Here is a 911,873-nt window from a genome sequence, read left to right as displayed (position 1 = left end):
TTCTTCCTCTGGGCCTCGCCGCTTCAGTTCTGCTGCTTTTAGTGAAATCATTTACATAGACAGTGGAGTCTTTTAAAGTCCTCCTGGGCCATTTGGAAATATGCGCTACCACTGACAAATACTCTGACACTGTGAGTGATGAGGAAATTCTAGCAAGAGCAGGAGAGTTATTACTAATGTGGGTTTAATGCATACGGAAGTCCAGGGACATTTTCCATCCGTTTTAGAGGATAGCTCGCTGGCAGTTGCTGGGAGATTCAGGGTACGGGACGAGAAACGCTCTGCGGAACGAGGAACGCTGGCTCCGGCTACACAAGCATCGTGGCCTCGTGGAAAAGGCATAAGAACAATAATAACGTTGGTATTTGTTAAGCGCTTACTATGTGCAGAGCGCTGTTCTAAGCGCTGGGGTGGACACGGGGTAATCAGGTTGTCCCACGTGAGGCTCACAGTCTTCATCCCCGTTTTCCAGATGAGGTAACTGAGGCCCAGAGAAGTGAAATGACTTGCCCACAGTCACACGGCTGACAAGTGGATTCGAACCCATGACCTCTGACTCCCAAGCCCGGGCTCTTTCCACTGAGCCACGCTGCATGGCCCTGGGAGCCTGAGGACCTGGGTTCTAATCCTGGATCTGCCAGCTGCCCGCTGGGAGCCGCTCGAGATGGTGAGCCGACCGTGAGCAGGGAATATCTCCGTTTATTGTTACGTTGTACCCTCCCAAGTGCTTAGTACGGTGCTTTGCACACGGTAAGGACTAAAGAAGTACGGATGAATGAATGCGCGAATGCTGGGTGAACTTGAGCAAATCCCTTAACTTCCCTGCAACGCAATCGGGGATTCAATCCCAGCTTTCCCTCCTACTTAGAGAAGCGGCGTGGTTCGAATCCCAGCTCCGCCGCTTGCCAGCCGTGTGACTGTGGGCAAGTCACTTCACTTCTCTGGGCCTCGGTTCCCTCATCTGGAAAATGGGGATCAAAACCGTGAGCCCCACGGGGGACAACCTGATCACCTTGTATCCCCCAGCACTTAGAACGGTGCTTTGCACATCAAACACCACCATTCATTTTATTTTTTAGACTGTGAGCCCCATGTACGACTAGATCATCCCGTATCTACTCCAGCACTTAGAGGAGTGTCTGACACATAGTAAGCGCTGAACAAAAACCACTAAAAAACACCGATGCCCTTTCTCCACTTTGGAATTGTACTGCCACGGGACCAGTGGCTGAAAGCCGTAGCTATCGGGACCAGGAACTGGAAATTATGGAACATCATCAGAGATACCGTACTGTCCCCAGTGCTTAGGACAGTGCTCTATATACAGTAAGTGCTCAATAAATACCACCGATCGATCGATATTCCTCCTGCCTCGTAACCTACTACTTCCTCTGTCACGATCTCCTCGTTCTTCGCTCTCATCTCTGCCTAAACCACCCAATCCCTGGAAAAAATATCCATTCTCTCACTCCCACCCCACCTTTTCCCACTCTTAAATAAAAATAAACTGTGGTATTTGTTAAGCGCTTACTACGTGCAAAGCACCGTTCTAAGTGCTGGGGGATACAAGGTGATCAGGTTGTCCCACGTGGGGCTCACGGTTTTAATCCCCATTTTACAGATGAGGTAACCGAGGCAGAGAGAAGTTAAGTGATTTGCCCAGAGTCACACAGTCGGCAAGTGGTGGAGCCGGGATTAGAACCCGTGACCTCTGACTCCCAAGCCCGCGCTCTCTTAGTGACATCTACTCTCGGGTTCCCTCAGGGAAGAAGACGACTGGCAGGCGGGGAGGAGCGACGACACCCAAGGTGCGGCGTGACCTAGTGGGGAGAGCACGGGCCTCTCCCAGTGCTCAGCACAGCGCCTGGTCCACAGTAAGCGCTCCACAAATGCCGTTAAAAAATGAAACCGCAGGCCAGACGGAGAACCCGAAGTGGGAGTCTGTCGGGGTGGCGGAGAAAGAGAGCCCTGGGGTGAGACCGAGATTGAGGTAGCAGGTAGAAGTTAGGGATCGCCTGGTTAATGGCATTTATCGAGCGCTCGGTGAGCGCGGAGCACTTGGGACACCATAATACGACCGAGTGTGTGGACACATTCCCGGCCGAGGTTATCCACCAAGTGAAGGGAAGAAATGGGATTTCGGTACAAGAGGAACGGACCCGACGGGAAGCATGCTCAAGACACTCAGAGATCGAGGGGCCGGGTACGATCAGCTGGACGGTGACATATTGGATGGAGCCAAGGCTGGAGCCGAGGGCCATCTTGGCCAGAGAATGGGTTCAGGAGAGACACACTTGGTTAGACGGACCGACACCTACACGGGCTGCAGCTAAGGGGTAGAAAGGGCAGCAGACGGAACCTGAAGCGGAAGAGTCAGCGGCGACAAGTCAGCACTGGCAATGGGCAAACAAGAACCAAAGAAGGGCTGACTCTGGGAACGACCTCAGTCAAACAAACGGGGACCAAACGAAAGGCAGGATCAGAGGAGGATCGTTTAGCGGCTTGAGTGGGGACCACAAGCCCTTTCTCGGGCTCCAGTGGAGATCTCTTCATTTTGCTTGACACGAATCACCCTGTGAAACAGTTTATATAAGTACAGTGGCATGAAAATGCCTGAAAATATCACCATCACCTTTTGTCCTTCTTGCTGAAGATTTCTCTGACATTTCACCATCACCTTTCTCCTAAGTCCATACCCGCAAAACAAATTGGATTTTCCGCTTATCCTCGAAACATCGAACTCCAGAGCAAACCTCAACAGCAGCCCGTATTTTTTTGGTCCGGAAAAACCTCACCCAATCTAACCTTCCATATTCAGACCCCATTTTTGGCTGTCCAACCCCCAGGGGCCTTTTCTCCTTTGCGATCTGATGTCAGTTCCAGTATTTCTATTGGCTCAGAGCCTTTCCTTGGACAAGCCCCCAGTTGAGACATAACTAAATCCTTTGTTGTTCCACATTTAAACAACTCCACCGTGTCTTTCCACCTCTCCCACCAGATCTTTAAAAGTGTCCCTGCTTTCCTCTATAGCACACCATACCCATTAACCTGACGAAAAAGTTCCTTTCTTTGAGTTCCTTATCAGGTCGCCCCATTTCCCACTGAATTTTCCTTTAGGCAACTTCTCTGTCATAATCCCTATCTTCCTTTGTGGAAGAGAAGGAAGCCATTCTATCATTTTTCCATCTTTTTCTTAAATGTTATTGGTTAGGCGCTTATTATTTGCCAGGCACTAAGCGCCGGACCAGATACAAGATAATCAGGTTGGACAGAGACCATGTCACATGGGGTTCACAGTTTTAATCCCACTTTAAAGAAGAGGTCATTGAAGCACAGAGGAGGTAAGTGACTTGCCCGAGGACCCATGGCAGACAAGTGGCGAAGCTGGGATTAGAACCCAGGTCCTCTGACTCCCAGGTCCGTGCCGCTTCCAACCCTGATCCCATTCTGCGGCCACTGCTGTTTTCCCCAAATTAAAACGCATGAAAACGCATAAAAATCAAATCAGCAAAGACATCTGGACCCATCGCTTCTAACTTCCCCATCCTTCACCTCCAAATATGGTCTCTCTCACTTCATTATGGCAATCCTGCGTCTCCTCCTGGCAATAAAGGCCTCAACCAGCCACACTTAAACCGGCTCAGGTCCCGTTCAACCAGAGCTGAAGGATTCGATCTTTGGATCGCAGACTGCTTCGTCAGCTGCAGGCTGCGGCCAAGCGGTGATTTCCACGATTCCCCCGGGGTTGATTTTTTGGCAGGTCTCTTCCAGTCTTACTCTGCCCTTTCCTTTTACCCCAGCACTTCCCCCCAAAGAGACTCCTAAAATTCCCACAGGTCCTTTTCTCACTCTCGGCCCCGGGCCCCCTCTCCGGGTCAGCCACGTCTGCCAGCTCAGTGTCCTGCACACAGTAAGCGCTCGATAAATAAGATTGAATGAGTGAACAGTGCTCATAGGCAAGGGGGTGGGTGAGATGGGTAGTTGAAGACCTTTCCCGGGGTGACGGGTTGACGGAGTCAAAAAAAAAAAATGGAATTACCAAGCAATGAGTTGAGAGAACAGAGGTCAGGGTGGAAAGATCCATTTCGTAGTCTCCCTCAGGTTGAGGTGGAACTGGCGATGAACTGACCGTGTCCTCCCCAGCATCTGGGGCATCACGGTTGTGTCCCATTTATGCTACACTGAACAGGGTCGGGAGGCCCCTGGATCTCCCTTAATGAGGCCGGGACGGCGGGAGACACGCTCTGTGCAATCCCGGAGGGTTATCCCGGCAGACGGCCGACAACGGCGGCAGCTGGAAGAACCATCAGCCTGCAGGTGACAGGAACGACGCTTGCCCAGGTGAGGCGATGCGACTGGGAAAAGGTGACCGGCTGACCCTCGGCTGCCTGCCGACGTGCACCTGGTCGGCGCTGAAATCCTAGGTCTTTAGGGACATCCCTTCCTCCGCCTGACGACCGTTAGCCTAGCGCTACGATCCCACAGTCAGAGGTCCCGGAGGAAGCCAAAGTGTCTTTGGTCTGAGGAGACTTTCCTCAGCCCTGCTCCGCCCCTCCTTCTCATCCTGATCCTGTCCTTGTCCCGATTCCAGCTCCTACCTCTCTCCCTGAAGTCCTGTTTCCGGTAGGACTCCCCGGACGCCATCTTAAGTAAAGAGACGTCCGCTCTGGAAGGGGCAGCCGTCACCCTCGTGCCTTGACACCCTGTTTATGAAGTGCTTACTGTGTGTAGATTAAGTGCTGGGAGAGGTATTATAATAACAGCACTATTTATTAAGAATTTACTAGATGCCAAGCTCTGGGGTCCATACAAGGGAACGAGATTGGACACAGTCCCTGTCCCAGATGGGGCGCGCAGCCTCAGACAAATGGAAAAACAGTATTTTATACCCGTTTTACAGATGAGGAAGTGAAGTGACTTACCCGAGGTCACACGCCCGGCAAGTGGCAGAGCCGGTATTCGAACGGAGGCCTCCTGGTTTCCAGTCCCATCTTCCCATCTTCTTTTCACTTGACCTCACGCTTCCTCCCCAGGTAGGAAACTGGCAGTGGACTGAGAGAGATGACATGGGATCCAAAGAACCACACAGAAGAGCTGGAGATGGAGCCAAAAAGTCAGAGAAAATGGATCGAAACCAAGGCGGTTTAGCCATTTCATGTTTGGCAGGGAATCCGGAGCGACTAGAAATCCACTAGCGTCCGGAAATCCTCAGGGATCCAGAAACCCAAAGGGATCTAGAATCCCACAGGAATCCAGAAACGCAGAATGGGACAGAGAAGCAGCGTGGCATAGTGGAAAGAGCACAGGCTTGGGAGTCGGAGGTTGTGGGTTCTACTCCTGGCTCTGCCACCGATCAGCTGTGAGATTTTTGGGCAAGTCACTTGACTTCTCTGTGCCTCAGTTATCTCCCCTGTAACATGGGGATGAAGACTGTGAGCCCCACGTGGGACAACCTGATGACCTCGTATGTAACCCAGCGCTTAGAATAGTGCTTGGCACTTAGTGTTTAACAAATGCCATTATTATTATTATTATTCTTATTAGACCTTGGGTGCAAGATGAAGTCAGGCTGGGCCGACATCCCGAGAGATGCAGCGAGGATCCACATGAAGAGTTCCCGGGGACTCCACGGGGAGAAATTTCGGACCAAAAGATTTCTAACATTTAGGCGTATTCTCAACAACTCTACCCTTAATAATTTGTCTAATTCTTCTCCTGAGCTATTGCCATCAACAGCCATAACATTCGTTAAGAGCCTCATGCCCGCAACTGTGGTATTTGTTGAGCGCTTACTATGTGCAGAGCACTGTTCTAAGTGCTGGGGTAAATCTGCTGAGACTGTGAGCTCCTCGAGGGCAGAATCCTTGTCTACGATGGCGTGGTCTCGATCATGGGCCCGGAAGTCAGGAGACCTGGGTTTTAATCCCATCTCCACCACCTGTCTCCTGTGGGTCTTTGGGCAAATCACTAAACTTCTCTGGGCTATGAGCCCCTTGTGGGTCAGGGCATGCTTCCGACCCAATTATTTAGTATCTACCCCAGCGCTCAGCACATAATAAGCACTTAAATACCGCAGTTATCACCCTTATTTTACTCTGTGATACTCTCCCAAAAACTTAGGTCCGTGCCCTGTACACAGTAAGCGCTTTAATATCCTTTATTGATCGAGAAGGAGTCGATGGTTGGACGGTCCATCCTAACCTGTGAGTATCGCTGTCCGAGAGCGTCCCAGCGTCTCCAGTGGATTGAGAGTCCCGGGACGGATACGGTCCGTGGCCTGACCCGCTGATGGTCCTGACCTTGGTCTTGACCGAGGTCTTAGATTCCTAGTGCCTTTGGCCCCGACGTGTCAAACGCCGGCAGAGCGACCCCTCCTCTTTAACGACAAACGGGCCCGACTTCGTCCTGAACCCCGGTAGATTCTGGGGACTTTTCCAAACTTGCAGCCCCGTAAAACACAAACAGGGAAGAGAGTGGCCCGCGCTCGGCAGCGGGGAAGACCCGACTCCCCCAGATCAACGGGAACGTCTGCGTTTACGAGTCTTCCCCACGCAGTCTCCTTCCCAGCCTCAGAACCGGGAGCCGAAGGCCAAGGGACCCGTTTCTCCGCGTTTTTGCAGACGGGACGCAATTTATTAACACGCGACTCCGCAGGGTGCGGGTCGTAAATCGCCCGTTGAAATTTACCAACTGAGATGGCACTGGAGGAAAGAAAGGTGAATCGCTGCCATTCTTTCAGCCCGACGAGCGAACCGCAGCAGAGGGAGAGGCATAAATCAGCCCACTGGCCCGTGGTAAGAAAGCAAACAGCCGCGTTGGTCCGCGGACCGTTGTGAACCACTGATCGGCTCACGTCTGCAGGAGTCGCCGCTGCGCCCCGTTGTCTGACCGGCGGCTTTCGGGCCCAGGACTCCCCCCCGATCCGACGTCAGGGCCGCAACCTCCTGGAAAAGGAGCAGGGCGCTCCACGGGAGCTTCAGTAGAAAACAAAGGCATATTCTTATGGGCCTGGGAAAAGGTAGGTTTGGCGGCTTGGGTTGCCTGTGGCCTTCCCAGATCCACGGGTCACCGCCGAGGAGCCCTCGCCAGGGTTTCCCGTGACACTCTGGGGCCTCCATCCTGGGGAAGCGGGGCAGATGGAAACTCAGAGCCACCGACCCAGCTGGACGGGGTCAACGCGTGAACTTCCCGAACCTCGGGACCTCCAAAAGTCACCGTGTCCATTCCCCTGCCTCTCGGCTCTCCGTCCTCGGTCCTCCTGCGCTTTCAGAGCCTCCGCGGGCTCCCTGGGGTGCCGTCCACAATTGCCTGCCCATCCCCTGGACCTGGTGCCAGAATGCGGTCGTGTCAGCCAAGAGAAGACAGGGTATCGCTCTACCTGGCCTGCCCTTATGAAACTGAAACGGCCGTTCTCTACGTCTTTCCCAACCCAGGGGTGGCTGCAATCAATCGATGGATCATTTCTTGAGTATTTACAGAGCACCATTTTGAGCACTTGGGAGAAGGCAGTACAATAGACTCGGTAGAAATGGAGACTGCGAGCGTCTCTCTCCCCGCTCAGGGTGGCACCCGGAGATTTCCAGTACTCTACCAGTCTCCACTACGGGAGGGAGAGTCAAGCAGAGGTCCACCCATTCCAATCCTGGCTCGGGCGGTGGCTAGCGAGGAGGGGAAGGCAAACAGCTACGAGTCAAAAGTCCCCTGCGCTGGTCAGCAGCGGAAAGGGAGGGAGTGTCGAGAGCGGAGACTCAGATTACCGCACGGAAGGAGGCAGTGGGAAACCAAGAAGAGTCTATTCATTCAATAGTATTTATTGAGCGCTTACTATGTGCAGAGCACTGTACTAGGCGCTTGGAGTGGACAGTTGGGCGACAGATAGGGACGGTCCCTGCCCAGTGACGGGCTTAGAGTCTAATCGGGGGAGGCAGACGGGCAAAAACAAGACAGCTTAATCACGGTAAATAGAATCGAGGACTCCCGGAGCGACTGCAGAAGGAGGTGGGGCATTCTGGGAGAGATGTGTCCACGGCATCGCTACGGGTCAGAGACGACTGGACGGCATAAGACGAGACAAAGCGAGCATCTCGCTCGACTGTAAACTCCACTCTAGAAACTCTAGTGCCTTGTGGGCAAGGAACATCTCTCCCAATTCGGTTCTATGGAACTCTCTCAGGTGCGTAGAACAGGGCTCCGCACACAGGAAGTGCTCATCAGATACCACCGATTGATCGATCGCAAACTCTGCTCAGCTCTAATTGAGGCCTCCATCCACTGTTTTAATAGAGAAGCAGCGTGGCTCAGTGGAAAGAGCCCGGGCTTGGGAGTCAGAGGTCACTGGTTCGAGTCCCGGCTCTGCCACTCGTCAGCTGACTGTGGGCAAGTCACTTCACTTCTCTGTGCCTCAGTTACCTCATCTGTAAAGTGGGGATTAACTGTGAGCCTCACGTGGGACAACCTCATCCGTCTCTATCTACCCCGGCGCTTAGAACGGTGCTCTGCACATAGTAAGCGCTTAACAGATACCAACATTATTATTATTCTTCGAACTGTTGCTCTTGGCCTGGGATTCAGGAGACCTGGATTCTAATCCCCGCTCTGTTAGTTGTCTGCCGTCTGATCTCACGCAAGTCATTTAACATCTCTGAACTCAGTTTCCTCTTCTGAAAGATGGGGATTCTAAACCTGCTCTCCTTATCTCTCAGAACATGAGCCCCGCGTGGGATAGGGACTGTGTTCGACTGGATTATCTTCTAACAGCCCCAGCTCTTATAAAACCCAACCTGCACCTTTCATTCCTCTAGTGCTACCTGTTCACTGCAATTCGATCTTGCCTAACGCGCCGCTGACCTCTCACCCGCGTCCTCCCTCTGGGCCGGAACACCCTCCCTCTCCATATCCGACAGACGCGTACTCTCCCCCCTTCGGAGCCTTACTGAAGGCCCATCTCCTCCAAGAGGCCTTCCCTGACTAAACCTTCCTTTCATCATCTCCCACATTCCCTTCTACGTCGCCCTGACTTGCCCCCTTTATTCATCCCCCGTCCCAGCCCCACGGCGCTTACGTACATCTCTGGATCCTGTGAGCTCACTGTGGGAAAGAAATGTGTCTGTTATATTATGTGATACTCTCCCAGGTGTTTAGCACAGTGCTCTGCGCTCGCTCAATAAATACGACCGACTGACTCACTGACGACGCGCGCTTAACGGATCCCGCCGATTATTTCACAGCTCTAACTCCGACCTCCGACGTTAACTATGGCCCCCTTCTGCGGCATTAAGCGGGTCCTCCGGAGCGGCTCGCTGCGACTACCGGCCAGGTGCCGAATGCGGCCGTCCGGTCCAGCGGCTTTCCTCCCGCAGCCTTCCCGCCCTGTGGAAGAACGGGAGCCGGAAGGCGGAACGTCCTGTTCTCCAACAGGGCTCTCTAAGGGCCTGGAGGCCGCTAACCATCTGAGCAGGGGAACGGCAGCTTCCCCTCAACCACGATGGTCCGGCGGGGGTGGGGGAGGCCTGGCCCAAGAATCCGCCGTCGACCCCCAACGTCTAGCCTCCGCCGCAGCCGACGCCAGCTAGGTGTTTGCGGTTTCCCAGCCATCTGCTTCTGGTGCTCATCGTTCATCGTTCGGTCCATCGAATTTCTTGAGCGCTTACTGTGAGCAGAGCACTGTGAGCGGCACTCCCCACTGAATCTGGAGGAGCAGGGAAGAGGCCAGCTCCCCTAGACCCCCTCATTTTGGCCAGTTCTGCCCGGCAGCAGCGACCCGGGAATTTTAGGTGGCACCTAAGGGGCGTAAGCCTTAGGCGGAAGTGGTGGCAAGATGATACTCTCCAGCTCTTCCTCCGAACCCGGAGAAATGGCAGGGCCTAGTGGGAAAACCGCGAGACTGGGAGTCAGGATGCCTGGATTCTCCTCCCACGTCCGCTGTGTATCCACGGGTAAGTCACTTAACAGCTCTGGGCCTCCGATTCTTCGTCGACCAAAAAAGGGATCCGATATCTGTCTCCCTCCCCTTTAGACCGTGAGCCCCGTGTGGGACAGAACTGGGTTCGGCTGGATTTTCTTAAACCTACCCCCGGACTTAGTATGGTACGTGGCACGTAGGAAGCATTTAATAGCTACAATAATTCTAAGAATACTAATAACAACAGGATATTATTAATAATCACAATAAAATCTGCGTGCTCAGGATGGGCTAACCACTTGAGCTAGCTGCAGGAACCACCAGAGGACAGACAGGCAGAACTGGGAGCTGGTCCTAATCCCAACTCTGCCACTTGCCCCTTCTATGACACTGGGCGACTTAATTTCTCTGAGCCTCAGTTTCTTCATCTGTCAAAAGGCCAAGAGAGAGGTGGAAGGGGACGGGGTGCAAATGGAGCTCGATGTCTCTTCCACCCATCGTCTCTCTCCCTCCTCTTCCAATCCCACATTCGGAGCTCTGCCAGCCGGGGACACGTCGCGGGTCTGACCGGGCTGCGGGGGAAGCAGGACTCTGCATTTGCTCTTTCAACTCAGGGTTTAAAAGTTGTCCCAGAGGACCGAGCCGGGGGACTCGTAACGATAGTTGTAATAGTGTGTACCGAGCCGGGAGAGAACGCACGCGTGGGAATTACACACGGTCCCTCTCCCGCGGGGAGCTCGCAAGTTAAGAGAATGTGCGGACCCTCAGCGGCGGAAGGGAAGGAGGCAGTCACCACGGATGTTTCACTCGACTGTGGAGAAGAGGTCTGGGTGGGCGCCGCTTTTATCCGCAGCCCGGAGCGGCAGAGTTGATCCCTGCCCACAAGCAGCTTACAGTCGAGCGACGAGAGAGACCGACATTAAAATAAATTACAGCAACCGATCGGAAGGCTTTGTTCCGAAGTGCTTTTGAGGAAATTGAGGCCCAGAGAAGTTAAGTGAGGTACCCAAGGTCACGCAGCAGGCAAGAGGCAGAGCCGGGGTTGGAAGCCAGGTCTTCTGATTTCCAGTCTGATGTTCTTTCTACTAGACTGTTTTGTTTCCCAGTGGAAATAACCCAAAATGAATGGATGAAATGAATAAACAGATGAATGAAAACAGATGTACACAGAGGGTACGGAAGTGAACGTGAATGGAGAGGTGTAGAAGGATCGGGGGATTCTTTTACACTCCAGTGTCGAGGGTAGGGAAGGATGTGGTTGAGAAGCAGGGCAGAGCTCGGGCCTCGGCATCAGAGGCCCCGGATTCTAATCCCCATCTGCCCCGTATCTGCTGTGCGACCTCGGGTAAGTCATTTAGCTTCTCTGTGCCTCATTTCCCTCATCTGTGAAATGGGGCTCCGATACCTGTTCTCCCTCCAACTGAGACCGTGAGCCTCATGTGGGACCCGATTATCTTGCACCTACCCCAGCTTTAAGTACAGTGCTTGGCATAGGGTAAGCACTTAACAATGTTGGTATTTGTTAAGCGTTTACCACGTGCAGAGCACCGTTCTAAGCGCTGGAGTAGATACGGGGTAATCAGGTCGTCCCCCGTGAGGCTCACGGTTAATCCCCATTTTACGGATGAGGTCACTGAGGCACAGAGAAGTGAAGTGACTTGCCCACAGTCACATAGCTGACAAGTGGTAGAGTCGGGAATCGAACCCATGACCTCTGACTCCCAAGCCCGGGCTCTTTCCGCTGAGCCACGCCGCTTCCAACTTGACAGATACTATTATTATCATCGGCATCATGACGTGGCCTGGTGGATTTGAGGTGCCGGGGAGAGTAGATTTCTTGGGATCTGCCCTTGTCCACCCTGATTCCTGGATGCAGTTCTGGGAATTTCCAGGAACCCTCTGTCATCCATTCGCCTCCATCACTGTGGCATTGAAGGCTGCCCAACTTTTTCCCGGTCACCAACCCACTGCGCCCTGGAGTTCCGACTGCAGCCGGCAAGACTGATCCAGGGCATCGCCGAAAGTGAGAGGCCGAGAAGCCGGGGTGAGAGGCAGTGTGGTCTAGCGGATAGAGAGGGCGAGTAGGAGCGTGGAGAGCCGAGTTCTAATCCCGGCTCCACCTCTCCCTCACCTTCTCTCTGCCTCACTTTCCTCCTCTGTAAAATGGGGATTCAAAACCCTCCCACTTATGGAAGGGACATCTCCTCCATCCCCGAGCCCCCCTTTCCTCTTCTCCCACACCCTTCTGCGTTGGTTGCCGACTTGCTCCTTTTAGTCATCCCCCGCTCCCAGCCCCACAGAACTTATTTTCGGATCTGAAATGTATTTATTTAGGTCGATGCCCGTCTCCCCGTCTAAACTCTAAGCTCCTTTTGGTCAGGGAAATGTGTCTTTTTATCGGTATATTGTACTCACCCAAGTGGTCTGCCCCGATTAGACCGTAAGCCCGTCAAACGGCAGGGACCGTCTCTATCTGTGGCCGACTTGTTCATTCCAAGCGCTTAGTACGGTGCTCTGCACATAGTAAGCGCTCAATAAATACTACTGAATGAATGAAAGGGCTCAGCACACGCTAAGAGCTCGATAAATACAACTGACTGCTCCAACCCCCTCCCCACCCCACAGCGCTTTGTAACTATGTACCTATTTATAATTAAATAAATTAATAATGGGAAGCAGCTTGGCTCCGTGGAGAAGAGCCTGGGCTTCGGAGTCAGAGGTCATGGGTTCGACTGCCGACTCTACCACTCGTCAGCCGTGTGACTGTGGGCGAGTCATTTCACTTCTCTGGGCCTCAGTGACCTCATCTGTAAAATGGGGATTAACTGGGAGCCTCACGTGGGGGCCACCTGATGACCCGGTATCTCCCCCAGCGCTTAGAACGGTGCTCTGCACATAGTAAGCGCTTAACAGAGGCCAACATTATCACAATTACAATCCGATTTATTTTTATTAATGGTGTGTACATATCTGTCGTTCTTTTTATTTCTAATAAGGCTACTGAGGCCCGTTTGCTTGTTTTGATGTCCGTCTCCCCCCTTCTCGTCTGTGAGCCCGCCGTGGGCAGGGATCGTCTCTCTCTGTTGCTGAATTGTACTTCCCAAGTGCTAAATACGGTTAGCGCTCAATAAATACGACAACGTACGGATGAATGACCGACTCCCGCTTAGGGCGTGAGCCCCACGTCGGAGGGGAAACACGTCCAATCTGATAATCCTCTATCTACCCCGGTGCTTTGCCCGCAGAGAGCGCCTGGCCAACGCCGCTATTATTTTCACGACGACGATGCTGTGAAGGTCTCCCTCGGAGGAACTGAAGCGTCGGCAGCCCATCTAGGAGGGAAGACATTCTCAGACAACGGAGTCATGCCCATCTCCCCAAGCCAAGGCTATAAATATTCAGAAGACAAAGCACGTCTGTGTCGGCAGTCTCGGGCCAAAAACCACTTTGCAACTCACCAGCTATTAAAGGAAGGAGGAAGAAAACTCAAGCCCCAAATTAAAAATTAACCTTCGGCCTCCAGCTGTTTCCGAAAGAAACCGAGGGAAGAGACGAAGGGACGGATTTGAAAAAGCTCCGAATGAGGTGCAGTGCCTGTCCGGCGGAGCCAGCCGTTACGATAATACTGACGACAATGATAATTGCGGCATTTGATAAGCGCTTGGGTACCGGCAAATTGGGTCGGATACGGTCCCTGTCCCATATGGGGCTCACAGTCTCAATCCCCATTTTCCAGATGAGGGAACCGAGGCACAGAGAAGTGAAGCGGCTTCCCCGAGGTCACACAGCAGACAAGTGGCGGAGCTGGGATTTGAACCCATGACCTTCTGACGCCCAGGCCGGGGCTCTGACCACTGCGCTCTGCTGCTTCCCCATCGGAGCGACAGGAGGAGCCCGTGCCGTTTCTCATTCGTTTACAGAGACGGTGGTGTGGTGGGCGGGGATACGGTAGGTGCGAGCCCCGCGGGCAAAGGACCGTGTCGTTCCTACCTCTCTTCAACTTCCAACCTGAATTCTAACCTCGCTCTGCCATTCGCCTGTTGTGTGACCTTGGACAAGCCACGTGACTTCTCCGTGCCTCAGTTGCCTCATCTGTAAAACGGGAATTAAATACCTGTCCTCCCTTCTCCTTAGACTGCGAGCCACATGCGAGATAGGGACTGTGTCCAACCTGTTTGACGGGTAGCTGGCCCAGGGCTCGAAACGGCGCTCGATGCAAAGGATACAAATATTATTAAAAAGAAAAATAAACCAAAAACCTAAACCCTGCCTTGAGGAGGTGGCCAGAGCACTCTCCAGAGGCAGCATACCGCCTGGAAGCCCGAGGGCCTGGGTTTAAAGTCTGAGCTTGGACAAATCATTTGGCTTCTCTGTGCCTCAGTTACCTCATATGTAAAATGGGGATTGAGAGTAGACAGAAATCTACCCCGGGGCTTAGAACAGCGCTTGATATGTAATAAGCGCTTAACAAGTACATTTATTATTATTATATAACCTCTCTGCCCCTCAATTTCCTCATTTGCCGAATGGGGATAATATCCGCTTTTACCTACTTTACAGGGTAAAGTTTTTTTTTTTAATGGTAGCTGTTAAGTGCTTATTCATTCAATAGTATTTATTGAGCCCTTACTAGGGGCAGAGCACCGTACTAAGCGCTTGGAATGAACAAGTCGGCAACAGATAGAGACGGTCCCTGCCCTTTGACGGGCTCACGGTCCGATCGGGGGAGACGGGGAGACGAGAACGGTGGCAGTAAATAGAGTCGAGACAGAGTTGTTAAAGGTTAAATTAGTAATGAGGGTCCTTTGGGAATAAAATCATTGCACAAATACAATAGTATCTTGCCCGCCTTTGGTGGGATCGCTCTGCAGAGGCAAAACTGGGAGAAAAGACAATTGCTGTCTGCTAGCTGGCCTTGTGGAGAGCCAGAATTTCTCATCATGGCCAGGAGAAGCCGCAGGGCCTGGGGAAAGAGATCGGGCCCGGGAGTCAGGTTCTGATTTCGACTCTGCCACCTGCCTGCTGCATTACCTTGGGCAACTCGTTCTCTGTGCCTCCGCTTCCTCATCTGTAGAATGGGGCCCCGCTCTGCCGCTGGTCAGCTGTGTGCCTGTGGGCAAGTCACTTCACTTCTCTGGGCCTCAGTTACCTCCTCTGTAAAATGGGGACGAAGACTGTGAGCCTCCCGTGGGACAACCCCAGCGCTTAAAACAGTGCTCTGCACGTAGTAAGCGCTTAAGAGATACCGACATTATTACCTGTTCTCCCCCTCCTTCTTAGACCATAAGCCCCCTGTCCAGGCAGACACTCTACCTGAGCCGATTATCTTATCTCTAGTCCAGTGCTTGGCGAACACTAGAGGCATAATAAATACCACAGTTATTTTTCATTATTGGCCTGCAAGCTGTCCCTACTACAGCTTCCCCAAGGACCTTTACCATGGCACTACATAATAATAATAATAATAGTAATAATAATTATGATTTTTGTTAAGCGATTACTCTGTGCCAGGCACTGTTTTAAGTGCTGGAGCAGATACGAGCCAAGTCTCTGTCCCACACTGGGCTCCCAGTCTCAATCCCATTCATTCATTCATTCAATAGTATTTATTGAGCGCTTACTATGTGCAGAGCACTGTACTAAGCGCTCGGGATGAACAAGTCGGCAACAGATAGAGACGGTCCCTGCCGTCTGACGGGCTCACGGTCTGATCGGGGGAGACGGACGGACGAGAACGATGGCGATAAATAGAGTCGAGGGGAAGAACATCTCGAAAAACAATGGCAACTAAATAGAATCGAGGCGATGTACAATTCATTAACAAAATAAATAGGGTAACGAAAATATATACAGTCGAGCGGACGAGTACAGTGCCGTGGGGATGGGAAGGGAGAGGTGGAGGAGCAGAGGGAAAAGGGGAAAAAGAGGGTTAAGCTGCGGAGAGGTGAAGGGGGGATGGCAGAGGGAGTAGAGGGGGAAGAGGAGCTCAGTCTGGGAAGGCCTCTTGGAGGAGGTGAGTTTTAAGTAGGGTTTTGAAGAGGGAAAGAGAATCGGTTTGGCGGAGGTGAGGAGGGAGGGCGTTCCGGGACCGCGGGAGGACGCGACCCGGGGGTCGACGGCGGGACGGGCGAGACCGGGGGACGGCGAGGAGGTGGGCGGCGGAGGAGCGGAGCGTGCGGGGTGGGCGGTGGAAAGAGAGGAGGGAGGAGAGGTAGGAAGAGGCAAGGTGACGGAGAGCCTCGAAGCCTAGAGTGAGGAGTTTTTGTTTGGAGCGGAGGTCGATGGGCAACCACTGGAGTTGTTTAAGAAGGGGAGTGACACGCCCAGATCGTTTCTGCGGGAAGATGAGCCGGGCGGCGGAGTGAAGAATAGACCGGAGCGGGGCGAGAGAGGAGGAAGGGAGGTCGGAGAGAAGGCCGACGCGGTAGTCTAGCCGGGATATAACGAGAGCCCGTAACGGTAAGGTAGCCGTCCGGGTGGAGAGGAAAGGGCGGATCTCGGCGATATCGTAGAGGTGAAACCGGCAGGTCTCGGTAACGGATAGGATGCGTGGGGTGAACGAGAGAGACGAGTCGAGGACGACACCGAGATCGCGGGCCCGAGAGACGGGAAGGACGGTCGTGCCATCCACGGTGATGGAGAAGTCTGGGAGCGGACCGGGTTTGGGAGGGAAGATGAGGAGCTCAGTCTCGCTCATGTTGAGTTTTAGGTGGCGGGCCGACATCCAGGTGGAGACGTCCCGGAGGCGGGAGGAGACGCGAGCCCGAAGGGAGGGGGAGAGGACAGGGGCGGAGATGTAGATCTGCGTGTCATCTGCGTAGAGATGGTAGTCAAAGCCGTGAGAGCGGACGAGTTCACCGAGGGAGTGAGTGTAAATGGAGAACAGAAGAGGGCCGAGAACTGACCCTTGAGGAACTCCGACGGTTAAAGGATGGGAGGGGGAGGAGGCTCCAGCGAAGGAGACCGAGAATGACCGGCCAGAGAGGTGAGAGGAGAACCGGGAGAGGACGGAGTCCGAGAAGCCAAGGTGAGATAAGGTATGGAGGAGGAGGGGATGGTCGACAGTGTCAAAGGCAGCAGAGAGGTCAAGGAGGATCAGAATGGAGTAGGAGCCATTGGATTTGGCAAGAAGGAGGTCATGGGTGACCTCAGAAATCCCCATTTTACAGACGAGGTAACTGAGGCCAAGAAGTGAAGTGACTTTCCCAAGGTCACACAACCGACAGGCGGCAGATCCGGGATTAGAACTCAAGAGCTTCTGACTCCCCACCTGATGGTCTATCCACTACACCGTGCTGCCCAAATCTTTCCCTGGGGGGGACCCTGAACGCTAGAATATTTCTGTCCTTTAAATCTACACTTGTACAGGGCAGAATTCAGACTTCAAAAGACAGAATTTTCTTTCCCAATCCGGAATTTAAATCCAGACCGACCACAGGCGGGCAGTTCCCCGATCTGCGGAATCGATCCACGGGCCCGGGGCACTGGAACCGGGAGAAAAGTTGTTTCGTAGGGCAATCGGCCGTTTTGGGGGCCAGATCCTCGGACACGGCCCAATCAAGAATTCCACTTTTCCCGTCCAAGCCCCCGTAACCTGTCCCGGCTCAGGCCTTCCCTCACCCAACGTCCCCAATATCTGCGCGCGTTCTTCCTAGATTCCAGGTTGGAATCACGCTGACTGGCTGGGGAGAGAGACCATTAGTCGTACAACTGGCTCTTCCTACCGCCTGACCGGGGCCTTATTTTGGCCTGACAATGAACAGGACTGTCCAGCGAGCCGGCAGCCTCCCAACTCGGCCACGCCACCCGTGCCTCAAAACTCAACTGGGCAACTCCTGCCAAAAAACGCACCCGCGCAGTGCGGTCTCACAACTCGGCCACACTACTGACGCTGCCCAATCCCCCGCACCTTTGCTCCGCTAAAACTACGCGTGAGAATCTTGCGCTGTGCTGAATTGCTTAAATGTGGGTGATAAATTGAAGGGGCCCTCTCTCGTTCCACCCCCCCCCCCTTCTCCCAACTTACACCACTCGACGAACGCCGTCACCCGGAGACGCCCGGCCGAGGGATCGGAATTGGGCTGACAGAGCGGCAGCGAGGAAGAGCAGCATGAGAGGCAGTGCGGCCTAGTGGAGAGAGGACGGGCCTAGGAGTCAGATGACCCGGGTTCTAATCTCGGCTCCACCACACACCCGCCGCGTGACCTTGGGCGACTTCCCGAACTTCTCTGGGCCTCAGTTCCCTCATCCGCAAAACGGAGATTCGATATCGGTCCTCCTTCTTACCTAGACCGTGAGCCCCATGTGGGGCCTGATCATCTTGTTCCGACCCCAGCACTCAGTACAGTGCTTGGCATAGAGTAGGCGCTTAACCAATACCGCGATAAAGGGGAGCTCTGTTCATCGTTTCCTGCCGCTTGCGCTGCCAGAGAGCACCTGTAGTCAGCGTTCCCGGCTTCCGGAGGCATCTTCCCTCGCCTCGTGGCTGTCACGTCTGCCCTCTCGTCACTGGGATTCATCCCACCGGCGGCAAAGACTTTCGGCAAGCACCGAAACGCACACAGTCCCTCTCACTTAATGAACTTCAGACACGGGAAGTCCCCTGACCCCGGGAACATGCTCTGCAGTCCGCTCGAAGCCCCGTAGATAATGTGTGATTTAAGGCCTTCTTTCACTCCAACCCGGGCAGACCCACCTTAACTGCTTCATCCCTGGCCGATGGCTGAGGAGCAGGGCCAAGATGGGGGTGGGGTTGGGGGGGAGCTGACCCTCCAGAAGGAAGCAGCGTTCGATGAGTTAACTCCTTTTCTCCTAAAATGAAGAGTTTTGCTGACCCGGTGTGAGACCGGGTGGAGCAAAATTTGATCCTGCTGCAGTCGCCAGGAAAGTAGGAAGGAAAATAGGATTTAACAAACAAAGCGGGAAAATGTCCCCAGCAGGAAATCATTATTTGGGCGATTGTTCACTTTGCGAAAGGGCTGGATGGTATTAATATCCACCGGGACCCACGGTGGGTTGCTGGTTTCTCTACGGGGCCTTGTCTGGTCTAATTAGTTACAAAGTGGTCCTCCGGGCCGGAGAGCTGCGTGATGGTGGTGTTTTGGGGGGAATGGGCGCACGTGTCACTGCCGCGCAGTCTGGCCCCAGCTTATTCCGGTCTCACCTGAATCTGCAGGCAGCATCGAATTTATATTAGCGAGAGGCAGCGGGGGCGATTTCCCAAACACCCCTCTGACGGTCCCAGCCGCGTCGGATTAGGTGTGGAGCCAGACCCCCGAAGACGGCCGGCGGCGGGAGAGGGAGGAGGCCTCCTCCCTCCTCTGAACCACGTGGTTGCTTTCTTCCCGTTCTTTCTGCATTGGATCCCTTCTTTCCGGAAGGGCGAGCTCCTTGTGGGCAGGAATGCGTCGGTCGTTGTTAAATTGTACTCTCCCAAGCGCTTAGTACAGTGCTTTGCCCACAGTAGGCTCTCAATAGATACGACCGAATGAACGAATGAAAAGCTTCAGCGCCTAATTCGGGTGGGCTTCGGTGGCCAGGGCCCTTGGGGAGTTGAAGGGGGATGTTATAATAATAATGTTGGTATTTGTTAGGCGCTTACTACGTGCAGAGCACCGTTCTAAGCGCTGGGGTAGATACAGGGTCATCAGGTCGTCCCACGTGAGGCTCACAGTCTTAATCCCCATTTTACGGATGAGGTCACTGAGGCACAGGGAAGTTAAGTGACTTGCCCAAGGTCACCCAGCTGACAAGTGGTGGAGCCGGGATTCGAACCCACGACCTCCGACTCCCAAGCCCGGGCTCCTTCCACTGAGACACGCTTCACCCCCTACACCCGCAAAGGCTTGTGGGGTTACCCCGTCCCCTTCTTTGGAAGCAGACGAGGGCTGTAGATGAAGTCTCCAGCAGCGTGGCTCAGCGGAAAGAGCCCGGGCTTGGGAGTCAGAGGTCATGGGTTCGACTCCCGGCTCTGCCGCCTGTCAGCCGTGGGACTGCGGGCAAGTCACTTCACTTCTCTGGGCCTCAAAATGGGGATTAACCGTGAGCCTCGCGTGGGACGACCCGATGGCCCCGTGTCTCCCCCAGCGCTTAGAACAGTGCTCCGCACGTAGTAGGCGCTTAACAAATACCAACATCACTATTATTATGAAGTCAACATGGCAGCCCTTCGGACAAGACCCGGCCTCCAGCCCGGGGGACTGTGGGAGCGAACGAGATCCTTTGCTACTCCGATGGGGGCCAGCGGGCCGGCCCTACGGCCCCTCTGCCGGCATCAGGCGGTGACGCCCCCGCAAGCCGCCCGGCTTCGCCGTGCTGGGGGTGAGCGGTGGACCTGGAGGGGAAACAGGTCCAGCCCGGACTGAATGAACTGAACATCGGGGGCCGGGGAGAAAGAGGCTGCTGCTGCTCTCCTGGGTCTTCCTGGGGCCGGGGCTGGGCAGTAATAATAATGTTGGTATTTCTTAAGCGCTCACCATGTGCCGAGCACCGTTCTAAGCGCTGGGGTAGACGCAGAAGTCGTCCCACGTGAGGCTCACGGTTAATCCCCTTTTACAGATGAGGTCACTGAGGCCCAGAGAAGTGAAGCGACCCGCCCACGGTCACACAGCTGACGAGTGGCGGAGCCGGGAGTCCAACTCATGACCTCTGACTCCGAAGCCCAGGCTCTTTTCCACTGAGCCACGCTGCTTCTCATAGGACAGTACCCCCCGTCCTCCCGCCGGGGTCCAGCAAGAAGGGGAAGTGGCGTGGCCTGGTGGAAAAACCCCAGGCCCGGGAATCAGGAGACTTGGGTTCTAACCTTGGCTCTTGCCTTTCGCAGGCTGTGGGATCTTGGATGTCTTATTTCAGTTTCCACATCTGTACAGTGGGTATTAAATAGTGGTTGTCCCACCTCCTTAGACTGTGGGTCTTGGGAACAGAGACCGTGCCTGACCTGATTATGCTGTATCTACCCCAGGTCTTGGCACAGTCTTGATAAATACCTCGATTATCACTGTTGTTATTATCACATGCCGCCAAGTCATTTCCGATTCATAGCGACTCTTTGGATAGCTCTCTCCTTCGCCCCACACATCCGATCCGTCATCAACGCCTGCCGGTCTCGCCTTTACAATATCGCCAAGATCCGCCCTTTCCTCCCCACCCAGACGACTATCTTACCGGTACAGGCTCTCATAATATCCCGGCTGGATTACCGCGTCAGCCTTCTCTCTGATCTCCCTTCCTCCCGTCTCTCCCCGCTCCAGTCTATTTTTCATTCCGCTGCCCGGCTCATCTTCCTGCAGAGACGTTCTGGGCCTGTCACCCCCCTCCTTAAAAACTGCCAGTGGTTGCCTATCGACCTCCGCACGAAACAAAAACTCCTCACTCTGGGCTTCGAGGCTCTCCGTCACCTCGCCCCCTCCTACCTCTCCTCCCTTCTCTCTTTCCACCGCCCACCCCGCACGCTCCGCTCCTCCGCCGCCCGCCTCCTCGCCGTCCCCCGTTCTCGCCCGTCCCGCCGTCGACCCCTGGGCCGCGTCCCCCCGCTGTCCCGGAACGCCCTCCCTCCTCACCTCCGCCAAACTGACTCTCTTCCTCTCTTCCAAGCCCTCCTGAGAGCTCACCTCCTCCAGGAGGCCTTCCCAGACTTAGCTTCCCCTTTTCCCTCTGCTCCCTCTGCTCCCCCTTCCCCTCCCCTCAGCTCTGTGCTCATTTGTATATATTTTTATTTCCCTATTTATTTTGTCAAGGAGGCGTGCATCCCCTCGATTCTATTTAGCGTGATTAAGTTGTCTTGTTTTTGTCCATCTGTCTCCCCCGATTAGACTGTGAGCCCGTCAGTGGGCAGGGATCGCCTCTATCTGTTGCCGAATTGTGCATTCCAACCGCTTAGTACAGTGCTCTGCACATAGTAAGCGCTCAATAAATACTATCGAATGAATGAATACGCTTCCTCCAGAGCGTCCTATCTCCTGCCATCATCCAGAACCTTGCTAACCGTTCTTCTCTCATCGTCGTTTTGGTTTCTATCCATCTAGCTGCCGGTCTGCCCCTTCCTCGTTTTCCCTGTACTTTTCCTAGAGTTAGTGTCTTCTCCAGAGAATTAGTCCTCCTGATGACGCGTCCAAAATACGCTCATCTAAGTCGAGTCATTTGACCTTAAAAGACCACTTTGGCTTAATTTGCTCCAAAACCCATTTGTTCGTCTCGTCATTGGCATGGTATAATTATGATATTATTAAGGACCAGCTGCTCGCCTTTTACCCCAGGCAAAGAGCCACGGTGCCAAGGATGCAGCCGCGCTCCACACGACGGCATCTCGTCGATGACATCCTAGGACCTCAAAGCCGGCCAGAGCCCACAGCCACACACGGAGAAGGAGGTTGGACATTTTCCAACCCTACCCTGGCCCGAGAACCGCCGCATCGCAAAATGCCCTTCGCGCTTTCAAAATAACTAAATGTCAAGTTCCCGGAGAAGGAACTCAAGGATTTCTGGAGCCACATTACAGCGACCCCGCTGAGACAAGCCACCCCGACCGTAATCTCCAACTGAAACAACGCACCGTCGTTTCTCCGGGATGTCGAATTCCAGGCAGCCGTCAGGACACTGGGAGCAACCGCGAGAAATCACCAAGATTGGTGCTGATGACTCTTGGGTAAAAGACCCGCTGCCTTAAAACAGTCGTTGCGTCCAAGAAAGGTGTGAGGCTTTCGGAAACTTGTTTGGCAACCCGTAAATCGAATTAAGAAACATCAGTGACAGGTGGAGGGATGCCAAAACAGAAGCCACCCAAGGACTAAAGGAGCCTGTGACAGAGGCCCCAACGCCTGCACTTGGTTAAAAACGCCTCACGAATCCATTCGTGACGGTACAGTGCTTCCGAAGAGGTAAGGAAACTCCGGCCTCATCGCAGACGAAGACAGAATTCTCAAATGATGGCAGTTAATCAGTCCCTCTGTGATATTCACCGAGCCCTTACTAGGGGCAAAGCACTGTACGCAGGACTTGGAAAAGTTAAATAGAGTTGGGAGACACTCTCCCTGCTCACAAGAATCCTTCCGTGTGCCGTCCGACACTCTTTCTACTGGCTAAGATGGGGCTGGAAAAACATACGCAACTTTCTCCGCGTGGCTCGGTGGAAAGAGCCCGGGCTTGGGAGTCGGAGTCGTGGGTTCGAATCCCCGCTCCGCCACTTGTCAGCTGGGGGTGACTGTGGGCAAGTCACTTCACTTCTCTGGGCCTCCGTGACCTCATCTGTAAAATGGGGATTAACCGGGAGCCTCACGGGGGACAACCCGATTAGCCTGGGGCGTTTAGAACGGGGCTCTGCACATAGTGAGTGCTTAAATACCGACATTATTATTATTATTACCGTGCAACCACATGGGACTCGTGCCCATCCACCTCTGCAACAAACAGAAACTGGATTTAAAGCACTCAATAAGCTCAGCTCTTCCTACTTCATTTCACCGATCTCCTACTACGGCCCAAGCCCTCAGTCTTGGCTCCTCTAGCGTCACTGTGCCTCAATCTTGTCCATCTGGCCGCCGACCCCTTTCCCGCATCCTCTCCCTAGCCTAGAACTCCCTCCCCATCCACGTATGCCTCACCCCGACTCTCTCCACCTTCGCAACATTACTGAGGTCAAGAGGTCTTCCCTGATTAAGCCCTCTCTCCCCAACTCACTCTTCTGCATCATCTGTGCACTTGGATTAGCGCTTAGTAATAATAATGATATGGTATTTAAGCGCTTACTATGCGCCAGACACTGTTCTAAGTGCTGGGGTAGACACAAGGTAATCAGGTCGTCCCACGTGGGGCTCACGGTCTCACTCCCCGTTTTACAGATGAGGTAACTGAGGCCCAGAGAAGTCAACTGACTTGCCCCAAGTCACGCGGCTGATAAGTGGCGGAGCCGGGATTAGAACCCACAACCTCTGACTCCCAAGCCCGTGCCCTTTCCACTAAGCCACGCTGATTCTCTGTAGTACAGTGCTCTGCACACAGTAAGTGCTTAATAAATACGTTGGAATGAACCTGTGACCTTTGTACAATTGATATATGCCCCTCTCCAGCGCTTTTTAAAATATATATTATTATTTACTCATATTAATGTCATCTCCCCCTCTAGACCGTAAGCTCACAGTGCTCTGCACACGGTAAACGTTCAATACATACGATTGAATGAATTAAGGTACCTGCTCGTTCTATGGCATCGTCCTCTCCCGAACAATTAGTAGTGTTCTGCACATAGTAAGTTCTCAATAAACACCATCGACTGATTGTACCCGCTACTGGAGCGATCGCCCCAAGTCGTGAAAATGACTTTTCCTGATTTTGAAACCCCCTTCTTAACACTTTCACAAACTCTTCCGCCATATAGGAACCGCTGAGGAAACGCCAGGGGATGTCAAATACGCCATCGTCGCCATCTTCGAGAAGGAACCCGCAGGGTGAGAGCAAGGCCGTGTCACGATTCTCCATTTCCAGCAAGATCCTGGTCCCAATACTCCGGGTTGGGCTGTCGATCAATTAATTAATTTTAGTTACGGTATTGGTTAAGGGCTTACTATATGCCAAGCACTCTACTGAGCACTGGGGTAGATACAAGATCCTCTAGACTCGAGATTCATTATGGGCAGGGAACTCGTCCGCTTATTCCCAAGGGTTCAGTACAGTGTTCTGCACGTGGTAAGCACTCAGGAAATACCACTGGTTGATTGATAATCGCGTTGGACACAGTCCCTGTCCCACATGGGGCTCACAGTCTTAATCCTCATTTTCCAGACGAGGTAACTGAGGCACAGGGAAGTGAAATGGCTCTCCTCATGTCAGATAAGTGGCGGGGCCGGGATTAGAACCCGGACCCTCCGACTCCCAAACCCGTGTTCCTTCCACTAGGCCTCTCGGCTTTTCAGTGATATTTATTGAGCGCTCGCTGAGTGCCGAGCACTAATGAAGGGTCTGATTTGGTATTGGACCCCAGTTCGGCACAGGGGACACGGTCTCAACTATACGTCAGGTCCTGGAAAAGGCCGACAACAGCTTGGCCAAGGAAACCGCGGCCTTTTCGTAATTCTTTTGAAAGCTCATTAGAAGATCGCGGTGGTGAACGCTACCGAGCAATGTTAGGTGATGTTAGGGCTGGCCCGATCCGAGCCGTGGGTGCCCCGTCCTATCCGCTCCCCGCTGTCCGTGGAGTAAAGCGGGAATGGCGTAGCGGACGGAGCGCGGGCCTGGCAGTCAGAAGGTCACGGGTTCGAATCCCGCCTCCCCCACCCGTCTGTTGGGCGACCCTCGGCAAGTCACTTCACTGTGCCTCAGTCACCTCGTCTGTAAAACGGGGATTGACACCGTGAGCCCCAGGAGGGACAGGGACCCCGTCCGACCTCATTCGCTTGTATCTGGCCCGGCACTCAGTACAGTGCCTGGCACGTAGTAAGCGCTTAACAAATACCTTGTTCGATTTGTTTGATGCTACCCTGCTGGAAGGGAAAACCAGAGGCCAGGAGGCAGGGCTTCACAAACGCTTGCCCGTCGCCGGGAATCCCATCGGTTCAACGCAGCTATCACACCGGTGCTGAATTCCGTTACTTGGGCAACACGCTGACCAACACTGTGAAGACAGACAAGGAATTAGAAGACAGTCAAGTAGGCCAGGACGTTTGGAGAATCAGTGGAAAGGGCACAGGCCTGAGAGTAAAAAGACCTGAGTTCTAATCCCACCTCCATCGCTTGCCTGCTTTGAGACCTGGGGCAAGTCAGTGAACCGCTCCGTGCCTCCGTTTCCTCGTCTGTAAAACGGGGATTCAATACCCGTTCCTCCTCCCACTTGGACTGTGAGCCCCCCGTGGGATGGGACTGTGCCCGTCCTGTCTCGGATCTACCCCGACGCTCGAGTGCCGTGCCTGGCGCGCAGTGAGCCCCGAACAAATATCACAGTTCTTATCATTACCTTTCGGGAGACTGTCGGGGTGGCAGCAGGGTAGGAGGCTACAGACAAACCCAGAGGTCTAAAGAACTCTGGCTGTCAGATCCGAGCCCCAGATAGACGCCCATCCGGCTCCTTGAGCGAGTTGAATCGGCATCATTATTGAGCCGTGCTCCGCATCGAATGGAAAGATCGCAAATCATCTTAGTCTCGTTAATCGCCTCTCTAGTTGCCCTGAGAACTCTCGCAATGAGCTATTTCGGGGCAACCCCGGTTAAAATCAAAGATGGCCCCCATTATTCACAGCGCCGGCCCCTCAAATCGGTCAGACCACAGTTGTTCCCCATCTTCCCCGAACCTTCTTGGAAGCCCGTACTGCGCTCAGCACACGCAGATTTATTTGGCTTGGAGATTTCATCTCAACAGCCTCTTACCACCGAGGCAAGCTCCGCTCACCTTCCCGCAGCTAAGCTGGGTGGGACGCGATGGACCGGCGGATTCCCGGACAACTGCTGAACCACCGTGACCCGAAATTGGGAAATTAGAAGCAAAGAGGTCAGAGGCTCAGTAGCACAAAACCTCAAGCAACGCTACCTCCCAGCTGAAAACCGAGAGTTGGTTGCGGAGGAGCAGACCAGGATGACGCTCTGCCCCCCCCGGAGAAAAGTAGCTCAGTGAGAGGACGGGTGGAAAAAGTGAAAGCGCTATCAGGTGCCGCAAACTTCAGATCTGACAAAACAGAAAGGAGGAGCCTTTGCGTGTACAGAGTGTGGCTAAGGCTGCGAGTTCTTCGGTCATTTTTGCATTACACACCCACTCCTGGGTGAATTTCACCAAAAGGGACAGACCCGTGTGTGTGCGCGTGTTCAACGAGCCGGTCTGACTTAACGTAGTTAAACACGGGGATACACCTAAAGACACGAAACCACACGTTCTTATCACGTTTTTGCCTTTCAAGGCCATGACTAAGTCTGGAAGCACACATCCTGTATTCTATTATCCGCACCCCCCCCCCCCGACCCGGACCTTCTGTAATTTGCTTCTTTTTTATATATGCAGAATGTGAACATTGGAACCACGGGATTTGGGAAGGAAGCGAACTGTCGCGTAGAAAAAACATCAGACACCCTGAACACGGAGAACGAGAAAGAAAATGCCTCTAGGGGAGAAATCTCCAGCCTCTGAGAGCATTTTACAGCTTATACGTAGACAGATCAGCTAGATATCGAAAAACGTTTGGTTGGAATGCGGTGCAACAGCAGGCAACTAAGTGTCCGGGCCGATAAGGATGATGTGGCGGTCCCTGGTTGGGTTGGAACGGGTCAACGGATGAATTAGGCTGTCAAAACTGCTCCGGTCAAATCGACAGCCGGTTGGTCTCCGCTCACCATCGATTTATAGCCGACTTCTCATTCGTTACCCTTCTAATTGCTCTGAGAACTCGCGCGTCGAGCTATTTTGGCCAACCCCAGTTAAAATAAAAGACGTCACCCACTATTAGTAGCGCTAGTCCCTCAAATCTGTCGGTTCACGGGTGTTCCCCGTCTTTAAAGCCCTCCCCAAATCTCCTTGGAAGCCTTATTCAGTGTCTTGTACTTGAATCCTATCCTCAGCGCGTGCATGTTTATTTAATGCTCTTCATCTGAACGTTTAATTGTGCGCTCAGTTGTTTTGCTCTGAAACGTTCGTACAGCATCCTGCTTCATCCTTGTAATTTCCCCGTTTTTCACTCCCCGCGAATGACTTCTGGCGGCCTAGACTGTGAGCTCCTTCTGCGTTCTCGAATAATAATAATATTGGTATTGGTTAAGCCCTTGCTACGCGTCAATCATTGTTCTAAGCACTGGGGTAGATACAAGGTCATCAGGTTGTCCCACGTGGGGCTCACAGTCTTAATCCCCATTTTACAGATGAGGGAACTGAGGCACAGAGAGGTTAGAGAAGCAGCGTGGCTCAGTGGAAAGAGCCCGGGCGTGGGAGTCAGAGGCTATGGGTTCGAATCCCGGCTCCGCCACCCGTCAGCTGTGTGACTGTGGGCAAGTCACTTCACTTCTCTGTGCCTCAGTTACCTCATCTATAAAATGGGGATTAACTATGAGCCTCAGGTGGGACAACCCGATGACCCTGTATCTCCCCCGGCGCTTCGAACGGTTCTCTGGACATAGTAAGCACTTAAATACCAACATTATTATCGTTACGGGTTCTAATCCCGGCTCCGCCACTTATCAGCTGTGTGACCTCGGGCAAGTCACTTCACTTCTCTGGGTCTCAGTGACCTCATCTGTAAAATGGGGAGAAAGACTGTGAGCCCCACGTGGGATAACCTGATTACCTTGTACCCACCCCCCCCCCCACTGCTTAGAACAGTGCTTGGCACAGAGTAAGCACTTAACAAATGCCGTAATTATTATTATTATTAAGCGTCTTGCCCAGGGTGACACAGCAGACAAGCGGTGGAGCCAGGATTAGAATCCACATCCTCTGCCTCCCATGCCCGCGCTCTTTCCACTACGCCACGCTGCTTCTCCGGGGCCTAACATCCCGCGACCGGTTGATCGATTGAGGCAGGACGTTGACCCACGGCTACAGTCAGGACTCCGTACTGCCGGACCAAACGCAAGTCAAAGTTCAGGTCCCCGGGACTACCGTCCGAAGCTCACGACTTCACGGGCTCCTGCTGCTCCCCGCGAGCGATGCCTGTTCTCCCTTCTGATTAATAGTAATAACGGCGGTATTTCTAAAGCGCCTACTATGCGCCGGGCGCTGTGCGAAGCGCAGGGGCGGGTACGAGCGAAATGGGTCGGATACGGACCCTGTCCCGCGTGGGGCTCAGAGTCTCAATCGCCATTTTACAGATGAGGGAACCGAGGGACGGAGAAGTGAGACTGCGAAGCCCGTGTGGGGCAGGAACTGTGTCCCCGCTTAATCCTCTTGTACCTGCCCCAGCGCCTAACACAGTGCTTGGCACATACCACAGTGCCCGGATGGGAGTCTGTTTCCTCCGGGGTCTTCCCGGCTTGCAGTCGTGTCGCCTCCTCGCTTTTTTTTAATGGGATTTGTGAAGGGCTTCTCTGTGTGCACCAGACACTGTACTAAGCGCCGGGGCGGATACACGATAAACACGTTGGACACGGTCCCTGCCCCTCGTGGGGTCATGATCCCCACTTTAGAGATGAGGAAAGAGAGGCACAGAGAGGTCACGCAGCCGAGAAGTGGCACTTAGAGGATTAATAATAATCATGTCGGTATCTGTTAAGCGCTTACTATGTGCCGAGCACTGTTCTAAGCGCTGGGGTAGATCCAGGGTAATCAGGTCGTCCCACGTGAGGCTCACAGTTAATCCCCATTTTACAGATGAGGGAATCAAGGCCCAGAGAAGTTGAGTGACTTGCCCACAGTCACACGGCTGACAAGTGGCGGAGCCGGGAGTCGAACCCATGACCTCTGACTCCCAAGCCCGGGCTCTGTCCGCTGAGCCGCGCTGCTCCTCCGGATTAGAACCCAGGTCCTCCGATACCCAGGCCTGTGCTTTTCCCACAAGGTCACACTGCTTCCTCTGGACAGTGAGCTGGTCTGGGACAGGGATTGTCTCTCTTGATTCCTGTGTTGTAATAATAATAATAATGTTGGTATTTGTTAAGCGCTCACTATGGGCAGAGCACTGTTCTAAGCGCTGGGGTAGATACAGGGTAATCAGGTTGTCCCACGTGGGGCTCACAGTCTTAATCCCCATTTTCCAGATGAGGTCACTGGGGCCCAGAGAAGTGAAGTGACTCGCCCACAGTCACACAGCTGCCAAGTGGCGGAGCGGGGATTCGAACCCATGACCTCTGACTCCAAAGCCCATGCTCTGTACTTTCCCAAGCGCTGAGTGCTCTGCACGCGGCAAGCGCCCAATAAATACCACTGAATGAAGTGATAATCTTTCCACTTGAGAGCGTCCCTATCCTTTAACTGGACCGTGTCTACCGGCTAAATTGTTCTCTTTAAAAAGCGCGAATGCGGAGTTCCGCGCACGGCAAGCTCTCAGTCAATCCCCGAGACTGATGGAGCGACCGACTGGATGGTAGCTCGTCTGGGGCCCGAAGGTGCATTGGCCATCTGGGGCCCCGGCCAGATGGATTTGCGCAGCCCCCCAGCCAATCCCTACCCATCTAGAGAGGAGGAGATCGAGGCACTGGGGAACAGGACTCAATCTCATAATAATAATAATAATAATAATGTTGGCATTTGTTAAGCGCTTACTATGTGCGGAGCACCGTTCTGAGCGCTGGGGTAGACGCAGGGGAATCAGGTTGTCCCACGTGGGGCTCACAGTCTTCATCCCCATTTTCCAGATGAGGGAACTGAGGCCCAGAGAAGTGAAGTGACTCGCCCACAGTCACCCAGCTGACAAGTGGCAGAGCTGGGATTCGAACTCATGACCTCTGACTCCGAAGCCCGGGCTCTTTCCACTGAGCCACGCTGCTTCTCTCATGCCAGTAGGCACTCACCCACTGAGGATTCTGGGAAGAGAGGCAACGTGGCCTGGCGGATAGAGCGCGGGCCTGGGAGTCAGAAGGACCTGGGTTTTAATCCTGACTCCACCACCTGCCTGCTGCGTGACCTGGGGCAAATCACTTCATTTCTCTACGCTTCAGTTACCTCATCTGAAAACGGCGATTAAGACCGTGAGCCCCGTGCGGGACGGGGACCGCGTCGAAGTCGATTTGCTCGCATCCACCCCGCCTCTTAGTATAGTGCCTGGCACAGAGTAAGTGCTGTCAAAAACCATTCATTATTATTATTATCATTATAATTAAGTAAAATTCGATCACTCAGTGGTGGTCATTAATGTTTACCACCTGCAGAGCACTGTACTAAGCACTTGGGAGAGTATAATACAGCAGAGATTATCCACCAGGCGCTTACAGTCTACCGGGGGAGATAATAACGTTGGTATTTGTTAAGCGCTTACTATGTGCCGAGCACCGTTCTAAGCGCCGGGGGAGATACGGGGTAACGAGGTCGTCCCACGTGAGGCTCCCGGTTAATCCCCATTTTACAGATGGGGGAACCGAGGCCCAGAGAAGTGACTCGCCCACAGGCACACAGCTGACAAGGGGCAGAGCCGGGATTCGAACTCATGACCTCTGACTCCCAAGGCCGGGGTCTTTCCACTGAGCCACGCTGCTTCTAATCCAAGAGATGCTGACCAACTGGAGACCGGTGAAATAGCAGCAACGTGAATGCCCTCTTGTGCCCCTTTCCCCGAGGAAAACCGGGAGCAGATCCTGAGCCACAGGCCCTCTGGAGCTGAGCAGGCTACGCCATCTGAGCGCCCACCTGCCCCCGGCTGTCAGTTTCCCTTTCTTCTCTTCCCCGTGGGACCCAAACTCCCTCCCATAGGCTGCCGGGGCTAACGTGGAAAGACCGTCTCCTGGGCCACACGCGCTTCGTTCGGTCGATAAGGGCAAAAGCCCGTCTCAGGATCGCACCTGGAGAGATTCCAGTCCCCTCCCAGTCTCGGCTACGGGAGAGTCAAGCAGAGGCCTGTCGGTCCCATTCCCAGCTTGGCCAGGGGCTGGCGAGTGGAAAACGGTCTCCTACAAGCCAAAGCTCAGCCGTGCTGGGCAGCGGCGGCCTGGAAGTGAGTTGGGGGCGGAGACTCACGTTGACCGTGTGGAAGAAGGCAGCGGAAAACCACTTCCGTGGTTTTTCCAAGAGAACCCTACGGATGCGCTACCGGAACGACTGCACAGGGAGGTGGGGCCTTCTGGGAGAGACGTGTCCACGGAGTCGCTATGGGTCGGAGTCGCCGCGACAACGTGAGACAAGGTAAAGGGCCGAAAAGCATGAATCTGTGTAAAATCGACTGTACAGTCAACGTGTTCATTCGGATTACCCTGCACAGAAGTGTTTCCATTAGAGTGTGCGCTCCACGGGGTCAGGAAACACGTCCCGGGCTTCCGTGATACTCTCCCAAGTGGTGTTCAGCAAATTCCTTTCTGACTACTACTCGCCTGAGGAGATTCTTCATCTCCTGGCCAAACCACCTCTTCGTTTGGGGAAGAAAAGCGTAATATCGTTATTCCATCAAACAATGGTACCGTGAAACCGACAGGCCGCCCGAGGGCCCGGCTTGGGAGGAGATTTCCGTGACATTTCCCAACCCCGCAGCGGTGTGATTGGCAGGGCTCCAGTGAGCTCCTCGAAGAGCTGGCTAATTCCGGGCAAAACTACGGAGGCATCCCGCCAAACGGAACCCGAGCTAACGGCGCCGACTGGGCCTCCCACTCTGTCTCTGGGTTCTACCGGGCCCCACTGGGCCGTCCAAGTCTTCCCGCACCCTCCCTCGTCGACGGCCCGGCCCGGTCCCGACAGCTGCTCCGCGGTCGGTCAGTCGACTGTCTTTATGGAGCGCTCACTGTGTGCGGAACCCTATACCGAGCGCGGGGGAGCGTACAATATAGCAGTATAACAGACGCTTTCCCTGCCCGCAACGAGCTTACCGTCTAGAGGACTTGTAGTCCACCAACTGCCCACACTGCTGTTGCTCAAAGGCCTCCGGAGGAGAGACCTCAGTTTTTCCACTTCCAAATCCCTCCTCCTCCAACAACACCGTCCCAGTTATCGCCCAACATCCCGAGCCGTATCAACCCACTAGACTGCGAGCTTCTTGGAGGCAGGGACCACATGTACCGACTCTATGGTCGCCTCCCAAGTGATCAGTACAGTGTTCTGCACACAAAAATTGCTCAGGAAATATTGTATCCGTTGGCCTAACGCCCCGATTTTTCGAATAGTTTTTTAAATAGTGCGGGTGATACCACGTGGGGAATAAGAGGAGGGGAGAAAAGGAGGAGGAAGGAAGGGATCAGGAAAGGACACTTAGGATTGCGTCTCTTACTTGTACTAAACTCACCCCAGTGCCACAAACATTAGGGTCTCAGTGAATTAACAGATTTCTCTTCCCATCCCCACAATCTCACCGTCATCGACCGACTATAAAAAGTAGCTTCAGGTCGCCTAGTAGAAGAGCCAAGAGACCTGGGTTCTAATCCTGAATCTGCTACTTTCCAGCTGTGAGACCTTGGGCAAGTTCATTCATTCGTTCAGTAGTATCTATTGAGGGCTTGCTATGTGCAGAGCACTGTACTGAGCGCTTGGAATCGACAATTCGGCAACAGATAGAGACAATCCCTGCCCAAGGACGGGCTCCCAGCTCAGTTTCCTCATACGGAAAATGGGGGATAGCAACCTATTCTCCCTTCTTAGACCGCGAGCCCAGTAGGGATTCAATCCCGGTGTCCAACAAGATCATCTAGTAACGACCCACATGCATTGACACAGTGTGTTTGGCGTATGGCGAGGAATTAAACACCGCACTTCCCAATTAATATTTCTCCACAAAAATCAGGGTGGAGGGGTGGTAATTATTCAGTGAGGAAAATTATGCAAATAAATGTGGTACTCTCTCTAACCTAAGTCACCTTTTTCATCCCCACGCTCTGCACTTTCATATTTATGAATAATCAATTACCTAGGTAATCGTTTACTCTGATTGTTCTACTCTCAAATTTGCCCATTTCTTTGGCTTCTCAGTTAGAGCTTAAGCTCTCTGTGGCCAGGGAAAGTGTCACATGTTCTATTTTCCTATTTGGTTACATATCTATCAATCATTCATATTTATCGAGAGCTTACAATGTGCAGAGCACTAAGTGCTTGGGGGAGTACAATACACAGAATTAGCAGATTCGTTCTCCGTGCATATCGAGCTTACATTCTAGAGGGGGAGACGGATATTAATATGATTTATATTACATTATATTATACGACATTATATTATATTATATTATAATGTTGGTATTTGTAAAGCACTTACTATGGGCAGAGCACTGTTCTAAACGCAGGGGTAAATACAGGGTCATCCGGTTGCCCCCCTCGAGGCTCACAGTTAATCCTCATTTTACAGATGAGGTCACTGAGGCACAGAGAAGTGAAGCGACTTGCCCACAGTCACACAGCTGCCAAGTGGCAGAGCCGGGATTAGAACCCATGACCTCTGACTCCCAAGCCCGGGCTCTTTCCCCTGAGCCACGCCACTTCTCATTATATACTATATTATATATATTATTATATTATATACATATATACTATTAATGTGATATTCATATTCCTTTGCTCTTCCAAATGCCATCACTCAAAGGAGCCTAGAGCACAGGTGGGAATAGAAGCAACAGATTATCCTCTAGAAAGAGCAAAGCCGTGTCAGTTTGATCTAGGCTTTTAGAGCTCTTGTGTTAAAGTCAAACTCTCTACAATATGCGGCGTTACGACGGGACCGGAGTCGGGCGTGTAAAGTGCAAAAAGGATAAGCAATCTGTCTGCGTATTTGTCTCCTCGAAGAATCCAACTGGAGTCACCCCTCTCATTTTATTTCCTATTCTGTGAATTTCTAGATACAGGGAAGTCCAAGATGTACTCACCTAGATTGGATTCTTTTGGAGCAAGAAAGAGATAAAAGCAACCATTTCGACATTGCCAAATGCATATTAGAGTCTATTTCCAAAGGGATCTCACTCTAAAATTGAAAGGAAACAGTCCTCTCGTGTTTCCTTTCAAACCCCAAATAGATTTTTTCATCGTGGGAGGAAAATTCTCCCTTAATTTTGAGAAAAGTTTGGTAATTTTATTAAAGAAAATATAACCTTTGATCTCCCCTTCATGTTCCGGGAAAGTTGTTCCACATGTTTGTAAAAGTGGAAAAGGTGATCACGTCAAAGGGCGGCCATGCGGAAAATAAATACACGCTCTCCACCGTAGCTTTGGGGTCGCACTTCCCTATCTCGGAACTGATCTTTGGGGGTGCCTAGAGGAGAGGTAGGTTTGCTTATTTGGGGATTATGGAGAAAATCCAGTTCCGATAGCTGGTTCGGGAAATGAGAAAGCCAAGTGGATATGGCAAGAGAGGGAGGTCTGAAGCTTCTCCCCGGGACAGCTTGCCCGAATCCGGGAAAGGGGAAGAAAGAGAGAATCTCTCTCCACGGACTCTCTGCTCTCGGCAGAACCGTTGGAGAAAACTGGGGTGCAGAATTCATTCATTCATTCATTCAATAGTATCTATTGAGAGCTTACTACGTGCAGAGGACTGTACGAAGCGCTTGGACCGTACAATTCGGCAACATATAGAGACAATCCCCGCCCCGTGACGGGCTCACGGTCTAATCGGGGGAGACAGACGGACGAAAACAAGACAACATGATCACGATAGATAGAATCAGAATCTGCCGGGACCTGAGGGCAGGGACCGAGGCCCCCTGTTTTACTCGCTCGACCTCAGAACAGTGGTCTGCGTAGAGTAGTCGCTCAAGAAATACCACTGATGTTAATCAATTAAGGGGATTTAGAATGTTAGATTCAACTGAGTGGCCGTCATTATTAAAGTGTTCAACTCTACCCATCGATCAGTGGTATTTATTTAGTGCTTATTGTGTGCAGAGCACTGTACTAAGCACTTGGGAGAGTACAGTACAACAGAGTTGGTAGGTGCGTTCCCTACCCACAAGGAGCTTACAGTCTAGAGAAGGGATGAGGAGGAGGAGGAGGAGGAGGAGGAGGAGGAGAAAGAGGAGGATGAAGAGGAATCAATCATCAATTAGTGGTATCTATTGACTGCTACTGGGTGCAGAGCACTGTACTAAATGCTTGGCAAAATACAGGGCAGCGCAGGTGGTAAACATGTTCTCTGTCCACAAAAAGCTGCGTGGCTTAGCGGAAGGAACACGGGCTTGTGAGTCAGAGGACGTGCGTTCTAATTTCACCTCCGCCACTTCTCTGCCGCGCGACCTTGGTAATGTCACTTCACTTCTCTGTGCCTCACTTACCTCATCTATAAAATGGGGATTAAAAGCGTGAGCCCATGTGAGACACCTGATTACCCTGAATCTATCCCAGCGCTTCCAACGGTGCTTGACTTAACAAATACCGTCATTATTATAATTAAGATGTTTCCAGTCCAGACTGGGATGATGTTGTTGATTGATTCGTTCACCCTTTCAATCGTATTTATTGAGCACTTAGTCTGTGCAAAGCACTGTCCTCAGCATCTGGGAGAGTACAATACAACGGCCGACACATACCTTACCCAAAACAAGCTCGCAGTCTAGAAGGGGAGACAGACACAAATATACATTCATAAATACATAAATTACAGATATAGAAATCTGTGCTGTGAGGATGGGAGGATGAATGAAGGTCATGGTGACGTAGAAGGGAGCGGGAACAGAGGGGAGGAGGGCTTGGTCAGGGAAAGCTTCTTGGAGGAGATGGGCCTTCAGTAAGGTTTTGAAGTGGAGGAGAGCAATTATCTGTTGGATCTGAGGAGGGAGAGCGCTCCAGGCCAGAGGCGGGATGCGGGAGGGAGGTCAGAGGGGAGATAGGTGAGACTGAGGCACAGTGAGAAGGTTACCATTAACGGAATGAAGTGCGTGGGCTGGGTTGAAGTAGGAGAGTAGCGAGGTGAGGTGGGACGGGGCAAGGGGATTGAATGTTTTAGAGCCAATGTTGAAGAGTTTGGGGTGAGGGGGCGGATGGAGAACCACCCGAGTCTCTTGAGGAGTGGGGAAATGCTTTCGAAAGAAATTGATCAGGGCAGCAGAGTGGAGTAGGGACTCGAGTGGGGAGATTCAGGAGGCAGGGAGGTCGGCAAAGAGATCGATACAATAATCAAGGCAGGACAGGGTGAGTGCTTGCACTGATACGGTAGCCGTGTGGATGTGGAGGAAGGGGTGGATTTTAGCGACGCTCTCCAAGTAGAACCGACAGGATTGAGTGACGGCTTGAACACGTGGGTTGAATGACAGAGAGGAGTCAAGGGTACTGATGATGTTGATGAAGGTGATGATGATAAGGAGAAAGAAGAGGAATCGATCCATCAGTGGTATTTTTGAGCACTTGCTGTGTGCAGAGCACTGTACTAAGTACGTGGGACGGTATAACGCATCAGAATCGGTCGACAGGTATCCTGTCATTAAGGAGCTTACGATCTAGAGGGGGCTAATGATGATGATGATAAGGAAGAGGAAGGAGACGGAAGAGGAGGAGGAGGAGCAGAGGAATTCCTAGCCCCATTAGGAGCACCTCACCAGACTCGGGAGAATAATAATAATAATAATGATAATGATAAGGAAGAGGAAGAAGAGGAGACAGAAGAGGAGGAGGAGCAGAGAAATTCTTACCCTCATTAGGAGCACCTCACCAGACTCAGGAGAATAATAATAATGATAAGGAAGAGGAAGAAGAGGAGGCAGAAGAGGAGGAGGAGGAGAGGAATGCCTAGCCCCATTAGGAGCACCTCACCTGACTCAGGAGAAGAAGAAGAAGAATAATAACGAGAAGGAAGAGGAAGAAGAGGAGGCAGAAGAGGAGGAGGAGCAGAGGAATGCCTAGCCCCATTAGGAGCACCTCACCAGACTCAGGAAAACTGTGAAGCAGCATGATAGAGTGGCTAGAGCACGCAAATGGGAGTCAGAGGTCATGGGTTCTAATCCCGGTCCCGCCTCTTGTCTGCTCCGTGACTTTGGCAAGTCACTTTCCTGGGCCTCAGTTACCTCATCGGTAAAATGGGGATTGAGACCGTGAGCCCCACGTGGGACAGAGACCCACGTATCCAACCTGATTCGCTGGTATTCATTCAATAGTATTTATTGAGCGCTTACTATGTGCAGAGCACTGTACTAAGCGCTTGGGATGAACAAGTCGGCAACAGATAGAGACGGTCCCTGCCGTTTGACGGGCTTACAGTCTAATCGGGGGAGACGGACAGACAAGAACAATGGCACTAAACAGCGTCAAGGGGAAGAACATCTCGTAAAAACCGATGGCGACTAAATAGAATCGAGGCGATGTACAATTCATTAACAAAATAAATAGGGTAACGAAAATATATACAGTCGAGCGGACGAGTACGGTGCCGTGGGGATGGGAAGGGAGAGGTGGAGGAGCAGAGGGAAAAGGGGAAAATGAGGCTTTAGCTGCGGAGAGGTGAAGGGGGGATGGCAGAGGGAGTAGAGGGGGAAGAGGAGCTCAGTCTGGGAAGGCCTCTTGGAGGAGGTGATTTTTAAGTAAGGTTTTGAAGAGGGAAAGAGAATCAGTTTGGCGGAGGTGAGGAGGGAGGGCGTTCCGGGACCGCGGGAGGACGTGACCCGGGGGTCGACGGCGGGATAGGCGAGACCGAGGGACGGCGAGGAGGTGGGCGGCAGAGGAGCGGAGCGTGCGGGGTGGGCGGTAGAAAGAGAGAAGGGAGAGGCGGAGGGGTGACTTTGGGGAGCTCAGACCTGATCGTGTTGATTTTCGTGAGGAAATAGGTGGCCAGATCATTAGGGGTGAGAGATGGGGGAGGGGGAGGAACAGGGGGCCTAAGGAGAGAGTTAAAGGTCCGGAACAATCGGCGGGGGTGACGGGCATGGGTGTCGATGAGGGAGGAGAAGAAGCTTTGCCTGGCGGAGGAGAGGGCAGAGTTAAGGCAGGAAAGGATAAATTCGAAGGGTGTGAGGTCGGCTCGGTGCTTGGACTTTCGCCAGCGGCGCTCAGCAGCTCGAGCATAGGAGCGTAGGAGGCGGACGGAGGAGGCGATCCGGGGCTGCGGGTTAGTGGAGCGAGAGCGGCGGAGGGAAAGGGGGGCGAGAGAGTCGAGATGAGTAGAGAGGGTGGAGTCGAGAGCGGAGACCCGATCGTCGAGAGTGGGAAGAGAGGACAGGGCGGCAAGGTGAGGAGAGATGCTATTGGAAAGACGGATGGGATCGAGAGAGCGGAGGTCTCTGTGGGGCAGTAGCGAAGATTTGCAGGGGGAGGGAGTGTGAGAGATGAGGCAGGTGAGAAGGTTATGGTCAGAGAGAGGGATTTCAGAGTCGGTGAGTGAGGAGACAGTGCAGCGGTAGGAGATGACGAGATCGAGGGTGTGACCGAGTCGGTGAGTGGGCGCGGTACGGTGGAGGAGGAGGTCGGCAGAGTCGAGGAGGGATAGCAGGCGGGCGGCAGAGGAGTCGTCGGGTACATCCGTATGGATGTTGAAGTCTCCGAGGATCAGAGTGGGCAGAGAGAAGGAGAGGAGGAAGGTGAGAAAGGGGTCAAGGTGGTCGAAGAAGTCGGAGGTGGGACCGGGAGGGCGGTAGATGACGGCGACAAGTAACCGGAGTGGGTGGTAGAGGCGAACGATATGGGCTTCGAAGGAGGGGAAGGAGAGGGAGGGGGGAGGAGGGATAGTGCGGAAGCGGCATCGGGGCGAGAGGAGGAAGCCGACGCCTCCTCCCTTACCGGTGAGTCTGGGGGAGTGGGAGAAGGAGAGGCCTCCGCCGGAGAGAGCGGCGGCGGAGACCGTGTCTTCGGGAGAGAGCCACGTTTCCGAAAGGGCGAGGAGGAGGAGAGAGCGGGAGAGGAAAAGGTCATGGATGAAAGGTAGCTTGCCTGTAACAGAGCGGGGGTTCCAGAGGCCACACTTGAAAGTAGCTGTGGGTGCAAGGGGAGGAGGGGGGGAAGGGCGGGGGGAGGGGAGGGTTTGGATGGGAAGGAGGTGGCGGGGCCCTGGACGGGGAGAGGGGGATGAGGGGTGGCGGTGGGACAAGAGGACTGGGATGGGGCGTGGGTGGGGAAGAGAGAAGGGGGGAGGGGGTGAAGAGGGGGTTTGGTGGGGGGAAGAGTAGGGGGAGGGGGAGGAGGGGTAGCGCTGGTAAAGTGGGGTTCTAGGGCGGGAGAGGGGAGGGGGGGAGGAGACAGAGGAGAGAGCGGGAAAGAGCTGAGCGAGAGAGGGGAAGGGGAAGGGGAGGATAGGAAGGGGCGGGAGGGGGGAGGGGGGGAGGAGGGACATGGCGAGGCCAGAGAGGTGGGTGGCAGCACTGACAACAATAAACAGTAATAAACGAAATCGGTAATATAGCAACATGATACAATATGATACAATACAGTGGTGCTAATATAGCAACATGATACAGTATGATACAATATAGTCGTGTTAATAAAAGGGGTGATGACCAGGGTCGGGGGTAGACTCGATTAAGGGGCGACCTGATCAAATTCAAAATCTGACGACAATAAACAATAAAAAGCGAGATCGCAAATATAGCAACATGCTACAGTAAGGCACACTACAATAGTGTTAATAAGCAGGTAATATAGCAACATGATACAATATGATACAATACAGTGGTGCTAATATAGCAACATGATCCACCCCAGTGCTTAGTACAGGGCTTGGCACATACGAAGTGCTCATCGAGTCTCACAGTTATTATTATTAAGTTCGTACTAGTCTCTGTGACCGTGTTGCCTGTTACCACAGTGGATATGCTGCAGGTTTCCACCTCTAACTTCTGTCTCGCTCACTCTGATCTGCGCGGCTCAGTGGAAAGAGCCCGGGCTTGGGAGTCAGAAGTCACGGGTTCGAGTCCCGGCTCTGCCACTTGTCACCTCTGTGACTGCGGACAAGTCACTTTACTTCTCTGTGCCTCCGTTCCCTCATCTGTAAAATGGGGATCAACTGTGAGCCTCACGTGGGACGACCGGATTACCCTGTATCTACCCCAGCGCTTCGAACGGTGCTCGGCACATAGTAAGCACTTCAACGCCCACGTTATCATTATTATTATCTCTGGGAAAAACAACTCTGCGTACCGATCGGAGGACGGACCACCAGAAACCGTGAGCCCAGAGAGAGACAGGGATTGCGTCCAACCTGATCCTCTTGCAATACGGAGCTCAGCACAGAGTAAGAGCTTAACAAATACCCTTTTTAAAAACCCTTTACATTCAGAACTCTTTCTGATCTTCCTCTTTCCTGACAGAAAACATGCAAAATGATGTCATCTTTTTACAATGTCTATTGTTTGAGATTTTCCCAGAAATGCAAGGCTTGTACAGGGAACAGACCTCGGATCTTCCAACTCTCCAAGTTGGAAAGAGCCACCTGCGTTAACTCTTTCTCGAGAGGACAAAAGGGCCGGAAAGTAGGGTTGTCCCCGGCTGGAAACAGGCCGGCGGCCTTTAACTGGAAATCTTCCCGCTAATCTGGATGTCCAACAGACTTCCTTTTTATCCTCTTGCGTACGGAAACTAGGCTACCAACACCCAGAACTCAGCATGCATTAGGTGCTTAGCAGCAAGGATGAGATTACATACGTTGACTTTCCTATCTTCAGCAAGGCCTCATAGGTCAGCAGGCCGCTTCAGAATGACCCTCACACGCTCCCGTGATGTGCAGGGGCGCCGTGCCGTAGCAGAAAGAGCTCGGGGCCGGGAGTCAGAAGACCTGGGTTCTAATTCTGGTTCTGCAACGCGCTCGCTGTGTGACCCTGGGCAAGTCACGCCTTCCCTAGGCCTCAGTTGCCTCATCTGGAAAGTGGGGATTCAATACCTGTTCTCTCATATGTAGGCCTTGAGCCCCATGAGGGACAGGGCCTGTATTCCACACGGTCCAACCCTAAGTACACTTCATGGCACCTAATAAACACTTGACAAATCCTACGATTATTTTTATCATCATTATCACGTGTACTGCACTGTCTCGCTCCGGTAGATCTTCATCCAAGCCGATACCGGAACCAGGAGGCCTCACAATCTAAGTACCTGGTCACCAGTTTACAGATGAGGAAACTGAGGCCCAGAGAAGGTTAGAGATTTGCCCGAGACCACACAGCCAGTGGCAGAGCTGAGACTAGAACTTGAACCTCTTGACTCCCAGACCCAAGCTCTATCCACTAGGCCGTGCCGGGTCCCGACGGGCAACGTCCATAAATTGGCTTTTCATCTCTTTTGGAGTAGATCTAGGTGCTGGGATATTCGTCGAACATGACAGCTGTTTTCCTAGAGAATTACACCATAAACTCAGAGGATTTCAGCCAATCATCACACACCACCTCACTACGCGTTCCGTGGGTATAACGTATCCGTCCATATTAGATTACGATTTTAATCTACTATATTAACGGCAGAGACGAAGTTGGGAATTCAGAGAGAGAGAGAGAGAAACCGTCCTCGAGGCTACAAGCCCTTGACTCTATCAAACGAGGCAGCCCTAGATTTAGCCACCGCGGGAGACGCGGGTAACGCAGGACTGCGGACATCCGGGAGAAGGCTCGGTCCCCATCCCGCGTAGGCCGGAGTTCAGAGCTAAACTCCATAAAGAAAATTTCAATAGGGGTAAAATTCTGTCACTTCAGAACCACAGCCAGTCGGGACTCTTGGATACTTGGATCCTATCTCCTCGTACACTCAGGACGCTCTCAAAATATACCATTCACCGCTTGACCGATCCGCACGTTTCCATCGATTTTAATGTCACTTACGGGCCTCCGTACGCTTTCAGATGTTTGTTCGGCTGTTTCGTCCCAACGTGTGTACGTTTTTCTCCTTGACGGTGTCCTTCCACCAGCTGCTCCCACCTGTAAATAGTGTTTCTCTTTCCTCGTAAGCTCTATGAGGGCAGGAAATTGAATGATGAGAATATGATGGTGTTTGTTTAATGCCTACTCTGCGCCAGACACTCTTCTAAGCGCTGGGTAGAGGCGAGGTAACCGGGTTGGACACAGTCCCCGTCTCAAGTGGGGTCACTGTCTTAATCCCCCTTTTACAGACGAGGGAACTGAGGCACGGAGAAGTGAAGTAATAATCATGTTGGCATTTGTTAAGCGCTTACTATGTGCAGAGCGCTGTTCTAAGCGCTGGGGTAGATACAGGGCGATCAGGTTGTCCCTCGTGAAGCTCACGGTCTTAATCCCCATTTTACAGATGAGGGAACTGAGGCACACAGAAGTGAAGTGACTCGCCCACAGTCACAGAGCTGACACGTGCAGGGCCGGGATACGAACCCATGACCTCTGACTCCCAAGCCCGGGCTCTTTCCACTGAGCCACGCTGTTAAGCGACGCGCCCAAGGTCACACAGCGGACAAGGGACCGGGGCCGGGATTAGAACCCGCGGCCTTCCGACTCCTCGGCCCATGCGCTATCCACTGAGCCACGCTGCCTCTCGCGTAACAGTAATTACGCCGCTTGCTAAATGCTTACTAAGTGTCAGTCGATCCATCTTATTTATGGAGTGCTTGCTGCGGGCAGAGCACTGTACTAAACGCTCGGGAGAGTACCCCATAACAGAGTCAGAAGTCACGTTCCCTGCCCACCAAGAGTTGGCAATCTAGAGGGGGAGTGGGTTCAACACAGTCGCTTGGGCCTCACAGTCTAAACAGGAGCGTGGCTCAGTGGAAAGAGCCCGGGCTTGGGAGTCAGAAGCCACGGGTTCGAGTCCCGGCTCTGCCACTTGTCACCTCTGTGACTGTGGACAAGTCATTTTACTTCTCTGTGCCTCCGTTCCCTCATCTGTAAAACGGGGATCAACTGTGAGCCTCACGCGGGGCGACCAGATTACCCTGTATCTACCCCAGCGCTTAGAACAGTGCTCAGCACCTAGTAAGCGCTTAACAAACACCAACATTATTATTATTCTAGGAGGGAGAACAAGTATTTAATCCTCATCTTACAGTGAGGAAACTGAGCCCCGGAGAAGTTCCCACGGCCGGCAAGCTGGCGGAGGCGGAATTAGAACGCGGGGCTCCCGATCCCCCAGTCCTGTGCTCTTTCCACGAGGCCTCGCTGCTTCTTCTGGGCCCTCGGGGCTCATTTTCAGGTCCACTTGTCTTCTCAATCTGCATCCTTTTCTTTCGGGTACTCATTCACTCTCCCGGCTTCAACTATCACCTCCACTATTCTACCTCACTAGGCAGCCTCCCTCCTTCTCCGCGATCTTGCCTTTCCTCCCGTCTCCAGGACATCTCTGTGTGGACGCCCCATCAGCACCTCAAACTCTACAGGTCCAAAACGGAACTCCTCATCTTCCTTTCCAAATTCTCCCCTCGGTTTAACTTTTCCATCACCGTTGACATCATCACCATCCTCCCCGCAAACCTGATACCGTCCTCCAGTTCTCCCTCCTTCAGCCCTCACGTTCACTTTGTCATCAAATTCCGTTGGCTCTTCCACATCTCCAGAATCCACCCCCTTCCTCTCCAAGCCTGGGAGTCAGAAGACCTGGGTTCTAATCCCGTCTCCGCCACCAATCTGCTGGGCCAACCTGGGTAAGTCACTCAACTTCTCCGGGCCTCAGTTCTTTCATCTGCAAAACGGGGATTCGATACCCGTTCTCCCTCCTACTTAGACTGTGAGCCCCATGTGGGACGGATGATCTCGGATCTACCCCAGGGCTTAATGAGAAGCGGCGTGGCTCAGTGGAAAGAGCCCGGGCTTAGGAGTCGGAGGTCATGGGTTCGAATCCCGGCTCCGCCACCTGTCAGCCGTGTGACTGTGGGCGAGTCACTTCACTTCTCGGTGCCTCAGTTCCCTCGTCTGTAAAGTGGGGATTAAGACTGTGAGCTTCACGTGGGACAACCTGATGACCCTGTATCTGGCCCAGCGCTTAGAACAGCGCTCTGCCTATAGTAAGCGCTTTACAGATACCAACATCGTTGTTATTATTAATACAGTCCTCGGCACAGGGTAAGCACTTAAATATCATTATTATTGTAATTACTATCGTCGCCTCAGTTGATCTAAGCACTCTCTGTATCTCAACTCAAACGCTCTCTCGGCCTCCGCACTGACCTCCCTGACGCCAGTCTTTTCCCTCCCCAGTCCGTATCCCCGTCTGCTGCCCCGACTGTTTTTCAACAGTAGCGTTTTATGCATCTCTCCTCAAAACCACCACCAGTTGCCCATTCCTCTCCTGACCACTGACTCAAAAGCAATCATTCAGCTCTCTCCCCCCTACTCATCTTCACTCCTCTCCCACTACATTCTAGTTTTCATGTTTCGTTCCTCTCGGGACAATCTACTCGCCGTGCCTTGCTTTTCCCTCTCTTTCACACTGACCTCTTGATCACACCCTCCCCTCTGCCTGGAATTCCCTCACCCTTCCTATCTTGGAGTCTATTACTCTCCACATCTTCAAGGCCCTTCTGAAATCACATATCCTTCAGGCAGCCTTCCCTGCTAAATCTTGCCTCTTTTCGCCCTCCACCCCCGCCAAATGACACTTCAGCACTCGCCCGGCTTCAACTGTCACCTCCAAATCTACTTCTCTCCTCCGCGATCTTGCATTTCCTCCTAAATCCAGGTCGTCTTTACAGCGGCACCCCAAACTCAACACATCCAACACAGAACTACTCATCTTCCTTCCCAAATCCTCTCCTCTGCCTCGGTACACACATTCCACCCACAGCACTCATGGTGACCTCTTTACATTTTATGCCTTCCTCCTGCCTGAAATCGACTAAAGACCGTAAGCTCTTGAAGGGCTGGGATCGAGCGTACTCTCCCGAGCCCTTTGTCAGCGCTCTGCACAGAGTAAGCATACCGTAAATATTACCGATTGATTGCTGCACACTTAGAATAAAGCTAGGACCCAGTAACCGCTCAAAAAGTGCCACTGAGTGCTCCATGTACAGGAAACTAGGCAGTCCCAGCTGTAACCGTGACAGTGTTGACGATAATACTTTCAAGTATTTACTCTGTGCCAAGAACTGTACCAAGCACCGGGATGAACACGACGTTATCGTGTCGGTCACAGTCCCAGTCGTGGGACAGAGGCCATTTCTCGTCCTCTGTCCCTGGCGTGTTCTGGCGGCACGTACGCGGGGCCCACGGAGCTCCGGACGGCGAGTCCAAAATCCCCGTCCGGGGACCGTTCTGCTAAAGGGTAGATCGTTCCCCAACTCGGAGGGGAAGAAAAGAAGGTCACTCTGCTCCACATTAGCTGCGCTGCAGCGAGGTTTGGTGGGGAAGAAGGTCCAACTTCCTGGGAAGTGAAGACACGGATGCCCAAGGGAGACTCGTGTCCGCATCATTCCCAACCCCAGTCTGAAGGGGAGGTTTTGTATTCTCAAATTTGGCAGGAAAGAGCATCCTAAACCCTTTAGGAAGCCACACCCAGACCGTCCTGAGCCTGGATGGTTTCTTTCAACCGATAAATCCAGTCGGAGCATTTACTGAGCGACTTCTAAGTGCGTAACACTGGGCCGGATGTCTCCTGTGCACCGAACCATCTACTAAGTGCCTGGGAGTGCGTGACGAATGTAAAATAAAGTGTCCCTGACTTTGAAGAGCTCTCGAATCGATTCAAGGAGAAAGACAGATACAGGAGACAGATTGGAAGTAGGAAGAAATAGCAGGAATAAAGGCGGATAAGTGAATCGGGAAGAGATTTGGGTAGACCCCTAGAAATAGAGGTACTTAGGGTGACTTTTAGGGGCGATCGCGCTTTCTCTCTTCCCGTCGGTCTCCAGATTGCTTTTCCTGCCCCACCTCCACTTCTTGACTCTTTCCCAGGTTGAGCAAGTGAAATGAAACCGCTAAAAACCTTTCATTCTGAAAAGCCGAGCGAGAGGTTCGAATCCAGAGCAGGAGGCTCTCAGCTCCTCCTCCGGCCCTGCTAACACCGTTAGTGTTTGTTAAGCGCTTACTATGTGCGGAGCACTGTTCTAAGCGCTGGGGTAGATACAGGGCGATCAGGCTGTCCCACGTGAGGTTCACAGTCTTAATCCCCATTTTACGGATGAGGTCACCGAGGCACAGAGAAGTGAAGTGACCCGCCCACAGTCACACAGCTGACGAGGGGCGGAGCCGGGAGTCGAACTCACAACCCCTGACTCCGAAGCCCGGGCTCTTTCCACCGAGGTCGAAGGGGCCATGGTGGGTGGGGGGTGGACTAGGAGGGGTGGGTTCTCCGGGAGGCTTTCTCTGACACTGAATCAGGACAGTGTCCAGGGGCAACAAGGCGAGGGTTGTAAATACGCTAAACGTTGAGACGCTGATCCCCGCCCGCTGTCTCTCGGTCAATTTGTCTCTCCTGACGTGAGTCTGCTGTTTTCACCGAGGTTTGGGGAGGGAAAGGAAGGGGAGGGCCTGTCTGAAAAGGATGAGAAGGATGATGGATAGAGCTTGGGAGGCGGTCGGTCCCGGGTTCTAATCCCGGCTCCGCCCCTTGTCCGCCGTGTGACCCCGGGCGAGGCACTTCACTGCTCAGAGCCTCAGTGACCTCATCCGTAAAACGGGGCTTAAGCCAGTGAACCCCCTGCAGGACGGGGACTGTGTCCAACCCGATTTGCTCGTATCGAGCCCGGCGCTTAGTACAGTGTCCGACACAAAGCAAGCCCTGAAAGTTATCATCATCATGGGGGGAGCCGGGCAGCTGTTGGACCTAGAGAGAAAAAGACGCCTGTCCGAAGACGCATTTGATTTTCCGGAGAATAACCCAGATGGTGGGAAGAGCTTCAGTACCGAAGGAGCTCCCGCTGTCGTTCCCCTCGTCTTCCCCTTTCAACCCCGCAAGAGCACCGTGGATCAGCGGGCCTGTCCGACGGAATTATTTTTCTATCGCAGCGTCCCACGAAGTAACCGTCTGCTGCGACGCTCCAGAGATAACGATCTCTCCGACCGCCCAACTGCCGCTCCAGGCTGGCTCTTTCTGGTGGGAGGTTGTCTGGAGGGGGGCCGTAATTCTTGAGGGTGGCATCTTCACTCACCTCTCCCGACGCGGCTCTTCGCTTCCGTTTACGGGGAGCCGGGGAGTCCCTCCCAGGATCGACTTTCCCTCCCCCCGGTCTCTCCCGCCGCAGCTCGTCTCAGATTTCGGACCCAACCACCGGAGCCAAGGAGGAAGGCCTTGTCTCCGAAGAGACGGAGGGAGACGCCGGGACAAAGAGCTCTGCCCTTCGCGTGGAAAGAGGGGGCCCGTCGGGCCGGGTGGTGAACCCGGGGGGGGTCTCTCTGCGGGACCCCCCCCCCCCCCACAAAGTCGGCTCAGCGGAAAGGGCACGGGCTCCGGAGTCAGAGATCACGGGTTCGAATCCTGCCTCTGCCACTTGTCGGCTGTGTGACCGTGGGCGAGTCACTTCGCGTCCCTGTGCCTCGGCGACCTCATCCGTAAAATGGGGATCGAGACCGTGAGCCCCACGTGGGCCAACCTGATTTCCCCCGCGTCTACCCCGGCGCTTAGAAAAGTGCTCTGCACGTAGTAAGCGCTTAACAAATACCAACATCGAAATACTCCCAATCCAGTCCCTCCCCACCAAAGTCCGTAGTTCATTCTGCTGCCCGGATCAGTATTCTAGAAAAAAAATTCCGTCTGTATTTCCCCACTCTTCCCAAACCTTGTCGTCCATCCACCTCCACATCCAACAGAAGGTCCTCACCAGAGGCTTCAAAACACACAATCGCCTCGTTCCCTTCTATCTGACCTGGCTGCTTTTCCACTTGGCGCACACGCTTCGCTCCTCTAAAACCAACCCATTCTACGTCAGTCTTGGCAATCTTGTCCCCAGCCGCTTCCCCCCGACCCTGCCTCTGGCCTGGAACTCCCTCCCCTTCACAGCTGACGGACCGCCACTCTCCCCAACTTCAAAGCCTTATTCAAAAATCACCTCTCCTCCAAGAAACCTTCCCCCACAAAAGCCTTCATCTCCCCTAGTCCCTCTCCCTCCCCGCACCCTTTATTCCTCCAACTCTCAGTCCCACCGCACTGAATTACCTCGCCGTCATTCATTTCGAGGTCCGTCTCCCCGTCGGGACTGTGAACTCCACTTAGGCAGGGAATATACCTGCCAACTCAGTTACAGAAGCAGCGCGGCTCAGCGGAAAGAGCCCGGGCTTTGGAGTCAGAGGTCGTGGGTTCGTATCCCGGCCCTGCACTCGTCAGCTGTGTGACTGTGGGCGAGTCACTTCACTTCTCTGGGCCTCAGTTACCTCCTCTGTAAAATGGGGATTATGACTGTGAGCCCCAAGTGGGACAACCTGATTCCTCTGGGTCGCCCCGGCGCTTAGAACAGTGCTCCGCACACAGTAAGCGCTTAACGAATTGCAACATTATTATTATTACCATTATAGCGTACACTCCCAAGGACCGGGTAGACTGCTCTGTACCCAGTAAGCACTCAGTAGATATCGTGATTGACTGATTGAACCCCCGGCCCATTTCCCTCCCATTTCCCTCCATTTGCAGCAGTGGATCACTCGGTCCGGACTGGAAGTCAGCCTCATGGGCCAGTGAGATTCTAGAGGCTACCGGTTCCACGGAGACCGTGGCCTTCCCTGACCCCAGGGACGGCCCCCGACCCACGTCTGGGGCCTTTGGCGCCCCAACAGCGCGCACCCGGGAGTCAGAAGGTCACGGGTTCTGATCCCGCCTCCGCCACTTGTCTGCTAAGTGGCCTTGGGGAAGTCATTTCACCCCTCTGTACCTCAGTTCCCTCCCTGGAAAATGGGAAGTGAGACTGTGAGCCCCACACGGGATAGGGCCTGCATCCAACTCTATTGGCTTGTATCCACCCCAGTGTTTGGTACAGTGTCTGGTGCATAGTGAGCACTTAAATATCATCATCATTATTAGCATTATTATTAAAGCCCTGACTGAAAATATTACCAACTCCCATCTCGCGGACACACACGCCCACACAAATACGCACACACCGCGGTCAAGGGATGTATCTGTTATACTGTTCCATCGTAGTCTCCCAAGCACTTAATAATAATAATAATAATGTTGGTATTTGTTAAGCGCTTACTATGCGCAGAGCGCTGTTCTAAGCGCTGGGGGAGATACAGGGTCATCGGGTCGTCCCACGGGAGGCTCCCAGTTAACCCCCATTTCCCAGATGAGGTGAGTGAGGCCCAGAGAAGTGAAGTGACTCGCCCACAGTCACCCAGCTGACAGGTGCCAGAGCTGGAGTTCAAACCCATGACCTTTGACTCCCAAGCCCGAGCTCTTTCCACTGAGCCACACCGCTTTTCATACAGCGCTCTGCACACAGCAAGTACTCAATAAATCCAACTGCTTAACTGACACGCGTACAGATCCACACTGGACACGGCGGCGGTAGCCAGGGAAATGGCGAGCCACCCTCTCTCCAGCTGGCCTGCTCTTTCCTCCCCCTCGAGAAATCCTCCCCTCCGGCTTCTCCACCAATCAATTGTGTTTACTGAGCTGTTGCCGTGCGCTTGCTCCGTACTGAGTGCTTGGGAGGATACCATTCAACAGAAAGGCACAATCCCCGCCCACAAAGGAGCTTACAGTCTGAAGCTGTCCTGTCGGTCAGCCCCGCGTACGCTTCGCTCCTCCAGCGCTAACCTTTCCGCTCCGGTTCCATCTCACCCGGCTCGCCGCCGATCCCTCGCCCACGTCCTGCTTCCGGCCTGGGACGCCCTCCCTCCTCTAATCTGACGGACAAGCGCTCTCCCCTGCTTCGTTCATTCAACGGTACCGATCGAGCGCTTCCTATGTGCAGAGCACCGGACTAAGCGCTTGGAATGGACAAATCGGTAACGGCTAGAGACGGTCCCCGCCCTCTGACGGGCTTACGGTCTAATCGGCTTCACAGCCCTGCCGAAGGCTCGCCTCCTCCAAGAGGCCTTCCCAGACTATAAGCCCCACTTTTCCTCATCTCCCACTCTCTTCTCTGTCACCCTAACTTGTTCCCTTTGTTCTTCCCCCTCCCAGCCCCAAAGCTCTAATGTAATAATAATAACAATAATAATGATGGCATTTGTTAAGTGCTGACCACGTGCCAAGCGCTGCTCTAAGCGCCTGGGTAATGATTATAATAATGTTGGTATTTGTTACGTGCTTACTCTGTGCCCAGCGCTGTTCTAAGTGCTGGGGTAGAAAAAGCCATGTGAGGCTTACAGTCTTAATCCCCGTTTTCCAGATGAGGGAACTGAGGCGCAGAGAAGTGAAGTGACTCGCCCACAGTCTCACAGCTGACAGGTGGCGGGGCTGGGATTCGAACCCATGACCTCTGACTCCAAAGCCCGTGCTGTTTCCACTGAGCTACGCTGATGGCATTTGCTGAGTGCTACGTGCCAAGCGCTGTTCTAAGAGCCTGGGTAACAATAACAACAATAACGTTGGTGTTTTAAGCGCTCACTCTGTGCCGAGCGCTGTTCCAAGTGCCGGGGGAGATTCAGGGTAATCAGGTTGTCCCACGTGACGCTCACAGTCTTCATCCCCATTTTCCAGATGAGGGAACTGAGGCCCAGAGAAGTGAAGTGACCCGCCCACGGTCCCCCAGCCGACAGGTGGCGGAGCCGGGATTCGAACCCATGACCTCTGACTCCCAAGCCCGGGCTCTTTCCACTGAAGGTGGATACAAGGTAATCAGGTTGCCCCACCTGGGGCTTACAGTCTCAATCCTCATTTTACAGACGAGGGAACTGAGGCCCAGAGAAGTGAAGTGACTTGCCCGAAGTCACACAGCTGATTTAGTGGCAGAGCCGGGATTAGAAGCCACGACCTCCGACTCCCAAGCCCGGGCTCCTTCCACTAAGTCACGCCGCTTCTGCTTACGTACGTATCGGTCACGTCGTTCATCCTTTTGCTCTTCTCCCCGCCCAGCCCCAAAGTACTTATGTACACATCTCTGATTTTATTTATTTGCATTAATATCTCTCTCCCCTTTCTAGACTGTGAGCTCGCTGTGGGCAGCGAATGTCTCTGTTTAGTGTTGTAGCATCCCTTCCCATTCATTCATTCAACAGTAGTTACTGAGCGTGTTCATTCCAAGCGCTTAGTACAGTGCTCTGCACATAGTTAAGCGCTCAATAAATACTATTGAATGAATGAATTGAGCGCTTACTATGTGCAGAGCACTGTACTAAGCCCTTGGAACGGACAAATCGGTAACAGATAGAGACGGTCCCCGCCCTTTGACGGGCTCACGGTCTAATCGGGGGGAGACGGACGGACGAGAACGATGGCGATAAAGAGAATCGAGGGGAAGAACATCTCGTTAAAACAGTAGCAAATAAATAGAATCGGGGCGATGTACGTCTCATTAGCGAAATAAATAGGGTGATGAAGATCTAGACAGTCGAGCGGACGAGTACGGCGCCGAGGGGAGGGGACGGGAGGGGGGAGGAGGAGAGGGAAAGGGGGGAGAAGAGGGTTTAGCGGCGGAGAGGTGAAGGGGGCGGGTAGTGCTTAGTAATAACAACAACAATAACGTTGGTATCTGTTAAGCGCTTACTATAAGGCCAGCACCGTTCAGAGCACTGGCGTAGATACAAGGTAATCAGGTGGTCCCACGGAGGGCTCACGGTCTTCGTCCCCATTTTCCAGATGAGGGAACTGAGGCCCAGAGAAGTGAAGTGACTAGCCCAAGGTCACCCGGCTGACGAGCGGCGGAGCCGGGATTAGAACCCATGACCTCTGGCTCCCAAGCCCGGGCTCCTTCCGCCGAGCCACGCTGCTTCTCTAATACAGTGGTCTGCACCCGCTAAGCGCTCCAGAAATACAAATGAAAGAACGAATGGATCGGTTTGACGTCCCCAGGGCTCCCCGGGAAGGGGGCGAGAGAGCGGGGTGCGGTTTCAGGATAAGGATCACTCCCGGGATGGGGAAGCGGGGGACGGAGAAGCGAGGAGCGCATCTATCTTTGGACCCCGGGCCACGGTTCCAGAGGAGGGCCTCAACCGACTCTTTGTCGGTGTGAAGGAACCCTGGCCTGCCCTCCTCCCAACCCCACCTCACGGATCCCCCCCCCCCGATTAGACCGTAGACCCGTCAAACGGCAGGGACCGTCTCTATCTGTTGCCGACTCGCTCGTTCCAAGCGCTCAGTACAGTGCTCTGCACATGGTAAGCGCTCGATAAATACTACGGAATGAATGACCTCTGGCTGCCGACCCCCCGCGCAGATCGGAACTCAAAGCCTTCTGTGGAAGTCCCCACCCGCGCCGTGTAACACATCCACTCCGGCAAGTCGCTTCACTTCTCTGGGCCTCGGTTTCCTCATCGGAAAACCCAAACGGAGACTCTGAGCCCCGCGTGGGCTCAATCTGTCCAGCTCAATTTGCCTGTATGCTGCCCGGCGCCTAGTACGGTGCCTGGCGGCGCGTATCGAGCATTTAAATATTCATTCATTCAATAGTATTTATCGAGCGCTTACTATGTGCAGAGCACTGTACTAAGCGCTTGGAATGGACAATTCGGCAACAGAGAGAGACGATCCCTGCCCACCGACGGGCTTAGAGTCTAATCGGGGGAGACAGAGGGACAAAAACAAGACAACTTAATCACGCTAAATAGAACCAAGGGCAGCTCATTAACAAAATAAATAGGGTAATAAAACTATATACAGATGAGCACAGTGCTGAGCCGACAGGAGGTGGAGCGGGGATTAGAACCCGGGTCCTTCTGACTCCCAGGACCGCGCTCTAGCCACTGAGCCATGCCCTTCTAGACTACGCGAGCCCCGGGGGAGACGGCGACGGTGTCTGGCCTGATCGTATTCATCCTCTAAACCGCCACACTGCAGGTCAGAGACCCGATCAAAAAGCATTAATGGAGGGCAGCGCTCCTCTCCCAGCATTTCACACAGGTCAAGCGTCCACCGTAGGCGGTCAGCAGCTGTCTACTCGCCTAAGAGCACTGATATTTGAGGCGTCCAACACATTTCTTATTCAATTAGCCCTGCCCGGCTAATCAGCCCCTCGAGTTTCACGTCAGACAGAACCCCCGAGACACCCTCGCCCCGTCACGCGGACAGAGAAAGGAATCTTCGCCACGGTAACTCTCTCTGAGGGCCGGGAAGTTTAGACACCGGCGATAAAATTGTCAATCTTCTTCTGAGGAGTGTTATTCTTGGGACCGTCGTTGTCATGGATCAGAACCAGAAGACGAAGTTAAACTTCAGAGACAGAAGGATAGAATGTCGGAACGGTGTTTTGATTCCAAAGCGTTTCCTGCGCCGCCTGACACAATAGCTCTTTTCTCTGCGTAGGATTATGCATATACGAAGACTGGTCTCCTTGTAGTTCGGGGAATATGTAGGTTTGCGAAACAACCGGGGGAATTTCGCTCTTCTAAAAGAATGTGGTTTTCAACTAGTGGCCTCGGCGGGAGCTCCCCGTCGACCAGACCAGACTGGAATCACACGATCCTTTTTCAGCTCGGAACCCATTCTGGACGTCCTCTAGCTAGGAGACCATCCCCGGTGGGTGAACGTTACGCGTCCAACTTTCCAAAACTGCTAACAGATCATCTTTTCTGCATTGATACTCCCTCGGTCCTCATTCCTTTTCTCAGGAGGTCCCTTAATTGAGAATCCACCGGCTTCAGTTCACGACTTCTAACCTGACAGGGATAGTCCTCGCTCGGCGACACGTCTCGATCGGTCGCCGTGGAAATGATTACGCCATCGGGGGGGAGTACGGCTCACGAGCTCCGTTGGATAGCGGGCCACGAAGTACGGAAAATGAAAAAAAAAAAATCCAAAAATGAAAAAAAATCAACCAACCGATCAAAGAATACACCGTTTAAGTGTTTTCCTATAGACTGTAAGCTCCTTGGGGGAAAGGATTGCATCGACCAACTCTGTAGTGCTGTGCTTTCCCCAAGTGCTTAGAACAGTGCTGTGCACACGTAAGTGCTCAGTAAGTACAACTGATGGAATGATGGATTCACTGAGAAAAATCACTCGCACGAGTGCAGTGGGAGATACCCGGACCCCGCCTCGTTCGATCAAACAGTGGTATTTATTGAGCACTTACTTTGTGCAGAGCACTGTACTGTGTGTTTGGGAGGGTATAATACAACTGGTTGCCATGATCTGGTTCTCAAGGAGCTTACTGTCCAGACTGTAAAGGATTCATAATCTAAATGCAGGGAAAGGGGAGAAACGGAAAGAGAGAGGGAAGACTCTATACCAGTTTTAAATGCCACAGAAACAAGAATAGCAGATTTTAAATGATCCCTATTTTACTATATAATACAACCAGATCAGACACGGTCCTTGTCTCATATGGGGCTAAAAGCCTATGGCAAAGGGGGGACAGGTAACTTAATCTCCACTTTCCAGGGAAGGAAAGTGAGGCACAGAGAAGTTACAAGACTTGCCCAAAGTCACTCAGCGGGCAAGGGGCAGGAGGAGGATTAAAAGCCCCGGCTCTTTCTACTAGGCTACGCTGCTTTGAGTTTCAGCAAGGTCAGCCCCCTGCCTCCCCGTGACTCCAGACAGGAACAAACTGTGACAGATCTGCTGCCTCTCCCACGCTTTTGAGCCCTCGCATGCCAGGAGAGGCCGGGAAGCTAGGGGTGCCCCTAGCCAATTTTTCTACCTACCCATCCTGCCCACCTAGTCTTGCTTTAATCCAGGCCTCTGAGAGCAGCAGGGAGCGAGAATCTTTTGGGGGCTCTAAAATGATTGGATTTGGGGGCCTTTCTATCAGTGTTCCACGCAAGGTCGGGCCCTGTGATACGCCGAGCGTCACCTACTATTATTTCTTGTCCTCATCTACTCACCAACACCACTTTCGCTCCCTCACTGACCTCTAGCCCTTCAAGCTCTCTTCTATTCCAGCCCGTTAATTCCCTCCTGAAGGCCCCGGCAGTCCACTCTCTCCCTTTCTAACCGATGACCTCCCCCAGTGTTTTATTTCCCACCTGGATATTATCACCAGCTCTGCCCTCCCTTTCTTTCCCCGGGGCCTCGTACTCCCACGTTCTCTTTCTCCTCCTTAAGCTGCCTCTCTCGAAGATCTCTCCTGCCTGATCGCAAACGTAACCGACCCACCCCGGCTCTGGACCCATCCCCCTCTCGCTTCTTAAGAGTATTTTTCTTCCCCCCCTTTACTACCGTCTTGAACTTCTCATTCTGGAGAAGACGACGAAGGAGGAGGAGGAGGAGAAATGGAAAGAATGATTGTGGTATTTGTCAACCGGACTGAGAGCTGAGGTGGATCAGTCACAAGCAACGTCCGCACGGGGTCACAGTCTAAAGTGGAGGGAGAATGGGAGGAGAACAGATATTGAACCCCGTTTTGCAGATGGGGAAACTGAGACCCAGAGAAGTTGTGATCTGCCTAAAGTCACACCGCGGGTAAGTGGCAGAGTTCAGATGAGAAACCAGTTCTCCTCATTCCGGATCCTGAACTCTTTCCACCTGATCAAGCTACTTCCACTGGCTCCTCCTCCCATTTTTTTCCCAACTGTATTTGTTAAGCACTTACTACGTGCCGGGCACTGTACTAAATCCCGGGAGAAATACAACTTCATCGGGTTGAACACGGTCCATGTCCCCCATGGGGTTCGTGGTCCTAATTAAAGCGGAAGAGCGGCTCACAGCCACTGCCGTCTGAGAGCCTTTCTTAGATCTCTCAGTAATGGGTCAGCGATATTTATCGAGAACTTACTGCGTTCAGAACACCGTGCTAAGCTCTTGGGAGAGTCCGGTAGAGTTGGTAGGTTGGTGATTTTGTCCTGCCATCGGATGCTGAGGTAGGCGTATGCGTGCACGTAAAAAAGCTGGCCTTCGTGTTCAAGATGTCACCGGGGCGGTGAGATCCGATCCAAAAGCGAGGGGCTGAAAAGGCCGCCGTGTGACCAACTCTCCCTCCCCTACCGCTGGCGTAAAATGGCAGATCCTTGCACAGGAGACTCACAGTCCAAGTAGGAGGGAGGACAGATATCGAACCTCCATTTTACGGATGAGGAAACCGAGGCATCGAGAAGTTAAGTGACTTGTCTAAGGTCACACAGCAGGCAAGTGGCAGAGCCGGGATTAGAACCCAGGCTTCCTTGGGCTACCAGGCCCATGTTTCTCCCCACACACCCCAACTAGGCCAGTCTCCATCTCTGAACCTGCCTCGTAACTCTGTCTCTGCTAATCCTTGGAGGAGCACTGTGGCTTAACGGACAGAGCCCAGGCCTGGAAGTCGGAGGGACCTGGGTTCCGGCTCCACCGTATTATAATAATAATTTTGGCGTCTGAGAAGCGCTTACTATGTTCCAAGTCCTGTTCTAAGCACTGGGGTGGATAGCGGGTAATCAGGTGGGCCGCAGACCATGTCCCTCATGGGGCTCGTAGTCTTGATCCACATTTTACAAATGAGGTAACTAAGGCAAGGAGAAGTGAAGTGACCCAGCAGACGTGTGGCAGAGCCAGGATTAGAACCCATGACCTCTGACTTCCAGGCCTGGGCTCTTTCCTTTAGGCCATGCTGCTTCTCCTATGTCTGCTGTGTGACCTGGTGCTCCTCTGGGCCTCAGTTACCTCAGCTGTAAAATGGGGATTAAAGAGGTTGAGCCCCACGGGGGACAGGGACCGTGTCCAACCCGATTATCTTGCGACCACCCCAGTGCTGAGAACAGTACTTAGCACACGGTAAGCTCTTCACAAGTACTATAATCATTATTATCAAGAACGATCCCCTCTCTCAGTCGCTGCCCACCAGGCTGGTCTGTCCTCTGCCGTCGTCCCCCAGGACTCCTTGTTCTGCTGCAGTGCTTGAGATCACACCGCACGGAGAAGCAGCGGGGCTCAGTGGAAAGAGCCCGGGCTTGGGAGTCAGAGGTCATGGGTTCTAATCCCGGCTCCGCCACTTGTCAGCTGTGTGACTTGGGGCAAGTCACTTCACTTCTCTGTGCCTCCGTGACCTCATCTGTAATACGGGGATTAAGACTGCCAGCCTCTATCCCCCCCCAGCGCTTAGAACAGTGCTCTGCACAGAGTAAGCACTTAAATACCAACATTATGATTATTATGATCATGCCTAGACATCATTTTCTCTGGATGTGTGCCTCTTCCACTCGCTAAACAGAAGCTTGGATAGTGGAAAGAGCCCGGGCTTCGGAGTCAGAGGTCACGGGTTCGACTCCCGGCTCTGCCACTCGTCAGCCGTGTGACCGGGGGGCGAGTCGCTTCACTTCTCTGTGCTCAGTGACCTCATCTGTAAAATGGGGATTAACCGTGAGCGTCACGCGGGACGGCCCGATTACCCTGTATCTCCCCGAGCGCTTAGAACAGTGCTCTGCACATAGTAAGCGCTTAACAAATACTGACGTTATTAGTTATCGTCCAAGGCCCCTCAGCTGTCCCGCCCAGCAAATCTGGGTTACCTTGACTGACGGATGACGTCGGTGAAACCGCTGGAGAAGCAGAATGTCCCTTCTGAGGTGGGGCCGGGGCTCGGAGCCATAAAGAAAGCCGGACACCCCATTCCCCCTTGTCACCCAATTTCTGGCAGTATGCCGAAAGCCACGCTGGCCTTCCGGATTCAGATTTATGTCGTTTATCCGTGTGCTGCCCAGGGAGTAGAATTCAATAACAGCTTCTGGCCCTGCGGCACTGAGGAAAAAATCTATCCTGAAGAGTCGGCAGGCTTTGGGCCTTTACTTGAAGTTTACTCGTTGTTGGTCGTAGGCCCTAACTATTCTTCCACCTCTACCAAGTGTTTCAAAATCACCTGCGTCTTCTGGGCCGTGGGTCTCCGGATCACAGCCTTTCGGTGATCGTCTCCAACTGTTTTGACGCCCGAAGAGGGGCAGACGCCGGAGGTTTGATTAAACAATTCCCCGACGGGTCCCAGTGTCTGTCCGTTTGCTTCCGGAGGCCCCCGTGAGCAGGCCGAGGGTCCCTGAGAACTGGGTCGGGACCCCCGTCCCGGTCCTTGCTGGCCAACCCCCGACATTTGACGCCTGCAGACGGGCCTGGAAAGGTCTCCCTAGCCTCGCTCTGGTCTTCCTTGCTGTTTCCCACTCTCCTAGAGGTCTTGGCCTCCATTTGCCGGTTGCCTAGTGTTGCTGGCCAAAGGCTCTGATTTCCCCTATCAGAACAGCTGCTCTGCCCCGCTGCCTGTCCGGACACCGCCGCCCCAACCCGACGGCCTCTCCCTGCTCCACCACCGCCAACCCCGTCTGTTTATCCGTCTGTCTCACCCCCGGTCTCCGCCCAGACCGGCCCTGACTTCCGAGCTGGCCTCCGGGCTTCCCCATCGCCCCCGGATCCCGACGCACGGGCAGCGGGCTGGATTGCGCGGGGGCACCCGAGACGTCTCCGAGTCCCGGAGCGACCGTCTGAGCACACAGATTGCATGTGTAGCACGGGGAGTCAGGTATGTGTGGTTTGGCCTGGAGGATCAATACTGCCGCTCAGGAAGGCGGGCTCTCCTTCTAGGTGCTAATACCTGGCACAAACATTCCCAACCCCATAGAGCCGGGGGATTTACCCACCAGAATTGGCCTTTATTATACAGACAGACGCCTCCCCTTGCTGAATTGCAGACCTAAAGTCAGCTTTCTCCCCCTTGGATTGTATTCTCCGGGTTGCCCCGGGGTCTGTGCTCCATTTTCTAATTGGCTGATTTGTTATTTTTTCCTCATCTGACCTTATTGATTGGTCTTTATAATAATAATAATAATGTTGGTATTTGTTAAGCGCTTACTATGGGCAGAGCCACCGTCCTGAGCACTGGGGTGCTCATCAGGTTGTCCCACGTGAGGCTCACAGTTCATCTCTCCCCCGATTAGACCGTAAGCCCGTCAGTGGGCAGGGATCGTCTCTATCTGTTGCCGAATTGTACATTCCTAGCGCTTAGTACAGTGCTCTGCATAGTAAGCGCTCAATAAATACTATTGAATGAATGAATGAATCCCCATTTTACAGATGAGGTAACTGAGGCCCAGAGAAGTGAAGCGACTTGCCCACAGTCACCCAGCTGCCGAGTGGCAGAGCGGGGATTCGAACCCATGACCTCTGACTCCCAAGCCCGGGCTCTTTCCACTGAGCCACGCTGCTTTATCTGCCCCGAGCTGGGCACGACCAGGGGGAGGGAATTGTCTTTCCAAATCGGGGACGCCGTCCCCCGCCGTGAGAGGCAGCACGGCCTAGTGGGTCAAGCCTGGGAGTCAGAAGGACCTGGGTTCTAATCCCAGCTCCACCACTTGTCTGCTGCGTGATCTTGGGCAAGTCACGTCCCTGTGCCTCAATTAACTCATGTGTAAAATGGGGAGTAAGACTGTGACCCCAGTGTGGGGCGTGAACCGTGTCCATCCCGATCAGCTTCCATCTACCCCAGCGCTTAAACGGCGCCAGTCACATAGGAAGCGCTTAAAAAAATCCCATTTTAAAAAATGTCTCTTCTCAGCCTCTTCCTAACGGGAGAAAAATGCAGATCCGGATGTAATTTTCTCCCTTACATAATGGCATTAGTTTGGCAAGGCATTTACATTCTCAGAGCTCCCCAGGGAGAGGAATGAGATAAGATGGTCTATCAGGCTGGCAGAGTAGGGCTCTAAAATCGGAATAGCGGGTCCTGAATTAGACGACCTCAGCTTGGCCTTAGACTGCGAACCCCATGTGGGACAGAGACCGCTGGATCCGATCGACTAGCAATCTACTCCGGCACTTAGAACGGCGCTTGAGGCGAAATGAATGCTTACCAACTATCACCCTGAGAAGAATTATACTAGCAAACCCATCAGGGGAAATGAATCCCCACTCTGCGGAAGCGTCGATACCCAACGGCGGTCACAGATTGCTGGATTATTTAGGAGATCTTTTAGAGACTCTCTAAGCCACCGGTTTTAAAAGCAATCCCCCAGTCGTGCTCGCTGAGCGCCTAGTGGGTGGAAGCGCTGTACTGAGCGTTCGGGAGAGCTCAACAGAAGCAAGACACATGACTGCTAACCCTCCAGAAGGTTATAATTCAATGGGGTGGACAGGCTTGTCTTCTGCATTGTCGTCCCTGACCCACGGAGACTCCTTGGACACATCTCTCCCAGAACGCCCCATCGCCACCCGCAATTGTTCCGCCAGCGTATCCGTAGAGATTCCTCGGTAAAAGTACAGGAGTGGTTTATCGCTGCCTGCTTCCGCGCAGTAAACTCTCCAGTCTCCGCCCTCGACTCCCTCCCGGGCCGCCGCTGCCCAGCCCGGGTGAGTTTTGACTTGTAGCAGATTCCCTGCCGCTCGCTAGCCGCTGCGCAAGCTAGGAATGGAACGGACGGGCCTCCGCTCGACTCTCCCTCCCGTAGTCCAGACTGGAAACTCTCCAGGTGCCATCCGGAGACGAGGGTGGACAGATGGAAAATGTTCATTTACGGCTAGTGGGAGCAGGGGGAAGAGCAAAAAATAAGCAGTGGGATGAAATATATTTCCTCTAGATTGTAAGCTCACTGCGAGCAGGGAACGCGCCACTCTCCCAATCACTTAGTACAGTGCTCTGTATAAGATAAATACCGTGAGCCTGTCAAAGGGCAGGGACTGTCTCTATCTGTTACCGATTTGTCCATTCCAAGCGCTTAGTACAGTGCTCTGCGCATAGTAAGCGCTCAATGAATAATATCGAATTAATGAATGAATGAAATACCGCTGATTGGTTGCTCGATATTTTAATACACAAATAAAATCATACGTCTGAACGAAAGGGATTCAAGAAAAGGAAATACATGAAGTTTGGGAAGAAATTCCATGTATCCCTACGCACTCCCACTGATTTCTGTCCAATTCAAGCCCTGAGGTTGTAAGATGAAGTTCATTAACCACGGGATCAATCAAAAGGGATTTTCTCTTTCATTCCAGAACTTTTCTTGATGTTGTTCTTGGAACCCCTACCCACTCTAAACTCATGAATCGGGGTCATTTACAACTGGAATTGAAAGTAACTGAACTTGGTACGTAGAAAATGGATACAAAAGAGATCATATTTCATTAAGAGAAACCAACTGTATACAGATAACAGGGAAAAGGGGATCAACTCTCAACGGTTTCAACAGTGTCCTGAAGAAATGGGAAATGCCATTCCAAAGGAAGACGCAGCAGAGGCTTCCTTCTACAATCTCTGTCAGTCTTCCCTATCCCTTCGACTCCTCCTGTCTGATTTTTTTATTAATTTTTTGTTGTTAATATGCCAGGTCCCCCACTCCTAACCAAATCGGTTTCACAGAATGATTCTATTTATCTCGATTCTATTTATTGCTATTGTTTTTGGTCTGTCCGTCTCCCCCGATGAGACCGTAAGCCCGTCAAAGGGCAGGGACTGTCTCTGTTACCGATTTGCACATTCCAAGCGCTTAGTACAGTGCTCTGCACGGAGTGAGCGCTCAATAAATACTACTGAATAATCGTCACGGTGTTTGTTAAGCGCTTGCTCTTTGAGGATCATCAGGTAGGATGCAGTCCCTGTCCAAGCTTACTGGAGGAAGAACAAGTATTAATCCCCTTTTTCCACAAGTGGAAACTGCGGCACAAACTATGGGCCGCTGTGAAACACAAGCTATTTCTCCCACCCGCCTCCCCTCCTTTACTACCACCTCACACCTCTCTGATTTTTTAAAAATAGCATCTCTTAAGCACTTACTATGTGTCAAGCACTGTTCTAAGCACTGGGTTAGACACGCATCAATCAGGTCAGACACAGCCCCTTTCCCACACGGGGCTCTGAGCCTTCTAGGAAAGGGAACGTATATTGAAACCCCTGTAAAAATCGAGGAAACAGAGGCACAGAGAATTTAAATGGAGGAGCAGCGTGGCCGAGTGGAGAAAGTACAGTTTTTGGTCCCAGAGGTCCTGGGTTCTAATCCCAGCTCTGTCACCTGGCTGCTGCATATTCTTGGACAAGTCATTTCACTTCTCCGTGCCTCAGTTACCTCAACTGTGAAATGGGGATTCGATACCGGCTCTCCTTCCTACTTACGCTGTGAGCTCTACGGGTGACGGGACTGCGTGTCCATCCTTATTAATTTCTTATCTACACCGCATTTAAAACACTGCTTGACACACAGTGAGCACTTCATAAATACCGTAATTATTATTATCCATGGTCACACAGGAGGCGAGCGGCAGAGCTGGGATTAGAACCTAGGTCTCCTGACTCCCAGGCCTATGAACTAGACCATTCGGCTTCTCTGTGGAAAGAGAACGTGTTTCACTTATCTGCTAGGACTGGTGGCCTGAGGAGGGGTGGGGGCTTCATCTCCCTTTGCAATTCCACATGGGTCTGAAGTCTGATCCCCTAATTAAGCTGAGCGGTAGGGAGACCTGGGAAATGGGGCTTGATCATCTATTTTCTCCATACTCAAAGCCCTCCTAAATGCCCAGCTCCTCCCAACTGGCTTTCCCAGGTGCATTCCCAGCATCCTGCCCTATGAACCCAACACCCATCTCCAGCACCCACGCACTCCTTCATACTAATCCTCGGCACTAATTCAATTTGTACGTTCCATTTTTCATTTCGATTATTCCACTTGTGTCCGGTTGCCTATCGACCTCCATATCAAACAAAAACGCCTCACCATTGGCTTTAAGGCTTTAATCGGCTTTAACCACCTTGCCCCCTCCTACCTCACCCCACTACTCTCCTTCTACAACCCAGCCTGCCCACTTCGCTCCTCTGGTGCTAACCGTCTCACTGCGCCTCCGTCTTGCCTGTCTCAAGGCTGACCCCGGCCCACGTCCTACCTCTGGCCTGGAATGCCCTCCCCCCCTCAAATCCGCCGCTCTCTCCCCTCCTTCGGACCTTTCCTGAAGGCACATCCCCTCCAAAGACGCCTTCCCAGATGACGCACCATTTTTCCTCATGTCCCACTCCCTTTCGGGTTGCCCTGACTTTCTCCCTTTGCCCTTCCCCCCCACAGCACTCGTATATAATCTGTAATTTTATTTATTTACATTGATGTCTGCCACTTGTCTTGATGTCTGTCTCCCCTCTGCTCCAGGCTGTGAGCTCCCTGTGGGCAGGGATGGTCTCTCTATATTGCTGCAGTGTACTTTCCCAAGCGCTTGGTAGAGTGCTCTGCCCACAGTAAGCGCTTAATAAATATGACTGAACGAATGCAGTGTAAAGGCCGTACGGGCAGGGAATGTGTCTCTTCCTTGTTTTAAACTTCCCAAGCAATGTATTGGACCCAGTGGGAGCTCAATAAGTACTATTACTGCGTTACTATGACTACTAGACTGTAAGCTCATCATGGGCAGGGAAAGCCACTGTTTAGCGCTGTTTTGTACTTTCAAGTGTTCAGTCCAGTTCCCTGCACGCAGTAAGTGCTCAATAAACACGATTGAATGAATGAATACTACTATTATTATTAATATTACCACAATCCTACTCGTGTCACTACTGTGTGATGCGTCAAAATGGGCAAAACAACAGAAAGAGATATAATAAAATTTTACTACTCCATGTGGTTTTATTTTTAATTGGACTCTAAACGGTCCAAAAGCACAAGCGTTTGGGTCAAATTTCAGGCCATTACATGAGCAATTGCTTAGTTTGCTTTCAAAGCGACCATTCCAGGAATCTGATTTCAGTTTGAGATCACTAGGACGCTGGTTTTGCCGTTCAGATTGAAGTGAGCGTCAACGTTCCTCAAGCAAAACAAAACGTTACGAGTCGTCGCTGCCCCACACCCTCTCTGTGCACGGCATTTGCTACCGGGCAGCACTTGGTGGACAGTGACTGTGACCCACAAACATCCTAAAAGACCCCCTGGTGGGCATCTCTAAGGCCTTGAGTTCAAGATGGTGGTGGATACCCAGGTGGGACTCAATCATTCAGCTATTCTGAGTCTCCTACCAACTCCGTGACAACTCCTTTGAGCTAACCCAACAATTACGCGAGATCACGAGAAACCAGCATTTCAATCAAACCGATCGCATTTGGGTCCTTCCTCTGGGCGATCGCTATACTTTGTACTCGAGAGAGAACAAGACAGTGAGTTGAGAGACAAGTTCCCTGCCCACAAGGATCTCACACGCTAGAGACCCCTCAGCCCTAATAATCGTGGTATTCGTTGAGCCCTTACTATGTGCTCGGCACCGTTCTAAGCACTAGGATGGATTTCAGGTGATCGGGAAAGACACGGTCCCGGTCCCGTATGGGGTTCACAGTGTTCACCCTCATTATACAGATACGGAAAAGTGGAATGACTTGCCCGAGGTGACCCAGGAGAAAAATGGGAGAGCCAGGATTGGAACCCACATCCTCTGATTCCCCGGCCCATGCTCTTTCCGCTAGGCTTTGCTGTTCCACTTGCCTGCTGAGTGACCTTGGCCAAGTCACTTAATAATTACGGTATTCGATAAGCGCTCACTATGCATCAAGCGTTGTTTCAAGTGCTTGGGTCGATAAAAATTAGTAATGTCGCACGGTGATTTTCAACTACAGGGTTCACAGTCTAAGTTGGAGGGGGAACAAGTACTGAATCCCCAGTATTGCAGCTGGGAGAGAGGTGAAAAATGAGATGGAAGACATCCCGATAAATGCCACAGGCCCAGAAGGAGGTCACACCCCCTGGGCTAGGGAAAGAGCAGCCAGGGAAGGAGGGTTTTTCAGAGTTCTCGGTCACTGCCCGCAGTCTGGGAGATCACAACTCTCCTTGGACAACTGCTGACACCGCCGACAGCTTGCCGGAGCAGTTCTGGCCTCTTGGAAGCCCATTCCTGAAGAATCTTTCTTTTCCCCTGCCCATCCGTGACCTCAAGTCGGCAGTGGCAACCACCATTCCAGGACCACCTCGTAGGACTAAGGCCCAGTTAGATCGCTCCCACGGTTTCAACCATCACCTCTATGCAGATGACACCCAAATCTCCTCCCCCGTTCTCTCTCCCTCCCTCCAGGCCCTCCTCCTGCCTCCAGGACGTCTCCACCTGGATGTCCGCCCGCCACCTAAAACTCAACATGTCCAAGACTGAGCTCCTCATCCTCCCTCCCAAACCCTGTCCTCTCCCTGACTTTCCCGTCTCACAAGCCCGCAACCTCGGTGTCATCCTTGACTCTGTCTCTCATCCACCCCACGCATCCAATCCGTCACCAAAACCTGCCGGTCTCACCTTCACAACATCGCTAAGATCCGCCCATTCCTCTCCACCCAAACAGCTACTTGGCTGGAAGAGCTCTCCTAATATCCCCGCTGGATTACTGCATCAGCCTCCTCTCTGATGGCCCATCCTCCTGTCTCTCCCCGCTCCAGACCATACATCACTCCGCTACCCGGATTGTCTTTCTACAGAAACGCTCTGGGCATGTCGCTCCCCTCCTCAAACATCTCCAGTGGTTGCCTGTCAACCGTGGCATGAAGCAAAAACTCCTCACTCTTGGCTTCAGAGCTCTCCATCACCTCGCCCCCTCCTACCTCGCCTCCCTTCTCTTTCTACTGCCCGCCCCTTAGGCTCCGTGCCTCTGCCGCCCACCTCCTCGCCGTCCCCCGTTCACACCCATCCCGCCGTCGACCCCCGGCCGACGACCTACCGCTGTCCCGGAACGCCCTCCCTCCTCACCTCCGCCAAACTAACTCTCTTCCCCTCTTCAAAGCCCTACTGAGAGCTCACCTCCTCCAAGAAGCCTACCCAGACTGAGCCCTCCCTTTTTCTCTGCTCCTCCTCCCCTCCTCATTGCCCCTACTTCCTCCTTCTTCCCCTCCCCACAGCACTTGGGTGTACATATTTATTGTTCTATTTTAATGATGCGCATCCATCTACGGTTCTATTGATCTATTTCGATGGTATTGACGCCTGTCTGTTTGTTTTGTTGTCTGTCTCCCCCTTCTAGGCTGTGAGCCCGTTGTCGGGTAGGAATTGTCTCTGATGCCGAATTGTATTTCCCAAGCGCTTAGTACAGCTCTCTGCACGCGGTAAGCGCTCGGTAAATATGACTGAATATGAATGAGTGCAGCTGGCAGACCCGAGGCAAAGAGTCTGAGGATGAAGATAAGAGGGTATGAGCAGGAAAATGGCCCTAGGTACCCGGGACTCAGTGGAGGCTGCTCTAACTCCAAACTAGCGTTGGCCTATATCATACTGGGCCCACACACCAGGCCCAGCCAGGATGGACTTTCCACTGCCGAGGTCCTTCTTTCCCTGGATCCAGCCCCGACCTGGAGTAACAGAGCCAGCGGGAACACTACCAGCGGGAACGCCAGCCCGGCACTCACGGTCCAATAGGAAGGCGAGGAGACACAAACTACATAAATCTAGCTAAGCGAGGAGGACCATTCTCAGAGTCGCACCTGGAGAGTTTCCAGTCCTCCGCCAGTCTCGACTAAGGGAGGGAGAGTCAAGCCGAGGCCTGTCCGTTCCCATTCCTAGCTGGGGCGGTGGCTAGCGAGCGGAAGGCCGTCTGCCGCGAGTCAAAACTCCCCCGCGCTGGGCAGCGGCGGCACGGGAGAGAGTCGAGGGGGTGTCCTCAGGTTTACTCCACGGCAGCGGTAAACCACGTCCGTATTTTTACCAAGGAAACCCTAAGGATCCACTACCGGAACAACTGCAGATGGAGGCGGGGCGTTCCGGGAGAGACGTGTCCGCGATGTCTCGACAGCGTAAGACGAGAGGGGAGGAGGAAGAACACAGACACAAGGGAAGCACCACGGCCTCAAGGTTTAGAGCACAGGCCTGGGAGTCCAAGGGCCCGGGTTCTAATCCTGGCTCTGCCACTCGTCTGCCGGGTGACCTTCGGCATTTCACTGAAATTCTCCGAGCCTCAGTTTCCTTAGCTGTAAAATGGGGGCTAAATAGCTATCCTGGAAAGAGCCCGGGCTTGGGAGTCAAGAGGCCATGGGTTCGAATCCCGGCTCTGCCACTTGTCAGCTGTGTGACCGTGGGCAAGTCACTTCACTTCTCTGGGCCTCAGTTCCCTCATCTGTAAAATGGGGGTGAAGACTGTGGGCCTCACATAGGACAACCTGATCACCCTGTATCTACCCCAGCGCTTAGAACGGTGCTCTACACAGAGTAATACCAACATTATTGTTATTATCATCCTCTCGCCCTTTTACAGCACGAACCCCACGTGGGACAGGGACTGCATCCGACCTATCTTGTATCCTCTCCCGCGCTTAGAATAGCGTTTGGCAGATAGCAAGCATTTAAATACCGTAATGAGGTCGCGCTGTCCTCTGTCCCACGGGGGAGGCAATTCATTCATTCAGTCGCCTTTAGTGAGGCAACGAGAGGAGGGGGCTGAGGCCGGACCGGGGGAGTTGGCGGAGAAATCGGGAGGATGGTGAGAAGGTCGAGCATGAGTTCTAAAGATGGCTGGGTATCGCTTTTAGGATTGAAATTAGGCGAGAGAGTCATCCTCCATGAGGAATCGGCACAGTCTTTCACCCAGAGGTAAGCAGATGGACTCGATGACCTCTCAAAGCCCCCTCCCAAAACCAAGTCTGAGTTTTGAATCATGTCTCTCACTCCCAGTTTAGATGGGTATCCTAATTCCAAGAGGATCTAGAGTTAGGAAGGGAAGAGTCCTCTCCCCAGATAAATTGAAAGGGGTAAATGTCCACCATAATGAAAACGTGACAGAGAAGGAACTAATCAGTTCAACCCAGCCTCTGTAGTTGCCCGAGTTCGAAGATCATTACTATTATTATTATGATTGTGGTATTTGTTAAGCTCTATGTGCCAAGCCCCGTTCTAAACTGGGGGTCCCAGTTTTAACCCCCATTTTCCAGGGAAGGTAACTGAGGCACGGAGAAGTTAAGCGGCTTGCCCAAGGTCACACAGCAGACAAGTGGCGGAGCCGGGATTAGAACCCAAGTCCTTCGAATCCCAAGCCCCTGCTCTTTCCGCCAAGCCCCGCTGCTTCGCAGATCAGGCCTTCCTGGCTGATGAGGATCTCACACTGGAATGTGCTGGTTTACAAGTGATTCCCCCGATCACACACAACTGAGCCTCTACCCGAGGCGTCAGAACGCACAACGCAGAACCGTAAACCCTGCCGCTAAGCAAGAGTTCCCTCGTAAAGCCATTCCGCTGTGTGATTACAATAAAACTCGGGATTCATATGGCGCCTTTCCTCTGAGGACATCAAAGTGCTTTGACATAATAAAAGATGGCCTATCGAGGACACCGAGGCTCAGGGATGTAAAAGAGAAAAACCAACTCAAGGACAGGTGATCTAGCCGGGTGGAAAATAAAAATTGCAAGCACCAAGCCTCTGGAATTCATTGGTGTGTCAATGTCTGGGACACATTCTCACCAGACGCGACGGCCTCACTGGGTGGGAGTTGCCCCCTCTTTACAGCCCTCCTCGGACTCGTGGGCACCGCCGGGCGAGACCCCCTTCCCGCTGCCCATCGGATGAGCCGAACGAGGGCTCCTCCTCGAACCGGAGGTCGTCCCGGGACCCCAGAGATCGGATGATCCCTGGGGCCGATAGGCCGTAAAGGATTGACCGAGCCTCTTATTCTACCTCCTCGCCTCACCCTCCTCGTCTTCTTTTCCTTCCTCCTCCCCAACGGCGTAAACAGCAGCTTCCTGGAACCGTCCCACGCTGGTGGTTGGAAGGGATTTGAGTGGGAGTGGGGAGGACCGTGTCTGCTCGCCGGTGTTGTGGTCAAATACAACTAGAGAGGTCAAAAATAAAGTGGACAAAATATACCCGCATGCTAAGGAGGGAGCAGATACCGGGGCTGCGAACGCGTCGACTAACCGTCCCAAGTGTTCAAAAAGGCGCTCGGCATACAGTAAATGCTCAGTAAACATTATTGAAGCATTGATAATCGACCGGAAGGACGATTAGGCTCCAACTGCTGTGAAATTAACCAGGGGAAGCTTCAAATATTGCGTCACCAAGGGAAGCTAGAACCACCGTGTAGGGGACAGGAAGGACAGTGCGTCCAGGGCAGGGTGGAGCATTCAGACAGTAGTCAGACAGGGAGAGTCGTTTAAAGATGATGCAGCTCTGCCACTCGTCAGCTGTGTGACTTTGGGCAAGTGGCTTCACTTCTCTGTGCCTCGGTTCCCTCATCTGTAAAACGGGCATTACCCTGTGCTTAGAACACACAGAGCACATAGTAAGCGCTTGACAAATGCCGACATTATGTTACCGTGGCGGTGTCGATGAGGTGATAACGAAGACAATAAAAACAAAAGTTGCCAATGGAAAAATGGCAGTAGCCATCATCCTAGAAAACCAACAACCCGGAGTCCGACTTTCTCTTTCCAGCTACTTCAGGAATAAACAAATTTACTAACCACCTATCTGGAAGGTCAAAAGGAACCGTAGTCAACCTTAAAGGAGCTCAGATGTGTTTGGAGCTAAAGGGGGGAAAACTAAGTTCTCAGCAGAGGCCCAAGACTCAAATAGCCAGAATCCCCAGTAATAATTATAGCACTGACTAAGTGGCTATTATTGTGCCAAGCACCGTACTAAACACCGAGGGAGACTCGGGTTCATCAGATAATTACCACCCCCGTTCCCTGTGGAGCTCACAATCTAAATGGGAGAGAGATTCGATATTGCATCCCCATTTCACAGATGAGGAAAAAGAGGTTCGGAGAAGTTAGGTGACTCGCCCGAGATCACTAAGCTGCCGAGTAACGGAGTCGGGAGGACAACCCGTGACGTCCAAACCCGTCCCCTTCCCGGTAGACGCAGAGAAGCAGCGTGGCTCACTGGAAAGAGCGCGGGCTTTGGAGTCAGAGGTCATGGGTTCGAATCCCCGCTCGGCCACCTGTCGGCTGTGTGACTTCGGGCAAGTCACTTCACTTCTCGGTGCCTCGGTTACCTCATCTGTAAAATGGCGATTAAGAGCGTGAGCCTCACGTGGGACCACCTGATTCCCCTGTGTCTACCCCAGCGCTTAGAACAGTGCTCGGCACATAGTAAGCGCTTAAATACCAACACTATTATTATTAGACCAGGCTGCTTCTTGCAAATCCAGCGGCTATTTTGCAGCCTGAAGAGCTGCTCTTTACAACCCTCATGCACAGCCTTACGTCCTGGGCTTAGAACAGTGCTTGGCACATAGTAAGCGCTTAACAAATACCCTCACGTAAGCTAGAAGCACCAACCCGATCATCCTTCCTCATCTGGTCCCTTGAGTAAACCCCGTCACCGCTTCGGGTAACTTTCCCCGGGTCCCAGAACGGCCGAGCTCTGACCTTAGCTGGCGTATCCTGCCCCTTCACCAGACCACATGCCATTCAATCGTATTTATCGAGCACTCACTCTGTGCTAAGCACGCATAGCTCCTTGTCCCCCGACACCACACACATCCGTGCAAGCCAAGGAGCGAAGAAACGTCCCGAGGGAAAGAGCCGGCACGGATTGTTGGTGGCTGAGACGGGATGAGAGAGAGAGAGAGAAGATTTCCGCCTTGGGGTTAACACTAATTCTTTGTGGGCCCTTGGGGACCATCGCGGGTATACTTGCCCAGTGCTTAGCACAGTGCACCGCACAATCAGAGCTTAGGAAATGTGATTATCATCAGTGGAATTTACGGAATTTACTGTGTACGGAGCGGTGGACCAAACGCCTGGGAGACAACAGAGGTGGTAAACGTGGTCCCTTCCCTCCAGGAGCTTTACTCCTACTAATAATAAGTAGTAAAGCGCTTACTATGTGCCAAGCACTGTTCTAAGCGCTGGGGTAGATATAAGGTAATCCTATTACTACAGCTGGCAATCCAGTCGGTTCCCACGGCCTCGCCCTTTAAGGTTTCCCCGGCCTCGGGTCACCCCATGGATTCCGTTCCCACAGGAAGATGGGCAGCCCCCAGATATAATAATAATAACGTGGGTATTTAAGCGCTTACTATGTGCCGAGCACTGTTCCAAGCGCTGGGGGAGATACAGGGTAATCGGGTCGTCCCACGCGAGGCTCACAGTTAATCCCCATTTTACAGACGAGGTCGCCGAGGCCCAGAGTAGTGAAGTGACTTGCCCACAGTCACGCAGCTGCCAGGTGGCCGAGCCGGGATTCGAACCCACGACCTCGGACTCCCAAGGCCGGGCTCTTTCCACTGAGCCACGCTGCTTCCACGTATATCCACGGCTCAATATTCACAGGTGAAAGGCCTAGATCGGGGTGAAGGAAGAAGAGCCGGGACACCACACGGAAGACTTCAGAACGTAAAAGTTAGATCGTTGGGGAGTGAAGTGTAATTCTAGATCGATTCTAGGATGAAAGGCCACGGAAATGTATTAGATGAAAACGGCCAAGTCAGTTGGGTGGGAAATTCCCAGTGATTGAGGTGGGTGTCCAGGAGCAGCCCGCTAGATCATCATCTCCTGGAGGGCAGAGATCGTTTCTTCCTACTCTATTATATTCTCTCAAGGGCTTATTAGAATATTCCGTACGCAGCGAGTGCTCAATAAATACCACCGACGGATCGAAAGACTCATTCCTAGAGTTCCTTCCAACGGAGAAGCGTGGCCCGGTGGAAAGAACGCGGACCTGGGAGTCAGAGGTCACGGGTTCTAATTCCCGGCACCGCCACTGGTCAGCTGCGTGACTTGGGGCGAGTCGCGTACCTTCTCCGGGCCTCGGTTCCCTCATCTGTAAAATGGGGAGGAAGACCGAGAGCCTCACGTGGGACAGCCTGATTACCACGTTATCCACCCCAGCGCTTAGAACGGTGCTCGGCACATAGTAGGCGCTTATCAAATACCATCATTATTATTATTATTATCCTGCACACCTGTCAGAATAAGAGTCCTGGGCTGAGTTCACTTACGTGGTTGATCCCGTAACGATGCTGCCTCTGTGTTGATGGTTTTATAGCCACATGACCTACTGACAACTGAATTTATTATTATTATTATTATTATTATTATTATTTAACAGCAATAGGTGCATTTGTTAAGTGCTTACTATGCCGGGGTAGACAGAAGATAATCGGGTCCGACATGGGGCTCACAGTCTAAACAGAAGGGAGAATACGTATTAAGTCTTCATTTGGCAGATGAGGCAACTGAGGCACAGACAAGTGAAGTGACCTGCCCAAAGACGCACAGTAGTTAAGTCGCAGAGTGGGGTCATCTGACTCCCAGGGCCCCGCTCGTTCCCCTAGGCCACGCAGCGTGGCTCAGTGGAAAAAACCCGGCCTTGGGAGTCAGAGGTCATGGGTTCGAATCCCGGCTCTGCCACTCGTCAGCTGTGCGACCGTGGGCGAGTCACGTCACTTCTCTGTGCCTCAGTTACCTCGTCTGTAAAATGGGGTTTAACCGTGAGCCTCACGTGGGACGACCCGATGACCGTCACCCCCAGCGCTTAGAACAGTGCTCGGCCCACAGTAAGCGCTTAACAGACACCAACATCATGAACACTTCAAGTTGCCACTTTAAGCAGCACGTTTCCCCAGATCGCGTCCTATCCGGCCGAAGGAGGTGATGGGAAGAAGCCAGCTCGCTCAACTGTCCAAATCCTTGGAGCCGTGGGAGTGCGGGTGGTTGGCTTTAGGCTTTGTAGCTCAAACCCACCCTCTCCCATTTTCCTTACCAGCTTAAGCCTCAGGAGAACAAGAACAGGCTTGCGGCTAGCAGGATTAACACACGGTTAGGAATTAAAGCGGGCCCTTATTATCCGGTGCCCGTTTGAGTTAATGAGTCATTAAGATCGGAATCTTTTGCCGACGAAAACCGCCGGATCAGCGGCCCGTCCGGACTCCGCTACCGGATTCCAAGTAGACCGGGACACCGGAAGGGCTCGCTTCGGGCTTTGGCCGAAAGACAAGGTGATTGGGTGTGAAGCGATGGCCGAAAGCAAGACGCTACATGGCCGGGGACCGGTTTGGGGGCAAGCTCTTTAAGCGGGGAGAGAGCAGAAAGAAGGGGTTTTGACACGCTAATCCATCTCATCCTCCATCGGGCAATTCCGAGCCTGCCGTTTCCCGAGTCAGTCATTCTCCCGCAAGCAGCGGGATTGGCAGGGAGTGGGTCGAGGGTGGGTTTCTGGGTCGAGGATAGGAAAAGAGCCAAGCTTTGGCGCGTACAAGCTCATATTTGGGGACTTATCTGGTCTGGGGATGGGAGGGTTTTTAGTCTTTGTCTGGAAAAAACAGAGAACAAAAAAGAACCTCTGCTCAGGGAAGCCCATAACAATTATAAACAATTAAGGTACTTGTTAAGCATTTACTACGCGACAAGCACTGTCCTAAGCTGCTGTTCAGTTACGTCCGACCCATAGCGACGACGCCGTAGACATCTCTCCCAGAATGCCCCGCTGCCATCTGCAATCGCTCTGGTAGTGGATCAACGCAGTTTTCTTGGCAAAAATCTGGAAACGGTTTACCTTTGTCTCCTTCCACGCGGTGAACGAGTCTCCGCCCTCGACTCCCTCCCGTGCCGCCGCCGCCCAGCACAGGGGAGCTTTGACCCGTAGCTGACGGCCCGCCGCTCGCTAGCCGCTGCCCAAGCTAGGAATGGAATGGGCGGGCCTCCGCTCGACTCTCCCTCCCGCAGTTGTGACCGGTAGGGTGCCGGAAACTCTCCAGGTGTGACCCTAAGAGGGGACTGTACTAAGGGTTCCAGCGTATGAGATCACCGAGACAGAGAAGTTAAGTGACTTGCCCAAGGTCACACAGCAGACAAGCGGGAGAGCCGGGATTCCAGGTCCATTCGTTAATGTTAATAATGTTGGTATTTGTTAAGCGCTTACTCTGTGCAGGCACTGTTCTAAGCGCCGGGGTAGGTACAGGGTCATCGGGTCGGCCCACGTGAGGCTCACGGTTAATCCCCATTTTACAGATGAGGGAACTGAGGCACAGAGAAGTGAAGTGACTTGCCCTCAGTCACACAGCTGACATTCATTCATTCAATAGTATTTATTGAGCACTTACTATGTGCGGAGCACTGGACTAAGCGCTTGGAATGTACAGATCGGTAACAGATAGAGACGGTCCCTGCCCTTTGACGGGTTTACAGTCCAGGTGATCTGACTCCCAGGCCCGTGCTCTTTCCCTAAGACCGAGCAGCTTCTAGATGCCCATGCTCCCTCGGTGAGCTTTCCCCCCCCACAAATACCCTAATAATAATGTCGCTATTTGTTAAGCGCTTACTACGTGCAGAGCACCGTTCTAAGCGCCGGGGTAGATACAGGGTAATCAGGTCGTCCCACGTGAGGCTCGCGGTGAATCCCCATTTTACAGATGAGGGAATGATTCTCGAATCAATCTTAAATGGCCTGAAGGAAACAAGCCAATCTGTGTGACTCCCAGGCACCCAAAACTACTTCCAGGTTTGGGGGCCAAAGAGGTAGGGATCCCCAAAGCTGCCAGTTCCCCGGGAACCCAGTGGTGGGCAAGCAGCGCGGCTCAGTGGGAAGAGCCTGGGCTTCGGAGTCGGAGGTCATGGGTTCGACTCCCGGCTCTGCCACTTGTCGGCTCTGTGACCTTGGGCAAGTCACTTTACTTCTCCGGGCCTCAGTTACCTCATCTGGAAAATGGGGAGTAACCGGGAGCCTCACGTGGGACCACCCGATTACCCTGTACCTACCCCAGCGCTTAGAACGGTGCTCTGCACGTAGTAAGCGCTTCACAAATACCAACATTATTATTCTTCAGCCCAGGTGGTTCCGGGACCCCTTCTGACGCCGACAGCCTGGTTCACTTCATAGGACCCTGCTCCCCGAATCGAATTCCCCTCGCTCTTCCCCAACCCGAGACCCTGACAGTCTCGCATTTTGCTATGCTCCTCTGGAGGAGGGACCGAGGGAATCTCAGGCTGGAAGCTGGGCCTCCTTTCCTCTGGGTGAATGCAGAGAGGCAAACCTCACTGAAGGCTGCTGGAAAACCAAGCAGAAGACGCCCTTCTGCCCCTCTAAACCCCGGTCCAGCTGCACAGGGAATCCTGTTGTGCAGTTCTGAATCCCGCATCTTAGGGAAGACAGAACAGAGCTGGAGAAGGGACACGTCCAAGACTGAGCTCCTTATCTTCCCCCCGCAGACCCTGTCCTCTCCCTGACTTCCCTATCACTGTGGACGGCACGGCCATCCTTCCCGTCTCACGGGCCCGCGACCCCGGCGTCATCCTTGACTCAGCTCTCATTCACCTCACGCATCCAATCCGTCACCAAGGCCCGCCGGTCTCACCTTTACAATATCGCCAAGATGCGCCCTTTCCTCTCCATCCAAACGGCTGTCGTGCCGGGACAAGCTCTCCTAATATCCCGACTGGATTATTGTGTCAGCCTTCTCTCTCATCTCCCTTCCTCCCGTCTCTCCCCGCTCCAGTCTAGTCTTCATTCTGCTTCCCAGATCATCTTCCTACAGAAACGTTCTGGACACGTCAGTCCCCTCCTCAAAAACCTCCAGTGGTTGCCCATCAACCTTGGCACGAAACGAAAAATCCTCACTCTTGGCTTCAGAGGTGTTCATCGCCTCGCCCCCTCCTACCTCACCTCCCTTCTCTCTTTCCACCGCCCACCCCGCACGCTCCGCCCCTCCGCCGCCCAACTCCTCGCCGTCCCCCGTTCACGCCCGTCCCGCCGTCGACCCCCGGCCCGCGTCCTCCCGCTGTCCCGGGACGCCCTCCCTCCTCACCTCCGCCAAACTAAGTCTCTTCCCCTCTTCAAAGCCCTACTGAGAGCTCACCTCCTCCAAGAGGCCTTCCCAGACTGAGCCCCCCTTTTCCTCTCTTCCCCTTCCTCCTTCCCCTCCCCTCAGCACTGTGCTCATCTGTATATATCATTACCCTATTTATTTTATTAATAAGGTGTACATCCCCTTGATTCTATTTATCTTGATAGTGTTGTCCTTTTGTTTTGTTCCATTTAGCTCTGCTGCCTGTCTCCCCCGTTTAGACTGTGAGCCCGTCACTGGGCAGGGATTGTCTCTCTCTGTTGCCAAATTGTCCATTCCAAGCGCTTAGTCCAGTGCTCCGCACCTAGTCAGCGCTCATTAAATACTCTTGAAAGAATACCCTCTCTATAGTCTTTCCCTCTAGTCTCTAAGCTCGCTGCGGGCAACCAACGTGTTAGCTATCTCTGTTTTAGCCTCCTCTCCCAGCGATCTGCTCTTAGAAGCACTCAATAATAATAATCATAATAACGTGGGTATTTGTTAAGCGCTTACTATGTGCGGAGCCCTCTTCTAAGCGCTGGGGTAGAGACAGGGCGATCAGGTTGTCCCATGTGGGGCTCACAGTTTTAATCCCCATTTTCCAGATGAGGTAACTGAGGCACAGAGTAGTTAAGTGCCTCGCCCACAGTCACACAGCTGACAAGTGGCGGAGCCAGGAATAATAATGTTGGTATTTGTTAAGCGCTTACTATATGCAGAGCACTGTTCTGAGCGCTGGGGGAGAGACGGGGTAATCAGGGCGTCCCACGTGAGGTTCACGGTCCTGATCCCCATTTTACAGATGAGGTAACTGAGGCACAGAGAGGTTAAGTGCCTCGCCCACAGTCACACAGCCGACGAGCGGCGGAGCCGGGAGTCGAACCCATGACCTCTGCCTCCGAAGCCCAGGCTCGTTCCACCGAGCCACGCTGCTTCAATAACTACGCTGCAACAAACACCACTGATTGATCAGAATAGTGCTCTGCACAGCGTAAGCATTTAATACACAGCATGATCACTCCCGTCTGTCTGAAGATAGACGAAGAGAGTTAGGACTCATCCTAACTTTCCTCTTGGAAGGTGCAGGCTGAGGGAGAAGCCTCTGAGAGGTCGGAGCGCTAGGAGGAGTGAGACAGGCCTGCCGAAATCCCTAGTCCTCGCTGCTCCGTAGCTTGGATCCCCCGAGGCCAAGAGTCGACATCCTCGGGCTCTGATTTTCTCCTTGGGAAGAGGCGGGTCACTTCGCCCCAGGACCGAGGCCTGGGGTCTGAGGGCTGGGTCAGGACCTCCACACATCCTAAGCATCAAGCCGCAGCGTGGCAGAGCACAGGCCTGGGAGGCAGAAGGTTATGAGTTCTAATCCTGCCGGCGCCACTCGTCAACGCCGGGGGGACGCTGGGCAAGTCACCTGACTGGGCCTCAGTTATCTGTCAAATGGGGGTTGAATAATGTTGGTATTTGTTAAGCGCTTACTATGTGCCGAGCACCGTTCTAAGCGCTGGGGTAGACATAGGGGAATCAGGTCGTCCCACGTGGGGCTCACAGTCTTGATCCCCATTTTACAGATGAGGGAACTGAGGCACAGAGAAGTGAAGTGACTCGCCCACAGTCACACAGCCGACAAGTGGCAGAGCTGGGATTCGAACTCATGAGCCCTGACTCCAAAGCCCGTGCTCTTTCCACTGAGCCATGCTGCTGAGCCCCACACGAGACGGGGCTCGTTCGTTCTACCCCCTCCCCGGCGCTCAGAACAGTGCCTGGCACACGGTAAGAGCTTAACAAATACCATCGTCCTCATAAAGGATGAGCCGTTCTGCTCTCCAATCACGCCGACCCCTTCTTCCCAAGGGTCTTTTCCCAAAACGGCAGCACTGTCGTGGACCATGACGATCACCTCCTCCGACTCCCCATCTCATGGAAAATGGCAGACGCGGGATTAGAACTCGGGTCTCTCCCTCCTGCCCGCTCCCATTTGTATTTGGGAACGAGCCATCGGTTAATAGCTGTGGTGTTTGTTAAGTGCCTACTGTGTGCCACGTACCGTATTAAGCGCCGGGGTGGATACGAGCAAATCGGGTTGGCCGCAGTCCCTGTCCCACGTGGGGCTCCGAGTCTCGATCCCCATCTTGCAGATGAGGTAACGGAGGCCCAGGGAAGTAAAGCGACTTGGCCAAGGTCCCACAGAAGACGAGTGGGAGAACTGGGATTAGAACCCGCCGCCTTCTCAGTTAGAAGGCTCAGGGAGCGGGACGCTGGAGGAAGGCACGGTCCTGCCCTTAAGCCGTGGAGAGATAACTCAGCCGGCCTTCTGGTTTGGGATCCCCCCCTTCAGAAGAGGAATAAAAATAACAACGACGGCATCGGCGAGGCACTACGTGCCAAGCCCTGTTCTAAGCACTGGGGTGTCCCATGGGAGGGTCACAGCCTTAATCGCCATTTTGCAGATGAGGTAACCGAGGCACAGGGGAGTTGAGTCACACAGCTGACAAGTGGCGGAGGTAGGATTGGAACCCACAACCTCTGACTCCCAAGGCCGTGCTCTTTCCACTAAGCCACGCTCTTTGGATGGAAGAGGAAGGAATCCAATCTGTCGCCTGAAACCAAGATCTGCTCCACCCGCTCTCCTCCTCATTTTCTTTTTTCACTTCCGGGGAAAGCACTCTACGACGGCAAACTCCATCTACGCCCAACTCCCTCTTTCCCCGGGGTGTCGAAAGGCCGGCCCGCCCCCTCGCAAGGGCGACGGCGCGGAAGGGCAGCCGGGTGCCAGAAAAGGGAACACGGAGGAAGCGTTTCCACGGCGGAAAATGGCAGCGCGCGCGGGTCCGGGCCGAGCCCCGAGCCTTCGGGCCACCTTGGGCGGGTCCGGGTCCCGAGGACTCCCCACCTACCTGAGAGAACGGTTGCCCCAGCGTTCGTCCTCCGGAAATGGCTCGCTCGCAGGACTGTGTGGATGCGGGCCTTCCCGTTTCACTTTCCATCTCGATCAGAAACAGCCAACACCGGGCTGCTGCGTCTCTCTTAGCGGGAACGCTGAAACCTTCGGGAATAACCTCCCTCCTCTCTCCCCAACTCCTCTTTACTCCCTCCCCCTTCCTGCTTCTTCTTTGACTATCCCCCCCGTCTCTCCCAGCTGTACCTGAGGCGGGAATACGATCCCAGCTGTCCCTCGTGAGGTCGCCCACCTGCTCTCAGAATCCACGCCCCCCCCCCCCCCCCTTCACCTCCATCTCTTCGAGAAGCAGCGAGGCTCAGTGGAAAGAGCCCGGGCTTGGGAGTCTGAGGGCCTGGGTTTGAATCCCGACTCTGCCCCTTGTCGGCTGTGTGACTGTGGGCAAGTCACTTCACTTCTCTGTAAAATGGGGATTGAGACAGTGAGCCTCACGTGGGACAACGTGCTGACCCTGTATCTCCCCCAGCGCTTAGAACAGTGCTCGGCACATAGGAAGCGCTTAACAAATACCAACACTATTATCTCGTGGCACAGTATCAAAACCCTTTCCTTCCTCTAAATTGGGCTGCGAGGAGGCACGTAAGACGGAAGGCATCTAGGTGCTCCCCCAAAATACTCCTGAAGAGCAGCCGGGGAGTGATTTCCGTGATTTTGCCCCGCGCTAATTTGCCTACTGAATGCGGAGCACTGTACCGAGCGCCTGCTGTGTAAAGAGCACTCTTTCGGGGGTCTATACGGAGTATAGATTACACAGTAAAAATAGGTGACGTGGTCCCAGCCCTCGAGGAGCTGAGAGCGAAAGCCCGTTGTTGGGCCGGGATCGTCTCTATCTGTTGCCCAATTGTCCATTCCAAGCGTTTAGTACAGTGCTCCGCGCACAGTAAGCGCTCAATAGACACGATGGAATGACTGAATTTGCCTGATACGTGGATTTGGGGGTGGTGATATCACCCTTTCCACTGTAAGCCCCTCAGTGGGCAGGGATTGTCTCTATCTGTTGCCGAATTGGGCATTCCAAGCGCTTAGTACAGCGCTCTGCACATAGTAAGCGCTCAAGAAATACTATTGAATGAATGAATGAAGCCGGGCCAGGACCAAGAGAAACAAAACGGATGGACCGAAGTCGAGTCTACTGTTTGGGCCTAGAACCTACCGTGCCACGCCTCCAAACCGAGCACAGAAACCCAGTCCGTGACCAATCGATCGGTAGTATTTTTTGAGCATCTACTGTGCGCGGACCGCTGCGTTGAGCGCTTGGGAGCATACGATGCAGACACGCTCGCTGCGCTCCAAGAAGTTTTCGATTTAGTGGGAGAAGACGGACACCGAAATGACCAATAGGAGGGAGGAGACTGGGTGGGTGGGCATCTGAGCCAGTGCTAAAATACCAGGAAATAATCAGGAAAATGTTAACAATACTCACAATAACTGTGGCATGGCCAAAGCTTACAATGTGCTAAGCACTGGGCTAAGTGCTGGAGTCGATACAGGGCGATCGTGGGACCGCACGGTCTAACGGTCCGCTGAGTGCAGAATTGCCTGCAACACTGTGAGGGCGCGAAGGTGTCGGGGAACACAAGTGCGGGGTGTCGCGGGGAAGAGTAATCGGGGGAGGCTTCTCGGAGGAGTGATTTCCGGATGATTTCGAGCCGTGGCAGAGCCTCGCTCCGGCAGATTTGAAGGGCAATTCCCCCTTCCTCTAATTAGCCCTCTCCTCGACCGCGACGGCGGCGGGATCTTCCAACATCAACGGTGAACTCTCGAGTTGAGGAGTACCACTGGGGACGACAGCTAGATTGCTCTGAACTCCCCACACTGTAAGGATCGCCCTGCTGGAAACGGGATAAGCAGGAAATCGAATCAATTTGAAAATTGCCGGTTGGCCGGGGTTCGCGGCTCCGATGCTGGAGCGTAGGTACCGGGCAGTTCAGTGAGGTGTCCTCTGTACAAAAGCAGAGAACGAGAGGTAATTGAATTTTAGACCGTTCCGGAGTGATTTCAGGCAAACACGCAGGCCGCTGGATGCGCGCCAGAAAAAGACGATAGCTTTTTTGAGGCAGCAGCCACAAATCACACAATCCCCGTAGCGTCCGCCGACTACGCGCCGAAAAAGGCGGGCCGGCCTCGAAGCTGCTGGACGGAGACGGCGCCTTGGGCCCGCGATCTTCTCAGACTCCTGAGCCCCCCCGCACACCTCCCGGTTTGCCCATCAGCTCCCCGCGGGCGAGGCCCGCCCTGCACCCCGCGGTTCCCTTCGTGCCTCAGGCGAGGCGGCGCGGGACGGAAGGGCTCGGGATAGACGCGGGTCGCAGGCCAGGCCCGTGCCATTCGGTTCGTCCTGCTCACGCCGCTCGGGATTCTACCGCATCCGGGGCAGGCGCGGGCCCAAGGGAGCTGGTAGGAGATCAATCAGTCGGTAATCATAATAACTACGGTATCTGTTAAGCGCTTACCATGTGCCAAGCCCTGTTCTAAGCTCTGCGGTAGATACAAGGCAATCAGGCTAGACAGAGTCCCATCCCACACGGGGCTCACGGTCTTAATCCCCATTTTACAGGCAAAGTAACGGAGGCACGGAGAAGCCAAGTGACTCACCCGAGGTCACACCGCGGACAACTGACGGAGCAGAGATTAGAACCCACGACCTTCAGACTCCCAGGCCCCTATTCTGCCCACTAGACCATGCGGCTTCTCGTGGGGCAGCGAGAGAGAAGAATAAAGCTGTTCTAATGCTGACCTTCTCATTTTGACTCGATCTCGCCTCTCTCGCCGCCAACCTCTTGCCCACGTCCCGCCTCTGACCCGGAACGCCCTCCCCCTTCAAATAATAATACTAATAATGTTGGTATTTGTGAAGCGCTTACTATGTGCCGAGCACCGTTCTATGCGCTGGGGGAGATCCAGGGTAATCAGGTCGTCCCACGTGAGGCTCACGGTTAATCCCCATTTTACAGATGAGGGAACTGAGGCCCAGAGAAGTGAAGTGACTTGCCCACAGTCACACAGCTGACAAGGGGCGGAGTGGGATTCGAACTCACGACCTCTGACTCCCAAGCCCGTGCTCTTTCCACTGAGCCACGCTGCTTCTCAAAGCCAACAGACAATTACTCTCCCCTACTTCAAAACCTTATTGAAGACCCATCTCCACCAGGAGGCCTTCCCTGATTAATCCCCCCCCCCCATTTCATCTTCTCCCACTCCCTACTGCGTCGCTCTGACTTGCTCCCTTTCTTCTTCCCCCCTCCCAGCCCCACGGCACTTACGTCCATATCCGTCATTTATTTGTTTATATTAACGTCTGTCTCCCCCACCTAGGCTCTAAGCTCGCCGTGGGCGGGGAACGTGTCTGTTTATTGTTCTATTGTACTCACCCAAGCAGTCAGTACAGTGCTCTGCACACAGTAAGTGCTCAAAAAATATGATCGAATGAATAAATGAGTTCATAAGCGCGCTCAATAAATGATTGAAAGAATGAATGTTTAAGCCTTTTGCCACGCACTGGAGAGCCCGATAAATTCAAAACACGCTCAGCCTGAGCCCATCCAGGCAGCGTGGTGGTTGGGACGTAAACCGGGGAGCAGAAAATGGCGTTATCCTACAGGCTTTTCTGCCTTCTTTCCACAGATGATTCCCGGCCCCACGCTATGTTTCGAGGGCTTGCTCTCGGAGAGGTTGAATTTGAGGCTGAAGCTCGGCCCAGCGGAGGAAAATCTGCCTCTCAGCAGCCAAAGGCCCACCGAACCCATCTCGACGGCTACGCGACGTGCTGTGCCTCCCCTCCGAAAGCCTCCTCGGGTCCCAACAATCAGGCGGTCCCTCTCTCCTCTTTCCCAGACATTCCTCAATCGATCGTTAGTGTTTATTGAGCACTTAGAGCGGGCAGAACTCTGTACTGAGCACTTGGGGGGCCTACGGTAAAATAGAGTCGATCAACACAATCCCGGGGGATCCCCGCAATCTAGCAGGGGAGATGAAAACGAAAACAAATTACAGGTAGGCTATAAGGACATGTACATAACCGCTGTGGGGGTGCGGAGACTATCACAGTGCTTAGAGAGTATGGACTCAATAATAATAATAATGATTATGGTACTTGTTAAGTGCTTATTATGTGCCAGACACTGTTCTAAGTGCTGGGGTGGATATAAGCAAATCGGGGTGGACAGTCCCGTCCCACGTGGGGCTCCCAGTCTCAAATCCTTCTTTAAAGACGAGGTAGCTGAGTCCCAGAGAATAATAATAATAATTGTGGCATTTGTTAAGTGCTTACTGTGTGCCAAGCACTGTACTAAGCACTTTAGAGACAAGCAAATCAGGTTGAACACAATCCCCGTCCCATGTGGGGCTCACAGTCTCAAATCCCCCTTTTACTTGCGGTAACTGAGGCCCAGAGAAATGAAGTTCATTCATTCATTCAGTAGTATTTATTGAGCGCTTACTATGTGCAGAGCTCTATACTAAGCGCTTGGAATGTACAAATCGGTAACAGATAGAGACAGTCCCTGCCCTTTGACGGGCCTACGGTCTAATCGGGGGAGACGGACAAGAACGGTGGCAATAAATAGGATCGAGGGGAAGGACATCTCATTAAAACGATAGCAAATAAATAGAATCGAGGTGATGTACATCTCATTAACAAAATAAATAGGGTAAAGAAGATATATACAGTTGAGCGGACGAGGAAAGTGCTGAAGAAGGGATGGGATGGGAGAGGGGGAGGAGCAGAGGGAGAGGAGGGAGAAGAGGGTTTAGCTGCGGGGAGGTGGGCGGGGGTGGGGGGGTAGAGGGAGCAGAGGGGAAAAGGGGAGCTCAGTCTGGGAAGTGACTTGCCCAAAGTCACACAGCGGACAAGAGGCGGAACCGGGATTAAACCCGACGACCTTCCGACTCCAAGGCCCGTGCTCTATCCACGACGCCATGTTGCTTAATTTCCTAGGTGATGCAGAGGGGAGGTGGAATAGGGAGTGGGGACAGGAGAGATTAGTCAAAGAAGGCTTCCTGAAGGAGGTGTGATTTTAGTAGGGCTTTGAAGATGGAAATGAAAAAGAAGAGAGTCCCGGTCAGGCAAAAAGGGGTGAACAAGAGGTCGATGGAGAGAGAGATGAGAGTAAGAAAGAAAGGAAGAGTGAGCAGGTTGGTGTTAGGGGAGCACAGCGCGCGGGCCGGGGTGTAGTGGCAGAGGGGAAAGAATGGGTAGGTGGGAGGGACCCGATCCAGTGCCAGTGGTGAGGAGTTTCTGCTTGATGTGGAGATGGATGAGCAACCACTGGGGGTTTTTGAGAAGGTTTTCGAGATGCGCACAGAATAATGTTTTAGAAAAATGATCTGGGCCGCAGAGTGAAGTACCGTGATTGTGTTGTCTTGTTTTTGTCCATCCGTCTCCCCCGATTAGACTGTGAGCCCGTCACTGGGCAGGGATTGTCTCTATCTGCTGCCGAATTGTATATTCCAGGCGCTTAGTACAGTGCTCTGCACATCGTAAGTGCTCAATAGGAAGGAAGGAAGGAAGGAAGGAAGGAAGGAAGGAAGGAAGGAAGGAAGGAAGGAAGGAAGGAAGGAAGGAAGGAAGGAAGGAAGGAAGGAAGGAAGGAAGGAAGGAAGGAAGGAAGGAAGGAAGGAAGGAAGGAAGGAAGGAAGTAGGGACCAGAGACGGGAGAAGCCAGAATCAGGGAAGTCAGAGAAGAGGCTGACGTGGTAGTCGAAATGTCCGAAAGCCTCTTCCCGCTCCGTCCTAATCCTGCCTGACCCCTCGGTCGCTTTCAGAGCTATGGATGATTCCCTCCCTCGGCCCACTCCCCACCCCGCCCCTCAGCTCCATTTTGGGGAAGTTTCCCTTCATCCTTGACCCCTTCCTGATCCGGTCGCTGCTTCTCTTCACCATCACTAAAACCTGGCTCTCCCCGGAGAATCTCCCCTGCTGCTCTCTCTAGAAGGCGGGCTCTGCCTCCACCCGCTTCCCCAGACTCACTGGGAAAGGGGGAGGGGTACGATTCCTTCTCGCTCCTCATCTTTCCTCCTAAACCCACTGCAGTTCCTAACGTTCCCATCAGACTTCTCCATCATCTACCCTGATAACGGATGCCGGGCCCTCGGCATCCTCCCCTCCCGGCCCGGCACGCTGACTCCCCGGGAACCCACGTTAGCCGTCCACCGAGGAATCCCCAAATCCCGCCTGCACTGCGTCAGTCGTCCCAGAGTCTTGTTATATCTTTCTTTAAATGTCTACGGGCAGTCCCCTTCCACCCTTATTCTTAGAGGGTGAGCCCCCTGAGGGGCAAGGATCAGGTCTAATTCCCAACCGTTTATTCTTTCCGGGTGCTAAATGGTCTCCGCGCACAGGAAGCACGAAATAAATAATATTACTACCCGACGACGACGACGACGACCGATCTTGTTTTTGGCGGTGTTCTTTTTCGTGTGACTGGTTTTCAGATACCGAGTATCGCTATGTGCCGAGTTCTGTGTTAAGTGCTGCGGAGAGTCCAGGATAATCAGACTGGACCCGGTCCCCGTCCCACACGGGGCTCACAAGCTACAAGGGAGGGAGCGGGGGTATCGTATACCCATCCTCAAGCTGAGGAAAACGCGGCACGGAGACGTTGAGTGATTTTTTTTGTCTAAGGTCACGTGGCAGGCAAGGCAAGTGTCAACGTTGTTACTGGAAGACCGGTCTTTTGATTCCTTTAACGCTCTCGTTCAGTCTGTTTGCCAAAATCTGAAGGGGATAATTTCCAAATTTCCTCTTCCTCTCCGCCCTTAACGGCCCACTCCCTGGTTATAGCTCTCACGTCCTCATTAGACTACTGCATCTGTTTCCTTTTTAATCTTCCTGGCTCCAAACTCTCCATTTTTCAGACTCTACCACACTCTATTACCCAAATCACCTTTCGAAATTAACATTCTGGAATGTGGAAAGAGCACGGGCCTGGGAGTCAAAGGACCTAGATTCTAATCTGTCTCCTCGCTAATTTTCCTGGCTCGAAAAGCTCCACTTTTCAGACTCTGTTACGTTCTGTTGCCCAAATCACCTTTCTAAAGCAACATTCTAGAATGTAGAAAGAACAGCGGGCTGGAAGTCAAAGGACCTGGGTTTTAGTCCTGGTTTTAACCTGCCACTTGCCTGCTGTGTGACCTTGGGCCAGGCACTTAACTTCTCTGTGCCTCAGCTTCCGTAAAATAGAGACCCAAAACCTGTTCTCCCTCCTACTTATTAATAACAATAATTGTGATATTTGTTAGTGCTTACTATGTGCCGGGCACTGTATTAAGTCCTGGGGTAGATACAAACAAATCGGGTTGGAAAACAAATCGGGTTGGACACGGTTCCTGTCCCACTTGAGGCTCACGGTCTTAATCCCCATTTGACAGATGAGGTAACTGAGGCCCAGGGAAGTGAAATGAGTTGCCCAAGTTCACACACCCTAACCCTAACCCCCTCCCCGGCACTATTCCCTTTCCCTGGAAAGCCAGCATTTCGACTGAGCCATTTTCCCTGGTGCCAGCCTGGGGCTCGGTCCGAAAGAGGAGAACTGCCCATCGTGGGGAAGGAAACGCCACGCCGAGTGAACCTCTCTGGGACGGATTTCTACGGAAACGTTCAGTCCACGTTTCCCCACTCCTCAAGAACCTCCAGTGGTGGCCCATCCACCTCCGCGTCAAACAGAAACTCCTCACAATTGGCTTTAAACTACTTAATCGCCTTACCCCCTTCCTACCTCACCTCGCTACTCTCCTAACGCAATTTAGCCCATACTCTTGGCTCCTCTAATGCCAACCTCCTCATTCGTTCATTCATTCATTTCATTCAATAGTATTTATTGAGCTCTTACTATGTGCAGAGCACCGTACTGAGCGCTTGGAATGGACGATTCAGCACCAGAGAGAGACAATCCCTGCCCAGTGACGGGCTCACATCGTACCTCGATCTCATTTATCTCGCCGCTGACCTCTCGCCCACTTCCTGCCTCTGGCCTGGAACGCCCTCCCTCCCCAAATCCTCCCGACAATTCCTCTCCCCCACCTTCAGAGCCTTATTGAAGGCACATCTCCTCCAAGAGGCCTTTCCCGACTAAGCCCTCCCTCTTCATATCTGACAGACCATCACTCTCCACCTTCAAGGCTTTACCGAAGGCACATCTCCTCCCAGGGGCCTTTCCCGACTAAGCCCGCCCTTCCTTTCCTCCCGCTCCTTGACACCCCCGTTCCAGCTCCACAGCGCTTAAGTACATATCTGTCATTTTCTTATTGATTTATATTAATGTCAGTCTCCCCTCTAGACCGTAAGCTCGTTGCAGGCGTGGACTCTATCTGTTATACTGTTGCATTGGGCTCTCCCAATGTTCTGCGCACTGTAAGCGCTCAATAAATACGATGGACTGTCTGACGGACAGACTGACTGACCAGGGGAATCAGTATCGGTGACGCGGCTGCGCTCTCGGCTGTCTCTGGGCCCTCCAGCGGGCTGCCTTCTGCTTCGGATCTGCACCCCGTATTCATCCCACTTCTGCCCCACGGCACGCCTCCGTAATTTAACGTCTGTCTCCCTCCTCTAGACTGCTGGGGAACCTGCCTACCAACTCCACTATACTCTAGACTCCCAAGCACTCAATACAGTGCCCTGTACATAGTACACAGTAAACCCTCGAGCAACCTTGGATCTGCGCCAAAGTTTAATGTATTTGAAGTCTCGCCGTGGTCCGATAGCTAATTCAGAGTGGCTGATTTTTTTAAATTGAGTAAACCCTCAAGAAAAATGATTATTTTCGGCACTCCGGCCGTTCGCCTCCAGAACTCAAGCCCTTGACCGCTGTGTCCACCCTACCGTCGAAAGATGCGCTCCCTCAGGGCCGCTGCTGCTGATAATAATAACAACAACTCCGGTATTTATCATTCATGAAGCGATGGTTAAGCAAATCGGGTAGGACACAGTCTCTACCCCGTGTGAGGCTCACGGTTTCAATCCCCATGAAGTAACTGAGGCACAGAGAAGTTAAGTGACTTGCCTAAGGTAATGGTAATAATAACGATAAGCACTTACCCTATGCCAAGCACTGTTCTAAGCGCTGGGATAGATACGAGGTAATCTGGTTGGAAACCGTCCCTGTTCTACGTGGGGCTCACGGTCTTAATCCCCGTTTTACAGAGGAGGTAACTGAGGCCCACTTAGACAATTCACACAGCAGACACGTGGCAGAGGCAGGGTTAGACCCCAAGTCCTCTGACTCCCAAGCCTGCTTCTTTCCACTAGGCCACGCTGCTAAGGTCACACAGAAGACACGCGGTGGAACGAGGATTAGAACCCCTGACCTTGCGATTCCCGGGCCTACGCTCCATCCACTACGTCGTGCTGCTCCCGACGCCGGCCTCCACGTGATCTAAACTGATATCTACGTTGTTAGGGGGCACCGGGGAGAGATCACCGGCCTAAACCTGGCCTTCCACTAGAAGCGGCGGCGGACTTCTCTCCCGTAGTGGATAATGTCTGTCCGTTCCACTTCCTCCCGGTGGTTTTCGTGGGATCTGACCCACTCCGCCAATGGGAAGAGCCCTGCTGCCCCTCTCTGTGGGGCTGCGGGAGTCCCTGGGAATCCGCTCCCGAGGTGCCCACGGGCGCACACGAACCCCGGCCCGAAAGGAAGGCCGTGCTGCCCTTCCCCTTTCAGACTAACTCTCCACCTGAGCCCGCGAGGGCCTGAAAGTTGTCTGGGGTGCAACCTCCGCCTCCGGGGACCCCGGCCAACTGACAGGAGGCCTCAGGTGAGAGAGGGTCTTTACGAAGGGGAAGGAATGCACGCCGCTTCAGCTCCCTGGGAGCTCCCGGAGGCTCTGCGGCTAGAGCTGGGAAGACCCGAGACTGGATCGTAGAGGGAGGATCAGAAGTCAAAAATAGGTTTTTATTGAAGAAAACCAAAAACGACTTGAGCGATCATCACACAGTCTCAAGACCCTGTGAACAACGGATGCGTTGATTAGCAGATTGTTTCGGTTACGATTCTTCAGCCCGACCGCGCCCGGACACGGAGCCGTCTCCTACGGGGAACTGGGTTCGGTGGTCGGCTCGCTGCGGAGGAGAGAAACGCCGGAGGAGCCTCCGTCCACGTCCTACTCGTCTGGAAGCTGGCTTTCCTCTGGAATACAGAATTCAACGAGCAAGAGCGTCAGCGTGGCGACGACGGAAAACCCCGCAGGACTTTCTGCGTGTCCCCGGACAATCCCGGACTTACCGTAGGAGGGGCGGGCAGTTCGGGGCGCCTTCGCTCCACAAGGAAATTCTCCCATTCAATTGGCACACTTAGAAAAGCGGCCCTGGGGAAATGAAAGAAACCGGGATACCGGCTGCCCATTCCCACGCCGAGGAGAGAGGGAAGTAGCCTTCACGACCTGCTCTAGGAGGAACTATAAAAATTCTAATATAGCACCCTTATCTCCGCTAAAGCCAACCTACTCACTGTACCTCGAACACCTCTATCTCGCCACCGACCCCTCGCCCACATCCAGCGTCTGGCCCGGAATCTCTCCCCCTTCATATCCGACCACAATATCTCTCTCCACCTTCGAAGCCTTATTGAAGGGACATCTCCTCCAAGAGGCCTTCCCCGATTGAACCCGCAAGGTCTTGGCTCTCACTCCCTTCAGCGTTGCCCTGATTCATCCCCTTTATGCCCTCTCAGCCCCACTGCACTTCTGAACATATCTGTAATTTATTTGTTTATATCATTATTCTGTCTCCCCCTCTAGACTCTAATCTCGTTGTGTCCGTTATAGTCTTACACTGTATTCTCCCAAATGCTTAGGACAGTAATAATAACAATAATAATAATGTTGGTATTTGTTAAGCGCTTACTACGTGCAGAGCACTGTTCTAGGCGCCGGGGTAGACACAAGGGAATCAGGTTGTCCCACGTGAGGCTCACGGTCTTAATCCCCATTTTACAGATGAGGTAACTGAGGCACAGAGAAATTAAGTGACTTGCCCAAAGTCACACAGCTGACAAGTGGCAGAGCCGGGATTCGAACCCATGATCTCTGACTCCAAAGCCCGTGCTCTTTCCACTGAGCCACGCTGCTTCTCTGCAGTACTCTGCAGATGATGGTAACCGTTCAATAAGTACAACGGATGGCTTGATCGTCAGTAAAGCAGCGATTTACTGAGTGACGACCAGGTGCCACGCACAGTAATGACCGCTTGATACGGGCCAGGCAGAGTCCAATATTCCCTCCCAACAGGAAGCTTATGCTTCAACGAGGGAGACGTACGAAAAATATTTACAAATGTAATAATCAGATATCAAAATAATTGAACGTACAGTTGAATTATCAATCAATCATACTTATTGAGCGCTGAGTGCAGATCACCATACTCAACACTCGGAACAGTATTCATTAGCAGTATTCTCTAGCGGTATTACATGCCGCTAGAGAAGCAACATGGCGTAGTGGATACAGCCCGGGCCTGGGAGTCAGAAGGTCACGGGTTCTAATCCCGGCTCCGCCCTTTGTCTGCTGTGTGACCTGGGGCAAGTCACTTCACTCCTCTGGGCCTCAGTTACCTCATCTGTAAAATGGGGATTGAGACCGTGAGCCCCATGTGGGACAACATGACTCCCTTGAATCTACCCCAGTGCTTAGAAGCAACGTGGTTCAGTGGAAAGAGTCCGGGTTTGGGAGTCAGAGGTCACGGGTTCTTAACCCGGCTCCGCCACTTGTCAGCTGTGTGACTTTGGGCAAGTCACTCGACTTCTCGGTGCCTCAGTTACCTCGTCTGTAAAATGGGGATAAAGACTGTGAGCCTCAAGTGGGACAACCTGATGACCCTGTATCTACCCCAGCGCTTAGAACAGTGTTTGGCACATAGTAAGCGCTTAACAAATACCAACATTATTATTACTATTAAAAGAGTGCCTGGCACACAGTAAGTGCTTAAAAAATACCATAATTATCATTATTATTACGCAACGTAACAGACACATTCTCTGCCCACAATAAGCTTACGGTCTAGAGGAGGAGACAGGCATTAATACGAAGCAATAAATTACAGATATGTACACAAGTGCTGTGGGGTGGGAGAGGGTGTGACTACGGGGAGCTAGTCGGGGCGAAGCAGAAGGGAGTGGGAAAAGGGGAAACGAGGGCTCAGGGAAGACCTCTTGGAGGAGATGTGCCTTCAGTAAGGATTTGAAGGTGGGGAGGGTGATCATCTGTCAGATAGGAAGACGGGGGGGGCATTCCAGGCCAGAGGCAGGATGCGGGAAAGAGGCAGGCAGGGATATAGATGAGATGAATTAACGTACCTACGGAAGGGCTGAGGTTGATAGCCAACCTCAGCCCTTAGCTACAAATGACCAAAGGATCTATACTCCTTGGGATCGATTAATCAACCGATTGTATTCACTGAGCACTTACTATATCCAGAGCACGGTTCTAAGTGCTTGAAAGAGTACAAGAGCTGGTAAAAAAATACTCCCCGTCCACAGGACCTTACAGTCTAGAAGGGGACAGACATAAAATAAATTAAGGATATTCACCTAAGGGCTGTGGGACGGAGGGAGGGGTGGATAAAGAGGACGGATCCAAATATAAGGGCAATGCGGAAGGGAGAGGGAGTAGGGGAAATGAAGCCTCTTGGAGGAGGTGTGATTGTAATAAGGCTTTAAAGGTAGGGAGAGTGATGGACCGTCAGATGAGAAGGTGGGGGAAAGCTTCTGTCCCGAGGCAGGACTTGGGTGAGGGGTTGGTGGTGATGAGATCGGGGTAAAATGGGTGGATTTGGCATGAGAAGAGTGAGGTGCTGGGTTGGGTTGTAATAGGAAATGAGAGAGATAAGACAGGAGGGGGCAAGGTCATCGAGTGCTTTAAAACCCACGGTAAGGAGCTTCTGTGTGACGGGAGGTGGATGCGTAACCCCTGGACGTTCTGGAAGAGAGGAGAGATTTGGACCGAAGCGTTTTCTTAGAAAAATGACCCGGGCGGCAGAGGGAGTTATGGCCCGGAGTGTGGAGAGACCAGAGGCGGAGGGGTCAGCAGGGAGGCAGAGAGGCCGGGGCGGTAGCCAAGATGCGATAGGATGAGTTCTTGGATCGAAGGGCTTGAGAAGCAGCGTGTCCTAGTCGAAAGAGCACGGGCCTGGGAGTCAGAGGACCTGGGTTCTAATCCCAGCTCTCCAATTTTGCTCCCGCGTCTGCTGCTTGGCCAAGTCAGTTAACTTCCCTGTGACTCAGTTCCCTTATCTGCAACATGGGGGATTCAATGTCTGTTCTCCCATGAGGGACCCGATTATCTCGTATCCACCCCGGTGCTTAGGTATAGTGCCTGGCACATAAAAAGTGCTTAACAAATACCACGATTATCATTATTATTATTATGAACAGTAGCAGTTTGGAAGGAGAGGAAATGGTGGATTTTAGTGACGTCGCGGAGATAGAACCGACAGGATATGGTGACAGATTGAATATGTGGGTTGAGTGAGAGAGGTGAGTCGAGCTACCTGTGGGCTTGTAAGAGGGATTCTGGGAATTCAATATCAAATGTTTGCTAGAGGAAGTGGGATTTCAGGAGGACCCTGCCAATTGGGAAGGGATGCGGTCTGCCGGATTTTCTTCCTCAGCCGTACACACTTACCTAACCCCTCTCTTCCACCAATCCTCACATTGACCTCTTTGTTTCTCCCAAGAAAACCTTTCGGCTAGTTCTGCCTGCTTGAAAAATCTCCCTTCTCCAAAACATTGTACAGGCCTTTACTCTTGCCCAGCATGAACCCCCCAGTGCCAAACCTCTGTTATGGACGGGGAACGAGTCCACTGATCCTGCTCTATTGTACTCTTCCGGCGCTTAGAACAGTGCTCTGCGCCTAGTGAGTGCTCCATAAATGCCATCGATTCATCGGTTGATTGGGAAGGAATTCCTGGATGGAGCGTTAGCATGAGGGAAGGGAGTGAGGTGGGAGAGAAAACAGGGAGGTATTGTTGGTTGGTAGCTTGACTTGGGAGGAAGGAAGAGAGCGGTCAGCCGGTAAAGACAGGAGATGGGTAAGGGGGGTGACTTGTTTTGCTAGGAGTTTTTGTTTGATACATGGGGCACCGGAAGCCAGCGGAGGCTTCTGAGGCGAGGAGAGATGTGGGTGGAACGATGCTTCAAGAAGATGATTCGTGCAGTAGCGTATAGTCGGAAATGGAGAGGGGAGAGTCTGGAGGCCAGCAAGAAGGCTAATCTAGCCACACTAGTCAATCGATCGGGGTGGGAATAATAACAATAATAATGATTGGGGTATTGGTTAAACACTTACTACGTGCCAGGACCGTACTAAGCGCTGGGGTGGATCCGAGCAAATCGGGTTGGACACGGTCTCCGTCCCACGTAGGGCTCAAAGTCTTAATCCACATTTTACAGATGAGGTAACTGAGGCACAGAGAAGTGGCTCGCCCCAGGACACTTACCCGTGACCTTCTGCCTCCCAGACCCAGGGTAGCTGTGTGAGGGGTGAGGAAGGGGCAGACGCGGTAAATGTTCTGCAGGAAGAACCAGCAGGATTTGGAAGTAGACCGAATGTCAGAATTGAAGGACAGACAGAAGTCACAAATGAAACCAAGGAGCTTCTTGGACGGGGGCGCCGAGGGGGCTATCGACCGGGCTCGAAAGGTTAGGAAGAGGATTTAGGTTTACGGGAAAGCCGAGTAACTCTGTTTTACACATGTTGTGTTGGAGGTGCTGGTGGGACCTCTGAGTGAAGGCAAGAAGAGATGTGGGATCGAAGGTTAAATGAGAGGTCAGGGGGAGGGAGATTAAAGAACCGACTGCAAAGAGACGGTAGCTGAAACCACGGGAGTGGCTGAGTTCCCCGGGAGAGTGAGTAGAGAGTGGAAAGAGGAGGGTACCCAGAACAGAGACCTGTGGAACGCTGCAGGAGAAGAACAAGAGGCAGAAGAGGAGCCAGTAAGCAGACCTGAAAAGGAGCGGTCAGAGAGGCAGGAGGAGAATCCGGGGAGGCGGGGTAAGTAAAATGGAAAAATGGCGGTATTTTGAGGAGGAGGGAGTGGTTCACGGTGGCGGGGTCAGTAGAGAGGAAGTTGAGGAAGATTTTTGGGTTCTTTGGATTTGGATATAAGGAGGTCATTAGTGACCTTGGAAAGCACAGTCTCTGTAGAGCAAAGGGATCCAAAGCCTGAGGAGAGTGAGTGGGCCAAGAAGAGAGTTGGTGGAGAGGATATTAGGCAATGGATGTATCAGGCCCATTCCAGGAGGCTGGTTGGAATGGGAGAAGGGAGATGTGTGTTAGCTGGAGGAGGATATAGGATCCAGAAAGGGCTTTTTTAGATGGGGGAAGACTTGGCCATGTTACTGGAGAGTGAGATGCTGAAAATCGCAGTGAAGGAGGGAAAGAGTATGAGCTAGGGCTCTTAGGAGGCGGGAGGGGGCAGGGAAGCAGTGTGTCCCAGCGGAAAGCGCACAGGCCCGGGAGTCGGAGGACCCAGCCACTTGACTGCTGTGTGAGCTAGGGCAGATCAGTTAACTTGTCGGTGCTTCAGTTTCCTCATCTGTAATATGGGGAATCGATACCCGTTCTCCCTCCCACTTAAACTGTGAGCCCCAAGTGGGACAGGGGCTGGGTCCAACCCGATTAGCCTGTATCCGCCCCAGGACTCGGTACAAGACTTGGCACCTAATAGGCATTTAACAAATATTATTGTTCGGGTCAGAGGTGCGAGAGAGAGAACAGGCGGGAGACCTCCTATCGAGAAACAGCTGGGAAGCAGGAAGAAGACAATGAAGTGGCTGAAGAGTGCTGAAGTGGTGGAGTGGTGAGACTCTGGGAATTTCACTCCCAGCGATTCCAGTTTCACCCACAAAGTAGTCGGTGAGGTCATCGGGAGATGGGGAAGGGGCTGCGGTCTTTAGGAGGGAGTTGAAAATGGGGAAAAGTTAGTGGGGTTTGTGGGCACGGAAGCTCTTGAGGGAGAGGGGGCCGTTTGCCAAGCAGAAGTCGGAGCTGAGTTAGATCGAGATAGAGCGACTCGGCAACAGAAGAAGTAGGCCCAGAGCCTGGGTTGCCGCCAGCCGCGAGGAACCTCCCGGCCGCAGATGTAGACTGTGGTGGTGATTCAGAGCGAGAGGTTGGTGGTGTGAAAGCGAAGAAGCGGGTGGGGGAAGGAGGGAGGTGGTAGAGTGGAGATTGGTGTGGACAGCTGGGGGATGGCAGGAGCCCAGGAGGGTAGGTACGGCCGGGAACAGGCCAGCGGGCCTATTGTGGGGAGATTGCGGGAGGATTGGATTTGAGGGTCAACGGGGTGTGGGGGGGTCGGTGAAAGGTTAGAAGACTGTGATCCAAAAGTGATAGGTCGGAGTCGATGAGGTTAGACCTGAAGCATCGTTCTGCGATGACTAAATTCTCTTCCCTTTCCTTCTTCTCCCTCTCCTTTCCCCCTCCTCTCCGTCTGCCCTTCTCTTCCTATTCCCCTCTGTCTCATATCCCCGGTGGTGTTTCACGTCACACGGGGGAGCCATAAACTGTAGCGGCCGTTTGAACACAAACTGCTCCGAGGTTTCATTCTGTCTAGCTCTTCGGCAAAAAACGGTTACACGGGTCGGCAACGGATCTGTTGTGCGGGGTCCCCGGCACCCCATGGAAGAGAATTCCTTCTTTTCGTTACCGTCGTTAATGACGATCATGTGAAAAAGTACTCTGTTGACACATTCCAAACTTTGAACATTCCAACCCCTAGAACCTTTCTCGCTTGTCAAACACATTGACCATTGTCCATTTCCTGCCTTCTTGCTACACAGTGTCTCCCAGATCCACCCCTTCCTCTCAACCCAAACCACCACCACTCTGGAACGAACCACCTCTGCTACAAACTCACAAGTAGACTGTTATATCGGCCTCTTCTTCCCGTCTCCAGCCTCTCCCCTCGCCAATTTCAATTACATAATACCGCACGACTCGTATTCCCGAAGTGTCGCTCAGCGCATATCTCTCTCTGTGCCTTAAAACCCTCCTCTGGCTCCGTTTCCACGGGAGCCGAGCAAAAATTCTTCAAAACTGGCTTCGACATGCCCCTCCTTACTTATCTATTTCTTCAGCCATGTCTCTCTGACGATATTCTTGGTTCCTTCCGAGCTGACTTTCTAAATCCAGTGTTCCGCACATAGTAAGCGCTTAACAAATACCAACATTATTAAATGTATCTCGCTCTCACCGTTCCCGGGTAATGGAACTCATTCCCTCCCCAAATCCAACGGCCCTTCCCGCATTCAAACCCCTCCTGGAATCCCACTTTCTCCCGATTAATTCCCAGTATTCCGAGTCGAATAAACCCACTGGCCATCTCTGGCACTTGAACTATTTAGACCCATCTTGGGCACTTACGTGTGTGCGTTTATTCGATGATTTATTTTTATCATGTGAATATGCTAATGCTTATCACTCCCATGACAGTGGAAGTCAGGGGTTACTTGTTGGAAGATAATGGGCAAATTCTTTTTATTTTACTTCCCAAGTAGAAGTAGCTGCAGAAGTAATATTCATTAAGTGCTTAATACAGTACAGTGCAGAGAACTGTACTGAGCGGTGGGAGAGAGTACACGGGTCAGAATTAGATATGGTGCCTGTCCCTTGGGGGAGCTCATAATCTGTGGGGAGGAGGCACTGGAGACAGAAACATCAGGAATAATGAAAGATGAAAACCCAACACAGACAAATGGACAAAATTAAAAAAAAAAATCAGCCAGGTGCTGTGTCTAGAGGAGGAGAATTTCATGCTTTTGGGGGGTTCAAATTCCAGGGCACACCTACAAGCCCTCAGAATTCTCAGGGTCTGGCGGAAGCCTCATGCTGGGGATGTGTTTAAGAGCAGCTTTTATCTCCATCCTGGAGCGTGCTGGCAGCAGGGAGTACAATGCCTTGTGTCTAGTGGCCGTTTACAAAACAGTACAGCAAATTATCCATCGTGTGCAAAAGCTTTTCCGATATCTTACAGTGTTAGAGATACGGGGAGCCGCGGAAACACTTGGGGATACAGCTGCCAAAGGCTGGAAATGGAAAACTCCGGAGAGTACCGTGCAGGTCTGGGGAAGACTATTTCAGGTTCAGCGGGCAACGGTTCTGATAAGAGGGCCAAAACGGGTTTCTCGGTTGCCGGCTTGGCTGGAAAGCAAATCTTTCCTGATGGTTTTCCAGTCCATGTCATAAGCAACTCGCCCCTTCCATCCGACGTCAAATACAACGTGGCACTGCGATGAGGCCGACTCTTATTTCCCTCCATGGGTTGCCTAATCTGAACGATTATTGACGGTGGTTTCTCGATTTAAGTCCACTCCTGCTGGATCAGGGGCTCCTAAGACTTCCTCACTATATCGTCTTGGGTAGGACGCATCCCGAAACAGGCCAGTGCGCTGACATCACAGCGCTCAAAAGGTCATTATGTTGGCACGAGGTGGTCAGCTCTGGTTCCGGCTGAGTTCTGTTCTCGAAATGGAATTCCAAGAATTCCATTTCTTGTCATTTTTTGGCATTTGGAACTCTTGCCTGGCAAGTTCCGGTTTGGAGAGGTGGAAGGGATTCTTTGTGAGATAGAAATCTGGTGGCAAGAAGAGGCAAGACATCACCAATCAGTCTGAACCTGGGAAATGGGCACAAACCACGCGACAGGCCCCTCTGGGGAGAAAGAAAACAGAGCCCCAAGCTGCCCTAACAATAATGATAATGCTAATAATAATGGTATTTGTTAAGCACTCAATATGTCAAGCACTGGGGAAGATACAAGTTAACCTGGTCAGACACAGTCCCCGTCCTACGTGGGCTTACAATCTAGGAGGAGAGAGAACGAGCACTGAATCCCCATTTTACAGATGAGGTAACCGAGGTCCAAAAAAGTGAAATGACTTGCCCAAGGTCACGCAGCAGGCAAGTGGCAGAGCCAGGATGAGAACGCAACTTCTCCGACTGCCGGCCCGTGCTTTCTCCACTAGGCCACCCTGCTGCTAAATCAATCAATCAGTGGCATTTATTGAGCACTTCCTGTGTGCAGAGCACAGTGCTTAGTGCTCGGAAGAGTATGATACAATAGAGCTGGTAGACGTGATCCCCGCCCTCAAGAAAGTAAGCTCGTTTATGGGTCAGAGACCATGAGTGCTAATTCTGTGGAAATGTATTCTCCCAAGGGCTTAGTAGAGTGTTCTGCGCATAGTAAATCCTCAATTAATACCATTAATGGATCGATTGAAGGAGCTTACCGGGAGACAGCAATGGCAGCTTCACAGGTACAAAATGTGTCAAGCCCTGAACTTACCTGCTGTGTGACTTTGGACATGTCATTTCCATTCTCTGTGGCCTCATCTGCAAAATGGCAATAAGAGGTCTGTTCTCCCTCCCCTTGAGACTGTGGGACACGGACTGTGTCTCATCTGGTGCCACTCTGCACAGAGAAAGGCCTAACAAATCCCATAATTATTATTATGAGGATGATAATTATTAGGAACTAGGGAAGTTACAAAGAAGAGATAAGACCCAGTTCCCCACTTTTTCCTCAAGCAAATTCACAATCTGAGGGCGAGTCAAAACCATCCAAGAAGGAAAAGTTTAAGCTCTAATTTTCAATGATAAAATTTTTAGAGCGAAATCTGAAGCTGAACTTACTCATCACTGATAATAACGTTGGTATTTGTTAAGCGCTTACTATGTGCAGAGCACTGTTCTAAGCGCTGGGGGAGGGACAGGGTCATCGGGTTGTCCCACGTGAGGCTCACAGTTAATCCCCATTTTACAGATGAGGTCACTGAGGCACAGAGAAGCGAAGTGACTGGCCCACAGTCACACAGCTGACACCAGGATCCCGAGGCATTTACACGGATAAATACTTCCTCACTGACTGTCACTGCATTAATAAATCCTGACACATTCAAGTGTCCAGGACGGCACTGAGCCCCTGGTGATATATGGCACAGTGCTCCGCACACAGTAAGCGCTCAAGAAATGCGATTGAATAATATGTGGCAAATAAGGATCCAAAGCCGAGGAGGCCTCAGTTTTATGGAAAACTGATTTACTACGCTGTTGAATGATTCAAGTCAATGCTTCTGTTCCCTCAGTATTCTGGTTACATCTCATTGTGAGCGGGATCATTCCTATCAAGTGTGTTGTATCCGCACTTGCCCAAGGGCTGAGCACAGTGCTCACCCCACGGTTAGTGCTCAATAAATACTACTGATTGATGGCGGATAGACTGATCTCCAGACACACCAAGGGTGTGGGGCATCCCCATAAAATGTGGGCAGGCTAAGTGTAGTTGGAGCAGCAACATGCCCTAGGGGATAGAGCACAGGACTGGAAGTCAGAAGGACCTAGGTTCTAATTCCGCCTCCATCACTTGTCTGCTGGGTGACCTTGGGCCAGTCATTTAACTTAGAGAAGCAGCGTGGCTCAGTGGAAAGAGCCCGGGCTTGGGAGTCAGAGGTCGTGGGTCCGAATCCCACCTCTGCCACTTGTCAGCTGTGTGCCTTTGGGCAAGTCGCTTCCCTTCTCTGTGCCTCGGTTACCTCAACTGTAAAATGGGAAGGAAGACGGAACCCCTCGTGGGACAACCTGATAACCTTCTATCTGCCCCGGCGCTTAGTGCTTGGCACATAGTAAGCGCTTAACAAACACCATCATCATTATTATTACCATTATCATTATTATTATTAATGGTGTCCTCTTGCCCGACTCTGTCCATCACATCCAACTTCTCGGGGGAGGGGCTCCCCTCATTCTTTAGCACTTTAGGCCTGGAATGGGAAGTCTAATGAATAGCAGCCCATCACCTGGAAGCCCAGGACTAGACCCTCAGAATCCTTCGGAGCATCAGAAAAACAGGTGAATGATTCCCAATCCCGGAACTATCTGCCGTCGCCCAGATGGAAATTACGCTCCGAAGGGGGCATCAGTCAGAGACTGCAAAAATAAACAGGCTTAAATATGAAATCAGATTTTCTGATTACGTGAAACATTGCAACGAACGGATCACAGAAATGATCCCGGCGGTACGTTTGAGCTTTGAAGTTTCAAGCCTGCTGATAACAAAGGGAAAGAGGATTCCTGGGGGCGATTTGGAACCGAAACACGAAATTCTCCATCACTTTAGGCTCCCAGCGCTGACATCCCGGTTCAAAAGTGTGATGACTGATGTCACGGAATCACTGAATTGGACCAATAGTAAAAGTGTCTTCAATCAATCAATCCGTTGAAATTATCGAGTGCTTCCTTTGTGCAGAGCACCGTACTAACCATTTGGGAGAAAATAATACACAATACAATACATGATCCCTGTCCTTGAGGAATCTGCAATTTAGCGTACTTGAAACCCTAGCCCTTTAAAATAAATCAATAATAATAATAGCATCTGTTAAGTGCCTAATAAGTGTCAAGCTCTAGAGTAGCTACAACGGATCAGAAAGTCCCTGCCATACATGGGGCTTGCAGTCCAAAGGGGAGGGGAAACCAGGTATTTAATCTCCACTTAGACAAGGAAACTGAGAACCAGAGAAGTGAAGTGACTTGTCCAAGGTCACTCGGCAGACAAGTGGCAGGATTAGAACCCAGGTGCTCTGACTTCCAGGCTTCTACCCTTTCCACTAGGCCATGCTACCTCTCAAACAAATTCAAGGAAACAAATCCTATTTCTCTGATTCCTGGACACTTCCTTAGGCCGAGGCACGAATCCAAAGTCGGTTACTGCAAAATTCCTCCTCTTCCGCGAAGAGAGAGACTCAGCCCCTGTCCATCTTGGAATCTGGACGATCTCAATTCGCCTCTGAACGCTCCTCCTGCTCTTAACATCCAGGGCATAGGGTTACCAAAAAAACTGCTCTCTCCAGAGCATCTCCAGCAATGGGATCCTGTCTTCCTGAATCCGCTTCTGTCATGAGTGTTCAGGGAAGGGTCTGAAGAGAAAGACTATATAGAATATACGGAAAATCCTTTGCAATCCCTTTTACTAGTGGAAAGAGCAAGGGCCTCCAAATAGGAGGACCTGGTTTCTAAATAATCAATCAATCAGTGGCATTTCTTGAGCACTTCTTGGGTGCAGAGCACTTGGGAGAGTATAATAAAATAGCGCTAGTAGGCACGTTCCCTGCACACTATGAGCTTACTGTCTAGATGGGGAAACAGACTTTAAAATAAATTACGGGGGGATAGCAACAGAAGTTTAGTGAGCCTGGCGAAGGGGTGAATGTCATAACCAATAGAGAGAAAAATGCATAGGCGATACGGAAGGGAAGTGAGGAGGAGATGTGATTTTAGGAGGGTTTTGAAGGTGAGGAGAGTTGTCCAATTCGAAGCGGGAGGGAGTTCCAGGCCGGAGGGAGGATATGGACAAAGAACTCGGCAGCAAGATAGACCAGACTGAGGTACATCGAGCGTTAACGCAGCAAAGTTTGTGGGCCGGGTCGTATTTGGAGCTCAGCAAGTAGGCGGGGAACTGACCGAGTGCCTTAAAGCTAACGGAAAGTAGTTCCTGTCTGAAATGGAGGGGGTTGGGCAACCACTGTAAGGAGTGGAGAGATGTGGACTGAATGGCTTTTTTAAAAAAATGATCTGGGCAGCAGAGCAAAGTATGGGTGGAGAGGGGAGAGACAGGCAGGGAGGTCACTGAGGAGTCTGATGCAGGAGTCGGGCAGGAAATGATAAGAGCTTGGATCAGAATGGCAGCGATTTGGAGGGAGAGGACGGAGCCTAGAAACGGTGTGAAGGTAGAGTCGACGGGATTTGGAGGCCAACTGACTGTGTAGGTTGAATGAGACAGACGAATCGTGGCTAATGCCAAGGTCACGGATTTGTGGCACGGGGCGGGGGGTGGTGTCTACGGTGGTGACAAAGTCGGGGAAAGGCAGGGTTTGGGTGGGAAGATGAGGCATTCTGTTCTGGACATGTTAAGTCAGGACGTCAGTAGGACATCTCAGTAAAAATTCAACATGGACGTTCAGAGCAATGAAATTCACCCCCACTTTTTGAGGGCGGGGACCGTGTCTATCGACGCTACTATAGCACACTCTCCCAAGTGCTTAGTAGAGTGCTTTGCACGCAGTGAGTACTCAATGAGTATCATTGATTGATTGACCGATTGCCTGATGTGCAATGTCCTCTCCAGTTTGGAACGTTATCAAACCAAAGTCTGTTTTATTCGGAGATGGAAAAATCCTGGGGGCACATTTCACCATTGGAGGGAAGATGGAATCATCTGGCCCCAGGACCCGCCCCACCTCCTGGCCCGGTGTCAGCTTGCGGAATTCCTTCCGGAATAGGCATCGCCCTCATTTCCCCCCGAGACAGGTGCTATTTCCGGCGCCCGCCGTCTCTGGGGTCGGGCTGCCTTTATTGCAAACGAAGAAAGGATCGGAGAAAAGTGCCACAGTATCTAATGGTTCGCTCACTGCTATTGGCTCGCTTCGGTTCTGGAGAAGAGTGTAGATTTAGACCCGATTCTTAACTTCCAGTTCTCTTCTCACAAAACTAATGAGACACAAGCAGGCCCCAAGAAGATTCCTCCCCACCCCCCATAATCTGACGGATCTTTGACATCCAGGGCCATTTCAGAGCAATACATTAAGTGACTTGGATTGTACTGTGTTCTCCTAAGTGTTGAATACAGTGCTTAATGCCCTCAAAAAACATGACTGATTGAGGTCAGAGAGTTTCTATTCTGAATATGGCAATATAATCTTCATTCTCCTCTCCTCTGTAACCCTTATTGCAAACTGAAATGGCAGCAAAATGCAGAATTTCAAGTTCACTGTTTATATAAACTTGCTTTTAATAAGGTGACTCAAATACCAGATGTGGCCCTGTTTTGGGGACCTAAATATCTCTAGGGTAATGATAATGGCTTTCAAACCAAACTTGTGACAGAATAATTCTTCAATAGAAAAAGACTCCAACGCACTTCAAAAACGGGATCTTACGAGTAGCATTCCAAATACTGAGTCAGATACCACTGCCTAACCACTTTCCCCTGACTGGGAATTTTATATTTTCCATTTTGAGCTCTGCCTTCTGAATAACATTTTCTCTGCTCGTTTCTTGACCCTTCACACCTAGAGTTTTCAGGTGAACTTTTTCCTGGATCCGATTTTTCTCCTCTTTGCTATTTTTCAATCCCAAGCCCACGTTCACATACTTATCTTATCACGCTTGGAATAAATCAGTCTGGGGAGAGGAGTCATCTTATCACCAAGATGCAGGCGTGAAACTTTTCTAGCTTCTGAGCATGAAACCCTCTTGAAGGTGAGGGAAACGACAGGGGAAATGCGTGCCTTATTATAGAAATCTGGTTTCTGAAGCCCCGGCTTCTGGCTGACTCCATGACAGTGCAAGTTCTTCTTCCGAATGGGAATCGGGACACGTTCCAGGTCCCGCTCTCATGGTAACATTGGAAAGCTTCCCCTGCCTCTATCTCAAGACTAGGTTGGTCCACTATAGAGAAGAAAAATTATAGGGCTGATCTTGGGTGGAATTGGATGGAAGCCTTAGAATAAGTCTCCCTGTTTTAGAACGCCCAACCCCACGGGAGTCGTGGGGAAGAGTCGGGTAATGAGACTGATGAAGAATCTGAGCCCTGGCCTGGCACCGGAACAGCGGTGCAATCGTTAAGTGGCTTTTCTATATTCATGTAAACTGGGCATATTATGAATTGGGCAGTGCCATATCCACTGTCAAGTAATAGTGCCCCACGGGCAGGACACGTGACGACCAACTCCGTTGTACTGTACTCTCCGAGGGGTGTACTGCAGTGCTCTGCAAACGTAAAGTGCCCAATAAATTCCACTGATGACGACTAGCCCCCTCCATCTCGTTTCCACATAACCTAACAGAGCCACGGAAAGATGAGAAAGTCTTCCCCGAGGAAGCAACCTATAGCCTCGGTTCACCTGTAGCTGTGAACAAACAAAATCATCCTTGCTCCTGCCCACTGCCGGGCAGCTACCAAGGCTCCTGAGCCTGGCCGACTTTTATCCGTAGTCAGTCGTATTGATTGAGCGCTTATCGTGTGCAGAGCACTGTGCTAAGCTCTTGGGAGACCACACAGTAACAGTAAACTGGCCCATTCCCCGCCCACAGTGAGATCTCGGTCAAAAGAGTCTAGTTTAGCACTTGGCATGAGGTCCAGATTACTGCCCGATATCGACGCCGCTCTCTAATGGGGCCCGGGACCCTGCCTTCTCCCACGATTCCAAAGGAAGGGACAACTTTGGAAGAGAAAAATCCAAGAGGTTGGATAAGCAGGATGTCCTAGCGGGAGTCCCAACTCAACTGAACCTGCCGTGTCTAAAAACCCAAACAACCGGGCTCCAGCAGAAGGGAGCGGGAAGAAGTTGGAGAGAGCCTGCAACGGTTATATGCAGTCCATACGGAGCCCTGCCCAGGACGGCTGATATTCACAACGCTCTTGGTGAAGGCTCCTTCTCTTACCTGAACCGGGGTTCTGAGGACTGGGGTGCTTGTAGTTGGGAAATACAGCTTGGGGGTCCTGCTCCGAAGGTTTCTCCTCTAGGTCCGACTCTGGGATGGTCGCACAGCTACCTGTTGGGCAAAATAGCCACAAGGCCTTGAGCAAAGAGGAGAAAAGCCAACCTGCTGACCAGCAGCCACAGCCCAGGTTCATTCATTCAGTAGCATTTACTGAGCGCTTACTATGTGCAGAGCACTGTACTAAGTGCTTGGAATATACAATTTGGCAACAGAGAGACACAATCCCTGCCCAGTGACGGGCTCACAGTCTAATCGGCAGAGACAGTCGGACAAAAACAAGACAACATAATCACGATAAATAGAATCAAGGGGATGTACATCTCATTAACAAAATAAATAGGGTAGTAAAAATCTATGCAAATGAGCACAGTGCTGAGAGGAGAGGAAGGGAGAGGGGGAGGAGCAGAGGGAAAGGGGGCTCCGCTGAGCGGAGGTGAATGGGGGAAAGGGGAAGGGCCAGAGGGTGGAGGGGGAGCAGAGGGAAAAGGGGAAGCTCAGTCTGGGAAGGCCTCTTGGAGGAGGTGAGCTCTCAGGAGGGCTCTGAAGAGGGGAAGAGAGTCAGTTTGGCGGAGGTGAGGAGGGAGGGCGTTCCGGGACCGCGGGAGGACGTGGGCCGGGGGGTCGACGGCGGGATAGGCGTGAACGGGGGACGGCGAGGAGGTGGGCGGCGGAGGAGCGGAGCGTGCGGGGTGGGCGGTGGAAAGAGAGAAGGGAGGTGAGGTAGGAGGGGGCGAGGTGATGGAGAGCCTCGAAGCCAAGAGTGAGGAGTTTTTGTTTCGTGCGGAGGTCGATGGACAACCACTGGAGGTTTTTAAAGAGGGGAGTGACAGGCCCAGGGCGTTTCTGCAGGAAGATGAGCCGGGCAGCGGAATGAAGAATAGACAGGGGCGGGGAGAGACAGGAGGAAAGGAGGTCAGAGAGAAGGCTGACACGATAATCCAGCCGGAATAGAACAACATCGGCGATTGAGGAAGTGACGCTAATATTGTGGAATGAATCGCTTGACTTTCTTCAGTGCATCTCTTCAGTAAGATATGAATAAACAAGTTAGCCCACCAACATCATCTTCCTTGGACCCTGAGTTGGTTATGACAATGTATTCTCATTTAATCTTTTTGAGACAACGTGGCTTAGGGGAAAGAGCAGGGGCCTGGAAATCAGGAGATCTGGATTCACTCATTCTGTCGTAATGATCGATCACTTACTGTGTGCAGAGCCCTGCACTAAGCAACTGGAAGAAGAATACAGTACAACAATAAACAGACACATTCCCTGCCCACCACAAGCTAGGATTCTAGTCCTAAATCTGCCACTTGCCTGTTGTGTGACCTTGGGCAAGTAATTTCACTTTCCTTCGCCTCAGTTTCCTCATCTGTTTACCCTCCCTCTTAGCCCGGGAATCCTGGATATGACAGGAACTGGGTCTGATATGATAATTTTATATCTACCATAGTGCTTGGCATTCAGAAGGGTTTAATAATGCTTAAATATCACTGTTATTATTATTATAACTCTCCTCATCCTATGATGATGGGCCTCAGCATTCTCTGGGCATCAGATACTTAGATCCTGAGTCAGGAGAAGATGGGAATGAATGGAACAAATCTATGAAGGGCAAAAGCCCGAAAGCTTTGGGTTTGCTCGAGGAGGTATCCGATACGGTCTTTTTCTATTACTGTTTCTACGAACGTGGAAGGGACGTCCTACTGGAACATTAAAAAAGCTTCTCCTCAACAAATTATGGACCATTAAGGGAATGCCACGGGATCTCAAAGACGCCACCATCGTCACCGTCTTCTGGAAGAAGGTGCAAGATAAGTCAGCGGCATTTATTAAGTCACCTAATTTATATTGCCATCAGGATCCTAGCCAGGACGCTGGGGGATCGGCCGCTTTTTTTATGGTATCTGTTAAGCGCTGGAGTAGATACAAGGTAATCAGGTTGGACAGAGTCCCTATCCCACATGGGGCTCACGGTCTTAATCCCCATTTTACAGATGTGGCAACCGAGGCCCAGAGAAGCACATTACTGTAAGCACTTATCCTACCCCTGCTTTGATTACTGCATCAGCCTCCTTGCTGACCTCCCTGCCTCCTGTCTCTCGCCACGCCCGTCCGTACTCCATTCTGCAGTTTGGATCAATTTCCTTCAGGAACATTCAGACCATGTTCCCCCCCACTCCTCAAGAACCTCCAGTGGTTGCCCATCGACCTCCCCATCAAACGAGAACTCCTCGCCATTGGCTTAAAAGCACTTGATCCCCTCTCGTCCCCTCCTACCTCACCTGGCTACTTTCCTACTACGACCCAGCCCGCACACTTCATTCCTCTAATACTAACCTTCCCATTTTACCTCCATCTCGTCTATCTCGCCGCTGACCTCTCGCTCACATCCTACCTCCGGCCTGAAGGTATCCCTCCCTCCCCATATCAGACGGATACTTGCTCTCCCCGACTTCGAAGCCTAATCGAAGGCACATCTCCTCCAAAAAGCCTTCCCTGACTAAGCCCACCTCTCCTCTTCTCTCATTCCCTTCTGCGTCACCCCGACTTGCTCCCTTCATTCATCCTCCCTCCCTCCAGCACATTTGTATATTCCGGTATATATCTGTGATTTATTTATGTCTATTAATGTCTGTCCCCTCTCTAGACCGGAGTTCATCGTGGGCAGGGAATGTGTCTGTCTGTTATGTTGCACTCTCCCAAGCGCTTTGCACACAGGAAGCACTCAATAAATACGACTGATTGAACAAATGAATGAAGGAAAGGGAAGTGACTTGCTCAAGGTCACACAGCAGACAAGTGGCGGAGCCGGGATTGGAACGCAGGTCCTTCTGACTCCCTGGCCTGTGTTCTACCCACTAGGCCCCGCTGCTTCTCCCGGAAGCTACTGATCCTAGACCGGTTCCAGTCCTGGAATCGCAATGTGTGTTGATCAATCACTCAGTAGTATTTATTGAGCGATTACAATCAACAGCCCGCTCCACTGTTTTCGCAGGATTGAGAAAGTCGGAGACAAAAGCGAAGAGAGCCTCAGATGCTATAAACATCAAACAGGACAACCCAAGAGACAGGCATTTTGTTTCATTCAATCGATCAATCATTTTTATCGAACGCTGTTCTAAGCACTTGGGAGAATACACTATAACAGCATTTGGTAGATGCATTCTCTGCCCACAACGAGAAGCAGCGTGGCTCAGTGGAAAGAGCATGGGCTTTGGAGTCAGAGGTCATGAGTTCGAATCCCAGCTCTGCCTCTTGTCGGCTGTGTGACTGTGGGCGAGTCACTTCACTTCTCTGTGCCTCAGTTCCCTCATCTGTAAAATGGGGATTAAGACTGTGAGCCCCACGTGGGCCATCCTGATTCCCCTGTGTCTACCCCAGCGCTTAGAACAGTGCTCGGCACATAGTAAGCGCTTAATAAATACCAACATTATTATTAACGAGCTTACTGTCTAGAAGGGGAGAGAGACATTAATATGAATACATAGATTACAGATAAATTATGGGTACGTATATAAGCAGCGTGGCTCAGTGGAAAGAGCCCGGGCTTGGGAGTCAGAGATCATGGGCTCGAATCCCGGCTCTGCCACTTGTCAGCTGTGTGACTGTGGGCGAGTCACTTCACTTCTCTGTGCCTCAGTTCCCTCATCTGTAAAATGGGAATTAACTGTGAGCCTCACGTGGGACAACCTGATTACCCTGTATCTACCCCAGAGCTTAGAACAGTGCTCTGCACAGAGTAAGCGCCTAACAGATACCACTATTATTATAAGTGGGCTGAAGGGGAGGTTAATACAGGGGGCATATTTAAGTGCAAAATATGACTGATTCTGTGGGTTTCACAACGGCCTTTTCAGTCACAAACATGATGCCTGTCTACTTCTTTTATTTTGCTGTCTGTCTCCCCGTTTTAGACTGTTGGGCAGCGACTGTCTCTATCTGGTGCCGAACTGTACATTCCAACGGCTTAGTACAGTGCTCTGCACACAGTAAGCGCTCAATAAATACGACTGAATGAATGAATGAATGGCTCCAGAGGCCGGGGAGGAGGGTGAAGTAGAGAGAGAGAGGTCTCATCTGACCTCTCGTTTCCTCCAATCTCTTCCCTCCCTTATTGCTATTATTATTATTATTATGGTGTTTTTTAAGCGCTTACTATGTGCCAAGCACTGTTCTAAGCGCTGGAGGATACAAGGTGTCCCACGTGGGGCTCACAGTCTTAATCCCCATTTTACAGATGAGGGAACTGAGGCACAGACAAGTTAAGTGACTCGCCCAAGAAGGACAACTACAGATATCTATAATCCGATTCGGCCCCCGGACCCCCAACACTTCCTATTCCGGATACGAGAAGCGAGAAGCAGCGTGGTCTGGTGGAAAGAGCGTGGGCCGGGCAGTCAGGGGACCTGGGTTCTAATCCTAACTCTGCCGTTTGTCAGCTGTGTGACCACGGGCAAGTCACTTCACTTCTCTGTGCCTCAGTCTCCTCACCTGCAAAATGGAGATTAAGACAGTGAGCCCGTTGGGGGACACGGACTGTGTCCAACCTGCTTAACCTGTCTCTAACCCACAGCTTAGTACAGTACTTGGAACACAGTAAGTGCTTAAGAAATACCATAAAAATCATTATTAGTAGTAGTAGAATTAATAATAATACTAATAGGCAACTCAGTCGGACACAACAGCAGAGCGTTGCTTTGCGGTGTGGAACACTGCGCGTAATTGTTTGCTTTGAGTTGTAAAACACTTCTATAAGAAATGGAAAACTGCGTGAGAATTTTCTGAATTCATCTGCAGTCTGATTTGACAAATCTGCTGCTATTTCCTCCACTGACTGGTCATTTAGAAACATCTTCCATGTTCTGTGTTTTTTTTTCCCAAGTCATTCCTCATACTGATGAAGTGTGAGGTGTTTTTTTTTTTATATTCTGAGACCGGCCCACTGAAAGTCTTCTTGCCTCTCAGTCTGGGGGTGAGAAGACGACCCTGGTAGCTCTGTTTCGAATCCCACACCCTTCAACTGGGGAGAAATGGTCTAGACACTGTGTTTTCTACGGCTCCCCTTGGCAGCGCCCACTTGGCAGGGGACAAAAAGGGAAGCGGAATGGTTTAGTCGATGGAGCACGGGCCTGGGAGTCAGGAGGACCTGGGTTCTAGTACCGACTCCACCACATGTCTGCTGCGTGACCTTGGGTAAGTGGCTTCGCTTCTCTGGGCCTCAGTTGCGGCATGAGGATTAAGACCGTGAGCCCCGTGTGGGACAGGGACTGTGTCCAACCTGATTAACTTGTATCTACCCCAGTGATTAGAATGATGCTGGGCATAAAGTAAGCACGTAAGTACCAAAATAATAATAGTTATTGTTATTATCAAATCGCCGGGCCAAATCCCACCCCACAAATGGCGACTCAAACATCCAGAGCTGATTTGAGCACCGCAGAAATGGAAATGGTGATCCTCCTAACTCAACTTAATTATTTTGATGGTTTTCCTTTAGATGAAAGCTGGTCTCTCGTCCTCAGATCTGGAAACACACGATAAATCATTTAGGATCTGTGCCAGTAATAATCTCTGAGCGCGATACCATCAGATAAACGAGGCATAATGAATTGAGGATCACAAACGCCACGTCACATAGGATCACTCACTAGCTCCTATCAGGTGACTAGAGGCAAATAAATTAACCTTGCAAAGTTGACTCTGAAACGGGAGCCTTCGTACACATCAAGAAAGCAGGGCGGCCGATATCACAGTGGGGACTATTTTCTGGCTGGCGGAAACAGTCAAGGCCAGAAGAGGTTCACGCGCTCTCAAGGAACTCCCAGTTGCTGGCTGACCGATGGGTTGCTCGTCCTCTAGACGCTGATGATGGTATTTGTTAAGCGCTTACTATGTGCCAGGCATTGTTCTAAGCACTGGGGTAGATACAAGGTTGTCCCTTGTGGGGCCCACAGTCTTTGTGCCTCAGTTATCGCCTCCGTAAAAGGGGGACAGAGAAGTTAAGTGACTTGCCTACGGTCACTCGGCAGAGAAGTGGCAGAGCTGGGATTCGAACCCGGCTCCACGACCCACGTTCTGTCCACCACGCCATGCTGCTTCTCTAGACCGTAGGCTCGCTGTCGTCGGGGAATATGTCCACCTTTTCTGTTGTACTGTCATCCCCCAAGCTCTTGATACAGAGCTCTGCGCACGCCAAGCGCTCAATAAATACCAGTGACGGATCGAGTCCTTCCTCGTTGGGATAAACTCTTACGCACGCCCTGGATCCAGATTAATTTTCACTTATTCATCCGTTTATTCTTCCATATCTGTGCTGTCGGCAACCTTAGAGGGGCCACTGAGGGAGCCATGTAATGAGTACAGATAATAATCACGGTGTTTGTTAAGCGCTCACTACGTGCTAGGCACTGTACTAAGTGCTGGGGTGGATACAAGCAAATGGGGTTGGCCACGGCCCCGTCCCACGTGGGGGTCACCGTCTCGGCCCCATTTTACGGACGAAGGAGAGGAGGCCCAGAGAAGTGAAGTGACCAGGCCAAGGTCACCCGGCCAGAGCCGGTGGACGGATCCTAAAACTGGGCGTGGCCCAGTGGAAAGAGCCCGGGCTTGGGAGTCAGAGGTCATGGGTTCGAATCCCGGCTCGGCCACTTGTCAGCTGTGTGACCGTGGGCAAGTCACTTCACTTCTCTGTGCCTCAGATCCCTCATCTGAAAAATGGGGATGAAGACTGTGAGGCTTCCTGATTCCCCTGTATCTACTCCAGCGCTTAGAGCCTGTCAACGGGCAGGGACTGTCTCTACTGGTTGCCGATCTGTACATTCCAAGCGCTTAGTACAGTGCTCTGCACATAGTAAGCGCTCAATAAAAGGCCGGCAGCCAAAATTGGGGTCTCGGAGGGCAACGGCAGGTTTGTTGGGAACGCTGATTTTCCAGGAGACCGTTCAAGCAGGTGTGCTGTCTCGGAGTTGGTCGGGGCAGAGGGTCCGTGGAGTCTGAGCTCCTGCCGTCGACTCACAGCGGGGAGAGGGAGGGGTCGCCGTGAAGGCCTCAAGTGCCCGCCCCCCACCCCCAACCTTCCTACCACACCCTCCGCTTGCAACCAGGGCCCCTGGATAGGTAGGAGGATCCCATCTGCACACCCACCCCTCCTTAGAGCCCGAGGACCGGGCCGTCCCGCCTAGCTACCGAACACAGAGCATCGGCAAATTTCCATTTGACGGTGGGTCGGGTTTAATACCCTCCTGCAGATTTGGTTTTCCCCCGACAGGCAATTTTGCAATGGGCTCCTTAAATGGCGCGTTTCCACGAGCTCAGGTGACCTTGAAAGCGGACGGGCCCAGCTGGGAGTTCCCAAGGGCGGGAATCCTTCCGCAGAGGATCGCCGCCGACCGCGCCCGCCACTCCGACTCCAGATCAAAAGAAGCCTCAGGAGAAACACGACTCGGATTTCCGCCAGAAAATGTAAAGCCAGGAAACCCTAAAATGTGCAATTACGACCCTTCCCTTTCAATGGTGATTTATTTGAAGGAGAAAGTGATTTGGGAGTTAGGGGTCCAGTTTTCGTTGCAGGATTTCAGATCCCCGAGATGTGAGCAGACCAGAGCTCTGAATGGGGCGTGACGGACCCCGCAGAACCTCTGTCCGCCGAGACCAGCTGAAAAGGCCGTCCCTCATTCGCCACGTTCTCCTCTGTCGATACCCTCTCCCTCACCCAGTTCCTTTCCCGTTCTGAGGACCATTGACCGAAACGATCGATCTCTTCCTTGGCTCCGTTCCAATGCGGCTTCCGATTTCCCTCCCTTTCTAAATATAGCCGGCGCCATCACCTCAGTACAGTCACTTATTCGATCTTACTTATTGAGCGCTCACTGTGTGCAGAGCACACTGAACTAAGCATTTGGGAGAGTACAGTAACAGATACCTTCCCTGTCCACGGTGAACAATCCCGCCATCGAGCAATGGTCCATTCAGTCCAGATTCTACATCCCACAGTGGTCCCGGGGGTCCCGGACACCCAGCCTCAGTCACGCAAGGATCACGCTACGCCCCTGAGTTGCCCCTCTCGATTCCTAACTTCCGTTCCGGTGGACCCAGATTATAATAATAATAATTGGGGTATTTATTAAGTGCTCACTATGTGCCGGGCACTGGGATGGATACAAGCAAATCGGGTTGGACAGAGTCCACCCGGGGCTCACGGTCTTAATCCCCGTTTTACAGAGGAGGGAACTGAGGTCCAGAGAAGTGAAGTGACTTGCCCAAGGCCACACAGCAGACAAGTGGCGGGGCGGAGATTAGAATCCATGACCTTCTGACTCCCAGGCCGGGCCGGTGATCTACCCGCTAGGCCACAAAATGAAACGGTCCTTCGGTGGGGGCCGTCCCGCAGAACGGCAACTTGCATTCATTTCTCTGGGAAATCCAGGGCCCGGCGCCACTCAGCAAACACTTTTCCAAATTTCCTTGGAGAAAAGAATGGAGGAGACGGCTAATACGAGGCGGTCATCCTGAAGGTCCTGATCCCACACTTCTTGGAGTCGAAACGTTTTGAAAATGAACATCATACGGAATTCCTCCCACGGTTCGAGGAGTCAGACTGGATACGGCCGGGCCATCGCACACGAGACCAAACCGGCGAACGCACCTGTCTGGGCCTCCCTTTCCCTCCATTCCTCCGTAACCCGTTCACTCGGGGATAAGGTCGGCCTACCTATCCCCGACCCGAAATCATTCGCAGTTCAGCGGACTAGAGCCCACTAAACAAAAATAACTTTCAGATGAAGCTCTGAGACGTCTTCTCTCGTGTTCGAACACGCGGGTTGGCTTCATTCTCTCCAAAATATTTCCAAGGCGAGGGCCTCCGTCTCCCCGACCGCACTTTAACGCACCACGGTGGCCGGCCGACGGATACCTTAGTAACTAGCCCACGGTGCACCGGCCCCCATCTTAGCAGCCCCCCGAGTAGATGAATAAGTTACCGGTGGGTATTTCAATATCATGCCCTGTGGGACGCCCGCAGCTTATTAACATACTTTGATCTCCCCTCTCCCGGTGTCAACACTCGAAATAGGTTCACGACCGCGCACGTCCCTATGTTTGAAAACGTTTTCGTTTCACACTTCTTGGGGGAGGCCAACTGTGTCACCGTGTGAATGAAATGGAGTCTAATGCTTTTGAGAAGCTCTCGTACGCGCCCGAACACGGCTTAAAACCCGATCCACACCAGCACCCTCTTTCCCTTGGGCTGTTAGGAGTCCAGTCAGGTACCTGGAACTCGGAAACGCGAAGAAGATTGATTTTTTTCCCTCCCGCCAGGGACCGCGCCACACACCCACCTCTCTTTTTCCGTGAACACGCCCTCCGGGACCTTGGTCCTCCAGAGATGGAGGAAGAAAGTAGTAGCGCAGTCCTTCACATACATTGATAATTACTTAAGTAAACCGTATCAGGCAGAAAAGTGACCTATTTGCAAAAGGCAAGAAGAGTGCATAAATCCTACAGATTGGCCTAGGTCCAGGTAGAAAATTTCTCCAGATGTCAGGCTGTAAACAGGACTTCATAAAGCGAATTCCCCCATCAAGGGCTGGCAGGAGCGGCGTCTAGAATATGTTGTTACAGCACAACCCCCCTCTCTGGGCAGCCGAATTCTTGTCTGACACCACAGATCTCTTATCAGTTATGATAAATCTGAACACGAAGCACACAGACCGCGGTCGGCCAAATCACCGCCGATAGCGGGGTCGGGGAGAGGCGGGGGAGCTACCCAAAATTACAGCCAACTCGTCGTGAGCTGTGTCCGTGAAGGCAACGGGAACTCTCTTGTTTGTTTGCATTGCATCCGTTCTGGTACGCACTGCATTTTTAACCTGGAGGACTTGGAAAGACACCTAAAACACCCAGAAGCAATATAAACAACGATCCTTTTTTTTTTTTTAATAAAGACCCGGCTATATTGCCGAAGGCGCCAATCGCCGTGTTCCTACACGTGTTAAAATGGCCATTAAACTCCCCAACGGGAAAACAAAAGTACCAGGGAGCCATTTGGCATAAACAGGGAAGGGAAGACGACGGCGTGTGAGGTGTTTGAGGAGACCCCAGGAAGGGTGGGGAGGCGCCTTCTGTGTTTTGGTAAGGTCTCTTCCCCACTAAATCGCTCTCCCGGGCGGAAGGCTGAATTTCCCGGGACCCGATGATCTATATCCCTCTGTCTTTTCATTTCCATTTAGCTAGCAGCCCCCCAAAGGAAAGAGAATGGAGAAATGGAGTTCTGAGCCACTGTGATTTCCAAATGCTTTCCCAGCCTTCCTCCCACTCCAGAGACCGGTGCTTTTGCGAAAAGAATTCAGACAAAGTAATAAAGCATCAGAGCTCCGGTTGGGGGAGAGAGAGCCGGCCAATAACTCTGCAAAAAAGAGACAGTAAAAGCATAGCTCTATTTCACACGGACATCAGATGATCAGAGCTAACCTCCGGAGCCGAATCACCGCCTCAATTTGAGGGCTCTGTCTACAAGCTAATTAGAAACCCAGGGGAGTTGGGCGTTCGTGTACGATCGCACAGCTCTAGCAGACAGGAGACAAATGGCTCCCACCCTCCACTTCCCCGGTACGTTGCGGGACTGTGGGGTCAACTCGGCGTCGAGCCCGGTGGCCCGGTCGTCGCCCCGACCCAGACGGGCTCATTTCATCGGACCAGAGGTCGCCTCGGAGTTGGGGAGGAAGCTCCCTCCGGAACCGCCTCCCCGATGACTCTGATCCAGTCAGGAGGGAGTGGGATGCCAACCTGCATCCCGATTATCCCGACCCCCAGCCGGAAGCGGAGAAGGAGAGGCTGGGGGAAAGACGTCTGAATGAACGGAAAAAAGAGAGGGTCAAGGGGCAGAGCTGCGGGACGCAGAGCTAGGAGATAGGAAGGGATGTATGTGAGAAAGAAAAAAGCACACGTTCTTGGTCAAGTGACCACCACCACTATGGAATAATCCTAATAACTGTGATATCCGGCGAACCCTTACACGATCTCGAGTCCCGTACCACGCGCTGGGGAAGATCCAAGAAAATCAGGTCCCTTACGGGGCTCAGAGTCTAAGTAGGAGAGAGAACTTCACTTCTCCAAGCTTCACGGGGCTCAGAGTCTAAGTAGGAGAGAGAACTTCACTTCTCCAAGACTCAGTTACCTCAGCTGGAAAATGGGGATTGCGACTGTGAGCCCCGGGTGGGGCAGGGACTGTGTCCAACCCGATATATCTGTAGCCACCGCAGCGCTTAGCACAGTGCCTGGCACAGAGTAAGCGCTTAACAAATACCGCAATGATCATTATTACCATACAGCAGAGTTGGCAGACACAATGATCTTACAGTCTAGAGGGGGAGACGCACGTTAATCTAAATACATGATTTATAATACGCAATTTAAAGGTATGTATTTAGGCATACGCGGTAGGTAGGCATGGACGGAGGCAATGGGGTTGAGGGTGGGGCGGATATCAAACGCCCAGAGGTCACAGATCCGAGGTCGCAGAAGGAGAGGGAAGCGGAGATAAGAGGATTTGATTGGGGATGGCCTCTTGGAGGAGAATACCATGAAGGTGGGGAGAGTAGAGGTCTGGAATATAAGGAAGGGAAGGGAGTTCCAGGCTAGGGGGAGGGACGTGGGAGAGGGGTCAGCAGTGAGATAAACGAGATTGGGGCACGATAAATAAACCCGTGCCAGAAGAATGAAGTGTGCAGGCTGGGCGGGAGTAGATCAGTGAGGTGTGGGAGGAGGGGGCAAGCTGACTGAGTGCTTTAAAGCCAGTGGGGAGGTAGATGGGCAGCACTTGGAGGCTCTTGAGGAGTGGGGGGACACGGACTGAACGTTTTTGTTGAAAAATGACCCGTGCAATAGAGTGAAATATGGATCGGAGTTAAGAGAGGAGGTGAAGAAGGTCAGTAAGGGGGCAGACGTAGTAGTCAGGGTAAGGGGCGGGGCAGGATTTGAATCCAGATCACCTTACTCCGAGACCCGTGCTCTTTCTACTAGGCCGTGCCGCTTCTCACACGGATATGTCGTACTGGCTCGGCGACATTTCTCCAGGAAAGTGTCTCACTGACCCAAGTCCAGGGTGAGCTCTGTCAATAAGGACGCAAGGTACCGTAAGGAGGGCTTTCGTGGAGGATTCTGGTCGGTCTCCCCCGTTCCCACCAGGTCAGGGAAAAGCGGAAAAGAACACAGTGGCTCTGAGATTGCCTGTTTCATCATAATCCCTTCTGCGAACACACGGAAATCGAATAAGGGCTTGGGAAGAACTCCAAGGTGATCTTGGTGATTTTAAGATCATTTTTTCCAGCAGCCTGATGGAAAACAAAAATATCCCCCTGAGTTATTTTTCAGAAAAAGGAAGAAAAGATTTATCAGAAAAGATTTACCCAGACATCCGACAGGTGGAAACGGTCTGGGTCCTCGACCGGGCTTGGCCTGCGACATAATTATCTGCACGTTTCAAATGACCGCCACAAAATCCAACAGTATCAACCCAAACGAGAAAAGGCAAGATGAGCCTGGAATTATTCGTGATATTTTAAAGCCAATTCCTAAAACTGATATATTTCTCATATAAAATTCAAGGGAAATATTAAAAAAAAATTCCACCATTGAAAGGGTAGTGAGACAGAGGAGAAAGAGGAAATGATGCAAAGGATTAAAACAGAATACGCATGAGCTCAGGAGGTTTTTAGAGCTCCATAAAGTAGGTCTCACATCAGTCTTCTCAGCCACATCAGGGACGAGGGAAATGTCATTATTGATAATTATTATTATTATTATTATGGCGTTTGTTAAGTGCTTACTATGTGCCAGGCACTGCACAAAGTGGAAACAAGCCCAGTCCCCGTCCCACGTGGGACTCACAGTCTCAATCCCCATTTTAGAGATGAGGGAACTGAGGCCCAGAGTAATGAAGCGACTTGCCCAAGGTCACACAGCAGACACGTGACAGAGACGCGATTAGAACTCACGACCTTCTGATAATTCTACTTTCCATATGCCGGGCTGATCCGTCGGCCACCGCTCTCAATCGGTTCACCGCTCTGTCACATCATTTGAGGATTCACCTCCTTCGCTGTGACTTCAGGTGTCTCGTGGTTCCTCCTCACCGACGGCATCCGCGTTTCAGTTCACCAAGAGCAGCCGTTTGGGCATCCTGTGGTCGGTCAATCGGTAGCGTTGATCGAATGCTCACTGTGTGCAGAGCGCTGTGCTCGGCACGTGCCGGCCTAGGGAAGGAGCGATGAGGCTAGCAAGGGGAATGGGCAAGAGGCCCCGGAGGGTGTCTAAGGGCAGGACCGGAGAAAGCGGGAAGGGATTGGGAGTCCTTCGGCTCCTCCGCCGAATCCCTAGTGCTCCGATGCAACCCCGCTCCAGCTCAACGCCACCTCTAGAGACCGGCCACGGCAACGGAGATCCGAGTCCCGGACCGGGGGGGAGGAGAGTATCGTCGGCGGGGGAAACCGCCAAACCATCTTTAGAGGGCAGGGGAGCCCTCTGACCTCGGCACGGGCTTCCGATCTGCTCTGCCCCGTCCCCGAATACACAGACCACGTCCCCAATCACACCAGCTCCAGCCGCCGCGTCCCCAGACCGAGAGTCACTTGGCCACGGGCGGGGAGCGATCTCTGAAGGCGGTGGTTGAAAGGCCAGCTAGACCGCTACGGACCGAAGAGATGAGCACGGGGTCTACAGCGGAACACGGTCTTCCGAAATTTGCCTGGATCCAAACACTAATTGACGTCTCCGGGACACGGTGACTTATTTCAGTGGAAACCTGCCCCAGGACTACTCTAATTATAGCCCAAGAGATTCTTTTAACCACTCTGTCTCATTATAACTCTCGCAGAGGACGTTGATGAAGTTAATCAATCTGTCAATCACATTTATCGAGTGCTTACTGTGCGCAGAGCACTCTTTTAAGCCCTGGGGAGAGAACGATATAAGAGTTGGGAGATATTTTACCTTCCCACATGACCCGGGCGGCCAAGATAGAGAAAACATGACTTGTTAGGTTATAGCAGAGGTATTTCTGACTCCCTTGCCCGGATAGTTCTGTGATCTGCTGATAAAACCAACAGTTGAGCTTCCCACCCAATGATAAACACAGCGAGACAAGGAATGCGAGAAGTCTCAGAGGAAATAGCATCCCAGAAGCGTCATTGCCGGCCATTGGCAACGAGGTCCCACGATGTCTGACCTTGTTTCAGGAATGTGGGCCACCAGCACCGTCTGGGGAAAGAGCTTGGGCCTGAGGGTCAGGAGACCTGGGTTCTAATCCTGGCTCTGCCATTTGCTCAGCTCTCCATCACCTCGCCCCCTCTTACCACTCCTCCTTTCTCTCTTTCTACCGCCCACCCCGCACGCTCTGCTCCTCTGCAGCTCACCTCTTCGCCGTCCCCCGCTCACGCCTATCCCGCCGTCGACCCCCCGGCCCACGTCCTCCCGCGGTCCCGGAACGCCCTCCCTCCTCACCTCCGCCAAACTGACTCTCTTTCCCTCTTCGAAGCCCTACTGAGAGCTCACCTCCTCCAGGAGGCCTTCCCAGACTGAGCTTCCCCTTTCCCTCTGCTCCCCCTCCCCTCTCCATTCCCCCCACTCCCTCCCCCTCCCCCCAGCACTGTACATATTTGTATATATGATTTATTACTCTATTTATTTTGTTAATGACGTGTATATAGCTACGATTCTATTTCTCTTGATGATATTTACACCATCCTACAAGTTTTGTTTCGTTCCGTTTTGTTTTGCTGTCCGTCTCCCCCGTTTAGACCGTGAGCCTGTCGTTGGGCAGGGATCGTCTCTATCTGTTGCCGAATTGTACATCCCAAGCGCTTCGTACAGTGCTCTGCACATAGTAAGCGCTCAATAAATACCATTGAATAAATTGGCCTGCTGTGTGACCTTGGGTAAGTCACTTAACTTCTTTAGGTTTCAATTTCCTCAGCCGTAATACGTAGAAGTATTGCTTCGTACTTCGACTGCGAGCCTCGTGTAGGGCAGAGACCGTCTGACTTGATAATTGTACATCTACGCCAGTCGATTAATGGTATTTACTGAGCTCCTACTGTGTGTGAGCACGGCATTAAGAACTTGGGAGAATTCAATACAACAAAGGAGACAGACACGATCCCTGCCTACAAGGAGCTGGAAGCAGCGTGGCTCAGTGGAAAGAGCGCGGGCTTGGGAGTCAGAGGTCACGGGTTCTAATCCCGGCTCCGCCGCTGGTCAGCTGTGTGACCGTGGGCAAGTCACTTCACTTCTCTGTGCTTCAGTGACCTCATCTGTCAAATGGGGATTAAAACTGTGAGCCCCACGTGGGACAACCTGATTACCTTGTATCCCCCAGCGCTCAGAACGGTGCTTGGCACATAGTAAGTGCTTAACAGATACCACAATTTATTTATTTTAGGGACCTAGAGACTAGAGCTGAGTGCTGGGCACAGAGTTAGTGCGTAACAACCTGTCTCGTCTTATGCCGTCGGGTCGTTTCCGACCCATAGCGACACCACGGACGCACCTCTCCCAGGACGTCCCGCTCTCCATCTGCAGTCGTTCTGGAAGTGGGTTTTCTTGGTCAAAATACGGAAGCGGTTGCCGCGTTCCGCGCCGTAAACTCAAGTCTCCGCCCTCGACTCTCTCCCGTGCCGCTGCTGCCCGGCACGGGTGCGTTTTGACCTGGAGCAGATGGCCCGCCACTCGCTAGCCACTGCCCAAGCTAGGAATGGAATGGGTGGCCTCTGCTTGACTCTCCCTCCCTGTAGTTGAGGCTGGTAATAATGTTGGTGTTTGTTAAGCGCTTACTATGTGCCGAGCACCGTTCTAAGCGCTGGGGTAGACACAGGGGAATCAGGTTGTCCCACGTGGGGCTCACAGTCTTAATCCCCATTGTACAGATGAGGTCACTGAGGCACAGAGAAGTGAAGTGACTTGCCCACGGCCACACAGCTGACAAGTGGCCGAGCCGGGATTCGAACCCATGACCTCTGACTCCCAAGCCCGGGCTCTTTCCACTGAGCCACGCTGCCTCTCAAGACCGAAAGTACTTACTTTGGGTCGAGGACTACTCTTAACGCTCAACAGGTTGGACCGAGTCCTTGTCCCACATGGGGCTCACAGTCTAAGTAGGAGGGAGGAGGATTCGATTCCCATTTTACAGATGAGGGAACTGAGGTACAGAGAAGTTACGTGTCTTGCCTGATGTCGATCGATGAATCACTCAGTGATATTTATCGAGCGCTTACTACGTGCAGAGCACTGTGCTAAGTACTTGGGAGAATGTAATTCTTGTTCCTTGCCCACAACAAGCTTAAAGCCTAGAGAGGAAACAGCAGAAAAATGGCAGAGCTGGGATCAAAACCCAGGTCCTCTGACTTCCAGGCTGCTGCTCTTCCTTCTAGGCCATGCTGCTTCTCCACCATCCACTTGGGAGGGAAGAGGAAGAGAGAATTGGGGGATTTTAAAATGGGAATTAGGAAAGCTATGATGATTCTCTTTATTTTCACAGAGAGCGTTGTTTAACATTCTCCAGCTTGCACGAGAATGCCGCTTGAGCAATGACCGGGGTTTCAAAATCTGGACATGATCTCCCTCATCACGTCTGCTAGATGGGATCGTTAAAATGACAGGTAATGTCCCAGCCACTGAGGATGCAGTTGGATGTCTGAGGTCCGTTTGACGGAAAACCAAGTCCAGGGTTTAAGGGCCAGGCTGGGATCCACTTCGGAGCCAAGCTGAGTGAAGACCGAGTCAACATATTTAATCGCTCCAAGATTAAGAAAATAAACTTCCCTTTATATTGGCGTAAATAAACGGCAGCAACCTGAACTGTAGGATGGAGGGTTGACCCCCAGAACTTCCTCTGATATCGGGAAACGAGACAAATGCCCCCTCCTGCTTCCACTCAGACAGAAGAGACCCCGCTGGCTGTCTCCCCACGTACTCCTAACGAAGTGTTTCCGACGACGAAGCTGTTGGCCGTTGGTCTGCAGGCCTCGACGGGCGCGCGAGAGGTTTCGAGCCCCGAGAAACCACTGTCCTTCAAAAACGGCCAATGCTTTAAATGTGTATCTGTCCTATTCAACCCTACGTTTTGGGATGGAATTAAATGAAGAGATTGGATTTCAGACTTCTGGATTCTCTCGAGGTTCAAGAGGCAGCACTCTATCATTTGAATGAGGTGCTAATCGAGAAAAGGCAAACTAAATCTACGTTGAATCGTTCCTCTTTGGAAACGAGATCGATATAGGATTCTCTAGGGCTTTCTTCCGAACATTACACTTATCGTGCATATCTACCCCTTCCTGGGCATACCGGAATCCCCGGGAAAGATTAACTGAATGCCTTCCGGCTAAGAGATGTCGAAGCAGCGTGGCCTAGTGGAGAGGGCGCCGGCCCGGGATTCAGAAGGACCTGGGTTCTAATCCTGCTTCTGCTGCTAGCCTGCTGCTCGACCCAAGGCGAGCCACTTCATTTCTCTCAGTTACCTCAACCGTAAAACAGGGGATACGACCGTGAGCCTCACGTGAGACGTGGACTGCGTCCAACCTGACTGCCTTGCATCTGCCCCAGGGCTTAGAACGGTGCCAGGGATATAGCAAGCGCTTAACAAATACCATTAAAAATAAGAAACGGGACAGTTGATCCTGACGAGGGCCAGGAGCTTTAACATAGTACAACTATCTTGGTGATTCCTTCCATAAAAATAGTGCAATGTAAAAACGGAAGAATCCTAGGAGAAACCCACTAAAAATTGCCTCTGGTCTGACCGCAAAACTCAGGAAATAGTTCACTGGGGGCAGGGGAGCGTAATAACAATAATACTAATAAGGTTGGCATTTGTTAAGCGCTTACTATGTTCAGAGCACTGTTCTAAGCGCTGGGATATTACAGGGTAATCAGGTTGCCCCACGTGGGGCTCACAGTCTTAATCCCCATTTTACAGATGAGGTAACTGAGGCACAGAGAAGTGAAGTGACTGGCCCACGGTCACGCAGCCGGCATTCGAACCCATGACCTCGGACTCCCAAGCCCGGGCTCTTTCCACTGAGCCGCGCCGTATCTACCAACACTTTTATATTGTACTCTCCCAACAACTCGGTACAGTAAGCAGCCAATAAATACAATCGATTGATCTGCTGATGGATTTGGGCTCTTCTTCATGAAACAGCAGGCTGCACCGGCCACTTTGGCTCAAGCCATATCTCTGAGGCCATCCCGAGCAGACACACGGGACTTCTTTCCCCCTGCACTCACTCACTCGATCAATTAACAATATTTATCGTCTGCCTATTAGAAGAGCACAATATTAAATCGGCAACGTGGGAACCGCATCCGTGCCCATTAAACGAAAGGCTGATATATAATCACTATTCTTGTTTTCATCGTCTCCGCCTCCTTGCTCGTGAGATTCTCTCCCACTTCCAATCACAACTCTCTCACACCCTTTCTCTCGAAATGGTATTTTTAAGCACCGTATTAAGTGCTTGGGCAGATACTGGTTAATCAGCTAGAATAGGGGCTCACGTAGGACTCGCAGCCCAAATGGGAAGAGGAGCAGCTATTTTATCCCCGTTTTGAAAATGAGGAAACTGAGGCCCCAAGAAGCTAAGCCATTTGTCCAAGGCCACACGGCAGATATTATCATCATCATCATCAACAGTATTTAGTGAACACTTACCGCGCGGAGAGCACTGCGCAGAATAACAAGCGGAGGATGTGGGATTAGATCCCAGGTCTCCTGACTCCTAGGTCCAAACTCTCCCAATTAGGTTTCAAGCCCTCCCCTTCTTCAGAGCTCTTTTGAAATCTCCAAATTTCAAATTTTTCAAATTCACCTTCATTCTCCCAGTGTCAGATTTTTCCCAACTACTAAGGACTTTTATGCCACACCGCACTGAAATATTTACAAACAACTGTAGCCCTTCTGCTCAAAAACTTTAAGCAGTTACAGATCCAAATGGTGACCTTTCCATTCTCTTTTTCCTCCTACCTGTAAATTATCTCTCCATTAGACTGTCAGGTCCATGACGGCAGTGAGTGTATCTTCTACCTCGACCGCACTCTCCCAAACGCTCAGTACAGTGCTCTTAATAACAATAGTGATAATGTTGGTATTTGTTAAGCGCTTACTCTGCGCAGAGCACTGTTCTAAGCACTGGGGTAGATACAGGGTAATCTGGCTGTCCCACGTGAGGCTCACAGTTAATCCCCCATAAATACTACTAATTCACTGATGGACCGCGAAAGAAAAAATTAAAATGAATAAGCCTTAAGGCTAGCTCGAAAAGTAACTTGTTTTCGATGTTCAGATTTTTTTCTGACACTAGCTAAGTGCTTACATGTTCTAGCCAAAGGGGAAGACAAGAAGCTAATCAGGTGGGACACAATCCACGTCCCACGTGGGGCTCACATTCTTAATCCCCATTCTACGGATGAGGTAACTGAGGTACAGAGACTTGCCCGAGGTCACACGGCAGATGAGCAGTGGAGCCAGGATTCGGACCCAGGCCCTCCCGACTCCAGGAAAGTCACATTGATATGCTCCAATGCATTGGAAGCAGCATGGCTCAGTGGAAAGAGCCCGGGCTTGGGAGTCAGAGGTCATGGGTTCGAATCCCTGCTCTGCCACTTGTCACCTGTGTGACTGTGGGCAAGTCACTTCACTTCTCCGGGCCTCAGTTCCCTCATCTGTAAAATGGGGATTAAGACTGTGAGCCTCACGTAGGACAACCTGATGAGTCTGTATCTACCCCAGGGCTTAGAACAGTGCTGCACATAGTAAGCGCTTAACAAATACCAACATTATTATTATTATTAGCATTATTCTATCCACCAAGCCATGCTGCCTCTCTATTAATTCCAGAAAGTCACGTTGATATGCTCCAATGCATTGGAAGCAGCATGGCTCAGTGGATAGAGCCCAGGTTTGGGAGTCAGAGGTCATGGGTTTAAATTCCGGCTCCGTCACTTGTCAGCTGCGTGAATTTGGGCAAGTCACTTCACTTGTCTATGACTCGGTTACCTCTACTGCAAAATGGGGATTAACTGTGAGCCTCACGTGGGACAACCTGATGACCCTGTATCTACCCCAGCGCTTAGAACAGTGCTCTGCACATAGTAAGCATTTAACAAATATTCATTCATTCAATAGTATTTATTGAGCGCTTACGATGTGCAGAGCACTGTACTTAGCGCTTGGAATGTACAAATCGGCAACAGATAGAGACAGTCCCCGCCCATTGACGGGCTCACGGTCTAATCGGGGGAGACGGACAAAAATATTAGCAGTAAATAGAATCAAGAGGATGAACATCTCATTAAAACAAGAGCAGTGAATAGAATCAAGGTGATGTACATCTCATTAACAAACTAAATAGGGTAATGAAAATATATACAATTGAGCAGTCGAGCACATTACCGTTATTATTATTGGGCAGTTTTTCCAAGTTGGTACTGTTACTTTGGCCTTCTTTTTATTCCACCTTTTACCCTCTAAATATGTTGCCAGATCTCTGACCAAAAAGAATCACATTCGTCTCTCCGGGGTCCGTGAGCGAAAGACCCGGTGTTCTCCCAGCTGGGCTAAGGAATGTGTGGGAGCAGCAAGCTCACACAGCATCCAGTGGCCACAGGAAAGCACTCTGCAGCTGGTTTACGTTCCAAACACTGCTCGGGACTCTATTCTGTTGGGTCTGAAAGGGCACTTGCTCTATTTCCTCGAACCACTTTTGGTTGCCCAATCACTAAGAAGGCGTAATTTGGCACTTGGTCATCGATTTCCCCATCGTGAGCTTCCCGAGGGCCTGGGGGGGGAGCAAGCCTTCCTCTTGCCTGGGGCCGGGCCCCGGGACACGACCCCGGTTAAGCACGTCCAAAGGGCTGAGAGAAAATAAATGTTGCCGTTTGACGCTTGAGCTATCAGGCCACTTTACTGGGCGCATAGCAACTTGGGGGCCGCGAAAAGAGTAGTTTATAAAATGAAGAAACAAAGCCCGCTGGAATATTAGACAGACGTTTAACTATGCAATCTTTAAGCTAAACAATGATCCTTCCGTCGGCGGGTAAAAGCACTCGGCGAGATCTCCGGGTCATCGCTGACGGTTGCGTCTGGGTTGGGTGATCTCCAGCTGACCCCGCCCATCCATTCTCACGCCCGAGGCCGGGTGCGACGGGAAGGCCAGCGAAGCCCGAGGTGCAACCTGCCCATCGCGCTCATGTGCCGATGACAGGGGTGAGGCCAGGGCTCCCAGACCCGGTTGCGCCCCTGCCACCTCGGTCCGTGTGGCTCAGTTTCCCCCCCGGGTGACGATGGCGCTGAGTTTTATACCGGCCCCTGGCAGGTTCGGGCCCAAACCGCAGATTTTTCTGTTGGAAAATGATTCCCCAAACCTAACCGCGACCGGCTCAGTCAATTGTATTTTTTGAGTGCTTACTATGTGCAGAGAACTGTACTAAGCTCTGGGGAGAGTACGATATAACATTATAACAGATAAATTCCCTGCCTAAAATCGGCTTACAGTTTAGAAGGGGAGACACACTTCCATATAAATAAATAAAATGACGGATATGTACGCAAGTGCTGTGGAGCCGGGAGGGGGATGAATAAACGGAGCAAATCAAGGCGACATAGAAGGCAGTGGGAGAAGAGGAAAGGAGGATTTTGAGGGTAGGAGATGTGTCTACCACTTCTATTTTACCTCCCAAGTGCTAAATTCAGTGCTCTGCGGCAGTCAATGTTCAAGAAAAAAATAACCTTGGCACGAAACAAAAACTCCTCACTCTTGGCTTCAGAGCTCTCCATCCCCTTGCCCCCTCCTAGCTCACCTCCCTTCGCTCCTTCTTCTGGCCACCTCGGGCACTCCGCTCCTCTGCCGCTCACCTCCTCGCGGTCCCCCGTTCTCGCCTGTCCTCCCGTCGTCCCGGAACGCCCTCCCTCCTCACCTCCACCAAACTAACTCTCTTCCCCTCTTCGAAGCCCTCCTGAGAACTCACCCCCTCCAGTAGGCCTTCCACGACTGAGCTCCCCTTTTCCCTCTGCTCCTCCTGCCTCCCTTCCCCCCCGGCTCTTCCCCCTTCCCCTCGGCACTGTGCTTATTTGTATATATTATTTATTACCCTATTTATTTGGTTAATGAGGCGTATATCTCCATGATTCTATCTTGATGATGTTGTCTGGTTTTGTTTTGTTCTGTTTTGCTTTGCTGCCTGTCTCCCCCATCTAGACCGTGAGCCCGTCATCGGGCAGGGATTGTCTCTCTCTGTTGCCGAATTGTACAATCCAAGCGCTTAGTACAGTGCTCTGCACACAGTAAGTGCTCAATAAATGCGACTGAATTGAATGAATTATCGATTAATTGGAAAGAACCACCTCGGTCGATCCAATCCACCAGGTGGGCAGACCCAGGAAGAATCCTGGAAATTAAGAGGGTGATGAGGGCAGCGTGCTGGATTATGGAACTACTGAACTACGCTGTGGTCACTCTGGGTGTAAATGGGTCCCGCATGTCAAAAACCTTCGCATTCACTTTGCAAGACGGGACACCCTTTAGCCCTTCCGTGCGACACAGAGGCGCGAGAGCACAGAGATGCAAATCTCTACCACTGGAAAGTCATAGCGGCCCGATACAGCTGGCTTATGCACTTCAAGATTGTTCCCGTTTGGTGGGCTACGATTCCCGGGAACCTTGAATCTAATTAGTTCAGTCTCATCCCAGAACTCGTCCCTACGTGACCTAAGTAAAAATCACCCTGCGCATCCAGCCTCGTCCCTTCACCTTCCCCGTCCCGAGCGGTTTTCCTGTCCTCACCATTTCTCAAACTCAGCTCCTCTCCACCCGTCTGCCCAATCCCACCCCATCCCCTGGACTCCAGTGTGCTTTTTCTTGGCTTGATCTTCGATCGAAATTGAAAAAATCACGCGCCAACTTCTCAAAGTTCTCTCCAGCAATCCCCGATCACCATACCGCCGCTCCTTCGCCTTTCTCCTGTTTCTCAAAAAGAAGTTCCACCTGTTGCGCAAATCCACCCCGCCTACCTGTGTCTCTGTCCCTACCCCCCTCACCTAGTAAAATCTGCTTGATCTCATTCTCTTCCACCACCTCACTGCTGCTTTTCTACTTCTCTCTGCTGGGTGCTGTTTCCATTCCTACTCCGGAATAGATCTTGGACACCTGCTGCCCGGATTTCCTCTCCCCCAACTCTCTTCTTTACCCTCTGGAGTCCACTGAGACTACACTCCCTTAGGACAGTGACTCTGCACACAGTAAGCGCTCGATAAATACGAATGAACGAATGAAATGAACGGATGACCTTCTCGGAGCTAAATCTATACGGCTATACTCCATCCTAATCCTCCTTCGACCCCCTTACGAGCTGTGGATCGCTCCCCTTTCTTCCTCGAAATCCTATCAGGCCTCAGTTTCGTTGACCTGGTTGTCTTTCTTCCTCAACGACCACTCCTCCTCAATTTTGTTCGGCCGCCTCTCTTCCGCTGCCCATCCTCTTTGTGTGGGCATCCCACGGGGCTCCGTTCCCGCTTCCTTACTCTTCTCCCTCAACACTCTGTCTCTCAGGGACATCATCCACTCCAAAGGGATCAGCTCCCATCTCTATGTAGATGGTGCCCAAATCTAGCTCTTTAGCCCTGACCTCTCATTTTTTTAAAAAATGGTATTTGTTAAGGTCTTACTACGTGCTGGGCACTGTACTAAGCACTGGGGCTGTCCCCAGTTGCTTTATGATTCTATATTGAGGCCACGTTTCTAATAGACACCCCATCACTAGGAGGCATTAGGCGTTCTGATCGGAGCCTTGCGTACGGTCTCCACGGGGATCTTTGTTGATACTCAATGCTATTCATCCATTCAGTAGTATTCATTGAGCGCTTACTATGTGCAGAGCACTGTGCTAAGCGCTTGGAATGGACAAATCGGCAACAGATAGAGACAGTCCCTGCCGATCATCACCAATGTTGGGAATATTTGGGGCCTACCAATGGCATAATCGTTATCGCTTTCGTATCATAAAAAGGATACGCAATCTACTAGGAGAGACGCGAACCCAGAACGTAAACAGTCTTCCTTACCGCCTGCATTCCTCACGCAAACCTACCAGCGGATAACTCTTCCACTTTGGAAAGGATGGGCATAAACCAAGGGAGAAGGCCACTCTTATAACTGTCAAAACACTTAACTGTAGGAGGCCGAAAGGAGAGGATCTTCTCCTTTCAAGGGGAATAATTTGTTCCAGCACACGATGAGATGTCCACGTCTAGCCCCAAACAGATAGAGTAATCTAAAAGTCGGCACGGTTTATGTAGTGAATATTGCCTTCCAGCTTGTTTGTCAGAGCTCTGAAGTTGATGTCACTTGTTTTAACTTTAACTACCGCTTCGGGATTCCATTAAAAAAACCCAGAGATGCATCTTGTAAAACATTCCCATGAGCACGTCATTCAAGAATACCGTACCGCCTGGAAATCGAGATGCCCTCGGTTTTAAGACGATCCCCATAAAAATCCAACCCTTCTGAGGGGAATGATCATTTATCTCTCTGTTCCCTCTTCTCCAACTCGCTGTGGGCCTGTCATCTATCTCCCATCTCTGAAGTCATCTCCATCGACAGAGAGACATTTGCTGTTCTCTGCCATTTTTTTCTTCAGATGATTACTTCCATGTGACTTTGACATCTTCCCCATTACATCATCACTGTCCTGTTTAATATTCTTGACGATCAAGGCTGGAACGGTGGTGAACTCCAGGGATGTCTCCCAAAGATAGTTTTTCTGAGCTGACTTTTCCCTACGTCCTGTGAGACAGGAGGAGTTCAAGTCCTGCCACTCAAATTCCCAAAAGGAGAGGGGGAATGGGGGGGGGGGAAGAGATTTAAACTGTCTGGTGAGCTCAGCAGAGCAGAAAAGAAGGGAGAGGAGAGTGGGGGAACGGGAGAGGCAGAGCAAGGCGGAAGAGAACAGCGGAAGCTGTAACGACAAGTGAAGAATCTGAAGAATAAAATCTTCTATAATCTCACCTCTTCCGAGAAACCTTCCCCGATTCATTCCCGATACTCCGGCTTGTATCGGTCTAAGGCGCTTAAGTTTTTACAACCAATTTCTCCACGTGCATATGCATGTGTATATATGAACATATTTACATTTTATTTTATAATCAAATATGAATTTAGTTATTCCAGCTGTTATATTCTTGTTCTTCCCGTGCTCCCACTATGTGCAGGTAGTTTGCCTGGCTCTCTGTAGATTTTCAGACCCTTTAGGGCAGGGAATGTGTCATTTACTACCGTGGTACTCTCCCAAGAGCTGAGTCTAGTGTTCTGCACACAGTGCCTGCTCAATAAATACCACGGACGGGAGGATTGATTGATGGGAGCAGAAGAGAAGAGAAGGAAAAGGTAGGATGGCTCCAACCGCACGTAGTTTTGGTGAGGAACGTACTCTATTTCCCATGGGGATGCAGAGGAGCCTCTGCGAGGCCACGGATCAATCCGTTTATAGTTACACGATCAATCAATCATATTAATTGAGCGCTTACTGGGTGCTGAGTACTGCGCTAAGCGCTTGGGAGTCAGAGGTCATGAGTTCGAATCCCGGCTCTGCCACTTGTCAGTTGTGCGACCGTGGGCGAGTCACGTCACTTCTCTGGGCCTCAGTTCCCTCATCTGTAAAGTGGGGATGAAGACTGTGAGCCTCACGTGGGACAACCTGTATCTACCCCGGCACTTAGAACAGTGCTCTGCACATAATAAGCGCTTAACAAATACCAACATTATTATAGGGAAGCAGCATGGCTCAGTGGAAAGCGCACGGGCTTGGGAGTCAGAGGTCATGGGTTCGGACCCCGGCTCTACCACTTGTCATCTGTGTGACCGTGGGCGAGTCACTTCACCTCTCTGGGCCTCAGTTCCCTCATCTGTAAAATGGGGACGAAGACTGTGAGCCTCACGTGGGACAATCTGATTACCCTGTACCCACCCCGGCGCTTAGAACGGTGCTCCGCACATAGCAAGCGCTTAACAAATACCAACATTATTATTACAACACAAGACGCACGTGGTAGAGAGCGGAGCTCTTCGAGAACAGCATGGGCCCTTCCAGAATCCACTGGTCCAAGCAGCAGTAAAACGAGCACGCACGGGCTATAAGGCAGAAAGGATTCCCAGAGATTCCCGGGATTCCCACTCCTCCCCAGGGAGCATCCCAAGGGAGGTTGGCTGACAGTCTCACAACCGCCTCTGCCACACAATCGCTTCCCAACCCAGCAGAGAGGAAATGAACAGGAGAGCGTGGCCTAGTGGAAAGGGCGTGGGTCTGAGAGTCCGAGGACCTGAGTTCTAGTACCACCTCTTCCCCTTGCCTGCTGCGTGACCTTGGCCAAGTCCCTCACCTTCTCCGTGCCTCAGATTCCTCAACTGGAAAATGGGGATTCGATAGCTGCTTCTTCATCCTCCTAGGACTGGGAACCCCCTAATAATAATAATGCTGGTATTTGTTAAGCGCTTACTAGGTGCAGAGCACCGTTCTAAGCGCTGGGGTAGACACAGGGTAATCGGGTTGTCCCACGTGAGGCTCACAGTTAATCCCCATTTTACAGATGAGGTCACTGAGGCACAGAGAAGTGAAGTGACTCGCCCACAGTCACAGAGCTGACGAGTGGCAGAGCGGGGAGTCGAACCCATGACCTCTGACTCCGAAGCCCGGGCTCTTTCCACTGAGCCACGCTGCTTCCTATTATCAAATGTGGTACTTGTAAAGTGCTTACCATGTGCTACGCGCTGAAATAAGCCCTGGGGTGGACACAAGCAAATGGGGTTGGACGCAGTCCCTGTCCCACACGGGGCTCACAGTCCTAATCCCCATTTTCCAGATGAGGGAACTGAGGCACAGAGAAGTGACTTGGCCAAGGTCACACAGAAGACCAGTGGTGGAGCTGCGATTAAAACCCAGGTCCTGCTGACTCTCCAGCCCAAATTCTATCTATGAGGCAACACTGCTTCTCTGTAGAATAGGGACTGTGACCCGCCTGATTATCTTATATCTACCCCAGGAGAAAGCACAACGTTTGGCACAAAGTAAGTGGTCAACAGATATAATTATTCCTACTACTACAAAAAAAGAGTAATAATGATAATAAAACTTCTCCCAACTAAAGTTCCACCTCCAATAATGCAGTTATTAAGAGTCACAACACTAATGATTGCGGCATCTAAGTGCTTACTATGTGTCTGAGTCGGGGAAGATACAAGATAATTGGCAGGGAATATTGTCTCTATCTGTTGCCGACTTGTTCATTCCAAGCGTTTAGTACAGCGCTCTGCACATAGTAAGCGCTCAATAAATACTATTGAATGAATGAATGAATAATCCGGTCCCCCGTGGAGCCCTCGGGGTAAGTAGGAGGGAGAACGGGAATTCAATCCCCATTTTGCAGATGAGGGAACTGAGGCCCAGAGCGGTTAACTGACTCGCCCAAGGTCACACAGCAAACCAGGGGCAGAACCAGGATTAGAACCTAGATCCTCTGACTCCCAGGCCCATGTTCTTTCCATCAGGCCACGCTGGTTCCCTAGACAAACGAGAGTTTGACAAACTATATTGTTTTATCGTTTGGGGGATATTTTTTTCCTGCTTTAGGGGGAGAAGAGCGGACCGTGACGCCAATAAATCCCGTACCTCGCTGGTAGGGAGTGGGCAGGGAAACTCCCAGCCCTCTCTCAACTTCTCTCTTCAACATCCCCTCTCCTTCAGGAAATCCCTCAACAAGAAATGATCAGAAGATCCTCGCTGACGTTCTTCAATCCACTTTTAGCCCTAAATAATACGGGGTTCAGTTAGAACCCTGCTCACCTACACCCACCCCTCTGCCTCCTTCCGCCGGCACTGTACCACGTGAGCTCATGGACTCGCAACTCAATAGCCGGGGAGGAGCGAGTTATCCCCACGGGAATCGATTTTACACTGTGCTAGAAGAAAAGGTTGCTTTTAATAGACCGGAAAAGGGGCCAAAATTACAAACCATTCATTTGGCAGCGAAACCTTCACCCAGACTTGGTTCTAAAACGTTACAGAGCTGCTCGACTGACCCTCAGAAGTGATGAGAATTCATTTTTGGAGCAGACATCTCGATCTCAGATCTGAATGAAGTCAGACATCGCCCAGAACAAAGTCGTCTTGGGTTGGGAACGGACCTTCTTGTGCTCCCGGCACCTTAAAGCCCTGATCGGGATAAGGAAATACATGTTGTCTGGGATAATATTTGGTGTAGCGAAAAGAGCAGAGGCCTAAGAGTCAGAGGACCTGGGTTCTAAACCTACCTCTGCCAATCGCTTGCTGTGTGACCTTGGACAAGGCAATTAACTTCCCTGTGCCTCAGTTTCCTCAAGGGTAAAACGGGGATTAAATACCTGTTCCCTTTCATATTTAGACTTTGAGCCCCACCCTCATCGCTGGCAGGAGACTCCATCACCAGCAGGATCCAGGGTCTTCTACAGGGCTGTGATTCCTGGACCCAACGCGGCACACCCGGCTTCTCGACCAATTTCACCAGTCAAGCCGCGTTCAACATTTAAGGGTCTAAATAAGGGGAGGGATAGTGAGAAACCGGATAGAGCTCACTGCAGCGCAGCTACGCCGCCATCAGCGGTATTTACTGAGCGCTTACTGTGTGTGAAGCGCTTGGGAGAGGGCAATTCAACGGAGTTGGCAGGCACACTCCCTGCCCACAACGAGCTTACAGTCTACAGGCTTCAGGCACGCGGACAGGCATGGGAGGAGGATAGTTGACAAGTTGGGAAGTAGCGCGGTGGTTAGAGCACGGGCTCAGGTGTCAGCGGGTAATCCCGGCTCCAACACGTGCCTGCTGTGTGGCCTCGGGCAAGTCGGCTCACTTCTCTGTGCCTCGGTTACCTCATCTGTAAAATGGGAATTCAGACTGTCAGCTCCACCTGGGACAGGGACTGTGTCCAACTCCATTGGCTCGATTCCAGTGCCCGGCACATAGTAAATGCCTAACAAGTGCCTCGTAGAGCGCGCTGCACAGAGTGAGCGCTTAATATATACCAATGATTGATTGATTGATAAAAAGACCCCCATCTGGCTGCTGAATGGTGAAGTGAAATAGTCACATGTAATCAGGGAGGGCAGAACCAACATCTTAAAAGCACCGTGAAGTCCACTTTCAAAACCCTATTTATTTTGTTTAATGAGATGTACATCACCCTGATTCTCTTTATTTGCTATTGTTTTAATGAGATGTTCTTCCCCTTGACTCTATTTATTGCCATTGTTCTCGTCTGCCCGTCTCCCCCGATTAGACCGTAAGCCCGTCAAAGGGCAGGGACTGACTCTATCTGTTGCCGACTGGTACATTCCAAGCGCTTAGTACAGTGCTCTGCACATAGTAAGCGCTCAATAAATACTACTGATAGAATGAATGAAAATACACGGTCTAGGAGTGGACTGATGAGACACCACAGCGGCAGGCGTAGGGGAGGGATTACTCTTCTGGAGCGAAGAATTGATCGGGAAACCGAGAAGTGGTTTTTAAAACAGTGCGTGTTTAAAGCAGACCCATCAATGGGAAAAGAGACCTGTCTGCCCAGGCACTCAATGCAGAAAGGATCTATGGCCACAAATGGGTCTTTTCAGAAACACCTGCAGGCATTATTAGAAATTTCCTGTTGGCACACTCATCTTCCAATATGGACAGCTAGACAGATCTATACGATCACACACGGCACCTGCTAACGCCTCAGTCCGGGGGATATCGAATAAAACACCTGAAGAATAATAATAACGGTACTTATTAAGCGCTTACTGTGTGCGTCAGGTGGGCCGCCGCCCCCGCCCCACGTGGGGTCACGGTCTTAATCCCCATTTTACGGACGAGGTGACTGAGGCACAGAGGAAGTGAAGTGACTTGCCCAAGGTCACACAGCGGACACGGATTAGAACCCGGGTCCTTCCGACTCCCAGGCCCGTGCTCTATCCACTAGGCCATGCTGCTTCTCACCGCTCTGAAGAAGCGGTGGGGAGCCTGAGGCCTGTCCCCGCGCAGATCGATTCTTTCGCGTGTCTTGACAGTGTCATCTTGGCGTGTTGACTCTTGCTTCTGCTGTTTGCAATCCACTGTTGTCTTTGTCTTTATCTGTCTAACCTCTGTACAGATTGTGAGTGCCATCTGTATTGCCCTTATATCTTAGCCCTGGTACCTCGTAAAGACCGTAACTAAATAACTAACACATAATTACTGCGTAGCGATGGATCTACTTGTTATAGAAATCGGCCCAACTCCATTATTCTTAATGCAGCACTCCAAAATTATTAGCTGTAAAATGTATCGAGTGGCAATTGCCCCCCAGTGAGGCAGTCCGTTATTCTCTTTATTCTCCGTTTTCTCTTTATTCTCTGTTCCTCTCCGAGAGACTTCTGCGGCTAGGAACCAACGGGTACCATCAACAGTGGTAGTGGGACAGAGCTAGGGATCTAGATGAGACGTAGAATAAAGGTGGTGGATGTGAATGCCGACTTCATTTCCCTCAACCCCTCAAGTACGAACTCCATTTTGAGGTCCAGTGGCTTTTGAGGAAGCAGGATGCCCCATTCTCGATCACGAAGCGTCGGAAATCAAAGCAGAAAGAGGTTTTGACAGAGGAGATGAAAAACAGGGGGCTAATGTTGCCTGCGGAATTACTTTTAATTCTAAGTTCGGTGGGTCTGTGAAAGTGAGTTACATGTCAATTTACTAACCGTACTCCCTTGCAGCCCTGGAAGGAAAAACAGCGGCTTGTTCATTTTACAGAGGAAGAAAATTGGATGGAGATTTTCAAATGGCTTTACCCCAAGATCACGGGGCAGGTCCGTGGTAGGGGTAAGGAAATGAACATCCGCTGCTATCTCTGAGCATTAACAATTAAGAAAGAGAAGGCTGAAGAGAGACCATTTCATCTGGAAAAGAGGCTTTTTGAAAGGCACTCTGCAGAGTCAGAGAGGACCACCTAATCAGATTCATCCTGTGGACAAAACCCAGTAATAATAATAATGTTGGTATTTGTTAAGCGCTTACTATGTGCAAAGCACTACAAATCCGGGTTGCCTAAATCGCACATGGGTTTGAGAGAAGCATCTGTAAAGACGTCCTAGCTACAAGTACTGAAGGAACTAGGATTCAGAGAAGCTTATAGATTCTCCTTCCCCGCAGAGCAGGAGACTGCGCTGCCCAACCTGAGTACGGTTGACCCTTCCAGCTGACCAGGACACCGGCTGGATCGAGAGCCAGAGATGCGCCTCTCACGGCTAGTGTTTTCAGGAACTGAACGCATAACCACAATCGTCAGATTTCTTGAGTCCACAGCAGTAAGAGGCTGGGGTGGTTACTGAATGACCCCTGACTGCTTAAACCAGGGGCTGGTTACTGAATGACTCCTGACTGCTTAAACCTTACCCACTCGATTTAACAACAGTATTTATTGAGCGCTCACTCCGTGCAGACCACTGAACTACGCACATGGGAGAGTATGATAGCACTTCTATTTCATTGCTTTCCTCAACCTGTAACTTGTTTTAGTATCTTTCTCCCCCGTAAGGTCCCTGAGCGCAGGGAATGTGTCTACCGACTCTATTGTACGCTCCCAAACGCTTAGTTCCCCTCTCAGGATCGCACCCGGAGCATTTCCAGTACTCTACCAGTCTCTGCTACCGGAGGAAGACGCAAGCAGAGGCCTACCCCATCCATTCCTAGCTTGGGCAGTGGCTAGTGAGTGGTGGGCAATCTACAAAAAGTCAAAACTCATCTGTTCTGGGCATCAGAGGCAGGGGAGACGGTCGGGGGCGGAGACTCAAGTTTACCGCACGGTAGAGGGCAACGGTAAGCCACTTCCGTATTTTTACCAAGTCCACGGTTCAACTACCAGGATGATCGCAGATGGAGGTGGGGTGTTCTGGGACCGTGGAGCTGCTGTGGGTCGGAGGTGCCTCGACAGCAGAAGACAAGGCAAAATGCTCACGACAACAAGCGTGCGACACATACCGTCGATTGAAAAATGATTCGGGCAGCAGGAGGACGTATGGATTGGAGTGGGGAGGGACGGGAGGCAGGGAAGTCAGTGAGGAGACCGACGGTGGGTTAGGGTGGGTTAGGAAAAGTGCCTGGGCTAAGGTGGAAGGGGTTTGGATGGAGAGAGCAGGTGGATTCTGGTAAAGGTGTGACTGGAAGAACTGACGGAATTCAACAACAGACGGAATATTACTATTACATTACGATTACCCCCGCTGCTGCTATTACCGACACTGGTATTTCTACTCTAGAGGAGGTGGTGGTTGAAGTTTTGTAAACGGGCTCCACAAGAGAGTAAGGGTTTACTGAGAAGGGAAGGCAGTCCTCCTCACTAAAACTCCTAACTCCTCATAACAAAAACTCTCACTATTGGCTTCAAAGCTCTCCATCGTCTCGTGCCCTCTTACCTCACCTCGTTTCTCCTTTCTACAGCCCATCCCTCACACTCTGCTCCTCCGGAGCTAAACTTCTCACTGTGCCTCGATCTCACCTGTCTCACCGGCGATCCCTGGCCTACGTCCTCCCTCTGGCCCGGAACGCCCTCCCTCCTCAAATCCACCAAAGAACTGCTCTTCTTCCCTTTAAAGCCCTTCCGAAGGCTCACCTCCACCAAGAGGCCTTCCCAGACTAAGCCCTCTTTTCCTCAGCTCCAGTGCCCTTCTGAATCACCTCCACACGCCCTTCGGTCTTCCCCTCCTTTCCCCGCCCCATAGCACTTATGTATATATGGATATATCTATAATTCTATTTATATATTGATGCCTATTTACTTACTTTGATGTTTCCCTCCCCTCCTCGGGCTGTAAGCCTGTTGTGGGCAGGTATTGTCTCTACTGCTGTGCTCGGCATACAGTAAGCGCTCAATAAATACGACCGAATGAATGAATAAATGAATGAAGCGAGTCCCAAACTGAACCTTGGTCATTTAGGGAATGGTAGACAGATCAAGGGCAGGCCAAGGGGATTGAGAAGGATGGCTGGACCAATAAGAAGGGAACTAGAATATAACCTTGTGAGCAAATCCAGGGTTTGATAGCGTTGCCAAGAGCAGGGGTGGTCCACAGTGACAAAGGCAGCTGTGAGGTGGAAGAGGATTAGGATGGAGTTCAGTCCGTCTGATTTGGCAAGGGGAACACCGGTGATCTTGGAAAGTGTGATTTCCAAAGAGGTGAAAGGGGTGGAAACTCGATTTCAGAGGGTCAAGAAGTAAGTTGGAGGAGAGGAAGTGAGACAGCAGAGTTCTGCAAACAGTAAGTGCTCCATAAATACCACGGATTGACTGAGTGGAGCAGAGACTCCTCCTACTCCTACTTCCGTGTGGGACGGGGACTGTGTCCAATCTTATTATCCTTTATCTACAGTGCTTAATGCAGTGCTTGGCACATAATGAGTACTTAACAAGCACTGTAATATTGACAATGATGATAATGAAATAATAATAATAATAACAACAACAGAGACATCAAACGTGTCCAATCCATGAGCCAGGACAGTCTGGACAGCTATCTAGACTGTAAACTCATTGTGGGCAGAGAACGTGTCCGTTCGTTGTTATACCGCACTCTCCCCGGTGCTTAATAGAGTGCTTTGTACCCAGTGAGCGCTCGATAAATACGACTGAGCGTACCAACCGTCAGAGGGAGTTGGGGCAATCGCTGGGTGGATTAGCCGGATTGTGAGAAGGGATTTTTTTTGGACAGACAAGACATTGGCCTGCTTGGAGGCAGAGCGGGAGGAGACATCAGGGAGGGAGCGACTGAAGACTGAGGTCAGGAGAGAAGAAGAATGGATACAAATCCATCCCACCGGCCATTCCGACCGCATGTGATAAACCGCTGGCTAAAGCGAGCGCCAGGAAAGGTTCCCGGTCATACGCTTGCCGGCAAAACGGCGATGTCGCATTGCCCGCAGACAAGTTCTGCTTTTTATTGCTTCCAAGAGAGCTCTGAGCCTGGGCTCACCCCTCTCTGAAAATAGCCATCAGGGTATTGTATCTTTCCTTCATTCCTGCTACCGGGAATCGAGGGAGAAAACGCCAGTGTTATAAACTTCTTTTTTTTTACCATCATCCAGAGAGGCTGTGGTTTTAAGGCAATCGGCTTTGGGGAGGCGGTGTCGACTCCGGCCTCTCGAGAACCCCCAAATGTTCAGGAATAAAGGACAACGAGGATCACGGTCGCCGGGGACGATTCTTTCGCCGACAGTTATTTTCACCCGAGGCAGAAGGCGGCATTATGATTCATTCGTGACCACTTATGTTTAAGCTGGACACATTAAAATTTAATGGTTTCAACACAAAGAGCCAGCGGTAAGAGGCAGCACACCCAGCCGCTAATGTGTCGATTCTAATTGTACTTAGCTGAGGCAAGTTAGAAATTCACTGCTGCCAGCTAAATTTCACCAGAGAACGAGAAGAACGAACCTCTAATCTCACTCGGGTTTCTTTCTTCGATTCATTATTCATGACTTGATTCTCTTTAAATTATTCATTTTGGCAAATGTTATTACTTTAGCCTTTTTAACCCCCCTAATCCTTCACTTTCAGATATATGCTAACCACCGGTCCACTGAGCCAGGCCCAAGAATGAATGAATGCTTTTTCATCCTGTGGGCTGAAAAAAAAGCAGGCAATAAGCGGGCTTATGGTGTGTTGAATGGACTTCCTTACCCTTCCTCTTTCCTCAGGGATCCTGGGGAATGAGGCTCGGAGAGCCGCAGCTGGGGGAAACATGTCCTTCAGTATTTTATCAGCCCCTCGTATTGTATCGGGGCGCTTCCAGGAAATAGGAAAACGGGAGGAACACACCAAAATTGCCTGGTTTGGAAAGATTTCGAGTGGTTGGGAGCAATGAGAAAAGTCCTTGGGAATATCTTTTACCATGTTTAAATAAACTCGACTTATCCCCGTTTTCTCTCCGTCTCCGGAGCCAAGTGGGTGGAAAACGGCCACATCCTGTCAGCTTCGGGAGACTGATTTTGCCCCTCGTTAGGTAGGTAGCGGACTCCCCCGTGGACCTGGCGCTCCAGTGTCCAGACCAAACTTGGTCTGTGAGCACACCGTGGAGTAGACACAGCAGTGCGGCATGATCCCAACCATCTGGCAATCGGAATCACCAGGATTCATCAGGAATCACCAGGAATCATCAGGAATCACCTGGTGAAGCTTCTCCACAACCCCCAGTCAGAAGGTGAACTGGAGGAGGGTTGGGGTGGGGAGGAGGATGGGAGTCCCGCAGTTACTCTCCCTGTCTCTTCCAGCTGATTTTACCCTTTCTCCTCCGTACTTCCCCCAAGGGCACGCAGGCCAAAGCTCTTCCCTCCAAGGACTCTATTTCAACTGTTAATAGACCCCCCAAATCTCAGGTTGTGGTTCTTAAAGATTAGGCCGTATCGAAATGTTTCGGTAATAAGGAGCAAAGGGCCGTATGACTATTCCAGAGTAAACAAATAGATATTTTCAGCATCCAAAATAGGATGATTAATTCCTCTTGGGAACCCAGACTTTGCCTAAATGAAGTGATGTTAAAGTCTATTTATAGCAGAGCACAGAGAGGTTAGATGTAGATAGGCAGTCAGTAAAGTGCCTTAATGATGATGGTTTCTCAGACTGTTCAAAAATGTACTTAACTTGAAACTCTAGGACGTAATCACGAGACATTCTTGGCATCGAAAGCACCCCCAAGTTACAGGTACAGATCTCCGGATAAGGAAATTATTCAGAAAAGGAGGACCATTAATGGCGGGGGCGGGGGGGGGGGGGTGTCCTAGTGAGGGTGACATTGGTCCTTCCAAACCCCCCCGTGAGTCTCTTCTGGGCCAGGGACTGGCTAGGAAACACGTCAAAAGGAGAGGCACCGATGTTTCCACACGCAGCTCCATGCCCGATCCGTCAGGCCACGCGTCTCTGCCTTGTAACTCCTAGTGACAACATGTGGGTAGCATTTCTTAGGTCAGTCCATTACCTTCCGTGCTCGCTGTTGCTAAAAAAGGCAGTCGAATCACCAAAGGTCCACTGGGCCCCTGAATCGTAAGCTCTCTGAGGACTAGGATTGTATTTCTAGGATTGCATTTCTGAGGACGTGGGTTCGAATCCCCGCTCCGCCACTGCGTGATCTTGGGCAAGCCGCTTAACTTCTCTGTGCCTCGGTTACCTCATCTGTAAAACGGGGATTAAGACCGTGAGGCCTCATGTGGGACAACCTGATCAGCTTGTATCTACCCCAGGGCTTAAAACAGGCACATAGTAAGCGCCTAACAGTTATCGTCATCATTATTATTATTTACCAGCTCCACTGAACTCTCTCAAGTGCTTAGTACAGCGTTCTGTAGACTGTAAGCTCACCCTGTAGATTGTAAGCTCATTGGGGGCAGGGAACACATCTACCAACCAACTCTGTTGTCCTGTACTCTCTCAAGCACTTAGCTGAAGCAGCAGCATGGCTCGGTGGAAAGAGCACGGGCTGGGGAGTCGGAGGTCATGGGTTCAAATCCCGGCTCTGCCGCCTGCCGGCTGCGTGACTTTGGGCAAGTCACTTCACTTCTCTGTGCTTCAGTTCCCTCATCTGTAAAATGCGCATTAAGACTGTGAGCCCCACTGATCACTCTGAATCCTCCCCAGCGCTTAGAACAGTGCTCTGCACATAGTAAGCGCTTAACAAATGCCGTCACTATTTCTGTTATTCTTAGAGGCTCTCCATCCAAAAAGTGCTCAATAAATACCATTGAGTTGTTGATTGGGCCCGACCGGGCGACGTTTCAGTCGTGCTCATAAATGCCCGCTACAGACTCCAGCAAACTGTCATTTCCAAAGACGTTTTCCTGGCATCCTCGGGGAAATCCTAAGCCAAGTCAACCCTCTCCTCGGCCTGGACTCACTACAGCCCAGCTTGAAAACGGACCTTCTTGGACCCTAGCGGGCAGGACGGTGTCTGTGCTTCCCCTCGATCTCAACCAGCCGGAAGAATGCTTTACTTCTTTCTTTAAAAATGGTGAGGCCATTAACATAAAATTAGGGTAGAGGTTTGAAGAGCATCAGTTCACTGAATACTGTATCTTAAGGTCTGCTCTGTAATGTTCTGCGCCCGGTTTAGAAATCCAGGAGTCACTCTGGGCCGAGTTCTTGCTGGTCTTTGGAGTACCCTGTATTTTCTCATGTTTCCATTTGGCTAATCTTCAATGTTGGGGATAATAAGATTTTTATCACTTCGATTGGGAAGTTTTCCAAAAAATATTTACGGCTGTTTCTTTTTGATTTTTTTATCCCGTCGGCTCTCATCTCACCGCAGCGGCCTAACAGACCTTCTTCCCTGGGTTAACGGCTTTCAGAATCTTCCAAACAACAGCAGGCCTGGTGGGGGTGGGAAGGGAAGCCCCCGGGTTTGTTTGCAAGAACATAAACTCTTTTCTGGCCTCCGGGGCATCTTTATTTCAGAGGCCCTCCTGGCCGACAAGAGTTAGGGTTCTTCTAAACCACCATCTAAGAAGGCAATTGGAAACTGCCTGACTCTCAGTTGGAGACTTTGCGATGCCCTTATTCCTGCCGCCCATTTTTACTGAAAGAGTAATTTGGACTCACTAAGCCCCCTTCCTCAAGAGAGCGGCTTCGGCACGTAAAACGGTGCGTAAAGACAGCAGATACGTAAAAAGCAGTCTGCTGATGAAGAGCCCGGAAGCCAGTCGTAGGGAGTTTCGGTTTGGTGGGCCGAGGGGCGACCACCGAAGGTCGCTGAGGAGTGAGGAGACGTTACGGGAATCAGGGTGGAGAGGAGTGAGGAGGCTGCTTGGAGTCTTGGTGAGTTCTTGAACCAGTTAGGGGCTTTTGAGCGGAGGAGCTAAGGTGCATCCGGGAGAAGTTGGAGAGGAAGACGTGGAAGGATATAACGGTGGATTGGATGTGAGAACTGAATTCACCTGAATGTCAGCACATAGCTCGGGCCTTTAAGATGCCTGAACCAGCCACGACCACTCCGGCCCCCAGGAAGGGCTAAGGAAGCTGTGACCTAGGTACCAATGAGGGACGGTAAGAAGCCCAAGCGCAGCCCCAAGAAGAGCCGTTCAAGTCATGAGTACAAGAGGCTCAAGGAGGTTCATCCCAACCCTGGCATCTCATCCAAAGCCACGGACGTCGTAAACCCGTTCCTCAACGATCCCTTCAAGCACATCGCCTGCAAGATGCCCCGTTTGGCGCCGTCCGACAAAGCACTCGACCATCACGTGGGAGACGGCCCCCCTCAAATCACATCTCCTCCCCTACTCATCTTTCCACCTGTGGCGCCTATGCATTTGGATCCGTGTCTCCTAAATGCTCGGTATTCACCGCATCAGCCCGCCAGCACTTATATACATATTGCAAAACAATCCCATTTCCCCTCTCTGTAATTCATTTTAACGTCTGCCTTCCCGTCTAGACAGTAAGTTCCCTGAGGGAAGGGATCGTATATTGTCCTCTCCTAATCCCATAGTACACAGCGCTCTGAACACGGTGAGGGCAAGGATGACACCAAGGTCACAGATTACAGGTCAGGGAGGAGATACCGGCACTGGCAGAGATGGGAAAGTTGGGAGGAGATTAAAGTTTAGGAGGTAAGATGAGAATTTCGGGAATCAGACACGTCGAGTTAGAGACGTTCAAATAATACTCTACCCGCAACACGTGCGTAGAACAGTCCTCTACAGGGTACATGGAATACATTAGGTGCTCAATAAGAACTGATGATGATGATGATGAATGTGTATAATAATAATAATAATGTTGGTATTTGTTAAGCGCTTACTATGTGCAGAGCACTGTTCTAAGCGCTGGGGTAGACATAGGGGAATCGGGTTGTCCCACGTGGGGCTCACAGTCTTCATCCCCATTTTGCAGATGAGGTAACCGAGGCACAGAGAAGTGAAGTGACTCGCCCACAGTCACACAGCTGACAAGTGGCAGAGCTGGGATTCGAACTCATGACCTCTGACTCCAAAGCCCATGCTCTTTCCACTGAGCCACGCTGCTTCTCTATATGTATCATTTGATTCATCTGTTAATAAACTTTCACTGAGGATGCTTTAGCCTTTGATTAAAAAATGAAAAATATTGTACTTTATTATGGTATTTGTTAAGCGCTTATTATGTGCCAGCCACCGTTCTAAACACTGGGGTAGCCACAAGGTAACGAGGTTGGACGCAGTCCATGTCCCGCTGCGGCCCACAGTCTGAATCGCCATTTTATGGGTGAGGTAACTGAGGCCCAGAGAAGTGAAATGACTTGCCCGAGGTCACACAACAGACGGATGACGGAGCCAGAATTAGAACCCAGGTCCTCTGCCTCCCAACCCCGTGCTCCTTCCACTAGGCCACAGTGCTTTCCCTGCTTGAAAAATCTTTGAATGAGAACACAGACTTCTCCTTCAAAGTCTCCCAATTCCCTCCCCAACCCATGCACTCTTTCCCAGGGTTTAGTTTAGTGCTCTGCACACCGTGAGCACTTAGTAAATACTATTACGACTACTAAAGTGTTCCGGGCTACTAGTTTGCCCCCAGCTTGTCGCGGCGCTGAATCTCGATGTCTAGAGATCTCTTGAATGCCCCCCTACCCCGCCAGCATGATATTTTGGCTACGTGGGCCATTTCTGGTCCAGTTGCTGCAGTCACCGCAGTGGAGGCCGAAACATTTTTTCCAGAATTAATGCCACTGCAGCAGAATGGAGGTTAAGGTATTGGCTTGCCAAGAATAGCCATGAGTAATCAGCGCAGAAACATCTGTATTAAATATAACACTTCCTGTTGGCACTGCTCTAAATCTTGACATTTGTAATCCCTGCGAGAAACAGACGCTGCTTTCTTCATCAAAACTCTTCCCTGAAGGCAAATGACAAGGACCGTGTTTTCTCCCTGACAGTCTCAAAAACTACCGAAGGCCCCGGTGACAATTCGAAGTTGACAGCAGGGAATGGAAGAAGATGGATCTATCCTAAGGAGGCAGAAAATGGATTCTTTACTGGTAATTTAGTGATCTTTTAAGGTCTCAGAAGCTTCTTTGTCGGTAGTAATTGGCCTGAAAATTATGGATTTATCTCCTCCTCGGCCGTAGTTGAAGCCGACTCTCTAGACCATTCATAAATTGTGTGTGTGCTGGGGGGGGGAGGTATATATGTGAGCACCTTTTTACCCGTTCATCCTTGAGCAGCTCCATCAGCACAATTTTACAGGCTCTACTCAAAATCAACTGGCGCGACGGGATCCCCGATAACGACGTTCTGGAACCACGTAGGTCTCCTAGCCCTGGAACTAGCTTCACCTTGAGACATCACCGTTGGGTAAGATCCGCGAGGAGAATGAACCACAGCTGCATGCCCAAACAGCGACTGTTTGGAGCCCTAAAAATGGGGATGGTGAAAGAAAGGAGGATGGTTGGCCACCCACCTCCTCATCCAACGGAAACTTTAAAGCAGTCAGTGAGCTCGTCCCATCGTGCCGATCTCAGTTCTAAGCGCTGGGGTAGACACAAGGGAATCAGGTCGTCCCACTTGGGGCTCACAGTCTTAATCCCCATTTCACAGGTGGAGGTAACTGAGGCACAGAGAAGTGAAGTGACTTGCCCACAGTCACACAGCTGACAAGTGGGGGAGCCGGGATTCGAACCCATGACCTCTGACTCCAAAGGCCGGGCTCTTTCCACCGAGCCACGCTGCTTCTCTAAAGAAGCTCACAGACTTCCAAAGCTACCCAGGAGTTGAACCGACTATCTGGTAATGCTAAAACAGCCACCCTCGCCTGCATACGTCCTGCTCTGAATCTCCGCTTTTCTGCCTACGCTCCATCTCTTTGGGAGGAGGATACAGTAATCAGCTTGGTTCTCTTTCGGTTGCTGTCGTTCGTTCGTGTTCTAGGTTTTGTTTCTTTTTGCTTTACGCCCGGTTTCTCCAGGAAAGGAGAAATGACCTCCAAAACCCTAAAGAAGCCGCTGCGAGACGCGTATTCAGTGACAGCCTACCCAACAGGCAAGGATCCAGTGACGCTTGCTGCTGTGGAGGTCTCAGGAATATTCTATCCTGGAAATCAAGAAGCAGCGTGGCTCAGTGGAAAGAGCCTGGGCTTCGGAGTCGGAGGTCATGGGTTCGACTCCCGGCTCTGCCACTCGTCAGCCGTGTGACCGCGGGCAAGTCGCTTGACTTCTCTATGCCTCAGTTACCTCATCTGTAAAACGGGGATTAACCGCGAGCCTCACGCGGGACGACCCGATTACCCCGTATCTCCCCCAGCGCTTAGAACAGCGCTCTGCACATAGTAAGGGCTTAACAAATACCAACATTATTACCTCAGGCCAAACCTATTCTCCACATCAGTCACCTCGCGTCGGGTACCGCCGGAAACAGGGGAAGCGGGAAGACTCGGCACGAAATACCACCACCGTGGCAAAACCCGTGGTCGACTCTACCTCTCCCCTCACAACAGCACTGATGTCGGAGCAGAGCTCATCTGAATGACGAAGAGTTAAGAAAAATCGCCACTGTATTTTCAAGGCCAAAGTGCAAACGGGCAAGTTGTTCTCTCGGACACTCACACTAGGGATGCAATCTCACTGTCGGCAACGTGATCTTGAAACTAAAGATGACTATCCCAGATGGGCTTCTCAAGAGGTTTAGGAGGAGGGAGGCAGGAAGGGAAGGGAGGTAGCTAGTCAGAGCATTTGGAGAAGTCCAGGAAGGGAAGGAGAAGGGAGAGGAGGGAAAGGAGGAAGATGGGGAGGAGGAGAAGGTCTGCGGGGGCCTGACAGGTCCTGGTACGTGATCCTTTCCGAGCTAAGACTTGAGCCTGGGAACGGGTCACCCACGCAGACAGCGGGGGAAAACGGTGAGGCGTCCCCTCCCAGGACCAGGTGTCCCTGTGGCACTTCCAGGCGAGCCCGGGATCCCCAGCGGCGAGAGCCTCCCCCAAAGAAGGGCTACCCGCTGCATGAGGTGGGGCATTTCAGGGTCAAATTGACAGAAACCTCCCCTGGCAAACGGCTCACTTCTCAAATCCACGTTTCACTGCACGGAAGAAAAACAGAAAGTAGCAAGTATCCGAGGTACAAAGAAAAGGGAGACGATGCCATTCCCGAAAGTCCCCAGGAATATCACGCCGGGTCGCTCCCCCAGGATATCTGCGGGGCGGGCTCGCTGACACTGCCTCGCAGAGGTCCGAGATATCTAAACTGGCAAGGGCGGGCGTGATCCAGCCGAGAGTTGGGCAGTACACCCAGCCACCTTACCTGGCACGAGAACGGTGGGCTGAGCCGCGCTGTCAGCACTCAAGCAGAGCCGGCCTCCTTTGGCTAACCTGTTGCAGAGCAAGGTGATGTGTTTCTTCAACCGACTCGTGTCCTTGGGCATACTCAGTTGGCCAGAGAGGTTCAAGGCCTGATCCTTTGAACTCTTGGACAGGCAGGTTTTCAACAGGTGAGAGACGGCGGCATCCACAGTTTCTTCCCAACCCTGGTCAGAGATTCCAATTGGCAGTACATTAGTATGGATCCATTAGACCTTGAACCACTGTCCATTCTCACCAGTTCCCACGAAGCTGAACTGAATTGCTTCAAAGATTTCCTTATGGAAAAAGCTGGGTGGGGGAAAATGTTCTATAAAATCGAAATACCGACAAAGGAATGCGCATGGGGCATCGATCCTGCCGCTTTCCAAGGAAGACAGCCAGAGGAAAGTCAACGGAGCCCAACTCGGCGATCCCAACCTCAATGCCTGATGGCCAGTTGGCGGATAGCAGCCGACTGAAGAAGAAATTTCATAATTAGTAGTACTTCTTATTGTACGTATTTCAATATTTTCCTCCTCAGAGTGTGACCTTCCTGTGGCTTTGTTATTCTGTTTGAAGTGGAGGACCTGATCCAGTGTATTGCCCTAAGTGAGCCCTCTGTGAATGCTACTATTCCTGGGAATTTATCACGTGCCAAACACCGTGCCAAGAGCTGGGATATATAAAGGAGAATCAGAACCGGCAAAGTTCCTGTTCCATACAGAGTTCACCATCCATTTTGTAGATGAGGAAACTTGGGCCCAGAGAGATTAAGTGACTTGCTCAAGGCCTCCAAGCAGGGCAGGCCCCCCCGCCCCCCCCGGCTGGATCCAGCACACAGGTCTCCAGACCCTCGGGCTCCCGTTCTCTCCACTAGGCAACATATTTTGGAAAAGCCTTTGAAAAATTTTGGAGAAGATTCGCTTAAGGAGTCAGCCTCTTCAGCCTACCGATAAAAATAATAATAACTGCGGCATCTGTTAAGGGCTTACTATGTACCGAGGGTTGGGGTATCAATAACATCCCTGTTCCACCCGGGGCTCAATCGAAGGGGGTGGGAGAACAGGTATTGAATCCTCACTATGCAGACGAGGAAACTGAGGCCCGGAGAAGTTCAGGGACTCGCTCAAGGTCACACGGCAGGCAAGTGGCAGAGCTGGAGTTAGAACCCAGGTCTCCTGACTCCTAAGTCGGTGCTCTTTCCACTAGGCCACGCTGCTCTTTTGGGCTTTCAGGAGCTCGGTTCGTTTTGGCTTCCGGCCAATTCCTCCTCTCTCTAGTAGGTTCGCCCAGACAAAATACTGTATCACTGAAGCAAATGAGTGTAGCACGTAAAATCGTTTCAGTAGATATGCCGTTATAATAGGACAAATTTCCTTTCCTTGGCCCACTCGCAGAGCTAGGCAAATACTATGTCACGTTGAAGTATTTGGTATGATATGTCTTTAATAGAACGAGGCACGGTGCCAATACCACAGAGAGATTGCCGTTGGACTCCGGAATTACCATGTGCAGGATAGAAATTGGAATAGCGAAACTCTGGCTTCTTTTAGAAAAGGAACTCCCTTTCCTCTCAAATTCTCCAAACCACATCTCTCCAGGACTCAAAGCCCACCAAAGAAGCCTTGTCCTGATCAGGTTTGGGTAGAGATGCAAATCTCCTCGTTTATTTATTCACCGAATTGCTTACTTTTGTTTATGTCGTTTGTATATATGCTCCCGGACTAACCTCCTTACTGTGCCCCGATCTCTGCTCTCTCCCTCTGAACCCTTCCTCACAATCCTCCTCCTATCTCAGTTCTCCTAACTTCAGAGCCCTCCTGAAATCCCACCTCTTTCCCTTTCAAACATCTCCTTCTCAGGTCAAGTGAATCCAGCAACCAACGAGGCGGTTATGCCAATATACCTAACATACCCTAACGCTGATGTTTATTTCGATTTTTGTTGCTTTACTCTCGTATTCATCTTGCCATTCTTATGTCAACAAGTGTAACTATATTATGAAGCCTGCTTCCATTACGGAAACATCTTTTTACCTTTCTGGTTCCCCTTTCAGATTGGAAGGTTCTTGTGGGCAGGGGCTGATTTTTCTACCTTTTACCGTATTCTCCCAACCACTTTGGTGCCATGCATACAGTTGGCATTATTTATTCTTTTTTTTTTTTAACTAATTGTGCATGTGGCAGCTCGTGCGACTTGTCTCCCCCATTACAGTGTTTATTCAAGGGCAGAGACCATTCTTTTGAATGTCTGAAGTGCCCAAAAGGGGGTTTTCTGCCCCAAACGGGTGCTCAATGCAGTGATCCCCACACAGTGGGTGGTCAATGAATTGGGCAGGGGGGATGCTCGCTACGGTCACCTAGTTCTGAACTTCCATCACAGAGGCTCAGGGGTCTGTGCTGAAACTACAGGGTAACCCCCCTCCCTTCCAACCCACCCGCCGGGGGTTGGGAATCCCCTGTAACCACTGTTAGAATGTGACTGTGACCGTTTGGACCGGGGCTTCTATTATCATCATCGTTATTATTATTGTTATTGTTGCTATTTCGCAATGGGCTTCTATTAGTATTACATTTATTAAATGCTTGCTATGTGCCAAGCGCTGTGTTCAGTATTGGGGTAGATGATAATGCAATCACTCAATCAATCACCTGTATTTATTGAAAGCTTGCTGGGTGCAGAGCACTGCTCTAAGCACTTGGGAGAGGCCGCTATAACAAAGTTGAGACATGTTCCCGGCCCACAGTGAATCAGATTAGGCGGTCACCCTCCCACATGGAGGAAGAACGGGTACTTAATCCCGTTTTACAGATGAGGAAACTGAGGCACAAAGCAAGTAAGCCACTTGACCAGGGACAGACGTCAGACGAGAGGCAGATCCAGGATTTGAATCCAGGTTGTCGGATTCACAGACCTGAGCTCTTCCTGTTGCTTCTCTTCCCAGAGCGCTGCTGCTTTCCTTGTGTGTCTTTTTCATTTATTTCACTCCGCTATTTTTCTCAGTATGTTCATCCTCTCCCCACTTTGCGGTTGTAAACACTGTGGTACGGGGACAAGATGTGATCCATAGTCCACGTACTGCTCCCCAGTGCTTAGTGCAGGGCTTGGTTCCAAGTCAACGCTCATCAAAATAACACGAAAAATACATTTTGCTGCTGCTGATGATGAAAGGAACTTAATTCTTTGACAAAAGAGATCGTTTTAGAAAATGGAGGTTTCAAAAACTTCACCCACTCAGATGTAAAGACTTCACCTGGTCTTATTCAAAAATTTCCCACAATTGCTCTTTGCTCTTCCCAACCCGGCAACCTTAGGGACTCAGGGACTTGGATGGACAATTTCCCTACAGATGATGACGGCCACGGAAAACTGGTCCTCCATGATAAACCATCCGTACTGCTTAAGAGCGGGTGAGGAAACGTCAGTGCTACGGGAGGCTGTTGGATGGGCACAACCTGGGAAGTTAGAGCTAAATCAGGGAATGCATCCTGGAGGAGGTGAGTCTCCAGGAGGGCTTTGGAGATGGGGAAGATGGGGCAGATTCAACGGGAGAGAGGATTCCAGACAGGAGAAAATGTGGGAACAACAGGTGGGTGGTGGGAAAGTCAAGAGCAAAGCACAAGTTAACAGTACAGGCTTATTTAGGGAAGGATGGTATTTCTCAATGGTATTTATTGAGTTCTTACTCTGGGCAGAGGACTCTACTGACTGAACTCATGGAATATCACAAAAAAATGACGTGTATGGATCCCAAAACTTAGAAAAGTACCTGACGCATGGAACGTGCCTAACAGATGCCATAAAAAACAATGAATAGGGCGATAAGTGCCGGCCCTCAAGGAATTTAAAATCTAGCTGGGGAGACCCAGACAATAAAATAAATGACAGGCAATAATGATAACAATTAATGATAACTGTGGTATCTGTTAAGTGCCTACTTTGGGCCAGGCACTGTACTAAGCACTGGGATAGATACAAGGTAATCAGGCTGCGCACGGTCCCGGTCCCACGTGGGGCTCGCGCTCTTAATCCCCATTTTACGGATGAGGTAACTGAGGCACAGAGAAGGGAAGTGACTTTCCCGAGTTCACACAGCAGACAAGAGGTGGAGCTGGGATCAGAACCCGTGTCTTTCCGATTCCCACGCCCATGATCTACCCACCAGGCCACACTACTTCTCTATAAGTGGAAACAACCACATATAAAGATACGTGCACATGTGCTGTGGAGATGGGGTCGGTGATCGGCAAAATGCTTAGTGGGTAAAGAGTCAAGTGCATCGGGAGGCCGTAAGGAGGGAAGTAGGGTGGCCAGACGAGAAATTAGTCAGGGAAATCTTCCAGTAAAGAGTGTGAGCTGGAATGGAGTGGGAGAAGGGAGCCGAAGAGCAAGAGGGAGAGGGCCCATCCAACGCCTTGAGGCCAAAGGTAAGATCATTCTACTTGTTGTGGAGATCAAGAGTTGGCCACTGGAGGTTTTTGAGAAGTGAAGACACGCGCGCTGAACGAGGTACTAAGGGTACGATCTAGGCATGAGAGCGAAGTATGGCCGGGAAAGGGGATGCTGCTGGAGAGAGGGAGATCAGTGGGAGTCTAGTTGGGAGTACCCGGACCACGGTGGCGATCGTTTAGATGAAGACGATGGGGTGGATCTGGGAAACGCTGTGCCTCAGTTACCTCATCTGTAAAATGGGGATTAAGTCTGTGAGCCTCATGGGGGACGGGGACTGTCTCCATCCTGACTGTATCTACCCCAGGGCTCAGGACAGTACCTGGCATATAGCAAACACTTTGCAGATACCATTAAAAATAAAATCAATTGGGTTTATCTCCTTTTTTATTTACATTGTCACCTTGGATGGTAGATTGTATAATTTAGTGCAGTTTAGTACTTCACCGTTATTGCTCTCTATGTGTCTGTTATCCCCAATTAGATTGAAGGCCCAATGTAGGCTAGGTTAATTTGTGGCAAGTGATTTTCTCACTGCGTAAGAGAAGCGGCGTGGAAAGAGCCCGGGCTTGGGAGTCAGAGGTCATGGGTTTGAATCCCGACTCTGCCCCTTGTCAGCTGTGGGCAAGTCACTTCACTTCTCTGGGCCTCAGTTCCCTCATCTGTAAAATGGGGATGAAGACTGTGAGCCTCAAGTGGGACAACCTCATTCCCCTGTACCTACCCCAGCACTTAGAACAGTGCTCCGCACGTAGTAAGCGCTTAACAAATACCAACAAATACCAACATTATTAATTACCCCAGGACCTAGCCTGATCCTTTGCACAGAGCAAGTGCTCGGTGAATGTTACAACTATTACACTGAGATGGAAGCCTGTCGAACTTGTAATTGAAATAATGCACCCTGGATAAGATGCACTAATTTCCAAGGGCCTCCATGGAAACCAAGAAACCATCATTATAGCGTCAGTGGCTTGGTGAGGAGGGCAGAATGGGCTACTTGGAAATACTAGCTGAAAATGAGACTGTTTCAAGGTCTCCTAAATGTTATCCCCTTTAGTTTAGGGCAAAAAAACAGAGAGCAAATGGGAGCCAATTTCCAGACGATGATGCCTGAGTTTCATCTGACGAGTGACTTTCCTAATGAGGCTAAGTAGGTCCTTGGCTTCTGGTGAAAATTATGAACAACAACCAATTGGCTAATTCTTGCCGGTTTTCACCTACACCCCGATCCCGGAGTAAAACTCCCGAGGCAAAAAAGAACACAAACCCCAAGGAAAAACACAGGGTCTTCTTTCTGTAGGGGAAACCACGGAGCTGAAATCGGGAAGAATCTAGCAGAACCATGGTCGACTTTCGTCTCTGCCTCCTACTAGCTGAGTGAGCTTGGATAAGTCCCTTACCTTCTCTGGGCTTCAACTGACCGATTCCTAAATCGATCAATCACTCAATCAATGGCATCGACTGAGCGCTGTCCCAAGCACTTGGGAGAGTCAAGTAGACTGAGTAGACCGGACCCTGCCGTTACGGAGGACATAGTGTAGTGAAAGTCCTCAACGGAGCTGTGAGGTTTATTGCCCATAAAGGCCTAAGAAATACCGCGCAAAGACAATAATTACGGTATCTGTTAATTGCTTACTAGGTGCCAGGCACTGAACTGAGCGCCGGGGTGGATATAAGCAAATCCGGCGGGACATAGTCCCTGCCCCATACTCACAGACTCAATCCCCATTTTCCAGGCGAGGTAACTGAGGCACAGAGAAGTGAAGTGACTTGCACGGCCCAGGTCGCACAGCAGACGTGCGGAGGAGCCGGGATTAGAACCCATAACCTTCTGACTCCCAAGCCCAATCCACTACGCCACGCTGAGCGGAGAAGCAACTGTAAATTGTCCAACCTTTTTCCTCGGGTGACGAAGCTCTCAAAATATTGCTTTCAGGGGCCAGTCTTATTGTTCCACGTGAGGCCCAGACTTTGGCATGTCTTTCAGTCAGCCTGTAAGCTTATAATAGAAACATCACCACATCCTACGCTGAAGCGGTTGAGGCAAAACCACCAAATGTGGTGATTTCGCTGACTGACCAAAATCCGAATCCAGCTCATGCCACGGGGCACGGCCGGCGGAACGGCCAGACCAGCCACTGTGGGAACCGTCTTGGCTTCGGACCTGCCTCGGGATCCGTGTTGAAGACGCATCAAGATCTAGATCACTTACTCGAGCAGCTGGCACAGAGATAAAGGAAAAGTTATTATTTTTGACGTGAGCGTTCCGTAGCTCGAAAAAGCAATATTGGACACATCGCCCGAATGGTTTCATATCACCACTAAAAATATAGGAATTTTAGGTGGGAAATGTTGCCTAACATTTTTTAGGAAACACTTACTGGTCAAGAGAGGACCAATAAATTCTTCACTCTCAATTCCCAAGAAGAAAATGACCTGTCATAACCTACGAAGCAAGCGCAGGTTTCTCTTAGCAATGTTCAGTGGCTTGATCTAGAGTACTAAAATCGATCGGAAATTCATTCCCGTGGATGGGGTAAACGTAAAGCTCTTTATGGGCAGGCATCATCTAGGTCCCTGTGCTGTTCTCTCCCAAGCGAGCAAGCAATCAATGAATGGCATTGATCGACCGACCGATTGATCGATTCCTTAGTCGGTACAGAAAAGAGGCCAACTTTTAATGGGATTCTCACACGTCACGCCCCGATAAAGCTTCCGGCCCGTCAGGCCGAAAACTCTCCGTCAAACGAAGGCGAACTGCCTCAGCGGCCGCAGCCGCGCCCCAGGATAATTAGAAAACCCAGATAATTCCCCTCCCCAAATCCCGATACTTGATTCTTTCAGCGAGCTCCAAGTTGGGGTGTATCAAGAGGCCGCGTTCCAACCCTGACCTGGGAGTTTGGGCCTCACGAACGCAAAGCGGGTCATCACTTTAATCAGCGCTAAACCTGAACGGGGACGGCTCAACTCGGTCCAGAGTCACCGCTGACCTCCTAGAGACCCCGGCTGCCCCGATGGATGCTCGTTTCGAAGGAGCAAAGGCACCGAGGCCTGCCGCCAAGAGGCAGTTCTGCAGAAAATGTCAACGGCGGGCACTCGGGATGATAATGAAGATTAGAGGGGAAGGCTGTTCAGGCCGGGAGGTCTTTGGCCACACAATCTACCGCTTGGTTCCCGAAGAATTACTCGGAATGGGCTTCTCAAGTGGGGTCACTGGGTAATTTTAGGGGGCCAGCAACCAAAGACCCAAATGTCACTTGGAGAAGCAGCGTGGCTCAGTGGCTTTGGAGTCAGAGGTCATGGGTTCGAATCCCCGCTCCGCCACTTGTCAGCTGTGTGACTGTGGGCAAGTCACTTCACTGGGCCTCGGTTCCCTCATCTGGAAAATGGGGATGAAGACCGTGAGACCCACGTGGGACAACCTGATTCCCCTGTGTCTACCCCAGCGCTTAGAACAGCGCTCTGCGCATAGTCAGCGCTTAACAAATACCAACATTATTACTTTCAAGTATTTTATTAAGTTTATTAAGATCTTAAATACGCACCTGGGCCTTAAAACACATAACGGCCCCATTTATGACGGGGAAGCTGAGCCTGCAGGCCCAAAGAGTTTTGAAAACCATTACCGAGACAGGCGAAAACCCCTGGGGTCACCACCGAGACCGTCATCATCATGATCCATGGTATTTACTGAGCACTTACCATGTCCAGAGGACTGTACTGAGTATTTGGGAGAGCGTAACTCACGACCAAGATGGCTGTCACACCAAGATTCTCTACAGAGAACCCGGACACCTGTGGTTCACCAAGCCGGCCCACTGGGCTGGCCAGAAATAGTGGGTGTTTTTTTTTTATGGCATTTGTTGAGCGCTTACTACGTGCCACGCCCTGGGGTAGATACAAGCTAATCAGGTTGGACGCAGTCCACGTCCCACATGGGGCTCTTCTAGCCGTGGGTCCCGACCGCTCAGGAAGCGGCATGGCCTAACGGACGGAGCACGGGCTTGGGCGACAGAGGACGGGGATTCTAATCCCAGCTCCGCCACTTGTCTGCTGTGTGACCTCGGGCAAGTCACTGAACTTCGCTGTGCCTCAGTTACCTCACCTGTAAAATGGGGGTGAAGACTGTGAGCCCCATGTGGGACAGGGACGGTGTCCAACCTGATTAGCTTTTATCTACCCCCCAGTGCTTAGTACGGCGCCTGGCAGAAAGTAAGCACTTTAGTACCATGATTACTCTTACAAAGGGTTGAAATTAAATTGTTCCTCGCCGCTTTTCCGAGCCGGAAGACAACGCCCATCATTCCCAAATTTAGGAAGACAGGGTCCAGATGACGTCTTTTGGTCTTGGGCCTACGCTGCGTCATCCTGGGACCTCCTTCCCAACCTACCTTGCTCCAAACCTGTGGGAGCAGCAGCCACAGCGTGGAGAATAATGATGATGATATTTGTTAAGCGCTTACTAGGTGCCCAGCACTGTTCTAAGCGCTGGGGTAGATAGAAGGTAATCAGGTTGTCCCACGGGGGGCCCACGGTCTTCATCCCCATTTTACAGATGAGGTAACTGAGGCTCGGAGAAGTGAAGTGACTTGCCCAGAGTCACACAGCTGACAGGCGGCGGAGCCGGGATTAGAACCCAGGACCTCTGACTCCCAAGCCCGGGCTCTTTCCACTGAGCCACCCTGCTTCTTGCTGGGAAGGCTGCAGTCACTGAGGCTCTGACTGTTATACCCGGACTCACGAGAACCCCTCGACTGCTCTTCCAGCCGCAGCGCCCTAGGATTTTTGTTTCAAGAATTTTGCTATTTGTTAAGCGCTTACTCTGCGCCAAGCCCTGATAGAAGCACCGGGGCAGATACAAAAGATCGGCTCAGGCACCGTCTGCCCCATGTCGATCCAAGTGCTCGGACGGAGAAGAAAAGGCGGATTTTAGCGCCGTTGGGAAGGTTGAGACGACAGGATCCGGCGACAGACAATGTGTGAGTGGATTGAGAGAGATCGAAAACGGTACCACATTAATAAAGTCAGTTATCCCATCCCACCTCGATTACTGCGTCGGCCTCCTTGCTGACCTCCCTGCCTCCTTCTCTCCGCACTCCAGTCCAAAATCTTCACTCCGCTGCCCGGATCATTTTGGTTTTTTTTTAACAAAAACACTCATTCCACGTTTCCCCACTCCTCAAGAAACTCCATCGGTTGCCCAGCCACCTCGACATCAAACAAAAACTCCTCACCACTGATTTCAAAGCAATCACTTGGCCGCCTCCTACCTCACCACACTAGTCTGCTACTACAACCCGGCCCGCACACTTGGCTCCTCTGATGCCGACCCTCTCACTGTTTCTCGATCTCATCTATCTCCCCGCCGACCCCTCGCCCACATTCTGCCTCTGGCCTGTATCGTCCTCCCTCCTCAAATCCGACAATTACTCCCAACCCGCTTTAAATCCTTCTCCTCAAAAGGCCTTCCCTAAGCGCTCCTTTTCTCTTCCCCAGCTCCCTCCAGCATCACCCTGACTTGCTCCCTTTATTCATCCACCCCCAGCCCCACAGCATTTATGTACATATCTGTCATCTTTTTTATTTATATTAACGTCGGTCTCCATCTCGAGACCGTAAGCTTGTCGCTGGCAGGGAATGTCTCTCTTTATTGTTATTTTGTACTCTTCCAAGGGCTTCGTACTGTGCTCTGCAATGTTACAGGGCCGGAGATGTAGATTTGGGGATCATCAAGTCGGTAAATCCGTTGTGGGCAGGGAATGTGACTGTTTATTGTTGTATTGTACTCTCCCGAGTACGCAGTATAGTGTTCTGCACACAGTGAGTGCTCAATGAATACGATTAAACGAATGAATATAGACGTGGGAGTTGAACCCTTGGGAGTGAATGAGTTCTCCAAGGGAGTGGGTGTAGATGGAGAACGGAAAGAGACCCAGAACTGAGCCTTGGGTGGGAGGCGGAGGAGGTGCCCGCAAAAGAGATGGAGAATGAGCAGCCGGACAGGAGAAGAACCAGGAGAGGAAAGTGTCAGAGCAGCCAAGGTTGGTAATTTCTTTTATTGGTTTCGTTAAGCGCTTACTATGTGACGGGCACTTTGCTAAGCCCTGGGGTAGATACGGTGGGACCGAGTCCCTGTCCCACATGGGGCTCATACTCTTAATCCCCATTTTACAGATGAGCTGAGGCACAGAGAAGTTAAATGACTTGCCCAGGGTCACACAGCAGGCAAGTTGTGGAGCCAGGAGTAGAACCCATGTCCTCTTGACTCCCAGACCTGGGCTCTATCCACTTGGCCATGCTGCTCCAGGAGAAGGCGCAGGGGGTGGTCGATGGTGTTGAAGGCAGCTGGGAGGCTAAGGAGGATTAGAGGCCACTAGGATGTGGGAAGAAGGACATCACCGGTGACCCGAGAAGGAGAGTCGCCTAATGAGCACGGGATGGGGAGTCGTTAGAACTCCACCACTTGTTCGCTGTGTGACCTCGGGCAAGTCACCTAACTTCTCTGTGCCTCAGTTCCTCATCTATGGGGATTGGGGATTAAGACTGCGAGCCTCACGTATCCAACCTGATTAGCTTGTATCGACCGAACGCTCCGTAGAGTGCCTGGCGCACAGTATGTGCTTAACCAAAACCCTAAAAAACAAACCTTTCAAAGGGCAGTTTCTGTGAAGCGATGGGGGGGGGCGAAGCCAGATGGAAGTGGGACAGAGACAGAATCGGAGGAGAGGAACTGGAGACAGCGGGCGGAGACAACTCACTGGCTCTGCCACTTGTCAGCTGTGTGACTGTGGGCAAGTCACTTAACTTCTCTGTGCCTCAGTGACCTCATCTGTGAAATGGGGATGAAGACTGTAAGCCTCACGGGGGAAAACCTGATGATCCTTTATCTACCCCAGCGCTTAGAACAGTGCTCTGCGCATAGTAAGCGCTTAACAAATACCAACACTATTAAAGGAGTTTGGTGAGGAATGGTTGGAAGGAGATGGGGTGACAGCCGGAGGGAGCTGGGAGGGTCAAGGAAGGGGTTTCTTTTAGGATTGAGGAGACATAAGCATGCTTGAAAGCAGCGGGGGAAAAGCCTGCGGAGAGTGAACAGCTGTAGATGGAGGTCACGGAGGGAAGAAGGAAAGGGGGAAGTGCTTTGGTAAGGTGGGAACAGGTTGAGGGGGTGGATTTTGAGAGAAGGCAGGAGAGCTCCTCTTGAGATACTACAGGGAAAGATGGGAGAGTCGAAGGAGGAGGGAGGAACTGGAGAGGAGCGGGGGAGATTCGCGGGGCGGTGATAGCACCTGATGGTTTCAATTCTCTCGGTAAAGTAAGTGGCCAGGTCATTAGGGGTGACAGTCGGAGGAAGCAGGGCGACAGAGAGGAGGGAGTTACACATCCGAAACAACTGGCGAACGTGGGGGTCGAACAGGATGGAGAAATAATGTTGCTGGGCAGTGTTAAAGCTGGCAAGGATGAACTTGAGTTGGGCGAGGTCGGCCCGGTACCTGAATTTCCACCGGCAATTCCGTAGCTCGTGCACAGGAGCAAAGGAAGTCACCGGTGGGAGTGTGGGTTTGTGTGCTGTGGGTCAGTAGAGTGAGATGGACGAAGGAATAGAGGGGTGAGGGAGTAGAGAGGTGGTGTTGAGAGCATCAGTCTGGTCATCAAGGGACGACAGTTTGGGTTTGGAGACTAAACGAGGACTTGGGAAAATTGGATGAGGTCAAAAGATCGGAGTGTACTCGTTACTGGGCCACCACCTCCTCGGGAAAGTCTAACAACGAGATCTATTTTGGTTCCGTCCGAATGACCAAATCGAATGGGAGCTCTTTCCTGAAAATAGCTGGATTTCTTTTTCTTGCCCAAAGACAACACTCAGGCACTCTCCACGGTTTTGTGGCGGCTGGCCCCCGATCCCCGGGATGGCTTTATACCAGCACACGATCAAGCAGAAACTTTTATGTGGGCCTGGAGCAGGAGCACGTAGGTCTAGAAGACCGAGCCACACTCCGCGGCAAGCCCAAGGAACGAACAAATAGCCAACGAAATAGTGCCCAGGGTAGGAACGGCATGGCTTAGTAGATACAGCCCGGGCCTGGGAGTCGGAAGGACCTGGGTTCTAATCCCTGCTCCGCCACGTGTCCGCTGCGCGACCTAGGGCAAGCCACTTCACTTCTCTGGGCCTCAGTTATCTCCACTGTAAAATGGGGATGGAGACTGTGACCCCCACGAGAGACAGGGACTGTGTCCTCCTAAATGACTCGTCTCTACCCCAGCGCTTAGAACGGTAGTTGTCACATAGTAAGCGCTAGACAAGCACCATGATTATTACTGTTATGGAAAACTATGTAATTTAAGAGTGAAATAGCTTGAGCGTTTGAACCTGCCTTCCCCATCCGCTCCTCCACTCTCTCCCTCTTAATCTCTGCATTCAGAGGACCCAGAAGCTTCGGCTTCAGCCTGACGAGAGCGGCTCAACTTCGAGAACACCGAGAAGGTGTTGGCAGTGAGCGCCGCTCTGACCTTTGGGACTCAGGGTTGGCCTGAGCCAGGAGGAGCCTTAGATCCTCCTGCTCCCTACACGTTTGTCATCTTTGTCTTTTGTATTTCACTGATTCAGTGAATCATATTTATTGAGCGCTTACTCTGTGCAAGGCACTGTACTAAGCCCCTTGGGAGAGTACAATACAACAATGAACGGAAACGTTCCCTGCCCAGAATGAGCCTACAGCCTAGAGACTGTATTTCTGTTCACCCTCTTTATGTGTCTGTCACCAACCCCCATCTCTCTCTGATCTCCCTTCCTCCTCTCTCTCCCCTCTCCAGTCTAGTCTTCACTCCGCTGCCCGACTCATCTTCCCGCAGAAACGCTCTGGGCAGGTCACTCCCCTTCTTAAAAACCTCCAGCGGTTGCCCATCGACCTCCGCAGGAAACAAAAACTTCTCACTCTAGGCTTCGAGGCTCTCCATCACCTCGTCCCCTCCCACCTCTCCTCCCTTCTCTCTTTCCACAGCCCACCCCTCACGCTCCGCTCCTCCGCCGCCCAGCTCCTCGCCGTCCCCCGTTCTCGCCCGTCCCGCCGTCGACCCCCGGGCCGCGTCCTCCCGCGGTCCCGGAACGCCCTCCCTCCTCACCTCCGCCAAACTGACTCTCTTTCCCTCTTCAGGGCCCTCCTGAGAGCTCACCTCCTCCAAGCGGCCTTCCCAGACTAAGCTTCCCCTCTTCCCTCTGCTCCCTCTGCTCCCCCCTTCACCTCCCCTCAGCTAAGCCCCCTTTTCTCCCCCTTTCCCTCTGCTCCTCCCCCTCTCCTTTCTCCTCCCCTCGGCACTGTGCTCGTCCGCTCATTGGTATATATTTTTATTACCCTATTTATTTCGTTAATGAGATGTACATCCCCTTGATTCTATTTATTGCTATTGTTTTTGTCTGTCCGTCTCCCCCGATTAGACTGTAAGCCCGTCAATGGGCGGGGACTGTCTCTATCTGTTGCCGATTTGTACATTCCAAGCGCTTAGTACAGTGCTCTGCACATAGTAAGCACTCAATAAATACTATTGAATAAATGAATCTCCTCTCCTCCTCCTTAGAGCATGAGCCTCTTTGGGCCAGGATTCGTTTCCACCTCATCTGGGTACTTCCTTCCTAGTGTTCAGGACAGTGCTTAGTTCACAGAAAATGCTTAATTAATGCTATTACTCTTCCTCATCCTCTTCCCGCTCCTCCTCTTCCAGTGTGGGCCCAATAGTGTCCTTTCTGGCCAGTTATTTCACTAACCAATTTTCATCCTCCTTTATAATAATAATGTTGGTATTTATTAAGCCCTTACTATGTGCAGAGCACTGTTCTAAGCGCTGGGGGAGATACAGGGTCATCAGGTTGTCCCACGTGAGGCTCACAGTTAATCCCCATTTTACAGATGAGGTCACTGAGGCACAGAGAAGTGAAGTGACTCGCCCACAGTCACACAGCTGACAAGTGGCAGAGCCGGGAGTCGAACCCATGAACTCTGACTCCGAAGCCCGGGCTCTTTCCACTGAGCCGCGCTGCTTCCCGTATGGCTCTGCAAGTCTAGGTCGGTGCTGTTATCATGGAGGAAATGATATTTTTGAAGACTGGGATTATCAGAACTATCAGCAATGACTTTCTTTTTCATTTTCCGGTTATGGCTTCAGTGTGTTCCCCTCCCGGAAACCAGAGATCGGAGGACTTTAAATTCAACTGCTTTACCCTCGGCTGCCTGCTTTGCGGTGCGTGTGACAGAACCAGAGAGCCCACTCCAGAGCACGCGTGAAACGCTTCAGCTCCAAAACATTCGAAAGAGCCTTGGAGAAAGGGCCAACCAGACAAAGATGGGAAATGAGGCAGAGGAAAGCAAATATTCAAATGGTAATCAAAGAAAACCCATGCTTAGTTTGGAGTTTGCAACAGCAAAATATTGGGGGCTTAAGAGCCAAAAATAATAAATGAAGTGGCTCAGTGGACAGGCCACATTTCCTAAACTGGATCTATCTATCTATCTATATATATATACATATATATATAATTATACTTCTCTCTTAGGTAATTTCTGTTAACATCTGTTTCCCCTACTGTACTGTGCACTCTATAAAGAGGCCTCAAGCCCATAATCTTGGCGTTATCCTCGACTCGTCTCTCTTATTCAACCAACGTATGCAACCCGTCACTAAATCCCTTCGGTCGAACCTTCGCAACACTGCTAAAATCCGCCCGTTCCTCTCCGTCTAGACCGCCATCGCGTTAAACCAAGCATTTCTCCTACTCCGCCTTGATCAGGGCATCAGCCTCCCTGCCGACCTCCTTGCCTCCTGGGTCTCCCCACTCGAGTCCATATTTCGCCCTGCTGTCTAGATCATTTTTCGATAAATTCAGTCCGTTTCCCCACTCCTCGAGAACCTCTGATGGTCGCCCATCCACCTCCACATCCAACAGAAACTCCTTACCATCGGTTTTAAAGCACTCAATCGCCCTGTCCTCTCCTACCTTTCCTCGCTGCCTTCCTATTACGAGCCAGCCCACATACTTTGCTTCCCTGATGCCAACCTGCTCACTGTACGTTGATCTCGTCCATCTCACAACTGACGTCTCGCCCGCGTCCCGTCTCCGGCCTGGAATGCCCTCCCTCTTCGTGTCCGACGGATGACCACTCTCCCCACCTTCAAAGTTTTATTGAAGGCAATTCTCTGTGCCTCAGTCACCTCATCTGTAAAATGGGGATTAAGACTGTGAGCCTCACGTGGGACAACCTGATTCCCCTGGATCTCCCCCAGCGCTTAGAACAGTGCTCTGCACATAGTAAGCGCTTAACAAATACCAACATTATTATTCTTATCTCCTTCAAGAGGCCTTCCCCAAGTATGCCCTCATTTCCTCTTCCTCACTCCCACTGTATCACCCTCCCACGTGGATTTACATCCTTTATTCATCCCTCCCTTAGCTCCACAGCACTGGCAGTAAGTGCAGAGAGTTCACTTAAGATATGTCAAATAGAGATAACAATAATATCTTCAGAAGATAATAATCATCTCATCTGTTGGGTGCTTACTACGTGCCAAGCACTGTACCTAAGCACTTGAGTAGATACACGACAATCAGGTCCCACGTGCGGCTCACAGTCCAAGGAGAAGGGAAAACCCATGAAATCCCCGTTTTGCAGGTGAGGGAACTGAGGCGCAAAGCAGTGACTTGCCCAAGGTCACCCTTTCCTCATCCCCACTGTACTTATATACGTAGCCATAATTTATTTATTCATATTGTCTGTCTCCCCCTCTAGAATGTAAACTCACTGTGGAGAGGGAACATGTCTACCAACTCCGTTACACTGTATGCTCCCAAGCACAAAGTACAGTGCTCTGCACATAGCGCTCGGTAAATACCACTGATCGATTGGGATGAGTTAGAGGAGCCGGGATTAGAACCCAGGGCCTCTGACTCCCAAGTCTGTGTTGCTCTCCCCACGTGGTGGGCATAAAAAACAGAAACCCCAACATACACTCCTCAAACATACGTGTAAGCATACACATATTCATCTATAGATATGCGTATATATTACATATATTGCTGTCTTTTTCTTTTCCTTTGTTCTGTGGTGATGTTGAGCTTTCTGCCTTGAGGGTGAATATAAAGACACGCTACTGTTAAATTTCAGAGTTCTACTGGTTAAAAACATAACAGAACCTAAGAAACTTCAAAAGCGCTTATCAAACAGAAGATCCTGAACAATACCAGATGGTGTCATTTTTAGGAGAATGACAGTTATTCAAACGCCCTTTTTAACTTGTTATCAAATCGGTAACCACCCGATGCTATTCGGGTCGTGGCAGAGTTCTGTGTTACAGAGATTAATTCACAAGCGGGTACGGTACGTATTGGAATGCCGATTCCTCCGACGATCGGATCATCGATGATTTATTTTGCAACTCTCTGGCTTCGTAGCGACTTGAGCGGAAATTCACCTACCCGGCGGAATAGAATATGATATACTAGAACCTCCAGTAGTTGCTCTCCACCTCCACGACAAACAGAAACGCCTTACCGTCGGCTTCACAGCGCTCAACCACCCCGTCCCCTCCCGTCTCACCTCGCTGATTTCCTACTACAACAGTTCAGCATACTCGCCTCGCTGCTCTAAGGCCAACCGACTCTCTGCACTTCCGTCTCACCTCCGACCCCTCGGCCACATCCTGCCTCTGGCCTGGAACTCCCTCCTGCTTCACCTCCAACAGACCAGCTCTCTCCCTACCTTCAAAGCCTTATTAAAAGCACGTTCCCCCACCCAAGAAGCCTATTTATGCTCTCGTTTCTCCTGCTTCCTTTCCTTTCTGCATCACTCTTGTGCTTGGCTCTGTACCCTTCATTCACTCCATCCTCAGCCCCGCAGCACTTATTTACAGAACAGTAATTTATTTATACTAACGTCTGTCTCCCCTTCTGGCAGGGAACATCGTTACCGATTCTGTTATATTTTACTCCCCGGAGCACTTACTACAGTGCTCTGCACATGGTGAGCAGACAACAAACAGGATCGATGACCGATTGACTGATTCTACTATAACCCGGGGGTCGTGTTCTTGAAGATCCTCATGTGGCGGGAAAATCCCGTGATATATAGTAACCACAGATTTGATGAGAATTAATGGATAAGGTGGAAGACCACGATTCAGAGACTGTCATTTTTCTATATAACTTCCTACATCATTGTGTCCTCCTGTAGCAGAATGCTTCATACCTTTGCATCTCGTGGCTACTTCACTGCATTAAACACCGTAAAATTGCAAAGCCACCAAGAAAACCAAGTACCGTATCGTGAGGCTGAGACGAACCAGGAAATGCAGCAACTGCTTTTGGGAAGGAATCAGGTCTCCCGATTCTAGTTTCTTGTACCTTTCCAAGCAGTACAGTGCCCTGTACATAGACAGCTCTCAGTAAATACCATCGATTAATTGATCGGTCGACCGCCGCACCCTGATCCATCCGTATACCGCAAGCCTCTTCGGGGCACGGATCACGTCTATCCATTCTACTGTGCTCTCCTAAGCACTCAGTACCGTGCTCGACACGGAGTAAGAGATTGTTTGATCGACTGAAGAGGTTCATTTCTTCTTTTACTGAATATTCTCGCACCTTCTTACGGATTGTTGTCCTATTAGAACACCCCCGTAGGAAGAATGTTCCGTAATGATTCCGTTATATCGCGTCATATGCAAATCATCTTATGAAATCAGGTACTACAGAATTAATGAATCACAGTTATTTAGCAGTAACTTGGTGCAGAGCACTGTACTACTGGGTACTCCGATGCTTCCAGCTGGAAACAGCATGGCCTAGTGGATAGAGAACGGGCCTGGGAGTCAGAAGGTCATGGGTTCTAATCCACCTGCCTGCCGTGTGACCTTGGGCAAGTCACTTCGCTTCTCTGGGTCTCAGTTACCTCATTTGTAAAATGAAGATTGAGACTGTGAGCCTCAAGTGGGACAGGGATCGTGTCTGACCTGATTAACCTGTATCTATCCCAGTGCTTAGTACAGTACCTGGCACTTAGTAAGTGCTTAACAAATGCGGCAATTATTATTATTATCATTACTAAGTGCTTGGGAGAGTACAGTTCCAAGAGATTTCATAGACCCGTTCTCTGCCCACAAGGAGCTTACAGCCTCCAAGGGGAGATCGATACTAAAATGCATTACAGATAGGAATGGAACTGAACGTCCTAAATTTAATAATAATAATAATAATGGTATTTGTTAAGCGCTTACTATGTGCCGAGCACTGTTCTAAGCGCTGGGGTAGACACAGGGGAATCATGTCGTCCCACGTGGGGCTCACAGTCTTCATCCCCATTTTACAGATGAGGTAACTGAGGCACCGAGAAGTTAAGTGACTCGCCCAAAGTCACACAGCCGACAAGTGGCAGAGCCGGGGTTCGAACCCATGACCTCTGACTCCAAAGCCCGTGCTCTTTCCACTGAGCCACGCTGCTTCCCTAAATTTACCCTAACCGACTTACACAGTTAACTATTTTCCCCTATCACGTTTTTCCTTCCACGTGTTTCACCTGTAACACACAGAAAACTAAGCATCGGGTGTCTTAGACAGACCCGGAAGCTCATTTACGGCCAGTGGTCCCGTGACCCGAAGCGTCTGTGGAAAAGTTGCATCGACGGACACCAACGAGCAACCCCACGGAGCCCTCCCAGACTAAGCCATTTTACATGTTTGTATTGCAAACTTGCTTGCAGCACTATTTACTAACATCCTGGAGAACGCATGCATTTTTGCTTTTTCCAGGAGATTCCCGGAGACGTTTATAGCTACGGTGACTTTTTATAAGGCATACATCCGTCTTAAAACACGAAGCCAAAATGTCTCCCTTTTCCTTTTTTTTTTTTTTTAGAGCAGAGGTCATTAATAACGATGATGATCAGACATCTGAGTCACTCCTCAACCCAGATACACATCCTGGCTATTTCCTCAGGATTGACTAGAGATGACTAATGGCTGGGCTCTCTAAGATTTTCCCAGAACTCTTGATAACTCCAATCTCACATAAAAGAACGTCCTCTTCTAACCATCTGCTTTCTCACAAAACCTACCCTGACACGTTGGGAAGATTCTGCGCTGCAGGGTGATCTGCGGAGAGGTTCATCAGGTGAAGAGTCGCCGTGAAAATGGCCAGGTTCCCCGAGGTGCAACGCTTACAGTGATAATAATTAAGGTATTTGATAAGCGCTTACTGTGTTCCAGGCACTAAACTAAGTGCTGGGGTGGAAACGAGTAAATTGGGTTGGACACGGTCCAGAGCGGGGCTCACAGTCTCAATCCCCATTTTACAGATGAGGTAACTGAGGCACGGAGAAGCGAGGTGACCTGTCCGAGGTTACGCGGCATATACGTGAAGGAACGGGGATTAGAACCCATGACCTTCTGACTCCCAGGCCTGGGCTCCCTCCACTGAGCCGCGCTGCTTCTCGGAAGCTACAGCACATGGGAAAAAAATCGGGGATATCCTGGGACAGTAAGCGCTCAATAAATACCAGGGAGCCAGGCCCAGAGCCCGGTAGAAAGCTAATAATAATAACGTTGCTATTTGTTAAGCGCTTACTACGTGCAGAGCACCGTTCTAAGCGCTGGGGTAGGCACGGGGGAATCAGGTTGTCCCACGTGGGGCTCACAGTCTTCATCCCCATTTTACAGATGAGGCAACTGAGGCACAGAGAAGTGAATGACTCGCCCAAGGTCACACAGCCGACAAGTGGCAGAGCTGGGATTCGAACTCATGACCTCAGACTCCAAAGCCCGTGCTCTTTCCACTGAGCCACGCTGCTTCTCTAAGTGTCCCTTGGCAAAAAGCAGACAGCAAACAGTTACCGTGAGAAAATGGAGGGGTGGCAGGAACTACTTTATTAAAACCTTCGAGAAATGTTCGGTGACAATCGCGAGGGAGGCGGAGAGAAAGCTGAGGGAACGCCGAGGCCAAGAAAAAGGAGGAAGAGGAAGGAGAGGATCAAAAGGTGGAGGTGGAAGGGGACAAATGGGGAGGAAATCGGAGAGGAAAAGGAGAAAGCAGATGGACAATGTGTGAAGTTTTGAGAAGTCCCCGCTTCCCAAAGATCACCTTGAAACTGCTGAAAATGGTGGTTCTCACCTCTTTGGCCCAGGGGGTCACTAAAATCTAACAGCAGGGAACGCTTAGAGAAGCAGCGTGGCTCACTGGAAAGAGCACGGGCTCTGGAGTCGGAGGTCATGGGTTCGAATCCCGGCTCGGCCGCTCGTCAGCTGCGTGACTTTGGGCGAGTCACTCCACTTCTCGGCGCCTCAGTGACCTCACTGTAAAATGGGGATTGAGACTGTGAGCCCCACGTGGGACAACCTGATTTCCTTGTGTCTACCCCAGCGCTTAGGACAGTGCTCGGCACGTAGTAAGCGCCTAACACATACCAACATTATTCGGTGATCCAACTAGCGGGGATGTGTCTAGGTGCGTTTAAACGGACGCCATCTGGATCCTACGTAGCTGCTTCCGGGGTAACTAGATCACGGTCCGTTTGCTCGCAGTGTTGTTTCATAATTGACAAAATTCAAGAGTATTTATTTTTGAGCGCGTACTACGTGCAGAGCACCGTACTGAGCGCTTGGGATGAACAAGTACGGCAACAGATAGAGACGGTCCCTGCCGTCTGACGGGCTTACGGTCTGATCGGGGGAGACGGACGGACGAGAACAACGACAGAATCATCAGCCCGAACACGAAGTCTTCTCATTTTAACACTTGGCTCCGGGTCTTTCGGACCAGCTTGCTGGTGCGTTTTACAGCTGCGGTCGGAATTCTGGTGCTCTCTTCTCAGGCTAACGGCCAGGCAAAAAGAAGAGACGCGATCTCTTCATTCCAGACGGGAGCCGTGCCCCAGCACCTCCATCTATCGATTAATACTTCTAATACTCACGGCGTGCAGGGCTCCGCCCTAAGAACCGTACGACAGAATGAGTAGATACGATCCTTACCCTCAGTACGTTGACAGTCTGGCATGGGAGAGAGAGGCTGAAATAAACCCATTCAATAGTATTTCTTGAGCGTTTACTACGTGCAGAGCCCCGTACTAAGCGCCGGGCGGAGTAGGAAGTAATAGAATAAAAAGAGATGTACATATGTGTTTTTGTATCCATAGAGGGAAGGTCCAGGGAAAATACGGAAGAGGCAGACCAGCAGCCGACGGACAGAGACGATAACGGAAGAACCATTAGGGAGGTTGCGAATTATGGCAGAGGACAGGACGTTCTGGAGAAAGCAAATCCATGAGTCGCTGTGAACCGGAAACGACTCGACGGCACTCGATGATAATAATGATTCCATATTATTATGTAATAATAATGAACAATAATAACGAGCCATAATAATAAACTACGGTATTTGTTAAGTGCTTAGTAGGTGCAGAGCACTGTTCTAAGTGCTGGGGTAGATACAGGATAATCGGGTTTTCCCCCGTGGGGCTCACATTTTTAATCCCCATTTTTGCAGATGAGGTAACCGAGGCACAGAGAGGTCAAGTGACTTACCCCAGGTCACACAGCAGACAAGGGGCGGAGTCGGCATTAGAACCCACGACCTCTGACTCCCAGGGTCTTCCCACTAAGCCACGCCGCTAACGTCTGGGTTACGGGAGGTGTGTGTGAGCGCGTAAGGTGGTGTGGGATTGCTGAAGTGACAGACCGGGACACGTGGGATGGGGATCAACTGATCAGTGGTACTCACTGAGCACCTGATGTGTGCGGAACGCTGCTCTAAGGGCTTGGGGGAGCACAACGGAGTCGGTAGACAGGTTCCCTGCCCACTGCGAGCTTAGAGTCTGGAGGATCTTCTCCGGAGAAGGTCGAGGTCCCAGGTCAGGGGCGGGTAGAGAAAATACGGCCACTAAATTAGCGTAGGACCATTCAAACCCACCATTTACCCGAAGCAAACCACAGCGGACAAGAACCAGAACAGGACCGTATTTCAGGCCTGCTTTATTGAATTCCTCAGACAAAATCCTACTGGCCAAATCTTAGCTCTCGCACCACGGGGAGCTGGGGAAAGAACGTATTTCACAGAGTCTTCGATGGCGCCGATTAAGGTCCCCTTAGGAGAGGTTAGCCCCACTCAGGGTCGCCCCTGGAGAGCTTCCAGTCCCCTACCAGTCCCGGCTACGGGAGGGAGAGTCGAGCAGAGGCCCATTCCCAGCTTGCCCAGTGGCTAGCGAGCGGAAGGCAACCGGCCACGGGTCAGAAGTCACCTAAGCTAGGCGGCGACGGCACGGGAGAGACTCGGGGGTGGAGACTCGCGTTTACTGAGCGGGGGGCGGCCATAGCAAACCGCTCCCGGATTTTTAACCGAGGAAACTCTACGGATCCGCTACCGATGCGATGGCGGATGGAGAGCGGGGCGTTCCGGGGAAGACGTGGCGTCACTAGGGGTCGGAAACGACTCGACCGGCATAAGAAAAGAGAAGGAGAGGTTAGAGGAGCGTTCAATTTGGGTAGGGAGCGGGTCCGCTCATTCTGCGGTCCTGTACTCTCCCAAGCACTTAGCATCGAGTGTTGAGGAGTCAGAGGTCATGAGTTCGAGTGCCGGCTCGGCCACTTGTCAGCCGTGTGACTGTGGGCAAAGTCACTTAACTCCTCTGTGCCTCAGTTACCTCATCTGAAAATGGGGATTAACTGTGCGCCTCACGTGGGACGACCCGATTACCCTGTATCTACCCCAGCGCTCAGAACAGTGCTCGGCACACAGTAAGCGCTTTAAGAATACCAACATTATCATTATTATTGTTGTTGTGCTCTGCACAGAGTAAGCACTCAACGGACATTACTGATGGAGTGGAGCGAGCAGTTTCTGTTTTGCTTTGTTTTTTTAAGCAAATAGGGAGCGACTCGCTCGAAACAGGGCTCTGGGCCTATGTCCCTCAAGAATAAAAAGAGACCACGGAGTTTCTTTAACGCTCCCTGATATCGAAAGCTGGCAAAGCTTTGGCGGGGACTGGCCGCCCGAGGAAAGGAGATCAATTCCGCTTGGGATGGGACGGCTGGGTAGAAACCCTCTTCGGGTTGACGGCGGAGGGAGCTTCGCTTTCCGCCAGCGGTACTGGAGCCTACGCGTTCGGCTCCTACGGGCCCCAGTCCCGGGAGGAAGAAACCTATCTCAGAGGGCTCCCGCCCAGCCTCCGGACTGGTCTCACCGCAGTCATTCCACCGCAACGAAAATACAACAAACCACCGTGCCGAGTCGTTTGAAAAGTAAATAAAAATTCTTCAGGGCACTTTCTTTCACCGCAGCTCCTCTCGACCGCTCGCGGGGGGATTCTGAACGCTGGCCGAAGGCTTCTGTCTGTAAATAGCCTCCGCGTGTCCCCGCTCGCCCACCCCCAACACAGCTCCCGCCTAAATTACATTCAGATTTCTGCGGCGTCCTAATAACTTCAATATGGGATGGATTTTGGCACGCGGCTGAGAGGCTTCTTTCCTCCTCCGCGCCCCCTTCCAAGTTATTTCGGGGCTGCCTTTTTGCATTTTGGCCTCTCGGCAGGACACACATCGCAGACGGCTCGTTCGGGAGGTCTACGGACGTGACGCGGTGGGTCACGCGGAGCCACGTCTATTCGCAAACCACACGCGGCTGCCCCGGGTCTTAAACGACGAGAAGGATCCCTAGTGCTCCGAACCGCCGCCTGTCCCACGAGCTGGCCTGAAGGCCCGAGCCCTGAGCGGGCCCCGGGATACGACGGGGGCCCAAGAGCACGAGAAGGAACATCGGACTGTCTTTCTCGGCTCGCTTTCGCTTCACCTTTGCTCTCCGTGAATGTCCTGCCTCGTTTACGGTGAGAAATCGAGCCACTCCGATGAAAGCTGAAGTGCCCGTAGCGTGGCTCTCGGTGGAAAGTGCCCGGGCTTGGGAGTCGGGGGTCGGGGGTTCGAATCCCGGCTCCACCGCTTGTCAGCTGTGTGACGGTGGGCAGGTCGCTTCACTTCTCTGTGCCTCGGTGACCTCCTCTGTAAAATGGGGATTAAGACGGCGAGCCTCACGTGGGACAACCTGATTACCCTGTATCTATCCCAGCGCTCAGAACGGTGCTCTGCGCATAGTAAGCGCTTAACAAATACCAAGGTTATTATCTGTCAACCCAACCGGGAGAATATCTTTGCCGCGCAGTGAGAGACGGGAAGATCTGAGGGACAGGTGGGATGTAAGAGGGTCATCCAGGTCATCCCCCTGCCTGTGCCCACTCTCAGGCACAGGACGGCCTTTTCCGCCTCCGAAGACCTTGCAGGGGACTTTCCCTGGGCTTCGTCGTATCCCGAGGAGCGGCCCGGCCTAATGGAAAGACCATGGGCCTGGGAATCAGAGAACCTGGGTTCTAATCCGGGCTCTTCCACTTGTCTGCCGTGTGACCTCGGGCAAATCGCCGATCTTCTCGGTGCCTCGGTTTCTTCAACTATCAAGTGAAGATCCAATATCCGGTCTCCCTCTCACCCCGGCTGCGAGGCCCATCTGGGACAGGGAATGCGTCCAACCCGATTAACTTTGAGAAGCAGCGTGGCTCAGCGGAAAGAGCCCGGGCTTGGGACTCAGAGGTCACGGGTTCTAATCCCGGCTCTGCCGCTTGGCAGCTGGGTGACTTTGGGCAAGTCACTTCACTCCTCTGGGTCTCAGTGACCTCCTCTGTAAAATGGGGATGGAGACTGCGAGCTCCATGTGGGACAGGGACTGTGTCCAACCCGATCTGCTTGTATCCACTCCAGCGCTTAGTACAGTACCTGGAACACAGTTAAACGCTAAACAAATACCATCTTAATTAGTATTATCATTATACCCCATGCTTCCAGTGCCGGGCAAATACTGCTATTATTATTATTATTATTGTTCCTAGTATTGTTATCCCAGTCCAGAGCCTTAAATGCACAATGGCAGGGATGGGCCTCTTATATAATCTACCCTAAATCCTCCCTATTACAGTCTAGGGCCGGTCCCTCCCGTTCCTGGCCCAGTAATAACGATAACAGTAATAATAACTGGAGAAGCAGCGTGGCTCAGTGGAAAGAGCCCGGGCTTGGGAGTCAGAGGTCGTGGGTTCGTATCCCAGCTCTGCCGCTTGTCAGCTGTGTGACTTTGGGCAAGTCACTTCAACTTCTCTGTGCCTCAGTTCCCTCATCTGTAAGATGGGGATGAAGACTGTGAGCCCCACGTGGGACAACCTGATCACCTTGTATCCCCCCAGCGCTTAGAACAGTGCTCGGCACATAGTAAGCGCTTAACAAATGCCACCATTAATAACAATAATAACGCTAATAGCAATCACAGTATTCGTTAAGCGCTTGCTATGTGCCGAGCACCCTGCTAAGCACTGGGGTACATACAAGATACTCTGGTCAGACACGGCGCCCGTCCCCCACGGGGCTCACGGCCTTGGCTGGAGGGACAGCAGATATTTAGGAGTTGAACCGGAAGCCCCCGTGAGGTCCCGAATGTCGACGCTAACTCTCCGTTCCAATAATAATAATGATAATGTCGGTATTTGTTAAGCGCTTACTATGTGCAGGGCACCGTTCCGAGCGCGGGGGAGATACAAGGTGATCAGGTCGCCCCACGTGGGGCTCACGGTCTTCATCCCCGTTTTCCAGATGCGGGAACCGAGGCACGGAGAAGTGAAGCGACCTGCCCAAAGTCACACGGCCGGCAAGCGGCGAAGCCGGGATTCGAACCCGTGACCTCCGACGCCCAAGCCCGGGCTCTCGCCACCGAGCCCGCCGCTTCCGACCGAGCCACCCCACGCCTTTTCCAGACTCTATCGGTGGCCTCCTGGAGTGGCGCCCGGCACCACCCCTGGAGCTTCTCTTCTCTTCCAGCTCTCTCAAGCCATTCAATCGATCGTTCCATCGTATTTACCGAGCACTTCCTGTACGCAGAGCACTCCACTACGCGCTGACGAGAGACACGTTCCCTGCCCTCGACGATCTTACGGCATAGAGGAGTCCAGCCGTCTCTCACGTCTTCACTTGAACCCCGCGACCCGAAGATCTCTCTTCGCCCCGCTTGCCGGACCCGCCTCGTCCGGTGCCTGGTTGAGCTGTTTGTCCCGAGCTTCCGTTGTTCCCAACATTCTGTGGGTTCCCGATCTTTCCAATTTCTGAGAGGCCTTTGGGTTCAGACCCTATCAACCCTCTTTTCTCTCTCCCGCCCATTTCGTTCCATCAGTGGGGGCAGGGGGAGAGGGGGGTCCTCCACTCTTCCCACCCTTCAAATCACATCTCCTCCAAGAGGCCTTCCCCTACTAAGCCTTGATTACCCTGTATCTACCCCAGCGCTTAGAACAGTGCTCTGCCCATAGTCAGCGCTTAACAAATACCAACGTTATCGTACGGTAAACGCTCACTGTGTGCAGAGCACTGTTCTAAGCGCTCGGGGAGATAGATACAGGGGAATCAGGTCGTCCCACGTGAGGCTCACAGTTAATCCCCATTTTCCAGATGAGGTCACCGAGGCCCAGAGAAGTGAAGTGACTCGCCCGCGGTCACCCCGCTGACGAGTGGCAGAGCCGGGAGTCGAACCCATGACCTCTGACTCCGAAGCCCGGGCTCTTTCCACTGAGCCACGCCGCTTCCCCTAATTATCATTATTATTTCTCCTACCCTCTCTCCCTTCTGCGTCACCCTTACACTTGGATCCGTACCCTCTGAGCACTTGGTATTCACCCCACGCTCAGCCCCGCGGAATGAATGCGGGAGTCAGAAGGTCATGAGTTCTGATCCCGACTCCTCCTCTTGTCTGCCGGGGGACGGTGGGCAAATCTACTTCTCTGCGCCTCGGTTACCTCGTCTGTAAAATGGGGACTCTGAGCCCCACACGGGACAGGGATCGTGTCCACCTCGATTTGGTTGCATCCACCCCAGCGCTTACTAAAGTGCCTGACACATAGTAAGCGCTTAACAAACACCATCTTCATCATGATTACGTATCCGCAGTTGATTTTAATACCTGTCTCCGCCTCTAGATCGGGAGCTTCTTGTGGGCAGGGAACCTTTCTACCGACTCGGTCGTACTGTACTCTCCCGAGCGCTCAGTACAGTGCTCGGCACCGACTAAGCACTCAACGAATGCCACTGAGTGATCGAACGGAGGGCAGAGAAACCCCAATTCGATCGGCCATCGTTCGGGACGAGGCAAGCCCCGCCCCAGACGCAAGCCTAAGACCGCTTCGAAACAACTCTGTGACTTTGACCCTCCGATCGCATGTGAAGCGGGGCGCCGTTCGGTGGCCGGGGCAAATTTCTCCGAAGGCTCCGACGAGTATCCTTTGACCGCGACTCTGCCGCGGGGCGCAGCGGGTCCCAGGTCATCCTGTATCGATCGCAGAGTTTAACGCAACGCTTGGCACATAGTGAGGGCTTAATCGGTACTACAGTTAGGTCACACGGGCTAACTAGCAGCCTGCGGTCCCTCAGTTAAGCACCTCGGGGCACTAATCCCTCAGCCCTGCATATTGAATGAATCCAGCGTGCCGCAGTAATCCTTCACCATTCCCTTTCTTCCCTTCCGCCGTGCGAGCTGCTGAATTTAGGTCTCCCAATTCTGCCCCGAGAATAGGCAGAAACAGGAGGGCAAAGGCCTCTCTCCTGCACAGCAGCGGGGTCCCGGCCCCACGGTGGGGTGGGACCTGCCAGAGGGGCTGGGAAAACACCGGGGTTCGGGGGGACCGTCTCAGAGCGGAGGAGGTCTATTTCTACGTCACTGAAATGGAAGATTTCATCTTATTTTAGCCATGTTACCCGAATGCCCTTCTGCCCCGGCTACTGGGGGACCTTCTCAGAGTGGAGGAGGTGGCTTCAGGCCTCTGGGAAGGCTGGGCCTGCTGCCTTTGATCCTTCACTCCGACTGCTCCCAGGGGCTTTTCCCACAACTTCCCAGCCCACAGAGGGGAACCGGAAACAGAATCATCTGGTTCCGAAAGGGGCTCCGGCAACCGGGCTCGCCACGTCCTGGCAAAGCTCCCCAGGACGCACAGATCCGGGGCTGGACCAGGCCCGTTTGGAAGGTAGCCCCATCTCGTCCCCACCCCCAAAGTGAAAGGCGGCGGGAGCCACCCCACGGCTAGGGATGCCGGCGATTCATTCACGCAGTCATCGTTATTGAGTGCTTACTGTGGGCAGAGCACTGTACTAGGCGCTGGGGAGAGTACAATACAACCCTCTGCCCTCACGGAAAATACGCCGTGGGATCCTCAGTGTCCCCACGTAAATGACAACAAGAAGATAATGACTAAAAATGATACGACCAAGAATACGTTTTCTACAGTTGGCTACATTTTAGCTTCGATAGGCAAATTTGGGTCATTTTAGGACCAAATTTGATGGAATCGCCGCAAAGCATTTTTTCATCACCGTCCCCAGTTAATGTCTGCCTAATATCTGTTGGCCACAGAAAATGGAATGGGAAGGGGAACGGCATTAGATTGAGACTGTCATATGCATTTTCGACATACGGAGAAATCCTTCTATAATACGCCTAGGCAGGGAATGTGTCTACTTACTGTCATATCGCTCTCTCCCAAGTGCTTAGTACAGTGCTCCGCACACGACACGTGCTCAATAAATACGACCGAATGAAGGGATCGGAGCAAGCGATTCCTAGGCCCAGTGAGAGACACTTTGGAGATGTCAGTGAAATACTAATGTTAATAACAATAATGTTGGTATCTGTTAAGCGCTTACTACGTGCAGAGCACCGTTCTAAGCGCTGGGGTAGATACAGGGTCATCGGGTCGTCCAACGTGAGGCTCACGGTTAATCCCCATTTTACAGATGAGGTCACTGAGGCACCGAGAAGTGAAGTGACTCGCCCACGGTCACCCAGCTGACGAGCGGCAGAGCCGGGAGTCGAACCCATGACGTCTGACTCTGAAGCCCGGGCTCTTTCCACTGAGCCACGCTGCTTCCCTGAAATAGAAGGTTTCATCTTATTGTAACCGTGTTACCCGAATGCCCTTCTGCCCCGGCTACTGAAACCGATGACTGCAGAGAAAGGAAACTGCCCAGTCAATCGGTAGTATCTATTAACAGTTTCTCAAATGCTTGGCGTGGGGGGTTCTGAACACGGTAACTGCTCAGTAAATACCACCGATTGATCATTCTTGGACAGAGCACAGTACTGAGCACTTGGGAGAGTAAAACAGAGTTAGCAGCTATAACCACTGTACTCAAGGAACTTATAATTTGGTGGGGGAGGCAAAAATGGAAATAATTGGCCCACAGGAGGGAGAAGAAAAGGTAGATACGCTTAAATAGCATCGAATGGACGTCTAGGCGTTCGGAACGGCTAAATGATAATTATGGCGTTCGTCAGGCGCTTAAGCTACGTGCCAAGCACTCTTCTAAGCGCTGAGGTAGATACAGGTTGTCCCACACTTTTAATCCCCGTTTTTCAGGTGAGGTAACTGAGGCCCAGAGAAGTGAAGCGACTTGCACAAGGTCACTCCGCAGACAGGCGGCGGAGGCGGGATTAGAATCCACATCCTCCGACTCCCAAGCCCGGGCTCTTTCCACCGAGCCACGCTGCTTCTCTGGTTGTGAGGATCGTACGCAGTAGGTGCAGATGTGGTGAAATGGGAGTGCCGAGCAGCGCGGCTCAGCGGAAAGAGCCCGGGCTCCGGAGTCAGAGGTCGTGGGCTCGACTCCCGGCTCTGCCGCTCGGCGGCTGGGTGACCGCGGGCCAGTCGCTTCACTTCTCTGGGCCCCAGTTCCCTCATCTGGAAAATGGGGATGAAGACTGTGAACCTCACGTGGGACCCTGTACCTCCCCCAGCGCTTAAAACAGTGCTCTGCACGTAGTGAGCGCTTAACAAATACCAACATTATTATTTGACGTAGCATTCACTGCCTCGGAAACGGCGGGGACGATCCACCGATGGTCAGAGGGGGCCCAGGAAACCGTCCTGCGCCGCTCCTTGTTTTTTCAATTAGCCTATCATCCCTCTCCACGTCCGGCAAAAATTCCTAACCGTTCTCTTTAAGGCCTTCGATCGGCTCTCTCCCTTCTACTTACCCCCGCTCTCCTCCCGCCTCACCCCAGCTCACCTTCTTTATTGCAATCCGGGGAATGGGCTCACTGTGACTCATTCTTGTCCCTCCCGCCTCCGACCTCTTGCTTGTGCCCTCCCCCCGGCCTCCCGCTTCCAATCTGTTAGACGTGAGGCTCACCGTTAATCCCCAATTGACAGATGAGGTAACTGAGGCCCAGAGAAGTTAAGTGACTTGCCCACGGAACCCATGACCTCTGACTCCCAAGCCCGGGCTCTTTCCACCGAGCCACGCTGCTACGTCAAAGGCGACGGAACATCGACCGGACAGATGACTCTCAGAAACTCGTCCGAGGGGGCCGGCGACCTCCTTCTACCCCCGGGGACGAACGTCAACGGGACACGTCGAGCCAGCCGACCTCATCCCCACCCGAAGACCTGGGCGAGGCTGAGCGGTTCCCGCTCGGGATCCTTACCGGCTCTCGAGCGTCGTGCTGCAGTGGTAAACAGGCCGCTTCCAAAATAGCGACTTGGTCAGCGCTGAGCTTCTGCCACAGCCCGATCAGCAGGATCATCAGATGGGTGGCGCTCTTCAATCTGGTGAACGCCTGGGCCAGATGGTCTTGGTTTTCCTCCACCGCGTCTGCTAGAGCTATTACCTGCAGAGATTACAAACCCCCGTGAAGGATCATTACGCCGGCAGAGCTCTCACCACTAAAATTACATTTGGTGCACGCCCGGTTCTCCTTCGGAACCACCCGGTCTTCCGTGAACACAAGCTTCGGTGAGGAAAAGACCCGTCAGCCTTCGCCCACGTACTCTTTTTGTCAAACGCTCCGGTCGTTCCACATCTGCGGGGTTCTGGCGGGCGTTGGCTACCTCGTATAGATCTTCATCACCCTATTTATTTTGTTGAATGAGATGTACATCACCCTGATTCTGCTTATTTGCCATTGTTTTTATGAGATGTCCTTCCCCTTGACTCTATTTATTGCCACTGTTCTCGTCTCCCCCGATCAGAGCGTAAGCCCGTCAAACGGCAGGGACCGTCTCTATCTGTTGCCGCTTTGTCCATTCCAAGCGCTTAGTCCAGCGCTCTGCACCTAGTAAGCGCTCAATAAACACTACTGAATGAATGAACGGATAATGGGAATTGTGGCGAATTCCCGTTCGGCGATTAGGTTTCCTTCGACTGTGAGCCGCCCCCCGAGGGACAGGGACCATGTCTAATCCCCACCTCGGAATTCCCTCCCAGTGCTTAGTACAGAGAGAGGCACTTAATAAACACTATCGCTCCTCCTCCAGGTCCACCTCTAATATTACGTCGTTAATATTCCCAGCGAATTATAAACATTGTACATTCCAAGCGCTTAGTACGGTGCTCTGCACGAAGTAAAATCAATAAACCGTGGTATGTGGTAAGCGCTGTACTATGCGCAGGGCACTGTTCTAAGGGCTGGGTGATACATGAGGATCAGCTTGTCCCTCTAGGGCTCACAGTTTTAATCCCCCTTTGCCAGATGAGGCAACTGAGGCACAGAGAAGTTAAGTGGCTTGCCCTAGGTCACACAGCTGACTAGCGGCGGAGCCGGGATTAGAACCCGTGACCTCCGACTCCCAAGCCCACGCTCCTTCCACTGAGCCACGCTGCTTCTCAGCTTACTTCTCAGAAGGAAGCGCTCAATAATACCATCGAATGAAATATCACCGTCCACCTCTTCGTCAATATCTACTTCGTACTTACTGTGCGGAGAGAACTATTCCGAGGGCCGTCTGAGGGGAGGGTACAACAGAACCGAGCACTTATCGGGAGCAGAGAACTGTACTGAGCACCTGTTGGTGGTCAGTGCCTAGCGGGAACAGCTGGGTGCACGACGGGGCTACGATGCAATCAATCCAAATTAAAAGCTGGATCCCTCCTCTTGAGGAGTTTACAATCCGGTGAGCGGATACAACAGGAACGCAAATATTAATAGACAGAACGCGGAAAAAAAGCCGAGGATTAGTTAGAAGAAACAAACTTACGTTAAGGGGCCTGACGAGATGACTCGAGTGAGGAGGGGATTAGAGAGGGAATGTTTCTGACTGTTCAACAGGATGAGCTTGTCTCGGGAAACGAATAGCATTTTACTCGTTCTAAATCATAATTTCACCTCATTCTTTATAGAACTAGATTCGGTTAATGCTGAATTAGGACAATACTAGGGGAGGAGGAAAGGAGGGGTGGGGGCGGGGGAGGAAGAGAAACAGGGAGAGAGAAAGAGACGGAAAGAGAGAAGGTGGGTGAACTGTTAGTTCTCTGACAACATGGGGGTTACAATCTTGAAGAGCCTCGTGTTTAATAACAATAATAATAATGTTGGTATGTGTTAAGCGCTTACTATGGGCAGAGCACCCATCTAAGCGCTGGGGTACGCACAAGGGAATTGTGTGTTTAGGAAAACTTGCCTTCAATAATAATAATAATAATGTTGGTATGTGTTAAGCGCTTACTATGGGCCGAGCACCCATCTAAGCGCTGGGGTGCGCACAAGGGAATTGTGTGTTTAGGAAAACTTGCCTTCAATAATAATAATAATAATAATGTTGGTATGTGTTAAGCGCTTACTATGGGCCGAGCACCCATCTAAGCGCTGGGGTGCGCACAAGGGAATTGTGTGTTTAGGAAAACTTGCCTTCAATAATAATAATAATAATGTTGGTATGTGTTAAGCGCTTACTATGTGCCGAGCACCCATCTAAGCGCTGGGGTGCACACAAGGGAATTGTGTGTTTAGGAAAACTTGCCTTCAATAATAATAATAATAATAATATTGGTATGTGTTAAGCGCTTACTATGGGCAGAGCACTGTTCTAAGCGCTGGGGGAGACGAAGGGTGATCGGGTCATCCCACGTGAGGCTCCCAGTTAATCCCCATTTTACAGATGAAGTAACTGAGGCACCGAGAAGTGAAGTGACTCGCCCACAGTCACCCAGCTGACAAGTGGCGGAGCAGGGATTCGAACCCATGACCTCTAGTATATACACCTGGACCGACACAGCTTTCATGCAAACAACGCTTCTGTCCAACGCTGCGTTTTTTCTAGCTAAACGACTGTGCAACCACGACAGAATACTTCCTGATACCCCAACAACAGTCTATCCCAAAACGTGTAGTGACAGTACATATTATAGGAGAACTGATTGGATACAAACATACGTGGTTAACACCAACAAATAATACTAACGATGATGACAGTAACGGCATTTGTTAAGGGTTACCTACGTTCCAAGCACTGTGTTAAATCCCGGGGCCGAGACAAGAGAGTGAGGCCGGGGCAGAACCTATCCCACATGGGGTTCACGGTCTCACGCGGAGGGAGAAGAGGTATTGATTCCCCAGATGAGGAAATGGAGGCACACAGGAGTTAAGTGACTTGCCCAAGGTCACCCAGCAGCAAGTGGCAGAGCCAGTTTTAGATCCGCTGACTTCCAGGCCCGTGCTCTTTCCACTAGGCTACACTGCTTCTCCCTGGACACATCTCTCGTGGCTCAGTGGAAAGAGCCCGGGCTTTGGAGTCAGAGGTCATGAGTTCGAATTCCAGCTCTGCCACTTGTCAGCTGTGTGACTGTGGGCGAGTCACTTAACTCCTCTGGGCCTCAGTTACCTCATCTGGAAAACGGGGATTAAGACTGCGAGCCCCACGTGGGACAACCTGATTCCCCTATGTCTACCCCGGCGCTTAGAACGGTGCTCTGCACATAGTAAGCGCTTAACAAATACCAACATTATTATTATTATTATTATTATCTCTCCCAATCTGCGATCGTTCTGGTGGCGGATCCATAGAGTCTTCTTGGCAATAATACGGAAGTGGTTTACCATGACTTCCTTCCGCGCGGTAAACTCGAGTCTCCGCCCTCGACTCGCTCCCGTGCCGCCGCTGCCCAGCACAGGGGAGTTTTGACTCGCAGCAGACGGCCTTCCGCTCGCTAGCCCCCGGCCAAGCTAGGAACGGAAGGGGTAGGCCTCCGCCCGACTCTCCCTCCCGCAGTCGAGACCGGCAGAGGACTGGAAACTCGCCAGGTGTGACCCGGAGAGGGGCAAATACATTTAGCACGCGATAAATGCGAGTACCGTAACAATAATAAGTAATAGTGATACCCTACTTCAAGCTCACCTCCTCCAAGAGGCCTTCCCAGACTGAGCTCCCCTTTTCCCCCGCCTCACCTCTCCGCAGCTAAACCCTCTTCTCCCCCCTTTCCCTCTGCTCCTCCCCCTCTCCCGTCCCCTCCCCTCGCCGCCGCACTCGTCCGCTCACCTGTCTATATCTTCATCACCCTATTTATTTTGCTAATGAGATGTACGTCACCTTGATTCTATTTATTTGCCACGGTTTTAACGAGATCTTCTTCCCCTCGATTCTATTTATCGCCGCTGTTCTCGTCCGTCCGTCTCCCCCGATTAGACCGTCAGCCCGTCCGAGGGCGGGGACCGTCTCTATCTGTTACCGATTTGACCGTTCCAAGCGCTTAGTACAGTGCTCTGCACACAGTAAGCGCTCAATAAATACTACTGAATAATAATAATAATAATGTAAACCCTCTGCGAATCTAAATGAAAAACCCACTTCAGATTCCTCCAATCCGTGAGCTCGGCTTCTACGTGTTCCTCCGGGTTCAGATCTCGTACTTCTCAAGGCCAGTTCCGTAATCCCGTTGTCCCGGCGGGACTGCCTTGAATGCCTGTGATTCGCAAACGGTCCCATCCGTCTAAAAATACCTTCCCGCGTGAAGCTGTCTCCTAATCTGATCAGTAAATGGTCCTGTCGCCATCCCTGGATGAACAAAATACAGACCCTCCTGGGGCTTCTCTATGTACTTCATCTGAGCCCCGGTGATTGAACAAAGGTGCCTATCGAGAGACGTTTTTAGCCCCCAGGATCTCCCTTTCATTCATTCGATCATATCTATTGAACCCTTTCTGCGTGCACTGTACTAAGCGCTTGGGAAAATACAATAAACAGCGACATTCCCTGCCCACAACGAGGTGACAGTCTGGACTGGGGGGGGAGACAGACATCGATACCAATAAATAAATTTACAGATACGGACGAGAGCGCGCCGGGGCTGGGCGGGGGGAGGGGAGAGCAAAGGGAGCGAGACGGGGCGAAGCAGAAGGAAATGGGAGACGAAGTCTCTGAGCAGCCGGTAGATTCAATACTCGTATATGTAAAAAATCTTATCCTTCCTCTTCAAAGACGACGTTGCCGACAGTGATGTTTCCTTCGTGTACACGCATGCGGCTCGAAAAGACATCAGTTTCCAAGTGAAATAGACAGGGTTTCACTGTTTCATCCAAAACGTAGGTATCCTAATAAATGACCGGGTGAGTAATGTCATTTTTAACGTAAATGTCAGGCGCTGGCCCTCAAAGAGCTGGAAGAGAAAAATCCAGGGTGTGTTAACTTTATGTGGCCAAATCTGCTCCGGATAAAATTGGCAGGATCGACTATGGTGTTTTCTTTTCTTTTTCTGCCAAAATCCTTTCGAATGTTTTTATCTGGAGGCGCGGGGGAAGGGGGAGAAGGCAGGAGAGAGCTAAAATCAACAACTGGACAACGCGCCCCGGACTCCCCACTGGTGTGTTTTCTCCCTTATTTTTTTGGTGAACTTTCTGCTCACTAAACACAACCCGCTGACTAGCGTAGAGGCTTCAAAGCATCTGCTGATTCCCGGAAAGAAGCAGCAACCTCCTTCCTACAGTCTGTCTCCCCCTCTAGACCGTAAGGTGGTTGTGGGCAGGGAATGAGTCTCTTTATTGTTATATCCGACTCTCCCAAGCGCTTGGTTTAGTGTTTGGCACCCAGTAAGGGGCCAATAGATACAACAGGATGAACGGATGACCGTTCCGCTAATGGGCTGGGGCCCCGATTTTGAGGGACTGAGGACGGCGGAGTGGTCTAGCAGAAAGAGGCCGGGCCCGGAAAGCAGAGGACCCGGGTTCTAGTCTCTGCCACTCGCCTGCTGCGTGAACCCGGGCGAGTCACTTAACTTCTCTACGCCTCGGTTTCCTCTCCTGTACGTCCTCTCCATCCAGACTGCTCAAGCAGTTATCCGGGGCCGCCTTGATTACTCTAACGGCCTCCTCGCCGACCTCCCGGCCTTCTGGCTCCTACAGAAAGGTTCAGGCCACGTTTCCCCGCTCCTCAAGACCCTCCAGGTCGGGCCCATCCACCTCAAACTCTTTTCCATCGGCCTTAAAGCTTTCGGTCACCTTGCCCCGTCCGACCTCTCGCCTCGCCGCTCTGCTGCTCCAGCCCAGCCCACGCGCTTCGCTCCTCTAACGCCAGCTCTCTCGCCGCGCCCTCGTCTTGTCCGTCTCTCCGCCATCCCGTCGCCCTGCTCCCTCCTCCGGCCCGGAACGCCCCCCGCTTCATATCCCACAGATGATTACTCTCCCCTCCTTCCAACACTTATCAAACACATCTCCTCGGAGAGCCCTTCCCTGACTTAGGCTTCATTTCCTCTTCTACTCCCTTTTTTTGCGTAGCCCTTGGATCTGCTCCCGTTACCCACCCCTCCATCGGCCCCCACGGCCCCATTCCGTACTTTATTCATATTAATCTGACTCCCTGCTAGGCTGCAGACTCTCCGTGGGTAGGGGAGGTGACTAACGAGGAGCAGCGGGGCTCAGTGGAGAGAGCCCGGGCTTGGGAGTCAGAGGTCATGGGTTCGAATCCCGGCTCTACCACCTGTCAGCTGGGTGACTGTGGGCAAGTCACTTAACTTCTCTGGGTCTCGGTGACCTCATCTGTAAAAGGGGGATTAACTGGGAGCCTCACGCGGGACAACCTGATGACCCTGTATCTACCCCAGCGCTTAGAACAGTGCTCTGCACACAGTAGGCGTTTAACCAATGCCAACGTTATTATTATCTACCTGAGCACTTAGAACAGCGCTCTGCACATAGTAAGCGTTTGACGAATACCAACATTATTATTATGATTATTATCTACCCGAGCACTCGGAACAGTGCTCTGCACATACTAAGTGTTTTACAAATACCAACATTATTATTACGATGAATAACTTTGTTTACTGTTATACTGTACTCTCCCAAGCACTTAGCACGGTCCTCTGTACACAGTAAACGCTCGATAAATACACCTGACTGAATGAAAAGAAGGGGGCTGCCATCGCCGTGCTCTTTCCCCCTTAGACTCTGAGCCCCGCGTGGGACAGGATCCGTGTCCAACCTAACTGCCGTATTCTAAACACCAAATAACTTTATTACCGTTGCTGTTAACATTATTATTGTCATTATTAAGAGGTGAAGTGGTCCATTCAAGGAAAGTCCGACGTGCCGTTCCGCCAGCGAGCGGGAGAGTGGCGAGAACCGCGACCCGGGCGACCCCCTGCCTCCGACCCTCTCCACGGCATGAGCACCATCGGGGAGGTCTTTCTCCCCAACCTTCCACAGGTCCCGTGCTGGAGGCACGAGGGGTCAACCCTAATCGTGATGTGTGTATATATCTATACCTCTATTTATTTATAACGATGCCTGTTTCCTTGCTTTGACGTCTGTCTCCCCCCTCCTCTAGACCGTTGGCCCGTTGCGGGCAAGGATCGTCTCTATTTGTCTCTGAATTGTACTTCCCAGGTGCTCAGTCCAGTGCTCTGCACACGGTAAGCACTCAATAAATACGACAACGAACGAACGAAACTGTGGAGGGGTTCTCCGCTGCCCTTTCTGCCCCACATGGAATTTTTAAGGAGAAGGTGATAATTATAATAACCACTGGTACTTATTAAAACCTCGCTGTGGGCCAAACGCTCTGCCAAGTGCTGGGGTGGAGAGAAGATATTCCAGTCGGACCTAGTTTTTGCCCCACGTGGCGCTTACGGTCTAAGAGGGAGCGGAAGAAGGCATTTTATCTCCCTTTTACAGGTGAGGAAACCGAGGGTTAAGTGACCTATCCGAGGACACGCAGCCGTCAAGGAGCGGAACCGGGACTTGATCCCAGGTCTCCTGACGCCCGGTCCCATGCTCTTCCCGCCCGGCTCAGGAAGACTTTCCCACGCACCGGGTTGACCGGGAAGCCCGACGAGCCCTTCCAATGGGCTCAGGAGGGCGGGCTGGCCGGTGGCATGATTTCCACGCGGAAATCACGGAAAGTGGGGTGGGAGGGTCAAGCGCCAGGCAAGTCGGTGAAACATCCAAATACCAAATATCCCGCTCCGGCCTTCGAGCCGGGCAGGCGGCCGGGGCCCGGTCCGCCGGAGCCGTGGGGCCCAGGCCCACCCGGGAGCCGCCGGTCTCCCTCGTCCTTCCCCGGGGATCAGGGGACCGCAGAGGCGGAACGCTGGAGGAAACCTCTGACCGACGCCGGCGTTTCAAGCCCGGCGGGCGGAGGGGGCCCTTCCTCGACACGTTTCCCTTGAAGGTTTCCAAATCCAACGGGAACCCAGAGGACAGATCTCGGGGCCAAATCCCCAACGAGCCGGAGCCAAAGTAACGGAGCCGAGGCCCAGCGCGCCACTCGAAGGAAAGAGCTCCGCTCATAAAAGCGAGTGGGAAATTCATCCCAAATACTTCCCGCTGCCAAGACTATCAAATGGGTTGCGGGAGAGCGGCGGCAGCACCGGAGGAGACGGGAATCACGCGGCGGGAGCGGGGGCCTCAGCCGGGTCCTCGCCGAGAGCCCGCTGGCCACGCCGCCCGGCCAGCAACCGGGTTAACGGTTCTGTGCTTCCGCTCCAGAACGCTCTTCGGCTTCCGCTGAGGTTGCGGGGCGCTTCCCCTGCCGTCTCTCCTACTTTTAGCCCCAGACTCGCCGGGGGCGGGGCCTGCCTGGGGCTATTTTCTGAGGAAAATCGATTCCACCATTTTGCAGGAGATGAAGACTGAGCAGGATAATAATAACGTTGGTGTTTGTGCAGCGCTCACTACGTGCCGAGCACTGTTCTGAGCGCCGGGGTAGATAACGGGGTCATCAGGTTGTAATAATGATAATAATGTTGGTACTTGTGAAGCGCTTACTATGCGCCGAGCACTGTTCTGAGCGCTGGGGTAGACACAGGGGAATCGGGTTGTCCCACGTGAGGCTCCCGGTTAATCCCCATTTTCCAGATGAGGTCACTGAGGCACAGAGAAGTGAAGCGACTTGCCCACAGTCACCCAGCTGAGCCGGGATTCGAACCCACGACCAGGATGATAACTGCTGCATACCAACTCCATCGCAGCCCGCTCTCCCGAGTACTTAATACAGTGCTCGTTGTACGGCGTAGTGGACAGAGGATGGGCCTGGGAGTCAGAAGGTCATGGGTTCTAATCCCGACTCCGCCACTCGTCTGCTGTGTGACCTTGGGCAAGGCACTCCGTTTCTCTGTGCCTCAGTTACCTCATCCGTAAAACGGGGATTAAGACCGTGAGCCCCAAGTGGGACTCGGACTGTGTCTAATCCGGTTAGCTTGTTCCAACCCCAGCGTTTAGCGCAGTGCCGGGCACAAAGTAAGTGGTCAACAAGCGCCACTAAAGGAACCCCAGCTCCGCCACTGGCCTGTGCTGTGGGTGGGCAGCGTGGCTGGGTGGAAAGAGCCCGAGCTTGGGAGTCAGAGGTCATGGGTTCGAATCCCAGCTCCGCCACTTGGCAGCTGTGTGACTGTGGGCAAGTCACTTAACTGCTCTGGGCCTAAGTTCCCTCCTCTGTCAAATGGGGATTAACTGTGAGCCTCACGTGGGACAGCTTGATTACCCTGCATCTACCTCAGCGCTTAGAACAGTGCTCGGCACGTAGTAAGCGCTTAACAAATACCAGCATTATCATTATCATCTCGCTGGGCTTCGGTTTATTCATCTGTAAAACGGGGTATAAGACACCTGTTCTCCTCCCTCTTAGGTGGTGAGCCCTATGGGAGACGGGGACTATACCTATTGCGATTATTTGGTATCAACCCAGCACTTAGTATATCACCTTGTACATATTAAGTAATAAATATCACGATTATAATAATCATATACTATAATAGTAATTATAAGAAGTATTGTTATCGACATCAGTATCCACTCCAGCAGTTAGAGGCTAAGCAATGAATAAATACCTTTCTTAGTCGCTCAATCAGTGGTACTTATTGAACACCGTCCGTGTGCAGAACACTGTACTAAGCACTTGGGAGAGTTCAATGGAGTTGGTAGACACGATCCCTGCCCTCAAGGGGTTTACAGTTCTAGTGGGGGAGACAAACATTAAAACAAATTACAGATAGGGGGAAGGAAAGAATAATAATCGTAATAACGTTGGTATCTGTTAAGCGCTTACTACGCGCCGAGCACCGTTCTAAGCGCTGGGGGAGACGCAGGGGAATCAGGTTGTCCCACGTGGGGCTCACGGTCTTAATCGCCGTTTTATTAGTCCTGGGGGGGGGGGTGAGTTAAATGTCAAAGTGCTCAGGGGTATGGACCCAAGCGAACGGGTGATTCAGAGGAGAGAAAATACGGCGGTGAGGAGACGAGAGGTCAGTGAGGGAAGACTCCTTGGAGGAGGCGTGACTTTGGAAGGGCTTTGGAGACGCAGAGAGTGGTTGGGATGTCACTGGAGAAGCGGCGGGGCTCAGTGGAAAGAGCCCGGGCTTGGGAGTCAGAGGTCAGGGGTTCGAATCCCGGCTCCAGCACTCGTCTGCTGTGTGACCTCGGGCAAGACACTCCACTTCTCTGTGCCTCAGTGACCTCATCTGTAAAAATGGGGATTAAAAAATGTGACCCCCACGTGGGACAACCTGATGACCCTGTATCCCCCCCGGCGCTTAGAACAGTGCCTTGCACATAGCGCTTAACAAATACCATAATTGTTACTTTAATTAGGGAGCTCCGGGCAGGAGAGGAGGTGTGAGCAAGAGGTCCCAGTGACGGAGACGAGATCGAGACACCGTGCGTAGGTTGGCGTTAGAGGATAACATCGTATTATGACGCTCAAGAAGCTGGTTAAAGCCAGTGATTCTGCAATCAACCATCAACTAACTATACAGAAAATGCCTTTTCAATTCCATAAACACTGAGCATTCCCTCTTTTCCGCTCTCATTTTTCCAAGAAAACACCAAGTTTTATGGTCAAATCGCAGTCCCCCAGTACGAAGGGGAAAAGGCCGGCGAATCCAAGGGAACTCAAAGAAAGCCCACGTTTCAGCCCGTCGGGAGAGATGACTCTTCCGGCTGCCCGAACCAAGGCAGAGATGATGATGTTGGTATTTGTAAAGCGCTTACTAGGTGCCGAGCACCGTTCTAAGCGCTGGGGGAGATACAGGGTGATCAGGTTGTCCCACGTGGGGCTCACAGTTTTCATCCCCGTTTTCCAGATGAGGGAACTGAGGCCCAGAGAAGTGAAGTGACTCGCCCACAGCCACACAGCTGACGAGTGGCAGAGCAGGGATTCGAACCCATGACCTCTGACTCGGGCTCCTTCCACTGAGCCACGCCGCTGCTCTGGGCCGGTCCCTCACAGAGAACCGGCCTGAAAGGGTCTGGGCCTTTTAACCGGTCACTTTCCAAATGAGATGGGGAGAAGGTGGCAACGGGGGACGGGGAGAGACGACCACTGGCCTGAGGATTATTCCCTTGGACCATTTCTGATTTGCTACCCCGTGTTAAAAGGACGCCTGCTTGTCCTTTCCCTGGCTCCCGTATCAAAGCGCGCCCGGGCTCTGCCGCCCGCCGTCTCGGAGCACGTCTCATTCCCAGCGTGTTGGCCATCTTCCCCAGAACCCGAGGAATGGCATTCGGGAAGAACAAGGAAGCCACGCCTGACGCTGGCTGGCGGACGCCCCATCGGCTCCCCCTAAAAACACGCCGCTGTGTGACTTTGGGCAAGTCACTTCACTTCTCTGGGCCTCAGTTCCCTCATCGGGAAAATGGGGATTAAGACCGTGAGCCCCGCGTGGGACCTGACGACCCGGTATCTCCCCCAGCGCTTAGAACAGTGCTCGGCACATAGTAAGCGCTTAACAAATACCGACGTTTGCGTTATTATTATTTCTCCTCAGCGCACCAGCTCTCGGCCCGCTCCCCTCGCGTGCGACGACGCTCAGACTCCAGCCAAGTCTGACTGATTTTCAGAGTGAGATTTTACACGTCGCCCTACCCAACGTTTGACTGAAGGCCCCGATATACGTCTCACCTACTAGATCCCCTTAATCCGTTCGTTCTGCGATTCCAGCGACAGAGGGGAAGCCGGGGGCTTTCCGGGACGACCCGTTCCCTACGGATCCTCCGGAGACCTATTACTCACGGAGCTAGACACGCTCTTCCTTTCCCGTACGCGTTCTCGAGGACGCTAGAGGACGAGCCGTTCGGAAAAGCCGACGAGTCCCGCGGGGCTGCCGACGGGGTGAACCGAAAGCCCGGCCGTTTCCAGCCCGACGGAGGAGCGCGGGAGCCACCGCAAAGCCCGGGTTTACCGGAGGACGCGTGAGTCAAGGAACCGCTGCATCTCAGCCGTAATAAACCGGAGAACCAGAGCGACTAGCAGACGTTGAATCCAGTCCAGCTCTGCTCACTGTTTGAACGGGGTCCAAGTGAAGTGACACGGAAACAACAGGGCCGTCTGCCTTTACTCACCCACGGCCGTCGGGATCCGTCGTCCCCGGCTGTCCGCCGCGAAGGAACGGCGAAGGTTCGAAGCGGAAGGCGGCCTTAACGTTTCTAGAAATAAATGAAACGCCGCCGATCCCCGGGTGCCTCTGGCCAGAGAGCCGCGCTCGGCGGGGACGCCCGGGCCTGGGCGACTGGGCGGCCGACGGGGTGCCGTGTGAAATCGCGCTCTGAAAAGCGCTTAGAACAGCGCTGTGCACACCATCGATTGATCCACTGGGTCTCAAGTCGTCCTCCTGCCTTAAGGAGGAAGGATGGGCTCCATCAACTCAACTGCGTAGAGATGGGCAACGTTTAAGAATGATCCTCATCCTTTTTGTGGAGCACTTACTAGGTACCCAGCGATCGGGGAGATGCAATATGATCAGATCGGACACGACCCTGTCTCACGTGCGGCTCGCGGAGCAGCGTGGCTCAGAGGAAAGAGCCCGGGCTTTGGAGTCAGGGGTCGTGGGTTCGAATCCCGGCTCGGCCACCTGGCAGCAGGGTGACTGTGAGCAAGTCACTTCACTGGGCCTCGGTTCCCTCATCTGGAAAATGGGGATGAAGACCGTGAGCCCCACGTGGGACGACCTGATTCCCCTGCGTCTACCCCAGCGCTCTGCGCATAGTAGGCGCTTAACGAATACCAGCATTATCATCAGAGGGTGGGAAGACAGACATTTCATCGCCATTCTGTTGTCTTAAGCTGTCGAGTCGTGTCCGACCCCCAGCGACTCCACGGACACAACTCTCCCGGAACGTTCCACCTCCCTCTGCAATCGTTCCGGTCGCGGATCCATGGAGTTTCCCCGGTAAAAATACGGAGGCGGTTTACCGCTGCCTTCTGCCGCGCAAGGAACTCGAGTCTCCGCCCTCGACTCTCTCCCGCGCCGCTGCCGCCCAGCACGGGGGAGTCTTGACGCGTAGCAGACGGCCTCCCGCTCGCTAGCCGCTGCCCCAGCTAGGCGTGGAATGGACAGGCCTCTGCCTGACTCTCCCTCCCGTAGTCGTGACTGGTAGACGACTGGAAACTCTCCAGGTGCCACCCGGAGAGGGAATCCCCCTCTCACCGTACGGAAGAGGAAACCGAGGCCCACAGAAGTGAAGTGACTTACCCAAGGTCACGCAGCAAACAAGATGAGGGCTTAGGTCCTCTCTCTCCCAGCTCCGTGCTCTTTTCACAAGGTCACACGGCTTCCCCACGCTTCTCGTTGTAAAATTTAACCAATCAGTTAAACCACCACCCAAATGGTTTATTTTTTTTTTTTTTTTTGGTATTTGTTAAGCACTTACTGTGTGCAGAGCACTGTTCTAAGCTCTGGGGGAGATACAGGGTAATCGGGCCGTCCCACGTGAGGCTCACAGTTAATCCCCATTTTCCAGATGAAGTCACTGAGGCCCAGAGAAGTGAAGTGACTCGCCCACAGTCACCCAGCTGACGAACGGCAGAGCCGGGAGTCGAACCCATGACCTCTGACTCCGAAGCCCGGGCTCTTTCCACTGAGCCATGCTGACAGAGATGAGAATATCGCTTCCTGTCAGGGGCAGGGTGAGATTCAGATCTGCCTCCAGAATTAGAATGGGAACCCCAACACTGTATCGCAACTGTTTTTTGACGTCGCAGTCCCCCCCGAACCCTATTCTGGCCCAATTAGACAGTCAACTGGCCGGGATGCTACAGACCTAGTATCACTTTTTGTTTCCTGAGAGTGGGCTCCATTCTTGCATCTTCTTGTTCTTCCAGGTTATATACGAACGGTGCTGCATCCCGCAGCTTCTCGGTTGCGACACCAAAGCAACAGCGCAAAACCGCAGCCCCGGTTCTCCAACCTCCGGGTGAGAAAATGGCGGGATGCGGAGCACAGAGCAGCCCCCTCCGCGTGGACCCAGAGACGACGGGCCAGTACCGCGCACCACGAGCCTGCCGTCTTTGATCCCTGCTGGATCGTCACCCCGGAATCGGACCCGGGAAGCAGCGGGGCCCAGCGGATACAGCGCGGGCCCGGGAGTCGGAAGGACACAGGTCCTAATCCCGGCTCTGCCGGTCGTCTGTTGTGTGACCGTGGAGGAGTCACTTAGCAGAAGTACCTCGGTTACCTCACCTGTACCATGGGGATTGAGACTGTAAGACCCACGCGGGACACGGACCGCGTCTATCCTGTTTAGCTCGTATCTACGCCGGTACTTAGAACAGTGTTTGGCACATAGTAAGAGCTTAAGACCATTAAAAAAAACCACACCCTGCTCTCCCTCATCCAGGGCAGCACGACTGGCCCGGGGATGTTTCTACATTTCAGCTCAACTGGAAGCTCCCCGTGGGCAGGGGATGTGTTTCTGTGCCTCGGTAGACTGTAGGCAACTGAAGGGCAGGATCGGGTCGGATATGAAACGGGAGACGCATCTAGGCGGGAGGAAGGAAGTGGAGCAAAGTGCGTAAAAGGGGACGCGGTAGGAAATCCGCAAAATTAGGCAAGACAGGGAGAGCCAGTTGAGCGTCTTCGAGCCGACGGTGAGGACTTCCTGTTCGATAAAGGGATGGATGAGCAAACACCGGACGTATCTGAGGCGCGGGGAGACGTGGACCGAACGTATTTTTTAATAAAATGATCCGGGAAGCAGAGTGAAGTAACGGACAGAGAGGGGAGAGGCAGGAGGCAGGGAGGTCAGTGATGCGGTAGTCAAAGGGAGAAATGATAAGCGCGGCAGAAGCTTGGACGGAGAGGAAGGGATGGGTTCCAGAGACGATACGAAGGGAGAAGCAACAGGATCTGGTGACAGACTGTGCACGTGGGTCGAACGGCAGCGACGGGTCGAGGACAACGCCGAGATTACGGCCTAAAGCGCCGGAGGGTACGGACGGGGTTTGGGTGGGACGGTGAGGAATTCCGTTTCGGACCCGCTACGTTTGAAGTGCAGCCGGGACGTCCGAGTAGACCGCAAGGCGGACGGTGAGACCGGAGGGGAGGAGAGAGGTTGGGGCTGGAGAGATGGATCTGGGAATCATCTACTCGGAGAGAGGGAAGCAGACTGGATCCGAGAGCCCGAGGACCCGCGTTCTAACCCCGCCTCTGCCCCTTGCCTGATGTGTGACTCTGGGCAAGCCGCTCAACCGCCCCCGTACCTCCGTCTTGTCGTCTGTAAAATGGGAATGCAATCCCTGTTCTCCCTCCCCTTAAGGCGATGAGTCCTCCATGGGACAGGGACTGGGCGCAACCTGATTAGTACAGCGCTCGACTGCTTGGGAGTCAGGTGCCATGGATTCGAATCGCAGTTCTGCCATTTGGCTGTGTGACTGTGGGCAAGTCACTTCACTTCTCTGTGCCTCAGTTACCTCCTCTGTAAAATGGGGGATGAAGACTGTGAGCTTCACGTGGGACCACCTGATTACCCTGTATCTACCCCAGCGCTTAGAACAGTGCTCTGCACATAACAGATACCAACATTATTCTCCCCCGATTAGACCGTAAGCCCGTCAACGGGCAGGGACTGTCTCATCTGTTGCCGACTTGTACATTCCGAGCGCTTAGTACAGTGCTCTGCACATAGTAAGCGCTCAATAAATACTACTGAATGAATGAATGAATGACATCTAGCCCTTAAGAAATACCAATATTATCATTATTAGTACTATTATTATCATCACCATTAGTTGAAGCAGTGGGAGGAAATGAGGTCTCCAAGGAAGTGGGAGTGGGAGGCGGGGGAGAAACAAGTGGGGCAAGGAGAAGCAGCGTGGCTCAGTGGAAAGAGCACGGGCTTCGGAGTCAGAGGTCATGGGTCCGAATCCCGGCTCTGCCACTTGTCAGCCGGGTGACCGTGGGCGAGTCACTTCACTTCTCTGGGCCTCAGTTCCCTCATCCTTAAAATGGGGATGAAGACTGTGAGCCCCACGTGGGGCAACCTGATTCCCCTGCGTCTACGCCAGCGCTTAGAACAGTGCTGTGCACATAGTAAGCGCTTAACAAATACCCACATTATTATGAAGGAGAAAATTACTGAAGTGGAAGGATCAGGCGTAAACAACTCTATCAAGGAGTTTGGAAAGGAACAGTAGAAGGGGAATGGGGAGCTATTAAACCCTCTTTTCTCTGATTTCCTCTCCCTTCTGCCTCATCTTTGCACTTCTATCTGCATCCTCTGGGCCCTCAGACGATCCACCCTCAGCACTTGTGTAATTATCTCTACCTTATTTATTTATATTAAGATCTGTCTCCCGCTCCAGACTGTAAACTCACGGTGGGCAAGGGACTCGTCTAGCAACTCTGTAGTATCGAGTCTCCCAAGGGCTGAGTAGAGTGCTCTGCACACAGTACGTTAGCACTCGAAAAATTCCCTCGCCCCGTCGCATTTATCGAGCGCTTACTGTGTGCAGAGCACTGTAAGCGCTTGGGAGAGTACGATACAGCAACCGACGGACACGTTCCCTGCCTAATATCGCCGACTGATTGAAAATCGGAGAGATCCCCCTCCCCGCGGCCCACCACGTGAGTTGAGCGCTTGACCACTCCCCCCACTTCACATTCTATAGCTACGTACGATTATTTTTGTACATAATAATAATAATGTTGGTATTTGTTAAGCGCTTACTAGGTGCAGAGCACTGTTCTAAGCGCTGGGGTAGACACGGGGGAATCAGGTCGTCCCACGTGGGGCTCACAGTCTTCATCCCCATTTTCCAGATGAGGGAACTGAGGCCCAGAGAAGTGAAGTGACTCGCCCACGGTCACACAGCCGACAAGTGGCAGAGCCGGGATTCGAACCCATGACCTCTGACTCCAAAGCCCGGGCTCTATCCACTGAGCCACGCTGCTTCTCCCATAGAATTGTAATATGTACAATTATTATACCCTATTTCTTCTCTCTCACTCTAATTTATTTTAATGTCTCTCTTCTCTGCTGCATTTTTAAGTCCCTTGGGGGCAGGGATAATAATAACAATAATGTTGGTATTTGTCAAGCGCTCACTATGTGCAGAGCACTGTTCTGAGCGCTGCGGTAGACACAGGGGAATCAGGTTGTCCCACGTGGGGCTCACGGTCTTAATCCCCATTTCACGGATGAGGGAACTGAGGCCCAGAGCAGTGAAGTGACTTGCCCACGGTCACACAACTGACAAGTGGCAGAGCTGGGATTCGAACTCATGACCCCTGACTCCAAAGCCCGTGCTCTTTCCACTGGAGGCTGTTGTTGGGCGGGGACTGCCTCTATTTGCTGCCCAATTCTGCTTTCCAAGTGCTTAGTACAGTGCTCTGCACACAGGAAGCGCTCAATAAATGCGACTGGATGTCTACCAACTCTACTGAACTCTCCCAAGCACTGCACGTGCTGTACCCTGTGCTCGGTACGGCGCGAGCATTCAGAAAATGCCGCTGATGGATTGGTTCAAGTGCTTCGCTATCATTAGAAACATATATAATACCAGTAGTAAGTGCTTCCGTGGCTCAATGGAAAGAGCCCGGGCTTGGGAGTCAGAGGACGTGGGTTCCAATCCCAGCTCCGCCACGGGCCTGCTGGGTGACCTTGGGCGAGCCACTTCACTTCTCTGGGCCTCACTTACCTCATGTGTAAAATGGGGATGAAGACTGGGAGCCCCATGCGGGACAACCTGAATACCCTGCATCTGCTCCCGTACTCAGGGTCTGCCACGTAGTAAGCGCTTAATAAATACCGTTATTATTCTGATTACCATTATTACCTCTTCTCCCGTTCTAATCCTGCCTCTTGCTCCTCATCCCGCTCCCTCACTGCTGCACCTCCTCAGGGGACCACTCACCGGCTCCTCTCTTAGTCACTGGAATTGATTGGGTGTCTTCCCTCTGCAGAGCGCTGCGCTGGCCGTCCGGTTCGTGTAACACGGCCTGGTGGAGAAGACGCGGAGCTGGGAGTCAAAGGACGTGGGTTCCGCCCCCGGCATCTGCTACTCGCCTACTGCGCGACTTCGGGCAAGTCGCTTAATTTAGCTATGCCTCCGTTTCCTCGTCTGTGAAACGCAGATTCAATCCTAATAATAATAACGTTGGCATTGGTTAAGCGCTTACTGTGTGCAGAGCACCGTTCTAAGCGCTGGGGGAGATGCCGGGTAATCAGGTCGTCCCACGGGAGGCTCCCAGTTAAGCCCCATTTTCCAGATGAGGGAACCGAGGCTCAGAGAAGTGAAGTGACTTGCCCACAGTCACACAGCTGACGGGTGGCCGAGCCGGGATTCGAACCCATGACCTCTGACTCCCGAGCCCGGGCTCTTTCCACTGGGCCGCGCTGCTTCTCTACTCCCACTCCCTACTCCTACTCCCACCTACTTAGATGCTCGGGTGGGACTGTATCTGACACGCTTGTAACTCTCCCAGCGGTTAATACGGTGCTTGGCCCGTAATAACGCTCCGCAAGTACCACGCTAATTACCACTTCTACCGTCAAAACTACTCAGCTACGCCGAATCGATTCGCTAATCCTTCTCCTTCTCGTTATTTCACTCCCGCGGCGAGAATCGCCAAGTTAATTCAGCTGTCCCGAGCTCCTCAGGCTACCTACTCCGCATGAGACACGGTCAGGTCGGAGTCGAAGGAACCCCGAGGAGGACGTTGGAAGAAGAGCCGGGAGCAGGGAGGGCTTCGAGAAATCGGAGGTGGAGCTGGGAACGGCTCCACATTCCCCGGGCCCCACTTCCAACCTGCCTGCAAAGCAACTCCGGCTCCCGCCCGCTCCCGCGAAGCTCGAGAATCAACAAGGGGCAAGGCCCGGCGGACTTTAATCGGAGCCTCCTGCTAAACTCCTGAGCCAACCCATCCCCCCCGGAGAGTCAGAGCCGCGATGCTTGTTTATTTCTACCTCTCTCATTTGCTCCATCTCATTTACGGGAAAGGCGAACGTTCCTGGGTTTAATAAATCAAAAACTCAGCTCCCCATTTCCAAGTTCGGCTCGAGCGGCAAGGGCCGCATTAAGGGGGACCCCACTGAAAGACAATTCAGGTGGTCGGCAGACCCCCCCCCCCCGAGAAAGCCGAAATGGACTTTAGGGGTGAAGGTGACCTGAATCCTGGAACACAGGCTTGGATGGCTGGCTGCAATGGCCAACAATTCATCTACTCTTTTACTTTTAACCAAAACAAACAGGTGTCACTGTTTAGATCGGGAATACTTTCTCAGTCCACTCCCTGAGGAATTTAATTTGCCTCCTCTGAATAACAAAGGGAGGGAAGATAATCCTCACAGCAGAAACTGATCCACACAGCCACCTTTTGGTTTTGACTCCAGCTGATTACACTTGAAAGCTGATAAGGAACCGAATTTGGATAAAATCATACTTCATTCTAACCATTCCACAAAAGAAAGTTATACAATTCCAAAGGTGTAATGCCATCTTGGCACCGGGACTAGCCCGCCGTTGGCGTTTAGAGATTTATATTATTCTTTTCGTCCTTCGAAATCTCAGGAAGTAACTCCGGATTCCTTTATCCTTGAGGGGTTAGCACCACTCCGGCCTCCGCGGTCTCCTCTGTTAACCCTTCCGAGAGTATCTGAGAAGGGCACGGGGGCTTTCCCGCTGTCACTCTCAGAGACTCATCCCGAGTCGGGAATTTCAAACAAGGTCGATTTCCCAGGGACCCGACAGTAAAACCGAAATCACCGAGAGACCGATAGGTGTGCCGCATTCACTCCGAAACGTCTCCGCTGGCTAGGGCCCAGGGATGACCGAAACGCGGACGAGAAGCCAGAGCAGTGAAATCTTAGCATGACAAGATACATATTCGATGAGTCTACGAAGGGATTTGGAAGATTTATTTGCGTATTTACTTATATAATCACTAACAGAAATCCCCAGTCTGTGCCGGGGTACGGAGTCTTTCCTTTGGCTTCTTGAAGGATTTTTTTTTTTCCCCATTTTTGTTTTCAACGGCGATTTCCTTCCATTTCGGCACAGACGTACACGTGCCCGCGCGGGCCACGCGATATCTGCAGAATGCTTACCCGCGCAACCGCATGCACGAGTGCAGAAATCCGCAGAGAACCACAAGTTCACCCGCAGGCCCGGGTTTGAAGGCCCGCAAGAAGGTGGGCCAGGGACGGCCGCAGGATAAACGGCTGCAGGGGTGGAGTCAGGGGGAGGGGAGAGGCCGAAGAGCACCAGGAGGTGGGGGGGAGGGGGACTAGGGGAAGGACGGGGGGGCTAGGGAGGACTCTCACCCGCCTACTTTGCCCCCCAAATCTATCCCATCCTGGCCCCTGCTCCCTTACCCGAGTGCCTCTCTCCCCAGGGGCCAAGTCAGCAGAATGAATCGGGCGTCTTCCCCGTGCAGAGCGCCGTGCGGGCCGCCTACTCTGCGCAGAACACCGTGCTGGGGGTCTTCTGAAGGTGGAATACCGCACCGGCTGCTCGTGATGCAAAGTCACTCTCCTGGGGGCTTAAAAAAAGTCCCGTGTCCACTTGGATTTGCTCGTATCCACTCCAGTGCTTAGCGGAGTAAGTGCTGAACAAATATCTTTACTATTTGAGAAGCAGCATGGAGGGCTAGAGCCCGAGATCGTCTCCTGTTGAATCATAACAATCGGGATCTTTGGTAAGCGCTTGCTATGCGCCAAGCACTGTGCTAACGGCTGGGGTGGATTCAAGCGAATCCGACCGGACACGGTCCCCACGGCTTAGTGGATAGAGCAGGGACCTGTCAGGCGGAAGGTCACGGGTTCTAGTCCCGGCTCCGCCACGCTGTCCGATGGGTGACCTTGGGCAAGTCGCTTTGCTTCTCCGTGCATCAAGTGGGGATCGAGGCTGTGAGCCCCACGTGGGACGGGGACCGTGTCCGATCGGATTTGCTTGTATCCACCCCAGCGGTTAGTACAGTGCTTGGCACATAGTGAGCGCTTACCACCCATTTGTTCATTCCAAGCGCTTAGTACAGTGCTCTGCACATAGTAAGCGCTCCATAAATACTCCGGCTCAGTGGAAAGAGCACGGGCTTTGGAGTCAGAGGTCATGGGTTCGAATCCCAGCTCTGCCACTTGTCGGCTGTGTGACTGTGGGCGAGTCACTTCACTTCTCTGCGCCTCAGTTCCCTCATCTGTAAAATGGGGATTAAGACTGTGAGCCCCACGCGGGACAACCTGATTCCCCTCTGTCTACCCCAGCGCTTAGAACAGTGCTCGGCACATAGTAAGCGCTCAACAAATACTATTGAATGAAATATCCCAATTATTATGATTAAATAGGAGACAATCTCAGACTCCGCTGCCTTCTCCGCTTCCCTTACTGCTCATCTTCCTCCTCTGCCCTCCTCCTCTCTGTCCGTTCTCCAAACCAGAGCGAGCACCTCTTTGAGCAGATGCGGAGAGCTTCTTCGGAGTGAGATTCCAAACTTACTTCTATGGGTAGGAGTAACAATCGCAGTTCAGTAGTACAGTCAGCCAGTTTGTCAGGCGGCCCCTTAATAACTATAATCATTACGGTATTTGTGAAGCACTTACCGCGTACCGGGCACCGCTAAAAGGTGGGGCGGATCCGAGTGAATTAGTTTGGACACGGATCCTGTCCCACGCGGGGCTCACAATCTCAATCCCCATTGTATAGAGGAGACGTAGAGAAGCGAAGTGACCTGCCCGTGGTCACCCGGCAGACGAGCGGCAGAGTCGGGATTAGAACCCGTGACCTTCTGCCTCTCGGGTCCCTGCTCTATCCACGACACCGTGCTGCTGTTCACCCTTGCACACCGAGTGTGGGGGAGGCCAGAAGGGGGGTTGACAGGCTCGCCCCCTTACCAGCAAAGAGCAGCGGAGTGGCGAGTAAAGCCAAGTTGGGGGCCAAGAGGGCACAACGTCACAGCTAAATCCCCACCAGGGCCAGCGCCCCAGGCCACCGTCACACCTCGGGAATGGTAATCCTAAAATCCTCAGAGAAATCCGTCTACACAAGACCGGTACTAATGCCTTAGGGCCCAACCTAGGAGAATTCCATCCACTTCCCAGTTACGGCCTCACTCTACGTACAACTTGCCGTGCGGATCCAGGCAGAGGGAAGGCATGAGAAGCTCCGGGATACGCTCCCGAATCTCTGTCTGCGGCCCCGACGATCTGACCCACTGGCTCTCTGAGCGGGGCGTCTTCCGCCGACCCAGGGTGACTACGAATTCCACGGCTTTCCCAAATAATGATCCATTCGCAAGATCTTGCTTCCACCTTCAGAACAGGGCCACGAGAGTCCTTCGAGGAAGAAACCGCAAGAATCAACGCGGCCCGGTGGAAAAACCACCGGCCGGGGAATCAGAGGACTCGGGTCCTGATCCCGGCTCTGCCACTTGTCTGTCGTGTGTCCTCGGCGGGTCATTTAATATCTCTGTGCCTCAGTTATCTCGTCTGTAAAACGCGGATTAATACTGGGAGTCCTGTGTGGGACAGGGACCGGGTCCAACCTGACCATCTTGTATCTACCCCAGTGCTTAGTGCCTGGCGTCCACTTAGTCTTAACAAATACCAATTTAGAAAAGGCTAATTAATGCCCTTAAAAATCTCCCTCAATGGGTTCTTCCCGAATGGCCGATTCCAATGGACGACCAGCAGCCCGGAGGATTTCTCGGTCCTGAGACCACCAGAGGTGCCCTCCTCCTTTACCCGCAGGAGGTCCTTTACCTCCTCCTTTACCTACGTTACCCACCCTTCACTTTGTCTTTAGCCAGGTCACCCTGGCCCCGAAAGACGAAGACTTGCGTGCCTCCGAAGAGAAATGTCGGATGACGGGAAGGACGGAGGGCTGAGGAAAGAACGCAGGAGAAAGCCACTAAACATGCCAAAATCTTCATAATTCTTCCCAGAACACCCAAACGCGAGGTCTAACTGAACCTCCAGGTTATAAAGGAGGGAGTATCCTCCCTCTTTTAGTAGTTTATCTAGAGGAAATAACATCTGGAACGAATTCTACAAAGACTAAGAAATCAAGGAGGTACTAGGAAACCTTCGCATACGCATTTAAAGGAGAGACGTTTTTTGAGCGTAAAGATGTGCCAGATTACACTGGAGGGGAAAGGAGCACCCGAAAGAAAGCGAGAGCTGAGGACAGGGTCGGTATCACCGTCCAAAACTGCCGGTGTGCAGATTTGTTCTCTGTATTAGAGCGTTCGGTTCCAGAAACCTTTCTCTTTCTTCCCCCCAAAGGTACAGAATAACCGCTCATCAGATGAGGGCACGCAAACACTGGAGAAATATAAGAGGACCTTATGCAACAAATCAGATCTTTAAAGAAAATAAGGCTTGTTTTCATTAGAGACCTATCGGTCAGGACAATAGGAAGCACATTCTTGGCTCGTTACGGCACCTGCGAGGGGCAGTGAGTTGGCAAGATCTTACCGTGGGAGAGGTTTCCCTGAGGCCGCTTCTCCCCCCACCACGGGCCGGGGGAAAGCGACGCGGCCCGACGGAAAGGGCACGGGCTTAGAAGCCGAGGCCAAGGTGGGGATCCCAGCTCCACCGCTCGCCTGGAAGGACGACCCCGGAAAAGTCACCACTTCTCTTGCCTCACTCTCCTCCTCTGTAAAATGGGATCCCTGTTCTCCTTCCCGCTTAGAGCGGGAGCCCCGTGTGGGATAGGGACTGCGTCTGATCTAATTTCCTCGGATCTACCCCACCCTCAGCGCGGTGCCGGGAATCACAGTAAGCGACTGTCGCGTACCGCAAATATTCTTATTATACCCAAGCGGGGGCCGAGGCTACACCGGGACCCCAAGAGGAAAGCTCGGGAGGTTACGGAGTAACTTCCCGGCCCCGTCTCTCGCCTCCCACCGCTACGGCGGAGCTTCGTCTCCTCCGACGTCGGCTCGGTCGCTCACTCGGTCGTATTCACCGAGCGCTCACCGGACGCGGAGCGCTGTGCTAACCGCTTGGGAGAGTATGGCATAAGAGAGTTGGTAGACAGGCTCCCTACTCCCAAGGAGCCGAGAGTCCAGAGGGTAGGGCGGGCCAAGAGAAGCAGGATGGCCTGGCGGATAGAGCACGGGAGTCTGGGAGTCAGAGGGCGTGGGTTCTAATCCCGGCTCCGCCACACGTCCGCTGTGTGACCTTGGGCGAGTCGCTTCGCTTCTCCGGACCTCAGCCGCCTCATCTGTAAAATGGGGATTACGGCTGCGAGCCCCACGTGGGACGACCTGATTACCGTGTATGTAACCCAGCGTTCGCAACAGCGCTCGGCACATAGTAAGCGCTTAACAGACACCATGATAATAATTATTTATCGTTATTAGACTGGAACGAGACTCCCCTGGGGTCCCGAGTTGTGACTGTAGGAAGGCCACCCGGGTCCGCCGGTCACGGGGGACCGGGCCACGGTCCCGCCGCGCTCAGGGCGATCGGCACCGCACCCCGCCGCCGGCTCCATCTGACTTCCTCCCGACCGTTGATCAAGAAGCCGATCGTGTTTACGTTGTGCGCACGGCCCGGTTTTTTCTTCCCCTAGCTCGACTTGGCACCGCTGAGAGACTTGGGGAAAAACTCTATCACCGACTCATACCTCTGGCAGGGAGCGTTTGGCAGCGAAGCATCAAATGAAATCCCCGAAGAGAGATTTGGAAGAAGACATCGGGTCGGTTGAGATTTTTCTCCCAAACCGAAAAGAGCAGAAGAGGTGGCTGTCCCCGTTCCCGGAGACTGCTTCAAACCGTCTTGCGACGGTAGACCTCGGATATAACCGGGGGTCTGAAAAACCCAAATCCACGGGCCCCGGACTGGGGAGATAAAGAGGGACGGACCCGGGATGGGGAGAAAAAAAAGCCAGAACCGCCCGGGTATGGATTTCCAGCTCCCCCTAAGAGGCACCGCCCAGCAAGAATTCGACGAACGTCAACAGGTCCGACCGGAGAGCGCTTCCCCAGGAGAGGAATAGATGTGGGAAGGAAGAGAGTTTGAAAGAATAATAATGTTGGCATTGGTTAAGCGCTTACTATGCGCAGAGCACCGTTCTAAGCGCTGGGGGAGATACAGGGTCATCGGGTCGGCCCACGGGAGGCTCACAGTTAATCCCCGTTTTCCAGATGAGGGAACCGAGGCCCAGAGAAGTGAAGTGACTCGCCCACAGTCACACAGCTGACAAGGGGCAGCGCCGGGATTCGAACTCATGACCTCTGACTCCCGAGCCCGGGCTCTTTCCACTGAGCCACGCTACCCGCTCGGCTCCGCGACCTCACGGGCTTAGCCCAGCGGAGGGAGCATGGCCTAGTGGAAAAAGCACAGGCCCTAAGGTCGGAGAACCCGGGTTCTAATCCCGGCTCCGCCGCCCGCCGGTTGGGCGACCTCAGTCAAGTCACTTCACATCTCGGGCCTCAGTTTCCCCATCTGTAAAACGGAGGTGAAATATCTGTTCTCCCTCCCACCTTAGGCTGCGAGCCCTACGTGGGACAGGGACTGCGTCCGATCTGATTACACTGAATCTATTATAATGTTGAACAAAGCGCTTGGCCCACAGAAAGTAGTTAACCGATACCGCAATTGGCTCAGTGGAAAGAGCCCGGGCTCCGGAGTCAGAGGCCCTGAGTTCGACTCCCGGCTCGGCCACCCGTCAGCTGTGTGACTGCGGGCGAGTCACTTCGCTTCTCTGGGCCTCACAATGGGGATTAACTGTGAGCCTCACGTGGGACGACCTGATGACCCCGTATCTCCCCCAGCGCTTAGAACAGCGCTCTGCACGTAGCAAGCGCTTAACAAATACCAACATTATTATTATTATTCGACAGTTTGTTCGTCAGTGCAGGATCAGCACTATCTATCCCAGTATCACTGTTCTCCTCCGTATTATCAGTTAGACTGCTTGGACCCTTGGATACAAGGAGATCGGGTTGTCCCCTGTGGGGCTCACAGTTTTAATCCCCATTTTACAGATGAGGTAACTGAGGCACAGTGAAGTGACTTGCAAGACAACCTGATCTCCTTGCATCCCCCAGGGCTCAGAACGGTGCTCTGCACATAGTCAGCGCTTAACAAACACCACCGTTTATCTCTGTGGAATGAGGCCAGCAGGTGGGTTTAAAGCGGACCGCCGAAGCTGCCGTTCTTCGAGTTTCAGGTTTTAGAGTTAGGCTGGAAGGACAGAAAAGGGAGAGGCTGAAGGGAAGCAACGTGGCTCAGGGGAAAGAGCCCGGGCTTGGGAGTCAGAGGTCGTGGGTTCTAAATTGCATTCCTGCCTGGAATTGAAGGAAAAGAGAAAACACTTGGATCCGCCACTTCTCAGCTGTGTGACTCTGGGCAAGTCACTTCACTTCTCTGTGCCTCAGTTCCCCCATCTGGAAAATGGGGATTAAGACCGCGAGCCTTACGTGGGACAGGGGTTGTGTCCCACCCGATTACGTCGTCTCTACCCCAGAGCACAGAACAGGGACTGACACTAAGTGTAAGCACTTAACAAACGACATAATCGTTATTAATTATTACTGCGGGTGCCTCCTCTCCTGCCATTCCTGGAAATGGGACTTTGGATTTTCCTCTGATTCCCCAGCATCGAGAGAAGCAGCGTGGCTTAGTGGATCGAGCACGGGAAGTCAGCAGATCCTAGATTCTAATCCCGACTCCGCCACCCGTCCGCCGTGTGACCTTGGGCGAGCCACTCAACTTGGCTGCGCCTCAGTTCCCTCATCTGGAAAATGGGGATTAAGACTGTGAGCCCCACGTGGGACAACCTGATTACCTTGTATCTATCCCAGCGTTTAGAAAAATGCTTGGCACGTAGTAAGCGCTTAACAAATGCCATAATTATCACTGTCATTACTATTTTTCACGGCCGCCCCATGCGTCCCAGGGAGCGGGGCTACGCAGAGGAAAGCCAGCATGAGGCTCCGGGGGGTCCATTCCTCTTCCTACACGTTTCCTCGTCCCTCGCCCACGCTTGCCCCGCCGTGCCCCAGGTCTACCTTCTATCTCTGTCAATTTTTTGGCCCCCTGAGCGCGGCGGGCCTCCCCGCCAAGCCACCCTGCAGATTCCCTCAATGCCTGACAATCTTCACCCGGAGGAGTTGCAAAACTGGAACCCGAGGGGCAGATCAGACCGGGGCAGGAGAAGCGCGGGTCGGGGGGTGAATGCGCGTTGGAGTCGGTGGCCCGTGGAGGGGCGGGGGGGTTGATGACGACGACGATGGCATTTGTTAAGCGTCTACTATGGGCCAAGCCCTGTTCTACGTGCCGGGGTGGATACAAGCTAACTGGGTTGTCCCCCGGGGGGCTCACAGAGGAGGGAACTGAGGGCCGGGGAAGGGAAGTGACTGACCCAAGGTCACACAGCAGACAAGCTGCGGAGCCGGGATTAGAAACCGTGACCTTCTGACTCCCAAGCCTGGGTCCTATCCACTCCGCCATGCTGCTCCTAACACCGTTTGCGGCTGTGTCCTTGTGGCGGGGATGGGTCGGGGGCAGAGAGGGGAAGGTACGGAGCCAGGGAGAGGGCAGGATGAAGAGCACATATAAATCTAGGGCAGAGTTAGCTCTACGGGGCTCATCGTGAAAGGGGTCAAACACACAACAACGGAGGAGGCCGGAGATGCGGAATTCTCTCTGACGATGGGTAAGCCCCGGACAAAATTCACCAACAATTTAGCCACCCAACGCAACTCATCGCTGAGGTAGCCAATTCACTTATGGCTGTTCAATCCATGCCCTCAGCGATACTCATCGAGCGAAGGGAGGGCAGAGGAAGGGGTGGGAGGAAATTATGAATTTTTAAAACGCAAAACCATCCTGAAGATTTGGGAATCACGTACGCAGCATGAAACAAAAACTCCTCACTCTTGGCTTCAAAGCTCCCCATCCCCTGGCCCCCTCCTCCCTCGCCTCCCTTCTCTCCTTCTACTGCCCGGCCCGCGCCCTCCGCTCCTCGGCCGCTCGCCTCCTCACGGTCCCCCGTTGGCGCCCGTCCCGCCGTCGACCCCCGGCCCAGGTCCTACCTCTGTCCCGGAACGCCCTCCCTCCTCACCTCCGCCAAACTCACTCTCTTCCCCTCTTCCAAGCCCGACTGAGAGCTCACCTCCTCCAGGAGGCCTTCCTTTCCCTCCAGTCCTCCTCCCCTCCCCACTCCCCCTTCTCCCGCCCTCTGCTCTTCCCCCTTCCCCTCCCCGCAGCACTGTGCTCATTTGTATATATTATTTATAACTCTATTTTGTTAAGGATGTGTATATATCTATGATTCCATTTATCTTGATATTTACGTCAGACTCCTTGTTCTGTTTTGTTTTGCTGTCTGTCTCCCCCTTTTATTCATTCATTCAATAGTATTTATTGAGCGCTTACTATGTGCAGAGCACTGTACTAAGCGCTCGGAATGGACAAATCGGTAACAGATAGAGACGGTCCCTGCCCTCTGACGGGCTTACGGTCTAATCGGGGGAGACGAAGAGACAAGAACAATAGCAATAAACAGAATCGAGGGGAAGAACATCTCATTAAAACAATAGCAAATAAATAGAATCAAGGTGATGTACATCTCATTAACAAAATAAATAGGGTAATGAAAATACATACAGTTGAGACTGCGAGCCCGTTACTGGGCAGGGATCGTCTCTATCTGTTACCGAATTGTACATTCCAAGCGCTTAGTACAGTGCCCTGCACATAGTAAGCGCCCGATAAATACGATCGAATGAACGAATCCTAAAAAAAAACCTATTTTGTTCCGAGCACTTCTACGTGCGTGGAATCCTGAGATCCTTCTCAAGGAGCGTCGTTTCAGAAACAAGAAGTTTTGTTGGTCTAAAAGACATAACACTCAGAAGCCTAAAGGTTCCTATCAAAGTTCAGAATTCATAACCACAGAGCGGGCCAAGAGCATTCTCCCAACTCTGCCCAGACCTTGCAGTGGTCTAAGTCCTGTCAATATCTGTTCCATGAATGCCCATGTAGAGAAGAAAATACGAAAAGCAACTTCAGTTACCCGATAGAAATTGCGTTGGGTGAAAACAGGCAAGACGAGCCATTGAGAAAGGCTTTAAAACACTCGTATCAACTTTCCTTCTCGCTGAATTCACTGTATTTCACAGACACCTTCTGATCGCCCGAGAGAAAGCTGACGCATAGTCTCACAACACAACGTTTGGCTCTAATGAATGATTCTCTGTATTGTGCAGGGGAGAAAAAAAAAATCTGGACTCGCTTCTCCAGGAATAAAAACTGAAAAAAAAATCACTCCTAAATTGGTACCGAATGCTCTTAATTGTTTCGGCTGGGCTGGGCTCTCTGATAAGAAGGGCTTTCATCCTTAAATAAAATCGAAATTCATTTTAAGGATTTTAGTCTGAGGGTCTTCATGAACTACAACAGGATACCTTGCTGTGGTTGAGTCACAGAACTTTAGCTCTGCTTCACCCAGTGTCAATCATTAATTAGAGAAGCATTAGAGAAGCAGCGTGGCTCAGTGGAAAGAGCCCGGGCTTGGGAGTCAGAGGTCATGAGTTCGACTCCCGGCTCTGCCACTTGTCAGCTGTGGGACCGTGGGCGGGTCACTTAACTTCTCCGTGCCTCGGTTACCTCATCTGTAAAATGGGGATTAACCGTGAGCCTCACGTGGGACGACCTGATTACCCTGTTTCTACCCCAGCGCTTAGAACAGTGCTCTGCACGTAGTAAGCGTTTAACAAACACCAACATTATTAATAAAAAATATTTCACCGCTTGCCTGGTGCAACGTTTTCGAATTTCATATGAGCGTGACAACCACGCATGCCCTGGAAAATCTCTCTGTGGCATCTGCTCGGACACAGTCCGAAATGCTTTTCCGCTCCCGTGAGCTGCACTTTTTCGTTGGCAACCTTAAGTTTCCCCTTTTGGGAGCTGTGGGGATCTCTTCAGCCACACAGTCGTGAGTCTCTGAGGAACAGAGACCATCACTGAAACAGGCCCACCAGCCCGCCTGACAATTGTTTTGGTCTTAAGGAAATTGTTTCCTACAGAGAAAATCTAATAATAATAATAATAATGTTGGTATTTGTTAAGCGCTTACTATGTGCCGAGCACTGTTCTAAGCGCTGGGGTAGACATAGGGGAATCAGGTTGTCCCACGTGGGGCTCACAGTCTTGATCCCCATTTTACAGATGAGGGAACTGAGGCCCAGAGAAGTGAAGTGACTCGCCCACAGTCACACAGCCGACAAGTGGCAGAGCTGGGATTCGAACTCATGAGCCCTGACTCCAAAGCCCGTGCTCTTTCCACTGAGCCACGCTGCTTCTCAATCTGCTCTGAGGTTGTATCCCTATCCTTACTGTCTAAGAACAAGACACGAAGAGGCAAAAGAGAAAAGAGCACCAGGCTCCGCAAACATTTAGCACGACAACACAACGAGGAACAGCCTTTTTGTGCGCGCAATTTGGCCGGGACCGCGGGCCTTCCATTGGGCTTTTCGGCCAAGCACACATTAGTAGTGGAACTTCTCCATCACCAGGGACTTTTTTTAATTAGAACGACAACTCTTTGTAAGGAACTTATCGGGTGGGGTGAAATGGTCGCCTTCTGACCTTAAAATGAGGTTGGAACACCGTCCGAGCGTCTTTTGAAGGAAACCCCTTGCTTAGAAAGTGGGAAATAGCCTGTCGAGCACCTTTGAAGGGCAGCGGGTTTGTGCACCGGGGAAAAGAGAATGAAGAATGGCAACCCCAGGCCCTGTCTAAGCTTCCTTTCTCTGGGAAATCATCTCGGGTTGATCTTTCAACTCAACAGGCACCAGCAGAGGATCGAATGGAATACGTGGGCTGAAAAACAATGAAATATGCACGGCCCAAAAAGGAATCGATCGATCGATCGATCGGCCTCCCCGACCGAGCACCTACTGCGTGCGGAGCAATGGGTTTCGCACTTGGGGGTGATGCACGACCGAGTCGGAAACGTTTTCCTTTCAGTCAGCTCAGGTTCGGCATTCTTTTATATCAGCTTTTGATATCTCAGTACTCCCTTAGAGTTCTTGCAAGGGGGAGTCCTACCCTCTATTCATTCGTTCAGTCGTATTTACTGAGCGCCTACTATGTGCAGAGCACTGCCCTAAGCGCTTGGGAGAGTATAATATAACAATAAACAGACACAATCCCTGCTCACAGTAAGATTACCGTCTAGAGGGGGAGGACGGACGTCAATATAAATAAATTACAGATATATAAATTACAGATAATAGATAGAAATGATGTCAGGCAAAGCCGCAGGACCTGGCCCAGAACCAGGAGTCAGACGACTTGGGTTCTAATCCCAACTCTGCCTCTTGGCTGCTATGTGGCCTTGGGCCAGTCACTTAATTTCTCTGGGCCTTAGTTTCCTCATCTATAAAATGGGGATTCAATATCTGTTCTCTCTCCCTCTTAGATTGGGGGTCTAATCTGATCGAACTGTATCCATCCCAGTGCTTGGCACGTAGCGCGTGCTTAACAAATACCACGTATCATCATCATCATCATCATCACAGAGAAGCAGCGTGGCTCAGTGGAACGAGCACGGGCTTGGGAGTCAGAGGTCTCGGGTTCGAATCCCCACTCTGCCACTTGTCAGCTGTGTGACTGTGGGCAAGTCGCTTCGCTTCTCTGTGCTTCAGTTCCCTCATCCGTAAAATGGGGATTAAGACTGTGAGCCTCCTGTGGGACAACCTGATTACCCTACATCTCCCCCAGCGCTCAGAACAGTGCTCTGCACATAGTAAGCACTTAACAAATACCGACATCATTATTATTATCGTCGTTATTATCGTTCAAAGAGCGGCTGGGGTCAGGCTGAAGTGGGTCAGAGGGCCCTGAGCCCCAGTCACTCTGCCTCAAGAGTAGCTAGGACATCTTCACCCCTCTTTCGCCATGTCCTGAAAGATCCCCGGTGAGGGAGTAGAGAGGACGCTGCCTTTGATAATAATAATGATGATGAAGGTATCTGTTAAGCGCTTACTATGTGCCAACCGCTGTTCCAAGCGCCGAGGGAGATACAATAATCAGATCGCCCCACGTGGGTCTCGTCGTCTTCACCCCCGTTTAACAGATGAGGTAACTGGGGCACAGAGAAAGCGAAGTGACTCGGCCCAACAAGCTGACGGGCGGCGGAGCCGGGATTAGAACCCACGACCTCCGACTCCCAAGCCCGGGCTCTTTCCGCTGAGCCCCGCTGCTTCCCCGAGATTGGCCTCCGACGTGTCCCGTGAGTATGGTTCCGGGGCCTCACGGTCTGGCGCAATGGCATGCGGTCCTCTGGGTGGGGGGGGGGAGGGGTCGCCCGGACAAATGAATTAAAGCGAAGATAGGCAATGATATCGTTAAACAGAGCAGGCCCCGTGCGGAGGCCCATTTCACCTCGGAGGTGCTCTAACCCCGGGCCACCGCGCGCCGGTCAGACCATCCATATCCTCCGGAGCGTGTCGACTCTCCTCCGGAGTTCATCTTGGAGGCGGGTTTGGGATCTCTCCCAGCGGTGAGGCAATAGGAGGCTGTGTCACTCTTTCAGACGAATTTCAGACGGAGCATTTCATAACCGACTCTCCCGGATTCTCTCCTGCCAATTCTGGGCTCCCGGAGAAGTCAAGAGCCGGGGTGGGGGTTGTGGGCTAGCTTTCCTCCTCCTGCCCCCACCCCAAAGTCTGCTAAACTAATCTCTCGGGTTGTTTGTTTGCATAACTTGAGGTCCTGCACAAACACTAATGAGCCAGGCTAATGCTTTTCAAGAAGCAGGGCTTATTGTCCTTGATAAAATCCCTCTGGGGAGCTAGGTACACAAGCTTGTTCAGTAAGAGGGATATCTCCATTCCCAATCAAAGCCTCGGGGACAAAAGGGAAACCTACTCAACGGAGCCCTGGAATGCCAGATAAGTGTACTTCATTCACCAGCCAAACTCGAGTAATTAGGAGAATCTTTCATGCTCCCATTAAAATTAAAGGCCCGACATTTAAAGTAGCTTTTCCAAAATTAGTAACTTGAGACCATATTACGAGGTATTAACTTAAAAGAAAAAAAAAAAGCAACGGAGCACATGTTGAACGAATTAGATGGACAAAGTAGGTATTTGGGGACGTACGTGGGGTGGGGGGAGGGTCGATCAGGAGGCGCTCGGTTTTATCCGTCACTTCCTACGGGAACCTCACCGGTCTTGCCTGGATCGCTGAATGGTATTCGCCGTACGGGCCCCTCGCTGATCTTCCCCCGACTGCTGAACGGTATTTACCGAGCACCCGTGGAGGGCAGGGCTCTGTACGGACGATTCGGGCCCCTCCAACTTATTCGGGCAGAGATGTGCCCACATCTGACTGTAAGCCCGTGGTGGGCAGGGACTGTCTCTCTTTACGGCTGCACTGTACTTTCCTAGCGCTTTAATACAGCGCTCCGCACAAGGAAAGCCACACGGTAAGCGCTCAGTAAATACAGTTGAGTGAATCGATCTGGCCGGCGGAGAGTCTCTTCCCAGAATCTCTCCAAAAAATAATGGTTAGTGGAATTACCCGCTTCTCTGGGAGTTAGTCAAGGATTCCATCAGCTTGCCCCCTCCCACCTCACCTCACTGATCTCCTACTGCGGCCCAGCCGGCGAACCTCACCCCTCTAGCACCAGCTGTGCCCCGATCTCGCTTACCTCACCGCCGGCCCCTTGCCCCCATCCTCCTCCTCCTCCATATATGCCAGGCCACCACTCTCTCCACCTTCTAAGCATCATTAAGATCACATCTCTTCCAAGAGGCCTTCCCTGATATTAAGCTCCTTTCCCCATCTCTCTCTCTCTCTCTCTTCTGCAGCGTCTTCGGATCTGCGCGTGATATTCACCTTACTCCCAGGCCCACGGCGTTTACGTACGTAACCGTAATTAATTTATTTATATTGTCCGTCTCCTCCTTCTAGACCGTGGGCAGAGAAGGTGTCTACCAGCTCTGTTACACTGTACTCTCCCAACCTCTGCTCTGCACATAGGAAGTGCTCACTAAATACCATTGACTGCTTGATCGATTACTATTTCCTAGTTCTGGAAAAGACTCCCCGCAGAAGTCTCAAGACGAACTACGAAACCTCCGTGGTTTAACTGAGGCACTTTGGGTTGGCCTTCCTGTCGGCACCGGCGTATCTGCTGAAGTCAAGACCGGACAAAGGCACATCCATTCAGTGGGCACGGAAATCCTCTTCTAGAAATATCCGTACACCATAAAAATATAAAAAGAGATTCAACGCTCTTGTTTTCTTGATAAGCTAAGGTTAGTTTAGATGCCGTAATCATTTCCACGCTGAGTTTTCCCATTTAAAGAGTTCGTAGGTTAGAGGTACTAATGTCATTTGAGAAGACATTCCGTTCCGTTTCGTCGTCGACATCAGCGGTATCTCTCGAGTGCTTACGATACGCAGCTCTCCTATGAATCAACACCTCGTCATGGCAGGAGGGTTTGTGTACGCTGAGGAAGCCTAGGGGAAAGGACTAAGCCAAAGTGTCAGACGGAGTCGATTCCCCTGTGCTGGGCAACAGCGGCACGGGAAAGACTCAAAGGCGGAGGATCGAGGGATCAAACATTGAACAAAGACAACAGCAGAGACTCAAGTTTTTGACTGTGAGGAAGACGGCAATGGAAAACCACATCCGTATCTTTCTGTGTCTGTGGAAACACACAGCAGAACGACTTTATGGCAGAAGATGGGATGTTCTGGAGCGGGTGTTCCCGCGGAGTCGCTATGGATCGGAAACGATTCGACGGCCTTTGAAGAACTATATAATAATAACAATGGCCGTAGTCGTTAAGCGCTTACTGTGAGCAAAGCACTGTTCTAAGCGCTGGGCGGGATACAAGGGGATCAGGTTGTCCCACGTGGGGCTCACAAGTGCTTGGGAGAGTACAATGCAACAAGAGTTGGCAGGCAACTTTCCTGCCCACGTATTAGAGGGGGATCAGCCGTTAACATTTCCTGAATTTCCATTCAATTTTTATAACTACAGTTGCCCCTCACAAAAACCAGTCTTGCAGATTTCAATACGGAATGACTTATTTTATTATTATAAAATAATAATAATAATTGTGGTATTTGTTAAGTGCTTGCTATGTGCCAGGCAGTGTTCTAAGTGCTGAGGTAGAAACAAGATAATCGGGATGGACACAGTCCCCGTCTCACGTAGGGGTCCCTGTTTCTGTCCCCCATTTTACAGATGAGGGAACTGAGGCACAGAGAAGTTAAATCACTCGGCCATGGTCGCATGGCAGGCAAGTGGCAGAGGAGGAATTAGAACCCAGATCCTTTCGACTCCCAGGCCCATGCTCTATCCACTAGGCCGCATTGCTTCTCCTTACAATCAATACTCACTATTTCAGAAGATGGCGCAGTTATGAACCCTTTAGGGGAAAATGAACAAGAAACATGATTTTTTTTTTTATCCCAAAGAAGTTATCCATAAGATCGCTTTGGATTCCCGGGATGTTGACACCCTGTTCTCCTAAAAGTAGCAATATGATATTAAAAAGGGCTTTTTGACTCCATCAACTGAAATTTCCCATCAAAAAGTCATGTCATTAGACAAAATAGAAATACTGCCAAGAATGGCAATTATTTATTCATATTAAGGTCTTCCTTCTTCCTGTAAGTTGGTTGTGGGCAGGGAATGTGCCTATAACCTTTGTTTTATTCTCCCAAGCGCTTAGTACAGTGAACTGCACAGAGCCGAACCTCGATAAATACCACTGATTATGATGACGATGTTGAAACAACGCAAAAAAGATGGCTTCTTCTCAGATGGCATAATACATAGTACTCTGTACTCTGCACATAGCAAATGCTCAATTAATTCCATTGATGACGATGATGGTGACGATTGCCGCAGAGAAGCAGCGTGGCTCAGCGGAAAGAGCCGGGCGTGGGAGTCAGAAGTCGTGGGTTCTAATCCCGGCTCCATCACCAGTCAGCTGTGTGACTTTGGGCAAGTCTCTTCACTGGGCCTCAGTTACCTCATCTGGAAATTGGGGATTAAGACTGTGAGCCCCACGTGGGACAACCTGATCACCCGATATCTCCCCCACTGCTTAGAACAGTGCTTGGCACATAGCACTAAACAAATACCAATATTATTATTATCATTGGCAGTTGGAAAGATGGTGGAGCGGTCCAGATCCCGATTTTAATAAGCTAGCTTAGGGTGATATTTGATTTTGGTACTAATCGCCACTTTGCACTGGGAAACTTCCTGGAGGCTACGATATATTTTTAACTGAGGTACAGGTTCCTCTTCTGGGGGATCGCACAGCTACAGCGGCAGCGGAGATGTCCCCAGGACCGGACGGTGAGCGTCCGAGAGGACGGTCAAAAAGGAGGCGGTGACTGCAGCGTCAGGGGCCCGGAGGAGGGAGAGGTGAAGGAGCCCCGGGTCGGCTCTGTTCGACCCACCGAAAAGGCCAATCAGACGCATCTGGTTGGAATTTTCCAAATCAAATCAGGCCTGAAGCTCCTCGTGCTGAGAAGGGAGCATTTTGGATTGGTTTGGTGGGGAGGAAAGGGAAAGCGGTGAGGGTGGGGAAATGTGGCGGGGAATGAAACAGAGAATGGGGGGTGGAGAGGGTGGAAGAGAATGGGGAGGAGAAGCAAGAGTAAAAAGAAAGGCAGGAGAGGCGAAAAAGAGCAGCACTTCTTCCCGGGAGAGAGGACCGTGAGCGGGTAAAGTTCCCCGCCACTCCCGCACTCCACAGGGCGCCCGAGATTCCCTCTCCCCGAGTCCCAACCCCAGCCTGATGCCAAGGTTCCCGGCAACCAGTCTTACGCAGGCTCCTCTGAATGAGGAGAAGTCCCCGCTCCAAATCTCAGCTTGGCTCTTCCAGACCCTGGACCCCTCAGAAGGATCTCAGCCAGGGCCAGGAAAGGGAGGGACTGAAACATCGAGAATCTCTGCATTAATTGTCTCCCCCTCTTCCCCTTACACCGGGAACCCTGTTTGAGACGGAGACAGTGCCCAACCTATAATTGTACCTACCCCATGCTTAGTAGAGTGCAGAGCACGTAGGACGTGCTTAACTAATAACGCGATTGATCCTAGCCGCACACCGGCACCGTGGGGCTTTAATGGCCGGAGCTGGGGGTGATGAAGAAGGATAAGGTCGGGGATGGCGCGTGGGAGATGAAGAGAGGAAATGGAGGAGGAAATGGGAGCTGGGAGGAATGGGGGGAAGGAGAAAAGAGGGAAGACAGAAAGGAAATAAGAAGGGGGAGGGTTAAGAAGAAGAGAGCAGGAGGAGCAGGAGGAGGAGGATTCATTCATTTATTCATTCAATAGTATTTATGAATGGATGAAAGGATGCAAGTCTTTTTCCCCGAAGCACCTACATTTTCCCCAGCTTCCACCTGGGGGAAAAAGCCCATTTAGTTCCAAGGACTCAACTAAGAACCAGGGCCAACATTCACTGATGAATGACTGATGAAGTGTCTCTTCGGGAACGATGGTCAAGAAACCTCAGGCCCGCTGTTCTTGCTACAAGGGCAGTGAGGGCCTAAATTCTAGTGAACCGAAGAAGGCGGCAGGAATGAAAAGAGCAGGCAGGAATAAATCAATCTATGGATTTATGAGTGCTTACTGTGCAGAGCGCTGTACTCTGTATTGGGAGTGTACGATACATTAGATTCAGTAGACAGGTTCAGTAGACACCGGGGGCTTATGGTGCAGAAGGGGAGAGAGACATTTCAGTAAATTACAGGTACGTACATAAGTGCCGTGGCACAGAGGGTGGGGTGAATATCGAGTGCTTCAAGGGCACAGATCCACGTGGACGGGTGACGCAGAACGGAGAGGGAATCGGAGATCGGAAGGCTTCATTGGAAAAATCTCTTGGAGGAGACGTGATTTTACTAAGGCTTTGAGGCTGGAGGGAACGGTGGTCTTGTCGGATATGAAAGGGGAAGGATTTCCAGGCCGGAGGGAAAACGGGCAAGGGGCTGGGGGGGGGAGATAGAAAATTCATTCATCCATTCGATCGTATTTATTGAGTGCTCACTGTGGGCAGGGCACTCTACTAAGCGCTTGGGAAGGTTCATCTTCATACCATAGCCTAGAGACCCTAAAACTGGTTGACTTACTGGTAAATGTCACCAATGTGGAACGGGGACTGTGTCCGCCCTGCTTATCTGTCCCACTCCGGTGCTTAGGACAGCGCTTGGCACAGAAGAAGCACTGAAGAAATACCACCGTTACCGTTTCCGTGTCCTGGGTGCCAAAACTGAACAAGAGAAAGAGCAGCATAGACTCGTTGAATGGAATGGTTGCAAAAAACTAGCGTACCACGCTAAAACAGGTGAAGGCATCGCGGTCAACAGAAGCGGCACGAATATTCACTCCGTCTTGGGCAGGGCAATCTCCGCACCCCGCACTCCTGCTCAAGGTTCGGCTTCACTATGGCAGGGATAGACAGGACGGGGAGAAAGGCATTTGCTTACAAGTTGCAGGAACCAGTCCAAGCCAAAAGAACCACATGAGTTTTTAATTCTCCTCAGAAGCAAGCTTGAGTCTATCTAGGTTTGAATCCACGATTGAGACCAGCTCTAACGCTAAACAATTCTGGTTTGCAGCAAATTAAAAATTTCCCTCAACCGCTCCTCACCATGGACATTTCCTTTCCCGACGCAACCAGATCGACTTGACCCCCCCCTCCGCCGGCCACGTTAGCTGAAACAAAATCAAAGGCTCCACCAGAAACCTGACGCAGGACACGCTATATATTTAATCGCTTTCCTCCCAAAGGCCAACGGTGAGCTAAAGACCACAACTTGGATACTAATCAATCCGTGCTCAGGAAGCACCAGATCAACCCAACGTGGAAGGATACTCGGGACGCTCAGACCAAGCATACGAACCACGTCTTGCAGGGGCATTTTTTTAATGCATACTTAAAGAAAAATAAAACTCCCTATAATGACAAAGCTACACACTGGGCACGTCGACAAAATTAAGCCTCGAAATTACTGATATCAAGAACGGAGTCCTGAACATCACATGACTTGATTTAACATTTCTGATTTAACCGGCACGGCTCCTCTCAGGAGCTCAAAGTGGGTTTAAATGGATGGGGTGGTTTGATTTATCTTCGAACGGTGGAAGTTACGGAGTTCTCCTTCCCGCTGTGGCCATCTGTGTGGGGCCCTGGGGGCCGGCGGGGGCGTCCCCCGGGAGAGGCTTGCTAAATGGGGGTGGGAGGGCCCTTCTGGAATGGAAACTGCACCTCACCTCCTTGGCCAAGTAAGGCTCCGAAGCGAATGAGTGCTCCGAGTGTCTGAAGAGAAAGGTTAACCAAATCAATACGCGTCCAAGTCGCCGCTAAGAATAGAACTCGGATGAATCACTTCTTCGCATTTTTGTCCAAGTGGAAAAGCAATTTGTTATGTGGTCACGGTCTCTGACGCCGTCGACGGTGTTTATCATGCGGTGAGTTCCACAAACAATCCGGTTTATTCGTTCACTAGCAGGGAAAGGCAGCGTTCAGGAGCCCGCTCCTGCCGAACGTGAGGACGTTAGGAATCCCTGGGTGCGGAGAGCTCTTCCAGGCACACGCACCCACAGTCAGCATCACCGCTAAGCTGGGTTTGTCAAGGGCTTCATGTCCTCCTTGGGAACCTCTCGGCAGACCACGGTACGCCTCCCGACTCCCAGATTACCTCATTCCAGGCCTCGATCCTATCAGACCGTAGACACGCCCAAGTCATTCTCATCACCCTCTTCCTCCTCCTCTTCCTCCGCCATCATCACCCTCCCAGGATTTATTGAGTGCCTCCTTTGTGCAGAGTCCTTCAAAATGGGCTATTATGGTTGGCCCATTTACTAAGGAGGGGTTCCAGAATGTTTTCCCCAGAGAATTGCCTAAGATATCAGTCCTTCACTCTTTCCGGAAAATGATTCCCCCTGTGAATTCCACCGGAGTCATTATCCCTCCAGATATCAAGATAAAAAAAAAGAAATCCCCTGGCCGCCCTACAAACCCTCATCTGCTTCGATTAAAAAAAAATGTAATGAAATCACCTGAGCCCATTTATTGGACTTTGGCCAATGCAAATCCCATCTCCCTCACCGGTCATCCCCATTTCTGGAAAACCCTTTATTCCCACTTGGAACAGCTTGGATGGCAAACCTTCTGCCTTGGAGTCCGCTGGTCTCTGAGGCTGCTCTGGGCCTAAATACGATTGAATGAAGGAAAGTGAACAGGACCTTGGTCTGTTCACTTTCCTCCATTCAGTCGTATTTAGTACCTTGCAGAGCACCGTACTAACTGTGGGGAGGGTACAATATAGCAATAAACAGACACGCGCCCTGCTCAAACGAGTTCACGGTCAAAAAGGGGGGAGACAGACACGAATCCAAATAAATAAAATCTCATATATGTACATAAGTGCAGTGGGGCTGGGAGAGGGGAAGGGCAAAGAGAACAAATCAGGGCAACACAGAAGGGACTGGGAGATGAGGAAAGGTGGGGATGAGGCAGAGAAGGCCTCTTGGAGGAGATGTGCCTTCGGCGAGGTTTCCAAGGAGGGGTAGGGTGGGATTTGAGGAGGGAGGGCGTTCCGAGCCAGAGGCGGGACGTGGGCTAAGGGTCAGCAGTGAGATAGGCGAGATCAAAGTGAAAAGGTTAGCACTAATAACGATAACGTCGGTATTTGTTAAGCGCTCTCACTACGTGCCAAGCAGTGTTCTAAGCGCTGGGGTAGATACAAGGTAATCAGGTTGTCCCACGTAGGGATCACAGTCTTCATCCCCATTTTCCAGATGAGGTAACTGAGGCACGGAGACGTGAAGTCACTTGCCCAAGGTCACACCGCTGACAGGCGGCGTAGCGGAATTAGAGCCCACGACCCCTGACTCCCAAGCCCGGACTCTAAAGGAGCAAAGCGTGCGCGCCGGGTTGTAGAAAGAGAGTAGCGAGGTGAGGTAGGAAGGCCAATGGTGAGGCGTTTTTGTTTGACGCAGAGGTGGGTGGGGAACCACTGGGGTTTTTTGAGCAACAGGGTGACGTGTCCTGAACGTTTCTGTAGAAAAATGATCCAGGCAGCAGAGTGAAGTACGGACTGGAGTGGGGAGAGACAGGAGGCGGGGAGGTCAGCAAGGAGGCTGATGCAGTAATCCAGGTGAGATAGGATAGGGTGACTGCATTAACATGGTAGCACTTTGGATGGAGAGGAAAGAGTGGATTTTAGCTACGTTAAGAAGGTGGGACCGACAGAGTTTATTGTTGGATTGAATATGTGTGTTGAATGACAGAGAGGAGTCAAGGACAGTGCCAAGGTTACGGGCTTGGGAGACGGGAAAGATGGTGGTGCCGTCTACAGTGATGGGAAAGTCAGGGGTGGGAAAACAAGAAGTTCTGGATATGTTACGTTTGAGGTGATGGGAGGACATCCAAGTAGAGATGATGGTAGGAGGAGATGTGAGAGCGGAGAGAGGGTGAGAGATCAGAGCTGGGGATGTGCATTTGGGTGATAGTTGAAGCCACGGGAGCAAATGCATTATCCAAGGGAGCGGGTGTAGATGGAGGATAGAAGAGGACCCATCTTCGAAGGAACCTTCCCAGTTAGGGGGTGGGAAGCAGAGGAGGAGCCCGCAAAGGAGACTGAGAATGAACAGCGAGAGAAATGAGAGGAAAACCAGGAGAGGACGGAGTCAGTGAACCTAAAGTTGGCTAACGTTTGCAGGAGAAGGGGGTGGTCCACAGAGTTGAAGGCAGCTGAGGGGTCGAGGAGGATTAGGATGGAGTGGAGGCGGTTGGATTTGGCAAGAAGGGGATCACTGGTGACCTTTGAGAAGACGGTTTCTGTGGAACGAAGGGGACAGAAGCCAGATGGGAGGGAGTCAAGGGGAGAATCGGAGGAGAGGAATTTGAGACAGTGGGAACGGACAATTCGGTCAGGGAGTTTGGAGAAGAACGGGAGGAGGGAGACGGGGCGGTAACTGGAGGAAGGTGCGGGATCAAGGGAAGTTTTTTGGGGATAGGGGAGACGTGGGCACATTGGAAAGCAGTGGGGAAGAAGCCACTGGAGAGCACATGGTTGAAGATGGCTCTTACGAAGGAAAGAAGGGAGGGGGCGAGAGTTGTGATAAGGTGCGAAGGAATGGAGTCAGATGAACAGGTGGAGGGGGTGGCTTTTGAGAGGAGGAAGGCGATCTCCTATAGAGAGAGTGCCGGGAAGGACAGGAACGTCGAAGACGGGGCCGGAAGGGGGAGGGACTGAGGAGGGGCAGGGGCGATTTTAGGGAGCTCACACTTGATGGAGTCAATTTTCTCCACAAAGTAGGTGGCCAGGTCACTGGGGAAAAGGGATGGGGGAGACGGGGGAACAGGGGGCCTGAGGAGGGAGGTAAAGGTCCGGAACAACTGGCGAGGGTGGTGGGAATGCGTGTCGAGAAGAGTGGAGAAACAGTTTGGCAGGGCGGAGGAGAGGGTGCAGTGAAAGCACGGAAGGATAAACTTGAAATGAACAAACCCGGCCGGATATTTAGGTGTCGGCCAGCAGTGCTCTGCGGCTCGAGCACGGGAGCGAAGGAGGAGGACTGCGGAGGTGATCGCGTACCGTGGGCAGGGCACTGTATTAAGCCCTTGGGAGAGTATAATACGGCAATAAACAGACCCAGTCCCTGCCCACAATGCACCTATCTCGCATCTACCCCTGGTGCTCAAGATAGTGCTCGGCACAAAGTAGGAGCCTAGTAAATGCCACTATTCTTATCATTATTATTGGTCACACTGGTGACTGTGCCTTGCATGGCTTGTGAAAGGACAAGGACAAGGTGCAGGCTGAATAATAATAATAATGGCTTTAGTTAAGCACTTACTACGTGCCAAGCACCGTACTAAGCTCTGGGGCAGATAGAAGGTAATCAGGTTGTCCCACGTGGGGCTCACGGTGTTCACCCCCGTTTTCCAGATGAGGTCACTGAGGCACAGAGAGGTTCGGTGATTTGCCCAAAGTCACACAGCACGCAAGTGGCAGAGCGGGGATTAGAACCCACGACCTCTGACTCCCAAGCCCGGGCGCTTTCCACCGAGCCACGCTGCTTCTCCAAGGGCCTCCGTGGATGGCCGAGCCTGAGTCAGGATTCCTGGCGGTCCCGAGCAAAGGCAGGAAACCGTGCCTCGCCGTCTGAGAACGATCGCAAACTTCCCGGGCAAAACTCCCAGTGGGGAGGGAGGAGGCCAGGGAATCCAGGGTAATTCCGGCGAGAGAGAAAATTAGGGTTCCAGTCCGGGCCGGTTTCGCTATCTTCGTCTTCACTGTATCTTTGTACTGAAAACTGTTCTCCAGGCGTTATATCATGACGTACCTCTTCGCGCAAACCCCTCACAAGAGCGTCGTACAGTGCTTTGCACACAGTAAGCGCTCAATAAATACGACGGAACTGAATTGAAGCCCTGTCCCTTTCATTTCGTGGCCCAACTCCCGACCCTTCCGTTCTTGCCTCCTCTTCCAGGCCAGGACTCCAATGGGCAAGTTCTGTGCTGCTGGATTTCCAAGAATCCCAACAGCTCTTCTGACAGCTGGATAAATTGTGGGATAAGAGGCACGGTCCAAAACATCATTCTTTTGGCTATGGTCTTGCTTATTTTTGCAAAAATACAAACGAGGTTTCAACCGGAGGCCACATCCTTCCGTTTCATTTTAACCCCGCGGACATTTTCCCATTCTGATCGTCACTATCCCATTTCACATCTCCGTTAAAAGTACGTCTTTTCCTCCCGCGTATCTCTCTCTCTGCTCTGATTTTCCATTCAATTCTGGAACGCCACTGCCGAAGTCTGGAATGTCATCGCTTAAGTCCCTAAAGTGGTAGGACCTGATGATAATACTAATAACTACTGCATTTAAGTGCTTACTATGTGCCAGGCGCTGGACTAAGCACTGGGCTGGACGCAAGGAAATCGAGTTGGATACAGTCCCACGTGGGGCTCCCGGTCTCCATCCCCACTGAGGTAACTGAGAAGTTACTGAGAAGTGAGGGGACGTGCCGAAGGTCACGCAGCAGATAAGTGGCGGAGCCGGGATTAGAACCCAGGACCTTCTGACGCCCAGGCCCGTGTTCTAACCACTGTACCGCTCTCATCTCCTAGCAAAGATGTTTCAGATGAAGCTCAGCCATTACTTGGGATTGCAGTTTCCAACTAGGCTTGAAAGGTAGGGTCCATAAGCGCCTCAAATAGCGCCCGGCCGATTCCCGACACCGCCCTGAAGCCAACCACAGGACGGGACCATCACGTTTGGGCACAGAACCTGGAGGGAAGGGGAAATCTGAGGTCTTCTCGGGCCAATCAGGTGGACGTGGCCACAGTGGAAAGCACACGGGCCTTGGAGACGCAGGGCCTGGCTCCACTACTCGTCCCCTGTGAGACCTGGGTAAAGCTACTTGACTTATCTGTGCCTCAGTTTCTTCATCTGTAAAAATGGGGATTCAATTTCCATTCTCCCACTTACTTAGACTGTGGGCCCCTTGTGGGGCTGGGACGGTGCCTGACCTAACGATCGTATAGAATAATCACGGCATTTGTTAGGCGATTACTCTGAGCAAGACACCGTACTAAGCTGGGGTGGCTACAAACAAATCCAGTTGGACCCAGTCCCCGTCCCACAGTCCCAATCCCCATTTTACGGATGACGTCGCTGGGGCACGGAGAAGTGCAGTGACTTGTCCAAGGTCACGCCGCAGACAAGTGGGGGAGCGGGGATTAGAACCCAAGGCTTTCTGATTGCCAGGCCCGTGCTCTATCCACTACGTCGTCTATCTACCCTAGTGCTGAATACCTGGCACCCGGTCGGCACTCGGTAAATACTGATCCATCAATCGATAAATGAATGAGAGATGATTGATAGATCACCACTGCTCCGAAACCTTGAGTTAGGGACCACCATGACGGCTTCTGTTGTTTTGACCCACTCCAGTGTTCTACGGCCATCTTAGCCCGCTTGGTCCCCACACCCAAACTACCTTCTCCTGGCCCCCAAATTGACACTCAAGTCGGCGCACTGAACACCACCCTCTCCACCGAACTGAACTCCCTTGCTCCTCTGTCCCTCCGCCAGTTTCTTACCACTAAAACCCGCAACCTGGATCGCCTCCACAGCCCACGTCCTGCTCTGCCACTTGGCAGCCGTGTGACTGCGGGCGAGTCACTTAACTTCTCTGTACCTCAGTGACCTCATCTGGAAAATGGGGATGAAGACCGTAAGCCTCACGTGGGACAACCTGATTACCCTGTAAATCTACCCCAGCGCTTAGAACAGTGCTCTGCGCATAGTAAGCGCTTAACTGATACCAACGTTCTTCTTATTATTATTCCTCCGCTCCTGTGGCTGAGCTGCAGAGCGCTGTTGGAGAAGATCCAGACGTCTCTCTGACCTCGTCCACCTTAAATTCATTCTTATCGGTTTCAACTCGGCCCTCTCCACTGCCCGACAATAATACTTCTCTTTTCCAATTCACTCCCGTACCCACTGACCCGCCGGCTGTTCCGGACATTTAACTCCCTCTAAACCTCCTGTTCCCCGACCCCCACCGCCTCTTTCCCCTAATGACCCGGCTGTATACTTCAGCGACAAAATTGAAACCATCAGGCGTGATCGCCCCCAAATCTCCCCGATCCTCTCTCAACGCCCCTCCTCCGTCACCCTCTTCAATTCTCCCAATGTTCCCCGCGGTAATTCAAGACCAATTCTCTCACCTCCTCTCTAGGCTTCAAGGGTCTCCATCACCTCGCCCCCTCCTACCTCTCCTCCCTTCTCTCTTTCCACCGCCCACCCCGCACGCTCCGCTCCTCCGCCGCCCACCTCCTCGCCGTCCCCCGTTCTCGCCCGTCCCGCCGTCGACCCCCGGGCCGCGTCCTCCCGCGGTCCCGGAACGCCCTCCCTCCTCACCTCCGCCAAACTGATTCTCTTCCCCTCTTCAAAACCCTACTTAGAGCTCACCTCCTCCGAGAGGCCTTCCCAGACTGAGCTCCCCTTTTCCTCTCTGCTCCCCCTCTACCTCCCCTTCACCTCCCCTCAGCTAAGCCCTCTTTTCCCCCCTTTCCCTCTGCTCCTCCCCCTCTCCCTTCCCGTCCCCTGAGCACTGTACTCGTCCGCTCAACTGTATATATTTTGATTACCCTATTTATTTTGTTAATGAGACGTACATCACCTTGATTCTATTTGCTATTGTTTTAATGAGATGTTCATCCCCTCGATTCTATTTATTGCCATTGTTCTTGTCCGTCCGTCTCCCCCGAGTAGACCGTAAGCCCGTCAAAGGGCGGGGACCGTCTCTATCTGTTACCGATTTGTACATTCCAAGCGCTTAGTACAGTGCTCTGCACATAGTAAGCGCTCAATAAATACTATTGAATGAATGAATGAATGAATGAATAAATCTCCCCCAAACTCCACCTGTGCTTCCGACCCGATCCTTTCCCCACCACACTGTCCACAAACCGCTCCGCTGAGCAGTCTGCCCGCTTACGTTCCCTCAACATTTTCTGGAGGAATAATAAAGATGGTATTTTTTGAGTGCTTGCCATGTGCCAAGCGCTGGGGTAGATCCAAGACAATCTGGATGGATGCAGTCCTCGTCTCACAAGGGGTTCACGGTCCTAAGTAGCGGCAAGTAGGATTTAATCAGGAAGCAAGGAGACTGAGGCACAGAACAGTTAGGTGACTTGCCCAAGGTCACGCAGCAGGCAACTGGTGGACCCCGGGTTGGAGCCGCGGTCCTCTGCCTTGGCTTGTGGTCTTTCCGTTAGGCGACTCTGCTTCTGCCCATTAAAGGACGTGCCCATCCACGTCCTTCGAAACCTATCCGTTTTCCAATAACGCTGGTTCCCAACTTGTACCCTGAGGAAGGCCGCATCTGATGCGGATTCAAGTAAAGCTTGACTAAACCAAATTAACCATGAAAAGGTATGTAATTCAAAATAGTACCAAATCAAGGGCTCCATTTACATTTACTTTCATTTTATGATTAAATCTGGAAAAGTATGCCCTGCATTTAAAGCCCGGAGGGATTCCCATAAAAATATAAAATCATTAAAAGTGTCTTTAAACTAGAAAAACAGCAGGAGCATTAATATTTGATTTGCTGTCAGGGGTTCCATATAGTGAAAGCTCAAAAACATTTAAGTCTTTATTGCCCTCGGAAAAGGGCGGAATCCAGGACTGAATCCTACTGCCACTGAAGCCAGCATCTCGAGTCTCGCTGCTGAAACTTTCCTCGCAAATCCTTCTCTTCTCTCTTCTAGCTATGAAACAGAAGCCATTTTCCATATTTTTTTGTCCGATAAACACGATCCCAGGAAGTGTTAAACGTTTGTCTCTGGTCCGCTTACTTGTTGTACCGGACTCTCCCAAGCACTCAATACGGTGCTCAAGACATAGCAAGTCGCCCTTAAACACCTCAAAGTGATCGCTAATTAGCCTGTGTGTAATTATCCACTTCTCATCTCCTAACTTTGGATGTCCTGAGAGGTTCTTGGCTGGGGCCCTTGCTCTTCTCCCTCTATACTCTCTCTCGGGAAATTCCTCACCTTCCATGAAGGGTCGGTTCTGAATCCCCATCTATTCTCCATCTACGTCCACTCCCTTGGAGAACTCATCAGCTCCCATGGCTTCAACTACCATCTCTACCCCGACGATTCCCAAATCCACATCTCCGCCGTTCACCTCTCTCCCGCTCTGTAGTCTCACATTTCCTCTCGCCTTCAGGACATGTCGCTCTGGATGGCCTGCCGACATCTCAAACTTAACGCGCCCCAGGCGGAATTCCTCACCTTCCCACCCAAACATGGCCCTCCCCTTCTCTTTTCCATCACTGTAGGTAACACCACTATCTTGGCATTACCCTCGACTCATCTCCCTCATTCAATCGATCAATCGTATTTATTACGATGTGTACATTCCAAGCCCTTAGTACAGTGCTCTGCACATAGTAAGCGCTCAATAAATACTACTGAATGAGTGAATGAATTTATTGAGTGCTTACGCTGTGCAGAAAGCTATACTAAGCACTTGGGAAAGTACAATATAACAGAGCCGGCAGACGCGTTCCTAGCCCACAGCGAGTTTACAGTCAACCCATATATTCAACCAGTCATCAGATCCCGTCGATTTTACCTTCACATCACTAAAATCCGCGCTTTCGCCTCCATCCAAAGTGCTACTGTGGTAATCCAAGCTCTTATCCTATCCTGCCTTGATTACTGCATCAACTTCCTCACTGACCTCCCTGCCACCTAATAATGTTGGTATTTGTTAAGCGCTGACTATGCACAGAGCACTGTTCTAAGCGCTGGGGTAGATACAGGGTAATCAGGTTGTCCCACGTGAGGCTCGCAGTCTTCATCCCCATTAGACAGATGAGGGAACTGAGGGACAGAGAAGTGAAGTGACTTGCCCACAGTCACACAGCTGACAAGTGGCAGAGCCGGGATTCGAACCCATGACCTCTGACTCCCAAGCCCAGGCTCTTTCCGCTCCCCACTATAATCCAAACTTCACTTTACCACCCAGATAATCTTCCTAAAAAAATTCAGTCCGTCTCTCCCTACTCTTCAAGAACCTCAAGTGGTTGCCTGTCCAAAAGCAGCGTGGCTCAATGAAAAGAGCACGGGCCGGGGAGTCAGAGGTCGTGGGTTCTAATCCCGGCTCCGCCGCTTGTCAGCTGTGTGACTTGGGGCAAGTCACTTCACTTCTCTGGGCCTCCGTTACATCAACTGTCAAATGGGGATGAAGACTGTGAGCCCCACGTGGGACAACCCGATCACCTTGTATCCCCCCAGCGTTTAGAACAGTACTTTGCACATAGTAAGCGCTTAACAAATGCCATCATTATCATTATTATTATTAACTCCACATCAAACATTAACTCCTTATCACTGACTTTGAGACATAATCACCCCACCCTCTCCCTTCTTTAGCTGGCTCATTTCCTACTATCAACCCAGCCTGCACACTCTGCTCCTCTAATTCCAACCTACACACGGAACCTCAATATCATCCATCACAACAATATCACAGCACCTCAAAATCATCTATCATCAGGGCACAATATCATCTATCACCTTATCCATGTCCTTCCTCTCACCCGCAATTCCCTTTCCCTCTCCATTCCACAGACCACCACTCTCCCCCTCTTCTTAAAATCACATCTCCTCCAAGAAGCCTTCCCCGATTGAGCAGTCGAGCAATCGATCGCATTCATTGAGCGTTTCCTGTTTTCAGAGCGCTGTACGAGTGCGTTGGAGCGGACGGTGTAACAGAATTGATAGACCTGAGGGTCTAGAGGGGGAGAGAGACATAAGCTCTGGGGGCCGAGGGAGGGATGAATAAAGGGTGCTCGGTGACAAGATAGATGAGATCGGGGTAGGGTGAGTGGCTTGGCATTAGAGGAGCGAAATGTGTGGGCTGAGCTGTATTAGGAGAGCAGTGAGGTAAGATAGGCGGGTTCAAGGTAATTTAGTGCTTTAAAGCTCACGGTAAGGAGCTTCTCTTTGATGTGGAGATGGATGGGCAACCACTGGAGGTTCCTGAGGAATCAGTCTATTCTTCATTCAGCTGGCCGGCTCATCTTCCTGCGGAAACGCTCCGGGCACGTCACTCCCCTCCTTAAAATCCTCCAGTGGTTGCCCATCGACCTCCGCACGAAACAAGAACTTCTCACTCTGGGCTTCAAGGCACTCCCTCACCTTGCCCCCTCCTACCTCACCTCGCTTCTCTCTTTCTACCGCCCAGCCCGCACGCTCCGCTCCTCTGCCGCCCACCTCCGTCCCCCGTTCTCTCCTATCCCACCGTCGACCCCCGGCCCACGTCCTCCCGCCGTCCTGGAATGCCCTCCCTCCTCACCTCGGTGAGGAGGCCCATGGAACAGTTGAGGCGGGATTTAAGTGTTCGGGCCAGTGTGGTGACCGTTTGGACGGAAGGGAAGGGATGGATTTCAGGGATGCTGTGAAGACAGAAACAACAGGCTTTGGTGAAGACCAAATAGGCAGGCTAAATGAGAGAGGAGAGTCAAGGATAACGGCGAGGTTATGGACTTGTGAAACAGAGAGGATGGTGGTTTTGAATACAGTGATGGGGAAGGTGTGGGGAGAAAGGAGTTTGGGTCACTCAAATACAACCATATTGTACCGGTATCTTTCCTGATCTCCCGGACTTCAACCTCTCCTTGCTTTAACTCACACTCCGCATTCCTGCCCAATTCACCTTCCTGAAAGACGACTCGGTGCGTCTTCTCGCTTCTCCAAATCTTCGAAAGGTTGCCCATCTCCCTCCACACCAAGCAAAGATTCCTTACTTTAAGGCTCTCCCCACCAGCTCTCTCCACCTTACTCCTCAAAGAGGGAATCATTCAGAAGAGCGAGGGGAGGGAAGCAACGGATGGGAACAGGGGAAATCCCACTCTCCAAACCTCTCCTCCACCCTCTAGCCTTCTTACGTGCCACGCGCTGTTCTAAGCGCTGGGGTAGATACAAGCCGACCGGTCCCCGTCCCACATGGGGCTCACAATCCTCATCCCATTTTAGAGATGAGGCAACTGAGGCACAGAAAAGTGATGCGACTTGCCCGAGGTCAGAGAGCAGACAAGTGGCAGAGGCGGGACTAGAACCCAGACCCTTCGGACTCTCAGGCCCGTGCTCTAACCACTAAGCCGTGCTGCTTCTTAACTTCTTTGTGCTTACGTAATGCCTTATAATGTACTGCTAGGTACCGTGATGTACTACCCTGTGCCTCAGTTGCCTCGTTTACAAAATGGGGATTCAATTCCTGTCTCCCTCCTACTTAAAGTGTTAGCTGCAAGTAGGACGTGATTATCTTGGATCTACTCCGGTGCTTAGTGTAGTGCTTGGCACTAGTGAGTGCTTAAATACTATTCTTCTTCTTCTTATTATTATTATAAGGACAAGTGTTCATAGCATACATCTCCAAGGGCGTAGGTGACACGGAAAGGAGAGGGAGTCGGGGAAAAGACTAATTGGGAAAGGCTTCTTGGAGATGTGAATCTAATAAGGCTTTGAAGGCGGGGACAGCGATGGTCTGTCGGATGCGAAGGGGCAGGGAGTTCCAGGCCAAAGGGACGTTTTGGGAAAGGAGCTGGTGGCAAAATAGATGAGATCAGGACACAGTGAATAAACGGGTTCTCCATGAGTGAGGTGGGTGGGTTGGGATGTAGTAAGGGATCCGTGATGTAAGACAGAAGGGGGCGAGGTGTTTGAGCGTTTTAAAACCAATGGAAAAGAGCTTCTGTTTGATGCAACGACTGGAGGTCCTTGAGGAATGGAGAAATAATAATAAAAATGTTGGTATTTGTTAAGCGCTTACTATGTGCAGAGCACTTTTCTAAGCGCTGGGGGTGATACAGGGTCATCAGGTTGTCCCACGTGCGGCTCCCAGTCTTCATCCCCATTCTACAGATGAGGGAACTGAGGCCCATAGAAGTGCAGTGACTTGCCCACGGTCACACAGCTGACAAGTGGCGGAGCCGGAATTCGAACTCATGACCTCTGACTCCCAAGCCCGGGCTCTTTCCGCTGAGGCAGCAGAGTGAAATGTCACTTGAGAAAAATGACAAGGACAGCAGAGCGTAGTATGGAATGGAGCGGGGAGAAACGATCCCATAATGTCTCACTTAAAGGTCTGCGGCGGACTTTGGTCCAAAGCACCGTGAAAACCTCAATATGACCACTTGTTCTCATCTGTCCACATTTTCATCCAGTCAGTTTGAAAGTTCTAGCGATTCAGTGAGGCCATGAGACCACGTTGCCATCCTCCCAGCGGACAAAGTGCTTTTCTAAGTGCTCGATGAACATAAATTTAATTACAGATCCAACCGGTTTGCCAGGATTAGATTATAAAATCCTTAAGGGGAGGAAAAATGTCTTCCATTTTAGTTGAACCGCTCCCACGTGGCTAGTCCAGTGCTGTGCACATAGTACGTGCTCAATAGGTACTTGATGAGGTTTAAGATAGAGTGAGAATCGCTTTAATCAATTCCTAATGGTCACCGATGACCTACCTAGAGATGGAGTTAATAATAATTTTGGTATTTGTTAAGCGCTTACTATGTGCCAAGCACTGTTCTAAGCGCTGGGTAGATACAAGGTAATCAGGTTAGCTCACGTGGGACTCACAGTCTCCATCCCCATTTTCCAGATGAGGTAACTGAGGCGCAGAGAAGTGAAGTGACTTGTCCAAAGTAACACAGCTGATAAGTGGCAGAGCCGGGATTAGAACCCGCCACCTTCACTCATTCATTCGCTCATTCAAGAGTATTTACTGAGCGCTTACTATGTGCAGAGCACTGTACTAAGCGCTTGGAATGAACAAGTCGGCAACAGACTTGACACCTCTGACTCCCAAGCCTGGGTTCTTTCCACTGAGCCACCATCCTCCAGCTTACCGCAATAAAAAGTTGCCCCTTTTACCCAGTTTTTCCTGCGCGCCTTCAAAATTAATCACAGCTCATAATTAATAAGAAATTATGCTTATTATTTGATAAGTACTAAGGTAGATACAAGGTAATCGGATCCACACAGCTCCTATTCTACACTGGGCTCCTAATGTAAGAGGAATTATCTGCTAGATGCTACATTCCTCTTTTTGTGTTTCTCCAAAGTTCTAAATTCCCTGTAGTTTTTAAGAAAACTTGCATCCTTTTAAAAAGTAACCAATACACGTGTGTACTCTGCTGTGCTTTCCAAATGTTCATTTGATCTCATCCCTAAAATCCGCTCCTCCCACTCTATCCAAACTGCTACTAAACTGAACCTACCTTTTATCTTATCCCTATTTGACTGTTAATAATAACAATAATAATAATTTTGGTATTTGTTTAGCGCTTACTATGTGCCGAGCACTGATCTAAGCGCTGGGGTAGACACAGGGTAATCGGGTTGTCCCACGTGAGGCTCACAGCCTTCATCCCCATTTTACAGATGAGGGAACTGAGGCACAGAGAAGCGAAGTGACTTGCCCAAGGTCACACAGCGGACAAATGGCGGAGTCGGGATTAGAATCTGGGATCTTGTGACTTCCAGGCCCGTGCTCACTTAATCTTAAACATCACCAGGTACCTATTAAGCACGTACTATGTGCAGAGCACTGGACTAGCCACGCGGGAGCGGTTCAACTAAAATGGAAGACGGGACCGTGATATGCAGAAATTCCCTATGTGGTGGGTCTGGGTAAGACCTGAGATGAGGGTGCAAAGTCAAGCCTGGCTGAGGGCTAGGGGCGTCCTCCGGGAGATTCTGGTTTAATTAATTCGGTCAACTGATCACGATATCGATCGAGGAGTTGATGCTTGTCCAGCACCGCGCTCAAAAAAGTACTCCGCAAATCTCCTGGAGTGTGGATCGATCATGCCAGATCACTAGATAACTTCCTGAAAAACAGAGAGATTTGAAGGCACAACAACAACTTCCTGCAATCCATCAACGGCATTTACTGAATACTTACTATGTTCAGAGCACTGTACTAAGCACTTGGGAGAGTACAATAAAATGAATAACTGTATCCCTTGAGAGTGTATTCCTGCAATCCGGTAGGGTTCCATTTGTCTTCCCATCTAGGGGCTACTCTCTGGAACTCCACTTTATTTGGCCTGGAATGTTCTCACTGCCAGAAAATTAAAGAAACCCGGCGGGTATTTTTAAGCGTTTTAATAAGCATAATCTAATAATTCCAGTGTACATTTTGAGCGTACTAATGGAAAAACACGTTGAAGGAAATCGATCCATGCATAGCTCCGATTTGCCGCGAGCCTCTGAATAAGTAACTGAAGGTTTTTGGGCCCTTGAACTTCAAACTCCAAACGAAGTGGCGTTGCACAAGGCTTCCATAAATGGCCACGGCGGTATCCGAGAGCAAATTATTCCCAAAGGCAACGGATCCACAAGATGCAGGGAAACTAAATGACCTCAAGATTAAAGATAAATCCCTCGGCAAGATTTGCGGCTTCGGTGCCGAAAACCGAAAGCTACAGAGCCTCACATTTAGGCAAAAAAGGGTAGGAAGGAACACTTCCCCACTTAGGGAGGAGGAGGAAAGATAGCAGGTGACCGGCAAATCAATATCGGTCGATCGATCGGTGGTGTTCGTGGAACACCTACTGTGTATAGAGCAATCGACCTATCTCGGGTAGGGAACTCTGTGCCTCAGTCACCTCATCTGCAAAACGGGGGATTGAGACCGTGAGTCCCATGTGGACGGGGACTGTGTCCAACCTGATTTGCTTCTATCTTGACCCCAGCATTTAGTGCAGGCCTGGCACACAGTAAGCGCTTAAATACCACAATTATCTATTATTAATAAGTGCTTGGGAGAGTACCATATAACAGAACGGGTAGGCACGTTCCCGTCCCACAGGAAGCCTGCAGTCTAGACATCCCTGTAAATAAGTACTGCGGGGTGGAGGATGGGGTGAATATCACGTGGCTCAAGGGTACGGATCCTTTACAAAGGGGAGGCAAAGGGAGAATGAGTTGGGGAAAAGAGGGTTTGGGGGAAGACCTTTTGGAGAGGAGATGTGATTTTAATAAGGCTTCGAACGTGGGGAGAGTGATGTTCCGGTGTATCTGGACGGGGAGGGAGTTCCAGGCCGGAGGGAGGACGTGGGAAAGGGGTCGGTGGTGAAACAGACAAGACCGGGCACAGTGAGCAAGCTGGTGCTAGAGACGTGAAGGGTCCAGGCCGAGAGGTAAGGTAGGAGGGGGTGAGACGATTGAATGCTTTAAAGCCGACGGAAAGCAGTCAAAAAGAGGATTGTTATGGGCAGGAGACACGTCCGCCCGTTCTGCGGTTTCGTACTCTCCCAAGCACAGTGCCCTGCACTCAAAAAATACCACTGATTGATCGATTCCACTTCGGCAGTTCTAAAAAGAGCAAAAGCACGCAGCGGGCTGGGACACATCCTTCTCAGGATATAGGTTTGGAAGGCCAAAGTAGACTAGGGGAAGAAACAGTTAAGAATGAGATGTATTTAGGTTAGCAGGACTTAGAATCCTTAAGGAACCTGTAGGTGTTACTGCCAAGTCGTTGGGTGTTAATTTTTTGAGGAGGACAGGAGAAACTGAAGGTTTGACCCAGAGTTTTTGAGGAGTGTCTTAAAGAAATGAGCTGGCAGCGGAGTGAAGTAAGGGCTAGAGAGAGGAGGAAATCGGAGGAAGGATGTCGGCGACGAGGTTAACGCAGCAGTCGATTCAGGATCTGTTAAGTCCCTGCACCAGCATGATGGCGGTTTGGAAGCAGAGGAAGAGGTGGATAATGGAGACGTGGAGGAGGAACTGACGGAATTTAGGGAAAGATGTAAAATGGGGGGGTTGCAGGAGAGAGAGAGAGGAGTCAAGGATAATGCCAAGGTTATAGGCTTGAGAGACAGGGAAGATTACCGCGTCGTCAAGGGTGACGGGAGAGTCGGGAAGAGGCCGAGAGGATTCTGGAGGGAACACAAGCCGTTCATTTTTGGACCTGTAGAGTTTGAGGTGCTGGAGGATCATCCGTGTACAGAGGTTCTGGAGGCAGGCAAGGCCGTAAGATTGGAGAGAAGGAGAGAGGCTGCAGGTAGTGGGGTGGATTGGGAAGTCACGCCCGAAGAGCTGATAGCTGAAGCTGCAGTTCAGATGTTCCCGCTAAGGGCGTGAGCGTAGACTGAAATGAGAAAAAGTCCCAACACTGAGCAATTAGGAGCCTCTCACAATTACAGAGGAACCTGGCCCAGTGGAAAGAGCAGGGGCCTGGGAGAAGGATCTGGGTTCTAATCCCTCTCCGCCACTTGTCTGCGGTGTGAGCTTGGGCAAGCCGCTTCACTTCTCTGTGCCTCAATCACCTCCTCTGTAAAATGGGGATTAAGACTGTGAGCCCCACGTGGGACGCGGACCGAGTCCAACCTGATTACCGTGTATCGACCCCACTGCTTAGAACAGTGCCTGGCACACGGTAAGGGCTTTAAAAATACCACTGAGAAAAGAGAAAGGGAAGCAGAGGAAAACCCAGGGCCCGTTACGGATCAGCCAAAGAGGGAGGAAGAAATTCAGGAGTCAACGTCGTCGGACAGTGCCTGGCACATAGGAAGCGCTTAATAAACGCCACTGTTATTATTACAAGGTTAGGTTTCCAAGAGAAGGGGCTGATCCGCAGTGTCGGGGCAGCTGGAAAGTCAAGGAGAATAAGGCCAAAGTTCGGTCTGTTAGACTTGGTAAGGAGGAGGTCATCAGTGACCTTGGAGAAAGCAGTCTCCGTGAAGGGAGGGAAATCCACGTGCAATTAATCAAGAATAACAATAACAGCAAATTCTGCAAAACCTAACTACTGAAAAAAGTTTCCAGACTCGTTGTCGTTCCCAGCAGAACCATGCCTCGTCCAACAATAACAATCAATTTGTCATTAGTATTTACTGAGTGCTTATTCCGCCTGCCTGGGAGAATACTTAGACAGGAAGGAGTGGAATAGAAATAAATGATACAGACCGTGCCCTCAAGGAGTTTACAGTCCGGTGAGAGAAATGCAAAAAGTACAAATTATCTGGGACTAGAAGGAAAAACTGAGAATAACAGATGAACGAATGGAAGAAAAATCGGCCTAGCAGAAAGAACGCGGGCCTGGGAAACACAGGATAATAATAATATCCGTAGTTGTTAAGCACTTACTATGTGCAGAGCACTGTTCTAAAAGCCGGGGGAGATACTGGGTAATCAGGTCGTCCCACGTGAGGCTCACAGTTATTCCCCATTTTACAGACGAGGTAACTGAGGCCCAGAGAAGTGAAGTGACTCGCCCACAGTCACACAGCTGACAAGTGGCAGAGCCGGGAGTCGAACCCATGACCTCTGACTCCGAAGCCCGGGCTCTTTCCACTGAAGGATGCGGGTTCTAATCTCGCTTCTGCCACAGCTGCTGTGTGACCTAGGGGAAATCACTTCACTTCTCTGTGCCTCAGCTACCTCATCTAAAAAATGGGGATTAAGACTGTGAGGCCCACGCGGGACAGGGACTGTGTCCAACCTGACTGCCTTGTATCTACCCCAGCACTTGGGAAATAGTGCTTGGCATAAAGTAAGCGCTTAACGAATTCCACGATTATCATTATTACTATCATTACTGAATTTGGCCTTAAATACAAAGCTCATGGAGGCAATGTTGGGAAGATCTGTTTCTGTCCCCTCTAGAGTGTAAATTCTCTCCCTAGACAGAGACACAGCATGGCCTAATGGAAAAAGTCCGGGCTCGGGAGTCAGAGGACGTGGGTTCTAATCCCGACTCCGCCGCTTGTCGGCTGCGTGACCTTGGGACACATCACTTCGCTTCTCTGTGCCTCAGTGTCCTCATCGGTAAAATGGGGACTAAGACTGTGAGCCCCACGGGGGACAACCTGATTACCCTGTATCTACCCCAGTGCTTAGAACGGTGCTTGGCACGTAGTAAGCGCTTAACAAATGCCATTTTTTGTTTTGACTTCATTAGAAGATCCTTGAGGGCATGGATCGTGTCTACTTACTCCAGTCTATGGGGAGTACAGTGGTTTTTCAGTTTAAAACCCATCAATTGAGGTCATCGTGGGTGGGGAATGTGTCTGTTTACTGTCGTATAATATTCTCCCAAGCGCTTAGTACCGGGCCCGGCACACAATAAGCGCTCAATAAATACAACTGAATGAAAGAACGAAGGAATTTTGCTCTTGGGCTCCCGTGAGTTAAGACTTCACTCCAAAAGCACTACTCCTTCGATCCTGGGGCTCCAAAAGCGGATCCGGGAGGATCCCGGAGCTGCCAGCCTCCAGTTTCTGTGGACCCAGCTCTTAATAATAATATTAATAATAACGTTGGTATTTGTTAAGCGCTTACTGAGTGCTGAGCACTGTTCTAAGCGCTGGGGTAGATACAGGGTAATCAAGTTGTCCCACATGAGGCTCACAGTCTTAATCCCATTTTACAGATGAGGTAACTGAGGCACCGAGAAGTTAAGTGATTTGCCCAAAGTCACACAGTGGTGGGGCCGGAATTAGAACCCATGACCTCTGACTCCCAAGCCTGGGCTCTTTCCACTGAGCCACGCCGCTTCTCCCAGGAACGGGACTTTTACCCCGAACCATGGTGCAAGATGGAAACCTTTGCTGTAACCCTTTAGCTGGTTCTGATGGCGATTCAGTATTTTTATTGACGACCCAAATTGGTGGATTAAATCCAGCGTATGCTCATCAAATTTACCGGTAGTGGAAAATTGGATGGGATTGTTAATGTGGAGTAAATATAGTGTCCCAACGACCTTTGAAGGAAGCTAGTCAATATATCAGCCGAGGGAAAATTCAAGTAATATAATAATAATAATAATAATGATATCTGTTAAGCCATTACTAAGTGCCAAGCACTGTTCTACACGCTAGGGTAGATACAAGGTAATCTCGTCGTCCCACGTGGGGCTCACAGTCTTAATCCCCATTTTACAGATGAAGGAACTGAGGCACAGAGAAGTTAAGTGACTTGCCCCAAGTCACGCAGCTGATAAGTGGCAGATCCCGGAGATAGAAGTGTTTCCTCTTCTCCATCAATTCCAGACAGGAATGCAATTCGGAATGACTTGGACGAATTGAAAAATGGCCCTTCCCAAACGCGATGAAATTCAACAGGGACAGAGGTCAGACAAAAATCCACCTTACCTTTGCTCCGGGAAAGAGAAAGGACAGCAGAAAAAGTCCTGTGGGTCAGAGTTGATCAAAAGATGAACAGCCGACACGTCATGGAATTTTTTTAATAATAACTGTATTTGTTAAGCGCTTACTACGTGCAGAGCACCGTTCTAAGCGCTGGGGTAGATACAGGGTAATCGAGTTGTCCCTCGTGAGGCTCACAGTCTTCATCCCCATTTTCCAGATGAGGGAACTGAGGCCCAGAGAAGTGAAGCGACTTGCCCACAGTCACCCAGCTGCCGAGTGGCAGAGCCGGGATTCGAACCCATGACCTCTGACTCCCAAGCCCGGGCTCTTTCCACTGAGCCACGCCGCTTTTACGTGCTTACTCTGTTCGACGCACTGGGGTAGATAGAAGCTCACCACGTTGGACACAGCTCCCGCCCCCCACGGGGCTCACGGGCCAAGGAGGCGAGAGATCAGAGTCCCATTTCTTAATCCACCCCAAGGAATCAGAAGAACAAAGTGCTTCTCCGACTTTTTCATCTTCCCAGTTTACCCCAGCTGCCAGGCTGACTGACCTGGAGGTGGTTCGCAGGATCCAGACCGGCTGGCGGTGGGAGACTTAGGGATCTCCATCACTCCCAGGCAGCTGTCGATTGCGGAAACACTAGGTCAATACGACCTCCCCAAGGAAGTCCCACCAAAGCCTCCACGCTCCGTCTCCACGATCCCCGCTAACGCCGTCCAATCCTTCGGATCGATCTGGGCCAGGGAGCACTCGTGCCCAATCCCCATACGGTCAGCCGGAAATCCAGTTCCGGTACCACGAGCGTTACTGAGGAACGGGCCAGATGGTCTAATCCATCGACGGTATTTACTGAGCACGTACCGTGCTCGGTGCTTGGGAGAGCACGACACGAGAGTGGGTAGACGTGATCCGCGTCCACGAGGAGCCTAGAGAGACAGGTTTCCAGCATAATAACCTCGTCAATGGCTTTTCAGCCTATTGCTAAAGCAGCTGGCCTGCACTGTACGGTTTTCAACCCAGTTCAGGAGAAAACTGTCGTACCGAAGGGGAGGAATTCATGATGTAAATGCCTTTTCACCCTATGTTATTTTATTTTACTTCTAATTAATCTTCGAACGCACACGGAACGCTGGGGTTTCAAATTTTTTTGTAAATTCAATTTTGGACTCCTTTTACTCTTCTTCCATAATTCTGGGATAATAATAGTACTTGAGGCCCTGAGCCACCACCCAAAAACCTAATTTAAGTCTAATAAAGCTCACTATAAGTTACGTGCCATTTCCAAAGATAACTAAGTAGTAAGGAGCAAACTGCGATTAAAAAGTATGCGATAGCAATCACTAGCCCACCGACCGAAACTCTCTCCAACTACACGCCCGTTGATTTTACGGGCACTTTTAGCATTTTTAGATACGGAACTTTTCTTTCTCGTCTACACGGGGCGACCGACCGCCGGCAATTTGATTCCACAGGCGCCTGATAATTTGGCAAGAAGTTCCAACTCTCTCCACGGAGAAGCTTTTATCACAGAGATAAAACCTGAGAGGAACCGTATGATTTCATTTCCTAAGCCGGCACCGAGTTCCTCATTCGGGACGTCGGGTATCACCTCAGTTAAGAAACCGATGCCACGAAAGAAACGATTCAAGTGGAAATGTAAACCGCGTTTGGCATATAAAGTAGCCTCACAATAGGTGTGGAGAAATAACCGAGGCGCAGCTACTAATCCAAGAAATAGAAAGGGTGAGCCACTCCAAAGGGACGGGGACCGTGTCTAATTCCAACCTGTGTAGTCTCTCCAAGTGCTCGGAACTTTGTACTCTGTCCACAGTAAGCACTTAATAAATATTATTACAACCACTAGTTCTCACATCCAGGCAGCAGAGAGTTATTTGTCACGAAAACGGCAATTCAGCAGTGACATGTCAGTGAAAAGACATGAATTCAAATCACTACTCAAGCTGCCGGCCAAGATCAAATTCAGATCTTTCTTTTTCTCCTTCTCTCCCTTTCTTTCGTTCTTTCTTTTTTCTTTCTTCACTTCAGTACTGGCTTGGTCAGTCCTGCATTTACCACCGTCACCCTCCACTTTTCAAATCAGCTTCGTTTCTCCCAAGCCCTCCTCCTAACTCGGTCCCGCTCTCTTCTCATCCACCTCCGACCGTACGCTCACATGGCCTCCCTGACCTGGCACTCCCCGGCCAAATCCAGCAGACCTCAGCCCTCCTCACCGCAAGAATATGTTAAAATCGGACATTGTTTCATCATTACGGTCATCAATTCCACTCGTTTGGCGCTTACATTCTAGTTGGAGAGGCGGAAAGAAGGAGTAATAACGTATATAAGATCTGTACACGTGCACTGTGGGTGTGTAAACTCCACGGGATGAAGTTGTAGTTGAGGGACAGGAGGTGGAAAGATGAGATATTACTCGGGGAAGGTCTCCTGGGGACGTGATAATAAATGCAATAAAAACGAGGGTATTTTTAAGTACTTAAAAGCCACTGTACTAACCGCTCGGGCAGGCAAATTGGGTCGGGCACAGTCCCTTCCCACATACGGCTCGCAGTCTTGATCCCCGATTCACAGATGAGGTAACCGAGGCCCAGAAAAGCCAAGTGACTTCCCCAAGGCCACACAGCAGAGGAGTGGCAGAGTCAGGATTAGAACCCATGACCTCCTGACTCCCAGGCCAGCGCGCTATCCACCCCGCCACGCCGCGTCTCATAAAGGCTTTGAAGACGGGGAGAGCAGTCAACTGTTGAATAAAAGCGGGGACTTCTGGAAATTGTGGGGACTTGCGTGAATCTAAGGCAGTGGCAAGGGAGACGAGAGGCAGAGAGAATGAGCAAGTGAGCTTGAGGTGAATAAAGAGTGCAAGCTGGGGTAGAGTGAGAGAAGAGAGAGGGAGGGATAAGGAACGATTTAAAGTCAGGTGCCAAGGCAATTAACTTGCATCTACCCCAGAACTCGGAACTGACCATGAGAAAGCGCTTAATCTTCTTATTATTATTATTCCCAAGCCCACGTTCCTTCCACTAAGCCACGCAGCTTCTTGTGGACAGAGAACATGTTGACCGACTGTGTTGCTCTGTATTTTTCCAAGGTTTAGTACAGTACACACAGTAGCAGTCAATAGATACCATTAATTGATGATTGATTCCTCTTCTTCCTCCTCTTTCTCTTCCTCCTCCTCCTCCTCCTCATCCCTTCTCCAGTAGAGAAGCAGCGTGGCTCGGTGGAAAGAGCCCGGGCTTTGGAGTGAGAGGTCATGGGTTCGAATCCCGGCTCTGCCACTTGTCAGCTGGGTGACTGTGGGCAAGGCACTTCACTTCTCTGTGCCTCACTTACCTCATCTGTAAAATGGGGATTAACTGTGAGCCTCACGTGGGACAATCTGATTACCCTGTATCTCCCCCAGCGCTCAGAACAGTGCTCTGCACATAGTAAGCGCTTAACAAATACCAACATTATTATTAAGCTCCTCGTGGGTAGGGAACGCACCTCCCAACTCTGTTGAGGTGTACTTTCCCAAGTGCTTAGTACAGTGCTCCGCACACAATAAGCACTAAATAAATACCACTGATTGACTGATTGATAGGCAGAGTTGAACAATTTAATAATGACGGCCACCCAGTTGAATCTAACATTCTAAATACCATTAATCGATTAACATCAGTGGTATTTCTTGAGCAACTACTGTACGCAGAACACTGTACTAAGCTCAGGGGGCCTCGGTCCCTGCCCTCAGGTACCAGAGAAGATTCTGATTCTATTGACCGTGATCACGTTGTCTCGTTTTTGATCAACTGTCTCCCCCGATTAGACCGGGACCCCGTCACTGGGCAGGGATTGTCTCTATCTGTTGCCGAATTGTGCATTCCGAGCACTTAGTACAGTGCTCTGCGCATAGTAAGCGCTCAATAAATACTACTGAATGAGTTATTTAGAATTTTCAGCTTGACGCAGAGAGGAAGGGGCAGCCATTGATGGTTTCTGAGGAACAGGGAGACGTGCAGAGACACGAGCAGTATGACATCTTGGGAAAAAAAAAAGGTGCTGTCGGTAGGGTGAAATGCGGGCTGGAGGAGAGGAGTGACTGTGTTCCCTCTCCTAGTGCTTAGTACAGCGTTATTTGTGCGGTTAGCACTTAATAGCTGCTATTAATACCGTACAGTCCTTCAGTGCCGCCAGACTGCGGGGCGGGAATGTGTCCGTTAATCGTTTTATTGTACTCTCCCGACCGCTCAGTACAGTCCTCTGCCCCCGGTAGGCGCTCAATAAATATTCTCGCCTCACCGACTGACAGGAGTCACCCCAAGGCCTTCGGACGGATGCTGCGACCTCACTTGCGACGTCGTGACCCCCCGAACTGGTTGCATCCCAGTCAGCGAAGAAAAATAAACGGTCCCTTGGACATAACTCCGAATGGAGTTCCTTTTCAAAGTCTGAAGAAATTGGACGGTCATTTCCAGTTCAGCATTTCGCTTCACGGTGCTCTCTTTTCGGGTTTTAAAACCTTACCCGAAAAGAGAGGCGGCGGGGGCTTCCGTCACTCTAAACCGGAGCCGGCCGACCCGGTCTTAGGGACCCAACGAACAAAGCTAAACCGTAGGTCCCAGCCGGTATAAAGCTTTAGAGCAGTTATTAGGGTCTTTGGAGTGCCGAGAGGATTACGGGGGGAAGGTCGATCCTATAGCCCCGTACATTTCTCTTCGTTTTGCTCTCCGGATTTAAGGCTGTTTTAATGAGCATTTTAACGATGGGGTTCCCCATTCCACCCTTTCGTTCCCACCGCTGCTAACGAGCACGCTGCTCCTCATGGAAGCGAAAAGAAGAGTCGTTGGACATTGTCCGCGACAGCTCCGGCCTTCAAAGGCAACGCGTTAAGGAGCGATTTAATTAATGACGGGGACTGCAGGCTGCCAATCAGATTTGGGAACGCCATTCATTAGGCAGACTAACAGATAAAAAGGCTGTTACAATTTCTGGAATCCAATCTCTTCTACAGCTGCAAGCGATATCTTGGTGAACCCAGAGCGCGACTAGGACTGACATAACGTATCCGTGGTGTGCGACTGAGAAAAGGTTCACACGTTTCAGCGAAGCGCTCTTCCGTAACGTTCGCGAAGGAGCGCTAAGGGAGCCCCCTTAGGCGAACACCTGCTTGCCACTGGGGACGTGTCATTAAAAATGACTTCGGTTTCTTTTACGCTCCTTGCCAAATCCAGGATAACTCATTCGACTTCGACCCGGCCTGGCATTCCAATCCCATGCTCTGGACAATTAGCCGCAGCCTTTAGTTTCGGGGTACTTATCTTAGGTGTTTCAAACGGGGTCTGAAAGCAGGCGGACACAGAGATGGTGATCGCATTTTCCACAAGAAGACCTGGAGCCTTCAAGTACTAGCAAACAGACCCAGGATGCACCAGAAAAGTAAGCGGGTGTCTAATTTCTGCACCGATCAAGTCACTCACGCTTACGGAAGGACCTTCCTAAGTATCAGATGGATAAATAAATCCAGCATCCACCGGCACGCATCACTGAACAGTCCTACGTTAAAGGGAGAAAAGGAGAATACGTAAAAGTAGCGGCAAGGTGAAGTGGGTAGAGCACAGGCCTGGGAGTCAGAAGGTCCTGGGTTCTAATCCTGGCTCCGCCACTTTGCTGTGTGACCTGGGGCAAATCACTTCACTTTCCCGGGCCTCAGTTACATCATCTGTAAAATAGGGATTGAGAGCGTGAGCCCCAGGGACTGTGTCCAACCGGATTTGCTCGTATCCACTCCGCTCCCTACGGTGCCTGGCACACAGTAAGCGCCTAACAGATATCACAATTATTATTATTAATATCATCACGGCCAATGTCGTTCTGCCGTCGGATGTACAGGCCGATGGAGCTTTTCCATCCGGACGCGGTGCAGCTACGTTCCGCCTTGTCCGCTCTAACTGGCGGCATCGATTTTTCCCAATCCAGAATATTTTCTGGGCCAACAGAACTATTGTAAGCACATCTTTCTCTCATCAGAGCCAGAGAGCTCCCTCCTTTCCAACACGCACCTGGAGAAGACGCTGGAATCGGCCTCTTTCCCCATGGCATTACCATTTAATTGTCTTCTTCCATAAAAGCACTGCTAAGCAGTGATTGAGAGCCTTCTGTGAGCAGAGCACTGGGCTAGGAACAGAACCCTGGAAATTCAAATCCAAAGCCCCACGCCCTCCCTCCTGACTTTCTCGGACTGGTTACTTTACTCAGGTTACTCATTCATTCAACAGTATTTATTGAGCGCTTACTACGTGCAGAGCACTGTACGAAGCGCTTGGAATGTACAACTGTCATTCCTACCACCACTAATAATGATAATGCAAATAATAATGGCATTCTTTAAATGCGTAATGGACTAAGCAGTGTGGAGGATACAAAATAATCATTTTGGACACGGTCCCTGTCCCGCTTGAGATTCACAGTCCGTTTACTTGTTTTGATGTCCGTCTCCCCTCTTCTAGACTGTAAGCCCGGTGTGGGCAGGGACTGTCCCTCTTGGTTGCTGAATTATACTCTTGAAGTGTTTAGCACAGCGCCCTGCGCACGGTAAGCGTTCAATAAATACGATTGAATGAATGAATGCAGGAGGGAGAACAGGTCCTGAATCCCCCATTTACAGATGAGGAAGCTGGGGCACAGAGAAGTTAAGTAACCCGTCCAAGGTCACAGAGCAGGCCACCCAGTGCTGGATCCGGCTCAGAACCCTGATCATCTAACTCTCAGCCTCACGCGCTTTCCACTAGGGTTCTCTTAAAACCACTTCCTCTTCAGTCTTCTTTGGGAAGATATGTGTGCATATATAGAGATATAGATAGATATAGATATAGAGATTTAGATAGATAGATAGGTAGATAGAGAGATAGATAGATAGAGAAGCAGCGTGGCTCAGAGGAAAGAGCACGGGCTTTGGAGTCAGAGGTCACGAGTTTGAATCCCAGCTCTGCCACTTGTCAGCTGTGTGACTGTGGGCAAGTCACTTCACTTCTCCGGGCCTCAGTGACCTCATCTGTAAAATGGGGATTAAGACCGTGAGCCCCACGTGGGACATCCTGATTCCCCTGTGTCTACCCCAGCGCTTAGAACAGTGCTCGGCACATAGTAAGCGCTTAACAAATACCAACATTATTATTATTAGATAGATAGATAGATTTAAAATGTCCGGTGTACTTTTTCGTAGCCTAAACATTTTCCGACCAACTTGTCCCATAGCAAAGTCTTTTCCCAAAAATTGTGGAGAGCCTGTTCACTGGAGTCATGGCCCAGGAAAACCATCCCCACACTAAGCTCCAGCCTAACTATATCACTGCATTAAGACATACGGGAAGTACACAAACGCAGGTTTTTACTCCATTCCCCCCAGAGTCCAACTCACAGCTACTCCGCCCAGCTTGAAGAAGTTTAGAAGAAGGTTCCGGAGGGCCCCGCCAGGCACGTCCCAGACCCTGCGGAAAGGTGACTACCCTCAAGCCATCTTCTTTCCACCAACCTACAACATCACGGGGCGCGTTCGGTTTGAGCAGAGCGGGAGGGCGGGTTCGTCAGTTACTGATAACAGTTATTATTAGTAATGATACCAGTTGTAGTATTATTAACAACAGTGATATCTGTTAAGCGCTTACTGAACGGCAAGCACTATTCTAAGCACCGGGGCAGAGACGAGATAATCAGATCTAAGACGGTCCCCGTCCGGCCCGGGGCTCGTGACCTAAGTAGGAAGGAGAACAGGTATTGAAGCCCCATTTGGCAGACGAGGGAACTGAGGCACAGAAGAGTGAAGCGACTTGTCCAGGGTCACACAACTGGCAAGTGGCAGAGCCGGGATGAGAACTCCGGTCCTCTGATTCCCGGGCCCGTCCTCTTTCCACGAGGTCACCCTGCTTTCTCCTTCTCTAACGCCTCCACTTTGGGGGGCACCGCAGAGGGTGTCACGGCTGACACTGAACCCCTGAGGACCCCAACGTTCTCAGCCCCTGCAGTGACCTTCCCACCTACCACACCGATCCTCCCTAACGCCAGCGCCGATCCACGACGCCTGACCGTTTCTCCTTGCAAACGTCCAAACCGATGAAGACGACCATCTCCTTATCTCAGCCCAGTGAAAACTCTGCTTTCCGCTAAACTTTGGGGACTCCGCCACGAGTCAAACTGAGGAAACATCTCGTCCTAGAGGCCTTCCCTGCCTAAGTCCCTCCTTTCCTCCTCTCCCGCTCCAGCTGCGTCTCCCTGACTTGCTCTCCTTGTCCCTCCCCCCCGTCCCAGCCCCACGGCACTTACGTTCAATCTGTCATTTATTTATATCGATGCCTGTCTCTCCCCCTCTAGACTGTGAGCTCGTTGAGGGCAGGGAACATATCTGCTTATCGTTGTACCTCTGCACACGGTAAATGTTCAAAAAATACGACGGAATGAATCGGGAACGTGGCATATACGTTTCCTTTTCACTGGCATTTTTTCACAACAGGATCCGGGGAACGCAGTTGCGGCAGAGGGCAAAATCCAGGCTGGAATGATCCGGGCAAGAAGGAGAACTCTCCCAGAGGCTGAGCCTTCATCTAATGCTATCCAGAGTCCCCGACTTCCAACTCCTGGGCCGGACCCAGCTACCAGCATCCCAAATGCAAGGAACACCAGGCTGTTGGGCAATGGAGAAATGGAGATCGCAACTCACCCTATCTCCCCTACTTCCGCGTCATCTAGGAATTTGAACCCGTACCCTCTAAACCACTCAGCTACCCAACCACACGGCACCTTCTCCTCCGTTCCTCCTCCCCTTCCCATCGTCCCTGCTCCCTCCCTCTGCTCTACCCCCCTCCCACCCCACAGCACTGGTGTATATATCCACCTATTTATTATCCTATTTAATTCGTGATGTGTCCACATCTATAATCCTATTTATTTATATTGCTGCTATTGATGCCCATTTACTAGACTGTGAGCCTGTTCTTGGGCAGGATTGTCTCTCTCTGTTCCTGAATTGTACCTTCCAAAAGCTTACTACGGTGCTCTGCACACAGTAGGCGCTCAAGAGAGAAGGGGCGCGGCTCAGTGGACAGAGCCCGGGCTTGGGCGTCAGAGGTCATGGGTTCGAATCCCGGCTCCGCCACTCGTCAGCTGTGTGACCTGGGGCAAGTCGCTTCACTTCTCTGGGCCTCAGTGACCTCACCTGTAAAATGGGGATTAAGACCGGGAGCCCCACGTGGGACAACCTGATCACCTTGTAGCCCCCCGGCGCTTCCAACGGTGCTTTGCCCGTAGTAAGCGCTTAACAAATACCATCATTATTATTACTATTATTAATAAATATGGTGGAATGAATGTACATATCTTTATATGTGGTTGCTAGTCTCAATTGTAATATATTTTAGTGTAGTACAATTCAATAAGGTCCCTGAGGTGGAGATCGTGTCTACTTATTCTACCTTACTCTCCTAAGAAAATAATACGGTGCTTTGCACAGAGTTAGCACTCAGTAAAGGCCGTCGATTTATCTTTCAATGGCGTTTGTTCAGTGCTTACTACGCGCTAGCCACTGAAATAAATGCTAGAGCCGTCTTTCGGACTGTAAACTCTTCGAAGGCAGGGGACACGTCTACCGACGCGGTTGTATTCTTCCAAGCGCTGAGTAGGGTGATCCGCACATTCTCTCATTTAATCATATTTATTGAGCGCTTACCGTGTGCAGAGCACAGTACTTGGGAGAGAACAACAATAAACAGACGCATCCCCTGCCCACGATGAGCTCTCAGTTCAGGGGGATAGTAAGCAGTCAGAAAGGCGAGCCCGTTGTTGGGTGGGGATTGTCTCTATTTGTTGCTGAATCGTACTTTCCAAGCGCCTAGTACAGCGGTCTGCACACAGTAAGCGCTCAATAAATATGATTGAATGAATGAATATTATTGATCAATTGGAGGAGCCCCTCTTGAGCGCTCTTCCCCGGTGGTATCCGATCCCCAGGGCTGATGGCTACCTTGTATCCCCTCGGTGGTTGCCACACACAAAGCAGTCAGACAGTTGTACTTACTGAGCACTTACTGTGTGCAGAGCACTTGGGAGAGTACAATAAATAGGCACATTTCCTGCCCTCGACAAGCTTAGGGTCTCATCAAATCCCACAGCTGCCGTTATTATTATGGAAAGAGAGCGGAATAGCCAGTGTAAGAAGTTACTCGCTCTCACGTCTGCTCCTTGGTGGTCGGAGGGTGGTCTCAGCCCCACTGCATATTTGTTCAGCGCTCACTATGGGCAAAGCACTGTTCTAAGTGCTGGAAAGCTACAAGGTGATCAGGTTGTCCCACATGGGGCTCACAGTCTTAATCCCCATTTTCCAGATGAGGGAACTGAGGCCCAGAGATGTTAGATGACTTGCCCAAAGTCACACGGCGGACAAGTGGCGGAGCCGGGATTCGAACCCAAGACCTCTGACTCCTGAGCCTGGGCTCTTTCCACAAGGGTCGGGGGGGAACAGGGGTATTTTGTCCGGAGACATGGCATCTCTCCCATCCCCAGAGAGATCTCCAGCAACCAATCAATGAGTAGTGTGTAAGGAGCATTTACCGTGCGCAGAGGACTGTACTGAGCGCGTGGGAGAGGACAATGTAATCGAATCGGTGGGCACCATCCCTTCCCTCAGGGAGCTTACAGTCCCAGTGGAATCGAGTCCAATCTAGTTCGGCCTAATCACCAACAGCGCTCTGCACATAGTAAGCGCTCAATAAATACTATTGAATGAATGAATGAATAAACGAATGAATGAACCCCCTCTTCACATCGGACAGACAATTGTTCTTCTCCCCTTCCAAACCTTATTGAAGGCACATCTCCTCCAAGAGGCCCCCCTTTCCTCTTCTTCCCCTCCCTTCTGCATCGCCCTGTATGTCTCCTTTATTGCTCAGCAGCACTTACGTACACATCCATAATTTATTTATTCATTTCTATTAACGTCCTTCTCCCCCTCTAGACCGTAACCCTGCTGTGGGCAGGGCTCCCCGGTTGCCGCAAAACACAAGTTTTGAAAGCAGAAGTCACGCTGCTGCATAACGGCCGGGCCGCGCTAGCAACTGGGAACGTCTCGACAGATCTTTTCCCCCCACCGCCCCCGGCTTGCCGGACCGCGATCAATTCAAGACCCTGAAAACATTCCCCTAATTAGCTCGGAAGGCAAAGGGCAAGAATGGAAACTTAACAGAAGAAAAGGCTGGAGTTTCAAGTCGATGACGGCTCTCTGCATCGGGCCATCATAAATGAACGTGGGCCGGATCTGAAAGAAAATGGATCTTTATCTCTGCCGGCCACTTCTGCTGTTTCAGCTTGGTCCAGGAAAGGGCATCACCTTATTCGTCTCCGGGAGGCGGATCTGTGGGAGAGTATGTATCTTTTCTTGCGTTTGTTATTGTAGCGCTATGGCTGCCCCTTTGGAGAAAATGCCTTCTTTAATTAAAGACACATTTTTTCCTTCGACGTGGACTCTCCGCCGGAACGGAGCCTCGTAGGCAAGTGGAACTTACCTTCCTTTAAAAGGAGGGCTTAAATTTGGGGTGGGGGGGGGGGGAAACGGGAAAAGAAGCTATCACTCTACAAATCATTCCCATCCCACCCAGCCCAGACCCCACGGCTACTCCGATAACTAAAACGAATTTGTAATATCTATGATTAAACAGGGACTGTTTACCGAAAGGGCACTGCTATTACATAAACATTTGAGTCTCGGATTAATGGGGTTTCTGCTTGATTACATACTTCTGTTGTGTGACGGTGAGTTATTCCCAGCCCAGTCATTTCATTATCCCCACATATTCCAAATACTTCTGGACTCGTTTGTTATCAAATCGCGAAAAGAGCAGACGTACTGACTTACTCCACCGTTCTAATTAAAGTAGATGATTTCCTCTCTCTTTCCCATCTTAAAACTGAGTACGTTAGGCCGGAGAAGAAGCCCCTACCCTCCACCGGAGGAGCGGAGTGGCCCAGCGGGAAGAGCGCGGGCCCGGGAGTCAGGGGACCCGGGTTCTAATCCAGACACGCCAGACTGTGGGCGGGTCACTTCACTTTTCCGTACTTCAGTTGCCTTGGCTGTAAAATGAGGTTTCACCACCATTCTTCCGCCCGTGTAGACTGCGAGCCCCATGTGGGACAGGGACTGCGTTTGCCCGGATAAATGCTTCATAATTATGGTATTTGCTTGGCGCTTAATTAATTAGAACAGGCACCATTCTAAGCTCTGGGGGGAAAAGACACAGGGTTAGCGGTTTGGAAACAATCCCTGTCCCGAATGAGGCTCGAGCCTAGGTGGGAGGGAGTAGAATTTAACCCCCCTTTTACAGATGAGGAAACTGAGGCATAAAGAAGGTAAGTGACTTGCCCAAGCTCGCACAGTAGACAAGTGGCAGAGCCGCGATGAGACCTGAGGATATCTGACTCGCAGGCCCGTGTTCTTTCCACGAGGCCCCGCTCTTTCTCCGCTGATTAACTTGTGCCTCACCCGGCGCTCAGACTAGGGCTTGACACACAGTGAGCGTTTAACCAACGCCCATGAAAGATAAAATGAAATGAAAACCCTGTAGAGTCCGGGTTTGGGAGAGGGTCCACTTTCGTATCAGGGCCCAGCCCCCGTCCGCGCCTCGGCAGCGCCCGCCCGGGGGATTTACCGCCTCGCACGGCCCACGGCCCGGACGGCCACTCAGACAACCGATGATCGCCGACCGCTCTCCCACGTCCTGCCTCTGGCCTGGAGACCGCGAGCCCGTCGATGGGCCGGGATCGTCTCTATCTGTTGCCGACCTGTCCATTCCAAGCGCTTAGTACAGTGCTCTGCACATAGTAAGCGCTCAATAAACACTACTGAAGGAAAGAATGAATGAATGAGCCCCCTCTCCACATCTGACAGACGACTGCTCTTCTTCAAAGTCTCACTCTTCCAAGAGGCCCTCCTTGACTAAGCCCTGCTTTCCTTTTCTTCCCCCCCTTCTGCATCGCCCTGAACGGCTCCCTTTATTTAAAAGCAGCACTTACGTACACATCCGTAATTTATTTATTCATTTCTACTTATGTCCTCTCCCCCCTCTGGACTGTAAACTCGCTGTGGGCGGGGAATGATAATAACGTGGGTATTCGTTAAGCGTCTACTATGTGCCGGGCACTGTTCTAAGCGCCGGGGTAGATACGGGGTCATCAGGTTGGCCCACGTGAGGCTCACGGTCTCGATCCCCGTTTTACAGACGGGGCGCCGAGAAGCGAAGTGACTTGCCCAAAGTCACGCGGCTGACAAGTGGCGGAGCCGGGATCAGAACCCACGACCTCTGACTCCGAAGCCCGGGCTCTTGCCGCTGAGCCACGCTGCCTCCTGAATGGGGAATGTGTCTGTCACACTGTTACACCGTACTCTCCCAAGTGCTCAGTCCAGTGCTCGGCACGCGGCGAGAGATCGATAAAATCGATTACCCGATCAATCGCGGTATCCGTTAAGCGCTTACTACGCGCTAGATGCTGGGACGGATACGCGGCGATCGGATCGGACACAGTCCCTGTCCCAGATTGGCCTCGAAGTCTTCATCCCCATTTTACAGATGAGGTAACTGAGGCACGGAGAAGTGAAGCGACTTGCCCAGGGTCACACAGCAGACTAGGGGCGGAGCGGGACCGATCGATTAGTCTGATGACCCGACGAGCCGGCTTGATTGCGGTCCGAACTCTGTTGGGTTTGACTTTCACCCTGAAGACGGGAGAAGGGGGCAGGTCAAAAAAGGAAGGAGGGAAAAGAAGGGCCATTCGGAGGAGGGCTTTCTCCTGGTTTCCCGCCCTCCTCTACACCCTCTGACGGCTCTCCCCCCCAAGAGAGGGGGCCGCTTGCCTGAGAATCTCCTCCCCGAACTAGGAAGCTCAACCAGGCCATCCCGGGGACTCGGCACCGATCTGGGAAGTGTCGGTCGGGTTCCAGAGTTCGAATCCCGGCCCCGCCGCCTGTCGTCCGTGTGACCTCGGACGACTCACTTCGCCTCCCTGCGCCTCGGCTCCCCCGCCTGTAAAATGGGGATGAAGACGGCGAGCCCCGCGTGTACCTCCGCCAGCGCTCGGGACGGCGCTTGGCACACAGTAAGCGCTTAAATACCGCCATCGCTATCGTCATTATTAATAACCCTCCGGCCCTCTCTATCCGGGGACCCTCAGAAACCAGTTTTAAAAAAAAGAAGATCAAGAAGCCTGCTGTCAAGGGAGTCTGCTGCAGCCTGAGACGGTCTCCTCCTCTCTTTTGTTCCGCACAGTGTGCGTTTCCGTACTCCCCTACACACGAACGCTCACAGATCTACGGCAGCTGGCCGGGGCCGGGCCCTCTCCAGCGACAGAACCGTGAACAGAGGCTCTTTCCGGCCGAGGTCTTCCCCCAGCGGAAGGGCAACTGAACTCTGCCTCTGCAGCGGAGACCAGGCTCGGATCTCGGCGCTGGGAAACAGACGCGCCACCTGTTAAGGCCCGAGAAGGGAAGACCAGCTCCAGAAACCGCAGGCTAAAGAAGAGACACTGGTGACCCGCACGCCGACTGATGAAACGGACTCTGGTAACCTCCGACTCTCAGTCCTGACGCGAAGAGCGGAGTGGAGGGATTAAGCCTGACTCGATCCTCTCTCTTCCACTTCTCCTTAATCCCCAAGGCGAAAAGACGCTGTGGGGAACGTCCGTTCTTCCCTGAGCACTTTCCTCCCAGGAAGGATGACGGGAGAGGGAGAAAAACGACCGGGAAACGCGACCGCATCTACGAAGCCAGACGGGTGTCCGTACACTCCCGGGGCCACACAGCCTCATCCGCCGCTCAGAGGCACGGAGAAACACCTCGGAACGGGGACACGTATCACAGGAACTAACGGCCAGTTTAAGAACGTTGGTATTTGTTAAGCGCTTACTATGCGCAGAGCTCTGTTCTAAGCGCTGGGGTAGATACAGGGTAATCAGGCTGTCCCATGTGAGGCTCCCAGTTAATCCCCATTTTACAGATGAGGGAACTGAGGCACAGAGAAGTTAAGCGATTTGCCCACAGTCACCCAGCCGACAAGTGGCAGAGCCGGGATTCAAACCCATGACCTCTGACTCCCGAGCCCGGGCTCTTTCCACCGAGCCACGCTGCTTCTCTACTGGCCAGAGGATACAAGATCCACTCAAGGCTCTCTCTTCCCCCCCGGACCTTTCGCCTCGTGGCGGTCCCCACCTGCCGAATGAACTCCCACACCACTGAACGTCTGTCCTTCGCAGAGCACTGTACCGAGCATCTGTTGATAATCATAATTACGGTATTTGTTAAGCGCCTACTGTGCGCCAAGCACTGTTCATTCAAGAGTATTTCTTGAGCGCTTACTATGCGCAGAGCGCTCGGAATGGACGATTCGGCAACAGATAGAGATAATCCCTGCCCACTGACGGGCTCACAGTCTAATCGCTGTTCTAAGCGCTGGGGTAGATATAAGCTAATCAGTTTGTCCCGCGGGGGGTTCACAGTCTTAATTCCCAATTTACAGATGAGGTAACCGAGGCACAGAGAAGTTAAGTGACTTGCCCCAGGTGACACAGCTGACGAGCGGCGGAGCCGGGATTAGAACTCACGACCTCTGACTCGCAAGTCCGTGCTCTTTCCAGTAAGACACACTGCACTCTACCGAGCATTTTATTCATTTATTTATGTATAGACTCTAAGCTCCCTGTGGGCAAGGAATATCTGTTTATTGTTATACTGTACTCTCTCGAGCGCTTAATACAGTGCTTTGCACACAGTTTTAGTGCTCCATAAATAGAACTGAACGAATGAACAGAACATTAAACAAAGGGTCTAGGATACGCACAACTCAGCATCAGGACGTTGGGAATCAACTGCCAGTATTATCGGGTGATTTCTTGGTGCCAAAGAATCAATTAATCAATCAGTGGTATTTGTTGAGCACCTACTATGCGCAGAGCATTGTACTAAGCACTTGGGAGAGTATAATACAACAGAGCGGGCAGAAACATCCACTGTCCACAAGGAGAAGCAGTGTGGCCTAACGGAAAGAGCACGGGCATGGGAGTCGGAGGCCCCGGGTTCTAATCCCGGCTCTGCCACGGGTCTGCCGGATTACCTTGGGTAAGTCACTTAACTTCAGTGTGCCTCAGTTACTTGAATGAGACAAGCCAAAACGCAAGGAGGGAAAAGGAACGGCATTCTGAGGAGGGCCAGGGGACAAAGAAAGTAGGCAGGGAAAATTTACAAAGACGGGAGTAAATCTTACTCCATCCTACTTAGACTGTGTCCAACCTGATTAACTTTTTCCTATCCCAGTGTTTAGAAGAGTGCTTGACACATAATAGCATTTAATAAGCACCATCATTCAGTTTTTAAGGAGCTTACAGTTTGGTGTGGGGGGGGGAAACAGGCATGAAAATAAATTATATATATACACACACATACATAAATACCGAGGGGCTGAGGATGGAGTGAATATCGAGTTCTAAATGTCCACGTGCATAGGTGACACAGAGGGAGAAGGAGTAGGAGAGATGATGGCTAACTAAATGATGCGATTTTGGTAAGGAGAGCGTGATGATGGGCTGAACGTGAAAGGGAAAGGATTTCCAGGCCAGAGGGAGGATACGGTTAAGGGGTCAGGGGTGAGATAGATGAGTTTGAGGTAGAGTGAATAGGTTGGTGTTAGAGGAGGGAACTGTACGGGTTGGGACGTAGTAGGACGTCAGCGAAGTAAGATGTGGGAGAGAGAGAGCATTTAAGACGACGGCAAGGAGTTTCTATTTCATTCCGAGGTAGATGGACAACCACCGGAGGTTCTTGAAGAGTTGGGGGAACGTGGACTGAACACTGTTTTAGAAAAGTGACCTGGGCAATAGAGTGAGGAGGTATGGACCGCAAATGGAAGAGCGAGGAGGCAGGGAGGTCGATGAGGACACTGATGCAGTAGTCAAGACGGCGAACGGGAATGGGTTGGATCAGTGTCTTGGCAGGTCGGATGCAGAGGAAGGGGAAGAGTCTAGAGACGCTGGCAATCTTGCCACACACTGAATATGCGGGGTGAACGCGAGAGATGAGTTGAGCCAAGCTTATGGGCTTGCGAGATAGGGAGGATGGTGACGTTTTCGACGGCGACGGCAAAGGGAGTGCAAGGACAAGGTCTGGGTGGGAAGATGAGGAGCGCTGTACAAGGGGATGGGAAGAGCACGGGCTCAGATGACAGACAGGTGGCAGAGCCAGGATTAGAACCCACAACCTCTGACTCCCAAGCCCACGCTCTTGCCACTACGCCGCACGGACCCCATATTCCTGAGGGGAAACGGGAGCTGACAGATGCCATCCCATGGAGGTGGATTTTGTGGATTCAGAAAGACGACCTGGTGGACCCAGAAGCCGGAGTGGCTAACTTTAGATTATTTCCCTAGGGCTGTTGCTCTGACGTCGATTTTACCTGAGAGGAAGGATCCAGTCGCACTGACGCTTTATTCTGAAAATCAGAACACACTGCCGGATAGACCGACAATTGAAAAAGAAGAACAATCTCCCTTCAGCGAGCGGAACTGTTCACAGAAATACACGAATACAAATTCCATCTCTAATTAGACCGTCTTTTGATATCAAGGCAGCATTTCAAATATCACTCAACTCCACAGAAGTCGATTTCCTGAGACCGGACCGGGGCCAAAATACCCATCTAAAGGCAGGACATTTTACGTCTTCGGAAGCCGGGAACTTCTCAGTTGTGTTTGGTCCTCGCGGAAGACGCACCCCGGGAAAGTCACCGAACACACAACGTCGGAGATAAGACTCGGTGCTGCTTTCCTACAGCTGGTTATTGTCTGTCTCACTTGGGGGGGAACCAGGGTCAGAAACCGGGGTCGGGAGAGCACGCAGGGCCACCTCTACTGTTTTTTGTGGAGGGCCTGGACGAACAGAAGCCGGACAAAAAGATACGCAGACTGTTCAACTCCATTCATTCACTCCCCCGGTCCAGCAAGACCACCCATGCCCGTCTGCTCAACTGGCCCGAAGTCCGGGTCCCGGGCCAGGAATCTCACCAAACCCGGACCAGAGGGGGAGAACGGGCCGCGACGTCCAGCCAGCTGGCCCCGGTCTGAGAGTTCCCTGAAAACGCTGAATTGGCCAGATTCACGCCAGGGGCCGTAGGAGGCCGGCCCTGCCGAGGAGCGGTCCAGCAACGGAGAGGTTGGAAAACCAAAAATGCCGAACCCGTAAGCAAGTGAAGCTGACAGACGGCTAAGATGAGTAATGGAGCAGCCCCCGAGAACTCATCCAGAGGGTCAGAAAGGGGGACCGAGTGGCCCGCACGTTGTTCGGGGGGAGAAGGGAGGAAATGAAAACGGCAACAGGAGAAAGCAGAGCTACGCAAAGGACGGGCCGGAACGAAGCTACTGTCCCGACTGCTTTTCGGGGGACTGGAAGTGCACCTGATTTGCCAAACGCTGGCCACCCTCCTCTTCCTCCCACCCCTGACCCAGACAGATCCGGACGCCGGCGCTGATGGGAATCCCCGCTTCTTCCCACCTTCTGGGAAAGACCAAGATGAAGTGGTCACAGTCCGTCTGTCCTTAAGCACCTCTATTCTTTTTACAGGTATCTGTTAAGCGCTTACGATAAGCCAGGCACTATACTAAGCGCCGGGGTAGAGAGAAGCTAATCAGGTTGGACACAGTCCCTGCCCCACACAGGGCACAAAATCTTAATCCCCATTTTACAGGCGAGCTAACTGAGGCCCAGAGAAATGAAGTGACTTGCCCGAGGTCACACGGCAGACGAGTGGCAGATCCGGGATTAGAACCCAGGTCCTTCTGACTCCCAGGCCCGTGCTCTATCCATTAGGCCACACCGCTTCTGATCGCTCTCTTTTCTTTCATCTTTGTCCCCGTCCCTCTCTTGGTATCTCCGCCTCAGTTACCTCATCTGTAAAATGGGAATTGAGACCGTGAGCCCCACACTTGTAACCACCCCAGCGCTTAGTACGGAGCCTGGCACATACTAAGCACTTAGCAAACACCGCAACTATTATTATTCGCTGGGCTTACAGTTTAAGAAGGAAGGGGAAGAGATAGTGAATCCCCATTTTACAGACGAGGAGGCTGAGGAACAGAGAAGTTACACAGCAGGCAAGTCCTCTGTCTCCCGGGCCCACGCTATCTCACGATGACTCGGTGCTTCCCGCGATCTAATTAATACTAATATTGGTATTTGTTAAGCGCTTACTATGTGCCGAGCACCGTTCTAAGCGCTGGGGTAGACACGGGTTGTCCCACGTGGGGCGCGCAGTCTTCATCCCCATTTTCCAGCTGAGGGAACTGAGGCACCGAGAAGTGAAATGACTTGCCCAAAGTCACACAGCTGACGAGCGGCCGAGCCGGGATTCGACCCATGACCTCTGACTCCAGAGCCTGGGCTCTTTCCACTGAGCCACGCTGCTTCTCTAGTAATAATAATAATAATGTTGGTATTTGTTAAGCGCTTACTATGTGCCGAGCACCGTTCTAAGCGCTGGGGTAGACATAGGGGAATCAGGTTGTCCCACGTGGGGCTCACAGTCTTAATCCCCATTTTACAGATGAGGGAACTGAGGCACAGAGAAGTGAAGTGACTCGCCCACAGTCACACAGCCGACAAGTGGCAGAGCTGGGATTCGAACTCATGAGCCCAGACTCCAAAGCCCGTGCTCTTTCCACTGCGCCACGCTGCTTCTCTAGTATGCTACATCTAGTATGATCGGGTGGATGTGAGGGGGGAGGAAGGAAAGGAAAGGAAAGGAAAGGAAAGGAAAGGAAAGGAAAGGAAAGGAAAGGAAAGGAAAGGAAAGGAAAGGAAAGGAAAGGAAAGGAAAGGAAAGGAAAGGAAAGGAAAGGAAAGGAAAGGAAAGGAAAGGAAAGGAAAGGAAAAGGAAAAGGAAAAGGAAAGGAAAGGAAAGGAAAGGAAAGGAAAGGAAAGGAAAGGAAAGGAAAAGGAAAAGGAAAGAGGGAGGGACGGAGGGAGGGAGGGAAGGATGGAGGGAGGGGAGGGAGGGAAGGAAGGAAGGAAGGAAGGAAGGAAGGAAGGAAGGAAGGAAGGAAGGAAGGAAGGAAGGAAGGAAGGAAGGAAGGAAGGAAGGAAGGAAGGAAGGAAGGAAGGAAGGAAGGAAGGAAGGAAGGAAGGAAGGAAGGAAGGGAAGGAAGGGAAGGAGGGAGGGAGGGAGGGAGGGAGGGAGGGAGGGAGGGTAGGAGGGGAGGGAGGGAGGGAGGGAGGGAGGGAGGGAGGGAGGGAGGGAAGGAAGGAAGGAAGGAAGGAAGGAAGGAAGGAAGGAAGGAAGGAAGGAAGGAAGGAAGGAAGGAAGGAAGGAAGGAAGGAAGGAAGGAAGGAAGGAAGGAAGGAAGGGAGGGAGGGAGGGAGGGAGGGAGGGAGGGAGGGAGGGAGGGAGGGAGGGAGGGAGGGAGGGAGGGAGGGAGGGAGGGAGCCTGGAGTCAAAGGTGAGAGAGAGTGAAGCACAGCGAGTAGACTGGTATTAGAGGAGTCGAGTGTGCGGGCCGGGACGTAATCGAAGAGGGACAGGGATAGTAGGGGGGAAGAGAGATGACCTGGGACCTCAAAGCTGATCGTGAGGAGCTTCCAGAGTGAAAATGAAAAACTCTCCTCTTCACAAGTCCCAGGATTTCCAAACGGGAACGTCGCTCTGTTCTGTCACCGGGCAGGGCACCCAGCAGCCTCTCTCCGGGTAGGAAATCAGGGTTCTGACCTCCAATCTTGACAGGTCTTGGGCTCCCGCTTCTACAAACCTGGGCCAGGGCCGGCCGTACCCTCGTCTAATCGAGGTGCTGTTGGACGGGAGACAGCCGGGCGGGGTGGGGCCGTGCAAGTTATTAAAGGGGTGTTCATATCTGACGTGAGTACGAAATGAGCGCTCGCAGATGCGGATCCGTTTCTTACGCCGACCGCTGCTGACTTGAGGGCTTTCTTTTGTTGCCAATCACAGCACTTAGCAAACTCACAATGAGTTGACAGGAATTGATTAAGCTGTTTATTTTAATGATTTAAAAACTCTCCCGGGGGCTGTCGGGACACGGAGGTTGCCCATCAGGAGGCGTGTTGGACACCGTGGCCGAGACCCAACTAGAAACTCTCTACTATCCGACCTCGTCGGAAAGCCTCGCCTCATCATTTCTCATCTCCGACAACGACCTCCTCGATTCTCTCTCCTCCGGGCTCAGGGAGAGGAAAAAACGGTCTCCTCCCATCGGCAAGAAGTACGTATAGGAGAAGCAGCGTACGGGAGAGACATTCGCGCTGGCCTACGTGCTACTTGAGAGATAACACGAAGGGTGACGTGTTGACTCCGTCCTCCCTCTCGGCCAGAATGGTTTCCTTTTCTTTTTCTCGCCGGGGGGTGGGCGGCCCGGCCGGTAAAGCCCGCCTTGAGGGTTCCAGTCTCCACCCTCGCCTTCCGGAAGCAGCGGGGCTCAGTGGGAAGAGCCCGGGCTCGGGGGTCCGAGGCCACGGGTTCGAATGCCGGCCCTGCCACCCGTCAGCTGCTCGACTGTGGGCAGGCCACTTCACCTCTCGGCGCCTCGGCGACCTCGTCCGGAAAATGGGGATGAAGACTGTGAGCCCCACGTGGGACGGCCTGATCGCTCCGGATCTCCCCCGGCGCTCAGAACAGTGCTCTGGACATAGTAAGCGCTTAACAAATACCAACATTATCATTATCATCAGGCTAAAGTTGTTCTTGGGGAGGCACTGGAGTTGTAAATGGCCATCGCTTTCCCCGTTCCCTGGTCTTGGGACTGGTGGATGGCTTGGGGAGGGAGGAGAGCCAAGATCCCACGCTTCAGGCAGAGAAGCGGCGTGGCTTAGCGGATGGAGCCCGCGCCTGGGAGTCGGTAGGAGCCGGGTTCTCTGGGCCTCAGTTACCTCATCTGGAAAATGGGGATTAACGGTGAGCCTCACGTGGGACGACCCGATGAGGCCCTGTATCTACCCCAGCGCTCAGAACAGTGCTCTGCACGTAGTAAGCGCTTAACAGATACCAACGTTGTCATTACTGTTAGGGAGACGCCATCCCTGCCCACAAGGAGGTCACGGGTCTAGAGGGGAACGTCAGGGATACCGAGGCAAAAACCCATTATAATGTCGAGTGTCCTTGTTTGCCCTCCCAGGGTGGCACCTGGAGAGTTTCCAGTACTCAACCGGTCTGGGCTCCGGGAGGGAGAGTCGAGCAGAGGCCTGTCCGTTCCATCCCCAGCTTGGCCAGTGGCTAGCGAGCGGAAGGCCACGTGCCACGCGCCGAAACTCCCCCGTGCTGGGCAGCAGCGGCTTGGGAGGGAGCCGAGGGCGACTTTCTTACACATTTTACTCCATCTTTACTCCATTTTACACACGGAAGGAGGCAGTGGTAAACCGCTTGCGGATTTTTTTACCGAGAAAACTCCTCGGGATCCGCCACCGGAACGATCGCAGATGGAGAGCGGGGCGTTCCGGGAGAGACGGGTCCGTGGTGTCGCCGCGGGTCGGAAACGACTCGACGGCATAAGACCGCCCCGGTTTCGTTTTCCTCCCTCCCACTACCAGACTAGTCATTCTCCACTTCTGTCGGTCACAACTCTACCCCTTCCCTTCCTGAAATCAATCAGCAGATCAGTCATAATGGGGAAGCGGCGTGGCTCAGTGGAAAGAGCCCGGGCTTCGGAGTCAGAGGTCACGGGTTCGACTCCCGGCTCTGCCCCTCGTCAGCCGTGTGACTGTGGGCGGGTCGCTTCGCTTCTCTGGGCCTCAGTGACCTCATCTGTAAATCGGGGATTAACCGTGAGCCTCACGTGGGACGACCTGATGACCCCGCATCTCCCCCGGCGCTTAGAACGGTGCTCTGCACATAGTAAGCGCTTAACAAATACCAACTTAATTATAATGGATTCCTCAGGGTAATAAATTGAACACGTTTTGGGCTTTTCTTCTTTCCATTTCCTCCTATTCCATGGCCAACACGGTTATCTGGGGAAATGTACTTCACCCCTATGCCAAGGAAGGTTCTCTGGAGAAAACGCGAGGAAGTTACCAAGCGTTCAAGCTTGTCCCCTGCGGACAGCTTAGCCGCCACACACCACACCGTTCTTTTCATTTTTGTGTATTATGACGTGAACTAAGCAAACGAGCTGTTTTTATCTTGATCTGTTTCCTGTTCCCGGACAAACATAATAACAGTAATTAGGACTGTGGGGGGTTGGGGATTGAGAGGGCCTAGATTCAACCGTCAAACTGACGGAGTTTGAAGAACGCGCCAGCGAACGCTCGAGAACGTCTACGTCACTGCCCGGCCACCTGTCTCGTTCGAGCGAGCCGTCTTCGATACTCATAAAGGTGCCCGAAATCCGCAGGCAGCGAGGGCGGCAGTTGAGGGGGATCAATTGGCACCTGCAATGGTTTCTTTGCAAACCAAAAGGTTCAAAAGATCAGCAAGCGGGAGAAAAAAGCGCCAGGGATCGTTTGGAACCGGCCGGCGGGGCTGCGGCGCCAGCCGCGTTGTCGGGAAGGGCCGAGAAAGGGCTCCGGACCCGCAGCCGCACGACAGACGGTCAGGAGTTCATCCCTATCCATCTCGGTGCCTCAGTTCCCTCATCTGTAAAATGGGGATGAAGACCGTGAGCCCCATGTGGGACAACCTGATTCCCGTGTCTACCCAGCGCTTAGAACAGTGCTCGGCACATAGTAAGCGCTTAACAAATACCAACATTATTATTATTATTATTATTACTGGGAACTTCACGGGAGCAGGAGAGCTGGTGGGTGACGGGTATATTCCGGTCCCGGGTTCTAATCCCCGCTCGCCCACCGGTCCGCTTCGTGACCTGGGGAAAGTCACTTCACCTCTCCGGGCCTGTTCCCTCATCTGGAAGACGTGAGTCCCACGTGTGTCCGACCCTATTCGCTTGTATCCACTCGGGCGCTCAGTACGGTACGCGCTTAACAAATACCACAATTATCATTATTACACGCCGCAGTCGGCCTTTCCTCTCCCGTTTCCTCTCACAAATCCTGAGACATGCCACCGCCCCCGAAAGCTGTCTTCTCCCTCTCCTCTGTCCCTCAGTGTGGCCAGCTTGGCACGCCACGGGGAATAGAAGCATAACAATAACTGGGAAGCAACGTGGCCCGGTGGAAAGAGCCCGGGCTTGAGAGTCAGAGGTCATGGGTTCTAATCCCGGCTCCACCGCTTGTCAGCTGGGTGACACAGAGCGAATCACTCAACTTCTCGGTGCCTCAGTCACCTCATCTGGAAAATGGGGATTAAGACGGTGAGCCCCACGTGGGACAACCTGATCACCTTGTATCTCATTCATTCATTCATTCATTCAATAGCATTTATTGAGCGCTTACTATGTGCAGAGCACTGTGCTAGGCGCTTGGAATGCACAAATCGGTAACAGATAGAGACGGTCCCTGCCCTTTGACGGGCCTACAGTGCTTAGAACAGTGCTTTACACATCATAATAATAATAATTTTGGTATCTGTTAAGCGCTTACTATGTGCCGAGCACCGTTCTGAGCGCTGGGGTAGACACAGGGGAATCAGGATGTCCCACGTGGGGCTCACAGTCAATCCCCATTTTCCAGATGAGGTAACTGAGGCCCAGAGAAGTGAAGTGACTTGCCCGCAGTCACACAGCTGACAAGTGGCAGAGTAACATACTAGGCCCTTCAGATGCAGCGTGGCTCAGTGGAAAGAGCCCGGGCTCGGGGGTCAGAGGACACGGGTTCTAATCCCGGCTCCTCCACCTGTCCGCTGTGCGACCTCGGGCAAGCCGCTTAACCTCTCCGCGCCTCGGTTCCCTCATCTGGAAAATGGGGGTTAAAACTGGGAGCCCCCCCATGGCACGACCTGATGACCTCGAATCCACCCCAGCGCTTAGAGCAGTGCTCGGCACAGAGCAAGCGCTTAACAAATACCGTACGTATGTCTCCCCCGATTAGCCCGTAAGCCCGTCGAAGGGCAGGGACTATCTGTTGCCGACTTGTACATTCCAAGCGCTTAGTCCAGTGCTCTGCACATAGTAAGCGCTCGATGAATACTATTGAAATGAATGAAAGCAAAGAAGGTCATGATTTCTGCCTTCGAGGAGCTGACACGCCGGTGAATGCTCAAAGCAGGAAAAGTATAATTCTGGCCCGTGTGACTGTGGGCAAGTCACTTCACCTCTCTGTGCCTCGGTTACCTCATCTGTAAAATGGGGATTAACCGTGAGCCTCACGTGGGACAACCTGATTACCCTGTATCTACCCCAGCGCTTAGAACGGTGCTCTGCACACAGTAAGCGCTTAACAAATACCGACATTATTATCGTGGGGAGAAGGCAGAAAAAGCCCCAAGTGAGTCAGTGTCTGCTGGGGTTAGGCCGTCGGTGGTGAAGGCAGTTGGGAGGCGGAGAGACTCAGCGGCAATCGGGAAAACAGCAAGCTGAGGAGAGGAATCATAATAATGTTGGTATTTGTTAAGCTCTCACTATGTGCACAGCCCTGTTCTAAGCGCTGGGGTAGACACAGGGTCATCAGTTTGTCCCACGCGAGGCTCCCGGTCTTCCTCTTCATTTTCCAGATGAGGGAACTGAGGCCCAGAGAAGTGAAGTGACTCGCCCACAGTCACCCAGCTGACAAGTGGCAGAGCCAGGATTCGAACCCATGACCTCTGACTCCCCAGCCCGGGCTCTTGCCACCGAGCCACGCTGCTTCCCTGTAAAAATATTTATTTTGTTAATGAGATGTACATCACCTTGATTCTATTTATCGCTATTGTTTTCGTCCGTCCGTCTCCCCCGATTAGACCGCGAGCCCGTCAATGGGCGGGGATGGTCTCTATCTGTTGCCGAGCTGTCCATCCCAAGCGCTTAGTACAGTGCTCTGCACATAGTAAGCGCTCGATAAGTACTATTGAATGAATGAATAAAAAGAGCGGTTAACAAGATGGCTAACTCCACAGTTGCCTGCGGGATGCTGCTGTTGTTATGGAATCTGTTAAGCGCTTACTCGGTGCCAGGCACTGTACTAAGCGCTGGGACAGATACCAGTGAATCAGGTCAGAATGTTTCCCCGTCATGGGTTCGCAGTCTTAACCCCCGTTTTACAGATGAGGTAACTGAGGCCCAGGGAAGCGAAGTGACCTGCCCAGACAAGTGGCGGTGCGAGGATTAGAACCCAGGACCTTCAGACTCCCAGGCCCACTACGGCCCAGCACTGGAACTCTGCCGCAATCCCTTTGGCCGGAAGTTGGTTTAGTGCACCAAATTATCGCAGGGACATTAATAATAATAATGTTGGTATCTGTTAAGCGCTTACTATGTGCAGAGCACTGTTCTGAGCGCTGGGGGAGATACGGGGTGATCGGGTCGTCCCACGTGAGGCTCACAGTTAATCCCCATTTTCCAGATGAGGTCACTGAGGCCCAGAGAAGTGAAGTGACTCGCCCACGGTCACACGGCTGACGAGTGGCAGAGCCGGGAGTCGAACCCGTGACCTCTGACTCCGAAGCCCGGGCTCTTTCCACTGAGCCACGCTGCAACATTACCTGACCGTAAACACCTCCTCTAGACTGTAAGCTCTCTGCGGGCAGGGAATACGCCTACCAACTCTGTCGACCGGTATTTTCCCAAGCGCTTAGTGCAGTGCTCTGCACACAGTAAACTGTTCGATAAATATGACCGACTGACTGATTCACTACTCGGCCCACAGTCATTAATGTTCGTCACGATCATGGTTCTCGTTAAGCGCTTACTGTGTTCCAAGCACCGTCCTAAGCCGTGGGGTGGGTAATCTGGTTGGACGCAGTCCCTGTCCTACACGGGGCTCACGGTTAAGGTAGAAGAGAGTAGAGAAGCGGCGTGGCTCAGTGGAAAGAGCCCGGGCTGGGGAGTCAGAGGTCATGAGTTCGAATCCCGGCTCTGCCACTCGTCAGCCGCGTGACCGTGGGCGAGTCACTTCACTTCTCTGGGCCTCAGTTACCTCATCTGTAAAATGGGGATTACCCGGGAGCCTCACGTGGGCCGCCCTGATCACCCCGTATCTACCCCAGAGCTTAGAACAGCGCTGGGCACATAGGAAGCGCTTTACAAATACCAACGTTACTATTACTGGGATTTAATCCTCGTATACCAGCCGAGGTAATCGAGGCACAGGGAAGTCAAGTGACTTGCCCACGGTCACCCAGCAGACAAGTGGTGGAGCCAGAACTAGAACCCAGATCCTCTGATTCCCAGGCGCGTGTTCTTCCTACCGCTAATAATAATGACGATGGTATTGGTTAAGCGCCTACTCGGTGCCGAGCACTGTTCTAAGCGCCGGGGTAGATACAGAGTAATCGGGATGTCCCTCGTGGGGCTCCCAGTTTTAAGCCCCTCATCTCACGGACGAGGTGACTGAGGCCCAGAAGAGTGAAGCGACTTGGCCGAAGTCACACAGCCGCTAAGCGGCGGAGCCGGGATTAGAACCCACGGCCTCCGACTCCCAAGCCCGGGCTCTTTCCACTGAGCCACGCTGCTTCTCTACGGGGGCCACGCCGTTTCGCCGCCCTCAATAAATACCAGCGCTTGACTGATCTGTGAGAGAGCACGAGCGACACCGCGCAAGGCCCCGGCCCGATAATCCGTTTCTTCGCACAAGTCTCGGTCCTGAGGCTCGTCTGTTAAGATCCCATCATCGGGGTGCAAGTAACAGAGACAGCAGGAAAGGAGAGAAGAGAGAGAACGCGTCCGTCATTAATTTCAAAGACGATAAATACGGGCCGGAGGGATGGGTGAGCGAATGCGGAAGGGGACAGAGAGGGCTAAAAGAGAGGCAGGAGACAACGGAGAAAACGGTGAAGAAACCTCGCGGTGAATCCTAGCGATCTAATAACAATGATAATGTTGGCATTTGTTAAGCGCCTACTACGCGCAGAGCACTGTTCTAAGCGCTGCAGGAGATACAGAGCGATCAGATCGTCCCACGTGAGGCTCACGGTTAATCCCCATTTTACAGATGAATAATAATGTTGGTATTTGTTCGGCGCTTACTATATGCAGAACACTGTTCTAAGCGCTGGGGTAGATACAGGGTCATCGGGTCGTCCCACGTGAGGCTCACAGTTAATCCCCATTTTACGGATGAGGTAACTGAGGCACAGAGAAGTGAAGTGGCACGGCTGCCAAGTGGCGGAGCCGGGATTCGAACCCATGATCTCTGACTCCCAAGCTCGGGCTCTTCCCGCCGAGCCGCGCTGCTTCTCTGTGAGGTCTGCACCCAGAGGAGGAGCCCGAGTAAGGGGGTGCCCTTGTCAACAGCCCCTGATCGGCGAGTACACTCGCAGACGAGCCGGCACTAGCCCAAGTCCAGCAGAAACTTCTCCAGGCACTTCCAGAGGAAGAAAGGAGAAGAGGAACGACGACCGTCTGGCGCCGAACGCACAGAGACGAGAAAGAGCGCACACGGGACGAGGTCTTCGGAACCACTCCGCCGTCCGACAGCCCGCGGATGCCGCGGGCGACCCTCCGGCTCCCGATCGACGCGCTGCCCTGCGGTCGGAACCGCCAGGGGTTTGAGAAGGAACGTGTGTATACATCTGTGCGTGTGGGGAGCGCGTGAGGAGACACGGACGCAACCTATTTTGAGGATGTGTGTCAGTGTGTTAGGGATCAATAATAACGGGGATTGCTTATGGAAATACAGGCTACCGAAACTGATTTTCGGCGAACCTCCGAGTACCTAAGACCCAAATCCCCACATTGGGAATCTGTGACAAAGGAAATGAGGAACAGCGAGCACAGACCAACCTCAAATAAGACCTGGTGCAATTTGAGTTGAGGTTCAATTGGTATTTTAAAAGGCCAGGGTGGAAACCAACCAATCTATCAGTAGTACTTATTAAGTACCTACTACATGCGAAGCCCTCGGGAGAATATAATTAGTAGGCGTGATCCGGGTCCTCAAGGATCTGACGATTTCGAAGGGACGCCGGATGAATTACACATAGGAGGAAGCAAGAACCGCACGAGATAGCTACACGACGGGGGTTCCTGGGTGGTTGTGAGTACTTAAGTGCTAAAGTGGTGCAGAAGTGCCTGGGAGGGCGTTGGGGAATATAAAGTGTGGAGATCAGAAATTAATCAGGCAAGACCTCCTAGAAGAGATTCGATTTCAAAAAGGCTTGAAGATGGCAGGAGCTGGGATCTGTCAGATATAAAGGGGGGGGGGGGGGGGTCCCACGCCGAGGGCAGAACACGAACAAAACGTCAGAGGTGGGAGAGGCAAGAATGAGAGACAGTAAGCTAGTTGGAGAGAAATGAATCGTGTGAGACGGACCGTAAGGGGAGTGGAGTGCGGATAAATAGGTGGGAGAGGACCCACTGAATGCCTTGATACCTTACCATTCCTCAGGAGTTTCTCCTCGATGCAGAGAGAAGGTTGGGCAGACACTGGAGGCTCCCAAAGAGTGGGGAAATGGCGGATAAATGTGGTTTTAGAAACAGAACTCGGGCATTTCACGTGAAGTGTGAAATGGAGAGGGGAGAGACGAGAGTCAGGGAGACCAGCGAGAAAGCTGCTACGATTTGACAAGCGCCGGGACCAGCACAGTGGTCATTCTGATGGAGAGGATCCTGGAGAGGCTGGGGAAGAAGAACCGACGGGATCAATCCACAGGGCGACGGGAGATGTAAAATGACTGCTTTTCGTTAAGCGTTTACTACCTGGTCAAGCACTGTATTAAGCACTGGGGTAGAAACGAAATAATCCGGTCCCACGTGGAGCTCCCAGTCTAAGGAGGAGGGAGGACAGGTATTGAATCCCCATTTTGCGGATGGGGGTACCGAAGCTCAGAGGAGTTAAGCGATTTGCCCAAGGTCACACAGCAGTCGAGTGGAGGGGGCAGGACCGGAACCCAGTTCCTGTGCTCTTTCGACTAGACCGCGCCGCTTATCTGAAAGACCGTGAGACATCAAAAATGACCCCAAGGATGATGGTGTCTAGGTAGGGGCAGTTGGGAGTACGGGTGACTGTGGCGGGGAAGTTAGGAGGAGGAGTTGGCTTAGGAGGGATGATAAAAAGGTGAGTTTCAGTCATGACAAATCGGTGACACTAAGAAATACAAGATACAATGCAGCAGGGAGTCTGGGGAGAGCGACGGAGAAGTTACGGGAGCGAATCAGTTCCCCGAGAGTGTAAGTATACAGGAAAAAAAGTGGGGGGTCCAGAATACAATCTTGAGCCAAACAGTGGTTCGGGGACCAGAAGGGAAAACAAACGAGATTAGGAAGAAGCAGTCGGAGCAGAACCAGGCACATACCGTGTGTTCAAAAGGAAGGCTGGAGAGCGTGTTTAGGAAACAGGAAACCGGAAGTTCCTTTGGGTCGGGATCGTCTCATTTACAGCGTATTCCCCCAAACGCTCAGTACAGTACTCTGCGCGCAGTAGGCCCTCGATAAAAACCGTGAATCCGGCGGCAGACACTGTCCGAGGCCGCCGTCAAGGATGCCCAAAGCCGAGTAGAGCCAAACAGGCTTGGCTACGAGGAGGTCACCGTATCAATTGAAAGAACACTCTGTGCAGATGCAGTGGAGCGAGGGGGGCGTGAACTTGATTCATTCATTCAATAGTATTTATCGAGCGCTCACTACGTGCAGAGCACTGTACTAAGCGCTTGGAATGGACAATTCGGCAACAGATAGAGTCGATCCCTGCCCACTGACGGGCTGACGGTCTAATCGGGACAAAACAATAGCGATAAATAGATTATTCTGGTGGATGGACGGATTTGGCGGAGAATAAACAAAGCTACCAGGTTTACGTAGCCCATTCAAATCTACTCAACGGAGTGGAAGCTCCTCAAGGCAGAGAACTTCTCTCTTCGTTTTGCACTTCAAGTGGGCACTCAATAAATGCTACTGAAACTGCTGCGCGACCATTTCAGCACAACCGTCAGCGGTCCGGCTTTCACATTCTAATGAGAGGGAAAAGCGCGGGAAAAGCTATTATTTCCAACTTATCTGATCTTCCCAAGTTACTAAATCCTGCCGCTGATTTGTCAACATCCAATTATTTGCAGAAGCGGGGAATGAGACACCAGATTGCAACGGGATCAAATAACCGGCGGGAGAAGCCGGAACTTCCCTAGAATGAGTTCTGATCCTCCCGTGAGGCAGACCTTGAGTGCCAGGCTAGAGCCCTAGAATAACTGGTAAATCGCGCTTTGAGCTCTGGGAACTAGACAATTAAAAACCACGCAAAATTACACCCTCAGGAAAACCGGGAGAGATCCAAATGGCTCGGCCAGAGGCCGCCTCCCTCCGTCCTGACCGAAGGCCTCGTCTATCCTGACGCGTTCGCTGGGAGGGCGGTGGATTAACGGGATGGGGAGGGGTTTTAGCCATAACGATAGCATTCGCATTAACCCCGAACGCAACGATTCTCCTCTCCCAGTAGATTGCCTCCAAGGTGCACTTGCACTAAGAGTCTCCTCGCGGGGCGTGAGATGAATTCCGAACCGCAAGACGAGTTGAAATTGCAGCGCTCTTCGAAACTGCACCTAATGTTGCTGGGGCTAATGGAATGAAACCAGAATGGCATGAATAATACATTACCCGCCCCCGATCGATGTCCCGACGTTGCGAGCTGATGGAAAATAAATCCGCTTAGTGAAATCAGAATAACAATCCATTTATTACCTCCTCTGACCGACGGAAAGAGAGAATTTTTTGCAGCTCGGCCAGAGGAACGTAGAATCAATATCAACTGTGGCTCTCTCAACGCCGGCTGTCTTTCCGCTCGTCATTTATCGTTTTGCAGACTACTGGGACTGAAGGGAAATTACTGACTGAGAGAGTCTACGCATTTTTGAGCATGATGCCCCCTCAGAAACAAAAGAGTGATTGTGATGAAGGTTCCCGGTGGAATTCCACGGGTTGCCTCTATGAGACTGATAAAATGCTAGGACCTAGTTCTGGACAAAGAATGAGAACAAAAGAGTTAATTACCCACGCAAGGGCTTCCCTAAAACACTAGCTAGGAACCCTTAGGTATCCTCCAGCACGGGGCACCAGAGGAAATGATTCACAGCTTTCTGTCTCTTGGAAAAGTGGTTAAGTGATTGATATAACGTGCCCCGAGGGATACGGCAGGCTTCCCTCAATCACCGAACCGTCGCTTCCTCTACAGTCTCCAGCCCAAGTCGTAGAATGGACCGATTTGCTGGGGAGAGCGAAGGTAGGAGGAACCAAAGCGACGCCTTAAAAGTAGAATTCGAGACGCAACAGGTCCCACTAGATAACAACTGTTGGCGGGGAAAGCACGCGGCCTGGAGAGAGACGAGCAGAGCTCCCGGGAATTCTTGTGCCGGAGAACCGACCATCAATCAGTGGCTGCTAACATCTCTCTCCTTGAGGCCACGACCAGATGATGAAGGGTGATCCCGAAGGCACCGCATGACTTTCCAAGTCATCCTTCCTTCCAGATCCGAAAAATACCAAGAAGCTTGTCTATGAGATTCCTTTTTCTGCTGAAATCCTGCCCGGGTTCAAAAGAGCAGACATAATGGCTGGCTTCACTGTCAACTTTATACGTCGCATCAAATCGGGCTAACAAAATGCCATAAGCATTTGCCTTGACCTTCTGCGGACCCCTTAATGCTCACCTGGTGCTTATATTTGATGAACAGATACGCGAATGTAAAGAAAAATGAAAAATCGATAAAAACGATATTCCAACAGAAGGATAAGCTTCGACGATGGGAACAAGCTAACGTTTAATTTTTAAAAAGACACATTTTCATTTTAATCAGTCCCCAAGGAGGGCTGGCTATCTTTATTCGATTTCTACATCCTTATTTATCGTCGTATTCTAGACGGTGTCCTGAACGGATTACATATTTTATTACAATTTTTCGTTCTGTGTTGTCCGTATAAACTCTGGGGAGCACGGATTATTTCCCTGGTTCGCTCTGATGTGTCACCTTGATTTTCTTCACACCAAACTGTCAGCCCAGAACGTTTGGAGCAATCGGCAAAGGGGTTTACAAACATTTGCACGTATTCTTGGGTCTGGGCCTCTTGAATGAATAAAATCATCTAAACGACCGTCCCTAACCCTTTGGTTGATGCTTAAATTCAATCGAGGTGGAAGAGTCTCCCAGAAGTGCGGAAAGGTAATCTAACACGGGCAAAATCAGGTTTCCCCATGACCGCGTGACTCCCGTAAAGTAATCTGAACAAGCTCAGGCCCGCTGTGCCTCCCTGGCTTAGATTCCCTCCGCTCTGATCCAGCCAGCCATATCGTCATGACTCGGCGGCATTCGATATTAATAAATAATTATGGTACTTGTTAATTCCATCCGCGGTACTTGTCAATAATAATTAGGGTACCTGCTCAGCACTCACTACGTGCCGAGCACTGTTCTAAACGCTGGGGTAGATACGAGTTAATCAGGTTGGACACACGCTCCCCGTCCCGCATGGGGCTCACAGTCTTAAACCCCATTTTACAGATGAGGCTACTGAGACCCAGAGAGGTTAAGTGACTTGCCCAAGGTCACACAGCAGACGTGTGGCGGAGCTGGGATTAGAACTCAGGTCCTTCTGACTCCCCGGCCTGTGCTCTTTCCACTAAGCCATGCCGCCGGGTAGCCTGAGGAACTCTTCGGGGCAGTCAAATTGGCGCGATAAGTTCCAGAAACCCGATCTACCGATGGCGTCACGTGGTTTCATAGGGGCCACTCAAACTGAGGTCTTGGTGCTGTTCCCTGTACCCTTTCTGAATCTGACACACCGATTCATGCCCCTTTCGCCCCTTGGCGGCAGTCTGAAGCTGCGTCGTGATTCCGGAAGCAACCCCGACCCCGTCCCTTCACGCCTTATCAAAATACGCTCCCCGTCCCCGGACAGCATCTTCAACTGTTCGCTCTCCAGTGTCTTCTTCCCCACTGCTTTCAAACATGCCCATGTCTCCCCTATCCTAAAAGACCTCTCCCTTGACCCCACGGCTCCCTCCAGCTATCACCCCTTCTCCCACCTACCATTCCTCTCCAACTCCTTGAGCCAGTTGTCTACACCCTCTGACTCCAATTCCTCTCCTCCAAATCTCTCCTATACACCCTCCCAACTGGCTTTCATCTCCTTTACTCCACCAAAACGGCTCCCTCAGAGGTCACCGACGACCTCCTTCTTGTCAAAACCAACACCTCTACTTAATAGTCTTCTACCTCTCAGCTGCCCATGACACCGTCAACCACCCCCTTCTCCTGGAACCATAATCCGACATTGTCTTCACTGACCCAGTCCGGTCCCGGTTCTCCACCTGTGTCTCCGGCTGCTCCGTCTCCATCTCTTTTGCCGTCTCCTCCTCTCGTCACTGTAGACAGCATCACCGTCGTCCCCGTCTCACAAACCTGTAACCTTGGCGGTTTCCTTGACTCGTCTCTCCCATTCAACCCAATCTGTCACCAAGTCCTGTGGGTTCATCAGTCGCAACATCGCTAAAATCCGCCCTTTCCTCTCCATTCGAATTGTTAATCCGAGCACCCACCCTATCCTACCTTGATTACTCCGTCAGCCTCCTCGCTAACCATCCTGCCTCCTGTCTCTTCCCACTGCAGTCCATTCGTCACTCTGTTGCCTGGATGACTTTTCTACAGAACCATTCAGTCCGCGTTTCCCCACTCCTCAAGAACCTCTAGCGACTGTCCATCCACTTCTGCGTGGGCTTTAAAGCACTCGATCACCTTGGCTCCTCCTACCTTACCTTTCTGATTTCCCATTACAACCCAGCCCACACAGTTTGCATGCCTAATGCCAACCTCCCCACTGTACCTCCACCTCGTCTCTCCCACCGTTGACCCCTCCCCCGGATCCTGCCTCTGGCCTAGAACATCCCCCTCCCCCTCCGTATCTGGCAGATGATCACTCTCCCCACCTCCAAAGTTAAATTAAAAGCACGTCTCCTTCCGGAGGTCTTCCCCGACTAAGGCCCCACTTCCTCGTCTCCTCCTCCCTCCTGCGTCATTCTGGAACTTGGATTTGCACCCTTTTATTCACCCCTTCCTCAGCCACCCGGCACTTAGGTACATATCTGCAATTTATTCATTTCTATTCACGTATGTCTCTCCCTCTAGACTGTAAGCTCATTTTGAGCAGGAAACACGTCTGCCAACCCTGTTAGACTGTACTCTACCAAGAATTTAGTAGCGTGTGCTGTACACGATAAGCGCTCGAGAAGTAGGACTGGTTGACTGATTACAAGACTCCGTTCCCTCAGAGAATACTGATTCATCCCAGACAGACACCGGAGCAGCCATCTTATATAACTGAACAGGACTAGCAGCTTTACGGGGATCCCGTGCCGACCGATTTGCTGTGTTTATTTTCATCGTATAAATTCTTCAGCTAGGGGCGGGGGAGGAGAGTGGAGGTCTCGAAGAAGATTCTAAAATGCAGCCCATACCTAAACGTGATCGTTGTGACGTTCGTTAAGCACTTACTATGTGCCAACCACTGTAATAAGTGCCGGGTAGATATGAGAAAATCAGATGGGACACGGTCGCTACCCAACACGGGGATCACAGTTAAAGTCGGAAGGAGAACAGGAAAAAAACGTTAAATGGAGATTGTTCAACCTAAAGAATAGAAGACTGGAGAGTTACTTGGTCTCCAAAAACAGCCAGCATTACTTTAGAACTTTAACCGTCCTCAGTAGGACTGAAAAAAATATCATTCCTTGAATATTTTCCCAAAGCTCTTTCACAAGAGTAATCTCCTGTAATCCTGTTTTGTCCTCCTAAACTTATTCTCGCATCCCAGTTAGGTAGGAGGAGGCAGGGACTTAACATCCCCTTTTATATATGAGAAAACAAGGCCCAGAGAGGTTAAGCAACTTGCCCTAGGCCACGCAGAAAGCCGGTGACAGGGTCTATAATAGAACCCAGGTCTCCTGACTCCTACACCCATGTGCTTCCCACTAAATCCTGCAAAGGAGAGAAGAGAAGAGGCTGAAACAGCAGCATGAGGGAAATAATAGCATTTTATCAGGCCCTGACTATGTGCCAAGCACTGTTCTAAGCCCTGGGGTAGATACAAGTTAATCAGGTAGGAAACCATCGCTATCCCAGATGGGATTCACAGTCTAAGTAAGTAGGAGAACAGGCGTTTAATCCCCTTTTACAGATGAGGAAATAATAATAATAATAATATTGGTATTTGCTAAGCGCTCACTAAGGGCAGATACAGGAGATACAGGGTAATCAGGTCGTCCCACGTGAGGCTCACGGTTAACCCCCATTTTACAGATGAGGTAACTGAGGCACAGAGAAGTTAAGTGACTCGCCCTCAGTCACACAGCTGACGAGTGGCAGAGCCGGGAGTCGAACCCATGACCACTGACTCCGAAGCCCGGGCTCTTTCCACTGAGCCACGCTGCTTCCCTTATAATAATAATAATAATAATAATAATAATAATGGTACTTGTTAAGCGCTTACTATGTGCCAAGCACCGGGATAGATACGAGCTGCCCAGGTTGGACACAGTCCCTGTCCACATGGGGCTCACAGTCTCAATCCCCATTTTCCAGATGAGGGAAATGAGGTACAGAGAAGCGAAGCGACTTGCCCAAGGTCACGGGGGACAAGCGGCAGAGCCGGGAATAGAACCCATGACCTTGTGCCTCCCGAGCCCGGGCTCCATCCGCTACGCCATGAAGCTAAGCGACTTGACCAAGGTCACACGTCAAGTAAGGGGCAGAGCCGGGATCCCATCCCAGGTCCTCTGACTCCCAGGACCATATTCTCGCCCCGGGGCCATGCTGCGTTTTCCTGCGGCCGTCTCCAGAGCCCTTAAAAAGGGGACGATTCTCTTCTGCCCGGAATCCTCCCCGAGGTCAGAGGACTAGACCAACTCATCTGGCCAGGCCCTTTCCCAACCTACGATTTTGACACTTGTATATGAGAAAGGAGAGACACCTCCCCGGGCCATCAAACGACACTTCCTTGAGTCGTTTAGATTCTCAATAAAATGCTCTTAAAAGAGCTTTCGTTTCCAGAAAGGGCTGGAAATCCAAGGAGCCGGGTAACGGAGACCATGGATTAGACTCTTCGGCAGTTTCATCCTTAGCTGCATCGCTTGTATAAGCAGTGACCCCTAAGAGTAAAGTCGGATAGAAAGAAGCAGCAGGGCCTAGTGCAAAGGGAACAAGGCTTAGGCGTCAGAGGATTTCTTCATTAGAAAAAAAAAATTTTCAAGTGCTTACTCTGTGCCAAGCCCTGGACTGAGCACTGGGGCAGATAATAAGCTAATAAGCTAATCAGTTTGGACACCGTCAGTGTCCCCCGTGGGGCTCCTGATTTTACAGGAGTTTCACGCTTAGCTACGTCACTTGTATAAGCAGTGACCCCCTAAAAGCTAAAGTCAGATAGAAAGAAGCAGCAGGGCCTAGTGGAAAGAGAAGAGGCTTGAGTCGGAGGGCTTCTCTATTACAAAAAAAAAAATATTTCCAAGTGCTTACTCTGTGCCAAGCACTCTACTAAGCACTGGGACGGATAATAAGCTAATAAACTAATGAGGTTGGACACCGTCAATGTCCCCCATGGGGCTCACAGTATTAATCCTGATTTTACAGGAGTTTCATCCTTAGCTACATCACTTGTATAAGCAGTGACCCCCTAAAAGCTGAAGTCAGATAGAAAGAAGCAGCAGGGCCTAGTGGAAAGAGAAAAGGCTTGAGTCAGAGGACTTATTGCAAAATAAAATATATTTTCAAGTGCTTACTCTGTGCCAAGCTCTGTAGTAAGCACCGGGGCAGATAAGAAGCTAATAAGCTAATCACGTTGGACCGCGTCAGTGTCCCCCATGGACAGTGTTAATCCTGATTTTACAGACGAGGTAACTGAGGGACAGAGAAGTGAAGTGACTTGCCCAAGATCACACAGCAAGACAAGCGGTGGAGCTCGGATCAGAATCCGGGTCCTCTGACGCCCAGGCTCAGTGCTCTCTATACACTAGGCCACACCGGTCCTCCGTTAGGACCGGGTTCTACCTCCCCTCCGCCGCTTGCCCGCCGCATGACCTTGGGCAAGTCACTTAACTTCTCTGAGCCTCAGTTTCCGCGGCCGTAAAAGGTGGAGTAAATCCTACTCCCTCCTACACAGACTACGAGCCCCCTCTGCAACAGGGACTGTGTCCAAACTGAGTATCTTGTACTTCGGGAAGCAGCGTGGCTCAGTGGAAAAGAGCCCGGGCTTGGGAGTCAGAGGTCATGGGTTCGAATCCTAGCTCTGCCACTTGTCAGCTGTGTGACTGTGGGCAAGTCACTTCACTTCTCTATGCCTCAGTGACCTCCTCTGTAAAATGGGGATCCATTCATTCCATTCAACAGTATTTATTGAGCGCTTACTGCGTGCAGAGCACTGTACTAAGCGCTTGGAATATACAAATCGGTAACAGATGGAGACAGTCCCCGCCCTTCGATGGGCTTAGCAGTCTCATCGGGGGAGACGGAGAGACAAGAACAATATGTGAGCCTCACGTGGGACAACCTGATGACCCTGTATCTACCCCAGCGCTTACAACAGTGCTCTGCACCTAGCAAGCGCTTAACAAATACCAACATCATCATTATTATTATTATTACACAGTACAGTGCTTAGCCCTATGTAAGGGCTTACCAAATGCTATAAGAAAAAGAAGAATTTAATTGACTCGACTTCCCCCAGTGTCTGTAAAGAGTCAAGGCACCTCTTAAGGGAAGCAATTTTCAGCAGTGTGTGGAGTTTGTTTTCCACGTGACCTGGTCCGTCCTTGGGATTCACGAAAACTATCTCTTTCAGGGCAACCCCCGACTCCAACACGGGTGACAACAGAGTCTGATGTCTTGTGCAAAATCGTTCAGTCGCAAGGGGCTGTGCTAGTAAGAACACCCCGGCGTGTTCATCAGCATCGACTGAGAAACCCCCTGCCGGAGTTCAACACGATACGATAACAATAATGATATTAACTGTGGTATCTGTTAAGCGCTTACTATGTACCAGAGACTGTACTAAGCGCTGGGATCGTACGATCTTTGACTGTACTTTGAGGTCTTGAGCGACACTGTTCTTTCTACTCCAATTCTTTCCTATATACCATTTTTTCCGTTTTCCCCCGCCAACATTTGGCTTCATAAACTGCACTTTACAAACCCCTAGGTTTATTTTAGCAAAATGTGATAAATGTCCCTGGGAGCGAGTCTTCCTTTCGGCTTCTCTGAACATTAAAAATGAGGTCAGCCTTTGTCTGGGAGAACTAATTCAAAGTTTCTGGGCCTGTCCCTATCTCACAATTTCTCCCAGAGGCTGGATGCAGCAAGGAAGACACGTTCGATTCAGCCGTTCAAAGTGCCACGCGGAACGAGAAAATCCCCGGGGTCTTGGGTGCGAGATGACGTAACATCAGCTTGGTGAAATCCCCAAACAAGTTACTTGTTCGGCTGGTTATCTCTCTCTCTCCTAAGGTTTGTTTTTTCATGAATAATCCATTGATCAATGGCATTTACTGAGGGCTGAGTGTGGTATCTGGCATATACCACTGAAAATAATAAATGCACCCAAGAAGACCCCTTTCCTTGAAGGTGTTCACTATGCGGTCGGATTCTCCCCGAGTTTCCCACGCAGATCCCATTGCTGTGGCTGCAGGGTGGCTTTAAAATACTGACTTTGGCATTCGTAAAGAGCTGCGTCAAGGGGTGTTGTAAGCCCCGGGGTAGATACGAGACAATCGGGCCAGACACGGTCCCCGTCCCACGTAGGACTCCCAGGCTAAATGGCGACGGAGCTCTAAGGAATACCGAAAACTAAGCTCGACTAGATCAGACCAAGCACTTGAGCCAGCTGGGTGAAAAAAGGAACTTCTCTACTGAGATCCCGTAGATTAAGTCGTCTCAGGGAAGAAACAGCGAACTGCGAAACAGAAGACAGAGTGATTTTTTTTAAGCTTTACTTCCAGCTCAGGTTCCGCGTCTCCTGGAGTAGGTGAATTTGCCTCTCCTGGCTTCAGCTTTGACATCTGGAAAAACTGAATAGCTCCCTTCTTATCTATCTCAGACGCCACTGGAAGATAAGATCTCTATATCGACGTCTGTCAGATCGGAGATACTGTATCAGGACATCTTACTTTTACAGGAAAAGCAAAACCCCCATTCTGCAAAAACACTTGTTTCCTAAGCATCACACCTCCCCGAACAGGTAGTAATAAAACTATTCCAAACCGGCACATCTGCAATCTATACAATTCTCCGCTGGCAACTACACAGCCCGCAGAAGGGAGAGCAATTTATTTCCACATCTCCTGCCAAAAAAAGGAAAAAAAAAAGCCTTGCCAATCAACCCCTTCCAACTCCAGGGCCCCCAGTCAATGTAAAGGGAAGACGTGATCAGCATGAAGACAGTGGACTTTGAAAAGATTATATTTCCACAAACCGTTCAGGAAAATGAGTTCTTTTGTCTCATTTGGTCGCTTCGGGCCTAGAAAGCGGGAGCAGGGCTTCACTCTAACGATTCCAGTTGATTTCCGGACATTTCAGTTTTAAGGCTAATGAAATTCGGAGCCTAGACCCACTCAGGGTGTTGAACATGGCTTTTCTCATATCTTCCGCGCGGACGCTAAAAACGTGATTTTATTCAAAGCCAGCCAGTTGGAAGTTCATTAATTATATTGGATAATTCAACTGCTAGAAAAGGGTTTCGCTGGTAATAAATATGTTTAAGAGGAGTCACCCTTACATTTTCTACTCTTGAAGGGAGGGTGAAATAGATAATTTAGAATTTAAGTAGGTGAGACCCACCACACTAAGTAATTTTCTGTAAGCCGCTGCTAAACGCACATAAACTTAATTGAGCACTTAACCTCCTTAGGAACCTTGATACATAATTACTCACGAGTTGGAATTACTTTCCTCCCAGAATGGCTGGAGAAATTGAAGGTTTTTAAAGTAAACCTCCAGCGAAAAAGAAAAATCAGCCAGTGTGCATTAGCAAATATTTCTCTCTCGTGGCCTACAGGAGAATAATATTTATTCCCAAGTTGAAAGGGATTATTTACATATCACTGTGGAATAATATTCCCTTTCTCACTCTAAACATAAAATAGCCCCACTGGATTTATTGGAAATGGGCCGCTCACAATTACCCCTTAATATAACGGAGCGAATGGATAGCCTAGCCCAAAAGAGACCTTCTCTGTTTAAAGAAAATATTTCTATTCGAGGCTTGTCCGTGGGCACGGCGTCGGGCAGACAAAGAGCGCAGTCACGGACGGCATCCTTCCCGTGATGGCTCTCTTCAGGATCTGGACAATTTTTATAAGTCCGGAATTCATCCGAAACGCCTCGGGTCCCCCAGCGGGCCGGACCCGCGACAGAAGAACGAGGGGATTTGCTGCAATAACTGTCTTTTGCTGCACTCTGCTGGAATACGACCTCTTTCCCCCGAATGGAGCTGTGCCGCGCAACATTTTTCTTTTCGAAACAGCACCCCTTCCCCACAGAATGGAGAGCCGGGGCCCGTCGCACAGGGAAGTGATCCGACGCCCACGACCGCGTGTCTCGGGAGAACTGTAGACATGCCTCGTCCAAAAAGGAGATCGCCCCGGCACCATCCGGATCCCCTCTAAAAGGTGGATTAACCAAGAACGCTCAGTCAACTAAACACTTACTAATATTCAGAATAATAAGAATAGCGACAGTTGTCGAGTGTCCCGCGCTGTACTAAATGCTGGGACGGATCCAAGGCGATCAGATCGCACGCGGTCCCTGCCCCGAGTGGGGTTCACCATTTAGGTAGGATGGGGAAGAAGTATGGAATCCCCATTTTCCAGCTGAGGAAACTGAAGCCCAGAGAGATCGAGCGACTGGCCCAAGGGCACACAGCGGGCCAACGGCGGCTCTCAGGACTGGGAGAGCTCACTGTGGGCGGGGAATGCGTGTGCTCGTCGTTGTGCTCTCCCAAGCGCTTAGTACGGCGCTTTGCACACCGTAAGCGCTCAATAAATACGATCGAATGAAGTGGATTAGGACCCAGGTCCTCGGACGCGGAAGATCCGCGCCCTTTCCCAGGGTGGGCCGCTTACCACACCAACGATTCTTTATCTGCCCGTCTTTTCTGCGACGAGCTCAGCAGCGGGATGAACTAATTGGGATTTCCCCGGGTGAATATTCCAAAAGTTCAGGATCACATCGTCGTCGACCGCATTTCCGAAGACTCCCTTGCCAATCAAAGATAAAACAGTTTACACCTGCTCAAGCTTCCTTCCTCCCGCGGCTCCTCGCCCCCACGGCGACCTCTCCGGGGACGCGGGAATCCCTTTGTGTTGGCCCCAGATTTCCTCCGACTCCTCCCAAGCGGTATCCACGACCCACAGATCCCGGGAAGGCAATACGACAAGCTTTGGAGAAGCAGCGTGGCTCAGTGGAAAGAGCCCGGGCTTCGGAGTCAGAGGTCATGAGTTGGACTCCCGGCTCTGCCACTTGGCAGCCGTGTGACTGTGGGCGAGTCACTTCACTTCTCTGTGCCTCAGTCACCTCATCGGTAAAATGGGGATTAAGACCGTGAGCCCCAGGTGGGACAACCCGATTCCCCCGTGTCTACCCCAGCGCTTAGAATAGTGCTCTGCACAGAGTGAGCGCTTAACAAGTACCAACATTATTATTATTATTATTAATAACTTCTCCGTGCCTCAGTTGCCTCAGCTGTAAAATGGGGATTAAGACTGTGAGCCCCACGTGGGACAACCCGATTCCCCCGTGTCTACCCCAGCGCTTAGAATAGTGCTCTGCACATAGTAAGCGCTTAACAAATACCAACATTATTATTATTATTATTAATAACTTCTCCGTGCCTCAGTTGCCTCAGCTGTAAAATGGGGATTATGACTGTGAGCCCCACGTGGGACAACCCGATTCCCCCGTGTCTACCCCAGCGCTTAGAACAGTGCTCTGCACATAGTAAGCGCTTAACAAATACCAACGTTATTATTATTATTAATTAGACCGTAAGCCCGTCAAACGGCAGGGACCGTCTCTATCTGTTGCCGACTTGTTCATTCCAAGCGCTTAGTACAGTGCTCTGCACATAGTAAGCGCTCAATAAATACTATTGAATGAATGAATGAATATTAACTTCTCCGTGCCTCAGTTCCCCCAGCTGTAAAACGGGGATTAACTGTGAGCCCCACGTGGGACGACCCGATGACCCGGTATCTCCCCCAGCGCTTAGAACAGTGCTCTGTCCATAGTAAGCGCTTAACAAATACCAACATTATTATTATTATTTTGGAAAGGCAGTGAGAGGAACTTTCTCCCTGGTTCCGCCTCGGGTCTTCCGAACCCAGATGCTGGCTCTGGTCCCGGCATACATCGGTTGTTTCAAAGACCCGGGAAAACGATGTCGTGGCCTCTTCCCTTAGAAAGGAAAGCAAGACCAGCCCCTCCTTGGCCTTTAGGATGCACAAAAATCCGTTCGCGACGACGACTCTTCGAGGAACACGCTGCTTTCGCCACAACGACAGAAGCACGAGGGCAACGATGGGAATTGTTTCGTTCCCCTGCCGAGCAAAGAGGGAACGGATTCCTGCGTCCAGGGCCAGGACAGCGGGCTTTATCGACCCACCGTATTTATTCAACGCCCTCACCTTGATTCTGTTTATTTGCTATCGTTTTAATGAAATGTTCGTCCCCTCGATTCTATTTACTGCTATTATTCTCGACTGTCCGTCTCCCCCGATTAGACCGTAAGCCCGTCAAAGGGCAGGGATTGTCTCTATCTGTCACCGATTTGTACGTTCCAAGCGCTTAGTACAGTGCTCTGCACACAGTAAGCGCTCAATAAATACTACTGAATGAATACAGAGTACTAAGTACTTGGGAGAGTCCAATATAACAGAGAAGGTAGACACGTTCTCAGCCCAGAAGGAACCGAGAGCCTAGATGCAAACTGAATTTTACCACTTCGAGCTACGTGTCTTCACGTGCACAGCGCCTAGTTGCTCGTGGCTCAGTGGAAAGAGCACGGGATTGGGAGTCAGAGGTCATGGGTTCGAATCCCGGCTCTGCCACTTGGCAGCCGTGTGACTGTGGGCGACTCACTTCACTTCTCTGGGCCTCAGTTACCTCATCTGGAAAATGGGGATTAAGCCTGTGAGCCTCACGTGGGACAACCTGATTACCTTGTATACCCCAGCGCTTAGAACAGTGCTCTGCGCATAGTAAGCGCTTAACAAATACCAACATTATTACTCTTCCAACACAAACACCACCCCATAAATACGGGAAGATGAAAAAGGGGATCTACGCTATAGCCAGTTCCACTGACTCAAAAACTTAATCGGTAATATTGATTCAGCAGCCACCGAGTGCAGAGCACCGAGAAGCAGCGTGGCTCGATGGAAAGAGCCGGGCTCGGGAGTCAGGGGTCATGGGTTCGAATCCCGGCTCTGCCACTTGGCAGCCGTGTGACTGTGGGCGAGTCACTTCACTTTTCTGGGCCTCAGTTACCTCATCTGGAAAATGGGGATGAAGACCGGGAGCCTCACGTGGGACAACTTGATTACCTTGTATACCCCTGCGCTTAGAACAGTGCTCTGCGCATAGTAAGCGCTTAACAAATGCCAACATTATTAAATACATGGAAGAGAATGATACAATTAGCAGAAGGAGGGAAGTGGAGAAGCGGAGTGGCCTAGTGGAAAAAGGACGGGCCCGGGAGTCTGAGGACCTGGGTTCTAATCTCAGCTCTGCCACTTACCTGCTATGTGACCTTGGGCAAGTCACTTAACATCTCTGTGCCTCACTTACCTCATCTGTAAAATGGGGATGCAATACCTGTTCTCCCCCTACTTAGAATGGGACCCATGTGGGACTTGAATATCTTTTATCTAACCCAGCACTTGGTACAGTTCTTGATACCTAGGCAGTAATTAACAGATACCAAAATCATTAGTAGTAATAATGGTATTTTCTAAGGGATTACTACGTGCCAAGCACCATTCTAAGCACTGGGTTAGATACAATATAATCAGGTTGCCCCACGTGGGGCTTACAGTGTTAATCCCCATTTTACAGATGAGGCAACTGAGGCACAGAGAAGTTAAATGACTTGCCCAAGGGCACACAGCTGGGATTAGAACCCACATCCTCTGACTCCCAAGCCCACGGTCCTGCCACGAGGCCATGCTGCTTCTCTACAGCTTCCCTCCTCTAGTGGAGGAAAACATCATCCCTGCCCTCAGTGAGCTTACGGTCAAGCGGAGGATACGGACGCTAAAACAAATTACAAGGCAGAGGAAACGAATGAGTATAAAGACACGGGCATAAGTGTTCTGGAGGTGGGAAGGGGTGAGTATCCGAGTGGCGGTGAGTCCTAAATCTCTGTCCATGCGGGACAGAGACTAGGACCCAATTCAGTACAACGTTTGACGCATCATAAGCGCTTAAACAAATATCATAATTATTATTAATGATTACTAGGAGATGGAAGATTAATGACAGAAGGCCTTCTGCAGGAGACGGGATTTCAGAAAGGCCTGATGTGAATGGAGAGAAAGTTTCCGGCAGAGAGGAGGGTGGGAGCGAGAGCTCAATAACTGGAGAGGAGAGAACGAGGCAAGGTGAAAGAAATGAAGTGTGTGAAGGATAAACAGTGAGGACAAGCAGGGAGGAGAGAGATGGTCAGCAGTCCAGGCTTCATGTGGAGAAGGATGGAGCGCTGGAGGCTTTTAAGGACCGAAGGTGAGAAAGACAACAAAATTGTTCAGAAAATTGAAGGTGAGGCCGGGGAAGTAACAATAATAATAATGGCATTTGTTAAGCATTTACTAGGCGCCAAGCACCGTTCTAAACACTGAGGGAGACACAGGACGATCAGATTATCCCACGTGGGGCTCACAGTCTCAGTGCCCATTTTACAGATGGAGTAACTGAGGCACAGAGAAGTTAAGGGTCCTGCCCGAGGTCCCACAGCAGACAAGTGGCAGATCGGGGATTAGAAGCCACATCCTCTGACTCCCAAGCCCGTGTTCTCGCCGTTGGGCCACGCCGCTTACGGAAGCAAGTGTGGTGGTCAGGGACAGATGACATGGGCTTTCAAGGAAGGAAAAAGAGAGGAAATGAGGGGGCTAACACGAAAGTGGCTCTGGGGAGCAAACGACAGACCAACTCCAAACCGTTTCCCAGTGACACGGGGCAGGGGGGAGAAGATCAGGAGGGAGCTGCTCTCCATCAGCTCGTCCCCTAATACCGCACGTCGCCGATCTCCTTCGGCCTAACGGGCACACTTTGCTCCTCTAGCACCAGCTTACTCACCGTGCCCTGAGCTCGTCTATCTCGCCGCCAACCCCTTTCCCACATCCTCTCCCTAAACTGCATCTCCCTCCCCGTCCATTTACGCCAGACCGCCACTCTCCACACCTTCGAAGCCTTATTAAGGTCCCATCTTCTCCAAGAGGCCTTCCACGATTAAGCCCCCTCTTTCCCGGCTCCGTCTCCCTTCTGCCTCTTGGATCGGTGTCCTTGGGGCATCTGGTATTCGCCCCGGCCTAATGTACAACTCTATAAATTATATATTTCTGTGAATGTCTCCCGCTAGAGACCGTTAGCTCGTTGTGAGCAGGCCGACTCTGTTATTTTCTACTCTCCCAAATGCTTAGTAGAGCGCTCTGCGCTAAGTGCTCACTAAATCGCATCGATGACGACGATGAATAGCAGGGGAGACGGTGTCATGTGCGGTGAGCCAGGTCTCTTGGCGGCAAGGAGGAGCAACGAGCGGGTCGGGAACAGGTCGAGTTTGCCCACGATGGAGTTTGCCCACATGTAGATGAGATTGTGAGGAAGGGGACGGCTCCAGGGGTGAGGATAATAATAATAATGTTGGTATTTGTTAAGCGCTTACTATGTGCAGAGCACCGTTCTAGGCGCTGGGGTAGATACAGGGTAATCAGGTTGTCCCACGTGAGGCTCACGCTTAATCCCCATTTTACAGATGAGGTAACTGAGGCACAGAGAAGTGAAGTGACTGGCCCACAGTCACCCAGCTGACAAGTGGCAGATCTGGGAGTCGAACCCATGACCTCTGACTGCGAAGCCCGGGCTCTTTCCACCGAGCCACGCTGCTTCAGGATGGTTTGGATGGGGGTGGGCTGATCCTGACCTGGGACGGAGAAGACTGGGGGCTTTCATGGTGAAATCCTGGAACCTCTAGGACCGGACCACGGCTTCTAAACCGTGGTCCGGAGTGACCGCAGGCACCGGTCCTTGTTCCCGGTCACCGTGGCTCCCGTCCCGTTCCCGAGACAGTGGCGGCCTCCCGATGTTCTCCGATCCCCATTTTCCAGACGAGGTAACTGAGGCACAGAGAAGTGAGGTGACTTACCTAAGGTCACACAGCAGACGAGTGGCGGAGCTGGGATTACAACCCATGGCCTGACTCTCGGGCCCACGCTCGATCCCTTAAATCACGCCACTTCTCTAGGGACACGAGTGCTGTGGGGCTGAGAGAAGATGTGAATGGAGAGAGAGTTTCGGGCAGAAAGGAGGGTGGGAGCAAGAGGTCAATAACTAGAGAGAAGAGAACGAGGAAAGGTGAAAGAAATGAAGCCCGTGAACTGGACTTGAGTGGCTCAACTGCAGGGAGCCTAGCCGGCCACTCCGGGAACCCGTCTGGGATGTTCAGGAGGGAGGGGCCGGGCTGGACTGTCCCGTTCTCGGACCGGGGGTCTGAACCGCATAGAGCCAGGGCCACGATGACAGAGAATGGTTTTGCATAAACGGCCCACATGGGAAGTCCACCGGCGGCCACCCCGACAAGATGGTGGCGTGCCTTGCCTCGCTCCCGGAAACTGCCAACTCCGCCCCTGCCCAGCCAGACATCGCCCTGGCCCTGCCTGCCCTACGCCTGGACAACACCCAGCACCACAGGCCTCAGGACATCTCGAACCCACAGCCAGGAGAGCGAGCGTGGAGCGGCCTGGACTGGACCTGCCCTCTGCACAGCTGTGAACGCTCGCATCTCCTCCCGCCTCCGGGACGTCTCCACCTGGATGTCGGCCCGCCACCTAAAACTCAACATGAGCGAGACCGAGCTCCTCATCTTCCCTCCCAAGCCCGGTCCGCTCCCAGACTTCTCCATCACCGTGGATGGCACGACCATCCTTCCCGTCCCGCGGGCCCGCGATCTCGGTGTCATCCTCGACTCGTCCCTCTCGTTCACCCCACACATCCTATCCGTTACCGAGACCTGCCGGTTTCACCTCTACGATATCGCCGAGATCCGCCCTTTCCTCTCCACCCAGACGGCTACCTTACCGTTACGGGCTCTCGTTATATCCCGGCTAGACTACCGTGTCGGCCTTCTCTCTGACCTCCCTTCCTCCTCTCTCGCCCCGCTCCGGTCTATTCTTCACTCCGCTGCCCGGCTCATCTTCCTGCAGAAACGATCTGGGCGTGTCACTCCCCTTCTTAAACAACTCCAGGGGTTGCCCATCGACCTCCGCTCCAAACAAAAACTCCTCACTCTAGGCTTCGAGGCTCTCCGTCACCTTGCCCCTTCCTACCTCTCCTCCCTCCTCTCTTTCCACCGCCCACCCCGCACGTTCCGCTCCTCCGCCGCCCACCTCCTCGCCGTCCCTCGGTCTCGCCCGTCCCGCCGTCGACCCCCGGGTCACGTCCTCCCGCGGTCCCGGAACGCCCTCCCTCCTCACCTCCGCCAAACTGATTCTCTTTCCCTCTTCAAAACCTTACTTAAAAATCACCTCCTCCAAGAGGCGTTCCCAGACTGAGCTCCTCTTCCCCCTCTACTCCCTCTGCCATCCCCCCTTTACCTCTCCGCAGCTAAAGCCTCATTTTCCCCTTTTCCCTCTGCTCCTCCACCTCTCCCTTCCCATCCCCACAGCACCGTACCCGTCCGCTCGACTGTATATATTTTCGTTACCCTATTTATTTTGTTAATGAATTGTACATCGCCTCGATTCTATTTAGTTGCCATTGTTTTTACGAGATGTTCTTCCCCTCGACGCTGTTTAGTGCCATTGTTCTTGTCCGTCCGTCTCCCCCGATTAGACTGTAAGCCCGTCAAACGGCAGGGACCGTCTCTATCTGTTGCCGACTTGTTCATCCCAAGCGTTTAGTACAGTGCTCTGCACATAGTAAGCGCTCAATAAATACTATTGAATGAATGAAAGTATCGTGGTAAGGGAGATGCCGTGGAAGCTGATTAAAAATACCACACCAACTCTCCGTCCGGTACGTTAATACCTCAGACAACTCATTTCAACACCAGGTCAGCAAACAAGAAGGAAAAGTGACTGACCAAGACAGAGTTGGGCCTACGAGAGGTGTCTCGAGGTGACGGGGGCCGTTCACTGAAACGCGTAATTATAAGCCATGCAGTTCAAGTTACCGGCCAAAATTAGAAGGCGAATTGAGAAGGGAGAAAAGGATCCCACCAGATAAAACGTCATTAAATCAGAAAAGCGGGTAAAATCCGGAGGAACGCTTTATTAAAATAGTGGGGCCCCAAAGTCGGATGTGCGCACGTTAAAAACGCAGCCGTGAAAAAAGCTGTCACCTTAAACTTTCAAACAATAAGAACTACACAGCGAGATTTTTCCCGTTTTTTTAAAGGACAGATCTTCTCCCTAAGAGCTCACTTCACAGTCTCCAAACAATAAAACCATACTTCGAAAATCTCCTTATTAATCCCGGGAAAGTATTTTGAAAACACCACCGTGTAAAACGGGGTTCTAGGTGCCTATTTTCCTCTCATTTCCTTTTCTGACAACAAATAGTAAATAACCAAACTTTAAAAAAGAAACCGTGACATTTTCAAATCGCATTTTTTCTCCTTCGTAAACGCCGTGGGATTTCGTCTGATTTTTGATGGGCAATTTGACACTTTCAACAATACTTTTTTCATTAAAAAGACAAGCATTTTCCTTAACTAGCCAATTGTTAACCCACTGTCACCATTCCCTTTAAACATTCTCAGAATAATGGAGAGTAATTAAGAAAGCAAGGCAAAAGGTTACTTATTTAAGACACTACACGGTGTGGGGTTAAATTAGGGGTTTTACACAAGCGGTACAGGTCAACGCATGAGAAGAAAATGCAATTTTAGTGGAATGCAGAACAAATGGGACTTTTTAACATCATAATACGCTCCAACTGCATAATGGGATCTAGGAAAACCTCTCAGAAAATAAAAGTAACACTCCAACACTCTGAGGTATGCTTGTTAACCACTTCAAACCCAACGTAGGGGTGGGACTGCTTGGAGTCGTAAACAGACGGATGGAACACTGGAAGGTTCTGGATTCAAAGCTCCTTCGGGGTTTGCTTTAGGTTCTCAACTGAAGGCAGTAGGGGAGGGAGGGAAACGTTTAAAAGGGGATCAGGCTGGGTGAGAATCCTTTTTAAGATGCTACGGTAGAGAGAGTCCCCCGACCCTCAAGAATCGAGCCCCGTCCGCTGGCCGGCGGAGGCGGTCGCCGTCCCCGCGCTCCCCTTCGGAGCCATCTTCGCACCCCCTTGGCTACCAGGGGTTGAGGGGGAAGCGGGGGGGGGGGTTCTGCGGGGTGACGTGACTCCACGGGGAGCCGAGCCCCCCTCCGGAGTCTCCAGTACCGCTGGGCAGGGGAGGGAGCGTGGCGACGACTCCGTCGGAGTCTCCCGCTTGTACAGCAGTAACCACGGGGCACCAGGCCAGCCCTTGTTTTCATCTGTTTAATTGAGAGAAAACGGTTCCCGCTGTGAAAAGACCCTTCATGACCTAACTCCAAAGCTTGGCAAAAGCGCCCCGCGGCCCAAACACGAGCGCTGGAATTTCACTGCTGGAATGGGAGTGCCGGAGGAGACGTGCTGGCCGCACACCCAGACTCCCGAGGGAGGGTTCTTTCATTCGGTCAGGAGTCGCTACTTGTCATCGGGGGTGAAAGAGGGGCCCTCGGACCTCGGTGGGCTCCAGGCGGCGCTACGGGAAAAGCCCCAGAATGCCCCGAACGCACTCCCCTCGTTTCCGAGTACGCTTAAAGGAGGAAACAATTCGACCTTTAGAAAGTCCACGGAATCCACGTTTTGAAACAGCGGCCCATTCCACCCAGTTCCGTGGAAGAATCCCAGGAAATGAACGAAGGAGCCACCCGGACAAGAGACCGCGTCTTCTTGGGAACTGCCGGAACACCAATCCCGCCGTTCTAAGCGGAGCTTCCTCCGTAGAGGTTAGAGGCGTTCTCACCCGTCCTCGCAACCCTCCCGCGAAGAAGGGTCAGAGCTCGGAACGGGTGATCCGCGGGTCACGACGGGGGACTGAATTGTCCCACCACCGCCTTCCCCCACCCCTGTGAACCGCTCCTCTCTCCCACCAGTGTGGCTTCGCTTCTGCTGCTTCTGGCGAGGGGCGGTCTTCCCGGAAGACCCCCCCCGGCTGATCGGGGCCGGGGCCATTGGGGGTGGGGAGTGGATTCCAATACCCACTCTGTTCCAGTCCTCCTTGCCAAACGCTGACAGGTCATTCCTCCCCGGCTTTATCTTCTCCTCCCCCAGCCTCCCTTCCCTGGGGAAAGCTCACCTCCTCCAAGAGGCCTTCCCTGGCTGAGCTCCCGTTTCCCTCGGCACCTCTCCGCAGCTAAACCCTCTTCTCCCCCCGTTCCCTCTGCTCCCCTCCTTCTCCCGTCCCCTCCCCTCGGCGCCGTACTCGTCCGCTCGACTGTCTGTATCTTCATCACCCTATTTATTTCGTTAATGAGACGTACATCACCCTGATTCTATTTATTTGCCATTGCTTTCATGAGATGTTCTTCCCCTCGATTCTATTTATCGCCATCGTTCTCGTCCGTCCGTCTCCCCCGATTAGACCGCGAGCCCCTCAAAGGGCGGGGACTGTCTCTATCCGTTACCGATTCGTACATTCCAAGCGCTTAGTACAGTGCTCTGCACATAGTAAGCGCTCAATAAATACTATTGAATGAATGGATGACCCTGAAGGGAGTGGGGAGAAAATGTCCGGTGAGGAAGTCCCAGCCCAGGTGAGTACTATTCCCCCGAGTCTCCAGCACAGTTCCGCCGAGGGCGGCCAAAAGAGTCACTGAGCAGAGTCTGGGGTCGCCAAGGGGGGACACTAGCATGACCCTGCTTATCCTGACATATCTGCTTTCCTCCCCCGACTCTTGGGCAAGTCACTTCACTTCTCTGGACCTCATCTGTAAAATGGGGATTAACTCTGAGCCTGACGTGGGACCACCCGATTACCCTGCATCTACCCCAGCGCTCACAACAGTGCTCTGCACGTAGTAAGCGCTTAACAAATACCAACGTCATTATTATTATTATTATTATTATTTTCTCCTCCACGTACGACTTTTAGCTGCCCCTGGATTCCACTTCTTTCACCACTGGTCAATCAATCGATCGACCGTATTTATTGAGTGGTGACTGTGTGCGGGGCGCTCGGGACAGGACAGGAGAACAGTTGCTGTACGCCCTTCCTACCCACGACACGCTTACAGTCTAGAGGGGGAGACGGACATTGACAGAAATAAATAAATTATGGATGTGATAATAATAATCAGGGCATTTGTTAAGCGCTTACTGTGTGTCAGGCGCTGTACTAAGTGCTGGGGTGGATACAAGCCAACTGGGTTGGCCGCAGTCCCTGTCCCGTGTGGGACTCACCGTCTCAATCCCCGTTTCCCAGACGAGGTAACTGAGGCACAGAGAAGTGAGGTGACTTACCTAAGGTCACACAGCAGATGAGTGGTGGAGCTGGGATTAGAACCCATGACCTTCTGACTCTCAGGTCCATGTTCTATCCCTTAAATCACGAAGCTTCTCTACGTACATGAGTGCTGTGGGGCTGAGAGATGGGTGAACAATAGTAATAATTATGAGATTTGTTAAGCGCTTACTATGTCCTAAGCACTTATCTGAGTGCTGAGGTACAGATACAAGATAATCAGGTTCTCCCACATAGAGTTCACAGTCTTCATCCCCATTTTACAGAAGAGGTAAGTGAGGCACAGAGAAGTTAAGTGACTTGCCCAAGGTCACCCAGCAGACACGTGGCGGGGCCGGGATTAATAATAATAATAATAATAATGTTGGTATTTGTTAAGCGCTTACTAGGTGCAGACCACTGTTCTAAGAGCTGGGGTAGATACAGGGTCATCGGGTTGTCCCACGTGAGGCCCACAGTCTTCATCCCCATTTTCCAGATGAGGTAACCGAGGCACAGAGAAGTGAAGTGACTCGCCCACAGTCACGCAGCTGCCAAGTGGCGGAGCCGGGATTCGAACCCATGACCTCTGACTCCCAAGCCGGGGCTCTTTCCACTGAGCCCCGCTGCTTCGCCTTGCAAATCCTAATGCGAGGGTGACCCCGGAGGGAGGGGGAGAAGGGAAAAACGAGGGCTTAGCCGTGGAAGGCGTCTCGGAGGAGATGTGTCGGGCAGGGGAGGGGACAGGCGGTAGCCGGCCGCACGGCGGACCACCGGCTCCATCCTTTCCATCCTTCCGCCGGCCTGGACCTCCTGCCCCACGCAGTCGATCGATGGCTGCTATTTACTGAGCGCTTCCTCCACGCAGAGCACCGTACTAAGCGCTTGCGAGAGTACAACGGAAGAGAATCGGCGGACCCGTTCCCCGCCACAGGGAGCTCGCAGTGTAAATCCGCTGAACGGCCGGAGGCTCCCTCCATTCATTCATTCATTCGATAGTATTTATCGAGCGCTTACTATGTGCAGAGCACTGTACTGAGCGCTTGGAATGGACAAATCGGCAACAGATAGAGACGGTCCCCGCCCACTGACGGGCTCACGGTCTAATCGGGGGAGACGGACAAAAACAATAGCAATAAATAGAGGGCTGTGTCCCTCCAGGGACACAGCCTTCCTCCTCCGAAATCCCCACTGTAGCGGGAGGAATTCCATGATGAATTTTACACCACCCGGGGCCACGTTATTCCCGTAGCCGTCTCCGAATTTACCTACTGACAGTCATTTCCATTCTACTCTTTATTCCCTTATTCTTGAATCCGTCTCTCCCTGTTTTTGCTTTACCTCTGTTTCTTCACCCTCTTTATAGTCTGTTTTTTCCCAGCTCCCACTTTAGCCTACAAGCTCTTCGAAGATAGGAACCACGACCTTTTAACCTCCGCTGCACCATTCTGAGCATTTAATACGGTGCCCTTCCCAGAGCAGGCGCTCAAAAAGACCATGCGTTCCTTGGTTATCAACCCGTTTTACAGTCGGGTCACTGAAGCCGGGATAAAGCAGATAAATAACTTCAAATAACTGAGCAGCGTGGCTCAGTGGAAAGAGCGCAGGCTCGGGAGGCAGAGGTCGTGGGTTCTAATCCCGGCTCGGCCGCTTGTCAGCTGTGTGACTCTGGGCAAGTCACTTCACTTCTCTGTGCCTCAGTGACCTCATCTGGAAAATGGGGATTAAGACTGCGAGCCCCACGTGGGACCACCTGATCACCTTGGACCCCCCCCCCCCCCCCCGGCGCTTAGAACGGTGCTCTGCACATAGTAAGCACTTAATAAATACCATCATTATTATTATATAATAATTACAAACACCAGAACAGTTCTTCTCATCATTAACCCGCTGTCCTTTCCACTCAACTACAGACCCTCCCTCTCTTTAATGGCGAAGGTGATGATTATGGGATTCATTAGGCACTTACTATGTGCTAAGCACTGTGCCCTGTACTTGACACATACTGGGGTGCATACAAGATAATCAGGTTGGACACAGCCCCCGTCCCACACGGGGTTCACGGGCTAAATAGAAAGGAAGAGGACTTCATCCCCATTTTACAGATGTGGAAACAGGCACAGAGAATCAAGTGACTTACCCAAGGTCACGCAGCAGACCATTTATTTATTTATATTAATGTCTGTCTCCCCCTCTAAACTGGAAGTTCACTGTGGGCAGGGAAAGTGTCTGTTTATTGCTGTATCGGACTCTCCCAAGCGTTTAGCACACAGTAAGTATTCAATAAACACAACTGACTGACTGACAAGTGGTGGAACTGGGATTAATAGAACCCAGATCCTCTGACACCCGGGCCTGTGCTCTTCAGTACAGTGCTCCGCACACAGTAAGCGCTCAATAAATACGACTGAATGAATGAATGCTCTTTCCACTAGACCCTGTTGCTCTTTAAACAATTAATTACCCAGCTGTCCCATAATAATTAACTTTGAGATTCTTGAGCTAAGGCTAAAATAAACATTATAAATTGATATCAGGATAATGCACTGAACATCACCCTATCAGTGATCCAAGAAAACTTTGCGAGGAATTCCCAAACATCCCAAATCAGGAAGCATACGGGTGGTTCTCTCGGGATTGGACTCTGCAAATTTCCTTCCCTGAGAGAAACCATCCGCTCCACCGGAAGGACTCTTTTCCAGTCAGTATGAGAAAATTTACCCAGCAAAAGATCCACGGACAAGACCGAGAATTGAAAAACAGTCTGGCCTAGTGGAAAGAACGTGGGTCTTGGAAGTTAAAAGACGCGGGCTCTAATCCCAGGTCCGCCATTTGTAACCTTGGGCAAACCACTTAACTTCTCTGTGCCTCAGCTGCCTTATCAATATAATGGGGATATCTGTTCTCCTTCCCTCTCAGACTGTGAGCCCCATGAGGGACGGAAACGGTGCCCGACCTTACTATCTTATATCTACCCCAATGCTTAATGCAATGCTTGACATAGAGAAAGTGCTGCGTGTCGTTACTGTTTCATCAAATTGGAAAAATTTGGATGCCGTTTCAGGATACGAATGGGAGCTGTCCCTACCACGTGACCCCGTGCTGGACCCTTCGCTTAGACTGTGAGCCCGTCACTGGGCAGGGATTGTCTCTATCTGTTGCCGAATTAACCATTCCAAGCGCTTAGTACAGTGCTCTGCACATAGTAAGCGCTCAATAAATACGGTAATTTTATTTCTCCCCGTTGGGAAAACGCATCCATTCACATGCTTTCAGCTATCATCTTCAGATGATTCAAAACTCCAGCTCTCTTTCACTATTCAATCCCACATCATCAGCTCTTGCCTCGAGGAAATATCCCCACTGTGATGGGATGAACTTTTCATCCTTCTTCTAAACTCTTCCCTCCTCCCACTTCCACGTCTCCGTTGACAACATTACCGTGTTCCCTGTGAATGAAGCTGACAATCTAGACGTTATCTCAATTCCTCCCTGTCATTCTGCTCTCTCATACAATTTACTGCTAAAACCTGACCATTTCTCCTCAAAAACTTTGCTCTTTTCCTCTCTGCCCATACAATTACTATCCTAGTTCAAGCACTTCTCATCTCCCGACTGGACTACTTTATCATCAGTCGCCTCGCCGGTCTCCCCTCCTCTCTGGACTTCAAGCCATAGTAGTCCACACTGCTGCCCAGATCGCCATCCCGAATCACTCAGAACACAGTTCTTCCTCTCCCCCGATCCCTCCCGCGGTTGTCAATTACCCTCCACATTTGGCCGAGACCCCTTGTCGTCGGCTTCAGGGCTCTCCGCCAGTTCCCTCCATCTTGCTCACTGGCTTTCTTCCCTGCCCCGTTTGCTCTCTTTGGTCTTCCCAAGAGCTCCTCCTAACTGAACCCCACCTTGAACTTGCCTCCCTCCGACATCTTGCTCACGTGGTGCCCAAGGTGTGGAACTCCCTTCTCCCTTAAGTTTGCCACTTATCTGTCGTGTGGCCTCGGGCAAGTCACTTCTCTGTGCCTCAGTTACCTCAGCTGTAAAATGGCGATTGAGGCTGTGAGGCCCACGTGGGACAGGGACCGTTTCCAACCCAATTTGCTTGTATCCATTTAGTACAGTGCCTGGCCCACGGTAGCTTAACGAATACCATCGCTACCCCCCAAAAGACAGAAAAGGAAACTGTCGTTTCAACGGTGTGGTTTTGAACTCGAGAGAATCCTACGGTTCCCATCTCCCTTCAGAGAATTCCACACCCCTGCTCTTTCTGAAACAAATCTCTTGCTCAAAAACCAGGGCACCCCAAAATCACAATCACCGTTCTCCTTCGACATCCAAGGCGAGAGTGCCCTTTTTTAAGAAAAAAACCCACCGTGGGGATAATGAAAAGCTTCCCATCTCAGAAATGCAAACAAAACGCAAACCGAATAAATAAGCTCGTCAAAGGCAATGCGCGATTCTGGGACAACGTGCCAACTGGCAGCCAGAAATAAGAAATTCGCTTTTCTTTCCATTCTTTTTTTAAGTTGTTAGCATACGGAGCTGACTCGCATTTGAGCCGTTACAACGCTAACGTAAACTCTATTTCTTAATAAAACGCCTAAATTGGGAAAATGACTGCACAGCTAAGCTTCCCCCTCAGGGAGCCAGCGGCTAGACGGGGAGCTACGTGGAGACGGAGCTCAACCGAGGAATCACAGAACCACAGATTGAGAAAGAAGTTACAAATAAGTCGGTCCACCATTTGACTCTTCACATCCTTGGGAGTTCATAATAATTAATATTGGCTACTCCTATTCCAGAGTCCCTTTGGAAGGGAGTACTCTTCAACGAAACAGGAGGAATCTGTGGCCGACTCTCCCTGTGCTTCACCACATGCACTGAAGAGTTGTGTTCGAGTCTTCACCGCATCCGCACTGTGAAGGACCTTGCTCAGAACTCTCAGAGGCAACCAGGAGGGAGGAATTCCCTGTTACTCTAGGGAATAAGTAGGTTTACGGACAAGACATCACTCACAGGGCACCAGAGGGAAAAGCTAGGTTGTTGGGTGTCTGAATCTCCATCCGTGAAGATGGATTTCCAGGAGGGCGGCCACCATACGATTCTTCAAACATCCTGCTGCTTGGTGCCTCTGCCTCTGAGAAGGAATCCTGGGCTACTGGTGAAATGGCTTATGCTTTGGGTTTTAAGGTGTGCCCGCCTACTGCACTGTCTCTGTTCGTCGGATATAATGAAAGCGGCAGGTGGTCCGTGATCGTAGGCTCCTAAAATCCCAAAGCTGGAAAAGCCCTTGGCCTCACGAATCCAGCCTTCTGACTTCTCGGCAGATGAAAGACCAAATCGTCCGATCCAGATGGAGTTCTATTCCCCACGGCTTCGTTCATCAAACCGCACTGAGCCACGACGAGATGGTTCCCAAGGAATCTGTAACTGGCTCGGGGGAGAGATACTCGGCCTGGGGTCCCGAAGTGCTCTCCTGACCTCTGCCAGCCACCCCCTCCAAGGCTACGCCAAATTGTCCCTATCCTGCTCTAACGTGACGAGGGGACCTCTCGCCATAAATGACGGACAAGCCTCAGTCCGGTCCCCGAGGCTTTGGGACCGAGAACCCGTTGGAAAGGATTGGCTAGAGTGCTGGTCTGTCCCCTATCCTCCCTGTCAGCCGTGTTTCCGTGGAGGCCGAAGCCGCAACACGCAAGCGGCCAGGCAGGGGTGCGGCGCGTCGGAGAGTGCGTGAAAGGATTTTACGTACGGATCTCGTTCGAGGTCAAAGTGAGCAGAACGCAGAGCCGACGCCGTGCCACGGCCCCGGCGACCGGCAGGCGGTTGCCAAAGGCAGCCACCTCCAGAGCTGACGTGATCTGCGCTGCCAGATATTTTCAGGATTCCCGCCGAGGCTGCCCACCCCACGAGCCTCTCTGGACAGATGTCTTCACCGCTGATGACGCGGCGCCGGCACACATTTCCCTCTTTTGGGCTATCTGCCCCGTCCCTCGATGAGGAACTTCGGACGGTCCTACCTCGCTCCCATCTCCCACGCGGATCTGAGCTAGGGATTTCTGCTTCCAGGAAAAATAACACCATCCTAAGGTGGCGGTGTCCTTATATGGGGGAAGAGAGGAGGAGGAGAGGCTACCAGGCTCGGTCCTTCCTATCTGCAGTCCAGGGTAGCACATATTCCCAGTCCCTCGAGGCAGGCAGAGTGTCAGCTCAGAGGCTCGGTGGCTCCGGATCCCTGCCGACGCCCCACCTCTTGGCTGCACCTGGGGCACCATCCCCGCTTGTCTCCTTCAATTCGCCTCACATAACGCAGATTTTCTGGAGTCCCCGAGCTGCCGCGGAGCATCGGATCTGCAAAACCCCCTGGTTAAGCCTAAGGGAGACCGGAACGCAGCCGATCGCAGCGCCTCTCCCCTCGCCTGTTCCTCGAAACGACGAATGGAAGTTAAGTGCAGGATGAGGAAGTTGATATTTCCTGCTCGAAAGTCTCCGGCGGGTCCCGGGAGACCGGCGTATAAACTGCTCTGCAGGAAAGAAACTACGTTTGCCTTCAAAATGACATCTTTGATGAGACATGTTTCCCTCCTTCCCGAGGCTGCGTCCCCCAAGGAGAACACCTGTATTGGTTTACGGGAGAGTAACTGCCTGCAGTCCCGAAGGATAATGCGATGAGGGAAACTCCCAAGCTCGGAACAATTACGCCGCATCGACGTCCATTTCCTGAAGCCAACGTCTACGACTGGGAGGGAGGGCCAGTACCCGTAGGAGAGATTAGTTCGTCCGACTCATAAAGGCACCCGACCGTAAGATATCGTGCATGGATTGGGACAACCTATTCCACATCCAACGTTTCATTCCTCGGGCAGCCGCTACTGGCTTTCGCTGAGCAGGGAACGTGTCTGCCCACCTGTTCTGTTGGACTCTCCCAAGCGCTTCAATTCAGTGCTCTGCACACAGTAAGTGCTCAATAAATACCACTGACTGAAAAGATTAGCATTTGGGTTTCCAAAAGGTGGTTTCCATTGCGGCCAAACAGGCAGGCTTAAAAACAGCGGCCTAAGTGCACTCTCTACTAAATACTCAGTACAGGGCTCTGCACCAGATCGGCTCTCAGTAAATACTACGGATTAATTCATCATCATCATCATCATCAGTAGAAAAGCACTTCTTTAGGATCATCGGGGTGGCTATCGATGACGCTGCAAACAGGGTCATCCTCTTCACCCTTTCATTCATCTTACTAGTAACTGTTCACTGATAATATTTATTGAGGGAAGCAGCATGGCTCGGTGGAAAGAGCCTGGGCTTCAGAGTCAGAGGTCATGGGTTCGACTCCCGGCTCTGCCACTTGTCAGCTGCGTGACTGTGGGCGAGTCACTTCACTTCTCTGTGCCTCAGTTACCTCATCTGTAAAATGGGGATAGACTGTGAGCCTCACGTGGGACAACCTGATTACCCTGTATCTACCCCAGCGCTCAGAACAGTGCTCTGCGCATAGTAGGCACTTAACAAACACCAACATTATTATTATTATTGTTGAGCACCCCCAGGGTTCGCTGCACGGTACTAAGCCCTGGAGAAAAGTGTTAAGTACTGAGAAGTGATGGATGGTCAAAATCTCCTCAGGCTTTGGTTTAGCTCAGTAGTAACGTGGCTCAGTGGAAAGAGCACGGGCTTTGGAGTCAGAGGTCATGAGTTCGAATCCCAGCTCTGCCACTTGTCAGCTGCGTGACTGTGGGCGAGTCACTTCACTTCTCTGTGCCCAAGTTCCCTCATCTGTAAAATGGGGATGAAGACTGTGAGCCCCACGTGGGACAACCTGATTCCCCTGTGTCTACCCCAGCGCTCAGAACAGTGCTCTGCACATAGTAAGCGCTTAACAAATACCGACATTATTATTATTAGTAACGGCTCCGGCATAGTATTTATTGAGCACCTCTAGGGTTCGATGCACTGTACTAAGCACTCGAGAAAGTGCTAAATCCTGAGAAATGTTGCAGTCAAGGTCCCACAAAGAGCTTACGCTATAACAAGGGGAGACATATAAAAATATTGAAAACTACAGTAGGTAAATCCTAAAACTGAAAGCAACCTACCTCCTTCTGCCCCAAACTTACTAAAGAATCACTTTTCCCAATGCTGATATGCTGATTTTCACTTCTATTCATTTGCTTAGGATCCTGACTGCATCTTGGGGTGACTTCCATCATGGTTTCCACCCACTTTTGGATTATTAACTAGTTCTTACTCATTAATACAAAAGAAACCAAGACGTCCCCTGCCTAAGTCGGTTCTTTCCAAAGCACCCCGGGGTCCGAATTCAACTGCCGACCTGATTATGGACCAGAAAATTAATGATTCGAAGTCATTAAGTCATGGGAAGCAGCGTGGCCTAGTGGAAAGAGCATGGGCCTGAGCATCAGGAGACCTGGGTTCTAATTCTGGCTTCACCACTTGTCTGCTGTGTGACTCTGGGCAAGGCATTTCACTGCTCTGTGCCTCAGTTACCTCATCTGTAAACTGGGGATTAAGACTGCGAGCCCCACGTGGGACACGGACTGAGTCCAATCCGATGAGCTTGTACCTCCCCCCGTACCTAGTATGGTGCCTGGCATATAGTACGTATTTAACAAATACCATTAAAAAGGTGCTCTTGTAAACTGACCCATCTTATCCTCGGAGTCTGGAGGTATAAAATCGGATAAAATCCTCTTACTCCTCTCTACCCATTCATTTCATTCTGTTTCCTGGCCTAGGAATATCTGGGCACTTATTTCACTCCGCCAAGTGACTCGCCACAGTCCGCTTCCCAGCTCGGTCTTGCCCTTCAAGCACAACTTGGTCCTCAGTTCAATCCGAGTTGGAATATACCACCGGCCCTGAGCCCAGCCCACAGAATCCCTCCGCTCCTTTCCCATGCTTCTTGCGTTTCTAGGCAAACATTTCGGGCCCCTCCTGAAGGTACGGTTATCACATCTCACTCCCCGCCGAACTGTGTCAAACACTGGGGCCGGCGACCCCCTCCTGCTACTGGGATTAAAAAACAAAGACAATCCCAAGAAAGACAAATCACTTCTTGCTAGAAGAGACTTAAAAAAAAATATCTAAAAACTAGAAAGAGCCTAATATATCCGGGTAGGCTAAATGCTCCCTTCCTGTCCCTCCTGGCCCTATGATTATGTGACTTGTGAGAACGCTTAGAACAAAAGGGAGGCTATTTGAAATGTTGAGATTCACCATATTCCAATAAGCGGTAATAAATCTTGAAACGACTTGCAAGAGAACAATGGAAAGAGGATGGCTCTGTTCCTGTTCCAGGGCGATAATTGCCCAGTACAAGCTGGGATCATAAAGTTCTCTGGGAGCTCAACAGGGAGTCCCTCCACAATTCCCTGGCTACCGACAAAGCTTCCGACTCAAGGGCCAAATGCCACATTCAAAAGCCTTTCTCATTAAGCACCCCCGCTAGACCCGGACGAGGATTTATAGCGGCGGTAATAGAGTCCATCTCTAGCCCCTGCTGAAGCTACATTTTATAAGGTGACACATTCCCCCTGCGGGGATCACCAGAGGCTACAGGAGGGATTGGGGGGGGGGGGGGACTCCCCAGAGCACTGCCATCTTGGCGACTTGGCGACTTACTTGGAGACCCCGGGCTCGGGCCTAGTCAGGGAGGTGGCCCTTTCGGCCAACGGGAAGGGCCAAATGCTAAACCCACTGAGCTTCCTCCTCGGCTACCTCTCCCACTTAGCGCTCAAGAAGCTGCAACCCATCCCACTGCCTCTGGCTTTAGTAGGGCCGGGCCTGCCTCCTGCCCGGAATCACCATCTCGACCAATCAATCCGTGGCCCCGACTGACATTTTCCCAGGCTGCAGTTACCACACCCAACTCTCAGGGGGTAGAAGAGGAAGAGTCGCCTCTCGGAGAGCAGAATCTCAGGCGCGCAGACCCTCCTCATCTCCCGCAGCCCCCTTCTGGATTACAGCCCTGAGTGGCACCCTGAGTTTACCTGGGTGGGGTGTGGAGACCCCTGAGGCGTCTAAGAGAGAGCCCCGTTCCCTTTCCCTCTCCCCTTCCTAGAACAATAATAACGATAATAATTGTGGTATTTGTTAAGCTCTGACTGTGTGCCAGGCACTATACTAAGCACTGGAGCGGATACAAGCAAATGGGGTTGGACGGAGTCCATGTCCTACGTGGGGCTCGCAGTCTCAATCCCCATTTTACAGATGAGGTCATCGAGGCCCAGAGAAGTAAAGCTACCCGCCCAAGGTCATCCAGCATACTCGTGGTGGAACCGGGATTAGATTCGATGACCTTCTGACTGCCAGGCCTGTCCTCTATACACTACGCCAGGCGGCTTCCCTTTAACGTCAAGTTATGAGTCCATCAATTTCCTTAACGTCGTTTTCAGGAACACGGAATAGGCTCGCTGTTGGTTTCTGAATAACCACCTGACGACACGATTCGGAAAACTGCCCCGGAGAAGCAGTTTTGCCTAATGGCTACAGCTCGGGCCTGAGAGTCGGAGGACCTGGGTTCCAATCCCCACTCGCCATCTCTTATTACAGAAGCAGCGTGGCTCAGTGGAAAGAGCACGGGCTTTGGAGTCAGAGGTCATGGGTTCGAATCCCAGCTCCGCCACTTGTCAGCTGTGTGACTGTGGGCAAGTCACTTCACTTCTCTGTGCCTCAGTTACCTCATCTGTAAAATGGGATGAAGACTGTGAGCCCCACGTGGGACAACCTGATTTCCTTGTGTCTACCCCAGCGCTTAGAACAGTGCTCTGCACATAGTAAGCGCTTAACAAATACCAACATCATTATTATCTGCTCTGTGACCTTGGGCAATTCACTTCACTTCTCTGTGCCACAATCACCTCATCTGTAAAATGGGGATTAAGGCTCTGAGCCCTATGTGGAACGGGGACTCCGTCCGACCCGATTACCTAGTATCTACCCCAGCGCTTAGTACAGTGCCTGGGACATAGAAAGTGCTTAACCAATACCATTACAAAAAAAGTACCACGCTATTTTGACGGATATCTTAAATTCCCATGGAGAAGTCATCTCTGAAAATGTAAGGTGAAAACTTAGAGTCTTCACTCATCTTTATATTTTATCATAATTAATACTATTAATAACACTGATTGTGGCTTTTGTTAAGCCCATACTTCGTGCCATGTATTGCACTAAGCACTGAGGTAGACGTGAGACAACCCGGTCAAATTCAGTCCTGGTTCGATTTGTCAATGCCGATCTAACTCGCAACTCTACTAAATTCCAACGATCCAATGAGAAGCAGCGTGGCTTAGCGGAAAGAGCCCGGGCACTGGAGTCAGAGATCGTGTGTTCTAATCCCATCGCCGCCTCTTGTCAGCTGGGTGACTTTGGGCAAGTCACTTGACTTCTCTGTGCCTCAGTTACCTCATCTGTAAAATGGGGATTAAGACTGTGAGCCCCAAGTGGGAGAACCCGATATCCTTGTATCTACATCAGTGCTTAGAACAGGCCTGGCACATAGTAAGCACTTAACGGACACCGTTATTATTATCAAATCCCCTATTTTTCCCATCCCCAGCCCATCGATATTTTAGCTTATTAAGTAGTTGGATACCGAGAAAAGTTTTCAAGAAAAGGAACCCAAACTTAGATTGTTTTTCAAAGGTGTATTTAAGGCAGAAGGGGCAAATTTTATAAGGAAATAAGAAAAGGATAATATTAACACGCAGGAGGTAGAGTCAGTTCTGTAATGTCGCATGAGAGTTTAAGCAGAATGTGTTCTTAGTTTGAAATTTAGGGTCACCACATTTGAAACTCATGAAGGGTTTGCCCTGTAGTCTCACAGACCATGCAGGTTTCAACCGCGTTTTAACCAACAACGGGGTTTGTGAACAAGCAATCGGTCATCAATCGATCGTACCTATTGAGCACTCACTGAGGAGAAAAGATACAGCCTCAAAACCTTAACGAGAAACTCAGGCCTAAATTGCAAAATATGGGCACTACTGAGAAAGTCCTGCCTTCATGGGGGTGGTGTGGGGGACTTATTCAGGTGTTACTAGGTTATTTCTTTTCCTTTTTCTTTTCCTGTCAGCTAAGTCAGACTCACACCAAATATTAATTCACATTTAGCAAATTATTGGAGACACTGAGCAAACTGCTAATATGTACTCGTATATTATTGGCTGAGCGCAACTCCGCTATAAACGCTTTCGATTGTGAAATAAATGAGAAGTAAACATGCCACGCCACCACAAAATCTTATGATTTAAAAGTCACATATATACGCACGTTTGGGTTCATGGATTACATATCCATTTAAATGATAAACTCAGAGAAGCAGCGTGGCCCAGTGTATAGGCCCAGGAGTCAGATAACATGGCTTCTAACCGCGGCTCCTCCACTTGCCTGCATATGTGATCTTGGACAAGTCACTCAACTTCTCTGGATCTCGGTGTCCTCAACCGTAACAATTCTCCTTACTATTTAGACTACGCGCCCTACGTCGGGCAGAGATTGTGTCCAATCTGATGCGCGCTATCCACCCCGGCACAGAGTTCAGCGCAGAGTCAGTTCTTAGCAAATACCATAATGATTATTAACTCCGGGGCAACATTTTGGTCTGATATTATGAAACAACACTTGAGGTGATGTCCCAAACCCACCCAAGAAACCGAACCCACCACCAAATGTTTTCTACAGCAACCCAGAAGTCAATTCTGTCACCAAATTCTGTCGCCTGGCAATATGTTATCCAACAATTTAAAGACAGATAAGTAGAAAACAGAAAGAGAAAGGCCAGGGTGACTTTCAGTAGTGTGGCATCAAAGGAATGCCAAGTTGAAGATTCATAAAACTAGCAGTATTCAATCTAGCCCCTCTCAGGGTCACAACTGGAGAGTTTCCAGGACTCTACCAGTCTCGGCTAAGGGAGGGAGAGGCGAGCGAGCGGAAGGCAATCTGCTACAAATCTAAACTCACCTGTGCCGGGCAGCAGCGGCATGGGAGAGAATTGAGGGCGGAGACTCAAATCTACGGTGCGGAAGGAGGCAACGGTGAACCGCTTCCGGATTTTAATCAAGAAAACCCTATGGATCCGCTCGCGGAACGATTGCAGATGGCGAGCGGGGCGTTCTGGGAGAGATGTGTCCATGGCGTCGCTACGGGTCTGCGACGACTCAACGGGGTAAGACAAGAGCCAATCCAGTAGGGTTTCGACTCACTGAAGAAGATAAATCCAGTTCCTTGTGAAATTTTTGCTAGTTTCCCCTTCTGAGGACAAGGTGGCTGTGGAATTCTGAGAGATACCAGCACGTAAACGGTGTTCATAACGTACCGCTTCGCTGAGCTGAGTAGGAGCACGGCCTGGTAGAAAAGGCACGGGCGTAGGAGTCAGAGGACCTGGGTTCTAATCCCAGCCACTTGTCTGCTGTGTGACCTTGGGCAACTTACTTCGCTTCTCTGTGCCTCAGTTACCTCCTCTATAAAATGGGGATGAAGACTGTGAGCCTCACACGAGACATGGATTGTGTCCAACCTGATTAGCGTCTATCAGCCCCGGAGCTTAGTACAGAGTCTGGCACACGCTAAGCCTTTGACAAATATCATTAAAAAAAATTGAAAGGAGCACGAAGAAGCAGGGACAGCAGAGGAAATGTCTTAAATAAGACATTTAAATAATGTCTTAATGAGACATTTAGATAATATCTTAAATAAGACATTTGTTTAGAGCTTAACAAATAGCTTTAAAACAGTGAAGCATTGTATCAGTGTCGATTATTATTTGCCAAAGAAAATAATGTAAAATATATCCATCTATTCTCAAGATCCAGCACTGATGAAAAAAACAAAACATTGATATTACAAATTGCTCTTAATGTGTCTTCTGGATGTAACGCACAATAAATATCAATGGCGTGATTAAACAGTAATATAAATACATAAACTAATAATAAAATATCTTGGATTAGACTTTTTATGTGTACATTAGGAAACACTTCATTTTTTACAGTGTTATCTTTTCCATTCTATTCAGCAAAAAGATATCTGAGGCTCAGGTACTAAAGACTATTTTTATTCGTTTTGTTAATATTGCCATTCTCCAGCACCTCCTGAGATAGGTGGAGAAGCAGCGTGGCTCAGTGGAAAGAGCACGGGCTTTGGAGTCAGGGCTCATGAGTTCGAATCCCAGCTCTGCCACTTGTCGGCTGTGTGACTGTGGGCGAGTCACTTCACTTCTCTGCGCCTCAGTTCCCTCATCTGTAAAATGGGGATCAAGACTGTGAGCCCCACGTGGGACGACCTGATTCCCCTATGTCTACCCCAGCGCTTAGAACAGTGCTCGGCACATAGTAAGCGCTTAACAAATACCAACATTAACATTAAGATGGATCATTTTAACCAACGCCAAACAGAGAAGAAACAGCTATTTAAATGAGCTGTTACTCTCTAAGTCAATAAGTGGGCTTCGAAAATCAAAAGGGTGAGAAAGCAGACAGTGTGAAAGGAGGGGTCCCTTGCTCGAGCGCTCGTCATTTGGAACTCACTTGCGGGAGCATTATTGAATTCTAACTTCAGGATTTCTTAGCCAGCTCTCTTGCTAATGATAAGAATTGGTTATGCCCCAGTGCAGTGTTTACCTTGGCTCAGACAGCTCCCCTGCATACGGAGAGATCATTTAAATAGGGAGAAAATAAAGATGATTAATAAATAACACTCAGCTGTTCTTTGGGTTCAGAGATGATACTGGTGACGGCAAAAGGTTTATCAATATGTGGCCGAAGACCAGTCAAATTGTCCTTTCCTCACCACATGCAAGTAAAGATGGCCCCTTGCTGGCCTGCTGTGTCTGCTACATCGAAGCCTGGCACTGTTTTCATTTTTCCCTCCGAGTGTCACAATTTGCCCAAGGCTTCTGGGCTTCGTCCCGCTTTGCCATTGATCGTATTTTGAATTGCTTCCGCCTCTGTCTCCAAACCTATCTCAGGAGGTGCTGGAGAATGGCAATATTAACAAAACGAATAAAAATAGTCTCTACTACCAACATCCCTGAAATTCCCTGCATTAAATCGGTAAAAATTTCTACCGACATCTTTACACTATAAATCCAAGCGTTAATTTTTGTTACGTGCAATTCACATATTTCAACCAACCGAAGCTATAGCTAGAATTCCTTATTCTTTGCTCCTGGTCATTTGACTTGGTCTTATAAAACTATTCTAAAACAGAAGCAAAAAGGACATCGTGTTGCACTTGGAAATGCTCAGGACACGAATGTTCACGGAAGCACAAATCAGCATCCGACAAAATCACCTTGAACTCTCATGAGAGCGTTGCATTTTCTTTCTTTTGTTGTCAGAAAAGATTAGGTATCTTCCAAGGGGTTAAACAGCTCTTCCATTCCCCTAGAAGGGGGCAGAGGGGAGGGAGGGGCCCTATGGATCGTTTCAGTTGCCAATCTACAATTACATCTGTTCAGGGGTTCCACTTCCAAGAGACTAATACAAAAGGAATAATTTACCCTAGACAAGATTAAACAGGAAGGCAGGCAGATAACACTGCCAACAGAGAGGCTCACAATTACAGACAATTGGAGTCCACTTATATGATTTTTCCTCATTACTGACCCAGAGGTAAGTTTTCCATTTCCTCAAATGGGCCCATTAATAGTTTTATTCTAGCATCGGATACATCCTCCTGCCGGGGACAGCTTCGAGGACTAATAAGGAAAAGATCAAACGCCAGGTAGAAATAAAGTTGAACAACAGAATCGGGCACGGCCTGCTTCCTCTGGCTCAGCACGCTAAATATTTTCACGTGAAAGCACGTGCCAGGATGGAGTGCGGATGCCGGAATCAAATTCAACTTGCGTCCTGCAGCTTTTCCATTTGATACGGCAATCAGAAAGGGAAACGCACAGCGCCCCGAGGGCTTGGCTCTGGGGCGAGGAGGGGAGGGTGGGAACTGTTTTGGGGGCTGGAAGGGAGGCTTAAGTTGCCCGTTCCGCCTCTTGACCCGTCGGCTGGGGCTGGAGTCTTTGCAAGTGATCCAGGGTCGGCGAGGGTGGGCATAGGGGGTTCTGGCGGGGCAGACTGGAGCTGGAGGTGAGAGCCTGGCCCCTTCCAGTACAACTGGGCCTGGGATTTCTGCAACCCAAGTGGAAGCCGGTCGTGGGCTGGAGAATTTGTAGCCCAAAGTGGGAAGAGGAATCGGCGATGCGAATGGGGGTGGGCCGGGGCGGGGGGGTCTCTGCCACGTCAATGGGGGCTGGAGCCTTTGAACTGGATGTTTGCATGGGTCTGTTCTTCAGGATATAAAAGGGGCTGAGCGGGTGCAGGAGCAGGTATCAGGATGGCTTAGTGGAAACAGCAGGGCTTGGGAGTCGCAGGTCGTGGGTTCTAATCCCCGCTCCGCCGCTTAGCAGCTGGGTGACTTTGGGCAAGTCAATTCACTTCTCTGGGCCTCAGTTACCTCATCTGGAAAATGGGGATTGAGACCGTGAGCCCCACGTGAGACAATCTGATCACCCTGTATCCACCCCAGCGCTTCGAACAGTGCTCGGCACATAGTAAGGGCTGAACGAACACCATCATCATTATTATTATCACGATTGCCCTGACCTGAGCAGGCCTTGGGGCTGAGGGAGGTGGGCGAAAGGGAGGGGAGGAGGCAAGCGGGAGGAAGCTCCCGGGTGGATCTAAGGCAGCCCGTTGCTTGGCTCACTGCCCAGTGGGGACCAGAGGAGAGGCTGTGGAGAAGGAAGCAGGGCTCCTCCTTAGGTACATATCCTTAGACTCCATCGTTTTCCTTACCCGTAACTGGTTTTAGCGTCTCTCTCCCCATTATTCATTCATTCGATCGTATTTATTGAGCGCTTACTGTGTGCGGAGCACTGGACTAAACGCTTGCGGCTAGCTCCTTCGGGACAGAGATCTTACCTACCCATTTTATTGCACTCTGTCCAGCAGGCACTTCTTAGTGTTCTGCACGGAGTAAGCCCTCAACCGTCCTGTCTTATGCCGTCGAGTCGTTTCCGACCCACAGCGACACCCCGGATACAGCTCTCCCAGAACGCCCCGCTCTCCGTCTGCCTTTCTTCTGGTAGTGGATCCATAGAGTTTTCTCGGTAAAGATTCGGAAGTGGTTCGCCGTTGCTGCCTTCCGTACGCTAATCTCGAGTCTCCGCCCTCGACTCTCTCCCAAGCTGCTGCTGCCCGGCGTGGGTGAGTTTTGATCTGTAGCGGATTGTCTTCCACTCGCTAGCCACCGGCCAAGCTAGGAATGGAACGGGTAGGCCTCTGCTCGACTGTCTCTCCCATAGCCGAGACTGGGAGAGGACTGGAAACTGTCCAGGTGTGACCTTGAGAGGGGAGGTACTCAATAAATACCACAAATTGATTGGGCCATTTTAACTTCCTCTTCCTTGCCCGATTTCTCTCTTCCTCCCTCTCTACTTCTTCTTCCCCAGACCCGTCTGAGCCCGGACCAAGCAGAGGTCCGACCCCAGCTTTGCCTTCAATCTCGAAATGAAAAGTTCACACCCTGGCCCAGTGACATAAACACAGTCACTTAGAAGAGAGCTTATGAGGGCATGTCAGTGACACTGCAGGCAAACTGATTCATCCTCAGACAAAATCTGAACGCTACAAAACCAGGCATACTCCAGGTTAGAACCGTCTGTATCACCTAGGAATACCATCTCCTAGATGGTAGAGAAGCTTAGAGAAGCAGCGTGGCTCAGTGGAAAGAGCACGGGCTTTGGAGTCAGAGGTCATGGGTTCGAATCCCGGCTCGGCCACCTGTCAGCTGTGTGACTTGGGGCAAGTCACTTGACCTCTCGGTGCCTCAGTTACCTCATCTGTAAAATGGGGATTAAGACTGTGAGCCCCACGTGGGACAACCTGAATGCCCTGTGTCTACCCCAGCGCTTAGAACAGTGCTCGGCACATAGTAAGCGCTTAACAGATACCAACATCATTATTATTATTATTATGATCTCCACTGTTTTTTCATCCATCTCAGCATATCCACTCCCATCTCGCCATTAGGTCCAATCGCTGCAGGTAAGTCAATTCGCAACTCAACATCAGCCCTTTCCCATCCTTCTCTCATCCTTCTCTCTGCCCGGTGACTTTCCTACTCTCCCTCCTGGCACCCCCAAAACACACACAGCTCTCCTGCTTCTCCATTTCTCTTCTACCACCATATCACGGCACTGTTTTCCTTTGAACTTTAATTGTATCCATATTTCCCTCGACCGAGCTCAATCCAGTAGGCCATGCTGCTTCTCAGGACAGGAGATGAGGTGTCCCTGGAGGGAATGCTAGGCCGTCATGGTTGGATAGGGGCCCATGGCCTTGGCGGTTATTATAATTATCATTATTTTATCATGGTATGTAAGTCCTACTGTGTGTCTAACTGTTCTAAGCATTTGGGTAAATACAATTTCATCAGGTTGGACACAGTCCCTAACCCACATGGGATTCGCATTCTAAGAAGGCGGGAGAACGGGAAATGGATCCCCACTTTACAGTTGAGGAACCTGAAGCACAGAGAAGCTAAGTGCCTGGCCCAAGGTCACACAGCAGGCAAGCGGTGAACCCAGGTCCTTGGACTCCCGGGCCCGGACTCTTTCCACTAGGTCACCCTGATTCCCCGTCAATAGAGGAAGGTTGTTTTTGTGGTGTCGGTAGCCAAGGCCGTGGCTAGCAATTCCTGGACCAAGAATGAAGGAGGTGGTGTGATTCCACCGAGTACTCACCAATGGAACAATCAATTAAACAATCGGTGGGATTTCCTGAGCACTCATCGTGTGCAGAGCCTGTACTATGTGTTTGGGGGAGTTGATAGACACGACCACAGCCCTCGGCAAGCTTACAGTCCAGCAGGGTAGACAAACAGTAAAACAAATTTCGGTTAAGGGACATAAATGAATGTAAAGATACATACCAATGTGGAGTGGAGTGAGAGACCGAGTGCTTCAAGGATGGGACTAAGTGTGTGGGTGAGGCAGTAGGGAGATGAAAAAGGTAGCGAGGATGAGCGTCTAATCAGGGAAGACTTCTTGGAGAAGATAAGATTTTAGAAGGGCTCTGAAGATGGGCAGAGTGGTGGTCCAGAGGATACGAAGGGGGAGGGACAGTGAGGGAGAGTGAGCAGGTCAGTAGGAGAGGACCAAAATGTGCAGGCTGGGTTGTGGAGGGACAGGTGTAAGGAAAAGTAAGAGGGAGGGAGCTGATTGAGGGCTTGAATCCAACGGCGAGGGGCTTCGGCTTGAAGTGGAGATGGATGGGCAACGATCCGAGGCAGTGGGGATGTTTTAGAAACATTTTCCGTGCAGCGGAGGCCAGAGGAGAGAGGTTGGGAGCAGGGAGATCAGCAAGGAGAAGCAGCGTGGCTTAGTCGAAAAAGTCCGGGCCTAGGACTCAGAGGACCTGGGTTCTAATCCCAGCTCAGCCGCTTGCCTGCTGTGTGACCTTGGATAAGTCACTTAGGTTCTCTACGCCTCAGTTTCCTCAGCTGCAAAATGGGGATTAAATCCTATTCCCTCCTACTTATGCTACGAACCCCATGTGGGACAGGGATTACAACCTAATTATCTTGTACCTCCCTCCACACTTAGTAAAGTGTTCGGCTCATCGTAACTACTTAATAAGTACCATAAAAAAAACCCTAAGGGCTGATGCAGTGATCGAGATGGAATACGAAATGTCCCTGAGCTGACAGGGCAGGGAAGAGGTCATCGTGCGCAGAACTCCTCCTCACGAGGCTGAAGTGTCGGAGACGGGGGCCGAATCACCCAGGGGAGGACCAGGGGGCTGTGGTGGTATGGTGGAGGAGGAAGACAAATAGAGGAAGGAGATGTACAAGAAAAAGGTGAGGGAGAATTAGGAAGAAGCAGGAGGAGGAGGAGGAAAGGCATTTTCACTTTCTCCTTTGCCTTCTCTTCCAATCTAGCGTCATTTCCTCCCTTTCGTCTCATCCTTCCCTCCTTGGTTCCCTGAAACTGTCCTCTCCTGGTTCTCCTCCTATCTCTCTGGCCTCTCCTTCTCAGTTCTTTCACGGCTCCTCCTCTGCCTCCCACCTCCGTTCTGGGTCCCCTTCTATTCTCCAACTATGCCCTCTCCCTTGGGGAACTCATTCACTCCCATGGCTTCAACAACCATCTCTACAGAGACGATTCCTAAATCCACCACTCCAACCCTCACCTCTCCTTCTCTACAGTCTCGCATTTCCTCGGGCCTTCAGGACCTCTCGACCTGAATATCCTGGTGACACCTCAAACTTCACGTGGCCAAAACAGAGCTCCTCATCTTCCCACTCCAACTCTGACCTCCCCATGACTTTCCCGTCACGGTAAGACAGCACCACCATCCTCCCTGTCTCAAAAGCGCATAACTCTGGTCTCTCTCATTCAACTCACGTTATCGGTCTATTACCTTATCCCGCTGGGTCAACCTTCACAACATCATTAAAAGCCCTGTCCTCTTTCTGACTTCCCTATCACCGTGGATGGTACGATCATCCTTCCCGTCTCTCAGGCCCGCAACCTCGGTGTCATCTTCGACTCGGCTCTCTCGTTCACCCCACGCATCCGATCCGTCACCGAGACCTGCCGGTCTCACCTTTGTAATATCGCCCAGACCCGCCCTTTCCTCTCCACCCAAACGGCTATCATACCGCTACGGGCTCTCATAATACCCCAGCTTGATTACTGTGTCAGCCTGCTCTCTGATCTCCCTTCCTCCCGTCTCTCCCCGCTCCGGTCTATTCTTCACTCCGCTGCCCGGCTCATCTTCCCGCAGAAACGCTCTGGGCACGTCACTCCCCTTCTTAAAAACCTCCAGCGGTTGCCTATCGACCTCCGCACGAAACGAAAACTTCTCACTCTAGGCTTCGAGGCTCTCCATCACCTCGCCCCCTCCTACCTCTCCTCCCTTCTCTCTTTCTACTCCCCACCCCGCACGCTCCGCTCCTCCGCCGCCCATCTCCTCGCCGTCCCCCGTTCTCGCCCGTCCCGCCGTCGGCCCCCGGGCCGCGTCCTCCCGCGGTCCCGGAACGCCCTCCCTCCTCACCTCCGCCAAACTGACTCTCTTCCCCTCTTCAGAGCCCTACTTAGAGCTCACCTCCTCCAAGAGGCCTTCCCAGACTGAGCTTCCCCTTTTCCCTCTGCTCCCTCTGCTCCTCCCTTCCCCTCCCCTCAGTTAAGCCCCCTTTTTCCCCCCTTTCCCTCTGCTCCTCTCCCTTCCCCTCCCCTCAGCACTGTGTTCATCCGCTCAATTGTATATATTTTTATTACCCTATTTATTTTGTTAATGAGATGTACATCACCTTGATTCTATTTATTGCTATTGTTTTAATGAGATGTACATCCCCTCAATTCTATTTATTGCTATTATTTTTGTCTGTCTGTCTCCCCCGATTAGACTGTAAGCCCGTCGACGGGCAGGGACGGTCTCTATCTGTTGCCGATTTGTACATTCCAAGTGCTTAGTACAGTGCTCTGCATATAGTAGGCGCTCAATAAATACTATTGAATGAATGAATGAATGAATAAAATCTGCCATTTCCTCTCCATCCAGACTGCTGTCATGTTGATCCAAGCACATATCCTATCCTACTTCGACTGGCCTCCCTCCGGTCTCTCCCCACTCCAGGCCATTCTTCACTCCGCTGCCCTTCTCAATTTTCTACAGAAACGTTCAGGCCATGTTTCCCCCACTCCTCAGGACCCTCCGGTGGGTGCCTCTCCACCGCCGTCACAAACAGAAACTCCTTAACGTCGGCTTTAAAGCACCCGATCACACTGCTCCCTCCTACCTCTCAGATTTCTCTAATGCCATCGTGCTCACTGTACCTCCATCTCGTCTCTCTGTCTCCAACCCCTCTCCCACATCCTGCCTCTGTCCTGGAATGCCCTCCCTCTTCACATCCAACAGTTGATCATTCATTTCATTCAATAGTATTTATTGAGCGCTTACTATGTGCAGAGCACTGTACTGATCACTCTCCCCACCTTCAAAGCATATCTCCTTCAAGAGGCCCTCATTTCTTCTTCTCCCACTCCCTTCTGCATCACCCTATTATTTGGATTAGTACGCTTTATTCATCCCTCCCTCAACTCCACAGTGCTTATGTACGTATCTGTTATTCATTTATTCAGATTAATGTCTGTCCCCCCTTGTAGGCTGCAAAGCTCCCTGTGGACAGTGTTTACCAACTTTGTTGTGCGGCACTCTCTGGAGCGCTCAGTATAGTCCTCGGCACATGGTAAACACTCAATAAATGTGATCGACTGACTGATTGCAGAGCACTGTATTGAGCAATTGGAAATAGACGGTAGACATGATTCTTGCCCAAAAGGAATTTATGGTCTATGGTGGGGGGCGGGGGACACATTAAAATCCACTGCAGATTTATTGTCCCCTCAAAGATCCACTCCCAAGTTTATCCACTTCTCACGAAATGATTTTCTCTGGCCCATCACCAGGTCCCTCTTTCCTAGTCTTATGGCTATTGACTGCAAATGTCAACTGGGCCCTCACAGTCCTTTCTCTCACCCCTTCATTCTGGAAACACACATATACGGAAGCACCGGAACAGTCTGCGGAAATGCTTCCGGCCTGAATGTTCACAAGCACGCTCCTTTCAACCGTCTCATGGTGCCTCATTTTCTCCCGGCCCGCCGTCGACCTCTGGCCATGTTCTACCTCTGGCCAGGAACGCCCTCCCTCCTCAAATCAGCCAATCACACTTCTCCCTTTCAATGTCCAACTGAAGGCACACCTCCTCCAAGAGACCTTCCCAGACTAAGACCCCTTTTCCTCAGCTCGCCCTCCACGTCGCCCCAACTCGCTCCTTTTGCTCTATCCCCCCTCCCCGCTCCGCAGCACTTGTGTATATATTTACATATCTATAATAATATTTATTCATATTGATGCCTGTTTACTTGTTTTGATGTCTGTTCCCCCCTTCTACACTGTAAACCCGGTGTGGGCAGGGAATGTCTCTCTTTATTGCTGAATTGTACTTTCCAAGCGCTTAGTACTGTGCTCTGCACACAGTAAGCGCTCAATAAATACGACTGAATGAAGGAACCAGCCTTTGCATTCTCCCAATGGATCTAGTCTGCATTACCGTATTATTTCCCCCTCTACCAAACCCTCACTCCCCTTTAAGCTAATAACGTGTAGAAGGCTGGTGGCTGGCGAAGAAACCGCTCACTTCTCCCTCCTGCTTAGACGGTGAGCTTCACGTAGGACGGGACCGATTAACTTGCATCTACCCAAGCACCGAATACAGTGCTTGGCACACAGTAAGTTCCTAACAAATACAAGTCGTGCTTCTCAGAATCAGGGGAGTGCAAAACGTGGACAATCACTTTGAGAGAAGACCCACGTCCCTTCAGCCCAACTAAGGATCTCCATCACCCAATCGGAATTGAATCCCCTCACCAGATTTAGTCCAAGGAGGTGGAAAACAGAATCAAGAAGGCCGATGTGTCCTTTGGAATACTCAGGGGTAGGATAAAATACCAACACGGCAGCAAGATGTAGACCAGATGGGGCAACTGAGGGGTGCCACTGTGTTTTCTCAAGCCGTGAGTACTATTTTGCACTCAGTAAGAACTAAATGAAAACCACTGGTTGAGCGATGAAGTCAAGGCTATGCCATGTTTGTAGAAAGGTCTTTGATCCTTCCTTCCAAGAAAGGGAAGACCTCTCCTGAAAACGACCACTTCATCTGTTGTCTTTCATCGGGAAGTTTGGTTTCTTTCAGTACTGTGAGGTTGGTTTCATATCTGGCTAGGGTACAGACACGAGGAACAATCGCTGATCCGAGCATTCTGATCTTCCCCGACGCGAGCGCCATTTCCCTTGTGCTTGGGAGACTTTGGCTGGTGTTCGCCCCACCAGATCATGGCTCCCCGGGCCCGGTCCTCAGGTGAATCAGGTTTCTGTGACCGTGAGGCGAGTATTTTTAGACGCACCCTTTTTAGCCCCCTCCCCATTTGGGGTGAACAGCGCGATCCTAAAATGGGCTGCTGGGATTGACTGTACAAATAAATACTAGAAGGAAGTTTTGGTTCAGCACAAAGTAGCAAGTAAAAATTCCAAACCACAGGATTTTTGTTTAAGCTCATGACCAATATGTCTCCCGCTTTGTGGAATCGAGGAACAAGCCAAGCGCCTTTCTAAAACATTAACTTCTATCAACTATTACATCACACATATGTTATCCAACACAATTAAGCTTTTAGCTCAATAAACATTTCCTCCTGTGCTTCAACAGAGCGTTAGTGTTCACACAGAAAGAAAAACAGAAAACATAGAAGCATCAAAATACAACCTAAGTACACCAGCTATCCCGTTTCCATTGACACAATCAATCAATCGATCAGTCCCGCGTGAACTATCTCACGTGTGTGGAAAGCTTATCGCATGAAAGCAAACTTATTTTCCGGGGATTTTCTGTCACGTGCAACCAGCATCAGTCATTCGAAAAGAAAGCGATCGGCTAAACCGAGTGACAAACTACATCCTCCCATTCTCTGAAACTAAAGTCTCGAGGGTTATTTGCCTTTGAGGAATCTTCCAATGTTTGGATGTCTTTTATGAAGATGCGTAAACCACGAATGGGGGTGTAATTGCTTGCTTGGCCATGCACATATGTTTTCTCTTTCTTTCCACAGATTTCCAGACTTGATGCTAACGATGTGCCATTTATATTGCAGCTGATGCTTTAGGTTGCTGCTAACTGACACCCAGATCAAACTGAGGAGATTTTTTGGCTGTCGTTGAGGAAATTCAATTAGGACTTTTTCTTCACGATGTTGCTGTTTTTGTACGCCTTAGATTTATAGATTTTTTTCTCAAAAAACCTTTGAAATCTTTGACTACATACAATTACCAACATCCATTTATCGTGATTCGAACAAGGACTAAGTAGGCTCTAACGCTACCCGCCTGGTTGTATGAGAAAGAATTTAATGATCATGATGTGTGGCCTTCTAGGCCTGGGAGTCAGAAGGGCCTGGGTTCTAATTCAGCTCTGCCGCTTGTCTGCTGTGTGAGCTTGATCTTTAATTCTCTGTGCCTCAGTTACCTCATCTGTAAAATGGGGATTAAGACTGTGAGCCATCTGTGGGATAGGGACCGCGTCCAACCCAGCACTGAGAACAGTGCCTGGCTCACAGTAACTGCTTAATTAATACTATTATTATTATTACATTAGTTCAAGTAATTTAAATAAAAAGCATCAGCCTTGAAACTCCGCAGATCAAAAACTGATTCTGATAGGAAAGGAAAAGATTTTAGTTATCTTTCTTAATTCTTACGAATTCTTAAAAGCATAAGGAGTATGAAGAAAACTCCAAAGCTAAAAAAAAACAAAAACCGAGGTCTAATTTGAATTTTCACTGTATTACTTCCTGCTTGACAAAATCACCTTTAAAAGTCCTCTAGTGATTCCACATTGGTTCTAATATCGTAACCCTAAGATCTAAAGGACTACAACCTTTTCAGAACGAACTCTCCGCAGAAAAACTTGGCAGTATTGCATTCTGAACACATTCATCTTTCTCTCATTCATCTCCCAAGTACTTAATCGTAGAACCCCTACTACAAATAAATGCATGGAACTCCCCAGCTTTTACCAATATCGCCACTAAGTCATGCACAACATAAAATGACAAGATAGGACCATGAATAACAAGGTCTTGAAACATAAGCAGTCAATCAATATTCAGACACTGTGCTTGGCTCGGTCGGATATGTGAGATCTAGGGGCGAAAGGGACTGTGTCCAATCTAATTATCTTGTAGCTATTCCACCTCTTAATACATGATATGGCACTTATATTACTTAATACCATCATTACTCTTCTTGTTGAAAAGAACGGATACACAAGCAGCTGCCGTTTGGTGAGCTGGAAGAGAGTACTACATAGAAGGAGGGCAGAAGAAACATTTTAAAGATCCAGCGAACACAGTCTTAAATACTGGAGCATGATTTTCTGCAGTCCAATATAATGAAGTCCATACCAAGTACTCAACTGTGGGTCATTTGCCATTTTGTGAAACAAGACCGAATAGGCATATACATAAAATATGGACTTTTTCCTACATTGAAAGTGGCTCCCAAGCCAGTTATTAGTTGCATAAACAAGTAGAATTTAAAAGGAAAACTCCCTCGAGATCCCCAAATTATGTTTTACCAAAAATGTGCATGACTTTATCAACGGAATGTCTCCATAGTATCTATTACAAAGAAATGTGAAACTGTAAAGACTTCCATATTTTCCGTCTCCTTCGCTCATTTGTTTCCTATATTAATCATTATTTTCCATCTTGCCCCAGGGAAAATGACTAAATATGATGACATATAAATTACGGGCCTTAAATCTTTTTTCCACGCAGACGACTGTGGACCTTTAACTTTCAGCTTTCCACCCTGAACTCGGTGAAAGAAAAATGAGAAAATTCTTCCAGCCTTAGCAATCTACCACTAGCACGGTAACGTGCGGCCAATCCAGTGAAGCATGGGTTGCCTTCCAAGAACCAACCGCTGCCCTTCTAGGGACCAAAGGAAATGGGCCATTGACACAACACAAAATATCATTCATTCTACAGGATCCAGGAGAACCTGAAAAACCTTCATGAGAATGACACCTCTCTGACAGGCGGAATAGAGAAGAGCAAGTCAAACTTGATTCCCACAGAAAATCACTTACAATCGGATATTTAGCAGGAGGCTCTCAAGGGACTCTAGAAGAACGACAGCTTCAGAAATCCCTTTTTTTCTATGATTACTCCTCCAGCCAGACTCAAGGATGACATTATGTGTTAAATCAACAAAGACCTCTTAAACCACAGGAAGAACGATGGAAATAATCTTTGTAAACAACAGCACATTCCTTCCAAATAACTAAATCCTATTAAGCATCTCCAGTCTACACAGCCTTTATCCACCTTTCCATACTGGCCTCTGCAGGATGGGTCCACTCTAAATTCAGGTTATTCCAGGTTCCTACATAAAACAAACCCAGGGCCTCAACCATGAGCTCACCGCAAACCATTCTGTCTGTCTCCCCAGATTAGACTGCAAGCGCGTCAATGGGCAGGGATTGTCTCTATCTGTTGCCCAATTGTACGTTCCAAGCGCTTAGTACAGTGTTCTGCACATAGTAAGCGCTCAATAAATACTATTGAATTTTTAGACTCGTGAAGGCAGGAGGCTATAGAAGGTTCCTAAACCTCCAACCTACAGTTGCTACAGAGTCCTTGGTAAATCTAAAATCATACCAGTCATTCACAAATTGAAGTCAAGGTGATCTATCAGTCTGCACCAAAGAAGCCACATACATAACCAGAAATGTACAATGGCGACAGAAAGTTAAACGTTGCCAGAGAAGTTCATTTCAAAGGCAGCCGCGGCACAAGGAAGCAGAGAGACAGATTAAGAATTCCAGCATGGCCTTATTACAAGGAAGGATTAATGCCCTTCCTCTGGGAAGGCTTCCTTAACAGGAGAAGCAGCACGGGTTAGTGGACAGAGCCTGGACCTGGGAGTCAGAAGGACCTGGGTTCTAACCCCGGCTCTGCCACTTGTCTGCTCTGTGACCTTGGGCAACTCACTTCACTTCTCTGGGCCTCGGTTACCTCATCTCTAAAATGGGGATTGAGAGTGTGAGCCCAATATGAGACAGGGACTGGGTCCAATCTGATTAATTCGTATCGGCCCCAGTGCTTGGAACAGTGATTGGCCCATGGCAAGCACTTACCAAGTACCATAAGTATAATTATTATTATTATAAGTGGACATAAAAGAATGGGAGATAGGCCCCTAGACAGATAGGAAAGCAGGCAGAGACAGACAGCTAGCTAAGGGAGGAGGAAAAGAGAAAGCGAAAAGGATACAGACAGAAGATAGAAAAGATATATGCAGTTGATCAATCAATGGCATTTACTGAGTACTTAATGCGCGCAGAGCACTGTATTAAATGCTGGGGAGAGTACAAGCCCACAGAGTTGCTAGACAAATTCCCCTGCTCACAACAAGCTTACAGTCCAGAGGGGGACACAGACATTAATACAAATAAGTAATTTACCGATATGTGAATAAATGCCGTGGGGCCGAGGGAGAGGTGAATACAAAATGTCAGCACTTGGAACAGTCCTTGGCACGTAATAAGCGTTTAACAAATGCTATTATTATTATGCCCCAAGGGTACTAGATCTGTACAGTAATATGTAGACTATAAATTCCTGGTGGGCAGAGATGACGTTTACCCACGCAGTTGTGTTTTATTTTCCAACTGCTTCGTACAGTGCTCTGTACACAGTAAGTGTTCAATAAATACCACCGATTGGATGATATCTGTGATAACTAGATATAGTGAACGATACCAGTCAAAGATGATGAATATGAAGTAGATAATAATAACAATAATAATGTTGGTATTTGTTAAGTGCTTACTAAGCGCAGAGCACAGTCCTAAGCGCTGGGGTAGATACAGGGTAATCAGGTCGTCCCACGTGAGGCTCACAGTTAAGCCCCATTTTCCAGATGAGGTAGCTGAGGCACAGAGAAGTTAAGTGACTCGCCCACAGTCACACAGCTGACAAGTGGCAGAGCTGGGAGTCGAACCCGTGGCCTCTGACTCCGAAGCCCAGACTCTTTCCACTGAACCACGCTTATAAGTTTAAAGCGGCAACCAGGTGACTCTTTAGATCTGATCATATTCAAGCAATGTTCATCTTTAAGCAAAGTTTTGCCCAATTTTATAGTGTTAATAAAACCGCGGGGGACAGACGGACTGTTCCTGAAAGAGTATATAAATATATATATATTTTTTATCAAAAAATAGGGTGCAAAGAAGCTGAACGGTATTAATTGCCTTGAATGATTCACCTACATCTCTTCAAAACATGGTTCATCATGGTTCTTTGATTTTCAAAATACACTAGGGATTCTTTTCTCCTCATATAACTGGAAAACCTATGTCAGCTGAGGCTTTGGTGATAACTGTCAAAAAGTCACGCGAAACATATATTTTCAAAATGTGCTATGCAAAGTAGCTGTCATATGTTTAATATAAAGCAAATCCTTTCAATTGAATTGTTAACATTTTGTCTGCATGACACTGCCAAGTGATTTGAGGAATATTTAGACAGCCTAATTCTCTGGTCCCTGACAAGATTAATTCTCATGAATTTCAAATTAATTCCAAGATGGGAAACCTGCAATCCGGTCAGCCTAAAACCAAGTATAGATCGTTTCAACAAAAGTAGTTCATTAAAGCCATCCTGCTAAGTATGTTTGGGTTTAAAACATTATTTCCCATACGGTTTATCATCTTCATCGTGACAGCAAAAATAAAGGAGAAGCTCTAAGTTTTTATTTTGGTGTTCCTGGGGAGACAGAAATTAAATCACAACTATCATTCATATATGTGGACACATCCCTAAATCAATCAGTGGTATTTATTGAGTGCTTACTGTGTGCGGAGCACTGTACTAAGGATTTGGGAGAGTTCGGTAGAGTAAGTAAACATGATCCTTGCCTTCGAAGACCTTAAAATCCAGTGACGGGGGGACGGGAGGAGGGGGAAACACATCAAAATAAATTAAAGGAAGGGGAATTATAGATGTCTGTCATCTGTTCACTTGGATCTTGACCCTTTGGATACTCGGTATTCACCCCATCCTCAACCCACAGCACTGGTGAGAAGCAGGGCGGCCCAGTGGAAAGAGGCCGGGCTTCGGAGTCAGAGGTCATGGGTTCGAATCCCAGCTCTGCCACTTGTCAGCTGTGTGACTGTGGACGAGTCACTTAACTTCTGTGTGCCTCAGTTGGCTCATCTGTAAAATGGGGATTAACTGTGAGCCTCACGAGGGACAACCTGATTACCCTGTATCTACCCCAGCGCTTAGAACAGTGCTCTGCACATAGTGAGTGCTTAACAAATACCAACATTATTGTGTACATATCCGTCAATTAGGGAAGGGAAGGGAGGGAAAAAATGCAATGCAGGTGCCTGAAAATGAACATATGGGACGATAGAAAGAGGAAGGCCCTTGAAAATGTTGATAAGCTCGAAATCCCCAGGAGATCAGCCAGGATAGTGATCAGTGTCAGAGATTCAGGGAAGGAAAAGACCAGCAAAGGAGCAAACTGGTGCTATCACCCCGCCTTTTGCCAATCTCACTTCTACCTCACATTGAGGAGCGGAGCGGGTGATCGCCTCCACGCACGCCGAAGGGTCCCACCCGGATAAAGGTGCTTCTCCCGAAGAGGGTGGCTTGGAGTTCCTGAAGGATCCGGAACGTACGCGGAAGCTGCCTGAACATACGCGGAATGAACAGAGCCCGCACGGAGAGAACCGAACAGCTGGAAGGGGTGCACTGACCTGCCTGTAGGTTCCATCTAACAAGGTATCCAGGTGTTGGAGAGGAGCGGGAGTTTTATCCTTGAATCTTGTCAGCAGTCGCCGTTCAATGGCTCGGAACTGTACGGCTCTTTCTGACAACAGTTCTTCTAATTTTTCCCCATTCAGCCGCAGCTACAATCAGAAGAATTTCAAAACCACAGATGAACGGGGGTGACCCCTCCTACCTAGACCGCGAGCCCAACGTGGGACGGGGACTGTGTCCGAGCGGATCAACTTGTTCCCACCCCAGTGCTTCGAATGGTGCTTGCCACAGAGTGAGCACTTAACAAATACCGTAATCATAATAATCATTACTCATTATCATGTCAATTGCTAGAGAACCTAGCTTTCTGAGACACGTCTGGAGGAAAAGAGAAGATGCGGAGTGGCAACAGGGAGCTATATTATTAATCGAGCAACGGCCTCTGGTAAGGTCTTGTCTTAATGCTGTCGAATCGTCTCCGACCCACAGCGACGCCGTGGACACGTCTCTCCCAGAACGCCCGCCATCCGCGATCGCTCCGGTCGTGGATCCGTAGAGTTTTCTTGGTAAAAATACAGATGCGGTCTACTACTGACTCCTTCCGCGCAGTCAACTCCACCCTCGACTCTCTCCCGTGCCGCTGCTGCCCGGAACAGGTGAGTTTCGACCGGTAGCAGACGGCCTGCCGCTCGCGAGCCACCGCCCAAGCTAGGAATGGAATGGATAGGCCTCCGCTTGACTCTCCCTCCCGCAGCCGAGACTGGTGGAGAACTGGAAACTCTCCGGGTGCGGCCCTGAGAGGGGCTCTAGTAAAGGAGCCTGGCTAAATTTTACCACAATGGGTGAAAACATAAATTATCTAGATCGAATTCTAGGAAAGCAAGTCATTGACAAACTCTCTTCATACAATCGATTTTCATAAATTGAAACCGGCCCACTGATCATTCCATCTGTTGCATATCTAAATGGACAAAATTCCTCGAAAAGGAAGGGGAAACCACGGGACCGTCTCTTCTCCAGCTTGAGTGGAAGCTGTACTAACTGGAGTCCTATCTCCTGACTGGAGCTCTGCACGTCCGATAGAGCATGGCCCCGGGAGTAAGAAGATCCTGGGTTCTAATCCCGGCTCCGCCGCGTGACCTTGGGCAAGTCACTTAACTTCTCTGGGCCTCAGTCACCTCATCTGGAAAATGGGGTTGAGGAGTGTGAGCCCCACGTGGGACAGGGATGTCCAACCTGACTAATTTATATCTACTCCATATAATAAGCACTTAGAAGCAGCGTGGCTCAGTGGAAAGAGCCCGGGCTTGGGAGTCAGAGATCATGGGTTCGAATCCCTGCTCCGCCACTTGTCAGCTGTGTGACTGTGGGCGAGTCACTTCACTTCTCTGTGCCTCAGTTACCTCATCTGTAAAACGGGGATGAAGACTGTGAGCCTCACGTGGGACAACCTGATTACCCTGTATCTACCCCAGGGCTTAGAACAGTGCTCTGCACATAGTAGGCGCTTAACAAATACCAACATTATTATTATTATTATTACCATAATCATTACTATTATTATTCCTCCCCAGTCCTAAGGGGTGCTCCAAGGGCCAGAATGATTTAGGATTGAATAAGTCCCTTCGCTGGAGCGGAAGGAGCTTCTCTCATCCATTTCTCGGGCACACTGGGCTTAAAAGTCACACTCTCCAATAAAACAGAGCAGTGAGTTACTCAAAAGCACAGAGAACAGTTTCAAGATGACGTCTCAACGACCCTCTTTGCGGTCTGTTGAGTCAGTCGATCAAGCAATGATATTTATTGAGTGCTTACTGTGTGCAGAGAACTGTACTAAGCGCTTGGGAGAGTATAAAGTAACAGTTGGAAGAAAAGCTCCCTGCCCACAGTGACCTTACCGTCTAGATGGGGGGGGCCCAGATATTAATATAAATGTCATGAATATTTACGTAAGTACGATCGGCGAGGGAAGAGTGAAAAAAGGGATGAAATCCAAGTCAAAGGACGATGCAGAAGGGGGTGGGAGAAGAGGAAATGAGGGCTTGGTCAGGGAAGGCCTCTTGGAGGAAGTGTGGCTTCAATGAGGCTTTGAAGTTGGGGAGACTAATATTCTGTTGGATACGCAGATGCAGGATGTGGACGAGAGGTCGGCGGTGAGATAGACGAGATCAATGGATAGTGTGTATGTTAATATCAGAGGAAAAAGGTTTGGGCAGGGTTATAGTGGGAGAGCAGTGAGGTAAGGTAGGTCTCCCTCTGACTCCAGCCTCTTCACAGCTAATAACAACAGTACTCGAGTGACACAAAAACAAATAACTCTTCACTCTTGGCTTCAAAGCTGTCCATCCCCTGACCCCCTCCCACCTCACCTCCCTTCTGTCCTCCTACAGCCCGGCCCGCACCCGCCGCGCCTCTGCCGCTCACCTCCTCACGGTCCCTCATTCGCATCCGTCCCGCCGTCGACCCCCGGCCCACGTCCCCCCGCTGTCCCGGAACGCCCTCCCTCCTCGCCTCCGCCAAACTCACTCTCTTCCCCTCTCCCAAGCCCTACTGAGAGCTCACCTCCTCCAGGAGGCCTTCCCAGACTGAGCCCTCCCTTTCCCTCTGCCCCTCTGCCCCTCCCCATATCCCCCTACTCCCTCCCTCTGCTCTCCCCTTTCCCTCCCCACAGCACTTGTGCATATTTGTACATATTATTTAATACTCTTTATTTTATTAATGATGTGTATAGATCTACGATTCTATTTATCTTGATGGTATTGACCCCTGCTACTTGTTTCGTTGTCTGTCTCTCCCGTTTAGACTGTGACCCCGTCGTTGGGCAGGGATTGACCCTATCTGCTGCCGAATTGTACATTCCAAGCGCTTAGTACAGTGCTCTGCAGATAGTAAGCACTCAATAAATACGATCGAATGAATGAATAGTACTTGTTAAGTACTTACCACGTGGCAAGAACTGTTCTAAGTGCTGAGATATAAATTAATCACAGTCCCAGTCCCACACGGGGCTCACAATCTTAATCCCCGTTTTCCAGACGAGATAACTGAAGCCCAGAGAAGCGAAGCGACTTGCCCAAGGTGACACAGCAGACATATGGCGGAGCTGGGATTAGAATCCAGGTCCTTCTGACTCCCAGGCCCGTGTTCTATCCACTAAGCCGCCCTACCTGACAGGGCAGGCTTCACCTCTGAGCTCCCGGGGCAGGGGTCACTGGCCGGGATCGGGGGGGGGGGGGACCTGTCAAAATCTGCCTACCCCAGAGGCAGGGCAGAGGGATCGGGGCGCAGTGCGACAGGACAGGCGGGGAAGACACAAGCACACATGTGCACACGCATGTACATTCCAACCAGGGTCGTTGGGGGTGACAGGCTAGAGGATGAGTATTTTACGGGTGGCCTAGTGGAAGGAGCACGAACCAGGAGTCAAGAGACCTGGGTTCGAGTCCCAGCTCTGCCTCTTGCCCGCTGTGGCTCGGGTTCCTCATTTGAAAATTGGGGATTCGATACCAGCTCTCCCTCCCCTTTAGACCGTGAGCCTCACTAGGGACAGGGACTGTGTCTAATCTGACTGCCTTGCCCCTACCCCGGTGTTTAACACAGAGGAACTCACATAAATACCCTATCATCATTCATTCACTGACCGCTTACTGTGTGCAGAGAACTGTACTAAGCGCTTGGGAGAGTATAAAGTAACAGTTGGAAGAAAAAGCCGGCCCACAGTGACCTTACCATCTAGATGGGGGGCACAGATATTAATATAAATTATGAACATTTACATAAGTACTATGGGGCGAGGGAAGAGTGAAAAAAGGGAGGAAATCCAAGTCAAGGGACAATGCAGAAGTGGGTGGGAGAAGGGGAAATGAGGTTAGTCAGGGAAGGCTAATCATCATTCATTCATTCATCATTCACTCATTCAAGAATGATGATATTTAAGCACTTACTACGTGCCAAGCACTGTTCTAAGCACTGGGGGATACAAGGTAATCCGGTTGTCCCACCGTGGGGCTCACAGTCTCAGTCCTCATTTTACAGATGAGGGAGCTGAGGCACAGCGAAGTTAAAAGACTTGCCCAAAGTCACACAGCTGTGGCGGAGCCGGGAAGCAGCATGGCTTAGTGGAAAGAGCACGGGCTTGGGAGTCAGAGGTCGTGGGTTCGAATCCCAGCTCCGCCACTTGTCTGCTGGGTGACCTTGGGCAAGTCACTTAACTTCTCTGTGCCTCAGTTACCTCATCTGTAAAATGGGGATTAAGACTGTGAGCCCCACGTGGGACAACCTGATTCCCCTCTGTCTACTCCTGTGCTTAGAACAGTGCTCTGCACATAGTAAGCGCTTAACAAATACCAACATTATTATTATTATTCTCTGTGCCTCAGTTACCTCATCTGTAAAAATGGGGATTAAAAAAATGTGAGCCCCACGAGGGACAATCTGATTACCCTGTATCTACCCCAGCGCTTAGAACAGTGCTCTGCACATAGTAAGTGCTTAACAAATACCATGATAATGATAATAATTAGAACCCATGACCTCTGACTCCCAAGCCCGGGCACTTTTCATTGAGCCACGTGCTTCTCTGAACATTATTAAACATTAAACGTCGTTTAACGTTATTAAAAGAATGTTTCTTCATTAAAACATACGTGCTAATGATAGATTCAAAACCCTTTGGGTTTAGAGGCTAGTGGGTTTTAGGGAAACCATTCCCTAAACCACCGAAGCATTTTCCTGGGAATCCTTCAGAGGGTTCAACTAGCCTAGATTCTCCCAGGCAGAGAGGTCAGGTGTCCCTCAGCGAGCGGTAACTGTCACTCGAAGCGAAACTTCCCATTTCGACTCCCAAAACTCTCTATTCACAGGATCTTTGGCGGGGGCTTGGAAAGAGAGAAAGGTGATCGAAGCCCCTGTCAATATAGAGAGAATAAAACACGGTACATTTGCCAATAAGTGATTTGATCTACCATCATTTCACTGACATCACACCTACCTCAAAATGGCGATCAATTAATTCAAAGAATTCTTGGAGAGGAATAGTCCCATAAAAGGAACACGTAAAATCTTTCATTTCCTGCTTCTCAAAATGCTCTTTAAGACGAAGCGTAAGCTCTTCCGTTATCAGCCACAGGTCTTCGAACTGGTCACTCTGGATTCTGTATCGTTCTGTACAAGCGAAAGCCGAAAGGGAAGAGCCTCTTAGGACGTTAACGGTCACCGATACGAAATTGTGCAGAAATCCCCAAACGTAAAAGAAATGTTTACTATCCGTTGCCGAACTGTACTTTCCAAACGCTTAGAAAACGAATAGAAACGAACAGAAAAATGGCTCTGCGCATAGTGAGCGCTCAATAAATGCGATTGCATGAATGAATGATTACTATCATTCACTATTTCTCTTTGTTCTGTTAATTACTTTGGCTGCTTCACTGCTTTTTTGCACCTAGGACTTGCACAGCTCTTTTAGGCAGGCACGTAAGCTGGAAGGAGCACGGCCTAGTGGAAAGCGTATAGGACTGGGAATCTGAAGACCTGGGTCTAAGGCCAGCTCCGACACTTCCCTGCTGGGTTGACCTCGGGCTAGTCACTTAACTTCTCTGTGCCTCCAATTCTTCACTTGGAAAATGGGGAGTCAATACTTGTTCTCCATCCCCCTTCGTCTGTGAGCCCCCGGTGGAACGGGGAATGCGCCAGATTTGAGTGTGTTGTATTACATTTAGTACAGAACTTGGCACACAGGAAACGCTTAGTAAATTTTATTACTGTCATTATCATCCTTAGAAAAACATCTCAAATTCGCGGGAGCAAAAGACGGATGGGATAAATGCGAATGGGGTCATTACAGAGGTAACAAGCAAGGGGTGAGAGGGAAGAGGTGAAGTAAGGCATAGTTCATATGTTCGCACTAGGACTTTGAGTTAACATTTTCAACCACTGACCCCCAACCAAAGTACCTGCGACGCTTTAAAGCCGTACATGGAAATTGCTTTGGCGGGCACAACACTTACAAGACAATCACAAGACTTAACGGAGGAGAGAGTTCAACGAGGGAGACGGATTAGGCGCTTTTTCTGAATCCTCCGGATCAGATGGCGCCATTTTCAAAACTCTCAGAAGTTACACAGAATGACAGCTTGCCTTAAAAATAAAGGTAAATTAGTGTAGCCAGTCACCATCAGGGCAACCCAGCGCAAAGAGGAATAGAAAATGGCAGCAAACCCTGGCTGAAACAGCCACAAGGAAGGAGAAATTCCATGAAGATTCACGTCAAGTTTATTCTTCCCCACATCTCGCGAGATTTTCCCAAGTTAGAACAGAGAACCCGGCAAAGCAGTGTGGGAAAGTTTACTCTAGGAGCCCAAACGTCATCCCTGGACAAAATTAACAAGGGGGAAGAAACAGGAAAGGAAAACTGTAAAGGAAAATCTCACTAATGACAACAGAGTCCTCGCAAAAGGTCAAACCGTACCATAACCGGCTAAGTGACCTCCATGCTGAGAAAATACGTGTCCCGGTGGGGGAACGGGCCGGGGTGAAGTTGACGAGAAGCTTGGGACGGGAGCACCCCATCGTGTGGATTGGCTCCACGAACGAAAGGAGAGCTCGGGCTTCGGGAACTGTGGCAGGCAAGCTGAGGTTGTGACCTAATGCAATCCCCTCCGGGGACACCTCTTGGGCCTGGTTCATTCGTTCAACAGTATTTATTGAGCGCTTACTATGTGCAGAGCACCGTACTAAGCGCCAGATGTGGGACGTGTCAAGTGGACAGTTGCCCAAAGTGAAGCAGTGTGATCCAGGGTCGGGGAGTTCATAGATAGGTCAATCCCAGGATGGGACATGGCTGGAATTTGGTGGGCAAAGCCAGACCCTTTAGGGAAAGAGAAGAGCTCCCTTTTCCAAAGCAACAACAGCTTCCTGGGATGCAACTAATGATCTGTCTGAAGCTTCCCCACTCTGCCCGGTGGGAACAAGAGGCAGGGGGAAGGAAAGGAACGCGGTGGCGTGCATAGGGGAGGTAGAGGACACAGACTAAATGGGGAGCGGAAAGACGGAGAGAGAAAAGAAATGAAAAATACGCCACGCAGGGAGAGGCAATCAGATTTGCCAAGTATCTTCTCCTCCCCAGGGCCCTGTGGAGTTGAAAAGTCCCTTCCCTTTGAGGCAGAGTGAGGATTACACGGTGCCCATGTGGGTGGAGGGGGGAGAATCCCAGAATGGGGTTTCCCCAATATCCATGATGGCTAAGAAAGGGGATTCCTCATAAAGACAGGCCCTATGAAAGCCCCCTCCCTCAGGGTCCCGCAGGTGGGGGAATTCGGGCAGAATTCCCAGCAAAATGGGATTTAGCTACAGTGAGACCAATGACTATCGATCCCTTCAGTGTCACCCCAGTGAGATCCAGCTGCCCTTCCCAAGGAAAGAGGCTCTGGGGCCGATCTAGACCCAAGAGGTGTTGCTTCTCTTAGTAGAAAGCATCCCGCTCAGGACGGAGACTGCCCGTTGGCCTCTTGGATAAGTGGATGACAGCAGGGCCGGGATTTGGGGGAATTCCAGGTTGGAACAGTCACCTGTTCCCCGGCTCCCCCAAGGGAATGGACAAAGACAACTCCCCTTTCACCAACTCCTTATTCCTTCGGGGCCGACGACCTGATCCTGGTTCTAGCTGACTCCCGGCCCCTTTTTAACTAGTTGGGAAGAGAGGTGGCTTCCCCGTCTCCTATCGGCGGGGTAAGATGGGCTCACAGATCCCCTGGAGTGGCATCTCAGTCTTTTCTTCCCCCAGGAGCTCCACTGGACTCCCGATTAGACTATAAGCCCGTCAAAGGGCAGGGACTGTATCTGTTACCGATTTGTACATTCCAAGCGCTTAGTACAGCGCTGTGCAGATAGTAAGCGCTCAATAAATACTATTGAATGAATGAATGAATGATGGGTCCAATCCAGTTTGCTTGGATCCACCCCGGCGCTTAGTACAGTGCCCAGCACGTAGTAGCGCTTAAGAAATGCCATCGTTATTATCAGAGGAGCAGCGTGGCATCGTGGAAAGAGCCCGGGCTCGGGAGTCACAGGTCATGGGTTCTAATCCCAACTCTGCCACTCGGCAGCTGTGTGACTTTGGGCAAGTCACTTTACTTCTCTGTGCCTCAGTTACCCCATCTGTAAAATGGGGATTAAGACCGGGAGCCCCATGTGGGGCAACCTGGTTACCTTGTATCTAACCTAGCACTTTACAACAGTGCTTGGCACGTAGTAACTGCTTAACAAATACCATCATCATCTTCATTAAACGTCGTGTTCGGTCAATGAGCCTCGATATCAGTCCCAAATATTACCTAACGGCACATCAAAGCTTCAATACCCAGCTCCCAGCAACTAGAGTTCTAGATCCGTGACAATTATAATCGTGGCTTCCACCGACCCTTTCTAGTAGTTAATTTCACAATTCGGCAAGTTCCCAATGCATCACCAATTGAATGAATTCACATAACTACGATAAAAACACCTTTCTTTCCCCCTCTTTTGCCCCTCCATCCTCAGAAAGCTACAGCATTTTCCTCAGAGAGAGAAAAGGGACTCGGCCATCTGCGCACTTCTTCTTTTGTACCTCAAGTGAGCTGTATATATCTTTATCATCCTATTTATTTTGTTCATTTTGTTTAATGAGATGTACATCACCCTGATTCTATATAGTTGCCATTGTTTTTATGAGATGTTCTTCCCCTCGACTCTATTTATTGCCATCGTTCTCGTCTGCCTGTTTCCCCCGATTAGACCGTAAGCCGTCAAACGGCAGGGACTGTCTCTGTTGCCGACTTGTTCATTCCAAACGCTTAGTACAGTGCTCTGCACATAGTAAGCGCTCAATAAATACTATTGAATGAATGAATATACCATGGGGGACAGGGACCCACCAACAGGATTAGCTTTTATGTACCCTGCAGTGACTGGCGCATCGCAAGTGCTTAACAGATACTATAATCATCATCACGTAGCTAGGAGTCCTAGATTTCATATAACATCAGTCTTCAGAAGAGCGCCGCGTAACTCTCAGTGACTATCTCATTTCTCCCCACAACCTGACGTTGAGATGGATCAGAATGATCATCCCCATTCCGTGGGTGTGAAAACTGAAGCACAGAGTGAGGCGTTCGGGGTCACCCAGTAAATAATAACGGCGATAGCCATTAAGCCCTTACTACGTGCCGAGCACTGCAGATTCGGAATAACCAGGTGGGACGTAGTCCCCGCCCCTCAGCAAGCTCACAGTAAGTAGAAAGGAGAACAGGTACCGAATCTTCCGTGCTGCAGACGAGGAAACCGAGGCACAGAGATGTGAGGTGCCCAAGGCGCAAAGGAGGCAAGTGGGATTAGAACCCAATAGACATGACACTGGAACTTGGATTTCATCATCCGCAAGTAACGGCTACTAGACTCCCTCAGGCTTCACGGCGCGACTAGGCTATATATGGGGCGTTACTACCAATCCGGGTGGGTTTTCGCTTGCGGATCGTCATCCTGGGTGAAGAAGCCTCCGCATCTATATAACCTGAGCAAAGCGAAGGCCTCTGGAAGTCCTCTGCCTTTAATTTATTCACTCCTTCATTCGTCCCTTCACTCAACATCACTACTCTAAGTAGAAAACTAAATAAGGGGTGGAGAAGACTGCAAGGATGACTATTCGGACGCCGGTCTGCCGTTCTCCAGGGAGCTCACCATAGAAGAGTGAGGGACGGGAACGGCAAATGGTACGTGAGGAAAATTTGAAATTACAAAATCAACTAAATAAATGCAACGGGAAAAGCAATAACACGCAAGGGAGGGGTAAGGTGGTCTAGAAGAGCATCGCTGGAGAGTCAGGTGACCCAGATTCTAGAAGTAGCTCTCCTACTGGTCTGTCAAATGACCATGGGCATAGCAAGTCCCTCTCTATGCCTCAGTTTCCTCATGTTTTAAGAGATGTGAAGCCTACACCTCCTTCCTTTTAGATTGGGAGCCAGATGTCGGTCATAGACTATGCCCAGTCTGCTTTTTACATACAACCTGGAGAGTCAGAAAGAGCTCTGTTGCCTTGGTTGGCTTGGAAACCTGTCGTATGACCACGGCCATACCTCGCCGCCTCTCTATGCCTCAGTTTCCTCATGTGTTAAGAGATATGAAGGCTACACTTCCTTCCTTTTAGATTGGGAGCCAGCTGTCAGTCATAGACTGTGCCCAGTCTGATTTTTACATACAACCTGAAGTGTTAGAAAGAGCTCTGTTGCCTTGGTTGACTTGGAAACCCATGACCTTCCATAAGAAATCACAATAGTAGATCATTGTTACTTTACCCTAGATCGAGAGGCAAAATGGCCTAGTGGAAAGAACACAGGCCTGGGGGTCAGAGGACCTGGGTTCCAGAGCCTAGTGGCAGGAGCCCGGGCTTGGGAGTCAGAGGATGTGGGTTCTAATCCTGGCTCTGCCACTTGTCCGCTGTGTGACCTTGGGCAGTCACTCAACTTCTCTGTGCCTCAGTTACCTCATCCGCAAAACGGGGATTAAGACTGTGAGCCTCACGTGGGACAGGGACAGCGTCTACCCCAGCACTTAGAAAAGTGCTTGGCACATAGCCAGCACTTAACAAATACCATTGTCATTATTGTTATTATTATGATTAATAGTAACCCTACCTCTTCCACTTGGCTGGTACGGGACTTCCCTTCTCTGTGCCTCAGTTTTATCTATAAAATGAGGATTAAATCCTACTTCTTGCTACTTACACTGAGAACCCTGGGGCACGGGCTGTGTCCGACCCGATTATCCTGACTCTACCCCAGCACTTTGTACGGTGCTCGGCACCTAGTAGGAACTTAATAAAAATCCTAATTATTTATTATCATTGAAGGGACAACCATTTCCAAGACACTGGAGAATTCCTTTCCGTTCTTTCCAAGATACAGGAACATCCAAACATCCAGAGAGAAAGCCATTCCCATTTTTTTTTTTAAATGGGTCTAAGAGACTTGAGAATTTAATTAGGGTGGAATTTTCTTTCTAACGGCATGCACTCCAAAGCTGCATTTTTAAGCATTTGTGCAATTAAATTGGAATACCACATCACTTTCTGGTGCTGAAAGCTACTCAGTTCCCCTGATGAATTGATACCTCAGACAATAAACTATATTTGATTACCCTCTGCTGCTTTTATAGTCCAGGCTGTCTCAAAGGCAGGAAATTGAAGCGAATTTACCATTCGTCCCACTTCCCATCTTAGGCTGAACATCAAGCAGTTTTTAGAGGAGGGTGAATATGCGGTATCCACGATCCAGCTAGCCAGACCCCCCAGGGCAATGTCACCTGACGTTTTGAGCATTTGGATATTTCCCGTGCAAAAGATACCGTTTACTTTGTATACTTTGGATCTCTCTTGCTCGGCGGAGCTAAGGTCGAGCAACTTAAAGAGAAATGGGCCTGGTGGAACGTTCTAATGGCCCTCGGGTTTATCATTTTTCAAATAGACGGAAAGAAAAAGCACACACACTTCCCCAGCCGTTCATTCTCTACCACATCGTTCCACGTACGGTACCTGAGACTTTCCCGGGGACCTGAAAGGCACAGCATTCAGTTTCCATCTGAACGTATATGGAAGTACGTGGCCGGGTCGGGGGAGAAGTAAAATTAAAAATATGGAAATCCACTCGGGACCGACGAGTGCAATTTCTTTTCTTAGAGATGTTCACGGTTGGAGACTCCAAAGGCTTCTCAGTGGCCCGTTCAAGCGTTTTTTTCTACCTGACGGCCGAAAAACGTTCTCCTTCGTGTCCAACCGCAATTTCTCCCGCCTTACTTTAGGCTCAATCCCTCTACCTCAGTAGACACGAAGAACAGCTGGTTAGAGTTCTTCCCACAAAATGTTCCAAAGACTTGCAGACAGTTACTCAATCTTCCCTGTGCCTTGTCTTCTCATGAAACAATGCTAATTCCTTCAACCTTTCCTCATACGTTCCGTTTAATAGTTTTGACCGCTCCTCCCTGGGCACTCCTGAGTGTCCCCTCGTGCGTTTAGAAGGGGGTGACCCGAAGGGGACCCAGGAATCTAACAAGGGTCTCGCCAGAGCAGAGTTGAGCGAAGGGATTCTCTCGCATCGCTTGAATGCCAAAAGGTCTCCAATCGGGCGCGTAAATGGAGCCTCCACATGCAGCTGCCAGGCCACTGTCAAATTATAATAACGATTTCTTAAGCGCTTTGTGCCAAGCACTGTTCTAAGCTCTGGGGTAATCAGGTTGTCCCACATGGGGCTCACAGCCTTAATCCCCATTTTACAGAGGAGGTAACTGAGGCCCAGAGAAGTGAAGTGACTTGCTCAAGGTCACAAAGCTGACAAGTGGCAGAGGTGGGATTCGAACCCACGACCTCTGACTCCCAAACCCGGGCTCTTTCCACTGAGCCACGCCGCTTCGATCCCAGGGCTCGTCAGGTGCTGCCTCACGGCCAGGGCAAACCACCACCATCTCCTGACCATCACCATCGTGGGATGGGATGACGATGGGATTTATTGAGCACTTAGAGCACTGTACTCAGCACTTGCAAGAGCACCACACAACAGAGTTGGTAGACACATTCCCTGCCCACGGGGACCACCGCCACGGGAGGCCAGCGTCATGCCCCGTGGAGGCTCGAGACCGCCCGAGGCCTCCTTTCTCCACTCGCAGTTAAGCTCCTAAGGGCAGGGATCAGGCCTACCTACTCTGTTGGGCGGCGTGGCTCGGCGGAAAGAGCCCGGGCTTGGGAGTCCGAGGTCACGGGTTCTAATCCCGGCTCCGCCGCTTGCCAGCTGTGTGACTTTGGGCAAGTCACTTCACTTCTCTGGGCCTCAGTTACCTCATCTGTAAAATGGGGATTCATAATAATAATGTTGGTATTTGTTAAGCGCTTACTATGTGCAGAGCACCGTTCTAAGCACTGGGGGAAATACAAGGTGATCGGGTTGTCCCACGTGGGGCTCACGGTTTTAATCCCCATTTTGCAGATGAGGTCACTGAGGCCCAGAGAAGTTAAGTGACTTGCCCACAGTCACACAGCTGACAAGTGGCGGAGCTGGGATTCGAACCCATGACCTCTGACGCCCAAGCCCGGGCTCTTTCCAATGAGCCACGATTAGAACTGTGAGCCCCACGTGGGACAAACTGATCAACTTGCATCGCCCCAGCGCTTAGAACGGTGCTTTGCACATAGTAAGCGCTTAACAAATACCACCATTATTCTTTATTATTCTTATTAAGACTGTGAGGCCCACGTGGGACAGCGACTGTGTCCAACCCGATTCGTTTGTAGTCGTCCCAGTGCTTACAACAGTGCCTGGCACATAGTAAGCGCTTACCAAATACGGTCATTATTATTACTCTCTCGAGCGTTTCCTTCAGTGCTCTGCACGCCGTAAATACTATTATTACGACTCTCTCGAGCGTTTCCTTCAGTGCTCTGCCCACCGTAACTGCTGAATAAATCTCACTGATTAAATGATTGAGAGGCTGATCCGTTCTAATTCGAAGACTGATCTCAAGTAATGTAACTTCTGAGGATAAACCTCCCACCCCCATCCCTGAGAACTGTTTTCCTCTGTAATGTACTTAATGTAATTAATTTCTACTTCTTTATTGCTGCCACTGTTGACCCTCTTTCCCTTTTCTGTGAAGTTAATCAATCAGTGGTATTTACTGAACGCTTATTGGGTGTCAGGACCAAGCTGACCAACGACAAACGATCCTCCCTCTCTTATATGCTAAATATTTTGTAGTCCCAGCTCTGTGGCTTAACTATTTATTTGAAGCACATAGTAGGTGCTACGTAAATACAATAACAAATGACATTAGCTCCCGGTCAAATATGATCCCTTAGCTTTCTCTGCTTTTCTTGTGCCTCCCCTATCTTGTACTTGTGCTACTTCACTCCTGCTATTTTCAATTCTCACAATGAAAATCTCCCTAAATGAATCTCCTCAAAAGAGCCACCACATCACTGAAATCTCAGTTGGCCATCCCCGCCGTTACCTCTTGACTGGGGGTTATAAGGTAATAATAATAATAATGTTAGTATTTGATAAGCGCTTACTAGGTGCAGAGCATTCATTCATTCATTCAATTGTATTTACTGAGCGTTTACTGTGTGCAGAACACTGCACTAAGCGCTTGGAATGGACAAATCGGTAACAGATAGAGACGGTCCCTGCCCTTCGACGGGCTTACGGTCTGATCGGGGGAGACGGACAGACGAGAACAATAGCAATAAATAGCAGTAGCAATGTTCTAAGCGCTGGGGTAGGTACAGGGTCATCAGGTTGTCCCTCCTGGGGCTCACAGTCTTATTCCCCATTTTCCAGATGAGGTAACTGAGGTCCAGAGAAGTGAAGTGACTCGCCCACAGTCACACAGCTGACAAGTGGCAGAGCCGGGATTCGAACCCATGACACGCATGGAACTCAGGCTCTTCCGGATTTCCGGATCCTTCCTTCCGACCCCTTTGCTCCACATCTGTGTATCCCGGTGTCCCAGGTCCTACTCTACTCAGTAAGGTGGGGTTGTAACAAGCATTCGTTAAATTCTCACCCGTAACAGAAAGATTGAACATCTAGCCTCCCTTCATCTCAGACGACGAGCCCTGCGTAAGAGAGGGACTGGATCTGAACCGACGGCATCGTATCCACCCCGGTGCTTAGCATATAGCATGTGCAGAATAAATGCCATTATTATTATGGCCAGGAATTGCAGATTCATAGAAAGTTGGATGTGACTTTCAGTTTGCTCTGGACCTGGAGCTCAATTAGGAAACAGCCCACCAGCGAGAGGACAGAATCTATAATATGCCATCCCTGGGCTTTCTCTTCCTAGCGTGACCCTTTTAGTCAGATTCCAAAAGACCACGAGGGAGGTCTGAGCAATGCTTTATTTATTTTCTCTTTATGAGTATAACAAAAACTGATCTGATCCGCAGAGAACACACAATCATCTTCACTTACCCCCATGATAAACTGCTTCTTCCCCGACACATTTTTGACATCAGAGAATCCATCTACATCATTACTAGCAGTGGAGCACAACTTACAAACACTGAACCACATCTAATCTTGCCAACTGTTTTTCTTCCTTTTGTTTACGCCGAATACTTCACGCCATGAATCGCGCCTCTCTCTAGACAGAATGTCAGACTTTATCAGCTCCCAAGAAGGCCCAGATAACGGCTGTGATGAACAGGAATTGGAAGAACTGAGCTCCCCCCTTTTCCCTCTGCTCCCTCTACCCCACCCTTCACCTCTCCGCAGCTAAGCCCTCTTCTCCCCGCTTTCCCTCTGCTCCTCCCCCTCTCCCGTCCCATCCCCTCAGCACCGTACTCGTCCGCTCAACTGTATATATCTTCATCACCCTATTTATTTTGTTTAATGAGATGTACATCACCCTGATTCTATTCATTTGCCCTTGTTTTAATGAGATGTTCTTCCCCTCGACTATTTATCGCCATCGTTCTCGTCTGCCCGTCTCCCCCGATTAGACCGTGAGCCCGTCAAAGGGCGGGGGCCGTCTCTATCTGTTGCCGATTTGTACGTTCCAAGCGCTTAGTCCAGTGCTCTGCACACAGTAAGCACTCGATAAATACTATTGAATGAATGAATGAAAGAACTGGGAAACAGAACTGAATCCTGCCTTTTTCAGGTTCTCCACTGTCAGGGAGTTTCCTTTAAATCTTGATTCGAGGCTTCCCGAACTCGCTCAGATGGGTCAGGCTATTTTGACAGGCAGTTGGAGGGGGTAGGCTAAGGCCTGATCCAGAAGAACCTAGTGCTTCTGTAGTTCTGTGGCTGAGTTCTTGGAAAAACCCTGAATCGTAGTGGATTAGATTTCTAACATTCTGGGGCACCTAATAAGTGTCCAGTAAGAGCCCAGTATGCAGATCCCTGCATAAAGTAGGTGATCAGTTCAGAGACCTGTCCATTAGAGTCACTAGAGGCATCCACCACGATAGTCTGTCCAGAGAAGGCGATCAATAATAATAATAATAATGTTGGTATTTGTTAAGCGCTTACTACGTGCCGAGCACTGTTCTAAGCTCTGGGGTAGATACGGGGTAATCAGGTCGTCCCACGTGAGGCTCACGGTTAATCCCCATTTTACAGATGAGGTACCTGAGGCACAGAGAAGTGAAGTGACTTGCCCACAGTCACACAGTTGCCAAGTGGCAGAGCCGGCATTCGAACTCATGGCCTCTGACTCCCAAGCCCGGGCACTCTTCACTGAGCCACGCTGCTTCTCGACAGTACAGTGGTGTCTGATACAGACAAGTCACTCGATAAATGGGGTTAATGAAGATGACGCTGGAGATAAGTGAAGAGGCAACTGTTCAAAGCCTACGCCCTGGACCCAGGTTCCAAGGTCCGCTGTTCCACCTCTGTCCACTCTCACTTATTCAATCGTATTTACTGAGCGCCTACTGTGTGCAAAAGACTGCCCACTCCCTCCCTCCTTCAGAATCAATCAATCAGTGATTTTTGTGGGGAGCTTACTGTGTGCAGAGCACTGTGCTAACCACCTGGGAGAGTACAGTACAACGGGGTTCATTCATTCCATCGTATTCATTGAGAGCTTATTATGTGCAAAGCACTGCTAAGCGCTTGGAAGAGCACAGTATGGCAACAAACGGACACATTCCCTACCCGCAACAAGCTTCCAGTCTAGAGACAAGCTTCCGGTCTAGCCTCCAAGCTGACATCGTTGCAACAGTTGCTAGAATCTCTTCTGGACTCTAGTTTGATGAAATTGTTGTATTTTATTACAGTCACGTCAATCAGCCAGTGGCAGAAGAGGTCAGTAATTTAAGTTTTCCTCATGCTCTAGAAATAATTCTGAAATCTTATGTTTTTGTTATATATTTATATATATATACATATATGCATATATTTTATATATGTATATATATATATTTGCTATATATACCGTAAGCCCGTCGTTGGGCAGGGATCGTCTCGATCTGTTGCCCAATTGTACATTCCAAGCGCTTAGTACGGTGCTCTGCACATAGTAAGCGCTCAATAAATACTATTGAATGAATGAATCCCAAATCATAACAATTTACCTCTTCAGAAACCCCAAATTTTGGAATAGGACAAGCTAAACTATAGCAAATCAAACTTAACACGTGTAGCATTTCATTTAGTGAGGGGAGATAAACAGTCTACTCACAAACCACGGAGTTTAAGGGTAAATGATTTACTAAGTAAGCAGGTCAAAGTAAATTCTAACATAAATATATCAAAGTAATAATAATAATAATAATGTTGGTATTTGTTAAGCGCTTACTACTTGCAGAGCACCGTTCTCAGCGCTGGGGTAGATACAGGGGAATGAGGTTGTCCCACGTGAGGCTCACAGTCTTCACCCCCATTTTACAGATGAGGGAACTGAGGCACAGAGAAGTGAAGTGACTTGCCCACAGTCACACGGCTGACAAGGGGCCGAGTTTGGGTTCGAACCCATGACCTCTGACTCCCAAGCCCATGCTCTTTCCACTGAGCCACGCTGCTTCTCTACCATCACGCTGGCATCAAAGCCAACGCTCCTTTAGTTGAAAGCTCAGAACGTACTTACAGATGTTGAGATGGATTCCAGTGTAAACATGACATGCTCCACTCTGGGTTCACAGTTGGATTTACCTTACGATTACGAGGAGCAGCGTAGCCTGAGAGTTAGAACACCTTGGGTTTTAATCACAGCTCCGCCAACCGCCTGCTGTGTGACCTTGGACAAGACACTTAACCTCATCTGTAAAATGGGGATCCGACGCCTATCGTCCCTTCTACTTAGACTGTGAACCACAGGTGGGAAAGGAAGTGCGTCTGACCCGATTAACTCGTATCCACAAACTCTCCCATGCTGGGCAGCGGCGGCTCGGGAGAGAGTCGAGGGCGGAGACTGGAGTTTACTGCGTAGAAGGCAGCAACGGTAAATCGCCTCCGGATTTTTACCGAGAAAACTCTATGGACGCACTACCGGAACCATCGCAGATGGAGAACGGGACATTCTGGGAGAGACGTGTCCGTGGCGTCGCGATGGGTCGGAGACGACTCGATGGCGTAAGACAAGACACCAGCACTCAGTGTTCGCTTACCAAATACCACACAAATAATTACTGTTCCTTCAACATTATTCATTATATGCCATATTAAGACTACAGCAGAATGCACAAAATGGCCTTCAATAAAGTTTCTATACATTAGTTTCACGCTGAGGGGCCATAATTCAGCCCTTTACTAGTGATGGGACCCCCCTAGACCCCCCCCCAGAGCATTTCCTCTGGGACTCCCTTGTCAGGGGCTGGCTTTGAGGCTGTTGGAAGCGAACTGAAAAATCCCTGAAGGAACCATATATTGCTTTTGTTTAGAATATCCCACAGTACCTAATACTGTGCTCTGCCACAAATAAGGGTGTCACACTTGTTCTGCGGGAAGAAGAACCTGGCCCAGTGGAAAGAGCATGGAGCTGGGAGTCAGGAGACAATAATAATAGCGATAATTATGGTTGTTGAGCATTTACTGTGTGCCAGGATACAAGCAGATCGGGTTGGACGCGGTCCCTGGATCGCACGGGGCTCACAGTCTTCATCCCCGTTTTACAGATGAGGTAACTGAAGCTCAGAGAAGTGAAGTGGCTTGCCCAAGGCCACACAGCAGACAGGGGGCAGAGCTGGGATTAGAACCTATGACCTTCTGGCTCCCAGGCCCGTGCTCTATCCTCTATGCCACGGTGGCATCTAGGCCCTGCTCTGCCAGCTGCCTGTTGTACAGCCCCTATGATAAGTCCCTTGACCTTTTCATTCAATAGTATTTATTGAGCGCTTACTATGTGCAGAGCACTGTACTAAGCCCTTGGAATGTACAAATCGGTAACAGATAGAGACAGTCCCTGCCCTTTGACGGGCTTACGGTCTAATCGGGGGAGACGGACAGACGAGAACAATAGCAATAAGTAGAATCACGGGGATGAACATCTCATTAAAACAACAGCAAATAAATGGAATCAAGGCGATGTTCATTTCATTAACAAAATAAGTGATGACCTCCCTGGGCACCAGCTACCTCATCTGTGAAATGGGGATAAGATACTTGTTCTCCCTCTCTCTTCAACTGTGTGCCCAGAGTGGGACAGGGCCTAGGTCCAATCTGATTATCTTGGATCTATCTCAGTGCTTGACACGGTGGTTGGCATCCACTAAGTTCTTAACAATCACTATGAAAAGGAAGGCAAAGAGGAGCGGGAGGAAGGAAAAGAGAAGGACCGCGCTAAGACGCTGCTCCTTTCAAGGGCTAGGACTGAAAGGATGTCGCCACTTTTTGGAATCCATCTTTGGTTACAAAAAATTTAGGTAGCTGTCACCCAAATACATGAATCTAGACCCTTTTAGCATTCGGTATTCACTCCGTCTTCAGGCCCACAGCACTGATGTACCTGTCCGTGATTTATTTTAATGTCTGTCTCCCCCTCTAGACTTTAACCTCCTTGTGGGCAGGGAACGTGACTCCCAACTCTATTATATTGTACACTCCCAAGTGTTTAGGACAGTGCTCTGCACAGCGTAAATGCTCAATAAATACCACTGATTGATTGACCTAGAACACTGTCTCAATCGCTGTCTTGTTGCATTTAGGAAATGATTATAAGAACAGGGAATGAAACATTCACACTTCATTAATGAGTGTATCGCTGGACTACTGAATTGATCAAACCCTTTCTCATTTCCAGAGATTCTGTCCCTCTTCATAGAGAGAATTCTCATTTTCAGTTGACAGTCTATGGGTTGGAATTGACTGTGATCTCTGGACCTGTCCTCCCAACCTCAAGCGTTCCAGACAGTGCTCTCTCTTCTTGGTATGCAAACCTCAGGTCCGGGGCCCCCCTCGCTCATCGGTGAAACTCACCACCTCGTTTTAATTTACGAGAAGTCTTCGAAGCGAGAAGAGTGACTACGGAACCGCCTATCAGTTGAAACTCACCACCTTGTTTTAACTTACGAGAAGTCTTCGAAGCGAGAAGAGTGACTACGGAACCGCCTATCAGATGAAATCCCAGCACGTTCACCTGATCATCGTCCGAGGCGTCGGTAAAGTCTGCAACGGAAAACAGGGAACGGGGAGGCTGTTATTTCAACGGAATGAAAAATGAAATTTTTGCAAGTTAAAGGGTCGGTGAACTAAAAGAAGCAATCTGTCACCTTTAGCCTTCAATAAGACAGGGTTGCACGTGGCGAGCTTGATTCAGTCACCTTCTCTTCGAGATTGGACCTTTCCGCCTTACAAACAAAATACTGAACCATTTTAATTTCCTCTTCGAAAAATTTGATCTCCTAAGCTTTCCTTCTGAGCGAATAAAGTACGGTGTCTACCTTGCCTTCATCCTTAGGTCTGCTGGGCAGAGCTGATGAAAAACCTTTCTTTTCCCTCTCAGGAAAAGGTAAGGGAAAAAGAAACCATTTGAAGAAAGCCAAACTCTAAGAGCACCCAATTTTGATCCTCCTCAAAATGATCCAGGATTTCAGGACTCTGGAATTAAGACTTAAAGGTATGAAGATGCTATCAAACCAACATTGATGTAGACACCAGAAGTGAAATACACAAGCTAAAGTGAAAAGCTATATAAATTTTTAATTAAGCTTCCTGACTGGATGCAGCAGACTCAGGCATTTCCTGCAAACAAAATTTAACTCTAAAAATGTTACTGCCCCGACGAAAGGAAAGAAAAAAAACAGAAATAGAGACGAGGCGACTAATTCATCAGGACTAAACGTATGTCTTGGAAAAGCCGATTCCAGAATTCAAAAAGGGTTTTAAGAGACACTGGTGAATCACAACCTGAAGCCTGTCAGGTTTTCGAGTTTTTCTAAAAAGGACAGTGGATGTGGCTTTAAAAAATCTTAACGGGTTAAAGGACCAGACAGATGGCTCGAATTTAAATGTATTTTCTAGGGAATATTAAAAGGAACCATAGCAGTCATTTATCATAAAGTGGGCAAAAATACAAAGTTAGCAGCCTGATCATTAGACTGAACGAATGGAGGGCTTCTTGGGGAATATATGATGTTGGTAAAAAGAAAATGTAGACGCATGAGAAGGAAATACCGGATTTCTCAGTCCCGTCACTCTCACTTAATTGGATTTATTTGTTTGCCTCACATTTATTTACAGACTTCTGGCCAGGAGAGCCTTTTCCGACGCCACAACTATTAACAGTGGCCACCGCCATAAAATACGGTAGGCACGGTGCAACCCGAAAGTGGTTCAGTTCTGGTTACGCTGACACGCCCACTCTTCGTAGCATGAAGACTTCCTCACGCTTAACATGGAACAAAACAAAAACTAGAGGGCTGGAATCAGAAGGGTTACGGACTTGGGAAATATGAAGAGTTTCCTAAAGGAGGGTTGCCTGGGTTGAGCGACCAGGAATAAATGCAGGATACTAAGTATTTAAAGGCAATATTCAGGCTAAGGGCTTTTGAAGCCTATTGAGGAAATTCACCGATGAGCCACCGGTGTTTTGCTCGACACATCTGGGTCCGCACGACCCCAGAGGCACAGTACGTTCGATACGCTAAGCTGTTTGCTCTAGTACACGGAGCCCAACTGTCCGTCCCAGTCATCACTTTAAAAGAGAGCTGCCAAGCCCGCAGGAGTCAGACGTTTAACCAAAGGGAATTTCTGGATTTGTTGCTCATGTGTCTCGTGGTATTTGAAATGTCTGGCTCTCCCTTCAGAGGCAGGCAGAGACTCAATAAGGCTCTTCCTTCTGCTGCATATTGCCTGTAAAACATTGTGGTTACTTTGTCTCTGGGTTTCGTTTTACAGATTTACCTCCTTGAACACTCCAAATTTTATCCGCACAAACGTAGAAGAAAGGGAACCCCCAAAGAAGCGCTGAGCTAATTAAAATTCATGTTATGCGGGCTCAAGTATGCACACACAACACTTCTAATCATTATGCAAGCAAGCATATAAAAGCTGGCTTCACTGGGAGGATTTCACTCTGTCAACACATCAATCGTTTTTATTGAGCGCTCACTCTGTGCAGAACACTGTACTGAGATCTTGGGAAAGTACAACATAGCAGAGTCGGTAGACGGGCACATCCCCTGCCCACAGAATTTTCGATTAAAAGCACCTCAAAATCCAGAGTAACAACAACAACAACAGAAAAAGAGTAAACACAAAAATGAGACTTACCATGAAACGCCTATACTGTTGAGGGAGCCATGCTTCGGGAGTGAAAATTTTATCCACTAATACGTAGTAAACAGTGGGATAGGAAAGGCCTGTCAATCTCCAAGGGCTTGCTGTTTTTCTATCTTTGAATTCCATCACCACCACCGAAAAAAGGGGAGGTATGGAGAGGCTGGATACAAAAGCCGGTGTTTTGGAAACATATTTCACCCCACCAAAGCGCAACTGCATCCAACTCAGCCGAGCTGCACAAAACGGAAGCTAACCGTCACCTGGAGAACGGCTCTTCCTTTCCCTCCACCCTCGGAGAGGGACATAAAAGGTCAAAGTGATGAGCCGACCCTCACCTCGAGCCCCAGAATGAGAGCATCCCTGGGCCCCAAATGCCCCCGACGTCTGATTTCAGAAGCACCCTTATTTATAGGCTTGCTCACTGGGACCATAAATATATGTTTAGGAAACTCCTATGTATTATATACATACGATAAAGGGGATAATAAATATTTACATTCCAGACAATATCCTGGAGTCTTAAATGAAACATTTGAAGCTTCTGTTGCTGAGCCGTGAAGCAAAATAATGATTACAGCATTTTTAATCAAACTTAAAAGCTTTATATCACCGTTGTGTTGCCATAAACTACACCTTTGAACAAGCAACCTGGAAGAAAAATCCTTGAGGCATTCTAATAAGGTTATTTGGTGTTTACCGTATAATTACCCCTCGTTAGTCCCCCTCGCTACTCCGTGATAAAGAATTTCTAGCATTTCGGACGTGAGAGACCTGTCGACCCCGAGCCCTACCTGGGAAGAGATTGAACAGATTCACTGGAGGTTTGTTGGTATCGATAGTTACTTTGTAGTTTGCAGTTTTGGAAGGTTGAGCTGGAAAGCATATTAACCTGAGAGGCAGGCGAAATTTGCTTTGGATAACCCGAGGGATACCTGAAAAACACAAGAACAGATGCGTTTTGGTAGTGTCAGGTCTTGGGTGCCAGGGTTTGGCAAATGCTCAGATGTTTCTACTTGGATTCTCAACTGTTCTGCCTCACAGAGAAGCAGCGTGGCTCAGTGGAAAGAGCCCGGGCTTTGGAGTCAGAGGTCATGAGTTCGAATCCCAGCTCTGCCACTTGTCAGCTGTGCGACTGTGGGCGAGTCACTTAACATCTCTGTGCCTCAGTTACCTCATCTGCAAAATGGGGATTAAGACTGTGAGCCCCACGTGGGACGACCTGATTCCCCTGTGTCTACCCCAGCGCTTAGAACAGTGCTCTGCACGTAGTAAGCGCTTAACAAATCCCAAATCCCAATCCCACTCTTGGTTGAAACTTCTCCCTCAAAGTACGCTAAAGCCGAAGTAAGGCCGTGCCCGGCCATCACCGCAGTAGCACTATCCGTTTTTCTGTCATCGGTTTCGAAACTAAAATCCCCCTCCAAAACGCGACCACGGTGAGTCCCGATTTGAGTCTTCACCAATCTCAGAGCATCACTCAGTCACAATGGAATATCATACTGCCCATCCAGGGCTGCACCATGTCCAACCTACCCTATATGCATAATAATAACAATAATAATAATGGCATTTGTTAAGCGCTTACTATGTGCCGAGCGCTGGGGTAGAGACACGGTTAGCAGGTTGTCCCATGTGAGGCTCACAGTCGTAATTCCCCATTTTCCAGATGAGGCAACTGAGGCACCGAGAAGTTAAGTGACTTGCCCCAAGTCACACAGCTGACAGGCGGCGGAGCCGGGATTATAAACACTAGGGGAAGCAACACGGGAGAGAGGACAGAGCAGGGGCCTGGGGGTCGGGAATTTCTGGGTTCTAATCCCGGCTCTCCCACCTGTCTGCTGTGTGACCTTAGGCCAATCACTTTGCTTCTCTGTGCCTCAGTCACCTCATCTGTGAAATGGGGAACAAGATCTTGAGCCCTATGCGGGATAGGGACTACGCTCAACCCAATTTTCTGGTACCCACCTGGCACATAGTAAGTGCTTAACAAATACCATAATTATTCTTATTATTATTCCTATTTTTATCTGCAGAGCACTGTCTTAGGCGCTTGGGAGAAGCAGCGTGGCTCAGTGGAAAGGGCATGGGCTTGGGAGTCAGAGGTCATGGGTTAGAATCCACCTGTCAGCTGTGTGATTGTGGACAAGTCATTTAACCTCTCTGTGCCTCAGTTACCTCTTATGTAAAATGGGGATTAAGACCGTGATCCTCATGTGGGACAACCTAATCACCCTGCATCTCCCCCAGCGCTTAGAACAGTGCTTTGCACATTGTAAGCGCTCAACAAATACCAACATTATTATTATTACTGGGAAATACAGCAGAAGGGAAAGACACCATCCTTACCTTCCTTACCCTATCTCCAGAGTGCAAGGGCTGAAATACCCACTGGATTCTTGTATCCATTCTTTCGTATTTTGCTGGTGCCAAGGATCACAGCAGAAAGGGGCCTTAAAGTCACCGATTTCAACCCTTGAGGACAGCACATCACTCAAACCATCCCTTACCGGTCTCCCTCTAGTCTTTCCATTAAATTATTCTGAGACAGCAATCCCGTTCGGATCAGAGCAAAGTGACAGTACAAATGAACCGTTTTTACTATCGATTAGGAGGCCTCTGCAGAGCCGATCTGAGCTAGTTTGGAGCAATGTGGATGACTGTGGAACTGTGGAAAAGAAGCCTAAAATGCCTTTATCTATTCAAACCCCCTAACGTTTCCAACCAGATCATTCTGTGCTAGCTAAGGGTATGAGCTGATTCTCAGAATTGGCACAGGCTGTTTCTTCAAACACCGCATCCCAAAGGCTCGCGTTACTGGACGAGCGCTTCCTAATTCCCTACCAACATTCTACCCACCAGGTCCTGTGCAACATGTATTGTGTCAAAACTGAGTATAACATGGATTTAATGTATGAAAGTGATGAAGATATTTATTCAGCGCCTACTAGGTGCCGAATCAAAAACAAGGTCTCACAGGCTAAGAAGAAGGGAGAGGCAGTGTCGTTTGACCCCCGTTTTAACCGACGAGGAAACCGAGGCCCAGAGAAGTTAAGTGACTTGACAGAGTTCACAAGGCAGGCAAGCGGCGGAGCCAAGACCAAAACCCAGATCTCTTGACTTTCCATCCTTCGCTCTTTCCAACAGGCCATATTGGCCTCTCCAAAGACTCCCAGAGTCATTCCAAGTCATTTTCGCCCTAAAGTGCTTCAGCAGCGGATCCCACCCATTTATCAATCTGTCATAAGCATATACATATTCACTCTGTTGAAAACATTTAAACAGTAGTATTGTGATTGAATCCAATTCTCCATTCTCACTGGATAAATCCGGGCTGAACCTACGTGTCCCGGGAAAATTCTGCCCGACATTTCGTTTCAGGGTTTTGATGGTCTTTCGTTATTTTTCACATACTGTTCTCATCTTCCCTAAGGTTGAGAGAGAGTAAATTCTCTACACCTTTTTCACGCACAAGTCAAGCCTATCAGTTCCACGCTCAGATCCGGAATAAATCACGATGAAAATGCCGATTGTTAACAGACCAAAATGTAACAAGAGGTTTTTTAAGTTCATTTTTTCTGAATTCGGCATCTAATTCAAATCCTAAGTAAGCATCTAATTCAAAGTAACTGAACTGGGGGAAATTTGGGACTCCACCCTCAAACCAGTCAACTTCAAACTTGCTCGTATTAACTGGCTTTGAAGACTTCAATCTCAATTCAAGTTCATGAAATACCCCTTAGAGCTGAGAATCCACCAGGAACACCGCAGATAAACCACAATGGCACACCTAATGAAATATGAGGCCAATGAAATCCTTTTTTGGAACATGTGGAGGTAATTTAACATTCCCTTAACTCTAATCTATTACGAGACAATTGTTGCATAGTTGCTTTACGCTGAAATACAGTGCTAACCGAAAGATGTTCAATTAACTTCTCTTCAACCCTGGACACAAATTATACCTCTTCTTTTACAAGAAAAAGTTCTAAGTACCATTTCCTCGCGTTTTAGAACGCGAGCATTTATTCTTAAAAACGGTTGAATGCCACAATTCCAAATGCTTTGGAGACCTAACGGACTAAGTCGGAGGGCAGAAACATCCATTTATAATTGGACAATATATTTTTTGTTTCCAGTCACGTTTCTGTACTAGAGTGGGATGTGTAAAGTGAAGAATTGATACGTTCTCTGCCTAAAAGATACCTACAGTCAAATGGGGGAGACAGAAAAATATTTGCAAATACGGAAGTCAGTGCAATTGATGGAATGAACAACTAAATAAACGTACACATAGGAGTGTTAAAGGTAGGTAAGAATAAGCCCGGTGTGGGTAGGGATTGCCTCTATTGCTGAATTGTACTTTCCAAGCACTTAGTACAGTGCTCTGCACAGAGTAAGCGTTCAACAAATACGATCGAATGAATCCATTCACACATGCTAGAGACCTGGGGTAGATTTATATGTCTTAATGTGCTGCTAATGAATCAGGAAAGGCTGGCTGGACGAGGTGGACTACGAGGAGAACTCTGAACGTGGGGAAAGCTACGGTCTGTCAGATTTGAAGACCTGATGAATACGTTTCCTCAGGCCTTTTGGAAATTAAAATCACAGCATGAATGTATTCTGGTCTAAAAATGGACTCGTGCAATCACCCCCTATGTTTTATCATGACACAGAAGAAAAAGACTCGTGAAAAGATGAAAAATACTTTCACCGTCCTCTAGTTCACAGTACTGAAGCAAAAGTCCAATGAATGTGGATTAAAAGTTGCCGAAGCCTATCCCGGATCAATCTCTAAGGGGAGACTACCAGTACGGGCTCATGGTTAAGAACTGGTGCTCGATACTCGATAGTTACGATCCGCTCACTTCTGCGTTATAGTTATTCACTAGGTATTCACTATTACCTGTTGTAACTCTAGTACTTACTCTTACTTCCACTATCTGTAAATAATTCCGAGTCTATCTGCCTCTGCCCCACTGAAACGCAGACACTTTTTAGAGCAGAGATCTTGTGTTTTACTTTAATTGTGTGCTCAAAAGTGTCTACTAAAATGCTTGACATCTAGTAGGTGCTCAATAAACAAATATGAGGGTGATTGGTAATGATTTTTGAAAAATGGAAATATCAGTAGGGAGCCAGGGCTGATCAAAAAGAAATAATTGGTTGAGTTAGTCTCGCGGAGCTTCCGGATGCTTCTTTGGGAAACCAAGAGGCAGGGTGATGTACGGAAAAGACCAAGCTTGACACATAGTAAGAGCTTGACAAATGCCATCATTATTATTTAATAAGGGCACCTGGGTTCTAATCCCAGAACCCAGAAGCAGAGAAGATAAACAGTGTGACACAGTGGAAAGAGCAAGGACTTAGGAGTCAGAGGTCATGGGTTCTAATTCCGGCTCCGCCACCTGTCAGCAGGTGACTTTGGGCTAGTCACGGCTTCTCGGTGCCTCAGTGACCTCATCTGTAAAACGGGGATTGAGACTGTGAGCCTCACGTTGGACAACCTGATTACCCTGTATCTACTTCAGCGGTTAGAACAGTACTTGGCACATAGTAAGCACTTAACAAATACCAACATTATCATTATTATTATTACTAATCCCAGTTTAGCCATTGGCCTGCTCCGCGGCCTTCCCAAGGCTCTTAACCTCTCTGTGGCTCCAACTGTAAAATGATGTTCCTCCCCTGTTCACACTGATGAGAGTTGCATCTTTCTTGCTGGGTGAAATTTCCAATTAGTGCCCTGAGGCAAAACATGGATTTCATTTTCCGCTTCTCCCCGAGTCTATGATTCCTTCTTTCTTATTTCAGCTTATCATCTTTGCTTCTGTAGTTTTCTACCCTACCATTGCTGACCTGGAATTCCAACAAGTCCATTCAGAGTCTGCACAGGGAGAGAACACGGCACTCGAGTGGTGCAGTTAATCATAAAATTATTTAGGTTTCACATCCAAACTAGCCCTGACAGAACAGGGTTTCCTGAAACAAAATATTAATTGCATCTGGCACGCCCCCGAGCCCGCTATCACAAGTAGGGGACAGAGCCAAAAACTCCTGGAAAAAGAGAACTGTAGAGTCTTTTGGGAAAGAGCCCTACCTAGCCTGGGTCTGCTGGAGTCATTTTAGATTGAGGACAAGGAACCCCAAAGCAGTAGCAAAGTCTGGTAGCCAGAACTTCCTTCCTCTCTTCCTGTTATGTCTGGCTATGTACTGGGCTTCATCTGCATACGTGTTTTACACTGCCCACGTCATGCTCGGTGGGAAGCAGCGTGGCTCATGGAAAGAGCTTGGGCTTCGGACTCAGAGGTCATGGGTTCGACCCGCGGCTCTGCCGCTTGTCAGCAGTGCGACTGTGGGCGAGTCACTTCACTTCTCTGTGCCTCAGTGACCTCATCTGTAAAACGGGGATTAACTGTGAGCCTCACGTGGGACGACCCGATGACCCCGTATCTCCCCCAGCGCTTAGAACAGTGCTCTGCACATGGTAAGCGCTTAACAAATACCAACATTATTATTAATGCAGAACTCTGCAGACTAACTCTTCTGGGAAAACCCGAAACCAAGCGTGCCTTCTCTTTTTTCAGGGGTAAAACGGAACGGCTTATCTATAATACAGCCAGAGTAGATCAGGCTTTGAAATCTAAAACCCAGCTCTGGGTGTGTGCAAGACTTAAGGGGCAACATTCTGGTTTTCCTTCCTTTCAGGTGACTCTGAACATGCGGATCACTCATGCCCTCCACCCAATTAGAGATCTGAAAACACCTCTGGGAGCGGGAAAATAAACAATCAGTTTTCTCGTGGCCTTTGAGGCGTTAAATTTCAAAGAAATTCAAGATTTTTTTTTTCCACCAGGCTAGAATAGTTCCTGGGATGAATTCACATGGAAAGTAACGAGACGATATCCTCGAAAAACAAACTTATTTTTTTCAAAAATGAGTCCAACCGAATTATGAAAATAGATAGATGCCTACTATTATAAATATGTGTTTTAGTTTCCAGGACTCTACCAGTCTCGACTACAGGAAGGAGAGTGAAGCAGACGCCTAATAATAATAATAATAATGTTGGCATTTATTAAGCGCTTACTATGTGCAGAGCACTGTTCTAAGTGCTGGGGTAGGTACAGGGTAATCAGGTTGTCCTACATTAGGCTCACAGTCTTAATCCCCATTTTACAGATGAGGTAACTGAGGCACAGAGAAGTTAAATGACTTGCCCACAGTCACACAGCTGACAAGCAGCGGAGCAGGGATTCGAACCCATGACCTCTGACTCCCAAGCCTGCACTCTTTGCAATGAGCCACGCTGCTTCTCTAATAATTATAATGGCATTTGTTAAGCGCTTACTATGTGCCGAGCACTGTTCTAAGCGCTGGGGAAGAAACAGGGTAATCAGGTCGTCCCACGTGAGGCTCACAGTTAATCCCCATTTTACAGATGAGGTAAGTGAGGCCCAGAGAAGCGAAGCGACTTGCCCACAGTCACACAGCTGACAAGTGCGAGAGGCGGGAGTCGAACCCATGACCTCTGACTCCGCAGCCCAGGCTCCTTCCGCTGAGCCACGCTGCTTCCCTTCCTAGCTTGGGCAGCTAGTGGAGTGGAAGGCGATCCGCTACCAGTCAAAACTCTCCTGTGCTGGGCAGCAGCGGCAAGGGAGGGCGTCGAGGGCGGAGACTCGTTTACCGCGCGGAGGGGGGCAGTGGGAAACCACTTCCGGATTTTTAACCAAGGAAACTCTACGGATCCACTACCGGAACGACTGCAGATGGAAGTGGGGCGTTCTGGGAGAGACGAGCCCATGGTTCTGCTACGGGGAGGACCCGACCCGACAGCATAAGACGACGACGACGACAACATATTACCCGGCCCCCACTCCGGGTCGCCCCTGGAGAGTCTCCGGTACTCAAACACTCTGGACTACGGGAGGAGAGTTAAGGAGAGGCCTAACCATTCCATGGCTAGCGAGCGGAAGGCGATGTTCCTACTTCTCTTCCCCTCTTCAAAACCCTACTTAAAACTCACCTCCTCCAAGAGGCCTTCCCAGACTGAGCTCCTCATTTCCCTCTGCTCCCTCTACTTCCCCTCTACCCCCCCACCTCTCCTCAGCTAAGCCCTCTTTTCCCCCCTTTCCCTCTGCTCCTCCCCCTCTCCCTTCCCATTCCCTCAGCACTGTTCTCGTCCGCTCAACTGTATATATTTTCGTTACCCTGTTTATTTTGTTAATGAAATGTCCATCGCCCTGATTCTATTTAGTCGCCAATGTTTTTACGAGATGTTCTTCCCCTCGACTCTATCTATCGCCATCGTTCTCGTCTGTCCGTCTCCCCCGATCAGACCGTGAGCCCGTCGAACGGCAGGGACTGTCTATCTGTTGCCGACTTGTTCATTTCAAGCGCTCAGTACGGTGCTCTGCGCATAGTAAGCGCTCAATAAATACTATTGAATGAATGAATGATGTGCTACAAGTCAAAAAAAACCCGTTCTGGGGAGCAGCAGCATGGGAGAGAGTGAGGGTGGAGACTCACGTTCAATGCGCGGAAGGAAGCAGTGGTAAACCACTTCGGGATTTTGACCGAGAGAAGGTTACGCCAACAATCGCAGGTGGAGGCGGGGCGTTCTGGGAGAGACGCGTCCACGGCATCGCTACGACTCGACAGCGGAAGACAAGACGTATTACCGGCACCTTCCAGCCCTATGAAAGATTCTTATATATCCACGTCCACGGCCTAGCTCTATCATTTGCTGAGCCCCAAATAATCCGATAGGCCTTTATCTTCGAAACTGTACGGCGCTGAAATTAATCGAATGAGTTCACGATCCACGAGAACGCTGCCTCACAAACGAACGCGTCAGAGTCTGATGGGATACGTTTACCGAACGTTACCAAATCAAGCGAAATCTAATAATGATTTGGGGATTTGTTAACCGCTTACTAGGTGCCCATCACTCTACTAAGTACTGGGGTAGACACCATAATAACAATAATAATAATAATGATGATGGCATTTGTTAAGTGCTTACTATCTGCCAAGCACTGTTCTAAGCACTGGGGTAGACACAAGGTAATCAGGTTGTCCCAAGCAGGGCTCACAGTCTTCACTCATTCGATTGTATTTATTGAGCGCTTCCTGTGTGCAGAGCACTGTACTAAGCGCTCGGAAAGCACAATTTGGCAACAGATAGAGACAATCCCTACCCAACAACTGGCTCACAGTCTAGAAGTGGGGAGACGGACAATAAAACATAACAAGTAGAAAGGCATCAATAGGGTCAATATAAATAGAATTATAAATATATACACATCATTAATAATATAAATCCAATAACAAAAAAATATATGTACCTATACTCCAGTGCTGTGGAGCAGTCTTAATCCCCATTTTATAGATGAGGTAACTGAGGCACAGAGAAGTTCAATGACTTGCCCAAAGTCACAGAGCCGGCAAGTGGCAGAGCCGGGATTAGAACCCACGACCTCTGACTCCCAAACAAACCCGTGCTCTTCCCACTGAGCCACGCCGCTTCTCCCAGAATCAGATGAGACACAGTCCCTGTCCTACACCGGGACTCACCACCTAAGGGAGAAAAGGTGTTCAACCCTCATTTTATGGATGAGGAAACTGAGGCAAAGAGATCTTTAGTGTCTTCTCCAAGGTCACGGAGCGGGCAGCTAGCAGAGCTGGGATTAGAACTCAGGTCCCCTGACTCCCAGGCCCATTCTCTAGCCACTAGGCCATGCGTATCTACGTTCCGTCTTCCGGTGCATGAGATCTATCTGAGGAAGCAGGCAGACTCTGTTGGTCACCAAAGTCTGAGGAGCAACGAATCAATCTTGCGATCAGTGGTATTTATTGAGTGCTCATCTGCTGTGTGACCTCAGAGAAATCACTTCACTTCTCTGTGCCTGCTCATCTGTAAAATGGGGATTGAGACCGTAAGCCCCACCTGTGTCCAACCTGATTTACTTCCATCCACCCCAGCGCTCAGAACAGTGCCTGGCACAAAGTAAACACTTAAATACCACAGTTATTATCATTAATAATGATAATATTGTTGGTATTTGTTAAGCGCTTACTATGTGCAGAGCACTGTTCTAAGCACTGGGGTATACAGGGTAATCAGGTTGTCCCACATGAGGCTCACAGTCTTAATCCCCATTTTACAGATGAGGTAACTGAGGCACAGAGACGTTAGGTGACTTGCCCAAAGGCAAACAGCTGACAAGCGGCAGAGCTGGGATTCGAACCCATGACCTCTGACTCCCAAGCCCATGCTCTTTCCACTAACCCACGCTGCTTCTCATAGAGTCAGATCAGACACAGTCCCTGTCCTACACCGCGACTCACCAGCTAAGGGAGAAAAGGTGTTCAACCCTCATTTTTTTATTTTATTTTTTATCAATTTTATTATTTCATTTTCTTTTACCATTATTTTCTTTTATTATTGTTTTATTGATGATTATTCATATAATGTATAAATATATAAATTATAATTATCTATTTATATTTTATATATGTTGTATATAATATATCATTAATGATAATAATATATAAATTATATGTTTATATATTTAATAATGTTGGTATTTGTTAAGCGTTTACTATGTGCAGAGCACTGTTCTAAGCGCTGGGGTAGAAACAGGGTAATCAGGTTGTCCCACGTGAGGCTCACAGTCTTCATCCCCATTTTACAGATGAGGGGACTGAGGCACAGAGAAGTAAAGCGACTTGCCCACAGTCACACAGCTGACGGGTGGCAGAGCCGGGATTTGAACCCATTACCTCTGGTTCCCAAGCCCGTGCTCATTCCAGTGAGCCACGCTGCTTCTCTAAAATTTACAAATATGTAAATATATTCATAATAATTGCTTAACGATATTATAAAATATCATTTTATTATTACTCTCCACCTACACACACTCCCTTGGAGAACTCATTCGCTCCCACAGGGATCCCATAACAGCACTGAGGACTGCAGAGTTGGAATCCGCCCTTTCCGCAAAGCTTCCCGTGTTGCTTGGCAGCATCCGTTGGCCAGGAATGCTGCCCGCGATGCATCCCGGCGGGCGGACGTCTCAAAGGCACCAGCCTCCCTTCCTCCGCAGCGAATCCTCGGCCGAAGACGGAATCCTGGCGGGAAGACGGCGGGGAGGGTGGCTCGGGTGCTTGAGCCACTACAGTGTCTGACGAGTGAGTGCTTAACAAATACCATAATTATTACTAATTATTATTTAACTCTGACGATGCCAGCCATCCCGAGTGACTCCGGGAAATCAGGGGAAGCGAGGCCCCGGAACAAATGATTGGGAGGGTCTGACTAGTTGGGGAGGAATAAAATTTATTGGGAAAGACCTCCTGAAGGAGGGGGAATTTCAGAAGAGGTTTGAAAATAGGGAGAGCTGTGCTCTGGCAGATTGGAAATAATAATGATAACGATGAGGATTTTTGTTACTAAGTGCCGAGCACTGTTCTAAGCGCTGAGTTAGATGTAAAGTTATCAGATTGTCCCACGTGGGGCTCACAGTCTTAATCCCCATTTTACAGAGGAGAGAACTGAGGCCCAGGGAAGTGAAGTGACTTGCCCGAAGTCACGCAACTGACAAGTGGCGGAGCCGGGATTAGAACCCAGCACCTCTGACTCCCAAGCCCGTGCTCTTTCCACTAAGCCACGCAGGAGATCAGGGAGGAGGCAGGATGTGGATTAGGAAGGAAGGAGAGTTGAGACACAGGAAACCCTTAAGATTTTAAGCTCCTGTGGGACTGATCTTGTCTACCAACTCTACTGTACTGTAGTCCCCCAAGCACCTGGCACAGCGCTCTGCACACGGTAAGCACTCGATAAATACCACCGAGGGAATAGAATTAAGCGTATGAGCTGGTGGTTAGTGGGGGGGATAAGAGGAAAGAACCGATGGAGTTCCTTTAACTATCTCTACGCGGATGATTCCCAAATCTACATCGGCAACCCCGATCTCTCTCCCTCTCCGCAGTCTCGCATCTCCCTCTGCCTTCGAGACAGGCCTACTTGGATGTCCCGCCGAAACTTCAAACTTAACATGTCCAAAACACAAATCCTTATCTTCCCACCCAAACTCTGTCCTCCCCACGGTTTTCCCGTCACTGTAGACAGCATCATCATCCACCCCGTCTCACCCTGTCTCTGTCGTTATCCTCGACTCATATCTCTCATTCAGCCAACTGAAGCTTCCCGGTCGACGGTTCTTTCCCTCGACCCACTTCCTGACCCTGCCCTCAGGGCTTCACCCACCTTGGGTGGCATTCCCATGATCCCGGCCCCCACCGCAGGCACTAGGAATTCCCTAAACTGAATCTTGGATATGCCTAAGGATACACGGGTGACTGTATTCCACAGCAGTTTGGGCGGCATCTGCCCGCCCTTGTGAATTCCGAAGGAGACACCCACGGTGTCCCTTGCATTTTACTGGCCACGCGGCGTAACGCGATGCCGTCACATGTGCCGTGTTGTACATCTACGTCGATTTCATGTCTTCCTAGAGCGTTTTTCCATGGGAGCCCCTGCACCCCACTCTCTCCAACACCTTGAAGGATTCCCATCCTGCACAGGTATGAAGTCTGTCACCGCATCTGTCGTGTTAAACTCAACATGAGAAGGTGAGGTGGAGGGAAACTCGCCCCGGAAAATGAATAAGATTGACACAAAAGCATCCAGAACTGGATCGGTACAAGACTGAGGGTGGACGGGCCGAAAGTCAGAACGTCCACCGTGGAAATGGACAACTGCCCACTCGCCAGGCGGCCTTGGATCGGGGCCTTCCAGAGGTCACTCATTTCGCTCCTACATCTGCAAATAAGCCTGTGACCGGAAACCTCCCCGCTGCAAGATAAAACACACGCGTCTGAAGGAAACATTTTAAATAAAGCATTTCAAGGAGGAATCATTTAGCCAAAAGAAAACTAATACCCCGAGCCCTCCGCTGCCCTGATGAAAACATCTCTTTGGCCAAGCGTAGGTACCGGTGCAATGTTATTTTCTTTCGATAGTCCGAATTGGGCTGGTGTTCATTTGGCATTTGCTTTGAATACTGCAAGCAAGACCTACTGAAACATATGCTTCCAGAAACCTTGTCTTCATGGCTGTTGGGGTTTTTTCCTGGATTCTGTACATTTGGTATAGTTTGATTCTAAAGACTCATCTTTACAGCTGTTAATAAAGTAGAAAACTCTGAGCCATCTTAAAAAGCAGAAGGGTTTATGTTCTCTTTTCTCATAATGAGCTTCTTATGTTGAAGAAAAGACCAATGTGCATCCCATCTTTTTCCTAAATCTTTTGTTAAAATACAATGCAAAGCCAGTCCAGTGCCTATAACGCTAAATGGTTACTGAAATCCCCTCCACTTGAAGTCTTCCAGCTTTCTATAGCACTTTCTAAAGGCCAGGTAGAAGAAGGCCGTAAAACCGAAAACAGAGTTAAAGGGAAGCTTAAAAGCATTAGAGTTAGTCTAAGAGTAAACAAGCGAGGATGGAACAAAAGCTTTCTCAGCTGAGAGCTCCGATCTGCAAATACTCTGCTCTCTGAGATCTGCTCAGGTTGCTATAAATATAAAAAAAATGCATCCAAGTCATCTACCTATAAAAAGTATGTCTAAGCATGGTTTTCTGTGCTACTTTGTACTGAATGAAACTTTTTACTCAGGTTTCCCAGCAGCCATCCCGAATCCCAATAAAGAGAAGCAGCGTGGCTCAGTGGAAAGAGCCTGGGCTCTGGAGTCAGAGGTCCTGAGTTCGAATCCCAGCTCTGCCACTTGTCAGCTGTGTGACTGTGGGCAAGTCACTTCACTTCTCCGTGCCTCAGTTCCCTCACCTGTAAAATGGGGATGAAGACTGTGAGCCCCACGTGGGACAACCTGATTCCCCTGTGTCTACCCCAGCGCTTAGAACAGTGCTCTGCACATAGTAAGCGCTTAACAAATACCAACATTATTATCATTATTATTATTATTATTACCCCATTTAGCTCCCATGTCATGTGGAGGAGGCCGGCAAGGGAATTCTCTGAGATTTCCAGAGGACAAACCCTGCTTATGCTCAGGATCTTCCCAGCCAAATAATGTTCAATAGTATTTATTCAACAGTATTTATTGAGCGCTTACTATGTGCAGAGCACTGTACTGAGCGCTTGGGATGAACAAGTCGGCAACAGATAGAGACAGTCCCTGCCGTTTGACGGGCTTACGGTCTAATCGGGGGAGACGGACAGACGAGAACGATGGCACTAAACAGCGTCGAGGGGAAGAACATCTCGTAAAAACAATGGCAACTAAATAGAATCAAGGCGATGTACAATTCATTAACAAAATAAATAGGGTAACGAAAATATATACAGTTGAGCGGACGGGTACAGTGCTGTGGGGATGGGAAGGGAGAGGTGGAGGAGCAGAGGGAAAAGGGGAAAATGAGTCTTTAGCTGCGGAGAGGTAATGGGAGGATGGCAGAGGGAGTAGAGGGGGAAGAGGAGCTCAGTCTGGGAAGGCCTCTTGGAGGAGGTGAGTTTTAAGTAGGGTTTTGAAGAGGGAAAGAGAATCAGTTTGGCGGAGGTGAGGAGGGAGGGCGTTCCGGGACCGCGGGAGGACGCGGCCCGGGGGTCGACGGCGGGACGGGCAAGACCGAGGGACGGCGAGGAGGTGGGCGGCGGAGGAGCGGAGCGTGAGGGGTGGGCAGTGCAAAGAGAGAAGGGAGGAGAGGTAGGAAGGGGCAAGGTGACGGAGAGCCTCGAAGCCTAGAGTGAGGAGTTTTTGTTGGGAGCGGAGGTCGATGGGCAACCACTGGAGTTGTTTAAGAAGGGGAGTGACACGCCCAGATCGTTTCCGCGGGAAGATGAGCCGGGCAGCGGAGTGAAGAATAGACCGGAGCGGGGCGAGAGAGGAGGAAGGGAGGTCAGAGAGAAGGCCGACACGGTAGTCTAGCCGGGATATAACGAGAGCCCGTAACGGTAAGGTAGCCGTCTGGGTGGACAGGAAAGGGCGGATCTTGGCGATATTGTAGAGGTGAAACCGGCAGATCTCGGTAACGGATAGGATGTGTGGGGTGAACGAGAGGGACGAGTCAAGGATGACACCGAGATTGCGGGCCTGCGGGACGGGAAGGATGGTCGTGCCATCCACGGTGATGGAGAAGTCTGGGAGAGGACCGGGTTTGGGAGGGAAGATGAGGAGCTCAGTCTTGCTCATGTTGAGTTTTAGCTGGCGGGCCGACATCCAGGTGGAGACGTCCCGGAGGCGGGAGGAGATGCGAGCCCAAAGGGAGGGGGAGAGGACAGGCACGGAGATGTAGATCTGCGTGTCATCTGCGTAGAGATGGTAGTCAAAGCCGTGAGAGCGGATGAGTTCACCGAGGGAGTGAGTGTAAATGGAGAACAGAAGAGGGCCGAGAACTGACCCTTGAGGAACTCCAACGGTTAAAGGATGGGAGGGGGAGGAGGCTCCAGCGAAGGAGACCGAGAATGATCGGCCAGAGAGGTAAGAGGAGAACCAGGAGAGGACAGAGTCCTCTCCCTTACTTCCTAATCACTGTAGACAACCCCACTACTCTTCCTGCCTCACAAGCTCGTAGCCTCGGCATTATCCTCAACTCATTTCTCTCATTCGATCATCAGTACCGTACTGAGCGCCGGGGGGAATCTGAGTAGGAGGAAGAACAGCTGCTGAATCCCCATTTTGTGGATGAGTGAACTGAGGCACAGAACAGTTAAGTCACAGAACAGATACATGGAAGAGGCGGGAGTAGAATCGAGGTCTTTTGACTTCCAGGCCTGGGCTCTTTCCACCACTTCTCAACCGACATATTCAAATCCTCTTGGTTCCACCTTCACGACATCTCTAGAATCTTCCCCTTTCTCTCCATCCAAACTGCTATCATGCTGATCCAACTAATCATATCTTATCTTGACTATCAGCCTCCTCACTGACCTCCCTGCCTTCTGTTTCTCTCCGATCTAATCCATACATCACTCTGCTTCCAGGATCATTTTCTCAAAAGACATTCAATGCATTTCTCCTCATTCTTCAAGAACTTCCAGCGTTTGCCTACCCGCCTCCAAATCGTACAGCTTTAAAGTGCTCAGTCAGTTTGTCCCGCTCCTACCTTACCTTGCGGATTTCCTCCTTCAACCCAGCCTGCTCTCTTGGATCTTCCAACACCAACCTACTCTCTGAACCTCAATCTGTTTATTTCATCACTGACTCCTCGCCTATGTCCTCTCTCTAACCTGGAACTCTCTCTCCCCCTCCACATAGGACACACCACCACTCTACCCACCTCCAAAGCCTTACATTAAGCCTTGGTTTCCCCTACTTCTCCTCCCTTCTATGACACCTATGAATTTGGATCTGCACCCTTTAAATCCATGATATTCACTCCACCCTCAGCCCCGTGGCACTTACGAACATGTCCGTGATTTAGTTTAATGTCTGTGCCCCTCCTAGACTGCAAGCTTCTGGTGGGAAAGGATATGTCTACCAACTCTGTTTTACCGAACTCTCCCAAGTGTCGAGGAAGGTGCTCTGCACGCGGAGAGCGTTCAATAAATGCCACCGTTCGACTGAGTCAACCCAAATCCGAAACAAACCAATGTTTACTGTCGCAGAACACACCCAGGAAAGACGCTCAGGATTTCCCTGAAGAATACAGACTGGAGTTTAAAAAAGCTGGCAGTAACACACAGGCATCTATGCAAAGTTTGTGTGCACGTGGTCTGCACAAGAATGGAAAAGATCTTCAGTTCTCCCACTAAAAGTTTAGCTTGCCCAGCAGCGCCCAGGAGAATTTCAGGTGCCGCTTCAGGTGTGGATACGGAATCTTGCTAATGCTCCCCTGTACCCCCAGTCTTTAAGACCCTCCTGAAATCACACCTCTTCTAGGAAGCCCCCCCCATTAATCTCTCATTCCTCCCCACCACCACCTCCTCCCTCCTTAGCGACATTTAACTGGCAACCGAGCTTTTGGTTATTCAATGCCCTGCCTTTCATCCATAGTATTTAAGTATTTATCTTTAAATGCTATTGCTTACCCACCTGTAAGGTATTTTAGTGTGTGTCTCCCCCTCTAGAATGGATGCTCCTTGAGAGAGATCACGCCTACATTTCTACTGTGCACTTACTAGACTGATGTGCAAAGAATAAGCATTCAATAAATCCTACTGATTGATGCCAGAAATAGAACTTTCTCTTCGATTTACTTCAAAGTTGGCACTGTTTTCTGTTATTCCACTGGGAGTGAAGACAAAAAGCTTCATCCAAGTCTAGCTCCTTAATGTGCAACTGAAAACCGAACGAGAGAAAAACATGCTGCTTCCAGATAAATGCCTGAAAGGAGGCTAAAGACCTGCTCCTTGAATTTAAGACATGCTGAGTCTAAGTTTGGGTGCATTGGTTCCCATAGCAACTTAATTGACCAGAGAGGCAAATCTTTGAACACATATGGCAGATTTCTTTCTCAAAAATATCGGTTTCTTGATTTCTCGCGTTTTGCTTTTTTGTTTTGTTTTGTTTCTTTGCCATTTGTTCAGCGCTTACCAGGAACCGGACTGAGGACTGAGGAAGATAGGAGCTCATCAGGCTGGACACGGTCCCCGTCCCACATATTAATAATGATGGCATTTGTTGCTCAGAGAAGCAGCGTGGCTCAGTGGAAAGAGCACGGGCTTTGGAGTCAGGGCTCATGAGTTCGAATCCCAGCTCTGCCACTTATCAGCTGTGTGACTGTGGGCGAGTCAGTTAACTTCTCTGTGCCTCAGTTCCCTCATCTGTAAAATGGGGATTAAGACTGTGAGCCCCACGTGGGACAATCTGATTCCCCTATGTCTACCCCAGCGCTTAGAACAGTGCTCGGCACATAGTAAGCGCTTAACAAATACCAACATTATTATTATTATTATTGAGCACTTACTACGTACCAGACAGTTGTACTCAGTGCTGGGGTGGATACAAGATAATCGGGTTGGACCCAGTGGGTCACCGGTTTAATCTCCGTTTTACACATGAGGTGACTGCGGCACAGAGAAGCTATGTGACTTGACCCAGGTCACACAGCAGACAAGCGGTGGAGCCAGGATTAGAACCCTGGTCCTTCTGACTTCTCGGCTCTATCCACTAGACCACGCTGCTTTTTCTTTTCCTTCTCAGTCCACTGCTTTCCCTGACCTGAATCACCTCCGCTAAGAAGGAAAGACCCAAAGGAGAGGGAGAGTAGAAATATCTAGAACCAGGGAGAGCAATCACCAACTCCTACCTTTTTCTTGGCCACTATGGCCCCTAACTCCACTCTGTAGAAGAAAGCTCCATGTGGTAACTTCCAGACTCCCTCAGCATATGCAGTCCTGACCCCAGGCCCCATGACTCAGTGGAAAGAGCCCGAGCTTGCAAGTCAGAGGTCATGGGTTCGAATCCCAGCTCCGCCACTTGTCGGCTGTGTGACTGTGGGCAAGTCACTTAACTTCTCTGGGCCTATGTTCCCTCATCTGTAAAATGGGGATTAACTGTGAGCCTCACGTGGGACAACTTGATTATCCTGTATCTACCTCAGCGCTCAGAACAGTGCTCTGCACATAGTAAGCGTTTAACAAATACCAGCATTATTATGACAAATAAATGACCAAGCTCACCGTCACACTTCCAAGAATCGAGAGAACCTGTTAAATAAAAGCGGGCGGCTTCGAGTTTGGAGCCTCATTCTAAATTGGGGCGACCAAGCCTCGTGAAATGAAGAGCTGCGGACCAAAAACATGGTCATACCAAGAGACCTGGGTCAAAAGGAAAAAGAATCCTTTATCCGGAGTGTACAGACTTTAGACGGGGAGTGGCCTAGTGGATAGGGAATGGGCCTGGGAGTCAGAAGGACCTGGGTTTTAATCCCGGCTCTGCCACTCGACTACTGTGTGACTTTAGGCAAGTCCCTTAACTTCTCTGGGCCTCAGTTACCTCATCTGTAAAATGGGGATTAAGACTGTGAGCCCCATGTGGGACGGGGACTTTGTACAACCCGATTTGCTTGTATCCACTCCAGTGTTTAGTACAGGGCCGGGCACCTAGTAACCGCTTAACACGTTCAACAATTATTATCACTTTAAGGGTGAGGGTGGGGATGGGAGCCTTATCCGATGCCCTATCTGGCTGGTGACTCCTTCACCACTTCTGAGAGGGCTGGTGCTCAATGCAACCCGCCTCTGCCGCAACAAAATAAAGAATAAAGCATGTGCGCCCAAGCCACGTAGCAGGGAAAGAAGAAATACCTGTGGTTCGTGAGCCATGGCTCAGGAGCCCCTGTTCTAAATCCTCTGGCTCCCCTCAATTAGTAACACCACTCAAAACTCTTACGAGCACCAGCTCCATCACCGCGGACGAAGATGAATGAACAATCGGCTCCGTGCCGTGTTCATAGAAGCGTTATACCCATTCGGGAATGAGTGACGGGGAATGATGAAAAATAATTCAGGGCATTACCACAATCACACCTCATTTCACAGGAAACATCTTTCAGTGTTTAAGAGCAATCAACCATCATTATTATATTATGGCTACGATCATAAAGCCTTCACTATTGGTCAAGCACTGCTCGAAACTCTGGGGTAGATACAAGTTAAGCAGGTTGGACACCATCCCTGACCCACATGGGGCTCACGGTCTACACAGGACGGGGGAAAGGTTTGTAATCCCCATTTTACAGCTGAGGAAACTGAAGTATAGAGAAGCTGGGACTTCCCCAAGGTCACAGACAAAGCAATCGGTAGAGCCGGGATTAGAAAGTAAGTCCTCTGACTCTCGGGCCCGAGCTCTTTCCGTTAGGCCACGCCGCTTAGCATGTGATACTTTCTCTAAATAAATACGCTCTTCTATCTCAGGGCTCAGTGGTTTCCAGGCTTCCAAGAGGCTAAAAGCCACAGGCAGGAACCCTCCGCAATCCTCCTTACCACGAGTCAAGGCAAGGAGGGATCGTGCAGACTTAAACAGCCATTTGCAAAAAGGTACGGTACAATATCACGGGCACTTCACCGTCTCTCTTCACTTTCCTCAGCTTGCGTTTACTTACCATCAGGATTGAGATCTATAAAGGGAAGAAAGAAAAATGGAGAAGAAATACAAATTTACCTTGTGGAAGAAACAGACCCGTTAAACATTCACTTTCACATTTGGGAAAATGCATCGATTTCAAATAATTCTGACAATCTAAATCAATCAATGGTATTGACTGAGCTCTTACCGTGTACAAAGCACTGTACTAAGCACTAGGGAGAGAACAATATAACAGAGTTGTTGGAGTCGTTCTCGGAATATCTCTGACTCGATTTTACTCTCCCGAGGGCTTAGTCAAATATTCTGTAGGCAGTAGGTTCTCTGTAACTGCTACCGACTGACTGACTTAAAGAAAACCAGCCCGGTTCCATAACTATCCTAATGAGGGACAGAAATGAGACATATGGCCTAGTAGAAAGAGACCAGGACTGGAAGTCATTAGATCAGGCTCGTAGGCAAAGTTCCACAGTCTGCCTGCTGGATAACCATAAGCAAGTTGCTAACAGTGCTTGGCACATAGTAAGCGTTTAACAGATCCCATAATTACCGTTAGTGGTTCTGTGCCTCCGTTTCCTCATCTACAAAACAGAGATAAAAATGCCTTTTCTCCCTCTTGGACTGTGAGCCCTCTTTATGCATTCACATTATCTTGTAGCTAACCCAATGCTTAGCACTGATCTTTGCACATATTAGGGGCTTAATATATTCCATCGTTTATTATTAAGTAGTATGGATCAATCAGTGATATCTATTGAATGCTGACTCTCCCAAGTGAGTTCAGTACGATATATTTGGAAGACATGACCTCTACCCACAGGGAACTTATATTCTGGGAGGTGAGATGGGAATAGATATAAATTACAGGTATGGGATTGACAGAGCATTAGGATAAATATATACCTATTTAAGTGCTGTGGGGCCTGGGGTGGAGTGACTATCAAGCGCTTAAGGTGCTTAGAATCAAGCGCCCGGGTAAATAAGAGACGGGTAATTAGAACAAATTAGGGCTTAGTCAGGCAAGGCCTCTTGGAGGAGACGTGATTTTAGGAGGGTCCGAAACTGGGGAGAAGGGTGGTCTGTCAGATATGAAAGGGGGAGGTGGTCCAGGCCAGAGGGAGGTGGTGGGTAAGGGGTCGAGGGAGAGGCCGATGAAATTGAGGTACAGAGAGCAGGTTGGCATCAGAGGAGCAAAGTGTGCAGGCCGGGTCGTAGTAGGGGGATCAGTAAGGTAAAGTAGGAGGGAGAGAGCTGATTGAGTGCCTCTGCCAATCGCTATACTTGCTAGGGTGGATAGAAGCACAACAGGTTGGACACAGTCCCCGTCCCACAAGGGGCTCACAATCTTAATCCCCATTTTACAGATGAAGAAACTGAGGCCCAGAAAAGTTAAGTGAACTGCCCTAGGTCACACGGTAGGGAAGTGGCAGAGTCAGGATTAGAACCCAGGTCCTTCCGACTCCCAGGCCTGTGCTCTATCCCGTGGGCCACGCCGCTTCTCAATAAGGCTTTAATAGGGATGGGGTGGGAGGCACAGATGGAAGGGAATGATTTTGAAAGGAGGCAGGAATTCTCCTCTTGACACGGCCGGGAAAGACGGGAAAATCAAAATGGGGGCAAGATGAGGGTGAGGCTAGAGGGTGAAAGAGAGATTTTAGGGAGATTCATTCAATCGTTCATTCATTCAACGGTACTTACTGAGCGCTTATTGTGTGCACTGTACTCGGCGCTTGGAAAGTACAATTCGGCAATAGAGACAATCCCTACCCAACAATGGGCTCACAGTCTAGAAGCGGGGGAGACAGACAACAAAACGACGCAAGTAGACGGGCATCGATAGCATCGATATAAATAGAATTATATATATATATGCATCATTAATAAAATTAATAGAATAATATATACATAAATACACATGTACTGCGGGGTGGGGGAGGGAGGGAGGGAGGGAGGGAGGAGGGGAAATGGGGACGGGTGGAGAAGCAGAGGGAAGGGGGGGCTCAATCTGGGAAGGCCTCCCGGAGGAGGTGAGCTTTTGGCAGATGTGATGAGAGAGGGCATTCCAGGCCAGAGGTAGGACGTGGGCCAGGGGTCGACGGCGGGACGGGCGAGAACGAGGGACCGCGAGGAAGTGAGCAGCAGAGGAGCGGAGCGTGCGGGCCGGGCTGAAGGAGGAGAGAAGGGAGGTGAGGTAGCAGGGGGCAAGGGGATGGACAGCTCTGAAGCCAAGAGTGAGAAGTTTTTGCTTGATAATGTCCTAGATCATGCTTGAGGATGTCAATTCTATACTAATAATAATAATGGCATTTGTTAAGCACTTACTATATGACAAGCACTGTTCTAAGCACTGGGGTAGATTTAAATTAATAAGGTAGGATACAGTCTCTATCCAACCTGATTACCCTGTATCTACCCCAGCGCTCAGAACAGTGCTCAGCACATAGTAAGCGCCTAACCAATACCAAATACCAACATTATTATTATTATTATTATTAATATCCCACAGGGAGTTTGTAATCTAAGCAGAAGAGAGAACAGGTATTGGATCTCCATTTTACAGATGAGGCAACTGAGGCACTGAGAAGTTAAGTGACTTTCCTGAAGTCACACAGCGGGCAAACGATGGACTTGACGGGGCTGAGGTCCGTGTTGTGGCTCTTTCCACTAGACTACACTGCTTCTCTAGGGAAAGAGGATCATTATAGAAGTTGGGGCCCAAGTCATGGGGTCCATAGACTGTGTCCATAAGGGCCCCCCAAAATAAGTGGAGGCCCCAGGGGACCCCAGCCTGCTCCCTGCCCGTCCCAGCTCTCCACTGCAGATCCGAGGTGATCTGGCAAGGGGCAAGAGATGGGGCAAGTGCACTGGGGCAGAGATTTTGAAGAGGGAGCTAAAAGTCAGAGACAGCCGAAAGTCGCAACGGGCACGGGAGACAGTAAAGACGGAGAACTATCGTTCCCGGGTGAAGGAGTGGGCAGAGTAACACAGGGGAGGATGAGTTGGAGGGAGCCAAAGTTGGCCCGATGTCCCGATTTCCACAAGCTGTGCCCCACAGCTCAGTCGATCCAACTAATGGTCTCAATCAATCGTATTGATTGGGCACTTACTGTGGGAAGAGCTCTGTACTAAGCGCTCGGAAGAATAGAGTATAACAATAAAACAGCCACATTCCCTGCCCACAACGAGCTTGCAGTCTAGAGTTATCAGTGGTACTGCGTGCTTACGGAGTACGAAGTGCTCTGCTAAGCGCTTGCACTTGTGTACGTATCTGAAATTTTATGTATCTGTGTGTTTTTAATGATTTTTATTGACATCTGTTTCCCCCCGCCCAGACTGTAAGCTCACTGTGGGCGGGGAATGTCACTGTTTATTAGTATTATTACAGTACTCTGCACACAGTAAGCACTCAAAATAATATGCTCAATAAATAATAATAATAATGGTATCTGTTAGGTGCTTACTATGTGCCAGGTACCGTACTGAGCGCCGGGGAAGATACGAGCAAATGAGGTTGGACACGGTCCCTGTTTCACATGGAACGGTCTTAATCCCCATAAGATAACTGAGGCACAGAGAAGCTAAACACTTGCCCAAGGTCACAAGGCTGGCAGGAGGTGGAGCAGGGATTAGAACCCAAGTCCTCTCACTCATTCATTCAATAGTATTTATTGAGCGCTTACTATGGGCAGAGCACTGTACTAAGCGCTTGGAATGTACAATTCAGCAACAGACAGAGACCCAGGCCCGTGGTCTTTCATCCGGACCCGTGATCCGGGGACACGGATCGGTGGTGTGAGATCGACAGACGGAGAGCGGAGGGAGGGAGTTGTGTTCCGTGAAGAGGACGTAGTTGAGGCCACGGACTTGTGTGTGAAGGAAGAGGAAGAGGTGGAAGGGGGTCAAACGGGGCAGGATGATTTTGGAAAATTGCAGGGGTTCCAGGGACCCCAGATCTCTGTCGGGGAACGGGAATGATTTTCAAGGTCTGGGCGGGAGGGTAGAGAACGGCGAGGAAGTGGTGATTGGAGAATGGATTTCAGAGTTAGTGAACTTATTCATTCATTCAATCGTATTAATTGAGCGCTTCCTGCGCGCAGGGCAGTCAAGCATTTGGGAAAGTATAATACAACAATAAACAGTGACATTCCCCGCCCACAGCGAGTCTACAGTCTCGGGGTGGGGTGGGCAAATTCAAGATTGTACAGTGACGAGACATAAGATCGAGTGCACGTCCAGGTCGGTGACGTGGCTGGAGACGGGATGGAGCGAACGAGAAGCACTGTTAGCCGAAAACCCCTCCTTTGGGCCTCAGCACCTTTTCCTCCCCTCAGTGGAAAGAGCCCGGGCTTGGGAGTCAGAGGTCATGGGTTCGAATCCCGGCTCTGTCATTTGGCAGCTGACTGTGAGGAAGTCACTTCGCTTCTCTGGGCCTCAGTTCCCTCATCTGGAAAATGGGGATGAAGACTGCGAGCCTCACGTGGGACAACCTGATTACCCTGTATCTATTCCAGCGCTTAGAACGGTGCTCTGCACATAGTAAGCGCTTAACAGATACCGACATTATTATTATACCTCCTAATGAGTGTCCAAATTAAATGATTCCTTGACCCTTCACCTGGCAGGGTGTAAATTAGCAGTGAAAAGAGCATCAAGATGGCAGGAGGGGGAGGAAAAGAGGAAGCAAAAAGCCTAGTTAATCCGCATACCAGATATCACCTATGAAACTAAACTAAGAATTTTACTTTCTGAAAGATAAATTTGCTTCTTCTTGGATGAAAACTAGAAAGCCGTCACCATAGCATAGTCAGGGCAATAGCTTGTCACATGACCTAATCCCTCCACATACTCCCAGTGACTTATAGTAAAATATTTTGGGGTCACCGTCCAATTTCATTGTATAGGTCTAAAGAAACTTGTCCGCAATCTTTTACAATGCATTTTCATATCTTAAAATGTGAATGCTTATAAAGTCTAAGGATTGAGGGGTTGTTTCAAAGGTGTAAAACACAGATATAAGTCAAGTCAGTTCTTAAATATCACGCATAGGGAACACAGCCTCAAGGAGGAGGCGTTCTAGTTGTGAGATTATGTGCATTTTTGTTTTCTATTTCAGGAGGAGTTTGAGGCACACACACAAAAAACCCCACAAAACAATGGGAAACAGTTCAAATATGCCCAGCCAGAACTGTGCCCTCAGGTTAATGAGACCAAGCACCTCCTTGCTCAAAGGACCTCGGAGGGAAACCTCCATCAGCAAGGCTTTAGAGGCCTTATCGCGTGACCCCGAGAGGTGATCTGATTAACTCTTTGGCAAGGGACTCGGTTTTCACTGGCCCGCCCAAGGCGACACGCCTATCCCGCGGCGAAAACGGTCAGGAGAAGAAATAAGAAGAGAACTCACCGCACATCAAGAGGCCAAATGCAGGCTCTAGAAAGGGCACTTCATTCAATCGTTCACTCGTCAGTCGAAAGAGCCCAGGCTTGGGAGTCAGAGGTCATGAGTTCGAATCCCGGCTCTGGCTCTTGTCAGCTGTGTGGCTGTGGGCAAGTCCCTTCACTTCTCTGTGCCTCAGTTACCTCATCGGGAAAATGGGGATTAACTGGGAGCCTCACGTGGGACGACCTCATTACCCTGTATCTACCCCAGCGCTTAGAACAGTGCTCGGCACATAGCGCTTAACAAATACCAACATTATTAGAGAAGCAGTGTGGCTCAGTGGAAAAAGCACGGGCTTTGGAGTCAGAGGTCATGAGTTCGACTCCCAGCTCTGCCACTTGTCAGCTGTGTGACTGTGGGCAAGTCACTTAACTTCTCTGTGCCTCAGTTACCTCATCTGGAAAATGGGGATTAACTGGGAGCCTCCTGTGGGACAACCTCATTACCCTTTATCTACCCCAGCGCTTAGAACAGTGCTCTGCACATAGTAAGCGCTTAATACCAACATTATTATTACTGTGTGCAGAGCACTGTACTGAGCACTCAACGTAACAATAAACAGACATATTCCCTGCTCACCACGAGCTTACAGTGTAGAGGTAGGGGAGAGAGACATCGATACAAATAAATTACAGATATGTACATATCTGTACTTCCTGACAAAGGATGAATCCCGAAAGCAGTTAATAGTGGAGAGGTCTTCCCTGCTCTGATTGGAGGTTCTCCAGTGGAAAGAGCACGGGCTTTGGAGTCAGAGGTCATGGGTTCGATCCCGGCTCGGCCACTTGTCAGCTGTGTGACTTGGGGCAAGTCACTTAACTTCTCGGTGCCTCAGTTACCTCATCTGTAAAATGGGGATTAAGATTGTGAGCCCCAAGTGGGACAACCTGATTCCCCTGTGTCTACCCCAGCGCTTAGAACAGTGCTCGGCACATAGTAAGCGCTTAACAAATACCAACATTATTATTATTATTAGGCTTCAAAATCGAAACCGGTTGCTTATTAGGTTTTCCAATCCTATCCAGAGGCCTTAATGGTTCCCTAATAACCTGAGTTTACCTGCAAATTGTCACGCTTTTCATTATAATCCTGGGATGGAGCAATGGAGTTGGAGAACCCAGGACGAAGGAGGAAAAGACAAGCAAAGGGGCGGCGGGAGAGGAAGAGAAGAGGAAAAAGACTTTTTTATGGTATTTGCTAAGTGCTTACTATGTTCCGGGCACTGTACTAAGTGCTGGGGGGGATACAAGGTTGGACACAGTCCATGTCCCGCCTGGGACCCATGTTCTTAATCCCCATTTTACAGATGAGGCCCAGAGAAGTGAAGTGACTTGCCAAAGGTCACACAGCATACAGACAGCAGAGCCAGGATTGGAACCCAGGTCCTTCTGACTCCTAGGCCTGTGCTCTACCCACTAGACCACACTACTTCTCCCCAGATAGTTTGCCGTTCTGCACATCCTAGGGCTTCGATAAATTATATTAATTGATCGACTGGGAGTAACAGGAGAGGAAAGCGGGAGAAGCGTGGAACGAGTACGGAACTCAGAGGACTCGGGTTCTAATCCCAGCCCCACCCCCTGCCTGCCGTGTGACCCTGGACAAGACACTTGACTTCTCTGGGCCACAGTCTTCTCATCTATAAAATGGAGTTTCAATACCGTCTTTCTTCCCTCTTGGACCGTGAGGCGCACATGGGACAGGGACTCTGTCTCATTCGTTTTGCGCAGTGTTTTGTACCCGGTAAGTGCTTAGTATGTATAATTACTGTTATGATTATTATTATGAGGTGCAGAAGAGAAAACTGAAGGGGAGAGGTGGTAAAATAAAGAGTAGAGGCAAGAGGAAGGAGTTCTCTCGGGTCGCTTCGGCTCCGATGCCTTCCACCACTGCCATCTTTCTGACCTCACAGAGCCCCAGGGTTTTATGAGCATTGACCCTGGTACTTGCAGCTTCAGAAAACATGAAACGTGATCCCGATTTTATCTTCGTTGCATAAATGTGGCCCCCAAATGCTGGGGGAATCTTCAGAGCTGAGGAAGGGATCGACCTCCAGAGCGACCGAGGAAGGGTTACCACCTCAGGGCTTTCTGTTCTGGATTCTAGTTCGAAACCTATAGGCCGCGAAGGAGCCGGGGCCGCGGTGTCTCCTGAAGAGGCCGCAGTCAGACAGAGGCCCCGAGCCAGAAAATTCTCCCACATCTTGTAGCAGCTGCAGAGCTCCCATTCCCCACCGTTGGTCCCGGCTATCATCGGGGCACAGGTGGACGACTCATCTTTGGAGTCTTCACGACTGGGGACCGGAGGAGCCTCGAGCCCGCCGAGGGCAAGAAGGACCATTTGGCGGACGCCAAGAAGCGAAGCCCAGATCTTGGCTTCACCTGCGATCCTTATCAGGCTGCCGGGGGTCCAGAAGAATGAGTTGGCTGTTCTAAAGCAGAGGCGTCAGGAAAATCCCGATGGCAAGTAGCAGAATTGAAAATTCTGTCTACAGAATCAGAACTGTAAAGTGTCAGCTTCTTGGGGTCTGGGCTGGCATCTACCAACTCCACAGCACTGTACTCTCCCAAACACTTACAACAGCGTTCTGCCTACAGTAATTGCTCAGGAGATATCACTGATTCATCGACTGGTTGAAAATACAACCAACAGAAAATAGGGCAACACAGAAAATCAGCCTTTCAAAGGAACAATTTAGGGGGAACTACATCATTCAGCTACATACAGATAAAAGCTTTTCATTCATTCATTTATTCAATAGTATTTACTGAGCGCTTACTGTGTGCAGAGCACTGTACTAAGCGCTTGGAATGTACAAATCACAGGAACATTCCATGTACATGTACAAATGTTCCAAAAGCTCACAATCAACAGAGTTATTCTCAAACATCAGAGAAAGAAAAGAGACCTCCAGAGAGAAAAATACAGAGAGAGAGAGAAAGAGAGAGAGAATGAGGGAGGATGGTAAAGAATCCAGAAGTAATGCAAATTGGGAGAAAAAAGAAAGAAGGAAACTGGATATGAACAAACTTGAGGATCCACCCAGGAAAAACAAAGTGGTGCTGGCTTGAACTTCAAATCTGGATCATTTCAGTTGATTTTTTTTCATGAGGAAAAGTAGATAATGGCCCTTTTTACTGGCTCCAATTTAAAATTAAAAGGTGGGGAGGCTTCCTTATAATGCATCCAAAGTAAAAAGTAATATTTATGTTTTTTAACAGAGACGTGATATTTTTCTTTCACCAGTGAATCCAGCCTTCATGAAAGCTATGACTAAACTTTAAAATCGCTCTGGAATTTCATAAATCTTACCTGTCGGTGTGCTGTAAGAGACTAAAGCACATCCTTCCAGTTCTGCTGGTGGGTGATTTTCCTTCAGAAAGACGGATAGGGCTACCGTTTTAGATATCTCTGGCTCTAAAAGGAATGCAAAAGGAATCAGGATGTTTTGAAAAAAAAAGAATCACACTTTTCAGTGTTTAAGAAAAAGAAAATTGCAATGGTAATCCTGGCATATACTCTCCTACTCCCCACAAAAGAGAAAACTCTCTTTCCACAAACGTCTTTAGCCCGATGAAAATTACTGCAATACACATTATCTTCTAGCAGCTTTCTCTACGGTGATTAAATAACAAATTCTTGAAGAGCCTTCAAATAAATTTATCTCCCTAGACTGAACCATAACCACAATAAAACACTTGAAGACATGTTGAAAGAATGAATTTCGAAAGGCGCTTGGGGCCTTTCTCCAAGCATGTTAAAGATATCAATTTTGAATCAAGAAGCAAATTTGAGAATTTGGGAACCCCAAGTTGGCCAGTAAAGCCACCAAGAATTCCAAGACTGGACAAAGAGTGTAGCTCCACCAGAGATACAGAAGTTTGTTCCGTGCAACTAGTCTGTCACTGGGAGATAAAGCTCCCAGAACCGTAAAGCCTCATTCAGGGGAAAAGTTTTAAGTGAACTAAGGGGGGCTATAATGGGAAAACCTACCAAAAATTCTTATATCCCCTGGAATGTCCCCGGGAAACGTGAAATGACCATCCAACTTATTTTTCCACTTTGACGGTGGCCACAATAATAGCGATGGTATTTATCAAGTGCGTAGCTCGGCTACACTCGGAACTAAACACTGAGAAACAACACATGGGTGAGAATCACCCATGGCCCCTGGTCCAGAGTCCACGAGCTGAAGCCACAGTGACCACCACAGTTTACAAACTCTCCTGACGTGCTAAACCTTGTGGAGGCCTCGGGATGGTATCACAGTGTCACCGGTCAAAACCTCGGTGAGTGGCCCATGTGTCCAGGGTTTTGTGTCCCTCGCACACATCCACGTGTTCATCAGTGGGGGCTTCTTCACTTCATTATCGACTTCATCGAATTACCATCGAATTAAACGACAGGAAACTCCGTTGATGAGTGTAACGATCCATTTTATTTTCGGCCAATTCAAAGTTGGACTCGGAAGTGAGGTTTCAATGAAGGCCTGGACCACGCTTCCGGATTATGAAGGAGAAGGCAGAAAAGGGAGAGGGTGATAGACATAAACGGAGATGAAGAATGAATCCAAGGCAGAGGTCAAGGCGAAACAGGAACCCAGAGTGACAGGAAGACACAGAAGAGTAGACAAGAGAAACAGATAGAGACCCAAAGGGAAGAAAAGCTGGCAAACCTTTAAAGATAATCCCATCTACAGAGACGATCTTTCCCTTAAGAAAGACCAACAGCTGCAAAAGGGGAATGGAGTGGAGGCAAACCAGGTCCATGCTCGCAGCTCTCTTTCCAGTCGATGGTCATCCGTCCACTCTCTATGCCTACCACAATAAATTATGCCACTCAGGGCCCCTGGATCGATTCCAAGTTGGGTCGAGTAAATCGATTTGCCGTTCGGATTACCCCCGTCTGTGAGAGGAGGATCCTTAGCTGGGCTGAGGAAATTAAGATGCCGGTCCTAAGGGCACGTAATGGATCCTGTTCTCTACGGACTAAGATGCTCTGAGGTAATAAGGTAAAAGGTACCAGTCGAAAACAGTCTAAACACGTGCAGAGCTTCCAAGGCCCACGGTCTGCATAAGCCACGCTCGACACACATCCCGCCGAGTGATCCTGAGAGGTGCCAGAATCCTCAAATGAGTCTGGGGCCGTAGAGGTTGATTTACACCTTCACTAACAGGGAGGTTCTGCTTAGCAAATTTATCCCGAAACCTTCTGGAAAGCCCAGAAGGGTATAAATTTAACTGAGAAAAACATTTGCAATCCTTCTGACAAAACCAAAACAGTCCCCCAGGAAAGGAGGACACTCTATCGTGCTTTCAGGAAGGAATGTATTTTAAAAGGCACAGATGAAGCACTTACCCATGGAATCAAAGATAAAGTGATCGTGGGTCAGCGCTAATGGAGGCTGGACGCAGATGGATAACTTGACTTTCTTCAGTGCCACCCGGCTCTGCAGGATGACCTGCAGGAAGGCGACAAGAAGCTCACTGGAAAAGCAGAAAAACCTCTGAGGAAAAAACCGAGCAGCACTATTGACAAAAAGGAATATTTTTCGTGGAATGTTCTAATGGGATCAGACAGGAGGGTTTAATGAGAAAGGGAAGAGCAGATTGGTTAAATTGGAGAGAAACTGAAGGGTGGGACCGCTTGGTTTCTTCTTACCACGACCAGCATCACACATTCTTAATAATCCATTCATTCAATCCTATTTATTGAGCGCTTACTGTGTTCAAAGCACCGCACTAAGCGCTTGGGAGAGTAGAATATAACGACAGACACATTCCTGCACACAATGAGCTCAAAGTCTAGAGGGGAAGACAGACATTAATATATAGGTAATAAATCAATCATATTTATCGAGCACTGTCTGTGTGCAGAGCCCTGTACTAAGCACTTGGGAGAGCAACATATAATTACTATTGATTAATACACACTACATGAATGAATATATTAATTAAAATGGTATACTGATATCCTAAACTAATAGTGACATAATTAATGATTACTCATTTGAACTCAATCAACTGACAGTTTTGCACAACTAATTTCTTCGCTTCTTTACAACTTTTCATAGCACTCACGCACACAGCAAAGCCTCAGATGGCTCTGAATAATTATCATGCCATGGAATCCTGCTTTTCTTCTGTAGCTCGCTTGCAGAAAAACTTGGGAACTCTAGAAATTTTCAGAGATCAGGTTCAGAATCTCTTGGGAGGAAAAGCCCCCAGACAGCTCTTTTCATTTCCAAGTCAGTGCACAGATGCCGCCCGTCTCAACCAAAGTACCATCCTGACCACAGTTCACGGTCGATTTCTCAGGGGGCCGGTGTAACTTCAGGATAACGTTGCTCCTTCCCGGAGACACGGAAGGAGGAGAGCCAGTTTCCCCTGGGTAGGATCTTCTCAAGGGCAAGGGCACCCGGGGGGCCTCACTGTAGCTTCCTCAGTGAAGCGTAACCCTTCGAGACTGCGACTTGATTGCCCGTCGACCTCTGTTGGCTGACATTAACTACGGCAAATAGCCAGTGAGCGAGCCCCGGAAAAAGCCCTCGAGTACCCCGCTAAGCTACACAAACTGACCTTGTGTACTCCAGTTTAATACTGAAATGAAAAAGTCAGAGCTAAGAACAGACTGAGTAGCCTCCCATGTTGCCTGACTCCAATTCTGGGCTTACATTCAAGGCCCTTGAGAATAATGGAAAATTAGTGGCTGACACCAACCCAATTTGGCAGTGGTACATATAAGGACTTCAGGACTTCATCTGGTTCCATGCACTGACACGTCATACACATCGTTAGTACACTGATTTACTGAATGCCTACTGTGTGTCGAGAGGCTCTGCAAATCACTGAATTAAGTGTCATGAAAATAGTGCCCAGAGAATAGCTTCTCCTGAGCCAAACAAAAAGACACGTATATAGGTTTTAAGCTTTACACTTTTAGTATCTCAAAGATTTTCCCAAATGCTTTAGTTTTACGAGCATTGACCCCGGTACTTGCAGCTTCAGAAAACATGAAACGCGATCCTGATTTTATCTTCGCTGCATAAATATGGCCCCCAAAGTTCCGTCTCCACAGCCTCTCTTCCCGATTCCCGGGATAGACGGTCACGGATCATGTCAAGGCAGCCCCATCTTTAATTCTCTTGGAAGGGATGGAAAAACATTCTCGATTAATAGGATTTACGGGGCTGGAGACCCTCACGGTTATACATCTTGGCTGTTGTTGTTAGTACAGGCCTCGGGCGGAGATTTATAGCTGAAATTTGTATAGGGACTGTCAGACAGGATCAGGAAGTCGGTGTTTCTGCAATGTCCGCCTGACAGGTTTCAATCGAGCCCCACGAGTGCAGTTTTTTAACAGCAGTAAGAACCAGGGTTTAGAACCTCGCAATTCTCCCATGTCATAAATTACACTAATGAAGATGGTTTTTCCATCAATTTCATGCAGGCATTCTGTGGTAGCTCTTGTATGGGAAAATCCGAGAAAAGGGGGCTACTGGGAGCACTGTGTTTATTTGTAAAAGTTTCTGCATAAGAAGAAAAAGCAAGTTAATGACTTGCACGGAAGTTTCGTTCCACTATTTGCACGTTGCTTTCAAATTGATAACACGGTATAAATCGCAAAGCCGATCGCAGTATATAAAAGAGGCTTTCGCCCAATCTATACGTAGATTGCTCCTGGGATCTTGATTTTTTTTTCTCTTTAAGTATTTATTTTTTGGCCATGAAATGCTGAAGGGCTCAGGCCCTTTGGTGGAGGGAGAGTGTGTGGCTGGACCACTCTCTTGGCAGAATCCCAAAAGAGCAAGTTGGGGAATAGTTGGGAGGCTGGACATCCTTGAACATCTAGACCAGGTCTTCCCTCGGGCTCGTAGAGAGGGCCGGCGTCAGCCAACGCTATTGGAAAAGCTCGGCTCCCTGTCATCCTCCTCCAAGGATAGCAACCAATAACCTACCAAAATCTGCGCCATCCAAGTTTTGAATGAGTGATCCAAAATCCACAGTTTTCCCGGGCTTCCAGAGCCAAGGCAGGAATAAATGTTTTCGGCTTAATAGAGTGTTGATTGATTAGAGTACTTCAAAGTCAACGCCTTGAGTGGTACTTCTATATATGACTGGGCTGAATGTGTCATTCTCAAAAAAAAGGAAGGTTTACCCCTCCCTCACACTCCACTAGTCAAACGCTTAGTACGGTGCTCTGCACACAGTAAGCGCTCGATAAATACGACTGAATGAATGGTCCCGTACGCTTAATCTCTCGTTCCTGTCGTGCTTGGTGAGAATGAACGTTTGCTCGGGGTCAGAGTCGCATCCCACAAGGATGGCGCTTGTTCAGGAAAGTTCAGGAGAAGAGGTCAAACCTAACCAAAAGGTCAAACTCTCCCAAGCGCACAGGATGATGCTCGGCACACAACCAAGTGTTCAATAAATATGATGGATGAACTGACGGATTGAAAGGGATTCTGTTAGACGGAGCAGATAAAGCCAGTGCGTCCTCACTACCGCATCATTCAAGTTGTGGAATAATAATAACAATAATTATGATAATATTTGTTAAGCGCTTACTACGTGCCGGGCAGTAGGGTGGATACGAGCCAATTGGGTTGGACACAGTCCCTGTCCCACGTTGGGCTCCCCGTCTCAATCCCCATTTTCCACATGACCTAACTGAGGCCCAGAGAAGTGAAGTGACTTGCCCAAGGTCACACGGCAGCCAAGCGGCAGAGCCGGGATTAGAACCCATGACCTTCCGACTCCCAGGCCCGTGCTATATCCACACCACGCTGCTTTTCAACCGCCCAACTGCCAGGCGTTCAGGAGGTGTGCGGGTCCGAGACGTCGTTCCGTGTCCAACAGAAAGTTCTCACCATTCACTCAGTCGTATTTATTGAGCGCTTACTGTGTGCGGAGCACTGTCCTAAATCCTTGGGAGAGGACACAATAAGCGGACATATTCTCTGCCCACGAGATTCCAGTCTAGAGGGCGCAGGTTAATCAGGTCGGTTCAGTTCCCCATAATAATGTTGGCATTTGTTAAGCGCTTACTATGTGCAGAGCGCTGTTCTAAGCGCTGGGGTAGATACAGCGTAATTAGGTTGTCCCACATGAGGCTCACAGTTAATCCCCATTTTACAGATGAGGTAACTGAGGCACCGAGAAGTGAAGTGACTCGCCCACAGTCACACAGCTGACAAGCGGCAGAGCCGGGAGTCGAACCGATGACCTGTGACTCCGAAGCCCAGGCACTTTCCACTGAGCCACGCTGCTTCCCCATCCCACAGGGTGATCACAACCTAAAACCATACAACTTGTAGATATAATCTCTGCCCTCGAGGGGCTTCCTGCGCAGAGCACTGGAACTGAGGACGAATTTTGCCACTCAGAAGAATTTACTGAGCGCCTTCTGGGTGCAGAGCATTCATTCATTCAATAGTATTTATTGAGCGCTTACTATGTGCAGAGCACTTTACTAAGCGCTTGGAATGTACAAATCGGCAACAGATAGAGACAATCCCTGCCCTCTGACGGGCTTACAGTCTAATCGGGACAGTCTAAGACAGACAAGAACAGTGGCAATAGAGTCAAGGGGAAGAACATCGCATTAAACCAATAGCAAATAAATAGAATCAGGGTGATATACATCTCATTAAACAAAATAAATAGGGTGATGAGGATATATACAGTCGAGCGGACGAGTACGGCGCTGAGGGGATGGGACGGGAGAGGAGGAGGAGCAGAGGGAAAGGGGGGAAAAGAGGGTTTAGCTGCGGAGAGGTGTAGGGGGTGTAGAGGGAGCAGAGGGAAAAGGGGAGCTCAGTCTGGGAAGGCCTCTTGGAGGAGGTGAGCTTTAAGTAGGGATTTGAAGAGGGGAAGAGAATTAGTTTGGCGGAGGTGAGGAGGGAGCTTGGGAGAGGACAACACAACGTGTAGATAATCCCCGCCCTCGAGGAGATTACAGTCTTCAGTGCTCAGAGTACTGGAGCTGAGGGAGAATTTTGCCAATCAATAACATTCAGTCAGTTCTCCCCTTCCCGCCTCACTCTTCCCCTATTACCCACCCTGCAACTCTGTTCCGCCCACACCAACCTACCTACTGTACCTCGACCTCATCTCTCTCCCCGTCGACCCCTGGCCCTTCTCCCTGCTTGGAATTTCATCCCCATCCCTATCCGACGTATCCGTACTCTATTATCCAAGCGCTTCTAAAAATCACATCTCCTCCAGGGAGCTTCCCCTGACTACCGTCTCATCTCGCCAACCTATCGCCCCAACTCGCCTCGCCTCACCCACGAAACGTGTTGAGGCTCTCCCCTCTCCCCTTCCCACACCACGAGGAGCAGCGTGGCTCAGTGGAAAGAGCACGGGCTTGGGAGTCAGAGGTCATGGGTTCGAATGCCGGCTCTGCCACTTGTCAGCTGTGTGACTGTGGGCAAGTCACTTCACTTCTCTGAGCCTCAATTCCCTCACCTGTAAAATGAGACTGTGAGCCTCACGTGGGACAACCTGATTACCCTGTATCTACCCCAGCGCTTGGACCAGGGCTCTGTATATAGTAAGCGCTTAACAAATACCAACATTATTATTATTTAACCTTATACTCAAATGCTTCCTCTATCTGTAATTTATTTCAATTTTGGTCCGCTCCATCAGCTTGGTAAATTCCTCCAAGGCAGGGGATCAGTTCTACCAGAAGCAGCATGGCTTAGTGGGAAGAGCACGGGCTTGGGAGTCAGAGGTTGTGGGTTCTAATCGCCGCTCTGCCACTTGTCTGCTGCATGGCCTTGGGCAAGCCGCTTCACTTCTCTGTGCTTCAGTTACCTCATCTGTAAAATGGGGACTAAGACTGTGAGCCCCACGTGCGACAGCCTGGTCTCTGCCCCAGCGCCTGGAACACGTACTAAGCGCTTAAATATCATAATTACTATTAATATCATTATTCCTGTACTCTCCCAAGGGGTTAGTACACAGCTCGACACACGGTAAGTGCTCAAGTGATCGATTAATTGATTGAGGCAAAAATGAGAGGCTGCTTTTGTGGATCCCCTACGCCAGCGGCCCCTTCTCTCTCATTTGGCAAATCATCCCACAAATGTGGGCGTGAATCAAAGGTCGCTGTGAGGAAGCGTGAGCACAGGGGTGTCCTCTCCCCACTCCCACCCTGAGCCAAAGAAAGAAAAAAACCATAAAAAATAGACTGAAAAACTGAGATTAGGCCCTGCATGGGGCTATACTCCACGGACCCTATTTTGTCGACATCACCCTGCACAGGATTACGGCCTGGATACCGGTTGATGGGGCAAGCCCAGGACATGGAACCATTAGGGGAATCAAAATACATTCCTGGTATTAATCTATACCGACTGAAATATAGAGAAGTAATAATAAGGTTGGTATTTGTTAAAGCGCTTACTATGCGCAGAGCACTGTTCTAAGCACTGGGGTAGATACAGGGTAATCAGGTCGTCCCACGTGAGGCTCCCAGTCTTCATCCCCATTTTACAGATGAGGTAACTGAGGCCCAGAGAAGTGAAGTGACTTGCCCACAGTCACACAGCTGACAAATGGCAGAGCCGGGATTTGAACCCATGACCTCTGACTCCCAAGCCCGGGCTCTCTCCACTGAGCCACGCTGCCGGATGGCCTAGTGGCAAGAGTGAAGGGCCCGGAAATCAGAGGACCTGGATTCTAATCCCTGCTCTGCCACTTGTCTGCTGCGTAACCTTGGGCAAGTGACTTCATTTCTCTAAGCCTCATTTACCTCATCTGCAGAATGGGGATTCAATACCCCTACTCCCTCCTCCCTAGACTGGGAGCCCCACGTGGGACCTGATGATCTTGCATCTCTGCTAGCCTTTAGCGAAGTGTTTGTCACACAGAAATTTCTTAATCAAAACCATGATTTGAGTGGTATTAATGAGTATTCTGTGACGTGCTATGAAGAATCTGGATGAAAATGCCTAGAGAAAGGATTTGTACGTGCTCAGTGGCCAGTTCTTGCTGCACAGAATAAAAATTGTTTGCTCCCCAGAAAACAGGACAAAAGCCAAATATTCATATGCCCCTATCTCTGGACACCTCCCCTCTCCTTTTCGTGTAAAAAGATATAATATCCAGAGACCTCTATAGCGTAGACTCATTTTGGGCAGGGAATGTTCTGGTAATTCTGTTGAATTGTACAGTGCTCTGTACAGTGCTTAGTACAAGTGCTTAGTACAGTGCTCTGTACAAAGCGCTCAATAAAAATCACTGACTGACCACAACAATGTCATTAGACCTAGACAGTACACGTGATACCCTAAGTGTGCCTTTTCAACCCATAAATCAATGGTATTTATTGGACACCTACTCGGCGCAGAGCATTAGAGAAGATAGCGTGGCTTAATGGAAGGAGCACAGGCTTAGGAGTCAGAGGACACGGGTTCTAATCCCGGCTCCGCCCCTTGTCTGCTGTGTGACCCTGGGCAAGCCACTTAATCTCTCTGTGCCTCAGTTACCTCATCTGTAAAATGAGGATTAAGACTGCCAGCCCCACGTGGGACTACCTGATGACTTCGTATCTACCCCAGGGCTTAGAACGGTGCTTGGCACGTAGTAAGCGCTTAGCAAATATCATCATCATCAAAAGATAGCACCCACTCTGCAAAGACTGAGGAGGCAAGCAACATACGCTCCACTTCCTAGTCCCGGCGGTTGGTGCCGGGGCCCGGGAAGGTGACAGATTTGATGAAATCTGTGGCATCAATTTGCAAGGCCCGCCCCCGCTTCCACACAGCTACGTAAAATACCTTCACTGTGACGGAAGGGACGGTCTCCATATCCACCTTGCTCTCGATGGCTTGCTGTGAAAAAGTTTAGGAGAAAGAAAAAGAGTTCACTGTTATACATGAGTGGATGGAAGCAATGGGAATAGAATATAAACCCCCTACCCGAAATGATAAACACGGAATTAGCTGTAGACGATTTATCTCTCTAAGCAAGAGACTACAACATAAAACTTTTCTTTGTGAATGTCACACACCCAAGTGGAAAACATCCCACCGTGAATGGAGGCAAAGATCAGATTCTATATTCCCACTGTAATTCACGTCAAAATTTATGATGTTAAAAATGATTTGGTTGTTCTTTATATTGCCTGTAAGGGCAAAATCTCCTTATGTTTTTCAGGGTGAGCCTATTCCCTTCTGGAGAATACTTACATTTTCATATGGAAAAAGATGTCTCTCAAGCTGACAAAACGCTCAAATGTGTGAAGCTATTCCATGTTTTCATTTAAAAAAGTCATTAAAATATTACGACTTGTAGAATATCAAGAGCCAGTGTGCTTTTGGATAAGATTTACCCTGCCCGCAAGACACCACCTTCACTATTGTAGACAGTTCCTTTAGGATGATTGTTACATTAAGAAAAGACACTTTCCATAAAACAGCTCAGCATTTCCGATGGGAATTCATACGGAAAAAGCAGTCTCCAAAATTCCTCTCCATTTATATAGTGAATGAGTGAGATCCCTTGTCTGTTTTTATGCATTTATTTGAACTGAATCTCCGTAAAAAAAAATAAACAGCCTCGAACAATAAAGTCAGTTATAAAGCTGTACTATTTGGTGGATAAAGCCCTGATTTAGGAAGTAGATTGCTTCTGAATCAATATGCCACTGAAGTGCAAGGTGACCTCTGCAAGCTCACCTAATCTGCGGTCACTGCTCAGGCAAAAAAAAAAAAAATGGAAGCAGAAACTCTCAATCAACAGTCAGTTCTGCTAAAATCCATGTTTGGATTTCGCCATTTGGCTAGGACACGATTGACAGGATAATATCTGCTCTGTGTTCAATATAATATACAAGTAGGTGCAAGTGTATTCCCGCGTATGAAGACGTCGATGTGCTCTCTGCTTCAGTTCTACCACACAGTACTTGGTTTTTCTCTGTATTTTTACAACTTGAGTTAGTATTTGAGGATAAGAACCTAAAGCATCCTGCTGGTGGGGGCTGCACTCTAACGTAGGAATTTCGACTCAAAAACGTCAGCGGCGGTGGTGTCTTACAGATCAACCACCGTAAAATGTCACTGGAGAAGTTGGGGTTTCTTTCATCTGTCCTCAAAGACTCATTACAATGCAGTACTCCTTTTCTTGCAAGTATCAAAATCTGCTCCCAAAGAGGACAATGGTTTCCAAGCCAAAAAAAAGAAAGAAACTCACAAAAACACTTTATTCCTAAATCAAGAAAATAGGTCTGCATTTAGCAGGGGAATTTTTACATTTCAGGCTCCACTCAAGTCTACCCAGAAGTCGTACTAAACTGCCAATATTGGGAAACAGAGACTCCACTATTTGATCTGACTGGTGAATGTATCTTTTATAAATGATCCAGTTTTTCATACAATTTACTCAGTTTTACGGTGAAGGTAAAGTTATGATTTGGGGGAAGGCTTGGAATTTATCTTTGAAACCCTCATGACAACCACTTATTATGTTGACCGACGAACACTAATTCTTCATATTTGCCGCCTTGTTGATTTTGCTTCTCCCAGCCATTTCCGATGCCCAAGCACTGAGGTCATTTCCCATGCTGGGTTCCGAACACGGACTCCAAATACGGTGAATCGGAGAGGTTGACCAGCTTCGGCAGCTGACCCCTTACATAAGTTGACCCTGTTTTTACGGCCCGGTCTCTCCACAGTGAGATCTTGGAAGCTGAACCTGACCTAAGTCGAGCGCCTCTTTACGGAACCTCGGCGGGCCACGTCAACAGATTTCCCTTTCCCCGCAATACAGAGAGTGCAAAGAATTCCACGTCTAACCCACGTACTGAAATGGCATCCGGGCTAGGCGAAACCACTGCGAGAACAGCCAAGTCGTCTTCTTTCTCAGCTGGGGGCAAAGTACCTGAAAGAAAAAAAGAGGTTGAGCAAATCACAACTGGATTTATGGAGGCAGGGAATGTGTCTGTTTATGGCTGCACTGTCCTCTCCCCAGCGCTTAGTACAGTGCTCTGCACCCAGTAAGCGCTCAAGAAACATGCTGAATGAATGAACACCTTTCCCTGGAGGTCTGAGCCTCCTTGACATAATAATAATAATAATAATGTTGGCATTTGTTAAGCGCTTACTATGTGCAGACCACTGTTCTAAGAGCTTGGGTAGAAACAGGGTAATCAGGTTGTCCCACGTGAGGCTCACAGTTAATCCCCATTTTACAGATGAGGTAAGTGAGGCCCAGAGAAGTTAAGTGACTTGCCCACCGTCACACAGCTGACAAGTGGCAGAGCCGGGATTTGAACTCATGACCTCGGACTCCCAAGCCCGTGCTCTTTCCACTGAGCCACGCTGCTTCTCTAATGGTACGGGGAATCACGATGGGTGCCAGACTAGAGCTGAACTGTACCAGCCACCTCAAGAATTACATTAGCCAGGCAGCCAAATGAGTGGAATTGGTTTGAAGAGGTGCCAGAGTTTTTTAGTGCTATTATTATCCGGAAGTCTCTTAAATGGATTTTTTTAATGGTATCTATTAAGCGCTACGTGCAACCATTCATTCAATAGTATTTATTGAGCGCTTACTACGTGCAGAGCACTGTACTAAGCGCTTGGGATGAACAAGTCGGCAACAGATAGAGACAGTCCCTAACCACCGTTCTAAGATACAAGTAGATACAAGTTTATTGGGTGGAGCACAGTCCCTATCTCACATGGGGCTCACAAGCTAAGTAGGAGGGAGAACAGGTATTGAATCCCCATTTTGAAGTTGAGGAAACTGAGGCACAGAGATTCATTCATTCATTCAATAGTATTTATTGAGCGCTTACTATGTGCAGAGCACCGTACTAAGCGCTTGGAATGAACAAGTCGGCAACAGATAGAGACGGTCCCTGCCGTTTGACGGGCTCACGGTCTGATCGGGGGAGACGGACAGATGAGAACGATGGTGATAGATAGAGTCGAGGGGAAGAACATCTCGTAAAAACAATGGCGACTAAATAGAATCGAGGCGATGTACATTTCATTAACAAAATAAATAGGGTAACGAAAATATATACAGTTGAGCGGACGAGTACAGTGCTGAGGGGACGGGAAGGGAGAGGGGGAGGAGCGGAGGGAGATGGGGGGAAAAGAGGGTTAAGCTGCGGAGAGGTGAAGGGGGGTGGTAGAGGGAATAGAGGGAGAAGAGGAGCTCAGTCTGGGAACGCCTCTCGGAGGAGGTGAGTTTTAAGTAGGGTTTTGAAGAGGGGAAGAGAATCAGTTTGGCGGAGGTGAGGAGGGAGGGCGTCCCGGGACCGCGGGAGGACGCGGCCCGGGGGTCGACGGCGGGACGGGCGAGACCAGGGGACGGCGAGGAGGTGGGCGGCGGAGGAGCGGAGCGTGCGGGGTGGGCGGTGGAAAGAGAGAAGGGAGGAGAGGTAGGAAGGGGCAAGGTGACGGAGAGCCTCGAAGCCTAGAGTGAGGAGTTTTTGTTTGGAGCGGAGGTTGATAGGCAACCACTGGAGTTGTTTAAGAAGGGGAGTGACATGCCCAGATGTGAAACGACTTGCCCAAGGCCACACAGCAGGCAAGAGGTTGAGCCAGGAAGAGAACCCAGGTCCTCTGGCTCCCAGGCCCGTGTTTTATCCACTTGGCCAGGCTTCTAGCCAATCTATTACTGAGACGAAAAGTATCCTGGTTTGGCGAAAGGTATCCGTGAATAGCAGCTTCTGAAGAGATACTTGCAATCGATGACTAGCTTCCTCTTGCAGATGGAACCATCCCAGTTGCCGCGACGATTAACTAGCTTTGGATGGATTTAATCTTTTACCAGCCCCACGTGTCTTTGCTTTACTCTTTTCTGGGTATGTTTTTGATATAATTCTGCTTAGGGGAACACTACATCAATTAACTCCACTGCACAATTAAATTTACAGCACTTCCCACCTTCAAAGCCCTCCTAAAATCACATTTCCAGGAGGTCTTCCCTGACTAAGCCTCACTTCCCCTGTTCATTCATCCTTCTGCATTGCCTAGGTACCTGGATCTGTACACCGTAAACCCTTGACAGTCACCCCAACCTCAGCCCCACAGCACATATATGCATATAGGAATAATATCGGTGGTCTTTGTTAAGCGCTTACTACGTGCCAAGCACCGTTCTAAGCGCTGGGGGAGATCCAAGGTGATCAGGTTGTCCCACATTGGGCCCACAGTCAATCCCCAGATTAAAATGAGGGAACTGAGGCACAGAGAAGTGAAGAGACTTGACCACAGCAGACGAGTGGCGGAGTTGCGATTAGAACCCGCGACCTCTGATGTCCAAGCCGGGGCTCTTCCACTGAGCCGCGCTGCTTCTCTGATATCCTCACTCTTCCCCATTTCTCCTATCGGCAATTTATTTAAAAGTCCGTCTCTCACTCTAGAATGTAAACTCCTTGTAGGCAGGAATTATCTGCTCCTGCACTTTCCCAAGCGTTTACTACAGTACCAAGTCGGATCTACTGGCCAGAAGTTACTGCTATCACCAGCAGTCTGATTTGATTTAAAATTGCAATACGGTGATAATCTTTTCAATAACTCACAACTGTGGGCTAACGATTGGTATAAATACCAGGGACATAATTATATCATCAACACAGTAGAGCCTTCCTTCAAGGATTCTAACAGCAATCCAGTTTTCATTCATTAAAAGCATCGTTATCATTATTATTTTAAAACTGCCTGACAGATTTTGGTCACAACAGGAGTAGCTAAAATTTTGATTCCTCATAATAATCATCATCATCCACTGGTCAACCAATAGGATGTATTGAGCACTTAATAGTAATAATAATGTTGGCATTTGTTAAGCGTTTATTATGGGCAGAACACTGTTCTAAGTGCTGGCATAGATACAGGGTAATCAGATTGTCCCGCGTGAGGCTCACAGTCTCAATCCCCGTTCTACAGATGAGGTAACTGAGGCACGGAGAAATGAAGTGACTTGCCCACGTTCACACAGCTGACAAGTGGCAGAGGCAGGATTTGAACCCATGACCTCCGGCTCCCAAGTCCGGGCTCTTTCCCTTGAGCCAAACTTACTGAATGCAAACCCCGTACTGAACGCTCGTGACAGTACTAGTCCATCAGTGGCATTTATATTCAGTCCGTCAGTCGTAGTTATTGCGTGCTACAGCATGGCACAGTGGAAAGAGCACGGGCTTGGAGTCAGCCGTCGTGGGTTCAAATCCCGGCTCTGCCACTGATCGGCTGTGTGACTCTGGGCAAGTCGCTTGACTTCTCCGTGCCTCAGTTACCTCAGCTCTGAAATGGGGATGAAGACTGTGAGCACCACGTGGGACAACCTGATGACCCTACATCTACCCCAGCGCTCAGAACAGTGCTCGGCACATAGTACGCTCTTAACAGATGCCATCATTATTTATTATTATTACTGTGTGCAGAGCACTGGAATAAGCCTCGGGAGAGCACAACATAATAGACACAGTGATCTTACATTGAGAGCTGTCTGTATGCAGAGCACTGTAGTGATTGCTCAGGAGAGTAGAAAACAACAGAATTGGTAGACATTTTCCCGACCCACGACGAGTTAATAATAAGAATAATGTTGGTATTTGTTAAGCGCTTACTATGTGCAGAGCACTGTTCTAAGCGCTGAGGGAGATACAGGGTAATCAGGTCGTCCCACGTGAGGCTCACGGTTAATCCCCATTTTACAGATGAGGTAACTGAGGCCCAGAGAAGTGAAGTGACTCGCCCACAGTCACACAGCTGACAAGTGGCAGTGCCGCGAGTCGAACCCATGACCTCTGACTCCGAAGCCCAGGCTCTTTCCACTGAGCCACGCTGCTTCCCCCAATCCACAGTCTAGAGGGGGAGACAGACATTAAAAGAAATTACAGACGGATGGTGTGGGGCTGCAGGTGGGGTGACTATCAAGTGCTGAAAGGGTCTGGATCCAAATGCGAAGACAACCCGGACGGGAGGGAGAGTAGGGGAAATGCTGGAGTAAAGGTCTCTCGGAAGAGATACGATTGACTCAGTGGAAAGAGCTCGGGCCTGGGAGTCAGCGGTCACGGGTTCGAATCCCGGCTCTGCCACTTGTCAGCTGTGTGACTGTGGGCGAGTCACATCACTTCTCTGGGCCTCAGTGACCGCATCTGTAAAACGATGAAGACGGTGAGCCCCACGTGGGACAACCTGATTCCCTTGGATCTCCCCCAGCGCTTAGAACGGTGCTCTGCACGTAGTAAGCACTTAACAAATACCAGCATTATTATTATAAGGCTTCGGAGGTGGGGAGAGTGGTCATCTGTTGGATATGAAGGGGGAGGGAATTCCAGGACAGAGGAAGGAGGTGGACGAGGGGTCAGCGGTGAGATGGACGGTACGGCGAGTAGGCTCGTCAATTCATTCATTCGATAGTATTTATTGAGCGCTCACTATGTGCAGAGCATTAGAGGAGCGAAGCGAGCAGGCTGAGTTGTAGGAGGAAATCAGTGAAGTGAGGTGAGGAAGGAAGGCAGGAGAGCTCACCAACTGCCTTAAAGTCGATGGTGAGGAGTTTCTGTTCGACGCAGAGGTGGATGGGCAACCACTGGATGGTCTTGAGGAGTGGGGACACATGGTAGAGGGGTTTTTTTTTAAGAAAAAGATCACGGTTGATCTACCATTAATCAAATTAAATTATCTACCATTTAATCAAAAAAAATCTCGTGGACAATTCCGAAGAGAACAAGACTTTCGAAAAGTCTAATATTGCACTGTTCAGTGCCGTAGAGCACGGCCTGAACGATGTTTGCTTTTCCGTGTTCTCTGAAAGTCGTTACTCAACTCTACTTCAAGTTCCCTTCACCCCGACCCCCTAGAATGGTTGTCCAAGGCAGAATGCCTTCTCATGCTGAACCCCAGAAGGAGAGATTGTCATTTAGGGACATCTTTGACCCCAGGGAGTTTACCGTTTGAAGTCAGGACAAAGTGACATAAAGGACTCCCACCTTCCTTTAGATATTAATCCTTTCAGGCCCATACCATCAAGTAAGAGTGTGTTTGTGAGTTTTGATGAAACATGGACGATGAGGTCTTATTTCGGTGTGCTAAAAAAAAGCACCGTGTGACCAATACTCCATTCCACACCCTGCTTATGTAAACGACGTCCCCTGCTATGCCGACACATTCACCACTTGCAAAACCCAGCTTTATTTGCAATTTTTGCAAATCTCGTATCTGCTGAACAGAAAGTCCTGGGTAAGGATCTTGCCAGGTATGGAAATTCTCTGATCCTGCGCTGGAAGGAAACCGGGCCTGGGAGTCGGAGGACCTGCGTTCTAATCCCGACTCTGCAAACTGCCTGTTTGGGCAGTTCACTTAACTTCTCCACGCCTCAGTTACCTCACCTGTAAAATGGGGATTAAATACCTGATCTCCTTCCTACTTAGACTGTGATTTCCCATATGGGACAGGGCCTGTGTGCAGTCTAACCTGTATCTCCCCCAGGCATATAGGACGGTGCCTAACAGGTATAGTGGTTATTATCATCTCTGCAGCTAAAACTCTTCTTTTTCTTCTCGACAATGCAACGACTGTAGAATCAATCAATAAATGGCACTTACTGAGTGATTACTACGTTCAGGCCACTGAACTAAGTGCTTGGGAGAGTAAAATGAAACAGAAATAGCAGACACGTTCCCTGCCCGTGATGAATCCGGCAGTCCTGCGAATTTCCTCGGAGTTCCATCTGTAGAAACAAAGCTTATGCAGAAATAAAGACTTTAAGTCCAATTCCGGCTCATGGATTTCCGTGGAAATGCCGTCAGGCCCCGGGTCTGATTTTTCCTGAGGTGGTGGTTTCTTCGAAGGTTGGAGTTAAGAGTGCTACTTTACATCTCGGCCAGTGAGTTCTCCAGACTACCCAGGGCCTTAAATTCCACCGTGGGAACGATGTCCGGGAGATCGACGTTAAGAGGCCGGAGCCATCGGCAACTTTCTCAAGCTACGGCGGTGCGTCTGAAGCCCCATAGCTCCTTCAGTTACGGGCAAAAGAGGTCCCGATTTCATGGCAGCCAGCCCGGCCCCCAAACGTCTCAGCCCTGGTTGGGTAATTCCCAACTCACGCTATATTGGCGATGTCTTTAGACCTGCCTTTTGATATGATTACGGGTAATATCAAGGTGTTGAAGTATTTTTTCATTTGCCGGTGGATTTGCATCATTTCTATTGACTCCACCTTCACGGTGTCATTTTGCACTACCCACAGTCTGGTAAATTGCCCAGAAACACTGACTCAATCATCTCTCTCACCTCACCTCGCTAATCTCCTACTTACAATCCAGCCCACACACTTTGCTCCTCCAATTCCAGCCTACCAGCTGTGCCTCGATCGCATCTCTCTCACCGCCGACCCCTTGCTCACAGACTCCCCCCGGCCTGGGATTCCTCCCCCTCCACGTCCGAACGACCACCGCTCTCCCCTTCTTTAAATAACGACCAGGGTACTTGTTAAGCGCTTACCATGTGCCAGGTACTGTTCTAAGCACTGGGGTAGATACAAATTATTCAGGTTGGACCCTGTCCCTGTCCCACGTGGGGCTCACGGTCTCGATCCCCATTTTAGAGATGAGGTGACTGAGGCCCAGAGAAGTGAAGTGACTTGGCCAAGGTCACGCAACAGACACGTGGCGGGGCTGGGATTAGAACCGGGTCCTTCTGACAACCAGGCCCGTGCTCTAACCACTCAACCACACAGCTTCTTGCCCTGCTAAAATCCCATCTCTTCCAAGACGCCTTCCCTCACTAACTTCTCTTTTACCACCCTATTTGCCCTGCCTTCTGAGTCACGTAGGCACTTGAGTCTGCACCCCTTAAACACTTTGATAATCACCCCAACCCCAGCCCACAGCACTTACGTACACATTCTTATACCTTGCCTTTTTCCCTCATGGTAATTTAATGTCTGTCTCCTCCACTTGAATATAAAACCATTCAATCATATCTGTGGGCAGAGTACTGTACTGAGCGCTTGGGAGAGTACAATACAATGATAAACAGACACAATCTCTGCCCATAGGGAGCTTACAGACTAGAGAAAGGGGGGAATGCCCTTGAGAGCGGGGATTGTGTCTATGAAAATTACAGCACCGTACTCTCCCAAGGGCTTAATGAGGTACACTGCTCAATAAGAACCACTGGCTGACTCCACATCAAACAAAAATTCCTCAGCGTCGGCTTTAAAGGACTCAATCACCTCGCCCCCTCCGACCTCACCTCGCTACTCTCCTACTACGACCCAGCCCGCACACTTCACTCCTCTAATGTTAACCTTCTCACTGTGCCTTGATCTCTTCTATCTCGCCTCACCCACGTCCACCTGGAACGCCCTCCCTCCTCCAATCCGACAGACAATTACGCTCCCACTGTTCAAAGCCTGATTGAGGGCACGTCTCCTCCAAGAGGCCTTCCTAAGCCCTCCTTTCCTCTTCTCCCACTCCCTTCTGCGTCGACCTGAAGTGCTCCCTATGTTCATCCCCCCTTTCCAGCCCCACAGCACTTACGTAGTAAAAAAAAAAAACCCAAAGCCACGGAATTTAGTCCTAAACAGAGGCCGAAATACACTATATCACTCTAGATCAGGAAATATCTACAGCATATTCAGCGGGAGCTCTAATTTCTAGAAATAAGCCTGTTCTAACCCTGCCTTATTAACGATACTAATAATTACTGTGGTACTTGGTAATAATGACTATGATACTATGGTATGAAGCAGCCTGGCTTAGTGGAAAGAGCCCTAGCTTGGGAGTCGGAGGTCGTGGGTTCTAATCCCACCTCCGCCACTTGTCTGCTGTGTGACTTTGGCCAAGTCCCTTAACTCCTCTGTGCCTCAGTTACCTCACCTGTAAAATGGGGATTAAGCGTGTGAGCCCCACGAGGGACAACCTGCTTACCTCGTATATATCCCAGAACTTAGAAAAGTGCTTGGCACATAGTAAGTGCTTAAATACCATAATTATTATTATTATTCCTTGTTATATGCTTACTATTTTCCTACTACTGTATTATAGATTCCAGATAATCAGGTTGGACACAGTCCCTGTCCCACTTGGGGCTCACAGTCTAAGTAGGAGGAAGTAGGATTTAATCCCCATTTTACGGATGAGGAAACTGAGGCACATAAAAGTGAAATGACTCTCCCCAGGTCACACAGCAGACAAGTGGCAGAGCCGGGATTAGAGCCCAGGTCTTCTGACTTCCAGGCCCGGCCTCTTTCCACACTGTTTCCCACTTTTAGTCTAGATTGGATTCTCTTTAGTGTCCCAAGTGCCATCAGGTCACTTGTGGGTTTGTCAAATAAATACTAGTCCAATAAGGAAAAACACTGACTCTAGTCCCTTGAAAGTAGATAGCAGATGCCAGTGTGGGACCTATTTGATAGGGATTTCAGTTCCTCATCACATGTCCAGGGAGTTGAGCGCCTTGATTGGGAGGCCCAGTTTCAAACCCCATCGAGCAGAAGGCCCAGGAACAGAATTGAAATTCCAGGCCAAGCAGGCCACTGTGATAATAATAATAATGACTGTGGTATTTGTTAAGCGCTTACTATGTGCCCAGCACCGTTCTAAGCGCTGGGGTAGATGCAAGGTGGATACAGTCCCTGTCCCACATGGGGCTCACCGTCTTAATCTCCATTTTACAGATGAGGCACCTTAGGCCCAGAGAAGTGAAATGACTTGCCAAAGGTCACCCGGCAGACATGCGGCAGAAGCGGGTTTAGAACTCACGTCCTCTGACTTCCGGGCCCGTGCTCTTTCCACAGGCCGCTCTGCAAATGCCACCACGCTCTTTTACCCCTCCAGCTAGATTTCAAGGGTGCTGCTTCAGAAAAAGCCAGGCTACCTTCAAACTGATGGGGACCGGGCTAACGGGCTCCCAAACCCCAGGTCATCGTATAATTCCACATCTGCAACTTGCATTTCCCATATACATCCAAATTCGGCTTTAAAGCCTCCCATTACCACACTTAATATTTACCACGTGTTCGACATGCGTCCTGCAAAATGGGCTTGGACATTTAGCTGCAGGCTTTGTTAAAAGAGATGGTTTGAAATACTTCCTCGAAGCCCGTGATCTCAAAGTGTTTACTCTTTAGGTCACCCTCTGTATGAGAGTGAAGAAAACTTATGAGAGTCGTAGATTTACTAGTAAATTCTCCGTTGAGAATGTGCCAGGCCAGCTAAAACATATTCTAATTTGAACATCTTCCTAGAAAGAGAGGGCATTCCTGAAGATTGCAATCTCCGTGTGGGCAAGTATCTTGGCTAGCAACTTTAGTGTACTGTCCTCTCCCAAGCCCTCAGACAAGTGCTCTACACACAGTAAGTGCTCAATTATTTTATTTATGGTATTTACTAAGGTCTTACTATGGATTCTACAATGTTCTAAGCATTGGGATGGATTCGAGTTCAAGCTGGATACAGTCCCTGCCCCATAGGTCAGGGAGGGAGTAGGAGGGAGAATGGGTATTGAATTCTCCGTTCTGTCGTTGAGGAAACTGAGGTACATAAAAGGTAAACGACTTGCCCAAGGTCACAGCAGGCAAGTGGCAGAGCTGGGATTAGAATTCAGGTCCTCAGTCTCCCAGGCCTATCCTTAATCCACCAGGCCGTGTTGTTCTCCACTCTATACCACGGATTGATTTCTTTAGAAAATAATAATGATAAAAACTACAGTATTTCTTAACCCCCTCACTGTGTGCCAAGCACAGTACACTGGAGCAGATACTATTTGATTGGGTCAGATACGGTTAATCAGTTCAGACACGGTCCCTGCCCCACTTGGGGCTCACAGTCTAAATAAGAGGGAGAAGTATTGCTTAAATTTTTATTAGGGTGACATCGTACCACGGTTCTGCCAAGCGAAGGACTTGAAATTACTTCAGATAAAACAAGACTTCTTCCATCAACCTCCATGTAAAAAAGAGAAATTAATGCTGTTCTCCCCTTTGAGAAGTTTAGCCAGCTGCGGTGGGGGAAAAGAAGTCCTCAGAGGTTAACTTTAGTTCTGCATTTGCGTCTATAACAGACTCCAAACCAAGCTTTGGTCCAACAGTTGCCCAGATGAAGAGTGAAAGGATGACAAGAACGATGCAGGAGATAAACCTAAGGATGCGGCACCTTTCGAACTCAGCAGGATCACTGATATCATCAAGCCTGTGGCTCTACAGAGCTGGGACTGGCTGAGACACCAAAGATAAATCGAAAAATCTCATTAACGCTTGGCTTGTAGAGGAAGTCAGGTATCAGAAGTGATTTGAACATGGAAATCATCAAGAGCGGACGTTCAGACGAGCTAATTCTAACCTCTGAGATGAAATCACGTTCGGATTATGGAGTAGCATTTAAAGCGATACGTAATGGCTTCTAGAAATACGATGAGAGAAATCCGCCCCCGATCCCACTCTCCACATTAAGAAGAGAGTCGTTCCCACGCAACCGACAGGTGCCGGTCCCCTTAGAAAAATCCTGCCCGTGGCAATCCAACAAATCCAATTCTTATTACTTCTATTTGGCGCCGGGCAGCTGACGCAAACTGAAGCACAGTCTTCAGATACAATTCACTTTCTGGAACTTGGCACGGCTCGAATGACTCGTTTCTCTGGGTTCTTTTCAAAGCTTCAGAAAAGAACCTGACTTTGACCAACTAAAGACTGCACTGTTCAAGCTTCTAAAAAAAATTTAAAAATCAATATTTTCCCTGAATTCTCACATACTCGGAGCGACGGAATCGCTCTTAGGTGCAGAAGCAAATGTGTAGGAATCCAGAGCCGTGAATGGACCAAGGAGAAAGTCTGGCTTTATTTGTTATTTTTCTTGGCTTCAGACACTGGATTTCTTTTATTATTCCTACTTGTTTTAATATTTATTTTATGTGAAAATCATTCATAGATTCTCAAATGCATTTTTAACTATATTTAAGTAATGCTTTTCACATGTCTAACTCAAGTCGTGCTTTTTTGGAAACAATTCACAATCAAACTAGGCCCCCGCGAATCGACCAACGGGATCATTTGGAGTTATCTGAAAACTCAGGAACTGAAAATACCACCAATAAGTGAGTTATTAGCAGTCAGCGCATCACTGATTACATATACTCCATTTGACCAACTAATTAGCTGGGCACAAAAATGTCAGAGCTAAAACTAATTTCGATTTTAGTTCCACACGGTAGCTCATTTATTTTACTTCAAGGCTCTGCCTTGTAAAAGGAGCGAACGAGAAATAATTCCAAGACACCAAAATAAAAGAGATCCTTTGTAAATCTGAACACTACCGTCTCCCCTGGCATCTTCTGCCTCCAGGTTTTAAATGAAAAAGAAAACGGGGCACTTTTCCTCCAACCTATTCCCAAGAAATCAACTGGGAAATTGTACATATATTTCTCTGAGGTCTCACTATGCCACTTAAATAGGGAATAATACAGCTTTCCCTGGTGCTATTTAGTATCTGACAAAAGTTTTAACCAAGATATGGGAGACTTACAAGTCATACACGAGAGCACCGGAAGCACGCATTCATTCACTCATTCATTCAATCGTATTTACGGAGCGCGTACTGTGTGCGAACCACCGCACTAAACGCCTGGGAGAGAACATCACAACATAAAGAGACGCATTCCTTGCCCACAACGAGCTCACAGTCTAGAGGAGAGGGGTCAGAAACTACATTCTAAAAATAATAAGAGAGCAAACAGGGTACCTTGGGTTTTGGAAACTTCCTTGATGGTTTTCTGCAGCGCTTTCCATTCCACGTCGAGCTCTTCATAGTTTATCTCTCTCGACCCCACTTTCGGAGCTTGGAACAGAGAGGGGTCGGTACCAAGGTAGGAGCACTGCAGGTGGCCATTATCACTCAGAGTCACTATCACCCCTTTGAGGCCTCTGCAACGAAGAAGGAAAATCACATCTCAGAGTCAACTCTCAGCACTCAGAACAGTGCCCGGCACACAGTAAGCACTTAAATACCATGAAGAAAACCCCCAAAACTGCGAATGGTTCCTACTTCAAAATTGTGCTTTAACTGAGGATCTTCAACCCGATCAACGCTGGCAAGGTCCTTGCAAGAGAGTGAATTTATCAGAATCTATTTTCCACCAGAAATTATGACGTGAAATTCTCAATCCAGGAATTTAAGAACAGTTCTGTTTAGAAAGATCGAAAAAGAAATGTCACGGCTTCACACTGGCCCTGGATTGATGGAGCAAAAGCGACAGTGTGGCCGAGTGGACGCAGCACGGGCCGGGGACTCAGAAGGACCTGGGTTCTAATCCCAGCTCTACCACTTGTCTACCGTGTGACCTTGGACAAGTCATTTAACTTCTCTGAGGCTCAGTTACCTCATCTGTAAAATGGGGGTTGAGAACGTGAGCCCCATGTAGGACAGGAACGGTGTCCAACCTGATTTGCTTGTAATAATAATAATAATGTTGGTATTTGTTAAGCGCTTACTACGTGCCGAGCGCTGTTCTAAGCGCTGGGGTAGATACAGGGTAATCGGGTTGTCCCAAGTGAGGCTCACAGTTAATCCCCATTTTACAGATGAGGGAACTAATGTATCCACCCCAGTGCTTAATACAGTCCCCGGCACACAGCGAGTGCTTAACAAGAACCCCAACCATTATTACTGTTATTTACTTCCCTGTGCCTCAGTCACCTCATCTGAAAAATGGGGATTAAGACTGTGAGCCTTATGCGGAACAGAGACTGTGTCCAACCTGATTATCTTTTGACTACCCCAGCATTTAGTTCAATGCCTGGCACATAGTAAGCACTTACTAAATACCATTACAAAAGAAAAGGAAAAACACACAAGCATCAACCAAACCAGTGTCCCCTCATTACCTTTCCGTGAGATCCATCCCCGTCCAAAAAATCACAGTCAATCACAATCACATCTGATTATTTGATTTGACAGTGACAGTCAAAAAATCAATCAGTGGTATTCATTGAGCACCTACCATGTGCCAAGCACTTATCACTTGGGAGAGCACAACAGAGTTCCTTGTCCTCAAACAACTTAAAATCGAGTGGGGGAGAGACAGACACTAAAATTTATAAATAGGAGGAAGAAGGAATGTGGATCTTGTTGCTTATCATTAGGAAATCAAATAAAAAGTGGGGGGCATTAAGGTGGCTGACACTGAGGTAAGGGAGGCATGCGAATCACGTAGAAATAATTATAAAAATTAATAACGATGGTATTTGTTAAGTGCTTACCTGGGGCCAGGCACTGTACTAAGCGTCGGGTGGATACAAGCAAATCGGGTGGTCCCTGTCCGACTGGGGGCTCACAGTCTCAATCCCCATTTTACAGATGAGGTAACCAAGGCACGGAGAAGAGAGATGGTCACACAGCAGAGACGTGGCGGGGCTGGGATTAGAACCCATGACCTTATGACTCCCAAGCCCGTGCTCTATCCACTAGGCCCCCATCATCCCATCATCACCCGGAAGACCATTGATGATAACATCGACGCCGTGAACTCACTGAGGCAACCAACTGGATTGTATCGTATTCTCCCACGCACTTAGGAGAGTGTTCTGTACAAAGTAAGCACTTCATAAATACAACTGACTGATTGATCGATTGATTGAAGGGGGCAGGGAAACCTCCCCGACTTCTCCGGACGATCCGACAGAAGTCCTTCCCAAACACGGCCAGGGACTGGCTGACTTGACCGTGACCTTGTGCCGAAGGCCGAGCAGACTCCGACTTGGCGACACCCTGAAATATGAGGGTGCGCCTTAGAAATAATAACGTTGGTATTTGTTAAGCGCTTAGTATGTGCCGAGCACCGTTCTAAGCGCCGGGGTGGATACAGGGTCATCAGGTTGTCCCACGTGGGGCTCACCGTTAATCCCCATTTTCCAGATGAGGGAACTGACGCACAGAGAAGTGAAGTGACTTGCCCACAGTCACACAGCTGACAAGTGGCAGAGCTGGGATTCGAACTCATGACCTCTGACTCCCAAACCCGGGCTCTTTCCACGGAGACACCAGACCACCCAGGGTGAAGTCGAACGAGGAAGCCCATCTTCGGGGCAGAACCGGACGACGTCGGGGGGGGGAAGGGGTAAGAGAAGAATCGGGGGCAAGTCTTTGCTCTGCGGGCCAGAGACCACCGGTCCAGACACCGACATAAAGGCAAATCAGTAAAAGGCATCGTCGTGGATCTCTTAATGTGTCATCTCCTTCATGAAGGGGTAATTATACCGGGATAATGAGTGGAATGTATATATTTACATTAAGTCTGTTTCCTCCCCTCTATGTACGTTCACTGTGGGCAGGGAATGCGGCCGCTCACTGTCATATTGTACTCTCCCCAGTGCTTTGCACGGTGCTAAAGTGCTCGACAAACAGTACTCAAGTGTTTTGATAAACACAACTGAATGAAGGAACGAGGGGGCTCTTTCCCTCCTTGGGGGGTCCTCTTACGAGAACCCCGTTACGTGGTTGATGGAGGTAGTTCTCGGCAAAATCAGAGAGAAGCGGCGTGGCTCGGTGGAAAGAGCCCAGGCTTGGGAGTCAGAGGTCATGGGTTCGAATCCCGGCCCTGCCACTTGACAGCTGTATGACTGTGGGCGAGTCACTTCTCTTTGCCTCAGTTAAAGGGGATAAAGACTGTGAGCCCCATGTGGGACAACCTGATTACCCTGCATCTACCCCAGCACTTAGAACAGTGCTCTGCACATAGTAAGTGCTTAACAAATACCAACATTAATATTATTAAAATCTATTTAGATAAGTGAGAGCTTAAGTAATGGATTAGAATAATAATAATTATTATTATGGTATGGGAAAAGAGAAGCAGCTTGGCCTGATGGATAAAGCAGAGGCCTGGGAGCCAGAAGATCATGGGTTCTAATCCAGCCTCCACCACTCTGCTGTGTGACCTCGGGCAAATCACTTCACTTCTCTGGGCCTCAGTTACCTCACCTGTGAAATGGGGACCAAGACTGGGAGCCCCACGCGGAACAGGGACCGTGTCCATCCGATTTGCATGTACCCACCGTTGCGCTTAGTAGAGATCCTGGCACATAGTAAGGGCTTAATAAATACCATACCATTAATTCTTCTTCTTCTTCTTCTTCTTCTTATTATTATTATTATTATTAAATTCAGCAAAGACCAACCATCAGCGTAGATGTGCCAATTCTGTTGCATTGTGTACTCCCGAGCGCTTAATACAGTGCTCAACCGTTCAATAAATACCATTGATCGATTGCCCGTGGCTCAGTGGAAAGAGCCCGGGCTTGGGAGTCAGAGGTCATGGGTTCGAATCCCGGCTCTGCCATTTGAGATCCCAAAATCAAATTTCAAGGAACTCCATCGCTCCGTGGAGAATGGAACTGCAGCAACGGCTGCCTAGAGACAGATCCCCACTCTCCTCCTCTTCAGAGCCCTCTTCAAATCAGACTTCCTCCAAGAACTCTTCCTTAACTCACCTCTCTTTTCCCCATGCGGTTCAACCATCCTTTCTGCACTGCCTGGGCATTTGGATCCTTACCCCCTAAACACTCTGAAACTCACCCCTTCACATTCTATTATTTATTATTATTATCATCACGGTCTTTGTTAAGCACTTTAATATGAGCCATATTAAGCGCTGGGTGGATACAAGCAAATGGGTTGGACACAGTCCCGGTGCCAGGTGGGGCTCACAGTCTCAATTCCCATTTTACAGATGAGGTCACTGAGCCGCCCCATCTCAAGGTCGCACCCGGGGAGTTTCCAGTCCTCTACCAGTCCCGGCTACGGGAGGGAGAGTCGAGCAGAGGCCTACCCGTTCCATTCCTAGCTCGGCCAGTGGCTAGCGAGTGGAAGGCCGTCTCCTCCAAGTCCAAACTCACCCGTGCCGGGCAGCAGCGGCACGGGAGAGAGTCGAGGGCAGAGACTTGTTTACTGCGCGGAAGGAGGCAGTGGGAAACCACTTCCATATTTTTACCAAGAAAACCCTATGGATCCGCTACCAGAACGACTGCAGATGGAAGTGGGACGCTCCGGGAGAGATGTGGCTATGGGTGACATGGCTCGACAGTATAAGACGACAAAGACAACTGAGCCACAGAGAAGCCGAGTGACTTGCCCAGGTCGCACAGCAGAGCAGTGGCAGAGCCGGAATTAGAACCCATTACCTTCCGACTCCCAGGCCCGTGCTCTATCCACTACACCATGCTGCTTCCCAATTACTTTCTCCGGTTGTAATCCATTTTACCGTCCGTCTGCCCTCGGGTTGTAAGTTCCTTGCGGGCAGGATTCGAGTCTACGTCCAGTTGTGCTGGTGGATTCTCCCAAGCACACGGCACAGTGCTCTGCACACAGTAGGTGCTCGCTAAACACCACGCATTGTTTGGGACACTTTTCTTTGAGAAATTCTCTGTAATTTCTCTGACTCCTGTGGCTTAGTGGAAACAGCCCCACGGATCCTCTCGCAAACTCCCCAGGGCTCCCAAGGGGACGCGGGGCGGGCCTGAGACAGGCTCGGAAAAATCATCTTTATTTCAGGCTCCCTTGGCTTTCGTCCTCAAGAGTTTGGGGTGCCGGGTCTGGCCAGACGCTTGGGTCCTGTCGGGGCCTGGCCTGACAGCCGGAGCATTGAGCTAAAGTCGTGATTGTCGTCTCCAAGTATGGAAGCTAAACCCGGACACGCGAACGGGGATCCGAACAGCCCGGACCACTACTTCTAAAGGCACGAAAGCAAATATCCTCTCTGCTCTGGCTGCTTCTATGGGCCGCCGAGTCCCACTGAGCTTTCTCGTCTGCAGCGATTTTCATTCATCTAACATCCTCCAAACAGACTAAACCCAGTGAAAAATGGAGAGGGTTTTGAGGTTGCTTTCTAAGAGCCCCAACGTAGAAGACGGATACATCGGAAAGAGCGTATATAGTGAATTCTAACTACTGAATTACTATGTATGAGTTCACTGCAGGAATGTTTACCATCCAATCAGATTACTTGGGTTTTCCCAGTCTTTTTATTATATTGTTTAAAGACGGGCCTTCGGTACTTAAGAGTTTTTATTGCAGTTTCCTCCCAGCTACTGAACTCATACTGTATTCCTGCAAATGTCATTACTTCACCGGGCCGATTTTCCAAAGAATCTGTCATTTCAATTAGCTGTTCAGATTTTTATTATATACTATTTTGCTATTCATCACACCGCAGTCCAAGTAATACTGAATCAAAAGGGACTTTTCAATAGGGAGGCCCTGAAAATATGAAACAAATTACTCTGGTAACTAAAATAACTTCACTGAGCAAAGCAACTCCCACACACATATGGCAGTAATTTGGAAAGCTATCTTTTATTGGATTCTGAGTAACAGTGGCATATGCTTTCTGTGTCTTCTCTTCAAAACAAATTTTTCACAACATGGCCTTTTAAGAACCCAAAATGCCTCAGAAACGTTCCATCACACACTAGTTATTCAGTCACTCTGATATCTGATTTACAGGATTTACCGCTAAACGTTTTCTTCTTTCTATCAAACAAAATCATTCCATCACACTGCTCCAGTCAGGTTCTGTCTCGGTAAAAACTTTAACATTCCAATCGCAATACTTATTGTTTTCCTCCTCTCCTTGCGACTTGGAGAAACAGAAGCAACTGCCAAAAAGCTTCCATCGCGTTACCGTAACATGATTGAGTAAAATATGGGTGGACTTTATTTTCTGTATCGCATCTGTATTATGTTTAGAGAGGATCGCTGAAATGGCTCCTCGCAGTGGGAACTGTTAGAGCGACGCTGAAGATTTCTCTCACGCTTCACGTTCACGTAAAATGACGCATTCTGGCTGGATTCGTGGTCTTGGATTCTAGTCTCGAGGCAGACGCCATGTCTAGCGCATGACGGAGAAGCCCCAGTGCTGGGCGAGAATAATGAGGGGGCTCAAGGGGTAAGGGAGACATCCTCACAGTGCAGTCACGGCGTAGTGGAGAGAGCACGGGCCTGGGAGGCAGAAGGTCGTGGGTTCTAATCCCGGCTCTGCCACCCGTCTGTTGAGTGACCTTGAGCGTGTCACTTCGCTTCTCTGTGCCTCGGTTACCCCATCGGGAAAATGGGGATTAAGAATAGGAGCCCGACGTGGGACATTCACTGCGTCCAACCCCATTGGCTTGGATCCACCCCAACGCTTAGTAGAGCAGCAGCGTGGCTCAGTGGAATGAGCCCGGGCTGGGGAGTCAGAGGTCATGGGTTCGAATCCCGGCTCTGCCACTTGGCGGCCGTGCGACTGTGGGCAAATCACTTCACTTCTCTGTGCTTCCGTTACCTCATCTGTAAAATGGGGATTAAGACTGTGAGCCTCACGTGGGACAACCTGATTACCCTGTATCTACCCCAGCACTTAGAACAGTGCTCTGCACATAGTAAGCGCTTAAATACCAACATTATTATTATTACTAAAATTCCCAGCCCTAAACTCTCTCCTCTGCAGGCTCCCATTTCCTTCTGTCTTCAGGGCATTTCTACTTGATGCCCTGCTAAAATCTCTAGCCTAACTCCCAAACGGAATTCCTCATCTTAAAAGCCAAACCCTTTCCTGCACCCGATACTGCCGTAACTGCGGGCAACCTTACCGTCCTCGCTCTCTCAAAAACCTGTAATCTTGCTATTATCCTTGACTCACCAACCCACGTATTCAGTCAGCCACCTATTCCTGTCGGTTATAATAATAATAATAATAATAATAATAATAATAATAAATTTTTAAGGGCTCCACATTCACGACACCTCTGCAGTTCACCCCTTCCTCTCCAAACAATCTGCTACCTCGCTGACGCGAAAAACTTATCAGAACCTTAACTAATGCATTAGCCTCCTTGCTGACCTCCCTGCATCCCATGTCTCCGTGCTTCAGTCCATTATTTCACGCTGCTGCTCAGACTATTTTTCTGTAAAACCATTCCGGGCACATCTCCCCATTCCTCTAAAAGCTCCAGGGGCTGCCTGTCTTTGCACTAAACAGAAACTCCTTAACCACTGGCTTTCAAGCCGTCACTCGGAGTATTTACTGAGCAGGGGCAGAGCATGGACTAAGTACTTTTATTTATTTTGTTTATTTCATTTTTTTATTTGTCTATTTATTTTGTTTAATGCGATGTACATCACTCTGATTCTATTTAGTTGCCCTTGTTTTAATGAGATGTTCTTCCCCTTGACTCTATTTATTGCCATTGTTCTTATCCGCCCGTCTCCCCCGATTAGACCGTAAGCCCGTCAAAGGGAAGGGACTGTCTCTACCCGTTGCCGATTTGTACATTCCAAGCGCTTAGTACAGTGCTCCGCACATAGTGAGCCCTCAATAAATACTATTGAATGAATGAATACTTTGCAGAATTTAATACAACAGGAGAGTTCAATTGTGTTATTCTCACCCAAGTACTTGGTAAACATGATCGCTGCCCACCGGAGCCTATAGTCCAAAGTGGGAAGAGTTAGTTAAATAAATGACAGATAGGAGAATTGGCAGAATATAAGGATGCTTATCATTAGCAAAGCTTGGCTTCTCTGACTCTTCCTCCCTCCGGCTTTGTCTCTGCGCCCGCCGCTTCTCAGTCTCTGTCACAGGCTCCTCTTCTGAAGCCCAGCCATTAACCCTGAGGGTTCCTCAAGGCTCAATTCTGCATCCCCTGCTCATGTCATGGAAAGGGAGATCCATTTCCTCCTGCCTGCGGAGCATCTCTACTTCGCTACGAGAAGCAGCGTGGTGGAGTGGATAGAGTACCGGTCTGGGAGTCAGAAGGCCATGGGTCCTAATCTCCCTCGGATGCTTGTCTGCTGTATAACCTCGGGCGAGTCACTTCACTTCGGTTCCCTCATCTATAAAATGGGGATCGAGACTCGATCCCCCTGTGTCTCCACCCCAGCTCTTAGTTCGGTGTCTGGTACATAGTAAGCGCCGAACCAATACCGTAATTATTATTATTATGACTTAGAGGCCTCAGCGACATTTCAGATCAACAGAACTCCTGATCTTCTTGCCCAGACCCCGTCCACCCCGGACTTCCCCACCGCAGACCCCACCACTACCCTCCCTTATCTCACAAGCCCATCACTGCGGCATTATCCTCAACTCCTTTCTGCCATTCGACCCTCACACTGAATCTGTCACAAAATCCCTCAGTTCTATCTTCACGACATTTCAGGAATCCTTTCCCCCTCCTTCCGAAATGCTAAAATATTGATGCAAGTGCTTATTTCCTGTCTTGATTACTGACCTCCCCGCCTCCTATCTCTCCCCGCTCCGGTCCATACTTCACTCTGCTGCCTGGATCGTTTCTCTTCAAAACCTTTCAGCTCACGTTTCCCCTCTCCTCAAGAACGTCCAGGATTTGCCCATCCACCTCAGCATCAAATAGAAATGCCTTACCATCGGCTTTGAGGCCCCCCGTCGGCTGGCTCCCTCCTTCCTTAACTCACTGATGGCTTACAAAACTCAACCCGCACGCTCTGCTCCAACCCCAACCTACTCACTGTACATCGATCTCGTCTATCCACCGTCGATGCCTTGACCACATCCTCCCTCAAGCCTAGATCTCCCTCCCCTTTCTACCCCCCGCTTCACCTCTCCGCAGCTAAACCCTCTTCTCCTCCCTTTCCCTCTGCTCTTCCCCCTCTCCCGTCCCATCCCCTCAGCGCTGTACTCATCCGCTCGACTGTATGTATCTTCATCACCCTATTTATTTTGTTAATGAGATGTACGTCACCCTGATTCTATTTATTTGCTATTGTTTTAACGAGATGTTCTTCCCCTCCATTCTATTTATTGCCATCGTTCTCGTCCGTCCGTCTCCCCCGATTAGACCGTAAGCCCGTCAAAGGGCGGGGATTGTCTCTATCTGTTACCGATTTGTCCATTCCAAGCGCTTAGTACAGTGCTCTGCACATAGCAAGCGCTCAATCAATACTATTGAATGAATGAATGAATCTGACAGTTCACCTTTCTCCCCACCTTGAAAACTCTCCTAAAATTGCATCTCCTCCTTCCCTGATTAAGTCCTCATTTCCCCAGTGTTGCCAGCTGTGTGGCTTTGGGCAAGTCACTTCACTTCTCTGTGCCTCAGTTACCTCATCTGTAAAATGGGGATTAGAACTGTGAGCCCCATGTGGGGCAACCTGATCACCTTGTATCCGCCAACGCTTAGAACAGTGCTTTGCACATAGTAAGCGCTTAACAAATACCAACGTTATTATTATTCTTATTACCCTCCCTTCACCATCAACTATGCAACCGGCTGTGTACCCTTTAAACACTTTGATACTAGCCCCACAGCACTTGAGTATATATCTTTCAACCATCTTGTCCTACGTAATTTCTTCGAGAAATTCTCTGTAATTTCTGTGACTCCTGTGGCTCAGTGGAAAGAGCCCGGGCTCGGGAGTCGGAGGACCTGGGTTCTAATCCCGGCTCCGTCGCCCATCTGCTGTGTGACCTTGGACAAGTCACTCGACTTCTCTGTGCCTCAGGTTCCCTCATCTGTAAAATGGGGATGAAGACCGTGAGCCCCACGTGGGACAACCTGATTACCCTGCATCTGTCCCAGCGCTTAGAACAGTGCTTGGCACAGAGTGAATGTTTAACAGATGTCATAATTATTATTATTAAGAATAATAACACTTCTTTCAATGTCTTCCACTGTAGACTGTAAGCTCCTTGTGAGAAAGGATGTCTGGTGATGCTATTTTACTTTCCCAGGGGCTTAGTTGATTGTTTTGCACACAGTAAATGCTCAATAAATACCACTGATAGATTGACTGATATGTATAAGAGCTGTGGGTCTGGTGGTGGGCGCTCCATCAGCTCTCCCCGGCCTACCTTACCTCACTAAGCTTCCTACCATCTCGCCTGCACAAGTCACATCTCTAACACTCACCCCCTCACAGGCTTAGGAGTCAGAGGTCATGGGTTCTAATCCCGGCTCCGCCACCTGTCAGCTGGGTGACTTTGGGCAAGTCACTTCACTTCTCGGTGCCTCAGTTACCTCATCTGTAAAACGGGGATTAAGACCGGGATCCCCACGTGGGGCAACCTGATGACCCTGTATCTACCCCAGCGCTTAGAACAGTGCTCGGCACATAGTAAGCGCTTAACCAATACCGACATTATTATTATTTATCTTCCCCCCCAGATCCCTTGATCACCTGCCTGGAACTCCCTCCCCTTTCATATCTTACACACCGCAACTCTCCTCATCTTCAAAACCTTCAAAAAACCATATCTCCTCCAAAACTCTGTCAATACAACTGATTCATCAGTTCATCCATTCGAACATATTTATTGAGAGCTTACTGTGTGCAGACCACTGTACTGAGCACTTGGGAAAGTAAAATACAATAAACAGACACATTCCCTCCCCACAACAAGCTTACAGTCATTCACTCATTCAGTAGAATTTACTGAGCACTTACTATGTGCAGAGCACTGTAACAAGAGCTTAGAATGTAACAATTCGACAACAGATAGAGACGATCCCTGCCTAATGATGGGCTCACAGTCAGAGAAATACAGGGCCATGGGCGAGAAGAGAACGGAGGCAGAGAATACATTAGAAGGAAATCAGGAAGAAAAAAAATATATTTGGGGGGATCTATATTCCTCAGTCACTTTGCTACCCCATCCCTAGTAATTTTGTATGCATCCTTAAACTCTACCGATTCCCCCATTTGTTATTTACTTTAATGTCTGCTACCCAACTATAATCTCCTTGATAATAATAATAGTAATGACGGTATTTGTTAAGCGCTTACTATGTGCAAAGCACAGTTCTAAGCGCTGGGGGGGATACAAGGTCATCAGGTTGCCCCACATAGGGCTCACAGTCTTAATCCGCATTTTACAGATGAAGGAAATGAGGCACAGAGATGTGAAGTGACTTGCCCAAAGTCACACAGCTGACAAGAGGAAGAGCATGAATTAGGACCCACGACCTCTGACTCCCAAACCTGCGCTCTTTCCATGACGGCAGGGATAGTGTCTTCCAACTCTATGCAACTGTGCTGTCCCAAGTGCTTAGTACAATGCTCCGCACACGGTAAGCACTCAGTAAATACCACGGATTGATTTGTTGACTGAATAAACTCTTGATTCGGGGGAAAAAGCTAACAAGCCCAAGTCCCCCCGCTAGAAAACTCTTTGCTTTTTCCCCGAGTGGGGAATTTGGAGATGCTCCCTGGGAAGGAGGAATTTCAGGATGTGAATCACTAAGCCCAGGGAGTCAAAGGAGAAAACTGCAGGAGGGTCGAGTGTGCCACTATGGGAGCCTAGGAATTCTCAGGATCAGGAATACCTCCCTACCTTGCATCTGTGCATACTCGTGGTTTAGCAGAAAGAGCACGGGCTTGGGAGTCAGAGGATGGGGGTTCTAATCTCAGCTCCACCACTTGTCATCTGTGTGAACTTGAGCAAGCCACTGAACTTCTCTGGGGCTCAATCCTCATTTTACCGATGAGGGAACCGAGGCACCGAGAAGTTAAGTGCCTCAGTTCCCTCGTCTGGAAAATGGGGATTGAGACTATGATCCCCATGTGGGACATCCTAATTACCTTATATCTACCCCGGCGCTTAGAACGGCGCTTGGCACATAGTAAGGCTTTAATAATAATGTTGGTATTTGTTAAGCGCTTACTATGTGCCGAGCACTGTTCTAAGCGCTGGGGTAGACACAGGGGAATCAGGTTGTCCCACATGGGGGTCACAGTCTTAATCAGATGAGGTAACTGAGGCACCGAGAAGTTAAGTGACTTGCCCCAAGTCACACAGCTGACAAGTGGCTGATCCGGGATTCGAACCCATGACCTCTGACTCCAAAGCCCGGGCTCTTTCCGCTGAGCCACGCTGCTCCTCAATACCATATCATTATTATAGCATTATTATGATTAAAGTTCACATTTCACATGGGGCTCACGGTCTTAATCCCCATTTGACGGATGAGGTAACCTATGCACAGAGAAGTTAAGTCGTCTGTCTCCCAGTCCCATGCGGCTCCCACAGCGCACAGCAATTTTCCATTCTCTTCTTCCTGTGTGTAATTTACTGGGATCGTCTCCTCTGTTAGATCATAAACTCTTTGAGGGCAAAGCATACATTCTCCCACACAAAGGTCCAGTGTTCTACATGCAGCGCAAACTCATTAAATGCTAGTGTGATTAATTTGAGTCCTCACTGTTTATGCCCCCTAAGCAAACTGTGAACTCCACTAGGTTATAAAGGCAGTGACGGCAGACACCGGGCCTGCTTCACACTCCCGAAGACCTAATACAGTGCTTTGCACGCGGTGAGCGCTCAATAAACCTCACTGATCGATCGATTAATTGAAACTGATGGGAAGAAAAATGCCCATCGCAGAGATACGCGGAATCTGTCATCTGTCATCTGGATGTAAACAATTAAACGTGAAGACAGGCATACGTAAAAACTCAAAACTGTCTATACCAACAGATTTGCACACGTTCATTTGATGCTGAACTGGATCCAGGCCCTTCAGTCCAACTAATTTAATTCCAGACTTGAACTGTGAAAATGTGTGCTACTTGTAGCACCGATTTCAATTCTCCCCGTCTATCTTTGGCTTTTTAAGAGAGCCACGATTCGACAGCAGAAGGGCATTAAACCGCAATCCGAGGAGGAGGTGAAAACTGAAGGGGGAGGAGTTTCCTGCCTTTCCCTCACCCCACACCCCACTTTGCTCGCTTAGCAATAAGCTAAGAACCCCGTGCCGGCTCACGAGCTGGGTGGGTTGGGGGCAGGGGGCAAGGAGACTTGTTTTGGAGCCTTCACGATACAACAAGAGTTGGCAGACACGTTCCTTGTGGGAAAGGGGCGTGAGCTCCTCAAATTCCCTCCCTCACTTCCTCAGCTCCCTCCCACCCCAGTATCCATCCTCTCATCATTCTTCGCTGTCTCTCGAAAGCTTTTACGCATTCAATCAGCTCTCTCCTTCTTACCTATTCTTGCTCCCCTCCCTCTACAACTCCAGCCCACACCCGGACACTACGCTCCTCAAACACCACCCTGTGCCTTGATCTCGCCTCTCTCCCAGTCTAACCCTTGCTCAACGTTCCCTCTTGCCTGGCGCTTCCTCTGACTTCCTCAATCGACGGGGTTTATTGAGTGTTCTTATGTGCAGAGCACTGTAATAACCACTTGGGAGAGTGGAATACAATTAAGTTGGCAGACGGAATCCGCGGCTCAGTGGAAAGAGCCCGGGCGTGGGAGTCAGAGGACCTGGTTCTAATCCCGGCTCCGCCACTCGTCAGCTGGGTGACCTTGGACAAGTCACTCAAGTACTCTGTGCCTCGAGGTCCCTCATCTGTAAAATGGGGATTAAGACTGTGAGCCCCATATGGGACAACCTGATTACCTTGTATTCCCCGCCCCCCCCGGCGCTTAGAACAGTGCTTGGCACATAGTAAGCGCTTAACAAATACCATCGTTATTAATTTCTGCCCTCAAGCAGCTTACATGGAGTTTACGGGGAAGCAGCGTGGCTTAGTGGCAAGAGCACAGGCTTGGGAGTCGGAGGTCGTGGGTTCTAAACCCGGCTCCGCCGCTTGTCTGCTGTGTGACCTTGAGCAAGCCACTTGACTTCTCTGTGCCTCAGGTACCTCATATGTAAAATGGGGATTAAGACTGTGAGCCCTAAGTGGGACAACATGATGACCTTGTATCTACCCCAGTACTTAGAACTGTGCTTGGCACATAGTAAGCGCTCAACAAATCCCATCATCATCATCATTACTATTATTATTACAATCCAGTTGGAGAGACCGGCATTTAAATTAAGTACAGATAGAGGAAAGACAGAGGATAAAGGCCTGTACCTAAGTGCTTCGGGGCAGGGGTGAGATCTCAAACTGCTGAAGGGATACAGACTCGAGTACATAGGGGATGCAGAAGAGACAGAGAATAGGGTGGGGATAAGAGATGTCGATCAGGGAAGGCTTCTTGGAGGAGGTACGGTTTCAGTAAGGCTTTGAAAATGGGGGAGAATGGTCATCTGTTGGATATGAAGGAAGAGGTTGGACATAAGGCAAAGTTTCTGGATTGTAAGGGTGATAAAGGTCTAAACAGACGTCTCGAAGATGGACCAGATTGTCTCCAAAGTCTCTCCTAGTTCCAGGTTGGGCTCGGGGCTCCTCTAGACTTGCGCACTGTGGGCAGGGAATGTGTCTGTTTATTGTCACAGTGTACTCTCCCAAGTTCTCAGTACAGTGCTCCGCACACAGTAAGCGCTCCATATATATGGCTGAACGAATGATGAAAGATGCAGCGAGTGATCGACGGTGCCCATCGCCAGGCTGCTGAGGCTTAGGGCTCACGGCTGAGTTCTCAGGATGAAGGAACCGGATGCCCCTGTCCCAGAGCTCAGCTGAGCATTCCTTCATTCATTCAATAGTATTTATTGAGAGCTTACTATGTGCAGGGCACTGCACTAAGCGCATGGAATGTACAAATGGATAACAGACAGAGACAGTCCCTGCCCTTTGACAGGCTTACGGTCTAATCGGGGGAGATGGACAGACAAGAACAATGGCAATAAATAGAATAGAATAAAGGGGAAGAACATTTCATTAAAACAATAGAATCAAAGGCGATGTACATCTCATTAACAAAATAAATAGGGTGATGAAGATATATACAGTTGAGCGGACGAGTACAGTGCTGAGGGGATGGGACGGGCTGAGCAGTCAGCCTCGATTACCCCAGTCACCCTCGTGTCAATTCAAGACAGCGGGGTCATCCACTCATGGCTCACAGAGGCCCAGGAGTGCAGGCTCTGCATCGAAATCAGGGAGAGTCGCGTGAGGGAAATTAAGTTCCCCGCCTCTAATCCACTAGGAGTTTGGATTCGGCTAAAGGCGAGGAAACAGAGGCAGAGTAGGACATCGGCCTAATACATAATGAGAGGTGTCTTCCTCTTGAACCGGCCGAGGGGGAGGGGGGTCGCCCCTATGGGCGGGAGGCCCCACGTCCCCCAACTCTCTATCACCACTGAGACCCTCTCATCGTCCCCCCTTCTCCAGCTGGCGGGGTCGGGAGGTAGGGGGAGGAAGGAACTTTCAGCCCGGGCCGCTGCTATTCTGGGACGGCGGCCAAGGCTGTGACTGTCGGCTTCTGAGCCGCGAGGAGCCCAAAACTCTGCCCTTTCGGCCCCGAGGCACTAATAAGAAGAAGAATGACGGTATTTGTTAAGCGCCTACTATGTGCCAAGCACTTCTCTGAGAGCTGGGGTAATGTTGGGATTTGTTAAGCGCTTACTATCTGCAGAGCACTGTTCTAAGCACTGGGGTAGATACAGGGTAATCAGGTTGTCCCACGTGAGGCTCACGGTTAATTCCCATTTTACAGACGAGGTAACTGAGGCACGGAGAAGTTAAGTGACTTGCCCAAGGTCACACAGCTGACAAGTGGCAGAGCTGGGATTCGAACCCATGATCAGGTTGTCCCACGTGGGGCTCACGGTCTCAATCCCCATTTTTCAGATGAGGCGACTGAGGCCCAGAGAAGTGAAGTGACTTGCCCAAAGTCACACAGCTGACAAGTGGCGGAGCTGAGATTAGAACTCACGACCTCTGACTCCCAAGCCCGGGCTCTTTCCACTAGCCACTCCTCTTGTTGTCTAAATCGTGATCCTTGTCTTAGGAGAAGGAGTACGGTGCAGTGCATAGAGCACAGGCCTGGGAGTCAGAGGTCATGAGTTCTAATCCCCGTCCACCCCTTGTCTGTTGTGTGACGTTGGGCAAGTCACTTCACTTCTCTGGGCCTCAGTTACCTCATCTGGAAAATCGGGATTCAAACCGTGAGCCCCACATGGGACAGGGACTGCGTCCAACCCCATTTCCTTGTATCCACCACGGCGCTTAGTAAAGCGCCTGGCACACAGAAAGTACTTAACAAATGCCATTATTATTATTATTGTTAAGGTCCAGGGGTCTGATCCCGGTCCACCACTTGTTTCTGTGTGACCTTGGGCAAGTCATTGTACTTCCTCTGTGCCTCAGTTCCCTCATCTGTAAAATGGGGATTAACTGTGAGCCTCATGTGGGACAACCTGCTTACCCTGTATCTACCCCAGCGCTTAGAACTGTGCTCAGCACATAGTAAGCGCTTTATAGATACCAACATTATTATTATTATTATCTGTAAAATGGGGATCGAGAATGTAAGCCCCATGTGGGACAGGGAATGCGTCCAAAGCCATTTGCTTTTATCCATTCCGGTGCTTAGTACACTGCCCAGCACACAGTAAGCACTTAAATACCACAATTATGATTCTGATTATTATCATATAGGCCAGCCTACCATTCTCTCACCCTCAAAGACTTAGTAAAATCACAATTCTGCCCAGAGGCCTTCCATTCATTCATTCAATAGTATTTATTGAGCGCTTACTATGTGCAGAGCACTGTACTAAGCGCTTGGAATGTACAAATCGCCCGACTAAGCCCTCATTTCACCCACTCCCTCTCCATTCTGCCCCACTTAATCTGGAGTTTTCAAAGCACTTAATACTCTTCCCACCCTCAGCGCTACGGCATTTGGGTACATATTGTTATTATAGTACTTTTTTAAGCACTTACTATGTGTCAAGCACTGCTCTAAGCACTGGGGTAGATATTATTTCATTCAATAGTATTTATTGAGCGCTTACAATGTGCAGAGCACCGTACTAAGCACTTGGAATGAACAAGGCGGCAACAGATAGAGACGGTCCCTGCCGTTTGACGGGCTCACGGTCTGATCGGGGGAGACGGACAGACGAGAACGATGGCGATAGAGTCGAGGGGAAGAAAATCTCGTAAAAACAATGGCGACCAAATAGAATCGAGGCGATGTACAATTCATTAACAAAATAAATAGGGTAAAGAAAATATATACAGTTGAGCGGACGAGTACAGTGCTGAGGGGACGGGAAGGGAGAGGGGGAGGAGCGGAGGGAGATGGGGGGAAAAGAGGGTTAAGCTGCAGAGAGGTGAAGGGGAGTGGTAGAGGGAGTAGAGGGAGAAGGGGAGCTCAGTCTGGGAAGGCCTCTTGGAGGAGGTGAGTTTTAAGTAGCGTTTTGAAGAGGGGAAGAGAATCAGTTTGGCGGAGGTGAGGAGGGAGGGCGTTCCGGGACCGCGGGAGGACGCGGCCCGGGGGTCGACGGCGGGATGGGCGAGAACGGGGGACGGCGAGGAGGTGGGCGGCGGAGGAGCGGAGCGTGCGGGGTGGGCGGTAGAAAGAGAGGAGGGAGGAGAGGTAGGAAGGGGCAAGGTGACATAGAGCCTCGAAGCCTAGAGTGAGGAGTTTTTGTTTGGAGCGGAGGTCGATAGGCAACCACTGGAGGTGTTTAAGAAGGGGAGTGACATGCCCAGATCGTTTCCGCGGGAAGATGAGCCGGGCAGCGGAGTGAAGAATAGACCGGAGCGGGGCGAGAGAGGAGGAAGGGAGATCGGAGAGAAGGCCGACACGGTAGTCTAGCCGGGATATAACTACAGCCCGTAGCAGTAAGGTAGCCGTCTGGGTGGAGAGGAAAGGGCGGATCTCGGCGATATCGTAGAGGTGAAACCGGCAGGTCTCGGTAACGGATAGGATGCGTGGGGTGAACGAGAGAGACGAGTCGAGGATGACACCGAGATCGCGGGTCCGAGAGACGGGAAGGATGGTCGTGCCATCCACGGTGATAGGGAAGTCTGGGAGAGGACCGGGTTTGGGAGGGAAGATGAGAATTATTTAATCAACTTGGTGATTAAAGTCCCAGAAGGGGCTCACTATCTAAGTAGGAAGGAGGACAGGTATCGAATCCCCATTTTTACAGTTGAGGAAGCTGAGGTAGAGAGATGTTCGGTCCCACAGTGACAGAGCGAGGATGAATTAATCCTCTGATTCCAAGCCCCGTGATTTTTCCACTTGGCCATGTCGCGTATCCGTAACTTATTTTAACGTCCATTTCCCCCTCTAGACTGTAAACTCCTTATGTGCAGGGACCGTGTCTTCCAACTCTGTCGTACTGTCCTTCGGTTGGTATAGTGCTCTGCACCCAGTGAGCGCTCGATAAATGCCACTGATTACCTGATCGATCGATGAGATCCTTGAGGGCCAGAAATTTTCCCCAGCGCTCCGTACGGTGCTCCACACATAAGTCTCTGCTAATTAAATGCCAGTACTCCTAAGACTGTGAGGGCCCTAATAAGCAGCGTGGTAGTGGAAAGGCAGGGAATGTGTCCGTTTCTTGTTCTACTGTACTCTACCAAGCGCTTAGTGCAGTGCTTTGCACACGGTAAGGGCTCAATAAATACAAATGAGTGAACGCTCCAATGCCTGGCATTCACCCTGATTCACGCACACTCCACGGCTTCATGCAGCACCTTAATCACAGAAATCTTTTTTTCCGATCACTGTAATTTCAAAACTCTGGTGGGTTTTATCCCTGCCATCGCAATAGCCAATAAATATGGCCTGCCCAGTGCTCTAAAGAGACGCTAGCATTCCCGGAGCCGTATTCAGGTCTGACTTCTTTCCGTTCGCCCTTGTGGCTCCTCATGCTTACCGTGATAGCAGTGAAATTCCAAATTGAAAAGAAGTCCGAAATCCAAAATTCTGTCCGGTTCTTCTGCAGAGTGGACACGGGGAGGCGACGCTCTCTACGCTTCGGTTTTTCCAAACTTACCGAGTGGAACTCACTTTTTACCTTCTAGGTTTGTGCGACACGGCATGGTGGATAGAGCACGGGCCTGGGAATCAGAGGGTCGTGGGTTCTGGTCCCCGCTCTGCCACCTGTCAGCTGTGTGACTGTGGGCAAGTCACTTCACTTCTCTGGGCCTCAGTGACCTCATCTGTAAAATGGGGATTAACTGTGAGCCTCACGTGGGACAACCTGATGACCCTGTATCTACCCAGCGCTTAGAACAGTGCTCTGCACATAGTAAGCGCTTAACAAATACCAACATCATCGTCTACTCTGTGACCTTGGGCAAGTCACTTCACTTCTCTGTGCCTCAGTTACCTCATTTGGATGGAGACTGTGAGCCCCACAAGGGGCAGGGACTGAGTCCAACCAGATTTGCTTTTATCCACCCCAGTGCTTAATAGAGTGCCTGGCACATAGTGAGCGCTTAACAGACACCATCATCACAGCTGCTTAGTCCAAGGCCTTTGTTTCATTCTGTGCTGTCAAGTTTTTGCTGGAAGACTATTTGGAAGGTGTACTATGGGCTTGGTACAATCCTTAACAGTGATCACAATCAGTTGACTTCCTAAATAAATAAATTACAGACACGTACAGATGAAAACGTACGTAAACCTAAGTTCAATCCTTAGGTTAGCGATTACAGTTAGCTGACTTCCTAAATGAATAAATGACAGATACGTAAACATATGTGCTGTGGGGATGGGTGGGGGGGATGAATGGAGGAGCAAGTAAGAGCGGAGCAGAAGGGAGTGGGAGAAGAGGAGAGGAAGGTTTAGTCAGGGAAGGCTTCTCGGTGGAGATGTGCCTTCAATAAGGTGTTCAAGAGGGGAAGAGCAACTCTCTGTCTGATATGAAGAGGGAGGGCGTTCCACGCCAGAGGTAGGATGGGGGCGAGAGGTCGGTGGCACGATGGACGAGATGGAGGTACAGTGAGAAGGTTGGCACTAGAGGCATTTAAGTAACCGAATAGAGAAATTGTTTGCACGCTTACATGCTATATCCCGGAAAATACAGTAGTGCCCTCCCCACCTCCATCTTTCCTGGCCCCTTGTCATGTAATTGAGCTTTGCTCTGGCATCTGTAGCTAGCAGGGGCAAGAAATGTCCCTCTCCCCGTAGGCCGTGCACGCGTCGGTTTTGCAGGAGTGCCGATAGTTTGCTTCAAGCCGGCCACACTCTCTCACGGGACCTCTCTAGTCCCAGGTGAGATAATGAAGGTGTTTGTTAAGCGCTTACTCTGTGCCAAGCACTCTTCTAAGCGTTGGATGTCAGGTAGGGAGCTTGGGAACAGTCTATGGAACAGATCAGAGTATATCTGAGAGGCTTAAGCACTTTGATACTCAGCCCAGCCACACAGTACTCAAGTAACTACTGCTATTTCCCCTGTGTCTAATCTATTTTAACGTCCGTCTCCCGCTGTAGACTGTAAACTCCTTGTGGGCAAGGATTACATCTACCTATTCTGTTGTACCTTCCCAAAGCGCTTAGCACAATGCTCTGCATAGAGTAAGCACTCAATAAATACCACCGGTCGATTGGTTGAGACCTCAACAGCAGTTGACACACCGTGTCGCCTTCCATTTCAAAAGTCACTTCTGCGTAAGATACTCAAAGTGACTTAGAAAGAATCGGGGAGTCTATTCTATGTTGCTTAAACTAAGGGGAAAAAAAACGACAAAAAAATATCCACCAAACAAGCAAACAAGGAAAAAGCAGTAAGCAAAACAGTGGTACTCGACAACTAGACACCTCTCAGGGTCGCACCTGGAGAGTGTCTAGTACTCTACCACTCTCGACTACAGGGCGGAGAGTCAAGCAGAGGCCTGTCCATTCCATTCCTAGCTTGGGCAGCGGCTAGCGAGCGGAAGGCAATCTGCTACAAGTCAAAACTCCCCTGTGCTGGGAAGCAGCGGCCTGGGAGTCGAGGGCAGAGACTCGAGTTTCCTACGCGGAAAGCGGCTACGGTCAACCACCTCTGTATTTTTACCTAGAAAACTCTATGAATACACTACCAGAACGATTGCAGACGGAGGTGGGGCCTCCTGGGAGAGACGTATCCATGGCGTCGCTATGGGTCGGAGACGACTGGACGGCATAAGACAACTAGACAAGAGCCAGGAAACAAACGAACATCCCGCCTGATAGTGCTCAGCACAGGGTAAACGCTCAAATAAGTAATCAATTAAGTAATCGTATTTGTTAAGCACTTGCTCTGTGCCAAGCACTGTACTAAATGCTGGGGTAGGTAGGAGATAATCCGGTTGGAAACAGTCCCTGTCCCACATGGGGCTCACAGTCTAAGTAGGGGAGAGTAGGACTGAATTGGTCATGGGTTCGTATCCCGACTCTGCCACCTGTCAGCCGTGTGACTGTGGGCAAGTCACTTAACTTCTCTGGGCCTCAGTTCCCTCATCTGTAAAATGGGGATTAAGACCGTGAGCCTCACGTGGGACAACCTGATTACCTTGTATCTACCCCAGCGCTTAGAACAGCGCTCTGCACATAGTAAGCGCTTAACAAATACCAACATTATTATTATCGAATCCCCATTTCACGGATGAGAAAATGAAGGCCCGGGGGGGGGGGGAGTCAGGGATAATGTGGAGGTCGCGAACTGCAGAGAGAAGGAGGATGGTTGTGTTGTCAACTGTGATGGGAGAGATATGGGGAGAAGATTTGGGAGGGAAGGTGAGGAGTTGTTTTGGACGGACTGAGCTAGGAGATGTCCTGAAGGCAAGAAGAACTACAAAACGCGAAGAAGGCAAAAGGTTGCAGAGGCTAGTGAGGTCGATTTGGGAGTTACCCCCATTAGGGTTGTAGCTGAAGGCATAGGAGCAGTTGAGTTCCTCAAGGAAGAAGGGTAAAGTGAGAAGAGAAAAGGATGTAGAACAGAGTCTTGAGGAATACCCAAAATTAGAGAGTGAGACGCAGAGGAAGAGTCGGCTAAAGAGACCGGCAACCAAAAGAAACAGGAGAGAATTGGGTCAGGAAAACCGAGGTTACAAGGTGACCTCACTGCGATTTATGTAAAGTACATATTATATAAATGTATAAAGTTCACTCTGTCGGTAAGACCGAGGCTCCAGTGGGATTAATGTTAAACACGTATTAGCTGAGTTTGTAAAGCTAAAAGGAGAGAAAAAAAAATCGTGTTTGAATGAAAGGTTATCACAGGAGGCTGCAAGGTTCTCCATAAAAATATAAAACGTTGAAATGTCTCAGACTGGCATGGAAGCTTAAGGTAATAAAACTGAGTTTTTCCATACAAAGAGGGGCCCGGTGGAAATAACAATAATAATAATAATAATGTTGGTATTGGTTAAGGGTTTACTATGCGCAGAGCACTGTTCTAAGCGCTGAGGGAGATACAGGGTGATCAGGTTGTCCCACGTGAGGCTCACAGTTTTAATCCCCACTTTACAGATGAGGTAATTGAGGCACAGAGAAGTGAAGTGACTTGCCCACAGTCACACAGCTGCCAAGTGCCAGAGCAGGGATTCGAACCCATGACTTCTGACTCCCAAGCCCGTGCTCTTTCCACTGAGCCATGCTGCTTCCCATAGAGGGAATCGGGTTCTAATTCCAACTCGGCCGCTGGCTTGCTGTGTGACCTTGGCAAGCCACTTACCTTCTCTGTGCCTGTTTCTTCAACCTGTTATAATGGCGATTAAATATCCCCTCTCCCTCCCGATTGAACCGGGAGCCCCCAAGTGGGACAAGGAATGTTAGGATTACCTTGTACCCCACCACTTAGCACAATGCTTGGCACAAAAGCACGGAACAAATACCACAGCCGTCATTATGTAGACTAAAACTCTGAAGGGATGTAAACTGATGAGGAGGCAAACCTAAACTGCACTGGGGAGGTTCCATTTAGCAAGACCTTTCAGGAACCCTGGGTATTAAAATCCAAATAATACTGTGATCCACACTAAACAAATCATCAGGAGGAGAAGAAAGGGTGAGGAAAAGGGAATAACTGAGTTATGAACAAAACCATCGCACCCTTAATCTGTTAAGATTCTCAATTTCTATATGACTGAAAGATTAAGTGCGACTCCTCCATCAGTCTGTGAACTCCTTAAAGGCAGAAGATTTTATATCTTTCTTCTGTTGTACGCTCCGAAGCCCTTACTGCAGTTTGTTAGTCTGTTTGCACTAAGTATCGCTGACTACCTACGAGAAAGACCATATACAGTAATTGGGCCTTAATAGGACAACACTGAATTTGTTTCGGCAGTTACATGTGGGATGGTGAATTCAATGGCTTAAAAAAGCCGAAATCCTGATTTTCAATATGGTTGAAAGGCACAGTCCACTGGAATCTATTTGACTTCACAACCTGGCTCTGAAAAGAAACCCGAGTTGGTGGGAATAGTTATTGCATCCCTAGGAACACTAGAAAACAAAGGATTCCTAATGTTGAAGTTAGAAAATAGCATAATTTCATCCCCACTTTACTGCCACCAAGGGAGTGATTTCACACTGAAAAAATAAAATGCCTAGCCTCCAAAGATCTTTATTCCCTCCCCTACTTGAAATGGAAATGTTTCAAGAAAACACGAAGGAATATTTGTGTTACGTGAATAACGTTATAAAAAGCTTTCTCCAGAAACCTAAATGAATAGAAATTTGCCGTTCTTGCCAGACATCAAATTGGGCACCGCTTCTGATATTCCAGCACACCACACGTAAAAGGGGGCAAATCTTTCGATGAATTAGGATTTTGATTCCGGTGCTTTTCTCTCCATAAAACCATGTCATACGCTCCGGGTTTTGCCATTTTTATAAGGTGCCGTTTTAACGGTCGGGAGTTCTGGGGTAATGTCGGTCGCCACGGAGGACAACAGACGAGGAAAGAGGAAAGCATTTCCCAGCATCTGGACAGCTGCTGAAACCGAATAAGCAGGAGCTTTAATTTCCCAAACTCTACCCTCCGTTACCCCTACTGGATTCTAATTTTACCACATAGTTTCATTCAACTATAATTCTTCCTGATATTTTGCTACTTAAAAATCAGACCAAGTTGCTCGTCTTGCACGAGTTGTCCACGTTGAATTTCCTTAAGGCAGACATCCCCAACACCTTTGCAACAAGGCCCATTCAAACTCGAGACTGGCTGCAGATTTTTAAGGGGGATTTTATTTCTCAAATTTCTGAGAATTAAACGTGATTACGTCCCAAGAGGTGTTCCATATCAGACCCTATATATGCTCCATGCGGGGACTTCAATCAACAGAAAACTTGGGCCCGAATCCAACACGTTCACTACGTATTAGACGTTTCAAAACATCTACGTGATTTGCTGTTTGGAAAAAATGAACACGGATTCAGAAAGAGGCCTGTCACCCCTTACAGATCTAAAGGGTACATTATAGGTTTTTTTGTGATTTACCAGATATTTGTTTCCCCTCATATAAGGAAAGAATACGAAAGCCTTAGAAGATGGTTAATCTTTTGATTTTTCGATTGTCTTTCGATTCACTAGGCTTGAAGAACTGACTCTCCCCATTTTCTAGCTTGTGAAATTATGGCCCGGGTTACTCTGGTATGCCAGACCCCAAAACTGAAGATCTGAGGGAATCCTATGTGGCCATGTGGTTGTACTACTTAAAATCCAGATTTCCTTACCAGGCACTACACGGATGCACTTGAACATTATTAGACTGTGAGGTATTGTACTACAGCCAATCAATCTTTGGTTGGAACCGTGTTGTATTTCAAAACATCCAGTGAAAATCTCCTGTTGAAGTCGGGCAAGGGAAGTGCGAAGAAGAAAAAGTGAAACTACTTTTGTCCTACAAGCCAGGGGCGGACAAGATATTTTACAGCAGTGAGGGATTGTTCTGACCATTACCCTATTTATTTTGTCATTACCCTATTTATTTTGTCATTACCCTATTTATTTTGTTTTTTTGTTAATGAAATGTACATCGCCTTAATTCTATTTATTTACTATTGTTTTAATGAGATGTTTATCCCCTTGATTCTATTTATTGCTATTGTTCTTGTCTGTCCGTCTCCCCCGATTAGACGGTAAGCCCGTCAAAGGGCAGGGACTGTCTCTATCTGTTACCGATTTGTACATTCCAAGGGCTTAGTACAGTGCTCTACACATAGTAAGCGCTCAATAAATACTATTGAATGAATGAAAATTGTTCTGAGAAGAGCCAAGCTCCCAGAGTTCTCTTGGAGACCTTCTACTGAGATCCCTCAAGCTCTCTGCCCGGAGGCCTGCTGGGGAGAGGCGACCCTAGTTTTTTCCCCTCCAGATTGTGGCCCGAGGGCGTCGCCGTTATCATCATCACCAGTGGTATTTATTGAGCGCTTACTATAGGCAGAGCAGCGTGGCTCGGTGGAAAGAGCCTGGGCTTGGGAGTCAGAGGTCACGGGTTTGAATTCCGGCTCCGCCGCTTGTCAGCTGTGTGACTGTAGGCAAGTCACTTAACTTCTCTGTGCCTCAGTTCCCTCATGTGTAAAATGGGGATGAAGACTGTGAGCCTCATGTTGAACGACCTGATTACCCTGTATCTACCCCAGCGCTTAGAACAGTGCTCTGCACATAGTAAGCGCTTAACAAATACCAACATTATTATTATTATTATTATTAAGTGTTTGGGAGAGTACAATGCAACAGAGTTGGCAGACATGTTCCCTGCCCACAATGAGTTTACAGTCCAGAGGGCGTGTCCTGGTCCCCTTCTTTAACCCTTAATCAAAGTTTTTTCCCAGCAAAAAGGGGACTGGCTTTCTGCTTGTGATTTGAATCTGGGCTTTTCCTTTTGCTTTCCTTCTTCAAGAAAATCCCTTCTGAGTAACATATTATTTGATGGCAATTTCCTCATAGGGAAATTCTCTCTCAGATATGTTCAAACTGCTCGGGCGGCAGAGTTCCGATCTGAACCTTCACAACATCGCTAAAATCCGACCTTTCCTCGCCAACCAAATACTACCTCATTAATACAATCCCTCCTTGATTACTGCATCAGCCTACTTACTCGTCTCCCAGCCTCCTGTCTCTCCCCACTCCAGTCCATGCTTCACTCTCCTGCCCGGCTCATTTTTCTACAAAAACGTTCAGGACACGTCTCTCTCCTCCTCAAAAAACTCCAGTGGTTGCCCATCCGCCTCCACATCAAACAAAAACTCCTCACCATTGGCTTGAATACACTCAATCACCTTGTTCCCTCCTACCTCACCTCACTACCCTCCTACACAGCCCACACCCCCACACACTTAGCTCCTCTACTGCTAACCTTCTCACTGGGTCGCCATCTCATCTACCTCACCGCCGACCCCTCGCCCACATTCTGCCTCTGGCCTGGAATGCCCTCTCTCCTCAAATCCGACAATTACTCTCCCCACCTTCAAAGCCTTATTGAAGGCACGTCCCCTCCAAGGGGCCTCCCCTGACTAAGCCTCCCTTTCCCCTTCTCCGACTCCCTTCTGTGTCACCCTGACTTGCTCCCATCGTTCTTCCCCCAACCAGTCCCACAGCACTTACATATCTGTAATTTATTTATAGTAATGTCTGTCTCCCCACAAGACTGTAAACTCACTGCGGGCAGAGAAGGTGTCTGTTTATTGTTGCATTGAACTCTCCCAAGATTTTAGGACAGTAACGTGCACACGGCAAATGCTCAATAAATACGACTGAATACGAGTGAATCCTGGCCCACTCCCTTATGTCTTTGGAATGCCCTGATCGACAGAGGGCTGTTAATACTCTTTAATAGAAAGGGAGTAACAGCTAGAAGAATCTGTGAGGACGGACTCGACATTCCAAGGCCATCTTGGCTACAATTATAGCATAAAAACTATCCCCTCAGTTTGGTCATATCGTACTGTGTAGTCGGCGAATTCACTGGCACATTTTTTTTTGACGGCTATCAGATTTTAAAGGCTTCGATATTTAGAGAGGAATCACAACCGCATTACCGGTTATTTAATTAAGTTAGTTGTGGTATTTTTTAAGCAATTTTCTATGTTCATTCATTCATTCATTCAATAGTATTTATTGAGCGCTTACTATGTGCAGAGCACTGTACTAAGCGCTTGGGATGAACAAGTCGGAAACAGATAGAGACGGTCCCTGCCGTTTGACGGGCTTACAGTCTAATCGGGGGAGACGGACAGACGAGAACAATGGCAATAAATAGAGTCAGGGGGAAGAACATCTCGTAAAAACAATGGCAACTAAATAGAATCGAGGCGATGTACAAAATAAATAGGGTAACGAAAATATATACAGTTGAGCGGATGAGTACAGTGCCGTGGGTATGGGAAGGGAGAGGTGGAGGAGCAGAGGGAAAAGGGGAAAATGAGGCTTTAGCTGCGGAGAGGTAAAGGGGGGATGGCAGAGGGAGTAGAGGGAGAAGAGGAGCTCAGTCTGGGAACACCTCTTGGAGGAGGTGAGTTTTAAGTAGGGTTTTGAAGAGGGAAAGAGAATCAGTTTGGCGGAGGTGAGGAGGGAGGGCGTTCCGGGACCGCGGGAGGACGTGACCCGGGGGTCGACGGCGGGATGGGCGAGACCGAGGGACGGTGAGGAGGTGGGCAGCGGAGGAGCGGAGCGTGCGGGGTGGGTGGTGGAAAGAGAGAAGGGAGGAGAGGTAGGAAGGGGCAAGGTGACGGAGACCCTCGAAGCCTAGAGTGAGGAGTTTTTGTTTGGAGCGGAGGTCGATAGGCAACCACTGGAGTTGTTTAAGAAGGGGAGTGACACGCCCAGATCGTTTCCGCGGGAAGATGAGCCGGGCAGCGGAGTGAAGAATAGACCGGAGCGGGGCGAGAGCGGAGGAAGGGAGGTCAGAGAGAAGGCCGACACGGTAGTCTAGCCGGGATATAACGAGAGCCCGTAACAGTAAGGTAGCCGTCCGGGTGGAGAGGAAAGGGCGGATCTTGGCGATATTGTAGAGGTGAAACCGGCAGGTCTCGGTAACGGATAGGATGCGTGGGGTGAACGAGAGAGACGAGTCAAGGATGACAACGAGATCGCGGGCCTGAGAGACGGGAAGGATGGTCGTGCCATCGACGGTGATGGAGAAGTCTGGGAGAGGACCGGGTTTGGGAGGGAAGATGAGGAGCTCAGTCTCGCTCATGTTGAGTCTTAGGTGGCGGGCCGACATCCAGGTGGAGACGTCCCGGAGGCGGGAGGAGATGCGAGCCCGAAGGGAGGGGGAGAGGACAGGGGCGGAGATGTAGATCTGCGTGTCATCTGCGTAGAGATGGTAGTCAAAGCCGTGAGAGCGGACGAGTTCACCGAGGGAGTGAGTGTAAATGGAGAACAGAAGAGGGCCGAGAACTGACCCTTGAGGAACTCCAACAGTTAAAGGATGGGAGGGGGAGGAGGCGCCAGCGAAGGAGACCGAGAATGACCGGCCAGAGAGGTAAGAGGAGAACCGGGAGAGGACAGAGTCCGTGAAGCCAAGGTGAGATAAGTTATGGAGGAGGAGGGGATGGTCGACAGTGTCAAAGGCAGCAGAGAGGTCAAGGAGGATCAGAATGGAGTAGGAGCCATTGGATTTGGCAAGAAGGAGGTCATGGGTGACCTTAGAGAGAGCAGTCTCGGTAGAGTGGAGGGGACGGAAGCCAGATTGGAGGGGGTCTATGTCTCAAGCACTGTTCTAAATGCAGGGTAAATAAAAGTTAATCGGAAGAAAAAGACTGGTGAACAGTTTCAAAATGGAGGTGGGACCATTCCTCTATTCCTCTAAGAGAATGAGAAAGGTGTTGGTTAGCTCCTTCACCTGACAGTGCCATATTCTCACCAATCCCACCTCCATTTCTCACATTCTCTTTCTGTGAAGCTCACATCATGTGCCTCTACAATTACAATTACTCGTTGTCATCCATGGCTACCACGCCCGGCCCCATGTCCAATTCTGGGCAACCCGATTGGCTTGTCCCCACCCCGGCGCTTAGCAGAGTCCCCGGCACATAGTAAGTGCTTAACGAATACCGTAATCATTATTCAATTCAGAACATCTAGCAGTGGGCTAAGGGAAGTGATAGTTGAGCAGACACTGTACTGGGCTCCAGATCTTGGGAGCATGCAATGGAAGGAAAGACACGCTTCCTGCCCTGGATGAATTTATAATCTAATGAGGCAGTAAATAAGGCACAGACTAACATCCAGTGAGGAAGAAAGGAAGGGTGTAGCTATAATAAAGCAATGGTATTTACTGAGCACTTACCGTGAGCAGAGCACTGTATTACGCGTCTGGGAAAGTCTAATACGTCAGAGAGGGTAGACGTGCTCCCCCAGTTTACAAAGAGCTCACAGTTTGGCGAAGGAGACAGACATTAATATAAATAAATGATTAAATTACAGATATGTACATAAAGGCAATGGGGGAAGGAGATGAGTGAGTAGCTAAGTACTACGGATTCAAGCGCACAGGTGACGCAGTAGGGAGGAAAATCGGGTGGGAAAAGACAGATCGCATAGGGAGGAACTCCTGGAGAAGACACAACAACTCTGCTGCAATGCCTCAGAAGTTATCAACAAAAGTGTGCCATTAAATAATTGAATAAACAGAACGAGCCTCTTCCCAGGAGGTTTTCACTCTATTTCCAAAACCGGGTATTTAAAACCATTTAGAGAAGCAGCTTGGCCTAGGGGAAGGAGCAGAGAACCTGGGTTCTGATCCCGGCTCTGCCACGCGCTCCCCTGTGTGACCTTAGGAAAGTCGCTTCGTTTCTCTGGGCCTCAGGTCCCTCATCTGTAAAATGGGGATTTGATACCCGTTCTCCCTTCTACTTGGACTGTGAGTCTCATGTGGGTCCCGATTATCTTCTATCTAACCCTGCACTTAATACGGTGCTTGGCACATAGTAAGCACGTGACAGATACTATCTTTTTATTATTATTGTTTCTTTTTCTGTAAACCACTCTCAAGAGGTAATATATAGTTGAGATGTAATACTCATTTCTTATTATTCTTTAGATTCTAAACTAAGAGCATCAGTTTTCCTGTGGTCCAAACAAAGGGGCTCGGTTTTAGCATTCTACAGCGAAGGGCCCTCTTGGAGGACCTTTACTTTATTATATAGGGTTCTTATGGAAAAAGCGCTAAAATTTTGCCTATTCTGTTCAAGTAACTTGAGAAGCTTCCTATGCACCTTTGATCTCGGGTAGCAAATTACTCCCTGAGCAACAGGGTCTAGGGGGTTTTTGATTTATCCATTGTAAAACACACAATTTAATCCCCCGGTAAAGTGATAGCTACCACTGAGTGTGCTAAATGAAGCTCAAAGCGTGCACTCGAATAACTTTCACTGATTCTTTCAACCCTGTCATCCCCTGATAATAAGTGGCACTGGAAATGTAAACAGAATGAACGTACACTCGGTGTAAAAGAGACCCTACAAAACATCTCTCCCATGAAGACCGATTTCGGGTTCTTTCACTCAGATAGAGTACTTCGGGAAACTTCACAAAAGCAACATTCTTTTCTGTCCCTAAGTCACGCAAGGAAACACACCGCTGGTAGCGGGAGAAAATCATCTCGTGTGGAGTTCATAATACGCTGTTGTCTTCTCCCAAGCGCTTGGGAGAAGCGTCGGCACGGCTGGTGCTCAACAAATACCACTGATTTATCGTAACTTTCTTGAAGTCTCCTTGGAGAACACAGTGAGTAGGAGTGGATGAAGAAAGTACTGTTTTCGCTGCTTTAAAAAACAATGCAGCTATCACTAAGTCCGTTGAAATGTATTCAAAGATAAAAAGCTGAACATCTACAGCCGCTACGACTTGTCTCTGAAATGGTTTCTAACGAAAAACATGTAGAAATCGGGGACACTGAGCGCTGTGTTTGAACCAAAATACCTGTACAAATTAGAAGTTCATCTGCACACGCGCCAGAAGATTTTTTTCTAGCTGAGATGTTCTGAAGCGAAAAGAGAAACATTACTATCTCTGCTTTAGTTCATACATTTCAATAACAGTATTATGGTCGATCCTCGTACATCAAGACAAACACCTCCCCATCTGCTTGGCATTTCACCACCTAGAAGAGCGAATTTCATGTAAACTTTGAGATTTCACAGCTCGCTATCACTTCTAGATCGCTGATGAACGTATTAAACAAAATCTAACTAACACAGATCCCCGGGAGACTTTATTATTTACACTTCTACATCCTGAAAAGTGTTCACTTACCCCGAGCTCTTACTTTCTATCTTTTAATCAGTTTTCTATTCATAACAGAGCGTTCATCTATTTGAAAGTATTTACTGTGTGCAAAGTACTGCCAAAAAATAGGGTGAGAAATCCATCGCCTCCAGGAACTCAAAATCAAAGAATAAGGTGGGGTGAGTGAGTGATGAACCTATATGGAAATATAGGAAAATTAAAAGAGAAGAACAACTAAAAAGGACAATAAGTATGACAAGAGTAACAAAACGCTGCGGTTAAAAATCAATCACTCTATCAATGGCATTTATTGCCTGTTTACTTTTTTTCTAATGGTATCTGTTAAGCGCTTACTATGTGCCAGGCACTGTTCTATGTGCTGGGGAAGATTCAGTTGGACACAGTCCCTGTTCCACACGTGGCTCACAGACTTAATCCCCATTTTACAGATGAAGTCATTGAGGCACAGAGAAGTTGACTGATTTGCCCAAGGTCTCACAGCAGACAAGTGACGAAGCTGGGAGCAGAACCTCTAGGTCATGCTAACTCTGTGTAGTCAGTCCGTCAGTCAATCGTATTTACTGAGCACTTACTGTGTGCATAGCACTGTACTAAGCATTTGGGAGAGCAATAATAATAATAATAATAGGGTTCTTGTTTAAGTCTTTACTATGTCCCAGACACTGTACAAAGTGCTGGGGTGGATACAAGCAAACGGCGTTGGCCACAGTCCCTGACTCACGTGGGGCTCACAGTCTCAACCCCCGTTTTACAGATGAGGTAACTGAGGCCCACAGAAGTGAAGTGACTTGCCCATGGTCACACAGCAGGCAAGTGGCAGAGTGAGGATTAGAACCCATGATCTTCTGACCCCCGGGCCCGTGCTCTATCCACTCTGCCATGCTGCTTCTGGAGTAGGTAGGCACATTCCCTGCCCACAAGGAGCCTACAGTCTAGAGGGAGAGTCCGACATAAATGCAAATAAATTACAGATTTAGACAAAAGTGCCGTGGGGCTGAGGGTGGGTGAATATTGTGTGCTTAGAAGCAGCTTGGCTCAATGGAAAGAGCCCGGGCTTGGGAGTCAGAGGTCATGGGTTCGAATCCAGGCTCCGCCGCTTGTCAGCTGTGTGACTTTGGGCAAGTCACTTAACTTCCCTGTGCCTCAGTTACCTCAACTGTAAAAGGGGGATTAACCGTGAGCCCCACGTGGGACAACCTGATCACCTTGTATCCCCCAGAGCTCAGAACAGTGCTTTGCACATAGTAAGCGCTTAGCAAATACCACCATTATTATTACAGATTAAAGTATATTGGTGACACCGAAGGGAGACAGAGTAGAGGAAGAGAGGGCTTAATCGGGGAAGGCCTCTTGGAGGAGATGCGACTTTGATAAGGCTTTGAAGGTGGGGAGAGTGGTGATCTGTTGCCTATGGAGGGGGAGGGGGTTCCGTGTCAGAGGGTGGAAATGGACAAGGCGCTGGCGGTGAGACACATAAACTCACAGTACGTCAACACCGAAGGACTGCAGCGTGCAGACGGGGTTGTACTAGGAAATCAGTGAGCTAAGGTAGGAGGGGGCGAGCCGATTGAATGCTTTAAAGCCAATGGTAAGGGGTTTCTGTTTATTGTGGAGGTGGAGGGACAACTACTAGAGGTTCCTGAGGAGTGGAGAGAAGTGGACTGAAGTTTTTTTTTGAAAAATAATCCAGGCAGCAGTGTGAAGTATGGACTGGCATAAGAGAGACAGGAGGCAGGGAGGACAGTAAGGAGGCTGATGTACGAGTTAAGGCAGGATATTTATTTATCCTTTATTCATTCCCCCCGCCCAGCCCCACGAAGCTTATGTACATATCTGTAAGCCGTCGATGGGCAGGGTTTGTCTCTATCTGTTGCCGAATTGTACATTCCAAGCGCTTAGTACAGTGCTCTGCACATAGTAAGCGCTCAATAAATGCTACTGAATGAATATCTGTACTTTATATTAACTCTATCTCCCATCTAGACTGTAAGCTCGTTGTGGGCAGGGAGTGTGTCTCTTTATTGTTTTAATGTATTCTCCCAAGCGCTTAGTATAGTGCTTTGCACAGAGTAAGTGCTCTATAAATATGAGTGGTTGAATGAATGAAGGGTGTGCTAAGGGCTCAAACAGGCACAGGAGCACTTTTGATGGCGAAACCCACTTCTGATGGGTTTTAGCAGTGTTGGGAAGGTAGAACCGATACGATTCAGTGACAGATTGAATATTCGGGTCGAATGGGAGAGGTGAGGCGAGGATAACGTCAAGGTCATGGGCTTCTGAGATAGCAGTGTTGACTACAGCGATGGGAAAGACAGGGAGGGGACAAGAGGTGGGTGGGATGATGAGGAGTTCTGTTTCGGACGTATCAAGTGGAGGTGTCAAAAAAAGCACCCACGTAGAGGCTGCAGAGGAGAGACCCCGGGGCTGAGGATGTAGCTTCGGGAATCATTCGTACAGAGCCGGTAGTTGAAGTCACGGAAGCGAATGAGTTCTCCAAGGGAGTTGGTGTAGGTGGAAAATAGAAAGAGGCTCAGGACTGAACCTTGAGGGACACCCACAGTGAGAGGGTGGGAGGCACAGGAGAGGTCTCTGAAAGGGACTGAGAAGAAGCAGTCGGAGGGATAAGGGGAAAACCAGGAGAGGACAACGTCAGTCAAGCCAAGAACGGATAATGTTACAAGGAGAAGGGGAAATGGGAAAAACACACCAAGTTCTCCATGATCTCTCTCACCCATCTTTCACGGCACCCTGTTAATTGAGCACGGCTCACGCTCCATTGCCCGCCATTCACGGGGGCGAGAGGAGATCACAAGCTTTCTGAACACTGAGTTTCATTGTACTTGAATACCCAAAGGGAAAAAAAAATACAAAAAGCATCTAAAAATAAGTATCACAGAACCAAAAAAAGAAAGCAGTGTTCGGACCTGAGGGGAACAACTCAGGGAATCCTCAAATCAAGAGATCTTATCGATGCAAAAAGATGATATTTAGAAGAAAAACAGAAGGCCAAAAAAATTCAACAAGGAGCGCAGAAAATAACCTTTGAGATTTTTCTGATATGGAACTGCATTTCTCTAGTAATTTTCCAGGAGTCATTCCCAAAACATTGCTCCTAATTTTCCAGCTTCTGCATTTGGGACAGAGGAATCCTGGGAGGTCTGATTTTTGCCTCATAGTTCCTAAATGAGGTAAAGGCTAAATTGATACCTCAAGCTCATTAAACTGAAAGGATGACAACCGGTCAGGAAAGATATTTAACTGGAGTAGGAGGAAGAAACAAACAGTGACTCGAAGCAACCTAAGGATGGGACAGAAAAGCAGGAGGAGTACTTTTAAAGTTGCCAAAAGAAGAGAGAAAAGGATGAACGCAAGCCATATCTGAGGGGAAATTTGCCAACAAATACAAATATAGATGCATTAACTTTATCCAAACTCAACATTTGCCTTGTTCATTGAAACTGCATTTATTTCTTTCAGGTCAAGGAGATCTTTGCTTGTTCTATGAAAACAAGCAATGAAATGCATCAAAGAAAACTTCGATCAAAAATAAATCTGAGTCTCAAAGTAAATAACAAAATTTTAAACCTTGGGAGGAAATTATTTCGGACATTAAAATTTCCCATCTCAAGCCTTGCAGGATCCCCTCTGGGCATTACATCGCAGATGGTAAGCCCCACATGGTTGGCTTATTGCAGAAGAAAAATAATAATTTAGTTACCACTGGTAAACAGAGACACAGTGTTTTGGGGGGAAAAAAAAGTATTTTTTTATACCATCTCCACATCAACTCCACTAGTTGACAAAAGGATGAAAAGAAGAACAGGCCTCATGCACCAATGTATGTACAGTACACCTCGTTTGGATTTTCCTCACGCCTAGAGACATCATTACAGACCAGGGAAAAGGCTCCCAAATCAAAACGAACCTTTCACATTCATCGAAATCTGTTTTACAGAGAGTTGAAGGAAATCATTTTGTGTCAGAGAAATGCTGGAACTCAACGGTGAATTCTTGGGCTGCTTTTTCAAATAGAAACTTTCAGTCACAGACTCCACAAGGACCAGGACCATGCCTTCTACCTCTACTGTATACATTCAATCATTCATTCAGCTGTATTTATTGAGCGCTTAGCTGCAAAGTACAACAATAAACAGGCACATCCCTGCCCACAGTGAGGTTACAGTGGGGGAGACAACATTAATATAAATAAATAAATAAACAAATAAATAAATAAATAAATAAATAAATATATTACAGATATGGCCGTAAGTGCTGTGGAACTGGGAGGGGGGAAGAAAAAAGGGAGAAAGTCAGGGTGACAATGAAGGGATTGGGACAAGGGGAAAGGGGAGACTTAGGGAAGGCCTCTTTGGAGGAGATGTGTCTTCAATAAGGCTTCGAAGGCGGGGAGAGTCACTGTCTGTCGGATTAGAGGAGGGAGAGCGTTCCAGGCCAGAGGCAGGACGCGGGCAAGGGGTCGGCGGAGAGATAGGCGAGACCGAGGCACAGTGAGAAAGTCAGAATTGGAGGAGCGAAGTGTGCGGGCTGGGTTGTAGTAGGAGAGTAGTGAGGTGAGGTAGGAGGGGCCGAGCCGGCACACTGCTTTAAAGCCCGAGGTGAGGAGTTTTCGTTTGATGCGGAGGTGGATGGCCAACCACTGGACTTTTTCGAGGAGTGGGGTGACACGTGCTGAACGTTTTTGTAGAGAATCGATCCGGGCAGCAGAGTGAAGTATGGAGTAGGGAGTAGGGAGAGACAGGAGGCTGGGAGATCGGCAAGGAGGTGGGATAGGATGAGTGACTGTATTCACGTGATAGCAGTTTGGATGGAGAGGAAAGGTCGGATTTTAGCGATGTTGGGAAGGTGGGACCGACGAGATTAGTGATGGCTTGAATATGTGCGTTGAATGAGAGAGAGGAGTCCAGGGTAAGGCCAAGGGTAAAGGCCGGTGAGGCAGGAAGGATGGTGGCGCCGTCTACAACGATGGGAAAGTCAGGGGGAGGACGGGGTTTGGGTGGGAAAAGAGGGAGTTCTGAATCCCAGCAGACCTTCTCGAGCCCAAGGCCCGGGGCTTAAATCCCAGTCCTTATGATGAACCATGGTACTGGGGACATCTTTGTCCAGAGATTCAAGAATAGATTTAAATGTAAACTATTAGTTTTCTGTTCCTCATGTGATGATCGAGCCCTACAGGTACCCCCTCCATCATTCCTAGGGGCTTTTCTGACTCCATGCACCCTAATCTCATCCCCTTCCGTCCCTGTCACCCCATGGAATTTGTGTCGTACTTTCCCAAGTATTTAGAAAAATGCATCACCCTCTGAAGCACTCAGTAAGTGCTTATAGATTTGTAATTTAAGAAAAGAAGCAGCGTGGCCTAGGGAGCATGTGCCTGGGAGTCAGAAGGACCTGGGTTCTAATCCCAGTTCTGTCGCTTCTCTGCTGTGTGACCTTAGGCAAATCACTTCACTTCTCTGGGCCTCCGTTATCTCCTCTGTAAAGTGGGGATTACGTCTGTGAACCCCACGTGGGACAGGAACGGTGTCCGACCAAATTATCCAGCGCTGAGTACAGTCCCTGACACACAGTAAGCGCTTCACAAATATCACAGTTATTAGCAACGTCCCCATTGACCTGCCCAGCTCTTCCCTCACTTCCTACATATCAAGTGGTTTTATTGGATCGAAACATAGTGGGTTGGGGAAGAAAAGGATAACTGGTGAGACGTCTCTGAAGAGAAAGCGCTTAGTACAGTGTTTTGCACACAGTAAGCGCTCACATTTATTGCTATCACATTTATCCCCCCCCCCCCCCCCCCCCCCGATTAGACCATAAGCCCGTCAAACGGCAGGGACTGTCTCTATCTGTTGCCGACTTGTTCATCCCAAGCGCTTAGTACAGTGCCCTGCACATAGTAAGCGCTCAATAAATACTACTGAATGAATGAATGAATGAATGCTATTGCTCTTGTCTGCCCGTCTCCCCCGATTAGACCTTAAGCCCGTCAAAGGGCAGGGACTGTCTCTTCTGTTACCGATTTGTACATTCCAAGCGCTTAGTACAGTGCTCTGCACATAGTAAGCGCTCAATAAATACTATTGAATGAATGAATGAACATGATTGAAGAAGACTGGGTTGAAAGGAGCGGGGGATGCCTCAGACGACAGAGAGAGAGATGTGGGAGTGACAGCTGGAACGTGACCAGAAAGCCTGCTAGGACGAAGGTGGAGTTATTTCCCAAGGAGTTGACCCGAGCCCGGGCCATAGAAACCGAACATGTGCAGTGGCAAAGAGGATCATTTTTACCTACAAAGAGGCTCTTATGAAAGTCCAGGCCAAGCATATACTAAATGGCATACGTTAAACTATGCAATGGATGGGTTATTATTATTAATGCTTAGATTACTACTACTAATAATCACGGTATTGTTAAACACTCACTATGTGCCAGGCACTGTGCTGAAGCAGCATGGCGTAGCAGATAGAGCCCGGGCCCGGGAGACAGACGGTCATCGTTTCTAATCCTACTCCGCCACGTGTGTGCTGTGTGACCTTGGTCAAGTCACTTCCCATCTCTGAGCCTCAGGTTCCTCATCTGTAAAATGGGGACTGAGACTGTGGGCCCCACAGAGGACAGGGACTGTGTCCCATCCAATTTGCTCGGATCCACCCGAGCGCTTGGTAAAGCGTCCGGCACACAGTAAGGGCTTAACCAATACCGTAATTATGCTTATTATTCTTATTCTTACTGTACCGCTGTGGCAGAGAAGATATTGAACAACAGCTGGCGGGGCTCACGTCAACTGTGGGGGATAAAACGTCAAGTCCAGCGTGAGGTCTCGCCACCTTACTTTCACCTGCTGAGTTTTGCCTGCCAGAGGGTGCTGGGCGTCCTGGTCTTTGGGTCCTTCGGCAGAGAGGGGCAATCCGCCGGGGGCTAAGGGTCTGGGAGGGAACCAGGCACTGTATCAGCCTCCCTTGCTGTCGGATAACCTAGCGCTGCTCCAGGACAGTACCCGGACATTCATTCATTCATCCGATCGTATTTATTGAGCACCTACTCGGTGCTCAGCACTGTACGACGCGCTTGAGAGAGGACAATATGACTACAATAATACCTATTATTATTATAATAATTAAGTTATACGTTAAGCACTTACTATGTGCCGAGAACTGTTCTAAGCACTGGGGAAGATTCAAGGAAATCAGGCTGGACACAGTCCCTGTCCCACACAGGGTTCACACCCTAAATCCCCATTTTCCAGATGAGGTAACTGAGGCCCAGAGAAGTGAAGGGACTAGCCCAAGGTCACCCAGCAGACATGTGGCGGAGCCGGGATTAGAACCCATGACCTTCTGACTCCCGGGTCCGTGTTCTATCCACTAAACCACACTGCTTCGCAATAAACAGACACATTCCCTGCCCACAGTGAGTTTATAGTCTAGAGGGGGAGAGAGACATTAATATAAATAAATGACAGATACGCACATAAGCGTTGTGGGGCTGGGTGGGGGAGACTAAAGGGAGAGAGAAACGGAGACGCAGAACGGAGCGGGAGAAGAGGAAATGAGGGTCGGTGCCTCTTGTAGATGGGGGGTGGGGGGAAGGGGTAGAGGTCCAGTGGGGTCCTGGCTAACATAGTGACCTACGAAGATTTCAATTTTAGGAGGCTGCAAGTTGCTTCCTGTGCCTAAATCTGGCTAAATCTAATGTCATCACTACTGCCTGGTCCAGCATGTTCTTGAACGTTGGTTCATGCCTCAGTGCTGAATTTATATTCTCCACCCATTCATCTCCTTGTCTACAACCTAAAGCCATATTTTGGTTTTACAGCTATATGTACATGCCCAAAATTAGTGGAGTTCAAACACTCTTCCGGGGAAAGACAAGTTGCACCAGTTTGGATCGGGGTCGCCGGGGAGGACATGGAACTTTTAGGAGTTTCTCCTTTTTTTCCAAAATCAAACTCCCCTTTTTTTCTTCATTTCTCATCTCGTTTCATCTAATTACATAGTTTCTCACACAACTTTGGTGAAATTTATTGAAATGTCCTCCCAGGATTCTTTTAACTGGTATGACCGTGAACAAAGGGGTGTTCGGGCAGATGTGTTTACGGAACATTAGGAGAAAACAGCTCTGCCACAATCGAACCCTGTTTAACTTTCTAGTATCCCAGTGCTTCTGATGACAGAAGAGTTGAGGTAGATTTGGGAAACTTCTGAATTCAAAAAGAAAGGGTAACATAACTAAAACCCTCATGGGTTTATGTCCAATATAAGACGTAAGAGTGTATTCTGTGGCCCGGCAGAATGTGCTGTCGAGAAAAGGCTGAAAGGATATTTCACAGCAATCATATGTCTCAGAGAGTTCATATAAAAAATGAAATTTGTCGAAAAAAGACATCTGAAAGTGTTCCTACGGAAAACCGTAAAGGCAAGAGAGCCAATCCTTTCTGCCGGGCACTTTAGATTTGAATAACCATCAATTAAACGACAGTATTTTTGAGCACCTATTGTGTACACAGCATGGAAGCAAGCGATTGGCAGAGTACAGGCGAATCAAGGTCATGTGTCTTCGCTACAGAAGTTTCCAATAAAATGGGAGAGACAGCAGGCATAGATAGTTTACAAATAGGAAAAAGAACAAAGAATATAACAGTCAGTAGCACAAGTATGCCAGGATGCGAATAGTTAAATAATTGTGTACAATTGAAAATGTACAAATATTGTTGATTGATGATTATTATATAGTTTCCATGGGTAATTAATAGGAAACAAAAATCGACTGAATGTAGATTGAAAATACATTATTTATTTCAACAGAAGAATATAGAAATCAAATATTTTTCTTATGTAAAAACTGCCTTACTTGTTCTTGGAGCTAAGGTAATTAAAGTAAAAACTAGCAATCTATTTGTAGGGCACTAATAAAAGATGGACTGCAAAGACAGAGGGAATTTTTTGGTCAGCTTTTTTTTTTCCAGTGTTCCATGGAAGCAGACAAGGTTTTCTTTCAAAAATCAACCCTCGGTCTGAACTGCAAATAATAGAACAATTATGTTTTATCTGCCCTAGTACTTAACACAGTGTTTGGCTCACGGTAAATGCATACCATTATTATTATTATTAATAAATTAATGACAAAGGTGCACGTAAATACCTGAGAGGTAAGGGGGGCATTTTGACCTGAGGCACCTAAAGAGCATTGGGATTTAATTGTCAAAAGCTTCCTAAAGGAAACGGGATTTCAGGAGGACTTTGAAATTAAGGAGAGCCATAACCTGGTGTATTTGACCAAGGAAGGAGTTTCAGACGAGGGAAACAGTGGTGAATACAGGGTCAGGAAGCAGAAGAGCTCAGATTGGATACAGTTAGTTACATGAAAACAGTTTTGGTTGGGCTAATAAGACAAGAAGATTCAGGGATCCCCAGAGTGTGGGGAGTTCATATTTTCCACCCAAAACACAAAGGACCATAAATTCTAGCCCTCTGAATGAGACGCTGCTGAAAAAGCGATGCTTGAAAAGTTTGCGAAAAACGATCCTGAAGTGAAATTGTCAGACTCTGGAATTTTTGAAAGATCAACAACTCTGAGGTGAAGCAGCACCCACTTGTGGTTCACACTGAAGGTTGTTCTTTGAAAGAAAACTCGACCTGCTTCTATGGAATACTGAAAAAAAACTGACCAAAAAATCCCCTCTATCTTTGCAGACCATCTTTTATTAATGCCCTACAAAAAGATTGCCGGGTTTTTACCTAAATTACTTTGGCTTCAAGGCAAAATATTGACCAAAATATTTTATTTCTACATCCTTAGGTTAAGACAGAATGGATGAAAATACAATTTCAGGTGAAATGAATTCAATCAATAGTGCTTTTTTATTAACTACCCATGGAAACTAAAAAATAATAATCATTCAACGGTAGTTATTGAACACGTACTGTTTGCAGAGCACAACACTAAACATTTGGGAGAATACAATCCAATAGGGTTGGGAAAAAGGTTTGCTACTTCCTAGGAGCTTACGGTCTAGAGGGGCAGGTAGGCATTAATACCCACACTAAATAAATTATTGATATCTACATAAGTGCTGTGGAGCTGAGGGTGGGGTGAATATCAGGTGCTTACAGGGTACAGGTCCGAGTGCATCGATAAGGCAGAAGGGAGAGGAAGTAGAAGAAATGGAGGCTTTTTAAAATGTCATTTAAGTGCTTGCTTTGTGCCTGTACTAACTGTTTTGGTAGATACGAGTTAATCAAGTTGGACCTCGTCCATGATCCACGTGGGGCTCCCAATCTTAACCACCATTGTACAGATGAGATAACTGAGGCCCAGAGAAGTGAAGTGACTCGTTCAAGGTCATAGAGGAGACAAGTGGCAGGGCCGGATTTAGAACCCAGGCCCTCTGACTCCCTCTCGGCTTGACTCCCAGACCCTCGGTCTTTCCGTGAGGCCGCGCTGCTGTGTCGGGGAGTGCTTCCTGGGGAAGGTTTTGAAGGTGGCGAGAGTGGTGGCCTATCATATGTGAAGCAGGAGGGAATTCCAAGCCAGAAGGAAGGACTGGGCAAGGCTTGGAGGTTAGGTATTCGAGACGAAGGTAGAGGGAGTAGGTTGGCGTTGGAGAGCAAAACACGCGGGCCGAGTTGTAGTAGAAAATCAGTGAGACGAGACAGGATGGGGCGAACTGATTGAGCGCTTTAAAAGCCAATGGCAAGGAGTTTCTGTCTGATGCAGAGGTGGATGAGCAACCACAGGACATCCTCAAGGAAGGGAGAGACATGGACTGAACAGTTTTTAAGAAAAACGATACGGGCAGCAGAGGCAAGGAAGGCCTGGAGTGGGTAGGGAGAGGCGGAGGAAGGTCAGAAAGGAGACTGATGTAGTAGATGAGTCAGGATACTAGAAGCGCTTGCATCCGCACGGTAGCGGTTTAGACGAAGAGGAAAGGGCAGATTTTAGCATAGGTTGAGTACAGCAAGCCTTATCGAAGATTGAATTCAGGGGTTGAATGAGAGAGATGAGTCGAGGATATTGCCGAGGTTATGGGTCTGTGAGACAGGGAGGATGGTGGGAAAACCAGGGGGACGACAGGGTATGGATGTGAAGAGCAAGAGTTCTGCTTTTGACGTGGTAGGTTTTAAGTGTCCGTGGGTCAGCCAAGTAGAGATGTCCTAAAGGCAAGAGGAAATTCAGAGAAGGAGAGAGGTCAGGGATGGAGAGGTCATTTTAGGGATCATCCCCATGGAGAAGGCAGTTGAACTATGGAAGTGAATGAATTATCCAAGGAAGTGGGTGTAGATGGAGAAGACAATGGTGCCCCAAGTGAGTTTGGAGGGACCCCCACTGTAAAAGAGACAGAGAAGAAGCACCCAAAGAGATAAGAGACCCAGGAAAAGAATGCACCCAGGTATTGATGGTAAAATTGAGACAAACAAGTGGTCCACCAGGTGTTTTCATATATATACACATATTAAAACACATTGCCAGATCACACTTTGGAATGCAAGACATCTTAGCGCAGGTATTATTACCTGGCAAATACTTGTGCAGTGTACACCGACAGAAATGTCTACTAATAAAAGGCTGGCAGGCATTGACTCGATCAGTCTCGCTGTATCGAAGAGGGCACCCAAATTGATCTACTGACAGCTTCTTTGAGACTGGGTATAAATACCTCACGGCTCACACAACACTGTTTTATCAGATCATTCCCCCCGGGGTCATGCCCAAGCATAAAGTAAATTCAATCGTCTTCTGACCAAACGCAAATTGTTTCTGTATGCAGGAAGACAGCTATCAGCAAGGCTAATTTAAAGAGTACCGTACCTTCTTGAAAATGAAATCGAGTCTTTAACGAATGCTACACGTATCCATACTCAAAATAAATTTCATTTTGCATCGATTCTCCCAGGACGATCGAGAGGGTTAGGGTTAGCGTAATGCGCTCGTTAGGTTTTACAGTGACATTCTTTTCTACAGAGAAAACATAAATTATTTAAACCCGGCAAATTTTAAAAGGCATGCCCAATTTTCCAGTCTTTGGAGTTACCTGGAGAAAATGCCAAAGTTAAATCAAACAGAGAAATTGTTGACCTTTGACAGAAGCATTAACTACCAATCTCCCCATAATAATGTTGGTATTTGTTAAGTGCTTACTATTTGTCAAGCACTGATTTAAGTGCTGGGGTAGATACAAGATAAGCAGGTTGGACACAGTCCCTGTTCCACATAGGGCCCACAGTCTTAATCCCCATTTTACAGATGAGGTAACTGAGGCACAGAGAATAATAATAATAATAATTGTTATAGTATTTGTTAAGCATTTACTATATGCCAAGCACTGTTCCAAGCACTGGGGTAGATAGAAGAAGCAGCGCGGATCAGTGGAAAGAGCACAGGCTTGGGAGTCAGAGGTCACAGGTTCTAATCCCGGCTAGGCCGCTTGTCAGTTGTGTGACTTTGGGCAAGTCACTTCAGGTCTCTGTGCCTCAGTTATCTCATCTGTAAAATGGGAATTAAGACTGTGAGCCTCATGTGGGACAACCTGATTACCCTGTATCTACCCCAGCGCTTAGAACACTGCTTCGCACATAGTAAGTGCTTAAAAATACCATCATCATCATTATTATTATTACAAGGTAATCAGATTGTCCTATGTCTGGCTCACAGTCTTTAACCCCATTTTATAGATGAGGTAACTGAGGCACAGAGAAGTTAAGTGGTTTGCCCAAGGTCACACAGCAGACATGTGATGGAGCCGGGATTAGAACCCAGGTCCATCTGACTTCATTCATCCACTCAATCGTATTTACTGAGCGCTCACTGTGTGCAGAGCACTGTACTAAGCACTTGGAAAGTACAATTCAGCAACAGAGAGAGACAATCCCTACCCAACAACGGGCCAGGCCCGTGTTCTATCCACTAGATCACGCTGCTCCCAATAATCACAACTTAATCAGATCAGATTATACAAAATGAGAGGGGTCTATCTCCAGTTGTTTCTGTGATATTCAAGTGCCAAATATTAAGAGTTAATTCTCAAAGGGCACAGAATTCTTCTAGAACCTTCCCATCAATCAATCGCATTTATTGAATGCCTGATAAGTGTACTAACCCGCAGCTGAACAAAGCAACTAAGATTTACCCCCTCCCTACACACCGCCCTCCACCACGCTCTGCACGTGCCAGAATCCGGGGGCGAAAAGCCGCCTGCTGCTTGCTCAGACCCTCTGCTTTCGGAATAACTTTGCTCTCCTTCCTTCCTGTCACCGTGGGTCCCTGGTCCTGACTCAGTCTACGCACGCTGGGGCGCGGGGGGACACGGCTTGACGGTTCTTTCTTGGCGGAGGGCTGGGAGCGGGTTCCGAGGGAGGGAGACGGGGGAGAGGGATGCAGGCCTCCGTCAGGCCCGAGGGGGGTAACCGGGTGTGGATTCTCTCCCCAGACCTCCGATAACGGGGTTCGGACAGGGGTGCTCCAGGTCTTGCCTTCTCAGGTGCCACCCCCGTTCTCGGCCCCCTCAAACTCGCTCGGGACCCTTCTCTGGGCACAGGCAGGTTAGTTATTCGGCCGGATGTAGGGAAACTATGTTGCACTTGGTTACCCTCCAGGGGGAAACGTGGCTTCTCTAGACTAAGCTTGTTGAGGGCAGGGAATGTGTCCACTAATTCTGCTGTATTGTATTCTCCCAAGTGCTTAGTACGGTCCCCTGCACATAATAAGCTCTCGGTAAATACCACTGATTAACTGTTTGAGATAAATGAGATTGAGGTACAGTGGGCAGGTTGGCATTAGAGTGAAGCCCGCAAGCTGGGTTGTAGTAGGAAATCAGTGAGGCAAGGTAAGAGTGGGTGAGCTGAATGAGTGTTTAAAGTCAAAGGTAAAGAGTTTCTGTTTGTTAGTAATAATAATAATAATGGTATTTGTTAAACGCTTACTATGTGCAGAGCACTGTTCTAAGCGCTGGGGTAGATACAGGGTAATCAGATTGTCCCACGTGGGGCTCACATTTTTTAATCCCCATTTTCACAGATGAGGTCACTGAGGCACAGAGAAGTGAAATGACTTGCCCACAGTCACACAGCTGACAAGTGGCGGACCCAGGATTAGAACCCATGACCTCTGACTCCCAAGCCCGGGCTCTTTCCACTAAACCACGCTGCTTCATGATGTGGAGGTGGATGGGAAATGATGATGACTATGTTATTTGTTAAGCGCTCACCGTGTGCCAGTTAACTGTTCTAAGAGCTGGGGTGGAGACAAGTGAAACGGGGTGGACACAGTCCCGGTCCCACAGAGGGCTCACAGGCTTAATCCCCATTTTACAGATGAGGGAACTGAGGCACGGAAAAGTGAAGTGACTTACGCAAGGACACACGGCAGACAAGTGTTCCGAGTCTCAGGCCCACGCTCTTTCCACGCTGCTTCTCCAACTGCTGGAGGTTCTTGAGGAGTGGGAAGAGGTGGACTGAGCAGTTTTTTAGAAAAATGATCAGGAAAGCGGAGTAAAGTAAGGACGGGAGTGGGAAGAGAGAAGAGGCAGGGAGATCAGTGAAGAGGTTAATACTGTAGTCAAGGTGACACAGAAGCAGGTTGGAAGGAGAGGAAAGGACAGAGTTTGGCACGGCTGTGAAGGACGAACTGACAGGATCTGGTGACAGAGTGAATATGTGGGATTAACGAGTGAGACGAGTCACGGATAGATACCAAGATTGTCGGCTTGTGATACAGGGAGGAGGGAGATGTTATCTGCAGAAGGAAAGTCAGGCGGAGATCATGTTTGCGTTTGTCAGTTTGGGACATTTTAAATTGTGTGTACGTGTTTGTATACACGTTTTTGGACTCTGCACATCTCTTCTCGCCTCAAAATTCTTCAGCGACTACCCCCGTTCTTCTCAGCAACAGATATCTCTGACCATCGGTTTTAGAGATCCACCATCTCTTCTCTCCCTCTTACTTATCCGATCTCTTCCCCTTATTTCTTCCAAGATGACCTGCTCACTGTGCCTTGCTTTGCTCTCCTGCCTCCAACCCACTGCCTCAACCCTCCCCCATGTCTGGAACTTCCTCCCCTTTCAAATCTGACAGACGATGGTTCACCCTTTCTTCAAAGCCCTTCTTAGATCTCATCTCCTCCAGGAGGCTTTCCCTAATTAATTTTTCTTCTCCCCAAATAATATTCTCCCGGTGACCACGTCAGCATTTTTGAATCAAGTCAGCACTTAAACTCTCACATTCACCCACACCACTTATGCGCATATCGATTTCCCTACTTGACTTTATATGCACTTCTTCCCCCGGCTGTAAATTATCTGATATCTGTTTCCTTGAGGGCAGGGTTACGACTTCTACTTTTATGGTACTTTCCCAAGATCTCAGTTCAGTGCTCAGTATTCAACAGGCCCTTACTTACTGATGCCTCGACTGACTGATCAGAATTTATATATAACAAAATTGAAGTTCTTTTCGATCGGTTTCCAGTTTCTGTAATTTGTATCCAAGTTAAGTTTTCACGCTTAATTTGGCTAGATCAAATCTGGCGGGGTGGATTTCGAAACCATCGGATCTCGGTGATTAATGTCATCCGAAACAAAGAAGAGCTAACTTGTCCCTCTCCCACTACCTCCATTTGCTTACACATCCACCTGAGTCACAGGGAAAATGGAGTCAGGGGATGGCCGGGGGGAGAGAGAGAGAGAGAGAAGGAAGCTCATGAACACTGGCCAGTGTCAGTGGAAGTCTCTGAAGAGACGCTGACTGTGATAGTGGAGACTCGTGCCCATTCTCCCCTTTGAGGCAGTGAATCCGATGGAAAGAGACACACCCGAGTCAATCCAATGTCAGAGGAGTGGAAATGGTTCCCGTCATTGGTCATGACCCTTTCTCCTCTTCCCGCCCGCCTCCGGCTCTCCAGGGTTAGAGCAGCCCACACTTCAGCCCTTTGAATGACCATAACACCTCTTATCTTCATTCACCAAACTCCACCCCTCCGGATTCTCCCTCTCCACCTCACTGCCTTTCCTAATAATTGAGGAAAAACCAAAAATGCGGGTGGTCTGTTTTTTTCTCATGTCTTCTTTCAAAATTATAAATTTTTCCTTTAATTGCAAACACGAGTTGGCCTCGTTACGACCGGCTCTGTTTTGAACACAAAATCTTCTTCAGCCAGCCTGGTCCTATTAGGTATGGATTCCGTCGGAAGCCGGAAAACTAGTTTCAAAGTAAAGTTAAAGGAGATGTATCTTCAGGCCCATCGATGCCCACCGAACAGACCAAATAAATTCTTCACTTAGAACAGATTCATACGGAAGCTCCCCGTTGAATCGCCTTCAAGATAATCCATCAGGGAACAAGCTCGTGATCCAGATTTCTACCCTGTTTATAAACATGAAAAACCTTGTAGCAGAGCCCAATATTTGTGAAACTGAGATGGGATTGGTCTGTCCACTCTGTCTCCCTTAAAAGTAATTTGTTTGTTTTAATAAGTGACACTATCTGTTCCAATCCACTTGCCACTATTTATTAGAATTTCTAGACGGAAGACCGGGTTTGTGAACCAAGACGATGGTTTGGGTATTACTTACTGCAAACAGCCCACTTTTACTGCCACAGGAATGTGTGGAAGCTGAGTGACCCACTTCAATGTCACGTCCTCGTAAACATGCAGCATGTTATTATGGTTTCCAATCAGAGTGTTTATCGTTCCTTCGGACACTGTTGGAGATAGAAAATTTGAGATTTAGAAAATAGACATTTTCAGCAAAGGGTTATGTTAAAGTTGGAGGTTTCCTGCCACAACCTAATTTCGTATTGCTATTTGGATAGAAAAAACATGGAAACTGTTTCAGAGAAAAAAAAGCTCATTTAAGTAGCATTTCGACTCCACTATACTGTACACTCCAATAAGGCATCCTGCAGAATAAATGCTCAATAAATACTTTTGAGTGAATGAATGAATGATGACGACGAGGGAATGATGACGATGATGGTATTTGTTATGCGCTTATTATGTGCCACGCATTGTTTTAAGCGCTGGGGTAGATACGAGGTTGTCAGATTGTCCGACGTGGGGTACACTGTCTTAATCACCATTTTACAGATGAGGTAACTGAGGCACCGAGAAGTCCCAAAGTCACACAGCGGACAAGCGGCGGAGCCGGGATTAGGATCCACGACCTCTGTCTCCCAAACCCGGGCTCCTTTCACTACGCCACGCTGCTTCCCCATGAGTGAATGACTGATGGACAATATATTTCTTGCAAAAATGAGAGTTTTTTTCATAATCAATTCATGGTATTTATTGGGAACTTACTACGTGAAGAGCACTGTCCTAAGGAGAGTGCAATACAGTAGAGTTGGTAGATATGATCCCTGCTTAAAAGGTGCTCGGAGTCCAGAGCGGGGGAGAGAGACATTAAAATAAGTGACAGATGGGGGCAATGGCAAGGTTGTGGCGAATATCAAAGTGCTTAAGGGCATACTTGAGGCAGAGGGAATGGCAAATAGGGTGAGAAAGTGAAGGTTTAGTCAGGGATGGCCTCTTGGAGGAGATACGATTTCAGTAGGGCTCGGAAGATAAAGAGAGTGGTGCTCTGTAGGATACGGAAGGGGGAGGGCCGATGTGGGCAAGGGGTCGGTGGTGAGCCGGATAACGATAATAATAATGTTGGTATTTGTTAAGCGGTTACTATGTACCAAGCACTGTTCTACGCGCTGGGGTGACCCACGTAGGCCTCACAGTCTTCATCCCCATTTTACAGATGAGGTAACTGAGGCACAGAGAAGTTAAGTGACTTGCCCTAGGTCACGCAGCTGACAAGCGGCGGAGCCAGGATTAGAACTCACCTCCTCTGACTCTCAAGCCCGTACTCTTTCCACTAAGCCACGCGTAGTGGACAGATGAGATCAGTCTTTCAGTGCCACTAAAGTAACTAACACTTGAATTGCAATTACACAGCGCCTACATTTCCAGCCCCTTTCCTCAAATCCAGGACATTTACGATCACCAATGTAGGTTTTATGAAGCAATATTTTCTGGATAATGACAGTTGGCGTGGCACTGTGCTAAATGTTCTGCTGACCTGTAAAGTTACCACTCCCAGTATTGAATTGGGTCCTTATTGCTGAAAACCTTCTGCAATATTCTGACCACTTACCGGCAGACTCACCAAGAGCCACATGAGCGCAAGGGTCCAATAGTTATTAATGTCCAGAATTTTAAGAGTTTAAATAATCTTTCAACATGCCTCTGCTTTACAATGCTTCCCTGAAGTAGAATATCAAGATCAGGTCTCCCATTAGCAGGCAATTTGGGAGGCGAAAAGGCTCTTTCAGTCCCGACTTTAAGGCCCCCTAGGAGTCGAGCCCAGTGTGGAAGGGGATTGTCTCTCTGTATTGCTAAATTGGACTTTCCAAGTGCTTGGTACACTGCTCTGCACGCAGTAAGCGCTCAATACGATTGAATCAATGAATGAAAAATGTCACGGCTCCTCCCACTTTACTTTTCTACATGCTAATAAGAAACTGCCCCTCTCGGGGTCGCACCTGGAGAGTCTCCAGTCCTCTAACAGTCACAACTACAGGTGGGAGAGTCAAGCAGAGGCCTGTCCATTCCATTCCTAGCGCAGGAAGCGGCCATCGAGCGGCAGGCAATCTGCTCCAAGTCAAAACTCACCCATGCCAGGCAGCAGCGGCCCGGGAGAGAGTCGAGGGCGGAGACTCGAGTTCACTGCGCGGAAGGAGGGAATGGTAAACCCCTTCTGGATTTTGACCGGGAAAACTCTTTGGATCCGCTACCGGAACGACTGTAGATGGAAGCGGGGCGCCCTGGGAGGGACGTGGCGCCGCTATGGTCAGACACGACTCGATAAGACGACGACAACAACAATAAGAGACTTGGGCAATTCGCCAGTGAGTCTCGTTAATAGACTAATTCTAGAGCTATCTAAGTCAGGGCAGGAGCCTGACAAGGTTGGCCTTGAGTTTGGGGACTTTTGAACTCATGTCCGCCAGACGGCCACTCTCCCCATCGTCAGAGCCCTACTATCAATCATTCAATCAGTGGTATTTATTAAGCGCTTACTAAGTCCACAGCACAGAAGTAAGTGGTTGGAAAAGTACAGTAGAGTAGGTAGACAGAAATCGCTGCCCACAAGGAGCTTATATCTCCTACAAATAATAATAATAATGTTGGTATTTGTTAAGCGCTTACTATGTGCCCGGCACTGTTCTAAGCGCAGGGGTAGATACAAGGTAATCAGGTTGTCCCAAGTGGGGCTCACAGGCTTCATCCCCATTTTCCAGATGAGGTCACTGAGGCACAGAGAAGTGAAATGACCGGCCCAAGGTCACACAGCTGGCCAGCGGAGGAGCCGGGATTAGAACCCATGTCCTCTGACTCGCAAGCCTGGGCTCTTTCCACTGAGCCACGACATCTCTTCCAAGAAACCTTCCCTGACTAAGCTCTCATTTCCCATCTATATTTTTCCTCCCTTCTCCATCATCTTTGCACTTAAGTCCCTCTAAGCACTTAGTTACCATTCACCCTGTAATATCACTTATGTACATTTCTTGGTATTCTCTCTACCCTCAACCCCACAGCCTTTTTGTACACATCCATTATTTATTTTCCCATCTGCCTCCCCCTCCAGATGGTAAACTACTTGTGGTCAGAGACCACGTCTATTAATACGTCTACCAATGTGTCTATCGCATCACCCCACTCCTCAATAATCTATGCTCACTCATCTCCACGTCAAACAGCTTTACCACTGACTTTAAAGCCCTCAAAGGGCTCAAACTCTTCTATTTTACTTCACTGATTTCCTACCAGAAGGGTACTGGTGTCAGTCTCCCCCGCACCGTGGGAAGGGAATGACACAGTTTATTGTTGTATTGTACTTTCCCAAGCTTTTAGTCCAGTGCCCTGCACACAGTAAGCGTTCAATAAATACGACTGAAATAATGACCCTCACCCTTTGCTCCTCTAACGCCGACCTCCTCACTCTATCTCAATCTCATCTATCTTGCAATCAACGTCTTGAGCAAATCCTCCCCCTGACCTGGAACTCCCTCCCGCTTCATATACAGTGGACCCCCACTCCCCCTACCTTCAAAACCTTATGAAAATCAAATTCTTCTCCAAGAGGTCTCTTCCGACTAAACCCTTAATTCCCCTGCTGCCTCCTTCTTCTGCATCACTCTTGGATCTGTACCGTTTAAGCACTTGGTAGTCACCCCTCCTTCAGCCCCACAGCACTTATGTACATCTCCGTATTTATATTTTAATGTCTGCCTTCCCCTCTAAACTTTCCGTTCCTTGTGGACAAAGAACACGTCTGTCGTAGTCTACTCCCGTAAAGGCTTAGCGCGGTGTTCGGCACCCAGTAAGCACTCAATAAATACCATTAATTGATGGAATGATTGCCATCCTTACACTTGGCTGCCTTCCCTTCCCCGTGATTGATTTTAATTTCTGTCTCTTCCACTAAATTGCAAACTGTTTGAGGACTAGGATCTGCTTACTCTATTGTACTCTTCCAAATGCTTACTACAGTACATGCTCAATAAATACTAATGATTGATTGATTGATTGATTAGGCACCTATCCCTCTGTCGCTCGTTAAGATTAAGAAAGGTCAGATTACAGCACGTCCTTTGGACAGAACAGAATCACAAATTATGATAAAGAGAATGTTGAGATGAAGAAAAAGAATGAATTCTAAAGACCATTTTTCCGTCAAAAAAGGCACGGTGAATAACCAACATGGCAGGGCAGTTGAGGTAATATTTGAGCTGTCTTACTCAAATGACAAATGTCTACTTAAATTTTTTGAAGTTGTAATTCCCATGTTTGAATTAATAAACAATTCCACTATAAGATAATTACATATTTCTTAGCTGTTGTTGGTTTCCATTCTCATATTGCAGCAGTGTGGCCTAGTGAAAGTCAGAAAGGCAGAGGATCTGGGTTCTAATCCTGGCTCCACCCATTAATTCATTTGTTCATTCGTTCATATTTATTGAGCATTTACTAAGCAGTTGGGAGAGTACAATACAACAGTAAACAGCCACATTCCCTGACCACAGCAAGCTTACAGTCCACCTGCTGTGTGACCTTGGGCAAATCATTTCACTTCTCTGTACCTCTGTTTCATCATCTGAAAGAGAAAATTAAATCCTTCTCCCTCCTACTTAAACTATGAGCCCCTTATAGGACTGTATCTACCCCAGTGATTGGAGTACGGTACTTGGAGGGTAGTAATAAACAGCGGTTTTCCTAACGTAGACGGGGGATTCCAAACCTGTTCTCTCTTCCACTTAGACTGGGAACCCCATGTTGGACAGAGACTGTGAAATCTGTTAATCTCAAAACTACCCAAGTCTTTAACATTATGCTTGGCATATAGTAAGCGCTTAACAAACACCACAGTTGTCATTATTATTATTATCAAGTCCCGTCGAGTCATTTCCGATTCATAGCGACCCTACGGATGTATTTTCTGCAGAACGTCCCGTCTTCTGCTATATGTGTAGCCTTGCTAACGGTTCTTTTGTTATCGTTGTTATGGTCTCTATCCATCTAGCTGCTGGTCTCCCTCTTCCACGTTTTCACTGGACTTTTCCTAGCATTTGTGTCTTCTCCAAATAAACAGTCCTCTTGATGATGTGTCCAAAATATGCTAAGTCAAATCTTTGGCCTTTCAAAGACCACTGTGGTTTAATTTTCTCCCAATTGTTTGTTTTTCAGGCAGTCCATGCTACTTGCAAAAGTCTTCTCCAACACCACATTATTATTACAATCACTACAGTAATAATAGAAAATAGAAAATAGGGGTGTTTTTTTTCCTACAAACCTGAGCAATATGGGAGGAAGCAACTTGGACTACAATCAAGTTTCTTCATGAATCGAATGTGTCCATTATCCTTCAGGCAAAAGAAGTTTCTCTCCCCAAGAACGAAAACAGAGGAGGACGACTGATTGTAGGAGACGATTCGGATATCCAGGGCCTGCTCTCCAATGTTCAAAGTCCAATCCACCTTCCAAGAGAGGCAGAAAATCAGTTCAGTCATCGTTACAGACTATCTCGCTCAACTAAGGCGCAAGAAATTATGATAAACCAGAAACCAAATTAGTGAACCTTCGTTTGTTTGAACCCTGTGGAACTTTTCTGCTGACAAATAAATCACAGAGTCTTTTCCATGTTTTTCCCCTTCTTACGCTCAAACGATTTGACAATCACATCTCAAGAAATACTCAAGAAACTGTTAGTGAGATAATTATAGCAAAATGGACATGGGAGTCACACTTATAAATCGTATTTAATGAGCAGTAAAATCTACTTAGTCTTGGGTGGCATTAATTAATACAGTATAATGATAATTATGGTATTGGCTAGCACTGGGGCAGATCCGAGTTAATGCGGTCAGACACAGTCCCTGTCCCACATGGGCTTGCAACCTGGCTCAGTGGTATTTTCCAGATTCTACCGCACAGGTTTAAATCCCTGATATGAGCAGGAAATATTTTTGTGCCCCTGGGATCTATAAGGTAGTTCTTGAGAGGAGGTGGGGCCCAAAACATTTGACCCGGAGCAAGGCATTATTACGGAGGTGAAGTGAGGAGAATGGAAGAAGAAAGGCAAATGGAAGAAGGGAGAAGAGGAGAATAAAAGTGTAAAAGACGGCCTTTATATCTCACCCCACCGGCCTCCTCCCAGCAGTCCAGCGCTGTGGACACAGATGTCCCCTCGTCCATCCCTGACAGAACACTGAAGAGATCTGGGTACACTTAATAATAATAATTGTGGTATTTATTAAGCACTTACTATGTGCCAGGCACTATACTAAGCACTGGGGTGCATATGAGCAAATGGGGTTGGACGCTTCTACTCCAGTGTTCGGTGTGATTTCAAGGCTTGGATTTTTCCTCAGTTTCCAGAAATACCCTGCTCCAAGGTCCAGTATACATTTCCATTTGACAGTTTATTACCTGGCGTGTTCTAAGAACCGCTTGGTATGATCTAAGAACCGATTCCACTTATATAATAATGTTGGTATTTGTTAAGCGCTTACTATGTGCCGAGCACCGTTCTAAGCGCTGGGGTAGACACAGGGCAATCAGGTTGTCCCACGTGGGGCTCACAGTCTTCATCCCCATTTTCCAGATGAGGTAACTGAGGCACAGAGAAGTTAAGTGACTTGCCCACAGTCACACAGCTGACAATTGGCAGAGCTGGGATTCGAACTCATGACCTCTGACTCCAAAGCCCGTGCTCTTTCCACTGAGCCACGGCACTTATATCCCCGGACTGTCCAGATTTCCACATATCTGGATTATTCCCAATCAATCCAAATATACGTGGTTGCAATATATTATCACAGGTGGAAAAACCGAGCCACCAAGAGGTCGAGTGGCTTTTGCCGGCTCATGAAACGTCATTTGCGAAGACTAGACTTCTAACGCAGGTCTCAGTCCGACGCCTCTCACTTATGCCCTCCAAAAACGTATCACCACCAGAGCTGAAATATGCTTTGTAGAGAGAACACAGCAAAATTGAAACCTCCCGATTACACTGTTTTCTTAACTCAAAAGAGTGGTTGCTTCACTAATGCATAAAGTAGAAGACTCTGAGGTACCCAGGGATTTTTTTCTACTACGTCACTCGAAATGTTAGCTCAAAAACCAAAGGCCTCTCACCACCAATCTCTTTCCACAACCAAGTTTTTGCTGTTCTGTCTCCTGCCTCTTATCTGCATCCGTTGCAAATGCCAGCACTTGGTACCTGTTGGAAAATAGGAGAAGCATCGATCTGCGGTTGCCTTTTTTATACATACATACGCTGGCCATTCAGATGTGTACTCCCTCCCGAAGGATTATTACTTTTCTTTTGAGAGCTGTGAAATTTAAGAATCGATTCTTACGGCAGCTTACTGGAGCAGTAGAGTAAAACCACAAAAAAAAAAACAACCTACCACAATCAAAAAATCTAAACCACATGTTCTGACTGTTAACTTCGGAGAAGCAGGCCCCTTTGGAGAAGCCGTAGTTCCATAGTTGAATTGTTCTGCCCCAACTGGCAAAATTTAAAGGTTATTTTAAAATGTGGGCTTTGCGCTGATGTTCTAGGTGATTTAGGAGATGAAAAGGTCCCAAAAATACTACTATATTTCTATTTCCCTATGGAATTTTCCCTCTTGTATTCCAACAGTCACATCTGGCTCATTTAATCTCTTTTAATTTACCAGCTCTGTTGAACGGTACTCTCCCAAGTGCTTAGGATAGTGTTCTGCACATGGTAAACGCTAAATAATAATAATGTCGGTATTTGTTAAGCGCTTGCTGTGTGCAGGGCACTGTTCTAAGAGCTGGGGTAGATACAGGGTAATCAGGTTGTCCCACGTGAGGCTTACGGTCTTAATCCCCATTTTCCAGATGAGGGAACTGAGGCACAGAGAAGTGAAGTCACTTGCCCACAGTCACATAGCTGACAAGCGGCAGAGCCGGGATTCGAACCCGTAACCTCTGACTCCCAAGTCCAGGCTCTTTCCACTGAGCCCCACTGCTTTGATTGATTGATTATCTGGCTGGTAAATTGTTTTCAAAAATCTTTAGACTCTGTCCCAACTAGCAAAGGATCTGAAACATCTGCACTGGTCCCGTCCGATTTACCGGATTGGGAGTCCCTCCAGGAACAGGATCTGTGTCTAAATCCCACCCGTATGCCCTTTCCGAACGCTTAGTACAGCGCTCTGCACAAAGTAAGCGCTTAGTGAATACTATTACTATCAATGCCGTGCCTTTCCCATCCTCCTTCTCCTTACCGTTTCCTCTTCCTTCCAAAACAACAATATCAAAGCTTAACTCGCTTCTAGCTACTCTTCACAAGAACTAAACAATCAGGGAAAAGGGTCTGAATATATTACATTTCCTTTGGAAAACTGCCTTATTTTCCAGGTGGCCCTGTTGATTTCTCTTAGGCACCGAGCACCAAAGTGCTGATTTTCAAGGCTACACAAAAAACAAGGGGCAAGCCTACTTGGGGAAATGATAATGATAATACAAATAATAGAAGTATTTGTTAAGTGCTTACTATGTGACCAAGCACTGTTCTAAGCGCTGGGGGAGATACGAGGTCCCATGTGGGGCTCACAGTCTTCATCCCCATCTTCCAGATGAGGTAACTGAGGCCCAGAGAAGTGAAGCGGCTTGCCCTAGGTGACCCAGCAGACACGTGATTAGAATCCACGTCCTCTGACTTCCAAGCCCGTGCTCTTTCCACTAATCCACACTGTTTCTTGCCTCCCATCTCTTGTCAGAATGAGCATCCAAGGATGGTTTACTCTGCTAAAGGCTTGGAACATTCTAAATTCCACAAGTTCGTGGACCGGACGCATCCACAGATGGACAGGGGAGGCAGGGTCGGTACTTGATGGTTGATAGAATCCCAGAATGTTTAAGAGGGTTTGATCACGGTGGAGCAAAATACCTTCGGGATAAAGCAGGGTCCTGAACAACTGCATCGGGGGTTTTCTAAACACTTCCTGAGTTTAGAATAATAATAATGTTGGTAATTGTTAAGTGCTTACTATGTGCAAAGCACAGAGCACATAGAATACAGTGATTGCTCCTGAAACACTTGCTTTAAACTACTCATTTCTGAAAGCAGCCCGTTGGTGAAGCAGGTAAGCACTTGTAGTCGATGATGATGATGTTGGTGTTTGTTAAGCGCTTACTATGTGCCGAGCATCGTTCTAAGCGCTGGGTAGGGTGATCAGGTTGTCCCACGTGGGGCTCACGGTCTTAACCCTCATTTTACGGATGAGGGAACTGAGGCACAGAGAAGTTAAGTGACTTGCCCCAAGTCACACAGCTGAAGCGGGGTGGCTCAGTGGAAAGAGCACTGGCCTGGGAAGCCAGAGGACCTGAGTTCTAGTCGTGGCTCTGTCGCTTGCCTGCTGCATGACCTTCACTCCTCTGTGCCTCAGTTACCTCTTCTGTAAAAGGGGGATGGAGACTGTGAGCCCCATGTGGGACAGGGATTGCGTCCAACCCGATTTGCTTGTATCCTTCCCGACGCTTAGCACGGTTCCACGGCGCATATAGTAAGCACTTCACAAATACCAGAATGATTAGTATTATTTGTCTTTTCTGTCCCTCAGTTTTATCATCTGTAAAATGGGGATTCTGTACCTGTTCTTCCTCCCTCTTAGACTGCGACGTCCTAGATGGAACAGGGTTGTGTCCTAACTGATTATCTTGTATCTTCTCCGGTGCTTAATACAATGCTTGGCACATGGTGAGTGCTTAATAATAAGAAGAAGAATAAGAATAATAATGGTATTTGTTAAGCACTTACTATGTGCCAAGCACTATTCTAAGCGCTGGGGTAGATACGAGGAAATCAGGTTGTCCCACGTGGGGCTCACAGTCTTAATCTCCATTTTACAGACGAGGGAACTGAGGCCCAGAGAAGTTAAGCGACTTGCCCAAAGTCACACGGCTGACGAGTGGCGGAGCCGGGATTAGAACCCGTGGCCTCTGACTCCCAAGCCCGGGCTCTTTCCACTAAGCCACGCTTAGTTCCAAGCACTGTATTAAGCGCTGGGGTGGATACAAGCAGATCGGGTTGGACACAGTCCCTGTCCCAGGTGGGGCCCACAGTTTCAATCCCCACTTTACAGATGACGTAACTGAGGCTCAGTGAAGTGAAGTGACGTGCCAAGGTCACACAGCAGACAAGTGGCGGAGCCGGGATTAGAACCCATGACCTTCGGATTCCCAGGCCCGTGCTCTATCCACTACTACGCCATGCTGCTTCTCATGGAATGTCATCATTAGGAGACCACAGCCCCAGGTTCCTATTCCTGGAAAACAATTAAAATGGCACCCTTAAAACAGTAATCATAATAATAATGGTTGGCATTTGTTAAGCGCTTACTAGGTGCGGTGCACTGTTCTAAGCGCTGGGGTAGAAACACGGTAATCAGGTTGTCCCATGTGAGGCTCACAGTCTTAATTCCCATTTTACAGATGAGGGAACTGAGGCACAGAGAAGTTAAGTGACTTGCCCACAGTCACACAGCTGACAGGTGGCACAGCCGGGATTCGAACCCGTGACCTCTGACTCCCAAGCCCGTGCTCGTTCCACTGAGCCACGCTGCTTCTCTAATCTTACACGATGCCAAATTGGACATTAACCAGTCTTCTGCAGTTCCGTCCTGTCCCATTTGTCTTTGGCTAATAATGCAGGTAAAAGTCTGATGTTGAAATGCCACATAATTCGGATGAGATTGGGACGAAAGCGTTCGGTTCTATGAGATTCAGAACCAGCCCTCTTTGGACGATACGGAAAGGGCAGTTAGCAGTATTTTATTTTATTTCATTAAAGGGCCATACACGTTTTTCAAACCAGACTGCCGCAAACCGCGAACAAAAGCCAGTCATGTCTAGGACACAACTGACGGTGCCTTTTGATGTACAAGCCGCAAGCCCTTGAAACCACAGCAGCCCTGCTGCCAAACCCAAGCGACGTCTCGAGAGCTCTTTCGTGTCCCACCCTTAAGATTAGCACCGAATCATTTTACTCTGATTTGAAGAACTGTGAGGTCTAAAATAAAAAATCTCTACGAACCTCGTCACAAGTTAGACGATGATGACGGTTCTCTGTTTCTTAAAGCCATACAGTTGATCATTCAAAAAGCTGAGCGGGGTTGGGTTATTTTTGTTTTATTTAAGTATTCACGTCCCTAATTTCTACGATCCATTTCCTTGAAGTGCCGTGACGAATACACCCCGAGTCCAAAGGAAGAGAGCTGTACATTTTACGGGCACCGCTTATTAGCACTAGTCTAATTGCATCTTCAAACATTAGAACGTACGCACAAACGCACACCAAAGTGGAAACTACATTTCTTCCTCTCCACCCTTCTGATTTCAATCATTTCATTACAAACCCATATTTCATGCATTTTTCCAATGATAACAAGGCCACGTGGTGGGGAAAATAGGCAGGTTTTTCAGTCCTAGAAGCGGATGAAGTTAATGGATTGGAATGCTGGTAGGCTTCCGCTAGATTAAACCCAAATCTTCAGGAAACGAACGCCTTGCCTCTAAAGCACACTTCTGCACTTATTAACACCTTAAATCCAAAGCACATACTTCGAAGAATGATTAATGGAGTACACTCATTGTGACCACGAAGGAACCTCGGCAGGTATCATTACTTAGCGTGAGGAAATTCACAAGCCGGTGTGGGAAACTGAAAGACATCGGTTCACAATATCGCTTAACTTTTTGGCAACGGCAGTCGATCCGTTTAGCCATTTTCCTCAACCCTTCAGAATCCATTTCGGTTTTTTATTGCCAGTAGCGGCGTCATATTTCATTCCTCTCCCTTGAGCCACGCGGCCTGCGCGGACTGCTGAGGCAGGGTGGCCGGACGGTACGCTAAATTAATTGACTTCTGCTTGCCTCGATCATTTTCATATTTACCGGACTTTTGTACCGTAGGCTCTCTGGAGCCATGATGAAAAAAAAAGGTGCTTTCTCAGCTACCTCCCCTAATCAAAACGGCCACAGCTGATATCGGGAGATTCTCGAAATCCTGATAATCGTTGTCTCTGATTTTTAAAGCGATTCGTAGGTGCCTGGGTATCCTTAAGGAAAACCCCCCGGTCAACGTGGAATCATAAAACACCAGATCGGAAGGAACCCAATTCCTTGCTCTTAGACACGTAGGTATACGAGTAACCTACTCAGAACAGATGGTCTGGTTTTTTTCTTGAAGACATTTAGGCGTGAAGATGCCGGAACTTCTCTTCAAAGCCTATTCCCATATTTATCGCTTTCCAAAAAAAACACTTCATTCATTCATTCAACCGTATTTATTGAGTGCTTACTGTGTGCAGAGCACCGTACTAAACACTTGGAAGAGTACAATATAACAATAGACAGATACATTCCCTGCCCACCACAAGCTTACAATCTAGAGAGGGAGACAGACATTAATATGAATAAATTACAGATAGGTACATAAATGCTGTAGGGCTTCCTTTAGGCCCAACAAAATCTCTCCGGCGTGTACAATGAAATTCAAAAATCCTGTCCTCAGTAAAATGAAGTTCATTTGCTGTCTTGAGTTTACAATCTCTAGACTGTAAACGTCACGATAACAGGGTTTGTCTCTCCCAGATCTATAGTACTGTAATAATAATAATAATAATGTTATTTGTTTAGCACTTACTATGTACCGGGCACTGTACAAAGCACTGGGGTGGGTACAATCAAATTGGGTTGGACCCACTCCCTTTCCCACATGAGGCTCACAGTCTCAATCCCCATTTTACAGATGAGGTAACTGAGGCCCGGAGGAGTGAAATGACTTGCCCAAGGTCACACAGCAGACAAGTGGAAGAGCCGGAGCTGGGATCAGAACCCACGACCTTCTGAATCCCAGGCCCGTTGCTCTATCCGCTAAGCCATGCTACTTCTCTCCCAAGTGCTCGGCACACAGTAAGCGCTCTAAAAATACCACCGGTTGATTGTGACGATGATATCAAAATGTTCTGGATCTCGTTTTTCCTTCCATGTGTTGTTTTCCTTTTTGCCATTGCCTCCAATTTCTCTGCAGCTTAAGATAACTTGGACTCAAATTTAAGTCCTCTATCAATCAAAATTCACTAAAAGCAAGGTGAACTTATTCCTGAAAGTTGTTTTTTTTTTCATCTCTGCTACATCACATTATGTTTCCCACAAAACAGACTTTTGGACCATTCATGATATTTAAAAATCAGAATGAATAAAGGCATTACTCCACAACAAAGTAAAAGTGACACTGGGTTAAAAAGTTAGCATCGTCACTTACTTGTAACTCTCAACCTGTCGACATGAAGAAACAGTAATGAAGGAATCTGTCCGGGAATTGTAAGTGAGAGGGCCGGGAAGAAGAAAACCAGGTAGAAATCGGCCAAAGGCATAGCTCTCCTGCTCAAACAACATAAGCATCCCATCCATCGACTGAATGCAGATTAAATCTCGACCTAGACAAACAAGAAATTAAACGGGATTAATTACCGATCCGCCTTAAGGAAAATCTATGCTATTTACCTCAGTAAATTCACAATGGATTTTTCTGTGAAGCCCCCAGTACGTTAGCCTGCTTAAGTTTTCCATTATCTAGGTGAGGATTTTACATCTCCTACCCGACTTGCTTGAGTTTCACAGTTTTAACTTCACGGTTTCTGTGAAGGTGAAGTTAGGCAAGTGTAATTTGTTCGACAATGTTGGCCTGATCGCGCTGAAATGGCCCAGCGGGATTTGCAGACACGAGGAGAATAAATAGAGGCCACCCGTGGCAAGAAACGGGGATTTGCTTCCCGCTAGAGAGAAGAAGGAGGTGGGCGAATATGTCGGGGTGGAGAGAGCCGATGGAAAGACTCAAAGCCAACAGTAAGGCACTTTTGTTTGACGCCGAAGCAGACGGATAACAATCGGAGGGCTTCAAGAAGACGGGAGATGTGCATGAAGACCGGAGAGAAGCAGGAAGAGGCAGAACAACCAGTAAGGAGGCTTTCAGGGTAGTCTAATAATAATAATGTTGGCATTTGGTAAGCGCTTATTATGTGCAGAGCACTGTTCTAAGCCCTGGGGTAGATACAGGGTAATCAGGTTGTGCCACATGAGACTCACAGTTAATCCCCATTTTACAGATGAGGGAACTGAGGCACAGACAAGTGAAGTGCACAGTCACAGAGCTGACAAGTGGCCAAGCTGGAATTCGAACCCATGACCTCTGACTCCCAAGCCCGGGCTCTTTTCCACTGAGCCACGCTGCTTCTCTAACCGTATGAAACATACTTAAACCACGGTAGAGAGGAAGGAGTGGATCTTCAAAATGTCTGGAAGGAAGAATTACTAGAATTTAGCAGTTGACTGGACGTGAGGGCCGAATGACCGCGAGGCGGCGAGGATGTCACCACTCTGGGACACGTGGGGTGGTAGTTACGATCAACAGAGATGCGAAAGCTGGAAGGTGGGGAGGGCTAAAGACGGAAGATTAGAAGTTCACTTCCGGACAGGTTGAGTTTGAGATGCCGACGGGCCACCCTTGAGGAGATACGTTCTAGCCGAGAAGAACCGGGTCAAAGATGGATGAAAGGCGGATGGATTCTCTACGGGACTGGCTACTGCGGGCTTCACCGCCACAGCTTTCTGGGCAGCCGTAACTTGCCTTCTCCCATCCCCGGATCCAGAAAGGGGCCGGGAGTGAAACCCAGATGGCAGCTCTATTTATTGTCCTTTCCTGGCAGACTGCGTCTCTGCAGCCTGGCAATAGTGTCTGTAAAACTCCTCGATCGCCAAATGTCCCCATCTCTCCTCCGGCCCACTCCGAGAACACGGGGCATACTCGGAGGGCGAGGTGGGACTCGAAGGTCCAGCTCCCCTGCAGAAGCTGGATTAGCCCTGTGGGCCCGGTTTGCATTCGGTTTAGTACTTACTACGTGCCAGACACTGTACTAAACTCTGGGGTAGATACAAGCTGATCAGGTTGGACAGGGTTCACGTCCCACGTGGGGCACACAATCTCAATCCCCGTTTCACAGATGCCGTAACTGAGACACGGAGAAGGGAAGTAACTCGCCCGAAGTCACCCAGCACATGAGAACCCAGCTCCTTTGGGCTCCTGGGCCGACGCTTTATCAACTAGGCCACGCTGTGCCGATCAATCGGTGGTATTTATTGAGTGCTTACAGTGTGCAGAGCACTGTACTGAGTCCTTGGGAGAGCATAGTACAACAGGATCAGTCGACACATTCCCCTCCCACGGGAGCTAGAGTCTAGAGCTTGTCAGCTGTGTGACTGTGGGCAAGTCACTTCCCTTCTCTGGGCCTCAGTTACCTCATCTGTAAAATGGGGATGAAGACCGTGAGCCCCACGTGGGACAACCTGATGACCCTGTATCCACCCCAGCGCTTAGAACAGTGCTCTTCACACAGTAAGGGCTTAACAAATACAAACATTATTATTTTTACATTATATTATAATTACATTATAATATATTATAATTATATTATATTAGAGGGGGAGACCACCCCATTCTGTTTTCGATGCCGGGATTACCATCCTCTTCCACTGCTGTCCAGTGGCAACAGATCTGATTTAAGTCACCCATCCTTGGCCTAGCAGTGTGGACATTTGGTAGCAACCATGTCAGAAGACAAAGTGAAGGTGGAGGAATAGAAAATAAGAGACCACTCCCTCCTTCCCTCCGCCCCTCCTCTCTTTTCCCCCTTAGTAGTTGTAGTCTCTGCCTCTCATCTGCTGCGTGACCTCGGGCAAGTCGCTTAACTTCTCTGGGCCTCAACTTCCTCATCTATAAAATGGGGATTCAATCCCCATGGGTTCGAATCCCGGCTCTGCCACTTGGCAGCTGTGTGACTGTGGGCGAGTCACTTCACTTCTCTGGGCCTCAGTTCCCTCATCTGTAAAATGGGGATTAACTGTGAGCCTCACGTGGGACAACCCGATTACCCTCTATCTACCCCAATGCTTAGAACAGTGCTCTGCACATAGTAAGCACTTAACAAATAACAACATTATTATTATTATTACCCTGCTTAGTCTGTGAGGCCATATGGGACAGGGCTTCTGTCTAACCTGATTATCTTGCATCTATCCTAGCAACTAGTACAGTGGTCGGCAAACAGTAAGTGCTTAGCAAATGCCATAATAACAATCATTAATACTATTATTATTATCATCCGTATGTACTAAGCACCCACTGGCTGGCACACACTGTACTGAGCGTATCCCCTTCCTTTCCCTCTCTTCCCCTTTTCCCCTCCTTTTTCCTATTTCTTCCTCTTTCCCTGTCCTTCTCCTTCCTCATGCCATCCCTTAAGCCCCCTTCGCACTCACGGCTGAAGATCTGAGTCTGCTCGTCTCCGCCATTAGGTTGTAAGCCCCTCGAAAGTCGGGAATGTGTCTTTTACCTTTTCAAAAGAGCCTAGAACAGCGTTCTTCAGCCAGAAGCCGCTTAGGCAATACCGCTGAGGATGGAAATGCTCTTCTCCTTGTTCCCCTCAGCTCTGGCTCCGCCTGATGACTTTTCAGAAGGCTACTTTGTCAAGGAAAGAACTTTCTCTCACTCACCGAGTTCTGGGATTTTTACAACTCCAACTGAGTTGTGGAGGGCCTCCAGTGATGGAAACCCAACTCTCTGAAGCCCCTTTCTGTCAGAGCCCTCCACCCTACAAAACTACTGGCTGGAAGAGATGGTCTCTTCAGCTCCCTTTCAGTTAATAATAATGATTATTCTGATGATTTTAATGATTCTTACTGTGCCTCGTTCTCGCCTGTCCCGACGTCGGCCCCTGGCCCAAGTCCTGCTCCTGGCCTGGAACGCCCTCCCTCCTCACATCCGCCAAACTAGCACATTTCCCCCCTTCAAAGTCCTACTGAAAGCTCACCTCCCCCAGGAAGCCTTCCCAGATGGAGCCTCCCTTTTCCTCTGCTCCTCCACCCCTCCCCATCGCCCCAACTCCCTCCCTCTGCTCTACCCCCCTCCCCTCCCCACAGCACTTGTGTATATATATGTATATATTTATTTTTCTACTTATTTTACTAATGATGTGTATATAGCTAGAATTCTATTCATTTATATTGATGCTATTGATGCCTGTTTACTTGTTTTGAAGTCTGGCTCCCCCCTTCTAGACTGTGAACCCATTGTTGGGTAGAGATTGTCTCTATTTGTTAAGCGCTTATCTGTGCCAAGCACTGCTCTAAGCGCTGGGGAAGATTCAAGCTAATCAGGTCGCCCCACGTGGAGCTCACAGACTTAATCCCCATTTAACAGATGAGGGAACTGAGGCCCAGAGAAGTGAAGTGACTTGCCCAAAATCACACAGCTGACAAGTGGCGGAGCTGGGATTAGAACCCACGACCTCTGACTCTTAAGCCCGGGCTCTTTTCACTGAGCCACGCTGCTTCTCACTGAATTGCACTTTCCAGGCGCTTAGCACAGTTGGTGCTCAATAAATATGATCGAATGAATGAATGAATGAATAATGATGATGACGCTAGTCGTAATAACTGCAGTATCTGTCAAGCACTTACTACGTATCAAACACTGTACCTACGCGCTGGGATAGAGACAAGGTAATCTGGTGGGACCCAATCTCTCCTGGGATTTACAGTTTAAATTCTCTCTGACACTGTACCAGCCTCTCATCTGTTCATCCCCAACTTGGTGTGGAAACTCCCGAATAAAAGAAATATGCCAGGGGACAACATTGGGCAACTTCATATAGAACGATTGTTTGGGTTTTCTTTCTTCTGGAAAACTCAAGCTTCTCAGTTACTGCTGCATCTCCCTACTGGGATGAATTGTGTTGCTTCGAGAGGCCTTTCTTTTAAAGAAAAAAAAGTCAAGGCGTTCTGCCAACTGACAGGTTTATCATCTTCAAATGGCTTTGGATAGCCTCCAGACCGAACAATGCCTTCTCAGAAAACGGATGGACAAAAGCCTCATTCAAGAACTCTGCCCCCCCCCCTTTACGGATAAAGAGAAAAGGTTGTTGCTCCTATGTTCTGGTGCCTTCCGAAGTGTTCCCTGTTCTCATATTCCTGTCTCAACTCCGCCTCGGCAGATAGCAAAACACATGACCCACGTGAAGAAGAGGATCCCCAAATCCTTTGTCTAGGCAGCAGAAAGGTCGGCGGCCTCTCTCGTTCGAGGAGGGGGCTAGGATTTTGCCCCGCAATTTCCAGCCGGTCGGAGAAAAGGGTAATAATAATAAATAGTAATGATGATAATTGTGATATTTGTTAGGTGCTTACTGAGTACTAGGCACTGTACTAAGCAGTGGATACAAAGAAATCGGGCTGGACTACGTTCCACATGGGGCTCACAGTCTTCATCCCCATTTTCCAGATGAGGGAACTGAGGCACAGAGAAGTGAAGTGCCTTGCCCAAGGTCACGCAGCAGACAAGTGGCGGAGCCGGGATTAGAATCCACGTCCTCTGACTCCCAAGCCCGGGCTCTCTCCGCTAAGCCACGCTGCTCCTCTGATTACCTTCTATCTACCCCGGTGCTTAGAACAGTTCTTGGCACATTAAAAAACACCATTATTATTATTATTATTCTGTACTCTCCCAAGCACATAGTACAGTGCCCTGCACAAAGTGAGCATTCAATAAATGCCACTGATTGATTGATTGATTGATCAGTTGCATGGGAATTCTCTAACCATTCTCTCCATACATTCCACCCAGCAATGTTGGATTGGGAAGATCTCTGCCATGATCCCAGTGTCCTGCCTGCATTCCCGCACCTTGCTCTCGGTCATTCTTTCTTCCCGGTGGATGCCGACCGTGGCTCACGGGTGACACTCACGCTACTGCTTGAGAGGTCCGTATTGCCACCCAAAATTGGCCCAAGTTTCACATCCGTAGACAAAAATCGGACAGCCCAGTCCTCTAGACTTTTGATTTGATAGGACGCGGGAGCAGGCTGACTTTTTCGATCCACATCTCCAGCTCTATGTCTGTGGGTGAACTGATGGATGATATACTGCATACGTAGCAGAATTTGGTATTGCCGTTCAACTTTAGATTAGCATCCATCAAGCAATCGATGGGATTTACTGATTTCTTACTGTGTGCAGGAGTCCGTACTAAGCGCTTGGGAAAGTACGATTTGATATAATACGATCCCTGCCCACAAGAAGATTTACAGTTTCCGAGGGGAAACAAACACTAAAATAAATTGGGATGAGTAGGATGTAATAAGTAGGATGGCCTTGGCAAATCACAACTTCTCTGGGCCTCATTTACCTCATCTGTAAAATGGGGATTAAAACTGAGTCCCACGAGGGACAACCTGATTGCCTTGTTTCTATCCCAGTGCTTGGCACATAGTAAGCGCTTAACAAATACCACAATTATTATTAGGGTATAAGGAGATGTACACGTGCAAGGAGGTTGGGGTGAATATCAGAGTTGAATATCCTTCACCGTGAGTCGGATTTCCCCCAGATGTAGCCTTGGTTTTCTTCAGACTTACTGCAGTCCGTGGCGCTGTGCTGATTCCTGGAGGCGTTTCCGATGAACCGCCTGATTTGGGGGGGCCTGTGCCTCAAGACCAGAGCTCTTGGATGAGCATACTTAGATGGCTTTCATTGTCTTTTGAGAAGGAAGAATTTCCTGGTGAATCTGAAGTGAATGCTGAAAAGCTTCCAGGTCCCACAAGCTCATCCTAAAGCATATTGGCTTCGAAACTGTCCATCACCTCACCCCCTCCTATCTCACCTCCCTTCTCTCCTTCCACATCCCGGCCCATAAACTCCGCTCCTCTGCCGCTCACCTCCTCACGGTCGCTCGTTCTCGCCCGTCCCGCCGTCGACCCCCGGCCAACGTCCTGCCTCTGGCCCGGACTGCCCTCCCTCCTCACATCCGCCAAACTAACTCTCTTCCCCCCTTCAAAGCCCTACTGAGAGCTCACCTCCTCCAGGAAGCCTTCCCAGATGGAGCCCCCTTTTTCCTCTGCTCCGTCTCCCCTCCCCATCGCCCCAACTCCCTCCCTCTGCTCTACCCCCCTCCCCTCCCCACAGCACTTGTGTATATATGTACATATTATTCTATTTATTTTATTAATGATGCGTACATAGCTATAATTCTGTTTATTTATACTGATGCTATTGATGCCTGTTGTTGTTGGGTAGCGATTGTGTCTATTTGTTGCCAAACTGTACTTTCCAAGCGCTTAGTACAGTGCCCTGCACACAGTAATCACTCAATAAGTAAGACAATGAATGAATGAATGAATGAATGAATGAATGAATGAATGAGAGTATAGAATAGACTGAACAGGGCTAAGGCTACTACTCAGATAACTGGTTGATTGCTAGGTAAGCAGGGCACTTATTCAACTCCAAATAACTGCGGTAATTGTGGTATTTATTAAGCGCTTATCATATGCCCCGCTGGGGTGGGTACACGATAATCGGGTCAGGAACAGCCCCTGTCCCATACCGTGTACACAGTCTAAGTACAACGGGAAACAAGTATTCGACCCCCATTTTACAGATGAGGAAACTGAAGCCCAGAGAAGTTACGTGACTCACCCAAGGCCACCCAGCATGCACGATTAGAACCCAGGTCCTCCGACTCCCAGACCTGTGGACTTTCCACTGGCCACACTGTTCCCCAGTGTGGTTGTAAATGCGTTATAGAGACAACTGAAGATGTGTCAATTGTTAAGCGCTTACTATGTGACAAGCATTGTACTAAGTGCTGGGGACCTGGCTGCCGCTCCCCGTGTTCCCATCCCCCAAAGGGTTGAAGGAAGCAAGTTACTTTTGTGAGATGCCAGGGAATCACACCCTAATTTTTCAACCGGAATTTGCTCTGGCATTTTAATGCCTCCAATTTTAATGAATGCTTAATAACTTCCAAAAGGGAGCTACTGTTCACCACTAATTCATCTCCCCGCTGAACAAGGCTAATGACACGTTCTGAAGAGACTGTAACTCTTCATTATACTCTTCTTATATTGGAAGGATTCATGATGAAGTTGATGGAAGGGTTTTAAGGAATTTCATTAACTTTTCACTGCAATTTGCAACTACTCAAAGAACTGAAAGACAAGGGCCTGTAAATGGTTTAGAGACAATTACCATTCTAACAAAACTGTCTCCCGTTCACTGAAATTCCAAGGAATCCCTAGGAGAGCTCATGCAAAGCTGACACTGGAATTCACGTTTTTTGGTTCCCAGGGTAGCACTCTGCCTCCCATCCTTCCCTGCGTCCTCACAGTGCCATCTCGGATAATCAGAACACTCCCTCAAAACGGGCGTTCGAGGGAAATCCACTGACGCTCAGAGAAAACCCTATTTATTTTTGTGTTTTTAAATTCGACGGACTAGGTTTTCTGAACTCGTCAGTGAGAATGGGTTGAGTTTATATAAATGTTTCCTGGTAGCGGGGTCATCCCTCTAACAGGGTGTGGGACTTAGAACACCTTGCTCAGTGAGGTTTCCGGCGTTGGAGGATGAGTTGGGGGATCGAGCGCTTAGCAGAGTGCTCTGCACCCATTAAGCGCTCAGCAAATACAACTGAATGAATGAATGAACGATGGCGACAAGGGGGAGCAGAGATTCACCCTTAAATTTCTCCTCCATTCCCTATCGTCAACACTGAGCAGCCTCTACCACGTCACCCCTCTCTTCCTGGCAAAAAGATAATATTAATAATAATAATAAAGGTAGATAATATTATTATTATCTTTCTGATTCGAACGCACATCCTCTGACTCCCAAGCCCATGCTCTTTCCACTAAGCCACGCTGCCATCATGCAGGACCACCGAGAGAAGGAGGCAAATGGCTAAGTATAATAATAATGTTGGTATTTGTTAAGCGCTTACTATGTGCAGAGCACTGTTCTAAGCGCTGGGGCAGAAACAGGGTAATCAGGTTGTCCCACGTGAGGCTCACAGTCTTAATCCCCATTTTACAGATGAGGTAACTGAGGCAGAGAGAAGTGAAGTGACTTGCCCACAGTCACACAGCTGACAAGTGGCAGAGCCGAGATTCGAACCCATGACCTCTGACTCCCAAGCTCGGGCTCTTTGCACTGAGCCCCGCTGCTTCTCTAGCTGGGGTAAACCACTTCCCGGGGGGTCTGGAGCTCCCTAAAATGGGAATAGCCTTGATGTCTGTCGCTACTGCATTAACTCTTCCCACAATGGCCACCTCTTTAGCCCGAAGCCACAGGTAGAGAGTATCCTAGATCTCTGCCGAGACTGAACTGGACGGCTATCTTCTTTTAAAAAAATAATACTCACTAAGCGCTTACTCTATGCCAGTGCTGGGGTAGATCCAAGATAATCAGGTGGGACAGAGCCCCTGTCCCACGTGACACTCACAGTCTAAACGAGTGAAGCAGCATGACTTCGTGGAAAGAACACGGTCGTGGGTTCTAATCCCGTCCCACGTGGAACAACCTGATTATCTTGCATCGACCCCAGCGCTTAAGTTCAGTGCTTGGCCCATAGTAAGTGCCTAACAAATACCATCAAAGAAATAAAGATCCCCAGATCGTACACTTCAGGATCGCTAGTGTTTGCGCACTTAGTTTTCTTTTTATTTTTCTCCCATTGGGAAAGTAGAGATTATTTACCACCCCCCCCCCCCCCCCCGGAATTAAACGATAGTTGAGTATCAGGGAAATCGCTCGTCTTGAGGCAACTGTGACTTCAGAACAAAATAATACTCACTCCCTGAGCGGGGATCCCAAAAACGAAAAGGAAAAAGCTCTGCAAATGGAGGGAGTGATGCCTTCTCATTCAAGGCACATGTTCCTCATTTCCATTAATGGGAATTCCACACACTGATGGAGACAGAAACAATCCCCAAGGCCAGGAATTTAGGTTCAAAGCATCAGGGCTTCGCTGAGTATATGCTGCTAACTCCCTTAACCAACGTGAAATCCAGTGTTTCAACAGATCCTCAGAAAAGGCTCCCAAGAAACAGATATAGTCTCCGCTGTACTCAGTGTAACAAATTCAATTTAAATAAAATTAAGGTTGTGACAAAAACTAACTAAAGCCAGGAAATTCAAAGTTAAGGTTCACACTCAAACCGAAACATATAGGGCTTTTAAAAGGCAGACTGAAGTGAATTAAGGACAACTTTTACTTTGAATTTCCTGAACTGTCAACTTGTATCACAAACCTCCATGTTTTATTTAACCACAAGTTGGTCTTTTGAGTTGCCCTGGATTCTTTTTAAGCAAACTGCCAAAATCCCTCCGCCTCTTTAATAAGAACTTCTGAAAACAAAAATTTTAGCTAACCACGGGTCTGAAACTGGCTTCCTCTGAGAAAATGCACGGCCCTTCTGCAATGGGAATATCTTTCCTGCTGCATTTTTAGCCTGAAACTCCATTTCCCCAAGAGGTTCCCATCTCTCCGCCCCTCAAAATAAAATACGCAAAGGGTGGCGATGCTTGTCACAGGGTCTTAAGTTGCTTGGACGAAAAATGGAGCTCTCCCAGAGGGCTGCAACGAATCCTTTCCTGGGGCAAGCCAGCCGACCTCGCTGCCCTGAGCGAGGGAGTTCCTTGGAAACACGGTGGAGGGGAAAGAACGGGAAGACACCCTCCATTTTTCTTGTGGGGACATGGTGATCTAGGCAGAGCGTCTCCCTAAGAAGCAATTCTCCCTTTGCAACAAAAACACGGAGTATAGCCTTCCCACCTCACGCTGTTCTTATCTCCTCCACAGATCCCCACCAGCCAGGAAGTGTCAGGGATAAAAATAATAATTACAGTACTTGTTGCGCGCTCACTGTGTGCCCAGCACCGTAGCAAGAGCTGGGGTAGATAGAGGTTCATCAGGTTGGACACAGTCCCTGTCCCACATGGGGCTCACACCCCGTTGACCAGCTGAGGGACAGAGAAGTGACTTACCTAAGGTCACACAGGAGACATGTAGCGGAGCCGGGATTAGAACCCAGGTCCTTCTGACTCCCAGGCTCGGGCTCTATCCACTAAGCCACACTGCTCCTCAATAGGAAGACTGCGTACGCCTCAGATAGGGGCCGACGCTCGGAGGAGCAGTAAAGCCCGTGGGAGTATTTCAGCATGAGACTCACGTATTCATCCAGTCATATTTATTGAGCATTTACTGTGTGCAGAGCACTGTACTAAGCGCTTGGGAGAGTGCAGTACAACAACAAGGAGACATGTTCCCAGCCCCCCACGAGCTTACAGTCTAGAGGGGAGACAGACATTAATATAAATGAATAAATCGATTACAGATACGTTCGTAAGCGCCGTGGGGCTGGATGAAGAGATTAACTCCAGTAGCAGTGAACCAAGTCTAAGAAAGCGGTGTTCAGGGCAGTCTCCTCCTTCTGGGCGCACCAGAAGAGAAACCAGTAGCACAGAGAGTTGCTCTGGGGAAAACCTTCCCGTAAAAAATCCTATTCCAGGCCAAAGTCTGCAAGCTATAACCCTAACACTCAATACCACTCTTAACGTCTATGTTGTGTAGGCAGAATCGTCGTTTGTGGAGCCACTAATTAGTGACCCCACTGCTGCACTTATTCCATGACCTCCGCGGTCACGTCACCCCGCTTTCTGTAAATCCTTTACAGACGGAGACCTAATCCAGGCCCCAAACCAAGGCCTACTAGACTGCTGGGCACCTGTGGGTCCGCAAAAGATAAGTGATGGTTTTTTTGCTCGTAACAACCGCCTTTCTAAATTTACGAAGGAAAAGGTAAAGTAATTTCATTACGTGGAAAAGGCCCGGTAAAGAGAAATGATACGTTCAGTTCTCCTACAAAGAAGCAGTTCTAACAGAACGCTGCTCTAAGGAAAAATCACGTTGTAGAATAATAATGATAATGTTGGTATTTGTTAAGCGCTTACTATGTGCAGAGCACTGTTCTAAGCGCTGGGGTAGATACAGAGTAATCAGGGTGTCCCATGTGAGGCTCACAGTCTTAATCCCCATTTTACAGATGAGGGAACTGAGGCACAGAGAAGTTAAGTGACTTGCCGGAGCACTCGCCCTCTGTCCACCTGCTTACCCCTTTCCGAGCAGCATGACGTAGCGGAGAGAGCACGGGCCCGGGAGTCAGAAGGTCCTGGGTTCTGATCCCGGCTCCAACACTTGTCTGCTGTGTGACCTGGGGCAAGTCACTTCACTTCTCTTTGCCTCAGTTCCCTCATCTGTAAAATGGGGGTTGAGACTGTGAGCCCATGTGGGACAGGGACCGTGTCCAACCCGATCTGCTTGTGTCCACCTTAGTGTCCGGCAAACACACTTCACAAATACCTCAGTTATTATTACGATTAGGGTCTGCTTCCCCGGCTAGATTGGAAAGCTCTTTGAGGGAGGGATCACGTGTACGAATATATCACACTCTCCCAAAAACTTTAGTAGACTGTCTCACCCAAACCACGCACTCAATAAACGCATGGCGCCCAACCATTTCTTTCAGTCTCACGTTGGATCGATCAGTCGTATTTATTGAGTGCTTACTGTGTGCGGAACATTGTATTAAGCGCTTGGAAGAAGTCGATCCAATAGGGTTGGAAAACTGATCCCTGCCTTCAGAGAATTTGCGGCCTACCGGGTGTCCTTGGATGAACGTTCCCTAATTCGGCCTTCACATTCTATCTAAACCCCGAGTGAAAACAAGTTTTCAGGCAGAGCTGAGTTTCCTTAAATGATGCATTTTCATTCTTTCAATCGTATTTATTGAGCGCTTACTCTGTGCAGAGCACTGTACTAAGTGCTTGGAAAGTACAATTCAGCACTAAAGAGAGACAATCCCTGCCCACACCAGGCTTACGGTCTAGAAGAGGGGAGACGTATATCACATCACCTCATTGGGTTCTCTACACACATCCTTAATTAGAATCCAGCCAGTTCTGATGCAGACAAAATATTATCACCAGAGTTGAAGCCATCCCTCCTACATTTCGCCGTAACAGAAGCTGTCGTTTCTCTACGCACAATTTATGAAGCCCATAAAACTGGTATTATAAAGAAAATGCTGCCACAAAAAGGACTGGTAAAACCGTGCCCTTTCCTTTACCCTCTTAAATCCACAATAAGTGGCTCTTTAACCCACCACCCGGCTTTTTAAAAAAAAAAAAGCAGGAGGGTTAAATGTTGTACCAGGATTACAACACAGGTCAGGCCAATATCAAACTCTTTCATAAGTCAACCTTAGTTTGGCCCGTCCCTCATAAGCAGGCCATGATGGGCAATTTCTGCTTAAGCGAGCGAAGCTTTTCTTCAGAACGTGAATCGCATGAGAGCTTTGACCCGGGAGCCTTTCAAGTCGATTAGGAAGATGGAATTGAAAAATGCACCTTCTCCTCTTGAACGGGGGGGAGTGGAACTTTTTTTTAATGCTATTGCTCTGACTTGCACAAGATGTTTCTAGACTGTGAGCTCGTTGGGGGCAGGGAATGCGTTTGAAGCTAGAGTGTACTCTCCCAAGCACTGAGTGCAGTTCTTTGCTCACAGTAACCGCTCATTAAATAGGATTATTAATAATAATAATAATACTTTTTCTCAGAAAGGAAAACACATATCCCAAGATAAGAGCCATTCTCCCAGTCATTAGAAGTTCTCCTGCCTAAGGCCAGCACGGACAGGTCTGACTACCCTCACTACACTCCAAAAGGCACCAACAAACAATTCCCAATTCTCGGGGGAAAGGCAAATGGCGATCTGTCTTAAAATCCGGCGTCTGTCCTCAAAGATGAAAGGAAAGTATTCGTCTTCTATGAAATATCGGCTGTATTATCATCATCTCTACATCGCTTATAGGTTTATATTCCCATCTTCAAAGGAAGTGAGTCCAACAAACCTACTCTTCCATTAAGCAGCGCGACACTCAGCGAAGCAGCGCGGCTCAGTGGAAAGAGCCCAGGCTTGGGAGTCAGAGGTCATGGGTTCTAATCCCGGCTCCCTCACTTGTCAGCTGTGTGAATTGGGGCAAGTCACTTCACTTCTCTGTGCCTCAGTTCCCTCATCTGTAAAATGGGGCTTAAGCCTGTGGGCCCCACGTGGGACAACCTGATCACCTTGCATCCCCCGTCCAGCGCTTAGAACAGTGCTTCACACATAGTAAGCGCTTAACAAATACCATTACTATTATTATTAGGCAGTGAGGAGTGCAGAGAAAGAGGCGACAGCCACCAAAATATGGGAAATACTCTTTGGAACTTAAAATTGAAAGAATCTCCTCAATTAGCTTCACTCGTTTTCTAATAAGATGGACTAGGCCTCAGTCCTCAAGGCCACTGCCCGGGAACAAAAATACAAGGACAAATGTTTGCTTAGCCTGCTACAGTGCAGTATTCCAACTCTGGGAAGGATTTTGGAAATGCTACAGGCCTAAGAGATTTCCTTTTAAAACTGGCACCTACCCACGGCAGACTGGCTGTGCCTCTGGGGGCGAACAATTAGTTTCTCACACCTCTGCCTTGAGGGATGGGTTTTAAGGGCCAAAGGAAGATGGCCCCGGTTGCCTTGAAAACTGATTTTCCATCCTTCCCCCGACTCTGAGCCCATCAGTGGGTAGAGATTGTCTCTCTCTGTTGCCAAACGGTACATTCCAAGCGTTTAGTACAGTGTTCTGCACATAGCAAGCGCTCAATAAATACTACTGAATGAATGAATGTCCCCTTGTCTAATTCTTCCAGCTGAGGGGCTTCTTGACACTTTCCAGGCCCGAAGCAGGAACTTTCAGTCAGCTGAAGTCCCAACTCCAGAAGGGGACAGAACTTGAGAATGTAATCTCACAGAGAAATACCCTAAAGGAGCCCAACCACAGTATTTCAGTCACCCCATGCTAAATTGCACACTAAAATAATAGACTCAAATCCTACCAGCTGGATATTCACTTATGCATCTGTAATTTATTTATTTGTATCGACGTCTGGCTCCCCCGTTCTAGACTGAAAGCTTGTTGTGGGCAGGGAATGTGTCTTTATTCTTCTGTCGTACTCTCCCAAGCACATAGCAGAGTGCTCGGCGCACAGTAAATACAACATTAGGACCATCGAGCAAAGGTGAATTCTGCGAAAACATTTTCCTCTTGCCAACGGATTTATCCGAGGCAGAATCAGCCCAAGAACCCTGCTAAATTCACTTCCTGGCTGTTTTTGTTTTTAATTTGCGAGTTGATTTTTAATAACTGGTCCGATGCAGTGTTCCATTTTCCATTTGTAGAGTGGTCTATTTTGAAACACTAGTAGGAAATATATAAATGAAATTCAATTCGGGACCATGAAAACACGCAAAATCCTACTGCAGAATAAACACACAGGAACACGTTTCAAATTAAGAGTTACTAAACTTAGGAGTAAAAGGCAATTTATTGCACGTTAAAATTATGTTAAACAATTCTCTTTTCCCAAAAATCATTCGTTTGTAAGAATCCTTTTGGTGATCTTAAGAGAATAGCAAGAAGATACTTTTCCGTAAGATCAAATCTCTTTTCCCCAAAATCATTTGTTTGTAAAGAACCTTTCCGTGATCTTAAGAGTGCAGAAAGAAGATACTTTTCCGTAAGATCTGCCCTTGCATTCCTTTGGGAAAATTATTTACCATTTGGATCTTTTGAAACACTGAATCTTTGAGATTCAACATTTAAACACTGAAGCCAAGTAATCTTTTTGCAATGACAACATATAACAAAAATTAAAATGCCAGCTAAGCACTATGAAATTTTAGTTCATCCAAAGTGAAATGAAATTATTAGCCGACACTGTTGCTATTTTGTACTTTTACTAAGTCAAATTTACTATTCAGCTAAAAAATATTTTAAGGGCTTTACTGAAACAGACAGAAAGCACACCTAGCTAATATCAAACCATTTTAATAAGGTAAAAATAACATTTTGGTTTAACAAAATCCTAAATCAATATGTGGAAAAGAATTCCCTTCATCCTTAAAAAAAAATCCCATTTCCTTTATTAAACATGAAAAAGAGTGAAGCAGTCCATTAATCAAGAAGTCACCGGTTGCTTCTTAAAAAACATAGCAAATTTAACAATGAAAAACAATCTTTTTTAACTTTCTTTTTATTTTTTAACGGTATTTGTCCAGTGCTTACTAGTCATTCATTCAATCATATTTACTGAGTGCCTGTTCCAGGAACTGCACTACACGCTGGGGGAGATACAAATTAATCTCCATTAATCCCCAGTTTACAGGTGAGGAAACTGAGACACAGAGAAGTGACTTGCCCCAGGTCACACAGCAGGCAAGCGGCGGAGCTACTTTTCAAGTTGAAGCGCGTAAGAATCTAAACAGGATGACTTTAGTTTGTAATTCTCATTGTAATTTATAATTTAACATGGTGACTATGAGAAGCCGGTGCAGAAACTCACAGATTAGCACATTTGATGAGCTTCGGAAGTCAGCCCGGTTGATTTATATTTTCCAACTGCAAATAGTAAAACCCATCTATTTCAAAATATCAATACTGTTATCGATAGCACCACAAGTTACCAGTTTCACTAACAACATACACTTTATGATCTGATCATTTGTCCCATTCACATTTAACCTGAAAGACTTTAAAGTTTGGCTCCCACTCCCAGACAGTGGCTCTTATTTAATATTTCGTGTCGCTCTAGTACATAAAGGATGTGCTTCTTTCTAGCAATGGACATTGTTAAACTCTGTTAGCAGTTGAAGTCGATGAACAAATGCTTCCCATTACCGAACTCAATAATTTAAATAGAATTATGGGTTTAACATGAAAATCCTGAAAGTATTTTTTAAACGGGTCGATTGTTTGAGTTATGACTTTTTTTTTAGGTTCTCTTACACTGGAACACACATTTTTTCAATTACACAAGAAGGTCTATGGCTTCTGTTCAAACTTAGACTTTATTGTTTATAAAATTAGAAACAGACACACACACACAAATGTGTGCGTAAATACATACACGTTGTTACAAAAGGGAGAACAAAAAGTGTGATGTCACCCGGAGAGGCTTGTTATCGCACCTTATTGTTATAAGGGAACCAAGGTTAACTTCTCAAGTGCAATATTCGGCATCATTTACTCATATTTCATAAATCTCCCCAGGATTCGCTTTAGGTATCCTACGAATATTACTGGACGAATCCACTGAAGCAGTGTTAATCTCAGTTGGTTGCTTAATCCAAGATAAATGGTAGCATTAACCAAAAATCACACAAATGTTAATCTAAATGTCAGCTAGGAACACTGTAGGCCAATACGTCTGGAATGGAGTTCTGAAAATAAAAACGAAACCACAACGTTCAATGCTTGAATGAAATGTTTCCAAATGTGTAAATATTGTTCGAGTTAATATTATATTTTATTACATTTTCTCAATGCTTTCGATTTAGTATTCCAGTCCTCAGCTCCTGGTGAGAAGGAAAGATTGAAGTAGAAGGGGTAGGAGAAATTAAAATAGCGTGTTACTCTTTTCTGTGACTATTCTGTGACTATCCCACTTGCATCACGGAATAGAAAATCCTTCACAATAACCACTGTATGTCTGTTAAAAAAAAATCCTAAAATCACCTCCACAAAAATATTTTAAAGCTATTATCCCTTGCCCAGGAAGAGCCATTCCAAATCTTTGCTAAATTTTCTTTTCAAACAGCAAATCTTAGCTCTAAAAGAGACTTCAAGAGGTTATTTAGTCTAGCTTTCGGCAGATCAAAATTAAACCATTCACCTCAGCTGGGCATCTTATTTTTTAGAAACAGACTTCACCATCTCTGATTACAGAAAGATCATTGTGGGCAGGGAATGTGTCTGCCATATTGCTGTACGGTACTCTCCCGAGCTCTTGGTGCTCCGCACACAGTAAGGGCTCAATAAATAAAACTTATCGATCGAGAGCCCGCTCAAAATACTCTTCCTCGTGTCCAACCAAAATCCTCCGTTGACATGAAATCTCTTGCCTCATCGGTGGACGTGGAGAATAATTAAGTCGACCGCCTCTCTATTAAAAAAAAACGCTTCCTAGGTTTGAATCATTAGCGTCACCTTTAGTGTTTCCTTCTCTAGGCCAAATAATCCCACTTTCATTAGTTTCCCTCATAGGATCTCTTTTTCCATCCCTTTAGTCATGTTCGCACTCCATTTGGACCCTTTCCAGTTTCTCCACAGCCTTTTCAAAGTGTGGTGACCAAACCTAAACACGTTCTAATAAAAGTTTGAGCAGTGCAGAGGAGAATGAAAGAATTACTGGCCACCTCCCATACATCATACTCCTGTTAATCAAACCCAGAACCCTACAGCTTTTCAAATAATCACTGATTAATTCATCTGGCCTTTGACAGCAGTCTTTTTCAGGGCCTAGCTTACCCATCCCTTCCGTGGAATTGTGTTTGTTGTTTCATCTTCGAACGACCTACGGTGTATTTATTCCTTTTAAGCTTCATCTCATTTTTGAGGGGCCGTTTTTCTAGTTTATCAAGATCCCGTCGATACTTACTTCCGTCTTCCCAAAGTCGACAACCTCACCGACGTCTTTGTCACCTGGAAACTTTATAAGAGAAGCGGCGTGGCTCAGTGGAAAGAGACCGGGCCTGGGAGTCACAGGACGTGGGTTCGAATCCCGGCTCCGTCACTTCACAGTTGTGTGACTTCAGGCAAGTCACTTAACCTCTCTGTGCCTCAGTTCCCACATCTGTAAAATGGGGATTAAGACTGTGAGCCCCACGTGGGACAACTTGATTACCTTGTTTCTACCCCAGCACTTAAAACAGTGCTCGGCACATAGTAAGCATTTTACAAATACCGACGTTATTATTATTTATAAATTTAATCTCCATTCCTTCCTCTAGGTTACTGATTAGAGATATGGACTACAAACAGACGAAGGATTGAGGGCCACTGAGTTATTGTAAGCTATCTCAGTGATAGGACTGACCTTTTAGGCAGCTGGATACCTGTCAGATAGCGCTTTATGAGCTTGTAAATGAGAACGTCACGTGTGATGGAATCAAAAACTTAACCGAACGTCAGAAAGCCGAAAGGCGATCGATTCCCTCAGTCAAAGGAGTACGTTAAATCTGTCTGACGTAGAGTTCGCAAAGCCAAGTTGATTGCTTCTTAGCATCTCCAAACAGCAGCGTGGGCTAGTGGATAAAGCCAGCGGACCTGGGTGCTGATTCTCACTCTTCCACTTCCCTGCTGTGTGACCTTGGCCAAGTCATTTAACTTCTCTGTGCCTCAGTTTCCTCAACTGCAAAAAGGGGATTCAATACCTGTTCTCACTACTACCTAGCCTGTGAGCCCCATGTGGGATAGGGTATCGGGCCTGATGAACTTTATCTACTTTGGCGCTTAGAACAGACCTTGACACATATTAAGTGCTTAACAAGTACCATAAAACAGGGCAGACAAAATCCCTCGGTACCGGATTGCGGGACAGGGTGACCGGCAAAGGGAGAGTTTTGGTGAATCGATCGAAACCTTTATGCCCATCACTTGGAAGTTTGACAGAGATGCTATACTCCCCAATCCAACTCTTTGTGTGATAAAGGGCAAATTCTGTGGTATTGTCCTCTCCCAAGCCCTTAGTACAGATCTCTGTACACCCTAGGCGTTCAATAAATATCATGGACTGATTGACAGATGCAAAAAGAGCCTCTTCCCCCCCTGCAACACACCATTGGATAAATGCCTGACCATCTACGGGGTAGTCCAAGCCTGACGTTAAATTCATCCAAGTGGTTAGCAAGTGAGCAAGATGGCTTGAAAATCTGTTCTGAAATCACCCCAGAGAACAACGCTGTGCTGCGTGGCCTGGAATGGCGATGATGAGAATGGTATTTGTTAGACGCTTACTATGTGCCAAGCTCTGTAATAAGCACTGGGGCAGACATAAGATAATCGGGTCGGATTCCGTCCCTGTCCCTCACGGAACTCACAGTCTGAGCGGGAGGGAGAACCCCATTTTTCAAATGAGGAAACAGAGAAGTTACGGGACTTGCCCACCAGTGGCCGAGCCTGGATTAGAATCCAGGTCCTCTGACTCCCAGGCCCAAGGCTCTTTCCATTAGGCCACGCTGCTTCTCTATTTTCAGGGAGATTGCAAATTGTGGAGAAAAGCAGCTGCCACGCTGAATTTAGATGATGGATCAGATAGTGTGATCTTTGTTATCCAGCATGGTATGAAACTACTCGACAGCATAATAATAATAATAATAATAATGATGATGATGATGGCTTCTGTTAAGCTCCTACTATGTGTGAAGCACTGTTCTAAACACTGGGGGGGGATACAACACCAATAATAATAATAATAATAATGTTGGTATTTAAGCACTTACTATGTGCAGAGCACTGTTCTAAGCGCCGGGGTAGATTCAGGGTAATCAGGTCGTCCCACGTGAGGCTCACAGTCTTCATCCCCATTTTACAGATGAGGTAACTGAGGCACAGAGAAGGCAAGTGACTTGCCCAAAGTCACACAGCTGGCGAGCGGCAGAGCCGGGATTAGAACCCATGACCTCTGACTCCCAAGCTCGGGCTCTTTCCACTGAGCCACACTGCTTCAAGGCAAGACAGAACCTTACATTACTTCTTTTAACTGAGGCCTGAAGACACCCATGTGAGGTACGGTTCTGGACCCGGGTTCTACTCCGAGCTCCGCCACTTGTCTGCTGTGTGATCTTGGGCGAGTCACTTCACTTCTCTGGGCCTCCATTACCTCATCTGGAAAATGGGGATTAAGACTGTGAGATTAGCTTGCATCCACCTCAGGGCTCAGAACAGTGCCTGGCACATAGTAAGTGCTTAAGAAATCCCACAAAACAACAACAAGAAAAACAATTAACAGGACTGAGCCCCCTGCAGCATCACTGCCTACTCCACTGAAAATGGAGAAGGGATCAGACAGGGCACTCTTAGGTCCGACTCGCAAATCCTATGCTGAAAATCAGTCAACCCCGGTGTTAACCCTTCAAGAAACAACAATTCACCCAACTCCAGAAGTCGCTCAACCCCATCTCCGGCTAGGGCGGCCTCTTACTCCGAAGGCAAAGCAACAAAACCATAAAGAACATCAGGAAAGAAGCAGCATGGCCTAGAAGCTGACAAGCAGTGTGGCCTAGTGGAAAGAAAACTTGTTCTTGTTGCATCTTCCAGGATGGAGGGGCAGAACACATTTCAGAGACCTGTGAGATAGGGAGGCATGGCCTAGTGGGTAGAGCTTGGGCCGGTGAGTCAGGGGACAAGGGTTCTAATCCTAGCTCTGTCATTTCTCTGCTGCGTGACCTTGCCCAAGGTCACTTCACTTCTCTGTGCCTCAGTTACCTCACCTGCAGTGAGCTCAGGTGGGACTGTGTCTAAACTTGCATCAAGCTTGATTCGATCCATCAAGCAATCAATAGTATTTATTGAGCCCTTACTGTGTGAACTGTAGTAAACATTTGGGAGAATATAATACGACCGAGCTAGACATGTTCCCTGCCCGCAGTGAGCTTATAGTCTAGATGGGGAGACAGACGTTAATATAAGTGATTTATAATATATAATTCAAAGATACGTTCACAGGGGCTGTGGAGTTGAGGGTGGGGCGACTAGCAAATGCTCAAAGGTCACAGATCCAAGTGCCTAGAGGACACAGAAGGGAGAGGAAGCTGGTAAAAGAGGGCTTGAAAAGGGAAGGCCTCTTGGAGGAGGCGCGACCTTAATAATGCTATGAGGGTGGGAAGAGCGGTGGTCTGGCGCATACGGAGGGGAAGGGATTCCAGGCTAGGAGGAGGACGTGAGAACGGAGATGGTGGCAAGATAGATGAGATCGGGACACAGTGAGTAAACTGGCACTAGAGGAGCAAAGTGTGTGAGCTGCCCTGTAGGAGGAGACGAGTGAGGTGAGAAAGGAAGAAACGAGCTGAACGAGTGTTTTAAAGCCGACGTCGAGGAGTTTCTGTTAGATGTGGTGGTGGGTGGGCAGCCCTTGGAGATCCTTGAGGAGTGGGAAGACTTCGACTGAATATTTTTATAGAAAAATGAACCGGGCAGCAGAGTGAAGTACGGGCTGCAGTGGGGAGAGCCGGGAGGCAGTGAGATCAGCAAGGAAACAGAGCCAGGAACCACGGTGGGGTGCGATAAGTGCTCGGACGGTAGCAATTCGGATGCAGAGGAAAGGGTGGATTTTAGCAACGTTGTGAAGGTAGAACTGACAGGATTTGGTGACAGACTGAAATTGTGGGTGGAATGAGAGACGAGTGGAGGAAAAGCCAAAGTTACGGGCTTGTGAGATAGGGAGGATAGCGGTATTTTCAACAGTGATGGGAAAGACAGGAAGAGGCCGGAGTTTGGGAGAATAAGGTTTCCCTTTGTGGCAGAGATGTCCTAAAGGCAGGAGGAAATGCGAGACCGCAGGGAAGGAGAGAGGTCAGGGCCAGAGACGTAGATTTGGAAATCACTTGCATAGAGATGATAGTTGAAACCACGGGAGCAAATGAATGCTCCAAGGGAACGGATGTTGACGGAGAATAGAAAAGGACCCAGAATTGAACCTTGGGGGATGCCCAGAGTTAGGGGTCGCGAGGCAGAGGAGGAGCCAGCAAACAAATCTGAGGTGGAGCAGTCAGAAAGATAGGACCAAGAAAGGAGTGTCAGTAAAGCCCAGGTTTGATAAAGTTTCAAGAAAATGGTAGGGAGAAGAGATAAATTAAAGGGAGAGAACTGATAGAGTGCCTTGCCACCAGTAGTCAAGAATTTCTGCTTGATGTGGAGATGAGTTAATAAACATCAACTTCATTTTTGGAGGAGAGGGGAGACGTGTGCAGAACGAAGGAATACATCGGCTTCCCTTCTCGCCCCATTTTCACCGTTGGCTTTTTTCCCAGTTCAGTTGAAATGAACTAAACTGCTTCTGATTATGGCTCAAATGAATTTCTAATTGGGTTTTTTAAATCAACCATTTCTAGACTGTACAAAAACAAGTGCACGCACGCAATTCCCATCTCAAAATGATTTTCTGTCTGCTTAAAAATACTTGTTCGGATGTCTTTTAAAACTCACGCACCCAATACTTCAAACTCCGTGCATTCTTTGATGAGGCAAGGTAATCGGCCGAAGTTTGTAGGGCGGCTGAAGAAATTCCAAAGTTACGAGCAATTAAAAACTCACTCTGGTACACGAGCAACAGAAATTCTTTAGTGAGTTTTTTAGTTTCATAGGTACCTGGAGCGTTATGGAGTTATGCCAAGCACGAGGCATAATTCCATAGTCACGCGGCAAGCATTTTCGGGGTAGTTACAGAGAGGGATAATTTACTAGCCGGGCAATTGCACCCATCAAGTTATACCGTTTCGCCACAATAGAGAGAGGGATTTTTGAACCTTGTTTCTCCCTTGTGAAAATAAAAATACAAAGCGAAAAGGGATTTAATGCAGTGTTGAGCACACTGTGTTTAAAGACCAAGGCACCATATACTTCAGTCAAACTTGGGGATGAGGTAACCAAAATAATAATTTTTTTTTTTAATCTAACATGCTTGATTTGTTAGCCTGCTGCAGCCAGGCTGCCGAAACTACTAAGGGTTACCTTGGATTTTTCCTCTTACACTTTAGAAAATGAATACTTGTGTGACTTTAATTCCACGGTTACGGAACAGAGCGCTCTGCCTAAATCAGAACCATAAGCAATCTAGGGCTTCTTTTCCGCTTACCCACATCCAAGTGAGTTTTGAATATCTCTTTAATAGGTGGTCTTTTAGAGTTTCATTATTTTTATGCCTCCTGGAGTACCGATTTCAACGTACAGAAGCTGTTTCAGCAAATGTACAAATTAGAGGCAAGGATCGGTCGGTGTAAATTTGTATGTCGACTGAATCACAAGAGTCAACTGCCCAACGGCAGCAAGTCCCCAAAATAATGGTGTGACGGTTTTTAATCAACTTGAAAAACTCTGCAGAAGAGGGAAGCAGCGTAGCCTAGTGGATACCGTACAGGCCTGGGCGTCAGAAGGACCTGGGTTCTAATCCCGGCTCTGCCATTTGTCTGCTGTGTGACCTTCGGCAAGTCACTTCACTTCTCTGTGCCTCGGTTACCTCACCTGTAAAACGGGGATTAAGACTGTGAGGCCTATTGGGATGTGGACTGTGTTCAAACTACTGAAAGCTCACCTCCTCCAGGAGGCCTTCCCAGACTGAACCCCCCTTTTCCTCTGCTCCTCCACCCCTCCCCATCGCCCCGACTCCCTCCCTCTGCTCTACTCCCTTCCCCCCGACAGCACTTGTGTATATTTGCACATATTTTTTATTCTATTTATTTTATTAATGATATTTATATATCTATATTTCTAATTATCTATTTTGATGCTATTGATGACTTTCTACTTGTTTTGTTTTGTCCTCTGTCTCCGCCTTCTAGACTGTGAGCCCGTTGTTGGGGAGGGATTGTCTTTATCTGTTGCCAAATTGTACTTCCCAAGCGCTTAGTACAGTGCTCTGCACACAGTAAGCGCTCACTTAATACGACTGAATGAATGAAACAGATTAGCCTGTATCCACCCCAGTACTTAGTACAGTGGCTAGCATATAATAAGCACTTAAATGCCTTTTTTTAAAAAAAAAGACACTCCAGACTTATAAAAATAAAGGGTCTGGCGTGAGCCATTTCTTCACCGACCACGTAGGCGCTCCCCGAGAATATAAGGCACGGGGAACTGAACTGGATGACAATAACGTCCTATTTTTCAAAAGAGTATGATGCCAACTAGCAAAATGGCCCCTGCTGCCTGCTTTATGTATTTTAGAAGCGACCCAACTTGCAAAGACAGAGCCACAGCGCGAAAGCAGCAAGCAGTTGGAGAGGAGGACAGTCACGAGGAATCAGAGCCAAGAAGAATCCCCGGGTTCGTCAGTCACCTCCAACCCAACCCCCAACCTAACCTCTCAATCGATCGATCGATTGATTTTATTGAGCGCTTACTATGTGCCGAGCACTGTTCTAAGCACATGGGAGAGTACAGTACAAGAAAATTAGCAGACAACTAGGGCTTCAGAACCAACATTTGGACTTACATATTCACACCCACCTGTATCATTTCAGGGCATCTTGAGCTATAAGCACTTAATCAATGACTTATCCATTTTTTCTTTCTCTTCTTCTACCTGTCATTTATTTGGAGTCTGCCTCCCTTGCTGGACGGTGAGCTCCCTGAGGATAGGGTTCAAGCAGTTTTAACTCTAGATGCCCTCCCACGCCCTTATTTACTTCCGACACCTGGCACGGGGGAAGATGGTTGTTGCTGGAGAGGAGTTTTAAAGAGAAGAGGCAGAATTACCTGTTTAAGCAAGAAGTGGCAGAGAGCAACCCAGTCCGTCAGGCTATTCCTGGGTCCTCACGGATGACTGGGAGCTGCCCGAGGCTCGTAAACTATGATTTGGCCAGCTCTGATAAATGCCATTCTATCAAAATAAAACTCTGAATGTACAATAGCGTCTTTCTTACAAAGAAGTCGAGTCCTGTGCAATACCTCGTTAACGGCTGACAGCCCTCTTATGTGGGAAGGGGGAGGGAGCAACCCACCCTCTTTACAGGTAAGGAGCCCGAGGCATAAAGTGTTGAATTACTTAAGTCCGCAGCGTTAATCAAGACTAGAACTTTGATTTCCTAACTCCTCAAGTATTCTTTCCTCTAGGCCAGGGTTTCTCTCACATTTTTAGTCCACCACCATGTCATGCCTCACATCACTGAAAAAAAAACACCAAAGCCACGGTTCATCTCCTTGTCACCCCAGCAAATCTTTCAGGGTGCAAGGAGGATGGTGAAGGACGAGGTCCAACAGGTGAAGGAAGTGAATTCATCCCACACTGTGTGCCATAAAACAGCTGTTCAGAGTTCTACCATCTAGGTTTCCCCATCAAATCATCAATGCTACTATCATGATGCTCCTTAATATACGGATAACTCGTTCCTCTCTGCTTCCAGCAGAAGGTCCCGCCGGTTGGTGCTAAGGAATTCCATCCGCTCTCCCCCTCCCACTTATCCACACTTTTCTCCTACTGCATATCGGCTCACGCTCTTCGATCTTCTCAAGCCAACCTACTCCCTGGGCCTCATTCCCATTTCTCCTTCAACCAATTGTATTATGGAGCACTTACTGTGTGTGGAGCACTTGTACTAAGCACTTGGGAGAGTACAACAGAGTTGGTATACAAATTCCTTGCCCACAATGAGCTTACAGTCTAGAGGGGGAGACAGACATTAATGTAAATAAATAAAGATATGTGCATAAGTGAAATGGGGTTCAGGGAGGGGAAAATAAAGGGTGCAAATCTGAGGAAATAAGGGCTTCGTCAGGAGAGGCCTCTTGGAGGAGATAAACTTTTAATAAGGCTTTGAAGATGGGGAGAGTGACCTTCTGCGGGCTATGAAGGGGGAAGGCGGTCCAGGCCAGGGACAGAAGGTGGGCGAGAGGTCAGCGGCGAGTTTTAGACAAAATCAAGGTAGAGTGAGTAGGCTGGCATTAAAGGAGCAAAATATTCCGGCTGGGTTGTAGTAGAAAATCAGGGAGGCAAGCTGATTGAGTGCTTTAAAGCCGACCGTAAGGAGTTTTTGTTTGATGCGGAGGTGGATGGGCAACAACTGGAGGTTCTTGAGGATCGGGGAGATATGGACTGAACACTTCTGTAGAAAAATGACCAGGGCAGCAGAGTGAAGTATGGACTGAGCGGGGTGAGACAGGAGGGAGGGAGGTCAGCGAGGAGGCTGAAGCAGTAATCATGGCGGGACAGAATAAGCGCTTGGATTAACAGGGCAGCAGTTTGGATAGAAAGGAAAGGGCAGATTTCTGAAGGTTGAACCGACAGGATTTGGTGGCAGATGGGTTGAATGAGAGAGATAGGTCAAAGATAACAGGATGGTGAGACAGGGAGGATGGTGGTGCTGTCTACGGTGATGGGAAAGTCACGAAGAGGTCAGGGCTTGTGTGGGAAGATAAAGGAGTTCTGATCTGGACACGTTAAGTTTGAAATGTTTGCAGGACGTCCCAGTAGAGATGTCGTGAAGGCAGGAGGAAATGTGAGACTGCAGAGAGGGAGAGATCAGGGCTGGAGATGTCGATTTGGACATCATCTGCACAGAACCACAGAGTTGAAGCATTGGAGCAAATGAGTTCTCCAAGGGAGTGCGTGTAGAAGGAAAATAGAAAGGGATGCAGAACTGAGCCTTGAGGTACTCCCACAGTTAGAAAGTGGGAGGCAGAGGAGTCTGTGAAAGACACTGAGAATGAGTGGCCAGAAAGGAAGAGAACCGGGGGAAGACAGCGTCAACGAAGCCGAGGTCGGATAATGTTTCCATCTTTCCCACCACCAACTTCTGGCTCAGGTTCGCTCTCCTCCCTGGCTCCCCCTTCTCCCAAATCAACACACCACAGGTTCTCTTCATTTGCAAATCTCTTCTGACATCTACTTGAGGTCTTCTCCAATGAATTGCTAATTTCTCCTGCTGATATTCCCACCTTGCCTGCTTAGCATTTCGGTGCCACTTAAGCACCTAAGTAATCACAACTCCTCAGAGCGTTCTGTACCTATCTTAGGTCGCCCATTACTAAGCACCAACTCATGAACCTATTCCCTTTTCCTTCTTCCTCCTATCTTTAAGCTATTTGAATGTGTGACTCCCTTTCTAAGGTCCTTGAGGGCTGGAATCATATCTGTTAATCCTACTGTACACTCCCAAGGATTTAGTACAAGGGCACCAATACAGTCCTCATTAAATAAATATGACTGATTGGTTAAGTGACTGCAGAGCACTGAACTGGGTGTTTGTATACAAGTAGGAATAGCTCCCCAATCAATCGGTCCGTGGTATTTACTGAGTAGTTATTGTGTGCAGAGCACTGTACTAAGCACTTGGGAGAGTACAGCGTGGCCTAGTGGAAAGGGCGCAGGCTGTGTTCTAAACCCGGCTCTGCCGACTACTTGCTCTGTGAAGTCACTGAACTTCTCTGTGCCTCAGTTTTCTCAACTATAAAATGGGGAATTAAATACCTCTTTTGCCTCCTACTTAGACTGTGAACCCCACGCGGGACCAGAACCGGGTCCAACCTAATTAACTTGTATCTACCCCAGCGTTTAGAGCAGTGAGAAGAGCTTAACAAATACCATTAAATAAATAAAGGCAATAGACTTGGTAGACACGTTCTTTGCCCACAAGGAGATCAGAGTCTAGAAGGGTAGACAGACTTTAAAATGTATAGATCAATAATAGACAGCAACGTGGCTCAGTGGAAAGAGCCCGGGCTTGGGAGTCAGAGGTCATGGGTTCGAATCCCGGCTCTGCCGCTCGGCAGCTGTGTGAATGTGGGCAAGTCACTTAACTTCTCTGTGCCTCAGTGACCTCATCTGGAAAATAGGGATTAAGACTGTGAGCCTCACGTGGGACAACCTGATTACCCTGTTATCTACCCCAGCGCTTAGAACGGTGCTCTGTACATAGTAAGCGCTTAACAAATACCAACTTTATTATTATTATCTTGATAAAACTGCTCGTGAAGCTGAATGTGCCTTCCGTGATTCGTCCACACATTGCAACCAGAAGACACTTGAGAGCTTGCTTTTGTTCATTCATTCGATCGTATTTATTGAGCGCTTACTGTGTGCAAAGCACTGTATTAAACACTTGGGAGAGTACAACAAAAAGACACATTCCCTGCCCACACAGAGCTCACAGTCTAAAGGACGAGAATCATAACTGTGGTATGTGTTAAGCACTTACTTTGTACCCAGTATTGTACTAAGGACTGTGGGGGAATGCAAGCAAATAGGATTAAACACAGTCCCTGTCCCACATTGGGCTCAAAGTCTTAATCTCCATTTTGCAGATGAGGTGGCCGAGGCACAGAGAAGTGAAGTGACTAGCCCAAGGTCACACAGCAGACAAGTGGCAGAGCCGGATTTAGAACCCATGACCTTCTGACTCCCAGACCCGTGCTTGATCCAGGAGGCCGTGCCGTTTCTCCCTGGGCCGTGCTGTCCACCAGATCCCGTCAATCCCCTGAAGAGATAAGGTGACCTGGATTCTATTTTCTGCTTCACCAGTACATCACCGGACAGTGCTTTGTTTAGATAGCAGCGACAGCGTGAAATGCAATGTCGCTCTCACTGTATAAAGGATTCCATCTCGTAGGCAGAGAAACCTCCATTTTCTTCAAACTACTGGTCGGTCCAAAGTGCTTCGCTAATTCTGGGAATTAGTTTCCAATCAATGGTGGATGACCATCAACACGTCCCCTCGTGTGACATAGAGCAGGTCGCAGATGACAAACACTTTCACTAATGCCCGTAGCCTATTTATTGATAGAGTTGGAAGTTTTCCAGTGCATAAGGTGTGTGATCTGATATCAATTTCCTGGTCTGTCATCACGCCCTCAAGGATGGGCACATAGAAGAGGCTGAACGACACAGGACGGACTCCTCAACCCTGCTCTCCTGGGCTGATGACGATGATGATGATGAGACAAAGGTCAGTCAGAGCACCTTCAACTCTGACTCAACCAACGTAAAGGTCTGAGTGAACTTTTCATTGGCAGCCACATTTGCTTAGCAGTTGCCTGAGGTCCAATCTGTAAAGAGTGTCGAGTGCTTTCATAAAATCTAAAAATTCAGGAAAGAGGTCTTGGTATTGCTCTCGGCATATCTCCCGTATTTTTCATAAAAATAATAATGGCATTTGTCCAGCGCTTACTATGTACCTAGTACTAAAGCACTAAAAAGATCATGTCTGCCGGGCTGTGTTTTAAACTGAACTGAACTGTGTTTCAGTAATGACGGAATTGGGCCAGAAATGATAACAGTAAGATATCCCAGGAGCTTCAACCTTCACTTTTCTCACCGTTTTTCTTGAAGGAGATGCTTGGAAATACACCGTATACCAGCTGTTTGGAACTAGCCTACCTCTTCCTCACACGTCCCACTCGGTAAACCTGCCTTATATTGCCTAGAGGCTGAACGACCGACCGTATCCCAAGACCTCAGCGTAGGTATTCTTGGCCGTCATTTGATTCGATTAGACTGTAAGCCCGTCAAAGGGCAGGGACTGTCTCTATCTGTTGCCGATTTGTACGTTCCAAGCGCTTAGTACAGTGCTCTGCACATTGTAAGCGCTCAATAAATACTATTGAATGAATGAATGTTGAGGATGGTTCCCAGGAGATCTCGATAAAACCGCTCGTGAAGCTGGATGTGCTTTCCGTGATACATCATCACAAGAAGCTCTATAGCCAATTGTCACCAGACCCCTTCAATCCGCTAAAAAGTCAAGCTGACCTTCTTGACTCTGTATTCTGCTTCGCCGTCTATCTGAACATCATGAATTAAAAACTGTCCCCGCCCTCAAGGAACTTACAGCTTCACTGGAGGGACATAAGGGTAGAGAGGGAAGAGGAGACACGAATGCAGAGAAGGAATTATTCGTTAATCTATAGATCAATATTGTTGATCAAGCGCTTACTGTGTGCAGAGCACTTGGGAGAGTAATATAACAGAGTTGAGAGATGCGTTCCCTGCCTACAAGGAGTTAACAGTCTAGGGGAGGTCTAGTTAAATGTAAAGATTTTGCTTTCGGTCGTTAAATAATTAGAACCTAAACAAGGGTGGCCAGGGTTTTTCAAGGAAGCACCGAGTTCCCATTTTGGGGGGTCCAACTACAATCCTGAGGCGGTCAATGCCAGTATCAGGGGGCTCAGATTGCACTGGGCCTGCCTGTCATCCTCTGTTCCTCGTAAGTCCCCCATAACGTCTTAGCGGGCCCCGATTTCGGGTTCGAGAAGCGCTGCTTTAGAATGCGCTACCCTGCAGAGCCACGATGGCACTGGTTCCACATCCATTTCCTATTATTTTTCTCACACAGTATGGCCGACAGTGACTTTTGAAAAGGGAGCAATAAAGACTAGAGTTTGTCGAGCAGGTCAATCTCACCTTCGGATCTCTATCGATTCAAATTCCCTGTCTTGTAAAATTGCTTTGCCTTTGCAGGCGGCTTACCGTGTGAGTGCCAATTATTTTGTTTGTTTAAAATCCTCCTACAAGTAGAGCAAATTAAAGCCCCGCACAAAATCAAATGTTTTCATCCCCCACATTTTTCATAGTTCACCTTGTTTCCTCTGGCCATTTGTTTTTAATGTGAATGGGTTTTTTATGTTTCGCTTCAAAAATGCAGTCTTCCAGAGTCAGCCAGAAATGTCCGTTTCAAAAAGCTCCCTGCAGCCAGTTGGCTTTGCCAGTGACATATTTATAAAGTGAAAATGGAACCCATAGTGCTTTTCAACAGATCAGATGGAATCACTTAGTGCTGCACTACACGGTTTCGGCAGTCGAAGCCTCAAGAGGAAAGCCGCTCCGAAGGCGAGTGTTGCTTTAAAGCATCTGACTAGCTACCGTTGTTTTGTAGCCGGGCTGCCCCAACCCCATAGGAAGACGTTGGCATCGGGACCCTCATCAGCCGATGCTTCTATCGAGGGTTGGCGCAAAATCCAAACGAGAGACAGGTGGCCCTGTGAAACAAACCTGTCAAGAAAGTTACTTGGCGTCTGGAGTTTTTTTTAAAGTGAATCATTTCCTCCGCTCCCCAACTCCAGATATTTTCAAAGAAATAAACAGGGTATGGCCACCGTGCGGCCTCGGGTGCTGCTGCGTCACCAGGGAGCCAAAGCCCAACGTGCCCCCTTTGCCCCCCCCATGCCCCTCACCGGCCCCGTGTTCTTTCCCCGGCCTGGCACGCAGAGGAAAAGCTGCAGAGACTTCAACGCTAGGCCACTTCTCCAGCACCGGAGTCCTGAGGCCCAAGGAGTAGTTTCTCCTCCTCCTCCTCCTCCCACCTCCCCTTCCTCCCCCTCCCCAAACACACACACCCCACCATGCCCACCGAGCTGGGGGGGCAGAAGAGAAGCCGCACCTTGCAACCATCTGAAATTTGGGGTGTGTGACGAGCTGTGACTGTTGAACTCTGGACGTGCTGCCCGAGTGGTGAAAGACCTTTACGGCACCCCTTTCCACCCTTTTTTTTGTAGCTCTGATTGTTTTTAGTGTTGACCTTCTTTCCTTAGGTTGTTTTGCTGCATTTATCGTTTCACTCTTTCCTTATAGATCCACAGCCCCTTATTTTTCTACCGTGACCACGTCTGAATGATCGTTTATTGAGAAGCAGCGTGGCTTAGTGTTAAGAGCACAGATTTGGGAGTCAGAGGTCTTGGGTTCTAATTCTAGCTCCGCCCCTAGTCAGCTGTGTGATCTTGGGCAAGTCACTTCACTTCTCTATGCCTCGGTTACATCATCTGTAAAATGAGGATGAGGACTGTGAGGCCCAAGTGGGACAACCTGATTACCCTGTATCTACCCCAGCACTTAGAACAGTGCTTGGCACATAGTAACTGCTTAAAAAATATCAATGTTATTATTATTATTATTAATACCCCAGTGTTCAGCTCAGTGTTCAGCACACAGGAACATTTAATAAATAACATCTTTTTTAACGTCAGCCCGAAATACCCTACGATTGCCAAGCAACAAGAGCCAAACTAGAATTCTCATAATATTGCCATTTCTGGCTGCCAAAACCAGAGTTGACTCTATCGTTCCTGAACTTTACTAAGAAATTCCAGTTCACCGGACAAGCCAAATGGAAATTAAGCACAAATTGATATAATCGACGCTCGTCATGGGCAGGGAATGTTTCTACCAACTCTTTTTATTGTACCCTGCCAAGCACTTATTACAGAACTCTGCACAAAGCGCCCAGTAAATACGACTGAAGATGATGATGATGCTAGAGATGCAGCGGCCTAGTTGAAAGGGCCCAGGCCTGGGAGTCAGAGGACCTGGGTTCTAACCCTGGCTCTGTCACTTGTCTGCTGTGTGATCTTGGACAAGTCACTTCTCTGTGTCTCAGCCAACACATCTGTAAAAAGGGGATTATGACGATGAGCTCCATGTGGGACGGGGTCCAACCTGATCATCTTGCAAAGTGCCTGGCACTCAATCTCCTTGCCCGCCTCCTACCTCACCTCACTACTCTCCCATTACAACCCAGCCCGCACACTTTGATTTTCTAATGCCAACCTTCTCAATGTACCTTGATCTCATCTATCTCGCTGCCAACCTCTCGACCCCATCCTGCCTCCGGCCTGGAACGGCCTCCCTCCTCAAATCCAACAATGATCTCCCCTCCTTCAAAGCCTTAAGAGAGGCACAACTCCTCCTTAAGGCCTCCCCTGACTAAACCTTCCTTTCCTCTTCTCCCACTCCCTTCTGCATTACCTTGACTTGCTCCCTTTATTCACGGCCCCTCCCATCCCCACAGCACTTACGTACATATCGGCAATTGTATTTATTTATATTAACATCTGTCTCCCCTCTAGACTGAGAGCTCGTTATGGGCAGGGAATGTGTCTGTTAGAGTGTCGTATTGTACTCTCCCCAGCGCTCAGTACAGTGCTCTGCACACAGTAAGCGCTCAATAAATACGACTGGCTGACTGACTCGTAGTCTTAACAAATAACAAATACCATTAAAACTTAACCACTTACCAAAACTTACCACTTAACAGATACCATTAAAAACTAGAAATTAGAGGGAATGATGGTTTTGTCACGCAACTTCTTTTTGTCACAGGAATGTTCGACCCAAATGCTGTCACCCACAGATGACGTGAGCGGAGGACTGCCCAGTTGGCACCTCCAGTCGTGCGTTACTCTTCTCCCTGCATCTCCCAGAGGGAGAATCGGGACAACTGTGAGGAGGCATTTCTAGCGCACGTTTTATTTTCCCAGGGCTTTATATTTCTTTTTCCCTTCTAGTGGAACAAAGGATCATGACTTCACTGGGCAAGGAAACTGGTTTCTTGCCTTGAAATTTTTTTTAAAAAAAAAAGAACAAGCCTCTAAGTGAGAAGTCCCGGGATTCTTCGTATTCCAAAAGTAACCTTGTAGCTGTGCGGAGCAAAATGTCTAGGTCCCCTGGTAGGTAAGTAGGTCCGACCCTATAACTCATTAAGGAAGAGGGCATTCCATCCTAGATGACATTATTTTAAGTTCACCCCGATGAGACCACAGGTTTACATGTCATTCTACCAGCCAAGAGGAAAGTAACCTGTTCATCTATTTCTCCTAGAACATGAGGGAAAGAAAAAGACGAGTCATATACACTTGCTTGCTCCCTGCCATTTTTTGTATTCCAAAAGAGCACTGCTTTTTAACCAGTTAGGCAAACACTGACGGAAGAACGTTCCCCAAATTGCAGGCAGTGTCTTATCCAGAAGCAACGTTATGGGACAAGTGAGTGTGCTCCTTTGGTTTTAAACAGGACTTGGCCTGTTTCTTCTGCCGCTCAGCCCCTAACCGTAGAGGTCTCCCAGGTCCTTGGCTAGGTCCCCGAGCTTTCCCGCACTCAGTTTCTCAGGGAGGCCCTCCATACCCATGGCTTCGGCTACTGCTTTTAGGCAGAGGACTCCCAAATCTACCCTACTAGTAGCCTCACCCCTGGCCTACTTACTCACATTTCCAACTGCCTCCAGGACATTGCCAGAAGCATGTTCCGCCAGGGCCTCAAATTAAATCCGACTTAAACTGAACCCTCCTCCTTACTTCCCCATCCCGGTTGATAATGCCACCATCCTCCCTTTCCTCAAAGCTACTAATTTTGGTATCATCTTTGGCTCCCGTCTTTTACCTCACTGAAGTTTACCGCTAAATCCGGCTGATTTTTCCTCTGCAACATTTCCCGGATCCATCCCTTCCTCTCCACTCAAATATTAATCTCAGTTCTCAACAAACCAATTCACAAAAACCTCCCACGGCTACCTATTCCTGTGTATTTTAGGCAGAAGGTTCTGAGCAGGGGCTCGCTACCTGTTCTCTCCGTCTCCCCCGCCCAACAGCTCTTTTCCCCCGGTACGCCTCTCCTCCTCCCCGGCTAGCCTTCTTTTGGGCCTCTGTAATCTTCCCTCCCGCCTCCCACCCCTTGCTCATCCCTTCCTCCTCCCTGAAGCTCTCTCTCCTCCAAACCCACCTGTCCAAGCTCTCTCATTTTCAGAGCCCCGATGGGAATCCCACCTCCTCCATGAAGCCTTCCCAGATTAACTGCACCTTCCCTAGGCGAACTTCCCAACAGCCACCCTCAGTATTCTTGCATACACACAACCTACGTACCTCTGATTTATACACCCCTTTTCACAACAATGTCATCTTTCCATTCACCTGCTAGACCGGACGTCTCTATCTTCTTCTGCTCCTACTCTTTGTACATAATTTATCCCTGCTTGTCTCCTCCATTGAACTGTCAGCTCCTTAAGGGCAGCGATGGGATCCTTTTCTTCTCTGAACCCTCCCCAGCACTCTTCACGCGGTAGGCGTTCAATAAAGAAATGCTGGTCGATGGATGGATTGGTCGAGTGTCAGGAAGTGTGTGCTGCCAGAGAAGAGGTCAGGGTTCAAGGGCATGGAATTTTGCCTTTGATTTTCAAGAGAGGAGATGAGAGAACCGAAGCCACCGGGAATGACGGCTTGTCAAACCCCTGGACCACCATCTTTGTTAATTCAAGGAAGAGCAGCCAGGCTTCTTTTAGGGGATGTAAGTACGAAGTACGGTGAAGGGAAATCAGAGAAGAGCCTGGAGGTCTGAAACCCAGGAGGATCCCAGTACTCAACACCTCACTCTCCAGAACAGCGTTTTTAACGGAACTGAAAGAATAGCATAAGTTCTCTAGCTCTGCTTGGAAGAGACGAGGCTACGACCTCCCAAGCTCAGGCACGATACAGGACCCGATGCTAGCTGCAGAGCATGGGAATTGGGAAAATAAACTTTCGCCCAGAGGGATGACGTGGGGATGGAAGAGCAGAGAAATAAGATCAGCTAATTGGAAGAGAAGAAAATGGTCAAAAGAGAAAACACATGGAGGGAAAGAAAGAAAGAAATGCATTTAGAAAAAATCAAGCATTAAGAAGAACACGATTTAAATTACATTTCCCCAACTGCATCGGCAGTCTAACGCTAATTTCAAAAAGACAGCATTTTGCATTTGGAGAAAGAGTGTCGTGGTTGGTCAGAGAGCAAAACCTCACACCAGATTTCATTTGTTGCCACTGACTCTGCACCCAAACTTAGAGGTCACCTGGATGGCAACAGGAGGGAGTCTGGAGAAAGAAAGAGAGAAAGAGAGAGAGTGAGGGAGAAAGAGAGAGAATGAGAGAGAGAATTCCCCTGTGTCTACCCCAGCGCTTAGAACAGTGCTCTGCACATAGTAAGCGCTTAACAAATACCAACATTATTAAGACGGTGGGCCGGTGGGACAGTAATGCTCCGATGGTTTGCGGTGTGACTGGAAAGAGAAGCCGAGGCCCCGACAGTAGACAGCTTGGAATATTCTCCCTGCTTCGCCTGTTCTTCCGTCCAGCGGTGGGGCTCCTGAGGGTGGGGGGGTGGGACCACGGCACTATAATGACAAGTGGGCTCCTGAGAGAGACGGGCCCAACGGGGATAAAGCGGAGAAGAGAGAGGCTACGAGTCGCGTAAAAAATGCCACGCAGTCAAGGATCTCATCGGTGAGATACAGCTGAATGCTGTGCCGGTTCCACTATGTAGGCGGTAGACAGTTCAACGTACAAGTGGACAAAGAGCCCTCATTTCCTTTAGGATCCTGACAGTAGCAGGGAGGCCAGTTAGACCAAATTAAAGATCGTTAGAAGAACTGTAGCCTCCAGCCTTCTCTACAGTTGGGACATCAGTTCTTCCCCAATCTCCACAGGCCACTTCATCATCAACATCATCACCATCAACATCATCAGCGTGGTATTATTAGGTGCTCACTATGGGCCAAACACTGCACTAAGCATCGGGACAGATACAACATAATCAAGTAGGCCACAGTCCCCGGGCCACATAAGTCACACAGTTTAAGGGGGAAGGAGATCAGCTAACATTCCCCTTTCACAGATGAGGAAACTGGAGCACAGACAAGTTACCCGAGGTCATACAGCGGGCAAAGGGCAGAGCCAGGATTAGGACACAGTTTTCCTGCCTCCTCCAGGCTCATGTTCTTTCCACTAGATCATGCTGCTTATTAGTACTGTTATTATCAGACACCAAAAAAGGTTTAGATACAGAGGAAAACTGGGTTTTACGTTTGAGTCGCCACACAGACCCCCTAGCATTTACGTACATAGCTTATATATCTAATTACTCCATGTGTAATTTATTTAAATAAATTTAAATGTCTCCCTGATTAGACTAAGATCTCTGAGAGCAGGAATTGTGTGTCCTGACACTCTCACCCTCTCCCAAGCATTTACTATAGTGCCCTTTCATAATAAGAATGGTAATTATTATTATGGTAATTGCTAAGCGCTTACTACGTTACTAAATACTAGACCCTGTGCTAAATACTAGACCCTATGTTACTAAATACTAGACAAGTATACTAGATTCTTGACCCTGTATCTACCCCAGCGCTTAGAACAGTGCTCTGCACATAGGAAGCGCTTAACAAATACCAATATTATTATTAAGCGATTTCCCCAAAGCCACACAGCTGATAAGCGGCGGCGCCGGGATTAGAACCCACGGCCTCTGACTCCCAAACCCGTGCTCTTTCCACTAAGCCACGCTGTTTTCAAAAGGAATGAAGGGATGAGGTCAGAAGCACAGGTGGAGGGGAGAGATTTAGAGAGAAGGTGAGAGAGATTTCATTTTGAGTTACTGCAGGGAACAGAGGGAGAGTCGAAGAGGTGGGAGGAGGAAAGGGGGATTGGGAAGATCTCTTATTCCCACACCCTCCCTCCCCTCCTGACTTTGTGTCCTTTCTCCTTATCGCACTGCAGATTGGTTTTGTTCCAGATGATACCCTTTGCTAGTAATTGGTGCCTCAGATTAATGAGGTTTCAATTATTCTTTCATTCAATCGTAATTATTGAGCGCTTACTGTGTGCCGAACACTGTACTAAGCGCTTGGAACAATCCCTGCCCAAAACGAGCTCATGGTCTAAGAAGGGGAAGAGTTTCCTTGGGGAGGAGAGGAAGAAATACAGTCTCCTGGGGGGGGGGGGGGGCGGCGAATTCTGGATTGCCCAGCGTGGCTCAGTGGAAAGAGCCCGGGCTTAGGAGTCAGAGGTCGTGGGTTCTAACCCCGGCTCCGCCGCTTGTCAGCTGTGTGACTTTGGGCAAGTCACTTCACTTCTCTGTGCCTCAGTTACCTCATCTGTAAAATGGGGATTAAGACCGTGAGCCCCACGTGGGACAACCTGATCAACTTGTATTCCCCCAGCGCTTAGAACAGTGCGTTGCACATAGTAAGCGCTTAACAAATACCATCATCATCATCATCATCATGATCATTCCATCCAACCCTCTGTGCAGTTTTGAAACGGTTTCCCCATTTCCCCGTGGCCCTCAAATCTAGCTCCGTAAAGGAGGCTAACACTGTCGAGCGGCAGGAAAACTGAAATGGCCTAAATTTAGACACGGAAGTACTGTCTGTTGTAACTCAAAATGCCTTAAATTGAAGACTGCTCATTAAGGTAATTAACATTTCTCTCGGGTGGATAATTACTGTACAACATTTGCCTTCAAAACAACTTGTTTTTATCCAGATCAAGTAGTCCAAAACCTTAAATCCTTTGAACAATTAAGCACACATCTCCCTATTTTTCTCCCCGTTGTTGAATTTCTTGAATCATCTACCAATATTTGAATTCCTTGAGGGCAGGGATCACGTCTAATTCTTTAGTACCCTCCCAAGCCCTCAATATAGTGTTGTGCAAACGATAGGTGCAGTCAATCAAATAATCAATTACTAGTATTTGCTGAGGGCTTACTGGGAGCGGAATTCAGTAATAACAGCTTGGACGAGTACCATACACTAGAATTAGTAGACACGACAAAACTATGTGCAATAAAGCTATTGGAAATATAAAATGTATAACTATTTATGGGAAGGAGTGAGGTCTAGTGGATAAAGGACGGGCCTGGGGGCCAGAGGATCTGGGTTCTAATCAGGTTTCTGCCATTTGCCTGCTGTGTGACCTTGGCCAAGTCACTTAACTTCTCTGTGTCTCCGTTTCCTCAACTATAAAATGGAGATTCAATCCCGATTTTCTCCCTCCTACTTAGACTGTGAGACCCATGTGAGGTAGAGGACTATATCCATTCTGATAAACTTTTATCTACCCCAGCACTCTGAAAAGTGCTTGACATATAATAAGGGCTTAAAAATACCATTATGTGTGTACATATGTATATATATATATACTTATATTTATTTAATATATATGTATATATAAGATAAATAGTATTGATGGATTGAGATTTCTCCCAACACTGCTTAATAAATAGTTTAAATCATTTGAATGAACTGTTAAACCGAAGGTGTGTTGGACTAAATGTTCCTGAGGTAAAATCTAGCCCTAATTTGATTATTATTATTATTATTATTATTTTTATTCAGCTTCCCACTTCCTATCATGTTCACTGTTTTAGCCTCCAAAATGCTTAGTACAGTGCTCTGCACACATAAGCGCTCATTAAATACCATTGAATGAACTGAATGAACGAATGGCTGTTATTTCAGTTTTCTGCCAAACGGTCCGGTTTTCAACCGCCTGGTAGAGATCCACCCAGCGTGGCTCATTGGAAAGATCCTGGGCTTGGGAGTCTGAGGTCATGGGTTCAAATCCCAGCTCTGCCACCTGTCAGCTGTGTGACTGTGGGCAAGTCACTTAACTTCTCTGTGCCTCAGTTACCTCATCTGTAAAATGGAGATGAAGACCGCGAGCCCTACGAGGGACAATCTGATTACCCTGTATCTACCCCAGTGCTTAGAACAGTGCTCTGCACATAGTAAGCGCTTAACAAATACCATCATCATCAACCCCACAAGATCTCACTTGCCCGACGTTTCTCTTTTAAGCTCCCACCCTCCCTCTGCCTTGGTTCCTGTTACCAACCTCGACAGTGCAGAAGTGTCATCGATGTTCAAGGGCTCTGGAAGAAGTAGGAAAGCCAGGGGACCACCTGGAAGAACGCTGGTGGTCTCTAATGAACCTCCACAAAATAGCATACATGATATCATTACGTTCTTCTACGGGCCCGGAGTAACACACGTGACGCTGGGAGCCTCCGTATGCCCGGTACCTGCGAGGATCATCAATGGCAACCCTTTCCCTTCGACTTTTCTATAGTAGCTCTATGACCACGAGAGGATTGTTTCCGTATTGTGTGGAAAAACGTCGATCAACCAGTGGTATTTATTGTGTGCAGACCAATATACTGAGCACACGAGAGAGTACAACTGCAGAGATGATATACAGGAGGAGCTCACAGTTTAAGAGCCAAAAAGTGCCTTGGGGCTGAGGGTGGGGTGAATATTGATGAATCGATCATAATTATTAAGTGCTTACTTGTGCGCAGAGCGTGATCAATCAATCATATTTATTGAGCACTTGTGTACTGAGCACCGTACGAAGCACTTGGGACAGTACAATATAATAGAGTTGGAAGAGACGCCCGCTGCCCACAGTGAGCTTGCAGTCTAGACAGCAAGACAGACACTAATATAAATTATGGATATGTACCTTAGTGCCGTGGAGCTGAGGGAGGGGTAGGTAAGGGGGCCAAATCCAAACGCAAGGGCTTAGTTGGGAAATGCTTCCTGGAGGAGGTGTGATCACCTGTCAGATATGAAGAGGGAGGGCGTTCCAAGTCAGAGGCAGGACGTGGACGAGAGGTCGGCGGTAAGACAGACGAGATTGAGGTACACTGAGTGGGTTGGCTTTAGAGGAGGAAAGTTGTGTTGGAATGTGGTAGAAGAGCAGCGAGGTAAGGTAGGAAGGCCCGCATGCTTTGCTCCTTTAGAGCTAACCTTCTCACTGTGATTCGTTTTCGCCTGTCTCGCCACCTACCCCGAGCCCTCGTCCTGATGATCACGATGATGGTGTTGGTATTTGTTAAGCGCTTACTATGTGCAGAGCACTGTTCTAAGCGCTGGGGTAGACACAGGGGAATCAGGTTGTCCCACGTGGGGCTCACGGTCTTAATCCCCATTTTACAGATGAGGTAACTGAGGCCCAGAGAAGTGAAGTGACCTGCCCACAGTCACACAGCTGACAAGTGGCAGAGCCGGGATTCGAACTCATGATCTCTGACTCCAAAGCCCGTGCTCTTTCCACTGAGCCACGCTGCTTCTCACTGAGCCACGCTGCTCTGACCTGGAACGCCTTCCCTCCTGAAGTCCGTCAGACAATTACTCTCCGCCCGTTCAAAGTTTTATTGAAGGCCCACCTCCTCCAAGAGGCCTTCCCAGACTAAGCCCCACTTTTCCTCATCTTCCACTCCCTTCTACGTCACCCTGACTTGCTCCCTTTGCTCTTCCCCCCCTCTCCCGGCCCCACAGCGCTTATGTGTATATCTGTAATTTATTTCTTTGTATTGATATCTGTCTCCTCCCCTCTAGACCGAGAGCTCGTTGGGGGTAGGGAATGACACTGTTTATTGTTGTCCTGTACATTCCCAAGCTCTTAGTACAGCGCTCTGCCCACAGAAAGCACTTAATAAGTATGACTGAATTACTGAATGAATGACTGAATGAATGACAGGGAGGTGTTATTGAGTGGTTTAAAGCCGAAGATAAGGAGTTTCTGTTTGTTGTGGAGGTGGATGGACAACCGTTGGAGTTCTTGAGTAGTTAGGAAACATGGACTGAACTGTTCTGTAGAAGAATGATCCAGGCAGCAGAGTGAAATATGGACTGGAAATATTTTATATTTCATATCGGGGGGGCAGGGAGGTCAGAGAGGAGGCCGATGTAGTAATGAAAGGGGAGAGGTTAAATGTTTGGCTTAACATGGTAACAGTTTGAACGGAGAGGAAAAAAGCAGATTTTCCTTAGGTTGTGAAGGTTGAACTGACGGGGGCTTAAAGTGCTCGAGTGCTTAAAGGATACAGATCCCAATCTCTAGGCAATACAAAAGGGAGAAGAGGTAAGGGAAAAGAGGGCTCAGTCAGGGAAGGCCTCTTGGAGGAGGTGTGATTATAATATGGCTTTGAACCTGGGAAGAGCGGAGGTCTGTTGCACATGAGGGAGGGGGATTTCCCGGCCAGAGGGAGGATACAGGCAAGGGGTCGGCTGCAAGACACGTGAGAACGAGGAACGGTGATTAGGTTGGCATTAGAGGTACAGATTGCACGGGCTGGGTTGTAGTGGGAGATCAGTGAGATCGGGTAGGAGAGAACGAGAGGATTTAGTGCTTTAAAGTCATCCTAATCATCACCGTGGTATTTACTGAGCACTTACTATGTGCAGAGCACTGAACTAAGCATTTGGGAGAATCCAATACAATAGATATGGTAGACAAGTCCTCTGCCCACAGTGAACTTACCGGATAGGTTCTCATCATCAGCAGTGCCTTCTTAATAACCAAACTATATTATTATTATTATTATGCTCCTGTCTGGATTATCCTAGTATTTACTACAGGTACCCACTTCTCAGCACTTATAACGTAAGCACTTAAATGCACTAAAGAATGATCATATTAAAATTCAATATTCAAAAATCCCCTTCCAGGGCATGGTTGTGATGAGGTTCTTGGCGTCCGGCTTCTACTTTTCTCGATCCTTGCAAAACTGGCAGTAAAATATGTACAATAATTTACTATGCTATATATTGCTTAACTCCCACCCCAGAAGAAATGATGATAAGGAATTTCTGTTTGATGCGGAGGTGGATGGGCAGCTCCTGGAGGTTCTTGAGAAGAGGGGAGATGTGCACTGAATTTTTTTAAGAGAAACAATTCAGGCAGCAGAGTGAAGGATTGGAGGGGGGAAAGACGGGAGGCAGGGAGGTAGCGCGGAGGCCGATGCAGTTTTCAAGGCGGGATCTGATTAATGTTAGATTGGCCAAGAGGATGGAGAGGAAAGGGTGAATTTATCAATGCTTTGAAGACAGAATCGAGGGGATTACGTGTTGAATATGTGGACTGAATGAGAGAGATGAATGGAGGATAATGCCAAATATATGGGCGTTTGAGAGGGGAAGGATAGTGGAGTGGACTACAGCGATGGAAAGACAGGGGAGGACAAAGTTTGGGTGGAAAGACGAAGAGGTCTTTGTTTGGGCATGACATGTTTGAGGTGTCAGCAAAATATCCAGGTAGTGATGTCCTGAAGCCAGGAGGAAATGCAAGACTGCAGAGAAGGTGGGAGGTCAGGGCTAGAGATGTAGATTCGGAAATAATCCACATAAAAATGGAGATTCAGTCCGTGGGAGTGAATGAGTTCTCCAAGGGGGCAGGAGTAGATGGAGATTAGAAGGGGACCGAGAGCTGATCCTTGAGGGACTCCCACAGTTAGGGGGTGGGAGGCAGAGCAGGAGTCCATCGAAGAGACTGAGTGGCCAGGAGAGACAGGAGGAGAACCAGGAGAGGAGAGTGGCGAGAAAGCAATGGGAGGAGAGTGTTCCAAAGAGAAAGGGGTGGTAGCGTTAAAGATGGCTGAGAGGTCGAGGAATATTAGGATGGAGTAAGAGGCCTTGGGATTGGGCAAAGAGAAGGTCATCGGTGACCTCAGAGAGGGCAGTTCTCTTGGAGAGAAGGGGGCGGAAGCCAGATTGGAGGGGGGTCAAAGGGAGAATTGGAGGAGAGGAAGGGAAAGCCGAGCATGTAAACAACTCCCTCAAAGAGTCTGGAGAGGAATGGAGAGAGCCGTAAGGTTTTCTCAGGTTGGGGGATACAACGGCGTTTTTGAAAGCAGTGGAGAAGAAGCCACTGGAGAGTGAACAGTTGAAAATGGCGGTCAGGGAGGGGAGAAGGGAGGGGGCAAGTGTTTTGATACGGTGCAAAGGGATAGGATCCAAGATGCAGGTGGAAGGGGTATATTTTGCGAGAGCCGAGAGGTCTCCTCTTGAGACAGTCCTGGGAAGGATGGGAGAGTTGAAGAGGAACCAGGAGGAGGAAGGGACTGGAGAGGAACAGGGGAGATTTTAGGGGGATGCTACCTAAGCGTTTCAGACATCAAGAGAGTACATGAGCAGGTCGTGGGGGGAAAGAGATGGGGAAGGGTGGGTGGACAGGGGGTTTGGGGAGGGAGTTAAACCTCAGGAACAGCTGCTGTGGGCAATGGGTCAATAAATTAGTAAATAAATGAATGACTCGATAAATAAATGAGTCGATAAGATGAATGTCAATCTAGGAAGCCAGCTGAGGAGGATCGGGGACTTAAAACCAGAGTAAGGGCACACACAAACCCCCACACACAGGTATTACAGAATCAGCTTCTGAATTTAGTGTCTTCAGTAACTAGACAGGATCACTGCACATGGTAGGGGTTTAACCTGTTATCTATTCACCCTGTCCGATTACATTTATCTGGCTTCAATTATTCCTAGTCTGACCCATCGACACGGCTACCGCGGAGAAAGCGATGAAGCCTTCAAAGAAGGCCAAGACAAGGGAAACAAAGAGAGCAGGATGAGTGATGGAACGGATTACTCCAGGCTTCACGCACTCTTTACCACCGTCACTCTTAAAGAAAAGAACCACCGACAGACTCCTCAAATAATGATGCTTTGATGGGTTCAAGGGCAGACTCAGGCTCTTGAGGAAAACCACAAAGTAGCAGAATGCCGTGAATAATCTTCCTTTATTCAAAAGCAACTTCACTGCAAGGCAAAGAAACCAAAAAATCATGTTCTTTAACAGACCCAGCCAGGTACCTGGGAGTAGTCAGACACAATTCCTAACACGCCAACGTCTACGTTTAACCTACTGGAAGGCTTCGGCTTCAGAATACGGTCAAAGGAATCTCTTAACCTTCTAACAGAAAACTCAGCTGATAAATTTTTGCTCTAACACCTAATAAAATTCATGCTTGCCAAATTGTGGAAAACTTAAGCACAGACTACCCTTGCAATAAAGTTTCCCATTACAAGGTTGCACAGCTTCCACATATGTTATACTTTATTATTTTAAAAAAAATCCTCCCCATAGCACCCTCTTTGTTCTCACACTCAACACACTTTGCCTCTAGGCTAGATCTCTGATGAAAATAAAACGAATTCAGACAAATTGCTGCGGGGGAGGGGCCAAGCTGGTTTCTCTGTCTTCCCGCCGTCTTCTTTCAGCCTTTATATCTTCCTCATGTTCTAAACGTATACTCTGTCATCATTTATCTTTGCTTTTCACGTGCCTTCCGTAAGGAAAGCTGAAGGACTGAGTTAAAATTAGCTCGTACTGCCCTGGAAACAACTTTACATGGCACAACTCCGACTTGCCTGAAACTTGGATTTCCCTGCTCATTAGCAAAATGAACTGTGGAGGATTTAATCAACGAGCTTCAAGAAAGTCATATGAAATCCTAATTTTCCATCCGCACGTCTGCGTGCCTATTTTCCCCCAAAGCAGCATGAATACAACTTTCCAAACTATATATAGAAATACTTCTCCGTTATTGCTTCCATATTGCATGGACCTGTCTGATTTTCAAAGTGATCCGGTAAAGTGGCATAAAGGATGTGATTTACACTTGCCAATACGGGGAAATTACACTTTAAAACAAATATCTTATTTCTAACCAGTGAAAAACACGGCTCAGAAATCAATCCGAGGCAGAGCCGTCTACCAGTTTGCCAAGTTCTATCATTTCTAAACCTTTAAGCTGGCTCCAGAGGTTTCTTAAATTACCTTTTACATTAAGTCTCGAAGGAGTCGGTTTAATATTTTAAAAGTTAAAAAAATAAACAAAGCACTACTTGAAAAGCTTTTATAATAATAGCCGTTCCCTTTATGGTCCTGTCCTATTGTATTTTAATTTCCTTTAATGCTTTCACTATGTTAAGCCTTTTGCAAACCAGAACCATCAAAAATGCACATAAATAACATCTAAATATACAGAAAGTACTTCTAAATTAGGTCTCTGACCTGGTGAAAACGGGCCAGGACGTTAGGAGAGCACGGCACAAGAAATCAGCATTCGACTTGGGAAAGAGCATAAATATTTCATGAAACGAGAGCGCCCTTTCCAGTCGATGCCACTCTTCCCCCTCTTCTTCACTTTAATTCTCCCACCCTCGCTCTCCACTTCTCCCACGTAGTGGTAGAAATGATAGCATTTACTCAGCGCCCAGTGAGTTGGGCGTGCTGAACTAAACACTTGCTAAGTACAAATCAAACAAGGGATACGTCCCTGCCCACGAGGAGGTTACGCTCCGAGCGAGACGCGGAAAAGATTTACAAATAAAATAATCATCTGTACAGTTGAATCAACATATTTACATGACACTGTCCTCTCCTGGTTCTCCTATCGCTCCGGCCGCTCATTCTCAGTCTCTTCAGCGGGCTCCTTCTCTGCCTCCCGACCTCTGACCGCGGGAGTCTTCTTGAGCCTCCGCTCTGGGTCCCCTTCTAGTCTCCATCGACACCCACTCCCTTGGAGAACTCATTCGCTCCCAAGGCTTCAACTACCACGTCTACGTGGATGACTCCCAAATCTCCATCTCCAGCCCTGATCTCTCTCCCGCTACGCAGTCTCGCATTTCCGCCCGCCTTCAAGACACCGCTACTTGGATGTCCCGCCGACACCTTAAACTTAACATGCTCAAAACTCTTCATCTTCCTTCCCAAACCCTGACCTCCCCTTGATTTTCCCATCACTGTAGACAGTCCACCATCCTCCTCGTCTTGCCAGCCCACAACCTCTGCATTATCTTCTTTTTAATGGTATTTGTTAAGCACTTGCTATGTGTCAAACCCTCTTCTAAGCGCTGGGGGAGGCGCAAGGTAATTAGGTCGGACACGGTCCTTGTCCCACATGGGGCTCACAGTCTAAGTATGAAGGCGAACCGTTATTTAATCCCCATTTTGCAGTCGAGGGAACTGAGGCACAGAGAAGTTAAGGGACTTGCCCAAGGTCACGCAGCAAGCAATTGAAAGAGCTGGAGTTAGAACACAGTCCTCTGACTCCCAGGCCCACGCTCTTTCCTCTAGGCCCTGCCGCTTCTCATCTCTCATTTGATACTCGCCCCACCAAAATCCCACAGCGCTTTGGTACCGATTTCTAAATCGTCTATTATAAATTATTCATTTATTCACAGTAACGTAAGTCTTCCACTCCGGGCTCTTAGCTCGTCACGGGCAGGGAATACGTCCGCTAATTCCGCTGCCCCGTCCTCTCCCAAGTGCTCGCAAAAGTGATCGACTGATCTCTCTCATCCAACCCATATATTCGATCTAACACTGAATCTCGTTGGTTCAACCTGCACAACGTCGCAACCATCCGCCCTCTCCTCTTCATCCAAACCGCAATCATGTTAATCCAGCACTTCTCCTCTCTTGCCTCGATTACTGTGTCAGCTTCCTAATAGACCTCCCGGCCTCCCGTCTCTTCCCACTCCAGTCCACGCTTCGCTCGGCTGCCTGGATCATTTTTCTCCGGAGACGTTCAGTCCACGTTCCCCCGCTCCTCAAGAAGCTCCGGCGGTTGTCCATCCACCTCCGCATCAAGCAGAAACTCCTCACCATCGGCTTTAAAGCCCTCAATCACCTCGCCCCCTCCTCCCTCACCTCACTACTCCCTTACTACCCCCGAACCTGCACACTTGGCTCCTCTAATGCCAACCTCCTCACTGTACCTCGACCCCGTCTATCTCGCCGCCGACCTCTTGCCTGCCTCTGGACTGAACGCCCTCCCTTCTAATAATTATGGTATTTGGTAAGCGCTTACTCTGTGCTGAGCACTGTTCTAAGCGCTGGGGTAGATACAGGGTAATGAGATTGTCCCACGTGGAGCTCACATTTTTTAATCTCCGTTTTTTTTTACAGATGAGTTAACTGAGGCACAGAGAAGTTCAGTGGCGTGCCCAGGGTCACACAGCGGACATATCCACCATGGCTCTCTCCACCTTCGGAGCCTCACCGAAGTAACAAGAGGCCTCCCCTGACTAAGCCTTCATTTCCTCTTTTCCCGCCCCCTTTGGCGTCACCCTGATTCGCTCCCTTTATTCACCCCTCCCTCAGCCCCGCGGCACCGATGTACACGTCTCTAATTTTTATTTATTCATATTAATGTCCGTATCCCCTTCTAGACGGCGAGCTCGTCGTGGGCAGGGAGCGCGTCTACCTGGTTTGTGGTTTTATACTCTCCCAAACGGTTGGTACAGAGCTCTGCACACAGGACGTGCTCCAGAAAATGCTATTAATGGATATAATAATTATGGCATTTGTTAAGCGCTTACTACGTGCCAAGGACTGTTCTAAGCGCTGGATAATAATAATGATAATCCCGGCACTTGCTAAATGCTTACTCTGTGCCAGGCCCTTTTCTAAGCGTGGGGTAGACACAGGCTGATCGGGTTGGACAGAGTCCCTGTCCCACATAGGGCTCACAGTCTTAATCTTATTTTACAGATGAGGTAATTGAGGCACAGAAAAGTGAAGCGACTTGCCCCAAGTCACACAGCAGACAAGAGGCAGAGCCAGGATTAGAACCCACGACCTTCTGACTCTCAAGCCCGCGCTCCATCCCGCTCTGCCATGCAGAGCTGAGTCTGGGTACAGATAAGTAATAATAATAATGTTGGCATTTGTTAAGCGCTTACTATGTGCGGAGCACTGTTCTAAGCGCTGGGGTAGATACTGGGTAATCAGGTCGTCCCACGTGAGGCTCACAGTTAATCCCCATTTTACAGACGAGGTAACTGAGGCCCAGAGAACTTAAGTGATTTGCCCACAGTCACACAGCTGACAAGGGGCAGAGCCGGGATTCGAACCCATGACCCCTGACTCCCAAGCCCGGGCTCTTTCCACTGAGCCACGCTGCCTCTCACCTAGCTGATGGCTTTACACACCCGAGTGCTGAAAATTAAACAGGGAAGGCTTCTAGTGGAGGAGGTGGGATTTTTAGGAGGGTTTTGAACATGAGGAAGGCTGGGACGGTCCTGTTCTCTTGTCCCCGTCCCGAAAATATTTTCCCCGCTCTGGGGAAATCCCACGCTAAGAACCCTAGCAATTAGGCAAGCTCTTTCTTCTTCAGGGAAAAGAGCATTCTAATGTCCGAGCTGATTAGCTAATGCCGGAAACCGAGCCCAAAAAACCTGCCCCTGAATCCTGTCAGTCCCACCTTCATAAAATGGCTAATATCCGACCTCTCCCCTCCATCCAAACCGCTGGCACGGTAACACGATCGCTCCGTCCTATCCCGCCTGGATTATGCCACGAGACTCCTCGCTCTCCTCACTCCATCCGTACCTCACTCGGCTGCCCGGATGAATTTTCTACAAACACGCTCAGGACGGTGACGCTCAATAAACAGGCCGACCGGACGAGTGAATGAGTTACTGCATCAGCCTCACTGCTGATCTCCTTGCCTCCTGTTTCTCCCCGCTCCGGTCCGTACTTCGGTCGGCCTCTCATTTCTCTACAGGACCGGCCCGTCCCCGTTTCCCTGCTCCGTAGAGAGGCAGTGTGGTGTAGCGGATAGAGCACAGGCCTGGGGGTCAGAAGATCGAGGGTTCTAATCCCGGCTCCGCCACTCGTCCGCTAGGTGACCCGGGGCAAGTCACTTCACTTCTCTGGGCCTCAGTCTCCTCGTCTGTGAAACGGGGATCGAAACCGAGAGCCCCACGTGGGACAGGGACTGCGTCCACCCCGATCCGCTTGGATCCGTCGCAGTGCTCAGTACAGTGCCGGGCCCATGGTAAGTGCCTAATAGATACCACAATTATTATTATCATTATCCACCTCCACATCAAATAAAAACTCACCGTGGGCTTTAATGCACTCGATCACCTCGCCCTCTCTGATTTCCTATTACGACGCAGCCCGCACACTTCACTCCTCTAACGCCAACGTACTCACCGTGCCTCGATCTTGTCCATCTTGCTGCCGACCTCTCGCCCACATCCTGCCCCTGCCTCCCCATATCCAACGGACGATGACTTTTCCCACCTTCAAAGTTTTATTAAGAGCACATCTCCTCCAAGAGGGCTTCCCCAATTACACATCCATTTCCCCTCCTCCCACTCTCTTCTGCGTTGCACTCCGATCTGCACCCTTTATTCACCCCTCCCTCGGCCCCACGGCACTGATGGACAAACCCGTAATTTATTTGTTCATATTAACGTCTGTCTCCCCGTCTTGACTGGAAGCTTGCCGTGGGCGGGGAATGTCCCTACGTTCTGAGAAGCGGCGCGGCTCGGTGGAAAGAGCCCGGGCTTGGGAGTCACGGGGTCGTGGGTTCGAATCCCGGCTCTGCCACATGACCGCTGTGTGACTGCGGGCAAGTCACTTAACTTCTCTGTGCCTCAGTTTCCTCATCTGGAAAATGGGGGTGAAGACTGGGAGCCTCACGGAGGACAACCTGATTCCCCTGTATCTCCCCCAGCGCTTAGAACAGTGCTCTGCACATAGTAAGCGCTTAACAGATACCAATATTCTCGGTGCCTCAGTTCCCCCATCTGCAAAATGGGGATGAAGACGGTGAGCCTCACGTGGGACAACCCGATTACCCTGTCATCTACCCCAGCACTTAGAATAGTGCTGGGCACACAGTAAGCACTTAACAGATACGATCATCATCATCATCATTATTATTGTTATTACAAAACTCTGTTATGTTTTACTCTCCCCTGCACTTAGAACAGTGCTCTGCACACAGAAAGTGCTCAGTATATACAATTAATTGATCTTTTAAGAAATGGTACTTGTTAACAGCTTATCGTGTGCCAGGAACTGAGGTACATATATAAATTAAGCAGGCTGGACACAGTCCGCATCCCACGTGGGGCCACGGTCTCAATCCCTATTTCACAAATGAGGTAACTGAGGCCCAGAGAAGTTGAGTGACTTGCCCAAGTTCACACAGCAGGCAAGTGGCGGAGTCAGAATTAGAACCCAGGTCCTTCTGACCTCCAAGATCGTGTTCTATAGAAAGTGCTCAGGAAATACACTTAGATTTTTTAAGAAATGGTACTTTTTAACTGCTTAATGTGTGCCAGGAACTGTACTAAGCACTGGGGTAAATACGTAAATGAAGCAGGTTGGACACAGTCCACATCCCACGTGGTCTCAATCCCCATTTCACAAATGAGGTAACTGAGGCCCAGAGAAGTTGAGTGACTTGCCCAAGTTCACACAGCAGACCAGTGGCGGAGTCAGAATTGGAACCCAGATCCTTCTGACTTCCAAGATCGTGTTCTATACACTGGGCCGCACCGTTTCTCTGACTGATTGACTGATTGATTGATTGAGCCGGGCACCATCGGGAGCCTGATGACCCAACCATTTCAAAGAGATACAGCAGGAGGATCAAAAGTACGACCCTTCAAAAGATGGACCCAGGGCCGTCTTCACTGGACGAAGCCGGGAGGAGCTGAAAAGCAGCGTGGCTCAGTGGCAAGAGCCCGGGCTTGGGAGTCAGAGGTCAGGGGTTCGAATCCCGGCTCCGCCACTTGTCAGCCGTGTGACTGTGGGCGAGTCACTTCACTTCTCGGTGCCTCAGTTACCTCATCTGTAAAATGGGGATGAAGACTGTGAGCCCCACGTGGGACAACCTGATTCCCCTGGGTCCACCCCAGCGCTCAGAACAGTGCTCCGCACCTAGTAAGCGCTTAACAAATACCAACATTATTATTATTAGGAACCTGTGAGATGCTCAGAGACTATACTGCCAGCTGGGATTCTCCCTCACGTCCCAGGGCCCTGGCTGGAATACTGAACATTCATTCATTCGATCTTATTTATTGAGCGCTTACTTTGTGCAGTGCGCTGTGCTAAGCGCTTGGACAGTACAATTCAGCAACAGATAGAGACGATCCCTGCCCACAGCGGGCTCACGGTCTAGAAGGGGGGAGGCAGACATCGAAACAAATAAACCGGCACCAGTTTACATGACCAAGGATAAAAGTCCTGGGTGTAGAGGAAAGTTTGAACTTGGAATCGCTCTCTGAAATGTCTACCTTCCTGAACCGTGGGTTTCTACTAAGTTGCCAATAAACCTTCCGGAACCTCATCTGTGGCCTGCTGAGTTTGAATGTCGGGGGTGAGCGGATAGAGCTCGGGTCGAGGGATCAGAGGGTCATGGGTTCTAATCCCCACTTCACCACGTGTCTGCTGTGTGACCGTGGGCAAGTCACTTCACTTCTCTGGCCCTCAGTTACCTCATCTGTAAAATGGGGAAGGAGACCGCGAGCCCCACGTGGGACGGGGACTGCGTCCAACCCGATTTGCTGGTTGCTTAGTACAGCGCCTGGCGCATAGCGCTTAATAAGTACCATCTTTTTATTATTATTATAAGTCAGAGAGTTCTTCATCTTCCTCTCTCATCACCCCAGTCCAATGCCTCCTCCTCCTCCGTTCCTTCCTTCTTGCCTCCCTTCTCTCCTCAAGGTACCACTCGGTTCTCTTCCCTGGATCCCCTTCCTTCCTTAATGCTCCTCTCATTCATTCACTCATTCATTCAATCGTATCTACTGAGCGCTTACAGTGCGCAGAGCACTTTACTAAGCGCGTGGAAAGTGCCATTCGGCACCAGAGAGAGACGATCCCTACTCGACGACGGGCTCACGGTCTAGAAAGGGGAGACAGACGACTAAAGAAAACAAGTAGACGGGCATCGCTGCCATCAAAATAAATGGGATTACAGATATATTTGCATCATTAATAAAAGAAATAGAATAATCGACACGTACGTACGTACACTCTCCCTTCTCGTCTACGACCTCGGTGAATCCAGCCCACTCTCAGGTCCCCCGCCCCTCTGACCTCACGGGCTCGCTCTCTCCAGCGTCCCGAGGCTCCGCTCCCCGTCCCAACCCAGGTCCCCCACTTCGGCTTCAGCCGGGATTCCAGCAGGTCCATGATAAGGATAATTGGGGTAATAATAATAACATTGGTATTTGTTAGGCGCTTACTATGTGCAGAGCACCGTTCTAAGCGCTGGGGGAGATACAGGGTCATCAGGTTGCCCCACGTGAGGCTCCCAGTCTTCATCCCCATTTTCCAGATGAGGTCACTGAGGCACAGAGAAGTGAAATGACCTGCCCACAGTCACACAGCTGACAAGTGGCGGAGCCGGGATTCGAACCCATGACCTCCGACTCCCAAGCCCGGGCTCTTTCCACTGAGCCACGCTGCTTCTCTAGGTGGTCGGCACCGCCAATGGACCACCCAGTGTTCTAAACGCTGGGGTAAACCCAAGCCAAACAGAATGGACACAGTAAGCGCTCAAATGAGCCATTTAACCCCCGATAAATAAGTAATAATTATGTTGGTACTTGTTAAGCGCTTACTATGTGCAGAGCACCGTTCTAAGCACTGGGGTAGATACTGGGTAATCAGGTCGTCTCACGTGAGGCTCACAGCTAATCCCCATTTTACAGACGAGGTAACTGAGGCCCAGAGAAGTTAAGTGATTTGCCCACAGTCACACAGCTGACAAGTGGCAGAGCCGGGATTCGAACCCATGACCTCTGACTCCCAAGCCCGGGCTCTTTCCCCCGAGCCGCCCTAACCTGGGGCCGAGGCTGTACAGATCGGCAAGGGGCAGGGCATTTTCAAGTGGGGTGTCAAACGTAAAAAGAAATAATAAAAATAACCATTACAGTTTCTGTCGAGCGCTTACTAAGTGCCGGGGACTGTATTAAGCACCGGGGTAGATACGAGCGAATCGCGTCGGACCCAGTCCCTGTCCCACGTGGGACTCGCAGTCTCGCTTCCCATCGGACAGGCAAACGAGGTTGGATGCCCTTCCTGTCCTAGGCGGGGCCCCCGTCTCAGGCCCCATTTTCCAGATGAGGGAACCGAGGCCCGGAGAAGTGACCCGACCTGCCCGAGGTCGCACCGCAGACGAGCGGCGGAGCCGGGATTAGAACCCAGCTCCCCCGACAAACCGCCTGGGGCTCTCGGCTCCGGAAGCCTGCGGCGGCAGGGTGAGGGAGGCCCAGGAGGCTTAAGAGCTCAGCGCGGCGCTTCGCACCCGGTAAGCGCTCGGTAAATACGATTGAATAAACGACCGAATGAGGCTGGAAGGAAGGGAGGAGGTCTCGTTCCCGACACGACTTTGGCGCCTAATACGGTGCTCTGTAGCCGGTAGGTGCTCAGTAAATACCACCGACTGACGACCGATGACCCGATCTCCACCTTCTCATTAGGGGAAGCAGTGTGGCGGAGTGGAAAGACCGGGGAGCCGGAAGGTCGTGAGTTCTAATCCCACAGCTTCCCCGCTTGTTGGCTGTGTGGCACCGGGCAAGTCACTTCCCTCCTCTGGGTCTCAGTGTCCTCGTCTATAAAACGGGGGTGAAGACGGCGAGCCCCACGTGGGCCGGGGCCGGGGTCCAATCTGATTCGCTTGTACCTACCCCGGCGCTTATTCATTCAATGGTATTTACCGAGCGCATACTACGTGCGGAGCACTGTACCAGGCGCCGGGAACGTACAGTTCGGCAGCGGACAGAGACGATCCCTCCCCGACGACGGGCTCACGGTCTAATCGGGGGAGACGGGCGGACAAAAACGAAACATTAGCCCAGACGATAAATAGCATCGAGGGGATGTGCACCTCCTTAACAAAATAAATAGGGTAATAAATGCGCGGAGCACTGGAGTACAGTGACCGGCACATACTAAGTAGCAGATTTCACAGTAATTATCATCACGGCTGCCGGGTCGATTGCCTGGGGGCTTAGAGGACTGCGGGGCGGGGGGCAGAATCCCAGGAAGGGGAGGGGCGGACAAGCTATCCGCCGTGTCGTGGCATCGCGCTGAAGGTAACCCGACAGGGAAAGGATCGAAACCGCCATTCTAACGGGCACCAGGCAGAGTTGCCTCATAGACGCTACTTAAACACGCAGCTTCACGACAGAGAAAAGTGCAATTTTGCCCAACAGGCCGAATCAACTTATTTCAAAGCGGATGGGCGGGGGGGGGAAAGGAATTTCCGGGCTCTAAGCCGATCAGTCATATTTACTGAGCACTCACCTCGGACTAAACGCTCGGGAGAGAGTACGGCAATAAAGAGACATTCATTCATTCAGTCAGGCATATTTATGGGTGCAGAGCACTGTACTAAGCGCTTGGGAGAGTACAGGACGACGGCAGACACCTTCCCCGCCCGCAGCGAGCTCTCAGGGTGGAAGGGGAGACGGGGATGGATGTAAATAAATAAATGAATAAAGAAATTACACATACGGACGTACGTGCTGTGGGGATGCGAGGGAGGATGAATGAAGGGAACAAGTCAGGGTGATGCAGAAGCGGGTGGGAGGAGGGCTTGGTCAGGGAAGCCTTCTAGAGAAGCAGCGTGGCGCAGTGGAAAGAGTCCGGGCTTGGGAGTCAGAGGTCGTGGGTTCGAATCCCGGCTCTGCCACTGGTCAGCTGGGTGACTGCGGGCAAGTCATTTGACTTCTCTGGGCCTCAGTTCCCTCATCTGTAAAATGGGGATTAACTGTGAGCCCCACGTGGGACGACCTGATGACCCCCTATCTCCCCCAGCGCTTAGAACAGTGCTCCGCTCATAGTAAGCGTTTAACAAATACTACATTATTATTATTATTATTATTCTTGGAGGAGATGGGCCTTCAATGAGACTCTGAAGCGGGGGAGAGCAATTACCCGTCCGCCCTGAGGAGGGAGGGCGTTCTGGGCCAGAGGTAGAACGGGGGCGAGAGGTCTGTGGCGAGACAGAGGAATCCGTGAGAAGGTTGGCATTGGAGGAGTGAAGTGCGCGGGCTGGGTTGGAGTAGGAGAGTAGCGACGTGAGGTTGGAGGGGACGACGTGACCGCTTTAAAGCCAACGGTGAGGAGCTTTTGTTTGATGGCGAGGTGGAGGGGCGGCCCCCGGAGTTTCTTGAGGAGCGGGGAAACGCGGCCTGAATGTTTTCGAAGAAACAAAAACCCGTTCCCTGCCCCCAGCGAGCTTCCGGTCCGGGGGGGGGCTGAAGCGCCGGGGAGGCCTTTTAGGAACCTATTGCAAGTGAGCACCTTCGATAAGGGCAAATTCAAGTGGAGGCTTCCCTATTATTGTCATTCGTCTTACTCTTCGATGCAAACTTTGTAGAAAAATGGTAATTCTATCATTAAAAAGGGACCACTGCCAAAAAAAGGATCACCTGATCAAGAAGTTGTCAAAAAGCACCCCAAAATTAACAACTGCCTTGTGAATAGCAGCAGCAGTACCAACCACAGAATTTACTAACCTTGTTATTTTGGCCCCTTGAGAGTTTGGGGTGTTTTTTTTAAGGTCATAAAAACCAATAGACACCTTGCCCCTATTGACATCAGGGCCGGGCAGGAAAGCATTCAATTACTGTAATGAATCGCCACAGACTAGGTACAAGAATGATCCGAATTCATCTTGCACGAGAAATACTCCCTTCTACTTCGACTGTGCGCTCCACATGGGAAAGGCAACTGTGCCCAACCTGATTATGTTGCACCTGCCCTAGTACTAGGTAAAGTGCTTAATGGGTACCATAATACGCAGTAATATAATTTTATTTTCTCACAAGAGAATGAATCTGTAGACTCGAGGGAACTCTATCAGTTTATTACTAAGCGCTCAATAAATACGAATGAATGCTTGGAAGAGTATAATAATAATAATTATGGTATTTGTTAAGCGCTTACTCTGTGCCAGGCACTACCCAAAGCGCCGGTGCGGAAACACGATAATCAGGTTGGATACAGTCCCTGACCCGCACAGGGCTCCACAGCCTACGGGGGAGGGAGGACAGATATTTAATCCCCACTTTACAGAGGAGGAAACTGAGGCACAGAGGCGTCAAGTGATTCGTCCAAGGTCACCCAGCAGGCAGGTGGCAGAAATGGATTTAGAACCCAGGCTGTCTGACTCCCAGGCCCGCGATCTTTCCGCCGGGCCAAGCCGCTTCTATTCTCTCACTCTGAACTACGACATATCTGTCATTATCATCACCATAATCATCGGCAATGGTATTTACGGAGTCTGTACTGTGTGAAGAGCACTGTACTAGGCGCTTGGGAGAGTACAGTAGAGAGACAGCAGTCACATTCCCCGCCCGTACCAAGTTTACAGTCCGGGAGGGGATGGGGGAGACAGATGTTAATGAACAAATAATTTATAATACATAATTTATTTGTATTCTGTTTCCCCCATTTGATTTCAGAGAGAACAGAGGACGTGTTCTTACTTAAAAATCACCCGGGGTCTAGTACACTGTTTGAGGCAGAGTGGGGACTCGGATACTACGTACGCGACGATCCTCTCCTTAACCTTAATGTTGAACGGCACGATAGGGAATTGTCCTCGACATATGAAGGTGAACCTACTCTCGGTGATCACTGACTCTTTGGGAATGAGAGACGAATGAGAAAAACAATAATAATAATGTTGGTATCTGTTAGGCGCTTACTATGTGCCGAGCACCGTTCTAAGCTCTGGGGTAGACACAGGGGAATCAGGTTGCGCCACGTGGGGCTCACGGTCTTCATCCCCATTTTCCAGACGAGGTAACGGAGGCCCAGAGAAGTGAAGTGACTCGCCCACGGTCACCCGGCTGACAAGTGGTAGAGCCGGGATTCGAACCCATGACCTCTGACTCCGAAGCCCGGGCTCTTCCCACTGAGCCACGCTGCTTCTCCGTGTGTGACTGAGAAGAGTTAGGGATTTTGACGGTTACTCTGGCACCTAGATCTGCTCTCGCTCTCTCTCTCAGCCATTTGCTCCCCACGGACCTTCTCTCAAAATAACACTAATAATAATTTTAAAATGAGCTGCTCTGCTCTCCATTGCCACTGTCAATCTGATCTGACAGAGAAACAGTTGGGGCTCCGTGGAAAGAGGCCGGGCTCGGGAGTCAGAGGTCACGGGTTCGAATCCCCGCTCTGCCACTCGGCAGCTGTGTGACTGTGGGCGAGTCATTTCACTTCTCTGCGCCTCAGTTACCTCGTCTGGAAAATGGGGATGAAGACTATGAGCCCCACGGGGGACAACCTGATCAACCTGTATCCCCCCCAGCGCTTGGAACAGTGCTCGGCACATAGGAAGCGCTTAACAGATACCAACATCATTATTATTATTATTACGATCTGTCCCTCGCTGTAGATATCAGCGCTTAGAAGAGTGCTTGGCACGTACTAAGCGCTTACCGAATACCATCATTATCATTATTACTACCCAGTGGTCCTCTGCATCGTTACGTTATTTGAGGCTTTGTTTCACTGTATCCGACCCATCAGTTCGCGTCCTGGAGATCAACCCGATCGGGCAGTGACACGTACTGAGCACTTACTGCGCGCAGGGCACTGTATTAAACACTCGGGAGAATACGACAGCGTCGGCAGGCACGGTCTTAATAATAATAATGTTGGTATTTGTTAAGCGCTTACTATGTGCCGAGCACTGTTCTACGCGCTGGGGGAGATACGGGGTCATCGGGTCGTCCCACGTGAGGCTCACAGTTAATCCCCGTCTTCCAGATGAGGGAACTGAGGCCCAGAGAAGCGAAGTGACTCGCCCACAGTCACACAGCTGACGAGTGGCGGAGCCGGGAGGCGAACTCATGACCCCCGACTCCGAAGCCCAGGCTCTTTTCCACTGAGCCACGCTGCTTCCCCAAGGAAGTCTTTACCCTCAAGGAGCCTACGGCCCACTGCAGTTCACCGTTGGGGTTTCCATCCATTCCCTCGCGCACGTGCCTTGTCCACAGAGTTACGGGGCGACAACCGGTGTCTCAGTATCGGAACCCTCACTCCAGGACCTCTCGTTCGTAACCCTGGCTTGCCGTGGTGTTACCTGCGGGGAAAGCGGGTGAAATTTGTCAAAAAGATTGGAGCGGCACGGCCTGGTGGAAAGGGCACGGGCCTGGGACTCACGGGACCTGGGTTCCAATCTCACCCGCTGTGTGACCACGGGCAGGTCAGTTCACTTCTCCGGGCTTCGGTTCCCTCGTCTGCAAAATGGCGACTGGGCGCCTGTTGGATCGTACGTTCAATTGTACTTCCCGTGTTCGGAGTACTTGGGAGGGTACACTGCGACACAAAACGCGCGTTCCCTGTCCACGACGAGCTTACGGTCTAGAGAAGCAGTGTGGCTCGGTGGAAAGGGCCCGGGCTTGGGAGTCAGAGGTCACGGGTTCGAATCCCGGCTCCGCCGCTTCTCAGCTGTGTGACTTTAGGCGAGTCACTTCTCTGGGCCTCAGTTCCCTCATCTGGAAAATGGGGATGAAGACTGTGAGCCCCATGAGGGACAACCTGATCACCTTCTATCCCCCCCAGCGCTTAGAACAGCGCTTGGCACGTAGTAAGCGCTCGACCAATACCAGCATTATCATTATTATTAGAACGGGGGAGAAAGTCATCGGTACAAATAAATAAATGCCAGATACGTACACACGTGGGCTCGGTTAGGAGGAGGAACAGAGGGAGCGAGTCGGGATGATGCGGAAGGGAGCGGGAGAAGAGGAAGAAGGGGCTCGGTCTGGGAAGGCCTCCGGGAGAGGACGCCCCCGCAGTGAAGCTTCGAATGAGGGGCGAGCAACTGCCCGTCGGACCTGAGGAGGGAGGGCGTTCCGGGCCAGAGGCAGGACGTGGCCGGGGGGTCGGCAGTGACACAGGTGAGACAAAGGCACGGTGAGAAGGTTCTCCCTCCTATTGAGACGGTGAGCCCCACGTGGGACCCGATTATTTTCTATCCATCCCAGTGTTTAGCAGAGTGCTCGGTTCACAATAAGCGCTTAAACAAACACCACTACTATCATTATTATTATTTAGCGGTCTAAGCGTTGCAGGCGTTCACAAGCTAAAACTATCCCGGCTCACCGTCACCGCTGTGTGACCTTGGGCAAGTCACGTGACCTCCCCGTGCCGCAGTTCCCTCATCCGTAAAATGGGGATTAAATCCGCGAGCCCCACGCGGGACCACCCGACCGCCTTGCATCCCCCCCGGCGCTTAGAACGGTGCCCGGCACATAGTAAGCGCTTAACGAATACCGTCGTCATCATCAACCCGTTCAATCCCACGGCTTCGATTACCACGGGGAATGGAGAACAGAAGGGGACCCAGGACTGAACCTCGAAGGACGCCCGAAGCTGGGGGGGGGGGGCGGGAGACGGAGGAGGAGCCCTTGAAAGAGACGGAGAATTAGCAGCTAGAGAACCAGGAGAGGGTGGTTTCAGCGAAAATGAGATTGGATGACGTTTCCAGGAGACGGGGGATGGTCGACGGCGCTGGAGAAAGCCGAGAGGTCGAGGAGGAGCGGGACGGAGTAGAGGCCGTTGGATCCGGCAAGGAGGAGATCCCGGTGACCTTTGAGAGGGTGGATTCTGGGGAGGGAGGGGGGCAGAAGCCAGACCGGAGGGGATTAAGGAGGGAATTGGAAGAGAGGGACTTGAGACAGCGGGTGTAGACAACTCCCTCAAGGAGTTCGGAGAGGGATGGCAGGCGGGAGATGGGGAGGTAACTGGAGGGAGCCGTGGGGTCGAGGGAGGGGTCTCTTTAGGATCGGGGGAGAGAGGAGCATGGTCGAAAGCAGTAGGGAAGAAGCCACTGGAGAGCTGGCAGTCCAAGATGGCGATCAGGGAGGGAAGAGGAGGGAGGGCAAGTGTCTCGATAAGGCGTGAAGGGGTGGGATCTGACGGGCAGGTGGAGAGGGTGGATTTGGAGAGAAGGGAGGACACGTCCTCTTGCGATACTGCCGGGAAGGACGGGAGAGTTGAAGAAGGGGAGGGAGGGGCCGGAGAGGAGAATAATAATAACGTTGGTATTTAAGCGCTTACTATGTTCCGAGCACCGTTCTAAGCGCCGGGGTAGATACAGGGTAAGCAGGTTGTCCCACGTGAGGCTCCCGGTTAATCCCCATTTTACAGATGAGGTCACTGAGGCACAGAGAAGTGAAGTGACTCGCCCACAGTCACACGGCTGCCGAGGGGCAGAGCCGGGATTCGAACCCACGACCCCTGACTCCCGAGCCCGGGCTCTCTCCACCGAGCCGCGCTGCTTCTCATAAGGAGAAGGGAGATTTTAGCGAGCCCACGCCTGATAGTGTCAACTTTCTCAATAAAGTAGCGGGTCGTCAGGTCACTGGGGGGCAAGGGAAGGGGAAAGAGGGAACCCGGGGAGTTTGGGGAGGGAAGTGAGGCGTCTGGAACAAGCGACGAGGGTTATGGGCAGACGTATCAATGAGGATGGAGAAATAATTTTGCCGGGCAGAGGAGAGGGCAGAGTTAAAACACAAAGATGAATTTGAGAAGCAGCAGGACTCGGTGGAAAGAACCCGGGCTTGGGAGTCAGAAGTCGTGGGTGCGAATCCCTGCCCCGCCACTTATCAGCTCTGTGACTTTGGGCAAGTCACTTAACTTCTCTGGGCCTCAGTGACCTCATCTGGCAAATGGGGATTAAGACTGTGAGCCCCCCGTGGGACAACCTGATCACCTCGTATCTACCCAGGGCTTAGAAGACTGCTTGGCACGTAGTAAGCGCTTAACAGAAACCAAAATTATTATCAACTGTTATTGACGCGGACGAGGTCGGCCCGATATCTAGATATCCGCCAACGGCACTCCGCGGCCCTCGCGCGAGAGTGAAGAGAGCGGACTTCGGAGGTGAGCCGGGGCTGTGGGTGAGCGGCATGAGAACGACGGCGGGATAGGGGAGTGAGGGTGTCGAGTTGGGCAGATTGAGTTCAGTAGACAGAGTTCCGTCTGAGCAGCAGATCTTCAGCCAAATCTGGGGATCGCTGCCTTTCCATCCCAGTTCTTACTGAGCGCCTACTGTGTGCAGAGCGCTGTACTAAGCACTTGGGAGAGGACAATGCTATAGAGTCGGTAGGTGCTTACCCCTGAGTTGGTTTTGCAGACGCGGTCACGGCTTGTGCTGTTTCATCCACACACTCTCAACAATTCCCCCGTGCCTGGCAGGACGCGCTACTTACAACTGTGGATCAGCGCGGCCTAGCGAGGCGGCACGGCCCAATTCGTTGGTTCGGTCGCATTTATCGAGCGCTCACTGTGTGCAAAGCACTGCATTAAGCACTGGGGAGAGTACAACACAACAACAAGTAGACACAATCCCTGCCCGCAGTGAGCTTACAGCCTAGGGGAGGCAGACATTAATATACATAAATAAATACCGGAGAGAACGCGGGCCCGCGAGCCGGAAGGAGCAGGGTTCTAATCCCAGCTCTGCCGCTGGTCTGCTGTGTGACCGTGGGCAGGTCACTTCACTTCTCTGTGCCTCAGTTCCCTCATCTGTAAAACGGCGATTAAGACAGGGAGCCCCACGTGGGACATGGACTGCGTCTAACCTGATTAGCTTCCATCTACCCCAGCGCTTAGCAGAATGCCTGGCACGGGGTAAGCATTTAACAAACACCATAATAATAAAAAAACAGAATCGGGAGTATCGTTGCAGTCTGCGGTCCGAAGAACAAAGTGTCGCGGAGACTTCAAAAGCAGCCGAGAAGCACGTCCATCTGATGAGAAATCTTCCAGTATAATGCTCAGAGGTGTTTCTGTTAGGGCCGGGCCTGAATTCCACTTCTTCGTGAAAACTCAGGGAAAACCAAAAAACGGGAAACAAAAAATGAAACAATAGAGTTTCCGTCTGCATCCCTAGACGGATCGGAACCGGAAAACAGGAAGGACATCAGAGCAGGGTAGCACGGCACCTTTCGAAAGCAGCGCAGCATCCCCAGATTTTAATCTCCGGGCAGATCGGGAAGGTCCGTTCACAGCAATTACCCGACCGCGAAACCGCCTGACTGTCGGCTGCCGCCCCGACGGGGAGAGAATCTCTCCGTGACAAGGCGCGTCTAGATCTTGTCTCCACGGGCCATCCTTCATCAAGCCGTTCGGTCAGACCCGAGGCCGAGACATCGCCCGGCTGAAGGGCAAACCATTCCGAGGTAGTCGCGAGGCACGGGGACCTGTTAAGGCTTCGTTCTTCCTCCTGCTCCCGGGATTAATCAATCATTTTTGTCTCTGGCTCCCCCGTTGGACTGGAAACCCCTTAAAGGCGGAAAGAGGTGTCTGGCTGCTGTATTCTCTTTGGCACCTAAAGTTCTGCACTCGGGAGTTCAACGCCCACGATCGATTCGATCGATCTGAAGCGGAAAGGGGAGATGAGCTTCCGTCTCTCTGGGTGAAGAGATTCCGTGCCCTACCTGCGGCCGAATACACCGGCATGGGGAAGCAGCACGGCCTAGTGGCCCGCGAGCCAGAGGGTCACGGCTTCTAATCCCACCTGTCTGCTGTGTGGCCTTGGGCAAGTCGCTTCACTTCCCTGGGCCTCAGTGACCTCGTCTGGCAAACGGGGATTGAGACCGCGAGCCCCACGTGGGGCAACCTGATGACCTTTAATCTACCCCAGCGCCTTGGACCGTGCCTGGCACAGAGTAAGCATTTAGTAGCCTTAGTAGCCATTCCCGCCGCGGTTACAGGCCAGAACTAGTAAGAGGCTGAAGGAGTGGTGAGCGTCCAAGCCTGAGAGGGTTCCAAGATCGGGAGATGCTTTCTGTCAGCTCCGACCCAGCACCAGCGCGATGCGACTGAAAGGTGAAAGCCCACGATTGTCCGGTGCTCCGCCAGAACCATGGAGTCTCTTGACTCTAAGCTCGCCGTGGGCAGGGAACGTGCCTATCGACCCTGCTGTATTGTACTCGCCCAGTACCACTGACCGATCGACGGAGTGATCGATTCTCCCCAGGTTCGGGTTAAATATAGAAACATTTGGATTCATTCATTCAGTCACTCGATCGTATTTATTGAGCACTTGCTGTGTGCAGAGCACTACACTAAATGCTTGGGCAAGTACAGTACAACAATAAACAGACACATTCCCTGCCCACAGTGAGCTTACAGGCTAGAGGGGGGAAACAGACATCAATACAAATCAGTTAAAATGATAGAAGTGGACAGAAGTGTGGGGCTGGGAGGGGACGGGGGGCAAAGGGAGAAAGTCAGGGTGACGCAGAAAGGAGTGGGTGATGATGAGGAGCGGGGCTTAGTCCGGGAAGGCCTCCTGGAGGAGGCGGGCCCTCGATAAGGCCTTGAAGTGGGGGAGAGAGGTCGTCTGTCGGACTAGAGGCGGGACGGCGCTCCCGGCCAGAAGGCGGACGTGGGCCGGGGTCGGCGACGAGAGACAGGCGAGATCGAGGCGCGGTGAGAAGGTTACGAGGAGAGAGGCGAGGTGAGGTAGGAGGGGGCAGGGTGATGGACCGCTTTTAAAGCCAGCGGTGAGGAGTTTTTGCTTGGAGGGAGATGGGGAACCGCTGGAGATTTCGGAGGAGCCGGGTGATGGGTCCTGAGCGTCTCTGTAGAAAAACCATCTGGGCAGCAAAGTGAAGTAGGGACCGGGGTCGGTCAATCCCTGTAAGGCCGTGTTGGTCTTTTTCATTTGATTTCCTACTTTGTTGGTGTATTTGATAGGGGGTGGTCAAAGGGCTGCTTTCAAATCTCCGTGGCCGGTCCAGCAGTGCACGTTGCGATTAAACAGTCAATCAATCAATGAACGCGATTTTTTTCAACGGTTTTAGTTCAGCAATCAGCATGGGTCAAACACTCTTCTGAGCGCTGCGACGGATACAAGTGGATCAGGTTAGATGCAGTCCCTGCCCCGAGTGAGGCTCACAGCCTAAGAGGGAGGCCAGGAGAAGCGAGGCATGTGTCCGTTTATTGTTTTGGACTCTCCCTAGCGCTTAGTACAGCGCCCTGTCCACAGTGAGCGCTCAATAAATATGACCGAATGGATGAATGGAGAAGTCAAGTCACCGGCCCAGGGTCACACGACAAGCATTTGGCAGAGCCGGGATAAGAACCCAGGTCCTCCGGCTCCCGGGCCCGTGGACACCTCTCCCCTGGGCCGTGCTGCCTCTCCATTTATCGAGCGCTTACTACGCGCAAAGCACTGCACTGAGGTCCTGGGAAAACACAGCACGGCAGATCTCGTCGGCAACGGGCCCCGCCCACAAGGAGCTTCCAGTCTACAGGCAGGGATAGACATTAAAAGTGGGGGACACCTGCGGGGGCGGGACGACTCTCAAATGCTCAAGGGGCGCAGACGCAGAGTCGACGCAGAAATGAACGACCCTTGGTCAGAGACGCTTCGGAAGCATCGAGGGGCAAGGACGTAGAAGGCCAAGCAAGAAACCTGACAGCCCGTCACGGGAAAGCACGTGGGGGGGGGGGTGTTTCTGTGGCTGGGACTGGATTGCGCATCGCCCTTTTCAATCGCACATGAATAAGAAGAAGAGCAGCGTGGCTCAGTGGAAAGAGCCCGGGCTTGGGACTCAGAGGTCATGAGTTCGAATCCCGGCTCTGCCACTTGTCAGCTGTGCGACTGTGGGCGAGTCACTTCACTTCTCTGGGCCTCAGTTACCTCATCTGGAAAATGGGGATCAGGACCGTGAGCCTCATGTGGGACAACCTGATTGCCCTGTATATCCCAGCGCTTAGAACAGTGCTCTGCCCACTGTAAGCGCTTAATAAATACCAACATTAATTGTGGTACTTGTTAAGCGCTTACTATGTGCCAAGCGCCGTTCTGAGCGCCGGGGCAGATAGAAGTTAGTGAGGTTGGACACAGTCCCTGTCCCACACAGGGCTCACACTCTTTATCCCCATCTTCCAGATGAGGTACCTGAGGGGAAGAGAAGTGAAGCGACTCGCCCAAGGTCACACACGGCGGTGGAGCTGGGATTAGAACCCATGACCTTCCGACTCCCAGGCCCACGCTCTAACCGCTAATAATAATAACGACGGTATTCGTTAAGAGCTTACAATGTGCCAAGCCCTGTTGTTAGCACTGGGGTAGATGGAAGGTTATCTGCTGTCCCACGTGCGGCTCACAGTCTTAATCCCCATTTTACAGATGAGGTAACGGAGGCCCAGAGGAAGTGAAGTGACTTGCCCAAAGTCACGCAGCTGACAAGCGGCGGAGCCGGGATTTGAACCCGTGACCTCTGACTCCCCAGCCCGGGCTCTTTCCACTGAGTCGCGCTGCTTCAATCCATACGTGAATTTCACCCTCGGTGACGTCCTCTTTGAGTAAGGACAAAACTGCTCCCAACCTCCAGGGCCGTGAACCCATCATCCATGGCGTATCCTCATGCGGGTGTGACTGGAGAAAAGACCTCAGTATCCAGCAGCTCCCAGATGAATTTCTTCCGAGTGAAAAGAGGGCCTTCGAGGTCGGCCAGCGGTTTAGAGAAGCAGCGCGGCCTAGTAGATTGAGCACGAGCCAGGGAGGAACAAGGACCTGGGGTCAAATCCCGGCTCCGCCACGAGTCTGCTCGTGTAACCCTGGGCGAGTCACTTCACTTCGCCTCAGCGACCTCGTCTGGAAAATGGGAGTTGAGACCCTGCGCCCCGCAGACAACCTTGATTAGGTTGGGTCTACCCCGGCGCTTAGTACGCAGCCTGGCGCAGAGCGGCGCTAACGAGTACCGCAAAAGGAAAACGAAAAATAAATACAGTACAAGTTGACTTCCTGCCTTCGGCTGGGCGGCTGGCAGAAGTGCTTTAAGACTAGATGTGGGGTGGATGTCGCTACCTAACTGACACTGTCACCGGGGGATGGGGTGATACTTCCCTTGCGCTTCAGACACCACGGGGACGAAGGGGCAAGTACTGCAAGGGAAATAGACTGATCCTGCAAAAAGCCCAGGACCGGCCTTCCCTACTAAGCCCTCATTTCCCTTCCCTTCTGCACCGCCCTTTCGCTCGGACGTGTATTCTTTAAGCACCTGATATTCACCCCACCCTCAGCCCCACAACTGTCCACAACGGTCATCCATTTTAACGTCTCTCTCCCCGTCTCGAATGTCAGCTCCCGGCGGGCAAGGATTGCGTCTACTGACCCGACTGCACTGGACTCAGCACACAGTAAGTGCTCAGCGAATAACCGGCGAGTGACAGAGTCCAGTGGGAGGCACCGGGGTCCATGAATCGGGGAAATCAAGGCCGCCGGCCAGAGAGAATCCCTCTGAATCGTATTTATATTTACCTCTGTCTCCTCCCGGCTAGACTGAGAGCTCCTTGTGGACAGGGACTGCACACAGTAAGCACTCAACAAATACGCCCGACTGAATGACCGAACGGGTTATTTCACGTGACCGCGGCCAGACATCCCACGACCGGGGCAAAGGTGATCAGGTACAGATGAGTTTTCCTCTCGGGTATTTTTAAGGCGATTGATAACGAAACTGAAACGGGTCGTGGCGAAGGGCGGTTGCCAGGACCCAGAAAAAAAGCTGGCCGAGGTGAGTCCTGGCGCTACTCATCAAGATGCGCAAAAATACAAAAAGACTAGATATCGGAATAGCGTTCGATCAAGGCGCTTGAATCGGGAATGTCCTGAACGAATACCCTGTAGGTGGAAAAATCTAGTAGAAGACGAGAATCCGGGCCTGAACGCTTCCGTTCTTCACACTTCCCGACGTCACACTATAAAATATATTCAGAACACATGAGGAAAATTTTCTCAGGTCCCCAAACACCTCTCCTTCAACATCTGAGCGGGAACGATCCAAGCGAGCCCCGTTCTAGAATTTCTCTCTAATCTCTCTCCACTCCCTAATGGGCTGTAGAAGTCTGCTGGCGAGACGCGTTTATTCCCTAGAAGGGAAACGGCGTGAATCTTTCCTTAGAAATATCACCGTCGCAGGAAGCGAGGTTGTTTCCCGGTGGCTCTTTCCCTCGGCCGAGCATCCGTGGGAAGCGATCGAAGGGTCCGGATGGCCTTGGGGAGGGTCCTCCTCCAGCGATGGCGGGCGACCCCTGAAATAGTGCGCCGGCGGAGAGGAGGAAGGCGGCTTTGAATCTTAGGATTTCCCTCTGCTCCTCCCCCTCTCCCTTCCCATCCCCTCAGCACCGTACTCGTCCGCTCAACTGTATATGTTTCCGTTACCCCACTTATTTTGTTAATGAAATGTACATCGCCTCGATTCTATTTAGTTGCCACTGTTTCTACGAGATGTCCTTCCCCTCGACTCTATTTATCGCCATCGTTCTCGTCTGCCCGTCTCCCCCGGTTAGACCGTGAGCCCGTCAAAGGGCAGGGACCGTCTCTATCTGTTGCCGACTTGTTCATCCCAAGCGCTTAGTACGGTGCTCTGCACCTAGTAAGCGCCCAATAAATACTATTGAATGAATGAATGAATGAAGTCACTGCCGCCAGCCGAGGGTCTGATCGCCGGCTCGACGGTGGCTCGCTCGCTAACCGGCCCGCTCTTGCAGCCGACGGGCCGTCGGTTCCGAGGAGTTTTATTTACGTGACAGAATCGCGCCCCACGAGGTGGTCGCGATCGCTTTGGGATTTTTAAAATCGTCCTCCGGGCTCCTAGAATATCATCGGCGCATACCTGCCCACCTTCTCGATCCCAGATCTAAGGCACCGTCCTTCCACCTCGGGCAGCAACGTACGATTCCTCGGCTGTTGGAACTTACCCGCCTACGTCGTGCCCAAGCACGCACACGTTGGCTTGAGTTTTCCATAAGAAAAAGTAACTCGGTGGACTCTCAAGTGATCGGAAAGCCCAGATACGAGTCGGTCTCATCGAGCGGCGCAGAGACACCAGCGGGAAACTGGAGAACGGTAAAGTCTCCTAAATTAAACACCAGTCTCGTGTTTTTAGTCACACCTCTGCTTAAAAGCACTTAGCATGGTACTCTGCACACGCTAATTCTATTGTTATTATCAAAGTAATAATAATAATGGTATCTGTTAAGCGCTTACTACGGGCCAAGCCCTGTTCTAAGCGCTGGGGTAGATACACGGTAAGCGGGTCGTCCCGCGTGGGGCTCACAGTCCGAATCCCCATTTTACAGACGAGGTCACTGAGGCCCAGAGAAGCGAAGCCGCTTGCCCGAGGTCACCCAGCAGACAAGTGGCGGGGGCAGGATTAGAACCCACGACCCGCGACTCCCAAACCCGTGCTCTTTCCACTACGCCGCGCCGCTCCCCCCGTATCTGTCAGATGCTCACTGTGTGCCGAGCACTCTACTAAGCAGTGGAGTGCGATCGGCTATTCTGCGCACGAGAAACAGTCGCTGACCCACGTGGGGTTCACACTTTGAGAGGGAGAACAGGTATTGAGTCCCCGTTTCCCAGGTGAGAAAACTGAGGCGAAAGAGCCCGGGCTTTGGTGTCCGAGGTCACGAGTTCGAATCCCAGCTCTGCCACCTGTCGGCTGGGGGACGCTGGGCGAGTCACTTAACTTCTCTGTGCCTCAGGGACCTCGTCTGTAAAATGGGGATGAAGACCGCGAGCCCCGTGTGGGACAACCTGATTCCCCTGTGTCAATCCCAGCGTTTAGAACGGTGCGCGGCACATAGTAAGCGCTTAATACCAACATTATTTTTATTATCGTTATTAGAGACGATAAGGGACTTGCCCGAGGTCACACGGCGGGACGCGGCCCAGCCAGGATTAGAACCCAGGCCCTCAGACCCACGAGTCAGTGCTCCTTCCACCAGGAGCTGCTTCTCAATAAATAACAACCGTCGACTGACGAAATACTGGGGGGAGAGAAACCCCGACTGCGCCGTAGCCCCCCACGCAAGAGAAGGGTAAAGGAGCCCCGAATCAGTTAGGGGGAGGAGAAGAGGAGAGGAAAACGGGGTAACTCACCTCTTTCTCCACTCTTATTACTAATAACGATAATAACACTATCTGTCAAGCGCTCACTACGCGCCAGGCACCGTACTGAGCGTTGGGGTGGACACGAGCAAATTACGCCGGACAGAGTCCCCGTCCCACGTGGGGCTCAACGTCTCGATTCCCCTTCGACGGACGATAATAACGTTGGTATTGATTAAGCGCTTACTACGTGCCGAGCACCGTTCTGAGCGCTGGGGTGGATTCAGGGTAATCGGGTTGTCCCACGTGGGGCTCACGGTCTTCATCCCCATTTTCCAGACGAGGTCACCGAGGCCCAGGGAAGTGAAGTGACTCGCCCACAGTCACACGGCCGACGAGCGGCAGAGCCGGGATTCGAACCCGTGACCTCTGACTCCCAAGCCCGGGCTCTTGCCACGGAGCCGCGCTGCTTCTCAGATGAGGTGAGGGAGGCCCAGAGGAGTGGAGTGACTTGCCCAAGGTCACCCGGCGGCCAAGCGGCCGGGTCACCTCAGTCATCTTCTCTATCCCGCCTTCTCCCAGTCGTATCCGACTCCCCGCTCCCTCCCGCTTCTCCGCCATCGCCTCCCCTTCCGCCCGGCTCACGTTCGCCACCCCAGCCGAGCGAACCTGATCCCGGGGCCACGTGCGAGACCGCTGTCGTCGAGGCACCGCTCGTGCAATGCTCCCCTCCCTGCCCTCCGTCAAGGCCTGCTAACAATAATAATAATAATAATAACGATAATCACGGTACTGGTCAAGCGCCTACTATGTGCCAAGCTCTATTCTAAGCACCAGCTGGGAACGAGCTAATCAGGTTGGACACTGGCCCCATCCCACAAGGGCCCGCACTCTCAATCCCCATTTGGCAGATGAGGCGACCGAGGCCCAGAGGAGAGAAGTGACTTGCCCAAGGTCACGCCCAGCAGACCTGCGGCGGAGCTGGGATTAGAACCCACGGCCTTCGGACTCCCGGGCCCGTGCTCCGTCCGCGAAGCCATACTCCCTTAAAGAAGACCCTCCTCCTCCTCGACAGCTTTCCGAGAGGAGCGGCGACGGCTCGGCGGAAGGAGCCCGGGCTTCGGGGTCAGGGGTCACGGGTTCGACTCCCGGCTCCGCCACTTGGCAGCTGTGTGACTGTGGGCGGGTCACTTCTCTGGGCCTCAGTTCCCTCATCCGGAAAATGGGGATTAACTGTGAGCCTCATTAACCTGATGACCCCGTATCTCCCCCGGCGCTCAGAACGGTGCTCTGCACGTAGTAAGCGCTTAACCAATACCAACATTATTATAAAGAAGAAGAAGAATAGTACGTGTTAAGCGCTCACTGTGTGCAGAGCGCCGTTCTAAGCGCTGGGGATCACCCTGCCTAGAGCATCCCAAGCACCTTCCGTTTCCCCGCCCAACTTTCTGTCTGAATATATCTCGGACTGGCAACCCCCGGCAAAGAAATGCTTTCAATAACCTCCACGGCCGCGTCGGTCTCGAACCTCGACAGGTCGCCGGCGAGGAGCGGCGCGGCTCAGTGGCGAGAGCCGGGGCTTGGGAGTCGGGGGTCGGGAGTTGGAATCCCACCTCTTACCGGCTGCGTGGACCGCGGGCGAGTCACTGAACTTCTCTGTGCCTCGGTGACCTCATCTGCAAAATGGGGATGAAGACCGCGAGCCCCACGCGGGGCAACTCACGTACCTTGTATCTCCCCCAGGGCTTGGAACAGTGCTCGGCGCATACTAGGCGCTTAACAAATACCATCACCATCATCACCGATCCCCTTGCCGCTTGGCTAGCGTGACTTCCAAATGCTCTCCCGCTGGGAGCCCTGCAAAAGTCTGGGGGCGGTTGGGGGGGACCCCAGCCGCACGGGGACAAGTTTGGCTCCTGAAGTGATATAAACACGCACCAGGACGCCGAGGGGAGTTCGGGAGCAAGTTCAGGAGAAGCGGCGCGGCTCGGCGGAAAGAGCCCGGGCTTCGGAGTCAGAGGTCATGGGTTCAAATCCCGGTTCGGCCGCTTGCCAGCGGTGTGACTTGGGGCGAATCACTTCACTTCTCTGGGCCTCGGTGACCTCCTCTGTAAAACGGGGATGAAGACTGTGAGCCCCACGTGGGACAACCTGATCACCCTGTATCCTCCCCGGCGCTTAGAACAGTGGTGTGCACATAGTAAGCGCTTAACAAATGCCATTATTATTATTATTATTATTATTATTATCAAGGGCCGGTCAGGATCCCAAGAGAATGAGGCTGCGCTCGGTAGTGAAGCAGGGCAACGAGCAACGTGAGGGAAACCGGGGGTCTCGGAGGGACCCAAAAAGAAGAGCTCAGCTCGTCGCTTCCGTCTGGAAGTCGGTGGAGGAGCAAAATTTTGACGGCGGGAGCCCTGGTGAGGTGTCCCGAATCCAGTCGGGAATCTGGGTGAACCGACTGTCCGAGGTCAAAAGCCGTTGTGGAAGTGACGGGACAGCACTCCGCAGAGTGCTCGGCCCACAGTACGTGCTTATCAAATTAACTAAGAGAAGCAGCACGGCGTAGTGGATGGAGCGCGGGCTTGGGAGTCGGGAGGTCATGGGTTCTAATCCCGGCTCCGCCACTTCTCTGCTGTGTGACCTTGGACAGGTCGCTTCACTTCTCGGGGCCTCGATTATCTCATCTGTAAAACAGGATTATGACTCTGAGCCCTCTGTCCAACCCGATCAGGTCGTATCTACCCCACGCCTGGAAAAAGGCCTGGCACATAGTAAGTAAGCGCTTAACGAATACCGCGATTATTATTGTTAATATCATTAGGCAAAGGATAATATGATCTACTTAGAGCTGCATAATAATAATAATAATAATGTTGGTATTTATTAAGCGCTTACTATGTGCCGAGCACCGTTCTGAGCGCTGGGGTAGACGCAGGGGAATCGGGTTGTCCCACGTGAGGCTCACAGTCTTAATCCCCATTTTACAGGTGAGGGAACTGAGGCCCAGAGAAGTGAAGTGACTCGCCCACAGTCACACAGCCGACAAGTGGCGGAGCCGGGATTCGAACTCATGACCTCTGACTCCAAAGCCCATGCTCTTTCCACTGGGCCACGCTGCTTCTCGGGGGGGGGGGGGGGGGGGGAAGGGGAAGATTGGTATTTGGGTCACGAGGTGGACTTGGCGCTAACCTCAAAATTATGATTATAAGCTACTCTACCTTCGTGGGGATCTGTTTCTTAATATCTTCATTCTTTCATTCATTCTTTCCATCGTATTTAATAATGTTGGTATTTTTGTTAAGCGCTTACTATGCGCAGAGCACTGTTCTAAGCGCTGGAGTAGGCACAGGGGAATCAGGTTGTCCCACGTGGGGCTCACAGTCTTCATCCCCATTTTCCAGATGAGGGAACTGAGGCCCGGAGAAGCGAAGTGACTCGCCCACAGTCACACGGCCGACAAGGGGCGGAGCCGGGATTCGAACTCATGAGCCCTGACTCCAAAGCCCGTGCTCTTTCCACTGAGCCACGCTGCTTCTCTAAGCATTTACTGAGCGCTTACTGTGTGCAGACCTCTGTATTAAGCCCTTGGGAAAGTACAGTACGGCAATAAAGCCTCAGTTCCCTCATCTGTCAAATGGGGATTAAAACCGGGAGCCCCACGTGGGACAACCTGATCACCTTGTATCCCCCCAGCGCTTAGAACGGGGCTCTGCACATAGTAAGCGCTTAACGAATGCCAACATTATTAATGAAGAGGGATAGTCCAGCAGACCCACACGAACAAACAAAAAATGACAATAGAAATTATCAAATAATAATCACAGTGATAGTTGTTAAGCACTTACTATGTGCCAAGCACCGTTCTAAGCGGTGGGGTAGATACAAGGTCATCAGGTTGGCCCAGTGGGGCTCACGGTCTTAATCCCCATTTCGCAGCTGAGGTCACTGAGGCACGGAGAAGTTAAGTGACTTGCCCAAAGTCACACCAACCGAGAAGCGGCGGAGTCGGCATTAGAACCCACGACCTCTGACTCCCAAGCCCGGGCTCTTTCCACTGCGCCACGCGGCGTCTCCAAAGTAATGGCCACGGTACTGGTTAAGCGCCTACTACGTGCCACTCGCTGTACTAAGCGCTGGGGTGGATACAAGCAAAATGGGGCTCGCGAGGGGCTCGCAGCCTCCACCCGCATTTTACAGATGAGGTCACCGAGGCCCAGAGACGTGAAGTGACTTACCCAAGGTCACACGGCAGACGCGCGGCGGACCCGGCGTCAGAACCCATGACCTTCTGACTCCCGGGCGACACAGAAGGGAGTGGGAGAGGAGGAAAGGGGGAGCGGCGAATGGACGCCGAACGTAAAAACGGTCTGCGGGCCCGGGCATCCCCGCCCACCGCTTCCCGCGCGGCAAGAACGGTGCTCCGCACACAGTAAGCGCTTAACGGGTACCAGCATCGTCGTCGTCATCATCCGGTGGCCCAGCCGGAACGCAACCGGCAGGGCAGAGCGCGAGTGGCACCGTGCCAACCGGCGGCGTCGGACCCAATTCCGTCAGCAGCAGGAGGCTCGATCCTGGAGCCGGAGGACCGGCGCGGGCTCCTCCCTCGTTCCCGGGAGGAGACTCCCTCGGTGGCAGCTGGAAAAGCTCGACCGGCTTTGAGACGCCGCCGTCTGTGGAACTCAGAAACCCGTCTCAGTGATAATACCAATGTGTCCATTCCAAGCGCTCAGTACAGTGCTCTGCACATAGTAAGCGCTCAATAAATACTATTGAATGAATGAATGAATGAATAATAATGCCGTCTTCCTACTCTTCCATGGGATTCTTAGGAAACCCTTACCGTGTCCAGGTAAAACGGTTTGTTAAAACCGGGAGGAGCCGGCAGGAAGACAGAAAGGCGACGTCGGAACCGTGGGAAAATAATCGAAATTAAGAACGGAAGGAGATCTGGGCTAGATATTGCTCATTTGATGCTTGTCTATGTGTCCTGTTGTCCGTCTCCCCCTCCTCGAGACTGTGAATCCGTTGGTGGGTAGGGATCGTCTCTCTCCGTTGCCCAGCTGTACTTTCCGAGCGCTTAGTACAGTGCTCCGCCCACAGCGAGCGCTCAATCAATCCGACCGAACGAACCAATTTTCAATCCGACGAGCGGAGCTTATTGGAATTACTAAAACCCAATCAGACATCCTTCGAGCAACTGAATCTGACTAGAAGGGTCTTCGAATAATTTAAAATGCAACTTCTATAATTGCCTTTACAGTGCCAAATCATCACTCTGATTCAGCAAGTTCATTTCTTAATAATAATGATAATGTTGGTATCTGTTAAGCGCTTACTATGTGCAGAGCACTGTTCTAAGCGCTGGGGTGGCTACAGGGTGTTCAGGTCGCCCCACGTGAGGCTCACGGTTAATCCCCATTTGACAGATGAGGGAACTGAGGCACAGAGAAGTGAAGTGACTCGCCCGCAGTCACACAGCTGACAAGGGGCAGAGCCGGGATTCGAACTCATGACCTCTGACTCCCAAGCCCGTGCTCTTTCCACTGAGCCACGTCATTTCTTAATAGCCCAGGCTAAATGAAAAAAAACCAAACCAGCGCCTTTAAGGCAAAGAGTTCTGCGATTCAAAGAAATTCGCGGTTGTGGTCGTTTCAACTCCTTCTTGAGAAGATCGACTTCCTCGGCTCAGCACGACCGGCTTCAATTAATTACTCCTTTTTTAAAAATTGGCGTAGGGATAGGATTCGCCCCGAAATCCCGGCGCGCTAAAAAGCTGGCCAAGTTGTCCGCGCAGGGGGAATTGAAAAGAAAAAAAATCTACGTTCTAGTATTTCTTTAACTACGCATCCTCATCATCGAGCCCTCTTTTAACTGATCGACTTGTGAATGGCTTGAGGGGTCTTGAAATGATCTGCAAATCGGTCGCGGATTGGATCCCGAGAGGTTTCCCATTCGCCGCGAATTCCCGGGACGTCAGCCCCTCCACTTTGCGTTCCGTCTTCCGTTCAAAATAAAAAGAAATGGAGAAAGCAACCCCCTCCGACACCTAGGTTACTCGCTATTCATTCGTTCAAGGGTATTTATCGAGCGCTCACTCTGTGCGGCGCACTGTACTAAGCGCTTGGAATGGACGAACCGGCAACAGATAGAGACGGTCCCCGCCCCCGGACGGGGTTACGGTCTAATCGACAGAGGAGCGGCGGGGCTCAGTGGAAGGAGCGCGGGTTTAGGGGTCCGAGGTCATGCGTTCGAATCCCGGCTCCGCCACGTGTCAGCCGGCAAGTCACTTCACCGGGCCTCCGGTCCCTCGTCTGCAAAATGGGAGCCTCACGCGGGCCGACCTGATGACCCTGCATCTCCCCCAGCGCTTAGAACAGTGCTCTGCCCATAGTAAGCGCTTAACAGATACCAACATTATTATTATTATTATTATTATCAGAGCAGAAGGGAGTCAGAAGGACCTGGGTTCCGGTCCCAGTTCTGCCGCTTGTCTGCTGTGCGATCTCGTGCGAGTCACTCGACTTGGCGGTGCCTCGGTTACCTCATGCGTAAAACGGGGACTGCGACGGTGAGCCCCAGGCGGGACGGGGGTCGTACCCGACGACCTCGCATCTACCCCAGGGTTTAGTACAAGTGCCTGACGCGTAGTAAGCGCTTAACAAATCCCACGGTTACCGTTACTTCTAAAAACCGGGGTGGGGGGAAATGCATCCGCACCAACTTCCGACCTGCTTTTAGTTTCTCTATCGCCTTTCTGAGGGGGGAGGGAGCCGTGACTGTATATATTTCCATTCCCCTATTTATTTTGTTAACGAAACGTACATCGCCTCGATTCTATTTAGTTGCCATTGTTTTTACGAGATGTTCTTCCCCTCGACTCTATTTATCGCCTGTCCGTCTCCCCCGGTTAGACCGTGAGCCCGTCCAAGGGCAGGGACCGTCTCTATCCGTTGCCGACCTGTTCACTCCAAGCGCTTAGTACGGCGCTCTGCACGTAGTAAGCGCTCAATAAATACTGTTGAAGTGACTGACTTAGATATAAAGGGAAGTGCAACGCTGGCAGCTCCGAAGCAGCGCGGCGGGGTGTACGGAGCACAGGCCTGGGAGTCAGAAGGTCCCGCGTTCTAATAGTAAGAGCTTAACAGAGTTCCCTAATTACAATGATGATGGTGATTAACAAATGGCCTCTGCGGGCACCCCAGCGCTTAGTACAGAGCCTGGCACCTAGTAAGCGCTTAAAAATTCCCTACCGACGACGACGATCGTGATCACTAGATGGCCTTTGTGTGCACCGCAGCGCTCAGTGCTTAGAGAAGCTGCGGGGCTCAGTGGAAAGAGCACGGGCTTTGGGGTCAGAGATCATGGGTTCGAATCCCGGCTCGACCGCTTGTCAGCGGTGTGACTTTGGGCAAGTCACTTCACTTCTCGGTCCCTCAGTTACCTCATCTGTAAAATGGGGATTAAGACCGTGAGCCCCACGTGGGACAACCCGATTCCCCCGTGTCTACCCCAGCGCTTAGACCGGTGCTCGGCACACAGTAAGCGCTTAACAAATACCAACGTTATCATCATCATCAATCCCGGCTCCGCCGCTTGTCGGATGGACGTGTGACACCGTGTGACACGTGTGACAAGTCACTTCACTCTTCTGGGCCTCATCTGTAAAACGGGACGAAAATGCTTGTCCTTCCCCTCTCTAAGACACTGAGTATCTTATAATTAGAGAAGCAGCACGGCTCGGTGGCTACAACGCGGGCCCGGGAGTCGGGAGGCCCCGGGTCCTAATCCCGGCTCCGCCGCTCGTCTGCCGTGTGACCCTGGGCAAGTCACCGCGCCACTCCGGGACTCGGCAACCCATCCGGAAACGGGGTTGGAGACCGGGAGCCCCATACGGGACGGGGACCGCGTCCGACTCCACCGGCTTATATCCGCCGCGGCGCTTAGCACGGAGTGAGCTCTTAACCAACGCCGTCGTTACTATGAAGAACCCACTCGGTCGCTTTGCGTTTTCTCTACAGGACGGAAAACACGGGTCTTCCCTCCCGGGGCAGGGATGCGCTGAGGAAAGCGCGGTCTTGTCGGGCTAAATATTTCAGCGAAATGAGAGGCACCTGAGCCAAGCGGAGGATCTCTCTAGTTGGATGATTATCTCAGAGGGCCATCTAGTGGTTCTGCTCTCCCCCCATGACATGCCCTGACACGCTAAACACATGCCAAAGACATGTTAGAGATCGCTGCTCCCACCGCCGGGCCCCGCCGCTGCGCTTCAGAGGGCATCAATTGAGCGGATTTAGTGAGCGCCTACTGGGTGCCGGACTAATCGAATGCACGTTAACATCCGCGGGCGAGGGCTTCCGTTCGTTCATCGTACATAAATAACCACGTTGGCATTCGTTAAGCGCTTACTACGTGCCGAGCACTGGTCCAAGCGCCGGGGGAGATACAGGGTCATCGGGTCGCCCCACGTGAGGCTCACGGTTAATCGCCATTTTACCGACGAGGGAACTGAGGAACAGAGAAGCAGCATGGCTCAGTGGAAAGAGCACGGGCTTCGGAGTCAGAGGTCACGGGTTCGAACCCCGGCTCGGCCACTTGTCAGCCGTGTGACTTTGGGCGAGTCACTTCACTTCTCGGTGCCTCAGTGACCTCATCTGTAAAATGGGGATGAAGACTGTGAGGCCCACGTGGGACAACCTGATTCCCCTGTGTCTACCCCGGCGCTCAAAACGGTGCTCGGCACATAGTAAGCGCTTAACGAATACCAACATTATTATTATTAAGTGACTTACCCCAGGTCACACGGCTGCCAGGTGGCGGAGCCGGGATTCGAACCCATGACCTCTGACTCCCAAGCCCGGGCTCTTTCCATTGAGCCGCACCGCTTCTCAAGAAAGCCTCTCGTTATTAATAATGATAATGTCGGTATCTGTTAAGCGCTTACTATGTGCAGAGCACCGTTCTAAGCGCTGGGGGAGATAACGGGGTCATCGGGCTGTCCCACGTGAGGCTCGCGGTTAATCCCCATTTTCCAGATGAGGTCAAGTTAATCCCCATTTTCCAGACTGGGGGCAAGTCACCCAGCTGCCGAGCGGCGGAGCCGGGATTCGAACCCGTGACCTCTGACTCCCAAGCCCGGGCTCCTGCCACTGAGCCGCGCCGCTTCTCAATTAATATCACGGAATTCGTTAAGCGCTTACTATCCGCCAGGCACCGTTCTAAGCACTGGGGTGGACACAGGTTTATCAGGCTGGACACAGTCCCTGTCCCACATGGGGCTCACAGTCCACGTAGGAGAGAAAACAGGTAACGAATGCCCGTTTTACAGATGAGGAGACGGAGGTCTCGAGAACTGATCCGACCAAGGTCGTACAGCAGGTGAGTGGCAGAGACGGGATTAGAACTCAGCTCCTCCGACTCCCGAGCCATGCTCTTTTCACCAGGCGACACCGTTTCTCGTCACTTGCTCCTACTGACGCTTATCGGATTTTTCCAACTAGTTTTTTTAATGGGGTGGGGCGACCGTTATTGTTCTTATATTATTATTATCATCACCACCGATAGAAATAATAATACTTTTTAAAAACCTGCTGTCAATCCTGCGGAAAAAACACTGTTTTGGGAATCGGGATTCTAGTCTGGCGTTCTGCCATCTCCAAGGAAGCCTTCTGACCAGAGGGGGTCGTCCTCTTTATTTTTTTACGGCATCTGGTAAGCGCTTACTATGTGCCAAGCACTGTTCTAAGCGCTGGAGTAGATACCTATCGGCGCTTAGAACAGTGCTCTGCGCATAGTAAGCCCTTAAACAAATTCCAACATTATCCCTATTATTATTACAAGCTCATCAGGTTGGACCCAATCTCTGTCCCGCATGGGGCTGACGGTCTTCAAACCCATTTTACAGATGAGGGAACTGAGCCCCAGAGAGGTGAAGTGACTCGCCCGAGGTCACACAGCAGACCTGTGATGCCCGTCACCGGGCAGGGACGGTCTCCATCTGTCGCCCAATTGTCCATTCCAAGCGCTCAGTCCGGTGCTCTGCACATAGTAAGCGCTCAATAAATACTACTGAATGAATGAATGATGGCGGATCACGCTGCAGGGGGGCCGAGGCCTGGGGTTGTGGTGCGGCCTGACCACGACCCTCCCCGGGAGAAGCAGCGGGGCTCAGTGGAAAGACCCCCGGGCTAGGGAGACGGAGGTCATGGGTTCGAATCCCGGCCCCGCCACTTGGCAGCTGGGCGACTGCGGGCGAGTCACCGAACTTCTCTGTGCCTCCGTTACCTCATCTGTAAAACGGGGATCGAGACCGTGAGCCTCACGAGGGACAACCTGATGACCCTGTATCTACCCCGGCGCTTTGAACGGTGCTTGGCACATTGTAAGCGCTTAACAAATACCAACGTTATAATAATGAAGGCATTTGTTAAGCGCTTACTACGTGCCAGGCACCGATCCAAGCGCTGGGGTAGATACGAGCTCGTCCCAAGTCTTTATCCCCATTTTACAGATGAAGGAACTGAGGCCCAGAGAGGTGAAACCATCTGCCCAAAGTCGCCGAGCTGCGGAGCCGGGATCAGAATCCACGACCTCTGACTCCCGAGCCACACTGTAAGCTCTTTGTGGGCAGGGATGGCATCTACCAAATCTCTCATCCTGTCCTTCTCCAAGTGCTCAGTACTTAGTACGCGGTAAGCTCTCCCTAAATGCCACTGCTTCGTCGGTCAAGGGCCATCTCTGAGGTGGCCAGGCCCAGCGGGAATTCCGAAAAACAACCGTGTGACGCAGAAAAGACGTCGGCAGCCCGAAGGGCAACCTCTGGTCGGACCTCGGTACCTCAGCACTTGGCTGGGGTCACTTGGGGCACCAACGGGTCCTTTGCAAGCGCTTAGCTCGTTCATTCACTCGTTCGGTCGCGTATATTGTGTGCAGAGCACTGTATTAAGCGTTCGGGAAAGTACAGTACAACAAAAACGGTGACATTCCCGGCTAACAAGGGTGGTATTTCATTCAATCGTATTTATCGGGCGCCTCCTGTGTGCCAAGCACTGTATTGAGCCCTGAGGTGGACGCCAGATAATTAGGTCAGACGGAGACTCTGTTCCATATGGGCAAAGAGAGGAGGAAGCAGCGTGGCCTAGTGGAAAGAGCACTGGCCTGGGCGTTAGAGGATCTGGGTTCTAATTCCGGCTCCGCCGCTTACCGTCTGTGCGACCCGAGGCAAGTCGTTTAGCTTCCCTGGACCTCGTTTCCCTCACCTGCATAATACGGATTCGATATCTGTTCTCCCTCCACCTTGGATCGCGAGTCTCACGTGGGACTCGGTTACCTCTTATCTAACCCCAGAATTTAGTGCACCGCTTACTGTGATCATCACTACCCCGATTTTACAAATGAGGAAACTGAGGCCCAGAAAAGCCAAGCTGCTCGCCCGAGGTCGCACAGCGGGCGAGTGCCAGAGTAAGGATTGGAACCCAGATCTCCCGACTCCCAGGCCTACGTTCTTTCCAGCAGGCCACGCTGCAACAAGCCCACCTACTATCGCACTGCACTGGGTGCCCCAAGTAGGAAAACGAATGACAGGGAAGAGAGAGTCCAAACGGCGACGGGCCAAATCACCGTCCCTATAACCCGTTCCTTCCCGCGGCTTCTTTCTTCGTCCGGGAGTGTCGGGGCCGAGGCTGGCCACCGTTCCCGGCGCAAGACTCCGTGATTCCTGTCACTCCGGATACATCTCCACACCCCCCGCAGGACCAGACACTTCTGTTTCTTATGCCACTGTTGAGGGTGGCCCTCACATTCGCAGGAGATTCTTTTTAAAGTACTTTTTAAAGCGGTATTGACTATTCAGTAGGCCTGGGTTCATCCCCGGACAAAATTAGCTAATTTCAGTTTGGGAGGTTACGTGGAACGGGGAGGGGGAAAGGGCGACAGAACGGATGCAAAGACCTGCAGATCTGGAGGTCCCGAAAGTCTTCGGCAAGCAGGCAGCCCGGGATATTGGTAGCTCCGTTGCCGATGAGGAAGCGGCGGTGGTCTTCAAGGCACCGGGTGCCTGAATTTGAGCCCGATATTGGGCAAGGATGGTCTCTATCTGTTGCCGAACTGTACATTCCAAGCGCTTTGTACAGTGCTCTGGACGTAGTAAAGCGCTCAATAAATACTATCGAATCGCATGACTGAATCGTCCTAATTAGGAATGCTCCGCCAACCCTCAAAATGGAGAATTATAGAGAAAATGTGTCCCAGATATTGCCTGCATCACCAGACTCTAAAATGGTTCACCAGAGGGCTGTGCCGGGTGAACTTCCATCTTACGAAGCAATAACAGATAGGAAGGCGACGAACAGTCCCATCTTCACACGCAGACAACGCAGACAGAGTTCGTTTCTGCCACATCCATACATCATCATCACCAACGGCACTCATCGAGCGCTTGCTGGGTGCAGAGCACTGTACTGAGCGCTCGGGAGAGTACGCCATAACAGAGTTAGTAGACGAGCTCCCTACCCACCATGAGTTTACGGGATAAGTTCTCACATTCAGCGGTGGCTTCTTCATAAACAAAAAACAACCGTATTATTATTATTATTCAGCTCATGTCTGGATTATCCTCGTATTTCGTAGTGAATTGCTAATACGATTTCCACAGGTGCCTTTCCCCATCCCTTCCTACGGCATCGTACGCAACGGAAACACTTAAATGTTATAAAGAATGATCATATTGCGATTCAGTTTTCAAAAATCCCTTTCCAGAGTGTGGTTGCAATAAGGTTTTTTGCGAGCCGGCTTTTATTTTTCTTGATTCAGTTGATTTTTCACAACTGAAACAGTAAAATAGACTTATATACACATACATACATATAAACATACATATACATAAGCATGTGTATAAATGTACGTAAGGTCATGGGTTCGTATCCCAGCTCCGCCACTTGTCAGCTGTGTGACCGTGGGCAAGTCACTTAACTTCTCTGGGCCTCAGTTACCTCATCTGGAAAATGGAGATTAAGACTGTGAGCCTCACGTGGGACAACCTGATTAGCCTGTGTCTACCCCAGCGCTTAGAACAGTGCTCTGCACATAGTAAGTGCTTAACAAATATATATATATATATATATTTAATCTCACCCCGGAAGAAAAGGAGAAGACCTCTGACAATTACAGTAGATATATGAGCATCGACGGCTCAGTGGAAAGAGCCCGGGCTTCGGGGTCAGAGGTCATGGGTTCGACTCCCGGCTCTGCCACTTGTCAGCTGTGTGACTGTGGGCGAGTCATTTCACTTCTCTGTGCCTCAGTTACCTCATCTGTAAAATGGAGATTAACCGGGAGCCTCACGTGGGACAACCTGATTACCCTGTATCTCCCGCAGCGCTTAGAACGGTGCTCTGCACATAGTAAGCGCTTAACAAATACCAACATTATTATCGACAAAGTTGTTTCACCTGTGCTGGGCAGCAGTGGTGTGGGAAACAGTCAAAGGAGGATGATCACGTGATTGAAAATGTTGAACATCCTTTGTTCAACACCACCCCCCAACCCACAGCACTTGTGCATATAAGTACATATCTATACTTCTATTTATTTCTATTAATGTCTGCTTTACTTGTTCTGTTGTGTGTATATACATCTCTAATTCTATTTCTTTTTTTGATGCTATTGATGCCTGCTTACTTGTTTTGATGTCTGGCTCCCCCCCGCTAAACCGTGGGCCCGTCGTGGGCGGGGATTGTCTCTCTGTTGCTGAACTGTACTTTCCAAGCGCTTAGTACAGCGCTCTGCACACAGTAGGCGCTCGATAAATAGGATTGATTGAATGAATCAATCAATCAATCAAAGGTAACGGCAGAGACAAGTTTTAACAGCACGGAAGAAGGCAGTGGTAAACCACTTCTCTTGGTTTTTTTTTTTTTAACCCGGAAATCGGATGGATATACATGCCAGAACGACCACAGGTATGGCAGAAGATAAGACAATCTGGATGGATCGGAAACCATTTGCTGGCATTTGATGACGATGGGTAAAGCCACCCTTTCCGCAGGGATTTGGGGAGGGGCGGACGGCGGTTATCGCACCTACGGGCTCGGCGTTAGCCGTTGCTTTCTCTCCAGAGCTCTTCGGCAGGACAGGCTGGAGGTCCTGGAGGAGTGGGGAAACCTGGACTGAACGTTTCTGTAGAAAAACGAGCCAGGCAGCAGAGGGAAGTGTGGGCCGGAGAGGGGAGAGACAGGAGGCAGGGAGGCCAGCCAGGAAACCGATAATCACGGCGGTATAGGACAATCGCCCGGATTGACAGCTTGGATGGAGAGAGAAAGGGAGGACTCCTCTAACGCTGACTCTGAAGCAGGCCGGTGTAGTGGATGAGCACGGGCCCGGCGGTCAGAAAGTCATAAGTTTTAATTCCGCCTCAGCCGCTTGTCTGCTGTGTGAGGGTGGGCGAGTCCCTTCGCTTCTCTGGGCCTCAGTCACCTCATCTGGAAAATGGGGATTAAGACCGTGAGCCTCCACGCGGGACAGGGACTGTGTCCGAACCAATTCGCTTGGATCCACCTCAGCGCTCGGAACAGTGCCAGGCACGTGAGTAAGCACTTAAACACCACAGTTACTATTATTATTATTATTATTATTAAGCCCCATGAGGAAGAACAACCTTCCCAGGCCACCGCGGGGTCCACCGGGGTGAATGTGGAGCTCCGGACCGCTACCGTGCCGTAAATCACACAATCGTAACGCCCTGTGCCGTTCCTACAATTCTCTCCAGCAGAACAGCTCTGGAGCTCTGTCCTTCATCCACGTCCCATCGGGTCCCCCACTGGAATCCTTTCCACCCACACTACCGGCCCGTCTAGGCCAGGAGGGGCGAGTCCAACGGGACAGCGGCCGGAGATACGGTCTGTCATTCCGTAGAACACGCTAACGGCACAGGATGCCGGGGCTGCGCTCAGAAGGAGACGAGAGCCGGGATGAAATCTCCATCAGCCCCGAAGGAATCGGTCCCGGCTCTCTGGCACGGCCTTTGCTAACGTCACCCTATCACCTGTTTTTAGGCTCGTCCTCCGCAGATTCCGTCAAAAAGACTTGAATTTCTCTCGGCTACGTGTTTTCTCTCGGTTCCTCCATCTCTCCGTTGTGCTTCATAAGGCCCCGTTAAAAAAACGTTTACACACCGGTCCCTTGCGAAACACCTGCGGAAGGCTTTCCCTGCATGCACATTTTGGAAGGAAGACTTCCGAAGAACTTTTCCACTCCGCTGCCCGGCTCATCTTCCCGCAGAGACGCTCTGGGAATGTCACTCCCCTTCTTAAAAACCTCCAGTGGTTGCCCATCGACCTCTGCACGAAACGAAAACTTCTCACTCTAGGCTTCGAGGCTCTCCACCACCTCGCCCCCTCCACCTCTCCTCCCTTCTCTCTTTCCACCGCCCACCCCGCACGCTCCGCTCCTCCGCCGCCCACCTCCTCGCCGTCCCCCGTTCTCGCCCGTCCCGCCGTCGACCCCCGGGCCGCGTCCTCCCGCGGTCCCGGAACGCCCTCCCTCCTCACCTCCGCCAAACTGATTCTCTTCCCCTCTTCGAAACCCTACTTACAGCTCACCTCCTCCAAGAGGCCTTCCCAGACAGAGCTCCCCCCTTTTTCCCTCTGCTTCCTCTACCCCCCGCTTCACCTCTCCGCAGCCAAACCCTCCTTTCCCCCCTTTCCCTCTGCTCCTCCCCCTCTCCCTTCCCCTCCCCTCAGCACTGTACTCGTCCGCTCGACTGTATATATTTTCATTACCCTATCTATTTTGTTAATGAGATGTACATCACCTTGATTCTACTTATTTGCTATTGTTTTAATGTGATGCCCATCCCCCCGATTCTATTTATTGCTATTGTTCTCGCCTGTCCGTCTCCCCCGATTAGACCGTAAGCCCGTCAAAGGGCAGGGACTGTCTCTGTTACTGATTTGTACATTCCAAGCGCTTAGTACACTGCTCTGCACATAGTAAGCGCTCAATAAATACTACTGAACGAATGAATCAAAGGTCGGGAAGAGATAGGTAGAAAACGCCCATCAAAGAAATCTGAATTTGGTTCTAAAGAACAACAAATGAGAATTGTGGAATTGGTTAAGCACTTACTAAAGGCCAAGCACTGTGCTAAAGCATCGGGGTAGATACAAGATAATCAGGTCGGACAAAAGGAGTAGAGGAATTCTAAATGCAAAGAGTAAAAAAAGTTTGGTGCGCCTAAACCCCTCGGAGTATTTTCTTGGGAGAAAGTAGCAGGCTGAGAGATAATAATAATGATGTCATTTGTTAAGCGCTTACTATGTGCAAAGCACTGAGCAGAGATGAGCATTGCAGGAAACCCCGGTAAGAAAAGCTGGGCTGAAGTGATTTTAAAACTGGAATATCACTCTTCCCATTCTTGTTAATAATCCCTATCGTAATTAATTAATTTATATTATCGTCCGTCTCCCTCGCTAGACTGAGTTCATTACGAGAAGGGTATGAGTCTACCAGCTCTGTTATACTGTACTCTCCCAAAAGCTCAGTACAGTAAGTGCTCAATAAATACGACTGATTGACTGATTGATTAATCCCTCTTTCCTTCAGGCCTTCCTTCCCCAGAAGGAGGATTTTCCTTTAAAAAAAAAAAAATCCAATGACCCGGAGAGCCAAGCCAGCCTAACTGAGACGAGCCTGATTTGGGGGAGCCTCACAGGTAATAATAATGATAACAATAAAGGTATTTAATAACGTTGGTATTCGTTAAGCGCTATGTGCAAAGCACCGTTCTAAGCGCTGGGGGGATACAAGGTGATCAGGTTGTCCCACGTGGGGCTCACGTTTTAATCCCCATTTGACAGATGAGGGAACTGAAGCCCAGAGAATAATAATAATGTTGGTACTTGTTAAGCACTTACTATGTGCAAAGCACCGTTCTAAGCGCTGGGGGGATACAAGGTGATCAGGCTGTCCCACGTGGGGCTCACAGTTTTAATCCCCATTTGACAGATGAGGGAACTGAGGCCCAGAGAAGTGAAGCGACTTGCCCAAAGTCACACAGCGGGCGAGCGGCGGAGCCGGGATTAGAACCCGTGACCTCTGACTCCCAAACCCGTGCTCTTTCCACTGAGCGACGCCGTTTCTCTATTTGTAAAGTGCTTACTACGTACCAGGCACTGTATTGAGCACTGGGGTGCCTATCGGTACCAGGCACGGGACTGAGCACTGGAATGGACACAAGCAAATCGGGGTGGACACAGTCCCTGTCCCGCATAGGGGCTCACCGTCTCAATCCCCATTTTACAGATGAGGTAAGTGAGGCGCAGAGAAGTGAAGTGACTTGCCCAAGACCACACAGCAGACGAGTAGCGGTGCCGGCATTAGAACCCATGACCTTCAGACTCCCGGGCCCGTGCTCTTACGACCACACCACGCTGCTTCCCTGGGTAAGGCCCCGTTCCAAGCGTTTAAATCTATCAAAAATGAAGGGTAGAATTGTTAATGTACAACCCTGACCTTATTTTTCTCCTCTCGGCCTCCAGATGGGAAAACAGGAGGGGGAAAAAAAGAATTGGAATTATCTCCCGGGGGTGGGAAGTGAATGATGGATGGTTAGCAAAGCATCCTGAGATCCCCGGATGAAAGCTATGATATACGAACAAAGTATTAATTGCTATTACAGACTAACAGTTGGGAATCACATTAAATAAAGGTCCCAGGAATGTCACGAAATTCCCAAACGCCTCTCTGTTCTCCTGAAGTTTAGCTACTAATCTGACCAGGTACTACAAGAAAGAGAAGAGCACAATTTATACAGGATGAAACTTGACAATAATACTGTCGGTATTTGTTAAGCGCTTACTACGTGCAGAGCACAGTCCTAAGCGCCGGGGTAGACACAAGGTAATCAGGTTGTCCCACGTGAGGCTCACAGTCTTCATCCCCATTTTCCTGATGAGGTAACTGAGGCCCAGAGAAGTGAAGTGACTCGCCCACAGTCACCCAGCTGACAAGTGGCAGAGCCGGGATTCGAACCCATGACCTCGGACTCCCAAGCCCGGGCTCTTTCCACTGAGCCCCGCTGCTTCTCAAATAATCTCAAGCACGGTGCTGCCTCTCCTGAACGCCAAATTTGTTGTGATTTCTCTAAAGTACCACCACCCGTTTGAGTTTTTCCGACTCCGAATGTAAAGAATTCTGCCGTTTTTGTTTCTTTTGTGAGCAAGACCTGTCTATATTCAGCCGGCTTCCGGAAGAAAAGGTAATACGGGATTTAGGTGGAGTAAGGTTAGAAAAGCAGCGTGGCTCAGAGGAAAGAGCCCGGGCTTGGGAGTCAGGGGTCATGGGTTCTAATCCCGGCTCCGCCGCTTGTCAGCTGTGTGACTTTGGGCAAGTCAGTTCACTTCTCTGGGCCTCAGTTACCTCATCTGTAAAATGGGGATGAAGATTGGGAGCCCCAGGAGGGACAACCTGATCACCTCGTATCCCCCCAGCGCTTAGAACAGTGCTTTGCACATAGTAAGCGCTTACCAAATACCAACATTATCATTATTATTATTAAGGGGGGACACGGGGAAGAGACTCATTCCTTTCTGATTATGCCCAACCCAGGTTTCGGGGAAAGAAAGCAGAGTCGAGGGGTCACAGTGAGAACTTTCACCAAATGAACAAGCGTAAGGGTCCAGTCGAGCTGACAATGCTGCAGACATAGGGGAAAGTGGGTTCGAGCAGAAATAGCTCCGATTACAACTCCCGTTGTGTGAAATGAGACAAAATACGCGGCGCTCGTCAAACCCCAGGCCCTTTTCTCGACGAGCAGCCGAGAAGCAGCGTGGCCTAGTGGAAAGACCACGGGCCTGGGACCTGGATTCTATAATCCTACCCCCGCCACTTGTCTGCTGTGTGACCATGGGCAAGTGCCTTCACGTCTCTGTGCCTCCATTACCTCAGGTGTAAATTGAAGATTAAATCCTACTCCCTCCTACTTAGACCGTGAGCTCCACGTGGGACAGGGACTGGATGCAAACCGATTAGTCTGAATCGACGCCAGCGCGCAGAACAGCGTCTGGTAAATAGTAAGTGCTTACCGAGTACCATAAGGAAAAACAAAAAGGAAAGAAAACAACGATAAGCAACCGGGTTCCTCAAGAGCATCAGCGAGAGGGATCCCGGCTCAACCAACCACGTCGGCTCTCTCTACGACTGCCGTTGCCAAGAGCAGTTTCCCTCTCCTCTGCTTCTCAGACCCTTCCTAAGCTACTGCTGCGGTTCTCAGCAGATTCCCCTCCGGCACACGCCGCGTTCTAGGGCAGGGGTCGGGAACCAGTGACCCACTGTGGCTCTTCTCAAAGCCACTTGGGCAAAGACACCCACCGACAGAGTTGGCGTCTAGAAGGTCAAGCCGGTAGCTTGACCTTCCCGACAGAAAACTAGGCAAGGAGGTGGACGGGAAGTAGCTGGGGGTGCCAACATGGCGGCCTGACACTACGAAGGGTGGGTTGAGCCGTTTTCGCCTCGCTGCGTTCTCCGGGCAATTTGCCAAGATTTTATGGTAACCTGTCTCAGTATTTTTCACCTGTCCGCTCTGAAAAACAACATGACGTCTTACTACGGAAAGAATGAACCGAAGGATTCAGTGAGTTCTCAGATCTTTTTCATTTCTGTGAAAACCCATCTGGAATGAAGTCGAACCCGGTCTTAACGGAGCATAACGTGCGGGCTGCGGTTCCTGTCCCAAGGCTAAATTTTACAACTTTTACACACAAAATGGAAAACAGAATTTTAGCACTGGCACAAAACCACCAAAAGCAAGCATTTCTAAAAACACTGAACAGGGAAGGGCCAAGAGGGAACCTCATTATTGGTTGCATCTCCTGACTTCATTATATAATCGCCTTTCTTAAAACTCTCCTTACATTTTGGAATGTAAACTACTAAATTTTGTTTGTTTTAGCTGTGCAGCGGGCTTCAGGCAAAAGTCTGCTTCTCCTAGCCATCAAATGTTTCACGCCTGGCTCCATTCACTGGGTCACATTTTGAAAACAAGAACTCGGGTTACCTTTCACGCCGCCAAATGATCCGTAAGTCATATTGCAGGCTGTTCGCTGAAGATTGTGTTCATACATAAGCTTGGCTTGATACTGGTTCCCATGTTCCACATTACCCAAAGTACCTACGAGAATGAAAAACAATTACTTTTCGGTGGTGTACGGTAAGCGCTCAATAAATACCACTGTTTGATTAGTATTCTACCCCCTTCCCCTCCCCACAGCACTTGTGTATATTTGTACATATTCATCTATTTATTTTAGTAGCGACGTATACGTATCTAGGATTCTATTTATCTTTTTTGATGGTAGTGATGCCCGTCTACTTGTTTTGTTTTGTTGCCTGTCTCCCCTTCTAGACTGTGAGGCCGTTGTTGGGTTGGATCGTCTCTGTTGCCAAACTGTACTTTCGCACACAGGAAGCGCTCAATAAATACAACAGATTGAATGCTTTGAAAAATTGCTATCACTTTGCAAATACTTGAATTCTTCTCTTCTCTATATCCATCACACAAATGCACCACCACTAAAACCCACAGAAACTTGAATTATTTAAAATGATAAAGCTCCCACGAATCAGTAGCATTTATGTAGCCCCTATTGAGAACAGAACACTGTTCTAAGGACATGGAGTAATAATAATAATAATAATAATAATGACGGTATTTGTTGAGCACTTACTATGAGCCAGGCACTCTACTAAGCACTGGAGTGGATACAAGCAAATTGGGTTGGACACAGTCCCTGTCCCAGATGGGGCTCACAGTCTCCATCCCCATTTTATAGATGAGGGAACTGAGGCCCAGAGAAGCAAAGTGATTAGCCCAAGGTCACACAGCAGACAAGTGGTGGAGCCAGGATTAGAACCCATGACCCGACTCCCAGGCCTGTGCTCTACCCACTATGCCTTGCTGCTTCTCACAGGGGCGATTAAAACAAACCTTCCCTGCCCTCCTGGAGGTTACAATACCTCGCGGCATTGGAAAGTTGTCCTCACTCAATTCCAGGGACCGGATGCTACAGTCGCACGAGTCTAAGGCCGACTCTCGTCCGTTGGTTCGGAGAAGGTCCCGACCGCTCCGGTACAACGAAAACCCCACAGATTCGGCTGCCCAGCATCGGGGGCTGAGGTGAAAAGGGGCTGTGAGCTCGTTGTGGACGGGGAACGAGCCCGCCGATTCAGTTGCACTGTACTCCAAGTGCTTAGTTTAGTGCCGCGCACACAGTAAGTGCTCAATAAATACCGCGGATTGACGGATTGATTGAGAGACTGGTAGCTCCTCTCACCGAGGCCCCGGAAGTTGCAGTCTTTCTTGGGTTCGTCATCATCAATCACTGAGCACTTACTACGTGCAGAGCGCTGTACTAAGCGTTTGGGAGGGTATAAAATAGCAGACGCGTTCCCTTTCCGCAACGAGTTTACAGTCTACGGTTAAGGTTCTCCTTCTTCTTCTTCCCCCCGCTCTCCCTTTTCACCTCAGCCGCCGCTGCTAAGCCGGATGAATCCGTACCGGAGTGGTCGGGATCTTCTCCGAATCAACAGACTGGAGTCGGCATTCCCCTCCGTGGCAGAGCCCATCTGGCTCTCGGCGCCGTGGCGGGGCGAGGGGGGAGCCGCGGCACCAAGCCAGACCGTCCGGGAGTAGCCCCGGAGCTGCCATCCCCCGCCACACCGGGCCCTGTCAGGCCCTCGCCGGAGCCTCCGGACAAAGACGAGCTTGGAAGAATCCCGGAAGTTTCCATCCCCTGTTGACGAGGGGCTCCTCCACCTCTCTCCACGGCGGCAGGGGGAGGCCGGACGGGAAGCCCGCTGTCCGCACGTTGAAACATTTTTCATTCGTTCAATGGTACTTATTGAGCGTGCCGAGCACTGGACCAAGCGCTCGGGAGAGTGCAATACAACAATAAATGGACACATTCCCTGCCCACAACGAGTTTACAGTCTAGAGTGGGAGGGATAGACATTAATACATATAAATAAATGACAGATATGTACCTAAGCGCTGTAGGTCCGGGAAGGGGGAAGAACAAAGGGAGCAAATCAGGGCGACGCTGACTTTTAACTCTGAACCGCCCTGCCAGCCTGTAAGCACGCTTTAAACTTCAATGTCTGCCTCCCGCTCTAGACTGTAAGCCCACTGTGGGCAGGGAATATGTCTACTTATTATTATTTCGTACTCTCCCAAGAGCTTAGTATGGGGCTCTGCACACAGTAAGCGCTCCATAAATACGATTGAGTGAATAAACAATGGTCTATGGCTTCCAGGCTATATATTCTTGTTATTTTTCTCATTTTCACTGTTTCATCTGTCCTCATGTGTCCGTGGCCAATGTTCTTAGATCATGAGCTTCTCCCGAAGGCCAGGAGCCACGTCTAACTCTAATCCAAACACGCTTTTTCCAAAACGTAGTACAGGGCTTGGCACGAAGTGTCAGATCTTATACCGTCCCTATAATGAAAACCCGGGACTTCACCGTGACTTCCCATACTCCACCACTTCTGCTCACTGCGTCTCCAGTCTCTGCAGCATGGCGTGAGGGATAGAGCGCGGGAGTCAGAAGGTCGTGGGTTCTAAACCCACCTCCGCCACTTGTCGCTCTGTGACCTTGGATAAGACTCTTTAACTTCTCTGTCCTCAGTTACCTCATCTGTAAAATGGGGCTCGAGACTGTGAGCCCTACGTGGGACAGGGGGTGTGTCCAACCCACTTTGCCCGTACACACCCCAGCGCTTAGTACAGTGTCTGGCACATAGTAAGCGCTTAATAAATACCATAATTATCATTATTAGTCTCTTGGCAGGGCCCAAAACACCCATCTCCACGCACAGCGAGGTCTATATCCCAGCAGGCGGTCAGATAAAACTTTCGTCATTAAAGAACAACGGGATCTATGTTTATAAGCGCAGGAAGATTTAGAAAGATGGAGCAGAATTACAATGTTAGAACACCATTTGTACTTTGGAAAATAAAAGGCGCGAGACCATTTCCAAAGCGTCAGTCTGAACGCATCCCGACTGAGGAGGCTCCAATCGAAGCCTCTGGATTTAGACCAAGGATGAATTCAATGGAGGTTTGAGTGAACCACAGACCTCCAGGCGCAGTTCCAGGAGAGCGAAAGGGGGACTTGGACCGTGAGCCTTACGGGCAAGGTGGGCAACCAAAACAAGACTGAAGTGAGCCAGAAATACAATCAGGATGTTGGCTCCCCGACTGGCAGGGTTCCTCTCACCGTGAGAAGAGAGATTAACTGGCTAAATCGGTGGCATTTCAGAAGGACTCTGAAAATGGGAAGGGCTGTAATTTGGCAGATTTGAAGGGAGGGAGGGAGGTCCAGGCGGGAAGTTGGGTGTGAGGTTGTGGCCGCAGGCGGAAGAGATGAGAAAGGAGGAAGAGTGCCAGCTGGGGTGTCATGAGAAAAGGCAAATGGAAAAGTAAGAGGGAGCGAGTTGACCGAGAGCCTGAAAGTCAAAGGATAGGTTTAAATATGGAACGTGCTTAAAGGTTTTTGAGGAGTGAGAAGACGTGCCAATCGACATTTTAGAAAAATGATCTGGCCGGCCCAATCTGGTGAGGACTGGGGAGAGGTGATGATCCAGTGTTCTAGTTAATATAAGAAACACCCGGCCGAGAGCTATTTGGATAGATGTCTCACAAGCCGCCAACTCTGGCATTACCTCCGACTCCTCTCTCTCATCTAACCCTCATATTCAGTCCATCGCTAAATCCTGTCAGTCTCACCTTCGCAACATCATTAAATCCGCCCTTTCCTCTCCATCCAAACCGCTACCTCGCTAATAACTATTATTATTATTATGGTATTTGTTATGGGCTTACTACAAGCGAGGCTCTGTACTAAGCGCTGGGATGGATATAAGCGAATGAGTTGGACAGAGTCCCTGTCCCTCACAGGGCTCACCGTCTTCATCCCCATTTTACAGATGAGGTAACAGAGAAGTGCGGTGGCTTGCTCAAGGCCACACAGCAGGCAAGCGGCGGAGCCGGGATTAGAACCCATGACCTTCTGACTCGCAGACCGGCGTTCTATCCATACAATCCCGCATCCTATCCGATACTGCGTGATCCTCCTTGCTGACCCCCCAGCCTCCTGTCTCTCCCCACTCCTGTCCACACTTCACTCTGCTGCCCAGATCATTTTTCTACAGAAACGTTCAGGACTCGTCACTCGACTCCTCAAAAGAGTCCAGTGGTTGCCCATCCACTGCTCAGAACGGTGCTCTGCACATAGTAAGCGCTTAACAAATACCAACATTATTATTAATATTATCCACCTCTACGTCAAACAAAAGCTCCTCACCATCGGCCTAAAAGCACCGAATCACTCTACCCATTCCTCCCTCGCCTCGCTACTCTCCTACCACGACCCAGGCCGCACACTTCACTCCTCTAATGCTAACCTTCTCACTGGGCCTCAAGCAGCGTGGCTCAGTGAGAAGCAGCGTGGCTCAGTGGAAAGAGCACGGGCTTTGGACTCAGAGGTCATGAGTTCGAATCCCAGCTCCGCCACTTGTCAGCTGTGTGACTGTGGGCATGTCGCTTCGCTTCTCTGTGCCTCAGTTACCTCATCTGGAAAATGGAGATTAAGACCGTGAGCCCCACGTGGGACAACCTGATTCCCTTGTGTCTACCCCAGCGCTTAGAACAGTGCTCGGCACATAGTAAGCGCTAAACAAATACCAACATTATTATTACTATTGTTATTATCTTGTCTATCTCGCCGCCGAGCCCTGGCCCACCCCCTGCCTCTGGCCTGGAACGCCCTCTCTCCTCAAATCCGACAGAAAATTACTCTTCCCCCATTCGACTCCTTATCCTTATCTCCTCCAGGAGACCTTCCCTTACTAAGCCCCCGTTTTCTTCTTCTCCTACTCCCCTCTGCGTCACCCTGACTTGCTCCCTTTGCTCTCTCCCCAGCCCCAGCCCCGCAGCACTCGTGTATGTATCTGTAATTTATTTATTTATATGACTGCCTGCCTCTCCTCTAGACTATAAGCTCGCCGTGGGCAGGGAATGTGTTTATTGTTGTATTGTACTCTCCGAAAAGCTTACTACAGTGCTCCGCACACAGAAGCGCTCAATAAATACGACAACCAATGAATGATCTGAGATCTTCTCCCCCTTCTTTATCCATCCCTGCTCCTCTTCTTGCCTCTTCTCACCCTCTTGCCCTCTGGGCTCTGGCTTAGGCCAGGGCATCTTTCCCCCTCTCCGCCACGCTCTGAGGTTACGGAAAGGGGCTCTGCTTCTCTCCCACTCGGCTCCACGGTCAGCCAGGAGTTTTTCAAACTCCCACGGGAGGTCGGTGGGGTTGGAACGGGAGGGAGAGGGGAACTTCCACCTTTCAAAGCTCTGGCCAGGATGAAGTTACCTCCCTCTATGGAAAGGAGAGACCGAGACGGGACACTTGGGGGAGGCGGTGGTCCATTCCTAAGGAATTCTAAGATGGCTCTGCAAATAGCCAGGCCCGAGGGTAACTTCTCTTGTCTCACGCTCTCAAATTATTTCCGGCCCATAGCGACTCCATGGGCACAACTCTCCCAGATCGCCCCCGCTTCCATCTGCAATTTTTGTGGTAACGTATCCCTCGAGTTTTCTCGGTAAAAGTACGGAAGTGGTCTACCGTCGCCTTCTTCCACGCAACAAACTTGAGTCTCCGTCCTCGGCTCCCTCCCCCGCCGCCGCTGCCCAGCACAGGCACGTCACTATTACAGTTCCGTTCCGTAGTGAACGAGAAGCTTTCCCGTTCTTTTTCGTCAAAGGCCTCTGAGAAGCGCTGTGCCTTATTAAGGTTTCATATTTGTTCGGGTAAATAATTCTAATACTATAGAGTTGGATTAATTAATGTCCTGTTCTCAAATCAGATAAAAAAAGAAAACAACCATAAAAATGGGCTCGGGCATCTAGAACGTTGGATATTAACGTTAGGGTGTTTGTTTAGCGCTTTCTGTGACCACGTACCGTACTGACCGCTGGGCTGCATACAAGATAATCAGGTTGGACACAGCACCGGTCTCTCCTAGGGCTCACAGTCAAAGTAAAACACTCTAAGCACTTAACAGATATCAGTTACTATTTGCTGATAGATTATGGCCAGTCTGTAAAACAGAAATCGTCACCAGAGTTAGCATTCCTTACCTGAGATCGAAACACAGTAAATATACGGTTTATCTATTTACCTCCCAGGATTATTCCTCTTTCTCTCAAACTAGATAGGAGATATCAGGAACCGTTATGTTAACGACCTATTTAGAGGGGAAAAATACACCTGCAAGGAACAAAATGTTTCCCTCTCTGACCATCGTTTCCAAAGCCGATCAGATCGAGGGAGCTGAGTTAAATCCCAGCTGCCAGAGAGCGACTTCACAAGCCGGCCCTTCACGTGGGTCAAAACAAACCCAGCTACGAAGAAGACACACCCTGCCAAGGCCGAAGTCCAGGTTCTGCCATATTCTCCCCAGCTGTCACTCCTCACTGAGAAACTGAAAACTCATTAAAAAAGGAATCCTGGACAACCACGCAGCATGGTGTGAGAAGTGGCAGGAAGCAGTGGATAGTGGGCCTGGGAGTCAGAAGGTCACGCGTTCTAATCCCGGCTCCGCCACCTGTCTGCGGTGTGACTTTGGGCAAGTCACTTCTCTGGGCCTCAGCGACCTCATCTGGAATATGGGGATGTGAGACTGTGAGCCCCACGTGGGAGGGGGACTGGGTCCAACCCGATTTGCTGGTATCCACCCCAGCGCTTGGTACAGTGCGTGGCACTTGGTAAGCGCTTGACAACTACTGTCGTTAGTATTATTATTATTATGCAGTGCTCTGTTGTATTTCGCTTATAGAAGGAGGGTTAGCTACTTCAGATCAGAGAGAACCCGTCGATGCTCCAAACCATCCCTTTCAGGCACCAGACAAGCTCGTTGTGGGCACGAAATGTCACTGCTTATTGTTGCATTGTACTTTCCCAAGCGATGAGAACAGTGCTCTGCACGCAGTAAGCGCTCAATAAATACGATTGAATGAATGAATAACAAAAAGATCTACGGGAGACAGATCTCACTCTGACATAAACTCCACAAGTTACCATTTTTTTGTGAGCTCTCTGATGCATCACTTATCTACGTGATCTAGGTGAACAGAGGATGCGCGCCCCGGTTTGAGTGTCCAATTAATTTACGAAAAACAGGAAAAACTTCCAGCTACACACTGAAAGACTCAAACCGTGACCTCATTCTGATGGGGTGTCGCTGAAATTCAAGCAATTAAAAGGAATCATCTTGAGAGAAAATCACCTAATCATCCAAAAGACGTATACAAAACTAAACCCAGTAAAAATTAAATTTTATCTGTGCCGGCCACCACTTTTTGACAATGACTAGCTTTTTTGACCAGACTTGCATTCCGGAGTCTTCCAGGATTTTGATTTTAAGAATTTTGTTTTGACATACGCTTTGGTGACATATTGCTAAAGGTAATTAAGTTACATAAATATGCTTCCCAAAGATACATTTATCTCTACCTAATCCCTAAAATCAGTCCTGTAACTGGCTATCAAAAACACGCTAATACAATTTTGTTTTCTTTTCTTTTAGCGGACTATGCCTTCCTTTTCGGTTTGGGGAGAAGAGTATCTCCCAGATTGATGTACCAAGAAAGCAGAATTAGGTACATTTTGGAAAGGATAATGACAAACTTAGAAAGAAGAATGAGAAGAATGAATTTCATTTGGTTCAATGCACTGACCTCAGCGTCTCCTTTAAGTCAGTGGCTACGTCTGCCTTGGGCAAAAATAAGACTCAGTTGGTGAACAATATCCCTGAACTCCCATTTTTCTTGAAGTCATAATCAGAGGCAGCATTCTTTCCAATCATAAAGGTAATGTGCAACCGATGATTATAGTTGCCATGTTTACCTGTCAGCTGAACTCCAGTAGAGAAGCACTGTGGCCTAATGGGTAGGGTACGGGCCTGGGAGCCAGAAGGAGCAGGGTTCTAATCCCAGCTCCACCACTCGTCAGCTGCGTGACCTTGGAGAAGTCGCTTCACTTCTCTGGGCCTCAGTGACCTCATCTGCAAAAGACCTGTGAGCCCCATGTGGGACAGGGACTGTGTCCAACCTGATTAGCGTGTATCTAGCTCAGCCCTTAGAACAATGCCTTGGCACATAGTAAGCGCCTAACAAATGCCATTAAAAAAAAAAGCAACTTAAACCAACTTCATCTTTATCAGGCCCTTATCAAATCCTATTTACGGTCTGTTAATACTCTAATTGTACCTCCTCTAATGCTCCTTATCTGCTGAAGGCAACCAAGGAGGGAAGTTTTTATCTCTCTGGGACTGTCACCTCAGCTTCCTGTACTTCTAGGGCCTTATCGCTTGGAGCGGTTTGTCTTGGATTTTCCCAAGACAGCAGCCAAGTCGGGTGATGGAGCAGAATGACGGTTGAGGGAAAAGACATACATCCTGTCATAGTCCCTGTGATGGTAGGGTGGCCATTTGTCTGCTTTTCAGCTTGTTTACCCCCTGCCCTGAAGCAGTGTGGCATTAGATGCTTCTAATTCCCGTCTTTTTATGTTTAAAAATCCCGTCTCCCTCCGCCAGAGCGCCTGCCACCCTACTCCAAGGCTGGGAAGAGGTGCCCATAATTACGCGGGCTTAGAGAACACCAAGAATCGGATGCGATCAGAGTAGGGGCAAGGGGAAAATGCACAGGACCTGACGATTTCTATAAAAAAGTTTTTCCCGTGTGCCCTTAAAATGACATTACTTACGTTCCATAGGTTAGGTTACAGGGACAGGAAGGAGACGCAATCCTAATTCTGAGGGAGAATGCAAGAACGTGACTCCGGAAATATTAGCTTTGACTCCCAAAGCCATCTCTGGCAAAGTCCTTCACGGCTCCGTTCTGGGTCCCCTTTTATTCTTCATCTACACTCACCACCCTGGAGAACTCATTGGCTCCATGGCTTCGACTACCATCTCTATGCAGATGATTCCCAAATCCCTCTCTCCTTCTAAGCAGTCTTGTTATTTCCTCCTGCCTTTGAGACATCCCTACTTGGATATCCCACCGACACCTCAAATTTAACATGACCAGAACAGAACTCCTCATAAAACCACCCGAACGCACCTTTCACCATCACCCTCCTCCCTGTCTCAAAAGTCACCTTGGCATTATCCTCAGATTAATCTCTCTCTTTAAATGCACGTATTCAATTCACCAAATCCTGTCCTTTCAGCCTTCACAGCATCCCTAAACGTCCCCCCTTTCCTCTCCATCCAAATTGTTACCACATTAATCCAAGCACTTATCCTATTCCGCCTTGATTATTGCATCAGCCTCCTTGCTGATCTCCTTGCCTCCTTTCCTCCCCACTTCAATCCATACTTCACTCTGCTGCTCAGATCATTTTTCTACAAAATTGTTCAGTCCACGTTTCCCCACTCAAGTTCAGTCTATCGGATTTATTGAGCACCTACTGTGTGCAGAGCACGGTATTAAGCACTTGGGAAAGTACAGTATAACAACATAGCAGACACATTCCTTGCCCACATCAAGCTTACAGTCTACAGGGGGAGACAGAAATGAATATTAATAAATTACAGATATGTACATAATTGCTGTGGGGCTGGGAGAAGGAAAGGGAGCAAATCAGGACGGATCAGGGAGTTGGAAAAGAGGAAACGAGGGCTCGGTCGGGGAAGGCCTCTGGGAGGAGATGTGCCTTCAATAAGGCTTTGCCAGTGGGAACGGTAACTGTCGGATCCGAAGAGGGAGGGTGTTTCAGGCCAGAGGCGGGACGAGAACGAGAGAGCGTCGGCAAGAGAGACGAGATCGAGGTGCAGGGAATAGGCAGGCATGAGAGGAGCGGAGCGTGCAGGCTGGGTTACAGTAGGAGAGTGGCGGTGTGAGGTAGGAGGGGGCAAGGCGATTGAGTGCTTTGAAGTCGATGGTGAGGAGTTTCTGTTTGACGTGGGGGTGACTGGGCAACCGCCGGAGGTTCCTGAGGAATGTGGAAACCCGGACTGAACATTTCTGTAGAAAAATGATCTGAGCAGCAGGGTGAAGTACAGGCTGGAATGGGGAAAGACAGGAGGCAGGGAAGTCAGGAAGGAGGCTGATAGAGTAATGAAGGCAGGAGAGAATAAGTCCTTGGTTTAACTTGGAAGCAGCTTGAACGGAGAGGAAAGGGCGGATTTTAGCCACGTTGCGAACGTTGAACCGAGAGGATTTAGTGATAGATCGAATGAGAGAGAGAGAGGAGTCGAGGAAACGCCACGGTTAAAGGCTCGTGAGACGAGAACGACGGTGGTGCCGTCTACAGTGATGAGAAAGTCAGGGAAAGGACGGGGTTTGGGGAGAAGATGAGGAGTTCTGTTTTAGAAATGTTACGTTTGAGGTGACAGGAGGACACCCAAGTAGCGACGTCTAGAAGGCAGGAGGAAATGCGAGACTGCAGACGGGGAGAGAGATCAGGGCTGGAGAGGTGGATTTGGAAATCGTCCACGCAGAGGTGGTCGTTGAAACCACGTGAGCGACTGAGTTCTCCAAGGGAGACGGAGAATAAAATGGGACCCAGAACTGAACCTTGAGGGACTCGCATAGTTAGGGGAGCCACGAGAGAGTTTGAGAATGAACGGCCGGAGAGATAGGACGAGGGCCAGGAGATGACAGCGTCACGGAAGGCAAGGTCTGATAATGTTTCCAGGAGAAGGTGGTGGTTGACAGTGTCAAAGGCAGCCGAGAGGTTGAAAAGGATTAGGATGGAGTAGAGGCCATTTGCATTTGGCAAGAAGGAGATCATCTGTGACCTTTGAGAGGGCAGTTTCTGTAGAGTGAAGAGGATGTAAACCAGATTGGAGGGAGTCAAGGAGAAAATTGGAGGAGAGGAACTCGGGTCAGCAGGTGAAGACAACTCGCTCGAGGAGTTTGGAAAGGAATGGTAGGAGCGGAGTGGGGAGATAACTGCAGGGAGCCGTGGGATCAAAGGAGGGATTTTTTAGGATAGGGGAGACGTGAGCACGTCTGAAAGCAGTGGGGAAGAACCCACTGGAGAGCGAATATTTGAAGATGGTAGTCAGTGAGGGGAGAAGAAAGGAGGCAACTGTTTTGATAAAGGTGTGAAGGGATGGGGTCGGATTTGCAGGTGGAGGGGGTGATTTGGAGAGAGGAGGTCTCCTCTAGAGGTACTTCTGGGAAAGAAAGGAGAGTTGAAGAAGGGGCAGGAGGAGGGAGGGACTGGGGAGGAGCAGAAGAGATTTTAGGGAGATGACGCCTGATAGTTAAGTGCGTAACCAGTTCAGTCGAGACAAGGGAGAGAGGAAGTTGGGGGGAAATGGGGTTGAGGAGGGAATTAAACATCTGGAACAACTGGCAAGGGCAATGGGCACGGGCGTCAATAAGGATAGAGAAATAATCTTGCCAGGCAGAGGAGAGGGCACAGTTAAAGCAAGCAAGAACGGACTTGACGTGGACGAAGTCGGCTCGATAGCTGGATTTCCGCCAGCAGGGCTCTGCACCTCACGCACAGGAGCGAAGGAGGCAGAGTGTGGAGGCGACCCAGGGCTCTGGGTCAGTGGTACGAGACCCAAGAAGGGAAAGGGGAGTGAAAGAGTTGAGTTCAATAGTTGAGTTGCTGAGAACGTCAATTTGGTCATCAAGGGAAAGTAGTTTGGGTATGGAGGCTACACGGGGCACGATGACTTGAGAAAATTTGATGGGGTTAAAAGATCAGAGGTCTCCGGGGCAGAACAGGACAAATTTGCAGGGAGGTGGGGTGTGGGAGAGAAGGCAGATGAGGAGGTTGTGGGCACCCAAAGGGATTTCAGAGTCGGTGAGAGAAGAGATTGTACAGTGTCTAGAGATGATGAGCTCAAATGTGTGACCAGGTTGGTGAGAGGGTGAGCTGGAGCGAAGCAGGTGGTCGGTGGAGTTGAGGAGTGATAGAAAACGGGCAGCAGAAGAGTCGTCGGGAACATCTGTGTGGATATTGAAATCCCCGAGGATCAAGGTGGGGATGGAGAGAAAGAGAAGGAATGTGAGAAAATGAACCAAATGGTTTGAGTTGCCCATCCGCTTCCACATCAGATAGAAACTCTTTTTTCTACCACAGCACTTGGCAAGAGATTGGCAGATAGTAAGCACCCAACATATACCACGGTTATTATCAACTGATAGGTTATGACCGGCGTCTAAAACCCGGAAAAACGTCTTCCATAGACTGAAAATATAACAGGCAGACCGAGTACCTTGACGAGGTTAATTTTGTTTTTGTTTTTTTACCTGAGACGGAGTACACGCACAATTTTCTAGGATGAAGCACAGCCAGATGAAGCAGCTCTGTGCCACTGAAAGGAAAGTAGAGAAATATGAATTCCATTTAAACTTTAGTGATGACATTCAAGATAGATTTCAATAATTTTCAAATTCAGACAACTAAAAAGAGTGAAAACCTATCTCAGTTTTCACCCGTGCAACTGTGCGCCTCCTGTACATTATAAATAGTCACCATCAACACAGAGCATCCAAATAATAATCGTATGGCACGGACCTGGGAGTCAGAAGGTCCCGGGTTCTAATCCTGGCTCGGCCATGTGTCTCCTGTGTCACTTAACTTCTCTGTGCCTCGGTTACCTCATCAGTAAAATGGGGATTAAGACCGTGAGCCTCACGTGGGACAGGGACTGTGGCCAATCTGATTTGCTTGTATCCACCCAAGCGTTGAGTACACTGCCTGGCACGTAATAAGTGCTTAACAAATACCACAATCAATATTATTATCAGTAATTATCACTAATAATAATAATGATTGTCATTACTATTACTATTGATAATAACCATCTTGGTATTTGTTAAGCACTTACTATGGTGACATTGCTATATTATATGCTGGGATAAATACAAGATAACCCGGTGCCGGATGGGGCTCTGAGTCTAAGTAGGAGAGAGAACGGGTACTGAATGACCGTTCTGCAGATGAGGGAACTGAGGCACAGAGAGGTTGAGTGACTTGCCCAAGATTACACGGGTCACAGATCTCTACGGCAATTGAGAAAGACACTAACGCGATGTACGTTATGCTGCTTCTAAAGAATTCTTAAACGCGCGATCGTACACCAGCCAAAGCTAGTTTTCATCATAAATCCAGGGGGGAAACAGGTCGCTTTCAAGACGTCCAGACTCTCCATAGCGGCATTCTTTGAAACGGTGAGGGTCCCACCGTTTGAGAAGCGGGCACGGGCTGAAGAGTTTCGACGAACGGATATGGATGCATTAGCAACTTTTTGAGAGGGGTGAAATTTTTCCTAAGAGGGATGGGCTATTTCTGCAACAAAATGCTCCCAGCTTGATGACACTGGAATTTTTAAACTGGGTAATGTTGTTTTCTACTTCAAAACTGGGAGGGGAAGAACCAGCCGCTGAATTAATATAATCTTTAAGATTGCCCAAGAATAAAGGACCGCTGGAAGGGGGAAAGGGCTGGAGAGAATCTCACAGTTTACACACACTATAGAAAAGATAGTAGAGGCAGGATTGGGCGGACAGGAGGGAGTACGGAATTGAATGTGAGTAACAACAGATAAGAATGACATAAAAAAAAAATCTTACCAGACAAGAGGAATTCCACAGAATCACATCAGGCAAAAATTTAAATTTATTTTTATTTATATTAATGTCTGTCTCCCCCACTTGAGACTGTAAGGTCACTGTGGGCAGGGAACGTCCCTATTTATGGTTGTATTGTACTCTCCCACATGCTCGTATAGTGCTCTGCACATAGTGAGCACTTAATAAATATAACCGAATGAAGTATAAAAAAAGGTACTATATTGGCACCTCGCTATAGTCTTTCTCAAAAGGAAGAGGCAAGTGAGCCAAAATTGGGAGACAACTGAAAAATGGTGGGCTTCATCGAGGATCCAATTATCTGCAAACAGACTGGCCGAACGACTCCTCGGAATGAGACTCGCAGGTAAATTACGTTTCAAATTGCACTAAATGACTTTGCTGGTACATCTAGTCCTGAATTCATGAGAAAGGCTAATAAAACGGATTTCATTCTGAAGCCCAGACAGTACCTGGAGCAGGAGGAATGCGACAGTGTCGCACTGCAATAATGACCACAGGGCAGTGAAATTTACCTTTCTAGATAATTATTATTATTATTATGGTATTTGTTAAGCCCTTACTATGTGCCGAGCACCGTTCTAAGCACTGGAGGAGATACGAGGTAATCCGGTTGTCCCGCGGGGGGGGCTCACAGTCTTAATCCCCATTTTACAGATGAGGTCACTGAGGCACAGAGAAGTTAAGCGGCCTGCCCGAGGTCACACAAGCGGTGGAGCCGGGATCAGAAGCCCCGTCCTCTGACTTCCCGGCCTGTGCTCTTTCCACCGAGCCACGCATGAAGAGGGAAGGTCTAAACAGCCTCATGACAAGGTATTTAAACGGCAAAGTCCCAGAGCCTTTTCCACCCGCTTTTAAAATAGGTCGAAATAAATCTAGGCAACTGAATTGTGCTTCACCCATTTGAGGGACAAAGGCTGAGTACCAAACTACTTGAAGAAATCAGTAAGAATTCCTGGCTAGTAATGTAGTCTAAGAATACATTTTTGGAATCAAATCTAAGAGTATATGATGCCAGACGATACTGCTGAAATACTTGTATGCAATTTCACATACTCACATGTTCTCCCCCTCTAGATTGTTGTGGGCAGGGAATCAACTCTTCTGGAAACTCCCAAGCGTGTAGCACAGTACAGTGCTCTGCACTCAGTAAGCGCTCAATAAATACCACCGACTGACTGATATTCACAACCGCTCGCGTGAAAACACTTCTTAAGAAAGGAAAATGAAAACTTGAGCACTATTTACCCTGGAAAAAAAGTCTGATGCAAGACGTTTTGCCCAAAAAACACGTAGTCTGTCTTTAGATCAGTCAGTCGATCGTATTTATTGAGCACTTACTGTGTGCACTGCACGGCACTAAACGCTTGGGAAAGTACACTATGACAATACAACAGACACCTTCCCTGCCCACAACGAGCTTGTAGTTTTGAGGGAGAAACAGAAAACAACATAAATAAATTACAGTTATGTACTTAAGGGCTTAGATGAAGCAAACATCCCATTTAATATATTAAGTATCCCAAAGAGTACAACGAGAGCAAGGCCGGTACTTACGAAACAAATTTCCCCACTTCCACTTGCAGGATCGGGTCTTGTAAATATACTTCTAAGAGCAAATCTTCAGCTTGTGCTCCTTCTCCCGTTTTCACAGGATGGGGGGAAAAGACTCTGAGGTAACCCATATAACTGCCCACGATTATTTTATCTAGAGGGGGGGAAAGAAAGAGACAAGAGAGATCCTTTGGACACGATCTGAATAAACTGTAAATAGTGTTCTGTGAAAACCCTACCTAAACCGTAAATAGTGATCCGAATGAACTTACAATAAAGAAATGCAGAGAACGAGGCAAGTAAATAAATTCCGCCCTTCCTCGGATCGGGGCCCGGGAGTGAAGCGGAACGGCGCTTAAGTCGCGGTGGGAACTGAGCCAGACCCCCACGACTCGCTCTCCGGGGACGCTCTGCCTCCGTCCTCCCTTTCCTTCACGCAACGAGGAAGGCGGGCCTCAGCCTCCAGGATCGCGGAGGGAGGAGTTGAGGTTAGAGAGGGCGAGCAACTGAGTGGCGTCGGTGAAGAGATGGAATGATGAATAACCGTGGTACCTGTTAAGCACTCACTATGTGCCAGGCACTGCACTAAGCGTTGTTGGGGGGTGGGAATACAAGCAAACTGGGTGGGACGCAGTCCCCGTTCCACATGGGGCTCCCGGTCTCTATCCCCATTTTACAGATGAGGTAACTGAGGCGCAGATAAGTAGAGCGACCGGCCCAACGTCACACAGCAGACAGGCGGCGGAGCCGAGATAATTATAATCTTGGTATTTGTTAAGCGCTTACCATATGCAGAGCACTGTTCTAAGCGCTGGGGGATACAAGGTGATCAGGTCGTCCCACGTGGGGCTCACAATCAATCCCCATTTTACAGATGAGGGAACTGAGGCACAGAGAAGTTAAGTGACTTGCCCAAAGTCACACAGCTGGCAAGTGGCAGAGCTGGGATTAGATCCCATGACCTGACTGACTCCCAGGCCTGTGCTCTACCCACTGGGCCACGCTGCTTCCGGACTAAACGCCGGGGCAGACACGAGACCTTCAGGTCAGACACAGTCTCTGTCTCACAGAGGGGCTCCGAGTCCAGCGGGGAGGAAAACAAAGAGCTAATCGTCATCTTTACAGATGGGGAAACTGAGGCCCAGAGAAGTTAAGCGACTCGCCCAAGACGACAGAGCCAGCAACTGGCGGAGCTGGGATGCAAACCCAGGTCCCCTCAGGTTCCAGGGACTTGCTCTTTCCACTAGGCCAGGCCGCCGCTCCTAGCAGACAACACGGGGGAGCCAATCAAAAGCTCCACCAGAACGTATCGCGGGAGATTAATTCGTTTTACTAGACCACTGCCCAGATACTTATGCCACGCCAAATATACATTCTGGGTGCCCATGGTAAAACACCGTCTGCTTACTTATCTAAGAATCTAATTCTCTTCCCCTCTTCAAATCCCTACTTAAAACTCGCCTCCTCCAAGAGGCCTTCCCAGACTGAGCTCCCTTTTCCCTCTTCTCCCTCTACCCCCCCTTCACCTCCCTGAGGCTAAACCCTCTTCTCCCCCCCTTTCCCTCTCCTCCTCCCCCTCTCCCGTCCCACCCCCTCAGCACCGTACTCGTCCGCTCCACTGTATATATCTTCATCACCCTATTTACTTTGTTTATTTTGTTTAATGAGATGTACATCACCCTGATTCTATTTAGTCGCCATTGATTTGACGAGATGTCCTTCCCCTCGACTCTATTTATCGCCATCGTTCTCGTCCGCCCGTCTCCCCCGATCAGACCGTAAGCCCGTCGAACGGCAGGGACTGTCTCTGTGGCCGACTTGTCCATTCCAAGCGCTTAGTACAGTGCTCTGCACATAGTGAGCCCTCGATAAATACTACCGGATGAATGCTTATAAGACCGTATCGACCATTCGAAGCAGCACGGCGCAGTGGCCAGAGCAGAGGCCTGGGAGTCAGCAGGCCGTGGGTTCTAATCCCGGCTCCGCCGCCTGTCCGCCGTGTGCCCTCGGGCGAGTCGCTTCACTTCTCTGGGCCTCGGCGACCCCATCGGCAAAACGGGGATGGAGACCGAGTCCCACGTGGGACCGCGGACTGTTCCCATCTGTAAAATGGGGATGGAGACTTGTGGGCCCCACGCCGGACAACCCGATGACCCCGTATCCACCCGAGCGCTTAGTACGGTGCCCGGCACATAGTGAACACTTAACAAATCCCATAACTGTTAACTATTTGCTCCCGGAGATGCGAATGATGTTTTAAGTTTTTGAATCACCACTGAACACTTCCCCAACATCATAAAGGTGACTTACTGTGTTGGCTTCCGCTATTGTCGACATCGGCGACGCACAGACACCCTTGATCAAATTCTTCTTGGTCTCCCAGCGTGGTCGACCACCAATCCCGGGCTTTAAATAAGGACATCTTCTTTCGCTGCAGAAAGACTGCGACAAAGCCAGAACTGAAAGTCTCCTCGAAAATAGCAAATGCGATTTCACCACCTCGACTACGATTTCGACCCTGATAATCTGACCGGCTGAAGATGGCACGCAAGCCAACAGAGCCACAGTTTTCAGACCTTTCCTTCTTTAGGAGAAGCAGCGTGGCTCAGTGGAAAGAGCCCGGGCTTGGGAGTCAGAGGTCATGGGTTCGAATCCCGGCTCTGCCGCTCGGCAGCTGTGTGACTGTGCGCGAGTCACTTAACTTCTCTGTACCTCAGTTACCTCATCTGTAAAATGGGGATTAAGACTGTGAGCCCCACGCGGGACAACCCGATGACCCTGTATCTACCCCAGCGCTTAGAACAGTGCTCTGCACATAGTAAGCGCTTAACAAATGCCAACATTATTATTATTATTATTATTATTAACCAAAAGAACCCAATCTGAGTGAAAAAAGTAAGGAGATGAAACGTTCAGTGCACCGCTTATTGATTTTCCTTTACGGTCCTCACATGCATTGGTCAGATTCTTTCTCAGAGGAAATTCTGCTGTCTAAATAGCCAGGCCTTTTATTTGCTTCCTGACAGTCTAATGTTTTGCGTTTACCACCTTTCCAACAAAAGTACTTGACGTCTGCCTCCTCCCTCGAGACTGCGGGCAGGGAATGTGTCTGTTTATTTTTCTACTGTACTCTTCTAAGCGCTTGGCACAGTGCCCTGCACACAGCGAGTGCTCAACAAATACGATTGGATGATCGAATGAATACTTTATGTGACAAAAGGTTAGAAAGAATATTTTTTGGAACACCTAAACTTCCACAAACCCCAACTTCACGTAACTGTGAATGGGCCTGAATAATATATACATACAAAAATATACATGCATATATATGCATATATACTTATTTGTATATGCACGCGTATATATTTATACATACATATTCATATATGCATGCACATGTTTTTATACATACATATATATTTGTGTCTATACACATGCATATTCATTTATATAAGCATGCGCATATATTTATACATGTATATATACATACATATTTTTATATATATACGCATATATATTTATTATATTCAGCCGCCCCTCATTTTCAAAGATCCGACCCCCCAAGCAAGCTAAAGATTCACCTCGCATGGTTCTCCGGTGGGCCGGGTTTGAGTGTGGAGAGGGTGCTCTGAATGAATTATGTATATATACAAGATATATTTACAACGATTACGATAACACCGTGTTAATCCCTTACTCTGGCCGAAGGGCAGAAATACAATATAGAGGAGGCAAATTCCCGATCCACATCAGGCTGCGTATCTAAAGGGGTATTTTTTACAGATGAGGAAACCGAAGCCCAGAGAAGTTAAGTGACTTGTCTACGGTCACTTGGCAGGCCAGTGGCAGAGTGGGGACCGGGAACCAGGCTTCCTAACAGCCAGGCCCGTGCTCTTTCCGTTAGGTCACGTGGCTTCTCTCAAAATCAATCAATCCGTGGTATTTAATGAGCCCGGACTATGTGCAGAGCACTGTACGAAGCGCCCGGAAACAATACGACGGAATTAGCGGCCACATTCCCTTCGATTTCAATCCCGGTTACCAAATGCGAACTTTGTCTTTCCCCCGAAATCAAATCGCTCCAAAAGTTGAAATTATCATTTTGATTAAAAAGTCACGAATCTAAGTAAAGTTCTGCCATGATTTCAGAGGCGAGGCAATCTTCTGCCACTAACTTACACACTTCGTTCAAGGTGGTATAACTATAGGTATAGATCTATATAAAGATATATACCTATAATCAAGTGTTTCTCTCTCCTTCACGACGGAAGACTCGGCTCACTGCGAAATTCACTTATCGGCTTATCGGATGCGTGGCTGATAAGACGTCAGTGTGGAATTCACAGTCGGGATTGCATTTTCTACTCCGGAAGACCGTCCTTTTTGTTGTATTGGCACATTTATGGTTTGCGGGGCCTAGTGCCAGTTTCACTTTTAATAATAACGAGGACGGTATTTGTTAAGCGCTTACTTCATGTGTCAGGCACCGTCGCAAGCACGGGGGTGGATACGAGCAAATCGGGTTGGACACAGTCCCCGTCCCTCACGGGGCTCACGGTCTCAATCCCCACTTTGGAGATGACGTAACTGAGGCCCAGAGAGGTGAAGCGACTTGCCCAACGCCAGACGAGTGGCCGAGCCGGGATTAGAACCCACGGCCTCCGAGTCCCGGGCCTGTGCTCTATCCATTTCGCCACGTCGCTTCTCGTGCCATGCTGCGATGTATAACAATAATAATGTTGGTATTTGTTAAGCGCTTACTACGTGCCGAGCACTGTTCTAAGCGCTGGGGGAGATACGGGGTCATCGGGTTGTCCCACGTGAGGCTCACAGTCTTAATCCCCATTTTACAGATGAGGGAACTGAGGCCCAGAGAAGTGAAGTGACTTGCCCACCGTCACACAGCTGACGAGTGGCAGAGCCGGGATTCATTCATTCATTCATTCAATAGCACTTATTGAGCGCTTACTATGTGCAGAGCACTGTACTAAGCGCTTGGGATGAACAAGTCGGCAACAGATAGAGACGGTCCCTGCCGTTTGACGGGCTTACGGTCTGATCGGGGGAGACGGACGGACGAGAACGATGGCAATAAACAGCGTCAGGGGGAAGAACATCTCGAACTCATGACCTCTGACTCCCAAGCCCGGGTTCTTTCCACTGAGCCACGCTGCTTCTCTCACAGTCCTCATGAGGAGCGGCTCCCCCTTCTAGACGGCGAGCCCATTTTTGGGTAGGACTGGTCTCTACCTGTGGCTGGTTGGTACTTTCTGAGCGCTCAATACGGCGCCCTGCACCCAGTGAGCGCCCAATAAATACGACCGAATGAATGAATGCGGCTTCTGCCCTAAAGGAGCCTTTCCTTTCTCTGTTGGAGCGAAGGACCCTTCGAACCATCTCCTGTCTTCCGTTTCCGTCTTCCGCTTTCCAATTTCAGCTCAACGTGAAGAAGCTCCCTCTCGCCTGTCAGGTCCGTATGAGCAGAGAAGCAGCACGGCTTAGTGGCTAGAGCCCGGGCCTGGGAGTCAGAAGGTCGCGGGTTCTAATCCCGGCCCGCCCACCGGTCCGCTGCGTGACTCTGGGCAAGTCGCTTGACTTCTCTGGGCCTCCGGTTACCTCATCTGTAAAATGGGGATTGAGACTGTGGGACAGGGACCGCGTCCGACCCGATTTACTTGGATCCACCCCAGCGTTCAGCTCGCTGGCTGGCACACAACACTAAACAAATAATAACACCGTTGGTATTTGTTAAGCGCTTACTATGTGCGGAGCACTGTTCTACGCGCTGGGGGAGATACAGGGTCATCGGGTTATCCCACGTGAGGCTCACCGTCTTAATCCCCATTTGACAGATGAGGGAACTGAGGCACAGAGAAGTTAAGTGACTTGCCCACGGTCACACAGCTGACAAGTGGCAAAGGCGGGATACCACAGCTATTGCCAATACCAATTCTATTGGATTAATAAACACTAATAATAATAATAGTAATAGTACTTGCTAAGCTCTCACTACGTGCCAAGCACGGTGCTAATTACTGGGGTAGATAGAAGTTAATCAGGTCGGGCAGAGTCCCTGTCCCACGTGGGGTTCAGAGTCTCAATCCCTATTTTACAGACGAGGTAACTGAGGCCCAGAGAAGTGAAGTGACCTACCTAAGGTCACACGAACGGCAGACAAGCCGGGATCAGAACCCACGACCTGCTGACTCCCAGGCCCGTGCTCTATCCACTGAGCCATGCGGCTTCTTCTACCGCTTTGGAATAATAAATAATAATTACTTCTATGGTATTTGTTAAGCACCTGCTATGCGTCAAGCACTGTTCTAAGCACTGGGTACAGGCAAGTCAATCAGGCCGGACACTGTCCTGTCCCACATCGAGCTCCCTGTCTAAGGGGCAGGGAAGACACTAATAATCATCATCATAATAATAATGATGTTGGTATCTGTTAAGCTCTTACTGTGCGCCAAGCCCTGGGGTAGATACAAGGTAATCCGGTTGTCCCACGTGGGGATCAAGTCTTAATCCCCATTTTACAGATGAGGTCGCTGAGGCCCAGAGAAGCGAAGCGACTTGCCCAAAGTCACAGAACTGACAAGGGGCGGAGTCGGGATTCGAACCCACGACCTCCGACTCCCAGGCCCGGGCTCTTTCCACTGAACCACGCTGCTTATCTGCTTACCTGGAGAAGCAGCGTGGCTCAGTGGAAAGAGCCCGGGCTTGGGAGTCATAGGTCGTGGGTTCGAATCCCGGATCTGCCGCTTGCCAGCTGCGTGCCTGAGGCTAAGTCACTTCTCTGTGCCTCAGTTATCTCATCTGTAAAATGGGGATTAACCGTGAGCCTCACGTGGGACAACCTGATGACCTTGTACGCACCCCAGCACTAGAACAGTGCCCTGCACATAGTGAGCGCTTAATACCAACATTCTTATTATTATCTTAGCCCCATTTTACAGCTGAGGAAACTGAGACACAGAGAAGTTAAGCGACTTGCCCTAGGGCACCCAGCAAGTGTCAGAGCCTGGGTAAAAACCAAGGTCCTCTGATTCCCAGGTCTGTACCCTCTCCTCTAAGCCACGATACTCTCCTACAAACGCTCAGCACGGTGCTCTTCACACAGTAAGCGTTCATTAAATACCACCGACTGACTGACTATCACCTATTCCGTGTACCTTCTGTCACTTAAATCCATCGGACGTACGGGAAATATCTTCCTTTCAGAATTTAGCGGACTCTGGCTCCGGAGAAGTCACGACTCCCCGTGATTCTAAAATGTCGGCTCTGCTCCTGCGAGGCTAAAAATACACACCCACGACTAAATCCTCCGGGAAATAATCTCCTTTCAAGGGTTTCCCTCATGGGAGCGGGACAGAGCTTGATCCATTAGGGTTAGGACACAGATGAGCTTTACTAGTCTCTCTTCCCGGCTGTTGTCTTGCAGAGAACGAGGGAGGGACGACGATCTTTCCGTCTTCGGGAATTCCGCCGCATTTTCCCTCCGCTCCTCCGCCCCTCCCCATCGCCCCTACTCCCTCCCTCTGCTCTGCCCCCTTCCCCGCCCCGCAGCACCGGTGTATATATGATTTATTCTATTCATTTCATCAATGATTCGTATAGATCCGGAATTCCATTCGCGTATTTCGACGCCGTCGACGCCTATCCGTTCCGTCCTGCGGTCCGTCTCCCCCCTTCTAGACTGTGAGCCCGTTGGTGGGCGGGGACCGTCTCGGGCGCCCAACTGTCCTTTCCGAACGCTCAGGACAGCGCTCCGCACCCAGTAAGCGATCAGGAAACGAACGAATACGCCATCACCGCCCTGAAGGGTTGTCGTTTCAGAGCGGAGGCTCAGGAAACGGTATTTCTCAATTAGGGCCACGGAAGGCCGATGTCTCCCCTGGGCCAGATGTGCTACACGGAGAATAACGTATACGCTTAGAACAGCGCTCTGCACGTAGTGAGCACTTAACAAATACCAACGTTATCATCATTACGTGCAGCTTCTACGCACGCATACGTAGAGCCACACGCGAGTCATCCATTCGATCGTGTTCATCGAGCGCTTACAGTGCGCAGAGAACGGCGCTAAGCGCTTGGGAACGGAGAGAAGCCGCCCGGGCTTGGGAGTCATAGGTCGTGGGTTCCAATCCCGCATCTGCCATTTGTCAGCTGTGTGACTGAGGCTAAGTCACTTAACTTCTCTGTGCCTCAGTTACCTCGTCTGTAAAATGGGGATTAACTGTGAGCCTCACGTGGGACGACCTGACGACCCTGTATTTACCGCAGCGCTTAGAACCGTGCTCTGCACACAGTAAGCGCTTAACAAATACCAACATTATTATTATTATCTTAGCCCCATTTTACAGCCGAGGAAACAGACACGGAGAAGTTAAGTGACTTGTCCGAGGGCACCCAGCAAGTAAGCGTCAGAGCCTGGGTAAAAACCAAGGTCCTCCGATTCCCAGGTCTGTACCCTTTCCTCGGGAGTCGGAGGACGTGGGTTCGAGTCCCGGCTCCGCCACCTGTCTGCTGGGCGACCTCGGGCAAGTCGCTTCACTGGGCCTCAGTTACCTCATCTGCGGGGATGAAGGCCGTGCGCCCTACGTGGGACAACCCGATGCCCTCGTATCTACTCCGGAGCTTGGAACGGTGCTTGGCACGTACGATTATTATGATTATTACAGTATAACAAGAAAGAGTGACATCCCCCGCCCACAGTGAGCTTACAGTCTAGAGTGGGGGAGGCAGACATCGATTATTGATAAATAGGCTCTGTATCCACCCCGGGGTTCAGAATTCATTCAATCATATTTATTGAACGCTTACTGTGTGCAGAGCCCCGTACTAAGCGCTTGGAGAGTATAATTCGGCAACAGATAGAGACAATCCCTTACCCAACAATGAGCTCACAGTCTAGAAGGCGGGAGACAGACAATAAAACGAAACAAAATAGACAGGCACCACTACCATGAAAATAGATTAATGCACATCATTAATAAAATAGAGCAATAGCTATCAACACATATACAAGTGCTGTGGGGAGGGGAAGGGGGTAGAGCAGAAGGAGGGAGTAGGGGCAGTGGGGAGGGGAGGAGGAGTGGAGGGAAAGGGAGGGCTCAGTCTGGGAAGGCCTCTTGGAGGAGGTGAGCTCTCCGAAGGGCTTTGAAGAAGGGAAGAGAGTGAGTTTGGCGGAGGTGAGGAGGGAGGGCGTTCCGGGACCGCGGGGGGACGCGGCCCGGGGGTCGACGGCGGGACGGGCGAGAACGGGGGACGGCGAGGAGGTGGGCGGCGGAGGAGCGGAGGGTGCGGGGTGGGCGGTGGAAAGAGAGAAGGGAGGAGAGGTAGGAGGGGGCGAGGTGGTGGAGAGCCTCGAAGCCTAGAGTGAGAAGTTTCTGTTTCGTGCGGAGGTCGATGGGCAACCACTGGAGGTTTTTGAGGAGGGGGGTGACCTGCCCAGAGCGTCTCTGCGGGAAGATGAGCCGGGCAGCGGAGTGAAGAATAGACCGGAGCGGGGCGAGAGAGGAGGAAGGGAGATCGGAGAGAAGGCTGACGCGGTAATCTAGCCGGGATATTACTAGGAGCCCGTAGCGGCAAGGTAGCCGTTTGGATGGAGAGGAAAGGGCGGATCTTGGCGTTGTTGTGAAGGTGAGACCCGCAGGTGTCGGTGACGGATCGGACGTGTGGGGTGAATGAGAGAGTGAGGTCAAGGACGACACCGAGGTTGCGGGCCTGTGAGAGGGAAAGGACGGTCGTGCCGTCCACGGTGACGGAGAAGTCAAGGAGAGGACAGGGTCTGGGAGGGAAGGTAAGGAGCTCGGTCTTGGACATGTTGAGTTTTAGGTGGCGGGCGGACAGGCAGGTGGAGACGTCCCGGCGGCGGGAGGAGATACGAGCCCGGAGGGAGGGAGAGAGAACCGGGGAGGAGATGGAGAGTTGGGTGTCCTCGGCGGAGAGATGGAAGTCGAAGCCGTGGGAGCGAATGAGTTCGCCGAGGGAGTGAGTGCAGATGGAGAACGGAAGAGGGCCGAGAACTGACCCTTGAGGAACCCCTACAGTTAGGGGATCGGAGGGGGAGGGGGAGCCGGCGAAGGAGACCGAGAATGACCGGCCGGACAGATGAGAGGAGAACCGGGAGAGGACGGAGTCCGTGAAGCCAAGGCGAGATGAGGTGTGGAGGAGGAGGGGAGGGTCGACGGTGTCAGAGGCAGCCGAGAGGTCGAGGAGGATGAGGATAGAGCAGGAGCCGTCGGATCTGGCAAGAAGGAGGTCACGGGTGACCTCGGAGAGAGCAGTCTCGGTAGAGCGGAGGGGACGGAAGCCAGATCGGAGGGGGTCCGGGAGAGAATCGGAGTTGAGGAACTCTAGGCGGCGAGTGTAGACGACTCGTTCTAGGAGTTTCGAGGGGAAGGGCGGGAGGGAGATGGGGCGATGACTGGAAGGGGCGGGGGGTCGAGAGAAGGGTTTTTTAGGATGGGGGAGACGTGGGCATGTTTGAAGGCAGAGGGGAAGGAGCCGTTGGAGAGTGAGCGGTTGAAGAGGTCGTTAAAGAGGGGAGGAGGGAAAGAGTGAGAGTTTTTAGAAGATGAGCGGGAATGGGGTCCGAAGCACAGGTGGAGGGGGTGGCTCTTGCGAGGAGGGAGGAGATCTCCTCTGAAGATACTGCTGGGAAGGGTGCGAAAGGAGAGGAGGAGGTCGAGGGCCGGGGGGGCGGGGGGGATGGAGAAAGGGGAGGGGTGACTTTGGGGAGCTCAGACCTGACGGTGTTAATTTTCCTAATGAAGTAGGCGGCCGGATGGTTGGGGGGGAGGGATGGAGGAGGGGGAGGAGGGGGAGGACCGGGGCGCCTGAGGAGGGGGTTAGATGTCCGGAACAGCTGGCAGGGGGTGACGGGCACGGGTGTCAATGACGGAAGAAAATCAGTTTTGCCTGGCGGAGGAGAGGGCGGAGTTAAGGCAGAAAAGGATAAATTTCAAGTGAACAAGGTTGGAACGTAGTAAGCGCTTGACAAATGCCACAATTATGATTACGAGTACACTAATAATGTTGGTATATGTTGAGCGCTTACTATGTGCAGAGCTCTGTTCTAAGCGCCGGGGCAGATACAGGGTAATCGGGTCGTCCCACGTGAGGCTCACAGTCTTGATCTCCATTTTCCAGATGAGGGAACTGAGGCCCAGAGAAGTTAAGTGACTCACCCACGGTCACACAGCTGACAGGGGGCGGAGCCGGGATTCGAACCCATGACCTCTGACTCCCAAGCCCGGGCTCTTTCCACTGAGCCGGGCTGCTTCTCGATCCACCCCAGGGCTCAGTACGGTGCCTGGAACATAGTTAAGTGCTTACAGATTATATAATTTTGATGATTATGGTAAATAAATGGCCTTTGAATGCACCCCAGCGATTAGTACAGTGCCTGGCACATAGTAAATGCTTAAAAATTCTATAATTATGGTGATGACCATGATTGATAAACGGCCTCTGTATGCACCCGGGCTCAGTACGGTCCTGGCACATAGTAAGTGCTCTCTCCCATTTAGACCGAGAGCCCGTCATTGGGCAGGGACTGTCTCTATCTGTTGCCCAACTGTACATTCCAAGCGCTTAGTACAGTGCTCTGCACACGGTAAGCGCTCAATAAATACGACTGAATGAATCAATGCTTTAAAAATTCCGTAATTATGATGATTATGGTTAATAGTCTTTGAGTGCACTCCGGCGCTCAGTACAGAACCTGACACATAGTAAGTGCTTAAAAATTCCCTAATGATGATGACGATCATGATTACTAAATGGCCTTTGTGTGCACCCCAGCGCTCAGTACAGTGCCTGGCATAGAGTAAGCGTTTAGCAAATTCCCTAATTACAATGACGATGGTGATTAATCACGATGGTGATTAACAAATGGCCTCCGTGGGCACTCCGGCGCTCAGTACAGAGCCTGGCACGTCGTAAACGCTTATATTCCCTAATGATGACGACGATCATGATGACTAAATGGCCTCTGTGTGCACCCCAGCGCTCAGTACAGTGCCTGGCACGTCGTAAGCGCTTAATAAATTCCCTATCGACGACGATGATGATGACTAAATGGCCTCTGTGTGCACCCCAGCGCTCAGTACAGTGCCCGGCACGTCGTAAGCGCTTAACAAAAATTCCCTGATGATGATGACTAAATGGCCTCCGTGTGCACCCCAGCGCTCAGTTCAGTGCCCGGTACATCGTAAGCGCTTAACAAATTCCCCGATGATGACGACTAAATGGCCTCCGTGCGCATCCCAGCGCTCAGTACAGTGCCTGGCACGTCGTAAGCGCTTAATAAATTCCCTATCGACGATGATGATGATGACTAAATGGCCTCTGTGCGCACCCCAGCGCTCAGTACAGTGCCTGGCACGTCGTAAGCGCTCAACGGATTCCCTAACGATGATGACGACGATCATCATCACGAAGAAAGAGGTTTCGGTCCCTCTTACCTGCAGGGATGCGGGGGGGTGAGGGCAGCGGGGGCTCCGGAAGGGCAAAAGGGGCAAAAGGGGCAGCGGGGGCAGGACCGGCCGGCCGCCCACCTTCCCTCCCGCCGCCGCCGCCGCCTGCGCTGTTGTCATAGCAGTGGCCAACGAAGCCCAGCGCGCAGGAGCGGAAGTCCCCAGGGCGCTCGGCCTGTCGGGAGTTGTAGTCCCGAAGGGCGGGGGCAGGGCGGGAAAACGCCCTCCCATTGGTCCGGGCGGCCCCCGGCCTCGCCCGCCTTTCTAGCGGCCGGGCGGACTCTACCACCTGGCCTCTCCCCGCCACAGGCGCGGGGGGGGCCCCGCCGCGCTCTTCTCCCCCCCTCTCCCCACCCCGAAAGCGGATCTCTTCTGGACGAGCCCCTCACTCCTCCGCGATTCGTCTTGGCTTTTAGAAGAGCGGCGGAGGCGGCGAGCCGCGTCCCGGACTCCTGGCTTTGGCGGGGGGCTCCCCCCCCGCGGGGGTGCGGGTTGGATTGTTCGGAAGGGGCGGGGCGGGAGAGGGAGCGCCCGGGCGGGCCGGGGGAGGGGGGAGCGGGAGAGGCCCGGGCATGCGCGGACGGGGGCGAGCGCGGCCGATTTTGCCGCCCGCTGGAGGCCGGTTAAGCGGTCGGGCGGCAGGCGGGCGCGCTCGCTCCCTCCCTCCCTCCCTCCCTCCCTCCTTCCTTCCTGCTCTTCATCTTCATCCTGATCGTGCTCCTGCTCCCGGCTCCTGCTCCTAGATTCCTCCTTCTGCTCCCCGCTTCCTAATTCCTCCTCCTGCTCCCTAGTCCCCGTTTCCTAATTCCTGCTCCCTGCTTCCTAATTTCTCCTCCCGCTCCCCGGTTCCTGTTCCCTGCTTCCCGATACCTGCTCCTGGTTCCTATTCCCCGCTTCCTAATTCCTCCTCCCGCTCCCCGGTTCCTATTCCCCGCTTCCTAATTCCTGCATCTGATTCCTGCTCCCTGGTTCCTGTTCCCCTCCTCCTAATTCCTGCTTCTGCTCCCTGGTTCCTAATTCCTCCTCCCGCTCCCCGGTTCCCATTGCCTGCTTCCTAATTCCTGCATCTGGTTCCTGCTCCCTGATTCCTCCTCCCGCTCCCGGTTCCTATTCCCCGCTTCCTAATTCCCGCTCCCCGGTTCCCTAATTCCTCCTCCCGCTCCCCTGTTCCTATTCCCCGCTTCCTAATTCCCGCTCCTGGCTCCTGCTTCTAAGTTCCCTGGTTCCTCCTCCTGCTCCCTGCTTCCTAATTCCTGCTTCTGCTTCCAGGTTCCTGCTCCTGCTCCCCGATTCCCGGTCCTGCACCTCCTTCCACTGTAGATTGGAGCTGGTGAATGAAGGCGGCGGGGATGGACCGGGCAGCGGTGGCCCGGGTGGGCGCCGTGGCCAGCGCCAGCGTGTGTGCCCTGGTGGCCGGGGTGGTGCTGGCCCAGTACATCTTCACCATGAAGAAGAAGACCGGCAGGAAGACCAAGATCATCGAGATGGTGAGACCTTCTCCCTTCTCTCACCGACACAGACACACACGCGCGCGCAGAATAACCGTGCCATTCCTCAAGCGCTTACCGCGTGCCGGGCACCGTCCTAGGGAGATCCCCGTCCCAGCGCTTAGTACGGTGTCCGGCACTTAGCGAGAGCTCAGTGCTTCAATTATCATTACTAAGCTCCGGGATGGATATAAACACGTGGGCTCGGACCCGGTCCCTGGCCCCCTTGGGGCTCACGGTCTCCATCCCCATTTTCCAGATGAGGTAACGGAGGCCCAGAGAGGCGAAGTGGTTTGCCCAGGGTCACACGGCAGACAAGCGGCGGATCTGGGATTAGAACCCATGACCTTCTGCGACCAGGCCCGCGCTCCACCACTACGCCGTGCCGCTTCTCTACGTGCCGGACACCGGCCACTCTGGCCCCGTAGGGAGCCTAGAATCAGCAGGCCGCAGCCCAGCCCTCCGCCCCTTCTGCACTCTCGGCTTCCAGGGAGGGGCTGCGGCGAGGAGCCAGGAAAAGGGGCAGGAAGCGGCTCGGGTGGAGCCCGGGCCCGGCCCCGAGAGGCCTCCGCTGTGCAAGGACCGGGCCCGGGCCGAGCCGGCCGGTCCCTTGCCCACCCCCTAGCCCCTGGGCCGGTGACGGCCGTCGGCCTCCGGGCCGGCTGCGGCGGAGGGCCCGTGGACCGACCCGTCGGCCGATTCCTCCCAGACCCTCGGCGGCGACCAGCTGCTTAACCGTTTCCGCCCGGCGTTTGGGGGGCATAAGAAGATTTTCCCGAGTCCGCTTGTCCTAGGGAAAGGCACTGCCTCTCTAAGCTCTCTGCGGCGGTGAGGTCCGCCTTCCCCGGTTCTCGGCCCGTATCTGAGATGGGCTTTCTGAAATAGGGAAATGAGTGACTTGGGGGCAAAATACAGTGCGGAGTTGCATCCGTCCGCTGACCAGAAGCTTCCTTGTCTGGAGGTGAACTCTGTACTTTGTGGGTTCCGTCCCCTCATCGGTCGGTCAGACGGAACACCGTTTCAGTCCAGGGTTTGGTTAACAGTTGAGCGGGAAAAGGGGGTTGAGGACAACGGAGATGCCGGACCAGCCCTCGGTTAACCAAGGATGACAGCTGGCCAGAATACTCGGCGCCGTATTTGAAAGTCATTTCCTTCCCTGCTCGAACCAGCAAAACTACATTCCGGGTAGGGCTTTCCAGCCGAGGAGAATGCCATCTTGAGGAACGTGGTCAGCGGCCTTTCACCAACGGGACTGACCGGGCATCAGTTGATGATGATAGTAATGATAATAGTTAGAACTGTGGTATTGGTTAAGCATCAACTATGTGCCGGGCTCTGTACGGAGCCCTGGGGTGGCTTGAAGATAACCGGGTCCCACATGGGACTCACGGTCCAAAGAACACCTCTACCTCCAAACTCAGATTCTGTCAAATTTCGGTCCAGTATTCAGTGGGGACTATTAATTATTATATTGCTTGTTAAGCGCTTACTGTGTGCCAAGCACCGTTCTAAGCACTGGGCTAGAGATACAAGGTAATCGGGGTGGACACAGTCCCTGTCCCACGAGAGGTTCACGGTCTCAGTCCCCATTTTACAGATGAGGTAACTGAGGCACGGAGAAGTGAAGTGACTTGCCCAGTGGTCACGCAGCAGACAAGTGGCGAGCCGGGATTAGAACCCACGACCTCCGACTCCCAAGCCCGTGCTCTTGCCGCTCGGCCATAAGCGCTTACTGTGTGCGGAGCCCTGTACTAAGCACTGGGAAGAGAATACCCAGGTGGGAATTAGACGTGGTCCCAGCCCCTTTGTGGGGTTCACAATCTGAGCATAAAGCCGCAAAGGAAAAATTGTTCCATCAGCGGTAAATACAGTTAGACTGTTTCAGTGTTTGGTTCCCAAATACACACTGCTCTAACAGAGGCAGAGAAAATATCCAACTTCTCCGGGAACTAAATATATTTTATGAATGTATTTTGATAGTCAAATATTCAACGTCTTAATGCTTTCCAAGATAGGACTTCATGAAATGTGTCTGTGGGGAATTGCTTAATACAGTGCCTGGCCTATAGTAAAGCGCTTCACAAATATCATTATCATTATTATTATTATTGCTTGTAAATAATCTTTGATTTCTTAAAACTGGTGTTATTACTGGATAAGAGGCAACACGTAACAAGTTTTGTTTTTTGTTTTCGTCCTGCTTCTCGTTTCTCACCAAACTCAAGTTTCACGTTTGTATACGTAATTTGCATTCTAGCAAGTTAAAGTGGTTTCAATTGTTGAAATCGGGTTGGGAGCCTCTAAAATGTGCTTTTCTACTTAATTGTATGTCATTTTATAGACTCCTGAGTGATTATCACTTTGGTTTTCTTGTCGTTATTTTAAGCTCGATGGTGGTGGTGGTATTAAGTGCTTACTGTGTGATAAGCAACGGGGCTCAAAGTCTAATGCCGAAGGAGAACAGGTACTCACAGATGAGGACACTAAGGCACAGAGAAGCTAAGTGACTTGCCCAGTGTCATGCGCTGAACCAGTGGAGGAGTCTGGATTAGAACCCAGGTCTCTTGACTCCTGGTCCTGTGTTCTTTCTAGTAGGCCTCGAAATTTCTCACCTGAAGCTTTAAAATAGTGGATTTTTGTCACGCTTTTAATTCGGTAAATGGAGAAATCGTCCCTCTATAGCTTTCCAGACCGGAAACCGAATACTACACGACCGGAAAGCTGAACGCAGCAATCCGTGCGTTTCACTTGGCCAGTTTGGTATGAGCGCCTGGGACGTGCGTATCGTCCTTACCCGGAAATGAAAGGATTTGTGAGCGTATAGAAGAGTTGGTTCTTTTTGTTCAAACTAAAGCTTTGCCAATTTCCAGGAAGTCAAAATCTGTTGTCACTGAGCAGCTAGAGTAGTTTAGTATCTGGCTTAGTCATTCCAGCTAATCATGGCGAGCTGACAGTCTAGAGGGGGAGAGAGACAGTAATATACATCGATAAATAAATGGGAGAAAAGGCAAGGAGAGCTTTTTGTCGGAGACGTGCCTTCAATCTGTCTGAGACGAGGAAGGAAGATGTTCCAGGCCAGAGGCAGGATGTGGGCGGGAGGGCGGCGGCGAGATGGCGGCGAGATCAAGGTACGGTGAGAAGGTTAGCATTAGAGGAACCAAGTGGGCGGGCTGGGGTGCGGTAGGAGATTAGCAAGGTGAGGGAGGAGGGGGCTTTGAAGCCAATGGTGAGGAGTTTTTGTTTTGATATGGCGGTGGATGGGCAATCACTGGAGTTTCTTGAGGCGTGGGGAAATGCGGTCTGAACGTTTTTGAAGGAAAATGATCCGGGCAGCAGAGTGGAGGGTGGACTTGAGTGGGGAGAGACGGGAGGCAGGGAGGTCAGGAAGGAGGTTGACACGATAATCAAGGCGGGCTGGGATAAGTGCTTGCATTAATGTGGGAGTGGTTTGGATGGAGAGGAAGGGATGGATCTTAGCAATTTTGGGAAGGTAGAACGGTCACCTTGGTAGCCACTGCAGTTTTCACAGCCCACATGAAACAGTTACCTTTCAGGATTCCTGCCGGCCTAGCCACCTCACGGAAAGTCCAAAGTAGTTTTTCAGTCAGAGGGCTTAGAAGACACCAGTCTTCTAAGACTTAGGGCTTAGAAGACACCAGTCTTTTGCACCACCATTTTGGAGACTTCGCTTCCTTATGTCCTTAAAGAGTTTCGTTTGTGTGTTTTTTTTTAACCTCTCTGCCTGCACAGTCCCCATTTTTGCTCATCAGCATTCTAAAGAAAATGCTGGCCTTCTTGAAGTGATTTTTTCTTTTTTTGAGTAGTCACACCTTGTTGAAAAATATACTTAGCGAAATAACAGTTTGGGGACAGCGTTAAGCTCTCTGCAGGGTGGGGGTCAATGCAAATCTTTCCTTTAGCAGAGAACTTTCCCAATGCAGGCCTCCCTCAGACGCTTTCTGGCTTGTCAGTCCAGAATCCTGCCGATTCTTGTGCAAGAAGACTGTAAGAATCTTCTGGGCAGGGAACGTGTCTGCCAACTGTGTTATATTGTACTCTCCCAAGGGCTTAGTACACTGTGCGTACAGTGAGCGCTCAATAAATATGATTGAAGCAATGCCATCATCTCTTCTGAACGACAGCTCTGTTCCTCGGCGCGTCACATCCCGTCGTTCCGTGGTACAATCGTTATTTTCTTTGAAGGGGTTGTTTTTCTTCTGTTGTTTATAGCATTATAAGATTAGAGCCTGCTAGGCCTGAGTGAGAAAGACTCACTCCCCTTTTGGGATGAAGAGCGTGTTCCTAAATAGGGTTGCTCAGATATGCACGGTAGCACTGTTTCCTCTTCATTAATCAAGAGACAAATACCCCGGATCTCATGAGGTTTGGATAGGAGGTGGGGGGGAATTCCAACACCAGCAGATAATTAACGCTCTCTTACCCAGTCCCCCTTCGACCCTGGAGTGTCTGGCCACGGTTAATAACAACTATCATAATAACATTAATGGTATTTGTTAAAGAGCTTATTACGGGTCGGACACTGTACCAACCGCTGGCGTAGATACAAGCTAATCAAGTCGGACACGGTCCCTGTCCTTCATGGAGCTCACCGTCTCAATCCCCATTTTACAGATGAGATACCTGAGGCCCAGAGAAGTGAAGTGACTTGCCCGGGGTCACACTGCCGAGAGGTGGCGGAGCCGGGATTGGAACCCAGGTCCTCTGACTCCCAGGCCCGGGCTCTAGCCACTAGGCCACGCTGCTGGCATAGGACGATCACACTTATAATCAAAGCACACCATGTTTCCCAATAGGGTGGGAGTTTTCCTCTTGAAGAACCCCCGCGTTAACGGAAAGCCACATTGTCGAGTCCCAGCCTGGGAGTCAGAAGGACCTGGGTGGTAATCCCGGCTCCACCACCTGCTTGCCGTGTGTCGTGGGGCAAGTCACTGCACTCCTCTGGTCCTCAGTTACCTCATTTGTAAAATGGAGATTAAGAGAGTGAGCCCCATGTGGGGCGGGGACTCTGTCCAACCCGATTAACTTATCCCAGCGCTGAGAATAGTGCTTGGCACATAGTAAGCGCTGAACAAGTACCATAAAAGTAAGAATTCTACTCTTCCTCCTCCGTGGGCAGAACCAAACGCATGCACCCGACCGTTTCTACAGCACTCCGTCATGCCCTAACCAGGCGGGACGCCACCTTCCTGAGTCCTCGACACGTAATTCCGGCCGGACCGAATGAATCAAGCGCTTAGTACAGTGCTCTGCACATAGTAAGCGCTCAGTAAATACTATTGAATGAATAGATACTATTGAATGAATGTATGGATGTGCACCCTTTTCGGCCACAGACACTGTAGTCAGTAAGTCAGTATATTACTGTGCTTACCGTGTGCAGATCACTGCACTAAGCACTTGGGAAAGTCCAATGCAACAGACACTCATGTACCGTTATTAAGTATATTTCTCCAGTCCACCCAAGGATCCGTTGAAGACTTTACTACTTTCTGACCAGAAACTGTCATTCCACAGAGTAACCTGGGTTACGGATGGCTGGGAAGATGGTGATCTGAATAATAAAGGGAATTTAGAGGCGGGTGAGAGGAAAGGAGGATTCGGGATTGGGCTCAGACTCAGACCAGGAAGACGTTCTCCCGCCGTTCCGGCTTCCAGGAGAATTGACTAGCCGCGAAGAGAACCTCCTCCCTCCTCCCTCTGTGGTGACGAGAACCTTTGATCTACTTGCTTCTGCTCTTGGTTTCGTTTGGAATATAAAGGAATTTATCGGTTTGGGGGGCGCTTAAAAGTCCCTTGCGTTGACCAGCGTTAGGGCAGGATATTTGAGCGTCGTCATCGTCAGTATTTATTGAGCATCTCCAGGTTGCGCAGCACCTTATGAAGTCCTTGCGAGAAGACAGTAGAAGAAGACTCAGTCACTGCCCCAGAGGAGTTTGTAATCTCATGGGAAAGAGGGCCAGGTTTTATGCATTTTTTTAATGGTATTTGTTAAGCACTTACTACATGCCAGGCCCTGTACTAAGCGCTGGGGGTGATAGAAGCGAAGCAGGCCGGACACAGTCCGGGCCGCACACGGGGCTCCCGGTCTTCATCCCCGTTTACAGATGAGGTAACCGAGGTCCAGAGAAGTGAAGTGACTTGCCTAAGGTCACACAGCAGACAAGTGGCCGGGCTGGGACGAGAACCCAGGTCCTCTGACTCCCAGGCCCCTGTTATTTTCACTAGGTCATGGTGCATCTCGTTCAGAAGAGCAAAAGGAAAAACTTTGATACAACTGGCAACAGCGAAAGGAAGGACAGATAAACAAGTGGAATAAAGAAACGGATTTATTCACAGGTCCCGAGAGTGGGTGATGACAGACAGGGAGGTGGGAATTAGAGAGTGTCACCCGAGGAGAGCAGCTTTTTAAGGAGGGGAGTTCAGAAAAGGGAAAGCCGTACTCTCTCTTTCCTCATTTCTCCCCTTCCCCTCCTCCACCCGGCATCGTCAGCGAAATGTGTTCTGTATCTCCCTCCAGGCTTCCTCCCCGACGTGGCCAGCTGGCTGCCAAACAGCTAAAAATATTTCCACGCCACAGAACCCTGAAATAGACTCTGATTCAGCCTACTCCACTCACTGTGGGCAGGGGCCACGTCTACCCACTCTGTTACGTTGCCCTCTCCCGTGCACCCAGTAAGTGCCCAATCGATACCGTCGATTGATTGACTAAGCTTCCGAAAGCCATGGGTCCTGATGCAGGGGAGCCCCAGGGATGGACCCAGACGCATTCCCAGATCACGTCTAATTTAGCAGGAATTTTTCAAAATTTATCGTAATCGAATCTATCTCGTACCTAGAATCAACTTTACGCCAATAAAAAAAGATCTTCTTAGACCCGGTTACACGGAAATGTGTTTTCTTCAGTCCTAGATTCCTCCTTTCTGATTCTTTCTCTTCCACATTGTAGATCGCAAGTTCAGCAATAGTGATATCAAAGAGCCGTCATCAGGAAGCTATATTTTTGCATCTTGCTAACACTTTGCCCTCTCAGGATCGCACCTGGAGAGCTTCCAGTACTTTTCCAGTCTCGGCTACGGGAGGGAGAGTCAAGCAGAGGCCTATCCATTCCACGCCTAGCTTGGGTTGGGCAGCGGCTAGCGAGCGGCAGGCCATCTGCTACAAGTCAAAACTCACCTGTGCCGGGCAGCAGCGGCACGGGAGAGAGTCGACCGTGGAGACTCCAGTTTACCACGTGGAAGAAGGCGATGGTAAACCGCTTGCGTGTTTTTTACCAAGAAAACTCTATGGATCCACTACCAGAACGATCACGGGTGGAGGTGGGACATTCTGGGAGAGAAGCGTCCTTGGAGTTGCTGTGGGTCGGAGAAGACTCGAGAGCATAAGAGAAGACAAGCTAACACTTTATTAAAAAATCAAGTCTCCACAGAGCAAAGCCTGGGAGGATTTCTGAGGCGCTAATGGGGTAATGGATTGGTCGGGAGCACATTAATTAGGTGATAAATTCTAGGCCGTGCTTTAAAGTTCCCCAGACACCTAGAAGTGAGCAAATTAACATCTAGGTGATCTGTAGAAGACACGCATCTCCAAATTAGTAGAAATTGTTTGTCTCAGAAGAAAGAAGTGCTCTGGGCTTGCAAATATCTAGCCACCAGCCCCTCAGAATTCTAAAGAACTACCCCCACGCTTCTCCTCTTTTACACGGAATTGAAATAGCATAAACATTCTGAAAATATTCTCATTTGCCAGTAAGCACTATCGAGGCTCCTCTCAGCCTGATCTAGAGCTGAACCCGTCACGTGTGATAGAACTAACAAACCCTACGTTGTTTGCGGGCACCAGCACCAGATTTGAGGTTTCAGCTCACACGGCACATATTTTATCTGTCGTTCTGATATGTGTACGTACGCTGCTCTTTAGAACGTGTGTCTTCGCTACACGTTTTGGAGGGAATGCAGTGGCAGAACTAGAGAAAGGCCTTCTGACACTACCCATCTATCCATATACGGTGCGATGCACTGTCAGAAGAATTGGCTGCAGGCGTACGTGCGGCATCGGACACGGAGCGAAGGTTTACAGCACGAGTTTTCCTTGACGTGGGATTCTGCAAGGCCCCGGCCCCCACGTTATAACTTACTCATTATCAAATGTTTGGGCAGGGATTCACCTTTGCTCAACAACCTCTCTGTCTCCATACTCTCCTTCCTCCACTTCATCACTTGATTGTTTACTAAATTATTTGTTAACTATGGTTGGTTCCTTCCTCCTCCTCCTCTTCTTCGCTGTCACCCTGACCTGGCTTTCATTACCTGGTAATAATAATAATAATAATAATAATGTTGGTATTTGTTAAGCGCTTACTATGTGCCGAGCACTGTTCTAAGCGCTGGGGTAGACACAGGGGAATCAGGTTGTCCCACGTGGGGCTCACAGTCTTAATCCCCATTTTACAGATGAGGGAACTGAGGCACAGAGAAGTTAAGTGACTTGCCCAAAGTCACACAGCAGACAAGTGGCCGAGCCGGGATTCGAACCCATGAACTCTGACTCCAAAGCCCGTGCTCTTTCCACTGAGCCATGCTTTTGTGTGTGTGTGTGTGTGTGGGCCTGTGACCCGTTCGTCCCAGCGCGAGCCGGCTTCCCCACCACCACCACCACCACCACCCCTGCCCCCGCCGCCCCACCTCTCTCCCCCGCGGGACCTAGTCGCTTGGCGGCCTTGCCCGCTCGAAGGACCCGCTGGGGCGTTTGGGCCGGTGCGCGCGGGCCGCCCCCCGACGCGTCTCCGGTCCCTCCCTCGGCTGAGGGGTCCAGGTCGGGTCCCAGGCGCCGGGGTGGCGTTCCGCGGACCCGGCCTCCACCTGTCGTGTGTCCCCGCTGCCGAGGCGGGTGGCAGTTTTTTCACACCAAGGGTCAGAAATGTGTGCGGAGATTTTCGGCGACGCGTTTTTTGGTGGCACTTAGTCTCTGGCGCGACCTCTCTGAGGGTGTCCCCCGTGAGCAGCGAGGAGCGGGTCCTACCCCCGCCTGGCAGCCCGGGCTGCCCAGAGCTCTAGACCCTCCTCTGCCTGGACGCTGTCGGCCGACCCGCTTCCTGATGGCCTAGGGTGTCGGAGGTCCCCACCGGGGCGGAGAGTGGCCGGGGGGAGTGTGCGGGGTAGGTGGCTGTCTGTGTGTGTGTGTGTGTGTGTGTGGTAACTCTGTCTCCACTGCTGATCGCTCCCAAGGAGGCCTCTCCTCCTCCTCCTCGCCCCCCCCGGAGCACCGTCCCACCCCATCCGTGTTCCCTTCATTTGACACCCTCATCATCCACCCCTTCCACCCACTTCAATCCTAGCTGTTGTTCCCTACAATCTACCTTCTGGCTCCACTTCTGATTTCTAAGTGGCTTTGATATCTTTCTCACCTTCCCTCTCTACTCCTCCTCTGCACCGATCCTCGGGGGGCTTCAGTAGCCATATGGATGACCCGTTGACCCCCAAGCTACCCGCTTTCTTCTTATACTTCATCTTCGTCAGCCTCCTGCGCCGCCCCGCCTCTTCCACTCACCAACTTGGACCCATCCTGGATCCCATCGTCACTATTGGTTAGTCCATCCCTAACCTCGCCATATCCGATTTATCGCTGTCTACCACAACCTCCTAACCGGTCCGTTCTCCCCCTAACTCACCCCCTCCAGGAACAAATCTGAGTGGAAAAGTGCTTTCTAGAGAGGAAGTGAAAGGATTTTGCTTGATGGAATGCATAAGAGAAGCTTGTGAAGTTCACATCCATTGAAAGAAATGGAATTTATCGTTCTAATAATCTTAGGGAACAAATTGTATTTTAATTTGTAAAGCTTGTATATTGCCTAGCCATGCCTACTTCTCCACCAAGATCTTAGCGTATTTGGAAGGAGAATACGCCTCTCGTTACTCAGGATACAAGTTAGTTTGGGTTCCCACCCTTCCGAGGTAGTTTGGAATATTCTGGGAGGATTGGCTTTCAGATACACACACGCAAACGTACGGGTGGAGCTGAGCTGGAAAGTTGTTTTAGTTTGGCGTAGCTGCAGCTGATGCCTCACGCCCTCAACATCATCATCAGTGGTATTTATTGAGTGCGTACTCTGTGCAGAACACTGTACTCAGCACTTGGGCGAGTACAACAGAATTGACACGTGCTCTGCCCACAAGCTTATAGGTATAAATCTATTTATGTGAACGTATTACGTTAAATTCTTAAAAATGATTTATGTAGTGAATGCTTACAGTGTGCAGAGCACTGTACTAAGCACTGGGGAGTTCAGTACAACAGAGTTGGTAGACATGCTTCCATCCCGTAAGGAGCTTACAGCCCTGTTCAATCAATTAACCAGTGATATTTATTGAGCGCTTACTATGTGCGGAGCACTGTCCTGAGTGCTTGGGAGAGAAGCAGCGTGGCTTAGTGGCAAGAGCATCGGCTCGGGAGTTAGAGGACGTGGGTTCTAATCTCGGCTCCGCCACTTGTCTGCTGTGTGACCTTGGGCAAGCCACTTGACTTCTCTGTGCCTCAGTCACCTCATCTGTAAAATGGGGGTTAAGACTGTGAGCCCCACGGGGGATCAGCCTCATTACCTTAGAACAGTGCTTGGCACATAGCATTTAACAAATACCATAATTATCATTATTACAATAAAGCAAAGTTAGGGACACGTTCCCAGACCATAATCAGCTTAGAGTCTAGAGTTTCTGGTTTTCCTGAGATCTAGCCAGAAATTGTACATTCCACGCGCTTAGTACAGTGCTCTGCACATAGTAAGCGCTCAATAAATACTGTTAAATCAATGAATGAATGAAATAGCTGCATGTAACAGTGTATTTCTCTCTAGCCAAGCCCATCTGGGGTCTAAAAGAATTTTAGGGTGGGTTAATTTGGTCACGAGCATTATCTGTGGAGAATTTTATTCTCCACCCAGTTTCTCTGTCTTCCCAGCACCTCGTGGCCTAGTAATCAGACCTCTAGGTTGATTGATGGCCTTAAATCTTCAGGAGCTGTAAATAGCACCTCGCAAGCCTCTCCTTTAGTACCGCTCCCTGTAGCAATCTTTCTGTTCGTGTTATTACTTAAATCCTGTTTGGGTCTTTGGTTCCGCCATGGGCATTGGGGCCTACACAGCACTGTCTTCACCCAACACTGGCTTCGAGTGATTTTGAACATTCGAGGCAGTGGCCGATCCCCCTAGCTCTAGTCCAGTCTAGTCCATTCATTCGTTCCTTGTCGTATTTACCGAGCGCTTACTGTGTGTAGAGCACCGAACTAAGCACTTGGGAAAGTACAATACAATAAACAGACACATTCCCTACCCACGGTGAGCTTACAGTCTAGGGTGGGGGAGACAGACATTAATACAAATAAATGAAATTACAGCTCTGTGCATAAGTGCTGTGGGACCGGAAGAGGGGGAGAGAAAAGGGAGCAAGTCAGGGCGACGCAGAAGAGAGTGGGAGATGATAAAAAGAGGGGCTTGGTCTTGGAGGAGATGGGTTTTGAATGGGGAGAGAGTGAATCTGTTGGTTGAACGGTAGCCCTCTTTTCCATAAGGCACCTTGCAGGAAGCTAACTCCTTCTAAACACCTCTTCAAACCTTTCACATCCTCTCTCCATTAGGGTCTTTTCCGTCCTATATGAAAAGTCATCCACTTCCTCGAAAAGCGGTGCAAGATTTTATTTTATTTTTTTTTAATCCCCAAATTTAAACCGGAAGTGAAGCAACCACACCGTTTCTGGCATCTTGCAATGCTGCATTGCCTTGATGAAGTTTGACGAGCAGCAATTTGTCAGTTCCGAATGAACTGCAATGAAAATGAAATGCCTCCCCAGTTCATCAGCTTCTTTGCTTATCTGCTCACAGGTCTCTTTGATACCTTGAAAGTCTGTGGGCAGAGATTCCTGTAAGAATCATTAACTGTCGATTGCTTAATCTCAGTCCAGGTCAGCTGGGAGGGAGAATTTTCCTTATCCGAAGAGCTGGGCTAGGATGCCTGCATTAGAGCATCCAACAGTACAGGTTGGATCTCTGAAGGGTTTCTAAATTGGAATATGCCTTTAAAGAAACCCTGTAGTTGACACTGTTTTAGGCAAAAAGTTGTCAGAGCTTTCGTCTTGAAAATCTACGGGAAATTTCGGGAATCCGTCCAGTTTGGGTTTTTTTTTCTACTAGACATTCTTAAAGTCAATCTCTTGCAACCTAGAAATTATTCCACAGGAGAGTAGTAGTGTTGCTTTGCTGAGGGCGGTTCGGTAGGCGAGAAAATTCTTCAAAATTATTTCAAGCAAGTGTTCTGTAACTGCTCTGTCTGGCGTGGTTCATTTTAATTTGGCATTCCACCTTCCTTGCCTTTATTTCAGACTCTGGCCCAGGATCCCCTTCACACCACCACCATTTACAGATTCTTGCCTTATAGCGAAAAGGTTTGGATTCTTTGACACGATCCAAATCACAATGTGTGCTTCCTGAAGATTCTTTCTGAGAAACGAGGATCCTGATAATGGAGTCCATATATTTCTGTAATCCCACTTGGGAACCAAATGAATTCTAATGAATGAAATAGTCTAGCAGACGTGCATACCGTATAAAGCCTTGGGATTTTATATTCCGACACATAAAATCTCAGTGGTTTTTTATCCTTTGAAAGATCCTCCTTATCTCAACCGAGAAGACTGTTGATTTTAGTAAACTTGAGCAAATTAGCTGGAGCAAATAAGCTGAGTAAGTTTTACAGGGGGCAGTTGAAGCAGTGCCCTTGAGGGAAGGCCAAATTCAAATTTTTAGCCGTTTTTATGAGGATGAATCCTAAATGCTTCCATTTGTAATTATTATTTTGCTTGATTGAAATTTTAGAGTTCAGGATTCTATAAGAGATTTTTCTATGAAAGGGAGTTTAAACTCAAATGTGAAAGGAATATGCATTGAAACATAGTAAGGAGGTTTTGGAAAGTTTTGTGTTTTTTAAAATTTCCAGGCAGTGTTGTTGTTGTTGTTGTGTTTTATCTTTGAGATTCACAGTTTATCAGCTGGTCCCTCTTAACTCTGGATTAAAGCTTTAACATCAAATTGATTTTTGATGGTATATCCAGAGAATCTTTGAGCTTGAAAAAGGAACTAGTTCCATAGGTGTTTCTTTTTGGTTTCACTTTGTTTTTTTGTATGGTCTTTAAGTGCTTACTGTGTGCCAGGCACTGTACTAAGCACTGGGGTAGATATAAAATATTTGGATTGGACACAGTCCCTGTCCCACAGTCTTAATCCCCATTTTACAGATGAGGTAACTGAGGCACAGAGAAGTGAAGTGACTTGCCCGAGGTCATATGGCAAAAAGAGGAGGAGCCAGGATCAGACCCGAGACCCTCTGACTCCCAGGCATGGGCCGTGCTCTTTCCAGTGCTTGGCACGTAGTAAGCGCTTAGCAAATGCCATCATTATTCTTATTTCCACTAGACCGCACTGCTTTGCCATTGAACTCTCTAACCGGGAGCAGATTTCAGTTTCCTTTCATCAAGATCTACATTTCAGCTCCTTCATGTTTGGACTCCTGTACCTCTTACCCCGACCAGCTGCGGGATCCCCCCCACCTCTAGGCTGTAAGCTTGTTGTGGGCCGGGAATTTGTCTTTTTATCGATGTATTATACTCTCCCAAGCGCTTAATACAGTGCTCTGCACACAGTAAGCGCTCAATAAATACTATTGAATGAATGAATGTTCTCTATACAGTAAATGCTCAGTTAATATGATTGAATGAATGAATGACCACACACACCCCTAATGACCCTGCCAACTTTTGATGAAAAAATCAAAGTCATCAGGGTGAGCCCTGCAGATCTTTCCCTCTCCCACATACATTCTCTCCTCCTCCTCAGCCATTTCTAGAGGAAATTACCGTTTCCTCCTTCCGCCCAGATATCGTAGCCTCCACCCTTATTCCACACCTGTCTCCCCACTTTGCTCTCCAAAGGTAGCCTGTTTCTCTCTGCGTCAAGCAGAAACGCCTGGCGATTAGTTTTAAGGCATTCGACCAGATAAAAATAATTGCAGTGTTTGTTAAGCACTTACTATGGGCCAGGCACTGTATTAAGTGCTGGGGTAGCTGCAAGATAATCAGGTCCGATGGGGTCCTTGCTCCTCAGTATGCTCAGAGTCTAAGAAGGAAGGAAAGCAAGTATTTAATCCCTGTTTTATAAAGGAGGAAGCTGAGGCACAGAGAAGTTGGGTCACTTGCCCCAGGCTGCACAGCAGGCAAGTGGTGAATGCGGGATTAGAACCCAGGTCCTCTGGCACCCAGACCTGTGCTTTTTCCGTGAGGCCAGGTTGCTTCTCTGTCCCTTGTATCTGTGTTCCTCATTCCTTCCAAACTTACTCACTGTGACTCCTTCTTATCTCTTCCGTTTTAGACCTGTTGTGCAAGTACCACCACCCCAGCCCCCACCACCAGGAAGTCCTCCGTCTTGGTGTCACCAGCTTCAGAGCTGTTCTGCAATCCTTCCTTCCAGGCATCCCTGATTAAGTTCTCATCTTGCCCACTTCGTCTACCGAGTTCCTCAACATCGTTTTCACGCCATTAAATTCTTCAGTATTCACTATCCCAAAGCACCTAACTACTAATCTTCTATACTCTGTTCTCCTCCCTCCTGTAATCTGGAATATACTTTAGTGGCCATCTCCTTCGTGAGACTGCCAGATGCATTAGATTGTCAGATGTCCGGTCCTTGAAGGCAAGGATCATGTCTACCGATTTTATTGTGCACTTCTAAGGGCCTATTCCGATGTTTGCACCCGGTTGACACTCTAATAAATTGATTACAATCAATAAATAAGGCTTTTTTCAGTAATCTGTAATTTTGAATTTCATTGAGAAAAGAATTAGCACAATCTAATTGTGTCATATTAAGTAGTCTACGCCCGCTTGATTTATGTCGTATTTGGTTGTTACTGTGGAATGCTATAGGAAGTTTGGTATTTGTGGCATTTATGAAGCGCTTACTACGCGCCAGGCACTGGACTAAGCGTGGAGGTGGATACAAGCAAATCGGTGTTGGACACAGTCCCGGGCCCCCCTGGGGCTCGCGGTCTTAGTCCCCGTTTTACAGATGAGGTCACTGAAGCACAGAGAGTTGACGTGACCTTCCCGAGGTCACACAGCAGACAAGTGGCAGAACCGGGATTGGAATCTAGGTGTTTCTGACTCCCAGCCCCAGGCTCTATCCACTGGACCACACTGCTTCTTGTGGTGCGATATGTTCCCGTAAAATTAAAAAAAATCTAGGCAGGGTTGATGGCTATCACTTCCAAAGGTGATAGCCGGTGTGGGTTTGAATTCTGTAATTATGGCGCTGAAAAGTCATTCAGTTGCAACATTTGTTGGTTTCATTATTGGCCAGGGTTTCTGGAGCAAGATTAGTAAACTGATCCCTCTGATTTACTGTGTTTGCTGGCCTTGAAGATTTTGGAAAGGATGCATTTCTTTGCACAGTAGATTGCCTGATTTAAGGATTTAGGCCTTATGGGATTTAGGCCTATAATCTAGGTGTCTCGTTCTCCAATTTGATTCTTGTACATTCGTTGGACAATCAGCGCATCTAAAGTCAAAATCATAGACCTGGCCTGGTTTCAATAAGTTATTCTCTTATAATCATCTAACTTGAAGCGTTATCATCATTTGAAAGTCTGTTTTGTAACAAGATTCAAATCCTCTTTCAGGCCAATTGGCTAATGTTACTAACCTTAGATGCCTAATATTCAGTTGAACATTAAGGTGGGTATTTGGGGGGAGTGTGGGACATAATATTGTGAATATTTGAATAGCAAAATGATCACGTTAACCATCAAGTAACTGTTCTAAATATTCATCCTAACTGCTCTAAAAGTTGATTAGACAAACTTGTATTTTTTCCTTTATCATATAGCTCACCTGCTGGGTATTTAAGAATAGTAATTTTTCTCTTCAGTGCATTTACTGTATATAGTGATTTATATAAAGGTCTATCGTTATATCATTTGACTCTCTATTTACTTGGTATTGTATGCAGCCTCACTTTGTATTTTACCATGCACGCCCAAAATTTAGCGTAATTCAGTCTTAAAAAAAAGAGTCTCTTCCATTATTTCATCATGGACACTAAGTGGTGCTTTCTGAATTTTCCACACCCTTCTCCAAAAATACCCCAGACAAACCAGAGCCATCTTCTTTAAACAATTCGAACAACCCATTCCAACTAAAAAAGCTCTTGCTAATTCTCATTGATTAATATTTATTTGACCTTTTTAACGTAAAAACCCTAAGGTGCTAAAACAAAAGTAAAGCACCAGTTGAAACAAAATATGAACACATGGCAGAATGAAATTGTGTGTTTTAGTTACCCCTAAAGCATAAAAGGGTAATTTTAAGATATGAGCAGCGTGGCCTAGTGGAAAGACCACGGACCTGGGAACGAGAGGACCTGGGTTCTCATTGCGGCTCCACACCTTACTTGACCAAAGACAAGTCATTTAACTTCTTGGTACCTCAGTTTCCCCATCTGTAAAATGGGAATTCAGTGCCTGTTCTCCCCCCTGGACTTAAACAGGAGACGGGGACTGTGTCCAACCCCATTATCTTGTACTTAATCACTGTGTTTAGGACAGTGCTTGGCCCATAGTAAGTGCTCAGCAAATGCCACTATTATTATTAGTAGTAATAATAATCTTTGGCGATACAACCTAATAAAGAGTGATTTTGAATGAATAGGATAGGCAGGAAATGTTGGTGGTGGGGCCTTCTAATGGGTAATATTCTCCATCCAGTTCTCTGTAAATGGAAGTTTGGACCTTCTGCCGATCTCAGTTCTCATGTGGATGGCTAGGTAGGCTAAAACAGCCAGAGGTCCAACCATTTCAGGGTTCAATAGGTCAGCGTCTAAGCCTTAAATTGATCTTCTAAAGCAAATGTGAAACCAAAGCCGTTCACACCTCAGCAGCGGCTGTATACTGGCAGTCCTCAGGTTTACAACACAATTGATTCCTGAAAACTGCACTTTAAGTCCAAGTATGAGTCAGAACCAATTTTCTCAGGGGATTGGTTCCCGGGCCAAGGCCAGGGACCCTATTTTTTATCCTACTAACCCAGAATTGTGAGGTCAGACAGTTATAGATGAGTACTATAGTTACAATAATGCATTTATATTGCTTGACACATAGTAAGTGCCTAATAAATACCACCATAACGACCCGAAAGGTTCCACAGCAGGGGAGCCGACTTTTACCAATCGATCATTGTAACTTATTGAACGCTTACTGTGTGCAGAACACTTGTACTAAGGGCTTGGTAGAGTCCAGTAGAGTTAGTAGACACGAATGAACAACTGTGTGACTTCCCTGGTGACTTCACCAAGTAATCAGGTAACCTGCCTCTCAGCCCTCCCCCATCTTCTGACCTCTTTTGCTCTACCCCTCCTTCTCTCATTAAACTTGCCCCTTTCCCACCATCTTTACAGCTTTTACTATTATTATTATTAATAACAGTAATCATAATCGAGGAATTTGTTAAGCACTTACTATGTGCCAGGTACTGTACTTAGGTGCTAAAAATGGTTTCTCCATTGCACTGCAGCTCTGTGCATCCTGTTCTCTGTAAACCCACGGAGGTAGTGCCATCGAGAAGGACGCTGTAAAATTGAAATCCGTAGGTTAGAGAAGTGGTACAGGTATAAGTTTAGAAACATCATCTGTTCTAACTCAGTAGTTAAGTCGATCAGTGCCTGTTGCGGGTTTCCTGAAAACTCTATTTGGGTATAAGCTGGGGATCAAGAAAGTCAGGATGCCACTGACCTTGCCTCAACTCTCCCCCCAGAATATTTCCACCCCTTTGTGTCCACTACTGGCAGATTAGACTCCAGTTCCTGCTTCTAAATCTACACAGCTACTTTGCTTCCTCCAGCCCCCAAGGAAGTCCCCAGGGAGGCCATCAGGACAAGCCCAAGCCCCAACCGAGTCCAAATAACGGAAAATGAGCCATTCCACGCTCACCTTAGCCCTTCTTAGCCCAAAAAGCTAGGCCTAGGCTCCTCCTTCAACACGTAGAGCACTTAGCTGAGTCGGGAGCTGCAGGGCTGGCTGGAGCTTCCCTCTCTTCTTCAGGGGATGATAGTGGCTTAGAGATCCCTGGCAGTAATTTGCCCCAGATCAGTCATGATTATTCATAGAGTGAATGAGCCCCGTAGTAATAATAATTATGATATTTGTTAAGCGCTTACTATGTGCCAAGCACTATTCTAAGTGCTGGGGTAGATAGAAGGTAATCAGGTTGTCCCACGTGGGGCTCACGCTTTTAATCCCCATTTTGCAATGAGGGAACTGAGGCACACAGAAGTTAGGTGACTTGCCCGAGGTCACACAGCAGACAAGTGGTGGAGTGGGGATTAGAACCCAAGTCTTCTGACTCCCAAGCCCGGGCTCTTTCCACTAAGCCACGCATTACTGAGCCCACGTTTAAAGAAAATCAGGCTGCAAGCTTTAGAAATCCACCTTACACCTCCACCAATATCCACCTCCACCAATATCCCAGTACGTTTCAACTAAAGCAATAGCTTGACCTTTTCTGAATCTGTATTCCACTTTTTCTGTTCCTCTGTTAGCTTCTTATTGTCCTGTTTGAATTGTTCTTTTCATCTCCCTATTTTTCTGGAAAATCTTAGGTTGTTCTTGTTTTCTTCTCTCTAGAGCAGCGAAAAGGTCTCATTCAAATTCTTGTATTTTGGCATTTGTCGGGATGTTTTTGGCTGGTTGTTTCCCTGTATTTCTACATTTCTTAGGTTCCTCTTCTGTACAACACTTGCAAAATGTCTCTGTTACATTATTTTAGCTTGTTTAATCGTCCTGTTCTTTTTTTTCCTCCTTCCTGCTTTTGAGATTTGTCATCTGGACCTTTGCCATCCATCTTACTGGTAATAAAGCTTGCTTTCTTGGGAAGTTCATTAATTCAGCGTAGCCTAGTGGAAAGAGCATGGACCTGGGAGTCCGAGGACCTGGGTTATAATCGTGACGCCACCGTTTGCCCGCTGTTTCACCCTGGGTGAGTCACCTAACTTCCCTGTGCCTCATTTTCCTCATCTGTAAAATGAGGATTCGATGCCTGTTCTCCCCAGAACTTGGACAGTGAGCCTCTTAGGGCAAAGAGACTGTGTCCAACCCGATTATCTTGTTATCCAGCCCAGTGCTTGGCACATAGTAAAGTGCTTAACAAGTACCACCATTATCATTATTATTATCATCAGCGTAGGGAAAGAGCCCGGGCCTAGGAGTCAGAGGTCATGGGTTCGAATGCCGGCTCGGCCACTTGTCAGCTGTGTGACTGTGGGCAAGTCACTTCACTTCTCTGTGCCTCAGTGACCTCATCTGTAAAATGGGAATTAACTGTGAGCCTCGCGTGGGACGACCTGATTACCCTGCATCTACCCCACTTAGAACAGTGCTCTGCACATAGTAAGTGCTTAAATACCAACATTATTATTATTAGGGATCGTTTATGAATTATTTTAGCTATGATTTACGACTTAGCAATATTTTCGGTCTACCACCTGGTAATTAATTGAACAGTTTTCTGAGAAAACAGACCTGAAGACCTTAAACAGTTTTAAGCCAAGGGGCCCCTGCTTTACATTCTTGCCTGATCTTGAGCTGGGCCACTAGATAATAAGCGCCTACAGTAAGCTCCTTTTAGGCAGCTCCGTTGTACTGTGCTCTCCCAAGCGCTTAGTCAGTGCTCTCCACAGAGTAAGCACTCAATAAATACTGTTGATTGGTTTTAGTGCCATTATCCCCAGCTGGACTCTGATGGTTGTCACCACAGTGTTACCCAGGCAAGCATTTGAGGGGTCAGGACATTTTGGGCTAACAACAGCCCGGGGCTGACGGTCACTCTGTGAGAAAATGAACCCTGGTGTTAAAAAAAACAAACCAGAACCTTACTGTGGACTTCGAGTGGCTGAGGACCTCCCTTGCCTCTTTGGTCGTGGTGTTGCATGCCTCAGCAGGAATCAATCAGTCGATCTATCGGTGGTATTTATTGAGCCCTTGAACATAATACTATTGATTGAACAGATTCATAGGTCTGAAGTCTCAGAAACAAGGCTCAATAATAATAATGTTGGTATTTGTTAAGCGCTTCCTTAACAAAGCAGAGCACCGTTCTAAGCACTGGGGGAGATACAGGGTAATCAGGTTGTCCCACATGAGGCTCACAGTGGTGGCGAGCAGCATGGCTTAATGGTAGAGCCCGGGCCTGGGAGTCAGAAGGACCTGGGTTCTAATCCCGGCTCCGCCACTCGTCTGCCGCGTGACCCTGGGGACGAACTGGGGCCGGGGCGGGAGGGTCATTCCACTTACATCCATAGTGTCCGGATCATCTGTTCTGCCATTGCTTTCTAGTTTCTGGTTCTGTGCCCATCTAGCTTCCACCGCTCCAGGGTTAGGAGACCCTTGGGCGAGTCTGGAGAGAAAGGGATGAGCACATCTCAATTCAGAATGCTCCGATTCCTCCAGGAATTGCTACCTGTCCTGTGAAATGGCTCCTCCCTGATAGGAGGAAAGAATCATGGCCCACCCCAGCTTTACAAAAAGGAGAATTAAGACAGGAACTTTGTGAAATGAAGCAGTCATCCAATTGTGAGCAACAAAACTACAGAAGGGACACGTTTAAGGAAAAGGTTCAGGGTACTCCGGTCAGAAATTAGCAGCGGTTTTTCTGTTTCGATTCTTTGGAAGAGTAGGATTAATTCACGATCGGCTCTCCGAGCAGAGCTTTACAGGGAAGAAAAGGGAAGAGCTTGACTGGAAGGTTTTCTCGAGCGCTTTGACGTCCAACCATTTGGTATATACAAAATTTAAAGAAACGGAAAGCCTAAATTTTGAAAGCATTCCCATTTATATATTTCAATTTTCTTTTTGATGTTATTTGTTAAACACTTAGTCTGAGCCAAGCACTGTACTAAGCACTGGGGTAGATGGAAGGTTGTTAGGGTGGACCCAGTTCCTGTTCCATATGGGGCTCACAGTCTTAATCCCCATTTTGCAGGTGAGGTCACTGAGGCACAGAGAAGTGAAGTGACTTATCCAAGGTCATATAGCAGAGTAATGGCGGAGCTGGGATTAGAACCAAGGACCTTCTGGTTTTCAGGCCTGTGTCTATCCATACGTCCATGCTGCTTCTCATTTTTTTTTCCAATCTCCCTGCTTGGCATAGCTTCCAATAGCCTAGCTACTACTTTCTCAACGTCTGTTTGTTTCAGAAATCATCGTGGGTGCGCTTTTTTACAGTTAAAGAAGTGTATTTCTTAGTCTATCTTAACTATCTGAAACACAAGTTGGAACTGTTCTGCTTTGCTTGAAAACTAGCCAAACATAACTACTTTAGAAATCCAGCTGAATTAAAGAGAACATTTAGTTTCAATAAAATTACAGTTTCGCCGATGCCTCTTGGCACAAAGGCCAATTCAAGATTTCCGTGGACTAGTCAAGGGCTGGCCAGAAAGTATGAATACCACAAACTAACCATTTCAAAAAGCAGCTCCAGTTAATAAAGCCTTTTCTGTTTAGAAAGTAGCAAAGTCGCGCAAAACGGTGCAGATTTTTCTCAACACACAGAACCGTAACGGTACAGTGTGGAGCGAGGCCAAACAGATTCCGCAAAGAGGACTTTCCATCTTGTTCTTGTTCAAACACTGAGGTCCAGCTGTAATGAAAACTGAAATAACGGTACAAAGTGCTTAGCGCAGTGCTGCACATAGTAAGCACATAATAAATTCCACTGGCGATGATAAAATATTCCCGAGCCGAACGTCATTAGCGTAGTCTGAGGGCACCAGGCACAGAATTGTGAACTTTTAAAACAATTTCCTTCCCTTTTCACATTCTTCAGCACATCCTGTTTTTGTCAACCTCTCCTATCTGTTACATCAGTGGTGCCACTCCTTTCAAATGAGGGTTTCTGATGTTACAAAGGAGAATTTTGATCGAATGGGACGCGGTAGTTTTCTGAAAACTAGCCAGCACCAAATACCCCTTCAACCTTAAAGCTGTGCACATTCGGCAAGAAAAATTCTTCCTCCTCCTTTCATTTGTTTATTTGTTCTTCTTAGCCTACCAGAAGGGCCGGATCAATTACCCTAAAAGTTCCTGTCTAAATGATGACTGAGCTATCACCCAAAACCTAGGTCACTGATTGAGGTCGGGTGTTCTCGCTGACCAAGCCAGTGGGATAAAAATTAAACTCAACAGGTCCAAAACTGAATTCCTCATCTTTCCTCACAAACTCTTTCTTCCCCTCGACTCTCCCATTATTCCTCTCTTGCAAGCCCGCAATCTTGGCATTATCCTTGACTTCTATCTTCCTATTCCGGTGATTATATTTCCACCCCGTCTCCAGAATCTGCCCCTTCCTGCACATCGAAAGTGCTATCACGCCGGTCATGAAACTTGTCATGTCCCGGCTACTGCATCAGCCACCCTCCCTCCCCTTAATTGCTAAGAAATTATTCTTATTTCCCCACACCTCCTCCTGGAATTCCCTCTCCCTTCCATTCAGAGAGACCACAAGTCTCCCCATCTTCAAAGCCTTGCTGAAATCCTATTTCTTCCAGGAAGCCTCTCCTGACTAGCCTCTCATCACCCCAGACTATATTTCGTCCCTTCTGCACACCTAAGAACTTGAGTCTCTGTCCCCTAAGTATTCAGGTGTTCAAGTCCTCAGCGCTTCTGAACATATTGATGTCCATCTCCCCCTCTAGATTGTAAGCTTGTCGGGAGCAGGGAACGCATCTTCCAACTATGCTGTTATGTTGTATTCTCCCAAGAACGTGGTACAGCGCTCTGTACACCATAAGCATTCAATAAATACGATTGATCGGTCCATAGTCTTACACTCAGTTGCCAAAGTCTTTCCTGCTAGATTATCGACTCCTTAAGGACAAGTGATTATGGCTACTTTACTGTACTCACCTGCTGCCCTCAGACTACCCCGTCCCCCATGAGACTTGGAGCCTATTTTGTTTGTATTTTTTTGTTTTCATGTTTCGGCACTCCCGTTATCTGTGTCTCCAACTTAACTTTTAGACGTGACAGGGACCGTGTTTAATTCCCACTTGTGTATTTCCCCCAGGTGCACAGTAGAGTGCCCCTCACCCAATAAGTGGTTAATAAATACTGTTACTACTCCCAAATGCTCAGTTCGGTGCTCTGCACACTGGAAGTGCTCAATCAAGATGACCGATAGATCGAAGAGAAAAATGCAGTTTTCTGGTTACTCTCCAAGCCGCTACCCAAGGAGAAGGGCCACCTGCGAGTGGTGCTGACTCGGGCTGTTCTAAGCATTGATTTATGGTATTTGCTATGTGCCAGGCCCTTTACTAAGCGCTGACGGGGGGGGGGGGTACCATTCACAAAAGTGACACAAGTCACCAGCCGGTATTATCCGGTGGTACTGGGGAAAAGCAGTGAGAGAAAAGGAAACAGATTAGATTTCCAAAATTAAAAATGACAGAAGGAACAAGAGCGCTTCATGGTAAGAGACCATCCTTCCTCTCCTCGGTTCCTCATCTCTTCTTAAAATCTTCAAATGCCGTAGAGTCGGTTCCGTCCCATAGGGACTCCATGGACGCCCCGTCTTCTGTCATCAAATCATTCCGGTATCTGTATCCTTAGGGTTTTCTTGGTAAAGATACGGAACTGGTTTACCATTGCCTTCTTCTGCACAATAAAAGCTCGAGTCTCTGCCGTTGTCTTTGATCAGCGTCTCCATCGCTCGATCGTCCTCATCTCTTCAGGCGGGGCCATATCACCCCAGTCTTCCCCACATGCTGAATACTGGGAAGAACTCCTTCCAGTCCCGTGAAGGCTGAGGCTCGGTGCCTGCAGGGTCAGATAGAAGGTTAGGGGTGACCCCCATTTCTGGGCAAGTTCGGCCTCGTGCAACCACTCCTTCTATTCCCTTGGGCCGGAGCTGCCCGCCGGCTAGATTGAACACTTCCTCCCTTCCCGAGGTCTTGCCTTCCCTTTTAAGGATCTTCTGGGCCCGTTGGATTTTCGTCAGCCTCGGTGGACTTTAGACGGAAGACCACTGTCCTCTGCAACTGACGCCCCGTTTTCAGCTGGGATGCAGCAGCATCTGGGGGTGTTTTCCCGTGTCCTTAAAATGAAGCTCACTAAAGACCACTTAAAATGAAGACCACATTCACTCGTATGTAGTGAGCACTCACCGTGTGCAGAGCACGGTGCTAAGTGCTTAGGAGAGTACAATGTGACAGTAAACGGACACATTCCCTGCCTTCAGTGAGCTTACAGTCTAGAAGGGGGAGACATATTAATATAAATAAATTACAGATTTGTGCGAAAGTGCTGTGGGGCTGGGAGGGGGGAAGAACGGAGAGAGCAAGGCAGGGTGACGCAGAAGGGAGAGGGAGAAGAAGAAAGGAGGGCTTAGTCAGGGGAGGCCTCTTGGGGAAGATGTGCCTTCAAGAAGGCTTTGAAGCAGGCGAGAGAAATTGTTTGTTGGATTTGAGGAGGGAGGGCGTTCCAGGCCAGAGCCAGGATGTCGGCGGTGAGATAGGTTAGAACGAGGTACAGTGAGAAGGTTAGCACTGGTGGAGCTCAGTGTGCAGACTGGGTTGTAGTTGGAGAGTGAGGAGGTGAGGGAGGAGGGGGTAACCACTAAAAACCACTTAAAATGAAGACCATCCTAAAGACCACCGACGTAGTGTATTATGCCGCACCAGGGAAACCATGGTGCCCTGCCATCCAGAGCAGGGTGGCTCTGCGTAGAAGCTTCATCTGAAGCTTGTTGCGGGCAGGGAACCAACTCCTTTGAAAAGTACTCTCCCAAGCATTTAGTACAGTGCTCTGCACACAGCTGCCAATAAATGCTATTAATGATGATATGAAGAGGGAGACAAGGAAGCAAAATAGAAAAGAGCACCAGGCACTGCGAGTATTAGGGACGACATCACAACAAGCCACCGAGCGCTTACTCTATTCAGAACACGGTACTAGGTGCTTGGGAGAGGACAATATGACAGTAAAAGGACACATTCCCTGCCTCCAATGGGCTTACAGTCTAGAGGAGGGAGACAGATTAATACAAATAATATATGTAAATAAATTACAGATGTGCATAAGTGCTGTGGGGCTGGGAGGGAAGATGAATGGAGGGAGCAAGGCAGAGCAACACAGAAGGCAGAGGGAGACTGGGCTGTGGGCCTCGCATCATCCTTAGAGGGGAACATCCCCAGCGCTTAGTACAGAGCTCTGCCCACGGTAAACGCTCAGTAAATACGATTGAATGAATGAACATCGTCATCGGGGGTGTCTTTAAATATAGAGGGCAGCTAGCATAGTATGCTCAGGCAGATTTTTCTATATCTGGTGCAGCGCGTTCTTTGAGTTCCCCTGTAGTCCATCTTACGTGCCCACCCTAATGGAATCTTTTGACCCCGACTTTGTTAACCACCCCGGGGAGAGGGTGGAAAGCAAATCTCATCGTTCACTGCACCTGGATGGTGATTCAGTTTAGCCACTCGGTGGCAGCAAAACCTCCTGGACAAGATCATCCAGTTAGAGCGTTTTGGTGTTTTTTCCCCCCGAAAAACGTTTTTAAAATGTGTCACTGATCATTTTGACACCAGCCGATGATCAGCGTATGGAATCCGTTAGTGCGGGAGGTTACGTGGCTAGAAAATGTCGGGAAACTGAAGACAAGTATATAGGAGAGAAGTCTAAAATGGATTTTTAGAGCTGTTAGTGATAAGTGGGTTCGAGCTAGATAAAAGAGCTTCACGGTTGATAGGCCCCGGACGGTTGTTAATGGGAAAAGTTGGGGGTAATAGAGGCGGCACATCCCTAACCGTAAACTGAGATATCGGAGAACCTGGCAATCACGATTCCTCTGAGCAACTTTGGTGTCTTTGTCAGACTGAGTACCGAGCTGTTCCGTCCGTTGGTGTGGTGCCAGATGACTTTTTCCTAGAAAATATGTCTTCATCAAGTTTTTCCAGAGGATACCGTTCCAGGACAATGTTATGCCTGTCACGTCACCGGACTGTTGTTTCAGCTCTCCTTTTCTGGGGAGCAGTAATCTGTAATATTTCCAAATGACGTGAATAGCCGGTCTTAGGGACTATAAGTGGTGATATATAAATCCCTTTTTAGGAACAAGAGATCAGCGGTGGGGAGAGGATGTTTCGGTTTCTAATGATCTCTGCTTCCCACCCAGAAATTAGTCACATTCCATTATTTTCCTGAAATTGTAACTGTAAAGCCTCTTGTTTCAGGGCGCTCTGAGTATATAAGGTGGTTCTCTTCTAGGGCAGAGTCTTTTATTGTTGTTTTCCTGTGTTCTGTAATATGTTTTAGAAGTGAGCTTTTCTACCACTTAATGCACATCAACTGGACACGGAGTTCGGTATATGGAGAGTACAGGAGACTTAGTAAACATGATCCCTGCCCTCAAAGATCTTACAAGGGAGACAGACGAGCACTAAAATAAAATAAAAGAGGTTCGTGAGGAAGGCAACAGAGTTACAAAAACGAAACAGAGTAAATAAGTGATGTCTGGGGGAGGACGGAGCCGGCGGAGCAGCCAAGTATTTAGGGGAGGAATACTCTGGTGCCTAGGTAACAGTTGAAGTGCTGATGCTTCAGTAGGGGGTAGGGAGATGAGAAGTAATTAGAGAAGGCCTCTTGGAAAAGATGCGATTTGAAAAGGGCTTTGAATACGGGGAGGGCGGTGGTCTGCCTTCTGAAAAGCAGGAAGGAATTCCAGGTAGGAGGGAGGGTGCGAGCAAGAGGTTGGTGGGGAAGGAGGTGGGCGTGAGACACAGTGAGTAGGTCGGCTTGAGTGGAGGAGGAGCAAATGGGCCATCTGGGTTGTATTAGGAGAGGAGCAAGAAAGGATAAGTAGCGGGGAGAGGGGATAAAGGACCATCAAGGAGGGCTTGGTTGACGACGGTGGTTAGGGAGGGAAAAGGAAGTGTTTCTAAAAGAGGAGAGAGGATGAGGTAAGAGGCATAGGTGAAGGGGTAGATTTTAAAAAGAGATGGGAAAACTCCACGGGTGACGTTTAGGATGGACGAGAGAGTGGTTGTAAGGGTAGGAGGTAGTTGGAGAGGTGATTGAGGGAACTTTAGGGAGCTCACGCTTAATCGTTTCCGTTTCGTGAACCGATCCTTTATGAGGTTGTCAGAAGCAAGAGATGAGGGAGGAAGGTGGTTCCGAGAGGGAGTTGAAGGTCCAAAATAAAACACCCTAAAAGATTTCATCAAAGGTACTCTTCCCATTTTTTCTGTCGGGCGAAACAGCATGGAGTAGTGGTTAGAGCACAGGCCTGGGAGGTGGATGAGTGGTGGAGCCGGGATTAAAACCCATGACCTCCGATTCCCTCAACCGTGCTCTTTCCACTAAGCCACACTGCTTCTCATACCTTAGGCCTTTCCTGTGATTGTATTTTTGTAATTTTTTGCTAGATTTCTGTAATGACCCTCCAGTCCTCAAACAACGTTCCAGTCCTTAATTTTGCCATTTTCTATGTTTGATGCCTGTATTTCTAAAGAAAAAAAAGATGGCAAAACTAATGTCTTGCCGGTTGGATAAACAGATAGTGTTAGGGGATGTATATCCCTCTACTTTTTCTGGGTTTTGCCAACTGACTTCAATCTGCACCATCAGTCTCCAAAATGAAGCAGCTGACATGCTACTAAGTGCCTGGCACATAGTAAACGCTTAACAGATACCACAGTTATCATTATTATTATTGTTATTATGATCATCAAAATACTTGGAGTTCTCAAAAGGCATAGTTCAGCACTTGGTACCCATCACCGACTAGAACGGTAAAGCAGGTCATTTAAGAATTCTATTTTTTTAGAGTATAATTCAGATGGCTTCAGATTTAAAGCTGACCTCCATCCTCTCAACACAGCTTTTAGGAAAACAGTTTGCTCTCTTAAGTAGGCAGGTACCTAACGATCACAATGGTCAAATTTAGTCTGTTGCCTCATCTCCCAGGAAAGTCGTGAACAGTACCGATGATGGGATAGTGCAGGTTTTTTGTTTTGTCTTTTCATAGCTCTCCTCTGCCTTCCACCCACCTAACTCTGGGTGTCCCTCAAAGGTCACTTCTGGGTCCCCTTCTATACTCCATCTACACCCACGCCCTTGGAGAACTCATCTAATTATGTTGGTATTTGTTAAGCGCTTACTATGTGCAGAGCACTGTTCTAAGCGCTGGGGTAGACCCAGGGGAATCACGTTGTCCCACGTGGGGCTCACAGTCTTCATCCCCATTTTACAGATGAGGTAACTGAGGCACAGAGAAGTTAAGTGACTCGCCCACAGTCCCACAGCTGCCAAGTGGCCGAGCTGGGATTCAAACCCATGACCTCTGACTCCAAAGCCCGGGCTCTTTCCACTGAGCCACGCTGCTTCTCATCTGCTCGCATGGCTTCAAATACCCCCCCATGAGGATGACTCCCAAATCTACCTCTTCAGCCCTGATCCCTCTCCCTCACTGCAGTCTCGCATCTCCTCCTGCCTTCAAGACATCTCTCCTTGGATGTCCTGCCGTCACCTCACACTTCACGTGTCCAAGACGAAGCTCCTCATCTAACCATCCAAACCCTGTCCTCCCCCTGACTTTTCCTGTCACCGTAGACAGCGCCACCATCCTTCTGTCCCACAGACCCGTGACCTTGGCATTGTCCTTGTCTCCTCACTCTTTTCTTCGACTCACATATTGGATCCATCACTAAATCCCGCCGGTTCCACCTTCACAACATCGTTAATATCCGCCCTCTCCTCTCCATCCAAACAGCTACCACGGTAATAGAATCACTCATCCTGTCCCGCCTTGATTACTGCATCAGCCTCCTTGCCGACCTCCCCGCCTCCTGTCTCTTCCCACTCCAGTCCGTACTTCACTCTGCTGCCCGGATCATTTTTCTACAGAAACCTTCAGGACACGTCACCCATCTCAGAAAACTCCAGTGGTTGCCCATCCACCTCGGCATTCATTCATTCATTCAATCGTATTTATTGAGCGCTTACCGTGTGCAGAGCACTGTACTGAGCGCTTGGAAAGTACAATTTGGCGACAGAGAGAGACGATACCTACCCAACAATGGGAAAAAAACTCCTCACCATTGGCTTTAAAGCCGTCCATCACCTCGCCCCCTCCTACCGCCCCTCGCTACTCTCCTACTTCGACCCAGCCCGTACACTTCGCTCCTCTACTGCTAACCTTCTCTCTGTGCCTCGAGCTCATCCGTCTCGCCGCGACCCCTCGCCCACATCCTGCCTCTGGCCTGGAACGGCCTCCCTTTTCATATCCGACGGACAGTGACTCTCCCCACCTCCAAAGCCTTATTGAAGACACATCTCCTTCCAAGAGGCCTTCCCTGACTAAGCCCTCATTTCTTCTCTTCCCGCTCCCTTCTGCGTCACCCTTTCTCACCCCCTTGACTCACCACCCACCCCCAACCCCCAGCCCCACAGCACTTATATACATATCCGTAATTTTTTTATTTATACTAACGTCTGTCTCCCCCTCTAGACTCTAAGCTCGTTGTGGGCAGGGAATGCGCCGGTTATACTGTTGTGTTGTACACGCCTAAGCGCACATAGTAAGTGCTCAATAAAGGCGATTGATTGATAGCAGTGTGGTATAAACGTTTGGCCTTTTCACAACTGCACTGGTTTCATGAGTCGCCTGCTATAGATTTGCCACCGAACGGGGAGAAAGTTAGAAAAAAATCATATTTACAAATATTAGCACGGTCATGTTCCCGATGATAAACTGCCTGCGGCTCACTGCCAGCCCTTATCTCGCCTGTCCCGGCCCGCAGGCATCTCGGCTTGTCCATTTAATTGATAACGATGTTCTTAGGAAAACACGAGCGTTTGCTCTCTTCATCACAAAAGACGGGATATCGTTTTCATTTCCAAAAGTTAACCGCTTCTCTCTTTCCATCTTGAAGAGATGCAAAATTTCGGAAGGGTCCCCTGAGGAGTCGAAAGATGATTTTTTATTTTTATTTTTAAAGATGTGGAGGTCAGGGTGGCCTTTCTGCAAACAAACAACCAACCAGGCAGTCGATTAGAAGATCAAATCTGCTTGGTCCTGCCCGTCAAAAGAAAAAGATGCTTTTGTTGGAGCCGGAACTGATCATCCGAAAGCTAGCTGGCTAGACTGCATCATCGGGGCCGACGCGGGGCTGTACGTTGCCGAACTGCGTCACGGGACTGTTTTTGCATAGGGATTAGTCAGGCTTTTTTTGGAAACGCCCTCAATCGCACCTTGTGCTATATTAGTATTTCTCAGCCAGGAAGAATTTTCTTTTTCTCCTGTGGCTCCTCAGGCAAACTTCAGTGGTAAGTGGGTCTAGTTCATGTAAATAAGAAAGAGACTGCTTCCTGCCTACCTTTTTGGTAAACTGCTATTTCTAGCCTCATTTAGGCCTGTGTGTTCTGAAGATTAGCTTCAGTATAATTTAATTCTAACCGGACTTTTGAAATCAAAGTTATTAGACATTCAGCTGGAATGACGTAGTCGAAAGCAATGAGTACTTTGGTTTCCAAAGTTTACACATAAAAAGATAAAGCAATAGGGTAGGTACTTCAGGTTGAAAATCTAACCTGATGTTTTCGGTTTTGATTTTAGTTTCTGAAGTTCATGATTTTAGATGGGTTGATTCTAACAAAATAACTAATTACTGTCAAAATTATTTAACAAATTAAAGGACTTGTTAAGATTAGAAATGAGTTTGTACTTTAATGATCAATATATAATGTATTACTCTAACGTCTGTTTTTCTCTATCACTCTGCTTCGTAAATGACCTCAAACTTGGGTTAGTAGTTATTTATGGTGGCCATAAAGAAAAATTGATTATTTTTTATTATCTTTGTAAAACAGACATTGTAGCCTGTGGGGAAATTAGGCTTGTAAAACATTTCTCGAGGACTGGAAATGTTTTTCCTCTTATCCATAAAGTTTCTGTCAATCCTTTTAGAAACTTGAAAAACTAAGTTTCAGCAACTTGAAATTGGCTAATGGATGTAGATTTTTTTGAAAAAATATATGTACTAGGTGACTGGAGAAAGTGAAAGATGGGAATAGTCTGAGAGGTTGAGAGAAAGAATGCAAATATCTCTCTGTATAGAGATATATAGATAAATAGGTATTCTGTATTATACATAGAAGTTCAGAAAAGGTAGACTGGTACAGCAGACTATTTCTTTAAAGTAGCTTGCCTTGATATTGGTAGCTTTTGTGCAAGCTGTGTATCTCTGGTCACTATTTGCCCTCAATCTGTTGTTCCAGTACGAAATCAAGAAGAACCAGAATCAAAATCAGAAGATAGTTCGTAGAGAAATATAGGCCCCTGGTGAGGAATTACGGCTCTCCCTGCTCTTGTGCTCTGAGGCCCTTGGTATTCGCCCACCTCTGAAACTGTGATTCGGGACATAGCCGAATACCTACAAAGCTCAGAACTAGAAAAATATTTAATGAAAGCTGTTTGAAATACCATTTAAAACCTGTCAAAGTGGATTTTTCCTACAATTGTCATTTGGTTGATGTCCAGAAAGCTTGTCTTTTTCATTTTTATGCTACCCAAGTGAGAATCCCATTGTGACCCAGAACATTCAGATTTTTCAAACAACTAGTTTCAGCCTTTCCTTGAAACTGCCTTCCCCACAAAAAGAAATTGCAGAAGAATTTCCAGAAATTAAAACGCCTATATTTTTCTTTGAAGGAGAGGGATGCTTTAAAAGTCCAGACCTGAAACCTGTATTGTCTTTAAATATCCTTAGACTTTAACGTAAATTCAACTGTAAAGCTCTTTGACTTGTTTCTTATGATGATTTTATTACTAATATCTTGTCAGTTGGGTTTTTACTCAGCAACTTTTACAAAAACTGTCCATTATATTTGAAACGACTGAAAGAGAACCTCATTGATGATCTTTTATGACTCCATTATTCTAACTTGAGTGTTGCCAGGGTTGGGAGATAAAAGGAGGTGGATTCTAATAAGGTTTTCACATTATTTTTTAAATGGATCTCAAATACAGTAGGTTTGAATATGGCTCGATTGCCCAGTGAGATATATCATCACTGGAGTTTGACTATTTAGTGACTTTTTTTTACTATCGTGGTAGAAAAGACAGTCACATAAATGGCCAGAAAGGTAAAATGGGTAGCCTGGGAGACCGTTTAACGGTTTGTGGGCATTTCATTCATTCACTCACACCTTTTTTGTTTTTCCAGTTTCCAGTTAAAAATACGCATGAATAAAGCATGAGGTTATTAATGGCCCTGGAAACTGGAAAAGCAACACTGTAATTGAGGCAGAAATACAACAGAAAAAAGTAATATAACACTTACAATCTCTCATTAGTTGTAGTTTTCTCTATTACAATTGTGAGTAGGTCTTACCTCCTGCTTCAGCTTACTTCTTGCCTTAGCCAAGCATTTTTCTGTGGTGAGCACTCTTGTAGCAATTCCATTACCTCTAAACTCACAGAGCAACTCTCTTCTCTTTTCCTCATTCTTGATTTAAAACAAAATATTCTCATTTCAGGGTCTTCGAAAGCTTTCCAAAGGTTTAACTTCGGGGATCTCAAGAAGTTCAGGGATTGTATTTCTGGGTGTTTTTTAAATGTCTACCGGGTGACCGCTGGCAAAACAAGCAAGAACTGTATTTATCAAGCAGTGTAGGTTTACAGGACCAGCTATCTAAAAATACACCGCCCTAATTTTCAGCAGCTTCATTCAGGAGAGTGCCAAAATGCTGACATTTATATCTCCGGCTATGCTGCTTTTGTAAAGATAGCGACCTGGGGAAAAGGTGCACCTAAGGAAGGATTTTGCGAGACCCTCTGCCCTACTCCACTTTCAGTAGTCGGCAAGCGACAGTTAAAGTTCTCCTAACTGCAACTTTTGTCTTTTGGGGTGAAATAGGAGAAGGGAAACTCAAGATGCACCCTATCAGAAAGGTGCAGATTTCCTTGTAGGTTGGTATTCTTTTCCCAGTAAGTGAATGCTCCATAACAGATGATTAGAACTAATAAGATCTAGTAGTGAGAGAAGAGGGACAGTAAGTTGTAGATACTCTGAGTTCCAGAAATTGCTATTCAGGCCCACCAGGAAAGCCTTTTCCTTTCATGTTTCCTTTTCTTTACCATTCTTTCATTCTCAAACCAGCAAACTATTCCAGGATGTTTTGTGTTTTGTTTTCTTTTGCCCTGAGAGACGCCAGCCCCTTTGCATTCCTTTATTTTCGGTGTGGAGAAATTGCAGCCCAGAGAGATGGTGAGCGATCCAAAGAGGCGCCTGCCAAGACTGGATTAACAGAACCCGGTCTGTCAAATTCAGAGCCATATTAAGAAGGATCTGATGGGCCTGGGAAAGGCTGGGAGCATCCCAGGCAAGTCATTCTCCAGTGTCCTTGCCACAGCACATCCTCCCCCCAGCCCCCAACCCCCTCCTTCCCCCGCACACATGCATAGACTCCCCCCATCTCCATTTGTAGGACCCCTTCTTGGACCGAAGTAAGGTGTAAATAAGACCCATGGGGGACAGGGACCGTGTCGGATCTGATTGTTTTGCACACATCCCAGTGCTCTGCCCAGTGCCTGGCACTTCATCAATTCCATAATTGTAAATTAATTACTGATGGTATTGGTTAAGTGCTCACCGTGTGCCAGGCACTGAGGTGGAGACAAGCAGATTAGGTTGGACACAGTCTCTGTTCCACATGAGGCTCACAGTCTTGATCCCCATTTTACAGATGAGATAACTGAGGCACAGAGATGCGAAGTGACTTGCCCAGGGTCTCAAACAACAAGCAAGTGGCCGAGGCGGGATTAGAACCCACGACCTTCTGACTCCCAGGTCCGTGCTGTATCCACTGTGCCATGCTGCTTCTCTAAGAGCTAGACATTTGCACAGGCCAGATTTCCGGGGTGGATTCCCACGGGACTTGAGCCTAACAAACCTTAGAAAATTCAGGATTGATCGGCCAAGGCCCAAATCACCATAATAATACTACTAATAATATCTGTGGTTACTGTGCTGTGTCAAACATTGCACTAAGGTGGATAGAAGATAATCAGATCAGACAGACTCCGTTCTCACAGTCTAAGCGGGAGGGAGAAGAGGTATGGAAACCCAATTTTACAGACCAGGCAACTGAATCACAGAGAAGTAAGGCGACTTGCCCAAAGTCACACAGGCACGGGGCGGAGCTGGGATTAGAACCCAGGTCTCCTGATGCCAGGCCCTGGGCTCTTTCCACTAAAACCCACTGCTTCTCTAAGTAGCCCAGTGGGCTCTGATCTAGGCTCAGCAGAAACACTAGCAGTAACTCGAGTAATTTATACCGAAATGTTCGCTTTCGATTTCATTTATCTCCCGTTGAGTATCAACCAAAGGTATTTACTGAGCGCTTATTGTGGGCAGATCACTGTACTAAGCTCCTGGGAGAGTACAGTGCAGCAGTCAATCAAGCACTCATATTTACTGAGGGCTTATTTTGTCCAGGGCACTGTATTTTGTCCAAGCACTTACTTGGGGGGAGGATACTATATAACAATATAACAGACATGTTCCCTGCCCAAAATGAGCTTCCAGTCTACAACATTCCCTGCCCACAAGGAGCTTTCAGAAGAGAAGAGCTTATTTCCCTCTCCTTGACAGCCCAGACTAGAAGAGAAGAGGGGGCAAGGAGGAGCAGGAGGGAGGAAGATGTCAGAATCTAGGTATTCGCTCAACTATTCCTGTTGCCCTGTAAACCTCTTGGTCTCTTAAAAGAATTCTCCAACTCCCCTTGCATCCAGTGGTTTGGGATTTTTTTTTTCACATCCCCTAATTTGGTTTTTTTGCCATTTGAAACCCAGTATAAGGGTTTGAAACCAGTCGATTATGACATTAGTAATAGGAATAGCAGCATTTTATCGAACACCCGTTTGGGGCAGGGAACTGTACTAGACGATTGGGAAGTACAGAATAAAGAAGTGACGTGTTCCCTGCCCTTAGGACGCTTATACTCTAATGGGAGGGACAAACATAAAAATAGATATTCAGTGAAACAGATTAAACAGATTAAAAAAAAACAGATACACACCCACACGGGTGCTAAGGAGTGTGTAAAAAAGGTTTGTGAGCTAATCAAAAGGATATCGTGACTCAGATTACTTGGAAATTACTTAGGGAAAGCTTTTTGGAAGGATCGTGGTAGGGATTCTACTTAATTTTACTCTTCCAAGCAGTTAGTTTATTAATAATAATAGTAATAATAATGATGATGGTATTTGTTAAATGCTTAGTTTATGTGCCAAGCACTGTTCTAAGCACCGGGACAGATACCAGGTCATCAGGTTGTCCCACGTGGGGTTCACAGTCTTAATCCCCATTTTGAAGACGAGGTAGCTGAGGCCCAGAGAAGCTAAGTGACTTGCCCAAGGTCACGTAGCAGACAAGTGGCGGACCGGGATTAGAACCCACGTCCTCTGACTCCTAAGCCCGCGCCCTTGCAACTAGACCTTGCTGCTTCTCCTAGTTTAATGCTCTGCACACAGTAAGTGTCCGATAAAGTCCATTGGTTGATTTTGAAAGTGGGATTTTAGGAGGGATTTGAATGCACGGAGGAGCCGTTATCTGTATCCTCTGTGGAGGGAGGGACCTCTCGGCCGAGAGAACAGTGTGAGCCAGGGGAAAGAGGTGCAGTTCTACAGGTTGGCTTAGGAAGAGCTGACGGCAGGTTGAGAAACAGCCAGCGAAGAGAACATATAGGCAAGATGGAGCTACGTGTGACGAGCCTTAAAACTGACCCTGAGGAGTTTTGGTTCCTCACGCAGGGAAACACGAAGCCAGAGGGAGGTTTTGAGAAGAGGAGAGATGTGGGTCGAGTGATGCTTCGGGAAGTTGATCCGGGGAGCAGTGGGCAGTGCAGATTGGAAGGGGACAGCTCGAGAGACCAGCAAGGAGGCCAGCGCGAAAGTCGAGGCGAGGCCAGAGCAAGTACCGGGGTAGAAGCAGTTTGGGTGGAGAGGAAGAGGTGGGTCGAGGAGCCGCGCAGGAAACACCTACAGGATTTGGCAGTGAACGGGGTGTGAAAGTTAAAACGAGAGCAAAGCGTCAAGGACGGTTCCAAGGTTGGAGCCTTTGGGGCCTAGCGAGAAGAGGATTTAACCTCTTCTCATCAAACTACTTTCGTGCTTAAATAAACAGATGTTTACGCATTCTTAAATGCTATAATAATATGGAGGCTTTTTTCTTATAGTGAATTTACAGTACATGTATACATATGCAGAGATAGTAGTGAAGGGTTCTCGTTCTTTGTGCCTCAGGAAACCACTCCCTTGAGAGGGGGTTTTGCCTAGCTTTTATTAAAGCGCTCCCCAGACGACAAAGAACAAGATTGTCGGAAAGATTTTCGCAGAAATCAGTCCGTGCTTAAATTTAGGAACCGGCAGGCCACGGAAACTTCACCCCGGTAGCGGAACTCTTGGAGAGGGGGCGCGTTCTCAGAGAGATTCTGTTCCGGGATCAAGGACTGCACCTGTTCTCCCTACCAGTTGTCTCGCACGGGGCATAAGGATTAGGGCGAGAGAGGGTGGCTGACTTAGCCCAGACCGTCACCACTCCCGCAAAAATAACTCAAGCGCCTGTCCTGGCGGTCCTAAGGCATTCCGTTCCCCTCTTAGTCGTCGTTCGGCGGTGTCTAAGCAATGCTCACCCCAGGGGGAGGGAGCCCGAAAAGGAGGACTTCTGAACTGTCGTGGACATATATAATGTTCAGGAGATTTGCTCTCCAGGCCTGTCACGGATACAGCTCGACAGGCAGCAGTAGCGTCTTGGAGCCACAGGACGGGTCTACTCTTTGTTAACCAGATCAGCAAAATGGCGGCTTCCTCATTAGCCGCCCAGGATGCTCTTTTGAACGTCCCCAAAGAGATTTTCCACTGAAGGCACCAAGGGAACTGCTTACCCTGGAAAGAGGCGTATCTTGATCTCTGTGTGGTCTTCTTGTCGAGCGCAGTAATTCTCCATCGGGGCTCGATCCAGCCAAAATCGCCGTCCCAGTTACGAGAGCGCTCAGGCTGGAAAGGGACCAAACAACTGTAATCCGTCTTCGGAGAGACAGTTCCGTGTCACGAATTGGTATTAATCCCTACAGGTTATTGAAATCCTAAAGTGTCGTTTAACATGATGCGGTCGCTACATCTGCAGCTTGAGACATACGTATTATACATACCTTTTTCTCTTTTCTTTTGCCATGACTTTTCACCTGGAATAATCCAGAAGTTTGGATAGTCGAGCTACGAATAATCAAGATCCTGCTGTGGTCGAAATGGTGGGTATCTCCAGTAGCATTCAGCTACTTCGGTCACTCTCTGCTTTAACCGTCTCTACCTCCGAAGGTCTCAGATGCATCTCAAAATTGTGTGCAACTGCAGCTGTAGGGAATTTTTTGCCAAGAAGAACTCAGCTATAAAGTATTTGAAAAGGAATCTTAAGATGGTCTTCCTTAAACATCTGCCATCGGCAAGAACCATTTGTTTATATTACCGTAGTCTGCTTTTTAATGCGTGTAAATGACATGTTCTGTTGTTTCTTAGAGCACAGAAGTCAAAATCCTTGTCTTTTCAAGTGCATTCACTTTGAATTCCAATCGCAATCTCTCCAGCTTTTGCCCCGGCCTTGGCCTCCCCAGTTCTCAACGCTCCCAAGTATTTCTTTTTTTCCACTTTAGGAAAGGAGTTTGATAAATATGTTGGGCCCCTTATTTGATGAGACCTATGTCATGCACAAATTGGAGCCCATGGAGTCCTTCATGTGAGAACAGTGCCTAGCACATAGTAATCGCTTAACAAACACCATTAAAAAAAATTCCGGACTTTCTGATTCTTCCACATCCACCACTGATGGAGTTTGAATACCAAGTTCCAACAGGCTATGAACAGTCTTCATTCATCAGTGCTAACACTCCCAACTGTGAGTTCATTCCAGTGTTCCTATCAGGAGATCACATTTGAGAAACTACTGTGTGCAGAGCGCTGTGCTAAATTCTTGGGAGAATGCAATATAAGTAGAGAAGCCGTGTGGCTCAGTGGGTGGAGCACAGGCCCGGGAGTCGCAAGGACGTGGGTTCGAATCCCAGCTCTGCCACTTATCTGCTGTGTGAACTTGGGCAAGTCACTTCACTTCTCTGGGTCTCAGTTGCCCTTTCTGTTAAATGGGGATTAAGGCTGTGACTCCTATGGGGGACGGGGACCATGTCTATCCTGATGAACTTGTATCTACCCCAGATCCTAGTACAGGCCTGGCACGTAGAAAGTGCTTATCAGATACCAGAAATAAAAAAACAAAAGATGTGGTTCCTGCCCTCAAGAAGCTTGCTATCTATTCAGGGAGACAGGCAGGTGCAAAGTATTTACAGATAGGCGTGGTTTTCTCTTGGAACATAGCATGCCATAAAGAAGGAATTCCTTGGTGAAAGAAACAAAGTTATCGAATGTAACCTTATAGGCAAAGGATTACAGTACGGCTCAGTCAAAAGAGCACAAGATGGGACCCCAGTCTTGATTATACCACTTGCCTGCTATGTGAAAGTACTTAAATTCTCTTTGCCTCAGTGTTTTTTTTTGAAAAACGATGGCTAAAGTAACTGTTCTCCCTCTCTCACTGGCTGGGAGCCCCAGGGGGGACAAGGATTGTATACAATCTGATTATCTTGTATCTGCAGTGTGTGGCATATAGGAATATGTTATTATCGCTATTATGGTATCTCGGGGCGTACAGTATACGCAGATAACAATTACCACGCTACCACCGGCAAATACCCCCTTTCAAGCCAGGTGACGATTAAAGAAAATCAGAACCGATTTCCGGTTTCTGACTTAACATTCACTTTTCAACTTTTAGCATCCAGACGAGTACTTTGAGATTCTCAGAAGAAAAGTACTTCAGAATGTTTGTGATCTTTCCAAAAGGAAATCTAAAAAATACTCTGTCGGGCCAAGTAGTGTTCCTCACCAAACCCAAAGAACGACAGTAGGGAGGTAGATAATGTAATTTCTAATTGTTGAAGCAATGTTCCTTATGCCAATTAGCTTAGGACTGTGGGTGTTGAAACTGTATATGGTTTCTGACTGGTTATGGAACTGCCTCTAGTAATGAACCAGTGCCTACACAGGCCCACATTTGGAGTTGCGGAAGCAAGGGACGGGTTAATTTGAAGCCGCGTCATCTCTGTGCTCGTGACTTATTTGTGTGCGTAAACCTTTGGGAAATATGGGGGAAGCTGTCGGCAGGGCGGGTCGTGGATCGCTGGGGAAGACGTACAGATAGATTCTCCAAATTCACGGCGGGGAAGGAGTTCTACTTTTGATTTCATGAATCTGGGTTTCCCGAGGCCCAGAACGGTTTGGGAACACTATCTTGCAGCGGCCTGCGGTTGCTTTGCTTCACTCTGAAATTAAGAGAGACCCTCAGAAGAGGGTAGTGGAAAAGAGTGAGATATTCCAATATTGGCAGGAGGAGGAGAAAGGAAATGAAAATAGCATAATGGCCCGGGAATATCCGGAGCCAGAAACTGAACTCTGGCCTTCGTGGATGAAGGATTCCTGTCAAATTGTTATCCCGGGGAGGGGCAGAAGAAGTCCGCACTGCAGGTGCTTAAATGGATACTGGGGCCAAAAAGCAAGGCCGGGGTTCTTCGGCAATTATTTTTCCAAATTTAAAGATAATTCTCAAGGATTTTCCTTCTCCCTCTCTCACTTCCTGAGGACAACAGACTTCAGGTGGCTCTTCTCTGGAGGATGATCTGTCACATCCGCTGAATAAGCCTATTAGAATCATAGAAATTCAGAGAGCGCCTTCCATTTTTTGAGTGAGCAGTTCTTTGTAATGAGATGGGAAACTTTGAAATCTGTGGAACTGCCTTATATTTTAATGTGTGACTGGCTGTAATTTATTGTATCAGATTTTACCTGAAACGGATGGGTAGACAACAGCTTATCGTATTTAAACAGATGGAAGGAACAAAAGTACCGCACAGTTTGTCATTAACTGAAGTACAATTTGTAAAACTCGCAAGACTGTTAAGAGTCCATTTTTGCCTCTGCTGCTCTTTTTTGGTTTATTTGTAGTTGGAGGTAAATATAGAGGCTATTTTTTGCTAGGTTTGCTTTAGTTAGGTCATCGTGTTTATTTCTGAAGTATACAAGTTTGTCTTGAACTAATTCTACATTATCACGAAGTCATCGGCTCATTTTGGGAAACTATAAAGTCAACACGGGTCAAGAAGACAGCGGTCCTATCAGTATTACTTGGTGAAGCTTAGCAAGTAAATTGTAGTTATAGTGCTCCACGCCCTGAGGTGCTGAAGAAATACTCATTGACTGACAAATATGCCAAACTGATTGCGTAGTTACCTATCTGCTGTAATTGCCATAAGTAAACCGGCACAACAGGGAAGTTTGTGAAGAGGGAGGAACGATGATGAAATGAGTCTGTTTAGAAGCTATTGTTTTCATACCTACATCATGGTAGGGAATCAGTAAATGGGTGCCTGCGTATTCAAGAGAACACTCCATTAAAAATAAAGGAGGCTATACATATATATATATATATATATTTTATATATATAGTAAAACATATATATATATTGCAATATATATATATAAATATATTCTGTCATCATTTTAAATCTCAGGCCCATTCATCTGCAAGACTTTGTGGCCTTGCCCAAGCAGCAGGATAACTTTCCCCCTCCCCGGGAGAGATAATAATGATGATATTGGTTCAGCACTTACCCTGTGCTCTGTACTAAGTGCTGGGATAGATACAAGCAAATCGAGTTGGACACAGCCCCCGGCCCATGTGGGGCTCACAGTCTCATTCCCCATTTTACAGAGAAATGAAGTGACTTACCCAGAGTCACACAGCAGAAAAGTGGTGGAGCCGGCATTAGAACCCACGACCTTCCGACTCCCGGGCTCTCTCCTAAGCGCTCAGCAAATGCTATTGAATGAATGAATATCCACTGCACCGGCGAGGTCTCGCTTAAAAAAGGATGGATTACGGGGAGGAATAGTCCGTGTTGTGCATGTACCCGATGGCCTAAGCCACCATTAGGATGTTTGCAGAAAGCACAGGTTTCCATAGAAACACCTGCCCTCAGAAACAGGTGTCGGCGGGGGAAGGGAAGTTGGGATTATTCTAGAGCTCCTTGATAGACTCTATCCAATACCCTTTAAAGTGTATTTATCTCACCTTGGAAACGTGCTGAAAACTTCTGTGCATCTAAACTCACCTGTCTCTGTCAAGTAGACAAGGGCACGGGGCCCAGGACGGGGCTCAGGACAATCAGGCGGAGAGGAGTTAGCATTTGGGCTTCATATCTTACACCGCTATTGTACAGTTTTCTCCTGAAGGGAAATTAATACCTCTTACTCTTCCATCGTTCCCTTCTGAGGACCGCTAAGTTCCTTTCCTTGACTCCCCGAAGAATTTTTGGCTGATGGCCTAGGGGAGAAAACACAGGCGTAGAGGTCGGGAGACCTAGGGTCTAGGCCCGGCTCTGCCACAGGCCTACTGTGCGACCGAGGGCAAGTCGCTTAACCTCTCTGGGCCTCTGTAAAGTGAGAATAAAAAAGGACCTTGAGTGGGACAGGGACTGTGTCCAATATGATAACCGGTACTTAGGACGTAGTAAATGCTTAATAAACGTGATGATGATGATTTCTGAGGTTTACTGAGCTTGTGGAGGGGCGGGGATCGAGGAGTCTACTAATTCTGTTATGATGTACTCTCCCAAGTGCTTAGTAGAGTGCTCTGCACACAGTAAACACTCGATATGATTGATTGATGCGAGGTATATGGTAGGTCCATCTTTTTGGGGGCTTTTGTCTGTCCCTGTCCTTCTAGACCTCTCGGCCTCCTTCAGTAGCACTTGAAACACTTCTTGAGCAACCTTCCTCACCGAGTCCTCCTTCTCAGTGTCATTTCCTGGCTCCTCTTCCACCTCTCATCCCCTCACTCTTGCCGCCCTGCAAGGCTCTGTTCTAGGTCCCCTGTGTTTCGGCTCTACCTTCACACTCTCATCTGCTCACATGGCGGGTGACCACATGGATGAGGGTGCGCAGAGCACTGTCCTAAGCGTTTGAGAGAGTACAGAGTTGGTAGACTCCTTGTAACCCCCATCACGAGCTCAGAAATCCTATTTGAAGCAGCATGGCTCAGTGGAAAGAGCATGGGCTTGGGAGCCAGAGGTCATGGGTTCGAATACCAGCTCTGCCACTTGTCAGCTGTGTGGCTGTGGGCAAGTCACTTCACTTCTCTGTGCCTCAGTTACCTCATCTGGAAAATGGGGATTAACTGCGAGCCTCACGTGGGACGACCTGATTACCCTGTATCTCCCCCAGCGCTTAGAACAGTCCTCTGCACATAGTAAGCGCTTAACAAATACCAACATTATTATTTGTGGTGGGGAAGCTCCTCTACTTCTATCCGCTGCTAAACGCTCAGTTAGTGGTATATATTGAAATGCAAACTGTACGGCAGAAGCGAGAACACACCCTCCATCCTCTCAGGGAATTTACAGTCCCATAAGGGAGAGAGACAAAAAGTATTTACAAGCAGCGAGGCCACGAGGAACAGCGATGTAGCAGAAAGTGGTACAGTTATACTGGGATGAAGTACTGGGATGAAATGTGTAATGGGATATGCGAATATCCAAAGGGGCTGAAGATAGAAATACATTATATCGGCGTTAGGAGTGAATGTTGGGTTGACGCAACCGTACAACCCGGGATGGGGCGAACGAAGGAGGCAGATCCAAAGCAAGAGCGACACAGAAGGGAGAGGGAGTAGGGGAAATGAGGGCTTGGTCGGGGAAGGCTTCCCGGAGGAGATTGTAAGGCCTGGAAAGTGGGGAGGGTGATGGTTTTCCAGATACGAAGGGAGAGGGGATTGTAGGCCAGAGACGGGATGTGGGGGAGGAGGCGGCCGTCGGCTTTAGACCGGCAGCTGCGACCGTAACAGAGTACGTCACTGCTTCGGGTTCTGTTGCCGACGCCCTGTTGGCGACGGCACTCGGGGTTGGTCCATCTGTTCCCCGGAACCATAACCTCACAGCGGACCGAAGCAGCGCGGCTTATGGCTTGGGAGTCAGAGGTCGTGGGGTCTAATCCCGGCCCCGCCGCTCGTCAGCTGTGTGACCTTGGGCAAGTCACTCAACCGCTTTGGGCCTCAGTGACCTCATCTGGAAAATGGGGATCAAGACCGCGAGCCCCACGCGGGACAACCTGATGCTTAGAACAGTACTCGGCACATAGTAACCGCTTAACAAATACTATTATCATTATTATTGTTATCATTATTAGTATTCTTAAAGGCCCAAACGTGATGTCTGGGGTTCACCCCCGTCTCATATCCGTGGAAGGGGTTGGTTTCAGCGGGTGTAAAATGTAATTTGGAACTTAGGGTCGTTTTTCCACCGCATTCAAGCTACCCTTCTTCCAGTTGAATCCACTTGGATTCAGTGTTGACCTCCTTGTCACTCAGCGGGTCGTCGTGTAGCATTCTTCCCGAGAGGCCGCCTTCACTGTCAGCTCTTGAGATCTGAGTTGCTGGGTGAAAATCCCAGGCTGTGTGGAGGGTCTCCCCGGGGTAGGCCAGAACACCATCTCAATCCGGTCGGGGCTCATTTTTGCATCCTGGCACTTAGCTGGTCTCACAGAGCCCGTCGTCATAGTTTGCCTGCTTCCGGGACGTGGTAATTAAAATGAATCGGGATGTGATGCTTACCATATTTACTCATATAATTGCCCCGTTTTTATGCATAGTTTTTGTAACATCAAAACCGGGGTGGAGCCATTACACAGGTCATGGAAGAAATCAATCTAGCAATGAGGGGAGGAGTAGGAAAAAAAGAGAAGGAAGAAAGGAGAAGAGGAGGAAGGGAAGAGGGCCCTTGAGATCATGTCTCACTTCTATTGCATCCTCCCAAGTTTGGCATACAACAGGCATTCAGTGAATGAATTCCATCCTCCCCGTGCTGAGTTATCCACATTCTCACCCTTTCAGTCATTCATTCAATAGTATGCAGCGCTTACTATGTGCAGAGCACTGTACTAAGCGCTTGGAATGTGCAATTCGGGAACAGATAGAGACAATCCCTGCCCATTGACGGGCTTACAGTCTAATCGGGGGACAAAAACAAGACATCTTAACTCTTAACAACTTAACCTTAACTCTCACCCTCCCCACTCACCGACACCCGACTACAGTGCTCTGCACACGTAAGCGCTCAATAAATACGATCGAATGAATGGCTACAACAGTGTTGCCTAGTGGGAAGACCGCTGGCCTGGGAGTCGAGGACTCTGGGTTCTAATCCCAGCTCCACCGCTTGCCTGCTTTGTGACCCTGTCACAGGTCACTTTGCTCCTCCCTGCCTCAGTTCCCCCCCGTCAAATGGAGGTGAAAGACTTGTTCTCCCTCCCCCCGAGATGATGAGCCCCGGGGCCTAGTGGATAGAGCACGGGCCTGGGAGTCAGAAGGGCCTGGGTTCTGATTCCAGTTCCGCCGCATCTCTACTGCGTGACCTTGGGCAAGTCATTTAATATCTCTGCGCCACAGTTACCCCATCTGTAAAATGGGGATGAAGATTGTGAGCCCCATGTGGGACAGGGACTCCTTGTATCAATCCAGCACCCAGAACAGGACTTGATGCATAGTAAGTGCTTAACGAACAGCATCATCACTTGACCTACCCCTCAGTCTAGTACAGTCGTCGCCACATAGTAAGCCCTTAACAAATGCGACAATTATTTTTACTATGCTTATATTTTCTCCCCCTCCTCAAAAATCGGTTTTGGGCAACTGTGCGGAGGAAGTCATTTGGCCAGTAAATGGTGCATATCTGCTATTATTCATTCAGTCAGTCAGTCGGATTTACTGAGCACTTACAGCGTGCAGACCACTGTACTAAGCGCTTGGGATAGTACGATACAACAATAAACGAGCTTACAGCTGGGGAGGGTCGGGGAGACAGACGACGATATTGCTATTAAGTTGCAAGAGTCAGAGAATTAGAAGCATGACCTTATATGGTTTTCCAGATGCTTTGGAAGGGTTCCTCAGCGTCTACGTCACAAAATATGCACAGCTTTGGCCCGGAGCCAGGTAGGAAATAATAATCATAATAATGGGTATTTGTTAAGCGCTTCCTCTGTGCAAAGCACTGCCCTAAGCGCTGGGATAGATAGAAGGCTATCGGGTCGCCCCACGTGGGCTCACAGTCTTGATCCCCATTTTCCAGATGAGGTAACTGAGGCCCAGAGAAGTAACTTGCCCAAGGTCACCCAGCTGACAAGTGGCGGAGTCGGGATTAGAACCCACGACCTCTGACTCCCAAGCCTGGGCTCTCTCCACAAGCCACGCAGCTTCTCAGAAGGAAAATGGGATCCCCCCCCCGTAACCTGAGGAAGTCACTGGGCCTTATATGACCAATGAAGCCCAAATGGATGCGGTTGAAAAACCGCCCACCATTCACTCATTCAGTCATATTTATTGAGCGCTTACTCTGTGCAGAGCACTTGGAAAGAAGAATTTGGCAACAGAGAGAGACAATCCCTAGCCAACAATGGGCTCACGGTCTAGAAGGGGGAGACAGACCCGAGACCGGGGGTTGCCAGACCTGAAGAAAGCAGTTTCTCCACTGCCCCAGAATGAACACATTCCACTCGGAAGGATTGCCGCTCTATCCACTACCGCATTGTTCTTTTCCCTGAAGAATTTTTGCTACTGGAAAAGTTTCCTACTGAAATAAACAATCCCATTTCTATTTCACAACTTCCTCCTCCGAGCCAACTCTAAACCCGTAGCTTAAAATATCAAAAAGGACAATGCCCACCTTTCCGTTAGATTATTTTCACGCCGTATCGTGTGTCATCGACAGATCCGAATTTCTGCCTCGGTATTAAAGGAATGTGCTTATGGTGCTCGCTCAAATGCTATATATATTATAAATTATTTATTTATATTCATGGCCCCTTCTAGGCTCAAAGCTCGTTATGGGCAGGGAACGTTTCCGCTAATTCTGTTGTACAGCCCTCTCTCGAATGACTTAGTACAACGCTCTACACGTAGTAAACCCTCACTCGCTACCTTTGGTTGACTGATTTCAATTAATCGACTCTTTTCCTACCATTTATGTAGATGCCAGAATTCCAGAAGAGTTCGGTTCACATCAAGAACCCTACAAGAGTGGAAGAAATTATCTGCGGCCTTATCAAAGGAGGAGCGGCTAAACTTCAGGTGACTCCTCCCCGTCAAAATCGATTAAGCACCCCAAGCTTTTTGGGGGCCGGCTCAAGTCATTTTCGCAGATACGATCCCTGCACTCTAGGAACGTAGAATCCTCAAAGATTCACCAAGGCTTTCCTAATCGGTACCCAAGAGAGTAAATCGAGTAATGAAATCCTACAGAAGTCCAACCCAACCCCGAAACCAGCACTTTTCTCCAGGGGGACCGTCGGCTTTTTCCGCTGGCTCCAAACTATTGCAGTCCCTTTCCAGATCCACAGTAAACCAGATTCCTGACTTGGGCTGGGCTCTTTCTAATTCTGAAATTAGAGAGCAGCGTGGTTTAGTCCCCTTTTGAATCAGGAAGGGGGGTGGCCTGTTTGCAAGCCCCCCGGGCCCGAGAGTCGGGGACCTGGGTTCTAATCCCGGCTCTGCCGCTCCCTGCTGCGTGACCTTGGGCAAGTCACTTCACTTCTCTGGGCCTCGGTTCCCTCCAAATACGGGGAGCCGGTACCTATTCCCCCTCCTACTTAGAGTTTGAGCCCCATCGGGGAGGATCGGTTGGATCTACCCCAGGGCTCAGTAAAGTGCTTGGCACAAAGCAAGCCCTTCACAAATACCACAATATAATCGTAATAATTATTGGGATTATTTCCTCACTTGCCCTCCAGTGGCTTCCCCTCCCACCCTCATCAACCACCACCACAGTACACCTAAGGGTCCTTTCCATCTGCCGCCGGCCCCGGTTAAAGAATCAGGTCTCTTTTTGAGCCTGACCTGGCCTCCTCCTTATTCCCTGCCATCCTTGCCTACCCACTGCCACTTGAAGGTTGACTGCAGCTCTGTCAACCACAAAGACCAAATACTTCCTCCTTTAAACCAAAACCTGCCTGCCTTACCCAGAGGAAAGGGGGCAAGAGGAAGTCGGATGTATCACAGATGGTGTGGATGGAGTCCAAGTGAATAAAAAAAATCTCAAAAGGTGGCCTGGCTACCTCCGAGTCAGAAACGGATATTACATTTTAAATAAACCCAGTAACTTACTTGGTCTCCGAAGTGTAACGTCGACTTTCCGCAGGCAGGTTTATTGGAGTCAAAGAAATGGGCGAAAATCGTATGTAGCCTTCAAGCCTTAACCCACGATAACCAATAAATCCTTGGGATTTTTAAACTGTTTAAATCCTTCTTAATACTACCTCTTTCTTTTTCAGTTCTCGTGAGCAGTAAATTGTTAACCTTGTGTTAATTTCACTGTATTTTATTTTAGTCTGAATCTCCTGTGGAACTTGCCAGGTTTCGAATGAATTTATGGCAAGAGCTCTGTTACGATATGAGTCCTAGTTTCTAAGTAAAATAATTTTCTTATTCCCTTAAACTCAATAGGATCACTTCAGTATTTTCATTTAAGTGTATGTGCTTTCCGGGATGCACATACTAAACATTAACAAAGTGTATTTTTAATTATTCAAGTGTGTTTTTATGTTCTGATCTTTTTAGCTTTAGCAGGCACATATTTTCATTTTAGTCTTTCAGACTGGTTTTTAGTGGAAACTTAATGATTCAAAAGGATGTTCAACCTTCTCCACATATAACCTCCTTCGCTGTCAAACGTTCCGTGTCACGTCCGGAGATTTACACCTTGCGGGTATCAGTTTTTATCGATACACAATGCTCCTTTTATCTTCTTTTACAGATAATAACAGACTTTGATATGACTTTAAGTAGATTTTCCCACAATGGAAGAAGATGTCCAACGTGCCATAGTAAGTCTGGTATTTTTAAGTCGTCTCCTTAAATTACGATTTGCAACATCGCGTAAGTGATAACAATAATCGTGGCACTTACTAAGCGCCGGAGTAGTTTCGAGATAATCAGGTTGGATTCAGACTGCGAGCACCACGTGGAACCAGTGCTGAGAGGAAGAGAGAGTAGGTATTTGTTCCCCATTTAACAGTTGAGGGAACTGAGGCACAGGGAAGTTAAATGACTTGCCTAGGGTCACGCAACCGGTTGGAAGCCAGGTCCCCCGTCTCCTTTCTTCTAGGCCATCCTTTAAAGAGTGTACTATTTCTGAAGAATGACAGAGGCGGGCCTCTTTTAAAGGTAGGAATAGCAATCGTATTTATTAAGAGCTCAGGTATGTACGCTGTACTCCATGCTGGCAGAAAATACACAGGTGGAAACGAAACGCTGTCCCCATCCCTCATGGGGCTCAAAATCTGTCTTCTCCCATAGCACCACCCGAATCTCCCCCAGCCCTGCTTTTCCTGTCCTTTGAGTCCACAGTGCTCTGCACATAGTAAGCGCTCAATAAATACTATTGAATGAACGAATGGAAGCTCTGGAAACCCGGGATACCACTGCTGGTGGCCTGCGCCGTCATTTCTGGGTCTTCCCGGCTTCCCCTTCCCTTCCACCCGCCCGTCTCTCCCTCCTCTGCACGTTCCCTCCGTGGCTGCGGCTCCAGTCCCGGGATGACTTTCATTCAGTAATATTTAGTGAGCGCTTACTATGTGCAGAGCACGGTACTAAGCGCTTGGAATGTACAATTCGGCAACAGATAGAGAGCTTTCTCGCTCATTAGCTCTTTGAGAACTGTCCCCAGCCAGTTCTCATCACTTTCCCTGTAACAAATCTCTGACCCCCGTTGACTCGGGCCCTCAAAATGAAAAGGCGACACCAATGACTGGAGACAGGCTACTGGGATTGACGATGATCCCGCGTAACACTTCTTATGTTCTTATGGCGTCTGAGGCCATTTAGGGCAGAAGAACCAGAGGGATTTCTCCCATACTCAGCAGACAGGTAACAGGGAAGGAGCTGGCTGTTTTCGACTCTTAGCTTGGGAAGGGCGGCAGCAGGGGCGGCTCCCACGGGTGGCATCGGGGGACGGGGCGGATTGGGTGGCGGATGGCTTACGTAATGGAGTAAACAACACAGGTTGGGCCAGTTCTCCGCTCTCCCATTGGGCCTGGGCTTTGGACAGAGGAAATCCACTTTCGGTGGTGGGCGGCGGTGGTGGCCCAGAGAGGGAGACAATGAAGGGGTGGTTTCTGCTGAGGAGAGGCACACAGTGGTAAAGCAGGCAGTGCATTGACGGGCTCACAATCTAATCGGGGGAGACAGACGGACAAAAACAAGACAACTTAATCTCGATAAATAGGATCGAGGGGATGGACACCTCATTAACAAAATATATAGGGTAATAAAAATATATACAAATGAGCACAGTGCTGAGAGGAAGAGAGAGGGGGAGGAGCAGAGGGAAAGGGGGCTTAGCAGAGGGGAGGTGAAGGGGGGTGCAGAGAGGGAGCAGAGGGAAAAGGGAAAGCTCAGTCTGGGAAGGCCTCTTGGAGGACTCGCATTCACCACCCCTGCTGACGGCAGTCACAGCTTGCGCTGCAGGTCGCCTGGCCTCAAGCCGGACTGTCTGGATCATTATCTCTCTCTATTGGTCTGTAGCCATTAGGAAAAAAGGCTTTATGCAAGTGAGAATAGTTGCAGATACACAACGAGCTGGAATATGGCATTCACCCACTTCTCCTCTATCCGGGGGTTGCATTCTTTCAGAGTCCCCCATTAACTCCCACCCCCGGAATGAGCTGTTAGACTGTCCTGTCCTAATGTCCTGTTAGACTGACGCACGCCCGTCAGAGAAACACTCCCTAATTTTGCCATCGCGGCCCAGGGACAATTGCAACTGGGCACAACACCCTTTCATCTCCAGCCCTTAAGTTGAGGTATTTTGGTCGATGGACCGATTTTTGGTGGTTTTCAAGCCCCCCGGGGTGCCGGACACCGTCCGGCAAGTGCTTGGGAGAGTATGTCAGAAGCAAGACACTACCATTTCCCTCAAAAAGCCTCCAACGGGGGAGACAAGACGTACGAAAAGGTTTTACAAACGACGGGGGAGTTAAGGTGGGAAGAACTGTGGTCCGGCGGATTTGAAGGGGAAGGGAATTCCAGTCAGGGGAGACGACGAGGTAACAAGAGAAGCTTGGGAAAAGCTGGGAAGTAAGTAAGGGGTGGGTAGAGCTGAAATGTGCGATGGAGAAAGATAGTGCGAAACCTCAAAGCCAACAGTCAGAAGTTCCCGCTCGATGTAATTTTGTCCATTTATATCAATGTCTGTCATCCCGCCCCAGACTGTAAGCTGGTTGTGGGCAGGAAACATTCCTGCCGAGTCGGGTTGTTCTCTCCCAAACGCTTAGTACAGTGCTCTGCACATAGTAAAGCACTCAATAAATAGAGAAACAGCATGGCGTAGTGGATAGAGTACGGGCCTGGGAGTCGGAAGGTTATGAGTTCTAATGCCGGCTGACCTCGAGCAAATCACTTCACTTCTCTGGACCTCGGTTAACCTCATCTGTATAATGGGGACTGCGACTGTGAGCCCCGTGAAGGACAGGACCGAGTCCAACCCGATTTGCTTGTATCCACCCCAACGCTTAGTACGGTGCCTGGCACATACTTAGCACTTTCCAAGTGCCGTAATTATTAAATGCCACCCATTGATTGAACCGAAGAGGGCACTGAAGAGTTTTGAGAAGTGGGGCGATGTTCATCCGGCTACCCTTCCGAAAGTCGTTCTGGGCAGCGGCCTCATCGATCCCTAGATCGGTGAAGAGTTTGGAATCTAATCCAGTCTAGTCACGATAGGACGAGTGAGCCCGGGCCACGGTGGTGGCTCTTTGGGTGAAGAGGAAAGGGGTGGAGCCAGGAAGTGTGGCAGAGGAAGACCAACAGGGTTGAGCAGTTGCTTTGAGCCTGGGCCCGGGAGTCAGGAGGTCCTGCGTTCTAATCCCGGCTCCGCCTCTTGTCTGCTGTGTGACCTTGCGCAAGTCACCTCAGTTCCCCTCATCTGTAAAATGAGGAGTGAGACCGCGAGCCCCATGTAGGACAAGGGACTGGTCCAACACGATTTGCTCGGATCCACCCCAGCGCTTAGGACAGTGCCTGGCACATAGTCAACACTTAACAAATATCATCATTATTAGTAGTCGTAGTACTAATTGCATACTAGTATAAATCAAAATCGCTTGAATGCTGGTTTCAAGGAGTTGGACCTTCAGCAGACGGTTTTGTCGAGGAAGTGATCTATCCACATTTTTTCGGGCACAGAAATTGCACCCATTTCTTACAACTTTAAATGGGTAGCAAAACAACTGAGATCCCAAGGACTAGTCTTGAAGTGTCTTCTGTAATATCATTTTAGATTAAAGGAGGCGGGGAGAACAGGAAAGAGGTGAGAACCAGGATCATAGAATTACGAATAGCAGGGCTTCCAGAGACTCACCCAGACTATGGTGGAAATAAGAATTTAGCACCCAGATGCCTTGGGGCAAAAAGATACATAATTTATGTTCTCACGATCCATTCATTCCTGAAATGCCAAAATCATTTGGGCGCCGGACTCTTAGGGTGAAAGGAACTACAGAAACCCAAGGTTTAATTTCTTTTCTTGACCAGTGTGCTTTCTCTTTTTAGATGTCATCGACAACTGTAAACTGGTTACAGATGACTGTCGGAAAAAGGTGAGGAAAAAACATCGAAAACTATGAATACGAAATTGCTTTTTACCTGGAAGTTTGAATTCCAGATTTCTCGCTGCAAATTTAGTTTGATTTGCCATCATCCAGAAGTAATTTATCTGAACACCCACGGCTCAGGACTCTGGGATGCACTTTTGAAAACTGGATGTGACCCCTGCCTTCAAGAGCCAAGATTAAAAAAACCTAAATTCATCAGATGTGTGTGTGTGTGTGTGCGCACGCACGAGTGTGATGAATATGTATATTGTCCAACAGAGAGAGACAAAAATGACAAGAATGATTTGAATGGGAAGAGTGGATCACAGCATGCTTGGCAAGTGGAGTTAATCAGGATACTTCCTGGAGGAGGTGGACTTAGAATTGGAAGAATGACAGAGGGTTTTGAGTGGTGGGAAGCAAGCTATTCAGACTTAAAGCACAGTTCGGCGAGTGCTCGGGAAAAGGGAGATGAAGTTGGAGGTGTTTCAAGAAGGATTTTTACCTTTCCGTTTATTTCTTAGGGAAGTTTGCTCTGGAGACTCCTTCGAATAATCCAGTTAAAAGATCTTGCCAGTCCGTCAAGGAACAAGCTCCCTAACTAGAAAAGCGGTTTAGGAGAAGAATAGAAAACTATACACCTCTGAACAGGACTAAAAATATCGGACATAACCACGGTTACTTACATGGTAGCCTCTACTGCATAATTGCCCTACCCCAATTTTTGAGGAAATATTTTCTGTACCCCATAATTATCAGCAGTGACAGCAGCAGATGCATGGAAGGAGAAGGGTCAGAACATAGATAAGGCCAGGGATGGAGTAGTTTCTTCTTTAAACACTCTCCAGAGGAGGAAAGAGGAGAAGGAAGGGGGCATTCATTCCCTGTACCATCTTTCTCCCCTCTTTTCTTCTTTCTGGTTTTGTCTCTCCTGCTCCCCTCTATTGCTAGACTTAATCCTTATAGGACCCCTTGTGAGAGCCCCACCCCCGCTTTCATGTTGTTAAAACGCTGCCGGAAGTTGGGGCATTTGTGCAAGTAAATATAAAATCCACTGGGAAAAGTGGGAATGTACTGAAATTATTTTACGGCACTTAACAGAGTCCTACCGTATAGGTCCGATTTAAGGGAGCGGCGCTAGCTTTCGAAACAGAGTGCGTTTATAATAATAATAATGGTGGTGTTCGTTAAGCGCTTACTATGTGGCCCTCCCTCCTCACCTCCGCCAAACTGATTCTCTTTCCCTCTTCAAAACCTTACTTAAAAATCACCTCCTCCAAGAGGCGTTCCCAGACTGAGCTCCTCTTCCCCCTCTACTCCCTCTGCCATCCCCCCTTTACCTCTCCGCAGCTAAAGCCTCATTTTCCCCTTTTCCCTCTGCTCCTCCACCTCTCCCTTCCCATCCCCACAGCACTGTACTCGTCCGCTCAACTGTATATATTTTCGTTACCCTATTTATTTTGTTAATGAATTGTACATCGCCTCGATTCTATTTAGTTGCCATTGTTTTTACGAGATGTTCTTCCCCTCGACGCTGTTTAGTGCCATTGTCCTCGTCTGTCCGTCTCCCCCGATTAGACCGTAAGCCCGTCAAACGGCAGGGACTGTCTCTATCTGTTGCCGACTTGTTCATCCCAAGCGCTTAGTACAGTGCTCTGCACATAGTAAGCGCTCAATAAATACTATTGAATGAATGAATGAATATGTGCAAAACACATCTAAGTGCTGGGGGATACCGGTACTCGGGTTGTCCCACATGGGGCTCACAGTTTTAATCCCCATTTTACAGATGAGGTAACTGAGGCCCAGAGAAGTTAAGTGATTTGCCTGAAGTCACCCAGCTCGCAAGCAGCGGAGCTGGGATTAGAACCCATGAGCTCTGACTCCCGAGCCCGGGCTCCTTCCACTGAGCCACGCAGATTCTCTTATATTCAGTGCTTATATAGTCCTGAAAAACTGCATCTCTTCATTTTCCGAATCCACTTTGTACCTTATTTATTCTCTAAGAGTATGAAATTCCTCACAGTTTTAGAAGATCAGGACTAAAGCCCCATTGGGTTGTTCAGAATTTATGAGTGTGCCTAGACTGACGAGAAAGGGGAATTGGAAGAATGACAGAGGGTTTTGAGTGGTGGGAAGCAAGCTATTCAGACTTAAAGCACATTTCGGCGAGTGCTTGGGAAAAGGGAGACGAAGTTGGAGGTGTTTCAAGAAGGATTTTTACCTTTCCGTTTATTTGGGCTTTTTTCATAATCAGTAATAGTTTTTTTTATTTCTTTCCAGTTATTACAGCTGAAAGAAAAGTACTACGCTATTGAAATTGATCCCGACCTTACCATAGAAGAGAAGTTCCCTTACATGGTTGAGTGGTAAGTGATTAGAGGGTTTCCCCCAAATGCCAGAGGGAAAGCAATAGTCAAACCAGGACCTTGTTTCTAGTGCGATAACGAAGAGTGGAGATGAATTGTTATTACCATGGTACTTGTTAAGCGCCTACCATGTGCCAAGCACTGTTCTAAGCACCAACGTGGATACAAGTTAATCAGGTTAGACACGGTCCCTGTCCCACATTGGGCCCGCACTCTTAATCCTCAGTTTTTACAGATGAGGTAACTGAAGCCCAGGGAGGTGAAGTGACTGGCCCAAGGTCACACGCAGACAAGCGGAAGAGCTGGGATTGGAACCCGAGACCTTCCGACTCCCAGGCCCGTGGTCTATCCACTACGTGCTGCTTCAGGACCTTGTTTCTACTGTAATAAAAAAAGACTTTGGGTAAAGGAAACCTTGAACAAATGTAACGAATCGGGCCCTCTGCCCAATTTAAAATAATAATAATGGCATTCATGAAGCACTTACTATGTGCCAAGCACTGTTCTAAGCACTGAGAGCGATGCAAGTTCATCAGGTTGGACACATTTCCTGTCTCATGAGGGGCTCACAGTCTAAAGAGGAGGGAGTAGGATTTAATCCCCGTTTTACAGCCGAGGTAACTGAGGCGCAGAGAATTTGAGTGATTTGCCCAAGTTTCTACAGCGAACCCTTGGCAGAGCGGGGATTAGAACCCAGATCCTCTGTCTCTCAGGCCCATGCTCTTTCCACTAGGCCACAGTGCTAAATTAAATTGGCTAAATTTAACTTTACAATATTCAAGAAATCACAGGAAATATAACTGCAGATAAAGGATTCTTTCTAATTCATGGGCTAAACAAAGAAAAATAGTAGAAATTGGTCAGACCGTATAGGAGCCGAGTAAATCTTCCCTTCTCCTTGCCAGCTTCACCTTTCTGGTTCAGCCAAAGAAAACTTCCAAGAAGCCCATAAAATGAGCCTAGCCATTGCAGGCTGGTGATTTAGGGAAACTGCTCACGGAAGCAATGCCCTGTTGGTGAGATTAATGTTTTATTAAGAGCATATGGGATTATCAGTGATCTTTGCTTTCATGTAAATTTAGCCCAGATTTTAATCACCAAACAGTGCCAGAGGGAACTAATCAGTCCCTAGTACACGGGGCTGAAGTGCAAACGTGACTTGATAGAACGGACCCACACAGAAGAATGTCCGTTACCAGGATAAATGTAAATGGTTTTTTTTCTTTATTTTGTCTAAACTTTAGGTATACTAAATCACACGGTTTACTTGTCGAACAAGCTTTACAAAAAACTAAACTGGCAGAAATCGTCGAGGAGTCCGACGTGATGCTCAAGTAGGTTTGTGGTGTATCTTGAAACGTTCTGTTTCCCCCCACTGCATTACACGTATTGCACCTTAACGTATCTCAAAGCCATGGAAAATACTTATTCAAGCTAACTACAGTTCGAAAGCTCTCTCATTTTTGAATTTTTTAAATCTGTTGGGTTTTGAAGATCCCAGCGTTTGGGGTGCTACCTACCACAGAGCGTTGGGAATTTCCATTTATTAGCTCTCCAGTGCGGAGAGGGGGAAAAACCGAGTGAGATGGCCGTGCGGTTTTGCTTACACCATTTCAACAAAGGAAAGCATAGAAGATTATCTGTTGGATATGTTAGAAGGAAAAGTCCCTAATCCTGATGAAGGATATTCAAATAGAGAACCGTGATCCTACTCTTATAAATATAATAACAACATGACGGTGATATTAGGCGCTTACTGTGTGTCCAAGCACTGTACTGGCCACTGGAAAAGATACAGGATAATCAGGTTGGACATAGTTCCTGTCTTTCACTGGACTCATAGTCAAGTAGGAGGGAGAGCAGGTATTTGATATCCCATTTTGCAGATGAGGAAACTGAGGCCTGGGTACGATAAGCGACTTGCCCAGGGTCGTACAGCAGGCAGGTGGCAGAGCCAGGATTAAAACCCGGGTCCTGTGACTCCAGTTAGGCCATCCTTTGGTGCCTTATCAGAGACGGAATCCTGGGCAGGTGGTGACGGTCCCTCTGTCCCAGGATGGTGTTCCAGTATACGATAAAACTTGGTGGAATCAAAACAGCTTGAAAAAACATACCTCTGGTCTTTCCAAAAGACGGCTCTGTGGGATGTTTCTTCCACATAGACGATTCAGCTGATTAGCATCTCGCAGTCTATGAAACGGTTCATTTCATCTCATAAGAAATGCTTTTTATAAGGATCCCGAGGAGAGCTGAAAATATGCACGTGTCTCAGCTGTATCACACAGGACTTTTAATGTATTTAGAAATGTGTATATTTTTCTTCCCGATCATTTGGTATCACCTTCTGAAATGTTCAAATCCCAGGTCAGAAAAGTATATAGAGTTCCAACGCTATTTTTCCGGCTGGGCAACCTAAACTTTTACGTGAACCCAACGAAAGAGTGGAAGGATGCAAAAGGCAAGCCCCATTTTGTAAGTCCTCAGTAGGACTCAATAGTGTTAGAGGGTTCATAGTATGAGTCAAAGAAATGAATGGTCTGTTAACTTTTAAACCCAGAAAGAGGAAGAGTATTAGGAAACTACGCAGTCTAACGTTTGCTCGCACGTGTGTAACCGAGATACAATTTTTCAGGGAAGGATATGAGAATTTCTTTGATAAACTCAATGAACACAGTATCCCAGTTTTCATATTTTCGGCTGGAATCGGAGACGTACTAGAGGAAGTTATCCGACAGGCTGGTGTTTATCATTCGAATATCAAAGTGGTGTCCAACTTCATGGATTTTGATGACAATGTAAGTGTGTTAGTAAATAATTGTTCTAAAATTAAAAAGAGGCAAAGAACTCCGAAATTCAGAAAAGAATTCAGAAAAGAACTCAGTGGGTTCCAATCATTTTTGACTGTAGGCCCCTAAACCAATGTATATATATTTTTTCCCCGCCCTTTCTTCCCACGGCGGGAGGTGGGAGAAAACAGGAGCTTGGGAAGTAGTCGTTAAGGAGGTGAATTTTGAATAGGATTTGCTTAACAAATAGAACCCGGTCATTGAATATCGAATTTTGTTGCTCTGACTAGGGCATCCTTAAAGGATTTAAGGGAGAGTTAATTCATGTGTTCAACAAGCACGACGGTGCTTTGAAAAGGACCGAATATTTCAAAAACCTAAAAGACAACAGCAACATAATCCTCCTCGGGGATTCGCAGGGAGACTTAACTATGGCGGACGGAGTGGCGAATGTGGAAAACATTCTGAAAATTGGATACCTGAATGACAGAGTGAGTAGGCGGCTGAAAACCGTCATTGAATTTTTCTTACTCTTTCTCTTAACCAAATTTTGGACTGTTAATTTTCTACCCCGAGGCTCTAAAATGCCTGCTACGGGAACTAGCCTATTTTGAATGTGCTTGAAGACTGTGACATCCTCATTTCCAAAGCCCATTTCAAGAGCCGAAAAGAGCTGAATATATGAAACTGCAAGCTACCTGTCAGAAGATGTAAAGAATTAAAAGCCGTAGTAGCGGCTGAATTCCATGTGTATTTCCTAGAAAGCATGCTTTAACCCAAGCAAGTCTACAGACCCTAGTTCCCTTACAACCACGTGAAAAAGAGGGTCTTATCTTACGCGTCGAGTCGTCTCCGACCCGCAGCGACTCCATGGTCACACCTCTCCCGGAACGCCCCACCTCCGTCTGCGGTCGTTCTGGAAGTGGATCCATAGAGTTGTCTTGGTAAAACCACAGAAGTGGTTTACCATTGCCTTCTTCCACGCCACAGACCCGAGTCTTCGCCCTCCATTCTCTCCCTCGCCGCTGCTGCCCAGCACAGGGGAGTTTTGACTTGGAGCAGATGGCCTGCCGCTCGCTAGCCGCTGCCCAAGCCCGCAGTGGAATGGGTATACCAGAGAAGCAGCGTGGCTCAGTGGAAAAAGCACGGGCTTTGGAGTCAGAGGTCATGAGTTCGAATCCCAACTCTGCCATTTGTCAGCTGTGTGACTGTGGGCGAGTCACTTAACTTCTCTGGGCCTCAGTTACCTCATCTGTAAAATGGGGATTAAGACTGTGAGCCCCACGTGGGACGACCTGATTCCCCTGTGTCTACCCCAGCGCTTAGAACAGTGCTCTGCACATAGTAAGCGCTTAACAAATACCAACATTATTATTACCTCTGTTTGACCGTCCCTCCTGTAGTCGAGACTGGCAGAGTACTGGAAACTCTCCGGATGCAATCCTGAGAGTGGGGGAAAAGGAGTTTTTGAAAGGAGCTCCCCTTTGGGGAGCTCTCTACTGTGTCGTGCATGTTTTAGAGCAGGTCTTCCCCCTGTGGCAGGTGAGGAAGGCACGTACTAGGTGGGACACAGGTGATTTCCATCATACAGCCTCCCAAAAGTGTCGGTTTTCAGCTGGTTCTACAGTGTTTGTAAATTTTTTTTCCTGTGTAAGAACCCAAAAGCACATTGTTATTATTATCGGCATTGTCATCTGATGAATGTAATAATAATAATAATAATGCTGGTATTTGTTAAGCGCTTACTATGTGCCGAGCACTGTTCTAAGCGCTGGGGTAGACACAGGGGAATCAGGTTGTCCCACTGGGGGCTCACAATCTTAATCCCCATTTTACAGATGAGGTAACTGAGGCATCGAGAAGTTAAGTGACTTGCCCAAAGTCACACAGCTGACAAGTGGCCGAGCAGGGATTCGAACCCATGACCTCTGACTCCAAAGCCCATGCTCTTTCCACTGAGCCACGCTGCTCTCCCAGGCTGCTCCTTTATAACCTTGGTCTGAAATGACTGATTTGCAAGCTCTTTGAGGAACTATGGAATTGAAATCCAGGATTTTGACTGTGTAATGCCACTGGCTTCCTATACACCTTGGAAGCCACCTCTCAGCCTGTTGGCCTAATTGGCTAATGTACACCGAGATGAGGAAGTCCAGCCAGAGGTGTGGAATACGATGAACGTTTACTTCCTACCCCAGGGATTGACGGTTTCTTTTCTCTCTCGCTTTCTCTGTCTCGCACGTCCAGGTGGATGAACTATTAGAGAAGTACAAGGACTTATATGATATCGTTCTGGTAAAAGAGGAATCTTTGGAAGTGCCCAACTCCATCCTCCAAAAGATTTTGTAACCTGATTGTCCATCCTTCGGGAATCTCTTTCTCCCAGGAGAGACAGGCGCTGGGCAGCTTTGGACTGTTTTGGACTTCGGACTATTTTACAGAAAGTCAGCTGGTGGAATTTTTGATTAAAAAAAAACTCTGCAAATAATGCACTGAATCCGTCATCTCCTGGAAGCTGGTTTCCCACACACACTCCACCGTAGATTTTTAACCTAAGCGGAAATTAAATCCAAAGAATGACAAACTGTACCTTTCTGAGTGGTTTGTACAGCTCAGTGTCATTGGATTACGCATTTTAAGCCATGTTTTACAACACGTAATTACATACGAAACTTCTTTCAATTCTTGTCCCCGGTTTTAAGGTCGGTCAGCTTTGTGTTATATTGAACTGCCTCTTTTTCAGCGTTAAGAACAAGACCGAAGATGAAAGGCTATATTTTGGAAAACTCACTTGATCCTATCGTTTGCCTCGATGCATCCTGACTTGGTTTCTCTGCTACCAGGATTTGTTTTGGGGTTTTTCTGCTTATGAAAATCAGATCATTTACATAAATAGATCCCAGGTCACTGATGTACCTGACAGAACAAGCCAACAAATAAGTCACAGTATTTCATCTCCCAGGATTCTATTTTGGAGCAACAATAACGAAAATGAAAGACAATGGAGAAGCTAATGTTAAAAATTAGTGCCGTGGGCATGAATTGATAAACTTGGAAATTTACATTCACTCCAGAAAGCGGGCCACAATGCCCGTGGATTTGATCTGTTGGGTTGCAACCAGTGTGATTTTTTTGTTTGATTTCCATGTAGTGATTTCTTTTGTTTGTGAGACAATATCTTTTCAAGCTGAATAAACTATTGCCCTCTAATGTAAGATGTCAAAGTGCACCGTATTTGCTGAGAAGCCATTCCAAATTGAGAAAACGTTTGAAAAATCACTTTCCTTAGGTCACATCCCTCGTCCCTTGGATGGGGGAAGTGTAGAATTGAAAAATGTTGTCTTCCGTGTGTTTAAAAATTAAAGGCCAAGTCGTCGTCTTCCAGAAGAAACCTCAGCGCTCTCACTATTCAAGAAATCTCTTTACTAGGAAGTGGTCGTCTTTGACGTACGGGCTCCGTCGGACTCTGCTCCACCCATTGGCATCTGCAGGGTGATAGGTGATGTTTTCATGGCAAGGCCCCCGTTTGCTTTAATGGTAGAGTCCCAGGACAGGGCTAGAGCAGACTCGGACGGGGGTTGGGCCCGAGGCGTGCAGTCCCTTGCCCGCTGCTCGCCACCCCCCTCATCTATTTGCCTCTCTACTCTCGCCGCACCAGCATCCGAACTACCACCACCGCCTGGGCACCTCCTCGACTTAACAGCTGTCACCACCACCATCCTCCTTCCACAGCCCTAAGAACCCGAGCTCTTGCGCTGCTGACGGAAATCGAAGTATCGGGCAGACTCCGTCCACTTCAACTTTGTCCTTCCGTGCTTTAACTCCACCCTCTCCTCTGCCGGGCGAAACTATTTCTCCACCCTTATTGACACCCACGCCCTATCCATAACCCTAGCCCTGATCCTTTAACTCCCTCCCCAGACCCCCGTCCCTCCGCCGCCCCCATCCCTTGCCCCCAGTGACCTGGCCCCCTACTTCATCAACAGAATTGACACTATCAGGTGTGATCTGAAAATCTCCCCTCTCCCTCCCACTTCCGGCGCCCCCCCCACCTCCTCAACTCTCCCATCCCTTCCCGCAGGATCTCGAGAGGAGATCGCTTGCCCGCGCTCGTCACCCTGCGCGTCCGACCCCATTCCTTCGCACTTATCAAAACTCTCACCCCCCTCTCTTCTTCCCTCTCTAACAGCCTTCTTCAATCGTTGGCTCTCCAATGGCTTCTTCCCCGCTGCTTTCAAACATGCCCGGGTCTACCCTGTCCCAAACCCTCCCTTGACCCCACGGCTCCCTCCGGTTATCGCCCCGTCTCCCTCCTACCATTCCTCGCCGAGCTCCTTTGAGCGAGTTGTCTACACCCGCTGTCTCAGATTCCTCTCCTCCAATTCTTTCCTTGATCCCTTCCAATCGGGGGTCCGTCCCCTTCACTCCACAGAAACTGCCCTCAAAGGTGACCGATCATCTCCTTCTCGGCAAATCCGACAGCCTCTACTCCATTCTAATCCTCCTTGATGGCTCGGCTGCCTTCAAAATGGTGGACCACTCCCTTCTCCTGGAAACGTTATCCAACCTCGCTTTCACTGACTCTGTCCTCTCCTGGTTCTCCTCTTATCTCTCTGGCTGTTCATTCTCATTCCCCTTCAGGGGCTCCTCTATCTCCCACCCCCTAGCTGCGGGGGTCTCTTGGGGCTCAGTTCTGGGTCCCCTTCTATTCTCCATCTGCATCCAGGCCTTTGGAGAACTTATTATTCACTCCCCTGGCTTCGACTACCACCTTTGTGCTGATGATTCCCAAATCTTCATCTCCAGCCCCGATATCTCTCCCTCTCACCAGTCTCGCATCTCCTCCTGTCTGTAAGACATCTCTACTTGGACGTCCTCCTGTCACCTCAAACTGAACATGTCCAAAACAGAACTCCTTATCTTCCCACCCAAACCCCGTCCTCCCCCATTTTCCCATCACTGTAGACGGCATCACCAGCCTTCCCGACTCACAAGTCCATAACTTTGGCGTTGACTCCTCTCTCTCATTCAACCCAACGTATTCAATCCGTCACTAAATCCTGGCGGTCCCACCTTCACAACATCGCTAAAATCCTCCCTTTCCTCTCCATCCAAACAGCTCCCACGTTAATTCGCTCATCCTATCTGGCCTGGATTACTGCATCGGCCTCCTTACTGACCTCCCAGCCTCCTGTCTCTTCCCACTCCAGTCCGTACTTCACTCTGCTGCTCGGATCGTTTTTCTACGGTCAGAATCTGTCACCCCGCTTCTCAGAAAATTCCAGTGGTTGCCCATCCGCCCCCACATCAAACAGAAACTCCTCACCATTGGCTTTAAGGCAGTCCACCGCCCTGCTCCCTCCTACCTCACCTCACTTTGCTCCTTCTCCCACCCAGCCCGCACGCTTCGCTCCTCTAGTGCAGACCTTCTCACTCTGCCTCTATTTCGCCTATCTCGCCGCCGACCCCTAGTCCGCATCCTACCTCTGGCCTGGAACGCCCTCCCTCCTCAAATCTGACAGATAATTATTCTCCCTGCCTTCAAAGCTTTACTGAGGGCACATCTCTAAGAGGCCTTCCCAGACTAAGCTCCACCTTTCCTCACCTCCCACTCCCTTCTGCGTCGCCCTGACTTGTTCCCTTTGCCCTTCCCCGCCCCCCCACCAGCTTCACAGCACTTACGTACGTACCTGTAATTTTATTTATTTGTATTCATGTTTGTCTCCCCCCTTCTAGATTGTAAACCCGTTGTGGGCAGGGAATCTGTTCACTGTTGTATTCTACTCTCCCAAGCATTTAGTACAGTGCTCTGCACACAGTCAGCGCTCAATAAATACGGTTGAATGAATAGGTACCTAATTCTCATTTTACAGATGAGGAAACTTAGGTGCTTCGATGTTAAGTGACTTGCCCTGGGTCACCAAGCAGGCAAGTAGCAGAACCAGGATTAGAACTCTGGCCTAGACCCTTTCCACTACATGTTCCCATCAAAGGTTATCCAAGAAGTGGATTGCTTAGGTTATAAGTCCCAAGTGGGTCAGAGAGAGTGTCTGATCTGATTATACTGTCTCTTTCCCCTGAGTGCTTAACAAATACTCTGTGCCTAGGGCCAGGTTTCAGGTCCCTGGGAAGGATTAGAATCCACGACCTTCTGGGTTCAGATAAGACTGAAAGCCCACAAGTTTCCGGGACAAGGAAGGAACTCAGGCTTCAGGGCCCTTCTCGGGACCCCTTCTTCTGACCACGACCCGAGTCAGTCCTCTGGAGCACTGCCAGTTATGGGGAAGGAAGTGGACCAAAAAATGGGGAGAAACCAGAATCCCGTGGCACCTCCAAGCTATCGAAAGGGAATGAATGTGGGAAGCTGGTTTTGGCCGAAGCCCGAGGATAACGTGGCCACAAAGTTGCTGCTACGAGAAGAAAAGGAGGGGATTCCAGGGGACGGGGACCCTGGGTTTAAATCAGGACGAAGAACCAGATCGAGGCTGGATCTCCGGATCCAGTTTACGATCCAGTCCTACCGGTCCTGTTCAAACCTTTAACGAGGTAAATGATAACCACGCTCTGTTTATCGCCAAAATGTGGCCCTATAAATATTTATGCAGAAGCTATAAATACAGGACGCTGAGACGTGTGGAGTTAAGAGGAACGGCAGGACGTTTCGAAAATTTACGGTGCGCTTGGTTTCGGCACGACGACGTTAGCCGCGTTTATGGCAGAAGCCCGGGGGGTGGAGATCGGGAGCTGCGGGGGAAATGCAGAAACTATTTGAAAAGCCACGACAAGGTGGAAAATAGGGGACAGAGTTTAAAGGAAGGTGGGGTCGAGTCAGCGGGAAGGGTTGGCTACATCCATTTTAGAGGAAAGAGAGCCAGATAACTTATCATGGGATCTCTCCTACTCACTCGTGCGGCGATATTACTCATCTATAAATAATGGGTGATTCCCCTCCAGAACACCAAACTGGACTTTATGGGCACGGCAACGTGACCCGAAATCCCTCCGGAGTTCCTCCCCTTCCCATCTCCCCACCCCCGCCACCGGGAACCTGCCTTCGCAGCCTGTAACAGGGCACGGGAAAGCTGCAGTCCCTTTGGATCGGACTGCGTACGAGAATTTCTGAGGCGACGCGCAGCGGTATTTCCACAGTGGGGAACCCCGGGTTAGACTTCTAAACCAGATCCAGAAATAAGTGCGTTGGTTTCTAAGTGATCATTCATTCGTTCAATCGTATTTACTGAGCGCTGACTGTGTGCGGAACATTATACTAAGCGCTTGGAAAGTACAATTCGGCAATAAAGACAGACAGACTCTGCCTACGCCGGGCTTGAGCAGTTACTGATGCTCTTCCCCAACTCTATACCAAATATTAAATGCTACTTAATGGCCGATACCTGCATATACCCAGAAACTCTGATTTTAAAAAGGGGTGGAAACAAATGATAGCACCCAAGCATTCCCTTTTATGTATGAAGCTATGAATCATCTCCCCGTGCTTTCACTTATTTTGACCCAGTTTTATGACAACGCGTTTTATTCTCCTAATATAGGTCTCCCGCGACGGAAGTATAAAGGAATGTTGTTCTCAGAACACGAATGCAATGTGGTCTAGTGGAGAGACCACCGGCCTGAGAGTCAGAAGGACCCGAGTTCTAATCCCGCCTCCACCCCTTCCCTGCTCTTTGACGGAGGGCAAGGTGTAGTGGATAGACCACAGGCCTCCAAGTCAGAAAGTTCTAATCCCGGCTCTGCCGCTTGTCTGCTGTGTGACCTTAGGCAAGTCATTTCTCTGTGCCTCAGTTCCCTCGTCTGTAAAATGGGGATTGAGTCTGAACCCCACGTGGGACGGGGACCGCGTCCGACCCGATTTGTTTGCGTCCACCCCAGCGCTGAGTACGGTGCCTCAATGAATACCACAGTTTGACTTAACTTCTCTGCGTCTCGGCCATCTCATCTGTAAAATGGGATTAAGGCTGCGGGGCACAGACTGTGTCCAACTTGATTAGCTTCTACACACCCCAGTACTTAAGAAATACCAGAACGAAAATAAGCGTTCTGGTCATCACACAATACTCAAGTCGGTGCAAGGAATTTCAGGGTAGGAAGAAACGGCTGTACTCACGGGTGACATTTTGGTCAAATGCATATGACCCCGCTCTGTTTATCGGCCTCTGCTTCACCCTCGCTGGACTGGATCGGGCACTCTTCCGCATTCCTTGAGCCTCTGCAACTTTACAGAATTTCAATTCCTTGAATGGATTGTGTTCACCTTCTGCCTCCACTTCCCCTCCTCCCACTCTCTTCTTGGACGTTCAGTAATCCGGTTTACACCCGCTTCGCTCCACGGAGACCACCCTCTCCAAGGTCGCCTCCTCCTTGCCAAATCTGACGGACTCTACCCTAAATCCCCCTTGACCTCTTGGTTGCCTTTGACACAGTGGACCATACCCTTTTCCTGGAAACGCTATCTGATCTTGGCATTAATACTAACCGTGGTATTCGTTAAGCGCTTACTATGTGCCGAGCAGCGTACTAAGCGCTGGGGTGGATACGAGCCAATCAATACTAACTGTGGTATCTGTTAAGCGCTCACCACGTGCCGGGCACCGTACTAAGCACCGGGGCGGACACGAGCAAATCGGGTTGGACGCGGCCCCGGTCCCACGTGGGGCTCACGGTCTCAATCCCCATCTTGTAGATGAGGGAACTGAGGCCCAGAGAAGCGAAGCGCCTTGCCCAAGGTCACACAGCACACGGGTGTCTACCAACATCCCCGCACCAAACAAAAACTCCTCACCGTCGGCTTTAAAGCACTTAATCGCCTCACCTCGCTACTCTCCTGCCGCAACCCAGCCCACACACTCCACTCCTCTAACGCCAACCTTCTCGCCGTACCTCCATCTCGTCTAGCTCGCTGCCGACCTCTCTCCCGCCTCTGGCCTGGATCGCCCTCCCTCCTCGTATCAGACAGATAAATACCAACATCATTTATTAATTGCTCTCCCCCATTTCCAAAACCTTACTGAAGGCGCATCTCCTTCAAGAAGCCTTCCCTCGACTAAGCCCTGCCCTCTCCTCCCGCTCCCTTCGGAGCCGCTCTTACTCGCTCCTTCGTTCATCCTCCCTCCCATCCTCACAGCATATACGTTTATTTCTGGAATAAACTCACTTATTCATTTATATTAATGTCTGTCTCCCACCCTCTCGACTGAGTGTTCCTCGTGAGCAGGGAACTCTGTATTTTTTCTCTCCCAAGCACCCGGTACAGCGCTCAGCACACAGTAAGCACTCAAGCACCACTGATTGGACTGATTAGTTCGGGAAGCTCACTCTCTCCCAAGGGTTCGCCTCAGTCGATCGTATTTATTGAGCGTTTACTGTGGGCAGAGCACTGAACTAAAGCGCTTGAGAGAGTACGGCAGTTGACGGGCACGTTCCCTGCCTACAACGAGCTCACAGTCTAAAGGGGGACATTAATGTAAATCAGTTATGGAGATGTACGTAAGGGGCTGAAGGAGAGGTGAATAAAAGAAGATCGGAGTGACGTAGAAGGGAGCGGAGGTAGGGGAGATGAGGACTTAGGAAAGGCCTCTTGAAGAAGACGTGCCCTCATTAAGGCTTTGAAAGCAGAGAGTAATCGTCTGTGGGCTGTGAAGAGGGAGGGTGGTCCGGGCCAGAGGTAGGAAGCGAGTGAGAGGTCAGCGGCGAGAGAGGCGACGTCGACCTCTACGCCGGTGACTCCCAATCCCGCCTTGCTCCGCTTGAACTTTAAGCTCTTGCCTCCAGGACGTCTCCCAGCGGATGTCCCGCCGACACCTTAGGCTCAGTCTGTCCGAACCCCAACTCATCTTCCCTCCCACATCTCTCGTCACCGCTCTTGACGTTTTCGGCCCCCCGACCTCTGAAGCCCCAAAACCTGGCATTAGCTGGGACTCTGCGTCCCCTTTCAACTCGGGCATTCAGTCTGTCACTCGGCTTGGCCGGTTTCTCCTCTATGACATTTCCCGGAGCCGGCCTTCTCGCCTTCAAATGGCCGGGTTTATCCCGATGAGAGTTCTGCATCGGCCTCCTCCCCAGCCTCCCTGCCTCCGGCCTCTCCCCTTTCCAATCCAAACTTCGCTCCGCTGACAGTTCGTCTGCACCAAGCTTTTCTCGGCACTCGTCTTCCCATCTCCTCAAAAGTCTACGCTTTGTTGTCCGTCCCTTTCGGCATCGAGCGGAAACTCCCAATCGCTGGCTCTAAGGACATGAGCTCTTTCCTCCTGTCTCCTCTTCTCCCGCTGCCCGCCAGCTCATACCCTTAATTCTATTCAATCGACGGATCGGTGGCATTTATTGAGTGCTTACTGTGCGCAGAGCACTGTACTGAGCGCTCAGCAGAGTATAGCGCAATAGAGTGGGTAGACAAGATCGCTGCCCACGAGGAGCTCACCTTGACTCTCCCACCTACCTCATTCACATCTTTCCTCCCGCCTGGGACGACTATCCCCATTTCAAATCTGCAGGCCCAAAGCTCTCCCCACTTTCAAAACACTTGTGAAACCCCACCTCCTTTCATTTTTCTTCTCCCCAATTAGTCAGATCCTTGCCAGCCACTTTTTTAGGGGGGGACCCCGCTTCTCCTGACTTCCCGGAGCCCCTCGGGGCGGCTGGCGTCATCAGAGAGGAATAGTCACGAATAATAATCACGGTGCTCGTTAAGCTCCCGCTACGTGCCAGGCAAGCCACCCTCCCGCCCCGTCTTCCCGCCAGGATTCGGGCTCTGGCCGAGGAATCGCCGTGGAGGAAGGGAGGCCCACCGGGACGCATCGCAGGCGGCATCCCCGGCCAACGGACGCTGTAAAAAAAAACACCGGAGTTCCGTGGAGAGGGCGGATTCGAATTCGCTCGGCGCTGGGGCGTGGCCCGCGCCGGACGGCGACGCGTCACGGGCCGACGAGGCGGCAGGAAATGGTCTGTCCCGTGTGTAAACGTTAATTGGTTTCCCCATCCGGGGCTGATAAGGCGGGAGGGGGGGAAATCGGAATGTTGCCCAGGACGGTCGGCTCCAAAACAGGATGTAGGCAGCCGCCGGCAAGAACAAACGCTCTTCTCTCTACAGTAACCCCAAGGCCTCGGAGGTGACGCAGCCTTCTCTTTAGGGTTTGATTTTTTAGTCGTTCCCTCGGGCCCCCGGCCGGGCCTCTCTTTGCCCCGGCTCCTCGACAGCCTGTCGCTGCCTGCAGGAGCGGGCGGCTGTGCCAGATAGCTCAGCAGATGGAGGAGGAGTTCAAACCAGACGGAGAAAGGAGGGTGGTGCGTGTAGGCGGGAGAGGGAAAAGGGGGGTAGGGAAAGGGAATAAGGGGAGGGGAGAGGCGCCCAAGGATCGGTAAGCCCAACGTCACCGGCCGAGCCCTCCTCCCCTTCCCGCCCCAGACCGACCCGGCCACCGAACGATCACTTACGCGACAACGTTTTTATGTAACAAAAGGTCAATTCTTCAGCACTGTCTAATTCTGACAAAATCTGCGCTGCGATTTTCAGGATCTACAGAACTACAACCGTACAAAATATCTTAATTTAGTCAAATAAAGCAGTTTCCACAAAGAGGAGGCACTGGGTAAATCGAGGGTGGAGCCAGCACCATCCGTATCCAGAGGGGGCAAAGCGGAAGCCAGCGAGCGCACACGACAGACACATTTCACATTCACCTTTCGGCGTCCTTGGTCTCCGGGCCGGGAGGGGAGGCCCGGTATCCATCCTCATCTGCTTTCTGACGCCGCACCCATCGTTCGGATCTTTTGGGCAGGAACGGGCCACCCCGCCGACCGGAGAGAACCCCGCCCCTGAGACCCCGGGCCTCTCCGCACAGTTAGGCGGAGCACGGCCGTCGGTAGGGAGGCCTCGGCCGAGATTAAACGCGCCTCAGAAAAGCCGACGGTCTAGTCTGGGCCCGCTGGCAGCCCAGCCTCGCTCAGCTGTTCAGCGACCCCCCCCGCTGGCCCTCGCCCGGCAGAGACGCCTGGACTTTCCGCTCAGATTACGGGAGGCTGTGGGACCCGCCGGTGGGCCGCGTGGGTCTGAGTCGGCCCCACCTGAGAACAGGCCTCCTCGAGCGGGCCGTCTCCCGACGGGGACCCAAGAGGGGCTCGGGCTTCCTCTCCGACTGGACGTCTGGGTTGTTTTTTTTTTTAACGGCACTAACGGATGGCCCTAAAATTAGCCGCTGTTTTTTTCCCCTCTCTCCCATCCGGCCAAGGTGAACGTAACCGCTGTCCTTTCAGAGCCAAATCAGCTCGACGGCTCGCGAAACAAAGGCTGGCAATAAGGCTGTTTCGACTTTCGTCCGTTCCACGCGGAGGCGCTTGATATCGATCGTATCTGCGCTATTCTCCGGGCTCTGCTGGGATCGCCCTCTCCACGCAGAATGCGACACCCCACGTACGTCAAAAACACACACATACACACAGGCACACATCAGCTGGCAACCTCCTGAACGGTTAGACCGCTCAGCTCTCACGCCTAGGCCGGCTTTCCTGTCTACAGTTCGTCGTGCCCGGCCTCCTGGTCTTTCAGTTTGAACTCCTCGGCCGTGATCTTGCCATCCCCGTTGCGGTCCTGGTTGGCGAACATGTTTTTCACGATCAGCTCGGCGTCGAAGCCCGGGGCCAGCTTCCCCCTGCCGGACGCCACCTGGGCCAGGATGTACTCTGAGAACTGAAAGGAAACGGAGACGGGACGCGGTCCCCCAGGTCAAACGGGGGTACGGGAGCGGCCCCCGGCCCGCCTCTCTCAGTCGGACGCCCTCTGGGGCCCAGCACCGTTTTCCGGCCGCCCAATCCGTAGGTCACCGACTAAGGCTTCTTCTCCCCAGGCTGGGCCTCGGAGAAAGGGCGGGGAGAGGCCGAGTCTCCCCGTTGAATTCCAGCAGTTACCCCGTCAGGCGGAGTGGGATGGAAATGGAATGTGGGTTTTCGGGAAACGGTCGACGCCGCCTACGGGAGAAGCCCGGACGAGGTAAAGGGGCTGACTTGGGCCCGGTCGCCGGTCGACAGCGAGCCCCGTCACAGAGCCCGACCGACGGACCCGCCCAGATGGGGTCCAGCCTGTGCGATGTGGAGGAGTCCCACTTGGCAGGCCCCGGTTGGCTGACGGAAGGCCCGGGAAGCTGAAGGCAGAGCCCCGTCGCCGCCTCAGCGGCCCAGTGGCCGACCGCGGGCATCCTTCCTAGGCCGGCCCCCTCCAGAGATGACGACAGCCCGGTCCCAAGCCCCAACCTCGGGGGGCTGGTGAGGCGGGGAGAGCCAGGCCGCAAATAGTCTACTCTGATGACCCGCCCCTCACCCGACACCGGTGAGATCTCTTGGGTCTCAAGGGTAAACTCAGATCTTCTCTCGCAAAGAGCGTCAGCCCGCCGCTCCGTTACCTCCTCCAGGAGAACTTCTCCGTCGGCGTCCTTGTCGATTTCTTCGAAGAGGTTGGCGGACACCTCTTGGTTCCATACGAACATGTATCCCTCGGGCAGGCCGGACACCAGCTCCAGCAGCTCGATGTCGAAAACCAAGACCGCGCTCCCGGGCACCTCTCCGTCTGTCGTGTCAGAGAGCCCGCGTGAGTTCGCCTCCGAGCCGGGGGCGTGAGGGGATGTCTTTAGTCCGGAATCCCTCGGCTGGGGCAAAGGGGGGCCCGGGGGAATCGAAAGGCCCCGGGACATCCCAGGGAGGAGCAGGAGACAAGAGAAACGCCTTCTGCTACTGCAGTCCAGGCCACCGCCAAGGCAACAGGAAGAGACAGCCGTCCCACCGCCCGGATAGCTTGGTCCCCGGGGCGTTGGCGGCAGCCGCGAGCTGTTTCTCTTCTCACCTACTCTCAGCGCTCCCGCTCCACTCACTCGCTGCTATTTCCTGATTTTGGGCCGAGCACTAGACCGAGCGCCTGGAAGAGGACAGAAGGTGCGAAAGAGACGGTCCCTGCCCGCACGGAGCTCCCGCTCCAATAAGGACTGATTTCTCTGTGACTTCGGAAGGGCCAAAGGGAGGGAGGCTTTCTGAAAACGGTTAAAAAACCCCCGTTTAGTCCTTGGGAGAAGGGAGTTATCTCTCTGGACTGAAGCAGGGGCGGCCCAGAGCCCGACGCTGGCCACCGAACAGCTTCCAAAGGCCCAGAACGAGGGAATCCGGTCCCGGGGTGGCTCTAAAAATTCAGCATCATTAGATCGTGGCGGAACTTCGAATACCCCCGTTCCCAACCAGCCCCGCAGTAGAGCAGGGGAGAGGACGAGAGGAGCCAGGATCCTCCACGTGGAAGTACGGCCCAACGCCCCACTGCTGACCCGGCAACGGGGAGACGGCGGCAAAAGAATCCGACTGGATTGTCACTAAGCGTCAAGCGCCGCTCTGAGCGTTGGGGTAGATACAGGTCCCTCAGGTGAGACGCAGTCCAAGGAGGAGGGAGAACAGGTACTCAAGTCCCGGTTTAGAGACGAGGCGACCGGGGCACTGGGAAGTTACGCGCCCATGGCCACGCAGCGGGCGATCGGCAGAGCCGGGATCAGAACCCAGGTCGTCTGAGTTCCTTCCAATAAGCCAGGCTGCTTCTCCTGTTGGCCGTGGAGTTGGCGTGGAGGTCCCGGGTCACCCCCGTCCAGGACCCTGGCCTGGACACGCCTGAGTCTTCCAGGGTGCCAAGTCACTCCCTTCCGATAAGTGCCCGTTCTGTCCCGGGCACGTGGCCCCAGAAGGCCGAAGGGCTCAATCCTTTCCCTCGCAAACCGCTCCAAATCCCGGGAATCTTCCAGAATTGAGGGTTTAACGGTTTAAAGGTTCTGATAATGCCGGTATCCGTTAAGGGCTCACTGTGGGCCGAGCACTGTGGGGCTCGCCGTCTTCATCCCCATTTAAAGGTGAGGTGACAGAGGAACAGAGAAGTTGAGCGGCTCGCCCACGGGCACACGGCAGACAAGTGGCGGAGCCGGGACTAGAACTCGCGTCCTCTGACTCCCGAGCCCGTGCTCTTTCCGCTAAGCCGCGCTGCTTCTCACCAGAGGTTACATCACCACAACACACTCCCATTTGAGATTATGAGCCCCGCGAGGAACAGGGACCGTGTCTAAAATCCCCCTGCGTAAACTCTCCCAGCACGTACTACGGTGCTCCGCACCCAATAATCGCTTGCTACCGTTAACACAACTCCTCTCTAGGGGAAGAATGTGGCCCAGTTCAGAGGGTTCACAGATTGGGCGGGGAAAAAAAGTAAAAAGGAAATCAAGCTTTCAATTTCAAAAGGAAAAAAATAGATGAAGCTTTCCGTTCCCAAAGCCGCGACGTAACGACCCACCGAGAATCCGAACCTGAACGGCTCGAGCGGAGGAGGCTTTCGCCCCGAATTGACTTACCGACCCCGGCCTCCCCATAGCCGAGGTGCGGGGGGATGATGACCGTCCGCTTCTCTCCAACGCACATATCTCTGAGCCCCAGGTCCATCCCCAGCACGACCTGTCCGGATCCCAGCACGATGTTGTAGGTCTTGCCTAAATTCAGCCTGAAAGACAAATCCCAGAGCACCGACTCCCAGATCCGTCCGTGGGAGGGCAAGTCCGTGGGAGCGCCCCGCCACGACGACCCTCCGTCGACTCGGCCCGACTCAGAAGGTGTTAAAGGATCCCGCGTTTCCCCGGCCCGGCCCCTTCTTTTTATTCCCGAGTTGGTCGTTATCCAGTCTGGGGGTTATCTGGGCCGGGGGTTCTCCGTCTCCTCCATCGGCTCTGGATGCTTAAAGACGGGGGCAGGAGGGGGAGACCGAGGCAGGACACAGTAATAATGATAACGTTGGTCCGTTAAGCGCTCGCTATGCGCCACGCACTGTTCTAAGCGCTGGGGTAGACGCAAGGTAACCCCACACGGGCCCAGAGGGGAGGCTGTCCAAAGGTCGGGGACGGGGGGGACGACGGCCCCGTCAGCATCCGGAGCTCTGAGCGGCCGCCACGTCGCTTCCGGCCGCCGCTGGAAGATCCCCGGAAGCCGTGGGGGCGGCGGGGTGGAGATTTTCCGGGCCCGGCGGAGGAAAGAGTGTCCCGGGCTCCCCGTCCTTCCGCAACGGAGGAGACAGAGTCGGGGTTTCCGACCCAGCTTCCAAATCCTCCTCTCCCTCAGCTCCGGACCAACTCTAGACCGTAAGCCCGCTGTGGGCGGGGACGGCCTCTCTATTGCCGTACTGTATCTTCCAAGAGCTCGGCACGGTGCTCCGCACACGGTAAGCGCTCAATAAATACGACCGAATGAACGAATGAACCGGTCCCCCCCGGTACACGCACCCGCTCGGGTCCCCGTGTCGGAAAGCCGGCCCGGGCCAGAGAGCGCACTCACGTGGAGTCCAGCAAAGTGCCATCCAGGAGGGAGGCGTTGTAGTGATACTTCAGGTAGTCGCCCTTCTTACTGAGGACGGAGCAGTTGGCGGGCTTGTAGGACGTCGTGATGTCGATGGAGTCGGACGGGTTGTGGAAATCGATCACGTGGATGTCGAAGATCAAAACGGCCGAGCCGGGGATCTTCCCTGGGGGGAACGGGGCGCGGCGGCGTCAAGCCGGGGGGCCCCCGGGCTCCCCGAGCGCCAGCACCCCACCGACGCGGCACTCGGGAGGCGCGGAAAGATGGCGGGGCGGAGAGTCGGAGGACCCGGGTTCTAATCCCGGCTCGCCGACTGCGTGACCTCGGCCAGGTCGCTCGCCCTCTCCGCCCTTCAGTTCCCTCACCTTTCAAAATGGGCTTTCGATACCTGGTCTCCCCTCCTCTTAGACCGTGAGCCTCATGGGGAACAGGGACCGTGTCCTATCCGCTTACAGTCTAACAGCCCCGTGTACGGCACGGTGCTTGGCACAAAGGAAGCGCTGGACCTCTTTTCGTTCGATCGCCTTTATTGAGCACTTGCTGGGTGCAGAGCACTACTTTAAGCTCACTGGGAGCGGGGAATGTGTCAGCTTATTGTTAGAGTGTAATAATAATGACGGTAGTTGTTAAGCGCTTACTATGTGCCAAGCACCGTTCTAAGCGCTGAGGTAGGTGCAAGGTAATCAGGTTGTCCCATAAGGGGCTCACAGTCTTCATCTCCATTTTAATAATAATAATGTTGGTATTTGTGAAGCGCTTACTATGTGCCGAGCACTGTTCTAAGCGCTGGGGGAGACACAGGGGAATCGGGTTGTCCCACGTGGGGCTCACCGTCTTCATCCCCATTTTACAGATGAGGTAACTGAGGCACAGAGAATAATAATAATACTGGTGTTTGTTAAGCGCTCACTACGTGCCGAGCACTGTTCTAAGCGCTGAGGTAGATGCAAGGTAATCGGGTTGTCCCATCGGGGGCTCAATCTTCATCTCCATTTTATAGATGAGGTAACTGAGGCACAGAGAATAATAATAATAATAACGCCGGTATTCGTTAAGCGCTCACTACGTGCCAAGCACTGTTCTAAGCGCTGAGGTAGATGCAAGGTAATCAGGGTGTCCCATGGGGGGCTCAATCTTCATCTCCATTTTACAGATGAGGTAACTGAGGCACAGAGAAGAAGAAGAAGAAGAAGAATAATGCTGATGATGGTATTTGTTAAGCGCTTACTATGTGCCAAACACCGTTCTAAGGGCTGAGGTAGATGCAAGGTAATCAGGTGGTCCCATGGGGGGGCTCACAGTCTTCATCTCCATTTTACAGATGAGGTCACTGAGGCGCAGAGAAGTGAAGCGACTTGTCCAAAGTCACCCCGCCGACAAGTGGCGGAGGCGGGATCAGAGCCCGTGGCTTCTGACTCCCAAGCCCGGGCTCGTTCCGCTGAGCCCCGCTGCTTCCCACAGTGTACCCTCCCAAGCGCTCAGTACAGTGCTCCGCACCCAGTAAGCGCTCAGTGAGGAAGACTGAACGCCTAAAGACGTCCCATGATAATTGTCATCATTACAGACGTCGGGAGGAGGCATGGAGCAACCTCGCGTTTGGAGGAGCGGGGTCCGGCCCGGGTTGAAGAGAGACCGCAAGGGGAGAGGGCGGAAAAGCCAGGGACTCGGGACACCGGTTCCTCTGCCCCCGGGCCGAACCCCGCCACCGTCCGGGGCCGGGGCCGAGCCGCGGGGGGAACCCAAGCACGGACGGAAGCAGCTCGGCGCAGCGGACGGAGCAGGGGCCTGGGAGTCACGAGGTCCTGGGTTCTAATCCCGGCTCCGCCACTCGTCTGCTGTGTGGCCTCGGGCAAGTCACGTCCCTTCTCACGTCCCTTGGAGAAGCAGCGTGGCTCAGTGGAAAGAGCACGGGCTTTGGAGTCAGAGCTCGTGAGTTCGAACCCCAGCTCTGCCACTTGTCGGCTGTGTGACTGCGGGCGAGTCACTTAACTTCTCTGTGCCTCAGTTCCCTCATCTGTAAAATGGGGATTAAGACTGTGAGCCCCACGTGGGACAACCTGATTCCCCTGTGTCTACCCCAGCGCTTAGAACGGTGCTCGGCACATAGTAAGCGCTTAACAAATACCAACATTATTATTATTCTCTGGGCCTCAGTCACCTCATCTGGAAAATGGGGATTGAGCCCCCGAGCCCCCCGTGGGACGAGGACCGCGTCCGACCCCATTTGCTCGTATCCACCCAGCGATTCGTACGGTGCCCGGCGCACGGCGGGCGCCTCGCGGACGCCATCGTTCTTCTGAATCGTTACTATTACCGCCACGCCGCTCGCCAAGCGGCAAGATGTGGAATGCCACCGAAGCCCCAGCGGTCCGGCCCGGGGCCGCGGCCTCGTCTCGAGACCGTCGGCTCGTTGCGGGCGAGGGAACGTCTCCGTTTACGGTTTGTACCGTCCTTTCCCGAGCGCCCAGTACAGCGCCCTGCACGCGGTAAGTGCTCAACAGATACAATCGATCGACCCATCGACGTAACTTTGGGTCAAAAGGCCATGGGCCCACAGAGAAGTCAAACCCCGGGGCTTCCTAAATACCAAATCCCCTTCCCGCGGGCACCGCGCCCACTCGAAAGCGGAAGCGAAAGCCAGGCTCACCTCTTCCGTCTTCGCCGTAACCCAGATGAGGAGGAATGGTGATCCTTCGCTTTTCTCCGATGCACACCCCGAGCAACGCTTCGTCCATCCCGGCAATCACGTAACCTTGCCCGATGTACGTGTCGAACGTACGGTTCCGGGAGTAGCTGAGGGAAAGGCGTCGGTTAGACCGCCGTTCGGTCGTGTCTACGGAGCGTCCGTTCATTCGGCCGGGTTTTTTAAGCCCTTCCCGGGTGCAGGGCACTCTACTGAGCACTTGGGAGAGCACAACGGAACAGTGAACGGTGACGGGCACTCAGTGGGCGCCAAGCGCTGAACTAAGAAGAAGCGACGGTCGTCATTCCCGTCGGACGTCCGGTGAAATCCAGAGCACGGGGTGAGGGGGGTCTCGGGTTTTGGGGGCGGGGAAGAGGGGGAGGTCTCGCCTCGTACGGCGACGACTGGCCAACGTGGGGTGATCCCGTCCTTTTTCTCTACCCCCGGGCGGCCGACCATTGGCCAAACCGGCTCGGCGTCCCTCCGCTCCAGAAAAACCACCCCAAAGAGAAGGAAGCTGCGTAGCCTGGCGGAAAGAGCACGGGTCGGGGTCGTCAGGGGACCTGGGTCCCCATCCTGGCTCTACCGCTTGTCCGCTGTGTGACCCTGGGCGAGCCGCAGCTTCTCCGTCCCTCTGGGCCTCACGTGAAAAATGAAAAATGGAAATAGAGAAGCAGCGTGGCTTAGTGGAAAGAGCCTGGGTTTGGGAGTCGGAGGTCATGAGTTCGAATCCCAGCTCTGCCACTCGTCAGCTGTGCGACTGTGGGCGAGTCACTTCACTTCTCTGTGCCTCAGTTCCCTCATCTGTCCAATGGGGATTAACCGGGAGCCTCACGTGGGACGACCCGATGACCCTGCATCTCCCCCAGCGCTTAGAACGGTTGCTCTGCACATAGTAAGCGCTTAACAAATACCAACATTAAAGTGACTCCTTCACCCTCCAGGTCAGACCGTGAGCGTGGAACAGGGCCTGGGTCCGAACTGATTATCTTACATCAACCCCAGCGCGAATGCTGGCAAAGGTCCAGCGCGGAAGAGGCAGCTGGATGGATAGAGACCCCAACGACGATAACGGAAGAACCGTTGGAAAGGTTGCGGATTATAATAATGATAATGTTGGTATTTGTTAAGCGCCTGCTACGTGCGGAGCACTGTTCTAAGCGCTGGGGTAGATACAGGGTAATCCGGTTGTCCCACGTGAGGCTCGCAGTCTTAATCCCCATTTTATAGGTGAGGGAACTGAGACACCGAGAAGTGAAGTGACTCGCCCACAGTCACCCAGCTGACAAGTGGCAGAGGCAGGACTCGAACCCATGACCTCTGACTCCCAAGCCCGGGCTCTTTCCACTGAGCCAGGACGGGACGTCCTGGACAAAGTCTCTCCACGGAGTCCCTACGGATCGGGAACGACTCGACGGCACTCGATAATAACAACACCCCAGCCCTCGGACTAGTCGTCGGCAAGTAGGAAGCGCTCGTGGCTTGGCGGATAAAGCGCAGGCCTGTCAGTCAGAAGGACATGGGTTCTAATTCCGCACATCCGCGGGCAGGTCACGACTTTACAGTAACCTCATCTGTAAAACGGGGATCAAGTCTGTGGGTTCCTCCAAGTGGGACGGGGACTGTGTCCAACCTCATTTCCTTGTATCTACACCGGCGCTTGGAACAGTGTTTGGTACATAGTAAGCGCTTACCCAATACCACCGTTATTATTATTCTTATCACTACCATTTTTTTAAAAATAGGAAAGAAGAGTCTATTGCTTGGGAGTGTCTATGCCCTGATTTCTCTTCTTGGCCCTCCCCTCTACCTCCGCTCTGAATTTAGCTGTGTCCCCCTTAATAATGTGGGTATCCGTTAATGTGTGCAGAGCACTGTCCTAAGCGCTGGGGTAGATACAGGGTCATCGGATCGTCCCGCGTGAGGCTCACGGTCTTCATCCCCATTTTACAGAGGAGGTCACTGAGGCCCAGAGAAGTGAAGCGACTTGCCCACCGTCACAGAGCTGCCGAGTGGCGGGGCCGGGATTCGAACCCATGACCTCTGACTCCCAAGCCCGGGCTCTTTCCATTGAGCCACGCTGCAGTGATGTGAGCGAGCGGACAGAGGTGGGAGAATCAAAAGCCTGGTACAGCTGGCAGGTTGTAACATGAGAAGGAGCGGGGCCCGTGAGTAGCAGGATGGCCTAGCGGAGCGAGGAGGGGCCCGGGTTCTAATCCTGCCTCCGCCACCTGCCTGCTGGGTGGCCTCGGCCAAGTCACTTGGCTTCTCTGGGCCTCAGTTACCTCATCATGCGGGACAGGGACCGCGTCCAACTCGATCCGCCCCAGCGCTTAATACAGTGGCTGGTACAGAGCCAGCGCTTTCCAAACACCGCCGTTGTACATCCCAAGCGCTTCGTACAGTGCTCCGCATATAGTAAGCGCTCAATAAATACTATCGAATGAATTAAGGCTGGATGGCGAGGAGCGGAGACAGCGGGTGCGGGGAGAGCAGACCAAGACAGCCGACAGGAACGGCGGGGCCAGACGGTAACCGGCCTTGAAGCCCGGTTTGAGGAGTCCGCGATCGATGATACTACGAATAATGACAATAATAACGATGGCCTCCGTCGAGCGCTTACTATGCGCCAAGCACCGTTCGATGCGAAGAGGCACGGGAAGCCTCTCCTCTAGAAGAGATTACGTGGGCCACGCATCCCCTCAGGAAGATGATCCGGCGAGTGTTACACGCTGGACGGGGGAGAGTCTGGAGTCGGGAAGGCCGGCGGGAACGGGGGGACGGGGGAAGAGCAGGAAGGGACTCTGGGGCCAAGGGAGGACTTCTCTGAAACGGGAAAGTGACAGAAGGAGCAAGGGATTTTAGGAAGTGAGTGGGAATCGGGTCGGAAGCACCGGATTTAAGACACAGGTGAGAGATCTCTGGCGAGTCAGCTGGCAAGCAGGAGAAAGATGAGGAGAGAGGAGTAGCGGGCTGAGGAGGGCGGGATTTGGGGAAGTTTATATCTGAAAAAGCTGTGCTTTTAACTGTGATATTCGTTACGCGCCTGCTGCGGGCCGGGCACCGTTCTCAGCCCGGGGGTAGATACGGGGTGATCGGGTCGGACACGGTCCCCGCTTCGCCGAGGGCTCACGGCCTTAATCCCCATCTCACAGAGGAGGAAACCAAGGCCCAGAGAAGCGAAACGACCTGCCCGGAGTCACCCAGCGGACGAGAGGGGAAGCCGGCGTTAGAACCCAGGTCCTTCTGACTCCCGGGCCCGGCCTTCACCCGCTGGGTCATTCTGCCTTTTCCTAACAGGGATCAGGGGTTAGGGGGTTGGGGAGACTCGGAGCTTCAGAAAGGAGCCCAAGGTTTGGAAGAGCCGGGGAAAACTCAGAGTCAGTGAGAGAGAGGAGTAACAGAGCTCTTCCACTCCCGTCCCCACCCCACAGCACTTCCGTATATATGCATAATTCTATTTATTTACACTGATGTCTGTTTACTCATTTCGATATCTGTCTCCCCCCAGATCTAGACCGTGAGCCCGTTGTGGGCAGGGACTGTCTCCCTTTACTGCTGTACGGTACCCGCCAAGCGCTCGGCACCGCGCCCCGCGCGCGGTAAGCGCTCCATAAATACGACTGAATGGATGCACGGAGGCGTCGGCAAGCGGAAAGGAGGGCAAAGTTAAAGCGGGAATGTGGAGTGGCAGAAGTCAGCCGGGAGCCGGGATTTCCGCCAGCTGCGCTCAGCTGCAAGAGAAGAAGAAGTGGGAGGTCACAGTGACCCGGGGCCGGGAGGCGAGGTGAGCGGCGGGAGGACGGAGGGGCAAGGGAGCTGAGGATGAGGGAGAAGAGGGGCGTGGAGGGAGTCCGGGAGAGGTGAGAAGGCCTGGCCTGGGCCGAGTGGGTCTAGAAAACGGAGGACATAATTAAAGGTATCGAGCAAATTCCAGGAGCGGAGGGAGAGGGTGAGGAGGCACTGATAGCAATGAGAATAATCACGATGGCATTTAAGTGCTTACTACGTGCCAGGCACGCTACTAAGCGCTGGGGTGGACACAAGGTAGTCGAGTTGGACCCGGTCTCTGACCCCATGGGGCTCACGGTCTCAATCCCCATTTTACAGAGGAGGGAACGGAGGCACAGGGACGTGAAGTGCCTTGTTCAAGGTCACACAATAGCCAAGCGGCAGAGCCGGAATTAGAACCCGTGACCTTCCGACTCCCGGGCCCGGGCTCTTTCCACTACGCCACGCGGCTTGCGATCGGAAAGTGAAGACCGAGTCGGTGAGGTCCGAGACGAGGCGCTGTTAAGAGACGGACAGATGGAGCCCGTAGAATTTAAGGTAGATCCCGACTACCAACTCGAGGAAGCGCTCGATACGTGTCTACCAACTTTATTATACCGTACTCTCCCGGGCGCTTAGTAAACGCACAACGAATATCATTCATTCAGTGAGCGGGAACGTATCCGCGCCGGTGCGGGTCGGTGGAGGAGAGGAGGGAGAGGCAGCGGGTGGCTGGGGGCTACAACGGTGTGGAGGTTCATCCGATCCGCAAGGATTGGCGGGGGAGAAGGCGGAGAGAGCAGGAGGGCCTGAAGAATTTCGACGCCGGAGAGGAATACGGAGGTGGGGCCGGGGCGGTGGAAGACGGGAGCAACTAGTAGCTGTGGAGGGAGGATTTGGGACTCAAGAGAAGAGACGGAGCGGGAGAGAGAAAGAAGGACGCTGAGGGGGCCGGGAGAGGAGGCTGGCTCCATCCCCTTTCCCTGCAAGCCAGGGCGAGCGGGGTGGGGGGACGGCGTCATCGAGTCCGGAACCGACAGAGCGTCATCCGACGGCCCCGGAGCCCAGTTACCTGGAATCAAACAAGGTGCCGTCCAGAAGCGTGCCGTTATAATGGTATCGGAGGAAGTCTCCCGCCCGACTCCTCCGCTCACAGTTTTCGGGCACGGACCGATTCTCGATGGTAACGCCGTCTTTGGGGTTGTGGAGATCTAGCAGAACCACGTCAAAGACCAGAGACGCCTGACCAGGAATGTCCTTCCCTGAGGATGAACGGGGACGGCGAAACGCTTTAGAAACGGGGGCCCCGGGGTGCCGAGGCTCAACCGGGCTTGTCCGCCGTGCGTGAGAGCTACACGGTTCCCTGGGCCCAGAGGGGACTCCGCTCCGCGGCGCCAAGACCCAGCCGCGCTCACACCCCTCTGGACCCGAGGATGACCCGGAGGCTGGAGAGGGGGATAGCGAGGTTCGGCTAGGTCGGGCCTCGTCAGATGCGAACGCCTCCCCGGATCCCTCTCGCACATCCAGGTCTGTGATGGGTTGGAGGGGGCGGAGAGGGGAGACGGGCGCAGGGCACAGGGTCTCCAATGCCTCCCGCCCCCTCCCAAGACCCCCACCCTCTCTTCTCCCCGCACCGGGTCGCGGGAAGATCGTGAGCCCGGATCAGGGTGCGGGGGGAGAGGGAGGAAAAGGTCCTCTCTCCCCGGCGCTCTCTTCCCAATATCCACAAGCCCCCCAGCATCGGCGGGTCGGAAAGACGTCCCGTGGCCAAGTACGTGACTCGCGCGAATGCCGATTCTGACTCGATCGCTCCGGTTTGGCGGAGGGGGGAGGGTCCTCCGGGGGGGTGTCCCAAACTCGGTCCAAATCTGAGATGGGCTCTATCCCAGCCCACTCCCGTCCCCTGGACTCACCCGGGGCCCGGGCCCAAGAACCGGAAGGCTGCGTCCGGCCCCCGTGGCTCGGCCATCTCCCCCCCGCCCCGACCCCCACCGCCACAGGGGCGCGACAGGAACGAGGGGCGGGAGGCTCACCGTCTCCATCTTCTCCGTAGGCCAAGAAAGGCGGGATGGTGATGATGCGCTTTTCCCCGACGCACATCCCCAGAAGCCCTTTATCCATCCCGGGAATCAGCCAACCGATGCCCACGTAGGTATCGTATGTTTTCATCCGATTGTGGCTGGAAGCAAACGCGATTTTAGGGCTGTTAATCTACAGCCTCACCCATCCCGGGAAAAATGAGGAAACGTCGGACGGACGCGAACGATCCCATCCTCCTCCCCCTCCGCCCTGCTTCGAGGAGGCACCAACACAACGGGCTGCCCCCAGAACTGGGGAAGTTTCTGGAACAACTCCGCCGCCCGGAACCAGGGAAGAACGGGGTTTCCCCGGTCACCAGGAGCGGGTGTGACGCTCCGCCCGGCAGGACGAGGGAGGGCAGCCCGCCACGAACAACCAGCACTCAAGCAGAGCTCTGATTTCTTATCCCATCCCGCCATTCCACCCTCCCCTCTCCGCAAGGAGGATTCCCCCACCCCTCCAAGCTTGATACCCTGGGCCGCCTGCTCTCCCCCCGTCCTTTGGAACAGTGCCGGACCCCACGCAAAACACAAACCGGACTCCCGCTAGACTGTAGATTCCTTGGGGGCAGGGCTACCATCTACTTACTCGTTCTAGCGTACTCTCCCTGTGTGCCGGGCACACGATAGATAAATAACTACCACCGCCGGACGAGCCAAACTTCTCCCAAATACTTGGGAAGGGGCCACCCCGAAGTTTACTGAGGAGAGACGTCTTTAGGCCGATAAGACATTTCCAGACCGACGGTCTTTTCTCGTATTTTTCGGGGCGTGGTCTCGGCCTCGGGGCGTGCGTGAGCCAGGCTGGGCCTTCAGGCCTCGGCCGACACGACGACGCGGGGAGTCCGGTCTGAGGAGTCAACTAAGGAAAACCATCTGGCCCGCGGCCCTGACGGGCACATCGGGCAGTGGCGGGAAGCTGGCGAGGAAAGAGAGTGTCACGGGACCCCGGTACGTGCTTCCGACACCAAACACAGAGGATGCGGAAGCCCATCCTCTCCAGAGAGCGGGGAGGGAGCGGCAAGTAGTGTTAGGTAGGCGATGGAGAAGCCGGGCACCAAAGGCTAGGGAGGGGGAAACGCAGCCCCCCCAGGAAAGCCCCCACACCACCCTTCCCTCAGGCTGGGCTCACAACCAGCCGCTGCCATAAGCCGGGAGACCGCGACAGAGAGGGGCGAGATAAGGGAGTCGGACCCAACGGAAGCCCCGCCGGCCAAAGACAGGCTCCGGGGGCTTGTGGAAAAATTCAGAGAAGAGGGGTCCGTGATGGATCCCCGACGGCGGTGGCGGGGGGAGGTCGGGACGGTGTTCCACGCGCAGAGAGCGCTCAATAAATACAACTGATTGCGGGACGGTCCACCATGAGGAAGGGGGTCCACGAGGACCAACGGCACAGTTCTTCCAAGCACTCCGACGCCCCCATTAGATGCAGAGTCCCGAGCTGGTTCGATCCCGGGGCTTCCGGCTCAGCCCCTCCCGGCCAGACGTGCGGCCGTGGGGCCGACGGGGAAGGAAATTCTGGAGCCCGTCCCGAGCCTGGCCCGGGCCGGACCCACGAGGAGGGAGGCCCGATCCCGCTCCCGCTTGGGGAGGCCAAGGCTCCATCACCCCTGGAGCCTGGGAGAGAACGAGACGCCCACAGAACCTCTGGGGCTCGAGCCCCCCGACAAAACCGGAGACGTACATTAGCGGCTCCGAAACCCTAGTCCGACATCACCGGCCCAGCCTGAAGCCAGCGGGGGGCGCGGCAAACGTCTCGAGCCTCCCGGGTCCCCGCAGATGTCCGGCGGCGTCCGGCCCGGGAGGAGTCCCGACCTATCCTGACCCGATCCCCGTCGTCCGTCCACTGCCTAGGCTGCGTCGACTCCCGGGCCTCGCCCAGGGCTCTAGCCGGGGAGGCCCCTCCGTTGGACCGATCAATCGGCGGTCCCGACTGAGCGCTCGCTTTGCGGAGAGCGCTCGACTGACCGCTTGAAAGAGGAGAGTTGGCGGCCACACCCCCCCCCCCCGAGGAGCTCACAATCTAGGGAGGAGCTAGATTTGAGATGGTCGGGGGGGACTCGGGCGCTAAAGCGACGGCACGGGCCGACGTCCGGCTTGGCTCGGGATACCCGCCCGCCGTTAAAAAGCCGCAGACGGTGGGGAAGTCGGAGAGGGAGGCCTCTCTTCGGCTGCTGGAAGAAGACACAGAGGGGACGGAGCAGGGAAAACCGCAAGGCGCTTCACCGATACCGCCGCGAGCGGCTGAGCCTACCTCGAGTCGAAGAGGGTCCCATCCAAAAACGTGCCATTGTAATGGTACCGTACAAAATCCGACACCTGGATCGTCCGCGGGCAGTTAGGGGGCTTGAAGTAAGTGTCGATCTGAACTTGGTCTTCCGAATTCCAGAGGTCCATCAAGAGCACATCAAAATGGAGGACGGAGTTTGGAGGGATCACTCCAGCTGGAAAAAAAAAAAAAATCAAATCCAGTTCCCACGGTTTTACGTGGGACAGACCCTGACCCTCCGACCGAATGCCTCCTCACGGAAGCGGCCAAACGCAACAGGAGGCCCAACTCCCGGGGGTCACTCACCCCTGAGCCCAGCGGGGCCCCGGGGCAAAACTCCCAGTTCTTGCTACTGGCCAAGTCTGGCGAGAGAGGGAGAGGCCGAGGTGAGTCTCTCGAAACCGAGGGAGGGAGCGGCATTTCCACAGAACCGCTTTACGGAAACTGGAGGTCTCGCCGGGCGTCCCAGGAGAGCCCCCGACGTCCCTCTAACCGCGGCCCGGATAACAAACCTCCCGTCGGTTCGGCCAACCGAGGGCAAGCGCGAGATGGTACTCACAGACTCCTTCGCTCCCGTAGGCCAGATTGGGGGGAATCTTCACGAAGCGTCTCTCGTTCACACACATCCCGACCAGGGCCTGGTCCATCCCTGCGATTAACTGGCCCTTCCCCACGAACACATTGAAGGTGGAGCCCCGGTCGTAGCTCGAAGGCGAGGACGGTGTAGGAGAGGAAGGGGGGGGAGAAAAAGGCCAAATGAGTTTTCGAACCGCAACGGAAAGACAATCGATCGTATTTACCGATCGCCGTACCGCGGGAGAGTACGGGACAGCGGGGTCGGCAGACACGTTCGGAATGAAGTCCGTCCGCAGATCCGCTGCGGCGTCCGCTACGGACGAGGCACTCGGGGGGGGGGGGGGGGGGGGGGAGATCGCCACGTGAGGCATTTGGTGAAATTGAAGTTGTTCGGGGAAATTGTGGCGGGGATTCGAAGGGCGGAAGGGCGACCCTGAAGTCGCCATTTCAGCCGTCTCTGGCAAACTCCGGCAGTCTCCGGGCAGTTCGCGGTTGCCCCCCGGGGCCGGGATGCTCTAGCACACAAGGGGTGTCTTTCACTCACTGTTAATGCGACGGTAAAGCGAGAGCCCCTATCGAGTTCCCTTCCAAAAGGTACCCAACTTAGCTGTTGAAGAATTGCTGCCCGCGCTCTTTCATGACCCGGCTCAGTCGCCAGGCTGAAACCATCTGGGAATTCCTCTACGCGTCGGGGAGGCGAAGCTTAAAAGCCGGGAGCGGCGACAGGAAGAAACGCTTCCATTGCAGCCCTCTCCGTGACAGGCATCCCTCCCTCCCAGCTCTGCTCGAACCCTCGGCGCTTCAGGACCGGTCCTTCAGAGACCGGGATCTCCTCCACCTCGCCGAAACGTGCACGGCCCCCTTCGCCGACGCCCCGCTCCCCGCCCGGAGACGGGAAGAAGCCGGAAACCTAAGCCACAGCGGGCCCCACGTCCGGCTAGGCCTCCCCTCCTCCTCCCGGAAGGCAGGGCTCCGTAGGGATCGCCACCCCCGAGGGACTACTGGGTTCGGCGGGCCCGCGGACTTGCGGCGGACATCCCTCGTCACCCCCTCAGACCCACCCCGCCGCCGGCCCGGACCCCGGCTCTCAACGCCGCCTCCTCGCCCCAGGCCTCCCCGGCACAGAGACGGCGTGACTTGGTGGACGGAGCCCGGGCCTGGGAGTCGGAAGGTCAGGGGTTCCGACCCCGGCTCCACCGCACGTCTGCCGTGTGACCCTGGGCGGGTCACCTCGCCTCTCGGGGCCTCGGTCACCTCAGCTGTAAAATGGAGGTTAGGAGTGCAGGGACTGCGGCCAACCTGAGCGACCCGAGCCTACCCCGGCCCTGAGAACGGTGCCTGGCACATCGTGGTGCAGCGGAAAGAGCCCGGCCTCGGGAGTCGGAGGGTATGGGTTCGAATCCCGGCTCCGCCACTTGTCAACTGTGTGACTGTGGGCAGGTCACTTCACTTCTCTGTACCTCAGTTACCTCATCTGTAAAATGGGGATGAAGACTGTGAACCCTATGTGGACCAACCTGATTACCCTGTATCTACCCCAGCGCTCAGAACAGTGCTTGGCACGTAGTAAGCGCTTAACAAATCCCAACATAGTAAGCACTTAACAAGTGCCATTATTAGTACTATTATCATCACTCATTTCTCTAAAACCACCCAGGCCAGAGACAGGCTATAATCCACCAGCCTGCCGGCAACAAAACCGCAAACCATCGGTCGTACTTATCGAGTGCTGAGTGCCTACAGATCGCCGTACTAAGCGCTTGGGAGAGCACGGAACAGCAGAGCCGGCAGACGCGTTGGGAATGAAGCCGTATCCGAACCCGAATCCGTACATCTCTTACAGACGGGGCACTCGGGGGAGAACATCACCACACGGCGGCATTTTGTGAAAACGAAGATGTTCTGGGGAAACGGGCGGGCGAAAAGGCGTTCATTTCACCCAACCTCACTTCACTAAGTCACTTCGCTGGTCTGTGCCTCAGTTACCTCATCTGCCAAGTGGGAATTAAGACTGTGAGCCCCACGTGGGCCTGGGGCTTTGTCCAACCTGATCAACTCCTATGTAACCCCAGAGCTCAGAACAGTGCCTGGCACATATCAAGCGCTTAACAAGTACCATGATTATTATTATTAGAGAGTCCGGTGTCACTTCAGGCCAGTGTCGAGTACGGTATCTCTCTTCCCGCCGGATACAACCACGGAAACTCAGTCTTAGAACTCGGTTTCCAATTCCGGTTCCACCACTCGTCTGCTACGTGACCCTGGGCCGGTCACTTAACTTTTGTATCCCTCGGTTTCCTCATCAGTGAAATGGAGATAAAATAGCGGTCCCTCCTCCCCCTTCGGACTGTGAGCCCCAAGTGGGACGGGGATCTGGCCGGTCGGGTTAGCTCGTCTCCGCTCCGGGGCTCAGCACAGTGCTACGCGCAGAGTGAGCACTGAATTATCTCCGAACCGTCATCAGTTATTGAGAAGCGGCATGGCCTAGTGGAGAGAGACAGGCCTGGGAGTCAGGAGGACTTGGATTCTAATCCCCCTCTCCCACCTGTCTGCTGGGTGATCCCGGGCCCGTCACGCAACTTCTCTGTGCCTCGGTTACCTCATCTGTAAAATGGGGGCTGAGACGGTGAGCTCCATGTGGGGCAGGGACCGTGTCCAACCCGATGATCTTGCATCTACCCCAACGCCTAGTACGGTGCCCGGCACATTAAAAAAAATATTATCACTATTCATACTAATAATATTTTTCAGAAGTGAAACTGGGCCGGGGGTCAACGTAGCGACAGGAAACGGGAAACTTTCCCCAGGTTTCGAGGCGACGTAAAAGCAAGGGCGATATAAGCGACCACGAGCCACAGAGACGAGTCGCAGAAACGTGAAATTCTGCCTCCAGGCAGAGTCAAAAATGGGGGGCTTGGGGGGAAGGCAACGTGGTACGTTTTTCCCACTGGCACGTCCCAACAATCCACCCCGAGCGACACAGCCGGCGCCAAGTTACGTGGCACAGACGCAGCCACGACCCTGAGGGTAGAAAGGAAGAGAATTTTGTTCACGCTACTCTCCACAGAGCTATTATCATGAATAATAATGAAAAATCCATTAGGGCGTGCGATCCTCGTGGGCAGAGATCAGAGGTTTCGCTTCTGACGTACTTTCCCAAAGGCTGTGGGAAGGCACTCGGGAAACAAGTCCCACTGATCAGAGCGAAATCTCTCTCACGGTTCCTTCTGCGAGAGATTTTACGTTACGCGATCATCCTCCCTGAGAGAAGTGATGAAGACGAAACGAGGCAGGCGCTGGGGCTTTCTCATTCAGCGGCTCTTAGATTCGGGGACTGTTTCTGATCTGACGGCATCGTAGCCGTCCGGCGTCTCTCCCAGCGCTTGGCTCATAGCGAGAGCTTCACAAACCCCGCCATAATTGCTATCACTGCGTCGGATTTCGAGAAAAGCCCGGGAGAGGGAAGAAATCCTAAAGACCCAACAGTCGGCCCAAGGGGAATCTCTCTTTGAGAAAGAGCTCGTCTGAGTGATTTACAAGGGACGGCTTAGTCTCCTCTGCACCTCACTTCTTAACATTAAAAGTCGTGCAGAATACACGTGCGGGAATTATTTGCAAGTTCACGTAGCAACCCGGCGTTTAATCGCACATTTAATTTACATTGAATCACTTGATTCTATTTATCTCGATTCTATTTATTGCCATCGTTCTCGTCTGTCCGGCTCCCCCGATTAGACCGTAAGCCCGTCAGAGGGCAGGGACCGTCTCTATCTGTCACCCATTTGCACATTCCGAGCGCTTAGTACAGTGCTCTGCACACAGTAAGCGCTCAGTAAATACTATTGGATGAATGAACATTTCTGAAAACACGTCGCTATCGAGCCTCCGGATAGCTTCTTGCTCCGGAATTGAGGGAGGGTTTACGAGGATCAACTCGTGGGTGAGTAACGCACCCACAGGATTCCACCGGACATCTTGCTCCATTTCCCAGCCTCGCTTCTGACCTTCCACATAACGTCTTCATTTTAGCTGGAACAACATTTAGCCGACCGAGAGGAAGTGGAGGCGATAAACAGATTTCCTAAATATAGGTGCTACTTAATAGTGAAAAAACAATCTGCCAAATGCAACAGCTTCTAAGAGATCACTTTCATTATCTTAACAGTCATAAAAATCACGATGACGATCAATCGATTAACGGCACCGGCGCGCTTACGACCCGGACCACGCTGGGGGCGGCACTTGGGAGAGGACGCCAGAACGGAGATGGCAGACGCGTTCTCCGCCCACAGCGAGGAACGCTGATAAATTCAGAAAACCAGATGAGGGGGAGAACAAATAGGGGATCTCAAGACTCAGGGATGCTTGTTCCTCCCCTAGGTGTTCATCACCTAATTCTTAACAGATCTATAATCTACTACTGATCTCTTTAGGGAGCTCCGCCTGCAAATATGGGCACGTGCAGTCGACGTGACTTCCCCGGCCTTCCGTGCTTGGCGAGGAGAGGAGAGAGGGGAGGCCGTCACGGTGGAGGCAGGTAAGACAGCCCCGGTCCCCGCAAGAAGAGACCCGCGTCAGCTGCGGCGCAGGAGACCGGGGCGAGGAGGATCTCCTCCAGCCGAGACGGCCGGTGAACAGATCCCGGGCGGCACCTGCTCCCCTGGGGAGGCGGGAGGGAGGGGGCCGGGCCGTCTTGCCAGCCCAGACGTCCTCCGGGGAGTCGAGGAGAGGCGCTGGGCCCCACACCCAGGAGCTGGGGCTGGTGGTGGCTTAGCGGAAAGAGACCGGGCTCGGGAGTCAGGGGACGTGGGTTCTAACCCCGGCTCCGCCGCGCGTCCGCTGCGCGACCTTGGGCGAGCCAGGTCGCTTCTCTGTGCCTCAGTTACCTCATCTGGAAAATAGGGATTAAGACGGTGACCCCCGCGTGGGACAACCCGATTACCCCGTATCTATTCCGGCGCTTAGAACACTGCCCAGCACATAGTGAGCGCTTTAACAAATACCATAATAAGAATGATAACTCCCAGACTCTCCCGGGCCTTCCGGGGGATCCTCCAGACCCACAGTGACCTGGTAGATCTCTCCCAGATGGGACAGTCGGGCCAGGGTTCTCCCAGCTCAGCCCTAATGTGGTTTTCCCTCATTTTCTTTTGAGATCTGCCGGCATGCCGGTGACCCAGCCCCGCGGGAGAACCTAGCCGGATCTGTCATCCATTCATTCGATCGCGTTTCTCGAGCGCTTCCCGTGTGCAGAGCACTGGACTAAGCGCCGGGGAAAGTACAACACGGCAAAAGAGAGAGCCGATCCCCGCCCACAGCCGGCTCACGGTCTAGAGGGGGAGGAAACAGACGGCAGTCCAAGTAAACAGGCATCAAGACCAGTAAACAGGCATCGATATAAATACAATTACAGATACACGCAGAAGTGCTTTGGGGCGGAGAGGCCGGGACAGCAAAGGGAGCGAGTCACGGTGACAGGGAAAGGAGTGGGAGATGTCGAGTGGCCGAAGTCAAGTACCCCCTGTAATCTCAGTTCCCCAAAGTCGAACGTTTAAATAGAAATTCAGCCCCCTTCTCCTCCCCGACTCCCGAGTGCCAAGCGAACGTGTCTGCTGTGTGACCTTGCGCGAGTCACTTCCCTGGGCCTCGGTTACTTCACCTGGGATTAAGAGCGTGAGCCCCGTGTGGGACAGGGACCGTGCCCAACCTAACTCGGATCGACCCCGGCGCTCAGAACGACGCTCGGCACGGAGTGGGCGCTCAACGCCTCAATTGTTATAATTATTAAAGGTGGGAGTGTGGGGGGAGGCGAAGAACCATTACGGTCCAAGCCTGTTCCAAACCCCAGCGGGACTGACTCGGCCCCGACCCCGTTACCTGGATTCCCAAGGAGCGTGTGGACCCAGCCCGGCTCACGCAGGGTTGTAGAACCAGAGCCGATCCAGGTTCATTTAATCGTATTCATTGAGCGCTTACTGCGTGAGGACCCCTCTCCGGCTCGCACCTGGAGGGTTTCCAGTACTCTACCGGTCACGACTCTGGGAGGGAGAGTCAAACAGAGCCATTCCTAGCTTGGGCGGTGGCTAGCCAGCGGAAGGCAATCTGCTCCAAGTCAAAACTCGCCGGGGCCGGGCAGCAGCGGAGAGAATCGAGGGCGGAGACTCAAGCTTACTGCGCGGAAGGAGGCAGGGGTAAACCACTTCCAGATTTTTACCCGGCAAACTACGGATCCACTCCCAGAACGACTACGGATGGAAGTGGGGCGTTCCGGGAGAGATGCGTCCCCGGGTCGGACACGACTCGGCAGCATAAGACGACGACGACCGTGTGCGGGGCACTGTACTAAGCGCTTGGAAAGTACAACTCGGCGCTAAAGAGAGTCGATCCCCGCCCACAACGGGTTTATAATCTAGGGGATGGAGTAGAGGTCGCTCCTGAAGATCTCCCCGGGGACAGGCACCCCCCCGCCACCCCGTCGTGACTTCCCTTCGTTCCTCCGGGCCACAGACAAGGAGACGCCAATCCTCAGCACCCTCCCAGAGAAAGGGAAGAGAACAGATCACCGAATTCGAGGAATTCGGCTCCATCGGGCTCTGGTTCAGATTCTCTGAGCGACAGAGATATGGCGGTCTTCGGCATCGTCGTCGGCCGCTCGCCGGCCACCGTACCGGCTCCTACGGGGTTCCCGCGGCGTGAGGGTGTGAGCGTGGCGTAGCGGCCGGAGCACGGGGCTGCCGTGTGACCTCGGGCGAGTCACTTCACTTCCCTCCGCTTCGCCGACCTCATCCGTGAAACGGGGACTGAGCCCGTGAGCCCCGTGCGGGTCAGGGAGGGCTCTTTGATTTCAAACCAATAAACCAGCTTCTCGTTACAGGGTTCCAGCGCATCATAAGGAGATGCTAAATTCCTGCATGCCCCCTCCCACCCCCCAGCAAGCTTTTTTAAAAATGAAATGCGCACATTCCCTCTCGTGACTGCGAAAAGCCGCTCGACCCAGAATAAGTGGGGAACCTCGAGCGGCAAGAGTGAAATTAGCGACAAGAACAGAGACCGTGCGCCCAGATTAAAATCTGGGAAAGATGAATCATTTCCAATAAATGCCAGAGAGGTGTCGGCTCGAGAAAGCTTAACAACGTAACGGGATCCGTATCCAGATGGGGATCCAAATTCTGAGTACGTGGCCACCTTCCCTAATCATATGGTACACAGAAAATCAGAGCTGTCTCAACGTACCCCTTGGCCCCAAGGGACGTATTCCACCGAAGGAGACAATTTTCATTTGAAAGCGTCCGCCTACCAGAAACGGGCAAAATTCTGACGTAGCCAGAACAGCCTGCTGAACAAAAGGCTCCATTCGGAGACTACGGAGAGGGTTCATCACGACGAATCACGATGACCGTGGAAACATCGATCCCAGACAGTCAGCATGGTAGTAGTAATGACAGTGATAACCGGGGTATCCGTTAAGCGCTCACCAGCTGCCGGGCACGGCACCGAGCGCCGGGGCGGATACGGGCAAATCGGGTCGGACACGGTCCCCCGTCCCGCGTGGGGCTCACGGGGCTCACGGATGAGGCGACCGAGGCCCAGAGAAGCGAAGCGACTCGCCCGAGGGCACACGGCAGAGCCGGAGGGTAGACGGGAGTAGTCAGACGGTGGCTCCTCAGAGTCAGGTGGGGTGAATCAGAAATCTCTGAGACGAAAACACTCTTCCAAGAGTAGGGAAAACGACACCCGTGAAACTTGGGACGGCGGGGCGGAGAACCGGATCTTCTCGGACGGGTCTCTTCCCTTTCAACCCGCTCCCTGACGGACGGTTTCTTCGGACGGCGCCCCGGACGAACGAGGGTTCGGTCCGGTCGGGGACGAGACGACGGGAGACCCCGAGGGCCCGGGCCCCGGAGGGCTCGCGACTCCTCCGCGCCGGGCACCGGCGCCGCCGGGAGACGCGAGACGTAACCCCACGGCAACGTCGGCCGCGGGCTCCCAGAGGCCACCCGGAGGGAGCCGCCGCTGGCTTATAATCCCACCTACCACTCCCGGGGCCCGACCGACACCCGGGGAGGACTGGGGAAACGGGCGAGGTCAACGAGGAGTTAGGAGTCGGGGGAGAGGGGAAACCGGGGCAGCTTCTCCTCTCTCCTCGGCCCGAGAGATCGAGTCGGCACCTCGGTCCGCGGGACCGGAGAGGCAGCGGGCCGGAGGCCCGGCGCCACGGGAAACCGCCGCCCGGATCTCCGTCCCGCTCGAGGTCCGGGGTCCCGAGAGGCCGGTTTAAGAGACGGGACGGCCCGCATCGCTTCCACGTACTCCGTCGGACCGTCCGCCGCCCCGTGGCCTGCCGGATTCACGCCGACCCGTCTACGTCCGCGTGTCCCTCCGAGCGCCCACCCTACTCTCTCCTCCTCGGAGAGGGTCGGGGACGTGGGCGCCGTGGACCCCCCGCGGGGAGAGCGGACGCCGTCTTCCCCAGGGAGGAGCGACGGGACGCCTCTCCCGACCCCGACCCGCCAGGCTAGGGCCGACCGGCCGGCGCCCGGCGCCAACGTCCCGCCCTCCCCCTCTTCTCTTCCCGAAGAGGCGGCGGGACGGCCGGAGGGGTCCGGGCGACGGGAATAATAATGATAATAATAGCGTTGGTATTCGTTAGGCGCTTACTACGTGCCGACCGCTGTTCTAAGCGCTGGGGTGGATAGACACAGGGGAAGCGGGCTGTCCCACGTGGGGCTCACAGTCTTAATCCCCATTTTACAGTTGAGGTGACCGAGGCACCGAGAAGTTAAGCGACTTGCCCAAAGTCACACGGCTGGCAAGTGGCCGAGCCGGGATTCGAACCCGTGACCTCCGACTCCAAAGCCGGTGCTCTTTCCACCGAGCCACGCTGCTTCTCTACATCTGGAGGAGCATAACGGAAGACGCTCTTTCTAAGCCGGCGCCCGGGCCTCCTCACGGTGCCGGGGGCCCAGAAGGAGCCGGGCGGGCGTCGGGGAACGAACGGTCCCGGCCCGGCCCTCGGGCCCGGGAAACCCGGCGACCCAGGAGCCGGCCGCGCACGGATTTCCGGCCGGACGGTCGTCGTTCGGGCCTTACCGTCCGGCCGGCACCGGGGGGAGACGGACGGATGGGGGGGACGGACGGATGGGGGGGACGGGGCCCCTCTCCCACGCAGGCCTCCCGGTCTTTACGACCCCCGCCGGGCCGTCGAGGGAACCGGGCCCCGGAGAAGCGAAGGGAGCGGGCCGAGGGCGACCGGCGGGGCGGGGACGGGGCGAGGACGGGGCCGGGACGGGGCCGGGCCCGGCCTCCCTCCCCCCCAACCCCGGGGGCCCCCCTCGCCCGGCGGGGCCCGGTACCTGGAGTCGAACTGTCGGCCGTCGGGGAAGGAGCCGTGGTAGTGATAGCGGACAAAGTCTCCGCGGCGCACGGTGCGCGGACACGGGTCCGGCACGAAGCGCCGCTCCAGCTCCAGCTCCGGCTCCGGCCCCGGGCCCGGGCCCGGCCCCGCCGCCGCCCCCGCCGCCGCCCGGCAGGCCAGGCCCAGCAGCAGCCCCAGCAGCAGCGGCGGCGACGGCGGCGACGGCGGCCCGGCCCCCCGGCTCCCCGGCCCGGCCCTCGGCGCCATCGCCCGGCCCGCGGCGAGGCCAGGGAAGGAGTGGGCGCGGAAGGGGGGGCGCGGAGCCGGGGCCGGGGTCGGGCGGGGCCGCCGCGTTGGCAGGGGGGACGGGGCGCGGCCCGGGGCCCCGGATCCCGCCCCCCCGCGCTCCCCCCCCCCGGCCCCGCCCGCTCCTCGTTCCCCCGGATCCCGCCCCCCGCTGCTCCCTCCCCTCCCCCCGAGCCCGTTCCGCCCCTCGCTCCCCCGGCCGACCCCTGCTCCCCCAGACCGTCCTCCTCTGCTCCCCCGGCCGGTCCTTGCTCCCCCGGCCCACCCCTCACTCCCCCAGACCGTCCCCCTCTGCTCCCCCGGCCGGTCCTCGCTCCCCCACTCCGGCCCCGGCTCCCCCGGCCCTGCTCCGGCTGCTCCGGGCGGCCCCCGCTCCCCCACTCCGGCCCCGGCTTCCCCGGCCCGGACTAGGGGAGCCGGAGCCGGGAGCCCCCCTGGGCTTCCCCGCGGGGGGGAGGGGGGTCCCCCATTTCTACGCGGGGGAAAGGCAGCGGGGGCGGGGGGGGGTGGGGGCCGGGGCCGGGCGGGGGGAGCCGACCTTGTGCCGGCCGCTCCGCTAAACGCTGGGGTGCAGCCCGGCCGACGGGGCCGGGGCCGGGTCCACCCTGCTGCCCCCGAGCCAGTCGGATCTTCCTAATCTGCCCCTCTCTCTCTCGCTTTAGTTATTCCGATTTCATCGCCCCTAAACTAAATCTTGCGCTTCGGGTCTCCTTAGTTAAACGTTTTGAGAAATTTCAGTCAGGCTTTCTGTTTCCCTTTTTTTGCCCGCTAATCACTAGCCCTAAAATCCCCAAATTTAATCTGGAGGTCCGTTTCTTCCCACCCTCCACCCCCCACCCCAGTTTCCTTCGCCTCCCTCCACCCCCCACCCCAGTTTCCTTCGCCTCCCTCCATCCCCCACCCCAGTTTCCTTCGCCTCCCTCCATCCCGCTACGCGTCATTTACGGGAGCGCAAGATAGGTTGGCGGTTTATCCACGGGAAGGCACCGAACGAGAGGGTCGCCGTCCAGAGAGCTGCGCCGGCTGCGCTGGACCGCCCTGATATGTGAAGAACGGTCTACGTGCCCGGTGGCGACATCCGAGGGTCAGCGGAAACTTGGCCCGTCGGTGCCAGAGGGAGATAATGCACAGAATCGAAAACGTCGGGCGCTCTGAAGCATCCCGAACGCTCATAAACCAAGTACGGCGCGTAAGGGCTGGTTATGGACCGGCAAAATTTATTTCTCCATCTTTGTCGACTCCCATGCCCGTCCTCCCGCCGGATGGTTCCACGCGGCCAACCCCCTCCTCGAATCCCCTGTCCCCCTTGCCTCCTCCATTTCTTTCCCCTGACGACCCGGCACGTACTTTACCGAGAAAATCGAAACCGACAGGCGTGACCGGCTCGCCCCCGCTCCCCTCCAGTCCCTCCCTCCTCCGGCCTCTTCTTCAACTCGCCCGTCTCTCCCAGCGGTGTCTCAAGAGGCGATCTCCCGCCTTCTCTCGAAATCTGTTATAGCGGTATAAGTCGGTGATGTCGTTACTCTGTACTCTCCCATCTTTCCCAGCAGTGCCTCGCGGCGACCTCCTGCCTTCCCTCAAAATCCCTTGTGTCGTTATAAGTCGGTGATAGCGTGATTTTGTACTCTCCCAAGTGTTTGGTCCAGTGCTCCGGAATACGAGCGATCGATTGACTGACTGAGGTTTCGGAACCACTCGGTCGCCTGAGGGTCCTTGTGTGGTGGATTCCCAGCTCTGGATCGACACCCGGCCCTCAGCCTGGCCAGCTAAGGGTGCGCTGAGGCGTCCGCGAGCGCACGTGTGGGTGAGCGTGGGGAAAGAATGTTTCCGTCTGAGTGTATCAGTGAAGCGGATGCTAGTGGAAAAAGAATGAACCGATAAAACCGTGACGCCCCTCGACTCTCCGAGGCCGGCGTGGCTGATTCCGACTAAATCTCCGAATGCCATCAGAGCACGGTATTCAATGCTGTGTCCTAAGCTCTGTGCTAGATGCTGGGGAAGACGGGACGATGATGATGATGTTGGTTTTTAAGCACTTACTATGTGCCGAGCACTGTTCTAAGTGCTGGGGTAGACACAGGGGAATCAGGTTGTCCCACGTGGGGCTCACAGTCTTAATCCCCATTTTACAGATGAGGGAACTGAGGCACCGAGCCTAATCAGACAAGCTAATCGAATGGGGCCTGATCCCCGTCCCACCGACCCTGGGCTCCCAATCTCATCCCCTTTCCGCAGGTGTGGAGATCGAGGCCCAGAGAGGTGAAGTGCCTTGCCCAAAGCACTCGGCGAGTCAGCGGCCAGACTCGAACCCAGGTATCCGAACTCCCGGTCCCGTTCCACTAGACTACGCTGTCTCTCCATTCATTCGTTCAATCATATTTATTGAGCGCTTACTGTGTGCAGAGCACTGTACTAAGCGCTTGGGAAAGTACGGTCCGGCAATAAAGAGAGAAAACCCCTGCCCGCGATGATCGTGCGGTCTGGGGGGGGGAGGCGGACATCAATATAAATAAATAAAATGACAGATCTACACATAAGTGCTGTGGGGCGGAGAGAGGGGGGAAGCGCAAAGGGAGCGAGTCAGGGTGACGCGGAAAGGAGTGGGAGATGAGGAGAAGCGGGGCTTAGTCTGGGAGGGCCTCTTGGAGGAGATGGGCTTTCAGCCGGGCTCTGAAGAATAATAATAATAATGTTGATATTTGTTAAGCGCTTACTATGTGCAGGGCACAGTTCTAAGCGCTGCGGTAGATACAGGGTCATCAGGTGGTCCCACGCGAGGCTCACAGTCTTAATCCCCATTTTCCAGATGAGGTAACTGAGGCTAAGAGAAGTGAAGTGACCTGCCCACAGCCACACAGCTGCCAAGTGGCAGAGCCGGGATTCGAACCCATGACCTCTGACTCCCAAGCCCGGGCTCTTTCCACTGAGCCACGCTGCTTCTCTAAAGGGGGGAAAGTCACTGTCTGGGGGATTTGAGGAGGGAGGGCGATCCAGGCCAGAGGCAGGCGGGCTAGAGATGGGCGAGACGGAGGCACAGTGAGAAGGTGAGCGGCAGAGGAGCGGAGCGTGCGGGCCGGGCCGTAGGGGGAGAGAAGGGAGGTGAGGTAGGAGGGGGCCGGGTGAGGGAGAGATTTAAAGCCATTGGTCAGAGGAAATACTGTCTCCGACAATTTTAGGGAGGGTGGTAGCGTGGCGAATGAGGATAAGAAGGTCGCGAGCCGACGGGGAGGGTTAGGAGGGACAACAGAAGCTCCTTTTTACACATGTTGAGTTCGAGGCCCTGACGGACCGTCCACAAGAAGTCGGTCTTGGGGCAGGCTGAGATAATCATGATAATAACAACGATGACGATGGTATCTGTTAAGCGCTTACTGTGCGCAGCACGGTTCTAGGCGCTGGGGTAGATGCGAGGTGCTAAGGTCGTCCCACGCGGGGCTCACGGTGTCAATCCCCATTTTACAGATGAGGGAACTGAGGCGCAGAGAATTTAAGGGACTTGCCCAAGGTCACACAGAAGACAAGTGGCAGAGGCGGGATCGGAACCCACGACCCACTCCTGCTTTCTGTGGACGAAGCGCTGTACAGAGTGCTTGGGAAGACAGAGTGCGAGAGAATCGGTAGACACGACCCACGCCCACAAGGAGAATACAGTCTACCGAGGGAGACAGAAATTGAAACGGATTACAGATGGGGGAAACAACAGACCAGAATAATAGGGCCCGGGGGGTCAGAGGAGCTGGGTTCTAATCCCGGCTCGCCACACATCCGCCGTGACGCCTTAGACAAGTCACTTAACTTCTCTGTGCCTCCGCTTCCTCGTCTGTAAAAAGGGGATTCGATCCTACTCCCTCCTTCTTAGACTATCAGCCCCACATGGGGCAGGCGCGGTGTCCCGTCTGATTATCGTGCATCTATCCCAGTGCTCACCTCAGTGCTTGTCACGTAGCGAGCCCCTGAACACCACCACTACATGTACATACGTGCTGTGGGGCTGGGGTGAGTATCGACATGCTTAATAATAATATTGGCATTTGTTAAGCGCTTACTATGTACCGGGAAGGATGCAAGATGATCGGGGTGTCCCACGTGGGGCTCACAGTCTTGATGCCCGTTTTACAGTTGAGGGAACTGAGGCACAGAGAAGTGAAGTGACTTGCCCAAAGTCACAGAGCTGACAGGCGGCGGAGCCGGGATTCGAACCCGGGACCTCTGACTCTGCTCTTTCCACCGAGCCACGCTGCTTCTCTGCAAAGCTTAAGGCATCACAGAGGAAAGGGCAAATAGGGGAAATAAGGATTTATTCAGGGAAGGTTTTTTTAGGGTATCTGTTAAGCGCTGACTTTCATTCATTCAACAGTATTGATTGAGCGCTTACTATGTGCAGAGCACTGTACTAAGCGCTTGAAATGGACAATTGGGCAACAGACGGAGACAATTCCTGCCCAGTGACGGGCTCCCGGGCTAATCCGGGGAGACGGACGGACATAAACAAGACAACTTAATCACGATAAATAGAATCAGGCTTACTGTGTGTGAAGCCGTTCTAAGTGCCGGGGTAGATACATGTTAATCGGGTCGGACGCAGTCCCCGTCCCACGTGGGGCTCGCGGTCTAAGCAGGAAGGAGAACGGGTATGGAATCCCCATTTTAGAATTGAGAAACTGAGGCACAGGCGAGGTCGGTGAGTCGCCCGAGGTCGCCCGGCGGGCAAGTGGCAGAGCCGGCACCGGAGGCCAGGTCGTCTGACTCCCAGGCGCACGGTTTCGGCCTCGCGCCGCTTCCCTCTTGGGGGAGATGGGATCTTTGGAAGACTCGAAGGCGGGGAGAGGGGCGGACTGTCGGTTGAGAAGGAGGCGAAGTTCCGGGAGGCGGACCCGGACGAGGGGCTGGCGGGGGGACAGATGAGATGGAGACAGAGAGCGGGTTCCAGCCACTTCCTTGCACCGCCCGACTCTTGCCTCACCCCACCGCGGCCGCACGACAGCAGCACGGACACCATCCTCGTCAAGCGGCGCTCCGTCTCCGATCTCACAAACTCCGGTTAGCCGCTATCCAACCGTGCGTGGCCGAGGGGCAGGAGCCCGGGCTTGGGAGTCAGAGGGCGTGGGTTCTAATCCCGCCTCCACCGCTTTGGGCCAGTCCCTTCACCTCCCCGGGCCTCAGTTCCCTCGTCTGTAAATTGGGGATTGAGACCGTGAGCCCCACGTGGGACCGCCTGATCACCTTGTATCTCCCCCGGCGCTTAGAACGGTGCTCGGCACATAGTAAGCGCTTAACAAATACCATCGTTGGCATCATTATTTATGTATCTATTTACTATGGTCTTTACTAGGCGCTTACTGTGGTGTCAGACACTCTTCTAAGCTCTGGGGTGGGTACAGGTCAATCGGGTCGGCCCCCGTCCCCCGTGGAGTTCACAGTTTAAGCAGGAGGGAGAACGGGTACCGAATCCCCATTTTACAGTTGAGGAGACGGAGATTCGGGGTTCCTCCCCGGCTCATCCATTTTCGAACAACCGAAAGAAAGGAAAGTCTTCGAGAGCAGGCACGCCATTTGCTAATTCAGTGGTGCGAATGCATTCTTAAAATTCCGACCTCTCCCCCGGTCGGTACAAAAGGTTTCGGTCGTGCAGCCGACGGTTATTTTTCTTCCTTCGGACTTTCACCTCCAGGTCCTTTATAAGACGGAGCGGTAGCTACGGCTGAAACGAGTTAACGGGTAAACCTTTACTCCGAAGAATCTTTGGTCGGCCCAACATATGAGAAGCAGCGCGGCTCGGTGTGAAGAGCCCGGGTTTGGGAGTCAGAGGTCATGGGTTCCAATCCCGGCTCGGCCACTTGGCAGCTGCGTGACTGTGGGCAGGTCACTTCACTTCTCTGTGCCTCAGTGGGAAATGGGATTAAGACTGTGAGCCTCAGGTGCGACAACCTGATTACCCTACTCCAGCGCTCAGAACAGTGCTCTGCACGTAGTAAGCGCTTAACAAATACCAACATTATCATTATTAACATTCTAGCCAAATAAATTGGCCGGGCACGGCTGTTCACCCCGCTCCGTGTTTTACCTCACAACCCAAACCCACAGCACAAGGCCGTAGCTTTTGGAGGTGTTCAGATGAGACCGGTTGGCTTCGAGGCCGGCATAAACCTGTAGCTTGCGATCACGACTGCAGCACGGCCTGGTGGATAGAGCACGGGCCCGGGGGTCAGAAGGATCTGGGTTCTAATCACAACCCCGCCGCTAATCACAACTGCTCTGTGACCTCGGGCAAGTCGCAACTTCTCTGCGCCTCAGTTCCCTCCTCTGTAAAATGGGGATTACGACTGCGAGCCCCATGTGGGACAGGGACCGCGTCCAACCCGATTCGCTTGCGTCTACCCCGGCCGCTTAGAGCAGTGCTCGACGCATGGTAGGCACTTGACACATCCCATCGTTTCTGTTATCGTTACTGGAGAACTCATTCGCTCCTATGGCTTCGACTGCCAACTCTACGCAGATGATACCAAACCCATCTCTCCAGGCCTGATCTCCCTCCCTCTCTTCAGTCTGGCATCTCCTCCTGCCTTCGAGACATCTCTGCTTGGATGTCCGCCCGTCACCTCAAGCTTAACATGTCCCATCTTCCCACCCAAGCCCTGTCCTCCCCCTGACTTTCCCATCGCTGTAGACGGCACCACCATCCTGCCCGTCTCACGAGCCCGGAACCTGGTCGTTATCCTCTCCTCCTCTCTCATTCAACCCTCAAATTCGATCCATCACTGACTTCTGTCGGTCCCACCTTCCCATCATCGCTAAAATCCTCCCTTTCCTCTCCATCCAAACAGCTACCAGGTTAATACGCTCATCCTATCCGGACTGGATTACCGCATCGGCCTCCTTGCTGCCCTCCCGGCCTCTTGTCTCTCCCCTCTCCAGTCCACACTTTACTCTGCCGCCCGGATCGTTTTTCTACAAAAACGTTCAGGCCGTTTCCCCACTCCTCAAAAGACGCCGGGGCTTGCCCGTCCACCTCCGTATCGAACAGAAAACTCCTCACCGGCGGCTTCAGAGCCGTCAAGCCGACCTAATCTCGCCACTCTCCTGCTCCGACCCGGCCCGCGCACTTCACTCCTCTAACGGTAACCTTCTCACCGCACCTCCATCTCATCTATCTCGCCGCCGACCTCTCGCTCACGTCCTGCCTCTGGCCTGGATCTCACCTCGTATCCAACAGAAAACCACTCTCCCCCACTTCAAAGCCTTTGGAAGGCCCATCTCCTCCAAGGCCTCCCTTCCTCTTCTCCCCTCCTTTCAGTGTCGCCCTGACTCATTCCTTTTATTCATTCAATCAATCGTATTTATTGAGCGCTTACTGTGCGCAGAGCACTGTACTGAGCGCTCGGAAAGTACACTTTGGCAACAAATGGAGAGAATCCCTCCCCAACAAGGGGCTCACACTCTAGAAGCGCAGAGACAGGCAACAAAACAAGCAGACAGGCAGCAATCGCATCAATATAAACAGAATTATAGCTATAGGCACACCATTAATAAAATCAATAGAATAATAAATACGTACATATATACACAAGGGCTGTGGGGCGGGGAAGGGGGTAGAGGAGAGGGAGGGAATCGGGAAGGAGCAGAGGAAAAGAGGGGCTCAGCCTGGGAAGGCCTCCTGGAGGAGGTGAGCTTTCAGTAGGGCTTTGAAGGGGGGAAGTGAGCTAGTTTGGCAGAGAAGAGGAAGGAGGGAGTTCCAGGCCAGAGGTAGGACGCGGGCCGGGGGTCGACGGCGGGACGGGCGAGAACGAGGCCCAGGGAGGAGGTGAGCGGGCCCGGAGGAGAGAAGGAAGATGAGGTAGGAGGGGGAAAGGTGATGGACGGCTTCCCCTTCCCCGCCCCAGGCAGAGCCCCAGCTGCTGGGGAATGGTAATGTCCACTCGCAGACCACCTTGGGGGCAAGCAGAGGTATCTTTCTTCCGTTTCTTAGGACCGTGAGCCTTTCTGCGGGCCGAGCCTGAATCAACGTCCGCAGATTCTCCCCAGGCCCCGGGTCAGGGCTTCATGCGGTGTTTAAACAAAGCGACAAACGCAGATTCCTCTTAGGCAAAAGACGATCCCTCATTCGCGGGGACGATTACTTTGGTTCAGACACGGTTCGCTATGGTCTGGTAATCGACTGACCCTATTTTACGTAGAGTTCAAGTTAAACTACAAGTTCTAACACAAAATGAGCCCTGCTTCTGCACTGTCTATGCATTCACCTCACCCTCAGCCCCCCAGCACTTATGTACTTACCTAGCAGCACGGCACGGGCCCGGGAGTCAGAAGGTCATGGGTTCTAATCGCGGCTCCGCCACTTGTCTGTGTGGCCTGGGGCGAATCGCCTCACTTCTCTGTGCCTCAGTTACCTCATCTGTAAAATGGGGATTAAGGCCGTGAGCTCCATGTGGGACGGGGACTCTGTCCAATCCCATTTGCTTGTTTCCAACCCCAGTAAAGTGCCCGGCACATAGTAAGCACTTAATACCACAATTATTACTATTATTAATAATAATGTTGGTATTTGTTAAGCGCTTACTATGTGCTGAGCACTGTTCTAAGCGCTGAGGTAGACACAGGGGAATCAGGTTGTCCCACGTGGGGCTCACAGTCAATCCCCATTTTACAGATGAGGTAACTGAGGCAGTTATTAATCACATCTGCTTCCTCCTCTAGACTGTAAGCTCGTCTACCGACTCTGTTGTACTCTCCCAAGTGCTTAGCACAGTGCACACGGTGAGTACTCAATAAAACCACCGATGGACTGGGAAAACAGAAAGAGACATTTTAGAAGGGGGTAGGTCGGAAGTCTAGCTTAATGGTTGTGTAAATCAGCGGAGGCTCAACGGTCTTGGCCGGAAGACACTTAAAGCCGGGAAAAATGGAAACAGGCGGTGTGCCCGTAATCACCCTATTATATCTTCATCACCCTATTTATTTTGTTTCATGAGATGTACATCACCCTGATTCTATTTATTTGCTATTGTTTTAATGAGATGTCCTTCCCCTTGACTCTATTTATCGCCATTGTTCTCGTCTGTCCGTCTCCCCCGATTAGACCCTAAGCCCGTCAGAGGGCAGGGGCTGTCCCTATCTGTTGCCGACTTGTCCATTCCAAGCGCTTAGTACAGTGCTCTGCACATAGTAAGCGCTCAATAAATACTACCGAATGAAGTATTTAAATAATCATGAAAGATATCTTACCCCACACGTCGGTCCAGGAACTGCTGGAGGCCGCTGCGGGGCACGGCTATCGATAACATCGAGTGTGGGGCAAATTTCACGTGCCGGGCTAAAAACGTGTAGGGTGTTATTTTTACCCTCTCCGCAAGGTTATACTGAATGCCTGTCTGGCGCCCGTCCCACGGCGAGAGGTTGCGAATATCGCCGTCTAGCCTGACGGGAAGAACGATCGTCGACCTCACGATCGGCTCCAGGTTGATAGAAGCCACCCTTTCCCCCATCCCCCTGCCTGCCTATTTCGATGATAATAATTACGGTATTTGTGAAGTGCTATGTGCCAGGCACTGTACTGAGCTCTGGGGTGGATACAAGCCAGTCGGGTTGGACCCAGTCCCCGCCCCACGTGGGGCTCGCGGTCTCGGTCCCCATTTTCCAGCTGAGGTATCTGAGGCCCAGACAAGTAAAGCGACTTAATAATAATAAGAATATTCGTATTTGTTAAGCACTATGTGCAGAGCACTGTTCTAAGCGCTGGGGGAGATACAGGGGAATCAGATCGTCCCACGTGAGGCTCGCAGTTAATCCCCGTTTTCCAGATGAGGTAACTGAGGCACAGAGAAGTGAAGTGACTCGTCCACGGTCACACAGCTGACGAGGGGCAGAGCCGGGAGTCGAACCCATGACCTCTGACTCCGAAGCCCAGGCTCTTTCCACTGAGCCACGTCATACGGCACCCAGGTGGCAGGGCCTGGATCGGAACCCACGACCTTCGAACTCCCGTGCCCGTGCCGGGCTCCTTCTCTATCAATCTATCTTTCAATCAGTTGATCCGTAGTATCTATCGAAAGCTTGCTCCGTGCAGAGCGCCGTACTGACCGTTCCAGCGTACAATACAAAGACTTTGGGGAGTTTACAGTCTTGTTACACGAGAAGCAGCGTGGCTCAGTGGAAAGAGCCCGGGCTTAGGAGTCAGGGGTCACGGGTTCTAATGTCGGCTCCGCCACCTGTCAGCTGTGTGACTGTGGGCAAGTCACTTCACTTCTCCGTGCCTCAGTTCCCTCACCTGGAAAATGGGGATGAAGACTGTGAGCCTCACGTGGGACAATCTGATGACCCTGTATCTACCCGAGCGCTTAGAACAGTGCTTTGCACATAGTAAGCGCTTAACAAATATGAATATTATTATTATTATTAAGTCGCTTTACTTGTCTGGGCCTCAGATACCTCAGATGAGGTGACTGAGGCGCCGTGAGGTAAAGCGACTCTCCCAAGGTCACCCAGCAGACACATTCCCAGCCCATAACTAGCTTACAGTCTAGCGAATAACAGTAGAGAAGCGGCGTGGCTCAGCGGAAAGAACCTGGGCTTGGGAGTCAGAGGTCATGGGTTTGAATCCCAGCTCTGCCACTCGTCAGCTGTGTGACTTGGGGCAAGTCACTTCACTTCAGCGGAAAGAGCCCGGGCTTGGGAGTCAGAGGTCATGAGTTCGAATCCCGGCTCTGCCACTCGTCAGCTGGGTGACTTGGGGCAAGTCACTTCACTTCTCTGGGCCTCAGTTACCTCATCTGAAAAATAGGGATTAACTGTGAGCCCCACGTGGGGCAACCCCACTACCCTGTATCTCCCCCAGCGCTTAGAACAGTGCTCTGCACATAGTAAGCGCTTAACAAACACCAACATTATTATTTGTTAAGTGCTTACTGTGTGCCAAGCCCTGTACTAAGCGCTGGGGCATAGAAAAACAAATCGGGCCGGACCCAGTGCCCGTCCCACGCGGGGCTCACAGTCTCGGTGCCCATTTTACGGATGAGGGAACCGAGGCACCGAGGAGGGAAGGTGACGCCGCAGGCACGTGACGGGGTGGGATGAGAGGCAGCGTGGCTCAGCGGAAAGAGCCCGGGCTTGGGAGCCAGAGGTCATGAGTTCGAATCCCGGCTCTGCCACTGGTCAGCTGGGTGACTTGGGGCAAGTCACTTCACTTCTCTGGGCCTCAGTTACCTCATCTGGAAAATAGGGATGAAGACTGGGAGACCCAGGTGGGACAACCTGATTCCTAAGCCCGTCCAACGGCAGGGACCGTCTCTATCTGTTGCCGACTTGTTCATCCCAAGCGCTTAGTACAGTGCTCTGCACATAGTAAGCGCTCAATACATACTATTGAAATACTGTGTCTCCCCCAGCGCTTAGAACAGTGCTTGGCACCTAGTAAGCGCTTCACAAATACCAACATTCTTATTATGAATGAATGAATGAAGCGGCGTGGCCGGGGAGTGGGGGGGGGGATCTGGGTTCTAATCCCGGCCCCTCCTCTGGTCTGCCGGGTGGCGTCGGGCGGGCGGGCGGAGCCGCCTCGGTCCCCTCGGCTGCCAAATGGGGGGGGGGGAGGGGAAGGGCGGGGGCGGCCCAGCGCCGGGCGGGGCGCTCAGCAAGGGCTTCACAGATGCCGTCGGGATGAGGATGATTACGAGGATTATTAGCAGGGGGATCAGGGCGCGCGGGGCCGCGCTTCGGGCCCGTCCCTCGGCCGCGCGGGCCTCGCCTCAGGAGCCACTTCCGGGGGGGGAGGGGGGGAGAGGGAGGGGGAATTCAAGTCCTGGCCCCGCCCCTTCCCTCCATCCCTGCAGGCCCCGCCCCTTCTCTCCGTCCCTGAGGCCCCGCCCCCTCCACGCCAGGCCCCGCCCCTTTCCCCCCTCCCTGCAGGCCCCGCCCCTCCACACAGGCCCCGCCCCCGGCCGCTTCCCCGTCCGTGCCCGCCGGCCCCGCCCCCCGCGGCTCTCCCTCCCTCCCTCCCTCCCTCCCCCCCGCCTGCGAAACTGCCGCAGCGGCGGGAAGGGGGTTCCCCCTTCCCTTCCCCCCCCCCCCCCCCGGCGTCGCCCCCCGGGACCCCCGCACCGGGCCGCGCTCCCTCCCTCCCCCCCGTCCCTCCTCCCGCGTCCCGTCCTCTGCGGCGCCATCCGGGGCGGGCCATGTCCCGCCGCGCCCGCCGGGCGGGGAGGGAGCGGAGCCGCAGCCGGAGCCGCAGCCGCAGCCGGAGCCGCAGCCGGAGCCGCGGGCGGGATCGGGGCCGGGGCCGGGGCCGGGATGGGGATCGGGGCCGGAGCCCGGCGGCGCAGGCCGAGCTGCACCAGTTGCAGCAGTTGCATTTGCAGCAGCAGCAGCAGCAGCGTCGCTGTCGGGGCGAGCAGAAGAGGCGGCGGCGGGAATCGCAGCAGCTGCAGCAGCTCCAGCACCTGGAGTCCTTGTGAGCCCCGCGCCGGGGGCGGGACGGGGTCGGGGTCGGGGTCGGGGTCGGGCCCGGGGACGGAGGCCGCACCGACCGACCGACCCGCCGGGGGGACCGGGCCCGGGCCCCGCCCCCGCCGCCCCCCTCTCTCTTTCTCCTCCTCCCTCTCCTCCTCTCCCCCCCCCCCAGCCCCTCTCTAGATCTCTCTGCCCCCCGTCTCCCCCCATTCTCTTCCCCCCCAACCTCCGTCTCTCGCTCCCCATCTCTCTCTCTCTCCCCCGCCATATCTCTCTCCCCTCCCCCTCTCCGTCTCCCCCATCTCTCTGTTTCTCTTTCTCCCCTCCCTCTCTCTCCTCCTTCTCTCTCTCCGTCTCTGTCTCCCCCTCCCTCTGTCTCTCTCCTTTCCCCCTCTCTGTCTCCCCCATCTCTGTTTCTCTCTCTCCCCTCCCTCTGTCTCTCTCCTCTTCCCCATCTCTTTCTCTCTCTCCCCTCCTTCTCCATCTCTCTGTCTCCCCTCCCCCGTCTCCCTCCTCTCCCCCCCCCCCGTCTCCCCATCTCTCTGTTACTCTCTCTCCCCTCCCTGTCCGTCTCTCTGCCCCCCCATCTCTCTTTCCTCCCCCATCATTCTGTTTCTCTCTCTCTCCCCTCCTTCTCTCTCTGTCTCTCTCTTCCCTCCCTCCTTCTCCCCCGTCTCTCTCTTTCTCTCTCCCCCTCCCCCTGTCTCCCCATCTCTATTTCTCTCTCTCCCCTCCCTCTCCATCTCTCTGCCTCCCCCTCCCTCCGTCTCTCTTTCCTCCCCATCACCGTTTCTCTTTCTCTCTCCCCTCCCTCTCTCTCCCCTCCTTCTCTCTCTGTCTCTCTCTTCCCTCCCCCTCTTCTCCCCCATCTCTCTCTTTCTCCCTCTCCCCCTCCCTCTCTCTGTCTCTCCCCGTCACCGTCTCCCAGACCCACCTCCCGGAGGAGGTGGCGGGTTCCCCCCGGGTCCAGGAGAGCCCCGGCGGGCGGGCCGGCGGGGGCGCGGGGAAGGGGTCGGGGCCCCGGGCCCGAGGACCGGGACGGCGTCGGGTGGGCGAGCCCCATGTGGAACAGGGGTCGTGTCCCATCGGAGGAGCTTCCATCTGTCCCCACATTTAAGCACCCCGCTCGGCGCGTCGGGAGGCACTTGACACATCCCCGAATGAAGCCGGGTGAAAACGCCCCATCGATCGGTCCCTGGTATTGAGGACCTAACGGGCAGAGCCCTGCCCCGAACTCTTGGGAGAGTACAGTCGAGTTGGTAGGCCTGAGCCCTGCCCTCGAGGGGTTTACAATCTAGCTGGGGGAGAGAGACTTTAAAATAAATTACAAGTAAGGACAGCAGTGGTGAGAAGCAGCGCTTGACGAATACTAGTATTCTCTAGACTGTTAGCTAGGTGTGGGCAGGGAACGTGTCTGCTGTGTGACCTCGGGCGAGTCGCTCTACTTCTCGGTGCCTCGGAACCCGGGCTCGGGAGTCGGAGGACCTGGGTTCTCGTCCCGACCCTGCCGCTCGTCTGCTGTGTGACCTTGAGCGGGTCGCTCGACTTACCAGCGCTTAGAACGGGGCTCGGCACATAGTAAGCGCTTAACAGATACCACCGTTGTTATTCTCTGGGTTTCGGTTCCCTCGTCTGCAAATTGGGGATGCCCTTGGATCTCTTCTTGGATATCCTTCTGTCACCTCAAGCTTGACGTGTCTGAATCAGAACTCCTCGTCCTCCCCCTGACTTTCCCATCGCCGTAGCCGGCGCCACCGTCCTTCCTTTCGTTCGTTCGTCCTTTCGTATCTGTCGAGTCGTTTACTGGGAAATCCACCTTTTGCGGTCCGTCCAAACCGCTCCCGTGTTAATACGGTCGGTCACTCATCCTCTCCCGCCTAGATCAGCCTCCTTGCTGACCTCCCAACTTCCTGCCTCTCCCCGCTCCGGTCCATACTTCCCTCCGCTGTCCGGATCATCTTTCTACAGAAACCTTCAGGACATGTCAACCCCCTCCTCAAAAATCTCCAGTGGTTGCCTGTCCACCTCTGTTTCAGACAGACTCCTCACCTTAGGTTTTAGAGCATTCCATCGCCCGGCCCCCTCCTACCTCACCTCCCTTCTCTCCTTCTACAGCCCGGCCCGCAGGCTCCGCTCCTCTGCCGCTCACCGACTCGCCGTGCCTCCGTCTCGCCTCTCTCTGGCCCGCGTCCTGCCTCTGGCCTGGAACGCCCTCCCTCCTCTGATCCTCCAGACAGTGACTCTCCCCCTTTCAGAGTCCAGCTGAAGGCCCATCTCCTCCGAGAGGCCTTCCCAGACTAAGCCCCGCTTTTCCTCATCTCCCACTCCCTTCCGCGTCACCCCGACTCGCTCCCTTTGCTCTCCCCACCCCCTCTCCCCGCCCCACAGCACTCATGTATAGATCCGTCACTTTATTTATATTGATATCTGTTTATCTTGTATTGATGTCTGCCTCCTCCCTCTAGACTGTGAGCTCATTTGGGGCAGGGATTGTCTCTCCTTACGGCTGTACAATACTTTCCCAAGCACTCTGTACAGTCCTCAGCACACAGTAAGTGCTTACTGAATACGATCGAATGAATGCAGGGCACGGTAAAAAGTGCTTGGGAGAGTACGATTCAACAATAAACAGACACATTTCCCGCCCACAACAAGCTTACGGTCTAGGTGTGAGGGGGAATTGGCTCACAAGCCCATAACCTTGACGTCATCCTTGACTCCTCTCCCTCGTTCAACTCACGTATTCAATCCGTCCCTAAATCCCGTCGGTTCCGCCTGCGTGACGTTACCAAAATCCTCCCTTTCCTCTCCGCCCCAACAGCTACCGTGTTAATGTAACGACCCCGGCTCTCAGTACAGTGTCTGGCGCGTAGTAAGTACTTAACAGATGACGTCGTCATTACTTATCCTCCCCCGCCTTGGTTATTGTATCGGCCTTCTCGCTGACCTCCCGGCTTCTTGACCCTCCCCGCGCCGGTCCGTACTTCACTCTGCTGGCCGGGTCGTTTTTCTACAGAAATGTTCAGGCCACGTTTCCCCGACTCCTCAGGGAACTCCAGTGGTTGCCCATCCACCTCCGCGTCACACGGAAACTCCTCACCCGCGGCTTCAAAGCGGTCGGTCGCCTGCCCCCTCCTACCTCACCGTGCTACTTTCCTACCGCAGCCTACCCCGCACGCTCCGCTCCTCTAATGCTGACCTTCTCACCGTACCTCCATCTCGTCCGTTGACCCCTCGCCTGCGTTCTGCCTCTGGCCTGAAACGCCGTCCCTCCTCAAATCCGACGGACAGTGATTCTCCGCCCCCTGCCCTCCCTCCAGAGTCTTATTGAAAGCACATCTCCTCCCAGAGGCCTTCCCTGATTGAACCCTCTTTTCCTTTCTTCACCTCCCGCTGCATCGTCCCGACTGCCTTTATTCACCCTGCCTCCCCGCCCCACAGCACTCATGCGCTCATCTGTAATTTATACCGATGTCTGCCTCCTCCTCTAAACTGTACCCTCATCGTGGGCAGGGAATGTCTCAGTTTATCGTTGCTTTGTACTCTCCCGGTTGCTTCGTACAGTGCTCTGCACACACTAAGCGCTCAATAAACTGTGACTGAATGAATGAATCCCGTGTTCTCCCTTCTACTTAACCCAGGAGTCCCACGTGGGACCTGATTATCTTGCATTTATCCCATCACTTTGATCGGTGGATGGCTCGGAGTGCTTAAGTGGGTTCGGTAGCATTTATTGAGCACTTACTGAGTGCAGAGCACTGTATGAAGCGCTCGGGAGAGTACAGAATAACATGAAACGTACCTGCCACGTACCACAATTCTTATCGTGGTTTTAAAGATCGATCAACAATATTTATTGAGGGCTTTCTAGGTGCAGAGCACTGTATTAAGCGCTTGGGAGAGTACAATGTAATAGAATTGGTAGATGTTGCCTGCCCTCAACGAGCTAGAGGGACAGATCTGTCCACAAGTACTTTGGGAGGGACGGTCACTATCAAAATGCTTAGGGGGTGCGACAGAGGGAATTGAACCTCAGCGTTGAACCTCCTGCAGCCTTCTAGGCCAGTCCTCACTGGGATGGAGAAAGAGAAGCCCTATCCCAGGCTGCCCCCAAACCAGGGGCTTTTACCCCACAGCCTGTTAATCTGGTCGTGGGCTGCTCTAGCCGCCTTTTACGGTACCCGACCGTAGCCGGGCTTTGCCCTGGACGCCCCGGCGCCTTGCCCAAGGTGACAGTGATTGTCCCGATCCCATCCCACAAAGCCAGATCTCAGCCTTTTCCCGGGCGGACCCGGTTTACCACTTCCGCGTGGCTGGAGATCACGCGGGCCACGGAGCGGGAATCGAAATTATCGTCGTGGAATTCGTTGAGAACTCAACCCTGTGCCAGCCGTTCCATTGAGCTCTGGGTTAAGTACACGTCAGGCACATCTGACCAAGTTCCAGTCCCACATGGGGCTGACGGTCTAAGTAGGAGGAAGGGTAGTACAGAATCCCCGTTTTACAGATGAGGAGATGAAAACACGTAGAAGTTGAGACGTGCCCGAGGTGACGGACCGGGCACGTGGGAGCGGAGCACCACGATTAGAACCCTATCTGTCAAATGGGGATTGAGATCGTGAGCCCCCTGTGCAGAGAAGCAGCGTGGCTCAGTGGAAAGAGCCTGGGCTTGGGAGTCAGAGGTCATGGGTTCGAATCCTGGCTCTGCTACTTGTCACCTGTGTGACTGTGGGCAACTTCTCTGTGTCTCAGTTACCTCATCTGTAAAATGGGGATTGGGACTGTGAACCTCACGTGGGACGAGCTGATGGCCCTGTATGTACCCCAGTGCTTACAACAGTGCTCTGCACATAGTAAGCGCTTAACAAAAACCAACATTATTATGTGGGACAGGGACTCTGCCCAACCCGATTTGCTTGTATCCACCCCGTGTTTAGTTCAGCGCCTGGCACGTAATAAGCACTTGACCAATATCATCATACTAATTATTATTATCGTCTTTGTTGCTGCTCAGGAGCTCCTTGAATCGGAAGAATTTCCCAGCGGATCATTAAAATCCGTAGTAAAATCCCACCTCCCCCAAGAGGTCTTCCCTGATTAAGCCCTTTTTCCCCCCTACTCCCTCTTCTCGCTTCCCATATGTACTTGAATCTGAACCCTTGAATCGCTTGATAGTTACCCCACCCTCTACGCACAGAACTTCTGTTCATATCGAGAATTAATTCAGGTTACTGTCTCTCTCCCCTTCTACACAGTAAACTCCTTGTGGGCAAGGAACACGTCTACCAACGGTTTTATCGTGCTCTCCTAAGTGCTTAGTAAAATGCTGTGCACACAGTAACGCGCTCAGTAAACCCCACTGATTGATTGGATCAGAGGTGTATCCTGACTCCACCTTCCAAGCCCTCATCGTGTCGCACGTGACGACGTAGATCCGACTCCGGTAAAGCTCTAGGCCCCTCCGCCGCTCGGAGACCTGGGCTGCCGCCGAAAGCCCGGGGACCCTCTCGAGCATTTTCACCCGCCTGCCCTACCGTCAGAATTCAAGTTCAGAGAGCGGGCCAAGAGACGGACCGTCCTGGGAGCGCTGTCGATTAATGAGCATTGAGTATCGGCGTTCTTTGCCGCTCCGCTCGGCCGGGCAGGTCACCCGAAGAGAACGCAGCGCGCCGAAATTGGGCGTGGACGAAGGTGGAGGCCCGAGCGGACACGTCAAAGACATTGCGGTGCCCAGTAAAACTTAGGTGATTTAATAAATTCTTCAGACTGCAACACAGAGGACTCCTTTGTAAGCGAAGTCGCCTCCCCCTCCCCGGTTGGGTCCGCGGTTTTCGTTTTAAGAAGCGCCTACCGAATGTGTAGTCGTTTTCCCACCCGGAAGCCGTTACGCTCTGCCGATCAGTCGGTCAGCGGTATTTACTGACCGCGTGAGCCGAGAGCTGTAGCGAGAGCTTGGGAGACTACAGTACGACGGGTCGGTAGACGTGATCCCTGCCCGCGGGAAGCTTAAAGTCTTCATCCCCGGGTATCGATTCTCCAGTCGCTCGGTGGTATTTACCGTTCGGTTCACGTCTCCCCAGTCCTCGAGAACCTTCCCCGGTTGCCCATCTACCTCTTCATCAAACGGGAAGGCCTTACTCAGTGTTTTCTGTTCCCCTTCTTCCTCCTGTAATTCAGTTGGCAAACACTGCTCTTCCCGCTCCAACTCGCCGTACCTCGATCTTGTCTGGCCGGCTGCTCACCCCCTGCCCGCGTCCTCCCTCTGTCCTGGAACTCCCTCCTCCTTCACATACGACAGGCCGCCGCGATTCTCCCCGCCTTCGAAGCCTTATTAAAATCATAGGTCTTCCAAGAAGCCCTCCCCGCTGAGCCCTCATTTCTTCCCCTCCCACTTCTGCCTTGCCTGTGCGGTTGGATCGCTACCTTGGAGCGCTTCGTATTCACCCGACCCTCAGCCTCACAGCGTCTGTGGACGTAGCCATAATTTATTTACTTTGACGTCTGTCTCTCCGTCTAGACTCGAAGCTCCTTACGGTGGGATCGTGTCTGCACGCTCTGTTTCATTGTGCTCTGCCAAGCGCTTAGTTCAGAGCTCTGCCGACCATAATAATAAATATCACCGATCGATTTACTGATTGAGCATCGCCCGTGCTCAAATTACCTCACTAAGCTCTCGGAGGAGAACGTCAGCTGCAAAACACGTAATAATAATTATTGTGGTATTGGTTAAGCGCTTACTCTGTGCCAAGCACTGTTCTAAATACTGGGGTAGGTAGAAGCTAATCGGGTCATCCCCCGCGGGGCTCACCGTCTTAATCCCCATTTTCCAGAGGAGGTCACTGAGGCCCAGAGAGGTGAAGCGGCTTGCCCGAGGTCACCCAGCAGACGAGTGGCGGAGCCGGGAATAGAACCCACGTCCTCTGACTCCCCAGCCCGGGCTCTTTCCACTAAGCCACGCCGCTTCTCAACACGTGGTTCCTGTCCTCGGGGGGCTTGCAGTCTAAGGAAAGGGAGGAGCATTCCAAAACGTTTTATAAATAGAGGCCACGATAATCATAATAATTATGGTATTTGTAAAGCGCTTACTATGTGCAGAGCACTGTTCTAAGCGCTGGGGTAGACGCAGGGTAATCAGATTGTCCCACGTGGGGCTCACATTTTTTAATCCCCATTTTTACAGATGAGGTAACTGAGGCACAGAGAAGTTAAGTGACTCATCCAAGGTCACACAGCAGACAGGTGGCGGAGTTGAGATTAGAACCCACGACCTAAACTCTTGGAATATACAGTTGGGCAACAGATGGAGACAATCCCTGCCCAACGACGGGCTCACAGTCTAACATGAGGCTCGCCCTCTTAATCCCCATTTTACAGATGAGGGAACCGAGGCCCAGAGAAGAAGAAGAAGAATGGTTTTTGTTAAGCGCTTACGATGTGCGAAGCATTGTTTTAAGCGCTGGGAGACACAATACACAAGGCAGGATGAACTAGCAGGATGAATGATGGAATATATCTTCTCTTATACATATGCTTCGGTTCTACATAGAGACACAAGTAGCGAGGATGGGTTTCTGTGTATCAGCTAAAGGTGGCTGGTGAGTTGACAAAACTTGGGATATCGGAATCCGACCCCTCCCGTCCATCCGAACCGTTACCGTGTTGATCCAAGCAATTATCCAGGACTTAATAATGTTGGTATTTGTTAAGCGCTTACTATGTGCCGAGCACTGTTCTAAGCGCTGGGGTAGACACAGGGGAATCAGGATGTCCCACGTGGGGCTCACAGTCTTCATCCCCATTTTACAGATGAGGTAACTGAGGCACCGAGAAGTTAAGTGACTTGCCCACAGTCACACAGCTGACAAGTGGCAGAGCGGGGATTCGAACTCATGACCTCTGACTCCAAAGCCTGTGCTCTTTCCACTGAGCCACGCTGCTTCTGTATCGGCCACCTCCCTACCTCTCCCCCCCCCAGTCCATACTTCACTCTGCTGCCCGGATCATCTTTTTCAAAATAACAAACCAATCCGTCCACGTCTCCCCACTCCTCCAAACCCTCCGATGGCTGCCTATCCATCTCTGCATCGAATAGACACTCTCGGCCGTTGCTTTTAAGGCACTCAGTCAGCTCACCACCTCCTGCCCCTCTTTACTCATCTTCTACCGTGCAGCTCACACACTTCACCCCGGGTTTTATCTGCCAACCCTACGGTATTCTACCCTCCCAAGCGCTTAGGAGAGTGCTCAGCACACAGAGTTCAATGCATTCCATTGATTCGATTGAAATAAAGGCTTCCTAGAGGAGCTGGGCTTTCAGAAGGGCTCTGAAGGTGGGGCGAGCAGTCGACCGGTGGATCGGAAGTTGGGAGGGAGTTCAGGCTGGGGAAAGCGAGAAGAAGGGGCTGGAAAGCAGCGCGGTCTGGTGGGAAGAACACGGGCTTGGGAGGCAGGAGATCTGCCACGTACCGCTGCGTGACCTTGTCCGTGTCTCAGTTTCCTCATCTGTAAAATGGGGATTAAATATCTGTTCTTCCTCCCCCTTAGCCCGTGAGCCCCACGCGATTGTATTTACCCAAGCGCTTAGTCAGCGCTTAACAAATACCATTATAATTATTATTAGAAAGATGAGAAGATGGGGCGGGGGGGCACTTTCTGCTCCTCCTGCCCGATGGTTCAGAATCTTGTCAGGAAAGCAGCTGGCAAATATTTGCAGGCCTAGCAGAGGAAGCGAAGGGTGGAGGTGTTCCAGGGCTGGCTGTTGGTGGTGCGAGACCGACGGCGGAGCCGAACAACCAACCCACTGTTAGCTGTTTTAAACCATCCCGGCCGAGCTCCCCTTGAGGTGCCCCTCGGGTCTGACGACGTGGGATTTGATGAATAGCAATTTCATGTCTGCTCTGCTAAAGCCCGCCGGGATCCTGCAGGCTGCAATCCGCTCCCTTTCCTGCAACTTTCCACACCGAAAAGTCCTCCTAGTTATGCTTCTCCATTCAGAGTGCGCACTCGGACTCTGTGACGAGCACTGTACTAAATGCTGGGGTAGGTACAAGAGGGTCAGGTCAGACACATTCCCCGCCCCACATGGGGCTCACAGTCTGTCCCTCTGATCGTATTTCAGGTTTTTTTAGGTAACTGCTCGAAACGATTATCATTATTATGGCATCTGTTGAACTCTCACTATGCGTCAAGCACCGTTCCAGGCCCTGGGGTAGATGCAAGTTAATCCGGTTGGACTCGGTCCCTGTCCCACGTGGGGTTCACAGTTTTAAGTAGGAGGGAGAACGGGCATTGAATCCCCATTTTACAGATGAGGAAACTGAGGCACAGAGAAGTTAAATGACTTGCCCAAGGTCACACGGCTACCAGTTGGCAGAGCTGGGGTTAGAACCCAGGTCGTCTGGCCACCCCCCGTCCCGTGCTCTTACCCCTAGGCCACGCTGCTTCTCCGGCTCCGTCACGTCCCTGAAATTTTTGATGATCTTGTATTTACCGCAGCGTTTAGAACAGTGCTCGGACACCTAGTAAGCACTTAACAAATGCCATAATCATTATTATTCAGCAGCCAGAACTGCATGCAGCTTTTGAGGTGCAGACATTCTTCGGTCGCCACGTAGTGGGAAAACTCTGCCTTTTGGTTTTTTGCTTTTGGTTTTTCGGTACTCGGTTGTTTATTGGCTGCCGCCCATTAATAATAATGTTGGTATTTGTTAAGCGCTTACTATGTGCCGAGCACCGGTCTAAGCGCTGGGGTAGACATAGGGGAATCAGGTTGTCCCACGTGGGGCTCACAGTCTTAATCCCCATTTTACAGATGAGGGAACTGAGGCACAGAGAAGTTAAGTGACTCGCCCACAGTCACACAGCCGACAAGTGGCAGAGCTGGGATTCGAACTCATGAGCCCTGACTCCAAAGCCCGTGCTCTTTCCACTGAACCACGCTGCTTCTCTAGACCAATTCGAGCTCTTTCCGGAATCAGGGACCGGTAATTCAGACTCTCCGGGAGTCTGGGATTATTTTTCCCTAGTCGCCTGGCTTTGCACATGCTCACGCCGAGGCAGGCACGTGGTCGTGCTCGCTCAGCGGGATGAGATCACCTGCAGTTTCCTCCCATTAGCCCCCGAGAAGCCCGAATGCCACCTACACACTGGTAGATCTCATGACACGCTCCTCCTTCCAGATACTTTTTGCAAATGTTGACCAAAACGAGCTCCACCCCGATCGCCGCATGACCCCTCTCACCTTTCTCCGTCCTGAAACGGGGCGGTCGCTCTCCTATCTTTAATCAGTTTTGGGGGCAGACTGTTTAGAAAACTTTCGCCGTGGAAGCGTCAGAGGACTTTTGAAATGATAAATTTCATCCCTGCCTCCCCTCCAACTATAAGTTGATGGACTCCTTCAAAAAATGACAAGACTGGAGCGGCGTAATTTCTCCTTACAAAAACCACGTTTTCTTTCATCTAGTAGGTTTGGTATGTGAAGGTGCTCACTGATCTAAACTCGATAAATCCTATCGATTTTCCAGGTTTAGAAATGACTTTCCCATTTTATAATCCTCAGGGTCACTTCTGGATCCCTTATTATATGGAGGAGTTAGGCTCCAGTTCAGTGGTTATTTGGAATGATAGGTTACATGGAGGTTTTTAACATGGGGGACTTCAGAGTCCTTTTGCGTATCCAGTCGTTATGTCGGGCACTGGGACGTGATATCGGTACGCCTAATAATAATTAGGGTGTTTTATATACTATGGGCCAAGCACTGGGGTAGATAAGAAGGTAATCCAGGGTGCGTAGTCTAAATGCGGGGGGACAGAGATCGACTCCCCATTTTCCCAGTGAGGAAACGGAAGCGAAGAGAAATTAAACGACTTGCCCAAGGTCACCCAACGGGGGAGCGGTGAAACCGGGGTTAGAACCCATGTCCCCTAACTCCCAGGCAGCGTTCTTTCCACTAGGCCACGCTGCTTCTCCAGTGCCCTATGACTTTGAGGCGACACAGTCCATCGGTAGGTTTTATCGAGTGCCTCTACAAAAGAGTTCATGCAGATCATTCAGGGAGTATTTTCTATTCTCTCCTGCTTTGGTTGCCGCTGTTTCGGGCTCCTCCAGAAAGAGTCAATCGATCAGTGGTATTTATCGAGCGCTTACTCGGTACTAGGCACCTGGGAGAGTACGGTAGGATGGAATTAGACTCGTTCTCCGACCCGTAACGAGCTTACCGTCTGGAGAAAGATGACACGGCTGAATTTTGAGTATCTCTGGCTCAGTGTGAGTGAACGACGGTTTGAGGTGAAGGGGAGGTCCCTAACGTGAGATGTTTCAACGGGAAAAGCCTGGAGCCCGGAGGGTACGATTTCTTCCTTTTCTTTTTCTTGTAAGGGGGAGGGGGACTTAAAAACACCTGAGTTACCGACAGTTTCCCCTGCCGATTCCGACGGAACCATCAACCCCGAAGTATTTTAGGAGCACTTACTCTGTGCAGAGCCCTGTGCTGTGTGTTTTGGGGGAGGGGGGCAGTTGAATGAGTAGACAAGACACAGCTCCTCCTCCTGACAGTAAGCTTCTTATGGGCGGGAGACTTGTCGTCCAGATCCGTTGGATTGTACTCTCCGAAGTCTTTGGTGCAGTGCTCTGCCCAGGGTAAGCGCTCAGTAGATACGATTAATTGATCCCTGCCTCGGAGAAGTTTGCGGCCTAAAGGAGGAGGAGCTCTTGATTTCCGTTTCCTTTAATCACTTAACCACTTTCTCTGACCTGCCTGCTCCAAAAGACCAACTTGAGGGTGAGAATCTCCTCAACGTTTTCCTCAGGAAAAACTAAACGGAAAACTATAGCCCTTCGCAGCTATTTGCTTGCTTCTTCACAGTTGTCAATGCCTCCTATCCCCTGGACGGCTCCCCACTTCTGATACAGCTGGAGAATCTTTTATTTTTAGCTCTGGCAGCCCCTTGTACATTCTCTTCAAGACTTCCCCTGTTCTCCTCTTGGAGGAGAGTTCAGATTGGGAAAGAATGACCTCTTCCCTCCGACCTCCTTTTCCCTGCCCGTAAGCCACACTGAGCTTCTGTTCGGTCGCCTCGTTTTGGTTCGGTGACGTACGATGGAGGCTTGCAAATCCACTAATGGGCTACAGCGGGACCATTCGCTCGATTTCTTCCTAAACAGTGCTCTCGTTATCCCAGCTCCTTTCCTAAAATTCAGTGTCTTTGAGCTGTTGGAGCTTTCGCCACCCCCCAAGAGAGGTGACTCTCATCGTCTGTGACTCTCGCCATTTAAAATGAAATTCCCAATTTACCTTGGTTAACCAAGAAAAATTTAAGACTCACAGGGAATAGTCGAGCATTATTTCTCCACTTCTTTAAAACAGGGAGCTCTTTTCTTCATTCAGAAAGTCGGTTGGGGGAAAAGCACATTTTAGGGAATCCAGTTTCACACTACAGTTTTTAAAACATTTGGTAATTTTGAGGATAAGCTACATATTTTGTAGAAATTTGGAGCAGAACTTGGCTGGGTGGGTGAGATTTTTACAGCTTTCTTGGCGCTTAATAGAAAAAGTTTACAAAACATCGTCTCTTGGTCCCTCTAAACGATATGTGGCATATAAATTTCCATTTCAAGCCAAGGAGGATATTCTCAGCAGATGGGCCACGTATTCTCTCTCATTGTCTTGCAGATTTCTGTAGAGTGGTCATGTCACTGGTTTTAGGAAATAAATATTTGAAGCATCTCTCTCGGAAGAGCAGGGAGCCACATCTTCGACCAGCTCCACGGTCAGGCCCGGGGCAAGGATCCAGTCCCTTCCAGCTCCCGCACTGATCCCCCCGGGAGGCCTCAGCGAGCAGGGCCCCGCTTCACCCGCCACCCCCAACCAGGGCAGTGGCCACCTCTACATCTCGATCTAGACGGCGTCCTGATGGTTCTCCTCGTGACCTCGGTTGCTTTCTCTCTACCATCCCTGGCTCTGTGCTAGATCGTAATCAATCGGTCCTATTTGTTGAGGGTTCACCATGTGCAGAACATTGTGCTAACCGTTTGGGAGAGTAAAGCAGAGCTGGTCTTCTAAGAAGAAGTGTCCAGAACATAAGAGTAATCATTACGGTATCTGTAAAGCACCTACTATGTGCCAGGCGCTCTGCTAAACACTGGGGTGGATACAAGCAAATGGCGTTGGACCCAGTCCCTGTCCCACGTGGGGCTCACGGCCTCGATGCCCATTTTAGAGATGAGGTAACCGAGGCACAGAGAAGGGAAGCGACTGGCCCGAGGTCACACGGCAGACAGGCGGCAGAGCTGGGATTGGAACACACACTGTTCCAGGATGGGGCTACCCAAGGTTTACTGTAAGGGTGTGGTTACAGAGCGTCTTTTCTACGGACAATAGTATCGCTACGTGCGGGTTTTGTCCACACGCTCATCCCTTTTGGTCAAAACCCTCAAGCCCCCCCCCCCCGTCGCCTCGTACCCCGCTTCTGTCACCTCGGTCTGAAATGGCGGAGGCTCCTCGGCGGGGCAGGGGGAGGACGGGCTGTGATTCGGGGGACCCCACAGGCTCGGTCTCCCCTTTCCATGCTAGCCGAAGAGATGCCAAACAGCCGTGAGGCCTTCGGTCCGTTCCTTGTATCTGTTGGATTTCTTTGCCGTTGTGCTGTCGCCGTTTTGTAATTAAAAAAAAAAAATTGAGACAAAATGGCCAAACGCTTAACATTTGACAGCCAACAGTGTTTCAACACTGCAAGATAAAGTGTGTGACATTTTGTGTTAATTTTAAACTTGGATCTCAGAGTAGGAATTTCAGAGCCAGTTTCCACAGCTGGAATAGATGTCACCCCAGGATGTTCCGGGGAGACCCGGAGAGGTTAACGGTTCTTTTCTCCTGTTCTAGCTCAGAGAATGGAGTCGCTGAATGTTTTTGACCCTCGGGAAGGGTCGAGGGACTTCCTTCCAGATTCACTGTTTTCTCCCCGACCCCGCCAGGGTCAGAAATCAGGGGTAACGGGTCACCCACGGTCGACCCACACTTTCCACTAAAAGCCAACTTTCCTGGATTGGGAACATAAGTATCCCTTTTGACTGAGACCGCTAACTATTCCCTTGGGGGCCTGTTTGTGCCTTAGGCTTGGGTTTGAAGTAGAAAATCAACCCGGCTCCTGTGATGAGCTGCCTATTGATCAAGGCTTTTGATTTCCTCTCTTCTTTTATTTTTCAGTTATGAAAAACCTCCTCCAGGACTCATCAAGGTGAGTATTTTGCATTTCTAAATTGGGATTTAGAAAACCGCTTCCTTTTAGGCAGATCGATGGCGTTAGTAATGTCTTACCTAAACGGTTGCATTGACTCCTACCACTGAGTAGTTTTCTTCAGCGTCGATTTCCCCGCTGTCCACCCCCACGATGTCGGCGTGCCCGCAGCGGCTTCACGCTTCCGCCCGCTTTGGGAGATTTCATTCTGTTTTGGTCCCGTTCCCCAGCCGCTTCTTGCCCATCCCTCCCCCTGGAGGGAATATTTGACTCACTGGGTGAACGATCGCTCCCAAATGCTACGACATCCAACACCGAATCGGCTGCATCTGGTTGTGCCCAAACTCCCGCCTCGACTGTTCAGGGGAGAGGAATGTGAGGTCAGAATTGAAAGACATACCGTGTTGGGGCTCGAATTGACAAACATTCCCAGTGAGAGACCAAAACATCCCATTTTTGACACTTCCTCGGGAAGCGATTGGATGGTTTGTGATGTAACTGAGCCTGAGGGGAAGTTCATGGTGCTAAAGCCCACTTTCGGCACTCCAGACCCAAGGCACCCTTTTGGGAGGAGGGGCTCTTTTTGATGATTCTGAAAAGCCTTGCTTGGACCGTGCAGCCCGCCTTAATAATAATGTTGGTATTTTTTAAGCTCTTACTACGTGCAGAGCACTGTTCTAAGCGCTGGGGTAGATACAGGGTCATCAGGTCGTCCCACGTGAGGCTCACAGTTAATCCCCATTTTACAGATGAGGTAACTGAGGCACAGAGAAGTGAAGTGACTTGCCCACGGTCACACAGCTGACAAGTGGCAGAGCCGGGAGTCGAACCCATGACCTCTGACTCCGAAACCCAGGCCCTTTCCACTGAGCCACGCTGCTTCCCCAAGGAAAGAGCACTTCATCTAGGCAAGCCAGGCTGTTCCCTTGAAGCATTTCCTTGTTTGCAGAAATAGCGGCGTGATTTTAGCTGTCATTCCTCCCGCTTCCCTACTTTTCTTCCATTCCTTTTAGCTGCTCTCCCTTTGCAGCAGCGTTGAAGTTGGCGACGATGTTTACTTCGGCCGAACGGCCCACCCGAACGGGGTAGAATGCAAGGCTGGAATGTATTCTTCTGTAGCACGTGGGAGAAAGAGAGAGAAGCTAGTGGTGCCTGTTGCCTCTGTTGACAGAGTGTTTTCTTTGTGTAGGAAGATGAGACCAAGCCAGAAGACTGTATTCCCGATGTCCCCGGCAATGAACACGCCCGAGAATTTCTCGCTCATGCTCCCACTAAAGGGCTGTGGATGCCCTTGGGAAAAGAAGTTAAGGTTATGCAGTGTAAGTGGAGAAACATCATTCAGATTCTAACGCTGGAGTCCGGTTATCGCCGGCCTCTGGGGGTGTCCCCCTCGGAATCCGTAGCCCTCGGGGCTGGTTGTCTTAGGACAGACATTTGGCTTAGGCCTGTCTTCGGTGGTGGCGTTTCCCAGTGGCATTTGTTAAACAGCTGCTATGTGCTTACTATACTAAGCACTGGAGTAATAATAATAATCTTGGTAACAATAATAATAATGTTGGTATTTGTTAAGCGCCTCCTATGTGCCGAGCACTGTTCTTAGCGCTGGGGTAGATGCAGGGTAATCAGGTTGTCCCACGTGAGGCTCCCAGTTAATCCCCATTTTCCAGATGAGGTAACTGAGGCACAGAGAAGTGAAGTGACTTGCCCACAGTCACATAGCTGACAAGTGGCAGAGCTGGGATTCGAACTCATGACCTCTGACTCCCAAGCCCATGCTCTTTTCACTGAGCCACACTGCTTTGTTCAGCTTCCTATGTGCCAAGCACTGTTCTAAGCCCTGGGATAGATACAAGGTAATCAGGTTGTCCCACGTGGGGCTCCCGGTCTTTAATTTTACAGATGAGGGAACCGAGGCACAGAGAAGTGAAGTGACTTGCCCAAAGTCACACGGCTGACAAGCGGCGGAGGCGGGATTAGATCCCACGACCTCTGACTCCCAAGCCCGGGCTCTTCCCACTAAGCCATGCTGCTGCTCTACAAGATGATCCATTCAGACACAGTCCCAGTCCCACGATGGGTTCACAGTCTAAGGGGAAGAGAAGAATAAGGGATTTAATCCCCCTTTGCCCCTGAGGAAACTGAGGCACATAGAGGTGTCCAGTAAATCAAGAAAGCAGCGTGGCCCGTTGGTTAAATCATGGACCTGGGAGTCAGAGGGCACGGGTTCTGATCCCTTCGTCGGCCAGTTGTCTGCCGTGTGACCTCGGGCAAGGCACTTAACCTGTCTGTGCTTCCGTTACCTCATCTGTAAAATGGGGATTGGAAATGGGAGCCCCACGTTGGACGTGGACTGTGTCAGTCAGTCAGTGGTATTTATTGAGCGCTTACTGTGTGCAGAGCACTGTACTTAAGTGCTTGGGAGAGTACAGTATAGCAACCTGTCCAACCTGACTAGCTCGTGTCTCTCCCAGTGCTTGGTACAGTGCCCGGCACATAGTAAACACTTAAAAAATACCATAAAATAGAATGAATTGTTGATTGATAGCCCCGAGGCTGGAGTGGCTAATTTGGGTGGTGAGGAGGGCCCAGGACAACCATGAATTAATAACCCGTGGTCCCTGTATGTCCTTTATTCATTCATTCACTCGTATTTATCGAGCGCTTACTTGTGCAGAGCACTGTACTAAGCGCTTGGGAAAGTATCCATCGTCATTTCTGCCCCAAGTTACCCCGAGGACACGGCAGCAGAGAGAGTGAAGTGGAGCCCCGAGCGGCCCGGGATGAGCCAACCCCAGTAACCGTGCACTGCTTAATGCTGTGCTGAGCACAGAGTCCGTGCTCAGTAAATACTACGATAAGAGCCATTAAAACTAAAGGATCGTGGTGGAAAGAGCCGGGGCCTGGGTTCTAATTTCATCTCTGCCTCTTGCCCGCTGAGCCCCCTCCGGGGCCGGGGGTAACTGCCCTGAAGCCAAACAGGACCCGATGCCGAAATAGCTCCTTCTGATTTGCTGGGGGGGAAAGGATGCTCTCTGGGGACGATGGATTCCGGCCTCTTCCTCCATCGGGCCCGCGTGTCGATGACGTTGCCTTTTTACGCTATCCGTGATGTAGAGAGCAGACCACCGCGCCTGACGGTTGGGGGCCCTACACCTGTAAGGGTGGATCCTGTCTGATAGACCTTCAACATGCGCTTCCTTTCAGGCTGGCGATGTAAACAGTACGGACACAGGACAGGAGACAAAGAATGCCCGTTCTTCATTAAAGGCAATCAGAAGTTGGAACAGTTTCGTGTGGTAAGGCCGACAATCCCCGCCAGTCCCCCGTGGAGGGCGGTAGGACAAGGTGGGAGAGGAGCTTTGCTGCCCCGTGGGAAAGCTTTAGGGGTCTCCAGCTGATGCGGGGGGTCCCACGTACCACGGGTCAGACCCGTCGGGCCGCCGTGCACCGAAGGGCCGAAGCGCTCGGCTCTGTGCCGGCAGGGGTTTCCAAACTTCAATCCGCTGCTGGTCCCCGGACCTTTACTCCCTTCCTCTTTCAGTACGCAGGGTGAGGTGGAAGGTCGATAGAGCGACACCCAGACCACCCCCCCCCCCCCCCCCCATTTGGGACTGGAGTTTACAAAGCCGTGAAGGACAGGACACACACAGTACCGGTACCGGGGAACCTGGAAGGTGATGAATTCGGTCATATTTAGAGAGCGCTTAGCGGGGGCAGAGCGCTCGGGAGAATGTAGTGCGACAATAAACAGTCACATTCCCTGCCCATAGTGAGCTTAGAGCCGGGGGGAGACGGACATTAATATAAATAAATTACAGATATGTCCCTAAGTGCTGTGGGGCTGGGAGGAGGGAGCAAGTCAGGGAGACGCGGAAGGGAGTGGGAGAAGAGGAAAGGGGGGCTTAGTCAGGGAAGGCCTCTTGGAGGAGATGGGCCTTCAGTAGGGCTCTGAAGGGAGGGAGAGTCGTCCGTCGGATAATAAATTGAACACAAACCCGTTTTCCCGGTGGCGGGGGTGAACTCTCAGGGCTCTCTGCCTCTCACCTCAGCTTCACCATTAAGCAGGCCCAAGGGGGCATGGGAGGGAAGTCTGCACTCCCCCATTTCCTCATCTGTAAAATGGGGAGAAGCTCCCTGATGGCCCGATCCTGTATCTACTCCATCGCATAGTACGGTGGCTGGTACGCAGTAAGTCCTTATTAAATACCGTAATAACATGGAAGCGGTGCAGCTGAATCTATCCGTTCGTTCAGGAAGGAATTTGGAGAGAGCCAGAGATGAGCAGTGCTTACTGGGTTTCTAGAGGGGAGGTAAAAGGGAAAGTCAGGGATGAGGCTGGGTGTCCGGGAGGGTAACATCCCACAGTTTCTTTAAGTGTCCTGGAGACAAGAGTCCCGGAGCGGACAGTCCACGGCAGGGCTGACCCAGCAGCGGCGTGGCTCGTCATCCGAGGATCCTTCTTCGTAAAACATTTTGAAACGGCAGAGACGGCCGCGAGGTTTTCGAGGAGCTTTCTGCGGGCGGAACCAGTTCCGTGCAGAGCCTGTGTCTCCGCAGGGCTTGGAGCAACCTGTTCCTACTCCGCATTTCGTCACGATAAAAATAACATCCGTGCTATGTGTTAAGCGCTTACTGCGGGCTCAGCTCTCTGCTAAGCACTGGGGCGGCTACGAGCGAAGCAGGTGGGACACGATCTCTCCCCGTCGCTGGGCTCACAGCCCGCTTGGGAGGGAGAAAAGGTTTTGAATTTCCATTTTACCGTTGAGGAAGCTGAGGTCCAGAGCAGTTAAGTGACCTGCCCCCAGTCCTACAACAACAGACTAGATTAATAGTAATAAAGTTGGTATTCATTAAGCGCCTACTATGTGCCGAGCACTGTTCTAAGCGCTGGGGTAGATATAGGGTAATCAGGATGTTCCACGTGAGGCTCACAGTCTTCATCCCCATTTTACAGATGAGGGAACTGAGGCCCAGAGAAGAGAAGTGACTTGCCCACAGTCACACGGCTGACAAGTGGTAGAGCGGGGATTTGAACCCATGACCTCTGACTCCCTAGCCCGGGCTCTTTCCACTGAGCCACGTGGCTTCTCTTATTAGATTAGAACCCAGGCCCGCGCTCGCTGGCTCGCTCCCGCTCGAATTCCCCTGCCTCGCTTTGACCTCCTGGGGACCGACAACGGAAAGAAAACAAAAGATGTCAGTCAGTGCCATGCCGTTGGAAAACCTTAACTGCCGCAGTCCCCTGCGGGATTCCGCCGGAGCATCCCCCACCCCACGAGACACCCTGGGCGGTTGGTTTTCCAGTCAGAAACCTCCCCCACCGTTGGCCTAGCCCGACCCGCCGCGGCCCTCTTCCGACTGCTTCGCCCCCCCCCCCCCTCGCCCCTACCACCCGAGCCGGTAGGATGGCAAAGATGTGTTTCCCCTATCGGTGATATTTCCTCATCTGTAATTTATTTACTTCCTCTGCCTCTAGACCGTAAGTTCCTTGAGGGCAGGGATCGTGTCAACCAACCCTATGGCATTGGACTCTCCCAAGCGCTTAGTAATAATAATTCTGGTATTTGTTGAGCGCTTACTATGTGCCGGGCACCGTTCTAAGCTCCGGGGTAGATATAAGAATCGCCCCATGTCCCACTCGGGGCGTCCGGTCTTAATCCCCATTTTACAGATGAGGAAACGGAGCCCCAGAGAAGTGAAGCGACTTGCCCGAGGTCACACAGCAGACAAGTGGTAGAGCGGGGACTAGAACCCAGGTCCTTCCAACTCCCAGGCCGGGGCTTTTCCGCTAGGCCACGCGCTTGGGAAGATTCAGTGTCGTAAAGTTGGTAGACCTGCTCCCTGTCCGCAAGGAGCCTACAGCCCAGTAAGTGCTCAGTAAATACCGTGGATTGATGGAATGCCATCCCCCGCCCGCCATCTGTCTACCTAAGTTATTACTTGCTGTGGACTTAGCCTTAACCTTTGGGTTTATTCTTTTCGCCCTCACGTGATGTTTCAGAGGGTCGGCCCAAAACGCGACTCCAGGTTTCTGAACCGCCCTGGGATCGGGGACCCTCCCACGGGGAGGCGTGTAACCCTCAGAGGAGAGCATTCCGGAGAACTCGGCGTGCTCGCGTCTTCTTCAGTCACGGAAAACTCACAAGCTTCCGCACGTACTTTCCCCACGGTCCTGTCGCCCCTACCCCCTGGATACTAACCAGATCTCCCCCCTTCTCTCAAGGCCCACGAAGACCCCATGTACGATATCATCCGGGAGAATAAGCGCCACGAGAAGGATGTGAGGTGAGATCGTTTCCCCCACCCCAGAACTCAAGTGAGGCGGATGCCCTTCATTAGGAACTATCGGTGGGTAAGAGTCAGAGACGCGGGCCCGAGCGTGGGCCCCTCAGAAGAGAAGCCTTTCACCCTAAGCCCGACGCGGTTCTCAGGCCGCCTAAATAAACCCTTAAGCTACGAGATTGGCCTGCCTACAGCTAGTCACCTGCCCTGTCCCCGTTTCAGAGTAGCAACACTCGGCAGTCCAGGCCCGGGACCGGCCCCGGTTTCCAATAAGAAGTCACCTATCGTCGTCAGTACTTACTGAGCACCTACTGGGTGCTTGGGAGCACACAGTAAAAGCAGAAGATGTGGTCCCTGTCCTTGAGGAGCTTTCGGTCAGATGGGGGAAGACGGGCAGAAAGAGTCAGCGGACGTAGTGGGAACAAGCGCGAAAACAGATGCGGCCCCAGGAAACCCAAAGCGGGTGAACAGCCGTTGGCTGGTCGTGAGGCTTTGGTACCCGAGAGTAGCTGGCCAGCGGACGGGTTTGATGACAGAGTTACAGGTGTGAGGACCACGGTGGCAAAGACCACCCCACAACTTCCTCACTTACCAAATCCCCGGGCTGGAGATGGGCTCGCCACGGCCCTCTTCCCAGCTGGGGCCCCGGAGCCCCGCGGGTTCGGGCGGAACGGGGCCGTAGCTCCGGCGAGGGAACCGTCCGAGCAGCCAGCCCTAGGCCCGGCGGCGCTGGATTTGGGATTTTCGTTCCGGACTCCCGGAGAGCGAGCTTCGCCTCCAGTTGTCGCGTGTCTGAGCTGACGGTCTGGTGGCTCGTTCCCCGGGGCGCCGGGGAGCTGTTTTAATGAGAGGGCTGTACCCCCACCTCAATCCCTCGCCCTCTCCGTCCCGCCCCGCACGGACCGGAGTCCGGCGCGGTCCCTGGGCCGGAGCCGATGGGCGTCCCCCGACCCCAGGGAAGGATGGAGCGTCCTACCCGCGGAGAGGCGAACCCAGGCCGTTAAGGAGGGCTCTGAAGGGGCGGCCGACGGCGGAGCCACCGAATGATCTGCTGCCCTCGTCGTCATCACTGGCTTCGGAGGGGGCACCCGCTGTGGGCGGAGCATTGTGGGCAGAGGACCGACTGGCACCTGCGGCATGCAGAGCACAGCATAGGGGGCTCGTGCTCAGGCCGTCTCGCGCCGAGCGATTGGAAGCAGACCGTAGAAGACTAACGGGAATGTGTGTTTAATAATCCTCGAGAACAAACTTCCTGGGGGAAATGTCCTCCGAGGCCTGGGCTAATCCGCCCAGAGGGTAAAGTTAAATGTGGGGACAGAATGGCAGCCCTAGCACCAGTGAATCGAGAGGCGCTTGGAAGTCGTCGTTCCCGGGCCTGGGTCTGGCTGCCGAGGTTGAGGGTCTTTTGCTACCGGTCAGTCACGGTTTATTGAGTCGCTTACTGTGTGCAGAGCACTGTTGTGAGCGCCTGGGAGAGTACAGCGCAGTAGAGCGGGTAGACGCATTCCCTGCCCACCAGGACAGTGCTCGTGTGTTGTAGGATTCAGCAGTTGAAGCAGTTGCTGGAGGATTCCACTTCGGAAGAAGACGGCGGCAGCAGCCACCGAAGCTCCAGTTCCTCCGAAGGTAAGGAGAGGCAGAAGAAGAAGAAGAAAGAGAAGCACAGGAAGAAGAAGAAGGAAAAAAAGAAGAAAAAGAAAAGGCGACACAAAGCCGCTAAATCGAATGAGAGCTCGGACTGAAAAGCGCGCCGTTGCTCACCTTTGTCTCGGTTCCGGGAGGTCGGGTCGGAGCCAAAGCGCGGACGCCGGCCAGAGGGCCAAACGAGAAGGGTAACGGCGGACCGGGAGGCGGATCCGCTTGATGCCGGGTTAATGTCACGCGATCCCTTAACTCGGCAAGCACCGCCCCCCCGGCGATGGGCGACTTCTCCGTCGGCAACCACTTCCTCCCTGCCCGCAGCCCGAGACCACCGTGCTGGTGCCGCGGTGCGGGGAGGGGTACGGACCCTGAGGGACCCAGTCCTGGGGTGCCCTCGAAGGAGGGCCTGGGCTAGCGGGGCCGGTTAGCTCGGACCCGCGATGTTCTAGGCCCAAGGCACCGCTCGCGAATAAAGCAGAATGACTGACTTTTCCGAGAGCGAGTGATCCTTCCGCGGGTCAGGGGCGCTTCCGGACGACGTCGGGGTGGTCGAATTCAAGCGGGAGTGGAATCCAACGGCCGAAAGACCCACGCCCTCTAACCCGAGATTGCCCAACCCACTGGACTGTAGCGCCGTCCCGAGCCCGGGAGAGATGGTCCAGAGTCCCGGGCTTCGAGGGTCGGCTTCCTAACCGATGGCCCCGACTGACCCGGGGTGTGTGCCCGCAGCGGATCTGGGTTTGGGGGTTGGAAGGAGAAGCACCGCCCTTCACACACATACACACTCGCGCTCTCTCTCTATCACACACTTACTCTCTTTCTCGGTCTGCACAGGGAGCATCTGGGAAGTCCAGGCCTCCCCACAAGGTCCCCCCTCCTGCCGTCACGTGGCTCCCAAGGGTAGCTTGCCTGTCCGTTAAAAGACGGAGAGGAAACAGCGTCCTCCGCCCGGACTGAATTTGGGGCCACTTTACTGGACACCACTGATCTAGGACTAACAGGACCGACCTCCCCGGACTCAACATCATCCAAGAGCAGGTGTGGGGTTAAGCCCTCCCATCAACCACTCCTAATTAAGGTTCTAGCCGACACCAGAGGCCATGACTGAGCTGCATTCACCAACAGAAGAGAGGAGGAGGATTTAATTTAGGACAGAGAGAGAGAACCAACGCAGAATTTAAACTGTGAGCCCCTTGCGGGACAGGGTCTGAGTCCAATCTAATTAACTCGTCTCTACCCCGTGCTTAGAACACTGTGGCACATATTATGTGCTTAACAAATACCATTTACCAAAAAAGGGGGAAAGGAAAAGAGGTTAGGCTGCTCCCGGGACTGATAAGACAGATAACGGACCGTCCTTTGATAATTGCGGTTTCTGCAAAGGGCTTCAGCGTACTTCGCTAAGCACTGGGGTGGACCCAAGATAATCAGGTCGGACACAGACGTAATCGCTGGCCATGCGGTCTTGGCCCCGAGATGGCCTGAAACCCGAGTTTAGACTAAAATGAAACCCGTGACCCTTCTAACAGCTAAGCCACACCGACTTTCCTTTCTAGCCCAGGTGTAGCTTGGAGAGAGAAATACTTCCCTCATGCAAAAGTCGGCTGTAGATCACAAAACCGGACTCAGAACCCCCATCCCATGCAAAAGGCCCACACCCCTTTTCTCTCCTCCCCCAAGAGCTCAACTGCACCCTTGGGAGGTAAAGTAGGGTTAAAAAAACTCCCCCCAAGGCCATAATCCCCCCTAGCATATTTCTCAGGTCTGGGAGCCCGAGGAGCTGGGTTCTAATCCCCGCTCCACCGCTTGCCTGCTATGTGACCTTGGGTGAGTCACATTAGTTCTCTAGGGGAAGCAGCGTGGCTCCCCAGGAAGAGCCCGGGCTTGGGCGGCGTAGGATGTGGGTTCTAATCCCTGCTCCGCCACTTTGCTGGGTGGCCTTGGGCAAGCCACTTAACTCGTCTGTGCCTCAGTTACCTCATCTTTGAAATGGGGATTAAGACTCTGAGCCTCATGTGGAACAACCCGATTACCTTGTCTCCAACCTAGCGCTTAGAACAGCGCTCGGCCCATAGTAAGCGCTTAACAAATACCATGACGATTATTATTCTCTGTGCCTCAGTTTCCTCCACTGAAAAGTGGAGATTCAATTCCTGTTCACTCTTCTGTCTAGACTGGAAGCCCCACGTGGGACAGGGACTTTTTCCTATTTAATCTGTACCCATTCCAGCACTTAAATAGTGCTTGATGCTTAGTAAATCCTTAACGAATACCATAAAAAAATTTAAAAAGACACGCTGGAACTTGGAGGAGGGGAACGCCACCCATTCATTCATTCAATTCAATCGTATTTATTGAGCGCTTACTGGGTCCAGAGCACTGTACAAAGCGCTTGGGAAAGTACAATACGGCAATAGAGACAGTGGGGTGGCCACCTTGGCTTGGGTGACCTCGCCAGGAATACAGCTTATGTAGAAGAGGCATGCTCTTCCCCTCTTTCCTGCAGCTTGCTAGGGGAAAAAGCGTGTCGCCGAGTCTGGGGGGAATAAATCTGCAGGATTGTCTGTCTCCCGGAGCATTAGAGAGGGGAGCGTGAGGTGTCGGAGCATTAGAGAGGGGAGCATTAATAATAATTATAATAATGGTATTTGTTAAACGCTTACTATGTGCAGACCACTGTTCTAAGTGCTGGGATAGATACAGGGTAATCAGGTTGTCCCACGTGAGGCTCACAGTTAATCCCCATTTTCCAGATGAGGTAACTGAGGCACAGAGAAGTGAAGTGACTTGCCCACAGTCACCCGGCTGACAGGTGGCAGAGCCGGGATGAGAACCCCTGACCTCTGACTCCCAAGCCCGGACCCTTTCCACAGAGCCACGCTGCTTCTCTAGCATTAAAGAGGGGAGCGTGAGGTGTCTCTACAACCCAGCCCACACACTTCCCTTCTTTAATGCTAATCTTCTCCCTGTACCTCAATCTCCTCTGTCTCGTTTCCCACCTTCCCACCTCTGGCCTGGAAAGCCCTCCCTCATCTGACAGACAATTATTCTCCCCCGCTTCAAAGCCCTAGTGAAGGCCCACCTCCTCCAAGAGGCCTTCCCTGACTAAGCCCTCCACTCCTCTTCTCCCACTCCTTTCTGTGCCACCCTGCCTCGCTCCCTTTATTCATCCCCACTCCCAGCGCGACAGCACTTCGGTACATATCTGATTTATTTATATCCATTCATTCATTTAGTATTTATTGAGCACTTACTATGTGCAGAGCACTGTACTAAGCGCTTGGAATGGACAAATCGGTAACAGATAGAGACGGTCCCTGCCCTCTGACGGGCTTACGGTCTAATCGGGCGAGACGGACAGACAAGGACAATGGCAATAAATAGAATCAAGGTAAAATCTGCCTCTCCCGTTAGATGGTAAGCTCGTTGCGGGCAGGGAGGGTGTCCATTTATTGTTCATTTGGACTCTCCCAAGTGTTCAGTACAGTGCTCTGCACACAATAGGTGTTCAAGGAATAGGAATGAATGAAAAGGGTGGGATGCACCCTGACCGGGCAGGACCTAGGCTGTGGGGTCGGTGGGATCAGGAATGGATGAGCTTTCTGGAAGCCGGTTGCTTCACTACTGCTCGGCTCTGGCCATCCCCGAGGGATTGTAATGTCCGGCCAATCTTTAAGGCGAGGCCCCGACAATTCATCCGGAATGTTACGACGACAGCACAGACCCTGGCCGGACCCACGTGGAACGGGGTACGAAGGCCGTGTCAAAAAAAAAGAAAACCCACCAAGAATGCTCCTTGGGAGATAATAATTGTGATATTTGTTGAGCGCTTACTATGTGCCAAGCACTCTACTACGTGCTGGGGTGGATATGAGCAAATCAGGTTGGATCCAGGCCCTGCCCCGTGTGGGTGTCTCAGTCTCAATCCCCATTTTCCAGATGAGGGAACTGAGGCACAGAGAAGTTAAAGAAGGTGAGAAGCAGCGTGGCTCAGTGGAAAGAGCACGGGTTTAGGAGTCGACGGTCATGGGTTCGAATCCCGGCTCTGCCACCTGTCAGCTGTATGACTTTGGGCAAGTCACTTCACTTCTCGGTGCCTCAGTTACCTCATGTGGAAAATGGGGGTTAGGACCGTGAGCCTCACGTGGAACAATCTGATTAACCTGTAGCTTCCCCAGCGCTTAGGACAGTGTTCGGCACATAGTAAGTGCTTAACAGATACCGATATTATTATTATTATTATTAAATGACTTGCCCAAGATCACACAGCAGACAGGCGGCAGAGCCGGAATTAGAACCCATGACGACGCCCGTGCTCTCTCCACTACACCGTGCTGCCTCTCCAGTGGCCCCAGCACATACACGCACACGTAAAATGCGTGCACAAGACTGAGTCACCCATTCATTCAATAGCATTTACTGAGCGCTTACTATGGGCAGAGCACTGTACTAAGCGCTTGGAGTCCTTGCTTCAGCCACACCTCCGAGCACACAGTCTGAGCCTGACCCCATACAGAGGCTGTGCAGAGACCCTGGCGCCAGTGTCCACGTGTTTCTGGTAACAATAAGAGTATTGAGCCGTAGGCACTGTACTGAACGCCTAGTCCGGCAACAGCAGCACAAGACGCATTCCCTGCCCTTAGAGAGCCTCCGTTCTTAACAGGCAGACGGAAAGGTTTTTACAAGCAGACGACAACAACTGCATGAACCTCAAAAGTGCAGAGAATGGGCAAAAAAGAAACCAAATAGATAAATGCTAGCTCTCTTGCTCTTTAGTTTTCCAACTCCAGCTGCAGGAATGTCTGGCCAAGAGGGTTAGGAGATTCCCCTAAGAGGCAGTGCAGAATTGGGACTGGAGAGCAGTTGGGCTCCGACCTGAGAAAGGCCTGGAGCTCGTAGCCCGGGATTGGCTCCGAGACAAGAGGAGGATAGGCTGGGCCAGCTGAGAAATCCAGGGGAGGTTACAGACACCCAGCGGGGCCGAGGAGCGGGCAGAGGGCCGCCGCAGCCCTCCCTGCCCCGTTTGCCTTCTCCTGGCCTTTTGGGCAGTCCTCTGGGAAGCGACACACTAGAGTCCAGTGACTCGGGAGGAGAACGGTGGCCACGAGGAGCGGGATCCGAAATCGCGGCTAGCAGGAGCCGGGGCGACCGGTCCGGGCCGATTCTCTGTAGGTTGGCTCTCCGGCGGCCAGTGCGGCAATCTTTCCCTCACTTCACTCTACAAGCCAGAGATTTCTGCTTTAAACCAGGGCAGAGACCGGGTGACCCTGTGGGAGAGGAAGCCACTTTCCCGTTTGGGCCACAGGATCAACTACCTGTCCCCAAGAAGCAGCAGGGCGTGGCGGATAATAATAATGGTGGTATTCGTTAAGCGCTTACTATGTGCAGAGCACTGTTCTAAGCGCTGGGGGGATACAGGGTGATCAGGTTGTCCCACGTGGGGCTCACGGTTTTTAATCCCCATTTGACAGATGAGGTCACTGAGGCACAGTCAGCTGTGTGACTGCGGGCAAGTCACTTCACTTCTCTGGCCCTCAGTTCCCTCATCTGTAAAATGGGGGTGAAGACTGTGAGCCTCACGTGGGACAACCTCATTCCCCTGTATCCACCCCAGCGCTTAGAACGGTGCTCTGCACGCAGTAAGCGCTTAACGAATCCCAACATTCTTATTATTAAGTGACTTGCCCAAAGTCACACAGCTGGCAAGCGGCGGGGCCGGCATTCGATAGAGCACGGGCCTGGGAGGCAGAAGGTCATGGGTTCTAATCCCAGCTCCGCCCCTTGTCTGCTGAGTGACCTTGGGCCTCCGTTGCCTCCTCTGTAAATTGGGGATTGAGACGGCGAGCATGGGACGGGGACCGTGTCCAACCCGACTTGCTCGTATCCCCCCCGGCGCCTAGTACAGCTCTCGGCACACGGTGAGCACTTAAATGCCGCAATAATCGATTTTATTATTAAACCGGTATCAGTATGAGTGGTGAGATCGAGGCCCAAAGCAAGTTGGGTCAACGCAGTATCAAACCCCGGGCCAGGCCCGGCCCGAACGCCACCCGAGGAGCCCAGCACCGGCGTCTGTAGCCACAGGGTCCCCCCTGCCCCCGCCCCACCCTCCGGGGCCGCGTAGAGCGCCCCGGCCCAGCGGGAGCGTTAGGCAGAGCCGCAGACACCAGCTCCGCCAGGGGTGGGACTCGGCGGGCGCTCGCTACGCCAGCCTCTGACCCCGAGGGAATCGGCCCTTCAACCCTCCGACTGGGGAATAAAGCTCGCAGAATCGCCGTTATGCAACTCCTATTTTATTTGTTTGGAACCAGAGCCCATCCTGAGCCCTAGGCAGTGGAAAACCCAATTTGACACTCAGTGACACTGTACAGGGCGAAGCTCCCCTTCAGCTAGGACCCGGGCCAGGAGTCCCCTGAGAAGGGCTTCAGCGTAGCCCCAGCTCCCTCGGTTCCCTCCCTCCCTTCGCCGTGGATGTGGTTCATCTTCTTCTGTGGGTGTAGCTGGATCTCCTCAACCCGTATCCTAGTTGGAATTTGAGCAGATAAACCAGCCTTACTCCAAGAGCAGCCAGACAGCCCTAGAGGCCCCAGATCACCTCACGCCGGTGCCAGCGGGAGGCGCGGAGCCAGCAAGTCACCTCACGCTCCCCCCTCTAATGCTCCGGGAGACCGACGGTCCTGCAGATTTATTTCCCCCGACTCGGTGACACGTTTTTCCCCCTTGCCTGTCAGATCCTCTTCTTCCTGCCCAGAGCACAGGCTAACCGAGTCTCCCCGCGGGCTCCAGCCCCTCGTCCCTTCCTCACCTCCCCGCTTGAGCTCAGAACTCCGCCAACCCAACACCTGACATCTACCGCCGCAGCTCTGACTTCTAGCGGGGCACAAACCTTTGGGGTCGTTGAGCCTGGGCAGGTCCCATAACTCGGCGGCCTCTGCTTCCTGCCTGGTGTCCCGTCGCTTGTGAGGGGGTTTGGAGACGCCCGTCCTCTTTGGTCTGTCTCTGAGACCTGCAGGGACGGGTGAGAGCGGGTGTTCCGTAGGGCCGGGGTGAGGGGATGGGAGCCGATCCCGGGAATTCTGGTTAGCTCAGCCAGCGGAGGCAGCACCGTGGCGGGTGGTGAGTGGTTCGATTCTCGCCCTAGGCTCCGAGAATATAGTAAGGGCAGGTTTCCCTCTGACCCGCTCCAACTCCTGGACTTGGTTTTAGAGGTGAGTTCTCCTCAGCTCATGGGGCAGAGATGGGAGTGGGGGGAAAGCAGAGGCAGGCAGTCCGGGGGTGCGCGGGGGGGAAGTAGGACTCCTGAGTCGTGGTTCCCGCTTCACCCCCGACGCGGGAGATCGTCTGTCCCGAGCCACTTTCCTGCCTGTTTTAGTTTCCCCTTTCTGTGAGCCTAGGAGAGCAGTGCCGAGGGAACCTGTTCATTTATTCAATCGTATCTATTGAGAGCGCTATCCTGAGCGCTTGGGAGAATACGATACCAAAATAAGCCCGGAACGTGCACTAGCTCACACAAACTATTTATTGGTCTTCCTCCCTGCTGGAAGGCCTCCAAATAATAATAATAGTATTCATTAAAGCGCTTATTTTGGGCAGGGTACCCAAGTGGGAATCAGACCCGGAGCGTGTCCCTTGGGCAGAACGAGACCAGCTTTCAGTCCTCTTCCGCCTGGCTTACATTGGGCAGATGGCTATCTGGAAGGTTATCAAGTGCCTTGAGATCCACAAAGCCTCCTCGGAAGGGGCTAAGTGACGCATCCCAAAATGGAACCCAAGAACTGACTCTGAAACCAGGGAGCTAGCGAGAGACAGAGGTCCTGGGATACTCAGAACAAGAGAAGATTAGAGGAGAGTTAGGTTAGGGAAGCGGCCTGGCCGAGGAGAGAGAGCACAGGCCAAGAAGCCAAAGGACCTGGGTTCTAATCCTGGTTCTGCCACTTACCCGCCACGCGACCTCGGGCAAATCACTTGACTGCCCCGGGCCTCCGTCTCCTCGTCGGCAGAAAGGGGAGTGAGAAAAACTCGTTCTCCTTCCGACAGACGGGGAGTCCACGTGGGACCTGATGATCTGTAGCTACCTCAGCGCTCAGTACAGCGGTGGGCAGACTGTAAGTGCTTAAATACCACGATCCATCATCATCACGTGATAATTCCCAAGCACTCGAACAAGACAATGGTGCTTCCCCTTGATCAATTCGAGCCTGACTAGCGCAGGCTGCAAAGAGAACGGGACAAGACAGCAACGGTACTCACCGCTCCTCGGCAAAAGAAATAGCTGCGCCTTCCCCGGCTAGCCAGAAGGCAAGCCAGGCAGCTCCGCTGAACCCATGGCTTCCCCTTGCTGCAGAGCGCCCGTAAATTTTATTGCTGGTGAGCAGTTGGCCTTGGCCATCCTAACGAGTGAATGTGCTAAAACATGCTTATTACGTGCTAAGAACACTCTCCTAAGTATTGGGGTAGATATATGGGGCTCGCTATCCAAGTAGGAGGGAGATAAAGTATTTCACCCCATTTTACAGAGGAGGAAATGGAGGCCCAGATAAGTGATTTTCCCCCAAAGTCACACAGCAAATAAATGATAGAGCTTCCAGGTATCACTCAAACGCTATCTCTCTCCTGTCCCAGAGCCCCTTATATGCTGGAGGATTTCCAACCTTACAGAGAGACGGTAGATGAATGGACAAAGTGGGGGCAGATTCAATACAACCCAGCCCCATAGAGCCAGCCACGGGAAAAAAATAAAAAAAAGGTCAAAAGGCCAAAAGAAGAATACATCACATGAATGAAGCCACAGATGGATGTGTTTTGTTTTTAACGGAATTTGTTGAACGCTCACTAAGGGCCACGTACTACCATAAGCTGTGGGCTAGATAGAAGCCAATCAGGTTGGACGCGGTCCGCGTCCCACGTGGGGCTGACAGTCTTACGCCCCATTCTACAGACGAGGTAGCTGAGGCACAGAAAAGTGAAGTGACTTGCTCCCCGCTCCAGTCTATTCTTCACTCCGCTGCCCAGCTCATCTTCCTGCAGAAACGCTCTGGGCATGTCACTCCCCTCCTTAAAAACCTCGAGTGGTTGCCTATCAACCTCCGCATGAAACGAAAACTTCTCACTCTATGCTTCGAGGCTCTCCATCCCCTTGCCCCCGCCTACCTCTCCTCCCTTCTCTCTTTCTACCGCCCACCCCGCACGCTCCGCTCCTCCGCCGCCCACCTCCTCGCCGTCCCCCGGTCTCGCCCATCCCGCCGTCGACCCCCGGGCCACGTCCTCCCGCGGTCCCGCAACACCCTCCCTCCTCACCTCCGCCAAACTGATTCTCTTCCCCTCTTCAAAACCCTACTTAAAGCTCACCTCCTCCAAGAGGCCTTCCCAGACTGAGCTTCCCCTTTTCCCTCTGCTCCCTCTGTTTCCCCCTCACCCCCCTTTACCTCTATTCAGCTAAGCCCTCTTTTCCCCCCATTTCCCTCTGCTCCTCCCCCTCCTCTCAGCACTGTACTCCTCCGCTCAACTGTATATATCTTCATTACCCTATTTATTTTGTTAATGAGATGTACATCACCTTGATTCTATTTATTTGCTATTGTTTTAATGAGATGTTCATCCCCTCAATTCTATTTATAGCTATTGCTCTTGTCTGTCCGTCTCCCCCGATTAGACCGTAAGCCCGTCAAAGGGCAGGGACCGTCTCTATCTGTTACTGATTTGTACATTCCAAGCACTTAGTACAGTGCTCTGCACATAGTAAGTGCTCAATAAATAATGATAATAATGTTGGTATTTGTTAAGCGTTTACTATGTGCAGAGCGCTGTTCTAAGCGCTGGGGCAGATACAGGGTAATCAGGTGGTCCCACGTGAGGCTCACAGTCTTCATCCCCATTTTACAGATGTCACTGAGGCCCAGAGAAGTGAAGTGACTTGCCCACAGTCACACAGCTGACAAGTGGCAGAGCTGGGATTCGAACCCATGACCTCTGACTTCCAAGCCCAGACTCTTTCTACTGAGCCACGAATGAATGAATGAAAGGTCACAGCAGACAAGCGGTGGAGCCAGGACTAGACTCTCGTCTCTCGTGCTCTCTTCACTAGCTCTATTTCCCTCATCTGTAATTTATTTTCATGTCTAGCTCCTCTTGTAGACTGTACGCTCCTTGTAGGCCAAGATCGCATCCACCAACTAATAAACCGTACTCTCCCCAAGTGCTTAGTACAGTGCTCTGCACATAGTAAGTGCTCAATACCACTGCTTGATGGACAGTTAGAAGCAGTGTGGCTCAGCAGAGAGAGCACGGGCCTGGGAGTCAGAAGGACCTGGGTTCTAATCCCGGCTCTGCCACTTGTCCGCCGTGGGATCTCGGGCAAGTCGCTTCACTTCTCTGGGCCTCAGTTAACTCATCTGTAAAGGGGGGATTCAGACTGCGAGCTTCACGTGGGACAGGGACTGTGTCCAACTTGATTAACTTGTGTCTACTCGAGGGCTTAGAACTGTGCTTTGCATCTCCTCCTGCCTCCAGGACGTCTCCATCTGGATGTCTGCCCGCCACCTAAAACTCAACATGACCAAAACTGAGCTCCTCATCTTCCCTCCCGAGCCCGGTCCTCTCCCAGACTTCCCTATCACCGTGGACGGTACGACCATCCTTCCCGTCTCTCGGGCCCGGGACCTCGGAGTCATCTTTGACTCGTCTCTCTCGTTCACCCCACGCATCCCATCCGTTACCGAGACCTGCCGGTCCCACCTTTATAATATCTCCAAGATCCGCCCTTTCCTCTCCACCCAAACGGCTACCTTACTGCTACGGGCTCTCGTTATATCTCGGCTACACTACCGTGTCGGCCTTCTCTCTCATCTCCCTTCCTCCTCTCTCGCCCCGCTCCAGTCTATTCTTCACTCTGCTGCCCAGCTCATCTTCCTGCAGAAACGCTCTGGGCATGTCACTCCCCTTCTTAAAAACCTCCAGTGGTTGCCTATCAACCTCCGCTCAAAACAAAAACTCCTCACTCTAGGCTTCGAGGCTCTCCATCACCTTGCCCCCTCCTACCTCTCCTCCCTTCTTTCTCCTGCCCACCCCGCACGCTCCGCTCCTGTGCCGCCCACCTCCTCACCGTCCCCCGGTCTCGCCTATCCCGCCGTCGACCCCTGGGCCACGTCCTCCCGCGGTCCTGGAACGCCCTCCTTCCTCACCTCCGCCAAATTGATTCTCTTCCCCTCTTCAAAACCCTACTTAAAGCTCACCTCCTCCAAGAGGCCTTCCCAGACTGAGCTCCCCTTTTTCCCTCTGCTCCCTCTACCCACTCCCTTCACCTCTCCGCAGCTAATCCCTCTTCTCTCCCATTTCCCTCTCCTCCTCCCCCTCTCCCGGCCCACCCCCTCAGCACTGTACTCGTCCGCTCGACTGTATATATCTTCATCACCCTATTCATTTTGTTTAATGAGATGTACATCACCCTGATTCTATTTATTTGCCATTATTTTTATGAGATGTTCTTCCCCTTGACTATTTATTGCCATTGTTCTTGTCTGCCCGTCTCCCCCGATTAGACTGTAAGCCCGTCAAAGGGCAGGGACTGTATCTGTTGCCAATTTGTACATTCCAAGCGCTTAGTACAGTGCTCTGCACATAGTAAGCGCTCAATACTATTGAATGAATGAATAGTAAGGACTTACATATCATTTTTATCACTATTATTATGGGGACTGCTGGGGACAATCCATCTAGGGCATTTACTGAGCGCCTACTATGTGCCAAATACTGTACTAAGTGCTTGGGAGAGTCCAATACCACAGAGTTAGCGGATACGGACCCCGTCCACAAGTCTGAAGAACTCAGATGGCTGAAAAAGCAGACTACGCGCGTCTGCATGATCAAACTGTGGGTCACAAGGCAGATTTCTAGAAAACCCTTTAAAAGCCCACCCGGTTTGACTGGTCGCTATCGTCTCCTCCCCGGAACCCACCGCTGATCTTTAAAAGCCGTATTAAAGAGGAGGTCAATGTGATCGGGCCAGCGTAAATGGAAGCATATCCTACTTCCCCAATTTCAGATCACACAGGGCAATTATGTATTCCACAGGTTATGAGCGGTTGAAATTCCCCTTTTAAAGGAACTTTGCAAAGCTTTCGCCTTTTCGGCAGGGATGGTGGAGTCGGTTTGGAGTCGCCTCGCCCATTCATTTCCGGCGGAGCGTAAGCCGGCTGTGGGCAGGGAACGTCACCGTCTGTTGTTGGGCTGTACTTTCCCCAGCGCTTCGTACAGGGCTCTGCCCCAAAGTCAGCGCTCGATAAATCCGACCCAAAGACCGAATGAATGAGTCCCAGGCTCTGGGTGAACAACCATCTCTGGAGCCTGGGATATTCTTTCCAGGGGCATCATCTCCGCCGTCGGGGTAGGCCTACAACATTCGCACCCCCAACCCACCCCCGGAGACGGGGCGCGCCGGCAAGCACCACAGATGGTCTTGCTAGAGGAAGATGCCGGGGACAAGAGGGGCCAAGGACAGGGAAGCCCTACCTCGTTCCTCGATTCCGCCGGGAGAAAATGGAGCCTGCTGGGTGGACAGCTTGGGCTTGGCCCCACTTCTCGCCCAGAACTCATCTGCCGCCAGCAATAAGCTCTCCTTCCGCAGTCGACCTACGTTTGGGGACACGGAGCGGAGCGGTGAGAACTGCCGGTTGGAGAACCCGGAGAGGAGATCGTGAGACCGAGAGGATCGAGATCTCCTCTGGGCCTGGACCGGTCCTCTAGACTCGAAGCTCACGGTGGGCGGGGAATGTGTCCGTTCTAGTGTACTCTCCCAAGCGCTCAGTACAGTGATCCGCCTACAACAGGCGCTCAGATACCATTTGAGTGACTGTTGGGAAGCGGGCATCCCCTTATTAAGCATTGGCATCTCCCAGGAATCCCAAACAAAGGGATAATAATGAGGGCATCTGTTAAACACTATGTGCCAAGCACCGTGGTAAATAAAATAAACGTTGGTATTTGTTAAGCGCGTACTATGTGCCAAGCACTGTTCTAAGCGCTGGGGGAGATACAGAGTAATCAGTCTTCATCCCCGTTTTACGGATGAGGGAACTGGGGCGCAGAGAAGTGACTTGCCCGAGGTCACACAGCTGACAAGTGGTGGAGGCGGGATTAGAACCCACGACCTCTGACTCCCAAGGCCGGGCTCTTTCCACTGAGCCAGGCTGCCGGTCTCACTGGTAATCGGGTTGTCCCTCGTGAGGCTCACGGTCTTAAATCCCCATTTTACAGAGGTAACTGAGGCCCAGAGAGATTAAGCAACTTGCCCAAGGTCACACGGCAGACACGCGGCGGGGGCCGGGATTAAAACCCAGGTCTTCCGACTCCCGGGCCCATGTTCTTTTCCCTAGGCCACGCTGCTTCTTAACAACAGGGCCTCTCCAGCCCCTCTCAGCAGCGTGGCGGAGTGGAAAGAGCCCGGGCCTGGGAGTCAGCAGGTCACGGGTTCTAATTCCGGCTCCGCAACGTGTCTGCTGTGTGACCTCGGGCAAGTCGCTTCACTTCTCTGAGCCTCAGTGACCTCAAGCATCAAATGGGGATTGAGACAGCGGGACTGTGTCTAACTCAATCTGCCTGTCCACCCCAGCGCCTAGTACGGCGCCCGGCACCCAGTGAGCACTTAAACACCGTCGTTATTAGTTACGAGTGCGTCTCCAGGCCTAGCGGATGGAACAATCAAAGTTAAGCCTTCTAGCAAGGATCGGGGCAGCCTCAGACGTCACTGGCCCCTCTCCACCTTCAGGGTGAAACTGGGACAGGCTTTCCGCTCCCAAGGCAGGAGTTTCTCTCGTTTCCGCCCGGCCCTGCAGTCTTTCGGCTCCGAGCGGGAGCGGCTGGCATGAGCAGCCACCTCCTTCCTCCAGAAGAAAAACGTGAAGGGCAAGGGCTCTGACCGGGGGATGCCAAGGACGACTTTCGCTAACCGGACCGAGGCGGCGAAGGGCCCCCCCCCCCCCCCGATCCCCGTCTGGAAGTGACCGTTCCTGACGCCGAAGAGGGAAGCGGTCACCCCCTCGGGATCTTGGCCTGCAAAAACCACCGCTGCTCCAGCTAATAATAATGTCTGTTCAGTGCTTCCTACGAGAGAAGCAGCGTGGCTTAGTAATAACGTTGGTATTTGTTAAGTGCTTACTACGTACAGAGCACCGTTCTAAGCGCTGGGGTAGACACAGGGTCATCAGTTGATCCCACGTGAGGCTCACAGTCTTAATCCCCATTTTACAGATGAGGGAACTGAGGCACAGAGAAGTGAAGTGACTCGCCCACAGTCACACAGCTGCCAAGTGGCGGAGCCGGTATTCGAACCCATGATCCACGCCGCTTCTTGTAGTGGCAAGAGCCCGGGCTTGGGAGTCCGAGGTCGTGGGTTCAAATCCCAGCTCCGCCACTTGTGGACTGTGTGACTTTGGGCAAGTCACTTCAGTTCTCGGTGCCTCAGTCACCTCATCTGGAAAATGGGGACTAAGACTGTGAGCCCCACGTGGGACAACCTGATCACCTTGGATCTACCCCAGCGCTCAGAACAGTGCCGGGCACATAGTAAGCGCTTAAATACCATTATCATCATTATTACCGAGCACTGGGGTAGATGGAACGTAATCAGGTCCCACAGAATCTGTCACCCAATCCTGTCAATTCTAACTTCACAACATTGGCAGAAAAATCAGTCAGTCTATCTGCCCTTTCATCTCCATCCAAACTTCTACCGTGCACGTATCATCATTCATTCGATCGTATTTACTGAGCGCTTACTGTGTGCAGAGCACTGTACTAATTGCTTGGAAAGTACAATTCGGCAACAGTCCGTCTGGCCTACTGCATCTGCCTCCTCGCCGACCTCCCGGCCTCCTGTCTCTCCCCACTCCAGTCCAGACTTCCCTCTGCTGCACGAATCCCTCAACAAAGATGTCCAGTCCATGTCTCTCCACTCCTTCAGAACCTCCTATGGCCGTCCGTCCACCTCCACACCAAACAGAAACTTCTTACAGTTGTCTTTAAAATCAAAAAAACTAAAATAATGGTATTTGCTAAACACTTACTGCGTGACAGGCACCGTTCCTAAGCGGTGGGACGGATCGAAAGTTATCAAGTCGTCCCACGTGGGGTTCCCAGTCTTAATCCCCATTTTCCAGATGAGGTAAGTGAGGCACAGAGACGTGAAGTGACTCGCCTAAAGTCACGCAGCTGACAAGGGGCGGAGGCGGGATTAGAACCCGTGGCTGCTGACTCCCAAGCCCGGGCTCCTTCCGCTAAGCCACGCCGATCGCCTCCTACATCGCGGCCCACACCCTCCGCTCCTCTGGTGCCGGCTTACTCACTGCACGCCGATCTCACTCATCTCACCCTTTCCCCCGTCTTCCCCCTCCATATGCTCCGGACCACCATTTTCTCCGCTTTCAGAGCATTACTAGGGTCCCATCTCCTCCAAGAGGCCTTCCCCGATTCAGCCCTCCTCTCCCCGGGTCGCTTTCCCTTCCGCGTCTACCCACTTCAGTCTGTGACCTTTGGACATCGCATATTCGCCCCAAGCCCAACCCCACGGCACCTATCTTTAAGTTATATATTATAAACGATGTCTTCATATTAATGTCTATCTCCCCCTCTGAGCTGTAAGCTCATTACGGGCAGGGAACCCGTCCGCCAAGCCTCTCGTACTCTCCCGAGTGCCTAGGACAGTGTTCTGCACAGAGGAAGCGCTCAATAAATACGGCTGACTGACACGGGACTCACAGTCTAAATAGTCAGTCAACAGTATTTATTGAGCGCTTACTGTGGGCAGAGCATTGTACCGAACGCTTGGGAGAGTTCATCGGTAAGACACATTCCCTGCCCGCAGCGAGCTTACGGTCTAGTACCGAACCTCCACTGTGCAAGTGAGAGAACCGAGGCACGGAGAAGTGACTTGTTCGAGGACCCGCAGCAGTTAAGTGGCCAACGTGGCAATCGAACCCCGGTCCTCGGGCTCCCAAGCCCGTACTTCTTCCACCGGATCACCCTACCGATTCCCTGCTCTGGTGTGGATTTCCAGAAGGCTCAGTGGGTCCTTAGAAGGACTGGGTTCTAATTCCGGCTCTGCCCCATGTCTCCTGGGTGACCTTGCGCAAGTCGCTTAACGTCTCTGGGCCTGAGTTTCCTCGGCTGGAAAATGGGGATTGCGAGTGGGAGCCCCATGTGGGACAGGGAATCTGTCCAACCGGATTAACTTGTATCTACCCTAGCGCTTAGAATAGTGCTTGGCACAGAGTGAGCGCTCAACAAGGACCATGATTATTAAATCATTAGCCATTAGTCAACGGGGGGATAGGGAGGGGAACCTAGAATTTTGCCCCTCCTGCAGTTTTGGAGAACGGAGGCCGCGGAGCTCCACCTAAGAGTTGGGCAGCAATAGCTGATTCTATTTATCGTGATTATGTTGTCTTGTTTTTGTCCATCTGTCTCCCCCGATTAGACCGGGAGCCCGTCACTCGGTGGGGATTGTCTCTATCTGTTGCCGAATTGTCCATTCCAAGTGCCTAGTACGGTGCTCTGCACATAGTAAGCGCTCAATAAATACTAATGAATGAATGAATAGCTCAGTCACTGGTGAAGGGAGGTAGGAGATTCTCTCCTTTCGCACAAGCCCCGATGCCAAGTACACTCGATTCTGCCAAAACGAGTGCGGAGAGAACACTGTAAGGGAAAATTCTTCCAACGAGGCGAGCCTGTCAGGAGACCGGGTGAGACCGAGTCAAAAGAAACAGTGGGGTGTGGGTCCCCCTCTATCCCCGGGGTAGTGGACCGAGCACGGGCCCTCCAGTCCGAAGGACGGGGATTCTAATCCCGACTCCGCCGATTATCTGCCGTGTGACCTTGGGCAAGTCGCTTCACTTCTCTGGGCCTCACTTATCCGCAATACGGGGATTGAGACCGTGAGCCCCAGGTGGGGCAAGGCACCGGGTCCAACCCGATTTACTTATTATCCCCTCCTCCTGCACTTAGTACAGTGCTCGGCCCATAGTAAGTGCTTAACAAATACCATAATAATAATATTAGAGGTGCGGAACCAGCCCCTGCATTCTTGGCGAGAGCGTGGCCTTCCCCGATCCGAGGTCTTGCAAGAACGCAAGGCCCGCTTTCTCGGAGTGGGTGGGTGACTTTGGGAGCTTTCCCCAACATCAACCCACCTCCTCTGACCGCCCCCCGCCCGCTCCGGGACGGCTCCGACACTTACTCCCCCAAAGCTTCCGGGACGTCCTCTTCGGTTCGGGCCCCCCTTTGGAGCCCCCTTCCAGCTCGGCCACCGAACACCTCTTCAGGTGGTCCCGGAAGGCCAGGTCCAACCGCTCCTTCTCCTTCAGCCTGCGCATCACCGCGCCGCCCGAGTACGACTCGCTCTTGGGTTTCCGCCTGTCCCCGGCGGGCCGGCTGAAGATCTGGGTAGGCGCGGCGCTCCGAGGCGGCTCCCGCAGCACCCGCTGGCCAACTGCCTGTAGAAGCCGCCTCCCCCGGGAGTCGGGAGGCCCCGGGGGCCGGCTTTTCGAAAGAGGTATTCCACTTTCACCTTGTCCTCGTCTTCTTCGATCTCCTCCTCCTCCTCCACCCCCACCACCCAGTAGTCCTCCAGGTCTTCGGGGTCAGACAGAGACAGACTCCTTGTGGCTTTTGCCTTCGGCGAGGAGGCGGCCCTGCGGCCGGACCTCCAGGCGGGGGCTGCCTCCCCGCCTCCGTCCGCCGCCTCCTTGATCCTCGGCCTCGGGCAGCTCCCGTACCCCCTCCTGCCGGCCACCTCGGGGGGCGGCTCCTCGTCCAGGTAGCCGCTTCCCTCGATCGCCTCCCTTCCCGTCCGCTCCGGGCCCTTCCGGAAGGCGTAGGCGCTCTTCTCCGCCACGAAGTCGGAGGCGGCGAGGTCCCCGGAGGACTCCTCGTCCCACGAGGGCACGTCCTCCGCCCCAAAGGCGGCGCTGGGGTGCTTCCGCGGGGACGGGCCGGGGCCGTGGTGGTAGCTGGCGTCGATGCTGTCGAAGCGGGCCAACCAGCTCGGGGGAGAGACGTACCTCTTGAGCGACTCCTCGTCCCAGAGGCTCTTGGTCAGCCTGTCGTAGGAGCTCCGGGCCCCGGGCTTCGGCCGGGGGTCGTCAGCCTCCGTCTCCTGGGGCTGGCTGGGCTCTTCCTGGGTCCGGGAGCCCGAGGAACGGGTCCGCTTGGCCGCCGGGGACCAGGCCCGGCCCGCGATCGGCGAGGCGACGCCGCCCGGTCGGCTCGGGCCGCCCGGCTCCCCGGCCCCTCCCGCGGTTTCCGCACCGGGGCCCCGTTCCTGGGTCTCTGCGCCCGGCGGGGCTTCCGGATCCCCTTTGGGGTCGTCCGGGTACGCCCCCGCCGGCATCTCCGCCGCCTCGGGGGGGTCGTAGAGCACGCTCAGCCCCTCGCAGGAGCTGACCGAGTACAGGTCGCACGGCCCCACGCTCTCGGGGAGAGCCTTGCCGGGCGCCACGTCGTACAGGGGGATGGTCTCTTTGAAGGACTTCCAGAGCTGAATGGCCGGGGCGCCGGCCCCGTACTCGATGCGCACCTCTTCCTTCTCGAAGGTGTAGCTCCCGGAGGAGAGGTTTCTGTACTGGCCGCCGCCGTCCGAGGGGTCCTTGGCTTGGAACTCCCCTCCCGGCCCGACGGCGGCCACGGCGGCGTCCGCTCTCTCGGAGCCCCGTCCCGGCTCCCGGGGGGCCCCGGCGGCCCCTCGGCCGGCGTCGCGGCCGTCCAGCCCCGCTCGGCGCTCCCGGGGCTTCTTCTCCTGGCTTTCCGGCTGTCGGGCGTCCGTCTGGGTCTCCTTGGTCTCCGTCCTCTTCCCCGGAGCGCCGTGCTGGCGGAAGCGTGCGGTGTGGTAAAACACGGGAGAGGGAGGGTTAAAATACGGTCTGCAGTTCACCCTCGTGGGCACCGAGGGCTGGGGCACAAGAAACCCGGGGTAGTCGGGAAGGCCGAACGAGTAGTACGGAAGATAGGGGTTGCCATTCCGGAAGCCTGGGGAGGAGACAGACACGGGATGATTCGGCTTGCGCCCTCAAAGTCCAAAGTCGCCGAGCGATTTAAAACTGGGGAGCTGGGGAGGACGGGGACGGGAGGAGACCTGGGACAGCCAGACTGGACATCAGAACCCGTCGGGGGACTCTGATGTCCAGCGGTTCAGGAAGGGCGGTAAGAGGAGGATGGCCAGCAGGCCAATGGTTTTCACCCACAGGCCCCAAAGCTGGAATTCCAGTCTTGGGGGAGCGGGCCGGGTGGAGGGACTCGAGCGGGTACCCCGATGCCAACTCTCCAGGGGAGCTGGGAAGGGAAAGTAATAATAATAATAATAATAACGTTGGTATTTCTTAAGCGCTTACTATGTTCAGAGCACCGATCTAAGCGCTGGGGTAGATACAGGGTCATCGGGTTGTCCCACGTGAGGCTCACAGTCTTAATCCCCATTTTACAGATGAGGGAACTGAGGCCCAGAGAAGTGAAGTGACTTGCCCACGGTCACACAGCTGCCAAGTGGCAGAGCTGGGATTTGAACCACGACCTCTGACTCCCAAGCCCGGGCTCCTTCCACTGAGCCACGCTGAAAGTGCCTATCAACTCTGGGTTGTACTCTCCCACGGCCTTAGTATAGTGTTCTGTTCACAGCGACCACTCAAATAGCATTGAGGAGGATGATAATAATAATAACAACTTTGATATCTGTTAAGCACCTACTACGTGCCAGGCACTGTTCTAAGCACCGGTATAGTTACGAGCAAATCGGGTTGGACGCGGCCCCTGTCCCACGTGGGGCTCACAGTCTCGATCCCCATTTTCCAGATGAGGTAACTGAGGCCCACAGAAGAACTGACTTGCCCAGGGTCACACAGCAGACAAGTGGCGGATGATGGCCTGCCTACTTGTTTTGTTGTCTGTCTCCCCTCTTCTCGACCGTGAGCCCGTTGTTGGGTAGGGATTGTCTCTATTTCTTGCCGAGTTGTATTTTCCAAGCGCTTAGCACAGTGCTCCGCCCACAGTAAGCGCTCAATCAATACGACGGAATGAACGAACGAACCGGGATCAGAACCCCTGACCTCCTGACTCCCAGGCCCGTGCTCTATCCGCTATGCTAAGATGATAATGATAAGTTAATGGGGTTGGCGGGGAAAAAGGTGCTACTGTTTTCATCTCCAGACAGGATGCCCCGTGCTCTGCACATATTGAGCACTCAATCAGAATGATTGATTCATTCAATAGTATTTATTCAATAGTATTTATTGAGCGCTTACTATGTGCAGAGCACTGTACTAAGCGCTTGGAATGAACAAGTCGGCAACAGATAGAGACAGTCCCTGCCGTTTGACGGGCTTACAGTCTAATCGGGGGAGACAGACAGACGAGAACAATGGCAATAAATTGATTGATCGGGACAAACGCCTCGGCTGTGTCGGATGACCCCAAGGGACTGTGGGACAGGTGGGAGGGAAAGGCACAGCCATCTCGGTGTAGCAAAGGGGAAAAAAAAAAATCCAGCTGAAGTGGCGGGGGAAAGTTTGAACGGGGTCAAGGCCCAGTTGTCCCCAGAAGAAGCCAAGCTGCTCCGGGATAACATGTGAGGAGAGAGATATCGAGGGGGCAGGGAAGGGGTTGCAAGGCCCGGGCTGTGCCGTGCGACGAGAGCCCTCCAACTCCTCGGTTGGAGCGAAAAAACCTCGAAGACACCATATTAGGAGCGGGAGTCCAGTTCTAACCCCAACGGAGAGGCTGCCAGCAAATTTGGGACGTGTGGGTTGAGGAGGTGAGGGATCGAGTCCTGCAAGGCAGAGCGGCGGAGACCTGGGCTCCTCACATCCACCCCGCTGCCCCTGCGTAGCCGGGAAGAACCTCCCCCCACACCGCAACTGCTTCCCTGGGAGAAAAGCTCCGCTCTCTCCTCAGGAGCGGGACGCGGAGTTAGCAAGGAGAAAGCCAAACTTCGGTGTCTCCGGGCTCGGCCCCTGGTTTTCTAGAGCAGGAGGGAACGTGTCCACCGACTCTGTTACGCTATTCCCTCCCAAGCATCTAGGACAGTGCTCTGCTCCTAGTAAGCGCTCAGTAAATCGATTGAGAGTGAACCGGGATCGCTCCAGGCACAGAGGAGCAGGCAGAAGAAAAACAGCGGTTAAAGACGTGAAGCCTCGGTACTCAGACGACGCTCGGCAGAGGCTAGGAGGGGCCTGGGTCCGGTGGAAGTTTCAATTCTGAAAAGTGAGCGTTCTGCCACGTAGATTTCGGTGGGAACTCACGCCTGCTAGCACGAGCAACCATGCCCTCCCCTTGGAGTATGCTGGTGTATTAAAGCCCCCAGAGGGTCTGCAGAAGCCGGGGTGGCAAAGACTGGGCAGAAGTGCACCTTAGGGTCTAACTCCCTCCTCCCGTCTCCCATCTCCTTGAGTAGCCACCGTGGGCAAGCACCTGTCTCGGGGTAGGGGAAAAAAAATTTACAGAAGGTCCCGCTTAGAGGTGTGGGCTAGGTGGCCACCTAAGGGCCCAGTACACAAGCCCTTGGGAGATTTATTCACTCAATGGTATTTATTAGGCAGTTACCGTGCACAGAGCACTGTACTAAGCGTTTGGGAAAATATACTACAACAAACGGTAACATTCCCTGCCCACTACGAGTTCACACTCTAGAGAGGGAGAGACATCAATGCAAATAAAAGTAGAGATACATCAGTGCTGTGGGGCTGGGTGGGAGGGGGGAGGGCAAAGGGAGCAACTCAGGGTGACGCAGAAGGACGTGGGAGATGAGGATGTGGGGCTTAGTCAGGGAAGGCCTCTTGGAGGAGACGGGCCTTTAATAAGGGTCGGAAGAGGGGGAGAGTAACCGCCTGGCGGATTGGAAGAGGGAGGGCGTGGCGGGCCCGAGGCAGGACGTGGGCTAGGGGTCGGCGGCGAGACGGAGACACGGTGAGAAGGTTAGCAATAGAGGAGCGAAGTATGTGGGCCGGGTCGTAGGAGAGACGCGAGGTGAGGTGGGAGCGGGCAAGTTGATGACGGCCAGGAGGCAGCGGAGCAGGGAATCGGACACCCCGGCAGACGTTTCCCCGCCAACGCCCTCGACCCAGCCTCGCCACTACCGACAGCGCAGTTTAGGGCCCCTCCTGCATTAAGCCAGCAGCAGTCCACGTCGGCCCCGGCATCGAGGTCACGTGCCAAACCGAGGTGATGCCAATCTAGCGTGCCACCGCCACCCGTTGGGCAGGGGAGGATGGGAGAAGCAGCGTGGCCCGAGACGAGCCCCCTTCCTCTCCCCCCCACCAGGTTTCAGACCGGGATTAGAGCAAATGAATGGGGGGGGGGGGGGGGGGAGACCTGACCCTCATCCTGGGAGAAGCAGGCAGAATTTAGGGCTGGGTGAAGTACCTGCAGCAGCAGCTGCCAAGGGATCATTTTAGCTTCAGCCGTTAGGAAGGGAGAACACCCGTGGGCCCAGGTTTTCCTCAGTAAGCCCCCAGCAGGCATCTCCACCTCTTGTTTCCAATTTCATTCCCCGTGGCCATCAGGTCCCCGTTCACCCACACGGCGGGATCACGGTCCACGCCACTAGGAAGCTAGGAGCCCCCGGGGACTCCTTGGGGAGCGACCAGAGGGTCCTCAGGGAGTTCTAAAGGCTCTTCTCACCTTTGCTACCTAGAGCGGCGCACAGCTGCCCAGGATATCCACCTCGGGGCCGTCGCCCCACCGGACGACAGCCCCGTGGGCTTTTGACCACCCGAGCGGGAGAGAGCTAGGAACGCACGCCCGGGAGGCACACCCCGATACGTTCCCCGCCGACGGGACGGAGAGAACTATTCCCGGAAGGGCTCGAATGCCCGTTCGAGAGACTTGAGCTAGTCCCGTAGGCCCGGCCCGACTGGGAAGGACAGAACCTCAGCCCAGCCTTGCAAGCCAACCCAAGGCAAGAGAGACTAAAGCCAGGACAGAGCACGTGCCCACTCATTCCGTTATAGCGAACCCTCCCAAGCATCCGGTACAGCGCTCGGCACCCGGTGGGCGCTCACCTATCACAGACCGAACGACCGACACAACCCACTGCTCTCACAGAGGCTTTCCCGCCTCCAACGTCTCGCTGGAAGACAGAGAAGGCACCGAATCGACACCGGCGGGCCTCGGCAGAAAGCACCACCCCTCGGACGCTAAAGGGAAAGAAGAGAGGTCACGGGGCGACTGGAGAGCGGAAGGTCAGCGCCGACCGGCTCGGGGGAAGCACTAGGTTCGGCGCTCCGCGCACAGCGAGCGCTCGACGAACACCGCCGACCGAAGGGGAAGATTCGTTTCCAAGCTTCTTCCGAGGAGGACCCACACCTGGAGGAAAGAGCCCGCGGCCCAGAAGAAGGGAGAGGGGCGGTGCTTTCGGCGAAGGGGAGAGGGGTCTTCCGACTCGCTCCGTCGGGCCTTACCTGTCGCGGGCACGCAGTAGGGGCTGTAGATTTGATTCGGGTACCAAGGGCTCGGCTGGGCGTAGAAGAAGGGCCTCGGATGGTGGCTGTTGCCGCCGGAAAAGGATCCGCTCGCCGAAGTCGGGGCCGAGCTCATCTCCTAGGAGGAGAGACGACCCCCGGGCCCGTCGCGGAAAGCGCCGGGCCCCCGAGCTCACCTCGCCCACCCCGCCGGGGCCCGGAGGGGCCGCCGAGGTCAGAAACGCGGCCGAGCGCCGGCTTTCAAGAGTGGAAGCGGGGTAGCCCCGAGACCCTAGGGGTTGAGAGAGCTCCAGTCGAGCGAGCACCCCCTCCCAAACGCAGGGCCTTCGGGATTAACGGGCAGCCCCGGCGGGGGAGCGGCCTCCCGCCCGGCCCGCCCCGCTTACCGGGCCGGAGAAGAGACGGCGCAAACGGGGAAGCCCCGACGGGCTCCTGCGGCTGCAGGGAAAGAGGGGAAAAGAAAGCACGGTTGAGGAGGCCGAGCTCCCTGGCCCTCGGCCGCCCCGCCAACGGAGAGGGCAGGAGGAGCCCTGGGTGCCCACCCGTCCTCTACCACCAGGCCAGGGACACCGACCGACCACCCGGCCGCCCGCCTGAGAGTGGGGTGCCTTGAAAGAGCCCAACTGACCCAAGGCAACGATTAGGGAAGGAGGCAAGAGCCAGGAAAGGTCAGGGGAGGCCTCGGACAGGTGGTAAGACAGACGGGCAGCCCCAGGCGGGTGGGCAGGCCGCTCTCCTTGCCCCTCGGGGGTCACCCGGGATGCCCAGCCCAGACGGACCGGGCCTCCCCCGAAGAGAGGCAGTGGAAACTGCGGCTGAAAACCGAGCCCGGAGGGAGGAAGGCCGCCCCCGCCCCCGCCCCCCGGCTTTATTGGGCGGCCGCACCTGCGGGGCTGCGGAGGAGGAGGCGGGGTCTGTTAGAGAAGCAGCGCGGCGCGGTGGAAAGAGCCCGGGCTTGGGAATCAGAGGTCATGGGTTCCAATCCCGCCTCCGCCACCTGTCAGCTGGGTGGCTGCGGGCAAGTCACTTCACTTCTCTGGGCCTCCGTTCCCTCGCCTGTAAAACGGGGATGAAGACTGGGAGCCCCACGTGGGACATCCTGATCACCTTGGATCCCCCCAGCGCGTAGAACAGTGTTTAGCACATTGTAAGCGCTTAACAAACGCCATCGTTATTTTTCCTTTTTGAGGGCGGAGGGGTGGGAGGAGCCGGGAGGGAGGGGCGGGGCCTGCTAGGGAGGGGAAGGGACCTGGGAACCCCGTAAGCCGTCTCCTGCGAGAGGCCTTTCCAAAGTCCTCATTTCCTTCATTCCTTCGATGGGATTTAATAATGTTAATAATGTTGGTATTCGTTAAGCGCTTCCTATGTGCGGAGCACTGTTCTAAGCGCTGGGGTAGACACAGGGGAATCAGGTTGTCCCACGTGGGGCTCACAGTCTTAATCCCCATTTTACAGATAAGGTAACTGAGGCAGACTCCATCCTGTTTGGTTTTTTTAAAACGGTATTTGTTAATAATGTTTGTATTTGTTAAGCGCTTACTATGTGCAGAGCACTGTTCTAAGCGCTGGGGTAGACACAGGGGAATCAAGTTGTCCCACGTGGGGCTCACAGTCTTAATCCCCATTTTACAGATGAGGTAACTGAGGCACAGAGAAGTGAAGTGACTTGCCCAAAGTCACACAGCCGACAAGTGGCACAGCCGCGATTCGAACCCATGATCTCTGACCCCAAAGCCGTGCTCTTTCCACTGAACCACGCTGCTTCTCTATTTATTTATTTTATTATTATTTATTTTAAATCCCACGGATTTAGTGAGCGCTTCCTGTGGGCCGAGCATTCTCCCGACCGGTCGGAAAGCCCAATGCGGCCACAGATAGAGACGGCCCCTGCCCGCAACGGGCTGCTCCCGCTCAAGAAGCAGGGAACCAGACCGCAGAACGGAGCCCGATAAGGAGACGGCCATCGATGATAATAATAATAATAATGGTGGTATTGGTTAAGCGCTTATTATGTGCACAGCACTGTTCTAAGCGCTGGGGGAGATACAGGGTCATCCGGTTGTCCCACGTGAGGCTCCCAGTCTTCATCCCCATTTTACAGGGGAGGGAACTGAGGCCCAGAGAAGTGAAGTGACTTGCCCACAGTCACACAGCTGACAGGTGGAGAAGCCGGGATTCGAACCCATGACCTCTGACTCCCAAGCCCACGCTCTTTCCACTGAGTCACGTTGCTTCTCATCGATAGCGTTCGTTCATTCATTCAATCGGATTTATTGAGCGCCCACTTTGGGGCAGAGCACTGTACTAAGCGCTTGGAATGTACAATTTGGCAACAGATAGAGACAATCACTGCCCAACGACGGGCTCACAGCCTAAACGGGAGAGACAGACAACAAAACAAGTACTCTGACGTCAATATCATCAAGGTACATATTATCATAGAGATATACACATCCTTAATGAAACAGAGTAAATAAAAATATATATACAAATGAGCACAGTGCTGTGGGGAGGGGAAGGGGGAAGAGCAGAGGGCGGGAGAAGGGGGAATGGGGAGGGGAGGAGGACTGGAGGGAAAGGAAGGCCTCCTGGAGGAGGTGAGCTCTCAGGAGGGCTTGGAAGAGGGGAAGAGAGTGAGTTTGGCGGAGGTGAGGAGGGAGGGCGTTCCGGGACAGCGGGGGGACGAGGGCCAGGGGTCGATGGCGGGACGGGTGCGAACGAGGCCCGGTGAGGAGGCGAGCGGCCGAGGAGCGGAGGGTGCAGGCCGGGCTGTAGAAGGAGAGAAGGGAGGCGAGGTAGGAGGGGGCCAGGGGATGGGGAGCTTTGAGGCCAAGAGTGAGGAGTTTATGCTTCGTGCGAAGGTTGATGGGCAACCACTGGAGGTTTTCGAGAAGGGGAGTGACGTGCCCAGAGCGTTTCTGGAGAAAGATGATCCCGGGCAGCGGAGTGAAGAATAGACTGGAGTGGGGAGAGACGGGAGGGAGGTCAGAGGGGAGGCTGATGCAATAATCCAGCGGGGATATTATGAGAGCCTGCATCAGCACCGTAGCCGTTTGGATGGAGAGGAAAGGGCGGATCTTGGTGGTGTTGTGAAGGTGATGCTATATTGATATGGCATCGATGTCAATAAATGGAATTATAGAGATGTACACCTCATTAATAAAATGGAGTTATAATTATAAATATGTGCATGTATCCCCAAGTGCTGTGGGCGGGGAGGGGGGTAGAGCAAAGGGAGGGAGTCGGGGCGATGGGGAGGGGAAGGGGAGCAGAGGAAAAGGGGGATTTCCTCTTTTCCCCCTCCCTTCGGGGTCACCCTGATCCTTGTTTCCTTCCCTCATTCATTCAATAGTATTTACCGAGCGTCGACTGTGTGCGGACTAAGCATTTGGAAAGTACAAGAAGGCGATAAAGAGAGACAATCCCGGCCCGCGACCGGCTCACAGTCTAGAGTGGGGGGAGACGGACATCAAAACAAGTAAACGGGCATCAGTATAAATAAATAGAATGATAGATGTATATGTACACAAGTGCCGTGGGGCGGGGAGAGGAGGGGAGAGCGGAGGGAGCGAGTCGGGGTGACGCGGCGGGGAGGGGGAGCTGAGGAAAAGGGGGGCTTAGTCTGGGAAGGCCTCCTGGAGGAGGTGGGCCTTCAGTAGGGATTTGAAGGTGGGGGGAAAGTGTGATTGTTTGGCGGATTTGAGCAGGACGGGCGCTCCAGGCCAGAGGTAGGACGTGGGCCAGCCCCCAGCCCGACGGCGCTTATGCCCATACCCGTAATTTATTTATCGATATCAATGTCGGTCTCCACCCCGAGACTGTAAAATCGTTGTGGACGGGGAATGCGTCTGTTATATCGTTTGTTTGTACTCTCCCTAGCACTTGGTAGGCTGCCCTGTGCACAGTAAGCGCTCAGTAAATATGATTGACTACCTAGTCTCCACCTCAGCGTCAACTTCACAAACCTGCGTCTATGTTCTCGGTGAGCCCCTGCCAGCCCATGTTTTCGCAGAGCAGAGCAAAGACTGGAAATGACTATTTACACAAAATGCTAGTTAAAAGACCATAAGGGTTTTCTTATTTTAATCTGAATTACCCATTCAGGCAAGGCCTCCCCTTGCCTGTTTAGTTGCCAGTGGTGACCTGGCTTCAGAGTTAACTTGACTGCTGGATTATGAACCTCTTATCCAAGGACTTTGAAACCGAGCCTGTTTCATGCATTCCGAAAGGCCATAAACCATTTCTCCTGGAAAGTGGTTTTTCCGTGAAATTTGCCATTTCAAATTCCAAAATCAAGAGGATAGAGAATACGAACAAGAGAGCATTAACGCGAGGGAGATTTCGCCACCTTTTTCTCCACTGTCTGACACGAGTACATTTTTGCTTTTCGGATCTTGAACTTATACCTCGCTTCTGAAAATATTATCGTTCTACTCCCTCTCTCACCGAGGGCTGTGTCCTTCCCGCTGCCTGTCTGGGGGCCGCCACAAGGTTCTTGGAACAGAACCTGCAGGAATGGAGAAAGAGCCCCCGGGGCTGGGCCCTGTGGACGCTTTAGGATGGAAACCGGGAATTTTCTGCCTAGGACGAGGGCTGGAATTTATCTGGCAACGTTTTCCGCCAGTGAGAATTCTTGATCAGGGAAGGTGAGGAAAGGAGACAGGAGAACTGGGGAAGGAGCACTTAAATTGCTTCCATATTAATTGCTGTATTTACAGTTACAGAAACAACCGAGGGGATCTAAATGCTTTATCCAGTTTCGTTGGGTTTTTTAAAAATCCTATAATCGCATCTCATTTCTCTGTGGAGAAATTCCGTTCTCTTTATGTCTGAGCGCCAAGCGACACGCAGACTCGGTCGGACCCTAGCCGGATACTGTATCGCTGCCATTGGCATTTGCTTCAAAATTGCCACGTTTACCCTGAAGGAACGGTTGAAATGATTAATGTCATGTGCCTGTTGGGATACAGAGCATATGAATCACCACGGAGATGATGTACGCGCGAAAATATGTGGGGAGCTGGTCTGTGAAAGGGAAAAGACACTAACTGTACGGCCTTCTTATCTTGCAAAAAAATATAAAAGTAAAAATATAAAAGTAAACTGGACGGTTTCTCGGCATCGCGCCAGGACCCTACCCCGCTACTCATCAGAATATCGAAGGCCCATCTCCTCCAAGACATCTTCCAGATTAAGCCCCACTTTTCCCCGCCGCCCCCTCCTTTCTGCGCCGCCCCGCCTCGCTCCCTTTGCTCTTTCCCCCTCCCGGCCTCACGGCACTTCACTCACTCATTCATTCAATCGTATTTCCTGAGCGCTTACGGTGTGCAGAGCACCGGACTGAGGGCTTGAAAAGCAACATTTCAGGAATAAAGACAGACAATCCCTGTCCACAACGGGCTTACAGTCTAGAAGGGAGAAGACAGATACCAAAACAAGTAAGCAGGCATCAACAGCATGAGTATAAATAAGTAGAATTATAGATATATATACATCAAAACAAGTAAAGAGGCATTAATGGAAATAGAATTATCGATATGTACAAGTGCTGTGGGGCGGGGAGGGGGAGTAGAGCAATCGTTTAGACCGTGAGCCCGTCAATGGGCAGGGATTGTCTCTGTTGCCGAACTGTCCATTCCAAGCGCTCAGTACAGTGCTCTGCACATAGTAAGCGCTCAATAAACACGATTGAATGAAAGGGAGGGAGTCGGGGCGGCGGAGAGGGGGAGCAGAGGAAAAGAGGGGCTTAATCTGGGAAGGCCTTCAGTAGGGCTTTGAAAGGGGAGAGGGTGAGATATTGGTGGATTTGAGGAGGAAGGGCGTTCCGGGCCGGAGGTGGGACCTTAGAGAAGCAGCGTGGCTCAGTGGAAAGAGCCCGGGCTTGGGAGTCAGAGGTCATGGGTTCGAATCCAGGCTCCGCCACCTGTCAGCTGTGGGGCTGCCGGTTAAGCACTTTCACTTCTCTGGGGCCTCAGTGATCCTCATCTGGGAAAAGGGGATGGACTGTGAGGCCTCATCGTGGATAACCTGATGACCCTGTATCTACCCCCAGTGGCTAGAACAGTGCTCTGGCTGTCAGTTGGCTCCGTGGGCAAGAGGGCCCGCGGCTTGGGACTCAGAGGTCATGGCGTTCGAAATCCAGCTCTGCCCCACTTGTCTACTGGGTGACTGTGGGCAAGTCACTTCTCTGGGCTCTCAGTACCTCATCTGTAAATTGGGGATTGACTGTGAGCCTCCCGTGGGACAACCTTGATGACCCTCTATCTACCCCAGTGCTTCGAACAGTGCTCTGGCTCTCAGTCTGGCTAAGTGGAAAAGAGCCCGGGCTTGGGACTCCGAGGTCATGGGGTTCGAAACCCAGCTCTGCCACTCGTCTACCGGGTGACTGTGGGCAAGTCACTTCTCTGGGCCTCAGTGACCTCATCTGGAAAATGGGGATTGACCGTGAGCCCGTCAACGGGCAGGGATTGTCTCTGTTGTCGAATTGTCCATTCCAAGCGCTCAGTACAGTGCTGTGCACATAGTAAGCGCTCAATAAGTACTATTGAATGAAAGGGAGGGAGTCGGGGCGGCGTGGAGGGGGAGCAGAGGAAAAGAGGGGCTTAATCTGGGAAGCCTCTGTGAGCCTCCCGTGGGACAACCTGATGACCCTGTCTCTACCCCTGCGCTTAGAACAGTGCTCTGCACATAGTAAGCGCTTAACGAATACCAACATTATTATCATTATTATGCATGAAGGAAGGAATGGGTGCATGACCCTGGGATACGAGCGTGGCTCAGTGGAAAGAGCACGGGCTTTGGAGTCAGAGGGCATGGGTTCGAATCCCAGATCTGCCACTTGTCAGCTGTGTGACTGTGGGCAAGTCACTTAACTTCTCTGTGCCTCAGTTCCCTCATCTGTAAAATGGGGATTAAGACTGTGAGCCCCATGTGGGACCACTGGATGACCCTGTATCTCCCCCGGCGCTTAGAACAGTGCTCTGCACATAGTAAGCGCTAAACAAATACCAACATTATTATTATTATACGAGGCCCCTCTCGGGCGGCCGCTTCAGGAATTCCCCCCCTCCTCCCCTCCGCCGCCATTTCCCCTTCTCCCTCGGGGGTCACAGGCCTCGCGGAGGGACACGAGGGAGGCCAGCGGAGGGATACGAGGGCGGCAGAAGAAGGGCCGGCTCGGGACGCGGGGCTGTGAGGAGGGAGCCGCGCAGGCGCACTTGCCGGCTTTCCCGTGACCTTTCCACCCGCAAGCGCCTTCCTCAGTCGCCTCCACCCTTTCCCCTCTCCTTTCTACGCATGCGCGGAGCCGATGGGGCTATGTCCGCGCGTGTGTGTGTTTGTGTGTGTGTTTTTCCAGAGGCCCCCTGCAACCGGGGGACCGCCCCTCCCCGCACCCCTTCTCTCTCTATCTCTCTGTTTATCATTCCATTGATTGTATTGGTGGTGTGTCTAGAGCTCTACTTCTTCTGTTTTGTTGTCCATCTCCCCCTCCCCGTCCTAATAATAATAATGGTAGTATATGCAGAGCACTGTTCTAAGCGCTGCGGTGATAATAATAATACTGTTGGTATTTGTTAAGCGCTTACTCTGTGCCGAGCACTGTTCTAAGCGCTGGGGTAGACACAGAGGAATCAGGTTGTCCCACGTGGGACAGTCTCCCCGATCAGACTGTAAGCCCCGTCAAACGGCAGGGACTGTCTCTGTTGCCGACTTGTTCATTCCAAGCGCTTAGTACAGTGCTCTGCACATAGTAAGCGTTCAATAAATACTATTGAATGAACAAGTGGCCGAGCCGGGATTCGAACCTCTGACCTCTGACTCCAAAGCCCGTGCTCTTTCTACTGAGCCATGGGTTGGCCCACGTGGGGCTCACAGTCTTCGTCCCCATTTTACAGATGAGGGAACTGAGGCCCAGAGAAGTGAAGTGACTTGCCCACAGTCACCCAGCTGACAAGTGACAGAGCTGGATTCGAACTCATGACCTCTGTCTCCAAAAGCCGGGGCTCTTTCCCCTGAGCCACGCTGCTTCTCCTATGAATGAGTGAGTGAATGGCTGAATGAGTGAGTGAGTGAGTGAGTGAATGAATGAGTGAGTGAATGAGTGATTGAATGAATGGCTGAATGAATGAATAATAATAACGTTGGTATTTGTTAAGTGCTTCCTATGTGCCGAGCACTGTTCTAAGCGCTGGGGGAGACACAGGGGAATCGGGTTGTCCCACGTGGGGCTCCCAGTCTTAATCCCCGTTTTCCCCATGAGGGAACTGAGGCCCAGAGAAGTGAAGTGACTCGCCCACAGTCACCCAGCTGACAAGTGGCAGGGCGGGGATTCGACCTCAGGACCTCTGACTCCAAATGCCCGGGCTCTTTCCCCTGAGCCACGCTGCTTCTCCTATGAATGAGTGAATGGCTGAGTGAGTGAGTGAATGAATGAATGAATGAATGAATGAATGAATGAATGACAAAAGCAGTAGCGCCGCCGCCGCCGGCTGGGGACCCCACAGGGGGAGCGCGAGGCGGTGCGAGGCGGCGCGAGGAGGCGAACGGCGCATGCGCGCGGGGTCCCCCCCTCCTCCCCCCCGTCCGCCCGGGGCCCGCGCAGGCGTAGAAGGCGCGCGGGCGGGCGCGAGCCGCCCCCCTCCCCCCCCCCCGGCGTGTCCCCGCCCTCCGGCGCGTGAAGGGCCGGGCCGGGCGCGCGCCCCCGCCAGTGCGCCTCGCGCTCGCTAACGGCCGGGAGGCGGAGGAGCGGCGGGAGGAGGAGGAGGACGACGACGACGAGGAGGAGGAGGAGGAGGAGGAGCGGTGGGTCTGGCCCGTCTCGTCCCGTCCCGTCCCGTCCCGTCCCGTCCCGTCCCGTCCCGTCCCGTCCCGTCTCGTCCCGTCCCGTCCCGTCCCGTCCCGTCTCGTCTCGTCCCGTCCCGTCCCGTCCCGTCCCGTCCCGTCCCGTCCCGTCCCCCGAGGAGGCCGGGCTCGGTGGGGCCGGGGTGAGTGTCGGGCCGGGGCTCCCGCAGCGGGATCCGGGGCGGCCTGGCGGCTTCCGGCGGGCGGCGCCGGGCCGGGGCCCCGAGGCGCCCTCGCCGAAACTCCGTTCGCTCCGTCCGCCCGTCCTGCGTCCGGCCCGCCATTCCGTCGTCCTCCCCGCCGCGCTCACTCTGTGCGGAGCCCAGCTGCGCGGAGCCCTTGGAAAGTCCCGCTCGGCGACAAAGAGAGGCGGCCCCGGCCGTCGCGGGCTCACCGCCTCCGCTCCTTCCGAGGCGGGGACCGGTCATCATCAGCCTGGTGGGGTTTGTTAAGCGCCGACTCTGCGCCAAGCGCCGGCGGGCGGTGGGACGCGAGGGCATCCGGTTGCCCACGTGGGGCTCGCCGTCCTCATCCCCCTTGGACCGACGGGGGAACTGAGGGAGGCGAAGGGACTGGCCCAAGGTCACCCAGCCGCCAAGGGGCGGGGGCGGGATTTGAACCCACCGCCTCCCCAAGCCCCCGGGCCTCGCTGCTTCTCGGAGCCTTGGCCGGGGGGTCCGCTCCCCTCCGCCTTTCCGGGCGGGGAGCGGCCCTTTGGGCGACACGCCGTGCGGGACTTGATGCATTCGGTGGCACGACCGGGTGGAGGAAAAGGGGGCTCCCGGGACCCCTTTTCCTTTGGATCATCCCCCCTCCCTTAGCCTTCAAACAGCTCTCCCCCCAGTTGATGTGATTCAGCAGATGGGACCGCGGCAGGCGATTGCCAAGCAGCGCTTAGGACAGTGCTCGGCACCCAGTCAGCCCTTGGCAAATGCCGTTAAATATAAAATCAACAGCGGGGCCCCGGGAGGAAAGGGCGGGGGGTCTGTTCAGAATAATGCGCCTATGGGTTAGGCGCTGACTCTCCGCCGAGCACTGGGGTAGGTCCCGCTTGGGGCTCCCGGCCTGCATCCCCATTTTGCAGAAGAGGGAGCCGAGGAAGGGAAGGGACTTCGCCACGGTCACCCAGCTGGCGGGCGGCGGGATTGGAACCCGCGACCTCCGCCTGCCCGGGCTCCGGCCGCCGAGCCGCGCCGCTCCTCGGCTTGGCGAGTTCGGGGCGGGGGTGGGAGGGTTGAGCCCCGCTCGGCCCCCGGCCTGCCGGCTGACCTTGGACAAGTCACTTGTCTTGGGGACCCCTCTCGCGGTGTAAATGGGGATTTCCATCCTCCCCCCCTCTGGAATGTGAACTCCTTGCGGGACAGGGACTGGCTCCGACCTGACCCTCTCGGCCCTCCCCCACACGTAGTACACGCTTGATGAATTTTGCTGCACCAAAATGCTTGGCGTTCATTCAGTCGTACTTATCGAGCGCGTCCCGTGTGCAGAGCCCTGTACTGAGCGCTTGGGAAAGTGCAGTGCGGCAATAGAGAGAGGCCGTCCCTGCCCGCAGCGGGCTCCCGGTCCAGAGGCGGGGAGGCAGGCATCAGTATAAAGAAATAAATTCCAGATCTTTACATAAGCCGGGAGGGGGGTGAAGAGGGAAGGGCGACCCAGACTCCACTTCTTAAAGACTGGGCAGAGGAAGCAGGCACCGAATTGGGCCGAACAATTGCCCCACACCCGCTTCCAGTTACTTAAAAATAAAACACGGACAAAGCGCCCTAAAGTGTTGAGGAATTGGTGGTGTGGGGTGATTCGCATCGAGGATGTCTGGTTTTTGTGGTCTTTGGTTCGGGGCTTCTTAGGAGACGGAAGCTGGTTTGGAGACCCTCTCTCTCTCACTCAAAGTTGGTGAAGAGAAGTTGGTATACACGTAGACAAGGCAAGCTTTTTTTTTTTCTTTAAAGATCCACAGAGGACTAGTTTCCTGACGCTCGTTTTTGCCCAGGCCCTCCAATTGCTCCCCAACCAGGTACCTCCAGAAATCGCCCTCGCCGGCCCCGATCCCTCCCCTCCGTAATATATTACGTGGCCTCTCGCCTCCCGCTGCCAACTCACGCTCAACGTGTCTAGACCGTAGTCAGCTTCCCGTGGGAAGGGAAACGTGCCCACCGACTTGGCCGTACCGTACTCTCGCAAGCGCCGAGGACTACGGCGCGTTCTTTGAGCGCACGGGGAGTCGCTCAAGAAAGAGAGGTCGTTGACCCACCTCAGTGGCCCCTTGGGAGTTGACAATACCACCCTCCCTGCTGTCCCTCGGGCCCTGTACTTTGGCATTACTGCGGGCCCCTTTCTCCAGATCCCGTCATTCCGTAGCACTTGGGCCTCCTCCCCCGGGGTGGGACGGGGAACGAGCCGGCCGCGTGCGGAGCTGGGGGTCGGCGGTTCGCGGTGGTCCGGGGGGGTGCCGGGAGCGGAGAGGGGTGGGGAAGATCTCGGTGCAATCCCGCCACCTCCGGGATGGCTTGGAGCGACCGCCCCTCTACCGCTTGGTCGACACCCTCCCTATCCCTCTTGCGTCCGGACATCTACACTACTGCTTCCTCTTACGTGTAGATGATTTTAGTGCCTGGCTTCCCTGTGGCACTGTAAGATTCTTGAGGGCAGGGGTCGTGTCTCCCAGCTCCGTTGTTCTCGCCCAAGTCCTTAGCCCAGCTCTCTGCAAGCCCTCGATAAAGGCTGTGGATTTCTTTGGGTCACGGTGTGAGGCACGGAGAGCTGGGCGGGGGGGGGGTGTCATGCCACGGCGGGGAGGTTCAGCCCAGGAGATCTGAGGGGGTGTGGTGATGGTGACCCGTTGAAGAAATGACCTTCCCAGACTGTCCTTTAAAACTCAGAGAAACTTTTAGTATTTAATCCTGTGTGAAGGAGAGGAAGAGGCAGTAAAATCTAGGGGAAAAGGGCTTGGGTCTTGGGAGTCGGGTTCTGGATTACGGATTTTAATCCCAGTCTTGCTTTCGCCGCCGTGTGATCTGAGGCGAGTCACGTCGCCTCTCTCTGTCCCGGGCCCCTCTCTGAAGCGAAGAGAGTAATTCCTGCCTCTCCCTTCTCGGAGAGGGGGCGAAGATGGGTCCTGCCCTCAAGGACCTTAGACCGCAACAGAGTGAGACATATTCACAGATGTAAAGTAAGCAAAATAAATAATTGAACGTACAGGCAGTTGAATGATTCTCTTTATAAGCGCGAGGGATGGGAATAGCTGCCGCATGTGGGACGGGGATCGTGTCCGCCCTGATTAGCTTCTATCTCCCCCAGTGTTTAGTACAGTGCTTGGCACGTAGTGAGTGCCCAACACATTTCACAGGTATTATCTGAGTGCTAGGGATGGGTAAAGGGACGATTCAATTGGGGGTGCAGGGAATTCATCAAGGAAGGCCTGGGGGGTGGGGGTTGGAGGCTTCTGAATTTGGGGAGGGCTGGGCTAGGTCAGATTTGAGAAGCAGCTTGGCTCAGTGGCAAGAGCCCGGGCTTGGGAGTCCGAGGTCGTGGATTCGAATCCCGGCCCTGCCGCTTATCAGCTGTGTGACTTTGGGCGAGTCACTTCACTTCTCTGGGCCTCAGTGACCTCATCTGTAAAATGGGGATTAAGACTGTGAGCCCCACGTGGGACAACCTGATTACCTTGTATGTACCCCGGCGCTTAGAACGGTGCTTGGCACATAGTAAGCGCTTAACAAATACAAAATACCAAATTATTATTTGAGGAAGGAGGACCAGCGTGAGTCGGGGGGATATGGAGGAGGGAGAGAGAGGAGGAGCCACAGGGTCGGTTGGAGAGGAACAAACCCCCACCCCTCCTTTCGGGAATGACAAGTAATGCGAAAGCACTCTAAGCACTCTAAGCTTGTGTTTTTATTTTTCCAAAGTATTAACACAAGGCTTGTTTTCATGAAAATAGTGGTAAGGCTTCCTATTGAACGTAAAGGCTAATGCCGAGGGGTTTTACACCCCCAGCTCCCTCAAAGCGTGACAGTTCATTTTAGACAAGTATATTCATGTCCGTCTCCCCTTCTAGACTGAGCTCTTGGTGGGCGGGGCCCGTGTCTACCGACTCTGTCTTCTTGTACCCTCTGAAGCGCTTACCGCAGGGCTCTGCGCACAGTAAGTGTTCAGTAAACACCACGGACGTACAGGGCTCCGCACACAGGAAGTGCTCAGTAAAGAGCCCGGTTGATGACGCGAGGCATTTGAAAGTTATCCTTCTCCTTCACCATCGTTAATATCCAGCCAACTCCTGGAGCTGATTGAATGTTAGTGAAACCCATCTCGTTTGAGTTCGAAAGCACAGGGGTTCTTCTCTTTTAAACTCATGACGTTCCAACACGCCCTCCCTTGTTTCCCCTCTTCCCCGTAGTTCAGGAAAGAGAGATGCAAGTGGCGTGGCCTGTAAGGTATCGTAACTTGCTTTCGTAGCGTATGTATCACCCTCATGGTGTCTATTCTATAACGTGTTTTCGTTACGTGTTTGGGATCGAATGCCGTTTGGGCTCCTTGTGGCCAGGGGTCGTGCGTCTGTTGTAATAATAGTAATATCGGTATTCGTTAAGCGCTTACTGTGTGCCAAACGCTGTTCTCCGCGCTGGGGTAGATGCACAGTAATCAGATGGTCCCACGTGGGGCTCACCGTCTTCATCCCCATTTTCCAGATGCGGTAACTGAGGCCCAGAGAAGTGAAGCGTCTTGCCCAAGGTCACCCGGACAAGTGGCAGAGCCGGGATTAGAACCCACGAGCTCTGACTCCCAAGTCCGGGCTCTTGCCGCTAGGCCATGCTGCAGTTGTACTTTGTCAAGCGGTTAAGACCGCGCTCTGCTCACAGGAAGTGCTCTATAAATATCACTGATGGCACCCCACTTGCCCCATTGATTGATTGGCTCATTCCGTTACTCCGAACAAAGATGGACCGCCGAGGATAATGAACGCACAGTTCCTCTTAGCATCCCGGTACTACTTGCAGTGCGGAATGTTGGGCTGGGCGACCGTTAATCGAACCTAGCAGTGGCGCTGCTTAGGTTCGTATAACTAGTGTTGCCAGCAGCCACCCCCCATTGACAACGTAGGGGGTCCCCGCAAGAAAACCCCCTCCTCCTGCACCCCTCCGCGCCCCACCGAAAAACAACGATCCCCCGCCCCAGCATCCTGCGAAACGAGCCGCTCCCTCCAGAAGTCTGAAGCCATTCTGTTGACTGGATCCAGGTCTGTGTAGCCGAACTGGCCAGTGGTCCCTGACGCGGGGAAGCCACGGGCCCTGGCTCCCCGAACCCCTTTTCGCCTCCTCCAACGTCTCGCCCTTCTTCCCGGTTCCATCCCCCAAAGCTGGTCTCCGTCCTGCCTTCGGTGTCACCTCCGGGTGGGCTGGAGTGTTTCTGCGTATTTTGAGGTGCTCTGGGCCAAGGGTCACGTGTGGAGGACTCCCCTTCCCCCTTATCTGACGGTGTTGAGGGGAGTCCTCCTCATCATTCTACTTCTTCTTTTTTGCAGAGTCCACCGTTGTCCGAAGAGAATCCCTTTTGGCTCCCGGGTGATGGCGCGTCCCCTGACCGAGAGGTAATCAGGTTATCCCTCCTTCCCTTTCCTGACCCGCAATCTTTTCCCATTTCCTTCGCCCTGACCCACATTGTCCTAAGATAAATGCGGTGTTCCCTCCACCCTGTCCTTCCCTGAGTCCGAGAGTCCAGGCTCACGATCCTATTCTCTTACCGCCCTGAACCTTACATTCCAACTCCCCCCAGCTGCAGGCTACCTAAGGTGAAGAGAGATCAGTTTAGTTGTGAGCGAATAAGGATAAGAACGAGGATATGATTTGAGTTCTTAGAAGTGATAAGCCAGAGACAAATGATTTCCTGTTGTGCGTAGGGATCATTAAGGACCTTCTTGCCATATGCATCCTGAGTGCTTTCCCTGCGTACGCGAGGAAGAAAAGACATCTGTTCGAGCCCGGCTGAGGAGATAGTAGGAATTATAACTGCTTCCTTAATGTGTATTCTTCCATTCAGTAGCACTGCCAAATGCTGGGGCTGGTTCAGAGTGGGAGGGAGAAACGGGGGAGGAATTTTTTGGTTCCCCCCTCACGGTTATTAGAAACAATACTCAAGCTTCAAACTTGGGTGGCCGTAACATTTACCCATTTTTTCCGGGGTGGCAAAAGAAGTTTAGTACCTAATGGGGGAAAAGAGAATAAAGACACCTGGCATAAAGACACCACACGTATATCCACTAAGAGCAACGGAGAGTGAAACCACATTGTAATAGAGCCCGGAGTAATTGCTGAACGTGATACTTGCAGCCGATTTTCTACGTAATTCATATTAATGTTTGGGGATCCCTGGCAGTTTTGCCCAGAACCGCAGAGGAGAGAGAATAGGGAAACCAGAAACCTGCTTGTGGGCACTGTATGTGTGCATCCCTCTCTCTCTTTCTCACTCTACTTCAATCTACCCACTCCACTGTTTGTAAGACTGCCTGCCAAATGAGTGAAATAGCAGAACTTCAGTTCCCACTCCTGCCCCAAAACATCAGCGATACGGAATCTTCCATTAAAACTCTGCTCGACCGTTTTGACTGGGACTACCCGATAGTTGAAGGGGATCTCTGCGGAGTAGAAATTCACACCCGTTGCCCCGTCCGCAAAGCCCAGCAGATTTTATCCCCCCCAGAGGACTGCCCACTGGGAGAGCAGGCAGGGTTTGGGCAGTGGCACCCGTAGCTGGAATCCCACTAGAATTGGGTAGCCCCTTCTCCTCCTCCTCCCCCACCTCCCACCCCCACCAGACAGGACAGTAATTCAACCGCACAATCTGTTTCCGACACTGACAACAGCAGAGATGTTTGAAGGAATGCCAAGACTCGCCTCCTTGACGTGGCTCCTAAGGTTTAGGGCCGAGCCCACTTACGCCGAGCCCCGCTTAACGTGAAACCCCAAGTTTCCCTCTGGCCGCCCTTTCTGGACTGCCGGTCGACGAGCTTATCCAGATCCCTTCCGGATTTATCGATAGGTTTCCTCTGCACGAGTTCTTGGGGTAATGTATTCCAGATGCTTACCCTCTGCTGTGGGAAGAACTGTTTCCTTTGTTTTGAAGGTTGCAGGCCCGGGAATGACATGCCTGTGCAAATATGCATACTTTAAGGTAAATAACATATGCACTTTGCTATTTGGTGTAGACCTGTGTTGTTTTGAAGATGCTATTGCGACACTTGATAGTCTCCCCACCCTCAGCTCCACGGCACTCGGGTACATATCCTTCCGCTCCGCCGTCTCCCCCGTCTGTAATGTACCTTCGTGTCCGTCGCTCCCTCTAGACCTTAAGCTCCTGTGGGCAGGGAATCGGAGAAGCAGCGTGGCTCAGTGGAAAGAGCATGGGCTTTGGAGTCAGGGCTCATGAGTTCGAATCCCAGCTCTGCCACTTGTCGGCTGTGTGACTGTGGGCAAGTCACTTAACTTCTCTGTGCCTCAGTTCCCTCATCTGTAAAATGGGGATTAAGACTGTGAGCCCCATGTGGGACAACCTGATTCCCCTATGTCTACCCCAGCACTTTTTTAAGCGCTTACTATGTGCCGAGCACTGTTCTAATACCAACATTATTATTATTATCCACCGTTCCAGGATATTTAGGACAGTGATCTCACAGCGCTTGAGCCGGAACCGTCGGTCGATCGATTGGAATTCAGCAAATTTTAGGGGTTCGGACGTAGAAGCGTTTTTACGGAAGGTGCTGCTTTCTTCAGTTTCTCCCTTGCCCCGTCTTCTGACTTGATTTTGAGGCTTCCCGTCTCAAGGCCGGAAAAAAAAAAAGATCATTTGAAACAAATTCCACGTGGCGTAGTGGAGCGAGCTCAGGCTTGGGGGTCAGAGGTCGTGGGTTCTAATCCCGGCTCTGCCACTTAGCTGTGTGACTCTGGGCCAGTCACCTAACTTCTCTGTGCCTCAGTTACCTCATCTGGAGAATGGGGGTTAAGCTCCACGTGAGACAACCTGATTACCTTGTATCTCCCTCAGTGCTTAGAACGGTGCTTGGCACATAGTAAGCGCTTAACAAATGCCATCATTATTATTATTCATTTTCCTTCTCCTTCAAGAGGAGAAGGGTGTTTAATGGAGAGGCCCGTCGAGGTAGAAGACCCGCTCACGGGGAGAGACCGAGAAGTAGGCCCCTGGCTTGTCTCCTCGGTGCACTCTTCTGTTTCACTCCTGCACTTCCCTGTTTGTCTCCTGGTGTAGCTGTAGGGGATGACTCCATTTCTTCCCCCCCTTCGAAAGTCATTACGACATTACGAGTGTCTCGCCCGACAGTGAATAAGGATACGGGTGAGGACGCAGTGGGGTCTGCTCGTGATGGGATCTCAAATGTATCGTTCGATGCCCTCAAACAACGCCATCCGTCTTGTGCCGCGGGCTGCCGGCCACGGGAACCAGGCAAGAGAGTGTGGATGGCCCGGCCCAAACCGCCGGGACAAAAACAACTCCAGGGCGTGTCCTGATGGGTGGCCATCACCTTTCCCCTCTTTCCTACCACTGGCGTCTGAGCGGGGCTCATTCAAAAGTCTCTCTGGACCCCTCGACTAGGGTCATGGACTCGAGTTATCGGATCTCTCAGTCTTGAGTCTTCTTACTTGTAATTTGGAAATTATTTAAATACCTGCCTCTCCTGCTAGATTGTAAACCTCTCGAGGACAAGGATAATGTTCACGGGTGATTGTGCTCTCCCGAGCGCTTCGTAGAGTGCCCCGTGAACAGGGGAGACCCTAAAGGATCGTCGATTGATCCGGGAGACCGCAGAAGTTGACAGGAAAGCACGGCAGAGGGCTTCCCGGGTGTTTCTGAGCATCGACGCCAAAGTAGTGAGGGCCAGAGATTGGATTTAGGGTTTCACTGAGTGCTCTTCCCATATCCCTGTGGAATAGGCAGATCTTCTCAGTGGGTCTAGTCGATCCTTTCACTGCAATTTGGAACTTGAAGCGACATTTTTCTTTTATTGGGTTCACGCGAAAGAGGGTTGTTTCAACTGATCATTTGCCTCAGACTGTTATCCGCTATAAGTTTGGGAATCACGATCCACTTCAGTGGTCCTGAAGAGGAACTGAAAACGCTTGGAAAGTTCAGGCCGGTGTCCTCATCTTGGTGGTAGGTCCAGTCAGTCATCTGCACTGATGGAAGGAGGGCGAAGAGAAGGATCCTTGCGTTCAACCACTTCTAAGGGCCTCGAAATCTACCTCTGGCATGGATAGTAGCAAAACCAGAGCCCGGTGGAGCAAGTGGGGCTAGGGCCTGGCCCTCATTCATTTGCCGCAGAGATGGATGCTTGCCATCGTCCCCCCGCTGCAGGTTCCCAAGGCCAGCGGGGAGCCCGTTGATAATCAAGTCAGCCGGAGTCACAGTCCTTTAAAAGTCTTTACTCTCAGGGTGGTTCGTTCCCCGGTTCCATCGGGAAACTTGGCATAAGGGGAAGAAATAGGACACATTTGGGTGTAGGAAGCTTTTGGAGATCCAAATTTCAAGTCTCTGAGGCACGAGTAAAGTGCTTGAAAGCACTTGAGTTTTGTTATAAGACCGTAGCTGAGTGTTTGACATCCTGTCCTGTCCTCACTGCAAAGTTTTTGAATTGTCTTGTTAAGCCTGACCTGAATGAGTCATTACTCCTTTTTGCGGATTTAGCTGTAATTCTAGGCATTTACCTCTTGCCTACATCCTCCCTCCAGCCTGGAATTCTCTCCCCTTTCTTTTGGCTTACCACTGCTTCCCGTCTTTTCGGTGCCCTTCTGAAATCAGATCTCGCTTCCCCGTTGGTTTCGAATCTGCCCGCTTTATAGTCCCTTCTACTGCTTCTTGCACTAATGAAAATAATAATGATGATGACGATCGCGGTACTTGCTAAATGTTTACCCTGTGCCAAGCCCTGTACTGAGGGCTAGGTTAGATATAAGATAGGTCTCCCAAGATTAAGAGGGAAAGCAGGCGTCGAATCCCCATTTTGCAGAAGAGGGAACTGAGGCACAGAGAAACTGCAATTCGTCCAAGGTCACACAGCGGGTAAGCAGCGAGGCGAGATTAGAACCCAGGTCCTCCGACTCCCAGGCCCTCGATCTCTCCACTAGGTCCTGCCGCTTCCCACTACTCAACCCCTACCCCTGCCACCACTTTTGTACTTTTACCCTATTACCTCCTCCTATTTGTAACTTATTTTAATGTCTGTCTCCCCTGCTAGAACGTAAGCTCCTTAGGGCAGAGGTCATGAGTAATAATTCTGCCGCACTTTCCCAAGTGCTTAGAGCAGTGCTGTGCAACACAGCAGACTTTCAGATCCCTTTCTGCAAATCTTCAGAATCAGAGAAGGAGGGTAGAATATTTGTATTTGACCTCTATCTTCTGTTTTGTTACTACAAAATTATAATGTTTTTTGAAATGGTTAACCCAGTGACGCATAACTTGTGCGGCAGCCGAAGACTCTGATAGGGATGCGTTCAGATGGGGAGTCGGAGGGGGGTGCGGAAAATCAAAATGCACCTGTTCGGTGGCCACGGGGACCCGGGGCGCGGCGAACGGAGTGAATGCTCCTCTCCTCTTCCGTCCCTCCGAAGATCTGCGAAGCTGACCAGGGAAAGGAGTTGTGCCAACTCCGGAGAGTTAAGGGGGTTGTCTGTGCCTTCAAGACCGACTGTGGGGCTCGGGGTAGAGAGCCACGGGCAGGTTGTCAGTTTCCTTGGGATGGGAGTGCAACTTTCAAGTTCCTGAACCTCTCTGATCAAACCTTTAGACTTAGATCTAGTATCGGAGTCCGGTCGTCAGCGCAGTAACCAAAGACGTTTTCGGATCCCGGAGACCGAGTCGTTCCGGTCAGAGTTGTCAGGGATGCCTTTAGTCTGTGATGATGATAATGTCCGACCTGATTATCCTCTTTCGACTCCAGGACAGTGCTTGCGTGCAGAGTGAGCTCTTAACGAATCCCACCATTATTTTTGTCATCAGCATCGTTATAATTAATATTGTTGTTGTTGTTGTTGTTATGGCGCCAGAGAGTCTCTCCACACCAAGACGCCAAGAAGACCGCAGGCCCTAAAAGCGTAAGCCCTGATTGACGGCGGCTGAATTTGGCCATGGATAGTGAAGAAGAAAATAAAAGAAATTAGGGGTTTCCACGATATGCATCTCTATTTGAACCAATAAGGCCTAGATTCAAAAATGAATTTTCTCTACCCAATCACTCGATGATCTGTTGGGTAAATTAAAGTAAGTTAATACATGTAAGTGTGGGATGGGAGGAAAGAACTACACAGTGCTAAGCTTTTGGGCTCAGGGTGTCTCTGGGGGTGAAAGTTTTTTATCTCCGGACATCCCACGTGTCTCAGTGTCAAGCTATTGGTGCTAAGTGGGTGGTTTTTTTTTTTTACAGTGTGAGCCAGGTCAGATTGATAAGACAGAAGAATTTGACAGCATTTCATGTGATCGCCACTCTGAAACATTTAATTCTCTAGAATACAGGGGCCGCTTTCTTGGCTGAACCCCACATTAAGGAATACAGTGACAGGAGTTTTTTTTAATGTCACGTCGTGCTCTATCCAGGTAGAGAGGCGTGCTGCCAGAAGAGTGCGTTCCCTATCAGTGCCCTATCTAAAACACGTAGTGAAAGCACGCCCGGTGATAATCCGCACTGAGTCTACTTTATGTAAACTCTGGCCGGGAAGGATCATGCTAGGCAAAGCTATTCTCCGACTTAGCGTGGTTTGGTGATTTTTTTCTTTTTTCCATCGTGTGGGAAGACGGAAGTGGGAAATGTTTGACTGGTAGAAAATGTAGGTGTGTTGAGACAGCTGCCTAAACTTGTACAATTTCAGTTGTTTTGGAGATTTGTAACATTTGGAAGTAGTCTTCTCACATCTGTTTAAGGTGTCTGGAGTTAATTTGAAAGAGTCATGCGCCGATCCGCTTGTAAGGGGTAGACGGGGGCCGAGGTCTGGAGCTCCTTTAAGATGCCCACGCCAGCCTCTACCGGCAGGCAGGGCACCGTATGCTGGGCTGCCGGGAGAACCTGTTAAAACAAAGCCTGCTTGCTCTCATCCCCGACTCCTCACCGTCCAGTCGACTGCTAAACCCTGCGCGATTTCACGCGGATCCACTCTTTCCCTTCCACCTAAATTGCTACCACCCTGGTCCAAGCCCTCGTCGTATCATGACTAGAATATCGTGAGTGCTTACCCACTGGTCTCCCTGCCTCCAGCCCCTTCCCCTCCAGTCGATCAGTTGATCGGTGATATTTATTGAGCACTTGCTGTGTGCTGTTCTGTGCACTTGGGAAACTTGAGAAGCAGCGTGGCGTAGTGGATAGAGCACGGGCCTGGGAGTCAGAAGGTCATGGGTTCTGATCCCGACTCCGCCACTCGTCTGCTCTGTGACCCCGGGCCAGTCACTTCACTTCCCTAGGCCTCAATTACCTCATCTGTAAAACGGGGAGTGAAACTGTGAATCCTATGTGGGCCGGGGCTGCGTTCGATTACCTTGCGTCCACCCCAGCGCTTAGAACGGTGGCTGGCACATAGGTGCTTAACAAATACCGTAATAATTATTATTCAGTGCAGTTGAGTCGGTAGACATGCTTTCCGCCCACAAGGAGTTTACAATGTAAAGGGGAAGGCAGAGGAAAGGGGAGAAAAGATAAGGGGAAGTGGGCTTACCTAAGTTGAGTGGGGAGGTGTTGAAGGTGGAGTGAATATCAAAGGCTTAAGAGGAACAGATCCAGGGACACAGGCGATTGCAGAGGGGAGGGCAGGTAGGGGAAATGAGGTCTTAATCCTGAAAGTTGTCTTGGAGGTGTGATTTTAGGAGGGCTTTGAAGACGGGCACAGCAGTGACCTGAAGGGGAGGGAGTGCCAGGCCAGAGAGAGCGTGTGGGACTTGAAGGTGTCGGGGGTCGGTGGCCGGTGGCGGGTTAAATCGGGTTAAATGAGAACGAGATACAGAGAGTCGCTTGGCGTTAGAGGAGCGAAGTGTGCGGATGGGTTGTAGTTGGAGAGAGATCGGCGGTGGAAAGGTAGGAGGGAGAGAGCCGACTGAGTGCCTTAAAGCCACTAGTAAGGAACTTCTGTTTGATGTGGAAAGGGATAGCCAACCATTGGAGATTCTTGAATGGGAACGCATGGACTGAATGGTTTTTTTTGTTTTGAGAAAGATGGTCTGGGCAGCAAAGTATGAACTGGAGTGGGGGAGAGGCAGGAGACGGAGGTCAGCGAAGAGGCAGATGTAACAGTTAAGGCAGGATAGGATTGTGCTTGGATCGGCATGGTTGCTTACAGCTAGACCGTAAGCTAATTGTGGGCAGGAATGTGTTTTAATAATGTGTTACAGTATTATATTGTACTCTTCCAAGCGCTTGGTACAGTGCTCCGCACACAGTAAGTGCTCAATAAATGCAATTGAATGACCCAAAGGAAAGGACAGCAAGATGCCCAGTTAGCTTTCTGGAAGTGTTGCGTAGCGCACATCTTTCCATTCCTCTAAAACCTTCATTGGCTTCTCATTTACTGGCACATCGAGAAAGGCTCCTCGTAATTCGCCCCTTGTATCCCACCTGCCTCGACAAGCCAACCCTGGTGTAACTTGCAACCCCCCTGAGTCACATCAGCCATCTCGAGCATTTATAGATTTTCACCCTTTTTTTCAGCCAGTTTTGTATATCATCCTCAAACACAACAATAATCATCATCAAAATGCCTTCGAGTCGTTTCCAATCCGCAGCGACCGTAGGGACATATTTTCTCCAGAACGTCCTATGTTCTGCCGTATCTGTAGTCGTTCTGGTATGTCTATCCATAGAGTTGTGGGGGATTTTTGTGAAAAATATGGAAGTGGTCTACCACGGTCTTCCACACAGTAAAAACTCGTCCCTGCCGTTGTCTTTGATCAACATTCGGTCACTTGATCATCCACCTTTGACTCTTTCCCATGACGCTGCTGCCCAGCTCAAGTGAATTAAGTCTGAGGCGTTGGCATAGACCTTTCCATTATGGGTACCCCGATGAGGGACCATCTCAATGGCATACGGACGCAGACTCTCCCGCCCCGATAAGGCGGGATTCATAGGAGAGACAACATTATTACTGGTGGGTTGAATTCAGTTCTTGTTTGTAATCCATTGCTGTTCTTTGACAAAATCTAACCCATTTTGATTGTGAACCTCATATGGGTCAAGATTATATTGTACCTACCCCAAATCTCTTCCCCTCACAGTGCTCAATTCATAATGAGTTTTAAAAATGCTTTAGTTATGAGCATAATCCGTGCACCCTCCCCCCCCCCCCCACCAAAGTAACCCATTCTCTAGTGAGTGAAAGTGAAAAATTAACCCAGGAGTAAATAAAATATGACTACTACTGTGGTCTTTCAGTAAAGTTTGTCATTCAAAGTCTAGGTACACTGCATTTCTTTCTACCATGTGAACAAGAGGAAGGACTTCCAGAATGGCTGCCTTCATTCTTTCGCTCTTGCTGGGGAGGACATTAAGCAATCTGTTACCACATGTTTGTTTTTTTAAGCTTATTGGAAATTCCAGAAATATTTAGGCATTTCTTTAGAACCTAAATTTCTAAAATGTCGGGAACTTCTCGGTAGGTGCAAAGCGTAATAAATGAATGGGATTTTTCTTCATTACCAGCAAGAGTGCCGTATATTCAAGGGTCTGAAAAAGCTCTTACCAAGGAAGCAACGCATCCTAAGGCCAGAGTTATCCCAAAATTTATGTAAGCAGTGAATCTTTTATTTTTTTCTTAATTTTCTGAAGTAAGCACTGAGGGAGATATTTCAAGAGAAGCATGAAGCAAGGTATCTAATCTCGAGGATCTTGCCTAGTAAATCCAGCTGAGTTTTAATAATATTAATTGTAGTATTTAAGTGCTTACTATGTGCCAGGCACTGTACTAAGCAATGAGGTGGTTACAAGCAAATTGGATTGGACACAGTCCCTATCCTTCATGGGCTCACAGTCTTACTCCCCATTTTACAGATGAGGTAACTGAGGCCCGGGTAAGTCAAGTGATTTGCCCAAGGCCGCAGAGCTGAGATTAGAATCCGGGTCCTTCTGACTCCCAGGGCCCCTGCTCTACCCACCGACCCATGCTGCTACCAAGCTATAGCTGAAGCCATCATAGTTGGCAGAATTATTTTTCCATCCTTATTAACACCCATGCCCATTGCCCTCACCAGTTGTTCCAGGCGTTCAACTCTATCCTCAGCGCCTCCCCTCTTCCCCCATCCCTATAGTTGAAACCGTCAGATGTGATCTCCCTAAAATCTCCCCTGCCCTTTCCCAGTCCCTCCCTCCTACTGAGTCTTCTTCAACTCTCCCATCTTTCCCAGCAGTATCTCAAGACGAGATCTGTCTTCTCTCAAAATTCACCCCCTCCGCCTGCGCATCTGACCCCATCCCTTAGCTCCTTATCAGAACACTCGCTCCCTCCTTCACCTCTATCTTCAACTGTTCATTCTCTAATGGCTTCTTCCCCATCGCCTTCAAACGTGCTCATGTCTCCCCTATCCTATAACAATCCTTCCTTGGCCCCTCCAGTTATCACCTCATCTCTCCTACTTTCTCTCCAAACTCCTTGAGTGAGTTGCTTACACCTGTTGTCTCAAGTTCCTCTCCTCCAATTCACTCCTTGACTCCCTCCAATCTGGCATCTGTCCCTTTCACTCCACAGAAACTACCCTCTCAAAGGTCACAGATGATCTCCTTGCTAAATCCACTTGCCTCTACTCCATCCTAATCCTCCTCGACCTTCGACACTGTCGACCACCTCCTTCTCCTGGAAACATTATCCAATCTCTGCTTCGCTCACCCTGTCCTCTCCTGGTTCTCCTCCTCTCTCTCTGGCTGTTCATTCTCTGTCTCTTTTGCGGATTCCTCCTCTGCTTCCCACACCCAAACTCGGGGGGTACTGCCAGGCTCAGTTCTGGGTCCCCTTTTACTCTCTGTCCACACCTATTTCCTTGGAGAACTCATTTGCTCCCATGGTTTCATCTGCCACCTCTATGCAGATGATATCCAGATCTACATCTCCAGCCCTGATCTCCCTCTCTTCAGTCTTCATTTCCTCCTGCCTTCAAGACATCTCTGCGTAGTTGTCGTGCTCTCATTTTGTTCCCCATGTGCTGTGGCCATTTCTTCATCTTCCAGCCCCGATCTCCTCTCTTCAGTCTCGCATTTCCTCCTGCCTTCAAGACATCTGTAATTGGGTGTCCTGCTGTCATTTTGTTCCCCAACTACTGTCTTCATCTTCCTTTCTCTTTTGCTGCAGTCCGGACTGACTCCTCAGGTGAGAACATAGATCCGGGTGGTGACTGCCCAACCCCCAGGTGACAGAGACAGAATTTTACATTTCAGGGGCTACCTACCATCACACCAACCCAGCCTCTGCTTTTTTTCCTAAACACTCACTGTGTTCTTCACCCTCAAGGACCCGAGAACCTGCATACAGTTCAACCGTCTCCTGAGGCTAGCATCATACTGAGGACATTACCTTATCACCTACAATGCTTAAACTGAATCCACAATGACACCTCAATCCCCTCCCTCCTATCTGCCCATCCCAGTCCTTCCCTCTCACCACAGTCCTCCTCCTGCCCCCTTCAAACCCCCTCCCCACTCGCCCTGTCCCCTTCCCAGAACCGTTCTACCTCACCAGCTGCTCTCCTACTACAACCCAGCCCACACATTTAATTCCTGTGATGCTAACCTTCTCCCTCTACCTTGATCTCGTTGATCTCGTCTATCTCACTGCTGACCTCTTGCCCACATCCTGCCTCTGGCCTGGAACTCTCTCCCTCCTTATATCAGAAAGGTTATTTCCCCAACTTCAAAACCTCCACAGGCTGCCTCCTTCCCACCTGTACAGGAGCCACAGAGCACCGCTGGTAAAATTCTAGATATCAGGCTGACTTCATCAACTTTAGGTTTCTCCTTCCATGTTTTAACTCTGCCCTCTCCACTGCCTGGCAAAATGATTTCTCCTTCCTTATTGACACCCATGCCCATCACCCTGGCAGATGTTTAACTTCCTCGACACCCCCGCCCCCCACCTCCCCCATCCCTTGCCCCTAATGACCTAGCCCCCTACTTTATTAAACAAATTGACACTATTGGGTGTGATGTCCCTCCTCCTTTCTGCCCCAACTTCAACTCTCCCATTTTTCCCAGCAGTATCTCTAGAAGAGATCTTCTGCATTCTTTCACAATCCACCCCCTTCACCTGTGCATTCAACCCCATTTCTTCACTCCTTATCATAATACTTGCTCCCTCCCTTCATCTTTCCCTAACGGCCATCTTCAGCTCTTAGCTCTCTGATGGCTTCTTCCCCCCTGCTTTCAAACATGCCCATGTCTCCCCTATCCTTAAGAAACAGACGGCTCCCATGAGTTCCCTCCAGTTATCACCCCATCTCCCTCCTACCATTCCTCTCCAAACTCCTTGAAGCGAGTTGTTTACGCCCGCTATCTCAAGTTCCTGACCTCTAGTTCTCTCCTTGGCCCCCTCCACTCTGGCTTCCATCCCCTTGACTCCCCAGACACTGCCCTCTCAAAGGTCACCGGTGATCTCCTTGCTAAATCCAACGGCCTCTTCTTTCCATCCTAATCCTCCTTGATCTCTCAGCTACCTTTAACGCTGTCGACCACCCCCTTCTCCTGGAAACATTATCCAACTCGGCTTCACCGACACTGTCCTCTCCTGGTTCTTCTCTTAGCTCTCTGGCTGCTCATTTTTAATCTCTTTTGAGGGTTCCTCCTCTGCCTCTCACCCCCTGACTGGGGGGGGTCCCTCAAGGTTCAGTTTTGGGTCCCCATCTATTTTCCATCTACCCGCACTCCCTTGGAGACCTCATTTGCTCCCGTGGCTTCAACTACCCCCTCTCTGCAGATATCCAGATCTCCATCTCCAGCCCCGATCTCTCTCTTCCTCTCTGCAGTCTCGCATTTCCTCCTGCCTTCAAGACATCTGTATGTGGGTGTCCTCCCGTCACCTCAGACTTCACATGTCTAAAACAGAACTCATCTTCCCACCCAAACCCCGTCCTCGCCCCCTCACTTTTCCGTCACTGTAGACGGAACCACAGTCCTTCCTGCAACAGAAGCCCGTAACCTTGGCGTTATCCTTGACTCCTCCCTCTCATTCAATCCACCGCTACATCCTGTCGGTTCGACCTTCACGACATCGCTAAAATCCGCCTTTTCCTCTCCCTACAAACTGCTACGCTGTTAGTCCAAGCCTTATCCTATCCTGCCTTGATTGACAGTATCGGCCTCCTTGCTGACCTCCCGGCCTCCTGTCTGTCCCCACTCCAGTCCATTCTTCCCTCTCCTGCCTGGATCATTTTTCTACAAAAGCATTCAGGCCATGTTTCCCCGTTCTGCAGGAACCTCCGGTGGTTGCCCAGCGACCTCCACGTCAACCAGAAACTCCTGACCCTCAGTTTTAAAGCAGTCAATCACCTTGCCCTCTCCTACCTCACCTCACTACTCTCCTATTACAACCCAGCCCGCACATTTCACTCCTCTAATGCTAAGCTTCTCACTGTGCCTCTTGCCGCCCACCTCTCTCCCACGTTCCACCTCGGCCCGGAATGCTCTTCCTTTTCATATCTGACAGACAATTACTTTCCCAACCCTCAAAATCTTTCTGAAGGCATGTCTCTTCCAAGAGGTCTTTCCTGTCTTAAGCCCTCATTTCCTCCTATCCCATTCCCTTCTTTATTGCCTTGACTCGCCACCAGCCCCTCGCTCGTTTCCATACCCACGATTCATTTATTTATACTAATGTCTCTCTCCCCGCCTCTAGACTCCAAGCTCACTGTGGGCAGGGAACGTGACTGTTAATGTTACCAAGTGACATCAGGAAGAATTTTATAGCATTTGGGCAAATATCCTCATCCCCTACAAATTCCCGTCTGTAATTTATTATGACGTCTCCTTGAGGGTTGGGATCACATCTCCCAACCCTATTATACTGTTTGATCCCGACCGCTTAGTACAGTGGTCTGCACGCAGTAAGCACTCAATAAACACGGTTAGTTGATTAATTGAAAGGATCTGAGCCTTTGGGAAAGAAATAATGGGCAAAGAGGAAGCTTTTGCTGAGCAAATGCGCAGGGCATGAACTTCTCAGTGCTCTTCTCCGATAAGAAGAATGGGCTTGAAACAAAAGACTGCACCGGGAAGCGTCGGCATCTCAGCCTTATGTCATTCGTGAGCAGGTCAGAAGCCGTCCAAGTTACCCGACCTTTGCTGCGGCAGAAGTTGCACAAATCAGTGAACAGATGGTGTTTATTAAGTAATACTGCTTGCCGTGTACTGCGGTAGACGCTTGGGAAAGGACACCACCCCAGAGTTGGTAGACACCAGTCCCCAACCACAGGGAGGTTGCGAGCTCATCCCCGATTCCTTTTGTTTAGTTAAATAAGCTCTCAAAAGCGGGCTGCTAAAGAAGCACCGTTAAAATAATCAATTTTGGCTTTTGTTCAAACGTTACCCCCTTCTTCCTTGCATTTGAAGTGACTTTAATTCTCAGACCTTTTCTTTACAACCGGAATGGTAGACGCTGTGCTTTTGAACCCTAAAATTACTAGCCCTGCGTGTGCTCCCATATTTTTCCACCTCTGCCTTAGATATCGGAGCCACAGTAACAGTAGTGGAATTCAATTAATCGCAGCTTCCTAAGGTAAAGAAATCCGATATCCTTCAGCCACATTAAACAGAGATTGGGCTGCTCTCCAACCACTGTTCTAAATAAGTCTGTACGTATACCATGTTAGATTCTTCCAGTGATCTAAAGTATGAGGACAGTTCCCTGTTTCGGGAATTCTTGTGATGATTTTGGTGTATGTTAGGTGCTGCACAAAGCACTGGGGCAAACACAACCAAATCAAGTTGGACACAGTCCCTGTTTCCACATGGGTTTAGAGTCTTAATCCCCCATTTTGTAGATGAGGGAACTGAGGTCCAGAGAAGTGAAGCAATTTGCCCCCGGTCACCCGGCAGACAAGTCGGGATTAGAACGCAGGCCATCTGACTCCCAGACCTGTGCTCTCTCCCGTACGCCATGCCGCTTCTCAATATTCCTGCTGCTTTAGCGGCAATAGCATCTCTAGGCAGTTAGCAGAGTTTGCTGAGGGATGGGGATGAAAGTGTCTTTACCTTCAGCGACCTGGAGGCGTTCCCACCCTGGACCTCTTCCGGAGAGTTCCCCAGCGAACTGCCCTGGAAATCCCGGGGTCTCTCAAGTTAGCAGGAAGAGGAGGAACAGGCAAGTCTGGAACAGCCGAGGATCTCTTCTGTGAAGAAGGCTTGAGAACGGTCCACGTGCTAATCAATATCAGTCCGGGGATAAGTAAGACCTCCCCTCTTGGTCAGAGTTAACATTTCCTCCCAGTCGCTAAAATCTGTTAGAGTTTGGCGCTAGGGAAACACCTGAAATTTTTCAGAAAGTTACTCATGATGATCTAATTGGTTGGACTTTAATCAACCCATTCTTGGATTGTCAGTCATTTCCTTTGGGTGTTGCCAAGGTCAGTTTCCTCTTTTGAAAGGTCAACTGCGCTAGACATACGTGGATTTAGCAACCCGTTAGGCTTCTTACGATCTCGCCAGTGATAGAGAGGTAAGGGAAATATGGTTTCATTGCATTTAAGCCTGCGTAGCGGTCTTCGGATCATTCTAGGGTTCAGATTCCACTCCACTGCTTTAGAGGCAGCCTGGCCTAGCGGAAAGAATGTGGGCCTGGGGGTCAGAGGACCTGGGTTCTAATCTCAGCTCCACCACTTGCCCGCTGTGTGACCCTGGGCAAATCACTTCACTTCTCCGTGCTTCTCTAACCTCATCCTGTAAGATGGAGATGGAATTCTCTTCCCTTGAACTTAGGCTGTGTGAGCTCCATGTGGACTGGGCCCAACCTGATTACCTCAGCGCTCAGTACATAATAGATGCTTAAATGCCATCGTTCTTTTTATTATTATTAAATCACACTCCCCATAAGTTTTATGCCCCTCTCCCTCCCCAAACTATTCTCGCCTCTGCTGGAGACCACCAGAGTCCCCTCTGTCAAGTTCCCTTTCGACTTCCTAACCGACCTCCCCTCTTTTGATGCACAGGTCGGCACTCTCGGACTCTAACCTGTCCGCCGATCTCCCCCCACCTCACTTCCTTGTTCCTCTGTCGATCTCATTCCTTTAGCTCCCAGCCCCGGCTCACTCCCCGCAGTAACAGTATGCTTCCTCTGCTCCCGCGTTTACGAGGTAGAGTGCTGTCGATTAGGAATCCCGATACCAGGCTGACTTTATACTGCTTCGAGGTCATTCTTGTTCGGGCCTGAGAGTAGGAAGGACCTGGGTTCACAGTCATTTCACTCTCTGTGCCTCGGTTACCTCATCTGTAAAATGGGGATTGAGACCGTGAGCCCCATGTGGGACATGGACTGTGTCCCACAACCTGATTTCCTTATATCTACCCCAGTGCTTAGAACAGTGCTTGGCACACGGTAAGTGCTTAACAAATACTCTTATTATTCCCCTCTCGTCTGCTAAGAATGCTACTTTTCCCTCATTCCAGACTCAACAGTTTATGTGAGTGTGACGGGTTAGTCATCTGAACCAAATTATCTCTGACAGTCTCTATTTAAAAAATTTTAGAAGAATCAGAAAGGTTCTTAGAAATAGAGTTTTGGGCCACTTCAAAAGTGATACTAGAACATTATAAGTGGGGTGATTACTCTTTCCTTTGATGAATACGTGCTTTTTGCTACAGGTGGGTAAAATGTCCTCGTCTAAGTGGAAAAGTATTATTCATGTTAGTGTGTTTTCCCTGAGGAAATTGGGTGAAAATGTTCTTAAGTAATGGCAGCCGATACTTGTAATATCTAGTTTTTTCCAGTTACTACTCAGGCTGAGGTCTAACTATTACAAAGGTGTGAGAATTAATTTTCTGTTCTAATCTTTCTGGCAAGTTAGTATTTTATACAGAAGGGCATAGAAACTGGAGTTAAGTGCTCTGAACACAGTCAGTGCTCAATAATGATCATAATGTTTATTTGTTAAGCGCTTACTCAGTGCCAAGCACTGTTCTCAGCGCTGGGATGGATACAGGATTACCAGGCTGTCCCACTTGGGGCTCACAGTCCATTTTACAGCTGAGGTAACTGAGGCCCAGGGGAGTTAAGTGACTTGCCCAAAGTCATAGAGCTGCCAGGTGGCGAAGCCGGGATTAGAACCCACAACCTCTGACTTCGAAGCCTGTGCTCTTTCCACTAAGCCATGCATAAATACAATTAAATGAAAGAGTGAACCGCATAGAAATAGTCCTTTGCCCTGTCTCTTATTTTTAAACTAAGATGGTGGTTATCCACTGGTTTTTACAGTGTTTAGGACTCTCGGGTTCCTATTTTTGTCGTCTTTTTTTTTCCCTTTCTTTCTAAAGTTGTATAGAACACGTCTAAAGTTGTATGTCTGAGCCTCTTAATTTAGGCAGTGCTTCCTAAAAAATGTGCCGGCTTAGAGGATGTTAATTGTACTTATTTTGTTTGTTTTTCAGTTGAACTCAAGAGTTGCCCCAGATTCTACCTCATGCATCGTTCCCTACTGTTGGTGTGCTACAGCTCGGCAAATCTGAGCAGGAGCTCTACCGACTGTCTTAAAAGACTGCCGAAAAAGAAAGCCGAGCTACGTAGTTAATGCGTAAAGCCCTAGGAGCGGGTCGGAGTCTCGGATAGTTTTGATTCATCGATCTTGGTGGCCACTGCTGAATGTCAGTCTCTAGTACCGAACGCTGCAGATGACAGCCCTTTCTTCCTCCTTTACACCTGAAACATTTACTTGACCCTCTTCCATCAGAAAGATCCCAGCTTCTCTCATTTGGTCCTGGAGACATTAATGGAATACAGTCATGTCCACACACGACGAGAGGCAGATTAATACGGAATATGCTGTATCCCTGCTGGAGCAGTTCAGACTGTTCTACGAACAGCAGTTGCTAACTGACATAGTGTTAATTGTCGAGGGCACTGAATTCCCTTGTCACAAGATGGTTCTTGCAACTTGCAGCTCTTATTTCAGGTGAGTATTTTCATCCCGACCGGCTCATTTAGGCAAAAATGTTTTATCCGGGTCCTTTGAGGGGGCGGTTCTTTGGCAGTGACTAGTTAAAGGAAAAAAAAAGGAAGAAAAAGGGATTCTCTTTTTTTTTTCAGCTCTAAACGGGTCCTCCAGTTCTAGAGTAATGATTTCCACGTCACTTCGTAAAGGCGTGGAACAGATGAAAGAATCATTCAGTGAGTGGTATTTATTGAGCGCTTATTATGTGTATTGAGCGCTCGGGAGAGTACAGTCCAACAGAGTTGGAAGGCCCGTTTCCTGTCCTCAAGGGGCTTTGTATGGAAGCGTCACATAACGATCTACAGCGACTCCGGTAGATAAAAATGTGAAAGTGTACGGTCCTTGGGATGTTTCGACATTTCAGATACAGTTGGGAAAAGCTGAGTGTTTCACCTCTTTTCCCTCACTTAAACCAGCTAATCGCACATGCGTTGGGGGCTTTCAAGTCAACGTTAGTTCTGACCTGCCGCTCGGAGGCGTGGGAACCGCCGTGCGGGCAACTAGCTCTTGTAGCCGTAAACCGGGCAGCCGCTGGGAGAGCAGACCAATGTCTGAACCGGGTCGCGGCTCCCAGCTGGGTCCGACGTGGAGGTGGCAGGAGATTCCCTTGCCTCGGGGCTGGTGAGCCTGGCCTTGCCCGGGCGAGACACCGTTTCTTTGGAGGTCAGAGCACAGTCTGTGCGGGGAGTCGCGGGGGAGTTGCTGTTTCTTCCAGAGGCGGGTGACCCTCCGTTTCCCTTAGGGTTGGAACTTTTAAGAGGAGAAGGCTCGGTCTGAGCCTGTGGTCCGGAGGTGGACGAGAACGACTTGGAACCCAAATTTGGCCTTTCGGCTCACACCGACTGAGCATGGGAGTGGATTGACGTGGGCCTCGATCTTTGGCAGCCTCAGAGTGGCTCCTAAACCAGTCGGTGTGTTTTATCGAAACCAGACACTCCGAGTCAGGTGGTGGGCAGCCCGTTTTGGCGGCTAAGCTCGGGCCCTTTGGGAAGGCGAGGGGGTCCTCTGGGAGCCTGGTTGGGAGTCACCTGCCCCGCCTTTCCGTGTTTCCTGCTGCTAGTCGTGTGCTACCGCCCAGACCCCCTTCCCTGCTCTTCTCTTCGGAGCGATTGCCTCCCTTTTGCTTGGTGGGCGGGCAAAAACGGCGAGCGGGCCAGAAAGGGAGCGGAGGACTCGGGATTGGGGGCCAGGCGGGGTCCCTGGCGGGCTGGGCGGGGCTCGAAAAGTTGAATGTGATGATCGCGACGGCAGGATCGACGCCGTGAGGAGAAGAGCGTGGCCTTGTGGAAAGAGCACGGGCCCGGGAGGCGGGGGGAGCTGGGTTCCAATCCCAGCTCCGCTCCTTACCTGCTGTGAGACCCCGGGCGAGGCACTCACCTTCTTTGCGCCTCAGTTCCCCCCCTGCAGAATGGGGAACCCGCTCTTCTTCCTAATTAGATGGCGAGCCCCAGGCGGAACCGGATTGTCTAGTATCTACCCCAACGCTCAGTACGGCGCCCGGCACCTAAGTGAGCGCTTAACAGATAAGGCGGCCGTTGATCGGAAGGGCTCGGCCCTCCCGCTTCCCACCCGTTACCGGACCACTCGCTCGTCTGCAATTCTACCGTCCCCTCTTCTTCCCCTCTGTCAGTTATTGTAGCGTCTGCCTTCTCCCACTAGGCTGTTGGGTCCTTGGGGGCAGGGATACTATGTACCGGAAGCCGCGTGGCTCAGTGGAAAGAGCACGGGCTGGGGAGTCAGAGGTCACGGGTTCAAATCCCGGCCCCCGCCGCTTGTCAGCTGTGTGACGTGGGGCAAGTCACTTCACTTCTATGCCTCAGTTACCCCATCGGTAAAATGGCCGTTAAAACTCCGAGCCCCACGTGGGACAACCCGCCCACCTTATCTCCTCCCCGGCGCTTAGAACAGTGTTGCACATAGTGAGCGCTTAACCGACGCCATCGGTACTATTGCTAGCACCTCTCTTGTACTCTCCCAAGCTTCCCGATGGTTCAGTGCTCCGTCCCCGCTCTGTCCTGCGCTCCAGTTGGGGAACACGTCCCAGCTGGCATCGAACTCTCCCGAGCGCTGCGTACAGCGCTCCGCCCGCGGTAAGTGCTCGACGGAGACGCCCGAATGTGATGATGATGAAACTGCTGTTGAGGGTGGTCTCTCGCGGCACCCAAGCTTGCCTCTGCAAGTGAAGCTTCTAAACCGTGGTAAAGTGGTTTTTACATCGTGAATAGACTGGTCGCGTTGACTAGCTTTTGCTCTGTTCGCTCTGGCCGTGCTTCTCATTGGTTTTTTTTTCTCCTAGGGCCATGTTCATGAGCGGCCTGAGCGAAAGCAAACAGACGCACGTACACCTGCGGAATGTGGACGCGGCCACTTTACAGCTGATAATAACTTACGCCTACACGGGTAACCTGGCGGTAAATGACAGCACCGTCGAACAGCTGTACGAGACAGCTTGCTTCCTCCAGGTAAACGTGCGTGTGGTTCGGTGGCCCCGGAGGCCCGGTCCTGAAACCGGGAGCCGGAGCTGGCTCCGAAAGAGTTACCGCAGCGTCAGTGAGCCGGGCCGACCCTAGGGTCGTCAGAGGGCGCGGTCGGGTGATCGATTCTGCGGGACGGAGGGGCGATCCCACCTCCCGATGTATGTAACGTAAAGCTTAGAAACGGTAAAATGACCTAGGCGTGGCCCCGTGTCGGTTGAAACGACGGGTCGGTCGGCGAAAGGCGACTTGACGTTTCAAGGACGGCTCTGTTTTCCTCTGTGTTAAACTCAGTCCCTTCGATGTTTTTAGTTCTTGACTATCGGGCGGGGGCCACGAATGGAAACAATCAGAGGAAAGGTAAAACTGACCGTTCGAGAGGCCCCCCGTAGCACGGCGAAGAACGCCGCGGGAAGGGAATTTCGGTGAGGAGAGGGGGGATTCGGAGCAATCGCTCGCACGGTAGCTCCGGATGTGGCGAAGGTTTTTGACCGGAGCCGGTCGGGTCGGAGCAAGGGGACGTTTCTTTCGGTGAGGCGGACCGTGGCGGAGGACGTCGTGAAAGGCTCCGGGCGGCGGCCCGTCACGGTCCGATGCCCCGCGGGCGCAGGCACGCTCGTCGGGCGCGTCGGTGCGGAAACGGCGCCCGTCGGCGCTCCTCACCGGCCCTGTTTTCGCATCGTAGGTCGAAGACGTGCTGCAGCAGTGCCGAGAGTACTTGATTAAAAAAATCAACGCGGAGAATTGCGTTCGACTCTTGAGCTTCGCCGACCTCTTCAGCTGCGAGGAGTTAAAAGAGACCGCCAAAAGGATGGTGGAGCACAAGTTCGCCGCCGTGTGCCACCAGGACGCTTTCATGCAACTGTCCCACGACCTGCTGGTGGACATCCTGAGCAGTGACAATTTAAACGTGGAGAAGGAGGAGACGGTCCGCGAAGCCGCCATGCTGTGGCTGGAGTACAACCCGGACTCCCGATCCCAGTATCTGTCTTCCGTCCTGAGCCAGATCCGCATCGACGCGCTCTCCGAGGTCACCCAGCGGGCGTGGTTCCAGGGCCTGCCGCCCAACGACAAGTCCGTGGTGGTTCAGGGGCTCTACAAGTCCATGCCCAAGTTTTTCAAACCCCGCCTGGGGATGACCAAAGAGGAGATGATGATATTCATCGAAGCCGCCTCCGAGAACACCGGCGGTCTCTTCTCTTCGGTCTGTTACAGCCCCCAGGCGGAGAAGATGTACAAGATCTGCAGCCCCCCCGCCGACCTGCACAAGGTGGGCACCCTCGTGACCCCGGATAACGACCTCTACATAGCCGGCGGGCAGGTGCCCCTGAAGAGCGCCAAAGTGAACCACGGCAAGACCAGCAAGCTGCAGACGACCTTCCGGACGGTGAACTGCTTCTACTGGTTCGACGCCCAGCAGAACGCCTGGTTCCCCAAGACGCCGATGCTCTTCGTCCGCGTCCAGCCGTCTCTGGTGTGCTGCGAAGGGTACATCTACGCCATCGGGGGGGACAGCGTGGGCGGGGAGCTGAACCGCCGGACGGTGGAGCGCTACGACACGGAGAGGGACGAGTGGACCATGGTGAGCCCCTTGCCCTGCGCCTGGCAGTGGAGCGTGGCGGTGGCGGTGCACGACTGCATTTACGTGATGACCCTGAACCTCATGTACTGCTACTTCCCCCGCTCGGATTCCTGGGTGGAGATGGCCATGCGGCAGACGAGCCGCTCCTTCGCCTCGGCCGCCGCCTTCGGGGACAGCATCTTCTACATCGGGGGCCTGCACGTGGGCGGCAACAGCGGCGTGCGGTTCCCCTCCGGCTCCGTCGACGGGCCTTCCATCACGGTGGAGATTTACGACGTGAATAAGAACGAGTGGAGGATGGCGGCCAACATCCCCGCCAAGCGGTACTCGGACCCCTGCGTCCGCGCGCTGGTCATCTCCGACTCCCTGTGCGTCTTCATGCGGGAAACCCACTGGAACGAGAGGGCCAAGTACGCCACTTACCAGTACGACCTGGAACTCGACCGCTGGTCCCTGAGGCAGCACATATCGGAGCGGGTCCTCTGGGATTTGGGGAGGGACTTCCGGTGCACCGTGGGGAAGCTCTACCCCTCCTGCCTCGAGGAGTCCCCGTGGAAACCCCCGACGTACCTCTTCTCGCCCGACGGGGCCGACGAGTTCGAGCTGGACGGGGAGATGGTGGTGCTTCCCCTGGTGTAGCCGGGGAGCGGGGGGAGGGTCCGGCCGGCTTCCCGGCGGCCGCGGGGAGGGCCCCCGGGAGAGGCCGAGACCCAGCCCGGGGACCTCCGGAAACGAACCCCTTCCCGGACTGGGGTTTGGGGCGCCCCACGTGACTCTTGCAGCAATCCCGGACGGAACGGTCGGTCTTGCCGAGAGAGAGAGAGAGAGAGAGAGAGAGAGAGATATGCTTCCATAATCCGATGAAATAAATAGCTTATCCGATCATTAATCGAGAAGCCTCGATGTGTATCCCGAGAGCTCGGGCCGAGGCGGGACCCGACTTGTCGCCCGGAGGCGAGCGCGCTTCACCGAGGCGGCCGGCCCCTCTCGGCACGGCGCTCCGCCGGGCCCTCTCGACGTGTCGCCCGACGCCCTCCGCCCGGACCGCCGGCCCGGAGCTCCTTCCGGGGAGCCAGGAGGCGGCCGGGCTCGGCCGCACCCGACGCCCACGGCGCGGGGACGCGGCCGCGGGATCGGCGGAGCCGGATGACGAGGTGCGTGTGCGCGCCGACCTGGACCCGTCCTCCCGGACCCCGGGGCCTCCGGAGGGGCCGGGCCGGTGGGAGGCATCGGCGGCCCCTCCGAGCGCGAGGCCGGCGGCCTGAATCGCTTCGAGGGCTTCACGCGCTGGCGGAGCCCTTCCTCCCGCCGCTGCTCTATTTTTCCAGTGTAAGAGGTTTGGTGTGAGATAACTTTATTTTCTGTTAATTTAATAACAAGCGTTACCGTAGAGTGACTTTGTAGAGATATACCTTAGCTATCAGTTTGGGGTTTTGGGGGGCCGGGGTCGGGGGCAGTGTATTCTTTTTTTAAAAAAAAACAAAACAAAACCTTTCTTGGGGCGGGTGGGGGAAATGAACCATTCAGGAATCCGCTGCAGAGTGTGTGTGTGTGTGCACACACGTGCGGAATAGCTGCTCTGCCATTAGACCCGGGAACCACTAAGCCGGTGCCGCCAACCTCCCGAGAGCACAGGCGCTTCGTGACCACCCTCGGTAGCCCGATTCAGCCGCATCACGTTCCGGCACTGTATTTTGAACGCCGTTAATTTATTAAATAAAGGGTGGGAGTCTCTTTCTCATCCGATCGGGCCAGGGACGGCCAGTCCCTCGGCCCCGGTGCTTTTTTGGAGGCCGAGCTTCCCGGGGCTCGGCGGTAGCTGGCGGGACCTGGCTTGTGTTTGGGAGGCGTGCGGGGCCCGGGGCGGGGACGGTCCGGAACGGCCGGTCCACGTGGGAACGGGCCGTCCCCGTCGCACTCGAAGGGTGACTGGTGTTTTTTTAAGAAAGCAGAAAGCCTCACGAGTCCCACGCGTCTCGCCTCCCCCTCCCCACCGGAGCTATTGAGGCGCACCGAGGCTTCCGTGGGCTCCTCGTTCCGGAGCCACCCGCTTCCCGGACAGCCGGGGCATTCGGCTCCTTGCGGATTTCCACACCAAGGGAAAAGAGCCTGCGCGTCTGAGAAGGCGCACATCCGCACCGCTGTCTCGCATCACCGCCCCGCTGCGCGCTCTCCGCGGCCCAGCCGGAAACCGAGAGTGCGGACGAGCACGGGGGCCGCCCTGACCGGGTTCCTTGTGGGGGAAGGTTTTTCCCACGCTGCGTTTAACGAAAAAGAGCTACTCCTTGCCCCGAGTAGCGGCCAGCCTTAGCCGGGGCTTGTTTAACGGGGCTGAACGTGGAGGCAGGTCAGCGGTTATGAATTTTAATTGCTTGTTTTTTATCGGTATTGGTTAAGCGTAACTCCGTGCCTGGCACTGATCTGAACGCTGGGGTAGGTACAAGCTCGTGGGGTCGGACGCGGTCCGTGTCCCGCGTGGGGCTCGTGTTCTTAATCCCCGTTTTCCAGAGGAGCGAACGGAGGCCCAGAGAGGTGAAGTGACTGGCCCGGGGTCACCCAGCAGACAAGTGGCGGAACTGGGTTTAGAAGCGACCCCCAGGGCTGTGCTCTATCCACTAGGCCACGTTGCTTCTCTTGGGCAAGCTCTTTTACTGCAGTGACACTTGTCCTTTTCCAGAAGGCCTACAACTGTAGAGTAATGCTTGGGTTTTGCCCCCCCACTCCGTTCCTAGGTGGCTGCAGGCGGCCCTTTGGAGTTGATGTACTCTCGGCGGTGACGTGCCGGTATCTACCGAGTGCCCGACGAGTCCGTTGTATTTTACGGGAAGCCGGGCTAGAAATCCGCGGCCACAGGCCCGTTCGTTGCCTGCCCACGAGGAGCCTCCCCCCTCGAGAGAGAGGCCAGGACACACATTTACCTCAGTCTCGTCCATCTCGTCGCCAGCCTTGGGCCTCGAACTCCTTCCCTCTTCATATCCAACGGACGATCGCTCTCCGCCCCCCGCCCGAAGCCTTATTAAAAGCACATCTCCTCCAAGAGGCCTTCCCAGACTAAGCCCCCATTTCCTCTTCTCCCACCCCCTTCCGCCGGGACCCTTTCACTTAGATTTGCACGCTCCCGTTGGCCCTCGGCGCCACAGCGCCCCGGCGCCTGTCCGTAATCTGTCCGTCGATAGTCACGCCCGTCTCCCCCTCCAGACCGCGAGCTCGTGGCGGGCGGGGAACGCGTCTACCGGCTCCGACGCCGGACTCTCCCAAGAGCTCGGTCTCACGGGAAGTACTGTTGACGAACGTACAGGGAGCGCGCTCGGGATCAAACGTCAGCGGTAGAATTAATCGCCGAGCCCCGGTCGAGACGCCGGGGCGGGTGGTAAGCAGTAAGTAGTCCCGTCCCTGGCCCACGTGGGGCTCACAGTCTAGGTGAGGGCAGGCTGTTTAAAACAGGGCTAACAGTGGATTGTAAATGGCGAGCAACAGAGACCCAGACGATTTCAAGCCAAGTAGGTGGAGGGTTCTTGGAGAAGCGGGGTGACCGGGATGCGGTGGGAGGTGTGTTTGTGTGTGTTGGTGGGGGGGGGGGGGAGAGCGTTCCTCAGGGAGTGGGTTCTTGCGGGAAGGGTGGGAGGCCCAGGGAGAGTCAGCAGGGGCAACCTCCCCGAGGGCCTCAGCGTTCGGTCCGAGGCAGCCGGAGGAACAAAGCCACGGGTTCAGGCCCGCTTCCGCACCCGGGTGGGCTTCAGTACGTAGGTACCTCAGTGACCTCACCTGCGAAATGGGGATGGAGAGCGTGATCCCCCCCCGAGTGTCCGACTCGGTTTGCTCCTCTCCACCCCAGCGCTCGGTACAGTGCCCGGCACGTAGTAAGCGCTTAACAGATACCGCTGGCGTTAGTATTATTCCCCGAGGTAAGTGACCGCCTCGGGGGCGGGGGGTGGGGCGGGGACGGGACGGGTAGCCTCGGGTAGGGGGCGGTGATGGGAGTGAGAAGTGACAGAATGGAAGTGGAGGCTGGGTGAGTGGGGGGGTCCTGAGAGGAAGTAGTGAGGGGTCTGGAGCCACACCCTCCGTGCGGTGGGCTTTAGGGTCCTGGCCGGGAGAGGGGAGGGGCTCGCGTGCACGCCGAGCGGCATAGCCATGGGAGTCGGCTTCCTTCTCACTCTCCAGTGCTGCTCTCACTCCATCCCACCTTCACTATCCTCGTCTTTCAAGTTCATGTCCTCCGCCTCGACCCCCCCCACTCCTCATAGGGTCGCCCCCCAGACCCCATCGCCAACTTTGTGAATCATTTTGATCCGTTTCTCACATTCCCCCTCTCGCCATCGACAGTGCACTTTTTCGCCGTCGCAATATCCACGTGGGTGTTCCCGACGACCCTTCCGCCGCCTGCTTCTTATCGCTCCTCACTCCCACTGACCCGCCTCCACCTCACCCGCTCATCGACCCGGATTCCCGTGGTCTGTTGGGCTCCCACGTTCTCATCATCTCTAGTCCCTGCGCATACCATCTCTACCCTCAGCAACCCAGAGATCTCTCTTTCCAACCACAAGCTCCTCACTCGCCTTCTCTCCCACACACCCCCACCCTGCAAACCTGTCCTGTTCCCCCACAGATCCCGTTGCCTTTTGACCGATTTTCTCTAGACATCGTGGCCCATTTAATCTCCTCGTTCAGACTACCTTCCCTCGACGCACAAAACGATGCCCTCCGCACCACCCTCTGCCGAAATCGCCTCGCTCGTTCCCCTACGCCTTGGCCGACCACTGAGCCACAGTCCCTGATCACCTCGACGGTCCGCTTCCTCCGCTCCCGCGGACGGCCTCTGGGGCGCTGCTGGTGGAAAGCCACGTGTGGAGCCGACTTCAACCACCTAAGATTCATCCTTGCCTGCTTTAAGTGCTCCGGGAGGGCAAAATTATTTCTCCATCCTTTTGACTCCCGTGCCCGTGACTCTCACCGGTTGTTTCAGAACTTCCTCCTCCAACCTCCTGTCCCTCTGTGCCTCCCCCCAGCCCAATCTGTTGCCCCTAATGACCTGGCCACGGACTTTATTGATAAAATTGAAACAACCAAGGCATGGTCTCCCTAAAATCTCCCCTGCCCCTCTTCCGTCCCCCCTCCTCCTGTCCCTTCTTCGACACCTTCCCGGCATTATCTGGAGATCCTCTCAAAATCCACTCCCTCCATCCGCTCCCCCGACCCCATCCCTTTGCACCTTTATCAAAACACTTGCCCCCTCCCTGACTGCCATTTTCTACTATTCACTCGCTGATGGCTTCTGCCCCACTGCTTTTAAATAGGCTCATGTCTCCCGTTCTTAAAAAAAATCCTCCCTTGTCCCCACAGCTCCCTCCAGTTATTGGCCCGTCTCCTTCCTGTCATTCCTCTCCAAACTCCTTGAGTTGTTTACACCCGCTGTCTCTAGTTCCTCTCCAGTTCTGTCCTTGACCCTCTCGGATCTGGGTTCTGCTCCTTTCACTGCATGGAAACTGCCCTCTCAAACGTCCCCCAATAATCTAGTCGCCGAGTCCAACGGCCTCTAACCCGTCCCGGTCCTCCTTTACCTCTCAGGTGCCTTTGACGCTGCGAACCCCTGGAAATGCTATCTAACTTTGGCTTCGCTGACACTGTCCCTCTCCTGGTCTTCTCTCATTTTTCTCATCGCTCATTCCGAGTCACTCTTGCAAGCTCCTCCTTCGACCCCCCTCAAGGCTCAGTCCGGGGTCCCCTCTATTCTCCATCTACACCCGCTCCCGTGGAGAACTCATTGACTCCTACGACTTCAGCAACCATCTCTGTGCAGATGACCCCCAGATCTTCCTTTCCAGCCCTGATCTCTCCCCTCTCCAGTCTCACATTTCCTCCTGCCTGGAGGACACCTCTCCGTGGTTGTCCCGTTGACACCTGAAACTTGACCTGTCCAAAACGGAACTCCTCATCTCCCCACCCAAACCCTGTCACTCCCTCATTCTAGACTGTCAGCTCGGTGTGGATAGGGATGTGTCTATTATATTGTACTCTCCCAAACGCTTAATACAGTGTTCTGCATACACGGCGTAGTGGATAGAGCACGGGCCTGGGAGTCGTCGGGAGGTCATGAGTTCTAATCCCGGCTCTGCCGCCTGTCTCCCGTGTGGGCTTCACTTCTCTGGGCCTCGGTACCCTCGGCTGTTAAATGGGGATTGAGACTGTGAGCCTCACCTGGGACAGGGACTGCGTCCAGCCTGATTTGTTTGTATCCACCCCAGTGCTTAGTACAGTGCCTGGCACATAGTAAGTGCTTAACAAATGCCATAATTATCATTATTATTATTATTATTATTAAGTGCTCAATAAATATCACTGACTGACTGGTTCCCTTGACTTTCCCGTCACTGTAAACAGCACCACCATCCTCCCTCCCTCACAAGCCCATAACCTCGGCGTTATCCACGACTCGTCTCTCTCATTCAACCCCCCACATCAATCCGTCGCTAAAACCTGCCGGTTCTATTTTCATGACATCGCTCGGTTCCGCCCTCTCCCCTCTCTCCTCTCTACCACGTCGATCCAGGGACTTACCCTGACCCAGCTTGACTGCCGCACCCGCCTCCTTGCTGACCTCCCGGCTCTCTCCACCTCAGTCCTTTCTTCACTTTGCTGCCCAGATCTTTTTTTATTTTTTCAAAAAAGTTCAGTCCATGTTTCCCCACTCCTCCAGAACCTGCAGCGGTTGCCCGTCCACCTCTGTGTCACACAGAGACGCCTCACCGTTGCCTTTACGGTACTCGGTCGCCTTACCCCCTCCTACCTCGCCCCTCTGATTTCCTGCTACACTTCAGCCTGACCATTTCGCTGATCTAATGCCAACCTCGATCTCCTCTATCTCACCGCCGACCCCTTGCCCACATCTTGCCTCTGACCTGGAACCCCCTCCTCTTTCATATCCGACGATTACCCTCCCCTCCTTCAAACCCCGATTCAAAGCACATCTCCACTTAGAGGCCTTCCGCGACTAAACCCTCATTTCCTCTTCTCTCACTCCCTTCTGCGTCACCCCTGCGCTTGGATCTGTACCCTTGATTCACCCCCTCCCTCGGCACCACGGCCCTTATATTCGTATCCATAATTTATATTCATGCCTGTCTTTCCCCTCTAGACTGTAAGCTCGTCTGGGGCGAGGAACGTGTCTACCAACTCTATTACATTGTACTCTCCCAGTTGCTTATTGTGTGCACGCAATAAGCACTCAATAAATACGATCGATCGACCGATTGACTGATCAACCACGCAGAGCGGGAGCGAGGGGCAGATCTCTCCTTTTAAAGGTTCGGAAGTCCCGGGAACGGGAGCTCACCGAGGCCACCCGGGTTTCCCCACGGGAGGACGCCCGGGATTTCCGGGGCCAGAGGCGATGGACTGAAGAGGTGGCTGGACGCCAGGCTTCGTGATCATCTTTGAGTCCGGGCTCCCGTCGAGGCGACCGCTCTCCGAGGCCGGGCCTGGAGGCTGCTGGGCTCTGGATCTGCCCTGACCGCCGGATCCCCTCTGAATAGGGACGCAGGAGAACCGATCCCTGGTGGCCCCGTAATGCTCTCCTCCTCCCTAACCGAGAACCCGAGCCCCATCGTTGACACCGGCATCCGGCATCCGGTGGCCTCCAAAGACAGCTTCTCTCTACTAGTTGAGCTACCGCTAGAGAAGCAGCGTGGGCTTAGTGGAAAGAGGCCGGGCTTGGGAGTCGGAGGTCGGGGGTTCTAATCGCGCCGCTTGTCAGCTGGGTGACTTTGGGCAAGTCACTTCACTTCTCTGGGCCTCAGTTACATTATCTGGGAAGTGGGGCTGAGCCCTGATTACCTTGGCTCTAACCCAGTGCTTAGAACAGTGCTTGGCACATAGTAAGCACTTAACGGATGCCATCGTTATTTGTCACCTCCTGCCTCTCCCCTCTCCGGTCCACACTTTCCTCTTCTACCTCGATCATTTTTCTAGAAAAACATTCAATCCATGTTTCCCCACTCCTCAAAACCTCCATGGTCATCTATCCATCTCCTCAACGAACAGGAACGCCTTACCATCGGCTTTAAGGCACTCGGCGGGTCTACGGGCGGGATGCCTGCTTCCTTGTCTCGATGTCAGGCTCCCCCCATCTAGACTCCGAGCCCGTCGTGGGCAGGGATCGTCCCTATCTGCTGCCGAATTGTACTTTCCAAGCGCTTAGTCGAGTACTCTGCACACAGGAAGCGCTCAGTAAATACAACTGAACGAATGAAGCAGCGGCTCCTCCCCTTCTATCTCACCTCACGATATACTACGACCCAGACCGTACACTTTCTTCCCTTTAACGTCAACCTACTCACCGTACCTCAAACTCATGTAACTTGCTGTTATTCCTCGCCTATGTCCTCCCTCACCCCATCCCCCTTCGTATCTGACAGAGCTCCACCCTCCCCGGCTTCAAATTCCTGTTAAAATCACATCAAGAGATCATTTCCCCTGCCCTCCCCTTGTATCGACTAAACCCTAAGATCTTAAGCACCGGACATTCATTTTATCCAAAGCATTTATTTATATCTCCTGCTATTCTGCCGTTTCCCCTATAATTTATTTCGGTTCCTCTCTCTCCCCCTCTAGACTGCGAGCTCCATATGGGCAGAGATTGTGTCTACCGACTCTCGTGCTCTCCCAAGTGCTTAGTACGGTGTTTTGCACACAGTACGTGCTCAATAAATATCATTGATTGATAGGGGATGGTGTGACTATCAAGTGCTGCCCCCCAAGTTTCTTGTGTGGCATAGAAGGGAAGGTTAACAGGAGAAACAAAGGGTCTACTCGGGGAAGACTTCTTGGAGGAGGTGTGATTTTAGAAGGGCTTTGAAGGTAGGAAGAGTTGGATATGTTGGACGTGAAGGGGGAATGAGATTCAGAATGAGAGGGGTCGGTGGCGATCACGCTGTCCCAAGTGCTTAGTACAGTGCGCACAGTAAGCGCTCGGGAAGTACCAGTGATGATGATGAGATAGATGAGATCAAGGTACAGTGGTGTTAGAGGGGAGTGTGCGCGTTGGGTGGTCGTAGGAGATGGGCAAGGTAAGGTGGGAGCGGGAGAGCTTATTGAGTGCCTTAGAGAAATGAAAGAGAGAAAAGTATGGCAGACTCCTGCTCGAAATAAAATCAGCCTCAAATGGAGCAGCAATGCAGTGTGGCTCAGTGGAAAGAGCCCGGGCTTGGGAGTCAGAGGTCATGGGTTTGAATCCCGGCTCTGCCACCTGGCAGCTGTGTGACTGTGGGCAAGTCACTTCACTTCTCTGGGCCTCAGTTCCCTCATCTGGAAAATGGGGATTAACTGTGAGCCTCACGTGGGACAACCTATGACCCTGTATCTATCCCAGTGCTTATAACAGCTCTGCACATGGTAAGCGCTTAACAAATACCAACGTTATTATTACTCATCTAACCCCTCTAGGCAGGCCCAGGCCAAATAGTCTGAAAAGTAGCACTCGTAATAATCTCAGGGCATGGAGGAACGTGAGCTGAAGGCATCTGTTCCCTCAGAAACTTAGTTGCCCGGCTGAAAACTTTTGTGGAAATTTGGAAGTCCAGAGGAATTTGGATGGACCAGTGGTCAGGTGTTTGCTGTTGGGCTCACTGGAAGGAGGGGAGAAGGTTGGGGTTCGGGTTGAGGGTCGGTCCCAGGAGGCCTTCGTTCCCTTCCACCGTCCCGTCGTCAGGACCGGGGCAGAATTCAGGGCGGGATGGTTTATTGGCACCTAATGGCGGGGTTGCTGGTGGTTTTCTGCAGAAAAGGAAGTTGAAATTGCAGCTTGAGTGACTTGGGCCCCCCCCGCCAGCGGAGACACTTAACCGTGGGATAACTGCTGAGGGATCTGGGGGACCACCTTCTCTGGAGATGGCTGAATACGGGACAGAGGCCCCCTGGCCTGCCTAGAAGCAGCGAAAGAAATTAGGCCATCTCCCAAGAGGCCTCCCTTCCAGGGTGTTCCAAGTAGGACGAAACACTCGCCAACAACGAGCCCTTCAGTAGAAAGGGGTCAGGAGCTCCGGAAAACCAACAAGGAAGAGCTCAGCTTCTCAACTTTCTGACTCGGGATTTACCGCCGTCGTCGGTAGGTTTCCAGAAATCGAGCGCAGAGGAGCAGCGCGGCTCCATATAAAGAGCCCGGGCTGGGGAGTCAGAAGTCATGGGTTCTAATCCTGGCTCTGCCGCTTGCCAGCTGTGTGACTGTGGGCAAGTCACTTAACTTCTCTCTGCCTCCATTACCTCGTCTATAAAACGGGGATTAAAACTGTGAGCCCCAGATGGGACAACCTGATCACCTTGTATCCCACCAGTGCTTAGAACGGTGCTTTGCACATAGTAAGCACTTAACAGATACACACCATTATTATTATTAGTCCTACCCTTCTCTATTCTCTTAGGAGTCTTTCTTGAGAACATTTCGGGCAGAGTTATCGAGCTTTTGTCACTTCTAAGTTTTCCCCCTACCGTGACATTCTCCGCGCCTCCCCTGTAGCCAAGGAGCTTGCTGCGGGCGGGGAATGTGTCGACAGACGCCGTTGTATCGCAGTCTCTCGAGTGCCCGGTCTGCACCCGGTAGGCTCTCAATAAATCCCACCGATTGATGGACTGCCCCCTTCCCGCCGTGACATCCCCAGCCCTCAGTTTACCCCCACTACCAGACCACCCCGTTGCCTCGCTGGGATCCCGCAGCAGCTCCGCGTCATCGAGGAACACCTCCCCGTCCCGGACCGCGTCGCACTATCACAGCTTGGGGCCGCCCCCGCAAATCCTCGGCAAGTGTGTGGCGGAGGTCGGCTCCCGGTCCGCAAACTGTGAGGAGCCTAAGCTTCTGCTCGTCCCGCCGCAGGTACCTTCGGATCCTTTAGTCTTTATTTTGTCTTGGTGTTTGGTTTCATCGCTCCTTAGGTGTCTGTGGCCAGTCCCCTCTCCCCTCTTTATATTTGCAGACCGTCGGTCATCTGAGAGCCAGGGACTGTGTCTAATTTCCCCCGGCGTATTCTTTCCCAGAGTTTAGTACAGTGCTCTGCACGTAGCAAGGGCTTAAAACATACTCTTACTTCCGCAAGGTAGCAAGTCCGGCAGCCGGAACATTCATTTCGATTTTACCCCCGCTGTGGGTCATCGGATGTCACAGTGAAGGAAGTGGAAAAGGTATTTCTTGAGCTCCCCCTGAGTGCGACGGGGAAGTCCAATCCGAGCAGGAGACACATCCCCCCGCCCCGGCCCCCGAATCCTGTATATACAATTTCCAGTGCTTCCTACGGTGCTCTGTACATAGTAACCACGTAAATAAATGCTGTTGCACATATCATGCCCTAAAGAGCTGACTTTCTAAAAATATATACAGATAGGCTCATTGGAATAAATTGACCATGCATCAATCATACAAAGGAAATAAAATAGCTCAGGGAGGGTATAAAGATGAATATGAAAGTGCCAGAGTTACAGATGAGGGAACTGAGGCTCAGCGAATTTAAGTGACTTACCCAGTGTCACACAGCAGGCTGGTGAAGGAGCCGGCATTAGAAGCCGGGTCCGGGTCCTCCGACTCCCAGGCCCGTGCTCTCTCCGCTAGGCCGTGCGGCTTCTCCGTATCGATCGATGACTACTTTCCCTTGGAATAATGAAACCCCACCGAGTCGTTTAAAAAAGGACGGGGATTTTTCAACCACTGCTTGGGGCTAAGATAAATCACGTTGATAATAATTAAGGTATTTGTTCAGCACTTACTATGTGTCGAGCACTGTTCTAAACGCTGGGGTACATCCCGACTCTGCCCCTTGTCAGCTGGGTGACTGTGGGCAAGTCACTTCACTTCTCTGTGCCTCAGTTCTCTCATCTGTAAAATGGGGATGAAGACTGTGAGCCTCATGTGGGACAACCTGGTTACCCTGTATCTACTCCAGTGCTTAGAACAGTGCTCTGCACATAGTAAGCGCTCAACAAATACCAACATTATTATCTCTACAAGTTAATCAGGTTGGACCCGTCCCTGGGTCCCACATGGGGCTCACGGTCTAAATAGGAAGGCAGCCAGGTTGTGAACCTCCATTTTACAGTTGAGGAAACTGAGGCAGAGAGGAGATAAGGGATTCACCCAAAGTCATACGTGAACTGGGGGCGGGATTAGAACCCAAGTCCTCTGACTAGCAGACTCAGGTTTTCAGTAGGCCACACTGCTTCCCAAAGGAAGAGTCCAGCAGGGACTGCCTAGCCTGACTCTACTGTACTCGGGAAGGAGCGTGGCTCATGGAAAGAGCAGGGGCTTGGGAGTCAGAGGTCATGGGTTCGAATCCCGACTCTGCCCCTTGTCAGCTGTGTAACTGTGGGCAAGTCGCTTCACTTCTCTCGGCCTCAGTTTTCTCATCTGTAAAATGGGGATTAAGACTGTGAGTCTCACATGGGACAACCTGATGACCTTGTATCTACCCCAGCGCTTAGAACAGTGCTCTGCACATAGTAAGCGCTTAACAAATACCAAGATTATTATTATTACTCTCCCAACCCCTTTCTACAGTGCTCTGCGCCCAGTAAAATGCTCAGTAGATACCACTGATAGATGTTGATGTACCTTAAAGACCAGCATCAATCACTCTGCAACTCCACCCAACAGACTGGATGTGTTTTGATAGGGAGATGGAAGGAACTGGATTTAGAAATAGGAGACTCCATTCTTCATTGACCACCCCCGCTTACCCTCTCAGGTACGTTGGGAGAACCGCAGCGGCCCGGTGTTTCTCGAAGCTGTTGCCTCCCTTGAAAATGAAGGTCTCTGGCCACCTTTCGATACTCGGATTCCACCAGAGAGCAAGTCCCGGTGCGTGTTCCGCGTCCTATACGGAGCCCCTGCCCCACCCCTCCATCGGTTCCTGTCGCCCATAACCGATCGTGACAAATGTCTGCTTGTTTTCAACTGAATCCCCACCCCGCCCCATCCTCTGATTGGTCCCCTGTGCCGGTGACACCTCTCTCTCTCCGCTCTCCTGGGGCCGCGGGGATGGGGGAACATCAAAAACTGCCCCACTTAGATAGACAGGGCGTCGAGAACGGCGCTCCGTCGTACACTCGAGCAAGTCAGCTGTCCCGTCACGGTACCCGAGTCGGCCTTTTGGGACGGTGGCTAGGCCCAGCACTTTAGGCCTTGAATTTGGGGCGAAAGATTGGGCTGAAGATATAAAAAGGGAGAAATTCCACCTTATGATCTGTGGAACCGTAACAATTATTGATATTAATAACAGTGTGTCCCCCGCTAGACTCTCCGCTCGTCGCGGGCAGGGAACGTGTCTACCAACTCTGTTATACTGAACTCTCGCGAGCTTAGTGCCGGGCTCTGCACACAATAAGTGTTCAGTAAATACGATCGATTGTTCAGTTGCATCAGTCCATGCGCTACCAGGTACTCACAGAAGAAACGCGTGGGAGGGAAGTGCGGGGTCAGGGGAGCAGGGTCTTTTTCTCACTCTCCACTCATTGCTAAGCAACAGTCTACATCACGTGGCTGGGCTTTCAGGATCTCGGCTGTTGTGTTTTCAACCCAGCGGTTGGACTAATGAATCACCCCCTCCCCGCAATACAGCACACCTAGAATCTTTCGCTCCCGTGAGATTTTAACCGGCCCAAGTCTAGGGAAAGAAGAATTCATGTCTTTAACCTCATATTCCAAATCACCGCCACCAGGACGGGGGGGTCAAGCTCTTTGATTTGCGACTGTCGGCACCCTGGTCAACCCCAAGTATATGTCCTTCGTATCTGAAGGGCAGAAAATCAGACTTTGGGCAGCGAACGTGTCTACCGGCTCTTGTTACATCGAATCTCCTAAGCGCTCGGTACAGTGATCCGCACAATGGATTGACAATGAAATTCACCGGAGGGGGTGCACGGGGGGCTGAAAAAAGGCCAGTGAGGCCCAGTTCTGATGTCACTCTGCACACCCAAAGAACTGTCCCTCATTGCGTCAACGCTAAGAGAGAACTCCTTCCTTGTGCTCACGCACGCCTTCCTGTTCCGGCTCCGCCTCGGACCCTTTGGGCCTGTCTTTCCGTCCAGCTGCTGGACCGAGACCACCTGGAGCCCACTGTCAACCAATCCGTGGCACTTATCAAGTGTGTGCGCAGAGCGGACACAGTGCGAGACCCCCAACCCTGCCCAAAAGGAGTTACCAGTCTACAGGGGGAGACAGGTATTGAAATAGATTCGGGGTAGGGGAAAGAGTAGGGTGAAAGATCCTTTACTCCGGAAGCACCGTGGGCCTGGGGAGAGCAGCAGAGGGCTTTAAGGAGTACCATTTTGCAGGTCGCCCGGGGAGGGGCCGCTCCAGAAAAACAAAGAACGCCGTTCAAACAGGCACGCCTTTGCGAGTACGCAAGTCCTTTTGAATTCGTTTTCTCTCTGGATCGTTTCCCGAGGCCGACTGGCTTCCGGGGGGCGGGGGGTGTCACGGACAAGCCGGAGAGGGTTGAGAGGGAGGCCGGTTCCACTCCTGCCCAACGCCACATCCCCGAGCTCTGAGACCTGGGGGGTGAGCGAACTTCCGTAAATACAGATCGAGCGTAGCGAAGTCAGGACGGGAGCAGGGCCGTTTAATTCTCTATTACTCGCTCTCTCCACTAAAAAGATACAGTAGAAGCATTTCAGTTCAGTACAATTAGACAACCTGATTTACAGTTTCAAAATACATTTATCCAAGCGACTTAGAAAACATCAAACCCCCAGCTCAGAAGATAAAATCTCGCAGCAGAGAAAAATCAAGTCTTTCCGATCACACGTGTACCACGGCAGTGATTTCCTCAGCGAATGTGTTGTGGGGGAGTTTTTAATTTCACCGTTAAACCATTCTTACGATTCGCAGCATTCGCTCCGGTTCTTCCCGAACTTGGCGGCGACGGCCCGGGCAGCCGAGATATGAACGACAGCTTCCTTTCTTCATCCTGTCTGTCCGTTTCTGAAACGCGCTACTTCAAAAGCGAAAACGATTCCAAGAGGGAAAGTTTTGTAACGCGCCGCAGCTCAGAGATCGGCTTTTCCACGTCTCGACGAAGATACGGCACTAAAACGAGTCCGAGCGGCAAGACATGCAACGGGACGATCACAAATAGAGTTAAAGGAACGACGGGGGTTCTGTTCCCTGACTGAAACAGTGTCTCTGTTCTTTTATTGGTTCAGTATTGCAGAAAGGCGAACTTGAGAAGAGCACGGCAACACATAGGCGGTAAAGTATTAGACGACGGATCCAACCTCTCCGCACGCGCTGGCCTTCGGGTTCGGGAGACGCTGCCCAAGCCGGTCAGCGTCTCCTTCGCAAGGGAGAGAGTGTATCACTTGTACGGCAAAGTTCTACCAAGTTCTAAAGTCGTAAGCAGAAAGACAGAAACCGGTTCCTTTCCTCCGTCCCCCCGATAGCTGTAGAATGTTGAAAGTCCTGGAAAGATGTCCCTGAAGGTCGTAGACGTGGAACGAAAGATGAAAGTCTAGCCTCCAGGGGCCGTTGGCGGTCTCCTGGCATCTTTCCCCCGGAGGGCCCGGGGTGGAAAGGGCGGTAAGACGCCCCATCTCTGACCAGTGGCCCGAGATCTCTGAAACTACGAAGATCGGGCCAAATAAGCCGAGAACTCCACCCCACAAGGTCAATGACCCGTTATTATGCTCCCTTGCTTAACGAAGCAAGTTCCCAAAGGAGCTACCCCTCCCCCCGACCCGGGTGGAGCTCTAAAGAAGACCCCCCCGCACTAGGGCAGGATGGAGTGACCTCCGGGATCACGCGGAATTCTCGGTCTCCATCAGAGGTCTCCCGAGGAGGGGTTCGGGTTGAATTCCGAGGCTCCTGCTCTGCGAGGACACTTTCAAAGGGAGAGGCTGTAATGAGGAGCCAAGTGGCGCTTCCTCAGAAGTTTGACTCGCTTAGTTCTTAAGAGCACACCCACGCCCTTCTCCGCTTAAGAGCGATTCTTTTCGCCTTTCAGAGAATCGAGCCCTAAAGGAGAACGCGTCTAGCTAGCCCTGGGGGAGAGACCAGAGGGACACGGGATGCAGAAAATCCATGGTTCGTTCCGAGCCTCCGTCTGAGAGGCCGGGAGCTCTCTCTGCGGCTGGGCGCTCAACCCTTCCGAGGACCGTGGGTGCCGACGCTGGCCGCTTGGGCGAAATCGATGCCTCCTCCTAGTCTTTGCCTAGGACAGGCGGGAAGAAAAACCTCCTCGTAGGAGATTGCTTTTTGCGATACGCACGACACCTGGAAGTGTGGTGGGTCCCTCTTCCTCTCCCTTCCCGGTCACCACTGTGGTTGAGAAGTCTCCAGAGAGTCTGGGTGTCACTCTACTTCTTCTGAACCCCCGGCCCCGGGGGTGGAGTCCTCCGAGGGCACGTGGCCACAGGAACTTGGGCCGGTAGCTTGGGGAGGCGAGAAGCACGAAGGGGAGCGGGGGGGGGGAGCTTCCGTACCGCCAACCTCACTGGGTCCCCCCCAAACTGCCATCCGGAGGGTGCCCTTGTGGGTCCCGGCAAGGGGCTCAGCCCCGGCTTCCACGTGCCGCCATTTCACAGCACCGCCCTGCGGAAAACCGCCCGGGGCCTCGCCTCTTCTGGCAGGGGGCAGAGGTTTCTCAACCACCACCGGTTCCCGGGAACGAAGGAGACCCATCCTGCCTTTGGATCTTCTGTTTCAGACGGTCAGCCCGCTGGGCGGGGATCGGGGCGATGCCTAGCAGCTGGCGGGGCTCTGGAGAAAGGAAATGACCCCTTTTCTAGTAGGAACAGAAGTTCCCCAAAGAGGAAGAAAATGGAAAATTCACTGTAGGTGGATCCCGAGAACAGAAGCGACGGAATTCACTTAGGGCAGAGGGGTTACTACAGAAGAGCGGGGCTACGCCTATAGAGATATTCAGGTCAGGCCCCAAACGCGGCCCCTGACCAGGTGGCCGAGGAACATTTTCTGTGACAGTGGCACGAAGCTTAAGGGCAAAGCATACGCAGGCCCCCCGCCATCTCGGTTCCTTTTTTAAAAACAGCAGCAGCCAGAACACCCCTCTGCGGTAACCCAGTTGGATGCTTTTCGGGGGAGGTGGAACGCCGCAGCCCTGAAAGAGTTTGGTGGAAATTTCCAGGCCCTGGCCCCAGTCTCTCTCGCTGAATTTGTTTCAAGAGCTTTCTGGGGTGGTTTGGTTCGTTCACGCTCTGCAGGCCGTATCTTGGGGCGGGAAAGACTCAAACCCCCAACCGCTCTTCGAAGAGAAGTTCCCGCCCCGAGGAGACAGCAGGACCTAGAGACATTCTTTCTGGTCCAAGCTGGAAAGTGATTTCCTTTCCACCATTCGAGCTTGAGGTGGGCTCTATGGAATTCCAGGTTGGAGCGACAACAGTCCAGCTTCTGAACTGAGTAGTTTGGCTCTCTATTTTCTTCCCAACTAGAGGTCTGAGGGTAGGGACGGTGAGTCCATCTTTGGGGAGGAAATCTACGGAGCCTTCTCGTGGGCAGTGGAGGAGGGGGACGAAGGGAGGGGAGTGAGGGAAGAGGCAACAGGAGGAGGGAAGGGAGAAAACAGAGAAGGAATGAGGGAGAAAGAGAGGGAGGGAAAGAGACGGGGAAAAGACAGACTCACCCTCTCGCACCCTTTCCTCTCAAGGGCCGTGTGGAGCGGTCTTCCGATCTTAGGTCGCTCCCGCCCTCGCCCGTCCCGTCCCGTTATTTCCAGCTTAATTTTATCCCTGCCGTGCCCTTTGTAATGGACACCTGTAGCGGGAAAAGCGACTTTAAAAGTCACAAGGTACGCTCCGGGGACATCAGAGGTCAGTCACTGCTGGCACAGGAGGGAGGCAGCTGGACATTTCGATCCCGGAGGCATTTCAGGGCCAGGTGCCGCCGGGAGAGTCAGCCCACAGCCATCCCCGCAGATTGTGCATCGACCGTAATCCCACAGCCAGCGTTTCCCGAGGCGGGGCTTCCGAGAAACGGCCGCGGTATTCCATTCCCCGGTTTACTTGGCAAGTCGGCATTATTCGTCAGCTGGGGCACGGAAACTGGGTGGGGGATTTTGCTCTTTCCCTTTTCGTTTTCTCTTCCTTTGGAGATTGGCTCTTTTTGCTGAGGGAGGAACTGAATGCGGGCAGGGAGGACTCTGGTCAGGCATCTATCCAAAGTAAGGCTAAGAGGACGCTGCTCCGGTAGGAAAGACTGAAGCATCCGAAGGAAGACGGTCCGAAAGACGGAAGTAGAAGGTAGGGACTGAGGACGGGTACCGGCGGCCGTAAGATTCTGGAGGATGGGTTGAGAAGGCACAGACAGCACACGCGGGATCTTGGAAAACACCCAACTCCACGGATCCATTCTACCTCCCCGGACACCATCGGCACCCTCCCTTGGCCCGGTCCAGTGGCGGGGAGGAGAAAGCACGGGGGCCCCTAATGGAATGTACAGCAAGTTCTCCCCGGGTCACACGGACCGGACAATCCTTCCTCCACCACCTCGGGGAGCCTCGCAGGTAGGCGGTGCCCACTGGGGAGGAAGGAGCCGCACCGAAGAGATTGAGAAGCGAAAAGCCAATCGAAAAAGCCATCCCCACAAACCCTAACCCGAACCCGGATCTGAATTAGCTTGCAGCAGAAAAGGAAGTCAACCGCAAAAAAGACCCGGCGGAATCTTCCGGCGCCGACTTCACAAGCATCTGAGCGGGGCCGGTCGATGCGAGAGATCAACAGGGCAACTACTACTTATTTTTAACAAACACGAGCGACCACGGATTGAACGGAAAATAGAACTCTAATTTCCATACGCGACGCCTCCGGCCAAGGAACCGTACACAGTCTGGAAATCAAGCTGGTCCCGAGGTCCGCTCCCCAGTGCGCGTCGGCGACGGAGGCTCAGACGGACGGGAGAGCAGTCGATCTGGCCACGACCTCCCCCCCGGCCCCCACGTCCCCGCGTTCAGCCACCCTGCCGGGGCCAGGCGGTCACCTCTCAGCACCGGCCGCCTTCGTTCGGCCGCCCCGGATGTCGGACCCCTTCCCCGACGAGAGGGCGACCGCGGAACGCTCGGGGAGGTTGCCCGTAAACGGTCCGACCGGCCGGCCCTCCGCCGGGGAGTTTCGACCGACGGCGTGGGAGAGTCTGGGCCCGGCGGACGGATGCGATGGAACCCGGCACCTCGGTGCCAACAGCAGCTGGGGCCACGGCCCCGCTCAGTGCTTCCCGTCCTGGGGATCGGGGAGGCCTCCGGCCGTGGACTGGGTGAAGGTGGAGAGCCACGAGGACATGACTGTCTTCGCGCTGGTGAAGGCCCCGCCTACTGACTGACCTAGGATGGGACAGAAAGAAAAAGCAGAGCAGAAAAACAACTTCACTAGGGTGGGAGGGACAGAGGGTGAGGGCCTGGAAGGGAAAGGATCTGATCTGTCCCCCAGAGGCTCAAGAAACTACCAGTGTGGGGTGGGCAGAAACTGGGGCTCCATTCTTCCCCTCCTCCAGGGCACCGGAGTCCCAGGGGCTTGGCTTAAGGTTTGGGGCTCTCCCTATCCTGCTGTCCTCTGCCCCTGTGGCAAATAAATCCTCCCCAGACCCAAAGAGGGCTGCCAAGGTGGACAGAGGCCCACGGCCGACGGTTTGAACCGCGGTGGTATCTCGCCGAAGTCTATTCGCCTGGAGGTGGTGCGGGATCCGAGAACGATCCTCTCCAAAGAGAATTTAATGGATATATCATTATTATAGATAATAATAACAATAACAGTAGTATGCATTAAGTGCTTACTATCTGCCAGGCGCTATACCGGCGTGGATACAAGCAGGTTGATCCCTGTCCCATGGGGGGCTGTCTCTATCCCCCTTTGAAGGAGGAGGTACCTGAGGCCCAGAGAAGCGAAGTGACTGGCCCAGGGTCACACAGCAGACAAGTGGTAGATCTGGGATTAGAACCCGTGACCTTTGACTCCCAGCCCCGTGCTCTACCCACTACGCCATGATATGGTACTCCTGTTGTCATTTTCACAGCTGACTGGATTATTCCCTAATTGTTCCAGAGGTCCGCCTTTCCCCCGCTGAGAACGTGAACGTCTCGCGGGTCGGGAATGGGTCTGAATGGATTTCCGTGCGACCATCCCAGCGGTCGGTGACGAGCGCCCTGCCCGCTGTAAGTGCTTGGCGAACGCGAGTGACAAGAGGAAGAAGAAAATAATCAGCGTTGGGGTTAGTCTCGGGCATGATCCTTTGAGGCACGCATCGCTCCTGAACCTCTTGTAGCCCGGGGAATTAGACGATCGGGCTCCCCAGCAGCCGCCCCGAGGAGACCACTGGATAATCGGGCAGCGAATGAACAACTCAAACCAGTGTCCCAGGAACTTGAAACAGAGAAGCAGGCCCTCCTATGTGGCTGGGCACACTGAAAAGGCCTTAGAGATCTCATGTCGCCGTCTGATCCGAAGCAGGACCCGCCGACTGGGTGTTTCATCCCCACCTCGCACGTATCTAGTTTAGCCACGCTGCACTTGGATGGTCAACTGGCTGATAATGTGAGGTGGCCCTGGGGGGCCTGCACATCTACTTGGTTTCCAATTTGGGTTTGGTAGGCAGACCCCACTGAACCCCTCCCCGACACCTGGCCGGACCCACCTCCAGGCACTAAATATTTTTCCGGGTGAACCGACGGAGGTCCGTAGAGAGCCAAGCTACGGAACAAGAAGGTGATTCGGCGAACAGAAGAGAGAGAGGAGCTAAGGAGGCGGAAGTGAGGAAGGAAGAGAGGAGGCTAACAAGGGGAGCTCACGATAGGGGAAGAGAAAGCGCCACCTGGGCCTTTTTACCTGTCCTCTAGCTCTCCTCGGTTAGGGCGGGGAGTAAGTCTAGGCAAGCTTCCCGTACATAATATTGGTTTAATCTACCAATCAAGGGTTTTTATTGAGCACTGACTCTGAGCAGAGTGGGTTGACACAGAATCTGCCCAAGAGGAGCTTAGAGACCAGAGGGGGAGACGGGAAAGGCTGTTCACGCCAGCTCAGGGAGGCCCCGCGTGATCCCGACCCACGCCGTCACCTCGCTGGGAAGACGAGGAAACAACCGCCACCTCCCCGGCCAACAGCTCCCCGGGGGCGGGATCGAGGACAGAGAGTCAGGCCCCAGGAGGCTCCGTGGCTTCAGTTAGTAGAAAACAGAGCCCACATGGCAACCCTGCCATCCCCCAGGGTTTACTCACTGACAGAAGCAGCCTACCAATCTGGACACACACTCTTACGGGGAAAACCCTGGCTGCATAACAAAGTGCTCAATATGCCAAGTTCCAACAGATGAACTTTTAATCTTAGGAAAGGCTTTATTTGCAGGGGATTCAGAATCACTCTGTGTAAACAAAAGTACTGACTGAACCAAAATGCCACTAGTGACGTCTTACTGTGCCCGATCAACAGGGTGCAGTGAAAATGCCCACGATAAGCTTTCTTCGGTCCTGTTGATCGGAAACTGAGGGGTACGTTACTTTTTCCACTGCCTTTAAATTAAAAATAACGATGCTGGGGAATCCCTGGGAGGGAGGACTGCTTAAGGAGAAAAACCCCAAGATTCAGAGAGAGTTCGAGGCCTGGAAGAGACCTTTAAGTCCCAGAAACACTACCAGCTCCTCTGGAGAGATCCCTGAAGATCAGAGAAGACTCCTGGCCGAATGCACCTACCATGAAGAGCAGAACTCTTCTGGGATGCATCACCCGGGACAGGCACCAGGAAAGAGAGGGGGCCGATGCTCTTTCCGGGGGTACCACGAAGGGCCTTCTGGGCTCCTCCCAGCCGCCGGATGCGATCTGAGTCCAAATGCCTCGAATTAAGCTTTCCAATCCTACCGGATGCCCTCAATCTCATTCAAGGTGAAGGGAGAAAATCTTACCCACAGCTTTTCCCGTCTGCACCACGTTGCGGCTGGTGACGACCATGGCATTTCCGATCTTCTTGCCTCGCTCGCTGTTTTGAACAGAGCTGGGCAAAAAGAATCGCCAGGGTCAGTCCGCGGAAGGAAGACCCAGCGCCCGCACCCTCGCCCCTGTGGCCGCCTGAAACCATGGGCTTGTTGAGGGCAACCAAGGTGCCGGTGGGAGAGCCGGGACCGTACAGCTACACTGACTCTCTCTTTTCTCTGGATGGCTAACTTTCTGGGGCTGCTTCAGTCCAGCAGCCTACAGAGCACGAGAATTATACCTAAATAAAGCAAGGGCCAGGTTCAAAGGGCGATGGAGAGTTAAGTAGGGTGTAGGGCAGAGGAGGGAAGAACACCAGACACTAAATTATGTCCCCCAGGTCAGTCCGATCATCGGTCCGGACCAGGAGTCTGTCTCCAAAGTGGGGCGTAGGATGCTTGGAGGAAATGGGTGAGATGGCCCTCCTTACAAATATCCTCCAGGCGAGAGTCAGACCAGCTACCATCCCTACCTTTTCCTTCTGATAATTCTTCAGAAACCTATTATCTGTGACTCTTTCTAAACCTTTTTGTACCTGCCGACACTCTGGAACCCATCCCTTTGGTAAGAAGCTACCTGCTTCTTCCGTTTGGGTTTGCTTTGAACTTTCCACTTTCAAACTTCAGTAAGTGTCCTCTGGCCCTGGAATTGAGGGATTTGGGAAAGCAAAATTTTGCAGTTCCCCTGGTCCACCCGCTGTACACGAAGGGCAGATTGTGCCCAGCAGCATTTCCCCTCCTGGAAGAGCTCAGGGACACCTGAGCACTTGCGGTTTTCGGCGAGAAGTTCTCCCGTTTGTTTTATGAAAACCGTTAAATAGCATCCGCCCCAGCACCGATCCCCAGGAGATGACACGTTTACCTTATTCGTTTCTGAAAAACGGTCATTTATCACTTCCTTTCGATTTCCTGCCCTTTAGCCAATTTTCTGTCCCCTCCATCCCCATGATCATTCAATTTCTTAAAAGGCTAATGTAAAACTCTGTCAAAAATACTTTGAGAACCTTAACGGGATAAAGTTCAGTCAGTCACTCCTCTCTGTCCCACTGCGACTGACCTCTTCAAAGAACCACGGCAGATCAGGATGACATCATTTCCAAATACAGAAAGCAAACTGCCCTTCCTTCAACACCTTGCCTTTCGAAGGGTTTAACTGACCCTACATTGTATTTTATAGGTTCTCCTTGTTTTCTAGATAGAGAAATAATTCTGCAATTACGGTAGGTCGGTGTTAGAGAGGCAAAGTGGGAGAGCTGGGTTGTCGCAGAAAATCAGCAAGGTAAGATAGGAGGGGGGAATCGATTGAGTGCTTTAAAGCTGATGGTAAGGAATTTCTCTTTGTTGCGAAACTGGATGGGCAATTACTGGAGGTTCTTGAGGAGAGGGGGGATGCCGACTGAATTGTTTTTCCCGAAAAATGATCCAGGCGTCGGAATGAAGTATTTCACTGGAGTGGGGAGAGAGAGGAGGCAGGGAGGCCAGCGAGAAGGCTAGGCAGTAGTCAGGGCTGGATAATAAGAATTATGGCATTTGTTCAACTGTAAAATTTGTTAAGGGTTTACCGTGGGCCAGGCACCGTACTCACAGCTGGGGAGGAGATAAGCAAATCGGGTTGGACACGGTCCCTACCCCACACAGGGCTCACAGTCTTAATCCCCATTTGATAGATGAGGTAACTGACACAGAGAGGAGTTAATTGATTTGCCCAAGGTCCCACAGCAGACAAGTGGAGGAGCCGGGATTAGAGCCCAGGTCTCTCTGAGGCCCAGGCTGGTGTTCTATCCACTAGGCCATGCTGCTTCAATCTACAATAAGTGCCTGCATCAGCACAGTAGCAGTTTGGATGGAGAGGAAAGGACAGACTTTAGTGGTGTTATGAAGGTGGAAGTGATAGGATTTGGTGACAGACTGGATACGTGTTTTGAATGAGAGATGAGTTGAGGGCTTGTGAGACACGAAGAATGATGAGGCTGCCTACAGCGATGGGAAAGACGGGGGGAGGCCATGATTTGGATGGGAAACTACGGAATTGAGTTTTGGACAAGTTAAATTGGAGGGGTCAGCCGGAGGGGTCCTGAGGGAGGGAGGAAATGCGAACCCGCAAAGAGGAGAGAAGTCGGGGCCGAAGAGGTGGATTTGAGAATCATCTGTGTAGAGATCGCTCACTTATCTCTGGTATATCTCTCACTCCACTATGACCTTTTCGCTACAGAGTATAAAAACAGAACATTCTATTTCCTCGTGGATTCTACGACTCGCTGTTCCAGAAAAGTCATTTATCCTCTCCAGAAAATTTCTCTCCACCTTTTATGAGGTAAATTGAAAGTGACCACTATTATTACCAGCCTTAGTTTTACAGGTTCTTTAATCTCATCTACCATTTTCTTCCAGTAGTCTCCATCCTGGAAAGGTAGGTGATGGTATGTTGACATTACATTATCCTGGTTCGTTTAAAAATGGATTCTACAGAACTTCTCCCGCACAGTAAGGCGTGTGCCGATACATGGATATGCAGGATATACATGGATAGAAGCAGTGTGGCTCAGTGGAAAGAGCCCAGCCTTGGGGGTCAGAGGTCATGGGTTTGAATCCCTGCTCTGCCACTTGTCAGCTGTGTGACTGTGGGCAAGTCACTTCACTTCTCTGGGCCTCAGTGACCTCATCTGGATTAACTGTGAGCCTCACGTGGGACAACGTGATCACCCTGTATCTCCCCCAGCGCTTAGAACAGTGCTCTGCACATAGTAAGCTCTTAACAAATACCAACATTATTACTATTATTATTATTATATGACAGAGAGTGAGAGTCTCTTTGAATGCTGTCTTCAAACTCCAAAGAAAACTCTACTGCCTGAGATATTTATTAGTCAAGTGTGGATGAGATTATGGACATGACCGACAACAACCCCGTCCACATTTTTGTGAGTTTAAACGTCACCCTTTGCTGTACTGTTGTAACAGACCCTGTACTCAGTGGCTCTGCCGATGTTGTTTCTTTTTCTTTCTGACGCGATCTTCCCAAGGTCTCTGCTCTAAGCCGGTCACCGCCATGTCTAGCTTCGAACGCCGGACCCTCTGTCTCCCGTCCATTACACTGTTATTCTCTTTGTTGGACCTGGCAAATGGTACCATAGCCCGATCTGCTGCTCGCCCTGGTGTCTCTCATAGAAATCTCCTTATTCTACTTTCTTCCCTCCATTAAGTCTCAGAGGGCCCAATTAGCTGCTGCTCGCTAGCAGCCAAGCATTCCACTTCTCCCATTTTACATTTTAGGTCTCCTTGTATCACTTTACAAGTATTTGTCCATTTCTGCCCTTTGGGTTTGGGCTGATTTCCTTATATGCCGGTTGCCTGTTTGATGGGTTATTCAATTTGCTGTCCTTGTTCACCTTTAATACCTCCCTAAACTCTCTCCAAAGCTCTTCCTGTTCCCTCCTAAGCGAACTCCCTGCGCCTGAACCACTTCTCTCCTGAGGTGTGCGTCAATCTGGGGCTTGAGAACACTTCACACTAATAGTTTCACGTAAGCAGGCCCCTGGAGGACGAAAATAAAATCCAGTGATCAGCTGACACCTTTCACGGTCCTGATGGTTTCCTCTAATGCTTAACAGACTTACTGCCGTGCCAAGGAATATACTTTAAGGATAATCTAAGAAAAAGAACAAGTCTCTTTTAAGAGGAAGAAAGTGCATTTACACAATCCTCATTGAGCAACACAGGGGCTGCTTTCCACCCTAGGGATTTCCCAACATTTTCTTTACACATGGTACTCACTGTGAGAATCTCAACTTCATGTCGGACACCGAGTACTGGCCCTGAAATGGATGGCTGCAAGACAAAGTTTTAAAAGATTGGACTCTTTCCGTAAGACAGCTCGAGCCGTAGGTAATGACGAATGAGGCCCGTCAGTATCTTTTAGTCCAGACTCCCAAAATCCATTTCGTCCACTGAACGGGCAGCTCAACGTGTACACTATTCTTTGCCTTGTCCAAGGGTTTCGTGATTACCAGCAAGCACACCCTCATGGGCGCCCCAGTGACCCGGAGTAATTTGCTTGGGGCCACTAGAAGGCCACGTGCATGATCTTGGGTCAGAGAAGCAGCGTGGCTCAGCGGAAAGAGCCCAGGCTTGGGAGTCAGAGGTCATGGGTTCGAATCCCGGCTCCGCCACTTGTCAGCTGGGTGACTGTGGGCAAGTCACTTCACTTCTTGGGCCTCAGTGACCTCATCTGGAAAATGGGGATTAACTGTGAGCCTCACGTGGGACAACCTGATTACCCTGTATTCATTCATTCATTCAATAGTATTTATTGAGCGCTTCTATGTGCAGAGCACTGTACTAAGTGCTTGGAATGTACAATTCCGCAACAGATCTACCTCTACCCCAGTGCTTAGAACAGTGCTCTGCACATAGTAAGCGCTTAACAAATACCAACATCATTATTACTATTATGAAAAGGCCCAAACTGCCCTTTTGGGTCTGGCCTCACAAAAAGGCTAACCAACCCTGGGCAGTCTTCCGTTTCCCTATCCTAAGGGCATGGGAATTGAGCGACTCGGGGAAATCCAACCAATTCACATCTGCTGGTTCACTCCGTTTTGGAGACTCTACAGACCACGGAATGAACAAACGAAGGGTTTCGTGCTCCTTTTATTGAAACAAATAAACCTTCCGTTTATTGAATTTATTTACGCAAATAAACCTTTTGTTTATTTAAGACATTTTCCTTTGAATGCTACGATTCTCGGTCACAGCCATCCCCCAAGTGTTTCTTACCTAGGATTTACTTCTGTGAGAGCTGGATGCTTGTTGCTGTTCCATACCCTGTAGTTGTGGGTATTCCTCCATGCTGCCACGAAGGTGGTCCCATAGTCCGACAGCAACTTTTCATTGTCTGCCAAGGAAACATTAGGAAAGGCTGAGCCCTCTAGACCCTAAGCTCGTGCTGGGCAGGGAATGTGGTTGTTATATTGTACTCTCCCAAGAGTTTAGTACAGTGTTGCACGCACACACAGTAAGTGTTCAATAAATACCACTGAAAACCAGTCAAAGCCAGTGGAGGTCACTAACAGAAGCTGCTTGGGTGGCAAAAGGCAGTACGTACTTGTTTCCCAGAGGAGGCAGGAAACATAGTTCAATTTCTGTGCACAGTTTAATCAATCAGAGGTGTCTACTGATCGCTTACTGTGTGCAGAACACCTGGGAGAGCTCGAGGAAACTTCTTTAAGCCTGTACACCCCGTCTGCTGTTGAGGAACACTTCACTTCCTGAAGTTGTTTGGAAACACTAGCCCGGAAAGAGAATGGGGCTGATTCCTGATCTAGGTATAAATGGAGGGAACTGGAGAAATAGAGGCAGACAGTTTAGGAAGGCAGGCAGCTAGGGGTTTGCAGACAGTTTGGAAAGGGGAAGAAAGGAAGGGCTTAGTAAAGAGCAGGCTCCCAAGCTCAGGCTGAGATTTTGCTGCAGAAATTCTCACGGCAGAGCAAATGCTTCTTTCTTGATCTTTTTGAAGCCCGAGCCCAGCCCCACAGCACTTAGGTACACATCTGCAATTTATTTATTTGTATTGATGCTGTCTCCCCACCTAATAATAATAATGTTGGTATTTGTTAAGCGCTTACTATGTGCCGAGCACTGTTCTAAGCACTGGGTTAGATACTGGGTAATCAGGTTGTCCCACGTGAGGCTCACAGTTAATCCCCATTTTACAGATGAGGTAACTGAGGCACAGAGAAGTGAAGTGACTTGCCCACAGTCACACAGCTGACAAGTGGCAGAGCCAGGATTCGAACTCATGACCTCTGACTCCCAAGCCCGTGCTCTTTCCACTGAGCCACGCTGCTTCTCCAGACTGGAAGCTCATTATTGTTGTTTTGTACTTTCCCAAGGGCTTGGCACTGTGCTCTGCACACAGTAAGCGCTCAATACATACGACCGAATGGATGAATGAACAGAGCAGGTCCTCTGCACTGCTTTTTCTGAGGAACAGGGGAGGAATCGGAAAGAACCAGCGGAAGTTTCTCTGAAAATGACTCTTAGTGTTTTTCTCTCTCTCTCTCTCTCTCTCTCTCTCTCTCTCTCCTCTCTCTCTCTCTCTCTCCCCCCCCCCCCCCCCCACCGAGGCCCGCTTCGAAGGGTGAGGCGGGCCGGCTTGGGGCTCTCACCTAGCTGGAGGGAAGCGGCGAGCAGCGCGTGGACGTAGACGGCGAACTGGGCCCGGATCCACTCGTCTCCTCCCTCCCAGCCGGTGCCGTCCAGGAACACGTCATCCCGGTTCTCGGTCACGTGCTTCAACAGGTAGTCTGCGAACCTCAGGTCGGCCGTCGTGGGATTCAGGATCTTCCTCAGCTCTGGGTCATGGATCTGGACTAGAGCTTCCTCCACCTATCGGGAAACGAGGGGCAATTCACGGAGGTAGCGGTTCAAATGGGCAGCATCGTCTGAGCGGACCGGGGCGCCCGAACGCTTCATATGGTGCTCTGCGGACGGTAAGCGCCCGGTCAGTCAACCGATGGTATTAATTGAGCACTCACTGCGTGTGGAGCAGGCTATTAAGTTCCTGGGGGAATAACAATGCAACATTGAGTGACTGACTGGGCGTGGAACACCGGGCGGCCCAATCTGAGGTGTTAACGAAGGAAGACAAGATTCTTGTACTGGGATTCGATCATTCCTGGACAAGTAGCAGAGTAGCCCTTTCCATCCACAAAAGATTAAATGACCGATCCGGCCACATGTACAAATTCCGGTCTAAAGAATTGGTAACCTTCAGCAACCACTCCCGAAGACAGACCGTTTTCGAATGTAAACCTCGGAAAGAAAGGCCCATTATGGGCACTTAAACCTTTTGTTCACAGACGGTTGGTCGCCGACCCATCGAGCACAAGGAGTTCATTTGGCTTTGCTGTATATCACTACCATTCTTAATTATATCAAACGGCCCCCAACCATTACTGCGCATACTTAATAATAATAATAATGTTGGTATTTGTTAAGCGCTTACTAAGTGCAGAGCACTGTTCTAAGCGCTGGGGTAGACACAGGGGAATCAGGTTGTCCCACGTGGGGCTCACAGTCTTAATCCCCATTTTACAGATGAGGGAACTGAGGCACAGAGAAGTTAAGTGACTCGCCCACAGTCACACAGCTGACAAGTGGCAGAGCTGGGATTCGAACTCATGAGCCCTGACTCCAAAGCCCGTGTTCTTTCCACTGAGCCACGCTGCTTCTCTAAAGCTTCTACTTACAAAATGAATCCTGGGGAAATCATTTAGTAAAAGCATAGCAGATACTTAAACAACCCATTCTGTCCACATCTCACCACTCAAGAACCCGTCCACCTCTGCATCGAACAGACCCTCCTTACCACTGGCTTTAAAACGTGCAGGCACACCAGCCCTTTCGATGGGTTTTCAGAAACCCCGAGAAGATTTACATATGAGAAGCAGCGTGGCTCAGTGGAAAGAGCCCGGGCTTGGGAGTCAGAGGTCATGGGTTCGAATCCCGACTCTGCCACTTGTCAGCTGTGTGACTGTGGGCAAGTCACTTCACTTCTCTGGGCCTCAGTGACCTCATCTGGAAAATGGGGATGAAGACTGTGAGCCCCACGTGGGACATCCCGATCACCTTCCGTCCTCCCCAGCGCTTAGAACAGTGCTCTGCACATAGTAAGCATTTAACAAATACCAACATTATTATTATATGTACAAAATGATCGATTTCCATCTGCCGTCAGTGAGCAGATGAGTTCAGTGTTCAGACAGTTAATGTTTCACAGTTCTACATATCTTTTGGCAAAGAGAAAAGGAAGGGCCGGTCAGTTTTCTGATAGCATGGGGTACATCTCTTAGATTGTGAGCCCCCCAAGAAACAGGGACCACCTGTATCTCCCCCGGTGCGCCGCACACAGCAAACGCTGACTAAATACTATCACTATTATCTTCTTGACAAACTCAGCAGTATGGAAAACTCCTATTATAGTATGCACAATGCAATGGATTCTTCTAATATCACAGCATTTTCTCTCCAGATGGAAGCCTGTTGTTGGAGGAATGTCTCTATTCCCCAACAGCGTTCTGTCCGGAGCCCACAGTGAAAATGTGTTACGGAGGAACGGGACCCAATTTTGGGTTGTACCCATGTGCCTCCACACCCACGTGCGAGCACACACAATAAACACACACACAGACTCTTTCTCTCACAAACTTACTTCTACGATGGCATCACTTAGGTGCTTCTGTTGCCGAAAGAGGATGTTGGTGGCTCCCGCAACAAACCCCCGGACGGTCACGTCGGAGAGAAGGTGATGCTGCTGCAAAGCCATGTATGGCAAACAGAGATAGCCCTGGGAATGGGGAGAAACGGGAATGGGGACGCATGAGGAGGGAAAGGAACAGCTTTCTCGCCAGGCTTGCCTTACGAAGGGGAGAGGACGACAGCAGGAAGAGCCCACCGCTCTGAAGCCGCAGCGTGGTACCGGCACAGATCTAGACACCAGGCCGACCTCGTCCATCTCATATTCATCCTCACACCCCTTAGTTCTGTCTGTCTTCCTTTCAGCCACAATACTTACCCGTCCTTATCGACTCCCATGCTCACTGGCTGTGACGGCTATTTCTGATTTTCAGTCTCCTTCTCAAGCCTTGTTTTCCCACCCACTCCCATCTCTAGTCCTGAATGACCTTGCCTTGTACTTCACTGAAAAAACTTAAACCATTAGCATGGTCTCCCTAAAATCTCCCCTGCTCCTCCCTGGTCCCTTCCTCCTGCAGCCCTCTCTTCAAATCTCCCATCCTTCCCAGTAGTATCTCAGGTCACCTCCCGCCTCTTCTCAAATTCTACCCTCTCTACCTGTGCTTCTGCCCCATCCCTCTGGCCTTATCATAGCAAGTGTGCCCTCTCTTCTTCCCTCCCAGGTCACCATCTTCAACCTCTCACTTTCCAATGGCTCTCAAGTATGTTTTCAAGAAGACCCATCCATCCTTCTCTCTGCCCACTCTGATCCTTGGACACTTCAACATCCATACGGATGTACCCGACGACTCCTCTGCCGCCCGCCTGCTATCCCTCCTCGACTCTGCCGACCTCCTCCTCCACCATACCGCGCCCACTCACCGACTCGGTCACACCCTCGATCTCGTCATCTCCTACCGCTGCACTATCTCCTCCCTCACCGACTCTGAAATCCCTCTCTCTGACCATAACCTTCTCACCTGCCTCATCTCTCACACTCCCTCCCCCTGCAAATCTTCGCTACTGCCCCACAGAGACCTCCGCTCTCTCGATCCCATCCGTCTTTCCAATAGCATCTCGCCTCACCTTGCCGCCCTGTCCTCTCTTCCCACTCTCGACGAGCGGGTCTCCGCTCTCAACTCCACCCTCTCTACTCATCTCGACTCTCTCGCCCCCCTTTCCCTCCGCCGCTCTCGCTCCACTAACCCGCAGCCCTGGATCACCTCCTCCGTCCGCCTCCTACGCTCCTATGCTCGAGCTGCTGAGCGCTGCTGGCGAAAGTCCAAGCACCGAGCCGACCTCACACACTTCGAATTTATACTTTCCTGCCTTAACTCTGCCCTCTCCTCCGCCAGGCAAAGCTTCTTCTCCTCCCTCATCGACACCCATGCCCGTCACCCGCCGATTGTTCCGGACCTTTAACTCTCTCCTTAGGCCCCCTGTTCCTCCCCCTCCCCCATCTCTCACCCCCAATGATCTGGCCACCTATTTCCTCACGAAAATCAACACGATCAGGTCTGAGCTCCCCAAAGTCACCCCTCCGCCTCTCCCCTCCCCCCCACCGACCCCCTCCCCTACTTTCCCATCCTTCCCTGCAGTATCCTCAGAGGAGATCTCCTCCCTCCTCGCAAGTGCCACCCCCTCCACCTGCGCCTCGGACCCCATTCCCTCTCACCTTCTTAAAACCATTGCCCCTGCCCTCCTCCCTTCCTTAACTTCTATTTTTAACCACTCAATCTCCAAGGGCTCCTTCCCCTCTGCCTTCAAACATGCCCACGTCTCCCCCATCCTAAAAAAAGCCGCTCTTGACCCCACTTCCCCCTCCAGTTATCGTCCTATCTCCTTACTACCCTTCCTTTCCAAAATCCTAGAACGAGTCGTCTACAATCGATGCCTAGAATTCCTTAACTCCCATTCTCTCCTAGACCCCCTCCAATCTGGCTTCCGTCCCCTCCACTCTACCGAGACTGCTCTCTCTAAGGTCACCCGTGACCTCCTTCTTGCCAAATCCAATGGCTCCTACTCCATTCTGATCCTCCTTGACCTCTCTGCTGCCTTTGACACTGTCGACCATCCCCTCCTCCTCCATACCTTATCTCACCTTGGCTTCACGGACTCTGTCCTCTCCTGGTTCTCCTCTTACCTCTCTGGCCGATCATTCTCGGTCTCCTTCGCTGGAGCCTCCTCCCCCTCCCATCCTTTAACCGTTGGAGTTCCTCAAGGGTCAGTTCTTGGCCCTCTTCTGTTCTCCATTTACACTCACTCCCTCGGTGAACTCATCCGCTCTCACGGCTTTGACTACCATCTCTACGCAGATGACACGCAGATCTACATCTCCGCCCCTGTCCTCTCCCCCTCCCTTCAGGCTCGCATCTCCTCCCGCCTCCGGGACGTCTCCACCTGGATGTCGGCCCGCCACCTAAAACTCAACATGAGCAAAACTGAGCTCCTCATCTTCCCTCCCAAACCCGGTCCTCTCCCAGACTTCTCTATCACCGTGGATGGCACGACCATCCTTCCCGTCCCGCAGGCCCGCAATCTCGGTGTCATCCTTGACTCGTCCCTCTCGTTCACCCCACACATCCTATCCGTTACCGAGACCTGCCGGTTTCACCTCTACGATATCGCCGAGATCTGCCCTTTCCTCTCCACCCAAACGGCTACCTTACTATTACGGGCTCTCGTTATATCCCGGCTAGACTACTGTGTCAGCCTTCTCTCTGACCTCCCTTCCTCCTCTCTCGCCCCGCTCCGGTCTATTCTTCACTCCGCTGCCTGGCTCATCTTCCCGCAGAAACGATCTGGGCATGTCACTCCCCTTCTTAAACAACTCCAGTGGTTGCCTATCGACCTCCGCTCCAAACAAAAACTCCTCACTCTAGGCTTCAAGGCTCTCCATCACCTTGCCCCTTCCTACCTCTCCTCCCTTCTCTCTTTCTACCGCCCACCCCGCACGCTCCGCTCCTCCGCCGCCCACCTCCTCACCGTCCCTCGGTCTCGCCTATCCCGCCGTCGACCCCTGGGTCACGTCCTCCCGCGGTCCTGGAACGCCCTCCCTCCTCACCTCCGCCAAACTGATTCTCTTTCCCTCTTCAAAACCCTACTTAAAAATCACCTCCTCCAAGAGGCGTTCCCAGACTGAGCTCCTCTTCCCCCTCTACTCCCTCTGCCACCCCCCCTTTACCTCTCCGCTGCTAAAGCCTCATTTTCCCCTTTTCCCTCTGCTTCTCCACCTCTCCCTTCCCATCCCCACAGCACCGTACTCGTCCGCTCAACTGTATATATTTTCGTTACCCTATTTATTTTGTTAATGAATTGTACATCGCCTCGATTCTATTTAGTTGCCATTGTTTTTACGAGATGTTCTTCCCCTTGACGCTGTTTAGTGCCATTGTTCTCGTCTGTCCGTCTCCCCCAATTAGACCGTAAGCCCGTCAAACGGCAGGGACTGTCTCTATCTGTTGCCGACTTGTTCATCCCAAGCGCTTAGTACAGTGCTCTGCACATAGTAAGCGCTCAATAAATACTATTGAATGAATGAATGAATCCTCTATCCTAAAAAGAACCCTCCCTTGACCCCCTGGCATCCTCCAGTTTTTACCCCATCTCCCTCCTACCACTCTTCTTTCCACACTCCTTGAATCTAGTGTCTAAACCTGCGACCTCTGCTTCCTCGACTCCACCTCTCTCCTCAACACCCTGTGGTCTGGCTCCTGCCTTCCTCACTCCGCTGAAACGCCTTTCTCTAAGGTCACCGGTGACCTCCTTCTTATTAAATGTAACGGCCTCCACTCTATCCCAATTGTCCTCGAATTCTCTAGCGCCTTTGGTGTTAGGGACCACCCCTTTCTCCAGAAACATCTAACCTGGATTCACTGACACTGTTCCTTTCGGTTCTCTCCGTCTCTTTTGCAGGCTTCTCTGCCTCCCCCGCTCTAAGAAGGTGTCTCAAAGTTCAGTTCTGGGGCCCCTTATATTCTTAACGTACGCCACTCCCTTGGAGAACTCATTTGCTCTCAAGACGTCAACTGCCATCTCGATGCAGGCGATACCCAAATCTACCTCCCCCGTCTTCTGCAGTCTCTGGTTTCCTTCGGGACATCTCTAGATGTTCTGCTGATGCCTCAAACTTAGCATGTCCAAAAGAGAACTCAGAGTCCCACCCGGATCCTCTCTTCTTTCTGATTTCCTATCTCTGTATCCGATCACCACCATCCTCCCTCTATCTCCACTGTAACTTTGGCATGATCCTTGACTCATCTCTCTCCTTCAACCCAAATAACTCAATATCGCCAAATCCTGTCAGTTCTACCTTCACGACATCTTTAGAATCCACCCTTTCTTCTCCATCCAAACGGTCAGCACACTGACCCAAGCACTTATTCTCCACCTTGGCTACTACCAGTATCAGCCTCCTCGCTGGCTCTCTCATCTCGTATCTCCCCTCTTCAGGCAAACGTCACTCTGCTGCCCAGATCATTTCTTGGAAAAAGCATTCCATCCATATCCCCCCCATTCCTCGGAGTCTTCCAACGGTTGCCCATCCACCTCTGCGTCGAACAGAAACTCCTTACCGTTGGCTTTATGGCACTCCATCAGCTCTCTCCTTCCTACCTAACCTCACTAATCTACTCTAACACAACCTACTCTGCTTCTCTAAATACCAATTTACGCTCTGTAGCTCTAGCTTCTCTAGCCCATCACCGACCTCTTGCCCACATTCTCCCTTGGGCCTGGCAGGATTCCCTTCCCTTTAAGCGCCTCCAACAGTGCGCCACTCTCGCCACCTTCACAACTTTCCTAGACTCACACCTTCTCCAGGAGGCCGTCTCTCACTAAGCCCTTTATTTCCCTTTTCTGCCCGCCCTTTCCAATCATCTCTGAACCTGGCTGTGTGTACCTCTTAAGCATTTTGATATTCACCCCAGCCCTAAAATACTTAGGTAAATACGCTTATATTTCACTCTTTCCCCTACCCCTAATCTATTTTAATGTCTGTCTCCCCCCTTAGACTGTAAGCTTCTTGTGGGCAAGGATCACGCTGACCAACTCATTTGCACTGTATTTTCCCGAGGACCTGCATTCAGTAATCGCTCAAGACCACTGACTGATTGATCGACTTCTCAACCTGCCTGATCCTCAACACACAAAGCAGAAAGGTAGTCGTAGGGTTCAGTAGGGTTTATCTGCCAAGGCTCGTGATTAGGAAGACACAGACTTACCCAACAGAGTCTCCTCCAAATAGGCACCCCTGAGCCAGAATAAAGCACTCCATTCTGCTAGCCCTCTCTCAAAATGGCACCGGGTCAGCAATGCCCCTGTTCTGGCAGCTCCAATAAAGAGCTCAGGCACACACCAACTTCCCACTTAGTGCTCACCCTCTCTTTTGCCATACAAACTCCAGGTCTTACCTCTTGCATCTTCAACATTTCTGAGGGTCCAGGGCCTTTCTTCTGTGGGCTGGGTGCTGATGAGCCCCACCTCTTGCTCCGGTTAAGTTCCCTAAAATTCCTAAACACCGGTCTTCCACACCTTCACCTCCATTCCCGGGTCATTAGAGATTCTTAAAAAATAGCAACTGGGAGAAAGCACTAAAACTCCATCCCACCCCATCCAACACCTCGTTCAGGTGGTCGGGCAGGTTAATATGGTTTCACGGGGGAAAAGGAAGCACTGTGTTTACCTTTGTAAAGATGGCCAGGGGCATGCCATAGAGGTCCTCCTCCAAACCCGATATCAGTCCCGGGACGAGCACCGCCTGCCCCGAGTTGGCTTGAGGCTGCACCGTAATAGGAGGGCTTTCTGAGATCCCAGAGTCTTTTGGAAAGAAGTCGGTCTTTTCCAATTCAGCATTTTCTTGTTCCCTTCCTTTGGAGTTGGTGTCTTCCAGGACGCTGGGATCCAGAGTCTCCCAGTCACTTTCTGAGGACTCGGGGGATGTGCGGGAAGGAGGTTTCAAATGTTGGGCAGGGCCAGGGGGTCCCGGGGCTCCAACTCCAGCTTTAAATGCCCGGGGTGGGAGCCCTTCTCCCTTGGGAGCATCCCCTCCGTCTTGTCCCGAAGGCTTTTTCTTGCCTGGTTCTGAGTTTCTATTTGAAACGTCAGCAGCGGGCACCAAAATGCAGTCGACGGCCGAGGGTGTGACTTGTGGAATGCCGGCGTCCTCGGATACGCTTTTCCGAGGTCTGTACTGGGAGCTGTCGGTCAGACCGTGTTCGATCATGCCTGTGGTGCACAGATTAAAAAAAATAATAATTTTGGTTTGTAAAAATACAGATGGAAAAATTATGCCAGAAGAGAAAGCTTGTTTTTTTCACAGCCGAAAAGGTCTACTGCCTCTTCATTGGTAAATTAGCGTGTTAGGGTAGTACGCATTTTATTCTTTCGGAAGATAGAGAGAAAATGTGTGAGAAGCAGCACTGCCTACTGGAAAGAGCACGGGCCTGGGAGTCAGAGGACGTGGGTTCTAATCCTGGCTCTGCCAACTGCTTGCTGTGTGACTCTGGGCAAGTGAATTAACTTCCTGAGCCTCAGTTTTCTCGGCTGCAAAATTGAGATTTAAAACCTGTTCTCTCTCCCACTTAGACTGTGAGTCTCATGCAGGACAGGGACTGTGTCCAACCTGATTCATCGCATCTACACCAGCGCTTAAAACAGTGCTTGACTCATAGTAAGCACTTTACAAGCATCATTAAAAAAATGTCAAGGAATCACATAGTCACTCCTCAAAAGGAACCTGTACATTCAAAGTTTCTTAACCAATCTGCCGCCAAATTTTCAGAACACAAATCTGCAGGGGACTTTCTACACTGCAGATATAAAAGGAAAGGGGTCTGAGAAGGGTGAGCAGAGTCATTCTGGTCTGAAAATCAATCGATTGTATTTACTGAGAGCTTACTACGTGCAGAGCACTGAACTGAGCACTTGGAAGACTACCATATAACAGAATTGGCAGGCGCTTTCCTCTCATAATGAGCTTATGGTCTAGCGGGGAAGATGGACATTAATATAAGTAAATTAATTAAATGATGGATATGTACACAAGTGCAATGAAGCTGAGGGAGAGGTGAATGAAGGTTGCAAATCCTAGTACAAGGACAATGCAGAAGGGAGCGGCAGGAGAGGAAATGGGGTCTTAGACGGGGAAAGCCTCTTGGAAGAGATGTCCTTTTAATAAGGCTTTGAATGTGGGGAGAGCGATCGTCTGGGAGATTTGAATGGGGAGGGAGTTCTAGCAGCGTGGCTCAGTGGAAAGAGGCCGGGCTTGGGAGTCAGAGTTCATGGGTTCGAATCCAGACTCTGCCACTTGGCAGCTGTGTGACTGTGGGCAAGTCACTTAACTTCTCTGGGCCTCAGTTACCTCATCTGTAAAATGGGGATTAAAAAACTGTGAGCCCCACGTGGGTCAACCTGATCACCCTGTATCTTCCCCAGCGCTTAGAACAGTGCTCTGCACATAGTAAGTGCTTAATAAACACCAACATTATTATTATTATTATTCTAGGCCAGAGGGAGGACGTGAACGACGGGTTGGCGGTGAGATAGACGAGATCGAGGCACAGTGAGTAAGTTGGCATGAGAGGAGTGAAGTGTGCGGGCTGGGTTGCAGTAAGAAATCAGAGAGGTAAGATGGGAAGGGGTAAGGTGACTGCTTTAAACCCGGTGGTAAGGACTTTCTGTTTGGTGCAGAGGTGGATGAGCAACCACTGGAGGTTCTTGAAGAGAGAGGAAACATGGACTGAAAAGTTTTGTAGAAAAATGAGCCAGGCAGCAGAGCCAAGTATGAACTGAAGTGGGGAGAGACTGACGGCAGGGAGGTCAGCAAGGAGGCTGATGCAGGAATCAAGGTGGGATAGAATAAGTGCTTAGATTAACATGGTAGGAGTTTGGATGGAGAGGAAAGGGTAGTTTTTTGTGATGATATGAAGGGAGAACTGACAGGATTTGGTACAGAATGAATATATGGGTTGAAAAAGAGAGTTGAGGAGAGAATTACGGCAAGGTTACAGGCTTGTGAGACAGGGAAGATGGTGAGGCTGTCTACAGTCATGGGAAAGTCAAGGGGAGGCTAAGGATATGACAAGTTCTGTTTTGGACATCTGAGGTGTTGGAAATTAATCTACCTAACTCCAAAACATAAAAATCTCCATTAATCAAGACTGGTGGGGGATTGCGAAAACCAAAGACGGTAATTAGAACCCAGAGATAATCTAATTTTTGTCTTCACTTTTAACAGTGCCCTTCCCAGACTGAGCTCCCCTTTTCCCTCTGCTCCCTCTGCTCTCCCTCTACTCCCCCTTCACCTCTCCTCAGCTTAGCCCTCTCTTCCCCCCTTTCCCTCTGCTCCTCCCCCTCTCCCTTCCCTTCCCCTCAGCACTGTACTCGTCCGCTCAACTGTATATATCTTCATTACCCTATTTATTTTGTTAATGAGATGTACATCACCTTGATTCTATTTATTTGCTATTGTTTTAATGAGATGTTCATCCCCTCGATTCTATTTATTGCTATTGTTCTTGTCTGTCCATTTCCCCCGATTAGACTATAAACCCGTCAAAGGGCAGGGACTGTTACCGATTTGTACATTCCAAGAGCTTAGTATAGTGCTCTGCACATAGTAAACGCTCAATAAATTCTATTGAATGAATGAACTGAATGAACAGTAAGATGATCTTTGGCTCGGTGTGTTAAAAAAAAAATCTGGGAATTAACTTGTTTTAGTAGCTCGAAAAAATCCCACATTAACCAGCTGTGAGGATAATTTTCTACTAGTAAATTTTGAGGCAGTCGATCTCACCTATCTCACTGCCAGTCTCTCGCCCACATCCTACCTCTGGCCTGGAATGCCCTCCCTCCTCATATCAGACAGATAATTGCTCTCCCCAAATTCAAAGCCTCAGTGAAAGCACATCTCATCCAAGAAAGTTTCCCTAAGTTCTCCTCTCCTCTTCTTCCAATCCCTTCTGCGTCGCCGTGACTTGCTCCCTTCATTCATCCTCCCTCCCATCCCCACTGCACTTTTGTATAGATCTGTAATTTATTTATGTTTGTATGTACGTATGTATATTAATGTCCGTCTCCCCCTCCAAACTGAGTTCGTTGTGGGTAGGGAATGTGTCTGTTTGTTGTTATATTGTACTCTCCCAAGCACCTAAGCCAGTAAACGCTCCATAAACACAATTTTAATAATTGTAATAATAATAATAGTGCAGTTCAATAGTACCTAGAAGCATTAAACTGAATTGATGTAGCACAACCTATTGGATAGAGCATGAGCCTGGGAGTCAGAAGGCCCTGGGTTCTAATTATGGCTCTGCCGCTCGTCTGCTTTGTATCCCTGGATAAATCACTTCTCTTGGCCTAGTGGACAGAGCATGGACCTGGGAGTCAGAAGGATCTGGGTTCACTCATTCATTTATTCAATTGAATTTACTGAGCATTTACTGTGTGCAGAGCACTGTACTAAGCGCATTTTAATCCCGACTCCGCCACTTGCCTGTTGTGTGGCTTGAGGCGAGTCACTTAACTTCTCTGTGCCTCAGTTACCTCAGCTGTATAACAGGGATTAAGACTACAAGCCCCGTGTAGGATAGAATTTGTGTCCAACCTAATTTCCATTTATCTACCCCGGCGCCTGACACATAATAAGCACTTAGCAAATACCATTCCAAAAAAAAAAGGGGGAGAGCTGGGAATAGAACCCAGCTCCTTCTGACTCCCGGGCCCATGCTCTATCCACTAGACAAGTAGGCCACTATCTGACTGATGATCACTCTCTCCACCTTCACAGTCTTACTGAAGGCCCATCTCCTCCAAGAGGCCTTCCCTGACTCAGCCCTCATTTCCTCTTCTCCCATTCCCTTCTGCATCGCCCTTGCAAGTGGGTTTGGACCATTCACTTCTCCCTCAGCGTCACAGCACTTACGTACATAGCCGTAATCTGTTCATTTCCATTAAGGTCTATCTCCCCGTCAAGACTGTAAATTCGTCGTGGGCAGGGAACGTGTCTACCAACTCCATCATAATGTACTCTGCCAAGTTCTTAGCGCACTGATCTACACACAGTAAGTGCTCAAGAAATATCACTGTGATTTTTTTAAAGGCATTTGTTGAGCATTTACTACGTGTCAGACACTGTTCTAAGTGCTAGGATAGGTAAAAGTTAATTAGATTGAATCCACTTTTCTTCAAAGGGCAACAGAAAGCGGTATCCGATTACTCTTTCCAGAGGCAGGGCTCTGAGGAAAGCTGGGGATGATTTCGGTGTGATTTAACACTGCCTATGTTGACCACTTTGAAATGAGCAACAGAGTGCACCCGAAGCTAATCTTCTGTACCATTTCGTGCGCCGGAAATGTAAAGGACTAAAGGATCGTCCTCATTATTGCTTTAATGCATATTCTTTTAGGGAAGGAAATTTTTCCCAAGTTTCTCTATCCCTCATTTCTGAAGAAATAATGCTGGCTGTTGTGAAATTGAAGATCTTGTATTTATCCCAGTGTTTGGTACAGTCCTAGACATACAGTTTACCAAATACCATGGTACAACAACAATCTATAGTTAACGCTACTCACTCACCAGGGAAAAGAGACAGCACGGTCATCAGAGCTCCCACCAATTTTTTCACTGGTGAAATGTAAAACAGAATCTGAAAGAGATTCAATAAAGACTCAGTTAGGAAAGAATTGTGACTCAAGGAAGCAAATTAAAACCAGAGCTGAATAATGTCTAGTAGATTATATAGTTCAGAGGTAAGCAAGGAGTTGGCTTAGATGAAGTTATTTTTCTTCTGAAGAAATATTATCATTGAGCTTGGGATTTCAGAAGAGAGCAAAATATATTGGTAAATCACTCGCACTTTTCTTGTGAATTTTTTAAAAAATGACTTCCACTTGTGAAAAATTCAGCAACCAGTCTCTTAGACCCCACCTGGAATATTAATGACTAAGTTTTCTTGGTAAGAAAACATTATGACTTCAAAAAAACAAACCAGTCGAGACATCTAAATATGTTTCAAATACCTCTGATTCATTCCTTCCTTCCCTCTCACCTTTTTCTCCAGGAGAATCAGTTTAAATAGGATTAAGACCTATGCAGATCAGAAAAAATGAATGTTAGATTAAATGAACGCAACTTTTCAGATTATGACTCCTTCCAAAAATAATAATTTCACTCAGGTTCTCTTTCTAAAATAACATCTCCTAAGGGAATGAAGTTTCAACCACTGAAAATATAAGCGAATCAAAACTGGGATGTTACAAATCACGGTTTCTTCCCTTTACAAGAAAATAGAGATTAACTTTTTTCTCAAGGTAAGAGTACTTGGCAGGTAGTAAGTGCTTAACGGATATAAACGTTATTATTTACTAGACTATTCACAGGGGTTAAACACCTGAGCCTTCTCACCTGGCCTTTTTCCCTGAATATCTCACCTTGGAAAACTGTGTGGGGGTGGAGGGGGATTTCCACGTGTAGGAAGTATGGAATGGATAAGGGAGAGGCTGAAGGCAGGGAGGTCGGTGACGCAGCTGATGCAGTAGTCCAGGCAAGATATCACATGAGCTTGGACCAGAGTGGTTCAGTTTGGAAGGAGAGGAAGGGGCGGATTCTAGATATGTTACATAATCTACCCTAAATCGTTGTAATAAAAAGTATGTAGGCAATAAGGCCTAGTAAAAGGAGAGTGGGCCTGGGAGTCAGAGGGCCTGGGTTCTAATCTCCGCTCCACCACTTGCCTGCTGGGTGACCTGGGGCAAGTCAATTTCCCTGAGTCTCAATTTCCCCATCTGCAAAATGAGGATTCAATCCCTGTCCTTCCTCCTACTTAGACCGTCAGCCCCATGGGGGTCAGGGAACGGCATTCGATCTGATTATCCTGTATCTATTCCAAATCTTATAATACACTGCTTGGCACAGTGTTTAACAAATCCATCATTATTAATGATTGTTCTAATAATAATAATAATAATGTTGGTATTTGTTAAGCGCTTACTATGTGCCGAGCACTGTTCTAAGCGCTGGGGTAGACACAAGGGAATCAGGTTGTCCCACGCGGGGCTCACGGTCTTAATCCCCATTTTACAGATGAGGGAACTGAGGCACAGAGAAGTTAAGTGACTTGCCCAAAGTCACACAGCTGACAAACGGCCGAGCCGGGATTTGAACCCATGATCTCTGACTACAAAGCCTGTGCTCTTTCTACTGAGCCACGCTGCTTCTCTAATGGCATCTACTGGGTGCCATTCACTGTATTAAGCACTTGGGAATTACCAAATACGCAAGGGACGTATTTCCTGCTCACGAGGATCTCTAACGGAAGAGGCAGATAAAATATTTATATGGAGAAGCATTACAATAAATAATTGAATATTCAATTTAATGCATATATATGAGGATGGGAAAAGTGCATGAGTACCTTTTTTTTAGATCCCATACAAACAAGTAAATAAATACGAATGTCATAATGATCATCTTTTCCCTCTGTGAATTACACTGAAGATTGGTGATTTCTTAAACAAGGCTAGAAATCCTGTAAAAGATAAGCTCTCATCCACAAAGACAGGAATGTAACTTCAAGATCTGAAAAGAGGATTACTGTCTCAAGAAGATACAGAACGACGGGTATGTCTCAAGGTGCGGCTGATCATAAAGCCAATTTCCTCCCCCTTCTTTCTTCTTAACCAATTCAAAGGCTCTTACCTTATGTCGAAATTGAAGAACAAGATCTCGTGGAGACAGGCCTGCTCCGTTAAGAAAAAGACAAACTGTGAGCGAAGAACCCGGCCCTTGTTAAGCTTTCTGCCGGGAGGAAAGGGGCAGGAACGTTTGGGTATAAAATGCATTCACTATTTACTTGGTGCTGGCAGGAAATGGAAGCCTCGGGGGCTGTTGCAACTATCAACAGTTGATTTCCTAATGTCTTTTTTCATTTTACCAGGGGCCTCGTCAATTCTAGGAGAAGAAACTAGCTCCATGGCCAAGTCTTTTGTTTTGGAATTCTATTTTTAAAAAAATTTTTTCACGTCAGCTACATCAACACATTCTACGGCTCTCATTCTTGAACCTACAACTTTCTAGAATAATAGCACTATAATTGTTTTAGAATTCTATTTTTAAAAATGTTTTTTTCACGTCCGCTAAACCAACACATTCTACGGCTCTCATTCTTGAACCTACAACTTTCTAGAATAATAGCACTAAAATTTTTTTGGAATTCTATTTTTAAAAATGTTTTTTTCACATCTGCCAGATCAACACATTCTACGTCTCTCATTCTTAAACCTACAACTTTCTAGAATAGTAGCCCTTCTGCGGAAGTTCTTGGTCTTGAAGTGTCAGGATTGAAGCTGGTCTGTGGTTCTCAACAGGAGACCTTCGTCATCGTCATCATCACCAGATCATCTGCATCTAATACTGCCAGGTAATTTTACTCTCCCCGCCTCCCCCGGACCCTGCCACCCCCTTTCAAAGCCTGATTGAGGGCGCATCTCCTCCAAGAGGCCTTCCCGGACTAACCCTCTCCTTTCCTCTTCTCCAACTTCCTTCTGCATCGCCTTGACTTGCTCCCTCCTCCCAACCCCACAGCACTTAGGTACCTACTTATGTACCTATCTGACATTTATTTATTTGTACTGTCGTCTGTCGCCCTGACTCTAGACTGTAATAATAATAATAATAATGTTGGTATTTGTTAAGCGCTTACTATGTGCAGAGCACTGTTCTAAGCGCTGGGGTAAACACAGGGGAATCAGGTTGTCCCAAGTGGGGCTCACAGTCTTAAACCCCATTTTACAGATGAGGGACAGAGAAGTGACTGTAAGCTCACTGTGGGCAGGGAATGTGTCTGTTTACTTTTGTATTGTACTCTCCCACGTGTTTTTTACCATGTTCTGCACACAGTAAGTGCTCAATAAATATCACTGATTGAATCAAATTTTCCCAAGCGTTTATTACCAGGTTTGGTACACGGTAAGTGCTCAGAATAGTGCTCTGCAGAGTAAGCGCTCAATAGAGTGCTCTGCATACAGTAAGCACTCGTTCATTCATTCAGTCGCATTTATTGAGAGCAATACTATTGAGTGATTGACATTACGGTAAAGTCTCCTAGCTTTTATAAATGTTTCATTTGCGAAGGAAGAACAGGGAGGGGAAAACGGCACTACAGATGCATTTACTTCTCGTACTGAGTTTTACTGCACAGACAAATCAATTTTGGTAGGAAAATATTGCCTTAGAGCTTGAAAAGCTACTCACCAAGGTACACCTGGGATCCTTCTAATGAAGTGCTTCCCAAAGATCTGTTCATATGCTCGTAGAGCTCCTATAAAATCAATTGGGGTTGAGAGAAAGTTGAATTGACTTTTAACTCTATTATTTGCCCTTTAAACTCTCCCCCCGCTAACCTCTAAGCTTCTAGAAGGTGGGGGTCACATATACCTGTCCTGATGCATTTTCCCAAGTACACAGTATACAGTATGTTCTGCACATGGTTTATTATCATTATCAAATGCCGTCGAGTCGCTTCGGATTCACGGCGACTCTATGGATAGATTTTCTGCAGAATGTCCTATCTTCCGCCACAGCCCGTAACCTTTCTAGCGGCTTTTCCGTTATCGCCGCTGTGGCCTCTTCCATGTTTTCCCTGGACGTCTCCTAGCATTAGTGTCTTCTCCAGCGAATCAACCCTCCGGGTGATGTGTCCAAAATCTGTTCATCTAAGTCGAGTCACTTAGCCTTCCAAAGACCACCTACGGGATGCCGTAGGTCCTCAGTGAATTCTGCTGATTGACCGACAGGCTAGTTAGGAAAAAATCACCGGTCAGCTACCTCCAAAGGGGTTACTCAACCTTCAGACCAAAGTGACTGATGTTCAGAGTTCCACTTTAACGACTATCCTAAATAAGTGGCTCCACCGTATCCTTCCTAGCCCAGTCCTCCGTGCTCCTGCAGGCTGGAGGCCAGCGGAAGTCAAATGGGGTGGGGGGCGGGGGGGAGAGGGTGAGCCTTGCCAGAGAATCCCTCTAGATCATAAGCTCGTTGTGGGCAGGGAGTGTGTCTAGCAATCCTATTATATTGTACTCTCCCAAATGCATAGTACAGTACTCTGTACACAGTCAGCGCTCAATAAATTGGTTGGTAGACCGAAAAAAAATTATGGTATTTATTAAGCACTTACTATGTGCCAAGCACTGTTCTGAGCGTTGGATAAGGAGGAGAGCTCCCCTCCCTGGCCGCATCAATGGGGGAATACAGAGGAGAAGCAACGAGGCCTAGTGGAACGAGCACGGGCCTGGAGTCAGAGGACCTGGCTTCTAACCTCGGCTGCGCCACGCATCTGCTGCGTGACCTTGGGCAAGTCACTTCACTTTCCTGGGCCTCGGTTCCCCCATCTGTAAAATGGGGATTAAGGCTGTGAGACTCAGGTGGGACACGGACTGTGTCCAACCTGATCTCCCACAGCCCTTAGTAGTCAGAGAGGAGAAAATATAGAAGAGGCTGCCATTTATTTTCCCTAACCTTCTGTTCTTGCCACCACCTATTGTCTGCGGCCAGGGAGGGAGCGGGTGCCATCCCCTTCTTTTGGCCACCGACGACAGGGTCATAGGGGCTGTCAGGGAGAGGCGGTGGGGTACGAGCTAGGTTGGGGCAAGGCTAGCTTTATATCGCTCAATGGGAAACGGGGCAAATACACAACTACTGAAGCTCTTCAGACCTGCTGGGTAACTGAGGGGCTCCAATAATTTGGCTGCACAGAAGCTGAGGTGGTTTAAGGGTGGCACATTAAACCAGGAAACATCCTTAGATCTTCAGGTTGAAATCTCCCCCCTCCTTAATCTCTCTAGTTGTCAGACCTGAGCAGGAAGCAGAACAAGTTTCAGAGGGAGAGACGTCGCCCAACCAATCCAGGCATTGGGTTGAGGAGCTGCCTGACACACTGGTGGGAGACAATTATTAAAACATCGGAAGGGATGCTTTGTAATACGATTTACTATTAAGGGCCTCTTCACAGGCTAATGAGCCCAGAAAAAATTCACTGGCCCTCTGTTCCCGTCATGTACTGGGGCATGCAGCGGCCATGAGTATCAGTCACTTGAAGGAATCTCAAATGACTCCTTCGAATCAGAATTTAAAATCCGATTACAAATCCTACTTAGCCAGAACATAATTACTTAGGCCTAGCCTGGTTTCTGTCAGGCTCTAGACCTAACATCCATGGCTGCCTCAATCCTACATCCAGATTCTCCCTTTCCCTCCTGTTGAAACCTGCAGACATTCCAGCTAGCTAGAAAGCCTACGGCAGAGCAAGAAAAAAAAGAATCTCTACACATTGGAATTCCACTTCCCTGCTAGGAAAACACAAAATTTCTCATCTTTAATGAATCCAACTAACAATACTCTTGTTTAGAAAGAAGCAGTGTGGCCTAGTGGATAGAGCATGGTCCTAGGAGTCAGAAGGATCTCGGTTCTAATCCTAGCTCCGCCATTTGTCTGCTGTGTGACCTTGGAGAAGTCACTTCACTTCTCTGTGCCTCAGTCACCTCATCTGTACTATAGGGATTAAGACTACAAGCCCCCGGTGGGACAGGGACTGTGTCCAACCTGATTAGCTTGTATTTACTCCAGCGCTTAGAAGTAATGTAATGTAAGCGCTTAGCAAATAACATTAAAAAAAAAAAATCAGAGTAAGATAAAAACGCCCAAAAGGTAAATGAAGGGGCACATACCTTGAGTATTGATATTTGGGAAAAATCCTTTTCTTCAAAATAGGCGTGTGTAATGAGTTGAAGTTTTGCTTGGAGTAATCCATAGAGGGGCTTTGCAGGAGAAACAAAACATTATTAACAGAGTAAAGATTCTTAATAAGTAGTCTTACTATATTCTAGTGAAGTATTCTTAAGACTGTGGACAAGGGACTGTTTCTGATTAATTCTCCATTGTACTCTTCCCCAGTGCTTAACACAGCACTCGGCTTATAGGAGGTGCTCAATAAATACTGAAGAATGAATGCAAAGTTAAGGAAAATAAAGCAAGGAAGAGAGGCAGGGAAGACAACCAAGGGCTACGTCCCTGGCTGGGTCTCCGCCCCCAGAAAAGTAGAGGATTGAATCATTATCAATCAATCACTGGTATTTATTAAGCACTTCCTAAGTGCACTATACTAAGTGTTTGGGAGAGTATATAATACAAGAGAGTTAGCAGACTCGTTCCCCACCCACAACAGTCTAGCGGGGGAGACAGACATTAAAAGTAAATAATTTATACCATGGAGTTTAAAGATATATACGTAAGTAGGGTGGGGAGCATATTAAACGCCCGAAGGTCACAGATCCAAGTGCCTAGACAACTAGGCAGAAGAGAGGGAGCTGGGGAAAAGAGGGCTTAATTGGGGAAGGCCTCCTGAAAGAGATGATACCCAAATAATGCTTTGAAGGAGGAGAGGGTGGAAGTCTGGCGTATATGACGGTGAAGATAGTTCCAGGCTAGAGAGAGGACATGTAAGAGGGGTCAGCAGCTAGACAGGCGATATCGGGGCACCTTGAACAAGCTGGTTCTAGAGGAGCAAAGTGTGCAGGCTGGGCTGTAGTAGGAGATCAGGTTAGGAAGAAGGGAGCAAGCTGGTTGAGTGCTTTAAAACCAGAGGGAAGGAGTTTCTACGTGATACTGAGATGGATGGGCAGCCAATGGATATTCTTGTGGAGTGTGGAGAGAACTGAACTTTTTTTAAGAAAAACTCTCTGCAGCAGCGTGAAGTATGGACTGGAGTGGGGAGAGACGGGAAGCAGGGAGGCTGATGCAGTAATCAAGGCTGGATAGGATAAGTGCTTCTTGAATCAGCGTGTGAGGAGTTTGGATGGAGAGGAAAGAATGGATGTTGTGAAGAGAGAACCGACAGGATTTGGTGACAGACTGAATATACGGGTGGAATGAGAGAGATGAGTCGAGGATGACACCAAGGTTATGTCCGTGGGAGGTAGGGAGGACAGAGGTATCGTCTACAGTAATGGGAAAGACATTGGGGAGACAGGGAAGACAAGGAGTTGGGTTTGGACATGTTAAGTCTGAGGTGTCAGCGGGACATCTAGGAAGAGGTGTCTTGAAGCCAAAAGGAAATGAGAGATTACAGAGAAGGAGAGAGGTTAGGACTGGAGATGTATATTTGGGAATCGTCCACATAAAGTTGGGTAGTTGACGTAATGGGAGCAAATGAGTTCCCTAAGGGAGTGGAAGGAGAATAGAAGGGGACCTAGAACTGTGTCTTGAGAGACCCCACGGTAAGAGGATAGGATACAGAGGAGGAGCCTGCAAAAAAGGTGAACCCCCCCCACTCCTTCCAGCTATCACCCCATCTCCCTCCTCCCAATCCTCTCCAAACTCCTTTAGCGAGTTGTCACTCATCTGCTTTTTCTGATTACTGTCCTCCAATTCGCCCTCAAATCTGACTTCCAGACCCTTCACTCCACAGAACCTCTCAAAGATCAAAGATGATCCCCTTCTTGCCAAATCCAACAGCCTCTACTCCATCCTAAACCTCCTCGACCTCTCGGCTGCCTGATCGGACGACAGGCAGGACTGGCCTATTCCAGTGAACATTTTGTCCTAGGGTTTTGCTGAGGCAAACGGCTTATCTGGTCTTCCCCCTAACCTGGTCCTGACCCCCAACTCCCTCCCTACATCTCCCACACGCCTCCGCAGCCCAAGGCTAGCAGTTCCACGTGGAAACTGCAATTCAGGGTTAGTGCATCTGTAAAGTGAGGATTAAAATACTCCTCCCCTCCCTATTTACACGATGAGAAGTGACAAGACACACAAAGTCGTTTAATAATTCCCAGATGTGCTCAAGAAATGTGCTAAATAAATTCCAATTTCAGTCAGTGCTGCTATTCCGTGGGGTTACTGTGGGTCAGACGCCATCCATATTAAATGCCATTTTTCCTGGGGAGTCTCGTGTCAACCTTTTTGGGGAAAAGCCAATTCTTACAGCACTTATTTCCTACATTAAAACCCACAAGAATCAAAGAGACAGTCTAACCCTCGAAATCCATTAACAATGTCAATAATGTCACATTACTAATCCACAAGCTGTCTGAATATTTTGGGCCTAGATGACAACAGAGATCCGATTTTATCACAGTTCTGAAGGCACAATGCAACTCACGCTAAGCAGACTAGTTTTCAACTGCCTTTGGTTAGCATGATTTGGCAGTCTCCTCAAAAGTCTTCAGGCAAAAGCTACATGCATTTAAAACTTTTAGAATAGACCTCTTCTTGTCAAATGCTTGTGTTGCCCTTAAAGAACTTCCAGTGATTGGGTCAAGAGAATTTTCTAAATTGCAAAAATACAATTTTTTTTGGCCTCTTCTTTACAGGGCAAGTTTCTTTACTAGCCTTTGAACAAAGGAACCCTCTTTGCTGGAGGTTTAGAAAATAGGGATGCTTACCTAGCAGGCCTTCAGAAAAATTGCCAAGCGGCAATCTGTGAGGTGGGGCAAGGAAGAGAATCTTAAAAACAGACCCAAAGAAATTGCTGCAGGCATAGGTTTCAGTAGGTGATTAATAAGGTTGTTCTTGCCGCACACCTCTATGTGGAAAAAACATTCTGAAAAGTTTACATTCTCTGGAAATTATTTTAATCTTTAACCTTCACGTAGACTTCTGTGGGAAATTTTGCAACTGCCATTCACAGGGAAACGCATTAACCCACTAATTCCCAGGGAAAAAGTTGATTCTGCAATTTCCAAGGGGAAAATTCAGAACTTTCTTTGGATAAAAAAATCCAAACAAAACAAATAACCCTGTATTTCCCTGAAGTGAATTGATGTAGCAGAGTTCCACCTGCTCCTTCTCCATGAACACTCATCAAAATGATTTTTAGTGATTTCGCTTTGCCTCTGGAATAGGAAAAGAATTGAACGGTGATGACTTCAGACAGAGGCCTAGAAAGCATGAGTGTCATGGAAGGGGTTTAAATACATTTTCTGCTTGACTGAAAAGAACCCTAATGAGTGATCTATAGCTGCAGTTTATCAACTTAAGAGATAAAAATGGCATAAATATGTACAGTACTCAGAATACGTTATACATTCAGTCATTAGAATTTGGGAATTTAAAAAAATCACAGGCCTGTAAAATAATGTAAAGGGTCTTAGAAAGATTCTGAAACTCAAATTAGAGGGGCTGGCTTTGTGTGTAATACTGTGTTGTGGCTAGAAATGTGAACTAAGTTACCTGTTATGTAAATATGGTATTAATATAACTTAATTGACAACGATAATCAATTACCTATGATGGTTGGGACGGGGGAGGGAGGAGGACAGGAATGTAAGTGAAATCTGTTCACATTTTTTAAAAAACCCTTTTTACCCAATAGTTTCTACCTCTTTCCCAACCCAGCCTTTTCACCACAGCTCCTAAAAAAACTGGTCTGAGCCCTATCTTTCATTCTCCAAGAAGAAGAAGCCTCTTACTTATGCATTTTATTTCTTTCAAATTACTCCATCTCTTACCAGCTGGCTTAGCACGCAGACGCTTTTCTGAACAGTTTCTCGGGTGACATCTGCTTGCCGTACTTTCAGTATCTATTAAGGGACAAAAAATCACCAAGTCAACAGATAATTTTCACAGGTAGGTGCACAACTGAATTTTTAATGTCCAGAAACACATCAAGTGCTTGTCAAATCCTCTGGGTTAAACATAAGATCTCAGAGAACATCACCCTAAGGACGCAGTGTAAGTTTGAAATATGTAAGTCCCCTGTCCCTTCCTCTGGATTTACTGGGCATTAATGCCTGCATATATTACAGAGTTAACACCCTCCTGCAGCTCTGAATTATAAGCAAAGGTTCTCATGGCGGTTCTTTCGGGAGGTGCATTTCTCCCCAGCAGAGGTTTTGCACCTGATGGTTACTAAAAAAGCTGCTCTAAAAATGACTGATTGATTGGCCAGTGTTAGGGAAACGTTTGATGAATCGTTTGTTATTTATTTAGCACTTATTATACTGGTGCTTGGGAGAGTACCGTTCACTAGCAGCCACGATCTCTCCCACCATACTTCTGCATTTTGCAACTTACTCTAAAGACAGTAGTTTGGCAATGGTATTTATCAAGCGCTCATGGCGTGCGGTGCCCTGTACTGAGCGTCAGGACTGGGAAGTTCTGCAGTGGGGAGCTGCTCAGATACCAGATATCACACAGCCTTGAACCTCAAGAGGGTGGAGGAGAGACTAATAATAATAATAATAATGATGATATTTGTTAAGTGTTTACTTTGTTTCAAGCACTGTACAAAGTGCTGGGGTGGATACAAGCAGCTTGGCTTAGTGGAAAGAGCCCGGGCTTGGGAGTCAGAGGTCATGGGTTCTAATCCTGGCTCCGCCACCTGTCAGCTGTATGACTTTGGGCAAATCATTTAACTTCTCTGGGCCTCAGTTACCTTCTTTGCAAAATGGGGATTAAGACTGTGAGCCCCACTTGGGACAACCTGATGAGCTTGTATCTACCCCAGCCCTTAGAACAGTGCTTTGCACATAGTAAGCGCTTAACAAATACCATTATCATTATTATTATTATTATTATTATTATACAAGCAAATTGGGTTGGACACGTGGGGCTCACAGTCTCAATCCCCATTTTCCAGATGAGGTAACTGAGACCCAGAGAAGGAATAAGGAGCTGGTTGGAAAGCAATAAAGTCAAAGCCCGTGGTGTGGGAGGAAGGATGAGAGAGGTGCCTTGTTCTCATCTCTCCCACTTCTGGATCCCTTTATTTTATCCCTTCACCCTTCCTGGAACTCCCACCCCGGCCCTGCAAATCCGTCAGATCGTAACTCTTCCCCAGTTTTTAAACCACTTCTGAAATCCCACCTCCTCCTCCAAGACACCTTCCCTGATCGATTCGTCTTCTTCCCCAGGTCATTATCCTACCAACTACTACCTTGGCACGGCTGGGTCAGCTGGCACCCCGTGTACTCACAACCACCTGCAGGACTTCCATATATGCCAACTGACTCCATCCCGACCTCCCTTCCACCAGCCTGGTGGGCAGGAGGCAAACAGTCGCAGCACGAGGCCACCACAAATCCTCGGGAAGACTTCTAACAGCTGCTGAGGCCGTCACCGTGTTTGACCGTGAGCCTTACGTACCGAGCCGTGAGGAACCTGAAATTCTGCTCCTCTGGCCCATGTATACTGCTGATTTTTGTTTAAATTTTGTCCATCTGTGCTTGTCTTGGGTGTTGATCTAGTGTCTTACCGTTTCACTGATCCACAAACGACCGTCGCCAGTTGTAGCCTTAGAATGTGAGAACCTCAAAGAACAAGGACCGTGTCTAATTCCCACCTGGGTATTGTTCCCCAGTCCTTAATTCAGTTAACTCTGCACACAGCAAGTGCTTAATACTATTCCCACTACTCTACTTTTTAAATACATGCTCATTTATATATCCATCTTTAAACTGTTTCCTTCTATCTATAATTTATTTTGTGTCTGTCATCCTTACTAGATTGAAAGCTCCTTGAGGGGAGTAATAGAGTCTTCTACTAACAGTAGTTCATTCATTCAATTGTATTTATTGAGAGCTTACTGTGTGCAGAGCACTGTACGAAGCGCTTGGAAAGTACAACTCGCCAACAGATAGAGACAATCCCTGCTCAACAATGGGCTCACATTTATTAAGCACCCAATGGGAGCCAAACACAAAACACAGAAGTGACGTATTCCCTGCCCACGAGCAGTTTAGTCTCTAAGTGGGGAAACACGCAAAAACATATTTAAAAAGAGAGCAATCAAGAGAAATCGAAGAGCATACAAGTGAATAAACGTACAAACGTAAGCGCCGAGAAGGGTTCTAAATACATTACAGAACCCACCGACCATCTCTTAGCGGTTTACACGCCATGGGGAAATGGGAAGGAGATCGAGGAAGATGGGATTTCAGACTGTAAGCCTGCAAATGGGCAGGGATTGTCTCTATCTGCTGCCGAATTGTACATTCCAAGCGCTTAGTACAGTGCTCTGCACATAGTAAGCGCTCAATAAATACTATTGAATAAAAACTCTTGAATGACTGTGGGAAGGGCTATAGTTTGCCAGATTTGGGGAAGGAGGGAGGTCCAAGCCTGGGGAGTAGTGCGAGGGAGAGGAGTTCTACTGTACTTTTTTCCAGGCACTGAGTTCAGGGTTCTGCATTCGGGAGGCTTTCAACAAATATCACTAATTGACTGGGAATTTATTTATTTATATTAATGTCTCTCTCCCCCTCTAAACTCGTTGCGGGCAGGGATGTGTCTGTTTATTGTTATATTATACTCTCCCAAGTGCTTAGTACATGATTCGCACACAGGGAGCGCTCAATTTTCCTCTCAGGATCCCACCTGGAGAGGTTCCAGTCCTCTACCAGGCTCGACTATGGGAGGGAGAGTCAAGCAGAGGCCTACCCATTCCATTCCTAGCTTGGCCGGTGGCTAGCGAGTGGAAGGTCATCTGCTATGCGTCAAAACTCACCCGTGCTGGGCAGCAATGGCATGGGAGAGTCGAGAGAAGAGATTCAAGTTTATTGCGCGGAAGGCGACGACGGTAAAACCACTTCCGTATTTTTACCAAGAAAGCTCTATGGATCCACTACCGGAACGATGGCAGACGGAGGTGGGGCGTTCTGGGAGAGATGTGTCCGTGGAGTCGCTGTGGGTCGGAGACGACTCGACAGCATAAGACAAGATAAGCTCGCAATAAATACGACTGAATGAAAGGCGGGAGAGTCGAGGGCAAGAGAACGAGGAGGTCATCTTGGGAAGAATGAAAAGGGTGGAATACTGTGTGTCAATCTCTCCGGCTAGGTATGAATACACAAATAACACCATCCATCCCCGTCACCATCCACTGCACAACGTGGAATGTTTAGTGGGAATCCCGGTGTGTCCATGGTGGCGGTGGAACGACTGACTGTGTATGTGGCCCCTCAGTGCAGTCCTCCTGGGTCCTCACCAGGTTGGGACCCCACCATTAAGAAAAGCCCGGGTGGGGGGGGCCCCATTTTGGCTTTCCCATTTCTGGAACCCCCACAGATTTCCTCCGTCGTCAGCCCTTTGACTCTGTCTTCTAACGCCACTGTACTCACCCAATGGCTAAATTGACACCGTTGTGCACACAGCAGACACTCAATAAATACTATCAATTGATTACTGAATTGAGAGTACTGTAAAAAAGGCATCCTAATTTATTTAGCCTTCTCTGACCTACTGACGCATGGGTGTACGCATCTGGATGGACAGGTGTGCCCACGTGACTGTAAAATGACACCACAGGAACAACCTGAAAACTGGCAGTGGGCCTCAGGTCCATTTTTTTAAGTGTAGCCAGTTGTGACATAAACCGGCACAGTACACACTGAAGAGTAACCTAACCTAGAACAAATAGTTCTGTACTCAATGGTAAACCCTTGAAAGGGTGGGGACATGGACCCGGAAGCAAACGCTCAGACTGAGTTTACAAATCAGGGAGGGTTTGGACGACAGTCCATATATTTATTCAAGAGTGAAAGTGGCATATGTTAGAGGGACAAACGCAAGCTAGCGTGGCTGTACTAACAGTCAACTCTATATCACACTTGGCTACAATGCTTCCATTTAAAAATGCTAGCACGACGCCCCAATCTTACTAAAATACCAACCAAACGCGATAGTGGGAAAATCAAGAACACTGTAAGATTACATATAATGAATTATACAGTGAGAAGTTCCTTTTTACAAACACAACATATATTTTTGTCATGCTATAAAATTTACGATAAGCACGATATACGTGTACAATTAAACATACTATACAAATGAAATACATGTCTGTAATCTTTTTTAAGATGACTAGAGAATCTGAGAATTTGTACTATCAGCTGTAAAACTCCAGCTATAGTCGCAGGTATTTTTGCCAGGTTTAGGTTTCTACCAATCGAAACTCAAATTTTTCTACATTAAGCAAAAAATGCCCACCTGATCATGGTCACAGTGGCGCAAAATTTCCAAAACAGACACGCGTGCTTATAAAAATTACAATTGTTAGAAAAACCAGGTCCTGTGAAAATTTTCCTTCAGGGTCCAATAGGGCCTTAGAAAATATTTTGGCAAACTTCCACAAAGCCTCACTTGTCTTAGATACAGCGACCTGAATTTAGAGAAGCAGCATGGCTTAGTGGAAAGAGCCAGGGCTTGGCAGTCAGAGGACGTGGGTTCTAATCCCAGCTCCGCCAATTGTCTCTATGTGACCTTGGATGAGTTACTTCACTTCTCTGAGCCTCAGTTCCCTCAGCTGTAAAATGGGGATTAAGACTGTGAGCCCCATGTGGGACAAACTGATTACCCTGCATCTTCCCCAGTGCTTAGAACAGGGCTCGGCACATAGCAGGCGCCTAACAAATACCATCATCATTATTATTACTATTGTCTTACCTTGGCTTCGATCTGCCTGTAGCAAGAAACGCCATATATCGTTGTTCGACTTCCATTTCTGGGTGGCAAGTGGAAAAACACGGTATCTGAGGAAAAAATACGGACACATCAATTCGTCGAAGCCCAAAGATGCAGCACTTTCTTCACCTGTTGTCATCACTGCCCACTTTTCTGCCAAAATGGGCACTCTCCTCAGGCGATGGCGACTCTGCACCAAAACACGATATAATCTCTACTAACAAGCTGTGGTTCATCTGGGGTGTGGAATTAGCCATGATCTTTCTACTGCAAATCGGGGTGGGCAGAGGGTTTTGCTCATGCACTAGAGGTATCTAGGCTTTGGGGAGAGAGTTACAATGTTGAGCGGGGCTTTATGAGAAGAGTTGGGATGGGGATGTGCAGCCCGGCTTCACGTTGAGGCTTTTACAGAGAAGGTTTCTCTGTGTCAGGATCGCTCCCACTTCCCCACATTCCCATCTCTCCTCCTCCCCAGTCTCACCCCACTGCAGCAGGAAGGGGCGGAATCCACGCTTCCCAATCAGCAGTGAATCCTCTGTGTTTATCCCCAGTGATGGGTGAGCAGCTAGTCAGGTGGAATAAATCAGTGCAGAGAATGGAGGTTTTTCAGCTAAAAGACGCCTCCGACTGGGGTTTTTTAGGGTATTTGTTAAGCGTTCACTTTGTGCCAGGCACTGGACTAAGCGCTGGCTACATACAAGCGAATGGAGTCGGACACAATCCGTGTCCCACGTGTGGTTCATAGTCTTAATCCCCATTTGACGGATGAGGTCACTGAGGCCTGGAGAAGTGAAGTGACTTGTCCAAGGTCACAGAGCAGCAGACAAGTGGCGGGCGGGGGGGCGGGGGTGGGGGCGATCAGAACTCAGGTCCTTCTGACTCCCAGGTCCGTGCTCTATCCACTAGGCCACGCTGCTTGATTGATCTGACTGACTCCCAGCAAAGTCTGGAAGACTTTCTCCCCCGTCCTGGTGTCAGAACAATGGCCTGACTAGACAGTAAACAGTCTAGCCTTCACTGAGAGAGGGATTTTTCGATTATTCGTGCTTTTCAATTGTCCAGTTTGTCTGGGCTTTAGTTAGGCTGGGAATTCAATAGTAATCTGGACACACCACAGAATCTGGAATTTACCTACAGTTAAACCATTGAAGTTAAAACCACACGAACAAAACTGCAATGGTATTTTGGTCCCAAAAACCCACTCCGTAAATGGTGACTACCTGTCGTTTTTGCATTTGCTAAATAACATTGAGCGGAAATGTCCTTGGAACAGATTGGTCAGTTTTGCCTTTTTTTTTTAGTTACTCCCTCATAGAAAAACATGAAGTTACAAATAACAGTGATCTGTCACCACGATAATTGAAATAGCTACGTAACAGCATAGCCTCTTTACCGTTAACCTTCTTAAAATCTCATTTCGGGTACCAATCAATAGCATTTATTAAGCACCGAACTGTGTAGAGAGCATATGGGAGAGTACGATAGAAACTGTATACAAATACCTGTCCTCAAGCAGCTTACGATTTTGCAGGGGAAACAGACACAGAGTTTGTAAGATTTGTACCTCCCTGCCTCCAATCCTTCCACACTCGACTCTGCTGCCCAGACCATTTTTTTGAAAAAGCATTCAATCCATACCTCCCCCTCTTCAAACCCTCCTGGCCGATCGACCTCCCCATCGAACAGAAACGCTTCCCCGTCGGCTTTAAGGAACTGAATCAGTTCTCAACCCAACCCGTGTATTCCGCTCCTCAACACCCACCTACTCTCCGTACTTCGACCGCATCTGTCCCACCATTGACCCCTTGCCTCGATCCTCCCTCGGGCCTGTAACTTACCTCCCTCTTCACATTCGACAGGTCGCCTTCCCACCTTCAAAACCCTCCTAAAATCACATCTCCCTCCAAGAGGTCTTCCTTAAGTCGTCATTTCTCCACTCTTCCCTCCCCTCTTCATCAACTACACGCGTGACTGTCTACCCTTTAAGCACTGTGATACTCACCCCCGTCCCACAGCACTTAGGTAAGTAGGCTTATGCTGTATTATTTCTCCTATCTGCAATTAATTTAAATGTAGTCCCTCCTTAGAGGGTAAGCTCCTTGTGGCCAGGGATTGCATCTATCAACTATCAACTCTGCTGTATTGTTCCTTTCCAAACACTTAGTATAGTCTTCAGCACAAAGAAAATACTAAATTAAGAGGGTAATCTATTAATGGGCAAAGAGTGGAGGAGTAGGAATTAGAGCGCTAATTGAGTGCGCCTTTAAGCCAACAGTCAGAACTTTTCATTCGACATGGAGGGGAAGGAGCAACCACTGGAGGTTTTTGTGGAGTGCGGATGTTTGTGTACAACTATATTTCAGAGGTCGTGGGTGCTAATTCCACCTCCGCCACTTGACAGCTGGCTTTGGGCAAGTCGCTTAACTTCTCTGTGCCTCAGTTACCTCATCTGTAAAATGGGGATTACTGTGAGCCCCATGTGGGATAGGGACTGTGTCCAACCTCATTACCTTGTATCTACCCCAGGGCTCAGAACAGGACCTGGCACACAGTCAGTGCTTATTATCACCCCAAGGCTTAGAACGGTGCTTGACGCGTAGAAAGTGCTAAACAAATAGCATCATCATTATCATTACTGTTAAGAGGTGGATCCTGGAATGTTGTGGAGGGAGAATAGGGTTAGTAGTAAACCACGAAAGGTAAGTGATACATAACTGTTTTCCTTCTTTCTCTTTGACTGTGAGGGAGCCGAACTGATTATCTGATATCTGTGCCCATACTTACTTAGACGGTGCTTGGCTAAGCAATGAATGCTATTATTATTAAGAATGTGAACACGGCCGATGCAATTTTAAAACCCAATCCTGATCCAGTGAAATGTTAGCCTCTTCCCTACGCCACAACTCTAGCGCCATAAAGTGTCCCCTACTGTCTAGTACAAGACTGCGACTGGACCCAATAATAGATACTCACTGAAGGTTAAATAATCATATTACACAGGGTAAAGGGTGACCTTTCAAGGGCTTAAAAAAAAAAAGTTCTTTGAAATTAAAACTGACTTTGTGATAATCTGCCCAGGACACAAGGAAGGGAGAATTTCAGGTCTTCCTGCCTTGAGAAGCATGCCCCGTGGAGGCAAGTCATTTGCTCACACCCATGTCTGACACTGGGGGAGTGGTTACTCGTCTGATGACATCAGCTAGAGCCCAGGCAATTCCAGGTCAGGACTGGGACAAAGAACAAGGCAGAAGGGAAGGTTAAAAAGGGCCCAAGGTCATCACCAAAACTCAAATTCAGAAGGCAGTTACCACAGACTGTTTGCCGAGAGGTTGGTCGGCCAGCTAGCGGGCCTCGTGGTTGGGAAAGGAGAATGCCTACCTTACATATGGTCTCGGGTGGGCAAATAGCCGCAAGCAGAGCACGGGGAAAAGCAAGAGGACAGAGCCAAAGAGATGCCATCTATGCAATCCCACAGAACGGAAGGAGAGTGTAAAGCTGTCTTCCTAAGATCCACGCCTTCACTCTGCACATGTACTCCACATCCACGCTTTGTAGTTCTGCCCACCCTTAGTCTCAGATCTTCCCTCTTGCGGGCAGGATCGCGATAGCTTCAGGCTTTCCCTTCTCGTCGCCTCCTATACTCTGTTTGCTAGTCTTTGGCACTCTGCATCTCTGCTCAGGGAGACGAATGGTCCCGGGCTTTCCTTCAGGACAGAGATGACTTCCGGATAACTCTCAGTTCCTGATGGGACTCGTCCCATCGTCGACTGGCTTCCTTCCACTTCTCTGGGGGATTGAATCCAGTATAAGGGCTTTGCGGGGGATCCATTTTCTCCTTTCGTTATGAAATAGTGGGCAGAACCCATTCACACACCCAGGCACACAAGCATCCTCCCTGAGGACAGTCGCCAAGGACCGTCCACAAGTAGATAAGTGGATGTTTTCAGTTGTGGGTTAGTTTTGTGGTAGCCCAGGTTAACTTAAGGAGCAGTACCATATAATGGTCAGTCTGGGGGTAAGCCAAGATTTTGGTTGAAAGTCTGTATTGCATCACATGTTGTTTTGGGGAGGATGTGAATGTAGTTTTCTTCCTCCAACTGGTTAATGAACCTTCTGGGAGCAGGTCAACAGCAGATGGCCCTCAAAGTTTTTTCTAATAACAATAATAATAATAATAATGATGACAGCACTTGTTAAGCGCCTACTTTGTTCCAGGCACTGTGCTAAGCGCTGGGGTGGATACAAGCAAATCGGGTTGGACACAGTCCCTGTCCCCAATGGGGCTCACAGTCTCAATCCCCAATTTCCAGACGTGGTAACTGAGGCCCAGAGAAGTGAAGTGACTGGCCCACGGTCTCACAAGAGACTAGTGGCGGAGCGGGATCAGAACTCACAACCTCCTGACTCCCAGGCCTGGGCTCTAGCCATTACACCATGGGGAGGTGGCTGGAAGTTATCTGAATGTTACCTCAGGGAGCATTAGCTGAAGCTTTTCTGATCTAGATTAGCCAGGGTGAAGCAGTCCGGATTTCCTCCTCTGATCTGGGACAGTTCTGTTGGGGGAAAGCTGGTTACCAGGGCCTTGATCAGCCCCACTGCGGCCATCGGCCTTCTCAGGCTTAGGCTCGGGGATTGTCTGTCTGTCTTTCTGTCTGTCACCTCAGATGAAGCTGCTAAACAGCACGGCTCCAAAACCACAGACAGTAGGAGCCTTAGACACAGAGTAGAGCAGTCACCGGATGCCATGTGGTACCCTAAAGGCAGAGGAGGAGGGATGCGGTGGGAAACCCATTCCCAGGCTGGAAGGGTCCTGCGAAACGATGGCAGAGGTAGTAAGAAACTGGCAGGCAGTGCTTGGGAGAAACAGGGTAAGAAAAATAATCAACTTACAGAATATATAGGTCAAAACCTCAATTTTGGGGGCTGAGAAAGTGAATTCGACTTCTGCATCAGTCGTATCTGTAAGCCCCAGTTGTGGTCAGTGCAAAACCCTTACGTACAGCATTGATTTCTCGATTGAGAATGGTTCCAGAGGTAATTTTTCAGCTTTAGCTGCAGCATTTTCACTGCAACTTGAACAAGACCTCATAATAACAGGTTGGTCCAACCTGTTTTGGATCAGGGGCCGGGGAGAGAAACCCACAGGGGATTGAGCCTCTGCCCTTGGGAGGCTTCACTTCTGGTTTCCAGGACTGGTCCCAGGAGCCAAACAAGCTCTATAAATGGTTCCAGAGCACTCAGAGTATTTACATGCTATTCCTAAAGGTTATTTTAGTTCTTTCTCCTGCTTCATAAGGGCACTTCTAAAAGGAGTTGAGGGTGTTGGATTGGGCAATCAGAAGTTTATAAATTTGCATCCTAACTCTCCCACTGATGTATACTGTGGCCCCGACCTAATGACTAAGCTTGGATCTCAATTTCCTCACTTACCACATCGGATCGGAATAACTGAGGAAAAGAGACAAGGTTCTAGGCAGTGGTAAATCCAACCTGAAAGGTGTAGCTCAGTTTGAAAAAAAATTGACTTTTTTTTTTTTTTTAAGAGGAAAGGAAATGTTTAACATCAGGAATCTTCAGGATGCTCATTAGAGGTCTAGGGGCTGAGCAAGTTTCTTTTCAAAAATTCCTCTCTTAGGCCCCTCAGCTTCAAACCATGTTCTACCTCTCCTTCAGAGGCCTTTTTAAAACCTACCTCTTTCAGGAGGCATACTCTGGATTAACTCCCTCACCATCCAGATCACGCCAGCCCCCCAAGCTTTCTCACTACTTACTGGTTTGTTATTATTGATTAATTATGTCGGGGTTTATTTTTAGCTACTCAAATATCCTTTATTATAACCGTGTCTTCCCCATAGACTGTAAACTCCTTCAGGCTGGAGATTATATCCTAAAATTTGTCCTGAATTACCCTCAAGTACAAGGTCTCTTCATAACCGGCACTTTAAAAATATCCCTGATGATGAGGTTGTGTGATTATCCTGGAGTTCAATCGCAAACATTTAGAACCTGGGGATAGTTTAATTTCCTCAGTTATTCTCTGAGCTTCCCCAGCCTACCCTGAACTACAATAACATCCCCCATATGCTGGGGGTTTTATTCCCAATAGAACCCTTGGTTAAGAAAAATTATCTTGCTGTAGAGCACACACTTTAACCAGAGGCCTGCTCATGTATCCAACCCTCTCTTCCAACACTGCGTCGTGCCCATTTCAGATAGATACACTTTGGTGAAGGAATTTTCCTAGTGCCCTGGCAGCATTCGACCCAAAACACCAACTTAAAACATGCAGTACGGAAAAACTGACTGTATCCATCTTCATACCTTCCTGATAGTTGTGAGCTCCATCAGGCAAGGCAAGGAAAGGTAAATATTTCCATTCTTCTGGTAGAGCGTGGCTGTCATGTCCCTCTCCTGTGATCAGAGGAGGATAAGAGAATTCAACCTGAAAGACAAAAAGAGGTCACCTCAGCTACAAAATAAGAGAGCAGCAGGAAGATCTTAGAGAACAGAGTGTTTTCTATTGAGAAAACTCAAGTTAAATACCTGGGGCTTGGACTTCAATAATGACACAGGGAGAAAAGGAGGAAAATGTTTCTGGAATGTAAGAAACTCAGGAAGGGAAGGGACCTCACAGGGCAATCCACAGGCAGGAGATTTATGGGGTGGGAGATCGCATTTTTAGCTACATTTCAAATTTAGGATGACACCAGTTTTATAACTCCTTTGTATTTACAATGGGATTAATAAGATTATTTGCATCACAGAGACACTCTGCTGGCATAATGGGAGACAAAAATCACAGGGCTCATTAAGATAAAAGCGTTGGATGGTTGCTAAACAGTAAGGGCAAAGCAAGCAGAGGAGAAAAATTGCGGATTCAGCCATACCTGAAATAAACCAAGGATACGAATTTAGTTAGTTTCCAAACGATCGAGCTTGTCGATGAAGGTCATTTTTTCACTTGGGAGCGGATGATTTACTGAATCCCCTACTCCTACGGCAACACTAAATAATAATTTTTCTTATTTGCCACCAAGAATAGTAGTTGTAAAGTGCTTACTATGTGTCAGACACTACCCTAAGCACTGGGGTAAATACAAAATCATCAGACTGGACCCAGTCCCTGTCCCATGTAGGATTCATTCCCAGTCTAAATAGGAGGGAGAACAGGTACTGAATCCCCATTTGACAGATGAGGAAACTGAGGCACAGAGAAGCGACTTGCCCAAGGTCACATAGCAGGCAGGTGGCAGAGCCGGGATTAGAACCCAAGTCTTTGACTGTCAGGTCCATGCTCCTTCCCTTAGGCCAAGCTGCTTCTCAAAGAGCAGAGGCAGGGATCCAGGCTTTCTTCTCTTCTGCCCTGACTTTTTGTAGACAGAGAAAATTTTCTTTCCTTCTACCTTACCTTGTGCATCCGATATTTTACCAAAACTATTTCTCCGGGTGCATTACTGCCCTTGTCTATTGTCCAGCAGTGGTTCTCGTACCTAATAACTTTTTTTTTTTGCAAATTTGGTGAAGACGGGCCGGGAAATAAATGTTAAAATGATGACGAAAGTGATGGGACAGGAATTCAGAGCCTTAGTCATCATTAAAACCCTACTCAGTTGTGAAGTCGCTTTTCTGCCGTGTGGCCTTGGGTAAGTCACTTCACTCCTCTGCGCTTCAGTTACCTCATCTGTAAAATGGGGGTTAAGACTGTGAGTCCGGTGTGGGAAAAGGACTGCGTCAGACCCGATTTGCTTGTATTCCCCCCGCAGTGTAAGCGCTTTACAAATTCCACAATTATTACATGCTACAAGCCTTGAATAATGACTAAACCTAGACCCGTCTGTACTAACCAAAGACCGGAACTGGTGTGATTCCTGGAAATGTGAGGGAAGGAAAGCGGCCTCCACATCTCAACGGAATGAGATGGGTCGCTCTTACATCAGTTGGTTGCAGCAGGGGGATTCAGTTGTAAATCAAACTGGCTGTCAGCTTGTGAAAGGGCTTTTCAGAAAATGAGAACTCCAGGGGCCGGCTTTGGTTTCACGGATCTGAGAACTCCAGGGACTGGCTCTCTTTCACGGATCAGTCACTCGAGACAAGATGAATACAGGATGAGTAAGTCCCAGTTCACTTTTCACCTCCTCTCTTTGTGACCCCAAATGAAAAAAATGGCCAAATAATTCAAAAAACAAAACAGAAGCACAGGGGATTAAAAAACCTCTCACTCCCCACAAAATACCACCCACATGCGGAGCACAGCTTCGGGGAAAAGTTTTTCCTTTGGATGAGAAGGGAAAAAAGGCATTTAATCTCAGAGTGATGCTGGCTTTTGACTTTCTTTTTCTTATCTCCTGGCTACTTTCTGGATCAGAGGGAGCAATGAATCTTCAAATCTTCAAATAAATCTTCCCTCTGGAGGGGAATCGCAGTCAATTAAAATGATCTATTGTCCTTCTGCAAACCACTTTATCTAGATTCTCCTCCTGTGGTGGGCTTTTGGGCCAGCCACTCCTGCCAATCAATCAAGCAATGGTATTTATTGAGCACTTACTGTGTGCAAAACACTGTACTAAGTGCTTGGAAGAGTTCAGTTCAACAGGGTTGGGAACCATGCTCCCTGCCCACAAGTAGTTTACGGTCCAGAGAGGAGTTTACGGTCTAAAGTACCCCATGATAATTTTCATTGTCAGTGGTGTCATTTTAAATGGATCAATTGACAGTATTTATTGAGCACTTACTGTAAATGGAACACTACTAAGAGTTTGGGAGACTACAAGATAACGTGGCTCAGTGGAAAGAGCTCGGGATTGGGAGTCAGCAGTCATGGGTTCGAATCCCAGGTCTGCCACTTGGCAGCTGTATGACTGTGGGCAAGTCACTTCACTTCTCTGGGCCTCAGTGACCTCATCTGTAAAATGGGGATTAACTGTGAGCCTCATGTGGGACAAACTGATTACCCTGTATCTCCCCCAGCACCTAGAACAGTGCTCTGCACATAGTAAGTGCTTAAATACCAACATTATTACAATACAGTAGAGTTGGAAGACAAGACCCTTAGCCTCAAGGAACTTAAAAAAGACAACTATCTGTCTACACAGTATGCCCACATTTGAGTATGTACGCACATATCTATATCCTAAGCGCTCCAGGGAGTATTCTCGGACTGTAAAAAAATATCGTCCCCATCCTTTCGGCAAATAAAGTACATCAAACACAGCAGGATCTACTATGCCAAATGACTAAATCCACAAAATAAAGACCTCTCTCCACGGAACAAACAGCATAAACTTGTCTAAAATCAAATAGAACAGCCTAAACAGAGAAGGCACTTTCTAGTCATTCTTGAGCCACGGGGAATTTCCTTTCTTGATTCCTTCTATTTTTCATGAACACATCCTATTGATTCTTCATCCCTTCCCAGTCCTGGAAAGTATAAATAGAACAGCTGCATACCTAAGCAGAACTCGAGATATTTCCATTAAAGCTATGTCAAGCAACAGACTTCAGCTGACTTGAAGCCCGCTTTGCCTCCTGAGACCCTCCGCTGGCCCGAGATCTTCCCGCTGCTCAATACTATATCCCCAGCAGTGCGTCAGTCGTATGCATCGAGTGCTTACAGTGTGCGGAGCACCGTGCAAAGCGCTTAGGAGAGTACACTATAACCATAAACAGACACATTCCCAGTCAGCTCACTCCCATCTAACCCATCTCCGCTGCTTGCACCATCCTTCCCTCAGTTTTCCATTTCCCCATCAAGACGAGGCCTGGGAAACCCCAACGCCATCGTGCGAAACCTCTCCTTTATCCCCGCCCTCTTCCTCAGTCGCTGTTCCACCTCTCCTCTCTTGTCGCCGAGTCCTTACTCCCGGCAGACGCCATCTCTCCTGTCACTCTCTTCCAACGGGGTGTCACTTTCTCAATCAATCAATGGCACTTAATGAGTGTTTACTATAGGCACGTCAGTGTACTGCGTGCTCGGGAAAGTACGCGAGCGTTGGAAGATGTGATCCCTGCACAGAAGGGAGCTCGGGGTCGACATTCTCTCACTGTCCTCTTTACCGACTGACTTGAGGCAAGAGGGAGAGAAATTGGCTTGCTGCTTCCCCCACACTGCTTTTGCAATCAACCGCATTTACTCAGCGCTTACGGTGTGCCGACCACTGAACTGAGTGTATCTGGGAGAGCAGAGCAGAAATCACTGCCCGGGATATTTGCCCTCAAGCGTGGAGATGCCAATGGACTAGCGGAAAGGTCTGGGGTCCTAATCCCAGCTGTGTGACTTTGGGCAAGCCACTTAATTTCTCTGTGCTTCAGTTTCCTCATCTGTGAAATGGGAATTCAATACCTGTCCTCCCTAAAACAGCGAGCTCCATGGAATACAGGGACTGTGCCCCCTCTCTGCTTACATTGCTAACGACGAAGAAAATGATCTATCTTGGTTTTTACCTTCTTTTACATCTTCTCCCCACCATTCATTCATTCAATCGTATTTATCGAGCGCTTACTGTGTGCAGAACACTGCAACAGGTGCAGCAGGAAGAAGGAAAACAGTGAACCCCAGATGATCGACAGTTGTCTGACTGCATCCAGGCACAGTAAATCATTTCCACCTGTGAAAGTGTATATCCATATCCATGAAAGTCAAGAGCAGGTCCTCAAAAGCCACACTACACTTGAGAAGAGAAAATCCAGACAATTGCACTGCAGTGCATCCACTTGGCTAACACAAATGAGAAATTTTTGATTATCCTGGTTTTAACTACGCAATAAAAAGAATACAGTTGGGCAATTTCCTTGTGTGGGGTTGGGCTGAGTCTATTCAGCACACCTGCAATTTCCCAGGTCCTGTGTCATATGTTGTCATCAAGAAAAGAAAAAACTGGCATCTGCATTTTTTACACACAAAAGACTCCTTTATTTCCTTCGGCACAATACATAAGGAAATGGTCAAGTTACATAGGGCAAATATGTGATTGGAGCAACAGAAAAGCTATGGGTGGGAAAAGATCTGGAGCTTAAAATCTCCCCCTTTACGGATTCCGTGAGACTTCCACATTTCGGAGGCCGAGGCGCGGAGTTGCTCATATGATACGCCCAGTCTTGCAATGAGAAGCAGCAGGGCATAGAGGATAAAGCACACCTAGGAGTCGGAAGGTCATGAGTTCTCATCCCAGCTCTGCCCCTTGTCTGCTGTGTGACCTTGGACAAGTCATTTCACTTCTCTGTGCCTCAGTTACCTCAGGTGAAAAATGGGGATTGAGACTGTGAGCCCTTAGGTGGGACCGGGACTGTGTCCAACTCGATTTGCTTGTATCCACCCCTTAGTACAGTGCCTGGCACACAGTAAGAACTTAACAAACAACATTATTATTATTATGTAATGCTCGCCGATCCTCACGCTAAAGAAAGCACATTACAGAATTCACACTGACTCTGACATCACGCACACATGCACAACAGTTTCCTCCCAAACCGTGTTGTGCCGGAAACGGACAGATGTCCTCGGTCCGAAGAACGTTCCCTAATTCTGTCTTTTTCTTCTATTCAAAATGTGTAACAAAAATCTTTCTTCTGGCAGAACTGGGTGAACCTCTTAACTGGGGGCAATGTAGACCCGGATCGCCCACTAGAAACAACTATGGCTAACGTTCTTATTTGTTTCACGCTCCAGGTCCTCACACAATCTGATAAACACAATATAAGAGCAAACTGATAATTTGGCAGAGTTTTGGTACATTCCAAGCGTTTAGCACAGTGCTCTGCACGCTGTGAGTGCTCAATGAATACTTTCAATTCTAAGGTTGATTCCGGAGGGAAAAACATCAGTTATGGTAATACATAGGAAATAGAGGATTACCAACATGAGGGATATCTCATCAGAAATTTATATTTGCAGCTTTAAAGATAGGTTCAAGAGCAAGTAGTCAAAACTCTGTCAGCCAAGCGGCCCAGAAGTGAAGCCAATCTGGAATCGCCCTGCTTCTTTACACAGCTCGAGCAATTCCTCGAGATTAGTAATCAGACCGTTGGAGAGTCTGGGAGGCCGGAGCGGGTGCGCGGAGAAGGGAAAGGGGCCCTAAATTTCCCCAAGAATTGGTCCCCAAACCTGAGGTCTACACAATCCTGATAGCCAAGAGCCATTAAGTTCAATTTTGATGAACGGAGCCTGACTTTCCCTCCAAGACTGGGCTGACAAGGACCTTGGGGTCACCTTTCTGGAAGCAGATCCCTGACATTCAGAGATCTGTACAGAACCTTTATTAGAAGCATAAAGCGTCTCACTTTTTAGATTACAGACACATAAAAAAGCAGCGTGGCCTAGCGTAAAGAGGACAGGCCTGGAAGCCGGAGGACCTGGCTTCTAATCCCAGCTCCGCCACTTATCTGCTGTGTGACCTTGGCTGAGTCATTTCAGTTCTCTGCGCCTCACTGACGTCATCTGAAAAATGGTGACTGACTGTTAGCCTTACATGGGATGGGGACTGGGTCGAACCTGATTTACATGCATCCTCCCCAGCGTTTAGAACAGTGCTCAATACACTGTAAGCTGATAATACCGTAAAAAGTAGGCCCAAAGTGCGGGTGTTTCCATTCTGTTAGTATACTGCATCACTTTGGAAAAAAGCTGGGGAAAGTTTTACATTTAGAAGTGTCTGAGGGACAAAACACCTCCTGGCTATGAGCATCAGTAGTCGAAAACTGTTCACAGCAGGAGAGTGATCCCCACCTTTGATCACTTTTATTGAAACACTTTGAGAGCCAAGACTTGTAAACCTGAACTAATTGACAGGGCACAATTAAAGAGCTGCCAAAATCTCCCCAGTTCCCACTGCTTGATGTATCCTGGACCTCTCCCCGTCTTGTCTGGAATGATACCTCAGTTCTTTCAAATCGAGAGTTCAGGTTTCCAGCAAATGACTTCAAGAATTTTTGCTCAATTTCTTAGGAGGAAAAAAAAAGACAAGACAAAAATCAGTCGCAGGAATGTGACAGGGAAGAAAATAGTTCAAGGTCTAGCGTACATCCATCTCACTTAGAAAATAATTGATAAATATCTTGAAAAGTAACTGAACTCAGTTGCTAGCCCTATTCACTTGCTCTTAGCCAGATGTGTCTGACTTTTACCATCTGTAAACATTCTAACAGAATGAATGTCTCCCCTATCCCAAAAAAAGCCTCCACTGACACTATGGCTCCCTCCGTTTACCACCCCGTCTCCTTCCTACCATTCCTCTCCAAACTCCTCAAAAGCCAAGATATTTACCTCCTGCTTCCTCAACTTCCTCTCCTCCAATTTTCTCCTTCATTCATTCATTCAATAGTATTTACTGAGCGCTTACTATGTGCAGAGCACCGTACTAAGCGCTTGGAATGTACAATTCGGCAACAGGTAGAGGCAATCCCCGCCCAAAGATGGGCTCCCAGTCTCCTTGAGCCCCTTCAATCTGGCTTTCCCCTCCACAGACACTGTCCTCTCCCGGTTCTCCTTCGATCTCTCTGGCCGCTCCTTCTCGGTCTCTCCCACCCCACCTTCTAACCGTGGGAGACCATCTCAGTTCGGGGTCCTGTTCTATTTTCCATCTTCCTCCACTCCCTCGGAGAGCTCATTCGCTCCCATGGCTTCGGCTATCATGCCTACGCTGATGATTCCCAAATCCACCTCCGCATCAAACAGAAACTTTTTACTGCTCAATCATTTCGCCCCCTCCTACCTTACCTCATTGGTTTCCTATTACAACCCAGCCCACACATTTCACTCCTCTAGCAACAGCCTGCTCACTGTGCCTCCATCTCGCCACCGACCCTTTTCCCACGTCCTCCCCCTGACCTGGAATCACCTCCTCCTCCAATCTCCCCAACTTCAAAGTCTTATTAAAATCACGTCTCCCTAGAGAGGCCTTCCTCTATTAAGCCCTCTCTTCTCCTACTCCCTCTCGCTTCTGCACTGTCTATGCACTTAGATCTTACCCTTTATGTACTCGATATTCACCCCAACCTCAGCTCCGCAGCACATATCTGTATACCTGTAATTTATTTATATTAACATCTGTCTCCCCCTTATACTGTAAGCTCCCGGTGGGCGGGGAACATGTCTACCGCCTCTGTCGAATTGCAGTACAGTGTAAGCACTCAATAAATACGACCGATCGATCGACTGATCGGCCTCTTTAGCCCTGACCTCTCTCCTTTCCCGTATAACCGTAACTAAACTATAAACTAAACCATAAGATAACCAAAAACTAAACTTCTCACCTTCTCACCCACAGCCCGTCCTCCCAAACAACGTTTCCGTCGCTGTAGACACCACCACCATCCTCCCTGCCTCACACACCGGCATTATCCCCGACTCACCTCTCTCATTCAAACCATACATTTGATCTGTCACCGTATCCTCTCGGGTCCGCCTGCAAAACATCTTTAGAGTCTAACCCTTCCTCTCCAACCAAATTGCTACCACGCTGGCCCCAGCAAGCTCTTATATCCCGCCTTGACTTCTGCATCCGCCTTTTCGTATCTACCCTGACTCCTGTCTCTCCCCACTCCAGTCCATACTTCATGCCGCTGCCCAGATCTTTCTTCTAAATAAACATTCAGTCCACGTCCCCCCCTCCTCGAAAATCTCCAGTGGTCACCCATCCACCTCCGCATCTCACGGGAACCATTTGCCTCAAGGCTCTCAATTGGCTCTCTTTCCTTCGTAACCTCGCTAACCTCCCACTACGACTCCCCCACACACTTTGCTCCTCCAATGCCAACCTGATCACTGTAGCTCCATCTCATCCATCTCACCAACAACCCCCTTGCTCACACTCACCCCCTGGCCTGGAACTCCCTCCCCCTTCACACCCAAGAGAAGAGTCCCCATCTTCAAAGCCTTACTAAAATCACGCCTGCTCCAAGAGGCCTTCCCCGCTTAACCCCTAATTTCTTCTGAATGATGTCCATTCTCGAAGCATCACCGCCATTCTTTTCTCTTTGCCCGAGTAAAGCCTACCACAAAGTGAACGAGATGAGAAATCAGGAGACCAGGGTTCAAGACTCAGCTCTGCCACTGGCCTGCTGGGTGACCTTGGGAAAATCACTTAACCTCTCCCTCAGTTTCCTCATCTGTAAAATAATAACGATAATTATGGTATTTGTTAAGGGCTTACCTATGTGCCAGGCACTGTTCTAAGCGCCTGGGTGGATCCAAGGTAATCAGGACGGACACAGTCCCTGTTCCACACAGGGCTTGCAGTCTACAGATGAGGGAACTGAGGCACAGAGAAGCTACGTGCCTTGCCTAAAGTCACACAACAGACAAGTGGCGGAGCCGGGATGAGAACCCACGACCTTCTGACTCCCAGGCCCGTGCTCTGCCCACTAGACCATACCACTTCGCTCGATAAAATCAGGATAAGGCAGCCTGTGAGCCCTGTGTGGGCCACGAACTACGTCTGCTCTCATAACCTCGTATCTGCCCCGGTGCTTAGCACAGAGTGAGCACTTCACGAAGGTCATAATGACTAAAACGACAACAATAACAGCAGGGAGGGGAGCAGGCGGCCTTTTCTAAAGGCTGATGGTTCCAGCACCTCAACTCAAAAGTAACCCCCAATATTCCCTCCAATTTAGCGCCCCTTGTTTGGCAAGGCAATATCCCGCTTCCACTGGCTACGGGGCAAGTTTGCCAACAGATGAGGTGTTATCGTCGACCGGCTGTACGGGAAGTTAAGCCACCGACTGTTTCTATGCAGCTAAGCCAGTGCTTACTCATTGTTCCCAGAACTGCAGATAGCAATTCTAATCTTTTCATAATTCTGTTTCACCCAGAAATCCACTGTGGAAGAGCCAGTCATCCCAGAATCTCCAACTGCCAGCAGTGAATCCAGCCTCATACGCACCCCTCTGAAAAAGATCTCAAATTGAGTCGGTACTCTTAGACATCTGACCACGGTCATTCTGAAACATAGCTAATTCTGGCTTCTGGTCAAAAGTATTTAACAAAAACCCTAAACGGTTCAGAAGAAACACAAAAGAGCTTGCAAGGTACAGCTTCTCGTGTCTTATGGGGATCGTTCTGCTTGGTAAGTTTTCATGGAGTCTAGTCTGAGTCAGATGATGTTTCCACCCTTAAATCCCAACTGACTCCAACACTGATGAAATAAAATGCTGGGACGCACAATCGATCAATGGAATTCATGGAGCAGTTACCGTGTGCAGAACACAATACGTTTCCTGCTCACTCACTGTGGGCATGGAATACGTCTGCCAACTCCATTGCAGTGTGCTCTGCACATAGTAAGCACTCAATAAATACCACTGATAATTTGAGGAAGGAGCTTACAATCTAGGAGGCAGCGAAACACACATGAAAATAAATTCTAGATACGCACCTAGGTTCCTTGGGGTTGAGGGTAGGGTTACTATCAAGTGCTTAAAGGTTATAGATCCAAGTGCATAGATGACGCAGAAGGGAGAGCAAGGATAGAGCCTGGCCCCGGGAGTCAGAAGGTCATGGGTTCTAATCCCAGTTCTGCCCCGTCTGCTGTGTGGCCTTGGGCAAGTCACTTCACCTCTCTGGGCCTCAGTTACCTCATCTGGAAAATGGAAATTGAGACTGTGAAGCCCCATGTGAGACAGGGACCGTGTCCAACCCTATTTGCTTGTACCCATCCCAACGCTTAGTAGAGTGCCTGGCACATAATAAGCGCTTAACAAAAAACATAATTATTGGAGAAGGAGCATGGCTTAGCGGCAAGAGCACCGGCTTGGGAGTTGGAGGACGTGGGTTCTCATCCCGACTCCGCCATTCCTCTGCTGTGTGGCCTTGGGCAAGTCACTTAACTTCTCTGTGCCTCAGCTCCCTCATCTGTAAAATGGGGATTAAGACTTTGAGTCCCGTATGGGAGCCCTTGGATCTACCCCAAGGCTTAGAACAGGGCTTGGCACATAGTAAGCGCTTAACAAATACCATCATCATCATCATGGTAAAGAGGGATTAGTTGGAGTAGATCACTTGGAGGAGTTGGGATTTCAGTAAGCTATGAAGATGGGGAGAGTGATGGACTGTCGGATGTGCAGGGGGAGGAAGTTCAGGCCAGGGGGAAGATGTGGGAAAGGGGTCACCAGTGAGATACATGAGGTACGGTGAAGAGCGTGGCGATAGAAGAGCAAAGTAAATGGGCTGGGTTGTATTGGAAATTAGCAAGTCAAGGTAAGAGGGAGGACAGCTGATCTAATGCCTGAAAGCCAAGGGGGAGGAGTTCCTGTTTAATGCAGAGATGGATGGGCAACCAATGTTTTTTTTAAGAGAAAAAGATCCGGGCAGCAGAGAGAAAGGTGGGGGAGAGAGGAGACAGGGAGGTCAGCAAGGAAGCTGATGCAGTAGTCAAGGCCCCAGGATATTCATTCATTCAATAGTATTTACTGAGCGCTTACTATGTGCAGAGCACTGTACTAAGCGCTTGGAATATACAATTTGGCAAAGGATATAACAGGATATAAGTCCTGGGATCAGCCTAGTAGCAACTTGGATGGAGAGGAAGGGTGGATTTTCGAGACCTGCTATATCAGCAGTCACTCCACAGCACAGGAAGATCCCCAGGCCCTCTTTCAACACCAGAGTTGGAAATGCTGATCAGACATGACAGCTTTCCTCTTTCTCTCCTTCAAAATTACACTGAAAATGTCCACTGTCCAAAAATAAAAAGTGAAAAAAGAACATTGGAACGGAGAGCTGCCTCATATTCAACTAGGATTGAAAATGAGTGAAATGGCAACCTTAAAAAAATCACTTTTCATACTCTAAGGTTAGTTTGGGATATTTTTTGATACATAAGTAGGTTTTTAAAAAACCTTTTTGGGTAGAAAAATTTGATTGCTGGCCCAAATCTACTAAGGACAGGGATGATAGTAAGGACTCACTGAACAAAAGCAGAAATTGCATCTTGCAGACAAAAGAGCTAATTACCACTGGCCCCACAATCTCTTTTGAAACATACCCACCCAAATGACAAAAATATTTCAGGCTTTCACTCTCCAGCCCTATCTAGCTCCTCGGTTGCCTTAGGTGGCTCGGGGTGGGATTGGATGGCGGGAGGGGGGAGAGCTGCTAGAACACCTGGAGAGCAGCTATCAATCTAACAGCTTCAGGAGAGCCACTTAAGGACATAATCACACGCCCTAAACCATCCAATATTCTTTCATGCCCACCCTGCTAAATTTTGACCAAAAAAGTACTTGAACATCCCCATCCCTGTTGCCAAGTACCATGAGCAACCGTTAAGACCCAGGAAGATGCTGCGACGCATTTTCAACCTCCCATCCGGTCGGGCCCACGTGGTCATCTTTTAGGCACTACTTATGTCTACTGTATGTTCTAAACACGAGCTGCAGTTTTTCTGCTGCTCTAGACTTGAGGCTATTATTGTGTGCGGATTACGGCAGAGGACAGGATGCTCTGGAGAAAGTGTATCCATGGAGTCACTATGAATCGGAAACGACTCCACGGCACATAAGAAGAAGAAGAAGAAGAAGAAGAAGAAAGTCTTGGGGTCAAGATCTTTAACTCACAGAGGGAAAGGATGTCTACCGAAGGTGGGTTGAGTGGTAGTCGGATGGCTGTCAAAGAGGAGGGAGTTCCAGGCCTGAGGGAGAATGTGGGCAATTACTGTAGAAGATGGCCAATTACTATAAACTCACAAATATTTTCTTTATTTCAAACACATCACAAGCATTCACATCAGGGAAAGCCCCATAAAACTCATCCTAGCCCATCAGGAAGGTGACCCCCTCGTTCTTCAGTTCCTTTTCCAATAAATTATACTCAAATTATACTCATCTTTGGTCCTGCAATATGATCTGTTCCTTTCCCAGGACCCTAGAATATACACGCATGTTTAAAATCCTGAAAAGCTTACTGAGGAGTTGGAGAGCTCTTGGAAAGTCTGACCAAGGGAGTAGGCAGTCAGAGGAGGAATAGGAAATATGCAGGGATTCCTATGGCTAGTTGCCTCTAGTTCCACTACATCCTAGGGGTTAGTTTAACGAGAAATTCAAGACCGACCAAGTCACAGACATCAAATACCCAACCAATCAGTCAACGGTATCAATTGAACACTTACTGCCTGCCGTGCACGGCGTTGAGCGTTGAGAGAGTACATTACAACAGACTCGGTAGAAAGATTTCCTGCCCACAAGGAGCTTACAGTCTGGAGAGGGGGAAAGAGACATTGGAATTTTTTTTATGGTATTTGTTTAGCGTTTTCTTTGTGCCAGGCAAGTGCTGGGGTAGATACGAGATAGTTGAGTGGGAGACGGTCCCTCTATCACATGGGGCTCACAGTCTTAATCCCCATTTTACAGATGAGGGAACCCAGGTCACACAGCAGACAAGTGGAGGAGCTGGGATTCGAACCCAGGTCCTCTGACGGCCAGGCCAGTGCTCTTTCGACTAGACCCACAGCACAGATGTATATATTTAGAACAGTGCTTGGCACCTAAAATGCGCTTAAACAAATACCATCATCATCATCTGTAATTTACTTATCTATTTATTTCTATTAATGTCGGTCTCTCCCTCTAGACCGTGAGTTCATTGTGGGCAGGAATGTGTCTGTTGTTATACTGTACTCTCCCAAGCGCTTAGTACAGTGCTTTGCACAGAGTAAGTGTCCGATAAATATGACCAAATGAACAGAACACGCTGCTTTACAGATTATGAATATAAACATAAGTGCTGTGAGGCTTGGGGGTGAGGGGAATAGCAAGTGCTTACAGGTGACATAGAAGGGGAAATGAGGGCTCAGTTGGGGAAGGCCTCTGGAAGGAGATGTGATTTTAACAAGGTGGGGTGAAGCAGGAGAAGAAATCTCAAGATAAAATCTAAAGTCTTTGCTCCGCTGCCCAGATCATTTTTCTTCAAAATCATTGAGGCCACGTTTCCCCACTCAAGAACATCCAGTGGTTGCCCATCCACCTCCATATCAAACAGAAACTCCTCACCATCGCCTTTAAAGCACTCAAACGCCTTGCTTCCTCCCACCCCACTCCTCTGATTTCCCACTACCACCCAGCCCACACACTTCATTCCTCTAATGCCAATCTACTCGACCTCGTACATCTCGCTGCTGACTCCTTGCCCACGTCCTGTCACTGGCCTGGAACACTCTCTCCCTTCGTATCCGACACGATCACTCTCCCTTTCTCCAAAAACTTATTAAAAGCACATCTCCTCCAAGAGGCCTTCCCCGACTAAGCCCTCATTTACTCTTCTCCTCCTGCCTCCTGCATCACCCTTGCTTTCAGATTCACACCCTTGATTCACCCCTCCCTCGGCTCCACGACGCTCATATCCATAATTTATTTATATTCACGTCACTCTCCCCCACTAGACTGTAAGGTTGTGGTGGGCAGGGAATGTGTCTGCCAACTCTGTTACATTGTGCTCTCCCAAGCAGTTAGTACAGTGCTCTGCACACGGTAACTGCACAGTAAATGTGACTGATGGATGAGAGAGAAGATGAAGGTCCTAAACTCGTTATGAGATAAATAGCTAATGCCTCTGCTCTGTAGATAAACAGAACTGTAGCCAAACCAATTCTTCCCCCTTGGTTTATCTGAAAAACATCTGACTTCATTTTGGGGGAAGATCGGGCTGTACCTCCTCTAAAATAGAAGAATTACACAGTTACTAGTTTGCAAAAGTGATTGGCAACCTTTAAACAATGGAGCATGTGAAGAGATGTTCATAAAAGTCCTAAAATCCATCTACTTGATGTGAAAAGCACACTCTTCCATAGCTTCTAAACCAATTATCCCTTACCTTTTCATATTGAAAAGAAAAAATGAAAGAAATGAGAACATACTGACATTCAGAATGACTGCATATTTTGTCTCCGTGTACTCTCTGAATTTATTCAGAAGAAGAAAGTGTAACTCAATATCCTGTCATGCCAGAATACCTGCCACTGGTGTTAACTAGACTTATCTTTTTCAGTCCAGCCGAAAATTTGACTTTTGAGACTCAAATAGGAGACGGTGACTTTTGCCTCAATCGAAAAACTTTCAAAATAATGGAATGCTTATAGGACGGAGAACTGGGCAGGTCACTTAGAGCTCGTTGGTGGGCAGGGAATCCGACTGTTCATTCTTATATTGCAGTCTTCCATGTGCTCGGCACAGAGTTCTGCACACGGTAAGCGGTCTATAAATACGATTGAATGAACTTCTCTGTGCCTCGGTTACCTCACCTGTAAAATGAGGATTAATACTGTGAGCTCAATGTGGGACAGGGATTGTGCAACCTGATTAGCTTGTATCTATCCCAGCACTTAGTACAGCCTGGAATGGAGTAAGCATTTAATAAATACCATTTAAAAAAATGAATGATTTTTCCCTCCATGTATTCCTTACTGGCTTAAACAAGGCTTTATCTGAAAAGCGTTTTGAAAAAAAAAATTAAATCTTAAACCCCAGTCCACAATATGGGTCGGCTTTGAGCAGATCTACTATACCCTTGAGTTTAATCGTCAAAACAAATTAAAGTTTCTCTTCTCTTTTGACCCATCCTCAATTGAAGGGAATTCCAAGGGAACATCACGTTCCCACAAGGAGAGCTCTGTGTCGGGTCAGGGATCATCAAGAATTCGATCCCAGCCCGGGTGGGGCTAACCTAGTGGAGGAATCCAAGGGGGGGGGGGGATGACCCGAGGAGACCAAAGTGCAGGCCACATTTCTGGGTGACCAGTTTTCTTCCCGACTTGGCCTTTTGGTTTTCCTTCCTCAATCCAAAAGAGCAAGACTTCCATTCTACCCAGTTAACAGCCACTTCGAGAAACGGCCCAATTTTGCTTCATTCATTCAGATCTCAACCACATTCGAAGGTACGTTAGGTATACTAATAATAATAATAAGCCTCAGACCTGCCGGTCAATCAATTAATCTGTGCAGGGTAGTGGTGATAATATTTACTGAGGCCTCACTGGGTAGTACAAAGCAATGGCTGTGGCCCATTCCCTGTCCACAAGGAGCTTACTGTCTAAAGGAATTGATTGTAATTGGGCAGTGCCATTCACCCACATTCTCACCCCTGCCGGTCACGTTTCCCCCAGGCTACAGGGTTTAACGAGCAAATAGGCAGGCAGGTGTGCAGCTCAATGCAAAGCACATTTTGCCTGGTACAGAAAGAACTGGGATGAGAACCCAGACGTCTCCATTACCAAAGCAATGCTGCTTCCATGAAATCAACAGCAATTAATAACCTACGTTTTAACTCTGGAAGACTTCCTCTTTCTTTCTCTCTTCCCTTTCCTTCCCCTTTTTTCCCTCTCTCTCTCTCTTTAAACTGCATTTCACCTGTTCTTCTCGGATTTGTTCCCAAAGCGTAAGGGTCCCACTGAGCTTCCACCACCTTAGACTTGAAAAACATCAGAGGCAGGAAGCGTGTCTAGTTCTCCTTTAGCCTTGCTTCAGGAAGCCAATTTTACCTCTCCCTGTTCTAGTTACCTCTTATCAGTAATATCTTCTTATATGTAAAGAATGACGAGAGATTCGGATAACTAATAAAAGCAATTGGCAAAAGGTTTGAAGTTATTCCCAAAATACCTAATACCCCAGCCTTCAGAACACATCTTACAAGGATGGAGCTTGCAATCCACATCAGTCCACATCTCCCCACCCTCAAGAACCTCCAGTGGTTGCCCATCCACCTCTGCATCAAACAGAAACTCCTTACCATTGGCTTTAAAGCACTCAATCCGCTTGCCCCCTCCTACCACACCTCACTGATCTCCTACTACAGCCCAACCCGCACACGCCGCTCCTCTACGCGTCAGCTAACTGCCCCAGTCACATCCATGGGGCATGGACCCCTTTTTCCCACGTCCTCCTCGGAGCCTGGAACTCCCTCCCACTCCAGATATGCCGGACCATGGCTCTCCCCGCCCTCGAAGTCATAGAAAGGTCTTTCCCTCCTATTTGGTCTACGCACCTGGATCTGTGACCTTTGGCATTTGATATCCGCCCCACCCTCAACGCCACAGCCCTTGTGTACATTTCTATGAAGCGTATATTATAAATTAAAAATTTACATTAACGTCTGTTTCCCCCTCTACACCATAAACTCTAGTGGGCAGGGAAAGTGCTTACCGATTCAGCTGTGTTATATGCGCCCAAGCATTCAGTACGGTGCTCTGCTACGCAGTAAGCACTCAATAAATAGCACCGATTGAACGATGGATCGAAGGCTCTTGGATAATAATAATTATAGTATTTGTTAAGTAAGGGCTTACTATGAACCAGGCACTGTACTAAGCTCTGGGGTGGATCCAAGCAGATTGGGTTGGATACAGTCCCTGTCCCACGTGGGGGTCACAGCCTCAATTCCCATTTTCCTGAGGCCCAGAGAAGTAAAGCGACTTGCCCAAGGTCTCACGGCAGCTAAGTGGTGGAACGGGAATTAGAACCCATGACCTTCTCAACTGATTGTGGGGGAATAAATTCCAAGTTATAACGGAAAGAGTCCCTGTCAACTCAGGAAGAACACATCTCAAGGACAGAACATGCAGTGTGGTCCCCTCCAGTGAAAATTATATCCACGTTTTCCTTTCCTGCTTTAATTCTACTAGTTCTACTTTTTCATTCTTGGAAAAATGCTTAATAATACCACATCCGCCTTCAGAGATCCCATCTTTCGTATTTATATGTTGCACGCATCCCCATGGAAATAAGCAAATCATGCTTACTTCTTCCCACCTCTCATCAACTTTCATCAGAGAAGCAGCGTGGCTCAGTGGAAAGAGCATGGGCTAGGTACTCAGAGGTCGTGGGTTCAAATCCCAAGTCTGCCGCTTGTCAGCTATCTGACTTTGGGCAAGTCACTTAACTTCTCTGTGCCTCAGTTCTCTCAACTGTAAAATGGGGATTAAGACTGTGAGCCCCATACATGACAAACCTGATGACCTTGTATCCTCCCCAGCACTTAGAACAGTGATTTGCACATAGTAAGCACTTAACAAATGCCATCATTAATAATAATAATGTTGGTATTTGTTAAGCGCTTACTATGTGCCGAGCACTGTTCTAAGCGCTGGGGTAGACACAGGGGAATCAGGTTACCCCACGTTGGGCTCACAGTCTTAATCCTCATTTTACAGATGAGGTAACTGAGGCACCGAGAAGTTAAGTGACTTGCCCAAAGTCACACAGCTGACAAGTGGCCGAGCCGGGGTTCGAACCCATGACCTCTGACTCCAAAGCCCGTGCTCTTTCCACTGAGCCACGTCAACTTTATCTTTCCAATTTCTTCACTGACCTCAGGCTTCCCTCTAAAATCGATTTACCTTCCTGGGGCTAAACATTCCACGGCAAGTCCAAGCCAGGCCTGCTCGAGTGTTTCTAGTGGATGAGCGTGGGTTTTTCTTTTGATGGTGATTATACGGATTATATTATCCTGGGTGGATGAGAGAGGATTTTCTTTTCACCTCTAAGAAACTATCCATTGACCTCTCCATGACTTTTATAGGACCCTATAGCTTAGCATCCCCCCATCCAGCCCCGCAGCACTTATGTATATATCTATATTGTATTTATTTATATGAATCTCCATCTCCCCCTCTAGACTGTAAGCTCGTTGTGGGCATCGAATATATCTGGTTATTGTTATATAGTACTCTCCCAGGAGCGAAAGGGCAGAAGCGGCCTGGACTAGCGGCAAGAGCCCGGGTTTGGTAGTCGGAGGACGTGGATTCTAATCCCGGCTCCGCCACTTGTCTGCTGTGCGACCCTGGGCAAGTCACTTTGCTTCTCTCTGCCTCAGTTACCTCATCTGTAAAGTGGGGATTGAGACCCTGAGCCCCACGTGGGACAACCTGCTTACCCTGTATCTACCCCAGTGCTCGGAACAGTGCCTGGCACATAGTAAGCGCTTAACACCACCATCATCATCATTATTAGTAGTAATAAGCGTTCAATATGTTTGACTCCTTTGCGCGTTTCTTCTTACGTGTTTGCTATCTTTTTTTTATGATTTCTTCCCCTTCGCTCTTTATCCTCTCTTCTCCCTAAGCAACCTCTCCCCACGCCCGATCCAAAATGCTTTGAAATCAGAAAGCGAAATGAAAAACTGGTTCATTTTCCTCCCCGTATTTGCTCAGAGAAGGTCAGACGGAGCAAATCAACAAAAACCCACATAGATCACCGTATCTGGGGCTAACCAAATCGCTCCGGAAAGACCAAAAGTAGGGCCCGGAGCCTCTCCGCAAGCCCAGTGACCCATCGACAACCCAGGTGGTGCTTCGGCGCCAAGCCTCTTCCGTACCTATTTATTATTCTATCGATTTTACCAAGGATGCGCATCCCTCTATAATTCCATCTATTTATATCGCTGCTCTGGATGCCCGTCTACTCGGTTTATTTCTGTGGCCCGCCTCCCCGCTTCCAGACGGTCAGCCCGCTGTCGGGTGGGGAGGGGCTCTACCTGCGGCCCGACTGGACCCTCCCAGCGTTTAGGGCAGGGCTCTGCACGGCGTAAGGAAGGAATAAATGCCATCTTTCCCGCATTCCGATGGGTTGGAAACGGCAGGGAGGCTCACCGGCCCTTCGGGGCCTAGGCGCGCTGACACACACGGGCCCTTTTCTTTCATTCCCGCATCCGCCCAGTCCTATTTCTGGAGCGCTGACTGTGTGCGCATCACTGTGCTAAGCGCTCGGAGAGTCCAATCGGACACTAGATAGACACGCTCCCTACCCAACGAGGGGCTCGGAGTCGGGGGGCGCGGAGGAGAGAGGGGAGGAGGTCGAGAGGCGTCCGTTTTCCCGGGGTCTCCTTCCCGGGGAGCCTCCCCCAGCCCGAAACCGGGCAGAGGCGGGAGGAAGACGGAGTGTGGGGCGGAGAGAGGGTGTGGGGGGTTGGGGGGGGGGAGGGGGACAAAAGAGGGGAGGGATGGAGACAAGAGGAGGGAGGGGGGAGGAGAAGGGTGTTGGGCCTCACCTGGCAGCCCTTCTTGTGGTGGAAGCCCACCACCACGATGTGCAGGACGGGCCCCCGAGGGCCCCCGCCGGCCGGGCCCGGCTTCTCCATGGGGCCGCCGACCAGCACAGCCCAGCACAGCCCGGAGCCCGGAGCCCGGAGCTGAGGAGGAAGCGGCGGCGGCGGCCCAGGCCCCGCCCCGGCCCCGTCACCTGATCCCCGCCGGGCCGGGCCGGGCCGGGCCGGGCTGGCCGGGCCGGGCGGAGGGCGGAGCCGAGGACCCCCCGCTACCCTCCGCCACCCCCGACCCGGCCCGGCCCGGCCCGACTCCCGCAGCCCCATCCGCCCGCAAACCGCCGCCCCCTTCCTCCTCCACCTCCCTCCCGCTAGGCCCGCCGCCTGCCCCGGCCCCTCTAACAGCCCCCCATTCCCCCCTCCGCCTGCCCCAGCCCCTTCCTCTAACGCCCCCCTCCATTCCCCTCCGCCTTCCCCAGCCCCCCATCGACGCCTCAGCCTTCTCTATTCCCCCTCCTCTAACACCCCCCATCGTCCCTCAGCCTTCTCCCCCTCCTCTAGCCCCTCCATCGGCCCCTCCACCTTCTCCAGCCCCCTCCTCTAACGCCCCCCATCCTCCCCTCAACCTTCTCCCTCCCCTTCCTATATCGCCTCCCCATCGTCCCCTCAACCTTCTCCCTCCCCTTCCTATAACGCCTCCCATCGTCCCCTCAAGGTTCACCCCCTCCTCCAACGCCCACTCAACGTTTTCTATCCTCCCCCTCTAACGCCCCCTTCCATCGGCCCCTCTACATTCTCCCCCTCCTCTAACACCCACTCCACCTTCTCTATCCCCCTCCTCCGACGCCCCTCGTAGTCCCACCTTCTCTCTCCCCCTCCTCCAACGCCCGAACCTTCCATCGTCCCCTCAGCCTTCTCTATCCCCCTCCTTCTCCCACCCTTTATGGCCCGTCAACATCTTCCTGCCCATCCTGTAACCTCCCCTCAGTCCCTTTATGTTCTCCACGGACTGGAAGCCCTTCGAGGGTACAAACTGTGACCCTTTCCCCCTTTCCCTACCCCCGCAAGTGCCGGGTATAGTTCTCTACCCCCAGTAGGCACTCAGTTCAGTGCTCTACCAAAAGTAGGCATCCAGAATAGCTCTCTGAACAGTGGGTGCTCAGTACAACCTTTTATACACAGTAGTTGTGCAGTAGATGTGCGGCGATAGCGTTGCTTCTCGACGTTTAGGGTATTGGGAAGGCCGTGGTCGTAGGGCTCCAGAAGGCCCTGTCTGAGCAGTGAGCTTAAAAATGTCCTCCTTTTAGTAACGATTGTATTTACTGTGGCTATTTTTTGATCTTTTGTTGTTTTGATGGTTTCACCCTTCCCCTACTCGTTGTCACCCTCCGGGCCCGTGTCAGATTTCCCCTCCCAGTGCTTATCACAGTGGCCTGGGACTCGATATCCTGCCGTACACAGGCGGTCAGTACAGTGCTCGGCCCACGGGGGATCCAGCACTCTCCACGGAGTAGGCTTATAATGGCGCTCTACACTGGGCAGACTTTCAGCGCGTGCTGGCAAAGTTGATGACAGATACTGCTTTTGGCCGGAACTGTGAGCCTTATGGCCGAGTATTTGGAAAGAGCTCTCCATGGTGGCTGCCTAAGAGATTGAGAGGGGCATAAAGATGGAATTGTATCAATTTAAGCTGATATTTTTCAGAGGGGACGTGGTGGGGTGAATATAATGCGAGGTGGGGAACAGAAAGCCGCGGGGCCTGGCGGGGAGGGGGTACTTAGGGATGGCCAGCCGCTTTTGAAGACGTTTGGATCTTTTCAGCCTTGCTAAGGAAGTTACCAGGTCTTGTGGAGACCAGGGATCAGTGAGGCTCGAGACGGCCGTGAGTGAGAATGATGGGTTCAGATCCCACGGCTTGGAAACTCGTGCAGACAAGGGTGCTCAACACCTTTATGGGGTTAATCAATTAATGGTATTTATTGAGCATTTATGGTGTGCAGAGTACTGTACTCAGAGATTGGGGAGTACAACGTAACAAAGTTAGTAGGCATGTTCCCTTCCCGTCTAGGGTTGTAACCTAGAGGAGGGGGCAGACATTAATAAAAACAAATTGCGGATATGTACTTAAGTGCTGTGGGGCTGAGGGACCGGTGAAGAAAAGGTGCAAATCCCATGTGCAAGGGCATCACCGAAGCGAGTGGGAGAAGGAGAGGAAATGAGGCCTGGTCGGGGAGGTCCTCTTGGAGGAGTCGTTCTCGCAATAAAACTTGGAAGGTGGGGAGAGTGATCGTCTGTCAGATATGAAAAGGGAGGGTGTTCCAGGTTAGAGGCAGGACGTGAGCGAGAGGTTGGCGGTGAAATCGACTAGATCGAGGTACAGTGAGTAGCTTGGCATTAGAGGGCCAAAGTGTGCAGGTTGGGTTGTAGACGGAGAACGGAGAGGTAAGGTAGGAGGGAGCGAGGTGATTGAGGGCTTTAAAGCCGATGGTAAGGAGTGTCTGTTAGAGGTGGAGGTCATCAGACACCCACTCTGCCCCACCCTTCGGTAGTTCTTGTCTTTCTTCTTAGAGATTAAGGCTTTTGAGCAAAAGAACCAACTGGTGCGTCCTTGCTAATTGGATAGGCACAGCAGGAATCCTGAAAAATAACTGGCCAGACTAATGGCCTACCCGTCAGGTCACAGAAATATGGAAGTGTCAGCCATCCATGGGTATACACATAAAAAGTCTTCACCCAGGATTACCTACTCACTTGTTTCGTTGATTTATTTTTCAGTGGTATTTGTTAGATGCTTACCATGTGCAAGACACTGTACTAAGTACTGGGGTCTCGTCTTCTGCTGTCGAGTCATCTCCAACCCAAAGCGACACTATGGACATGTATCTCCCAGGACGCCCCACCTCCATCTGCAATCGTTCTGGTAGTGGATCCGTAGAGTTTTCTTCGTAAAAAACCAGAAGCGGTTTACCACTGCCTTCTTCCGCGAGTCTCAGCCCTCGACTCTCTTCCGTGCCGCTGCTGCCCAGCTCAGGTGAGTTTTGACTTGTCGCAGATGGCCTGCCACTCGCTAGCCACTGCCCAAGCTAGGAATGGAATGGACAGGCCTCTGCTTGACTCTCCCTCCCGAAGTTGAGACTGATGGTCCCAGATGGGAGAAACGCGAGAGTCGGGAGAGAGAGAAGGGTGCGAAGTATCCGGTGAAGAGAGTCAGTACGATAAATTGGGGAAGCCGGTCTCTACCGTGGAGGCCAAAGGTAAAGCTGGGGCTTGACAGAGAGAAACGGGGAGCCTCTGGGGGATTGGGAACTCTCCAGGTGTGACCCTGAGAGGCTAGAGGGGAAGACGGGACTTAATATACATAAATAAATGACAGATACGTACGTAAGTGCCGTGGGGCCGGGAGCGGGGATGAATAAAGGGAGCAAGTCAGGGCGATGCAGAAGACCGTGGATTAAGCATTTGGGAGAATAGAATATAACAATATAACAGAATTGGTAGACCCATTCCCTGCCCACAAGGAGTATACAGTCTAGAGGGGGCAACCATAAAGAGGTAGGATTGCAGGTTCTCTTTCCCCTTGGCATCAGCTGTGCCCCTGCCCCATTTTCTTTTGTTGTCCGTCTCCCCCTTCTAGACTGAGCCCATTGTTGGGTAGGGATCGTCCCTATCTGTTGCCGAATTGTACTTTCAAGTGCTTAGTACAGTGCTCTGTACACACTAAGCGCTCGATAAATACGATTGAATGAATCACCCGTAATGCCCCTGCTTCCTACACGATTTCTTCACTTTGTTTTAACGCGCCAAGCCTTAACCATGTTTTTAAGCATCGTCTTTGATATCATGCAATAAAAACAGGCTGAGAGCACTACTGTTATTATTTCTAGCATTTGTTAAGTGTGTACTTTGTGCAAAGACTTGTGAGAATAGCTGAGTGCTTACTTTGGGTCAAACTGGACACGGCAAATCACCTTTGATTAACAATAAGGATGATGACCATCACTGCTGGGGTCTTCTTTGTTCCTACAGTGAACAAGGGATGTTCCCGAGAAAATATTTAATGCCTTATGGTAGGCTAAATTGGGGATTTTAGGGGGTGTGTGTAATAAGGTTGGTATTTGTTAAGCGCTTATTTTGTGCCAAGCACTGTTCTAATCGCTGGGGGAGTTACAAGGTCATCAGGTTGCCCCTTGTGGGGCTCACAGTCTTCATTTTACAGATGTGACATGTTTTGATACTGAATGCTCATTTTTAAAGAAAGGCCCGCTGCTGCGTCTGGACCTTTGCTATAATTGCTATAATTGTGACATTTAAGTGCTTATTATGCAGCAAACACTGTAAAAATAATAATACTAATAATAGTGGAGTTAGGTAAGTGCTTACTATGTGCCGAGCACTATTCCAAGCACTAGGGTCGACCCAAGGTAATCAGGTTGTCCCACATGGGGCTCGCGATCTTAATCCCCATTTTACAGATGCACTGAGGCACAGAGAAGTGACTTGCCCCAGGTCACACAGCGGACACATGGCAGAACCGGGTTTAGAACCCACGTCCTCTGACTCCCAGGCCTGCGCTCTAGCCACTAGGCCACGTTGCTTCGCTGTACTGAACACCGACCCAGATACACAGTGTCCCTCACGGGTCTTCCAGTCTAATAGGAGGAGAAACGTAGAAAGAAAGGAAGATAGAAACGTAGAAAAGTGAACTCCCAATATATCCCTCCCGACTGTTAGCCTGGTCCGTATCTCTCCCTGGTCCATACTCAACTCCACCCCCTCAAGCTACTGCTATTTTGCTTATTCCAGCATTATCCCATCACGTCTCGAGTCCTGCGTCTGACTCCTTGCGGGCCTCCCTACCTCCTACAATTTATTTATCTGTGATTAAATGAATACATTGTATTTAGCTATGTGTCTAAGCACTTGGGAATATTAAGGACTGTTCGTTGAAAACAGTCTCTTACCATTCATTCATTCATTCATTCAATAGTATTTATTGAGCGCTTACTATGTGCAGAGCACTGTACTAAGCGCTTGGGATGAACAAGTCGGCAACAGATAGAGACGGTCCCTGCCGTTTGACGGGCTTACAGTCTAATCGGGAGAGATGGACAGACAAGAACAATGGCAATAAATAGAGTCGAGGGGAAGAACATCTCGTAAAAACAATGGCAACTAAATAGAATCGAGGCGATGTACAATTCATTAACAAAATAAATAGGGTAATGAAAATATATACAGTTGAGCGGACGAGTACAGTGCTGTGGGGATGGGAAGGGGGAGGTGGAGGAGCAGAGGGAAAAAGGGGAAAAAGAGGGTTTAGCTGCGGAGAGGTGAAGGGGGGGTGGCAGAGGGAGTAGAGGGAGAAGAGGAGCTCAGTCTGGGAAGGCCTCTTGGAGGAGGTGAGTTTTAAGTAGGGTTTTGAAGAGGGAAAGAGAATCAGTTTGGCGGAGGTGAGGAGGGAGGGCGTTCCGGGACCGTGGGAGGACGTGACCCGGGGGTCGACGGCGGGATAGGTGAGACCGAGGGACGGCGAGGAGGTGGGCGGCGGAGGAGCGGAGCGTGCGGGGTGGGCGGTAGAAAGAGAGAAGGGAGGAGAGGTAGGAAGGGGCAAGGTGACGGAGAGCCTCGAAGCCTAGAGTGAGGAGTTTTTGTTTGGAACGGAGGTCGATAGGCAACCACTGGAGTTGTTTAAGAAGGGGAGTGACATGCCCAGATCGTTTCTGCGGGAAGATGAGCCGGGCAGTGGAGTGAAGAATAGACCGGAGCGGGGCGAGAGAGGAGGAAGGGAGGTCAGAGAGAAGGCCGACACAGTAGTCTAGCCGGGATATAACGAGAGCCCGTAACAGTAAGGTAGCCGTTTGGGTGGAGAGGAAAGGGCGGATCTTGGCGATATCGTAGAGGTGAAACCGGCAGGTCTCGGTAACGGATAGGATGCGTGGGGTGAACGAGAGAGACGAGTCAAGGATGACACCGAGATCGCAGGCCCGAGAGACGGGAAGGACGGTCGTGCCATCGACGGTGATAGAGAAGTCTGGGAGAGGACCGGGTTTGGGAGGGAAGATGAGGAGCTCAGTCTTGCTCATGTTGAGTTTTAGGTGGCGGGCCGACATCCAGGTGGAGACGTCCACAAAGAGCTGAAACAACAGGCAGCTAAACCCGTGAACCACTCATTTCTCTCCTCTTCTCAGGCAGAGCCCGGTAACGGCCAAGTCTCCATCAGCGTCAACGTTTAGAGGTTCCGTCTCCGTTTTTCCCACTGCCCGAACTTCCGAGAAGCAAGGACGGCAAGGACCGCAGCGGAAGGTGAGGGGAGTTGGGGGTGGCAAGGCTAGGAACCGGCCTTCTCTCCCACACAGTCACAGGGCGTGTGGTTTTGCACACAGTAAGGGTTTAACACACACCACAGAGGTACTGTACTATATTATAGACGGTACACACTATATACCTTCAGGTATACCATTCACTATATACACTACACTACTATAAAATGGGGATGAAGGGAGCTCTAATACACTGTCCCAGCGTTTTCTTAACCGCTTAACACAAGATGGAAGCCGCTGGAGTTTCTCTCCTTCTGCACTGGGCTGGGGTGACACCTGCCAGATCGGATCCAGTTCCTCTGAGACCTGCTCCGAAGTGTCCCTAGGACACGTTTTTGTTCCCTCGGGCCAAAAGGCCCCTAATTTTCAGGCGAAGGTAAAAACCTGCCGTGAGTCGGTAAGCGTTGCCCACGGTCGAGTCAACATTGATGCAGCAGGGGGATGCGGAGTCCAAAGGGCTTGAACAGTTTCAACGGGGGCCCAGCTGGCAAGCCTGCTGCAGATTCGCGGCCTGGCACTTCCCTCCACCTCCCTCAGAGCGCTCTCCCCCCTCACTGGCTGCTACAGACAGCAGGATAGGCAGAGACTTTTCAAAACTTCCCGGGAGCCCAGCCTTGTGCCCTTTGTGATGGCCGCGACACCTGATGTTTACCAAACCCTCCACCCTTTTCCGCTTCAAAGGATACGCTCCAAACCGATTGTGTATTTTCCAGGTGTCTTTTCCCCTGAGTTTTACCTCGCCGGCCTCTCCCACACACCTACTCCCTGAAAGTAGTATTTTGTGTTCTATCATATTGTAGTCATATTGGAGAAGCAGCGTGGCTCAGTGGAAAGAGCACGGGCTTTGGAGTCAGGGCTCATGAGTTCGAATCCCAGCTCTGCCACTTGTCAGCTGTGTGACTGTGGGCAAGTCACTTAACTTCTCCGTGCCTCAGTTCCCTCATCTGTAAAATGGGGATTAAGACTGTGAGCCCCACGTGGGACAACCTGATTCCCCTATGTCTACCCCAGCGCTTAGAACAGTGCTCGGCACATAGTAAGCGCTTAACAAATACCAACATTATTATTATTATTATTAGTCTCCCAAGTGCTTAGTTCGCTACCCTGCACTCAGTAAGTGCTGAATAAATACGATCGAATGACCGACTGACTGAAAGTCTGTCCTGTTCCCCCACAGAGACCTCTGTCCTTTTGCCCCCTGCAGTTTTCTAAAGTCATCGGGCCCCATTTGTTCTCCATACCCAGCCTACCTTCTCTCGTTGCACACACTGTTGCGTCAACACCACCCTCATTCATTCAGTCGTATTTATTGAGCGCTTACTGTGTGCAGAGCTCCGTACTAAGCGCTTGGAAGGCACGATTCGGCCCTCTGCCCCGAACTCAACTCCTTCACTAATCTGTCCCTCAGCTGATCTCGAACCACTAGCCCATGACCCCGAATCACCTCCACGGTACGCTTCCTCCTCTCCTTGGCATCCCCAGTTGATCCTCACCTGCTTTAACACTGCCCTCTATTCCACCCAGCAACATGATTTCTCTATCCCCACTGACTCCTCTGGCCGCCGCCTACACTAGCTGTTTCAGATAGTTAACTCCTTCTTTAAATCTTCTTTCCCTCTCACCTTCTCGGCAGTCTTGCATTGCCTCTTGTCTTCGGGGCATCTCTACTTGAATATCCCACCGACACCTCAAATTTAACATGCCCAAAACTGAACTCCCCATCTTTCCGCCCAGGCTCTGTCCTCCCGCCGGACTCTCCAGTCACTGTAGGCAGCACCCCCATCCTGTCTCGTAAGCCTCGGCCTGATCCTCAACTCATGATCTCTCTCATTCGGCCCACGCAGTCAATCCGTCACTAAATCCTGTCAGTTCAACCTTCTCAGCACCGCTGAAATCCGCCCTCTTCTCACCCTCCAAACTGCTCCTTCGTTAATCCAAGTACTTATCCTGTCACACCTCGACTACTACATCCGCTTCCTGGCTGACCTCCTTGCCTCTCTGCTCCTCTCGATCCAGCTTGCTCACTCTGTCCCGATCTTCTGTATTTTACTGCTGACTCCTTTCCCACATCCTTCCTCTTGCCTGGAACTCCCTCCCCTTCCGTAGACCACTTTCTCTCCCCCCTTCAAAGCCTTATTAAGGTCACATCTCCTCCAAGAGGCCTTTTCCGATTTCATCCTCTTTTTTCTGACTCCCTCTCCCTTCTGCGACATCTATGCGTTTGGGTCTGTACCCCTTGGGTTCTTGGATTTCATCTTACCCTCAGCCCCACGGTATTTACGTACCTATCATTTATTTATTTGTTTTAATGTCTGTATCCCCCTCTAGACTGTAGGCTCACTGTGGGCAGGGAAGAGAGAGCAGCGTGGCTTAGTGGAAAGAGCCCGGGCTGGGGAGTCAGAGGTCGTGGGTTCTAATCCTGCCTCTGCCACTTGTCAGCTGTGTGATTTTGGGCAAGTCATTTCACTTCTCAGTTCCCTCATCTGTAAAATGGGGATTTAGAGTGTGAACACCACGTGGGACAACCTGATTGCCTCGTATCTCCCCCAGCGCTTAGAACAGTGCTTGGCACAGAGTAAGCGCCTAACAAATACCACCATCATCATCATGTCTACCGACTCTGTTACATTGTACTCCCCAAGTGCTTAGTACAGTGCTGCGCACACAGTAAGCACTCAAAAATACCATCGTTCGATTCGATGAGGGATAAATACAGACATCCATGAAGAAATACACGATTAGTTTCTTAGTCATTTTATTTATTTACAACACTGGTTTGAACCCAAGCACTGTCCTAAGAGCTGGGGCAGATTAGAAAGGTATTGATTTAAAACGAATCGCCGCTCTACAGGGTGTTCCCAGTCTAACATTGGTGGAGGTAGGACAAGTGCACGGGAAGAGAAAAGAACGAGGTAAATTAAGTAAAACGGCAATTTAATAAGAACCGCAGCAGCAGCACATCGCTGTTGGACGGGAACAACCTTCAGGCTTCTCGTCGCTGTAGCCACCTTGGTTTGAACAATCACGACCTGCCTAACGGTAGACGTCGTCGCAGGGAATTCTTTTTCTCCTGGTTCTCTGGATTGGCACTTCCTCCTGTCAGTGGGTGGGAGGGAGGGAGGAGGGGCTATGAGTTTAGCAATCATAACCGTCATCATTATCGCCGTATTGGTTAAGCACTTACTATGCGCCAAGCACTGAGGAAGGTACAGTGCGATCAGTGCAGACGTAATCCCTGTCTCACATGGAGCTCACAGGCTATCTGGAACATCAAGTGTTTTCAGAGCTTGGATGGAGAGGGGAGCCCGGGGCCATGGGACTTCAGGTTTCCTGGCTTTTCGGTGTAGGAATAAAGTAAAATATTCATGCACCACAGAAAATATCATTCATCCTCTTTCAGGGGCCTTAGGTACGCTAACATCGAAGAAACCTGGTGGAAAGAACACGGGCCCGGGAGTCAGAAGACTTAGGTTCTTTCCCGGCTCTGCCTTTTGGGTGACCTCGGGCGAGTCACTTCATTTCTCAGTGCCTCAGTTTCCTCATCAGTAATCGGAGTACGATCCCCATTCCCTTGTCCCCTTAGACTATGAGCTCCATGTGGGATGGGGGCTGGGTTTTAACTGTTTGTAGTGCATCTACCGCAGGGTTTATACACTTTCTTAGAGTAAGCCCTTAACAGATACCATAATGAATGAATTGAAGAGAAAAAACGGGCGCCTAGCGAATAGTGCCCTAGGCCGATTGTTCGTTTCATTCATTCTCTTGTATCGACCCCAGCGCTTAGTACATTTATTCACTCATTGGCTTCAAAGCACTCCACCACCTTGCCCCCTCCTACCTCCCCTCGCTTCTCTCCTTCTACAGCCCAGCCCGCACACTTTGCTCCCCCGATGCTAACCTTCTCACCGGGCCTCCATCTCGCCCGTCTCGCCGCCGACCCCGGCCCACATCCTGCCTCTGGCCTGGAACGCCCTCCCTCCTCAAATCCACCAGAAACTTACTCTCTCCCCTTTCAAAGTCTTATCGAAGGCCGGTCTCCTCCAAGAGACCTTCCCAGACTAAGCCCCACTTTTCCTCATCCCCCACTCCCTTCTGCATCACCCTGACTTACTCCCTTTGTTCTTCTCCCAGTCCCACAGGCCTTATGCACAGATCTGTAATTTTATTTATTTGTATCTATTTATTGTCTATAATTTATTTGTCTATCTCCCTCCCTGAGACTGGGAGCTCATTATGGGCAGGGAATGTCACTGTTTATTATTGTATTGTACTTTCCAAGTGCTTAGTACAGTGCTCTGCACACAATAAGCGCTCAGGAAATACAGTTGAATGACTGAGTATGGCTCTGGAAGTCAGAAGGTTCTAATTGCAGCTCCGCCACTTGTCTGCTGTGTGACCTTGGGCAAGTCACTTTACTGGGCCTCAGTTACCTCATCTGTAAAATGGGGATTTAAACTGTGAATCCAGGAGGGACAGGGACCGTATCCAACCCGATTTGCTTGTATCTGCCCCAGCGCTTAGTACAGTGCCTGGCACATAGTGAGCACTTGACAAATACCATCATTATTATTATTACTGCTTGGAGAGCCATGTACTAAGCATTTGGGAGAGCACAATACAACAATAAACAGACACATTCCCTGCCCTCAGTGAGCTTGCAGCCTAGAAGTTGGGGGGACATAGAGTAAGCACTTAACAACAGAAACAGCGTGGCTTAGTGGCAGGAGCCAGGGCTTGGGAGTCAGAGGACGTGGGTTCTAATCCCGCCTCCGCCTCTTGTCTGCGGTGGGATCTTGAGCAAGCCACTTCACTTCTCTGTGCCACGGTTACCTCATCTGTGAAATGGGGATTAAGACTGTGAGCCCCATGTGGGACAACCCGATTACCTTGTATCTACCCCAGCGCTAGAACAGTGCTTCGTACATAGTAAGTGCTTAACGAATACCATTATTATTATTATTATTAAGAATGATAACAAAATACCATTAAGGGCCTCATCCTACCTCTGGCCTGGAATGCTCTCCTTCCTCAAATCCGCCAAACAATCACACTTCCTCCCTTCGAAGGCCTAATAACAATAATAATAATAATGTTGGTATTTGTTAAGCGCTTACTATGGGCAGAGCACTGTTCTAAGCGCTGGGGTAGATGCAGGGTCATCAGGTTGTCCCACTTGAGGCTCACAGTCTTAATCCCCATTTTACAGAGGAGGTAACTGAGATCCAGAGAAGTGAAGTGACTTGCCCGCAGTCACATTCATTCATTCATTCATTCATTCATTCATTCATTCATTCAATAGTATTTATTGAGCGCTTACTATGTGCAGAGCACTGTACTAAGCGCTTGGAATGGACAAATCGGTAACAGATAGAGACAGTCCCTGCCCTTTGACGGGCTTACAGTCTAATCGGGGGAGACGGACAGACAAGAACAATAGCAATAAATAGAATCAAGAGCAATAAATAGAATCAAGAGCAATAAATAGAATCAAGTCACCGAGCTGACAAGTGGCCGAGCCGGGATTCAAACCCATGACCTCTGACTCCCAACCCCGGGCTCTTTCCACTGAGCCATGCTGCTTCCCTACTGAAAGCTCACCTCCTCCAGGAGGCCTTCCCAGACTAAACCCCCTTTTCCTCAGCTCCCCACCTCTCCCCATGCCCCGACTCCCTCCCTTTGCTTTACCACCCCTCCCTGCTCCACTTGTGTATATATATACACATATCTAGAATTCTATTTATTTATATTAATGCCTGTTTACTTGTTTTACTGTGTGCCTCTATAATTCTATTTATTTATGTTGATGCTATTGATGCCTGTTGACTCGTCTGAATGTCTGTCTCCCCGCTTCTAGACTGCGAGCCCGCTTTGGGCCGGGATTGTCTCTCTCTGTTGCTGAACTGTACTTTCCAAGCTCTTAGCCCAGTGCTCCGCACACAGTAAGCGCTCGGGAAATACGACTGAATGAATGACTGAACCCCAAACCACGATCAGATAGATCTGTGATCAGAGAAGCAGCGTGGCTCAGTGGAAAGAGCCCCGGCTTGGGACTCAGAGGTCATGGTTTCTCATCCCGGCTCCGCCACCTGTCCGCCGTGACACCTTGGCCAAGTCCCTTCGCTTCTCTGGGCCTCGGTTCCCTCGTCTGGAAAATGGGGATTGAGCCTGCGAGCCGCACGTGGGACAACCTGATCACCTTGTGTCTCCCCCAGCGCTTAGAGCGGGGCTTGGCCCATAGTAAGCGCCTAAGAAATGCCATCAGTATTTTGCTTTGTTGTCTGTCTCCCCTTTCTAATAATAATAATAACAACATTGGTATTTGTTAAGCGCTTACTATGTGCAGAGCACTGTTCTAAGCGCTGGGGTAGATACAGGGTCATCAGGTTGCCCCACGTGAGGCTCACAGTCCTCATCCCCATTTGACAGAGGAGGTCACTGAGGCACAGAGAAGTGAAGTGACTTGCCCACATCTACCTGATGACTCTGTATCTCCCCCAGCGCTTAGAACAATGCTCTGCACATAGTAGGTGCTTCAAAAATACCAACATTATTATTATAATTATTACTTCACTTGTCTGGGCCTCAGTTCCCTCATCTGGAAAATGGGGATGAAGACTGGGAGCCGCACGCGGGACAACCTGATGACCCTGTATTCCCCCCAGCGCTTAGAACAGTGCTCTGCCCATAGTAAGTGCTTAATGCCAACATTATTATTTTTATGATTATTATTACTTCACTTCTCTGGGCCTCAGTTCCCTCATCTGGCAAATGGGGATGAAGACTGGGAGCCGCGCGTGAGACAACCCGATGACCCTGCATCTCCCCCAGCGCTTAGAACAATGCCCTGCCCATAGTAAGTGCTTAACAAACACCAACATTATTATTATTACTCTTTTTATTGTTATTATTACTTCACTTCTCTGGGCCTCAGTTCCCTCATCTGTAAAATGGGGATGAAGACTGGGAGCCGCACATGGGACAACCTGATGACCCCGTATCTCCCCCAGCGCTTAGAACAGTGCTCTGCCCATAGCAAGCGCTTAGCAAATACCAACATTATTATTATTGTTATTATTATTATTATTATCACATCACTTCCTGGGCCTCAGTTCCCTCATCTGGAAGATGAGGATGAAGACTGAGAGCTGCATGTGGGACAACCCGATGATCCTGCATCTCCCCCAGCGCTTAGAACCCATAGTAAGTGCTTAACAAATACCAACATTATTATTATTACTATTATTATTATTACTTCACTTCTCTGGGCCCCAGTTCCCTCATCTGGAAACTAGGGGCGAGGACTGTGAGCTGCATGGGGCCCAACCTGATGACACTGCATCTCCCCCAGCGCTTAGAATGGTGCTCTGCCCATAGTAGACGCTTAACAAACACCAACATTATTATTATTTTTATTATTATTATTATTACTTCACTTCGCTGGGCCTCAGTTCCCTGGAGAAGCAGCGTGGCTCCGTGGAAAGAGCCCGGGCTTGGGAGTCAGAGGTCATGGGTTCGAATCCCGACTCTGCCCCTTGTCAGCTGTGTGACTGTGGGCAAGTCACCTCACTTCTCTGGGCCTCAGTGACCTCATCTGTAAAATGGGGGTGAAGACCGTGAGCCTCACGTGGGACAACCTCTTTCCCCTGTATCTCCCCCAGCGCTTAGAACAGTGCTCTGCGCGTAGTAAGTGCTAAACAAATACCAACATTATTATTAGAGGATAATCCTCTAAAGGGGAAGCAGCGTGGCTCAGTGGAAAGAGCCTGGGCTTCGGAGTCAGAGGTCATGCGTTCGACTCCCGGCTCTGCCACTTATCAGCTGTGTGACCTTGGGCAAGTCACTTCACTTCTCTGGGCCTCAGTGACCTCATCTGTCAAATGGGGATTAACCATGAGCCTCACTGGGGACAACCTGATGAGCCTGTATCTCCCCCAGTGCTCTGCACGTAGTAAGCGTTTAACAAATTCCGACATTATTATTATTATTCTCTGGGCCTCAGTGACCTCACCTGTCAAATGGGGATTAACTCGGAGCCTCACAGGGGACGACCTCATTCCCCTGTATCTCCCCCAGCGCTTTTGCCAGCTGTGTGACTTTGGGGAAGTCACTTAACTTCTCTGTGCCTCAGTGACCTCATTTGTAAAATGGGGATTAAAACTGGGAGCCCCACGTGGGACAAAACCCGATCACCTTGTATCCCCCCAGCGCTGAGAATGGTGCTTTGCACGTAGTAAGCGCTTAATACCACCATATTTAGGACAGTGCTCCCCACGTAGTAAACGCTTAACCAACACCAACATCATTAGAGGGGGCGCAGAGGGCAAAGGGGGAGCTGAGTCTGGGAAGGCCTCTTGGAGGAGGCGAGCTCTAAGTAGGGTTTTGAAGAGGGGAAGAGAATTAGTTTTATCATAATAATTATTATCATCATTCTATTATTGTATATTATAGTATTGTATTTGTACACGAAAAGAGAATGGAACTAAAAAGGCAGTGAGGATTCGAACCCAAGGTGGCCAAGCGAGCAAGGAGAAGCAACGCTCAGAGCCAGCGTTGGAGAGATCAGAAAAGGGAGGAAGGTGACCGAGGTGCCTGTAAACCTCCAGAGAGTCCCCCCTCTCCTGTTTGGCTGGGCCTTTATTTGCAACGCCTAGGAGAAGTAGGCAATCACAAAAGGCCTCGGACAAGTGTGTTTCCTTCAGTGACAAAAGAGACTCTTCAAGCAGGCCGAAGCACCGTGGCTCAGTGGAAAGAGCCCGGGCTTTGGAATCAGAGGTCACGAGTTCGAGTCCCACCCTGCCCCTTGTCAGCTGGGTGACTGTGGGCGAGTCGCTTCACTTCTCTGGGCCTCAGTTCCCTCATCTGGAAAATGGGGATGAAGACTGTGAGCCCCACGTGGGACATCCTGCTTCCCCTGGGTCTACCCCAGCGCTTAGAACAGTGCACGGCACATAGGAAGCGCTTAGCAAATACCAACATTATTATTGTTTGGGGTAAGAAGCAATCTCCTGTCCCCCGGAATTTGCGGATGTGATCTACCTCCCACCTAAAATGGGGGACTTCCTGAGACAAAAACAGAGTCATTTAGCTCAAGAAGCGTGCTGTTTTGAACAATGTTGTTCTTCTAGCTGACTGCGTTGCCGCAGAGGGGCGGTCGGGGCTCGATTGTCGCTGCCTGGCGGCGGGGGCGCGCAGGCCGGCGGGGGCGCGCGGGCATCGGGGGCTCCGGCATCGATTGGTCGGGGCCTCCTCCCCCTCCCCCTCCCCCTTCCCCTCTCCCTTCCCCTTCCCCTCCCCCGCCCCCCGCGGCGAAATGGCGGCCAACGCCACCACCAACCCCTCTCAGCTCCTGCCCCTCGGTAAGCGCCCCCGCATCGTCGCCCGCCATCGCCCACCGGCCGCCAGCCACCGCCCTCCTCTGCCCCTCACCTCCCTCGCCTGGAAAACCGGGGGTGCGGAGCAAACGGGAGCCCCACGGGGGACAACCTCACCGCCCTCTATTCCTCCCCCCCCAGCGCTGAGAGCAATAACCAGGTTGATGTCGGTTAAGCGCTGACTCTGTGCGGAGCGCTGTTCTGAGCGCTGGGGGCCGGGGGGGGGGGGGGATACGGGGTCATCAGCCTCCCAGTCGTCATCCCCCTTTCACAGATGAGGGGACTGAGGCCCAGAGAAGTAATAGTAATGTTGGTATTCGTCAAGCGCTGACTCTGTGCGGAGCGCTGTTCTGAGCGCTGCGGGGCGAGGATACGGGGTCATCAGCCTCCCAGTCTTCATCCCCCTTTCACAGATGAGGGGACTGAGGCCCAGAGAAGTACTAGTAATAATGTTGGTATTCGTGAAGCACTTGCTCTGTGCGGAGCGCTGTTGTAAGCGCTGGGGGGAGACGGGGGAATCAGGTTGTCCCACGTGGGGCTCCCAGTCTTCATCCCCATTTTAATGTTGGTATTTGGGAAGCGCTTCCTATGGGCCGAGCACTGTTCTGAGCGCTGGGGGAGATACGGGGGAATCAGGATGCCCCACGTGGGGCTCCCACTCTTCGTCCCCATTTTACAGATGAGGGAACTGAGGCCCAGAGAAGTAATAGTAATAATAATGTTGGTATTTGGGAAGCGCTTACGCTGTGCAGAGCGCTGTTCTAAGCGCTGGGGGAGATACGGGGTCATCGGGTTGTCCCACGTGGGGCTCCCAGTTAATCCCCATTTTACAGATGAGGGAACTGAGGCCCAGAAAAGTGAAGTGACTTGCCCACAGTCGCACAAGTGGCAGAGCTGGGATTCGAACCCATGACCTCACAGTCTTCATCCCTATTTTAATGTTGGTATTTGTGAAGCGCTTACTATGTGCGGAGCACTGTTCTGAGCGCTGGGGGAGATGCGGGGTCATCGGGTTGTCCCACGTGAGGCCCCCAGCCTTAATCCCCATTTTACAGGTGAGATCACTGAGGCCCAGAGAATAATAATAATGTTGGTATTTGTTGAGGGCTTCCTGTGTGTGGAGCACTGTTCTAAGTGCCGGGGGAGATAGAGGGTCATCAGGTTGTCCCACGTGGGGCTCCCAGTCTTCATCCCCATTTTACAGATGAGGGAACTGAGGCCCAGAGAAGTAATAATAATAATATTGGTATTTGTGAAGCGCTTACTATGTGCCGAGCGCTGTTCTAAGCGCTGGGGGAGATACGGGGTCATCAGGTTGTCCCACGTGGGGCTCCCAGTCCTCATCCCCATTTTAATGTTGGTATTTGTGAAGTGCTTACTATGTGCAGAGCACTGTTCTGAGCGCTGGGGGAGTTATGGGGTCATCGGGTTGTTCCACATGGGGCTCAAAGTCCCCATTTGACAGAGGAGGGAACTGAGGCCCAGAGAAGTGAAGTGACTTGCCCACAGTCGCACAGCTGACAAGTAGCAGAGCCGGCATTTGAACCCATGACCTCTGAATCCCAAGCCCGAGCTCTTTCCACTGAGCCCCGCTGCTTCTCTAATAATGTTGGTGTTCGTTAAGCGCTCACTATGTACAGAGCACTGTTCTAAGCGCTGGGGGAGATACGGGGTCATCGGGTTGTCCCACGTGAGGTTCCCAGTCTTCATCCCCATTTTAATGTTGGTATTTGTTAAGCGCTTGCTATGGGCCGAGCACTGTTCTGAGCGCTGGGGGAGATACGGGGTCATCGGGTTGTCCCACGTGGGGCTCCCAGTCTTCATCCCCATTTTCCAGATGAGGTCACTGAGGCCCAGATAATAGTAATAATGTTGGTATTTGTTAAGCGCTTACTACGTGCGGAGCACTGTTCTAAGCGCTGGGGGAGATACAGGGTCATCGGGTTGGCCCACGTGAGGCTCCCAGTCTTCATCCCCATTTTACAGATGTGGGGACTGAGGCCCAGAGAAGTAATAATAATAATAATGTTGGTATTAAGCGCTTACTACATGTGGAGCACTGTTCTAAGCGCTGGGGGAGATACAGGGTCATCAGGTTGTCCCATGTGAGGCTCACAGTCTTCATCCCCATTTTAATGTTGGTATTTGTTAAGCGCTTACTATGTGCAGAGCACTGTTCTGAGCACTGGGGGAGATACGGGGTCATCGGGTTGTTCCACGTGGGGCTCACAGTTAATCCCCATTTTCCAGATGAGGTCTCTGAGGCCCAGAGAAGTGAAGTGACTCGCCCACAGTCACACAGCTGACAAGGGGCAGAGCTGGGATTCGAACCCATGACCTCACAGTCTTCATCCCCATTTTAATGTTGGTATTTGTTAAGCACTTACTATGTGCGGAGCACTGTTCTGAGCGCTGGGGGAGATACGGGGTCATCGGGTTGTCCCACGTGGGGCTCACAGTCTTCATCCCCATTTTACGGATGAGGGAGCTGAGGCCCAGAGAATAATAATAATAATGTTGGTATCTGTTAAGCGCTTACTATGCGCAGAGCACTGTTCTAAGTGCTGGGGTAGGCACAGCGTCATCAGGTTGTCCCACGTGGGGCTCACAGTCTTCATCCCCATTTTCCAGATGAGGTGACTGAGGCCCAGAAAAGTGAAGTGACTCGCCCACGGTCACACAGCTGCCAAGGGGCAGAGCTGGGATTCGAACCCATGACCTCTGGCTCCCAAGCCCGGGCTCTTTCCACGGAACCACGCTGCCACCATCATCATCAGAAGAAGAAGAGGAAGAAGAGGCAGCAGCACGACTTAAGGGAAGGAGCCCGGGCCGGGCCGCCAGGAAGACCTGGGTTCGAATCCCACTCCCGCCACTTGCCTGCTGAGTTGACCCTGGGCCAAAAAAAAAAGATGGCATTTGTTGAACGTTTACTATGTGCCAAGCACTGTTCTAAGCGCTGGGGGAGATACGGGGCCATCAGGTTGTCCCACGTGGGGCTCGCCGTCTTCATCCCCATTTTGCAGAGGAGGCAACTGAGGCACAGAGAAGTGAAATGACTTCCTCAAGGTCACACGGCAGGCGAGTGACAGAGCTGGGGCCACGAGGGACGACCTGATGGCCTAGAGAAGCAGCATGGCTCAGTGGAAAGAGCCTGGGCTTGGGAGTCAGAAGTCATGGGTTCGAATCCCGGCTCAACCACTTGGCAGCTGCGTGACTGGGGCAAGTCACTTCACTTCTTTGGGCCTCAGTGACCTCATCTGTAAAATAGGGATTAACTTTGTGCCTCATGTGGGACAACCTGATTACCCTGGATCTACCCCAGCGCTTAGGACAGTGCTCTGCACATAGTAAGCACTTAACGTATACCAACATTATTATTATTATTATTATTATTATTATTATTAATAACAATGCTTGGCACAGGTTAAGCGCTTAAGGATGCCCTCGATGCCCGTCTACTTCTTTCGCTGTCCATCTCCCCGCTTCTAGAGCCTGAGCCCGTCGTTGGGCAGGGATTGTCTCTTTCTGTTGCCCAATTGTGCTTTCCACGCGCTTAGTGCAGTGCTCTGCACATGGTAAGCGCTCAGTAAAAACAGTTGAAATGAATGAAATACTATGATTATTATTACTAATTACTATTATGATGAGGATAGTTATATGATGTATATCATAATATATTATTAGTAGTAATAATAATCATGGTATTTGTTAAGCACTTACTATGTGCCAAGCACTGGGAGTCCAGCGCCTCCTGGGGACCCGGAAACCTCAACCGGCGGAGAGGCTTTCATCCATTCATTCATTTGATTGTGTTTATTGAGCGCTCACTCTGTGCGGAGCACTGTACTAAGCGCTTCGAAAGTACGATTCGGCAACGGATAGAGACGATCCCTACCCGACTACGGGCTCGTAATGCGCCCCGGCCCCGCTGCCCCCCCCCGGGCCTGCTTATCCCGAGCCCGCCTGCCGTGATGGAGAGCATCTCCCAGGACCCTGTAATAATAGTATTTATTAAGCGCTTACTATATGCCGGGCACTGTACTAAGCCCTGGGACCGATACAAGGTAATAGGGTCAAACCCATTCCCTGTCCCACTTGGGGCTCATGGTCGCAATCCCCATTTTACAGATGAGGGAACTGAGGCAGGGAGAAGTTAAATAATAATGATGATGATGGTGTCTGTTAAGCGCTTACTATGTGCCAGGCACTGTTCTAAGCGCTGGGGTAGACACAAGGTAAAAATAAGAATGGTATTTGTTAAGCGCTTACAATGTGCCAGGCAGCGTTCTAAGCGCCGGAGTAGAGACAAGGTAATGATGAGAATGGTATTTGTTAAGCACTTACTATGTGCCCGGCACTGTACTAAGCGCTGGGGTCGATACGCGCGAACCGGGTTGGGCCCAGTCCCTGTCCCACGTGGGGCTCGCGGTCGCAATCCCCATTTTACAGATGAGGGAACTGAGGCACGGAGAAGTTAAATAATGATCGTAATGACGGTGTTTGTTAAGCGCTTACTATGTGTCAGGCACTGTTCTAAGCGCCGGGTAGAGGCAAGGTAGTATTTAAGCATTTACTGTGTGCCAGGCACTGTACTAAGCGCTGAAGTTAAATGACTTGCCCAAGGTCACACAGCAGACTCATTCAATAGTATTTATTGAGCACTTACTAGGTGCAGAGCACTGTACTAAGCGCTTGGAATGTACAAATCGGTAACAGTGGACTCATGGCGGAGCCGGGAATAGAACCCAGCTCCTTCTGACTCCCAGGCCTGGGCTCTATCCACTCGACCACCCTGCTTCCCTTCGTGGCGAGGCAGTTATTTTTGCTCCACCACCCACCCTCAGGGGGCTCGGCCTCCCCGCCAGGGCTTTCTCCGCTCACCGAGGTTAAAACAGTATTTTTGTTTTGTGTCTTTCAATCCGCAGAGCTTGTGGACAAGTGTATAGGATCGCGCATTCACATCGTCATGAAGAGTGACAAGGAAATCGTAGGCACGTTGCTGGGATTTGATGACTTTGTCAGTATCCTTTTCAAGAGCGACGCGTGTTGTCCGTAGCGCGTCTCACGTTCCTGCCGGTACCCGGGGCTTTTCGGGGTAGCCGAAGTCGAAGAGGCGGTCGGTCCCCTCGGAGTAAGGGTCCCTGGGTGTTTTAGGAAAGAAAGATTGCCTTCTTTGTACGTTGTACTCTCCCAAGCGTTTAGTACAGTGCCCTGCACACAGTAAGAGCTCAGTAAATACAAATGATTGAATGAAAACAAATAGGTAATTTCGTTGTTGGGTCAGGCCCCGGTCCGGCGGCGCCCAGAATCAGGGCAACGAGAAAGCGGGAGGAACTGGTTGTCTTTCTGGGCATCCCAACAATAGCAGGGATACCATGTATTGAGCTCCCACTAAGTGCGATGCACTAAACTAAGAGCTCGGGAAATATGAAACCAAGAAATGTCATGTTCCCTGCACCTAGGGAGTGTACACTCCAGCTCAGGGGAGACAGACAAATGCATTTACTAATAGACTAAGTGATGTTTATTAAATATTACGTTCCAGAAAGTTCTGAAGTATTGGCTATACGCCAAACCCCATAGCGGATACAAGATTATCAGGTCGGACACAGCCACGTGGGCCTCACAGTCTAAGCAGAGGGAAGGAGAGGGAGGTACTGATGAGGAAGCTGAGGCACAGAGAAGTGAAGTGATTTGCTCAAAGTCACGGAGCTGGAGTCAAAACCCAGGTTCTGTGACCCCCGGCCCTGTTCTCTTTCCACCTCGCCATGCGGCTTCTCCCTAAGTTATATTCATTCAGTGGTGTTTAATGAGCGCTTACTATGCGCTGAGTACAGTGCTAAGCGCTTGGAATGTACGATTCCGCAACAGATAGAGACAATCCCTGCCCAATGACGGGCTCACAGTCTAAATCTGATGTAGGATATTGGAAATTAACTGAAGAGGTGGGATTTTTAGAAGGACTTTGAATGTAAAGAGTCCTGGACGGTCAGATTTGGAGAGGGAGGTTGTTCCAACTGGGGAAAGGAACATCGGGAATGAAAAGATGGAGGGGGGAGAATCAAGAGTGAGATAAAATTAGAAGGCTCGCTCGGGAGAAACGAAAGGATTGAATGGGGAATAGAACAGGTGGGTAAGGCAGAATGAGTTGTCTGGAAGCCAGTTGTGAGTTTTTGTTTGGTGTGGAGAGACACCATTCGTTCAGTCAGTAGTATTTATTGAGCGCTTACTATGTGCAGAGCACAGTACTAAACGCTTCGAATCTACAATTTGGCAACAGAAACAGTCCCTGCCCCGTGACAGGCTCACAGTCTAATCAGGGGAGACAGACGGACAAAAACAAGACAACTTAAAATAATAATAATAATGTTGGTATTTGTTAAGCGCTTACTATGTGCCGAGCACTGTTCTAAGCGCTGGGGTAGACGTAGGGGAATCAGGTTGTCCCACGTGGGTCTCACAGTCTTAATCCCCATTTTCCAGATGAGGGAACTGAGGCACAGAGAAGTTAAGTGACTCGCCCACAGTCACACAGCCGACAAGTGGCAGAGCTGGGATTCGAACTCATGAGCCCTGAGTCCAAAGCCCGTGCTCTTTCCACTGAGCCACGCTGCTTCTGAGCGTGGCTATTTAACTTAATCACGATAAATAGAATCAAGTGGCCGGTGGAGGGTTCTGAGAAGGAGAGATGTTGGATTCATTCATTCGATCGTATTTATTGAGCACTTCGTGTTTGCAGAATACTGTATTAAGCACTTGGAAGAGTACAGTACAACAGTAAACGGACACATTCCCTGCCCACAAGGAGCTTACCGACCAGAGGGGGAGGGAGATAGTAATATAAATAAATAAATGACAGGTACATAAGTGCTGTGGGCTCGGGTGGGGGGATGAATATAGGGAGCAAGTCAGGGCGAAGCAAAGGGAAGGGGAGAAGAGAAAAGGAGGGCTTAGTCAGGGAAGGCTTTTTGGAGGAGAAATCCTTTCAATAAGGCTTTGAAGTGGGAGGGGAGAGTCATTTTTGGATTTGAGGAGGGAGAGCATTCCAGGCCAGAAGGAGGATTCATTCATTCAGTGGAATTTACTGAGCGCTTACTGTGTGCAGAGCACTGTACTAAGCGCTTGGAAAGTAAAATAAAGCAATACAGCTCCTGCCCTCGGCGTGTGGGTGAGTGGTTGTTAAGCGGTGCTCGAAGATGATACGCAGCAGCCTTTACTGGAGACAGTGGGGTGAGACTGGAGACAGGGAGACCAGTGAGGAACCAAATTCAGACTCTTATATGGCGACTGGAACTATTATCTTTTTACCGTGGAAAGAGTTTGGGTGGAGAGGAGGGGCTGGATGGAGGAGAAGTTGTTTAGAAGACCCGGCACGGCCCGTCGGTAGATTTAACGTCCGGGTTGACGGCGTCGGGGGCGACGGCGGGGTTGCGGGTTTCTGGGATGAGGAGGATGACGGCGTTAGCGACTGAGTTGGGAAAGTTAGCGGGCGGGGTGGGTTTGGAGAAGACATATAGTTCTGTTTTAGACACGCTGAGCTGGAGACGCCGGTAGAGCTCGCGATGACATGGAAGAAAGAGGCTGTGCGGGCAACTCGCTCTCGCCTCGCGCTGATCAAGAATTCCCCAACGAGATGGAAGCCGGAGGCTCTCGGAGAGGGAGTGTAGAATGAAAAGAGCGGGACACCCGAAACTGAGCCTTTGAGGACACCCACTATCTAACGCACTGGCGACGGTTGGTGATCTGAGACAGGGTGGAATGAAGGGGTCGAAAGCCAGACCGCCGGGTCGAGAGGAAATGAAGGCGCTTGGAAAATACAGAATGAAAACGGGATATATCACCCCTTCCAGGAGAGGAGGGAAACAGGAGCTGGAGAGAGCAGGGAGTCAAGAGGGTGTTTTTTAAATGGGGGGAGACTTGAGAGGGTTTGAAGGCGGTGGGGAAGGAGGCATCAGACACTGAGAGGAGGAGGAAGAGCAGCAGGACTGGATGGAAAGAACACGGCCCCGGGAGTCAGGTGGAGCTGGGTTCTAATCCTGCCTGCGCCACTTGCGTCCTGCGTGACCTTGGGTAAATCACTTCAGTGCTCTCTGCTTCAGCTTCCTCATCCGTAACGTGGAGGTTCAGTACCGGTTCTCCCTCCTATTTAGACGGTGAGCCCCACGTGGGACGGGGACTGTGTCTGACATGATTAACTTGTATCTCCCCTAGCGCTTAGGACGCTTGGCCCACAGTAAGCCCTTCACAAATGCCATTATTATCGCTGTTATTATTAGATAGAAAATTGCAGTTGGGGAGGAGAGTGGGAGCAAGTAATTTTCAGAGGTGGAAACGGGAAAGTCAGAGGTACAGGCAGGAGACCTGGAGAAATAGCTGGGAAGCAGGAGAAGAGCTTCGAGGTGGGTGATGGGGTGACTTTGGGAAGTTCATGCCTGATGGTTTAAATTTTTCCGACCAAGTAGCTGGGGAGGTCATCAGGGGTGGGAGGTGGTTAGTGCCGGGGGCTCCAGGAGAGAATTGAAGGTTTGGGAAAGTTGGTGGGGGCTAGGGGAGCCACTGAGGGAGGTCTTCAACCATCATAGAATTGCCAAGCAGAGAAAACAGCCGGGTTTGAGTACGGCAGAGCCGATCCGTAGTAGGAGGACGCATCCCGGAGCCGGAATTTCTGTCAGCCGCGTTCAGCAGCTCACGTGCAGGAGCAGAGGAAGCGACCTGTGAAGCGTGAGAGCGACGACGGGATAGGTGGTCGGTGGAGGGTACACATCGAAGGGCAGGAAGGGCGACAGGGAGTCCGGGAGAGGTGGGAGAGGCTGGGATGGGAGGAGGGGGTCTAGAGTTTGGGGATGAGCACTGAATTTGGGGAACGGAGGGTGGCGGTGAGTTGGCAGAGTTAGAAGGCTGCAGTTGGAAAGAGGTATGTCGGAGTACGTGAGCCATTAAACGTTTTTAATTCACGAGAGAAGCAGCGTGGCACAGTGGAAAGAGCACGGGCTTTGGAGTCAGGGCTCATGAGTTCGAATCCCAGCTCTGCCACTTGGCAGCTGTGTGACTGTGGGCAAGTCACTTAACTTCTCTGTGCCTCAGTTCCCTCATCTGTAAAATGGGGATTAAGACTGTGAGCCCCACGTGGGACAACCTGATTCCCCTGTGTCTACCCCAGCGCTTAGAACAGTGCTCTGCACATAGTAAGCGCTTAACAAATACCAACATTATTACGTTTTTGACCGTCCCTTCCCGGAGTCGGAGTGCTCGAGCATCTATTAGATGCAGTGCATCGTACTAGGCGCTTGGAAAAAACAGAATGAAAACGGGATCACAAGGCCCTTCCGCTCTAGCGGCGGAGACAGACAAATACATTTACGGGTGTGAATAAAAGGCTTAAAGTGCTTTAATAGTTTGGCAAAGTAGATATATTTAGAATTGAAAGAGGAAAGAAGAAGAGGAAAGAAAGTAGAACGCACTTGAGGTTTGAAGTTCTCTGGTTTTGTTCTCTTGACATCAGATTTCAGACATGGTATTAGAAGATGTCACGGAATTGTGAGTATTGATTGCGTCTATTTTATGAGTGATTCTGAGGCTCTTTACAGTGAACGGGAAAACTCTTATATTGCTGATTACCTTTAAACTCTAAAACTCATGTTACCTTATTTTGATTCTTAAATTTACTCAGTCTATAGGCTTTTATTAGGTAGAATTTCTGAACGGATGAGGATGTAGACGAGGAATTCCGCAATTGTGAAATTTGACCCTTGGCTAAGTGCCTCTGCCTAAGGAACTCTACAGACGTCAATATTCTGAAATTTTGCCCCGGTTTTAGTAACATGGTGGACTTAATATTCACAGTTCTATAACACGGAATTATAGACGAATCCCCATTAAGGAACACCCACATTTATAATTCACACCCGGTTGTTTCTCCCAACACCTCCCAAAATTGCCTTCCCTGTAGCTAGATGCAGTTGGAAAAAACGTTCCGTACTTCCCGAATCGTGTTTCATCCAAAACTCAGCGAAAACTTGGCATTTTGGGACAACTGAGTATATGCAGAAGCCCTCTGAACGAACTCCTATATAATATGGTCCCCCGTTCCTTTGTATTCATCGTAGAAAGGTTTTGCTAAATAATCAGTATTAACGTGGAATAGTCTGTTGGAAATAGAGGTTTGTGCTAATGGTGCAAAGGATGTGAATTCCAAATTGTGGCCTCTCAGAAAAATCAGCTCCTGGGATTGGGAACAAAAGCCTTCCAGCCGGAAGGAATGGAAAATGATGACATTCTCTTGGATTTTTGTGAGTGTTTTCTTTTTATCCCCAAGTGCTTTCCCGTCAGTGGATCTCTCTTTTTAATCATCCCAATACCCGTTTAAAGTTACGAAGAAGAATCGGAAGTATTGGTAACTCCACGTTACAGCTGAGGAAATCAGGGCCCAGAGAGGATAAGTGATTTTCCTGAGGGCACACAGGACGGGGAGCTGGGACTAGACCCTGAGACTCATGCTCTTAATCCCACACCAGTCTGCCTACCTCTGTAACATCCAATTTTCCTGGCCTTTTGAGCAAAACGGTCATGGAAGAAGAAATAAGAAAAATCTAACGCCGTCTAGTCTGGAGGAATTCCAAGATGCTAGTTTTTTCCATTTGGCAATTTGTTCACACATGCTAACTACAGTATATCTGTTACCCTGCCTTTTATTTGTAGGCAGATTGCTTATTGAGATCTTTCTGTCTTGGGTAGAAAACATAAGTGTCTCTCCAAAGTTGGTTCTCGAAAGTACGCCCTTACACATCTGTTTATTCTCTTTTTAATATGCTCATTTAGTGAGATCACACCAGAAGGAAGAAGGATCACCAAGTTAGATCAGATTCTGCTGAATGGAAATAACATAACGATGGTAAGGCACATTTCCTGCTTTCGATACTTTGATTTGCTGCTTACTGTTTCTTCCAAGTCATCGCTCTAGACTGTCAGCTTGTTGTGGGCAGGGGACGTGCCTTCCAACTCTGTTTTCTCGTACTCTCCCAAGCACTTAGGACAGTTCTTTGCACACAGTGAGTCATTAATGAATAACAAATAAATTGATCGATCAATTGATTCCAAGGATGGGTGTTGACTTAGCCTAAATTATTTAGTCTTATAAAGAGCCTGGTGTAAGCTGAGGAGGTTTGGAGCTTTGAAAGTAAATCGGGGTCTGCAATTAAATAGTAACAGCACTTACTCTGGGCCAGACAAACATTGTGGTGAAATGCCGGGTCAGGTTTTCAGGGGAGTCAGATCAGACACGATCTCTGACCCACAATGGGGCTCGTAGGATGAGAGGAAGAGAAAACAAGTATTTTATCCCCATTTGACAGATTAGGGAACTGAAACCCAGAGGAGGAAAGTGATTTAGCCAAGGTCACGCAGCGGGCAAGAGGCAGAGGCAGGATTAGAACCCAGTTCTCCTGTTTTTTCCTTTTCGTCCCCCTTTTTGGTTTGGAGTGCCACTGGGTTTTAGAAGGCAGATACTTGTGCTATCACAGCTTACTGTCATGGGGACCAGGAGAAGAAGGCAGGCGTGATGAGGAGGGAGAGGAGGTTGGCTTGGGTTTTCTGGGACCGGAGCCCATGCGGAGTAAATTGCTCTTCCTTCATCCGCCAGTACTTAGTACTCATTCTTTAAGCTTTCTGGTAAGTGGAAAATTGCACCAAAAATGAGCAGTAAGGTAAACTTTCTACCTCTGTAAGATATATTCTGTTGATAAATGTTTACTAAGGTTTCCTCCCATCCCCTCCGGCATGCTTATTATCAATAGGTCCACAGGCCCTAACGTAGTGAGCGAAGAAGTGTCGAGTTCTTTTTCCTTTTTAAAAGAAAAAGCGTTTTCCTTTAAAAAATGTGTGATTTTATGACAGACGTTAGTAGATCTAGTAGATTCGGTTTAAACCAGAGGGTGGTTAGTGGGAAAGGAAGGTATGTTTACCAGATAAATTAACTGCTTGTTTTTTATTAAAAAAATGTTAGTTAAGTGCTTACAATGTTCCAGTTACTGTACTGAGCGCTGGGGTAGGTAGAGGCTAGTCAGATCAGACCCAGACCACATCCCACACGGGGTTCACCGTCTTAATCCCCATTTTACAGATGACATAGCTGAGGCACAATGAAGTGACTTGCCCAGGGTCACACAGCAGACAGGTGGCGGAGTCAGGATTAGAACTCCGGTCCTCTGCCCGCCCGGCCCATGCTTTATCCACAGAGCATTATATTAAGTATTAAATAATGTGCTCTTCTATCAACCATCTCAGTGACTTAAAGACTCAAGCACTTTCAATTGGTAAACATCTTGTTTTATTTTGTGTATCTCCCACAGTCCATCTCCAAATTAGGGATGTCATTTACTTAAAGGGGAGTTGAAAAGCTCTGAGATGTTATATTTTTCCAATTCTTCAGATACAATTTGTTCTTTTGAAAAATATTTTAAAGTGTCATATTCGGGTTTACATTAAAATCCAGTCCATCATTGAAAAATTGCTCAGCATGTCTCTTTTCCTTCTGTGAAGTCAGTGAGTGCCAAAAAATGGTACAATATAACTAGTAGAAGCTCAATAAATAACTATTTGCTGTCTTTTCTGCTCTTAAAATGTCACTGACTCTACAAACCATTTGGGAGCAAACCATTTAGAATAGATTTTTTTTAAAACTTAAAGCTCATTCATCTGTTTAGTAATATTCCATATAAAGCTTTAAGGAAGTGACATAATGTTCAGTCGCCAAGATCCCTTTGAATTTTCCCAACTGAAAAGTGTGCTGTACTTTTGCCCTCACTATTTGTTTCTACTCTGCAGCTGGTTCCTGGAGGAGAAGGACCTGAAGTATGAATGGATTCTTTTGTCACTTGGCAGGATTTTTAGTTGATAACATCCTCTGTCCTGGAAATGGAGAATTTTTTTTTTACATATAATGTTGATATTCGATAGTTCAATTTCCTGTTGAAGGGAAAATGCTTTGAAGAAGGCACTGTAAATGCTCATTTTTGTAAGGTAAAAATTATGACTTCTTGTTAAAGAAGAAATCGGGTTGTTTTTCACAGTCTAAAATAAAGACTTCTCTATTGGGTTCAGCAGCCACTGCTTTTATTTATGATTAACCCTAATTGAATTCAGAGAAAAAATGCTGCAGTTATTCTTTTTTCACAGTAAGAATGTAAGTGGCAAATACTTCAATGCGATGATTGAGTGACAGACTGCTAAATTTGGACCAGCGCCTTTTGGGATCTCTTTGATGTGTTCACGGGGAAAAGATCCTCCTGGTGGTTTATGTCCTGTCTCCGATGTCTTCAAAAATGTATTATTAATAGTAATAATAATAATAATTGTGGTATTTAAGTGCTTACTATGCATCAGGCACTTTGGTAGAAACAAGATAATTGATTTGGACGCAGTTCCTGTCCCATATAGGGTTCACAGTCTCAATCCCCATTTTACAGATGAGGGAACTGAGGATCAGAGAAGTTAAGTGACTGGCCCAAGGTCACACAGCAGACAAGGGGTGGAGCCGGGATTAGAACGCAGGAGCTTTTGACACCCAGGCTTGATGCAACGAGGGCTATCTCCTTCTGCTGGGGAGAAGGTCTCGTCTGAGTTCATTAGGCGTGCAGGTTTTCTAAAGACAGATGACTTCTTTTCTAAAACCTGTCCAGTCCATGTTTCCCCTCTCCTCCAGAACCTTCAGTGGTTGTCCATCCACCTCCACACCAAACAGAAACTCTTCGCCACTGGCTTTAAAGCATTCAATCACCTTGCTTCCTCACCTCCCTGACTGCCTACTTCAACCCAACCCCCGCGCTTCGCTCCTCCAATACCAACCTACTCACTGTACCTTCATCTCACCGCTGACCTCTTGCCCACGTCCTACCTCTCAGTCAAATCAATCATATTTATTCAATGCTTAATATGCGCAGAACACTTGGCTAAGCACTAAGCACTTGGGAGAGTAAATATAACAGAGTTGGTAGACACAGTCTCCTGCCCTGGAACTCCCTCCCGCTTTGTATCTGACCGACCTCTCTCCCCACCTTCCGAGCTGTCTGATTCTTGTTAAGCATTTACTCTGTGTTGGGCACTGTAGTATGCACTAGAATAGATGCAAGATAACACTCCCTGCCCCACAACGGGCCCACGGTGTAAAGCAGAGGAAGGAGGATTTAATCGCCAATTTACAGATAAGGAAACTGAGGCACAGAGTAGTAAAGCATCACTGCCCAAGGTCACACAGCCCACAAGTGGGAGAACTAAGTTTAGAACCTAGGTCCTCTCGACTCCCAGGACTTGCTCTTTCCACTAGGCCATTATTAAATTCACATCTCCTCCTCCTCCTTACTTCCCCTACTCCCTTTCCCTCTGTCTCACCCTTGTGCATGGATTTGTACCCTTTATTCATTCTGCCCTCAGCCCCACAGAGCTTATGTACACACCTGTAATTTATTTTAACATGTGTCTCCCCCTCTAGACTTTAAGCTCCTTGTGGGCCGGGAACGTGTCTTCCAACTTTATTAGAGCATACTTTCCCAGTTTCCTAGTTTAGTGCTCTGTACACAGTAAGTACCCTTTTCAGGATAGCACCTGGAGAGTTTCCAGACCTCTACCAGTCTTGGCTACGGGAGGGAGAGTCAAGCAGAGGCCTACCCGTTCCATTCCTAGCTTGGCTAGTGGCTAGCAAGTGGAAGGCCATCTGCTACAAGTCAAAATTCCCCTGTGCTGGGCAGCAGCGGCACGGAAGAGAGTCGAGGGCGGAGACTCGCGGAAGAAGGCAGTGGTAAGCCACTTCTGGTTTTTTTGACCACGAAAACACTCTGGATACACAATTGCAGACGGAGGTGGAGCGTTCTGGGAGAGGTACGTACCCGAGGTCGCAATGGGTCGGAAACGACTCGACAGCATAAGACAAGCACAGTAAGTAATCAAATAGGATCGATCGATCGACTTGGACTCCAAACTGGCCTCAGACTTCCAAGAGTCTGATTTCAACAAAGAGCTACGTGACCCTGAAGGATGGAGTTGTGTTAGATGTCACCTTCACTCTTTTTAGGATTTTCAAGATTATGCGAATGTTGACGTGTGTATTTGTGTGTGTGTGATGAGTAGACGGGTGTCATCGAGAGTGTTCAAAATTGGCCAGAAGAACATGATGAAGCGATTGCTTTTCCATTCCAGTTGTATGTAGAGCTTCGAGAGAAGCAGCGTGGCTCAGTGGAAAGAGCACGGGCTTAGGAGTCAGAGGTCATGGGTTCGAATCCCAGCTCTGCCACTTGTCAGCTGTGTGACTGTAGGCAAGTCACTTCACTTCTCTGTGCCTCAGTTACCTCATCTGTAAAATGGGGATGAAGACTGTGAGCCCCACGTGGGACAACCTGATTCGCTTGTGTCTACCACAGTGCTTAATGTGTACCCCAGCGCTTAGAACAGTGCTCTGCACATAGTAAGCACTTAACAAATGCCAACATTATTATTAGAAGCACGAGAAATGATGAATAACGTATATCATGTCAGTGGCAGGACAATGGATGACCTGCATGCGTGTCACAATGTTGAGAGACATGCTTTTGAAATCCACGAAAACGGATATCTAAGCAAACTTTTCAGAGGTCATTTTACTACTGATTTTGCTGATGATTGTCTGCTAACTCTGTCGTATTGTACTCTCCCAAGCGGTTAGTACAGTGCTCTGCAAATAGAAGTAAAGAAGCGGCATGGCCTAGTGGAAAGTGAACATTCCTGGGAGTCACAGGACCCTTGTTCCAATACCTGCCCCACCGTTTGTCTTCTGTGTGACCTTGGGCCGATCACTTAATTCCTCTGGGCCCCAGTTCCCTCATCTATAAAAAGGGGATTCAGTACCTGTTCTCCTTTCTAAGTAGATTGTGATCCCCTGTGGGACCTGATTATCTTATAATAATAAGATTATTATTATTATTACTCCCAGGGCTCAGTACAGTGCTTGACACAGAGTAAGCGCTCAACAAGGACCACAGTTATTATTGTTTTATAGTAAGGTCTCAGTAAATACCATTGGTCGATTATTGCCATCCTAAAATGTTTCAATCTACATGGTTGCTAGTCAGTTGTCTTAATCTGATGAAAATTTGGGGGAAATTCACTTTTCCCTCTTCTCCACCTCCCAAATGTTACTTTTTCCCTCAAACCTGCGTGACCCACTCCCCCTGCCGACTCCCATTTAACGAAGCGTTTCTTAATATCCTTTCATGACACGTAAACTTCCATTTATGTGAATGGACGTGGGCCCTTCCAATAAATAACACCTCTGATTTCTGGCACTAGCCCTTCAAGCCCTACCGAAGCTAGGTTGTGTCCTCACCCACCTCTGCTAATAACCTTCTTTACCCCTTGATCCTCCATCTCCACAACTTCCAATCCTCGACTCGAGTGTCAAACCCCATGCTCCAAGGAGAAACCACCGCCAATGAAGGGAAGGAAGCAGAAGGACCGCTCCAAAGTTCCCGTGGTCAAGACTCTTCAAAATCCAAAGGCGGACTTCCAAACTGCCACTGGGTCCACCACCATTCCACTAAGCCAGAGGAGGTCGGAGACGTAGCCCTGGACAGGGTGGTCGATTTCCCCGTGAAAAGAACCTGCCAACTCCGTGGAGCTGCCGCTCTCTGAGACCGCTCCACCCCAAAAGATTCCCCAGTGTGGGAATTCTGCAAACCAGAGGTAAATCGGCATGGAGTAGAGGATTGGGGGGCAGATGGATGGGGTGATAGTTCGTAAATCCACAGAGGGAAGAGGAGCAAGTTTCAAAGGTGTCATCGGGAAGGACCCTGCTGCAGAGCTTTTTTAGCACTGTTGTGAAGATAGAACCGACTCCATTTTGACATTGAATATGTGGGTTGAAGGAGAGAGATGAGGCGGGGATAATACCAGGGTTATGCGCTTGTGAGAGAGGAAGGACGGTGGTGCCGTCTACAGTGATGGAAAAGTCATGGGTTGGATAGGATTGGTATGGGAAGGTAAGGAGTTCTGTTTCAGACATGTTAAATCTGAGGTGACGGGGGACATCCAAGCAGAGAGGTCCTGAAGGCAGGAAAGAAAGTGAAATTGCCAAGAGGGAGAGGGATCAGGGCTGGAGGTGGAGATGTAGGTATCACCCGCATAGAGGTTGTAGTTGAAGCCGTGGGAGCGAATGAGTTCTCCAAGGGAGTGGGTGCAGATGGAGAATAGGAGCCGCAGAACTGAGCCTGGAGTGACGCCCAGAGTTAGGGGGCGGGAGACAGGAAGAACCTATGAAAGAGATTGAGAATGAGCAGCTAGGGAGATGAGAAGCAGGAGAGGACAGTGTCAGTGGAGCCAAGATTGGATAATGTTTCCAGGAGAAGGGGGCGGTGGACAGTGACTAGGGCAGCTGAGAGGTCCTAGGATTAGGATGGAGTCAGAAGCCGTTGGATTTGACAAAAAGGAGATCACTCGTGACCTCTGAGAGGGCGCTTTCTGTGGAGTGAAGGGGCCAGAGGCCATATTGGAGGAGGACAAGGAGAGAACTGAAGGAGAGGAACCTGAGGCAGCGGGTGGAGACAACTCCCTCAAGGAGTTTGAAGAGGAATGGTTGGAGAGAGTTGGGGCAATAACGGGAAGGAGCCATGGGGTCAAGGGAGGGTTTTTTTAGGACAGGGGAGACATGGAACGTGAAAGCAGTGGGGAAGACGACACTGGAGAGCGGAGAGTTGAAGACGGTGGTCTGGGAGGGAAGGATGGAGGGGGCCAACTGCTTTGATAAGGTTCCAAGGGGTCAGAGGTGGAGGAGGTGGATTTTGAGAGGAGGAAGGTGATTGCTTCTTGAGATACTGCTGGGAAAGAAGGGAGAGTTGAAGCAGGGGCAGGAGGAGGGGGGATTGGGACATCTCTACTTGGATGTCCTCCCGTCAGCTCGAATTTAACACGTCCAAAACAGAGCTCCTTCTCTTCCCCACCCAAGCCCTGTCCTCTCCTGGACTTTCCCATCACCGTAGAGGGCAAGTGAGCCTGGAACAGGGAATTGCAGGGCCAACTCAGGTTTCCACTGATCCTAGGGCAGGTCTGGGGTGGTGATGCCTCTCAGAGCGGCATTCTTTTTGGACTGTAACGTTTATTAAAGGGGCTATTCATACCGTAAGGGACTAGGCCAGAACTTCGTGGGAATTATTGAAAACTGATGTTATTTGGTGTTCAGAATTGCTGTCAAACGCGAAAAGTTGAGAACTTTTGGTGTGTGCTCTCCAGAAACATGGTTCTGTTGCAGGATTTTTGTTGAGTTGTTGAGTCTGTGCTCTTGTTTTCAGATCATGAGCGGAAGCACTGGTTCAGAACAGCCTGGGAGTCAGGCGTCTCTGTTTCTGTTCTGTAAAAATTTGTCACTTCCTATTTGGGCGAGGGTTTGTGATAAGCCCGATTTTCTACAGCTCCTCCAGATCCTTGGCTGACCGAACATGATGTCTAAATAATCTGACCTAATCCTTTTTTTCCAAACTGGCTCGGCCCCGCATGAGTTTGACATCTGTTTTTCTTGGAAGTCAGATAAAAGTTGCTTTCTCAGCTGACCTTTTCCAACTGTGTTTGCACTTGTCAAGGTCTCTGGTGTTTCCGGGCCACTGTGATCCCTACTGGCATTTCTGTTATTACTGAGAGGCAGCGTGGCTTAGCGGAAAGAGCACGAGCCTGGGAGGCAGAGGATCTCGGTTCTGATCTTGGCCCCGCCAGTTGTCCGTTGTGCGACCCTGGGTAAGTCACTTCACTTCTCTGTCCCCCTCATCTGCAAAATGGGGATCCCTGTTCTCTCTCCTACGTAGACTGTGAGACCCATGTGGCACCTTATCTCTTGTACCTACCCCAGCTCACAGTCTCAATCCCCATTTTACGGATGAGGTTCCTGAGGCCCAGAGAAGTGAAGTGCCTGGCCCAAGGTCACACAGCAGACATTTGGCAGAGCCGTGATTAGAGCCTCATGACCCTCTGACTCCTAGGCCCTGTTGCTCCTCTAAATCCACTGCTCCTCCTCTCTTCTCCTCTCCCTTCCCTCCAGGTGAACTTTTCCCCATATCCGTCCTTCAGCCCAAGGCTGAAAAACGCGGGTGGGGGAGGAATGAACCAGGGAAGGGGAAGAACAGGGAGAAGGGGAGGGGAATTAGTTTTATTTTCACTTTTCTACCCCGAGAGTTGGCACTTGAGCCTGGGAAACTCCTTGGAAACCCCTGGCATTCCCTGGCAGAGGATGCAAGTGCAGATTCTCTGATAGTCTACTCTCCCAAGCACAGTGTTCTGTACACATTAAGTGCTCCATAAATATGATTGCTTGCTTGATTTTTTTTAATGGTATTTGTTAAGCGCTTGCAATGTGCCAGGCACTGTACTAAGCAGTGGGGTAAATTAATAATAATGATGGTATTTAAGGCCTTACTATGTGCAGAGCACTGTTCTAAGCGCTGGGGGGATACAAGGTGATGAGGTTGTCCCACGTGGGGCTCACAGTCTTAATCCGCATTTTACAGATGAGGGAACTGAGGCGAAGAGAAGTGAAATGACTTGCCCAAAGTCACACAGCTGACAAGTGGCGGAGCCGGGATTTGAACCCATGATCTCTGACTCCCAAGCCCGGGCTCTTAAATTCTTGACAGGGTGGACGCAGTCCGTGTCCTAGGTGGGCCTCACAGACTTAATTGCCATTTTGACAAATGAGGCAACTGAGCCAGAGAGAAGTGAAGTGACTCGCCCAAGGTCACCCAGCAGGCAAGTGGCAGAGTCGGGAATTAGAACCCAGGACCTTCTGATTCCCAGGCCCTTACTCTATCCACTAGGACATGCTGCTTCTCTGGGATTGATGCAGAGGGGAGGGTGGGTAGGGGAAACGAGGGCTTAGTCAGGGAAGGACACTTGGAGATGGGATTTTAATCGATGGTATTTATTGATTGCTTCCTCTGTGTCAAAAACTGTACTAAGTGCTTAAGAGAGTAAAACGCAACAGTCAGAGGACTCTTGGAGATGGGATTTTGGGAGGGTTTTAAAGGTCGGGAGACCGGTGACCTGTCTATTATTTTTACTATTACTCTCATTATTTAGCACTTACTAGGCATCAAACACTGCTCTAAGTGCTGGAGTAGATAGAAGTTAATCAGGTTGGACACAGTCTCTGCTCTGTAAGGGGCAGGGAGAGCAGGCATTGCCTCCCCATTTTACAGATGAGGAAACTGAGGGGTAGAGAAGCCAAGTCACTTGCCCAAGGACACACAGCAGGAAAACTACAGTGGGTATTAGAACCCCGGTCATCTGACCCCCAGGCCCGTGATCCTTCCAGTACATCACGTTACTCCAGTGAAGGGGGAAGGAGTTCCAGGCCAGAGGGAGAAGGTGGGCAAGCGTCTGCCAACAGGATAGACAAGCTTGAGGTACAGGGAATGGGTTGGCGACGGAAGAGTGGGATGTGTAGAGTGGGTGATAGTTGGAGATCAGAGAGGTAAGGGGGGAGGGAGCTGATTGAGTGCCTTAAAGCTGATGGTAAGGAGTTGTCATTTCAGGCAGAGGTGGGTGGACAGCCATCGGAGGTTTTGGAGGAGTGGGAAGATGTAGACTGACGTGCGGATGATTTCAGAAAAAATGATCCGGGGAGCAGAGAGAAGTTTGGACCGGAGAGGGGAGAGAGAGGAGGCTGCAAGGAGGCCGGGAGGGAATAGCATAAATGCTTGGATCAACGTGGTAGCACTTCGGATGGGGAGAGAAGAGCAGATACTAGAGATGTCAAGGTAAAACTGGCAGGAATTCATGACGTCATGGGGATACGAGGTGATCAGGTTGTCCCACGTGAGGCTCACAGTCTTAATCCCCATCTTACAGATGAGGAAACTGAGGCAAAGAGAAGTGAAATGACTTGCCCAAAGTCACACAGCTGACAAGTGGCGGAGCCGGGATTTGAACCCATGCTCTCTGACTCCCAAGCCCGGGCTCTTAAATTCAAATTAAACAGCGTGGACGCAGTCCGTGTCCTAAGTGGGCCTCACAATCTTTTAATGGCCGTTTTTACAGATGAGGCAACTGAGCCAGAGAGAAGTGAAGCGACTTGCCCAAGGTCACCCAGCAGGCAAGTGGCAGAGGCAGAGTGAGAGAGATGAATCGAGGATAATGCCAAGGCTACAGTCTTGTGCGACAGGGAGGATGGTGGTGGCGTCTACGGTGATAGGAAAAGTCAGAGGAGGGTTTGGTTGGGAAGAGGAGGAGTTCTCTTCTGGACGTGTTAAGTTTGAGGTGTCAGTGGGACATCCAAGAGACGTCCTTTAGGCAGAAATGCCTATAATACTTTGTTATTTTGTTGATGAGATATACATCACCTTGATTCTATTTATTCGCTATTGTTTTAATGAGATGTTCATCCCCTCGATTCTATTTATTGCTATTCTTGTCTGTCCGTCTCCCCGGATTAGACTGTAAGCCCGTCAAAGGGCAGGGACTGTCTCTGTCTGTTACCGATTTGTACATTCCGAGCGCTTAGTACAGTGCTCTGCACATAGTAAGCGCTCAATAAATACTATTGAAATGCAAGACTGTAGAGGAGAGGGAGATTTCATCTGTGTAAAGATGGTGGTTGAAGGCGTGGGAGCGATGATTGAGTTCTCGAGGGGGTGGGTGAAGATGAAGAATTGAAGGGAACCCCACTCACGCATCTCAACCTCCCACCCTGAAATACCGATGAAAAAGACTGAAAAGGCACCAGCCAGACAGGAGGAGAACCAGGGTAGGGCACTTGTCAGTGAAGCCAAAGATAGAGTTTCCAGGAGAAGGGGGTGGTCCGCATTAGGAAGGCGGCGCTGAGATATCAAAGCGGGTTAGGATGGAGTACGAGCAATTGGATTTGGCTAGGTCACTGGTGACCTTAGCGAGGTCCATTACGGGGTGGGTTAGAGGCAAAAGCCAGATTGCAGGGGCTCAAGGAGTGTGGTGGAGGAAAGGAGTTGAGAAAATTCCCCCTTGCTGTCAAGTTCACGCTATTTCAATAGAGAAGCAGCGTGGCTCAGTGGAAAGAGCCCGGGCTTGAGAGTCAGAGGACATGGGTTTGAATCCCAGACCTGCCACCTGGCAGCTGGGTGTCTGTGGGCAAGTCACTTCCCTTCTCTGGGCCTCAGTGACCTCATCTGGAAAATGGGGATTAACTGTGAGCCTCAGGTGGGACAACCTGATGACCCTGTATCTCCCCCAGCGCTTAGAACAGTGCTGTGCCCATAGTAAGTGCTTAACAAATACCAACTTAACAATTAATTTCTTGCTCATGCCCTTCCTCCTGCCTGGAACTCCCTCCCCCTTAATACCCAAACCAACCAACCACGCTTCCCCATCTTCTAAGCCCTGTTAAAATTCCATCTCCTCTAGGAAGCCCTCCCTGACCTCTTGCCTCCCCAGCATTCTACCCCTTCTGCCTCATCTATGTACTTAAGTCCATATCCCCTAAACACTTTGATACCTCAACCCCACTCCCGTGGCACATACACATCCTGCAGCACATAGGGTCATATCCCTATGACATCACTGCTGTGAATCATTTTAATAATAACATTGGTATTTGTTAAGCGCTTACTATGTGCAGAGCACTGTTCTAAGCGCTGGGTTAGACATAGGGGAATCAGTTGTCCCACATGGGGCTCACAGTCTTAATCCCCATTTTACAGATGAGGGAACTGAGGCACAGAGAAGTTAAGTGACTTGCCCACAGTCACACAGCTGACAAGTGGCAGAGCCGGGAGTCGAACCCATGACCTCTGACTCCAAAGCCCGTGCTCTTTCCACTGAGACACGCTGCTTCTCTTGTGTTTTCCCTTCTAGACTGTGAGTTCCTCACGGGGAAGGATCATGCCTACCAACTACCGCTCTCTCTCTCTCTCAACTGAACAGTACAGTGCTCTGTTGATAATGACGGTACTTATTTATTAAGGGCTTACTATGTGCAAAGCCCTCTTCTAAGCGCTGGGGTAGATGTAAGATTGTTAGGTTGTCCCACAAGGGGCTCACAGTCGTAATCCCCATTTTACCGATGAGGTAACTGAGGCGCAGAGAAGTGAAGTGACTCGGAGTCGGAATTAGAACCCACGACCTCTGACTCCCATCCCGGGCTCCTTCCACTGAGCCACGCTGCTTCTCTGATCACAGCAAGGATTCAATAAATACCACTGAATGATTAATCTTTGATCACGTGCTCATTTCTCAGCGAAACCTGGGGTTCTCGACCCCCTGAAACCCACTGCGAATTTCCCTCAACAGATCTCCGGAGTCAGTAGCTAACTTGTTTCCCTGGCTGTCCGCCGAGGGTGTTTATTGCACGCGCACAGTATGCCTGAGCACAGAGAAACTCAGGCACTTGGGAAAGTGCACTAGAGTAGTTGAAGCAGGGTGGGATTTATCCCTCCCTTCCTGGTTCTGGAGTCTTTGTAACCTTTGCTAGGTCCCACCATTTTGACCAGTTCCTCTCCTTCGTTCTAGCCGGTGCAACCGGGTGGATGCTTTCTAGAGTGTAAGCTCCCTCTGGGCAGGGTGCACGTCTACCCACTCGGTTGTGTTGTACCCTCCCAAGCGTTTGGTACAGTGCTCCGCACATAATCGGCCCTTGATAAATACCTTGGATGGTGACGCTATCTTACCTACCAATGCCGGCCCCTGGAGACCTAGACAAGGCTCCGGTCTCGCCTCTGTGGAGAAGAATACTGATGATTGAAGCCGATGATCTACGAGCCCATGAAATCAGGGGGCCAGGATATTATTTTTATCACCCGCGGGCCCTTCTGCCCCCTATATCTGTTACCATTCCAATCGCCGATTCCAACAAATAAGTTACACCGCCAGAAATCTCTTCTGGAAAACATCAACTTTTATTTAGAGAGTTTATCTTAAAATTTCGCCAACATAGTATATATAAATGTACATACTACGCAGAACAGTTTGTTATTTATATGAAAGTAAGCTTTAACATTCCAGGTAAAAACCTTTATAAAATGTATCTTCAAAAGAACGAATGGCAAAGCTCCCTGGCTGCCTAGATTCACACCCAACTCTTATCAAATTTAAACCATAAAAGCAGTCTAAAAGCAGTTACCGCTTAAGGCAGTGTTGAAGGACTCGTGGTCTTTGGTAAAGATGTATCCAATTAACAGCACAATGAAACTATTTATTTAATAAAACATTTAAGCTTCACAAAACACAGACGTGCTTTACCAGGATACAAAACGGTGTCTGATCGCTCTTTCTGGAGTGAAGAGTAAGATCTGAAGAAACATACTTCCGTGGAAAGCAAGGCCTCGGCTTCTCCTGTCCTTCTCCGTGAGATTTTGTCGGTTCAACTTATGATGGACGTACAGCATTTTTTCACCGCATCTCTTGAGGAAAATGCATGGGAAAAATGTCAGCACATTAATATCACTACTAATTTCAATGGTATGTGTGAAGCGCTTACTATGTGCCACACACTGTACTAAGAGCTGGGGTGGATCCAAGCAAATCGGGTTGGACACAGTCCCCGGCCCAGGTGCGGCTCGCAGTCTTCATCCCCCGTTTTGCAGATGAGGTAACTGAGGCCCAGAAAGTGAAGTGACTTGCCCAAGACCACACAGCCGTCGGGGTGGAGGCGGGATTAGAACCCACAACCTTCTAACTCCCAGGCCTGGGCTCTGTCCCATGCCAGAGAAAGTAAACATGAATTCAGATCAGGTACTATCTTATCCGTGGACCCTAGTTGCTGGGGAGATTAAAATGGAACCTAAAAAGTGCTCCTGGAAATGTTCAGAAACTGGATTTCAATTCTTTACTCCGTGCCTGTAAGCTCTCTGTGGGCGGGGACTCTGTCAACCAGCTCTGCATTCTACTCTCCCAAGCGCTTAGTACAAACTGAGGAAGGATTAAATTCCTTCATCTTTTTTAAATCAACCAATTTGGAATTTACAAATTTCTAGGGGCATCCTGTGTAATGCTCTAATTTAATCTCTAGGCCACCAGTGACTCTGCTCCTTCTGAACTGCAGAGGATAGAAAAGCAAAGAGGATCACTCTGACGCGAGAACAGAAAAAGACGGAAATTCCCTGGCATCCAACAGGGATCACAAACCATAAAAATGACCTCGACATCCACCTGCCGGCACCCCATTCGGCGGCTGTCCGGAATGGCCGTTAAACGGCGCGCTCTCTGGATCGATCCCTCCGCCGGGATCGTCTCACTCCGTGAAAATGGGATCCTGACTGGCAGTTTCTCCGTTTGCGCCTTCGAGACCCAGTTCAATCTTTCCTCTCGAGCCTGCTGCTTCCACCTCTGACTTTACCCTTCCATTTACCCTTTTAGTTCTCCTTCGCCGTTTGCAGAAAAAGCACACACATCCGTAGCTTGCAAGCCGGCATTTTGAGGCGACGACTCCTCGAAATGTTGAGAGTAGGGTCCGCTGTCTCTCAATGTCGGCGTGCCTTTTGCCAACTCCGTTTCATTTCCTTCGCCTGTTTGGCCGCCATTTTAGGGACCGCTACTCCATTCTATCGCTCAAGTCTGAGGAAAGAGTTCAACCCGAACTCTTCCTTGGCCTGCGAGATAAAAGCTAGGCGATCTTAGTGAATCGCACGACTGCAATCTCTGCCTCCTTTCCGCGCGTTTAACCAAGATGCGTACGCCTCTATTGTCCGAGTGGGATTTCCCAACCCACAAAGTGAAGCGGGCAACGGAGCAGGCTTAACTGGTCACAGCCTGCAACTGGGGGGCCGCTGCTGCTGCTCGTTGTGGGCAGGGAATGTCACCGCCTATTGTTGTGTCGGACTTTCACCAGCACTTCCAACAGTGTTGTGCACAAAGTAAGCGCTCGATACTATGACAAAGTTGGGGTTGGCGTCGTCTTTGGGCAAAGCCGCTTCCCTGGCCACTCCCACTGGGCTCTCCTGGCCTCCCTCTTGCGCCTGCCCCTCTCCTGATCTCCGAGGTCACTTAGGGGGCCCTGGTGAAAGATCCAAGATCAAGCTGGGGGGAGACCGATCTAGACTGGGCTCTCCCCAGGCTCAACAATCTCAAATGCTCTCCTGTAGCCAACTGGGATCAGCGGTGGTACTCACTGGGCTTAAAACGAGGAGGGGCAGTTTTCACGCTCCGGAGTTCGGCCGGCTGACACCCCATTTCCACAGATCATCTTGGCCCTTTAAAACCCCTCGGCTTTCAACGCAACTCCTCACCACCCCACCGTTCGGGGGTGTTGGGAACGGGCAGGGTATCAGTCCAATGCAGATTCGAAGATTCTGGACGCTCACGAGGAAGCAGTGTGGCTCAGTGGAAAAAGCCCGGGCTTGGGAGTCAGAGGTCGTGGGTTCTGATCCCCGTTCCGCCGGGTGACCCTGGGCAAGTCGCTTGACTTCTCTGTGCCTCAGTTACCTCATCTGTAAAATGGGGACTGAGACTGTGAGCCCCACATGGGACAACCTGATTACCTTGAATTTACTCCAGTGCTTTGAACGGTGGTTGGCATAGAGTAAGTTATTAACAAATACCGTAATTATGATTATTATTACAAGTCACTCAGAAGAGGGGATGACCAATCTCCTCCCTTCCAGGCACCCCCTACCCCGCCAAAAAAGCCCAACAACCCAAAACACTCCACACAAGCTCCCACAAAAGACTCTAAGTGCTCAATTTAGCGGCCTGCAATTTTCTGGAGCCCAATGGGGAGAGTCAGAAGGACCTGGGTTCTGATCCATCACTTGCCTGCTGGGTGACCTTGGGCAAGCCACCTAACTTCTCTGGGCTTCAGTTACCTCATCTGTAAATTGGTGATTAAGACTGTGAGCCCCACACGAAACAGGGACTGTGTCCAACCCAATCTGCTGTATCCACCCCGGCACTTAATACAGTGCCTGGCACATAGTAAGTGCTTAACAAATACTATTATTATTAGACAACTTAGCTATGGTGCTAAAATAAAAGGACAACATTAAGAGCTTACAGCACATGGCAAATGCTTAAAACACAAATAGGAGGGGGAAAAAAGGGAAATTCAGGTAAACTCACCTTGCATATGGGATATATGACAAACTATACCTACAAGAAAAGAGAAAAAGGCCTGAAATTTGAGGATTTTCACTGTTTCCCTGAATTGATTATTAACTCTTGCCACATCAAGGCTAGCAGCCTGGTGTATAAAGTAAAACTTAAAGGTCTCTGGAGAGAAAAGAACTCTAGGAGAATGGCCCAAGGTTAGGTGAGGCTCTCAGAGTTCTCTTCCAAGTGAGGATTTGCTTATCCTGACAAGTGTATTTTAACTGGGAAACTTTGAAGTCAATTCATGAGCCTCTGGGTTAATGTTATAAGAAAATCCAGATTTCTTCAAGCACAACAATAAAACCAATGAAGAACAGGTCTATACTTCCATTAGAAGGCTCCTAGTGTATTTGAATTTTTATGCCACAATAGCTTTGAGAGAACTCAATGAAATGTACCTTGGTTTAAACACTTCCCTTTCTCCCTTTCACAAAGTTTGACTAACTTGAACAGAATGACTGCAGTGCAGTCCAGTCCAACGTACTGGCAAATCCATTCCTTCATTCAACCGTATTTATTGAGTACTTTACTAACCGCTTGGGAGAGGACAATCCAACAACAAACAGACATATTCCCTGCCCAAATCTACCTAGCACAGCTCTGTCAGCGTAGTTATCTCTAGCTTATTAGCATAAAGTGCCTTTTTGCTGGATAGGACGCGAATGAGAACCACTAAAAATACATTCCTGTATTTACAAATGTACTAAAACAACCCCGCTCCTCCCAGTCTTTCATTATTGGCACACATTTACATCGCTAAGCGATTACATAACTCAAATGCAGAGACGCTGTGGTACAGTGGGAAGATCATGGGACCAGAAATCAGGAGACCCGGGTCTGCCTGCCAGTAATATCACTTGCCTACTATATGACTTGGGAAAGTCACTTAACCTTGCTGGGCCTCAGCTTCCTCATTTGTAAAATGGAGATAAGGTAGCCTGTGAGCTTTGGGTAGGCCAGGGACTTTTCCCCATCTCATCCACCTTGGACCTACCTTAGTTTAATAAATATCATTATATAATTCACCTATATTTATGTTTTAAATTACTCTAAAAATATGTATATTGTTGTGGTCAATTCTGATCCTGGGAACACACAAATATACTCTACATTATATCCTGTGGGAAACTACATTTCGCTACAGCTGTTGCATTTAGTACTCTATTTTCATGAAATCAATTATGACTGAAAGCTCACAGTGGGCAAGGAATGTGTTTGCCAGCCCTGTTGTACTGTATTCTCCCGAGCGCTTAACGCTGTGCTCTGCACACAGTCAGTGCTCAATAAATACCATTAATGGGTGCCAAGAGAGAGACATATTCCTGCTGTGGTGATGTTCGGAGCCCTAAGAGTATGAGAATTAATAAGAATTATATTTGAAGCACATTAGACTTCCAAACGTTAACAGAAATGTGTTAAACCAGCCGATATTTTGTTCTGCTCTGTGCACTGAAATGCTGTTGAAAATGATGACTCTTCTTCCTTTGATGCTTTTATTAAGCCTCTGCTATGTGCAGAGAAGTAAAAGACAGATTGCTAAGCACACAATATATCTATTTAATTGCTTTCCTGTGATTTTTATCTGTTGGATCTAATTTGAATTTAGCAAACAGAGAAATGCTTATTTTATGAGTACCAAGAAAGTGTCTTACCATGTCATTGCTAGGAACTGTAATATGCAGAATAGAAGGGCCAGGCCTTTTTTATGCCACTGAAACACAAAGCAGAGAAACGACCGATTAGTTTAAAATGCTTCCAATACAGACCCATCCCAGGATGGTCCAGCATAGAAAAAGTGGAAGGGTCATGAATGGGTGTATCGTGGTGGGCACCTTGTCGGTCAGTCAGTCGTATTTATGGAGCGCTTACTGCATGCAGAGCACTGTACTAAGCACTTGGGAGAATACAATAACAGCAATACAACAGACACATGCCCTGCCCACGACGAGCCTCCACTCCGGCATCTTCTCCCAGACTTACACGCAATTGCTCGGGTTCCATTCCAGAACCTGTCCGACATGAGAACCGAGCTCTCTAAGTAAAAATCACAGTGTAGACCCCTGCCCCATTTCCATTATTCTTAGAAACTTTCTTGTTCCATGGACACCTTAAACTCGGCCCCCATCAAATTCTCATCAAAGCCTGTCCTCCTCCTGACTCTCCCATCACGTACCCAGTCACCACCATCCTCCTTGTCTCACAAGCCCGTAACGTTGGCGTTATCCTCGACTGATCTCTTTCCTTCAACCCACGTAAAATCCCTAAATCCCGTCGGTTCTGCCTTCACAAAAATCACTAAAATCAGCCCTTTCCTCTTCATCTGGATGGTTACCGCGTTAATTCCAGCACTTACCCATCCCGCCTTGATTACCGCATCAGCTCCCTTGCTGACCTCCCTGCCTCCTGTCTCTCCCCACCTTCAGTCTTTATTTCACTCTGCTACCCATCAGTCCATGTTTCCCCATTCCACAAGAGGCTGCCCATCCACTTCTGCCTCCAACAGAAACTCCTCACCATCGGCTTTAAAGCAATCACCTTGCCCCTCCGACCTCACCTACTGCAACCCGGCCCGCAGGCTTCGCTCCTCTAATGCCAACCTTAGTACAGTGCTTTGCACCCAGTAAGTACTCAATAAGTATGATCTGAATGAACCTACTCACTGCACCTCGATCTCATCTATCTCACCCCCGACCCCTCACCCACATCCTGCCTCTGGCCTGGAACGGCCCTCCCTCTTCATGGCCGACAGACGATCACTCTCCCATTTTCAAAGCCTTATTAAAAGCACATCGCCTCCAAGGGGCCTTCCTTAAACCCCCATTTTCCCTTCTTTCCTTCCTTGCGGTGTTGGAATTGTACCCGTTATTCACCCCTCAGCCACAGCACTTATGCACATATTCGCAATTTATTTATATTTATGTGCGTCTCCCCCGTAGACCACGTGCTTGTTGTGGGCAGGGAACACGACTAGCAACTCTTATACTCTACTCTCACAAGCACAAGGAAGCGCTCAATAAATACGACTGATCGATTACCTCCAGCACTTGCCCATCCACCTCCATAAACTCCTCAGCTTTAAACATTCCATTAGCTCTCTCTCTCCTTCCTTATTTGGATGATCGGCTACTACAATTCAACCCGCACGCTCCACTCTTCTAAAACCAGCCTTCTCTCTGTACCTCAATCTCGTTTACCCCACTGTCGCCCCCTTGTCCTCGTTCTCCCTCGGATCTGGAACTCCCTCCCCCTTCATATCTGACAGTCCAATTAATCAATCAATTCATCGTATTTATTGAGCGCTTCCTGGGGGCCAAGCAGAATACTAAGTGGTTGGGGGAATACGGCATTACAGACTTGGTAAACGTGTTCCCTGCCTTTAATAAGCTTACAGCCCAGATGGGGGGAGGCATTAAAAAAAGTAAATGAACTACAGATATGTACAGATAAGTGTTGGGGGGTTGAGGGAGGGGTGAATAAAGGTAGGGGCCACGGAAGGCAGTGGGCGAAGAGGAAATGAGGGTTTAGTCAGGGAAAGCCTCTTGGAGTTGTGCTTTTAATAAGACTTTTAAGATGGAGGGAGTTTTCATCTGTCGGATACGAAGAGGGAGGGTGTTCCAGGCCAGAAGCAGGACGCGGGTGAGAGGTCAGCCGCAAGAGAGACGAGACAGAGGTACAGTGTGTAGGTCAGCATTAGAAAACTGAAGTGTGAAGGCTGGACTGTGTAGGGAATCAGGAAGGTAAGGTAAGATGGGGCAGGGTGATTATTTAAATGCCTTTAGTAGGGAGTTTCTCTGATGCCTTAGGTTCCAGGGACCTAAGGAACCACCTTAGGTTCTTGAGGATTGGGGAAACAGGGACTAAACAGTTTCACAGAAAAATGACCTGGGCAGCAGAGTGAAATATGGACTGGACTGGGGAGAGGCAGGAGGCAGGGAGATCAGCAAGGAGGCCGATGCAGGAATCAAAGTGAGAGAGAATGCTCGGATTATTGTGTTAGCAGTCTGGATGGAGTAGGGTGAATTTTTAGTGAAGGGTGAATTGAGAGGACTTGGTGAGAGAGAGAAATGAATGAGAGAAATTGGTGAATGGGAGAAATGAGTCAATAGTAACGCTAAGGTTACATACAGGCTTGTGAGACAGGGAGGACGGCGGGGCTGCCTACTGTGATGGAAAAGTCAAGAGGAGGACAAGATTTGGGTGGGAAGATAGGAGTTCCGTTTTAGACTCGCTAAGTGTTAGATATTGGCGGGACGTCAAAGAAGAGATACCCCGAAGGCAGAAGGAAATGCAAGACTGCAGAGGGGAGAGATCGGGGCCGGAGATGTCGATTTGGGAATCAACTGCAAAGAGATGGTAGTTGAAGCCATGGGAGCGAAGGAGTGGGTGTACATAGGGATTACAAGGGGACAGAGAACTGAGCCTTAAGGGACTCGCACAGTGACGGTGTGGAAGGCAGAGGAGGAGCCCGTGAAAGACACTGAGAATGAGCAGTCAGAGACAGGAGGAAAACGAGGGAAGGACAGCATCAGTGAGCTACGGTTGGATGATGTTTCCAGGAGAAGCAGCGTCGAAGACAGCTGAGGGGCTGAAGATTAGGATGGAAGAAAGGCCAATGGGGAGTTTACTACTCTCCCCTCCTTCAAAATCCCATCTCCTCCAAGGGCTCTTCTCGGACGACGCCCTTCATTTCCCGTATCTACCTTCCACTCTGGATCCAATATGAATTTGGCCGTGTACCCCTTAAGTATTTTGATACTCAACCTCGACCCCACAATGCTTGTGTAAATATTCTTATACGCTCTGGTTTCCTCTAGCCCTAATCTACTTTAATGACTGCCTCCCCTTGTAGACTATAAACGCCTTGTTGGCAGGGATCATGTCTGGTGTGTTGTACTTTCCAAAGTACTTAATACATTGCTCTCGAAGTAGTCGCTCAATAAATACCAATTGGTGCTCTGCACACAGTAAGTACTTGATAAATACCTACCATTCATTTTTTGAACGATTTACCCTAATTATTGATTGTGCTCTCCCATTTAGCACAGTGCTCTGCACACAGTAAGTACATGCCAAATACCTACCATTGATTAATTTTTTTGAACGATTTACCCTAATCTTTCCCCTTTCCATCATGAGGATGGGTATTTCAAAATACCCACTCTCAGAAGGCACAGTTCCTTTGAGGACCTCGGCTTTTTCTTCCATACGTACCTATAAAGGGCCAGACGGGCCATATCCAAAACTGCATCTTTAATGCTTACACAGGAAAGTTAAGAACGACAACTTGCCACTTCCAAGAAATGAGCACTATTGTTTTACTAACGTTTTGCAATTTGGTGGGCATTTATGTATTTAGGGAGGGCTCCCGAGTTATTTCCCCAGCAATACTTTATTCAGTGGACTTTCCCCAGTTTCCCTCCATCGAGACAGCTGTAAGTTTAAAAGAAAAGTGGTGGAGTTGGCATGACTTACCCAAAGAACAGCGCACAGAGTGAATATCAAACAGAGCTAAGGGAGGGAAAAAAAAAAAAAGAATGTTTACAGTGGGAATATGATGTAGCAAAACAGTTCTTAAAATACAGAGCTACACTGTAAGCTCGCTGTGGGCAGGGAATGCGTCTGTTCATTATTATATTGTATTCTCCCAAGCGCTCAGTACAGTGCTCTGCACTCAGTGCTCAATAAATACAACTGACTGACTAGAGGAAAGAACATGGGCTTGGGAGTCAAAAGGGCCTGGGTTCTAATATCAGCACCGCTTCTTGTCTGCTGTGTGACCTTGGGCGAGTCACTTGGCTTCACTTCTCTGTGTCTCAGTTACGTCACCGGTAACACGGGGATTACCATCGTGAGACCCATGTGATCCAACCTGATCAACTGCCCCAGCACTTAGTACAGTGCCTGGCACCCGGGAAGCAACAAATATCATTTTTTCAAAAAAGGTATAGCATAAGGAGACGTACATGAGAGCTGTGGCACTGAGGGTGGGGTCGGCCTCATGTGCATCGGCAACCCAGAGGCGAGGGTGGGGAAGGGAAATGAAGGGTTAGCGTTCTTTAGGAATTCTGAAGAAATGGTAAACACGCTTTGCTATTCTCCTCAATACTCCCTATCCGCGATGAGGCTAAACCATCTTCATTCTTCCAAGGTGCTGGGATGGCCTGCACAGGGTCACCCGTACGAAACACTTTTGGCGCGACGTATAGGGGTTCTTATCTTTGTCCCGACGTAGGGATGCTTTGGCGTCCCACTGCCTATGGGGCGGGGCTCCCGAAGCCGCGTTGCACTTGGCAACGCGTGTTTTCGCAAGCGTTACTTTTATCCAAGTCAAGGTGCTGTTGAGGCAGTAACTGCTGTGCGGCAGGTAGACATTATACCTGAGTTATTTGCAGCAAACCAGTTCTGGTGACTTTGCCTTGGCTATGCCTGAGGTTTCGAGGGCTGCCTGGTAGGCAGGATTCCGGGTCAGTACGGTTGTTACTTATTTTGGAGACTGTGTTGGAGTTTTCCTGTTCCTACAGGGCTACTGTAATTTTTTATTACCGATTTATTTTGTTAATGAGGCGTACATCCCCTTGATTCTATTTATCGTGATAATGTTGTCTTGTTTTTGTTTCATTCTGTTTTGCTCTGCCGTCCGTCTCCCCCGATCAGACTGTGAGCCCGTCATTGGGCAGGGACTGTCTCTATCTGTTGCCAAATTGTCCATTCCAAGTGCTTAGTACAGTGGTCTGCACATAGTAAGCGCTCAATAAATACTATTAAAGGAATGAATAATACTTCTGCAGAGTTTCCTGAGGAAGTCTCTGTCCTCCCAGAGCTTAACATTTAGCTGCCTTGGTCGTTTGGAGGCAGAATTACTGCACTGAGTTCTCAGCCGTCCTTTGGGCTCAAACAAGACCCGGGGAGAGCGCGCCAGAAGCAAAACAAGTGTTCCCTCCCCCACCCAAAACTGACAAGCCAATGGGAGACACAAGTAGATATGAATTATTTACAGATAGTGGGAACAGGAAAGAGCATTTCCTAGCAGGAAGAGCCTGTCGGGGTGAAAAGGACGAACACATAACTGAAGTACAGTTGAACACACCCTGAGTCCATTAGGGGAAGCAGTGTGACCCAGTGGAAAGAGCACAGGCCTGGAAGTCAGAGAGGTTGGGTTCTCGGCTCTGCCACTTGCCGGCTGTGTGACCTTGGGCGAGTCACTTAACTTTCCTCATCTGGAAAATGAGGAGCAAATACCTGTTCTTCCTCCCCCTTGGTCCCTGGAGTCCCTTGAAGACAGGGGCTGCGTCCAATCTGCTTATCTTGTATCTGGCCCAGCACTTAGTACAGTGCTTGGCACACAAGCACTTAATACCGCAGCATCGCTTGGGAGTAAGAGGTCGTGGGTTCTAATCCCGCCTCTGCCACTTGTCAGCTGTGTGACTCTGGGCAAGTCACTTAACTGCTCTGTGCCTCAGTTACCTCATCTGTAAAATGGCGATTAAAACTGTGAGCCCCACGTGGGACAACCTGAGAACCTTGTATCTACCCCAGCGCTTAGAACAGTGCTTGGCACATAGTAAGCGCTTAACAAATACCATCATCATTATTGTTATTATTCTTACTTCTGCCCTAACATTTTCACCACCTGATTTGGCTAGCACATTATTAGCGAATTAGAGAACATGTCCATCCATTCTGTTATAGGGGACTCTCCCAACCGCTTAGTACAGTCCTCTGCACACACTAAGTGCTCAATAAGAGCAACTGATTCAATCAATCACAGAAGCCTATTTGGATACAGGGTGAAGCGGGATCAAAAGAAACGGTTTATGAGCGGATGTGGCATTGAATCAATTGGATTTACTTAGTGCTTATTATGTGCAGGGCACTGTACTAGGTGTTTGGGAGCTGTTAGACTTCCTCTCTGCCCACAGTGAGCTTAAAGTCTAGAGCGGGGGACAGACAGCAATATAAATAAATGAATTACAGATACTGTGCTGTGGGGCTGGGGGAGGGCTGAATAAAGGGAGCAAATCAGGGCGACGCAGAAGGGAGTGGTAGAAGAGAAAATGAGGGCTTAGTCACAGAGACTTCTTGGAGTTGTGCCTTCAGTGAGGCTTTGAAGTTGGGGAGAGTAATTGTCTGGCAGATATGAAGACAGAGGACGTTCCAGGCCAGAGGCAGGACGTGGGCGAGAGGTCGGCGGCGAGACAGGTGAGACTGAGGGACGGTGAGCAGGGTAGCATTAAGTGCAACGAAGTGTGCAGGCTGGACTGTAGCAGGAGAGAAGCGAGGTGAGATAGGTGGTCGAGTGCTTTAAAGCCAACGGTGAGGAATTTCTGCTTGGTGCAGTGGTCGATGGGCAACAACCGGAGGTTCTTGAGGAATAATGAACTGAATAGTTTTGTAGAAGAATGATCTGGGAAGCAGAGTGCGGGATAGATTGGAGTGGGGGGAGTCAGGAGGCAGGAGAACGATAGGATAAACACCTGGCTTAACATGGCAGCACTTAACACCGTGTGGACTGCAGCCTAAATTTACCATTATACGGGCTTTTGACAGAACGCAACCCCTGCAATACAGGAGAACTGGGGATACACATCTAAACGGAAAAGCTGAGGACGGGTGAGAACACATGGGTTGCGTAAGGCTGCTGGATTGACCCAATTTGGGATGGGGGGTGAATGAACCGGGTAAGGCTTCCTGGAAGAGGTGTGGTTTCAGAAGCGCCGTGGAGATGGGGAAAGCGGCGGTCTGTCATGAAGGCAGCGGTGGGGACGGTTATAGCCACGACCAAAGGCACCAACAAAGGGACGGGAGCAGAAAGGTACAGAACGAAGCCTAGGTCTCGAAGAACAGAGAGTGACGAAGGGACAGCTGGCGCCCAGCCTCGGACACAACTGTAAGGAGCTTTGGTTTTCTTCCCCCGTTTCAGGGTGAGAAGCAATCATAAAGCAAAAGGCAAAAATGTTCTAACTTGCATTTCAGTGCAAGGGACACAGGAATTATTAGAATAAGATTATAGGGACAGAAGAGGTTTTGAAGGTCCTCCGATCCAGCCTCCTGAAGGCCACCCTGTCAACATTTCTCCATTCTTTCCTTAAAGACGTGAGGAATGGTGAACTCACATTCTCCTTAAATGGTGTAGTCTGGGGTTTCATCATCCTAAGTGCCCATACCTGACACACAAGGATAATCTCTCCTGTTTAAACTTCAAGTCTTTTCTTCCTCCAAGAAACCCTCCTAGGCCTGAAGGCAGTTATTAAATCTCCCTCAGGCTTCTTTTCTCCACACTTCAACTCCAACTTCTCTAACTCTGCCTTGCAGGATCCATTTTTTTTTTTTTAAATCCCTGTTTTCTTGTCTCTGACCCTCTCCTGTTTCTTCAAATCTACTCCACTCTGGCTACTACGTTACAATCACTGGAAAAGCTACATCCAGGCAAAATATGGTACATTCTTCATTCATGGCATTTAGGGACAAACAGGGTTGCCTCCAAGAAACAGTTCTTAGATAAAAGTCGTTCTTCCCTCACCATGTACAAGGGGTATAATTTAAACCACTGAGCAAAACAGTATTTGATATAATTGTATTTACCAACACGCAAATCGTAGCAAACAATCTTGTGGGCTCAAACATGCTCTTCAGTTGTTTCACAGGTCCCTTCAAGAAGCAAGTGCTATTTGAAAAAGGACAAAAAAGTGAGACAAACACAACTCTATTTTAGCAATTTATGCACACAGATGAACTACAATTTTCTCTGGAGACCAATTTAGCCAACATAAATTTTTTCTGAGTCTGATTTACAAAATATCCTAGCGTAGCATTCTGTAAAGACAAAGCTTTGTTCCCAGAGAAATAAAGACAGGGCCTTCCCATTTACTCTACCATAAAATCATGTGGTTAAACGTTCACTCCACAAGTAACCAATACAATTCCAGAAAGCAAGAATCTGTTGATCCAAGGCTCCAATTATCTATAAAAAGCAGGTATATACGCTACTTTTACAGGTATGAAAGATCTCAGAGCTCACCTACAACACAAAAACGCCAGAGACAAATATTCTATCCACAGGCTCAGAACCCTTTCTCTATCTTCTGGCCACGGGCAGCAAATTATACAGTTTTTACAAGCTGTGCTCCACACAGCCAAATCTTTTGGATGAGTGTTGCGAGCTCATTCCTGCTCGCTCTTGTAATTGTTAAATCCCGGATCCAGAATCGTCACACATAGGAGGACAGCGGGGCCGTGTTAAAGCCAGAACTATCCCATGCCCCGTTCCCCGTTATTCACAGAAAAATGAAATCCTGCTGCTTCTGAAAGTGAAAGGAATATTGAAAAAAACCCACCACAGGATCACTTTAGTGACAATTGCAAGGAGGGATTTTCTTCACTTCCTGAATTCTAACCATTACAGAAAGGGGTCAATGATTTCAAGGGCCACCATTTTTGCAAGTCTTGGGAGTTCCTCAACTGTCCAAGAAATTCATTCTGGGCTGCAATACCCTCTCTCCTTTGAGCCCCACAAACTGTTGCAAATATCTTCCTTGAAGAGTCGGAATACATATATGTATCTGGTAAATTATAACATAAATCAAGGCATTCTAGACGTGCTATAAAAATGAAAAACAAAATCATACCTGGCTAATGCTGCAATATTTCCAAAGGTGTAAAAAACAGCAAAAAGTTTCACTCCACCTGGTAGCCACAACAATCCCATTCCCTGTGTGAGATTTTAGAACAATTTAAAACCAACTGTGCAATGTGTTCAGAAAACAAGAGTGCCACTAAGATCTAAATGATCTGCCCCCTACTAAGTCGTCACAAACTGACAGTAATTCAGCATTCAATAGTTTATTGTCTCCTTCTGGTGAATTGTTGTTTGGCACAAATACATTGAGCTACATTTCCCACTCCTTCTGCCCCAGCGGTCAGGAAGACTTTGGTCATGTTCTTTAGGGAAGCTGAGAACTACACAGACATAGTGCCTTTCAATCGAACAATGGTATTTATCGAGTGCTCACTCTGTGCAGGGCACTGAACTGTGTAGTCCAGGAGAATTAATAAAGTTGGTATTAGTTAAGCGCTTACTATGTGCAGAGCACTGTTCTCAGCGCTGGGGTAAACACAGGGGAATCAGGTTGTCCCACGTGGGACTCACAGTCTTAATCCCCATTTTACAGATGAGGGAACTGAGGCACAGAGAAGTTAAATGACTTGCCCACAGTCACACAGCTGACAAATTAGCAGATACAAGGCCTGCATAATTAGCTTACAGTCTAGAGGGGGAGACAGACAGTCATATTATTACATAAAGTAAATGACAAAGTAAATTAAAGTAAATAAATTACATAAGTATTTCAGGCAGTCCCGGAATTACTTTCACTGGCTCATAATACAAAGGGAAAGATTTATATTACTTTCATACTAGATTTCAACTTCCCAAATTTTTCAGGGGAATGCAGTGATTCTACATAAATCCCCAATACTTTCAAAATGGTGAACCTCAATTTAGCATGCATTACAGTTCGGCAACCCTGGATTTACGGCTTACGCCGTCTCTCCTTCCCTCCCCAAATTAATGTGCGTCACTGTCAGACGGTGGAATGGAAATGATTTTCAATTAGAAGTCTCATATAAAGCATAACTTTTAACTTACAAGAAAAGAACACAAAACGCCACATACGAAACATATGGCAAACCACCTCAACCTAGTGCCAAAACTAAGTGAAGTGGAATCCAGCACCTTGGAAGGAAAAAAGAGAAAAAAAAGACGATTAAAAGACTGTTTTCCCATCGTTGACTGACAATCATTACAATTTCTTGAAGAGCAGGGGCAATCATTCAAGCCAATTCTGAGAATGCTTTTTTGTGTGTTCATGCTCTGACTTATTATAACATGCTCCAAACAGAGAGATTTTTACACAAATACAAGTTTTTTATTCAACCGGGTTAAGTCTTTAATAGCGTTACCTATTCCAGGTGGCACCCTCTGTAAAGAAAATGTTAGGATGTACTTTAATCCTAGCTACGGATGTATCCTAACAGGAAAAGAACACTGTGAAATGAAAACAAATCAAGAATTCCAGGGTCATATAAAGAGTCAGTTCAATCCATTTTTTCACCTTGCATTTCTTCTACAGAAAATACCTGATTTTCTAATTTCTAGTCAAACCACAAATGATATGTTAATATACTTTATATAGAATTCATTATATATCCATACACACATATGTAACTACATCTCATCCACCGAACACTCAATTTTACTAACGAATCTGGATGCACAGATTTGTCACACTGATCACACTCATTTTACTAACAAGTCTGGATGCACAGCGCGTAAATGACTAAGCTACTAAGGATTTACAGAAAGAAGAACCTGGTCCTTCTAACTGAAATACTGTAAACTGTACTAGAATCACCAGTGTCAGGTCATAATTCTTGAAAGCAGGAATTACTTTTTTTTGTTCCCCAGAACAAAGAGTGAATTGATATTCCTTACCTTAGCAGAGTCATCTTTTAATCCTTGGGTATGCATGAAAAGTAGATAAAGAACTAAATAACGATTGGGAAATGTAACACCCGGGGTTGAGAGGCCAAACTCACAGAATTAAGAAAAAGCTAAAAGATGATGTCCCGTGTGGTGTGGATTGCAAATTCAACCCAGGCACCTATGCCTCATGGAGATTTCATAGTTCCACCCTGCCAGTTCTCATGCGAAGCGAGGCAAGGAAAGGCAGAGGCTCCTTGATTGTGGGGGTCCCCACCGCCTCAAAGGGACAGGGACCGTGTCTAATTCCCACCTGTGTATTCTCTCCAAGCACTGCGTACAAGGCTCTGCACTCAGTAAGTGCTTAGTAAATACTATTTCTGGTACGGGGGAAGTACTTGAACTGCACGAATAAGTATGGCTTAAGCCTGGAAAACACTGAGTTATCTAGCTAGAGGAAAGAAGAGCTCCAGTCACCCAAAGCCTCTTTATTATTAGTAATAATGGTATTTATTAAGCAATTATTATGTGCCAAGCACTGTTCTAAGCCCTGGGGTAGGTACAAGGTAATCAGGTTGTCCCAGGTGGGGCTCACAGTCTTAATCCCCATTTTACAGATGAGGTCACTGAGGCACGGAGAGGTTAAGCGAGGTGCCCAAAGTCACTAGGCTGACAGGTGGAGGGGCCGGGATTAGAACCCATGACCTCTGACTCCCGAGCCCGGGCTCTTTCCACTAAGCCATGCTGCTTCTCTGCAGAATTACTGAACGCCAGCCAATCAATTCTGCAATAGCATTTAATGAATCCCTACTTTGTGTGAAGCACTGTACTAAAGATTTCAGAGAAGCAGTGTGACCTAATAGAAAAAGCAGGGGCCTGTGAGTCAGAAGACCCGGGTTCTACTCCTGGCTCTGTCAATTGCTTGCTCTGTGTCCTCGGGCAAGTCACTTAACTTCTTTGTACCCCAGTTTCCTCATCTGTAAAATGGGGGTAAATATCTGTTCTCCCTCCCCCTCAGATAATAATAATAATGTTGGTATCTGTTAAGCGCTTACTATGTGCCGAGCACTGTTCTAAGCGCTGGGGTAGATATAGGGTCATCGGGTTGTCCCACGTGAGGCTCACAGTCTTCATCCCCATTTTACAGATGAGGTAACTGCGGCCCAGAGAAGTGAAGTGACTTGCCCACAGTCCCACAGCTGCCGAGTGGCAGAGCCGGGATTCGAATCCATGACCTCCGACTCCCAAGCCCGGGCTCTTTCCACTGAGCCACGCTGCTTCCCATTTGTGAGATCCACACTCACCTCCTCCAAGAGGCCTTCCCAGACTGAGCTCCCCCCTTTTTCCCTCTGCTCCCTCTACCTCCCCTTCACCTCTCCGCAGCTAAACCTTCTTCTCCCCCCTTTCCCTCTCCTCCTCCCCCTCTCCCGTCCCACCCCCTCGGCACTGTACTCGTCCGCTCGACTGTATATATCTTCATCACCCTATTTATTTTGTTTAATGAGATGTACGTCACCCTGATTCTATTTAGTTGCCATTGTTTTTATGAGATGTTCTTCCCCTTGACTCTATTTATTGCCATTGTTCTTGTCTGTCTCCCCCGATTAGACTGTAAGCCCATCAAAGGGCAGGGACTGTCTCTATCTGTTGCCGACTTGTACACTCCAAGCGCTTAGTACAGTGCTCTGCACATAGTAAGCGCTCAATAAATACTATTGAATGAATGAACCTATCCTGTACCCACCCCAGCATTTAGAACAGAGCTTGACTCACGGTAAGTGCTGCATGAATATCATAACGAAATAAATACTAAATACAACAGAAACTCTGCATTTACTCACTGTCCTCCAGAAGCTTACAATCTAACGGGAAAATGGTCAGATAAAACTGGCTTATAAATAGTGGGGACAGGAGGACGAACAAGGCTGTAATGGGCCCATAAAGCACAAAGCAGCGTGGCCTAATGGACAGAGGCCTGAGAGTCAGAGGATTTGGGTTCTAGTCTACCACTTGTCTGCTGGGTGACCCTGGCCAAATCACTTAATTTCTCTGTGCCTCAGTTACCTCATCTGTTAAATGGGGATTAAGACTGTGAGCCCAAAGGGGGATAGGGACGGTGTCCCACGCTTAAATCGGTGCCTGATACATAGTAAGCATTAAATACCATTAAAAAAACCTCAACAAAACCAAAAATACAGCTGAAAAGAAAAGGGGGAAAGACAAGACTGACGGGTTGAGGTGTTACTTCCCCGGTCCCTTGAGGTTCTTCCGGTATGGTCTTAGTGCCTTTGCTCTGGGGAAAAGTTAGGGTGCTTCTTCCCACCCTTTTTCTCCCACTTCCTCGGGAGCTCGAAGGCTCACGGCAGCCATGGAATTGGCGCCGAGAAGGAGAAGCGATTCATTTCCCCCTGCAGATTTAGGGTTAGAGCAGGCAGCCGTCACCTCTTGGAGATGGCCAGTGCGGACGAAACGGCAGCTCCAGTTTTTGCCACCTCCTTTCGGGCTGTGGCTTTCCGACCCATTCCTAAATCGTGGTGGGAATGATTCCTCTTGCCCTATTTTAGGGGCAGAGGTCGGTCTGGAAGCTCCCTTTCCCTTCTTGAGGGAGGGAACTCCAAGGCAGGAGAGCAGCCTGGGCTACTGGTAGGTGGTGGGCACGAAAGAGGGCAGGGAACGGTTAAGAGGCGAGCTTCGGTATACGCTGCCAACCGCTCCGCACTAAGTTAAGGGCTCGACGAATACCACTGACTGACTGCAGAGCTGGAGAATAGCAGCTGGAAAGGCAGTAACAGTAACAAGAATATTTCCCCTCCCTCTTTATCCCAAGTCCACTGCCCCCCCCCACACCAATTATTCCAGACCTTTAATTCTCCCCTGAATCCCACTCTCTTTTTTATAAAATTGAAACCCCTAGCCCTGAGCACTCAAAGGTGCTCCCACTGACCTCTCCGACTCTTTCCCACCCCTAAATCCACGCTCTCATCCTTCCCGGCCACCTCTCCAAAGGTCCCCCGTCACATCTGACCCCATCCTCTCTTGCCCTCTGAAATCGCTTTGTGCCCTCCCTAACTGCCATCTTCAACCGCTCGCTCCGAGGACTCCTTCCCCTCCGCCTAGACTGTGAACTCCATGAGTTGGACAGAGACCGTGTCCGACTTGATTTTCCTGAATCTACCCCAGTGCTAATAATGACAATAATAATAATAAGGCATTGGCTAAGCACTTATCACGTGCCAAAACAAGGTAACCAAGTTGGACACCGTCCCAGTCCTAGATGGGGTTCACAGTCTAGGAAGGAGAGAGAAAAGTTACGCATGGCACATTTACCACGAAATATGCTCCAGCCTCACCTATGCTAAAAAACCTTTTCTGGACCCCACTGCATCCTCCGGCTGACCCCCCATCTCCCTGGGATGGGTTGTTACATCCGCTGCCTCTAATTTTCACTTCGCTACCCAGTAATATTTGGTTCCTGCCCCTTCAAGCCCACTAAGACCACACTCTCCGAGATCACCAATGATTTCCACATGGCCTCCTCTCCACTCTTCTTTACTTTTTAGCCATCACCACCGACCACTTCCTCCTTTTGCAGATGCTATCCAAACTGCTACTGATTTTATTAACACAGTCCTCTCCTCGTTATCGTTTTAGCTCTCGGACCGGTTCTCCTCATCCTCTTTGGCCGGCTCTTCTTCCGCCCCGACTCCCGCCATTAGGTTGTTTCTCAAGGCTCGGTTCACACTCTCCTATTCTTCTCACTTTACCCTCACTTGGTGGGGAAGCTCATCCGTTCCCGTGGCTTCAGCTACCACCTTGACACCTCCCAAATCTAGTTCGCTGGCCCCAACCCCTCAACTCCTCTGAAATCTCACATCTCCTCACACCTCCAGGTCCTTTAGTTCAATACGTCTGAAACTGAACTCCTAATCTTCCCAAAAATCCCAAGGGATCTACGAAAGCGACGCTTTGTTCGACAAACTGATGGGCGGTTTTGACATAAAGGCCTCCTGCAGACACCGCACTTCGCAAGTACGAAAATTGTCATTTGTAACAAAAAGACAAGTAAATTACATCCAGGGCTTTAATTGGAGGTATTCTCCATCGGATCACATAAACTCGTCTCCGGCTCCAGGCCGAATCAAGCTGCACAAGAGAGAAGCAGCGGGGCTCAGTGAAAAGAGCCAGGGCTTGGGAGTCGGAGGTCACGGGTTCGAATCCCGGCTCTGCCACTTGGCAGTTGGGTGACTGTGGGCAAGTCACTTCACTGGGCCTCAGTTACCTCATCTGTAAAATGGGGATGAAGACTGGGAGCCTCACGTGGGACAACCTGATGACCCTGTATCTCCCCCAGCGCTTAAAACGGTGCTCGGCACATAGTAAGTGCTTAACCAAGACCAACATTATTGTTGGTGTGAAGGTCCCAAGCCTTCAAAGAGAGGCTGGATTACATCACCTTCGTTCAAAGGGATTTATTGAGAAGCAGCGTGGCTCAGTGGAAAAAGCCCGGGCTTTGGAGTCAGGGCTCATGAGTTCGAATCCCAGCTCTGCCACTTGTCGGCTGTGTGACTGTGGGCAAGTCACTTCACTTCTCTGGGCCTCAGTGACCTCATCTGTAAAATGGGGAGGAAGACTGGGAGCCCCACGTGGGACAACCTGATTCCCCTGTGTCTCCCCCAGCGCTTAGAACAGTGCTTGGCACATAGGAAGCGCTTAACAAATACCAACATTATTATTATTACCGTCCCTGTGTCAGAAGGGGTTCATGAGAGAAAAGTTACGTGTGGCACAATTACTACGAAATATGTTCCAGCCTCACCTATGCTAAAAAACCTTTTCTGGACCCCACTGCACCCTCCGGCTGACCCCCCACCCCCCACCCCCATCTCCCTGGGATGGGTTGTTACATCCGCTGCCTCTAATTTTCACTTCGCTACCCAGTAATATTTGGCTGAGCACCGGGCGAAGCGCTTGGGGGGGAGGGGGGGGGGCGCCGCCCCTCCCCACCCCGCTCGCAGCCCAGCGTTGCCCGGCACCCAGAGGCGCGCGCTCCGATGCTACTGCCTGAGCGCCTCCCGAGCACTGTACTGAGCGCTTGGCAAGGCCCCCTCCCCCGCGCACCAGCCCGAGCCGGCCGTGCCAAAGCGGAATGTCCGGGATGGGCAGCCACCCTCCCCACCACGCTCTGCAGGGGGGAGGATCGGGGGGGATGGAGGAGACCACCTGCGCCGTCAGCCCTTGCTCCTCATCGTCCCGCCCGCTCAGCACCCGGCGCAGCTTCTCCATGATCCCGGCGCCGCCACACCGGGAAGTCCGGGATCCTCCGCGCATGCGCGCCCTCCCCTCCCCGCGGAAGGGACACGTGACCCGGCGGGAGGGGGCGGGAGGGGGCGGGAGGGGGCGGGAGGGGGCGGGAGGGGGCGGGAGAGCGCCCTCTGGCGACCGCCGGCGGGGGCGCCGCACGGGGCCGCGCCTCTGAGGAGAAAATCCTCCCCCTCTCAAGGGAGATTCATTCATTCAATAGGATTCATTGAGCGCTTGCTATGGACTAAGCGCTTGGCATGAACCAGTCGGCAACAGATAGAGACATTAAACGTCCGACTGCCGGGCTCTATCCGCTACTCCGTGCTCCAGTGGGTAGGAAGGCCTGTTATGGTCTCGGCCCGTATCTTCTTCCTCATTGTCCCTCGCAATAACTTGCTCATCCCGGATCTTCTCCCGCCAACCCAACTAGCAGGCTTCGCGCCTCTAATGAGAAGCAGCGTGGCTCAGTGGGAAGAGCACGGGCTTCGGAGTCAGAGGTCATGGGTTCGAATCCCGGCTCGGCCACTTGTCAGCTGGGTGACTGTGGGCGAGTCACTTCACTTCTCTGGGCCTCAGTGACCTCATCTGTAAAATGGGGATTGACTGTGAGCCCCACGTGGGACAACCTGATTTCCCCGTGTCTACCCCAGCACTCAGAACAGTGCTGTGCACATAGTAAGCGCTTAACAAATACCAACATTATTATTAATGCACCGCCCCGACTCACCTCATCCACCTCGCTCCTTGCTCCGTGACGCGCTCGACGTACAATGAGTAGGGACAGTGGTATTTGGTATTTGTTAAGCGCTTACTATGTGCAGAGCGCTGTTCCAAACGCTGGGGCAGATACAGGGTCATCAGGTCCTCCCACGTGAGGCTCACGGTCTTCATCCCCATTTTCCAGATGAGGGAACTGAGGCCCAGAGAAGTGAAGTGACTCGCCCACAGTCACCCAGCTGCCGAGTGGCAGAGCCGGAATTTGAACCCATGACCTCTGACTCCCAAGCCGGGCTCTTTCCACTGAGCCACGCTGCTGCTTATACAAATACCAACATTACAGTGGGAGACAGAGGAGGAGCCTGCAAAGGGGACTGAGAATGATTAGACCGTAAGCCCGACGTTGGGCAGGGATTGTCTCTATCTGTTGCCCAATTGCCCATTCCAAGCGCTTAGTAGGGTGTTCTGCACCTAGTAAGCGCTCAGTAAATACTATTGAATGAATGAGTGGCCAGAGAGATAGGAGGAGAATCAGGAGAGAACAGCGGCGGTGAGCCGAGATTGGCTAACGGTTCCAGGAGAAAGGGGGTGGTCGACGGTGTCGAGGACACGGAGGGCGGTTTCTGTGGCGCGAAGGGGTTGGAAGCCAGATTGGAGCGGGGTCAAGGAGAGGAACTCGAGATGACGGGTGAATGGGAATTTGGAGAGGAATAATGATAATAATAATGTTGGTATTTGTTGAGCACTTACTATGTGCAGAGCACTGTTCTAAGCGCTGGGGTAGACACAGGGGAATCAGGTTGTCCCATGTGGGGTTCACAATCTTAATCCCCATTTTACAGATGAGGTAACTGAGGCACAGAGAAGTGAAGTGACTCGCCCACAGTCACACAGCGGACAAGTGGCAGAGCCGGGATTCGAACCCATGACCTCTGACTCCAAAGCCCGTGCTCTTTCCACTGAGCCACGCTGCTTCTCTAGGAAGGAATGCTAGGAAGGAGATGGGGCGATAGACTGGAGGGTGCTGGAGGGCCAAGGGAGGGTTGCTTTAGGATAGGGGAGACATATGCATGTTTGAAAGCAGTGGGGAAGAAGCCAATGGAGCGGCAACAGTCGAAGATGGTGCTCAGAGGGGCAAAAAGGTGGGGGGCAACTGCTTTGATAAGGTAGACTAGATCTCAGCTAGACCGTGAGTCCATTGTCGGCGGGGATTGTCTCTATTGGTTGCTGAATGTACTTCCCAAACCCTCTGCACAGAGTAAGCGCTCAATAAATATGATTGCATGAATGACTACAAAGGGACGGGGTCAAAGGTGCAGATGGAGGGGGTAGATCTGGAGAGAAGGCAGGAGGTCTCTTGAGAGACTGCTGGGAAAGAGAGGAGGGTGGGAGAAGGGGCAGGAGGGAGTGACTGGAAAGTAGGAGGGGAGATTTTCGGGGGATCACTCCTGGTAAGTTTCAGTTTTCTCAAGAGAGTAGGCAGCCGGGTCATGAGGGGCAAGAGATGGGGAGGATGGGAGGTCAGAGGGTTTGAGGAGAGAGTTAGAAATCTGGAACAACTGGCGAGGTCAACGGGCATGGGTGTCAAAAAGGGGTAAAGACATTAATTACTGGGGTAAAGACATCACCAGCCCCAAAGCTATCTTTTGGCTGCCAAAAAAAAGATGCACATTCTAGATTAGTATTATTATTTATTCCATTTGCTGAGCGCTTTGTAGTCATTCAGTTCAATGAATTCAATAGAAATTCAACGGAGTTCTTAAATTTATAAATCCAGTGACAACAGATCAACAACTAAAGGGGCACAACTGCTAAAGGAATGCTAGGATTTTCACTGGCCCCCCGTAACCGTGTATATATGCCCTTCCCCGCCCATCTCCAGAAGGATGCCTCTTTACCCTGGGAGGCCCGTGACGGGTGGTAGAGTCCTAACGGAGGAAGAACCCTTGGGCATCTGACCGGTGCCGAGTGCTCTGTGTTTATCCTCCCATTTCCCATTTTTAGCAGGATGAAATTGTGCCTGACCTATTTTCCAAAGCCATTTACACTGAGAAGTTGAATCGGACAAGTCCCTTTTGCAAATGAAGGTTTACAAAGAATCGCCTTCCTCTACTGTAAAACAATGAAGATGCTTTAGTAGAATCTGTGAAAGCCAGGACCCTCCTATTTTACTCCTAGGCAGTGTCGCTGTGAAATGCCAAATTCTACTGTGCCCATTGATTCTCCTCCTCGGTGATAATTTAGGGTAGAAGAGTTCCCTAATGATTACACGGGACAGTTCCTATGCTACCTTAACGTTCCGCTCTGAGTATTCTGGTCACTGTCACTAGATAAATACGGTCTTAATTTGAAAGCCCTACCGGAAAAGTAGAGGAAGCACCTTTCTTTCATTTCCCCTTCAACCCCAGCTATCTCCACTGGCGTATTTTTTTAAAAAATGGTATTTGTTAAGCATCGACCGTGTGCCAGGCGCCATACTAAGCACTGAGATAGATACAGGCTCATCGGGTGAGACACAGTCCCTGCCCCACCTGGAGCTCGCAGCCTTAATTTCCATTTTACGTATGAGGTCGTGGAGGCGCAGAGAAGTGAAGTGACTTGCCCCAAGTCACACAGCAGACAAGTGGTGAAGCTGGGATTAGAACCAGCTCTGGCTCCCAGGTCTGCGCTCTATCCACTCGGCCACACCGCCTCTCATCTTTCCCTAGGCAAGGAGACCACACGGATTTTCTCCTCTCCCAGTGGAAAATTTGTGAATTCACCTACTAAAGTTGGCATTAATGCTGATCCTGTCGTGTGTTTGTCTTTTGTTTGGAATAGAATAAAAGATTTGCGTGCATAAGATTAGGTATATTTAATGAAGCATTTAATTAAAATGCTTTTTAACCAGGCAGACCTTTTTTTTCTCTGGAAGAGTGGGATAAGAGAAAGGAACAGGAGGAAGTCAAAGACATAGGAAATGCTTGTTTCAGGCTGCCTCATGACAAATTACTGAGAACAGAACAGAAAAGAGATTATTCAAGGCCGGGGAATGGAATTGGTAACAAAGCAGAAACAATCCTCTATTCCCAGAGTTAACTTGGGCCTTCTTTTCCTAGCAGACATTTAAAACGTCAGATTTTATTTTGACAAGGAATTGCTCTTGAGGACTTAAATCCCTTTTGTAACCCCTTTCTCTCCTTCCGCAGATAGAGTGGAAAGTCGATTTAGCCGCACGGATTATATCGTGGAGAAGGAAAGCTGCTAGAGCAACATTCTGTTGGATTCCACTTAAAGGTTCGTAAATTATACGTGTACCCCGGGTTCTGGGAGCCCCCAAAATATGTATTACCCAGGGATAAGAACAGCCCGCTTTGCTGAACGCATATATCAAATCTCTAATCTTTTCTCTCCCAAGCGCTTAGCACAGTGCTCTGCACGCAGCAAGTGCTCAATCAATACCATCAATTGATGGGCTGGTTGCTGATGCGTTCCAGGATTTGTACATTTTACATTTACATCTGCTCACTACATCCGGCATGGCTTAATGGGAAGGGCCTGGGCTTGGGAGTCCGAGGTCGTGAGTTCTAATCCCGGCTCCGCCACTCGTCTGCTGCGTGACCTTGGCCAAGTCACTTCACTTTGCCTCAGTTCTGTCATCTGTTGAATGGGGATCAAGACCGCAAGACCCATGTGGACAGGGATTGCGTCCAACCCGATTTGCTCGTATCCACCCCAGTGCTTAGTACAGTGCCTTGAACATAGTACGCGCTTAACCAGTACCACTATTATTATTATAATGATTATCCATCCTCTGGCCATAGCTCCCTGCAAGGGTCAGGGAACAACAGGGACGCTGCTGGGTGGGGGCACTATCAATGAAAAGTGGAGAAAGATGGAGAAATCATGGCTGAATTGAGAAACAATAGAATATTTGTTTACTGTTTTGCTGTGTAGAGATTTGACCTAAATGATAAGACTTGCAGTTAGAATGAAGGAAAAGATGACCATATTCCTAAAAATACCCCCATGGAATCTTTTTTTTCTTTTTCCTTCATTATATTTTTACTAGATTATTTGCAGTCACTTACCACAGAGACACACTGAAGTACCGTGGCATCTATTTCAGTTGCCAGCGTGGAATTCTGTTGGGGAGAAGATTCATAGTGACTGTTTGAATAAGGACAAAATGCGAGAATTTCATATTATCGTTGTGGTCCTCTGCACTTAGGTTCTCAGATCATTATAGAATTGCTAGTCTCATTTTCCTGGTAGAAAAACTGAGGTTTAATTACACTTGGATCTGCTGCTGAATTGTACATTTTAAGGGCTTAGTACAGTGCTCTGCACTTAGTAAGCACTCAATAAGTACTATTGAATGAATGAATGAATCTGTGACCTTGGATCTGTGATATTCACCCCACCCTCAACCCACAGCACTTATGAACATACCTATAAATTCAATATTATAAGTTATTTATTTACAATAATGTCTGTCTGTAAGCTCACTGCGGGCAGGGAACACATCTACCAACTCTATTACATTGTCATCTCCCAAACACTTAGCCCAGTGCTCTGCAGACAGTAAGCGCTCAGTAAATACCACTGATGCTGCTACTGATGGTTCGGTGGTTGTGGTCACAGCAGAAATGGCAGCAGGATCAGAGAATAAAAACCCCCTTCCTTCTTACTTTTTCCCTTTCTTCCCTTTCCCCCCTAGCTGGTTTTCTCTAGAAAAGCAGCGTGGCTCAGTGGAAAGAGAGCGGGCCTGGGAGTCAGAAGACATGGGTTCTAATCCCGGCTCTGCCACTTGTCAGCTGTGGGACTGTGTTCAAGTCACTTCACTTCTCTCTGCCTCAGTTACCTTATCTGTAAAATGGGGATTAAGGCTGTGAGCCTCATGTGGGACAACCTGATTACCCTGTATACCCTAGTGCTTAGAACAGTGCTCTGCATATAGTAAGCACTTAACAAATACCAACATCATTATTATTATTATTATTATTAATCCCGGCTCCACCACCTCTCTGCTGTGTGACCTTGGGCAAGCCACTTAACTTCTCTGGGCCTCAGTAACCTCATCTGTAAAATGGGGATGAAGACTGTGAGCCCCACATGGGACAACCTGATTACCTTGTTTCTACCCCAGTGCTTGGCACATAGTAAGCGCTTAACAAATACCATCATCATTATTATTGTTATTATTACTATTCTCCAAGTCTGTTCCTTCCCCGTTTTGCCACTGTCTTTGGCCCCTCCCCCTTTTAGGCTCCATTCCTGATGTCTCTTCTCTTTCTGTGCTCCACCTAAAGACCCCGGAATTCTACTCACCTGAGGGCAGTGCTGCTGCAGTATCAAGAATAACAAATAATACTAATAATGATTATGGTTTCTGTTAAGCACTTACTATGTGTCAAGCGTCATACTAAGCGCTGGGGTAGATACGAGTCCTCAGGTCCTACAGGAGGCTCACAGTCTAAATAGGACGAGGAAGAGGTGTCGAATCCCCACTTTGCCGACGAAGGAACGGAGAAGTTTAGTGGTCGAGGTCACAGAGCAGACAAGGTAGAGCCAGGATTGGAATCCAGATTCTCTGACTCCCAGGCCTGTACACTTTCCACTGGGCCCTGCTGCTTCTCAATAACAGAGGGGTAGAGGGAGCTGGGGTGCAGTAGGAGAAGAGAGTGGACAAGTAGGAGGGAGACCGCTGATTCAATGCTTAGAAGTTTCTGCCTGCTACGGAGAGGAATGGGTGACCGTTGTAGACATCCGGGCAGTGGAGAAATGGCTGTAGAATGATGTTTCAGAAGAATCATCTTCAGCAAAGCGAAAGACCCATGCTTAACTCTGGGCATCTTGCGATGATACGGTGGACTGTCAAAGTTTGACGAGCCCCGGTCCATCAGTCCCAACCTTCACGAACCAAGGGGTCAACGGAACCAACTGCTGCTGTTGTCTGTGGAAGATGCAGCCATGCCCAGTGGGCTCCGAGGCGAGGGGGGCACTACCTCCTGCCCACTCGACCGGTTTAGCAAATGTTCCCCTGGAATTTGGTTTTGATGCCATCTGAACCGCCTAACTGTCTCAGGGTCTAGAGCCTAAATTTGGAGTTGGAAGACATTTGGGCCACTGCCCTCTTGGGAGGTGCCGTCCGGGAGACAGCGGCAGCTACGACCGACCCAGAACCGTGAAACTCGATTTCCTTTTCCATTCCCGGCCCTGCCTCCGCTCTAGCCATGGCGTGTTATATGACCACAGGTTGCCTCTCTCTGACCGAAAGGAGACTGAAATACGAACTACCTGCCACATCCCATTGGTTCGGAGAATTCGAAAGCAGTATTCGTAAAGCTCCTAGGACCAACTGGAGAGAGAACAGTAGAAATTCCAGGTGATAATTCTGCCCTCCAGAAGCGGTTGTCAGCAAGAGGAAGCTTGCCCATGTCCTCCTGCTGTCCCGGAACGCCCTCCCTCCTCACCTCTGCCAAACTCACTCTCTTCCCCTCTTCAAAGCCCTACTGAGAGCTCACCTCCTCCAGGAGGCCTTCCCAGACTGAGACCCCCCTTTCCCTCTGCTCTTCCCCCTTCCCCTCAGCACTGTGCTCATTTGTATATATTAATTACCCTATATATTTTGTTAATGAGGTGTATATCTCCTTGATTCTATTTATCTTGATGATGTTGTCTTGTTTTGTTCTGTTTTGCTTTGCTGTCTCCCCTGATTAGACTTTGAGCCTGGTGTTGGGCAGGGATGGTCTCTATCTGTTGCCGAACTGTGCATTCCAAATGCTCAGTACAGTGCCCTGCACATAGTAAGCGCTCAGGACATACTATTGAATGAATGAATGTGAGAGAGGGATAACAGCAAAGAGATACCAAGATTGTGGGATTGGTGCTTGGGGCGACTGGTGGTGGTGTTGACTGAGTGGGAAAAGTCTGGAACAGCAGGAAGCAGGTTTAGGGGAAATATAAGGAGCTAAGTTTTTGACGTGCTGTGTTGGAGGTGTGAGGAAATGCAGGTTTAGAAGTCAGATGAGAGGCTAGGGGTTAGGGAGATCGATTTGGGATTCATCTGCCTAGAGGTGGTGGCTGAAGCCAAGAGTGGATGAGCTCTCCAAGAGAGTGGATGTAA

General features: G+C 50.4%; 9 protein-coding genes, 5 long non-coding RNA genes and 3 other non-coding genes across 31 annotated transcripts; 9 read left to right on the top strand and 8 right to left on the bottom strand.

Moving 5' to 3' along the window:
• Positions 1 to 88,708: 88,708 nt before the first annotated feature.
• Positions 88,709 to 571,944, bottom strand: BBS9 (Bardet-Biedl syndrome 9). Of its 7 annotated transcripts, XM_039915127.1 has the most exons (24): positions 571,865 to 571,941; positions 563,629 to 563,825; positions 561,705 to 561,836; positions 559,398 to 559,548; positions 556,497 to 556,561; positions 544,215 to 544,328; positions 454,953 to 455,127; positions 448,787 to 448,871; positions 446,943 to 447,126; positions 441,672 to 441,801; positions 393,964 to 394,145; positions 382,066 to 382,142; positions 380,042 to 380,095; positions 372,613 to 372,715; positions 370,567 to 370,671; positions 361,837 to 361,851; positions 342,561 to 342,701; positions 339,559 to 339,654; positions 324,519 to 324,691; positions 319,525 to 319,677; positions 177,671 to 177,853; positions 146,659 to 146,881; positions 104,272 to 104,382; positions 96,774 to 97,405 (listed from the first exon to the last, which is right to left on the bottom strand). In XM_039915127.1, the coding sequence occupies exons 3-24, from the start codon at positions 561,814 to 561,816 to the stop codon at positions 97,266 to 97,268; spliced, it is 2,772 nt and encodes a 923-aa protein (XP_039771061.1). In that variant the 5' UTR covers positions 561,817 to 561,836; positions 563,629 to 563,825; positions 571,865 to 571,941; the 3' UTR covers positions 96,774 to 97,265. The 7 variants fall into 7 exon arrangements, 6 of the variants coding, with proteins under 6 accessions (XP_028904593.1, XP_039771061.1, XP_039771062.1 ...); XM_029048760.2 differs by lacking the exons at positions 96,774 to 97,405; positions 571,865 to 571,941 and adding an exon at positions 88,709 to 88,963 and having other exon boundaries at positions 563,629 to 563,857; XM_039915128.1 differs by lacking the exon at positions 563,629 to 563,825 and having other exon boundaries at positions 571,865 to 571,944.
• Positions 166,078 to 168,569, top strand: LOC120639087. Its single transcript, XR_005661272.1, has 2 exons — positions 166,078 to 166,369; positions 168,321 to 168,569. It is a non-coding gene; the product is annotated as an uncharacterized LOC120639087 (long non-coding RNA).
• LOC114806285 lies at positions 414,683 to 414,820 on the top strand. Its single transcript, XR_003754320.1, has one exon. It is a non-coding gene; the product is annotated as a small nucleolar RNA SNORA7 (small nucleolar RNA).
• On the bottom strand, positions 471,500 to 473,234 carry LOC120639088. Its single transcript, XR_005661273.1, has 2 exons — positions 473,108 to 473,234; positions 471,500 to 472,025 (listed from the first exon to the last, which is right to left on the bottom strand). It is a non-coding gene; the product is annotated as an uncharacterized LOC120639088 (long non-coding RNA).
• Positions 571,945 to 572,543: 599 nt separating the features above from the next.
• NT5C3A (5'-nucleotidase, cytosolic IIIA) lies at positions 572,544 to 633,625 on the top strand. Of its 3 annotated transcripts, none has more exons than XM_007669780.2 (10): positions 573,280 to 573,363; positions 610,724 to 610,775; positions 619,649 to 619,747; positions 621,429 to 621,498; positions 625,223 to 625,269; positions 627,547 to 627,632; positions 628,877 to 628,966; positions 630,265 to 630,427; positions 630,709 to 630,909; positions 632,663 to 633,625. In XM_007669780.2, the coding sequence occupies exons 2-10, from the start codon at positions 610,773 to 610,775 to the stop codon at positions 632,762 to 632,764; spliced, it is 861 nt and encodes a 286-aa protein (XP_007667970.1). In that variant the 5' UTR covers positions 573,280 to 573,363; positions 610,724 to 610,772; the 3' UTR covers positions 632,765 to 633,625. The 3 variants fall into 3 exon arrangements, with proteins under 3 accessions (XP_001506646.1, XP_007667970.1, XP_039765986.1); XM_039910052.1 differs by lacking the exon at positions 573,280 to 573,363 and adding an exon at positions 603,774 to 603,788; XM_001506596.5 differs by lacking the exon at positions 610,724 to 610,775 and having other exon boundaries at positions 572,544 to 573,363.
• On the bottom strand, positions 587,116 to 606,128 carry LOC114806075. Its single transcript, XR_003754191.1, has 4 exons — positions 605,855 to 606,128; positions 593,763 to 593,865; positions 590,934 to 591,043; positions 587,116 to 587,542 (listed from the first exon to the last, which is right to left on the bottom strand). It is a non-coding gene; the product is annotated as an uncharacterized LOC114806075 (long non-coding RNA).
• LOC114806074 lies at positions 633,134 to 638,969 on the bottom strand. Its single transcript, XR_003754190.1, has 2 exons — positions 638,538 to 638,969; positions 633,134 to 633,900 (listed from the first exon to the last, which is right to left on the bottom strand). It is a non-coding gene; the product is annotated as an uncharacterized LOC114806074 (long non-coding RNA).
• A 2,887-nt stretch (positions 638,970 to 641,856) lies between these two features.
• Positions 641,857 to 667,725, bottom strand: FKBP9 (FKBP prolyl isomerase 9; the record flags this gene model as incomplete). The annotated part of the gene is made up of 10 exons (XM_029049027.1): positions 641,857 to 643,112; positions 643,822 to 643,985; positions 645,790 to 645,935; positions 646,760 to 646,946; positions 649,428 to 649,573; positions 654,307 to 654,496; positions 655,268 to 655,413; positions 657,567 to 657,756; positions 658,141 to 658,286; positions 667,511 to 667,725. Coding segments are annotated over 10 exons (1,707 nt in total), but the record flags the coding sequence as incomplete, so codon positions are not given.
• Positions 667,726 to 668,676: 951 nt separating this feature from the next.
• On the top strand, positions 668,677 to 673,625 carry LOC103170703. Of its 3 annotated transcripts, none has more exons than XR_005659462.1 (4): positions 668,677 to 669,007; positions 669,453 to 669,622; positions 670,054 to 670,131; positions 673,490 to 673,625. It is a non-coding gene; the product is annotated as an uncharacterized LOC103170703 (long non-coding RNA). The 3 variants fall into 3 exon arrangements; XR_005659463.1 differs by having other exon boundaries at positions 668,679 to 668,998; positions 669,453 to 669,590; XR_486354.3 differs by having other exon boundaries at positions 668,679 to 668,998.
• Positions 673,626 to 679,985: 6,360 nt separating this feature from the next.
• Positions 679,986 to 702,910, top strand: RP9 (RP9 pre-mRNA splicing factor). The gene is made up of 6 exons (XM_029049591.1): positions 679,986 to 680,260; positions 694,464 to 694,494; positions 695,684 to 695,813; positions 697,699 to 697,790; positions 700,718 to 700,779; positions 702,317 to 702,910. Exons 1-6 carry the CDS (start codon positions 679,986 to 679,988, stop codon positions 702,516 to 702,518), a joined length of 792 nt encoding a protein of 263 aa, XP_028905424.1. The 3' UTR covers positions 702,519 to 702,910.
• Positions 702,911 to 719,699: 16,789 nt separating this feature from the next.
• On the bottom strand, positions 719,700 to 726,712 carry LOC114806044 (microtubule cross-linking factor 1-like). The gene is made up of 4 exons (XM_029048752.1): positions 726,505 to 726,712; positions 726,263 to 726,314; positions 725,856 to 725,994; positions 719,700 to 721,434 (listed from the first exon to the last, which is right to left on the bottom strand). The coding sequence occupies exons 3-4, from the start codon at positions 725,989 to 725,991 to the stop codon at positions 719,783 to 719,785; spliced, it is 1,788 nt and encodes a 595-aa protein (XP_028904585.1). The 5' UTR covers positions 725,992 to 725,994; positions 726,263 to 726,314; positions 726,505 to 726,712; the 3' UTR covers positions 719,700 to 719,782.
• Positions 726,713 to 734,618: 7,906 nt separating this feature from the next.
• KBTBD2 (kelch repeat and BTB domain containing 2) lies at positions 734,619 to 762,822 on the top strand. 4 transcript variants are annotated; one of them, XM_029048974.1, is made up of 6 exons: positions 734,619 to 734,678; positions 740,239 to 740,304; positions 757,318 to 757,838; positions 759,857 to 759,967; positions 760,174 to 760,339; positions 761,037 to 762,822. In XM_029048974.1, exons 3-6 carry the CDS (start codon positions 757,669 to 757,671, stop codon positions 762,570 to 762,572), a joined length of 1,983 nt encoding a protein of 660 aa, XP_028904807.1. In that variant the 5' UTR covers positions 734,619 to 734,678; positions 740,239 to 740,304; positions 757,318 to 757,668; the 3' UTR covers positions 762,573 to 762,822. The 4 variants fall into 4 exon arrangements, with proteins under 4 accessions (XP_028904807.1, XP_028904811.1, XP_028904808.1 ...); XM_029048975.2 differs by lacking the exon at positions 734,619 to 734,678 and adding an exon at positions 739,528 to 739,953; XM_029048978.2 differs by lacking the exon at positions 759,857 to 759,967.
• Positions 762,823 to 780,683: 17,861 nt separating this feature from the next.
• Positions 780,684 to 843,668, bottom strand: AVL9 (AVL9 cell migration associated). Its single transcript, XM_029048845.1, has 16 exons — positions 843,528 to 843,668; positions 823,883 to 824,003; positions 817,544 to 817,629; positions 812,611 to 812,682; positions 808,831 to 808,920; positions 806,360 to 806,426; positions 804,806 to 804,846; positions 803,157 to 803,195; positions 802,685 to 802,754; positions 797,790 to 798,331; positions 792,084 to 792,218; positions 790,039 to 790,258; positions 788,648 to 788,765; positions 787,646 to 787,699; positions 783,806 to 783,894; positions 780,684 to 781,237 (listed from the first exon to the last, which is right to left on the bottom strand). The coding sequence occupies exons 1-16, from the start codon at positions 843,615 to 843,617 to the stop codon at positions 781,122 to 781,124; spliced, it is 1,950 nt and encodes a 649-aa protein (XP_028904678.1). The 5' UTR covers positions 843,618 to 843,668; the 3' UTR covers positions 780,684 to 781,121.
• LOC114806264 lies at positions 815,459 to 815,596 on the top strand. The gene has a single exon (XR_003754299.1). It is a non-coding gene; the product is annotated as a small nucleolar RNA SNORA7 (small nucleolar RNA).
• Positions 843,669 to 849,736: 6,068 nt separating the features above from the next.
• On the top strand, positions 849,737 to 872,312 carry LSM5 (LSM5 homolog, U6 small nuclear RNA and mRNA degradation associated). Of its 2 annotated transcripts, none has more exons than XM_029048631.2 (5): positions 849,737 to 849,824; positions 864,138 to 864,233; positions 868,722 to 868,749; positions 870,031 to 870,103; positions 872,035 to 872,312. In XM_029048631.2, the coding sequence occupies exons 2-5, from the start codon at positions 864,179 to 864,181 to the stop codon at positions 872,065 to 872,067; spliced, it is 189 nt and encodes a 62-aa protein (XP_028904464.1). In that variant the 5' UTR covers positions 849,737 to 849,824; positions 864,138 to 864,178; the 3' UTR covers positions 872,068 to 872,312. The 2 variants fall into 2 exon arrangements, with proteins under 2 accessions (XP_028904464.1, XP_028904463.1); XM_029048630.2 differs by lacking the exon at positions 849,737 to 849,824 and adding an exon at positions 859,148 to 859,197.
• Positions 872,313 to 873,792: 1,480 nt separating this feature from the next.
• LOC114806206 lies at positions 873,793 to 873,930 on the top strand. The gene has a single exon (XR_003754242.1). It is a non-coding gene; the product is annotated as a small nucleolar RNA SNORA7 (small nucleolar RNA).
• A 9,129-nt stretch (positions 873,931 to 883,059) lies between these two features.
• SFT2D1 (SFT2 domain containing 1) lies at positions 883,060 to 904,087 on the bottom strand. The gene is made up of 8 exons (XM_029049088.2): positions 903,968 to 904,087; positions 897,914 to 898,000; positions 896,895 to 896,977; positions 895,852 to 895,933; positions 891,742 to 891,777; positions 887,922 to 887,980; positions 886,240 to 886,269; positions 883,060 to 883,586 (listed from the first exon to the last, which is right to left on the bottom strand). Exons 1-8 carry the CDS (start codon positions 904,073 to 904,075, stop codon positions 883,547 to 883,549), a joined length of 525 nt encoding a protein of 174 aa, XP_028904921.1. The 5' UTR covers positions 904,076 to 904,087; the 3' UTR covers positions 883,060 to 883,546.
• Positions 904,088 to 911,873: the final 7,786 nt, after the last annotated feature.

Source organism: Ornithorhynchus anatinus, chromosome 21, assembly GCF_004115215.2.
Source record: "Ornithorhynchus anatinus isolate Pmale09 chromosome 21, mOrnAna1.pri.v4, whole genome shotgun sequence".
NCBI lineage: Eukaryota > Metazoa > Chordata > Mammalia > Monotremata > Ornithorhynchidae > Ornithorhynchus > Ornithorhynchus anatinus.
The sequence above is the reverse complement of the archived record's forward strand: the minus strand, read 5'-3'. Positions and strand labels throughout refer to the sequence as shown.

Coding starts and splice junctions, on each gene's coding strand:
- BBS9 (XM_039915128.1), bottom strand. CDS start 561,816: ATGTCCTTATTTAAAGCCCGGGATTGGTGGTCGACCACGCTGGGAGAC. Junction 441,802..446,942: donor CTTCCTCCCATATTGCTCAG/GTTTGTAGGAAA, acceptor TATCTCCAACAG/TGTCCGAAGGAACGATAAAC. Junction 324,692..339,558: donor TCTCGCTTCGAAGACTTCTC/GTAAGTTAAAAC, acceptor TCGCTTGTACAG/AACGATACAGAATCCAGAGT.
- NT5C3A (XM_001506596.5), top strand. CDS start 573,211: ATGAAGGCGGCGGGGATGGACCGGGCAGCGGTGGCCCGGGTGGGCGCC. Junction 573,364..619,648: donor AGACCAAGATCATCGAGATG/GTGAGACCTTCT, acceptor CCATTTATGTAG/ATGCCAGAATTCCAGAAGAG. Junction 621,499..625,222: donor AAGATGTCCAACGTGCCATA/GTAAGTCTGGTA, acceptor TTCTCTTTTTAG/ATGTCATCGACAACTGTAAA.
- RP9 (XM_029049591.1), top strand. CDS start 679,986: ATGTCCCGCCGCGCCCGCCGGGCGGGGAGGGAGCGGAGCCGCAGCCGG. Junction 694,495..695,683: donor CTCCTCCAGGACTCATCAAG/GTGAGTATTTTG, acceptor TTCTTTGTGTAG/GAAGATGAGACCAAGCCAGA. Junction 697,791..700,717: donor AGTTGGAACAGTTTCGTGTG/GTAAGGCCGACA, acceptor CCTTCTCTCAAG/GCCCACGAAGACCCCATGTA.
- LOC114806044 (XM_029048752.1), bottom strand. CDS start 725,991: ATGAGCTCGGCCCCGACTTCGGCGAGCGGATCCTTTTCCGGCGGCAAC. Junction 721,435..725,855: donor CTACTGCGTGCCCGCGACAG/GTAAGGCCCGAC, acceptor TCTCCTCCCCAG/GCTTCCGGAATGGCAACCCC.
- KBTBD2 (XM_029048974.1), top strand. CDS start 757,669: ATGTCCACACACGACGAGAGGCAGATTAATACGGAATATGCTGTATCC. Junction 757,839..759,856: donor ACTTGCAGCTCTTATTTCAG/GTGAGTATTTTC, acceptor TACTCTCCCAAG/CTTCCCGATGGTTCAGTGCT. Junction 759,968..760,173: donor CGTACAGCGCTCCGCCCGCG/GTAAGTGCTCGA, acceptor TTTTTCTCCTAG/GGCCATGTTCATGAGCGGCC.
- AVL9 (XM_029048845.1), bottom strand. CDS start 843,617: ATGGAGAAGCCGGGCCCGGCCGGCGGGGGCCCTCGGGGGCCCGTCCTG. Junction 812,683..817,543: donor ACAGGCAGATCGAAGCCAAG/GTAAGACAATAG, acceptor GTCCCTTAATAG/ATACTGAAAGTACGGCAAGC. Junction 783,895..787,645: donor ATGAAGTTGAGATTCTCACA/GTGAGTACCATG, acceptor CTTTTTGCCCAG/CTCTGTTCAAAACAGCGAGC.
- LSM5 (XM_029048630.2), top strand. CDS start 859,152: ATGGCGGCCAACGCCACCACCAACCCCTCTCAGCTCCTGCCCCTCG. Junction 859,198..864,137: donor CTCTCAGCTCCTGCCCCTCG/GTAAGCGCCCCC, acceptor TTCAATCCGCAG/AGCTTGTGGACAAGTGTATA. Junction 870,104..872,034: donor ATGGAAATAACATAACGATG/GTAAGGCACATT, acceptor TCTACTCTGCAG/CTGGTTCCTGGAGGAGAAGG.
- SFT2D1 (XM_029049088.2), bottom strand. CDS start 904,075: ATGCGCGGAGGATCCCGGACTTCCCGGTGTGGCGGCGCCGGGATCATG. Junction 896,978..897,913: donor GCGTTTTGTGTTCTTTTCTT/GTAAGTTAAAAG, acceptor AATCTCACACAG/GGAATGGGATTGTTGTGGCT. Junction 891,778..895,851: donor TTGCTACGATTTGCGTGTTG/GTAAATACAATT, acceptor TCCCTCCCTTAG/CTCTGTTTGATATTCACTCT.